Source organism: Bos javanicus, chromosome 10 (assembly GCF_032452875.1).
Source record: "Bos javanicus breed banteng chromosome 10, ARS-OSU_banteng_1.0, whole genome shotgun sequence".
Lineage (NCBI taxonomy): Eukaryota > Metazoa > Chordata > Mammalia > Artiodactyla > Bovidae > Bos > Bos javanicus.
This window is the reverse complement of record NC_083877.1, coordinates 77,787,843-78,883,457: the sequence shown is the minus strand read 5'-3', so window position 1 is coordinate 78,883,457 and position 1,095,615 is coordinate 77,787,843. Positions and strand designations below refer to the sequence as shown.

The 1,095,615-nt window shown below is 38.8% G+C and overlaps 7 protein-coding genes, 2 long non-coding RNA genes and 1 pseudogene across 26 annotated transcripts; 4 read left to right on the top strand and 6 right to left on the bottom strand.

Annotated features, from left to right (window-relative positions):
* Nucleotides 1-9,922: 9,922 nt before the first annotated feature.
* On the bottom strand, nucleotides 9,923-14,141 carry LOC133254856 (small ribosomal subunit protein eS27-like; annotated as a pseudogene).
* A 25,602-nt stretch (nucleotides 14,142-39,743) lies between these two features.
* Nucleotides 39,744-60,963, top strand: PLEK2 (pleckstrin 2). The gene is made up of 9 exons (XM_061429187.1): nucleotides 39,744-40,255; nucleotides 52,539-52,703; nucleotides 54,504-54,685; nucleotides 56,193-56,284; nucleotides 56,587-56,774; nucleotides 56,997-57,098; nucleotides 57,394-57,477; nucleotides 59,599-59,677; nucleotides 60,443-60,963. Exons 1-9 carry the CDS (start codon nucleotides 39,971-39,973, stop codon nucleotides 60,568-60,570), a joined length of 1,305 nt encoding a protein of 434 aa, XP_061285171.1. The 5' UTR covers nucleotides 39,744-39,970; the 3' UTR covers nucleotides 60,571-60,963.
* A 2,875-nt stretch (nucleotides 60,964-63,838) lies between these two features.
* EIF2S1 (eukaryotic translation initiation factor 2 subunit alpha) lies at nucleotides 63,839-84,319 on the bottom strand. Of its 2 annotated transcripts, XM_061429188.1 has the most exons (9): nucleotides 84,250-84,304; nucleotides 83,830-84,068; nucleotides 79,302-79,543; nucleotides 73,821-73,900; nucleotides 72,036-72,187; nucleotides 67,943-68,049; nucleotides 66,220-66,317; nucleotides 65,312-65,455; nucleotides 63,839-64,382 (listed from the first exon to the last, which is right to left on the bottom strand). In XM_061429188.1, the coding sequence occupies exons 3-9, from the start codon at nucleotides 79,540-79,542 to the stop codon at nucleotides 64,257-64,259; spliced, it is 948 nt and encodes a 315-aa protein (XP_061285172.1). In that variant the 5' UTR covers nucleotide 79,543; nucleotides 83,830-84,068; nucleotides 84,250-84,304; the 3' UTR covers nucleotides 63,839-64,256. The 2 variants fall into 2 exon arrangements, with proteins under 2 accessions (XP_061285172.1, XP_061285173.1); XM_061429189.1 differs by lacking the exon at nucleotides 83,830-84,068 and having other exon boundaries at nucleotides 84,250-84,319.
* A 191-nt stretch (nucleotides 84,320-84,510) lies between these two features.
* Nucleotides 84,511-100,215, top strand: ATP6V1D (ATPase H+ transporting V1 subunit D). Its single transcript, XM_061429190.1, has 9 exons — nucleotides 84,511-84,625; nucleotides 88,573-88,690; nucleotides 89,453-89,532; nucleotides 91,278-91,345; nucleotides 92,425-92,469; nucleotides 93,386-93,489; nucleotides 94,054-94,120; nucleotides 95,509-95,587; nucleotides 99,528-100,215. Exons 1-9 carry the CDS (start codon nucleotides 84,585-84,587, stop codon nucleotides 99,667-99,669), a joined length of 744 nt encoding a protein of 247 aa, XP_061285174.1. The 5' UTR covers nucleotides 84,511-84,584; the 3' UTR covers nucleotides 99,670-100,215.
* Nucleotides 100,216-102,774: 2,559 nt separating this feature from the next.
* Nucleotides 102,775-110,236, top strand: LOC133254852 (uncharacterized). The gene is made up of 2 exons (XR_009738790.1): nucleotides 102,775-102,894; nucleotides 109,341-110,236. It is a non-coding gene; the product is annotated as an uncharacterized LOC133254852 (long non-coding RNA).
* Nucleotides 102,968-184,099, bottom strand: PALS1 (protein associated with LIN7 1, MAGUK p55 family member). Of its 2 annotated transcripts, none has more exons than XM_061429186.1 (15): nucleotides 183,249-184,099; nucleotides 155,182-155,261; nucleotides 148,635-148,922; nucleotides 133,862-134,070; nucleotides 130,341-130,418; nucleotides 129,193-129,339; nucleotides 127,871-128,032; nucleotides 125,467-125,544; nucleotides 119,597-119,780; nucleotides 115,998-116,069; nucleotides 115,563-115,634; nucleotides 112,198-112,365; nucleotides 111,346-111,548; nucleotides 109,871-109,981; nucleotides 102,968-106,002 (listed from the first exon to the last, which is right to left on the bottom strand). In XM_061429186.1, the coding sequence occupies exons 3-15, from the start codon at nucleotides 148,897-148,899 to the stop codon at nucleotides 105,826-105,828; spliced, it is 1,926 nt and encodes a 641-aa protein (XP_061285170.1). In that variant the 5' UTR covers nucleotides 148,900-148,922; nucleotides 155,182-155,261; nucleotides 183,249-184,099; the 3' UTR covers nucleotides 102,968-105,825. The 2 variants fall into 2 exon arrangements, with proteins under 2 accessions (XP_061285170.1, XP_061285169.1); XM_061429185.1 differs by having other exon boundaries at nucleotides 148,635-149,168; nucleotides 183,249-183,402.
* A 14,821-nt stretch (nucleotides 184,100-198,920) lies between these two features.
* Nucleotides 198,921-234,150, bottom strand: GARIN2 (golgi associated RAB2 interactor family member 2). 4 transcript variants are annotated; one of them, XM_061429181.1, is made up of 9 exons: nucleotides 233,969-234,138; nucleotides 228,493-228,577; nucleotides 223,172-223,347; nucleotides 217,801-218,000; nucleotides 216,394-216,928; nucleotides 213,134-213,381; nucleotides 204,831-204,859; nucleotides 200,934-201,008; nucleotides 198,921-199,037 (listed from the first exon to the last, which is right to left on the bottom strand). In XM_061429181.1, exons 3-8 carry the CDS (start codon nucleotides 223,328-223,330, stop codon nucleotides 200,944-200,946), a joined length of 1,236 nt encoding a protein of 411 aa, XP_061285165.1. In that variant the 5' UTR covers nucleotides 223,331-223,347; nucleotides 228,493-228,577; nucleotides 233,969-234,138; the 3' UTR covers nucleotides 198,921-199,037; nucleotides 200,934-200,943. The 4 variants fall into 4 exon arrangements, with proteins under 4 accessions (XP_061285165.1, XP_061285167.1, XP_061285168.1 ...); XM_061429183.1 differs by lacking the exon at nucleotides 200,934-201,008 and having other exon boundaries at nucleotides 233,969-234,150; XM_061429184.1 differs by lacking the exon at nucleotides 223,172-223,347.
* An 8,503-nt stretch (nucleotides 234,151-242,653) lies between these two features.
* Nucleotides 242,654-779,822, bottom strand: GPHN (gephyrin). 12 transcript variants are annotated; one of them, XM_061429169.1, is made up of 26 exons: nucleotides 779,125-779,821; nucleotides 651,316-651,394; nucleotides 579,729-579,786; nucleotides 541,630-541,722; nucleotides 529,118-529,156; nucleotides 507,209-507,303; nucleotides 474,830-474,896; nucleotides 468,180-468,452; nucleotides 466,698-466,805; nucleotides 442,458-442,592; nucleotides 426,590-426,646; nucleotides 424,362-424,433; nucleotides 390,099-390,141; nucleotides 350,097-350,234; nucleotides 331,178-331,270; nucleotides 321,171-321,226; nucleotides 313,162-313,281; nucleotides 311,601-311,659; nucleotides 310,402-310,555; nucleotides 294,584-294,705; nucleotides 270,052-270,139; nucleotides 259,727-259,800; nucleotides 255,319-255,383; nucleotides 252,049-252,152; nucleotides 244,768-244,864; nucleotides 242,654-243,657 (listed from the first exon to the last, which is right to left on the bottom strand). In XM_061429169.1, exons 1-26 carry the CDS (start codon nucleotides 779,186-779,188, stop codon nucleotides 243,524-243,526), a joined length of 2,487 nt encoding a protein of 828 aa, XP_061285153.1. In that variant the 5' UTR covers nucleotides 779,189-779,821; the 3' UTR covers nucleotides 242,654-243,523. The 12 variants fall into 12 exon arrangements, with proteins under 12 accessions (XP_061285153.1, XP_061285156.1, XP_061285155.1 ...); XM_061429172.1 differs by lacking the exon at nucleotides 466,698-466,805 and having other exon boundaries at nucleotides 779,125-779,822; XM_061429171.1 differs by lacking the exon at nucleotides 424,362-424,433 and having other exon boundaries at nucleotides 779,125-779,819.
* Nucleotides 779,823-791,621: 11,799 nt separating this feature from the next.
* On the bottom strand, nucleotides 791,622-807,134 carry CCDC196 (coiled-coil domain containing 196). 2 transcript variants are annotated; one of them, XM_061429168.1, is made up of 11 exons: nucleotides 807,081-807,134; nucleotides 804,882-805,084; nucleotides 804,625-804,777; nucleotides 803,270-803,366; nucleotides 801,929-801,979; nucleotides 800,217-800,294; nucleotides 799,931-800,014; nucleotides 799,349-799,408; nucleotides 798,840-798,981; nucleotides 792,005-792,063; nucleotides 791,622-791,822 (listed from the first exon to the last, which is right to left on the bottom strand). In XM_061429168.1, exons 2-11 carry the CDS (start codon nucleotides 804,929-804,931, stop codon nucleotides 791,703-791,705), a joined length of 894 nt encoding a protein of 297 aa, XP_061285152.1. In that variant the 5' UTR covers nucleotides 804,932-805,084; nucleotides 807,081-807,134; the 3' UTR covers nucleotides 791,622-791,702. The 2 variants fall into 2 exon arrangements, 1 of the variants encoding a protein (XP_061285152.1); XR_009738789.1 differs by lacking the exon at nucleotides 807,081-807,134 and adding an exon at nucleotides 798,439-798,526 and having other exon boundaries at nucleotides 791,807-791,822; nucleotides 804,882-805,631.
* Nucleotides 807,135-969,257: 162,123 nt separating this feature from the next.
* Nucleotides 969,258-1,034,262, top strand: LOC133255445 (uncharacterized). The gene is made up of 3 exons (XR_009738943.1): nucleotides 969,258-969,354; nucleotides 1,033,049-1,033,279; nucleotides 1,033,917-1,034,262. It is a non-coding gene; the product is annotated as an uncharacterized LOC133255445 (long non-coding RNA).
* Nucleotides 1,034,263-1,095,615: the final 61,353 nt, after the last annotated feature.

The following is a 1,095,615-nucleotide window of genomic DNA, read 5'->3' as shown; positions in this document are numbered from 1 at the left end:
GATCCCTGGGTCACCTGGTCAACTGGTCCAAGGACTCTTCCCATCACACCACGCACTGACAGACACCACCCTGCTACCGTCATTCCCTTTGCTTAGTGAACTTAACAAAAAAGCAGCTACTGAGTAGCTGTTTGCTTCTTGTCTTTCTAAATGGTTGTGTGTATATTTCCACATTCTCCACATACTCTGCTTTCCCCACTTTGGTACTTGGTACACAATTTTCTATTTGGTGTTGTGTTGTAGTGTCGTTTTTAAAAACTATACAGTCTTCCAGCATCTTAATATAACCCAGTCAGCTTAGCTATCCCCCTGTCACTGGGTATTTGCCTCTTTCCAATTTTGCACTGCTCTAAAATAATGCTCAGTCACTCACTTTAAACTTTGCCTTGGGGATGAGCAAGCACATTGATCTGAAAACACCTGTCCCTTGAGCCCCTGGCTGGCTGGCAGCCTTTGGGACATTGTATTTCCAGGCATTTACACCATATATCTGTTGTTCCCAATCAGCTAATCAATTAGGGTTTATTGAACGCCTACGTGGGGAGCAGGGAGCTCTTTGTTGCTGTGAGGGGGCACAGAAGCATAAGCTGTGTCTCTGACCCTTAAGAGCCTGATGTGTAACCCAGGAGGCCTTTCAGCTTCAAACCAAACCAGGTTTGCATCCATCCAGTGAGGCCTTCTAAGCAGGGCTGGTAAAGATGGGCACCAGGGTGTGACGTGAGTGGTGAAAGCAAGAACTTTAAATAGGTCTCTGATGTATCCCCTTGCCCGTCAAGGGCTTTGGTTCTATTCAGGAAGAAGGTGCTAAAAATGAAATAGTGAATGAGGAAAACAAGGTCAGGTGTTCCATGAAACCTTCCCTGATTTAGTAAGTTTTACTTTCAGATGCTAACAATCAGGATGAATCATTAAAAATCAGTAGAAAGTACCACCTCCCTGTTCATACTGTTCATGGGGTTCTCAAGGCAAGAATACTGAAGTGGCTTGGCATTCCCTTCTCCAGTGAAGCTCCAATACTTTGGCCACCCAATGCGAAGAACTGACTCTTTGGAAAAGACCCTGATGCTGGGAAAGATTGAAGGCAGGAGGAAGAAGGAGACGACAGAGGATGAGATGGTTGGATGGCATCATCGACTCGATGGACATGAGTTTGAGCAAGCTCCAAGAGTTGGTGATGGACAGATAAGCAGCCTGGTGTGCTGCAGTCCATGGGGTTGCAAAGAGTCCGACATGACTGAGCAATTGAACTGACTGACCACCTCCCTGAATTCCCTTGGTGGGGGGTCAGCAAAAGGACTAAGCAAGACCTGGTGGCTGGTTCTAACTAGAAAATTACTTAACCTCTCTCTGCCTCTGTTTGCCCATCCATCAAATGGGAACAATAGTAACGTTCTCATGGGACTCACAGGATTGTAACAAGAATAACTTGAGATCCTCACAGTGCATTAAAAAGAACAAAATGTTGTCCACATGATCTGGGGGAGACTGGGGACCACATCTCACTCTCTACTGCATCCCAAGCACCTGTACAGTGTGGGTCTGGCAGACAGTAGGAGCTCAATAAACATTTGTGGAGTGAATGATGGAACAGGCAGGTATAATCACAAGTCCATAAAGGACAGAGAACTACACATCCTTCCATCAACTCCGAGCCTGAGGAGGCTCACCCCATTCCAGCTTCAACCCTGTATCCATCCTCCTCAGAATGGTCCCCATCCTGATTCTGGCACCGCATATCCACTATAAGGAGTCCCTCATTCATGGCAGCAAAGGTTCGAAGCCTTAAGTTCACCCCCAGCCAGGGAGCAGAGGCCAGCACTGATCTCAGCCCGTTTCCTCGGGTTTCAGGGTGCAGCACTTGCTGTCACAAGGGACTGGGCAGCTCCGCCCTTGTTTCCTGCTCCCATCTGCTGAGGCAGGGGAACGTTGGGCCATAGGAGTCAGCCAAGCGGCTCTCTGGCCAGCTGACAAGGAGACCGGGCACCAGAGAGCAGCCATACCTGATGCACCCCCAACCAGAACCTCAGGTGTTCCGTCATCTCCTAACCCAGCCTGCCCACTGCTCCTGGGGCATTCGGTACCAACAACTCCTGGCCAGGCCTGCACTAGGGAGCTCAAAGAGGCTCGAGTCTGAACCCCTGGTGGAACTTTCCCAATAAGGTTTCCTGTATTTCTTGAGTCAATGTCATCTTCCTCATTGCGATATCCTCAAGGACAGGACAAATTGTGAAGGTCTGCAGCTGTGGGATTGTGACAGCTTTCCAAAGTCTGATTTCTACGCTTATGCATTTATCTCTTTATTCTGTCTTCTCCACTCAAATGTAGGGTTCAGAGGGCAGGGCACATGCTTAACCCCTTCACTGCTCTCTCATCCCAGTGCTGAGAGGAGTGCTTGACCCAAAGCAGACACTTAATTAATATTTGTGAATGAATGAATGGGCTTCCCAGGTGATGCTTGTGGTAAAGAAACCGCCTGCCAGTGCAGATGTCAGAGACGTCAGATCTCTGAGTTGGGAAGATCCCCTGGAGGAAGAAATGGCAACCCACTCCTGTATTCTTGCTGGGAGAATCCCATGGACAATAAATAAATTCCTATTGCAGTGTTTGTTATATGTGGTAAGTGATGGCTATTATAAATGATTATTATAAATTACTTTAAAAGGAAGCATGCTTTCCATAGTCTCTCAAGATTAACATACACATTTTCCTGCCTTATTTATTTATTATCCATTTTTTCACTTGTTCATTCATTCAGTTATTCATTCAATTTTACATTTGATCTGTAGGAGAGACTTGAATTAACTGGTCACAGAATGTGTGTCTCAGGGCTACAAAAACAGGGGTACAAACTTCTACAAGCACCTATAAAGAATCGGAGGTAGGGGATTTGACCTAGTCAGGGAGGTCAAGGGAAGTCGCATATGAGCCAAGATCTGAAAGGAAAAAGTCATTAACTGGGAGCCAAGGTGGGACTGACAGAAACTATTAGAAGAGGGGATGATATGCAAAAGACCTAGGGGTGGGGAAAGGGAACCTGCAAGGAGGAGAAACTGAGGGCAGCCAGGGAGCGGGGAGGGCCTGATGACCCTGGGCACCCCTGAGGCCCAAGCAGAGCAGATGGCCAGCAGCAACAAGATGTGCTCAAAGGGTGCCCTGGGCCAAGGCAGGTGCCCTTTGTAGGAGAGTCACCTCCTCCAGGAGACTGGTCCCAACCCCTCAGCCTAGGTTAGGCACCTCTTTTGTGTACCCAAGGGACCAGGGCTTCATCTTATCATTCAACTTATAAAAGTCTACTTTAATGATCTGTTTTCTTATTTTTGGCCTCCCTGTCTCTCGATTTGTGAGCTCCTGGAGGGCAGAGACCTTGGCTATTCATCCTGTGCCACCAGTGCCTAACACAGTGCCTGGGAATGAGAGACGACCCCTGAGTGTTTGATGAATGAATGAATGGAGAGCCCTCAGGTCATGGCGTGTGCTGGACAGGTGTGTGGGTCTCTACACACTCAGGAAGCCCTAGCTGAGCCCTATGCTGTTAACAGGAGAATGTGGTGGGAGGTCTCTGCTGAGTTCTGGAGGAGAAGGGAGCCAAAAGATTGGAAAAAAGAAAGGTCAGAAGATTCTGTGCAATTAATACCATGTGGCACACGCCTCCTGCGAAACCTGTATGCAGGTCAAAAAGCAACGGTTAGAATCAGACATGGAAAAACGGACTGGTTCAAAATTGGGAAAGGAGTACATCAAGGCTGCATATTGTCACCCTGCTTATTTAACATATATAGAGTACATCATGTGAAATGCTGGGCTGGATGAAGCACAAGCTGGAATCAAGATTGTTGGGAGAAATATCAATAACCTCAGATATGCAGATGATATCACCCTTATGGCAGAAAACGAAGAGGAACTGAAAAGCCTCTTGATGAAAGTGAAAGAGGAAAGTGAAAAAGTTGGCTTAAAGCTCAACATTCAGAAAACGAAGATCATGGCATCTGGTCTCATCACTTGATGGCAGAGATGGGGAACAATGGAAACAGTGGCAGACTTTATTCTCTTGGGCTCCAAAATCACTGAACGCAGTGACTACAGCTATGAAATTAAAAGACACTTGCTCCTTGGAGGAAAAGTTATGGCAAACCTCTGTATTAAAAAGCAGAGACATTACTTTGCCAACAATGGTCCATCTAGTCAAAGCTGTAGTTTTTCCAGTAGTTATGTATGGGTGTGAGAGTTGGACCATAAAGAAGGCTGAGCGCTAAAGAATTGATGTGTTTGAACTGTGGTGTTGGAGAGGACACTTGAGAGTCCCTTGGACTGCAAGGAGATCAAACTAGTCAATCCTAAAGGAAATCAGTCCCAAATATTCATTAGAAGGACTGATGCTGAAGCTCCAATACTTTGGCCCCCTGATGCGAAGAACTGACTCATTGGAAAAGACCCTGATGCTGGGAAAGATTGAGGGCAGGAGGAGAAGGGGACGACAGAGGATGAGATGGTTGGATGGTATCGTTGACTCAATGGACATGAGTTTGAACAAGCTCTGAGAGATGGTGATGGACAGGGAAGCCTGGCGTGTGCAGTCCATGGGGTCGCAAAGTCAGACATGACTGAGTGACTGAACAAGTACCACATGAAGGAAAAAAGGGTACACAGTGTCATCCTTAAAAGGAAGGAGGGATGACAATGTCAAGGAGATGCTTATGAGATGCGAAAAAAGAATTTTCAACAGGTAAAGTTGCCCGGATTTACAAGGATAAACAAGAATGTCAGCTAGGTATTTAGCAGACCCCCATGTGTTATGTGCCAAGCACTGTTCTAAATGCTTTGCACGCATTTAATATTTAAATTCTATAACAATTGCTTGAAGCACTTAACTATGACTATGTCTATATTGCAGAATAGGAAACTGGAGGGCAGAGAGGTTAAATACATTCCACAGAGCTGAGCAGCCAGGCCCTAACCCAAGCACTTTGGCCCGGAAGCCAGGTTCTTATTACCACCCCATGCTGCCCTCAAGCCAGCCCTTGCTCTGCTGCTGGTATAACTAAGGAATTGGTATCTTTCTTAACATCCTGAGATGGACATATGATTCTTCTCCATTTTGCAGGTGAGAAAACTGAGGCTTAGAGAGGCTAACTTGCAGAAGATCAGCCAGCTGGTATGTGGCAGAGCCAGGATCTATGATTACAGCCACCTTGCTCTTTCCCATGCCCCCCTGATACGCTCTGCTGAGCTCTGAACCTGGGAGGGTGCCCACTCTCTCCGCAGCAGGGAAGCCCAGCCAAGGCCTGGCAGATGCAGTGTCCTGTGTGTGGATTCCTGACTCAACAGCGCCCTGTTTACTCCTCAACTTCCTATCCCAGCTCTGAACCTCAAACCCACCACCAGCGAGACAGGAATACTACCTCGACCTGGCATGAGATTCGGAACTGTTAAATCCATCAGCAACTTTGGGGGAAAAAAATTAAAATCTATTTATACATCCCTGATAGGCAGGAAGGCGACAGCCCAATCTATGGAGGACGGTTAAGGATTCAGCGAGTCAGCGTCCCGGGGACGTGCACGGTCCTTGTGTGACACCCCCGCAGGGCCTGGGCCTCCGGCAGACTGTCCGTCTCTCAGGTGCCAGGATGCTTTCCCTGGTGCTGCCCCTCCCTGCCCTCCTGCTCCATCTGTCAGGGGCTCCCTTGGTGCAATGGCTGTTAGGCTCATACACCCCTGAAACCAGAGAAAGGGGCAATTGGACCCAACCCAGCCTCCTTGATATAAAGGCTTAGGGCCAAGTCAAAAGCTCAGACCTTCGGGGTCATCTGACTGTGTCCCTCCAATACAGTCCTCTGGTGCTGAGCTAATTTTGCATTACTTTTGGTCACTTAACATCGAAAGGAGACCTATCTATCTAATACATTCCTTGTCTTAATATTGTTGCTGTTGCTGTTTAGTTGCTCAGTCATGTCCAACTCTGCTTCAGTCTCATGGACTGTAGCCCTCCAGGCTCCTCTGTACCTGGAATTTTCCAGGTAAGGATACTGGAGTGGGTTGCTATTTCCTTCTCCAGCAGATCTTCCCAACTCAGAAATCAAACCCACATCTCCTGCACTGGCAGATCTCATCTCCTGCACTGACAGGTGGATTCTCTACTACTGAGCCTCCAGGGAATCTGTCTTATATTGTAACACCCTTTTGTTGTTGTTGTTTAGCCACTCTGTCATGTCTGACTCTGCGACCCCATGGACTGAAGCACACCAGGCTTTCCTGTCCTTCACCATCACCCAGAGCTTGCTGAAGTTCAAGTCCAATGAGTCGGTGATACCATCCAATCATCTCATCCTCTCTCACCCCCTTCTCTTCCTGCCCTCAATCTTTCCCAGCATCAGGATCTTTTCCAGTTTCCACTACTAATGCAGACTAAATAATCACACCTTCATTTTCTCTGTCCTCCTCTCTATTTCCATTTGAGCTGCTATAAATTTAAATCTCCTCCAAACTTCCTTGTCTAGTTTTCAGGAGTCATACAGACAGATGGCAATTATTTTAGACTTTGTGGACCATAGCGTCCTGGTGCCACTACTCACTCGGTCATTGTGGCATAGAAGCATGTGAGCAAATGAATGTGGCTGTGTTCCAGTAAAATCTAATTTTACAAAAGCTGCTGCAGGCTGGACTCAGCACACAGGCTAAAGTTTGCCAACCCCTGATCCACTTGGTCTTTTTGGATCTGAGCTTGGTCTCATTTCTCCTTATTAAACATAATCTCATTAACTTCAGTGCATCTTTCAAGTCAGGGGGCGTAGTTTTGAAACCTGATTCTACCACTAAGCACAGCAGCTCTCCCTCCCTGCTCTGTGTCACGTGCATATTGAATGCACTTTCAGGGTCTTCATGGTTATCAGACCAGCAGGCTCTTGAAAATGTCCTGTGGTGGTAAGTGGTGGCATACTGCCCATCCTGGGAAAGGTCTCCCTAGGGAGAAGCCAGGACTGCCAAGGAAAGATTGCTTGACCTGACGATCTTCTGTTTTCTTTTAATTGATGTATAATTGCTGTACCATGTTGTGTTTCTGCTGTACAACAATGTGAATCAGCTATATATATATGCATATATATACATATATGTCCCCTCCCTCCAAGGCCTCCCTCCCACCCTCCAAGTCATCACAGAGCAAGAAGCTGATTTCCCTGTGCTATACACACATGTGTTTTACACATGTTAGTGCATATATGCCAATACTACTCTCTCTATTTGACCCACCCTCTCCTTCCCCCACTGTGTCTACAAGTCTGTTTTCTGCATCTGTTTCCTGCCCTGAAAATAGATTCATCTGTACTGTTTTTCTAGATTCCATGATATATGTTAATATATCGGAGAAGGAAATGGCACCCCACTCCAGTACTCTCGCCTGGAAAATCCCATGGATGGAGGAGCCTGGTGGACAGCAGTCCATGGGGTCGCTAAGAGTCGGCACAACTGAGCAGCTTCACTTTCACGTTTCACTTTCATGCATTGGAGAAGGAAATGGCAACCCACTCCAGTGTTCTTGCCTGGAGAATTCCAGGGATGGCAGAGCCTGGTGGGCTGCTGTCTATGGGGTCGCACAGAGTCGGACATGACTGAAGCGACTTAGCGGCAGCTGCAGCAGCATGTTAATGTATAATATTTGTCTTTCTCTTTCTGACTTACTTCACTCTGTATGACAGACTCTAGGTTCATCCATATCACTACAAATGGCTCAGTTTCATTCCTTTTTATGACTGAGTAATATTCCATGTATATACGTACTACATCTTCTCTATGCATTCATCTGTTGACGGACATTTAGGCTGCTTCCACGTCCTAGCTATTGTAAATAGTGGTGCAATGAATGTTGTGGTGCTGTGCTAACTCACTTCAGTTGTGTCTGACTCTTTGTGACTCCATGGACTATAGCCCACCAGGCTCCTCTGTCCACGGGATTCTCCAGGCAAGAATACTGGAGTGGGTTGCCGTTTCCTCCTCCAGAACACTGGGGTATATGTATGTTTTTGAATTATGGTTTTCTCAGGGTATATGCCCAATAGTGGAATTGCTGGGTCATATGGTAGTTCTGTTTTTAGTTTTTTAAGGAACCTGCATACTGTTCTCTATAGTGGCTGTATCAATTTACATTCCCACAACAGTGCAAGAGGGTTCCCTTTTCTCCATACTGTAGATTTTTTTTTTGATGGTAGGCTTTCTGACTGGTGAAATATGACTTCCCTGATGGCTCAGATGGTAAAAGCATCTGCCTACAACACAGGAGACCTGGGTTCAATCCCTGGGTCAGGAAGATCCCCTAAAGAAGGAAATGGCAACCCACTCCAGTACTCTTGCCTGGAAAATCCCATGGACAAAGGAGCCTGGTAGGCTACAGTCCATGGGGTCGAAAAGAGTCAGACATGACTGAGCGACTTCACTTTCCCCTTTTTTTTCTGATTGGTGTGAGGTAACCCTTCATTGTGGTTTTCATTTGTATTTCTCCAATAATTAGTGATCCTGAGCATCTTCTCATGTGTTTGTTGACTACCTGTAGGTCTTTGGAGAAATGTCTGTTTAGGTCTTTTGCTCATTTTTGATTGGGTTGTTTGGTTTTTTTTTTTTTATGTTGAGCTGCATGAGCTGCTTGTATATTTTGCAGTTTAATCCTCTGTCAGTTGCTTCATTTGCAAATATTTTCTCCTATTCTGAGGGTTGTCCTTTCATCTTATTTATGGCTGGACAGCCTTCTAATCACACAGCCTCTGCTGACCCAGGGGCCAACTCTCTGTTTCTCTGATTTCCTGGAGGGCATCTGGCTCAGGGGTGGGGCAGGAGTCACCTGGAGTCTGTTTGCTTTTCTGAAAAATTCCTTTACTCAACACTGATCGTTATTCAGTGTGATAAAGCCCCTTGCCTGCTCTTTTACTGTGTCTTGGGGCACCCTGCCTTGGGCGGAGTAGACCTGAGTATTCAGCAAGTCCAGGACCTCTCATTTTACAAATGAATAAACTGAAGCCTGAGATGGGAGCAACTTGCCCAAAGGCACAGAGGCTACCTACAGAAGAGCCAGATGGGGAACCACCTGGCTGACACTACCTGCCTAGACTCAGCGTCACATCCCGCCAGTTACAGAGCTCAGTCCCACAGCACGGCCCCTGCACTTGCCAGCTGCAAGTGGAGTTCCCCAGTGACCCTTGCCTCTACCTGACCAATTATGAATCTGGGGGCTTCCATGACTCCCCTCTTCAAGTTCTACAATTCACTTGAAATGACTCAGAACTCAGGAAAGTGCTCTGCTTTTAATGACTTTATTATAAAGGATACAACTCAGGAAGAGCGGAGTGGAGGAGACATACAGGGAAAAGTACGGGGGGCACTTCTGGGTCCTCTCAGGGTGCACTGCCCACCTAGCACCTCGAAATGTTCACCAACCCCAACATTCCAAATCTCATTGCTCCCAAAGGTAGGCTGAAAATTCCCACCCTCAAGAATAATTGGTCTTTTGGGTGAGCAGCCCCCATAAAGCTATCTAGAGGTCTCATCCTAAGTCACCTCATTAGCATAAACTCTAGTGTGTTCAAAAGGGCCCATTGTGAATAGCAAAAGACACTCCTATCAGGAAATTCCAAGGGTTTTAGGATCTCTGTGCCAGGAAGCCAGAACACAGACTAATCTTTTTCTGTTACACATAGTACACTATACTATATATATATTATATGTGTAGTGCCTAAATCAGTTAGGATGTTTATAGCAAGAGCCTCAGAAACACACTCTGGACACTTACTTTATCATGTTCATTGTTAAGAGGCCACCCTCCTCCCAGGGAAGGCAAGGATGATCCTTTTCTCCATCATGTCCAGCTCTTTTTGACCCTACAGACTGTAGCCCACCAGGCTCCTCTGTCCATGGGATTCTCCAGGCAAGAATACTAGAGGGGATTTCCATGCCCTCCTCCAGAGGATCTTCCCTACCTAGGGATCAAACTCGGGTCTCCTGCATTGCAGGCAGATTCTATGCCTGAGACACCAGGGAAGCCCCATTTTCTTGGTACCTGTTTCCTTATCTGGGCAAGGGCCTTGGTTGGGGCCATGTCATTCTTATACTCCACTTCTGAGTTGGCAGAACTACCTGCCATCCCCAAGGCACGGGCCCTCCTCCCCTTTGCCTGAGCCATGCTGTCTGTTGGCATGACCTTCTTTCCCTTCGTTTCCTGTCAAAGTGCAGGTGATCACAAAGGCTGTAGGGCCCAGAATGCTTTGTGGTGGTGGAAGGTCTTCTATGACAGGGAACTCTTTTTTTAGTTTCTTTTTTTTTTTTTTTTTAATCTGGACCATTTAAAAGTCTTTATTGAATTTGTTACAATATTGCTTCAGTTGTTTATATTCTGGTTTTTCAGCCCTGAGATGTGTGGGATCTTAGCTCCCAAACCAGGGATCAAATCTGACTCCCTGCATTGGGAAGGCGAGGTCTCAACCACGGGACTCTCAGGGAAGTCCTGACAGAGTGCTCTTAATTTACGTTTGCTTCTGTTTTTTAGCTGGAAGAAATCATTTTACACTGTCACAGGACAGAGTTGTAATCTGGGGCTCACAACTGACAGAGCTCATTTCACGTAACTGCTCTCAGTTCTATCACATTTCTCATCATCACACACAAATTCTTCCCTCCAAGCAGATGGAAGGATACACACCCTCTCCCCCTCTCCGCTGAGGCTACATCCGTGGTCAAAATTGCAACCATACTTCTGAGCCTTGCTCAAGTGTTCCCACCTGTGGGATGTCTTCATGGCTCACCCAGGCAGAATTACAACAGGTCTTCCCATAGCACTTGGTACTCTATTTCATCAGCTTGTTTACAGGCTTTTTTGTGTGTGTGTGTCTCTCAGTCGTGTCTGATTCTTTGCAACCCCATGGATCGTAGCCCACCAGTCTCCTGCATCCATGGGACTCTCCAGGGAAGAATACTGGAGTGGGTAGCCATTCCCTTCTCCAGGGGATCTTCCCAACCCAGGGATCGAACCCAAGTCACTTACACTGCAGGCAGATTCTACACTGTCTGAGCCACCAGGGAAAACTGCTTGCAAAGGCTACCGGCATGGTGTTGTTGATCTCTGCCCCGAGCAGTATCTGACATATCTTGGAGACTAAATATTGAGTCCTGGTCTCTAGGAGAGAGAGGTCAACCTAATTAGACAAGAACCAGGACAGGACACAGAGGAAAACCGGTCGGGGTGGAGGCAGGGACGGTGCTCCTTACAGCCAACCTCTTCTGAAGGAGAAGCTATTGCTATCAAATTCCTAGCTCTGGTTTACTCTGCCTTTTGCACAGCTAGACCCACCCCTACTAGACACACACACACACACACACACACACACACACATCTACACACACACACAGTTCTATTAATAGATACAACTCAAGAGGGCAACTCCAAAATAACCTCATCTTCAAGGTCAGTTCAAGACCATAGAGACACCATCCTGGTCAACCCACTGAACCAATGGGTGGATGCTGGTTCCCAGATAAAAAGACCCCAATCCTCAAGGATGGAGCACTATGGAGGGTGAGTGGGGTCATGTTATGGCTTTCCTGGGCTTTAGGCACTTGTCCCCTTATAGGCCTATTCTTCTACAAAAATATATTTAAAATTATACTTTGTGACTACACTGGCATAAAGACAAGTATAATTCAGCCTTGACTAGTTTTTTCGTATATTCAATTTTATTATATTTGTCTTCTCTTTCTGATTAAAAAAAATGCAACATTTTCATGGACCCCTAAAAGTACTGGTAACTGTATTAGTCTGGGTTCGCCACAGAAAGAGAACCAGTAGGAGATATATAGATATATAAATATACAAAGAGATTTATTGTAAGCAATTAGCTCATGTGGTAACAGAGGCCAAGGAGTCCTACAGGCTTCAGCTGACAACCCGAAGAACGAGGAGAGCCAATGGCGTAAGTTCTTATCTGAGTGTGAGACTGAAGACAGAAAGTCAATGTCCCAGGCTAAGAGAGCTTGAAAGCCTCCCTGTTCTGCCTTCTTTTGTCCTATTTAGGCCTCCAACAAATTGGATGAGGCCCACCCACATTGGACAGGGCAATCTGCTCGATGGGTCCACTGATTCAAATCTCAGCCAGAAACACAAACATACCCAGGATAATGTTTAACCAGATATCTGGGCATCTCATGGCTCAGTCAAGCTGACACATAAAATTAACCAAGCCAGGACTTTAGGAACCTTGTCTATTGAGCCTACTGGAGAAGCTGGCACTGAGGATTTAGGGAGTAAGTTACACATGGCCCTTTCCTTGGCGTTACTGCTTTGTAGATGGAACCTACAGAAGAGATAGCTCTGAGCATATGGTGGTTACCTGGGCTCACTGCCAGGGGTCTTGAGCCTGGGGGCTGGAGCCCAGGCATTTTAATCTCTAGCTGGGCAGAATAAGAAAGAAAGGGAGTCAAGGTCTTGGAGGACTGGCTTTTCATCTGTCTTTTTCTCTTTTTTCATATGCAAAATGTGTTTATTGGGATGGTTTTCCATTCACCTTGGCATAGGGTGCTTTCAGTGGTGCTTCCATCTGAAGGAGCATCCTTCTGGAAGCTTGTTTTTCCTCATAGCCTGGCAGAGGACAGTAGAGCAGCCAACACACAAAACTACTGTTTATGCATGGCTAAAAGTGGTGGTGATTGAATAGCATCCTGGGCATTTCACATCCACGAAATAAGAACCAGGCATTTCTTCCTGTGTTTTCTATTCTGGAGAGGGATGAAGGAGATCCTTGGCGAGAGGCATGTTCTTGTGGCGAGGTCATCACCACCAGAAAGGACTTCATCTCTCTTTTGTCACAAACCACTTCTATCCTTAAGACACTAAAACAGTTAAGATCAATATTCTGCCATTGTTCCCCCCATTCTATTTCACTGACCCACTTGCCAGATGGGGACAGTAAGGCCTCGAGAAGGGTGTCCATTGGCTCAGTGTGTCAAGGCAGGGGGAGAAGTAGAATCGCAGCACCGGGACAAAGTAGAAGATTCGTGGAGTGTGTCTCCCATGCCCTAGACCTAACCTGGGAGTGGGGCAAGGTGAGTGAGACAGGGATTCCACAGTTAAGATTTTCAGGGCAAATCCTCCCTGTCTGTACATTTAAAACACAGACCACAGTCCATGCATCCAAGGCCCATTTCATGTAGCTTTACATCCACATCAAGGAAGTTCAATCTTTGAGAAAATAAACACTGACCCAGCTTCAAACAAGTCAGCCCTCCTGCTATTTATTTTTAGTTCTCTGGATGTGTGCAGATTGTCAACAACACAGTAAAGAAAATGCAGAAAGGCATAACTACTCAGCCAATAAGTCCTGTCTCAAAGGCTCCTGGGGACAGTGTGTTATGATGACCTTTGCTAGGGAGGTAACTCTGTCCCTGAGGAAGAAGTGAGATGGGTTTAATGTGGGGTAGATTAGACATTCCAGGCTGGTGCCTCCTGAGAAAAGGCGTGAGTCAGGGTGAGTGAGGCAAAGTCTGGGTCCTCAGGGACTGATCAGAATGAGGAGTCTCTGTGTGTGTGTATATGAGGGTGCAGATGAATGTGTTGTATGTGTGTTTGTGTGTGGGGGGACGGGGTGTGTATGTTGGAGGGGTGGGGCGGGATGGAGGCTAAGAATCTGGGCAAGTCTAATGATGGGTTTTGAACCAGAGAGGGGAAACTCTGGTTGTGTTCAGTTCAGTTCAGTTGCTCAGTTGTGTCTGACGCTTTGCGACCCCACGAACCACGGCACGCCAGGCCTCCCTGTCCATCACCAACTGCCAGAGTTTATCCAAACTCATGTCCATTGAGTCAGTGATGCCATCCAACCATCTCATCCTCTGTCGTCCCCTTCTCCTCCTGCCCTCAATCTTTCCCAGTGTCAGGGTCTTTTTAAATGAGTCAGCTCTTCGCATGAGGTGGCCAAAGTACTGGAGTTTCAGCTTCAACATCAGTCCTTGCAATGAACACCCAGGACTGATCTCCTTTAGGATGGACAGGTTGGATCTCCTTGCAGTCCAAGGGACTCTCAAGAGTCTTCTCCAACACCACAGTTCAAAAGCATCAATTCTTCAGTGCTCAGCTTTCTTAATATAGTCCAACTCATACATGACCACTGGAAAAACCATAGCCATGACTAGATGGACCTTTGTTGACAAAGTAATGTCTCTGTTTTTTAATATGCTGTCTAGGTTGGTCATAACTTTCCTTCCAAGGAGTAACCATCTTTTAATTTCATAGCTGCAGTCACCATCTGCAGTGATTTTGGAGCCCCCAAAATAAAGTCAGCCACTGTTTCCCCATCTATTTGCCATGAAGTGATGGGACCAGATGCCATGATCTTAGTTTTCTGAATGTTGAGCTTTATGCCAACTTTTTCACTCTCCTCTTTCACTTTCATCAAGAGGCTCTTTAGTTTTTCACTTTCTGCCATAAGAGTGGTGTCATCTGCATATCTGAGGTTATTGATATTTCTCCCAGAAATCTTGATTCCAGCTTATGCTTCTTTCAGCCCAGCGTTTCTCATGAAGTACTCTGCATAGTACACATGATGTACTGTCCATATGTAGAGTCTTCTCTTGTGTTGTTGGAAAAGGGTGTTTGCTATGACCAGTGCATTCTCTTGGCAAAACTCTATTAGTCTTTACCCTGCTTCATTCTGTACTCCAAGGCCAAATTTGCCTGTTACTCCAGGTGTTTCTTGACTTCCTACTTTTGCATTCCAGTCCCCTATAATGAAAAGGACATCTTTTTTGGGTGTTAGTTCTAGAAGGTCTTGTAGGTCTTCATAGAACTGTTCAGCTTCAGCTTCTTCAGTGTTACTGTTCGGGGCATAGACTTGGATTACTGTGATATTAAATGGTTTGCCTTGGAAACCAACAGAGATCATTCTGTCGTTTTTGAGACTCCATCCAAGTACTGCATTTCAGACTCTTTTGTTGACATGATGGCTACTTCATTTCTTCTAAGGGATTTCTGTCCTTAGATATAGATATAATGGTCATCTGAGTTAAATTCACCCACTCCAGTCCATTTCAGTTCGCTGATTCCTAGAATGTCAACATTCACTCTTGCCATCTCCTGTTTGACCACTTCCAATTTGCCTTGATTCATAGACCTGACATTCCAGGTTCCTATGCAATATTGCTCTTTACAGCATCGGACCTTGCTCCTATCACCAGTCACATCCACAACTGGGTATTGTTTTTGCTTTGGCTCCATCCCTTCCTTCTTTCTGGAGTTATTTCTCCACTGATCTCCAGTAGCATATTGGGCACCTACCGACCTGGGGAGTTCATCTTTCAGTGTCCTATCTTTTTGCCTTTTCATACTGTTCATGGGGTTCTCAAGGCAAGAATACTGAAGTGGTTTGCCATTCCCTTCTCCAGTGGACCACATTCTGTCAGACCTCTCCACCATGACCCGTCCGTCTTGGGTGGCCCCACACGGCATGGCTTAGTTTCATTGAGTTAGAAAAGGCTGTGGTCCATGTGATCAGATTGGCTAGTTGTCTGTGATTGTGGTTTCAGTCTGTCTGCCCTCTGATGCCCTCTCTCAGTGCCTACCATCTTACTTGGGTTTCTCTTACCTTGGACGTGGGGTATCTCTTCACGGCTGCTCCAGCAAAGCACAGCCACTGCTCCTTACCTTGGACGAGGGGTATCTCCTCTTGGCTGGTTGTCATGATGTACTCCTCTCCTCTGGTTGTGATGGGGGTCTATTTCCAGTGATTTCATGAACATTCAAAGCTTTTTTTCCTGTCAAGAGTCTATTTCTCCTTTTTTCTAGTTGGAAGTCTTTTTGAATTTCTCTTTTGCTTAAGGCAAAAGAAAGTGAAAGAGTCCTAAATGAGCCACGGATGAGTCCAGTGAGAAAAGCACTGGCCTGGGAGTCAGGACACTCAGGTTCCAGCCCTGGCTCTGTCACAAACCACAAAACTTGTGACCTTGGGCAAGTCACTCCTTCCCCTTATCTCAGTTTCCCCATTTGTAAAAAAGACCAGTGGTTTTCAGATTTGGGGTTTCATGAACCAGTATGGATCATCACCAGTCACATCCACCAGTATGGATCATCAAACAGTCACATCACCAAAAACTATCACCAACATTTTATAAAAGAAAGACTATTTCAACACCAAATGTCTGAAGGATGAAAATCTCAAAGTTGAAAAATGGAGTAAATTTAGATTTAAGAAAAACCAACTAGTTGTTATTTTTTTCCCCATATTGCCCTATCCTGGAGAAAACAGCATTGTAGACATCCACCTCTGATGCCTAGCGTTTTGTGACTATTGAATTTCACATGCTCCCAGATCCATCTTCAAGCTCTTATGTGGTAGGATGGATGAATCTTTCAGCTTTGCACCTTTGTCCAGAATTATCAGTTCTGTGAATAGTGATTCATTTCTTCTTTTGACGAGAAAATGGAAGCATCTACCACAGTAAAGAGACATTTCACCCTAAGTCATGCTGATGAAAACCTACTGCTCCTACTATTAATACTGCTACTACCATTATTGCTATCACTGCTGCTAAAGAAGGCTGAGCACTGAGGAATTTATGCTTTTGAACTGTGGTTCTGGAGAAGGCTCTTGAGAGTCCCTTGGACTGCAAAGAGATCAAACCAGTCAATCCTAAAGGAAATCAATCCTGAGTACTCCTTGGAAGGACTGAGGCTGAAGCTGAAGCTCCAAACTTCGGCCATCTGATGTCCTCACATCTGAATCATTGGAAAAGACCTTGATGCTGGAAAAGATTGAAGGCAGGAGGAGAAGGGGGTGACTGAGGATAAGATGGCTAGATAGCATCACTGAGTCAATAAACATGAGTTTGAGCAAACTCTGGGAGATAATGGGGGACAGAAGAGTCTGGTGTGCTCCAGTCAATGGGGTCACAAAGAGTCAGACACAACTCAGTGACTGAACAACTTTTACTACTTCTGTTATTACTGCTGGTACTACCACTGCTGCTTCTGTTACTATAGCTGCCGCTGCTGCTACTGATGCTAAGTCGCTTCAGTCGTGTCCGACTCTGTGAGACCCCATAGATGGCAGCCCACCAGGCTCCCCGGTCCCTGGGATTCTCCAGGCAAGAGTACTGGAGTGGGGTGCCATTCCCTTCTCCAATGCATGAAAATGAAAAGTGAAAGTGAAGTCTCTCAGTCGTGTCCGACTCTTCGTGACCCCATGAACTGCAGCCCACGAGGCTCCTCCACCCATGGGACTCTCCAGGCAAGAGTACTGGAGTGGGGTGCCATCACCTTCTCTACTACCATTACTGCTACTATTGCTACTACTCTGCTACCACTACCATCACTGCTGCTGCTGCTACTAAAATATGAACAAGAGCCTGTTCCTGACACTATTTTAAACACTTTATATACTTAGTGTTTAACAAGCTAACTCACTTAAGTTTCACAGCAACCCCATGAGATAGAAATGATTTTTATTTGCATTTTGCAGGTAAGTTCACTAAGGCACAGACCAAAAATGAAGTCACAAAGTAATATTCAGTTGACCTTGGACTTGCCTAACTCTGCAGAGGTCAGATTAAAAGTATGTGTGTGTCTAAAACTTGACGTATGTAGATGAAAACTCATTGTCCAGATCCTATAATTTCCCACCTGTCTTAGGGAAACTGGCACCTGTCCTTGTCCCTTTATGGATGTTCTTCATCAGTCAATGTTCAACAGCAACACAATAACACCAGCGAGCATTTACAGTGATGCTAAGGGTAAGTAAGGCCCTTGGCCTCCATAATCTCATTTTATCCTCTCAAGAGTCCCATAGGAAAGGGGTTTAATGTTTCCCTTTTGAAGGTGACATGGCTGCAGCTTAGAGACTGACCTGCCAACATCACACAGCTAGCTGGGATTGGAACTGAGGTCCTCCTGACTCTAAAGCCCCCATTCTTAACCCCCTCCCCCCGGAGAAGGGAAAGGCAACCCACTCCCGTATTCTTGTCTGGAGAATTCCATGGACAGAGGAGCCTGGCAGGCTACACTCCATGTCATAGAGTCAGACATGACTGAGCAACTAACACACAAAATAAAAGGGGGATTGTGTTCCATTTTGTAGTCAGAAATGTAAATTTCTCAGAGAAGGGAAGTAATGGGCCCAGCCAGGTAGGAGCTGAAACCAACACCCAGCCCTGTCTCTGCTTCCTAGGTTCCTGCCCCAGCGTAAGAGCACCCCACCCTTTAGATGCTGACCAGGAAGGGGCACTGGAAAAAGCACTAGGGATGGGACAAAATATCTTGGAGCCAGAGCCTCCTGTCCTGGGAGTGGTTACCAAGGTGCCTCAAAGTGGCCTTGGCGAGGTGTTTGGGAAGGGGTTTCATAGCTGGACTAGGAAAGAGAGAGCCAGGCTGGGTGCAGAAGGACCCAAACTGGCTCCTTGTTGTCATCTCTCAGCACCGACTCTTGACTCATTGGGCCCAGTCTGCTTCTCTCAGCCTGGAAAACGACGTTCACAGACCTCGTTCATAGCCTGTGAGGTTCACAGCCTCTCACAGGAGAGGCTGGGAAGGAACATGGGGTAATGACTTCCTTGACTTTGGAGTCAGGACAAGCCTGAGGACCTCGTCCTGTCCCCAACCCCCACTCCCTGTCGCCCTCCCTCTTAAGGTCCTCCCCACCTTGGTGACTGGCACCACCCACCGTCAAGTGGCTCAAGCTGCAAGTCTGAGATTCAGTCTCAATTCCTCCCCACCCCTCACTCCAGGGTCCAACAAGCTCCACCCCTTCCCCTCCACTCCACCAGCGAGTCTATGCAACATCCTCTCTCACCTGGACACTGCAGAGGTTCCTAAGTGCTCTCATTTTTTCCACTGTAGCCCCTGAAGCCTATTCTCAGACCTACAGCCACAGTGCGGCTTGAACATTTAAACCAGATCATGTCACTTGGTTAAAAGCCTTCAATGATCTCCCATTTTACATAGACAAAAATACAAATTCCTCAACTTGGCCTGACTGGTCTGGCCCCTGCCCATCCAAGCATCTTAAGCCACAGGTCTTGCCCTCACTCAGCGAACCCCAGCACTGATGAACCTGCAGTTCCTGGAACCCACCACGTCCTTTTCTTCCTCAGGGCCTTCTGATCCCTTGGCAGGTTCTGTTCCCAGTCAACAGCTTCGGGTCACCCAGGCTCAACTCAGCAGGGGCGTCCCTGACCCTCCTTTCTGAAACAGAATTCCACTTTATTTTCTACCACAGCACCTGTTTATTTCCTTCTGAGCACTCATTACAATATAAATGTCATTTCGTGACTTTGCTGACTTGTTTATCTTCTGCCGCCTCCACCAGACTATAATTTCCATGAAGGCAGGGGGTCTGTCTGTTCTCGGTTGTAGCTTCCTGGCACAGCATTTGGTACTCAACTGCTTCTGGATGGAAGATGAAAAGTCCATTCTGAAAGTCACAATAGTGTCTCTCTCGCCCCTCCGGCTTCTGCTCCTCTGTTCTCTCCCTTGAGGGGCTGGCTCACTGCACAAGAGGCTGGCAAAGTACAGAATCTACCCTCTGGGCTGGTTTCTGAACCTGTGGGAAAGACCTCCAAAAGGGCTGAAGGTGACAGAGAGGTTATAGGGTGTTGGATGGAGGCTGGGAACAAAGTGACAACTCCCAGTACCGACTCTGGTGTCCTGAGTCAGGTGTCTTTCCCCAGCCTGGTCTCCTTCATGGAAAAGGAGCTCCTCTGCTGAACCATACACGGATGCCCAAGACTGGGTACCACCTAGAGGACACAGCTGTGAGATAGCCAGATTCGGGTGAGGACTGGTATTTCAGGGCCAGGGAACACATGCGCTAGTATGAAAGGAGGAATTTGTACTCCCTCGGGGCTGCAGAACATCAAGATTCGAACCTTAGGTATGTCGCTGAGCAAAGTCTGGCTCCCACTATTCCCTGGCTGTTCCATAATGGGTTCCCCCGTCCCACGCAGGCGCCTGGTGTCCTGGGCATTTGCCCAACCTTCTTAAGGGAGGTTGGCCAACCTTGACCAGACAGCAGTTTCTTGTGACATCCATAGATCTTGGCAAGAAGCCCCAAGGCTCCGGGCAAGAATGGATATGTTGGTTCCAGGAAGGCGGCTTCTGTGGGAAGCAGATCTCTAGTGGCATTTCTGTACCTCGGGGATCAGCCCGCTGGGAAGTAAGCCCCCTGGGAGCCACAGATGCTCAGAACTGCATTAGCAACTCACCCCATCAGACCTGTCTCCCTTCCTCACCCTGAAAAGGGAATATCTAACAGTCTCCAACAAGCTGCCTGCTAAGCTCTCCCTGCCCCCACCCCCAGTTTGTTGCAAAAATGTGTCTTAATGAGAGGACTACATCCCCGCAGCCGCAAACACTGGACACAGCCAAGGAAGCAGTGGGGTGACAGTCAGTGGGATGTGAGGCTTTGGATCGAATCCAAGGCAGAAAGGGCCTGTTATTGCCCAGAGGCTGGGGTCCAAGGGAAGAAAGGGAGAGGGGGTGACATCCAGGCAGGAATGGCTCGAGGCAGGAACCATGGAGATTCTTGGTCAACGTTTGTTTTTTTCAACTGGGGTACAGTTGCCTTACAATGCTGCGTTTGCTTCTGCTGTCCATCGACATGAATCAGCTATGTGCATACATATAGCCACTCCCTCTTGGGCCTCCCTCCCAGCCTCCCCTCATCCCACCCTTCTAGGTCATCACAGAGCACCAGGCTGAGTTCCCTATGAGACACAGCACTTAACTTTTCGAGTGCCCTTCATGGGAGTTTGACGAATCAGTGAAAAACTTGTATGACCACGATGAATCTTGTAAACACTGTCTAAAACAAAACACAACATGACGAGCGCCAAGGGCATCAGCGATTTTACCCTGTTGTGGCCACTGCTCTGTGGGCGTCTCACGTGGGGCGTGGGCTGCCCATGGGCTTTGAGTCCTCTGCAGTCATCACTGAGCCTTCTATCCAGCTTTATGCAGGCACAGGGTCTGTCACCTGAAACGCTGTCTCGTCCTCTCAATGTTCCCGTGGTCTGCAGTTTGCTTTCAGTTCGGTGGTTCTTAAATTTCAGTGTAGTTATGAGTCATCTGGCCTGCTTGATAAAATGAATATTCCCAGGTGCCCTTCAGAGATTCTGATGAAGCAGGTCTGAAACGTGGCCCCCAAATCTGCATTTGGACAAGCCTCCTAGATGATTCTGCTGTAGAGGAGCCTAAGACCCCGCTTCAAGGAGTACTAAGAAATCACTATGCAAGTGATTGCTATCTATTGCTTTCTATTTAAATAATACTGTAATGAAGATCTGGTAGAAATAATGTTTTTCCTTTTGCATAATTTTCTTTAGACATTTTCTTAAAAGAAAGAATACAGAATCAAAGGCTAGGCATTGTTTTGTAGTTTTTCCCAAATTAGTCTCAAGGGAATTTGAATAATTAAACATTAACTTTTAGCCTTTAAATTGATTTTTGTAGCAATATAAAAGTTGTCCATATTGCAAGTTCAAGATTTATAATGGAGCTGGTCATTTTTCGATGTAAGGCTTTGTGTGTAAACTATCCACTCATTTCCTTTGACTGCTTCTCAAAAAAGGAGCAGGATCCTGGCCTTTTATAGTTACATCAATTCCTTAGCTATTTTGGATAGAAAGCTTTATTTGCCACGTATATTTCCCCTCTTCTGTGGCTTTCGTTTTTGTGTTGGCTTTATTACATTCTGTGGCACAAAAGGCTTTTAACAACACATTTGGATCCATCCATCCTGTCCCTGATATCTCTTTCATCAATAGTCAAAATGTTTTCTCCTCATCACAGTTGAAACACATTTGCTTTTCCATTTCCTACTCTGGCTTTTTATGGCCCATTTGAAATGTATTGTAGTACATGGTGTGAAAAATATGGATATAAGCTAATTCTGATCCATGCTGATGTCCCAGGATTTAGATGATATTTGTAAAATAGTGATTCTTTCTAATAGCCTTGTGCTGACACCCAGTCACCTTACATCAAGTCCTCAAATAACTTCAGTCTCTTTCTGTAAAGTCTATTCCATTCCCCTGGGCAGTGTCTCTTGTCTTTACCCCAGTAGAATATAGTAATGACTGTCTGGTTACTTGGTTGTTCTTTAGTCACTAAGTCATGTCTGCCTCTTTAGTGACTGGCCAGGCTCCTCCATCCCTCTATCCATGGGATTTCCCGGGCAAGAACACTGGAGTGGGTTGCCATTCTCTTCTCCAGGGGATCTTCCTGACCCAGGGATAGAACCTGTGTCTTTTGATTGGCAGGCAGATTCTTTACCACTGAGTCACCAGGGTAGTGGTTATTTTCAATTCAGTTCAGTTCAGTCGCTCAGTCGTGTCTGACTCTTTGTGACCCCATGAATCGCAGCACGCCAGGCCTCCCTGTCCATCACCAACTCCCAGAGTTCACTGAGACTCATGTCCATCGAGTCAGTGATACCATCCAGCCATCTCATCCTCTGTCATCCCCTTCTCCTCCTGCCCCCAATCCCTCCCAGCATCAGAGTCTTTTTCAATGAGTCAACTCTTCGCATGAGGTGGCCAAAGTCTTGGAGTTTCAGCTTTAGCATCATTCCTTCCAAAGAAATCCCAGGGCTGATCTCCTTTAGAATGGACTGGTTGGATCTCCTTGCAGTCCAAGGAACTCTCAAGAGTCTTCTCCAACACCACAGTTCAAAAGCATCAATTCTTTGGCACTCAGCTTTCTTCACAGTCCAACTCTCACATCCATACATGACCACTGGAAAAACCATAGCCTTGACTAGACGGACCTTTGTTGGCAAAGTAATGTCTCTGCTTTTCAATATGCTGTCTAGGTTGGTCATAACTTTCCTTCCAAGGAGTAAGCATCTTAATTTCATGGCTGCAGTCACCATCTGCAGTGATTTTGGAGCCCAAAAAAATAAAGTCTGACACTGTTTCCACTGTTTCCCCATCTATTTGCCATGAAGTGATGGGACCAGATGCCATGATCTTAGGTTTCTGAATGTTGAGCTTTAAGCCAACTTTTTCACTCTCCTCTTTCACCTTCATCAAGAGGCTTTTTAGTTCCTCTTCACTTTCTGCCATAAAGGTGGTGTCATCTGCATATCTGAGGTTATTGATATTTCTCCCAGCAATCTTGATTCCAGCTTGTGCTTCTTCCAGCCCAGCGTTTCTCATGATGTACTTTGCATGTAAGTTAAATAAGCAGGGTGACAATATATTAGGGATCAAACACCCTCTGCTTGGGCTTCCCTGGTGGCTCGGCTGGTAAAGGATCAGCCTGCAATGCAGGAGACCCCGGTTGGATTCCTGGGTGGGGAAGTTCCCCTGGAGAAGGGATAGGCTACCCACTCCAGTATTCTTGGACTTCCTTGGTGGCTCAGACAGTAAAGAATCCACCTGCAATGGGGAGACCTGGGTTCCATCCTTGGATTGGGAAGATCCCTGGAGGAGGGCATGGCAACCCACTCCAGCAGCCTTGCCTGGAGAATCCCCATGGACAGAGGAGCCTGGAGGGCTACAGTTCATGGGGTCGCAAAGAGTCAGACACGATTGAGCAACTAAGCACAGCACTGCACAGCACTCTCAGCTTGGATATCCCTTGATGGGCTAAACAGTACATTTAGTCACCTGCCATTCAGCATAAATGAGTTTCTCAGATGAGCCAGTGTTATAGTAGAACCCGAGAAAATAAGAACTGAAATTGGATGGGGCGGGCCAGTCCTAGCAGGCGTTCTGTGGGGGACAGCCTCTGCGTGGGGCTGGCGGGGGCAGACAGGAAGCCCTGAGTGAGTTCGGGGCGTGCGTGGGGGTTGCAGAGAGCAAGGAAGCAAGCCTCCAGCAAAAGTGGCCTACTTGAGCTTCGCCTCCGAGCCCCTAGGTCCGTGGTTGGGGGCGTCTCCGCAGGGCTGCCCCTCTTGTCCTCATCTTGGCACACCAAGGTGTGCCTTCCGCGCGGAAACCATCTCAACCGCGTGGGACTCGGCTGCCCCCTAGCGGCCACGAGGCAGAAGCTCTTCTCATAATAGAAAACGCAATTTTTAAATAGCGTTTGGATAGTGCATTCGTTACAAGGCACTATCACAAACATCAGAGTGCAGGCTTTCTGCTTGAGTACGCCCCCTACCTCCTATTGTCTTCAGCCATTTTTTAAAATATAAATTTATTTAAATTGGAGGCTAATTACAATATTGTATTGGTTTTGCCATACATCGACATGAATCCGCCACGGGTGTACACGTGTTCCCCATCCTGAACCCGCCTCCCACCTCCCTCCCCATACCATCCCTCTGGGTCATCCCAGTGCACCAGCCTCGAGCATCCTGTATCATGCATCACCTCCCATACTCCATCTTTCCGATTCCCTTGACTCATTTAGTTTCTCCTTATAAGTGAAAAAGGCTCCTGGCGCCCAGAGAAGCGTGCAGAGTTCCGACTGCTCCAGGACCTGGGGTCCTTGCTCCAGCCAGAGGACTGGAGAGCGCAGCTGGAAAATGACGGCCTCTCTGCTCCGCTTGCCTGCCCCCTCCCCTCTTCTCATGGTGGTCCTGGCCCCCTAGACACACCTCAGGCCTAGGATTCTAGAATTGCTCGAAGTTGTCTTTGCTTCCAAGATTGAATGAACCTCGGGAGTCTGCAGACTTTCAAGTCCTCTTTACTCTGGACTCCCCCACCCAAACCAGCACCCAGCCTGCCCTTTCTCTGCTGCTGCTGAAGGTAATCCCACTTGGCCATTTGAGGGGCTGACTGATTACCCTCATAGTGAAGGGGGCAGCAGATAATGAAACCTTTGGCAAAGCTAGTTACATGAGAGCCCATACTTTTTTTTTTACACATCAGAGGTTTTTGTTTTTTTTTTTTAATTTATTTTTGGTTGTGCTGGGTCTTTGTTGATGCAAGAGGGCTTTCTCTAGTTGTGGCGTGCAGGGGCCACTCTAGTTGCAATGCATGGGCTTCTCATCGCGGTGGCTTCTCTCATTGCAAAGTACCGGCTCTAGGGTGCATGGGCTTCAGTAGTTGTGGCACTCGGGCTCAGCTGCCCCTCGGCTCATGGGATCTTCCCAGACCAGGGTCTAAACCCGTGTCCCTTGCATTGAAGCCCCCTCTCGTACTTTCAAAGGTCTCACAGCCATGACCCCCATCTTTGGTTCCTAACTCTGCTGAGACCATTGAAAACCCCAAGGGCAAAGTTCAATCTTCTTCCCTCCTCAGGAGCTTGGCTGAGATGCTCTCAGACCCAACAATTTTCTCCCTTGTGTGAAGAATGTCCTAGAGGCCACTGCTCTGATGATCTTTCCACAGGAAAAGGTAATCTGAGTCATACTGAATATTCTAGATGTTTGATGTGGAGTGTATTTTGGTTTGGGATGTGTTATTTTGAGAAACCACTTAGAGACATCTTGTTTGGGGCAGCATAAGCCAACCATTAAAATGGTTTCATCTGAATATGAAACTTTGTCTCCCCAGGCAAGGCAAAGCGGTTGAGCCAGTTGGGATGATGTCCCTCCTCCCAAAGTGGGACTTGGGAAGAATTAGGGCAATGGGAGCGGGGATGCAATGGAGGGAAGCTGGGCTAGGACCACAGGGGACCAAGTCCCAAGCACACGAAGGGGTCACAACAGTGGGCACAGCCTTCCTGATCTGATGGTGCCCTGAGAGCCAGCCTGACCCTGTCAGCTTTGCCCCCAATGCCCTTCAGCAGCTTGGGACCCAAGACTGAGGAGGGTGCCGGATGCTGAGAACGGACATGGGAAGGAAGATGGGGCTGGGAGACTGGTTCTACTGCCTTCTCTCTTAATTACCCCCAATATATCAGCTTGTCTCCCCTGCCTGGTGCTGAGCATTCAATTCCATTGGAGCATAACAGCTGAGAAGAGGGGGATTTAAAATCCTGGAATTGCTCCAACTATTGCCGGAGCCATCAGAAACAGCCTCCAAGGGCTCCCTTGCGCTCAGATGCTTCTGAGTAGACTGACGGCCTCACACTCGCTCCCTGGGAGGAACAACACACACTGAGATGGAGGAAACTGCTGGGACCTGAGCAAAGCTGCGTTGGCACAAACCTTAGTATCCACACTCTTCCCTTTTTTTGCAGAGCCCTCCGACTGTGCCAATATTTGCCACAACTCTCTCCAGCCTTTTCTTAGACTGACCACTTCCTCTTTCCTGTGCTACCCCACTTTCCCTCTGGGTTCCCCAGTCTGGCAATAGGCACAGCCCTTCCCCGCTCTGTGGCCCCTCCCCACCCCTCTCTCTTGGCCCCCTTAAGGGCTCTCCATTCTATGAGCACCAAGAGAGCCTGGACTGCGCTAGGGGCTGGTAGAGGAAATTCCTATAGTACAGTCTCTGTTTCGAAGAAGCGGGTTGGGGAGGAAACGGAAGGGGTGGTCATGGGTCAGGAAAGAACTACATTGCCATGCTGTAAGTACTATCCTAGAGGTTTATATAGACAGCTGCTTAGTTTTGTAAATTCAATCCTGGAAACAAATACCTTCCCAACCCCTTTTTGCCCCTTTCCATCCAGTTTGGGATACTGTTTTGAGAGACTGTGATGTTTGTTGCTGCAAATACACTGACGATGACAGGGCAGAAAAAGTGGGAATAGCCTGGCTTTCCATGGCAGCATTAAGCCACTGAATCAACTCTGAAACCATCTGTCCTAAGATTTGTTGTTAAGTAATAAAAACATCTCCCTAGGGTTTAAGCTAACATTGGTTGACTTTTTGGTTACTTGCAACCCAAAGCATTATAACCTATATATTTTTTTTTTCTGCAAATGAGAGAAGAAAGTTAAGGTGGCATTTGAGAATGGATAAATCACAGTTCTAGTGACCAGTCTGGGCAAACCCAAGTTCTTTGTGAAAAGGGGCAGAAAATTCTGTGTAGATGGTGACTAACTTCATCTGTATTGCTTAATGTTTTCAGCCAATATTTATGCAGTGGCATCACAGGCATCACAGTGAGAGGCTAAAAGCAAGAGTAAAACCACACACAGGCCCTGCTCTCGTGAGGCTGAGACTCCAATGAGGGAGGAAGACATTAACCAAAGAGTAATCCTAACAAGTAAATAATTAGAAGCTGAGCTAAGCACATGGAGATGCTGTGAGAACCTACAATGCATACAATGCAAAGTCTGGAGCTATTAATAGACCTGAGAAAGTGATCTATAAGCTGGAAACTGAAGCAGGAAGAGGAGGGGTGAACCAGGCAGAAGCTCGTGAGGCCTGAGGGTACTGGGAGCAGGACCTGCAAGGGCCCTGGGGCAGGAGGGAGCCAGGCTGGCTGGAGAGGCCTGAGAGAAGCAAACTGGAGCTTAAGTGGGTTCGCCTTCAGCGCCTCTCCGGATCTGCCTGCCAGCGTTCTCCATCCTCCCTCCTGCTTCTTTGCTCATTCCACTCGCCCATGCCAGCGCCTCCCCCCCTCCCCCGCGGGCCCCAACCCCTGAACACTCCCACCCCCCACCCCCGACCCCTGCCCTGGAATGCTGTGTCTTCAGGCTTTTTGACTAACGTTTGCCCATTCTGGAACTCCACCCAGACCTGCCTTTCTCTCTAACCCTACCCTTCAAATGACCCTCCTTCCTATCAAAACCCCCTTTGCCTCCCCATAAACCAATCTATCAAAGAATTTTCTTCTTGAAAAGAGAGAGAGCAAGTGAATGAGATTTTGAGAGAGAAAACCAACCTGTCACTGCTAGAATTTGGACAGCATGGAAAGATTTTAGGCAGGAGGCAGGCCCCGGACATGGCACCTCCCACATGCCCTCTCCTGGCTGCTTCCACAAGACACCCGAGGGTGCTGCGCGGGAGATGCAGTTGGGGATGTAGGGGTGTACGGGGGCGGGGCAAGCGATGCAGGTTGGGCTCTGTGGGTGGGCCGGCTGCTCCCTTCCTCTCCTAGATATACCAATAGCTTCTCAGTCGCTGAACTCAGAGATTTCCTTACCTGGGTTTCTCACAGCAGCTGTGCCCCCAGGCTTTGTGGGAGGGCTGGGCCACCCTTGATGTTGTTATTCTTCAGTTGCTCAGTCGTATCCAACTCCTTGGGACCCCATAGACTGCAGCACGCCAGGCTTTCCTGTCCATCACCATCTCCCAGAGCTGGCTCAAACTCATGTCTATTGAGTCCGTGATGCCATCCAACCATCTCATCTCTGTCATCCCCTTTTCCTCCCGGCTTCAATCTTTCCCAGGATCAGGATCTTTTCTAAGGAGTCAGTTCTTTGCATCAGGTGTCCAAAGTATTGGAGCTTCAGCATCAGTCCTTCCAATGAGTATTCAAAATCGATTTCCTTAGGATTGACTGGTTTGAGTCCTGATGAACTGACTTCAAAAGGCCTAAGGAGCAGAAATGTGGCCCAGTGGGTGGAGTCGGGCTTTGGAACTAGACAGCTGTGGGGGCATGACCTGGACACCACTAAGCTTTCTGAGCCTCAGTTGCCTCATCAGCAAAAAGTGAGTAAGATTATTTTCTTTACAGAGTTTCTGTGAGGATTTGAAGTAAAAATACATGAAAGAAGGAGAAAGAGGAGATTTTTACTTTTTTTTTTTTTTTGGCTGTATGACATGCAGGATCCTAGTTCCCTGACCAGGGCTGGAACCTGGACCCCCCTGCAATGGAAGCACAGAGACTTAACGTTAGACCACCAGGGAAGTCCCAAAGAGGAGAATTTTAAGCCTAAGCTGGGGCTCAAGCCTTTTTATACTGTTCATAGGCTTCTTGAGGCAAAGCTACTGGAGCGGGTTCCCATTTCCTCGTCCAGTGGACCACGTTTTGTCAGAACTCTTCACTGTGACCCATCCATCTTGGGTGGCCCTGCCCAGTATGGCTTATAGCTTTATTGAATTATGCAAGCCCGTTCGCTATGACAAGGCTGTGCTTTTGAACTGTGGTGCTGGAGAAGACTCTTGAGAGGCCCTTGGACTGCAAGATCAAATCAGTCAGTCCTAAAGGAAATCAGTACTGAATAGTCATTGGAAGGACTGATTCTGAAGCTGAAGCTCCAATACTTTGGCCACCTGATGCGAAGAACCAACTCATTGAAAAAGACCCTGATGCTGGGAAAGATTGAGGGCAAAAGGAGAAGGGGGTGGCAGAAGACAAAATGGTTAGATTACATCACCGACTCAATGGACATGAATTTCAGCAAACTCGGAGAATACTGAAGGACAGGGAAGGCTGGTGTGCTGCAGTCCGTGGATTGCAAAGAGTTGGGCACAACTTAGTGACTGAAAAACAACAAGGGGGTTGAGCATAGACCTAGTGTCCAGGAATTAGCATCTAGTCTCTGAATAACTTTTAGAAACATTTTATTCATTTATTTTTGGCTGTGCTGGGACTTTGTAGCTGTGTGGGCTTTTCTCTAGTTGCGGCCAGAGGGGGCTACTCTTCATTGAAGTGCACAGGCTGCTCATTGCTGTGGCTTCTCTCCTTGTGGAACACGGGCTCTAGAACAGAGGCTCAGTAGTTGTGGCACACGGGCTTAGGTGCTCTGCGGCATGCGATATCTTCCTGAACCAGGAATCAAACCCATGTCTCCAGCATTGGCAGGTGGATTCTTTACCACTGAGCCACCAGGGAAGCCGAGCATCCATTCTAAACTTCAAATATTTTACCCAACATGTCCACTCCCATATATTGGACCCTGGGTCCTGAGTTTTAATTTGGAAAACAAGATGATTTGTGTAGGTCAAGATCTACGTGGTCCAATTTGCTAGCCACTGGTCACCTGTGGCTATATAAATCGTAATTAAAATAAAATGTAAACTTCAGTTCCTCACACTAAGCCACAGTTTAAGTGCTCCATAACCATTAGTGGTATCGGACAGAGCAGATATAAAACATTTCCATCAGCAAAGATGGTTTTATTGGCTAATGCTGGCTTAGAGAAAAGGGCCACATGTAAACAGGAGGTCTGTTTATTTTACTCATCATCCCACTCCTGGACCAAGACCTGGACAACCTTGGCAAGTTACTTCTGTTTCTTTACCTGTAAATGCAAAGAAAAACAGCACCTACCCCGTAGGGCTGTTAGGATTAATGGACCACTTAGCATGGAACTCCAAATATGGCAGCTATTACTATTAGTGTTACTAGTAAGCTGCAGTGAGGCACAGGGCTGAGCCACAGCTATGTCTGGGGGTAGCTGGGGGGCTTTGGAAGAGGGGTCCCTGAGACCAGCAGGGTCATGCTGGAGCGTGGTGGGGAGGTCCATTCTGGGAGAAAACAACTGCCTTGCTCTGTCTTCAGGGCTGCCTGACTCAGTTGACCCCAGCCTCACCCACTTCTCCTGTCCTAAGCCAATGACAAGACACCTGAGCGGTGTCAGAGGGAGACAGGAGGGAGGGAGGGGGGAGGTGGCCATGATCTGTGCCCTGGTTTGGGGTGTACACAAAGCTGAGGTCTGGGCATCTCAGCACCTGGCTGTCCTCAACATAAGTTGCCTGCTGGTGGCCCTAGAAGTACAACTGCCATCTTAGCACGGATTACCCTGACTTAGAATAGAAAGGAAGAGCTGCTCTGGTTCTCAGAGAGACCTCAGAAACTTACTGTCAGTTTTTAAAATCCTAATAATGACAACCAAAACAGTAACGATGGCAGTAATTTTTAAAAACCTGCTATCAATTTCCTTATTGCTACAGTGATAACTCATTCATCTAGAATTCAATATCTGGCAACCTCACTTATCTGCAAAACAAAGCACACCATCAGAAATCAGGGAAGAAAGGAAAAGCCCGGAGAAATTGACACTCACATGATAACAGCACTAATGCTTTCAGACACCACTTATCTTTTTTTGAAAGCACCATCTAATAACCCAGGTTAGTTGTCTGAGTCTAATCAGATTGTAAGCAATTTACAGAGTAGCCAGTGGAGATGGGGCACCCTGACAGCATGAGAAGTGGCAACTGGCAATAAGAGAGGAGACAGAGAAACTATGAAAAGCAGATCACAAATGCACATAGCACAGCAGCCTGGATCTGTTTCAGGGCCCATGTTTGACGGCATCTCTGCTGTTTCTGCATAATTCCATGCTCCTACCAGTGGGCTCAGAACCTACCGGTTGGGCTAGAAGTCCAACAGGTGAGCGATACAATGGTTAGCCTTGTATTCACATAGGGCCAACCCTCCCGCATCCAGTCCAGGTTTTCCCCAGCATCTCTGAGATGCAGGGTTACCTTTGTGCTGTTATCACATTCTCCCCTCACCGAGAATGCCAACCGGAAGGGAAGGCTGTAGTTTCATGTCTGGAGGCCTGTCATCCATCCACCCAATGTTTATTCTTCAAACTCCTGCTGTGGGTCTCCATTTCCTCTTCTGTAAGCTGAAGGTTGGTCTGCATACCAACACATGGTCTGATAGGCAAGGCTTTTGGGGACTGGGCAATAATGATCACGAACACTATCAAGGATTTACCAGGCATAGGTGCTTTCAAAGTGCTTTCCATGGCTGACCCTTAATCCTCCCAACAACCCTATGAGGCTCAGGTAAGTGGCAAAAGGCCTGGCAATTGTTATAATACTCTGCTGTCAATGTCTTGAAGTTCTTAATCTTTGAACCAGGAGCCTACCTTTTCATTTTTTATTGGGCCCTGCAACTTACATTGCTGGTCTCCCCTCGAGAGTAGCTGAGCAACTGACACTTCTGGTCCCTGACCAACCACAATCTCATCACCTGAGAGCTAGTTAGACGTTCAGAGCCCCGGGCTGGGCACAGCCCTCCAGAGGCAGATCACATCCAGAGCCTGCGACCTCAGTCACTGTCGTCCATTTCCTTCCACATCTGCATTTATGGGAAATGTATCATTGATTTCACAGGCTTACGTGCTCAGTCACTCTAAATCAGTTCTGACTCTTTGCAACCCCATGGACTGTAGCCCACCAGGCTCCTCTGTCCATGCAAGAATAGTAGAGCAAGTTGCCATTTTCTCCTCCAGGGGATCTTCCTGACCCAGGGATCGAACCTGGGTCTCCTTAGTCTCCTGCACTGGCAGATGGATTCTTTACCACTGAACCACCTGGAAAGTCCCTGATTGCATAGAAAAGACCTCAATTTCTGATCTTCAAGTGAGAGGCAGTTCATCCTTTTTCTGGGAAGTGAGCTTCTAAGACTCCTAAATTCTACTACAGCGTGGTTGGGCATCCCACAGGCTGTCAGAAGCACTAGCTAATTCAGAGGACACTACAACCCTGGGTTGGGACTAAGACTCAGCGGACTAAAGACTCCTTGAGACTAAGAAGCTGAGGGCAAAAAATTTAAGGAGGCACGTGCTCTCAGGTGCTGACTCCACAACTGCAGGGTTCTGAGATGCATCCCTCCTTTAAAAGTAAAAAAAAAAAAATTTGAAAAGTGAAAGTGGGGGAAAGTGAAAGTTGGAAGTGAGAGGTCTGATTAGCTGGTGGTGCCATCCAAGCTGCACACTGGGACGCTGAAAAGTGCCAGGCTCCAGTCCTGGGGATTTCTGGTTAGAGTAACTCCTGTACAGGGTACTTCAAAAAAAGAGCACGATTGTTCAGAGTCACCATCCAGTCTTTTGGTCACCTCTTGCCATGTTTAACCCTAGAAAGCTCACAGCAACCCTTAACCCCTCACATACCTCTAAGGTCACAGCTCTACAATTGTTGGGACTGGCTTCACTCTGCAACCAAGAACCACGGACGTGGGAAAAGTTGAGTGTGTCGGGATTTTGGCTTTTGTGGAGGCAAGAGTGCAGGTGGGAGGCCAGGCTGAAGATGGCTCACCTGAATCCATCTCAAACCATTCACATCACCTGGGAGAGGCAGAGACTCCTGGGGGCAGTGCCTAGCTGGGGCTCCGAATCAGCAAAGGGTACTAACCTTCAGCTGGCACTCGTGGTGGCTGGAGCTGAGAGGCCCCTGACCATAGGAGGGCTGCGAAGCCTAGTGATTTTCCAGAGTTAGGTTCCCAGAGCCACTTACCTTCAGAGAGTCTTTTCTCACCTGCAGAGATTTCTAAAATGAGGATTCCCCAATCCACGAAGCAGAATCTCCTGGGGATGGGCACGGCCCCTGCCACTTTTGTATGAAGTAGAAAATGCAGATGCAGCCCTGCTTGTCAAGTGGACAAAGCCTTTAGGTGAAGAACCCTGGGGGCTCAGGGATCAAAGACTGGGGGGCAGGGACTGCCCTTCAGCCCCCACAATAGGCCCTTGTCATGCAGAACACAACCTTTAGTGCCCTGAGCCAGGGCCCTGGGTGGGGCTGCTCACAGCCTTGCAGGTGGTTCTGATGAACTGCCAGGTGGGAGCCTGAGGCCTGGAGAGCGGATGTGACCAGGTGTGATACATCTTGGCCCACACAAGGCACCAAGGCCACTCGCTTCCTGCTGGGGTTTCTCAGATATTCCCAGGCCAAGGTTCTGCCCCTTTCTCTTGTTTGTGTGCTTGTCTCTTTGCGACCCCATGAACTGTAGCCCGCCAGGGTCCTCTGTCCTTGGGATTCTCCAGGCAGGAGTGGGTTGCCATGCCCTCCTCCAGGAGATCTTCCCAACTCAGGGATCAAACCCACAACTCTTAGTCTCCTGCATTGGCAGGCAGGTTCTTTACCACTTGTAAGCCACTTGGGAAGCCCCCCCTTTCTCTTTTACTCACATGAAAGAAACAAAAAGCAAGTCTAACCTCCAGGAATAACATTTAGGGAAGGGAGTGAGGAGGGAAGAGGAAGGAAGGGGGAAGAGAAGGATGGGAGGGCCCTTATCTACATTAAACAGGTCCCAGTCTGCTGTGCCCAGCTGAGTCATGCTCTGTATCCGGCTCCACCTCCATCTCCCAGGCAGGAGACAGCTGCCTGGGCATTTCTCCTTCAGGGCTGGGTGCTGGGGGGTAGGCAGGATTGGTGGTCCTGTGGAAAAGCAGAAAGTCTGGGCTCTCCCACACCAAAGGCTGATGGAGCACCCTAGAGAGACAGACAGTTCTCTCAAGGTGTTCCAGCTTTTCCAGTGGAATAGGGAGGTGAGCTTCAGAGTGTTCATGAGAGGGCACAGCACCCCTTCATGTCAGCAAGATGTTCCGAGTCATGTATTTCTTTTGGCATTGCCCTGTAGCATCCATTATGGTGAGAGCCAGCAGCAGCTGGGATAGAGAGGTGGGTGTATCAGTCAGCTTTCACTAAGTCATACCTTTGGAGCAAACAGCCCTGCTCCCCAAACCTCAGTGTATAACAACAAAGGCTTGCTTCTGACTCTCTTTGACTCTAGCCTTCTTCCCCAGCTGTCCTCATTAATGGACTCAAGCTGTAGGAGCAGCCTCTCCGTGGGCCATGCTGGGCTGTGGTACAGGGAAAGAGCGATAGTGGTATCAAGTGATGGTGCTTAAAGGCCTGCTGGGATATGCGGCTGACGTTTCATTGGTCAAAGCAAGTCACGTGACCCGTCCCAAGTCACTTGCATGTGACCTGGCACAGGAATGTCTAATTCTATCACAGGGATAGGGCAGTGAATAATTTGGGAACAATAATGCAGTCTACCACGGTGGTAGACCTGATTTAGGCCAAGCGGATTCCTTCTAAGAACAGCCTTTGGGCAAAGCAGACAGTGTGAAGTGGTGGAAAGAAACAGAGTTGGAATCAGACAGGCCTATATTTTAACCTGGACTCAGTCACATACAAGTTGTGTGATGTTGTCCAAGTTATTTACCTACCTCTCTGAATCTTCATTTTCATCTACAGAATGGGTATAATACCTAGTTCACTGAGAAATTTGAGGATTAAATGAGTAGTAAATGTTAAGTTAATGTTAAGTCTTTGGCACATGGCAGGAATACAGTAACACAGGAGATGTAAGAGATGCGGCTTTGATCCCTGGGTTGGGAAGATCGCCTAGAGGAGGAAATGGCAACCCATTCCAGTATTCATGCCTGGAGAATCCCATGGACAGGAGAACCTGGCGGGCTACAGTCCATGGGGTTGCAGAGAGTCAGACATGACAAGCTGCTTAGTACACATGCACAGGAATACAGTAAATATAAACTTCCTACTCTATTCTCTGCCCATGTTTTGTATTTTACCCGTGACTCTGGAGGTATTTACTATCAAGATTCCTTCTACTAACCTCACAGGGTTGAGATCAAATGGAACGGAGAGATTTTGTGTTCTTACTAGGCGCACGGCTCCACACAGTTTACCTTCATGATCTCACTTATTTGACCCAATAACCCTGTGAGGTAAGTACTATTGTTACCCCATTTTACCCATGAGGAAAATGAGGACCAGAGAAGATAAGTAACTTACCAAAGGTCATACAGTGACAGAAGTAGGATTTAAAGCCATGCTTTAGATTCCAGGACCTGAGCTCTAGAGCAACGCTTTTCAAGAGTGATTTGTTTGATAGATAAGAAATTGAGAGTAAGTTTGGAAGCTTATGGGAGCTGGACATGGCCATGACGCTCAAGTGCAGGAGTGGTGGCCTTATTTCACGAACAGGATACAGACCGGTTTGGGTGATGTAGAAGTCTCTGGTAAGTTGCATGTGGTGGAGGCTGTTTTCTTCATGCAAAGTAGGACCACATCTTGTCTATGACTCAGAGGCAATGGAAATCGCTGGCTGTCACCACAGATGATATGAGTGGCTTTGCTCTGGATCACTGCATTCACTATGTGCTGGTGGGCCAGCCCTGTTAACTGCAGCAGACCAGGGAGATATTTGTGGTTAATCAAAATGGTACCTGTTTACACTGAATATGTGACACCTGGGCTGAGGGTCTGTGTATTGCCCATGGCAACTGGTTTGTGCCTTGTACACAGGATATACTCAATATGAGCCTCCTGTTCCAGTGAATGGATGAACTGATGGGTGAACGAATGAATATGTTTCTCACAGGACAATTTGATGACCTTAAGCAAAGCCCAGATTTGGGCAAAATTTCACTTCCAGCTTTTCCTGCTGTCTGCATTTCTAGCTCCTCTCTCCTCCCGCTTTCTAGTCTCTGCCTAAGCTCTTAAATGCAAGCCCTCCTTTTCCTGTGAGTGGTGCCCTGTTCTGGGCCTCTCACTGCCCTCCCCACCAACTTCCCAGTTCTGAGTCTCTTCCAGGGGGACCCCTCCTCCAGTTGGCTGCCCCTGGGGAGTAGGGGTCTATCCCCAACAGAGATAAAACAGAGCATAGGCAAGTGGGGATGGTCTGTATTGAGTCTGAAAGAGTCAGCAGCTTTCTAAAAACATTGCACTTGGTGCTGGTATAGACACCAGAGGCCAGCATTAGTATGTGCTGCTGGTGAGGGCATCTAGAAATCTGGATGTTGCTAGAAAGCAGCTTGGAGATATGTATCAAGAATTAAAAGAATGTATACCTTTAACTTAAAATTAAGCTCTAGACATTTGTCTGAAAGAATCAGGGATGTAGCAAAATCTTTTGTACAGAGATATTTAACATAGCATCATTTACACAGTGAAACAGGAACTTCAAACTACATGGAAATGATTAAATCCATTCTAACTCAGGCATGATGAAATATCATGCAGCCATTAAAGTTATGTTTTTGAATTGTTTTTAATGATTTGAGAAGATGCTTATTAGCTATCAAAAATGAAAAAAGGAAGGGTTTAAATTTTTAAATAAAATTAATGTATGTATGTAGAAGCCCAAGAATACTGGAGTGGGTAGCCTATCCCTTCTCCAGTGGATCTTCCCAACCCAGGAATCGAATCGGGGTCTCCTTTATTGAAGGTGGATTCTTTACCAACTGAGCTATGAGGGAAGCCCATAATTATATAAATTATATAAAATATATATGTGCATGTAAAAATACTCATCACCTGTTTAGGTGATGGGATTTAAGTGGTTTTATTCTTTTTGGTATTTTCTACATTTTCTATAATGAGCACAGATTACTTTTATGATCAGAAATAAACTTAGGAAACATTGTTTAAAGTCTTTTCTGGTTTTGCAGCAGTTAATCCCTCACTGCAGTCTGCTTTGATGTGGACACTGCTGGAGAAAGTGTCCCTGCATTTGCGTCGGGAGGAAGTCTTGTTAGCTTGTTTTCTGGTCCTGGCTTTGCCACTAACTGGCTGTGGGACCGTGGACAAGTAATTTATAAAATAAAGTACTGGATTAGATGATTTAAGGCTTAGATTCTGATTCTGTGATTTTAATAAACTCAGTGGGTCAAGGTATTCATCATGAATAAGCACCATGATTTATCTTTTTCTACTGTAAGTATCTTAAATGGAATTCTTTTTAAAAAAATATCTATCAGCTGTTCTGGGTCTTCACTGCTGTGCAGGCTTCTCTTTAGCTGCAGTGAGTGGGGCCTATTCTTCATTGCAGTGTGCAACTTCTCAATTTGGTGGCTTTTCCAGTTGCAGAGCACGGGCTCTAAGTGTGCAGGCTTCAGTAGTTGCGGCACGTGGGCTCAGCAGTTGTGGTTTCTGGGCTCTAGAGCACAGGCTCAGTAGTTGTGGTGCACGGGCTTACTTGCTCCATGGCATGTGGGATCTTCTGGGACCGGGGATCAAAACTAGGTCTCCTGCATTGGCAGGTGGATTCTTTACCACCTAGCCACCAGGAAAGACCTTCAGTGGAATTCTTAGCTATAGCCAAATGAGTGAGTCTCTAATGGTGGAATTTTGCATCAGACTGTGAATTAACCTCCACCCAAATACTGACCTTAGAGCTGTCTACAGCTTACACATTCCAAACATTAGCTGGCCCTTTTAAGAGAGTCAGGGTCCCTTCCACATCAGCCTCTGGACCTGAGAGGGAAATGAAAAGTCCTTGGAACAATAAGACAAGTTCCTTTGTGCTGAGTTTCCTTCCCTTTCCTGCTTCCTTCCCCTAGTCTCAGCTGTTTGCCACTGTGTGTCTGCTTCTTCTGTCTCCCTCCTCTTGCCTGTGGTCGAGTCTGGTTTATGTCACTGTGGTTCCTTGGTAGACTGGTGGCTTAGCCACCACAGCCAGGGGAGGAAGCGGTGTGACTCAGGCTCTGGGTCCAGTGAGTCAGACTCAGGGTGGGCTGGACCAGGGGCTTTTCTAGGACAAGAAGCAGGTTCTAAGTATGCAGAGGCCTTAACTCCCTCCTAGCAGGGACACTGTCAGGAGAAAGAACCAATCCTTCCCCCTTCCCCATTTTTGTGAACTCATTCGGGAAATCCTCTTGCCAAAGAAAATGCCACTCTTCTAAGACTCAGAAAGTTGTGTCTGGATAAAGCCAAAACAACTTCTGTGCCAACTCGCTGCCCCCCAGCATCTGAGAGGAAGAAGGAGAGTAATAGACCAAAGTTAGAGCCAAAAGGGCTTCCCTCATAATTCATTTGGTAAAGAATCCTCCTGCAATGCAGAAGACCCTGGTTTGATTCCTGGGTTGGGAAGATCCCATGGAGAAGGGAAAGGCTACCCACTCCAGTATTCTGTCCTGGAGAATTCCATAGACGGTATACTCCAGGGGATCCTAAAGAGTCAGACATGAAAAAAAAAAAAAAAAGAGTCAGACATGACTGAGTGACATTCACTTTCACTTTCAGAGCCAAAAAGAATAAGAATTTCCCATTCCAATCTCTCATGTCCTGGATTTGAATCCAGCAAGTTTTCATAGCTCAGATTATTCTTTCCTCCTCTTCCCAGCTCTTGACGTGAGAAACAAGAGCATTCACACTGTCCTGGGGTTAAAATCCAAGCTTGTGTGACCTTGGGTAAGTTATTTAACTGCTTCAAGTTTCAGTTTCCTTGGCTGGAAAGAATGGGATAATAAACTCACCTTATGGTGTGTTGTACATTAATTAGAACCCAGTGGTGTTGGAGAAGACTCTTGAGAGTCACTTGGACAGCAAGAAGATCCAACCAGTCCATCCTAAAGGAAATCAGTCCTGAATCTTCTTTGGAAGGACTGATGCTGAAGCTGAAACTCCAAAACTTTGGCCACCTGTTGCCAAGAACTGACTCATTGGAAAAGACCCTGATGCTGGGAAAGATTGAAGGCAGGAGGAGAAGGGAACAACAGAGGATGAGATGGTTGGATGGCATTACCGACTCAGTGGACATGTTTGAGTAAACTCTGGGAGTTGGTGATGGACAGGGAAGCCTAGTGTGCCACAGTCCATGGGGTTGCAAAGAGTCGGACATGACTGAGAAACTGAACTGAACTTAATACAGGTCTGGCTTCAGTAGGTGCAGAATTGATGTTCATTCTGAAATGGAATGAAAGCCCCTTTCATTTTGTACTCCTCTGAGATCCCAAAGTCAGTCTGTACAGAAGGCTGAAGGGGGCCATTTCTAGGGCAGGGGCACCCACTGTGCTTTGGGGGTGGGCTCCTGGTTAGTTTTGAAAAGCACCCAGGGGCACCTTCTCCCAATCTAGAGCTTTCTCTTCCCTTTTAGGCATTTGGGGTCTTTTCCTGTCCTGATGAACAGTCCTAATAGGGCCGGCCCTTCATGCTGGGGCAAGCAATGGATAAAGGGACAGCATCGTAAGGACGGGTTCAGTATTATGGATGCTTTCCTGTTTTTGACATTTTGTTAAACATGGATTTTTTTGGCCTTAATTTTTATTTTAAAAATTTCAAAAACACTTAACATATTTTAGAATGTTGCATTAAATTTTTATTTATCTAGATTACTGGGTTCCCTGGCTCTCCCTTAAATTTTGCCCCTAATCATGGAAAGTTCAGTTTCAGCCTTTTTGGCAGAGAGGAAGGGCCTTTTTGGCCCTTTTGGCCAGAGGGCCCCTGCAGATGGTGCCTGCTTCCTTAAATCCTTGACCTCGCTAATGGGAACATTTCTCTGCGCCTACCAGAGGCCAGGATCCTGTTCCCAACCTGGCGCACCTCATCCACTCTCCCATCCCCTATTTCTATAGAGCTCAGGGATGACTCCAGATTCTTGAAATCCTTTCCGATCAGCTTGATTCCCTAAGTATTAGTCGAGAGCAATGTACTGGGTGCGAGGCAGGCACCTGGTTAAGGCTGGGAGTGGCGGCAGATGGGCAGAGACGGAAGGGTAAGGAGGCGCCCAGCGCGCAGGGGGCACCTGGATGGCGGCAGCCGGGGCGGGACGCGAACGGCTGGCAGGCTCAGCAACTGGAGGACTAACCAAGGACCTCAGGGCACCTTCGGTGGGGGCAGCACGTTGGAAATCCCGACCTGGACTGACTTCCTGCCCGGGACGCCCCGCGGCCTCGGGCTCTGGGCGCGGGCCAGGGGGCGGCGCCGCGCCGGGTCGGAGGCGCTTCCTGGGCGCCGCGGGAACGGAGGAGCGGGCGGCGCGGGACGGCGCCATGGAGGACGGCGTGCTCAAGGAGGGCTTCCTCGTCAAGAGGGTGAGCGTGCCGGAGCCTCTCCGGACACGGCCCGGGGCGGCTGCGCGGCGGCCGCCGGCTTACCTGAGCCGCGATCGGGCGGGCTGGGGACCCTCTGGGCGGAGCCGCGCGTGTCGCGGACAGAGCCGGGTGGGCGGTGGCTGGGGGTGAGCTTTAGCTAGAAAAGAGGGGCTGGGGTACGGGCAAGGAGGAGAATCCCGCTCGGCTAGCGCGTGTGGGGTGCGGGCGGGCGGCTACCCTTTGGAGGACAGCTTCTTTAAAACAACTTACTAAAATACGAAGTGCCTAGGATTTAACTATGATGTCTTAAAACAACAGAAGGGTGTTCTGTAGTCCCCCAAGCTCGTCCGATTAATGCATCATCTCCTGTATTCTTCACAATAACCCGTGAGCAAGGAGAAAGCCTTTGTTTGTTAAGCCTCTGCTGTGCACCAGTCTTGGACGCTGTCTCTTTTAATCCTCCCAACAGTCCGACAGGTCGGTGGTCCCATCTTACCGCCCTTTCTGAAAGGGGAAAAAGAAGTTCAAAGAGGCTAAGTAGCTTGCTCAGGATCTGGACCAGTGGGTGATGGAGCAGGATCGAAGCCACTCAGGCTGCCCACTGCAGGGTGGGTATTATTATCCCTCTATCACAGATGAGGAAACCGAGGGGCAGAAAGATGAGGTCGCTTGCCCAGAGCCCCGTGTCGCTGTGTGGTTGGTTGAGCCCTTGTTTAGAGAACCCGGAGGGCCAGCTGTAAAGTTACATGTGAATTTTCAACAGCTCAGGGGTCTTTGCCCTCGATCCCCTGTTGTTTAGGGGTCAGCTGTATTGTTTCTTTTCACAAATCTGGAGTTTTATTTTCCAAGACTTCCATCCAGTCACATGTCATTTCTATGTGGTGTTCAGCCTTTCCAAATTCTATAGTTTTTACTGATCATGTTGAAAATATTGGGGGATGACTGGTTACCTTATGAGTATTAATATTATATAAATGGAACAGTTGACGCTGAAGTACTTTAGATCATTCTGTTTCACTTGTGGTTGAATCTATCATGTTATTGCTGTTGCTGTTTAGTCCTAAGTCGTATTCGACTTTTTTGCAACCTTCTGGACTGCAGCCCACTGGGAACCTCTGTCCATGGGATTTACCAGGCGAGAATATTAGAATGGGTTGCCGTTTCCTACTCCAAGGGATTTTCCTGACCCAGGGATCAAACCTGAATCTCCTGCATTGGCAGGTGGATTCTTTACCACAGAACCACCATGGAAACCCTGAATCTATCATAGTTTATAGCAAATAAATAGAATTTGTTTTTTCCTTCACTTTGGTAAGCATAAAAAGTTTTAGCCATTCTGGAAAGGAGAGGGGTGAAGATACCCACTAGCATAAATTCAAGCAGTCTCTGAGCAGTCTCCATCCTCACTCCTTCCACGTCACCACATGCGGCTTTTCCCACAGCAAGCAAGAGTCCAGAGGAAAACCAGGCATATGGGACCAAGGTAGAAAATGAAGGAAAAAGCAGCTACAGGAGGGAAATTAGATTTGAAAAGTTCTTTTAACATTGATGTTCACACTGAACATCTATGCTAACCTAACAGCAGAGCATAAAACCTGAGGATGAGCCTTCCGGCTCTTCTACTGAGTTTCCAGCTTTGGCAGGGGGATGGGTGAAGAGGGGAGAAGGGACTCTCCCTCCCATGGCCTTCCCTGGCCAGCAGATCAACCCTGAGGTCCCAAGTCTCTTTCAGGTCAGTAGGGAATATAGTTATGTTATTTTACACATTATTTGATATAGGAGGGTAGGTGTGTTGTTTGCTCAAAACTATGAGCCAGAGGAGGTGTAGGAGGCTGTGCTGGATCAAGGGTCAGACTGGATACAAGCAGGTACAGAATTCCACGCCTGTTTCGTGTCACCGGGATTAAAATGATAGATTAGTCCTTCAGGGTTTGTGGAGGCAGCCACACCCCAGAGAGAGCACCTTTGGAGAACTTTTCCTGTGGCTTCTAAGGTGAGGGAGACGGGTGGGGGGTTTGATGGGCATTGTTGATTGTCAGGGGCTTGCCCACCAAGTTCCCTGTCCCTCTCTCCCTCACCTGAGAAGCTGCAGGAAAAGTTCCTTGAAGGTGTTGGTTGGTAGAATAACTGAGCCTGCTAGGCGCCTGTTGAAGACAAACCCTCTCAGATGGGCCCCTGTGGGCATCCCTGTTACTGGGGTTTGCCTTACGTGATTTCCCACCACCACCACCACCATGCAGAGTCAAGGGAGGGTTGAAGGGAGGGGAGGAGGTGAGTTCTCTTCCAGACAGGCCAGTATAGCGTGGCCCCTTAGGGAGTCCAAGGTACAGAGAAGGGAGGACAGTCAACTCGTCTGACCCCAAAAGCCCACAGACGGGCTAGACTGAAATCCCTAGAGCTGTCCAGCCAAACCCAAAGACAAGCAGTTGGAGCTGGAAGCCTGACCCCTAGGCAAGCGGAAGCCACACCCTTTCCTGCAAAGTGAGGAATGGGGCCCCTTGCCCCTGCCAACAGTCCCTCCCTCCTGATCATTCAGGCTTTCCCGCATCCCCCATTATTTCCCCTTTCCTCCTGGGTGGCAGCAGCAGCCCCTGTGTCCACCAGGGAAGTTGCAGGACTGTGACTGTGGGATTCCACAGGTTCAAGAGGGTTTACGGTACAGAAGTGGGGCGGGGCCCAGGCTGGCAACCCAGAGTACAGAACAGTCATCACCGGTGAGGGTGAAGCAGGAGACAGGCAGGGGCAAGATGGATTTGATTCTTAATCCAGCCCAGACAAGAAAGACAGCGAAGCTCCAGGCAAAAATGCAGGGTGCTCACTTAGCCTGGTGTTAAAGGAGGGTGCCCAGGAAGGAGGGCAGGTCTGCATGGGTAGGGCTGCTTGTCTTTAAAGAAGCGGCTGGAACACATCAGGCATGGCTACCTGGCTTGTACCTCCTACAACTCTTAGAAAATGACATGGCCATGTCAACATGCTGTAACCTAGATCTTTCATCTGTAGGACTCAATCTCCAGGAAAGGCCATAAAAGCTTTAGGAATGGGACTTCTCCAGTGGTGAAAGATCTGCCCTCCAATGCAGGGAATGTGGGTTTGATCCCTGATTGGGGAACTAAGTTCCCACATGTCATGGAACAACAAAGACCCGCCACAGCCAAAAATAAATAAATAATATATTTTTTTAAAAAGGCTTTAGGAATAAAGTGTTATTTAGATAGAGAATAAAAACTGGAGGCTACCTACCTGTCCCCTCAAATAAACAAATGATTACAAGTGAATTATGGTTATGCATAGGGCTTCCCTGAGAAGCTAAGGCAACCCACTCCAGTACTCTCGCCTGGAAAATCCCATGGACGGAGGAGCCTGGTAGGTTGCAGTCCATGGGGTTGCGAAGAGTTGGACACGACTGAGCAACTTCACTTTCACTTTTCACTTTCATGCATTGGAGAAGGAAATGGCAACCCACTCCAGTGTTCTTGCCTGGAGAATCCCGGGGATGGCAGAGACTGGTGGGCTGCCGTCTATGGGGTCGCACAGAGTTGGACTCGACTGAAGTGACTTAGCAGCAGCATAGGGCTTCCCAGGTGGTGCTAGTGGTAAAGAACCCTCCTGCCAATGCAGGAGATGTAAGAGACGTGGGTTCGATCCCTGGGTCAGGAAGATCCGCTGGAGGAGGCCATGGCAACCCACTCCAGTATTCTTGCCTGGGGAATCCCATGGACAGAGGCTCCTGGTGTGCTACAGTCCATGGGGTCAAAAAGAGTCAGACATGACCGAAGCGACTTTAGCATAGCATGTGGTCATGCAGATGTTAAAAATGTTTTTCATATTATAGTCCAAAGAGTAAAAATAGAAATGGTACGAGAAAGGAAAAAGAAAAATTACTTGGATGAAAAAAAGACTAGAAGGAGTTCCGAAGGCTAGAAGTCTGTTTGAAGTGTCAGCAGGACCGTGCTCCCTCCGAAGCCTGCAGGGGAGAGCCCTTCCTTGCCTCTTTTGATTCTGGTATTTGCAGGCTGTAAAGGAAAAACCAATTTTTCCTTCCTAGGTAAGGAAAAATTTAGTTCTTACCTGCTGTGTTTTTCTCCACCTGTGACTCTCATTTACTTTCACACAGACTACTTCACTTCTGACTCTTCTAGTCACCAAATGTGTGGAGGTTTCCCCCACACCAAGCAATTCTCTGTGACCACCCGTGTGTGTCCTACAGTTTAAGTCAGTTCTGACGCATCTACCCAGAGGCAGTCTCCGGTCCCACGGGTTAACAGCGCAGTCTCACAAGGCTGCTTCCCCAGCCTTCCCCCACCCGCCACACACACACTTCAGATGCCAGTCCGAAGCCCAAGTTATCACCTGTGCTCTGACTGTGTAACCAACCACAGATCAGAGGTTCCAGTGACCTTCTGCTTGGGGTGAATTTCTAGAAACTCTTCAAATCCCATATTTTTGGGATTTTATAGAGGCACATGTAAGCATGACAAATTGTCAAAGCCACTTTCAGCTCTTTTCTTTTCTCAAGAGAATGGTTGGGGGGGGTGGGGCTAAAAATTCCAAGCTGCTAATCATGGCTCAGTCTTTCCAGTGGCCAGCCCTCACCAAGAAGCCCACCCAGAGTTTCCTCATTAGCACAAAAGATGCTCCTGTCACCCAAGAAACTTCAAGGGGTTCAGGAGCTCTCTACCAAGAACTGGGGGCAAAGAAAAATATATGTATTTTCTGTCATCTCACATAGGAAATGGCAATCCACTCCAGTATTCTTGCCTGGAGAATCCCTTGGACAGAGGAGCCTGGCAGGCTGCAGTCCACGGGGTCGCAGAGAGTTGGACACTATTGAGCGCACACGCATGTATGCATTATCTCACACAGGCTCTCTTTTGTGTTCCTTGGCTTGTAGGTGCTTCACTCTAATCTCTGCCTCCATCATCACATGACCATCTTCTCCCCATGTGTCTTTCAGTGTCCAAAATTTCCTCTTCATATAAGGAAACCAATTATATAAGTGTTTTTAGGGCCATCCTAATCTAGTATGGGGCTTCCCTGGTGGCTCAGCTGGTACTCAAATTGCCAAAATCCATTGGATTATAGAAAAAGCAAGAGAGTTCCAGAAAAACATCTGCTTTATTGACTATGCCAAAGCCTTTGACTGTGTGGATCACAACAAACTGTGCAAAATTCTTCAAGAGATGGGAATACCAGACCACTTTACCTGCCTCCTGAGAAATCTGATTGCAGGTCAAGAAGCAACAGAACCGGACATGGAACAACGGACTAGTTCCAAACTGGGAAAGGAGTACGTCAAGACTGTATATTGACACCCTGCTTATTTAACTTATATATAGAGTACATCATGCAAAATGCCAGGCTGGATAAAGCACAAGCTGGAATCAAGATTGCCAGGAGAAATATCAGTAACCTCAGATATGCAGGTGACACCACCCTTATGGCAGAAACTGAAGAAGAACTGAAAAGCCTCTTGATGAAAGTGAAAAAGAAGAGTGAAAAAACTGGCTTAAAACTCAACATTCAAACAACGAAGATCATGGCATCTGGTTCCATCACTTCATGGCAAATAGATGGGGAAATAATGGAAACAGTGACAGATTTTATTTTCTTGGACTCCAAAATCACCGCAGATGGTGACTGCAGCCATGAAATTAAAAGACACTTGCTCCTTGGAAGAAAAGCTATGACAAACCTAGACAGCATATCAAAAAACAGAGATATTACTTTGCCAACAAAGGTCTGCCTAGTCAAAGCTGTGGTTTTTTCAGTAGTCATTTATGGATGTAAGAGTCGGACCATAAAGAAAGATGAGCGCTGAAGAATTGATACTTTTGAACTGTGGTGTTGGAGAAGACTCTTGAGAGTCCCTTGGACTGGAGGAGATCAAACCAGTCAATCCTGAAGGAAATCAGTCCTGAATATTCATTGGAAGGACTGATGCTGAAGCTCCAATACTTTGGCCACCTGATACGAAGAACTGACTCATTGGAAAAAACCCTGATGCTGGGAAAAGTCAAAGGCAGGAGGAGAAGGGGATGACAGAGGATGTGACGGTTGGATGGCATCACCGACTCGATGGTCATGAGTTTGAGCAAGCTCTGGGAGTTGGTGATGGACAGGGAAGCCTGGGGTGCTGCAGTCCATGGGGTCACAGAGTGGGACATGACTGAGCAACTGAAGTGAACTGAACTGAATGACTTCATCTTAACCTGATTACATCTGCAAAGACCCGATTTCCAAATAAGACCTCACTCACAGATCTCCCGGCTTAGGACTTCAACATGTCTTTTGCAGGGGCATAATTCAACCCATAGTAAGTACCATCTCTGCTTCTTCAGGATTGTAGGGTCTTGGGCAAGACCTTTCTAGGCCTCAGTTTCCTCATTATGAGATTTAGGGAGTTTAGATTCTTTACCATCTGAGCCACCAGGGAAGCCCATAGTATTATATAGACTTTTTCAAAGGGTCCTCCAGCTGTAAAACTCTGCTTTCTAAGCCCAGTCCTAGGGTTACATCCCATCTTATGGACTTTCCTTCCACCTAACAGGGTGCTAAGCCATTCATGGTCCAAATGACCTCTGATCCCCGCCAGCTGCTTACAGACAAGGAGCCTGGAGAAGGTAGAAGATGCCCAGGTGAAGGGAGGCCTGGGTTCTTTTCCCACTATAACCAGTGTATTTTTGGTTTTTAACACCCTTTACCTGCTGACTTTGGGGCAGTCTCTTATACCCTCTCAGTATGATGTAGCTTATCCGTAGAGCTGGGATATTTCCTGTTTTGTGGGTTATTACAGGAACCTCTGGAGAAGGCAATGGCAACCCACTCCAGTACTCTTGCCTGGAAAATCCCATGGACGGAGGAGCCTGGTAGGCTGCAGTCCATGGGATTGCTAAGAGTCGGACACGACTGAGCGACTTCACTTTCTCTTTTAACTTTCATGCATTGGAGGAGGAAATGGCAACCTACTCCAGTGTTCTTGCCTGGAGAATCCCAGGGACGGGGGAGCGTGGTGGGCTGCCGTCTATGGGGTCGCACAGAGTCAGACTTGACTGAAGTGACACAGCAGCAACAGGAACCTCTAGCTGAGCTGCCCACTCCCGTCTGGCCGAACCTAATTCAGGGGTTCTGCCGTAGTGCAGTCAGGTGATTTTTTTTTAACATGAGCACCTAAGCTTGTCATCATTCTGCTTAAAAGTCTTTAGGGACTCCCCTCCGGCCACAGTGAGGTCACCAGCTGCTTCAAGTGCTCTACCTCCAAAGTGAGGCCATCTCAGCCTTTCTCAGACTGCTCTCCTTTGCTGTCAGACTGGATTCTTAGTGGCTCATAACGCAGTGCTCTCTAGCAAGTTTGAACAGAAGGGTAAGTTGGATATATTTGGGAGGACCAAGTGCCATACAGCCAAGGACAATGCAGCCAGACAGAAATACCCCACAGCACCAGGAGGCATCTCTAGTGGAAACATCCTGCTGCCGCTGTTTGTCACGTGTTCCTGATAACTCTGGGGACTGGGTGTCAGAAGACCCCGTCCTTCCACCACCTTGGTGGCTGCCAAACACGCATCAGTACCCCATGCGCAGGCCTGACAGCCACTAGCCACCTCCCTGTTCCCCTCATGCCAGAAATTCTGGGAAATGTAGCGTTTCGTCCAGGAAATGTAGCCTTATCTGTGTATTAGTTTGTTCTGCTCAACATCTGTTGGTTTCACCTTTCTCCCTAACATCTCCAGGCCCCTTTCTTCTTCTCTGTTGTTTTAGTTTATGAGGGCTCCGGTAACAAAAGACACGGATGGGATCGCCTAAGCAACAGAGATTTATTTTCTCACAGTTTTGGAGGCTGGAGTCTAAGGTTTAAAGTGTCGAAGGTTTGGTTTCCTTAGGCCATCTCCTCAGCTCGCCCATGCGTGGCACCTCTGGCTGTGTGCTCACATGGTCTTTGCTCTGTGTGCAGGCCTCCCTGACATCTGTATGTCCAAATTTCCTCTTCTCATGAGGCCCCCAGTCAGATTGGATTAAGACCCAGGTAATGGCCTCATCTGGGCTTCCCAGGAGGTGCTAGTGGTAAAGAACCCATCTGCCAATGCAGGAGACATAGGAGAAGCAGGTTCAATCCCTGGATGGGGAAGATTCCCCTGGAGGAGGGTATGGCAACCCACTCCAGTATTCTTGCCTGGAGAATCCCAGGGGAGCCTGGTGAGCTACAGTCCATAGGATGGCAAAGAGTTGGAAAGAACTGAAGTGACTTAGCACGCACACAATGGCCCCATTTAACCTAATCACCTTAAAGACCTTCTCTTCAAATACAGTCACATTCTAAGGTAGTGGTGATTCTTGGGTCAAGAAGATCCCCTGGAGAAGGGATAGGCTACCCACTCCAATATTGTTGGGCTTCCTTGGTGGCTTAGGTGGTAAAGAATCCGCCTGCAATGTGGGAGACCTGCATTCAATCCCTGGGTTGGGAAGATCCCCTGGAGGAGGGCCTGGCAATGCACTTCAGTGTTCTTGCCTGGAGAATCCTCATGGACAGAGGAGTCTGGCAGGCTACAGTCCATGTGGTCGCAAAGAGTCAGGCATGACTCAGTGACTAAGCACAGCACAAGGTAGAGGTGGGGGAGTGGTTGGGGCGTCAACTATGAATTTGGGAGAAGGGCATAATGCAGCCCAGAATGCCTATGTTTTAAGGTTATTTCGCCTCCTCTCCTTCACCTTACACTGGCCCCCATGCCGTCAGCTTAGACGGCAGTCTCCTCTCTGCACCAGCTACACCTGTGTGCTGGCAGTTCACTGCCTTTACTGCTAATGCTGCACTTGAACCCCCTCAGCAGGGGCTCATCGAGCAAGGAGACCCAAGTCTGGGCCATGTGGAGAGCAGTACAGGACCCTCATTGCTGAGGAGTTAGAGCAAATCTTTTTCATTTCTTTAAACATGTCAGCTTGTGTCAAGAAAAGCCATCCGCCATTGTGTAACGTGGATTCTTGGTACAGGATAGAGTGAAGAGAGCAAAACTGTAAAATTCAGCTTGACATATCTGTCCTCTCATGGGCCCAGCTCACGTACCATATAATGTAATGACACTTAGACATATTAGTAAACTCTTGTCAGATTAACTGTTAAAAGTCATATTTAGGGTAGGAGGGAGGCTCAAGAGGAAGGGGATATATGTATGCATGTGGCTGATTCACTTCATTGTACAACAGAAATTAGCACAACTTTGTAAAGCAATTATATTCCAATTCAGTCACTCAGTCGTGTCTGACTCTTTTCAGCACACCAGGCTTCCCTGTCCACCACCAACTCCCAAAGCTTACTCAAACTCATGTCCATTGAGTAGATGATAACGTCCAACCATCTCATCCTCTGTCGTCCCCTTCTCCTCCTTCCTTTAGTCTTTCCCAGCATCAGGGTCTTTTCCAATGAGTCAGCTCTTTGCATCAGGTGGCCAAAGTTTTGGAGCTTCAGCTTCAGCATCAGTCCTTCCAATGAATATTCAGGACTGATTTCCTTCAGGATTGACTGGTTTGATCTCCTCCAGTCCAAGGGACTCTCAAGAGTCTTCTCCAACACCACAGTTTAAAAGCATCAATTCTTGGCACTCAGCTTTCTGTATAGTCCGACTCTCATATCCATACATGACTACTGGAAAAACCATTTTGACTAGATGGACTTTGTTGGCAAATTGATGCCTCTGCCTTTTAATATGTTGTCTAGGTTTGTCATAGCTTTTCTTCCAAGGAGCAAGTGTCTTTTAATTTCTTGGCTGCAGTCACCATCTACAGTGGTTTTGGAGACCCCCAAAATAAAGTCTCTCACTGTTTCCATTATTTCCCCATCTATTTGCCATGAAGTGTTGGGACCAGATGCCATGATCTTAGTTTTTTGAATGTTGAGTTTTAAGCCAACTTTTTCACTTTCATCAAGAGGCTCTTTAGTTCTTTACTTTCTGCCATAAGGGTGGTGTCATCTGCATATCTGTGGTTATTGATATTTCTCCTGGCAATCTTGATTCCAGCTTGTGCTTCATCCAGCCCAGCATTTTTCATGATGTACTCTGCATATAAGTTAAATAAGCAGGGTGACAATTAAATATATATAGATATAAATATTTAATATATATAGATATGTAAATATTTGTATAAATATATATTTAATATTCCAATTAAATATGTATGTATATGGAAAAGTGAAAGAGTTAGTCACTCAGTTGTATTTGACTATTTGTGACCCCATGGAGTCTAGCCTGCCATGCTCCTCTGTTCATGGGATTCTCCAGGCAAGAATACTGGAGTGAGTAACTATTCTCTTCTCCAGGGGATCTTCCCTACCCAGGGACTGAACCCAGGTCTCCTGCATTGCAGGCAGATTCTTTACCATTTGAGCCACCAGGAAAGCCTATATATATGCCATCCTTAGTTGCCACAGTAAATTCTGTTTGGCTTAGACCAGTGCTAACACAGTCAACCCCTTCAACAATTTCCAGTTCCCTAACACTCAGTGCATACCTGCTGAGCATGAAACAGAATTGCAGCATCACACATGTGACAACTGAAGGGGCCTTGGAAATGAATCAGGGCTGGGTCAGGAAACCAGTAATTGCGGACAGTCTCTGATTCAAATAAAGTGCATCTCTCTTGGTTAGAATCCAGCCCTAATTGGGCTCTGCTCTGGGAAATATGCCAAGAAAGTCACTTTCATGAGCGTGTACAAAGCTATTCCATTCTGATTCTTCAGCAGACATTCCCCCATCCACTGGTCTGTTCTAGAAACAGACTCTCTGTCTTCACCTGCCTGTTTTGTCCACTGGCTCCATGACCCATCTGAGAGCCCCACAGGCTCCCCTGCCTTTTAGGTCTGTCACACCAGGTTAGGTAAGATGGTTAGAGTTCTTAATTTGTGGCTTCACTTTACAAATTCCCCACATCCCTCAACTAGTAACATTTTGGAGGGGGGATATATCCTAAGGGGAAAAAAATTAGAGATGCAGATCAAAACTTATGTGCAAGGATATTCATTATGGAGTTGTTTATAATAGTTAAAAGAAAAAAAAAGAAACCTCACTTGCAAACAACAGGAGATGGGCAAGGAGATGATACATACACTTTTTGGTCATTAAAAGACGTGTTGAATCTGAGTGAACTCCGGGAGTTGGTGATGGACAGGGAGGCCTGGCATGCTGCGATTCATGGGGTCGCAAAGATCCACTTGTTGGTCATTAAAAGACATGTTGAGTCTGAGTGAACTCCGGGAGTTGGTGATGGACAGGGAGGCCTGGCATGCTGCAATTCATGGGGTCACAAAGAGTCGGACACGACTGAGCGACTGAACTGAACTGAACTGAATGGTGTGAGAAGATGCTTGGCAAAGTCAACAAAAGAAAGACTGGAAAATAAAACTATTCGTAATATGCTCTTGGTTAAAAAAAAACTAAAAGGGAAAAAGACAAAGGAAATGCAAGGTATTAATAGGATCTCTCTCTTGTTTATGTATTTGGCTGTGCTGGGTCCTCGTTGAGGCATGTAGGATCTTTAGTTGCAGCGGGTGAACTCTTAGTTGCTGTGTGTGGGATCTAGTTCCCAGACCAGGGATGGAACCCACGCCTCCTACACTGAGAGCTCGGTCTTAGCCACTGGACCATCAGGGAAGTCCCTAGGATCTTTTCTTCTGTGTATTTTGCAGTTTCTTTCAAGGCTTATAACCATAGAAAAAAAGAACAAATGGGAACTAGCAAGTCAACGCCAATTGTTACATACTCAAAAGAGATGACAAAGAGATCCGAAGCTCACAATTTCTTCATGAAAATGAAAATAAACATATAATTTGGAACAGGATCTTTTGGCTCTTAAGGACATTATTGGGATAATTGGTGAAACTTGAGTGGAGTTTATGGAACAGAGGAAAATAACATATTTATGTAAATTTCCTAATGTTGATGATTGTATTGTGGTTATGTTGGAAATACTTTTTATTTTTTGGTAGGAGACAATAAAATATTGAGAAGCATCAATATTAATATATGGAGCATCATGTTAAAAACTAATTCTTAAATGGTTTTGTAAAAGTTTTTTTTTGTAAAAAAGTTTTATGCTTGTCTTCAGCTTTTCTCTGAATTAAAATTATTTCAAAATTAAAAAATAAAATTAAGCTAAGCAAGAGAGACAGAGCGTTATCTCCTTATTGGAGAGTTGATCCCATGGCACAGTCTGACCACCTGTGCAACGAGATTCCTCTCCCTATGACCAGGTCGTCCCCTCGGCCACCTCACCTCAGGGCTCTCCTGTCTGTCCTCAGGGTCACATTGTCCACAACTGGAAAGCACGGTGGTTCATTCTTCGGCAGAACACGCTGCTATACTACAAGTTCGAGGGGGGTCGGAAAGTGACCCCTCCCAAGGGCCGCATCCTTCTGGATGGCTGCACCATCACCTGCCCCTGCCTGGAGTATGAAAACCGACCGGTAAGTGAAGGCCCTTCTTCCCAGCGCCTCCCTCCCACTCCCCCGACCACCCCCTTCCCTGGCCTCTTAGCCAAAGGTGGTATGAGTCATGGTAAGAGCCGAGTTACTGAAAAACCTAGACTCAAATCCTGGCTGCACCACATACCAGGCACGTGACCTTGGGCAGGTAATTGAACCTCTCTGAGCCTGAGTTCCTCGTCTATAAACTTGGATAATGTAATGACACCTGACTGTTGCTCACAGCTATGATGAAGATCATGAAGGTAATGGTGGGTCAAAACATTTGTAGCCTAGGAGGTACCACACAGATGTGAGTAGTTACTGCTACTTCAGGTTCAATAGGATGGCTTTCATCCCCCAGGGGGTACGTGTTCCAAAAGTCAGGAGCAGCTCAACCCTAAAAGGAACCTGAGTTAATCATTTACCATCTACCATCAGAAAAGAATCGGAATTAATCATTTACTGAGGGCTCAGTAAGTGCCAAGAAATTGGCTAGGCTTGGAGAAGTCAAGGAAGAAAATTGTAAGATTGGTTCTTTCAGTTAATGATCTTGTTATGAAAGCAAGTGGTTAATTGAAAAACAGTTCCAAATGTTGGTACAGATATTATTGGCCACAGAGAACACTGTCTTGCTGAAAAGGAGGAAGATGCCCTTACAAGCCGTCTGGCTCAGGTACAACTTTGGGATGGATGGAGATTCGGGCATGAACTGGTTGAGAAAGTTTAAACCATATTATATGAAGAATGTGTGAAAGACTTGGGATGATTAGACCCAATCAAGAAGAAGATCAGGCGTAGACATAGAGAACCGACTTACAGACATGGGGGCAGGACGGGGGGTTGAGGAAGGAGAGGGTGGGGTGTATGGAGAGAGTGATATGGAAACTTACATTACCATATGTAAAATAGCCAAGGGGAATTTGCTGTATGACTCAGGGAGCTCAGACTGGGGCTCTGTAACAACCTAGAGGGGTGGGATGGGGAGGGAGATAGGAGGGAGGTTCAAGAGGGAGGGGACACAGGTATACTATGGCTGATTGATGTAGATGTTGGCAGAAACCAACACAATAGTTCAGTTGCTAAGTCATGTCCGACTCTTGCGATCCCATAGACTGTAGCCTGCCAGGCTCCTCTGTCCATGGGATTCTCCAGGCAAGAATACTGGAATGGGTTGCCATCTCCTCCTCCAGGGGATCTTTGTGACCCAGGGATTGAACCTGGGTCTCCTGCATTGCAGGCAGATTCTTTACCAACTGAGCTACTGTAAAGCCATTATCCTTCAATTAAAAATAAATACGTTTAAAAAAATAAATAAAAAAGAAGATGATCAAAAGGAGCAGAACTGAGTTCCTTCAGGGTAAGCGTTAATAGCCTCAGAGGACAGAGGAAGGCATTGAGAGGCTCAGTGGGTCCTATAATGTGCCTAAGCGACCGTAGCTATGGCTCTAGCTCAGTCTCACCTGGAAGCCTGTGTGTTTCCCTCTTTAGCACAGGGACTCTCATAAGAAGGGAGCTTAATCGAGAAGGCAGAATCGGGAGCAGAGAGACCAAGGCCTCAGGAAGCAGACTCTGCTCTAATTAGTCTATCCAAAGGGGCCAAGGTGGTGAACTCTCTGTCACTGATGGTGTACAAGGGAATCTTTAAACGCCCAGCAGCTGGGACGAGATTGAGGGGTGAGGCGTTGGGCAGTCACTGGATCATGTGGTCTCCCGGATCTGCTTCGGTTCTGTCATTTTTGCTGCCCAGCCAGCTTTCTCTCTCCCTCTCAGCCTGGTCTGACTGGCTGTCTCTTCCCACAGCTCCTCATTAAGCTGAAAACTCAAACATCCACGGAGTACTTCCTGGAGGCCTGTTCTCGAGAGGAGAGGGACGCCTGGGCCTTCGAGATAACAGGAGCCATCCACGCGGGGCAGCCGGGGAAGGTCCAACAGCTTCACCTGCTGAAGAACTCCTTCAAGCTGCCCCCTCACATCAGCTTGCAGTGAGTGCCCGGCCCTGCCCTCGCCCTCCCTGGCTTTGCTGCAGCCTCTGCTGTCTGCTCGGCTCAGGGAGGGGACCTCTGTGGCTGCTACATAGGCCTGGCTGGTGCTGCAACTGTGCTCCAGGGCCTGCTTACATTGTTTTCCCTATGTGGGAGTGGCCCTGCCAGCCTGCTCTGGTAACTTCTTGGGGTCCCTGCTGCTCCTGCCCACCTCAGTGTCTTGACCCCCTCCCTTCAGTGTCAACCGGGATGCTCAGGGCTATAAAAACAGCTCCCCAGGAATCTCCACTCACCAAGTCATTAGTCTTGTTTGCAGCCTGGTGGCAAGAACATGTGTTCTGTTAAGAGCTGCATTCTTATTCTGTGGGATTCTTCATCCATCCATCCATTCACTCTTTTAAGAAATAGTTGCTGAGTGCCTGCTGCATGCCGTACATCGCTCTAGGTGCTCATGCAGATGGGCATAAACAAAGTCTCATCTCAGGGGCTTTCCAGCCCAAGTACCTACATAGACAATAAGAAAAGGTCTGCCATTGGTGGCAGGGATTGTCCCACAGAACAGAAGGAAAGCAGGTCAGTGGTGGCAGTGATACTATAGAGTAGGGAAGGATGAAAGGAATTCCTTTCATGGAAATTGTTATATCCACGCATCTGCAGGAAATGCCCACTAACCTTGCAGGAAGCAGAACTTCCCAGGCTTACCAAAAACCTCCATACCAGGCTCTGGAATCTTGATTGTTCATCTTTGTTGTTCAGTCGCTAAGTCGCATCTGACTCTTTGCGACCCCATGGACTGCAGGCCGCCCTGTTCCTCGCCATCTCCTAGAGTTTGCCCTAGTTCATGTATCAGTGATGCCATCCAACCATCTCATCCCCTGTTGCCCTCTTCTCCTTCCCCTCAGTCTTTCCCAGCATCAAGGTCTTTTCCAGTGAGTCAGCTCTTTGTATCAGGTGGCCAAAGTGCTAGAGCTTCAGCATCAGTCCTTCCAATGAATATTCAGGGTTGATTTCCTTTAGGATTGCCTGGTTTGGTCTCCTTGCTGTCCGAGGGACTCTCAAGAGTCTTCTCCAGCCCCACAGTTCGAAAGCATCATATGTGCCCAGGGCGTGGCTAACCCATGGTGAGTGCAGGGAGGACCAACAGCAGATGAAAGTGGGTTCAAGTGATGGGTGACTTTTGAGAAGTAGCTGGAGGAGTTTGGACTTTATACAGCAGATCATAGATAATTCTTTTGTTTTTAAATTAAGCTGTGACTTAATTAATACTTCTATGCTAGACAGAATACCTGTCTAGCATAGAAGTATTAGAACATTTAGATGAACAAGAAGAAATGTTCCCCAATCCCACCTCTCAAATTCTGATGCATAACAGAATACCCCTCTTTCTCCGCGATGTGTATTATGCCACTTGCCACGTGCTTTATACCCTCAGCAGTGGCTCATGGACCCACCCTCATTCCTGTCAATGTGACGAGGGTCTCCTCTCTTTTGCCTTCTTTCCGTGTAGTCGCATCGTGGACAAGATGCGCGACAGTAGCTGCGGAATCCGACCAAGCCCCAACATGGAGCAGGGAAGCACCTACAAAAAGACCTTCATAGGTGAGCCCCTGACCCCTACCCCACCCCCGGGGCTGGGCCAGGGACTGGAGACCTGGGGCTTGGTGACCTGGGACTCAGTGGTGAGCCCTGAGTTGCCTGGCAGCCAACGGGCCAGCCTGAGAGGTGGGTGTGGCCACAGCTCTGGGCAGCAGGTTGGTGTTTGGTCTGCTCCAGGGCCGAGCCCCAAGGCTGTTCCAAGGCTGCCCCAGGGGTCAAGGTCAATGAGGTCACAGCCAGGCACCCCTGAGGAAGCTGGTCTGGAGCCTGTCGTTTTGACGGGTGCTGCCCTTGCCCCGCTGCAGGCTCCTCCCTGGTGGACTGGCTCCTCTCCAACGGCTTTGCAGCCAGCCGTCTGGAGGCTGTGACGCTGGCCTCGGTGCTCATGGAGGAGAACTTCCTTCGGCCAGTAGGCACCCGAAGCATGGGAGCCATTCGCTCGGGGGATCTGTCTGAGCAGTTCCTGGATGACTCCACGGCCCTGTACACATTCGTAAGTGAGGGCCTGGGTTCCTCTTGGCATGGGAGCAGAGAGGAAGAGGCCACAAAGTGTGGGCCAAGGGTCCACGGTCAGCGGGGAGAGGCCTAGGGCTCGGGGAGGGGGTACAGCTTCACCCCCAGGTGGAGTGGGAGTTTCCTTTCCCCTGTGGGAGCTTCCCCAGCCTGGAGCTGGGATGTGTTGGTAACAAGAGTCCTTGTCTCTCCTTCCTACCAGGCTGAGAGCTGCAAGAAGAAGATAAGTCCCAAGGAAGAAATCAGTCTCAGCACCATGGAGTTAAGTGGCACTGTGGTGAAGCAAGGCTATCTGGCCAAGCAGGTATGGTACAGCCCGCCTTGGAGCTGGGAGGAGGTGGACAGTCCTGAACCTCTGGGGAGGCAGGAACCCCCACAAAGGGTGGGAAGGGCTGAGACTCCAGAGGGCACTAGTTGTCAGCAGCATCTGCTAAGTCAGGGTCCGGTGGTGGCCACAAGGGAGCCAAAGCAAAGGGCCGGCACATGTCCGTGCCCATAGGAGTTCCAGACAAGCAGGCCTAAGGCGTTAGAGGCGTGAAGGCAGGAGGATGTGACTACAAGCTGTCACCCACGAGCCATACATCCTTTCTTTGCCTCAGGGGCACAAGAGGAAAAACTGGAAGGTGCGGCGCTTTGTTCTGAGGAAGGACCCGGGTTTTCTGCATTACTACGACCCTTCCAAAGTGAGTACCTTGTCGAGCTTCCAGACATGTCTCTCCCCAGCAGAGCTGGGGTGGTTCCACCTCCAGCCTTCCTCCCAGCCTCCCTACCATAACTTCCACCCACAATGCCTTTCCTTCCACAAGTTGCAAACTGCTCCTCCCAGTCTGACCTCTCTTTTCTTTCATCACATCGTCGCCTGCTCAGTTGATCCTGCTCAGTGGATATCTTCATTGTTTTGGGAGGAAACACATCTTTCAGTTCCTCCAAAGCTGGCTGTGTGCCTACGAAGGGGGAGCTGAGCTGATGAAGAGACTCCTGACTGGTGCTTTCCAGCCTCTTTTCACCCCTTTCCACCCAAAGAGGCGGTGAATTCTGCCCCCTCATCCTCTTGTCCCCACCAATGTTTTGAAAGGTTTCTTTTACCATTTAATATTTAAGCCATAATTCTGAGTTTCAGATAATAAGTATTACTGCATGCTCAGTTGATTTAATTCCAATCAAAAGAACAGAAACATGGCCTTTTAAGTCAGCCTGTTCAGCCTTGTCTTGGTAGATTTTCATTTGTTTTTTGAAATAATGAAGAGTGTGCATTCAGTCAGGAACCCAACCCTAAGCCAAGAACATGAGAGAGCTTGAAGGAGCCCCTGGGGACCCTGCTAGACCACAGGGAGGGCTAAGGGGCAGGGAGGGGCGTGGTGCTGATGTGACTGGCTGTGAAATGAAGCTCAAACTTCCTCACTCATGCAGATAACTTGCCATGGGATGTCCAAGTGCAGCCTCATCTTCTGTTACAAACGACTCTCACGGACTAATTCTTTAGTAGGCTGAGGGTGGTATGATGAGAGCATGATTCTTCTGTTGTTTTTGGTCAGTCGCTCAGTCCTGTCCAACTCTTTGTGACCCCGTGGACTGCAGCACACAAGCTTTCCCTGTCCTTCATCATCTCCCAAAGTTTGCTCAAACTCATGTCCGTTGAGTTGGTGATGCTATCAAACTATCTCATCCTCTGTCTCCTGATTCGTCTCCTGCCCTCAATCTTTCCCAGCATCAGGGTCTTTTCCAATAAGTCAGTTCTTCACAGCAGGTGGCCAAATTATTGGAGCTCCAGCTTCAGCCTAGTCCTTCGAATAAATTATTTAGGATTGATTTCCTTTAGGATTGACTGGTTTGATCTCCTTGCAGTCCAAGGTACTCTCAAGAGTCTTCTCCAGCACCACAATTCAAAAGATTCAGTTCTTCAGTGCTCAGCCTTATTTATGGTCCAACTCTCACATCTGTTCATGACTACTGGAAAAACCATAGCTTTGACTATGAAAGTGAAAGTGACGTCGCTCAGTTGTGTCCGACTCTTTGCGACCCCATGGATGGTAGCCTACCAGGTTCCACGGTCCTTGGAATTTTCCAGGCAAGAATACTGGAGTGGGCTGCTATTTCCTTCTCCAGGGGATCATCCCAACCCAGGGATCGAACCCGGGTCTCCTGCATTGCAGACAGATGCTTTACCATCTGAGCCACTAGGGAAGCCCACAGCTTTGACTATACAGACCTGCAAAGTGATGTCTCTGTTTTTTAATATGCTGTCTAGATTTGTCATAGCTTTCCTTCCAAGGAGCAAGCATCTTTTAATTTCATGGCTGCAGTCACTGTCTGCACTGATTTTGGAGCCCAAGAAAAGAAAATCTGTCCCAGGTTCTACTTTTCCCCTATCTATTTGCCATGAAGTGATGGGACCAGATGCCATGATCTTAGTTTTTTGAATGTTCAGTTTTAAGCCACTCTCCTCTTTCAGCCTCATTAAGAGGTTCTTTAATTCCTCTAAATGGCTTTTTGCCATTAGAGTAGTGTCATCTGCATATCTGAAGTTGTTGATATTTCTCCTGGCAATCTTGATTCCAGCTTGTGATTCATCCAATCTGGCATTTCTGCATATAAGTTAAATAAACAGAGTGACAATATCCATCCTTGACGTCCTCCTCTTCCCAAGTTTGCACCAGTTGTTCCATGTAAGGTTCTAACTGTTGCCTCTTGACTTGCATTCAGGTTTCTCAGGAGACAGGTAATGTGGCCCAGTTATTTCTGTCTCTTTAATAAGAGTTCCGTGCCTTCACACAGTCCCTAATCAGCTCTCCTTTCCTTTGCAGGAAGAGAACCGGCCAGTGGGTGGGTTTTCTCTTCGTGGCTCCCTGGTGTCAGCTCTGGAGGATAATGGCGTTCCCACTGGTAAGGGGCAACTTTGGCCCCATCCTCATCTCAGGGTCCTCCCTCCTGCTTTCTCAGTAATGCTCTGCTGATGATGGACGAAGCTGTGGGGACTGAGTAGGGGCTTTCTCAGTGAGACAGTGAATGGTGTGAATTCTGAAGCCAATTTCAAAATCAGAGAAAGGGCACGTGGGGTATTCTTAGTGTTTTAACAACACAACTAAATAATTCTCATCTTTAATATTCTTTCCCTTCCTTTTCTGTGCTTACTGGCCCATAAGCTTCCACCTAAGAACAATAGCTTACAATAGTGTTTAAAGATTGACAACACAGTTTAATATGTTATCGTGCTAATTTCACACTAGACAGCTAAGGAAGGTAGTATTATTCTCAACTTATGGATGGGAAGATTGAGGTTCAAAGAAATTAAACAATTTCAGTCAAATCCCACATCTGTCCATGCTTTTAACATAAACCTACTAGACTTTTTTGATGTGAGTGAGACTGCAGACCTATGGTTATCATAGAGGGCAGGCCAAGAGGTCTTCCAAGAACGTTCAGACATAAAACTAGCAGGCCTTAAGGCACAGATGAGGGAGAGGGGATGGATGGGAGGCAAACAGGAAAGCATGCCTCTGGTGGGATTTCCTAACCATATATGCACACTTGTACTAAGAAATACTTCATTATGTGTTTTTGTCCGTCTCAGTGACTTTCAGCTGTTCCCAGCTGAAAGCAGACATGGATATTCACTCACTGATTTTTCTTTTTTTTCTTCCTGCCTAGGGGTTAAAGGGAACGTCCAGGGAAACCTCTTCAAAGTGATTACTAAGGATGACATCCACTATTATATCCAGGCCAGCAGCAAGGCTGAGCGTTCAGAGTGGATTGAAGCTATCAAGAAGCTAACGTGACAAGGACCTGAGGGAATGGGGCTGAGATTCCTCCCTCTTACCAGATGACACAGGATTTCCTGGACAATGGGAGTATGTTAAGATTTTTAACTTTTTGTATTTTGTACTGCTTTGGAGTGAGATTGGTGGAGTTGCTTAACGTTGGCAGTGGTGCTATTGCCTTCCCCACCTTCATTTAACCTGTAAGTGCTGAAGCAGCCCTGTCAGCACCTTGACTTTTGCCCATTATCACAACCAGCCATTCCTTGGGTACCAAAGTAGGTCTCCCTTGTCACACTAACTGGCCATGTAATACTGAACAAAACACTATAGCCTCATGATGGAGCTCTCAGAAATGCTGTCAGGACCTCTTAACGCCTTTGGAATGAATAAAAATTGACACTTGTTACTGGCTATTAGAATTCCTATACAAAGTTTCAGTTTTCAAAGGTTTTTCATGCTTAAGGCTGTAAGAATTATTAGGCAAGCTGATTATAAAAACATCTCAAGTGAGCTTAAAGCCTCATCTTCAAAGTATGGATGGGGCAAAATCTTGAACGAAATATTGTTTTGTTTTGAAAAAGAAGCCTTCGTAAGTATTATACATTGCAGAAAAGAAATCATGGACTCAGTTGGATTAGTCACATACATAAAATTACAGCTTTTCTGTGAAAAAAGAAAAAAGTTGTTTGGAAAGATGCAGAGCAGGAGCTTTCTAAAGGAGATAAAGATGTCAATGGGAGAATTAAATCAAAGCATGAAATTTTGGTTTTAGAATGAAGATTAACGGAGACAAATAGGTACCAAGAAGGTTCATCAGTTAGGTTAATCTGAAGTAGTGAAAAGTCTGTATCATACAGTGTCTTTAAAAACATTTTTATTACTTTCAAGCTTAATACAGTAATCTGCCAGTACAACTGCTTAGACTTCCTTCAATGAATAGATATGTAACTTACATTTAAGGGGCGTGAACACCTCCAAAGTGCTTAAGTAAAAGTTCATTCAATAGTTTGAACTATCTTTTCTTGATCTTGTCTAGAATACCTGATCATTCAGATCAGGAATTCCAAGCTAATGAGGTTTTACTTTATTCCTTACATTGTAAGAGACTGCCTTTTAAAGCACCATTTTCCATTTGGCATCTCACCAAGGTCTGTGTCCTCAGTTTTTTTTTATTGCTTTTTGCTATCAATATAGGTTTTTATCTGAATTAAGCTGCATTTGGTTTGATGGCTTCTTGATTGTAAATTGGCACAATTACACCCCACTCTGTACGGTAGGTATCAGTATCATGAGTTGAAAAGTAGTTGACTATTACTTTGAGGCAAATCATGGGACAGTTCTTGCCAAGGGTACTAGCACTTGAATTTTTAAAATTCCTAACCATTTAAATTGCTTTTACTGTGGAAGTTAACTAGGTCAAGCAAGGCCGTCTGTGGGTTTCCACTAAGTTTTTAAGCATTATCCTCAAGTACTGGCTTGTCTTGTTTTACTAGAAAACATGAAAGATCATTTGGATATTTGTATTTTTCCGGCCATTTAAAATTTTCAACTAATACCTAAATGAGCCTCAAACTATTGTTAATTTTCAGTTATGAGTTGATAACCATTTGACCTCAAAGACAGAACTGGGAGTAGATGAAACTCAATTTCTAGTGAATCTTTATGCGGAGAGATTCAAAATTTGGGTAAACTGTTCACTGATCTTTTGTCAATCCTTTCAAGTTTTTAGAACTGGGTGTGATCTTGTTCTCATATTTGCAAGTGATACTTTTAGGTCAGCAGGGAGTTTACTTAGTTCTCTCCATCATCACTGAGGTATTGATCTTTTTCTCTGGCAAGGGTCATAAATTTGCAGAATTGTTGTGGAACTGAACAAAAGGCCTGCATAGGATATAAACCGCTCACCACGGATATCACCAGTATTTCTCAACAGTTATGGCTTTTGAAGTATTAAAAAATTCAGTGAACAAAGTGAAAATTCAATTCCTCTGCTTACAACAAACATTTAAGCAGCACCTGTTATATAGTTTGATAACATTCGTGATGCTGTGAGCTTTACTCCTCAGAAAAAAACTGAAGTGAAAATTATGTGCTGATTTGAATACATCCAGATTCTCCTCTAAATATTCCCAGTATGGCATGCAAGCTAGCAGTCATGGTTCCCTCATGAAAAGTTATATTGTTAGACCTGGATCTAAAGAGCTAATAGAGGCTGCTAAATTAAACAAAGGGACAAACCTTCACAAATAGCTTAAATGTCTCACCAACACACTCTTCTATTTTCCAGTCCTTTTAACAGTGAGTTAAGTCTAGTCCTGGATTGAATAAGGTGGGTTAGATTTAATCTTCTAAGTATTTAAATAGCTATTCTTGGGAATAATTAGTAAAATTAATTTATCTAGTACCTCAAGTATCCTAAGAGATTAAATTTATGAAGTAAACTAAAGTTAACTCAAGACTTGCTACACCTTGGCCACTGTAGCTGTAACTGCAAACCACGTGTTATCTATGAAGTTTATTTGCCTTTGTATATATTATTTATCTTTAAAACAATCAGTTCTTAAAGAAAAAAAATGATGGAAACATTTTGAAAAACGATTGTTAATTGTGTTCAAACAGACCCCTAACCTGTTAGGAAGAGAAGTGAAACTCTAAGGTGGCACCTAGTAAATATTTTACTGGAAAAAAAAATTAAAAGTTGGGCAATGATACTCAAAATAACTAAATTTACAAAGCAGCATTTTTTTCTTAAAAAACAAAAACCCCAGAAAACTAAAGTTCAAAAACAAAAACAACCCCCCACCCATTACCAACTTGAATTACAAACTCAGGACAAGCAGCTTAGTACACCAACAAGGACCGGTGTGATAAATTCTCCTTCTGACCACATGTTGTCATCAGTCTCAAATAGGTAAAAGGCACTCAACTAATGTAATTCTTTAGTTACATTTTAAGGCTTTTTTCCCCTAGGAGTAAACTTTCACTAATTAAAATGCTCTCTAAATCCTCTTTATTAAAGGAGGGGTGGGTGGGGGGAGAGGGTGCCTGGCACACAGCACACGGCTCACGGGATCTCAGCTCCCTAACCAGGGATCAAACCCAGGCCCTCAGCTGTTAAAGCATGGAGTCCTGACCACTGGCAAAGTCTCTGTAAACCTTCCTTTTGAAAGGATCTGCTATACTTATCTTCTGGTCACCTGCCTTTAAATTACTACATTTCAAATAAAATGAAATTCTTAGGAATCATAATGCTTTTAACTGGTGATAATAAGGAAGAAACCTATGGTTAAATATCCCAGAAATTTATTTAATGTTTGCTTGATACATTTTATATAGAAAGGTTGGAACTATTCGCTTTGAGTGCCTCTGGTAAATCTCATGGAGGCACTAATCTACAAAGGGGTGCCAATCTGGAGATATCAGAAATGGAAATCATAAGCCCAATTTATGTCTCGTCTTGAAGATCTGTCTCTAGTGAAATCAGGCCACTCCCTTAAAAAACGCTCAAGGTGTTGGAGCTACTGTGTGAAAACAGCTAACATTTAGGAGGGCATTTCATGTTTTGGTCTGTTGGAACATTTAAATACTTAAAATAAAAAATATTCAGCTTTGAAGTTTTCAATACTGGAAAACTTTTAAGTCTAGGGTTTACAGCCAGGAAGGCTGCTTTGTGTTCCTTAAACTGGACTCTGTTTCCCACAAAGTTAATCTTCAGCTTTGGCTTCCATTTCTTCTGCATCATCATCTCCATCCACTTCTGCATTTTCTCTCTCAAGCCTCTCCAGCTGCCTTGCAAGTTCGGTCTCATCTGTATCTGTGACCACTTTGGGCTGTGGAAGCAGAGGCACAATTTCAATGTGAATGTAGTTAAACATACACAAATTCAGTTTCAATACTATTACTGCCTGGTATTTTAACTCTTATTCTGAGTGCTGAAATACTACCAATAAATTCCATGAGATAATAAAACTGAAAATACATATTGGCTGTATCTTTCAAACACACAAAAAGATGACCTATAAAAATACATCTTCTGGCTTCAAAATTTCTTCCACAGAAGAAATTTATTTTGAAAATTACATATGAAAATTTGGTTTTGTTCTTGTTGAGATGAGAAAAACATAGGACACTGTTGTAGTTCCTCATTCTGAAATCAAACTTCAAGCATTCTAAATTCTGCTGCTGCTGCTGCTAAGTCGCTTCAGTCGTGTCCAACTCTGTGCGACCCCATAGACGGCAGCCCACCAGGCTCCCCCGTCCCTGGGATTCTCAAGGCAAGAACACTGGAGTGGGTTGCCATTGCCTTCTCCAATTCATGAAAGTGAAAAGTGAAATGAAGTCGCTCAGTCGTGTCTGACTCTTAGTGACCCCATGGACTACAGCCTACCAGGCTCCTCCATCCATGGGATTTTCTAGGCAAGAGTACTGGAGTGGGGCGCCATTGCCTTCTCCGTTCTAAATTCTGACAATAATCAATTACTGCTTTCTTTTTTCAGTTATTTTGTCTTTATTTTTTTCATTTTGGGGGATCAGTGACCACAGTCTTGAATAACCACCCCATGATAGTTCTTATTTACTTTTAAAACCCTTTTAGGAAATCGAGTCAATGACTATTTTATACTTAGAGGACTTGTAGTTTTAAACCTATCTCATGTTTTATAAGTCACTGATCAGATATTTTAGAAGACAAACCAGTTACATGATTGAAACGTCTTTAAAACTTTAATGACAAGGCAAAAAATCCCAGTATTGACCTCACCTCCATTTGAACATTGAAGACACCCCTCTTTTCCTCTATTTTTTCTTTTATAACAGCCATAGCTTGATTGAGGACAGAGAGGCCTTCTGTTCTCTCCAGGGTGGTTGTAGTCATTACATACCGAGGAGGAGCTATTAGATTAATCTAAGGAAGACAAAAATTCAATTATGAATGTACCTACAGACCACATAACAATTAGGATGTTTGAGAATCGTTTTGCTAATCTGCTGCTTTAAAAACAAATCATCCCAAAATTTACTCCCAATTCTGCAGCACAGCAATTTGAGGTAGTTTGTTAATGTAGCAGAAGCTAATTGAAGCTAACTGATACTATGATGTAACCCAGTAGTAGAAGCAGTCTGCTGCTGCTGCTGCTAAGTCGCTTCAGTCGTGTCCGACTCTGTGCGACCCCATAGATGGCAGCCCACCAGGCTCCCCCGTCTCTGGGCTTGGATAATCTGTCTCTAAAATAAACAAAAAAGATTCCTATTTGGTTCTAAACTAAACCGATGGAAGAAATTCTTCTAAGTGATTCTGATTAACAGCCATCCAGTTAATTTTATTGCTAATCAAAGAGTCAGGCCAAACCTCCTTAAAACTGTGTGTGAATATAAGAGAATATATTGTCCTTTTCAAGATTCTATGAGCATAATGGGCACTGTGGCTACTTACTGTAAAGGAGGTTTAGCATAGCTGGTTCTTTGGCACTAAATACCAATAGGAATCTCTATCCATAGTGACAGTAGCAGTAGCTACAACAAAAGCCTACACATAATTTTAAACATTCCCTAGAAGTATCAAGAACCACTTTTAGTAACACTTGATATGAAATATGACCATTAAAAAATCTGGATTTAATTTGGATTAAGTGGATATTTCAGTAGGGAGGGAGAAAACAGGCTACTCACTTTGATGGGCATGGTTTCTGTAGAACAATTCAAACCCGCTCTCAGAGCTTCTTTTACGGCATCGATGCCTTCATAACCATAACAAGCCACTTCAATATCTAAAATTATAAAAATTCAAAAGCTTACTTCAAAATATGCAAATTTTTTTTAAGTTTAAAAAGAAATCAGAGATATGACAAATACATTAGTACTCAAATACTTATGAAAGCTTTCATTACCCTTTCAACTAGAAATCAACCCCAGCTATTAACTTTCATATTTAAAAATATCTGAACATGCAGTGATATCATATCTTCTCACCAACATCAAGCCCCTGAATGATGAAACCATAAAAAAGAGAAATTTAACAAACATCTTGAATTTGGGCTATATTTGGGTTGAAATCATAATTCCAACCCCTCTGTGCTTCAGTTCCTTATTTGTGAAATGGTTAGGAGGAGTGTGATGAAATCTGAATGAAATAATAACCACGGGGGCTTCCCTGGTAACTCTGGTCAAGGATCTGCCTGCCAATGCAGGAGCTGGGTTCGATCCCAGATCTAGGATGCCATGGAGCAACTAGACTGATGTGCCATCTGAGCCTGTGCTCAGGAGCTGCAACCACTGAAGCCCAAGCACCCTAGAGCCTTTGCCCTGCAACAAGAGAGGCCACCACAATGAGAAGTCCGTACACGGCAACTAGAGAAAAGCCTGCACAGCAACAAAGACCCAGCAAAGCCCCCCAAATAAATAAAATTATAAAAAACCAAAATAATGTAACTACAAATTGTCTAGAATAACGGCATACTCTGACCCAGCAATCCTACTTTTAAGAATTTGCCTTACAGAACACCTGTATAAATGGGTAAGTCTATGTGTATAAAGGTGTTAAAATGCAGTGTTTTTTGTAATGTAGTTAGTTGACCCTTAACAATACAGCCTTGAACTGCATGGTCTCCTTAACATGTTGATTTTTTTCAAACGTAAACACTAGAATACTACATGAACCACGGTAGTTGATTCTCAGATACAGAATCAGACACACAGGACTGACGAGGTTATATATGAATTTTCGAGTGTGCAGAGGGTGGGCAACCCTCTTATACATTGTTTAAGGGTCAACTACAGTAAAAAAGACTAGCCCAACCTGAACATTCATCAAGAGGAGACTGGCTGATATCAAGGTTTATTATTCTATGCAATATTACCTAACATTCAAAATGAGAATGATCCTCAAGTTCTACAGGGAAGGGCAGCCATAGGACACCAAATAGAAATAGCTAGTTGGAGAAAATGGTGCACACTATGATCCCATTCTTACGAAAACATAAAAACTTATATCTGAACATAAATAGCACACATTCCTATACAGCATAGGTATAGAAAAAAATGTCTGAAAGAATAGATCCCAAATTAACAGTGGTTAATCCAGAGGCATGGGAGGATATTACTGTACTGTCAGAATTTTAAAGCATGCACTAAAACAAAATAATCACTCCACCCAAAAAAAGGGCCAACTTAAGGTTAGCTGAGCTCATTTACTTGTGTCAATATATATGCATTTTATGATAACTCAGTAGAAGCAAAAATTACTTAATTTCTTTAGCTTTTCTTGCTGTGAAAAATAAACATTTAGAAACAGGTAGATGTTGATGTAGCAACATATTCTTTGGTGAGGGTCATTATTTAATAGCTTTTCTAGTACATGCAAAATATTTTAAACAGCATTTAAAAAATCATTTACCTGCTCGAATTTTGACAGCCTGGGGGGTCAAACGCCTATTAATATTGTTAATGAGTACTTCACGTTCATCTTCATTCAAATCTAAGCTATCCAAAATAGATGGGTCTCTGAAAGAAAACACACACAACAAAATGTCAAGGTTACTTTACTGATAATTAGGACACCAAACATAATATAACAGAATAATGTTTAAGAGCACAGCGTTTAGTGTCAGAATTAAGAGTTCAAATCTTAGCTTCACAATTTAATAGCTTTGTGCTTGGGGGCCTTTCTAGATCTGTTTCCAAATTGGTAAAACAGGAATAAAAACTGTGTATCTCACTGGACTGCAGAATTAAATGAGCTAATGCAACTGAAGTGCTTAGGCTTGTATGACAAAAAGAAAACACCCAAATGATCATTATTAAAAGGAAAATTTTAGAGATCTGACTAAAGCAAGCAATTTAATGTTTCCTATACAGGCATAACTTGAAGGTATTGTGGGTTCGGTTCTAGACTACAATAAAGCACGTTTAGGAATAAAGTGAGTCACACGTTTGGCTTCTCAGTGCGTACAAAAGTTACGCCTATGCCATACTGTTGTTTTCTGTTAAAAATACTTCATTCCTAAAAAATGGTAACCATCATCTGAGTCTTCAGGGAGATGTAATCTTCTTGCAATAGTAACATCGAGGGATCACAGATCACAACAAAATATTGAAAAAGTTTGAAATATTGCAAGAATTCTCAAAATGTGACACAGAGACATGAAGTGAGCAAAGGCTGTTGGAAAACTGGCACCAACAGATTTGCTTGATGCAGGGATGCCACAAACCTTCAATCTGTAAAAAATGCAGTACTTGCGAAGTGCAGTAAAATGAATTCTGCTTATATATCTCACATCCCACTATAATTAAGCATATCCCTGTAATTAACAGTCCTTGCTTCAAGGAGCTCGAAAAGAACAAAAACATGGAGAAAAATTAAAAAAAAAAAAAAATAGAAGTGCATTTTTGCACTTCTGGGGTGAGGTGAGGAAGGTATCAGTGGGGTCAGGAAGGGCTTCATGAATGAGGTGGCATTTCATCTGACCCTTTTAAGTGCCACAAACAGGGACCAGTCTTGTTCACTGGCATGTTTGTTGAACAAATTAAAAAATGGAAAAAAAGAAATAATGACTAAAAGAATGGTAGGATTTTAACAAGACTATTTTAAGAAAATTCTGATATACTGATACTGAAAGACAAACCAACAGAAAAAAAAGAAAATGAGATGAACAGATGTTTCACAGAAGACAAATGGTCAATTAACGTATGAAAAGTGGTCAACTTCCACCAACAACCAGCAAAACGCAAACCCAAATAAGACACTATTGGACATCAATCTGCTTTGCAAAAAGAAAAGAAAAATCTGAGATGTATATCAAATGTTGATGAAGAGAAATAGAAACACTCATATAATTGCTAAAAGGACTATAAACTATAGAACCAATTTGGAGAAACTTTAACAAAACTAAGTAAATTTAAAGGTGCCTATAATCAGTCCCATGACTCAACAATTCTATTCCAAGGTATCCATCTAAGAAATTTCCAAATGTGTACACAGAGACATGTACATGTATTCACATAGCACTATTTGAAAAACAGGGGAGGATTACCTAAACATTTTTTAATAGAGGAACAAAAAAGGGGGCATGTTCTCACAAGTAAATACCATATAGAAATGAATATGAAGTAGGCATACATGTATCAATTTGGAGAAATTGATAGATTTATGAAATTTACAGTAACTGATAGATTACTGAAATTTACAGTAACAGCATCACAAGTAAAAATATAAAGTACTGAAAACCTGTCACAATGATAAAATAAATTTTGTTTTTTTGTTTAAACATTTTAAAACATAAAAAAGATTCTGTATGTACTTTTAATAATCTATTCACACATTTACATGTATCAATACCATAAATGATAATGACGTACACATAATTTCACAACAGTGGTTACCATTGTTGAGTGACCAAAATATCTTTGGAGGCAAAAATATTGTTTCCAACTATCTCATAAATTTTAACTAAAAGGGAAAAAAAAAAAGAAGCACATGTGGCATCGAATTATGATTGAGTTAAATCTGGACAGTTGCAACATGGCTGATGAAAGAGAAGAACTTTAACGGTGATAAATGAAGATTAATTCACTAGGATGAATGTTAATTTGTTAAGAATTTTAATGCAGAGCAGTAATGGAGAAGGTGCAGGAGGCAGAAGCTGTAAGCAGGGCCAATGATGACAGCAAACCGAGGTGAGAGGTGTACTGACTGAGGAGCCCAAGACTAAAGGCAGGGAGGAAAGAAATATAAAGCAGTGCTTGATGCCCAATAGCATAAACTCTGGATGGACCTAGAATGCTTGTGTTTGAATCCTGGCTCTACCATTTGGTAGCTGTGTGAACTTGGACAATTTAACCTCTGCCTCAATTCCCTCATCTATAAGATAGGAATAATAGCACTCACACCACAGGTGGTTGTGAGGATGACATATATGTTTGCTGTCATAATTATTACTCTTCTCACCTTTCCCACAATTTGACATAAAAAAAAATTAAGTCACATGAGGGGAGGGGGTAAGGTGGAAGGGATCTGGAGCCTCAGGTGAGTAGGCATGATGGAGGCTCTAACAGTTCAAAGTCCCACTTGGCCATTCTGAGGGCTGAAGAGACTAATCTCCCATGGCAGGACACGAGTTGGCAAGTAACGATGCAGTGGTGAGGCTGCTCATGAAGTATTAACATCTAGGAGTGGGAGGTGCAGAAGTAGAGACAGTAAGTACAGAGAACTTAAGAAGTCTGACTATTAAAAGGAGAGGACACAGTGCTTCCTACAGGAGAAAAGTAGAGGGCCGGTTGAAAAGTCTGTTTTTTAGTATAAATGGGAAAAATCTGAGCATGTTTTTATGTTGATAAAGCAAAATCAATAAAGAAAAAGGCTGAAGACTCAAGGGAGGGAATAACAGATGGAGATGATATTTCTCAGGAATAGCTGGGCACAGGGGTAAGATTAGTTTGAGAGCAGGAAGGACCCAAATTCCAGTGTGACAAGAGCATAGGAGGTAATGACAGGTGGGCAAGAGGTAAGTTGGATGAGATGGTGGAAGGAAACGGAGGTGATCCTGTGCAATGGCTTCTTTTTCAGGCAGTGAGCGCAGCAGGTGAGAGGGAGGGAAGAGGGATAGAGTGGGTATCTGGGGAAGTGTGGAGAAGTTCTGAAACAGCCAATCTAAGAATGGGAGGAAGAAGTGACCCAGAGCAAAGAGGGTGTGGGGCAGCAGTTAAGGCCCAGCTGAGGTTGGAGACCATGAATATGCGTGGCACCAACCTGTAAGACTGTGGTTGTTCCTAGCAGCACCCAGCATTCTGTAAGTGCAGAGAAGGCAGGAACATCGCTCCAAGGCTGGATGTAACAGAAGGAAAAACAGGGCAAAGCTCATGATATTGGCAAGAAAGTTATTGAAATGATGGACCATGGGTCTACGCTGAGTAAGAGAAGGCAAGAAAAGGTGAACAGACAGGGAGGAAAGAAAGGGTCTGGAATCAGCCTGATGTAAGAATTAAGGCAACAGAGTAGGACAATGTGGCAGCTGGAAGGACAGGAGGCTGTGGTAAAAGAACAGAGTGTGTGAATTAAAGATTTTGGAGGAGCAAATCCTGGTGACAGTAAGACCCAGGGTGAGGTCATATGGGAAACTGGCTAACATGGCGTGGGCTGAAGGTCTAAGCAACTGAGGTAAAGAAAACAAGAGATTTCAGTTTAAATGAAATGTCTATGCTGGCCCTGAAGTCACTGAGGACAATCACAAAACTTGGAGAGGAAAAGATTTAAGGCAATAGCGTCAGGATGGTTTAAAGAACTACCCAACTATGGTACACCAAATCATACAGGCTTAGCTTTAGAGGACTGGCCCATATCATGGGCCTTTTATACTGAAATATTTTAATCTAAATTTGACAAGGACTTACTACATGGATGTTGTGTTACTAAATGTTAGGCTCTCAACCTGTGTGCTAGGCCTAGCAGCTGTAATACCAAGGGAAAAGCAGAGCTAAGGAGGAGTTCTTACGAGACTGCGTGCTTAAATGCATCATAGGCACCATATCCGGGTCTCTTGTACTTGTCATCGAAGACCCAGGCAGTCCTCTGGAATAGGCTTTCCAGCTGCTCATCCTTGGTATATTCTAAGACCTCAGCAACATGACGAAGAATGCTGTAAACCTAGAAAAAAAAATGAAGAGGACAACAATTCAAAGATAAGAGATATACATTTTTTTTAAAAAGATATTTTTAGATTTTAGAAGACAGCATATAAAAACAAACCTTTGGTTACTTTGATTAGAATAACTCCTTAACAACAAAAGATTACCATATGAAAACTTTTTTTCCCATAATTATTTCCTTTTCCATAACAATGAACTCAAGTGGGTGAACACACACAAACAGTGTAGCATTTATAGCCTAAGATCCAGAGCAAGTCAATTCTGGGACAAACCAACCTCTCTGAATATGTTTCCTCATTTAGAAAAGGGAGATACCAGTATCTCTCCTTTTTATTGTAGAGAGTTCTTACATGGATCAAATATAAGACATTAGGACTACTATTCCACGAGAGATGGGGGCTCGATCCCTGGACTGGGAAGATTCTCTGGATGTGGAAATGGCAATCTGCTCCAGTATTCTTGCCTGGAAAACTCCATGGACAAAGGAGCCTGGTGGGCTGCAGTCCATGGGGTTGCAGAGTCAGACACAAAACACACACACACACACCCCCCCCAACATGAGAGCATACAACCAGGATGGAGATTTTAGTAATTCTTTTGCTCTGTTATCTTTTAATAATTATCCTTCAATCCTACCCATCTCCTACTCACTGCTGCCAATTTTTTTTTTCTAATCTCCTAAAAATAAAAGGACTCAAAGAAGAGAAAGTGTATTAAGAAAGGTTTCATGTTAATTACACACAAAAACTGACCCAGGGAAGGTAATATCATTGGCTATTTCATTCTAACATCATCCCAATAAGATCTACTCACGTACTTATTTTACAATATTTTACAACAGCCTAGGGGAACAAACAAAATGGAAATTTCCTAGAGACGTGCTTCTCCAATTTGGACTTGGTGGGACTTGAAAGATTTGGGTAATGGTCTCATAGCTTTTGTATTTTTACTCTTTTACCAGGGTTAAGCAAGATTTAAAAAACCTTCTCTTCATTTAAACAGTGTTCTTGGCATTTTACCTTGAAGATAAAAACATACAGGGCAGAAGAGAACGAAAGACACAAAAGAAGGATAAAGAAAAGAGAAGCAATGGAAACTCCCAATAAGAACTGAAGATCTAGGGAATAAAGGAAAATCTGAATAGGACCAAAGAACAGAAAAATATAGGAAGATGAGAATGAAGAAATGACAATTCCTGCCTTATTAGTGCTTATTGTGGATAAGTAACAAATAACAGGAAAAATAAGAAAAAAAAGCTGGTTGTTTCTGTGATCCTTACCCCAGAAGAGTTTAAAGTCAAAACTTACATGTTATGACAGCCAAATCAGCTAAACTCACTCATAGTTAACATAAAAGAGCTTAAAAACACTAATGGTCTGGTACTGATCTGAGAACATTATTAGACTTCAGTGCTTTAACGTAGTAACATCATGAGACAACTGATGTTGTCTCACTAAAGTCACACTCTTTCAAAATGGAGTGTTCAAATTATTTTCCTATGAAGCACAGAACTGAAAATGGAAATACAGATACAGAAAATCTAGGTTTTTGTTTCTGCCAGCAACATGCCATGTAGATTATTTATTAAACACATTTAACAGTGGACTAATTTGACTAAATAATCAACTTACAGTTTTGGATTTGGTAAATTTATCTTCACATTTGATTGCTTCCTCTGGTGAAACTCTTCTTTTTGACAAATCAATATATCCTATATGAGAAAAATTTGAAAACATTATCTCTGTCCAGGTATCAACAAATTACTGACAATTTTCATAACCATATTGCTGGGTTGGCATACCTACACTTATTTCCTACTTAAATTGTATCAATAAAAAAAACTGCATAAGAAGTACATGTATTATGAACGAGTATTATGTTTTAAAGTAAATTTTTGTCATCATGTAATGTTATCTTGGTGGAGGGAACTAATAATTTTAATTATCCATATGAGAGGTAAAACCATGTCTATTAAGCATCAGAGGATCAACTGTATCATGTTTTCTGTATTCTTGATGTTCTGACATTTGTGGCCTGGCTGACCAGGGAAGCCTCTGCTGCCCAGCACTAGCCAAGGGCTCAATGGGAGCCTTTCACATGGAAATCAGCCAACCCAGAGCCCACGTCCCCAGCCATCTCATCAAAGTTCCACACATCAGGCCAGTACTCCCCCATGCCCTAAACCGACGTAGGGCCAGATACCAGACAACCAGAGATAGTGCCCGTGCACCAGGCACTGCCCATACTATTCAGATGAGCCAAGTGTAAACTGTTTACAACAACCTGCCTTGCCTTTCTCATGGAAACCTCAATACAGGCTCTGGCCTAAGGTTTCCCCTTGCTCTTCCTGCCTCCTGATCAAAACTGGTGCTTCCTCATCTGGCTTTGCACAGCATGCTGGGTCCCCATTTCCCGGGAAACTTTAATAATAAAAATCTTCTTTCAATGGCATGGCCACTCCATGTCACCAGTCACCTTCATAGATGAAAGTCCCATGGGCACAAAATGAGACAAGAAGTTAAATGTATTTTAAAGAATTAAATGTTCCAAAGTTCACTGGAACACTATTTACAACAGCCAGGACATGAAATCAACCTAAATGCCCAACAATGGAGGAATGCATAAAGATGTGGTACATACACACAGTGGAGTATTAGTCATGGCTATCAGGGGATAAGATGGGGAGATAAACTGGAAGACCAGGACTGACATATATACACTACTACATATAACTATACTCAAAGCTCTATAATGGCTAACCCGGGAAAAGAATCTAAAAAAGACTGGATACATGTGTATGTATAACTAATTCACTTTGTTGTACACCTGAAACTGACACAACACTGTAAATCAACTCTACCTCAATAAAAATAAAAAATAAAAAAAGAATTAAAGAGAAAATGGTCTTTCACCTTTACCCACATATTAGGTTGCAAAAGTAATTGCAGTTTTGCACTGTAGAAATTTGCTGGAATACATTCTTAAATGTGGCTGTTATACATTATTTTAATGTGCAATTATTGCTTTACGTTTTTTGCTAATGAATTATTACTTGCTGTTTATTTCATATGTATTTATGTATTTTAGACTATGGAAATAGTCTATGGAAATGATATTAGACAAAAAACAAATCTGAGTGATTTTCTTATTTGAGTTCAAAATGGGTCGTAAAGCACAGGAAACAAGCTGCAACATCAACAACGCATTTGGCCCAGAAACTGCTAATGAACGTACAGTGCAGTGGTGGTTCAGAAGTTTTGCAAAGGAGACGAGTGCCTTGAAGATGAGAAGTGCAGTGGCTGGCCATCGGAAGTTGAGAACCACGGAGAGTATCACGGAAGCTGATCCTCTCAAAATTACACGAGAAGTTGCTGAAGAACTCAATGTCGACCATTCTACGATTATTTGGCATTTTTGAAGCAAATTGGAAAGGCGAAAAAGCTCAGTAAGTGGGTGCCTCAAGAACTCACCGCAAATCAAAAAAATAATCGTTTTGAAGTGTCATCTTCTTTTATTCTACACAACTACAACGAACCATTTCTCAGTTGGATTTTGTTGTGTGGCAAAAAGTAGATTTTATACAACAACCAGCAATGACCAGCTCAGTGGTTGGACTGAGAAGCTCCAAAGCATTTCTTAAAAGTCAAACTTGCACCAAAACTCATCATCACTGTCTGGTGGTCTGCTGCCAGTCTGATCCACTACAGCCTTCTGAATCCCAGTGAAACCATTACATCTAAGAAGTATGCTCAGCAAATCTAAGAGTTGCACCGAAAGCTGCATCCCTGCAGCTTGCACTGTTCAACAGAAAGGGCCCAATTCTTCTCTGCAGCAATGCCTGACCACACGTTTGCACAACCAAAGCTTCCAAAGTTGAATGAATTGGGCTACGAAGTTTTGCCTCATCTGTCATATTCACCTGACCTTTTGCCAACTGGCTACCCGTTCTTCAAGACCTTGACAACTTTTTGCAGTCGACAACCAGCAGGAGGCAGAAAATGCTTTCCAAGAGTTCGTCAAATCCTGAAGCATGGATTTTTTTGCTACAGGAACAAACCAACTTATTTCTCTTTTGCAAAAATGTATTGATTGTAATGGTTCCTATTTTGCTTAATAAAGATGTGTTTGAGCCTAGTTATAATGATTAAAAATTCAGGGTCTGAAACCATGCTTTTGCATCAACCTAATATCTTTCAGGCTAAACTACTTCCTTTACCATCTCTTATAATGCAGTTCTGTCTTGTAAGAAATTCCCCTAGTTTCTATTTACCTGATAATGTCTTCATTTGATTTTTATTGCTGAATATTTTCTTTAGAAACAGAATTCTGGTTTGATAGTTTTCTTTCAGTGTTTTACAGATGTCATTCAATGCTCTGACCTTCATTATTTCCAATAAAAGAATGCCACTGTAATTTGTATTACTGTTCCCCTGTAAATAACATCATTTTCCTTGGCTATTTTGAAGATTTTATTTTTCAATAGTTTGGTATTCCTAGATGTGGTCTTGGTATTTATTCTGCTTCAGGTTTGCTGAGCTTCTCTAATTTGTAAACATTTTTTCTCCCAGCAAATATGGAAACTTCTGGCCATGGTTTCTTCAAATGTATTTTCTGCTTTTTTCTTTCTCTTCTCTTCTTTTGGAATAAAGCTTTTGATTGTTAATAGGTTGCTCTTTTTTTCCTCTCAGTTCTTCAGATTGGTTCTTTTTAAATGAACTACCTTCAAATTTCAAGCCTTCTGTTATCTTTTATCTGATGTTAGCCTATGCATTGAATTTTTTAGATACTAAAAAAAATTTCATTTCTAGAAATTGTATTTAGTTCTTTATGTGAGTTTCTAATTTCTCCACTAAGATTTCTGCTCACTCACTACATTTTCCTGATATCCTTGAGCAGTTAAAACATATTATTTAAAATGCTTATCTGCTAATTGCAACATCAGGGTCATCTCTAGGTTAGTCTCCACTGATTATCTTTTTCAAATGGGTCATATTTTCCTGTTCATTCAAATATTTAGTAATTCTGAATTGTATTCTGGACATTAAAAAAGATATGTGGCAGAGCTCTGAATTCCTTTAGGTTCCTCTTAAGGATACTGATTTTGTTGTTGTTGTTGTTCACTCTGCATGGCTTGTGGGATCCGAGTTCCCCAATCAGGGACTGAACCACCACCTCTGGCAGCAAAGGTAAAAGTCTTAACCACTGTACTGCCAGGGAACTCCCAAGGATACTCAATTTGTTTTAGCAGTTAACTTGTCTGAATTCAAAACTATACAGAGCTGTCTCCTCAGATGGAAAACAAACAAAATTTGTTTTGATTTTTATCCTGTAGGGCTGCTTGCAGTGTAACCTCTACAAGTAGTTCAGAAGTCAGCTAGAGATTTGAGCAGAATTTTTATATATAAACTTAGGGGCTCTCTGTCTGTCTCTTTCTCTAATCCCTATCACTACTTTCCAATTGTTGTGGCTGTCCAGAACTCTTATCTCTGGCTCTCAAGTCATTAAGACTGAGGGTTTTCCTTTAGAATCTTCACTGCCCTGCTTGGTATATCATGGCACTCAGTCAAAAGGCTGTAAACCTTATCCAGTGCAGTTCCTGTCTTCCCAGTGTTAACTTGCCTTCAGTTTCAGCCTGCTTTTGGTTGCTCCCATTGTCTTTGGATAAAATTTACCACCCATTTAGAAACTTGCTTAGGGTTGACAGCAGTTATGTTGAATGGCTTATCCAACAGGACTTAAAATTCTAGTATCAGAAATGGATCTCCTCTATAGGATCTTCTGCACTTTGCTTTTTTCTTATCTTATCATGGAGATCTTTTCATATCAGAATATTCAGATTTCATTCTGTAGAAAATTGCTTTGCCTGGCTGTGTCATGATTTATTTAACCACAATTTAGATTGTTGTTTCATGTTTTTAACTTACACTGTACAATGTTGTTATGAAAATACATTTTTACATCTAGCTACTGTACTTACACAAGTATACCCTTTCATTTTTTCTGACTGCAGTTGAAAATATATTTGATTCCGTTTTGTGTTATCTATTTCATGTAATAGGAAAGCAATATAAGCTAAGACACCAGCTGAGGTCCTACTAGGGCAGTGATTAAACACAATATTAAACGGAATAATCTCAGTCTTCAAATAGTTTAATAAATGGGGGCTAGGGAGAGTGCTACAAGTCATATCAAAACATTCAGAATAATCAATGTGCTAATGGTAGCACCTTTTAAGAGGTAATACAAGCTGTCTCCAAAGTTTATTATCTAAGATTATAATCAGAAAAAAAGTCAGTTACGTATAAAATCATTCGTTTGCAAAAGTATCAATTAACTAGATGGCTGAGGAGATTCAGAAAGACAAGTTCAGTCAGGGTGACTGACTAGTCTTTTAAGCACGATGGTAACTACGTGACTGAAACGAACACCTGACAAATTATAGAGACAGCTGAAACCAATGATCTTAACTATATTAACTGAAGACAAAACCTACTCATTGGTATCGTACAATGTATTTAGAAACTGTGTTCACAAAGGTGAAGACTTACATGGGGTCCAAAGAAGGGGCACCCAAAGAGTCGCGACTCAGCACAGTGTACACATGAACACACTCGTGCATACACACACACACACACACTCTGAATAAACAGCACAGTAAATAAATGGAATACCTATTCACCTCTGCCTGAAAGATCCGGAAGGACCATAGGATCTGGGGGTCACAGACATTCTGATTACCAGAGAGACAGACATTATTCAGTTCTAGATGTGTCTTTTTTAAAGACATAAAATATTCCTAAAATTCATTTACTTTTACAAAAGCTAGTTCTGGATAAACTAATTAACCACTACTTACTAAAAAGGTTTTGTTTAGATGGTTAATTGGCATCCTTCTCTAACAACTGTATGTAAAAGAGTTTAAGTACAAAAAGAGGCATTTTGTTTTTTTACTGCAGCAGGCAATGCACAAAAAATATATTTTAAAATAAGTTTAACTCAGAAAAATTTCAGATATAAATTATTTAACAAAAAATATTTATTCATTATTACATTTATATTTAATAAGTACATATAAATGATTAAAATAAAAATTAAATATTCTTCTCATTTACCTTTTTCTTTGTCCACTCTAATAACAACCACACATTCATTCCTGCCAATTCGGATGAGTTTGTTTATAGAACGGATACGCCTTCTTGACAACTCACTCAGAAGAATCATGCCTTCGATGTTGTTGTATTCCAGCAAGCTGACATAAGCGCCCATTTCAGCAATGGACCTTACATTCACCATCACTACATCTTCCACCTCAGGAAATTTGTGTTGATAAAATCTACAACTTAGACCCGGCATTCTGCAATTTAAACAAAAGAATCAAGTCAGTGTTCAGTTAAGGTCAACATAAAAATACCAATTTTTCACGTCTTGCCACTGGAAGAAGTTTTTAGTCTTCTCATCTCTTTAAACTTCTTAAATGGTGCTAGAAAACAGATGAATGTTTGGGAACCAAGCCTGAATTTTTATTTTGCTCCACATTTTTCTAAGACTTGCATGATTCTCTACAATTAGTTTCAAAGGAATCATAAAAAATAATGATCATTTATAGAGTAAAATATTATTTTAATACTTAATAACAAATGATAGGAAGCATCACTACTGTGATAAGTGAAAGTGAAAGTCACTCAGTCGTGTCCGACTCTTTGTGACCCCATGGACTATACAATCTGTGGAATTCTCCAGGCCAGAATACTGGAGTGGGTAGCCTTTCCCTTCTCCAGGGGATCCTCCCAACCCAGGGATCAAATCCAGGTCTCCCACATTGCAGGTGGGTTCTTTACCAGCTGAGCCACAAGCGAAACCTACTGTTAAAAACCTATCAGCAAAACTAAAGCTACTCTTCCTCCAAGTCGGCTAAGACTGATTACCACCATATAAAGGGAAGAGTTTTCCAACAAATTAAATCTTAACCCTAACCACACATCAAATGATATACTCTATCATTTGTTGTTCAGTCACCAAGTCATGTCCGGCTCTGCAACCCCATGAACTGCAGCGTGCCAGGCTTCCCTGTCCTTCACCATCTCCTGGAGTCTGCTCAAACTCACATCCATTGAGTCGGAGATGCCATCCAACCATCTCATTCTCTGCTGTTGACACACACAACTCTATCATTTATTTTAGGCAGAATTATACATGTCACAACAAAAACTAAAGATTAATCACAAAACATACTACATTTAACTAAAACGTATCCTTCTGAATTTTTTTCCTCTTAAACATGAATTCACAACTACTATAATTTTTAGCTTCCACTTTTCCCATTACTTCCAAATAATCTTCTCTCTTGTTGAACAGGTATACTCAACCCCGAGAATCCTTTAGTAGATATCCCCACTACTATAAAGTTCAAGTTTCTCTTAATCTCCACACACTAAATATATTTAGAACTATTCCTTTTGATCCACCCAACCTACTTTAAACATGGCTCCTTTTATGACCCACAAGCCTAAAATCATTCCATGAATAGAAATATATTTTTAAAAGGAAGCTCTCAAATTAATCTTTGTTGGTAATTTTCATGTTTTTCTGGTAACCTTAACTAATTTACTATTGTTAAAGCTCAGAATATAGGCAATAATAAGATCCCAAGTCCTATGAAAAATTTGTGAAAATTTATGTACTAACTTACCTTTTTTTCTTATTAATTGGGTAACAGGGCCACATTACCTGTCTCAAAGATAAAACACCTACACCCAGCTCATAGAACCCCAGGGTTCTGCTGCAGGGCAGTTTCAGAACTGCTAACTGCACCCACATATATCTTCCTAGTGGCTTACCCACTGACTTATACATTTTTCTGCTCCCCACAGGGTCCTATATAATCCGACCACTGCCTATCTTCCTGAAGTACCACTTTCCTTATAGTCTTCCCCATTTTATAGATGAAAAATATGAAGCATGGGTTAAGCATCTTGTTCTGTCATATACTGTTAACAAGTGAATTTGAACCTGTAACGTTTGAATCCATAGTTAGTGTTTTATTCATTAGGCTGTATTTTCTCTCAACATTATTGGTAAATACATGACAATTAGAAATACCTTAAACAAAAAGCACTATCAGTGTACACATTTAGTGCTAGAACATAATAAATTTTAGTATTAATATCGGGGCTTCCCTGGTGGCTCAGATGGTAAAGAATCTGCCTGCAATGCAGGAAAACCAGGTTCAATCCATTGATCGGGATTATCCCCTGGAGAAGGGAATGGCAACCCACTCTAGTATCCTTGCCTGGAAAATTCCATGGACAGAGGAGCCTGGCAGGCTACAGTCCATGGGGTCGCCAAGTGTCAGACACAACTGTGTCTGACACAACAAGTTGTCAGACTCACACACATAAAATTTTTATTATTAACCTATCCTATTTAATAAAAAATAAACTGTATATAACAGTGGTAGAGAAATATTTCTCTTTGAAGCTTGACAAAATAGGGATTTAGCAAATAAAGGGAAGTAGACATACAATGGTCAGAATTACCCACCAAGAAAAGAGCTGAGCTGGTTGGTTCATTTTTAAACAGGGCTTTTTTTTCTCTTGGACAACTGTTCTCAAATATCTGTAGGTAAAGCACTAAAACTTGAGAGCTAAAAATGTTTCATACTGGGTATAAAAATGAATATCATGGAAAGGTGTGAAACATTTCAAGAGACTTAACAAGCACCAAGTTTCTTCAAATAGTAAAGCCGATAAGTTTGGAGAAGCAAGACCTAAATTGATTGTAAAAGAACACAGGCAATAGTGTAAAAGAATTCTGAAGAGTGATATGAATGCCACTGCTTCAGAAGGCGCAAATCTCTTTGCAAAAGATAATGTAAATAAAGGAATACTGCTGGTGCTATGTCATTCACAGTGAAAGATAGTAGATAAGCACAAAAAATAATCTACGACTTTGCTCTCCTACATACTAACTGTGGCTTAGGAATACTGATGTATTCCCATTAACTGTAGCTTCTAATGTGTGCCATGTACTCACAGGTTTGTGGAGGACATCAAATGAAATAATATACAGGTGAAAAGAGTTGGAAAGTGTAATGCTATACAAATGTAAGATATTAAAAGGCAAAGGAAATATAATTTCCATTTTGCAACTTAATTCATTAAACAATTATTTTTATTATTAAAATAAGTACTAAATGATTTCCTCAAAGACAAATGCTTACTAAGTACAACAGGAGCTAAAACCAGGTCATATGACACTAAATTCAGAGTTTAACCCACAAAGCCTCAATATGTCAGAGTACTACAATACAGTATGTGTTCTCCAGAAAAGAATCTTTCAAAATACAACTGAGCTCCAAGCTAATTTCAAACACCGTGCACCGTCAGTAATTTTGCCTGGTCAAATGGTAGGCAGGAGTACTTAAATCACTGCGTGCTCCAGTCGCCATCGTGGATACGGGAAGTCCACACTCCCTTCCAAAGCAAAGCATGATGTGACAGAGGCAACTCCTGTGGCAATACTAATTCGGCTCTAACACTTCTCAGTTATGCTCTCTGAATGCTCGCCTTTAGTACAGAAGTGCTAAACAAACAAAGCTTTTCAATTATTTCACTGTAGTTGAAAAAGGAAGCAACAATCTCTAAAACTGCGCCATCTTCCTGAGATCTTTTGAGAACCAGAAACTCATTTGGCATCCGATCAGCTAAGAACAGGCACTAAAGCTTTATGTAATTCCAAACTGCTGAAAGACACGGAGTTACAAGATTTTTTTTCCCCCTTGAGTAACAACTTCAATAGGAAGAAAAACCAAGACTTCTTTGCTACACCTTTTCCCCAAGAAACAATGTTTCTTGTTTAATGAAAATTAAAGTAGACTAAGTCTGGGGTAGTTAATAAAAGGGACCTAAAATTTCCGTATCTTGTGTTTTTCAGTTCTGCTTAACCGTAAGACCACAGCGCTTAATTCTACAAGTCTATTCTCATCGGTGCTGAAAATACGGCAAAATGATACGAAGAATAATAAACTCTTCAGTAGTATCTTTTAGTTTCGTCTTAAGGACTGACTCATTCTACAGAAACGCCCAACTCCAGCGACAGGGTAAGAAGAGCTTCGATTTTTTAATATTAGTGGTCAGGTTAACAAACTCTTCTTGGATCTTTTTTTTAACTCAACTCTTGTCAAAATCGTGGCCCAATCCACAGGTTCCTTGAAGTGTCCTGTCTGGTCACCATTGAGAGGTAGTATTTGCCGGGGCGGAAGAAGAAGGGAAAAGAAAAAAGGATGGAATTCTCAGGCCTAGAGACAGCAAAGTGCTCAGCGTCCTGGGGCGGGGTGTCACGGCGTTCTCCCCAGGCCGTCCCACCTCAAGACACCCCCCACTATCACCATGTTGACGAAGCTGTCCCATCACTTGGCCCACTTGCCTTCGCGAGATTCCTCCGTCAGTACCACGACACCTCTGCTACACGGGGAGCCGACACGCAGCCGGCGGGTGGCGGCAGTCATGTCCAGACACTTCCCGCGCGGGGACGGGAAAAGGAGGGGGTGTTAGCCCCGGGGCCTACACTCTACCGACCACCCACGTCCCTAGACACAATCAAAGTGAATTCCTGGAGAAACAGATCAGAGAGACTAGTCACCTGAGGTATGTGTGTGAATCCCACAACAAGGTCCCACGCCACGCTCCTCTGTCGGAGAGATCAGGTTCGATCAGCCCTCAGCAGCCGCCGACTCTCCTCAGCGTGCGCTTCGCTTGACCACACTGCGCATGCGGAACCAGCTCGCAGCACGCAGGCGCCCACGGGAGAGGGACCTTTCTTCGTCACTGACCATAGAGTCCAGGTCCTCCGAGGACAAATAATATGGACCTTAGGAGGACCTGAAAAGTACGTTTTCTCGTTATCTTTAGCTTTCTCTAAGTAATCGTCAAGGCGCAGGTAAAAGGGAAAACTGATTCCTTGTCCCTAAAGCATAAATCCTCGCTGGAACCTTCAGTCAATCAGGAGGTGGCGCTGTGACCAAAGATGAAAACTGGAGGAAGAGAAGGAGCATACTCTTACCTGTTCTTTCGCTTGGCGCGTGCAGAACCGAGCGCAACCGCCTGGGAGGTGGAAGGGGAGGGGCTAGAAGGCGACCCGGAAATGAGGGGGCGATTCCGGGGTGCGCGCGCCTCAACATCCGGGCATCGCCTTCTTGTTTTCGCCCTCCCCACACCCCCGCCCTCACGCGTACCGACAGGAAGGGGAAGTGAAGGCTGTATAGCCTAGCTTCCTCTTAGCAACGGGAGAGGGTCACGTGATACACCAGCTGACTCCGGTAGAGAAAGACTCAGTGGCTGGGTTGTTGCAGCCACGGTTGCCCGGCCAGGGACCCGAGCCGAACAGTCATCGTCAGAATGTCGGGCAAAGACCGAATTGAAATCTTTCCCTCGCGAATGTAAGTAAAAGAATGGAACGAGCAGGTGTTCAGGAACACCTGCCTGAGCCGCTGTCCCTTCATTACCCTGGAGCGGCGGGGCTCCTTGTATCTTGGGCCGATCCTGAGCTCTCAGGCCTCTTCCTGAGTCTAGGGCAAGGCTCCCTGACGAGTCCCTTGGCTCTGAGTTGAACCAGACTGGACAGAGTCCACCCCGAGCTGCTGACTTTTGTGGAGGTCTGCTGACCTCAGTCATTAATCGAGCCATTCATTTCACATTCCCTATTGATCCGGGCAGTAGATTTATATAACTGAGTTGTCGCTACTGCTTCCAGAATAGAGCTCACGGTTCAGTGAAGATATAGACCAGGCGATGAAGTTTGATAAATGCTTTGAGAAGGGAAGTTGACTGCGATGTGAAGCAGGCCATATCGGGGGGTTGAATCGCCCTAACGTGGGCGTCAGGTTCATCTTGGCAAGATCCCCTGAAATGTCGCATGTGGTGGGAAGCTATCCCTGAATTTCTGAGGCGCTCATTTTGTTCCATCACCATTGCATCTTATTCAGTGTTCATTATATTAATATCGTCCATCTCATTGTAAAGTGGATAGAAGATTATTGTACGTTTACCACTGAACTGGGAACTCTCTCCAGGATGAGAGATGTCTTGATTATTAATCGTCCACAGAAAATGTTGCTTGAATGAACCCATGGCCGTGGAATCTGTTCGGTTGTGGTCTTCTTTCTCTTTTGGTCTAAATTCTTCGGCAGGAGAAGATTTTGACGTTTTATCAAATGTGCCTAACAACGTGTGGAAGATAAAGATTGCTCTTATTTGCCCTCTCATTTTCCTCTTACTCTTTTTTCGCTGAGGAGCAGAAATCACTTTTGGCTTTGGACAGTTGGGTATTTTGATTTTGGCCCTAACTCTTTGGGTATGCGGTGTTGTTTTTCTTCTTCCTGACTTTTCTCAGAGAATCTGAGGACGGTTAAAGTAAGAGTTTATTTAAACCCCAAACCTAGATTTCTGTCTCTTCGTGGGTTTTAATGAAATGAAGGGGCTTTTGTTTGGTTTTTACCTTATCTATTGACTTTCTAATAGCTGTTTGCCCTAGGTGGGAAGCAAGTCAGTTGTGGAGAAAGGCAGTGCTTTCAGAAATAGATAAAGATCAGGAATACCCTGGGGTTGTGAGGACTGTAGAACTCCCAGCACTTATGACCTTGACTCCATCCAAACCCCTGCACTGAGAGACCACCAGACTCTAGCTTGGTTTCTGGTAGCCTAAGATTGTGTTCCTAAGATGATTCCAGCACCCGGTAAAATATCTACCCAAATATGCAACACCGTAGGCTCTGCCTCTGACCCCCCTTCCTTAATTGCTTGCTGGCAGACACAGTTGGCCTGATGGCATTTCCATTGCTCAACCTTTTGAAATTTTTCTCTTCTCCAAATCGTGTCCACTTACTCCTTTTAAAATGCTTAATCACCTGTGCACCATCGGAAAAGAGCTCAGCTCTTTCCCCTGCTGTCAGCAGTTACGGAATAATGTCTTTTCACCACTTTAATTAATGTCTGGCTGTGTTTATCTTTGGTAGTAGTCAGAATGTTAACATTTTGTTGTTGATGTTTTTACTTTAAGACTAGGAGGTGAGAATACGCTTATTTGGGCTTAGACATGAATGATAGGTTTGGGGAGGTGACAATTTGTTGTTTGAGAGTGTCCAGCTTGCTGATTTAGAGGAAAGTCAGGTGCAGGAAGTAGCTGCTCCTCTAAATATTTTCCCAAGGCCTATCAGCAGGTACTTTGTCATGTAGTCAGATGTCTTTGATTCAGCTGGAAGCAAAGTCATCATCCTAGCTGAAGGTCAAGCATTTTTTGTAGGGCCGAGCAGCTTTGTACCTTATAAATGAAGTTTTTTAAGAACTAGGCTAGAAAATATACTAGTGATTTGTTTCAGACACTTTCACCTTATTGTATTATGCTGTAAGATGGCACTGTCACCTACTTAGGCACCAGAAAGCAAAAACAAGTTCAGAGTAGAAGCAAAAGAGGCATGAAGGATTTGGCATCTGCAGAAATCAGTCACATCAAGGTTCTACTACATACTAACTGTAGGCCCTCGGGCAAATCACTCTGAGTTTCAAGAATTAAAATTTGTCTATTTCACCAGAAAAGATGTTAAATATAGATTAAAGTTAACATGAATTCACAAACAGTTCACCTTTTTACTGTATACTTGCTGCAATATGAAATACTAGGATTTGACTTAAATTTGGTTCAACTCTTTGAACCCAAATTCTGGTGGTTAGTGTCAACAATGCGGTATGTTAAATGTGCACAGTGGGGTGCATAGCTCCTACTCAGGCTGGAAACTGAACCAGCTTCACTTGGGTAGACCTCCAGTGAGGCTAGTCAGTGCAATTTCAGCCACTAATAGCTAGTTTTTCAAAGACAGAACTGTTTGCCTGAGGCAGTTTATAATCTGTAGCTGAAGCAGTGTGGCACAGGTTGGAGTACAGAGGACTTAGGTTTGAGCCTTAGTTTGAGCCTTGGTTAAATCTCTAGAGTCAGAAATCTTGATCAGGTTCCTGCTCTGCCTTTTCTTCACTGAGCAACTGTGGGAAAGTTGTTTTACTTTTCTGGGCTTCATTTTCCTGTCCTGCAAGATAATGTCTAAAGCCCTTTCCAGCTACAGAATAGTCTTAGTAACCTTTGGCCTATGGTAGAAGATTCATAATCTAAGAATTTACCCAAAAGTTTAGTAAAAACTATTTTGCAGTTGATTATAACACCAGTCATATGAAACTATATCCCCTTAAATTTTTCTAAGTATGTCATGCAAACTATTATTGAATCTGACTACCCACTTTTTCTTCCTCATTATTGAATTTTATCTGGCATATGGTAGCAAGAACAGAAATGTTGGTTTTTGCTGTTGCTTTCTTGCTTTCAGTTTGGGGGTTTCTGATGGGAAAAGATTGGAATGAGGTAGGGAGACTTCAGTGGCTTGTTACTTCTCAGGAGTGTTTACTTATGTGTCATTTGTCACGTAGAGTCATTTACAAATTAATAAAGTGATTGGTAGTAGAGTCTTCACTGGTGATATCAAAACACTTCCATGCCACACTTTTAATGAAAAAAGTGAGAAATGATTATGGTATAAAATTCAGAAGGTAGAACAGTGTAGTAGTAAAGAGTAAATCTGTTTTTTTCCATTTAAAAAGTAAATGCCTTATTTTTGAAAGGAAACTGTTACCAGTTTCTGTGAAATTTTCTAGAACTGTTCTCTGTATCTATATAAGCACACGTATCCCTTACTTTGTGTGACTAAGACAGTGTAATATTGGGAATACATGCGGATCTGCATTACTGTTTTTTTGTTGTTGTTTTACTGGCTGCATATCATTCTGTTGTATGATGAACCATGATTTGTGGACATTTGTTTCCACCCTTTTGCTATTACAAATAAGGCTGGAGTACTCATCCTTAACCTTGTACATGTTTTTGTGTACATGTGGGAGTCAGTCAGTCCATAAGTCCCTTAAAGTGCAGTTGTTGGCCCTGAAGATAAGTGCATTTCAAAGTTTGCTGTTAATGGACAGAATTTTAAAATCCTTAATGGAAATACATATATTGTTACAACTCACAAATCAAGTAAGTAGACAATGCTGACATCATAAAATAGGGCTCTTTATATGTTTATTTAATAAGTACTTATTTATTTAATAATTAAATACTAATTTATTTAATAAATACTTATTAAAGGATTGTTACATTTTATATAAAAAATACTTCTCACTTTTGGAACACTGCGGGTGGTATCTACAATATTGAGAAACCAGTTAAGCCTGTCAGCCACAAATGCTGTATATTCTTGCGCCCATGACATCAACAGATAAAGCAGGGTTTTAACAGCATATTAGGGAAGTATTTTTATCTTAAATTTCTTTAACTTTGTTTACATAGGGCACAGACCATCATGAAGGCTCGGTTAAAAGGAGCACAGACAGGTCGAAACCTCCTGAAGAAAAAATCTGATGCCTTAACTCTTCGATTTCGACAGATCCTTAAGAAGATAATAGAGGTAGAATGAAGTTTGCTTAGAACTGTGTTTTAGAAGTATCTATGGAAAATCCAGCATGGCTGTTAATATTTTTCTTTCAAAACTAAAAATGCCGTTATAAATGTAACCAGTATCAGAAAGGTCATGAAATCAAATTCAGACTCTTTACTCTTGCCCCCAAGCCCCTCTTGATCTGTTCTGGCCCTTGCCTGCCCCTCTGGTCTCATTTGGAGCTTTTTTCTAACATCCAGTACTGGGACCTTTGCATTAGCTCTTCCTTCTGCCTAAAGTGCTCTTTCTCTTGTGTTCTTATAATTGCTCCTCTGGCCTGTCTGGTAACTTTCTAACCCCCTGTCCCAGTTTGTCTTCTCTTTCAAAAAAATTATTGGGTATTCTCAAACATTACATCTTCCAGATTTATTTTAGAATCACTGTGCCATTAGGATTTTGACAGCAGTATAGTGAATCTAAAAGAGTAATTTGAACAAATTGCCATGGACCCATTCAGGAATAAGGTAGGCCTTTCAGTAAAGATCTAGTTTTCAATTTTTTAGTGTCTCTATTGTAATATATTATAAAACTTACAATTTTGCCATGTTGTTAGTATCCATAATCAAACCTTTCAAGCAAAATTAGATGTGTTTATTTTATTGTTACCAGATCAATATTTATGTGTACACCTGGTATGAAACACTGGTGGTTGTTAAAGGGACATGATTATGATACCACCTTTCCCTGTATAAAAACTTGGGTTGAATCGGCTGTTGATTTATGCTTTTCCAGACTAAAATGTTGATGGGTGAAGTGATGAGAGAAGCTGCCTTTTCACTTGCTGAGGCCAAGTTCACAGCAGGGGACTTCAGGTAAAGTGGGGTATTTTGAAAAACAAAGTGCCTTCGTGTTCAAAATTTCATTAAAACCACTTTTAATTAATGTACATATAAAAGCCTTAAGGACAAGTGATATAATAAGAACACTTCACCACCCTAATGTACATTACCTGTTACATAGTTCTTCAGGCAGAGGATACTTAATATTTTATTGTTGTTGTTGTTATTCAGTCTCTTAAGTCATGTCGGACTCTGTGACCCTATGAACTGCAGCACACCAACCTTCTCTGTCAATCACTGTCTCCCTGAGTTTTCTCAGATTCATGTCCATTGAGTCAGTGATGCCATCCAACCATCTCATCCTATGTCACCCCCTTCTCGTCTATTTTTTATAGTCTTTTTATTTTTTTAAACTAAATAATGGCTTCCCCAATGGCTCAGCAGGTAAAAAATCTGCCTGCAAGGCAGGAGACACAGGAGACATGGGTTTGATCCCTCGGTCAAGAAGATCCCTTGGGAGGAGGAAATGGCAAACCATTCCAGTGTTCTTGCCTAAAAAAATCCCATGGACAGAGGAGCATGGAGGGCCACAGTCCATGGGGTCTCGAAGAGTCAGACATGACAGAGCAACTAAATGCTGTGTGCACACACACAGAATATTGTATCATAAACGTTTCCTCATTTTCACACAGCTGCATAATCTTTCTCTAGATGTATGATAATTTGTTAATGTTTTCCTGTAATGATGGGCCTTTGGGGTGATTTTCAGAATATTAGAAAAGATATGAACATCTTTATATACTTATTTCTATTGAATCATTTCCTTAGGAAAATTTTAAAGAATGGAATTGATTGTTTAAAGAGCATGGACTTTATGGCATTTATCAATGTATGCCTTACAAAGTGTACAAAATGGCTTAGTTACTGCTTTACATATGTTTAGATAACGTCATTCGATTCTCCCTATAAGCCTGTGAGGTGGACCAGGTGAGCATTGTAATTCTTAGTTTAAGTTCTGTCCTTTCCTGAAGTCAAATTACTGTTCGGGGCAGAAGTGGAACATATTTTCAGGGTTTTTTATTTTAGTCTTCTTTACCAATAACACAGTGCCTCCATTCTTAGTTTGTGTTCTCTAGGAACATTACCTATGGACAGTCTTACAGCTTGAAGGGCGTGAGTCCTTTTGAAGTAGTAGACTTTAATATTCACCAGTATTAGTAAGATAACGATTTGCATTGCCTTTTTCATGAGAGGGTGGGAATAAATAGTGTGTGAGTGGTATGTGAAAATGTTTTAGGGTGGTTATGGGGAAGACACTTTAATTGTGATGGTAACAAATGGGGAGTCAGGTGCAGCCAGATGGAAGTTAGATAGGTTCCAGGGTAAAGGAACTGAACTGCTGCTGTTCAGTTTAGTCTTCCAGTATACTGGAAGGTTTGATAGCACACCCAAAAGGAAGGAAGATCTTCTCCTAATTACATCAATGGAATGAAAATCCCTAAAGTCACATCCACGCACCACATCTCTGATTGAAAACTTAAGCAGTCTATGTACATTGAAACCATTCTTTGTATTCTTATGGTTAATGTTTGAATGTTGTTCATACTTTGCTCTCTGAGGCTCTCCTTTGGTAGTAGTGATGGTTTCCTTTTCTGAAAAGACAATCATCAAAACGTAATTGTGAAATCTTGCTTATGTTGAAATACTTTATAGGTCCCTGCTGGTTTACTTCTCACTCTAAAGACGCAACTAAATCAAGGCCTTTTCTTTTTCTGCAGCACCACAGTTATCCAAAATGTAAATAAGGCCCAAGTGAAGATTAGAGCAAAGAAAGATAATGTAGCAGGTAACTTTTCAACCCTTTAAAACTCTTGGCAGAGAAAGATAACATTTTTAAATCAACCCATTTATATAGCAATTGGAGAAGGAAATGGCAACCCACTCCAGTGTTCCTGCCTAGAGAATCCCAGGGACAGGGGAGCCTGTTGGGCTGCCGTCTATGGGGTCGCACAGAGTCGGACACAACTGAAGTGACTTAGCATAGCATATTTATATAGCTATATAGCTCAGATGGTAAAGCGTCTGTCTGCAATGTGAGAGACCTGGGTTCGATCCCTGGGTTGGGAAGATTCCCTGGAGAAGGAAATGGTAACCCACTCCAGTACTCTTGCCTTGAAAATCCCATGGACAGAGGAGCTTGGTGCGGGCTACTATCCATGGGGTCGCAAAGAGTCGGGCACGACTGAGCAACTTCACTTGCATGTATACAGCAAGATCTTAATGGCCCAGTTAATCTTTTCTTCTTAGACAAAGTTGATTGGCTTTACATGTTGAAACTGTTGTTAACTGGTGGTTGCCTGGGGATGGGGGTAGGGGAACTGGGGAGCTGGTCATTCAGTGGATATAAAATGTTATTAAACATAAATATACTCTACAGACCTGCTGTACAGTCTGTAGTTACAGTTAATAATTTGGTGTTCTACGCTTAGAAACTTAAAGTAGATCTCATTTTGAGTATTCTTAACACACACATAGGAAAAGGGACACATCTTTTGGAAGTGATGGATATGTTTATCACCTTGATTGTGATGATGGTATTCATGGGTGTGTGCATATGTTGTACTCATCAGAATGTACACATTAAATATGTGCAGCTTTTTACATTTTAAGTATACTTCAAAGCTGAAGGGAAAAAAAACCCAAACATTGTAACAACCAGATCCCTTACTAAGGATAACTTGACTTTGGAATAGGAATGAACACTTAAGAAGGCAGGTTCCTAAATTCATTCCTTGAAACTAGTTATGATTCCAGGCAGTCTCTTGACTTTTGAATATTTCCTGAAAAAGGAACAGGAAACCATGGATAAGAAGCCATACTTCAAGGACATGTTTTCGTGAATCCATATATGTTTCTGTTTAACAGGTGTTACATTGCCAGTATTTGAACATTATCATGAAGGAACTGACAGTAAGTGTGAAACTTCTTATGTGTGTCTCTGGATTCTTCTAGTTTCTCTTTAAATGAACCTTATTTTAAACAATGATGATTGATAGATCTTATTAGAGTTCAGTAGTTCCAGTGTTGGTAAGCCTTCTTATCAGATACAGTTGAGACAGTAGTTTATCAGTTAATCAAAAAAGTGTTATTGTGTGGAGTCGTAAAACATTGTACATTGCTTAAAATACTTTATTTCCACCTAGAAATTTAGTCATTTCCAAATTTTAAAAATACAAAGCCTTGACCTTTGAGTATGAATCCACTAATTAGACTTCCATGTTGTCTTTCTGCATACCACACCCATAATGCATTGTTTGTAATTTGCAGTTTGGGTATCTTTGAATTCTTAGACACTGTGATACAACCTGAATGCTGAATCTTCCTAAACTTTTATAGCCAGCTCATCCTCAGTTTTTTATAACTTTCCACTTTTCCTACTTTGACAGCATGTTTTAGGTGGTAACACATCTTTGTTGAGCCTTTCCAAAGTTATCAGCTCTTTCTCATAGAAATAAAGATATTCTTTCTTTAGCCCTCCTATTTAATTGGTTCACATAGAATATTTAGTACAGCTTGAATGAAGAAGCATTCTAGAGCATCACTTATTAATAGACTGTCACTGTACTGGGGCATCAGGCAGTATAGTCTACAAGCTGGGCACGTGAAGGTTAGTCAGCAGCTTCCCCTATAGTTAGAATAGTGCCCCCGTGCAAATAGCAGCAGGCATGATGGTTTGGGGGAGTGAAATGGGCACTTTGTGTGTGCATTGAATAGGGTCGCTAAATTTGTTTTTCTGTCGTTAGTATTAATTCTGACTTACCATCTTTTGGGAAGTTTATGGGGAAGAGTACTCTAAATGCAAATGTTGTCTGACTGGTTCTTTTAGGTTATGAACTGACTGGTTTAGCCAGAGGTGGGGAACAGTTGGCTAAACTGAAGAGGAATTATGCCAAAGCAGTGGAACTACTGGTGGAACTGGCTTCACTGCAGGTAAGTCCTGCAGTTTGATATCTAACAGTCACGTCGGGGAGACTCAGATCCTGAATCGGAGCATATTGCACTTAGTACTTTAAACTGTTGCCATGCCTGCGTGAAACAAGCCAGAAATGCCTTGATTTCTGAAATGGGGGCTTCTGCACCATTGTCCCTACTTTTTATCACTAACACAATGTTTGTGCAGTGGTGTAGCTTCACTCTTGACTAGGTGAGAACAGCAACAGTCAACACTGGATTTAAATGCATATGTTATAGGATTTATGCATGAAAGCCTTTGTTTCCCATTTGTGGTCAGTTAATATGTGTCTAGGTCCTTAGTGTATGATTCTCTTCCTCTTGCCATTTTTATAACTTCAGGTGAGTCTGAAGTAAATGAATTCTAATAGAATGGAAGTCATGTTAGCTCTGTGGAAACCTCATAAGACTTCTGTTTTCTAAGTATGTTGAGAAGTAGTAGTCTTGGTTTCCAAATGTTTTCTACAAGTGCTGAGTGAAGGCCAGGTTATGATTAGGAAGAAAATTTTGAGCCTACATTATTAATTTATCCTCTTATTTTAGACGTCCTTTGTTACTTTGGATGAAGCTATTAAGATAACCAACAGGCGTGTAAACGCTATTGAACATGGTGAGTTTAAGCTGCCCTTTTGTCCCCGCCTCCATCCTTGTCTCAGACCTGCTAGGACTCAGGCACTGGCTGCCTGCTGAGTAAGATGTCGCCCCTGTCCACAGTGAGAAGGGCAGAGGGTCAGTACAGATAAGTGTTCATCAAACAGAAAAATAAGACATTTTAAATCTTATAGTACCTTGAAAAATACAGTAGTATAGTGCAACAGTTGGCATCGAGTGAACAGGCAGGAAGAGTTACTAACTGGAGGAGAAAGGGTAGGTAGGAGATGGATCATCAGCAGTAGCAGGCGGAGGACAAGCTGATTTCACTCAAGCCTGATGTTGATGGCACAGGTTCCTTGCTGGATTGAATTCCGTCTACTCTTGAAAAAACGATCCAGTGGTGTTTAGGGAGTGCTGTACCAGCTACAGCAATCACTGCTTTTACACTGGCTTCCAGAAATCCTGGGCTTGAAATACACTGTGCTACTGTACTCTGAAGTACTGTACAGTAAAGTACACAAAAGCACAACCACACGCATGCATGTGACAACGTACGTTAGACATGTGAGCGCACGTTTGTATCTTTGGAAGTTCACAATGTGAAAGTTCTTATGTAGAGGACTTACTGTATTTAACTTTAAATCTTTCTTAGGCCTTATCTCTTATTCTTGATTTCTCAAAATAAGTTTTCCTATTGTATGCCTTTATCCTCCATTTCTCTTATTTCATTATTTTAAAACTATGACTCCTTAATGTTGCCAAAGTACTTTTTCCTTAAAAGGCTCAGTTTTCATTAAAGAAACGTCTATTTAATTTTAAGGTAAGAAAGTAGCAAACTTTGAGCAACAGGGAAATTATTTTGCTTGGGATCTGTTAGTGTTAAAGAGGAAGTTATCTCATTTTTTAAAAACTCAAAACACATTTCCTGACTGCTTGCTTGTGCCAGCCTCATGCCTGGAATTGCAAGCAACACAAAATGGGTTAAGTTCCAATTCGCAAGGAGCTCACATTCTAGAAGCAGAATAAAGAAATTCTGTGTAAAGTTGAACCTATGACTGACACAAAATTCAACTTACTGTACTCCCTCTGTTCAGTGTTTAGATTGCTGTTATATTTAAAATAGAATTTGTGGTTCAGTGTTACATATTCATATAAATTCAGTATATTCAGCGTTGTATATATCATGGCCCAGTGTTACCTGTGCATAGAAAGACAGTACAGGACACATACCAAAATATTTAAATAGTTAACCCAGGGTGGTGGGATTACACTGCGTTTTACTTTTCTGTTTTTGTTTTTTGCATTAAATGTACATTTATGGTTAAGTAACTGTTGTACAAATGAGCACTGGCAATTTAAAAAGAGGTTTGAAGTTCTGACTACATATATACTTTTAAACTCTAGTCATCATTCCCCGGATTGAACGTACCCTTGCTTATATCATCACAGAGCTGGATGAAAGAGAGCGAGAGGAGTTCTACAGGTTTGTTGGATTTGGAAGTTATTGGTCATTTTTTGTTTTTCCATATTCCAAAGACTTGATTTGCTGAGAAACTTGTTGGCTTATGTTCTTTAGAATTAGCACAGCTTGTGTTTTATTCTGGTAAGAAGCAAGAGATGATATTGCCAAAGGCTGTGGAGACCAATCTGTGCCAAGTTTTGCACATAACTAAAATGTGGTTTCTCTGAAAACGTAGGCCTTTCAGAGAAACTAGAAATAGTGTTGATAATTCTTTCAAATGGAAGTGATTATGTGGGTGTCTCATGAGGGGAGGCTTCCCTGGTGGCTCAGCAGTAAAGAATCTGCCTGCAATGCAGGAGACTCGGGTTCGATCCTTGAGTTGGAAAGGGACCCTGGAGGAGGGTGTGGCAACCCACTCCAGTATTGCTGGGAAAATCCCATAGACAAGAAGCCTGGCAGGCTGCAGGCTAACATTTAAAGCTGCTGTTGTTGTTCAGTCACTCAGTCATGTCCAACTCTTTGCAACCCCGTGGACTGCAGCACACCAGGCTTCCCTGTCCTTCACCATCTCCCAGAGCTTGCTCAAATACATGTCCATTGAGTCACAAATGCCATCCAGCCATCTCATCCTCAGTCATCCTCCTCTCCTCCTACCTTCAAATATTTTCAAGCATCCGGGTCTTTTTCAGTGAGTCAATTCTTTGAATCAGTGGCCAAAGTATTGGAGTTTCAGCTTCAATATCAATCCTTCCAGTGAATATTCAGGACTAGTTTCCTTTAGGATTGACTGGTTTGATTTCCTTGCAGTCCAAGGGACTGTCAAGAAGAGTCTTTTCCAACACCACTGTTCAAAAGCATTAGTTCTTCGGTGCTCAGCCTTCTTTGTAGTCCAGCTCTCACATCCATACATGACTCTAGGAAAAACCATAGCTTTGATTAGATGGATCTTTGTTGGCAAGGTAATATCTCTGCTTTTTAATACTATTGTCTAGGTTTGTCACAGCTTTTCTTCCAAGGAGCAAGTGTCTTTTAATTTCATGGCTGCAATCACCATCTGCAGTGATTTTGGAACCCAAGAAAATAAAAGTCTTTCACTATTTCCACTGTTTCCCCGTCTATTTGCCATGAAGTGATGGGATGGGGGGATGCCATGATTTTTGTTTTTTGAATGTTGATTTTTTTAAGCCAGCTTCTTAAATCTCCTCTTTCACTTCCATCAAGAGGCTCTTTAGTTCCTCTTTGCTTTCTGCCATAAGGGTGGTTTCATCTGCATATCTGAGGTTATTGATATTTCTCCCTGCAATCTTGATTCCAGCTTGTGCTTCATCCAGCCTGGCATTTTGCATGATGTACTCTTCATATGAGTTAAATAAGCAGGGTGACAATATACAGCCTTGACATACTCCTTTCCCAATTTGGAACCATTCTGTTCCATGTCCTAATTGTTGCTTCTTGACCTGCATACAGATTTCTCAGGAGGCAGGTAAGGTGGTCTGGTATTCCCATCTCTTTAAGAATTTTCCACAGTTTGTTGTGATTTGCACAAAGGCTTTACTGTAGTCAATGAAGCAGAAGTAGATGTCTCAAGCAAGAGATGGAATTTTCTTGGTTTTTCTGTGATCCAGCATGTGTTGGCAATTTGATCTCTGATTCTTCTGCCTTTTCTAAATCTAGCTTGAACATCTGGAAGTTCTTAGTTCATGTACTGTTGAAGCCTAGCTTGGAGAATTTAGAGCATTACTTTGCTAGCGTGTGATATGAGTGAAATTGTGCAGTAGTCTGAACATTCTTTGGCATTGCCTTTCTTTGGGATTGGGATGAAAACTGACCTTTTCCAGTCCTGTAGCCGCTGCTGAAGTGTCCAGATTTCCTGGTATATTGAGTGCAGCACTTTAACAACATCATCTTTGGGGGTTTGAAATAGCTCAACTGGAACTCTATGACCTCCACTAACTTTGTTTGTAGTGATGCTTCCTAAGGCCCACTTGACTTCACATTCCAGGATGTCTGGCTCTGGGTGAGTGATTACACCATCATGGTTATCTGGGTCATTAATATCTTTTTTGTATAGTTCTTCTGTGTATTCTTGCCACCTGTTCTTAGTATTTTCTGCTTCTGTTAGGTCCATACGGTTTCTGTCCTTTATTGTGCCCATCTTTGCATGAAATGTTCCCTTGGCATCACTGATTTTCTTGTACAGATCTCTAGTCTTTCCCATTCTGTTGGTTTCATCTATTTCTTTGCATTGATCACTTAGGAAGGCTTTCTTATCGCTCCTTGCTATTCTTTGGAACTCTGCATTCAGATGGGTATATCTTTCCTTTTCTCCTTTGCCTTCACTCTCTTCTTTTCTCAGCTGTTGGTAAGGCCTCTTCAGACAACCATTTTGGCTTTTTGGATTTCTTTTTCTGCAGATGGTTTCAATCATTGCCTCCTGTACAGTGTCATGAACCTCCATCCATAGTTCTTCAGGCACTCTATCAGATCTAATCCCTCGAATCTGTTTGTTACTTCCACTGTATAATCGTAAGGGATTTGATTTAGGTCATACCCGAATGGCCTAGTGGTTTTCCCTACTTTGTTCAATGTAAGTCTGAATTTTGCAATAAGGAGTTCATGATCTGAGTCACAGTCAGCTTCCGGTCTTATTTTTGCTGATTGTATAGAGCTTCTCCATCTTCAGCTGCAAAGAATATAATCAATCAGTCTGATTTCAGTATTGACCATCTGGTGATGTCCATGTGTAGTCTTCTCCTGTGTTGGAAGAGGGTGTCTGCTATGACCAGTGCATTCTCTCGACAAAATTCTATTAGCCTTTGCCCTGCTTCATTTTGTACTCAGAGCAAACTTGCCTGTTACTCCAGGTATCTCTTGACTTCCTACTTTTGCATTCCAGTCCCCTATGATGAAGAGGACATCTTTTTTGGTGTTCTAGAAGGTCTTGTAGGTCTTCATAGAACCGTTCAACTTCAGCTTCTTCAGTGTTACTGGTTGGGGCATAGACTTGGATTACTGTGATACTGAATGGTTTTCCTTGGAAACGAACAGAGATCATTCTGTCATTTTTGAGGTTGCACCCAAGTACTGCATTTCAGACTCTTTTGTTGACTGTGAGGGCTACCCCATTTCTTCTAAGGGATTCTTTCCCACAGTAGTATATATAATGGTCATCTGAATTAAATTTGCCCATTCTGGTCCATTTTAGTTTACTGATTCCTAAAATGTTGATGTTCACTCTTGCCATCTCCTATTTGAACACTTCAGTTTACCTTGATTTATGGAACAATACATACCACATAGGTGGTATGCAGGGGTCAGTGTGCCAGGTTCAGAGAAGTGCAAAATAAATGAAGGCAAGCCATGACTGTCTTGGACCTTGAGTAGCATTTGATTATGATTTATAATCATCATTATTAAAATTTAGTTCTTCAGTTGGTATGCAGAGTTGTGGTAATCCAAATTGAATGATCCAGAATTTTAATGTCTGAATACTCAATATCATCACGTGAATGTTCAAGTTTATTCACCCTGAGATAGGAGCTTTTGCAATCAGTTATTAGCTTAAAATGTGTGTTAAAGTGTTAGTCGCTGAGTCATTTCCAACTCCTTGAGACCCCATGGCCTATAGCCCACCAGGCTTCTCTGTCTATGGGATTCCCCAGGTAAGAATACTGGAGTGGGTTGCTGTTCCCTTCTCCAGGGGATATCCTCGACCCAGGGATTGAACCCAGGCCAACTGCAGTGCAGGCAGATTCTTAACCATTTGAGCCACGAATGTGTTCAACATCAAGTCTTTTTCAAAAAAAAGGGTCATAAATATATTAACAAAATTGAAATTAATAAAGGCAGAATTTTGTTTGACTTTGTAGAGGTGTTTATTATCCTTGTTACAAAACTAGAAGAAATCAGTTCCACTTAGTACCAAAACATTGTTCAGAAAATTCCCTCCTTTATCTTACAGGTTAAAGAAAATACAGGAGAAGAAAAAGATTCTCAAGGAGAAGTCTGATAAGGACTTGGAGCAACGGAGGGCAGCCGGAGAGGTGATAGAGCCTGCTAATCTCCTGGCTGAAGAGAAGGATGAAGATCTTCTGTTTGAATAAGCTTTCCTGCTCTGGTTCTTTCAGAAGGCCTAACATGTCACCATTTTAATTCATGGTGTGTAGGTTTGTTGTGTGGCTATTTATTTTTTGGCTTAAGAATTTCACCAGTTGTAAAATTTCCCTGAATGTCTGTTTATGGGATCTACGTTTGCAGAATCATAATTAAGCAACAATCACCAATGAAATTTGTAGAACCTGTCCCAAAACCTGTAGAATTTATGCTGCAGAAGTGTCACCCTACTTCAATTATACATCTGTTACAAGGCATCTGCTTCCCGAACATAATAAGAAACCCCTTTAGGAAGCAGTAGTACTGGCCAGCTACTCCAGAGCACCCTTTGTTCCTACCTGCTCACACACCTTGGCACCACTGTCTGGGATTGCTACAGCCATTCTTGTGTTAGTTACTATGGGACGTCTCTCCTTAAGCTTTAGGAAAACCTTCACTTATTTTTCCTTGAATAACAGGTCTCTGGTCTGTCATGGGAACAGTTCTGCCAGTTCAAATGTGACTACGGTATAAACAGTAAAATGATTTAAAAATGAGTTGTTCCTTTTTTAATGAATTTACTGTTAAGAGTAAGTTGTGTTCTTATGCTCAGATTGGCACATGGGATTGGCATTCAAAAAGAGCTTCCTCCACAGACATGTATGAAGTGGGAGTCTCCTTCCTCCATCCTTCAGATTTCAGTGTTTTACTTACAAGCTTACTGAAATGATTGTTGAATTTTGGGGTACTGATAAATACATGATTGCCAGAGAGTTAGGAGAGCTTATTGATATTGCTATTGCTAATCTAAGAAAAAAATAATTCCCATTTGAGAGTAATATGGCTGTATCAGGTAATGGAGATTTTTAGTAGCTTGATTTGGTGTGAGTCATCCATGATTATTCAGGCTTTCCTGCACTCAGTTCCAAGGGTTTTTTGACATGATTGGCCATGGAGCAATTTTTGGTTAATGAAATTACAACACTAGCCTTAATAGTATTGTGTTTAAATCAACTGGTATCACAGCCTAGGCTTTTAAAAGCATGTTAGTCACTCAGTCATGTCCGACTTTGCGACCCCATGGACCAGGCTCCTCTATCCATGGAATTCTCCAGGAATTCTACTGGGGTTAAGTAGCCATTCCCTTCTCCAGGGCATCTTCCCAACCCAGGGGTTGAATCCAGGTTTCCTGCATTGCAGGTGGACTCTTTACCATGAAGCCCCTGTTGGCTTTTAAATTAACCAAGTAATTTTGTGAACATTTAACACCTGCTACAAAGCAGCTTAGTTGTGCCAGTTAGAACCTTGTTTGTATCATCACAACCACCATAAGAGGTACATATTATTTTAATCCCATGTTTCACAGAAAATTTTGAGACATAAGGAGCTTGAGTGGTCCTAGATTAAAAAACTAGAAAGTGGTGAGTCCCATTTAAATCCAGGTAATCTAAGTTCAGAATTTTTATATTCTTTTTTGCCTCTCCTACATTTAAAATTTGGGGTAAAGGTAACACATAAGGCCTGTCCTGGAGGAGCTGATATTTAGGAAATCCTGCTGTTACAAAATAAAATCTCAGACTCAATGTAAATTGGGAAACTAACAATCAAGTATGTAAGTCTTGAAAATAGGTTTAACGATGAACTGCCTAATATGTAATCTTCCCAATACCCTAGTGCATGCAAGTTAAATTGCTTCATTCGTGTCCGACTCTCTGAGCCTACGGACTGTAACTTACCAGGCTGCTCTGTCTGTGGGATTCTCCAGGCAAGAATACTGGAGTGGGCTGCCAACCCTCTTCCAGGGGATTTTCCCGACCCAGGGATCAAACCCTAGTTTAAGTCTCCAGCACTGCTAGACAGGTTCTTTACCACCAGCATCATTTGCAAAGCCCCTGCTGCTGCTGAGTTGCTTCAGTCGTGTCTGACTCTCTGCGACCCCATAGACACCAGCCCACCAGGCTCTGCCGCCCCGGGGATTCTCCAGGCAAGAGTACTGGAGTGGGTTGCCATTGCCTTCTCCGGGCAAAGCCCCTAGTGAAGTATAAATACCAATCATTTCCATCTTGCAGGTGGAATGCAGAGCAAATGTATCTTGACTTTAAGAGCCTTGAATCTTAAGTGGTATGTATGCTCTGTGGGAGGCAAAAATTAGTGGAAAAGTTGATGCACAGAGCCAATTTTAGTGGTTTCATTTAGGTAAACTTATATTAACTTTAAAGCACTGAGCTAGAGAAGTACCCTCGGTTTTTCCTGTGGCGTCATCAACCTTTGTTACTTACTGGCCTTGGCTAACCTCCCTTACAAAAGTACAGATGATTTTATGGTTCAGCATATTTTTAAAAAATATTTTTTCTATGTGGACCATCTTTCTTAAATCTTTTATTGAATTTGTTGCACTGTTGCTTCTGTTTTATGTTTTGGAGTTTTGGCCAGCAGGCATGTGGGATGTTCGCTCCCAGCCAGGGATGAACCTACACACTGCCTGCACTGAAGGTGCAGTCTTCACTGCTGGACCACCAGGGAGTCCCACTTCAGCGTTCTGACAGCGGTGGACAGATGGTTTGTTGTGTAGGGTTGGTGATCTGAGCTCCTGGGAAAGGGAGGCAGGCGATCAGGATAGGAATGGAAAGTGGGGCTGGGGTAGCAAGGTGTGTATGTGTGACACTTTTTGGTCTATGACTGGCCTCCTTTGGGAGATACAGAATAGGTATAGGAAAGGAGGAAGGCTAAAGATTTGAGAAATGTGTATTTGTCAACAACTCATCCTACCCTCAGTGTTCTCAAGTCCATGGTTGCATGTAGTGGAATTTGCCTGTCTTACATATCTTCTTCCCCAGAAAACTTTTAGAGCTTCCAGCTTTGTCTATCTTTAATATAGTTTAAATAAACAATATACATGATGCTGGATGCTTGGGGCTGGTGCACTGGGACGGCCCAGAGGGATGGTATGGGGAGGGAGGAGGGAGGAGGGTTCGGGATGGGGAACACATGTATACCTGTGGCGGATTCATTTTGATATTTGGCAAAACTAATACAATTATGTAAAGTTTAAAAATAAAATTGGAAGAAAAAAAAAACAAAACAACCAAATTTAAAAACAAAACAAAACAAAACAATATAGGAAACAGAACCTACATTTGTGCCAATAGGGGGCACTCTTCCACTGTGAAAAATAAAACATATTTTGTGTTTCACCCAGAGGCTCCGATGGACTTGCTAGCAGAACCTGAAGACAGGTGGGTGGTTTTAGTTGTGTTGAAACCTTGAATGGCAGAGGATATAAGCACACAAGAGAAAGTAGTCAGTGGCTTTTAAAATTTGAAACATAATTTTACTTTTTATTTTTACATTATCTTGTGCAGTATTACATCTCAAAATAACAGAGTGCAGATAAAGGCAAGGTAAAGTACAAAGGAAGATTAACAACAGGTGTCAAAAAAGTTACCTTTATTAAGGCTAAATCCCTGGTTTATATTTTCCACACACATTCACAAAATTACATTCAAATTATTCCTTAGGCCATGAGAAAAGGAAAAAAAAAATCCAGATATTAGGTTTTCATAGAAAGCAAATCTGGATTAATCTAAAAACTATTCTCCTTTCTATTTGTTCTGACTTAAGAAAATTTAGTAAAGGAAGGTTATTTTCTTATTTGAACTAATGTGCATTTCATTAGCTATTGGTATGGTTCCTATTAAGTGGTTAAGACCTCCCCAACATTGGGGTCTCCAATCAGAAGCACAGAAGGCCAGGAAATGGACTTGGCCAGAGTGGTATACAGCACAGCTAGGTAAGGAGCAAGGTTTTTTCTATTTTCTTTCAAAGAAGTCAGCAACAACTCAGTTTTCACTTTGGAGGGGCTGGGATGAGTACCAGCACATCCATATCACTGGGACTGAAGAAAGTGTGGGACATAAACATTTCTATTCCTCTATCACTGCTGATGAGGAAGGAGAGAATTACATAAGATTTCACTGACCCCTAAAATACCTCATCACCTTAGACTTTTAAGAGTGTACTATGGCATGGCATGTGCCTCGCTCGGCAGGGTCCTTGAACCTGCTTCTTAAAGCCATGCCCGAGTCCATAGCACGTGGCCCTTGTGTGGCCCTGTGGTCTGCAGGCTAACTAGAAGACTAGCATGGTAGCCACTTACTGACACCACCTAAAATCTCAATTCTAACTTGACTGAAACTACAAACATTTTAGACCTTAGGGTTGAAAACAGTTGTCAGTTATGCTAAGCAGCTCACAAAATTCCACAGACTACCTTTCATTCCTAAGGAGAAAGTAAATTGGGAAAGTGAAAAGATTTAATACAGTCCTTTGTTTTCATTGCTGAAAATCACTGTGACCTTTGCATTTTCCTGCCATAAAACTGGAGTGTTTCAGACCTGAAGAGACAGTATGTATGGCATTCCTTCCCTCAACCCAGGAATTACTTTCTTCTAAGGAACATTATTTCTGCATAAGACATAACTCTACAGCCAACTCTGAGGCCACACAAAGTTGAACAGAAAAAGGCTACATATAAACAGTCTACATTTGTTCAAATAGTATTATGCAAAAGAGAAAAACTCAAATACATACATGACACCAAGACAAACTACTCATTAAAAACAGTTGCTTATGTTAATAAGTGACAATTCAATATTATTCCAGTGTTTAGCTTTGGAAACAATTGTTGTAGCTGTATTCATCATAAAAATAAAATCAAGACATTCACATTTGAGGTTGTTTGTCACACACCACACCATCCCCTAAACCTGGAAGAGACTACAAATTAACTTTCCATGCCGATTACAGAAGTTGACTTTTAAAGCTTCAAGCTATAGAGACAGTATGAAAATCCCATTAGCTTAAATGTTTTATGATTTAGCTTGTTGCATTCTGGTCATAAGAGGCAGACTTTTTTTTAACGATAAAAACCTATTTCTATATGCTTAACTTTTCCCCTGCAGTGTTCTTTTCCTAAAATGTTCAAATGACTTTCAGGTCATCTTTTCCTTCTGATCTCAAAGTCAATTGTCATGTCATTTCTCTCATATAATTTTATTCCAATGTTGAACAAGTATAATTAATGACCATTTGTCAATCTATTAAATATTTTATTCCAATGTTGAACAAGTGTAATTAATGACCATTTGTCAATCTATTAAATATTAGTATACAGTACAGCAGCTATATTGATCACAGAATTCCAGTTTATTACCTACATATATAACAGTCATCAAATTATACTGTGTTCATATATAAAATGCAAAAACCGTCAAATGTGCTACGTCCTCTTATGTATGTAAAAACCTGCATCTTGAGGAAGAAACTTTTAATAATCAACACAGTTTATATATGAATATCTGCCATTCATAAAAATATAACTTATACATTCTATTGTACTATGCAGATCAGGAAAAGGAAGTTACCAAATCAGTTGTGACAATTTAAGATAAAAATTCAAAAACTCATTATACCTTTAAAAAGATCAGCATATGTTGTCTATGTTTTAGATCAGAGTCTGCAATGAAGTCTGATCCACAAAGTTTGAGCTAAAAAATTGGTGCTTCTAATGGAATGTTTTTAAGAATTAAAAGACATATAAATGAATTCAAGGCTAACAGAGTAGCTCCAGACCAAAGTGGCTCCATTTTTTAAGAAAGTAAAGTCGTTCTGATGACTAAGCCAGTCTTCTAACCAAATCCTGTCGTCTTGCCCAGTGCACAGCACAGTTCCCCCTCACTCCCAAATTCTCATGAAATCATTTAAATTAACTGTTAAATAACATCAATATTTACTGCAGTGTGAAACACGGACCATTGTGTATATATACACGTTTTTGTGGAAATATGACTAGGCAGAAAAGATTTGGTTAGATGAAAACAGAATTAAAAGGCTTTTACCATGGATAAACTAGAATGGCTCTGTTGAAAACTTCCATTTAAAATCCCCATCTGAGGCAAGAACCTCTGAAGCCAGGTACAGAGAGAGAATAAAGACTGCTGTTAACAAATTGCTTAAGGGGATTTTCTTCTCACTAATTCAAGATCTAAGAACATGTCTACAGTTTACACTGCCTGCCACCTCAGAGATGTGCTCAAGTATCAGGGCTATCTTCCTATGGATAGTCTGCCAGGTCAAGTCCAGTCCTGCTACAGAATGAATGTTTTCCTTCACCTCAGCCAAGTGGATGGCACCCACTGAGGTTCAGTATCAAGTTTGTTAATCAACCTAAGCAGTTCCTGATAGGCTTTATCAAGATCTGAGTTCACAATTGCTGTGTCAAAGTAGTGGCCATTGTTCTGCTCCATCTCTCTAGTCTTCTCAATGATTTCTCTCAACTCTTCAGGCTGCAAAAAAAAGATGAAAAAACATGAGGTAAACCACCCCAAACTTCACAATGAGTCAGAGATGGGTGAAAAACAAGATGGGTGAAAAAAAAGCCTTAACATACTGCTTTCCTTCTGTCTCCCAAAATACTCAACTTCAGAGCTCCTCCCAAACCCTGTCATGGCCACAGAGATTCCCTTTGCTCTGGCCTCTTCAGCACGCTCACTGCAAATCATCTGTGACTCAGTATAAGGTATATAACCTAATTATGGGCTTCCCTTGTGGCTCAGCTGGCAAAGAATCCGCCTGCAATGTGGGAAACTGGGTTTGATCCCTGGGTTGGGAAGATTCCCTGGAGAAGGGAAAAGCTGCCCACTCCAGTATTCTGGCCTGGGGAATGCCATGGACTATGTAGTCCATGCAGTTGTGAAGAGTTGGACACAACTGAGTGACTTTCACTTTCTTTTCATAACCTATTTATACCGCTTTGTAGGTTTTATGTGTTTCTGTCTTATCCACAAGAGGCTTCAAGAGCACAGACTGTTAACTCTGAATTCTCTACAGACGCTCATTTTCAAACATTGTAGGTCATCATAACCTCTTCCTAAAACGTCTTCTGTAACAGAGTGAACTTTTCTGGCAGGACCCTAAATATCACCTATTCTGGCTCTTATAAAGAGCCCCTGCCTTTTATATCTGTTGTAGAGTTTAAAAGAGTAAAACCACGAGAAAAGGATCAATAGAATGGGTATCTTTTTTTATGAAAACACGCTGGAAATCCAAGATTTTAATAATCTATGGTTTTGGGGGCAATAGTTTAATACTTTAAGTTGATAGACAATTTCAATACACAAAGGAGGTCTTTAAGATACAAAAACAAGTATCCTAAGAGAGTTTGGGAAGCCAAATAGAAGCAGGCTACTTTAATATGTAAAGGAAACAAGTGTTTTCACAGACAAGCAGATGGCAAGGTAATATGCAAAACTTATCCCGAACCCCTCTGATGATCAAGCACAGGTGTCCAAGAAAGTGAAACTGCCCCCAGAGCGCCCCGTCAATGAAGAGAACTAATTAAATGCCCAATGTCTCAGCCATAGAGGCCATACATCAAAATATATTGGACCCACAATATCAAGCAATTTATATCATTCAACCAGTCAAACTTTTATAACAGTAGGAAAACATACTAAAAATACGATAGCTCTGGCTTGCCCTGAGTTGGTTTCTTGTGTGGCTCTAATTTTCATTCTGGAATGTTGTGCAGCTGGCTCTGGCACACAGAATCCTTTGTTTCCCAGCAGGAAGCTACTACACCATTGTAACTGAACACACTGTGATGTTCTGGTCACAACTTATGTTTACCCAAAGCTCAAGGTTACTGAAAGAACATTCTAGAACTCAAAAGAGAATCTAAACTTTGTCTTACTAGATTTGAAATGTAAATGTTATTAAGCTGCACATCTTACATAGATTCACAAGAGTATCTAATCCTAAATTTTTCCTTATCAAACTGAAGTATTTTATCTTTTGCCAAAAATGACTTATATATTTGGTACTTTATAATTATTTTACAATTCACGACAAAATTGAAACAAAATGATTTTGCTCATAAAATCTTTGGCCTGAAAAAATTATCTATAGGCAAAATTGACCATAATAATTCACACTATTAGTTTACCACTCTTAAGACCCCATTATAGCAAAACCAGATTCAGAATGTAACAAGATTAAGTTGTGCATTCAGTGAAGAACACCATTACTTTCTTAGCTAACACTATTTCACAGAGTTAAAATTTAGGATCAGTTTTTACTTAACACTTCTATTGTGTGATAAGCATTATTAATTACCAAAGGAGATAACACATAAAAAGCAATCAGATACATCACCCTTTACCCAACAGCTGCAAAATATACATTCTTACTGGTGTGCAGGAACATGCGCCAAGACAGAACAGATACTGGGTCATAAAATAAGGCTCAACAAAATTTGAAAGACTGACATTTTACAGAATATGTTCTCTTACCACGGTGGAATTATACAACAATAAAACATTCTAAAATCTCCAACAGGGGGAAATTAGATACTTCTAAATAACCCATGGATTAAAGAAAGAAAATGACAGGAAATTAGGGAATATTTCTAACAAAATGATAATTAAAAATATGTAACTTATTAGAAAAGAAGGTTTAAAAATCATGTTTTCTTCAGAAACTAGAGCAAGTGCAAATTAAAGCCAAAGTAAGTATAAAGAATAAAAATAAGGTAACTCAATGAAATGGAAAACAAGAAAATTAACAAAGAAAAAGGCTTCCAACTTTTTTCTAAAGTGTTTTGGTTATTCTTTAAAATTTCCACACAAATTCTAAAACAACCTTCAATTTCTACAGAAAAGCCCACTGTGATTTTTTTCCTGCCCCAATAACAGGTTTCTTGAGATACAGTTCATTCACAATTCACCCATTTAATGGTGAACTGCAACCAATTCAATGGTGGACTCATACAGTTCATTCACTTAAAATGTACAATTGAACAGTTTTTTGTAGTCACAGAGAAGTTGTGCAATCAATACCACAATCCATTTTAGAACATGTTCCTCACCCTCCACTCTCCATGCCCTGTTCTCCTTCCCCCAAAACCTCATAGTCATTAGCAGCCACTCCCATTTTCTCCCAACCCTCAGCCCTAGGCAAGCACTAATCTACTTTTGGTCTCCATAGATTTGCTTATTCTGGATATTCCAAATAATGGAATCATGTCAAATATGGTCTTTTGTGACTTCAAAAATGAAAATGGAGTGAAACACTACTTTAACCAGCTGGCCTACTTAGCCTATAACAAAGCAACCGAATTATGCTCAATATAAAGGATGGGAAGTCCCTGAGGTCTAAGACATTGAAAGATAAACACAATATAGGCTGAATAACAAATCTTTTTCTAGAGTAGAAAAAGATATCCTGGGAAGGAACAAAGAAAGCTGGTGGATGTGGTCAATAGTCAAAAACCAAAGAAAAGGAGAGGTGTGATGTTGTGACTTCTGAAGAGATTTGAGGGAGGAGTAGTAGTATGAATTTTTATGGAGAAGGAAAAGGCAAATGAAATGAGCGCTAAGTGATTCCTTTATAAAACAGAACCACTTAGGAAATCTGCTAAGAACAAGGAAGAGTATTTGTTGCTGTGATATAGCATGTCACTTGATGGTTTTCATATCATATGTTTAAAATGTCAAATAAAATATCAATGCTTTGATTAATATATATCACTATATTATCATTTAATTTTTAGTACCATTTGGTATAATATGGACCACCTCAACCTCACTCAGCATCTAATATAATTTAAAAAAATTTTCCATTTCAGATCATATGAAAAGATCAAAGGCAAAAGACAAACAGAACATAAAATTTCAATCAGAAAAAAGAGGAGAAAGGCAAGAGCACTCAACTTGGATCCTGGCATATATGGAATATCTGCAGAAAATGTGGGTAATCCCTAAGGATCTGCTGAGAATATTTGGTGGCGGAGCGGGAGTCATCTAATCCTTGTTAGAAATAACATGGATCTGTGTGAAGAGGACATGGAAGTTTTAAGAAATCAGAAATAACATGGATCTGTGTGAAGATGAAAGAAGTTTTAAGAAATGTCAAAGGCTACCATACATTTGGAATAACAACAGGAACTGTATGCAGAACAAGAGGAGCCCCTTGCTTTGGAGAACTACCTAAATGCAACCAGAGGCAAGTGTGGCAGTTTTGGGGAAAGTGACATGGCAGAAAGAATAATCAGTTTGAAAGCCTAAGCTGACGTGGTTTTTAAGCACTGTGGCATATTAAGCCATGTGTTTTCATGTTTACTTTTAATGGAATAGTCTAACAGTATAATAACTTTACCTTTGGATTCTTGCCCTCTTTGGCCAATAATGCCCGAAGTCTTTCTTGTGAAGGGGGTGCAATGAAGATAATATATGGTTTCAAGTCTGAGTTCCGTAGAGTCTTCAAGGACTGTAAAGCAAAGACAGATCTGAGAGTTTGATACTGAAACTCCAACTAAAAACCCTGATTTATCTATTAAAAAAAATAATTGTAATATATAGAACTATATGTAATTTCATCATGTATTTTCCAAGTCTATAGATGTGTTATCATTCTTTCATAATTTAAAAAATCAAAGAGAGAAAAACAAAAAACAACAGAAAAGATCGTACCATTCAACATAATATATTGTGTACCAAAACTGAAATGAAGACTTAACATGATGATAAAATAATAAGATCATACACAGATTATAACAACATTAAAAATCCATTTTGAAGGAATTACAAATGAGCAGTCAGCTTAACCATATGCCACAATCTAAATGCAAAAGGAATCAGAGAAAAACTTCACACACACATGCAAAAAAAAAAAATTCTGGAAAAATACATCCAAGAAAAAAAAAGCAGATTGTCTGAATTAAAAGATTAGTTTTTCACGTTGCCTTTGCATGACTGTGTGTCCCTAAAGTGAAGCATTCCACAAAAATGGGGATTATACGGACATGTCCTTTTCTATCTAAAAACAGTAATTAAGACAATATGCTTAACTACTCTTAAGTTCTTTGGTAATTCTGTTAGCCAAAATAAAGAATTCTTAAGGAATTTAGTAAAAATAAAAACATGGATGCTTTTCTTAAATCTAATGTTTATAACTGAATAGCAAAGACTAAAATAAAGAAAACCTAATTACTATTTCAGGAAAGCCATTTTGGAGTCAATTTTTCTCATACACATCTCTTTAATAACCACTGCCTATATCTCCTGAATTGACACACAAAGTAGATTCCACTACATTAAGGAAAGTTTTATGCTAAAGCTGTACAATCAAGAAAAAACCCCACAAAAACACAATCTTAAAAATACAAAATTTCTAAAATTATTTTTAACAGAAATCTAAAAAGCAACTGTTAGTAATTTTTGAAGGTTTTGCTTTGTAAGACAGATAATGGAAAGCAATGGCTGTTTCATTAGCTACAACCAACCACTCATTACAGTCCTAATACTTGAACGATGGCATTTAAAACCATAAAAATGACCTCTCACTATTCTAATTTTTCTCATATGGGAAAGGAAAATTCTTTTATAACCTTTAAAATACTAAAGTACTACCAGCACAACAGTTACTATATTTTAAGTTTCCGAAAATATGTACATTTATATATAGGCAAGTATGTAATATATGTATTTTCCACTCTGAGGAAATTGAAAGTGATTTAGCAACCTGAGTTCATGTAGAGAATCATTGTGAAAAATCTGTATGAGAAGTTAATTAGGTCTTGTGATTCTTGGACCAAAATACAAGTTCAACACTCTAAACCAAAAGAGTTCTACCTGTGTACGAAGACTTAAAAGACATATTTTGCCCGAGTTGATCACTTGGCGTACAGAATCTATACTGGTTCCATACAAATTTTTCTCAAATTCACCATGCTCAATGAACTTTCCGGCTGCTATGTCTGCCTCAAACGCCTGCCGTGAAACAAAGTGGTAATCTCTACCAGCTACTTCATGGTCTCGCCGATTCCGAGTTGTATCTAGGCAAACAAAATCAGGCAAAAATTAGTAAGCACAGATCAGAGCAAGGGTGAGGAATAATTCTGCTAGTCAAAAAAAATTTTTTTTATTTTGTAATACAAATTAAAAAATAATGAATTAAGGAAATGTTAGACCCCCGTGTGTTTTAACATTGACTGGTTTTATTTCTAGATTGAGAAATAAACAAAACTGTGGTGTTAGTATCTTAGTAACAGTTACATTTAGTATGTTTTATACACTTTAAATTACTTCATTTTGCATTTCATTTAAAACATTATCACTCAATTTTTCCATAAGATCAGGTACTATACAATGTTTAAACAGAAAGTCTATGCTCAGAGATTAGGTCTAAAGTTCTGTCTTCTGCATCAGTTAAAAAAACCAGGAGCTGATTCCATACTGAACAGTGGACTATAAGAAGCCAAAATTGAAATTCATTTATAGAAAGTAATTAGTACCATACTCTCAGAAAAATGGTACTCAAGAATGACTATCTTTAGTAGAAAATTCTCAAAAGATATGGTAAAAACAAAGTTCCTATTTCTTGGACATCACTGTGGGAGGAAATGGGTGAAAACTCCCTACACAGTTAGGTTCTGCCGAGGTACGCGGAAATGCACAGGAACACAGGAACACATCCAAACTTACGGGGAACTGCAGATGCAAAGCGGTCTTTCTCCTTGTTCATGAGCCTCTGACGCAGTTCATTCTGGCCACAGTTTTGTGGACCAATCAAAATGATAGGTCTTTTCCTATTTGCTGGCTGATGATAAAGTGACATTTCCTCATAAGTTAAGATCTCTTCATTGTCATAATCTTTGAAAAAAGGAAAAATTAAGCCCTTCAGACAGAATTACTGATGTATAATAAAGATATATATAAACATATTTATATAAATATATAAAGGTATATTTATATTACTCATAATTCTTCCAAAAAATTGGAAAACAGCACAAGTTATCATGGTTAAAAACACAACTACTGAGATCAAGAAAGTAATAACTGGGTAGCATTATGTCATAAGTACTTTCTCATGTCATTATATCCTTGGCAGGATATTATGAAAATAAATAGTATATTACTCCTTCTAGAAATGATTACTGCTTCTCTTGTTTCACACTGTGTTTGAATGTTTACTACAATATAACTGTACTGGTTCATATGAAATAGCTAGTTTGCAGACAGTATTTTGACAGAGTGAGGCACTAAGGTATAAACTAATGAGAATAACAGCTGTCATTTTTATAAAACGGGGGATACCAATACTTTAATTTGAGGGTTAGTTTAAGGAGCAGAAAATGTGTATGCTGAAAACAATACCTGGCACAGATAAACATTTACAAACAGTGCTGTGCCTAGTGTTAACAGAGAATGCTAGAATACTTTTCTTTGATTATATAACTTGAAAACACAGCATACCAACATATGCTATCCAACTTCCTACATTTATGTTTACCTTATTCTGTAATACTAATATTAACCTGTGATCATGATTCAAGAAGAGGTATAAATTATAACTGGTACACTAACATTCCTAAAGCTGTAATCCAGATGAAATCAAGAGTTGTCATGTGGTAAGAACAAAGGCAGACAACTAGTGACCTGTCATCTTCTCTCTCTCATTACTTCACCTGACTAGGTAAGAGCATTAGATGTGTAGTCACACTGTCAGCTGTAAGTCCCCAGGGAGAGGGGACCACCTTAAGCTTGTCAGTGATTAACAGAGAGCACAGAGTAGGAACTCAAACCTACTTGTTTAAATTTACTTGTTTACAACTCAACCATGTATTAGCTGCTGCTAAGTCACTTCAGTCGTGTCCAACTCTGTGTGACCCCATAGGAGGCAGCCCACCAGGCTCCCCTGTCCCTGGGATTCTCCAGGCAAGAACACTGGAGTGGGTTGCCATTTCCTTCTCCAGTGCGTGAAAGTGAAAAGTGAAAGTGAAGTCGCTCAGTCGTGTCCAACTCTTCCCAACCCCATGGACTGCAGCCTACCAGGCTCCTCCGCCCATGGGATTCTCCAGGCAAGAGTACTGGAGTGGGGTGCCATTGCCTTCTCCTGTATTAGCTGTAAGAACTTAAACAGGTGACTTTCATATCTGAATTTGAACTTACTAATCTGTAATCTCAAGGAATTTATTTTGAGAACTAAATGGATGAAGGCTATTTCCCCTTGAATGGAATAGTCATTATAAATGATAATTATCATTAATAAAAACATTAATTCTAATAACAAATTAAGAGCAGAAATGTAAATGTGAAGCATTTCCTTCTCAAAATGCTTTTCCCTCTGAAAAACTAAGTTCCTTCTTCTAACATGTACAATCAGACTGTGGAAATATTTTGATTCACAGACTTAGATTTGCAAATTTCCTACAGTAAAATAGCTTTTAGAGCTGAACCAGTTAACTCCAGTGTGTTTCAAAGGATAAAGAAACAGAGATATTAATCACTTACTGAAGTATAGAGAAAAGAACTATAAATCCAATAAATATTCTTAGTTACATAATCTATCAATTAGCATTAAGGATGTTTAATTTGAAAAAAAAATTATTATAGTAGGTAGAATCTCAGGTTTAGTTTGTATCAAAATTTTCAATAATCACTGCAGATGGTGATTGCAGCCATGAAATTAAAAGACGCTTACTCCTTGGAAGGAAAGTTATGACCAACCTAGATAGCATATTGAAAAGCAGAGACATTACTTTGCCAACAAAGGTCCGTCTAGTCAAGGCTATGGTTTTTCCTGTGGTCACGTATGGATGTGAGAGTTGGACTGTGAAGAAGGCTGAGCGCCAAAGATTTGATGTTTTTGAACTGTGGTGTTGGAGAAGACTCTTGAGAGTCCCTTGGACTGCAAGGAGATCCAACCAGTCCATTCTAAACGAGATCAGCCCTGGGATTTCTTTGGAAGGAATGATGCTAAAGCTGAAACTCCAAAACTTTGGCCACCTCATGCGAAGAGTTGACTCACTGGAAAAGACTCTGATACTGGGAGGGATTGGGGGCAAGAGGAGAAGGGGACAACAGAGGATGAGATGGCTGGATGGCATCACTGACTCATTGGACGTGAGTCTCAGTGAACTCCAGGAGTTGGTGATGGACAGGGAGGCCTGGTGTGCTGAGATTCATGGGGTCGCAAAGAGTCGGACACGACTGAGCGACTGATCTGATCTGATCACATTTTCATTAGTTTCATTTTGCTGCCAAAAATTTTTAAGGTATTCAGAGAATAAAAATAAGCCTTATAAACTGTGTAGGAAGTTACAAGAGTTCCTTTGCTTTATTATTTGGCTTGTTTCTAATGTGAATTAAAGAAGGGGTAGCAAATTCTAAAGCCCATAAAGACCACTCAAGAAGGTAATGAAAGCAATGTATCAGGTTGGGTTTATAAAAAATTGGATGTGGTGGAGACTGTTGAACTAGATAGGGGTCCACTAAAAAGGCAACAGCCATCATTCAGGTTCAGCAGGCTGCTGACACACTGGAATATAAGCCCAATGTTATCAGAACTTTTGATTTTAAAAGAAGCTAAAACTTGAAAAACTTTTAACACTAACAATAAATAAAAACAAAATACTCTCCTGTGTGCCTGACTCAGCCAGCAGACTCTATGGGATGGGTTACCTAGGTGAGATGAGTTACGATAGGCAATTTCACTTAAAATACATCTATATTGTTAGAATTTGTTAGGAACAAGTATTAACTTTGCAAATGAAGAGTTTACATAGGAAAAAAATTTAAGAGAAAACTATCAATACAACAGTATACAGCCACATCATACTTTTAATTTTTAAACTACTTTTTCTCAGATTTCAAAATTCTGCATTACTCACAGTTTTCTAGAAGAAAATAATTTCTGCTAAATGACTTTATTAAATACACACATATGTTACATTAAGAGGCCAGGGCCATAAATAAAACTCCCTAAAAATATCATTTAATTTCATTCAAATGTTAGACATGGACCTCTTTTGGATATAAATATGGCTATATCTGAGAGTGGAACTTACCATCATTTTTATTGGCATTATATAAAACCTTTTTCCTCTTCTTTTTATTCTTCTTTGCACACCATAGTTTTCCTGTTGACAGTTAGAAACATAAGTATAAATGGGGTATTTGTTTACCTGAATAAAGCTACGTATTTCAAATTGAAGAACTCTAGTTTTAAATTTCAATTTACAGACATGTATTACATTGTTCACAGAATAACTATTTTTCAGGGAAATAAGTTAAAGTTTTCCATTAATCTCACATTATAGACAGATAATCTTTCATACTTAAAGCCTGTCCTTTCTTAACAGTCCTAAGATAAGCAGCTTTGCTTCTCACATCCATCTTGCCATGAATACATCTTCCCTGACAGTTCTGAAATACAAATTTAAACCCGATTCCAGATGGAAACCAAAGAAACCTCTCATTAATGTCAAATATAAGAGTCCAACCTGATTTTTCTGGTTCCTTATCTTCTTCTATGGTTTGCTTCATGGCTTCCCTTTGCTGCTGAAAGCTTTTCCCTAATAAATAGAGAAGAAAAAGAGTGAAATAGTTAGACAAAAGAATAGATCAATTTTTTTTTCTTTAATTAAGGGACGACACCAGAAGTAACTGTTCATTTACAGTCCCTTCTGAATCCTCCTGCCACTACATGAGAGAATGTCAACTATGATTATAAGCTCCAAATGTTTAAGTTGTTAAGTTCCAACCTGGCTCTCACTCAATCCTAGGAATGTATTACTAGACTATACATCATGTATTTAAAAAGATAAATAATAAACGAAGGCTAGAAGTTTTAACAGTTATTTACAAAGCTTTCCATTTAGCATCTAAGAAAGCATTCCTCAGAGATCAATGCAAAGAAATAGAGGAGAACAATAGAATGGGAAAGACTAGAGATCTCTTCATGAAAATTAGAGATACCAAAGGGACATTTCATGCAAAGATGGGCTCAATAAAGGAGAGAAATGGTAGGGACCTAACAGAACCAGAAGATATTAAGAAAAGGTGGTAAGAAAACACAGAACTGTACAAAAAAGATCTTCATGACCTAGATAATCATGATGGTATAATCACTCACCTAGAGCCAGACATCCTGGAATGTGAAGTCAAGTGGGCCTTAGAAAGCATCACTACAAACAAAGCTAATGGAAGTGATGGAATTCCAGTTGAGCTATTTCAAATCCTGAAAGATGACACTGTGAAAGTGCTGCACTCAATATGCCAGCAAATTTGGAAAACTCAGCAGTGGCCACAGGACAGGAAAAGGTCAGTTTTCATTCCAATCCCAAAGAAAGGCAATGCCAAAGAATGTTCAAACTACCGCACAATTGCACTCGTCTCACACACTGGTAAAGTAACGCTCAAAATTCTCCAAGCCAGGCTTCAGCAATACGTGAACCGTGAACTTCCAGATGTTCAAGCTGGTTTTAGAAAAGGCAGAGGAACCAGAGATCAAATTGCCAACATCCGCTGGGTCATCGAAAAAGCAAGAGAGTTCCAGAAAAACATCTATTTCTGCTTTCTTAAATATGCCAAAGCCTTTGACTGTGTGGATCATAAGAAACTCTGGAAAATTCTGAAAGAGATGGGAATACCAGACCACCTAACCTGCTTCTTGAGAAACCTATATGCAGGTCAGGAAGCAACAGTTAGAACTGGACATGGAACAACAGACTGGTTCCAAATAGGAAAAGGAGTACGTCTAGGCTGTATATTGTCACCCTGCTTCTTTAACTTATATGCAGAGTACATCATGAGAAACGCTGGGCTGGAAGAAAGACAAGCTGGAATCAAGACTGCTGGGAGAAATATCAATAACCTCAGATATGCAGATGACACCACTCTATGGCAGAAAGCGAAGAGGAACTAAAAAGCCTCGTGATGAAAGTGAAAAAGGACAGTGAAAAAATTGGCTTAAAGCTCAACATTCAGAAAACTACGATCATGGCATCTGGTCCCATCACTTCATGCGAAATAGAAGAGGCAAGAGTGGAAACAGTGTCAGACTTTATTTTTTTGGGCTCCAAAATCACTGCAGATGGTGACTGCAGCCATGAAATTAAAAGATGCTTACTTCTTGGAAGGAAAGTTGTGACCAACCTAGATAGCATATTCAAAAGCAGAGACATTACTTTGCCAACAAAGGTCCGTCTAGTCAAGGCTATGGTTTTTCCAGTGGTCATGTATGGATGTGAGAGTTGGACTGTGAAGAAATCTGAGCGCCAAAGATTTGATGTTTTTGAACTGTGGTGTTGGAGAAGACTCTTGAGAGTCCCTTGGACTGCAAGGAGATCCAACCAGTCCATTCTAAATGAGATCAGTCCTGGGTGTTCACTGGAAGGATTTATGCTAAAGCTGAAACTCCAAAACTTTGGCCACCTCATGCGAAGAGTTGACTCATTGGAAAAGACCCTGATGCTGGGAGGGATTGGGGGCAGGAGGATAAGGGGACGACAGAGGATGAGATGGCTGAATGGCATCACCAACTCAATGCACATGAGTTGAGTAAACTCCAGGAGTTGGAGATGGTCAGGGAGGCCTGGCGTGCTGTGATTCATGGGGCTAGGAAGAGTTGGACATGACTGAGCGATTGAACTGAACTGAACTGATGTGGAAAGTACTGTGCTGGATCTTACAATGGTTCTGATCATTTGAATTATTGCAAATCAAACAAATTAAGAGTTATCTTTCCAAAATTACATAAATTCATCAGTTTTTGATTCAAAGACACCATTCAATATATTCTCTTACATTTACTGTGTTCAATTCCTCTCTTTTTTGTATGTATGTATATGTTTTAAAGATTTTTCATTTCTACATTAAGCTACCCATGATAGAAATAAATGAAAAACCTATTATGTTTTTCCTCTTAGGATTATGATTTCACTTTCAAGGTTTCTGATTTTCATCTTATTTTCAGAGATTTACCTTAGAATCAAGTATATGTTTTCTGAAGGATAAAAGTGGTTTTAGTTAGAAAATTCTGAATTAGAGTTCTACTTTTATACTTAATTTTTATATCTAATTCTTTCCAATTCAGACCAGAGATTCTTAAAAAAAATCAATAAGCAAATTCCATCTATGTTGGAATAATCTGTTGAACTTAGTGCATTTTATAAGACCACAAGCAAAAAAGGTTAATATTGAGTTTGAGACACATAAAAAGTATTAAGGAAAATCAGGTTATCTCCAGCAACTGTACGGACTGATTATGTTTCTAGTTAAAACAAGTAACTATGGCTATATGGAAATTTTTAAGAGCATTAAGATTTTTTAAAAGTATGTGACTATAACAGATCTAGAGAAAATAACAAAATAATTTTAATATTTTACATATTAAATATCTTATTATACTTCCCTTGGTTCTATTTCCCTCATTCTGTCATACCCTCCTGAGTACTGTAGTAACAATCTGTAGGAAAAGTTACATCTACATATCTCATTCCATTAAGTATCATCTTCACATTTTAGAAGAAATATGTTTCTATAATAATCTTAATGTCCAATATGAGCTAGTTTTATTTTAGTATAGTCTAAATTAGAGAGTTTTCTTCAATCAAAAGATAGCTGCATCTTATTTCTATCCTAAGATATCTTAGAAGAGATAAATTCAGCAGTCTTACTCTTTTGATTCTGAATAAAGTCACACATCTTTAACAAATTCCTATCTAGATACCAAGTATGCTGCCCCAGTTGATGATAATCTCCTGCTACAGTATAAGTTTTGTTGCCTTGATGTTTTTATTGTTCAATACTATTTTTGTTGCCTTGAAAACAGGGTTAATTTCAATGCACCTACAGTGAACAGTAGAATAAATGGGGGTGGTTGATGAGATTATACGATAATCCCATTCTAAAGCCCAACAAACTGGTCAGACTTACACCCAAGATACTTATATTACAGATACAACATAAAAACCCAACAAAATGAAAAAGTAACTACATCATTTTTTTAAAAGGCATAAAAACGTGAGTTTTTCCCTTTGAAGATTTGTATTTTAAATGTGTTTTTAAACTTTGTACTTTCTACCATATTGTCTTTTACCTGGAACGAGACCAGCTAGAGGCTGATTATCTTCATCTCCTTCCCTGTAGGCTTGCCACCAATTTGGATCTTCTTGACTGATTACATGAAGTATATCTCCTTTTTGAAAAGATAGACCTAACTCTCGACATGGAACATAAGGGTCATCTGATGGGTCGTAGTCAAAATGAGCCTTTACATGGATCTAAACAATAAAAAGGGTAAAAGTAAGGACAATAATGAAATGGCAACACAATGTTTAGCATAAATGTGAGTGTTAAAATTTTTCATCAGCACAAAGATATTACAAGTGGAAAACAGATCAAGGTTAGTTTAGTAATTGTATTTGAGGGCAGAATTTTTTTCAGACTCATCTGTTTTCTTCAATTAAGACAGTCCTGTTGATTGCAAACATGTACAAGAGAAGGCAAAACACTGCCCTGTTACTGGTAACAAGCTGAGATGCCAAGAGGCCTTAAAAGTTTGACAGAAGCAGAAGGAATATAATAGAGAGTCCCTCCCTCTCCATTCCTGACTTGGGAAAACAATGACTGCAGTAAGGTATGTGATTTCTAAACCACTATTACGAGGAAAGGTAAACTGTAAACCTCTCCACATCTGTCATCTAAGCAGGTGAGTGTCAGCTTTCCTGCTGCCATCATCTCTTCTTGACCACACTGTCAGTGTGACTGTGCCTTGACTGCTCAGTCTATTCTAAAGGACTATGTCTAGGTTCATATATAATCAACCCCAAACTGCTAAAATTATCTAAATCAAGTTTATAACCAATTCCTATCACGTTCTGTATGTAGGCACTGAAATATTGTTAGTGCTACAAACTAAAATTTTTGCTAACTGTGCTTTGCATATCTAAAACCTGCTATGCTCTCAGAACTAAAAATAGGTAAGAATTCACATGAACCTTATTAAAAGCTCAATTATTTCCTACAGTATTTTCTCCAATATACTTCTGTAAGTTATAACAAAGTATTCTTACTTCTTAAAAGGTATAAAGGAATCAATATTCTCCTTAATTCCTCTATCTGTAATTTTTATCCAACCTGGTCAAGTGGCATGTGGCATTTCCAAAATCTGCAGATTATATGAAATCTGATAAAATTGAATTTTAGAGTTATACAGGGTAGTAGTAAGTCAAAACAGCTGAGAGACTGGGTAAAAAGATTATACATACAATTTTATAATCTTGGCATGAGAAGCATATAATATATAGGATGATAAAATCTCTGCTTGTACTATTCCTATTAATCAATAATGCTTCCACATCTGTTTAAATTGTTGCATTTTAGCAACATGAACCTTGGAAATCTAAATATGAAACTACAGGCATCATTTATTGTGGTGGAGAGTTCATTTTATTATCAAGGTTTTCAGAGATCTATGAAATCAGACTTCTTGTCAGCCTGATGGATGATTTTATCAAATCACTTTCTGAAATCAATACCCAGCATGCTGTTTTCAAAGTGTTTTGCTCAGAACACTTACTAGGATGTTTATTAAAATACTGACTTCTTATACCACATCTCAAGCTTTCAGATTCTGTGTTTTAATTAAGTTCCTTGGATAATTGCTACATACATGTCATTTAAGATATACCCTAAAATCTTAGGGAATTACCATCCTGAGGGAAACTAAATAGGCCAGTGAAGATGCTATATCTAAGTCTATGACCTTTGCCAGAGAAAGACAAAATCACCCAGAGATGTCTTTCTCTCTACTCTTGCTTAGGTCTCACCCCTTGACCATTCAGATTTTTTTGGTTTGGAATGAGGCCAAGAGGAGAAGAGAGGACATACTTTGTTAATGTGACAAGTTTATTTAGTGCTGTTTAAAATGTACTCTAAAACTGAGAGCAAAGTTTATTTCACATCAGAGAAATTAACCAACTGACTGAGTTAAAGTCTGAGTATTGCCTTAACACATACTATGTGACTGTTTTATGACTTCTATCTAGATATAGGCATGTATTTGTTTCACTTTATTGCATTTTTCATATATATATATATATATACACATACACACACACACATATATATACACACACACACACACATACCTAAATTGAAGGTGTGTGGCAACCTTGTGTTGTCAGAGGAAGGCTAGCATTTTTAAGCAATAAAGTATTTTTAAATGAGTGTATATATGTTGTTTGTTTAGACACAATGCAATTGTGCTCTTCGCAAACTACAGAACAATGCAATTATAACTTTTACATGCAATGGGAAACCAAAAATTTTGTATGACTCATTTTATTTCAGAACCTGCACTATCCCTTAAGTATACCTACAGGCATTCCACTGCAACTCTTATCAGTTCTACAAGTTATGTCCAGCAATCTTAGGGTAGTGGCTACTTTTTTTCCTTTCCCATACAAAGGAAAACAGAGTCCTTTTTAAATGAAGGAGAGACTGTGACCCCTACAGGAAAGCTCCAGGGCTTCACCATGCAGTAGCATCAGTAAAGTATATCTGACCAAAACAATGCTTGGTTTCTAATTCAAACAAAATCATTTGTTTAAATTTTAAATTACAGGGTTGTTTAGACACAATTATCTTCCAGCCCAACATTTTTCTCTTTGCCTCGCTGGTGGCTCACAGTGGTTAAGAATCCACCTGCCAATGTAGGTTTGATCCCTGGTCTGGGAAGACCCCACATACCTTGGAGCAACTAAGCCCAAGCACCACAACTATTGAGCCTGTGCTCTAGAGCCCCAGAGCCCCCAGCTACTGAAGCCTGCTTGTCCTAAAGCCCGTGCTCCACAGCAAGAGAAGCCACCACAATGAGAAGCCTGTACATCGCAACTAGAGAAAAGCCAACGCAGCAACAAAGACCCAACAAAGTCAAAAATAAATACATACTAAGGGCAGCATCAAGAAGAGCCTTTGCAATGTCAAGCAACAGTTTTTAAATTCCTCCTCTTCATTCTAAGATTTCTCCTCTCTGATGCCCATTCAAGAAAGAATAGTTTTTAAAATAATTTATTATTTATGGCTGCACTGGGCCTTTGTCTAGTTGCAGCAAATGGGGGTTACTGCAGCTCGAGGGCATCTCATTGTGGTGGCTTCTCTTTTTCTGGAGGACAAGCTCTAGGGCTTGTGGGCTCAGCTGCCTTGCAGCTGTGGGATCTTCCCTGACCAGAGATCAAACCGGTGATCCCTGCATTGCAAGGTGGATTCCCCACCACTGGACAGACCACCAGGGAAGCCCAAGAAGGAATATCTTTACTTGTTCTTTCCCATATTTAACAGGAGAAATTTGGGGTATCTGTGGGTATCCAATTGATGTTTAGTAGTAGGCAGACAAAAATATGAACCTTAGGGCAACAGCAAACTTAATAAAGCAACTGTTTGAACCTGAAAAGAGATGTCCATCTGTTCACTGTCCATACTGTTCACTGAAATTATTAATATTTTTTCATCTTCTGATAAAATATATATATTTATAAACATTTTACTGCATTATAAAACTTAAGATCTTCTTCCAAATGAGAAAAAAATTAAAGTGAAAATTATATAATATATTCTGTACTTCTAAGAGAAAAGTATATTGGATGGTAGTGGTTCTCAATCTTTTCTTTCAACCCAATTATCTTCATAGGCTGTGAACAATCCTTAACCTATCATTTTAAAAAATCTTTAGAATTTTTTGCAAACACATGAAGTATATATAAACAGACTGCTCCCTTGACCTGATCTCCCCACAATAAATACAACTACAGCCTAGATCTCTCTGTAGAATACAAGAATGATGGCTCAGTGGTAAAGAATCCTTCTGCTAACGCAGCAGATGCCGGTTCAATCCCTGAGTCAGGATGATTCCCTGGAGAAGGAAGTGGCAACCCACTCTAGTATTCTTGCCTGAGAAATCCCATGGACAGAAGAGCCTGGCACACTACAGTCTATGGGGTCACAAAAGAATCAGACATGACTTAGCAACTCAACAACGTATGTAATTCTATGGATTTGGTATCTACACCTGAATGCCTCTCAGGTATCTCTCAATTTTTCTCCCCAAACCAGTTTTTCCTCCACATCGCCCTTCAGTAAGCAACACCACTATTTATCCAGTTGCTGAAGCATATTTGCTTCTTGCCTATCCATTACTTTTCACATTCATTAAAAGGTCCTGTCATTGCTACTTCCAGAACACAGCCTGCATAATTTTCTCCACTGCCACTGCTATCACAGAAATTTAAGCCATCATCATAGTTTATATTGGCTTTAGCAACACTTTCCTAAATCTCCTTGCTTCCATTATTGGCTCTACTAATCCAATTTCTACCCAGCAGCCAGAGTAGTTTCGTTTCTAAACACAAATCAGATGTTACTGTATTTGAAATCCAAACTCCCTACCATGGCCAAGACTTACTTGACCTGGCCCTACTTATCTCTCAAGCCTCATCTCTTAGAATTCTCTCCCCACCTTTCTACTCCCTCACTTGGCTCCACTCCCACGGGTTTTCCAAACACAAAGTTCTTTGGAAATTATACCTGAAAGTTCTTCTGGAAGTTAACAGGCTTGGCTTCATCTCATCCTACCAGGTGTCAGCTTCACATTGCCTTCTCCTGGAGGCCTTTCCTGCCAACCTTATATAATCAATCCCACACCTCTTTTTTTATTCTCAGTGTTTATATTCACTGATTTCCATCTCAACATTTACACCAAACTATATTTACCCCAAACATGTTCATTACTATAAAATCAGCATTTATTTGCACAGTGCCTAGTACACAAATGGGATCAAGTAGATATTCATTGTAAGGAAAAAAACTATTTGGGACCCTTAATATTTTAATTATTAATACTACTGGGCTAGTGGATAATTCTATGCTTTGTATCCCTGAACTATGATTTTAGTATTCTGCTAAGTCTTTAAATTCCCCTAAAACTACATCTCTATCCTCCCAGCCCAGACCCCCAAAATCAAGAGACTTCAGTCATGCTCCCAGTCTTTAGAGTTATTAAGTCTCCTATAGGGAGAAGAGGGGATTTTCCTGGTGGTCTGGTGGTTAAGACTTTGCCTTCCAATACAGTAGGTGTAGGTTCAATCCCTGGTCAGCGAGCTAAGATCCCACAAAGAAAGGTAATTCCAAAGGATGTTCAAACTACCGCACAATTGCACTCATCTCACACACTTAGCAAAGTAAGGCTCAAAATTCTCCAAGCTAGGCTTCAACAGTTCGTGAACCGTGAACTTTCAGATGTTCAAGCTGGATTTAGAAAAGGCAGAGGAACCAGAGCTCAAATTGCCAACATGTACTGAATCATAGAAAAAGCAAGAGCATTCAAGAAGAACATCTACTTCTGCTTCATTGACTATGCCAAAGCCTTTGATTGTGTGGATCACAACAAACTGGAAAATTCTTAAAGAATACCAGACCACTTTACCTGCCTCCTGAGAAATCATATGCAAGTCAAGAAGCAACAGTTATAACCAGACAGTCAAGACAGTGTGGTTGTCATGGGTCAAGCGGGGAGGAAGTGATGAATTAGCAGAACATAGAGGATTTTTAGGGCAATGAAACTATTCTGTAGGTTATGATGGTAGATATATGTAATTATACATTTGTCAAAACTCACAGAATGTACAACACCAAAAGTGAATCCTAAAGTAAACTATGAATCTGGGTAACAATGAAACCATAAATTCTCTAATGTAACAGATACACCATTCTGATGTGGGATGTTGACAGCAAGGGAGGCTGTGTGTGTGTGGGGGGGGGGGCAGAAATTATGTGGGAACTCTATATTTTCTGCTCAATTTTGCTGTGAACTTAAAACTACTCTCAAAAAATAAAGTTTATTAATTAAGAAAAATGTAAACAGTAGCCATCATAAAATAAGGAGCATTAAAAAAAAAAAAAATCACTTACCACTGTTTCCTTGGCAGGAGGAGGCTTGATCTGTTGACTGGGAATCAGAACAAATGTCAAAGTACCATGCATATCAGACTGCAACAGAAAAAGCACATTATTTTAAAAAGCTGTATTTATGAAAATCATTTCATGATCTTATGATCAACAGTTCCTAAGCTGGACTATACTGGAACCTCAAGGAAACTTAAAAAAGAAACTGGTAAAGATGAATCCCATTTTATCAGGAAGCACAAACTACCCCTTTTGTGGACTCCATTATATTAGAGCTACCCAGGCATATGGCATGCAACAATTTTGGTCCTCTGGTCCACTGGGGAAGGCCACTTGGCCCTTAAGTCTTGGGTTTCTGTTTTCCATTCAGTTTAAGTTTAGGACGATTCCACAATGAAGGGCTGGAAGATATTACAACACTTCTGGCTTATCTACTCTGACATACATCGATTTTAGTACAGTAGGATTTGAAATGGTAATCGTCACTAGGATTAGAAAAGTGATGCAAATATACAAATATTCTTACTTCCTAGATGCTTTGTCTCTGTCATTCATTCTATATTTTAACTGTACATAGTCTTACTGCTAGGTTCTTTATTATTTTCCAGTACAGTGGCCCTCCATATTCAAGAGTTCCATATCTGTGAATTCAACCAACTGCAGATGAAAAAAAATCCCAGAAAATTCTAAAAAGCAAAACTTGTTTTTGCCATCTGCAGACAACTACTTATATAGCATTTATATTGTATTAGGTATTATACATAATCCAGAGATTATTTAAAATATACTAGAGGATGTGTGTAGGTTACATTCAAATACTATGCCATTTTATGTAAGAGACATGAGCGTCCATGGGTTTTGGTACCCATGGGGGGCCCTGGAACCAAGCCCCCTTGGATATCAAGGGACAACTGTACACCACTGCCTGCCTTGTTCAGATACCTCCAGCCTAGACAGTAATCGCACTTATGGTCCTGACATAGTAGGGAACGGTACTGAAACAGTACTCAATCTAGAGACAGCAGCCAATAAAACAAGATCTAAGAACAATAACCAATGGCACTTTGTGCTACCAAAGCAATGAATGGGACTGGGTAAAAATAAGAATGTGAGGATGTTTTCTAAATCTGACAACAGATGTCCGCAGATAGGAGAAATTCTAATGTAACAACTGACATTAAGTAAGTAAGACTATAAATGTGGTTGATGAGTATATATGTGGTGATCATAAACTGTCCTCAAAAGTTGACTCTAAATTGCTTCCTGATTATACTAGCAGTCTAACAGTACTTTCTGAGATGACAGAATTCTGATCAGTGGGCTGAAATTGCAGAATGCCATGTTCCTTAATCTATACCGTAATATGATAACCATTAGTAACACACTGCTCTTGAACATCTGAAATGCAGTTACTGAGGGCTTCGCAGGTGGCATTAGTGTGTTTAAGAGCCCACCTGCCAATGCAGGTAGATGTAAGAGATGTGGGTTAGATCTCTGGAGGGGGGCACAGCAACCCACGCCAGTATTTTTGCCTGGAGAATTCCATGGACAGAGGAGCCTGGCAGGCTATGGCCCATAGGGTTGCAAAGAGTTGGACATGACTGAAGCAACTTAGCATGCACACATGAATGAGGAACTAAATTTTAAATTTTACTTAATTTAAATAGAAATAACTAGCACATGTAGCTAATGGCTATTATAGTGAACAGTGTAGAGCTATACCATTGTTATTATCTAATACTGTTAAAACAACAATCAATTGTAGATAATAAAGAAAATGAACAAAAAAGTCATGAGGGTATGAACTTCATTTTGTTACTGTTTCCCTAGCAGCTAGCACATAGGAGGCACTTAATACATATATTTTGAATGATTTAGTGAGTTATTATTAGTGATTTCAGAGGCAAATAAAATGTACCTAACAGTATAAATAAAATTAGTAGTGTCCTCGTAAGAATAAAATGCTACTAGTAAATATTATCGGAGAAGGCAATGGCACCCCACTCCAGTACTCTTGCCTGGAAAATCCCACGGACGGAGGAGCCTGGTAGGCTGCAGTCCATGGGGTTGCTAAGAGTCGGACACGCCTGAGCGACTTCACTTTCACTTTTCACTTTCATGCATTGGAGAAGGAAATGGCAACCCACTCCAGTGTTCTTGCCTGGAGAATCCCAGGGACAGAGGAGCCTGGTGGGCTGTCATCTCTTGAGTCGCACAGACTCGGACATGACTGAAGTGACTTAGCAGCAGTAAATATTATGGAAATAATTATATGTGAAAATTATGCTAGAAATTATATAGATATCTTAAGTTATTTTTAAAATGCTTTTAAAATATTTTATTCTGAAGTCTACTAAAGGAAACAATTTTTGAGACTGTATCAATTATTCTTCTACCCATGTCAACTTACCAACAAGTCAAAAACCTCATTGACATCTTTTCCCCGGATTTCAATGCCATTAATTTCCAGAACTTCATCTCCTTCATGTAACAGACCACTTTTTTCTGCAGCACCCCCTTTAACTATCCGACTAATAATGACAGAATCCATTTCATTACGAACTGTAGCACCCTAAAAAAAAAAAATTCAAGTCAATTTTTTTTTAATGCATTTTTTATTTCCTCATTTTAAAATTCTTACTTTTCTAGTTAACAATATTAGCCTTAGATTTATCTGGAGAAAAAAAATTATTTACATACAGTAACCATGGCAATAAGTCTGAAAGCTGATCATTTCCTCCACATTTTCTGCTTCGGAAGCATTCTATTTGTTAATATTCTAAAATCAGACTTTTGAAGCATACAACAGCATAAAAATGCACTTGCTCAAAAATAAAGCGAAAGCCTATAATCAAATCTGTTCTTTATATGGTAGATGCTATTCAAATAGTTATACTATATTTAGGTACAATTAGTGAACATGACTTGTAACTGAAAATCTTTTTAAATTCAAAATATGATGAAGCGATGAATACTAATCTGGTTAATAATCCAAATATTAAATACTATAGCTGTATCCAATCCACATTAAAATGTATTAAATATTTATGATACAAATCAGAAGCACAACTGAAATATATAGTCAAAAAATGGAAATCTGAATAAAGCTTAAAAGTAGACAGTTTGTAATACTTTTTTCCTGAATCTTTATTTTAAAAATTTGTCATAACTTTCCCAATTTCTTTTTGTTTTTGGTGGGGAATAAAACCTTGTTACATAAACTGCCTTTTAATAAAATACAGTCCCTATTTCATGTACCATGTTATGCAAGAAAATTTAAGACCTTAGGATTCAAGAATATTTCTCCAAAAATAAAAAGGAACAAAATTAAGGTAATAATAGCAGACTAAGAGAAAAAACATTTACATATAAGAACTATAAAATATTAACATTAAACAATGCATACTTCTAAATATATGTGAAGTATGTTAGTAATTACATTGAATGAAATGATCACAATTTCTAACTTGTTTTTTTTTTAAAAAGCTAGAAGAATAATGAAGCAGATTACTTGTCCCTTCTTTGCTCAATTACTTCAAAACCTATTTTTTCATCAAATTATGGGTGAGAAAAGATGAACAAATTCTTCTCAGCCTAATAAGGAGTATGAGCAAGAACATAAAAGAATTCCAAAAAATCAGCCTCAAAAGAGAGAAACTGCCAGAAATGTAAAGGGTCTTCAATTATATAGATCTCAGAAAGGATCTCGTATCAGAGGTGTGGAACACTTACCAATGGAATATCTCGAGCCTTTTCTATACGAACTATTTTTACAGTTTCTCCTCCATACTGGCCAACGCTTTCATAAACTCTCTCATCTGTAATAGGCTCTAGCTGCATTTCCTGCTCAGCGACCTTATCATGGGCCAGTAAAAGTGCCTGTTTCAAAGAAACCCAAAGCATTTAAAGTAACAACATGACTTATTTCTGTAGAGAGATTTTAACCTAATCATGTACAAAGTATCCTGATCATTATACATTTAAAAGTGGTATAATTAATTATATATTCAGATCTGTTTCCAAACTTTCCAACTGAGGTACAGATGCAACTCTGTATCTTTTTTAGCCAACTAACATGTGTTAGTTACACTAGGGAATACTCCGGAATGAGTTATGAAAGTCTAAAATGCTTATTAAACTTCATAAAAACAGAATCACTTTAAGGGTCCAAGATTATAATTAAAATTTACAGAAAAACATAACCAAAAAAGAGAAGTTTGCAAATAAGTTGTTTCAAAAATAATGTGGTTAATTTTAAGTAGAAAAGTATATAATCCAACAATAATTACTTTGTGATGTAAACAATCAAAGCTATGGTTTTTTAGTCAAAGCTACAGTTTTCCAGTAGTCATGTATGGATGTGAGAGCTGGACAGTAAAAAAAAGCTGAGCACCGAAGAACTGATGCCTTCAAACTGTGGTGCTAGAGAAGACTCTTGAGAGTCCCCTGGACAGCAACAAGATGAAACCAGTCAACCCTAAAGGAAATCAGTCCTGAATATTCACTGGAAGGACTGATGCTGAAGCTGAAGCTCCAATATTTGGCCACCTGATACAAACAGGTGACTCACTGGAAAAGACCCTGTTTCTGGGAAAGACAGAAGGCAGAAGAAGGGGACGACAGAAGCTGAGATGGTTGGATGGCATCACCGACTCAATGGACATAAGTTTGAGAAAACTCTGGGAGATAGTGAAGGACAGGGAAGCCTGGAGTGCTGCAGTCCATGGGGTTGCAAAGAGTTGGACACAAGTGAGTGACTGAACAACAACAATCAAAATAGTCTACATAATATTTGAGCTCTTTGTTAGTTCAAGAGACTGATTCAAAGTGATACTGAATGCTGGAAAAAACACAAAAATAATGCTCTGTCCATTTTCTACCTGAATATGTGGAGCACTCAGCAGAGCAGTTAATTCTTGTCCTTCCTTCTGGTGAACTGGCTTCAAAACAGTTTGTACCTAAGAAACAAAGATTATTCCTAGGTTACAGATAATATGACATTTGTACAGATTTTTTTAAAGGGTAGGATTTAAAATTGTAAAAACTATTTGTAAGACAGAAAAGCACTAAAGAGAAGTATCATTTTTAAAATGTTTTTTTCTCAGAATTTTCAATCTTATCATGATTGACGATAGCATTTTTATTTATGACTATGAATGAGGCATTTTCTTGAAAATTTCTGCAAATACATTATAAAACAGACTAATAATGACCATATGAGAGAAAAGCTATTCTAACAGTTATGCTGCTATTTTATATTTTTAACCATACGTTTATGTAACTACATTTTAAATCAGAGAGGACATTTTAGAGTTAGATTAACAAGATAAATGTATATGAGAGTGATAGAATAACCACTATACTATAATGAATTATATTAAAAATTTTCCTCAAGAATTCTTCCACTTAGTATAAACTCCACTTGATAATGAATTTTTTTAGCCTGTTTCCTTACTCGTGGTTCTTAAAAGATTGAGATAATCCATATAAACTGCTTAGCATATTACCTAGCACACAGTAAACTGTTATTTTAATATATTTCTAGATGTGAGTTACTCATATTTTAAGATTTCTATATTAATGTTCATAAAATGAATTGACCTCTACTTGGTGAGTATAGTCACCAAGTATATATATACTTGTATATATATGAAAAGTGAAAGTGAAGTCGCTCAGTTGTGTCCAACTCTTTGTGACCCCGTGCACTGTAGCCCACCAGGCTCCTCTGTCCGTGGGATTCTCCAGGCAAGAATACTGGAGTGAGTTGCCATTTCCTTCTCCAGGGGATCTTCCTGACCCAGGGATCGAACCCAGGTCTCCCACATTGCAGGCAGACGCTTTAACCTCTGAGCCACCAGGGAAGTCATATATGTATGTATGTATGTATGTATGTATGTATGTATGTGTGTGTGTGTGTGTGTATATACACACATAGTCACCAGTATAGTATACTGGTTTATGTGTGTGTGTGTGTGTGTGTGTGTGTGTGTGTGTGTGTATACACACATAGTCACCAGTATAGTATACTGGTTTATTATTGTTTTTAGTATCTAGATTATATTATCCAAGTACAGTGAGATGGGAAATAGTCAATATTTATGTGTGAAAACAGTTAATTTAACATAAGGATTATATGTTCCCTAATGTTTTTTTTTTTTTTTTTGAAAACAAATGTTAATTTTATTATATTGGAATTAAATCTTTTCCTGGGAAAAATTCACTTTCCACCGTAGCTACAGAATCACATTCTCTATCTTGGACAAATAAATGATACTTTTTCTGCTTTGAAGAGAAGTCTGCCCTTTCATGCATTCCCACAGTTTCTGTGTCTCTTTTCTCCATAATTCTGCATCCCAGCCTGTATGCTATCAATCAGTTCATTAACACAGAAACATACATGCTTGTAATCAAAATTATTTTTAGTGAACTTGATTTTCCAGTTCTTTATGTATCCCATTCAGTGATACTCTTAATAATTAATGGTTATAGAAAATATCAACTTTATATTTAAAGGAATTGTAAAGAATCTTCAAAATATGAGGAAAAAGAATTTCATGAACTCGTGTCTACTTACTGAAAAATATGTTTAAGGATCAGGGAAAAAAAGATGTGTTCTAAAAATTTCTCTGCCTTTTAAGAACCAATATCTAGTAAAGAAAAGAGATGTTCATTGGTATGTACAGCATGAGACAAAGAGTACAAAATGCTTTATTAGGTGATATCTTAAGTAATATATCTTAAGTATGGGATCTTCTAAAAAAAGTGAAAATTAGAAATACCATAGGATCCAGCTATTCCAATTCTAGGTATTTTTCCTAAGAAAATAAGAACGGTAATTTAAAAAGACATAGATACCTCTATGTTCCCTGCAGCATTATTTAAAAAGCCAAGCCAAGATATAGAAGAGCCATAAATGTCCATCAACAGATGAATGGATAAAGAAGATGTAGTACATACACTCAATGGAAGGCTGCTGCTGCTGCTGCTAAGTCGCTTCAGTCGTGTCCGACTCTGTGGGATCCCATAGACGGCAGCCCACCAGGCTCCCCCATCCATGGGATTCTCCAGGCAAGAACACTGGAGTGGGTTGCCATTTCCTTCTCCAATTTCCCTAATGTTTTGAAGGAGTTTGTAAAATTATCTGGGTCTGGCAGTTTTCTGAGGGGTAGATTTCTAACTTTCAACTTTACCTACTGTTACTACTTTTTTCAGGTATCTGTAAGTCACTTTTGGCAATTTTTATTTTTTATTTTCTTACAAAAACAACCCAGGTGATAGCACTTTCATACTTAATAATATAAACTTATAATTTGTTATAATTTATGCTTTTATCTTTGCTAACATTATTAGTGTTTTTTTCTTCATCTAACTTGTCAGTGGTTTCTCTATTTTCCTGTTCTCTAAAAAAAAGAAACTTTTAATGTTACATTTATGTAAGTAATTCAATTCCTTTTTGTTTTCATTTACTTCCCTTTCTAATTTCTAATCACATGAACTGTATATGTTCAGTTGAATTATGTTCAATCTTTTCTTCTACCATAAATATTTAAAATTTTCTCTGTGGGCTATTTTTCCTCAAATATTATATATGTTCTCATTATCAACATCTCTGATTTTCCTCCTTTTTCTATTTCCTTACTCCAGTACCAAAAAGAGCACTTTGTAACAATGCAGATTAACAAAACCAAAATTATCACCATTGATGAAAACATATAGAAATAAATTAATATATAAATTTTTAATAAAAGTTAGCTCATGATTAAAATAGGAATCCAGTAAATCTCTAACAATTCTTATGGTTATTTTAAATAATTTTTAAAGTAATTCCTCTATCAAAACTAAGAGATAATAATTTTGAGATTAATCAATTTGACCACAAGTAGATCATAGCAATGACAGCATCAGAACTAGCCTGTTCTCTAGTTTTGGCACCTAGAAAAGGATGTTTCTAAATATATATTGAGTTCCATATGTATTCAATACAAGTAACAAATCTTAGAAGTTATATATTTATAATACCTGATTATCTAACATAATTTAATCTCATCAGTACTGATTTATCTCGGTTTACAATGTATATTGCTTAAAATAAAACCATACTAAAAGTATTAAAAAATTTTCCCCTTTAGCAATTTAGATAAATACTCCTCTTACTATACAAATATAAGAACCAATGCTCTTCTTTTCATGGAACAGAGTCTTATTTTTGAACTAAGTATACTTTTTTTTCAGGATAAAATACACATAAGTGAATTTTTCCTAACGCATAAATTATCAACATGTCATCAGTAGTAATTAATTCTAATGAACCTTAGAGTCACAGCAGTATTTTCCAAGAATACTGCCTCACTACCACTAACTATTACCTTGCATATGTCAATGAGACGTTCAGAATACATACCTCCTGTGCAAGATCTTGTGCATTGGAGATAAGAGGAAATGGAGGACTGGCCTTGTTCATGTGTACTGTGACAGCATTGTGTATCTTAAACGCATTCTGGAAATCTTTATTTTGTACAAGTTGTAAAAGCAGTGAAATATCCTCCTGGCTCTGAGAATCTACCAAGGTATGTTGGATATGTTTAAGTGAAGCAAACAAGTCTTCCACTTCTAGTAGGAGAAGGAAAAGGTATCCAAAAATTAATTTTCTGTCTTAATTCCACAAGTGTCTTAAGATAAAATTTCTTGAACAAATAACAATAAGTTTTGGAAAAAAAAAAACTTACCTATTTTTTGAGTGTCAAATCACTGTCATTTTACTGATTTTTAAGTAAAACTCTTTAAAAATTATACAACAGAATCAAGTACATTTTTTCAAGTGTTTTAATTATGTAAAATATATATCACTATAAAAATAAATAAGGGGGTAGAATACATAAATGAATAAAAAATTTAAAACCACCAATAGTCCCATCACTTACAAACAACTTTAAAAAGATCTCATGGCATTTCCTTTTTTCATTTAACAAGGACATTTAGTTTTCCCACATCATCAGTCTTTACAAAAACATATACAACGGCTCCTTGATGTTCCATTACATGTCTAAAACTGTAACTTACAATAACCATTACACTAAATCGAGCATTCAGGGTGCTTCCAATTTTTTTTGCAGTGTAAGTAATAAGCATTTCTGTACATAATGATCATTGCTGTGTAAAAATATGTCTGAGATTCTGATGTTCCTTAAAATAATTTCAAGAAATGGCATTTAAAAATACCATTCTGACATTTTAAAAGCCAAAGAGCTTTCTAGGGAGGTTTTACTAATTCACATCCCATTACCAATATTCAAATATTATCATTTTTAAAACCCTTCCATTTCTTTTAACAGGGATGTTGAACCTTACTGGTATTTACCAAGCATTTCTTCTGTGGTCCACAGAACTCTTATGAACATGTGAGTCTCCTAAGATGATACTGAAAAATTGGGGCATGTGTATGTCTGCATGTTCCTATTAGTGTCCATATGTAGTACATACATTTTTCTTGAAGGAGGTTATTCCAAAATGGATAAGAACCACATGTTGCCTGTTCTCTGATCCTCAACAGGTAGATATATGTTCATGTATATACTTTGTCACACTTGTGGGAAATAGTTTTCTAATTTTTCTGTCTGTTAATTTTATTTGTGGTAACTTTACTGTAGATATTTTTGGCTATTATGTGTTAAGAATAATCCACCTATTCCTGTGTGATTTCTCTCACTGTCTCTACGCTTATAAACTTCTTTCCCTAGGTCATTAAGTTTATAAGCATAGAAACAGTGAGAGAAATCACATAGGAATAGGTGGATCCCCTGGAGAAGGGAAAGGCTACTCACACCAGTATTCTGGCCTGGAGAATTCCACAGACTATATATATATATAGTCCATGGGGTCACAAGAGCGGAACACAACTTTCACTTTCACTTTCCTAGGTCATTAAATGTTTACCCACATTTAAAACTTATTATGGTTTCTATTCCACAGGTAACTTCCATCCATCTAGAATTAATTTGGTATAGATCTGAGGGGAAATTTGTACTTCATTTCTTCCAAATGGTTAACCAATTATTCTAATACCATTTATTGAATAATCTCTTTTTTCCCACTGATTTATGATATAACCAAATTCTTATATCAGGGTCTGTTTCTAGTCCATTGGTTTATCAGAACTGAAATCTTTAAGTAACATTATAGTTTACACTCATATTGACATGACAAAAACTTGCTCATTACTTTTTCAAAAATGTTTTGACTTCAAGTGAGCTACAAAACCATTTTTAAGATGCCTCCTCACTATCTCCTATGTATCCAAAAAGAAAAAACCTACTAAGATGCTGTCTAAAATTAAAACTGTAAATGATTCTGGAAAAAACGTAATAGTAGGTACTGTCTGTGTATATCTGTGTCTTACATAGTCCCATGGGGGGAAAAAAAAAAAAAAACCTCTTGGTTTAAGTCTTTGTTAGTTTTCTTCATACAGGGTTTGAAGAAAGGTTATTAATTCTTATATCCTACTACTAAATAGTAGTTTAATATTTTACAGATTAGAATAGCTCTTCTAATCAGCTCTTCTGAAGTTCCCCATCTTCCACCCCTCTCCCCAAATCAAAACTGCTTTAGTTCAAAAAAAAAAAAAAAAAGTTCTCTAGTAACTTAAAATGTAGCCCTCCTCAAAAAAAGACAGGAAAAAAATCAGAAAGTCAAAACAGTCATCTGAACAACCTAAGAAGTTGTGATCCAGAACTAAATAATTAGCTGTAAGTTAATGATTTATCAAGTTAATGATTTATCTACAAGAGTAGACAAAATATAGATAGGGGAAAGTGAAAGATGTTGATCAAAGAGTACGAACTGTCAGTTTTAAGGTGGATAAGTTCTGAGGATCTAACGGGTAGCACGGTGATTACAGTCAATAATACTATATTGTATACCTGAAATGTACTGAGAGTAGATCTTAGGCATTCTCACCGCACACACAAAAGGTAAATATGTGAGGTGACGGATATGTTAATCAACTTAATTGTGGTGTATTTTACAACATCTGATTGTACACTTTAGATACATAAAATTTTTCTGCCAACTGTACATCAATAAAGCAGTGCTGGGAAGAATATGAACATCAGATTTCATCAAATTCAAAGAAGTTACCACAGAAATTACCTAAGTATATAAAGAATTCTCAGAGTAGGAAGAATTCAATAGCCTTAAAGTATCTTTAGAGTAAAACAGAAAGACATTTTAAATATCTTAAAAGGAAAAAGAATTATAAAATCAACAAAGTAGCTGACTATACTCTCCTGAAGACTATAATCTTTCTGAGTAGATTATGGGATTTCGGTTTAAAATTTTACTGTTTAAAGGGGCTTAGCCTGGTTGTCAGGGCAATGAGAAAATCAGAAGCTTCAGATCTCACTGCTGACAAATCAATAAGAACTTTAGTCAGCCCAGAAGGTAACAATCTCCCTACTGTGTCTCTTCAAGCCCAGGGAGAGTTAAATTTTTAGAGGCAAAGGTATTTCTGCATAACCTCTATGTACCAAACCCACCAACAAAGACATTAAAATATGGACATTAAAAAATTTTTTTAATCTGTAGTCATACCTTTCAGCTATAACTACTGGTGCTATTTTGTTATACTATATAGCCTTTCAGACTTTTAAAAAATGCTGGTCTTAACCACAGAGACCACATTATAAATGCGGTTTTGCAAGCTGATATTTTCCAATGTCTACAGAATAAATTCTTAGCATAAAATTACTTCTTAGGGCTTCCCCTGTGGCTCAGCTGGTAAAGAATCCACCTGCATCGTGGGAGACCTGGGTTTGATTCCTGGGTTGGGAAGATTCCCTGGAGAAGGGAAAGGCTGCCCACTCCAGTATTCTGGCCTGGAGAATTCCATGGACTGTATAGTCCACAGGGTTGCAAGGAGTTGGATACGACTGAGTAACTTTCACTTATCAGATAATAAAAATATTTAAAACTTTTATACACGTTGCCAAACTGACCCCATAGTTTTGTACTAACTCATACTCTTACCATCAAAAAATTTGAGTGCATGTTTCTACAAACAGACCAAATTTTTCATTTTTGGTGATCTGGTTAGGAAAGCATGTATTTCTTTATCCAGTAGTGAGTTTCAATATATTTTCACAAGGTGAACAGTCATTTATGTTTCTTTTTTCCTCAATTTTCTGCTTATCTTTTGACCACTTTTCTGCTAGATCTTTTTTCCTTAATGACCAGAATTACACAGATTTTATAAATATCCCTGCAGGCTTAAGTAGAACATACTGAATATAGTTTTCTTGCTATATCAGAACAATGAATTTTTAATCAAAGATATTTATGAGAATCAGTAAGGAAATTTACAAAAATATTTATGTCCTGAATTCTACCTTAAACACAATCAGAATCCCCTGTCATCCTTAATTATATATCTATGCCTATATATATTTAAATTGATTATGTACTCTCAAGAACCAATGATTTACACGCTTTATTAACAGCAGTTGTAGCTGTAGTATTTTAAGACATGATATACTTGGGAATAACTAAGGTACCCAAACCCATTTTCTTCTATATTAAATAACCTTGATTGCTGTACTGAATTTTTGTGTCTGCATTACAGTTATTCTACTTACTCCTTTGTGACAAATTCTTTTATTGTTTTTGACTTCTATGGTAAACAAAGCATATAATTTTCATTTTTAGAATATTTTGAATATATGTAAATATCCCAAGGAAATAGGAACAGTAAGGCAGGATAATCTGAACTGCTGCTGCTGCTGCTGCTGCTGCTAAGTCGCTTCAGTCGTGTCTGACTGTGTGCGACCCCATAGACGGCAGCCCACCAGGCTCCCCGTCCCTGGGATTCTCCAGGCAAGAACACTGGAGTGGGTTGCCATTTCCTTCTCCAATGCATGAAAGTGAAAAGTGAAAGTGAAGTTGCTCAGTTGTGTCTGACTCTTCATGACCCCATGGACTGCAGCCTACCAGGCTCCTCCGTCCACGGGAGTTTCCAGGTAAGAGTACTGGAGTGGGGTGCCATCGCCTTCTCTGAATCTAAAGGAATGGCTTAATGAGAGATAAAACTAGAGATCACTGACCTTGTTTCAGGAGATCAGATAATAGTTGAGATGCTGAGATTATGCACAGACAGGAAATAGGCAATTTTTGTGGTTAGTCCAAAAGGGATGATTGCTTTCAAGTTCTAAGAAATGAGTAGCCTTCTCATGTTGATAGGACCTCAGGTAAGGAATACGGTTCCAGAGAAAGATAAAATCTGGTTAATCTGCCCAAATTGTGCTCATACTGAGGAATTCAAAGACATAAAGACCATCCACGACAGTTTAAAATGCAGGGAAAAAAATTTCAGGATCAAACTGGAAATGTCTTTCTTTCAGGAAATCAGGGATCAACATAAGATCTATAGGGATAGGACAGATCTTACTTTACTTAAGTAAAGGCTTTTGGGAGAACTTAAGGACTATGCCACGAGCCAGAAATTACAAATTTCACTGGATTTCAGGTTCAAATTTTGAAGGTCATCAAGACCAATTTAATTTTGTTAATTATTATCCTTTACAATTCCATTATCCTTTACAAAGTCCTACTCACATTTTTTTGTTGTTTAATTAGTAAAAACTGTTTTCACTGAAATTATCCCTTTTTAGAAGTTATCTTCAGACTTAGTACATTAGTCAATCTTGCCAGACTACATTGAGATCACTTGCACTTAAGCTCATCTTTTACAATAAAATATCACCAACCATTATTGAAAACCTACAAATATGTGTTGTTGTTGTTCAGTTACTAAGTCATGTCTGACTCTTTACAACCTCATGGACTGTAGCACACCAGTCTCTTCTGTCCCCCACTATCTCCTGGAATTTGCTCAAATTCACGTCCATTAATTTGGTGATGCTATCTAACCATCTGATCCTCTGCCACCCCTTTCTCTTCCTGCCTTCAATCTTCTCCAGCATCAGGGTCTTTTCCAATGAGTTGGCTCTTTACATCAGGTGGCCTGATACAAATTTGGCCTGAATTTCACATTGGTCACTGCCAATATTGAATAGAAGGATATAGAACAATAACTATATTATAGGCATAAATACATATCTTTTAATCCTCTTAAAATCTGACAAATTTTTCCCAATTTAGAAAAACCACCAAAACCTGAGACATACATAGTTCAGACCAAATCTCTTCAGATGGAAAAAATGAAGTCACACACAAAAATGGCACCTGGGTGAAGAAATCTTTTTCTCTGACTTCCAAGGAAATGTTTTTCCTGCCACACCAAGGGATTTTAAAAAGATAAACATCACTATTATTATTATTGTTTAGATTTTAGGGCTTAATTGTGATATGTCATTCATCTGCTTCAGAAAAGCTCACCTGAGATGTCTTCTCACCCAGCACAGAATCATGTAATGTACGCTGACTAGCATTCAGAGGTGCTTACACATGCTACTTTACCATGTATCTGTAGACAGAATTTCTTCTAGTTAACTGTGTTTGTATATGTTCACACATATAATGCGCCCTCCAAATGCTACTTTTACAGTACTGTTGCATTTATTTCTGCTATTTTAACCAAATGTCTTGTGCTTTAAGTATTTTCTCAGAATATTTTATTTCAATTCTAACATAATCACAATAATATGCTAGATAGTACACTGTGAAGGTTCAGCAAAAGAAACCAAAACTGCAATCTGTGAATGTAGAGGCCACGTAGCTTTTTGAGAAATATTGTAAAAACATCTTTGATTGTGTAGCACCAGCCTGGGTAACTAAGTTAGACAGCAAATTTGATAAGTGTGATTTATGTGGACAGTTTTCAGATAAATTCCATATCTGCTTTCATGGCCAATTTAGCTGGAAAAGTTTTCAGATCGTATTTTTAGGCAAGAAAGCTTCCTCACGTGCACTCATGCTTTGGGTTCAAATAAATTTCTATTAAAAATGTTTAATGAATAAACAGAACAGATTAAGTTACCAAACACTCAAAAGTTCTTAAAATTCATTATAAGTAGCTTGACAGAAGATATGAACTAAACCATATATGTAGTTAAAGAAATATCTAAGAGAAAATATGAAACAGTAAATGATAAAAACTTATTTATAAAGAAACATTCATTTCATCAGTTTATAAATTTAACAGACATTAAAAATTATGCTGCTTCTGTCCAATAAAGTTTTAAAGTCACATAGCAAGCAACAAATATCTATCTATACCATTAGTCTTAAAATATTGATTATAATGAATTTTATTAGAAAATTCTGAACGGACTTCTGATAAAGGGTCTTTTCTTTGATATTAAGTACGATGTCATAATGAAAAATAATTGTTAGCAATATCTACTCAGGGATTCTCATTTTTGACACATTCATTCTAGTTTCATAAAAAAATTATTAATTTCGAAAGGTATTTTGTTGTAGGTTTAAAAATCTTTGTTTTTATACAGTATATCTTTAGAAGCACTTCATGTTACTCAAGATCAGCACATTTTCTACACAGTTTAAGAAATGTTCCATTGTCTGATGCAGTAATTAGATTATATGATACTTAAACAAAAACCACTTCAGTTATTTGAAATTCTGTGCAATTCCAGAGGAAATATGAAAAATCTAATCAGATGCAGCTAAATCCATCCTGTCAAATATGTACCTACTTCTACAATAATGGTGATGATAAACAACAGAGTACAGACTATAGAGAGAAGGGAGATCTCCCCATACACAGATCAGAGGCTCCCTTCCTCATTCCCACACACAATAAGCACAAAGAAAAAGAACCACATGGTTCTTTATGCAGAGAAGTAGAGACATAAATGGAGAATTACAGGGCTACTGAGAAAAAAACGACACAACTGTAGAGTAGGGAGTGAGCAAAGAAGGGAGCACTGAGGCAGAGCAGTACTCACAACAAGGCAGGAGAGAGGTCAGACAGAAACGGGGACACTGCACAGAGGGGCAGACAAACGTGCACATAACAGATCTGGCTTTGCTGATAAAAATCTGGCTTGCAACAACTTCCCTACAAGCAAGTGCTTTATATCTAGTTCAAATTCCTTGTCCTGCAGTCTGATCCATTCCTCTTATTTGATGTTCCATAAACATTAAGCTTGCATCATCTGCTCTACATTTCATACAATAGCTAAATCTTGATCATTTATGTTGAAAGAAAAGGTATATTATCTAAAACTAAGAAAAACCACTGACATTTGGTTTGGGGATAATTAATCAGCTAAATATACACACAGAAGTCCACAAATCCATCCCCTGAATGCTCCCTTTCCTCCTGGCCCTCTCCTGCCACCTAAAATGAAACAGAATGAAGACTCTAAAATAGGTAACAGAAAGCAATCACTAAGAGTTGCTCTATCTGAAAATTCTACCCTCAGATTCCCAAGACTCTGGACAATTATGCAGATGACACCACCCTTATGGCAGAAAGTGAAGAGGAAGTAAAAAGCCTCTTGATGAAAATGAAAGTGGAGAGTGAAAAAGCTGGCTTAAAGCTCAACATTCAGAAAACGAAGATCATGGCATCTGGTCCCATCACTTCGTGGGAAATAGATGGGGAAACAGTGGAAACAGTGTCAGACTTCATTTTTTTGGGCTCCAAAATCACTGCAGATGGTGACTACAGCCATGAAATTAAAAGATGCTTAATCCTTGGAAGGAAAGTTATGACCAACCTAGATAGCATATTCAAAAGCAGAGACATTACTTTGCCAACAAAGGTCCGTCTAGTGAAGGCTATGGTTTTTCCAGTGGTCATGTATGGATGTGAAAGTTGGACTGTGAAGAAGGCTAAGCGCCGAAGAATTGATGCTTTTGAACTGTGGTGTTGGAGAAGACTCTAGAGAGTCCCTTGGACTGCAAGGAGATCCAACCAGTCCATTCTGAAGGAGATCAGCCCTGGGATTTCTTTGGAAGGAATGATGCTAAGGCTGAAACTCCAGTACTCTGGCCACCTAATGTGAAGAGTTGACTCATTGGAAAAGACTCTGATGCTGGGAGGGATTGGGGGCAGAAGGAGAAGGGGACGACAGAGGACGAGATGGCTGGATGGCACCACTGACTCGATGGACATGAGTCTGGGTGAACTCCGGGAGTTGATGATGGACAGGGAGGCCTGGCGTGCTGCTATTCATGGGGTCGCAAAGAGTTGGACACGAATGAGTGACTAAACTGAACTGAAGGGTAAACAATAAAATTAACTCAAGGAAGCTCATCTCTGTTTCTGAAGATCTTTTAAAAGCAGTGGAGATAACCATCTCCTCTGGATTAGTTTTGTTATCTTCACTTATTGCTATCATTTACCTCACATGAAAATAGATTCTAGGGATCTATTCAAGCATTAAGATTCTTCCACCAATTCTTTTAACCTATCCTCAGAAACTTCTATAGTTCAACCAACTTCATGACTTCTTCCTTAGAACTTCTATTAAAGATTTCTTTTCTCCTAAACTGTATAGTCAAACTGACTATTCAGGTGAGGAACTTAATAGTATAGAGGATGAGGAAATTATGAGGCTTCCCTGGTGGCTGAGTGGTAATGAATCTGCCTGCCAATACAGGAGACAACAGGTCCATCCCTGGGTCGGGAAGATCTCCTGGAGAAGGAAATGAAACCCACTTCAGTATTCTTGCCTGGGAAATCCCACAGACAGAGGAGCCTGGTGGGCTACAGTCTACAGGGTTGGAAAAGAGCCAGATACAACTTAGTTACTAAACAACAACAAATGAAGAAATTATACCAGTTTCCAGTACATCTATCCACTGAATTGAAATTAGAACTTCCACTTAGGAAATCCTTGCTTAAGTTGGGATGGGTAGTCTTTCCTTTTTCTTTTTAAATTTAAGGAAATAAAATTCAGATCACTGAGCTTTGGTTTTTAGTGGACTAGGTTAAAATGCATTTATTAAAAATAATCAGAAGCTCCTGAAAGACCCTAAACAGTAATTAATCATTAACACATTGGGTTACAAATTAAAAACAAATTCTAGACAAGTATACAAGCAAAGACAGTTGAGAGAGAAGACAGAGCAAACATCTTAGCTCCAAATATAGGACAATGGAGAAACACCACTGAAATGATTACTGCTCAGTCAGGTACAAAAATTTCATGATTTTTCTCTGGACAAAACTGTAATGAATTTGGTGAGCAAGAAAAAGAACTAAATTTGAGGTCAGAATATCTGGGTCCTGGTTATGGCTTAGATTACTTATTAGCTGCAATGTATGTCACTGGAAAATCTATTTCAATCTGTATAACATGACTGGGTTTGACTTGGATATTATTTCACAAACTTCTGTTAGCGATCCATTAAAAATGTATATTCTTTAATAGCAAATCAAACAACTGACAAAGAATTCATCTCCAAAATATACAAGCAGGTCACGTAGCTCAATATCAGAAAAATGAACAACCCAATTAAAAAGTGGGCAGAAGACCTAAAGAGACATTTCTCCAAAGAAGACATACAGATGGCTAATAAACACATCAAAAGATGCTCAACATCACACATTACTAGAGAAATGCAAATCAAAACGACAATAAGGTATCATCATCTCACATGGTTAGAACGGCCATCATCAAAAAGTCTACAAACAATAAATGCTGGAGAGGGTGTGAAGAAAAGGGAACCCCCTTACACCGTTGGTGGGAATGCAAACTAATACAACCACTATGGAGAACAGTATGGAAATTCTTTAAAAAACTAGGTATAAAACTACAACACAATCCAGCAATCCCACTATTGGGCATATAGCCTGAGGAAACTAGAACTGAAAAAGACACATGTACCCCAGTGTTCAATGCAGCACTATTTACAATAGCAAGGACATGGAAGCAACCTAGATGTCCAATCTTAGCAATATGAACAAATCAAAAAATCATCAAACAGTCCCCACATTTTAAATATTAAGCTTAATACCAATAGGTTTAACCATTTCACTTTCAGAAAAAAAGTCCCTCAAAGGAACAGCTAATAAAGTTTGGAAATATTTATAGAAGTTGAGCAAAAATTTAATAGCAATTAACTTCTCAGAAATAGTATGAACTCAAAGTTTATTGGCACTGGAGTTTTTTTTCTGTTGACTTTAAATAAACTTTATTTTAAAAGCCAATAAAAAAAAAGTTCATCACAATCCAGCACAATTCTAGTATATCCCATGATCAATCAAAAGTCAAACATCAGAGAGAAATGTGAAGAAATATTTTACTTTATAACATCAAATACAAGAATACTATTGATTTAGCATTAAGAGAATATGCAGAGACACCTGGCAAAAATATGTAGGTACTAATAAAGACTGAAAGACAGTATTATTAATATAAAAATATTTTATTTATCCTAGTTTTATTCCCCTCAGTGTGTGTGTGTGTGTTTTTAAATTGTTTCTTATCACTAACAGCATCTGGTGAAAACTAGAAAGCCCTTAATTACAGATTTCAAGAATCTCCTTATCAGCCATAAAACCTATAGCCTGCTATGGGTGTGTGTTGAGTGGGTGTGTGCATGTTTCCGAAGGTCTCTTCACAAATGTGAGAATCAGAGTCATGTCTATGATAGACAGCAATGTTTCCTAGTTACTCCCTTTAAACAGTCTGTCTACTGTATTTACTTGTCCAGAGTCCTGACCCAAATCAGTTATCTGTGATTACAAAAATCAATAAAACAGCAAAAGCTACAAAGACATCTGAGGATGACCCTGTTCTCCCTCATTCTACTCTAACCTACATTCTGCTCTCTTCTCAGGATTTTTCTCACAAGGTAGTTTGTATCTTTACTTATGAAAGAGAACAAGACAATGATATTTCATTTATAGGAAGTTCTAACAACTCATGCCAATTTTAAGGAAGGCTCCTTAATGTATCAAAATTCTTATAATTTATGCTAGTAATATTAATTATCCATTTAAATTTCCCACATCACTATTTTCTAATTTTCAATAAGATTCTAAGTGCTTTTACACAAGAAAATTCAGTTCATCCTTTCCAAATATTTTCTATCAATCCATCCCTCCATGTTTAATATTATACACTGCCAAATTTATAGTTTAAAAAAATCACCACCCAGACAAAGTATCCAATCTTTTCCAATCACACTTCCAATTCTTTAATGAGAATTTCCTCTACTCACAGATAAATGACGATGTATCATTTGGAAACTGAAGGCTCCCTTTCAGAGAAATAAATCAGTTGCCCCATCCTTGCCTCATTTAAAACAAGGTTGCTGTTTCTGGTTGTGAAAAAAGCTGAGAAGCTGTCTCCTGGCGTGTGCATATTAATCTAAACACTGGCAGAGAGACTCATACAACTTTAGGGAGTACTGTTGTAGTTTGATGTGTTAGCAAATTACAAACAGGAAAAAAATGTCTGGTACAAAGCTAGTATACTTCATTTTAAAGTGAAAACTTAAAACTGAGTACATCCCAAAACTGAAGATTTGACTGACAAAAACAACTTTATAACTTATGGTAACTTTTCATGCCTCCTACAAATAACACATCTGTGTTGAGTGCATTAAAATTAAATCACTCATTTCTCAAAACACGAAATATTCTCCTTATCCAAGAAATGACTTACAGACAGCTGGTACTAAATTCCAAATTACTTTAAAATAACTTATGTAAAACATCCTGAAGTTCAAGGATTACCCAAAGATAATTTTTAAAACCAGAGTGGGTTGCAAGTCAGAAGAAAATATAGTTGTCCTTTAACTACACTTGTAGAAAAACAAACCAAGTAACAGGTCTTCAGTTTTCTGTGGTTAGGCAAGAAAATAAATAAAATTTCACAAGTGAATTCTGTTTCTTCATGGAGATTACATAAGTCTTGTCTACTACATGGACATTTATGCCTAATTCAATTAAAGTAAATGGGCAAATACATTAATCTCAAAGAAATTTAAATAGAAACCCAGAAAACTCAAACTAGGCTTGGGTTGGATATATTACAATCTAAGTTTTCTCCAAGTCATAGAGAATATTTAGAGAGTATTTTAATAAAATATAATGAAGTGGTATGAGATGATGCCAATAAGAGGCAATGAAATATTTTTACTCTAACAAAACTCTTAAGAAAAAACAGCATAAAATTCCTTCATATAAATGCATTTTTAAAATATGTAATCTCTCTGTTTTTACTATAATGCCTTTCATTATTACCATTTAGGCATTTTTTGCACACTTCATTATGACTGAATATATCTATGATTTCTTAAATCACAGAAAAACACACACAATGTTTTCTGTCAAGAGATACGATTCCTTTGTAAAGGTATAGCAAAGAAAAAACAGTTGTTATGATGTAGCAGAAAATGTTCTAGACTGCAGTTAGTATATATGGTAAACATATATACAAATATATAGTACATATGGTACTTTTATATACACAGTAAATAAGGTACTTTTATATACAGATAGCTAGTATATGGTACATTTATATAGATGGTAATTTTGAGTAAGTAAGACAAAGATGTTGCACTCTTGGTAGCCAAAGCTCTGGTCCAGTGAGTGAAGAACGGGACGGATGTCAGTTTCCACTCAAACCCTTTGCTCTTTGCAGTATAACAACTGCATATCCAGATTAGGCAAATTAAAACTTGGCCCTACTACTTAGCATGGAGTCTTACACAAATGATTTAACTGAAGTTCAATTTCTTTTTCTCCAAAATAGGTATTACAGAGCCCTGTTACTAGAGCTATTGTAGAAATTACACAGAAAGGCATCTGCTATAGCATCAAGTAAAGGATTCAATAAACACTTAAATAAATGGCAAAACAACAATGAAAACCCTCTCCTTCCAAAGTGAAGTCTCTGTCTTTTCGCATCTATAATTATAAATCATTAAGAAATAAAAATACTTCGAGTTAGCCTGGTTTTAACGGAACACAAGTTTATGTACACCACTGACACTAGTTCAGAGATCTCTCTTTTGTGTGTAGAGGAAGAGAGAGCAGTAAGTTCAACAATAAAATACTTAAGTTTGGCAACACCCGTTTGACATCAATCTCTCTTATAGATTCACAATGCCTATTAATATTCTAAAGGCTACAAGAAGTACTGTAATAAGAAGTTGTTTAACTTATTTAAACCCTGTTCTCAAAGTTTGATCACAGAATTCTTTTATATCTATAAATATACATTTGTGCATGCATGCTAAGTTGCTTTAATCGTGTCCAACTCTGTGCAATCCTATGGACTATAGACTGCCAGGCTCCTCTGTCCATGGGATTCCCCAGACAAGAATACTGGAGTGGGTTGCCATGCCCTCCTCCAGGGCGTCTTCTGGACCCAGGCATCAAACCTGCGTCTCTTATGTCTCCTGCACTGGCAGGCCCAGGTTCTTTACCACTAGTGCCACCTGGGAAGCCCATTAATATATCATAGCAGTAGTTTTTTGGTTTTCCTCACAAAATGAAATTTAGGAATAGAAGGCAATGGCACCCCACTCCAGTACTCTCGCCTGGAAAATCCCATGGATGGAGGAGCCTGGTAGGCTGCAGTCTATGGGGTCGCTGAGGGTCGGACACGACTGAGTGACTTCACTTTCACTTTTCACTTTCATGCATTGGAGAAGGAAATGGCAACCCACTCCAGTGTTCTTGCCTGGAGAATCCCAGGGACCGGGGAGCCTGGTGGGCTGCCCTCTATGGGGTCCCACAGAGTCAGACATGACTGAAGTGACTTAGCAGCAGCAGTATAGGGACTTTAAAGCCATGTTTTATGCGTATTACACCAGAGAAATAACACCAAGTTTTTCTCATTAATAACTATTAAATTATTCCATAAACCTTCAAGAAATCAGAAATTCAAAGTCTGCAAACTCTTTTTCAGTAATTTTTATATAAAATTTGAGTTTGAAATGAAATGTGAATTTCAAGGCTTTAAAGATCAGGCCTTATATAGGAATTTTTACTTCAAAGATTAAATATAAAAATCATGTTGTAGCATATATCCTGAACATTTAGGATACATGCTCCACTTCTACATGGCTAACAGAAAACAAGTTATATGGCCTTTCTAAGAAAAAAACGAATCCTGGTCTGAATTCAAATTGTTACTACTTACATTCTTTATATAACTCTTCCCTCCTATACACATTTATGTTAAGGCAAAATAAACAACAGCAAAACATTTTCTAATTCTTCTACTGTTTTTACTTACCTAATATTTTCACAGCATAATGAGGACTTTCTAAGACAATTCCTTCCTCTGTGTCAAATATAGGGTTATCTATTCCAGTTTTTGGAGGAATCTGGGCTAGTTTCTTAAGTCTCATGGAAGAATTAAGGTCAAGTTCTTGTTTTTTCCCTTCTTCCTCTCGCCTACGCCTCATGTCCTCCTGCTGTTGCCGAATACGTTCCAGCTGTGCACTTCGCCGCACTGGCATCATCCTGGTGCCCAAATCTCCAGGGCAGTCAACAGCCATCTCTCGGTGCTTCTGATGTTCCTCTGGTGATGCAAGATCAACATTTTTTACTCCGCTGTCTGATTCCTCAGTAACATGCCCATTCATATGGGATGTTGTCATGGTTATCTATAAAAACCTGTACCACTCTTTATAAATCAATTTTTCCTATAAAGCCAATCTCTTGATTCTGTAGTATAAAATCCATGTTACTTCAAAAAAAAAACAACAAAACAAAAAACTTCTCACATCACATAATAATGCTATGAAAATGTATCCATGAAGGAAATCTAAGGGGAAAGATGGGGGGGAAAAAAGTATAAGAATTACAACATAAAAGTAGAATTTACATCATCTACTTCCAATCTCTATTGCTAAACAATACAGAAAATAACTCAAAATTATATGATATTATTTTGCTATATAGATTAAATATTTTCCTTTCATTTTACAGAACTGAGGAAATCAAGATGTTTCAACAAAAAAGCTGTCTAGAAGTATTTGAAGCATGTTGCTTAATTTTACAGCTGAGAAAAATGAAATATTAGAAAGTTTAGCAAAGCAGAAAAATAATAAAGTTCTGGGTACTAGTTTAGTAGAGAATAAGATATTTAAGGTATGCTAATGCTAAGTCGCTTCAGTCGTGTCGGACTCTGTGTGACCCCACAGACGGCAGCCCACCAGGCTCCACTGTCCCTGGGATTCTCCAGGCAATTTAAGGTATAAACGTATTTTAATCACTTTTATAGTTGTCTCAACACAATATTCTACAGTCAGTTAATATACACGAGTCTGAAATCCCTTCCTGCTGCTGCTACTAAGTCGCTTCAGTCGTGTCCGACTCTGCAACCCCATAGACGGCAGCCCACCAGGCTCCCCCATCCCTGGGATTCCCCAGGCAAGAACACTGAAGTGGGTTGCCATTTCCTTTTCCGATGCATGCATGCATGCATGCTAAGTTGCTTCAGTCGTGTCTGACTCTGTGTGACCCCATGGACAGCAGCCCACCAGATTCCCCTGTCCACAGGATTCTCCAGGCAAGAATACTGGAGTGGGTTGCCATTTCCTTCCCCAGAAATCCCTTCCTAGTTAACTGCTAAAGAACCTGGCTGGCATACAGCAAGTTATGTTGTCAACTCACTTGAGATAAGGCAGCATTGTAGGGGACAATTCACTTTTTAAGAGTTTATGAAAAAGAAATGAAAAAGAAATTTTAATTAGCAGCTAAGGCATCTACAAGATAAAACCACCTCTATAAGATAAAAGCACACCTAAAAGATTAAAGTGAGAAAACGACTATGTTGGTGATTAGTCTTTATAACTGGTTACACTAAAAAAAGAATTAGGGTTAATTCTTTATGAGAATTCACTTAGAAAAATGGTATTATCTGCTACCACTCAAAAATGTTTTAAAGTCATACTGTATAGCAAATAAGAATATATTGGGCTTGGAGACCAGAAAACTGTATTTTAATTCTGGATCTGCTACTTCCTCTAGTTTTATGATTTAAGACTAGTTTCTCTGAACCTCAGATTCCTTTGGAAAATTTATTCACAGAACTGTTCTGAGTTTCAAATGAAATAATGTATATAAGTTTTAGAACTTATAAGTATTTATACTTTTAGTATTGATTCTATTTATTTTAAAAATCCAACATATTTTAGACAAGAAAAATATTTTACTGGATGACTATGGCTTTTCATCAAGCCATTTCTTGGGCATAAATAGGCAGATTGTTTATATAAGTATAAACCCACATACTAAATCTAATTAGTCTTCTCTTGCTCAAGACTTTCAAAAATATTTACAATAATAACCTTGAGTTGAGCTGAACTTCAGTTAATAGGTTTGTCAGAGAACATGCCAACAAAGCAAAAGCCGAGTTTTCAGACAATATTCCTAATGCCAGCCAATCTCCTTTCAAGCAAACCACTTGTCACAGATGGTTTAACACAAACCCACCTAGACTACCAGGAAAAACCACTAGACCAGCAATCAGGAAAATATTTAATAGGTGCAAGCTACATGACTACAAAAATTACATCTTCACAAGAATTCTGGTAGATTTTTCTGTCTTCCATCCAAATTTTAGTTTCTCTATTTATGTGATCTACATACAAATACCTTATTTACCATTAACTTGCCTTCTTTTTCATTAAAAATGAGAGCTATCAGAATGTTAGATAATTCTTAAGTTTTGTAATATTGATTACTGTTGTTATTCAGTCGCTAAGTCGTGTTCAACTCCTGCGCTCCACTGACTGTAGTCCAACAAGCTCCTCTGTCCATGGGATTTTCCAGGCAAGAATCCTGGAGTGGGTTGCCATTTCCTTCTCCAGGAGATCTTCTGGACCCAGGGACTGAACCCGTGTCTCCTGCATTAGCAGGTGGATTCTTTATAGCTGAGCCACTAGAGAACCCCTGTAATACTGATCAGATACAAATACAAATTTAACTTATTTAATATTTTCATTACAAGTAAACAGAAATTTATGTAGGAGCCACTGTATTGCTATATTTAACTTTAATTTAAAAAATTTAGGAGCATATATACTTTCAGAAAATTAAAACTTTCAACTTTATTTATAACATTTATAGGATATTAAAAATCAAATTTAATAGAGTATTTTACTTATACATATGCTTATCTACAAAAATTATTTGCAATTAAAACTTAGCTTAAAAACTAAGTTTTATAAGATTGTATCCATATTCACTATATGAAATCATAATTATACAAGAGAAATTAGGCCAGGTAATTTCAGTTGAAGTTCTAATGCTTGGACTATGATCATGCTTGTCTACCTGGATCTAGTCTTTTACTCTCAGAAAAGTTTCTGCAACCTGATAGTAATCCACTTAAATCTCCATTTGGGTCATTTCCCTTAGAGTGTTCATAGTCCATTGGAGAGACAGCAAAGAAAATCAATGATTATTCTTCCCAGTCGATTTCTCATTAGATTTTCAATTTGTTAAAAATGGGTCATTCATGTCTTATTTTTATACATTCCTTGGGCTTAACACAATACATGTCATATACAAGATGCCCATCAGGTATCTGTTCAACTAAACTTAGAAATGTCGTAAATTCACAGATGATGCATAGATGATGGGCTCTCAAATTTAGTCTGTGATAAAGAGACACAGCAAATCTCACAACATAAGGATACTCTCTTCCAGCAGCATTTAAAAAAAAAAAAAATTAAAGATAAACCAGATAGAACAATCTGTTCCAGGCAGAGGGACTCATAAGACCAAAAGGAAGGAAGAGCAAGAGAATGTGGCAGCTGTAAAAGCAGGAAAGAATGCAAAATGGCTGGATGGGACAATGGGAATATGCCATACATGAACAATGATAAAACTAGAAAGGCAGGCAGGGGGCCACATGGAAAAGGGTAATAGCTAAAGACTCCAACCTTTACCCTGAAAGTAGTTAAGAAATTATTTTAAGATTTAAAGCAGGGGATAACATGATTACACTCACTTTTAGATAAATATCTCTCTGGTAGAAGGCTAGAGGACAGACCGAAGGGCGGCAATGAGACCAATTTGAGGGCAACTGTAAGAAACGGGGTCCTAAACTAAGATGGTTAGAATGAAAAAAACGCCACATTAAAGAGATTATATAGGTTACAGAATTACTAAAACTTGGGGTTTCTATTACATACAGCAGGGCAAAAGGAAGAGAAGAAGGATGTAGTAATAGCAGCAGTAGTAGTAGTATTAACAAATACATTTACTGAGCTCATAATTCTATGCCATATACTACTGAAAGCACTTTACACAGTATTCAATCACTTAATCCTTGCTACAACTCTAAAAGTAGGTCCAAATATGCCTATTTTATAAATGAGGAACAGGGACTGAAGTAGGCCTTGAGGACAGGATTAAAGAGTAAGAAAAGAGGCCATATGAACCAAAGACAGAAAAATATAAAGTCTGGGGAAAGCATAAACAAGGCTAGTTGAATTATAGCCGTCAGTTTGTACAAAAGAATACTGGCAGGAAAATTTGACTGGGTCCAACTTAAAAAAAGTCTTAATGTAAGTCTTTAATCTCAAGGCAGTAAGAAAGCCATCAAAGATTGAAAAAAGAGGGGTGATTTGAACATAAATTTAATTGAGCACTTACCCCTTCCTGAGGTACTAAAGCTATACAGACAGGATCCTGCCCATTAGTTTATCTACCACAATTTCCCACAGGAATCTAGAAACTAATGTGTCCAAAACTAAACTTATATTTCCCTTTAATCTCCTCTATACTCCTCGATCCTTTTCCTCCATTCTCAACTCTAATTAATGCCACTATGTCTCCCCAGTTACTCAAGGCAGCACAGCATTTAAGAGTATAGGCTCTAGAACCAGACTGTCTAGAACCTAATCCTTGTCTACTTTTAAGTCTCACCTCACATACATCCTCCTCTGGATTTTCGTAATTTTCCACAGTGGACATGTGCCTCCTCTCAATCCCTATCACAATTTTGATCAAACTCAACTACAGCAGTCTGTATCTGTCTGCATGCCCCACCAGATTAGAAACCTTTGGAAGTCAGGAATTATGCTGACTCATCTCTGGATCTGTGACACTGCCTACCTAGCATAGGACCAAGCAAACTGCAGGCTTCAGAATATGACCCAGGCACTAGGATTTCATGGACACTATCTTTGGGTCATTAGGTGGACAGCACTGTCATTAACCAAGATGGAGAATTCCAGAGAAGGGAATGAGAGAGAGGAGGAGAAAAATTAAAGGGTGCTACAGGTTTTGATTTAACACAATTTCAAGGTGACTATATGTCCTACAGATAAATGATCTAATCAGCAGGGATCTTACTGATCTGCATAGCCCTGATAACTAGTAAGGGATAAACACCTAATTAGGCATATGAATAAACTATTCCTATGTTCAGAACATCTGATGGCTTTCATATCACCTAGAGAATAGAATCCAAACTCACTAGGTAAAATCCCAACTTTCTAACTGTATCTTTTACTACTTCCCTGAGCAAGTCTTCTAAGTTAGCTTCCTCACTTGTGCCTGCCTATCCCACATCTTTCTCTTCCTGCCCAAACGCCTTATGAACTAAGAAATAAGAACTGCTTCTCCTTTCATGTTCTACTTTCAAGATCTACCACAAGCCACTATTTCAAGAAAATTTTCCAGATCACCTCAATTAAATAATGATCTCACAGTACCAAAACTCCAAGACTTAATAATAATGCTCATGAGTTAATTCATGAAGTACAAGACAGATTGTTCCACAATCAAAGAAACATTATGCTGTGTCCCATAGTTTTAAAATTAAAGATCATTATAATTTTTAAACAGACAAACCACGAATATTCTAGCTTATTTATGCAGCCAACACATGAAAATAAACAATGAAAGAGTACCAATCCAAAGGAATTATATTCTCATTCTCAGAAAACAAAAAACAATTCCTTTGTTTGACGATTTGGAATTGGAGGCGGGTAAATGACTGAACTAGAGAATTATCTCCTTATATGTAAATAAAAGACTGCCTTATGCAGCTAAAGTAGTTACAAGCTGCTGGCCCTAAAGAGTATCCCTCTCTTCTCTATCCTCTAATTATAAATTATCTGCTTCAAAAACACCCTGAAGGCCCATATTTCAAATCCTCATCAGAACCCCAGCTTATACATCCCACCTCACGGGACTGGGGGTGGCGAGGGGGTGTGGAAAGAAAAAAATAAATAAATAAAACAACTCTCTTTATGTATTCCACAAAAGAAGAAAATGAATTTTCAGGCTCACAGGCCAAAGCTATTTCAATGCTAACTTCAAACTAGCGAGAGAAAAAGGGCTCTGCTTATGTGAATTGAATAAAGAAGAAGGGGGTAAAAAGAAGCTAAGTAAGTTTCAATAAGTACAAATGATTGAGAATGGGGGGCCTGAAATAGCCTGAGGGATACAGGCTCACTGAAAACTCCATACCAAGAAACAAAACCACTTATATGAGAGCCAGGAAACACGAACTGCTATAAGAAGGTGAGTTCCGATATAATCAGTATCCAAGTCTTAGGCAGAGGGAAATGTAAAACATACACTTCATGGGCATAAACATACTTGGTCTAAACTAGCAACCAGAACTCCAGATACTTTTTTCAAGTCATCCTTCCTCCCCTTCTAGGAGTAATGCCCTTTGACCAGCAGCTGGAAAGTCTCATATTAAGTGATCAGCATTCCTCTGACATTCTCAGAAGTTGCACTATTTGTTTCCATAGAGACAGCTTTGTCAGCTAACAACAAAATTCAGGCCGCGAATAGTGAAAAGAACTTACATTATGCAAATCAGAAAGTTCTTGTTGACTCTCTTCTTAGTTCTTTTCTGATTTTTTCGCAAAACTCAGACTTCCTTATTCTGTAAAACAGAAAAGAGACAATCAAGTGTAAAAATCTGCAGAATCTTTTAGAGCGAGGGAAAGGACAGAAAAATTAATTCAATATGATATCCAATTCTGTTTCCAGATAACTAGGATTTCTCAATATAAAGCAATAAAAATGCACACATACCCATCACTAATGAACATCAATTAAAATCAATGTAAATTACCTAAAGTCAATGATGAGAAAGAAAAAGGGCATGACCCTTCTGTGTATTATTTTTAATGACATTTTTTATCTCTAGGTAAGGTTCAAACAAAAATGCAGTTTAAAGGATTTCTTTGTTTTAACTACAACTTCTAGATCAATTTTAAACTTTATAAATGGTTTCATAAGGCCAAGAAAATGAGAAGTTTAGGATCCAAAAAGAATTTGACAGAAAGGAACTACAGTTAATTCAGAGGGGGAAATGTTAACGTGACATTGAAGACCAAGACAGGATTCTATCCTAATGGGAGATTATATTTTGATAGGATAACATAGAACAAAAAGCAAATACAGAGTAAGATGGCTTCAGAGAAAGGAGTACAGAGAAAGTAGAATTGGGTTATGAAATAGATATGTTTGGAATGATGTTTGGAAGGTTCAACATTAGATAAGATGGTCAGGAAAGGTCTATTTTAGGAAGTGATAACTGAGCTGAGACTTGAATGACAAAAAAAAAGTCAGCTGTGGGAATATCCTGAAATAAAGGGTTCCAAGTTGAAGGAACAGAAAGTACATTTTTACATGGATGTCACCAGGAACCTCAATTTCAATATATCCTAAACTGACCTCAACTTCTTTCCTACTATTGTTAATTATACTACTATCTCCAAGATGTTCTAATCAGTTGCCAAGATCTGTCGATTTCACAAGGTTTTTAGAATCCACTGAAGAGTGGCAGAATATGCCATCCCCAAATATGCCACTAAAAGATACTGTAAAGAAAATGAAAAGGCAAGCTATAAAAAATGAGAAATACTTGCAAAATATTTATATTCACTATAAATACTCTTACAACTCTGTAAGTCAAATGATATAACTGTTTAAAAGAGGCAAAAGATTTGACCACCAAAGATATACAAACAACAAACATTTGGAAAAATATTCAACATCATTAAGTATGCTAATAAAACCACAATGAGATACTGGCACAGGATAGACAGAAATCAATGGAACAGAATTAAGAGACCAGAATAAACTCCAACATTTACAGGCAAATCAACAAGAGTACCAAGACAAATTAAATGGGGGGAAAAACATAAAAAAGAAACGGTCTCTTAATAACACTAGGAAAATTAGATATCCATACATCCACATGCAAAAGAACTAACTGGACTCTTACCTTATACCATATACAAAAATTAACTCAAAACGGGTCAAAAACACACACATAAGAACTCTATAAAACTTAATTTAGGCATAAATCTTCATGACCTTAATTAGGCAATGGTTTCTCAAGACACATCAAAAATACAAGCAACAAAAGGAAAACAGATAAATTAGATAAGATCAAATTTTAAAACCTTGTGCTTCAAAGGACACCATAAAGAATGTGAACAATGTGTACATAAAAGGAGAAAATATTTGCAAATCATTTACTTGATTCAGGACTTTTATCTGGAATATATAACAAACACAACTCTATAGTAAAAAGACAGTCTGATTTTAGTCTATAGTAAAAAGACAGTCTGATTTTAAAGTGGAAGAGCCCCTGAACAGACAGTTCTCCAAAGAAGATACACAAATAGCTTTACTAAATGTATGCATAAAAAGATATTCTCCATTATTATAACTCATCAAAGAAAAGGAAATCAAAACCATGACACACCACAGCACCCACTAGGATTGCTAAGATTAAAAAAAAAAGAAGTGCTGAAACTCACACACTTCTGTTGGGAATGTCATAGGGAACAGTTACACCGTAAAACAGTCTGGCGATCCCTCAAAAGGCTAAACATAGAGCAACTCCACTTCCAGGTATACAACCAAGAGAAATGAAAAAAACCCTGTACAAAAATGTTTACAGCAGTATTAACACCAAAAAGGAGAGGGAAAAAATCCAAATGTCTGTCAACCAATAAACGGATAAATAGTATATCCAAAATGAAATATTACTGAGCAATAAAAGGACTGATACATGCTACAACACTGATGAACTCTGAACAGAAGTGAAAGAAGCCAGTCACGAAGGACCAAGTACTATATGATTTCATTTATAAAATGTCTAGAATAGGCAAATCTAGAGAGACAAAGTAGATTAGTGACTGCCAAGAGCTGGCGTGTGTGTGTGTGAGATGGGAGGGAATGGCTAAGGGATGCAGGTTTCTTCTGAAGGGTGATGAACATGTTCTAGAACTGATTGTAGTAATGATCACAGAATTCTGAATATATTTGAATTGGATGAATTATACATACATGGTATCCGAATCATAACTCAACAGAGCTATTAAATAATACAATGAAATACCATTACAACAGGACTTCCCTGGTAGCTCAGTTGGTAAAGAATCTGCCTGCAGTGCAGGAGACCCAGGTTTGATCCCTGGGTTGGGAAGATCCCCTGGAGAAGGAAATGGCTAACCACTCCAGTATTGTTACCTGGAAAATCCCTTGGACAGAGGAGCCTAGCAGGCTCCATGGATCCATGGATCACAAGAGTCAGGCACGATTTAGCGACTAAAGCACCATTACAAATACAATAAAATCACTAAAATTTAAGACCGACAACAATAAGCTTTGGAGAGGATGTGGAGAAACTGAAACCCCTATACTGGTAAGAACATGAATTGGTGATGAGTTTGACAATTTCTTAAAAAGTTAAACATAGACTTATGATATATAATCCAGTAAGCTCATATGAGAAATACATATTTTTATTTGTAAAAAACAAAGATCTATATGGAATATTCATAAAGGCATTATTAATAATGATAGCTTTAAACCGGACACAATTCAAATGTCCTTCAGCTAATGAAAGGATCAATTATAAAAAATGGAATACTATTCAGTAATCCCCTGGAGAAGGGTATAGCAACCCACTCCAGTACTCTTGCCTGGAAAATCCCATGGATAGAGGAGCCTAGTAGGCTACCATTCATGGGGTCGCAGAGTTGGACATGACTGAGTGATTTTACTTACTTAATAACGTGGATGGCCTCAAAAACATAATGCCAGATAAAAGTGTACATTCTAGATGATTCCATTCATATGAAATTTCTAGGAAAGGCAAAATTAGTGCTGTTAGAAAAGCATTTTGGTGGATTCCTGCAGCTGAGGGTGGCCACAAAAACTGGCTATGATAGGAGATGAGGCAACTTTTTCATGGGATGTAAGTGTAATAAAACTAGATTTCAGTGACACCTACATGATATAAATTTAACTCAAACTGTACTTATAAAACATGTGAATTTTATAGAACACAATACCTTAAAAAAGTTGTTTTCAAAATTCAGATTGAACACATAAAATTAATGAATTTTAATGTATTACACTTACTGAGCTGATTTTAAATAATACATTTAAAACTGCATCAAATGGTATCTTAACAAAACCAATTTTTTAAAAAGACCAAGTCATACATTGACATCACATAAAAAATCCTATTTCATCAATAAATGTTTAGCTCAACGCACAGATTTTACTTTCCAACAATGAATGCCCTGTGCACCATCTTCACAGAGAAGAAACTTAGCTATATCTAAAACTAAATACAATTTAAAACTCAAATAGAATTGATGCCTGAATGACACAGGATACAGGGACACCAACCTTCTGTGCAGTGGAAATGTATAACCTATAGGAGGTTCTCCATATAGGTGATTTCTCCATATCCACAGTTCTCCATTCATGGATTCAACCAACTACGAATCCTGTAGTACTGTAGTATTTACTGAAAAAAATCCACCTACACATGAACATGCACAGTTCAAACCTGTGTTGTTCAAGGGTCAACTATATGTAGGCTACTCATGAAAAGCATTAGCTCAGAAATGACTACCGACAACAATTTAAGCAAAAATATATAAACTCACCAAAGATTTAACTGAGACACTACTTTTCCCAATTATTCCTTATGAAGAACTAAACATACTTTTAAAATATTTTTAAAATAAAAATAATATATTTGAAGATTAATTCATAAAGTACAATGTAAAAAAAAATTTTTTTAAGCAGCAAAACACATTTATACAACTGACAAACCAAGTTCCTTAATAAACAGACCAAATCCAAATATCCTGGGTTTATTTTTTAATGGAACTTCTGACAAGTCCTATAAGGGAACTTCTAAAATTCTACCTAATTCATGGTTTCGGTTTCAAATTAAGGAACCTTTATTTATCATCCAGATAACTGCATTCCAAAGAAGCCATTGCTATCCTCAGTTTTAAAACTACTTTATTTAGAATGTACTGTCAGACAGAATGCAAGCAAAATTCCTTCATTTGAAAAATATCCTCAAAATAGATATCAAATGAGGAGGTAGGAGTATAATTTAAAGGTACTTAAAACCAGTTGCTTTCACAGACCAAAAAAAAAAAAAGGAAGGTAGGATTCCTGTTCAATTTAACTGGGTATCAACAGGACAATGTCAATAGCTTAGAAGACACATCTTTCTCAGATGAAAACTTTCAAAGACTTAGCAGCTTTGAACATTCCTGGCAAAAGCTGCATATAAAACATATCTGCAACAGAAAGATCTTAGTTTTCAAGCTCCTATTCTTAGCCAGTAATTTTAGGCCACACAATTGCCTTGAGATTAAAAATAAAAAGACAACATGGAAAAAATACTGCTGCATTTGTAATTTGTTAAATATCTGTATCCTAAATATTGATTTCCAAAATTTATCAAAGACTTACTTATACCTCTTTTATAAATCAGTTCAGTCACTCAGTCATGTCCGACTCTTTGCAACCCCATGAATAGCAGCACGCCAGGCCTCCCTGTCCATCATCAACTCCTGGAGTTCACCCAAACCCACGTCCATCGAGCCGGTGATGCCATTCAACCATCTCATCCTCTCTCCTCCCCTTCTCCTCCTGCCCTCAATCCCTCCCAGCATCAGAGTCTTTTCCAATGAGTCAACTCTTCGCATGAGATGGCCAAAGTACTGGAGTTTCAGCCTTAGCCTCATTCCTTCCAAAGAAATCCCAGGGCTGATCTCCTTCAGAATAGACTGGTTGGATATCCTTGCAGTCCAAGGGACTCTCAAGAGTCTTCTCCAACACCATAGTTCAAAAGCATCAGTTCTTTGGTGCTCAGCTTTCTTTACAGTCCAACTCTCACATCCATATATGACCATTGGAAAAACCATAGCCTTGACTAGACGGACCTTTGTTGGCAAAGTCTCTGCTTTTGAATATGCTATCTAGGTTGGTCATAACTTTCCTTCCAAGGAGTAAGCGTCTTTTAATTTCATGGCTGCAACCACCATCTGCAGTGATTTTGGAGCCCAAAAAATAAAGTCTGACACTGTTTCCACTGTATCTCCATCTATTTGCCATGAAGCGATGGGACCAGATGCCATGATCTTAGTTTTCTGAATGTTGAGCTTTAAGCCAACTTTCTCACTCTCCTCTTTCACTTTCATCAAGAGGCTTTTTAGTTCTTCTTCACTTTCTGCCACAAGGGTGGTGTCATCTGCATATCTGAGGTTATTGATACTTCTCCCGGCAATCTTGATTCCAGCTTGTGCTTCTTCCAGCCCAGCATTTCTCATGATGTACTCTGCATAGAAGTTAAATAAGCAGGGTGACAATATACAGCCTTGATGTACTCCTTTTCCTATTTGGAACCAGTCTGTTGTTCCATGTCCAGTTCTTCTTCTTCACTTTCTGCCACAAGGGTGGTGTCATCTGCATATCTGAGGTTATTGATACTTCTCCCAGCAATCTTGATTCCAGCTTGTGCTTCTTCCAGCCCAGCGTTTCTCATGATGTACTCTGCATAGAAGTTAAATAAGCAGGGTGACAATATACAGCCTTGATGTGCTCCTTTTCCTATTTGGAACCAGTCTGTTGTTCCATGTCCAGTTCTAACTGTTTTTTCTGACCTGCATACAGGTTTCTCAAGAGGCAGGGTAGGTGGTCTGGTATTCCCATCTCTTTCAGAATTTTACACAGTTTCTTGTGATCCACACAGTCAAAGGCTTTGGCATAGTCAAGAAAGCAGAAATAGATGTTTTTCTGGAACTCTCTTGCTTTTTCCATGATCCAGCGGATATTGGCAATTTGATCTCTGGTTCCTCTGCCTTTTCTAAAACCAGCTTGAACATCTGGAAGTTCACGGCTCACATATTGCTAAAGCCTGGCTTGGAGAATTTTGAGCATTACTTTGCTAGAGTGTGAGATGAGTGCAATTGTGTGGTAGTTTGAGCATTCTTTGGCATTGCCTCTCTTTGGGATTGGAATGAAAACTGACCTTTTCCAGTCCTGTGGCCACTGCTGAGTTTTCCAAATTTGCTGGCATATTGAGCGCAGCAGCACTTTCACAGCATCATCTTTCAGGATTTGAAATAGCTCAACTTGAATTCCATCACCTCCACTAGCTTTGTTAGTAGTGATGCTTTCTAAAGCCCACTTGACTTCACATTCCAGGATGTCTGGCTCTAGGTGAGTGATTATACCATCATGATTATCCTGGTTGTGAAGATCTTTTTTGTACAGTTCTTCTGTGTATTCTTGCCACCTCTTCTTAATATCTTCTGCTTCTGTTAGGTCCCTACCATTTCTGTCCTTTATCAAGCCCATCTTTGCATGAAATGTTCTCTTGGTATCTCTGATTTTCTTGAAGAGATCTCTAGTCTTTCCCATTCTGTTGTTTTCCTCTATTTCTTTGCATTGATCGCTGAGGAAGGCTTTCCTATATCTCCTTGCTGTTCTTTGGAACTCTACATTCAGATGGATATATCTTTCCTTTTCTCCTTTGCTTTTCAATTCTTTTCACAGCTATTTGTAAGGCTTCCCCAGAGAGCCATTTTGCTTATTTGCATTTCTTTTCCATGGGGATGGTCTTGATCCCTGTCTCCTGTACAATGTCACGAACCTCCGTCCATAGTTCATCAGGCACTCTATCTATCAGATCTAGGCCCTTAAATCTATTTCTCACTTCCACTGTATAATCATAAGGGATTTGATTTAGGTATACCTGAATGGTCTAGTGGTTTTCCCTACTTTCTTCAATTTAAGTCTGAATTTGGCAATAAGGAGTTCATGATCTGAGCCACAGTCAGCTCCTGGTCTTGTTTTTGCTGACTGTATAGAGCTTCTCCACAATAAAAGACTAGATTTTCATTCACAGTGGCTCTCCATCACAGGTGATTCTGCCTCCCACCTATCCCTACCAGGAGAATTCTTGACAATGTCTAGATATATTCACTGTCAGGCCTGTGTTGAGGGGTGCTACTGGCATCTACGTAGCAGAGGCTAGGGATATGTTGCTAAATATGCACGAGATAGCACCCCCTGCCAAGAATGATCCAGTATAAAATATGTCAATGATACCAAAGTTCAGAGACCCTGGGGGCTTCCCTGCTGGCTCAGAGAGTAGAGAATCTGCCTGCAATGTGGAAGACCAGGGTGCAATCCCTGGGTTGGAAAGATTTCCTGGAGAAGGGAATGGCTACCCACTCCAGTATCTTTGCCTGGAGAATTTCACAGACAGAGGAGCCTGGCTGGCTACAGTCCACAGGTTCGCAAAGAGTTGGACACAACTAAGTGACTAACACTTTCACTTTAAGAGTCCCTGAATTAAACTAACCCAAAATTGAGGCATTCACTCATTCAATAATTTTCATTAAGCTTCTCAGACTTCCAAGATAAAACTCTTTTTCCAGTATTGTTAGTTTCTAAATAAATACGGAGGCTGAAAGATACTTAGTATCATCTAATGTACTGCTTTTCAAAATGTTCAGGAGAAGATTTATTTCAAGGGTCATCTTGGCAGTGGATGGAAAGAGCTCATTAAATGTAATAAAAACTACTGCCAAATAAATTGCTTTGTATTGCATACTGGAACCTGAGTGGCAGTGCAAATACAATTTTAATAATATATTCCAGCATATACTACATTCCACCACCTCCACCACCATCACATGATTACACTCTGGCCAGAGACTACACATGCATACAAAATGATAAATATTTACATTAAAAGTGGCCCAAACAAGACTAAAAAAAATGTAAAGATGGGGACTTTCCTGGCATTCCGGTGGTTAAGACTGTGCTTTCAAAGCCAGCAACGTGGGTTAGGGATCCCTGGTCAGAAAACTAAGATCCCACATGCTGTGAACTGTTATCAAAAACAAAAACTAGAACTGTTTTTAAAAATGTATAGACAAAACATTTAACGGTCAAGCTAGTATTTACTAACTCTGTGTGCTGAACACTGTGCTACCATGCTTTATACAGTTAATCCTCAAACAAGTATACAAGTGTAAGTATTAGTGTTACACCCAATGACAAAAGAGAAAACAGGTTTAAAGAAGCAAAGTATTTTGCCCAAGGAGCACCTCAAAATAAATATTCAATGGGACATCCCTGGTGGTCCAGAGGTTAAAAATCCACCTACCAATGCAGGGGACACGAGTTTGATCCCTGGTCCAAAAAGATCCCACATGTTGCGGAGCCACAGGTAAATCTGTGTGCCACCACTACTGAGCCTACCTGCCCGAGTGCCCATGTCAGCAACAAGAAGCCTCTGCACCAAAACAAACAAGTAGGCCCTGCTCTGTAGAGAAAGCCTGTGTGCAACAACGAAGACCCAGTGCAGCCAAACGTAGAATAAACATTCAACAGTTATAACATGCACTCTTGAACACATCAAGGTTTCAAGTTCTTCGTATCATATACTCCTTACAACATCCTCAGGTGGTATTTTATGGAGGACAAAACTAGAATTATTACTTAAATGAATTTGAGTAGCAGTGATGGTGATAGTAGGTATTAGGTTGGTGCAAAAAAGTAATTGCAGTTTCATACTGTGAATTTTCGGAGAAGGCAATGGCACCCCACTCCAGTACTCTTGCCTGGAAAATCCCATGGACGGAGGAGCCTGGTGGGCCGCAGTCCATGTGGTCGCTAAGAGTCGGACACGACTGAGCGACTTCACTTTCACTTTCATGCACTGGAGAAGGAAATGGCAACCCACTCCAGTGTTCTTGCCTGGAGAATCCCAGGGACAGGGAAGCCTGGTGGGCTGCCATCTATGGGGTCACACAGAGTCGGACACGACTGAAGCGACTTAGCACTGTGAATTTTAAATCATAACTAGGCTCAAACTCATCTTTATTCATCAAAATAGGGGCCATTAAAATCAACACATTTTTGCCAACAAGAACTAAGTTTGCTTATTCCTGTAGTGTAAAAATCCATGCTTCGGGATTCGATGAACTCTCGAAAAGCATTTTCTGCCTCCTGCTGGTTGTGGAAGAGTTTTTACTGGAAAAAGTTGTTGAGATGCTTGAAGAAGTGGTAGTCTAGTAGGCGAGAGGTGAATATGGCGGAAGAGGCAAGACTTCATATTCATAGCCCGTTAATATCTTGCAATATTAAGAACTGGTGGAGGAATAAGAAATCATTTTTTTTAAACCAGACAATACTAAGCTCCCTATATATCATGTAATATTCTTAAGTGAAAAGTATTACAGTTTTTACTTTTCCCCCCAGTGGGAAAATTCTCCATTTGCTTATATCAAACATAAGATTGAAGGTCTTAGGAGATATTTAAGACCACAGACTCATAGAAAGAACTGGTTAAAAGCCAAACAGTATCAAAGATATCAAATGGTTGGTTACTTGAACTGCCCCATTATCACCTTCAACTACTTGGTAATGAAAGATTAAATGCATCCAAAAGGTTAGTAAAGTATCTGAAAAAAGGAACTAGAACAAAAGATAACTTATAACATTTTCAAACTGACTAGGAATGGATTTTTAAACTTGTGGGATAAAATTACTTGCAATGTGGCTTTTTAGTAATATTGCTACCAATCAAGAATATTTACGGCCTTGCTGGGAGAACAAGAACAGTCTCTGATAAGGAACAGAGCCAGTGTAAGAGATAGAAGATAAAGCCAGAATAGACTCCAAATGCAAACTAAACTTAGCTGGAATTTTCTCCTGCAAGCAATGGGAAACTATTGGTTTCAGAATTTAAAAAGAATGGGAAACAAAGAAGTTTTCAGAAAGTTAAAATCTTTTTTATACACTGTAACCAGCTGATTAAGAGAAAGGTAAGTAGAGCAGTCAATAGAGACAATGTTTTAATACTTTATGCATGGGAGGATAAAGGAAATAGCAGAAGGAAAAGGGATAATTTCAAACAATGCTTATAATAAAGGATGATCTGACTGGCTTTGGAGACCAGGAACTAAATACAATTCTGTAATACTGAGCATGATAGCTGAACCTGGCAGAAATTACAGGACCTTAAAATAGGAAAATTCAGAGAATAAGGTTTTTCTCCCATGGAAAAAAAGGAGAGGGGAGAACTGGAAAGACAATAAATTGCATTTTAGAAGTATTGCATTTAGAGTGGGAATTCTGTCTTGCTGTTAACTGCTAGACAGGGATTCAAAGGCTAGAAATGAAAATTTGTAAGTGATTTACATATTCACATCTTACAATCTGTAGAGCTTTTCCGTTTTTATAGTAATTCAAGCACATTATTTCATTTGATCTCAACAGGTGCCCTGAAAGGTGAGCAGGTCAGATATCCCCATTTTCCAGAAGACATGCAAGCACTGTAAGCTAAGTTTCAGGGCTAAAAGTTACAGAACAGGAACTAAAGGCCAGAGAAGTGAACCTTCATGTGGCTCCGTAGTGCTAGGTTAATTGTCTCTGTAAAACAATATCATACTGACTACAGGCTTCCTGTGAAAAAAAAAATCACATTTACATTGTTCTTTTACCTTTAAAACATGATTATGAAAAATTCATCTTTTCTTACTTGACTGCTTCATTTAACTTCACTGTTGTATGTCATCTGGTACCATCACTTCTTGGTAAATGGATGGGGAAACAATGGAAACAGTGACAGACTTTATTTTCTTGGGCTCCAAAATCACTGCAGATGGTGACTGCAGCCATGAAATTAAAAGACGCTTGCTCCTTGGAAGAAAACTATGACACACCTAGACAGTGTATTAAAAAGGAGACAAATCACTTTGCCGACAAAGCTCCACACAGTCAAAGCTGTAGTTTTTCCAGTTGTCATGTACGGATGTGAGAGTTGGACCATAAAGAAGGCTGAGCACCGAAGAATTGATGCTTTTGAACTGTGGTGTTGGAGAAGACTCTTCAGAGTCCCTTGGACTGCAAGGAGTCAATTCTAAAGGAAATCAACCCTGAGTATTCATTGGAAGGACTGATGCTGAAGCTGAAGCTTTAATACTTTGGCCACCTGATGCCAGGAGTTGACTCATTAGAAAACACCCTGACTCGGGGAAAGATTGAAGGCAGGAGGAGAAGGGGATGACAGAGGATGAGATGGCTGGATGGTATCACTGACTCAATGGACATGAATTTGAGCAAGCTCCAGCAGATAGTGAAGGACAAGGAAGCCTGGCGTGCTGCAGTCTATGGAGTCACAAAGAGTCAGACATGATTGAGCAACTGAACAAACAACAAATACCAAAAATTTTAAATAAACCTTCACTAACAATTCCTTTTCTGGAAATTTATCCTATATAGTATGTTAGGAACAATTTGGGTATGTTACTCTTTTTCAACTGTAAAATTTTAAAAATCTAAATATATATTAAGTATTTCCAATGAAAGTCTATCATTCCAATTGAGATGTGTCATCAGCATAAAATATACACTAGATTTTAAAGATTCAGCACGGGGGGAAAAATGGGCATCCCTGGTGGCTCAAATGGTAAAGAACCTGACTGCAAGGCAGAAGACCCAGGTTCGGTCCCTGGGCTGGAAAGATCCCCTGGAGAAGGGAATGGCCACCCACTCCCATATTCTTGCCTGGAGAATTCCATGGACAGAGGAGCCTTGTGGGCTGAGCTGGACACTGGAGCAAAGAGCTGGACACAACCTAGTGACTAACAAATTTCACACACTTTCATGGGGAAAAAATGAATACAAAACATTTCATTATTTTTTGCATTTAATACATGCAGAAATGGTAATTTTTTAGACATTGTGTTAAACAGAATATACTATTAAGAGAGTCCCCTGGTGGTCTAATGGTTAGAATTCCAGGTGTTAACTGCCTGGCCCAGGTTCAATCGCTGGTGAAGGAACTGAGATCATGCAAGCTGCACAGTGTGGCAAAAAAAGAAAAAGAAAAAAGAAAAAAAAATGGAAGAAAAAAAGAATGTCACCTGCTTATTTCAAATTTTTTTAATGTAGCTGCTGCTGCTGCTGCTGCTGCGTCACTTCAGTTGTATCCGACTCTGTGTGACCCCAGAGACGGCAACCCACTAGGCTCCTACTAGAGCATAAAGCCCTATATGAACTGACATGGAACAAAAAAAGCAAGTGAATTAATTAATGGTACTTGCATATTACCCAGGGGCTTCCCTGGTGGCTCAGATGGTAAAGAATCTGCCTGCAATGAATCTGCCTGCAATGCAGGAGACCCAGGTTTGATCCCTGGGCTGGGAAGATCCCCTGGAGAAGGAAATGGCAACCAACTCCAGTATTTTGCCTAGAAAATCCCACAGACAGAAGAGCCTAGGGGGCTACAGTCCGTGGGGTTGCAAAGAGTCAGGCACGACTGAGCGACAAACACACACACATACGTATCATCCCATTTTTATAAATGCACATAAAAACATTTTTAAAGTTATTCACAAAAAATCCAGAAAAATATACGGAATATTGTTTTCACTTAGTATCTCTGAAAAATAAGGATAACTTATTTATCAGGTTTTACTTCCTGCACAATTTGGACACCTTACAAAAAACTGACAAAAAATGTGTTACTTTTATAATTTGAGGGGGGGAAAACCACATAGATAATACTTTTTGAAAGAAAAAGTAGTGACTTTTAAAATTACAACTACCTTCTTAAAGTACAAAACATTAGCAGAAGCACCAAAGCCTTTTCAAGAGTTCTAGAACAATTAGGCAAATAGAAGGAATCAAAATATTATCCCTAAGATCCTAAACAAGTTTATAAACAATTCAACAATAAGAATTTATAAATAAATCACTTAAGCAATCATTAAAACTCTTCAGAAGTCAGGATGTCTTCTACCACACAAAAAGGAATACATTATATCTGTAATTTAAAAATTAGAGGAAACCAGTTTACCAAAGGAGCAACAGAGTTAGTTTAAAGAAAAATTCCAAAACAGACTACTAACACTTTATAATATAGTAAGTCAAGTTCATCTTTCATCGTGTTAATAATACACAATCTCAAACTCTAAGAATCCTAATTTCCAAATTTACAGGGTTAATATTTTGCCTTCTAGATGCCTATTTGTATCCCTATTTTATAAAGATTTTCTCCTTTCCCTTTGATCTTAGGTTGTCAATCCTTTTAGGCAGTTTCCTTCCCTGAAACCCATGTATCACAAGCTGCAGGTCTCTAAAAGTGCATTGTTAAGATACATCAACTTTTGACTTCAAGTGATTTATAGTTTACTAGAGGGAAAAAAAAGACTCCAAAGGTCAGCAAATTAGTAGATGATTATCCCTACCTAGACGGTTTATTGGTATGCAATTCAATAGGCAATTAAAAAAAAATCTGCATTGTCACTGAAGGAATACCAAATAATCAGTTCAGAATTATCAGAACAAAAAAACTGACTAAAATTAATAATCCATAGAGAATACTTTCAGGACCAGATGTTATGTTATCAAAACAGGAAAGGCGAATTTGAGAAGGAAGAAGACTGATGAGGATACAAATGTCACCAAGTTTAGAATCCACTGAACTTTTAGCACTACAGAACTGCTGACTGAGAATATGAGTCATGTTCTGATTTTGATCAGTCTTAGAAGGCAGTAAAACATAATGAGGACATTATAAGAAATAAGAATGAAAGGTCAATCTGGAAGATTACTGTACAGAAATCTTAGTTATAAAAGGTTACTAAACTATTCATCCATTCAACAATGTAAGTACTCATTTGGTACAAAAACTTGGGATAGTCACTGGCAAGAAGATTGCTAAGGCAGAGTGTCCAAATTCTTAGGGAACTTAAATTCTAGTGTGAAAAACAAGTATAAGTATACAAGCAAACAAACAAAACCTCTACAGAACTTCAATGCTATTTGGTAAGTGCTGCACTACAACTGCAGAAAACGCTACAGGAATTACCTATGGAAGAGCATCCTAAGAAAACTTGTATAAATGGGAAAGAATGTAAGACCCAAGACATATATGAAAGGCTTCCATTACACAAAAGGAAAAAGAGTAAACAAAACACTAATTCAAGCACTCTAACATGAGTAAAATTAAACAAATGGTTTCTAAACATAAAATTTTAAATCCCCATAATGAAGCTCAACTCTAAAAACTATGCTTTTTAAGCCTATTTTAAAGTGTAGTAAAAATGACCTAGTGAAAAATACCCTTGGATTGATGTTTGAGAGTCAGTAAGAGAAACTAGTAATGCTGAGCAGAACTTGATCTCACTACATACGTAAGCTGTTTATAAATAGAGCAAACTGTTTTCCCCCCACTGACTTTCACTGTTATTTCAGAGATGACAGAAGCTTTACTTCAACACAAAATTACAATTAACCATCACTGACTCAGTCTATGATAACCAATTCACAAAATTCCTACAAAACTGCTTAATCAAATTATTGATAATCACACCAACTATTCAAAATATATTTATGAAAACAATAGTTCATTGATAGTCCATGTAAGTATCATAAAACAGGTTTGTATTTTTTCTCTTATTTATGGATAAGAATTTATTAAGTGCTTAATATATATACCAGGTACTATGCTAATCATTCTTGATACATCATTTCAACTAATCCTCAAAATAAGACTCTGAGGGAATCTGAATATTCCACTTCAAAAGCTGACATTTTGGCAAAAGGGTTATTTTGAGATAAGGCAATTAAAAAACAGCATACAACAGAAAAAAACTGCCTTCCCCTATCAGACTTAAAAAGCAGGGCATAAATTTTCCTTTTTAAAGGTAACATGAATTTTCATTTCTAAAGTCCCAGAAAGAGAACTCAATCCTCAGAGTTGACTCTTATCAATGCAGATGACACAGACATAAATCTGTATAACAAACCTGACTAAAATAATCTTTGTATTCACTAGTTGCTCCCACATATTTATTCCCACAATTTGCAGGCCCTAAAAAGCCTCTTTCCTTTGTCTTGTCTCTATTCCACAATTTATCGCTCAGATTCATTGCTTCTATGGTCTCCAATTCTTTCCTCTGTAGCCCTCCATATGCATAAGTGACAAACCATTTCTTCTGTTACTCTGTCCTTTGTCAGTTTAATTTGCAGAGCCCCAGACAAAGAACCTAGGAGGAAAGAGAAAAAGGTTTTTCCTTCCCTCAGTTCATTTCAGTCGCTCAGTCGTGTCGGACTCTTTTTGATCCCATGAACCACAGCACGCCAGGCCTCCCTGTCCATCACCAACTCCCAGAGTCCACCCAAACCCATGTAGATCGAGTCAGTGATGCCATCCAGCCATCTCATCCTCTGTCGTCCCCTTCTCCTCCTGCCCTCAATTTTTCCCAGCATCGGGGTCTTGTCAAATGAGTCAGCTCTTTGCATCAGGTGGCCGAAGTATTGGAGTTTCAGCTTCAATATCAGTCCTTCCAACGAACACCCAGACTGGTCTCCTTTAGGATGGACTGGTTGGATCGCCTGGCGGTCCAAGGGACCCTTAAGAGTCTTCAACACCACAGTTCAAAAGCATCAATTGTTGGGCATTCAGCTTTCTTTATAGTCCAGTTCTCACATCCATACATGACCACTAGAAAAACCATAGCCTTGATTAGACGGACCTTTGTTGGCAAAGTAATGTCTCTGCTTTTGAATATGCTATCTAGGTTGGTCATAACTTTCCTTCCAAGGAGTAAGCGTCTTTTAATTCCATGGCTGCAATCACCATCTTCAGTGATTTTGGAGCCCAAAAAAATAAAGTCTGAGACTGTTTCCACTGTTTCCCCATTTATTTGCCATGAAGTGATGAGACCAGATGCCATGATCTTCGTTTTCTGAATGTTGAGCTTTAAGCCAACTTTTTCACTCTCCTCTTTCACTTTCATCAAGAGGCTTTTTAGTTCTTCTTCACTTTCTGCCATAAGGGGGCTATCATCTGCATATCTGAGGTTTTTGATATTTCTCCCGGCAATCTTCATTCCAGCTTGTGCTTCTTCCAGCCCAGCATTTCTCATGATGTACTCTGCACATAAGTTAAAGAAGCAGGGTGACAATATACAGCCTTGACATACTCCTTTTCCTATTTGCAGCCAGTCTGTTGTTCCATGTCCAGTTCTAACTGTTGCTTCCTGACCCACATACAGGTCTCTCAAGAGGCAGGTCAGGTGGTCTGGTATTCCCATCTCTTTCCGAATTTTCCACAGTTTCTTGTGATCCACATAGTCAAAGGCTTTGGCATAGTCAAGAAAGCAGAAATAGATGTTTTTCTGGAACTCTCTTGCTTTTTCCATGATCCAGCGGATGTTGGCAATTTGATCTCTGGTTCCTCTGCCTTTTCTAAAACCAGCTTGAACATCAGGAAGTTCATGGCTCACGTATTGCTGAAGCCTGGCTTGGAGAATTTTGAGCATTACTTTGCTAGCGTGTGAGATGAGTCCAATTGTGCGGTAGTTTGAGCATTCTTTGGCACTGTCTTTCTTTGGGACTGGAATGAAAACCAACCTTTTCCAGTCCTATGGCCACTGCTGAGTTTTCCAAATTTGCTGGCATATCGAGCGCAGCACTTTCACAGCATCATCTTCCGGGATTTGAAATAGCTCAACTGGAATTCCATCACCTCCACTAGCTTTGTTCATAGTGATGCTTTCTAAGGTCCACTTGACTTCACATTCCAGGATGTCTGGCTCTAGGTGAGTGATTATACCATTGTGATTATCTGGGTCATGAAGTTCTTTTTTGTACAGTTCTTCTGTGTATTCTTGCCACCTATTCTTAATATCTTCTGCTTCTGTTAGGTCCCTACCATTTCTGTCCTTTATTGAGCCCATCTTTGCATGAAATGTTCCCTTGGTATCTCTAATTTTCTTGAAGAGATCTCTACTCTTTCCCATTCTGTTTCTTTGCATTGATCGCTGAGGAAGGCTTTCTTATCTCTCCTTGCTATTCTTTGGAACTCTGTGTTCAAATGGGTATATCTTTCCTTTTCTCCTTAGCTTTTAGCTTCCCTTTTTTTTTTTACAGCTATTTGTAAGGCCTCCTCAGACAGCCCTACAACCTCTGAATCAGGCACAAGTACAAGCCCCATTCTGCAGAGAAGCAATCAGATTTTCACAGGTTAACCTGCCCAGAGTCACACACAAGTCAAGAAGCACCAATCTGATTCCACAGTATGAGTACTTAATTGGTGCAAGGTTTGTAACTATGATCTCTATCATAAAAGCCCATAATTCATCCATTCACATTTAATATTTGTAAAGAAAGCTAATTAGACAATCTCCCCCATCCATCAATAAACACATTTATGGTCAACACCAAATAAATGGCATCTCAAATTCTCTCAGGCTACAGGAGGTAACTAGGTTAGAACAGTCTCTGGGATGAAACTTACAAGTAAGGCTAAGGTTTAATAAGTAAATGATTAAAAAGTGCAAATTGATAACATCCATCTGCTAAGTCGCTTCAATCGTGTCCGACTCTGTGCGACCCCATAGACGGCAGCCCACCAGGCTCCACCGTCCCTGGGATTCTCCAGGCAAGAACAGTGGAGTGGGTTGCCATTTCCTTCTCCAATGCGTCAAAGTGAAAAGTCAAAGTGAAGTTGCTCAGTCCTGTCCGACTCTTCGCGACCCCATGGACTGCAGCCCACCAGGCTCCTCTGTCCGTGGGATTTTCCAGGCAAAAGTGCTGGGGTGGAGTGCCACCACCTTCTCCAATCCATCTACCATGTGCCATATTAAGCAGAGAGATATTAAAATAAAAAGACGTAGCCCCTACCCTTAAGGAGCTTACAATTTACAGGTTCAAAGATCTTCACTTTAATTCAAATACAATTTAAATACTAAATTAAAGATGTCTTTCCTAAAAAAAGATTCTTACCAAAAAGACAGTGTTAAACCTGGTAAATCTAAAAGCAGGCTAAAATACAAAGTAGAAAAACCCAAGGGCTTTGGAGAAAAATAAACTGAGTTCAAATACCTGCTATCAGTTACAATAGGAATCAGGATAAAATAATCTCTCTGAGCCTCTATTTGGTCACAAAGTTGTTAATGTTTAGAACTACATACAAAGGATGACAAACTAAGAGATGGGGCAGAGGATACAGTTCTGGGTAGGGTTAGGGAAAAGAAAAAAGTACTGTGATTCAGCCAAATTAAATACTATTCTCACTATAAAACTGAAATAAAAGGATAAGGCAGAAAGTATAAGGGTAAGAAATAAAGTATAAAAGATTAAAATGTAAAAAGAACACTGTCCCTTTAAGATGCCTACAAAGAACCACCAAATTTCCTTTCATAAACTCTTAGGTATCTACTGATTACTTGTAAGTGAATCATTATTTTGAAAAACGTCTATAGCTTATTTGCTTATTTGTATAGTCCTCAGATAAATCACCTGGCCAGAGGTTAACTCTGGGATTCACGATACAATTTCCTTGAATGCCCTGATGGTTATATACAATAATGAAAATGTTCTGTATCTGCATTGTGCGGTACTAACACAGCCACACTGGCCATATACAGCTAACAAGCACTTGAAATGTGGCATGGGTAACTGAAGAACTGAATTCTTAATTTTAGTTAATCGAAATTTAAACAGTCACATGTGGCTGGTGGCCACTATACTAGAGAACAGAGCCCCAGAGAAACATGTGGTCACATGCACTTTCATAAACTAAAGTTACAGGAACATTCATGGTAACGTTTACTCATAATAACCAAAAGTTAGAAACAACTCACCAACAGTAACACAGTTAAATAAACCTTGATATATAATTTTTAAAAATTATAAGTCTGCAACACTATAAAAGGAACCTTACAATTTATTTGCATATTATTTAAGCAATTCTGTGATTCTGTCCATTTCAAACAACTAATAAATTCTCTTAATCCAACTTAGTCTCTAAGGGACCATCCATACTTACTTCAAAGCCAGGCCTTTGAGGGCAGTGACTTCATCTAATACTTGCTTATATCCCACCCAAAGTCTCCACATTATAAATATTCAGAATTTACGTTTAATCTTCTGAATAAACTAGTTATAATGATCACTTGTAAACCAAAGAAAAACCAACTCATACATAAGTATCATACAGATAATATAATCAATGTAAAGCTGAATTTAAAAAATCTGCTTAAAAACAAACTTTTCTTTCACACTAAGTATAATACAATTGCATTCTAAGCTATAACTGTGATTAAACAATAATATAAAATTTTCTTAGTAAAATCTGATAAGACTTTGCAACAGCTTCTGCTTAAGCTTGAAGGGAAAAATGGAGAACATGGGACAAGAAAACAATCTCTGGGGAGTCCAGAGACAGGTAATAACAGAGCTAACAAGCCACACAACAGAGCAATGAAATGAGTACTAAAAAGATACCCCATCTGGTATGTGAGATCCAACCCCAGTTCTGCCACTAACTACTGGCGCAAAATTAACCCAACAGCCAGGTATGTGGCATCTCTGCCTCTGATCTGCCAAAAAGCACTGACATTTTTTTTTTTTTTTGGAGGAGCGAGGGGAGTTAAAATTTCAAATTCAGCTCTATCTGGACAGAAATTCAGAAAGAAAGAAAAACTTTCTGAAGCATCCCTTATGTCCCAAACATTAAACAAAAATGAGCACCTAAATTTAAGTACTTTTAAAGTACAACCAAATCCTAGCAGAGCACCCAGTTCAGTTCACTCACAGGAGTCAGTCAATTGATTTAAATATATACAATCTTATAGGCACTTCTGAAGCACTCAAAATACAGAAAACCTACTTCTTAGGTCCTATCAAAATAAGGCATTTTAAGTGACATTATCGAACATTTTTTGTGACAATGTAAAATTCTCAAAACAAGAAATTATATTTTAACACAAACTCTCAATTTTTTCATGTGAAGTTTCTGATACTACTGTGAAGCCAAACAGTTACAACTTACATGTCCAATAAGCATAATTCAAAAGATAATTTAGCTAGAAATATAAATACAACCATAATTTCTAATATTTGGACAACTACACACTGTAAAATAACATAAAGTGGCGTGGTGGTGGGAGCAAATCTTATTAAGTATCTGCTACATGTCAGAATATTTTGTTCAGTACCTTCCATACCCTATCTTATCTTTTTCAGTCATCTTCCTAGATGGCCACCTGTTAAAGATAAGGAAAATGAAGGCGTGGCTGCGAATTACAGCACTGAACAACCTTCCAACTCAGCTGATCTTAAAGTCTTTCTGCTACATTACTGTAATTATTTTCATTTTTCCTGCTGACTTTTGCCCAAAATCAAAATAGGCAAACTAAGTCCACAGGCCAAATAAGGCATACCTTGTTTTTGTAAACAAAGTTTTGCTGGAACACAGATTCATTTGGCCATCTTTGCACTGTACAGCAGAGCTGGACACCTGCAACAGAACTGGGACAATCTGCAAAGCTTACAGTAGTTACTACCTGGCCTTTTACAGAAATTTGCCAACCCCTGCCTTAAAGTATCAAAAATGCAAAGAACCTCAGAGGCCTCAAAACTTCAATGTTTAGCTTCTTTGAGACAACTATTAAGAAAGAAGGAACTTCAAAATTACATGAGAGAAATTGCTTGAAACTTTATGTTTAAAGCCTTATAAGCTCAAATTTATAAAAGTGATAAAATTAAATAGCTTGATTATGAAGTTACTGAACCCTTGTTATTTGTTTTGAAGGGAAGGTGGTAAGGTTTTGAATCTCAGTACTCCCACCAGGGATGGAACCTGTGCCTGCTCCTGCAGGGGGAGTGCAGAGTCCTAGCCTGCCAGGGAATTCCCCATGAAACCTTATTCTTAACAATTAAAGTGTCTTCTGTAGTAGAAAGTGATGGAGGAAAAACTTCACAATTCACCATATTAAAACATATTTAATAAACATGTACCTTTTTACTATGTACCCACATTTTTTCATGAAGAACATCTTCAGTATAGCAAAACAGAGCCTGGCATTTCAAGTAGTTTATACTTCACTTCACACTTTTTAATACATTCACTGAATTCCTTACACTTGGATCAAACCAAACATTTATGTGATTACTCAAGGGTCTAGTTGATTTTCTTGTGTTGAAGGAGCTTTCTCCACCCCCGCCACCCCCCGTGGTATGTGACATTCCCATTGCTTTCATTCCAAGTAAAAAATCTCCCAATTAAATCATTTTATCTTCATTCAAAATATACTTCACTATCACTTAAACAATTTGCTTAAATTAAGCCAGCGTGAGGAAATGCTTGATTACAGTGTTACAAACATTTTCTTTCTTCATTTAGCAATCTGAAACAGGAGTCCCATAGCGGTAAAGTACAGTCTATAAACTCCAGTATAGATAGATCAAGAAGTCCTACAACATATGAAACGTACACAACTGTTAATGAATACCTTGACTTTGATGACTTTATAAACACTTTCAAAAAATCCTATATTCAGTTTCCTTTTTAAGAAAAATGTCAGTATCAAAGGAAAATAACCCAAAATTATTTAGTTTGCAACAACTCTGGAGTTATTCCCAGAAACACACAAGGCCACGTCAACATTGAAAAATTAATCAGTGTAATTCACTGTATTAACAGATTTAAAAAATTCAAATGGTCACCTCAGTAGATGCAGAAAGGCATGACAAAATTCAACATCTATTCATGATTAAAAACGCAAACAACCCCCCTCAAACTCTCAGCAACCTCAAAACAGAAGGAAATTTCCTTAATATGATTTATAGAATCTACAAATGACTTACATCTAGCATTATACTTTGAAGGTGAGACTGAATGCTCTAAGATTGTGAACAAGGCAAGGACGTTCCCTTTCAACCCTATTGGAAGTCCTAGACGCTGCACAAAGTCAAGAAAAAAAAGACATACAGGAAAGGTAGGTAGGTTTCTCTATTCATAAATGACATGACTGCCTCCTTAGACAAATTCCAAAATATCTACAGGAAAAAGCTCCTAGAAATTATAAATGAGTTTAATAAAAACTCAAAATACAAAAGCAACATATAAAAATTGATTGCATTTCACATACTAGCAATGGTCAACTGGAAAGACAAGGTTTTAAAAATGACATTTGCATTAGAACTAAAAAACTGAAATACTTAGGTAGAGAACTAATAAAACATTTGCAGGATCTACATGTTGAAAACTATGAAACATTCATGAAATAAATAAAAGACCTAAATAGAGAGAAACATCATGTTCATAGATTGGAAAACTCTATTCTGTTAAGACGTCAATTATCAAATTAATCTACAACAACTTCAAAATCCTCAGTTCAGTTCAGTCACTCAGTCATGTCCGACTCTTTGTGACCCCATGGACTGCAGCACGCCAGGCCTCCCTGTCCATCACCAACTCCCAGAGTTTACTCAGACTCATGTCCATTGAGTCAGTGATGCCATCCAATCATCTCATCCTCTGTTGTCCCCTTCTCTCGCCTTCAGTCTTTCCCAGCATCAGGGTCTTTTCAAATGAGTGAGCTCTTCGCATCAGGTGGCCAAGGAATCGGAGTTTCAGCTTCAGCATCAGTCCTTCCAATGAGTATTCAGGACTGATTTCCTTTAGGATGGATTGGTTGGATCTCCTTGCAGTCCAATGGACTCTCAAGAGTCTTTTCAAACACCACAGTTCCAAAGCATCAACTCTCTGGCACTCAGTTTTCTTTATGATCCAACTCTCACATCCATACATGACTACTGGAAAAACCATAGCTTTGACTAGATGGACCTTTGTTGGCAAAGCAGTATCTCTGCTTTTTAATAGCTGTCTAGGTTGGTCATAACTTTTCTTCCAAGGAGCAAGCATCTTTTAATTTCATGGCTGCAATCACCATCTGCAGTGATTTTGGAGCCCACAAAAATAAAGTCTGACACTGTTTCCCCATCTATTTGCCATGAAATGATGGGACCAGATGCCATGATCTTAGTTTTGTGAATGCTGAGTTTTAAGCCAACTTTTTCACTCTCCTCTCTCACTTTCATCAAGAGGCTCTTTAGTTCTTCTTCACTTTCTGCCGTAAGAGTGGTATCATCTCCATATCTGAGGTTATTGATGTTTCTCCCGGCAATCTTCATTCCAGCTTGTGCTTCATCCAGCCCAGCGTTTCTCATGATGTACTCTACATATGTTAAATATGCAGAGTGACAACACACAGCCTTGACATACTCCTTTCCCTATTTGGAACCAGTCTGTTGTTCCATGTCCACTTCTAACTGTTGCTTCCTGACCCGCATACAGGTTTCTCAAGAGGCAGGTCAGGTGGTCTGGTATTCCCATCTCTTTCCGAATTTTCCACAGTTTATTGTGATCCACACAGTCAAAGGCTTTGGCATAGTCAAGAAAGCAGAAATAGATGTTTTTCTGGAACTCTCTTGCTTTTTCCATGATCCAGCAAATGTTGGCAATTTGATCTCTGGTTCCTCTGCCTTTTCTAAAACCCAGCTTGAACATCTGGAAGTTCATGGAATTTATATATATTTATAGCAATAAGCTGATTATAAAATTTAGGCAAAAGTACTAAAATAGCCAAAACAATTTTGAAAAAAAAAAAAAGTTGGAGAATTCACATTACCTGATTTCAAGACTTAATTTTAAACCTATATTAATCAAGACACTGTGATACTGGTGGGGAAAAAAAAAGCCAAATACAACAATGGAACACAGAGGAGGCTAGAAAGAAACCCACACAAATGTAGTCAAATGGTTTTTGACCAAGAAACAAAGACAATTCAATGGAGAATAGTCTTTTTAACAAACAGACATGGAACAACTGGACAAATAGGTGAAACTCAACTTACAGCTGTACACAAAAAGTAACTCAAAAGTATAACACAGATCGAAAGGTAAAATATATAATTTATAGAAGACGACATAGGAGAAAATCTTTGTGATCTTGGTTTGGCAAAGAGTTCTTATATACTATACCAAAACTAAGACTCATAAAAGAAAATATTGATACTTTGCACTTAACCAAAATTTAAAACTTCTGTACTTCAAAAGACACAGCTGAGAAGGAAGGAAAAGGCAGGCCACAGACTCGAAGAAAATCTCTGCAAACCACACATCTGACAAAGGACTAGAAAAAAAATCAGACAATAAGAAAATTCAATTTAAAAATGGAAAAAGATTTGAAACTTGGACACTTCATCAAAGATATGCAGATGGCAAGTAAGCACTGAAGTGATGCTCATCATCAATATTCACGAGAAAAATTCAAATAAAAACCACAATGAAATACTGCTATATATATATATATATATATACCTATTACAATGACTAAAATTAAAAAGAGTGATCATACCAAGTGTTGATGAGGACATAAAGGAATTAGAATACTCATACACCACCACTGAGAATATAATTCAGCCTCTTTGGAAAATGTATTTTTGAGTGTACAGTTTCCTACACTACTGTGACAAGTTGCCACAGATTTAGTGGCTTAAAACAACATAAACTTATTATTTTACAGTTCTGTAGGTTAAATATCTGACACAGGTCTCTCTGGGTGAAAATCAAGTTGTTGGCAGAACTCCATTCTTTTCCATGAGGTCTAAAGATTAATCCATTTCCTGGCCTTATCAAGAGACCATATTTCTTAGCTTATGCCCCAAATTCTCCAACCTCAAAACCGAGAACTCTGCATCTCTCTGTCCCTGCTCCCACTGTTACATCTTTCTACCTTCTCTTCCCCTTTTAAGAACCTTTGTGATACTCTAGGCACAGCACCTGGATAACCTCAGGATAAACTCTATTTTAAAGTCAGTTGATTAATTCCACCTACAACTTTAATTCACTTTTGTCATGTAATCTAATTTATTCACAGTTTCCAAGGAGCAGAACATCTTGGGCCACTATTCTACCTAACACATATTTTTAAAGTTAAACATACATTTCCCACATGACCCAGAAATTTCACTTGGAGGTGCTTATCCAAGAGAAATGAAGGCTTGTGTTCACATAAAAACTTGCTAACAAAGATTTATAGCAGCTTTATTCATAGTTCAAACAAAAAACTCAAATGTCTTTCAACTGGTAGATGGATAAATCGTGATGCATCCATACACTGGAATACTACATTCAGCAACATAAAGAATTGCTAACACACTCAACATCAAGAAACACTCCAAAGTATTACACTAAATTAAAGAAACCAGACTCAAAAGGCTAAACACTATATAATTCCATTACCTGATATTCTAGAAAAGACAAATTACAAGGAAAGACAATAATCAATATCAGTTGCCAGCAGTTAAAGACTATAAAAGAGCAGCTCAAGGGAATTTCAGGGGCTGAACTGTTACTGGGTGTCTCAATTTTGGTAGTTGCATAGCTCTATGTATCTGTCAAAATAACTGTACAACAAAAAGAGTTAATTTCACTTCACCAAAATTAAAAATAAAGTTAAAACCTTTGTTAAAGAAGGAAAATAATTATATCATTTCTCACCCATCAAACTGGCACAAATTAAAAAATCTGATGCCAATCTGGCAATTCTAAACGTGGATAATGGATAAGGGTGACTCATATACTGTTGGCAGGTCTGTAAATTGTTACAACTTTAGAGTATTATTTGGCAGCTGGCAAAGTTGTAAATGCACATCAACCTATGGCCCAGGAATTCATTCCAGAGAAAACTTTACAAATGTGTTCAAGGAGATACACATACGGATGTTCACTAAACATTGTCTGAAATACTGAGAATAATCCTTCAGTCAAGGAATGAATTAGTTGTGGTTAGTGGTTATTTTAAAAAGAAAAAGAAAAAATGCATGAGGGAAAAAATTCAACTCTGCTGGCTCCATATATGATTTTTCAGAAGAGTTTAACTTATCATAAGGCAAGCATTTTAGCATTTAGTTCCAACTCTGCTGCTAACTAATCTATCTACATACCTCACTTTCTTTTTCTTGGAAAATGAAGAGGTTAGACTATACAAAGACTAAAGATTATTTCCAACTCAACAAGGATACTGATACCAAAAAAGGGCCAAATTTCTTCTATGTCTGTGATGAGCTTTTTAATCATATAATAATCATTCAGAAAGAGCATATAAACTTCTAAACTCACCCTACTAACTTGGTGGTGGTGGTATAGTCACTAAGTCGTGTCCAGCTCTTGCGATCCCATGGACTGTAGCCTGCCAGGCAGAGTTCCTGGGATTCTGCAGGCAAGAATACTGGAGTGGGTAGAGGATCTTCCCGACCCAGGAATCAAACCCAGGTCTCCTGCACTCCAGGCAGATTCTTTACCATAGAGCTAAGAGGGAAAGTTCTACTACTACCTTGGGCAACCCTCAAGTAAAATTTGCATATCCTTTTGTAGTTTATCATTCTAAAACACGTTAATATTAATGAGTCAATCTTCTCAACTTCAAGTCTGTGTGGCCAGAAGTCATTGAACTACATGGCAAGTTTACTTGACTTTAACAAAGATAAAATGATGAATTTCTTTCTGTATTTTTTTGCCTGTTTCATCTACAGAGTTCCTACACTGTAATAGCTTCTGCTTGCTACAATAGTATAAAAAGCCTTTTAAAACCTGTAACATGCAAATCTACAGAAATCTAGTAAATAGTAGTCTACTATCCAAAAGAGCTTATTTAACAATTTCATTATCCCAATACTTACACTTCAAAGACACCAATAACCAGCATGCCACTTGTTCCTATTGAAGAATTTATTAGGTTATTAATTTCTGGTATAATCCAAAAGCATAACTAGAACACTATCATTAACACGTAACACTTTTAAAAAACACAAATATTAACACCTTTCACCTTGTCATTAAAATCGAAATTTCAAAACGTTTGTTCCAAGGGCTTGCCAAATCTAAATTTTCACAATTCTAAACGAGAACGGAGACAAAAACACACATTATGTACTACTTCTAAAAACCTCCTAGGTATGAGATTTTAATTTGAACGTCAACTGCCAAGAAAAACCTTTCGACGGAAACCTAAATTCTGAACATCTTACAGTATGTCAATCAACTAGACAGAAGGTGAGTTATTATCATTAGAAAGTTACATAATTTGCACCCAAGATTGTTTAAACTCTCTCGTTAAACGCAGCTGACAACAATTTACAAGCTTCCAACTTCAATCTGAAAACTTAAATTACCAGAAACCATGAACGGGATTAGGCTTTTCTTTAAAAATGGTTGCGAGGAAGTAAGAACTGTTTGTTTCAAGACTGCAGCGAGGAGCCGAATACCAGCAGCTGAGTCAGGCAGAGAAACGACGACTACATTCCGTCTACCAGAGGAAAGTGTTCCGTGTTCTTCGCCCCGCCAAGATCCCGGACCCGGCCTGGAGCGAGTCCGGAGAGTTGCGAACCCCGAGGCGCGGGCGCAGAGGGCAGGCGCCTCCCTGCACCTCGGGCCGGGCGGGCAGGAGACCCGCCGGGGTGGGTCATTAGCCAAGGCAGAGGGAGCGGGCACCGCCAGGCAGCGTTCCTCCGAGGGACAAAGGTTGAGCTAACACCCTCCGCTGCCGGCCGGGCTCCCGCTGCCTGGAGCAGCCCGCGAAGCAGCCCGGGGTCCCGCCCTGGCCCGCGCGTGGGGGAGGGGGTGAGCGCGGCCGTGCCTCCCCCAGCCGCTCGCGGGGACCTGTTGATTAAGACCGCCACACCGAGCCGCCGCCGGTCAGCCTCTTACCTCCGCGCCACGGCGGCCGCCGCTCCTCCCGCCCCGGCCTCCTCTAAACACTGCAGAAACGACAGCTTCCCAGCGGCACTTAAAATACCGGATAAAGAATCCAGAAACTCGCGATTCCCTACCTCACAATCTTAAATCCCCGCCCCCGCCCCACCCCCAGTCGCCGCCGTCGCCGCCGTCGCCGCCAGTGACTCCACCTCGAGACCGCGCAAGACCGCGCACGCGCTCCCGGGACTCTGGCGCAGTGGGCGCGCCTATCCCAGCCGCTCCTCTGCACGCCTGCCCGCTGTTTGGCAGAGAGGCTCGCGCGATTCGCCCAATCCCGAGCCGGCGCGGAGAACGGGCCCTCTCATTGGTCCGCTCTGCAGCTCCCGAGGGGCCGGCCGCGCGCGCACTCGCGCGCCTCAAGTGGAAAACGCGAAGTGTTTCGGGCTTTCAGGCGCTGGGGAACTGCTTTTGGCTTGAGCTCACTGGCCAGGTTATGTGAGGACGTGAGGTTTCGCTAAGACGCAGTGGGCGGGCTCACGGTCTACAGACCTTTCTTATCTCCCCGAATGTCCGTCAGCTGCTGAAGAAAATCTGGTTTCCCTTGAGGCTACTCGTCATGTCCTGTGAAGCACGTCACACAATCTAACATTTGTGTAAAAAAGAACCATGGCATACCCGAACACCTGGATGCGTGTGGTGTCCCACGAAAGAATTCTCTGCTACCATGGAAGACTTCACAAAGCCAGCAGCTAGGACCGAATTCTGAAAACCAGACAGGAAGGATGCCACAGAAGAGGGCCACAGCTGTTGCACAAAACTCAAGTACCTGGGCCAACCCACATCCAGTGCAAGGAAATCCACATGAACAGTCTTCAAGATTCCCTGGAAACTGTTAGCCATATCCAGAAAGGAAAGGAAAGAAAAAATGTGTGTGAGAAGAGATCGATTTCCTTTTCTAAGTTGTTAAATACGGAAATAAGTAATAATTCAAGAAACTTCCTTTAGTTCCTCGATGAGTTTTTGTTTGTTTTCCTTTTAGCTCGGGGTTTCTCAACTTTAGCGGTATTGATGTTTGGGCCAAATAATTCTTTGGGGGCTGTCCTGTGCAACCCACTCCAGTATTCTTGCCTGGAAAATCCCATAGACGGAGAAGCCTGGTGGGCTACAGTCCACGGGGTCGCAAAGAGTCGGACTTGATTGAGTGACTTCACTTTCTTTCTGTGCAATCTAGGATGTATAGCAGCATCCCCCCTGGTCTCTTACCCCCTAGATACCAACAGCACCGCTACCCCTATTTGTGACCATCAGAGATGTCTCTAGACGTTGTCAAAGATGTTCTGGGGGACAAACTCACCACCAGTTAGAATCACTGGTGTAGCTTTTCAAAGAAATGGCCTCCTTAGAAAGTAGTCTCTCTTTACCCATCCCTTCCAGTTGCTTGGCCTCAAGCAGTTTTGCAAAAGACCCCACCCAAATGAACCCTCGCTTCCACAGATGTTTAGACTCCTCTGTCACAGGATCTTATCCCAGTAAAATGCTGACAACTATCTTTGAGATAGCAGCTACCGGCCTCAAAATATGTGGACATTCCTTTGTGAAGTGCTATATAAACGTTAATTATTATTTTTACTTTCTAAAGGTATTTTCATCTTCAAAGAGGATAGAACCTATGGCAAATAAAAAGTTTATTTTCTGGTGAATAGAGCCATTCCCAGAATCCCCAAGTCACTCAAATTACTTGTCTTATGTGCAAATGAAGGACAGCTCAAAGAATGGGAAGTATAGAAACTGGAGGCAGGGTGCCTGGATTTGAGTTTCAGCTTTGATGTTAACTAGTTCTGTGATTTGGATGCCTGACAAGTTTCCCTGGCCTCAGTTTTCTCGTGTGTAAATCAACAAGTTAACTACTTTTTTATCTTTCTAGTTTTAAGATTCCGGAAGTCTCCTTCTTATATGGAATCTAACATGGATAGCATCAGCAGTTGAAAAAATATAATATTCATCCCAAAATAGAATAAAATGGGCAATTTGTGGCTTAAGCTCCAGTCAGAAGAATTGTCTATCCTTGTCACAAAGCAGTTCACCCCCTGAATCACCCTGGCAAATTTGTAACTAAGTCCTTTGGATGAGTAATGAAAGCCAAACTGTAAAATCAAGTGTAACATGGAGAGTGATCATAGTAAATACCCTTCCTCCTTCCTCATTTTGGCATCTGCTCAACCCATCATCTGACAACAGCTTCTATTACATGTTAATGTAATAAAATATTGTGCTATTTTATGTCATTAAAGGTTTTGGGGAAATATATTAATATTGCATTTCAGATATTTGCAAGAAGTCTGAAATCTCAGTTTTCAAGATTCTACCATTAGATATGAAATTCTTAACTAAGGTTATTATATCCCTTTGGTTTTATCACCTCTGTGTACCAGTGAAATCTGAATTTTCATAACTGAATTAATAGCCTGATCACTTCATAATTGTATGAACCAGGTGATCAGAAATAATGTAAGTTAAAAGAATACTCACTGATTCAGATGTGAGAAGTTATGAAACAACAAATTAGTAGGCATATTAATTATTCAACAAATATCTAAAAATATCTTAAGTGCAAAAAAACCCCAGAAAGCAAACCAACAAACCATAGACTTCTAATTTAATTGGGCTTAGTTGTTATAATTTTGATATTTTATAGTCCTGTACTTCTTAACCTTTCATAAACTTAGCTAGAAATATTATGACCTTAAGCTAGGAACACTATGAGGTTGTTGCCATGTGAAATGGGCAGTCTCGCTGTCTGCATTTAGCTTTGGTATTATTCAGTATAGATCAGTATTAATTCAACTCAATCAACTTTCATATTCACTCATTAATTTAAGATACATACATTGAGTACTTACTTCCTCTGTGCTAAGCACTGGGCTGTAGGGAATCAAAACAGGTGACAGTCCCTGTCCTGGACTATAAAAAGGTAAGAGAACAGACAAGCTAAGACACGTTCGCATAGGTAAAATACAAGGGAAAGTATGGAAATAAGGTGCTCTGAGGACTTTGAGAAGGTAGTCTTATGCTAAGAGAAGCTTTACTAACTTCTAATGGTGGGGGTGAGGGGACCATAGGGATGGAGAGTAAACTACTATGAAAATACCCACAATAATAGGAAAAGATCTCACATATGGCTTTTAAAAGATAGATATAAAATTTTAATCAATTTGAATGACTGAGTGCAGTCCACAGAGACAAATATGGGCTTTTTATGGGAACAGCAAGTAGTCTACAATAACTTCAGGGTAGGATATTCAATATTTAAGATGTTAGGATCTATCACACTTTTATTTGTACCCTTTTTTGCTGGTTCTGTACCAGGCTGAGGATGTGAGGAAATAAAACATGACCCAGGAAAGTTTTTATTTTGGAGGGAGGATGTAAGCAAATTTGGAGCTTATTTAACAAAGGAAGGTCCAAGACTGAATGCCAAGCGAAAGGAAATCAAGTTTGTTCTCCTTGAAAAGGACTATAATGTTACCTGTATCTTTTTCTCACCAAGCTCCCAATCAAATCTCTATTTTTTTAATGTGTTCATCTCACCAGTCACTTTGATTCATATCCATTTGTGAATACCTATGACTGGATCTGGAGTGGTATCTGTGCTGAACTCCAAAGAGCTGAACCCTAACGCCTCATATGTCTTCTCTCACACCCTCTCTGACTGTGAGAGATTTAACTCCCCCACTACCACTCTGATTTAACTCCACCGCTGTTTCAAAGCAGCCTTGTAAAGAGCCACTTTTGTAAATGCCAAGGTCAGTGTTCTGTCCTCATCTTCCTGGAGCCACCAGCAGCATTTGACCCCCATGAGCATTTTCTCCTTTTGTCCTTTGGACAATAGAAGTACCATTCTACCTTCTTTTCCTACCCACTGGATCCTCCTGCTCAGTCTCCTCTGCTAGTTCTTTTTTATATCCCCCTGAATGCTAAAAGCTGAAGTGTCTCAGGGCTCTCATGTACAATAGTTTACTTTTCTTTCTGCCTAGGTTTGAACAGACAGCCCTATCACTTACTAGGTGTTTGATCATAAGAAAGTCACTTAGTGTCGCCAAGATTCGGTTTCCTCATCTATAAATTGAGGATAATAAAAGTAGCTATTTCCAGTGGTTATAAAGACTAAATGAAACGTCTATGTCAAGTGCTTAGAACAGTGTCCACCACTATGTGCATTAACAGAGTGAAATATTCTTATCATCATGTTCTTTATCACTCATCCCAGCATGATTTCCTCTAGTCTCAGTGGCTTTAAATTCCACCTTTACACTATAAACCCAAAGTTTATCTCTAGCCTGAACTTCTATCCTAAACTTTAGAATCATCTATTCAACGGCTCACTCAACATCTCTATTTGAATTTCTAGCTGCTGCTGCTAAGTCGCTTCAGTCGTGTCCGACTCTGTGTGACCCCATAGATTGCAGCCCGCCAGGCTCCTCTGTCCCCGGAATTCTCCAGGCAAGAATACTAGAGTGGGTTGCCATTTCCTTCTCCAATGCATGCATGCATGCTAAGTCGCTTCAGTCGTGTCTGACTCTGTGCGACCCCATGGACAGCAGTAGCCCAACAGGCTCCTCTGACCACAGGATTCTCTGGCAAGAATACTGGAGTGGGTTGCTACCTCCTTCTCCTGAATTTCTAGGGAGCATTACAAATTTAATACGTCAAACTTTTCATTTTCGTCCAGTTTTATGCATTTCAGGATATGGTAATGCCACTCTTCCAGTTGTTGAGGCTTGCTTTCCCACTGCACATTCAATCCATTAGGAGATTCTTTTATTTCTGCCTTCACAATGTTTCCATTCTCTAACCACTTCTCACCAACTCCACTGCTCCCACCCTACTCCAGGACATCATCATCTGTTGCCTGAATGACTGCAGTATGCTCTTCCCACCCGTATTTCTTTTCTGGTTACTGCAACCACAGGGATCCTGCTAAAATAAAAGTGAGATCAAGTCACTGCTCTGCTCAGTCTCTTGCAGCCTGTCATGATCTCCCTGACCTCAACTTTTACTACTCTTTTCCTTCTCATTTCCCACTAGCTAGCTATGCTAGCATCTTTGTTGCTCCTGACAGAGTCCAACAGCTTCTGCCTCAGAGCCTCTGCCTTTGCTTTTTCTTATGCCTGAAACATCCAGTATCCATATGCTTACTCTCCCCTCACTTCCTTTAGGTCTCATTTCAAATGTTATCTTATCAGGGAGGCCTGTCTTATTCTAGATAAAATGTAGAACATCTCTCACGCCCCACCTTCCATCACTCCTTATCCCTTCTCCCCAACTTTATTTTTCACTGTATTTATTCACCATCTGATATGTTGCATATTTGTTATTTTTAATGTAATGGCAAGGACTTTATTTTATTCACCACTACTTATTTTTAGATTCCTCAGTATCTTAAACAGTACCTAAGATGTGGACGTGTGCATGCGTGCATAGTCGCTCAGTCATGTCTGACTCTTTGCAACCACTTGGACTATAGCCCTCCAGGCTCCACTGTCCATGGAATTCTCCAGACAAGAATACTGGAATGGGTTGCCATTTCCTACTCCAGGGGAATACATAGACAGTACTTGGCAGATATTTTATGAATGAATGAATGAAACAGATGTGAGTATGTGGAATAGGAATGATAAAAGGATCAAAGAAAAACTTAAGCTTTGTCTAATTTTGGCCTATGACTAGCCCATCTTAAGAATAATTTCTGCCTAAACATGATTGTTTTTGCTCTTAGATAGTACTGTGTATTGAGGGAGGGAGATAGTATAACAAACACAAAAGAGAAAACTATTTGTTCTTCACCACCTCCTTCCTATGCTTCATGGGTCATTCCAGTTGCTGCAATAAATCCTCATCTGATTAACAGGACTGAGAATTAGAAAACAAAAAGTTCCTTTGAAAGTAGTAACAAATATAACTATTTTGTTGCACTTAACTTTTACTTCTGAACTTTTATGTCTCTGACAAGTTTAGATATCTTGTTTCTAACACCTGACAGATTATAAGGGTTTATTTTGTGTGACCCTTTAGTGGATATGTCAGTTCAGAGCAAACGTACCTGTGCCATGAGATAGGGTAGAGAAGTCTTATCATGAGGAAGGGATTTCTGATGGAAATAGCAGATCACATATAGGAGATAATTCTAATTAGGATTTTGCAAAAACTCAGTGGAAACAGATACCTGGGACTCTATAAGCTTCTTTCTCCTGGAAAAGTCCTAACTTTCACATGTGGTATACTCCAGGGGAAACAGAATATGCATTGGCCCTCAACTAAATTTTTAAAAATGTGTTGGGTTGAATAAGAGATCTGGAGTACCACAGAGAACACTTTAGGGCCACTTTCCAGAGTATTTTTTAGAAGAAAATTTCAAACCATATTGATTAGATAAACTGCTTTAAATCAAGTAAAAGTAAGCAGCGTGAAGCTAGTCCCAGGGCCTGACTAACCAAGTACTTAGACTGAGAGCTTTCAGGTCTCACAGCCCCTGGATAACACTTGAAGCAAATGCAAGAGGCTGGAATAGCAAACAGGAGTGTCCCAAGCCTTATGATATTGATTTGGGGCACAGAAGAACTGAGAACACTTTGGTAACAAGAATACAAATGTGCTGATTTTGTTTTTTCTTTTAAGTCTATAATAGGAGATGAATACACCTAGGATCATGGTGAAATGTGTGAACTGTTGATTTTTTCTTTGGTACTTAAATTTAATTTGTAATACACAAACCAAAGTTTAAAGGCTCTTGAAAGTATGCGGAAACTGAGGGTTTCCTGTTTCTTCTTATCTGGTAACCTAGAAGTCAAAGCCATTACTCAACTATAGCTCAGATGGTAAAGAATCTGCCTGCAGTGCAGGAGACCTGGGTTTGATCCCTGGGTCAGGAAGATCTGCTGGAGAAGGAAATTGCAATCCACTCCAGTATTCTTACCTGGAGAATCCCATGGACAGAGGAGCTGGTGGACTACAGTCCATGGTGTCCAGAGAGTTGGATACGACTAAGTGACTAACATACACACACACAGTTGAACAATTATTCCTTGAAAATCATCTTTTAGCACAATTGTGTTTAGCAGTAAAAAGAGCCAGCTCCTTGTAAAGCATCAGAACATTAATAATTACCTTTCCTTTATGCTATGTTAGGAAAATTATTGTTACGTTTACATTTGTATTAGCTTTAATGAGAACATTGAGCTGTTTCAAAGGGTATCCAAAATATATTAACAGATTTCAAAAAACATCTAGAAGTTCTTATATAAAATATACCCAGAAGGACAAGCTCTTCTTATAGTAGAATTAGGGTAATTGAGATTTTGTGATGCAAAATTGCACACAAATGTAAATTTATGTTTTTTTAAAAAATATTTTATTTCACGGGGTCTTAGTTTCAGTCCAAGGGATCTTCGATTTTTGTTGCAGTGTGGGAACTCTTGGTTGTGGTGTGTGAGATCTAGTTTCCTGATCATGAATGGAACCGGAGCCCCCTGCATTGGTAACTCGGAGTCTTAGCCATTGGACCACCAGGGAAGTCCCCTAATGCCCGTTGCTGAGGGTTAAGAAAGCAGGAGCTCCACTCAGCTGGGTGGCTCTGGATGGGGGTCTCCAGAAGATGTCATCTGGGCCTGTAGTCATCTGAAGTGAGTTGGACAGGAGGAAGTGCTTTCAGGAATATTCCTCAGGTAGCTATCAGCTAGGGGCCTCAGTTTCTGGCCATGTGGACTTTTCCTTAGGACATGACAGCTGACCTCTCCCAGAATAAGCAATCCAAGAGAGGAACAACCAACATAGAAACTGCAGGGCCTTTTTAATGACCTAGCCTTCAAAACCACACCACCCCCAGTACACTTTATCCACTGAAGCAAACCAGTAAGTGCCACCTACATCCAAGGCAAGGGCCCCAAAGGCACATTTCTTGAAGGGAGGAGCATCAGGTATCTGTGGACATATTTTTAAAACCACCAGGTAATCTAGCATGTTATAAGTACTTTCAGTTCAGTTCAGTTCAGTTCAGTCACTCAGTCGTGTCCAACTCTTTGCAACCCCATGAATTGCAGCATGCCAGGCCTCGCTGTCCATCACCAACTTCTGGAGTTCACTCAGACTCATGTCCATCAAGTCAGTGATGCCATCCAGCCATCTCATCCTCTGTCGTCCCCTTCTCCTCCTGCCCCCAATCCCTCTCAGCATCAGAGTCTTTTCCAATGAGTCAACTCTTCACATGAGGTAGCCAAAGTACTGGAGTTTCAGCCTTAGCATCATTCCTTCCAAAGAAATCCCAGGGCTGATCTCCTTCAGAATGGACTGGTTGGATCTCCTTGCAGTCCAAGGGACTCTCAAGAGTCTTCTCCAACACCACAGTTCAAAAGCATCAATTCTTTAGTGCTCAGCTTTCTTCACTGTCCAACTCTCATATCCATACATGACCACTGGAAAAATATATAGAGTACATCATGCGAAATGCCAGGCTGGATGAAGCACAAACTGAAATCAAGATTGTCAGGAGAAATATCAATAACCTCAGATATGCAGATGATACCACCTTTATGGCAGAAAGCAAAGAGGAACTTAAGAGTCTCTTGAAAGTGAAAGAGGAGTGTGAACAAGCTGGCTTGAAACTCAACATTCAAAAAATGAAGATCATGGCATTCAGTCCCATTACTTCATGGCAAATAGATGGGGAAACAATGGAAACAGTGACACACATTATTTTCTTGGGCTCCAAAATCACTGCAGATGGAGACTGCAGCCATGAAATTAAAAGACGCTTGCTCCTTGGAAGAAAAGTTATGATCAACCTAGACAACATATTAAAAAGCAGAGACATCACTTTGCCGACAAAGGTCCATCTAGTCAAAGCTATGGTTTTTCCAGTAGTCATGTATGGATGTGAGAGTTGGACCATAAAGAAGGCTGAGAACTGAAAATTGATGCTTTTGAACTGTGGTGTTGCAGAAGACTCTTGAGAGTCCCTTGGACTGCAAGGATATCAAACCAGTCAATCCTAAAGGAAATCAGTCCTGAATGTTCATTGCAAGGACTGATGCTGAAGCTGAAACTCCAATACTTTGGCTACCTGATGCAAAGGACTGATTCATTAGAAAAGACCATGATGCTTGCAAAGATTGAAGGCAGGAGGAAAAGGGGACAACAGAGGATGAGACAGTTGGATGGCATCACCGACTTGATGGACATGAGTCTGAGCAAGCTCCAGGGGTTGGTGATGGACAGGGAAGCTTGGCATGCTACAGTCCATGGGGTCACAAAGAGTGGGACACAATTGAGCGACTGAACTGAACTGCTGCTGCTGCTAAGTCACTTCAGTCGTGTCTGACTCTGTGGGACCCCATAGACGGCAGCCCACCAGGCTCCCCGTCCTTGGGATTCTCCAGGCAAGAACACTGGAGTGGGTTTCCATTTCCTTCTCCAATGCATGAAAGTGAAAAGTGAAAGGGAAGTCGCTCAGTCATGTCCAACTCTTAGTGGACCCATGGACTACAGCCTACCAGGCTCCTCCGTCCATGGGATTCTCCAGGCAAGAGTACTGGAGTGGGGTGCCATTGAACTGAACTGAGATAAAATCAAATGATGTTTAAAGCATTATCGCAATCTGTTGCGATTCACCCTAACAATAGCTGTATCACTCTTTCCCAAACCCACCCAGGACCTGCCCTAGTCCTTGCAGAAAACCCTTATTTTCTTTTTTATGAGCATAAGAAATGCCGTACTTCCACAGCAGGGCTGCTTTCTACAGAGAGCAAAACACTTTAGCTATGGCACTTTGTCAAAAGGTGTGGACAGTTCAAATAAATTCATACTCTAAAATTCTATAAAGTCTCCCTTGTCTTCAGACTTAGCCTTAGTGAACTTTACTAGATTCCTGCGGCATGAGTCTTCCCTTTCAGAAGTCGTGCTGCTTTTGCCCTAGTAAGATGCCTTTACTTAGGTGTTCAGTGATCCACAGAGAATTCCTGCCCTGCAAACTCTAGACCTGTATTTAAAGATACAGTGAGTGACTGTAAGTTGCTCAGTCATGTCCAACTCTTTGTGACCCCATGGACTATACAGTCCATGGAATTCTCCAGGCCAGAATACTGGAGTGGACAGCCTTTCCCTTTGCCAGGGAATCTTCCCAACCCAGGGATCAAACCCAGGTCTCCTTCATGGCAGGCAGATTCTTTACCAACTGAGCTATGATACAAGGATCTCTCAAATAACAGACAAGTTATAGTTATGGTGAGGTTATAAATCAGTTCCAAAAGCCATAAAATCTTATTTCATCTAAAAATTGCTCCTACAAAACTTCACCAGTGCACCAGAAAATGTGTTTTCCAGGTAAAATGTATGACTGTGGAAATTGCTTCCTGTAGCCCTCATGCTAGTTGTCCAGCCAGAATATCTGGGATTCCTCTACTTTATCCTGGTCCCATGAAGTGGTACCAGTAGCATTCCCAGTAGCCAGAAAGGTAATAGCCATCTCTGTTGCTCAGAGTCCTGTGGTGATAACAGTGACAGAGGACAAGGGTACACTTCTGATGCCTCAGTCTATTTATGTCTAAAGGCCCTTCTAATAAATATTATTGGAGAAGGCAATGGCACATCACTCCAGTACTCTTGCCTGGAAAACCCCATGGATGGAGGAGCCTGGTGGGCTGCAGTCCATGGGGTTATGAAGAGTCAGACACGACGGAGTGAATTCACTTTCACTTTTCACTTTCATGCATTGGAGAAGGAAATGGCAACCCACTCCAGTGTTCTTGCCTGGAGAATCCCAGGGATGGGGGAGCCTGGTGGGCTGCCATCTATGGGTCTGCACAGAGTCGGACACGACTGAAGCGACTTAGCAGCAGCAAGGACTGACCTTCATATCTAAATTATGGAGATCATCTGCTGTCTAGAGAGGTAACACGGTACTCAAATCAGCCATGTAATTAGCTTTTAGGTCTTTAGTTGAATTTTCCTTAAATATTGACATTAACAGACAATTCCACCTAACTTGACAACCAGATATGCTCAAGATTAATACCTGGTATTTATATGTACCACTTATTTATCCTTTCACATAGAACATTACCTTCATTTTATTGAAAGATTTCCAAAGTATAGTTTAAAACATTTTTGTATTAAAGTATAATGGATCATGAAAATATTTTTTCTTATAATAGACATTGTCTTAAAAGTTTTGTTCTAAGGCTATGCTGACCATATTGGATAGCACAGATATTGAGCTTTTCATAATCATAGAAATTCTACTGGACAGTGCTGTACTGAGGAATCAATGTGTTATCAGATGAACTATTTTTATAGATGTGGAAAATAAGATAAAGGAGTACTAGTACAAAATTCCAAAATCTTAGGTAAATGTTATAAACCTGTCTTATGTGTTACATAGTAAAGAATGAGTATTGCAGAAGTTGAAACAACTCAATTATGGAATATTTATGAATTTTTCTCTGACCAAAAATCTATTTTTAAGAAAAAAATTCAGTACATTATTAAGAGCAATCAAGTTTGGGTGTGTGTGTGTGTAAACCTGATAAAAATTTGCAACTTCAGGATGAACTTCCTAGGGTTTCTTTTTGCTATAAAAATATAGTACTGCTTTAAAAAATCATTTTGTTGAGGTATAATTTATATGCAATAAAATGCATCCACTTTAAAGTAGTAAGTTAGGTAAATGCATATACCAATGTAACTATTAATACCACCCCAGTTAAGATATACAACTTCTTTTCACCTCAGAGTTTCCTTTACCACCTTACTGTCAATATCCTGTAGCCCACCTCCACTCCATGAAATTGCTAATTTGTCTTTGTAAATTGATTTTTTCTTGTTTCAGAATCAATTTACAAAGACAAATTAGTAATTTCATGGAGTGGAGGTGGGCTACAGGATATTGACAGCAAGGTGGTAAAGGAAACTCTGGAAGAAACACAAGTTGGAATCAAGATTGCCGGGAGAAATATCAATAACCATAGATATGCAGATGACACCACCCTTATGGCAGAAAGTGAGGAAGAACTAAAGAGCCTCTTGATGAAAGTGAAAGTGGAGAGTGAAAAGTTGGCTTAAAGCTTAACATTCAGAAAACGAAGATCATGGCATCCGGTCCCATTACTTCATGGGAAATAGATGGGGGAATAGTGGAAACAATGTCAGACTTTTATTTTTTTGGGCTCCAAAATCACTGAAGATGGTGACTGCAGGTATGAAATTAAAGGACGCTTACTCCTTGGAAGGAAGGTTATGACCAACCTAGATAGCATATTCAAAAGCAGAGACATTACTTTGCCAACAAAGGTCCATCTAGTCAAGGCTATGGTTTTTCCTGTGGTCATGTATGGATGTGAGAGTTGGACTGTGAAGAAGGCTGAGCGCCGAAAAATTGATGCTTTTGAACTGTGGTGTTGGAGAAGACTCTTGAGAGTCCCTTGGACTGCAAGGAGATCTAATCAGTCCATTCTGAAGGAGATCAGCCCTGGGATTTCCTTGGAAGGAATGATGCTAAAGCTGAAACTCCAGTAATTTGGTCACCTCATGTGAAGAGTTGACTCATTGGAAAAGACTCTGATGCTGGGAGGGATTGGGGGCAGGAGGAGAAGGGGATGACAGAGGATGAGATGGCTGGATGGCATCACGGACTCGATGGACATGAGTCTGAGTGAACTCAGGGAGTTGGTGATGGACAAGGAGGCCTGGCGTGCTGCAATTCATGGGGTTGCGGAGAGTTGGACACGACTGAGCCACTGAACTGAACTGAACAGTGAATATTCTATTCAACTGAATCATATAGTATGTATTCTTTTTTTTCCCCTTCCTTTTGGCTGTGTTGCAGGAGTATGTAGGATCTTAGTTCCCTGATCAGGGATTGAACTCCCCCTTCATTGGAAGCTCAGAGTCTTAACCACTGAACTGCCAGGAAAGTCCTTCATATGTATGTTCTTTTTGTATCTGACTTCGTTGTCGCATGTTTTTGTTGTTGTTATGAGGTAGTATCACTCTATGAATATACCACAGTTCGTTGAACCATTTATCTGTTGGCAGGTATTTGGTTTGTTTTCAGATTTTGGTTATTATGAGCAAAACTCCTTTGAATATTTGTGTACAAGTCTTGTTTTGAACATATGTCTTGTGAACATGTTTTTATTTTTCTTGAGTAAATACCTAGAGTAGGATCATTTGGTCATCTGATAACAATGTCTTAACTTCATAAGGTATTTCCTGTTTTCCAATGTGGTTGTGCAGGGGCCATGATGTATGAAGGATCTAGTTGTTCCAGACAGTCACCCACGGTTGGTGTGGTCTGGTACTGCCTTTTGAAGGACTCTGTTACCGGGTAATATTACTCAGTCTTAGTTGTGACTTTCTTCCTAAAGAACCAGTTTGTTCCAGATAATCACTCTCAACAAAGCCTTTTCTGTAATGAGACTGCTGCTGCTGCTGCTAAGTCACTTCTGTCGTGTCCGACTCTGTGTGACCCCATAGACGGCAGCCACCAGGCTCCCCCATCCCTGGGATTCTCCAGGCAAGAGTACTGGAGTGGGGTGCCATTGCCTTCTCCATATAATGAGACAGTCAACTCCAAATTAGAAACTTATAGTTTACATATATTCATATCTTAAAAATGACCCTAATATTAATCTTCTCTTGGTTGCTCCCTGTTTCATCTCTGATTGTAGAAGTGGGAAAGAAATCCCTTTCATCTTTGGAACAGCAAGGAGAGAAGGGAAGAATCTCCCGGGCTGTGGGCCAAGGGGGGCTGGGTAGAGGGTTTTCCCCTATAGCACTGTCCAATACAAATATAAAATGAGCCACATATATAATTTCGTGAAACACTATTTAGTAGCCAATTAAAAAATAAAAAGAAACACATGAAATTAATTTCTAAATTTTAACCCAATATAGCTAAAATATTATAATTTAAATGTATAATCTATATAATAATTATTGAGGTATTTTATATTCTTTTTCATACTAAGGCCTAAAAATCAATTGCATATTTTACACTTTATCACAGTACAGATGCTAAATTTCCAAGAGTTGAAGTGAAAAAACATAACCTTACCCAAACAATATTTACGTTTAATGAAGAAGAATTCTACACTGCTTCAGTTTTTTTTTTAATTAAAATGAAAATAAATTTAAAATTCAGTTTCTCAGTTGCAATAGCCACATTTCAAGTGCTCAGTAGAGCCATACATACCCATTTGCTACCATATTGGACCATGTAGTTCTAGAGCATTGTCTGTGGGACGGGAAATGGAAGATAGAGGGGAGACATATTTGTTATTGCAACTCAGGTCACTGGTAGGAAATACCAGTACTATTTGTATAAAATTAAAAAAAAAATATATATATATATACACACACATATATTTTTAGCTGTATGATTTTGAACAAGTAACTTAATTGTCCAAGCTTTACTTTCACCGTCTGTCTGTAAAACAGGAAAGTAATCATACCCCTCAGATTACTGTGAAGACTGAGAATCTATGCAAAGCTTATGGTAGAATGACTGGCAAAGTTTTGAAAATAGATAAGTGGTGGCTTTTAAAAATCCAAACAGGGAGTTCCCTGGTGATCCACTGGTTAAAAATCTGCCTTACAATGCAGGGAATGTGAGTTTGATCCCTGGTGGGAGAAATAAGATCCTACTTGTGGCTACTGAGCCCACAGGACACAACTAGAGGGTCCATGTGCTGCAACCAAGACCCGATACAGACAAATAAGTAAATTTTTTTATTTTTAATCCAAACGATTCTTTGGATGGGGACTGTCTGTATTTCCTTTATTTTTAAAAGTTAGAGAATTTAAAAAACTTGTTTGAAAATGGCATTCATTGATTCCATAAGTACTGCCTCTTAGGCCAGGTGCTCAGTGAAACACAAGATGGAAATAATATGGTCCTGGCTTTGAGGACCCTGGGGCACCCCGTGTTAGAGACCACACAGTCAGTTAGTTTAGTCTCTCAGTTGTGTCCGACTCTTGGCGACCACATGAATCGCAGCACGCCAGGCCTCCCTATCCACCACCAACTCCCGGAGTTCACTCAGATTCATGTCCATCAAGTCAGTGATGCCATCCAGCCATCTCATCCTCTGTTGCCCCCTTCTCCTCCTGCCCCCAATCCCTCCCAGCATCAGAGTCTTTTCCAATGAGTCAACTCTTTGCATGAGGTGGCCAAAGTCCTAGAGTTTCAGCTTTAGCATCATTCCTTCCAAAGAACACCCAGGGCTGATCTCCTTTAGAATGGACTGGTTGGATCTCCTTGCAGTTCAAGGGACTCTCAAGAGTCTTCTCCAACACCACAGTTCAAAAGCATCAATTCTTCGGCGCTCAGCTTTCTTCACAGTCCAACTCTCACATCCATACATGACCACTGGAAAAACCATAACCTTGACTAGATGGACCTTTGTTGGCAAAGTAATGTCTCTGCTTTTCAATATGCTATCAGTGGTGGGGTAATATCCAAATGAGAAAAGTAAAACCAAAGAGAACAATATATTCATTCAACAGTCCCACAGAAAAGAAGCCCTACAGATAAAAATTGAGTTTATGAAGTATATAGCTCTCTACTTACTTTAAAATCAATATCCACAATTAACAATCATTAAGATTTAAGAAAGATTGACATGGATCAAATGCTTAATGATTAGTAGTAGCCTTTATTTCTGCCACATGAAAGATGCTGCTTTGTTTTCCCTTCCTTCAATTGTTATTTCTTGAGCTGTGCTTGCTTTTAATTTAGTAGTTTACATTTATCTGGTAAAGAAAAAAGATGGAGTTAGTTCAGTTAATTCGAAAGTCTGAAATACAGAATCTTGTAAAGCTATTACTGTTATATGTAAAACTTAAAATAACTAGATATGAGTAAAATAAGTGATTGAAATAAGTAAAATTACATTTATAATACAGTATTTCTTCTTAATATAACAATAAATATCCTTTGGACAGGTAAGTTATCATTTTTTAAATCTAGAAGTTGATACAATGTTAAAGGAATTTCTTAAAATTTTTGTTTTTAAAAATTACTTCTACCATGCAGTTACCTAGTAAATCAAGAAGTCAAGATTAAAATTATGGACTTTTATTCTTTAGAGCTTGTAGACATTGTCATTGAATTATTTGCAAGTTCTTGATTTGTGCTAAACTGAGTCCTGAAATTAGTCAAATGTATGTGCGATTTACACACACATAGTTTATGCTTATTGTAAATAAGGGGCCTAGTAACTTTCACATGATTTCAGTTGTAATAATAATATCAATACAAAGTCTTTATTAGTAGCAAACTTTTTTCGCCATGTTAAAAAAATCTACCTTTCCCCATATATTAGTAATTCACAATTTAACTATTTGGGAGCCACTTTTAAAATTTCCAAAGTCAAGATCTAAATATGTTATATATACCATTATTTTTGCCCTTCTTTGCATCTGTAGCTCTCTCTTAATGAGACCACAGTATTTGAAATTTCTCATTATAGAATGTATCAGTCAAAGGATGAAATTGCTGTAGTGTATTGGGCTCACTTTTAAAAGGAATTTCTCCCTCTAAAGGCTATAATATACTGAGAAATAGCCAGGCTTGGAACTCTCCCTAGGTGGGTGTAGGAACCAGCATGTCACCCTGGGTGCCACCCCTTCAGTGTCTAGCACCATAGAACATTATTAAGAGCACACTTAATGGGGAAACAGAAGTGACAGAAGAACAACACAGATGAGGAGCGTATGTGGAGGCCAGGGGATTAACGTATGTGAACATTTGATGTTTTTTGGCCACACTTGTTTTTCTCTGGTGCGTTGTCTCTGGCCGATGGTGTACATCTGGGTGGGGCCCTGTTAATAAACTGAATGCTCAAATGCTAAACTGACTTTAGTTGGCAGAGTGACGGAAAGGTAGAAAAAAAGGGTAGGCACCTCAATTCCATCATCAGAACCCTAATAAGATGGGCATGTGCTTCTTGTTGGAGCCGGCCCTGCTTCACCAACTGTTTGTTTAATTGTGTGAATTTAGCCTTAAATATATGTGTGTGCATATGCAGTCTCTCTCACACACACACACAGCATTAGTTATATTAGGACAGGCAAATGAGAGAAGTTTCATTCATAAATAGCTCACTGTAAAGCGTGTCTCAGAGAAACTTAGTACACTGTTGGCCACCACACACAGCCGGGCAAGTTATGCATCGCACAGAGTAATTGTGAATGGGGCCCCCAATTCTGTGCAGTGTACAATCTGTGCAGATGTACATGGCAGCCCTCTAGAGACTCTAGAGGAATTTGTATAATTTTTGGTGTGAAAGTAAGAGGCTTTGGCTGTGTTGGCTAATCTGAGAAAGCAGGTTGGGAAAGAGTACGATAAGGGAGCAGAGAGCAAGAGTAGCAATGAGAATGAAAGGAATCATCGTTAGGAGCAGCAGCAAGTAATTCTCTTCCAGTGCCTCACCTGAAGCGCCCTCTCCCCCTGCTGATGTTACATTTTGACCCCTGGTGGATTCTAGAGCAGAAACCACAGCAAAACCCTCAACATTCCATTCCACCTCTATTATTACTATAATAGAAGTAATATGATTCACTGTTAAAAGATTCTGTTTACTGACAACTTTTTGTGAAAATGTCATGTCATTTACATCTATAGAGACTTATAACTGCAGAAATTACCTTAGTTGTCTTATACGTTTTTTCCACTGGCCTTTTCTTTTCCTGTTTTACTTTCCTTTCCTGACATCCATTCCCCTGAGAAAGGGACGACAGATGAGGCACGAGAGTGAGGAATTTAGAGGGGATTTGACAGGAGAGCGGAGAGCCAGGAAACAGTCCAGCAAAGTGGAAGTGAGATCATTAGAAAGAGGAGACGAGAAAGAAAGAAAAAGGCCAAAAACCAGAGAGAAGAAAGTAACACAAAGAGAGAGAACTTGAGTCTTAAATTCAAATGATTTTCTAACCTCATCAAAAATGTCTTTATTCTTTCCAGTGGAGCCCATTATTAAATTTCAGTTTCCCTTTTAGAATTCTCCCATTACTTCTTAGGATTCCAAGGGTTTGATTTGCAATAATTAAGAAGAAAATGGAAAAGATAGATGGGTGGGGGAGGGGAGGACATGCCCAGTATTTCAAAAATGATTTCCCTCTCTCTTCTTTTCTTAATCTCTGTCCTTTGTCTCATTTCTTTCCATCTTGGAAAAATGCCAGGGGATCATAGCTAAGCCTACTGTTTGGGCTCATTGTAAAGAAAATCAGCAAAAGTAAAGAGAATAAAGCTTAGAAAGGTAAGAAATGGAAAGTCAAAAAAGGAGAGAGATGGACCCAGATCCAAAGAGATGGGTTTAGCCTGGGCCCTACCTTGTAGACTTTTCATCAGAACAGTACATTTGAAGTGCTGCTTTACCTGAAACCCTACTCAAAAAGGAGGAAAAGTGTAATTCTTCCAAACTGTTCAGAGGTTAGAGAGAATCGGAGACTGCTGTCCCCAACTAGCCTTGCCCAAGAGTTGTTGAATGTGAATCTGAGGAAGTTAATAGAAACAGTGATTTGATTTACTCTTGTGGGAACAGTTATTATTCTGGCTTCTGCCTAAAATAGAAATCAGATTTACAAACTTATTTTCAGTCTACATTCAGTCTAAATTCAATGGGACAAGGTTACTAATCTTTGCTTCCTTGGGGTGAAGAGTGTTAAGTGTGAGTAAGGGAATGTGAAAGGGGAAAAAAGTGATTCAGAGGAGTGTGGCAAAGGGGAAAGATATGCAAATCAGAGGGAAAATTGAAAAACTGTACAAGCCTAAGTAAGGAAAAGTGAGAGGATAAAGGAAAGGAAAGTGGAAAGAATGAGAAAGTACAGGAAAGAAAACAAACAGGGAAAATAATTAATACTTGGTGAAAACTGCATGCCGAATTTGTATATTGTACCAGCTTCATGATTTAACAGCTCAGAGTGGAATTTCGCTGCATGTCTGCTGTATCTTTCCTCAACTCCTCATTGCCAGAGCCCCATTTCAAGCTGCTTGCTAAAATTTACATAGATTGGCTACCAGGACCACAATCATGAGCTAATAAACCGTAGCAGCAGAAAGGGCCCTGACACAGCCAGTCACGCCTTTGTTCCCCACCCATATGCACACACATCTGACAGCTGAGGAAAACTGAGACCCAGAGAGATTAAATGACACATTCGTGAAACAGGACAAACGGAACCCAAATCTAGGACTTTCAGTTCTAAGCTCAGTGTTTCATAGCTTATTTCTTCACCTTTTCCTTCCAGATTTTCTTCCTTTTCCCAACTTGTTTCATGGACTCAGTACCTCCTAGTTATGTTGCCTCTACTTTCTCTTTTTCTCTTGTTTTCACAAGTAGTTAGGTGTTAAAGCTTGTTGACTGTGTGTTCAGGTCTTTTTTCATCTCACTGCTTCTTGCCTGGTCAAGACTTGGGTACCTTTCACCCAGACTATTATAATGACGTTCTGCCTCTAACCTGTTTCAGCTTCTCTTAGGGACTGCAGTCAGAGTAATCTACCTAAAATGTAATGTTAATTTTGTCATTTCCCTGGCTTTTCAGTGGATCCTCCTTACCTACCAAGCAGTATCATCCAAACTCCTTAGTGTGGCTTAAGACTCCTCCAGACTGGCTCCTGCCTTGCTCTCACTGCTCCTAAACTGAATATGCCCACCACTGTCCCAGCCCTGTGATTTTGCCCACCCTGTTGCTTATATTGGGCTTTCCTAATAGCTCAGTTGGTAAAGAATCTGCCTGCAATGCAGGAGATCCCTGTTTGATTCATGGGTTGGGAAGATCTGCTTGGAGAAGGGAAAGGCTACCCATGCCAGTATTCTGGCCTGGAGAATTCCATGGACTGTATAGTCCACGGGGTGGCACAGAGGCAGATATTTTTGTTTCCTCTTTCCTAACACAAAGATTGCCATCTTCACAGACTCCTTCATGATTTTCTCTTTTGAGCAAAAAGTATGTTCTCTACTTTTCTCTTAGAGGGCCTGTAACGTTCTGACTTACATTATTTGTGCACATGTCTTGAGGCCAGGTATATGTCCTGTTATTTATTTTTAATCTCTCCCAGAGTCTGTCTCAGTGCCTCCTATATAATAGATGAGCATTGAATGTTTATTCAGTTGAACAAGATTGAGTTTGTGCCAGGAGGCAGGTGAATCAGTCTCATATGAGATTAAAATGGAAGTATCAATGTCCTATATTAATTTTAAATTTCCATGGCTTAAATAGGGAGTATTTCAGAATGTATGAATAATGTACTAATTATATGCTCAGCTACTAATTATATATTAAGTTATAAGGTTTTTGCTAGATTTAATATTGTCTTTAGAAAATAAGAAGAAAATATTTGCCTGTAATAGCATATCTTGGGAATTTTTACAGATTTGATTTCTTTTTGAAATAAAATTTGGGATAGAAATTGATAGATGAAAATTCTATATACTGTGAGGGAAATTTTATATTTTTCTTATAAACTATAATAGCATTTGTTTTCAGGTTCAGTTCTATAGATTGGAATATAGGTAAAAACCACATTATCGTGAAGCTCCTCTGGTACTTTTGGACACTAAAGTCCAGTGGGAAGGCCCAAAGATGAACCCCATTTGTATAAGTAGCTTTTCTATAATCATTGGCTTAAAAAAAACTTTATCGAGCTAATATTTACTTATTTAACATTATATAAATTTCATGTGTACAATTTTACATATTTCTGCATGTGCTCCCCCCCAAAAATACAGGTTGATCCCCTTTCCCATTTAGTTCTCCCCCCCAATCATTTTCTTTTCTCTTCTTTTGTAGGACTCCTGCAAATGTGACTAAAAAACACCTTCAAGTATTTCTGTGTTTTTTCCCCCTCCTTTTTAAGTTCAATGAAATGTGATTTTGTGTTCCTTCCATGATGTTCTTTTATGTGCATGACTGGAGCAGAGGTCTCTTCTACTCCCCAGAGGTTAGACAGTCACTCAGAAGTGGGTCAGCAGCAAGCAAGGGAAGAACTCTCCACTAGTGTTTACATGACAGCCTTTACTTCAAACAGTTGTTGCCAGTTAATGACCCCGAGATGTGGGAATATGTAAAGAAAAAGCTGCCAGAAGAAAACATTAAATTCTATCACCTGACCGCAGAGCAGAAGACAAAGACACAAGCAGGAATAAAAGAGGGGCTAGCAGATTTTAGATTTACCAAGAAATTGAGCTGTGATCACTTCCCTTCCAAATCAGCAGGAGTAACAGGCCATATCATGTTTGATTCTGCTCGCAGAGCTAGCTTGGGAGTGGCTCCTGCCCTGTGAGTTAGAGATCCTGGGAACTAGGGAACTCTATCAGCACAGAAAAAAGCCAAGTGGTGCCTACTGCTTGAAAGATAGCATGAATGTAGTCTTTGAGGCCATTTCTGTAGGACAGACTCTCAGAAGGAAGCAAAGACAGGAAAGGGAATGCCTCAAAATGTCTGGCTCGATTCCTTTGTTTTTAGCTACTCTGTCTGTTCCAGGGCCCTGAGGTGATGGCTTGATACAAGGGATCACAAAGAAATATGGTGGAATTTGGTCCATACCTGAAGTGTCTGAATCAGTTCTCCTGCTCCTGTAAAAATAAATAGCACATTTCAAAGTTTGGCCAGTATAACCGCAGATATTTAGAAAAGAATTACTAGGTATGAGAAAACAACCATTCTCTAAGTACTTAGTAGGTATAATGACATATATTTAGTAAGCCAAGGGTGCACATGTGCGTGCTAAGTTGTTTCAGCATGTCCAACTCTATGCGACCCTGTGAACTGGAGCTCACCAGGCTCCTCTGTCCGTGGGATTTTGCAGGTAAGAATACTGGAGAGGGTTGTCATGCCCTCCTCCAGGGGATCTTCCCAACTCGGGGACTGACCCATGATTCTTATATCTCCCGCAATGGCAGGCAGGTTTACCACTAGTGCCATGTGGGAAGAAGCCCCAGCCAAGGGTATTATCCATTATAATGCATCTTAGAGTAAAATTACCTAAATTTATGTAACATGTAAGCTGTCCAACCTACAAAAGCCATAAAAGTGAGTTGTATGTCATTACATATAATCTATTTTTATTGTGGCTATCATCTGTCACTCAGTGAGGCTGTAAGGATCCCTATCATGCTACATCTCCAGACCCTAAAAACTCATTTGGGGTTGAGACTAAAAGAAGCTAACTGCTGCTGTTCAGGGGTTTCTGTAAATGGAGTCAGTTGCATTGGGAATATATGCTCTTGTAGACATGTGGGATATATTCTGGAATGGATGGGTGCCAGGGTTTGCAGTTGCCCACCTCTGCTAGCTCTTCATCACAATCTTGGTGGCCTTGATGGGAGTCTTCTAGGTGAATAACCTCAATCATTCATCCAAGTTATTACAATTTCTTACAGCTTAGTGGATATAAAGTAGGGAACTAGCTGTCAGTTTTTTGGACTATTTTACTTTCAGAGATATCTTTGAATAAAGTCTGTTTTCTGCATGCCTGATACCTTTTTAAAATTTTTAATCTTTTGACCATGCTACATGGCCTGTGGGATCTTAGTTCCCAGACCAGGTATCCAGCCCCCTGTACTGGCAACATGGAGTCTTAACCACTGAACCACCTGGCAAGTCCCTGTATGTCTGACTTTTAAAATTAATATCAATAATTAAAATACTTATTTTCTTAACCTACTGAATGCTAAAATATAAACTTAAGTCAGTTAATTTTCACCAAATCTTTGTTTCTTGGCTATACTGCAATAGCTATTTTGAAAGTTTTGCTGTTTGAGTAAGAGAATTATGGGAAGAATAATTATCCTTATATAATAGCTTCTCAGATAAATGTACAAAGAAATAATTCTGATCCATTTAGAGGATCTGGCAAATTCATGCAGTTCAAATTCTTTAGTGAATCTTTCAAATGTAAAGGTTAAATTAGTAATTTTCTGAGAAGTTTGCAAATACTCATAACCTTTACCAAATGGGTCTGGTGATTTAAATAAGGTTGAGTTTAATGATAAAAGTTTTCAGTATACTGAGAGGTACCAAATAAATGTACTTTAAAAGAGTAGGTGCAAACTAAAATGAAGCCTGCCATTATCCTCTTTAAAACAAAGCGAAGAATCACAGTAACACTATTGCCAAGGTATAAAAAGGAATATAAATGCTCTATAAAGTAAATCCTTCATTTCTAAAGTACCCAAAGTGACATTATCGAACTTTCCATAGTCTTTCACTTATCTAGATTTAAATTGTTCAATTTACATTTTAAAGGCCAATGAATTTGAGGGCAAAATACTCAACAAGGTCATTGTTTAATTTTGTTTGTTTGTTTGTTTCAAAGTACACGGTTAGAAAGGTGTCACCGAAATCCATGGTCTTGGAGAAGAAAAATATACACTAGAATTCATTTATCACTCTCACAGCATCCTGACTTGATCCTACAAATATCCCAGGACTAAGTATCAGTGAATCCCATTCTGTTCTTTGATTTTATTACGTCTTTCAATTATAATGAACATTCTCAAATTAGGCTCTAGGTAGTAATTATGTTCCTGATGTAAATAGGCACTAAAATATAATCTATACTTGATTAAATTGGACTAAGAGGATTAGTTAGAACCAAAATTTATTTTTTGCTTTGTTTTTAAAATCTATTTTTTTCTTTCTTTACAGTAGAGTCAGCAGATAAATGATACAGGAAGCTGAGAGACTGAAGGGCAGAGCCTGGAAGATTTTGGGATTTGCTAACTAAGATCCTTTGTAATCTTAAAATCCTAAGATTTTTGCTATTTATATAGGCATTCATTTTCTCATTTCTAATACCAATCATAACAGTGAGAGTAACAAAACTTCACACTTGCAGCTCACTTCAATCTAGAAACAAGTTATCCTTACAATTTGTAACATTTTAAGAAACTACTACGAGCAGTCTAACGCTCAGAGAATTTTTAGGGAAGTGAGGCTTTTCTGTATGTAACAGTGGATACATGTCAGTGTGCATATGTCAAAAGCCATAAAACTGTACAAGAGAGAGAGTGAACCTTAAACTAGGGACTATACTTAATAATAATATATGTTTTGTTCATTAACTGTTAACAAAGGTACCACACTAAGGCAAGTGTTACTAACAGGGGAAACTGGGGACGAGGGAGGGTGAGGAGGTGGCAGTGGTGTGGGTGTAGGGCTGTATGTGCTATGTGCTCAATTATTCTGTAAATCTAAAACTATGCTTTAAAAATGTTTATTACTTTTTAAAGATTTTTTAAAGCACTAAAAGTTAATCCAGTGCTTCAGGGCATCCATTATTTGCAAAAGGATGAGGAAAGAAGAAGTTGAAATGATTTAAACAGTTAACCTTGTTAAGATTTTTGAATTGGGTGTTTCTGAAAGCTTAGACAGGGGCAGGACAGAATTTGAGATATATTGAATGAAATAAAGCAGAGGAAGATGTCAGAATGATCAGACCTGATTAATTACTGTTTAGGAAAAATTGCTAGACTGGATGGATTCATTTTTATCTCACTTGTTTTTTAGAAATCTTACGCTTTTCTATGAAAGTCATACTTGTACGTAGCAAAAAGTACATTTCCTGTTGAGTGGCACCTGCTGCTATACCTTTGTCTCTTACATTCTTTGTCTTTCCCTCACTCCTTCTGACTGATGATTACTTTTTAAAAATTTTATTTATTTTTAATTGAAGGATAATTGCTTTACAATAGTCTTGGATTTTGCCATATATCAACATGAATCAGCCATAGGTATACATATGTTTCCTCTCTCTTAAAACTCCCTCCCACCTCCCACCTCTCACCCCTCTAGGCTGTCAAACCAGAGCCCTGGTTTGAGTTCCCTGAGTCATATAGCAAATTCCCACTAGCTATCTCTTTTACATATGGTAGTGTATATGCTTCCATGCAAGTGGAATCTTTACCATTTGAGCTACCAGAGAAGCCAAGAAAATTGAAATCATATCAAGTATTTTTTTTTTTTTTTGATCACAGTGCTATGAGCTTAGAAACTACAAAAAAAAAAAAAAAACCTGCAAAAAATGCAAATATGTGGAAAGTGAACAATATGCTACTAAACAAATAATGGATTACTGAAAAAATCAGAGGAAATTTTAAAAATGCCTAGAGATAAATCAAAACGAAAATATGACCCAAAATCTCTAGGGTGCAACAAAAGCAATTCTAAGAGGAAAGTTCATAGAAATACAATCTTACCTCAAAAAACAAGAAAAATTTCAAATGAACAACCTAACCTTATATCTAAAGCAGCTAGAGGAAGAACAAACAAAATCAAAAGTTAGTAGAAGGAAAGAAATCATAAAGATCAGAGCAGAAATAAATGAGAGATGAAGAAAACAAAATAAAAGATCAATGAAGCTAAAAGCTGGTTCTTTGAAAGGATAAACATAATTGATAAACCTTTAGCCAGACTCAAGAAAAAAGCAAGAGAGCTCAAATCATTAACATTAGAAATGAAAAAAGAAGTTAAAGCTGACCTCACAGAAATACAAAAGATCATAAGAGACTATAAGCATGCCAAAAAATGGACAACCTAGAAGAAATGGACAAATTCTTAGAAAGGTACTAAGACTGAACTAGAAAGAAATAGAAAGGTCCCAAGACTGAACTAGAAAGAAATAGAAAATATAAGCAGACCAAACACAAGTGCTGAAACTGAATCTGTGATTAGAAAACTCCCAACAAACAAAAGTTTGGGACCAGATGGCCTCACAGATTAATTCTATCAAACATTTACAGAAGAGCTAACACCTATCCTTCTGAAGCTATTACAAAATTTTTAGAAAAAGAAATACCCTCAAACTCATTTTATGAGGCCCACCAACACCCTGATACCAAAATCAGACAAAGATACCACAAAAAAGAGAGAAAGTTACAGGCTAATATCACTGATGAACATAGACACAAAAATCCTCAACAAAATACTAGCCAATGAAACCTAACAGTGCATTAAAAGGATCATAAATCACAGGTAAGTGGGATTTATCCCAGGGATGCAAGGATTTTCCCAATATTCAGTGTGATATACCACATCAAAAGATTGAAGAATAAAAACCATATGATCATCTCAATAGATGCAGAAAATTTTTGACAAAACTCAACACCCATTTATGATAAAACTCCAGGAACTGGGCATAGAGGGAATTTACCTCAACCTAATAAAGGCCATTACTTTGCCAACAAAGGTCCGTCTAGTCAAGGCTATGGTTTTTCCAGTGGTCATGTATGGATGTGACTGTTGGACTATAAAGAAAGCTGAGTGCCAAAGAATTGATGCTTTTGAATTGTGGTGTTGGATAAGACTCTTGAGAGTCCCTTGGACTGCAAGGAGATCCAACCAGTCCATCCTAAAGGAAATCAGTCCTGAATGTTCATTGGAAGGACTGAGGTTGAAGCTGAAACTCCAATAGTTTGGCCACCTGATGCGAAGAGTTGACTCACTGGAAAATACCCAGATGCTGGGAAAGATTGAAGGCGGGAGAAGGGGACATCAGAGGGTTTGATGGTTGGGTGGCATCACCGACTTAATGGACATTAGTTGAGTAAACTCCGGGAGTTGGCGATGGACAGGGAGGGCAGGCTTTGCTGCAGTCCATGGGGTAGCAAAGAGTCAGATACAACTGAGCGACTGAACTAAACTGAACTGAATAAAGGCCAAGACTGCAAGGAGATCAAACCAGTCAATCCTAAAGGAAATCAATCTTAAATATTCATTGGAAGGACTGATGCTGAAGTTCCAATATTTTGGCCACCTGATGCGATGAGCTGACTCATTAGAAAAGACCCTGGGAAGGCACAAGGAGAAGAGGACGACAGAGGGTGAGATGGTTGGATGGCATCACTGACTCAATGGACATGAGTTGGAGCAAGCTCCGGGAGATGGTGATGGACAGGGAAGCCTGTGCTGCAGTCCATGGGGTCCCAAAGAGTCGGACACAACTGAGTAACTGAACAACAAAAATGACAAACCCCCAGTTAACATTATTCTCAGTGGTGAAAAGCTGGAAGCATTTCCTCTAAGATCAGGAAACAAGACAAGTATGTCCACTCTCACCACTTTCAGTTCAGTTCAGTTCAGCTCAGTCGCTCAGTCGTGTCCGACTCTTTGTGACCCCATGAATTGCAGCACGCCAGGCCTTCCTGTCCATCACCAACTCCTGGAGTTCACTCAGACTCACGTCCATCGAGTCAGTGAGCTCACCACTTTAATTCAACATAATTTTGGAAGGCCTAGCTGTGGCGATCGGAGAAGGCAATGGCACCCCACTCCAGTACTCTTGCCTGGAAACTCTCATGGATGGAGGAGCCCGGTAGGCTGCAGTCCATGGGGTTGCTGAGGGTTGGACACGACTGAGCGACTTCACTTCACTTTTCACTTTCATGCATTGGAGAAGGAAATGGCAACCCACTCCAGTGTTCTTGCCTGGAGAATCCCAGGGACGGGGAAGCGTGGTGGGCTGCTGTCTATAGGGTCGCATAGAGTCGGACATGACTGAAGCGACTTAGCAGCAGGAGCAGCAGCTGTGGCTATCAGAGAAGAAAATGCAATTAATTGATTTTAAATATACTTTTTAATGCAAATTTCAGAACATCTGGTCATATAGGAAAATTTTCTGAAGTGGATTTCCTTGAATTTGAACTGATAGTTCTTCCTATGGCTATGAAGAGAAACCCTCATTTTGGTTCTTGGGCCTTAGAAGAAGCGCTCACAAGAGAGGACTCCTTGCTCGATCTGACTTTGTTTCTAGGACTGGCTTCTCATAAGGCAACAGTCCTCAAACATGGTTGTACATTAGAACCATTTGGAGGCTTATTACAACACAAAATGATGAGCCCATCTCAAGAGTTTATGATTCAGCAGGGTAGGAATGGGCTCAAGAATTTACATCATTTACCAGCTCCCAGGTGCTGCTGCTGACCAGCCACACATTAAGAACCACTGGTATAGAAACCCTCGCTAGGACACAACGCTTTGCTTAAGCAGACCACCAAAATCATAATTTGAAACTGAAATCATATTGAAATTGAATTGAAATTGACCATTGAAATCATAATCGAGATCCAGCAACACCTGGAATGTATTGACACTTGGATGTAGAGGCTCTAGAACTGTGAGAAATGTGGCTGCCCAGGAGCTAGAGAGTAAAAAAATGTTACTCTGACTTCAAGGTTTATGAATCTTCCAAGGATCATCCATATTCCTTTGCTTCCCTGGATCCCTACTTAGCTGGAAAGGAGGTGAAAAAGAGAGTTTTGAACGATTACCCCTCAGTCGATTAAGATTTTTTTCGGACAGAATAGCTAACTTTCTTTTATCCTTGCTGTTGGAAATGAATTAATAGTGACAATCATGACCATTTACTGAACACCTAATATGGCCCTCTTATAATTGCTACACAGTCAATCATCTTGAAACCATTCCACCAGCGCTCTACCCTCTCTTCAGATCTCTGCCCTTCCTCAGAGAAGCAGTCCCTGACCACTTATATAAGATAGACCTACTCCCTCCCTCCTCAAATGCTTCTGTTACTTTTTGTTTTCTCACAGCACATTCCAGCTGGCATAATACACTTTGTTTGATTATTGATACCCTCCACTAGAACGAAACACTGCATGACTTGTTTTCACTGATGTATGCCCTGTCTCTAGCACATAGAAGATGCTCAGTAAATATTGAATGAATGACTCACACCTTTAAAAAGTTTGTTTCCCTGTTTTCCCCTGTTCCTTTTTATATTTAAAAATAACTTAGACATAGTTCAATACATTCCTGATTTTCATTCTTGCTAATATAGCATTTAGATCTCTATGTTTTTCTCTGGTTTCTTGATAGCTGTTACTCCAGAATAAACATATTAACTTTTATTTTTATAATACCACAGTGTCTCTCACATTCATCATGTAATTGGGTATTTATGATTATAAAAACATTTTTTCAGATTATTAAGTTATTCATTGGAAGTGTAGAAAAGTGTAAGGGACATGTAAAGAAGAAAATAGAAGTGTAAAGATAAAAGCACCCATAATTACTCCAGACAATCAATGCCCTAACTCCAAAATGTGGACACCATCATTCTATTTTATTTCCTTCAGCACACACCATCTATACAAGGCAGATAGCGCAGAATGCCAGCTGACTGGTTTAAGAAGTTGGTGTGAAAATAAAAATTAGACAAGGTTAAACCAAATGGACTGCAAGGAGATCCAACCAGTCCATTCTGAAGGAGATCAGCCCTGGCTGTTATTTGGAAGGAATGATGCTAAGGCTGAAACTCCAGTACTTTGGCCACCTCATGTGAAGAGTTGACTCATTGGAACAGACTCTGATGCTGGGAGGGATTGGGGGCAGGAGGAAAAGGGGACGACAGAGGATGAGATGGCTGGATAGCATCACTGACTCGATGGACGTGGGTTTGGGTGAACTCCGGGAGTTGGTGATGGACAGGGAGGTCTCGCATGCTGCGATTCATGGGGTCACAAAGAGTCGGACACGACTGAGCGACTGGACTGAACTGAAACCAAATGTGGATAATTGAGTTGATTATGTTATCATTCATATGTCTAAGATTATGTCATCATTCGTATGTCATTCGTATGTTTGAGAATCTTCCATGACAAATGCCTGAGTTGCAGGGACTTTATTTATTTTTCCTTTATTTTTGGTCTCACCACACAGCATGTGGGATCTTATTTCCCTGACCAGGGATTGAACCCATGCCCTCTAGATTGGAAGGGCATAGTCTTAACCAATGGACTGCCAGGGAAGTCCTGCAGGGACTTTAAAGCATGCACTTACTTACATATTTCATGTCTTAGCATCATTTGGCATCTCCCTGCTTCACATACCTGGGTTCTTCAGCCTTGAGAGTTGTGCTTTCAGAGTCCATTGTCCTTATTTCACGGGGTCTGTCGCTCATCTCTTTGGATTTCTCTGTCTCATCTTCTTCTGGAGTCAAGGTAGTTTGAAAACATCTTTCACCTTCGAAAGTCAGTGCTAGGTTTGAGATGGTGACACGTTTTGGGGATTCTCTAAACTCATTCTTACTTTTTGTATCTCGTAAACACCCAGACTTCAGAATGTTTTCCATTTTTTCCTTTGAAAATAACAAGCAGCAGCAAATCAGGTGACAGAAGAGCATCACACAGAAACAGATAATTTATGAAGCAGTAATCATTTCATTCATATTTACTGAGTGCCCTCGAGCGCACAAGTGCAGTGATGAAGGGATGAGGCTTGGTGTTGCACAGCCGTTGAGAGGAGCCTAGGTGGGCCTGGAGGCTGACAGCGTGGGGGCCCGACACAGCACATTCGAAACCTCACGTGGTCATGCACACCAGTGTCACCTCAAGAAGGAAAATTAGGACTCAGTCACAGGGCTTCCTCTCCCTCAACTGGCAGGGAAAGGAAGGTTTTCTAGAAATGTCTTGCCACCAATTGTTCCCATCCAAAGTTGCTCTTGACTTAAGAGCATCTAATAGGTGACAGGAGTTGGAGGTTCATAAAAATACTAAAGAGTTTGCTTTTCAAAAGACCTAAAATTTAGCATTCTAGTATCTCAGCCATTCTCCTAGTGCCCCTGGCGTCTGTTATTAGCACCACTGCTCTGTCGTTCCTCGCCTCCCCCAGACTCGCTCTCGGGCCTCAGAGCCATAGGCCAGCTGGTCTGAAAGATTCTGTCTGTCTAACATCACTGACATCTGCGCCTTCTTCCCCCTTTTGTCATTATCTACTCCACCACCTCTGTACTGTTCTTTGAAAATAATGCAGTAATCTTCTGTAAAAATTAAACATTTTTTCTGACAATGAAAGCAATATATATTTTTCATAGAATATTTAGAAAATCCTAAAAGATATACAGTGAAAGGGAGAAAATTATTGCTTTTTGATGCCACAGGCCAGATATAACTACTATGGGACATTTCATTCTGGTCTTTTTCTCCATTTATTTATTTTGAATGTGCCTGTTTTGTGATCATATTGCAGTGCTGTAGCCCATATTTTTTCACTTCAAAATTTATTATAAAAATCTCCCTATGTTATTAAAAACTTTGTAAAGCTACTTGAATTTTTTTAATTAAAAAATATTATTATAAAAAGCAGAACATTCAGAAACCCGTAAAGAATAAAACATCAATTGCTTATAAGACCACAACCTAGAAATAAACTGTTATTAACAATATGACTTCCCCCTCTCCTATTGTCTGTATATACACTTGCTTTTTTATGTAATAAGGATGTGAAAGTTGCTCAGTTGTGTCCGACTTTTGAAACCCCATGGAGTATACAGTCCATGGATATCTCTAGGCCAGAATACTAGAGTGGGTAGCCTATCCCTTCTCCAAAGGATCTTCCCAACCCAGGAATTGAACTGGGGTCTCTTGCATTGCAGGCGGATTCTTTACCAACTGAGCGCTCAGGGAAGCCCAGAAATAACTATTAACAATATGACTTTCTCCCCCTCCTATTATCTATGTATGCACTTGCATTTTTATGTAATAAGGATTATAAAACCTTTTAGTTCATTTTTCATTCAGCTTTATATCATATATATTTTTCCAAGTAAAAAAAATTCTCCAACAGAATTAGCGCTACGGAGTAATTGTTCATTTAACCAATATTTACTGAGTGGATATAATCTTGTCCGTCACTTTGGTTGCTCCTGAATGATATAAACATGGAACATGCCCTTTGTGGTTTAAATTCATTTAGCCCTTCCTCTGTGGTGGATGTTTAGGTTACTTCTTCATTATCATTATTTTATTTTTATAAACATAGAATAGATGTGGTACAATTAACATCTTTATAGTTAGATTCTCATTCTTATTGGTGATTAATTCCTTAAGATTAATCTTACAATGTGAGAGGCCTGGGTTTGATCCCTGGGTTGGGAAGATTCCCTGGAGAAGGAAATGGCAACCCACTCCAGTACTCTTGCCTTGAAATTCCCATGGATGGAGGAGCTTGGTGCAGGCTACTATCCATGGGGTCACAAAGAGTCGGGTACGACTGAGCGACTTCACTAATTCCTTAAGAAAGATTCTTAAAAGTGAAGTCACTGAGTCAAAGGGTGTCAACATTTCTAGGTTCTTGACTCATAATGATTTCAAGAAAGTTTGTTCTAATTCTCACCCTGCCATGAATCTTTAGAAACTCCCAGATGACCCCAACTTTACTAATGCTGACTGTGTTGATCTCTTAACAGCTTTATGGATGAAATATTTTTTGGTTTGCATTTTTTTATTACTAGTGAGGTTAGCCTTTTCCACTGATTTTAGTAGCTAGTGGTTTCTTCTGTGAAATGTCCATCTTTTCCCTCTGTCATCTTTCTGTCCTGGGCCCCACGGGGAGTTCTCAGCTACAGTCTCCACACCAATCTCTTTACCTACAATCTGTCCTGCCATCAGAATAACCTTTTAAAAACACAGCCCCTTCACTCCCTTATACAGAGCTTTTGTGGCTAAGGTTTGTTCAAAGCCTGAGTCTACACTTCTTATTTTGGCATTTAAGATTTGCAAGCAATTTTCCAATCCTATATCTTAATATTTTCCACATATATTATGCTCCAGCCAAACTGATATATTGTTGGATATGGCTCTGTGTTTTTCCACTTTCTGGCTATTTCTAAAGCTGCTCATTTATTTGGGGAATTTATTTTCTTATTTTTATTCCTCACTTTTACTTATTGAAGTTTCACCCCATCCTTCAGTGTACTTCATATATTTGTGCACATTTAAACCTTAATATAACCCTTACATGATATTAATATTCTCACTTGAGAGCTGCATGTTCAGTGACTTGGCCAAACTAACATGAAGCAGGCAGGGCAGGATTCCAACCCAGGACTTCTGGCTCTGATACCAAAGTTCTTTTTATCCTACCATGCCTCCTGATACAGGGTTAAGTTTTATGGTATGGATGGTCACTGCCTATTTCAGGGGACATCTTACAACTCTTTTAAGCAGGGGTTCAGGGATCAGATCTCATTTTTAGTGTTAGGTTAATCAGAGTAAACTCCATACTATTTCAATAATCAATGTCATGAAGCTCACCAAAGAGAGTGAAAGAGAGTAATTATTAGAGAATGAAAGTCTTCTATGTCACATACCTTTTCCTCCTGCTTGGCCTTGAGTATGTCATCATTTTCAAACACCACTCTGACCCCTGAGCTTGCTGTGACTCCACAGATGTCTGTGACTTCTGTGACTTCTGTGACAATATTTATATCTGGGGCCTCAGTGACCTCATTTTCTGGAATATCCGTGACGTCGGTGACATCGGTGATGTCTGTGAATTCCGAGAAATCAACGCTTTCTACATCGTTGTTGGGGTCTGAACATGTGGACAGGTGTGAGGTCTGTATGGCGGGGAAGGCTGCTATATCCATGATGTCCACTGAGCCTGTGATGTCTGTGCTGTTTGTGATTTCCGAGAGGCTGGAGACTTCCGACACTTTGGAAGCTTTGGCTTTCTCCTTATTCAAGAGGGAGATGAGCTCTACCCACTGACAGAACAGGGCTTCTTGTTTGCATGCAGGGGCGCAGAGCTGTAGGTAGTAGGCTCGGCCACTCACCAGCTTTACTTTGATGCGCATATTCTCGGCATCATGTACAGAGAGAGTCACAAACTGCAGAGGGAGAAACCTGCAGACAAATGCAAATATCATCTGGAGGCCTGACTGGAAACTGTCACAAGGCCTTTCATGTTATAGACATTTGTGGAGTGAGACAGGACACCAGGTGCATCTCTCAAACAGGTTTGGGGAGGAGCCGGCGTGGGATGCAGCAGGACCTTCTTGTGGCCACATGTTCCCAGGTCTGGCTCATGGTTTTTGAGGCTCAAAACCTTGATTTTTCATACATATAATCAGGCTCCTGAAGACCAACTCACCTGAATCATACTCCTAAGACTATCAACTGGTATATCAGCTATTTATTACTTATCTAGGAGAAGTTGTCCCATTTAGTTAGTCCTGCAAGGTTGAGACTGAGAGTGATTTGCTGTGGGTCCTACAGCAAGTTGGTGGATTGAGACAAGAACAGAACTAATCCTGATGGAAGTTGGGATGGTGGGGGAGGAAGTTCCTGTTCAGTCAGTTCAGTTCAGTCGCTCAGTCGTGTCCAACCCTTTGCGACCCCATGGACTGCAGCACTCCAGACTTCATTTTATATAATTAGTCAATTAATTTGGTTGTCCCAGGTCTTAGCTGCAGCACGTGGGACCTTCATTCCCTGAACAGGGATCGAACCTAAGCTTCTGCATTGGGAGTGTGGAGTCTTAGCCACCGGACCACCAAGGAAGTCCCCTAGGTTTAATTTTTGAGAAGTTAAAGGTGAACCATTTGTTTTGACTGCCAGGTTGTCAGACAACCTCCCCAGACTCTAAGGATATGACTCTGTCATCTGTAGCAGGAAACAAGTGAGGAGCACTTATCATCTGTGTTTCTAGTCTCATCTCCTCCGGGGTAAAAGCGTCTTTTCTGACAGGTCGTGAACCTCTTTCCTTTGTAACTCACCTGGTAAGCACCAGATTTTCTGGAGAAGGAGATGTCAGGAGACTTGTAAACAGGGGTTCTGAATCTTTCTGGGCGGTGGGTGTCAGATGAGCCAGCAACATCACGTTAGGGGTCTTGGTGGTGGGACTGGAAGAGCAGATGCCTACGGTCACCCAGTTGGCTCGGTTATGAAGGTAAATGGATTCCCCTCTCCTGTTGACCTGAGGCAGAGAAGAGGAAGAGGGAAGTTCTGATAAGATCTGTGGCCTCAACAACCTCACTTACCCAAACAGTGTAGGAATAAAGGAGAGATGAACCATGATGCTATAAAGAAAGCTGAATGCCGAAGAATTGATGCTTTAAAACTGTGGTGTTGGAGAAGACTTGAGAGTCCCTTGGACTGCAAGGAGATCCAACCATTCCCTCCTAAAGGAGATCAGACCTGGGTGTACATTGGAAGGACTGGTGTTGAAGCTGAAACTCCAATACTTTGGCCACCTGATGCAAAGAGCTGATTCATTGGAAAAGACCCAGATGCTGGGAAAGATTGAAGGCGGGAGGAGAAGGGGATGACAGAGGATGAGATGGTTGGATGGCATCACTGACTCAATGGACATGAGTTGAGAAAACTCCAGGAGTTGGCGATGGACAGGAAGGCCAGGCATGCTGCAGTCCATGGAGTCACCAAGAGTCGGATACAACTGAGCAACTGAACTGAACTGAGCTGAACTATGATGCTTTTGCTCATGTGACTTCTTGGAGATATCACAGTGAATAGACATGGTCCCTGATCTCTGGGGTCTGCTGGTGAAAATGAACATTAAACAAGTATGTCACTAAGTGTCTTAAGTGTTATTGAGCGCAAGTTCAGGGTACTGTGCTGTGGGGTGCATGACAGAAAACTTGACTTAGTGGGGAAGAAGGCAGGTATGTGTGTAACTACCTTTCTCAGAGAAGATATGTTTATTATAAATTGTAGCAGACAATTTACAGTCATATACTCTTCTATGTTGTAGTCCATACAGCCAAGTGGTTCTCACAGAAGTCAAACTCTTGTATCCATAGTTCAGTTCAGTCTCTCAGTCATGTCCGACTCTTTACGACCCCATGAATTGCAGCACGCCAGGCCTCCCTGTCCATCACCAGCTCCCAGAGTTCACTCAGACTCACGTCCATCGAGTCAGTGATGCCATCCAGCCATCTCATCCTCCATCGTCCCCTTCTCCTCCTGCCCCCAATCCCTCCCAGCATCAGAGTCTTTTCCAATGAGTCAACTCTTTGCATGAGGTGGCCAAAGTACTGGAGTTTCAGCTTTAGCATCATTCCTTCCAAAGAAATCCCAGGGCTGATCTCCTTCAGAATGGACTGGTTGGATCTCTTGTATCCATAACCCCAAGATAATAGTAAAATGTAGTAGAATGAAGGATGAATTTTGAGCATGTGTTGCCTTTGTTCTGAATACAGTTTTATTTATAAGGTTATGCTATTTAATTCTTAACGATGACTGTGTTTAACAACCAACTTGTAAACTTCCTGAACTCTTACCAATCAGCCAGCTCGGTACACCCTGGCCATAGAGTCAGAAAAGGTCCCCCAAGGAAGGGCCTCTAAATCAGACCTGAGCAACGTGCGACATGGACTGGCTGGGCACAGAGCAGAGTCTCTGCTGGCTGGAAGAGGATGAGACTGGAAAGTGGGTGGACAGGGATGTGAAGGAAGCCAGAGAGGGAAAGCACTTGGTTTCTCAGCTGTGTATTAATTGCTGCAAAAAAGTAAATTACCAAAAAACAAATATATTTAGAAGGAGATTGTAGCCTACACTATTGATTAGCTACCCAAAGCCATGCTCCTATTCTTCCTGATTAATAGAATTCTGGTTTTGTCCAGGATCCACCCCTCAGGGATGGTGCCCCCAGCTGAGGAGTGAACTCATCCACCCAAACTAGTCACGGTGGTCCCATCCCCTGGCCAGTGATTGCTGTCTGCAGGGGCATGTACTCAGGCCTGGCCAATGGGACCAAGCCTCCTGGTGGCTCTGGGAAAGGGGTCTCAGCTCTCACAGTTGCAGAGAGGAGATGTATCCCCTGTCTTGCTGGCAGCTGTCATGTCCTGCTCACATGTGATGTCCTCAAGGGAGAAATTTGTAGGTAACAGGACAAAAAGAGAGAAGCCGGGACCCTGATGGTTCCTGCGAATGAGTTGCAGCCCTTTGGTTCTTTCAATCTGTATCTGTGTTAGTCGCTCAGTTGTGTCCGACTCTTTTCGACCCCATGGACCATAGCCCGCCAGGCTCCTCTGCCAATGAGATTCTCCAGGTAAGAATACTGGAGTGGGTAACCATTCCTTTCTCCAGGGTGTCTTCCCGACACATGGATCAAACCTGGGTCTCCTGCATTGCAGGCAGACTCCTTACATCTGAGCCACCAATTTACTTGAGATAATCAGTGTTCTTTTTCGCTCACACTTGAATCAGGTACCTTGATAACTTGCTGCCAAAGACATAGCAATCACAAGAGGTTGTGTGTGTTGAAGGGAATAACTTATCTAGTTATGACATGTTCAGTTCAGTCACTCAGTTGTGTCCGACTCTTTGTGACCCCATGAATCGCAGCACGCCAGGCCTCCCTGTCCATCACCAACTCCCAGAGTTTACTCAAACTCATGTCCATCGAGTCGGTGATGCCATCCAGCCATCTCATCCTCTGTTGTCCCTTTCTCCTCCTGCCCCCAATCGCTCCCAGCATCAGAGTCTTTTCCAGTGAGTCAACTCTTCGCATGAGGTGGCCAAAGTACTGGAGTTTCAGCTTTAGCATCAGTCCTTCCAATGAACACCCAGGGCTGATCTCCTTTAGAATGGACTGTTTGGATCTCCTTGCAGCCCAAGGGACTCTCAAGAGTCTTTTCCAGCACCACAGTTCAAAAGCATCAATTCTTCGGCGCTCAGCTTTCTTGACAGTTCAACTCTCACATCCATACATGACCACTGGAAAAACCATAGCTTTGACTAGACGGACCTTTGTTGGCAAAGTAATGTCTCTGCTTTTCAATATGCTATCTAGGTTGGTCATAACTTTCCTTCCAAGGAGTAAGAGTCTTTTAATTTCATGGCTGCAATCACCATCTGCAGTGATTTTGGAGCCCAGAAAAATAAAGTCTGACACTGTTTCCCAATCCATTTCCCAAGAAGTGATGGGACCATATGCCATGATCTTTGTTTTCTGAATGTTGAGCTTTAAGCCAACTTTTTCACTCTCCTCTTTCACTTTCATCAAGAGGCTTTTTAGTTCCTCTTCACTTTCTGCCATAGGGTGGTGTCATCTGCATATCTGAGGTTATTGATATTTCTCCTGGCAATCTTGACTCCAGCTTGTGCTTCTTCCAGTCCAGCATTCTCACGATGTACTCTGCATAGAAGTTAAAGAAGAAGGGTGACAATATACAGCCTTGACAAACTCCTTTTCCTATTTGGAACCAGTCTGTTGTTCCATGTCCAGTTCTAACTGTTGCTTCCTGACCTGCATATAGGTTTCTCAAGAGGCAGGTCATGTGGTCTGGTATTCCCATCTCTTTCAGAATTTTCCACAGTTTCTTGTGATCCACACAGTCAAAGGCTTTGGCATAGTCAAGAAAGCAGAAATAGATGTTTTTCTGGAACTCTCTTGCTTTTTCCATGATCCAGCAGATGTTGGCAATTTGATCTCTGGTTCCTCTGTCTTTTCTAAAACCAGCTTGAACATCAGGAAGTTCACAGTTCACGTATTGCTGAAGCCTGGCTTGGAGAATTTTGAGCATTACTTTACTAGCGTGTGAGATGAGTGCAATTGTGTGGTAGTTTGAGCATTCTTTGGCATTGCCTTTCTTTGGGATTGGAATGAAAACTGACCTTTTCCAGTCCTGTGGCCACTGCTGAGTTTTCCAAATTTGCTGGCATATTGAGTGCAGCACTTTCACAGCATCATCTTTCAGGATTTGAAATAGCTCAACTGGAATTCCATCACCTCCACTAGCTTTGTTCGTAGTGATGCTTTCTAAGGCCCACTTGACTTCACATTCCAGGATGTCTGGCTCTAGGTGAGTGATCACACCATTGTGATTATCTTGGTCATGAAGATCTTTTTTGTACAGTTCTTCTGTGCATTCTTGCCACCTCTTCTTAATATCTTCTGCTTCTGTTAGGTCCATACCATTTCTGTCCTTTATCGAGCCCATCTTTGCAAGAAATGTTCCCTTGGTATCTCTAATTTTCTTGAAGAGATCTCTAGTCTTTCCCATTCTATTGTTTTCCTCTATTTCTCTGCAGTGATCGCTGAGGAAGGCTGATATGAGGACATATCTAAGTTATCGAGAGCTGACTGCCTCCCCCAGTGTTCTTTAAAGCTTGAAAATGATTATTTGAGAAAGGTGCAGAAGAAAAATAAAAAGATTATTAGGAAAGAAGCACACAGAAGGTGAATTACATCAAAACATGACATCACGTGCGTTTTGGCGTATGACTTAAACATTGGTATTCTTTGAGGCGTCACCTCCCTCCCTATGACTTCTTGGAGGTGAAGAGCTCTCCCATCAGTGGAGAGGACACTTGTATGTTGTCATTTCTATGTAGAATCAGCTGAGGAGCTGCTTAAATGGGTGTGTTCTGTGTTTGACTTGGTTGTGACACTTTGAAGAACTTTAAGGGTATGCCCTACATAATTTAATTCAGTTCTCCATTTCTCTGTCTGAATTTTTTTTCTTTTCTTTTTTGGCATCTCATAGCATGCAAAACTTCCAGGACCAGGGGTCGAAAATGTGCCCCTGCAGCGGAAACACTGAATCATAACCACTGGACCATTATGGAACCCTCTGTCTGAATAGTTTAATATTGAATGTTTAGAGGAAATTTAGAACTGCTCCCAAATGCATTGAAGTGTAGTTTCATTCATAATGTAGGTAAATTTTTAGGAGAAGGAAACTTCGCTCCTTGATACAATTTAACAAATATATTTTCCTTCAGAAGTAAGAAGGAAAATGCGTTTTAATCCCTGGTTGTGTCATAGATATTATTCTTTAAAATGTCTCCTAAGTTAAGAAAGGAGTTATCTGAATGCTTTCCTGTGGCAGAGTATTTTAAAATGACCATACTTTCTTTGTGTGATTTTGGGAAGATTATAGAATAATTTCAGTAGAGTTGGGACAGAATTTCTAGGTTAGAGTTTGTTGGGGAAATTTGAAGTGAATTTTCCTTTTACATTAATTAGTTTAGATTGTTTGAAGTTCCCAAACTATCCCCTTTAATTCTATCACACAGTCCCTTTTAAAATATTAAAATAATTTTTCCAACCTTTTCCACTGTCTTTGAGAAAATTAATTATGAGGTTATCATAACTTAATTCAGGGTTTAATTATCATTTACCTGGATAAAATTGCTTTCTAATATGGGAGGAGATACAAAAGGGGCGTATTCTCCTCCATTCAACATATTTTGAAGCTCTCCTGGATCCTTGGAGTCTGGGACACAGATGTCATCTTTCTCATCGATCCTTGTGGGAGATTTCCTGTTACTCTTCTTCATTGTGCTTACGTATAAACCTCAGGAAAATGAAGGAATGGATGTACAATGAATAGAGACAGAGAACATTTAACATAATAATTAAGTTGCCTTACTTATTCATTAATTCAACATATTTTATCCACATTGAGGGTATTCCAGGCACTGTGCTGGGCACTGGAGATCCATCTGAATCAGACATAATACGCCTGCCCTCAGACATACTTCCTATTGGCTTAGATGGTAAAGAATCTGCCTGCAGTTCAGGAGACCCAGGTTTGATACCTAGGTTGGGAAGATCCCCTGGAGAAGGCAGTGGAAACCCACTCCAATATTCTTGCCTGGAGAAACCCATGGACAGAGGAGCTTGGCGGGGTTGCAAAGAGTCGGATACGACTGAGCGACTAACACTTTCACTCACATGTAGGTCACTCTCTCTGGAGAGACAGAGTAAGCAAGTGAAAAAGAAAATGTTGGATGATAAGGGTTACAAAGACTCTGGATCAGATCCATATGACAAAAAAGTGTCTGGGGTGTTGTGCTAGCAACAGGAATTAGGGTGGTGAGGGGAAGACTCTCAGCATATTTCCCCTTACCCAAACCATTATTTTCTATCTTCCCAATAATGCTACCACTATCCTTCCTGTATTGCACAGGTCTCAAGCCCTTTTATTGTAAGTAAAGGGCTTACTAACCTGAGGCCATTTCTTCCTAAAACATTCATCTATGACTGAGGCTTAGTGAACAGTGGATTCTGTCTAGTCACTGACAGCTCTGCATCTCCTGCTGTCTCTCCGCTCTCTCTTCACAACTGCTTCAACAAACACAGTGGCTCTACATCATTGGATTTGATCTTTCATCTGCCAGAAATCACAGAATTCCAACAAGGGAACAAGGCCCCAGAAGGCAATTCTGTTCAAGTCTTCAAAAGATCACTCATTCCCCTTCACAAACTCCATGGCAGTTCAGAGGAAGGGTCCTTAATTGGCAAGTGGTAAGCCCTGAATATTTATTTCCACCTCAGACCTTTCTCAGAGATCCTTCTCTTCCTTTCCCTGGCCAAGCTAGAGGGTAGTGAACATGTCTCATCTCCTTCCCAGCCAAAGCTTGGGGGCACAGAGACCACTGCTGCTTGATAGCCCATGAATATGTGACTCCGCAAATTTCCCATCAGACCTTCTGCTGTTGACAACACAATGTCCCCTTCCCAGCCCAACTTCAGTGCATCTTACATGAACACAGGGGAAGTAAAATTAGCCAAGAGGAAGTGATAGTCCAGAGGAGCCAAAACGTAGATAGAATGAGACAGAAGAAAGATCATTCAGGAATAAAAGAGAGAGAGAAAATGACAAGCTGAAACAGAGAGGATCAGATCAGATCAGATCAGATCAGTCGCTCAGTCGTATCTGACTCTTTGCAACCCCATGAATCACAGCACGCCAGGCCTCCCTGTCCATCACCAACTCCCAGAGTTCACTCAGACTCACGTCCATAGAGTCAGTGATGCCATCCAGCCATCTCATCCTCTGTTGTCCCCTTCTCCTCTTGCCCACAATCCCTCCCAGCATCAGAGTCTTTTCCAATGAGTCAACTCTTCGCATGAGGTGGCCAAAGTACTGGAGTTTCAGCCTTAGCATCATTCCTTCCAAATAACAGCCAGGGCTGATCTCCTTCAGAATGGACTGGTTGGATCTCCTTGCAGTCCAAGGGACTCTCAAGAGTCTTCTCCAACACCAAAGTTCAAAAGCATCAATTCTTTGGTGCTCAGCCTTCTTCACAGTCCGACTCTCACATCCATACACGACCATAGGAAAAACCATAGCCTTGACTAGACGAACCTTTGTTGGCAAAGTAATGTCTCTGCTTTTGAATATGCTATCTAGGTTGGTCATAACTTTCCTTCCAAGGAGTAAGCGTCTTTTAATTTCAGGGCTGCACTCACCATCTGCAGCGATTTTGGAGTCCAAGAAAATAAAGTCTGACACTGTTTCCACTGTTTCCCCATCTATTTCCCATGAAGTGATGGGACTGGATGCCATGATCTTTGTTTTCTGAATGTTGAGCTTTAAGCCAACTTTTTCACTCTCCTCTTTTACCTTCATCAAGAGGCTTTTTAGTTCCTCTTTACTTTCTGCCATAAGGGTGGTGTCATCTGCATATCTGAGGTTATTGATATTTCTCCCGGCAATCTTGACTCCAGCTTGTGTTTCTTCCAGTCCAGCGTTTCTCATGATGTACTCTGCATATAAGTTAAAGAAGCAGGGTGACAATATACAGCCTTGACATATTCCTTTTCCTATTTGGAACCAGTTTGTTGTTCCATGTCCAGTTCTAACTGTTGCTTCTTGACCTGCATACAAATTTCTCAAGAGGCAGGTCATGTGGTCTGGTATTCCCATCTCTTTCAGAATTTTCCACAGTTTCTTGTGATCCACACAGTCAAAGGCTTTGGCATAGTCAAGAAAGCAGAAATAGATGTTTTTCTGGAACTCTCTTGCTTTTTCCATGATCCAGCAGATGTTGGCAATTTGATCTCTGGTTCCTCTGCCTTTTCTAAAACCAGCTTGAACATCTGGAAGTTCATGGTTCATGTATTTTTGAAGCCTGGCTTGGAGAATTTTGAGCATTACTTTACTAGCATGTGAGATGGGTGCAATGTGTGGTAGTTTGAGCATTCTTTGGCATTGCCTTTCTTTGGGATTGGAATGAAAACTGACCTTTTCCAGTCCTGTGGCCACTGCTGAGTTTTCCAAATTTGCTGGCATATTGAGTGCAGCACTTTCACAGAATCATCTTTCTGGATTTGAAATAGCTCAACTGGAATTCCATCACCTCCACTAGCTTTGTTCGTAGTGATGCTTTCTAAGGCCCACTTGACTTCACATTCCAGGATGTCTGGCTCTAGGTGAGTGATCACACCATTGTGATTATCTTGGTCATGAAGATCTTTTTTGTACAGTTCTTCTGTGTATTCTTGCCACCTCTTCTTAATGTCTTCTGCTTCTGTTAGGTCCATACCATTTCTGTCCTTTGTCGAGCCCATCTTTGCATGAAATGTTCCTTTGGTATCTCTGATTTTCTTGAAGAGATCCCTAGTCTTTCCCATTCTGTTGTTTTCCTCTATTTCTTTGCATTGATCGCTGAAGAAGGCTTTCTTATCTCTTCTTGCTATTCTTTGGAACTCTGCATTCAGATGTTTATATCTTTCCTTTTCTCCTTTGTTTTCCCTTCTCTTCTTTTCACAGCTATTTGTAAGGCTGCTGTAAAGAGCAATATTGCATAGGAACCTGGAATGTCAGGTCCATGAATCAAGGCAAATTGGAAGTGGTCAAACAAGAGATGGCAAGAGTGAATGTTGACATTCTAGGAATCAGCGAACTGAAATGGACTGGAATGGGTGAATTTAACTCAGATGACCATTATATCTACTACTGCGGGCAGGAATCCCTCAGAAGAAATGGAGTGGCCATCATGGTCAACAAGAGAGTCCGAAATGCAGTACTTGGATGCGATCTCAAAAACAACAGAATGATCTCTGTTCATTTCCAAAAACCATTCAATATCACGGTAATCCAAGTCTATGCCCCAACCAGTAACTCTGAAGAAGCTGAAGTTGAACGGTTCTATGAAGATCTACAAGACCTTTTAGAACTAACACCCAAAAAAGATGTCCTTTTCATTATAGGAGACTGGAATGGAAAAGTAGGAAGTCAAGAAACACCTGGAGTAACAGGTAAATTTGGCCTTGGAATACGGAATGAAGCAGGGCAAAGACTAATAGAGTTTTGCCAAGAAAATGCACTGGTCATAGCAAACACCCTCTTCCAACAACACGAGAGAAGACTCTATACATGGACATCACCAGATGGTCAACACCGAAATCAGATTGATTATATTCTTTGCAGCCAAAGATGGAGAAGCTCTATACAGTCAGCAAAAACAAGACCAGGAGCTGACTGTGGCTCAGACCATGAACTCCTTATTGCCAAATTCAGACTTAAATTGAAGAAAGTAGGGAAAACCACTAGACCATTCAGGTACGACCTAAATCAAATCCCTTATGATTATACAGTGGCAGTGAGAAATAGATTTAAGGGCCTAGATCTGATAGAGTGCCTGATGAACTATGGAATGAGGTTCGTGACATTGTACAGGAGACAGGGATCAAGACCATCCCCATGGAAAAGAAATGCAAAAAAGGAAAATGGCTGTCTGGGGAGGGCTTACAAATAACAGAGAGGATGGAAAACAATAATCAGCCACATTTATTTAGTTCTTGCTTTGTGGCATGCTATAACAGCTTTATGTGTGCTATCTCATTTGATTCTAAAAGCAATATGAAGCAGCATTATTAAGATGCTCATTTTATACATCATGAGGCTTGGAGAGGGAAAGTAACTTAGCCGAGCTTTTAAGTCCCCACACCACGAATCAGAACCTCTCAGACTGATGAGAGGAGTTTATGTCATTGCCTATGGTTCAGTCCTGCCTTGAGTGCTTGGAAAGATGGACGGGAATAATAATACAAGGAAGAAGGAAGTGAGAGGTTGGAGGAGGGAAGATGGATGAAAACATCAATTGGATTATTGGGGGCCTAAATATATGGGGATCTCCTAGGATATGACAAGAAATCATAAGAAAAGCACACTTTCAGATGAGAGAAAGGATGACAGAGGAAGGAAAGCAAAGGTCAGCAGGCTTTCAGGTCAGTGTCATCAGCAATATCACAGCAGCTATTCACCCTCCATTTCCCAGAGCAAGTGTCATGTCACTTTCATCCCTCTCAGCCCAGACAGACTCTCTTCTGCCAGTTCCCATGTCGCTGCCTGAGGTCTAGAAGCGTTGATCCCTAAAAGCAATGTCTTTGGTACAGCGTCTTATCTTTCCCAGAAGAGGAAAAGAGAAAAAGAAAGCCTGGAGGGACTCCCTGGTGGTCCAGTGGCTAAGACTCCATGTTCCCAATGCAGGGGGCCCAGATGTGATCCCTAATCAAGGAACTAGATCTCACACGCTGCAACTAAGAGTCTGCATGCTGCAACCAAAGTATCCCATATACTGCAACTAAGACCTGGTACAGCTAAAAACAAAAAAGAAAAGCCTGAGAAGGAGAGCTAAAGGCAGAGAGATCAAGAGAAGTAGTTCCATGTGGTCCCCTCCTAACCCCCATATGCACCATCAACTCTTACCTCAACTCAGGGCCAAGCCACAATCCTTTTGGAGGCAAAGTTTTAACTCACTTCAGTTTGGGCTTCCTCTTTTTCATGATGAAGTCTTTTGTGAAGGAAACAAAAATGGAAAATAAGGCATATATAAAGGAAGAAAATGTCAACACTAATCCTTACTTTCATTTCACACATGAGATCCATGCCTTAGAAAGAGTTTCATTAACTCTATCAGAGGTCAGAGAGCTCCTGTCTATATTTGAGCTGAGCTGTTTTCGATGGTCTTGATCATGGCTTTCGGTGAGTAGAGCCAGACAATCATGAGTATGTAGCTTGCAGCAGGCCTGAAACTGCCAAATAAGTGAAATCGTGGGTTCCTATAGTCAGTGAGGATATTTGATAATATGAGGTGGCTAGTAATATAGACTCAAATAACCATTGTGCAATGTAGGGTCCTGAGAAGCCTGGGTATTTCTTCCTATAAAGAGCCAGAGCACCCTATTCAACCCTCTAGATTCCCAACTGGTAGTTGTGTATATGCATACACTTACACAGGCTCATCTCACCACTTCATCACTAGTGTGCAGTTCTTATGCCATATATTGAGAATCACTGTAGACAATCCTTTTTCCTCTCCATAAAATTCTGAAGTAACCCCCTTCAGGAATACTTGGGACCAGACCAACTACAAGTGTAATTGCTCTCAGAACTCAAGTGCTGTGAGACCAGCGTGGAAACTGGTGTGGTGGGGATAGAAAGGATTCTGGAGTCAGACACGAGGTTCGTATTTGGGCTCTGTCACCGGCTCCTTTGTGACCCTGGCATGTTACTTAACATCTCTGAGATTAATTTCCTCATCTGTACAATGAGGATAAAACCATCCGCCTCAACTCAGTGTTGGGCCCACCGGACACAATGATGCTTAAAAAAACACTGACCAGCATGCCTACCACACAGGGAGCACCTGCATGGTGCTCACACTGATGCACCACACCTGACCCCGCGTCCAGAGGTACACTCTCCCCATTGTTTGCTGGACTGGGTTCCTTCTTGATCACCGTTAGTTTCATAGTTCCCAAGTTTCATTCATTCTACGGAATGCATTTTTCCTCAGCTTAAAAACTGAAATGGAGTATGTCTTGTGATCACTCTTCACAGGGTGTGTGTGTGTGTGTGTGTGTGTGTGTGTGTGTGTGTGCAGGGGGGAAAGAATCTCCTGGTGGTTGTCACTTGGCTGCATATGTCATGGTTGTTCATGTTAAATTATATACAAAGGTTGTACTACCTGGGTTACATTTAATTGCCATTTAAAATGTGATCTTAATGAATATCTTGGAGTCTCTTGTTGACCCTTTCTGGTAAGATTAAGAAAGTTTCAGTGTAAAACTTGAAGAATGCACATCAGAGGCTTGGAAGAAGGCCCCAGAGACTAGAGTGGAGCACTCCTCTAAGAAACAGAGGGTGAGGGCACAGAGGGTGATAGATAAATACCATGTGGAAAATTCCAAGCTGTAAGAAAGCACTGAGTTATATAAGTAGCTGCATTTTTCTTTCTCATTGGCCCATAAAATAATATCTTATAAACGATGGATTTTAGATTTGATAAAATGTAGTAGTTGACTCTTGCTCATCCAGAAGTGGGTGATAAAGTGCACATTAAAAAAAAATCACTCTGACAAAGTGGCAACATCCACATGTTGGAGGGTGTACCTGCTGTGCACAAACGCATACTATTCTGTATAGGCCCTGTGGCCCTTTCCCAGTGCAGTCATTTATGTGGCTCCCAGAAACCCTGGATATGAGAAAAAAGCCTCCAGAGGGCAAATGATCTCTCAGGGGAACAAGAGCAGCTTGGATCCAGGGCCACCGAGAGGGAGGAGAGAATAGAGGAAGGAAGGGTTCCAGGGGACTGGCCACCAAGAGCAGGCCTGGCCTCTCGCATCCCCTTTGAACCGTGGAACAAAGGGTGGGATCAGCCAAGGAGCAGGAAATGAAATAGACTCTTTTATCTTCTCTGATGTGATAGGATTTTTGAAAATTGTTTGTTGCTAAGCACTTGTTCTGGAAATGCTTTGGTACTTTTGGATTATGCGTATGGCTGGTAAATGTGTGTGAAGGTTAACTAGTTTTGCTGTAACTGTGGTTTGAGATGAACACTTTGTACACCAAAGCCCCCATCCCTAATCTCTTCAGTTATCTCGGTTAATTAGCTGGGACAGCAGTATTTAACAATTCCTAAAGTGTATGAATTCTTCTGTGAAACCAGATGTGTGGTTGTGCACGCACACAACACATTTTGTCAGTGCTTCAAAAGCAGGGTCAGCTGCTTACTAGGCTTACTCTTAATACCTAAAGATAGTATTAAAGTTTTGGTATAGCTCTGTCTATATCAATATATATGTATTTCTCTCTCTATATATATATATCCATAGACATATATACCCTATATCTGTAAAACTAGAAGTTTTAAAATTGCTTCATATATGTAATATATACTAATATTTTCCCATGACATTAAATATCAGTATTTTTTTAAAAAAACAGCAGTAGTTACTAATCATAGTGTGGACCTGTATGGAACATCACAATCTCCTATAAGATTTACCAGAACAAATTGCACCCAATGGTTCAACTGGTGTTTGGGAAAAGATTTTCCCTCAAAGAGCAGAAGATGACTCTAGGTTCACCCTCTGAAGGGCCCCTGTGCTCTGCTGCGCTTTTTCATGGGGGGATCACGACGAGCAGCCGCTCATAGACCCCAGCGTCTTAGCCAAAGAGCAACCCTTTCAGAAATAATGTGATTAACTCTGGTGATTCACAATAACTCTAAGTTGTGTAGGCTGGGCTTTCACAGGTGGTTTTTGTCTTTCTAATAATTTTATCCATGGATAGGTTTTCCAAATAGTTTTATTGAGATATAATTTATGTACCATCAACTTCACGCATTTAAAGGGTTAGTAAATTCACTGATTTTGGGTGCGTTTACAGAGTTGTGCAGTTGGCACCATAATCTCCGAATCTTACTTTTAGAACATTTTCATCATCATCCATGGATAACGTTTTAGTCAGGATAAATGTAAAACATGAATAATGCATTTATCTCTCTCTTGGATCACGCTGTGACTGTTGAATTGTCAGAGTGAATCATGTGAACATGGCCCTGATAATGAAAAGTCAGAGCAGAGCTGTTGTGGGGGAAATTGGCAAAAGCTGAATATTAATAAGCTGAACATTTATAGATTCTATGAAAATATTTTAAGAGTAAAAGAAGACTATTTATGCAAATTCTTTATGAAAGTTGATACTGTTTTGCTTTACTACTATTACATGTGCAGTAGAGGTCTGTCTACAATATAGAAGTCAAGTAAAAAATAAATTTTAGTATTAAAAATAGCTTAATCACATTAAAGGGTCAATGAATGCATGGATTATGGCTTTACAATAAATATGTGCTGAATTAATGTGTGAATTAAAGCAGAGAAACAAAGTAGGGTTACTACAGGCCACCGTGGAAACACTAGCGTCATTTCACAGATTCACAGAACGCTTTGTTATATTATATTGTACAAGGATGGTGCATTAGTTTTCACCATCTAAGTTTATATTTTTTCCAATAATCTATGCCTTTCACCAGGCCCATTAAATGTCTTATACATCTAATTAAGCAAGTGAGATACGGAATGATATTACAGAGAAAGTTGTTTTGTGTGTTGTGGAGCGAGGACAACATAAAGGAATCGAGTTCTATTTGAGATGAACCCTACTTTATCCTACCACTTGCAGATTCTTTGCATCCCTTATTTCTTTTAAAAAACCAATATAATATTGTAAAGTGCTGCTGCTGCTGCTGCTAAGTCACTTCAGTCGTGTCCGACTCTGTGCGACCCCATAGACGGCAGCCCACCAGGCTCCCCCGTCCCTGGGATTCTCCAGGCAAGAACACTGGAGTGGGTTGCCATTTCCTTCTCCAATGCATGAAAGTGAAAAGTGAAAGTGAAGTCGCTCAGTCGTGTCTGACTCTTAGCGACCCCATGGACTGCAGCCCACCAGGCTCCTCGGTTCATGGGATTTTCCAGGCAAGAGTACTGGAGTGAGGTGCCATTGCCTTCTCCGATATTGTAAAGTAAAAAATAAGAATAAAAAAAAATAATTAGTGCTTTATCCCCTCAGTTTTTCTTGTTTCTCTTTTTAGTTCCAGTTAAGTGGAGATTAATTCAGCAGATAGTTAAATCAGGTTGTACTTTTCTGCAGAACTATAGTACAGATTTTCATCTGAAAAGTATTGTTGGCTACTTTTAGTAAAACAAAACAGATTCCAAACTAAATCTGATTACAGACCAGAAACCAATGCCAGGATTTTAATGGGGAAACCAAGCACAGAGAAGCAATGAGAAATTGTAACATTTCAGGGATGGAATTACTTCAGCTTTGCTCTAGACTTCCATGATGTCACTAGGACCTCCCCCATCTGGGTAATGTTTCAAGAAAGACCAAGGCCCTATTAGTGCTAAAAATAGTATAGCTATAAGGTCTCTTCACCCTGTGATGGTGATGATGATGTGGTTATTGGTTACTGGGAAATTTCTGGACGTTTGGCAGCTTGAGTTTTAATGGAAATTGGGAAGTGGAGAGAGTGGGAGCCAATGTGGAAGTGGTTTTGGTAGTTCTTCTGACCACTGAAATCAGAGAGGGTTTCTATAAATGTCCCTGAAAATGTTCTACGTGTTGGCTGCTTACTACTTTCATGGAGGCTTTGCCCTACCCTCACTGGCATTTTATTCTAAAACATTTTCAAAGCTGCACCAAAGCTGAAAGAATTCCACAGTGAACACCCAGGTACTGACATGTAGATTCTCCTGTCTTTTCCTTGTGTGAGTGTTGTTTCTGTAATTATGTGAAAGCTCTTGAATGATAGGTTTACCTGTCACATATTGGAGCTGGTCTCTGTAATACTACTCGGCGCTTGGAGATTCATTCCTTGTAGCACTTTGAAGCAAAGCATTTACTTAGATTTCCCCCCAAGATTCTTAACACAGTAATAAACGCATTTTTAGATTGGTCCATCAAAATCCTAGGTTGCAATTGTAGTTGAATCTGAGATGATCTAACTGTTATGGGCCCCCTCTCTTCTGACAATGTGGCTCCAACGAACCTTTCAGCTTTGAACAGAAAAACCCTGTGTTCCAGATCTCTCCCATTTGAATGATCTAAAACGACTATCTCCATAAACTCATTCAATTCACTCACTTGTGGGAGAAAACCAGGGTAACAGTTTGAAAAATCAGAATTTAACAATCATCCAGAAAACTTGTTTTAAACAAAGTCTCAAATTATGTTTAAGAAGTTCAACAGGTATTAAGAATCTGAGATTTCTTGTTTGTTCCAGTTGAAACCAGAAGGAAATGAAACTATAAAGGAAAAGGCAAAGACGGAAAGAGGGTAGACATTTTGTTCTCCCTCAGGTTCACACTAAAGTAGCCGGAAGCAGGCAGTCACTTACTGTGGAGAAGTGAGGATGAATTAGATCTCTGGAGATCTCCTGGATGTCTACTAGGAGAATAGTCTCCAAATAGCACGTTTTCAACTCTTCTCACATTTCTTTGGCAGAAGGTGCTTTCAGTCTACTGGGCAGGCAACTAACCACTTAGTAAAGAACACAGGAGGCCAGGCTGCCCTGGCATTGTTCTCAGGCTCCCGCATCATAAACAGCTGACATCGTCTCTGAAGTAAGAGCAGAGCAGCCCTGAAAGTAGCCCCTGGGCTTAGATGTGGCCAGCACTCCTGGGGAGCCCGCACAGCTCCGGAGCTGCAGTTCTAGTTGCTGTGTGAAGATTTCAGAGGCTTCCTGGAGAGAGAAGACCATTTAGTCACAGGATCACCATGGAAAAGACACCGTACGGAGGAGTTGAAAACACTATCATTTATCATTCAAGTGATAATTTGTCCTTTGATCTAACTACATCCCAATTTTCAGAGACCTTAAACATACTAATATTTAGGCCACTTTGAGCTTCTGTGAAGAAAAACTTCAAAAGAAGGTGATATTCTTAGAGGGCAGAAGCCTCTTTATACCTCAGTTCAGTTTAGTCTCTCAGTTGTGTCCAACTCTTTGTGATCCCATGAACTGCAGCACGCCAGACCTCCCTGTCTATCACCAACTCCCAGAGTTTACTCAGACTCATGTCTATCGAGCTGGTGATGCCATCCAGCCATCTCATCCTCTGTCATCCCCTTTTCCTTCCGCCTTCAATCTTTCCCAGCATCAGAGTCTTTTCCAATGAGTCAACTCTTCACATGAGGTGGCCAAAGTATTGGAGTTTCAGCTTTAGCATCAGTCCTTCCAATGAACACCCAGGACTGATCTCCTTTAGGATGGACTGGTTGGATCTCCTTGCAGTCCAAGGGACTCTCAAGAGTCTTCTCCAACACCACAGTTCAAAAGCATCAATTCTTTAGCACTCAGCTTTCTTTATAGTCCAACTCTCACATCCATACATGACCACTGGAAAAACCAGTGTTTTTCCTTTGTTGGAAAAGTAATGTTTCTGCTTTTTAATAGGCTGTCTAGGTTGGTCATAACTTTTCTTCCAAGGAGTAAGCATCTTTTACTTTCATAAAGCATCTTTATACCTCAGCTTCTAGTACATTCTGACCCAGGCTGTGGCAGGCACCCAACCCAGCAATTGTTTGTTGGATGAACGAATGAATGTAATGAAGCACACGGCATCTCTCTCTGAAGATCTCCTCCCTCTTGAAGAAACGTGATTATTTGTCTTTGCTTTTCTGTGTGGCTTTCCTGTCAGACTGTCCTTCTTCACCTTTGCGTTATGGTTGAGGGCTGCAGGTGCTCACCCGTCTAGCCACCTGCTCACCTGCTCCTGAGGATGGAAGAGCATAAGTGGGATAGTAACCAATCACTCAGGACTGGAGGGTGTTACCTCGGTGAATTCGCTTCACTTGGGTCACCATATTGCAGGCTCAAACACTTGCTTTGCACAGAGAACATTCAGTCTCTCAGAATAAATATCATCTGAGTTTTTGAGTGGATAATAGGGTTCCTATTTCCTTAAGAACTGTTTAACTTCCATTTGGGACCAGGTGCTGGGGTCAGGGAGATTACAGCATCTACTCCCATAGGATATATATCGGGGCAGCTTTCCCAGAATTGAGGACTGGATGTATCATTGGGGTGTCTACTGGTAATATCTTTCCATGTATAACTGGGTCAGTCTGCCAACAAGGACAGCCTCTTCATGTGCGAGATCAAAGGATTTCCTGTTATTTTTGCCTCAGACACTCCCTTTCCTGCTTCTATCCTGAATGTCCTCTTCTGGATGGACAAACTCTTCTTCTAATTGTATGAGTATCATTGGCTAGATTTCTTGTCACTCATTTCTTCATTCAGCATATTTGTTGCATGATCACTGGCCATTTTCCGTGCTTCCTGCATCAGGGCCAGGAAACATTTTTGCATAAATCTGATCTCACCTCTTCCATGTTGTTGTTACTAATTCTGATGTCTTGATGAAATGCTTCCTTTCTCACTTCCTTTTTTTTTTCCTACCAATATCTTAAAAATGTGAAGAAATAGCAAAGGAGGGAAATAAAAATCATGGTATGTTTTAAATATTCATCTTTAAAAATTAATGTTTTCTAACATGCACAGAGTACTAAATCATACTTACAACTGTCCTTGGAGATGATGCCATAGTTCTGAGTTCGAGGAACTCTGCTGAAGTGAGGTCCGTGCCAATTAGCCTTCTGCCCTTGTCCCTCATGAGATGTGCCCACTTGCTCATGCCTGCGTGGGGTCCCCTCTGCTGCATGCTCTAAGCATGGGATATGAAGTTTTCTTTTCAGCTTCTGTCTCTGGCTCCCTGCTGAGTACTATCCAAGGTCACTTCTGTCGGTAAGTTTAGTGACGAGTACCTACTATTTCCTAGGCGCCCTATCAAGCTGGGGCTATAGAGGTGAACAGTCTCTGCCATCAAGTGGAGGAGGGGTGGTGCCAACGGGGTGCAGTGAGAAGTGGAAGCACAGAGACGGGCCGCTGAGTCCAATCTGGGGATTTAGGGAAGGGTTTCTGGAAGAGTTAGTGTCCAAGGTTAATCTTGAAAGATTAGCAGCCTGAGCAAAGGCACTGAGGCATAAAATGACACGGCTTGAAGGGGAAACTGCAAATGGTTTGGTGTTAAGTGAAGCGGGAGGGGGAAAATGAATGTGGATGACGGAGGGGCTAGATCATGGAGGACTTTAACTGCCCCGACTGGGGCTTGGACTTCATTTGTTGCAGCAGTTTTCTCATAAGGAGTTTTAGTACAGAGAGATTTATGCTCTGGATCAATCACTTTGGTAGCAGCGTGAAGGGTGAATTCAGGGAGGGCGATTCCAGAGGCGTACAGATGAAGATGGCAGCAGTGGGACTAGAAATGAGTGGGTTAATGTAGGAACTATTAGTAGAGTTGACAGAACTTAGTGACTAATCAGATGTGGGAAGTGAGAAGAAAGAATGACTCAGAGGTTTCTGGTTTGGGAAACTTGGGTAAATGGTGGTGCCATTAACCAGGAAATAAAATACAGGCAGAGGAACAGGTGTAGGAGGCAGGGAGGGTGGGTTCCGTGTGTGCAGGAGCCCCTGTCTAGAGTGGGGCCTTGTATTCAACAGGTGTTTACTAAATAAGTCTTGTTTTCTTTTTAAACCTTCAGCGGCTTCCCATGCTATCAGGCTATTTGACATACATCATAACACCCAAGAGCCTATACATGTGTGGGCATGATCTCGCTTCATCCTGGCTTCAGTTGTCTCCAGCTATATTTTATATCCCGCCCCCTCCCTCATCATGCTTCAGTCTCCTTTCTGGAGTTGTATTCTTTAAGCCCTTTCCTCTGCCTGAATGCTTTTCTCTCAGTTAACATGAGGTGCTTATTTTCTGCTCTGAGCTCAAATATCACCTGCTTAGAGAACCCTTTCCTCAGTTCCTGGACAAGTGACTGCCTCCCAGCGCCAAATCCACCATTGTATTCCACAGTGCTGAATACAGAGCTGGGGCTGGAACTGGGAGCTGGGGCTGGAACTCAGCTAACTACATTTCTCCTTTTTCTTTGCCAGCTGGCTTCCTGCTAGGTTCAACAATAGGCTGCATTAGACTACAGGGAACTTGGAAAGCAGAGGGTGGGAAGAAGGGACTTATGTTCCTTCCGGATTGTTTTTTGATTCTCTGCGTGTCACCCTGGCAATGGCAACTGGTTCTAGCTATTCAACATCTGGGCAGTGCCCTTTCCTTGGAGGGTTGAGCCCTACCTCCCAGGGATCTGACCTATGAGCTTCCAGATTCTGATAATGCTAACCTTTTCCTCCCATCTCCCCAGCCCTAGCTGTGCTATCTGCTTCCCATAGTTATTATCTCTGACATCTCAGAGTTTCCTTTGTGCTTTTCCAGATGTCCAACACAAATTTAACTTGGTGCTCCTACACTGAAGTCTCAGGGTGAGTTCTGCCTTTCTTAACTGCTGGACCCTGACACTACTGAAGATGATTCAGGCCTCCATCCAGCTACTTTCTAACATATAACAGGATTTTCTTCATAGACTTCTCATAATCTGTATTTACATTTTTTTTGCTTTTTCATCATGTCTCCTTTTGGATACTAGAGTTTTTGTCTCATTTATTATTGTATTCCTGGAGTCTATCATGGAGTCTGGCATACTGTAGGAACTTAATATATGCTTGTTAAAGAAATTATTGAATTATTACAAAAGACTACAGGAGAAATATTGCTGACTGTAAAAAAATAGCCAGACTTGAGCAATTTTTTAACCTCTTGGTTAAAAAATTAATGAACTCTATAATAATGCAACTCTATAACAGAGAGTGGAGGTCCATGCTTCTTATAAGGCTGTTAGAATACAATGCGTTATTTAACACAGATCCATCATCATTGGGATAACAAGATACACAATTTATTTTCTTTGAATTTTATACTTACATAAATCCCCACTTTCTATAACTAGGAATGATAATAACTTACCTATTAGGGTTTCATGAAGATCAGGAGTTAGTTATGGGTTAGATCCAGAAAGTTTTGTTGGTTAGAAAATAACTTCAAAAATAAAAGCCAACCAAAGAATCAACTTGCTGTAACATGCAACATCACTTAATAGCATTTATTTTACAATCTTTTAAATATCAACTATAATACTAAGACAATCAATCATAATATGCCATATATGCATAATTCTAAAATGTTCAGTTGCTCAATCGTGTCCAACTGTTTGCAACCCCATGGACTGCAGAACACCAGGCTTCCCGGTCCTTCACCATCTTCCAGAGCTTGCTCAAACTCATGTCCATCGAGTCAGTGATGCCATCCAACCATCTCATCCTCTGTCGTCCCCTTGTCGTCCTGCCTTCAATCTTTCCCAGTATCAGGGTCTTTTCTAATGAGTCAGCTCTTCACATCAGGTGGCCAAAGAATTGAAGCCTCAGTTTCAGCATCAGTCTTCCTAATGAATATTGAGGACTGATTTCCTTTAGGATGGACTGGTTTAATCTCCTTGCAGTCCAAGGGACTCTCAAGAGTCTTCTGCAACACCACATTCAAAAGCATGATGGTCCAACTCTCACATCCATACATGACCACTGGAAAAACCATAGCCTTGACTAGATGGACATTTATTGGCAAAGTAATGTCTCTGCTTTTTAATGTGCTGTCTAGGTTGGTCATAGTTTTTCTTCCAAGGAGCAAGCGTCTTTTAACTTCATGGCTGCAGTCACCATCTGCACTGATTTTAGAGCCCAAGAAAATAAAGTCTGTCACTGTTTCCATTGTTTCCCCATCTATTTGCCATGAAGTGATGGGACTGAATGCCATGATCTTCGTTTTTTGAATGTTGAGTTTTAAGCCAGTTTTTTCATTCTCTTCTTTTACCTTCATCAAGATGCTCTTCATTTCCTCTTCGCTTTCTGCCATAAGGGTGATGTCATCTGCATATCTGAGGTTATTGATATTTCTCCTGGCAATGTTGATTCCAACCTGTGCTTCATCCAGCCTGGCATTTGGCATTCTAAATTAATTTTGCTCAAATAAATGCAAATAGATTATATGACATGGACTTTCCCTGTGCCAAGTGGAACAATCGATCTTTAACTTTACAATTAAATTTGCCTTGAATCTACTTCAAATGTGTATTTTATTATTTTTTTTACCTTCTCTAACTCAGAAGGAAGAATGTTCCTTTCCTTCTCCAGCCTAAATGGGCCATCAGATCCTTAAATGCAACTCTTCCTTCCTCTTCTTTCTCCACCTGGAACCGTACTCTCAGATTTTTAATATGCCCACTACTATTGTTTCTCCTTTCTCAGAACTCACAAACAAAAATCTTTCCCCATCTTGTTACTGGTTCAGGCCACCATGCTGTGCCTGTCTTTCTTTTCTCATGCCCACGTTTCAAATAATTCAGTCATGATTTCTATTTTGCTATCTGGTTTTTGCCTTTCACTCGGGATTGAAATTGCACTCGTAGCTCACAAATGATTGCCTGATCAGTAGATTCTTTTGAGCCCTCATCCTTCTTGACATTTCTTTTTGACAGTTGATTATTCTTCCTGGTGACTCAGATGTAAAGAATCTGTCTGCAATGCAGGACACCTGGGTTCCATCCCTGGGTCGGGAAGATCTCCTGGAGAAGGAAATGGTTACCCACTCCAGAATTCCATGGGCAGAGTGGCCTGGTAGGCTACAGTCAATGGGGTTGCAAAGAGTCGGACACGACCTAGCAACTAACACACATCCTTCCTTCTTGAAACTCTCTTCCCTGGTTTTGGGATATTACAGCACCCTGTTTCATCTGTTCTACAGTTTTTCCTTTCATTCCATTCATGGCTTTTTCCAGCAACACTCCAAAATAAGATGCTCCACAAGCCTGTCCTGTTGGCAAGTCCTTTTTTGATAAACTTTCGTATTTACTCTTACATTTCAAATATCACCTTTACATGAGTGATCCCCAAGATTACATTCAGCCAGCATCTCTTTTGTGAAATCCTAACCTATATTTTCAAATGCCAACAGGACATGGCGACCTTAGTGCTCCTCTAGCATCTCAAACACATGTCTAAACTTAGCAGCTCCTGCAGAAAATCCACTTCTCTGACTTTATTTTTTGGTTAATTGTTGAACATGTTCCCAGTCAGCCATGACAAGAGACTGTGAATCATGTCTTCTTTGTCTAACTTCCTTTCCTAAACTTTCCATCACTTACAAAATTCTTTCGATTTTTCCTGTTCAAAGGTGCTTTCAGCTGTCGTGACCTTCCCATCACCATCACCTCCACCACTATAGTTAAGGCTGTCATCACTCCTCACCTGCACAATCACGATCAGTTCTTAATTGGTGTCTCTCTTCAGTTTTTCCCCCAATCCAGTCTATCCTATTCAATGCTGCCAGAGCAAATTTTCCCAAAAAAAAAAAAAAAAAAAAAGTCTCTGATCCTAATACTTCCCTGATGAAGAATCTCTAATGGTCTAATTGTCTCTAGATAATCTAGACTCCTTACCCTGGCATTTGAGAACTTCATAGTATGAGCCTCAAACATGTACTTTTTGGTCTTACAAATATATCAGTTTTCTGTTTCTATGGCTGAGTTTTTAGGAATATGGTTTCTGAAGCCAGATTGTTAAGTCTGAATCCTGGCTCCTCCTCTTATTAGCTGTGTCACCATGGACAAGTTCCTTAACCTCTCTGTGCCTCAGTTTTCTCCTTATAATAGGAAGAGTAACAGCATTGCTGTGAAAATGAAACATATGAAGAACACTTAGAAAAGTGAATGGCACATAGTGAGCTCTGTATAATGTGTTTCATGGAACAAATAGTTACATACGCCTACACTTATGTACATATGTCAGAAACTCTAAGGATTTGGGGATGTCAGTAAACAAAACAAACAAAAATCATTGCCCTTGTGGGTCCTACATTCTGTAATAAAAATAAAAATTATTATTAATTATACATAATTCTATTTTTGGAATACCCTCTTTCTGCATTATTCTTACCCCTTGAAATCTTAAAAGGTTCCCATCCGAACACCTCCAACTCTTTAAATCTGAATTACATTAACAGCATTTATCGCATTCTACAATTCTATCATGTACTATGAAATATCAAACACATCAAATATTATGCTTACTTGCACACATTTTTTAAATCTTTCTTGACAGAGTATAATGTCAGCTTTATCCCTATTCATCCTTGTAAAACTCAAGCACACAGTACATGGTTCATAGATGTTTCTTGGATGAATGGAGGTAAAGAACTCTTTGCATGGGTTTTCATTTGACCTCAATTGACCTTATCTTTTTAAATTGAAAATATACATTTAAAATATAGAACCTTTTATTTTCAACTTTGGAAATATCTAGTATCACTATCAAATATTTATTGTTCACAACTTGACTTTATTCATCACCACCATTTAGCTTCTGGTTCACTAGTAAACTAAGTTTGTTGTTTGGTTCACTAACTATACTCTACAGCATGTTAATGTCCCAGGTTACCACTGTTTGAAAAGTGCCCTTAAGTTTTTGTTAAAGAAGACATTGTGGACAGCATATATTTTAATTGTTGTATTTTCTGTGGTCATACAGATTTTCCCCATTTCTTACTTCTGATCATGATAAAAAAAAGTCCAGGTACTCATTGGAAATTTTTTGGTTCATTACTTATTTTCCCTTCTATTCCAAAAAACTGTAGATGTTTGATTTGTTTCTATGACATCTGAAATAAAAATTTAGTTTCTCCAGCTATGGCTGGGAAGACCAGCGAACAACTGCAGGTTCTTCCCTACTTTCTTAGTCTATATTTGTACAATGCTACAGTAATATATAGACTGCTGCTGCTAAGTCACTTCAGTCGTGTCCGACTCTGTGCGACCCCATAGACGGCAACCCACTAGGCTCCCCCATCTCTGGGATTCTCCAGGCAAGAACACTGGAGTGGGTTGCCATTTCCTTCTCCAATGCATGAGAGTGAAAAGTGAAAGTGAAGTCGCTCAGTCGTTTAAAAAAAACTCCTTTATACCACTTCACCTTGCTAAGCCATCTTAACTACTGCTTTTATCCAAGCAGCACCCCATCAGAATGGCATGATAATCTTCTCTCTCTTCTTCTAAATAACAAGGCCAACACAATGGATTTTAAATAATGACCAAGGATTTTTTTTATTCATTAAGTTTCAGTATCATTACAGAAAATGTTATGGTACAGAGTTGTTTAACATTGTTTTTTCTTTGCTCTTGATTTCCACATGAATGCTGGTAACACTAATATCTGTACAAGATCAGTCTTTGATTTTATTTTTTGTTCTGTACAATTTTAAATGTATTGGTTAAAAAGGCTGTCAGCACTTAAGGAAGCATTTTTTCCCCCAGTTTGTTTGTTCAAATAAAAGGTATCCAGTTACTGCCCAAGAGTACTGTGCCACGAGGCTACTGGGACGAGAGACGCTCCTCCCCGGACGCTCTGCCGGGATGGCGCTCCTTGAGGCAGGGCGGGCCGCCACCCAGTCACTCTTTGTTTGGCACTGTGCACATAAACACGAGATACATGATAAAGAACAAGCAGAAGCTCTCCGTAAAGTAGTTATGAAGCGTACTAAGAAGGGAAATTCAAGTGTTGCCTACGCTAGTATAAATAAGCAGACAGCCTTGATTTAAGAGCATAAGTAGTTGTATTTTAAAGATGAGAAAAACACAAGTTCTGCAGGCACCTACTGCTGTCTACTAAAAGCTATCGCTATCAGACCTAGCATTGAACACACAAAGCAATTTGCAAGAAAGGAAAAATTTGCTTTGATATAATCAGAATAGAGTTGTCTGTTAAGATTTATTTTTAGGTGTTTTTTTCTTTAAAAGGTATTTAAATTTTTTTGAAATATAGTTCAAGATGTTGACTATACAGATTAACTTTTATCCAAATCAGAAAAACTAGCTGTGCCGTTGCATATTACAGGATACAGTCAATGATATGTGGACATGCATCAAAGCTTTCTCCCACTGGTGACCATCATAGCCGTCCGATGACCATGACGTCCACCACCTCGCCCTTGTGGAGCTCCACGTACTGCTCTGTCTTTGGAGGAAGCATCAATAATCCGTTGGCGCTGCGCATGCTCATCAGACGGCTGCTCATCTGATTACCTAGGAGGAAATACCTTATTACAGCGGCAGCAGCATCACAGTGTATGCACGTGGAGCCCTTGTAGTTCTTCTCAAAATAAAAACTGATGAACAGAAACACAGGTCTTCAAGAGGAAGAAAGATGATCCGACTTCCCAGATTCTTTTTCAGGTGACCTAGCTACTGTATCCTACTACCTTCTCATTGAACTTTAAAAAATAAACATTACAAACTATTGTTTAAGAGACCGAAATCAAAATTTTACAGCACTGTGGAAAAGGCCACTGAATTTCTCAATTCAGGCTAACGTGTGATGTGTGTCTAAAAGAGAGGCTTTTAAAACCTATTAAAATAATTATGATAATAACAGCAGTGGCTACCATTTCTTTTGTATTTACTTAAGTACCAGACAAGGTGGTAGGCATTTTACTCAACTACTTTATTTAATTCTCGACACCTCAAAAGAGGTTAGGTAACTTGCCTATGGTCCTACTAACTAGATGGTGGCCAATTTGCAAGCAATCTCTGATGACAAAGCCCATGTACTTACTCACTGTGCTAACTGATGTTTGCACTTAATAGGATCTTTGTTTAAATTTTTTCTGGAATTGCATCAAAAGTCAGGTAAAATATGACTAGAGAAGTTGGGGATAAAAATTTAAAGTCTACAGCAGGTAACTATAGAACTCAATTAGCAAAGTTGATTTCTGAGTCCTTAGAACTTACCAATATCTAGAGTATAGTAAAGGCTACAGAGAATCACAGTCTATTTGGGCTTTAACGTCACATTTCAGCGTGACACAGCCATAGTCCCCTCCTTTTCCTAAAACCAAAGTTGTGCTTAGAATTTACTGGTTGAACAAACAGATAAAAATCTTCTGTAATTCTAGATTTGTATTTCAAACGTTTGTCTAGAAATACAGTTCCAAGGAATAACTGAACAATTATTAGTCTTTTCTACTCTTGTCCTGCTATGTCACACTGTTTAGGAATAACTTAACATCTAATCTCTCAAAAGGGAAAATGTACAATAATTACAAAATTAGGTATACTCAAGGAAGGAGGTTATACATAAATTTGTGTTTTAACAGAATGGGTGCAAAGAGATGCCTGCAGGTATGAATGACCAACCTGTGCTCTGTGCCCAAGGCAGTGGTTCTTGGTGATGCCAAGTCAGTATACACCGATGGTATTCTGGACGAGGATCCAGTTTTACATCACATGATAACTACAGGAAAAAGAGGAAAGGAAAACAAACTCAATCACTCTTAAACTTGACCATTTCTTAAAACTACAGGGTGGTGGTGGTCGTGCAAAGAGCGCAATGGACTGGGAATAGCCTGGCATCCCGCGGTCTCCACCACAGCCACCTTACGTTCTTAATACAGGAAGTCCAGAGGTTGGGTTGCTCTGGTAAAAAGAGAAAAGAAGGCTAAGAAGTTGGTATTTGCAGTAGGGAAAAGGGTAGATGAAAAATACAAAGTCTATTTTTGAAGTCTAATTTGACCTATGAATTGAGAAATTAAGGCAGATATTTTAATATCGAAAATAAAGGAGGTAGACCTCAACAAACAAGCTCAATATACATTTATCTGCCTATCCATCCATTTGTCCATCTATCCATCCATCCATCAAACAGATTTATTGAGGTGCTACTTTAGCAACTCATTCATATACTTATCTTTAATATAAAAGGGATAGTTACTTTCATTTTTTAAATTTTCACTGGAGTGCAACTAATTTACAATGTTGTGTTAGTTTCAGGTGTAAAACAAAACAAATCAGTTACACATATATCTCCTCATTTTTAGACTCATTTCCATGTAGGCCGTTACAGAGTATGGAGTAGAGTTCCCTGTGCTATACAGTAGGTCCTTACTATCTTATATATACTAGATACAGAGTAGTGTGTATAGGTCATCCCAATCTTCCAATTTATCCCTTCCCTCTCCTTACTCTCTTGTGAGCTTCCCTGGTGGTTCACTGGTAAAGAACCTCTTGCCAATGCAGGAGACATGGGTTTGATCCCCGGGTTGGGAAGATTCCTTGCAGAAGGAAATGGCAACTCACTCCAGTATTTTTGCCTGGGAAATCCCACAGATAGAGATCGCAAAAGAGGTGGCTACAACTTAGCAACTAAACAACAACAACACAACCTCCTTACTCCCTGGTAATCATAAGCTTGTTTTCTACATCTGTAAGTCTATTTATGTTTTGTAGGTAAGTTCATTTGTACTTTTTTTAGGTTCCACATATAAGTGATGCCATGATATTTGTCTTTCTCTGTCTGACTTACTTAACTCAGTATGATAATCTATAGGTTTATCCATGTTGCTACAAATGGCGTTATTCCATTTTTTATGAAAGAGTAATATTTCACAGTGTATTAAAAAGCAGAGACATTACTTTGCCAACAAAGGTCCATACAGTCAAAGCTATGGTTTTTCCAGTAGTCACATATGGATATGAGATTTAGACCATAAAGAAGGCTGAGTGTAGAATCGATGCTTCTGAATTGTGGTGTTGGAGGAGACTCTTGAGAGTCCCTTAAACTGCAAGGAGATCAAACTAGTCAATCCTAAAGGAAATCAATCCTGAATATTCATTGGAAGGACTGATGCTGAAGCTGAAGCTCCAATACTTTGGCCACCTGACACAACTCATTAGAAAAGACCCTGATGCTGGGAAAGATTGAAGGCAGGAGAAGAAGGGGACAATAGAGGGCGAGATAGTTGGATGGCAAACTGACTCGATGGACATGAGTTTGAGCAAGCTCCGGGAGATGGTGAAGGACAGGGAGGCCTGGCGTGCTGCAGTCCATGGGGTCGCAAAGGGTCGCACACGGCTGAGTGACTGAACAACAATAATTATTCTAATTAGACTTTCTCTCTGGAATCCAGACTAAAAGTCAATTCAAGGGTGTTTCTCCTTAATTAAATCACACTCAACTCTTTCATGTTCCTTATGTTTATATGCTACTTCATATCTACTGAGGGGGTAACTTGCTCTTGTTCCTAATTTATTCTGTGCTTACCTGAGGACAAAAATCTCTGTCTTTCAACCTCTCCCCATGGGTGAGTGTTCTCCAGTTCCAAACCATAAGAACTATCGCATGGTTGTGTCATTTGCTACATGTTTAAGCTTCTCCCCCCAGTGGCACTGACTGACCGGCTCATGGACGGCAGTGCAGTGGAGCAAATACTAGGCTGTGAAGATACCAGCAGCTACTCCCAGTCTTAGTGTTAACTGGTGTGCTGTACTGGAAAGCTATTTTGCTTTCCCATACCTGTTTGTTCATCTACAAAATGGGATTGTTTGTTTTAAAGGAGTATATTTATGTTAATTTAAGAAATAAGAACTGCATCAATTTGAAGTGAATGAATTTTTTTCACAGCCTCACAAAGACCTGTTCCTTTTGTAGCAAGAGATGAAGCTAATCAGGTTTTTGTGGTATTTTACTGAATTGCAGAATACTTTATTCACTAATATATTTAGTTGTACTGACATTATAGTTCTGGTATATTACATCAGTTAGCTGCAGCTTAAGAAAGCACCTATTTACTATGAGCATCAGTGCTTAAAACAATGATGTTCCACGAGTAAATATACACATATATTTTGGTGTAAGAACATTGCAAATTGTGGATGTTTTACTTTTTTTCCACTCATTCGAAATTGGGCAGTGAGCTATAGACTAGGAGTCCTCTGCTTTCTTTGAGTATTTTCCTGGTGCATAGTAGTCACCCAAGAGATAAAATTGTATTATTTGGTGTGGTATTATATGGTATGCTCTACATGTAAATATCTAATGGAGAGAATTAGAAAAGGAAAAAAAGAAAGGTCAATGAAATGAAATGAAAAGCCACAGACTGGGAGAAAATACTTGTACAAAGCATGCCTGATAAAGACCTGTTATCCAAAATAAACAAAAAATTCTTAAAACTCATGAACAATCCAATTATAAACTGGGCAAAAGAACTGAGCACCATATCAATGAAGATACACATATGAGAAGTAAGCATATGAAAAAATGTTCAACATCATACAGGGAACTGCAAACTAAAACAACAATGCGATACCACTAGATAGCTACTGGAAAGGCCAAAAATCCAAAACACTGGGCACACCAAATCCTGTTGAGAATGTGGAAGAACAGGGACTCATCACTGGGGCAGGAATGCAAAATGGTACAGCTACTTTGGAAGACATTTTGGCATTTCCTACAAAACTAAATATATCTTATCATACAATCCAGTAATCATATTCCTTGGTATTTACCCAAGTGAACTGAAAGTTTATGTTCATACAAAAACTTGCACACAAATATGTTCAGCAGCTTTATTCATAACTGCCAAAACTGGAAGCAACAAAGATGCCCTTCAGTAGGTGAGTGGATAAACGGTGGCATATCCAGAGAAAGGAATATTATTCTGTGCTAAAAAGAAATGAGCTATCTAGCCATGAAAAGTCATGAAGGGAACTTAAATTCATATTACTAAGTGAAAGTAGATAATTTGAAAAGGTTACATACTGCATGATTCCAACAATATGATATTCTGGTAAAGGCAAAACTATGGAGACAGTAAAAAGACCAAGGGTTAGTAGGGAGGGAGGAATGAACAGGCAGAGTGCAGAGGGTTTCTGGGTTGTAAGAGTGTGCGACACTACAATGGTGCGTGATATGTGCCAAGTCGCTTAGTCGTGTCCGACTCTGTGACCCCATGGGCTGTAGCCTGCCAGGCTCCTCTGTCCATAGGGTTCTCCAGGCAAGAATACTGGAGTGGGTTGTTATACCTTCCTCCAGGGGATCTTCCCAACCCAGGGGTCAATACATGTAATTGTACATTTATCAAGACCCATGGAATACACAACAGCAAGACTGAACCCTAATGTAGACTATGGACTTTGGGGGATAATGAATGTGTCACTACAGGTTCACTGATTGTAACAAACGTACCACTGTGGTACAGGACGTCAACAGTCGGGGAGATTGTGTGTGTGTATGTGTATGTGTGTGTGTGTATGTATGTATGGGGTGGGGAGGAGAATACAGGAACTCTTTGAACTTTCTGCTTAATTTTGCTGTGAACCTGGATGTGCTATAAAAAACAAAATTTGTTAGTTAAAAAAGGGGAGAATATTTTGTCCTTCCTCTTTGTCTTGTCCATCTTTTAGAGAAGTGACCTCAAAGAATTATCTAGCATAGTAAGTAATTAATGTAAATATAGTATAATAAAGTTTTTATGGATCCATTTATATGGTATAAAAGGGCACAAAGAAGTAAATAATCAGCCTTCTTAGGGACACCGGGAAAGGATTCACAGAGGGCATGATGATGCCTGAGTCTTATGATTAAGGAATTTTCTAAGCTGAGAAAAGAGAAGGTGGTGGTTGGGAGAGACCCTCGTAGGAAGGCCATCTCATGCTCATCCTGGAGACAGTAAAAAGCTTGGTATGGTGAGAATGCAGGATGGGAAGTAGATAACACTGGAGGGAAAACAAGCCTTGGGATGGAGGGCCTCCTATGCTCACTTGAGTGTCTGAATTTAACCCTGGGGTCATGGGAAGCATTGAAGAATTTTAATTGGAGGTGCTGACAATGATTAGTTAGACAGAAAAGGGATTTAAAAGCAGGCAAGATTAGAGGAAGAGAAAACATCAAATGTTGGTGCCATTATTCAAATCAGGTTTATTTGGCTACAAAACACAGGGGATGCGGATGGTGGAGGGGACATTAGGAGAACAGTGAAGATCTGGAAGGCTGGAGTAAGGAATAGAAAAAGCTGATCCACAAGATATAAAAGGTTCTTTAGGGGGAATTTTGGCCCCTCCTGAGATTTGTAAATTGGAAGTGATAACTCGAAAAGATGTACACTCTTCTCCAGTTGTACTCAGTGCCCTGGGAATAAAAGTGAAGGACAAAAAGGGAAAACTGATTCAACTTTGTGGATTCTTAGCGTGATCGTAGTAGAAGGAAGGAGAGGCAAAAAAACAAACAAACAACAAAAAAACTGAGGGTGTTAGAAAAAGTTGAAGTGATACACCATAGGATTTAGGCTGGAGAAAAGGGTTAAAGCCAGAAGGGGCTTATGGACTGAGGAAAAAGGGTGAGGTGTTTAAATTCTTTTATATCTACTGGTAGGTAACTTGTCATTGTTCTTGAACTGTATACCAGAGTTGGTGAGTTTTGAGATGGAGTGCTTCACGGCATTGAAAAGGACAGGCATGTGAGCAGCTGAAGCAAAACTAAAATTATCAAGAATTATGGAAATAAAGCAACTGATGATAAGAGGTCAGGCACAAAAGAAGACTTTTAGACAACTGTCGAAACCCGAATGTGTTTGGAACGTTTGGTGGTGATAATATGGGAAGGTGAAAGCTCCAGGAGACTCGGGGGGGAGAGGTTGGACTAATTGCTGCACAGACTAGAGAAGAGAGTTTGTGAGAAAACAGATAACAAAAGGGGATTCTATTTGAGTGGAGGCCCCAGGTGACATGCTCTAGGCCCTGGCTGATACTGAGGGCCTGGACTCTGCTTGAGTCTTGTCAAAGCTTCCAAAGAGTGGTTTTAAAGGACCTTGACACTGACTCTTAAAAGTACTAGAGAAGTTATAAGCACTGATTTCATTAGTCTAAAAGACAGGGGCTTGAGCTCGTTTGCCCCACAAATCATCTGAAATTTATCATGTAACATTAAAATTCTTATGCATGCTGGTACAGATCAGTTTCAACTTCATTTCCCCAAAGTTTCTATAACTTACTTATAATTTTCATCTCCTAGTAATAATAAAACTGGCTTATACTTCTTATAAATCATAGATAGTTCTATCATTTTCAATTTCTGTTTTAAATCAAACTACAGGCCATAATATTCTCACATAATAGGCATTCAATTATATCTTGTGAAGATCAATGACTAACCTTTTTTAAAAGCTGAATAATGTTCCATTGTACACATATACATCATTTTCCTTATCTGTTCATCTGTTGTTGGAAATTTGGGTTGCTTCCTTATGTTTGCTATCGAGGATAATGCTACAATGAATGGTGGGCTGCAAATATCTCTTTGAGATCCTGATTTCCATTCTTTTGGACATATATCCAAAAGTGAGACTGCTGGATCATATGGTAGTTTTACTTTTAATTTTTGAGGAAACTCCATACTGTTTGCCATGAGGCAACATGGATATACCTAGAGGACATCATACCAAGTGAAATAAGCTAGTTACAAAAGTACTGCCAGATTCCACTTACAGGAAGTATCTAAAACAGACTCACAGAGGCGAAGGATAGAACAGTGATTGTCAGGAGCTGAAGGATGGAGGAAATGGGAAATTGTTGCTTAATGGATATACAGTTTCTGTTATGCAAGGTGAATTAGCTCTAAGGGATCTGCTGTACAGTATATTATCTATAGTTATGTGGTACTGTGCATTTTAAGGTCCTTTAAGAGGATAGTTTTCACATTAAATGCTCTTACCATGAAACAAATCAAAGAACACAAGGGTATTTCTGGAGGCGATGGACGTTGTTTAGTATCTTGACTGTGGTGATGGTATCATGCATGTTTGTGTTTGTCCAAATTTTTCAAAATGTCTACATTAAATATGTGCAACTTGTATATATAAATTATACCTCAGTAAATCTTAAAAGAAAGAAAAGCACTGGCTTAGGATTAAATTGCCAGGAAAATTGTTCATTAGTTACACAGAAACTATATTACATAGTTAGTTGACTAGTAGTAAATCAAGTTGAAGTTAGTGTGGTGAGAAGGGGACTGTAATTTCTGACTGACTTTTACTGCAGGTATAACTCCTCAGCCTTAGTAGTCCTTTTCCAAACAATATGGTCACCCTCTCCTTCTTTTTCTCTTTCTAGTCCTTTGACTGTCTTTTTCTGAACTGTTTAAAATTGATCAGTGGGGTCACAGAAAAAGTGATCAAATAAATTGCTATTCTCTGTAAGTTTACCTAGGGAAAAGGGAATTTTTGTCCCTCCTTCCATAGGGTTTAGTATTAGTTTAGTATTCTATTGACCATTTTGTCATTACATATCCATTCCTAAATGGACTTCTAGCTGAAAAAAATTATTCCCTTTAGGAGTCGTGGAATAATGTGGGAAGGGAATAAAGGGGACTCCTTTCCCTTTGTTTTCTATCATGAAGAGAGGTATATAATCATATTTTCCCTCAAAATTGACTCAATGAACATGAGTTTGAGCAAGCTCTAGGAGATGGTGAAGGACAGGGAAGCCTGGTATGCTACAGAGGGTCACACAGAGTAGGTGATGACTGAGTGATTGAATAACAACAACAACATAAAATTCTAGATGTTTGTTTTGGGCAGTTAAAAAATCATATCCTTATTTGTTATTAGGCTTCAGTTTTGGTTTCTGGTCATTAGCAAACATTACCCTGGCTTTGATGATGGTTGGCCGAGGATCCAAGATGCCTTGCATCTTTCTCAGCGCAGGCACAACAAAGAGATTGCAGGTGACCACGGCTGACACAGGATTCCCTGGAAGTCAACCAAGCAGTTATTTATAGTATACACTAGAAATTTGCCAAAAAAATCATGAATGTCTACACGTTCAGGTATCAAAGGGAATGAAGTGACTAATCACTAGTCTTCCTCTTTTGAATCACCTTGAATCCAAAAGGATGCCAGAATAGAGCTACAGTCAACCACATGGCTGGCTGTGTGTAAACATTCGGATTTACCAGTGAAACGCGACTTCTGATGCACAGAAGCTGCTGAACACCATTTATTTTTGCTTTCCTGAGAGCCATACATTGAAGCCCTTACTAATCAGTTTGTACTTGCTATTTTTAAAATGGCATAAAATTACACAGTAATACATAATCAGTGCAAAAAAATATTAGCAAGTGGGATAAGCATAAAGAAATTTATCCATAATCCTCCCTACCCAGAAATTTCTTTAAATTAAAAAATATAAAATGAAATGATTTAAAATGTGAAGGATTTGAAGGTGAATACTGTTAGGAACTGAATTATGTTTCCCTCAAATTCATATGTTGAAGTCTTAACCCTCCAATGTGACTGTATTTGGAGATAGGACTCTTAAAGAAGTAACTAAGGTTAAATGGGCTTCCCAGGTGGCGCCAGTGGTAAAGAATCCGCCTGTCAATGCAGGAGAGGGTAGGGACATAGGTTCAATCCCTGGGTAGGGAAGATCCCCTGGAGAAGGACCTGGGAACCCACTCCAGTATTCTTGCCTGGAGAACCCCATGGACAGATGGAGCCTGGCGGGCTACAGTCCATAGGGTCGCAAACAGTCGGACACAACTAAAGCAACTTAGCACTCATGTGAAGTTCAATGAGCTTGTAAGAGTGAGGTTCTAATCCAATAGGACCGTGTCCTCATAAACAGAAAAAGAAACATGAGGAGTGTACACAGAAGAAAAGGTCATGTGGAGGTGTTGGGAGAAATTGGCCATCTGTAAGCAGGGAGAAAGAGCTCAACAGAAACCAACTGAGCTGGCACCTTGAGCTTAGACTTCTAGTCTCCAGAACTGTGAGAAAATATATTTCTGTTGTTTAAGCCACCCAGTCTGTGACATTCTGCTTTGGCAGCCTGAGCAGAATAATACAAATGCCAAGTTCTTTCACAGTTAACAGAAAAATTTGAGGAATTCAACTGTACCTCTCCAAGAAGAAATCTGGGTGTGTCATGCACTTCAAAGGCAGGTAAGGTGAGCTATGAAAAAATGACTGAGTGGAGAATAACAGATTTAGTTTCTTGTGTGGTATTGTTAACTAACAAAGCTGTGTGACCCTGGCAAGAGTTCCAAACCTTTCTAGGTCTAACTTCACTTAATCACAAAATAAAAAGTTTGGACAGCATGAGTCTCAATATCCCTGTTGTTTCTAAAATTATAATTTTACTGATACTTTCATACAGTGATATGTGACTCTGTGTGTGTGTGTGTGTGTGTGTGTAGTGGGGGTAGGGAATGGCTTGTGCTTTTAGATTCCCTTGGCCTGGTTATGTGATGCTAATTTCATCATCAAAATAAAAGGCAATGGCTGGTTTAGCCTATTACTAGCTAAAACCATACCTTTAATTTTGTTCTACCTACAAAAGCAGTTAAAAAGAGATTTTTTAAAAGTTGTAAAGTGATGAGTGACACAATTATTCCAGTAGACAAAATTATTGTTTTTCTGAGTTATTCCACAGGATAGCAGACTCTTAGTGACAATTAACTGCTTTACCTTCAATCAAAATGTAAACAGATGGAAAGTTTTCTGGGAAAGCAAAAAAAAGGAAAAAGAAAAAAAGCTCAACAATGATTACAGTATTCCTGTAATGTTACTGCTTGATAAAATTACTCTATAAAAAACGAATTGGTCGATGTAAAAAAAAGAGACTGGAAGAACCAACACCAAAAATCTGAAAATAGTGGTTATTTCGGGTAAGGGAGATTATGGATAACATTTCTTATTGTTTATCTAAGTATTTTCTAATGTTTTACAGTGAACACATGTTACTAGAGTAAGTTTAAAAAGTTAAAAAAATAACAAGTAGATACACAAGACTTGAAAAATCCGATTCTGAGTTTTCAAATCCTTGTAAAAAGAACCACTTTGCTGGTTTTACAATCTGAACATGTGAATTGTTGCTGCCCTCTTTTGGTACCTTCAGGCTGAGCATAGAAAATGTCAGAGGAGCAATCTGAAAAGTAGGCTATTTAATTGTAACTTCTTTGGCAGATAAACAACACTTTGTAATGGCAAAACAGGCTCCCACTACAACATACTTCGTAGGTCAAGTCATATCTTCTGTAGACAACATAAACAGTCTCTTCTAAGCAAAATGAAGCTAGAAAGAGGTTATCCTTTCTCTACATAATGGTGTTCAGAGTATCTAGGGCTATATTAAAGGCCTTAAGGAGCTTTATACCACAGATAAATTTTGAGAATTAAAACTTTACTTACATGTCTTCTCTCTTAATATGACAGCAATCAAACCTCTTTTATGCTTATAGATAAGGGGCTTTAAAAATGTTTTTAAAGTTCTAAAATTTTTGGCCTGCCTTTTCTTTCTATCTCTGAGATTTATTAACTATAAAAAAGCAAATAAGCATTCCAAAGCCACCAGACTTGTACATCTGAAAGGAATAAATAGGTTATTTTTGGAAGGAATCTATGCCAAAAAATAGAGAATGGAACATTGCTTACAGATCAGAGGATAATATTAGAAGTTGAAAAAATAACAAGTAGATGCAATGTTGTATTTCCGTTGTTGCTGTTGTTCTAGTATCTGCAGGGGTGATTCAAGGCCCTTTGAGCACAAAACTCTAGTTGTGGGAGATGATTATATTGCTAACTTTGACCAGTGTCCTGTAAGTGCCCCAGAAAGATGTAGTAACAGGTAACACTTATCATCTTAGGGTCTGAATTGTGCTTTGAAAGGTACTATCTAATTTGACTTTTGCACAAACCCTATGAAGCATATATTTGCCCTATTTTATACATGAAGAAATAGCTTCAGAGAGATTATGTGATTTGTTCAAGGTCATACAGTATGCAAAGCTGGGGCTTGAGCCCAGGTCTTTCAGATTCCAAATCATGTGCTCTGATAGGGGACTGGTCACCTGGGGCACAAAAAGATTTTGGTTATTTTTCCAGAAAAAGCAAAAGAAAGTATTTAAGTTATTCTTACCTGGTAGTGCAAAGATTATTTTTCTTACACCATCAATATCTAAAGTTGCAAATGTCGTTGGCAGGCTAGAAGAAAAAGAGAGGATATTTGTTAGTGACTGCTAAGCACTTTGATGAGTAAATTAAATACTGCAGTTTTCTTGTTATATGGTCCTTCACACAGATCACTTACTCTCTAAAAATACTTTTCTGTTGACTCTCCTTTAAACCTTTATAACCTGCAGTGAAGCACAATTAAATTAATTTGTTTTTAGCATCTTCTGTTTTTAACCAACGCTTCCTGGTTTTCTGTAGTTTACTTTCTTTCCTTCTTGCCAGTGCCAAACAAGTGTATCCCAACCCCAGTTTCTCTAGCCCTTTAGTTTAACAATTTCGAATGCGTTTATTTCCTGCTGACCAGTAACAATCATTCTTTTTATCAGACGACTATCTGGTAAGACATGTCTATCAGATAACCGCCTATTGTTGAAGATGAGTATTTCCCAGCCCTTTAAGACTATACTCAGCAATAAACATAAAAACTTCCCTATGAAGGGAATTTTTTGAAACATCAAAACAAAATATCACGACTAGAACAAAATTAAAGCAATAATGATTTTTAAAGTTTATTTTTTAATTAATTTATTTTAATTGGAGGTTAATTACTTTACAATATTGTGGTGGTTTTTTCCATACATTGACATGAATCAGCCACGGGTGTACGTGTGTCCCCCTGTCCTGAAACCCTTCCCACCTCCCTCCCCATCCCATCCCTCTGGGTTGTCCCAGTGCATCAGCTTTGAGTGCCCTTAAAGCAATAATAATTTTAAAACATTCTCAAATTATGTTTCCTTAAGGGTCTGACAGGAATCCTCATCACAGGGGTGTGGGAAGGGGTGTCAGTGGCATGAAGGCGGAGGGCAGTAAATAAGAGTGATTTTTTTTTTTCCTAAAGACTACCCTTCACACAGACTCTCAGCTAAAATTTTTATTATATAAATGAAACTTGAATGATGCAAAATTTTAGGGAATGCTGAAATTTCCACATTATTAAAAATACTACCCAAACTGTTTTCCTTTTTACTATTTTCACTGATGAGCTGAATGAGAAAAGGATCACTCACGCACAACCTTTTGCAGCAATACGATGAACATTAACATTTTTGATGAATCGCAGCCATCATTATTAACCAATTCTACTCTGCTATGATACAGTGATATTGGGTTTAATACCACAATATTAAACCATAACACAACAGCATACACTGCAATGTTTCTACAGTTCTTGCTTCTGCTTTTTCTCCCCCTAGTGTTTTATTTTTCTGGGGTCCCCTTCATATGAGACTGCCATCATCTTGACCCTTAAAGCTGGCCTTAGGTTTGGGAACCAGAGAGTAGTAATAGCTATATTGTTAGAATGATAACAATAATAATAATAATAATAGAAACCACCACTTTTGGATATCTAAGCACTATATCCATTATTTCATTTAATTCTTAAAAAAATCCTATGAGGTGACAATTATTATTCCATTATAGATGATGAAAATGAGACTCAGAGGTTAAGCGATTTAGCCAAAATCACTCAGATACAAAATGGAGAAACAAAGATTTGAACCAAGGTTTTTCTAACATTATGGTTCATAATTAGATAAGGCTCTCATAGGGTATGCTATTAAGTGTTACTATATTGGTTTCATAACATTTATTTTTGGCTACTGAGGCCTTCCTTTTTTGCTTACTTCCTGATTCTTTGGTGTATTTTAGAAAACAGAGATTAGACTGTCTTATCTATTTATAGATACGTTATTTGGCAATTATTGTTACTGTGTGATGAAAATAATTTCCAAGGTACATTTTGACTACAGCTATGTTCACTGCAGATGACCCATAAAAACCGTGATTGGTAGATCTGGTTGATAATATTCCAAATGCTTTTTGAGTATCTCTTTGTCTAAAATGAAAGAGGTTAATTGCATTCTGAATGCACTGTATGTGGGAAGAGCAAAGCTAAATTGTTCTTCAGCATTTTATATTTCTTCTTGTTCTACTATTAAGTAGCAATTACTTTAAATTCTTATCTTCAGACAGTATAAAATTCTGGCCAATTAAAGGAAGCCCATTTAAAGTTCTAAACCACTTTTTTATAGCAAACTAAAACACCAAGAGTGAGGAGGGAACACATGACACCTTCCCTCTATGTATTTAAAGCTACTTTAAATCATCTTTTGAATCTTGCAGACAGGTACTGTGATTTCTCTAAAGATATTCATTTTTAAAAGATTCCATTATAATAAAACATTGTGTAATTGTGCACTGCTATCGTGTCTTATTGCTAGACTATGAAGTTTCTGTTTAGGATCTGGAAAGCTATTGCCTTAAAACTCAACACCTGTTGTTCTTTTCCCTCTTGAGATCAGAATGTAACAGCTTTTAAACTTTAAGGCAAGAGAATAAATAGTAGGAACTGATGAACTCCTACAGCTGAAGTGAATGGTAATAACAGATTAAAAATAAAATGAGTATTTATTATATATCATAGGTGCTGAGATTAATTTAAATAATAGATATTACACAAAATTTCTCCCCTAGAGGTGAGGGCAAGTAATGTCGGCTTCTTTCTCACTGTAGAGAAATAATCAATTCAATTTTTGCAGTTAGTGAGAAGTACATTGACATACTCATGGGATGCTCTCTGTATTCTAATCATATTAGTACTGCCCATGGGGACAGGAATTTTAAAAAGTCTGTGTGTACTCATAGCATAAAGACATTTGCTTAAGACAAAATATTCTTAGTGAGAATGATCCCAATCCAACAGCTTCAATAGTAAAAAGGTCCTGTCAGTGGTGGCCATATTGGAGCAACTACAGAAATACAACACTAAGAATTCTGAATTCTGTTAGATTTTGGAAAGGCTTTAGGGATTCTCTTGATACTTAAACATAAAGCCCAATCCCTGTCTTAGAACTGACATGAGGTGCCCAATAAATCAGGGAGACCAGGAGGGCTGGCTTGACACTTAAAAAAGGCTTCTTTCTAGAAATTTCTGCCATTTCCTGGCTATTTCTGCTATCACAGCTCACTTGTAATAACTGGTAGGTCCCACCTCTACTCTCAGGGTTCACATGAACACCCATCAGAGTATAACCCTGAACTAAAGCATCATCTCTGTTGTCCCAGATAGCAAGGAGGTGTGCGGAAATGCTCACCCACACACCGAGGCGTTTCAACACTGTTTTTATGTTTATGTATCACAGACTTAGAGAGCAGCAGTGGTCTGAACAGACAGGCTATTGCTTAAATACATGGCCACACACATTTTATCACCACAAATGTTTGCATTCTTTGAGGATTTATAATGGATCACAAAACCTGTAGCCACTCCTCAGGGAGTTATTAATTTTTAGGAGATATGCAAGATCTAGGTATGTGTTTACTTTTTTTTCCTCTTTGGAGGTAGTAAGCATTATGAAATACTATTCATGAAGTATTCTTGCAAAGAAAAAAAGTGAATCTGAATCTAATCAAACTTTTAGATCTAACTTCTAGTGTACAGAATATACTGGAGAGAGAGAGAAACAAGTCAACCACCACCACAAGGAAGTAATCAGCCAAACTTATTCACAAGGACAAAGGATTCAGTTTTTGTAACAAGTCAATGGCATACCAAAAATGCGGGAGCGGGGGCGGGTATTAAATGTTCTTATTTAATACAGAGTCAACAACCCAATACACTGAGTAGACCTAACTCAAATCCTAATTCAAATAAAACATACATAAGAAGGCATACTCTTCCTTGACATTCGGGCGACTTTTCAAATATGATTGGGGAATTAGATGATATTCAGGTGTTCTTATTTAATTTTTTAGGTGAGATAATACCATTGTGATTATATAAGATAATACTGCTGTTGTTATTATTAATATTTGAGATGTATACTAAAATGCCGTGTCTAGAATCTGTTTTAAAACAATCTAACCCTCTGTTCTCTGAAAAAGGTAAAGGAAGGGATTGATAAAACAATTAAGGAGAAATGTTGATAATTACTGAAGCTGGGTTATGGGGTATACGGGGTTTCATTATACTCTCTGCTTTTGTATATGTTTGAGAATTTTCATACTAAAATGTTTTTAAGTGAGAGAAAGAGACGAAAAAGAGAAGGAAGGAACTAGACATGGGAATTAAAAGGAGAAAAGGTTTGGAAAGTTGCTTTGCTTCTTTTTAAACCAGATTCAGTGTTTAATAAAGAAGATGAATTCCCATTTCAGATAGGATATATACTTTTTCAAAGAACTTTAATACTGTAACATTCCTTTATTAGAATAAATAATCCATAATAGAAAATAATAGGAAAGCATTTAAAAACTTTGTTAGTCAAAGCAAGCCAAACCAACCCATATATTAGATAACAAGATTATTTTCATACCCTGGTTTCATAAAAACCCTGCCAAAATGGATCTGGGCATGAAGATCAATGTCCAGCACCTGCTTGAGATAGTCCTGCAAATATGAAAAATAATCACTTTACTTTCAAACATTTCAATATCAGACTTTCAGACTTTAAATGAAAAAAAAATGTATAAGATTGAAATGAAAAGAAACATCTATTTTAGTGAAGTTGATTTATGACAACTATTTCTTCATTCCTCATTCAGTAAATATTTATCAAGTATAATATATGTATGCTGAATATCAATCAATATACAGGGAGATGCAGCCTTGAACAAAAGAGGCAATGTTCCTTCCCTCATAGAAAGAACATTCCAATAGGAGTAGTTGGAGAGTACACCAAAGAACCACATTAACATACAAAGTATTACTTGATAGGCTATTGTCTCTCTTTTAGGATAGAATTTTGTCTGAGAAAGGATGTTAATAAATATGGCTTAAGAAGTTGTGCTTGGGCAGGGAAGCTATGTGTATGCATCCCATGCTGCTCTGCTTAATGAGCTTGAACTAATGTGCATTCCTTGAGGAGAGACTTGGACATTCACCCAAGATTCAGTTCAGTTCAGTTCAGTTCAGTCGTTCAGTCGTGTCCGACTCTTTGCGACCCGATGAATCACAGCACGCCAGGCCTCCCTGTCTACCACCAACCCCTGGAGTTCACTAAAACTTATGTCCATCCAGCCATCTCAGCCTCTGTCATCCCCTTCTCCTCCTGCCACCAATCCCTCCCAGCATCAGGGTCTTTTCCAATGATTTAACTCTTCGCATGAGGTGGCCAAAGTATTGGAGTTTACCCAAGATTCAGTTCAGTTCAGGTCAGCTGCTCAGTCGTGTCCGACTCTTTGCGATCCCATGAATCGCAGCACGCCAGGCCTCCCTGTCTATCACCAACTCCTAGAGTTCACTCAGACTCACGTCCATCAAGTCAGTGATGCCACCCAGCCATCTCATCCTCTGTCGTCCCCTTCTCCTCCTGCCCCCAATCGCTCCCAGCATCAGAGTCTTTTCCAATGAGTCAACTCTTCTCCTGAGGTGACCAAAGTACTGGAGTTTCAGCTTTAGCATCATTCCTTCCAAAGAAATCCCAGGGCTGATCTCCTTCAGAATGGACTGGTTGGATCTCCTTGCAGTCCAAGGGACTCTCAAGAGTCTTCTCCAACACCACAGTTCAAAAGCATCAATTCTTTGGCGCTCAGCTTTCTTCACAGTCCCAAGATTACCGAGTCTAAATAAGTCAACTAAAAACTTAGGGAGGGAGCTCTAAACAGAAAGTCAAGGGAGTTTAATTGCTCCACCTTCATATTCTGCGACTACAAACACAACCAACCTAAGGTTATGATCAACCCAGAGCAATCTGACAAAACCTGATCTTCGGAAAGGAAAGGCAACAGTGTCTTGTAGTTGGTTTTGTAGATATAAAGAAAAAAATAGCAGTTTAAAAAATTTCTCCAAAGTAATACAACTTCTGTTACTGAGTTTCCTGCTCACTAATTCAAGAAAGTCTAGTATCCTACTAAAATATTAAATATTTCACAAGTTATGAGACACTTTATTTTTCAAAGCTATTTCCTTCTCTCCATCTTCTCAGCCAACATCATCTCACCTGAATTACTGAAACAGGCCTCTCTGCCAATTCTCCAATTCATTCCCTCGACAGTAGTGAGAAAGACAAATCTGATCAAATCACCATATAACACTTCAACAACTCCATGGTCTCCAGAAAGAAATCTCATCTTTTAAATGATCATAGCTAGGATTCTTGTATTGATATTTTCTAGCCTTCTTTTGCCAATCACTGCTCTTATCAGGCAATCTGTTTCCCACCAGCCCCATTCCTCTTCCTCAATCTCTTTCAACATTCCTACAAGTCTATATTGCTGTCAGTTATCACACTTTCTTGCCTCAAATCAAAAAGCAGAGACATTGCTTTGTCAACAAAGGTCCGTCTAGTTAAGGCTATGTTTTTTCCAGTAGTCATGTGTGGATGTGAGAGTTGGACTATAAAGAAAGCTGAGCGCTGAAGAATTGATGCTTTTGAACTGTGGTGTTGGAGAAGACTCTTGAGAGTCCCTTGGACTGCAAGGAGATCCAACCAGTCCATCCTAATGGAGATCTGTCCTGGGTGTCCATTGGTAGGACTGATGTTGAAGCTGAAACTCCAGTACTTTGGACACCTGATGCGGAGAGCTGACTCATTTGAAAAGATCCTGATGCTGGGAAAGATTGAGGCCAGGAGGAGAAGGGGACGACAGAGGATGAGATGGTTGGATGGCATCATCGACTCGATGGACATGGGTTTGGGCGGACTCTGGGAGTTGGTGATGGACAGGAAGGCCTAGTGTGCTGCAGTTCATGGGCTGCAAAGAGTCAGACACGACTGACCAACTGAACTGAACTATGTATCAGGAATTCTATTTGTGTTAGAGACTCACTAGTGAACCAAACAGACAAGGTCCCTGGCACAAAGATGTCCTATTATAGTTTACTGGTGGGGGAGACAGCCTAAAACAAGCAAACCAGTGAGGAATATACTCTGAAGGAAAAAAGCAGGTGCTAGGATAGAGAGCAGTGGTGTGAAGTGGAGAATAAGGAAAGACCGCTTTAAAACAGGTGGTGAGGATGAGGAGGACTCAGTCATGAGAAGTGTGGAGGGACAAGATTCCAGGCAGAGAAAAGTATATACAAAAGCTTCTAGAGCAGTAAAGAGTGTGTCTAGAACTGAAAAGACAATGGAAGGTAGTGAATGAGCAGGGGAAAGGCATAAGGGGAGGCTGAAGAGACAGGCAGAGGCCATACATGCAGGGCTCTCTAAGGATAATGATACAGACTTTGGAAAGCATATACACTCATTACATATTTGCTAAATGAATGAAAGTATTTTATTTTTCTTGAAAAAAATCATCTCTGTTGTAAAAAATGCCCCTTTTCAATTCTGTTTTGAACATGAAATGCTTCATGTTTCTTGTGACAGAAAGCTTGTACCAGACATAGCAATAAAGCCTGAGAATCATCACTGCTCTTGTTTTTTCTATCTCCAGAAACAGCAAGGATCTCTGATGTTCTGAAAGCTAGATCCAGATATGAAGAAGAAACACGAATGAATCAAGGAGACTGGTCTTTCACTCAATTTAAGCAAGAACAAACAATGTCAGAAAAATTGTGAAAGACTTGAAATGGGTAAAAAAGATTATCTGGTGTCCAAATAACCTTCTGGGTTATTTGTGCCTTTCGCTATCTTTGAGCTATTCTACAAAAATTAATCTGCAGAAAAAGAATAGTGAACATGATTAGTATCCAAAGAAATAAAAATTAATTCTGTCAGTAGAGTTGTAATTGACTATTCTCCTCCAGATATAGAACAATTTTATATCTATTAGAAAACTGATTTCAGCATTTTGGACTACCTGTGTCTGTGTTTTTTGAATTCTTAGAACCAGTTGTAATCTCTTACTAGTTCCTTCACTGATGAATGAGTTAAATAAAATCTTTGACACATGTTAATTTTATAAAATATATATTTATGAGATTCATGATTTTATCTTTAAAAAAACTATACCTTAACGATTCTGAAGGCTCCACAGAGACGCCATATTGATTTATCTGACAAAGCCAAGTAAAGTCGATTGTCAGAAAAGTGTACTTTATGGGTGGTTTAAACCTGGATACATTTTTCCTTGGTTTCTGCAGTGAATGCCAAGCAGCAATAAAACTTGAAAACTGCTAAATGCTGGTTTCTCTACTTTGGCCTCCTCTATTGATTTTGGTTCTATTTGTGTTTCTGTGCATGGTCATTAAGGTAGTCCCCCTTGTAGCAGCAGTGACTGAGAATTTGGTTTTATGATCTCACCATTTGGTGACTCCTATAAATGGATGATTGAAATCTATTCTCTGTTGGGTAAGAGGAGGCAGAAAATCTGGTTTGTTGGTTTTGTGAGTTTATTTGTCTTACTGTCATTTTGAACCTAAATCAATGAAGAATTTTTCCTTCCTCTGGGAAGGAAAATAGTTCTTTATTTGTAGACTGAGTAGTTTTTTGTCTCTGTGTTTACTCTTACTGTGTCACTGAAATTGTAGAGATGAAGCTATATATTCTTTACGTGGTTGTGTGACTATGTGTCTGATCCAGAAAGCCATTTATCTTGCTTTGAGAGTGTGAAATGTTTTCCTACTTCTGGAGGATATTCATAAATTATATGACTGTAAGACCACCATGCAAAGTGGGCCTTTCTCAGGGCACACTGCAGATTCAGGGTGTCCCCTACCTGTCTCTGCCCCTGGTGAGAGCAACACGAGAGCCTCTCATTCCCAACTCTGGTTTCACTAGGACTTGGAGAGAAGAGACCTGACCACAGGCCCACAATAAACTTTGCTTTGCCAGAGGGGAGAAAAACCAACACACCAAAACACTTCTATTGTCTCTTAAATCAAATCTAATTGATTTAGAGAGATTAAGTACTTATATAAATAGAATATTCCTAAAATTCCTAATTATTCAGATAATAAGAAAATTTATAATATTTTAAATATGCTATGCTAAAAAAATATTCTTCTTACGATTTCAAGAATCAAAGTTCACGCAGTTAAGGTAAATCTTTGGCAAATGAGACTAGCTTATTATTTTGGTTAATAAGTAAATCCAGCCATGCTCTTTCTCTTATTTATCAATTTTAAGTAGGCAAATGCATTTTATTTTGTCCGGGTTTGTTTTTTCCTAAAATTATATAGATTAATTCATCAAAGAAGCTAATGTAATTCTTATATAAAACCTAAAATTTGGTTCAATGAAATTGAATCATTATTCTGACAAACTTTTAATTTCAATAGTAATTATGTTTGTAGAATGTCAGCTTGAAAATAATTTTCAAGATCTTTAAGTAATTTAAAATCTTGAAGTTATTAAATTGGTTAATTAATGAACAATCATGGGAAACCTAGATGATTTCTAAGTAAGATAGAACACTGGATCACTGTTTACTAACCATAACTTTAAGCTAATGTACTTTGCCTATTATTTTAATATGCCATAGGGAGGATATACCTTTGGGTTATGTTAATAAATATGTTTTCATTTTTGCTCCATTAAGAAGGTTAAAAAGGGGAGGTGTCTGCTCTACAAAGCTGTATTCTGTGTGTATATGAACTTGGCTAGTCTGCTAAAATGGTTACATGTGATTTGTCAATTATCTATGTCCCCTAGTTTTCACTATGAGATAGATATGAGTTATTTTCTTAAATGTTGGAGTAATAATGACAGACAAGTATAATTATGCATGTTCTTTCATTTTTCAAGGAAAAAAATTAAAGACATCCAATATTCAAAATATTTGGTCTCAGGACCCTTTATATTCTCTTAAATTAAAATCCATTAAGGATCCTTGAGCTTTTGTTTATGTGGCTTATGTCTATCAATGTTTACTGGGTTAGAAATAAAAACTAAGAAGTTAAAAGTATTTATTTGTTAGTTCATCTGGAAATAGCAATGACGAACTACTTCATGTTAACATAAGTAATTTATTGCTTATGCATTTTATAATTAAAAACTCTCTTTAATGTTCAGCTGAAGAGAAGTCAGGTAGATTCTCTTATTTGCTTCAGTATTCAGTCTGATGAGATCATACATCTTCCACACTGGAAAACTTGCTATTCACTCATGAGAGAAGGAAAATATAAAAGTCAGATAAAGACTTAGTTTTATTATGAGGATAGTTTTAACCTTGCAGACCTGCTTAAAGAATCTCAAGGACACTCTTGGATCTGTGGACCACTCTTAGTTCTAAAGAGTCAGGTTGTTCCAAAACATTAAAAAAAAAGCATAATAAAGGATAAAAGTCTGAAAGTGACTTTGATTTGCCTTGGTTTATAATACCTGTGTTTGAAATTAAGCTGAGTATATATTAAAATTTTAGTAAGTTCAGTAAGTTTTCATGAGCTTACTTCTTGGGTTTACTGACCAATGCTTTCCCTGTGATATGTAGTGTTTTTCTTTTTGTGTAATCTGCCTTTTTGTGCTTTTTGTTTACTTTATTTTGTCTTTGATTGTTTAAGGAAATAAAAAAGCATAGCAAGCAGGTTCTCTATGCTTGTTTTCAAATATTTTATTGTTGCTTTGAAAAATTAGGTAACCAAGAACTGTTTCTTAGATATCCATGATCTTAATCAAGGGCCCATTTTATTTGGACAGCTCTTTTGATTTTTCCTTCTAAAGATCAGACCAAAATATAGAAAAAAATTGCAGAATATTTTTTAAGCCTAAAACTATTGAAATTTACTGCTGCTGCTGCTGCTGCTAAGTCGCCTCAGTCGTGTCCGACTCTGTGCGACCCCATAGACGGCAGCTCACCAGGCTCTCCCGTCCCTGGGATTTTCCAGGCAAGAACACTGGAGTGGGGTGCCATTTCCTTCTCCAATGCGTGAAAGTGAATTGTTCAGCTGTGTCCATCTCTTATGCTATGCTATGCTAAGTCACTTCAGTCGTGTCCAACTCTGTGTGACCCCATTGACAGCAGCCCACCAGGCTCCCCCGTCGCTGGGATTCTCCAGGCAAGAACACTGGAGTGGGTTGCCATGTCCTTCTCCAATGCATAAAAGTGAAAAGTGAAAAAAAAAAAAAAAGAAAAGTGAAAGTGAAGTCGCTCAGTCGTGTCCAATTCTTAGCGACCCCATGGACTGCAGCCTACCAGGCTCCTCCATCCATGGGATTTTCCAGGCAAGAGTACTAGAGGTCTCCTAGAAAGTCATGAAGGTTTGTTCTTTTATCTTATAAAAAGAGACATTAGAAATAGGTTTGTTTGATGTTACCATTATAAGAATTTCATGGAAAGAAGTTACTGTTACATCTGAGAAGAGGCTCACTGTGTGCTAGGTTAGATTCAAGCAGGTAAAATGTCATTAATATAATATTTCAGAAATTATATGCTTTATGGGAAGTGTCTGGATATTTGACAATGCTTATACTGTCAATGATGTGTTTTCACCTTCAGGGACAACACTAACCAAAATTTTTTATGAAATTGTTACATACTGTATCCAAATACAGAGTCTTACTTTAATATCTTTTAATATCTATTTTCTAAGGAAAGTTCCTGTTTAACTTTGATGCTGGCCTGAAGGCACTGCTGTAAGCTATAGTAAATAGTCTGTGTCTACAACAAAGACAGATCCAGAGCACTAGGAAAAAGGACCTTCATAGGAATTTTGAACAACTGATGCTTCAAAGAATAGTCTCTAGGGTATAGACCTCTGAGGTGATACAGCTCAGGTCACTTTTATACAGTACCAGTGGACTGAGTCAGGAAACCCAGGACTCTCTAGAATGGAAGCAGAAGGTGTTAAGAAAGCGACTGCTAAGCCAAGATCTTGCAGAACAAGAAACATAGGACTAAATGAAATAAGGGAGACAAAAAAATATTTTAACAAATTGTTTCTTTGGAATACTGTTGATTAGTTTTAATATTCTACCACTATATGGCTCTAGGAGCTATACTCAAGGTGACCTATATGATTAATTAATACCTTTGGTGCTAAATAATCAGGGCAAACCTATGAGACCAGCCCTTTTTTCTAATCATGTGTGGTGAGGGAGACATTGTTAGGAAGAACTGAAAGTAAAAGTTGCTCAGTCATGTCCGACTCTTTGCAACCCCATGGACAATATAGTCCATGGAATTCTCCAGGCCAGAATACTGGAGTGGGCTGCCTTTCCCTTCTCCAGGGGATCTTCCCAACCCGGGGATCGAACCCAGGTCTCCTGCATTGCAGGCAGATTCTTTACCAGCTGAGCCACAAGGGAAGCCCAAGGAAGAATTAAGAGACTTTGAAATAGGAAGAAACAATTACTAGGTGTTCAATCTGCTGCTGCTACTGCTGCTAAGTCGCTTCAGTCGTGTCTGACTGTGCAACCCCATAGATGGCAGCCCATCAGGCTCTCCCGTCCCTGGGATTCTCCAGGCAAGAACACTGGAGTGGGTTGCCATTTCCTTCTCCAATGCATTAAAGTGAAAAATGAAGTTGCTTAGTCGTGTCCAACTCTTCACGACCCCAAGGATTGCAGCCTACCAGGCTCCTCTGTCCATGGGATTTTCCAGGCAAGAGTACTGGAGTGGGGTGCCATTGCCTTCTCCCCAGAATGCTGCTGCTGCGTTGCTTCAGTCGTGTCCGACTCTGTGCGACCCCATAGACGGCAGCCCATCAGGCTCCCCGTCCCTGGGATTCTCCAGGCAAGAACACTGGAGTAGGTTGCCATTTCCTTCTCCAACGCATGAAAGTGAAAAGTGAAAGTGAAGTCGCTCAGTTGTGTCCGACTCTTCGTGAACCCATGGACTGCAGCCCACCAGGCTCCTCCGTCCATGGGATTTTCCAGGCAAGAGTACTGGTGTGGGCTGCCATTGCCTTGTTCAATCTAGGGTATCCTTAATGGTTATCTATATACCTTTCATTGTCTCTGAGCTATTGTACAATTCTGTAGGTGATGGAGAATTTATAGTAATGCATATAATTCCTTAGTTTTTAGGGCAAAAAGCAGATACATAAAAAATGAAAACTTTTTGAAAAGGCTTTTTTGGAGCAGGAAGAGGTGGGGCTGGGGAGATATTTTAAAGGAAGCAACGGTGAAGAGTCATTTCTCCTTGGCTGAGACGAGGTTTGGGGTCTGTGGGTCCCACATGTGGCAAGGACCCCTTCCCTCTGCTCTAAGGCTTCCAGCCTCCCCCTTGATCTCAGTGCTATTAGTATGGCCCCCAAAGAGCAAAGACCTGAGATATATGGTAACATGACAAGGACACTCTAGATGTATCCAGTGAACACTGGTGACCAGATGTGTATCTCCTTGATGCCCTGCTGCCTCTCAAGCCCCTGCCTGTTCTTTGGTATAATTCCTGGAGGCAATTAATTTGGCAGTGGCTTAAGTAAATTTCCTGCCAATTCCATAGTATCGGTGCTCATACTAGAATTTAAGTTTAAACAAGTAAATAAATTTCTTGCATACCTGAGTTTCTGTACCTAAAATTCATGTCTGCTACATAATGCTTCTGGATCTTTCTTTGACTTACTTCCCTGTGTTTTCAGTGAATGATTTTCAGACTCAGCCCTTGGGCTAAAACAGATGTTCTCTCTCTTATACTTTTCTTTCTTTCTGCTACTGAAGTACACGGGACTTCTTTTGAGGACTAGAGTTTTCAGGCTGGCAGGAGTTTGCTGCATTGATACTTTATCTCTTTCTTCCCGGTTCTTCTCTCATCTCATTCCTGCCTCGAGGAGGTAGGAAGGACAATTATTAGCTCCTGGTGGCTCAGATGGTGAATTGTCAGCCTCCAATGCAGGAGCCCTGGGTTCAAATCCCAGGTCAGGAAGATCCCCTGGAGAAGGGAATGGGAACCCACTCTAGTATACTTGCCTAGAGAATTCCACAGACAGAGGAGCCTGGCAAGCTACAGTCCACAGGGTTACAAAGATTCGGGCACGACTGAGAAACTAACACTATGGAATACTCTGGGATGCCCAGTTCTTAAAATCGCCTTCTTAGTAAATTAAAGGATTATTGTAAGTATCTTACTACACAGAGAGTAAAATAAAGAAAACCAATATGCTTTACTATATTGGCTGTTTACCTGTGAGCAAATCCCTAGGATAAATGACATCTTTGTTAGCACTAGTAAAGAAGGTTAAGATTGAGTGTTCTGTTCTTACCATAACTGAGCCACAACTGCCAAGCCTATGTTAATGATAAGCTTGCTGCCTCTTTAGAAGTCCTAGAAAAACAAACTTTTGGTCTGCCAAATGGTTACTGTCCCATAATTAAGTTCATTAGCAACCAAGAAAACTTTTACATGAAACACTCTCTAGAAATAATAAATATAAGAAATATAAGTACTTAAGTACTCTTAACCTCAGGGTCTGCTCTTATGACGTTGAGAGCTCCTCAGGTAGTTTGATGGTAATGCAAAATATTTTTTACAGCTTTGTGACAATGCAGGCCTCAGCCCCTAGGTTTTGTGATCTTGGGAGAAAATGGCAGCAATCTGCTCAAGACCTCTAGGAAACTTTGAGGGAAGACTATCCCAGCAATCTGTCTGCTATATGGAGAATACCTATTAATATTTACACTTTAACACCTTCACTGCTGGATTTAATTTGAGATGATAAGCTGTCTGACCTGACCTATTGTACTGCATCCCTTTTAGAATGCTCAGGAATTTCTGAACACCTGTGGATTTCCAGCTTCGTAGGGGTCTGGTTACGGATACAAGATGTCTACCAGACCACTGTTAATCAATCTTATGTTTCAAGAACCCCATTTTTTCATACCTTTTCCCCCATGGACACACCCCCTGATGTGATGATGACATCAGCACGACTGATACCCTCATTCAAGGCATTGAGTAAGTCATCTGGGCTGGAAAAAAAAAAATAAAGACAAATTAACACACAAGGAAAGAGTCTTATATACAGTGCCTGCTGAAAACTAAACCACCTATTCAGTGAGTAGGCATTAACGTGAGCACAGCACTAAATTCTGTATGAAGTGGGAATCAAAAAGGTCTCTTTGCAGTGGGAGCATAACTTGTTGTGAAGAAAGAAACTTGTAAGTGCAGAAGTGGTGGTTACTGGTACTTTGATGGGCTTTTTGCTCTATATAACAAGGTGGTATAAAGAGGGGACACAGTGAAGTGTAAGTGGGCTGTCTCACCCTCCCAGTTTGCCTAGGAGTATCCCGGATTTAGTTTCATGTAACATGAAAGTTACACGTTCTAGGAAATTTCAGGCATACCAGCAAAATTGATCACTCTAGGTGCTAGAGACTTAGGACCCTTTAGAGGGAATATGACTTAATTTGGTTAGGCCTTAAGAAATGGGCTGATTTTTAAGTAGAGCATCATTTCATATTTTATCCAGGAGTGACAGAGGCAAGAAAAGAAACCTGAGATCTACCCAAGAGGCTCTACAAGAGACCAAATTGGGAGGTGCACAGCACAGAGATTAAGAGTGTGAGCTCTGAACTTGGACTGCCTGAGTTTAAACCCTGGTGCTACGACCTGGGAGATGCAGAACCTTGGAAAAGTGGTAAGTTAGTTGCTTAACCGTTCTTTGCCTTAGTATTCCATCTATAAAGTGGGGATACGAGAAGGTTGTTATAAGGATTAAGTAACAGTACATATAAGTTTATGGAATAAAACCTTGTACAAAACAAGTTTTCAAGGAAGTTTGGTTGTTGTTGTTGATATTACTGGAAGTACTGAGAGAAGTTATCACACAAACATACCCAACAACCTGGCAGAGTTCAACTTTAGCATATTTGGCAGTTTTTATTTAGGAGAATATCGGTGACTAACACAGAAGAATATCACAGACTGGACCTCAAATACATTCACAGAACTATATTTGAAAAGTCCAAATGGCTCAGTAACCCAGGCCTGGTTTCAGCCTAAATAGTTCCATTTACTATTAGGTTCTCTTTCTGAATCTAGACAGAACTCTCCTGCACCCCAAGCGCTGGTCTGTCCATGAGTATACTGGAGGTTGCTTGGCTCTGGTGAAGGAACTCCCAAGAAGACAAAACAATGGTAAAAGTTGAAAAACGGCTGACATGAAGTTCAATCTATGACACAGAGATCCCTTGAACTCATCCAGTTAATCGCTTATGCAGCAAAAAATACCCAGGCATTTAATGAAGGAAGGATTTATGTGTAAACATTAAAAAAAAAAAAAAAACTTAAAAAAAATCCCTGAAATGGATTTTGAAGTTAACTTGGTTAGGTGAACATCTTGGAAGAAATATATTCAAAATGGTGGATTCATGTTGATGTATGGCAAAACCAATATAATATTGTTATATATATATTATATATAACATATATAATATATATATGTAACATATATAATATATATATAATATATATAATAGCCTCAAATTAAAATAAATAAATTTAAATTAAAAAAAATAATAAAGTATTCTTGGACTGTGTATTTTGAACAGATTTTTCATCAATCTTTTTCATTTTGCTCTAAGGAAAAAAAGCAAATTATCCCCTGTATTGAAATACTATAAGATATGAATGTGATGGATTCTTGATTACTGTATGCCCAGCACTCTGGTCCCTTTGCCTTGCTGGAACCATTAAGTTGAGCCAAATGGTTGGCCTATGGAGAAAATGGTAAAGCGTTACAAACACAGGGTGATGTGGGATGTGGTTCAGGTGAATGGACAGTGACTATTATCAACACATAATAGAATTTTGTGCTAGTATAAAGAGACATTAGCTAATTCTACCAGTTTTATCGTATTTTATTTGTAGCATGTTGACTGTACAGGGTTGTAAAGTCACTGGAAACAAAGTAGCAGTGACATACACATGGACATCTTTGTATATGGATAAAGTTCCTGGGACAGGCTAGCTGATGACTGCAAATAAACATACTATTCTGTGATTTGTTTCCTTATTTATTGTTTTCATATTATCTGGGAAAGATGTTTTCCTATTTTTGTAAAACTGAAGAGTCATCAACTTTCCACAGGAAATTTTCTAATTTGCAGAAGTAAACTGAAAGGACTTTTATACCAAGCAAGTCCTTACTGTAATTTATTATGTTTCAAAGAATACGCTCAATGCTGCTTTCTACTCTGAGGCTGGTGGATTCACAAGATCACTGAATCTTAGAGTTGGAAAGGTCTTTGGGGGTCACTGTGTCCAGTAGCACAGCTCTGAGCACTCTGGGACTGGTGCTTCTCTGTCTTCCTCTGCCTACCTGTTTGATCTAGTAAGAGATCATAGCTTAGAGGGATAGGCAGCAAAGTGTGGCAACTGTCAGAGGATCTGTATCTTCACTTACATTGCATGACATAACTCCACCTGTTATTTCACAATAAATCTCTGAGGCAGATCGAACAGGTATGAATCATCCCTAGTTTACAGAAAAGGAGAACGCTATTCGGAGTGGCAAACTGGCATATTGAGGGCTAGGTGGAGCAGTACGGGGCAGAGCTAGGATTAGAACCTCTGCCTCCTTGTCAAGTGCCTAAGTAGAGTAATTGTCTAGTTTTTTTCAGGCATATGACATGTCATAAAAGGAAATTTCTCAGCAGAATAGATGATTGTGCAAAAGCATCAAACAGAGGATGCTAAGGCAACAGGTAAGGATCTGTCTGGGGTGACAAGAAAAATGTGTGTGTGGACATGTTAGTACATTTCTGGGGAATGAAACCAACATAATTCTGAATCCTATATTCAGATGAAAACTAAGTAAGATTTGATTAAACATAACTTAGGACTGCTTACAAGTCATAAATTTGCTCTCTTGTGAGTCATAATATATTCTAAGTGATGAAATATTTCTAACATAAGATAATAATGTAACACCCATGTATCCATCTTTCAAATCTGACAAATGCTGATATTTTCCTGTATTTATTTTTTTATTCACTCACCTCAATCTTTTTACTTTTAAAAAATAAAAATTGAGTTTGCTTTCTAAGACTGAGATTACTCTGAATAATGATAAAAAAAATAGGCAGCAAAGATTATAATCATGGATATTACAGTAGGCTAAAAATAATTCATGATTTTATGTTTTGTTAAACAGAGAGCATAGCACATTAATTTTCTTAAAGAGAGGAGAGTAAAATGAGAACACAATACGGCCTTATATGTCTTATATATGACATTACTTCCATAAATAAGATCAGTTGATACTTAAGAAATAAAATTAATGACAGTAATTCTCACATTTTAAAAGAACAACACACTCTCATACTTATGTGTTAATTTTACAATTCTACGATGTAGTCAGGACAAGAGAGGTCAATGAAATTCACAAAGGCAGTGACAGATTCAAGGTCACCTATGTTCATTTTACTATTCTTTTAAACTATAGTAGTTATTCACATTGTGAAAGACACTTTGTTATATTATCTTTAGAAAAATAGCTATTTATCATTGTTATCTAAGAATATATATCTAACTTGTGTATGCCAAATAGTGATGATCAATATCTAATAAACTGTACTTTTTACATTTGAAATATAGTCTCGCCATTGCCACTGGAAGGGATATGGAATTAAGCAGATTGAGCTTTACATATATATATATATCAGTTGCTTCCCTTTCCTCAAAGAGTGGCAGGTCTTAAAGGGATACTGTGATATCATTTAATTCCTAAGTCATTAAAAACTGCAGTTTTAATTAGGTTTGGAGAGTGATTAACCATTTTTAAAGATAAATCTAACACTAGTATTAATCTTGATTTACTAACACTTTCCACTTTCACTTGAAATAAGTAACCTACCCATGGTTCTTTGAGAGTATCAATATTACATAAAAACATATAAAAGCAATGATTCAGTGTTAAATGCTAAAAATTTAAATGCTCAGTGACAGAAAACAGAAGTGTTAATTGAAGGCTTGAGTGTGTCAGGGCCTAGAATCAAGGTGTCTCTACTGCTGAGATGACTTTGAAAAATGAACATCATTTTTTTCGAGTCTCACTGTCCTTACTTTTAAAGTGAAAATTTGGACTAGGTCCTTTCCATGTCTAACATTCACTGATTTAAAGCACTAGAAACTGATTGTGATCTAGTTTAAGACTGACAAAAGAGTATAAACCTAAGAATGTAAATAAATTTCAAGGATAAAGAAAAAATCTTACAAACTGTCAGACAGAAAGATTAGATTTACTAACAAAGAAAAAAAGAATATTGGCTTTGGATTTCTTACCTACAACACTAAAAACTATGAAACAGTAGATTAACATCAATGTACTCTGAGAAAAAAGGCTTGCAACATCCAAATCCTATACCTAGACACTCTTCATCTATCAGTAAAGAAGAATATTTGTGAAAATGCAAAAATTTAGATAATAAATCAATAAGTAATGTTACAGAAAAATTACTCTGAATGAAAAAAATTTAACCAGATCAGAGGCTTCAAGTTAGGGGAAGATGAAGAGTAAACACTAGTAAAACACACACACACATACATGCATTTAGAAAATATATAACTAAATCTAAATGAATAACAATCAAACAGGGAAATTATAATATATGTGCTAAACATGGATTCCTCAGAAGTTGTACAGATGTATACTAAAAAGAAAACTTAGTAACAGTCTAGATTTAAAAGCATTATTTCAGCAATGCCTAAAAGTGGGGGGAGTGGAAGTAGCTGGGAGAAGTAAAAGTATTCTCAAAGTCTCAGTGATGTAGGAGGTGCAGGGAGGAAACTGGAAGGCTGTGCAGGAGGGGTATAGTGAGCACCTTTTAAAAATGTAACAGTGGAGAAATAGACATTTCTCCAAAGAAGACATACACATGGCTAACAAACACATGAAAAGATGCTCAACATCACTCATTATCAGAGAAATGCAAATCAAAACCACTATGAGGTATCATTTCACACCAGTCAGAATGGCTGCGATCCAAAAATCTACAAGCAATAAATGCTGGAGAGGATATGGAGAAAAGGGAACCCTCTTACATTGTTGGTGGGAATGCAAACTAGTACAGCCACTATGGAGAACAGTGTGGAGATTCCTTAAAAAACTGGAAATAGAACTGCCATATGACCCAGCAATCGCACTGCTGGGCATACACACCGAGGAAACCAGAATTGAAAGAGACACGTGTACCCCAATGTTCATCGCAGCACTGTTTATACTAGCCAGGACATGGAAGCAACCTAGATGTCCATCAGCAGATGAATGGATAAGAAAGCTGTGGTACATATGTACAATGGAGTATGACTCAGCCATTAAAAAGAATACATTTGAATCAGTTCTAATGAGGTGGATGAAACTGGAGGCTATTATACAGAGTGAAGTAAGCCAGTAAGAAAAACCCCAATACAGTATACTAACGCATATATATGGAATTTAGAAAGATGGTAACGACAACCCTGTAAGCGAGACAGCAGAAGAGACACAGATGTATAGAACAGTCTTTTGGACTCTGTGGGGGGGGATGATTTGGGAGAATGGCATTAAAGCATGTATAATATCATATAAGAAACGAATCACCAGTCCAGGTTCGATGCAGGATACAGGAAGCTTGGGGCTGGTGCACTGAGATGACCCAGAGGGATGGTATGGGGAGGGAGGTGGGGGGGGGTTCAGGATGGGGAACACATGTACACCCGTGGCAGATGCATGTTGATGTATGGCAAAACCAATATCATATTGTAAAGTAAAAAAAAAAAAATAAATAAATAAAATAAAGGCAAAAAAAAATAACAGTGGAGAAATAAATATTTGATTATTAGTATCAGAATTTGGAAGGAAAGTATGAAGGGGATGGTAGAGTATTCCATATTTTCCAAAATAATGAGTGAAGGGGAACAAATAGCACCTGGATTAAACCAACAACAGAGAAAAGGACAAGGATAACAAAAATTTTATTAATAGTAAAAATAATGTAAGATGGAAGGAAAAAATATCAAGGGAATATTTATAGCAATCTTCATGGTAAAGCAAAATGACCTTCAAGCTACAATCGGGGTTATAGTAACTTAAGGCAAATGCAAGATTTCGTTTTTTAAAGCTCAAATCCCATTTGGATCTTATTTATAAGTGATACACTTAAAAGATATGAAAGAATAAAAATAAAAGCTATGGTAAAAGGCCCCAAGCTAATGTAAACATGCAAAAAATCAGGAAGGACATTTTGATGTAAAAGTGGAGTTTAAAGTCAAAAGAACTAAACAGAATAAAGAGAGGAAGCAAGTTGTGATGAAAGGCAAATTTATAAAGCTGATACAATAATATATGTCTGTCTCACAAGACATAGTCTCATTTTATCTAGGCTTCTTGACTGTCCTGCCAACTCCTTGCACGTTGTAGGCACTCAATAAATGAACTGAATGAACCCTGGCCTCAACTTAATCTCTCCACAGTAGCTTTGGGAATGAACAGTGTACAATATTTACAACTCTAATGATATTATGGGCAAATAATATTATCTGTGGATGGAAGAGAAGATACTACTTAAAATTTATATAATCATAAATAGTATTTCCTTTGAAAGGCTGTCAAGTAGATGAGGGAGTTAATTTATTTGGTGTTGCTCATGAGGGCAGAATTAGAACTAATAGCTGAGAGAAACAGGAATAAAGACTTTGGCTTAGTGTAATAAAAAGAAAAAAAATCCTTGCCATAACAGCCATCCAAGAATAAATGTGCTATCTCACGAGACAAATAATATCTTTCTCAGTAAAAGTATCAAATAAAAACTGATGGCCAGCTGTTAGAAATTTTCTACTGAGTAAAAGAACAGTTAATACCTATATTTCTCACACTATTCCAAAACACTGAGATGCAAGGAATGATTCTGAACTTATATTCAAGGTCAGCATCATCTGATAGTAAAACAGTCAAAGATATCGCAAAAAAAGATTATAGCCAAAATCACTGATGAACATAGACACATAACTCCTCAATGATACATAAGCAAATAGAATTCAACAATATACATCATGATCAAGTAGGATTTATTCCAGGGAGAAAAGGATGGTCTAATATTCACAAATCAATTAATATACCACATTAACAAGAAGAATAAAAATCATACGATCATCTCAATAGGTGTAGAAAGAGCTTCTGGCAAAATGCAATATCCACGTACAATAAAAACTCTCAATAAAGTGGGTAGAGGCTATGTACCTCAATATAATAAAGACCATATATGACAGACTTACAGTCAACATCATACTCAATGGTGGAAAGCTGAAAGCACTTTGAAGATCAGGAAGGAAACAAGGATGTCCACTCTCACCATTTTAATTCAACATAGCATTGAACATCCTAGCTGTGCAATCAGACAAGAGAAAGAAATAAAAGGGATCCAAACTGGAAAAGAAAAACTGTCACTGTTTGCAAATGATGTGACATCATAGAAAATCCTTAAGATGTCAGCCAAAAAAAGCCTATTAGAACTAATAAATGAATTCAGTAAAGTTGCAGGATACAAAGTTATATATATGTCTGTTGTGTTTCTATACACTAACAACAAACAATCAGAAAGAGGAATTAAGAAAATAATCCCATTTATAGTTGCATCAAAAAGAATAGAACACCTAGCAATAAACCTAAGGAGGTAAAAGACCTGTCCTTGGAAGACTATAAAACACTGTTGAAAGAAACTCAAGATGACACAAGCAGAAGGATACACCAACTGTGTTCACGGATTGGAGAATTAATATTGTTAAAATTACTGTATTACCCAAGGCAATCTACAGATTTCACATAATTCCTGTCAAAATAACAATGGCCGTTTTCACAGAACTAGAATAAATAATTTTAAAATTTGTATGAAAATACAAAAGGCCATGAATAGCCAAAACAATCTTGAGAAAGAAGAACAAAGTTGGAGGTATCAAGCGCCCTAATTTCAAACCATACTAAAACTACAGCAATCAAAACCAGACCCAAAACAGACCCACAGAACAATGGAACAACACAGGGAGCCCAGATAAACCCACAAACTTATGGTCAATTAATCTATGACAAAGGAGGCAAGAATATACAATGAAGAAAAGATAGTCTCTTCAACGAATGATGTTGGTAAAACTGGACAGCTATTTGCAGAAGAATCAAACTTGTCCAATTTCTTACACCATATACAAAAATAAACTAAAGATGGGTTAAAAACCTAAGTGAAAGTCCAGAAACTGTAAAACTCTTACAATAAAACATGGGTAGTATGCTCTTTTACATTGATTTTAGCAATAATTTTTTTGAATAAGTCTCCTCAGGCAAGTGAAACAAAAAACAAAAATAAACAAAGGGGACTATATCAAACTAAAAAGCTTTTGCACAAAGAAGGAAACTAGCAACAAAATGAAAAAGCAGACTATTGAATGGGAGAAAATATTTGCAAAGTGATATGACCAATAAGGGGTTAATAGCCAATATACATAAACAACTCATACAACTCAGAATCAAAAAAAAGAACAAATAACCTGATTTAAAAATGGCAGATAACCTGCATAGATATTTTCCCAAAGAAGACATTTAGATGACCAACAGGCACATGAAAAGAAACTCAGGCTAATTAACTGTCACAACATTGCAAGTCAAAACCACAATGAGGTATCAACTCACATCTGTCAGAATGGCTATTATAAAAAAGACAATGGTTGTCATAAAAAATAACAAGTGTTGGCAAGAATATGGAGAAAAGGGGGCTCTTCTGCAGTGCTGCTGCTGCTAAGTCACTTCAGTCATGTCCGACTCTGTGCGACCCCATAGACGGCAGCCCACCAGGCCTCCCCGTCCCTGGGATTCTCTAGGCAAGAACACTGGAGTGGGTTGCCATTTCCTTCTCCAGTGCATGAAAGTGAAAAGTGAAAGTGAAGTCTCTTAGTCGTGTCCGACTCTAGCGACCCCATGGACTGCAGCCCACCAGGCTCCTCCGTCCATGGGATTCTCCAGGCAAAAGTACTGGAGTGGGGTGCCATTTTGCTAGTGGGATTTAAATTGGTGCAGCCACTATGGAAGACATCTTGGAGGTTTCTTAAAAAATTAAAAATACAACTATTATATAATCCACCAATTCCACTTCTGTGTATATTTCCAAAGAAAAAAAAACAAATATTTTGAAATATATATGTACCGCTATGTTCACTGTAGCACTATCCACAGTAGTGAAGATAGGTAAGCAACTGAAGTGTCCACTGATAGATGACTGAATAAATAGAACAAGTGGTGTGTATACAGTGTGTGTGGAATACTACTCAGCCATAAAAATGAATAAAATCTTGCCATTTGTGACAACATGGATATACCTAGAGGGGATTATGCTAAGTGAAAGTAGTTAGAGAAAGACAAATACAGTATGATTTCACTTATATGTGGAATCTAAAAAACAAGACAAATGAACAAACACATAAGAACAGAAACAGAGTTACAGATACAGAGAACAAACAGGTGATTGATAGAGGGGAGGAGATGGGGGAATGAATGATATAGGTGAGGGAAATTAAGAAGTACAAACTTACAAAATAAATGAGTCACAGGGATGAAATGTACAGTATGGGAATACAGTCAATAATAATGTAATATATTTGTATGGTGACAGATGGTAACTAACATTGTGGTGATCATTTTGTAATGTATAGAAATATTGAGTCACCATGTTGTATACTAGGAACTAACAGAGTATTGTAGATCAATTACAGTTCAATAAACCAACCAAATAACCCATGAAATAAGAGGTCAGACTTGTGATTACCAGAGGCAGGTGGTAAGGGGGGAGAGGGATTGGGTAAGGCAATGGAAAGGTACCAAGTTCCAGTTAAAAGATAAGTAAGTACTAGGGATGTAACATTCCACATGATTAATTAACATTGCTGTATGTTATATATCCAAGTTGTTAAGAGAGTAAATCCTTAGACCTCTCATCACAAAAAACTTTTTTCATTTTGTATATATACAAGATGATGGTCACTAAACTCATTGTGGCAATTATTTCATGATGTATGTAAGTCAAACGATTTTTTAAAAACATTTTTATTGGAGTAGATTTACAATGTTGTGGTAGTTTCAGTGGTACAGTAAAATGACTCAGTTATATCACTCATAAATCCACTCTATTTTAGATTCTTTTCCCATAAAGATTATTACAGAGTTTTGAGTAGACTTCCCTGTGCTATATAGTAGGTCCTTGTAGTTAACTATTTTATATATAGTAGCCTTGTAGATCAATTCCAATCTCCCAATTTAATCCTTCCTCCCCTTTCCCCCTTATACCTAAAAGCTTGTTTTCTACATTTGTGACTCTATTTCTATTTTGTAAGTAAGTTCACCATTTTTTTAGATTCCATATATAAGCAGTATCACACGATATTTCTCTTTCCCTGTCTGACTTCCTTCACTCAGCATGACAATTTCTAGGTCTATCCACGGTGCTGCAAGTGACATTATTTCATTCTTTTTTATGGCTGAGTAATATTTCATTATATATGTATGTATGTGTGTGTGTGTGTGTGTGTATCCCACATCTTCTTTATCCACTCCTCTGTTGATGGACATTTAGGTTGCTTCTATGTCCTGGCTATTGTCAATAGTGCTGTGATGAACTACTTACAATAGTGCATGTATCACCTCATACTGGTCAGAATGGCATCATCAAAAAATCTACAAACAATAAACGCTGGAGAGGGTGTGGAGAAAAGGGAACCCGCTTACACTGTTGGTGGGAATGCAAATTGGTAAATCATTATGCAGAACAGTAAGGAGGTTTCTTATAAAACTAAACATAGACCTATCATAAGTCAAATGATTATACTGTATGCCTTAAAATTATACAGTGCTGTATGTCAGTTATATCTCAATAAAACTGAAAAAAATTGTATTTGTCTTAACTTACTGATTCTGGCATAAATTTTTTTTTTGCTTTACCATGTAGTCTACTGCAAAGTCAAAACAAAGACAGAACCTTTACCCAAGATTAGATTTTATGGATTTCAGACAGAGTACTCAGAATGCAAATGCAGTTTTATTTTAAAATATTTAATATAAACACACAGATGGACAACAACTGCTAATTAGTTTCTTGTTTCATCTGTTATACCAACTGTGAGCTGTATCATTTTAAGAAGAGTGAAGATGACGGTAGGAGGGTGAGAAAAAATTCTAGGATTTGGAGATGAAAAAATAACGGCTGTTGATCATACAGAGATTACAAAAAAGATAAAGATAAACTAATCATATACTAATTTCTTCAGAAGTCAAGGAAGGATAAATTCCTGAATAATGAATATTTCCTGGGTGTCTATTTCAGGTACAAGATCAAACTGTATATTCATATAGTCATCATTTAGTTCTCCTTCATTCCCACTGGGTTTTTAAGTACTATGGAATCGTATAAAACTAGAACAAAGTATGGTCACCACCTTTATGTTTACAAATCAGTGCAGAAAACATATGAAAAAATTTAGAAAATGAATAAAAGGAGCAATTAAATTAACATTGATTGATTGAATTTAAATACATTAATTAAAATGAAAATACAAATGAAAAGAAATGTTACAAATGTTGAGTAGAAGAGAATGATCAGAATTGGCCTGGAATAATTAGGAAAGGCTTTCTGGACATATTTCTTTTTATGAGGGCCAGGTCATATAAGAAAAAAATTTCTGAAATTACAATACTACCTGGAGGTAATTCTTGGAACAAACGGTCAGGTCAACTGTAACAGCAACTCTTAAGGACTAAAAAAGGCAAATGCAGTACCCATGAAAAAGTCTGTCATTAAGAGTAGGAAGACCCTTTTGTCAATACCATAAAGTTTGTTACAATAAAAAATATTTTTGGTTAGCCAATAGAAAATAAGTGATCAGAAAATAAATCTATTACGTTGACTTCAAATTAAAACTTTGTATTTTGAGCAGAAAAGGGTATTTATTCCATAAGGGAAGCTGGTAGTTTATAAAGAGGATATGAGCCAATTAAATCCAGATCTAAATTCTGTCTGATAATATGAGATTTCTAGTTCTACAAATTAAGCACTAGGAAGTTAGGATATGTTTGGTTCACAAATTGGAGGATGTTAAAGCACTGGGCTTTGCTCAAATAATCACTGTACTGTTAAGTCTAGCTTGTTAATTCCTGCTAAATGTGCCAGTTTTAAAAGAATCCAATTTGCTATCTTATTGCTTGTTCCTCTTATTTCATGCTTTAATGCGAGGAGGCAGCTTCACAAATTGGCAGCAGTAGGATCAGGAAATTTAAATCCAAAACATCAATTTATGACAGAACCAAGCAAGCCCAGCATGATTTGAATGGGATAGGCTTATGGGATGGCGATTTTCCAGAAGGGGGAATTCTTTTCTTAATTAAAGGAATTTCCCAGCCCTCCAGCCCCTGAAAGGCTAGAATAGAAAGTACAAGTCAGCAGTTTGAAAGCTACATTTACCAAGCTGTTTCAAAACTGATGTAGAAATGCAAACAGCTCAATAGTTAAACTCAGTTTTAGGAATGATATAAATTCAATCAATGCTGAACTTCATTTAAAAAAATTTCCCCAAGTGGATTTTGTGTATTTGAACCATGATCACTGCTTGTTATATTTAAGAGGTAAATGTGTAAGTTCACCCAAAGCCAGTGGGATAACTCTCCAACTTTTAACATTAGAAGCTTCCTAAATCTATTTGGAATTCTGCTTCCCCATCCCACCCCACATTCTTCAGAAATATAAAATGAATCATCCTAGGTACAAAGCTTTTCCTTTTCCTTTTTTTTTTTTTTTTTGTGATGTGCCTCAGTTACTAATTCAGTTTTGTTGTCAGAGCCATATTTTCTGATCTGCTCCCATGGCTAAGGTACCCACTTTGAGGGAACCCTGTAAGATTTTTCTGGACAGTTGCACAGTTGGAAGTTTCTCGGTACCATGGAAAAGGAGGGTGGTACAGGAAAAGAAGGCAGGGTTGTATAATCTAGAGGAGGTACTCCTACTAAGGGCTGAAGACACAAGATTACCAAGACAGATCTTGTCCTGGCTTTTATGGAGTTTATTAGTGTGATAGGAAAGAAAACAACTCTGGCTCAATAGGAACAAATCCTTTTCCTACCCTGTTTAGGCCACATCAGGACACTGAGGGAAAAGAGGAAAATGTAAACATAGAGAAGCACATATGTGCCCAATGCCTAGTATCTTAACCAAGTCTGGCTGCAACTGTCGTGGCTGGCACACACAGCACTCTGTACTTACGTACATATGCAACCATCCTCATTTGTCTAAGACTTTCTCCACAGTAGGGAACAATAGCTCATGCTGCCTAGGAGGACAAAGAGGGGCTAACAGGTTTTTTAATCAGTCATGGGGAAAAGAAGACTTGGATATCTACTGTTCCATATTCAAAGTAGAAATAGGATGGCGCTTAGAAGTACTTCAGCCCTGTAAACACCCACTAATTTGTACCTGTTTGACATTCCCAGGTTTGACTAGTTTCATATTCAGGCTATATTCGGTGTTCCCCTCTTTCCTTTCCTATTACTTCCTGGAATTTATTGAGTAGCTACCATGTGCTGGCAATATTCTAAATGCTAAGGATAAAGCCATGAACAATTTGTTCCACATGCCTACCACCAAGCAGTTGAAGACAGCAGTTGTTTTACTTATCATTTTACCCCTGCTTTCACTATAGCTCTGCATACATCAGTCACTCAATAAATGGTCATAAAATGAATAAAATAGAAATTTAAAAGCTATCAAATAATTGTGGGTATATAGTAAGGTTTAGTTATAAAGATGTTCATCAACTACTCACAATTGAGAAAGATTAGGGAACAATCTAATGTCTGTCAACAAAGGGTCGTATCCATCAGTCAAATTATACTTTTTACTGTAGAATAATATGTATGCAGGTCAGGAAGCAACAGTTAGAACTGGACACAGACTGGTTCCAAATAGGAAAAGGAGTACGTCAAGGCTGTATATCGTCACCCTGCTTATTTAACTTATATGCAGAGTACATTATGAGAAACTCTGGGCTGGATGAAGCACAAGCTGGAATGAAGACTGCCGGGAGAAATATCAATAACCTCAGATATGCAGATGACACCACCCTTATGGCAGAAAGTGAAGAAGAACTAAAGAGCCTCCTGATGAAAATTAAATAGGAGAGTGAAAAAGTTGGCTTAAAGCTCAACATTCAGAAAACGAAGATCATGGCATCTGGTCCCATGGCTTCATGGCAAATAGATGGGGAAACAGTAGAAACAGGGGCACACTTTATTTCTGGGGCTCCAAAATCACTGCAGATGGTGACTGCAGCCATGAAATAAAAAGACGCTTACTCCTTGGAAGAAAAATTATGACCAACCTAGACAGCATATTAAAAAGCAGAGATATTACTTTGTCAACAAAGGTCCATCTAGTCAAGGCTATGGTTTTTCCAGTAGTCATCTATGGATGTGAGAGTTGGACTATAAAGAAAGCTGAGAGCCAAAGATTTGATGCTTTTGAACCATGGTGTTGGAGAAGACTCTTGAGAGTCCCTTGGACTGCAAGGAGATCCAACCAGTCCATCCTAAAGGAAATCAGACCTGAATGTTCATTAGAAGGACTGATGCTGAAGCTGAAACTCCAATAATTTGGCCACCTGATGCTAAGAACTGACTCATTTGAAAAGACTCTGATGCTGGGAAAGATTGAAGGTGAGAGGAGAAGGGGACGACAGAGGATGAGATGGTTGGATGGCATCACCGACTCAATGGACATGAGTTTGACTAAACTCTAGGAGTTGGTGACAGACAGGGAGGCCTGGCATGCTGTAGTCCATGGGATTGCAAAGAATTGGACACAACTGAGAGACTGAACTGAACTGAATATGTAGGTATTAAAATGACATAGCGGAGTACTATGTAATGATATGGACAGATGTTTATGATGTACTCAGTAAAAAAATGGAAGGAAAATGGAAGGTGAAAATGAGTATGGGTGTTACTCGCTCAGTCTTATTCTTATCTGATTCTTATCTGACTCTTTGCAACTCCCTGGGATGTACCCTGTCAGGCTCCCCTGTCCTTGGAATTTTCCAGGCAAGAAAACTAGAGTGGGTTACCATTCCCTTCTTCAGGAGATCTTCCTGACCCAGAGACTGAACCTGGGTCTCCTGCATTGCAGGCAGATTCTTTACCATCTGAGCCACCAGTGAAGCTGAAAATAAGTACAATTTCTTGTTTTTTCCTACATACATTCACATACAGATAAACTCTATACATACACAGAATTAAAGACAAGATGAAGACTAATACTGGGAAAGATAAATGAAACTAAGAGCTGTTTCTTCAAAAATATAAACAAAATGGCTGAACTTTTAGGCAACTCATCAAGAAAAAAGAGAGAGGACCCAAATAGATAAAATGTACTTCTTGCCATGCCTACATATCTTGCTGTGCTAAGGTTCTGATGTGGTCTTTTCAGAATTTGCTCCTCTAAGTCAGAGAACTTCATTTTAAGTGGTTATTTCCTGTTTTTTCAGGACAGCAGACTTACCCACATGTTGGATATCTGATTTGAACTGATAAATATTAATATGTAAATGACTCATCCTCAGGTAGAATACTTTAAAACACAAATGGAACTCTAAATATTAGATTAGCAGGGAGTATCACAAAGTAAACAGAACACACACATGGAGCCAACGACTTGGGCTCCCCTAAGCAGCCTGGGTCTTGAGAGTCAGGGAACAAGGAGATTAACTGTCCCTTGACAGTTTTTTGCTATTCACGGTGTTCCCCCTTTCCTTTCTCTAAGGGCTATTTCTCTTTCCCTTCTCTTAAAGTACTGACAGAGGTACTCAGATGGTGAGTAAGGGAAAGGTTAGAATAGGCCATCTGTGAATCTGGGTCATTTGTAAATTGAATTAATGCAGGTCTGAATACACGAAATTATTACACATTCACATTGCATGCACACTCTTTTCTCTTTCCCATACTCCTTTTCTCTCCATTCTCTCCCACTCCCGAAGATACTATGAACTTGGTATAACAAATTACCCAAAGGTAATAAATGCTGCAAAAGTGGCTCCAGTAGTTGTGGGGGGAAAGATAAAAGAAGAGATTATAATAGGAAAGGGCTTTTCTTTGTATGGAAGGAAGAGTGTATTTTACAGTAAATAAGATTTATTTAGGGGTCCAGAAAAAAAAATAAATCCTCCTGTTTTTTTTTCCATCCACTTGTATAAAACCTAAAGATCTAGGATTTTGCAGCTCAAGTCCTTTTCATTCATACATATATACAATCAGTATTTAATTTTAAAGTTAAACTAAATTTTCCTCTCTGGCCTTTGAAATATTGACAATTACTATTTACTTAGAGGTTTTATCTATTAAAATGGATGTAGAATATTTAGTTTATTAACCTTAATATTAGTAAATTGCAGGTGCTAAGCCTAATTAAGAGGACAGTATGGTAGAGGAAAAGGAGAAAGATCCTGGAGTTAGATAAGCCTAGGTTGGACTTCTTATTTTGTCTTCTTCATTCTCTCCCACTCCTGAAGACACAATGAACTTGGTATAATAAATTACCCAAAGGTAATAAATGCTGCAAAAGTGGCTCCAGTAGTTGTGGGAGGAAAGATAAAAGAAGAGATTATAATAGGAGAGGGTAAGACTCTGAACAACTTATTTAATTTTTTTGAGCTTCAGTAGTATTGGGTTGGCCAAAAATTTCATTTGTCTCATGGGTTTTCCCAAAACATCATGTGGAAAAACCCAAAAGAACTTTTTGGCTAACCCAATATTATCTACAAAATGAGGATAAAAGACACTTATCTGGATCTGTTGTTTTATGAGGCCTAAATAAGATAAGTGAAAAAAGTGCAGTATAGTGTTATATATAGTAGGTAGTAGGTAAAGATTTGTGTCTCTTCCCAGGTAAAGACTGACACGTTTGGAGTGAAAAGGCTGGAGGTAAAGGATATGGATTAGCTGGGGAGGAAAGAGAGGAGTGAAATAGAATTGAAATCTTTCTTGTAGTTCTTACTAATAACTATCTTATTCATCTCTGTAGTACCAAGTGAAGTGAAAGTTGTTCAGTCATGTCTGACTCTTTGTGAAAGGCTCCTCTGTCCATGGAATTTTCCAGGCAAGAATACTGGAGTGGGTTGCCAATTCCTTCTCCCTGTAGTACCAAAGACTGAGACAATGTCTGATATAGCATAACACTTCATGAAAGTTACTTGAATTATTAGAGTACTCTTGCTAAGTCACTACCGTTGTGTCCAACTCTTTGGGACCCCATACACTATAGCCCACCTGGCTCCTCTGTCCATGGGATTCTCCAGGCAAGAATACTGGAGTGGGTTGCCATGTCCTTCTCCAGGGGATCTTCCTGACCCAGGAATCGAACCTGTATCTCCTAAGGCTCCTGCATTGCAGGCAGATTCTTAACGCCTGAGCCACTGGGGAGTATGCTTACGTATATATAATAAAACCCCAATTCTGCCATAAGTACATAATTTGCACTATGGAAAGATCATATTCGTAGCAGAATAGATGGTGAGTTGGAAGAGAACAAGACTTGAAGCAGGGAGGCCAGTTAAGAGGCTAGTCTCACATGTCTAAACAAAAAGTAAATGGAGACCCAAACTAAGCCAGGATGGTAGACAGGAAGAGAGAGGAATGTATAAGAAATACTGATGGGGGGAACTGTAAGGGATTTAAATGCAGGGATGAATGAAAGCTAGAAGTTTTCCATTCAGGTTTCTTCTGGGTTGGGAGACTGGGTGGCTGGTGTGGGCAGCTGCTGAGCCAGAAAACTCAGTTTAGTTCAGTTCAGTTGCTCAGTCGGGTCCGACTGTTTGCGACCCTATGGATTGCAGCATGCCAGGCTTCCCTGTCCATCACCAACTCCCAGAGTTTACTCAAACTCATGTCCACTGAGTTGGTGATGCCATCCAGCCATCTCATCCTCTGTCATCCCCTTCTCCTCCTGCCTTCAATCTTTCCCAGCATCAAGGTCTTTTCAAATGAGTCAGCTCTTACCATCAGGTGGCCAAAGTATTGGAGTTTCAGCTTCAGCATTAGTCCTTCCAATGAACACTCAGGGCTGATTTCCTTTAGGATGGACTGGTTGGATCTCCTTGCAGTCCAAGGGACTTGCAAGAGTTTTCTCCAATACCACAGTTCAAAAGCATCAATTCTTCAGTGCTCAGATATCTTTATAGTCCAACTCCTACACCCATAACATGACTACTGGAAAAACCATAGCCTTGACTAGATGGACCTTTGGTGGCAAAGTAATGTCCCTGCTTTTTAATATGCTGTCTAGGTTTGTCATAACTTTTCTTCCAAGGAGCAAGCGTCTTTTAATTTCATGGCTGCAGTCACCATCTGCAGTGATTCTGGAGCCCCAAAAATAAAGTGTGCCCCTGTTTCCACTGTTTCCCCATCTATTTGCCATTAAGTGATGGGACCTGTGGAAAATTTTGAAAGAGATGAGAATACCAGACCACCTGACCTGCCTCTTGAGAAATCTGTATACAGGTCAGGAAGCAACAGTTAGACATGGACATGGAACAACAGACTGGTTCCAAATAGGAAAAGGAGTACGTTAAGGCTGTATACTGTCACCCTGTTTATTTAACTTATATGCAGAGTACATCAAGAGAAACGCTGGAATGGAAGAAGCATAAGCTGGAATGAAGACTGGTGGGAGAAATATCAATAACCTCAGATATGCAGATGACACCACCCTTATGGCAGAAAGTGAAGAGGAACTAAAAAGCCTCTTGATGAAAGTGAAAGTGGAGAGTGAAAAAGTTGGCTTAAAGCTCAACATTCAGAAAATGAAGATCATGGCATCTGGTCCCATCACTTCGTGGGAAATAGATGGGGAAACAGTGCAAAGAGTGTCAGACTTTATTTTTTTGGGTTCCAAAATCACTGCAGATGGTGACTGCAGCCATGAAATTAAAAGACGCTTACTCCTTGGAAGGAAAGTTATGACCAACCTAGATAGCATATTCAAAAGCAGAGACATTATTTTGCCAACTAAAGTCCGTCTAGTCAAGGCTATGGTTTTTCCTGTGGTCATGTATGGATGTGAGAGTTGGACTGTGAAGAAGGCTGAGTGCCAAAGAATTGATGCTTTTGAACTGTGGTGTTGGAGAAGACTCTTGAGAGTCCCCTGGATTGCAAGGAGATCCAACCAGTCCATTCTGAAGGAGATCAGCCCTGGGATTTCTTTGGAAAGAATGATGCTAAAGCTGAAACTCCAGTACTTTGGGCACCTAATGCGAAGAGTTGACTCATTGGAAAAGACTCTGATGCTGGGAGGGATTGGGGGCAGGAGGAGAAGGGGACGACAGAGGATGAGATGGCTGGATGGCATCACTGACTCGATGGCATCACTGACTTGATGGACGTGAGTCTGAGTGAACTCCGGGAGTTGGTGATGGACAGGGAGGCCTGGCGTGCTGTGATTCATGGGGTTGCAAAGAGTCGGACACGACTGAGCGACTGAACTGAACTGAACTTTTGGGACCAGATGCCATGATCTTAGTTTTCTGAATGTTGAGTTTTAAGCCAACTTTTCACTCTCCTCTTTCACTTTCATCAGGAGGCTCTTTAGTTTTTCTTCACTTTCTGCCATACAAGTGGTGTCATCTGCATATCTGAGGTTATTGATGTTTCTCCCAGCAATCTTGATTCCAGCTTGTGCTTCATGCAGCCCAGCATTTCTCATGATGTACTCTGCATATAAGTTAAAGAACTCAAGGACATGGAATAAGATGGCAGTAAGGGTGGGCAGTGAGAGAGGAAAGGAACGATAATGAATTTAGTTTGGACATGTTGAGTTTGCTCTGCCTGACGAACTTGAAAATACACCCAGCAACCAGGTAGATCTAGGCATAGAGCTCAAGACAGAGATCAGATTTGGGAGTCAGCATAAAGAATTAGCAGGAAAGATAGTCAAGGGTGAGCCTTGGTTGACACTTATACTTGGAAATGAGCATAGGAAGAGATGCTGCCAAAACCAAGAAAGGATAAAGTACTAATGGAGAATGAAGAAGCTGAAATGGGGTATTGCTAGAGAGGGATGTAAGACTGTGACAGACCTAATAACTGGGTTTTGCAAGCATTTTATTTGTGTTTATAGAATAGACATATACCATTTCAATGAGGCTTTGTAGTGGTGGTGATGGTTTACTGACTAAGTTGTATCTGACTCTTACAACTCCATGGACTGTAGTCCACCAGGCTCCTCCTCTATCCATATGATTTCCCAGGCAAGAATACTGGAGTGGGTTGCTATTTCCTTCTCCAGGGGATCTTCCCAACCCAGGGATTGAACCTGCATCTCCTGCATTGGAGGCAGTCCCCTGCACTGCAAACAGATTCTTTACAGGAGCCACCAAGGAAGCCCTGATACATGATTAAATATACTACATTCTTATTACTTCCTGTGATCCATGGACCAGTGGCTTGATATCTTAGGAGCTTGTTAGAAATGCTAAATCTTGGCACACTCCAGTTTTGCTGTATCAGAATCAGCATTTTTAATAAGCTCTCTAGATGATTTGCAAAGATTCACAATCAGTACTTATGAACTGAACAAGAAATAAACTGTTGTTCTTATTTCTAATAGGTCTCCAACTTTAGTCCATGTGATAATACCTGGTCAAATTATCTTTCCAAAATAATGATTTATTATGTCAATTCTGCTTTAAAAAAAGCTGTACATTTAAGCAACTTGGGTAGTTTTGCCTGGATTGCAAATCCTTTCAAAATTTGGCCTCAAATTTCTATGAAATTTACATGTATCCTTCTTCCTAAACCTATTTTAACCAGTTGGTCCTGACCTAAGTTGTTCATTTCTACTTCTCTATTTTTGTTCATTCCCTGTTTCCTACTTGGTTAATACATTCTTCCTAACTACACAAATCCTATTCATCCTTTCTGTTCTAGCTAAAGATGCACCTTTTTAAAACTCTCGCAGACCATTCCAACGTATATGATGCTTCTTTTGACATATTTACAGTTATTCTCTTGTCTTCATAATGATAGTTAATTTCAAGAAATTTAGATTTCATTTCCACCTCTGCCACTCACTTGTATAATGCTGGGAAAGTTCAATTAACATCTCTGGGTTTAAAAATTCATCTTTTTCATACACGTGGCCGATAAGCACATGAGAAGATGCTCAACATCACTAATCCATCAGAGTCACAGTGAAATGTTGCTTCACACTTGTCACACTGGCTATTATTAAAAAGACCACAAATAACAAATGTTTTATAGAGTCTTATTCTTCAATTTTAACATTTATTGTTAAAGTTATGAAAGGTGATAAGAATAAGAGCTGAGAAATCTAATCATGTAGAATTTAAACCCAGACTGAAACCTTTTGAAAGTAATAAGAATAGTACTCTTACTCCCTACTCTTATCTGCCTAGCTGAGTAACTGTTCTGTGCTTGCTGACGTTTTCAGTTATTTCTCTCCCCGCTTTAAACACAGGGTAGTTTCTCTCAAGACCCTGCTTATTTCCCTGGAGAGTTTCACACAAAGGCTTCTGTATAACAGCCTTTGTTTCATAAGCAAATGTCTTACACAGGAAAGAGAAGAATGAAGAGGGAGGCAACCTTCACAGAATATCAACAGGCTACAGATTAAATGTACCTTGTCTCCTCTGCTAAACTCCCAGCAAAGATTTCCATCTGAACAGTTATAAATTCTTTCCTCCCACATTCCACCTCTGCATTTTAAACCATTTACTCTGGGATTTTTCAATATAGCACTCTAAGACTGAGGAAGTTTAGATTTGCATCAATTGTACTTTAAAAAACTGTTCTCAGTTTTATGTAAGGTATACAATCCAAGAAAGGAATAAAGATCTGCATATTCTCAGAATTGCCTATATCTTGCTTATAGTTTTGTTGTTCTTTATATGCTGATTTCAAGGTACATTAATTATTGGGAAATGTCTATAGCAAGTCAACAATTAGCCCCAGACAATCAAATATTAGCTTAACAACACAGTAAGCTTTTAATGGTGTTTTGGCTTCCATAGTAAGACAATGCAGCATGTAGTATATATATCAAGTTACTTCCTTTTTAATACAAAAGTACAACGTTAGGAGGAGAGAATGAACAGAATTATAGTCTAGAACAGCATAAGGTAAAAATGATACACACAAACAAAAAGCACCTTTTACCTTATGATAGTTCTTAGAGCTCACGAACATACTTAGTGGCAGGGTCAGAGCCAACAGTGGGTAGGAAACAAATTCAAAATCTGATGACTTTGTTCCTTAGAACTTCAGGCTCTGTCCTACTGGAACTCCTGGATTCATCCTATTTCTTTTCAGAAATTAATTTTTGTCATCTTTAAAGGTGTATCTGCATCAGGATAATTTTTAGATGCCTGAAGTTTATATGACTGTCTCTGAGAAATGTTATGTCAGGACTTGCTCACTTAGGGTGGCAGCAGAGGGGCAGAAGGAAGTATAAAGGAAGGGATGTATGTATATTTATATTTTGATGATAACCATCCATGTGTGTGCATCTCCTGACTGTACAATAAGAATGCATTGTTAAGTATTCAAAGGAAACATATTTCTTTAATAGTTTAGATCAGATAATGATGACTCCTCTTAGAAGTATTATCCTTGGTGTATGCTGTTGCTTTATGTCTCACTTTTAATTGAACATTAAGGAATGTAGTATTTTAATCATAACTCTGCCAATATCTTTATCTAGAGGACTGTTGCCATTTTTGTCTTTTCTGAAATTTTTGTCACCAAGAAGGCAGGATTATATATTTTTTCCTTTCCAGATTGAGTTGGTGCAGTGTATTCTTGGTTATCAAAATACTCATAGCTTTAAGACTTTGAAACAGCAAACATTCCTGATGTGTGAAACAGCATGATACATAACTGTATGATCATACTTGCATAAAAATGGATGCTAGCTGTGCAATGCACAAACTGACCTAGGACGACACATCAAATGGTAAACTGCCTGTGATTATGAATGACTTCGCTTTTTGCATTTTTTTGGTTTCCTATTATGCACGTTAACTTTTAAGAAATAAGTGTTATCTTAAAAATCTTAAAAAAAAAAAAAAAAGACAAGTTACTGGTCAGGTCCAAATTTAACCCGCTCCTTGTCTTTTCAGTGGGTTCTTTCTTTCCCTTCCCAGGGCTAGGGAGTCCGAGTCAAGTTAATACTAGGTGACCTGTAGTACCAACTTTACCAGCATGGGTTCTAAGTTGGCTGTTTACTTACCTATGGACTTCTCTAGCACTAAACTTTCAGGTAATTATAAATGGTGAATTAAAAAAAAAATGTTTGAAGATATGTCTAATAGCCTCTACTCCAGTGTTCTCAGAGAAAGAAAAAATCAAGAGGTAAGAAGAGAACTTTAAAAGGTGAGATTAACATTAAAAACTATTACCTTTCAGGTTACTGGCAAGATGCTGTGTTTTAGGTCTGGACTACACTGTGTCCGGTTTATAGGTGTCTGAACATACCTTGTGGAATGGTAGGGCAGAGCCTCTTCAAAAGCACATTTGAGCTTTGGGAAAGCACTCATCGTTAGAGAAGAAGAAGCCAGGCATAATGAGCTTTTCTTAGTGACAAGGTGGTGATAAGACAAAAGGAGGCAGTTATGGGTGATAGATACATTCACATCAGGGTATCCATCACTCAGATCTGTTTCCCACCTTTGTTGCTAGCAGGCTGATATCTGAGGGTTACTAAGGGCAGGCACACATCTTGTGAACTGGAAACAGTGCCTAGTGAAAGGTGGCATGTTGCATGGAAGGGGTTGCTCAGGAAGAGCAGACTTGTTTTTGATCACAAGTGAGACGCAGTTGGAGATTTAGAGAAATACGTGCGGAATTTAGCAGACAGCTGAGTTAATTGAGTAAATGGGGGTAATGTGCTCTTGGAGATGGGCAATTACAGTCAATGTTCCTCCGTTTGTACTTCTAGGTGGGTGAAGCCTGGAGAAACTCAAGTTATATAAGAATACAAAAATCAATACAAAAGTCATAGAAAATAATTGTACTTAAACTTTAAAGCATCAGTTAGTGCTAATTTTGACACTTCTCTCTTACTCATCTCACCTGTATCTTCCTTATCTTTCTTGAAACTAGTAAAAGTGTGAATAGGAATAGCACCCATAGCAGAGCAACGTATTTCTCTGGTTGTAAAAGGCTTTCCAGAAAAATGTCTACCACTAAAGGAAATAGACACCTCCACAAATCTTTGGCTTTTGAAGAATGAAATAAGTGGAAATTATGGTATTAAATACCTTTCTCTTTAGCAACAATCTCACCTAGTTAGTATCCCTCAAATTTGTATTTGTACCACAACAACTTCAAAATAAAATCCAATACTTACTTGTCTCCCACAATTCCCAAGTTGATTGTGGGGTAACCATGTTCCTGAATTGTCGCTAAGAGGGTTGAACGATTGCTGTCTCGAATCTTTCCTGGTAAGAGGTCATCTTCAGGATTTAGCAACTACAAAGCCAAAAAAACCACCACAAATTATTTTCTTAGGATAATACAGCCTATTGTTAATGGAAAAAAAAATAGATCTAATAAACAGAGTTTAGCATATCTAGCCCCTACAACATTATCTGGCATGAGAAAGATATATGCTCAAAGGATCTTTGGTAAATAGTGAAAGCCAGGAGAATGAGAAAATATTTCTCCAGAATTAAAAAACATGCAGAAATTCAAGTGACTAAATAGTAGGCCAAATATCACACCAGCTTTGGTTGTAATTTGACAAAACAGTGCTCTGGAGATAGTGGCCTTCCCACTGGCTGTTTACTGTGTCAAACTGAAAAAAAAAAAAAAAAACACACACACACAACAACAAACTTTCTATTTTCTCTTTCACTGTTATTTTCTAATCTGTCTTTCATTGAGAATACTTAAGGTAGAGACTCTGACATGATATTCTCAAGTCTGAAGAGACTGATATTTTATCTTTTCTTTCAAGCTTTTGTATATCTTTTTTGAAGCGGGATCAGAAATATCGAAAAAGTTAAACTTATTTGAAAGAGACGGAGCCAGATATTTTGTCTCTATTAGCAAACTTACACAAGTAATACTTAACTGCACACACTCACAATTCCATGACTTTGAACTGAATCACCCTTTAGAGATTTAATATCTACAATTATATGTCAAAAAAGAAAATTATAAGAAGTTTCTTTTATGTTAGGATGTCCTAGTGAGGCAGTGTTGCATAGTAGCAAGATTCTACCTTATTCAGATGAGGTTCAAATTCAAGTTGCCCAAATATGTTACTCCATAATATTTCCATTTATAATACACAGTAATAACTACCTTGAAAGGCAGCTGTTAGGATTGAGATAGTGAACACTCAGTTCATATAGACAAATAGAAAAGAAATGCAATTCTCTGTCCTTTATTACATATAATATTGAAAAAGCACCTAATTCCAATTGTCCTTAATATTGTTACTTCTACGTGCTAGTATAGATGGAATCAGTTGACAATGTGAACATAGATTTACATTAGATTATAAAATACTGAAGAATAGGAGGTCCTTAACACACACACACACTCAACATGCAACTTTATACAATTTTAAGATGTACTTTGATTTCAGAAAATTAGAAAATGAAAAAAAGTACATCTTTGAAGTGAGAAAATTATCTGGAATATTATTGGAAAATTATACTGGAATATTATCTTAGGAGGCTGAAGGCCAGCCTGCATACTTCAGACACTTAGGCTGTTAATATGGTTAACACCTAGGGTTTTCTATATCAGTACTGCCAAATAGTAACCTCAAGCCCCTTCAGTTTTTCCTTCTGACTCATTAGTGATACCATGTGGCTGGACTTTTGGCTTTATGTTGGAAAAGTAGTAGCTTTTCAACCAACTGTCCCCTTAAAAGATCTGGAGAAAAACTTTGATCATCTTATTCACTGTCACCTGGGAGACTTCCCTTCAAATCCTGTACTAATCTGACTTAATCAGATGCCATGTGACACTGCAACCCACTCATATCCTTTATCACTGGCAGAGCTGGGAAAACTGCTATTGCAGTGCTAATATAGGTTGATTTTCTGATCTTAATTAACACATAGTTATTGAACTTATTATAATTTTATAAAGGCCAAGACTTACAGCTTTTTAACTGCCATTAATCAGACAAGTTGCAATAGAGAGAAAAGATTTTTCTCACAAAGGATACTGACCACCAACTAAGGAATAAGATTTCCCTGTTCATAGGGCATTTTCTTTGCCATTCATATTCCTCTCTGTTATTTTGCTGCACAAAGTTCCAGAAATAATAGAACAATTAGAGATCACTGGCTGTTTGTCTGTAAAACTGACATAATGGAATATTAGCTAGTTAAATGAGGGTGTGAGATTTCCAGCACATTTTAAGTATTTTCAAAGAAAATACACAGAATTGAATGAAAGATTATAAGGTTGCATGCACTAGAATAAATTCACAATATTCCTCATTAAAATGAAATCTAATTTTCTAACATCTTCTGGTCATCTCTAGAATGATGCCTAAAACTTACTATAGTTAAAATACAAAAGAAAAACTACAATACAAAGTAAAAAAAAAACGCATTATGTTCATATCTTATTGCTTTCTTATCTACCAAATGCCAAATTTCAATTCCCTGTTTCTGTTACCGTCAATGGTGCCATTGTATTTCCAGCTTTCAAACATTTAATCTTTGATTTTTTTTCCCTTTGTAGTCTACTATCTTCCCAAAGGTTTCAATCCTTAATCCTTACTCCATTCCTCAATGACCCTAGGTTTCCATTCACTCTCTTATCAACTCCCCATTCATCTGAATTTCAGGTATTCAATATATCTGAATTTTTTCAAAAGCCTTATAATTGGCTATCTTGCCAACAAACTTTCTTTCTGAGAGAGAAAACAGATACATCAACTTGCAAAACAGGCAAACTATACCAAAACAGGCAAACTATACCAAACCATGATATTTAACACAAACTATCTTAAGTCAAATTGTTACAACACAAGCTTATTCAGACCTATATATTCCTATAATATCATGGACAAATAGAGACAATGGTAACTCCATATGGACTGTTACTCCAAAGAAAAAATGAAGCTGTTTCAGCAACTTACCTACTTTATAAAATGTGATCAGTCTTTGCCTAGACCACATTTACAAACTACCTTAAAACCACTCCATGACCAATCCCAGTCCTCAAAATCCTATAAGTATTCTTTTGAGGGCGCGGTGCAGTAGTGGCGGAGAGGAGATACCTCACGTCCAAGGTCAGGAGCGGTAGCCAAGAGGAGATACCCCACGTCCAAGGTAGGCAGCAGCTCTGCGCTTTGCTGGAGCAGCCGTGAAGAGATACCCCACGTCCAAGGTAAGAGAAACCCAAGTAAGACCATAGGTGCTGAGAGAGGGCATCAGAGGGCAGACAGACTGAAACCACAATCACAGACAACTAGCCAATCTGATCACATGGACCACAGCCTTGTCTAACTCAATGAAACTAAGCCATGCTGTGTGGGGCCACCAAGATGGATGGGTCATGGTGGAGAGGTCTGACAGAGTGTGGTCCACTGGAGAAGGGAATGGCAAACCATTTCAGTATTCTTGCCTTGAGAACCCCATGAACAGTGTGAAAAGGCAAAAAGATAGGGTACTGAAAGAGGAACTCCCCAGGTCGGTAGGTGCCCAATGTGCTATTGGAGATCAGTGGAGAAATAATTCTAGAAAGAATGAAGGGATGGAGCTAAAACAAAAACAATAGCCAGTTGTGGATGTGACTGGTGATAGAAGCAAGGTCCGATGCTGTAAAGAGCAATATTGCCCAGGAATCTGGAATGTTATGTCTATGAATCAAGGCAAGTTGGGAGTGGTCAAACAGGAGATGGTAAGAGTGAACGCCGACATTCTAGTAATCAGTGAACTGAAATGGACTGGAATGGGTGAATTTAACTCAGATGTCCATTATATCTACTACTGTGGGCAGGAATCCCTTAGAAGAAATGGAGTAGCCATTATAGTCAACAAAAGAGTCCGAAATGCAGTACCTGGATGTAATCTCAAAAATGACAGAATGATTTCTGTTTGTTTCCAAGCCAACCATTCAATATCACAGTATTCCAAGTCTATGCCCCAACCAGTAACACTGAAGAAGCTGAAGTTGAATGGTTCTATGAAGATCTACAAGACTTTCTAGAACTAACACCCAAAAAAGATGTCCTTTTCATTATAAGGGACTGGAATGCAAAAGTAGGAAGTCAAGAAACACCTGGAGTAACAGGTAAATTTGGCCTTGGAGTACAGAATGAAGCAGGGCAAAGGCTAAGAGTTTTGCCAAGAGAATGCACTGGTCATAGCAAACACCCTTTTCCAACAACACAAGAGAAGACTCTACACATGGACATCACCAGATGGCCAACACTGAAATAAGACTGATTATATTCTTTGCAGCCAAAGATGGAGAAGCTCTATACAGTCAGCAAAAAAGAAGACTGGGAGCTGACTGTGACTCAGATCATGAATTCCTTATTGCCAAATTGAAGTGAAGAAAGTAGGGAAAACCACTAGGCCATTCAGGTATGACCTAAATCAAATCCCTTATGATTATACAGTGGAAGTGAGAAATAGATTTAAGGGACTAGATCTGATAGACAGAGTGCCGATGAACTATGGACGGAGGTTCGTGACATTGTACAGGAGACAGGGATCAAGACCATCCCCATGGAAAAGAAATGCAAAAAAGCAAAATGGCTGTCTGAGGAGGCCTTACAAATAGCTGTGAACAGAAGAGAAGTGAAAAGCAAAGGAGAAAAGGAAAGATATACCCATCTGAATGCAGAGTTCCAAAGAATGGCAAGGAGAGATAAGAAAGCCTTCCTCAGTGATCAATGCAAAGAAATAGAGGAAAACAGTAGAATGGGAAAGACTAGAGATCTCTTCAAGAAAATTAGAGATACCAAGGGAACATTTCATGCAAAGATGGGCTCAATAAAGGACAGAAACCATATGGACCTAACAGAAGCAGAAGACATTAAGAAGAGGTGGCAAGAATACACAGAAGAACTGTACAAAAAAGATCTTCATGACCCAGGTAATCACGACGGTGTGATCGCTCACCTAGAGCCAGACATCCAGCATCACTACGAACAAAGTTAGTGGAGGTGATGGAATTCCAGCTGAGCTATTTCAAATCCTAAAAGATGATGCTGTGAAAGTGCTGCACTCAATATGCCAGCAAATTTGGAAGACTCAGCACTCTGTCAAGGTGATGCTCTCCCTTGTTCAAAAACTTTAATATACCCAGCTTTGTATGATCAGCAGGTTTCCCAGGTGGTCTCTGTACTAAGATCATGATAGTCACTGAAGTCCCCATCACACTTAGGCAAGACCCTTGCCACCAGTATTCTCATTAAATTGTACTTCACTGAGGTCTTCTGAGTCTCTGTGTTTGGGGAAGTTGTTATCTATGATGGTAAGTCCAGCATTTACATTAAGCTCTGATCCTTTTTTCTCTCCTTGACTGGATTCCAAATTCAACTTTTCAAGTTTCCAGGAAAAGTATAACAAATGTTTAAATCGGTCAGAAGTTAAATTAAGGAGAGGAAGGGGAAAGAGCCCACAAATTTCTTCTTCTCTTGTACTCAGGCAGTCAGTCAGTCAGCTCAGTTGCTCAGTTGTGTCTGACTCTGACACCCCATGGACTGCAGCACTCCAGGCTTCCCTGTTCATCACCAACTCCTGGAGCTTACTCTCTTATACTGCTGTTGCTTTTTATCTCGTTCAAACTTTGGGGACAGCTTTATTCTGGGGATCTTGAAAGGATCATTCACAAAGCAAGAAAGCTCAGGAAAAACAGGAAGATGGTTAAACTTTGAGCTATGGAAAAGTTCTGACAGATGATGGTTTCCAGAAAATAAAGGTGGTTGGAAGATTTCATTGTAAGATTTGGGTGGGGCTGTTTAGAATTAATGACACTGCGTTAGAGCTGGGAGCCTGTCCAGCCTGAAGACTCATTTTATAGACAGTGTGGCAGGAATACCAGAGAGGAGCAGCAGCACGTTCAAGATAACTTAGTGATGAAGTTACAAGTAGAGGGCTTCCCAGGTGGCGCTAGTGGAAAAGAACCCACCTGCCAATGCAGGAGACATGAGACATGGTTCGATCCCTGGGCCTGGAAGACCCCCCAAGAAAGAAATGGTAACCTACTACAGTATTCTTGCCTGGAGAATCCCATGGACAGAGTAGCCTTGTGGGCTACAGTTCCATGAGGTCACAAAAAGTCAGACATGACTGAAGTGACGTAACACACACTGATCCTTTTTTGTTGAGCTCTCAAAGTTAGCTGAAATTTATTTTGTTTAGAAGGGGAGCAGAATATGCCACCTTCAAATGAACCTCTTTGGTATGTGGATTATTTTGAGCTGAAGGCAATCAAACCCTAGCAGACTCAACAAAAACTTTTATGATTCCTTGGCTGCCTAAGAACTTAGATAGGGGACCTGGCCCAGAAAAAGAGCCATTACCAGGAGATTTTACACCTGAAAGACATATCTGTATGGCAGGGCAAACAACTGATTACAAAACACCTGCTCTTCTCATCTTCCTGTGAACTGCCCTTCTCTCCCTTTGAAGTTCCAGGGTCTTTCCCTTTCTCAGCTCAGATTGGCATACAAACCTCAATCACATGACTGCTTTTGAGTCTCATATTTTTATGGGATTCCTACATGTACAAGATTAATATTTTCTCTGGTAATCTGTCAATTTAATTATTAGACCAGCCAAAGAACCTAGAACCATATATGGAAAGTTTTTGTGCTCCAATTCAGTTCAGTCGCTCAGTTGGGTCCTACTCTTTGTGAACCCATGGACTGCAGCATGCCAGGCTTCCCTGTCCATCACCAACTCCTGGAGTACCCAAACTCATGTCCATTGAGTCAGTGATGCCATCTAACCATCTCATCTTCTGTCGCCCCCTTCTCCTCCTGCCCTCAATCTTTCCCAGAATCAGAGTGTTTTCCAATGAGTCAGCTATTCATATCAGGTGGCCAAAGCACAGGGTTGATTTCCTTTAGGATTGACTAGTTTGAGCTCCTTGAGTCTCCAAGGGACTCTCTAGAGTCTTCTCCAGCGCCACAATTTGAAAACATCAATTTTTTGACACTCAGCCTACTTTATAGTTCAGCTCTCACATCTGTACACGACTATTGGAAAAACCATAACTTTGACTAGATGGACCTTTGTCAGCAAAGTGATGAATCTCCTTTCTAATATGCTGTCTAGGTTTGTCATAACTTTTCTTTCAAGGAGCGTCTTTTAATTTCATGGCTATAATCACTCTCTGCAGTGATTTTGGACCCAAGAAAATAAAGACTGTCACTGTTTCCATTGTTTCCCCATCTATTTGCCATGAGGTGATGAGACAGGATGCCATGATCTTCATTTTTTTGAATGCTGAGTTTTAAGCCAGCTTTTTCACTCTCCTCTTTCACTCTCATCCAGAGGCTCTTTAGCTCCTCTTAACTTTCTTCCATTAGAGTGGTATCTGAGGTTGATCTATTTCTCCTGACAATCTTGACTCCAGTTTGGGATTCATCCAGCATGGCATTTCACATGATGTACTCTGTATTTAAGTTAAATGAGCAGGATGACAATATACAGCCTGGACATACTCCTTTCCCAATTTTGAATCAGTCCTTTGTTCTTTGTCCGGTTCTAACTGTTGCTTCTTGACCTGCATATAGGTTTCTCAGGAGGCAGGTAAGGTGGTTTGGTATTCCCATCTTTTTAAGAATTTTCCAAAGTTTGTTGTGATCCACATAGTCAAAGGCTTTAGTGTAGTCAATGAAGCAGAAGTAGATGTTTTTCTGGATGATCAGAGTACCTGAGCTTTGTTGCAAACTTCTATATAACCTGACCCACCCGCCCTCCTTGGAGCAGTTCTCTCAAGGTTACTTGAGACACTGTCTCCTGGGCTTGAAGTCCTAAAAATTCTCACCCAATAAAAGGTAGCTCAATTGTGACTATTTTTTAAGTGGACAGTTTGAAGGTACTTTTAGAACAGAGGATGAATATTATTCTGAATATTCAGTGATTATCATTTTTATTGTTATGCATTGCTTCAAAATTAAATTTAAGTAAAAAAGCAAAACATTTGAAATCTCTTTTGTTAAACCCTCAGGAGGAAGTTCTCTGTCTTGTCTAAAAGAGAAATCATTTATTTTAAGAGACCTCCCTCTTTGTTTCTGTTCTTCAGAGATTTAACCCTGTGGTCTTGATGGAACTGTCAAGGGGCCCAAGACTGTTATAATGATTTACTTTCTCTCTTTTTAATGTACTGAAATGGAGTTGTCTGCATCTAAGACTTTTCTCATCTTAATACAGAGAAGATATTAGACTTATGTAGGTCAGTAACTATTTCCACATCCATTGCAAACAGCTCCCTTACATATAATTTCTTCCTTTTTTCCTCTTTTGGAAAAATTAATTATCAAAAGTCAATGACTTAGTGACTGAACAACAACAAAATACATTAAAAAATAGTTAACATGGTAAACGTTTTGTTATGTGTATTTTATCATAATTAAAAATGAAAAAAAAAAGTCACTGATGACCTTGGTAATAAACATTTCAGGGAAGAATGATGCCTTTAAAAAATAGTAGAAACTAATACCACTTTGTAAAGCAAGTTATACCCCAACAAAAATTTAAGAAAATAATTAAACAACAACACATTAAAAAAAGGAGGGGTAAGTCAGGAAGGAAGAATTCCATTCTTTATAGTAGGAAGGGAAAAGTGATGAGTGAGATTAGGCAATGGTGGAAGATGAGATTGTTGTTGTTCACTCACTAAGTCATGTCTGACTCTTTCTAACCCCATGGACTGCAGCATGCCAGGCTTCCTTGTCCTTCATTATTTCCTGGAGTCTACTCAAACTCATCCATTGAGTCAATGATGCCATCCAACCATCTCATCTTCTGTTGTCCCCTTCTCCTCCTGCTCCCAATCTTTCCCAGTATCAGAGTCTCTTCCAGTGAGTTGGCTCTTCACAGCAGGTGGCCAGAGTACTGGAGCTTCAGCTTCGGCATCAGTTCTTCCAATGAATATTCAGGGTTGATTTCCTTGAGGATTGACTAGTTTGATCTCCTTGCTGTCCAAGGAATATGAGGTGGAAATATCCAAAGGGAAGTTGTAAATGAAGGCTTGCATTTACAAAAGAGGTTAAAATTAGGGCTTTAGATATGAGAAGTTGCCTGTACATATCTGGCATGAGAGGAAAAGTCTAAGGGAGAATCTGGAGATACTGGAGGACACAGCAGAGAACAGCATCTTAAGGGAATGTTCCAAGTAGGGAATGGAGAAAGGCATGATGAGGATAAAAAGGATTAGTTGTCAGGGCATCAAGAGAGAACTGTCATAGAGCACTAGGAATGAAGTAGTTTCCAGGTGGTGGGTAAGGAATGTGTCTGATGTCAAATGATATATACATGGTAAGGAGGTTGAATATCAGAGCAGGTTTTGAAGGTTAGAAGGTGATGAGTGTACTCAGGAAAGCAGTTTTTGTACTAATGGGACACTAATGAGATTTGGGAGTTTGAGTAGAGTGGAGAGTAAGGAAGGAAAGGCAGTATTTCTGACTTCTCTTTCAACAAATCTAGTAGTGGATAGGAGGTGACTAAGTAGTAGCTCAATGAGGAAAAGTGGTGTTTAAATATAGGTTCTCTTGTGATAGTGGTAATCTTTGTCTGTTTGGATACAGGAGGATGAGCCACTAGAGAGAAAATAGAGAACCCAGAAGACACAGGAAATAATTTAGAAATCAAAGTTCTGAGGAAGGTGAGAAAAAGTAGGCTTAAAAGTAGTATTATTCTTAGGAAGGAGAAGTACCTCTTCTTTTAGATTGAAAGAATTCCTTTTAGATTGAAAGAAAGGAATATAGGTAAAGGAATGGGGAAATTTTTGAGGTAATGAGACGGGAAGAAGAGGGGCCCCTCATAGTGCTCAGTTTCACAGATATATTTATTTTTAAACTTCACTTTTCCCCGCAAAGGTAGTGAGATCATCTGCCAAGAGCTGAAAGCAGGGCTCTGCTGAGGTTTGAAGAGGGGGTAGAATGTGTGAATGAACTATCATATTGGATCTGGAAGAATGTGCTAGAAAACCAACAAGACAGTTACATCAGAATTACTGAACAACTTTAAGTTCCAGGTTGCCACTAAATGCCAGTAATTTGTAGTTGTTCAGGTAATCATAGTTCTATGAATTTTATTCAGTACTGTTTTTCTGCTTGGGAACAAAAATGGAGAAAGGAGTCATTCACTTTGGGTATCACCATAGTAAGCAAAGGAATAAATTTTAGTGAAGCTATCTAAAGCGTTAGAGAGGGCAACTTGAAAGTGGTGAGTCATGGTCTTGAATCTGGACAAGAAATAAAGTGTGGCTAGAAGAAAATAGAGGAATCTCTAACCTAATAGGTTTCAGAGACTTCCATTAAAATGTTGGGGAAATGAAATTTAAGGAATTGGGAAGCATTGTGGAATAGTGGAAAAAGGTCATTACAGCAAGTGACTTAGGTGTGAAACCAGGCTTAATCACTTAGACAAAATATATGATGTTGGATAAGTTGCTTTGTTTTTGAGCTTCAATTTTCTCTTACATAAAATGAAGGATAGTTATATTAACCTCATAGTGTTGCTTTAATCATGAAGCACATGGCAGTACTGGTCACAGTAGACACTCAACTTCTTATTCTTTCTCTTATTAGTAAGGACAAAGATTTTAAAGATTCTACTTTTATAATAACAGCTGCTTGCGGCAGCCCCCAAAGATCAGTATAGGGAGATTTTAGACAGACCTTATGTGTCTAAAGTATAAACTTGTTTGTACAAACACCTGTTATTAGAGTGACCAAGATATTTATAAAAGATGGAATAAAATAAATAGTGGACATAAATACACCTAGTTCTGTGTGTATGTGCATGAGAGAGAGAAAGAGAGAGAGGGCTGCAGAGAGGGAGGGAGAAACAGTGAACGAGGTGGGGGACAGAATGAATAAAAATGAATGAATGAGTTATGGAATATGGCTGAAGGTGACTGAAATTAGATGAAAACTCACCATCTCTGGAAGGAATACTTATTGCTAGTACTTCGGTAACTAGGTAACAATCATATAATCTTGATTTCTTGAAGCTAATGGCAGCTGGCAGACTGATATCCAGTTTAAAGATCTGTAAGTTACCATCTACAGTTTCAAGGGAAACAATATATTTTATGGAATGGAGAGATGATGTCTTCAAGAGTCAAAATTAGAAAATAAAACTTGGAAATATAAAGGTTGGGGAAAGAGGAAGAAGGGACAGCTGTCTAAGTGTAAAAGTTACACCTCCTATCTTCTATTTATACTGATTTCCTAGGTGACCTTATGCAGTCTCATGATTTTAAATACTATATTTATATATATGTACTATTTTAAAATACTATATATATATGCTGATAACTTTCAAATATGTACCTTTAATTCTAACCTTTCTCCTAAGCTCCAGACTAATATATTTAATTGCCTACTCTTAATTCTCATAAGTATCTCAAACTTAACATTTCCAAAGAAGAATCCCTGACTTCTGCTGCCCAGTCTTTCTTATCAGGGTAAATGATAACTCTCCTTAGGTCAGTTATCAAAGCTCAGGTCAAAATCTTAGAGTTCATCTTGACTTTTAACTTTCTCTTATCTTCTACTTTGAATTCTCTGGCAAATCTTGTTTGCTGATTTTACCTTCAAAATACATTCTGGATCTGATTACTTCTCACCATCTCCACTATCATTCTGGTCCAAATCTCTTGCTGGAGTACTCCACAGCCTTTCAAAGGGCCTCTTGGTCTTTCTCCTTTTCCCTCCCATATGCCAAATCATTCACATAGAAGACAGAGTAAGCATTTGCAAATTTAAGATATTTTATGTTCCACTTCCTCAAAACTGTCTATTTAGAATAAAAGGATCTTGTTTCTGTCACCTCTCCAACTTCTCCCTTCACTTTGCTACCTTCCCACTATTCTTCAGCCACATTGGCTTCATTGCTCTTCCTCAAACATGATAAGCATGCACTATACTCCAGGGCCTTTGTGGTTGTCATCCCCTCTGCTTGGAACACAATTCTAGTCACATGCCATGTACCTTCAATGTCTTCGGATTTCCACTCTGATTTCCCCCATCAGTGAGGCCTAATTAGTCTTTGTAAAACTCTATCTGTCTGCCAGTCAGGTCCAGACATGAAAATGAAAACTCCTTTAGCTTTTTCAAAAGGAGAGAGCAGGAAAAGGGAGGATTTAATGCATGGGATTGGTTATAAGTGTGTTGCCAAGTTGGAGAAACAAAAGAAGAAAAGTATATCACTAAAGATTAGTAATTGCCAGAAGTCACCACTGTCCCCGGGGCTGCTGGAGGAGAGAGATGCTACTGAGTTGAGGAGATTCTACTGCTGCTGCCTTTTTCCACCTTCTAATATCATGTTAATGCATCCCAGTGGCAAAACCTACCTGGACCACAGGGAAAGAGAGCCTGAGAAATTGTGTTTTCAGGCTTCCAGTTTTATTGTATCAGAGAGAGAATAAAAGGGTTGATATGGAATAAGTTTCAATAGATTATATTGAATATAATTACATTATTCAATAGAATTGAATATAATGAATAATTCATTATATTGAATACAATTATTATATACCTGGCATATACCTCTTTTACTAGCAATCTTTATCATCTTACTCTGCTTTAAAAATTCATACAATTTACTACTATTTGTTTATTGACTATCCCCCTCCTCCCATCAGAACATAAATTCTATAGGAGCAGGGGCTTTATCTGTCTTGCTTGTTGCTGTTGTCTCCAGTACTCAGAATAGTATCTGGCATCAGTGTGATAGCATACTGAGAGAGGAGGGGTTGTAAGAGTGACTGCCTCAGTGGAAAGGAATATTTTATTACTGACATTGTTTAGAATTGCCAGTGCATGCTGATAATAAAGAACAGAATGACTTGTAGTTAGTTTTACTACTGTTTTCTAATTTTCTGCAGACAGTGTGTTCTTTTATGTGAGGTTAACAAAATCCTTTCTCCATCTCTAAGGACACATTTGAACTTGGGTTAACTTTCTAGCTCAGTTTCTCTGGAAATTTGACAAAAAAAAAAAAAAAAAGGTGAACTTGTTAGTAGACAGCATTTCTTATGGTAAAAATGGTCTCTGAATAGTAACTTGCGTATGGAATAGAAGGGATTACAAATGAATCCATAACAAAAAGCCAGGCTTTGGGCTTCCATGAATGTGGTAACATTTGAAACTGGGCATTTCCCTTGTAGGGACTCTGGAAACTGCCTAAGATTGGTATAAGAAATACTGATTCCTATGTAGGACATGGTGCTTTTACGCTGATGGCTCTCATACTCTCCTAGTAAAACTCTTGTTCCCTGCACCTAAATGTTACTTGAAGAACAAAGAGACCAGTTGTGGGATGGCTGTGTGAAATACTATGATGACTGGTCCCACTGAAGAAAGCCTGATGCTCCCCTCCTGAATGCTGAGTTTCCTTTTTAATATCAGGAAACTGGTTCAAGGTATAGATTATTCATATCTTCTAAGTCTGATGTTTACTTAAGAGAACCTCTGGTGGGTATTTCAGCATGTAACAGATGTTCATCAAACATTTATTGAGCAAATGCATGAGGTTGGAAATGTATGATCACAATTATTTAATTACTGGATGCTATTACTTAAATTTTAACTTGCACAGTTTGTCAAAATTAACAAATGTCTACACCAGCTATTCTGTGTGAGTTATAGTTTGCAACTCTGGCTTCCCAATTTTAAAATGAGTCCTTCATCCTGAATAAGCTCATGGAGTCACAAAATACAAAGCAGGTTTTGAGTGAGTCTACATAGACATCTTCTATGGGATTCTTTGGGCTGCCTAAGGCTTATCAATATACCACACTGGATTTAAGAGGTGGCATATGTGAAGCCATACATATCAGAAGTCAGAACTAATACTTAAGTGGAGCTTGTGCTGTGAGTGAGTAAATTATAGACTTATCACATTAATATACAAACATAATTACTTTTGGCCCCTTTGAAATAAATGAATAATTTTTTTTCTTATTGTTTTCTGACTATCTGAGGATCTCAAGCCTTCAGGAGCGATACTATGCTTTATTTCTTTTATCTCTAGTTTCCAGTATAGTGTCTGGCATAGAAGTACTCAATAAACATTTGTTGAACTATATGGTGACAAAGAATCATAAATTTAATAACAGCTAACTTTGGATGGGAGTAGGGAGGAATGTCGGAGTTTCCCTGGTAGCTCAGCTGGTAAAGAATCTGCCTGCAATGCAGGAGACCCCAGTTTGATTCCTAGGTTGGGAAGATCCCCTGGAGGAGGGCATGGCAACCCATACCAGTATTCTTGCCGGGAGAATCCCCATGGACAGAGGAAGCTGGTGGGCTAGTCCATGGCGTTGCAAAGAGTTGGACATGACTGAGCAACTAAGCACAGCACAGCACAGGGAGGAATGTCAAACTACACGGAACTAGACATCATGGAATTTAAAAGCATCATTCCTTTGGAAAACCATGTAAGTACAGTAGGCCAGAAAACGAAGGGAAAGAGAATCACACAGGATCTATCAAAGCCTCTTCAAAGATAATCAAGTCTACAGGGGCAGGGAACTACAGAATCTTCTTTAGGTTCTACCATGTATGTACCATCTCTAGTCTCATCCTGTCACTATTCCCTACTACTAGTAAATAGTTTTAATAAAGAGTATAAAAGGTAGCTTAAAAAAATACTGCCAATAATGTACTCTGGGGGAGTAACAGAATCCAGACCTACAAAGTCATTAGGAGGAAAACAAAAAATGTAGCTTAAACAAAGGTGCCTAATAAAATAGCTGTCTATTAGTTTGCTCATTCTACCTAGGTTTCCTAAGCCCCATGAAGTCACTTAGATGCACAAAGCATATATATAAATCTCAAATAAGAACAGTTCATTAAGTCAATCAGTTGAACAGAAATTTCTTTCTGATGCTAAACATAGTGTTGGTTGGTTCTAAGGACAGAAAATCATCACTGTGCAGATCAACTGAAAAGAATGTTTCTTTTGGGTCAGTCAATAGTTTTAGGGAATGACCAGTACACCTACACTGGGAAGTAAACAGATGTAGAATGCTGATTTAGCTCTCCATTATCAAAACAAAATATTCTTTTCTTCTGTCCTTTCCAAAAGAGCTATAAGGGCAACAGACCCTTGAAAATGTTCATTTCCAAGTCTAAGAAATGAAAAATAATGGTAGCAAATGGCTTATTTTCAGAAAGTTAGAGATTAAAAGAGAGATAGAAAAAAAATCCTGTTAATCTTTTTTAAAATAGTATAAGATCTTAAGGAATAACTTGAAAAAAATCTCAGTAGTTTCTGATTCTGCTTTTAGGCTTTGAATTTCCAGCAGATTCACTTTTCAATATTCCTAGTTTGGCCTTATAGCCTCCAATTGAAGTTCTGTATAACCTAAGCAAAAGGGAATAGAAAGTTTTTCAAAAGTTCTCAGAATACTGACTACATTTCCCTTCCTAAATTAGGACTGAAATGACATTTTGACATATTCTGAATAGCATGCCACTAGAGATGCTATCTTTAGAGAGAAAAATGATTTTCAAATCCTTCCTGGTGACTAAAGATCACATGGAATGTTAAGCAAGAAAAAGGGCTAGAATTCAATTCCCAATTCATTGAATCACTTCTCGCACAAAGGTGGCCCATCATCTCAGCAGCAGAGCAGGCACGGCTCACTATACCAGCAGACTAAGCGCTAGGTTTGCACAGTTGAATATCTACAGCCAGCAGTCAACATCCTCTGTTTATATGTACTGAATGTGTGGAAGGCCATTGGTTGTAATATTTCATTCTAGTAAATGGAAGGGAATGCTTCTTAATATATAATTTCTAGTTCTTCCTTTTCATCTTCTGTACTTGAACCATCCCGAGGCCCATTTATTATTCCCTTGTTATAGAAATGTGGTAAGATCTATAATCCTTAATATTCTATTTATAATATAGAACACAGAATGTCAGAAATGCTTTTCTCTGAAAGTCCCACTACCCTCCTTCCCTTGCCACAACCCGCCCCTCCCCCTGCCTTTTTTACCTCATTCCCTGTTGACATGACTGCAACCACTGGAAACTTATTAACTTCAACCTCTGTAACACCTACAGTTGCCAGAAGACCAATCTCTGAGGGGCCCATGTGGGTTCCTTTGGCCAAAACGCATTCCCCTCTTTTAATGTCATGGCCAATGGGTCTGAAAATCAAAGCAGAACCATAAGCAGTATGACAAAGAACAATATTTTCTCAACTCAAGGGAAACTTTAGTGTCACAGAAAGAGGACACTCAAGGGGGAAAAGGGGAAATGAGGCATGGAACAGAGTACTAAAATGAAGAGATTTTTAAAACTATGCTTTTTTAATTAAAAAAAATTTAATTCACACAAAGGAAGACAGAAATAGATTTGTATCTATTGCTGTTAAACAGGAATATGCTACTTTATGTTTGAAAATTCTTTTAGAAATGCTTTGTAACACATTATAGCCAAAAACACAACTGCAAACTCTCTTTGGTGTAAGGCAGGCATTTATATGAAAATATCTAATGCCATTCCAGAGCTTGTTAGGATTGTGGTGAAGAGAATAATGCTAATGAGGTTACAGCCATGGAGATAATTTCCATTAGACCACTTAGACTGGTCCAGTTCTGTGGCCACCCCATTTACTTTGACCCCACAGGAGTGGAAGAAGTGTAGCTTTGTTACAAAATGTTGAATAAATTAGGACTAATGGAATCAGGGCAAACATATTCAATCATGAGAAAAATCACCTGAAGGATATACACTACTTATAATAAGACAGTAGTCTCAACTTTGTATATAAAGAGTAGCACATCATTCCATTATTATTGGTAGTTGAGGAGGGGCTTTCAGCTAATTATATAAATACTCAACTTTGAAAGTATCTGTGTTAATATCAAATTCTCAATTACCTACGGGTAAGGATGGGAAATTCTAGATTATCTAGAAATAGGATCAACTATGGATTATGCAGGCTTATGATTTTGCCTCCTTCTCATGTTGCTTTTGAATACATCATTTGCCTTTACTAATGTCATAAAAAAGTAGGTAGGGCAGACATGGGATATATAATTTAGAAAAATCATTTTGCTACTGGTTAAAATCCCTGAAAGCTAATGGTTAATTGACTGAGCTGTGAATTTATAATAGCCATGCTCTCCTGAGTTCATGATCATGGGAGAAACAAAAGTTGGCTATACATTCTATGTGTTATGAACTTACCTGATATCTTGGCCTGGCCGAGCTTGCACCAGAATTCGTACTTCAAGCTCCTCAGTGCCCTATGGTAACAACAAATCATGTAATTTCAAACAGAGCAATCTGACTGAATTTTGATCAATAGAATTTAGCTATTCAGATGCTTTCATTATCGGATAGGCTCAGAATATATAAAGATACAGAGGAACAGGAAATCCTTTGTGAACTCCTTTGAACATGAATTTCTACCACAGGTTCCTGAAAAATTAGGCTTGATCCCAAAGAATAAGTAAACATTTTCACTGATTCTCATACTTTTAAAAAATGTACCAATTCAAATATTGACTCATACTTTGTAAATAGCATTCTCAAGGAAAAACATATACATATATACATAGAGAGAGAGATCGCTATCCTAATAGATACAGTGAATGTGTGTGGAGGTAGCTATTTTGTTCCCATAAATCATGGGTTCAGTACTATGCCAAGATTCCCAAATATCTGTAGAAATTTCAGTGAAGACTTAACAGTTTGCCTGGTAGTAGATTTCTATAAATTAATGGTGATGATAATTTTTACATTTATGAACTGTGACTAATATTGTGATATTGGAACTGTGTCTTGTCATCTGGCAGAGTGTGTTCTGGATTTCAATGCTCCGCTGACTTCCTTGATGCCAATAAATTTGTTGGGCAGTTTTAACAGCAGGACAATGTGACCTGTATGTCCAGAGTTGAATTTTATAAGCCTTACTTGTGGGAAGTAAGTAAGTACTTGTGGGTGATAAAAAGGAAAATCCTCAAATGAAGAAAAGAGGGCATATCTCAGCATGGCCAAATTTTACTGTATGTTCAGTCTGGGAGAATATATTTTGTCATTTATTCTTGTATTAAAAAATACAAGATATCTTAAACTTCTTCACAAAACAAAATCAGTAAATCCTCCATTGAAACTTTTATTCCTGACTGATGCTCTGGATTCAATAACTGCCAGTAGCTTCAGTGAAATAAAGGCCTACTTAGAAGCCTTTATTTATAAAAGAACAGAGTCCTTTATTTTAGGAAATAGAGGGGGAACTGACATAAATTTAATGTTTCCAGACTGCAATTTGGTGGCACAGATTTTCCTGAATTATAGAAAACCAGAGCTGAAAGGGTCATTTGGTTTAAATGCTTGGCTTAGGGAAGTATTCAAGAACTTGCCCAAATGTTCTTTGTTAAATTCTTCTGTATTAAAATCTCCACATTTTATCAGAAGCTAGTCTTGATGAGCAAATTTCTCAGCTAGATGGTAGGACAACAGTTAATATCATTGCTCTTTTATCTTGAGATAGTTTCTTTCCTTGTTTGCAAATGCAATTTCTTGGCTTAAATGTAGTTCAAATTCCGCTGTAATCCCAGTAATGGTCATAAAACCGATTTCTATAATAAAAGGTTTTCAAGCCTAAGGCAATTCCTTATTCACTATACAGTACAATGTAAGGTCCTAACGTTAAAAAATTGGGCTCTCATAAACATTGCAGAAAATGGACCTGACTTATAATACTGCCACAGGAATGAAGCCATAAGACCTGGTAATGACGTACATCATCGGATTCCCTGATAAGTTCAGTATCTTCCACTTGTACTACTGCATCAGCACCACAGGGGATTGGAGCACCTGTTGTAACCCGCATGACTTGTCCTGGCATTACTGTCTGAGTCGGCTGGAAATAGAAACACACAAGAAAGAGATGATTTACTTTGCTCCTGCAAAGGAAACTCTTGCAGATGTAACAGTTTTTGAAACAAACCATAAAAGGAAGATCCCCTGGAGAAGGAAATGGCCACCCACTGCAATGTTCTCGCTTGGAGAATCCCATGGACAGAGAAACCTGGTGGGCTGCAGTCCACGGGGTCATGAAGAGTCGGACATGACTGAGTGACGAATACTTTCTTTTTTTTCACTTTCATAAAAGGAGAGTCTTATTCATTTTGGGAAAATATAATAAAAGTCAAACAGGTACACTTACATCAAAGAGGCTTTCACTTGACTTAAGGTGATGACTATCAGATGTTTTTCTTGGTGCCCTGCTTTCTTTTTGAAGAACTGCCACTTATATTTGCCACTACTCTCTCTCAGTGTGAATTTTCTTAATATATGTAAAGTGATATGACAGTCTTTAAAAAAATGCCATGCAATATGATTTTTATGAATGACAATTATGAAAAACCAGCATGTTGATCATTTGCTGAAGTTCTGATGTTTGAGAAATATTACTTTATTAACCAACATTTTGGTTAAATAAAGGCAAACCAGAAAATTTATTGTTCTTGAAAATCTTTATAAAATATATTAGTGTACCATACAATTAATAATAAAAGTCTAGCAAATATATTTATATAATCTAAAAAAACTGTACATTTAAAAATGGTTAAAATGGTACATTTTATGTTACACATTTTTTACCACATTAAAAAACAAAAAAGAATGATTAAGGAAAACTATCTTCCACTAAATGTACAATCAAAGTAAAACTGGAAATTCATTTGTTAGAAAAGTCTTAAGAAGCTTATTTCTATAATGCTATTGCTGCAAATAATGCAACCAATAGCTAATATTTGTGGAATACTCAGTCTATGCTAGGCTTAGGGTTAAGTGCATTATTATGTTTCAGAATATAAGCCCTATTAAGACAGAAATTTGTTTCATTTTCTGTTTGCCTCTTTAGATCACATCATTATTTTCTATCCTGTGCTGTGGCCTATAGGCTGATCTCTGCGGATTGTTTCAACCAGTTTCCCATCACTCTGGCTTCTGGTTAAGTTCAGTCAGTGGGAGAGGCTAACAAGAGACTCACTGGAGAAAACCCTGATGCTGGGAAAGACCAAGGGCTGGAAGACAAGCGGGTAAGAGAGGACGAAATGGTTGGATGGCATCACTGACTCAATGGACATGAGTTTGAGCAAATTCTGGGAGATAAAGAAAGACAGGGAAGACTGGCATGCTTCCGTCCATGGGGTTGTAAAAACATGGACAGACTTAGTGACTGAACAACAAGAGACTAGAGGGTAGGGGAGAGAGAGAGAAGTACAATTTTTATTCCCCATGCTGTTTCCCTGCTGGGTTGCAGTTTGGTGATGGCCATGTCATATCTAATAGCATTGATGCCACATTTCCTATTAGGTGACCCTCTCCCATAGCTATCAATCTGCCCAGGTCCAGGTACCACTTTCTCTCTTTGCCCCTTCAGACTTAAAAGTGGGAGTGAAATCTTATTGTTGCTAGCACCTGAATGTTTCACATTCTTTTGTTAGTTTCCTTTAATCCTGTCTATGGAGAAGGCAATGGCACCCCACTCCAGTACTCTGGCCTGGAAAATCCCATGGATGGAGGAGCCTGGTGGGCTACAGTCCATGGGGTCGCTAGGAGTCGGACATGGCTGAGCGACTTCACTTTCACTTTTCACTTTCATGCACTGGAGAAGGAAATGGCAACCAACTCCAGTGTTCTTGCCTGGAGAATCCCAGGGACGGGGGAGCCTGGTGGGCTGCCATCTATGGGGTCACAGAGAGTCAGACACGACTGAAGCGACTTAGCAGCAGCAGCAGCAATCCTGTCTATATCTTCAGTAGAGTACTTGCATTCATCTTTAATCACTCCCTTTGCAGACATATTTATTGCTCTATCATCCCAAAGCCTAGAGAGTATCTGGCACAAAGTTTGCAGTCAATAAGTATTTCCAGAATGAATGAGTAAGCATGCATGATCTCATTATCACAACAACTACATGAAGCATGTAATACTTCTTGGCTTACAATTCCAGTGAGCTCATTAATTTTTTCCAACAAGTCACTGGAGAAAGATTCTTAAGATCAGATCTGGCATTGAGCTACATACTTTATATCCTCTTATTCTGATATTTGAATAAGAGACATTTCAGGTTTATTCAGAAATATTATATTCTAATGTAAACAAATGTTCAAACTACCATACAATTGCACTCATCTCACACACTAGCAAAGTAATGCTCAAAATTCTCCAAGCTAGGCTTCAACAGTATGTGAACTGAAAACTTCCAGATGTTCAAGCTGGATTTACAAAAGGCAGAAGAACCAGAGATCAAATTGCTAATGTCTGCTGGATCATAGAAAAAAGCAAAAGAGTTAGAAAAAAACACCTACTTCTGCTTCATTGACTATGCTAAAGCCTTTGACTGTGTGGATCACAAAAAACTGTGGAAAGTTCTTAAAGAAATGGGAATACCATACCACCTTACCTGCCTCCTGAGAAACCTGTATGCAGGTCAAAAAGCAACAGTTAGAAACGGACATGAAACAATGAAATGGTTCCAAATTGGGAAAGGAGTACATCAAGGCTGTGTATTGTCACCCTGCTTATTTAACTTATATGCAGAGTACATCTTGTGAAATGCTGGGATGGATGAAGCACAAGCTGGAATCAAGATTGCCGGGAGCAATATCAATAACCTCAGATATGGAGATAACACTACCCTTATGGTAGAAAGCAAAGAGGAACTGAAGAGCCTCTTGATGAAAGTGAAAGAGTAGAGTGAAAAAGCTGGTTTAAAACTCAACATTCAAAAAACGAAGATCATGGGATCTGGTCCCATCACATAACAGCAAATAGATGGGGAAACAATGGAAACAGTGACAGACTTTATTTTCCTGGGCTCCAAAATCACTGCAAATGGTGACTGCAGCCATGAAATTAAAAGATGCTTGCTCCTTGGAAGAAAAGCTAGGACAAACCTGAAAGTTGCGAGTTGTGTCCGACTCTTTGAGTCCCCATGGATTATACAGTCCATGGAATTCTCCAGGACAGAACACTGGATTGGATGGCTGTTCCCTTTTCTAGGAGATCTTCCCAACCCAGGAATCGAACCCTGCATTGCAGGTGGATTCTTTACCAGCTGAGCTACCAGGATTTGTCTGACAAACCTAGACAGCATATTAAATAAGCAGACATTATTTTGCTAACAAAGGTCTGTATAGTCAAAGGTATGGTTTTTCCAGTAGTCACGTATGGATGTGAGAGGTGGACCATAAAGGAGGCTGAGCACTGAAGAATTGATGCTTTTGAACTGTGGTTTTGGAGAAGACTCTTGAGACACCCTTGGACTGCAAGGAGATCAAACCAGTCACTCCTAAAGGAAATCAATCCTGAATGCTCATTGGAAGAACTGAAGCTGAAGTTGAAGCTCCAATACTTTGGCCACCTGATTCGAAGAGCTGACTCATTAGAAAAGACCCTGATGCTGGGAAAGACTGAAGGCAGGAGGAGAAGGGGACGACAGAGGAGGAGAAGGGGATGACAGAGGATGAGATGGTTAGATGGCATCACTGACTTGACACGAATTTGAACAAGCTCCTGGAGATGGTGAAGGACAGGGAAATCTGGTGTGCTGCAGTCCATGGGGTTGCAAAGAGTCGGACACGACTGAGCAACTGAACAACAACAACACTGTAATTTTCTACCAAGATAATACATAGAATTAAAAAAAAAAAAAAAGCTTAGGGCCCAATGCATTAATTTGTTTTTTCAGCGCCAGATACTGCTTATTATCTGGTACAATTCTTAATTCACTAAACATGACCATTTTGCAGTGTAGTGATTTTTTTAATGAAAAGTATGAATTTTTTGATATATTTGTTTTTTAGTAGAGGTATTAATGTCAAAACTATCTTACAAGCTTGTGCAATTAAAATATTTAATACATACTTAAAGACTTTTTCCCACTCCAAGTGCCTTTTTGGGAAAGTGAATCCCAAAGTGAGTTTCAGGTAGTTGCTTCTTAAGCTGAAGTGTGTTAGCCTGTAGGCTGCCTCAATTTAGTCTGGATCAACGTACCCTACTATGCAAATTTACTTTAAGTTTTAATGTGGTTATACCTGTAATTTTCTCTACTTCTTGGCTTAAACTAAGTCTTAAGAAGTTTTTTTGGGTAGCTATTAAAAAATTTGGCTCCTATCCCAAAATGGTAATTCTAAGTGCTAGCTGAAGGATTCCTACCAGCTCACTTATATTAAACCCAATGTAAAACATATTCCCAGATATACAAAGATATTTATATATCCACTGAGAGTAGACATAAATTGAACTGAATCAACTGGAAAAACTCTAGCAATACATGAGGTACTTCCTATAGATTGCTAAGAATACTCCTTTTAATTTTTATACTTCATATACTTTATATTAAGTAAAAACTATCAAAGTCTTGATTTTTCCTTAATAGAGGTATTGAGTTGGAGTTTTTGAACTTTGTCCAAAGATAGCACTTCATAATTGCATAACTGAAAGTGTCCAATGCCATGAAATTAAAAGATGCTTACTCCTTGGAAGGAAAGTTATGATCAACCTAGACAGCATATTAAAAAGCAGAGACATTACTTTGTCAACAAAGGTCCATCTAGTCAAGGCTATGGTTTCTCCAGTGGTCATGTATGGATGTGAGAGTTGGACTATAAAGAAAGCTGAGTGCCGAAGAATTGATGCTTTTGGACTGTGGTGTTGGAGAAGACTCTTGAGAGTCCCTTGGACTGCAAGGAAATCCAACCAGTTCATCCTAAAGGAGATCAGTCCTGGGTGTTCATTGGAAGGACTGATGTTGAGGCTGAAGCTCCAATACTTTGGCTACCTGATGTGAAGAACTGACTCATTTGAAAAGACCCTGATGCTGGGAAAGATTGACGGCAGGAGAAGGGGACGACAGAGGATGGGATAGTTGGATGGCACCACCAACTCAATGGACATGGGTTTGGGTGAACTCCGGGAGTTGGTGATGGACAGGAAGCCTGGCGTGCTGCGGTTCATGGTTGTCGCAAAGAGTTGGACGCGACTGAGTGACTGAACTGATATTGGATGCTAATCAATAGGACCAAATGGTAAGTGACTAAGATCAAGTATTTCATACACCAATAAAGTATGTTGTAAAATAAAAAACTGTCTTAGTGGATGCAGTGGCACCTTAGATCTCAAGCATATGTACTTTCAATAAATGAGCAATTTGGCTTTTTGCAAGATCTCTGAGATTGCTTTAAAGTGTGTATGTGTGTGATACATCCGTTAGAGATAAAACACCTCCCAGGTAATTTGAGGAAAAACCCTGTTTTCCTGTATAGTGTTGATCTTTTTTTCCTATCATACTTTTATGAGAACTTACAAGAAGCTGGCAATTTTTAAATTTCACAACTTTTCTTGGGCTTCTAGTTTTCAGTTGGAAGTCATAACTAGTAATAAAGTTTAAGGGGCCATAAGGTTCTGAACAATCTACTGCCATTGCCTAAGCATACTAGGCTGTGACTACCACACACACCACTAGGTCTTGACTTACACTATACTTTCTGCTTGGGATGGTCCTTTTTCATTTCTGTTTTTGTAAAAACTCTCTTACGCCCAGCTCCAATGTCATTTTCCTAACCCTTCTAGGATGAAATGCTTAACCTCTCTATTGTTTTCCACAGCACATGACTGACAGCATTAGTTTAACACTTAATATATTGTATTATATTTAGTTGTTTATACTCTGTCTCCTCCACTAGATATAAACTGTTCAGAATATTAATCATGTATTAATCTACTTTATATCCCTACCTAGCAGAGTGCTTGGTACAAACTGTAGGTGTGCTTGATAAATGTTGGATAGACTTAACTGAAGATCAGAGAAGTATTCCTTGAATAATTAATATTTTGGAGCTTTGTTAAAAAATGGATGCTTTAGATGTCCACTGTTGATGGATATACATACCAAGAGGTCAAGTAAGTTATAAGATCACTTACTTGATCACTTACTAAGTTATATAAGTTATTTATAAAAAAAAAAAAGGGACCCAAGACTAGTTGTTCTTTTTGTTTGGAAAACAGTCATGAAGACTGAAATCAGCCTATGTATAGCATGGATAAGGATCTAATTACTATAGTATTAGGCTCAGCATCAGAGCTCAAGAAGTACATATACTTCTTGGTTGAGGTGAGGGAGCTAGGGTTGCCACCATTAGCATATGATGCTCCTGTATACTTCCTCAACCCCTCTCTATTTTTAGTACATATGGGAGGACATGCTAAGGCGTGGGACATAGCTTTTGCTCAACTGCTCTATTTATTATTTCCTCCTTTATTTTTATACAATGCTTATGAGTGCTTAGTGACAGCAGAAAGGTGTGCTGGTCTTTTTCTGATTCTAGTCAATAAGGAAAGAGCTCTTTTAATTAACTTTCACAGCTCACTAGATTAACATACGCTTCCTACTGAACAAGATGATGCCTACAGTACACTCTAAGTTTGAAACTGTTAGACACTTGTAAACTACAGGTCTAAGATGCAAACTGTTTGTTCCCAAGCTTGTTTGTACCAGTTTGTGGTGATAGCTGCTACTGAATCGTTATTTAAGTAAATATTCCATAAATTGATGATATATGAGGGTAAAAAGAGTTCTATTTTTCCTGAAAAAATTAAGCTAATCTAAGTTTGAAACTGTTAGACACTTGTAAACTACTGGTCTAAGATGCAAACTGTTTGTTCCCAAACTTGTTTGTACCAGTTTGTGGTGATAGCTGCTACTGAATCGTTATTTAAGTAAATATTCCATAAATCGATGATATATGAGGGTAAAAAGAGTTCTATTTTTCCTGAAAAAATTAAGCTAAACCTTTGGAACATCTCATTTAAAAAAGTCTGCTAAAAAAGAACTCCTGTCAAATTAGGTGTAGGTGAAACAACTGTAAAAAGTACTGTAAAAATATAATAAAAATCTAGAAGGAGTCTATACTTAGACACTGTGCAAAGGTCTTTAAAATTTCTTCAACTTTAAAGAAACCAACACTGGAAATCCCATATAATGCCTTGTGGGTATAATAGAAACTCAAATAGTAGACACTTATTAAAAGAAAAGCCTTGAAAAAAAAAAAAAAAAAAAGAAAAGCCTTGGCTCTCCATCAGATTAATGACAAATAAATGTTCATTTATTTAAATTTATTTTAAAAGATAATTTGCCATTTGTAACTTATTTCCAATCAAATGACCAATTAGTAGTATCAAAAGCAGTAAGAGGACTTCTATTGTAATATCCACCATAGCCCATTAGTACTTCATTTTTTTTTTTTTTTAGTACTTCATTTCTTAATAGAAATATATGTATATCTGTTCTCTGGTTAGCTCCCTAATGAGTAAAATTAATCAAAATGATTAGCAAGAAAGATTAAATAATTTGCTTCTTCTAAGTTTTCCTGTTTATAACATGAGTTGGGGAAAAGTCTGAGAAAACCACTTAGAAATTATAGCTCTATTCAGAACATTAATGTTTATACTAGAAGAAAGATTCATCCAATCACAGGGCTGGAAAATCCTTGTGGGGCATGTCTGTGAGATATACTAATAACACTGTGTCCATGCTGCATATGACTAGATGCACGTTCTTTCCGTTAAGAAAAAATTCATTTGATTCTTTCTCAGGGAAATCATCATTTCATCTCTTTGATGACCCATCTAATCCTTCTCTAAGATTTCCATAAAAACAATGGCAGAAGTTTAGGATTAGACTCTGAAAGTCCATGAAACTAAAATCTTTAGGGCCTTTTTCAGGCCTATGAATCTCACCTGTTCACCAGCTTGGGATTCTCCAATGATGAAACGATCTCCTGGGCCATCAGCAGCTGTAAGATGAACAGAACCAAGAACAATCATCAGAATGCACCTATCGCAAGGAGTAAGAACCTAGTCTTGGAATTCTAAAAGTTGACTCAAATGATTAGGTAAGGCTTCAGGAAATTGGAACACTTTTCTGATCGCCTAGCTTAGAAAAAAGTTTTGTTACTATAATACTAGTTAGATCGTTGGTATCCACAACTTACAAGTACCAGTAGAAGTGGTTCTAAATGTGCCCGTTCCTGGTGCCTTGGAGACAGTTTTCTTGTTGTTTCATAATTTCCACTCTTGCACTTTTAAATAGGAAGTTCTTTTAGTCTATCCTCCTAAATAAAAGGGTATGTATGTGTGATGTGTGTGTACACACTCGTGGAGACTTATACATGAAGTGGTAGTGGTTTAGTCGCTAAGTCATGTCTGACTCTTGAGATCCCACGGACTGTAGGCCGCCAGACTCCTCTGTCCATGGGATTTTCCAGGCAAGAATACTGGAGTGGATTGCCATTTCCTTCTCCAGGGGATCTTCCTGACCCAGGAATTGAACCCAGGTCTCCTGCATTGCAGGCAGATTCTTTACCGACTGAGCTATGAGGGAAGCATGAAGTAGGGCAAGGAGATCCAACCAGTCCATTCTAAAGGAGATCAGTCCTGGATGTTCTTTGGAGGGACTAATGCTAAAGCTGAAACTCCAGTACTTTGGCCACCTCATGCAAAGAGCTGACTCACTGGAAAAGACTCTGATGCTGGGAGGGATTGGAGGCAGGAGGAGAAGGGGACGACTGAGGATGAGATGGCTGGATGGCATGACTGACTTGACGGACATGAGTCTGGGTGAACTCCGGGAGTTGGTGATGGACAGGGAGGCCTGGCGTGCTGCAATTCATGGGGTCGCAAAGAGTTGGACACGACTGAGTGACTAAACTGAACCAAACTGATGCTTGAAGGAAATGAGTTATGTAATGAAGTAACTCAGGTAGAAAAGGTTCAGTACCTTTAACAAGTGATAGTGATAGAGCTAGGATTTGAAAACTCACACCCTGAATTTCCAATACAACATTATTTTTTTATGAAGGATCAAAATGCTGCTAAAAAAACAAAATACATAGGCAGTGCTGCATCACAATGTGCACTGACTGCTTATTTTTAAACTGGAAGAAAACACTTTCAGAATTGAGATGGAGAAAACTTCTTATCCAATTTTTTTCTACATACAGTATAGTAATGGCTGGATGAAAAAATACTCCTGAAGATAAATGTATTTAAAAGGGTTTTCTTCACACACAACGCGGATTTCAGACCAATAGTACTGTCAAGGCAATATGTACCTAATGAGTTTTATGATCATGACCATTACCTCCTTGTAACTGGCATACAGCAAGGGTCTGGGGGAACACACACAGCAAAGATAACACTATTTATATGAATATTTTAATCATATTTGCAGCCATGTTTATAAATAATAAAAAGCATTTTCTCTTTTTTAGAGAGGAGATATAAAATTCATTGTTCTTTATGTGACTGCAAAGACGTATTTTTTCTAAAGGCTTATATATAGAATGCTGTTTATAAGTCACTTTTTTTGTATAACTGGCTTTGGTTAACTTAATGTGAAGAGGGACAAAAATTAACATTAGGTGTCTTCTACTTACTATATGTTGTATCTTGTGCTTTTTAGACTTTGTCTCAGTTAATAAACTCTTGGCTTTCTGGTGTTTTTTGGAATCCTACTATATTAATATTTTCAGTGTTTACCTGTAAAAAAGAGACTACTGCAGTTTTCCTGAATGGCATTCTTATTATGCTGCTTTCATGGGTTCCTTTTTCTTTTTAATGAAACAATTTAAAACAGATAGAGAAATCACCGCTTCAACAATTATCAGCATTTTACCAATTTTGTTTCATCTATACCCACACTCAGTATTTTAAAACTAATCATAATTTTCTTACTTTAGAAAATTAAGAAGTCAATTATCTTTCAGAGTTTTGCACTAATTACATCTCAATCTGAATAAACATTTTTATTTTTCTGCTAGAGATATTATCAGCTTTCTGCCTCCCCATAGCAACCTAGACACTTTCTTTTTTTGCCTCTTGAACAAGGGGAAATTAGCATGGTTTTAGAGTAAAAGTTGAATCTGAATCCTGGTTGTGACTATTATCAGCTTTAGGATTTTCAGCAAATTACTAAATTTTTCTCTAAACTTCAGTTTGCTTGTTGATAAAAATGGGAATAACCATACTTTAAAATATGGTTTTAAAATATTTCAAATAACCATACGTTAAAATACCCCTTTTAAGGCTTTTTATTTCTTTCATTTATTCACTGAATTTCTACTGAGTGTCTTCTATGTCATAAGTGTCATACTAGATGCTGGGACAGAGTAGAGAGTAAAACTAGTTGTTGTTGTGTAGTCGCTAAGTTATCTCCAACTCTTTCGCAACCTCATGGAGTGTAGCCCCCAAGGCTCCCCTGTCCATGGGATTTCCCAGGTAAGAAGACTGGAGTGGGTTGCCATTTCCTTCTACAGGGGATCTTCCTGACCCAGGGGTTGAACCTGTGTCTCCTACATTGTAGGCAAATTCTTTATGACTGAGCCACCAGGGAAATGAAGTAAAACTAGATACTGTTTCTATTTTAATGCAGTATCAATTTGTTGCAATGTTTTACACAAATAGAGGTGGGCTTTAAAATCATCTTGTAAGCAATTTTTTAAATGAAAAATAGAAAATATATTTTATCACATATGGTAAAGATGAATATTATTTCAAGAAACTTATTTTGTTTATATATATGCATGCATGTATATTTATATGTATTGTATTTGGTTTGTGATGTATAATGTATTTAGTGCCTGTCTTTTTATGGGTGTGGTGAAACCAAAACTCTTAAAGCCACTGAGATAGTGAGCGAGATAGATTTTAATGTTAATCAAATAGTCACATTAATGAATATACAAATATAAATTAAGAAAACCACTCTAAAGGAAAGGAACACAATTTAATGAGAGCATACACTGAGAGTACCTGAGCTACCCTGGAGGGTCAGGGAAAGCCACCTTGATATACAGAATTTATGATTTGAATATGAAGGATAAATCAGAACTAAGTAGGCAAAAAGTGTGTGTGTGTGTGTGTGTGTGTGAGGGAGAAGGAGAGGTGATAAGAGGACAGAGAGAGGAGATGGAAGTGGACATGCTGCATCTGAAGATACTCACCTAAAGGAAACAGTATGTGTAAAGGCTCTGGTTTTTGTCCTCCATCTATCTTATAGTCTAGCTGCTCTCTCAAGTACTGAGAATACCAAGATGACTCATATTTCAGCTCCACAACATATGCTACTCCCACTGCTTGGAGTGTCCTTTCCTTCTCCCCGCCTTCTGGTTAAAACGTCTTAGTTTTTAGGACTCAGCTCAAGTGTCACCTTCTCTAGGAAGTCATATCTGACTTCCTTCCCCCTTCTCTTTTGTTTCCCCAGTGTATTCCTGAAGTAACTCTAATTATGGTTTCTTAATGTATTTGTAATCATTTGCTTATTTGTCTCAGGGAAATTCCTGGTACCTGCTGAAAAATAGGTATTCAATAAGTGTTAAATATATGAAGTATTCGCAAGTGAAAGAAATGAATGAGTGTGGCTCCTAAGAATCTTTTTAGAAAAATGAACCCATGAATGAAACAATAAATATTTTCTAATAGAAAATGCTGTATTTTGAATGCCTTCCTTTTCCTGCTGGTTCATGGTATATTATTTTCTTTAAAATGTGAGTCAACATTTACCATCTTTAGAATGTTTAGAAAGATTGCTCTGATCAATTCCATATAACTTAGGTTATGTCTAACATAGTGCTAAGCTTGTCATTGATGCCCAGTAAATACTTGTTAAAATAAAGAATTGAACTTTGCGTTTCCCTAATACTTAGGTAGGAAGTTTGTAAACTGTCTTGTATGCATTAGTATTGTGCTTTGTAAATTTTCTTAAATAATTTTATAAACATGTATTTTATCTCTTTAGCTAGATAATAAGCTCTTTTGAGGTAGGGATCACTTCCTATATTTCTTTTTTGAAATTGTCTGCTCTTCAGTCCTCCTCTTGTTTTCCTGTTTCCCTCTTCACACATTCTAATACACATACACTCAAAACACTCATCTCAATGTTCTGCACAAGCACTCCAAGCAAATGTCATTATATAATGAGTGGCTAGAGATAACGTGGGGCCAAGATGGTATAGAGTGTCAGGGAAGCCAACATCTGAAGCAGTCTTTAAGTGAAAGAAGCAAGATGCTTTGTTACCAAGGATGGTACACTAACTGGGGAGAGAATATGTCTCACTTTAACTAGGTTCTTCACTTTCCTCTGAAAATTTCCACCTGGGAACTATGCCTCTCTGTTGTTGGCTAAGGAAGGTTTAGTCAACCAACATTATAGAAAGTCCCTGATACCAATGGAGGAGTCATTTTTACCATTTCCCTTTTAACAGTGCTTCTCAACTCTTAATGTACATAGAAATCACTTAGAGAGCTTGTTAAAATACAGGTTCTGATTCAGTAGGTTGGGATAGGTCCTGAGGTTCTACATTTCTAACAAGCTGATGTTTATGCAGCTGGTTCAGGGACTATCCTTTTTGAGAAGCACAGCACTGTAAGACTGGATGGAATCCAGACAAATTCAGACCAATAGAAAACTTAAATAAAAAAATTAGTGAACTACAACAGAAGTTCTGATTTTATACCAACAAGGCTCATTATTTACTATAAAGGCAGAAAAGTAATGATCAATCTACCTAACTTGTTGATACTTATTTTAAAAACCTATTAAAGAGGTATGTAAAAAAATAAAAAGAAAAAGGTTGCCATTTTCAAGATGAATTCTACCAGCTTGGGTGGGAGGGGGCAGAAGTGGAGGTACAGTGGCAGATGAACCTAAAGCTTGGAAAGAAAGAAACTAAATAAGCCACAGTATGCCATTAGAAACAATGGATGGATTGCAAGGATTTCTGTAAAGGCTTAGACTCTTTCCACCGCCACCCCCCAGCCTCAATTCTGGCATTTCGGTTAATAGCTTTTCTTTTATGTTTTGCAACTGTATAATTTAATTTGAAGGAAGTGATAAAAGCAATATAAGCCAAATTCTTACAGCAAATGCACTGTGTAAGCAATTTATAAAGCTTAATGCTAGACCCTGAAGCTGCTTCCACCTTTTTAATGTGGAAACACTTTTAGTCTTGTTCACCTCTTTATTTGAAGATATCTGATTATATCATTTGATATAAAATTGATAGCATTAGATAACTATTCAACGTGACAATATACAGAAAATGATCATCCTAAGGCTATTCACCCTAGAATTATCCCTCATTTTAATTTTCTACTCACGTGGGAGCTCTCTTTGAATCTCTTATAGCTATTCACTTATTTTCAGTAACAAAAGTCTCATTGTTTCCACATTAGGGTTGGATAAATGGAGGCCAGAGAGATAGCATAACTTTCAGAGGTCCTAGGAAGTATCTTCAATGGAGGAATAAGGCAGAGGGACTAAGATTTTGTTTACTCTAACTATGGAACCAAACTAAGACTGGTGGATAGGCAACAGGGTAATAGTATTTCTGTGTATACTAAAATTAACATTATAGAAAGAGTTTGGAGTGGTGGCAAAGGTAGATGACGAGACTAACACGACAGGATCAGTACTTGCTGCACTTATACTGAGGGATTAAATCTGGTGAATTGTTTGGGATTTTAAATCTGCTGCCTGGAAAGCAGGCAAGGAGTAGAACAGATGAATTAGAAGGCATTTCATATTCTTTATCATTGTCTTCCAGGAGAAAAATGCCCATATATTGTTAGTATTGGGAAAAGATATATTGTTTCCTTAAATATATTATTTTAAGCTTTTTGGAATTAACTAAAATTAATTATTTCAAATTATCTCTGGGCTCACTTAAGTAGTGCTCCTATATCATAAGGCTCTCTTCTTCATCCAAAGTGTCCTACGGTGGAAGACTAAAGGCTGTCAAGTGAACTGGAGAACCAGCTACGGCCAAATGAGAGAGTCATTTCCTAGGCAGGTTGATAAGGAGTCTAGGGGTCCCCAAGGAGAGAGGGGTCTGGAATTCTCAAGGAGGAAGAAAGGACAAACTTTTTTTTCTTTCTCTACATTCCTTAGGGTTATATAACAATAATGTATCCTGCCTGAGGACAGTCTCTGGATTAAGGCCAGTCTTTGGATTAAACCTTCTGGCTAATTCTGTTATCTTAAAATGTAAATTATGGGAGTAGGTCTGGTGAGGTCTTTACAACCTCCAGACATTCTTCGGATTCATTGGAGAGTATATAACTTTATTGCTAACACTAGCAAGGGGGGTACTCTTTCTGCCCCCTTCTGATGCCTATGTCAGAAGCTTTCTCTATCTCCTTTATACTTTAATAAAACTTTACACAAAAGCTCTGAGCGATCAAGCCTCGTCTCTGGCCCCGGATTGAATTCTCCTCCGGGGGCCAAGAATCCCGGTGTATTCGCGTGATTCAACAACAACCTTTCACAAACAGGACTTAACTCGACAAAACAGAAACACTTAAACATGACTTTTGTGACAGAATAAGAAATAGCTCAAAATTAAAAAGGTTATACGGAATTTTAGTATGTACTTTAACCTACTGGGAGGAAGTACATAGATGTTACTAGCAGCTAGACAGTGAGATAATGGGTAATTTTAAAATGTTCTTTTTGATTTTCTATATTTGCATAAGCATGTATTTAATCAGCATGTAAAAAATTTATTAACATAAAGTGCAAAGATTTCTCTTAATTTTCTAGAATTGTTTGCTGCACATGGTTTTTAAAATAATTATTGGCTTGTTTATAATTTTTCCTTTGCCTAAATGATACCTAAACTAATTCTGAAGCATTAAGTCTTTCAAATTGAACATTTTCAAGAGAGTGAACTTGGTATTGAGATATCTTTGCCTTTATTAACAAATTAAGAAGCAATTGTGAGACAATGGGCACCCACATCTCTACAGGAGGCTGTGAATGCATCAAGAAGATGATTAGCTTAATCAGTGTGAAGGGAGAAATAACTCTTCAAAAATATGAATAAAACTATTGTATTGTTTCTAGCTGGTAAATGCTATTTTCATTTTCTCTGCTTATATCTTTCAAATTCACTCCCTCCTCCTCCTGAATGTAGTTTTAGATTTATTAGTTTACATCATCATCGCTTAATTCCTGTCTTCTTTATACTCTATTCTTTCTTATTCTTTAAAAGCTGTTCCTATTTCTTCAGCTACTTGTTACTGTCTTGATTTTTCAACCCACATACCTTAAAGCAAGAGATCCTCCAACTGGTTTGGAGTTTTATCCCACATGTTTCTGAAGGATACTGGCTAATGCTTAGTGATCCAGAGCAAGTTAGGAACCTCTTTACACCTAGAGGGTTAGCAATGTTCACAGGTGCCACGGGTTATTACTGGAAGGCCTAAGGCAAAGGCAGAGGAGAAGAAAAACAGGGAGAATAAAGGGAGTGGGGAGGAAGGAATGGGAGTAAAGGAACACAGGGTGGAGAGAAGAGGTACAGGAAGTAGAGTGGTAGAGAGCCACAACAGCAGCCTCAAGGCTGCTCTTCACCAAAACACCGCCTAGGGTGGTTACAGCACAGAAAAGACTTAGACCATGCCTTTTCGTCCACTGAGAACCTTTGCTGCCTTAATCGTGATGTTGATCATAATTAACCAACCATTCCAACTTTGAAATGTAACCATTTCCACGATGGTTTTCTGTTATATGTTCCATATCTTAGAGAACTAGCAATACTTCGCAGGAAAGAAATAATGTGAATTAGCTGCATGGCAGCCTGTCTGTTGAACCTTTTACACTGTGAGATGCCATTTTAAATGTCTCTGTGTGTTTGTGTACATGTGTGAAATAACTAAAAACACCACCACTTTAAAACAATAGATTATGATAGTCTAAACGGTAATTTTATATACACATTTCTTTGATAAGATTCTACAGTTGCAGAAAGGCACTTTCATTGTTCATGTGGGCTAACTAAAAACACTAAAAGCAATAGTTTTATATTGAGCTTTATGTAAAAATCACAGAACAACATTCTGTTTTGGAATAATTCTGTCTCATATTATTTACCTCCTCACTTTCTCCTACTTTATATTACTGAGTATGTAAAAAAAAAAAAAAAGACTTTCTTGTCCCTTTGATGTTTCATCTGGTGTAGTTGTTTGTTCTACTCTGGAAGTAAGAATTCTTTTCCATTTCAGAACAATCCAATATGGCTACCAATTGAAAGTTCAGACAGAAGTTTTAGAGGGAATAACAAAGTAGAGTCAATGAGGCTATCAGAATACTAAAATAATTTCTTTCTGAACAATATTCATCTTAATAAACATTATAGAAGAAATGAACTTAGAAAACAAAGGAGGCAATGGGCATTTGTTATTTGTTTTCAGCTGTAATTTAGATAACATCATCGACTCAATGGACATGAACTTGAACAAAGTCAGGAGATAGTCGAGGACAGGGAAGCCTGGCATGTTGCAGTCCATGCGGTTGTAGAGTCATACACAACTTAGTGACTGGACAATGAAAACAACTAATTTAGTGAGATCAAGCTAAGTTAGGTGCATTTAAGACAGCTTCGTGGAAAGAATATACTAGGAGGAATTAACCTCTCCATTGTTTTGTGAGAATAACAGTTCAGATAATGTTATCCTTTTTTCAGAGATGGTTTAAGTAAATATGATTGATAATAATAGGTACTATTATTAAACATTAAAAACATTGAGAGCTTTTTTTTAATGCCAGATACTTTAAGACTTTCTACAGTCCCACTTAGTCCTCACAATAACCTGTTGGGATAAGTATGGTTATAATTATCACAGTTTTATAGACAAGAAAACCAAGGCTCAAAAAGTTGAACTGATGTGCTTAAAGTTACACAGATGGAACTGGTACAAGAGCCCAGATCACTTTCTTTGCTTAAGTCCATAACTTTAACCATTTGTTCTACTGTCTCCAACACAGAAAGATACTCCTAAGAGTTGGTGATGCAACATTGAGGGGATCAGTGAATATATTTAATCACAAGAAAGAGGAAAATATTTTAATGGTTAGATACAGTATAAAAAAAAATTAAAAATGAAGACAGTCAAGTAAGGGACTCCATAAATGATCATTAGAAAGGAACTGGCATTCTTAACAGCTCTGATAAACTGGCAAATGTTTTTAAACATTTCTTCAATGATGTCAGCCAATATAATATAACTGATATTAGTTTCTAAGCAATTCAGTTGCATTTTCATTTTGTGTTTTCTTAAACTGGACTTTAGGGAGGCAAATGATTTTGCTTTTGAGCTTTATGCCATCCCAGGCAATTCTGAAGGTGTGAACTGCTGGTACAATCTGGAGCTTTGGAGCTCTGAAATATAGGACCTTCTAGGGATTTAGAGGTTTCCTTCACACTTGCTTTCTATGAAGCTCTTACTGATGTTTGAATTTAAAGCAAAAGAAAAAAACTGGCCCACTTTATCCCATGGTGGGAGTTTGCCTGTCTTCCCTGGACCTATAGACGTTTTCCACTAGAAAACATTTGGAAAACTTCAGACTAAGACTGTCTGCTATCTGGTATATGTAGAGGCCCAAAGAATTATGGCACAGTATCTTTATCAATCTCTACATAGTTATCTGTGAGTAAGAATTTTCAAGTAACTACAGTATTTTCTCTGAAGTTTTACTCAAGATTGTGCCAGAAAATATACAGGTGTAGGTTAATATTGTTATCTGTGTATGAATTTTGACAACAAAGGGGGAAACAGATGTAACAGTCATTAGGTACCTGGGCTGAGCTAAAAATCTAAAAACAGAACACTAAAAACAAAGCAAAACAAGCCAACAAACCCCCCAAAACCAATGTGAGTATGTTGATACTCAAGAAAACTGAAATATTTACCTCGGACAGCATAGCCATCTTTTACTGATGCTGGGAAAGGGGGTAGGTTGTCCTTTGCATATACATCTTGAGCAAGGACTCGCCCCATTCCATCTGTAAGAGAAAAAAAGGAAAATATGGATGTTGAGTGCAGTGGGTTAAATAGGTGGTCCTAAACAAGAAGGACATAAGTACTTGTCTGACAAGGCTTGTATAAGGGCTCAGTCAGACCTCCTTATTTCTATCCCAAGGAATAGGCGACAGAGGGAAGAGATGCATCCTAGTGTATGAAATGAAAGATTAGATCAATGAACAGTAACACTTGTAGGGGTTATTTGAATACGAGTAGCTACACAGTTATCAAAGATGTGTTCAAGTTGATGTGTCATAAACCCTTTAACAACTCAAAGATGATTTTCTTTAAAAAGTTCTTAAATAGTCATAGTCATTGACCCAGTAATTTCACTTCTAAGAAAATGGACAAGTCTTCCTGTATGTGTTTATTTAAGAGTTGCTTACATTAGTGAGAAATGGAAAGAAATAAAAAGATTAACAATACAGAAATTTAAACAGTGATGCATCCTTATGACAAAATATTATACAATATTTGTGTTTTATAAAGAATATTCACTGACACAAGAAAATTCTTATAATATGCATTTTAAAACATGTATAACTATACATGTAAAGTATAATCTTAACTATGTTAAGATATATGTGTATAGATCAATAGAAAAAGATGGGAAGGACATACATGAAAATAGAAAGTATTTGTTTACTGTAATATGTTAGAATTATGTATACTTTTATACCCTATTCTATACTTTTCTGAAAGTTTCCAAATTTTTACAATGATCACATGTAATTTTTATAATTTTTTTCTTTTAGAAAAGTAAAGAAAGGAGCTTCCTTAACATTCTATTTAACTTTAGCCAAAAATTTGACTTTATTAACTTAAAAAAGCAGTGACTAGAAGAAGAGCATCAGTAATGTATTGTGTGAAGTGACTACTCAAACCACTATTCATACTCTGGATGACAAGCATCTTTGGTGAGCTTCCAGGACTTTGATTTCATGCCAATAAGAATAAAAGTTTCAAGAGTCACGACCAATTACTTAAATCCTCTAGTCAGAATCTGCCCTTATTATTATCATTACTATTGCTATTCAATAAGTAATATAATAACGATGGCACCCCACTTCAGTACTCTTGCCTGGAAAATCCCATGGATGGAGGAGCCTGGTAGGCTGCAGTCCATGGGGTCGAGAAGAGTCGGACACGACTGAGCAACTTCCCTTTCATTTTTCACTTTCATGCATTGGAGTAGGAAATGGCAACCCACTCCAGTGTTCTTGCCTGGAGAATCCCAGGGACAGAGGAGCCTGGTGGGCTGCCGTCTATGGAGTCGCACAGAGTCGGACACGACTGAAGCGACTTAGCAGCAGCAGCAGCAGCAGGTTGCTAAGAGTCGGATACGACTGAGCGACTTGGCTTTCACTTTTCACTTTCATGCACTGGAGAAGGAAATGGCAACCCACTCCAGTGTTCTTGCCTGGAGAATCCCAGGGACGGGGGAGCCTGGTGGGCTGCCATCTATGGGGTCGCACAGAGTCAGACACGACTGAAGTGACTTAGCAGCAGAGAAGGAAGAAGAGGAGGGGAAAAAAATCAAACTTCCCTCCACAGACTATAGGTAATACACAACTTGATTTACACATGTTTGTATAGGTTTAGAAAATTCTATTGTTTCCAGAGCTGGATAGATGAGTTTTTTTTTGGTCTGTCTTTTGTTTTTAGCTTTGTCATTCTTAGCTACTTTGGGTCCTCTGGTTTAAGGAACCTAGGACAAAGAATTAAGTACAGACAGATTTAAATTTTGTACTCTGATCCACAGTGATAGTGATATTGACCCTTTTTAAGGAAGTGACACCTGAATTGGGAGAACTAGCTGTAGGTACCTTCAGGAGGTTGAAACTATTCTAGAGCTATCCTGAGCTATGGACCATACTTTGTAAGACCAGGGAAGTGGTGGGACTGGTGGGACTAGAGGACCTTGTTTGTATACACATATACAACATTAACTCCCAAATGAACCTGAAGCTATAAGGCAGCCTCTGGTAGTGGACCCTATGGCATCTGCTTAGGGTGAAAATAAACTACTTGGGTTAGCTCCTTATCTGAAACTATTCTATCCAGTGTGGTGAATGAAAATGGAAGTGTGACACCAGTACAGATCCCAAGAGAATAACTTTTCTGGGATTTGAATAACTCAGTAATAGTATTTAATAATCAAAGATAGCACCAGGGCTGAGTTTTCCTGGCAGCTGATCTAGTTTATCTAGTAAATGTTTATACAGCATTTTATAAATTACCAAGTAATATCACATATATAATTTCATTAATTCTTAAAAAAATCTAGTAAAGCATTATTATATTCATTTTAGAGGTGAATTAAGAGAAGTTTAAACAGGGTAACCTACCCAAGATCACATATTTTACAGATGGCTAAGACAGGGCCGAAATTTAGATCTTAGAACTTCAATCATTACTACAATGGCAATAGCTACATACCCTTCACACACTGCTCTTCCTCTGTTCTAACATTTAAAAAAGCGACAAGGTGAGTCCTCAAAAAATTAAAGATAGAATTACTATATAATCCAGCAATTTCACTTCTAGGTACATATTCAAAAGAAGTAGTAGCAGAAACTTGAACAGGTATTTGTGTGCCTATTTTTATAGTGGCATTATTCACAATAGTCAAAAGTGGAAGTAACCCAAGTATCCACTGACAGATGAAGGGGTCAACAAAATGTGGTGCATACATATAGGAATATTATTCAGCCTTAAAAAGAAGGAAATTCTTACATATGTTATCCATACACATATGGATGAAACTTGAAGGGATTATGAAATAAGTGAAAATAGCTGAAACAAGCCAGCCACAAAAGGCCAAACATCATATGATTTCACTTTTTTGAGGTAATTAGAGTATTCAAAACTATAGTTATCAAAAAGTAGAATGGTGGTTGTCATGGGCTGGGAAAAGGGAAGAATAAGAAGTTATTTTTTTAATGAGTATGTAGTTTCAGCTTTGGGTGATGAAATAGTTTTGGAGATGGAAGGTAGTGACAGTTGCAGAACAACGTAAGTGTATTTAGTGCCACTGAACTGTACAGTTAAACATGATTAAAACGGCAAGTCTTATGTGTTACCACCGCCACAAAAAACTATAAAAAACAGCTGTCATCAACAGTTAGCACATGTATTTTTCCTCCCTAGGTCCTTGCCAGTAGCTCAAGAGAAGTGATACAATCTCATCAAGACTCTTTTTACTTCTGAACACTTAGTATGCTAAGTCTGAAAGCCTGTTGATACTGACAGTCTTAGCTACTGCAGCAGCTTAACATAAGTTAACTAAGGTCTCATTGATGGCCAATTTAGAGAAAAGCGTATCAGCTGGCTTGATTTCTCCCTTTAATACTTGAGTTACTCATATATCTTATTGTGCAATTCCATTCTGGATGGTTCCTAAGGTATAGGGTCTACTCAACCATAATTTGATGCAATTAGATTCTGGAAACTAAAGTAAAAATTCTGTTATGTAAGTTTCCAGTAATAATTGCCCCTCCTTACTCCCATTTTACCATACACATAAACACTAAAAAATAGCCTGCAAATTTGAGGAGAATCAAATAATAATGACAGATTGAGATGTACATATGACAAGGAATTAGTGTGTTTATTTAATTACTTATTGAAATATAGTTGCTGTAAATGTTATATCAATTACAAGCATAGAATATAGTGGTTTGCAACTTTTAAAGATTATGCTCCATTTATAGTTACTATAAAATATTGGCTATATCCCCTGTGTTGTACAACATATGCTTATAGCTTATTTTATATCTAATAGCTCGTACTTCCTTACCCCTGTATTGCCCCTTCCTTCCTTCCTCTCCCTACTAGTAACCTCTAGTTTGTTCTCTACATCTGTGAGTCTGCTGCTTTTTTGTTATATTTACTGGTTTATTTTAGATTCCATGTATAAATGGTATCATAGAGTATCTTTCTTGTCTGACTTATTTCACTTAGCATATATAGTATGTGTTAGCTCTGTCGTGTCCAACTCTTTGCATGGACTGTAGCCTCCCAAGCTCCTCTGCCCATGAAATTCTGCAGGCAAGAATACTGGAGCGGGTAGCCACTCCCTTCTCCATGGCATCTTCCTGACCCAGGGGTCTCCTGCATTGTAGGCCGATTCTTTACTGCCTGAGCCACTGCGAAAGCCCCTTCACTTAGCATAATATCCTCTAAGTCCATCCACATTGCTGCAAAAGGCAAAACTTCACACTTTTTTTATGGATGAGTAGCAAGCAGCCCATTGTGTGTGTGTGTGTGTGTGTGTGTGTGTGTGTGTGTGTGTAATGTCTTTATCCATTCATCTGTTGATGGACACTTAGACTGGTTCCATATTTTGGCAATTATAAATAATGTTGCCATGAACACTGGGATGCATTTATCTTTTTTCATTACTGTTTTTTATTTTTTGGATACATACCCAGGAGTGGAATTGCTGGGTTATATGGTAGTCCTATTTTTAGTTTTCTGTGAAACTTTCATACTGCTTTCTGCAGTGGCTGTACCAATTTACATTCTCACCAATGGTGTAGGTGGAGGTTCCCTGTTCTCTACATCCTATAAGTGAGTCATTTAAATGCCAAAATCTACCCAAGATTCACCAGGCTACAAAATAATACACAGATCCTATTTTAAGAATTCTGTAGTGCTAGCAGCGTAAGGCTTGCCCAGCATCATTTGGAAAATGTTTATACTGAGATTGAGTTTTATTTCTGACAAGTGTCTAGTTTCTGATATAAAGAATGATTTGCTGCATCTTAAACACGGTGGGCTTTTTCTTATTTCTATGCCTTTGCAAATAATGTTGCCTTGGACAGGAATATTTTTTTCCTTCTCCTTTCCTGTGCCTAGAGAATCTCAGGTATCCCCTAAGTTTCAGCTCAGATATCATGTCTTTGGTCTTCTGCCTCTAAACAAGAAAACAAAGTTCACTGACTTATTTATTCATTCATCATCAAACACTGGGAACCTACTATATGCTAGACACTGCGGACAAAAATACTAGTAAGATCTGGCTGATTTCCTCAAGGAATTCACATGTAACAGTATATGTGAGAAAGGGGAATATGGAAAAATAAAAATATGACTACAAGATAGTATGGGCCGTGACAATATATCATCAGGGTAATATGGGAGGTATACAGAAAACATCAGCTCAGATCATGAGCTCCTTACTGCAAAATTCAGGCTTAAATTGAAGAAAGTAGGGAAAACTACTAGGCCATTCAGGTATGACCTAAAACAAATCCCTTATGATTGGAGGTGACTAGACAGAGTGGATGGAGGTCCATAACAATATACAGGAGGCAGTGACCAAAACCATCCCAAAGAAAAAGAAATGTAAGAAGGCAAAGTGGTTGTCTGAGGGGGCTTTGCCAATAGCTGAGGAAGGAAGAAAAGTAGAAGACAAAGGAGAAAGGGAAAGATATACCCAGCTAAATGCAGAGTTTCAGAGAATAGCAAAGGAGAGATAAGAAGGCCTTCTTAAATGAACAATGCAAAGAAATAGAAGAAAACATTAAAATGGGTAAGATTAGAGATTTCTTCAAGAAAGTTGGATATCAAGGGAACATTTCATGCAAAGATGGGCATGATAGAGGACAGAAATGATAAAGATGTAACAGAAGCAGAAGAGACTAAGATGAGATGGCAAGAATACACAAAAGCTATGGCAAACCTAGACAGAGTATTAAAAAGCAGAGACATCACTTTGCCAACAAAGGTCCATATAGTCAAACCTATGGCTTTTCCAGTAGTTATGTACAGATTTAAGAGTTGGTCTGTTAAGAAGGCTGAGCGCCAAAGAATTGATGCTTTCAAATTGTGGTGCTCAAGAAACTCTTGAGAGTGCTTTGGGTAGCAAAGAGATCAAACCCCTCATTCTTAAAGGAAATTAATGCTGAATATTCACTGGTAGGATTGTTGCTGAGGCTCCAATACTTTAGCCACCTGATGTGAAGAGTCAACTCACTGGAAAAGACCCTGATGCTGGGAAAGATTGAAGACAAAAGAAGGGGGCAGCAGAGGATGAGATGCTTAGATAGCATTACCAACTCAAAAGACATGAATTTGAGCAAACTCTGGGAGATAGTGGAGGACAGAGGAGCCTGTTATGCTACAGTCCATGAGGTTGCAGAGTCTGACATGACTTAGTGACAACAATATTGGGAAAAAAACCACCTAATCAACAATTTGTGGAACATCAATAAAATATTCCTAGATGAGATGATACCTACACTGAGTTTTAAAGTTTTAAGTACAAACGAAGTAGGAGAATAGTGGGGGGCATTTTCGACAACAGAAGCAATATCAAGGGAATTTAAACTTAATCTTATGAAAATGGGAATCCAATGAAGGATTTTAAGCAAAGTAATGACTTCAAGTTAACCTCCCAGCAGCATTTAAATCTCTTCAGAGATAATGGAACTTTTAAGGAATAGCACTTTTTAATAGAACTTTTAAGTGCCTAGTGACAAGATATAGAATGGTTTGGAGGGATTATACACAAATCTGTTATGGTACACTTTCCACATTACATTGGTTGTTTGTGAAGCTATTATATCTTGACTTCTTCATTAAGTTGTTAATTCCTTGTTTTCACAGCATAACTCACCCATCATTGTATCCCCAGTACCAAGCACAGTGCTTGGTACTTAAAAGGCACTCAGTGAGTGTTTGCTGAATGACTGAGTCAATGAATGAGTACATTAATGATTAGGACTAAGGAGGGAAATGTTGGATAAATAGAGAAGAGAATCATATCAATCAAATATTAATACAAACAACTTCACCCAAAGAATACATATAATAGAGAAGGACATCTTGCTAACTTTTACTTTCATTATTGCCCATTTAGACTCCTTTAAGCAAATCTTTTTGTATAATGGATGCTTACCTCCATGATTACAGCAATGACTTCCCCAAACCTGGACATTTTCCTTTTGCTATCAGTAAATGTCCATCATCTATTTCAAGACTTCATTAAAGATATAGGTTCTCCTTGATGCCCCTCTGAATACGACTCTGTATATTCAGTTAGTAGTATATCAGCAAGTACTTGCAAAATTGTGTGTAAGAGTTCTCAGGGTGATGAGTGTGAAAAGTGTGCATTTGGTTTCTTAAGTTTCTGAAGACACAGAACTGTATTTTTTCTTTCCTTCATGTCTAATCAAAACAATAAATACAGGTTATATTCAAAATAACTTTTAGCAGCCTAGACTTCCAGAAGTCTTTGCTATTATTTAAATTCTGTTCTTCTTAAAAGGGAAGGATAAACCCAAGAGAAATGAAAACATGTGCTGTGTTCAGTTGCTCATTTGTGTACAACTCTTTGCGAACCCATGGCCTGTAGCTTGCTGGGCTCCTCTGTCCGTGGGGATTCTCTAGGCAAGAATTCTGGAGTGGGTTGCCATGCCCTCCTCCAGGGGATCTTCCCAACCCAGGGATCAAACCCAGGTCTCCCGCATTGCAGGAGGATTCTTTACCATATGAGCCACCAGGAAACCCCATGAATACTGGAGTGGGTAGCCAATCCCTTCTCCAGGGAATCTTCCTGACCCAGGAACTGAACCAGAGTCAATTGAAGGCGGATTCTTTACCAGCTGAGCTACCAGAGAAGCCCAATGAAAACATATGTCCAGACAAAAACTTGTAAACAAATATTAATTGCAGCATTATTCATTCATACTCACAAGATGGAAACAATCCAACAGTCCACCCCTTGATGAATGGATAAATAAAAGTGATGTATACTGGATTAGCCAAAAAGTTCGTTCAGAAAAACCCAGGAAAGCTAGTGTTATGATTCCAGTCCAAGTCCAAAGGCCTGCAAACCAAGGGGGTTAATGGATAAAAACCCAATACATACAACGAAATATTATTAGGCCACAAGAAGGAGGGAGGTACTAACAGAAACCATAAAGCATTGCTGAAAGAAATTATAAAGAAGATACAAATAAATGGAAAGACATTCTTTGTTCAGGAATTTAAAAACATAATATTCTTAGAGCCCATGCTACTTAAAGTCACTTATAGATTCAATGTAATCTCATTAAAATGCAAACAGCATTTTTTTCAGAAACAGAAAACTGGATAGCCCCATTTGAAAGAATGAAGCTGGACTCTTATCTTCCACCATATACAAAACTTAACTCAAAAAGGATTAAAGACCTAAACGTAAAACCTGTAACTATGAGTGAGGTTTGGGAGGCTCCCCTGTTTGGAAGGATTCCACATGCTGTTGGGCAACTACGGCCTTGCACCACAACTACTGAGCCCACGTGCTGCAAATACTGAAGCCCATGTGCCTAGAGCAACAAAAGCAGCTACCACAACGAGAAGCCCAAGCACTGCAATGAAGAGTAGCACCCACTTGCTGCAACTAGAGAAAGCCCATGCAAAGCAACGAAGACCTAGAGCAGCCAAAAAATAAATAAATAAATAGTAAAAAAAGGAATTGTACGCCATGATCAAGTGGGATTTACCCCAGGGATGCAAGGACTTTTCACTATCTGCATATCAATGTGATACATCAGTTAAGAAATTGAAAAATAAAAACCATATGATCCTCTCAACAGATGCAGAAAAAGCTTTTGATAAATTTCACCATCCATTTATAATAAAAACTCTCCAGAAAGTGGGCATAGAGGGAACATACCTCAACATGATAAAGGCCATCAATGACAATTCCATAGCTAACATCATATTCAATGGTGAAAAATTGAAAGCATTTTCTCTACAATCAGGAATAAGACAAAGATGACCATTCTGGCTAGTTTTATTCAACATAGCCTTGGAAGTCAGAGCTATAGTACTCAGAAAAAAAAAGAGATAGAAGAAATCCAAATTGGGAAAAAAGTAAAACTGTCATTGTTTGCAGATGACATGATGCTATACATAGGAAATCCGAAAGATGCTTCTAGAAAATGATTAGAGTTCATCAGTAGATTCAGTATAGCTGCTGGATACAAAATTAATTAACAGAATTTTTTTGCATTTCTATATGCTAACAGTAAAAGATCAGAAAAAGAAATTAAGGAAACAATCTCATTTATCACTACATCAAAAAGAACAACAACAACAAAAAATGCCAAGGAATAAACCTAGCTAAGCAGGCAAGAGATCTATATTCTGAAAACTATAAGAAGCTTAAGAAAGAAATTAAAGATGATACAAACAAATGGAAGATATTAATATACTGTATTCTTGGACTGGAAGAATCAATATTGTTAAAATTATCATACTACCCAAGCAATCTATGGATTCAATGCTGCTAAGTCACTTCAGTCGTGTCCGACTCTGTGCGACCCCATAGACGGCAGCCCACCAGGCTCCGCCGTCCCTGGGATTCTCCAGGCAAGAACACTGGAGTGGGTTGCCATTTCCTTCTCCAATGCATGAAAGTGAAAAGTGAAAGGGAAGTCGCTCAGTTGTGTCTGACTCTTCACGACCCCACGGACTGCAGCCTATCAGGCTCCTGTGTCCATGGGATTTTCCAGGCAAGAGTACTGGAGTGGGGTGCCACTGCCTTCCCAATGACATTTTTCACACAACTAGAACAAAAAATTTTAAAATTTGTATGTAAACACAAAAGACTCTGAATAGCCAAAACAATCTTGAGAAAGAATGAAGCTAAAAGTTTAATCCACAATCCCTTACTTTAGACTGTACTACAAACTGGCAATAATCAAAATAGTATGGTACTGGCACAAAAACAGACTTACAGACCAATGGAATAGCACAGAAAGCCCCCAAACCCATGTACTTATGGTCTATTAATCTACCACAAAGGAGGCAAGGATATATAATGGAGAAAAGACAGTCTTTTCAATAAGTGGTATAGGGAAAACTAGACAGCCACATATAAAATAACAAAATTAGAATATTCTCTAACACCATATACATATACAAAAATTGGAGAAGGAACTGGCAACCCACTCCAGTATTCTTGCCTGGAGAATGCCATGGACAGAGGAGCTTGGAGGATTAGAGTCCATGGGGTCATAAAGAGTTAGACATGACTGAGTGACTAGCACACATACACAAAAATAAATTCAAAATAGATAAAAGACCTAAATGTAAGACTGGATATCATAAAACTCCTAGAGGAAAACATAGGCAGAACACTCTTTGTCAAAAGTCACAATATTTGGTGGTGGGGGGGGGGGTCTGTCTTCTAGAGTAATGGACATAAAAAGAAAAATAAACAAATGGGACCTAATTATATTTAAAAGCTTTTACACAGTAAAGGTAAATCATAAACAAAACAAAAAGTCAACTTATGGACTGGGAGAAAATGTTTGCAAACAATGCTACTGACAAGGGATTAGTTTCCAAAACATACAAACGGCTCATACAGCTTTAATATATATAAACTGAACAACTCAATTAAAAAGTGGGAAGAAGACCTAAATACACATTTCTTCAAAGACATACAAATGGCCAACAGGCACATGAAATGATGCTCAATATCACTAATTATTAGAGAAGTGAATAGCAAAACTACAATGAGGCATCACCTCACGCCAGTCAGAATGGCCATCATTAAAAATCTACAAATAATAAATACTGTAAAGAATGTGGAGAGAAAGGAACCCTCCTAGACTGTTGGTGGAAATGTAAATTGGTGTAGCCACTGTGGAGAACAGTACAGAGGTTCCTTAAAAAGCTAAAGTAAGAGTTATATAATCCTGCAATTCCACTCCTGTGCATATATCCACATAAAACTAATTTGAAAAGACATGCACCCTAATGTTCATAGTCAAGACATGGAAGCAACCTAAATGTTCATCCACAGATAAATGGATAAAGAAATAGCGTGTGTGTGTGTGTGTGTGTGTGTGTGTGTATAAAGTGGAACAGTACTCAGCCTTAAAAAAGAATGAGATGATGCCATCTGCATCATTTGCAACATGAATGGACCTAGAGATTATCACTTAAGTGAAGTATGTCATTCAGAGAAAGAGATATACCATATAACATCACTTATAAAAATACTACTCTAAAATGATACAAATTAACTTATTTACAAAACCGAAATAAACTCAAAGACATAGAAAACAAATATATGATTACCAAAGAGGATAGCCGGTTGGGGGAGAGATAAATTAGGAGTTTGAGATTAATATATATACACTAACTACTATATATAAAATAGGTAATCAACAAAGAGTTACTATATAGCTCAGAAAATGCTACTCAATATCTTGTAATAAGCTATAATGGAAAAGAATCTGAAGAAGAACACACACACATATATCTGAATATATATGTATACGTATAAAGAATCACTGTGCTGTGCATTTGAGACTAACAGAACATTGCATATTAACTAAAAGTAAAAAAAGCTTAAAACTGGGAAAGGATTTGAATAGATATTTCTCCAAAGATGATGTATGAACTGCTAATAAGTATATGAAAAGATGCTCAACACCACTAATTATCAGAAAAATGCAAATCAAAACTACAATGAGATATCACCTCACACCCATTAATTGGTTACTATCAAAAAATCAAGTGCGAATGTAGAATGAGAATGTAGAAAGACTGGAATTCTGACATAGTCTTGGTAGGACTGTAGAATAGTGTAACCAGTATGGAAAAGAGAAAAAATTTCCTCAGAAAATTAAAAATAGAAGTACCATTTAATCCATCAATCTCACTTCTCAGTATACATCCACAACAACTGAAAGCAGGGTCTTGAAGAGGTATGCGCACATCCATGTTCACAGTAGCGCTATTCATAATAGTCAAGATTGGAAGTGTTCCAAATGTCCATCAACAGATGAATGGATTAACAAATGTGGTGTGTATATCTAAATACTATCACATGGCACAACGTGGATAGACCTTGAGGACATTAAGCTAAGTGAAATAAGCCAGCCATCAAAAGACAAATACTGCTGACTCAACTTATATACCGTATCTAAAGTAGTCAAATTCTTATAAATAGAAAGTAAAATGGTGGTTACCAGGGGCTGGGATGAGGAGGAAAAAGGGAATTGTTTAATGGGTAAAGAGTTTCAGATATCCTGTATGAGAAAATTTTGGAGATATGTTCACAACAATGTGAATGTACTTAATGCCACTTAATTGTAATGATAATTTGTTAATTTAATTAACTTAATGATGTTAAGATGATAAATTTTGTTTTTTACTACAATAATTTTTAAAGAAGAAATGAGATACGGATACATGTTACAACATGGATAAACTTTGAAAATATTATGCTAGGTGGAAAACACCAGTAATAAAAGACCACATATTATACAATCCCATTATGTGAATGTTCAGAATAGGTAAACCTATAGAGATAGAAGTAGTTTAGTGGTTGCTTAAGACTGGATGGTGGACTAGGGAGATAGGAGGAGGATGATAGCTAAAGACAGTGGAGATTCTTTTTGAAGTGATAATATGTTCTAAAACTGATGTGGTGATGGCTATACATATCTGTGAATAAACTAAAAACCTTTGAACTATATAATTTATGTGGGTGAATTATATGGTATGTGAATAGTATTTCAATAAAGCTGTTATTTTTTAAAGGGCAAGAATAAGAGACTTTTAAAAGAAGAATATTTCTGTCATTTTAACATATATAATTATATTAGAAGAGTCAAGAAAAGTCATATTTGAAGTACACATATACCATCTGGTCTTTATAGATCTTTGAAATATCTTAGAAAGAAAAATTAAACATTTCCTCTGGAAAGAAAGAACAGCTTCATGCTTAAGGTTATCAGCATAAATCTAATAACAGAAAATCGGCCAATTTTTATTTTGTACTCATGCTTAATATAAGGAATTCTATCTTTAAGGTAAATTAGATCTCTATTAGATTAGTTCTGCTTTTGGGATTGATATCAAGTTAACTTACCAGCAGCATTTAAGTCTCTTCAAAGAGAAAAACAGGTATTAGCCCAAGTTTCTTTTTTCCCTAAAGGCCTAAGGCAAGGGAAAGGATTTGATGAGAAATATGCAATTGATTGGAAAATGGTAAGGGCTTCCAGTTAGCAGCAAATATAACAGAACTGAAGGATAAATGTAAATACACACCAGCAAGTATATCAATATCTATCAGTAGGATTCACGGATAAGGCAGTGACTAGCTCTTTCAAGCAGTCAATATTAGATTTCATTCAACGTCTCACCAGATGATTGATTTGGGAACTTACAGAGTATGTAGCAGTGCTGCAAAATACTTTATTACTTGGAGGTGTCTCTCTTGCTTACATTTAAATACTGTCATGGATCTTAAACCATCTCTTCTCTTTGCCCATAGGTGGAGCCGAAGTACTATTGTTGATAAACGTTGGGCGTATGGTTTCAGAAAAGCAGCAGGCAGCAGTAGACTAGATATTAATAATATGACTGGTTAGGCACTCACGAAGACCCCTTGTGTGGGGGAGTTATTTTTACAGTTACACAATTGAGTAAAATTAACTCACTTAGAAAAAAATCAGACCTATAACGCTGGCTAAATCATCCCTATGTTACAAACAGGTAGACTAAGCTTCCTATTTCATACCTTCTTCTATGAATATTATTATATATTTTCACATACATACTTTTCTCTTTTAAAAACTATTATAAATGTATCTCATTTTAGGTCAGAAACAGGGAGAAGTATGTCTGCTGTGATCAGTATTCTAAGAAGGATACTTCACTGCCTTAAACTGAGTTCAGTAAAACTTGAAGATTCCATCTCTAGAACTGCTTAAGTCTTTTGTGGAAATACAAAGAACTCAGGTCAGAAATGCCAAAGTCTTTGGTTATAAAGTCTTAAAAAAAAAACCCCTAGAGCTTGTAAAATAATGCTCCTAAGAAAGCAGAAGCCTTTCTATTCAAACCTTAGTTTTTTCACTGTTAACTGAAAGACATTAGGGATAACAGGGAATTCTAGAATATTTTAATCTGCTTTACAGCAGCTAGTACCGCACTAAGTATGAATTTATAATGTATTCACATCATGTATTTTATAAGCAAAGATGAATCATAAGTGGTAGTGTGACAAATATTATCTCCACTGGTATTTCTCTTCCAAGAAACCAAAGGAAAGTATGTTTAATTAGTAGAGCACTTGCTCCTTAAAGGTCTTGCTTGCAGACAGGAGTTGAAAATAGTAGATATAATAAAGGACAGCTCAGAGACAGAAGAAAATTCACCTGTAGTCAAAACACATTAAAATAAACAGTAAACTTTGCATATACATGCACTTCTAGGTTCTTATTTTAGAAGGATAATTTTCATACTGATTTGAGACATACTCTGCTGTAATTAAAAATTACAAGACGCTTAACTCTTTGGAAGAAAAGTTATGACCAACCTAGACAGCATATTAAAAAGCAGAGACATAACTTTGCCAACAAAGGTCTGTCTACTCAAGGCTATGGTTTTTCCAGTAGTCATATATGGATGTGAGAGTTGGACTATAAAGAAAGCTGAGCACCAAAGAATTGATGCTTTTGAACTGTGGTGTTGGAGAAGACTCTTGAGAGTCCATTGGACTGCAAGGAGTTCCAACCAGTCCATCCTAAAGGAAATCAGTCTTGAATATTCACTGGAAGGACTGATGTTGAAGCTGAAACTCCAATACTTTGGCCACCTGATGTGACAAACTGACTCATTTGAAAAGACTCTGATGCTGGGAAAGATTGAGGGCGGGAGGAGAAGGGGACGACAGAGGATGAGATGGTTGGATGGCATCACTGACTCAATGGACATGAGTTTGAGTAAACTCTGGGAGCTGGTGATGGACAGGGAGGCTTGGCAAGCTGCAGTCCATGCGGTTGCAAAGAATTGGACACGACTGAGTGAACTGAACTGAAATAAACTACTGTAATGGAATGAACAGTGGACTAGGAGTAAAGAATCTTAGGTTCTAGCTGTTTTTAATCATAACAGATTTTCTAAGAACATTATTAACCTCTTTGGTCCTAAATTTCTTTGCCTTTAAAGTAAGAAAGACTACTTGATCTCCAAATCACTTTCTTTTTGTAAAATTATAAGTATTTCATATATTATACTGTTAACATTCCTGTGTTAAATCTGTAACACAGATTTACCCTATGTATATGACCTTGAGAGCATCACTTCCAAGCACTTCTGTATACATGATATATTCTTAGTTTTCTTGGATTCTTGCTGAACCTTCACAGAGATATAATAAGTAATTTTAGAGATCTCACAGTGGCAAATGGCCTCAAAGATTCATGGATTCTGGATCTCTCTTAGGAAATGTGCACATCTCTCAATAGGCTTCTATAATTGTAGGTGTCAGTGTATTTGCAGAGGCAAAATATTTGGAATTCCCATCCACATACTTTTCCTATTTAGTGATTGATAGATGAAATTGGATAGTTAGAGGTGCATTCAGCTGAAATCAGAATGAACCAAGAAGGTTTGTTCATTAAAATGCAAACATCCCTGGAAAAGATAACAGCTACAGTGAGAATGAGTTTCTAATCTTTTTCTGGGGAGAAATCTCTTATCTTCAGTAAGAGAATTATAGGCCATATCTGACTCACAATTCAATTTATAGTGATTCACATTTAGATCACTCAACTTTTTATATGCATGTTGTTTATTAGAGCATTTATAACAGAGAATGATCAAATATGCCAGTCATTTCTATTATAAAACACATGAACAAAGTGCTGTGGGGACGTGGAGGAAGAAAACTTAACTCAGCTGGTGAAAGGGAGGAATGGACACCAGGAATGCCTTCATGGAGGAGAGCTTCTTAAAACTTACTCTTAAAAAACATGTACTGGGGAAATGGGGAGATGTTGGCCAAAGGGTTCAAACTTTCAATTATAAGATGAATAAGATCTGGGGATCTCACATAAAGCATGGTTAATAATGCTGTATTGTATACTTGAAATTTGCTCAAAGAGTAAATCTTAAGCATTCTTACCATACACACTCATACACAGTCGGTAACTATAAGGTGATGAATGTATTGATTAGCTTGATTGTGGTAATTATTTCACAACGTATATGTATATGTATATTCAACACAGTTGAATACCCTAAAGACATACACTTTTAACTTACTAATTATGCCTCAATTAAGTCAGACCAAAAAAAAAAGAGTACATAGTGACTGAGCAGAGAAATAGGATAAAACTGTCATAAGCAAAAGACAGTAGAGACAATGGCTTAGAGATAAGAGCATAAGAGGTAAGGAACAGCATGGCAAGTTCTGATGAGAAGGAACTGAAAAAGTAGGAAGAAACTAGATTACAAAGGGCCTTATATGACATATCAAGGAGTTCTGAATTTTATCTGGAGTTGTGCGGAATACTACTGAAGAGCTATATGCAGGAATGTTAATATTAAACTCGCCATTTGAACAGATTACTTTGGAATCAAATTGGAAAATGGATGGGAAGATGCTAATTGGGGAAGCGAAGGTTGTTAGAATAATCCGGGAAGCTAATAATATAGACCTAAATTAAAATGAGAGAAGTGGGAATGGCAAATAAAGGATAGATTCAAGAGGACGTAGAGGAAATGAGTATTGCAGTGGTAAAGAAAATAAGTTTAGTAACAGTGATGTTAAATTTAGTAGCAGCAGGTATCCATCTGTTGTATGAGTTTGGAGCTCAGGCAAGGTCTGAGGAAAGATATAGATTTAGCAATCACTTAATAGGTGGTACTTGAAACAACTGGTATATGTTAGGTTATCTGAAATACTGTGTAAGATTTGAAAAGGGCCAGAGTCAAGCTGAAAAGAAAGTTCATATTCAAGGAATTGACAAAGGAAGGCAAGCTTACGAAACAGCCAGTACAGGAAACAAGTGCCACGTTGCGTGTCTGTCTGTCTCCTGCACTACACAGTGAGAGCCATAGGGTGGGGTTTCATCTTATTCATCTTGGCATACCTGGACTTAACACAGGGCCTGGTATTTAGCAGATTTTTAATAGATACTTGCTGAATAAATTATATTTCTATATATGGTACTGTTTTCTAAACACCTAACTAAAGTGCCTAGGAGGATTAATTATAATGCTCTTTTGCATTAAAAACCAAGTGTGATCCAGCTCAAAGGCTGAATGCAAACCTAACTATTATTTCTCATCATCATGGGTGGAAACACTTGACAAGAGTTAACCATGCATGAAGAGGTTTGCTTACTTATAAGTGACAACTGATTTGATGAACAAATGAAGGAGAAACAAACATATGACAGGAAAAGAGAATCCATCTGACAGTATTTTTTTTTCCCTAGAGGAGAAATAGAAACGGCCATTTCCAGTTCTGTTTTTTTCCTTAAAAGTCCTGGAATTTCTGTCTAAATGTGACCTGGCATCACAGTGAGATTCTTTTAAGGACTGATAAGAGAAACTACCCTGATATTACAAGAGGCCAGGTATGGTTAACTTATTTTTATATAGTGTAAAGCACTGTTAAATTTTTTCCAACTTAATTTTACATTCATATTTTCTGAAGATGTCTTAGTACTGACTGACATAAAAATATCTAAGTATCTGCATATAATAACAGAAAGAAACCATTTCATTAAAATTGATTTCTGAAATCACACAGTTAATTTCTAATTCCCCACTTTAGTTTTACTATCTTTACTTCCTTTAATGAGGAATAAAACAGAACAAAAGAATAGGTTTAAACCTAATGACATACATGTCTAAAAGGATGTAAGTCAAAGAAGTAGGGCAGGTGTAAATTAAAGCAATTTTTGCCTAAGCAGGGCCAGAGACCAAAGAGCTAGCATTTGGCATTTAATATTTCACTGGCTTTAGGCCTTTTAACATAATTTTATCTACTATTATTTTCTATACTTTAATATTGGCAGAAGAGCATTATCATGTAGAAAGAGAAGAACGTTGAGTTTTTTCTTTTTTCTCTTTTGGCTGCGCCACACAACTTACAAGACCTTAGCTCCCTGGCAGGGACTGAGCCTGCGTCACCTGAGTGAAAGTGCTGAGCACTAGCCACTGAACTGCCAGGGAATTCCCAAGAATGTTAAGTCTTGAGTCTTAATTCCATTCCTTTTCTGCTGTTTTGAGTTTTCTTGTAGAAAAATTAGAGTGCTTGTATAGATGTTCTCTAATATCACTGAAATTTGACTATTTTACAATCTATGAATAAAGTCATTTATTTGTAAAATCAATACTTCTGCATTGTTTTTATTTGTACCACAAAAACAATTTAGAAACTACATCTTATTCAGACTGCACCTGAACTGGATTTTTAGAAAGGGAAGTAGCTGGTTAAAAACTGGAAACACTGGGGAATACTACCTTTCCATTATCTTTCCACAAGCTGGTCTCAATGTGCTACTAAACTAAGAGCAGAAAATGAGAGGATAGATGAAGCAGAAAAACTGAGATCAGACTGGCTGCTCAGTGATCCACAGATAATTAATGTAGTATTTACATTTGGAAACATGATTTTCACAAATGAAAATCATTACCAGACACATTACTTATCTCTCACTTCTATCAGAAAGGACATAAGGCAGACCGTAGTCAACTATTCTCCTCACTCAGTGCTGACAGCCCTCTCTTGAGAATATTGATATTTTGACGAATAGGAGAAACACAGTTGAATTTTTCCTTTTTTTTAATGTAAAGGAAGATTTATGAGTATTTTATTCTGTATACTGTTAGATTGATCTTAGAGTTGAATAGAAATAAGAAGTGAAAAGAAAGATGGTAATAACTGTGATAAATGGTTAATAACATTTCTTTTTCAGGAAAACTGTGTATTAGTGTTAGAGTAATCTTGTTTGGAAAAGAATGAAAATAAAAGGCAATGGGCAAATATAACAGTACCTCGGTAGTTGATGATTTCTGTCCCAAGCACCGGAGTCATCTCCAGGACTGTGATAAAGGCTTTGTCCATAGATGTTAGAGGAAAAGGAGACATGCGGTGTCTTCTAGCCACCTTGGTGATATCGACAGCACTGTGACCTAAACAGGAAGACAAGTAACTAAGAATGTGATGCTGAAACCTGATTAAAAAGTGGGAATGGCTTATAAACAACAGTAATTCTCAGTCTTCATTTCATATGTCCAGAAATGAAGATTACAGGGGGAAAATTTTTCTACTGCTCCCCAAATATAGCCTGCTTTGGCAGAACATTAAATTGTTAGTAATTTTATATCATGTAGCAAAAGCTAGTGAAGTTTAATGATGATACTGGCTAATTCTTTCTCAGTGCTTACTACGTGTCATGGCACTAATCTAATTAAGCTTCACAACAACCTAAAGGGAGGTATCATTATTATCCTTATTTACAGATGAGGAAAATGAGGTTTACATATCTTGGCCTAAATCACAAAGACAGAAAACAAAGAGCTAGGATTCAAACCTAGGTAGCCATGCTTTAGAGTCCATGTCCGTAGTTAGTATACTGAACTTTTAATACTCAATGAGCCAGTTAGTGAAAAGAAATATACAAGCTTAAATTTATTTAGAATTTCATAGGAAATTCTCTTTCTTCTAAAAAAAAGTCATAGAAAAATATTAGTTATGTACTCCCAATGTAGCTCTATCTAGCATCATGGCATCAACATTACCCATATACCAAAACTTCTAATTTCATATCTTCAACCCCAACCTCCACCTTCACCTCTAGGTCTATGTGCCACCCAAACAGTTGGAGGGTAAGAGTATCTCTACAAATGTATACGTCATCAAACATGCACCTGACTGTGCGACAGGCAACTCAAACCTTGCATGTTCAAAATCAAACTTTTGATTCCCCATCCTCCTAACCTACCTATACGATGTCTTATTCTCTTGCAATTCCCATCTCAGTAAATAGAAACTCCATTAAGTTATTAACCCAAAACCTTCGTGACATCATTGATCTTTCTATTATTACCAGAACCATATCTAAACTACCATTAAAATGTCTCTAAATCCCATCATTACTCAACATCTCTATAATTACTACAATAGTTGGAACCATCATTTATTTCCTGGGAAACTGAATAGGGTCCTAACTGGTCGCCCTGTTTCTATCCTTGTCCCATTATAATTTATTCTCCACACAGCAGTTACAATAGTCCTTTTAAACTGTAAGGTGAATTGTATTCGTCTCTGCTCACAACCCTCTGATGACTTTCCAATTCACTCAGAGTAAAGTCTTTGCAATGGTCTACAAAGCCCAACATATAATACACTATTCTCCTATCATTTCACCATTGTTCAATGTGCTCTAGGCATACTGGTTCCTCGCCTGAGAAAGACAAATATGTTTCTCTTCAGGGTCTGTATACTTGCCGTTTCCTCTACTTGGACATTCTTCCCCAGATATTATGGTTCCATTCATCCCTCATTTCTTTCAGGTCTTTGCTAAAATATCACTTCATCAGAGGCCTTTGCTAGACATCCTATAAAGAATATTACCTACTATCACTTTTTATTCTCTTTACCTATTTTATTTTTCTTTGTGAAAAAAAAAAATATACATACATGTATGGATATTCACATCTATATACTTATATAACCTTCTAATGTCAGCTTCATGACAGCAGCAACTTTGTCTTTTTTAGTCAGTGTTGTTATCCTCAATACCTGGAACTGTATCTGGTACATACTAGACAATAGTTTTTGAATTAATAAATGTATCATTTAATGACAGAAAGGGACTTCTTAGAGTACAATATCTTCATGCATAAGTATACCTGGCCTTTTCTTTGAAATCTTAAAAGCCTACAGCTCAAAGGGTTAATATAAAAGGAGTAACTGCAAACACTGCTGCTTGGCTATCCTAACTAATATCCACAATTCACTTCTTCTGCAGCTGCCTTTCACCTAAGACTGGCCATATAATATGTTTATGGCCACCTAAGTTCTGGCCAGCAAGATGTAGGAAGTAGTCCCTGGGGGCAGGCTTCCTACTACAAATAAAAAGATAAAGAGGTAAAACTTTAAGAGAACATGACTAGCTACTAGGAGGTGCTATAGTCATTTTCAACTAAGAGACTAGAAACCCATAGAGTAAGTATGGGAAACAAGGAAAGGAAAAGATCCGGAATCCCTGATGACAGTGTTGAGCTACTGTACAAACCCTGGACTGCCTGCCTCCAGGCTTTTGATATGTTAAGACAAATAAGCTCCTATTTCTTAAGGGGGCAACAGAGGATGAGACAGCTGGATGGCATCACAGACTTAACGGACATGAGTTTGAGCAAATTCTGGGACATAGTGAAGGAGAGGGAAGGCTGGCATGCTGCAGTTCATGGGGTCACAAAGAGTTGGAAACGACTGAGTGACTGAACAACAATGACTGTATATCTCCCTCAGAAGTCTGTAAGTTCCTGGTCACTGTAATTTATTTAATTTAGTCCTCCCATTCCACCTCCAGAGGCTACTTCAGACATATTCACTGAACTTACAGGTACTGTCCCATACTTTTCATTCTAAGACAAATGACATTGTCATAAGTAGTCAAAGAAAAGACATACAATGTATTTATACTTATTTCTCATCCATGGGCAATCATGAAATTACAAAATTTTTAAACCTTAAGGACCTTAGAGATTATTTAGTGCTAAATATGAAAAAAATTTCTACTTCAAGGTGAACACTTAGAGAAGGATTTTGTGTGATTCATCATTTACCTGTAATTGAACTGTAAATTTATTCACAACTTTCACTGAAGTCCTTTTTTTGTCATTAAATATCATCAATACATATTGTCACAACCAGTATAATTGAAAAGCATGATAGATGCTTCTGCATTTTATTCAGATTTATAGATCTCAGATCTGGTCTTTTCTAAGATATTCTTTACTCTCTTTATGGTGAAAATTATGTATAATCTTATAAAAGCTTTTTTTTTTTTTTAAAGTTTGGTTTCTGAGGGGAAAATTACACTTTTTAACTGTACAGAGGCTATTCGTTGAATGTGCTTTGTAATGGAATTTTTCTTATTAGAAACCAAGTTTGATTATCAGTGATACACACATCCATTCAACAAATATTAACTGAGTGTATTTTATGAGCTAGGCACAGTTATGTACTCAGTCTACACAGACTAAGATACAACCTGCAATGAAGAACGTTTCAGTTCAACAGAAAGGAAAGGTATGTAAGTAAATAAAAAATAAAGGCAGGAGGATATTAAACCACCTGATTGTCCTCTAGAGGTTGGTATTTTTTTTAAAATTAAAAACTGCATACCAATTTCCATCAACCTGGAAAAATATTTCCTGTCTTTATAATAATTTTGTACTTGCTTTTATTTTTCTTATGGCATGTACCATTTTCCACCTTATGGTATAGACATTGAAGTATTTGCCCTGCCTATGTTAGCCTATAATAAACTCCCTGAAGGCAGAACCTGTATCTCATTAATCTGTGCATCTTTTGCCACTTTTAGAGTTATGCTTTCCTTATAGTAGATACTGAATAAATACTTGAGGTATGAATGAATGGGGCTTCCTTAGTGGCTCAGTAAAGAATCTTCCTGCAGTGCACAAGACCCAGGTTCGATCCCTGGGTTGGGAAGATCTCTTGGAGAAGGGAATGGTTACCCACTCCAGTATTCTTGCTTAGATAATTCCATGGACAGAGGAGCCTGGTGGGCTACAGTCCTTGGGGCTGCAAAGAGTTGGACATGACTGAGCATCTAACACTTTTAATGAATGAATAACACATCCTCAAACAAAGTCTAAAGTTGGGAAGGGAGAAACAGTGTTGCTTCCTTTTCTGCCCTGTGCTTCTCTAAGACCTTCTGTATTTGTCAATTCTCTTTCACAAAGTGATTGTGTCACTAGATACATAATCCAAACTTTGATGCTAATGAGTTAACACTCGCCCCTCACTAAACTGTTTGCGTGTCATCAGAGCAGACTTCTTGATAAAATAACTAAAAAAAAAGTCTCAAAGGAGACTTTAATTCTCTGGCACATCAGCAAGTGTGTGCATGTGTTCTCAGCAAGTGTTTACTGAGCAACTTCTATATGCCAAGAGGCTTCTTCCCACTCAAGACCCACCCAAGATCACATAGTGGAAATAATCAGCTACTTCACCAGTAAAGAAGGGCTAACTTGGTTGTATAAATATGAGAAAAGTAGTATTTGTGGCATACTGTCTACATACAAAAAAAAAAATGAATGAAGTAAGTAATAGTTGTGCTTTTAAAAATTGAAGTGTGGTTAATTTACAATGTTTTGTTAGTTTCAAGTATACAGCAAAGAATATATATATGTGTGTGTGTGTGCATGTGTGTGTGTGTATATGTATATATATATGTTCTTTTTAAGATTCTTTCCCATTATAGGTTATTACAAGATATTGAGGATAGCTCCCTGTGTTATACAGCAGATCCTTGTAAAAACTACCTATTTTATATATAGTGTGTGTATACGTTAGTCCCAAACTTCCAATTTAGTTCCGCCTCAACTATTCCTTTTAGTAACCATAAATTTGTTTTCTATGACTGTGACGGAAAAGGCAATGGCACCCTACTCCAGTACTCTTGCTTGGAAAATCCCATGGACGGAGGAGCCTGTTAGGCTGCAATCCATGGGGTCGCTAAGAGCTGGACATGACTGAACGACTTCACTTCACTTTTCACTTTCATGCATTGGAGAAGGAAATGGCAACCCACTCCAGTGTTCTTGCCTGGAGAATCCCAGGGACAGGGGAGCCTGGTGGGCTGCCGTCTATGGGGTCGCACAGAGTCAGACACGACTGAAGCGACTTAGCATTAGCATAGCATAGCATGACTGTGAATCTATTTCTGTTTTGTAAATAAGTTCATTTGTATTAATATTTATACAAAGTTCATTTGTATTAGATTCCAGAAATAAATGATATCATATGATATTTGTTTTTTCTGGATTACTTCACTTAGTATAATCATCTTTAGGTCAATCTATGTTGCTGCAAATGGGATTTCATTCTTTTTTATAGCTGAGTAGTATTTGATTGTAATACACACACACACACACACACACACACACACACACACACACCCCATCTTTATCCATTTCTATGTAGATGGACATTTAGATTGCTTTCATGTCTTGGCTATTGTAAATAATGCTGCAATGAACATTGGGATGCATGTATCTTTTTGAATTAAGAGTTTTGTCCAGCTATATGCACAGCTGTGGGAATGCAGGATCATATGGTAACTTTTTAGTTTTTAAAGTAACCTCCATACTGTTCTCCACAGTGGCTGCACCATTTACAATCCTATGAACAGTGTAGGGGGGTTCCTTTTTCACCCTCTCCAGCGTTATTTGTAGACTTTTTAATAATGGCCATTCTGACTGGTGTGAGGTGAGACACTGTAGTTTTGATTTGAATTTCTCTAAATAGCTGCTCTTTTTACGTAAACGGAATTACTAAATAACATTAACATTCTTAGTTTTGTTGTATCCCTTATTACACGCAGGGAGTCTATGTGTTATGTAAGATTCCATTTAGCAAAAAAACTGTAGCTAAAATAAGTTTGAAAACTATCGATCTAGGTGATTCAGTATTCTCATTTTCAGATCGAAAGTGGACAAACCATGCTTGAGGGTCAGCCCCAGGGACACACGCGCAGAGGAACTGGCAGTGGCAGGTACAGGCTGAAGGAAGCACAGCATCACCAGTTAGCTCAGGGGCTCATATGAAGGCCTCTCATGGGCTGGCATGGGGAAGCTCATTTATTAGGAGGCATACATTTCCAAAATAAAGTTGGTAAGTAAATACTTGTTTCTTTTTTTTTTTTTTTTTGGTTTCCATTAAAAAACATAATTTCAACTATTTTCTGATGATGATACCAGTGATTTAGAAGAAGCTTTAAACTGAAAGCTTCACAAAATTTAAGAATAATTATCTCTGACTTTTCTTATTTCGCAAGTTACAACCACAAAGCACTTCTACCTGTCCAGGACTATTGCAGAACTCAGTCAGACAGGAAAAAGGATCAAGAACTATTCTACGCCAAACCTTATCCCTCTTCTTGATTTTGAGCTCAAGTAGAAATCTGACAGAAGAGAAAAAAATTGGGAGAAACAGTATGCACTTTTGCCTCTGTCTCTTACACCAGATGAGTTAATACAGCCTAGCAGGCAGTTTTCATTGAGTGGTCCACAAAATCCATTTACCTAGAAGTAGGAAATGAAGGAAAGAACAATTGTTAAAAAGTAAGAAGGCTATAACAAAAGAAAGTCTGGGTTTTGGACAGAGAAGATATCCAAAATTTGGATAGAACTTTTCCTATAAAACAAAAGCTATTTCACAGCCATAAATATATTCTGATGGCTACCTTACAAATGAATACTAATAGTCACAAAGAAAATGTAAAGGTACTTAGCTCCATTCAATTTATGTAAACTAAAATGAAACAAAACTAACAAATGTGAAAATGTGTCCTGAGAAGATTATACCAAAGAAATATTTATTTAAACTTATAACAGTAAAATTTTATGGTGATGTATGGTAATGATGTAGGCAGACTAGCTACTCTGACAAAAAATAAACTATGAGGTAGTTTAGGATATGGGATCCTTATATGGGAGTAGGGGTGGTGGTGGGAAAAGGAAGTCTAGACATCTTCCCTACTCGTAGATGTCCAAACTAAGCAAAGAGTAACAAGCTGAATTTTTATAACACCTACATTGATGGCATTCTTATATGAGGGGTTTAATTTTCTGAAGTAGATTTGTGGGATTAAAGCAATTCTAAATTAGCACAGATTGATGATCTAGAGGTTTCTCTAGTAAGTTTAGGCTTCCATTAATAAAATTTAACTTGTCTCATTTATATTTTTCTCATGTATAGGTTCAGAATTGGAGAAGGCAATGGCAACCCACTCCAGTACTCTTGCCTGGAAAATCCCATGGATGGAGGAGCCTGGTAGGCTGCAGTCCATGGGGTCGCTAGGAGTCGGACACGACTGAGCGACTTCACTTTTCACTTTCATGCATTGGAGAAGGAAATGGCAACCCACTCCAGTGTTCTTGCCTGGAGAATCCCAGGGACAGAGGAGCCTGGTGGGCTGCCGTCTATGGGGTCGCACAGAGTCGGACACGACTGAAGCGACTTAGCAGCAGCAGCAGCATATGTGAGTTCAGAATCTGCAGATAAAGTACTTAAAATATTACTGAGATTTTTCTATCTTGCATGCAGCATTTATAATAACTAAAAAGACAATATATGGTGTTCACTCAGGATTGCCATCATCAAAGACACGTTTAAATACTAACGACAATGTCTATGTTGTACACGGCCTTTAAAGGGACAAAAAAGTACAAACGGATTCCTTTCTATTGAGTAAACTAAGGTCTCTGTTAAATAGCAGTAACATTTTTCTTATGGCATAGCCATATTAAATGAAACTGTTTATACCAGTGGAACGACTTTTTCCCATTTCAAATGCATCCTTTTTAATCTGCCAATTCTTAATATACAATGTTTCACCTTGCCTTGAAAATCCATTTTTTAAATTAGAAGTAAATGAAGAGAAGATGCTTTCAGGTGACAGAACAGAAAATAATAGAAACAAGATGTTCATGCAAGTTCTTCTTGATTAAATTCAGAACCTCAAGAGGAAACTTTATTCTTCAGAACAATCAGTAAAAGAGTTCCCAAACTACCCAAAGTGTAAATCATTATTCATTCTTTAGATACAGAAAATCTCAAGGGAGAGACCTGGTCTGCCCTATTAATATTACTGCCTCTGTTTCCCATGGTATCTGCAGCTTCAGTCTCTTGTATTTCTATTTCCTGGTTCTTTCTGAACACAAACCACCTAAGATAATGAATAACTTTCCTAGGAAGCTTAAAAAGCAAAGATGATAGTAATTTATTCAGGTTAAATAACTAGGGCATTTGGTAATTCAAAAGAATGTGTGGCTCAGATATACAAAAAGCATTTAGTCTTTTATATAAATCTCAAATTAAGAGGAATCAGGTCCAAACCTCTAGGGAAACACTGGCAATGATAGTGTTTGCAGGCTCAGGTCTACAGGGAACTCTGTATATCTGAAAATAAATTTCTTATATTGCTTTCAGTTTAATACTCTTTTTCTACCTGTTTATTCAAGATAATGAGCCTCAGAATATCGGGTTGGCCAAAAAGTTTGTCTTTTCTGACTGCTGTTATGAAAACCCGATGGAACTTTTTAGCCAACCCAATATTTCTGATAAAACCTAAAAATCATGAGGGAAAGGACTGTGTTAATTTGTATAAGAAATATTAAAATAAAGTACCCCTGGAATTTATGGCCCTCAAGATACAAAACAAGGCATTGTTGTCACAAAATGTTTACTCTAAAATTTTTATCAATGGTTCACTATCATCGCCAGGATAATATTCAAATCCATTAGAATAGTATACAAAACCTTTCTTGCTTCCTTTTCAGTCATCACATGTTACTCCATCATTCAGAAAATTAATAATATTGTAGATATTGGAATACACTGCACTATTTCATGGAGAAGGCAATGGCACCCCACTTCAGTACTCTTGCCTGGAAAATCCCATGGATGGAGGAGCCTGGAGGGCTGCAGTCCATGGGTCGCTGAGGGTTGGACACAACTGAGCAACTTCACTTTCCCTTTTCACTTTCATGCATTGGAGAAGGAAATGGCACCCCACTCCAGTGTTCTTGCCTGGAGAATCCCAGGGACGGGGAGCCTGGTGGGCTGCTGTCTCTGGGGTCACGCAGAGTCGGACACGACTGAAGTGACTGAGCAGCAGCAGCAGCAGAGTGATCCTCTTCTATTAATTTCTAAATTTCTCCTTTTTTTCCCATTGTAACATCAAGTAACAGAGACAAGATGGAGAAGGAAATGGCACCCCACTCCAGTGTTCTTGCCTGGAGAATCCCAGGGACGGGGAGCCTGGTGGGCTGCCGTCTCTGGGGTCTCGCAGAGTCGGACATGACGGAAGCGACGCAGCAGCAGCAGCAGCACTAGTTCGTATTTTCCTGCTCTTGTATGTTTTCTCTGCACAGAGTAAGTTTTCTCTCATCTTTTTGCTTTCATGGGAAATTATTTTTCTTTCACAACTTTCTTTGGTAAGCAAATATTCAAATAGTGATGAGAACATATATCAAAGGATCTTAGAGTCAATATGAAAAGGTTCCCATTAGTCAAACCTGGGACAATTTAAGCATCAAAATAAATTAGGATAGTAACAGATAATATAATCTATTTAATAAAACAATCCATAAAAAATTAAAATCCATGAGTATTAATAGTATAAAGTAATGATTAAATAAAATTCTTCATTACAGCAGAATGACAACTGATCAATGAAGAGAAAGAATTAGAAAGTCAAGACTTGGCAACTATCATAGTAGTAATTGGCTCAATAGTAACAATTGGTTCGGGCTTCCCTGGTGGCCCAGATGGTAAAGAATCCGCTTCCAATGTGGGAGACCTGGGTTCAATCCCTGGGTTAGGAAGATCCCCTGGAGGAGGGCATGGCAGCCCACTCTAGTGTTCTTGCCTGGAGAATCCCCATGGACAGAGCAGCCTGGCGGGCTATAGTCCAGGGGGTTGCAAAGAATCGGACATGACTGAGTGACACAGCACAGTACGATAATTGGTTCATAGTAATAACTGGAGTAAAAATCATCAACGGATACTAAGACTAGAAGATGAAAACCTCAAGAAAAATAATATATTTATATAGTCTCAACATATCTCCCCACAAGATTCTTATTAATCACAATAGTGATTTTATAGTGGAGAAATCTGGCAGATATTACCTTAACCAAGTGATCAAAGTTAAAAGCACCAGCAATGACCTCATGAAATTCCTAAGGATGTACTAAGAAGGACATGAAGTCACATATGAGGTATTACTGTCAGAGATGCATAACCTGAACCAAACTATCAGGAAACATCAGAAAAGTCTAAATTTGAGGAACATGCTACAAAATAACTCTCCCACACTCTAAAAATGTCAAGGTCATGAAAGACAAAGAAAAACTGAGGAACTGTTCCAGATAGAATAGCCTAGAGACACATGATAACGAAAAGTAATGCATGATTCTGGATTGGATCCTAGATCAGAAGAAGAGAATGTTTTTTTCCCTTTGGCTACAAAGAACATTATTAGAAAAACTGGCAAAATGTAATTTGAATAAGATTACATAATAGTATTATGGCAAGGTTCATTTCCTGATTTTGATAATTATACTGTGCTTAAGTAAGAATATTATTTATTTTTTAAATTTCTTCCATTTTTAAAAAAGGACATATACATTTGAAGCATTAAGGGGCATCATGTCTGTAATTTACTCATAAGCAGTTCAGGAAAATATGTATATTAATATGAAGAGAGAAACGGCAAAGTAAATGTGGCAAAATGGTTAACACTTGTGGGAAACTGGGTGAAAGATATACAGGAATTGTTTGTACTATTTCTTGCAGCTTTTTTAAAGCTTGAAATTATTTTAAAATTTAAAAAATTAAAGAAGTTTTTTAATGGTCCACCTTTTATGGAGCAATGCATGATCATTCCATTTTTTCCTGCACTGAGGCACTCTAAATACTGTATCTCAGCATTTCATTACATACTGTATTCATTACATATCTTACAGTAATTACACTTTTTTATATACCTGTCTGCTTTCTTAATTAGATTATCAGCTCTTTGAGAAAGGAAAAGATGTTTTAAGTCAAGGCCCAATGATACTGTGCACATGTGGTCACACAGAAAATTTTGGTGAGTGAGTTTCTAAATGTTTGATTTCAATTAGCCTAGAATATATAGATTGCCAAAGAAGATGGGCTGTAGAAATGTATACTACACACAATTTCCAACTCTATTTTGTTCATTAATTCAATGTTCTTCTTACGAGAATGACTCCTTTTTCAAAGACAGATGTAAAGTAAACATTTGTTAGCAATGGAGTGAACACTGGGTTTTCCTCTCTTTACCTTTTTGTTAAAAAGTAGTGAGTTATGGTGGAGAAGGCAATGGCACCCCACTCTAGTACTTTTGCCTGGAAAATCCCATGGATGGAGGAGCCTGGTAGGCTGCAGTCCATGGGGTCGCTAAGAGTCGGACACAACTAAGCGACTTCGCTTTCACTTTTCACTTTCATGCATTGGAGAAGGAAATGGCGACCCACTCCAGTGTTCTTGCCTGGAGAATCCCAGGGATGGGGGAGCCTGGTGGCTGCCGTCTATGGAGTCACACAGAGTCGGACACGACTGATGTGACTTAGCATAGCATAGCATAGCATAGCATAGCGAGTTATTGTGGTAGGGAAAAGAAAAAGTAGAATAAAAATAATATGGTAACTGTCACTTTTAGCTAAGGTTAAGTAATCAGGGAAATGGGAAAAAAGCTAATGCATGTACTACCAAGCTAGAAGATAAAGTGAGAACACTGTCAACAACACTGTAAGTAAATCCTTGTCAGTTATTTCTGAGATCAAGAGGGTTACCTATAGAAAAATTATAAGGCCAAAAGGAGGAAGAGTAATTCACTTCCCATGATCAGGTGTGAACTGTCTTCCTTGGGCTTTTATTTCAAATTTGTCACATACAGGTTAAGTTAAAATATACAAAATTAAAAGTAAACCGGTGAAGAGCTGCCATAACAGGGTAGAGATGGAAGTGAAGAAAATGGTTTTAGCAGACATAATGATTAAAAAGAGTAGCTAAAGTAACACTAGAAAAAAGGATAAAATTACTTTAAAGAGCTTTAAATGTAGGAATCAAGTGTCAATATTCCTAACAAAGGAAGCCAAGTGTTTTGAGTTGAGGCGGCTTTAGATGATCAACAGGAGTTCTTCATGACTGTCTTTATAGGTCTGGATTTCACAACAAAGTTTCTTAAGGACTGAGGGTTCTTAAGGAAGGTCTCAATTCAAGATCCCTTGTCCCTGCCCTTCTAGCGGCACTGATGCTTTCTGTACATTAAGAATTGTGAGTTCTGGTTATAGCCGTTATGTCAGCTTTCAGCTTTAGACACAATCTTCCCCTTTTCTGCCCCCATCTTTCATCAGACCTTTTATCTGCTTACATTATTGGTAAATACTTTTTGCTTTGCTCTTAATTCTGGTTCAGGAACATAAACCTCAGAGCTTGATTTATATTTCCGATGGTTCATCCCTGTCTTGCTATATGATTTCTGGTTTGGTGCACTTTGCATCTCTAAACACTAGCTCCCTTTGTGAGGTGGCTAGAAACCCCCTTTTTAACCTTGAGTAGTCAAAAAAGCTGACCAAGAATTCTCTTATTTCCCAAAGAGCCTGTTAGGATACAGTTTCAGATGTAGACACACACACACACACACACACACACAAATGAACAAACACAAAGTCAGCTAGTCAGCTTCCATTTGGAATGTTTTCATTGTGTCAGTGTATTGAAATGCAAAGTTAAAATTTTGTTTTCTTCAGTACTGAAATACAAAGTTAGAATTTTGTTTTCTTCATTAGGTTCTTGTTTTAAACATTCCCTAGACAAAGGTAGAGAAAAAGTAATTTTTCCTTAGAAATCAAAAGCTATTAAATCTTTAAAAGTAGACTCTGACAAGTTCCTTTTAGAGCTCTTTTAAAGTATTAACTAATTAGTCTCTATAATGGCCTGAGAAAAAGGACCAAGAGAAGTTAAAGTGATCTTTGCTATTAGAGAAATTTTATCAGCTCATAAAAGTCTCATTCTCTTAATTTTTCCTTTATGGTGCTGTTTCTTATATTATTAGGTATAAGCACAAAAGTGTCAACTTCCAGAATGCCTATCCTACATGTTAATTTCAACAACAGACTGTAGATTTTGGTTCATATCTTGTAAGAGGTAAACACTGTTAAACATGGTCTTTAGGCAAGTAGTAGATGCTAATTTGTATGGCTGAGATAGGAAATCTTAGAACAGGAAATCAGAGAATGAAGAAAATGTAAAGACTGAGTCAAATGTCATTGGTGAAAACAAATCTAGTTTTTAAGGTATTTTGCACAATATGGAGATAGAAACTAAGCAGTTTACACTTATTGGGCACTTGATATGATCCAGGTCTTTCCATAGGCTTAAAGAGTAGGGTTAATGCACCGTTAATTCTGCTGATATGAATGCTGTAGATTTAAAATGTATACATCATAATATGATTATAGCTTAGAAATAAAGTACAATCCAGTGTATAGGCTGGAACAAAATAATTATATATGTTAGTAGTAGTTATCTTTAAAGTAATAGGATGAGAGGGGTAAAGAATCCACCTGCGATGCAAAGACACAGGACAGGCGGGTTTGATCCTGGGTCAGGAAGATCCCGTGGAGGAGGGCATGGCAACCTACTCTAGTATTCTTGCCTGGAGAATCCCATGGACAGAGAAGCCTGGGGGGTTACAGTTCATGGGGTTGCAAACAGTCGAACACGCCTGAAGCGACTGAGCTATGCATGCATGCACAATAGGATGCTGCTAAGTCGCTTCAGTCATGTCCAACTCTGTGCGACCCCATAGACGACAGCCCACCAGGCTCCCCGTCCCTGGGATTTTCCAGGCAAGAACACTGGAGTGGGTTGCCATTTCCTTCTCCAATGCATGAAAGTGAAAAGTGAAAGGGAAGTTGCTCAGTCGTGTCCGACTCTTCTCGACCCCATGGACTGCAGCCTACCAGGCTCCTCTGTCCATGGGATTTTCCAGTCAAGTGTACTGGAGTGGGGTGCCATTGCCTTCTCCACAATAGGATGAGAGTGAATTTTTCCCTACTTTTATTATTCAGATTCTTGACTGCTACGACAACACTCAAAATATTCAATAAATGCTATTTATTTTGGAATTATTATTTTCTTAGTCAACTCTAGTCAGTATCTTCCAAACTCAAGGTCCAAATTCTAGGGCTCTAGAAAAATTTCTCAATAGTATCTGATTTAATTGTGCTTTTAACCATTAAAAACTTTCTATTGTTCTAGGGACAAAGTTCAGACTGTCTAGAGTAATGTGCTCGGTCTTTCTTGGTCTGTTCTTTCTATTCAACTTCATCTCTGCTCTTACACATACCCTTATTCTACTTCTTAATAACTTCTAGTACACAGCATGATTCTGTCACACATCTGACTCATGTGTCCTTCTCCTTCCAGTCCAACTAGCAAATAACTGTTTATCTTGTAAAACTCTGAAGATAAGGTATAGGTTATATCAACATATGGTATTGTAATTCGTATGCTGCCCAAGTTATAAATTTGGAGTCATTCTTGACTTCCTTACCTTCTACATCCAGTGTCTAATCCTGTCAATTGTGATTCCTTAATATTTCAAAATCTTGCTTTATTTTTCTATTACTGTTTCTTCAACTTTCATTCAAGCTCTCATCAGATTTCTGGTTCTGCTCTTACCCTGACTCAATTCATTATCCACACAAGTAGTAGACATTATTTCAAAGCTCCAAACTTGATCTTGCTATTTCATGTTTAAATTCCTTCATCGGCCTTCACAATAACGTCCAAACCCATTAGCATGGCAATTAGATTCATCTGCAAAAATAAAATGGCCAATTGAAGGTCATGATCTGGTAGCTTCTTCAAGACTCTTTTTCCCCTCATTACCTTCTTTCTCCTCCTCAAACTTTATCTCCTCCTCCATTTGCATGTCAAACTGCCTGGACAATAATGAGTTCTCCATAAATGTTAAATACCTGCATTATTATTATTTTTATAGAGTCATCACTTGAGATAAGGAAGGGAGAGGGAACAGTTTGAGGAAAGCAGCTGTGTTTGTTCCTCCTCATCATGCGCATTATTCCCTACTGTGCTCTGTGCCTTCAAGGGGCGAGTGTTCATGAAGAGGACCAAGGGTCTCTCTGTCCTTGAGGCTCCTGCTTGAGCTCAGCCAATAGAAGGTACTGGCAGGAGGCTGGTGAGCAGAAGAGTAGGAAACTAAGGTATTTATTTCCTTGGCTGCCTGTTGGTGGAAGCTGAAACTAGAACAGCATCTAAAACCAGACTGGAGGCCTCTGAATGCAGGCATGTAAGGCAATGCAAAACTATTTACATAACTTTACCACGGAGGCCAATATTTTAAAGTTTCTAAGCGTGGGTGTAGTGCCCATTACGATTTCTTGTAGAAAACAAACTCTGCCACAGAGAGGTTAAAAAGACTAGCTCAAAGTCAGATGTCTTAACAGATCAAATTTCCAGATATTTAGTATGGTGTGCTTCCTCCTATATTACACTAGGGGAACTTTCTTTGGCTCAACTTTATTTACTAAAAATGAATTGAATACTCTCTCTATATAAGGCCCTTTATTAAACATTAGGGAGTGATGTTAAGGTAAACAAGATGAGATTCCTATTTCCCACAGTCTCATGAACACACAAATCAGGCTGTGTTTTAAGGAAAAAGTAAAAAACAAACAAAACCAACCCTGTAAATACTTATGCTTTAATGTAAAAATAAAATACTATGTATGATAATACAGAAGAGGGACTAACTGATTCTGATGGAACAAACTGCAAAACCTCACAGAGGAAGTAACAACAGATTTGAGCTTTAAACAATAAGAAAAAAGGAGGAACATTCAAAACAGAATGAACAAAAAAAGAGAGAAAGAACTTGTAGAGAATGAGAAACTGCCTACTATGGTTAGGGATTGGATGGAAAGGATGAAATATTAAGAAATAAAACTGTCAATTCAGTTAAGGACAGATTTTGAAGACGCTTATTACTGCAGTAAATGGAGAACCATTCAAAACTTTTTACAGAGAAGTGATACATAAAACTGCAATACTTCACTGATGTAGAGTGGAGGGAAGAGAGACTGTAGACAGGCAGAGCAATTAGTATGCTACCTAAATCCTAAAGGTAAAACACAATGAAGGCCAGAACTAGTGCATCAGAAACTGGAGAAAGGATATTTGAAAGGGCCACAACAAACCGTTCTATGCATGACTGACTGTGCTTTGGGAAGAAGGTAAATACCGTGGTCAGATTTCAGCTTTGCTTATTAGGGTCGGCAAGAGTGTCATTAACTAACAGAGCAATATAGAAACAATTTGGATGGAAGGGTACTAAATTTTGGTTACTGATGAGGGAAATGTGAGATGTCAGCAGGACATTATGGGGTGATTTCAATATGTAACATCAAGGAGTGTGTGGAGTTTGGGAGAGAAGGTAGGCCTATATTTAGGCATCAATAGTATACAGCTGGTCAATCCAATTATATACATTTCTTTTTTTCTTTTACACTCAACAATTTATAAGGGCTTCTCTGGTGGCTCAGATGGTAAAGCATCTGCCTGCAATGTGGAAGACTAGGGTTTGATCTCTGGGTGGGGAAGACCCCCTGGAGAAGGAAATGGCAACCCACTCCAGTACTCTTGCTTGGAAAATTCCATGGACTGAGAAGCCTGGTAGACTACAGTCCACGCAAAGAGTCAGACATGACTGAGCGACTTCACTTTCACTTTCAACAATTTATAAGTGTACAGTATAGTCTTGTTAACTGTATGCACATTGTTACAAAATGAATGTCTAGAACATTTTCATCCTGTGTAACTGATATTCTGCGTGAATGGAATAATGAGTTCCTCTCATATTTCCTCCTTCCTCCAGTCCCAGCACCCACCACAGTACTTTGTTTCTATTAGTTGATTACTGTAGATACCTCAGGTAAGTCTAATCATGCAGTATCTGCCTTTTTGTAACTGACTTATTTCATTTAACATGATGACTCAAGGTTCATTCATGCTGTAGCACATGACAGATTTCCTTGTCTTTAAAGGCTCAGTAATATTCCATTGTCAGAGAAGGCAATGGCAACCCACTCCAGTACTCTTGCCCGGAAAATCCCATGGCAGAGGAGCCTGGTAAGCTGCATGCAGTCCATGGGGTTGCTAAGAGTCAGACACGACTGAGCGACTTTACTTTCACTTTTCACTTTCACGCATTGGAGAAGGAAATGACAACCCACTCCAGTATTCTTGCCTGGAGAATCCCAGGGACGGGGGAGCCTGGTGGGCTGCCGTCTGTGGGGTCGCACAGAGTCGGACACGACTGAAGCGACTTAGCAGCAGCAGCAATATTCCACTGTATGTATATACTCATCCATCTGTTGATGAACATTTAGCCTGTTTCCATGTCCTGTCTACTGTGAATAATGCTGTGTTGAACGTGGATGTACAAATATCTCTTTGAGACCTTGTTTACAATTATTTATTCAGAGGTGGGATTGTTGGATCATGTGGTAGTTTTAATGTTAATTTTTGAGGAATCTCCTTACAGTTTTCCATAGTAGCTGTACCATTTTACAATCCCACTGGCAGTACACAAGCACTCCAATTTCTCACATCCTCACCAACACTTATTATTTCTGTTGTTTTGATAATGGTCATCCCATGCGAAAAGTTGACTCATTGGAAAAGACTCTGATGCTGGGGGGGATTGGGGGCAGGAGGAGGGGGGGTCAACAGAGGATGAGACGGCTGGATGGCATCACCAATTCGATGGACCTGAGTTTGAGTGAACTCTGAGAGTTGGTGATGGACAGGGAGGCCTGGCGTGCTGTGATTCATGGGGTCGCAAAGAGTCGGACATGACTGAGCGACTGAACTGAACTGAATACATGTAGTTTTGATTTACATTTTCCTTATAATTAGTGGTGTTGAGCATCTTTTCATATGTTTGTATATCTTCTTTTGTGAAATGTCTCTACCAGTCCTTCACCAATTTTAAAATAATTTTTATTGTTGTGACTGAGTTGCAGGAATTCTTTACATATTCTAGAAATTAACTCCTTATCTGACACATGGCAGGCAAACATTTTATTCCATCCAATAGGTTTCCTTTTCATTCTACTGATTATGGCCTTTGCTGTATAGAAGTTTTAAAAGTTTGATGTAGTGCCATTTGTCTATTTTTGTTTTGTTGTCAGTGCTTTAGTATATATCCAGGAAATCATTACTCAGTCTTGAGACTTTCCCCTTGTGTTTTCTTCTAGTTTTATAGTTTCAGGTCTTACCTTTCAGTCTTTGATACACTTTGAATTAATTTTTGTATATGGTATAAGTTAAGGGTCAATCTTTACTCTTTTGCATCAAGTTTTCCCAATATCATTTGTTGAAGAGATTATCTTTTTCCCACTGAATAGTTTTGCCACTTTTGTCAAAAATCATTTGACCATATATGTGAGGCTTTAGTTTGTTGTTATTTTTCTAGTCCTTTAAGATGTACAGTTAGGTTACAGATTTGAGATTTTTCTTTTTTAATGTAGGGTTTGCTGCAAGAAACTTCCCTATTATGACTGCTTTTACTGCATCTCATAAGTTTTGGGGGTTTGTTTCATTTTCATTAGTCTAAAGATATTTCCCAATTTCCTTGTGGTTTCTTCTTTGACTCAATGGCTATTCATGAGTTTGCGTAACTTCCACAGATTTGTGAATTTCCCAACTTCCCTATTCCTAGTTGGAGTATTTTGAGCTCTTTGAAATTCAATGTTCATTTCTTTTCTCAGCTTTGGGAAGTTTTCAGCCATTATTTTGTCAAATAAGCTCTATGTCCCTTTTTCTCACTCTTCTTCTGAGACTCCCATGATGCACGTATTAATCTGCTTGATGTAGTCCTAGAAGTCCCATAGGCTTTGTTTACTTGTCTTTACTTTTTTGCTCTTCTGACTTGATAATTTCAAATGATCTTCTTTCAAGTTTGTTCTTTTGATTAAGTCTGCTATTGAAAGAACCTAGCGAACTTTTCAATCCAGTTATTGTATTCTTTAGTTCCAGAATTTCTATTTGGTTGTTTTTAAGTTTCTCTTTGTTGATACTTCCGCTTTGTTCATGAACTGTTTTCCTGATTTTGCATAGTTGTCTATCTGTATTCTCATGCAGACCATTTTGCTTCAAAAGAAAAACAAAACAAAACCTTGAATTCCTTCTCAGGAAATTTATAGATCTCTGTGCCTTTGAGGTTGGTTTCTGGAGATTTGTTTTATTCATTTGATTGGGCCATGTTTCCCTGTTTCTTCAAATGCCTTGTGATTTTTTTGCTGGATAGGGCTGAGCTTTATGCATTTGAAAAACTAGCCACACCTCCCATTCTTTATGGACGGGCTTTGTACAGGGAAAGATTTTCACCAATCAGCCTGGTTAGAGATTGGAGGCCTCTGAAACCTTTTTGGGGTGATGCAGCTTCTCTTGGCTGTGTATACGACTTCCTGCTCAGAGGTTTGCCAGTTTCTTTTTCAGAAGTCCATAGTCTCGTATTCCTTCTGTGCTGCCTTCAGTGCTGCAGGTTTTCTAGTGTTGCACTGGCAAACCAACCTACTCTTTTATTCTTAGGCATCCAAGGTATGCTGGCTCATGTGCTCTGAGTCAGGTAGAAATCACTCCTTCATCAGATCAGATCAGATCAGATCAGTCGCTCAGTCGTGTCCGACTCTTTGCGACCCCATGAATTGCAGCACGCCAGGCCTCCCTGTCCATCACCAACTCCCGGAGTTCACTGAGACTCACTTCCATTGAGTCAGTGATGCCATCCAGCCATCTCATCCTCTGTTGTCCCCTTCTCCTCCTGCCCCCAATCCCTCCCAGCATCAGTCTTTTCCAATGACTCAACTCTTTGCACGAGGTGGCCAAAGTACTGGAGTTTCAGCTTTACCATCATTCCTTCCAAAGAAATCCCAGGGCTGATCTCCTTCAGAACCCCACAAAAAACCCAGATTGCAGGATATATGCTCTATTCTTCTCCCTTCTACCCAATGGAGAAACTGTGAATTGGGTGACTTCTCTCCATTGCACTGAGCCATGCTGGGCTCTTCGCCATTACAGGCTCTCTGGTGTTGATGCAAGTTGCTCCTGCTCTCCCTTGCTTTCAGTGGCCTGTATGCACCAAAACCATACTGATTACATTAACACTGCATCAAGCAAGACAGAAACCAGCTCCCTTGGCAACCTTGTGAAAAGCTGGAAAGTTGGGTATACTCTTCTTTGTCCTTCTCTCTCTAGCAAGAGACTATAAGCCATGGCAGAAAAGATCACAGGTAAAGTGAAAAGGCTCTTCTTACCCATTTTAATGCCCTGCTCTTGGCTTGTTCTTGGTTTTGCCCATATGTGGGTACTGCAACATCTTAAGTAGTGTCTGGAGTTTTCATAAAGATATTTTGGTCCAAATATTGTTAAGCTGGTGTCTAGGTGAAACAAGGGTAGGACTTCCTATTCTGCAATCTATTAACTAAATGTTTTTAGCTATACCAGATATCATATTGACAATGAAGGGACTAAAATAGATTGGCTAAAAGTAATAAATGAGTCATAATTTTTCATACAAAATAAAAATATGATAATCTAGGAAAACAAGACAAATGATATCAAATTTAAATTGAAGGTAAATACTTCTTATGGAATTATTAGGCTTTACAAATGAAAAAGTATTCAAGAAATTGTTAAATAAACAATTTAAGAAATTGGTAAATAAATTAGAAATAAGATGAGAAAGTTGAGAAGGGAGGTGCTTATAAATAGTACCTCAATAAATATTTATGGAAGAGAATTACTAACTATGCTTAGCCATGTAAAGAAAAATTGAATAAGTGATGATAAGCAGTTGGGTGTCTGATCTAGTAAGTGCCAACTATGGGGGTAAGGAATTAGTTTACAGAAGGAGAGAACTAAGAAAATTTTCTAAAAATAAGAACTTCAAGAAATTAACATACTTCTTCAAGAACTACTTCATAATTCTCTTTCCTATGGAATACGAAGAAAAAAGAAAGCTTCATGTTTTTTTCTGGCAAGGGGCAGAAAATTAACCAGAAGATTTATCTATCTAAAATAGGGTTGAATGGTATTAAGACTAAAACCATAAAGTAATGAAAATATACTCCAGGTAAGGGGTAGTAATAGGTCCCAAATCTAGGTGACAATAGTAAGAATGAGTGAAGGAATAAGAGCCAGAAAAACAGAAAATGATTTAAAGTAAAGAAGCACTTAAGAAAAACAGTATTGGTAAGAAGAGGTTAGCATTTCTGCTAACGTCTACTTTTTCCTTCTCTGCTTCCCTTCTGATTTCTTACTCTGGATGTTTTGCTGTCCCTTGCCTCCTCCGCTTGCCCAAGGTTTACCTTTAATTTATCTATTCACTTACCAACTCAACTCATTTATCAAGAGACAGTAATTGTGCTAGATCCTGGGAATAGTACCGGTGAACAAGATAGATGAGGTATTGAAAGGAGCTTAGGATAGAATGGAAAAAAAGTGAAGACAAAAAAATACCATACTGCAAATAGGCATGCAATAAGGTATGCAACCACAAGGCACAGTAGTTGAGATTTGAGAAGCGCTCAGATTTGAGAAGCGCCTCTTGGAGGAAATACAGGATAAGCAGAAGTTTTCCAGGGAAAGAGAAAAGAGAGTACTATTTGCAAATTGAAAGTGTCATTTGGCTGGAGCACTGAATTCAAGGTGGGAGTGGTGGAGGTAAAACAAGAGGTAAGCAGAAGCTAGACTGTAAACAATTTCAAGGATTTGGGACTCTGAGAACAGCAAGAAGCTATTAAAGAATGAATCACTACAGGAGTATGATAGGCTCAGATTTGCATTTGAGAAAGATGAAATCGGTTGCAGGGAGAGGAATAAAAGATAAACACTGTAAAGATTTCTGGTTTGGACAACTAGGTAGATACTGATGTCACTTCTTGAGCAGACTGGGATTATAAATTTAGTCATGCCGAGTATGAGATACTTGTAGAATATTCAAGAAGAGATCTACTAAAGTTTAGGGGGAAATACAGGTTTACTGAAGCTTTGTGAATGGGTGATCTTGCACATGCAGAATACAGAATGGGAATGTAAGGTCTAAGGGAGACTCTGAATACACTGATACTTAATGACTGGGCCCAAAGTAGGAGACTTCGGAGAAGCTGGAGAAAAAGGAAACAGATATTTTAAAAGGAGAGAACAATACCAAGGATGATAATTGCTGACCTGCCTTCCTTTAGCCTTTCCCTTTTTCTTACACCCTGGAAATAGTTCTGTATGCACCCATTTTCTTAAAACTCAATTCTCCAGAGGTCGAGGTCAGATTTATAAGTTTATCTAAAATTAATGGTTCTAAAGGCTTACTTTCTTACCCCATTCAGTTTACACATTTTCACTGAAGTAGTAGCTTCTTTTTTGAGACAGTGCCCTAACTCTAAAGAATATTTATTAAAATAGTAACAGTAATATCTGTAGTAATAGCAGTAATAATAATACTAGCTAACATTTATTGAGTGACTGTCTACTGAACATTTCACAGTTCAATCTTCACAACAATTTATAAGGCAGATATTCTTATTATCCTCATTTTACAGATGAGAGAATGAAGGCGAGAGATACTGAGCACTTGCTAGTAAGTAGAGAAACCAAGATTTGAATATAAGTAGTTTAATACTTGGAGAAGGCAATGGCACCCCACTCCAGTACTCTTGCCTGGAAAATCCCATGGATGGAGGAGCCTGCTGGGCTGCAGTCCATGGGGTCCCGAAGAGTGAACATGACTGAGCGACTTCACTTTCACTTTTCACTTTCACGCACTGGAGAAGGAAATGGCAACCCACTCCAGTGTTCTTGCCTGGAGAATCCCAGGGACGGGGAAGCCTGGTGGGCTGCCGTCTATGGGGTCACACACAGTTGGACACGACTGAAGCGACTTAGCTTAGCAGTTTAATACTAGAGTGTGTTTTCTTGTATAAAATGAGCCAGTGAGGACACATGTTTGAGATCTACAGATTTTTCATTGTATCTAAAAAAATATATATAGTATATACATATACTATATATATATGTAAAAGGCAACCACTTGCTCTGCTTATGTGTGTGCCTGAATTTGAGCAGCATATCAATTTGGAGGGTTCAGGTTACGTCACAAATCATGCTTATTGAAATGTCTTTCATTACTTAAATTAGAATTAACATTTAGGACTTATAATACTTTAAATACGAAAGGGTTTTAATGGACTAGATTTAGCATTAGAGGAAATATTTATCAAACCAAACAGTAGTGGAATGGTGGACAGGTTTCTTACAAATATTTAAGATCACCATCATTAAAATGATGATGCATCATTAAAAAAGATGACCTATTATGTATGAATACTATGTATGCGATATCAACATACAGGCATGTGACCAAGAAGGAGATATAAGTGAGGTCATAGATAGAAAATAATTACTTATAAAATAAAACAGAAATAAACCTAATTTCTGAAACTTTGGCCTGAAGTATTAAGATCAGTGAGAGAAACCCTAAAAATTGTAAAATTCAGTTGCTTAGAGTAAGACTAGGCAAACTTTTATGCATAAAGCAGAAAAAGCAAAGCCTCATAGAAAGTTAGGAGCTGCAGATAAACTAATATCTCTCAAAATTTTCATTTAATAGTTCTGGTAAGAATTTCAATGAGTGACATTGATCTCCTCTGCATCCCACGGAACCCTGTTCTATTATATAATTAATGTCTCCCATAAAATAGTAATGTCGTCAAGTAAGCGTGTCTGCAAGATAAAACTACTTTGAAAGTAAAAGCCTATTTGAAATCTGGCATGAATGTGCTAGTCTTTGAGAACTGGCAAAACAATTTGGAAGAAAAGAGTTGCTTAAACAGGAGGGCAGTGGTGAGTCAGGTTCAAAATAGAGCTATGGGAAATCCCTTACTTCAGTAGTGACTCAACTGAATCATTATTCCAGTTTTTGCTACTGAAGTAGTAAAATCTCTTAATTCATTCAAAGAAGGAAGTCAGTTCTGTCTTTATAAAACTGAAACCCCGAAGCCTCTATTTTACTTGTTTTACAGTTTGTTCAGAGAAGAGTCTGCAGAAATTAGCATGGAATCTTTCACATAGTTAAACGAAGAAGGATGCCTTTTCATCAAATTAGGGTGCAGAAAAATCATTTTGCACTCTAGGGATATTTCTGCCTAGATAACTAATGTTGGCTACTAGAGTGAGAATAGAAACATGACCTTACTACGTACCACTGTTTTCATCAACATACCTTTACTAACCCAGACACTTCTTGAGCAGGGAGACAAAACTGCAAATAACTTTATTATTTAACCTAGGAATTTCCTGAAAGACCCATTAACTCTTAAATGGATAATACCAAAGACAGTTTAAACACTAAGACTCTTTTGAGCTCTCATGTGCAGATCCTTGCACTGGAGGCAGCCGGGGCACTGCTGTGATGCAGAGCCCCTTCCCATGGAGTGAGGCATGCCGTGGGCACAGGGTTCATGCCTCCATTGCTGGCTGTGAGGTGGCCCACTACAGGACTAGTGGGTCAGGGCTGCCTGACCCTAAACCCTGGCTGGAAAAGCAGGTGGAAGGAAAACTGGGGAGGGGTGCCTGGAGTTTGGTACAACAGATCATATTAATCCCAAATTTGTCATTGACATGCTGCTTTCATTTTAAGGCAAGAAAATGAAATATATATTTGTGTGATAAAAATTCTTCCAGAGATGAAACATACAAATTACTTTATTATTGGGAATGGAATCTCCATGAGATATTTATTAAAACATGCCATGGCCTACCTAGTTCACCGCGAAATGCAAAAATACCTGAGATATAAAAGTGAACTGCACATTAAGATCCAAAGGAAGAAAGACTGAAAAATTTAATAGTGCCACAACTACTGAGGCAACACGCTCAACTCTCGATGCCTGAATGCTGGAGAGCCTGTGGTCTGCAACAAGTGAAGCCATTGCAGTGAGAAGCCCACACACCACAACTCGAGTAGCCCCCATTTGATGCAACTGGAAAAAGCCTGTGCAAAGTGACAAAGACCTAGCTCAGTCAAAAGTAAATAAGTAAATCCTAAAAAAAAAAAAAAAAAATTTAAAAAGCAACACAACAAAAGAAAACTTAGGCATATCAAACTTTATCAAAATTAAAAACTTTTGTGCATCAAAGAACATTATAAAAAAAGTGAAGAGATAACCTAGAGAATGAGAGAAAATATTTGCAAATGATATGTAAGTTAAAGTCTAGTATCCAAAATATGGAAAGAACTCCTAGAACAAAAAGACAATCCACCTAATTAAAAATTGAAGAAAGGACTTGAATGGATAGTTCTCCAAGGAAGATACAAAAATGGCCAAGAAGGGCATGCAAAGATGCTCCACATCATTGCTCATTAGGGAAGTGCAAGTCAAAACCAAAATGAGATACCACTTCACTCATAGTAGAATGGTTGAAATGAAAAAAAGAAAAAAGAAAGTAACAAGTTTTGGTAAGAATATGAAGAAACTGGAATCCCTGTACACTGCTGTTGAGAATGTACAAAAGTTCAGTCACTGTGAAAAATAGTTTGTCAGCTTCTCAGAAAGTTAAATATAAAATTAATATATGACCCAGCAATTCTACTTTTTAGGTATATACACCAAAGAACTGAAAACAGGTACTCAAAAACAAATATAGGTACAGGCAAGTTCAAAGCAGCACTAGTCACAATAGCCAAAAGGTGGAAACACAAATCGTCTAAAACTGATCAATGCATAAACAAAACATGGTATAAATATACAATGGAATATTATGCAGCTATAACCAGGGATGAAATACTAATACATGTTATAACATGGAGGAATCTCCAAAACATTAAGCTAAGTAAAAGAAGCTAGATAAAAATGATTACATTTTACATTCATCTAGAACTTCACTTATCACTTTCATGTATTGGAGAAGGAAATGGCAACCCACTCCAATGTTCTTGCCTAGAGAATCCCAGGGACGGGGGAGCCTGGTGGGTTGCTGTCTATGGGGTCACACAGAGTTGGACATGACTGAAGTGACTTAGCAGCAACAGCAGAACTGTATGATTCCATTTATATGAAACATTCGGAATAGGCAAATCCTTAGAGACAAAAAGCAGACTGGTGGTTGTCAGTGGTTGGGGGATGGAGAGTAACGGCTTAAAGGGTATGGAGTTTCCCTATGGGGTGGTGAAAATGTTTTGCAGCTATACAGAAGTGGTGATTCCACATTATAAATTTACTAAGTACCACTGAATTATTCACTTTAAATGAATAATTTTATATTACATGAATTTCACCTCAATTAAAAAAAAAGGAAGGACACAGAGGATTGGCTTTGTAGACTTTGGAAGCCATGGTGATTTATTTGATGGTTTAGAAACCAGAGGAGCCTATCAATGAGAGAAATTTTGGACCCTGTATTCCTATGACATTTAGTTAAGACTGCATCTGAAACATTACCTAAAGACTTCATTCTTGGAATTGACGACACTTCATCTCTGACTCCAGTGGAATTTAAGCCATGAATGAAATGAAATGAACTTTTTTAGTCATTTCAGATTTGGAATGGCTTGTTTCTCTGAAAGAATATAGCTCTTTATCTCTATCTAGTTTGGTTAGGTTGTTATTAACATAACGTCTGTGTCTTAGGTACTCATGCTGACTGACACCTGAAGATTGAGGCTAACTGACTGAATACATCAAAAATTCAATATGTTCAAATCACAACTGTAACATGTTTTTACTCCTATGGATTGCTGCAGGATTTCCTGGAGTTAGCACTGGCCCTTTTGCTCAACTTAAGCTTTGCTCAGTTTTGTTTTTTTATTCAAATTTTGCTTATATGCAAAACTATTCTGTAGAGTAAAAAGGCCAAAATTAAAGTAAAATAAAACAAAGCCACACACCATACACTGGAGAAGGAAATAGCAACCCACTTCAGTATTTTTGCTTGGAAAATCCCATGGACAGAGGAGCCCGGCAGGCTACAGTCCATGGGGTCACAAGAGTCGGACACGACTTAGTGACTAAACCACCATTACCACACACCATACACACAAAATCCTTGTCTTGCTGTGTCCACCAATCTTAACTCTTATATCATGAACTTTACCCAATCCTAATCAAACTGTCACAATGAAAACCTCAACTTAAACCTCGCTTCCAAATATAAATATTTCAATGGTGAACCCACAGTGAGAAACTACTAATACTGTTAAGATAGATTTTTCCCTGGCTATAACAACCTCTTATTTGCAGGAAGCCAGCATTCAACCAACTTAGAGGGTACAGGGAGACCCAGGCAAGACAGACCCCTTCCCACCAAAGCCCAAGATCCTTGATTTGACAACAGCAAGCTCCTCTGAGACCCCTTAAGCCTTTGCTCTGGGGAATGGGAGTGTCTCTCTCTAATCATTACAGTGAGATAAGTGAGTCTCATATTAGACCAAACACTGATTTATTTTCTTTGAGCTCCCCAACTGCTAAGTTTATTTTGTCTTGTAGGAATAAGGAACCCATCTTATTACGAAGAACTTTACCATATATCTCTGTCTATCCTTGTCATTTTCTGTTATACCTCTATAAGGGGAAAATTCATGTGGAAAAATATGGGGGGTAGGCCCCAATAAGTCTATTTCACAAACTAGTTCTGGGAACCGCGAGGTTCAGGTTTATTTTCAAAGTGGTATCCTTTGAACAAGGATTACCTTATGCCTTGGGTTACCCATTTCCTTGGTCTTATTTTGTTAGTGAGAGTCTGGTTACAGAAGAGAGCTCCCCTTCAAACTTTTGATGCTCTAGAACTATAAATATGTCAGTTTGTAGTTGGACCATCTACTCATTAGGCTGGGGAGTCTGATGTAGGAGGTATCCAAGCAACATTTTGGATGGACTATTCACAGGTTCTCACTTTCCTTAGTCTAAACCTAAGTCTATGCCTCTTCCAGACCAGACTCCTACTCCTTACATGTATTTATGTTGTACCCCAAATCTTTGTACTTATCTGTAATCTCACCAAGGATAATTTGGAATTATAGTGGCCACTTTGGGGAAATTCTGTTATGGACAAAATTGTTTGATAGGTGCTGCAGGACAAAAAAGGAACAAAATTCCAAACATCTAGTAGCTGGATATTTTTGATTGGTGTCAGGAAACGTCCATAAGAAATTCAGCTTCCAAAATTGCTTCAAGAAATTTCTCGGTTAAGGCAAAATAAAAATAAGAAAAACTTAATATTTGTTTAGATTCTCCAAAAATCATGTCTTGAACCTAGTGGGTTTTATCTATTTGTCTTTAGCCATCATATATGCCTCCATTTACCTCTGCCCATCTCTCCCTCTGCTCCACTCCTCTTTCCTTTCGGCTGGTGAAAAACTTTCAAAACTCAGCTGCCTCTTAAAGTTTAACTTCCTTCAGAACAGAAAAAAATCCCTTGTGGTTGATTTTAAGCTCTCTTCTTCCTCTTGGCTGAGAGTCATCAACGACTTTCCAAAGCCTAGAAAGGGCACAGTGAATTTGCAGAGCAATTTGGAATAATTTTAAGAACATACCCGGGGGTTCCAGATCTCTAACAGTTAGTTCATGTTTGTGGAAGCTTGAGATGCAAAAAACTCTGTGAGAAAAGCCGAATGGGAAGAATCTGAAGGTAACTCGGAAGAATCTGGGCTTCTCTGGGCTCAGATGGTAAAGAATCTGACTACAGTGTGGGAGACTTGGGTTCAATCCCGAGTTGGGAAGATCCCCCGCAAGAGGGCATGGCAACTTACTCCAGTATTCTTGCCTGGAGAATCCCCACGGATAGAGGAGCCTGGTGGGCTATAGTCCATGAGATCGCAAAGAGTTGGACATGACTAAGCAACTAAGCACAGCACAGAAGAATCTAAATTGTGTAGTAAACCAGAGGGGTTTAGAAAAGCTATAGAAATTGGTCAAAGTCCTTTGGAGGAAAGGAGGCTATTCCCAAAGTCCTTCCTGAGAAAGTACACTGGGCTCTGAGTTAGTCTTACAAGCAAGGAAAGGATAACTCAGGAGACTTTAGGGACAGGCTGTTTAATAGTTTTAGACAGCACTCAGGAGTAGATGTTAAAGCAGATGTGACTCCTAAGTCTCTCCTAGATTTTTGTAAACAGTCTTAAGCAACATGGGGGATACAGTATACAAGCAAAAAATGATATAGGAAATAATGCCTTTGCTAGAGCTCAAGCACCTTGCTGAATATTTTGAGTCTTAGAATAAAAACAAAATAAAACTCATAAATAAATTGCTAGCGCTACAGACAAAACAACTAGATGTTCCTACCAGGGTCAGTAAATCTCAAAAGACGGAATCTCTTGATAAAGACACTTATCAATACTATATAAAAAAGGACATCAAAAATGAACTGTCTTGTGTTAGCTAACTGTCTTGTCTTTTAGCTAAGAAGCTAAAAGGAAAAAAAAATATAGTGAGTTTTGAAGATTTTTTCTTTTATCCTTAAATTTCCAGGGAGAAATTTATATAAATATTAAAGGACAACCTTGCCAAAAAGTTTTTTTAATTGATATAGAGGCATACACTATTAGTCTTTCTTTTTTTTTTGAAAAGAACAATTTAAAATTTATTTATGTATTTATTTTTGGCTGTGCTGGGTTTTCACTGCTGTACAGGCTTTCTCTGGTTGCAGACAGCAGGGACTACTCTCTAGTTGCAGTGTGCAGGCTTCTCATTGAGGTGGCTTCCGTTGCTGGGGAGCACAGGCTCTAGGACATGTGGGCTTCAGCAGGTGCTTGCACATGGGCTCAATAGTTGTGGTTCCTGGGCTCTACAGCGTTTTGGTGCACAGGATTAGTCTCCGTGGCATGTGAAATCTTCCTGGATCAGATTCAAACCCATGTCTCCTGCACTGGCAGGCAGATTCTTTACCACTGAGCCACCAGGAAAGCCCCCACTATTAATCTTAAAAATCTCTCCCTTCAGGTAAAAAACACTCTGAAAAAAATTCAGAATGTTTCACAAATACTCCTTTTGTTAGTTCTACTTCATTCATAACTGTTACCTTTGGACATTAAACAAAAGAACAGTCTTTCTTCTTCTGAGATATCGTACCTGCTAGCTTGCTAGGCAGGCTGTACTGTATAAATGGAATTGTTAGATTAAATACTTTCCTGATGGTTTCTTTCCTGAAGTCCCAAAGGACTCCCTTATTTGCAAAGAGATAATGGCTAATTGGAAATTGATTTACCAGTATTTTTGTGCTTAAGTTGACCCTAAAATGAAGATCTAGAGGAGATCCCAGGCTTTTTCATTCTGTGAGCAAAAATTTGATGAAAATAGGGAGGATTACTGGGGCTGAAGCTATTAATGTTCAAAATAAACCACTGAAACCTATACCCTAAAGCGTAAAATACTCTCTTGAACCAGAAGCTCAGTTCAGTTCAGTCGCTCAGTTGTGTCCGACTCTTTGCGACCCCATGAATTGCAGCACGCCAGGCCTCCCTGTCTACCACCAACTCCCAGAGTTCACCCAAACTCATGTCCATCGAGTCGGTGATGCCATCCAGCCATCTCATCTTCTGTCGTCCCCTTCTCCTCCTGCCCCCAATCCCTCCCAGCATCAGAGTCTTTTCCAATGAGTCAACTCTTCGCATGAGGTGGCCAAAGTACTGGAGTTTCAGCTTTAGCATCAGTCCTTTCAAAGAACATTCAGGGCTGATCTCCTTCAGAATGGACTGGTTGGATCTCCTTGCAGTCCAAGGGACTCTCAAGAGTTTTCTCCAACACCACAGTTCAAAAGCATCAATTCTTTGGCACTCAGCTTTCTTCACAGTCCAACTCTCACATCCATACATGACCACAGGAAAAACCATAGCCTTGACTAGACGGACCTTTGTTGGCAAAGTAATGTCTCTGCTTTTGAATATGCTATCTAGGTTGGTCATAACTTTCCTTCCAAGGAGTAAGCATCTTTTAATTTCATGGCTGCAATCACCATCTGCAGTGATTTTGGAGCCCAGAAAAATAAAGTCTGCCACTGTTTGCACTGTTTCCCCATCTATTTCCCATGAAGTGATGGGACCAGATGCCATCATCTTCGTTTTCTGAATGTTGAGCTTTAAGCCAACTTTTTCACTCTCCTCTTTCACTTTCATCAAGAGGCTTTTTAGTTCCTCTTCACTTTCTGCCATAAGGGTGGTGTCATCTGCATATCTGAGGTTATTGATATTTCTCCCAGCAATCTTGATTCCAGCTTGTGTTTCTTCCAGCCCAGCATTTCTCATGATGTACTCTGCATATAAGTTAAATAAGCAGGGTGATAATAAACAGCCTTGACGAGCTCCTTTTCCTTCTTGGAACCAGTTTGTTGTTCCATGTCCAGTTCTAACTGTTGCTTCCTGACCTGCATACAGGTTTCTCAAGAGGCAGGTCAGGTGGTCTGGTATTTCCATCTCTTTCAGAATTTTCCACAGTTTCTTGTGATCCACACAGTCAAAGGCTTTGGGATAGTCAATAAAGCAGAAATAGATGTTTTCCTGGAACTCTCTTCCTTTTTCCATGATCCAGCGGATGTTGGCAATTTGATCTCTGGTTCCTCTGCCTTTTCTAAAACCAGCTTGAACATCTGGAAGTTCACAGTCCACGTATTGCTGAAGCCTGGCTTGGAGAATTTTGAGCATTACTTTTACTAGCAAAGCTGCTGCTGCTGCTAAGTCGCTTCATTCGTGTCCGACTCTGTGCGACCCCATAGACGGCAGCCCACCAGGCTCCGCCGTCCCTGGGATTCTCCAGGGAAGAACACTGGAGTGGGTTGCCATTTCCTTCTCCAATGCATGAAAGTGAAAAGTGAAGGTGAAGTCAGTCAGTGGTTTTCTACTCTTAGCGCCCCCATGGACTGCAGCCTACCAGGCTCCTCCGCCCATGGGATTTTCCAGGCAAGAGTACTGGAGTGGGGTGCCATTGCCTTCTCCACTAGCAAAGCTAAAGAGACACTAAAACTAAGAGATAAAAGCAAACAGAGAAAAGATTCAACATATATTGTACTATTTTTTAAATTAATTTATTTATTTTAATTGGAGGATGATTGCTTTACAGTGTTTCTGTTAACACTTCTATCCTCCCAATCAAAAGGCTGAATAGGTGGGGATATGGATTTGTTCAGCAAATAGGGCCATAATAGAGTAATCACTTCCCACTTCCATGTAGTACTAATCCCCAAAACTATTTTATCTTCAGTGCCTCCTGAGGCTGCACATTTGACTGTGATTTATATTCTGCTTTCTTTAATGACTTTTTAGGTCAAAATAGTCAATATTTGCTTGCCTTCTCCTAAGAAAACACAAAATACATCTTGACATTTACATGGCAAAGATTTACTGAAACACTACTATTTTTCACAAGTCCTCAATCAGGACTTTCAAGATTTTGAATTTCCTTGTGATTCTATTCTTATTCAACATGGGGATAACTTTTTGTTGTGTTCTAAAGATAGAGTGAGCTCTAAGACTAATTCCTTCTATCCACTTACTTTTTCAACTCACAAAGAGGATAAAATTTCCAAAGAGAAGTTACAATTTTGTCTAAATTCAGTACCCAGAACAGGATTTATCTCAAGGAACTAAATCTCTTAAAAAATTTCCCATGTCAGTAACAAAGAGATAATTAAAAGGATTCGTGAGTTTCACTGACTATTGCAGGCAATGAGTTCCCAACTTTCCTGCGATTGCCATGCCAATTTAAGACTTAACCAAGTACTTGGAAAGGGAACCTCTTCCCTGGGCCCTAAACATGAACAGGCCTTTTGTGAGTTAAGATTAGCTCCTCACTTACTGCCTACCTAATGAACAACACTTCATCCTTAGACTGATCCCTTGCCAGAGGCAAATCTTCCCAGATGGCAGAACTCTGTGAGCACACCAGAAGTTTCAGTTAGCTACAGATAAGAAAGTTAATATATTTATTGGCAGTGGACATGCTTTTGGGTTATTCTATGATTCTGAAATGCTTTGGAAACAAGGAACTATTCTTGACCTCAGCAGGAATCTCAATTAAGAATGGTTAGCAATTTATAGAATCTTTAAGTGCTCTAATGCTTCCTGAGGAAGTGGCTATTATAAAAGTAGGGGCTCAAACAAAAGGAGATAATATGGAGCCTAGAGAAAATGTCTTGACTAATCATCATGCCAGAAAGACAGCCCTCACTGAAATTATAGCCCTTATAATACCCCAAAGAACTAACTCTTTGATTTAACAGCAAATTGAGTTCAAAGCCTGAATTACAGAATGCCAGCGATCAGCTCCAGAGTCACAAAAAAAGGTACTAGGAGAAAGCTGTGTGTAAATTGCACTGTTAGCTATTTAGTAGCTCTGAAGGACCCCAAATGGAATCTCGTTATAATTTTATATGAAGTTATCCACCAGTGAAAGAAGAAACTTGCCACTGTACATAATTAACATTGATGGGAAAGTGTTACTCTCTCATCTGTCACCAATATAATCCTGGTAAGAAAAGCAGTACATGGGTAAGAGCCCAAACCTCAGGGCACCCTTAAACATCTCCAAATGGGTTTCATAAAGCTACTGTCTGGGTTTTGAATATGATGTAGTCATTGTTCACTTATAACTGGGATGGTTTAAAGCCTTTCCTTGATAGAGAGCTACAACTCTAGTAATAGCAAAAGTTTCTTGATTTCATGTTCCCAATCCAGACAATTCTGACCTTTCTCTCTAGTGATGGAGGCATCTATTTTACTAGGCCTATTACTAAAGACTTTTGGAAAGTCTTCACACTTACTAAGATACTTTACTGTCAACTTTACCCTCAATCTTCAGGAAAGGCAAGAGAGCACAAACATAGATCTAAATATCAGATCAGCTAAATTCAGAGATTCCTGAACTTCCATGGCCTAAGGTATTGTCTTTAATAACAATGAGATAAAATCTTTCTGTGGTTCCATCAACTCTCCCACATACACTGAGGAATATCATCTTCATTCCAAATTCCACATTAGTGCAATCAGACATGGCTAAGTATTGCAAGGAATTATTCATGCCATACACCAAGTCTTATAAGTAGGTACAAGTACCCTTTCCTCAATACCCTTTAAAATAACACTTGCATGACCTGAAGCCCAGATAAGTCATCTTTTGGAAAAGACATCAGAGAAAAACAACTCCAGAACCCTACTAAATCTTATCAAGTACTGTCAGTAAGGAGCACAGTAATACAACTCTAAAAGTTTGATCTTTGGATTCATGGCTTTCAAGGAGGCATAATCTAACCTGAATTTGTGGATTTTTAAGCTGAGGAGTTTTTAGAAATCCTCTACAAACAGACAATTCTCTGAAAGAGACATCTTCCATTCAAGACCATTGACCACATGTTTGTAGAGAGGTTGTACCCAAGGTGCATAGAATAAGGCAGTGGATTTCTACATTTTCATCTGCATTGTATTATTTATTTTTATTATTTTCCTCCTTTTCTCTCCATGGTTTAATGCTCCTTTTAACTATGTTATCTAAATCGCCCTATTCTATAGAGCACTTCATTTGCATCTTCAATCATTCATACTTGGCTGTTATTCACCTGTGAACTAGCTAACGCATACAACCAAACTGGCTTTGCACGACCTTATTTTTTTTGGTAGCCACCCAGATTCCTTTGGTTCCAGTTCCTGATAATGAATCTTGGTTTCCTATGGAACTATACTCAACTATTAGGTGATTTTTCTGATGACAAACTATATATCAGGTCAAAGAGATGGAAATCTAAAACGTTCTCTTAGGTCACACCTAGAAGACAAGATTCTTGACATCACCAAAATAATTCTCTTAAGATTTTTGGTGGGAATTAGTTTTTGTAACCAAACTTTAATAGAAATGGAACTTGTAAGGGAATTAAGAAACAACAATGTATTATTTGGAAGCTGTCATACTTTTATACAATGTACAAGTTAAGATATTATTGATAATTCTCCTTTATTTCAGATCTTCTAAATGGTCTCAACACTTTAAATTTTTTATTATATGGTGCAGAATTATTTTTGATGACTGGCTCCAAATGTTATAACATATCTGATAAGCACATAGGGGTATTTTAGGGCTTCCCTGTGGCTCAGACAGTAAAGAATCTGCCTGCAATGCACCAGAAGTGGGTTTAATTCCTGCTGGGAAGATCCCCTGGAGGAGAGAATGGCTACCACTCCAGTACTGTTGACTGAAGAATTCCATGGACAGAGGAGCCTGGCAAGCTATAGTCCAGGGGGTCGCAAAGAGTTGGACATGACTGAGTGACTGACGCTTTAACTTTTACTTTAAGGGTATATTGGCCCCAAATAGGTCACTGCGTATTCTCCAATGACTGGTATTCGATTTGTGGTACAAAAGCCTGCTAGCTACTACTCACAGACTGGATATGATCTTTCTGAACTGATGCTGCCATTCAGTAGAGTCCCCAACATCATCCAGGATCCATTTTAAGCCATTGTTTTCTTTTTGAAGAAAGAAAAAGATTGTCAGATAGTTTAATTTTTATAAAAGTAGGAAAATTGGACCTTGATTTAAGAATAGAAATCTTGATCACTCCAGGGAAATTCTGGCTTGCTTTCTTCCTTTCTCAAGCGTCTTTAACTTCAAGCTTTACAAGAGGCCCAGAAAATATGGAGTGTGCTACCTGCTCTGATTCAAAGGTGAGCAAGATAATGCTTTTTCATACTGTTCCTGAGGTCTGTATGGTTAAAGCAATGGTTTTCCCAGTAGTCAGGTATGGATGTGAGAGTTGGACCATTAAAGAAGGCTGAGCACTGAAGAACTGATGCTTTCAAACTGTGGTACTGGAGAAGAGTCTTGAGAGTACCTTGGACAGCAAGGAGATCAAATCAGTCAGTCCTAAAGGATATCAACCCTGAATTCATTGGAAGGACAGGTGCTGAAACTGAAGCTCCATTACTTTGGCCACCTGATGCAAAGAGCTGACTCACTGGAAAAGACCCTGATGCTGGGAAAAATTGAGGCAAGAGGAGAAGGGGACAATAGAGGATGAGATGGTTGGATGGCATCACTGATGCAATGAACATGAGTTTGAGAGGCTCTGGGAGATAGTGAAGGATACGGAAGCCTGGCATGCTGTCGTTCACTGGGTTGCAAAGAGTCGGATATGATTTAGCGACTGAACAACAAAAGATAATGCCACCAAGACTAAAGAACTCCTCACTTGAAATGTTCATGAAATTACAAGGGCAATGGCTCAACTGCTTTAGATATAATATTTGCCTTTCAAGGAAAAACATGTGCTACTTTTAAGTAAGAGTGTTGTTTTCACAAGCTTTTATACTTCTCTGGGATCACTGATATCACAGGACCCCAATCTCTGAGATCTAATGCCTCAGGATCTGAGGTGAAACTGATGTAATAATAACAGAAACAAAGTGCACAATAAATGTAATGCACTTAAAATCATCCTGAAACTATCCCCATGCCCCTTGGTATGTGGAAAAATTGTCTTCCAGCACCATTTATGGAACAGACTTTTTTCCACCGAATATTGCTCCCTTTGCTCCCCTGACAAATATTGGTTGACCATATATGACTGGATTTATGAATGGGCTCCTGATTCTGTCTCACTGGTCTATGTCTATTGTCTGTTTCTAGGCCAGAACCATATGATTTGACTATTACAGAAATGCCATTGCACTCTTGATAGGTACAGTCTACTGTCTATAAGTGGCTTTGGGCAGTGTGAACATTTTAACAATATTAACTTTTCCAATCTATGAATCCATATAGTCAAAACTATGGTTTTTCCAGTAGTGATGTACAGATGTGAGAACTGAACCATAAAGAAGGCTGAGCACCAAAGAATTGATGCTTTCAAACTGTGGTGCTGGAGAAGACTCTTGAGAGTCGCTTGGACAGCAGGGAGATCAAACCAATGAAGCCTAAAGGAAACCAACCCTGAATATTCATTGAAAGGACTGGTGCTGAAGCTGAAGCTCTAATACTTTGGCCACCTGATGCAAAGAGCTGACTCACTGGAAAAGACCCTGATGCTGGGAAAAACTGAGGGCAGGAGGAGAAGGGGGAGACAAAAGACGAGATGGTTGGATGGTATCAATGACTCAATGGACATGAGCTTGAGCAAACTCTGGGAGATAGTGAAGGACAGGGAAGCTTGGTGTGCTGCAGTCCATAGGGTTGCAAAGAGTCAGACACACTTAGCAAATAAACAATAACAAATCTATGAACAAAGGATACCTGCCCATTTATTTGTGTCTTTGAATTCATACATCAATGTCTTGTAGTTTTCAGTGTAGAGATCTTTCACTTCCATGGTCACACTTATTCCTAAGTATTTCATTGTTTTTGAAGCTATTTTCTTTCTTCTTCAGATAACTGATTGTTAAGAGCATAGAAATGCTACTGAATTTTTTATGTCAATTTTGTATTCTGTAACTTACTGAATTTGTTGATACATTTTCTTTTTTTGATAGAGTCTTTAGGATTGTCTTCATATAAAATCATGTCTTCTGCATATATGGACTATTTTATTTCTTCCTTTACAATTCTGATGCTTTTTATTTCTCTTTCTTGCCCAACTGCTCTAAGACTTCTAGTAATATGTTAAGTAGGTATGATGAGAGTGAGCACCACTGTATTGCTCCTGACCTTAGTGGAAAAGCTTCTAATTTTTCACCATTGCATATAAAGTTAGCTGTGAGCTTATCATATATGGCCTTTATTATTTCTTCTACTGGAGAAGGAAATGGCAACCCACTCCAGTATTCTTGCCTGGAAAATCCCATGGACTAGGAGCTGGCAGGCTATTGCCTATGGGTTCACAAAGAGTTGGATATGATTGAGCCACTTTCACTCACTCAGTCTTTCCATATCTATAAATTTGTTGAGTTTTTATCATGAACAAATGTTGAGTTCTGTCAAATGCTTTTTCTGTGTCTACTGAGATGATTGTATGATTTTTTCTTTGACTTTATTAATGTTAATTAATGCATCACATTTATTATTTGCATATATTGAGTTGTCATTGCATCCCAGGGATAAATCTTACTTGATCATAGTGAATGATCTTTTTAATGTACTGTTAAATTTAGTTTGCTAGTATTTTATTGAGATTTTTGCATCTGCATTCATCAGGGATATTGACCTGCATTTTTCTTTTCTTGCAGGATCTTTTTCTAGCTTTGTTATCAGGGTAATGCTGACCTTAAGAAATGAGTTTGGAAATGTTCCTTCCTCTTCAATTTTTGGGAGGAGTTTGAGAAAGATTGGTGTTAATTCTTCTTTAAATAATTGGAAAAATAAGCAGTGAAGCTGTTTCTCCTTGGCTTGGGAAGATCCCCTGGAGAAGGGAATGGCTACCCACTCCAGTATTCTGGCCTGGAGAATTCCATGGACTGTATAGTCAACGCAATTGCAAAGAGTCAGACATGACTGAGCAACTTTCACACAAGTAAGTACTGAGATTAAGAAGTTCAGAAATAGAATAGCTTATGATGAAAAAGTCCTGAGTGTGGTTATAGGCATGAGTTATTAAAGCAGTATTGAGAGGAAAGACCTTGAACTTGTAGAACTCACAGAACTAAGAGGCTACAATGTAGGATGGATTCTCTACATGCATCTACATGACTATTTCATCCTAAGAAAAGATGAACAGAAAAATATGGACCATCATAATGTCCATCTGACTAACAGCCAACAAGTCAGTAAGAGCGTAACTGAAATGAAAGCAGTTCTAACAGCACAAAGATCCATGACAGAGGTGAAAAAAATTTCAAAGAAATCTGTTCTCAATACAAAATTATTTTTGTTCTGAATCATCACTATCACTGTCAATGATCCACAATCATCTCAGGATCAACACTGAATGGAAATTATACAGCAATCATGAAAAATGTCACTTTAAAATGTTATTTATTGCTATTGTTTTATTTTAGTAAATATTCAATCATCACTTCTCTGACTCTTAGTTTTCTCAATCTTAGGTCTTAAGAAGGAATTACAGGACTTTACATCTTCTATAATTGAAAAGCCTCCCTCAGATTCACATGTCTGTCAGACATTATGAAAACTCACAAAAGTATAAAAGTTAAACAAATCTGTTTGCATTTATTTTTATATAACTCTAACATGAAGTCTCTGGGCAAAGAACTAACAGTGTGTTTGCCTAATAGCTCAAGGTTTTCAAGCTAAGGTAGCAGATTTCACAACACAGAAGTCAGAAAATTTTACGTTAAAGTAAACAAAATAAAACAAAATTTTACCTATTTGAAGTTTTCCATTGACTTTTTTTTTTGATTATTAAATAATACAGACATTCTGCTGGAAACAGAAACCATTCCATTTACTAAAACTCCCAGTGGTATAAGTAAGGACCAATTTCAGTATGGCCCTCCTGTACTTCTTTTCTTGACAATGATCAGGAAGAAGACAGTGATATCATTAAGTGACAGAGAACAATATCTAAAAAATTAGCATTTACACAGCACTTTTCTCATAGAATCCCAAAGCTTTCAAAGTATAACCATTGATGTCAAATCATTTCAAGGATATAGGTAAGGAAAAGCTATTTATATTTCCTTCTTATAAGATAGGAAAATAAATAATACACAAAGTCAAATTACTTCCATGCAAATGTTATTGGTGACAAAACAGAAAAATAAAATTATGGTTTCTTCATCCTTGGTTTAGGGCATTATGTTCTAAAACATGCTGCCTGTGAAGATAAGATCTTTTAGAAATTCATAGTTACAAAATGATTATGATGTATCCTCTTAGGAATCTTTGTTTCTTTTTTAGTTAGATTCATTTAGTGTGTTTATATTATTTTAGTCTGTTCTCAAATAACTTTTTGGCAGTGCTGCAATTAAAGAGGGCTGTCATGTTTGAGTCACAGAGGAGCTCATTTCTATCCTAACCAGTAGTGTTATCGAAGTTCTGATGTCAGCTTGCAAAAACAACTGGTATAAGGGAAATATTCATTAATATATTGATAACGATATTTTTAGAAGGCAAAGCTCTAAAATTCGTATTCTTGACATTAACTTTCCCCATTGTTTTACTTCATTCTTTCACTAAAATGTCATTTTTAGCTTTCCTTCTGGCTGAACCCCAAGTTCTAATCCATTAGTCCATCTGAAATAATGATATACTCACTGGCTCTGAGAATGTTCTCCTTGCTGCTGCACCTGGACTGGACCTGCAGAGAGAGCATAAACTCAGTAATTTAGGGCTCATGACAAAGACAGACAGATATGTATGCATATTTAATGGGCAAACTCCTGAGGTCTAGGAGCAAAGGCTTTATGTATCGCACATACCATAACATGTAAATAAAAATGTTAGTTTTTTCCATATAGTTTTAACTTATCCTTTTCTTACTTAAAGAAAGGACTGATTTCTAGAAAAAAAATGGGGCACAATACTGCAAATGGGACAAGGGTAAAACTAAAGGCATTTTAAAATTGATGTGTATTTGAAATTAGTATATGGGGAAAAATTTAAATTACCACATATTCAATTGTGAATTCAGTTCCTTAATAGTAAAGGCACTGTGCATATCTCTTGACTAAAATAATAATGCAATTCAAGTAATAAAGTTGTAATTAAAGAGTCCTTGATAGTCATTTTTAGTTACATATGTTAATGAGGGGAAAAGAGAAATTATGAAATTAAAGTCATTAATTTGCCAGTTCTTAAGTGTGTAGATATATTAATCAGAAACTAATGCTGATTCAAATATTTCAAAGTGGAACATTCTTTTAAATATTGCAAAACTAATGAATTCAAGAGCCATGTTTGATGACACTGACACTTGTTAATTTCAGAGGAAGCAGTTTAAACACCTCTTCTTCCCACTCCACAGCAGCTTGCCCCAAATGGTATACACAACAAATTAACTTCTATTGCTTAACACAGTCTACTATTGTAATGAAACAAATTATGAAAGGAATGTTGCAACTTAGGGTGGGTTATGGTTGTCCTTCCCTGAAAAAAACAAGTGTTAATGTTTAAAGAAAGAACAACATTAATTAAAAAATCACAAACATACACAAGAAAAACACACACACACATACCAAAAAAAAAGAAAGAAAAAAAGGGGAAAAATAATTCCAGATGTTAAAGTTATTCTCTTTTGGCCCAGATTGTTTAATTAGTTTTAAATACACTAGAATGAAGAAACTAGTCTGGAAGATAACATTCTTAAATGCTTTACTTACAGTTTTATTGAATAACAATTCTGGACCAAATGGGAAAAATATTAATGACTACTTAAAATAATACAGGAAGGAAGACACGAGAGCAAGGAAAAGAAAAAGGAGAGAGAGAGGCTTGAGTAAATCTAGAAGATAGAAAAGAAACTATGGCCTTATAGAAAGGGACAATATGTAAGTGCAGAATATTCTGCTATTTCTTATTGAAAATTTATACCAAGAGAGTAAGAATGACTAATGAACTTGCTTCAAAATAAAAAGCAAGTTGGCATACCATGGAATGAAAATAAGTGTTAACTATATCACTACAGCCTTAAAGGAGAAAAGAAACAAATACTAATAGACAAATAATAGATAAGCTTAATAAAGAGATAAACTACATTTTAAAAAGCCATTCAAAGAACACAAGAGATACTTAAAAGAGTGAGAGAAAAATCTGGGATAGAGAAGGAAAAGAAAGGGGGAAATGTTAAAAGACAAAAACAGTTCAAGGAAGTCAAATGGAAGTCAAGAAGGTCTTCAACAAGATGTAGAAACGGAAGGAGCCCAAACCCATAGCGCAAAGCAATGTTTGCGAATGGAAAACAGCTCCTTTGATCAGTAATAGTTACTCTTAAGTCGTAGCCTCTATTCCTCCAGAGTTCATCTTTAAGCCCTTCCAATCTAGAGTGGAGCTAGTGTATGGATAGAAACAAGAGATTTACAATGAACAGAGCAGTTCAGATGAGTAGTTCAAATTGTCTCATCAAATGTTTCAACAGATTATATATTGTGTAAATGGAAATGGAGGTGAAGTACTAGCTGTTTTTACCAAAAAAGCGAACCAAACCAAAACCACAATAAAAAAACAAAACAAACAAAAAAACCCTCTCCCTTCCTTAGGTGGCTTAAAAAACAAAAAATTCATTCATAACATGAATTTAATAAAGAAACTCAAGTCTTGCTTTGTGGCACATAAGTTTAGAATGATACATTTCAAACACTTTTGGAAAGAGAAATTTGGATGATGAAACAAATTCAAATTTTTAAATCTGTGAATTTAGGTTCAAAAATTGCCAACATCTGTATAACCAATGTTTTCTTATTTATATTACATTGGCTATTCGACTCAAATTTGAGGGAAATTACTTTCAAATTAGCTTAGTGATTTTGAGTATACATTAAAAAATTAAGGAAATTAAATTAAAACATTTTAATACTTGTGCATGCAATAAATGCCCCTTATTTTTGTACCATGAAACTGGTTGTTTTTTTAATATTGACTTAATTTTATAAAATCCCAATAGGAAGACTTTGCTTAGCTCACAATGTAATGGGGTTTACTTAAAAGGATAAAGATGAAAAACAACTACTGTTTTTGTTCTCACAATGTTAAGTCGCTTTAGTCATGTCCGACTCTTTGCAATCCTATGGACTAAAGCTTGCCAGGCTCCTCTGTCCATGGGATTCTCCAGGCAAGAATACTAGAGTGGGTTGCCATTTTCATATTGTAAGAACAATATGGACTATAAAGAAGGCAATACAGGTCTGTCTTGAGTTCTATGGTTTTTTGTTATTGTTTTCCTTTATCTTACCCAATTTGTCAAGGATTAAAAATGAAAAGTATGGCCTTGGATGATCTATTACTTTATTCTACTGTATTTCGTTATTTTACTAAAATTAACATTTTTGGTATTGACAATTCCCCTTTTAATTGAAATAAAAACTAAAATGTGTAGAAACAGTATAATACATTAAAGTTAACGGAGGAAATAAAAAACACAAGAGACTTACTGAAAATTTAGGCAATTAATTTACTAATCAAGACTGCTTTCAGAAATCAAATAACTCATTTAATTCATTTCAACATGTGTTTACATATATAATTTTTGCTGAAGATCACATTGTCCATTAAGAAATCTTAAGCCATGAAACAGAAAACAAAAGGGGGAAGAGCACATAATAAATGGTAAGGAAAAAAAGTGAAAATGCTTTAAACAAAGCTGAGGAAACTTTAACAAACAACCACAATCTTTAGATACAGTTAGAGAAGTGACTTACCTTATGCTTAGGTCATAACAAGAATAGCACAGTGTTTAAAGTCAGCTCTTCATTATGGGAGGTACAATTGAAAGCCATAGGTTATAATAACATGAATTGCTACACAGAAATGAAGACTTGTTCAGCCCAACATGAAAAGCTAACTCTTAAGGGAGAACATTTCAACTTATGTTTAATGCAACATGAAGAACATTTGAGGGTGTAAACATCAAAACACATGAATCTCACAACAATAAGAGAGAGACAGCCCAATCTCTCAGGAACACAGAAGATTTAATCTGTGACACATAAGGGAAGGCACATCACTCTAACATTGAAAGATGCATGCATAATATATAAGCATCTACTGACAGCCCCCACCCCCAACCCCCACCCACTTGTACACACACAGGCCCACTAAGATACAGGGAAAGAATGTAGTGCCAAGCTGTTATGAAGGAAGCAGGACACACGGAAGCGCAGCAGTGGTCAAGTGATTTGAGAGGTGTTCTTCCCTTAAACCATCCCATCACCATGCTTATTTTAAAGAAGCCAGGAAAAGACCCCCTTCAATGCTGCAGTAGCTACGAGCCCCCAGCTTGAAGCTAGTGTATGGAATTTTGATCACCGTTCCCTGCGATGTCAGGGGCTCTCCAGTGGAAGCCAGTTGTGCAATACCAGTTAGTGGGGTACAAATGTGTGAATAACAAACATCCTTTCCCTTCTGCATTTCACAGAAGTGAGGGAGGAGAGAAACAAAATAAAACCCATGTTAAGAATAGGTTCATAACAATATAAAGATGTATAAATATTAAAATGGAGACTACATTTGATTGCAGGTTAATCAACTCAGGTTTCATAAAACTGACTCTCTTTTGCTGCTCACCAGGTTAATTTGCATTCTTTTTCCTTGAAAATACTTGCAATAAATCTACACAATATGGCTCATATTTAAAGATTCTGAGCAGTTGGTCAGGTGGGGGCAAAGCCAAGAATAAAACAAATCATCTTCTTTGATGAACATTAAGAAAGCCCTCTTTATTTTTAGCACGATTTTACTGGCTGGCAGTTACATTTTAAATTAAAAAATTAAGCTTCTGTATTTAATTTGGCTTTATTTACATTTAATTTTGCTGTATATATGCTTACTTATACAATCTGAGAAATTCTATGTCAATGGTTTGTTTTAAATTTTAATATTTAAATTTTAAAAAGCAAATAAGGATGACTACCTATTTAAAAACTGTAAGACTCCTATGTACTTTTCTCTACCGTCAATTAGACTTTTTTTTTTTACAATGAGCTGTTCCTGTCAATAATATGGTTGTATTGGCTTATTACAAAAATTTTCACCTTTGGTTTTCTTTTATTGATGAGAGTAGTTAACTTGACCTGCTTTATTTTTTGTCTGAGATGTGTTTTAATTCATGTGTGGTATACAATTTAGTTAGCAGATTTTTATTTTTTAAAGATCATTTACTTATATTACCATTTTCTCTTCCTCATCCTATTCTTAGCAGTCCAGAATATCTTGACCTTTCCTTTAGCACGTCTTTATCATTTTAGGCTCTAGGCTCTCCCTCCTTTAATCTTACTTTCTTCACTGGAAAAATAAAGGCTGTTATGGGACTCAAAGGAGATAGTACCTGTATCAGTGATTTTAAACTATAAAGGTGGAAACAAGTACCAGTGGTTGTTATGATCAGTGGAGCCACTGACAACTGTGAAATAATTCTGAATTATATACCCTCTTCATTATAACTTCCCCATCAGCTCAACATGGAGGCAAACTCTTATTTTTGATGGAAAGAAAAAAAGACCTCAACGTACAGTTATATGCTTTTCTCAATAGGAATTGAGGAAAACTTTTTGGAAATGACATAGCCATATAGCTATATGTATACTGGTAGGAATGAAAACCATACAATCTAAGGCATGGAGAAATTTCTGAACTAGCTCATCTACATTATTTCTTGTACTCCTGAGCTTTTAGTCCTTAGACAAGCTACTTCCTATACTGCTGCTGCTGCTTCGCTTCAGTCATGTCCGACTCTGCGACCCCATAGATGGCAGCCCACCAGGCTCCGCCATCCCTGGGATTCTCCAGGCAAGAACACTGGAGTGGGTTGCCATTTCCTTCTCCAATGTATGAAAGTGAAAAGTGAAAGTGAAGTCGCTCAGTCATGTCTGACTCTAGCGACCCCATGGACTGCAGCCTACCAGGCTCCTCCATCCACGGGATTTTCTAGGTAAGAGTACTGGAGTGGGGTGCCATTGCCTTCTCTGACCTCCTATACTATTTGTTCTTTAAGATACAGTTTAAATTGTATCTGGGGCAAAAAATATTCCTTAGTTCCTCAACTAGAAAGAATTTCTTTTTTCCTTGAACTCTGTAACAGCCTTATTCAGACAGAATTCAGCTATTATAAAGTTCACTTAAGTACACATTTGATAGCTTTTAATAGATCTATCTGGCTGTATAATCATTACCATAATCTAGTTTTAAGTTTACCTAAATTCTTAAAGCCTTTTAACTAAACTTCTATTGTAAGAGTTATCATAGTTACTTTCATTCCAATTACTGACGTAGGCCCCCAAATATACTGTACATTTTTGGAGGGAAAAGGACCATGACTTTAATTCTCTTTATATTTCTTACTATATCAAATATGGTGCTTTATACAGAGTAAATATTTGTCAACTCTGAATGTTTATTTTGTAGTAATTATATATTTTTTCAATCCCAGCAGATTCAAATTTATTATTTACAGTGTAAGTACGATCATAGCTATTACTGTAGTATTGTAAAATGTTTATTTGGACCTGCCAATATTAAGAGAGATAACACGAAAAAGATGTGGATTATAGCAAAGAAATAACCTACAGAATGACTGTAAGAATTAGGAAAACAGATTACTATTAATACTGCTTAAGTTTAATCAAATAGTGACATTTGGAGTCCAATAAAGGTTTTAGGTCAGGTTAAGAAGATTTCTTATTTCCTAAGAGAACAGGATGTTTTGTATCTGATAGGTCAGCTCACTAGAATGATAGAGATATTTGATGTATCACAGTCCTTTGGACATTAATTTCTCTACCTTATTAAACTTATTTAAGAGTAATCTATCTTTGAAAGAACAAACTTCACTGAATATCATTTACTCATAAAAGTAAAATTTAAGAGGAGAGAGAAAAAGGACCTCAGATTACTTGCCTCTTTAGCCTACCATGAATGAAAGGAAAGAAAGGATTGATTTGAACAACATTAAGCCAACAACTCTACAATCTTAGACTTTTAAAATCTATTTCTTTCTTGTCTCACTTCCTTTTGCAAAAGTGGAGACGTGGTCTACAAAAGCTCTGTTCTGTAGTTCTATTCATTCATCACTTTATCTGGATAAGTTAGGGTATAAGTATTTGGCTCATCTGAGCCTCATGACTATTTATTTGTGTTTGTGATATCACAATAAATACGCAACTGAACTCAGAGTTTTGGTTTATTTAATGCCCTCTGGAGTCCAGTGATATGGTTTCTGATACTTAGACATGACATTCAATTTTAAAAATCATGAAATTTTAATTTTCTTATCCACAAAATGAGGAAAATTAAGTAGGATCATGTATGTAAAAGTAAAGACTACTGTAAAATGAAAAAGAGCAATACAAATCTAAGTCATCATTATTATCCTTATGTACATTTTAAGTCACCTATATTTTATACAGGTGGAATCTGAGACATAATGAGAATAAAGAATTTGCTTTAGATCATGCCATAAATCAGTGACAAATCATTAGACCATCACTGCCAATTTCTAGACGAAAGTGTCAAAAAAGACTGAGGTAAAGTGTGAGGTTACATCTGCAAGGATTAATCTAATATCGTGTTGTATAATTTTAGTCAAGTTATCTCACTTCTATGGGACTTAGTTTCTTCACCTATAAAATGAAGATGTTTCCAGGGGTTTCAACTGAGGTTGAGGCCCTTTGGGAGAACCTGTGAATAAAAGTGAGTATTCCATTCACTAGAATGGAGGAAAAATTACAATTATTCACCAACCTAATTAAATTTTATTACTTTAGTTCATTATTAGGTGACAAACTATAGTAATATTAACATAATCTATTATAATAATCATCAAATTATTATGCATATTTAAAAATACTGTTCATGTCACCAAGATTACAAATTACAGTAGTGTCTAATGACTTGATACTAGATTTTGTCATTTAATGCATTTTAAAGGCAGTGTTATTATTACATAATTTTTATTAGATATTTTGTTCATGATTTCAATTTAATTTTTTTTGTAATCCCATGTATTTTATTTCATGTATGTTTAAAGTATTTTTCTGAAACAAAGTCTGTAGGGTTTGCCAGATTCCCAAAAGGGTCTATGGAAGCAAAAAGGTTAAAAAAACCTTGAACTACAACAGATAACATCTAAGCTTCCTTTTATCTCCAGGATTTTGTAACTGTAAGAAACCTTAACCACCTCCATCTGCTGCCTTTTATCAAATTACATATAAAGGAAGTCTTTCTTTTTTTAAGAAAATTAAATATTGGTCACTGAATTAAGCAACTGCCCCTTTAAAAGACCATCTCAGAAACAAAAAAGAAACATGGCTATTAAGAAGTTACAAAAACCTCAGACTTAAAAAATTTCTGCTTTACTTGTTATTTTCCCGTTGGTTTAGATAATTAAATGGAATAATTATTTAACATTCATCACATTTCAAACTCTCTAACTAAAGGTGAACTCATACACACACACACACACACACACACAAAGTGTGAATGTGTTTCATTAATTATCTTTTTAATTCAGCCATGTGTTGATCACAGGCAGAGAGCAACAAGGCTGTTATCTAACATATATCTTTGCAGGCACGTGGACAATATTTACAAGCACCATAATTTTACAAATCTTTTCCAGAGGACCAGTCTTAAATGTTTCCCCACTGTCATTTAAATCACTACTGTCTCATTAAATTCCACCTAGCTTTCTAAAGTCTGAGGTAAACGTGAAGAATTTATCTTCTTTCAGTATTAACCTCTTCTAAAAGAAGTTGAACTATGGCAGGTTACTCAGCTGGTGAAGTGAATAATCACCATGTAAAATGAGAAGCCTTTATGTTGCTTTATAGGAAACATGGCAAGTTCCTTATTCTCAAAGAATAATATAATAGGAAGAACATGTAGAAGAATAGAACTGATCACACCATAACTCAACAGAAAATTAATCTGAACATCAATGGTGAATATTCTTAAAGTATTTCCCATTTAAAGCTTTAATTCTAAATTGAGTCATTCTCAATGACCTCTAGAAAATTTGGAAATCCCAGGTTGGTCTTCTCTTGGTACCAAAAATATTTGTGAGTTTATGTTTGTTCTGAGGATTTTAATGTTGATCATGATAATTATGAGGAAAATATACTACCTAATTATAAACACACACATGCATACACACACACATATATAATAAAACAAACCTAAATATTTTTTGACTAGTAGGGATTTTGAATTATTCAAAATATTATTCATCTCAATCTTCAGATGAATAAATGATTATTTTACAGAATAATTTATCTTCATTCTAGAGATGAAAAAGCCAGGATTGTTACTGGCTTTAGATAATACAGTACAGTAGTAACGGAACTTAACCCTCTTGACTTCTAAATCCATTTCTCTTAACACTAGTAGAAAACCTTATGTTTCTAACTTACCAACAGCAATCACTGTATTCCTAATCACACCTGAATTTTCATTGACTTTCTGCTCTTGACTATTCCTGGTAGCAATGAAAACCATTTAGAACAGGCATGTGAATGTAGGAGTGAAGAAAAACTGATGTAAAGGCAGTTTGGGGAGTAGCACTCTGGAACCAAACTGGATTTGAATCTTTTGGCTCTATCATCATTAGCTGTTAAAACTGGACAGGTCATAATCTCTTTGTTTTCTTATGTATAAAATGAGAATGATAGCAATAAATATCTCATAGGTTTGTTGTGAAGAAAATGCGATAATATGAAATAAGGTGTTTGCTTAGAAGAATATCTGGCCCAGACTCAACAGTGTATAAGTATTAGCTATTACTAAGTTTGTTGTTATTATTATCATTCTTTTGCTTGGATGGTATTCTAGATCTGTAATAAAGAAAGCTGTCTAATTTCTTTTGTGATTTTGACAGCTCTCATAAATAAGATCAAGTAACATTAGTTTAGGTAAGTATTTGAATAGAAATTTTAAAAGAACTAATAAATCTCATGAAATAAGGCCCTTGTACAAGATAGGTCCAGTCAATAATATAAAAACCTGAATTATTGAGCACTTGTAATTATTACCATTTTCTAATACTTGACAGAAAACCATATTAGTTTTCATTAACCATGAATTTTGAAATGTTGAGTTTTTAACTAGATTCTCCTTGATATTCTTAGAGTAGTACCAGAAATGCTGACCCAAAATGTGGCTCTTTGGCATAAAGATTATTTTGAGAAAGAGTAGACATAAAAGAAGCTCTGACACAGAGTACAAGTTACCCTTTTGCAAGGGAAATTTACATTTATAAAACAAATTTCCATTTATACTACAGTCTCAGTCCTCTGGACCTGAAGAGAAGGATGACTCGAAATCACAAGGTATTCTTGTCAAAGGAGAAGGCACCGATTTAATCTGTGTAACAACCCTTATACCTGTTCACTGGACTTTTCCCAGTAATCTGTCTGTAACTGGCCTTCCTGTTCCCATCTTCCATTTGTCTTTAGTTGAGGATAATATTTAAACTGGTAGTTTAAGCTATCTTAGGGAGTTACTTATTTTTTCCTGGGTAGCTCCCAAGTAAACACGAGGTACACATGTTAACAAACTTTCATTTTCCTCTTGTTAATTAGAATCACAGATATCTCAGCAAAGATATCAAATAGATACATGAAAAATTATTTGCCTCCTCTAACATTCTTAAATGTCATATCATATCACTTATTCATTAAAACAATACAAATTACTATTTTTATTGAGTATAATATACCATGTAAGAGTATGGCTGCACTGTTTACCTTTCTAAATCAAAGGTTGTTATATTGTAGTTGTTAAAAAAAAATTCAACTGAGAAAATTTGAGGATCTACTTGGCTTTATTCAACATTACATGAATTGAGTGGCATCCCAACCAGTAATTAGTAAGGAGCTCTGAGAAGCTGAACAAATAGAAGGTTTTTGGAGGCAGAAAGGCGGTAAGACAAGACAAAAATATTTTGTTAGGCTACCTTCCTTGGTATATTCAACCCTGAATATTCATCGGAAGGACTGATGGTGAAGCTGAAGCTCCAATCCTTTAGCCACTCATTAGAAAAGACCCTGATGCTGGGAAAGATTGCAGGTAGGAGGTGAAGGGGACGACAGGGGACGAGAAAGGACAGGATGGTGGGATGGCATCACTGACACAGTGGACATGAGTTTGAGTGAGCTCTGGGAGATGGTGAGGACAGGGAAGCCTGGCGTGCTGCACTCCATGGGGTTGCAAAGCATTGGACACGACTGAATGACTGAACAACAACCACCTTACTTGGGGGTGGTGGAAAAGGGTGGGGGAAGGCAGCTATCTATCAGGTGGTTTGCCTCACCAGTGCCGCTAGCCAGGAAATCCCAGACTGACTAGTTAAAGGTTACATTCCTGGGAGAGGCTGAAACTGGATGTTCAGGTATTAATCCTTGATTTGTTGATGTAGGGCTTAGCACAAAACTCCATTTTGGGCCTGTTGTTTCTTTTTAAACACAGCATCAGTTTAAAAAGCTGTGACTTTTATTTCTCTAAATGCTTAATTATTAATAGTATTCATAAGGTATATGGAAGATATATAAAAGTAAGTAAACATTTCTAAAACATATTAATAAGCAGTAATGATTTAGAAAATGTTTAGAAATTTCCCCTGAGGCCTAGAAATAAGAGCTAAGTATTCTGAAGCCTTATACTGCAGCCACATGTAGTGCATATTGGGCTTCCCTGGTGGCTCAGTTGGTAAAGAATTTGCCTGCATTTCTGGATCAGGAAGATCCCCTGGAGAAGGGAAGGGCTACCAACTCAAGTATCAAGTCTCTCATTACCTAACCAAGTAAACAGTTAACAGATATAGCTTGATACTATTGTTAGACTCTTGTTTGCAGTATACCAGTCCTTTCCATTTTCAAGTTTTGGATGTCATGATGATGATGATGATGAAAGTCACTCAGTTGTGTCCGACTCTTTGTGACTGCTGCTGCTGCTGCTAAGTCAATTCAGTTGTGTCCAACTCTGTCTGTGTGCGACCCCACAGACAGCAGCCCACCAGGCCCCACTGTCCCTGGGATTCTCCAGGCAAGAACACTGGAGTGGATTGCCATTTCCTCCTCCAATGCATGAAAGTGAAAAGTGAAAAGTGAAGAGTGAAGTTGCTCAGTCATGTCCGACTCTTAGCGACCCCATGGACTGCAGCCTACCAGGCTCCTCCATCCATGGGATTTTCCAGGCAAGAGTACTGGAGTGGGTTGCCATTGCTTTGCGACTGCATGGACTATATATTCCATGGAATTCTCCAGGCCAGAATACTGGAGTGGGTGACCTTTCCCTTCTCCGGGGGATCTTCCCAACCCAGGGATCGAATCCAGGTCTCCTGCATTGCAGGCAGATTCTTTACCAGCTGAGCCACAAGGGAAGCCCAAGAATACTGGAGTGGGTAGCCTATCCCTTCTCCAGTGGATCTTCCTGACCTAGGAATCGAACCGGGTCTCTCCTATTGCAGGCGGATTCTTTACCAAATGAACTATGAGGGAAGCTTGGATGTCTAGGCTTAAGGAAAGGAAAGGCAGAAAATTCATTACCATTAAAACTGAACTTTTAGCTTACAGAGAAGACATAACTATTAAAAGTTATTTTTTTAAAAAGAAAAACTCATGACTCTCATACAATTATAAAATGAACCTGTTAAAGATTTTATCTAGTGTTAATTAATGAGAGAACCAAAAAGATGGTCTAATTTGTTCAAAAGAGAAAAAATACACATATATGGAATATCAGTAATATCAAAATGAATTTACACATTAATTGAGCAAAAATTAGTTGCATCTCCCACTGGATTTAATATGTATTTCTATGGATTAAAATACTACAATTCAATACACAATAGCTCAGATGATAAAAGGAGATGATGACCCAGAAGGATCTAGATAAGACAGCCAATAATCTTTTTCATTCATTTCAAAGTCTTTCACAATTCTACCTGATAAATTTTTGACATGGGTAGGGTATACCTATTAATTGAATTTATGTCCATAAATCGAGTTCTAGTTTTGTGGGTTTTTTTTTTTTGAGTTTTTCTCCTAGTGTATAACCTTGGTTTCTAAGATTATATGAAATATCTATTGTAGCTACTTTTAAGTGGACTTCAGCATTTGTGTTATCATAATATTAAAATAAGTTTACTATATTGAAAAAATGGCATAAATTCTTATGAAATTTTCATTCTTTTAAAAATGTGACTTCCAAATCTTAATACACATACATATGTGTAGTTTTCTTTTTCATCCAAGTCCAGTGAAAACTCAGTTTGAATATAAACCTTATCTTGTCAAGATTCAGGTCATGAAAAATTCTTAAGGAAAAGAGAACAACCTTAATATTTATTAAATTGAGCTGGTCAGTGTATGGATATTTGTCAGATATACTCTTTACTATGTATTTGATATATTTAATTAAAACATGAGAACTGTAAAAAAAGAAAAGAGGGAACTGATTTACCGAAGGGCATTGGTATAACACTGACTATACTCACAAATATTTTGGCTTAGATTTTTTACATTTAGAATTAGGGATCATCTGTATATCCTTTTGCCCTCTTTATTTTAAGAATACAAATGCCAAGGTTTCAATCCAAGTATTTTCCATCTTTTTTTTTTCTTCTTCACTAAATACATAGTGGACTGAGAATGCTGTTAAATTTTAACCACTAATGTTGACAGTTTCACCATTAGCCAATTTACTCCCTCAGCTCTTCTCAGGGTTGTTTCAAGTAGCTTTGCAGTGCCTTGCATTGCTCAGTTGTTACATGAGGAATATAGCCAGGTCAAACTCCACAGAAACACGTGCACAGAATTTTCCAACTCTTAGATCTATTATACACTAGCTATTCTTAAAATTTTTCCACATAGGGAATTCTTCAGTAATAATTCTTCCTTCTATACATGCTTCTTTATTCTTTATTTACATTCTCTATAGAACTGCCTACTTTCTCCTCTTTTCTTAAATTCACCACCCATATTACTTCTTTCTGTTAAATGTTAATAGCAAATAACATGGGAGAGATCAGGGTGATTTTTCCCGCCACCTTTCTTTTCTTATCTATATTCTTTACTGAACATGTGAAAAACAAGACAAAAGTTGTTGAAAATGAAATAGAAAGTGTCATTGAAAATGATAGACATTTGACTTTTTTAGAAATTCTAAAATTCAAACCTTTTAGTATAATATAGATTGACCATTATAGTATTTGTTCAATTCAGTCTCAGTCAACTGCTGATAGATTTATTTTGAACCATCAACACATCCTTCCTCAGTCCTTCCTCTGCATACATATCTGCAATAAGATACTCAGGATTAGTTTACAGTCTATAATCATAGAACAGTTGTTAAGCTGGCTTTATAAATTGCAACCCTGGATGCATTAGCATTACATTTTAACTCATCTAAGCTAAAAAAGGCACACATATACTTAAGTCTTTTCACAGGGTCACTGTATTTTAGACTTAGAAATTTTACAGGTAGAGATGCTACTTGTAAATTAGAGGTATCTAATTCATTTATGCTAATTCATTCATTCAGATTACTTCTTTTATACTGCTGTGAACTAACAGGCCTAAAATTTAGGCACAATATATGCTTGGGTCACTATATTAAACACAAGAGCAGCTATGTTCATCCCATTTTGTTCCTTTACAGTAAAATGAGATACACTTATTAATTTTAACAGCAATTATTAAGAGGGTGAAATATAGGAAACTGTATATAATAATAAGGTGGGTGAATGTAAATAAGGTAATAAATAACGGACTGGGGATTCTTACAGATTATTTCTCCCTTCAAACTTCTTACACCAACCTTTAAAATATCATTGTAGACCTAAAAACACTAGTATCATCCCTGTTCTGAAATTGTCTTTTAAAGTCAAAGGCATAGCTTACAAAACTTTAAAGACTGTGTATGTAAGAAAATATTTTGAATTACATCATGACTAATCTCAAGTAGCAAAATTTCCTTTTATGGGTGGGATATTTTTAACAGAGTGATTAAAAAAAAAAATTAAAGCAATGACATAATATGACTACATCTACCAGGATAAATGACTCAATAAAGCAAAGCCCAAGTAGGTAACTCTGCTGCAGCTAAGTTGCTTCAGTCGTGTCTGACTCTGTGCGACCCCATAGACGGCAGCCCACCAGGCTCCCCCGTCCCTGGGATTCTCCAGGCAAGAACACTGGAGTGGGTTGCCATTTCCTTCTCCAATGTATGAAAGTGAAAAGTGAAAAATGAAGTCACTCAGTCATGTCGGACTCTTAGCAACCCCATGGACTGCAGCCCACCAGGCTGCTCCGTCCGTGGGATTTTCCAGGCAAGAGCACTGGAGTGGGGTGCCATTGCCTTCTCTGAGGTAACTCTATGGGGATAATATTTCAGACCAAAGCCTTGAAACAGAGGTCAGTTATGTCTGAAAGATAGATAATTAAAAGGATAGTGATACAGGTGGCCTCAAAGAGTGGTACCTATATGAACACTTTAGAAATGCTACTATCACTGACCTGTTGTAGTGAGAATGGCTACAGAGATCCTTGCTATATGAGACCCTTGCTATATGGCGGCATTTAAGGTTGAACAAGTAAGCCAGTTATTTTGACTTGTCCTTTGAATTACTGAACTGTGCTACATGGCTCTAAAGCAGATGAACTGGAGAGATTACAGGTATATGTGCTATGTATAAAGGGAAATGAACTAAAGGAGGCAGTTTACAGGATTCTGAACTTCTGGTCATCTAGCATTTTTTGTTTGTTCAAACTTCACTAACCTATACATCAAGGTTGGAGTAACTGACGGTTGTATGGTTCAATTACTGTCCTTATATTTATCTGGAAACATCCAGAAAACAGAAACACTGGGCATTAGGGAATCTAAAGATGAAATGCCTAATTTTAGGACCATTCACTTGCTTCCCATCTTCTCAAGATGAAACTGTAATGTAAAAGGAAAAAGGAAGATTTTTTTCACTTGGAAAAATAGCATCTAGTTTAATTCACTTGCTTATGAAGAAAAAATGCACACATGAAACCAGATGAATGCTTAATGGAACTGAGAAAAGGTGCTGATCACATGATCCTTAAACCAGTGCTCCCAATAAACATTTAAAATACTGAAGGCAATTAAAGAGTTGTTTACAAAAACAGTTTGAGACTGTCATGGATACGAAGGAGTTAAGTCATATTCGGTATATTTAACACTGGATGATTAGGCTGTGAAATCTGATGGCAAGACAATTAAAATCAATCTCATTTTCACCCAAACTACTTCAGACTCTTGAACCAAATATCTGAGATTAAAAACTGACGTTTTCTCTTATAACCTCTTTCAGGTCTCAATGGCATCCTATTTTTTTCTTTCCTACACTCTCATTCATGTGCATTCTTTGAATGGATGCCTACCTCCTCAAGTTAGAAGTACTAATGACTAATTTAGCAGTGTTGAACTTGGGTCTCCTGCATTGAAGGTGGATTCTTTACTGTCTAAGCCACCAGGGAAGCCCAATTTAGCAGTATCTGACTGTGAAAGATCATTTTTCTCCCTCAGTTTTCACTTTCATTCCTGAGGAATTCCCTTCTCTGTCAAGCACTGTAGAGATGTTCATCATTAATTACTGTAGTTTTAATACTGAATGTAAAGGGCTACATTTTGCTACAGAACTTTTCTTTCAGTGCAAATATACACAGCAGCGTTCTCAAAGAGCCATGCATTAGTTCATGCCATGCTTGTCAACAAGAACAGTTAGGCATGGCAGCCCAAACAGAATTAGATTTAATTGTTGTGTGCTGGGATAGCAGCAAATTGCCAGAGAGGAAAGAAAAGGAAAAAATAAAGCGGCAAGCCTGATTTTTATGACTGTAGGCAATACTGACTGCAGAATGGCCAGGACAAATTTCAAAAATAGACCCTTCTTTTCTTATCCTAAGGCAGACCTAGAAATAGAACAAGGAAAATTGCTAATATAATTGAAAACTCCGGCTACAAAAGTCCATATGAATCTGAATTCCATTCAGAGTTTCACGGAACACGAATTTAAAAATATTCTTAAGGTCTTTCTGAATTTACCCGTGTTCTATAAGTTGTTGCTTTCGCTCTGCAACTGTTTAATATGGGAAAGTCAGAATAAGTGACCAATTTCTAAAATACCGAGGCAGAAAAGGGAAAGAAAAACCAGGGCTTGTTTTCTTTCTCCATCTCTCTCTTTATTTTCTCTTGCCCCCTAATTTCTCTTTTTCTTTATTTTAAAAAGTTTCTTTTAATGCAAAACATCTGATACCAACATACCTTCTTTCTTCTCCCCTCTCAATTCCCAGGGATATATGCAATTTAGGTTTCCTAATCATAATACACATCTAGCTGTTATATTAAAAATAATGTTAGTTTATGTAATAACATCACTATGTTTTATAAATCTGCTTTCTATAGTAACAAAACTCACACTGAAAAAAATCAAAAGGACTTGAAAAGGTAGATTCAAAAATGATATAACTACATATAGTTCACAAGCTATGTGTGATTTTAATTTATCATCCAATGCATTGATAATTATTTCTGGATTAAAAAATACCTCGCTGAAAAACTAAATATGAATCTGGGTTCCTAAAATATTTAAGTTGAAGAAAAGTCAATACGATAAAATTTATATACTTATGAAAAACTCTGATGTTATATACACGTAATTACACAAGTTGAACTTCTCAAAGCTAATGCAAAGAATATTACCATATATTATCCACTTTTATTTCTAGCTTAGCCTATTGATGCTAGTAGGGTGCCTTGTGGAAAAACTCTCAATGGGTCTTTATAATTCCACATTATGTAACTCTTATTAAAAATGAGAATAAAATGAAAACTCCTTAGAGAGATTCTGTAAGAAGACAAAATAATACTATTTTAAAAAACTCTTGAATAATAGACATAGTAGATACAGACACAGACAAAGGATTAACAAAACTGTGAGTACTACAGATTAATCTACTTTGGAGAATGATAGCAGCAATTGTAAAATGAGGTGTAATTAGATAAAACAGGTAAGTACCTGAAATACGTGTGAAAGACTATCAGTATGATCAGAACGGATTTCATAGGATTCAAAACATGCCCTTAAAATCAACTGAGTAGACTTAAAAAAAAAATCAGATTCTTTTTCATAAACTGTATCTTCTTTGCATATGCTATCCATCTTGAACTATAATGTTTTCTAGAGTCCTCTCTCTCCTAGGGTTTCCCACACAGCTCCAATGTGTCAGATGATTGCAGGGCAGAGCACAGCATTAAGGGCTGAAAATCTGCATTCTTCTTCATAAGCAATGTAAATAAAGAGTAACATCAAGCTTTTTTTAATTTATCCTTTCCAAAGAGGTGTGTACTTGGCAAATAAATGAAATAAGCCTTACCACCAACTTAGAATAACTGATACCATCTTTGTATAGAAAAAATGTGGCTTAAAGAAATAGTACCATATCTCTCAAGTTACAAATTAAGACCCTGCTGCTGCTGCTAAGTCACTTCAGTCATGTCCGACTCTGTGCGACCCCATAGACGGCAGCCCACCAGGCTCCTCTGTCCCTGGGATTCTCCAGGCAAGAACACTGCAGTAGGTTGCCATTTATTTCTCCAATGCATGAAAGTGAAAAGTGAAAGTGAAGTCGCTCAGTCATGTCTGACTTGTAGCAACCCCGTGGACTGAAGCCTACCAGGCTCCTCCGTCCACGGGAGTTTCCAGGCAAGAGTACTGCAGTGGGGTGCCATCACCTTCTCCGAATTAAGACCCTAAGGACTCAAATCTATTCTAGGAAAATCTGTCCTATGCAAGTTCTTTCTTGAGAACTTACCAATAAATTGGTAAATTTTAAAATAACTTCCCATGACTATTTTGTGAATACAAGATCCCCCAAATGGTAATTTTCCTATAGATTTTTTTATGCTACCACTGAATAGCTTCACTTTTTAAGCCAAAGACATTTTTCTAGAAATATTTCCAAACACCACAGCCTGAATACACAGAATATGATTGAAAAGGATAGACAATATTCCAATTTGTAAACTCCTTAAGTGAGGCCCCACATTTACTTTTTTGCTGTTTTCTATATACCTAATATGGTAATATCTACTTTGTAGTATAGATGCTCAAAGATACTTGATGACTCATCATGACTTGTGCTGTGCTGTGCTTAGTCACTCAGTCGTGTCAGACTCTTTGTGACCCCACGGACTGTAGCCTGCCAGGCTCCTCTGTCCATGGGGATTCTCCAGGAAAGAATACTGGCAGAATTGGTTGCCATTCCCTTCTCCAGGGGATCTTCCCAACCCAGGAACTGAACCTAGGTCTCCCGCATTGCAGGCAGATTCTTTACCGTCTGAGTCACCAGGAAAGCCCAATCATGATCTACTGGTAGGGTTAGCAGTTATAAACAATCAAGTAAAAATAACTATTATTTTGATTCCAATTGTTACATTAATTCAGGGTATTAAGATCCATTATATACTTTCAAGCTCAACACATTTTTTTTATCTGCGTTTGGCACTCTGACTAAACTTTCACGTAGAAAGCAAAATATATACTCTTATAAAGTATTTTGCTTTTGGATAATCAAAATTCAACTCCTTTAAAATTATACCATTAATATTTTAATAGGATTAAAAATACTGTTTGGTACATTCATAACAAATTAGTTCTCTCATGCACAGACTATGCAGTAGAAATCACTGCTTTTCATTCACAGTCACATATTTGTTTTATTTTGCTCAGCTGGCTCAAAGACCTGTCTCTTACTTACAAGATACTAAGGACACAGAAGGTTTTTATTAAGTCAGAAATATCAGCATTCACTAGAAAGGGAAATTAGATATAATAATACATGCCATAGAAAGTTTATTGAAATGTAACTATATAGACATAAACTCCTGATATAAACATTCAGTTTATAAATTCATTCAGCAAACACTGATTTATGATGCTACGGAAACATCCTTGCCCCAAATTGCTAGCTCCCTCCCACTTTTACTTTCCACAACAATGTGTATTTTAAAGAAGATGTTCTATTTTAAGCTGCTGCAAGAAGAAAACAGAATGTAAGATCCTGATGCCATTCAGAATTTGCCAGGGTGAAAATACTTTGGAGTAAACTGAATTCTGTCAGAGGTTAAAAAGCATTTTCTCAGCAATAATGTTACAAATAGTATATAGATTCCTACATTAATCCATATATATCTACTTGACCCTCAATTCAGTAAACCATAGCTACATTTCAGCCTATTAAGGGTTAAACTTTTAAGAACTAGCCTAAACATGTGGTAACCACTTATAAAGCTGTTTTCACTGGAAACTGCTTTGCCCCACTTATAAGTTGGTGACTATCTCTAGAGTATGACATACAGTGGCATTCTAATGAAATTCAAGGACAATACAATGATGGTGTTTAGGATGAGCTACCTGTAAACATGGCACCTTGAATAAACTGAAGGATAAGAAAATGGCGAAAGCAAGGTCTCCTGTCCTTTCCCTGCTCCTCAAAAAGGTCACAAGACCCTCAAATGAGAGGTGTCCTCTTTATACCCTGAAGAAAGAAGCGCTGTTTTTTCCAAGACAGAAGGACACCAAGAAGAATAAGAATGAACAGGTCTTACTAAGTTCTTTCAGTTTACTATCCTCAGTTCATACATACTTTGTGTCCCATCATATTTCTCCATGACCGTTCCTCTCCATCAAACCTAGCAGAACAACTGTCCATGAGATTCTCCAGGCATGAATACTGGAGTGGGTTGCCATACCCTCCTCCATGGGATCTTCCTGACCTAGGGATTGAACCTGTGTCTCTCATGTCTCATGCACTGGCAGGCAGATTCTTTACCACTAGTGCCACCTGGGATGCCCCAGCATAACATCGGATTTAACAATTTCTTTGGGTCTTCATTTCCTTGTGAAATTTATATTAAATAAATTTGTATGCTTTTTCCTGTTAATCTTTATCAGTCTAATTTTCAGATCCAATTAGGGGCCCTAAAAGGGTCAAGGAAAACTTTTCCTACCCTAAAATAATAATTATAATAAAAAAGCATTATTCTTTCTAGTGATACTCTTCTGTGAGGTGAGGTCTATGTGCATAAATAATGCAGCCACTAAATACGAAAGTGATTTTGGAGAAAAAAAAAAGATAAATATTGGAGAAGATAGTCAACTCATTGAATTAAAAAGTATATATTTCATAGATATATGTTCATATATATCATATTCAATATACTTGACAATGACTAAGAAAAAGAAGGCAGGCATGGTACAAGTGTTGACATTAACTTGCATCAAATTGATAGTGAAGCTAATAATACTTGATTTTTCAGTCAGATTGTAGCTAATAACCATAATAGAACAAGACACATTTTACTCTGTGACAGATGTAGCACATGTCTGACAGAGTTAGTTCAAACTAAAATAACTTTATGTTTGGGCCTTTAATATGATAATCGGTATTGATAATAATAAAACTTATATTTACTGAGTACTTATGCATATCGTGCACTGCACCAAGCAGACTTAACCAATTCAATCCTTAAGGTGATATCATTCCCATTTTATAAAAATACGAAGTACTTAACAATCAAGTGCTTAAGATTACAAAGCTAGTAAGAGGCAGCACAGGGTATCAAATCTAGGACTGTGATTCACATCTAGGGCTGGGATTCAAATCTAGCCCAATCTCACTTTTTAGCTCACTTTTAAGCACTGTGAGACAACCAGTAAAATACTAATTTCCGCCAAAGCATGACCGTCTTTGGAATATGTTAAGAAGCTGGTTAAAGCTCTTGATTCTTTCAGAAAAATGAAAAGTCTATTTCAAAAAAAACATGTTTTATGATAAAAACATGCCTCATACTCTCAGCTCTTAAGTTCACATGGTAAACATTAGGCTATATAGAGATTTCAGTATTCAAAAAATAAGGCAATAGGGAGAATTCCCAAAGAAGAAATTTTAAGTACAGCTTTAAATAACAAATGGCTTCAAGAAGCACTGAAATACTTAAGAATGAAAGAAAGAATTACTATATCTTTTTCAATTCTGGCAGAGAATTAAGCCCTGATATACTAGTACACCCACTGTATATAATGAATTAACTTCTCTTTTATGAATCTAGAAGAGCACCATCTTCAGAGCAGCTTGAGACAACAGCCAAACAAATCACTTCTTGCACTGGTTTAGATGAGGAACTCTGGTTGAGAAAGGGATGTGCTTTTCAAAGGGGAAAAACAAGGTGACTAGAAAAAACTGATAATTCTATTCATTCTAAAGTCCAGGCTATATATTCCATTGTATCCAAATGCATATTTTTGTAAACATATAAAAGAAAATTGACATTGCTAGTAGTCAAGAAGATATTTATCTGAACCTTTAAAAATTAGACTAGGATTGGTAGTAAACCAAATGTGTGTAAAGCTCTGAACCACATCACAGTATGCCCACGAACTGTTTAATATTCATTAAATCTCTGTAATGTACAAGAAGCGGTGCAAGCATCCATTGGTATTATCTCCTATGCAGAACAGATAATTGGATTAATAAAGAAAAGGAAAAATGGAGATGCAATGCTGACCTGTGGTGCATAAGGACACATGAAGGAAAAGAACGATAGACATTCGCCCAATGAGCAGTAAAAATCTCTTTGATGTCAATTTTCCTCAATATCAGATACAGAGTAAAAAAAAAGTTATTGGGAATTTAGATTTTGAGCCTCCTTTCGATTTAAATTGCCTGCCCATATTCCCTTTGTGTCTTGGTAACAGATGAAGAAGCTTTAATCAGAGGCCTGAATACAACTTATTTATCAATCAACATTAGATTCTGACTACAATTTTGTTGAAAGTTAACTAAGAAATACTTACTGACTTAACAATAAACATCAGCTTTCTTTTTGTTTGTGTACCAATTCTGATTCCCATCTGGATTTATAAGAGTGTGATTTTTCAGACTTTTAGTTCACAGTTTTTTTCAAACAGGATGTCAAGGAGACTGATTGGGGTCACAGAGAACAAAGCTGCATTGCTCTATGTAAACTTCGAGTTTCAACAGTAGGGCAAGAAAGTCAAATGCAGTTTATGAGACTCTTTCATCCTCCTACATTCAAGGTCAACAAGGAATTAAAGTTGAGAGATGGAGATGATTGTTTGATATTGTTTGAGCCTACACTGAAGAAAAATTTTGCCAGTAACCCCTATGATTTATTTAAAAATGAAATATTAAGAGTAGACTGTAGGAACATTCAGGAGGTATAGAATTAAAATAGTTTAAAAGCATTGACCTAAATTAATATATGCTTCAGGGGAATTATAAAAATGCATACAAATCTTAGGAACATCTGATACACATATAATGAGATACTCGATAATGGGTTATAATTCATGAGTTGGTTAATATGTGTTTATTAAATGCTTATTGTGTGCTAGATAAAGAAGGTAAATCAATGTCTTTACCCAACTGAGTTTAATAATCTAATAACAAAGTGAATATTATAGATATAGCAATTAGGGCATAATTAATGTCATTCATTCAACCTATATTTATTGTTTACTGTTTGCCCCAAACTAATCTAGCCTGTGGATGATAGGTTAAAAATAAAGCAGCCTCTGGTCTCTAGGAGTTCACAAAGTAAAACTTAACAGTTACAATATATCATGATAAGTACTACAACAGAATTTAGTACAAACTGCTATGGGAATATGTAATAGATGCTCCTAACTCAGTTGGGGGTGGGAGATAGGGGAAGGTTATCAGGAATGATTTCTTGGAGCTGGGATGTAGGAACACAGTTTTAAGGGACAATTATAATTTGGGTGAAGAAAAGATAAGAAGGTCAGAGAAAAAGGTCAGCATAATTCATAGATGCGAGGGATCCTGCCAACTAGGGAACGACAGAAAGCATGGCTGAAGCTAGTTTTAACCATGACAGGGAGTGGTAAGAGTCATTGATGAGGTAGATAAGAGACCAGTTCATGAGGGTTTCAAGTGTTACTCCCTCAGTCATGTCGTATTCTTTGTGACACCATGGACTGTAGCCCACCAGGTTCCTCTGTGTATAGGATTCTTCAGGCAAGAGTACTGGAGAGGAGAGCCATTTCCTTCTCCTAGGGATCTGCCTAACCCAGGGATCAAACCCAGGTCTCCTGCACTGCAGGCAGATTTTTTTTACCACCTGGGCCACCAGGGAAGCCCTCCTAAGGGTTATGGAGAGCCACGGAAAGATTTCAAGTAGTGGAATAACATTATTACATTAACATTTTAAAAAGTTCATTCTGTTATGTGTGCAAAGATGGATTAGTGATATCTGTGGAATAAATGATGAGGGTAGAGGAACTAGTCTGGATATTGATCTAATAATCCAGATTAAAAAATTCAACTAAATAATTGAAAGTGGCTTTGGAGAGAAGGGGCATAAATTCTAAAGAAACAAAAGAGGCAGAATCTTTAAGACTTAGATCTGATTGGTTATAAGGGATATAACTCCCAGGTTTCTAGTTTTTGAGTGATTAGGTAGTGTCATATATTAGATTAGTGGGTAAAGGTACAGATTTGGGGGTTGAGTTGTATATAAGGTGCTTATAACTCTGGAAAGAGATATGGTCTGTAAACAGGAGATGGTGCCAAGGTAGTTACTATATAGTGATGTAATGGTAACATACATGAAGCTCCTAGAATGATCCCTGACCAAAGTAAGTACTACATCATCAGTCAGTCAGTCAGTCAGTTCAGTCACTCAGTTGTGTCTGACTCTTTGTAACCCCATGGACTGCAGCACGCCAGGCCTCCCTGTCCATCACCAACTCCCAGAGTTTACTCAAACTCATGTCCATTGAGTCGGTGATGCCATCCAACCATCTCAGCCTCTGTCGTCCCCTTCTCCTCCGGCCTTCAATCTTTCCCAGCATCAGGGTCTTTTCAAATGAGTCAGTTCTTCGCATCAGGTGGCCAAAGTATTGGAGTTTCAGCTTCAACATCAGTCCTTCCAATGAATATTCAGGACTGATCTCCTTTAGGATGGACTGGTTGGACTCCTTGCTGTCCAAGGGACTCTCAAGAGTCTTCTCCAACACCACAGATCAAAAACATCAATTCTTCAGTGCTCAGCTTTCTTTATAGTCCAACTCTCACATCCATACATGACTACTGGAAAAATATCATAAGTAGAAGTAATAATAATGATGATGGATGGTGACGATCATAATAATAAATATGGTTGATTATGAGATTGATCCAGAAGTATGTGGAGCTTCATTGTCCAACAGAACTCCAAATTGTCAATCAAGATTTGTTTAGATCAGAATTAGTATGCTAATAGTGGGTTAAGAGTTCCAACAGCAACTGTTTTGCATATTAGCAGGTTACAACTTAAAAATGTCACCTTTTCTCTAGGTAGGTTCTTTTTTTTTTTTTTGCTGCACAGTGTGTGAGATCTTACTTCCCTAAGGATGGGATTGAACTGGTGCCTCCTGCAGTGGCAGTGTGGAGTCTTAACCACTGGACCACCAAGGAAGTTCCTTAAAAGTTCTTAAGCATTAAGTAACAAGAATTAAGCTTCAGTCTCTGTCCACTGAACGGGAAAAATCAATTTAGCTTCAAAATCTCAAATATCTAAATGAATCTCGCTACTGGGAAATCTAAGATACTAAAAATAAGATTTTACAGGGTTCAATTTTTGGGGGGGGTGTTTAGATAAAAGAGTTATATCTAGTATATACTTCAGTTTTCCAAATAGGTCAGAAAGAATACCATTTCTACCAAGAAACAGTACTAATTTTGGCTTTGGTGTAAGCTAAGGGAATTCTAAAGCACTTTTTTTCAAAGGATTTTTAAAAAATGAACACTGCAGGAACAAAATTGAATGTTAAGTTAGAAATCTGGAAGTGAGTTCCCCCTGCTCCATCTCCCCTTTTTTAACTTGACTTGAAGGGATGAATAATAGTGTACAACTGAAGCCACCAATCTCATTACATTCATAATATTTTATGCATTTTAAGTGTCAAGCCAATTTCAAAGATGAAGAAATAGCTAGAAGATTGTATTTATGCAGAGCATAGTAGGTGCTCAACAAATATTTATTAAATGAATAAATACAAGAAAAATAAGAAATTACAGAAAGGAATGGCTTTCTAATACTTCCTTAAACTCAAGTTTTATATTATATAGATACACCTGTACCTTCTGATACGACAAAATCCAAAACTACATAATCAACCTGAACCAAGTAAATATATACTGTGAAAATAAAAGACTACTGCATGCCATTCAGAGAGTTGATGACTTTTAATAATCCTGAAAATTGAAAAGCACTGTATTTAAGATGAAATAATTTTCTGCTACTCATCTGGCAGCTTTTATGACTTTGGGCAAGATATTTAACCTCTTTGAGCCTCAGTTTCCTTATCTGCAAAATGAGGTGACAATAATATCTTCTCCAAACAGAACTGTAGTGGAGATTGAGATGAGATAAAGGAGATGAACATTTATCAGGTTGTCACATAGTAAGAGAAACATAAAACCTATGAAGTCCACAGAGATGGGGCACTGAGTACAGAAATGTAGAAACCCTGCCACAAATGACAAAAGGAGTAACACACTTCATGGCAAGTAAATAAATCTCATGTGTCATAATGGAAAAAACAAATCCAAGTGAAGCCAGAACTCATTTAAGAGCTGAGTGCTATGGAGCAAAGGCCACAGCATACACAATCCCATCCCCCCAGAAACCAGTTTTGCATTCCAACCTGAGAGCCCTCCTGCACACATGCTGTCACAGAGAAAGTGATACCCTGATGGATGCTGTAGGCTGTGACTGGAGATGATGCCAATGGTAGACTTCTTAAATACTCTCATGGGAAATGGAGAATTGCCTGGATGAAGTGGCAGAAAGAAATGGGTTATATATTTTTTACACTAGGAATCATAATCCTGGGGAATTAAGACCTATGGGAAATGCGGTGATGAGATGGTACCAATCTTCTCTTTCAAAAGTCTTTACTAATATCACAAGTAATTCATTTGCTTTTCATTACTTTCTCTCTACAAATACACATTTTAAGAAAAAAATCAATTCTCCAAAAATCAGTGTTACGAAGGAAAAAAAAATCTGTAATAGCTGCAATTTGCAAAGGAAAAAATTAAAGAAGATGGCTGTAATTCTACTGACTCAATAAATTAATCTTTGTGAAGCTACGGGTTTAGCAATGCAGTTCTTTGCAAGGCTATTTATAAAGTTTTAAAGTCAAAGGATGATTTTCTGCTTGTGGTTCTGTATACATTACCCGGTATTTTAGATAGTGCCATCTTTCTGTTTTTTGCATGACATTCAGACATAATATTTCTGCAATCAGAATTAAGTTGACAATACTGGCCTGCATATACTAACTACAGTAGCCTGCACAAAGTAAATATATGTAGAAATAGGTTATGTCTGCAAAGTAAAAAGTTAAGATCTTAAAAATTCACAGGCTATTAAAGTCCTGTTATTTACTAATCATATTTTGAGGTACATATGCTCTTTTCTCTTAGCTACTCAACAGTGCCCCTGCTTTGAACAGTAGGCTTAAAGGATATTCAAAGTCTGTTAATATTTCTGTGACTGTGGCTTATATAACTAAAAAACCCATTTATGCTATGGTTTAACACAATAAGAGTAAGAAATTAAATCTCTAAAAAGGGAAAGAACATAGGTCAAAGTTCACATAAAGTACTCTGTTAAAAGAACATGGATCTCATGAGTGATAAGCTTTTCTAGATTTTAAGATGCTATATGTGTGTTCTCAGTTGTGTCTGACTCTTTGTGACACCATGGACTGTGGTGTGCCAGGCTCCTCTGTTGATGGGATTCTCCAGGCAAGAATACTGGAGTGGATTGCCATTTCCTCTTCTAGAAGACCTTCCCAACCCAGGGGTCAAACCTGCATCTTCTGAGTCTTCCACACTGGCAGGCAGATTCTTTACCACTGAGGCACCTGGGAAGCCGTAGGTTGTACGAACCTTATACAAGCATCAAGGAGACTATTTTCCTGAATAACCTAATCAGTTTTTTAAAATCTATTTTACATAAAAATAGGGGAATCATATGAAATTCTCATTTAATCATCAATTTGGATGCTTTCCTCTATGATTAACGGGACAAGATTTCACTAATTCATTGTAAATCGTCAGCTACCAGAGACAGACCTATACAAGTCTGCAAACTGGAATCTTTGTCAGAGCCAATAAGGGTTTAATAACAAATTACCCAGTTCAAAGGAATCTTTATGGAATTAAGGTGGCAACAATCAAGTTGGCTGTTTAGGCTTTAACCATTTCAATATGATACAGTGACTGCCAGAAAAAAGTACTGTATGAAAATATACAAATTTCCCCTTAAAACAGCTAGCTATTTCCCTTTGGTATCGTCATCCCTTTCAGCCAAGTGCAAAGTGCAAGGCAAAATAAATTAAGGCAAAAGGAAAATAAAATAAGAAGAATGGTGAGGGCGAGCATGTTGTTGACCATGTAAGAAAACACGTGCAAAGTATACCTCAGATACACTATAGGTAGATGAGCACGAGGGAAGCCGAGCCTGGTTTTGCAGTGGGGAAAAGAAAACACTGTTAAAGAGGAAGTTACAGCACAGGAAGTGTCTCAGAAGTTTAGGAGGCTTCATCACCAACACATTTGCCAGATAATAAAACAGTCTTAAAAACAGACACTTAGGCTTGAAATTGCAAGGTTCATACTATTTGAGGAGAACCTTGTGATAAAAAAATACCTGGCTTAAAAAAATATCCATGACGGAGAGGACTACCCCAGTTAGAATCTGGTCTGGTCTTGCTGAGAAGATGCTCAGGTAGGGTTAATAGGAAAGTGGAACACTGGTTACTTTTTTCCTGTGGTACTACACTGATCACACTGTCATAACATTGCCAGATGACATGTGAGATTATTTATAGAATGTCTCTACTGTACATTTTCATATCACTCTTTAAAGAGGGTGTCAAAGCCAGCTCAGTATTCTGATTCCGATTTCCTTTTCCTACTATTCCATTCTCATTACTGAATCCATTCTGGAGTACTGAATCGAAATAAACAAACAAGCCAATGGCAATAACAAAAAGACATTTAAAAACCTGAACATAAAACTCTTTAGACCCATCTTTTATCAGAATGTTTCATTGCCTTTTTGGTGACTTTTTCATGACATTAACTTGCTAATTTTCTGCCCTCTTGTTACTTTCTAGGTTGTCACATGCCATGTTAAATATTGTGGCTTCTTTCATAATCCTGTCACAATGCCATGTGAGTTAAATACTTAAGTATGTATTTTCTAACTACATACTCTTTATGAAGTTCTAAAATACAAAGTTAGGGTGGGAAAATAAAGAACAGAAGAAGACGGCACAGTGGAGAAATCAGAAATGTCATTATCTGATTTGTTCTTTTAGTATATTTCTAGCACCCAGCACAGTGGAATATAATAGTAGGCACTCAACAATGGTTTGTTGAATGAGTGAATACAGTCTTTTTTCCTATCCTCAAAAAACTGAATTGTGTGAATTAATATTCTGAAAGCTTTACATTTATCATCACAAAGATTTGTGATAAAATGTATCACTGCAATTAATGAGTTACTAAGAGGTAGTTTCTAAATATGATCAATTCTATACATATTAAGAAATTTAACCTTTCTTTCGGCCATATACACATCTAATTTTCTTTAGCAGGATATTAGTTCTAAGAAACCCTTCCTCAGCATGTTTGTTCTGTTCCTATAACTATACCCATAAGACTGAAAAACTTTATCTTTTCAAAATAGTTTGAATCTTGTCTTTTTTTCCTTCTCACTGCTCCATTTTCAATTACTAGGGAAATTTACTTGTCAAGGAGATCTTTTGTTAATACCATATTTTTGTATTAAAGTCAATTCTGAGAAGGGCAATTCCATAATAAGCATTAAATCCCTCACAGATGTGTCACTTCCACTTCACTGTAGGCAATTTTACAAGTATTAGATGGTTCAAAGCACAAGAAAGGTTTTTGCTATTTTTCAGTAGAACTGAAACTTCAGGATTGAATTAATTCACTTTACATGTTAAGCAAATGCTAATAAAGCAAAAGCAAAATTAGCCTGTTTTCTAAAGAGATAATCTTAAAATTTGTTTACTGCCATCTTTATCATTATTGTAACCTGGTCATATTATAAAACATTACCTACCAAGATGCTCAGGATGTTACATGTTATAAATTAAATAGTAAATAAATGCCTATTATTAATGTGAGTAAATGTCAAAGAAGGAAGACTTAGGAGGCCCAAAGAATGTTCTACATACAAGAACCAAAAAACATTGAAATTTGCTCAAAGAAAGAGTACATAAACAAATTGATGTTTACTCATGTAAAAGCTACTTAAAGATTATTCATCTAAAAAAAAAAAAAAAAGATTATTCATCTAAGGACTAATGGTCCAGCTGTTTTTCCTCATCTCAATCAAAGCAGGTTAATTCAATGTAAACACTTAAGCATTTTTAAATGCTATATTAAGACATGATGTATTACTTGATCACATTAGAGTGTCTTTCCTAGTTGTATGAAATTTCCTATAGAACTTACGATTTTATGTGGGGTCAAATAGGAAATTTAGCAGAAATCAAAAGTTGATCATGGTTTTCAGAGGAAATATCTTTACTAAGATACAAGGAAGTAATAAACAGAAAAATGCAATGTGTGCAGCAAAAATACTCTAAAAATACATTTTAAAACAGTTCAAAGAGCAAGAATGCAATTTATCTTTAAATCTCTGTAAGGGTACCCTGCCCCACACCCACGCCCCTGCCCAGAGAAGAGGAATTAATAATCTGTACTTTATGCATAAGACAGTTCTATATTTGAAGGGTTTAATGTAATTTCGTGGTGAGTTTACTTAGTGTGCAGGTGTGTGTGTTTGGTATGTAAAGAGAGAGCAGCTGGAAAAAATAATATAAAAAGGAAGAATAAAAATGTAAAGGTAGGAAATTTCAGGGGATCAACTCTTTTCAGTGCATGCTTCCATGCAGAATGATCTGCATGGAACTCTCCTTTTCTCAACTTGTAAAATAATTTCACACAGCCTCTATTATAACAATCTCTTTGTCAGTGTCATCTTGACACACTAACCAGTTTTAGCAGGTCTTGGCAAACAGGGAGACAGTACTACACAGTTTAGGCTTTCTGTGCCATACTGTCTTTGCTGCAATTATTCAACTCTGCTGTTGTGGTGCAAAAGCAACCACAGATTACATACAATGAAAGGGTGTGGCTGTGTTTCAGTAAAACTTTATTTCTGGACAGTGAAATTTTAGTTTCATATAATGTTCCACATGCTAAAATGAAATATTCTTTTGATTTCCCCCCCTACCATTTAAAAATACAAAAATCATTCCTAGGTCATGCACCCACAAAAGAGAAACAGGATTTGGCCCAAGGGCTGTAGTTTGTTGACTCCTGAGTTATAGCATTAATTTAATGAACAGAAAAGTGCAAATATCCTGAAGACAATTCATCAACATATAAAGAAGTATTAGTTTAGAACTAAAGCTGGAAATCAAAACACTGATCTTAAAGGCCTGTAAAATCACAATTATCTAATTCATTATTTGTTATCCTATTTCATACTAGTCTTATTTCAGTATTCAGGAAATTACTAAACATTGAAAAACTATTCTTCAAAAGACATTGCTTTCTGACTTGATTCAAACATTTTTCTTAATAAAAATAGTCTTATTTTATGTGATAACTCCCTTAACTTTTTCCACTTCAAATAATACCATCTTTTTTTGTTGTTGTTAGCATAGCAAGTATTCATCATATTCCTTCTACTTCATCACCTTTCTTCTTAGTTCACTGATGTGCCAGTAATCTGTTTTCATAAGTCATCTTCCCTTTACTGTTTGTTAAAGTCTTTCAAAAAATTAACATATTTGATTACTGCAAACCTATCTGTATATATTTGTAGATGAATGGAAATTTACCAGGGTATTATATAGACTGATTTAAATTCAAAATTTGTGGCTTTGAGGTATTTTTATTCCTCTCATTTCTTTTTTTACTTTATTTCATAAGCACTTATCTATTTTTCTTCTAAATGTTTTAACATTTAAGCTTGTTTCCAGGGACCAAGATGATAATTTTATTATTATTAAAATTACTAAAAACCAATTTAGGGTTCAGAATACTTAAGCTCTGTATAAAGTACAGAAAAAGATAATACATTCTTAATTTACAAGAATCAAGTGCATCCTACTTTCTGCTATTGAAGAATCCATGTAAAATAAAAAAGTATGTTTTCACATGAGAAATAAAAACAACACTATTCTAAAAATAATTGCTTAATATAATATTCAACTTTATATCATTGATTATATGTGATAAATAAAAATGCAGGGTTCTTTCCTCTAAAAAACATAATATATCATATAGATGATATCAGTTGAAGCATTGATTTAATTAAATCCTTATCCCAAACTTCTGAATGATCTTACCTTCTTCAACTATTAGATATTTAAGTGGCAACATGGTTCTGAATCTTTCACCTCTCTGAAATATTTAGCAATGTTTCAATGAATTAAAAAGCACTCATATACTTGCTTTTCTGTGGAAATAATAAATTTCCACAAAATGAAATGGTCACTATATGCCAATTTATCTCATTTTAGAATCAAAATCTGTTGATACAGCCTATGGTACTGAGAATAACTTTATTCTACATCTAAGTAGCAGTTTTAACACACAAGGCATATTTTAAGGCGTGCTGAGACATGGCTGACTCGTTTGCAGCTCCATGGACTATAGACTATCAGGTTCATCTGTCCATGGGATTCTCCCAGCAAGAATACTGGAGTGGGTTGCCATTACCTCCTCCATCTTCCTGACCCACGGATTGAACCTGTGTCTCCTGCAGCTCCTACATTGGCAGGTGAATTCTTTACCACTGAGACACCTAGGAAGCCATTATTTTAAAGCATTCTGGGGGAATTAACAGGAAAGGAGAAAACCTGAACATTCAGCCAAGATTTGATTTGTATCTTTTCTTAGCTGAACTCTGTAGATAAGATTCTATTATTTGCCTTTTGACAATTTTTTTTTTTAAATTTTTCCTACTATTCCAGTTAACAGGAATCTTAGGATGATATACTTTATATTCAGTCTTTTCAGAAAAAAGGTAGAACAAAGTGTGACACAGTGAAATTAAACAAAAGGCGAGGACACTGAGACTAGTTACTATGTACTCCTCCTTGCAGTATAGGTACTGAAGAAACTGGAGTGGCATGAGAACCCAATTTTCAAAGCACAGAGCTTTCATTAACCCGAATCTAACATGAACACCCTACCATATAGACCTCAGCAAGTCTAACCTTCTTCTGGTCTTGGTTTCACTGAAAGAAAAATAATATCACTTCCTGTGACTGGTTAGGGAAGAATATGGCACTATATACATATATTATGAGACACATTTTAGGAATTTCTAGAATGATATCCAGATGTTATCTAGACTTTTTAAATTATAAAATTAATAAAAATCTTTTAATTGCTTAAAACAGTGGAATAGAATCTGGGGATGACTGTGGATGATTTTTCAAATTCTCTAAGAATATGACTGAAAAGAAAGACTGGCTCAAAAGAAAGAAGTAGAAAAATAGGATACATATTAATTTCCTCCTCTGTTTAGCTATCAGTATTTAATGATTGATATTACTAAAAACTGAACCTTAGTAATCAAAAATTTAATGAAGAAATACACATAATATATAGAGTACATAAAAACAAAGCTGAGAAACTGGAGAATTATCATAGCACTATTATTTTTTATTCTATCCCTCATAACTATAATAGCAATATGAATTAAAAGTATGGCAATAATCTTGAGAGAAGTAAATCAGACCTAAGATTCTTACGAACTTCTTTTTAAAGCCCCAGAAAGAGGAGATCAAAGTTAAATAGAGCCAGAAATTATTTACTGCAGTATTTTTGTTTTTCTTCTATTGCATTTATACCTTATACCATTTCAGAGATTTTAATTCTATTTACCTTAAAAAGATATACTCAGGAGAAGGACCAAGCATTCTGAGTCTGAACTAATCAGTCACAAAAATATTATGTTAGTATGCCTATACGATGTATGGACAGCACTGAGTGACTATAAGGTATTGTTCTCCTTCAAAGTGTTGTCCTGGGTCATGAGATTAGCCATTATCTCAAGTATTTGTAAGATGTTACATAATAGTGTTCGTAGTGAAGATTCTTACTGTCTAATTTTATTTTTAGAAACAAAAAATAGTATCTTAGTTATTCCCAAAGAGTCTGAGTTAAGAGAAGACTATTAACTCAGAATAGACCTATCTACTTTCCAGATTATCCATAATGAGACTCTAATATTGAATATTTTCCTTGACAACTGAAACGGAATCATCAAGGTTCTCTCACTTGAAGCCAGCACATAATTTAGAATCCTGCTGACACATCTAACAAGGGACAGAAGACACAGTCAATGGAAAAGTTCCAAGTGAAGTCTCATGAAAAGATCCTCAGAAAAATATACAATTGTGCAAGAAACACAGATTTTTGGGGAAAAAAAAGTTTTTAATTTGCATTGGAGCCAGAATGCTATTAAATCAAATGCAATGTTAGTGTGGCTTAAAGGTCATCTACCCTGCCAGTTTAATCTTTATTTCATAAATGTGAGCATGAAGCTACAGCTCAAAAAGAAAGAAAGAGATAGGGAGAAAGAGACAGAAAGTAAAAAAAATGGAGATGAGAGGACAAACCAATCTGATTTGGAATTACCAGTCAGCAGAAGTTTAGGGAAAAAAAAAAAAATCACCGAGTGAAATCGTACATTTACTCTGAGAGAGTATCCTTTCACATTGCCTTCTAGGTGATCTCTGAGCTCCTCCAGCTTTCGATGGAGCTACATGTAAACATCAGAAAATGAATTGAAAAAGCAACTTGTTCTCTTTTCAGTTTTCCTTTTTCCTTTTAAAAATAAGATCATAGCATTATACATTCCTCACTGCCTTTGGCAAACATCTCAAAACATCAAAGATCTTTGTACAGTGCAAGAATACATGCTCAATAAACCGTGACTAGGAAGAGAATATTTAATTAAAGCATCTTTTCTCCCCAAAGTGTTAGAGAAAATAAATACCATAACTATTCTTATAATTCCCTACAGATTCACTTTAAAACTTTCTATTTTGCAGAAATATGGAAAAAAGATACTTAAGAATTATGAAATTTGCCTTTCTTTCCCAAACACACTTTATGATTTAAGGCTTTACTCATATCCAAGTAAATGGGGTGAACCCTAAAATGTATATTTTGTTCTTAAATGTATTTATGCATATATACATAATCATACTGTATATACACTTAAAAACAATAAACATATAATTACAACTTGAAGTTCTATACATCCAAAAGCTTAACTTCAAGATCAACACAGGTGTACTTGCACATATAATCCAGTTTATAGCAGATGGTGCTACAGTTATGGATGCTATTTAATCTTTATTTCACTATCAGTCATTTCCAAAAAGTTATGTCTAACTGCACCTTCTCTTTAATCTGAGTTATAGTCCAGTCTCAACAATAATGGATCTATGTCCCCTTCAAAATTAAAATATGATGCCTCACAGGTAGACAGTGAGGAATGCTACTGATATATCATCAAGATACATAAAGTCATATTTTTCTGACTAAATAATTTTAGTTTGCCTTGCTTTTGAAATAGGCATATAACCAACACTTCCAAGCCCCTCTGATTATTCTTAGTGAAATAATAACAAAAAAATGCTACCCAGTATATAGCAGTGTTAGAGAACAAAGAAGATGGCTTGTTTGGAATAAAAGACACAAACATACAGACACACCCTCATCCATGTGCACTCATGTGTGCACACATACAGAAAAATAAACAACAACAAAAAGTAAAATTAAGAAGGCAGAAGAGGCAAGGAGAGGAAAGAGTGCAGAAATTAGTGCTTCATATATTGTTAAATAGAAATAAATTGGAGGTGTGTAAAATTTTAAAATGACTTAATATTAGCCTCAAAGTAGTTACTGAATATTGGGACATTCCAGTACAGTGATTTATGTCATTTTGATTAATTTAGCAGTTACCATTGCTGTTAGGACACACGGGATTGAGATAGAAGAAGTGGCTAATTTTGAAGGAGGTTTCACTGTGTATTTTTAAAATTCAGCAAAATTTCCAACTTGCATTTATGGTGGCAGCATTAAAAGTGATTAATTGGCTATGCCTAAGTCTCTTAAGGATGATAAGTTATTTATCTTTTCACCGTGATTAAATATTAGAGTACCAAGTGCCCAAGACATATTGACCAAATGGATATTTAACAACTACCAAATGGTACCATTAGATCAAAAATCTTAAGTGTTATATTAGTAGGCCACATACACAATGGGCAAACATTTAGATAAATATCAGTTTCTTTTGAATATCATATCAATTTTTAACTTTTGACAAATAAAACAGGGGATTAAGAGTGCTTACTATTAGCTATATGTGAGCTCACTATAATAGCATCATATGAAATTCCTTTTCTAATTCTTAAGATTTTACATATATGTGATACATGTTATTAACTCATAATAATTATTTTTCTGGAATGAACTACAAATGGTAATGGCACTAAAATACACTTAATTACTTTTAACAAAAAAAAAGGGGGATATAATAATCTGAAAATAAAGGCTGGTTCTCTGTGTAACAGGAACTTAACACATAGTCAGTGACATCAATCAGAGGAACGGTTTACTCTGGAACCCCAAATTATAGGCTCCTGCAATGAGGCAGGTGCCCTTTCTCTTGTTTGTGGTGCCACTCAAAGCTAGTTATTTGACAGCTTGCCTTCAGCTGGTTGCTCTATGTGTAGCTGAAACAAACAAAAAAAATATGACCCAACAGCCAATAAAAATACTAAAATAAAACAAAATGGGATGGTGAAAAATGGAAAAAGCCCCCTTCCTCCCTCCACCCTCCAAAAAGGAAGAAGTGTAGGCTATAGACGAAATCTTGCCAAAAAATGTTAGAAACATATTTACTTTGAGGGATCCAACTCTACTAGCAACTCCTTTGCTTTCATCCGGCCGTCTAATTTGCTACAATGAGGGAAGATGGGTAAAAAAGACAGAATAAAGAAAAAGTGAACTTAAAAATTTTTCTAAACATTAGTAAATAATACATGCAAAAACATCAATCGACTCTGAGATATGTCTTAGGAGGCCAAGGAGTAAAGTAACTAACCCAGAGGCTATATGACATGCTCTGCAAATAGGCTGGTTGCTAGAATTCAGTCTTTGTTATGACTCTGTTCCTAAGATGAGGAAACGGGCACTTACTTTTGGTTATCTTGGGGACTTCTGATGAAGCAGTATCTGGAATAGTGTTACATTTGCATTTGGCTTACAAAAAACAAAGAATTACAAATAAACCTATGCAGAAAACTTTGTCTCTTTTAGTGTCTATTCCATTGTAATATCAGAAGACAACAGTGGTATTACTAGATGCGTGAGTATTCCATAAGTGGAGAGATCAGTCTTGACAAGCATCATTCTTGATAGGTGACAGAGTGAAGTTCCTCTGCTTGCTGACCCAAGCATTGAGGATATTCAGCTGTCACTGAGGTTCCCAATTAAACAATTGTGCTGCCCAACCAGAAAATTTTAATGCCAGACCAAAGTTAGATACATTCACTCCCTCAAAACTTTCAGTTATTTCAGCTGAATATTCCTCTTGGGTAAGACAACAAAAAAGAAAATAAAACTGCTATTTTAGAAATTTGTTTCAAATAACTGTGTAAATGAGAAAAGGAAGATTCTAAACCCAAACTGTTTTTATTAGATGAGGTATAAACAAGAAATCCCTTTGCCTTTATTTTAATAGAGCTGTAACAATAACTAATATTTTGTTTAAAGACAAAAACAAACTGAAAAAAAGAGTCAGGGGAGACTGAAAGGAAGCTTCAGATCAAGTGCTTTTACATTATGGATTTCTTCATGTGCAGGATGATGGTCTCCATTCAGACCATCATAGCTCGTTAGTTGTGATGGTCTTGCTTTTAGGAGACAGTAGATGAAGTATCCATGTGATTCCAAATTCCCAGTGTTAAAGTCCTCAGGAAAAATAAGAAATCTGACCATATTACAAAATTATAATTTCTGGAGGCAGGCTACTGTTTTATATTTTTTATGATATCTTTGATAGCATAAAGAAATTGCTTAGGAATACTGTGAAACACTAAGAATTTCTGAGAAGAAAATCCAATTACTGAGAAAATTGCATTTTCACTTGAAAAGAGCACCTTGGTCCATAAGAACTGAGTCAACTTTTGGTTTTACTTGATATAGTTTTTATTAATTCTTCAACACTAATTAAATGTTATATCCTAAAGATAATCACTAATCCTTACTCAACTTTCAGTTGAAAAAAGTTCTCAAATTCAGAAACAATGGATACTAATTAGAATGGCAACATTCTATAATAAAGGGCCTCTGATGGACAGTGCATTCATAATGTCTAGTCATTTTCTCATGTTATTTTATTTGATCTCAGAGAATATTTTTATATCAAAAGCTATTTCTCATTTTAAATTGATATTCACAACATCTTGATTATAAACTATGTAGTTTTATATAAAAATAGTCTAATACCTCATGTTGCTTTCTAAAAATGTTTAGAAACTGAATTATTGTATACTAATAGTAACACATGAACACTGTTTTCTACATTATCTTTTATATCTGGAAGGCTTAAAATTATATCAAGTCCAGCAACAGGAGGTCAAGGTTACATAGGACGTGAATGACAAAGCCAAGACCAACATCCACCATTCCTAATTTCTACTTTAAAGTTGTACCCTTAATAGGCCTGGAAATAAATAGGTTGGAAAAAAACCTGATGCTTATAAGAGGCTGTATTAAGTATACATGTCCCTGTGTGTCTATTTGTCTATCTATCCAATTTATGTTAGAAATGTTGTTACTATACTAATACATGGAAGAAAGTTTTCCTAACTCATTTCAATTCCAAATGCAAGTGCTAGTACAGAAGTTTAAAGAATGAAATATAAGAAAAGACAATCACCATGAACTCTGGATGTGAAAAATAGACTACACACCAAATTAAGCAAAGATTTTTAGGAGTAGAGAGCTCATCTGTCAATGCTTGACACTGATTTTCTGTATTTAAATCTGATTTTGCAAATTCTTAACTATCATAAGAGGAAGACTTTAGGAAACCAATGTGGTTATCAGCGCTACAAGTGTTGTAATTCAAGTGTCATGTGCTTTTTTTTTTTTTTTTGCTCCTGACTCAGGTAATAATTCCTAATATTGAAAAACTTCAGAAAGAATTTGAAAATATAAAATTTGAGTTGTAGAGAGAAGTCAAATCATAGATTTTAAAATATAATGCTCTCATTTATTCTAGTCAACACTTAATCATCAGTTATGATGGAGTAGCATAAATAAAAGAAATTCACAGCTAATCCAAATACCTGATTACTTTTTTACTTTGATTAGAATATAAAAGAAATCATAAAAGATTAGCATTTGGATAAAATGAAATTCATTCTTTATGATAATTATAAAAGCCTCACAATGATAGATAATTTGTTATATATATTTTTCTGTGAGACTAAACATTCTCTATCAATAAGTAAAAGAGGTTAAACTTTAAATGTTTATACTACATATAAGATCATGGAAATATAAATGAAGTTTGCAGACTGGATGTAAAGAACTGTAGGGATTACAGGTTGGTTAAAATTATTAGTTTATTTACACATATTGAAAACTAAAATGTTACCTGTAAAACAAAAAAACATTATCACTAATGATTTCTGTAGCCTGAAGAAATCTTATTGTAAATATTTTTTACTGAGATTGTAAAAGAAATAAATTAGAGGATCAAAATAATTTCAATCTTCTCTTCAGCCTCTCAGCTAGAATATATTAACAAGATATCCATTAAAAATTGTCTGAGAAGACTGCACTGTATCACTTCTTTGGCAGCATTCTGGGAATATTTCTTTAGGGATTAATTACTGGGTAATCTACCCTAAGGAATTAATTATGAGGATGTGGCCTCTAAAGTTGTGAAAAGACTGCTATTTGTATTCATCTTTTTAAAATAAGAGCTTGAATTATAGATATATTATGCAACAAAAGGAAATGCCTGGATGTTCATACAATATGAGTTGTTGATTCCCTTTGATTTAGCTTGGTTCTCCAAAACTGAGCTCTGTAAATACTGTAAAAGTATTTCCATTATTAACAAAGCAGAAAATTACCCCATCTCACCCTTATCTCTCTTGCCAATAATAAGTAGTTGTAAGCAAAATGTCAATATTTTTTCAAAGGCAAACATACAAGATTTTGGAGTATAAAATCATCTTTATATTAATATTTGAAACAAAATATGAAACTTCAAGAAATTTCTGGATTGTAAAAGTCATGTTAAGGTAAGTGCCCATATCACTAGGTGTGTGCATTAATACTTCTTTTTAGTGGCAAGATTTTGGTGAAGAATTATGAGAAAAGGTTACATATCTTATACATTTGTTTTATTGATGACAGAACTCAGGTCTTAGGATCAGTAGCTTTCTGGAGACCTATAAATTAAAAAAAAGTAAATAGCTGGTATTAAATTCTCTGGCTCTGAGATCTCTTCATTAAATTTGGCCTCTCATCTACAGAATGATTTATGTAGATTTCCCCTTTTTCTCCCTTAATATATTTTGTATTGATTTAGATTAAGATTGTATAGATTAAAAAAACAGTTCTGTTTGTTTGTCCTAGGGACTGAATTGTTTTGTTTTTAGAATTATCTAATTTACGTTTAGAACTACCTTGAGAAATAGACATTTTTAATATGCCACTTAAAAAAAAAAAGTATGGGTATCACTGACAGGAAATAAAACTTTTTTCTTAGAAATTGTCTTCTAACCAATATCACTTAATATATATTGATACAGCTATAGACTCCTTCTGATAGTTATGATCGGAGAAGGAGGTTTTTAAAAAGTTTTACTTGAGAATTCAAAATTTAAACAAATTTGTGAATAAAAAAGTTCTTTTTGGGATCTGGTTAATATTTCAATTCACTATATTTTAGGACTTTCAGTAAAACTGGTGCTTCATTGTAAAATAATTCTGTTTCACTTGCGATTTATTAAGGCAAAGTATAAAGGAAGGAAGAAACAAAAATAAGAGAAGCAGTAATTCTGTGCATCAAGGAAAAATAATCTAATGCGTTTCTAGAGAAAGGCAAACCAGTAAAAGGATAGAGAAGATCAAGGAAATACTGCAAAGAATAATGAAGAAATAAGAAGTTTTGACTTCTTATTTTTGAATAAGCATCTTGGTAGCAAGTCACAGATCTACCAACTGCCCCCTGGCTTACAAAAAAATTGTATACTTAGGAAATCCTTTATTTGAAAGGCTATGATTTCTAATGGTTTATTATCATTTCAAATATTTTTATTTTATTACACATTTATTACACATATTATTTTGATCCCTAAGTTTCTATGATAGCTTTGATTTTGAAATAATGCAATCTATACAAAATTAGACTTTTAAGCATGCTATTTCCTGCCCACTATCTAGAGAATAATTCAATCCATTATCTTTTTTCCCCAAATTTCTTATCTGTCTATAAAGAAATTAAGAACCCCATTATAGGTGCAGTATAAAAGAGTTATTAGGTACTTTGGAATAGATAACTTTTAAATAGTATAGTGTATGTTCTGAAGAATTATTTATTATTTATATAGCAGACAGAAAAAAGTTTGTATTCAAACTTCAACTGAAATATAATTTTCTATCCAATAAGATTAGGAATAGAATGGTTTAGCCTGCATATAAAAATACCCTGGTATAAATACAATTATAAACACAAGCAAATAGTTGGCTTTATGAAGCAGGCAAAAGACACCCATCCTTGTCATTCCCAGATCCTGTCTAAATAGCAAAACCAGAAAAACTTATATTTTTCTGCTCTAGTAAAAAATTTAGATTATAAAATAACCTATAATTTAATCTCTATGCAATTTTGTTTACTACTTTTTTAAACCACATATTTTATTTTAAGCATTTTCCCGTGCCATTAAATATTCTTAAATATGACTTTTTAGATTATATAAATAACTCATATATACATATGTATAGTAAATTATTTAACCACAGACGTTAAGGTTGATTCTGTTTTGTGAATATGAATAATGCTGTGATAAATAATCTTATAATTAAATCTTTCATTCTCTGTTTGATAATTTCCACCAAAAAATTTCTGGAAATAATACCATTGGTTAAACAAAATATTTAAAAAATACATAGCTTGCTTGCAATGTCATACAAATTTACATTTCTGCTAGTGTGACTAGGAATATTCATGTCGCTACTCATTATAGCAGTGATTATAATTTAAAAAGTTATCAATTTGGCTACAAAAATTTTAATAGATTTCTAGTGAGAGTACATTTTCCCCTACATATTTCTTTGCTGATTTTCTCTGTTTTATGAAACAGCTATTTATTGTTTCATAAAGGGCTAAGTAAACAGCCCTTTATTCATTTTATTTATTTTTTACCCTTTAAGATGAGACGAGCTCTTTTAGACTATCAAAGCTTTGATAGATTCGTTGTAATTTTTTTCCCCACATCTGCTCCACTATAAGATCTTTGAGGTCAGGTTCAGTTAGTCTATCCACTACTATACTTCTAAAACCTAGCACAGTATTTGACATAACATACACTAAAAATACTCACTGAATGGATTTCTGAATTAACGTGTGTTGTATCTTTAATGAAAGTAGAATGAAAAGGGAGAGTAGATAATCCTGAAGTTTTGGGCAAGAAAATACCTGGCAAATTTTGGTATATGTATCATTTAAAAATATAAAGATCTAAGAAATAGTTTAGTTTGGGATATGCTCTCTAGTAAAGTCATGAATGAGACATGGCCAGATAACTATATAGATTTGAATTATGGCTATATCTAATAAATTCTGCTACTGAAATAATGATGGGACAGATTATTTTGTTGAACTGCTTTTATACAAAACATATCCTAAACTTTTAGAAAGAAGTTTATAGGAATCAAAGATATTAAATTAAGCTGAAAGACAGTATTCTTAATTTAATTATTCCTTGTATTTCTAGAGCTTTCAGTCCCTATCATCCAAAACTTAGACAAAATGCTAGTGAATACCAAGAGAAAACAATATTCCATTTAATAAAGACAAAGCTTGAACTAAATGAAACGGATCTTAAACGAAGTTATAATAGTTTAGTTAATAATCTTTATGTAGCAGCATGAAATGGAAAAGCTGAAATAAATGTAAATTATTTTACATTAATTGGACATTAACATAATATCAGAGAGAAGGGCTAAAGCAAAGGATAATATTTATTCAGTCAGTATAGAAACTTATTTCAAAGGAACAGAATTATAGGCCTACAGGGGTTTTAGAGGCTACTGAACTTACTATCATGATGTTACAGATATAGAAACTGAGGTCTACTAGTTCTAACAAAGTTATAAAGTGGCAGACCAGGGCTCAACATTTAGTGCCTGAAAGAGCAGTACTTTTACATACTCAATATTGTTGACTTTTCAAATAACTTTGGATCTATAATTTCTAAACATCCATCAGTAGATCAATCAAATGCAAATGCTAGAAACTGCTTCTTCCAGAATATTAAAATTGAATTCATGAAGATGCAAAAAAGATCCATATGAATTATGGGAACCATGGGCCTAAAAGTCTAGCATATACTTCCAACAAAGGTAGAATTAATACAAGTTGCTATGTTTAATTAAGAGAAGACTCTAAAACATTTAACTTCCAGAAGATTATCACAGCATTATTTGTAAGACTAGGAAATAGGTAACAACTAGAGTACGCAAAATAGGGACTGGTGAAAAAAACTATGCTATACCCACAAATTAGAATACTGAACAAAGACTGATATTAATGTTGTAAAACATAATTTAAAAACATGGAAATATGTTCATGACATAGAAAGGAAAGAATGTTACTAAATGTATGAGATAGGTTATAATATTTATAGTTTAATAACAACAGCTAATATTTAGTGATCATTTCCTATATTTCAAACACTGTAGTCCATGATTCATATGTATTTTAAAATTTAAACCTTAAATTAATCCTGAGGCAAATGGTATTATTATTTTTCATTTTACAGATGAGATAATTAAGGTTATAGAGATGAAGTAATGTTCTGAAAGCCATACATATAGTAACTGAAAAAGCTGAGATTCAAGGCTAAGCCTGTCAGATTCCAGAACCTGAGCTCTTAATCACTGCCTTCTTATCATGATCCATTTATATAAAATATTTGAATGCATAGGAAAATAAACCCAGGATGATATAAGCAGAGTTTTAACAGCTGTTATTAAAGGTGGTCTTACAGGAATTCTCTTTGTTTTTGCTTATATTAATTTTTAAAATTTTCTAAAATGATCATGTATATTACTTTTCTTAAATAATAAAAAAAAAAAAAGAGTATGGCACTTGTAGACTGTCTAACCCATAAAACTGTTAACTATTAGCTAATACTTTCTTGTTAACTATATATTCTCAGGCGAGCTAATCAAATTTCATTTGCAGCTCAGATTTCAATGTGGTGATTGTACATTTCACAGTTAAGTTATACTTAGTTTCAATGATAAATTAATTCTGTGAACATTAAATGCTAAGAAAAGGATGGAGGGAATTCCATTTTCAATTTTCATTGTACATAAAGGTAGAGGGGATGTTTAATCAGATGAATGAAGAAACAAAAATCAAGGTAAATCTTGTATACTCAGCAGAATGTTAAGAATGTTAAGAATACTAACAACCATTTAAAATAATTTGTAGACTCAAAATTCACAGCTAAAATATATTATTATTATCTGATTTTAGTTTTCTTCAAAATATGAAACAGTTTACCATACTGGAAAGTGCCTTGCCTTTCCTATAAGAAAAGATATGAAAACCCTTTATTTGAAGTCTCAAAAATCTGTTTTTCTATCAAACTAGAATAAATAGCAAAACAAATGTTGTTATAAAGGAGGAGAAACTAGACAATAATGAATGAGAGTAGAAATAAGTTACTCAAAAGTCTCTAGGAGCCAGGCAATTAATGCAAACAAGTAAAGTAGCCTGGAGGGAACAAATAAAGCCAGTTGAGTATTAATATATGTCATCTCGCCCAGTAATATTAACATGATTTTTTAGAAAGCTGAAAACTGTATTTTTATTTTAAAAAATCTCACCAATTTTAAATGTTCCAAACTAATTATAAAAAAGGAAGTCATCCCCAAAGATATCCCTAATAAAATTATCTTCCATCAACTAGGTTATAGCTTAAAAGAGGACTCTCTGTGTACCTATAAGTAGAAAGGAGATTCTAGGGAAACGTTAGTTGCTGTACAAATATAGAAGTAGTTTCACACTGGAAATGAGTAAAGCTAGCTGGAGATGTATTTTCTGGTTGTTATCTTCAAAAGACGTTGTGAAGTCTATTGTTTTGAGTCAGGGAGGAGAAACTGTTCCCTTTCCTAGAATTAATCTGGATCAGAGTCAGGGTGAGTCATTTATATTAAGCATGGTACTGATGGTCATTGACATAAAGGATAAGATCTCTGGAATGAGAATACCATTGCAACATGGTCTAAACAAAAGAGACCCAGGATGCTTTGTAAGAAACATAAAGCACTACACTCATTTGATTATACCAGTGGTTCTTTAAGTCTGTTCCACAGACCTGTGAGGGTCCCTGAGATTGTTTCAGGGGTCCACAAGGCCAAATGATTTTAATAATAATACCAAGACATTATTTGCCTCTAACACTATACTGACATTTGAAATGATGTACAAAAGCAATGGTGGTTTGGTACTACAGTAGAAATCTAGGCAGTTGATACAAATAGTGTGAATAGTTACTGTATTATTCACCCCTATGTCCTAACAGTTTCATTAACATTGTCCTCTCAATGAAACAGTAAATACTAACTCAATTTAGTTAAAATTTGTCTGTTGAGTGTGACAAATAGGAAGAATGAAATAAAACACTTCTGCTGTATAACAAAGAATGACGGGTGTCTCAAGTTAAAGAACTTAGGCAATAGCTGCAAGCTGAACTAGCCAGGTTTTGCACAGAACACTATTTTTGCTTGAAAGAATGTCTCACAAACTATGACTATTCAGACTTAGATGTTTGATAGACATTTTCTTGAAAATGAATGAAATGAGACAGTTAATTTCGGGAAAACAAACAGGGTTTGTTGGCTTTTTTTTGGCCAAAGAAAAAACTCTATGTTTTAAGCAAAAATTAAAATTATGGACAATGGATATCACCATGAGCTTCCAATGCTTCCAAGGAGTTTTTAATGAGTTGGTGGTTATATTAATGAAAATGAATTTTGATAGAGTAAACATTTGGAAGAACTTACATTTTCCATATGATCAAAAAATACATTACAAAAAACATACCTGGATATAAGATCCATTAAACATTCAGGACCGACCAATGAATTTTTTTTTCCAGAATGAAAACTTTTTATTGAGCTATAGCTGACTTACAATGCTGCACTAGTTTCAGGTGTATAGCAAAGTGATTCATTTATACATATATCTCTCTATATCCTTTTCAGATCCTTTTCATTATAGGTTATTATAAGATATTGAATACAGTTCCCTATGCTATATAGTAGGTCTCTGTTTATCTATTTCATATATGGCAGTATGTCCAAAAATTTTTAATATATTGGAGTATAAAATGGCCCTTGACAATGCTAAATTCTACAATTTAACTAACTTTCAATATATTATCAACTGAACAATTTTGTTGTAGTGTCAAAGAATATCCACAATTATATGAAAACGTTATTGAGATATTCCTTTATTTTCTAACCACATAACTGTGTGAGGCTGGATTTGTTTCCTTCAACCAAAACAACATATTCCAACAGACTGATGTGAGAATCCAGCTGTCGACTATTAATCCAGACATTGAAATGAATAGGAAAAAATGTAAAACAACGTCATCCTTTCTAGTAGATTTTAAAAATTTTGGAAAACATTATTTTTACCCTTAGCAATATTATTTAAAGTAACATAGAGAGGTCTTATTCTCAATTTAAAGTAAATAAATAACTTTTTAAAAATTTCTAAGTTTTAATTATCAGTGCAATAAATATCACCAGCTATGACTCACATAAATATGCCTTTGAGGTACTCAATAATTCCTAAGCATGTGAAGGGGTCCTGAGATCATTAAGTTTGAGAACTGATGGATCTGACCAACAAAGTTGAGACTATTATTGCTCAGCAACCCTCATCTCCATGAGATAGTTAACCAAAACTTATATTTTTATGTCCAGAGATGCATTTTATTACACTAATGAATAATTAGTGTAACTATTAATTACACTAATAACTAATTACACTAATTACATTAATAACTATTAATTCAAAATGTTTTCCAACCTTTTTGGTGTTTGTTGACTCCACATGTAGAACCCATACACTTCTATAATGTCATTAACAGCTGAACAGTTGTTGATGTGCCAATGTTGATATGACTTCAGACAAAAGCAAAGAAACCTGATGGTCAGTGTAGTTTTACTAACTATCTTTAGGCTCTCAAAAACAGTGGAAAATAATTTGCAGGCCTCAGTTAGTGTCTTGATTCAGGCTAGATTTGTAGAACTTCTTGAGTCTCCAAAGACTTGGGAAACAATGAACTAGCCATATTACACAATCATCTTGGCATTCACAAAGGAAAGTACTGATAATATAAACTAGTTGGTAAAAACCAATATCACTAGGGAAAAAAACTCACGAGAAAATATTACCTTGATACTAGATCAAATAATGCCATTTTTATATGTAAAGGGAATCCACTTCCTTTCAGATATATACATTAAAAATTGTGAGTTAAGAAAATATTCTTTATCCAGAGTAATCTAAGTTCTTTTGCTCAAAGGACAATAACAGAAGCCTAGAGAGGTTATAATTCTGCATTTTGTTTGAATATAAGATTAGACATTATTATTAAAGGAACACATACTCCATAAGGATACTTTAATATATATTTAAAAATAATTTTATAAACTTTAGTTAGGAAAATTAATTTATATTTTCTTTCTAAGAAGAGAAAAAAATAACATGATGATTAGTCTGTGCGCAAAGTTCTATTCTAAACTCTGAAGTACAAGGGAGTATGTGCAGAGATTATCTTTATTCATCTATTTATTTCAGTCAAACTTCAGATGCTTAGGGAATAAAAGGAAAATTGAACTGGGCTTTGTAAAAAATTCTCTTTTTAATGACATTGATAGGGAGTGGTGAATTGATTGAAAGTCTGGATTTTTTTTCTTTTTAGTTTTGGTCATTATTCTCTACATCAAGCCTCTTGATTCTAAAAGAGATGCTGCTGCTTTTCATAACTGAAATTCACAAATGAAAGAAGTTTCATAACTGAAAAGCAGAACTTATTTCATTTGTGAATCATACTCACTTTAAAACAGAATTTGTTATAGAATTATTCTTTTAGCTAAACATTTTTTGGGAGATGATTACTATTTTAGAATTTGAGTCCTCTAGAGATTGCCCATTCATAAAATCTATATACTATTTGACTTTTTGGCTTAGGTACTATTTTACTTAGGGCAATGTAAGACTAAAATCTCAAGTTTGTTGTTAAAATACATTTCACAGAGTTCTCAAGCTAAAGGAGTGAAAATTACTTTTCATTTCAGTCAGATTTCGTGAAAAGAAAATATCTGATATTAAGGAGAAATGAATTTCCCCATATACAGAAAAATATTATGTCATCCCAACAAACAAATTTTTGCTGGAGACAATGCCATTCTATATGGAACTTTAGAAAAGTTAATGCCCTGTCTTTATGAGATTGTGACGAGTGTACTGAAAAGGAAATCCAGACTTGGTTTGCTTGATAGATCATGTTTTCACTATAGGTGGAGAATCTTAATGGATTAAAGCACAATCGAATAAAATATTGCAGAGAGCAAATAAAATGTGAATGCAAAATAATTTGTAATACCAACATTATAGCTGTTGACCTAATAGGAATAGATGCATACATACAAATGGACAGGAAGTTTTCAGCTTAAATGCTGCCCCGTGAGAAAATGTTACAGAGGAAAAGGTTGGAATTGTTAGTTTTTAATCATAATTTGGTTATTTAACCCTTCTGTATTTTCACAAAGACTAGGATAAGTGTTTCTGATGGTTATTACCAGAGTATTCTGTATTTCTGCTGATAAATCATAAAATTTATTAGACTTTATTATACTTTATAGTTGCCTGCTTTATCTGTCGCAAAGCCAAGAATAGTGTTATTTGCCCACCACTGCTTTCCCAGCACCAGGCAAAGACTTATTTAAAAGTTAATAACCCTGTTGGGCAGGCAAGGATTACCAGTTTTATTATAGACAAAAAGCTCAGAGAAGTTGAACAACTTGCTTAATGCAGTGTAGTTATTAGGTAGAGAAGCCAGTATTTGAAACCAGGACTTCTAATATCAAGTCAAGTGCTCTTTCTAGTGCTGGTCTTTTAAGACTGTATTGTATTTCCAATGTAAGGAAAACGTATTTGCACGTTTTTTTCTGCACATGACAGATTGCGTGCCTAATCTGAAACATGGGAGGGGGATTTTTATGGCGTTTGGCTAACAGTAATATGTACTAAATTATAAACATTCCATCCAAGATGTAGTAACAATAATGATGTCAGAATCAACTTGTGTTCTGATTTTGTGCAAGATAACATTCCCGGATGTGTCATATCTTATACTGAAAACATTCAAAACCAAAATGCATTAACAATTTTCCTTTGCTTTTTCATTCCTTAGTATAGTTAACATCATTTACCCAAAATTTAAATTAGAACCCTGACCTTCATTTTTAATTTCTTCTCTGCCTTACATTTTTAGGCTATAAAATTAATTTATCTAGAATATATTTATGTGCTAAAACCTATGGCCTTGAATTTTACTTAGTATGCAAAAGGGAAAAAATCACTGTTTAAAATAAAGAACTGATCTGAAGTTGGATTTTGAACTCATTGAATTAGGTTATTCGTGTACTAATGAAGTTTTACAGAGAGTTTTTGATTAGTGAATACTACCATTAAAGTGGTCATTAGTGCTGAACGTAATTCTCAAAACCTCCACCTGGCAAAAAAGCTGTTATTTTGTGTTCATCATTTATCATGTCCCTGGTGAAATGCTACTCCTTAGAGCTGCCTTCTCTGATCATCCAATCTGAGATTTCCCTACTTTTACTTTCTACTACATTTTTTCACTTCTTAGCATGAATTTCAATGTATCATTATTGTTATTATAAAAGTATATTTATTATAATTTGAAAGGTTATTTTTACGTTATTTTAAAGGTTTTATTTTTTATTTAATATAATTTTTAAAGGTTATTTTAAATAAATTTATTTTAAAAATACCTATTTGTTTCAGCATACCTTGACTAAACTGTAAACTCTATGGAGGAAGAGGTTACATCTATCACTGATATAAAAATACATGTTAAAGCATCTGCTGCTGCTGCTGCTACTGCTAAGTTGCTTCAGTCGTATCCGACTCTGTGTGACCCCCCCTAGACGGCAGCCCTCCAGGCTCCCCCGTCCCTGGGATTCTCCAGGCAAGAACACTGGAGTGGGTTGCCATTTCCTTCTCCAATGCATGAAAGTGAAAAGTGAGAGTGTAGTCACTCAGTCGTGTCCGACTCTTAGTGACCCCATGGACTGTAGCCTACCAGGCTCCTCTGTCCATGGAATTTTCCAGGCAAGAGTACTGGAGTGGGTTGCCTTGCCTTCTCCGTTAAAACATCTAGCATACATTAATTAAACAGTCTTATAATTTGAGATTTTCAATAGGAAGAGTAATTTGATTGTCTTCACTTCTTTTTAAAAAGTATTCAAATTAGTTTTTCTATTATATTACTACTCTGATTCAACCTTAAAAGTTCAATTTTAAAATTAAATAACACCAAAGCAATAATTTTATCTTTGAGGTTACATTTTCGTGTTGGTAAAATTATTTAAAAGAAACAGAATCATATTCCTAGGCAAAAATACAGAAGAAAAATTTCTGAAAAAAAAAAAAAGATTTTGAAATAAAAGTTTTATTTGAATTCATTGTCAATTTGAACAGCTAAGTGTTATCTATGGAAAAATATCAAGACAAGCCACTTGTTATCCTAAGGTTTTGAAATAAGCAAAATAATAAATGTGGATTTTGGAGCAATTTTTAAAACTGTATTTAATAACTGCATTTATTAACTGCATTTAATATTCTCCTAGTAATTAAAACGTAATTCCAAAGTTTTAAAAAGGTCCAAGAACTTAGATAATACTTAGCTTTCAATATTTATGTACACAGTAAAACACTAAGAAAAATGTACTGTCTTAGATAATTCCACATTCCAATCATTAAGGTCTTAATATTTGATGAATGAGTAGTCTTTTATAGTGGACTTAACATTTAGCTTTAATTGTTTCCCAGACTTCATAAATGAGTAAACTTATACAGCTGGAATTTAGTGAAGTCAAACAATAAATCATTCTGTTTTAAAAATTTGTAAGATATGGATGAGATTCTTCTACCCAATTTATGTCTTGATAACTCCGTTTTCCTTCAGTTAAAGATTCAGCTGGCTGGCATTCAATGTATAAACATATAACAAACATTTTATATCTAGAATGTTTTTATAGTTTTTCTTCATGAAGATTTAAGACCTCATTTTTTTAAACTATACAATTATCAGTGACTTTTGACACAAGTCTAAAAATGATATGCAACAGTTCACACTCTGAAGACTGCTAAAAAGGATGTAGCATGGAATGTAAAAGCAACTGCACTACACATTTCAAGAACTGACTGAGACCACTTTCAGTTAAATTCAACAATAACATTCGTAAAACTCATAGAAAAGCTGGATGAGGAAGGTAGTTATATAAATCCTTAAATCTGATGACAGTGAAAAAGTCATAGTTTGCAAAATTACCTACAGATTTCTGAAATAAATTTACTGTATAGCCTGATAGCTAAAATCATATCCTATTAAATAAGAAGGAATGTCACTGTTTGCTTCTGATGCCAAAAGTGGATCCATCCTATGGAAACTTGAAACTAGAAATGACTAACTTTACAGGGAAGAGATATTCTAAGAAAAAGTATCATAGTCATAATTAGGTATGCTACTCAGTTTATCACACACATGAAAATGTCAGGCAGCAAATAAATATCTAATCCTCTCCCTGGCTCACTGCTTCAGTACTTGGGAAAAATTATAAAAAATAAATACTAAGCTACTTCCTCCCTCCCCCAAAGGTTGGCATTAAAACTTTCTATCAATTTAGATTTGTTTCCAAATATTAGGCAGCAACATTCCAAGTTGAATATGTTTGAAAAAATTTGGAATGATACTAGAGCAAGGAGTTACCCCTGCCTGGACAAGTCAAAAAAAAAAAAAAAAAATCCTTTTGGTGACATCATTTTATTTTGTTAATCTTGCTGTTTATTGGCCAGAAACACATTCACCCTCTGCATAAATAAATAACTGCGTATCTATACAAATAAGTATGCTAAAAAATAAGAATTCTACAACAAAGAAACAGGAGTTACAGAAGGTGATACCTATAGCTGTGAGGTAGTAGGCATTTTGAATGAAATTTCTATTCTTGTTGGCCTAATACAACAATTTGTGAAACATTAGGTGATATCTATGTTACAGCCCATTAATTTTTCATTGTAATATCTTGCATGCAATCCAACCTTGACAAGCAGAGGGAAATACTGGTTAGTTTTCCCAGATGTACATAGCAGAGCAGGTGTAAGGTGCCAAGGAACTATACTTACTTTTGGTGTCGGGCAGGAAGCTGTAGAAAGGCGAGATGTAGCCTGAGCACGAGGAGATTCCGAAGGAGTAGTACTGAGGGAGGCTGTGTCTCGTGGGAGCACCTGAACGCCACGAGAAATGATGGAGTCTGGAATCTGAACAAGAGGAACAAGTATGGTTTAATGTGCTGAAAATACCAATAACATGCAAAATCAATACCCATAGCAAACATTTTTTTTTTTTTTGGTGGGGTGGGGGGGGCAGGTGGCGCATATAGTCAACATATAGTCAAAGCTGTGGTTTTTCTAGTAGTCATGTATGGATGTGAGAGCTGAACCATAAAGAAGGCTGAGTGCTGAAGACTTGAGACTTTCAAACTGTGGTGGTGGGGAAGACTCCTGAGAGTCCCCTGGACTTCAAAGAGATCAAACCAGTCAATCCTAAAGGAAATAAACCCCAAATATTCATTGGAAGGACTGATGCTGAAGATGATGCTCCAATACTTTGGCCACCTGATGTGAAGAGCTGACTCACTGGAAGAGACCCTGATGCTGGGAAAGATTGAAAGCCAGAGAAAGGGGTGGCAGAGGATGAGATGGTTGAATGGCATCACTGATTCAATGGACATGAATCTGAGCGAATTCCAGGAGATGGTGAAGGACAGGGAAGCCTGGCATGCTGCAGTCCACGGAGATGCAAAGAGTCAGACACTAAATGACTGAACACCCTTTGCCGCTCAGCTCTCAGATATTTGGTCTCACTTATTAAGTATGACTGCATCCAAAAATTTGGGATAAGGTAGAAATCTTCAGATTCAATATATTTTCCTTGGCCAAATAAAATTTCAAATAATATTTCATCAAAGCTTTTTTATGAGGCAGTATAGAATTGTAGAGAGGAGTAAAGTGTTTGGCATTCATATACTGGCTCTGTCATTTAACACCTATTTAATTCTTAGATATCTTCCATTTCCCTTTCAGATTCATTCTCCACCCTTCTTTACTCTCTCTGCACCAAGCTAAACTGTATAGACAGAATCAACAAGCTATTTTGTGCTCTCTGATTTCTAGCTGGCTCAGGTAAGAAGTACTATCAGGAAACTGAAGAGTTGGGGGACAATAAGGTCTGATATTTATTCCCTTGGCTTCCTCTCCAGCAGGTCACTGTAGGCTGGCTAAGATTAGAGGCCCTGTTAGATGACCTGTGCTTATAGCTCTTTTCTGGATTCCAATTACCTGCTCTCTTTTTTGCCCCATTAGGTCTAGGAGTATTAATGATACCAATTATTACTAGTTCCAGGGTGCTGAATCATATCTTGTTGCTTTTCTAAAATCTTCCCATGCTTTGATAAATATCATAGTCCTTTATTAAACTCTTCACAATTATCCATTTAGGTATGCTGTGACTTCTGCTGGGATACTGATAGATATAATTTTTAAACTGTCATTTCCTTTATCTAAAAAATGTGGATAAATGATAGCATTTACCTCACCAGATTATTGCTGAGGGCTAAATAAGATAATGCATATAAATTATCTAGCACAAGTAGTTAATACTTCATAAATATTAGCTATGTTATTATTATGTTATACACTAACTGATGTAAGTGAACATCACTACTGTAAAAACATACAAATGTAGGACAAATACTGTGGATTATTTGTCTTTAAACTTATTAATATTTATGTTGATTATAAAATTTGTTATTTAGGGCTATGTATAATTTAGTTCATATTCTGGGCTAGTACTAGTGAGTATAAGTCTTTTAATCTCAAAATGACAAGCTGACCACTTCCAAGTTTTATGCACAAGAGGGGAAATATGTATGATGAAAGAATAAGCAATTAACATTCAACCAAAATATTACTTAGGATGTACAAAGAAAACAGCAGCCAGACTTTGTGACTAGAAAGGTGCTCCTTATCTTTGCATATCATCTCTTTCTCACAAAGGAAATACTACTTCCTCAGGTGCTCTTTCATTTAGTTTCCATACCTACATCCTCAATACTAAAGGTACTGCCACAATTTCTGGGCTTAATTTTTGTGATTTATGAACAATATATGAATATGATGAAAAGCAGTGGGAATTCTGAGAAGAAAAATGGCTCCATTTGCTAGTACACTTAAATACTGAATTTCAATAAATATTTTAAGAAACAGACGTAGAAGCTCTTCTCCAATTTAGAAGAGCTATATAGTGCCACTTACATCTAATAAAAAAGGCCAAATATTGGGAAGAACAAGGTCAAATGCCCCTACTGTATTTCACATAGTACCATGTTTCTTTCCTTCATGGAAATTACCCACACTTACACTACATTTATATGCATGCTAGTTTGGTCAGTGTCTATCTCTCATACCAGAATGCACTGTCATGATGATGGAACTAGGTTTTGCTACTACTGTATGTCCAGTGCCTAATGAAGCATCTGTACAAAGTAGTATACATGCGTGATTTCCAGACTTACACACACACACACACACACACACACACACACATTTCACCTCCACCCCTTCAGTAAACAAAACAGTAGGAAATTTGAGGGAGAAGGCAAAAGTAAACTGTGAGGAACAGGTACTTCCCTGGTGGTATAGTGGATAAGAAGCTGCCTGTCAATGCAGGGGATACATGTTTGATAACAAGGGGATAATGTCTGGTCTAGGAAGATTCCACATGCCACAAAGCAAGTGAACCTGTACACCGCAATTATTGAGCCTGTACTCTAGAACCCAGGAGCCACAGCTATGGAGCCCACGTGCTACAACTACTGAAGCCTGCATGCCCAAAGCCTTTGCCCTACAAGAGAAGACACCATGATAAGCCCACATACCACAACTGGTAGACTAGCCTCCACTCATGTCAATTAGAGAACACCCACACAGCAATGAAGATCTAGCACAGCAAAAGATATAAATAAATAAATGAATAAAAATTAAAAATATTGTCATGTATATACTTTTGGGTTACTAGTTTGGAAATATACAATAAACTATTGGAAATATGAGTCTGGAGTCATGAAAAAGTTAGACTGGACATATACTTTGGGAATGATCATTGAAGGTGGTAGTTTCAGTCATGCAAATATTTCAGGTCATCCAAGGAAAATATGTAAAAGACCAAAGGTTGATGGTATGAAAGTATTTCAGTTTGGAAGATAAATTATTGGTCTACCTATCTTTAAGAAATTGTGAGAGACAAAAGAGGAAAATCAAGACAGAGTAAACATAAGGGTAGAGAAAAGAGAAGAAACTTTTAAATGTTACAAAATATCAATTATTGGAGAGAACAGGAGTAAGATGAGAGGTGAAAAGATGCCCTTGGAACTAGCAGTTATATAAGATATACAATTATATAAGATACTAAAGTAAACAAGAAAAAGTAGAAATGAGGAAGCAAGTGGGGATGATAAAGCAGTGAAATTTGTGGGGAGAGAAAGACATTCACTAATATTCTTTTCTTTGGTGCTTGGAATAAAGGTCTATTTGACAAGGGGGAAATACAAATGGGAAAGATCTCTCTAGGAGAGTCATAAACATCTGGAATAAATGCACTGATGAATGAGCATGGAGGATAACTAAGGCATTGGCAAAGGAATTCTCAACCATCATTGTGAATTCTTAAATAATAAATAAAATCAATAATGGAAGCCCATTATTCTGTTGCAGAGTGTTCGTAATTTTCCCTTTTTAGAGACATTATCAATGACTCTTGGTCATGTATCATAATTCCCATATGCATTAATTCTAGCAGCAGCAGCAGGATACATACAGTCAGAAACAGAATTGCTGGTTGCTGGCTGTGAATATCTTCTTTTACAAATTCCCAAATTGATTAAGCCAATTTAAAAGTCTATGAAAAGAAAATAGTAACAATTTGTCTTACTTCACAACTTAGCTCTACCTAGTATTGTCAGTAATATTTTTTCAGATGTGATGGACAGTAAAAATATCCTAAAGTGGCTTTCTTTTTCCCTCATTGTTAATAAGAGTAAACACTTTTTCATTTGTTTACCAGCCATTTAGATGTTCTCTTTTGTAAAGTTCAAGTCTTTCACCCAATTTTCCCTTTATGAGTCATTCTTTTTACTTAATTATTACATTTCTGTATCTATTCTGGATAGCAAGTCTTTATCAGTTTTATATGGTATAAATATCTATTCCTACTATGCAGCTTGCCTTCCAATTTCATCACGTATTCTGATGAACAGAATATTTTAATTTTTATTACATTTTATTGATAGTTAGACAGTTAGCTATTCAGTTCAGTTCAGTTCAGTTCAGTCGCTCAGTCGTGTCCAACTCTTTGTGACCCCATGAACTGCAGCACGCCAGGCCTCCCTGTCCATCACCAACTCCCGAAGTTCACTCAAACCCACGTCCATCGAGTCAGTGATGCCATCCAGCCATCTCATCCTCTGTCGTCCCCTTTTCCTCCTACCTCCAATCCCTCCCAGCATCAGAGTCTTTTCCAATGAGTCAACTCTTTGCATGAGATGGTCAAAAGTACTGGAGTTTCAGCTTTAGCATCAGTTCTTCCAAAGAACACCCAGGACTGATCTCCTTCAGAATGGACTGGTTGGATCTCCTTGCAGTCCATGGGACTCTCAAGAGTCTTCTCCAACACCACACTTCAAAAGCATCAATTCTTTGATGCTCAGCCTTTTTTATGATCCAACTCTCACATTTATTCATGACTACTGGAAAAACCATAGCTTTGATTAGATGGAACACTGTTGGCAAAGTAATCTCTCTGCTTTTTAATATGCTCTCTAGGTCTTTTCTTCCAAGGAGCAAGCGTCTTTTAATTTCATAGCTGCAGTCACCATCTGCAGTGATTTTGGAGCCCAAGAAAATAAAGTCTCTCACTGTTTCCATTGTTTCCCCAACTATTTGCCATGAAATGATGGGACTGGATGTCATGGTCTTCGTTTTTTGAATGTTGAGTTTTAGGCCAGCCTTTTTACTCTCCTCTTTCACCTTCATCAAGAGGCTCTTTAGTTCCTCTTTGCTTTCTGCCATAAAGGTTATCTGCATATCTGAGGTTACTGATATTTCACCCGGCAATTTTGATCCCAGGTTAAGCTTCATCCAGCCTGGCATTTCACATGATGTAATCTGCAAAGAAGTTAAACAAGCAGGGTGACAATATATAGCCTTGACAAACTCTTTTCCCAATTTGGAACCAGTCCATAGTTCCATGTCCAGTTTTAACTGTTGCTTCTTGATCTGCATATAGGTTTTGGGGGCAGGTAAGGTAGTCTGGTATTTCCATCTCTCTTAAGAATTTTCTATAGTTTATTTTGATCCACAAAGTCAAAAACTTTAGCATAGTCAATGAAACAGAAGTAGATGTTTTTCTGGAACTCTCTTGCTTTTTCTAGGATCCAGTGGATGTTGGCAATTTGATCTCTGGTTCCTCTGCCTTTTCTAAATCCACATTGAACATCTGGAAGTTCTCAGTTCAAGTACTATTCAAGCCTAGCTTGGAGAATTTTCAGCATTACTTTGCTAGCGTGTGAAATGAGTGCAATTGTGTGGTAGTTTGAACATTCTTTGGCATGGCCTTTCCTTGGGATTTTCATGAAACTGACCTTTTTCCAGTCTTGTGGCCACTGCTGAGTTTTCCAAATTTGCTGGCATATTGGACACAGCACCTTCACAGCATCATCTTTTCGGATTTGAAATAACTCAACTGGAATTCCATCATCTCCACTAGCTTTGTTCATAGTGATGCTTCTTAAGGCCCACTTGACTTTGGACTCTAGGATGTCTGGCTCTAGGTGAGTGATCACACCATTGTGGTTATGTGAGTAATTAAGATATTTTTTGTATAGTTCTTCTGTGTATTCTTGCCACCTCTTCTTAATATCTTCTGCTTCTGTTAGGTCCATACTGTTTCTGTCCTTTATTGAGCCCATCTTTGCATGAAATGTTCCCTTGGTATCTCTAATCTTCTTGAAGAGATCTCTAGTCTTTCTCTTTCAATTGTTTTCTTCTGTTTCTTTGCATTGATCACTGAGGAAGGTTTTCTTTTCTCCCCTTGCTATTCTTTGGAACTCTGCATTCAGATGGATATATCCTTCCTTTTCTCCTTTGCCTTCGTTTCTCTTCTTTTCTCAGTCAATAGAACGGGAGAAAATATTTGCAAACCATATATCTGACAATAGTTTAGTATCCAGAATATACAAAGAATAATTACACTGGAACAACAAAATATAACTCATTAATAAAATACCTCATTTTCAGAAATGAGTGAAATGACTTGAATAGACATTTCTCTGAAGAAGATATAGAAATGGCCAACAAGGATCATGAAAAGATGTTCATTATCATTAGTAATTAGGGAAATGCAAATCAAAACCACAATGGCTGCGATCCAAGAGTCTACAAGCAATAAATGCTGGAGAGGGTGTGGAGAAAAGGGAACTCTCTTACACTGTTGGTGGGAATGCAAACTAGTACAGCCACTATGGAGAACAGTGTGGAGATTCCTTAAAAAACTGGAAATAGAATTGCCTTATGATCCAGCAATCCCACTGCTGGGCGTACACACTGAGGAAACCAGAAGGGAAAGAGACACGTGTACCCCAATGTTCATCGCAGCACTGTTTATAATAGCCAGGACATGGAAGCAACCTAGATGTCCATCAGCAGATGAATGGATAAGAAAGCTGTGGTACATATACACAATGGAGTATTACTCAGCCATTAAAAAGAATACATTTGAATCAGTTCTAATGAGATGGATGAAACTGGAACCTATTATACAGAGTGAAGTAAGCCAGAAAGAAAAACACCAGTACAGTATACTAACGCATATATATGGAATTTAGAAAGATGGTAACAATAACCCTGTGTATGAGACAGCAAAAGAGACACTGATGCATAGATCAGTCTTATGGACTCTGTGGGAGAGGGAGAGGGTGGGGAGATTTGGGAGAATAGCATTGAAACATGTATAATATCATGTATGAAACGAGTCGCCAGTCCAGGTTCGATGCACGGTACTCGATGCTTGGGGCTGGTGCACTGGGATGACCCAGAGGGAGGGTAGGGGAGGGAGGAGGGAGGAGGGTTCAGGATGGGGAACACGGGTATACCTGTGGCGGATTCATTTCGATATTTGGCAAAACTAATACAATATTGTAAAGTTTAAAAATAAAATAAAATTAAAAACAAAAAACCACAATGAGATACTTAACACCCACTCAATGGCCCTGATCTCTTTAAAAAAGGAAAATAAAAAACGTTGTTGAATATGTGGAGAAATTGAAAACCTCAAACATTCCTATTAGATTTGCAAAATGTTGCAGCTCTGTGAAAAACAATTTGATGGTTCCTCACAAGGTTAAACACAGAATTACCATATGATTCAACGATTCCATTCAAGGTGTATAACCAAAAGCATTAAAGATTGATTTTCAAACAAATGCTTGCACAGATGTTAATAGCAGCATTATTTTTAAACAAAAAGTGGAAACAACTAAAATGTTTATCAACTCATCAATGGCTACACAACATGTGACGGTATACCTATACAATGGAATATTTTACAGCTATAAAGCAGAGTACTGATACTGCTACAACACAGATGAACCTTAAAAACATGATGTGAAGTGAAAGAAGCTAGATATGAACAGTCACATATTGCATGATTCCACTCAAGTGTAATGTTCAGAGTGGGCAAATACATAACCAGTACGCAAATTAGTGGCTGATGGGATGAGAGGCAGGGGTACGGGCAGTGACTACTTACTGGGTGTGGTATTTTTGAAGGGTGATAAAATATTCTGGAGTTAGATTCCAGTGATGCTTGCACACATTGTAAATGTACCAAAAGCCATTGAATTGTACACCTAAAAATGGTGACTCTTACTTCAATTATATTGAAAAAGAAATCCTTGCTAATCCATTGCTAAGCTAAGTCACTTCAGTTGTATCTGACTCTTTGCAGCCCTAAGGCCTATAGCCTGCTAGGCTCCTCTGTCCATGGGATTTCCCAGGCAAGAATACTAGAGTGGGTTGCCATTTCCTTCTTCAGGAGATCTTCCCAACCCAAGGATCAAACCTGCATCTCTTATGTCTCCTGTATTTGTAGGCAGGGCTTCCTTGTGGCTCAACCGGTAAAGAATCTGCCTGTAATGTGGGAGACCTGGGTTCGATCCCTGGGTTGGGAAGACCCCCTGGAGAAGGGAAAGGCTACCCACTGCAGTATTCTGGCCTTGAGAATTCCATGGACTGTATAGTCCATGGACTCGCAAAGAGTCGGACACGACTGAGCGACTTTCACTCTTTACCACTAGTGCCACCTGGGAAGTCTCTGATCCGTTACAACGAAGATTTTGTCCTATATAAATCTATGAAAGCTTTATAGTTCTGCCTTTCATATTTAGGTCTCTGAAAAAATTAGAATTGATTCTTGGATATTATATGGGATAAGAGATCAATTTCACTTTTTCTTTTTCCATAAGGACAGCTTGTGGTCCCAGCATCATTTTTTGAAAAAAGAGCTTCTTCATTAATGTGTGGTACAAATTCTGTTATATACCAAGTGTCCATGTGTTGGTATTTTCAGGCTTCTCTTCTGTTTCATTGATCAAAGTGTTAATTCTTGCACCAGCAATGTACTACTTTATATCATTTTAAGTCTTGCTATTTATAGAGCAGATCCTCTCACTTTATTCTTTTCTTGTTCAAAGAGGATCTTGGTTATTTTTGATCCTTTGCACTTTCTGTTCTATATAAATTTTAGAAACAGCTTGTCACTTTTCTCTCTCCTCTTAATTAAATACACACACGCACATACACACACCACATACAAACTGTTCGGATTTTATTTACTACCTTTGTACAGAAAAAGACAATAAAGTTTTAAAGGATACCCCTCTAATTTACTAAAAAGCATTTACTTCTGGGGGTGTGTGAACGCAAATGAGAATGAGATGAGAGGATGATTCAGGTGGATGCTAATCTTACCTATATTTCATCTGTATGTTTTAATAAAAAGAATGTACTCATGTACTACTGTATAGTAAAAAAAAAGTTTTAGTAATGAAACTTCTGGGAGGGATGTTTCAAAAATTAAGAAGTGGTAAATATGCTCAACAGCTAGGGAGAACTCAAAAAAAGGAGCATAATGTCTTATACAGAATTGATAGTGAATAATTTTTTCTTTGATAATAAAGAAGTTGAAGAAGCTAATAACAGAATTACAGGCTCTCTTGAGATAGAAAGAATAGAATAAAACATTAACTCAGAAAAATAGTTTAAGCAGAAAGGACAGTTTAGCCTTGGTGATCTTTATTTTAATATAATACGCAAGAGAGAATAGGGGAAATGAGGAGATAAAAAAAAAGTAAAGCTCTAAAAATTGCAATTGTTACAGCCACAATAGAGAACAGTATGGAGATTTCTTAAAAAACTAGCAAGAGAATTACCATATGACCCCAAAATTCCACTACTGGGCACATACCTCGAGAAAACCAAAACTGAAAGAGGCGCATGTACTCCAATGTTCGTGGCAGCACTATTTACAACAGCTAGGACACGGAAGCAACCTAGATGTCCATCAACAGATGAATGGATAAACAAGTTGTGATATATACATACATACATACATACTTACACATACCCAATAGCATATTACTCAGCCATAAAAAGAACACATTTGAGTCGGTCCTAATGAGGTGGATGAACCTAGAGCCTGTTATACAGAGTGAAGCAAGTCAGAAAGAGTAAAACAAATATCATATATAAATGCATATATAAGGAATCTAGAAAGACGGTACTGATGAACCTATCAGCAGGGCAGAATTGGAGAAGCAGACATAGAGGACAGACTTATGGGCATAGTAGGGGAAGGAGAGGGTAGGACAAACTGAGAGAGTAGTGTGGAAACATATAAATTATCATATGTAAAATAGGGAGCCAGTGGACATTTTCTGTATGATACAGGGAGGTCAAAGCAGGTGCTCCGTGACAACATAGGAGGGTAGGACGGGATGGGAGGCGAGAGGGAGTTTCAAGGGGAGGGGTATATCCACCTGTGTCTAATTCATGTTGATGTATGGCAGAAACCAACACAGCATTGTAAAGCAACTATCCTCCAGGTAAAATTAAAAAAAAAAAAAAAAAAGGAATTAGTAAGAGATGAATGAAAGCCTTGCTAAAGTAGTGGGGTTCCACTTAGAGCAAGCAGAATTTGCATGGTAAGTCAGCACAAATAAACAGAAATGTCAAGTAACTTCCAAAAGAAATAACATTCCTACTTTTAAGAGCACTCATCTACATTCCTATTATCTTATGCAACTGAGAACATAGGGAAAACAATTTGCTTCAGTTGATATCAAATCCTGTGTAGATATGTACTGTAATTTCAACTGTGAACTACTAAACAATAGAAGTCTCCTCATGAAGGGAAATTATAATTGGAATACCTATTTTCTTAGGATCTGATTATTTCTAGTTATGTAGGTATTCTGTTCTAAAGCTGTTTTCACTGATTGGGCAAACACTTCTAAAAAAAGAAATGGAGAATTATATTATCAAAATTAGAGTACCTAGCCAAAATATCACTTTCTTTATAAACTCTGTCTTTTGAATTGCTAATAAGAATATCAACAAACGCACAACTTTGTATCTTGATTCTAGAGAAATTCTTAAGTGAGCAGACATTTTCCCTTTCAATCACTGTTTTTACCACCTAATATTTTTATTTTGAAAAAATATTTAAACTAACAGAAAAGTTGCAAGACTAATACAATAGAAGACCTGTTATCTGGATTAAATTTTGGGTAGCTAGTGATCAAACTTATAATAATTGAAGTGAGTCTCCCAAAACAGCCATATATAAAGAAACATGGCTTTCATAACAACAATTTGTCAGTCTCCATGGTGAAGCTTTTGAAGTCCTTGTCTAGCCTGGTGGTTAGCTATATCATATAAAACCTTTCCTAGTAATGTCTCTGTTTAGAGATATTTAAGGTAGGCTGAACTCTCTTAAAAATCCTATTACACATCCAAGTGTACAGTACAGGATCTGAACTAATAATAAAAATAGATTACATATGAATGCCTAAATATGTTCTTTCAGAAAAAAAAAAAATCACATGTCTTTCCAGAGTTTCTAATACTGGTCAGAATACCAATTAAAGTTATATGATTAAGCACTATGAAAATTTTACTAAAGAACAAAACTATCAAACCAGAGTATCTTGAATTCTGTAAGATATTTGACAAGCCATATATTTGACAAGAATTCAAAAAGTTCTTGGAACAAGATAGACAAAGTGGCTTTTGATGGGCTGTAAGAGAAATATGTCAGCTGGTTAAGCAATTAACCAATAGGCTTTCTGGTAGCCTGTGAAATAGCCTATCCTAAATAGCATGTACATAGTTCATGCAGAGTACATCATGAGAAACGCTGGGCTGGAAGAAGCACAAGCTGGAATCAAGATTGCCGGGAGAAATATCAATAACCTCAGATATGCAGATGATACCACCCTTATGGCAGAAAGTGAAGAGGAACTAAAAAGCCTCTTGATGAAAGTGAAAGAGGAGAGTGAAAAACTTGGTTTAAAACTCAACATTCAGAAAACGAAGATCATGGCATCTGGTCCCATCACTTCATGGGAAATACATGGGGAAACAGTGTCAGACTTTATTTTTGGGGGCTCCAAAATCACTGCAGATGGTGACTGCAGCCATGAAATTAAAAGACGCTTACTCCTTGGAAGGAAAGTTACGACCAACCTAGATAGCATATTCAAAAGCAGAGAGATTACTTTGCCAACAAAGGTCCCTCTAGTCAAGGCTATGGTTTTTCCAGTAGTCATGTATGGATGTGAGAGTTGGACTGTGAGAGAAAGCTGAGCGCCGAAGAATTGATGCTTTTGAACTGTGGTGTTGGAGAAGACTCTTGAGTGTCCCACGGACTGCAAGGAGATCCAACCAGTCCAGTCTAAAGGAGATCAATCCTGGGTATTCTTTGGAAGGAATGATGCTAAAGCTGAAACTCCAGTACTTTGGCCACCTCATGCGAAGAGTTGACTCATTGGAAAAGACACTGATGCTGGGAGGGATTGGGGGCAGGAGGAGAAGGGGACGACAGAGGATGAGATGGCTGGATGGCATCACTGACTCGATGAACGTGAGTTTGAGTGAACTCTGGGAGTTGGTGATGGACAGGGAGGCCTGGCGTGCTGCAGTTCATGGGGCCGCAGAGTCGGACACGACTGAGCGACTGAATTGAACTGAACTGAAATAGCATGTGAAATAGCCTATCCTAAAAAAATGTTCTGTAACTGACTTGAGTGACAACATGATTAACATATTTGCATTATTTGCATAAAATATCAGATGTCTTATACAGATTTTGAAAAAGTCTCCTTGGGGTGGACTGATCAGTTAAATGTAGCAAAATGAAACTCAACAAGAATATATGTGAGGACCTGGATTTTGATTAAAATCAATGGTATAAAAAAAAACCCACAAGAATTTATGATTCATATTTATAAAGAAAAGCCACACTTTATGATTTTGTCTAGACAGAGATCTTATGAAGTATGTCTATAACAGACGTTTTTAAATAACTGTAAAAATTTAAATATTCATGAGTTTGTTTCTTAACAATTATTTACACTTACTAAAATTATTTAGGATTTTTGTTGTTCTTAATGGTCTTAATCAGAGTTTTTATTATAATGTGCTATTTCATATAAATTTGCCTTCCAGGAAAATAAAAAGTTATAACTTGCTAACACCTGTATTCCAGTATCAATTTCCGATTGTGTATTTGTCTAAAACTCTTAGAAAAATGTCTGCTACGTAATCAGCATTTAAAAGCTGTCTGTTATCATTATTACTATAGCTGCTTAATATATTTGCTTAGTATAGGGAGAGAATATGTTGATTATTTGTTTATATCATGTAAAAGTTCTTATAAATCATGGGAATGCTAAATATATTTTGGTTTTTTATATGTCTTATGAACTTAGTTGGATGGTGTTTCATATTTTTTTCATAAAATATAGTTAACAAATATTCATACAGGGTATATACTATGAGTCAAACTGTGCCAGATGTCGGTTCAGTTCAGTTGCTCAGCCATGTCTGACTCTTTGCAACCCCATGGACTGCAGCACTCCAGGGTCCCCTGTCCATCACCAACTCCTGGAGCTTATTCAAACTCATGTCCATTGAGTCGGTGATGCCATCCAACCATCACATCCTCTGTCATCCCCTTCTCCTCCTGCCTTCAATCATTCCTAGTATCAGGGTCTTTTCAAATAAGTCAGTTCTTCACATCATGTGGCCAAAGTACTGGAGTTTCAGCTTCAGTATCAGTCCTCCCAATGAATATTCAGCACTGATTTCCTCCAGGATTAATCATATAAACTAAGAGATGTGATCCTCGTCTCATGGATATTATAGATAACATATACAGAAATCAAAGTGAAAGTGTTAGTCGCTTAGTCATGTTCAACTCTTTGTGACCCCATGGACTGCAGCTGCCAGACGCTTCTGTCCATGGGCTTCTCCAAGCAAGAATACTGGAGTGGGTTGCTATTTCCTTCTCCAGTGGATCTTCCCAACCCAGGGACTTGAACCCAGGTTTCCTGCATTGCAGGTGGATTCTTTATCATCTGAGCTACTAGGGAAGTCCCATAGAAATCAAACACATGAATAATATATAGTTGTAAATTGTGGAAGTGTTATAAAGGAAAATAACAAGGTGTCATGAGAGAGAATAACGAGAAAAATTTAGATCGGAGAAGGCAGATTAGTAAAGTCTTTCTGTGATTAATGAGACATTGAAACTGGAACAGAAAGGATAAACAGAAGTTAGCCAGGCAAAGAGTGGGGTTAAGAGCTTCTCGGTAGTGGTAACAGCATGTTCCCAGAGCCAAGACAAAGCTGGATGTAAATTCAGTGAGCAATGGGGAGAGGGAGAGAGATGGTAACCGAAGGATCTAGAAACAGATCATGTAGAATCTAGCAGAACAGAAACTATCTAATGCCAAGGCTCTAGCTGTTAAAGCACAGTGCACACTATTTCCCAGGTTGAAAAAGTCTATGAACTTTTTAATATAACTTCCTATTTACCTTATTGGTAATAGCAATCTTTTTGAAAAACTGTTAAGAACATACATTTTTTTACCCAAGTAATGATTACTACAAGTTTATAACAAATATATACACAACCAGTCCACAATATTACTCAATGGTCAATGTTAGGAAAAAAACAATTGGCATCCTAATAAATCAATCCCTATATTGACATCTATAGTAGGAATATAAAAACTTTTTGGTTTTTTCCATTCAAATTTTGAGAAACTCAAACATTTATTACTAAAGATCACATAATCTTCAAAAAAATCCCACTATGTGGCATCCATATGAATAGAAACAAATAAATAAGTATAAAAAAGCACACTAAGCCCATGGACATCTTGAACAGAAATTTTATTCAATTCTGTAAACATCCATGCATTACTGAATTCCTTTCATATGCCAGAAAAAATTGTGAAAGACTCTGAAGTGGGCAAAAATATTATTAGGTGTCTTGTGTAGTGGACTGTTTTGAATTTTCTGTACTCTTCAGTCTTTTAGATATTTTACAAATCCAAGTTGTAAAAAAACTGGGAGTAATGTAAAAAGGTTTTCTCCAAGTGATTCTTTTTCACTAGGGAAGTATAATGTACTGCCACGTCGAATTTACCTAAATGGACCTTACATTCCATGTTCCTATGCAATGTTGTTCTTTATGGCATCAGATTTTACTTTCACCACCAGACACATCCACAACTGAGAGTTATTTCTGCTTTGGCCCAGCTGCTTCATTCTGGAGCTATTAGCAGTTGCCCTCCACTCTTGCCCAGTAGCATATTGGACACCTTTCAACCTGGGGGCTTACCTTCCGGGGTCACATCTTTTTGCCTTTTCATACTGTTCATGGGGTTCTCGTGGCAAGAACACTGGAGTGGGTTGCCATTTCCCTCCTCCAGTGGACCACATTTTGTCAGAACTCTGCACTATGACTCGTATGTCCTGGGTGGCCCTGCACAGCATGGCTCATGGCTTGACTGAATTATGCAAGCTCCTTCACCATGACAAAGCTGTGATCCATGAAGGGGAATATCCTTAGTATATCCCCAAATAAAGAAACTGAATTTTTAATACTTTAAATATGCTAGACTTAAAAAAATCTACTAGAAAGTAATTTGTAAGTATTTTAAAAATCCAAGTTCGTATAATTAGGGTAAATCTTTGGCAAATAGGATAAGCTTAAATAATTGTAGCTTAAAGACTGTCTTGAAATTTTTCATATGTTAAATATAAATATATATTTTGTTTTACGTGGGCTGCTTTCCCTAAACACATAGAGGTTTACTGACTGAACAAGCTTAAATTACTCCTAAATTACATGTCAGCTTGAATATAATTTCTACGATCTTTAAGTAATTTAAACTTTGGATTGATATTAAATTAATTAATGGATAATCATTAGAAATCTGGATAATTTTTAAATAAGAATTAGGAGACATCAATTACTAATAATAAATAAAACAAAATTTACCACTTTAATCAGTGTACAATGAAATGGCATTAAACAAATACTTGCCTCTACTTATTTTCCGGGTTATTTGTGGGAGAAGGGTGGTGGTGGTGGTTACTAAAACACCTAAATGTATATAAAGTGGTCTCTCATTGCAGTTTTGAATTACAGTTTCCTAATGATGAGTATCTTTTTGTGCACGTTTCTGTTTGTATACATTCCTTGGAGAAATGACTATTCAAATCCTTCACCCATGTTTCAATAGGGTCTCCCCCCACCCACCTTTTTTTTTTTTTTTGCTACTCAGTTGTAGGAATTCTTCTTATATTCTAGATACTAATCCTTTCTCAAATGTGTTTCTTTCATTCTGTTAATGGTGTTCCCTCTGACTGTATCCTTCGATGCACAAAAGTCCTTAAGTTGATAAAGTCCAATTTATCTATTTTTCTTTTGTTGTACTGATTATTAATCATAATTTTAAGTTTATATACCTTGGTTTATTTTTATTTGCTATATAAATTGTAAACATTTTTGTCATGTTTATGAACATGCTCCTTTTTGCCACTTTAACAAGCAGTAAGTGTTATAAGTAAGTCATGCTGCTGTAGAAAATTATACATGTTCATGAGCTTTGCTGTCTGTTAAAATATGCATACGTCAGACACTTCTTAATTATTTACCCCAAGTTTTCTCTGTGAAATAGAAATGCCTTACTTTTACTAAAAGTATACCAAAATGAGTTGCTGAACAACTGTGATAGAGATAAGCAACTGAGCTTGTATTTTTATTTTTTTAACAAAACCAACCAACCAACAAACAAAAAAAAAAACACTGCTCTAAAGCAGCAGTCCTGAAACTTTTTGGTCTCTGAGCCCCTTTACAATAATTATCAATATTTACTGAATTAGAAATCGAAACAAAAGTTTTACAAATATTAATTCATTTGAAAAAAGCAGTGATCAACCTGTTGCATGTTATCATATTATTGTGAAGACAGTTTTCATCATGTGGGTCATCTGAAAAAGGACTGCAGTCCTAAAGCAAAGTATCAATTCGTTTCAGAATATTTGAAAAAACATAACAAAAGATAAAACTTGGAAATTGAAGTTATTTCCTTGGATTTGTAATGCCTGAAAATAAGTTACAAAATGTGTTAAAATATATATTCACCTGAAACAAAGTTCACTTAGTTTTGATGGGCTTATTTCCTGGGCTTACTGATGAGTGCTTTTACCTACTATCTATGTAATCTGTCTAGACAGCAGAAATTCAGTGTCTTACCAGAATAATTTTCTTTGCTACATGTTAATTTTGTTATATGCTTGGCTTCTTAAGTGGAAAAAGAACAAAAACTTCCTCAGTTATGAAAGAGTCACTTCTTAACAACTGTGTGCCTTTTATGCTTTTATTTTATAGTCATTTTAATTTAAAAAGGCCTAAAAATTATTCCTCAGGCATCCATGATCCTATCTTAAATCAAGTGTCTAAATTTCCTCTGAAAACTCTAAGTCAAATCTTAAGTATAGAACAAACTATTAAAAAATTTTCAGAGTTTCTTTCACTTAAAACTATCTTTGAGATTTCCTGGAAGGTTCCTAGAAGTCACAAAAACTTGTTCTTTTAGCACAGATAAAGTGATGAAAGATATAATTAGATTTGTTTGATGGGTTACAACTATAAATTTCATGGAAAGTTGTTGTGTCGAAAGAGAAGCCCAGCCTTCTCTAGGTTAAGTTTATATAAGCAAACTGCTTTTAATGTAACCATTTCATTAATTTTATGCTTTGTGTAAAGTCCTTAGATAATTGTCAATTCCTCACAGACCCTAATATTTTTACTCTAAGGGAAAATACTGCTTAAGACTCTTGAAAGAAATATATTCCACCCCTCAATAGAGAATTTTACTCTCTTCCATTCTGAAATTACTGGTAACAGTTAATAACTCCAGCTATTAAGTTCTTGTCATCTACAGATGGATTTTGAGGCTTACCTCAAAGTTATGCTATAAGCTACAGACCAAAGCTTGTACATTTACCAAAGAAGGACAGTTTTATAAGCCTCATGGAAAGAACTGTACCAGATACTTTCAGCTACTGACACTTCAAAGAATATACCCTTGGGTACAGACTGCTTAAGTCATACTATTGTTTAGGTAACTTTTAGACTGTAGCAGTGGACTGAGCTAGTATTTCCAAAATGCTCATCAGTCTAAAAGGTGAAAGTTTCATGAAAGCAGACTGCTAAGCTAAAATCTAAAGGAATGAGAACTGATTACTTAGGACTAAGTAAACCAAATAATTTTTTTTCTGGCTATTTGTTTGGAATATTACTGATGTTTCAAATGTTCTCTTCTCTGTGTATGTGAGGAGATTCTTTTTCTTTCTTCTTAATCTATGTATAACCAACACAATTTCGTAGATTCTGATTTCTTAAAATTATTTGATTTAACTGATTCCCTCAGAAATCAGAAACTCTTACAAGGTATGGTAACTTTTCTTGACAATATAGTGATTTTCATAGATTTATGAAGAATGTCCTCCTCTCTACCAGGATATAACTGAAGAAATCGATGGCTGAACTAAGGACATATCTGTATCATGTTCGAGAATGGTGACCATTTAATCTGATATGACTACCACTTCTGAAGAATAAAGATTGGCTATACTCACAAACCTAATAACTACAAAGCCCTCTTAGGAAAAATGACCTGATACCTGGAGTAGAGGGTCTCAGCTTTGCATGTGGTAAGGAAGGTCACTTATAAGTGGTAATGACATTTTGGTGACCTGGAAAAGAGAGGAATTCATCCCATAACAGGTACCTGCAGGTAAAACAGAGTGAAGGGATTGTCTAGGGCTCTGTTACCTAAACTCGGAATGGCAAAAATAGAAACTTTAAAAAGTAGAATCTGAGATTCTCTCTGAAAATTTCCAGATAAAAGCTAATTTTGCAGCCTCAGTAACTGCAAAATAAAAACTCAGAGAGGCTATCTGGCTATCTTAATATCTTGCTGCAGCTAAATAATCAATCAAGCCCAAACTAATGAATGAGACCAGCCATTTTTTTTGCATCAAAAATCATCTTTGAGGTTATTATGATTGGGGGTGTAGAGAGTTGTCCGGAAAATGGGTAAGAAAGATTATTAAAATGTCCTGATTTGTATACTCTTCTGGGTTATCTGAACTTTTTACTTTCACTATTTTACAACTTTGCAAGTTACAGAAAACTAATAGTAATGCAAATTATTGTCTATAGCAATGTAAATACATTTTGTCCCGAGAAGGAATATTTGATTATTACCCTTACCCTGTGTATACTGACTGAGTTTTGTGTCTATTTATAAATTCACGCCAATCTTTGTGACTGATGATATATGTCATTTGTTTACTTTTTGTCAACTTTGTTTACTTTTTGTCATTTGTGTCCTTTGTTTACTTTGAACGTGTTTGAACGTGTTTAACAGCTTACTGCTCTGTCATTAATTAAATAAAATATTTGACACATTTTATATTTCTATGAACATTATGATTAAACCTTTAAAAATACTATCCTTTAACATGTATTGTACTATGTTCTCCAAAGCATTTGATTTCATGTATTTGTCTAAATACATTTCTGATTCCAATTGTGCTCATGGTTTAAAGCTCTACTGCTTGAATCAGCAACCTTTCAGAGTAAATATATCCTATAACTCACAGTGCTTAGGTTGTGCATTGAATTTTATCATTCAAGTATTTCAAACTAAGGTCTAAATATCCTAGTTCTCATTCTTCAAACAAATTTGTACTAGCTAGTCATCTCCCAGAACATCATTCTGTTTTTCTGTCTCTCTTGCACTGAGAGGTGTTACATTAGAGAGGTCAAGAGTGATGATTCAGGAGCCAGACTGCCTGGACTTGAATACCAGTTAGATCTCTAGCTGGTTATATGTCCTTTACCAATTAGTGCTTCAATTTTCTGATAAGTAAAATGACAATGTATGTAAAGTGTTGGTATATATAAAATGTTTAGAAGAGTGACTATTATTTTAATATTGTTTAATATACTAAAATATATTATACATAACATTTAATATTATGTAAATATACTAAAATCAGCACAGATAGGAACAATAAAATTATGTGTGTATATATATATTATGTAAATATATATAACACACATTACACATATATATATAGTTGTTCTTCAGTCGCCCAGTCGTGTCAGACTCTTTGCAACCCCATGGACTGCAGCACGCCAGGCCTCCCTGTCTCTCACTACCTCCCAAAGTTTGCCCAAGTTCATGTCCATTTCATCGGTGATGCCATCTAGCCATCTCATCCTCTGATGCCCTCTTCTCTTTCTGCCCTCAACTTTCCCAGCATCAGGGTCTTTTCCAATGAGTCGACTATTTGTATCAGATTACCAGAATACTAGAGCTTCAGCTTCAGCATCAGTCCTTCCAGTGAATATTCAGGTTGATTTCCCTTAAGATTGACTGGCTTGATCTCCCTGCTGTCCAGTGGACTTTCAGGAGTGTTCTCCAGCACAACAGTTTGAAGGCATCAATTCTTTGGTGCTTTGCCTTCTTTACGGTCCAGATCTCACAATCATATGTGACCAGTGGGAAGACCATAGCCTTCACTAAACAAACCTTTGTTGGCAGAGTAATGTCTGTGCTTTTCAACATACTGTCTAGGTTTGTCATAGTTTTCCTGCCACAAAGCAATTGTCTTCTGATTTCATGGCTGTAGTCATATCCGCAGTGATTTCAGAGCCCAAGAAGAGGAAATCTGTCACTACTTCGACCTTTTCCCTTTCTATTTGCCATGAAGTAATGGGGCCAGGTGCCATGATCTTAATTTTTTTAATATTTAGTTTCCAACTCTGTGCGACCCCAGAGACGGCAGCCCACCAGGCCCCCCACTTCCTTGGGATTCTCCAGGCAAGAGAATCCTGGAATGGGTTGCCATTTCCTTCTCCAATGCATGAAAGTGAAAAGTGAAAGTGAAGTCGCTCAGTTGTGTCTGACTCTTAGCGACCCCATGGACTAATAGTCTACCAGGCTTCTCCATCCATGGGATTTTCCAGGCAAGAGTACTGGAGTGGGGTGCCATTGCCTTCTCCATTAAGCATATTACATATATAAAAAAATACATACATATATATACACACACACACACACACACACACAATGTACATTCTTCAATTTTCTGACCAAAACTTTGCAAGTGTCTCTGGTGGTAATGGTGTGATTTATCTCCAGGTAAATCAATAATATTGGTAGGTTGCTAACTCAGCATTTTCTCTCTTAAGTTACAAATACATACTCTGGGAAGTAGACTGTTCCTGATTGGTCCTATCAGTCGAACACAGTTTTCTCTATGCTGTGTGCTGTGCTTAGTCTCTCAGCTGTGTCTGACTCTTTGTGACCCCATGGACTGTAGCCCACCACGCATCTCTGTCTATGGAGATTCTCCAGGCAAGACTACTGGAGTAGGTTGCCATACCCTCCTCCAAGGGATCTTCCCAACCCAGGGATAGAAACCCAGTTTTCCCATGTTGCAAGCAGATTTTTTTATCGTCTGAGCCACCAGGGAAGCCCATTATTTCCCAAAGGGAAATCAGCAACTCTTTTTCTTCTCATAGCAGGCAGCAGATTTTCTTGTAATCAATGCATCTTGGGGGCCACCATTATTATATGGGACTTCTCCAAAAGATTTAATTTCTGTCAGTGGGATAAGATTTATTATTATGTATCTCCATGGGTCTCTTGCCTCTTTGTCTTAAATGCCTCTCACTATGTTTGGAGTTGTGCAAGCATATTGCAATCATCAAAAGTATAGCTGTAATTTTTTCACATTTGGATCCAGTCTCCTTGAAAAGACCTTTATACTTTTTTAGTAATCAGAGGGGCAAGATTTATTTATCCCTGTTTCCTCCTGTGTGTCGTTGTTGTTCACTCACTGAGTCATGTCTGACTCTTTGTGACCCTGTGGATTGCAGCATACCAGGCTTCCCTGTCCTTCACTATCTCCCAGAGTTTGTTCAAACTTATGTCCAAGGTGTTGATGATACCATCCAACCATCTTATCCTCTGTGGTCCCCTTCTCCTCCTGCCCTCAATCTTGCCCAGCATCAGGGTCTTTTCCAATGAGGTGGCTCTTAGCATCAGGTGGCCAAAGTATCGGAGCTTCATCTTCAGCATCAGTTCTTCCAATGAATATTCAGGGTTGATTCCCTTTAAGATTGACTGATTTGATCTCCAAGTAGTCCAAGGGATTCCAAAAGTCTTCTTCAGCACCATAGTTCAAAAGCATCAATTCTTCAGTGCTTAGCCTTCTTTATGGTCCAACTCTCTCATCCATACATGACTACTGGAAAAACCGTAACTTTGACTATACAGACCTTTGTCAGCAAAGTTATGTCTCTGCTTTTTATTAAAAATATACTGTCTAGGTTTGTCACGGCTTTCCTTCCAAGGAACAAACATCTTTTAAATGCATGGCCACAGACACCATCTGCAGTGATTCTGGAGTTCAAGAAAATATAATCTGTCACTGTTTCCACTTTTTCCCCATCTATTTGCCATGAAGTGATGGGACAAGATACCTCCTGTGTGTCACACTCTCCTACTCTCTATTCCCTTGAATGAGGTTTCTTACTCAAATATGAAACTTCAGGGATTCCTATTTTCTATTTTTCAGTTATTATATGGAAAATTTTCCACCTCTTTGGTTAGAGACTGCATACTGAGATATGCTAACGTGCTTTTTGGTTGCACACCACAGCTCACCCATCTCTACCTCTAACGTTTTTAAAGTACTCTATTGGCTCAGGTAACTGAGTAGTCAATAAGTGCTTGAGTAAATGGTCAAACAATGTGACCAGGACTCAGGATCTCGTTTTCTCTCCCATTTCTTAGCATTGCTTCTTTACAGTTGGCTGCATTATTGGGAGGCATTACTTTCATGGTTCAAGACAGCAATTCTTTTAGAGTTATATATGTCCTCATTCATATTCAATAGAAAACAGAGAGTCTATGTTCCTAGCAGTGCAAATAAAACCTAATAGATGCTCTTATTGACCTGAATTATGTGTTTCTTGAACTAAAACTGTGGCTATGTGAAATACATAGGCCAGAGGGTTAGTCAATCTCACCTAAATCACATGACTGGGGAATGGGGTAAAATGTTAGGAAGAGGGAACTGCAAATGACTGCTGAAGAGACAACTAAGAAATAACCACTACAAAGGGCATTCCTCAAGCTTCTTTGTTTCCTGAAAAAGCAAATTGTCAGTTTGGCAATAGCAAGTATTCAGATCACTAGGAACTAACTATTGAAGAGTTATTCAAATCTTTTTGGTTATTCAAATATTTTTCACATAATAACATAACACTCAGAATATGACAACTTGAAAGCTACTTATGAATAGAAAACTTCCAAATATTTCAGTTTGAAAACCAGGATAATTATTATAGTTGCTATGGTTGCTTTATAATATGAGAACACAAAAGACAGTTTGGTATATTTTGGAATGTTTATAATTTATAGCAAAGCTATAGCTGGAGAATTCAGCTGTTGACTGAAATTCTTAATCATTTTATTAACCAATATTTCCTTTTTCTACTTGGCCTTTGACTTGGCTAAGCATATTTCTAACCAGGTGTGGCTTGTTGAATAGACAGTTAAAGTCACCATTGGTAGCTTATCTACCAAAAGATAACCAATACTACTTTTCCTCCTAGCATTCCCCTGAAATTCTGGGTATTTTTCTTCTAAGGATTATAAACAAAATTATACTTTATTACTTTTCTTATTTTATGTTCATATCAGGGACTGAGTATTTTTTTTTTTTTTGCAGCTGTGGTCTAAATTGTCACTGCTTATTCAGTTATACTTACCAGTTTAATCTTTTCTAGCCTGACACTTTTCACAAAGTACCATTCACAGCTAATGACTGAAAGAAGTGATGGAAAAAAACGTGAAAGTATTAATCTGACTCTTTGTGACCCCATGGACTGTAGCCCTCCAGGTTCCTCTGTCCATGGAATTCTTCAGGCAAGAATACTGGAGTGGGTAGCCATTCCCTTCTCCAGGGGATCTTTCCGACCCAGAGATTTCTTGCATTACAGGTGGAATCTTTACTGTCTGAGCCACCAGGAAAGTCGGAAAGAAGTGATACATATCCTTAAAAGTTTCTATCTGAAGATTAGTAATTAGCTTTTGTACAAAGCCTCAACTCTCTAAATGGTTGTAATGCAAACACAGTTATAGAAAAGAAAGATGCAAAATCATAAGAAAAAAAAGCAAGGTTGATATAAATTAAATATTATTCTGACCAATCTGTTTTGATTTTTAAAACTTAATGTGATCTTCTTACGGGATTATCTTAATTAAGGCAGGCAATATATTTCAAAGTATGTAATGAAATTACTAAAGAAAAAGACTTCTGAGTCATGAATTTCTTGGAAATCATGTGATGAAAGTTCATTGCCACATACTATAAAATCTTAATGATGTTAGAGTACTTCAGGTACAGGAGAAACTATTAAATTCCTTGATGGAAGATACTCAGTGGCACTTATATTTTCAACAAAAAAGCACTAGTGAAGGTCCTTCAGAATAAAACACATCTTCTGTAATAAGTCACAGCCTACCTCCATACAGGAGGTAGGCTATATACTTGCAAAATCAGTAATGCAAAAGCCTCTTGTCTTACCGGTTCCTCTGCACTGCCTGTTGCATCATGGGAATAACTGATGAGACCAGGGATGGGCTGCTCACCGTGTGCCATGATAACAGCAGGACTGGTGTAGAATGGATGCTTCTAATGCACAACACATAACAATGATGAATACAATGACAGGAAAACATGAAACTATACAAGCAAAATGACTGGAAAGGAAAAAATTGAAAACAAATGGAACACTGAAATGCCCAAAATTCGCAAATGTATAATGACAAAATCAGCTTAAGAATTAAGATGGTATACGCTTTTTTTAAAAGTTGAAACTGATGGTACTTTTAACTCTTTTAATTAAGAGTAAAAGAAAGAGAACATATGATGATTTAATAATGTACCTATTTAATCAATCAGTTCCATAAAAACAAAACAAAATGAAATAAAACAAACCTCACACATAACTTAAATACTTACTACTCTAAGTAAGGACTTAATGGATCACTGAATGGATCTGGAGATGGAATGATCCAGTTTTCAGTGAAGGAACCATCTAATGGTTGTCTGAATGGACACTTCAAAAGGATCCCTATGATTCTTTCCAATATAAATGTTGTCCAAAAATCCTCTCATGCTAAGCTCATAGCCCAAATTTCTGGACGAGCCATAAAAGTTTAGGAATTACTTCATAAACGATTAGATCACCAATCTTTACATTCTCGATCAATGAACAAACATTACTTCCAGAAGGGATATGCTACTCTCTGAAGATTTTAAAGTATACAAGGTGGGTTATATGATATATGGTTAACAATGTAAATCATGTTCTGTGACTCTGAGATGATGATGAAATTTACAGAAGTAATGTATGGTACTATTTACTGTACTAAGTACTGTATGGTACTATTTACTCCCAGAATTGCTTGAAGAGAACTTGCAATATTTTGATACTGCTTTAACAATATTTATTGCTTTATTAAATTAAAAATACAAATACCTTACATCCATTTCTTCTCCATATGACTGGTGTAAATTGTGTCCAACAGTTAAATAAATGGTAGTTAATTGATGAAAAGTCTTGTCTTTTAAAAAAAAATATATTAATCTTTCTCAACTAATTCCTTGAACCATCTTAGGTCTTTTACCCTCTTTTGATGCTCCTTTAAGAATTTGTGAATATTTGATGTTCTGAATACATAAACATTATATATTTAATATGGTCACAAAACTGACATCTTCACAGAGTTCTTAAATGTCACATTGTTTATCATGGGAGCTACTACTTCAATAGGTAACAGCAGAATTTTTAATGCCTCAGAACTCAAAACAAAACTTAAATGTTTCAAGAACTCAACATAATAGAGGGAATACAGCTTAGAGTGTCATGAATATTCCAGTTCTTTTTAAAGGATGCCACAAAATTGTATTTAAGTTATGGAAGAATGGGATGGAAAGAGAGATGAAATCAATACATTTACCTATGGGTCCTTTAGATCTCTGGGTCTCTCTCAACAGGCTTACCTTGGCCGCAATGGCTGCTGCAGTTATATGTGATGAAGAACTATCTTCTGTTGAAGCAACACCACTATCTTTCTTCTCTTCTTCCTCTTCCTCACATTGAACCCCTTTATCTTCTGTCTGTTTATGGGGGCTAGTTGTGGGAGGAGGGGAAAGAGGTGGTGGCGGGGAAGGTAAATCTTCAAGTTCATCATGAACTTCCTTTACTTTTACAATGGCATCACGTAAAAGGTCAATGGCATGAGGTAGGGCTGGTAGTATGAACTGAAAGCATTCCTGTATGCAAGAGGAAGGAAAAAAACGAAGATGAAGTATTTTTATAGGCATGTAAAATGGGAGCAATCAAATTTATTTGTGATTTTGGATTTACTTGTGATTTTCTCTCCATCTGTCTTAAGAATGAATCATATTTAATGTATTGTCTTTGCAATGTGAAATATGAAGTAAACTGGTATATATTACAGTACTCTCCATAAGCTGAAGAACTCCACTATATAAACACACAGCAAATTTTTTTTTTTTTAAGTAAAACTTCTATACAACTTTGGGATTTAAAGATACATTATGAGAGAGCACGTAATAGTTTTCACCTTTCTGGTAAAAGAAGGATACTAGAACTAACAAACCGACTGAATATTCAACTATTTTATTCAGAGAACTTAGGTTCTGATTACAATTGTAAAGTACAGATAGACAAAATTGTGCAATATGTAAAAGTAGATATAAGTTTGTGCAGCATAAAAGTCAAAACAGTCTCTCTTTTTTTTTTTTTTTTTGGAAGGGGGTGAAGGAAAGTACAGCATTTATTGTAGGGTGCTAATAAGTAAGGACAACAGGCAGCTAATGCCCAAAATATGTCCATTATCACCTATAATGTATCACCAAAAGAAAACAGGTGAGAACTTTAAAATCAGAAAGTAAGGCCAGATATATCTGGGGAGTATATTTGAGCAGAAGTCTTTCTCTTTCACATGTGAAGCAACTTACCTTAAAATTTAATATGTAATGAAACATCGGTTACTGGAATACCTGGAAGGTAGCTACCTTTTACCCTTCTGGAAAAAATTGTATAATAAGGAATTTAACTCTAATCAAAGAGAAGTGTGGCCTTTATTCTCTGCTTTTGGGAGGTGATCTCTAGTTCCTTATTATATCATGCCTGATAAGAGTGTCTCTGCCTGGGGGCTTTAGCCACTGGACAGTCTAACAACATGGTTTATTATGAGGGCTTTGGGAAACATGGTATCAGTTTTACCTCTGGAAAGAACTGGGAATGGCTGACTAAAGGTCAACCACATGGGCAATAAGTGATCAAGTTCCAATAAAAACTCTGAACACCAAAGGTAAAAGCCAGTTAGCATAGGAAAAGGAGAGTGTGCACAGTTAGCAATGCTCTACGTGTGTTGTCTTATACTGGGCTTCCCCAGTGGCTCAGCAGTAAAGAATCCGCCTGCAATGCAGGAGAAACAGGTTTGATCCTAGGGTCGGAAAGATCTCCTGGAGAAGGAAATGACAACCCATTCCAGTATTCTTGACTGGGAAATTCCAGGGATAGAGGAGCCTGGTGGGCTACAGTCAATGGGGTCACAAAGAGTTGGACATGACTTAAAGACTAAACAGCAACAACAACTATCTTATGTTAACAGGAGGTGATGCTATCTATGACTCCATTAAAGAGAATGACCACAAGTTCCCTGACTGTTACCTCACTTAGACTTAGCCATATATACTCATTCCCTTGGCTGATTTCATCTTGTATTCTTTCCCTGTGATGTAACATACTCATGAGTATGACAGCTTTCAGTGAGTTCTGTGAGTCCTTTTAGTGAATTATTAAAAGTGAGGGTGATTTTAGAAATCCTCTCAATTGCAATCGATGACAGAAGTGAGGTTAGTCTCGTGGAGTGCTCCACAAGGAGTTAGCTGGCTAACTTTTGCAGCTGGTAAAAACTCCTTACAGTTGGTATGAAGAAGTGAGATTTGACAGAAACAGCCTGACTCACTGAAACTTGCGACCCAGGAAGAGGAAGGAAGAGAATGTGCGGGATAACGAATCTTTAGAGTCTCAAAGAATACAGGGTCACCCAAAGAATGGCATTGCAGCTGTACTGCAATTAGTTACTGGAAACAAAATTAGCAGTTAAATTTGGAAATGAAAGATCTAACTCCTAAGGAGTCACATCAACACACAAACAATAAATGGTATCTGTACTAGCTAAAACAAAAGTAATGGAGAATGTTGGGGTAGATCCTGAGGCTGGGTCAAGCTTGGCTTCTGGATGGTCTGACATGTAGCTGCTAGCCTCAGAAAAATTCCACGTAGCCGTGGAAAAATTCACGTTGAAGTAATAAATAGTAAATAAAGTTGGACTGATTCATAAGAAAATGGGGAAAGAGAAACAAGAGATTCAAGGGACTTGTCCTAGCAGGGTGGAAACACTTATATGGTTATTAAGATGTGTATGAATGAAGTGAGTATTAATGGGGGCAAAACAGATGTCTTAAAGAAGCACTGTTGTGTTGAGTGGACAGATGGGAGATCTGCTGATCTCCTAACATTAAGAGATCCTAAGCAAATTTCTTTTTACACTAGTTTGGTGGAATTTAGAAAGATAGAAGGCAAAGAAACCTTACCTTGAATCACCTTAAGTGATGGCCCCATAATATAATCAATATGAGGTATGACAAAAGGGTCTGGATTCCTTGGCCCAAGCCAGGCCTTAGAATTCCAAGGCCACGTGCACACAAATGGCTAAACTCATTAGGAGACAGATAAGAGACTTTTCTGGGATTCCTTGACATGGGGGCTCCATGTAGTGTGATTCTAAAACCTGTTGAAATCCTAATGGGAGGTGGGAGGAGTGTAGTTAGAATGGGACGCTATGGGAATGCAGCAGTTGATGGGATTAAGGTAAACATTTAGGTAAGAATTACAATGTTTATGTGAACTTTATGAACTTTATGTGAATGGTGAATTTCTACCTGAATGTATTATGAGGATGTATGTTGTCTGGAGAATTTATCCCCTATCTCACACTGTAAAACAGGAGGCACGTAAATCCAGTCTTCTACTTGGACATGCTAAATGGGACCACACAGATTATTAATTTGCTGTACAAAAGCCTTGTGTGGCATGTAGACTAGGGCTTATAGCAAAAACCTGTGAGTGCCACTCAACAACTGCTGGAATTTTGGACCAAAAAATTTCCATTTGAGAGACAATTACTACTTGTTATTGGACTTTAACTGAGACCGTCCTTATGACTAAAGGACACACAATAACTCTGAAACCTGAAATATCTATAATGTCTTGGTAATTTCAGAGAAAAGCTCTAATGAGGAAGGAAGGCAATGCCCAGGAGAGTTCCATAATAAAATGGAAATGTTGCATATAGAATCATGCTACCAGGAGAATGCAAGGAGGTACTCACGAGCAGGCAGCCTCTTTTCACCTAGGGCTGACTTCGGAATCACCTGAGGAGCTGCTGGATCCTATGGCCACTTGGGCCATTTGGGCGGTGCCCTATAAACAGCTTTCTATTGATCAACAAAGAGCTGCTTGGTTTATGGATGGCAATTCCAAGGTGAAGGGACAGCATCCTGTTTGGAAGGCCGCCACTCTGATTGAAGAAGGTAAAAACAAATCAGCTCCATGGGCTGAACTGCTTGTTTGCCCCTATGTTTGGGTTTTTACTGACTCATGGGAAGTGTTCAAATGGCCTAGTCATATGGTCAGGCAGATGGGCAATGGAAAACTGGTCTATTAAAGGGATACCTGTATGGGGTATGGCTCTATGGAAATCACTCTGGGAATGTAATGGGTATATTAAAGTAGACTGTTAATGCCCATCAGAAGAACTCCCTTTCAGAATTGGAAGTTGACTGGTACTGGAGAGCAGATATCCTGGTATACTTTCTTGACACGGCCACCTGGGCCCATGAGATGAGTGGACACTAGGGGCTTATAGAAGGCAGAAACGGGCTGCATCTAGATATATTCCTCTTACACTATGAGGCACAAATGCCAATAAGAACTGTTTTGTCTGCTCTAAGGAGAGACAGACGGCAGAGGGCTATGCAGCGAATTCCCCAAGGGAAAAGTCCTACGTATACCTGGCAAGCTGGGCTGATGTTGTTAGTCCAACTAACTACAAATGGGTACAAGGCTACAAATGAGGTCTACTAGGTATAGACACTTACTCTGGATGAGCCTTGTTTATTCCAGAGTAGATACACATGCTCGACGGACTATATAAGGACCAGAACAGAAGATATTGTGTCAGTGACCATGGAGGCACACATCTTTAGACCAAGGAACACACTTTCCTCTTCAGAGCAATAATATGATAGAAAACTGAAACTTAAACACTTGTTGTCTAAAATGGGAGGAGATAAATGCATGAGCTTTCATTAGTGTATGATCATACTCAACGTTAGGGAGGTTAAGTGAGTGTTCTCTCCAGACAGATTCATCTGCTTTTCTACTAAGAGGGGATGGAAAAGGATGTTTGTACAACTACACTTTTCTCTTTACAATTGTCCTTTTTCTTTTTTTCCCACATCACCTGAACACTGTTCTTTTCTATGTGATGCAGTGGTCTGAGGACCAGGGCTGTAACTGTGGGTGCCAGAGGCAGGGATGATTCTTAGGCTGAAACCGTAACTACACTTTTAAACCTTTATATCAGAATTCCTAAGGGTTTGATGGTACAAACTATGTCTTACTCCATCTGGCCAAATTGGGCTTAAGAGTAAATGCAATTATACTGCCTGGGGTTTCAGACTCCCCACTAACTCTGTACTATGTAACCTTATCTTTAATAAACGGAATGGATTGAGAGGGAAGTACTTGTTGACCTAGTATTACTGATGGCCATCTGGACCAGCCCAGTGGCCAAATCAAGTGTCTCATTCAAGATGTTCAAAGGAAATGCTTGAATATAAATGGAGAGAAGGAGAAATGGTAGTTGAAGGTAAAGGAATGAGTTTAAAGGGGTTATGCAGCAGGGAAATCCAGTATTACTTTGGTGTCTCAAAAGCAGCTTAAAACAAGAGATGAAATTGTTTCTTGGCTCAGCTGTAGCAGATGCTAGAAAGGGAAAAGGCATAGATTGCTTTTGGAACCTGACAAGTCTGTAAACCTGAGGAGCATCGCTCTGGGATACATCTTGATCATATGATATGATGACGACTAGGTTAACTGTTACTGTGTGTATAGGACTCCAGTAATGTTTCAGTATCTTTTGACTCTTATTTTTCAGGTTATATTTACTACTATACTACGATATAATACAAGCATTGTTAGTAAGATTAAACTGCTGATATTGATGGCCACATGTACTAAGAATTTGAGTTAAAGCCTTCTCAATGGGTAATGACTGGCCTGAGCAAGAGAGCTAATTTCTATGGTAAACAGTTCTGTGCGAAATGTATCATAGGGTACAATAACAGAAGATCAGGTGGAAAATTAGTAAATGAGTACAAAAATATGAAGATTTGTATAATGGCTTTAGAGGATGAATTACTCGTTTCTCTGATTTTAATCCTATCTCTCGATGGCTCCTCCAAATCTTAGGTATATTCACACTACTACTGTTGTTGTGTCTATAATATAAATGCTATAGTAAATATAGATGCTCAGCCAGACAAATATTATTGTTTAGTTGTAAGAAAGCCTTGGCCAGAGGCCAGGGAGTAGTTTGTATAAAGAAAATTTAACTTTACCCAAAGAGAATCTGGCCTATGCCCTTAGTTACTGCGAAATGAAAGGAGTGCCTTTTTTCTGTTTGGAAACTTTTGCTACCAGGCAGTCTAACAGTGTGATTTATTATGGAGACTTTGGGAAGTGTGATATTTGGCTCTGGTAAGTGTTGGAGACTACAAGTATTAGCCCAGGCTCTGGGAAATGCAAGAGACTAAAGGTCAGCCATACGGGCAATATATGATGTACCTCAATAAAAACTACGGATGTTAAGGACTTAGAGCTTCCTTGATAAGCAATAAACCTTGTGTCGTTACATACTGATGCCCAGAGAGTAATGTGTTCATGACTCCACAGGGAGAAGATATTAGAAGCTCTTCTTCATTTGGTATTTCTTTATTCTGTCTTATGCACCTCTTTCCCCAGTTGATTTTAATCTGTATCCTTTCCATATAATAAACCATAACTATGAGTATACCAGAGAAGGCAATGGCAACCCACTCCAGTACTCTTGCCTGGAAAATCCCATGGATGGAGGAGCCTGGTAGGCTGCAGTCCATGGGGTCGCTAGGAGTCCAACATGACTGAGCGACTTCACTTTCACTTTTCACTTTCATGCATTGGAGAAGGAAATGGCAACCCACTCCAGTGTTCTTGCCTGGAGAATCCCAGGGACGGGGGTGCCTGATGGGCTGCCGTCTATGGGGTTGCACAGAGTCGGACACAACTGAAGCAACTTAGCAGCAGCAGCAGCATGAGTATACCACCTTTCAATAAGTTCTCTGAATCTATCGAGTGAATTATTGAAACAGAGGGTGGTTTTGGGAATGCACTGAACTGCAACTGTTGTCAGAAGTGAGGTCTTGTGGAGGACTCCAACTTCTTGTATGGCTAACTCTCACAGCTGGCCAAAATTTCTCAAACAAACCATATAAATATGAAGACTGCTTACCTGAGATCCTTTCTTGCTACCTGGCAAGTTAATTATGAGAGTTTTCCCTCTGATTCCACATACAGGCCTGGAAGGAAAAAGAAACTGGATGAATACTAACTTAGCATGATGGTTGGTTTAAATACTTTCAACAACAAAGACCAATCATTGTTTTTATATGTGAACAACTTTTTTAGGAGTAAAACTGTTACAGCTAAATATTTACCAAGTATTATACAAATTGGGCACTCTCTCTGGCTGAGGTTTTTATAACAATGGTTAGTGTGGTGGATTAGAAAAATGCACTGAACATGATATCAGAATAAATTAGCCACTTTAAAGAAATAATGGCCATATTATCTTCTTTCTCTAACTTCAGCTTTTTCATATCTCTTACAGTTCTAAGAATTCAATGAAATAGCATACTAAAAATGACTAATATAGTAATGTCTATGTTCAAAGTCTAACACATAAGGCACTCTGGCATTGAGTGAGATGTTTAAACTCTTGCTTCTCAGGAAGTCTATAAGTTTTAAAGTAAGAATAGACTTTTAGACTCAGTGGGAGAAGAAGAGGGTGGGATGATTTGAGAGAATAGCACCGAAACATATACATTACCATACGTAAAATAGATAACCAGTGGAAGTTTGATGTATAACATAGGGCACCCAAAGCTGGTGCTCTGTGTCAACCTGGAGGGATAAGGTCGGGAGGGAGGTAGCAGAGGAGTTCAGGATGGAGAGGACACATATATACCTACGGCCGATTCATACTGATATATGTCAAAAACTATCACAATATTGTAAAGTAATTATCCTTCAATTAAAATCAGTAAATAAATTAAAAAAAAAAGTGAGACAGGTCTCTCATAGATCAATAGTACTGGGGAGAATTTAGAGACCACAACTATTAACTGATAAATTGATAAACAAGTCAATTTAAAGTATAAAGGTCTTTCAGAGTTCACTGTAAATTTTCAGGTCACTTTAAAAGCAAGTGGTTAGATAATAAACATAAGCAGTTGAGAAGTATGAAAGCTGGAATAAAGAGTTGAAGGCCTAGATTTCAAATGAAAGTTCGAATCATGCTCTTCCAATAACTGGCTATGTGACTCTGATCTGGTAACATATAATTTCCATTATTTGAAAACAAAAGGACTAGATTCAATTAGTCTATTTCTAAAATTTTATAACTCAGATTCTAAGTCACATAAGAATATTTTTCTACAACTTTTAATTGAGTTTCTTATTTAACTTTTTGAAATAACCTAAAATTGTCTTGTGTTTTATTGTTTTTTCTTATCATACAAAGTGCTCATAGCTATTTAAAACTGTCCATACAGCTCTCCTTTTAATTGAGATATAACTGACAAATAACATTATGTTAATTTTAGGTGTACAACATGATGATTTGATATAAATATATATTATGGAATGATTAGTACAATAAATTTAGCTAATATCTGTCACCACACATTGTACAATTTTTCTCTTGTGATGAGAAATTTTACAATCTACTCTCAGAAAGTTTCAGCCAAACAATATTATTAACTATAATCAACATGCTGTATATTACACCCCCAGAATTTATAAGTAGAAGTTTGTGCCTTTTGACTCCTTTCACGCATTTAACCCACTCACCAACTCCTGCCTCTGGCAACCACCAATCTGTTTCTCTGTATCTGGTGGTTTAGTCGCTAAGTCGTGTCCAACTCTTGTGACCCCACTGACTGTAGCCTGCCAGGCTCCTTTGTCCATGGGATTCTCCAGGCAAGAATACTGGAGTGGACTGCCATTTCCTTCTCCAGGGGATCTTTCCAATCCAGGGATAGAACTGCAGTCTCCTGCATCGCAGGTAGATTCTTTACCGACTGAGCTACGACGGAAGCCCAATCAACTCTCTGTATCTATGAGTTGATTATTATTAGAGTACATATACAAGTGAAATCATACAGTCTTTGTTTTTGACTGATCTATTTCACTTGGCACAATAGACTCAAGGTCCATTCATATTGTTACAAGTAGCAAGATTTCATTTTTTTTTTATGACTGACTAATGTCCTATAGCATATATATACCTCATTTTCTTTATCTATTCATCCATCAATGGACACTTAGGTTGCTTCCAGGTCCTGGCAATAATGCTGCAGTAAAGGTGGAAATGTAGATATTTTTTCGAGATAGTGATTCTACTTCCTTTGGATAAATATCCAAAAAGTGAATTGCTAGATCAAATGATAGTTCTATTTTTAATGTCTTTAGGAACTTCCATACTGTTTTTCCACAGTGGCTGCACATAATTACACTGCCACCAACAGTATATGAGGGTTCCCTTTTTTGCATATCCTCTCAAACACTTGTTATATTCTAATGGGTGTGAAGTGGTATCTCTTTGTGGTTTTGAGTTGCACTTCCCTAACTAGTGTGATGTGGAAAATTTTCTGATGTGCCTGTTGGCTATTTGTATACCTGCTTTGGAAGACTGTCTATTCAGAACCTCTGCCCATTTTTAATTTTTTTAAAAAATTGTTGTTCTTTATAAATTTTGAGTATCAACCACTTATAGACACATGATGTGCAAGTACCTTCTGCTGTTTGGTAGGCTGTATTTTCATTTTGCTGATGGCTTCTTTTGCTGTGCAGAGCTTTTTAGTTTGATGTAGTCCCATGTGGTTAATTTTAATTTTGCTTCCTTTGCTTAAGAATACATATCCAGAAAGATATTGCTAAAACTAATGTCAAAAGCATACTGCCCATGGTTTTTTTCTGGAGTTTTACGGTTTCAAGTCTTACATTCAAGTCTTTAATCCATTTTTATTAATTTCTGTGTACAATGTAAGACAGGGTCTAGTTTCATTCTTTTGCATGTGCTATCTGGTTTTCCCAGTACTCCTTTCTCCATTTTATGTGCTTTGCTCCTTGGTTGCAAATTAATTGTCTATATATCTATGGGTTTACTTCTGAGCTCTCAAATTCTGGGCTCTTCTTCCAATATTATGCTGTTTTGATTGTTACAGATATGTAGTATAATTTGAAATGAGGGAGTGTAATATCTTCAGTTTGATCATTTTTCTCAAGATTGCTTTGGCTATCCAAGGGTCTTCTGCTATTTTTTACAAATTATAGGATTTTTTTGGTTCTATTTCTGTGAAAAATATCATTGTATTTTGATGGGGATTCCACTGAATCTACAGGTTGCTTTAGGTAATACGTACATTTTAACAATGCTAATTCTTGCAACTCATGAACATGGACTATCTTTCCATTTATTTGTGTCTTATTCAGTTTCTTTCAACATGTCTTGTAGTTTTCACTTCCTTGGATTAAAATCTTCCTAGGTATTTTATTCTTTGTTGCAATTGTAAAATGAATTGTTTTCTTAATTTCTCATTATGCTAGTTCATTCTTAGTGTAGAGAAATGCAACAGATTTTTGTATGTTTATTTTTATCCTACAAGTTTATTTCATTCATTTATTATTACTGAAACATCCAGGTTCAATGCATGATACAGGACGCCTGGGACTGGTGCACTGGGATGACCCAGAGGGATGGTACAGGGAGAGAGGTGGGAGGGGGGGTTCAGGATGGGGAACATGTGTACACCCGTGGTGGATTCATGTTGATGTATGGCAAAACCAATACAATATTGTAAAGTAATTAGCCTCTAATAAAAATAAATTTATAATAAAAAATAAAAATATTATTTTTAATAGCTTTTCTATGGAATCTTTAGGGTTTTCTATATATAAAATCATGTCATCCACAAATACTGACAGTTTCACTTCTTCCTTTCCAATCTGGACTTTTATTTCTTTTTCTTACTTAATTGCTCTAGCTAGAATTTCACCACCATGTTGAGTAAGAGTGGCAAGAATGGGTATCCTTGTCTTGGTCTCAATCTGAGAAGAAAATCTTTCAGTTTTTCACTACTGAGTATGTTAGCTGTGGGTCTATCATATACAGCCTTTATCATACTGATGTATGCTCCTTCCAGTTCATTGTAGTTTACTTTAATGATAAATAGGTGATGACTCTTGTCAAATCCTTTTTTCTTGCATCTATTGATAAAATGATCATGATTTTTATCCTTCATTTTTGTTAAAGTGTTGTATTTATGTTGATTGATTTGTGTATATTAAACTATCTTTATATCCCTGGAGTAAATCCTATTTGACCGTGGTGTATGATCCTTTTAACATATTGTTATATTCATTTGCTAATGTTTCGTCTAGATGTTTTGCATCTAAGTTCATTAGACATACTGGCCTGTAATTTTCTTTTTGTTGTTCTTGTCTGATTTTGGTATTAGAGTAATGTTGGCTCATAAAAAGAGTTATGAAGTGCTCCCTTTTCTTCTAGTGTTGGGAAGAGTTTGAGAAGAACTGGTACTAGTTCTTTAAATGTTTGATAGGGACTTCCTTGGCCATCCAGTAGTTAAGACTTCGCCTTCCAATGCAGGGGGCGAGGGTTCAATCCCTGGCAGGGAGTTAAGATTCTACATGCCTCGGGGCCCCCCAAAAAATAAAAACTAAAACATAAATGTTTGATAGAATTCACCAATTAAGTTGTTTTGTACTGGATGCTGTTTCTTAGGAGGTTTTTGATTACTGTTTCCATCTCCCTACTAGTGAGTGATCTATTCATTTGCATGGATTCAGTCCTGAAAAAATGTATGATTCTAAGAATCGATCCATTTCTTATAAGTTGCCTGATTTTTTGATCTATAACTGTTCAGTCTTCTCTTACAATCCTTTATATTTCTGTGCTATTATTTGCAATTTCTCCTTATTTCTGGTTTTATAAGCCAGTCTAGCTAAAGGTTTGCCAATTTCATTTTATCTTCCAAGAACTATTTCTTAGTTTCATTAACTTTTTCTATCGCCTTTTTAGTCTCTGCTGCATTTATTTCTGCTCTGATTTTTATTTTCTCCCTTATATTGATGTTAGACTTTCTCCCCCGACCCCACCCAGTTCCTTTAGGTATAAGGTTTGACTTTTGATTTGAGATATTTCTTATTTCTTGAAGGAGGGCTTATTGCTAAAAACCTCCTTCTAAGTATGGCTTTTGCTATATCCCATAGATGTTTATATGTTGTATTTTCATTTTTATTTGTGGTCAGATATTTTTTGATTTCTGCTTTTGATTTTTTCATCGACTCACAGCTGTTCAGTAGCATGTTGTTTAGGCTCCATGTATTTGTGATTTTTCCAGTTTTCTTCTTGTATCAATAGTTGATCATGGCATAGTGGTGAAAAATATGCCTCATATGATTTCAATATTTAAATTTATTGAGACTTGCTTTGTGTTTCAACATATGGTATATTCTTTTTTTTTAATTTTATTTTATTTTTAAACTTTACATAATTGTATTAGTTTTGCCAAATATCAAAATGAATCCACCACAGGTATACATGTGTTCCCCATCCTGAACCCTCCTCCCTCCTCCCTCCCCATACCATCCCTCTGGGTCGTCCCAGTGCACTAGCCCCAAGCATCCAGTATCGTGCATCGAACCTGGACTGGCATCTTGTTTCATACATGATATTTTACATGTTTTAATGCCATTCTCCCAAATCTTCCCACCCTCTCCGTCTCCCACAGAGTCCATAAGACTGTTCTACAGTCCATGTGCCTTAAAGATGAATATCAATTTTCATTTATTCCTTTATGATTTGGGTGACTTATTTCTTTTTCTTGTCTAATTGCTCTGGCTGGGACTTCCATTACTATGTTGGATACAAGTGGTAATGGTGCCTGTCTGTGTTTTGTCCCTGATCTTAGAGGAAAAGTTTTCAGTTTTTCACCATTGAGTATGTTACCTGTGGTCTTGTCATGCTGACTGATTTGTGGATGATAGCAATTTCTCCATATCTTCAGGATTGTCCAGTTTGTTGTGTTTAATTCTACATAGAAGTCTCATGATTCTTTGTATTTGTGTAGTATCAATTAAAACATCTCCTCTTTCATTTAAAATTTTATTTATTTAAATTCTCTTTTTCTTAATGAGTCTAGCTAAAGGTTTATCCATCTTGTTTATCTTTTCAAAGATAAACCCAAGCTTCCTTTTAAGAAGGAAGCTCAGAGTGCTCAATCCCTACTTTAAGAAAGTAGAAAGAGCTTAAAGAAACAACCACTTCAAAGAATTTAAAAAAAAAAAATCAAAACTACAATGAGATATCACCTTAATAGTGGTCAGAATGGCCATCATCAAAAAATCTACAAACAATAAATGCTGGAGAGGGTGTGGAGAAAAGTGAGTCCTCCTGCACTGGTGGGAATGTAAGTTGATACAGCCTCTATGAAAGACAACATGGAGATTCCTTAAAAAACTAGGCATAAAACTACCATATGACCCAACAATCCCACTACTGGGCATATACCCTGAGGAAATCATAACTGAAAAAGACACATGTATCCCAATGTTCACTGCAGCATTATTTACAATAGCTCGGACATGGAAGCAACCTACATGTACATCGACAGATGAATGGATAAAGAAGCTGTGGTACATATGTACAATGGAATATTACCCAGCCATCAGAAGGAATGCATTTGAATCAGTTCTAATAGGGTGGATGAACCCAGAGCCTATTAAATAGAGTGAAGTAAGAAAGAGAAAAATAAATACCATATGGTAAGGCATATATATGGAATACAGAAAGATGGTACTGATGAATCTATTTGCAGGGCAGCAATGGAGATGCAGACATAGAGAACAGACTTGTGGACATGGTGTGGGGTAGGGGGAGAAGAGGGTGGAACGAATGGATAGAGTACTATGGAAACATATACACTACTATACGTAAAACAGATAGCCGGTGGGAATTTGCTGTACTACTAAGGGAACTCAAGCTGGGGCTCTGTGACAACCTAGAGGGATAGGATGAGGTGGGTGGAGGTTCAAGAGCGAGGGTACATACCTATACTTATGGCTGATTCATGTTGATGTATGGCAGAAACTAACAAACTATAGTAAAGCAATTATCCCTCAATTAAAAAAAAAAAAAAGAACTAAGCCTGTAGTGGAAAGAAGGTGATAACAAAGACCAGAGTGCAAAAGAAAAATGAAATGGAGACTTAGAAGATAATAAAAAAAACCAGCAAAATGAAGACCTGGTTCTTTCCATTGGTTGTTTAGTAGCATGTTGTTGAATCTCTATATATTTGTGAATTTCTGATTTTCTTCTTATAATTGATTTTAGTTTCACACTATTGTGCTCAGCAAAGATGCTTGATAGGATTTTAATCTTAAATTTCAAGATTTGTATTGTGGCTTAAGACATGATTTATTCTGGAGAATGTTCTATGTGCACTTAAGAAGAATGTGTATTCTGTTGCTTTCCATCAGATCTAGAGGGTCATTTAAGTCTAATGTTTCTTTACTGATTTTCTGTCTGGATGATCTCTCCAGCGATCAAAGTGGAGTACTGAAATCTCCAATTATTCTTTTGCTGTCTATGTCTCCCTTAAGGTCTGTTAATACTGCTTTATATACTTTATATATATAGGTTCTCCTAAGTTAGGTGCCTAAATATTTACAAATGTTATTTCCTCTTGTTGGATTGACCCCTTTATTACTATACAGTGATCTGTCTCCTACTATAGTCTTTTGCTTGAAGTTTATTTTGCCTGATAAAATTATAGCTATCTCAGCTTTCTTTTGTTTTTCACTTGCATGGAATATCTTTTTCCATCCTTTATTTTCAGTATCCTTATGTGAGAAGTTGGTCAGGCAGCATACAGTGAGGTGTTTTTTTTTTTTTTTCAATTAATTCAGCTATTTTATGTTTTGATTGGAGAATTTATTTACATTTAAAGTAACTATTGATAAGTATGGACTTACTGCCATTTTTAAAATTGTTTTCTTGCTGTTTCATAATTCCACTGTTACCTTCTTTTTCTCTTACTCCCTCTTTGGGATTTAATGTTTTTTTGATAGTAGTATGCTTAGATTCTTTTTGTGTATCTTTTGCATTATTTACCATCAGATCAGATCAGATCAGTCGCTCAGTCGTATCTGACTCTTTGCGACCCCGTGAATCGCAGCACGCCAGGCCTCCCTGTCCATCACCAACTCCCGGAGTTCACTCAGACTCACGTCCATCGAGTCAGGGATGCCATCCAGCCATCTCATCCTCTGTCGTCCCCTTCTCCTCCTGCCCCCAATCCCTCCCAGCATTAGAGTCTTTTCCAATGAGTCAACTCTTCGCGTGAGGTGGCCAAAGTACTGGAGTTTCAGCTTCAGCATCATTCCTTCCAAAGAAATCCCAGGGCTGATCTCCTTCAGAATGGACTGGTTGGATCTCCTTGCAGTCCAAGGGACTCAAGAGTCTTCTCCAACACCACAGTTCAAAAGCATCAATTCTTCAGCACTCAGCCTTCTTCACAGTCCAACTCTCACATCCATACGTGATCACAGGAAAAACCATAGTCTTGACTAGACGAACCTTTGTTGGCAAAGTAATGACTCTGCTTTTGAACATGCTATCTAGGTTGGTCATAACTTTCCTTTTTTTGCTATATGGTTACCATTAGGCTTATGTAAAATATCTTTTATTTGTAAGTCTATTTTAAGCTGATAACAACTTAAGTTCAAACACATTCCAAAGCTCTACATTCTGACTCCACTATGTTTACTGTTTTTGATGTTGCAATTTGTATCTTTTTAATTGGCATATTCACTAATTAATTACTGTACTTACAGGTATTTTTACTACTTTAACCCTTCACACTAGATTTATAAGTGGTTAATCCACCACCTTTACTACATTAGATTATTCTAAATTTAACTATTTACCTTTACCAGTAGGTTTACAATTTCATATACTTTCCTGTTAGCATGCTTTCATTTCAGGTTAAAGAAGTGCCCTTAAGCTTTCTTGTAAGGCCAGTCTAGTGGTGTTCAACTCCTTCAGCTTTTGTGTGACTGGAAAATTCTTCATCTTTCCTTTATAACCCTGAAGGACAACTCTCTTGTGTAAGTATTCTCTGTAAACAGTTTTTTTCTGTTCAGAACTTTAAATGCATCATTTCACTCCTTTTAAGCCTGCAAAGTTTCTGCTAAAAAATCTGTGTGTGCATGTTAAGTCTCTTCAGTAGTATCCGACTCTTTGCAACCCCATGGACTGTAGTCCTCCAGGCTCCTTTGTCCATGAGATTCTCCAGGCAAGAATACTGGAGTGGGTTGCCATGCCCTCCTCCAGGGGATCTTCCTGACCCAGGGACTGAACCCATGTTTCCTACAATGTGAACCAACCCATTGTGGTTCCTGCAATGCAGGAGGATTCCTTGCCACTGAGCCACCAGGGAAGCCCACTAAAAAATCTACTGTTGGTCTTACAGAAATTCCCTTATATATAAAAAGGTGTTTTTTTGTGCTTTTCAGATTCCCTTCTTGTTTTTAATAATTTTTGACAATGTAATTAATGTGTTTTTTGTGGGTGAGTGTCTTTGGATTCATCTTTACTGGAATTCTCTGGATGTCCTGGATCTGGATGTCTGTTTCCCTGGTTTGGGACATTTTCAGCCATTAATTATTTCTTCAGATAGGTTTCTGTTCTTTCCTTTTTTCTCTCTCTAGAATTCTTATAATATGAATAATATTCTGCTTGATGTTGTCCTGTAAGTCCCTTAAGCTAGCTGTACTCTTTTTCTTTCTGTTCCTCTTTTGGATGGGTTCCTTTGCCCTATCTTCAAGGGTTCCATTGCCCTATCCCTCATCCTTTCTTCTACTGCTGTTGACCATTTCTAATGAAATTTTCAATTCAGTTACTGTATTCTACTTTCTTATATTCTGTCGAAGTCTCACTTTGGACATGCATTGTTCTCCTGACCTTGGTAAGCACCTTTATGACCATTACTGTGAACATTTTTTTCCAGACAAACCACTTATCACTGTTTCATTAACGTTTCTTTTTCTTTCTTTTCTTTTTTTTTTTAAGTTTTGCCTTTTAGGTATAAAGAGTTTGATTTATACATGCCTCTGGGATCTTTGTTATTTTACAAAGTAAGTTCACTCTATCAGCATTCACGTCATTTCTTTTTCTAAGTATGCTGCTGCTACTGCTGCTAAGTCGCTTTAGTTGTGTCCGAATCTGTGTGACCCCAGAGACGGCAGCCCACCAGGCTCCCCCGTCCTTGGGATTCTCCAGGCAAGAACACTGGAGTGGGTTGCCATTTCCTTCTCCAATGCATGAAAGTGAAAAGTGAAAGTGAAGTCGCTCAGTTGTGTCTGACTCTTAGCGACCCCATGGACTGCAGCCCACCAGGCTCTTCTGTCCATGGGATTTTCCAGGCAAGAGTACTGGAGTGGGGTGCCATTGCCTTCTCTGATTTCTAAGTATAGAAGTCATAAATTTATCCTTATGAAGAATCATGTTGGATCTATATACATTTCTAATTTATCAACTATTGCAAAAATTGGAATATATTTTCCAAGAATATAACTATTTTCTAAGGATGTTTCCAAGAATGCTCCAAGTTTTAACTCCCTCCACCACAAGGTTAGTGACAAATTAAAATGCAGTCAATACATTTAATTCCAATATTTTGGTCATCAAGCCCAGGCCTGTTATGCCTTCAATAATACTTCATCTTCTCTAGATTGATACCCAAATAGCAGTGTTAACAAAGCTAAGGATGTAAACTTCTATCTGTACTGTATGTACATAATAGTTATAATACTCAGACCACTACTTCTGTGTATGTATTATGTATATATGTCTGATATAATTAAAAGACTAAGTATACAGCCATGAGAAACTGTTTTTTCTCCTCAATCCATTTGGCTCTTTGGCATTTTATTTTGTCCCCCTCAAAATTAGATTACACTTAACAAAAGTCCTTTGTTTCCTTCTCTTTGAATGTTTAAAAATTAGTTTTTTCATCTCTGGAATATCCAGAGTTATTGTAAGAAGAACAGCCTTTTTATTTATTTAGACTTTTTAGGTTAAGAAGTTATTTTTACAAACACTATTTAATAATTTTTAAAACCACAAGCACCATATTCTTAGCATATGCCAAATGCATCAAACAACTTATTAATTTTAATTAAGTTAAACTCACTAAACCTGTAGTAAGTATTATGGGATAAATGCAACCCAATTCCTTAAGGAGTTTACAACTGTAACACAGATCATGAAAGCACATAAACAACTACAAGATAGTAAGTGATGACACAAATTATCCTAAAATACCATGAGATCAAAATAAAAGCAGGAAATTTCTACGCGATGGTGGTGAAGTATGTCTTTATGGAAGAGACAGCACTTGAATGATTTTAAAAAGGAAAATATTTTAATAGGTAGAAAAGGGAGGTAAAGGCAAGAAAAAGAGGACAGCTTTAAGTGGAGAGGGAAAAAAGTAAAACATAGACAAAAAAAGCACCAAGTACTTTTTGTGTATATTAAGTCCTTCATCTAGTCAGAGTCCATTGTACTTAAAGGAGTAACGTGAGATAAGTACCGTGGAAAGATGGGACAATCTGAAAGATCAGTAGTTCTCAAAGTGTGGTGTCTGTACCAACAACATATACGCATCATTTGGTAATCTGTTAGAAATGTAAAACCTTCCACACTGCCCTTCTCCTTTCCTCACTGTAATTGAACCACTAAATCAAAAACTATGGGGTGCGATTCAGCACTTAGTATCTTACTAAGCTCTCTAGTTGATTTTGTTCCACTTGAGAACTACTGCGATAAACTATGCTTGAATTTTGGTACTGCTATTTATTACCAGTATAAACTTGCCTTTACAATATTCTAGGACACACAACAGATTTCCCAACATGGGGATCTGGCAAAAGGATTGAGAACGCCCAGGGAAACGGATGTTTGGAGGGAACAACGAAATATTGTGCACATGATGACCCAGGAGAAAGAAGCAGTGACCCCACAAGAGACTGAGCCAGACTAGACTGTGAGAGTCTAGGAATCTCTGGCAGAGGTGTGGGTTGACAGCGGACTGCTGCGGGATCACGGGCACTGACTACAATAGTCCTGGGAGAGCTGTGACGTGCTGGCATAAGTTTTGAAGGAGGTTGCCATTACTGCCATTACCCCTACCACGGTTTGGCCTAAGGCCAAACTACAGGGAAGGAACATAGCCCCATACATCAGCAGAAAATTGGATTAAAGATTTACTAAGCATGGCCCTGCCCACCAGAACAAGATCAGTTTACCTACAGCCAGTCCCTCCCACCAGGAAGCTTCCACAAGCCTCTTATCCTCATCCTTCAAAGGGCAGACAGAATGAAAACCACAATAACAGAAAGCTAACCAAGCTGATCACATGGATTACAACCTTGTCTAATTCAATGAAATTATGAGCCAAGCCATGTAAGGCCACCGAAGATGGATGGGTAATGGTGGAGAGTTCTGACAAAACGTGGTCCACTGGAGAAAGGAATGGAAAACCACTTCAGTATTCTTGCCTTGAGAACCCCATGAACAATATGAAAAGGCAAAAAGCTATGACACTGAAAGATGAACTCCACAGGTCAGTAGGTGCCCAATATGCTACTGGAGAAGAGTGGAGAATTAGATAGCTCCAGAAGGAATGAAGAGGAGGAGCCAAAGGGAAAACAATGTCCAGTTGTGGATGTGTCTGGTGGTGAAAGTAAAGTCTGATGCTGTAAAGAACAATACTGCATAGGAACCTGGAATGTTAGGTCCATGAATCAAGGTAAATTGGACGTGGTCAAACAGGAGATGGCAAGAGTGAACATAGACATTTTAGGAATCAGTGAACTAAAATGGACTGGAATGAGTGAATTTAATTCAGATGACCATTATATCTACTACTGCGGGGCAAGAATCCCTTAGAAGAAATGGATTAGCCCTCATAGTCAACAAAACAGTCCAAAATGTAGTATCTGGATGCAATCCAAAAATGACAGAATGATATGTTCGTTTCCAAGGAAAACCATTCAATATCACAGTAATCCAAGTCTATGCCCCAACCACTAATGTCAAAGAAGCTGAAGTTGAATGGTCCTATTAAGACTTACAAGACCTACTACAACTAATACCAAAAAAAGATGTCCCTTTCATCATAGAAAGGGACACTGGAATGCAAAAGTAGGAAGTCAAAAGATTCCTGGAGTAACAGGCAAGTTTGGCCTTGGGGTACAAAATGAAGCAGAGCAAAGGCTAACAGAGTTTTGCCAAGAGAATGCACTGATCATAGCAAACTCTCTTTCAACAACACAAGAGATGACTCTAACCAGAAACAGAATAAGGATTTCTGTTTGTTTCCTTTGAAAGAATATTCTAGTTTTTGTCTTCTTTAAAGGTATCAAATTAGGAGATGCATAAATAGTCAGACATATTCAATATTAAATGGTAATGTAAAAGTAATTTTTAAACAAAATAAAGAATATATTTAAAAATCAGGAAAGCTCAGCTAGTACAGAAACCTAAATGATAGACTGAACTGTCATTAACTTCAAAATATACTCATCTAATGGAGAGCTCTCAGGGGAAAAAAAAAAAACAAAAACAAGTACAAAAAAATCCTCAATCTATTTGCTGATTAATTGTGGGATAATTCAACATAAATTTATTTTTTTAATATAAATTTATTTATTTTAATTGGAGGTTAATTACTTTACAATATTGTATTGGTTTTGCCATATATCAACATGAATCCGCCACGGGTGTACACGTGTTCCCCATCCTGAACATAAATTTGTTATTTAAAAAGATCAGTCCTGGGTGTTCATTGGTAGGATGGATGTTGAAGCTGAAACTTCAATACTTTGGCCACCTGATGCGAAGAGCTGACTCATTTGAAAAGACCCTGATCCTGGGAAAGATTGAGGGCAGGAGGAGAAGAGGACGACAGAAGATGAGATGGTTGGATGGATCACCAACTCAATGGACATGAGTTTGGATGGACTCTGGGAGTTGGTGATGGACACGGAGGCCTGGTGTGCTGAGGTTCATGGGATCGCAAAGAGTCGGACATGACTAAGAGACTGAACTGAACTGAAAAAGATCTTCCTAACATATAAAGTATGGTTATCAGAATTCATTCATTTAGCAAATATTCACTAAGTATCTTCCAGGAGCAAGGTAGTGTTACCTAGGTAATGGGGCTACAACAATAAGCAAACAGTGTCCCCCTAGGGAGTTTACAGATTTACAGGAAAATATCATTAAGTGTTAAGACAGTTAACTAAGTTATAGGCATATTATTAGTTATAGGAATGACAGGAAGGGCAGTTTAGTCTTATGCTAGGAAGGGTGAGGGATGATTAGAGAAGGCTTCTAGAAGGAAGAAAATCTACGCTGCTACCTGAAGAATAGGTATTATAGAGTTAGACTGGGAAGAACATTCTAGGCAGAGGAAATGGCATGAACAAAGGACTCAGAAGCTAGTGAGAGAACTGGATGTGCGTGATAACAATAATTGGGGGGGAGGGGTGGTGGTGGAAATGAGTGAATCTTTGTATCCTCCTCAAATTCATATACTGAAATCCTAACCCTCAGTATGATGGTATTAGGAGTTGGGGCCTTGGGAAAGTAATTAGGCCATAAGGGAAGAGTTCTCATGAATGTGATTTAGTGCCCTTACAAAAAATGACTCCACCTGTCACTATGTGAATATACAGAAAGGACTCAGTGCTGTACAATCAGGAAGAGTGCTCTCATCAGTACCTGACCAGGCTGTCCCCTACTCTCAGACTTCCAGCCTCTAGAACTGTGAGAAATAAATTTATGTTGTTTATAAGTCACTCAGTGTATGGTACTTTGTTATAACAGCCCAAACTAGAACAGTGGGAGATGCTGCTAAATAGACAGTGGAGACAGCTTATTTAGGCCCTGGAAAATTGTATTAAAGAATTGAGTCTTTATCCACAGGAAAAATGAGATACTACTGAAGTTTAAGCAGAGGAATAACATACTAAAAATTGTGTTTTCAAAAGATGTCTCTGGGCTGCAATGTGGAAAACTGAAGAGGTACAAAGAACCCGGTTAGAATATTGGAATATGAGAGGTGAGTTAGGATGGTTGCAATGATGATGAAAAATAGACAGGTTATAGTCTTTAAATATAATGACTTACAGAGAATATAATAAGAAGTAACCTTTTAATACTAAAATATATATATTTTCTGGAAATTTAATTACCTAAAGAATAATTTTTTTAAATGGGACATAACTGGATTAAAAACTAAAATCTGAGTCTCAATTAATACCAGAATTTTGATATTCCATGTTAAACTTGATCACACTAGCTGTTGTTGTTCAGTCAATAAGTCATGTCTGACTTATTGTGACCCCATGGACTGTAGCATGCCAGGCTCCTTTGTCCTCTACTGTCTCCGGGAGTTTGCTCAAATTCATGCAGTCAGTGATGCTAGCCAGCTATCTCATTCTCTGCCACCTTCTTTTCCTTTTTTTTTCATCCTTTCCCAGCATCAGGGTCTTTTCCAAGTAGCCGGCTCTTCGCATCAGGTAGCCAAAGTACTAGAGCATCAGCTTCAGCAACAGTCTTTCCAATGAATATTCAGGGTTGATTTCCTTCAGGATTGACTGGTTTAATCTCCTTGTAATCCATGGGACTCTCCATAGAGTCTTCTCCAGCACCACAATTCAAAAGCACCAATTCCGAGGTGTTAGCCTTCTTTATGGTTGAACTCTCACATCTGTACATGACTACTGGAAAAATCATAGCTTTGACAGACCTTTGTTGGCAAAGTGATATCTCAGCTTTTTAATATGTTGTCTAGGTTTGTCATGGCTTTCCTTCCAAGGAGCAAGTGTCTTTTAATTTTATGACTGCAGTCACCGTCTGCAGTGATTTTGGAGTCCAAGAAAATAAAATCTGTCCCAGTAGCCATGGATATAAATTAACATGAATAATACAATTTTGTTCCCCTTAAAAAGAAATTTTTATTAATATTAAGTATTAAATACATAGAAGCTTGTAATGTATATATAAAATGTAGATAATAATGGAAAAAAGCTACCTAGGTACTTCAATCTAGTTTAAGAAACAGGTTATTACTATATTTTCAAAAACTACTGTGTACCTTATCATGATCTCAAGTCCCATTTTTCCTTAGGTAACTATTTTAGTGAATTTAAAAATCATTCTCTTACTTATTTTTGTAATAACTTAATTAAGATGTAATTCACATACTATCTAACTTAAATCATAAAGTAAAAAAAAAACTGTATTTTTGGTGTGTTTCACAGAATTGTGCAATCATCAATGCAATCAACTTTAGAATATATTAATCATCTCCTCTAAAAAAAAAATCACATACCTATCAGCAGTCCACATTTTCTCCTACTCTTAGCCCTGAGCAACCATTAATCTACTTCTTGTCTCTATAGACCTATATATTCTGGACATTCCACATAAATGGAATCATATATGAATTCCTTCATATATGGAGGAATATATAGCCTTTTGAGGTTGGTTTCTTAGCATGTTTTCAAGGTTCATTCATGTTGAGTAATATTTCAGGCATCGCTTACTTTAAAAATACTTCTGCACATAGGAAACATATTGTTCAGGAAGTTAACAGTGTGCAGCCTGTGCCAAAGAGTGGGCAGTTATGTGCCACCCTCCTTAAGGGTGGAATATTTACATGTATTATTTGGAAATCTTTGGTAAGAGATCTGTCTCCTTTTCTTCGCTATTAATTTATTCAATTATTCTTTGATATAAGGATGGACTCATGAAAACTTATTTTATATTTTAAGTTATAATAATCAAATACTACTTTATTTTGTTGCTCAAACTGCTCTATCGTTGGCCATTAGAAGCTTTGTCAGTTGGCTCCTATGTTTTTGTGACATTCATCTATAATGTAGGGGAGGGGGGTTGTTTTGTTTTTGAGCATTTCCTTACTTTCAAGCACTAGAAGATACTAGGCTCATTTTGTGTATTTCTTCCCCAGGTCCTAGAAACAGCCATTTCTGAGGAAAAATTCCATTTACTGGCAAATGGTATTAGAAATCAAGAACTGAGCATTAGGTATGGCTGTGGTTGCTGGAGTGTTATTTCTTTTAGATATTCTCTGCTAATAAAGCAAAGAAATATATGTGTGCATGCTAATGTGCATATATACTGCTGCTGCTACTGCTGCTAAGTCGCTTCAGTCATGTCCAACTCTGTGTGACCCCATAGACGGCAGCCCACGAGGCTCCCCGTCCCTGGGATTCTCCAGGCAAGAACACTGGAGTGGGTTGCCATTTCCTTCTCCAATGCAGTAAAGTGAAAAGTGAAAGTGGAGTCGCTCAGTCGTGTCCGACTTTTAGTGACCCCATGGACTGCAGCCTACCAGGCTCCTTCATCCATGGGATTTTCCAGGCAAGAGTACTGGAGTGGGTTACCATTGTCTTCTCCAGTGCATACACACATATTTACAAATATTTTTATGTATCTCATTTATATGTATATTAAACAAAACAAGAGTCCATACTGATTTCTCTAACTCTGATTCATTATATCTTATGGATCATGCTAGCCTCCTCTTGTAACTATGTGATTTCCTACTGTATCAGTGAGAAATGTGGTTCCCATCACTCATCATCCACTTACACAATTGTTCAATTCCAGTAAAGGCTCCAACTTAATGATTCCCAACTTAACAATTTTCTGATTTTATGATGGTGTGATAATGATATATATTCAGCAGAAACCATACTTCAAATTTTGATTTTTGATCTTTTCCTGGGCTATAATATACAGTATGATATACTTTCCTAATGCTGGGTAGCAGCAGTGAGCTTACAACATTCTTTACCCCTATAACCCATTCTGTTTTTCACTTTAAGTTATAGGAATCAATAAACTACTTGAAATATTCAACACTTAAAATAGGTTTTGTGTGTTAGTTGCTCAGTCAGGTCTGGCTCTTTGAGACCACATAGACTATAGCCTGCCAGGTTCCTCTGTCCATGGAATTCTCAGGCAAGAATACTGGAATAGGTTGCCATTTCCTACTCTAGGGGATCTTCCTGACCCAGGGATTGAACCTGGGTCTCTTGCATTGCAGGCAGGTTCTTTATGATCTGAACCACCAGAGAAGCCCCCAAACAGGCTTTTTGTTAGATAACTTTTCCCAACTGTAGGCGAATGTACGTGTTCTGAGCCCATTTAAGATAGGCCAAGCTATGATATTTGGTTGGTTAGATATGTTAAGTGCATTTTTGACTTATGATAGAATGGGTAGCCCCATGTCCAATTGAGGACAAACTACAAATTCAGTAGTATCAGAATTGTTCATAAATACCAACATGGATTACAACATTATCAACAAAAGTGTGTGTGTATAGTTCCATTCACCTTCAGTCTTATAAACACCACTCATGACACCAAAGTTATTTAGGTCAGTGTCTTTTCCTTCCATCCCCTTTAGTAATATTGTTTCCTCTATTTGTAAGATATTTAGATCCTCTTATCAAGAGTCTGCATTATTTTATATCTAAATAATGGCTTTTAAAATTTGCATATAGCAAGCATTCTTTCTGATATAAAGTTCTGTGTGTTTTGACAGATGCAAAATGTCATGTCTCCATGTTTCATCAATACAGTATCATACAGCATAGCGTTATAGTCCTAAAAATCTACTGTGACTCATCCATGCATCCCCCCTTTGCACAAATCCCTGGCAGTCACAAATCATTTTATGCCTCTATAATTTCACTTTTTTAAGAACGTCATAAAACTGGAATCATATGGCATGCCTTTTTGACTGGCTTCTTCTACTCAGCAATATGCACTTAAGGATCCTCCATGGACTGTGCTTTTCTTTTTTGTTTTTTTTTTGGTGGCTTGATAGCTCATTTCTTTTTAATCACTGAATAATAATCTGTTGTACTGATGCACCATAGTTTGCTTACCCATTTATCTACCAAAGTATATCTTGGCTTATTTTAGCTTTTAGCAATTGTGAATAAAGTTCTTAACATTCATATGGATATTTTTTCATGCACATAAAATTTCAAATTAATTGGGTAAATAACTAGGAGCTCTTTGTATATTTTTGATTTAGGTTGATTTTCAGACATTATAATAGAATTAGACAGAAGATCAACAGGGATATAGAAGAACTCAAAAGCATCATTAATAAATGGATCTAACTGACATTTACAGAACACTCCACCTGAAAAAATAATCTACAGTTTTCTCCAATGCCCATGGAACATTCACTAAGATATATCATATACCGAACCATAAAAATAAACCCCAGCAAGTTAAAAAATACAGTGTTTTCTAACCACAAAAGGATAAAATTAGAAACCAATAATAGGAAGATAACAGGAAAAATCCAATATACTGGAACCCTAAACCAAGATTATAAACTTGATAACCAGTGGATAAGAGAAGTCTCAAAAGAAATGAAAAAAACATATTGAAGTGAGTGAAAGCAAAAGACAATATGTCAAAACTAATGCATTTCACCTTAAACAGTGTTTCTAAACAATACATTAGAAAAGAGGTAAAGTATCCCACCTTAGGAACCATATAGAGCAATATACATCCCCCCAAATCTCACCACCAAGTAAATAAAGGGCTATTACAGCAGTTCTTTTTACCCAGTATTTCATTTCCAGCTATTTAGAAAAAACTACAAGGTATACTAAAAGACAAAAAGCACAATTTGAAGATACAGAACAAACATTAACAGAACAGACATAGCAGAGATGTTTAAACTATAAGACAGAAATTTGACATAAGTATCTGAGGGCCCAATAAAGTAGACAGCATGCCAGGCCAAATGGGCAAAGCAAGCAGAGAGACTGAAATCCTGAGAAAGAAACAAAAAGAAATGCTAGATATAAAAAAAATAGAAATAAAGAATGCTTATGATGGGCTCCTTAGTAGACTGGAATACACAGTGGTCATAGCAAATACCCTCTTCCAAAAACAAAAGAGACAACTCTACACATGGACATCAATGGATAGGAAATACTGAAAACTGACAGATTACATCCTTTGCAGCCTAAGATGAAGAAGCTCTATACAGTCAGCAGAAATAAGACTGGGAGCTGACTGTGGCTCAGATCATGAACTCCTTATTGCCAAATTCAGACTTAAATTGAAGAAAGTAGGGAAAACCACTAGATCATTCAGGTATGACCAAAAACAACTCCCTTAGGATTATAGAGTGAAAATGATAAATACATTCAAGGGATTAGATCTGATAGACAGAGTGCCTGAAAAACTATGGATGGAGGTTTGTAATATTGTACAGGAGGCCATGATCAAAACCATCCTGAAGAAAAAGAAATGTAAAAAGGCAAAATGGTTGTCTGAGGAGGCCTTACAAATAGCTGAGAAAAGAAGAGAAGTGAAAGGCAAAGGAGAAAAGCAAAGATATATGCATCAGAAAGCAGAATTACAAAGAATAGCAAGGAGAGAAAAGAAAGACTTCCTAAGTGATCAATGCAAAAAACAGAGCAAAACAACAGAATGGGAAAGACTAGAGATCTCTTCAAGAAAATTAGAGATACCAAGAGAACAATTCATGCAGAGATGGGCACAATAAAGACAGAAATGGTATGGACCTAACAGAAGCAGAAGATATTAAGAAGGAGTGGCAAGAACACACAGAAGAACTATACAAAAAAGATCTTCATGACCCAGATAACCATGATGGTGTGATCACTCCCCTAGAGCCAGACATCCTTGAGTATGAAGTCAAGTGGACCTTAGGAAGCATCATTATGAACAAAGCTAGTGGAGGATATGGAATTTCAGCTGAGCTATTTCCAGCCCTAAAAGATAATGCTATGAAAGTGCTGTACTCAATATGCCACTCAAATTCCAGCAAATGCTGGAAAACTCAGCAGTGGCCACTGGACTGGAAAAGGTCAGTTTTCATTCCCAAAGAAAGGCCATGCCAAAGAATGTTCAACCTACTGGACAACTGCACTCATTTCACATGCTAGCATAGTAATGCTGAAAACTGTCCAAGCCAGGCTTCAACAGTATGTGAACTGAGAACTTCCAGATGTTCAAGCTGGATTAGAAAAGGCAGAGGAACCAGATATAAAATTTCCAAGATCCGTTGGGTCATAGAAAAAGCAAGAGAATTCCAGAAAAACATCTACTTCTGTTTCATTGACTATGCTAAAGCCGTTCATGGCGTGGATCACAACAAACTTTGGAAAATTCTTAAAGAGACAGGAATACCAGATCACCTTACCCGCCTCCTGAGAAATCTGTATGCAGGTCAAGAAGCAACAGTTAGAACTGGACATGGAACAATAGACTGGATCCAAATCGGGAAAGGAGTACATCAAGGCTGTATGTTTTCACCCTGCTTATTTAACTTATATGCAGAGTACATCCTGTGAAATGCTGGGCTGGATGAAACACAAGCTGGAATCAAGTTTGCCAGGTGAAATATCAATAACTTCAGATATGCAGATGATACTACCCTTATGGCAGAAAGCGAAGAAGAACTAAAGAGCCTCTTGATGAAAGTTAAAGAGGAGAGAGAAAAAGCTAGCTTAAAACTCAACATTCAAAAAACTAAGATCATGTCATCCAGTCCCATCACTTCGTGGCAAACAGATGGGGAAACAATGACAGACTTTATTTTCTTGGACTCCAAAATCACTGCAGATGGTGACTGCAGCCATGAAATTAAAAGATGCTTGCTCCTTGGAAAAAAAGCTATGACAAACCAAGACAGTATATTAAAAAGCAGAGATGTTACTTTGCTGACAAACATCCATCCAGTCGAAGCTATGTTTTTTTCAGTAGTCATGTATGAATGTGAGATTTGGACTGTAAAGAAAGCTGTGCGCCAAAGAATTGATGCTTTTGAACTGTGGTGTTGGAGAAGACTTTTGAGAGTCCCCTGGACAGCAAGGAGATCCAACCAGTCCATCCTAAAGGAGATCAGTCCTGAATCATTGGATGGACTGATGCTGAAGCACCAATACTTTGGCCACCTGGTGTGAAGAACTGACTCATTAGAAAAGATCATGATGCTGGAAAAGACTGAAGGGAGGAGGAGAAGGGGATAACAGAAGATGAGATGGTTGGATGGCATCACTGACTCACTGGACATGAGTTTGAGCAACCTCTGGGAGTTGGAGATGGTTAGGAAAGCCTGGCATGCTGCAGTCCATGGGGTTGCAAAGAGTCTGACACGACTGAGCAACTGAACTAAACAGAACTGAACTGAAGAAGAAGGAAGAAAGGAACAAAAAATATTTGTAACAATAATGACTCAAAATTTTCTCAAACTAATGTCAGATACAAACTACAGATCCAGAAATAGAGAATATCAAGTAGAATATTTGCCAAGAAAGCTACACTTAGGCATAACATTTCAAACTACAGAAAATTAGTGATCTAAAATAATTTTAAAAGAAGCCAAAGGGGAAAAAAAAACTTACCTAAACAGAAACAAAATAAAGGATTACATTTTATTTCTCCTTAGAAATCATGTGAACAAGAAGAAAGTAGAGTGAAACATTTAAAGAGTTGAGAGAAAAGAAAAACCAACTCACAATACTATGTGAAATTATGCTTCAAAATTGCAGGACAGGGACTTTCCTGGTGGTCTAGTGGTTAGGAATACACCTTACAATGCAGGGAACACAGATTTGATCACTGGCGGCTCAGACAGTAAAGAATCTGCCTGCAATGCAGGAGACCTAGGATTGATCCTTGGATTGGGAAGATCCCCTGGAGAAGGAAATGGCAATCCAGTCCAGTATTCTTGCCTGGAAATATTCATGGACAGAGGAGCCTGGTGGGCTCACAAAGAGTTAGACACAATTGAGGAACTAACACTTTCACTGTCAGGGAGTTAACATCCCAAAGGCCTCCAAACAACTAGGCTTGCGCACTGCAACTACTGAGCCCACATCCCACGCTACAACTAAGACCTGACGCAGCCAAAAAAGTGCAGGTCAAACAGAAACTGAGGGATCTGCTGCCAGTAGATTTGCAAGAATTACAAGACTTGTTAAAACAAGTTCTTTAGAAACGTCCATGTCTGTATAACTGAGTCAATCTGCTATACAGCAGAGATTGGCAGAACTCTGTAAATCAACTATCTTTCAATTAAAAAAAAACACAGTTCTTTAGCGAGGAGGGAATCAGAAACTCTACATAAAGGAAGGAAGAACATAAAAGAAGGAATAAATTAAGGGAAATAAAAACTTTATATGTGAAGTAGTATGATGTTACTTGAAAGTAGACTTGGATTAGCTGTAAATGTATATTGCAAACTCTAAGGCAATCACTAAAAAAAAAGTAAAAAGGAAGAAGTTTAATCCACATACTAAGAAAGGAGGAAAAAACGAATCACATTAAAATCTCAGTTACAATCACAAGTGGCAGAGAAGAAAAAGACTGGAACATAAAAACAGGGAAAAAAAGGACAAAAGATAGAAAACTGTAACATATTGTAGACATCACTCCAATTATACTCAGAATCACTTTGAGTATCAATGGCCTAAATGCATCAATTAAAAGACAGAAATTGTCAGAGTGGATTAAAAATATGACCCAAGTATATGTTGTGTACAAGAAATCCATTTTAAATATAAAGACACATAGATTAAAAGTAAATGGATACAGAAAAATATACTATGCTAAATATAAAAAAAAGCAGGAGTAGCTATATTAATTTCAGATAGAGCATACTTCAAAGCCAGGAATGTTATCAGGGATAAAGGACATTATAAATAAAAAGGGGATCAGTTCTGCAGGAAGATACAGTGATCTTTAACGTGTGTGCACCCAACAATAGTGTCAAACTATGTAAGGCTAAACTGCAAAATTGCAAAGAGAAATATATGAGTCCACTATTTTACTTAGACACCTCAAGCTCTGTCAGAAATGGACAGATACAACTCAGAAAAAATCAGTAAGGACACAGTTCAACTCAACACTATCATCTATCAGCTGGGTATAAATGACACCTAAACAAACTTCATCCAACAACAGCAGAAAACACATTCCTCTCAAACTCACATGGAGCATTCACCATGATAGACCACAATCTGGGCCATAAAATACGTCTTAATAGATTTAAAAGAATAGAAATTATACAATGTCTACTTTCAGACAACAATGAAATTAAACAAGAAATTAAACTTCTTCAATAACAAAAAGATAACTGAAAATCCCCAAATGTTAGTAAAGAACACTCCTGTAACTAATAAGTGATTACAGCAAGACTACAGGATGAAAAGTTAATACACAAAAGCAAATTGCTTTCCTATATATTTTCTAGTAACAAACAACAGAAACTTGAAATTAAAAATAGAATACCATTTATATTAGCACCTCCCATAAAGAAATACTTAACTTAGGTATAAGTCTAACAAAATATGTATAAGTTCTATATGAGGAAAACTACAAAACCCTGAATGAAATAAATAAATGAATCAAAGAAGAAACAAATAAATGGTCAGATATTCCATATTCATGGACAGGAAATCTGAATATTGTCAGTTGAATTGTCATTGAATCACAATGCAAATTCAATGCAATCCAAATAAAAATCCCAGCAAGTCATTTTATGGATATCAATAAACTGATTCTGAAGTTTATATGGAGACACAAAAGTCTCTAAGTAGCCAACACAATACTTAAGGAGAACAAAGTTGGAGAGCTGATATTAACTGACTTTGAGACTTACAGATACTATAAAGCCATAGTAATTAAGATGGTGTGGTATTGACAAAAGAACAGGTAAACAGATGAATGGACAGAACAGAAGAACCTAAATACAGTCAAAGAATCTTTAACAGAGGAGCAAAGGCAACACAATGGAGAAAAAAAAACAGCTTTCCAGAAAATGGTACTAGACATCCAGCCACATGCAGAAACTGAATTTAGACACCAGATATAGACTGTTCTTCCTTGTAAAAATTAACTCAATATGGGTTACAGAACAAATTACTAACCACAAAAACTATAAAACTCCTAGAAGATGACATAGGAGAAAACATAGATGACTTGGCTGCAGTAACTTTTTGAATGTAACTTTTAGATACAAGGGAAAAAAATAATTGATAAGCTGGACTCATAAAAATAATTGCTTATCACAATGAGAAAGAATCAAATTTTTAATTTCAAGATGTACAAACTCCACTTTAAAAAACTTTACTGAAGTATAATTTACATATAATACTCAATTCATTTGCCTATAATTCCATAAGATCTACTTTTCTGTGGTATTTTACAGTGTTACTATGATGTGAGTAGGTATAGATTATTTGCTAAAGACTTGTTTGGATTTCCACATCTGGAAGATTGATGCTTTTCTGGAGTTTGAGATTCTTTTTGGTATTGTATGATATTTCAATCTTTTTATTCATTCTCTACTATCTTCTTCTGAACTTTAAGTATATTTTATATTTTCTTACTCTATCATCCATGGTTAACTTTTACTTCATTTTTATGTCACTGTAAATATGAGCTACATTATGGATAATTTCTTCCAATAGTTTTACCTGTTTCCCTAACTGCCTCTTCAACTGTATATAATCTGCAGTCTAACCCATCTATTAAGATTTAAAACTTTCATTATTATATTTTACATGTCCAATATTGACATCTCCAATATTTCTAAAGAGAAATTTGCTCCTGATCTTATTGAGGATCCCTTGTATATGATGAGTATCTTTTCTCTTGATGCTTTCAAGATTCTCTATTTTTGGCTTCTGACAGATCATTATATGGATTTCTTTCCACTTTCATAGTTGGTGTCTGCTGAGTATCTTGGATTTACAGATTTGTATCTTGCATCAAATTTGGGAAGTTTTTAGTTATTAATCTTCAAATAATCCTCTGCCCTTTTCTCCCTTTCTTCTCCTTCTGAGACTCCCACAAAGCATGGTCTAGTGGTGTTAGACCAAGAATTTAATGGTGTTTCACAGGTCCCCTGGGCTCCGTTCACTTTTCTTCAATAGTTATTTTTTTTTTTTTCTTTCTGTTCCTCAGACTTAACAGTTTCAGTAGCTCTATCTTAAAGTTTATTGACTCCTTTCTCTGGCTTCTGAAATCGGCATCTGAATCCCTTTAGTGAAATTTTTATGTCAGTTGTGTTTTTCAACTCCAGAATATCTTTTTGCCTTTTAAAAAATTATTATCTCGTTATTGATATTTACATTTTGCTCATATCATTTTCTTGATTTTATCCACATCTTCCTTTAGTATTTTGAACATCTTTAAGACAATTGTTTTAAAAATCTCTGTCTAATAAGTTTACCATCTGGTCATCCTCATGAGTCTTTTCTGTCAAATTTTTTTTTTTTCTCTTTTAATGGGCCACATTTCTGTTTTTTTTTTTTTTTAATATCTTGTGTTGTTATTGTTGAAAACTGAACATCTGAATCTTGTAATGTGGTAATTCTAGAAATCATATTCTCCTCCCATCCCTTCAGATCTTACTCTATTTTTGATTGTTGTAGAGTGTTTCTTTGTTGGGATCAGCCTGAGGTGTAAACCTAAGGTGATCCCAGGTGTTCTCTGAATCTGCATTTCTCTTTGGGCATGTGCAATGACTTTTTAAATATCCTTTTGTGTTTGCTCTTGGGTATCCTAATCCTTAAATATCTGGCTTCCAAAAGGGGGAAAAGAGAAAAATCTAGGGGACATTAAAAAAAAAAAAAAAAAGGCACTGTCCCTTTAATTCTCCTTGAAGTTATTTCATTTGGTGGAAATTACAACAATGGTAATCTGCCTTTGTCTATACCTCTACAATGCAAAGCAATAATTTACAAATAAAACCTAGATCCCTAATATTTGACAAATGAGGTTCTAGTTGCCCACTCTGTCTCCCACAAGCATGCTAGTGTTGGCTGCCTGCCATGCAGTTAGCGGGTTGGGGAGTACATAGATACTACTATTGGGGGCAAAATTGATTAAAATTAACCACAATTTACCAGCCAAACCAACCCCTGGAAGCTGCCAGCCTTTCAATATACTCAAGATATCCAAAATTGTTGTATTAGATTCTGTTAGTCCAACTGTTGTTTAGGTCAAGAAATGGATTCCTTTCTATTGTCTTCTTCCCAGTTCCCTTCTACAGCCTTTTATAAACTAAGTATATTTTATTTTAGGTTAAAAAACAGAAGCACTTCAAAATGGCAATACTGTTTTTGACAGTTATTATTTTAAATGATCCATGCCATTTTAACATGTTTTAAAAAATACTTAGGATAACTGAATTCACTGCTATAAAAATTTAAATCCAATGTATTTTCCTTAAATATATTTTCCCTTAAAAAACTTTTTAACAATAGTTGTGTGAAACCATTTTTGGCACCAAATGGAAAGAGTTAACTGCTCCCCAATAGCAGTGCATGTGTCTGAGTGTTTATGTTCAGTCATGGACTAGATGAGGCTGAGATTAAATTGGCAATAAATCACAGGAAAAATGATTAGTCCTACTTCACACATTAAAAACTAACTACAGACTTCATCTCCTACTTCAGAAGATAGAGACACTATGGAAAATTACATATAATAAAAAATAAGCTGAATATTTAAAACAATTGAAAGATGGGTTATTAAGTATTACAACAGTAAATCTCTTTATAAAATGAAAAACTGCTTATTACTTTTTCCTTTTACAAATTTAGATATTCATATAGTAGTTTTTCTTAGTGAGGAAATCTATATAGGACCTCATAACATTTCCATGAGCTATGTGAAGTCACTAAAAAACTAAGTAGAGATTACAAATCAAGTTAATGACTGAACTGAGAATAAAACAAGGATAAATTATGCCTCAATGTGTAACCACAGTGGTTGCTCTATTACTGTTAACGACATTTAGAACCAAAAGTATTTGATCTCTTTAAAAAGTGAGTAGGGCATAAATTATAGATTTGTGAGCTTATATGCTATAATTTTGTGGGCAATTCAATTAGCTACTAGGACTGGAAGTGCTAAACTTAGCTGAGTAAATTTCCCAAGGTCACCTAGAGAGTAAATGCTAAGTTATAAAGTAAAAGATCTGATTTTTAAAATAGAGTTCTTTCTCCATGAGTGTTGACCAAGATAGCAGAACCTTAACTAAGGCTCTCCTATTGATTGTGGGGAAAATATCAAAGATTGACTATTTGAGAACTCTGAACATAAATAATTGCAGATAGACTGGGGACAGAAGTCAGAACTTGAATAATAACACTGATTGGGGCTAATTCCAGTTACAGAGCTGCACTACTATGGTCATGATGGTATAAGCAGAAGAACCCAGTAAGAAGACATATCTATCTGGTAAAGTCTAGAAGTGTGAGTGAGAAGAAGCTCTGTTATTTTTTATTTTTTCCTTTTCTTTTGCTTTTGCCCTGAAGGTGGTCCAATTGTATGGAACTGCATAATAGCACAGGGGATTAATACTCTACAAGAAATATCTTCTATTCCCAGTTTCCTTACCTAGAAGCTATTTCTTGTAGAGCAGTAACTGGGAACTGCAGAGTACAGGGAAATGCTTAGAGAGGAGACAGCTGGTGAAGGTGGATTTCTTAATTCTGAGAATGAACTGACACAAGTCCCAGGCTTACTCCTGAGCTAAGCATGTGTGACAGACTCAAAGAAGTATAAGAAAGGTTTAAAAAATATTTATATACTCCACTGCCCAATTCTCAAGCTAATTCTTAAATCGTTCATGTGCTGGCAGACCCAAACACAATAGCAAAGGCTGACTCACCATCCATATAAGGTGAGACAGAATTTTCAACATGAATCCAATCAGATTGGTTGCTAAAACTAGCTAACAAACTAACTCTCTCCAGAGAATTTTAACAGAGGCCAAAGGTTTAAAAGATAATACTCAAAATGTCCAGGATATAATCCAGTATTACTCAACATAGAAAGAAATCAAGAAAATCTGACCACCTATTACAGAAAAAGAAAATCAACAGATGTCAACTTCAGGGTGATTCAGATATTGGAGTTGTCAGAAAAACAACATTAAGCAGCAATTATAAAACCATTTTCCATGAAATAAAGGTCAACCCTTCTGAAATAAAAGCAAAGACAGAAGTTCTTAGAAAAGAAATAGAGCCATAAAAAATAGCTGAATATAAATTTTAGAACTGAAAATACTGCAACTGTAATTTTAAAATTCACTGCCTAGGCTCACAGGCAAAATTAAGATGAAAGAGGAAAAATGTCAATGAACTTGAAGATAGATTAACATAAACAATCTGAAGAATAGGATAAAAATGAGTTTTAAAAAAAGTGAACATCAGAGACCTGTGATTCATTATTAAAATATGTGCAATTCATGTCACAAAAGTACCAGAAGTAAATGAGAAAGAGATATGTACAGAAAAAGAAAAAATCTGAAAACTTAATGGCTAATTCCCAAATTTGGTTAAAGACATAGTTTTAAAAGAAACTCTTTTAACCCAAAAGCATAAACTCAAAAAAAAAAAAAAAAAACACCCACATCCAGATACATAATAATCAAATTGTTGAAATCAAAGATAAAGAAAAAATATCTTCAAAGCATCCAGAGAATAAAAAATAACACATATAAGGAAATATCAATTCAAATGGTTGTGGATTTCTCCATAGGAACTATGGACCTAGAAGAGAGTGGAATGACACTTTTTTAAATGCTGAACTGTTAATCCAGAATTCTATATCTAGTGAAAATATCCTTCAGGAATAAAGGTAAGATAAAGACATTTCCAGATGAATGAAAGTATTAAAAGGTTTTGCTAGCACACTTGATCTAAGAACTGGAACTCTGAACCAGTAACAACACAGTGGTGATCAACACTTAAACTTACTTTGAATCAACTGTTCTAAGCACTTAAACGGACTTGTTTACTTAATTCAAGAAGGCTGGTACTATTAACATCCTCATTGTAGAGATGAGAAAAAGAAATACGTGATATAGCTAGTAACAGAGCCAGAATAGAACCCAAGCAATCTTGAGTTCAGAGACAATGCTCTTAACCATTACTTACTACAATCTTCCAACTTGTTAAAAAAAAAAAAAAAACCTGGAAAATATTAAGTTAACGAAACAGATGGAAGCCATTTAAACAGATTAAGTAACTTTACTTAAGTAAATAATTAAATAATTATTATATTATTAAATTGTTAAGTTATAAATAGGAAGGCAAGGCACCAACTTGATGTATTACTTTACCCTGAAAAATACTCTATTAAAATTAGGATGAAACATCGAGTTAGCAATAGTAATCATAAAAATAAACCCTTTTTTGAGTACTTACTATGTGTCAGAAATTGTTTTGGAGCTGAGGATGTAAAATGAATAAGATAAAGCAGCTGATCTTAACACAAATTTGTATTTTATACAAATTAGGTAAAACAGACAAGAAAGTAAATGATTATAACATAGCATGTACAAAGCCTCAAGTACATACAAGGCAAAAATTCTATAGAAAGGAGGCATCAATTTAATCAAGGCTATTAAAAAAATTTTTTTAATGCTTTGAAAAGCACAAAAAAATAAATATTAAGGGAAACAGCCCATAATTGCTTTTCCATAACTCATGTGGACTACTATCTCTGTTTCAATTTTGTAAATAAACTCTCAGTTAATAGGTTATGGAAATAAAAGTCAGAAGAATCTGTTACCATGCTGTATATACATTTTAATTTTCAAAGCCTTCAGTCTAAGAATGATGAACTCATTCCAAAATACTTAAAATCAGCTCCTATTAATTTATTTTCATTCACTGGGCAGGCCGGTACTCAGTAATTATGTGAATTTAGAAGGCAGAGGAGACATTAATCCAGAAAATTTTTCAATAAGGCAAAAGCACTGTTTCTATACTGGATCAGGAAAGCTACATTCAGTTTAAGAAGTTACTTTAACAGTTATAAGGAAAAAGTTCTCCAGATAAATGGGGGATCTTTAAGGTAAGGACCATGTCTTACTTTTCTTTCCACACTTAGTATTCCTAATGGCTAATACAAGGCCTGACAAATAGATTATTTTGAATAATAATAATTCAAGAGTTTGTTGAATTAGATTTTTATTATAAAGTAATTAACAAGAGATGAAGTTTAATTCTATCTTGACTATATTCCTTGTATACCAAGAAAGAGTTCTTATATTCAAGGACTACTACTTAATTCCATAGAGAAAAGGAACCAGAGGTGACCTGTGATCTCCTATGGGCAGGTACTATAAGTAAGGGTGAAAAAAGAACAGCGTAAGAGAATCAGTGTAAGTTTGTTAAAGACTAGCATGGACTTTTAAATTAAAAATATCAAGTTACTTTAGTTCTTTTCTTGGTCTTATTATATGAAATGTTATAATATAGTACTTGTAACAGGAAAGAAAGTACAGTAACTGATGACCCGCTCACTTTTCTCTGTAGCTGCGCTTCAAGTGGCTGCCACTTATAGGATACGAACTTAGTCTAAGTTACAGAAAGGGCATTATAACTCATTCTATGCATTAAATAAAAAGTAAAATATTTACTTTTATATTCATTTTGCAAACAGGATCAATAAACAACTGTAAATAATGGTAGAGAAATCCTTCCAATTATAAAGTTACTATGTATTTTCTAGATTGCTCTGAGATCAACTATGTAAATCAAAGGTCATTAAATCAATAGATTCTCACTAAGTTGACAGTTCTGTCTTTACCTTAAATGATGTCTGTTGTTCCTGTTAAAGGGGATTTTAATCTAATAATTACTAAAATAATAAAAAATAACTAAACTATCAAATTGAGGATGGATGTCACCACGTAGGTCAATGAATCATAGTTTTAAATATACTCATTTAATATACTAGCCTTCTCTGGTGACTCAAACAGTAAAGAATTTGCCTGCAATGGAGGAGGTCCAGGTTCCATCCCTGGATTTGGAAGATCCCCTGGAAATGGTAACCCACTCCAGCATTCTTGCCTGGAAAGCCCACGGACAGAGGAGCCTGGCGGGTTACAGTCCATGTGGTTGCAAAGACTCTGACACAACTGAGTGACTAACACTTTGAACATATATTATTGATTTTCTTTTCATGACCATACATCAATATGCCTATTTACAAATGGAAATTAAGTTTCTAACCTGTAAACACCTATTAAAAGACTCTATTGCTTAGTTTAATTAAATTAGGATTTAATGACAACTAAGGAAAATTAATTGATGACTATAATCTCAAAAAAAAAGAATATACTGCATCTTAAAAAACTGGACTCTTCTTGGGGTTATAATTGATTACTTTCAGCAGTAATATGATATTTTCTAAGTTTCAACATAATATGCAAAAAAATAAAATAAAAAAGGATAAAGAACTTGAAACAAACTGTGGCCAAGATTTAGACAGGATGCTGAGACTTTGGGAGGTGGGGGCAGAATTAAGTGGTATGACTATAAAGTTTCTTAGGTTTCTCAGTCTATTGTAGTGATTACTGGTGTGGAATTAATTTTCTTTGCACCACTTTGGTGACTTTCTTACCTAGAGAGCATGCCCAGAGGTGTAACATTAAGTGATCCCATCAGCATTGCCAGGGCCATCCCTGGTGCTTCCCGTTCTATTACTTCTTTTGTGGCCTGTAATTAAAGATTAAATAGCAGACTGAGTGAAATTAACCAAAAATAAGGAAGGCAGAGTAGCAAAATTAACTTAAAAAATAATTATAGATCATGCTATCTATTAATATAAACCATACTTTGTAGTGCTCCAATTTTTTTTTAAGGCTTAAAGATTCAATTCTTTGGGACCACTGAATGAAAGCTGAAAACCAGGACATTGAGGGAACTTTTATATTAGTAGATCTTTCTTATCCCTTATAACTCAGAAGTGTTTGACAGCAATATCATCTTGCTTAACCTTAATTTTAAAATTAAGCCTCAGATTGTTAAAATGGCTCAACAGATTTTCACAGAACAAGAAATCTGGGTATTTTTCTTTGTCTATTACTCTTGAAATAATTAGTCCCTAAAAATCTGAGAACCCCTTGTATCTCTCCTAGCTCGATGATTTTATGATATAATACAGGGAACTCAACAAATCATCAAGTCAATTTTCTCCATAAATTGGGTAGAAGAAAAACTCTAGATTCTTTTCCAAATCTTCAATATAAATTATATATCTGTTTTAAAAAGGAATTAATAAAGTGATAGGCTTTAAGTATATAAGTTTTAAGATAGGGCATTCTTAAGACAAGTATGGTTAAATGTGAAATAGGTATTGAAGGCATGAAAATTTCATTTTCTAAAGGTCAACCGAAATATGTATATATTATCATAATGTGATGGTAAAGATATGCTTTATGCTAAAGTTGGGAGTGAAGTACATGATTTAATTCATTTCTAATCCTCTTTTTACATATGTAGCATGCTATAATAATTGGGAGCAACACAGGAAGAAAGCTTGCAAAATAAAGTATTATAGTAAATAAGAAGAAAGGCAAACAAAATAAAAAGCAAGTTATGGAAAATAGAGTGAAAGGTTGATATTTCAATATTTCATTAGAAGTAGAGTGATCATCCTAAATAAGGCCATCGCTCTAGGCAACCTTTACACTGGTAAGTGTCTCATCTAGCCTAATAGCCTACATTTTACAATGACGGCGCAGGTTGCTGTAACAGTTCAATAGACTTTCAGAGTAAGAAATCTGGGAAGAGCAGTTTAAATGTGGCACTATGTGCTACATCCAGTTGATGCTATAAATAAGCTTTTAAGATGCATATAAATTACTTAGTTATATAGGATAAAGGATTGACAGATGATATTATCTACTGGTTCACTGAATCCCAGCATAATGTAATATTTAATAGTGTCAGAAATTTTAAAGAAAAATTAACACTAACATAATGCTTTTCAACAAAACCTGCTTTATAAATAAAGGGCCAGCAGGAAGGAAAAATGGACATTCTTAAATTCTTAAGTTTGGAAGTTAACCACTTTCATTAAAATATACAGCTAAAATTTGTTCAGCTAGTATACAGAATCCACCCCCATGTTTTCCAAATTCAATAAATCTGGTATGATTTTGAGGTCTCCGGGGAAGAAAGTCTATTTCCATGTTAAAATTGCTTTACTGAAGTTTACAACTTCTTCGGAACCTTAAAATCTTAAAGCCCTAAAAAATCAAGAAAGGCATGTTACTGAGAACGATCTTAAAAGAGCTCTTTGCATAGAGTTTATATTGATTTCATTATTTGTTTGAAAAAGTCACCTAAGCAATGTCTGACATTTCATGAATTTGTAGGTCCACATAAAGATGATGTAATCCAAAGCAGAGTAGCGTGCTTTATTTAAAGACAAGGAAGAAAATATCAACAGATAGCTAAGAGGAACTCTTTCACTTAGACACTTCAAAGCACAGCATTTATCCATCCATACAACAAATATTATTAAGCATATACTATGTACTAGGTAGAATTCTATGCACTGATACTGCAACAGTGAATAAAACAAACTTATACAAGTATGTAAACTCACTGTCATCTAGTATGTGAAAAATTAAATTGACAAATTACATATGAGAATTACCTAAAGGATATGCAATTCATTCATTTTTCTAGATCCTCTAAGATACACCATGGATTTGGCTAGACCATGACGGTCTACTTGGAAAGGCTTGTCCCAATTTTAAAAGAATTGTTTTATTGGACTTTGCTTTTGTAGTATGGAGTGGGATACAATTAAATGGCTCAGCAAAACTCATATTTATTAGCAAGTATTTGAGGCAATTGAAGGTCTTCTTTAGAAGAAATTCTTTAAGTATCACAACTAGAAATGGTCATTCTTTTATGATACCAGTTTGTTTTTAAAATTATAATGATTGTGAATCAAGTTATCCTTGAGAACAGAGACAAATTTATGAATTTTTTTTTAAAGTAGGCTTACTGAATACATGGGGCTTCCCTGGCAGCTTAGACAGTAAAGAATCTCCCTGCAATGCAGAAGATCCAAGTCTCATCCCTGAGTTGGGAAGATGCCTTGGAGAAGGTAATGGCTACCTACAACAGTATTCTTGCCTGGCGAATTCCATGGACAGAGTAGCCTAGCGGGCACAGTCCATGGGATTGCAAAATGTCAGACACGACTGAGCAACTAATACTTTCACTGAACACAACCTAATTTCGTCTTATTTTTCCTTGCCCTATTTTTCCACATTTATCTTATTAAAAATTCTGCCGTGTTTTATGTATTTGGCTAAGTCATCTTAAATATTTTATAATGTATTAGTAAATATATGGATGAGAGATGGATGAACGTATGTATTCTTACACAGAGGACTTCCTCTTTTCCAAATGTAATTTAGGAAAGACTGCTAATTCTTTCCCAAGACTTTCTACAGAATGTTGGCCTATAGACATAAATCTTGTACAGCTGAGAACATAGGAGGAAAATACATGTACAGCAGTGATGCCACTGAAAGGCACTGGTGCTGAGTGAGGAGGGAGACTCTAGGACTAGACACAAACCAACGCTTTTGCTTATATTTTCTTAAATAATGCGCAAACATAGTTTTTCTCACATCTACATCAAATGTATCTTTTCCCCGTTTGGTGTAGCAAAATGATCAATATCTGTGAAGTCAGACAATATCACCACATTGTTAAGGTCCTGAGAGTAAGGACTGGATCTGGTGAAGCCCCTACCATAGTGGCCAACATATAGAATACATACTCAATCAATATTTGTTGAATAAGAGGAATGAATAAATGAACCCATATAGCTTTGAAATCTGGCCGTATCACTTACTTGCTTTGTAATTAGAACAAAATATTTTACCTCTCTGAGCTTCGGTATACTTACAAACAAAATGGAGCTAATAATTAAGCATACCTACATTTTATGATTAAGTTATATGAGTAAATCACCTAGCATAGAGTAGGTATTCAATACTCGTCAATTTTCTCTAGGCCTCTGATTTCCAATCTTACATCTTCATAGTTTTTATTATATCAGTTAGAAAAGAGATACAATTCAAAAATCCAGAAACCAAACCTAGCAACAGTGGTTGAGAACCAAAGGTGAGGGGAAAGAGAAGAGAGAGCAAGAACCCAAAAATAAGAACATTGGCAGTGGCGGGCAGGAAGATGAATACTGAAATCACGGTATCTAAAGGATCAAACAGCCAAACAAAGTAGAGATTAGAAGAATGAACAGGAGGGCATGAGCTGGGTAGAAACATTTGTGAACTGTAAATGGGAAGGCTCAACTAGAAGGCAAAGAGCAGGAAAATAAAAGTTCATTTGGAATAAAATAAGAAAAAAATATCTGTATAGGTTATTAGAAAATCCAAATAGAATAGTAGTTCTAACAATTGTAGCTTTATTCCTTTGATCATATATACTAGGATGATACATGTAGATAAAAGAAGGTTATTAGTATCTATTAACAAGTAGATAATAAGCAATCATTATCTATTCACAATCAATGGCAAAAGAGATGCCATTAAAAGTATGAAATCATTTTTCTTATTAATATTTAGCTTAAGTTGTTTCCCACTTTATTATTAATTTGATTACCACATTCTTTTTATCCTTGAGAAATAGTAGAAATTTATATTCTTACTTCAGATATAACCCTTTTTGTACTAGTAGATTCCGAAACAATGAGGTTTACTTACATTTACCTTTTACCTACACTCTTTAAATAAGACACTTTATTTTTAACTTTTAGATACTTGCTAAACTTTGAAGGTTGCAACTTCCATGGAAAATCACTTATTGTGATCTTTTTCTTTTACCCTTGATACTTTGAAGATAACATTAAAGTAAAAATGATGCTTCAAAGACTGCTCAAGTTGCAAAAAAAATAAAAGGGTGTCATAAATAATGATTCCATAGCCCAGGGAACCTGTCAACGAAGTTTGGGTCCATTTTTACCTTCATAGAAAAAAATCACCTTGAAAAATGTTATTGCCAACAGGCAATGATGTTCAAGTATGCACAGAACACACAATAGGTAAATGTAAATGTGTAGAAATTCTTTGTATGTATGATGGTAGTAAAAAAATCACACAGTAGAGTGCTTTTATTTTTACAGATATACTTTAGTTAATTAGGTATAATTTGTACATAAATATTTACATAATTGTTACTTGAGTATACAATTTCCTAACAATTACTACAGAGTCTTCTGCTAATTAAACAATTTTAAATAACAAAGACTGTCTTTGAAACACTAGTAAACTTGCTAAGCTATCCAGGTGGAATATGATTACAGAAGTGGTTCTCAAACTTTAGTGTGCATCAGGATCTTATAGAAACCTTGTTAAACAATGATTGCTGGGCCATACCCAGAGATTTTGATTCAGAACATATAGTTGGGGTCTCAAAATTTTCATTTCTAACAAGTTTCCAGGTTATGTTTGTGATCCTGGTCAGAGGACTATACTTTGAAAAACACACCACAGATAGGAGAAATGAGATAGATTGATTATAATGTGCACAACTTGCTGTAATATTCATATTCATCTTATATTCAATTTTGTAAAACAGACTGAAATAAATTTAATGATCCTTCATCAGAGCAAAATATAGACCTTAGTGAGGAGATAAATTAGGTAAAAATAGGCAGTTTAATGCCAACTAATTAAACTTTCCTGACTCTATTCACTAATGCCAGCCAACTACATAAATTTTATTTTACACTTTAAAAAATGGTTATAATAAACAATCCATATCTTGTCCCTATAAGTATTCCATGGTACAGAGAAGTTATTTTTAATATATTTTTTCCTCAGGACTATATCCAAGTGAAGTCGTTCAGTAGTGTCTGACTCTTTGCAACCCCATGGACTGTAGCATACCACGCTTCTCCATCCATGGGATTCTCCAGGCAAGAGTACTGGAGTGGGTTGCCATTTCCTTTTCCAGGGACCATCCCGACCCAGGGATGGAACCCGGGTCTCCTGCATTGTAGGCAGACGCTTTACCGTCTGAGCCACAAGGGATGAATAAAATTTACATAGAGGACTCTTAGGGATGTTCAAGGAACACAAATATAAATTTACTCTTTTCTCCCCTCAATTAAGAAGCACAGTGGAAGTACGAGTCACATTATTATAAAGGCAATTTCTATTTTAATTAACTGAAGACACTCATTTACATATTTCATTAATTTTATATTGCTAATTACAAACATCTTTCAACCAATCACAACATATCAGTCAATCAACAATGTGACCAAATGGTTAAAGACTATTGCCACAAAGGAGAAGCTGCAACAAAGTAATGAAAATATTAATAGTTATTCCAGTTTTACTTAGGAGATACATACCTATTTGTAATGTATTTCTTTTTGGAGCTTTAGCTTTCTTAGATATTTACTATTCTAAGACTATTTCTTAGTCTTTTTCCACTCCTAGAAGAAGCAGAAAACTTTTCAAAATGGAGATACTCCATTATGTTTTTCAGTTAAAGCTATATAATACTTAAGTAAGATCTGGTTATACTGAAAAAAATCAAAGGAGACGGTAAAATAAAAATCTAAGTACCGCAGGCAAATTTATCTTCCAGTCCGTTCAATGAACATGTACTTTGCAACAAGCATGAGATGCTGAGTGAAGAGTCTCTTGTTTTCCATTGTTCACCTCAGTTCCCATAAGCACCACCGAGTTAACATAACACCTGCTAGTTAAGATTTTAGTGTTTAAAGATAAGTATTTTTGTACATGGCATCCCAGGTGGCGCTGTGGTAAAGAATCTGTAGAGGAGACGCAAGTTTGATCCCTGGGTTGGGAAATTCCCCTGGAGGATGAAATGGTAACCCACTTGAGTATTCTTGCACGGGAAATCCCAGGGCAGAGGAGCCTGGCAGGCTACAGTCCAGGGGGTCGCAAGGAGTCAGACATGCCTAAGCAATCAGACACATCTCTTGTATAACATGGCCCTAAAGCAAGCCAACCAATTTATCTAGCTCAACCATAGGATTTATTATAATGTTAGCTGTACAAATACATTGGGGGTGATTAAAAGATTTCTAAGTACTTTATGAAAAATCTTACCCCATTTGTTAACATTTAGATCCCAACCCTTGTTAAAGAACCAAGTTGAGTACATGTACAGAAGTAAGTACTCCTTGCTGCTGCTGCTGCTAAGTTGCTTCAATCGTGTCCAACTCTGTGTGACCCCATAGACGGCAGCCCACCAGGCTCTCCCGTTGCTGGGATTCTCCAGGCAAGAACACTGGAGTGGGTTGCCATTTCCTTCTCCAATGCATGAAAGTGAAAAGTGAAAGTGAAGTCGCTCAGTCATGTCTGACCCCCAGCGACCCCATGGACTGCAGCCTACCAGGCTCCTCCGTCCATGGGACTTTCCAGGCAAGAGCACTGGAGTAGGTTGCCATTGCCTTCTCCAAAGTACTCCTTAGTGAGTACTTATTGAGTACTTTCCTTACTCAGTGAGTACTTTTTCATATTATTTGTCTCATTTACCTAAATATTAATAATTTGATAGTCAAATTATCAAACAAATAAGGTAACTCAAATGAGTGAACTATTTTTTGTAAGAGATTTTTCACAAGAATAGCATTTATCTTTATAGTCTAATAAGTAGTCTACAAATTGTACTACTTTTTATCTCGTTACAGGAAAATGTGAGAAAATAGTGGTATTTCTACAGATTATTCACATTTTTATATATGCATTACACATTTATTCATTTTTGGCATTATGTGAAAAACAATAAAGTTCATCTTTATTGTAAGTTGTTGGTTACATCTTTTAATCTATAGAGAACAAAATATTATTAATTTGTGCTCTTCAAAGGTTGATATATAGATATGGAAAAATACCCTGTTTCTCAAATGTGAAGAAAGACGAAGTAGAAAGATGATCCAATTTGAAATTTCACTGAAAGGCTGTTGTCTGGTCAGTTAACTGGGGAATACATAACCCAGCCTCTTTATTCCAACTCCTCTGGAATTCTGTTATCTTTAATGTTATTAGTGGTATATAATATAAGTAGAAACATAACAGAAGCTACATAAAAAAGCTACCTAAAAAGTCTACAGATTGGTTTTCCACTTTATTAATGATCATACATAATTATTAAGTTTCATCACAGCAGTGTTTTTAATGTTCATATAACAATATAAGTTAAGCTGTGCTCAAAAATCTTAAGTCAGAATAAAAGAAATAAGCTCTTACTTTAGGCTCATAAGTACTATTTGCAAATGACTCACTGACAACTGATTTTAGAAAAATTAAAACTTTGCTCTTTGCCTAAAGATACAATAATTCTCACTGGTGGATTCTTTAGAAAGTATCCACATTAGAAACATGTAATTATCACATCTAAAGTTCTTTTTCAACAAAACTAGATTTTTACCAAAACAGGCACTTGTGAAAAAGGGAGCGAAAGAAAAAAATAAGTGAGGTAAAGGAAGCAGAATAAGTGGAAGAACTGTTAAGAATAGAGAAAAATCAAAAAATAGCTCATTCTTATTTTAAATATTATTATAAGGTGTTCTATTTTGTCTTCTTATACCACCCTCAGTTTTAAAATTACAGGCCAATTGGGAAATACGAAAATGAGTACAGCGCTTCTTAAAAGCAAAGAAACCCAATACCGCTACTGTACTGAGATAACCTTAACTTAGAAGAAGTCCAATAGTAAAGATGGGAGAAAAATCTACATCCATATATATTTGGAGACTATGACATGGTGTGCATGCGTGCATGCCAAGTCTCATCAGTTATGTCCTATCTTTATGACCTTATGGACTGTACCCTGCTAAACTTCTCTGTCCATGGGATTCTCTACGCAAGAATACTGGAGTGGATTGCCATGATCTCATCCAGGGGATCTTCCTGACCTAGGGGTCAAACCCTAGTCTCCTAATGCCTCATGCATTGGCAGGAGGGTTCTTTACCACTAGCACCACCTGGGAAGCCCAGGACATGCTGTAGCTTGAATTAAATAACTTGTTCTCTTATAGCTTTGCTCATCTAAAGATTCATTTTAAACCTAATAACCTCTCACTTTATGATCAGGCCTTTTATTCATTCTATAACCTAATCGTCTTTCGTTATTCACATATTAAACAAATACCAGCTTTTGTTCCTATGCTTCCAGAAATTTCTCTCTTTCTCAGCTTTCCATTTGTAAAAAGGAGCAATCATATTTGTTATCCTTCTTATAAAACTAAAGTGTTAACACAATAAAGCAGTTTTTAGTTAACTAAAAGGGTGTCATAATATTTTTAATGCTAGTATGATAGTTAACATTATATATTAATACAACGTAAATTTATAATGCCATGTAAAAGCTCTTATTTCTCTTACTACACTGAAAACATAAAAAGGAATACTATTACTAAGCAACATAATTCAATAATAGGAGAAATATTCACATCAGAAGGTTTTATTTATGATGCCTTTCTTACAAAACATCTATAGATATTCTCTATTTAAATACTTGACAGATTCCTATACTACATAATACAGAAGAGATACTTTATTATCTTTTTATAAGTGAAGAAACAGACTCACTAATAAATTTAATGAATAATGCAAAGCCAGTAAATCAATAAAACTTAGGCTTGTAGACTCCAATTCTGAAATTAATCCATTAAATCTAATCGCTATGTGCTTTCAGTTTAAAAAGCACTATACCCTATACAGACAGAGGAAGGATCTCTGTATTTTGTTTAAATGCTACAAAACATAAAAATGCATAGCACCATTCCTAACATGTAGCAAGTGCTTAACAAATGTCAAATACTGAGATTTGTACTAAAACACAAATCTAAGGTCACCTATGTTGTGCAAGTTGCTATTATGCACTATAGTCAAAGAAAGTGTGAAAATTGAACAGCTCTCTCAGAGCAGTATAGAATAGAAGTTATGGGCATGTTTGTTTTCAAATGTGTGTGAATTACCAGAAGATGTCTGAAGAATGCAATATGCCAGCAATAATCTTGAAAACTTAATGAAGATTTATCAAGAAACAGCAGTTTTAGAGATACCAGTTACCAGGAATATAGCCTTGGACATTACCATAAAACCTCCAAAGTAAATTCGGAAAAGAATGTGAGAAGATTTAAGATATATTTTGAAGAAAGAAGAACTAACAGAACCTTCTGCCTTTATGTTTTCACCCAAAGGCCAACAAAAAACAGCAATGTAATTATATACTTAAGCAAAGATGGAAAAATGTAAGTATACATAACTACTTGTGGTAAATAAATTGTTCAAACTGATAAGCCAAACAAATAAATATAATTTTTTTAAATTTCCCTAACAACCATAAATTAAAAATTAAGGCTGTAAAGGCAACATCAGCCTGACAAGAGGTCAGGATGGACTAAGATCCAGGATGCTGTAAAATAATGGAACACAAAGAGGCAACATTTGACTAAACTCAAATTAATGCTCTACTTCTAATATTTATCATAATCACTTAAAACAAACAATTATACTTTATAGCAGAAAAATTTACAAAAGTCTCAAAAAAGAAAGAATGAGAAATAAATAATTCAGTGAGTTACAACCTGGAAGACATTATTTATTAAGTAAAATTGATATGTTAGAAGAAAATATTTACCTTTATTATAATGGGAAAAAAATCTCTTAACAAAGCACTTAAAAATAATGAGGCCCAATTTTGAAAAACTGTTCTAAAAAGAGGTGCAGCTACCCCATGCAAATGAAAGATCATAAAAACAAAAACTTCTTAAAAAGGTAAATAATAGCTCTTATATCCACCCATAATTTGAAAGATAAAATATTTTATCCTGTAATTATGAGATTCTCCCAAGGAATCATAATTTACATGTGAGTGTACCCTTGTGTACACACACAGGTATATACATACACACATATACATTTTTTTTTTTGGTATAGACCTTTGGGCTGACATCGTAGAATCAGGATCTTTAATTTAAGCTGTGAAGATCCCCAAATTTTTTCAGATCATCCAGACTATGGTACTTAGAATAACGTAGTTAACTATCCAAAAACCACCTATATTTCCTTCAAGTCTGAGATTTAGAAGTCAAAATAGAGTCTATCCTTAAACAAAACACTTCATAAAACTGAGGATAATGTATATGCGTGTATACACACAAGTACATGTCTCAGGACTGGAGTTGAGTTCTTAAGGTTAGGGTTATAGGCAACTGAATAGTTGACTTAATTAGGGCAGCTGGTCAGAATAGGAAGGAAGAAGTTAGTTCTACCGACTGAAATGAAGTGAAGTGAAAGTCGCTCAGTCGTGTCTGACTCTTTACAACCTCAGGGACTATACAGTCCATGGAACTCTCCAGGCCAGAATACTGGAGTGGGTAGCCTTTCCCTTCTCCAGGCCAGAATACTGGAGTGGGTAACCTTTCCCTTCTCCAGGCCATCTTCCAACTCAGGGATCGAACCCAGGTCTCCCACATTGCAGGCAGATTCTTTACCAGCTGAGACTGGCACTAAGCAAATCCCATTACCTAGTCAAGAACGAGTAGATATAACCATTTCTACCAACATGTAGACAACATACACAAAAATATACACATATATACTCCTGAAGCTGCTCATGTATTGGGTTGGCCAGTACAACAGTGCCTCTTTCAGGCTACTTTGATGTTCATTTTAGCCCATATATATGCTTTATTAAGTGTCTACCTATTCTCTATCCAAATTTTAGAACAAGTTTATTAAGAACAAGTGAACCTCAAAATAGACACTTCACACATATATGTCACAAAATGAAAACCTGTATAAAATAATTTCCAATATAACTTATTGCGGGGAGTGAGCTCCGCCCCTGGCAAAGGTCTTGAGGAAGGAGGCTTGGCATACGCAAAGGCGGGATCAAGCCTCAGGAGTCTCCCTGGAAATTCTCGAGCATCTACCCCCAAAACCAGAGTCTGCCTACTTTCTGCTTTGTGCTTTCACCTACACCCTCAGACTTTACGGGGGCTGTCCCCCACTACCTCTCTCTGAAACAAGAGTTAGCTTACAGCTCCAGTTAATTCCTGGGTGTGACAGTGTTTCAACCTACAAACTCCTTTGGAAATCCTCTAGCCTGCCTGAAAAGGTTTTTCCAGCCACATGTGATTGCTCAGAGCCTCTCAACTGTGAGAGGCATGAGATGTTCTAAACTGTCTAAATACAGATTCCTTTGAGCAGTTAAAAGATTGATTAGAAATTGTATTGGTGAAGGATTTTCACTTTTCGGGCCAATGTTTGCTGCTAAGTTTCCATATCCCTTACCTGCTGTGTCCCTGGCTGTGTATTGATTAATATCATTGGTGTAAATAGTAGCTTTAATGTTTGTAACCTGGGACCCTTGAGTTAATTCTTTTTCTTGTTATAGCCCACCACACCTTTGCTCTGTAGGAATGCAACTTTATCTAATGTTTTTGGAGGGTGGCGCTTGACTTATCACCTTTAGAGAAAAATAAGTTTTCTGAAGAAAGGGTCTTAAAATGTTAACAGGCCTCCGGGCCAGAAGATGATGCAAATCACCTAAGCTTTTGCATATGATAAGTTTGCAGGAAGAAAGCCTGGCTTGCTGCATGACTCTACCCCTTCCCCCATTATCCTCTATGCATAACTTAAGGTATAAAAACTACTTTGGAAAATAAAGTGCGGGCCTTGTTCACCGAAGCTTGGTCTCCCCATGTCGTTCTTTCTTTCACCTTCTAGCTGAATTTTTCCTCTGAGGCGGGGAAGCTCGTCAAGCCTACTAATTTTGCCTGGGCTTCTAAGATCCGACCGGGGAGGCCTTAGTGTCTCCTCTCCTTTGGGAGAACGGGAGGACGCCTGCGGCCTTCGTAGGTGACGTAAATTCCCTGCTTTGGAAGTTTATTCAGCCTCTTTTCTCCACTGAATTTCCTCACTGAGCTATCCTCATCCTATTACTCTTTATATCTTTGATAAAATATTTAAATAAATAGGTCGCCGATGCTGTCCCCGTTTCGAATTCCCTGGATCCACCGGGGCTGGACCCCGGCAACTTATTAATACATTTAAGATATATTCTATTATCTGCTTTATTCCAATGCTGTTTAAAAGCCTGCTGTCATTCCTATGTAAGTGATCTGTCCTTTCTCTCTGGCTAGTTTTAAGATTGTTTTGTTTCTAAAGTTTTACTTTTATGTGGTTAGGCATCAATTTATTTCATTTATTCTTCTTGAGATACATTGTATCTTCAGGATCTGTAGATTCATGTTTTTTTCATCAGTTCTATAAATTTACAGCCATCATCTCTTTAAATCATGGTCTTTCCTCCATTCTCTCCTTTGGGGGGTTTTGATATATTTTGGACCTTTCATTTCACTCTCCATGCCCTATTTCTCTATTTTTTCCATTACATCATCTCTCTATGTGATAGTTCTGATATGAGATAATTTCCTCAGGTACATATTTCAGTATGCTAATTCTCTCTTCTACTGCTCCAATCTGCTGTTTTATCTGTCCTCATATGTAAAATTTTTAACTTTTATTTTCTTATTTCTAAGAATCCCATTTTCTCCCCATTTGCTAATTCATAAATGATGGTCTCTTGTTATATTTTTATCTTTGCAAGTATGTCTTTGTTCTTCGGATATTTCATCATCCCCTAGTGAACCCTGGATCTCCAGGGACAGTTTGATATACTTCTGCTGTGTCTGCGTCCTTTCTGGTTTAGTATTCGTCCTAAACAAATTCCCCTAATATGAGCAACAAACAAGAATGGTTACCTGAGTCTTCTCTTACATTTTGTATTTGACAGTTCTAGCAGTCATCTTTTAACTCCACCTATTCATTGATGGTTTTGCTGCCTTACTTGTGCTTGGGGAGTTTATATGTCCTTTGATAGGATATGCCTCAGAAGGTATGTTCTTTTTTACCGGGCCAAGTTTTTCCACAGTGGGAAGGTATTTCAAAGTACCAAATCAAAATATATTTAGAAATCTATATTCAGAAAAAAATTAAAGCTATTAACAAAAAGCATTTAAGTCATAAAAACATTTGCCTTTTCCTAATCTTAAATAACCATATATTTTTTCAGTTAAAATCTCATCTTTATATTAAGCTTCCTTGGTGGTTCAGCCTGGATCTGCCTGCAATCCAGGAGACACAGGTGTGATCCTGGGGTCGGGATGATCCCCTGGAGAAGGAAATGGCAATCCACTCCAGTATTTTTGCCTGGTAAGTCTCATGGACAAAAGAGCCTGGTGGGCTACAGTCCACGGGGTTGCTAAGAGTCAGACAAGATTTAGCAACTAAACAACAACTTAATTAAAAAGTCACCATTTTATGCTCTTATTAAACACCTGTAATATGCAAAATATCCATTCTAAAGGAGATCAGTCCTGGGTGTTCACTGGAAGGACTGATGCTAAAGCTGAAACTCCAATAGTTTGGCCACCTCATGTGAAGAGTTGACTCATTGGAAAAGACTTTTTGATGCTGGGAGGGATTGGGGGTAGGAGGAGAAGGGGACAACAGAGGATGAGATGGCTGGAAGGCATCACCGACTTGATGGACATGAGTCTGAGTTAACTCCGGGAGTTGGCGATGGACAGGGAGGCCTGATGTGCTGTAATTCATGGGGTCGCAAAGAGTCGGACACGACTGAGTGACTGAACTGAACTGAACTGAATATGCAAAATGCTATGGTCCTAAATATTCTAACACAAACCACGAACTATGAAATTTGAAGACAGGCTTTCTGGTAAATAAAATAAGAGCTTTCTACAGATGGTCTTAAGTTTTCTTTTCAGTTACTAATCATCATGAGAAATAGGACATCTAAAAAGGCTTTTACATTCTACCCTTCTTTTAAGATTGATCTTAATTTTGACCAGAGGGCATCCAGTTGGGGAATGAGAAAAGAATTTAACTTGTAAGAAATATTTTCTTTTAGAACATTTGTGCAAAATCTCTATAATGAGATTATTACATGCCGGGAGCCAGCACGGGAGATCCCACCCACGACAAGGTCATGTGGGAGAGGCCTGTTGGGCAAGGCGAATCAGGACTCAAGGGACCCCCTGGACCTGCTTGAGCATCTACCCCAAACACAGAATCTGTCTGTTTTACTATTTTACGACTTTCACCAACTCCTATGAAATTAACGGGGGGCTATCCCTGACCACTTTTCTCTGAAGGAAATCAACTTAGAGCTCTAGTTAATAAGCCTCCTGGGCACAATAGGAGTCTTTCAATCCAAACCCCTCAGATGGCTTTCTAACTTGCCTGACAGGTATATCCGAACTCCCACAGCTATGCATATGATTGTTTACAGCCTCCCAACCACGAGAGGCATGGGAAGCTTAAGATATTCAAATAATATAGAGCCTTTTGAGGCGTTAAGAATTATTAGAATAGAACTAGTGAAGGATTTCATTGTTGAGCCAATGCTTGCTGCCAAGTTTCCATATCCCTTACCCACTGTGTCCCTGGGAGTATATTAATTAATATAGTTGATATATAGAAAAAATAAGTAGTGGCCTTGGTTTTAACAACTTTAGACCCTTGAGGTAGTAAATTCTTTCCTTGCTACAGCCCACTGCACCTTTGCCCTATAGGAATGCAACTTTATCTAGTGCTTTCAGAGAGTAGCACCAAACTAGAAAAATTACTTTTAGAGAAAATAAGTTTTCTGGTTAACTAACCTTTATCAGAACAAAGAGTCATAAAATGTTAACAGGTCTCCTGGCCAGAAGATGATGTAAATCACCTAAAGCCTTTGTATACGATAAGTTTGCAGAAAAGAATGCCTAGTCTTGATACGGGTCAAGGACTGCTGACTTTGCATGACTCTGCACCCCCTATTATCCTCTCTGTACAACTTAGGGTATAAAAGCTCCTTTTGAAAATAAAGCTACAGACCCGGCTTCATCAGAGCTTGGTCTCCCCGTGTCATTCTTTTTTCCTTTACTCTCCTTTTCTCTCTCTGTTCTTCTTTCAGGATGACTACTTGGAATACAGGGGCTCTCTGAGTACACTTTTTTGCCTGGGCTTCTAAGACCCAATTGGGAAGGTGCTCTGCATCTTCACCAGGGAGAGGGCGTCCTGCGTCCTCACCCCACCAAGAGGGCACCTGCGGCCTCTGTGAACAGAGCAAGTTCCGAGTCAGGAGCTTTATTAGCATTCTGTGTAAACCAAGGAAGATCAAGCCTCTTTCTCTCCCCTTTTACCTTCCTTATCACCGATGCCATTCTCCTGAGGGAATCCCTGGATCCTACTGGGGCTGGACCCCGGTAATTACCTCTGAATGCACAGTAAGAAAACATCTATTATTGTAATATGGTTATGAATAAACCAAAGAAAAATTGATTCCTGAACATCTAAAATGTTTTTATGCTGCTGATGGAAAATAATTTCTATTTCTTCATAAATACTAAATATTACAAGAAATCTAAAAGCATTCAGAGAGAAATACAAAGTCTTCAGTGGTTTGTATTTTATAAATATCCATATACCTGATATATCTAACCAGTGAACTTTTCAGGTATTGATTTTGATGTTTATGGAATTACATACTATTAAACATACATGAACTGTGGTGCTGAGAAGACTCTTGCGAGTCCCTTGGACTGCAAAGAGATCCAACCAGTCCATCCTAAAGGAGACCAGTCCTGGTGTTCATTGGAAGGACTGATGCTGAGGCTGAAACTCCAATACTTTGGCCACCTCATGCGAAGAGTTGACTCATTGGCAAAGACCCTAATGCTGGGAGGGATTGAGGGTGGGAGGAGAAGGGGACGACAGAGGATAAGATGGCTGGATGGCATCACTGACTTGATGCACATGAGTTTGGGTGAACTCCAGGAGCTGGTGATGGACGGGGAGGCCTGGCATGCTGCGATTCATGGAGTCACAAAGAGTTGGACATGACTGAGCGACTGAACTGAACTGAACTGAAATATACATGATGAAGCTTTGCACCAAACAGTTTCTGTATCTGAGGCAACTGACTTTGCTTAATGTTCTCTTTCACTTCACTAGATCTTCTGTGCTACACATGTATTGTGTTAGTGCTTGTCAGCAAGACAAGAAATACTTGATGTAGGAGACAAGGGGAGAAAAAGAGAAAAAGGGTTTCAGAGACTGGTTATTAGCACCTGCTATTGTCATTGCTGGTATTCAAAACTGAAGGAGTGAAACTTCTTCCACAGAATGCTTGCATAAGGAAGCTACATTTTCCTCTGCAAGGTATTGAATATAATCTACTATTCTTCGAGAGAGAAAGGAAAAATAAGAAAAAGAAAAATTATATGACAACTTGCTTGTTAGGAGTAGTTGCCTACAAAGAGTCTCCTGATTGCAAAGACATTTAGATCTTCTTATTAAATATAAAAAGAATTTGAAGTCCAATAAAGGTATGACAGAAATATTGCCTTTTCAGGTTAACCTTTACCAAAGAAATATATTATACGACTTTATTTCCAGTTGAAGCTTTCTCAAAATAAAAACAGAATTTCAGATGCCACAAAAAAAGTATATTTATGACTAATAAAACAAGCTGAATAAAATGATTTAGTCATATTTTCCTTTATTCCAGATCTTATACTTTAAAATATCTATTTTTTTCACTAAATATATTTTTCAGAATGAATACAAGTAAAGCAGAATCTTTTAAAATTGTTCATCATTGTTAAAAAAAAAAAGTTAAATCTGGATGTTATTTCTATTTTACTGCTTTTCCCCTGACAAAACTTTGATATTCCCATAGCCGTATTGTCAAAATAAATAACTTTAGTAGGACATCAGGTGTTGGGAGAAAAAACAGGTTACTAAAATTTTTCTTAAATGTTGCACTTTAAAGAGATTACTTTAAAGGAATCACTGAAGTACTGACCAATAGGAAAGAAAGTAATTGCTCTCAAGTTTGAAGGCACATATCAAGTTAGGGAGGACAAATAAATTCCAAGTTCAAATGACTAATCAAATCCATAAAGAAAATCATGAATATCAACTGAAATTCCTGACACCCAGAATTCAAGTGAGCTTTAATTGACAGTGAGAATAAATTAAATTAACAAACATTTTCTGTGTTAGTATATAGTTGTATCTTGGAGTGTGTGGGGGTAATGCCTCATTGTTCTTGCAATTAATTCAAGAACAACCTCTTGAACACTAATTATCTATTTATCTAGTCATTCTCTATTCTTTCACTATAAAACCAATAAACTTGGTTTGAGGTAACCCTGTATATTAACAGCTACCAAATCACTAATCTGTCACTGAAGGCCCTAGGTTTTAAAATTAAAGAGATTCTTATTGGCATTTAAACTATTATCAGAATCCTTTAGATGTGACAAGATATTAAATAGAGACATTCTTAATCCTGAATCAATAATGCTTGTAAGAGGCAAAAGCATTCCCTCATAAGCAATCACTCTGACTTTGAACATTTTCCCTGAATAATTAGAAGAAAATAACAAAAATTTGTGGATGATATTAGAAATGCATGTTTTGCCAAATGCCTTTTTTCCTCTTTTGGAAAGTAAGTTCCTTGAGAGCAAGGATTTTGTGTTACAGACACCTAACCGGCTGTGTAGCACAGAGTTAAGCCTTTTTCAATAGATTCTGAGAGAACTGTTAGATGTACTGAATTAATTTCTCTTTTATTCATATAAAATAGTACAGTTTACACACCACCCTTGAGAGAACTGAGACAACAGTCACTCAAATCATTTTCTGTGTTTGATAATTTAGATGAGGAACCTTGGCTAAAATCACCCAAAATTTATTGAGTTAACAAGGGAAAACATTATCACTTAAAGGACTGAAAGTATTTTTTCTTAAACACATTATTAGTGCATTTTTAACTACTCTAGTTTTAAACCCCTTGATGACAAAGAACAATCCTTTCCAATCTTTGTAACTCCATTAAGGTCTAAGACACTATGATGCAGAGTTCAATTTAGGTAGAAAGCCAGGTATTCAAATTGAAGACCAATAAATTGAAATGAAATTAAAAGACGTTTGCTCCGTGGAAGAAAAGCTATGACAAACCTAGACAGCATATCAAGAAGCATAGACTTTACTTTGCCAACAAAGGTCTGTCTAGTTGTCTATGGTTTTTCCAGTAGTCATATTTGGATGTTAGAGCTGGATGTAAAGAAACTGAGTGCTGAAGAATTAATTGATGATTTTGAACTGTAGTCTTGGAGAAGACTCTTGAGATTCCCTTGGACTGCAAGGAGATCCAACCAGTCCATCCTAAAGGAAATCAGTCCTGAATATTCATTGGAAGGACTGATGCTGAAGCTGAAGCACCAATATTTTGGCCACCTGATACGAAGAACTGACTCATTTGAAAAGACCCTGATGCTAGGAAAGACTGAAGGCAGGAGGAGAAGGGGATGACAGAGGATGAGATGGCTGCATGGCATCACCGACTTGATGGACGTGAGTTTGAGCAAGCTCTGGGAGTTGGTGATGGACAGGCAAGCCTGGCGTGCTGCACTCCATGGGGTCACAAAGAACTGGACATGACTGAGTGGCTGAATGGAACTGAATTCCTGTTCCTATTACTGGTTCCTATAAACATAACCTGGATGCCTCATCTCAGTTCCATTAACTTTAAACCTTGCCTTTCAAACACTTATCTCTTCTCTTCTTTTAAGTCTGCACTATTTCATTTCAAATATTTTTTAAGTTCAACCTTCTCCAGAATCACTTTTGCTTTCCTCAAACCTCCAACATTTGTGTTATTTCAATTTTTTCTCCCTTTTATTCTTACAATAGAGGGTCTTCTAAATCTCACTTGGTCTTCTGTCGTCTTTCTAAAAGTTTATAATTTCTTCTACTCCTAATAAAAGTATCTTGGACTTGTTATCATACTAATGTTGTATCATGTAAATGATGTAGTTTCCCTGATGTCTTTGCTACTAATTTAATTTCTTCTTAGACAAAAGTATTAAACGCTACTGAATTCACTTCCAAGTAAATACCCAAAAGGATGGAAAGAAAAAAGGTACTTGCACAACAATGTTCATAGCAGTATTAATAGTCAAAAGATGAAAACAACTCAAGTATCCCTCGGCAGATGAAGAGATAAACTATTGTATATATACACAATGGAATATTCTTTAAAAATGGATGAATGTGTGATATATGCTACAACATGAATGAACCTGAAAATATTATGCTAAGTGAAATAAGTCATATAGAGAAAGAGAAAAATTTTATGATTCTACTTTTATGAGGTACCTAGAATGTGCAAATTCAGAGACAGAAAGTAAAATAGAGGTTACCAGGGGTTGTGGAAAGAAGGAATGTGGAAAGAAGGAATGTTGAATGTACAGAGTTTCTATCTGGGATTTTGAAAAAGTTCTAGAAATCTATAGTGGTGATGGCTATACAGAAGAGTGAAAGTATTTAATGCCACTGAATTGTACACTTAAAAATGATTAAAACAGTAAATTTTATGTTGTGTGTATTTTATACATTAAAAAAATCTACTGAAATAATTTTCTTGATATTCCTAGAGCAGTCCTTTGGTTCACATTAATTTTACCTCTATTACTAAAAGAAAAGAAAAAGGAGAAAAGAACCAACTATGCATACCTTTTTCTCTATTCCCTGTTTATCACTCTCTTTTTAGCTTTCCCCTATTCCTTTTCCCTCTCATTTTTTGAAAATAAAATGAAATTTAATATGGATACTCAGCATTTTCTGCACTCATGCACAGTAATGTGGATACATATGCACATAGAACACTTCAAGTCTACATACACACACATGCACGCATGTAAACACTCCCCAGTTTAAATCTCCTTAGATTCCTGAAACTGAAAATTTCACAATTCTTCCCTACTTCTTGTCTGATCTTGTCATTCATTTAAATATAAAGGAATAAGACAATAAGCTTTACATGCAGATAATTTTTATTTCAATTTTTTCTAGATGCCAAATACTAATATCAATTTAAAAGTTTACCTACACACAAGAAAGATAATCTAAAATTTAGGAGGAAAAGATAAATACATCAAAAGGATCTCTAAATGATAGTACATAAATTACGGAGTGGCAGAGAAATGATATTCTCAGGAAAAAATGGAGCAGAGTGGAAAGTTACTTTAATCTTACCTACAGAGAACTATAAGACAATTAAATTTATTATTTTTAGAGATGATACTTGAAAGTTTCAAAAAATCATTCTGGTCTTAACTAAAAAGGATAAAAGTAATAGGAGCAATTTATCCTCATGAAGCCCTGAAAAAATCAGGGAAAACAAATTAGAAAACAAATTTAATATATGGAAAATTACTGACAGATCCCACATACAAGGAACAAAAAGCACATAGTATGTGATATGAAAAGGCAACTGAAGCAAAGATGATAAATGATTTAGAAAGAAAAATCTATTCCTAAATAGAAGGAAGAATGTAGAGTTGTATAAAAAAGCAGAAAGGATGGTGGCAGTGAATTTAAGTCAGTTTAGGAGTAAACTGGACTGGACTTGAATAGTAAAGGATTTTACATTGCTAAGATATGTTTGGACAATAAGTAGGCAACACTTCTCTTGGAAATAAAATCTGATTAGGATTACAAGACAACAGATGAACACCACCAGAGATTTAGCACAGAAGTATAAAGGAGGCAATATGGACCAAACAGCAAGTTGCAAGGCTGAGTACATAGGCGATAAATGCAATGTCTCAAGTCAACTAACTGGGCAGCCATGTGCAGCAAATAGGTAGAGAAGAACAGTAGTCAAGCATATTCAGTCAGCAGTCCAACTTAGTGGCTCAAGGCAAGTGGAGATAGGTAACAGAAGTGTTAAACAATCTGAACCTACTTATAATATTACAGGCATAGACTGGGTAGGGCAAGATCAGGCAGACAGACAGCACAGCACTTGGAAGGCCACAGTAGAGGAGAATGGTAGGAGAGCAGATAAACAACGTTGGGCAGTCTAAAAATGCTAAAATAGCAGATGAATATGTAGTATCAGGCCATTTGCTGATGGACAAAGCACCAGTGAGTGAAGAACGCAAATCATTCAGCAGATAAGTAATGGGGGCAAAAAGTAGAGACAAAAAATCAAAGGCAGTCAAACAGGAAGACAGAACAGCCGAGAAGCGATGACAGATCATCAGAAGCAGTTGGGTAGGGTAGTGAAAAGCTGTCAGCAGGGGAACAAAACACCATTCAGGAAAAGATGAGATTAAGAGTGAAGCAGTCTCCTGAATGGAGTGTCTTCCATCTAGGAAATAGTCATCAATAAGCTGCACATGAGAATCCACAAGAGAAATAGCACATAAATGGAGAGAGCAGATGGATCTGAACTCTATTGCCCAGGGATACGAAATGACCCTAGAACATAGATACATAACAATCCACAAGGAAATTAAACAAATGGGTTAAATGGGTCCAAGCATTTTTTATGATAATAAAATAAATCAAAACACTAAAAATTATTAATCTGGAAATGGTCAGCTGGGATTGAAGTCTTCGCTTACCCCTTTCTGGAGCCCACAAAATGGGAATGTTGGGAATTTCTGCAGCAGAAAAACAGAAGAGAAAAGGGATTTCTGACTCCCAGTTTGAGGAAAGCAGGTCAAATTTAGGGCTGTACAAACTGGTTCCAGGAAATAGGAAGCAGTCTGAACCTTCTCCCTTCCTCAGAATCAAGCCACTCCTGAGGTTTGGGAAAGGTTTAGGAAGCCCTCACCCCATCAATCCCCACAACCTCCCCTTTCACACTTACCTCCAGTGCAAACAGTTTCCAGCAAGGAGGTACTTAGGAAAATTCACTCTCATCTTTACACCATGGCAACATTTCAGGATGGCCAACAAATAGTCCTTCCTGTACAGGCCAAGTTCCTGTTCAATGGGATCCCTTCCACCCTTTGTGAGTGAGCAGAGGGGCCAGGTTACTAGAAACTACCTACCTCTTTGAAAGTGGATGAGAAAGGAGGCAGGGGTAGTAATAAAATAAACAGTAGTATTAGTAAATACCTTGATGATCTCATCAGTTGTGATGAATTTTAATTCCATTAAGATGCTGATGACTCTAAAAAAAATAGTATCTCTAAGCTCAGATTTCTCTCAACTCCAGATGCACATATCTAACTGCCAGCTTAACGTCTCCATTTGGATATCTAAAGGCAGTTAGAAATTTCTATGACCAAAGTAAAACTCCTGATCTTCCTCCTCAAACCCACTCTTTCCACAGTCTTCTCCATTTCAGTAAATGGAAAGTCCATTCTTCTAACTGCCCAAGTCAAAGTCTTGGTATCTACACAGTAGGCACTCAACACATTTGATTCTAACAAGTGTTCATTTCTATAGGGCAACTCCTTTTTCTTATTAAATTCTCAGAAAATTCTTCTGAAATGTTCTGACTTAAATTCTCTGAACACTCTTACATACTATAAGCTTTTGAATAACAGAGCAGATGCGTGTACACAGTGGTAGGAATGTTCTAAAATAGAGGTTGGCTAACCATAGCCAATGAGACAAATCTTGCCTGCCACTTGTTTTTTGCATGCCCGGCAATCTAATGTTAATCTTCAAATGTTTAGATGATTTAAAAAAACTCAAAAGAAGAGTAATACTTCATGACACGTGAAAATTATGAGAAAGCCAATTTTAGCATCCATAAATAGAGTTTTATTGGGGGCAGAGCAGCGCCCATTTATTGATATCATCATATAGCAGCTTCTGTGACAGGCTAGCATAGTTAAGCAGTTACGATAGAGACTATAAAGCCCACAAAGCCTAAACTATTTATTATTTCTAAATATTTACTTCCTCTAGAGAATAAGTTTGCTGATCCCTGTTCTAAGGTATCTTATATTTAGAAGGCAAACAGTAACAACTGAAGTTTGAACAATGTGAAACTAGAGCATTATTTTTAATATTGCTGCTACTATTGCACAAGATACACCCATGAGGGAAGGTGCATTTATATTAGGATTGGCTTTCAGTATTATATAAAAGCTGATCTCTCATTCCTCTAATTATTAATATCTAATACTGATGGTGATATTCATTCATCACCCCACAGAGCAGTCCCATCTTAAGGGACAGGATACAGTATAGGTAAGCCTTGAAAAATACTAAAAAGGAAATGTATGAGAAAGGGAAGTAAATAGGACCCACAAATAGAACTCATATCAAAGCATGCATATCCCATAATTAGCCAAACCTCTAAATATCATGTTTAACAACAGTGGGGAATTATTATAATGTGAATCTCTTTGAATCTCATCAATAGGGTTATACTAAAGTGTCCTCTTTTATAATTTAGGTCTCCTATAAATTACAGTGTTGAATCTTTGAGAGTGTGGGAAACATATGATAAGATCGCATTTTTTTATGGCCATGCCACACAGCATGTGGGGTCTTAGTTCCCCGAACAAGGATCTAACCCGTGTCCCCTGCATTGGAAGTGGGGAGTCTTAACCACTGGACCACCAGGGAAGTCCCATTTTTATACAATATTCAAAACTAAGTTATTTTGTCATTGCTTCAAATTTGTAGAAAAGCATTTAAAAATTTTTTTAAACTATTCAAAATCATCTCCTAATCAAAACTGACCTTTCTTCTCCTCTTATAAAGTTTCACCCTGAGGATTATTACATGCAAGAGTAATATATCATATGCTGCAATCAAACTTACAGGAAAGAATGAAGAGGTGGGGGACAAACACTTAAATTATCCCAATTACATCATCACTATAATACTATCTTCACACATTATAATATATTGCCTCTTATTAATTGGCCCTTCCAGCATAATCAATTGCTTCTTCTGCATTGTTGCCTTTGATATTTGATGTCTGTGTCTCTCTCTCTGAGAAACTGGTAACAGTTCATTCTCAAATGTCATACTTCCAACAACTTTACTGCTTCTATCTTCTCAGCACCTTTTAAATGAACCTGGATTCTTCTTGTAAATTCTCAGTTCTGTGCCTGTTATTAAGATTTTCTGAAATGGTTACTCCCTCTGTTGGATATTCGCCTGCCAGTCTTTAATAGCAGCCATGGTCTTCCCAAGTTCCAGTATGAGGAAATAATACTCATATAATTATGAGAATAATTGCAAAAATTTATTTCGTTACTTAAGTCCATTTTCTTACTCCCTATCAGTTTCCTTTTAGGCATGGCAATAACATGAAGTCACAGATATTCTGCTCTAATTCAGTGACAGAATTCTAAGAAGCTCAGAGGACTTGACAGATATAAGTCATCATATTACATTTTGTGTGAAAAGCGACATTAAGTCTGTTTCATGGATGAAGATCTAATAAAGGAAGATGAATTCCCATTCTTGATTTCAGACTATAAGAAAGGAAATTTCTGAAATCTTCATTCCTGAAACTATATCTCTAGATAAATGCACTTTTAGTATTTTATATTAATATTTGCAAAATATTTAATGATGTTTTCTTGTCAATGTCTTAGCATATATTTTACAGAACTATCCTAGTATGCCAGCATCTGTTCATTTTATGGGAGTAGATTGCAAAAGGGTGAGTTGGAACACTGATGTCAAGGTTTTATTTCTCTGATAAATTCAAGGTAAAAATAAACATTTAGCTTGTCATCTCTGCTGCTTTTTCCTTTCCCACAACTATTCTATTGTATACCTTAGGTCCTATCTTGCTCGATTTTTTCCCCAGAGAAAAATTCTTTCAGTACTTCCTCAACCATTATCTTCTTCCTTTGTAAGCTAAAGTTCTTTCTATTTAGATTATTGGTAATAACAGGAAATACTTGTGTAGTAAACAAATGTTGCTTTTGGTGTTTTACTTACATTAACCCACATAATATAACTACCCTATGAGGTAGGTACTCTTATTTTCTCCATTTTACACATAAGAAAACTGAGTAAAGTAAGTTGTGAAAGGTTACACGCTAGTAAGAGGTGAATCTAAGATTCAAATTCAAGTAGTCTGAGCTTTTAACCACCATGTTATGCTGCCTCACAAACAGTTATGTGAGCTACGCTACTTTTCTAGTGAAAGCTTTTATTAGACATAGAATTTACCATAAAAAGTATATTTGTACTCGTATGCTTACTGATATGATTGATCTCTTATCCCCATCAGGACCCTCCTAAAAGCTGAGAACGTTCTGATGCAGAGTAAGCATGCAATTAAGAAATGTACTTAAGGGGAATATGAAGATAGGATTTCATTTATGGGTTCTTCATATATGAAACATTTCTTTTTGCCTTATGGTTGAAATTCCTAAATCCCCACCTCAAAGAGCAATGTTCGCTTCACTCTGCAGTGTTGCTATGTGGAATAAGGGCCTAACAACATGATTTTTAAATGCAACATCATCTATTGCTCTAATCACCTAAATGGTTTAATGTTATACCAGTTACTTTTCAACTGGGATAATTATACTAAGGAGCTTTTTCTTTTAATGTATAAATAAAACAGAGGGTAAATGTCTTGGGTAAGGGGGCAGATTTGGACTTTCAAGTAATTAGAATTATACAAACAAGGGACTCTCACATGAAAGAATATGCAATTGAGGCGTTCACACAAGGGCTGGGATTGATAAAAGGGTCATTTAGGACTTTTAACACAGTGGCTTTTGAATTCTCAAACTCTTGAGATACTGTAATTTCTCTATTATTATATAGTAATTTTATATAAAACCTTAGGCCAACTCAAGGATAAGGCACAGCACTGACAAGAATCTATGATAAAAAAAATTTCTCGATGTTTTGATTATCAGATACATGCTATGTGCTAAGTTGTTCAGTCGTATCCAACTCCTTGTAGCCCCCGGGACCTTAGCTCGCCAAGCTCCTCTGTCCATGGAATTTTCCAGGCGAGAATACTAAAGTGGGTTACCATTGCCTTCTCCAGGGGATCTTCTGGACCCAGGGATTCAACCTGAGTCTCTTAGGTCTCCTGCATTGGCAGGAGGGTTCTTTATCACTGGCACCACCTGGGAAACCCTGGATTATAAGTATTGACTGAAAAGATTTCTGAACTACAAAACTGGAACTTGGTGCTTCACAGCAGTTTAAATTTTACATACAAATAATGGTACTAGGTTTGTAGCTTACATTGGGATTTCAAAAAACAAAACAAAAACCAGGGCATAGAAACAATCTTCAAAAATACTGATGTTAGTCTTACTGGGGAATGTACATTTGTGTGCCAGTTTTCAAAAGTATTTAGAAAGCCTTGATGACATGATTTTATGGCATGTTTTGTTGATAGTTGTCCTATGAATTTTGGCTTCTAAGGAATCTCTGTTGCTGTTTTTCATCTCCAGAGATAGTACTATTCTAGCTGTTCTAAGAAAGAGATTAAAATAACATAGTTCCAGTTAATCCATCCTTCTTTGTAAAGTGAATCCTCTGCTCTAGCCAGGAAGATTTCCTTAATTTTATCTTTCTCATAGCTTGATCATACATTTCCCTTTCTTTCTTTCCCCCATCCGTAATGTCTTCTCTCCGAATCTAAGTTCTATTTCCCTCCTTAAATTTTAGCTTAAATTCTACTTGTACAAAAATTTTACTGATTGCTCACTTCTCTCTTAATCTTTCCCTTTAAAGAATTTTTTTGGTCTAAATTGGCTGAACATTTCTAGTACTAAGTTATATTGCTTTGATTTGTCAGGTGACTATTTTAGGAATACACGTAGTTTAGCATTTATTCAATAAAGCCCAAGATGCTTGATAAACACTTGTTAAATTGAACAAAGACTCTAAATGTTTTTTAGCAAACTGATAGGTCATAAATGTGCCCAAGCTCTAAGACATATACCACTCAAAATTGGATAATACACAATAAGTATAAACTCCAGATAAAAAGGACTATTACTAACAAATATCCTGAATGCTACATATTTGGGCCATTTCAAGCCATATTCCAAAAATTTTAAACTCACAAAGGAACAAAATAAGTAGATTCAGACAGGATATCAGGAGAGGTACTTAATACAATCACTCATAATCCACATATAATATAAACTATAGACATTCTTATTCTCAGTCATTTGCCCATGCCCTAAATTAGTAGTGAGAAAATGTTGACTAACATTCTTAATTTTTAGATATATCCATCAGATATGTTAATAGCTAACAACAGGTATCAGAGTACAATGATTAGCAGCATAAATACTTGGGATTATCACAATAAATTAGAGGTAATAAGTAAAATTATTAATTAAATGTGGAAGAAAAAGGTAAAGGAAAAAAAGGACATTTAATGAGGATCTACAAAGATGCCAGGCTTTACATGAGATCCTTTTACATTCATTATTGTCACTTACTAGTTTGGATAACCCTGGGCAAGTCAATTAATTGATTTGTCCCAGTGTCTCCATATTTAAAACAGATACAACTCTAGTTAGTACCTGCCTCATATGATTGTTCTGAGGACTAAATGAATTAAAATTAAATGAGTTTAAAATAGCTCCTTGACACATAGTAAGTGCTATATATATTTGCTAATTATTATCATTGACTCGGAGAAGGCAATGGCACCCCACTCCAGTACTCTTTCCTGGAGAATCCCATGGACGGAGGAGCCTGGAAGGCTGCAGTCCATGGGGTCGCGAAGAGTGGGACATGACTGAGCGACTTCACTTTCACGTTTCACTTTCATGCATTGGAGAGTGAAATGGCAACCCACTCCAGTGTTCTTGCCTGGAGAATCCCAGGGACAGGGGAGCCTGGTGGGCTGCCATCTATGGGGTCGCACAGAGTCGGACACGACTGAAGCAACTTAGCAGCAGCAGCAGCAGCATCACTGACTACTTTTATTATCTCAATTATTAGAAGAAACAACCTAGAGAGGTGTGCATTAGCTGAGTGGATGAGTAAACTGAAGTTTGAACAGTTTAATTTGTTTTAACTTCATAATTAGTTAGGGGTAGAAGTAAGATTCAAATTCAGGTCTGTCTGACTCTACAGTGTTAGTATCATATGTATATATATATATATGTATCATATGAGAAAGGTACATTACATCACAACATATTTAGACAAAGGTAAGACATGAAAACATATTTCTCACATCCAGAACTATTTCAAAAAAATAAGAAAAAGAGATCCTTCAAAACCATAAAATATAACCTTATTTGACCATAAAGGGACAGTATATTTTATTGAATCTAGTTTTTAAAATTTCCAGTATAAGTTTCTAGTATTCTGCTCTCTTACCAATTTCATATTGTTTAGTGATCCTATTTATACAGAAAATTTTAATCTCAAAATTTTATTGCAATATGGTTACTTTTAGTTTTACCATGTATAATAGGTACTTTAGTTATAACAATTTTAGAATTACAAAATAAATATTCATACAGTTCTACAGTATCAGTATATGATATTTTAGGGAAATAATCTTTTCTAGAGAATATTGATAGGCACTTCAAAGCAACTGCATAATTTAAATGACCTCCAATAGTGATCAAATTTTCTTTCAAAAACAGAAATTATTGGACATGATTTTTTGCTATGCTTCTGCTATAATGTGAAAGAGTTCTTCTGATCTTTAAAATGTTCAGTATGAACTATAAAGTGGTACTTCTAAATGTAAATTTTCACGAGTAACAAATTAAGTATAATTAACTCCGTAACTCAGGTCAATTGTGTCTCTTGCCTTTTATTTACACAGTATTCTTGTTTTTTAAGCATTACAATGTAAGAAATGATTAATGACTACACACAATGATAGCTATCACAGTATACTCACACCTAAAGTTATGAAATATATAAATATTTGTAGAAAGGCTTAGATAGCAATCTGTTCCAAATAAACATAAACATTTTAAGCTATAAACAAAACATGTGTTGTGAAGTTCATAATCTTTTTCTAAAAATTCATCCTTTGTACCAGATTATTTTATTGCTGTCAGTCATTTTGCCAGATGCCTCTTCACTTCCAAAATGAACCATAAAAACCCTTTTAAATGAATATCTTTTACATCAAATTTATAATTTCCTGACATTTTGTAATTATTCCTTTAGTCTGATTACTTCATAATGACAAATTTGATCAGGACACTTTTTAGGAGGTACTACTAAGAAAAATCAGAGAAGGCAATGGCACCCCACTCCAGTATTCTTGCCTGGAAAATCCCATGGATGGAGGAGCCTGGTAGGCGGCAGTCCATGGGGTCACTGAGGGTCGGACACGACTGAGCGACTTCACTTTCACTTTTTACTTTCATGCATTGGAGAAGGAAATGGCAACCCACTCCAGTGTTCTTGCCTGGAGAATCCCAGGGACAGGGGAGTGTGGTGGGCTGCCGTCTATGGGGTCGCACAGAGTTGGACACGACTGAAGTGACTTAGCAGCAGCAGCACTAAGAAAGATATTTAAGACTGAAACAATGTTTAACAAATCCAATAATTTGATCAATTTTGAAAGTTCAAAATTTTATATATTATTTTATATATTATATATTATTTATTGTCTACTGAGACAATGGGGCAATACACTTTACTGTGGAAGAAAAGTGTACTTTCCTTGCTTCTTCTAAGATTAAACATTTAAGAAATGAAACTCAACATCACTTCAAATTACTAAAGAAGAAATGGTAAAAATAAATTTAAAAAGTCAGCTAATAAAGATGACTAATTTTCATCTAACAGACCAGAGGTTGGCAAATTTTTTCTGCAAAGGATCAGACAGTAAACATTTTAGGCTTTGCAAGCTTATATGGTTTTCATTCAACTATTCTATTCTATCATAGCCATAGGCAATAGGTCAATGAAGGAGTATGACTATGTTCCAATAAAATTTCACTTATGGACACTGAAATCCAAATTTCAAACAGCTCTCATATGTCACAAAATATCATTTTCCTTTTGATTTCTTTTAGTCATTAGACGACTGAAAGAAATCAAAATATGCTCTTAGTTCACGACTCATACAAAAAAAATACAACAGGCTGAATTTGGCCTTCGGGCCATAGTTTGCTGACCCATGCGATAGACTGAGTTGGGAATAGGGATCATGTCTTATTCATTTTTTAACCCCAGCATCCAGCATGGCATCAGACACATATCAAGGATTAAAAATAAAAAATCTGATAAATGAATAAATAAATGAGACTTAAGATGCATGCTAGGATTTTAATTAACTCTTTAATTCATAATCATAATAATATATTACTATACAACCCTTTACTCTGGTATAGCTTAGCACTATGAAAGTGCTAAAACTTAATTTTATCTAACAAATATTAAATAGTGTAATATTTTCTAATTTACCAAAACATAATAGCAAACATTTCTTTGTAATCATATAGACGTTCTTTTTAAAATAAATGTTTCTTAATCTTTTATTTTCTTCTAGACTTTAATTCTAAAAGACCTTCACTTTACCTCACTTACACATCCTAATTATACTTTTACTTTTTAAGAATAATGAAAGATTCCTCATGTAATAATACCTAATTTGGATATATAAACTTTTAAGTGATAGTGGAACATGAAGATATAATACTTTGCATACCAATGAGTTCTTATGTTCTATATAACTACAAATTTCTATTACTTCCATTTCACCAATGTCAACAGATTATCCAACCTTTATCAGTTCACAGAAAACACAATCTATTACTAAAAAGTAAGCTTTTTATATCAAATAAAGCTCTAAAAAGTTGTACAGTAGGGATTATTATGTTACTATATGCAAACTTTGATAATATCTCATGTTTAGAGGAAGGGAAGGGCCCAGCAGGCATGTGACTATCAGATGAACCACATTCTAAAATATGGTGCCAAAAAGCAGAAACAAATTCATAATTTAGAAAAGTCAATTCTGATTGTCTTATTCCTATAAAATATATAAATAGGATACACTTTACTCAAGTTGCTATTCCACTTTTCTGTTAATAGATCTGGATAAGGCTATTAAACTTTTCATTTTCTCTAAGGTTCATATCCAGTGACAATAACTTTAGATTGCTTTATTTTAATCATTCAATTTAGTATTTTTCACCTTCCCTTTTTTTGAACAACCCACAATTTGTACTTTGTGTTTGTAGATCAGACTAATTACTGACAATTACTGACTTAAGGGAGAAATTTTATATTATTTTACCCTCATCACTAATATTTGTGTTTTCAGTCAATAACTTCTGATTTTATTTTAAAAGATTTGCAAACAGTTGTATATAGGCACATATGGTTTATCAATATGTTTCCCTTTTTAGGCACAATTATCTAAGACAAATAAGATAAAGACAAGTAACTATATTATTACAGGCACAAAATTATATTTCAGGATTACTAGCTGACATCCCAGTGCTATGTTTTAGATATTGCAACTATTTAAAGATTAGAAGAAATTAGTAGAATTATTTTTGAGTGGTCAGATGGCTTTTACAGTTATTTTTCAAAGGCTTAACAGTGCTATGGACTTTTGCTGTAGATAACCATACTCTCTGTGTATGTGTATGTGTGTATAAAAATATGAAATAAAGTAAATTCATTAAAGATCAAGATATTTACAATCAGTTAAGTCACTTGTTTTCAAAAACAGATATTAGGGAAGACATAATTACATGTATTTTAAACTCATTAAAAACAACCCTAATACAAATTTTACCAGCAATTGCTATAGGTATATACAAATATAAAAGCATCTCTAGGGTTTTCTGAAAAACTTCAATGAATAATAAAGGACCTCTCAATTTCTGATATAATGCCATATACAACGTAATGTAAAGACACAGACTCTTGTCAACAGCAAAAAAAAACAAAACAAAACGTTGGCGGCTAAATCGATACTAGAATGATAGAATTTCAAGACCTCTGGTTTATATGGAGATAGAAAAGATAAAATATGAAGCTTACTACATCAAAATATTTAAAAATTTAACAAGATCACAAAGACTGCATGGATAATACTTCAGTATTTGACTGTTTTTGTCCATTTGATATTTATATATAAAAAAATACCACATATTTGTCCACTTTGGTAGTTATGCAATAACTAATTTAAAAAATTAACCCTTTATTAACTAAAAGATAAAAATATCTTTTAGTATTCTTAGCAGAAATAGTTCTCATTGAATCCTCACAGCTACCCTGGTAGACAGGCACTTTCATTTCCCTCACTTTACTGGAAACAGGCACAGAATGGTTTAATGACTAGTGTATGGTCACCACGCTGTAAGTAGCAGAGCTAGAATTTAAAAGTGTGAATTTGCAACCTAGTGTTCTGGAATAAACTTGAAACTCCAGGGAATACAAAATACTTTGCGATGCAAATTATTTTCTCACAATTAAAAATAATATTGTTAACTGGTTATGAATGAATTCTGTGGTAACTTTTTTCTACTTTTATGATATAAAAATAATATTATGAAAATATCAAACCATTACATAGACAATAGGGATATATAAAACCAAAGTTATTTACTTAAAACACTTAACACTCAAACTACAAAAATTAAGTTCTTCACATATGTAGGTGATTTTCTCACAAACAAAACATAAACATACCTCTAGAGGAGATGGCTTACCTCCAATTTTATTTTTTTTAGTTAGTCTCACAGTTTAAAAGAAATGAAAAAATTGGCCAAAGGATCATTTCCCCTAAGGACTCAAGAGCTATGTAAGAATGACTTTTTTTTTCTTTTTTTAAAAAATTAATTTATTTATTTTAGTTGGAGGCTAATTACAATATTTGTAATGGTTTTTGCCATACACTGACATCAATCAGCCATGGGTGTACATGTGTCCCCCATTCTGAACCCCCCTCCCACCTTTTTTTTTAAGTACTGGAAGCTAACAATCTTCTAATACAACTCTATTCTGATTGCTTTAAAAACAAAACCATTATATATATAAGCCTAGTTATAATAATATTTACAAAATTTCTGTGATTTTTACATAGAAAAATAGAAATTATTTTACAATCTGTTAAAACAATTTACATTTTCGCATACTAGAGCAGTGGTACCCAAAGTCTGGAAGCATGGTTTATGGGCCAGCAACATGTGCATTACCTGGGGCCTTACCAGAAACACAAATTCTTGGTACCCACTGCAGATTTACTGAATCAGAAACACTGTGGGTAGGATGCAGCAATCTGTTCTACCTTTGATGGGGGTACAGGCTAAAGTTTGAAAACTCCTATATTAGAGTAAGTAGGACATATAGGCACAGAGCAAAAATATCTTCTGTGAATAAGACAGTAGACACAATGGGATACTGACTTGAAAATTTTTTAAAAAGAAACAAAACAAAACAGCTAACAGTAAGTTGAAATTCAGCCAAGAAACAGTTTTTGAAAAGTGAGTGAAACAATGTCTAAGTATGAACATAAGTCTGCATGTGACTCTAAAGTTACAGCTGAAGTTTATGGCTGCTTTAAAAACAAAGAAAGACTTTTCCCCTTGTATCACTGAGCGCTGTCTATTCTTCATTCTTTCCCCCCCTTTTTTTTTCCTGTGCAAGGCTGAAGGTGATTCTTAAGGCACAGTCTAGATACTAATTTTGCTTCTTGGCTTATTAAATTCTGCATTTAAATTCACATTTAAAATTATATAATATGTAACTTTCTCATCAAATACTATAAAATTGGTCTAACTATGCTATTAGAGTCATTCTACCTGAGACCAATGACAAGGGTATCTAAAGAAAAAAGGAATCAAATACATTTTGAATTACATTAACACAGCACATCAGACCAGATGCCATGCTGAGTCAGAGTTCTTCTATCACTTCCTTTGGCAATATATGCCTGAAATTCAGCCGATACCACAGACCACTGAGCAAATGCAAGATTACCTTCTGGGCCAATTCAATCTTCCTCATTTTAGATAATATCTAGTTTAAGTCAAAAGAAAAGAAGTCAAGAAACTTTTTCTAAAAAGTGTAAATATTCAACCACTGCAAAATGTTCACATTCTTAGAACCACAGAAGTTGTTTATGTCTAGCAAAATTACAAAAATCATACAAAAAAATTAAAAGGATTAAAAATCACAAGAATAGTCTACTTCTTGAATATCAGAAAAGTATATACTATCTCACCTCTGGAGTGACATCTCGTGGTGCAAACCCTGTTCCTCCAGTTGTTAATATCAAATTAAGTTCCTTTTCATCACACCAATCTATCAGGGTTTCCTGAAAGAAAATGATAATATTGTCACATGCAGAAGGGTTTGCTTGCCTACTCAAAACATCCACATACTAGAATACTTTGTATTCAGTGAGGAAACAGATTCAACACTCATGAGAAAAATCTGAAGCACAATTCATGGAACAGTCCCACTATTAATCAAAAGACACTGCAGTTTGGGGTATTTATTTTATTGATCATAGAAAATGAAGATGCAATCATCGAATTCTTGAAAGTAAATGAAACACAGTGAACAGCATAAATATTTTATAATTAATGCTCATTATGCCTTTAAATAGGATGTCTGAAGATATTTTCAGCCATTCAAAATATATTTGGGTTAAAAAAATTGAGCACTGTGTGTTAATTAAATGATCTCACTATTTAATAAGTATAGCAATCGTGTCAGGTAAATATTCATACTTCTATTTTACATTTAAGGAAACAGATGCATTCATTTTTTTTTTTAATTAATGAACTCAGAGAGATCAAGAAATGTACTTGCTCATGGGCTCACAAACTAGAAGGGGAAATATTTAGAATTTAAACTTACATCTGTTGGACCATCAAAACATGTTCCTCTATATTCTGCCTGTGATTGACTCAATATTTTTTTTTCTTTTGGTTAGTTTCAAGTTGTTCAAGAAAGTTTTACATTTTTGAGAATTTATTTTACATAGTTGCCCTAAAGGAAAGGTGTAGGAATAAATGATTGCTTAAAGTTACTTTTTTCCCCACACCAACACTATGACACTTAGTTGAGATTAGTGTTACATACCACAAAATTTTGCAGTTGGTAGAGACCTTGGTAGATTTGACTCTTGGAGTTACAGATAAGACAACTGAAGTGCAATGTAGTTAAATAATTTACTCAAAGTTACCTGGTTAATTTTGTAAAGAATAGGACAAGGATTTCTGCTACAGAGAATCTCTCTTTCTGTTGCTAGTTCTATTCATCCATCCTACATTTTAACTATGAACTGCTCATTTAAATTGTAATTAAATACTTGCTTTGGTATTTTACTGTTTCATTTCCTTTATACAATCCAGGTCCAAAATGTAGTAATACAATTATATCATTTATGTGTTGATAATCAGATGTGAAACACCAGTAACAGGCTGATAAAGTGTTAGTCGCTCAGTCGTGTCCGACTCTCCGACCCCATGGACTGCAACACCCAGGGACCTCTGTCCATGGAATTCTCCAGGCAAGAATACTGGAGTGGGTAGCCATTCTCTTCTCCAGGGAATCTTCCTGCCTCAGGGATCAAAGCCGAGTTTCCTACATTGCAGGCAGATTCTTTACTGTCTGAGCCACTAGGGAAGCCCTAACAGGCTGGTATACATACATACATATATATATATATATATATATATATATGTAAATAAGTAAGGCTGATACTTTATGTAAAATACAATGTTCTCAGTTCTCAAATTCATTGGTAACCCAAAATGCAGGATAATTATTCAGAAGGACAATTCAAGATTTTTAAATGATTTTTTTCCTATTCTCACTCACACCCCGAATATAGTTATAATTTTGTTCTGAGGAAAGCTCACACACAAATTATCAATGGTTATTGTAATAAAGGTGATTATGTAGTACTTTCATAAATAAAAGTGTATATTTAAGAATTAGAAAAGCAAAAATACACATCATTCCAGTGCATAACCAAAATTGAGAACCAGTTAAGAATATGTTCAAATATTTGAAAAGTAATATTTTGTTGTCCAAAGTAGCTGTGTGATGTACAACAGTTTCAACTAAACAAAAATTTTATTAGGACTTTGGACTTTTTAAGAGAAACTAGCACTCCAGTACTCTTGCTTGGAAAATCCCATGGACTGAGGAGCCTGGTAGGCTGCAGTCCGTGGCTCGCGAAGAGTCGGACACGAGTGAGCAACTTCACTATCACTTTTCACTTTCATGCACTGGAGAAGAAAATGGCAACCCACTCCAGTGTTTTTGCCTGGAGAATCCCAGGGACGGGGGAGCCTGGTGGGCTGCCGTCTATGGGGTAGCACAGAGTCGGACAGGACTGAAGCCACTTAGCAGCAGCAGCAGCAATCTTATCATTCATGCAACTAGTCTCCAAAACAGAAGGATTCCTTGTCAATCATTAACAGAGAATACGAATATTCCAGGCATCTAGTAGTGATTTATTTATTTATCATATCAATTCATTTATTTAACAAGAGAATATTTCAGGGCATACTTTTATTCAGGCACTTCATGAGATAACAGGTTTGCAAAGATGAATAAGCTATAATCCCTGGCCTAAAGGGATTAGTTAGAGTTGCTCTGAGTCTGCAGTTGTGAAGAATTTTGCTACTAAAAGTATCACCTGTTTCACTGAGAGCTTGCTAGTAATATAGAATCGCAGATCCCATCCAAGACCTACTGATTTAAGACCTGAATTTGTAGAAATACTCCTCGAAATGCTATTTGCACATTAAACTGGACTAAACCATGCTTTCTAACCATGTACTACTCAGAAGATCATGAATCTTCTTCTATCACGTTAGATCACCTAAAAGCGATTTATCTCATCACATTTTTCTCGGCACCTAAAAGATACCTTTCATTTTGAAATATACTTTAATATTTGGCTACTACCAGGTAGAAAGTCATTGAGGATTTCTACATTAACCATCATTATGAAAAATTCCTCTGCAGCTGCTGCAAAATTGAAGCTGAAGGCATTTTCTATTTTTAATGATTATTTTCCATTACGTGAAATGTGTTTCTTTAAAAACTTACTGCCTTGAACTTACAGGTTAGCATAGTAGAATCGAGTTGCATCAAAGAATTTCTGCCTCTCCATATCTAACAAGAATGAACAAAAAGAGTAAAAACTAGAGGAAAAAAACTTCCACCAGCAATGATCACATGGGAAAAAACATATAGCTCTATGTTATAAATCTCAAAAGTTGTGGTTAATGACAGAAATAAAATGTGTTTGAGACAAACAGGCTGAGACTCCTAATTCTATTCGTGCTCCCAAACGTCATAAGGGCGATCAAAATCATAAAAATTCTCACTAGTAACTTCAAATCAAGAGAGATGTAAATTGAAAGAAATGATTTTTTTCATCTTAAAAGCAGCCCTGCTGAGAGAAACAAATGAAATGAGCTGTGAAATCTCTGTGATCAGTTTGAATGTTCCAGGAACAAATGCACACTGAATCAGGTAACTAATCTGAATCTGGGTAATCTATTGTTCAGTCACTAAGTGGTGTCCAGCTTTTTGTGACTCCATGAACCGTAGCATGCAGGCTCCTCTGTTCTCCACTCTCTCCTGCAATTTGTTCAAATTCCTGTTCACTGAGTCGGTAATACCATCTAACCATCTCATCCTCTGCCACCCCGTTTTCCTTTTGCCTCCAATCTTTCCCAACATCGGCTTCCCTAGAGGCTCACTGGTAAAGAATACGCCTGCGATGCAGGAGACCTGGGTTTGATCCCTGGGGTGGGAAGATTCCCTGGAAAAGGGAAAGGATACCCACTCCAGTATTCTGGCCTGGAGAACTCCATAGTCCATGGGTTGCAAAGAGTCAGACATGACTAAACAAATTTCACTTTGACTTTCCAATCTTTCCCAACATCAGGGTCATTTCCACTAGCCAGCTCTTCACATCAGATGGCCAAAGTACTGCAGTGTTGGCTTCAGCATCAATCCTTCCAGTGAATATTCAGGGTTGATTTCCTTAAGGACTGACTGGTTTGATCTCCTTGTAGTCCGCAGGACTCTCAAGAGTCTTCTCCAGCACCACAGTTCAAAAGCATCAATTCTTCGGCACTCAGCCTTCATTATGGACCAACTCACTCCTTACATGATTACTGGAAAAACCACAGCTTTGTCTATACAGACCTTTGTCGAAAAAGTGGTCTCTGCTTTATAATACACTCTCTAGGTTTGTCATAGCTTTTCTTCCAAGGAGCAAGCATCTTTTAATTTCATGGCTGCAGTCACTGTCCACTGTACACAGTAATTTTGGAGCATCTGTCACTGCTTCCATTTTTTTCCTCTTCTATTTGCCATGAAGTGATGGGACCAGATGCCATGATCTTGGTTTTTTGAATGTTGAGCTTCAAGCCAGCTTGTTCACTCTCCTCTTTCACCCTCATCAAGAGACTCTTTAGTTTCTCTTCACATTTGGCCATTAGAGTGATATTATCTGCATATTTGAGTTTGTTGATATTTCTCCCAGAAATCTTGATTCCAGTTTGTGATTCATTCAGCCTGGCATTTCACATGATGTACTCTGCATATAAGTTAAACAGCAAGGTGACAATATAAATCCTTGTTGCACTCCTTTCCCAATTTGGAACCAGTCCATTTTTTCATGTCTGGTTCTAACTGTTGCTTCTTGACCCACATGTAGGTTTCTCAGGAGACAGGTAGGGTTGTCTGGTACTCTCTAAGAATTTTCTACAGTGATCCACACAGTCAAAGGCTCTGGTGTTTCATACCCCTTCATGGATCACAGCTTTGTTGTGGTAAATGGGCTTGCATGACTCAATGAAGCTCTTGGCCACGCCATGAAGGGTTACCCAAGACAGATGGGTAATAATGAGTTCTGACAAAACATGGTCCAATGGAGAAGGAAATGGCAACCCACTCCAGTATCTTTGCCTGAAAAACCCCATGGATGGTATGAAACCTAATGATATCCTCACATAACGGTAAATTAAACTGTTATTTAGGTACAAAAACTCTATTACTGGACATTTAGTAAAATCTCACAGAGAAAAAAAGGCAATTCCAACAAAGATGGTATGTAGTCTCTGGTTCCTCACTTCCTCTACTTTTCTTTGTGCAAGTCTGTCCAGATCTGATATAGTCTCTAGGTTTGTCATAGCAATGGTTTATGAAATAAGCTCATATTGAGGACTGGGTGTTGTTCAAGAAGGTTTGTTTTTGTTTTTGATAACCATATAATAAACAGAAATTTGAAGGCATGTAGAAGGTAGTTAAAAGGAAATATAACAGTGCTAACATCCTTATCTTTCAACTTTGTCTAAGGTTTAAAAAGTTAAAACTATGACTGTAAGCTATTAATGATTTTCTTATTTATTTTTTAACTTTAGAGATCTCAGTTTAGCAAATAATATCTCTAGTAATATGCCTTTTCAATATACTTTCTTTTGCCTCTGTTTACATGAAATAAAATGCTATTTTGTATTAGCTTTAGAGAATTACTGTAAATTCATATAGCTATATCTTTTACTCAATTAAGCATTCATCCATCCATTCTTTGATCTATAATACAGGCAGACAAAGATTTCAGGATTTTTTATAATTAATCTTAATAATGGTTATTTCTGGGTAATTAGAATTTTGACGTGCATTTTATTTTTTACTCCCACTTTAATTTTTTGTATTTTTGGAATTCATAATTTGCATGTATTTTTAAAAATTAAAGAGAGTTTTAAAATTGAATTTTCTGTTGTGTATCAGGAACTAACATAGAGTTGTAGGTCAATTATACATCAAAATCAAACAAACTTAAAGAAAAAGAGATCAGATTTGTGGTTAACAAAGGCAAGAGGTGGTTAGAAGGGGAACTGGATGAAAGTGGTCAAAAGATACAAGTTTCTAGGCATAAAATAAATACTAGAGATAAAATGCACAACATAACTATAACAAACACTGCTATACATTATATATTAAAGCTGTAAATCATAAGATTTCTTATCACAAGGCAAATTTTTTTCTATTTCTTTAATGTATCTATTCACTAAACTCATTGTGGTAATAGTTTCATGATAAATATGTGTCATATTATGCTGTACACTTTAAATTTATACAGTGCTGTATGACAATTATATCTCAATAAAATTGGGGGGAAAATGGACTCTTCTGGTATTAGTTCGCCATTCTGATAGCTAGTACTTTATTGTCTCATTTTCCCCTCATTTTTAACCATTTCAGGGCTTCCCTGGTAGCTCAGATGATAGCATTACAAAAAATGTAATGCTAATCATTACATTTAAACATTCCAAAGTAATTCAGAAGACCAGGGTTGGATCCCTGGATTGGGAAGATCCCTTGGAGTAGGAAATGGCCTCCACTCCAGTATTCCTGCCTGGGAAATTTCATGGACAGAGGAGCCTGGTGGGCTACTGTCCATGGGGTCACAAAAAGTCAGACACGACTGAGCACTTAACACTTTCACTTTTAGCCAGCTCAGAAACAAATTTTATACTCAACAACACTTCATATGCTATTGTGAAAGATTAAATATGACCATATATTCTTTATAGGTCCTCCTATCAAGAGGTGGAATCTATTTTTCCGAGGTTTGCACCTCGGCTGGACTTGTGACCTTGGTCAACAGAATGGGGCAGAAGTCATGATGTGTGAATTCTGAAGCCTGATGTCTAAAAGGACTTCACAGTTTCTGCCTTCACTCTTTGGTAAATTTCTATTACCATGACCAGAAGTCCAGGCTAAATAATGGAAAGGTCAGAGATATTGTGGAGAGAAAGGCCTAGCAGAACAGAGAGCAGTAAGGACCTAGAAACCTAAGTGAGACCATCTTAGATTCTCTAGCCACAGGTGAGCTGATTAATTATTTCAGCCATATGAGTGATTCCAGGTAAGAGAAGATGATACACTACATGAACCAGGCAAATCCACAGATTCATTAGAATTAATAAGTTATTGTTGTCCTAAGTCACAAGATTTTGTGGTGGTTTTTAATGCAACAATAAAGTTTTGTGGTTGTTTTTAATGTAACAATAAAATTACTTTCATAATTAGCATCTTTGCATCATTCTCTTTCTCTGGCTATTTCCAATTTATAACTTACTAATCATAAGTTTATACACCCTTAAGTGGACTTGACCTGAGTTACATATAAATAAATTGGCATAAGGTCTCAAGAAAGTGACTGTATCGTTTAATCATTCACTTTGAGAAACAATCCAATGCCTAGCATAGGCCAGGAAAATGTAGGTATGGGGCAAAAAGGGGGCATAAAAAATGTCCTTGATATCAAAGAGCTCAGAAGTATGAACTAATTAATATAATGTACATCAATTTATCATGGTGAGTGCTATGAAAGAGGGATGCCCATGTTAAGAAAACTTTTTCCAAGTATTATATATTTTTAAATATATAACATTTTCTTCATAATTAGGATGAAAACATCACTCCACAAAAGTTTTGAAATATTTCTCTCTTGCCCAAGAGCAAAAATCCCAGTAAAGAGAAAAATAGGACAGTAATAGAAGAGGAAACACATTTGACAAGCCACCATTCTCTACATCCACCTGAAGTCGCATACTTAACTAGATCTAAATCTAAGATAATAGATTTTCTTCTTTTCTCTACATTTACCAATGGAAACATGAATCACTGAATTAAGCAGACCTCACCAATATAAAACATTTGAGAAATGTCATATTTTTCTTCAGTTTATTAAATAGCTATGAAATAACCAACTAAAAAATTCCTATCTGTGCATAATGAGACACAGTTTTAGGGTCATCTCAGTAAGGTCTCCTCTAATTGCTCCAGGCAATCTGTTCCCCATGTGTGTTCCTACTCATTCCTTTGGGAAGCACCTTTCATAGTTTACTAAAACTTACATGTTCAATTGTCTCATCTCTGACAGTGATCTTCAAAAGTTTGATCATGCATCTCTATCAGTAAACAACTGCTGAATGTTATTTTCATATTACTGGATGAAAGCATTTAGCATATCACACTTAAATAGAAATGTTTAAAAATGAGATAAAGAGGATACAACATTTAAAATTTTTTCATTTTACTGTACTAATAAAATGTGCAAAGTATTCTTCTCACTAATTTTTTGTGAAAGCAATGTGCTTAAATATTCATTATTTTAGAAAATTAGAAAATCTTGGTTTGATATTTTGTGATATAATAATTAAAAAGTAAAATATCATTTTAAAAGATAAGTAGAGGGAAATGGAAGAAGTACTTACTAAATCATCACACAACATTTATTTTCAATCTCATCCATCAAAATGCAATACATTTTTGAAATGGATTAATAAGTTTCTAATTTTTAAGATATTAGTTCTTTCTACAAAGTAACTGGAAGATATTACTTTTAAAATATTAACAAATGGGTTCAAAACCCACTAAAACTCTTCAAATAGAAAAGTTTTAAATGGGTTAAAATTTTGTTTCCTAGATTTTTTTTAAGGTATGCAGTTACTAGTTTATATAAGTGATACAGTATCATTTCCATTACCAAAGAGCTTAATGTGAACAATTTTAATTATCCAAGTATCTTAAGCATGTCTTAATACTGTAAGAAATTTTTCCTAAGATATTCTTTCATGTTTTTTTTCCGCAAATTGTTTTCTGAATTACTATAACTTCTCATTTATTTTTCCAAGCCGATTCTCCCATTATGTGTATATTAGTATCACCTTCCCTGGTGGCTCAGAGGGTAAAGAATCTGCCTGCAATGAGGGAGAGCTGAGTTTGATCCTTACGTCAGGAGGAATACTCCAGTATTCTTGCCTGGAGAATTCTATGGACAGAGGAGCCTGGCAAGCTACAATCCATGGGGTTGCAAAGAGTCAGACACTACTGAGCGACTAACACACACAATATCTTCTTATCTGTATGTATGTATTATCTGGACTTAATATCTCTTTCTCTGGTCATTTTTGGCTTTCTCATCTACTTCAAACCATTTTAAAGTTAATATTCTAAAATATATTTCCCTAAAACCTTTTGTAAGTAACTTTTCTTCATCGAAGAAAATAACATATTTTCTAAATATCTGTTAAGATAGCTGAAGCTTTCACCAAGTTTTTAAAAAAGTAAATGCAAACAATAGCAACAGCACAGCAAGTGATTAAAATGAGAAGTATAAGTTCCTGGGATATTTGGGTGGGGGGGTGTAGAGATAAAAAGCAAGCAGGTGACTTTATCCAAGGCGTATTCATCCATTATTTTTCATACATTCCTGTTTTTCATTTGCATAGGTATGAAAACTAATATTTTGTTGTACTTTAAATTATAACTTGTTCTTTTCATACACCCACAAAAAAAGTCAACCCAGGTGCCATTTCAGGCTAATTTTATCTTTTGCTCACAAGAAAGTGAGGGTTGTTCTTTTATTCAAGTCATCTAATTCTTAACTCCTGGACCAATTTCAGTCTATTTCTATTCATTTAGATACCAAATACTATTGTTTTCAAATACTGTATGTACTACTTATAAAGACATGTTAAAGAATGCAAATGATTACAGTTCTAACCATTGTTGATATTAATATAAGATAATCCCATGGACGGCAGAGCCTGGTAGGCTGCAGTCCATGGGGTCGCTAAGAGTCGGACACGACTGAGTGACTTCACTTTCACTTTTCCTTTTCAAGCACTGGAGAAGGAAATGGCGGTCCACTCCAGTGTTCTTGCCTAGAGAATCCCAGGGACGGGGAAGCCTGGTGGGCTTCTGTCTATGGGGTCGCACAGAGTCGGACACGACTGAAGCGACTTAGCAGCAGCAGCAGCAGTGACTGTATTAAATTGCTATGGAAAGCGGCTTACTATTATTTATGATAATCATTTTCTTGCACTTTGTTAAATGTCTTTTATCAACATGATTTTCCCAACTTTAATGAGATAACAGTATGTTAATCCTCTCACTGATGAAAGAAACATAAATGAGAAGATGCAACCACATCATGTGCCAAATTATTCAAGTGTAATTAATTTGAGCTTGGGTATCTCCAGTGTATGGTTCTGAATGAGGGTAACTTGGGTCCACATTCTGCAATCATCACCATAGTGCAGAACACTGTATTATGATGAGAAATTAGTAACCTGAGTCGCTTCAGAGAATAGCAAGTATTTGCTCCTAAAAATGGAATCACACTGACGCAAGTTAAGCACTTGGCATAGTAAGGGCTGAAGAAGTGATTATTTTTTGTTATTTTTCAAAGCTATTATTTTTGTCCGAGTTACACTGTCTATGTATGGAGTTTTTCCACAACATTAATCACCTTAGAAGATCTAAGTAGAGTTCAGGGTTCATGGTAATCTTTGTAGCACGAACTCTTATAGGTCAAACATTGAAGTGACATTTTTTAAAAGGAAGATAAATAGTAAAAGAGAATAATCAAATGATTTATGGACCTAAGTGGATTTAAGAAAGAAGTCTTTTGACCTATTTCTCCTATTTTCCCTAAGGCCTTAACTGAGTTTAAGAGCCATATCTTATGCATATTTGTACTCTTCATTGATCTTAATAGGTGACCTGAATAAATGGCAGATGATTCTGCCAACGGAACGCTTTTCCTAAGACTGAATGGACCTCAGAAAGGACAATGAAATAATTAAAACTAAATAATAGTAAATCAAACATATTATCTCAAGATGACTTCAATAGGAATCCTTAGGAATCAACCTAATATAAGAAATGCAATTACAGGCTTTCTCCAATCAGTCAAATATTTGCTACCTAGGAGAAGAGAATGGCTGAAGTATGGAAAAAAAACCACAAAAGTCTCCCTCAAAATTTCTCTTAGGATTGATTCTAGGATTACTCTGCCCAGTGTCAAAACAAAACAGATATGCCACCAACAGACGGAGTATTCGGTATTCAGTATATTTCAATCAAAACTAAAATGGCTTTGAAAACAGGACTGAGGACCTTATATCACATTAGTGTACTGGGTCCCCAAGGTTATTAAAAATAACTGAGAAACAACATTCACCTGTAGAACACGCAGCTACAGTACTGGAGTTCTGCTCAATTTGTGTCTGTGTGTGTGCATTACTGATACTATCATTCCTTTTCTATTAATACTATAGATACATTTTGTTATTGTTCAGTTGCTCGGTCATGTCTGACTCTTTGTGACCCCATGGACTGCAGCATGCTGAGCTTTCCTGTGCTTCATTATCTTCAGGCGCCTGCTCAAACTCGTGTCCATTGAGTCGGTGACGCCATCTCATCCTCTGTCGTCCCTTCTCCTGCCTTCAAAAACTTCCCAGAATCAGGGTCTTTTCTAATGAGTTAGTCTTCACATCAGGTGGCCAAATTATTGCAGCTTCAGCTTCAGCATCAGTCCTTCCAATGAATATTCAGGACTGATTTCCTTTAGAACTGACTGGTTTGATCTCCATGCAGTTCAATGGACTCTCAAGAGCCTTCTCCAACACCACAGTTTAAAATCATCAGTTCTTCAGCGCTCAGCCTTCTTTATGGTCCAGCTCTCACATCCATATATGACCACTGGAAAAACCATAGCTTTGAATTTCAGATGGACCTTTGTTGGCAAAGTAATATCTCTGCTTTTTAATATGCTAAGTTGGTCATAGCTTTTCTTCCAAGGAGTACATGTCTTTTAATCTCATGGCTGCAGTCACCATCTGCAGGGATTTTGGAGTTCAAGAAAATAAAGTCTCTCACTGTTTCCATTGTTTCCCTACCCATTTGCCATGAAGTAACGGGACCGAATGCCATGATGTTAGTTTTTTGAATGTTGAGTTTTAAGCCAGCTTTTTCACTCTTCTCTTTCAGTTTCAAGAGGCTCTTTAGTGCCTCTTTGCTTTCTGCCATAAGGGTTATCTGCATATCTGAGGTAATTGATATTTCACCCGGCAATTTTGATTCCAGCTTGTGCTTCATCCAGCTGGCATTTCACATGATGTACTCTGCAAAGAAGTTAAATAAGCAGGATAACAATATACAGGCTTGATGTACTCCTTTCCCAATTTTGAACCAGCCTGTTATTCCATGTATGGTTCTAACTGTTGCTCTTGACCTGCATACAGGTTTCACAAGAGGCAGGTAAGGTGGTCTGATGTTCCCATCTCTTAAAGAATTTTCCAGTTCGTTGTGATCCACCCAAAGGCTTCAGTGTAGTCAATGAAGAAGTAGATGATTTTCTGGAATTCTCTTGCTTTTTCTATGATCCAACAGATATTGGCCATTTGATCTCTGGTTCCTCTGCCTTTTCTAAATTCAGCTTGAACATCTGGAAGTTCTTGGTTCATATATGCTTCTTATCCAGCTTGGAGAATTTTCAGCATTACTTTGCTAGCATGTGAAATGAGTGCAATTATGCAGTAGTTTGAATATTCTTTAGCATTGCCCTTCTTTGGGATTGGAATGAAAACTGACCTTTTCCAGTCCTGTGGCCATTGCTGAGCTTTCCAAATTTGATGATGTATTGTGTGCAGCACTTGCACAGAATCATCTTTCAGGATTTTAAATAGCTCAGCTGGAATCCCATCACCTCCACCAGCTTTGTTCATAGTGATGCTTCTTAAGGCCCACTTCACTTCATACTCCAGGATGACTGGCTCTACATAAGTGATCACACTTATGGTTATCTAAGTCATTACTATCTTTTATGTATAGTTCTTCTGTATATTCTTGCCACTTCTTCTTAGTATCTTCTGCTTCTGTTAGGCCCATACCATTTCTGTCCTTTACTGTACCCATCTTTGCATGAAATGTTCCCTTGGTATCTCTAATTTTCTTAAAGCAATCTCTAGTCTTTCCCATTCTATTGTTTTCCTCTATTTCTTTGCATTGATCTCTTAGGAAGGCTTTCTTTTCTCTCCTTGCTATTCTTTGGAACTCTGCATTCAGATGGATATATATTTTCTTTTCTCCTTTGTCCTCCATTTCTCTTCTTTTCTCAGCTATTTGCAAGGCTTCCTCAGAAACCACCATTTTGCCTTTTTGCATTTCTTTTTCTTGGGGATGGTTTTGATCATGGCCTCTTGTACAATGTCACGACGAACCTCTGTCCGTAATTCATCAGGCACTCTGTCCATCAGATCTAATCCCTTGAATCTATTTCTCACTTTCACTGTGTAATCATAGGGATTTGATTTAGGTCATACCTGAATGATCCAGTGGTTTTCCCTACTTTCTTCAATTTAAGTCTGAATTTGGCAACAGAGAGTTCATGATGTGAGCCACAGTCAGCTCCCAGTCTTGCTTTTGCTGATACATAGAGCTTCTCCATACTCGGCTGCAAAGAACATAATCAATCTGATTTTGGTATTGACCATATGGTGATGTCTATGTGTACAGTCTTCTCTTGTGTTGTTGGAAGAGGGTGTTTGCTATGACCAGTGTGTTCTCTTGGCAAAAGTCTGTTAGCCTGTACCTGCTTCATTTTGTACTCTAAAGCCAAACTTGCTTGTTACTCCAGGTATCTCCTGATTTCCTACTTTTGCATTCCAGTCACAGGAGAAGGCAATGGCGACCCACTCCAGTACTCTTGCCTGGAAAATCCCATGGATGGAGGAGCCTGGTAGGCTGCAGTCCATGGGGTTGCTGAGTTGGACACGACTGAGCGACTTCACTTTCACTTTTCACTTTCATGCACTGGAGAAGGAAATGGCAACCCACTCCAGTGTTCTTGCCTGGAGAATCCCAGGGACAGGGGAGCCTGGTGGGCTGCCGTCTATGGGATCGCACAGAGTCAGACACGACTGAAGTGACTTAGCAGCACCTACCTAGTGGCTATATTGTAGCCCGTGACTAAAGTACTAAACAGGGTAAGGAAAAAAATCTATTTATTCCATGAGATAACAGCAAGAATATTTATCCTATTTTATAGATATCACATCAGTTTTAAGAGAAATTTATATGACTACTCTGATAATGATCAAAGTTTAATAAGATTCTAACTCCACTATCAATGTAGGCAATAGAAATATTGAAACATGCTGTTTCCAAGATTGAACACTTGGAATAACTATATATGTATGGATTTGTTTACATATTAAAGATATTACAAGTTCTAAGAGAAAAGGGGATGATGGCATTATCTTTGACGTTCAGCCTTAAGATTCTCAAATCTCAATGGAAAACCATCAATATAAACGCTTGCTTCAGAGAAGCTAATCTTTGAATTATTAATTAAAACCTCTATAGTTTTTATTTTATGTGTTCTATACTTTTTGTATTTTTTCTAAAAAGTATACCTTCCATACTTCAATGAAGCAATGGAAATAATATTAGAATGAACAGTTGGGATGCTAAGAAGGCAAATAGATGTTTATTCAAATATGGTTTTATTTTTCCTATCATTATTTGTACTCTTCCCATTTATTATCCTCTATTCATATGCTTTACCAATGTATTTCATTGTTCTACAGAAAGATTTGTTCAATTAGTAGTGATAGATGGCAGTAATAAAACTCTGGTCTCTAGATTCCCAGTTTTTTATGCATGTTTAATGTGGTTTCACAGAGCTCTTTTCTTGTCTTACATTATTCCTCTCTCTGTGACTACTTCTTTATATCAACTTACTGAAAAACTCCTGATTCTTTTATCCAATTCAGGCTATTTCATTAGCGGAAAGCTCCATGTTCCTACCATGGCTCATGATTTACATTTCTTATAAAATCATATCTAAAAGTATATATCTATGAGGATTTTCTGGAGAGACAGGGTATCCACAACCTTCAAAAAATTAAATATAACAGCTCGAGGAGGCCACAGAATATTCACACATTCAGGCAGTAATGATATATCACTTAGCAAACAGTTTAAAGATGAATATGCATCCAGATTATATAATTTAGTATTTCTTGGCTATCTTCTTATTTCCTGATCCCAGTATATTCTGATCGGCTTCAAATACATTAAGACCAGGAATGTTAAAACTAATTATACACACTTAAGATCTATATTAAATTATTACTTACCAGTCCTTTTCCACGTCTCACCATTTAGCCCATCCAATGGATTAGTCTTACTTAAAAAACTGTGCATTTGTGTGAACTCATAATCTTTTTTTTTTAAAAGAGCTTTATCAAGATATAGTTTACATATCATAAAGTCATACATTTAAAGTATACAATTCAGTGGTTACTAATAACTTCACAAAGTTGTGCAAACATTACCTTAATGTAATTTTACAATTTACCAACTCCAGAAGAAACCTGGCAAACATTAGCAGTCACTATTTCTCAGATTGGGAGGGCCCAAGCAAACACAATTTACTTTCTGCTCTATTCTAGAAATTTACACAATTGGAATCACACAATATGTGGTCTTTTATGACTGGCTTCTTTTACTTACCATAATGTTTTCAGGACTCATACATGCCGTAGCAAATTACTAATATATAATTCTACTTTTTTCAAAAAATTTTTTACCATGGTAAAATATTTATATAATAAAAACTGAATCTAAACCATTTTAAACTATACAATTCAGTGGCACAGTGGCATTAATGTCATCCACAATACAGTGCAACTATTACAACTATCTCTTTTCAAAACTTTTTCATCATCCCAAACAAAAATTATTGATTCAGCATTTGCTTGGTTTCTATAAACCTTTGGCCATTTTCTGAAATAGAGTTCTGAGAAAGTTGATTGTAACAGTTTCTGCTTGTTTTTATTTTTTTAAAGAAGGTTAACACTATTTTTTAATTGAAGTACAGTTGATTTAAATATCGTGTTAGTTTCAGATATACAGCAAAGTGATTCAGCTAAACAATGTTTTTCAGGTTATTTTTCATTATACATTATTATAAGATATTGAAAATAGTTCCTTGTGCTATATAGTAAATCTTTGTTGCTTATCTATTTTATGTTTAGTAGTTTTTATTCATTAATACCATACTCCTAATTTATTCCTTTCCCCTTTACTTTCTCCTGTGGTAACCATAAGTTTGTTTTCTATGTCTGTGGGTTTGTTCCTGTTTTCTACACATATTCATTCCTTAGTATTATTTTTAAAATTCCACATATAAGTAAAATCATGTAATATTTCTTTATCTCTGTCTTACTGAGTATGATATTCTCTAGGTCCTTCCATTTTGCTGCAAATGGCAATATTCCATTTTTTATGGCTAATTAATATTTCATTGTGTGTATGTGTATATACACACACACACACATACACCACATCTTAAATCAATTGTTTGTTGATGGACACTTGGGTGGTTTCTATGTCTTGGCTACTGTAAATAGTGCTGCTATAAACACTGGAGTTCATATATTCAAATTACAATTTCATCTTTTTTGGATATACACCCAGCAGTGGACTATATGGTAGGTCTATATTGGTGGACTATATGGTAGGTCTAGTTGTAGTTTTTTAAGGAAACTTCATACTGTTTTCCATTTTGAGTGCACTCATTTACATTCCTATCAACAGTGTATGAGGGTTCCTTTGTCTCCACACACTCTCCAGCATTCATTATTTGTAGACTTTGATGGTAACCATTCTGACCAATGTGCAGTTACACCTCACTGTGGTTTTGTCTTCATTTCTGTAATAACCAGCATCGAGCATCTTTTCATGTGCCTGTTAACCATCTGTATGTCTTATTTCAGAGAACCGTCTATTTCAGTTTCCTGCCCATTTTCTGAATGAGTTGTTTGTTGTTGTGTACTAGGTTACTTAAGTGACCTTCATTTCTTTTTATAAATGTGCCTTTCCAACTGTGATTTCCCCTTTCCTATAGATCTTGCTTTTTCTCTATTTAGAGAAGACCATTCAATATTTCTTATAGGGTAAGTTTATTATTGCTATATTCTTTTAATTTTTCCTTGTCTGGGATATTCTCTCTCCTCTTCTATTGTAAATGATAATCTTTCTGGGTAGCGTATCCTAGGTTTCAGACTTCTCCCTTTCAGGACTTTAAACATATCACGTCACTCCCTTCTGGCCTGCAAAGCTTCTGCCAAAAAAAAAAAAAAAAATCAACTAATAGCCTTATGGGAGTTCCCTTGTAAATGACTCTTTTTTTCCTCGCTGCCTTTAGAATCCTCTCTTTAATTTTTGATATGTCTTAGTGTGGGTTTGTTTGGATTCATCTTGTTTGGCATCCTCTGTGTCCTGTACCTAGGCATCTGTTTCCTTCTCCAGGCTTGGGAGGTTTTCAGCCATCTTCTTCAAATACATTTTTAATTCCCCCTTCTCCTTCTGGAACTCCTATTATGGGTAGGGTGGCACACTTCACATTATCCCATAGATTTCACATGTTGTTTACATTTTATGCGTCCTTCTATCTGCTGTTTTGAATGGGTGATTTCTATTATTCTATCTTCCAGAATCACTTATTCTTCTGCATTATTTATTCTGCTATTCATTGCTTCTATGGTTTTTATCTTGGCAATTCAGCTTTATAATTTTGATTGGTTCCTGTTTATAGTAATAGTTCCTTGTTATAGTAATCTGTATTTCTATTGGTAATCTTTCTTAATTTCTTTAGTATTTTTATTACCCCTGCTTTGAACTTGGGATCTAGTAGACTGGTGAGATATTTCAACATTCATTCTTTTAGAAGATTTCTCTTGTTATTTTAACTGGGATTAGTTCCTCTGATTTTCCATTTTACTTAACGTTCTCTGTCTTTATGAATTTAGAAGAAGCCGTTATCTACTGTGATATGAAGAGGTGTTTTTCTGTGGCAGCATCCCTGGGAAGACTGTGTGAGTCCAGTATTTTTGGTGCAAAGGCCGTTTTTGGTATGGATGCCAGTCACATCTTTCCTCAGAGAGCGCTGGCCATCCCCTTGATAGGGGCTGTGACTGGTGTTATGATTTCCAGAGCCTGCACTGGATGTTAGGCAGGGCCTGCTCTTTGCTCACAGCTCAGTACAGGGCTGTGTCTGCTTCCAAATTACAGGAGTAGAAGCTCTGAGCGTTGGGTTTGCTGCTGCTGCTGCTGCTAAGTCACTTCAGTTGCGTCCGAATCTGTGCGACCCCAGAGATGGCAGCCTTCCAGACTCTTCTGTGGTTGGGTTTAGTAAGGTTCTATTGCTTTCAAGTTCATGCTTCATCCCAAAGGAGGTGAATGCTGAAGGAAGTGAGCACTGTGTGGTCATAGCAAACAGGGAAACTATGGTTTTGCCCAAAAGCAGCCCTAGGGTGTATCCCTTTCTTTGCTGTATTTATCCCAGACCTAGTGCTAGGCTGGTGCCGAGGGCGAGGGTACTGTTGCTGCAGGAAGCAAGTTGGTTGTGCTGCAACCTAGAACCTGAGCTGTATCTGCGGCAGACTTCTCCCAGGACCAGTCACCCCAGATCTGACTGCAAGCATTGGTGTAGGATGGGCAGAAGGTATGCTCCACTGAACAATTATTCCCTTGTGTACCCATTGCTAGAGTCTTTCCATCTGGGGTGTGTGCTTCTGTGGAGCCTCCTGGTATGTGCACCCAGGAGCTCTGAGGTCTGTGGAGCCTCCTGGTGTGTGTGCCCAGCAGCTCTGAGGTCTGTGGAGCCTCCTGGTGTGTGCGCCCAGCAGCTCTGAGGTCTGTGGAGCCTCCAGGTGTGTGCGCCCAGGAGCTCTGAGGTCTGTGGTGCTCCTGGTGTGTGCGCCCAGGAGCCCTGAGGTCTGTGGAGCCTCCTGGTGTGTGCGCCCAGCAGCTCTGAGGTCTGTGGTGCTCCTGGTGTGTGCTCCCAGGAGCTCTGAGGTTTGTGGAGCCTCCTGGTGTGTGCGCCCAGCAGCTTTGAGGTCTGTGGAGCCTCCAGGTGTGTGCGCCCAGGAGCTCTGAGGTCTGTGGAGCCTCCTGCTGCGTGAGTGCAGGAGCTCTGAGGTCTGTGGTGCTCCTGCTGTGTGTGCGCAGGAGCTCTGAGGTCTGTGGTGCTCCTGGTATGTGCGCCCAGGAGCTCTGAGGTGGCTGAGCTCACCCCACCACATGACGGCTCTGCTGCTGGACCAGCGCTCCATCCCTGTGCACATGCTAACAACAGGCCCTGAACTTGGCCTGGCCTGTGCCTAAGCCCTCCAGGGTTGAGTCAAGTCCAGATCCATGCCCCTAGACTGAGTCCTCTCCCAGGGCTCTTCCCTCTGAGATTTAGTCCCTAGCCTCTGTGCATACTACGACCCCAGCCTGGTGCAGGTTTTGGGCTTAGAAGTACACCAAGATGGCAGCTGTCAGAGCAGACCTCTCACTACCCTGATTGGCAGCAAACCAGCAGCAGCACACTCTTTGCAAGCAGAGTCGTGACCCCTTCAGCCCCTCTATGTATCCTGGCAGTCCTCCCAGTAGGCAGTGGGGCCCCCCAGGACAAGGAACTGCCCATGAGGGCCTTCATTCCATCACAGATCCCTTCCAGGGTGGATGATCCTGTCCTGATGTCCTATTTAACTCATCCTATATCTTCCCTGGTAGCTCAAATGGTAAAGCGTCTCCCTACAATGAGGGAGACCTGGGTTTGATCTCTGAGTCGGGAGGATACTCTGGAGAAGGATATCGCAACTCACTCCAGTACTCTTGCCTGGAAAATCCACTGGATGGAGGAGCGTGGTAGGCCACAGTCCATGGGGTCGCAAAGAGTCAGACATGACTGAGGGACTTCGTTTTCACTTTTTACTCATTTATGTGCTTCTGTTTGTTGAAGCCTTCATTTCTTCTGCCAGTCTCTACTTGGTTTTCTATGAGAATTGTTCCACACGTAGATGGGAGTTTTGCTGTGTTTGTGGGTGAAGTTGAGCTCCATGTTCTCCAACTCAACCATTTTGATCCTCTCCAATCAGTTTCTATTTGTTTCATAGTGTTTCTGTGGAACAGTGGGAGCTTGAAGATATAAAACTAGCTATTCTGCTATCTGCTTTGAATTCTAAATAGATATGCTATATTATATAAGAAATTTGCCAGGGTAAAACAGTGAGCTATCTTTAGAGAGGTCTCCACCTAACAACCAAAGATGACTTTACAGAGTAAGAATTATAAATATTTTCCAGTTTTCCTTTTCCTCTACATTTCCACAGTATAATTTCATTAATAAACAGTACCAAAACTTTCCAAACACAAACAACTAGGCAAATGATATTGGTTTGTAACGGAATCCAACATGCTGTCAATTTTAATTTGTTCAGCCACTCAGTTGTGTCTGACTCTTTGAGAGCCCATGGACTGCAGCATGCCAGGCTTCCCATCCATCACCAACTCCCAGAGCTTACTCAAACTCATGTCCATCTAGGCGGTTATGCCATCCAACCATCTCATCCTCTATTGTCCCCTTCTCCTCCCGCCTTCAATCTTTCCCAGCATCAGGGTCTTTTCAAATGAGTCAGTTCCTCACATCAGGAGGCCAAAGTATTGAGTTTCAGCTTCAACATCAGTCCTTCCAATGAATATTCAGGACTTATTTCCTTTAGGACTGACTAGTTAGATCTTCTTGCAGTCCAAGGAACTCTCAAGAGTCTTCTCCAATACCCCAATTCAAAAGCATCAATCCTTCGGCGCTCAGCTTTCTTTATAGTCCAACTCTCACATCCATACATGAATACTGGAAAAACCATAGCTTTGATTAGACAGACCTTTGTTGGCAAAGTAATATCTCTGCTTTTTAATATGCTGTCTAGGTTGGTCATAGCTTTTCTTCCAAGAAGCAAGCATCTTTTAATTTCATAGCTAAAGTTACCATCTGCATTGAATTGGGAGCCCAAGAAAATAAAAGTCTTCACTGTTTTCATTGTTTCCCCATGTATTTGCCATGAAGTGATGGGACCAGATGCCATGATCTTAGTTTTCTGAATGTTGAGTTTTAAGCCAGCTTTTTTCACTCTCCTCTTTCACTTTCATCAAGAGGATCTTTAGTTCTTCTTCACTTTCTGCCATAAGGGTGGTGTCATCTGCATATCTGAGGTTATTGATATTTCTCCGGGCAATCTTCATTCCAGCTTATGCTTCATCCAGCCCAGTGTTTTGCATGATGTACTCTGCATATAAGTTAAAGAAGGAGGGTGACAACATACAGCATTGACCTCCTCCTTTCCCATTTTGGAACCAGTCTGTTGCTTCATGTCCAGTTCTGTTACTTCCTGACCTGCATACAAATTTCTCAGGAGGTGGTAAGGTCATCTTGTATTCCCATCTTTTGAAGAATTTTCCAGAGTTTGTTGTGATCCACACAGTCAAAGGCTTTGGCATAGTCAATAAAGCAGAAGTAGATGTTTTTTCTGGAATTCTCTTGCTTTTTCGATGATACAACGGATGTAGGCAAGTTGATCTCTAATTCCTCTGCCTTTTCTAAATCCAGCTTGAATATCTGGAATTTCATGGTTCAGGTACTGTTGAAGCCTGGTTTGGAGAATTTTGAGCATACTTTGCTAGCGTGTGAGATGAGTGCAATTGTCTGGTAGTTTGAACATTCTTTGGCATTGCCTTTCTTTGGGACTGGAATGAAAACTGACCTTTTCCAGTCCTGTGGCCAGTGCTGAGTTTTCCAAATTTGTTGGCATAATGAGTGCAGCACTTTCACAGCATCATCTTCTAGGATTTGAAATAGCTCAACTGGAACTCCATCAACTCCACTAGCTTTGTTCGTAGTGATACTTCCTAAGACTGACTTGACTTTGCATTCCAGGATATCTGGCTCTAGGTGAGTGATCACATCATCGTGATGATCTGGTTCGTGAAGATCTTTTTTGTACAGTTCTGTGTATTATTGCCACCTCTTCTTAATATCTTCTGCTTCTGTTAGGTCCCTACCATTTCTGTCCTTTATTGAGCCCATCTTTGCATGAAATGTTCCCTTGGTATTTCTAATTTTCTTAAAGAGATCTTTAGTCTTTCCTATTCTATTGTTTTCCTCTATTTCTTTGCAGTGATCACTGAGGAAGGCTTTCTTATCTATCCTTGTTATTCTTTGGAACTCTGCATCTAATTGGGTATATCTTTCCTTTTCTCGTTTGCCTTTCACGTCTCTTCAAAGCTATTTGTAAGGCCTCCTCAGACAACCATTTTGCCTTTTTGCATTTCTTTTTCTTGGAAATGGTCTTGATCACTGCCTCCTGCACAAGGTCAGGAACCTCAGTCCATAGTTCTTCAGGCACTTTGTCAGAGTGCCTGAATTATCAGATCTAATCCCTTGAATCTATTTCTCACTTTCACAGTATAATTGTAAGTGATTTGATTTGGGTCATACCTGAATGGTCTAGTGGTTTTCCCTATTTTTTTCAATTTAAGTCTGAATTTGGTAATAAGGAGTTCATGATCTGAGCCACAGTCAGCTCCAGGTCCTGTTTTTGCTGACTGTATAGAGCTTCTCCATCTTTGGCTGCAAAGAATATAATCAGTCTCGGTACTGACCATCTGGTGATATCCATGCATAGAGTCTTCTCTTGTGGTGTTGGAAGAAGGTGCTTGCTATGACCAGTGTGTTCTCTTGGCAAAACTGTTAGCTTTTGACCTGCTTCTTTTTGTACTTCAAGGCCAGATTTATTTAATTTGATATTTAATAACTCTATATATTTATTACATAATCTTATTGTCATCAATCCTAAATTAGCTCATTTGGGACCTTGAATTAAAGATCAAAAGATACTCTTGGAATACTTTTTAGCTATTGTATTTTATACTTATAAAATTTTCATTGGGTTCTTTCTAATAGTCTTTATTTTACTGCTAAGACTTCCTATCTCTTTATTAATTACAAGCATGTTTTCCTTTACTCATTGAGCCTAGTTATAGTAGCTGATTTAGCCTCCTTTGTCTGTTAATTCCAACAGCTGGGTCATCTTGGGTTAATATCAGTTGATTGTCTTTTGCTTGAAAATGGGTCATATTTTCTTGTTTTTTTTATATGTTAAATAATTTTGAATTGCATCCTGGACATGGTGAATATTTTGAAGAGATATTAGTTTTTTTTTATATTACTCCAAAGAATAGTGATTTATTTCTATTTCCCTAAGCAGATAACTTGGGTAGACATAACTGAAAACTGTCTCCTCTGTAGTGATGGCAATCCAAAATTGAATTCACTTCCTATAGCCTTAGCTATGTTGCGTTATCTTTTCCAGGATTTCCCTGCTCACTTTGTTTCCTAATTCTTTTCCTTTATTGTTTATTACAGGATATTGAATATAGCTCCCTGAGTATACAGTAGGACCCTGTTGTTTATTTTACACATAGTGGTTTTTATCTGGTAATTCCAAACTCCTCATTTACCCCTCCAGCACCCTCTTTCCTCTTTAGTAATTGTAAGTTTGTTTTCAATATCATGAGTCTGTCTCCATTTTATAAATAAGTTCATTTGTGTCATGTTCTAGATTCCATATAAGTGCTATCATATGGATTTGTCTTTCTCTTTCTGACTGGCTTCATTTAGTATGGTAATCTCTAGGTCTACCCATGGAATGCTACAGATGGCATTATTTCATTCTTTTTATGGTTGAATAGTACTCCATTGTATGTACGTATATGTATGTATGCATGTATCAGGCTTCCCTGTGGCTCAGTGGTAAAGAATCTTCCTGCAAAGCAGGAGACACAGGAGACGTAGGGTTCAGTCCCTGAGTTGGGAAGATGCCCTGGAGGAGGGCATGGCAACCCACTCTAGCATTCTTGCCAGGAAAATTCCATGGACAGAGGAGCTTCGTGGGCTCCAGCCCATAGGGGTCACAAAGAGTCAGACACAACTAAGTGACTGTGCGTACACACACACACACACACACACACACACACGTAATACCTTCTTTACCCATTCATCTGTCCACGGACATTTAGGTTGTTTCCATTACTGGCTTTTGTGAATAGTGCTGCTATGAACATAAGGGTGTATGCATCTTTTGAATTATAGTTTTCTCTGGATATATGCCCAGGAGTGGGATTGCGGGATTATATGGCAACTCTATTTTTAGTTTCTTGAGGAACTGCCATGCTGTTTTCCATAGTGGCTGCAACAATTTACATTCCCAGGAACATTATAGAAGGGTTCCCCTTTTTCCACATCCTCTCCAGCATTTGTTCTTTTCAGACTTTTAATGATGGCCATTCTGATTGACGTGCCGTGGTATCCCCTCACATTAACGCAGCTGTGGTTGCCCAAACTGTTTTTCTAGCAAGAAAGCCTGCAGATTTCAGCTGCCAAGTAGGCCAAACTGGGGTTTATTCTGGGCCTAAGCATTACAAAATGGAATACTCAACTAGGGCTTTCTTCCAAATGTGAGAATCTACTTGCTTTTGGCCACTCTCCAGTGCATTCAAGTAGTTATTTATTTATTTAATGGTCTAGCATTTATAATTGTTTTTTGCGAAAATAGATAGAGTCTTCTAATAGGAGCTATTATGGTACAGTGGAATAGAGCTTCCTCTCAAATTTAAGTTTAAACAGCTATTATTTTATTTATCAGTAAAATTTAGTACGTTCTGCTTTATTGACTATGCCAAAGCCTTTGACTGTGTGGATCACAATAAACTGTGGAAAATTCTGCAAGAGATGGGAATACCAGACCACCTGATCTGCCTCTTGAGAAATTTGTATGCAGGTCAGGAAGCAACAGTTCGAACTGGACATGGAACAACAGACAGGTTCCAAATAGGAAAAGGAGTTCGTCAAGGCTGTATATTGTCATCCTGTTTATTTAACTTCTATGCAGAGTACATCATGAGAAACGCTGGACTGGAAGAAACACAAGCTGGAATCAAGATTGCTGGGAGAAATATCAATAACCTCAGATATGCAGATGACACCACCCTTATGGCAGAAAGTGAAGAGGAACTCAAAAGCCTCTTGAAGAAAGTGAAAGTGGAGAGTGAAAAAGTTGGCTTAAAGCTCAACATTCAGAAAATGAAGATCATGGCATCTGGTCCCACCACTTCATGGGAAATAGATGGGGAAACAGTGGAAACAGTGTCAGACTTTATTTTTCTGGGCTCCAAAATCACTGCAGATGGTGACTGCAGCCATGAAATTAAAAGACACTTACTCCTTGGAAGGAAAGTTATGACCAACCTAGATAGCATATTCAAAAGCAGAGACATTACTTTGCCAACAAAGGTTCGTCTAGTCAAGGCTATGGTTTTTCCTGTGGTCATGTATGGATGTGAGAGTTGGACTGTGAAGAAGGCTGAGCGCCGAAGAATTGATGCTTTTGAACTGTGGTGTTGGAGAAGACTCTTGAGAGTCCCTTGGACTGCAAGGAGATCCAACCAGTCCATTCTGAAGGAGATCAGCCCTGGGATTTCTTTGGAAGGAATGATGCTAAAGCTGAAACTCCAGTACTTTGGCCACCTCATGCGAAGAGTTGACTCATTGGAAAAGACTCTGATGCTGGGAGGGATTGGGGGCAGGAGGAGAAGGGGACGACAGAGGATGAGATGGCTGGATGGCATCCCTGACTCGATAGACGTGAGTCTCAGTGAACTCCGGGAGTTGGTGATGGACAGGAAGGCCTGGCGTCCTGTGATTCGTGGGGTCGCAAAGAGTCGGACACGACTGAGCGACTGATCTGATCTGATCTGAGAGTCTGGCATTTAAAGCCATCTACTCCCTGTTGTGGAATAGGCAATATGCAAAAAAAAAAAAAAAAGAAAATGGCTATGTGAGAGAAGTTTTACTTGTATCATCTGCTATACAATTACAAACTAGGTTCTAGAAATGACAGTTGGTGAAAAAAGTAACTTTTGCATTTTAACCTGTTCGTATTTTTGTACCACTTTTAATTTGGGGACCCTAAATGAGAATATTCTTAGTGATTTTTATGATTCTAAAAATACATACTTATTAAAAATAAAGAGAGACAAAAATAATTCAATCAAAATAAAAAAGTATAAAGGATTGAAAATCACCAACATTTTACCAGAGATAACCCATTTACAACTTGTTAAGCATCCTTCTCTACAAATCTCCATACATAAAACCCACTGATACTTGTGCTATTTACTTGTTTTTTCAGTTTGACAATATATCATTAATAAGGTCAACATCAGTAATAAGTTCTACATAAAATAGCCTATATATTTTAATTTTAAAACTCTATGGATAAATATTTATGCTGCTTTTAGTTTTTCATGTCTCTTAACAACACTATTATGAATTTTCTAACTGAAAGTCATTGGGTTAGAAGAAAAGGTAATAGAAAGGAACAGACATACAGGCAAGACAGACCTGGGTGCCTGTTTCAGTTTTTGTCAACTTATTGGCTTTGAGTCCACAGGCAAGTTACTGAAACTCTTTGAAAGCTGGACCACTGTCAAGGGGAGTAAAGTAAATGAGAACATGAAAAACATCTTTTATAAATCTGGGTTTTATTTTATTCTAGCCTGACTATAGCCAGGGTAGGTAAATAATTGGACATTGATAACATATATTATATAATTTATTTAATTCTATTTAAAAGTCTCCTTAACAAAAGTATCTCAAAACAATTTTATTCACTAATATTTAGCCATATTGGAATATAAAACATTTGATTTTCAATGACTTTAATAGTAATAACCATTACTGTGGTTTAGTTTTCAACGAGGATATCAGTGGTAAAAAATATTTTTAAAATGTTACAATATAATTTACATGTCTATTAATAAAGAATAGCAGAGGAAATTCATTTTAGTAAGGTTAAATAAAGTATAGTATTTGGGTGGAATTTTTGCCAAATGTCTGTGTAAAGATATTATGTAATAATTAGTAAGAAAAATAATAGAACATTGATCTATCTACAGGCTGCAAAAAATAGCAGAAAGAGAGGTAGGCTTAAACCATCTTTTCAAAGAGAGCCAAGAACTGTTCCTTTTACTGGAGCAGATTGTTCTGATCTTGAGAGGAAAATTACCTACTCCACACTGCACAATGGTAAGGCTAGGTCTGTTTTTTCTTAAGGGACTAAATGATCAGAAATATGGTAGAGAGAAAACCTGCAGCAATTTGATATCTCTGATATTTTAAAATGTGTTTTTTTTCCATCATTTCTCTGGGATGCCCTTATCACCTGAAGAGAAGGTAACAGGAAAAAGTTTCTCAGTTAGAAACTGAGACGGACAGACAGAAATCATCAACAGTGAACAAACCAGACAAAAACACTAAACTGATCGGGTTGGGAAATGAATAAATTTTCAGTTTTGGGTTCTTTACCCATATGCCTTAAAGATCCTCAACATTCTTTATTCCTCCTAAATATAATTTTTTTCCCATTTAATTCCTTAGCTCAGGGATTGGCATTATTTTCTATGAAGTTGCCGAAGCTTAAAACCTGAATCGATCTATTTGTACTCCTCACTTCTCAAGTCTACATGGATCATGTCACATAGGTGTCATTTACTATGTGTTTACCATGTACCAGGCACTGTATACTTTATAAATATTTTATCCTCACAATAACAACAGCAGGTTTTTTAATCCAACAAAGGTAGGTTTGTTTTATCCGTATTTTAAGGAAAGCACAGAATGGTTAAGATATGGTTACAATCCAATTAACACAGAGTCTGTTTTATTAAACACTGTGGTGTACCTCCCATGCTTTCCATGACCCTTGCAAAAACACGAGCCTTCCCTTTATCACCATTCATCTAGATTGGTACAGAGCATCCAAAGTGTTTTGCCTCTGTGCCTCCTTCCAGTTCATTTTGGTAAGGATAGCAAACTCTCCGAAATATACCTGAAACTGTCTTTGTTTCAGAATCTTTGAAAGTTTCCCTCCCTAAGACATACAAATAATTTACAATGTGACTACAACTGAACATTCCAGAGTCATCTCCTAAAGTTATTTTTAATAATCCCTTGACTTCAAACACACTTGCTTTTCTCAAAAACACTGTTTATTCAGTACTGTCTTTGCTAACATTGTGTTTGTTTTTGCTATAGAAGCCCTTCTCATCCTATTCGACCTGAAGAAATTCTTTATCCTCTAAGCCAGAATTAGTCACTGTTTTTTTCTGTGCTCTAAAGAATTTTTAATATATATTTAATAGAAAAACTACATTTTATAATGAATAAGACTGTCCCTTGTACCAGACATTAAATGTCTTCAGGATCATTCATTTAATCCACAAATATTTACTCATTAATTATAACTGACTTACATTAAAGTAATATCTATTCATCAGAGACACTTTTAAGAGAGTAAAAAGGGAAGCAACAGAGTATGAGAATAAATGTGCAATACACATATCAAACAAAGGACTCATACAGAATATACAAGGAATGCCTACTAATAGATAAGAAAACACATTTACCCTAAGTTTTAAAACATGAAACACATGAACAGTCACTTCACAAAAGAGGATATCCAAATGGCCAATAAATATATGAAAATATGCTCAACAACATTAGTAATCAGAGTAATACATATATTTGAATAATTTTGGGTCAGTCTCTGAAATGGTTAAAATGAAAAGATTGACAATACTAAATGTTAGTGAGAATATGAAGTTAGGAGTTCTCCAGTAGTCTCCTACATTGCAGGGGGATTTTTTTTTAATGCCTGTGACCCCAGGGAAGCCCCCTAAAATGCTGAAGAGAATATAAATTCATCATGTATTAGGGAAAATGGCAGAATCGAGTAAAATCATTCATTTATATACCCTATGATCCAGTACCTCTAGATCATATCTAGCTTGTCTATTAAGTGTATATCTAATGAGATTATGTGTACCTATATACATCAAAAGACATATTCAAGATTGTTTATTACAGCATTATTTATAAGAGCTGTTACTTGGAAATTACCCAAATTCCCTTCATCGTAAGAATGGATAACTAAATTATACATTCAATATAACAAAAACACAAAAATTAACCATTGCTATACAGGTAAAAATAATTCATGGTGATAGAAATCAGACAGTAATTACATTTGAGAAGAGGTAAGGTGTAATGATTGGAACTGAGTATCGGGAGATTTCTGTGATGTTATGATATTTTCTTTATCTGTGGTGGTTATTCAGATGTGTTATCTGTGATAATTAAACAAGCTTTACACTTATGATTTTATGTCTTTTGTGTACAACTCATATAAAATATTATACATCATTAAAAGGTGTACTTTAGGAAAAAGAACCCAAACAAAAGCTATGAAACTGGATGAGATAACCAAGTTTAAATACAGAAGAAACAAATGTCAAATAAATTATTATTAAATAAATGAATGGGTAAATCAGAGATTTAATGAAATTTAAGAACAGCAATCCAAATAAGAAAAGGGATATCAGAAAGTAACACATATTGAAGTAAACATTTCCTAAGTCAGTTTGATATATTCACGTAAGTAGATCAGATAAATATTGTGTTGTATCTACACTACTACTAATGCTCGTTATCATAAAAGAATCTGGACTCTGGGTCTGAATCTAACTTCCGCACTATTTGCTGTGTGACTTTGGACATTCTTAATGCTTTTGCCTCACGTTTCTCACTTATGAATAGGAACAAGAAGAATACCCACTTTATATGTTTGTTATGAGGATTAAAATCAGTTAGTTGTTTTAAAGTAACTGCCACAGTGTTTGACACATTGATCGTTAAACAAACAAACCAGTTCAGTTCAGTTCAGTTGCTGAGTCACATCTGACCCTTTGCAGCCCCATGGACTGCAGGCACGCTATGCCTCCATGTCCATCACCAACTTCTGGAGTTTACTCAAACTCATATCTATCGAGTTACTGATGCAATCTAACTATCTCATCCTCTGGTGTCCCCTTCTCCTCCCACCTTCAATCTTTCCCAGCATCAGGGTCTCTTCTAAGGAGTCGCATCAGGTGGCCAGCATATTGGAGCTTCAGCATCAGTCCTTCCAATGAATATTCGGGACTTATTTCCTTTAGGATTGACTGGTATGATCTCTTTGCAGTCCAAGGGTCTCTCAGAGTCTTCTCCAACACCACAGTTCCAAAGTATCAATTCTTCAGAGCTCAGCAATTTTTATGGACCAACTCTCATATCCATACATGACTACTGGAAAAACCATAGCCTTGACGAGACAGACCTTTGTTGGAAAAGTTATGTCTCTGGTTTTTAATATGCTGTCTCGGTTGGTCGTAACTTTTCTTTCAAGGAGCAAGTGTCTTTTAATTTCATGGCTGCAGTCACCATCTGCAGTGACTTTGGAGCCCAAGAAAATAAAGTCTGTCACTGTTTCTCCATCTATTTGCCATGAAATGATGGGACCAGATGCCATGATCTTAGTTTTCAGAATGTTGAATTTTAAGCTAACTTTTTCACTCTCCTCTTTCACTTCCATCAAGAGGCTCTTTAGTTCTTCACTTTCTGCCATAAGGGTGGTGTCATCTGCATATCTGAGGTTATTGATATTTCTCCCAGCAATCTTGATTCCAGCTTGTGCTTCATCCAGCCCAGCATTTCTCATGATGTGCTCTGCATATAAGTTAAATAAGCAGGGTGACAATATACACCCTTGACATACTCCTTTTCCGATTTGGAACCTGTCTGTTGTTCCATGTCCAGTTCGAACTGTTGCTTCCTGACCTGCATACAGATTTCTTAGGAGGCAGGTAAGGTGGTCTAGTATTCCCATCTCTTTCAGTATTTTCCACAGTTTGTTGTGATGCACATAGTCAACGAATTTGGCACAGTCAATAAAGCAAAAGTAGATGCTTTTCTGGAACTCTCTTGCTTTTTCAATGATATAATGGATGTTGGCAATTTGATCTCTAATTCCTCTGCCTTTTCTAAATCTGGCTTGAAAACATCTGGAAGTTCATGGTTCATGTACTGTTGAAGCCTGACTTGGAGAATTTTGAGCATTAGTTTCCTAATGTGTGCTGCTGCTAAGTCGCTTCAGTCGTATCCGACTCTGTGCGACCCCAGAGACAGCTGCCCACTAGGCTCCCCCGTCCCTGGGATTCTCCAGGCAAGAACACTGGAGTGGGTTGCCATTTCCTCCTCCAATGCATGAAAGTGAAAAGTGAAAGTGGAGTCACTCAGTCATGTCCGACTCCTAGCGACCCCATGGACTGCAGCCTAACAGGCTCCTCCATTCATGGGATTTTCCAGGCAAGAGTACTACATTGCCTTCTCCTAATGTGAGATGAGTGCAATTGTGCCGTAGTTTGAACATTCTTTGGCATTGCCTTTCTTTGGGATTGGAATGAAAACTGACCTTTTCCAGTTCTGTGGCCAATGCTGAGTTTTCCAAATTTGTTGGCATAATGAGTGCAGCATTTTCACAGTATCATCTTCTAGGATTTGAAATAGCTCAACTGGAATTCCATCACCTCCACTAGCTTTGTTCGTGGTGATGCTTCCTAAGGCCCACTTGACTTTGCATTCCAGGATATCTGGCTCTAGGTGAGTGATGATACCATCGTTATTATCTGGGTCATGAATCTTTTTTGTATAGTTCTTTTGTGTATTCTTGCCACCTCTTCTTAATATCTTCTGCTTCTGTTAGATCCATACCATTTCTGTCCTTTATTGTGCTCATCTTTGCATGAAATGTTCCCTTGGTATCTCTAATTTTCTTGAAGAGATCTCTAGTCTTTCCCATTCTATTGTTTTCCTCTATTTCTCTGCATTGATCAGTGAGGAAGGCTTTCTTATCTCTCCTTTCTGTTCTTTGGAACTCTGCATTCAAATGGGTATATCTTCTCTTTTCTCATTTGCCTTTCACTTTTTTTTTTTTTCACAGCTATTTCTAAGGCTTCCTCAGACAACCATTTTGCCTTTCTTTTTCTTGGGATGGTTTTGATCCCTGCCTCCTATACAATGTCAGGAACGTCCGTCCATTGTTCTTCAGGCACTCTGTCTGTCAAATCTAATCCCTTGAATGTATTTGTCACTTCCACTGTATGATTGTAGGGATTTGCTTTAGGTCATGCCTGAACCATCTAGTGGCTTTCCCTACTTTCTTCAATTTAAATCTGAATTTGGTAATAAGGAATTCATGATCTGAGCCACTATCAGCTCCAGGTCTTGTTTTTGCTGACTGTATAGAGCGTCTCCATCTTTGGCTGCAAAGAATATAATGAATTTGATTTCGGTATTGACCATCTGGTGACGTCCATGTGTAGAGTCTTCTCTTGCATTGTCGGAAGAGGGTGTTTGCTATGACCAGTGCATTCTCTTGGAAGAACTCTATTAGCCTTTGCCCTGCTTCATTGTGTACTCCAAGGCCAATTTTCCCTGTTACCTCAGGTATTTCTTGACTTCCTACTTTTGCATTCCACTCCCGTATAATGAAAAGGACATCTTTTTTGGGTGTTAGTTCTAGACGGTCTTGTAGGTCTTCATAAAGTCATTCAACTTCAGCTTCTTCAGCATTACTGGTTGGGGCACAGACTTGGATGACTGTGATACTGAATGGTTTGCCTTGGAAATGAACAAACAGATCATTCTGTCATTTGAGATTGCATCCAAGTACTGCATTTTGGACTCTTGTTGACTATGATGGCTACTCCATTTCTTCTAAGGGATTCTTGCTCACAGTAGTAGATATAATGGCAAAATGATTTGATTTTGTGAGTTCATGTTACTAAGATCAGATCAGTTGCTCAGTCGTGTCCTACTCTTTGCGACCCCATGAATCGCAGCACACCAGGCCTCCCTGTCCATCACCAACTCCCGGAGTTCACTCAGACTCACATCCATCGAGTCAGTGATGCCATCCAGCCATCTCATCCTCTGTCGTCCCCTTCTCCTCCTGCCCCCAATCCCTCCCAGCATTAGAGTCTTTTCCAATGAGTCAATTCTTCGCATGAGGTGGCCAAAGTATTGGAGTTTCAGCTTCAGCATCAGTCCTTCCAAAGAAATCCCAGGGCTGATCTCCTTCAGAATGGACTGGTTGGATCTCCTTGCAGTCCAAGGGACTCTCAAGAGTCTTCTCCAACACCACAGTTCAAAAGCATCAATTCTTCGGCGCTCAGCCTTCTTCACAGTCCAACTCTCACATCCATACATGACCACAGGAAAAACCATAGCCTTGACTAGACGAACCTTTGTTGGCAAAGTAATGTCTCTGCTTTTGAATATGCTATTTAGCTTGGTCATAACTTTCCTTCCAAGGAGTAAGTGTCTTTTAATTTCATGGCTGCAGTCACCATCTGCAGTGATTTTGGAGCCCAGAAAAATAAAGTCTGACACTGTTTCTGCTCTTTCCCCATCTATTTCCCATGAAGTGATGGGACCGGATGCCATGGTCTTCGTTTTCTGAATGTTGAGCTTTAAACCAAATTTTCACTCTCCACTTTCATTTTCATCAAGAGGCTTTTGAGTTCCTCTTCACTTTCTGCCATAAGGGTGGTGTCATCTGCGTATCTGAGGTTATTGATATTATTCCCGGCAATCTTGATTCCAGCTTGTGTTACTTCCAGTCCAGCGTTTCTCATGATGTACTCTGCATAGAAGTTAAATAAACAGGATGACAATATACAGCCTTGACGAACTCCTTTTCCTATTTGGAACCAGTCTGTTGTTCCATGTCCAGTTCGAACTGTTGCTTCCTGACCTGCATACAGATTTCTCAAGAGGCAGATCAGGTGGTCTGGTATTCCCATCTCTTGCAGAATTTTCCACAGTTTATTGTGATCCACACAGTCAAAGGCTTTGGCATAGTCAAGAAAGCAGAAATAGATGTTTTTCTGGAACTCTCTTGCTTTTTCGATGATCCAGCGGATGTTGGCAATTTGATCTCTGCTTCCTCTGCCTTTTCTAAAACCAGCATGTTACTAAAGTTCATTTAAATCAGTAAACTGAAAAACTTCTAGATACAGTAACAGTGTTTCATAAAAAGTAGTGGAAGGATTCATTCAGCAAACAAACAGATTTTCTATAACCTAGTAATAATCATTTAAAAATACAATGTAAGTATTCTGCTTTTGGGTAGAGTGCAGGAGATGACAGCAGGTCAATACTTAACACCATAATGAGTAGAATCAATCAAGTAATTACCAAAATCCTACTTTTATAGACAGCAAGGAGCTTCAGACCAATAAACTAGACAAAATAAAATTCTATGAGGAAAGTTTTCTAAGTTAAAATATAATCTCTGGCTTTTCCACCCACCCATTTCCACTGAGGGTATTTGCTGATTTTGGTCATAGGGCTGACCATCAGCGTTTCCAGGCAGAGAACTTTTGTTGGGATTTAAAGAAACCAGAAAGCTATTAGACATTTAGAAATTGGAAACTTGAATAGACTTAAACAAATGGCTGTTTTTTCCCTGGGAGCAATTGTGGATTGCAGTGCTGTACACAAGTCTGTGAGGCTAGACAAAAATCTATTGAAAGGCAGAGGACAATCTTTTGCATTCTTCAAAGATCTGCTAGGGAAGTAAGCCTGACCAAAGAACAATGAAACTTGCCACTTCAAGATATTTGCCAGTGTTTGAGGCTTATATTGGTTAGGCTGGAGGCAAGAGAGACAGGCTAGAATATAAGACTATTAAAGGTAAGTCTCCTACAGCGACAGGAAGGAATGGATGAAAACCCACCATATTCTCCATCCAGCTCTAACCCAGCGAAATTTCTGACTGAATTGGAGTGATCACTTCCTCTTATATTCTGCCTGTTGGCAGAACTGAAGACATTATGATGGATGATAAATCATCTGTAACCAATATGGTTCTTTTACAAACAAAAATAGATTCATTGGGAAAATATTATAAAAGTTTAGTGATTTCGTTTGCAAATACAAATAAATTTATACACATGAATTACAAATGGATTAAAGTTAATATTTAAATATCTCTATTTTAAACAAATTCACCCAAGTGGCAATATAAATTGGCACAACTACCTTAGAAAACAGTCTGTGATTTCATCCAGAAAATATATATTACTGAAACTCAGGAATTTCATTCCTCAGTGTATACTTCAGTGAAACTCTTACATATATTTTTATAAGACTATTATAGCATCAGTTGTCTTAATAGCTCCAAGTGGAAATAAGTTGAACGTCCATCAACAGAAGGAGGTCTCAATAATTTGTGGCACAATGTACTATTTTACAGCAAAAAATAAAACAAAACAAAACAGTCCCCCTAAAACCTTAGCTATAGACAACAACAGGATGAATCTCACAGCATCGAGAAAGAGAAGCAAGGCACAATAGATTGTATTCAATTCATATAAAGTTCAAAGAGAAACAAAAATAAATTATAATATTTATGGATGCATAACATATATAGTAAAACTAAATAAAAGCAAGGAACTGATAATGATAAAAATTCAGAATATTGGGTGGAAGAGATAGTTGTGATTGGGCCAAGAATGTGTTTGCTCTTTATCCCTTAAGGCTTTGGCCAAGCATCTATTCACTCTGAGGTGATTTACTATAATTAATAAATGTATGCTTAATTCAAACTATGTATGAATTAAATAATGATTTCTAGTACTAGAAACATTGTAAAAGTCTACAACATCTGACAAAAATTGAATTATGCTTCATCAACCAATCATATCCTTTTCAGAGTAAATATACAGATGGTGGCTCAGATGGTAAAGAATCTGCCTGCAATGTGGGAGACGCAACTTCGAACCCTGGGTTGGGAAGATCTAGGATGGGAAGATCCCTTGGAGAAGGCAATGGGTAATTATTCCAGTATTCTTGCCTAAAAAATTCCAAGGACAGAGGAGCCTGGTGAGCCACAGTCCGTGGCCTTGCAAAGAGCTGGACACAACTAAGAAAGTAACATTTCACTTTCCTACAGATGCATATTGATTTACACATGGTATACTATGGAGAGTATAGTTCAAATTTGAACATAATTGTACTATTTAGATTTAAATTACTCATACATTAGCCAAGTAAAATAAACACTACTACCAGATGTTTCACATTACCTCTAAACAAAACAAAAGGAAAATACTAATGCTGCCAAAGAATGCTGACAAGATATTTTATGACAATTTTTCTTCCAACACTTTTGAAAGGAAGAATCAGTTTCACAGTTTTTTATGCCTCAGGCCTCAAATTCTCTGAAGTTGTTTTAGATGTAATAACAGGAACTGATGGGAAAAAAAATCACTTATTATATGTCATCCATGAATCATGCTTTTTTTCCCCAAGGAATCTCTTCAGGAATAACTGTCATAATTCTAGAATTTAAAAAAATCATAATAAAAAACTACTTTTTTAGAGAAAAAGTCACTACTAAAAATAGGCAACATTTCTGCTTATTAATTAAACTAATAAAAGAGTATATTTATCCTCTGTTTCTAGGATGGACCTTCCACAAAGCAACAATTTTGGTCCACTACTAAGATTTCATATAACTCTTTTAGGTAATTCCATTTAGTAGCATGGCTCAACTAACTTTTGTATAATGACAAAATCTCAGTATCAACTGAAAGATGGAATTATCTTTCTTTTGAGTTACAGGCTGATTAACATAAGGTCACTTACGAAGAACCTCAAATTCAGTAAGTCCAAAACTTATCCCACTTGCTCTCAAACATTCCTTTTTCCTCTCCTCCTTAGATTAACAGCAACACAATCTACTTAGATTCCCATGCCAGAAACCTGAGTCAATCTTTCCACTTTCCCTTAGATATTCAATAAATCACCAAGTACAGTTGATTCTATTTTCTTAAATAATATTTCTTGAATATGAGTTGTTTTTCTTCAACCTCATGGCCATGCCTTAGTTCAAGTCTCAATCACTGCCTATATTCCTGCAACCTGGTTTCCTTCCTTATAAATGGAACCTTTCTTCTCCACTGAAATAAGATCTCTCATTTATCAAAATAAAGTCATCACCCCGATTATGCCACTTTCTTTCTTAAAATCACATAATGGCACTTGATAGTTTTCAGTTTCTTAACATGGCATAAAGGTTCATTGCCAGTCCTACATCTCAACAGTCTTTATTTTATACCCTATGATCTGGTGTCATATTATCTCCTTTTTATGATTTCACAAATGCCTCTGCTTCTATATAGAATTTCAATTTGCTCAGTATACCTCTTAGAAAGATTTTGCTGATTATCTTTTTTGAACAAGTGTCCTACCTATATATTCCATAGAATATTTTCTTCACCTTTATCATTTAACACATATTGCAATTATAACTGGAGAAGGCAATGGCACCCCACTCCAGTACTCTTGCCTGGAAAATCCCATGGACGGAGGAGCCTGGTAGGCTGCAGTCCATGGGGTCGCTAGGAGTCAGACACGACTGAGCGATTTCACTTTGACTTTTCACTTTCATGCATTGGAGGAGGAAATGGCAACCCACTCCAGTGTTCTTGCCTGGAGAATCCCATGGACAGAGGAGCCTGATGGGCTGCTGTCTATGGGGTCGCACAGAGTCGGACACGACTGAAGCGACTTAGCAGCAGCAGCAGCAATTGTAAGAGCACCTTTAAGCATCACAAAAAATTAATTCAACAAGCTCAGTTTTATTAATTCCTATTTTATCTTTTGAAAAATGAGGGATCTGGATTAGACTTAAGGTTCTTCCCAGCTAAACTATTTTATGAATTTATATCAAGTTGGAAAGAGTCTCTTTACATGCCTGACTTTTCTCCCCAACTTTCTGCTAGAATGTAACCATGGTATTAATTCCTGATGTTGCCCATACAAAACACCTGAGATACTGAAAGTAACAGAATATAACATAAAGATTAATGAATTTAACTTATTTAAAAATAATGTAATCAATTGAAGAACTATTTACTAACAGCTTGAATTTATTGAAATTGATTTAGAAAAGTGTGATCAAATCAAAGTTAACAATTTGTTAAGATCTTTACATATCATTGTTAACAGTGTAACTCAGTCTTGTTTATCCTTGACTACTGCTATCCAGTTGTTAAATTTTATTCATGGAAAAGATAGTAAGTTCAGTTCTCATTAGATTTTAAACTGCTTTTAGAGAAGGGCCACACGTTATGCAAGAATACTAATAATCCACAGAATTTAGTAAGATGTAAAGACAGAAAAATGTGACTATGCTGTAATATTCAAAGAGTAAGGTCAATTTTTCAGTTATTGTACTGTTAATTTTAAATTGAAATTGGCCTACTGTGTTATCAAAGGAGCCAGAAAAATTTATTAGAAGACTAATATTATTTACAACTGGTGAGAGACAGTAAGAAAAAGAAATTAAAATGATAAAGAAATACTTTATGCACAATAATGCTTATATACAGTGCCTTCTTAAGTAAATTTTCAATGAGTTTTACAAGAAAGGGTTCCTTTTTTGATTTTCCTACCATGTATTGATGATGGTAGATGAAATCTGATGATGATTATCTGATATGCATATTTTAATTCAAACAGAATAACTGGGAGTTAAATGATATCCCAACACAAGTAAAGATTCAATAGTATAAAGAAAAGACAATTTGTTGCCCACCTTCCCTCCAAGATACTAAGTTTTTGTAGAGGTGAAAAATGCCATACTATACCTTGATTTCTTCTATTTCATCTGGTACTATCTTGTATGCTGATATAGTCCCACCCAACCTGAAATTAGGAGAAAAAAATACTCTCAAAACCAGCAACAGTGTATTAAAAATATGGACTATTTTTGCCATTAGCAGCCGAGTGCCACCAGTAATTGCCCATTACCCACCCCAATAACTATGGAGGAGAAAAACAACCATTTTGTACTCAGGTTTCCCATATAGTAGTTTAAAAAGACAGATAATAAATGACTACTGAAGGAGGAAACATAAGTTAGATTTTTAACCATAATTAAGCTTCTCTTATTGATGGTTTTTATGATGCTCAAACTGCCACTTTGATTAATAGATTCTGTCACAACTAAGATGTATCAAGAACAGTATCTGACATGTCTGTTTTCATGGCATCATGAAACACAGCTAGGTTTAAAATACTTATACCATCAGTATTCTACAGCACTGCACTCAGGTAGACTGATTCCAAATTTCATGTTATTTTCCTTACAACATTCTGCTTTCCTGACTCAAGAAAGGACAATGCTAGAAGTAGCAGTAGAGTAATTTACTCTAGTCAATATGTGGAAGTATTACATTGGCAGTAACAGTGGTAGTCATAGCAATAATACTACAGTTAGTAGTATACTGAGTATTTACTATATGCCAAACACTCAATTGTCAGGTTTTACGTGGTTTTTTTTTTTTTTCTCATTTAACTCTAATAAATTATAATAAGGATTATGAAAAAATGAGACAAGCAATTTTTGAAAGTCTCACAGCTAGAAATGGCAGACTGGGCTTAAGATAAGCAGTCCTATCTTCCAAAAATTGATAAGCAGATTCTTAAATTCATATGGCAATTTAAGGGACACAGAATAATCAATCTTGAAAAGATGAAAGTTGGAGGATTTATATTTTCTGATATCAAGTTACTAAAGAGCTACAATAATCAAGACAATGTGGAGCTGGCATAAGAATAGACATACAAAGCAACAGAGTACAACTGAAAGTCTGGAAACAAATATCACATTGACGATCAACTAGCTTTTGTTTTCCTTTTATTTTATTGTAATTTACTTTTTGCTTATTAAATAAATTTTATTTTACTGTAAATATTGTAATTTGAAATTTTAACCATTTTTAAGTGTACAATTAAATGATAAATAATGGGCAACCATCAGTACTATCTATTTCTAAAACTTACCCATTACATAAACAGAAACTCTATTTAAAAAAAAAAACACAAAAAAACAGAAACTCTATAATCATTAAGGAATAACTTCTCATTTTCTCCTACCCCCATTTCCTGGTAACTACTAACCAACTTTGTCTTTACGAATTTGACTACTCTAGGAAACTCACAAAGAGAAATCATACAATACTTGTCCTTTTGTGTCTGGAAAATGTTACCCTGCCTTGTTTTCAAGCTTCATCCACACTGCAGCACTGTATCAGAACTTCATTCCTTTTTTATGACCGTATAATTTCCACTGTATGTATATACCATATTTATTTATCCATTCATCTGTTAATGGAAACTTAGATTGCTTCAATTTTTTGGCTACTGTAAACAATACTGCAATAAACATTAGCATACAATATCCGAATCTCTCTCTCCAGTTCTTTTGGATATTTACCTAGGAGGTGGAACTGCTCAATCATATAGTAATTCCAAGTTGAGCATTTGAAAAGACCACCAAACAGTTTTCTGAAGTGGCTGTACAGATTTTATTCATACATTACCACCAAGAATGCATGAGGGTTCCAATTTATCCACATCTTCATCAATATTTGTTATTCTATTTTTTTTAATGGCTACCCTAATGGGTATAAAGGAGAAGGCAATGGCAACCCACTCCAGTACTCTTGTCTGGAAAATCCCATGGACGGAGGAGCCTGGTAGGCTGCAGTCCATGGGGTCGCACAGAGTCAGACACGACTGAAGCGACTTAGCAGCAGCAATGTGTATAAGGGCTTCCCTGGTGGCTCAGAGGTTAAAGCATCTGGCTGCAATGTGGGAGACCTGGGTTTGATCCCCGGGTTGGGAAGATACCCTGGAGAAGGAAATGGCAACCCACTCCAGTATTCTTGCCTGGAGAATCCCATGGACGGAGGAGCCTGGTGGGCTACAGTCCACGGGGTCGCAAAGAGTCAGACACGACTGAGCCGACTTCACTTTCACTTTCAATGGGTATAAAGTATCTTTTCGTATTCTTATTGGCCACTTGTGTCTCTTATCTAAAGAAATAACAATTCAAGTGCTCTGACAATTTTTTAATTGGGTTTTCTTTTTTGCTGGTGAGCTGTAGGAGTTTTTTTTTTTTTTTATGTATTCTGGATATTAAACCCGTATCTAAGATATTATTTCCAGATATTTTCTCTCATTCTGTAGGTTGTCTTTTATTTTCTTGATAATAGACTTTGATGCACCAAAACTTTTAATTTTGGTGAAGTCCTGTTTATGTACTTTTTTCTTTTATTGCTCACCTTACTGGTGTAATGCATAAGAATCAATTGCCAACTCCAATGTCTTGAAGGTTTATTACTACATTTTCTTGAAAGTGTTTTATTATTTTAGTGCTTCTATTTAGGGTACTGATCCATATTGAGTTAATCTTTGTATATGGCACGAGATACCATTTTAAGTTAATTCTTTTCCATGTAGAAATCCAATCATTTAGCACCATTTCTTTCCCAAAGCTGTTCTCACAGCTTTGACTCAGCACCCTTGCCTAAAGTCAGTTTTCCATGGATACAGGTTTATTTCTGGATCCTTAGTTTTACACTATTGGTCTACAGGTCTGTCTGTATTTTTAGATGCTATTTTAAATGGAACAGCTTTAAATTTGTTCTTCAGATTGTTCACTGCTGATGTGTAGAAGCAAATGGTTTTCCTGTGTTGATCTTATACTCTGCAACTCTGATGAACTTGATTATTGATTTCTAGTAACTTTCTTTTGGATTCTCCAGGATTTTCTATACACAGGATCATGTTATCTATGAATAAAGATAGATTTACTTCTCACTCAACCGTCTGGATACCTTTTATGTCCTGCCTTTGTCTAAATACTCTGATTAGAACTTCCAATGTTCAGTATCAGTGGTGAAGCTTTCCATTTTTCACAATTGAATATGATGTCAGTTGTGGGATTTTCACAAATGCTTTTTATCAAGTTAAGTAGATCCCCTTCTATTTCTAGTTTTCTGAGTGTTTTTACCATGAAGAGATGCTGGATTTTTGTTAAATGTTTTCCCTGTGTCAAATGAGATGATCATCTGGTTTTTTGCCTTTCAATCTTTCTATTAATGTGGTATATTACAGTAATTAATTTTCTTATGTTGAACTACCCTTGAATCCTGGGGGTAATCTGACTTGGTCACCATGTATAATCCTTTTAATACATTGTTGGATTCAGTGCCTTAATATTTCCTTGAGTCCTCAAAAAAAAAAAAAAGGATTATACACGGTGACCAAATCAGATTAACCCAGGAATTCAAGGGTAGTACAATATAAGAAAATGTCGAACTTTCTTTGGGATTGGAATGAAAACTGACCTTTCCCTGTCTGTGGCCATCACTGAGTTTTTCAAATTTGCTGGCATATTGAGTCCAACACTTTAACAGCATCATCTTTTAGGATTTGAAATAGCTCAGCTGGAATTCTATCACCTCCACTAGTTTTGTTTGTAGTAATGCTTCCTAAGGTCCACTTGACTTCACACTTAAAGATGTCTGGCTCGAGGTGAGTGACCACACCACTGTGGTTATCTAAATTAAAATTCATTAGAAATAGAAATATTTATAGGTAATTAAAAAGTTTCTCAAAAATAGTTTGATTTTTCTCCCAAAGTCATATCTTCCTCTTCTACAGTTTTCCCCAATTTTTGTTATGATAAATGTTAATTGACCCAGTAGTGCATGTCAGAAGTGTAAAAATCTTCTAAATGTCTGTCTTTCTCAACCCCTATATAACATTCCATGGTGGCTCAGATGGTAAAGCGTCTGTCTGCCTACAATGAGGGAGACCTGGGTTAGATCCCTGGGTTGGGAAGATCTCATGGAGAAGGAAATGGCAACCCACTCCAATATTCTTGCCTGGAAAATCCCATGCAGAGAGGATCCTTGCAGGCTACGCTCCATGGGGTTGCAAAGAGTTGGACACAACTGAGTGACTTCACTTTCACTTTCACATAATTTAATGAGTCATATTTCTATTTGCCATAATTAATCTGGAAAATATTCATTCCTCAATTTTTACTTTATTACTTTAAGATTTTATTATTTCTAACCATGGTTTTACGAGTATCCTCATCATAGCTGTACAAACCTTATCTTTCCACGATGTAATTTTTGCCATGTCACATCCTAATTAATAAATGGGCAATACCTTAAGAAGTGTGACAAAAATTCCTTTTATAAACTTGACTCCTTAAGTCTATTTCTTGTTTCATTTCCTGTCACCCCTTCATAATACCTGTTTGTTACAGCCATGCCCAACTGTCAATAGTTTCATAAATGCATTATGCAACCCTTTGCTTTATGTCTCTCAATTACCTGTATCTTGAATATTCTTCTCCATCCCCAAAACTTCAAATCACCATTCAGGAATCAAATACCACTTTCAGAACACTTATACAAACTCTGGAAGCAGAAATAGGCCCCTTCTCTACTATGACTAGTGCCTTCCTCACAGCATTATAGCTATATTGTAATTATCTGCTTAGAGATCTATATTCTCCACTAGATAATGAAGGTATAGATTATATTTAAATTACTTTCTATATTTGGCAAATAGTGAGTACTTATAGTTTGAAAAATCAGCATACATTTGGTGAACGAATGAATTAGTTCAGGGGAATCAGACATATGACATTTCACCAAGATCCTCAGCAAAAATCTTTTTTCAAAGCAGTATCTCCAGACTTCTGGATCAACATGGTGAAGTAGGAAGATGTGGAAATCAACATCCTGCATGAACACATTAAAAATACATCTATATTAGTCTAGGAGGTGTGTTAAAACAGATCTTGGTTTATGGAAGAGAGTGTTCTGCCTATGTTTTCCTCTAGGAGTTTTATAGTATCCAGCCTTATATTTAGGTCTTTAATCTATTGTGAGTTTATTTTTGTGTGTGGTGTTAGGGAGTTTTCTAATTTCATTCTTTTATATGAAGCTGTCCAGTTTTTCAAGTATTACTTATTAAAGAGGCTGTCTTTTCTCCACTGTACATTCTTTGCTTCTTTTGTGATAAATTAATAGATCATAAGTGTGGGGAGTTATTTCTGGGCTTGCTATCCTGTTCCATTGATCTATAAGTTAGTTTTTATGCCAAAACCATATGGTTTTGATTACTGTAGTTTTGTAGTATAGACTGAAGTCAGGCATCTAATTCTTTCCACTCTATTTTGCTTTGGCTATTCACAGTCTTTTGAGTTTCCATACAAATTGTAAAATATTTTTGTTCTAGATCTGTGAAAAATGCCACTGGTAATTTGATAGGGATTGCATTAAGCCTGTAGATTGCTTTGGGTAGTACAGTCGTTTTCACAATATTGATTCTCCCAGTTCAAGAAAATGGTATATTTCTCCCATCTGTGCCATTTTGTTCTTAAAGTTTTCATCAGTATCTTATAGTTTTCCAAGTACAGGTCTTTTGTCTCCTTAGGTAGGTTTATTCCTAGGTATTTCATTCTTTTTCATGTGACGGTAAATGGTATTGTTTCCTTAATTTCTCTTTTACCTTCTTTACTGTTGATGAGAATGTAAACTGGCACAAACACTATGGAGAACAGTATGGAGGTTCCTTAAAACATAAAAAGAGAGCAACCATATGATGCAGCAATCCCACTCCTGGGCATATACCTGGAGAAAATCATAATTTTAAAAGGTACATGCACCCCAGTGTTCACCGCAACACTATTTTAAATAGTCAGGACATGGAAGCAACTTAAATGTCCATCAACAGAAAAATAAAGAAGATGTGTTTCATATACAATGGAATATTATATTATTCAGCCATAAAAAAGAATGAAACAGTGCCATTTGCAACAACATGGCTGGACCCAGAGACTGTCATACTGAGTTAAGTATGACAGAAAGAAAACATGGTATGATACCACTTATATATAGAATCTAAAACATGGCACAAATAAATGCATCCACAAAACAGAAATACAGCCACAGATGTAGAAAACAATCTTATGGTTACTGGGGTAAAATGGCTGGGGGGAAGGATTAACTGCTAGATTTGGATGGACATACACATAATAGTATATATAAAACAGATAACTAATAAGGACCTACTGTATAGTACAGGGACTTTCAGTCAATACTCATTTAATAGCCTATATGGGAAAAGAATCTCAAAGAGTGCATGTGTTGTTCAGTCGCTCAGTCATGTTTGACTCTTTGCGATGCCATGGACTGCAGCACGCCAGGCTTCCCTGTCCTTCACCATCTCCCAGAGTTTGCTGAAACTCATGTCCATTGAGTCGGTGATACCATCCAACCATCTTGTCCTCTGTTGTCCCCTTCTCCGCTTGCCTTTGGTCTTTCCCAGCATCAGGGTCTTTTCTAATGAGTCAGCTCTTTGCATCAGGTGGCCAAAGATGTAACCAGCTGATGTGTGTGTATATATATATATATAACTGATTCACTTTGCTGCACAATAGAAAGTAACATTGTAAATCAACTACTGTTGTTTAGTCACTAAGTCATGTTGCACTCTCTTTTGTTCTCATGGACTGTGGCCCACCAGGTTCTTCTGGGAAGAACCTGGGATTTCCCAGACAAGAATATTGGATTAGGTTGCTATTTCCTTCCTCAGGGGAGCTTCCTCACCAGGGTTTGAACCTGCGTGTCCTGTACTGCAGGCAGATTCTTTACTGTACACTCCAATTAAAAAAAAAAAAAAATTCTACATAAGGAACAATCTTCACTAAAAACTAATAAAAACTGCTATAAAGACTCCTATACAACCAAGGCTGTAAGACAGATCCACAAGAAATCACATAGCAGGAGAAGTGATCAGATCAGGCCTTGTGTCCCTGGAAGGCGACTTGGAGGAAAAGGGAGATTACAGGAGTGGAGAGTCTTCCTGAAAAGGAAGTGGTTCCAGCCACATATTGGGTGTCCCAGCCCTGGGATCTGACACAGGTAACTCCTTGGCATCTTGAGCTCTGTTGGGACTAACAGGAAGGCTGTACTCAGCATGGACCTCACTCATGGTTCACTGCTCCCACAGCAGAACAGAGAGGGATAATTAGGACTGCACAAGTGGCTACCCAGTTGCCCACAATAGCCCCAGCATGTACCCCAGCCTGAGCTGAGCCAATGCTTCAGCTTCACTTACTTTTATGTCACAGTCACACACTGGATTGAGGGTTGTGGCAACTGGAAAGAGCTGAGGTATGGATGCAGAGTTTATTCAGACCTGGGTGAGTGTCTGAGCATAGCATGGTGGGTAGTATTTACTGAGAATGGATATCAGAAGAAACCTTGATCTCTGACAGTGGCCAGACTATCACTGCCTGCATCCCGATATACATTAAGAGGCTATGTGAGCTCTGCCTGTCCTGTGGTATGGCCCTACAACAGTACAGGGTTACTGGAGACTGGGAAGGAGCATGAGGCTATGGGGGAAAAGACTAGGCCAAAATGACTTAAAAATAAATGAGGTACCTTTATAAAAGATGCTCAAAGTTTGATGCCTAAAAGCCTTTGATTAGAAACTCCCCTCTTTAATATTTATGAATAACAGCCAAGTTCACTAGGCTTAAATGGATATTTTTTAATCTCATTATTCTTCTCCATTATTTTGGTAAATGAGAAGAGTTTCTGTTCCAACTTCATCAAGGAAGGAAAAAAACTAGAATTTATAGAGAATTTATAATAAACATTATACTAGGCATTTTTACATATACTGTCTCAGTGCAGTCTCCATGTATGGTTCAGGAAGGTTAATTTGCTTAGGGATATAATCTCATGGACAGAGGAGCCTGGTAGGCTGCAGTCCATGAGGTCGCAAAGACTCGGGCAAGACTGAGCAACTAACACTACAGACAGCTAACAAAGAGAAAAGTGTCATTTACCTACATCTATCTCATTTCAATGCCCAGACCTTTTCCCCCAGATGGTGCTAGTGGTAAAAGAAACCATTTGCCAATGCAGGAGACTTAAGAGACGTGGGATTGATTCCTGTCAGGAAGACCCCTTGGAGGAGGGCACGGCAACTCTCTCCAGTATTCTTGCCTGGAGAACCCCCATGGAGAGAGGAGCCTGGCGGGCTACAGTCCATAGTGTCACAGAGTCAAACACAGCTGAAGTGATTTAGCACACATACTTGTCTGTGTCAGATAATATGTATCTTAGAATTGTTTTCATATATAAATGTTATTCTAAAGACAGTAGTCATGTATGGATGTGAGAGTTGGACCATAAAGAAAGCTAAGTGCTAAAGAATTTATGCCTTTGAACTGTGGTGTTAGAGAAGACTCTTGAGAGTCCCTTGGACTGCAAGGAGATCCAACCAGTCCATCCTAAAGGAAATCAGTCCTGAATATTCATTGGAAGGACTGATGCTGAAGCTGAAACTCCAATACTTTGGCCATCTGATACAAAGAACCGACTCATTGGAAAAGACTCTGATGCTGGGAAAGATTGAAGGTGGGAGGAGAAGGGGACAACAGAGGGTGAGATGGTTGGATGGCATCACTGACAGGATGGACATGAGTTTGAATAGGCTCCAGGAGTTGGTGATGGACAGGGAAGCTTGGCGTGCTGCAGTCCATGAGGTCACAAAGAGTTGGACACGATTGAGCAACTGAACTAAAACTGAAAGACAGAGAATGCACTTTAGACTTCAGTTCATGTAAATATTAGAAAATTAAATTATCATTAAGAATATTAACTTAAATGTATTCTTAAATTCAAACAACTCATACAGATGATCACTGGGATACAACAAGTTTTGTTATAATGACTTACAAATTAAAAGATAAATAAATTTAGAAAGAACTTAGAAAATCTTTTAAGATCTTTAACAATTTGACCTGACCAGTAGTACTTAGTATATGTGTTCAAGCCTTTATTTATAAGAATGCTGTTGCCCTTATTTGCAGTTTAATGTTTTATAATCTTATATTTAATAAACACAAGTGAAATTTCATTGCATGTATTTCACATAATACAGTTACAGTAAACACAAAGAACTCATAGATCAAATGATAATTTGCCTAGGACTAACATAAATTAATCTCTTGCTGATATGCAAAGTGTATAATCCATAATTAAATGAGACTGGAGAGCAGAATTTAAATTATCTAAAACAGAAACATCTGTGAGTCTCTTAAAGCCTTATTTACAAAGATTCTTTTGATAATGCTACTAAAATTCTGTTAATCTATTTGCTAAAATAAAATGCCCAAACACTTTTGTTCATTGATTCAATACATACTTACTACACGTGTACCCCAATGTTCATCACAGCACTGTTTATAATAGCCAAGACATGGAAGCAACCTAGATGTCCATCAGCAGATGAATGGATAAGAAAGCTGTGGTACATATACACAATGGAGTATGACTCAGCCATTAAAAAGAATACATTTGAATCAGTTCTAATGAGGTGGATGAAACTGGAGCCTATTATACAGAGTGAAGTAAGCCAGAAGGAAAAACATAAATACAGTATACTAACACATATATATGGAATTTAGAAAGATGGTAACAATAACCCAGTGTACGAGACAGCAAAAGAGACACTGATGTATAGAACAGTCTTATGGACTCTGTGGGAGACGGAGAGGGTGGGAAGATTTGGGAGAATGGCATTGAAACATGTAAAATATCATGTAGGAAACGAGTTGCCAGTCCAGGTTCGATGCACGATGCTGGATGCTTGGGGCTGGTGCACTGGGACGGCCCAGAGGGATGGTATGGGGAGGGAGGAGGGAGGAGGGTTCGGGATGGGGAACACATGTATACCTGTGGCGGATTCATTTTGATATTTGGCAAAACTAATACAATTATGTAAAGTTTAAAAATAAAATAAAATTAGAAAAAAAAAAGACAAAAGAGACAAGGGAAAAAAAAATACATACTTACTGAGTACATATTATATGCTAGGCATGTTCCACGTATGAGAGAAAAGGCAGTGAACAAAACAAATCTGGTATTTATACTTATGGATCTTACTTTTACCAGGCATACAGGTATAAATAAACAAATAAATACGAAGATTTCAATCCAATAAGATCTATGAGGAAAACCAAAACACCAGGATGATGTGTTAGCATACACAAGATTGAGTGCTGCCAGTTAAGCTCTGAGAAAGTCATAACTTAAACTAAGGCCTGATATTAATTCTGAGTAATTGTATATATTCAAAGTACTAAAGCTATTCTAAAAATGAGCAAAAACTTATAATTCAAATTTTTCTCTAATTTAATGCCATTTTTATCAACACTGAATTTAAATAAGTGAGATTGTACATTTCTATATCACTTAGTCCAGGCTGAAAGTAACCTGACTTTATCTCTCCTGCCTCCTTTCCTTCTTTGCCTTTACTTTACCTTTCTTTCCTACTCCAATGTTATCCCAGGTTCAGATAAAGATCAACTGTATGCTTTTACCCTAGGCATTACTTGGGCTTCCAAGGAGCATTAGTGGTAAAGAACCTGCTTGACAATGTAGAAGACGTAAGAGACACAGGTTTGACCCCCAGTTAGGAAGATCCCCTGGAGAGGGCATGGCAACCCACTCCAGTATTCTTGCCTGGAGAATCCCATGGACAGAGAAGCCTGGCAGGCTATAGTCCACTGGGTTGCAAAGTCAGACATGACTGAAGCGACTTAGCATGCACGCAGGCATTACCTAAGTACCTCCAGAAGGAAATACCAACAACAAGGTGATTCATATTAGAAATCCTCAAATACTGAGGAACTGTAGGTACAAGGTACTACAGAAGGTGGACAATTTTAAGCTAGCAGATGGCTTATATATGAAGACTCTCAGTCTTCAGTACAGGTAAACAAACTTACTCTGATGGTGAAGGAAGAGGAGAAAGATCTCCAGGTAAAAAGCAGAAGTCAAGTTATTTGATGAGTTTGAAAAAGTAGAAAAGAGTACTGAGAGGGACTTCACTGAGCTGTAGGAAGAACTGAAAAAATGTAGCCAAGGTCTGGACCATAAAGAAGGCTGAGCATCAAACAATTGATGCTTTTGAATTATGGTGCTGAAAAAGACTCTTGAGAGTCACTTGGACTGTAGGGTGATCAAACCAGTCAATCCTAAAGGAAATCAACCTTGACTATTCACTGGAAGGACTGATGTTGAAGCTGAAGCTTCAATACTTTGGCTACCTGATGTGAAGAGCCAACTCACTTAAAAGGACCCTTATGCTGGGAAAGATTGAGGGCAGGAGGAGAAGAGGGTGATAGAGGATGAGATGGTTGGATAACATCATGACTCAAAGGATACAAATTTGAGCAAACTCTGGGAGATAGTGGAGGACAGAGAGCCTAGTGTGCTGCAGTCCATGGGGTTGCAGAGTCAGACACAACTTAGCGACTGAACAGCAACAAATCATACTGGGAAGGTATAGTAGGCAGGATAACGCCCCTGTGAATATGTTAGGCTGTATGGTTGTTGTTGTTATTTAGTCACGAAGAAATGTCTGACTCTTTGCGACTACATGGACTGTAGCCCACCAGGCTCCTCTGTCCATGGAATTCTCCAGGCAAGAATACTAGAGTGAGTTGCCATTTCCTCCTCCCAGCGATCTTCCTGACCCAGGGACTGAACCTGATTCTCCTGCACTAGCAGGTGGATTCTTTACCACTGAGCCATCAAGGAAGCCCAGGGTATCTGGCAGAGTCAAATTAAACCTGCAGATGGAATAAAGCTAATCAGCTGACTTTAAAATAGGGAATTTATTCTGGATTATCTTGTTGATTCTCAATGTAAAATTACAGATCAGATTAGATCAATCGCTCAGTCGTGTCCAACTCTTTGCAACCCCATGAATCGCAGCACGCCAGGCCTCCCTGTCCATCACCAACTCCTGGAGTTCACTCAGACTCACGTCCATTGAGTCAGTGATGCCATCCAGCCATCTCATTCTCTGTCGTCCCCTTCTCCTCTTGCCCCCAATCCCTCCCAGCATCAGAGTCTTTTCCAATGAGTCAACTTTTCGCATGAGGTGGCCAAAGTACTGGAGTTTCAGCTTCAGCATCATTCCTTCCAAAGAGATCCCAGGGCTGATCTCCTTCAGAATGGACTGGTTGGATCTCCTTGCAGTCCAAGGGACTCTCAAGAGTCTTCTCCAACACCACAGTTCAAAAGCATCAATTCTTCGGTGCTCAGCCTTCTTCACAGTCCAACTCTCACATCCATACATGATCACAGGAAAAACCATAGCCTTGACTAGACAGACCTTTGTTGGCAAAGTAATGTCTCTGCTTTTGAATATGCTATCTAGGTTGGTCATAACTTTCCTTCCAAGGAGTAAGCGTCTTTTAATTTCATGGCTGCAGTCATCATCTCTAGTGATTTTGGAGCCCAGAAAAATAAAGTCTGACACTGTTTCCACTGTTTCTCCATCTATTTCCCATGAAGTGGTGGGACCGGATGCCATGATCTTCGTTTTCTGAATGTTGAGCTTTAAGCCAACTTTTTCACTCTCCACTTTCACTTTCATCAAGAGGCTTTTGAGTTCCTCTTCACTTTCTGCCATAAGGGTGGTGTCATCTGCATATCTGAGGTGATTGATATTTCTCCCGGCAATCTTGATTCCAGCTTGTGTTACTTCCAGTCCAGCGTTTCTCATGATGTACTCTGCATAGAAGTTAAATAAACAGGCTGACAATATACAGCCTTGATGTACTCCTTTTCCTATTTGGAACCAGTCTGTTGTTGCATGTCCAGTTCTAACTGTTGCTTCCTGACCTGCATATAGGTTTCTCAAGAGGCAGGTCATGTGGTCTGGTATTCCCATCTCTTTCAGAATTTTCCACAGTTTATTGTGATCCACACAGTCAAAGGCTTTGGCATAGTCAAGAAAGCAGAAATAGATGTTTTTCTGGAACTCTCTTGCTTTTTCCATGATCCAGCAGATGTTGGCAATTTGATCTGGTTCCTCTTCCTTTTCTAAAACCAGCTTGAACATCAGGAAGTTCACGGTAGAGATAGTAATGTGAAGACTAGGATTCCTTATGTTGCTTGCTTTTAAACTGGAAGGGATGATGAGCCCTGGTAAGAAGGTGGCCACCAAGAGCTGGAAAAAGCAAGGAAAAGAATTCTCCCCTTCAGTCTCCAGAAAGGAATGTAGTCCTGCCCACATGTTGATCTCAGCCTAAGTGAGATGCTGTACTACTGTTGTGCGGTCGAGATCCTGTATGGGATTTCTAAATTATAGAACTGTAAGATAACAAGTATGTGCTGTTTCAAGCCATTTACAATCATCTATTATGGCAGCCACAGAAAACAAACATATAATGTCTAAAATAGATACAGCAAAGGGCACTGTATGAAATATGTATGCAAATATCAGAAGAAACAACTGCAAGAAACTGGTTGCTTCTGGAAACAGCAGGATAAAAGCATGTAGCTGGTTTTCATTGTTGTTATAAGTTATTTTAGCATTGTTTGATTTTTTAAAAACATGTGAATGTATTATTTCAATGAAAAATAAAAATTATTCATTTTGATATTTGGCAAAACTAATACAATTTGTAAAGTTTAAAAATAAAATAAAATTAAAAAATAAAAAGGAACAACAATACAAACAAAAAACGTTGTGTATATGGAGGAAAAATCCAATTTCTTTTTGAATGTTTGCCAGGAGTAAGAGTAGAAGATTCAGTTAAGCTGAGCTGCAGCTGTTCTTTTCACTGTTTTTATTTTTCACATTAACCAGCAATTATCTTTCAAACTTTTCTGTTGTTCTTACCTCTAACATATCTGTTCTTCCTTCTCAAGCAACACTATAAAAAAACAACAGGACTACCAGGAAGAAAGGTCTGTCTACAAATTATGGTTTTCAACAGTAAAATAGTTTATTTCACTTGCAAGTTAATTGCAGTGGGGTTAATAGAATTCATAGTACTGTATTAATCCATATTATTGACTGGAAACTTGTAGACAGAAGAACCTGTAGCTGGAGAATACCCCAACTTCAGGTCCATGAAACTAAACTAAACTAAACTCTGGTCATAACTTGAATGAGGAGACTAATTGTACAAAGACAGTCTGATTTTTAGAGAAAGTACAGAGTAAAAGCAAAATGCTCTGAGTGAAAACTTGGAAAAACACCATTCCAAGAAAAGATGATCTCCTTCCTCTACAGACTTTAAATATTCACTGGTAATCCCAATTCACTTGTCATGTAATCATATACATCATTTTTGTTAATGTTTCCAATATGTATGTTATTTTTACCACGCATTATAAATTACTTAGTAGGAAAATTTCTAATTTTTTAAAAAGGTACTACATTCAGTATTTAGCATTCTTGTATGCCAATTTTATATATAAATTAAATAAATAATATGGAGATATTTTGCATTGAGAAAGATGAACAATTCAGGATGGAACTTGTTCATTTTCTATTTTTATTTCTGTGTTTTCCCTGCTCCCTGCTAAGTGGTTCATCCAGGCATACTGCCAAAGCTAATTCAACTTTCTGACAACTTACCTCACACATTATAAGCTATTGAAGTTATAAATTTATAGCACTGAAGGAGCATATCTCTATAGCATTTTTCAGTCCAGCAACATGCATTTGTAAAATTCAGTAAAACACTAAAAGAAAAAAAAAATACCAAAGGTACTTTCAACAAGATTATAATTTTAATTGCCTTATCTACATTCTTATTCTCTGTTGAAAAAAAAAAAAATCTGCCAAAACCGCCAGAATGGCTCTCAACTGGCAGTGGTTTTGCTTCCTGTGACACTTGGCAATGTCTAGATATATGTTCATTAGTTATAGCTTCGATGGTAGTACTGGCATCCAGCAGGGAGAGACCAGAGGTGTTACTTAACATCCTACCATGCACAAGAGAGCCTCCCATGGCAATTAGCTAGCCCAAAATGACAAGAAAGCTGAGACTGAGAGACTCTGCACTAGAGGAATAGAGAAGTCAAACAGAAAATGACAAAACATTTTCTTAGAAGTATCTACAACATATTTATCATGGATTCTGATACAGATGAAGGTCTATTAGTTACGCCCTAGTCTGTCTTTCCAACATACTAATCACATGTATACCTGTGGCGGATTCATTTTGATATTTGGCAAAACTAATACAATTATGTAAAGTTTAAAAATAAAATAAAATTGGAAGAATAAAAAAAAAAATAAAAAAATAAAAAGTAACAAAGTTTCATTTATTAAAAAAAAATAATGAGCACCTAAATACACAAAGCCACCATACTGTGTACTGAATAGAATACAACAAAAAGTTTAGAATACGAAAAAAAGTTTAGAACACAAAGTAGTTTAGAGGTAAAAATCTTAAATAGACTCTAGCAGTGTATTAAATAAATAACACACTGAATAACTTGTCCAAGTAAGGTTCATCTCTGGAGTAGGGTTCAATGTAAATTAAAAAACATAAAACCATCTCAACAGATACTGGAAAAGTACTGGATAAAATTCTATATCAACTCCTGATTTAAATAAGCAAAATCTAAAAATTCAAGTAAATTAGGAATAGAAGGAAATTTCCAAAGGGGATATAGTAATACAATAAATCAAAATTAACATTATACTAAATGGTGAGACGTCAGAAACATTCTCACTAAAAAGTCAGGAAAGCATACAATCTTCAGCTATAGTTAAATTCACACATAAGAGCTTAGTAGAATAAATGAGAGCTGGAAGGTTAACAAGCAAAACTGAAATATCAATAACGATCAATCAGAAAATGTAGGAGAGAATAAAAGGACTACGATATTCACCACAGTAAATACATAAGAACATGAACACACATTCACACACACAAACACACTACTTACATATAAAGCCAATGAGAAATTTGAAAAATCTGCTTTTTAACCAAAGAAAGCCAAGTGTATGTACACATGCACATAACTGTTTGTAAGGGCAATCCTTTCGAATTCAGAGTCCTTCTGGACACCTAAAGGCAGATCCTCACAGTCAGAGGCTGGGTTGCAAACTTACAGCCTAGACTGAAGTCAATCGTTTAAGGTGATTTCTTTGGACATCTGCATGTATGGCTGTTTGTGTGAATGCCTTTTATCATGAATGAACTCTCTAAGCTAACAAAGTTCCTAACTCTCTTTCCCTATTTTCTTATATCTGGAACTTAAAAAGTTTACAATACTTCTCCGGAAACTGAAGATATTTGAGTTTGCAGGTCCAGATTTTACTCTATGTCAACTTGAGTGTAGAATTTCTGAGGACATTAAAACCATATATTGTCTTTTTATCTTCTGCAGAACCCAATTCCTAGAAAATGAATGCTCAATAATTATTTGTTGGTAACTGATTTTTGAATGATTTGGGGAAGATTTGTGTTAGAACAGTTCTGTACATAGTATCTGAAATAACTATACAGTTTACACATTTCAAGCATTAAAACATTTGCTTCTAAATTCTTTTTGATTGCCTTTTAGAAATGTTTGCTAGCAGATAAAACCTTTTTGGGTGACCCAGTGGTAAAGAATCCATCTGCCAATGCAGGAGACCCTGGTTCAATTCCTGGGTAGGAAGCTCACTGGAGAAGGAAATGGCAACTCACTCCAGTATTCTTGTTTGGGAAACCCCATGGACAGAGGAGCCTGGCAGGCTACAGTCCATGGGGTCACAGAGTCAGACACGACTGAGCAAGTAAACACCACCACACTGAATTCTAGGAATTTGGTTACAGGCTTACAGTCATAATCTAATGGTATGGGAAAGGAATAGTATAGCTAGAAATCACTATGATAAGCATTAGTAAACATACACAATCTTGATTAAAATTAGGCAATTTTCAACACATTATAGCAAATGAACTTGCTATAACAATGGAAATGAGAAACCATTACAGGAAGTTTCCTAGTGAAAATATAGAAGTTAAGAAATATCTTCCTTCCTGGCAGCCTACAAAATTCTATTTTCTTCTCCACAAATAGTATTAGAACAACTGAATATCCATATGCAAGTCAATGAAATCTGATTTCAACTTCACACCTTATAAAAAAGTTAAATGCAAAATTATAAAATTTTATAAGAAAATACAGGAAAAAAATCTTAGTGACTGAATTTGGCAAAGAGTTCATCAAAATTGAGAATTTTTGCTCTATAGAACACACTTAAGAAAATGAAAAGAAAAGCTACAGATTGAGAAAACATGTTGGCAACTCACAAATCCAACAAAGGGCTTATATATATCTTTACATAAGCTTTATATATATCTTTATATCTATATATAAGCTTTATATATATATATCTTTATATAAGAATATATAAAGAACTCTCAATATTCAACAGGAGTAAAGCAAACAACTCAATCAAAAATAAGTAAAAGATCTGAATGAAAACTTGACCAAAGTTGATATACATATGACAAATAAGTATAGGAAAAAATGTTCAAAATCATTAGCCAATATGAGAGGGAAGTGAAAACCATTAAGAGATACCACTACATACCTCTCAGAATGGCTAAAATAAAAGATACTGATGGGCAAACGTCAGACACAGAGCAATTAGAACTCTCATATATTGTTGGTGGGAATGTAAGGCGGTACAGCAGCTTAGGAAAACAATTTCACAATTTCTTAAAAGTTAAACATGATACTTGTTTTATAGAAAAATTTATACATGAATGTTTACAGCTGTTTAATTTATAATCTTTCAAAACCAGGGATATTAAAACAGGAGTTTCAGATTTTCATTGAAAACCGTAAAACTAAAAGATCTGGCACGTTAGGACAGGACGACACTAGCTGATAATGAACAGCACTTGTCCATGTACAGGGCATGCCACAGCTCTGCCCACTGCCCACACATACACAGAGTGAACACATCTGCACTGACATCTGGCCCACTTCACTCTTGTGTATTACCTGCCTAGTCTTTTGTGACAAAATCGAACATCAAAAATGTGTGTCCCTCTCACCATACCGTCAAATATATTGCTGCATAGTGGTTGCCCAGCCAGAGACTATATTTTCCAGTTCCTTGGATCCAGATATGACCACGTAACAAGTTTTCAATAACTGAATGTGAGCAGAGTGATCTTTTTTGACTTCCAGGCTGGAAAGAGTAGAATTTTCTCTCCTCTACTATGTGGAAGCAACAATCTCCAAGGTCTTAAGAGAAAATGAAGCCATAAGATGAAGAAGTAAAAAAAAGGTACTTATTGGTACTTCTGTGCTGTGTGTTTTTTTATAATAAGCTTCACCTTCACAATAAGAAAAGTCTGTTGATGGAAAGTGCTCTTAAGGATGAAGGGTGAAATTTGTGCTTACCAACTTCAAAAAGTTGGTTTAGGAGATCAAATTAGATAACATATGAAAGTATTTCTTAACTTATGACTGTCATACAAATGTTAATAGTGTTTTATCCCTACCGAATAATCATGTATAATCATTTATAATTGACAAGAATATTATGTTTCTCTTTGTTTCGGGTCCTAAATCAGGAACCACAAACGCAGGTGCTTATAACAGTGTATTACAGTGGCTCTGTGCAATAGAACTTTCTGTGAAGATGGAAACAGTCTATCTGTACAGTCAAATACTATAGCCACCAATTATATGTGACTGTTGAGTACTTAATATGAATGCATATGACTGAGAAACCAAAATATTTTACATTAATATATTTAAATAACCACATGTAGCTAATGGCTACCGTATCTGGACAACACAGAGCTAGAGTAACACTAGATTCTATATACATCAACCCCAAATTTCAGTGATTTAAGTTTTATTTATTTTTCATGTTATAGTACAATGTGAATATTTCCCTCTCTTTGGAGCAGGTCACATACTTCTTCAGGGAAAGAAAGCTTTACTTGAGATTTTTTATGGGGAAATAAATGGGGAAAGACTAAACTGTTTGATCTCTAGATAATTAAAAGAAAAAATGTATTAGGCTTTAAAATTCTCACTTTGCAGTTCTAATGATTTTCTGAATGTTGGCTTATGTTCAAAATCTCACTCAAAAAAGGTACAACCCTTTTCTTGTTGTTCTCTCTTCACTCATTGTCATGGTTAATGAATTTCTGGTCATAATCATGCACATAAACATTCTTCAAGCACTTATAACTATAGCACTTGAATACTTAGAATCATCAGTATTCTAAGGATTTCATTCTGAAATAAATGAAATAAATCTTTTCTCCTAAAGAGAACCTTGTATGAGGTTAGAGTGACAAAGATGGAAGTACCTAAAAGGGGAACTCTAGGATTTCTATGAAAAGATATATGTATCACTGGCACACTGTAACAGACAAGTCACACAGCCTTCCAGATTAGTGATTTTTTTGAAATTTTGAGTATTTGCCCTTTTCACTTTCTATGAAACTATTATTGTTTCTTCTCAACCTCCAGTGGAGAACTTAAAAGTGACCAACAAATGGTAATCTGGAAAGTAATATAAGAATCTGAAGATACTCTCCTTTACTTTTTATTTTTCCCAGTACTTGAATATGTTTCCTATTCTTTCTCACGTACATTCAATAATTCCATCCTCTAAATGTGGCCTATTTGGTTTTCCTTCAGTACTTCATGGTTTAAAAAAAAGAAAAACACTGCACAATAAGACTGGGATTGAGTGCCATGAGGTAGTAAGAATTTGGTGACTTCAAAGAGAGATACAATATATAGACTCGTTAAGAAAAAGGTGAGAAACAGCCACATGGAATATGATGCATTAAAAAAAAAATGCCATCCCAGGCCATTAACAGAATTTATAGAGCTAACTTTCCTCTCAAAAATTAAGCATATCCCCCTTCTATATTTTACTATAGTGTCAAATGTTTTGCTAACTCAGTAACATTTCTTTCTAGGTGTTTTTGTACAAATCACACATTTGGAAATGGAGGCAACCATAACCATCTATATATAATTTCTGAAGTTACTTCACTTTCCTGACTCCTTAAATATTAGCAGTGAAACCAAGGTCTAGCAAAGGTCTTCAGTTCAGTTCAGTTCAGTTCAGTCGCTCAATCGTGTCCAACTCTTCGCGACCCCATGAATTGCAGCACGCCAGGCCTCCCTGTCCATCACCAACTCCCGAAGTTCACTCAGACTCAGGTCCATTGAGTCAGTGATGCCATCCAGCCATCTCATCCTCTGTCGTCCCCTTCTCCTCCTGCCCCCAATCCCTCCCAGCATCAGAGTCTTTTCCAATGAGTCAACTCTTTGCATGAGGTGGCCAAAGTATTGGAGTTTCAGCTTTAGCATCATTCCTTCCAAAGGTCTTACTTGCCTTTCATTCTACCCTTTCAACACATCTGTAAACTGCTAATCCGAGTAAATCACTTCCTGCTTTTTTCCTGGTTGAATTTTGACTGATACAATGAACTACTCAAAAGCTAGAAAAACTGACACAAAGCTAAATTTATCCAAGGTGATAAAGGGAAAGAAATAGGCAATAAAAGGGAAGACCACACTGAGAGAAAAAAAAGGAAAGTTTAATGAAGAAAACAACAAAGAAAAATACATTTCTACAGTTTAAACCATATGATTTCTCTGAAGTTATGAAGATTCTTTCAAAAACTATTTTAAAAGCATGGTGTTTAAGTATCTGACCAAAACATTTATGTAAGATAATAGATATACTTTTATAATGGCAATTGATTTCCCCCATTAAGCTAAAGTCTCATATTGTCACTATTCATAAAACAAAAACATGTGAGTAAATCACTGAATAAATTTACTTTCTAATGTCTGGTCTCTTAATTTACTGTTTTAAGGAAGAATAATGGTAACCATCTGTTACAATTTCAAAAATAAACCTGTAGCAGCTCTGCCATGTCCAGCTATTCTAATTGGAAAGGAAAAATGGATGTTGTCAACTGAGAGCATTCCAGTAATATAAAGTTTCTCCTCTAAACTATTTTTGTTATTAGAAATCTTTTCATTTCCTTATAGTAGGTTAAAAAATAAAAATTCAAAATTTATCTATTAGATCAGATTTATTTAGTTACACATTTTCCTTGTTAAAACTAAAACTCAGCTAAAGTAAAGAATTCTAATAAACTTCTATTTCAAATGCTCATATATAATTCATTTCTAATGTTGGCAAATATGGCAGAGTAAAAAAGACACTGAGCTCACCTCCTCTAATAGGCACAGCAAAATTACAACTAAAATCAACAACCATTGGTTTAAAAGACCAGAACCTACTAGAAAAGATTGAAAACAAAGATATAAAGAAGGAACGACAAGGAGACATGGAGGAGGGGCAGAGTCACAATACAGTCAATTCCAATAACACAGTGAGTGACCTACGAACAGAAGAACAATTAGAAATGCCAAGATTCTTCCAATGGAGTGAAGGGTCCAAGACCCATGTTGGGCTTTCCAGGCCATGGGTCTTGTACCAGGAAGAAGAGGCCCCCAAAGCATTTGGCACTGAAGGCCAGTAGGGATTATTTTCAAAAGTCCCAAAAGGCTGGGGTGAATAGAGACTTCACTCTTAAGGGAGCACTCAAAATCTAATAAGCTCTCGGATCCAGGGCAGAAGCACTAATTTGGAAGAAGCCCAGTTCAGATCTACTTATTTATCTTGAAGAGTCTCCTTGAGAGGTAGGAGGCAACCATAGCCCAGCCCGGGGACCCAGACACTGGCAGCAACCATTATTGGTAGACACTACTGCTAGCAAGAACCATTTTGAAATCCTCCCTCTAGCAGGATCTAGACTGTGCTCTGGCTCAATAAGTTGTAGGAGCCATCACTAAGACATTTCAGGCCAAGCAATTAAATAGGCAATGACACAGCCGTGTCCACCAGCAGACAGGCTGCCTTAAGGGCCTCTGAGCCTTCAGTTTCCCCTGGACACAGTCCTACCCACCAGAGAGCCCAGAGCCTATTCCCACAAACAAGTGCACAAACACTAGAACCAGGACCCACAGGGCCCTCCAATAAAACTCCAGGACCTGGTTTCATCTACCAGTGGGCAGGCATTAGCCTCAGAATATGATGGCTCCACCCTCCAGCAAGCCTGCTCTAGCACTGGTATCAGCCTGACCCATCCAAGGGTAGACACCAGCCACAAAAAATCACAGCCCTGCAGCCTAAAGATGCAATATACACACCAGCAGGTCAGACTCTGCACTGGGATAGACATTTAATGATCAAGGGACCAATCCAAGAAACAGATGTAACACATGCACTCAAGATAGGAGCGCCTATATATATAAAGCAAATATTAACAGACATAAAAAGAAAAACTGAAAGTAATACAATAATAGCAGGGAACTTCGACATCCCACTGAGATCAATGGAAAGATCACCCAGACAATAAATGAACAAAAGAAAACAAAACAAAACACTGGCCTTAAATGCCACATTAGACCAGATGGAGTTCAACCATACATACATACATACATACATACATATATATATATATATACACACACACACACATCTCACTCAAAAGCAGGAGAATACTGGTTTTCAAGTGCACATGGAACTTTCTCCAGGATAGATCACAGCTAGGCAAATTTAAGAAAATTTCAATCCTATCAATTATCTGTTCCAACAATGTTATGCGATTAGAAATTAACAACAACAACAACAACAACAAAAAGCCTACAAAACACATATATGGATACTAAAACATATGTGACTAAACAATCAATGAATCACTGAAGAAATCAAAAAGAAAAATAAAGAAATATCTAAAGACAAATGAAAACACAAAAATCTAAAATCTATATGATGCAGCAAAAGTAGTTTTAAGAGAGACGTTTATAGCAATTACAAAGCTTACCTCAGGAAAAAAGAAAAATCTCAAATAAAGAACCTAAATTTATACCTACAGGAACTAGAAAAAGGAGAACAAACAAAATCCAAAGCTAGTGGAAAAAAAGATTTCAAAAAGATCAGAACAGAAATAAATGAAATAGAGACTAAAAAACAGTAGAAAAGGTGAATGAATCTAAGATCCAGATCTTTGAAAAGATAAACAAAATTGATAAATCATTAGCCAGACTCATCAATAAAAAAAGGGGAGACCAATAAAATGAGAAATGAAAAAGAAGTTACAACCAACACCTAGAAATACAAAGGATCATAAAAGACTATAAACAAGTATATGACAATAAAATGGGCAAGCTAGAGTAAATAGACAAATTCCTAGAAATATATAATCTCCCAAGATTAAACCAGGTTTCCTAGTGGCTCAGATAGTAAAGAATCTGCCTGCAGTGCAGGAGACCTGGGTTCGATCCCTGGGTTGGGAAGATCTCCTGGAGAAGGGAATAGTTACCCACTCCAGTATTCTGGCTTGGAGAATTTAATGGACTGTATAGATTAAACCAGGGAGAAATGAAAAATATGATCAGAGCACTTACCATTAATGAAACTGAATCAGTAATTTAAAACTCTCAACAAACAAAAGTGCAGGACCTGATGGTTTCACAGGTGAATTCCACCAAACATTTAGAGAAGAGTTAATACCTATACTTCTCAAAGTATTTCAAAAAAGTTGCAAAAGAAGAAATGCTTCCAACTGTAAAGACTAGCAGCACCCTGATATCAAAACTAGAAAAAGATATCACAGAAAAAAAATTATAGGTCAACATTACTGAAGAATACAGGTGCAAAAATCCTTAACCAAATACAGGCAAACCCAACTCCAATAACACGTAAGAAGAAGAGCACATCATGATAAAGTGGGATTTACCCCAAAGAGGCAAAGAAGGTTCAGTCCCACAAATCAATGTGACTCATGGTATCAACAAGTTGAAGGGAAAAAATACCAGATGATCAGCTCAATAGATGCAAAAAAAGGCATTCAATAAAATTCAACATACATTTATAATAAAAAACTCGAGAAAGTGGACATAGAGGGGACATACCTCAACGTAATAAAGGCCATATATGACAAGCCCACAGCTAACATCATAGTCAACGGTGAAAAGCTGAAAGCATTTCCTCTAAGATGAGGTACAGGGATGACCACTTCTGCCACTTTTAATCAACACAGTATGGAAGTCTTAGCCACAACAATCAGACAAATGGAAGAAAAAAAATTCAAACAGGAAAGAAAAAAGTCAAACTGTCACTGTTTACAGATGGCATGATACTCTACTAAGAAAATCTTAAAAGATGCCACCAAAAACCACTAGAGGTCATCAATGAATTTAGTAAAGTTGCAGGATATAAAATTAACATACAAAAATCAGTTGCATTTCTATAAACTAACAGAAATTATGGAAACCATCCTATTTAAAATTGCATCAAAAAGAATAAAATGCCTAGGAATAATCCTACCTAAGGAGGTAAAAGACCTGCACTTGGAAAATTCTAAGAAACTGATAAAATAAATGGAAGATGACACAAACATATGGAAAGATGCACTCTGTAACACAAAGATTAGAAGAGTAAACAATAAAAACTTACTTTAGCAATATTCGGGGTTATATGTCAGATACAAAGTGATGGTTTTTGATTCCATGAACTTTATAATCTTGATAGAGACACAAACATGTATAATTATGTATATTATATATAATGTATATATATATATGTATTCTTAGATATCATATACGTATATATGATATATTTGCATATTTACTATATAATGCATACAATGCTACTATATTTTACTTTATATTAACATATTTTATATATTTCCCACATATACGAGAAAAAATTCACATATATGACAAAATATGAGCAAAATTACTTTAAATCTAAAATATGTGAATGAAGAAGTTACACAGCATACTACCTGCACATAGCAAAATTTCTTAAAAGGTCTTTTTGCCAGTCTTTTAGGAAGAGTGTCATATCTCATTCAACTGCAATCTCTCTTCTTTCTCCCTAGAATTTCCTCAAAACTTACCTCTAACTAATGTTTCTTTCCCCTCTAAATTCCTTCTTCTCCAGCAATGTCTTTAGTATGGAAAAAACTTTTATAAGAGGAGCATGCAAAATGATCTAATTAGTGACAGATTAAACACAGAGAAGTAAGACAGTAAAATACTCCCAACCAAATGTGATAAGGGACTGTACAAGGATAGTGGAAGACAAAATAAGTAGAAAAAAAAATGATATCTAAAAACAGAAATGCAAAAATTTTCAATAAAATTCTAGCAAACTGAATTCACCCGCACAATAAAAGGATCATGTTATAATTTAGTGAGACATTCCCCTAGGATGCAAGCATGGTTCAGCATATCCAAATCAATTAATATTATCCATTACATTTAACAGAATAAAAAGATAAAAACCACAGATCATCTCAATAGATACAGAAAAAGTACTTACAAAATTTATCATGTTTTCATGATAAAACATTTAACAAACTTTTTTTGGAAGGAATATATCTAAACAAAATAAAGCCATATGTGAAAGTCCAGAGCTAATGTCATACTCAGTAGTGAAAAACTGAGAGCTTTTTCTCTAAGATCAGGAACAAGACAGGATATCTACTCTCACCACTTCTATTAAATGTAGTAGTGGAAATCCTAACCGCAGTAATTAGGAAAGAAAAAGAAATAAAAGACATCCAAACTGGAAAGGAAATATGACACTATGTGTGTCCATAACATAAAGTTATACATGAAAAACTCTAAAAAATACACACACACACTTGTTAGAAACAATTAATGAGTTCAGTCAAGTTGCAGCAAACAAAATCAACAAGTAAAATTCAGTTGCATTTCTAACCACTAACAATGAACTATCTGAAAAGGAAATGAAGAAAATAATTCCACTTACAATAGTATAAAAAACCCACAAAATATCTAGAAATAAACTTACAAAAATGTAACTAACTTATACAGTAAAAAATACAAAATCTTGCTGAAAGAAATTTCAAAAGACACAAGTAAATGAAAAGAAATTATGTGATCATGGATGGGAAAACTTAACATTGTTAAAATGTCCATCCTACCCAAAGCAATGTACAGATTAAATACAATTCCTATCATGGCATCCAGTCCCATCAACTTCATGGCAAATACATGGGAAACAGTGGCTGACTTTATTTTTGGGGGCTCCAAAATCACTGCAGATGGTGATTGCAGCCATGAAATTGAAAGATGCTTACTCCTTGGAAGGAAAGTTATGACCAACCTAGACAGCATATTAAAAAGCAGAGACTTTACTTTGTCAACAAAGGTCTGTCTAGTCAAGGCTATGGCTTTTCCAGTAGTCATGTATGGATATGAGAGTTGGACTATAAAGAAAGCTGAGCACTGAAGACTGATGCTTTTGGAACTGTGGTGTTGGAGAAGACTCTTGAGAGTCCCTTGGACTGCAAGGAGATCCAACCAGTCCATCCTAAAGGAGACCAGTCCTGAATATTCATTGGAAGGACTGATGTTGAAGCTGAAACTCCAATACTTTGGCCACCTGATGAGAAGAACTGATTCATTTGAAAAGACCCTGATGTTGGGAAAGACTGACGGCAGGAGGAGAAGGGGACGACAGAGGATGAGATGGTTGGATGGAATCACCGACTCAATAGACATGGGTTTGGGTAGACTCTGGTTGTTGGTGATGGACAGGGAAGCCTGGCATGCTGCAGTTCATGGGGTCACAAAGAGTCGGACACAACTGAGCAACTGAACTGAACTGTACAAAAATCCAAATGGCATTTTTTACATGAAAAGAAAAACAATGCTAAAATTAATCAGATCAGATCAGATCAGTCGCTCAGTCATGTCTGACTCTTTGCGACCCCATGAATCGCAGCACGCCAGGCCTCCCTGTCCATCACCAACTCCCGGAGTTCACTCAGACTCATGTCCATCGAGTCAGTAATGCCATCCAGCCATCTCATCCTCTGCCGTCCCCTTCTCCTCTTGCCCCCAATCCTTCCCAGCATCAGTCTTTTCTAATGAGTCAACTCTTCGCATTAGGTGCCCAAAGTACTGGAGTTTCAGCTTTAGCATCATTCCTTGCAAAGAGATCCCAGGGCTGATCTCCTTCAGAATGGACTGGTTGGATCTCCTTGCAGTCCAAGGGACTCTCAAGAGTCTTCTCCAACACCACAGTTCAAAAGCATCAATTCTTCGGCGCTCAGCCTTCTTCACAGTCCAACTCTCACATCCATACATGACCACAGGAAAAACCATAGCCTTGACTAGACAGACCTTTGTTGGCAAAGTAATGTCTCTGCTTTTGAATATGCTATCTAGGTTGGTCATAACTTTCCTTCCAAGGAGTAAGCGTCTTTTAATTTCATGGCTGCAGTCACCATCTGTAGTGATTTTGGAGCCCAGAAAAATGAAGTCTGACACTGTTTCCACTGTTTCCCCATCTATTTCCCATGAAGTGGTGGGACCGGATGCCATGATCTTCGTTTTCTGAATGTTGAGCTTTAAGCCAACTTTTTCACTCTCCACTTTCACTTTCATCAAAACCCACAAGTAACAAAAGCAATCTCAGTAAAGAAAAAGAAAGGTATTAATATCACACTTCCTGGTTTCAAAATATATTACAGGGCTAAAGTACTGAAGCAGTATGACACTGGCATTAAAACAGACACATAGATCTATGGAACAGAAAAGACACTACAGAAATAAATCAACATACATCCATTCAACTATTCTTTTACAAGAATGCTAAGAACATTAAATGGCAAAGGATAGAATCTTCAATAAATGATTTTGGAAATACTTGGATTTCCACATACAAAGGAATGAAACTGGATCTCTATCTTATACCATATAGAAAAAAGAAACCTTCAAAATTAAACTTAAATGTAAGATCTGAAACTGGAAACTCCAAGGAGAAAACATAAGAGAATACTTCCTGACATGTGTCTTGGCCACTATTTCTTGGATTTGACACCAGGAACACAGGCATCAAATACAAAATATAGACAAGTGGGAGGGACTATATTACTAAAAATATTTTGCATAGTAAAGGAAATAATCTGTAGAGTGAAAGGTATTCTATCTGAAAACCATCTATCTGATAAGAGGTTAGTATTAAAAGATATTTAAGAACCCCCAAGAAAACAAAATAATAGTAATGATGATAATGATAAGCCAATTAAAAAGCAAGCAAAGGACTTGCCAAAGAAGAAGACATACACATGGCTACTAAGCATTTACATCACTCATCATCACTAATGATGTTCAGCATCACTAACCAACAGGGAAATGGAGATCAAAATCACAATGACATACCATTTCATACCTGTTAGGAGGGCTACTTTAAAAAACCAAGAGCTAGCAAGTGCTGGCCAGAGTCTGGAGAAAAGATAACCCTTATATTATGCTGGGGGGGATGTAGAATAGTGTGCCCACACTGGAAAACAGTATGGAGGCTCCTTAAAATATTAACAAAACTACCATATGATTCAGCAATCACACTTCTGGGTACATATCCTAAAGAAATGAAATCAGGATCTTGAAGATATATTTATACCATGTTCACTGCTGCATACAATAGCCAAGCTATGGAAGCAATTCAAATATCAATCAACAAATAAATGGAAAACATGGTATACACATACATGGGAATATTATTCAGCCTTAACAAGCGAAGAATTCCTGACATTTTAAACAATATGAATAAGCCTAGAGGATATTATGCTAAATGAAATAAGGCAGTCACAAAAGGAAAATACTACATGATCCCAGGAAAATACTACATGATTCCACTTACATAAGGTATCTGACATAGTCAATGTTACAGAAGCAGAAAAGAGAATGGCGGTTGCCAAGGGCTGGCAGTAAAATGAGAAACTATTTTCCAATGGATATAAAGTCTCTTTATACAGGATAAGTTCTAGAGATCTACTGTACATCATATATCTACAGTTAGCTGCTGCTGCTGCTGCTAAGTCGCTTCAGTCATGTCCGACTCTGTGCGACCCCATAGGCGGCAGCTCACCAGACTCCCCTGTCCCTGGGATTCTCCAGGCAAGAACACTGGAGTGGGTTGCCATTTCCTTCTCCAATGCATGAAAGTGAAAAGTGAAAGTAAAGTCACTCAGTCGTGTCTGACTCTTAGCGACCCCATGGACTGCAGCCCACCAGGCTCCTCCATCCATGGGATTTTCCAGGTAAGAGTACTGGAGTGGGGTGCCATTGCCTTCTCCGACAGTTAGCTATATGGCATTTATTAAAATGTGTTAAGAAGACAGATTTCATATTAAGTGTTCTTACCAAACAACAACGACAACAGAAAAGAAAACAGAAGTTTGGAGAAATGGATATATTTACTACCATGATTATGGTGGTTGCCCAAACTAATCAAAATGCATATATTAAATGTGTGCAATTTTTATTATATCAATTATATCTCAATAAAGCTAAAAAAGTCCAATAACTTCATTTCTGATATGAAATAAAATGAATAATTTTATTATGAAACCTATAAAATGATAGGCTTCATGCAATTAAAGGAACTAAACATATTCTTAACATGGAGATGAATAAAGGATTTAGTTCACAGGCAGAACTGAATAAAATAACAGCTATTAAGAAAAGGTAAAGAAAAAGAACAAATTTTAAACATTTTCATTATTATCAAGTACAGTACAGTAGATTTAGAGGACCACAATGGCTGATGTCAAAACTGCTAACAACCAATTCAAAACAGAACTCTCAGAGAAGATTCAACTGAAAATCATGAAATCAGAAATTTAATTTGATTACAGTTTTCTCTCATCATGTAGAAAAATTTGTTTTAAGAAAATTATTTTTCATTCAAATTTTATTTAGAATAAATAATACATTCAAATCATTAAAAAATCAAAGAAAAGCACAGAGTAAAATCTTCCTCCCTACCCTGATATACCAGCTTCCTATATGTCCCTATATGCATATTAAAGCAATGCACACGAAGAGATAAATATAAATATTCCCTTTTTTATATAAGCCTGCATACATAGTTTTGCATACTGTCTTACTCATTAAGATAAGATTGACATATTCTTTCAAAAAAGATGATCCTCTATAATGAATATCTCTAGTTCTCCAGTTCTCAGAGATTCTATCAGTCCAAATAGAAAGTACCAGTAAGTTTTATCTTTTCATATTATCATGGCTTTTCCCAAATCTCTCACCCTCATTTCACATGCACACACTCTCAACAAAACATCCTGCTCTACTTGGTTTTCATCTTCTTTCACTCCTTGTATTATTGCTGATTGCATTAGTTGTAAAGAAATACTAGAAAATTTAATGAGCTGAACTCAAGTATTTGTAGAACAAGCAATAAAATAACTAATTTAGGTAATTCAAAGACCACTGTGTGCTCCTTCTTCATTAACTGCCATGTAATTCTATTTCTGCTTTTCAGAATTAATTTAGAAATAGGTCCACTCTGTTTTCTTTTAAGTAATTCAAATTTAAATGAACATAACCTAAATTTATGAAAATTCATGCTCATTATCAAAGACGACTATTATTTTCAGCACATGTGAAATAATCCAAAGTACTCATTTATTTATTTGTGTATCTTAATGATAATTATATAGACTTTAATTTTGCAACTATCCTTTAGTTAATGAACATATGGGTATATGATACAAAGTTAATATAAGAATCCAAGAGACACTAAAAGCTAATGATTCCAATCCAGAATCTGGTCACGTATAAATCTATATGTCCTTGCAGCAAATCATTTGCTTTATCTAAACTCCACATAGTTTGCTTGTAAAAGAGAAAAAGACCATCATCTTTTTTTTATAATTTCTAAATAAGCACTAAATGTTAACTGTTAAATACTGACATGCAAACAGGCAATGAACACTCCAACTAAACCTACAAATTCCCCATAAGTACTTTTAAAGTTAATTTAGAAGTTAAACATTCAAATTCATGAATATATTCAACAAATATTTTTGAGCAAACATTAATACTTACCATGTATCAGGCAATCTTCTGAGATTAGGGATAAAGAAGAGACCAAGACATAAACCACTGGACTGTACACTATGTGTGTGGTCCACTGGAGGAGGGAATAGCAAATCACTCTAGTATTCTTGCCTGGAGAACCCCATCAACAGCATAAAAAGGCAAAAAGATATAACACTGGAAAATGAGCCCTTCCGGTCAGAATTTATTCAATATGCTACTGGGGAAGAGCAGAGAAATAGCCCCAGAAAGAATGAAGATGCTACTTATGCCCAGCGGCATAAGTAGAAATGACACTGAGGTGTGGAGGTGTCTGGTGGTGAAAGTTAAGTCCGATGCTGTAAAGAACAATGCTGCATAGGAATCTGGAACATTAGGTCCATGAATCGAGGTAAATATGACATGGTCAAGCAGGAGATGGAACGAGTAAACACAGACATCTTAAGAATCAGTGAACTAAAATTAATAGGAATGGGTGAATTTAACTCAGATGACCTTGTATCTGTTACTGTCAACAAGAATCCCTCTGTCAACAAAACAGTCCAAAATGCAGTACATGGGTACCATCTCGGAAATGTCAGAATGGCCTTGGTTCGTTTCCAAGGCGATCCATTCAATATCAGAGTAATCCAAGTCTAGTCCCAACGACTATTGCTGAAAAAGCTGCAGTTGAACAGATCTATTAAGACCTGTAAGACCTGCTAGAATTAACACTTTAATGATGAAAAAAGATGTCCTTTTCATCACAGGAGACTGGAATACAAAAGTAGGAAATCAACAGATATCTGGAATAACAGGCAAGTTTGGCCTTAGAATACAAAACGAAGCAGGGCAAAGGCTAACAGAGTTTTCCCAAGACACACTGGTCATAGGAAATACCTGCTTCCAACAATACAACACACAAGTCTACACATGGACATCACTGGATGGTCAACACCAAAATCAGATTGATTATTTTCTTTGACCAAAAGATGAAGAAGCTCTATATAGTCAGCAAAAACAAGACCTGAAGGTGACTCTGATGCAGATCATGAGCTCCTTACTGGAAAATTCAGGCTTAAATTGAAGAAACTAGGGAAAAACACTAGCCCATTCAGGTATGACCAAAATTAAATCCCTTATGATTACACAGTGCAGGTGACAAACAGATTCAAGAGATTAGATATGGTACACACAATGCCTGAAGAAGTACGGACTGAAGTTTGTAACACTGTACAGGAGGCAGTGACCAAAACCATCCCCCCCAAAAAGAAAGGCAAGAAGACAAAGTGGTTGTCTGAGGAAGCCTTACAAAGAACTGAGAAAAGAAGAGAAATGAGAGGCAAATGAGAAAGGGAAATATATATGCAAATGAATGCAAAGTTCCAGAGAAGAGTAAGGAGAGACTGTTCACCTCAGTGAACAATGCAAAGAATGAAAGGAAAACAAAAGAATGGGAAAGACTAGAGATCTCTTCAAGAAAACTGGAGATACCAAGAGAAGACTTCATGCAAAGATGGGCACAATAAAGGACAGAAACAGTAAGGACCTAACAGAAGAAGATATTAAGAAGAGGTGGCAAGAATATACAGAAGAACTACACAAAAAAGGTCTTAATGATTAAGATAACCAGGATGGTACGGTCACTCATCTAGAATCAGACATCCTGGAGTGTGAGGTCAAGCAGGCCTTAGGAAGCGTTACTACAAACAAAGATAGTGGAGGTGATGGAATTCCAGCTGAGCTATTTAAAATCCTAAAAGATGATGCTGTGAAAGTGCTGCACTCAATATGCCAGCAAATTTGGAAAACTCGGCAGTGGCCACAGGACTGGAAAAGTTCAGTTTTCATTCCAATCCCAAAGAACAGCAATGCCAAAGAATGTTTAAAGTACCTTACAACTGTACTCATTTCACATGCTAGCAAGGTAATGCTCAAAATCCGTCAGGTTAGGTTTCAGCAGCATGTGAACCAAGAAATTCCAGGTGTACAAGCTGACTTCAGGCATTCTGTCTATCAGATCTAGTCCCTTAAATCTATTTCTCACCCCCACTGTATAATCGTTAGGGATTTGATTTAGGTCATACCTGAATGGTCTAGTGGTTTTTCCCTAGTTTCTTCACTTTAAGTCTGAATTTGGCAATAACAAGTTCATGATCTGAGCCACAGTCCGCTCCCGGTCTTGTTTTTGTTGACTGTATATAGCTTTTCCATCTTTGGCTGCAAAGAATATAATCAATCTGATTTCGGTATTGACCATCTGGTGATATCCATGTTTAGAGTCTTCTCTTGCATTGTTGGAAGAGGGTGTTTGCTATGACCAGTGCATTCTCTTGACAGAACTCTATTAGCCTTTGCCCTGCTTCATTCTGTACTCCAAGGCCAAATTTGCCTGTTACTCCAGGTGTTTCTTGACTTCCTACTTTTGCATTCCAGTCCCCTGTAATGAAAAGGATATCTTTTTGGGGTGTTAATTCTAGAACGTCTTGTAGGTCTTCATAGAATCGTTCAACTTCAGCTTCTTCAGCTTTACTGGTCAGGGCAGAGACTTAGATCACCATGATATTGAGTGGTTTGCCTTGGAAATGAACAGATATCATTCTGCCATTTTTGAGACTGCATCCAAATACTGCATTTCGAACTCTTCTGTTGACTATGATGCTACTCCATTTCTTCTAAGGGATTCTTGCCCAGTAAGCACATGGCCGTACCTATCTGCACAGAAGGTTAGGAAGGAAGGAAGAGAGAATGGATATTGGTGGAAAGGCTTCAGTCATTACCCCAATGGTCTCACCCACTTCAGAGAACATGACTCTAGATCAAATGGGCCTGTGAAACACATGAGAGCTTGTTAGAATCCAGATTCCTGAATATCATCCCTGTAGATTCTGATTCAACAGGCTTTGGTTGAGGGCCAGAAATAAGCATTTTAAGCAAGCACTCTAGGTGATTCCAGTGTAAGTGATCTAAGATCAGAGTTGGAAAAACATTGCTGTGCATCTCTGTCTGTAACTATGCAATTCATAAACACCTACAAGCTTGCAAAAGGAGGAAGGTACCATAATCTCCCCTCCAAACAAGAGTTTAAAGTACAAAAAGAAACCAAGGAGATACATACACATACACACAGTACAACTGAATCACTTTGTTATACAACAAAGACTGGCACAACACTGTAAATCAACAATTATACTCGATAAAAATGAATATTTAGAGAAAAAATTTTAAAAAGAAAACAAGCATAGGTATTATAAGATCAATATACTATAAAACAATGCTTCTTTTTGTTCTTCAGTCGTTCAGTCACGTCCAACTCTTTGGGACCCACATGGGCTGAAGCATGCCAGGTTTCCCTGTCCTTCACCATGTCCTGGAGCTTGCTCAAACTCATGTCCACTGAATCGGTGATACCATCCAACCATCTCATCCTCTGTCATCTCCTTCTCCTCCTGTCTTCAGTCTTTCCAAATACCAGGGTTTTTTCCAATGAGTTGGCTCTTTGTATCAGGTGGCCAAAGTATTGGAGCTTCAGCTTCAGCATCAGTCCTTCCAATGAATATTCAGGACTGATTTCTATAGGTATGACTGGTTTGATCTCATTGCAGTCCAAGGGACTCTCAAGAGTCTTCTCCAACACCACAGTTCAAAAGCATCAATTCTGGGGGGCTCAGCCTTCTTTACGGTCCAACTGTCACATACATACATGACTACTAGAACAGCCATAGCTTTGACTGTGCAGACCTTTGTCAGCCAAGTAATATCTCTGCTTTTTATATGCCAATTAGGTTTCTCATAGCTTTTCTTCCAAGGAGCAATGGTCTTAATTTCATGGCTGCACTCACCATCTGCAGTGATTTTGGAGCCCCAGAAAATAAAGCCTGCCACTGTTTCTCTACTGTTTCCCCATCTATTTGCCATGAAGTGGTGGGACCAGATGCCATGATTTTTGTTTTTTAAATGTTGACTTTTAAACCAGCTTTTTCAATCTCCTCTTCATCTTCATCAAAGGCTCTTTATTTCCTCTTCACTTTCTGCCATAAGGGTGATGTCCCTGCATATCTGAGGTTATTGATATTTCTCCCAGCAATCTTGATTCCAGCTTGTGCTTCATCACGCCTGGCATCTTGCATGGTATACTCTGTGTGTTGTGTTAGTTGCTCAGTCATATCCGGCTCTTTGTGACCCTATGGCTGTAACCCACCAGGCTCCTCTGTCCATGGGGATTCTCCAGGCAAGAATACAGAGTGGGTTGCCATTTTCCTCTCCAGATGTACTCTGTATATAAGTTAAATAAGCATGGTGACAATATACAGCCTTGACGTACTCTTTCCCAGTTTTGAACCAGTCCATTGTTTCATGTCCGGTTCTAACTCATGATTCTTGATCTGCACACAGATTTTTCAGGAGGCAGGTAAGATGGTCTGGTATTCCCATTTCTTCAAGAATTTTCCATAGTTTGTTGTGATCCACACAAAGTCTTTAGCATAATCAATAAGGCAAAATTAGATGTTTTTCTGGAATTCTCTTGCTTTTTCTATGATCCAACAGATACTGGTGATTTGATCTCTGGTTTCTCTGCCTTTTCTAAATCCAGCTTGAACATCTGGGAGTTCTTGGTTCTTGTACTGTTGAAGCTTAGCTTGGAGAAATTTGTGCATTACTTTGCTAGCATGTAAGATAAATGCAATCGTGAGGCAGTTTGAACATTCTTTGACATTTCCCTTCTTTGGGACTGGGATGAAAACTGACCTGTTTCCAGTCCTGTGGCCACTGCTGCATTTTCCAAATTTGCTGGCATATGCTTCTTTAAGGAGCTTTAAGAAGATCATTACCAAAATATGAGTGCCACAAATTTTTCAATATCAATTACTGCTCTTTTATTTACTTTTTAATTTTACAACTTCTACGGAAAAAACAAATATTATAAATACATATCTTCCAGTGATATCAAAGTAATACATAAGTAATTCTGATCCAAAACAAAAATTAGAAAATCAGTCAAACGATATCTCAGCAAAACAAACAAAAACCTTATTTTCAGCACAATTGTTTCAGTTTGCCTGGCTTACTGGAATCTAAGCCAAAGCTACTAACCACAGTTAAAAGTAATAGTAACATGGGAAAATAAATCAGAAGGGTCAAAATGATAAAGTCTTAGGACATGTTCAGTCCAGTCTCAAATTAATTTCGTTGAGGATTTGCTGTTGCTGATACTAAATCGCTACATTGTGTCTGATGCTTTTGCGACCCCATGGGCTGTAGCCCTCCAGGCTCCTCTGTCCATGGGATTTCCCAGGCAAGAATACTGGAGTGGGTTGCCATATTCTTCTCCAGGGGATCTTCCTGATCCACGGATCAAGCCTGCATCTCCTGCATTAGTAGGCAGACTCTTCATTACTGTGCCACCTGGGAAGACCTCTCTGAACTTTATGGTAAACTATGTTCACCAGGGATTTGCACCCGTTTCTGTCAAGACCTCAGAAGCATTACCAGTCACAAACTGCTCTGAACTAAATTCACACATTTGGGTTTTTTGTACAGTCAGGTGATATGAATTTGAATTGAAAATTCATTCTAAGATCATGGCTACTACTTCTCAAGGATGTTTCTTAAACCCCTATTTTGTGCAGCTCTAATGCATATTTCTTTACAGTTTTCAGTCCTCTGGGAATGGTGTGTTTGTGTGTATGTGTGTACACATGCATACAGATGTGTGAGTGATGGATGAGTAGAGGTAGTACAAGAGTGACTCATCTCTATCCAAATGTTTAGAGGAACAACACCGAAAAAGGAAATATGAAATAAACATTCACTAAAACGTGTATTCATGAAAATAGCTAAAGGCATAGTATTTCTGGAGTTATAAAGACAATATTAAAATTATTTCATCAGGAGAGAATGAGGAGTAAACTTTCCTCCACACATCCTAACAGGAACTTTCTTAGTTAATTAATGTAATGATTTTAGACATAAATTCATCTAGTAGAATTTTGACTTTTAAACTAAGAGTTAAATATATATACAAAATGACAAGAATAGACAAAAAAAATTTTGAGGGAATAAATATGTTGAATAGAGTTTTATTTTATTTACATTACAAATTAAGTATTTTTGATAAAATAATTCCCCTCAGATATAGAGTTCCTTTCTATGAGAGGATTTAAAACTCTTTTTTTACATAAGAGTAATGTAATGTTTTGCAAGTAAGCTTACTGCATCAATCTATTTCTACTCAAAGCAAGATACATGCTATAAAAAAAAAATCGAGTCAATAATGCAAAGCTTTTAAACTATCTCTGTTTTTCAGATTTTAGTTTAAAATACTTGGGTATTTAGGAGAGCAGATGGCTCAAAAGGATAAATATTTGTAGCTTAACATTTTAAATAAAGACTATACCCTTTATAATAGAATAACTTTATAATAGGATGACTTCTGTGACAACAGATTGTTCTCATGTTACTATTTTGGGGTTGGAAGAAAATTTGTTTTAGCCTAACACTTTAATATAAGACAGAAAAGATATTTTTGAATTAACTGTGCTTCAATTTATAACTTCAGTTTTATTCTACTGCTTTGGTGTAAGAATCAAGCATGAATATAGAACATCTAACAACTGGTTACCTATCACCACTTCCACCCTATTACATTTTATCAAGATTTGCTATAGTTTTTTGAGTGTGAGATATATTTTTTGAGGCAAATTTCATTATTTTAAATTTCCTTTGGTGGTAGGAGTTAGTTATCTATGGCCAGGGCAGTCAAAGAGTTCTAATTCTACCTCTGGGTAACATAATAGCAAATCCATATATATGAAGAGTTCTCATGTTTGTAACTTGCTTCTGAGTCCAGTGAGCACTGATTATTGTCAAGGCTCCAAAAAATCAAATGGGTTGTCTTTTTTACTATGGCAGACTAAGATATTAAGTTAACAGCCCTCCTGGGATACCACTATCTAAAAATGTTGAATAAAACACACATTTAAAAAAAATACTTATTTAAACACATGGCTGAGCAATTTGGAACCTAAAGAATCTACAAAGGAACATAAGGATAAAAGGAGGCAAGAATCGAGCTAGGCAGAGTTCTTCAGCCAATATTTGCTGGACTCTGTGGCATCAGCTGATGTGTGACCTGAAGTGTAGGTATTAAAGAGCCCCATTTTTGAGGCTAGGAATTTAGAGTTCAATTTGGATAGGGAGCCATATATAAAATCAACATACAGTCAAGAATCTTTTGTACTATGGCAAAAGTACAAATGATAGACTATGAAAACAAACAAAAACCCAAACAGTGAGTTGCCAGAGATACATGCCTGTCTGCCTTGGAACAAGTAGAATAAAAAGGAAAAAAGGACTCCCATTATGCAAGTTTATGGCCTGAATTCATATCGCTCCCAAATTTAAAGGGGTTCCAGATTGGTACTATCCCAATTGCATGGGAGAATCACCTTTCTCATAAAATAATCAAACTACACAAATTCAAAACTCATCAAACAAATTAAAAGTAAACAAAAAATTACTACAGGAAGTATATGTAGAAACAAAAAGCTATAGAATCTGACTTGAAAATACGGTATTAGAATTATTAGATAAAAGAACATTAATATACTTAATACGCCTAGAGAAAGTACAAAATGTAATAAAAATGACTAGGCAGATCTAAAAAAAAAAAACAACCAGGCCATTCATGAATGAAACATATAATAGTATTTTAGGACTGGGGAAGAAACTAGAGAGATTTGCAAGAAATCAGAAACAGATGAAAAAGAGAATTCACATACTGGAAGGCATGTCTCAAAAATGACAAAGAATGCAGCAGAAAGAGACAAAAATATATGGGGAAAATAAGGTTAAGGACTATGTAGAATGGTTGAGTTAATTTAAAATACTATAGAAATTCCAGAAGGAGATATGGACAACAAATAAAAGATGTATTTTATATGCTCCAGAAATGTCTTTATACTCTAGGAGCACAAAGGTAAGAATACATTCAACTATAAAATTCACAATGAAAAGGTAACACTGTACTTGACTTTTATGGACTATTAAATTGTAGATGACCAGACTTAACTAGGTGTACACTAAAACAATCTTCACTGATTGTCTATCATAGAAATGAAACTACCAAATGCATTAACAAGTTTAATAATCCAGAAAATGAAGCAAAAAGTACTAAGAAGTAACACAAGAATCTTGTTTTTTAATTAATTTGTTTCAATTGGAGAATAATTACAATAAGATGATGGTTTTTCCCATACATTGGCATGAATCAGCCACAGGTACACACGTGTCCCCCCATCCTTAACCCCTCTTCCACCTCCCTCCCCACCCCATCCCTCTGGGTTGTCCCAGAACACTAGCTTTGAGTGCCCTGTTTCATGCATGGAAATTCCACTGGTCATCTTTTTTTTTACATATGTTAATATACACGTCTCAGTGCTATTCTCTCAAATTATCCCACCCTTGCCTTCTCCCACAGAGTCCAAAAGTCTGTTCTTTACATCTGTGTCTCTTTTGCTGCCTTGCATTACCTCTTTACTGTCTAAATTCCACATATATGTGTCTATATACAGTATTTGTGTTTCTGTTTATGACTTACTTCACTCTGTTTAATAGGATCCAGTTTCATCCACTTCATTAGACCTGATTCAAATGCATTCCTTTTTATAGCTGAGAAATATTCCACTGTGTATATGCATCACAACTTCCTTATCCATTCATCTGCCAATGGACATCCAGTTTGCTTCCATGCCCTAGCTATTGTAAACAGTGCTGCAATGAACACTGGGGTACATGTGTCTCTCACTTCTGGTTTCCACAGTGTGTATGCCCAGAAGTGGGATTGCTGGGTCATACGGTAGTTCTATTCCCAGTTTTTTAAGGAATCTCCACACTGTTCTCTACAGGGGCTTTACCAGTTTGCATTCCCACCAACAGTGTAAGAGGGTTCTGTTTTCTCCACACCCTCTACAGCATTTTTGTTTGTAGACTTTTTGATGATGGCCATTCTGACCAGCGTGAGATGATACCTCATTGTGGTTTTGATTTGCACTTCTCTAATAATGAGTGATATTGAGCATCTTTTCATGTGTTTATTAGCCATCTGCATGTCTTCTTTAGAGAAGTGTTTGTTTAGTTCTCTTGCCCAATTTTTGATTGGTGAACTAACATATAAATCTAACACTGAGTCTTTACTTCCAGTCCTAAGACAGTAGATCCTTGTTCCCTTGATCCCCCACCCAAATCACTTCCCTAATCTGAAATTATCATCTGAAGTATCACTTCAAGAAGTCATCATCACAGGGTTCAAATAAACATGTAAATTACTTGTTATCATGAAAATATAACAAGTTTTGGAACTAGACTTAAATACTAGTTTTACCTATTTAGCTGTATAATCTTGAGCAAAATATTTAATTTCTTTGATCTCTGGTTCCTTGCCTATAAAATGGGAAGCTTATTCATGTCTCAAGTTTGCTCTGAGTATTAACCAAGATTTAAAAATGATGTCTATAACATGAGTAATAAACATGTAGATAATGTTATGTCTCATTTTCTGTGCTTCCATAATACTCTAGACACTAGTTATTATAAACAGAAATGCCTTCTAGAATGGATGCCAAAGACAAGATTACTAGAAAAATGCCATCAAAAAAGACTAAAACCATATTTGGGGGGGAAAAAAAAATCTAAGTTTGTCAACAAGAGATGGTCTCAAAATTTCCCAGTTCAAGGTATCCTTCAAGTCTTAATAATTTTTTCATGGCATTCCCAAGTCAAAAGAACTACTATTGTTTTGTATATTAAATAGTTAGGTCCAAACAACTTAATACATTTTTATGTTGCAACAATTTAGTAGCTATCTAAAAACAAAGACAAAAAATAAAAGAAAAACATTTTAATTTCCTTACTATATAACCACAATTACTTACTAGTGGGATGGGTACATCTGTTGAGCCCTGCACATATTCTAAATCTTTGGAATCTTACTAGAAACTATTGCCCACACTTGCTTCAAATTGATTTTCCTGCAGCATCTGCTTTTTATCACAGTAACTGCAGGGATCATCACAAAAACGTGACATCATCAAAGGGGCAATCTAACACTGCAATCGTGAACTTCCTTGAGCCAGTACTTTGGATGATATCTGACAAATGTTGCTGAGTTTCCCTTAAAATTTTTAAACTATTCCACACAGTGCCCCTAAGAATTTTCTATGGCAGGAACCTGAGGTATCCTGGTGCAGACCTTAATAAACATGGGCCTATTTTATGGCTTCTTGGATAAACATGAGTCTATCTTATGGCTTCATACAGTAAATAACAACTAAAAATAGTTGATGTTCATGAATTTTGAAGATAACGAGTTTGGCCCAAATTCTAAATTAATTACTTGTCACATTTAGAATACATGTTGAGAACAATCAGACTAGACAGCCTGCCTAACACAATGGTGAACACAATAAATATTGAATTAAAATCTCTGTTGCACTGAATTAGCAAATAACATTACACTTGTGAATGTATATCAATTCTTACCTTTTACTTTATTCTTCTGAAAATTAAAGATCTTTCATCTATAATCCAAAATGCTTACTACCTTAAACTGCTGACAGGGATTATAATTTTCAGAAATTATCAGTTACCAATATTATTAGTTTATATGGGGCTTCCCTGGTGGTTTAGATGGTAAATAATCTGCCTGCAATACAGGAGACCCAGGTTCAATCCCTGGGTCAGGAAGATCCCCTTGAGAAGAAAATGGCAACCCACTCCAGTATTCTTGCCTGGAGAATCCCTTGGACAGAGGAGCCTGGCGGGCTATGGTCCATAGGGTCTCAACGAGTCAGACACGACTGAAGCGACCTAGCACGAGCACTATTAATTTATATGAAAGTTATGCTACTGTTTTCTGTGCTTATGATCCTGCATTATAATTTAGACTTAGAAGTTAGGGGAAATATCCTTGCAAAACATGTATTTATTAAGTAATTAAGTGCAAAATTCTTTTAGATGAAACCAATATAAGCAGAATGAAACTGCAGTTCTTATGGGATTTATGTAGATAAGAACGAAATAAGAAAACAAATACATTAATAGGATAACTTCAGGGCAATGATGTAAAGTTACAGTGAGAAACCACTGTAGTTAGTTTGAGGAAGTCTATCTGAGGAACTGACATCAGTTAACATCTATGAGGCAGCCATGTAAAGAACAATGGATAGCTATTTAAATGAAGGCCACCAAGGGCTTAGAAGAAAAGGGAAGTTCTTGTAATAAAAAGGAAGTCAGCATATCCTGTGTGAAGACAGTGAAAGAAAATGGTTATGAGGTAGGAATGGAGAAAAGGTCAGGAACCAGATCATAGAAGTAATAGTAGTGAATCTTAAACAGACTGAATTTTATTCTGAATGTTGACAGAAATCCATTAAAAGATTTTAAGAAGAGAAGCTGGTCATGATCTGATTTACAAGTGATTCTCTGGCTGCTGTATGGAAAATGGATTAGAAGATGATAGGAATGAAAACAGATATTTAGAAAATAGTGTAATAAAGCTTGAGATAGTATTCACTTGAATCAGGATGGTGGCAGAAATGTTTATAAAATAAATAGATTTGATATTATTTTGGAGGTAGAACAGATAGGATTTGACAATGTACTAGACTGAGTGGTAGTGATGGCAGTAGAATCGTAGGGACCAAAAATCAAAAATGCTTCCTGGGTTTGGGGACTGAGTAACTATGTAAATGGTTGTTCCATTTACTGAAATTAAGTAGAATGATGGGGAAAGATCTGTACAATAACCAGGGAGGATTAAATATGTAACTGGCATTCAATAACCTACTATCAAAACAATTCAAAACTGTAACTGTCTACTTGAAAATTATTTAATATTAGATTGGTGCAAACGTAACCGTGGTTTCCACTGTTGAACTCTGCCACTTGACACTGGATACATTCTTAAATAAATGTGGTTATGTTATACATCAATTTAATACAGATTTCTCATTTTATGTTTTTTTGCTAATGACTTAGTTGCTATTTATTTTTAATTTATTTTAGACTAGGGAAATGATGTTAGACAAACAGCAAATTCCAGTGATTTTCTCAGTCTAATTCAAAATGGATTTAAAGCAGTGGAGACAACTCACAGCATCGACAACACAGCTGGCCCAGGAACTATTAATGAATGTACAGTGCAGTGGTTATTCAAGAAGTTTTGCAAAGGAGACAAGAGCCTTGAAGATGAGAAGTATAGTGGTCGGGCACTGGAAGTGACAACGACCAATTGAGGGGATCAAAGAAGTTGATCCTCTCACAACTACATGAGAAGTTGCTGAAGAACTCATCATTGACCATTCTATGGTTGTTTGATATTTGAAGCAAATTAGAAAGGTAAAAAAGCTCAATATGTGGGTGCCTCATGAGCTGACTACAAATAAAAAAAAAAGATTGTCATTTCGAAGTGTCCCCCTAAGCCACCAGGATAGCCCTTTGAAGTGTCATCTTGTCTAATTCTATTCAACAACGATGAACCATTTCTTAATCAGATTGTGACATGGAAAAAAAAGGGGGCTTTATATGACAACCAGTGACGACCAGCTCAGTAAAGTGGTTGGACCAAGAAGAAGCTCCAAAGCACTTCCCAAAGCCAAACTTGCACCAAAAGAGGTCATGGTCACTGTTTGGTGGTCTGCTACCCATCTGATTCATTGCAGCCTTCTGAATCCTGGTGGAAGCAATACACCTGAGAAGTATGCTCAGCAAATCAATGAGATGCATGGAAAACTAAAACGCCTGAAGCCAGCACTAGTCAACAGAATGGGCCCAGTTTACAGCAATGCCTGACGGCAGATCACACAACCAATGCTTCAGAAGTTGAATGAATTGGGCTATGAAGTTTTGCCTCATCAGCCATATTCACCTGACCTCTCGCCAGCTGACTACCCTTGACCTACCATTGACTTACCAATTCTTCAAGCATCTCGAAGACAACTTTTTGCAGGGAAAACGCTTCCACAACCAGGAGGAGGCAGAAAATGCCTTTCAAGAGTGTCAAATCCCAAAGCACAGATTTTTATGCTACACGAATAAACAAACTTATTTCTCCTTGGCAAAAAGTGTTGATTGTTAACGGTTCCTATTTTGATTGATAAAGATGTTTGAGCCTAGTTATAATGATTTAAAATTCACAGTTTGAAACTGCAATTACATTTGCACCAACCTAATCTATGCTTTTATGTTTATTAAAACATATTCTTTGTTCTTTATAAGGATGATGCTAAATAAAGTTTGGTAATACCATCCAAAATACATTCTCTACTACATATGAGAACTAATAGATTCTCTGAGTCTTAACAAAGGTTTTTGTTAATTCTGACACAGTAATCTCAGTCTGCATATATAGAAACCAGAGTGATTATTTGACTAACATGTGCCTTCTCCATTAGCCTGTAAGCTCCAGAAGACCAAGAATCATATTAATGTGTGATCACTCAAGTGCTCAAAATTTAAGTAAAAATTTACTCATTTACTAAAATGAGTACATGAGTGAATATTTAGAGAAAAATAAAAGTTGATAATCAGTAAGTTTAAAATAACACATGAAGAGAGACTAGAATAAGCAACAGATTTTAAAAACTGAATTGAACATTAAAACTTGCAATATAAAATCACCTATTTGACTGGATTTGTACAAATAAGCATTAGTTCTCATCTTACCTAAAAATGGATCTTTATTAAGCTCAAGGACAAGATAAATACTATGAATGCTAGCTCTCTGATCCTGGAAACACTTATTCAACATTTATTTATTGAGCATTCAATACATGAACACGTTCAAATTTAAATCAGTAAATAACTCTTTTCAAGGTGCTTGTAATTAATTAATTGATACATGCTTATTATTTAGTACAACTTAGCTTAAATGCATCTCTTTCCACAGATCAAAAACTATTCCTGAAATTAATTTTAAGAAACTGCTTACAGTTACTGTTATATTATTTTCTATTGTCATTCGTTTTGTGGCCTTTCATGTCTTTGAAACAAGCACTGGCATACTAACGTTTTTTTTGTCTACCCACACATCCTCCTCCTCCAATACTTTTTTAAAAGAAACAATACCAGAACTTCTACTGCTGACTAAGAAGGGCTAACTGAGACAGGATTATCCCCACTGCATTAAAAAATCAGGCAAAATACATAAAACCACAGTATTCAAATAATGGAACTTAAGCATGAAGGACAGTGATCTAAGAGGGATGGGAAACAAATATATGAGCCTTATAATTTATGCCCATTTTAAAGCTTTGAGAGAATTTCCAGGTGGCTGGTGCAGGAGTTGGAACCCATGTGAAGCACAGCAAACTTACTGGGTTAAGGAGACTGAATTTAAGGGAACCATACTAGGCATAAGCCTAAATCCTACAGTAAATCCCTATTAAATTCTGACATACATCCTCCCATGCTGCAGCAGTCAATATTATGTTGACATGTTTATCAATTTAAGTTTTGTGTTTTTTTTTTTTATTAACTTAACCAGGAGTGGATATAAGATAAGATAGTCCTGGTGACCAAAAACTGGCATACTTTGACAAATAAAATTACTGGCAGAAAGCTAAAGAGACTTTTCACTGCTTTATAAAATCTCGGTAAGAAAACAGAATTACAGTCTACATACACATTTTCTACAAGAGTCTGTTTTATACAAAAAAATATTAGTGCCCATAAAAGACATAATTTTTCCCATATTGTCCATCTGAAATGCAAACTTAATCATATTATACCCCTACTCAAATTCTCATAAGTTAACATATGAGAAAATGCAAAGATCAGGTGTTATGATTGATGATTTATGTTCAATTAATATAGATTTGTGAAACTGCCACTCAGACAAGATAAAGGAATATTTTCATCACCCCAGAATATTTCCACATGACTCTTTTCAGTGAACTTCCTCTCCTCTAATATCAGATTTCTATAATCACAAGTTATATTATCTTTAGATTGTAGTATATAATTTATTCAATTTGCTTTGGAGGTAAGATTGCAACTTACTACATACAAACCAGATATTCATTCATAATTTTTAACACATGGGCAAGTAAATTACTTCTGGTAGGTTCTGAGCAAGTAGGGATTTTCTCTTACCTATATATATTTCTCTCAAATTCAGAGTGATTTTCTGATATTAATGACCAACTTCTATGAAATACCTGACCTCCCAAAAGAAACCTGCTATATACATGCAAACTGGTAATAACATAAAGTCATCATCTCATCAACCTGCACTCTATCCATTCTCGAGCCAATAATAATTGAGGAATTCCAAAATATCTCTAGAGGAAGATTACCTAGCAAGTACAAGTAAATAAAGAAAAATATAAGCAAGGACTCATTACTGGGGTTGATCTGTTCATGACTGGTGGAAAAATTTACTAGCTCTTCATGAAAATTCATCCTATGACAGCACCATCTTCTAATTAGAACTTATTGTGAATTTATTAAGTTCTGCATTTTATGAATTTCAAAATGCTTTTACTTCTGCTGTTATGCTTCTACTGACAGACACCATCCTGAGAGTCTGGAGTGTCAATGATTCCATATTTTTCTGGAACAAAGCTACAAAGAAAGTACATGATTAAAAATAGTGTGTTTGTACTGACTGAACAGAGAACAGTAAGATGTATTTAACTTATCTTCCAAAGAAGTGTTTACTTTGTGGCACTATTTGATAATTTCATGTTTTCTAATTTTGGCAGAAATCTTTGGCAGTAGCTGTTATTTGTATGTCTTTCAGCTGAAACAGTATCAGTCTATTTCATCTCTTTTGATCCAAGAACCCAAAAGAAACTGATTTAGAGATGATGACAATAATAGCAAAGATGCTAAGGATCAGATTTATCATCTTAATATTATAAATTATTATATATTATAAATATTATATATTATATACAATAATATATATTATATACAAAATATATATTATAAAAGTCAAGACATAGTAGGAATTTCAACAGTAAGTTGTCAGAAGGACTTTACTGACCTATTTAGTACCATGTATGAACTGTATGACCATCCTGTATTTCTAAGCTGAACTTTAAAAACTGAAATATTTTATTTTTAAAATACCTAAAGGAAAATTGTAGTTTAATATACAGAAAGTAGATTAAATATTCTATATTTTCAGAAGAATGTAGAAATGGGACAACTAAAACTATCTGTCCTTTCTGCACTTAAAAATATTATTTTCAAGGATCTACTACCATATTATGAAGCATGTTATTTTCCAGTAAAGACAAAGAATCTGAGGGGAAAACATTAGAACTAAATAAAGGCTCAACTAAACCAAAATACACGACTGTAACTATATATTCCTTAAGCTTGATAGATGCAAAACACTTAAGCTTGCCAGGTATGTTAGTCACCATGCTGTCATAACAAGTTAACATAAGGTGGTAAGATGGCTTAGACAACAGAAATTGATTTTTTTAACAGTTCAGGAAACTGGAATTCCAAGATGAGGGTTCCAGCATAGTTAGGTTTGGTGAGAGCACTCTTCCCAGGCTCGCCTGGCCACCTTCTTGCTGTCCTCACACAGGGGCACCCTGATTTCAGACTTCCAGCTTCAACGCTGAAGTGTAAACTAGGTTAAACCTGTCAGCACATTCCAACCCCTTGTCAAAGTGGTACTTCAGTACAATACCTAAGCCAGCCAGTACGATCAGAGTAAGTCTATGATCTTCCACTGGGAATACAGAGACATAGAAGCTTTCCTCTCGATATCAATGACCTAGAATTGCTGTCTACTTTGCCAGGCTAAGAGAGGGCAGAGTTGAGAAAAGCACAAAAAAATAAGTCAATCAACCAACTGATCAATCAGAACCAAAAAACACAGCTCGAGCTTCGATTAAACTATACTTGAAGCCTAAAACCTATGCATTTGTTGAATTTTATAAACCAATATATTCCTTTTGTTGTTTAAACCAAGTTGAATTGTATTTTCTGTTGTCTCATGATTGATAAAAACACAATTTAGTAGATTAACTTTTTCCTAGAATAATAATCCAGAAAAGTCTTAAGACTCAAACTATCCCACAAGAATAAACAAAAACAACCTACATGATTAAAACACAACCTTTTTTGTATCGTGCCATACTTTATTTTCTGCTTTGCCACTTGCCATCAAAGCTGTCACTTAACTAATTGATTATATATCAACCTAAAGATACCAGCCAGGGGTGTGAGCACCAAATGTATACAAACTGGCTATGTTTGCATTTATGGAATTTCTGTGTGTGTGTGTTTGTAATATCATATCCATGATGCCCATCAGCTGCCTTCATAAGCCAGCAGATTAGTGGAAAGCAATTATTAATCCTTACTGTAACATTTGAGAACTGTGCTGATAATTAATACCTTCTCTCCATCTTTGAGAGTCAAGAAGGATCTCTGACAGCAGGACTCTACCTAACAAATAGCCTAGAGAGGACACAGAATCTCTGAATTTATAGAAAAGTGTTTAGAATGAAACTAGTAAAATTTTACTTTTATCTGTTTAACACAAACAAAAAAGCAAGAGACTTAAAGAAAAACATCTACTACTGTTTTATTGAATATGCCGAAGTCTTTGACTGTGTGGATCACAACAAAGTATGGAAAATTATTCAACAAATGTAAATACCAGACCACTTTACCTGCCTCCTGAGATATCTGTATGCAGGTCAAGAGGAAACAGTTAGAACCAGACATGAAACAACAGACTGGTTCCAAATCAGGAAAGGAATACATCAAAGCTGTATATTGTCACCCTGCTTATTTAACTTATATGCAGAGTACATCATGAGAAACGCTGAACTCGAGGAAGAACAAGCTGGAATCAATATTGCCAGGAGAAACATCAATAACCTCAGATATGCAGATGACACCTCCTTTATGACAGAAAGTGAAGAGGAACTAAAGAGCCTTTGATGAAGGTGAAAGAGGAGAGTTTAAAAGCTGGCTGAAAACAACATTAAAAAAACTAAGATCATGGCACTGGGTCCCATCACTTCATGGTAAATAAATGGGGAATCAATGGAAACAGTGAGAGACTACTTTCTTGGGCTCCAAACCACTGCAGATGGTGACTGTAGCCATGAAATTAAGACCTTTGCTCCTCAGAAGTAAGCTATGAGAAACCAAAATGGCATATTAAAAAGCAGATCATATAAATAACTCAAATTATAAAAATAATGATTGACAGCATCTGTTGAGTGCTTTCCACTTAGCAGACTCTTTTCTAAGAACTTCTATTTGTATTACCTCATTTAAACCTAACAACAATCCTATGTGGTAGGTAAGATTATCATCCCAATTTTACAGATATGGAAACTGAGGCCCAGGTTAAGAAGCATTCATGAGTGGAAAACATACTATTTCAATTCAGGTTGTAAAGTCAGGACCTTAGCTCTTAACTTCTGTGCTATACTGTCTCTCATGTCAATCATTTTCCCAGATACTACTCTGCCATAAGTACTACTTAAAGAGATGTTCTACCTAAGAGTAAGGAAGCAGATCTGATTAAGGTGGTTACAGATGGTGGGGAGTGGGGGGAGCAATATTATAAAAAAAGATGAGTGAATAAAATATATGGAGCATAAAATATAGGGAGTATAAACTAGAGGGAAAAGTAGTATTTATAAAGCACCTTAAAAAGAAAATATATACATATAGCGCTATTTTTATATTCTGTGTATGTGAAAAAGACATATCACGACCTGGCTAACTAGCAGCTTGTGAAACGTGACGATGCACAGACTAAGTTTAGATCCACTTTAACATAGCTCATATAATACGTAAAGTATTTTGGAAAAGAGACTTCTCAGATTCCAAATCCTGAACATATCCTGGAATGTATAAATAAGGAAGACCAAATTATTATATGACTAATGAGTCCAATCTAAGAACCATATAATGTATGTAAAAGTAATTCTAATATTGATATTTTAACAACTTAACATATAAAGTTATTAACTTTTGAAACATGAATAACTTAGAACCCAGGGTGATTTATGGGAATAGTAAAGTATGTACAATTGCAATAATAATCTCTATGCCTTTCGGGAGCCCCTTTCATGCATGTCACTGCCAGTTAATTATCCGTTTTATGACAACTCCAAACATGCCTTTCCTGCTCAAAAGCTTTCCTACTTTGCCATTCAAGTTCTTTCCTCTAGCAGTTTCCCATTACTGTTGTTCACACGCTTAATGCTCTGGGCATTCATTATTTCCCAAACAATTTCTAGTCTTTTTTTTTTTTTTAATAGGCACAACTGTGCTCCTACAATCCACCTTCTCTTGATAATTGATCATTCAAATTCTCATGTCCATGAGGTTGCAAAGACTGTGTCATAACTGAGTAACTAACACTTTTCACGTTTTTTCACTTTTTCCTTAATGATGGTTCTAGCCAAAAGGAGACAGACTCTCCGTTTGGAACACTCTATACTTCTTTATGATACATATCTTCTAAGTGAGGGCTAAAACTTAAAATTAGGTATTCTTACTTCATTAAGAAAATTTCTTACTAAGTATGAGGGCTGTTGTTGTTCAGTTGCTCAGTCATGTCAGACTCTTTGCTACGCCATGGACTACAGCACGCTAGGCTTCCCTGTCCTTCACACCATCTTCAGGAGTTTGCTCAAACTCATGTCCACTGAGTTGGTGATGCCATCCAACCATCTCGTCCTGTGTTGTTCCCTTCTCTTCCTGCCTTGAATCTTTCTCAGCATCAGGGTCTTTTCCAATGAGTCGGCTCTTGGCATCAGGTGCCCAAAGTATTAGAGCTTCAGCTTCAGCATCAGTCCTTCCACTGAATATTCAGGACTGATTTCCTTTAGGACTGTCTGCTTTGTTTTCCTTGCAGTCCAAGGGACTCTTAAGCATCTTCTCAACACCACAGTTCAAAAGCATCAACTCTTTGGTGCTCAGACTTCTTTATGGTCCAACTCTCACATCTGTATATGGTTACTGAGAAACCACAGCTCTGACTAGATGGACCTTTGTTGGCAAAGTAGTGTCTCTGCTTTTTAATACGCTGTCTAGGTTGGTCATAGCTTTTCTTCCAAGGAGCAAGTGTCTCTTAATGTCATGGCTGCAGTCATCATCTGCAGTGATTTTGGAGCCCAAGAAAATAAAGTCTGTTGCTGTTTCTATTGTTTCACCATCTATTTGCCATGAAATGATGGGACCGGATGCCAAGATCATACTATTTTGAATGTTCAGTTTTAAGCTAGCTTTTTCAATCTCCTCTTTCACCTTCAGCAAGAGGCTCTTTAGCTGCTGTTCACTTTCTGCCATAAGGGTGGTGTCATATACATACCTGAGGTTGTTGATATTTCTCCTGACAATCTTGATTCAAGCTTGTGATTTATCCAGCCAGGAATTTCGTATGAACAGTAGGAACAGTGTGAGAAACTATCAAGCAATGAAGAAACAGGCTGAGTGTGAAAGATGGGGTTCCTCCCCTCAGAATGCTTTCAACCTGGCAAGGAATTCTAATTCTATTTCATAATATGGCTGTTAAGAAAAGCCTGCTAGGAAATTCCTTGGCAGTCCAGTGGTCAGGAATTTGCACGAACACTGCTGGGGCCCAGATTTGATCCCTGGTCAAGGAACTAAGATCCCACAAGGATATGCTCAAAAATCCTTCAACCTAGGCTTCAATGGTATGTGAACCAAGAACTTAAGATATAAAAGCTGGATTTAGAAAAAGCAGTGGAACCAGAGATCAAATTGCCAATATCTGCTGGATCACAGAGAAAGCAAGGGAATTCCAAAATTCCAGAAAAATATCTAGCTTTGCTTCATTGATTACACGAAAGCCTTTGACTGTGTGGATCACAACAAACTGTGGAAAATTTCTGAAGAGATGGCAGTATCAGACTACCTTATCTACCTCCTGAGAAACCTGTATAAAAGTCAAGAAGCAACAGAACTGGACCTGGAACAATGGACAGGTTCAAAATTGGGAAAGGAGTATGTCAAGGCTGTATTTTATCACTCTGCTTATTTAACCTACATGCAGAATACATCATGCTAAACGCCAGGCTGACTGAATCACAAGGTGGAATAGAGACTGCTGGAAGAAATATCAAAAACCTCAGATGTGCCTCTAATACCACACTAATGGTAGAAAACAAAGAAGAACTAAACAGTCTCGGACACGACTGAGTGACTGACCTGAACTGAAAGAGCCTCTAGATGAAGGTGAAAGAGAGTGAAAAAGCTGGCTAAAACTCAACATTTCAAAAAATGAAGATCACAGCATGTGATCCCATCATTTAATAGCAAATAGACAGGGAAACAGTGGAAGCAGTGACAGATTTTACTTTCTTGGGCCCCAAAATCACTGTAGATGGTGACCACAGCCATGAAATTAAAGATGCTTCCTCCTTAGAAGGAAACCTAAGACAAACCTAGACAGCATATTAAAAAGTAGAGACACCACTTTTCCAAAAAAGGTCAGTATGGTCAAAGCTATAGTTTTTCCGGTAGTCATGTATGGATCTAAGAGTTGGACCATAAAGAAGGATGAGCACCAAAGAATTGATGGTTTTGAACTGTAGTGCTGGAGAAGACTCTTTTGAGTCCCCTGGACTGCAAGGTGATCAAACCAGTCACTCCTAAAGAAAATCAATCCTGAATATTCATTGGAAGGACTGATGCTGAAGCTGAAGTTCCAGTATTTTGGCCACCTGATATGAAGAGCTGACTCACTGGAAAAGACCTTGATTGCTGGAAAAGATTGAGAGAAGGAGAAGAGGGTGACAGAAGATGAGCTGGTTGGATGGCCTCACCAACTCAACAGACATGAATTTAAGCAAACTCCGGCAGACAGTAAAGGACAGGGAAGCCTGGTGTCCAGCAGTCCACGGGGTCTCAAAGAGTTGGACATGACTTATGAAAGGAACAATTTGTCCAAGGGCATGTACGTCCTTCAAGAAAGTCATTTGTTTCCTGTTAGTGACTCTTCCCCTCCACTTCTAACAGAAATTTTTTCACATAAGTGCTCTTCTTCCCCTACACTTCCCTTTTTAAGACAGTATATAAGCCCCAGATGAAGCACAAGCTACACACAAGATTATCGGGAATAACATCAATAATCTCAGATATGCAAATGACAGCAACCTTATGGCAGAAAGAGAAGAGCTAAAGAGCCTCTTGATGAAAGAGGAACATGAAAAAGATGGCTTAAAAATCAACATTTAAAAACTAAGATCATGGCATCCAGTCCCATCACTTCATGGCAAATAGATGGGGAAACAATGGAAACAGTGAGAGACTTTATTTTCTTGGGCTCCAAAATCACTGTAGATGGTGACTGCAGCCATGATACTGAGAGATGCTTGCTACTTGGAAGAAAAGCCATAAACGGCTAGACAGCATATTAAAAAGCAGAGACGTTATTTTGCCGACAAAGGTCCGTCTAGTAAAAGCTATGGTTTCTCCAGTAGTCATGTATGGATGTGAGAGTTGGACCATAAGGAAAGCTGAGTGCCGAAGAACTGATGCTTTTGAACTGTGGTGGATGGCATCACCGACGCAATGGACACAGGTTTGAGCAAATTCTGAGAGATGGTAAAGGACAGGAAAGTCTGGCGTGGACAGGGAAGCCTGTGTGCAGCAGTCCATGAGGTCTCAAAGAGTTGTACACGACTGAACAACAAAGACAACAAAACTACTTAAAACAAAGTTTATAAAGAGAAGAAGTTAAAAAGCAAAAGAGGAATTAGATAACTCAAAGAAAGAAATCCTAGAGAGGATAAAAGATTTAATTTTAAATTTTATAGTTGTGAGAAGAGTCTTTGATGGAGCTCTCATTTTCAAATGAAATTAATATATTCACATTTTATACAGAATTGAGTAAAACTGAGAAAGTCTACAATTTTGCAACATCTTACTATTGTTAAACTGTACAAAGAATCACAGATAGAAGGTATTTTAAGGAGTTTAATGTCCTAAAAATATTTGTCAACTGAAGGAATTTGGAATGAAGTAACAAAACATAACACCTGTATAATTACTCGAGCTAAAATAAACATTGCAAAACTTCCCATGGAAGATTATAGGAAATCCACTTAAAAAGTTAAACAAAGAAGATTACACTTTTAAATAAAATATTGGTGACAATATTAGAGATTGATATAGCTTTAAAAAATGCTAAAAGCATGTGGATATACACAAAATATTCTGATTCTGTCACTTTTTATTATGTTATGATAATCACAATAAATAAAATTTTGAACTGTCACATTAAAGTACATGACTCATTGTTATTTTTTAAAACGTGGTTTATTTCTGAAACTAATTTTTCAGTAGAATTAGTTTGTATGGATCCACCAATATAAAGTTCAAATTGTTGGCCAATAATTATTTCAAAACATATATTGCTTTGTTTTAATGTTTCTCATCTCTCTCAAACATGAGACTATTCAGTTCAGTTCAGTTCAGTCGCTCAGGCGTGTCCGACTCCTTGCGACCCCATGAATCGCAGGACACCAGGCCTCCCTGTCCAGCACCAACTCCCGGAGTTCACCCAAACTCATGTCCATCGAGTCGGTGATGCCATCCAGCCATCTCATCCTCTGTTGTCCCCTTCTCCTCCTAGCCCCAATCCCTCCCAGCATCAGGGTCTTTTCCAATGAGTCAACTCTTTGCATGAGGTGGCCAAAATACTGGAGTTTCAGCTTCAGCATCAGTCTTTCCAATGAACACCCAGGACTGATTTCCTTTAGGATGGACTGGTTGGATCTCCTTGCAGTCCAAGGGACTCTCAAGGAATGATAAATCAGTGTTTAGCCTACAGGTAAACTGACACCTATTTGACCCCAATTCACTAACAAATTGGACAGATAGTCCAGAACTTGACTGCTGTAATCATATCAAACCAAACTGGCATAAGACTGAATGAAATACTATATTCCAAGAATTGACTTTATGACCCTTCTAAGATGACTACAGGAAAAACTGAAAATTTTATAAAGAATTCAATTATGATATTAACACTTCAAAATGTACTTTGAGTACATATTCTCTCAGTTAAAAATTACTTCTGCAAGGGACTTCCCTGACAGACCAGTGGTTAAGACTTTACTTCACAATGCAAGGAGTGGATGTGGGCTCCATCCCTGGACAGGGGGCTAAGATCCCATATGCCTCATGGCCAAAAAAGCAAAACATAAAACAGAAGCAATACTGTAACAAGGTCAATAAAGACTACAAGAATGGTTGACATAAAAAAAGAATATTTCTGGAAAGACCCCCTACAGTTCAAAAAGAACATATGTAAAATACATGGCATTCAGTTCAGTTCAGTTGCTCAGTCAGGTCCAGTTCTTTCCTACCCCATGAATTGCGGCATGCCACACCTCCCTGTCCATCAAAAACTCCCAGAGCTTGCTCAAACTCATGTCCATTGAGTCGGTGATGCCATCCAACCATCTCATCCTCTGTCATCCCCTTCTCCTCCCGCCTTCAATCTTTCCCAGCATCAGGGTCTTTTCAAATGAGTCAGTTCTTTGCATCAGGGGGCCAAAGTATGGGAGTGTCAGGTTCAGCATCAGTCCTTTCAATGAATATTCAGGACTGATTTCCTTTAGGATGGAGGGATTGGATCTCCTGCAGTCCAAGGGACTCTCAAGAGTCTTCTCCAGCACCACAGTTCAAAAGCATCAATTCCTCGGTGCTCAGCTTTCTTCACAGTCCAACTCTCACATCCATACATGACCACTGGAAAAATCATAGCTTTGATAAAACAGACCTTTGTTGGCAAAGTAATGTCTCTGCTTTTGAATATGCTGTCTAGGTTGGTCATAGCTTTTCCTTCCAAGGATCAAGTGTCTCTTAATTTCATGGCTGCAATCACCATCTGCAGTGATTTTGGAGCCCAAGAAAATAGTTTCTCACTGTTTCCTTGTTTCTCCATCTATTTGCCATGAAGTGATGGGAACAGATGCCATGATCTTAGTTTTCTGAATGTTGAGTTTTAAGCCAACTTTTTCACTCTCCTCTTTCACTTTCATCAAGAGGCTCTTTAGTTCTTCACTTTCTGCCATAAGGGTGGTGTCATCTGCATATCTGAGATTATTGATATTTCTCCCAGCAATCTTGATTCCAGCTTGTGCTTCATCCAGCCCAGCGTTTCGCATGATGTAGTCTGCATATAAGTTAAAGAAGCAGGGTGACAATATACAGCCTTAATGTACTCCTTTCCTGATTTGGAACCAGTCCGATGTTCCATGTCCACTTCTAACTGTTGCTTCTTGACCTGCATAATGATATCTCAGGAGACAGGTAAGGTGGTCTGGTATTGCCATCTCTTGAATAATTTCCCACGGTTTATTGTGATCCAAACAGTCAAAGGTTTTGGCATAGTCAATAAAGTTTTTTTCTGGAACTCTCTTGCTTTTTCGATGATACAATGGATGTTGACAATTTGATCTCTAATTCCTCTGCCTTTTCTAAATCCAGTTTGAACATCTGGAAGTACATGGCTCATGTACTATTGAAACCTGGCTTGGAGAATTATGAGCATTACTTTGCTAGCGTGTGAGATGAGTGCAATTGTTCGGTAGTTTGAACGTTCTTGGCATTGCCTTTCTTTGGAACTGGAATGAAAACTGACCTTTTCCGGTCTTGTGGCCACTGTTGAGTTTTCCAAATTTGCTGGCATATTGAGTGCACCCCTTTCACAGCATCATCTTCCAGGATTTGAAATAGCTCAACTGGAATTCCACCAACTCCACTAGCTTTGTCCATAGTGATGTTTCCTAAGGCCTACTTGACTTCACTTTCCAGGATGTCTGGCTCTAGGTGAGTGATCATACCACTGTATCTGAGTCATGAAGATCTTTTTTGTACAGTTCTTCTGTGTATTCTTGCCACCTTTTCTTAGTATCTTCTTCTTCTGTTAGGTCCATACCATTTCTGTCCTTTATTGTGCCCATCTTTGCTTGATGCTATCCCAAGATTCCCTTGGTATCTCTAATTTTCTTGAAGAGATCTCTGGTCTTTCCCTTTCTATTGTTTTTCTCTATTTCTTTGCACTGATTACTGAGGAAGGCTTTCTTATCTCTCCTTGCTATTCTCTGGAACTCGCATTCAGATGGGTATATCTTTCCTTTTCTCCTTTGCCTTTTGCTTCTCTTCTTTTCTAAGCTATTTGTAAGGCCTCCTCAGACAACCATTTTGCCTTTTTGCATTTCTTTTTCCTGGGGGCAGGTCTTGATCACTGCCTTCTGTACAATATCACAAACCTCCATCCATAGTTCTTCAGGGACTCTATCAGATCTACGCATTAATATACAATATTTGTCTTTCTCTCTCTGACTTACTTCACTCTATACAATAGGCTCCAGGTTCATCCACCTCATCAAGATTGACCCAAATGCATTATTTTTTATAGTTGAGTAATGTTCCACTGTATATATATACCACAATTTCTGTATCCATTCATCTGTTGATAGACATGTAAATTGCTTCCATGTCCTTGCTATTGTAAAAAGTGCTGAGACAAACACATTATGGTTTGCTCAGGGTATCTGCCCAGTAGTGAGATTGTTGGGTCAAATGGTAGTTTTATTCCTAGTTTTTTAAGGAATCTCCATACTGTTCTCCATAGTGCCTGTATCAATTTACATTACTGCCAACAGTGCAAGAGGGTTCCCTTTTCCCATATCCTCTCCAGCATTTATTATTTGTAGATTTTTTAATGATAGCTATTCTGACCAGTGATACCTCATTGTAGTTTTGACTTGCATTTCTCTAATAATGAGTAATGTTGAGCATCTTTTCAACTCTTTGTTGGTCATTTGTATGTCTTCTTCAGAGAAATGTCTGTTTAGGTCTTCCACTCATTTTTTGATTCTGTTGTTTGGTTTTTTGGTATTGAGCTACATGAGCTGCCTGTATATTTTAGAGATTAATCCTTTGTCAGTTGTTTTGTTTGCAATTAATTTCTCCCATTCTAAGGGTTGTCTTTTAAGCTTATTTATTGCTTCCTTTGCTGTACAAAGGCTTTTAAGTTTAATTAAGCCCCATTTGTTTACTTTTGTTTTTATTTCCATTACTCTAGGAGGTGGGTCAAAGAGGATCTTGCTGCAAAATATGTCAGAGTGTACTGCCTATGTTTTCCTCTAAGAGTGTTACAGTTTCTGTCCTTACATTTAAATCCCTTGCATTTCTATTCACTATTCCTTGCATTCCTATTCAATAACAGTGAAAAATCAGGAAGAGAAGTGAAGGAAACAATCCCATTCACCACTGCAACAAAAAGAATAAAACACCTATGGATAAACCTACTTAAAGAGACAAATGACTTCTGTGCTCAAAACTATAAGACACTGACGAAAGAAATTAAAGAGGACACAAACAGATGGAAAGCTATACCATGTTTTTGTATTGGAAGAATCAATATTGTGAAAATGACTATACTACACAAAGCAATCTACAGATTCAATGAGATCCCTATCAAACTACCAATGATATTTTTCATAGAACTAGAAAAATTTTTTCACAATTTGTATGAAAACACAAAGGACCCCAACTAGCCAAAGCAATCTTGAAAAAGAAGAATGGAGCTGGAGGAATCAACTTTCTTGACTTCAGACTATACTACAAAACTATAGTCATCAAAACAGTATGGTATGGGCACTAAAACAGTAATATAGACCAACAAAACAAGACAAAAGCCCAGAGATAAACCCATGCACCTATGGGCGCCTTATCTTTGACAAAGGAGGCAAGAATATAAAATGGAGAAAAGATAGCCTCTTCAATAAGAGATGCTGAGAAAACCAGAAGCTACATGTGAAAGAATGAAAGTAGAATATTTTCTAACACCATAAACAAGAACAACTTACTTTTAAAATTACTGTCTTTTAAATAAACAATTTAAAAGTTAGACTGAATTACTCAAAATATTTTTTTTCCTCTACAACATTATGCTATCAGAGTTGTCTTCAAAGTGAACTTCAGAAAATAGGTTCAATTTTGAAAATGATTGCAGGGATCTTCCTCAATTTCATCAAGAATGGAAGCCTTTCTTGGCTGTATCTTTTCAGTATTCTGAAGAGCAAGTACCTTATAAATCAAAACCATGGGGATTAGCAAGGTCATCATATCCTTTTGCTCATGAAGTTAGGTTTCTCGTTATCTAACACATACTTAGAAAGATACTGAAGCTGAAGAAGGAACCAATATTGGTCAAAGTTTAAACATAGCTATTAATAGGTCACCAGAAAATAAGCTTTCATATTGAACACCAAAAAAGGGCTGACTGTTGATATCAGAACTGCCTGAAAAATGGGAGGAAAGTAGGTTTTGCCAATGTGTATTCACTGCACATTCAGTCTGTTACTCTTTTACTCTTTCTATCACCCATTCTTCAGCTTAGTCACTAAATCACACATTCATTTATCTATTTAAGAAATATATCTGGCTGGGTCTACTATGGTAGGTGGCAGCAATTAAACATGAACAGACTCTGGCCTTAAGAAAGTTATAATCTATTCTGAAATATACAGTACATACACAGACAATGATAATATAGTACAAAAATCTATGACAGGAGTTTAGGCAACATATAGGAAGAGCACATGGGAGACCATAGAGGGCTCCAGGAAGGAAAAAAACCCAAGTTCAATCAGCTCAATTAGCCTTCCCACCTAAATAGATTACCCTAAATTTAAAATTTAGGCTTCCTTCTAAATTTTCATTTAATTTTTCTCAGAGGGTTAAAGAAGACTAGGATAGTTATTTACCACAATGACCAGGGAGGACTAGAAAGGAGTAGCAAGGACTGGTCTCCTTAAAACTGCTATCCAATAGTCTAGTATTAAGGACATTTTCCCATGTGGATAGAGGTAATTTAATTCCCCATAATAACTCCCCATAATCTCTCAAAAAACAGTATTTTAAAAGCTTGAACTCTTAAAACATCTAGAAACAAATAGGTCTCCCCTATCTCTTGTTATTTTCTTCCTAAATTGGGCTGAGTCACAAGCAAGCTTTTCCTAGGAAACTCATTAGGGAAGAATACTTATGCAGATTTCTGATTAGGAAGCTTCTTTACCTGCCGGTTTGTCTTCCCAACCCATAGGCAACAATCTTCCACTGAAAAACCCAGAGAGGAGTTCATATACAGGACTAAACTGTCATTATTTCATTAAGGCTTTTCCTTTGCAGGTGTTAAATCTCACTTTCAATCTCATGAGTCTTCACAGTCTCATATTTCAGATATCAACATAAACCAAACCGAAAAATTCTTTTCCTCCTCTTCCTAACAAACATTGAGAAAAAAATATATAAAAGCTCATGGTGAGAGAAGAATTAAATGATCAAAAATCAAATACCTACAGGCCATAAATTTTAAAATATTTGCAAACATTTTAATGTCGGTTCCTAGAAGACCAGTGCTAAGATGTTAGTCCATCATATTTTTAATAAACTTAGGAACACAAACTGAAGCCAAGTTCAGTGAAGCCATTATGCTGTAGATCTTAAACTTACAGAGAGCTGAATGGCAATAATATCTCAATAAAACTAGAGAAAAGATTTTTTAAAATGTGATAACAAAACCAAGAAAGTCAAAACTAAGGCTAGAAGTAGAAAGAATGCAATGCCTGGTTGTCAGGAAGCCCTATCTATGTAATTTTAGGACCTTAGATCAATTACAACTTAGTTGAGCTCTAGTTTTTACATCCCTAAATTGACAGAGCTAAACTAATTAAGTGTGACTGTCATATGAAAACAAAATTTCAAAAGTAGTGCAGGTAATAGATGCTAAGATGATTGAAGCTGTAGACGCAAACTAGCCAACAACGAGCAAAAATCAGGATATCCAGTCGTAAAACATGAGGTTATGAACTCTGGCAACAACCTGAATTAGGTTTGTGCACCCTCACCAGTCAAGCCTCTAGATCAAAATGCAACCAGCTAACACATAAGACTCTTGGGAGATCCTGAGAAGAAAATCCAGTTAAACTGTACCCAAAATCCTGACTGATGCAAACTGTGAATAATAAATATGTGTTGTTTTAAAAAAACTCTGTGGTAATTTGTTACACAGCAATATAAAGCTATTATAAGTAGACAATGTAATCATTTGGGTTTTTTTCACTTTGACCATCAGTGTCGCATGTATCATTGTGTTCTTGATAAATAAAATACATGGATATAAAAACATTGTTTTAATGACTAGTTTTAATCTCTTAGACTCTGATTCATCTTCAGCCAAACTGAGTTTCTAAAAAGCAAAGCACACCCTCGAATTTCTATTCATTCTCATAATCAATCAGTCTCTCCTCTCTCTGTTATTCCTTCTCGCCTCCCTCACTTCCTTCCTCCTTTACTTCTTCTACTTCTCTTTTTTCTTAATAAAAAGCTTCTTTTCAAGGATCATCTCTTTTTAAATCATCTCTGTCAGTGCTTTCGTTAAACTTTCATATGCCTCTATAATAATATTCCTCTATTAAGGTATCATAATGGAATGGGGAATGAGAATATTTGACTCTTTTTCCCTTCCTCATCCCCTTTTTTTCTTTCCCCTTTTTAACGGACAGCAATAGTCTCTCTTTTTAAGAAGGAAGCATGGAAAGACAGAAATAATGTCTGTTATTAATGTGCTGTTATTCCACCTGGTGTCTAATCAGCTGTAATTAAAGCAATAAATTCACCTGAGTCATTTCACATTTTTGTGTGTGTACTACATAAGCAGGCAATAATATTAAGAAGTAGGAAGCAACTAACATCAATTAATTGAACTAGGCAGTCCTTATTATTGGTATTACCGCCAATACCTATCTAATTGAGATGGTATGTGTCAGTTCAGTCACTCAGTCATGTCCGACTCTTTGCGACCCCATGGACTGCAGCACGCCAGGCTTCCCTGTCCAACACCAACTCCCAGAGCTTACTCAAACTCATGTCCATGGAGTCGGTGATACCATCCAACCATCTCATCCTCTGTCAGCCCCTTCTCTTTCTGCCTTCAATCTTTCTCAGTATCAAGGTCTTTTCCAACGAGTCAGTTCTTCACATCAGGTGGCCAAAGTATTGGAGTTTTAGCTTCAACATCAGTCCTCCAGTGAATATTCAGGACTGATTTCCTTTAGGATTGACTGACTGGATCTCCTTGCTGTCCAAGGGACTCTCAAGTACCTTCTCCAACACCACAGTTCAAAAGCATCAATTCTTCAGTACTCAGCTTTATAGTCCAACTCTCACATCCATACATGACTACTGGAGGAACCATAGCTTTGACTAGACGGACCTTTGTTGACAAAGTGATGTCTCTGCTTTTTAATATGTTGTCTAGGTTGGTCACAGCTTTTCTTCCAAGGAGCAAGCATCTTTTAATTTCATGGCAGTCATCATCTGAAGTGATTCTGGAGCCCAAAATATAAAGTCTGTCTCTGTTTCCATTGTTTCCCCAACTATTTGCCATGAAGTAATGGGACCAGATGCCAAGATCTTAGTTTTCTGAATGCTGAGTTTTAAGCCATCTTTTTCACTCTCCTCTTTCACTTTCATCAAGAGGTTCTTTAGTTATTCACTTTCTGCCATAATGGTGGTGTCATCTGTGTATCTGAGGTTATTGATATTCCTCCCGGCGGTCTTGATTCCAGCTTGTGCTTCATCCAGCCCAGCATTTCTCACAATGTACTCTGCATATAAGTTAAATAAGCAGGGTGACAATATACAGCCTTCACGTATTCCTTTCCCAATTTGGAAACAGTCTTTTGTTCCATGTCCAGTTCTAACTGTTGCTTCTTGACCTGCATACAGATTTCTCAGGAGGCAGGGAGCAACTAAAGTCAATTAATTAAACTAGGCAGTCCTTATTATAGCTATTACTGCCAATACCTATCTAATTGAGATGGTATGTGTAGGCAAGCAAACTGTTCTATTTTAAAATAATAATTCTTGATGATGTATAAATTTGTCCTTAAATTAACAGCTGAGAATCAATACAGTAGTCATCTCTTAGTTTGATCACTCTTTTTCTGGGACTATCTTCTCTCTCACAGAGGACCCCACCATTCTGACCATAGGTATCTATCCATGACAGGTCAATCAAAATAGTCTACCTCTCTGCTGCTGCTAAGTCGCATCAGTCATGTCTGACTCTGTGACCCCACAGACGGCAGCCCACCAGGCTCCTCTGTCCCTGGGATTCTCCAGGCAAGAATACTGGAGTGGGTTGCCATTTCCTTCTAGCCACAGTGCTTGGATGAGGTTTGGGCACATGACCAGATTAACAAAATCACAGAATTATTCCATGAAATTTTATGTTTTAGAGTGGAAATGAAGACAGACCATCAAGTTATAAGGATGGAATTAGAGTAAGTTAGCAACAATGTCATCAGTTTCATGGAGAAAGCCTGATTGTCATAAGTGAGACTACAGTCAAGAAAAAACTCAAGAGAGTTGATGACAGAAGGTGAGAGAAACAAACCCAGTTGCAAAAATGCCCTAAATCTATTCATTGAGGTTCCCACTCTTGCCCTGGTTTCTGAAGCTCTTTCTTGATTCCATGAGAAATACTCTTTAATTACATATGCCAATATTGGAGAAGGAAATGGCAACCCACTCCAGTGTTCTTGCCTGGAGAATCCCAGGGACAGGGGAGCCTGGTGAGCTGCCGTCTATGGGGTCGCACAGAGTCGGACACGACTGAAGCGACTTAGCAGTAGCAGCACATATGCCAATAAACCACAAACTAACTTTTTAAGCTAGTTGACTTACATGTATATACTCTGAAAATCAAAGAATCAAGTAATTAAACAATGTTATTTATTTCATTAAGAAATTCTAACACTGATAGGTCATCTATATGCCTCAAGCAGAAACACAGATATTATCCATCTTCGATCAGATGTTCCTTAATTTCAAGAACAATGTAAAATGAACATATACTAACGCTTTGATTAAAATAAATTCTTTAGAAATGAGCCCACAAAATCTGCCACATACATTCTTAGAAATGTATGGAACGATGGAAATGAGAGAAAGTCTTCTAAAAGTAGATAAAATCCAAAGTCTTTGCAGTTCTGACATAGAGTACATAATACCAAGCACCAGCCTAGATTAAGCTATATTGTCCAAAAATGCACTTTATAGTACAATAATCATATAATCCACAAGGAACCTGGTTAAAAAGGATAAAAACTTTCAATTAGATATATTATTATAGACAAGACAGCTTGGTGTCTGTCAGATTTAGCAGAACTACTGGCAGCAGAGCAAAATGAATAATCAATAATGCTTAAAATGTTGTCATTGGAAAAATCATTCCTATATCAAAGGAAATTTATCTTCAGAAAAAAAGGATAGCAATATAAAAACTCTTCAGTTTTGACTAATAATTATTAAAGGTCTCCAAGATACTCTAAAATTGAAATTTAAAAAACAGGCCATAAAAAAAATTAACTAAAATCATCTACCTGTAGTACAAGAATGTACAGCTCAATGGAAAATAACCAGTTCAAAAACCACTGTTTACCCTCTGCTGACTGGCATTTTTAAGAAATTCAATTCACCATAGCAACCTGTCTTAACACCAGCAGATAAGTACAGGCTATATTTAGATATGATTGCTTTCCAGACGGCAATCCTGCCTTTCCTTCATATTTAATGTTATGATCCAAGGGACCAAAATATCATTCAATCAGACTGTAGTGTGAAGACAAGTATACTCAAGGGGATGAGGCTGTGTTTCAGAACTATGACGAGAACAGCTTCCAAAGGTGTTGGGAGCCAGAGTGAGGTACTCCGCCCGTGACAAAGGTCATGAGGAAGGAGGCTCGACATACGCAAAGGCGGGATCGAGCCTCAGGAGTCCCCCTGGAACTCCTCGAGCATCTACCCCCATAACCAGAGCCTGCCTACTTTACTACTTTGTGCTCACCTACACCTCTGACTTTACGGGGGGCTGTCCCCCACCACCTCTTTTGGAGAAGGAGTTAACTTAGAGCTCCAGTTTATAATAATTCCTGGGCGTGATAAGAGTGTTTTAACCTACAAACTCCTCTGAAGGTTCTCTGGCCTGCCTGACAGGCTTGTCCGGCCACATGTGATCGCTCACAGCCTCCCAACCGTGAGAGGCACAAGATGCTTTAAACCTTCTAAAAATAGGTTCCTTAGAAAAGTTAGAAAACTATTAGTATAAGTATAATGGGCTAATTAGAAATTGTGTTGGTGAAGGGTTTTTCATCTGTTGAGCCAATGTTTGTTGCTAAGTCTCCATATCCCCTGCCCTTACACACATTAATGAATATATAGAATTAACCTTTGATATTAATCACGTTAGACCTTAGGCTAAGTAAATTCTTTCCTTAACTAAAACCCACTACACCCTCACCCTGTAGGAATGTAACTTTATTTGGGTGGCGTCTGTTTTGAGAATAATCAGCCCTGGAGAAATAAGTGTCCTGATTGACTGACCGCTGTCACAAGGAGAGGGTCGTAAATTGTCAGCAGGCCCCCTGGCCAGAAGATGATGTAATACCCCTAAGACCTCTGTATACATTTGTGTGAAGCACCTGACTTTAATAAAAGTCAGGACTGCTGTCCCCACGTGACTTTTGTATAACATCTCAGTGTATAAAAACAGACTCTGGAAAATAAAGAATTGGGATCAGTTTCTCGAAATACTGGTCTCCCCATGTCGCGCTCTCTCTCACTCTGGCTGAGTCTCCATCTGGAGCGCGGAACCCACCATGCTTACTAATTATGCCTGGGCCTCTAAGATCCGACCGGGGAGGCCTCAGTGTCTCCTCTCCTTCGGGAGAACGGAAGGACGCCTGCGGCCTACGTAAGTGGTGCAAACTTCTTGTCTTGAAGTTTTATTGGTCCCCCGCGTAAACCAAGCTACTCAGCCTCTTTTCTCCACTGAATTTTCCTACTGAGCTATCCTTATTCTATTACTCTTTATATCTTTAATTAATATCTAATTGAAGCTATTGTATCCTGATCCTCGCCTATGCCGTCTCTCCTTCGAATACCCTGGATCAGCCGGGGCTGGTCCCCGGCACAAAGGTGCTATGATTTCTAAAGAAGCATATATATGTAAATAAAATTTTTACATCTAAAAAATTTACAACTAGATGCAATACTATTTTGCAGAATTTTATCTTTGCTCTTAAACATTAAATGCTGTCATCAAACGCTAATGATTTGTACTATCAAAATACATTTCGGCTAGAAGGGTTTTGTTATTATTTAATTAGTATGCGACACTTCCAATTTGGAAACTTCTAATTAAACAAGAAAAAAAATTTTACTCAAAAGCAATCCTTTACAGATTATGTATAACAAGAGCAGTAGTAATACAAGACAAGTAATACAATATACTACATGAAAGATTAATTGAGGAAAATGCTATTGTTACAAAATTACCCTGGATGTATTTGTACTTTATAATCTTTGTAATGACAGTGAAAAGAATTTCTATTTCACTAATAAGCAACACAGTTTACTTCACAAGGTACCAAGTATCATAATAATCATAGTAATAATCATAGAGAGTGCCTTTTATTTTTCTTTACCCTCTAGATTATCTGCATCAAAATTATTTAAAGACAAAAGAAGTGAAGTTCAATTAAAAATACTAAGAACATCTCTTTCACACCCATTAAGGCGGCTATTATGTTAAAAAATAAAAAAAAAAACCAAAAAAAAAAAAAAAAACAGAAAATTATGTATTGATGAGGAATTGGAGAAACTGGAATACATATGCACTCCTGGAGAGAATGTAAGTTGTTGCAGTCACTACAGAAAACACTATAGCAGTTCTTCAAAACCCTAAAAACAGAATTACTGTATGATATAGCAATTCCACTTCTGGGTATATATACAAAAGAATTGAAATCAGTGGCTCAAGGAGATATTTGCATACTCATGTTCAGAGCAGCATTATTCACAACAGTTAACAGGAAGAAGCAACTCAGTGCCCCTCAATGTATGAATAAGTAAACAAACTGTGTTTTATATATATATATATATATATATATATATACACACATATATACATATATACACACACACACACACACACACACACACATAATGGTATATTATTCAACCTTAAAAAAGAAAGAGATTCTGACACATGATAGAACTCACTTGAGACAACTGTGCTAACTAAAAGACAAAAGTCACAAAAAGACAAATATTGTATGATGCCACTTATAAGAGTCCTACAGTATTCCAAAACCATTGAAACAAAAAGAACTGTGGTTGCCAGAGGCTGGGGAGAGAGGAAAATAGGGAGTTAATGTTTTATGAGTTTTTGTTACAGTTCTCCAAGATGAAAAACTCTAGGAGAGCTTGCAACGGTGTGTATATCCTTAACATGACTGAACTGTACACTTAAAATTGGTTAAGACAGTAAATTTCATGTGATGTTTATTTTACAATTAAAAAAAATACCAAGAATATTGACAAGAAGTATTCCTCATCCATAATACAATTTATCCAGAATTTATAATTAAGATCTCTCCTATTTCACTGAATCATCCTTTCTTAAAAATCACAAGAGGCTGTAAACTCAGGAAAATCTTTTCAAAATCTTGACATCACTGGAACAACTGAAAACATATTCTGAGCAACAGAAAGAAAAATAACAAAGACTGGCATAATTGTCATGTTTTGCAAAATTCTTCCCCTATTTGCTCTATGAAAAAAAATACTAATATCCTACATTATGAATTATATTTCTAATATTCGGAGATGGCCAATTCTTCTATGAATTAAACAGTTCTTCCTCTAACTGATTTACATATCACATATATACAACGGATGTAAATTTTTAAGAGTTTTTGCAAATTAAACATGATATATCCATCTATAACCAACTACACACACACACAATTAGCATCAACACAAGGAATAGTAAAATTAAGTGTTCAATTTCTATTGGTCTTTTTCATTTTTATATTTCCTCTCTTGATTATTACACAGCTTTTAATAATTTCTATAAAATGAATCTGAGTTCAAATAATTATCTCTGCTAAATGGTTTATAAGTAAGCAAAAACAACTTTAAAGCATAAATATGGTAGTATGTTTTATCTTTCATCTTCACCAAACAATGGAAACTTGAAAGCATTTTTGAGAATTTTAACTATAGAGAACACAACTGATATAACTTAAAAGTATGTTATATAAAGTATCTCTTTTCCATATAGTAGTCAGCTCTCCTGCATAGATAACAAGAAAAAGTATAAATGAATTTGTATGATTTAAATAGCATATAACCCTCCACTTAAAGAGAATAAAAATTAATTGTATCATGCTAAGAATAATTCCTTTTATGTATGAAAATTATATATCATATTAGATATGTTTCTAATGTGGTGATATGTGTGGGTATGCTAAGTTGCTTTGGTCATGTCCAACTCTTTGTGATCTTACAGACTGTAGCCCAGATATCTTTCTAATACGGTGATGACATCAAGCTAAATTTGACATTTTTCAGTGTGCCATTGAAGACCACAGCTAAAACAAGAAGTCTTATAAAACAATTCTAACTGACAAACTATGCATACAACAGAAGAAATCATTCTTAAAATATTTAAAATCATAAATAGAAGATATATTAAAACAGTTAATTATTTCAAAATTTAATATGCATATAAATTAATAATTCAAATAAACATTTTTGCACATTATTAGCAAAAAAGTGAAAGGTTCTTCTACTTGGTCTTATATGTAACACCTACAGGACTACACTAGAAACAAATATTCTTAGAGTAACTTCCCAAAGAAGAGAGCTTCTCAGGTATTCCCGTCATCGCAATCTTGCTACAAGTCAGACTCTGCTCTCAATTACAACAGATAAAAAGTTAGTAGCAAGACCAGAAAGTCTTGCTTAAGGATTCACAACTTTCTCAATTTTTTTCCTCCTCCCATACCATCCCTCCTTCATCATGTTCACACAATATAGCTCACTCAGTTCACTCAAGCCCAATAATTACTTTTACTACAATGATTTTACAGATATTTTATACCTGTTCACTTATCTGATTAAAACACTCTACAATACCACTCTGAGTGTCACATTGACCAAAGTAGCCTGGGATCTCCTCGATCTACTTTTTCCTTCTTTCTAACAGCATTAGTGACTGAAGTACAGTTTTCTTCACACATCAACTCCTTTCTTCATCAGGCGCTCAAGTAGGTGAAGCATAATACAAATCTGACAGGCATATTTACATACGGAGCATTCATTTAATATACGTACCTTATTTTATTAATATTTTTTATTTAGAACATGTATTGAAATAACATACAATTTTAGCAACCCTTACACTTGTCAGGAAAGAAAGTGAAGTCTCTCAGTAGTGTCTGACTCTTTGCAACCCCATGGACTGTAGCCTAGCAGAATACTCATTAAATGCCAGTGATTTTTTGAGAAAGTTCTTTCAGAAAAGTTATTTTTCACATATTTCCTACTTAATGTTACAACCAAAGCAATTCACATAGAACCATATAGTAGTGCACACAAATTAATGAACAAAGTAATTAATGAACAAAGTAATGAATTATGTCAAGAGTTTGGGAGTCTAGGCCGGGGGGCAAAAAAAGGTAGTTGGCTTAAAAAAAATCCTTACCCAAGAGATATAAAATATTGCTACAGAATAGTAACTCAGAATGAAATATTTCCCATTATAACAACCCCCCAAATAATTATTTTTCCACACCAGGCATTACTTTCCCTAAAGACTTTTACCAAGAAATCTATTTCTAAAAAATGAATCAGTCACTAATAGTACATTTTGATAATTCTTATTAAGAAAAAAGTTCTTCCCCAATCCAGGTGTTAAGGGCAGACAAATTCTTGCTCACTGAATTCTTATATTCAACACTAATGCCAAGAGACTAATGCCAACTTAAGGTAATGATGTTAAGCTAAGATATCTGACTACTTTAAAACATAGGCTCAGAATTATTTTGTCCACTCAATGTAATAGTGATCTGAGATAAATTTCTCTTAGAATACTAAGATTAAAATCATATTTTAGTGATAGATTACCTGATGAATACTATTCTACATTCTAGGAAGAAGTACCAAGGTATTTCAAAATACTATAACTCATTACTATAATCCATTATTTAAATGTAATTCTCCACAGCTTTGATATCATTGAAATCCATATAAGCACATTTTTCCCACAAAGACTGCATTAAAAAGATATATAATTCCAATGCACCAAAAATATACCTTATAAATAATACAATAATGGAATAATTTATTTTATTCATTCAAGTGGATGAAATCTTTCAGTGATATTATAAAGTTTCTTTCCATATACTCATGAACATGTTATTTAATATTCATTCACTAGGAATATTTATATCCACATAGAATAATTCTATTCTTCATTAAATACTTATAGAATTGAAAGGACAACTTGTCAATCTTCATTTCAATAAAAACCATGTAGAAAGAGTACTGACAATTCTTTTAAATGAAGAAAAGAGAACGTTTTAAAAAGAAAAAAATTTAGAAAGTTGGGATTGAAAACTCATTTCTGAACTCATTATAACAATGAGTTCATTATAATAACTTCAATATTCAATCATTTTCACCATTCTGTCTAGTAACTACATTTTTTAAAATGACTTGGACCATCATTAAGGAATCAATAACCTTCAGGTTCAACACACTCTTGTATTTTATTCCTCACATTTTAAATGAATTACTAGTAAAACTTGTATGAATATAGATTACACATAATGTGGAAGACCAATTTTTTGTTGTAATATATTTTACTGAATACATTAAATATCATTAAGGAAAGCATCTGCCAGCACTTGATTTTCTTTCCCTGCTGCCTACGGCTTAACTAGTATTGATTATTTTTTTTAATAAAAGATGATCTTACTGGAAGGATATATTCCTACAAAAGACAGCATGCATGTATGATTTGGAGTTTAATATATAAGTGCAAAAAAGTTGATTCATGAAATAGAAACAGAAAGTGATATTATACTCTGATATGAAATATGTGCTGATAAAGAAAGGAACTGACTTATGATTAAGAACATTAAAAACTGAAACCTACTGAACTCCTCAAAAATCTTGTGCTACATACAACTTTCAAATTTAAAACATCAGAAATATATTCAATATACTCAAGTATATTGTTATTATAAATATTTTACATTTTAAATTATACTTACAAATTATTATTGCAAGTTATTCAAAAATGTTTAAAACTAATGTAAACAAATTCAATCTTGCCTCCCAAGCAACTAAACTACTAATCATCTGCCTAGTATCTACTGCCACATTGGTAAGATATCATCAAACATTAGTAGATACTCTTTGAAAGTCAATCATTACTCTCATTATCTCTTCTTCTAAAATCTCTTCTATTTCTACACAGAAAGCGTTCCATAACTTCACTTCTGTTGAAACTGTTCTATGTGCTTCATTACATGTAACATAAATTTTTAGAAAAGAAGAAATTACTCAACCTGAAATTAGTGCTGAGTTACAACTCTTATGAGAAAAGTCACACCAAGTTTTAATTTATACTTAAGACTGAAAACCAAATACTCACAAAGAAGGATCTTGTACGAGATCTTTGAGATTTATCCCACTGCGATCTTCTGCAAGATTTCTGAAGCAACTATCACTCACTAAACAGGAAAAGGAGAAAGGAAAATTAATTTTTGTTTCCATTTCAGTTAATTTACTACTATCCAAAAGGAATTTTGAAATTAAAATTGGTTATCAGGATAGGTCTTTTCTTTTCTAAACATCAAGAATGATTAATTTGGGGGCCTGGTAGATTAAGTAGCAAATATTAATATTCAATAAAAAAGCCAATAATCTAAGCACACAGACTTTATATAAATACAATATATAAAAGAGTGAATATATAGTTCTAAATTTTATTCTTACTTTTACAAAATTAATTACCACTCTAGTAGCAAGTCACTGCTTTCACAACAACTAGAGAAAAAAAATGATAAACTATGCCCCAACAGCATATTTTTAAAGGGAATAGATAGATATATTCCTAAGTATTTAATTCTTTCCGTTGCAATGGTGACTGGAATTGTTTCCTTAATTTCTCTTTCTGTTTTCTCATTATTAGTGTATAGGAATGCAAGGGATTTCTGTGTGTTGATTTTATATCCTGCAACTTTACTATAGTCATTGGTTAGTTCTAGTAATTTTCTGGTGGAGTCTTTAGGGTTTTCTATGTAGAGGATCATGTCATCTGCAAATAGTGAGAGTTTTACTTCTTCTTTTCCAATTTGGATTCCTTTTATTTCTTTTTCTGCTCTGATTGCTGTGGCCAAAACTTCCAAAACTATGTTGAATAGTAATGGTGAAAGTGGGCACCCTTGTCTTGTTCCTGACTGTAGAGGAAATGCTTTCAATTTTTCACCATTGAGGATAATGTTTGCTGTGGGTTTGTCATATATAGCTTTTATTATGTTGAGGTATGTTCCTTCTATTCCTGCTTTCTGGAGAGTTTTTATCATAAATGGATGTTGAATTTTGTCAAAGGCTTTCTCTGCATCTATTGAGATAATCATATTACACACTGAGGAAACCAGAAGGGAAAGAGACACGTGTACCCCAATGTTCATCGCAGCACTGTTTATAATAGCCAGGACATGGAAGCAACCTAGATGTCCATCAGCAGATGAATGGATAAGAAAGCTGTGGTACATATACACAATTGAGTATGACTCAGCCATTAAAAAGAATACATTTGAATCAGTTCTAATGAGGTGGATGAAACTGGAGCCTATTATACAGAGTGAAGTAAGCCAGAAGGAAAAACACCAATACAGTATACTAACGCATATATATGGAATTTAGAAAGATGATAACAATAACCCTGTGTACGAGACAGCAAAAGAGACACTGATGTATGGAACAGTCTTATGGACTCTGTGGGAGAGGGAGAGGGTGGGAAGATTTGGGAGAATGGCATTGAAACATGTAAAATATCATGTATGAAACGAGATGCCAGTCCAGGTTCAATGCACGATACTGGATGCTTGGGGCTAGTGCACTGGGACGACCCAGAGGGATGGTATGGGGAGGGAGGAGGGAGGAGGGTTCAGGATGGGGAGCACATGTATACCTGTGATGGATTCATTTTGATATTTGGCAAAACTAATACAATTATGTAAAGTTTAAAAATAAAATAAAATTAAAAAAAAATAAAGGGAATAGAGAACTTTGGATTTAAAAAAAAAAAAGGTAAACTAGGAGAAAAGTGAAATCTGTTTCTGGGTAAGCTGAGCCCCCTGATTGTTTCATTTCTGAAAGGATTTGCCATTTAAACATAAGAATTAGAGAGAGGGACACTACTAAGAAAAAGAGAAACGAGTATAGTTTTTGATAGCTCATGGGAATCCCATGGGACCCACAAAACACATGAAAATTTTCTTCTGGGAGTTTTGCTGAGGGCCAGAATGAGAAGGCAATGGCACCCCACTCCAGTACTCTTGCCTGGAAAATCCCATGGATGGAGGAGCCTGGTAGACTACAGTCCATGGGGTCGCTAAGAGTTGGACACGACTGAGTGACTTCACTTTCACTTTTCACTTTCATGCATTGGAGAAGGAAATTGCAACCCGCTCCAGTGTTCTTGCCTGGAGAATCCCAGGGACAGGGGAGCCTGGTGGGCTGCCGTCTCTGGGGTCGCACAGAGTCGGACACGACTGAAGCGACTTAGCAGCAGCAGGATTGCATAAGAGGATTTGGGGAAAGGAGAAGAGAACAGGATATAGGGCAAATAATGTTCTCTGTAGTACTGTGGTGGTTAAAGTTAACGTCACTCTGCAACAAACTGTGCCTACCATGCCCAGTGTACAATTCCCAGTGTACAATTTCTATCGATCTCCCCTCAATATATTTGCTATCAATCAAAAGCATCCCACCTTGAGAGGGAAGATGAGCAAAAGGGTGAAGAACCACATGGCAGAGTAAAATCTCCAACAATCTCACAGCACATTAGTACAAAGCCACAGCAGAGAGAAATGACTGCAACACAATATGTCTGGCCCTTAAGACATTTAAAACCAGAGGCAGACTGAATATATCTAAAGCTGTCACTCAAACCACCCAGTTCAACTTGTGGTTGACTTGAGATGGTTTAACACTTAATCATTTCTTTCTAATATAACATTGACAGAAAGTAATATTTACATCAATTTCTATGATCATATAATAAACAGTATTTGATACAAAATACTGTAAAGAGCACAATATGTGACCAATAGCCAGTTTAAAAAATAATGTATATGTTAACCCACAGATGATAGAGAATTCGAAGACAAGGACTTGAAGAAAAATCTAAAGAAAACCATAAGTTGAAAAAATAGAAAAACAGTCACAGTAGATGAAATAGGAACATTTCAACAAAGAAAATTAAATCTACGCAAAAGAATCTAACAGTAATTTTAGAACTGAGAAATACACTATCTGAAATTAAGAAATCTGTGGCTGGATTTTATAGCCAACTCAACACAGCAAAACACAGGATTAGTGAACTTGAAGAGATCAGCAGAAAACATCCAAACTGAAGCAAAAAGAAAAAAAAAAAAAAAACATGAGACATGCTGGAATCAACAGCCAATGAGACTATAGCTGAAAAGAGAAGAATGAGGAAGATGCAATATTTTCAGAAAAAACAGTTAAGAATATTCCAAAACTGATATAAATACATTACTCAATGACCCAGCAAATATAGCCAAGGCTGTACTGGAAAATGTGAAAGAAAATCACACTTAGCAGTCAAACTGCTGAAAATCAAAGATAACAACAAAATCTTAAAAACAGCAGAACACATCACCTTCTAAGGAAAAACAATAAAACTTACAGCTGAGTATCAAACATAAACTATAGAACAGAGAAGACAATAGAACAATATAGTTAAAATGCTGGGGGAAAAATCTAGAATGTGAGTCTACACCTTGATTAAACATACATCCTAAAATTAAAGAGGAACTAAAACTCTACTCATATTTTAGGATAAACATTAAGTGAATATTTCCTATATTATGCTAAAATATGTTATATATATGTTAAATGTTACATATATAACATATGCTAACATATGTTAGCATAAATATTAAGCAACTATTTCCTATTTTAACAGTTTCATTATGTATCTCAACCAATTCAAATCTTCTTAAGGAGCAAGAAGAATATAACACTTGCCTTGCTCCTTTCAAAGATCCATTACCTATTATTTTACTTGGATTTTATATTCCCTTTTCTTACAGCTCAAAGTTATAAGATCTCTAAATCTAAATCTGCCTCTGATGCAAATGATAAATGCAGAAAATGATGCATTTAAAGGATGGATCTGAAGTTGAAATCAAGTTTGTATTCTTTTTATTAAATACAAAAAGATAATCCTCACCTTTTTTTCACAATGAGATAAGTAATTATTATCAATATATAATTTTCTTTCCATATTTGACAGACACTTCTGTTGATTTGAGACAAATTCTGTTTTCCTTAATTTTAACACAAATACTCATTATTACATTATTTCCTAATTAGAGCCAAGTGGAAAAAAATAAAATGTTGCCACACGATAAGAAAAGTTGGTTTCCAGTTGAGCTGAACTTGAAGCAATAATATATTTTATCAAAACATTTGTTCTCATAAAGTTCTTGCCCAATTTGGAAAATATGAGAGCTTAGTTACAAACTTCAAGAACCTGAAAGTTTTGAAGACTTAATTAAAATAGAATAAACCTTCGCTCCTACAAAGGCTTGTTAGATAGCTATTGAAAAGAGTTTTGCTAAAGGAGGTAAATATTTTCTAAAGTTCATATCACATCCAAATTTTAAGTTAAAAACAGAATAAAGAATCTAAATATCAATACTTTATCAACAAATATTCTGAACTTTTACCCGCCTAATACATGTATTAAGTTTAAGATATATTTCAACAGTGCAACAAATTTTGGTTCTGAATTATAAATAAGAACATGGTACACTTTCAGAAACTAGTGAATGTGCTTCTTTCATAAATACATTACACACAAATCAATCAGTTTGGTCATCACATTTTTCTGTTGCTTTTTGCCCCAGTATATGCCAACCAAAAAAATTATGCTTTTTGTACCAATGACTAATAAACACCACAAAATTAAGAGCTGGGTCTTTGGAACACACATATTTTTCAAGAAAATGTCACTTTCTATAATCACAGTGTGAAAGTTTGGTGGAAAAATGTCAGTATGTTGTAATTTAAAATATGTCAAGAAATATGAACACTTAATTTATTTTATTTTGAAAATATATCATATAGTTTAATTAATAACTGATAAGAAAAATTAACTCCATAATTCTTGGTTTCATTTTAAAATAAATCTCTAATGTACATTTTTTGTTATTTAGATGAAAGTCATAGAACATAAAAACAATTTTGAAGTGCACAATTCTGGGACATTTATTTATGTACAATGTTGTGCATCTCCACCTCTATTTCCAAAACATTTTCATTATCTCAAGAGAAAACCTATTACACATTAAACAGCAAGTTCCCATTCTTCTTTCCCTTTCCCCAACCCCTGACAACCACCAATCCGCTTTTTGGTCCCTATGGATTTAATTATCCTACATATTTCATACAAATGGAAGCACAAAATACATGCCTTTTTGTGTCTGGATTCATTCACTGAGCATAATGTTTTCAAGGTTCATCCATGTACAGAGAAAAATCATCCTTCTTTACATTTAATAATACTCCATTGTATGTATGTACCACTTTTGTTTATCCATTAATTCTTTGTTGGCCATTTGAGCTGCTTCTACCTTTTGGTTATTGTGAATAGGCTAAATGAGCATGCATGTTCAAATATTTCTTTGAATGCCTGTTTTCAATTCTTTACAGTATATCCCCAAAAATGGAATTGTGGGATTATATGGACATTTCATATTTAATTTTTTGCAAAATTGTTTTCCATAGCAGTTGCACTATTTTACATTCCACCAACAAGGTACAAGGATTCTTTTCGCCCACAATCACGGACATTATTGTCTGACTTTTTAAATTAGTGGGTTCAGTTCAGTTCAGTCACTCAGTCATGTCTGACTCTTTGCAACTCCATGAATCACAGCATGCCAGGCCTCCCTGTCCATCACTAAATCCCGGAGTTCACTCAAACTCGTGTCCATTGAGTCAGTGATGTTATCCAGCCATCTCATCCTCTGTCGTCCCCTTCTCCTCCTGCCCCCAATCCCTCCTAGCATCAGAGTCTTTTCCAGTGAGTCAACTCTTCGCATGAGGTGGCCAAAGTACTGGAGTTTCAGCTTTAGCATCATTTCTTACAAAGAAATCCCAGGGCTGGTCTCCTTTAGAATGGACTGGCTAGATCTCCTTGCAGTCCATGGGACTCTCAAGAGTCTTCTCCAATACCACAGTTCAAAAGCATCAATTCTCCGGCGCTCAGCTTTCTTCACAGTCCAACTATCACATCCATACATGACTACTGGAAAAACCATAGCCTTGACTAGATGGACCTTTGTTGGCAAAGTAATGTCTCTGCTTTTGAATATGCTATCTAGGTTGGTCATAACTTTCCTTCCAAGGAAACTCAAATTCTGAGGAAAACTTCCAAATATCTTCATTCATCCTCATAGATGTTCACCTACCAATCCCTGGCAATGAGAGATCACTGAGGACTCAGTCGGGGGCCAGAAATACCATGCTCACCCAGCAGTGCCTTGGAGGCCCTATCTATAGAGTATCAAAGGAGGTAAAATGGAGAACCTGACTTCTACCCCTGCACTTTGCTCAGTCGCTTCAGTCATGTCCAACTTCTACCGCAGTCTGACATAAAGAAGAAATGTTTATCTCCCTTTACCTGCCTGGGTAGTATCTGAATAAGCCAGCTAAAACAGAAGATTTAAATAAAACCCCAGTTCACAGTGTAATACCCCAAAAGTCCAGGTTTCAACAACAAGTTAGCTGTCACTATGGATCAATGAAATAGAACAGAGCCTAGAAATAAACCCTCACACCTATTGTCAATTAATCCCTGATAAAGGAGGCAAGAATATACAATGGAGAAAAGACAATCTCTACCACAGTTGATGTTAGAAAAGCTGAACAGCCTCATGTAAATCAATAAGGTTGCAATATTCCCTCACACTGTACACAACAATAAAGTCAAAATAGCTTAAAGACTTAAATATAAAATATGATACCATAAAACTCCTAAAAGAGAACATAGGCAAAACATTCTTAGACATAAATCATACCAATGTTTTCTAGGTCAGTCTCCCAAGGAAACAGAAATAAAAGCAAAAATAAACAAATGGGACCTAATCAAACTTAAATCCTTTTACACAGCAAAGGAAAGCATAAACAAAATGAAAAGACAACCTATGAAATATTTAAAAACAATGTGGCCACAAGGGCTTAATTACCAAAATATACAATACAAACAGCTCATGTAGTTCAGTTCAGTTGCTCAGTCCTGTCCAACTCTGTGCGATCCCATAAACCACAGCACGCCAGGCCTCGCTGTCCATCACCAACTACCGGAGTTCACCCAAACCTATGTCCATCGAGTTGGTGACACCATCCAACCATCTCATCCTCTGTCGTCCCCTTCTCTTCCTGTCCTCAATCTTTCCCAGCATCAGGGTCTTTTCAAATGAGTCAGTTCTTCGCATCAGGTGGCCAAAGTATTAGAGTTTCAGCTTCAGCATCAGTCCTTCCAATGAACACCCAGGACTGATCTCCTTTAGGATGGACTGGTTGGATCTCCTTGCAGTCCAAGGCAATCTCAAGAGTCTTCTCCAACACCACAGCTCAGAAGCATCAATTCTTCAGCGCTCAGCTTTCTTTATAGTCCAACTCTCACATCCATACATGACCACTGGAAAAACCATAGCTTTGACTAGATGGACCTTTGTTGGCAAAGTAATGTCTCTGCTTTTTAATATGCTGTCTAGGTTGGTCATAACTTTCCTTCCAAGGAGTAAGTGTCTTTTAATTGCACGACTGCAGTCACCATCTGCAGTGATTTTGGAGCCCCCCAAAATAAAGTCTGACACTGTTTCCACTGTTTCCCCATCTACTTCCCATGAAGTGATGGGACCGGATGCCATGATCTTAGTTTTCTGAATGCTGAGTTTAAGCCAACTTTTGCATGCTTCTCTTTCACTATCATCAAGAGGGTCTTTAGTTCTTCACTTTCTGCCATAAGGGTGGTGTCATCTGCATATCTGAGGTTATTGATATTTCTCCCGGCAATCATGATTCCAGATTGTGCTTCCTCCATCCCAGCGTTTCTCATGATGTACTCTACATATAAGTTAAATACGCTCATATAGCTCAATATTTAAAAAACAAACAACCCAACCAAAAAATGGGCAGAAGACCTAAATAGAAATTTCTCTAGAAAAGACATAAGATGGCCAACAGGCACATGAAAAGATGTTCAATATTACTAATTATTAGAGAGATGCAAATGCAAAACTACAATGATATATCATCTCACTCTGGTCAGAATGGCCATTGTTAAACAGGCTACATGTAAGAAATACTGGACAGGGCGTGAGGAAGCCCTCCTACAGAGTTGCCAGAGTTGCTGTATGATCCAGGAATCCCACATCTGGGCATATATTTGGACAAAACTCTAATCTGAAAAGATACATGCACCCCAGTGTTCACAGCAGCACTATTTACAATAATCAAGACATGGAAGCAACCTAAATGTCTACCAACAGATCATTAATAAAGAAGGTGTCATTCATACACACACACACACACACACCACACACGTGTGCATGCAATGGAATGCTAATCAGTCATTAAAAAGAATGAAAATGATGCCATTTGCAGCAACATAGATGGACCTAGAGAGTATCATATTAAGTGAGGCAAATCAAAGAAAAATAGCATATATCACTTATATGTGGACTCTAAAAATGAACTTATTTACAAAACAGAAATAGACTCATAGAAAACAAACTTATGGTTACTAAAAGGGGTGGGGGAAGGATAAATTAGGAGCTTCGGATTAGCAGATACAAACTACTGCACATAAACTATATAAACAACAGCAAGGTCCCCTGTATAGTACAGGGAGCCATATTTAATCCACTGTAATCAATCATAATGGAAAAGAATATGAAGTATATATACATCTGAATCACTTTGCTGTACACCAGAATCTAACACAGTACATCAACTATACTTTAAGAAAAAAACCAAAAACAGACAAAAAGTCAATTGTCAAAAAAGAAGAAACAAGAAGATCTAAAACTAAATGAAGAAAGACAACTGATAGGTGCCAACACCAAAATGGAAAAAATGTTTAATCAGAGAAAAACAGACCAACAAACAAACAAACAAACAAAGCCTCAAGGCCCTATAGGACAATAACAAAAGACCTAACTTCCTATCATTTGAGTCTTAAAAGGATAGGAGAAAATGTGCAGGGCTGAAAAGGTATTTGAAGAAATAATAATGGCTTGAAAACTTTCCAAACTTGGCAAAAGACAGAAATATACAGATGCAACATGCTGAGCAAACTTCAAACAGGATAAACAATAAAATGTATACAAAGGCAAGCATAGCCAAACTTCTGAAAACTAGAGACAAGGAAAACATTGTAAAAACAGTGAGAGAGAAACTACACCTTACCAACAGCAGAAAAACAATTCAAATGGCAGCATCAGCAACAAGGGAGGCCAGAAGGAAGAACTTTTTCAAATGCTCAAATAAAAGAACTATGAACTTGCATCCTATATCCAGTGAAAATATCCTCAGGAGGTGGAGAAGCAATCATAACATTTTCAAATGAAGTAAAATCAGGAAAATTTGTGAGCAGCACATTTACCCTAAAGAGCTAGATCTAAGAAAAGATAAATTAACAAACCTCTTATAAGAATGACAAAGAAAAAAAAAATAGAAGACACAAATTACCAATATCAGGAATAAAACAGGAGATATATGACTACAGACTTCATAGAAATCAAAATAATAATAAAGGAATCCTCCAAACAACTCTAAAGACGTTAAATTTAGAACATAAAGAAAATACACCAATTTCTCAAAAAGCACAGACTACTACAACTCACTCAATATGATATAAATAATTTGAATAATTCTACAACTATTAGTAAAATTTAACTTACAATTTAAAATCTCCCCAAACAAGAATCTCTAGTCTGGGAAGACTTCAGTGGAAAATTTGCCAAATATCTATAGAACAATTAATACCAATTCTATATCATCTCTTCCAGAAAACAAGTAGAGGGAAAACTTCCAAACTGATTTTATAAAGACATTATTACCTGATGTAGAAACCAAAGACCAGAAAAATAAATAAATAAAAACTCTACAAATGTTTCCTATGTGAATATAGACTCAAAAGATCCCTAACCAAATGTTAGCACACAGCATTCAGCAATATACAAAAATTACATACCATGATCAAATGGCATTTATTCCAAGGATGCAAGACTGTTTCAAAATTTGAAAAACAATTAATGTAATCCCATAGAGTAACAGGTTAAAGTACAATCACACAATCACTGAATTGAGGCTGAAAAAGCATTTTACAACATTTAGCATCCCTCCGTGATTAAAGAAAAAAAATAGGAATAAAAGGGAAATTGATCAACTTGATAAACAGCATTTATAAAAATCTTCAGCTAACACCATTCTCAATGGCAAAAAGACTGAATGCTTTTCTCTAAAGGTCTGGAACAAAATGAAGATGTCTGCTTTCATCACTCGTAATTAATGAAGTAGTGGATGATTTGGCCAGTGAAAGAGGCACAAATAAGAAACAAAAGCCATATAGATTAGAAAGACAGAAGTAATCTATCCTATCCCTAATTACAGATAACATTATCAACACAGAAAACCTACCAAGAACTCCTAAAACTAAAAAGTGAGTTCATCAAGATCAACATATAAAAATCAACTGTATTTCTACATACTAGCTGTGAAAACATTATCTTAAAGTTACAATATAATATCATTTACAACTGTTCAAAAGAAAATGAAATACTCATAAGTACATCTAACCAATCTTGTATAGGACTTATATACTGAAAATTGAAGGAAAGTTATGAGAAACCTAGATAGCATATTCAAAAGCAGAGACATTACTTTGCCAACAAAGGTCCGTCTAGTCAAGGCTATGGTTTTTCCTGTGGTCATGTATGGATGTGAGAGTTGGACTGTGAAGAAAGCTGAGCGCCAAAGAACTGATGCTTTTGAACTGTGGTATTGGAGAAGACTCTTGAGAGTCCCTTGGACTGCAAGGAGATCCAACCAGTGCATTCTAAAGGAGATCAGCCCTGGGATTTCTTTGGAAGGACTGATGCTAAAGCTGAAACTTCAGTACTTTGGCCACCTCATGCAAAGAGTTGACTCATTGGAAAAGACTGATGGTGGGAAGGATTGGGGGCAAGAGGAGAAGGGGACGACAGAGGATGAGATGGCTGGATGGCATCACCGACTCGATGGACGTGAGTTTGAGTGAACTCTGGGATTTGGAGATGGACAGGGAGGCCTGGTGTGCTGCCATTCATGGGGTCACAAAGAGTCGGACGTGACTGAGTGACTGAACTGAACTGAGTGAAGAAAATCAAAGACCTAATGGAGGTTAGATCTCCTCCAGGGGATCTTCCTGACCCAGGCATTGCACCCATGTCTCCTGCATTGGCAGGAAGATTCTTTACAGCTGAGTCATCAGCACAGCTGGCAGCCAATCAGCATGCCTACCTAGAAAAACAGGATAAAATATACACACCATCATCAGTAGCTGAATTTATGTTGGGGGCATATTTTAAGTCTCAGTTTCATCTGTGGTAAGTCTCAGTCCACCTCTTCTGTCCTGATCATACTGGCAGTTACATCAAATATAAATAGACTAAAATTCCAACTGAAACACTATAGTTGTCAGTTTGTACAAAACTGAACAAAACCCAATTATATCCTGCATACAAAAATCACATCTTAAATATAAAGACCAAGGAAGGTTGAAATAAAAGGATAGATAAAGATCTGCCATGCAAACTCTTATATGATAATAGCAACTCCACTTCTGAGCATATATCCAAGTACTGAAAATAAGATCTTGAAGAAATATTTGTACACCTGTGTTCAAAGCAGCATTATTAACATTAGCCAAAAGGTGGACGCATCCCAAATGTCCATTGGCAGTTGAATGCATAAATAAAGTGTGGTACTGCATTGAATGGAAAATTATTCAGCCTTAGAAAAAAAATGAAATTCTAATGCAAGCTACAAGACAGATAAACCTTAAGATACTAGGCTAAATGAAACAAGTTAGTCACAAAAAGAAAATACTGTATGATTCCACTTATATGAGATTCCTAGAGTATAGAAATAGTATAAAAACATAGAAACAGAAAGTAGAACCATGTTTGCCAGAGGATAAGGGTAGGAGAATATGGGGAATTGTTGCTTAATGGGTACAGAGATTTAGTTTTGTAAATGAAAAGTTCCTGAGATAGTTTGCACAGCAATATGAATATGTACTTAAAAATGGTTAAGATGTTTATTTGGGGTTGTGTACTTTACCACAATTAAAAATCTTAAAGTGAACTGTATAAAATTTTTTAAAAATGTAAACTGGATCATGCCAGCCTTCCAAAACCTCCCAGTATACTTTAAATAAAATTAAATTTTTAAGAAAAGACTTAAAACTGTACGATAAATGTATATGTCTTTCTTTCAGTTATATATGCTCCTTCATTTGTATTAAGGATCTTTTAGTTTTTACAGGAAACCAAGAAACCAAATACCAACAGGGACTTTCCAACTCTTTTATGAACCCATGGACTGTAGCCTGCCTGGCTCCTCTGTCCACGGGATTCTCCAGGCAAGAATAGTGGAGTGGGTTGCCATGCTCTTCTCCAGGGGATCTTGACCCAGGGATCGAACCAGCATCTCTTAAGTTTCCTGCATGGGCAGGCAGAATTTTTACCAGCTGAGCCACCAGGGAAGCCCAAACAACAAAACTCCACTGCACTCAAAAGCAGTTTCAAAACTCGGCTTTCCACATCATCAAATACTTAAGCCTATATTAAATCTAAAATGATGTTCAAAGTCAGACTTAGTCTCTGAATAATCTTTGCCCCATAAGCAAGTTCTAGCAGCACCTTTGACATTTTACAGTTTAATAATACGGTAGCAATACACTTTTAAAATTCCAAAGGATAAAAATTATTTAAAGTAAGTCATACCACTTTTAATTTTTAATGTAACCTAAGAAAACAGCTATTGTAGATACCATTCAAAACCACTTGTGCCAAAAACAGATTATCAAACACACACACACACACACACATCACTTAAGGAATAAAGAAAATAATATGATCCATTCCACCTATGCATTTCCACGTCCTTATAACCAACGCATTCTTTCAGTCCATATCATCCCTAATTCCTTAGTAAACCCCAACGTTTAATCTTTTCTTCTAAGAGGCCATAACTTCACCATCAGACAGAGGATGAGAAAGTTAGATACCATCACCGACTCAAAGGGCATGAATTTGAGCAAATCCCAGGAGATAGTGGAGGACAGGGGAGCCTGGAGTGCTGCAGTTCATGGGGGTCACAGAGAGTTTACATGACTTAGCGACTAAGCAACAACAACAAACTTAACCACCAACAGACTCAGAGTTATACTTTTTTTAATATAAATTTATTTATTTTAATTGGAGGCTAATTACAGTATTGTATTGGTTTTGCCATACATCAACATGAATCCGCCACGGGTATACACGTGTTCCCCATCCTGAACCTCTATACTTTTAAATACAAATAGGATAAGCACTGCTTACTTTAAACATAAAATCTCCTCAACTGACAAACACTGATTTTAGATAAAATACAATCCTTGAGATGTGATGTAAAGACTAGCTTTTCATAAGGGATTAATGAATTTTGGATCCAAAAGGCTGTATGTATAATATTTGATATCCACAAGGATAAAAACCAAATAGGTTGGCATGAGTTGTGAAAATACCTCAGGAAAGAACCCATGTGAATATCAATCAATTATCAAAGTTCTGATTAGATATACTGCCCAGGGAATTAACTCTAATATGCTGGCATTCCATGTAAAGTCACGTTTTTCTGCCTCTGACTTTTCTCTTAAGGGAAACAACTTGGAAGTGTGCTGAGTTCCATCCTATCATGTCACCTGGTACTATATTAAAGTTGTCACATCTTACCAGCAACAGCTACAATGCATTTTTTTAAGTAACATAATGTGTTTCTTCTTTTGCTTTTGAATCTTCATGATAAAAATTTCCATTTAATACTTAATATCAATGCATTTCCTTGATTCCAAAGATAAAAGCACACAAAAAATATTCACTTTTAAATGATACTCATTTTCTCTATCTGATTAAAAATATTTATTGTTCCATATCTATTTCCCTGATTCTGCCTAGCTACAAAGTTTGGATCACAGAGGGGATTATAATAAAAGAAATTTGCATAATCCATTCCGTTGAGATAAGGATAGCATCAGTAACAACAAAGCAATGACACAAATAAAAACTAGCACTGAGTGTTTCCTATTTGTGTCACATCAAATAGAGTGGTTTCTATGTTTTCTATCATTTAAAAGCCATTCCATAAAACTTCTGCATAAGTTATAAGAGAACATCACTCTCACTTTAAAAATAAGAACATGTTGACTAAACCAAAAAACCATAATTAAAACAGTATATAGAGCTTAGGAGGCAAAGAAATCTAATGAACTAAAATCCAGAAAACAGAAACTAAGAAGAGCTACTTATAAATGGGGACAAGAAGAAACCAGAAAGACCTTAACAAATATTTAGGGACAAGTGTGGGCCAACAAGGTGGTTAGCCTCTCTAGAACCCCAGCCACAAAGACAGTTTGCACCTGCCAGCCAACTCTCCCCATTTTGGCAAGCTGACACCTGAGGGAGTACTAACCATTGTAACCTAGTAACTATTAGAGGAAACAGAGAAGCATTATGCTCAGAAATACTTAAAGCAAAACACTGAATTTTCAAAATAGCTCTATATAATCCTCTACCCCTTCAGCCCTCCTTGATCATTATTAGCAAGGAAACAATCAAGAGATGATCACTTTCTGAAGATGGTCATGTTTTCCAAGGTATTTGCACCAGAAAGATTTGAGAGAGAGTCATTTAAAAATCTTTTTGAGCTGATGTTGGAGAAAGCAAACTCGGTGCTCAGCAATACCAGATGTCTCTGGGTGGTACGAAACACTGAACTTCCATCAAAGAGTCTGACTATTGGCCCACCAAATTTGGCCTTTGTGATGAAAAGGACACCAATGTCAGAAGGTAAATAGTTCAGAAGGCCAAAAACGTAACACACTCATTTCAAGGGTTACAATGAAATAGTCAGTTGACCTGACTGGACAACAAAATCATTACTAAGAAAGTTATGTGAAGCACCAATAATTGACCCAAGATGGAGTCAAAGGTCCTTTACCATGAAAAAAACAGGCCAGCCTCTGCTAGGGGTGACAAGTTTGGCAGGCAGGGATGGCTTGTATATCATAAGCATATAGTGCTACATTTTTGACCCAGTTTATGATGGTGGATACATGAGCCATACCCAAAACAATGATGGATCCAAGTGGCTATAGTGGTGACTCAGGCAGTGCAGGCTTAATGAGCAGTTTGATTCCAGTCACTCTCATGAAAAAAGAGGTCCTTAGTCTAAGCATAAAAATGCAAGTGTGATTTGTTTCCATAGCTTGTGGTCTCATTGAGAAATGTGCCTTTAGTCTGCTATTCTGAAATCTTACCCAAATGAGACCATTATTGTCAACAGCCCACCACTCAGGAAAAATAGAACATGCTTGATTGATCCCTGGGAGTATTTTCTAAAGCAGGGGTTGGCTAATTTTTCTATTTTTGAGAAGGACATATAGTAAATATTTTAGATTTTATAAGCTGCACACAATCTCTAGTATATATTCATTTTATTCCTAATGCTTTATTTAAAAAATGTAAAAAACATTCCCAGGCTCAAGAGCAGTACAAACACAGGCTGAAGACAGATTTGGCACACAGGTTGAAGTTTGCTAACTCCTGGCCCAAGGCAAAGAAAATAACTCAAATTAGCCTATTCAACAGTCCTTACCACAGTCGGTCTTCCAGAGCTGTCCTTGGAGCTGGAGAATGGCTGCCACCCAGTGGATACCATCAGCTTTTCACTTAGCTGAATAATCAGGTACAAACATTTAAGGTTATCTCTGTATACATAATCAGTCCAAGGCCTTTACCCAGAAGGTCAATTTAATTTCCCAGCTATAAACTTTGTTCACATCAACCAGTTGAATTCAAGTATCTTTTCCCCTTCCAAAACACAACCAAGTTCTCTAACAAGCACACATCTGGGGCTACAGTAATAGCCACAAATGCTGATGACACTCCCGGGTGTAACTGCAGGGAAGAGAATAGAGCTTGAGAAAAGGGATGACAGGGACATGGAAGCAACAGCAGACTTTTTCTCTCCTACAGCTGCTTCCTCCACAGTTGGGTTCAAGCCCCAGGGTTGCTTCCTCCCTCATGTAACTTCCAATATTTGGAAAACACCCCAGCTGAGGGAACCAGCATATTACTGCAGCTCTTTCCTTCAGTCTGGCAATTTTAGCAAAACCCGTGCCTCTTTTCCTCCTCACATGGGACCCGGAAGGATGGTGAATTGAGCACTTTTATTCAACAGAACCATAAAACTCATAAAAATTTGAGTCTCTCCTCTTCTTCAAAGTTCCCAATGGCAAATGTCTTTTAAACAGAAACACACATAAAAGAAAGTTGTGTTAATCAGTTAACAAAAATACTGCATCAGAAGCTCACAGAAACCTAGCTCTGTGCTTCCCCTAGAAGAAATGGCTCAGTATTAGCTAGTTCAATGTTCATACATTTTAAAACATAACCACTGCAAATAAGAATCAACTATATCCACAAAAAGACTTATGCAAGTATCCATAGCAGTTGTACTCACAAGAGCCAAAAACTGAAACTAACCCAAATGTCCATTAACCAAACACATAAATTGTGGAACAGCCATACAAAGGTATACTACTCAGCAATAAAACAGAATAACAAAGGATCAGAAAAGTCATGCTGAACAAAAGAAGCCTTACACAAAGAGTTAATTCCATTTACATGGAAAGTATAAGAAAGGTATAACAAATATATGGTGAAAAAAATTAAACAGTGCCTGCTTCAGTGTGGGAGGACTGAATGAAAAGTGGTAGGAGCAGCTTCCTGAAAGATGGAAACATTCTGTATTATGAAAGGCGAGGAGTTTCATGTATGAACATAATTGTCAACATTATACAGCTAACATTTGTGAATTTTAATATATAAATTATCTCAAATAATTAGCTATAATTGAGTGGAAGGTGAAAGTAAAGGAATATATAAATGAAATAAGAATGTCAAAATACTGCTATATCTGATGCGTACACAGGGCATATCACACTATTTTTTTGTACATTCACTAAGTTTTCCTAAATGAACAGTTTAAAAAGTAATAAGAGGAGATGCAAGTATGTTGAGAAACTACAGGAGAGAAAGCGAACTTTATAAAACAGTTAAAGTGATAATTTGATTTGAAGCTTTCATGGAAAAGTCATTAGAACTGGGTATATTTGGTAGATTTTAGGCAAAAGCAAGGAAAGTCCATGAAGTGGACACTGAAAAACAGTGTAAACAAAAATCACAGAAGTATTACTGTAGTTAGGCTATTTAGGAAATAGTTTGGCTTAAATATAAGGTCAAGAAAAAACAATAATGTGAAATAAACTTGAAAAAGTAGAAGATGACATTATCAAAACAGCATAAAATCCTAGGCCACAGAAAACACACCAGGCAACAGGAAATCATTTTGCACATTCAAGTTTGGAAATGACAAGATTAGAGCTAAACTTTAGAAACTTTAATCTTGCAAAACTGAAGGACAGTGTGGAAGCATTACTATGCTCCTATGAGAGATAATGATAAGGGCAATGACAAGGAGAATAGGGAAGCAAGGACACAGGCATCTGAACTGGCGATTGATCGCTAAGATGTTCTAAAGAACAAATATCAAGTTAGATATATTTACAGAGCTTTAAGCATTGAGAGTCTTCTCTTCAACACAATACAATACTGAGAATATTAACCAAATGAAAACTGAATATGTTGAAGTCTGATGCCATTTATCTCAAGATTTACAACTGGAAGTGTTACTTTACAACTAAAAGTGTCAATCCAATTCATGTTGGAATTTCTGTTTTGTACATTGTTTTCCAAAATAACCCTGTTATGGAACTACTATAAAAGCACAAGTAGGGATTTCAGATTTGCAAAAGATTACTCCAAATAGCAATAATTATACTTTCTATGCTGTGCTGTCTTTATGGAAATAATGTTAAAACAGGAAGACTTTATATCAGTATTAAAGGCATCTTACAATAAATTTCTTTCTTACAGCCCCTATTACCACCACCTATGGATTTAGCCATGAAAATAATGCTTTACATTCAAAGGGATAAACCTTAGTCAACGGAAGTAAACACTGTTCTCATGTAACTTCTAAGGGAAAAAAAAAAGGGAAACACATAACAAAATTGCAAATAAAAAAATCACCCTACCTATCCCTGAGCCATATAGTTTCCAATCCGGAAAATTTCTATTCAAGGTTAAATTCATAATCATTAAAACTGATTTTATTATTTGAAGGGGTTTATAAGGATAAATAAGTATTGTCCATCCTAATGACAAAAATATTACCTTACAACTAAAGAATCAACTAAATAATTTTAAATTAGACATAAACACTTCTGAGTAAAAATATAGCTACATAATTGGAATAATTTTCTGAAGAAAGTAGTAAAATCTTTTTTTTCTGAAATATATTTTTAAAGAGAGACATTTTAATTTGTATTTTAATTATATTCCAATGACAGCTAGAAAAAAGACTTCATTTAATAGATATTACTCTATAACCTAGTGTCTATAAAGTAACCATTTTAATATTTTTTAAACTTTTTATTTTACATTTATAGCTAATTAAGAACATTGATATAGTTTCAGGTGACTATTTTAATATTAAGTTGTGCTTGTGGGTATATATTTACACCTGAATACATACATACTATATAAAAAGTATAGATATCATATACAAAAAAAATTTTTAATTTGCAGTAATGGAGAGAATTAAAAAACCAAATGAGACTCGTAAGAGGAAGAAAAAAGTAGTAAATGGCATACATTCATGTTATATATGTTTGCAAATGCAGACGCTGGAGCCAGACTTCCCATAATCTAACAGTGATTCTACCACTTACACCTTATAGAAACTTAGCAAAAATCTCCAAGAATCAGAAATCTTCTATAAAATAGGATAAAACACTACCTTAGCTTCCTGTAATATTGTAAGAATTAAAAGAGATAATCCAATTAAAGTACTTCGTCTGACATACTGGCAAATACTGAAACAAAGTTCATACCCGAAGGCCTTGACAACTAATAAATTCAGAGGATTTCACAGAGGCGTATTTTATCACAAGTAGACATTGTGCAGTTGACTATACATAAAGGACAGTGGAATATTCTTCTCAGGAAATATTAACATTAAGATGTATAACCATATTGTTAGATGTGAAGAAATATAAGCTTCATCTTTCATATTTAAAAGTTACAGATTTAAGAAAATATAAAATTCCTTCATATATCTAAAACAGACTTGGGTAAAAGTAGAAAAATGAAAATAAAAAGTATTTTACCTTTAACAAAAGTGATCTAATTTATCAAGTATTAGCTGACGACATATCACCAAGTTCAATACTTAAAGCTATAATTTGAAAATGTTTAAGATAAAATAGAAGCATAGCTGCAAGACCCTTAGAACTAACACCCAAAAAAGATGTCATTTAAATTAAGGGACTGGAATGCAAAAGTAGCAAGTCAAGAAATACCTGCAGTAACAGGCAAATTTGGCCTTGGAGGACATAATGAAGCAGGGCAAAGATCAATAGAGTTTTGCCAAGAGAACACACTGATCATAGCAAACACCCTCTTCCAACAACACAGGAGAAAACTCTACACATGGACATCACCAGATGGTCAATACCAAAATCAGATTGATTATATTCACTGCAGCCAACGATGGAGACGCTCTATACAGTCAGCAAAAACGAGACCAGGAGCTGACTGTGGCTCAGATCATGAACTCCCTATTGCTAAATTGAGACTTAAATTGAAGAAAGTAGGGAAAAACCACTAGACCATTCAGGTATGACCTAAATCAAATCCCTCATGATTATACAGTGGAAGTGAGAAAGAGAGTCAAAGGATTAGATCTGACAGAGTACCTGATGAACTATGGACGGAGCTTCATGACATTGTACAAGAGACAGGGATCAAGACCATCCCCAAGAAAAAGAAATATGAAAAAAAGCAAAATGGTTGTCTGAGGAGGCCTTACAAATATCAGGGGGAAGAAAAGAAGCGAAAGGCAAAGGAGAAAAGAAAAGATACACCCATTTGAATGCAGAGTTCAAAGGTTAGCAAGGAGAGATAAGAAAGCCTTCCTCAGTGATCAGTGCAAACAAATACAGGAAAACAATAAAAAGGGAAAGACTAGAGATAGCTTCAAGAAAATTAGAGATACCAAGGGAACATTTCATGCAAAGATGGGCTCAATAAAGGACAGAAATGGTGTGGACCTAATAGAAGCAGAAGATATTAAGAAGAGGTGGCAAGAATACTCAGAAGAACTATGCAAAAGAGATCTTCATGACCCAGATAACCATGATGGTGTGTGATCACTCACCTAAAGCCAGACATCCTAGAATGTGAAGTCAAGTGGGCCATAGGAAGCATCACTACAAACAAAGCAAGTGGAAGTGGAATTCCAGTTGAGCTGTTTCATATCCTATAAGAGGATGCTATGAAAGTGCTGCACTCAATATGCCAGCAAATTTGGAAATTCAGCAGTGGCCACAGGACTGGAAAAGGTCAGTTTTCATTCCAATCTCAAAGAAAGGCAATGCCAAAGAATATTCAAATTACTGCACAACTGCCCTCATCTCACATGCTAGCAAAGTAATGCTCAAAATTCTCCCACAGTTCGTGGAACTGCGATGCTTCCACAGTTCGTGAAACGTGAACTTCCAAATGTTCAAACTAGATTTAGAAAAGGCAGAGGAACCAGAGATCAAATGGCCAACATCCACCGGACCATCAAAAAAGCAAGAGAGTTCCAGAAACACATCTACTTCTGCTTTACTGACTATGCCAAAGCCTTTGACTATGTGGATCACAATGAACTGTGGAAAATTATTCAAGAGATGGGACTATCAGACCACCTGACCTGCCTCCTGAGAAATCTGTATGCAGGTCAAGAAACAACAGTTAGAACTGACATGGAACAACAGACTGGTTCCAAATTGGGAAAGGAGTACGTCAAGGCTGTATATCATCACCCTGCTTATTTAACTTATATGCAGAGTACATCCTGAGAAATGCCAGGCTGGATGAAGCACAAGCTGGAATCAAGATTGCTGAGAGAATTATCAATTACCTCATATATGTAGATGGCACCACCCTTATGGCAGAAAGCAAACAAGAAGTAAAGAGCCTCTTGATGAAAGTGAAAGAGAGTGAAAAAGTTGGCTTAAAACTCAACATTCAGAAAACTAAGATCATGGCATCCAGTCCCATCACTTCATGGCACACAGATGGGGAAACAATGGAAACAGTGACAGACTTAATTTTCTTGGGCTCCAAAATCACTGCATGATGGTGACTGCAGCCATGAAATTAAAAGATGCTTGCTCCTTGGAAGAAAAGTTATGACCAAACTAGACTGCTTATTAAAAAGCAGAGACATTACTTTGCCAAGAAAGGTCTGTCTAGTCAAAGCTATGGTTTTTCCAGTAGTCATGTATGAATGTGAGAGTTGGACTGTAAAGAAAGCTGAGCCCTGAAGAATTGATGCTTTTCAACTGTTGTGTTGGAGAAGACTTTTGAGAGTCCCCTGGACTGCAAGGAGATCCAACCAGTCCATCCTAAAGGAGATGAGTCCTGAATATTCATTGGAAGGATTGATGCTGAAGCTGAAACTCCAATACTTTGGCCACCTGACGCAAAGAACTGACTCATTGGGAAAGACCCTGATGCTGGGAAAGATTGAGGGCAGGAGGAGAAGGGGATGACAGAGGATGAGATGGTCGGATGGCATCACCGACTCGATGGACATGAGTTTGAGTCAACTCTGGGAGTTGGGTGATGGGCAGGGAGGCCTGGTGTGCTGCAGTCCATGGGACCACAGTCGGACATGACTGAGGGACTGAACTGAACTGAATGTCCAATTGTTGGAGACTAGCTTATACTATAAAATAGGTATTCAACAGACAACTATATAATCAGTTAAATGATTTTGTGCTAAATTTTTAATAGCATGGGAAATGTTCATAAAGCTAAAAAAGCAAGAAAAAAAGGAGTTCTTACAGTTTGATTCTAAGTTAGTATAATATACAGAGAAAAGAGAACTGGAAGGAAAAATATCATGTTATGATTTTTTAAATTTTCTTTGTTTTGTATCTTACGGTCCTCAAATTTTCTTCAAAGTTAGAATTTTTAGAAATCCTATTCTTTTAGTTTCTACCCGTATACAAACTTCCTACCACAAAGATTTCATAGTCTATGAGATTCACAATGGTATCCCATGCTTTAGAAACAATGTTTTCAATTTGGGGGGAGATAGATGCTCAGTTCAGGTCAGTTCAGTTCAGTCGCTCAGTAGTGTCCGACTCTTTGTGACCCCATGAATCGCAGCACGCCAGGCCTCCCTGTCCATCACCAACTCCCGGAGTTCACTCAGACTCACGTCCATCGAGTCAGTGATGCCATCCAGCCATCTCATCCTCTGTCGTCCCCTTCTCCTTCTGCCCCCAATCCTTCCCAGCATCAGAGTCTTTTCCAATGAGTCAACTCTTTGCATGAGATGGCCAAAGTACTGGAGTTTCAGCTTTAGCATCATTTCTTACAAAGAAATCCCAGGGCTGATCTCCTTCAGAATGGACTGGTTGGATCTCCTTGCAGTTCAAGGGACTCTCAAGAGTCTTCTCCAACACCACAGTTCAAAAGCATCAATTCTTCGGCGCTCAGCCTTCTTCACAGTCCAACTCTCATATCCATACATGACCACAGGAAAAACCATAGCCTTGACTAGACGAACCTTTGTTGGCAAAGTAATGTCTCTGCTTTTGAATATGCTATCTAGGCTGGTCATAACTTTCCTTCCAAGGAGTAAGCGTCTTTTAATTTCATGGCTGCAGTCACCATCTGCAGTGATTTTGGAGCCCAAAAAATAAAGTCTGACACTGTTTCCCCATCTATTTCCCATGAAGTGATGGACCAGATGCCATGATCTTCGTTTTCTGAATGTTGAGCTTTAAGCCAACTTTTTCACTCTCCACTTTGACTTTCATCAAGAGGCTTTTTAGTTCCTCTTCACTTTCTGCCATAAGGATGGTGTCATCTGCATATCTGCTGCTAAGTCACTTCAGTCGTGTCCGACTCTGTGCGACCCCATAGACGGCAGCCCACCAGGCTTCCCCGTCCCTGAGGTTATTGATATTTCTCCCCGCAATCTTGATTCCAGCTTGTGTTTCTTCCAGTCCAGCGTTTCTCATGATGTACTCTGCATATAAGTTAAATAAGCAGGGTGACAATATACAATATAGATGCTCACTGATCCTCATTTCAGCCTCATAATCCGTTGGGAGTAACAGAACCAAACTGAACACCGGATCAAAAAACAGTTTCTTGGGGGACAAAAAATTGACCAGGAACAAATATTAAGTCATCTATAACTCTTAGTTGAAAATGGTCAATTTTATTGGCCCTAGATTCAAGTCTTTGTGATCTTTAAACTTCATCTTCCACCTCTCCTTCCTAAAATATAAGCCCCAAAAGCTTGCACATCATATTAAAATGTCCTTTTTTCTTTATTTTGGTAGTAGTAATTTGCCTTCCTAATCTTAAATCTCGCCTATTACTTAACTAAACTAGTTTGTCAGAAATAAATGTTTGTTACCATAGGCATTAAAATGAAATTGGAATAACTTCTAAAGTTCCTTCACTAAAGATCTTATGAAGATTTAAGTAACAAGTAAAATGGAATTCCTTAAAATATACAAACGAGAGTAACATTTACATTTCTAATTATACGTGTCACTTCTAATTATATTAGTCGCAAAGGGTTTGTAAGTATTCATTTAATTGTTAACATTTCCTTAGGGCTTTCTATGAGATAAGAACTTTGCTAGGAATTAGAAATGTAGAAGACGAAAAGCCACAGTTCTTGCATCAGCTTGTTCATACTCCAGTAGACTTCTACATATACCACCAACTATGAAGCAACTTAAGTTTAAGAACCCAATTATAAGATCATCACACTTTTGCCTATTAAAATATTTTGGTTTAAAATAGAGCTTAAAAATTCTCTAATTTTCTGGGTTTTAAGATGCAATTAAAAGGAGACAATGAGTCTAGTATTTAAAAATATATGAGGGGGAAAATCTCTATATTTTAGCAAATTTTAATAATTATTTGAAAAAATTTTTGCTTATTTTACTCTACAACAAAACACTCACTCTATGCAGTCCTACTTAGAAATTCCCAATTAATTTCAGCTAGTATTTCTCCATCTAGCTAATGTTTTCCATTTTTCCATAATGAGAAACTCATGCATTTAGAATAAAACACTGCCATGTTCCTCTTACAATTAAAGGTGCTACTGTCTCACTTTCTGACATCACAAGAACAGAAGGAAGAGAGACAGTAATTGAAAAATGGTCAAAGTGATGATACAAATCCAAAAATACACAGCAGACCCTCTACTCTCAATTCCCTATTTTGACAATATTAGAACCTGCCATCATGTAGAAAGTGAGAACATTCTAAATTTAAGTGATTTCTTCCATCCTCACAAGCCCACTTAGTGATATTTTATTGATTTTTTAAGGCTAAGTTTAGATACTATTATTTGTATAAAACTATTCCAAATCAAAAAAAAAAATTAAAAAAATAAATAAATAAAACCAGTCCAAGACCTCTGAAATAATTCTTCTGCTGGATATCAATTATATTTTGGTGGCATTACCCCTGTACTACTTTAAAAATTACCTTGAATTTAGTTATTTTAGCAAAACACTTTATTAACCCTTTTGACAGAAAGGGACCCTAAGGGCAGGTCCCATGTCTTGGTATCAGTCCTATTTATTTTAGCAGTGGATGGACTAAGTCCATCACTCACTGATTCTGTAACACCGAGAAAGCTACATCTTCTTTATTGCAGAGTACATCCTCTACAATAACAGAATCTACCTCATAGGACTTCTGTGATGAATAAATGAATGAATATACATATTAAATGCATAGATGCATAGTCACTCCTCATTATTCATAGACTCAGTATTTGTGAATTTGCCTACTCACTAGAATTTCTTGTAACCCTAAAATCAATACTTGTACTTAGGGATTTTGCAGAAATATGCAGAATTGAGAAAAATGTCAGTCAACTCACATGACCTCAGCTGAGGTCAAACAAGGTGATATTCTTGTTTCAGTTCACACACTGTAAACAAGTATCCTTTACATGGTCTATTTAGTGCCTATTTTTGCGCTTTCTGTTGGTGATTCGTTATTTAGACTAGACCCCTTGCACAGTGCTGAAGTGCTATTTACAGTGTCCAAGAGCAAGAAGGTTGTGATATGCTTTAAGGAGAAAATGTGTGTGTTGGATAATCGTCATTCAGGTATGATCCATAATGCTGCTGGATGTGAATTCAACATTTATGAATCCATTACATATTAAACAAGGTGTCTGTAAATGGAAACATATATAAAAGAAGACTATGTATTGCTCAGGTGACCAAAATGTTGTGACTGGAGACTCTCAGGAACTTATCCCTGTAATTCCTCTAGGAGCAATGGTACCTACTAAGTCAATAAATATAGCTTCTTTATAGCACAAAACTACTGAAAGTTAGGTCAGGAACTACTGAAAGTTAGTTACATATTGAGAGCTCAGTAGGTATTACCATTAAATCTTTATTGCTATTTGGCACACAGTAGGTAAATTTAGCACACAGTAGGTACTCAAAACTTTGTTGAATTACTGCCTGAATAAAATTAAAATAAGCACCAGATAGAAAAAAATTTCCAAATTATTTTTATAGAGCAACTGTAACACTGATGCTGAAACTTAACAAAAACCATATAAAGAATATTACAGATCAATCACACATATGAAAAACAATGTAAAAATCTTAATATATTATGTAAAAAAAATCCAAAACCCCTTTAAAATATCATGAAAACGTGGGGTATAGTTCAGATTCAAATGTACTTCAATATTCAAAAACCCATTCACAAAATCCATACTAACACAAATAATAGAAAATTATCATTATTATTATTATTAATAGAAAATTTATATATTCATCCTCGTAATTGCTGAAAATTCTAGTGACAAAATTCAACATGATTCATAAAAAAAAGGTTTAAAATAGAAATTAAGAGATATGTTCTTAACCTCAATGTGCATATATTGTGTGTGTGTAGATATAAAGAGCCAACATTTTACTTCATGTGAAATGCTAGACACTTTTTCATTCAAAAAAGGAACAAGACAAGGATGTCTATTATCAACTCTATTAACAGTTTAGCATTAAATACTAATTAGTATTTAATAGTATTTAATTAGTATTAGCATTAAAAACATACAACTAATTTATTAGTAGTATTAAATAACAGAATTAGAGAAGAAAAAATATCAGAGACCCCCCCAAAAAAAAGTAAAAAGAGGTAAAGCAATCTCTATTTACAGCATTCTATATTTGTGGTATATTACATCATAAAAATGCAAAAATAATCAGTAAAACTCTGCAACAAATCACAAGAGAACTAGTAACTAAGAAGAACGTAAAATTAACATATAGGAAGTATATAATTTCATATATATTCTCCCAAAAAACTACTTAGATAAAAAATGAAGAGAAGACTCTGCCTACAATGAAAACAATGAAATAAAAAACAAAGGCATATATACAGCACAGAAATATGCGAACTCAGAGCAAGGAAGAAAAAGTTAAAAAAAAAAGACTTCCATCCAATGAAAGGCTTAAAAATAACAGTTACAGAAAAGCAATGAACGTCCCTAACAAATTAAACTCCTTAAAACTACTTTCTACTAAAGGAGTTTCTTCAATTAAGGAAAGAAAAATGCACAAAATGAGCTGAGGAAATATATTTAAAAGTAATGCAACCATCAAAGATTCATGCCTCAAAAGCTTCTTAAGCTCAACATGTAAAAAACTATATTAATGTCCTTCCCTCTCAAACCACTAAAAGTGTTTCGCTGAAGACCACATAAACTATAGGGCTGGATAAAATGATCACTGAGTTTCTTCCCATTTCTTTTTTTTTGCTTTTGGCTTTTAGGAATGGAAGTTTGGGAGAAGGGCACCATATCTTCTGGCTGAGAAAATTTTCCAAAGTAAGACTGTTGGGTTCAATAACATAGAACCATAAAGTGAAAGTGTCAGTCTCAGGCGTGATCAATTCTTTGCAACCCCATGCTCCATAGCCCACCAGGCTCCTCTGCCCATGGGATTCTCTAGGCAAGAATACTAGAGTGGGTTGCCATTCCCTTCTCCAGGGGATCTTCCCAACCCAGGATCGAACCCGGGTCTCCCGCACTGCAGGCAGATTCTTTACCATCTGAGCTCCACCATGAGCGAGTTAATTAATGCCTTTGTCAGAGTCTCAGTATTATTTCATGTAAAAAAAAAAGGGCAGTTGTAAAGGATTTAATGAGACAATACAAGTAAATTACTTGGCATAGTACTTGGCACAGTAAGAAGACACTATAAAAAAAAAAAGCAATAATACTCAAAAAGAATATGCCTGAGTTTTCCACAATAGATCAAGGACTGAATCCACAGAGACAATAAGAACAAATGATGAACAAATAGAAATTCATACTATATGTAACATAATCCAGATACATTATACAGAAACTGTAGTACAAAAAGACCAAGAATCTTTTAAACAGCCCAAGTAAAAGGACAGATCACTTAGAAATAATGACAATTAGATTTATAAAAGACTTAATAGCTCAAATGAAGCTAGAAGATAAATGTAATAATAACTTGAAAATAACCACCATTCTAAAATGCTAATTGTGTACTTTGATGAAAGAGGAAAATCTTTCCTTAAGAGCAAGGCCAGAACAAAGACATTTTCAGATAAATAATAAATGAGTTTCCAAGTTTTCAAAAAGAATTTCTCAATAAAGCATGCCAAAGAGGAGGAAATATGTCTTTAAAAGAAAGCTATAATAAGTGAATAAAAATGATGATAAAAAAACTTGGTTAATATAAAGGCAAACCTAAACAGCACAAAACAGTAGTATATAAAAAAGAATTTTAAAACTGCTCAAAAACAATAAGAACATGCCTAAGACAATGCCTGCTAAAAAATGTTCCAAAAAATTTTAATTAAAGAATGAAATACCACAAAAACCTGAAATTGAAAAGGATAAAGAAATGTAATAAAAATCAGATTTAATATAAATAGGCTACATTAATAAAGGAAAAAAGAATGATTATCACAATTGATACAAAAAAACTATCTGACAAAATCCAACACCTTTTCATGACAAACACACTCAAAAAACCTGGATTGGAAAGGAACTTACACAACAGGAAAACATATTTATAAGAAATACAGTTAATATCTTTCTCAATGGTAAAAGAGTAAACACTTTCCCTACAGATCAGGAACGTGAAAGTCTATTTTAATGACTTACACTGAACACTGTACTAGAAGTTTCAGCAAGAGCAACTAGGCAAGAAAAAGAAATAAAAGGCATCTCAGCAGAAAGAACTAAAATACTATCTGTATTTATGGAAAAATGATGGTGCACATAGAAAATACATAGGAATCCAGAATAAAATTACTGAAATTAATAAATTAAGAAAGATAAAAGACCAATATACCAAAATATACTGTACTTCTATATACTAACAATAAATAATCCAAAAGTGGAATCTAGCAGACAATTCTATTAACAATGTCATCAAAAAGAAAAAATAGGTTGTTTTTTAAGTAAAGACTTGTACACTAAAAACTACAAAATATTTTTTTTAAGAAATTAAAATGTAACTACATGAAAAGCCATTGCACAATCATGAATTCAAAGACTCACTATTCTTAAGAAGGTGTTAAGCTGTGTCACTCAGCTGTGTCCGACTCTTTGTGACTCCATGGACTGTAAACCTCCAGGCTCCTCTGGCCATGGGGATTCTCCAGTCAAGAATACTGGAGTGGGTTGCCAGGCCCTCCTCCAGGGGATCTTCCCAACCCAGGGATCGAACCCAGGTCTCAATAAAGCATGCCAAAGAGGAGGCATGCTTACGTGTCTCCTGCACTGCAGGCAGATTGTTACCATTTGCACCATCAGGGAAATATAATCCAAATGTAGATTCACTACAATCCTTATCAAAATCATAATGGCCGTTTTTGCAAAAATGTAAAAGCTTATCTTAAAATTCACAGAAACTGCAAGGAACTCTGAATAATCAAAATAATCTTGAAACAGATGAGCAAATTTGGAGGATTCACATTTTCTGATTTCAAAGCTTACTAGAAAGCTATGTGGGTGCTAAGTCGCTTTATTCATGTCCAGCTCGTTGTGACCCTATGGACTGTAGCCCACCCGGCTCCTCTGTCCATGGGATTCTCCAGGCAAGAATACTGGACTGGGTTGCTGTGCCCTCCTCCAGAGGATCTTCCTGACCCAGGGACTGAACCTGTGTCTCTTACGTGTCTTCTGCACTGGCTGGTGGGTTCTTTATCACTAGCACTACCTCAAAATCATATGTTACTGGGATAAGGATAAACATAAGTATCTAGGAAACAGAATTGAGAGTTCAGAAATAAGCCTATATACATCTATGGTCAAAGCCAAACCATTCAATGGGGAAAGAATACTGTCTTCAACAAATGGTGCTATTACAATTATATATTCACATTTAAAATAATGAAGTTGGATCCCTACTTCATCTTATGTTCAAAAATTAACTCTAAAGGAATCATAGACAAAACTGTTAAGAAATAAACCTTTAAAACTGTTAGAAGGAAACACAGGAGTAAATCTTCATGAAGTTGTATTAGGCAACAGTTACTTAAATAGGACACCACAAATACAAGCTATAAAAGAAAAAAATAGACAAATTGGACATCATTAAAATTTTAATGTGTTACACTTCAAAGGATAACATCAAGAAAATGAAAAGACCACCCACAGAATGAAAGAAAGAAATTACAAATCACATGTATGACGAGGAATATGAACTCTTAAAATTCAGCAACAACAAAAAAAACCCAATGCGTGCTAAATCACTTCAGTGGAGTCCTGCTCTTCGTGACCCTATGGACTGTAATCCTCCGTGCTCCTCTGTCCATGGGATTCTCCAGGCAAAAATACTGGAGTGGGCTGCCATGTCCTTCTCCATGGAATCTTTCCAACCCAGGGACTGAACCCGCATCACTTAAGTCTCCTACACTGGCAGGCAAGTTCTGTACCACTAGCACCACCTCAGTTCAGTTCAGTTGCTCAGTCGTGTCTGACTCTTTGTGACCCCATGAACTGCAGCACGGCCCCCTCCCTGTCCATCAACAACTCCCAGAGTTCATTCAAACTCATGTCCATTGAGTCAGTGATGCAATCCAGCCATCTCATCCTCTGTCGTCCCCTTTTCCTCCTGCCCCCAAGCCATCCCAGCATCAGGGTCTTCTTCAATTAGTCAACTCTTCACATGAGGTGGCCAAAGTATTGTAGTTTCAGCTTTAGCATCATTCCTTCCAATGAAAACCCAAGATGGACCTCCTTTAGGATGGACTGGCTGGATCTCCTTGCAGTCCAAGGGACTCTCAAGAGTCTTCTCCAACACCACAGTTCAAAAGCATCAATTCTTCGGCACTCAGCTTTCTTCACAGTCCAACTCTCACATCCATACATGACCACTGGAAAAACCATAGCCTTGACTAGACAGACCTTTGTTGGCAAAGTAATGTCTCTGCTTTTCAATATGTTATCTAGGTTGGTCATAACTTTCCTTCCAAGGAGTAAGCGTCTTTTAATTTCGTGGCTGTAATCACCATATGCAGTGATTTTGGAGCCCAGAAAAATAAAGTCTGACACTGTTTCTGCTCTTTCCCCATCTATTTCCCATGAAGTGATGGGACCAGATGCCATGATCTTAGTTTTCTGAATGTTGAGCATTAAGCCAATTTTTTCACTCTCCTCTTTCACTTTCATCAAGAGGCTTTTTAGTTCCTCTTCATTTTCTGCCATAAGGGTGGTGTCATCTGCATATCTGAGGTTATTGAGATTTCTCCCAGCAATCTTGATTCCAGCTTCTGCTTCTTAGAGCCCAGCATTTCTCATGATGTACTCTGCATAGAACTTAAATAAGCAGGGTGACAATATACAGCCTTGACATACTCCTTTTCCTATTTGGAAACAGTCTGTTGTTCTATGTCCAGTTCTAACTGTTGCTTCCTGACTTGCATACAGGTTTCTCAAGAAACAGGTCAGGTGGTCTGGTATTCCCATCTCTTAAAGAATTTTCCACAGTTTATTGTGATCCACACAGTCAAAGGCCTTGGCATAGTTAATAATGCAGAAATAGATGTTTTTCTGGAACTCTCTTGCTTTTTCGATGATCCAGCAGATGTTGGCCATTTGATCTCTGGTTCCTCTGCCTTTTCTAAAACCAGCTTGCACATCCGGAAGTTCATGGTTCACGTATTGCTGAAGCCTGGCTTGGAGAATTTTGAGCATTACTTTACTAGCGTGTGAGATGAGTGCAATTGTGCGGTAGTTTGAGCATTCTTTGGCATTGCCTTTCTTTGAGACTGGAATGAAAACTGACCTTTTCCTGTCCTGTGGCCACTGCTGAGTTTTCCAAATTTGATGGCATATTGAGTGCAGCACTTTCACAGCATCATCTTCCAGGATTTGAAATAGCTCAACTGGAATTTCATCACCTCCACTAGCTTTGTTCATAGTGATGCTTTCTAAGGCCCACTTGACTTCAAATTCTAGGATGTCTGGCTCTAGGTGAGTGATCACACCATCGTGATTATCTTGGTCGTGAAGATCTTTTTTGTACAGTTCTTCTGTGTAGTCTTGCCATTTCTTCTTAATATCTTCTGCTTCTGTTAGGTCCATACCATTTCTGTCCTTTATCGAACCCATCTTTGCATGAAATGTTCCCTTGGTATCTCTAATTTTCTTGAAGAGATCTCTAGTCTTTCCTATTCTGTTGTTTTCCTCTATTTCTTTGCATTGATCGTTGAGGAAGGCTTTCTTATCTCTCCCTTGCTATTCTTTGGAACTCTGCATTCAGGTGCTTATATCTTTCCTTTTCTCCTTTGCTTTTCGCTTCTCTTCTTTTCACAGCTATTTGTAAGGCCTCCCCAGACAGCCATTTTGCAGTTTTGCATTTCTTTTCCATGGGGATGGTCTTGATCCCTGTCTCCTGACAATGTCACGAACTTCAGTCCATAGTTCATCAGGCACTCTATCTATCAGATCTAGGCCCTTAAATCTATTTCTCACTTCCACTGTATAATCATAAGGGATTTGATTTAGGTCACACTTGAATGGTCTAGTGGTTTTCCCTACTTTCTTCAATTTAAGTCTGAATTTGGCAATAAGGAGTTCATGATCTGAGCCACAGTCAGCTCCAGGTCCTGTTTTTGCTGACTGTATAGAGCTTCTCCATCTTTGGCTGCAAAGAATATAATCAATCTGATTTTGGTATTGACCATCTGGTGATGTCCATGTGTAGAGTCTTCTCTTGTGTTGTTGAAAGAGGGTGTTTGCTATGAGCAGTGTGTTCTCTTGGCAAAACTCCATTAGCCTTTGCCCTGCTTCATTCCGTATTCTAAGGCCAAATTTGCCTGTTACCCCAGGTGTTTCTTGACTTCCTACTTTTCCATTCCAGTCCCCTGTAATGAAAAGGACATCTTTTTTGGGTGTTAGTTCTAAAAAGCACCACCTAGTAAGCCAAAAAATGGTCAGAGGACTAACTAAAAGTACATCATAGATCTAAATAACATAAAAGTATAAATATAAAACTCCTAGAAGTTACGTGAGAGGAACTCTTGCAACTCAAAAACAAACAAACAAACAAACAAACAACCCAATTAAATAGGGCTTCCCAATGGCTTAGCAGGTAAAGAATTCCCTGCAATGCAGGAGACATAGGAGATGAAGGTTCAATCCCCTGGTGAGGAAGATCCCTTGGAGGAAGAAATGGCAACCCACTCCAGTATTCTTGCATGGAAAATTCCATGGACAGAGGAGCCCGGTGGGCTATAGTCCACGGGGTCACAGAGTTGTGCATGACTGAGCACATGGCACAGACGAAGACCTTAATGCACACCTAACCAAAGAAGATATACAAGTACAAAATTATCATGTGAAGAGATATCATCATCATATGTCTTTAGGGATCTGAAAAATGAAATGACAGAAAGACACCACTATATACCTAATAAAATGGCCAAAATCTAAAACAGTGATACTTCCAAATACTGGCAAGGATGTGGACCAAAAGGAACTTTCATTCATTCCAGGTGGGAATGCAAAATGGTACAGCCACTTTGGAATGCAGTTTAGTGATTTCTGAACTAAACATACTTTTACCATACAGTCCAGTAACTGCACTCCTTGGTATTTACCCAACCAAGCTGAAAACTTATACCCACACAAAAACCAGCTCATGAATGATTAAAGCAGCTTTACTTATCACTACCAAAACTGTGATGCAACCAAGATGTCCTTCAGTAAGTGAACAGATAAATAAACCGGGTACATCCAGATACTAGAATATTAGTGCTAAAAATAAATGAGACACAAAGCCATAAAAAAACATGGAGGAAACTTAAATACATATTAATAAGTGAAAGGAGCCAATCTGAAATGGCCAGACAACATATGATTCCAACTTTATGACATTCTGGAAAAAGCAAAATGATAGTGACAGTAAGAGGATAAGTGGCTGCCAGAGACTAGGGGAGAGTGGAACAAGTAGGCAGAGCACAGAGGGGCACAGTGATACTACTCTGTGTGATTTTAGAACGGTGAACACGGCATTACACATTTGTCAAAATCCATAGAACATACACCACCAAGAATAATAAAGCCTAATCTCAACTGTGACTTCAGGTGATAATGATGTGTAAATATAGGTTCATTAATTTTGACCAATGTACTACTCAGGTATGGGATTTTGATAACGTGGAAGGCCATATGTGTGTGTACACACACACACAAATATATATAGGGATAGAAGTAATATGAGAAATTTCTGCATCTTCTTCTCAATTTTGCTGTAAACTTAAAACTGCTCTAAAAAAGTCTAGTGTTAAAAGTGCACAAGAGGACCTGAATATACAGTTCTCAAAAGAAGATATTAAAATGGCCAATAAGTACATGATAGGACGCTCAACACTGTTAGTCCTTAGGGAAATACAAATCAAAACAATGAGATATCAGAGGATGACTAAAGTACAAAAGATAAAGCAAGTCTTGACAAAGATGTAGAGAAACTGCAATCCTCAAACATTTACTAGTGGGACAGTCAAATGATGCAGCCCCTTCAGAATGTTTGGCAGTTCCTTAAAAAATTAAAGTTTAAAGTGGGCTTCCCTGGTGGCTCAGACGGTAAAGCATCTGCTTGCAATGCAGGAGACCCGGGTTTGATTCCTGGGTCAGGAAGATCCCCTGGAGAAGGAAATAGCAACCCACTCCAGCACTCTTGCCTGGAAAATCCCATGGACGGAGGAGCCTTATAGGCTACAGTCCATGGGGTAGCAAAGAGTCGGACACGACTGAGCGACTTCACTTTCACAGTATGACATAGCAATTCTACTACTAGGTATCAGTATTTACTCACAAGAAATGAGAACAAGTCCATAGAAAAACTTGTATATCAACCCTCTTACCAACATGATTTATAATACTCTAAGAGTGGAAACAGCCCTCCATCAGTGGATCAATGCATAAGCAAAAGGTAGTATATTCATAAAATGGGATGTTATTTGGCACTGAAACAAAGTATTCATATATGATACAACATGAATAAGCCCTAAAAGCATATGCTAAGGGGGACAGGCCAGACAGAAAAACACATACTGTATACAATTCCATTTACATGCAATGTCTAGAAGAGTCAAATCTATATAGAAAACAGATTAATGGGTGGCCAGGAAGTGACGTGAGGAGAAAACAGAGTGACTACTAATGAAATACAAGATTTCTTTATAGAGTGATGAAAATGCTCTGGAAGTAAGAAGAGTGGCAGCAGCTATACAAGTCTCTCAACATACTAAATACCACATACTTATTCAAAGAAGACAGAATCCACTAACCACAAAATTAACAAGCATACTAAAAAGGCAGCTGGTTACCATGTCATCAAATTACTTTTACCCTAGTTATCAAATTTTCTTGCTTCCCAGAAAGAAACAGCATTTCACTTCCAGGGAATATGCTAACAAAAGGTTTTGTTCTTTAATTAAAACATTACCAATATGTTTTATCAGGTCCACTCTGAAATTTTTTTGCTAATCGAGTATCACACACACTTCAGCTCTATAATGAAATACAACAAAAATACATAGATGCCTGAAGGGATTCAGGCTATAAGATACAGAAATGAATTAACAACTAAACATTTATCTGGTTTCAGAATAGTTTGCTCTAATGGCACACTCCAAAATAATATGGTTTTAATAATATGGTCACAGGAAAATTAAGCTTGCTTTTAATTATTGTATATTCTTGCTATTAAAAAAAAATTTTAGTACTTCCTATTTTAAAAAAAGAAATAGAAGCAAATTTAACAAAGGAGAATAAATAAATCTAATGACCAATACTGCTAAACATAAATCCATCACAAAAAAACCTCATATCTTCATTTACAATACTACTACCTTCTTAAATTATTCTTTTTTAAGCTTTAGGATTTCAGTTTGGGCACAACTGCATGCACTCATCTATCCACGCTTCTCCAAGCTTAGAACAACTTAAAAACCTGGAAACAGTATATGAGACAGCCATAGAGAAGTCTGAAAGATGGTGGGGAGGAAAAAAAGGCAACTGGCTAGGAATCCCAGAACTTGAAGAAATAATCCAGCAGTTAAGAACTGCTCAATCTATCACCTAACTAAAAAAGGCACCCAAGGCTTGATGTTATCTAAACCGACACTCGGGGTAAAAAGCAGCCCAGGTAGGTTGAGAAACACCTTTGTTATTGTTCAGTCTCTAAGTCTTGGCCAACTCTTTGTGACCTCATGGACCACAGCACTCCACGCTTCCCTGTCCTTCACCATCTCCCAGAGTTTGCTGAAACTCATGTCCATTGAGTCGGTGATGCTATCTAACCATCTCATCCTCTGCCACCTTCTGCACCTTTTGCCTTCAGTCTTTCCCAGCATCAGGGTCTTCTCCAGTGAGTCAGGTCTTTGCATCAGGTGGCCAAAGTACTGGAGCTTCAGCTTCAGCATCAGTCTTTCAAATGAATATTCAGGGTTGATTTCTTTTATGACTGCTGTCCAAGGGACTTGAGCTCCAGCAAAAGCACCAACTGGGATGGTGCGGGAGTCTTGCCAGCAGCAGGCAGACAGGGGAAGAGTATTCTGTCCCCATAGGCCTGACCTCTACCTCTGACCTAGGAGATCCAGACCAGGAACATTCATTCCACACCTGAGGATGGCCCCAATAAGGACCAAACAGAATGCACAGAAGTACCAGGTAAAAGGAGAGATCAAAATAGCATTATAAAAACTCTGAGCATAAATTGTCATTGAAACCACAGCTCCCAAAAGTAGGCCAAGACCTACACAATTAAACTGTCACAGTGTGCCTGCTTACTAAATTAGAAGATTTAAATAGAATCCACATCAACATCCAACATTTGTAGGACATAACCAAAAAACACTCCCCATACCAATATTGTAGTTTTGTTCCACTTCCAAAAAAAGGCAATGCCAAGGAATGCTCAAACTACCACACAAATGCACTCATCTCACACGCTAGCAAAGTAATGATCAAAATCCTCCAGGCCAGACTTCAACAGTACATGAACCATGAACTTCCAGATGTTGAAGCTGGATTTAGAAAACAGAGAGGAACCAGAGATTAAATTGCCAACATCCATCGGATCATCGAAAAAGCAAAGAGTTCAAGAAAAATTTCTATTTCTGCTTATTGACTACACCAAAGCCTTTGACTGTGTGGATCACAACAAACTGTGGAAAACTCTTCAAGAGATGAGAATACCAGACCACCTGACCTGCCTCCTGAGAAATCTGTATGCAGGTCAAGAAGCAACACTTAGAACTGGACATGGAATGACAGACTGGTTCCAAATTGGGAAAAGAGTATGTCAAGGCTGTATATTGTCACCCTGCTTATTTAACTTACATGCAAAGTACATCATGAGACATGCCGGACTGAATGAAGCACAAGCTGGAATCAAGATTTCCGGGAGAAATATCAATAAACTCAGATATGCAGATGACACCACCCTTATGGCAGAAAGTGAAAAACTAAAGAGCCTCTTGATGAAAGTGAAAGAGGAGAGTGAAAAAGTTGGCTTAAAACTCAACATTCAGAAAACTAAGATCATGGCATCTGGTCCCATCACTTCATGGCAAATAGATGGGGAAACAGTAGCAGACTTTATTTTGGGGGGCTCCAAAATCACTGCAAATGGTGACTGCAGCCATGAAATTAAAAGATGCCTGCTCCTTGGAAGAAAAGTTATAACCAACCTAGACAGCTTATTAAAAAGCAGAGACATTACTTTGCCAACAAAGGTCCGTCTAGTCAAAGCTATGGTTTTTCCAGTAGTCATGTATGGATGTGAGAAGAAAGAAATTTGGACTGTAAAGAAAGCTGAGCACCGAAGACTGATGCTTTTGAACTGTGGTGTTGGAGAAGACTCTTGAGAGTCCTTTGGACAGCAAGGAGAGCCAACCAATCCATCCTAAAGGAAATCAGTCCTGAATATTCGTTGAAAGGACTGACACTGAAGCTGAAGCTCCAATACTTTGGTCACCTGATGCGAAGAATTGACTCATTTGAAAAGACCCTGATGCTGGGAAAGATTGCAGGCAGGAGGAGAAGGGGATGACAGAGGATGAGATGGTTGGATGGCATCACCGACTCAATGGACATGAGTTTGAGTCAACTCCGGGAGTAGGTGATGGACAGGGAGGCCTGGCGTGCTGCTGTCCAAGCAGTCACAAAGAGTCAGACACGACTGAGCGACTGAACTGATACCAAGATTAAGGGAAAATTAAAATATTCATGAGAATAAAAATCAACAAACACCATCAGGAATCAGATGCTGGAATTATGAGACAAGGATTTTAAATCAGCCATCATAAAAATTCTTCAACAATCACAAACATTCTTTGAAATCTTAGCAAATATAAGATATGGGGGGAAAATCAAATGTAAATTATAGAACTCAAAAAATATAGTGATCAAAATTTTAAAACTCATTGGGTACATTTGATAAAATTAACATGGGAGTGGAAAGACTCAGTGAACTTAAAACAATAGAAATTAAGCTCTCCCAATAGAGCAAAAATAGATTTAAAAAACCATATACACAGAGACTGAAGAACTTGTGGACCTACATCAAAAGACCTAAATTCATATCATTCGGGGAAAAAAAAGAAAAAGGCTGAGAAGAATTTACAGAAATACTGGGAGAAAACTTTCCATTTGACAAAAGACATAAGCCTATCGGCCAAACCCCCAAAAGATTCCAAGTCAAGCCACATCAGGATAACTTCCCCAAATCCATTTCAAGTCATGTTATAATTAAACTTCTAGAAACAAAAGCCAAAGTCTTAAAATCAGAAAGACAAATACTAAATACTGGAGAGGATGTGGGGAACCCTCCTACACTGCTGGTGGAAATGCGTATGGATGCAGCCATTAAGGAGAACAGTAGAAAGGTTCCTCAAAAAACTAAAAATAAGAGTTGCCATATGATCTAGCAATTCCACCCCTGGGCATATATCTTGAAAAGACAAACACTGTAACTCAAAAAGAAACATGCACCCCAATGTTCACAGCAGCACTATGTACAATAACTGAGACATGGAAGCAACGTAAATGTTCATCAACAGATGAGTGGATAAAGACAGTGTGGTATGTGTGTGTGTATATAAGGTGGAATATTATACACATAATGGAATATTACTCAGCCACACAAAAATAATGAAATAATGCCATCTGCAGCATCATGGATGGACCTAGAGATTATCATACTAAGTAAGGCAGACAGAGACATATAATCATATGATATTACTTATATGTGGAATCTAAACAAAATGTTAGAAATGAACTTATTTACAAAACAGAAATAGACTCACAGACACAAAAATAAAACTGATGGTTATCAACGGGGATAGTGGGGAAAGGGGGATGAGAGACAAATTAGGAGTTCAGGGTTAATATATACATACTACTATATATAACACAGACAAAAAAGGACCTACTGTATAGCACAAGGAACTATATTCAATATCTTGTAATAATCCAAATAGAAAAGAATCTAGGAAAGAAATATATATATATATCAGAATCAATTTTCTACACACTTGAAAATGTTATATAGAATAGTACCAATTCCAATGACACTGGATTTCTAACCTGACATCATGGAAACCTAAAGGAAATGGCATAATATTTTTCAAATGTGGAATGAAAAGAACTATCAACCACAAATTCTGTATTCAGCAAAAATATCCTTCAGAAATTAATGAGAAATAAATTTTCAAACTTGTCATTAGCACATATACCTTTAAGGAATGATTAAAGTTAAGTTCTCTAAATAGAGGTCTTAGAAGATTAGAAAGGAAAGTGACAGGAATAAATATTAACAGACTATCTTCCTGATATATTTATAAAATCATATTTGATGGCAAAAATTATAACACAATCTAAAGTGCTTAATATAAGTAAAGGAAATAGTTATAACAATTATATTTTAAATATAAATAAAAGGGTAACATGGTCTAAATGGAAGTAAAGTTTCCCACATTTTGCTTGAAATGGTAAAATAGTGATACCTACCACTAGACTATGATAAATTATGTACATTTATGTTACTACTATAAGAGCTCACTAAGCTTTCTTTCTCACTATGAAAACTATACAAAAGCTATAGTTTTGGTTTTGGAGGGACTATATGTATAACTATATACATATTATAATTAAAATAAAATTATAAAAAGTGTTCAAGTAATCCATAAGAAAGTCAAGAAAAGAGAACTAAGACAACGAGAAAAAAAAGATCAAACAGAAAACAAATAATAAAATGGGAGACTTGAGCCCTTACAAATCAATAATTACTTTAAATGTAAACAGTTCAAACACACACATACAAAGGCAGAAATTGGCAAAGTGGATTTAAAAAACACAACTAAACTATACACTGTATACAAGAAACTCACTTCAAACATAATATAAAAAGGTTAAAAGAAAATGATGGAAATGTCATGCAAACATTAAAAACAGAAAAAACAAAGATGGATATATTATTATCAGATAAACTTTAGAGCAATAAAAATTACTAGAGACAAAGCAGGATCTTACCTTATGATAACAGATCAACCCACCAAAAAGACACAGGAATCCTAAATGTGCACGAATCAAATGACAGAGCTTCAAAGTACATAAAACAAAAACTGGGAACTAAAAGGACAGACAGACACAGCCACATTTTAGTTGAGGACTTCAACATCTTACTTGCAGCATATGAAAGTACTACTACACAGAAAAATCAGCAAAAATATGAAGGAACTGAACTGTACTACATGACCAATAAATAGTATCTAAATAATATTTATAGACCACTCAATCTAATAACAGAATAAACATATTTTTCAAGTTCCCAGGGAATAATCACCAAGATAAACCATATTCTGGATTATAAATCTCACAAAGTAAAATGACTGATATCATACACAGTATGTTTTCTGACTATAACTGAATCAAGCTAGAAATCGATAACATAACAATGATAACAACAATAAAAACTCCAAACTGTTGAAAATTAAAGAACATACTCCTAAATAACTCAGGAGTGAAAGAACTCTCAAAGGAATTAAAAAATACATAGAACAACTAAAAATTAAGATACAACTTATCAAGTAATCAGTACAGTTAGAGTAGTACCAAGAGGAAAGTGTACAACATTAAAATGCTTATATCATAAAAAAGCATACCTTGAATCAGTAAAGCAAGCCTGTACTATGTAAAGAAACAAACAACCAAAAAGATAAAGCGTACCCAAAGCAAGCAAAAGGAAGAAAACTATAAAAGCAAAAATTAATAAAATTAAAATCTGGAAAACAATAAAGAAAATCAATGAAGTAAAGAGCTGGTTCTTTGAAATGGTTTAAAAATTTTAACACTTGTAGCAAAACTGACAAAGAAACACAGAAGATCAGTTCAGTTCATCAGTTCAGTCGCTCAGTCGTGTCTGACTCTGCAACCCCATGGACTGCAGCACGCCAGGCCTCCCTGTCCATCACCTACTCCCAGAGCTTGCTCAAACTCATGCCCATCGAGTTGGTGATGCCATCCAACCATCACATCCTCTGTCAGCCCCTTCTGCTCTCGCCTTCAATCTTCCCCAGCATCAGGGTCTTTTCAAATGAATCAGTTCTTCACATCAGGTGGCCAAAGAACTGGAGTTTCAGCTTCAGCATCAGTCCTTCCAATGAATATTCAGGACTGATTTTCTTTAGGATAGACTGGTTGGATCTCCTTGCTGCCTAAGTGACTCTCAAGAGTCTTCTCCAACACCACAGTTCAAAAGCATCAATTCTTCAGCTGAAGTAGAATGGTTCTATGAAGACTAGTACTAACACCAAAAAAAGATGTCCTTTCCATCACAGGGGACTGGAACACATACATAAGGGAATTTAAGAAGTCATTGCACATGCCCAAAGAGAAAGACCTCAGGCTGATCCCAACAAAGAAACACTCTACAACAATCAAAAATAGAGCAAAATCTGAAGGGAGGGGAGGAGAATATGATTTCCAGAATTACCACATTATAAGATTCAGATGTTGTTTTCAACAATAACAGCAACAATAACACAACACAAAGTATTTAAAATAAAAATCAGAAATGTGGCCCATTTAAAGGAAAAAAAATTGACAGAAAAGACTCATGAGGATAACCAGATGGTAAACTTATTAGACAGAGATTTTTAAAACAATTGTCTTAAAGATGCTCAAATTACTAAATAAAGATGTGAATAAAATAAAGAAAATGATATGAGCAAATGTAAATATCAATAATGAGATTAAAAAAAAAGAAGGCAAAAAGATATTCTGGAATTGAAAAAACACAACTGACATAAAAATTTCATTAAAAGGATTCAGAAGCTGATTTCAGAAGCCAGAGAAAGAAGTCAATGAACTTCAAGATAGAGCAATGGAAATTGTTAAGTCTGAGGAACAGAAAGAAAAAAGAAAAAAATACTGAAGAAAAGTGAATGGAGCCCAGGGGACCTGTGAAACACCATTAAGTTCTTGGTCTAACACCACTAGACCATGCTTTGTGGGAGTCTCAGAAGGAGAAAAAAGGGAGAAAAGGGCAAAGGATATTTGAAGATTAATAGCTGAAAACTTTCCAAATTTGAGGCAAGATACAAATCTGCAAATCCAAGATACTCAGCAAACTTCAACTACGAAAGCTGGAAAAAAAAACCCATATAATAATCTGTCAGAAGCCAAAAACAGAGAATCTTGAAAGCATCAAGAGAAAAGATACTCATCATATACAAGGGATCCTCAATAAAATTATATGCAGATATCTCATCAGAAATATTGGAGATATAAATATCAGATATAAATATCAGATATATTTATAAATATCAAATATAAATATAAATAATATGTAAAATATAATGAAAGTTTTAAAACTTAATAGACTGCAGATTGTATACAGCTGAAGAGGTAATTAGGGAAACAGGTAAAACTATTTGAAGAAATTATCCATAATTCAGCTCATATTTACAGAGACATAAAAATGAAGTTAAACATGGAGGATAAAGTTCAGTTCAGTTGCACGTCATGTCCGACTCTTTGCGACCCCATGAACCGCAGCACACCAGGCCTCCCTGTCCATCACCAACTCCTGGAGTTCACCCAAATCCATGTCCATTTAGTCCATGATGCCATCCAACCATCTCATCCTCTGCCGTCCCCTTCTCCTCCTGCCCTCAATCTTTCCCAGCATCAGGGTCTTTTCAAATGAGTTAGCTCTTGGCATCAGGTGGCCAAAGTATTGGAGTTTCAGCTTCAACATCAGTCCTTCCAATGAACACCCAGGACTGATCTCCTTTAGGATGGACTGGTTGAATGGAGGATAGAGTAAGAAAATATAAAATATACTTAGAGTTCAGAAGAAGATAATAGAGAATGAAGGGAAATAAATGGTTGAAATGTAATACAAATAATAATCTCAAACTCTGGAAAGGCATCAATCTTCACATGTGGAAATCCAAACAAATCTTTAGCAAGATGAATAAAACGTAATCTATACCTACTCATATCATAGTAACACTGTAAAATACCACAGAAAAACAGATTTAGAATTACAGAAAAATGAATTGGGTATGGTATGTAAAGTTTACTTCAATAAAGTTTTTTAAAGTGGAGTTTCTACATCTTAAAATTACAAATTTGATTCTTTCTCATTGTGATAAGCAATAATTTTAATGAGTCCAGCTTATCAATTATTTTTTCCATGGATTATGCCCTTGTATCTAAAAGTTACATCCAAAACGTCATCGCACCCAAGTCATCTATGTTTTCTCCTATATCATCTTCTAGTTTTATAGTTTCGTGGCTACTAATTTGTTCTGTGACCCATATTGAGCTAATTTTTACAAGGAAGAACAGTCTGTGTCTTATGTCTAAATTCAGTTTTTGCATGTGGATGGATGTCTAGTACAATTTGCTGAAAAGCTTTTTTTTTTTTTTTGGCTCCATTGTGTTGCCTTTGCTCCTCTGTCAAAGATTCACTGACTATATTTACATTTTTCTATTCTATTCCATTAATCTATTTATTTGTTCTTTTGTCAATGCCACACCATCTTGATTACCATGGCTTTATAGTATCAGTAAGTCTCAAAGTCAAAATACAGTATCAGCTCTCCAATTCTGTTCTCCTTCAATATTGTATTGGCTATTTAGAGACTTTTGTGTCTCCATATAAACTTCAGAATCAGTTTATCGATATCCATAAAATGACTTACTGGGTTTTTATTTGGATTGCATTGAATCTGCATTGAATCACTGAATGGACAATATTCGGATTTCCTGTCCATGAACATGGAATATCTGTCATTTGTTTCTTCTTTATTTCATTCAGGGTTTTGTAGTTTTCCTCATATAGAACTTATACATATTTTGTTAGACTTATACCTAAGTTAAGTATTTCTTTATGGGAGGTGCTAATATAAATGGTATTCTGTTTTTAATTTCAAGTTTCTGTTGTTTGTTGCTGGCAAATATATAGGAAAGCAATTTGTTTTTTTGTATATTAACTTTTTATCCTTTAGTCTTGCTGTAATCACTTATTAGTTACAGGAGTGTTATTTAATCTGCAAACATTTGGGGGTTTTCAGTTATTTTTTTGTCATTGAAGAAATTTAATTTCTACTTTAATTTCATTGTTGTCTGAAAGTAGACACTGTATAATATCTATTCCTTTAAATTTGTTAAGATGTATTTTATGGCCCACATTGTGATCTATCATGGTGAATGCTCCATGTGAGTTTGAGAAGAATGTGCCTTCTGCTGTTGTTGGATGAAGTTTGTTTAGGTGTCAGTTATACCCAACTGATTGATGATGGTGTTGAGTTCAACCACGTCCTTACTGATTTTCTCTTAGTTGTATCTGTCTATTTCTGACAGACAGAGCTTGAGGTGTCCAACTAAAATAGTGGACTCATATATTACTCTTTGCAATTTTGGAGTTTAGCCTTACATAGTTTGACACTGTTGTTGGGTGCACACACATTATAGATCACTATAACTTCTTGGAGAATTGATCCCCTTTTCATTATGTAATGATAACATTCCTGGCTTAGAAGTATGTGCTATCTGAAATTAATATATCTACTCCAGCTTTTTTTTTTATTAATGTTAGCATAGTATATTACCTGGAGTAACAGGCAAATTTGGCCTTGGAGTACAAAACAAAGCAGGGCAAAGGCTTAATAGTTTTGCCAAGAGAACACACTGGAAATGGCAAACATTCTCTTCCAACAACACAAGAGAAGACTCTACACATGGACATCACCAGATGGTCAATACCAAAATCAGATTGATTATATTCTTTGCAGCCAAAGATGGAGAAGGTCTATACAGTAAGCAAAAACAAGACTGGGAGCTGACTGTGGCTCAGATCATGAACTCCTTATTGCTAAATTCAGACTTAAATTGAAGTAAGTAGGGAAAACCACTAGACCATTCAGGTATGACCTAAATCAAATCCCTTATGATTATACAGTGGATTTGACAAACAGATTCAAGGGATTATATCTGATAGACACAGTGCCTGAAGAACTATGGATGGAGGTTCACGACACTGTACAGGTGGCCGTGATTAAGACCATCTCCAAGAAAAAGAAATGCAAAAAAGCAAAACGGTTGTCTGAGGAGGCCTTGCAAACAGCTGAGAAAAGAAGAGAAGCAAAAGGCAAAGGAGAAAAGGTAAGATATACCAATCTGAACCGGGAAGATAAAAGTCATTAAAATAAGGAATAAAACAGAAAAGCAGTAAAGATCACATAGACATTAAAAGGTAATAAAGGAATACTACAGATAACTTTACACTCACAAATTCAACAAACTACAAAAAACGTACCAATTCCTCCAAAACCACAAACGATTAAATACAACCAAGATGAAACAGTCCTGAATAGCTGATTAGTAGGTCTATACACACACACACACACACACACACACACACACACACAAACATGATTAGTTTCTTATTAAAGAAACTGAATTCACAACTATAAAAGTTAAAAAAAAAAAACCAAAAACTCCAGGCACAGGTGTTTTCACAGGAGGATTCTACCAAATATTTAAAGAACATTTTACAAAATCCTTTCTGACACAGAGAAACAAACACTTCCCAACACATTTTATGAAGCAGATATTACTCTGAATCCAAAAACAGACAAAGATAATACAAAGAAAACCATACCGCAATTATCTCATGAACTTAGATTCAAAAAAATCTTCAGTAAGATACTGAAAAACTGAATGACAACATACAGGAATAATTATACACCAAGGCCAAATGGGATGTATTTTAGTTATGCAAAATTGTCCAATACTCAAAAAAAAATCAATGTAATTTGCCATATCAATGGAAGAAAATCGATATGATTGTATCAACTAACCTAGAAAAAAAAGTCACAGAACTCCTATCAGTGTTCTAGGGACATCTGAAAAGTGACAATGTTGCTAATGTGATGACAGCATTTACTATGTCCCCCAGAATTTGTACTATAAACTTAAATTTTTACACATATAAAAGATTTTACAATTATAGGTATTTGATAACTTCTATGACCCAAACACTGAAAAAAATATTATAGTTAAATGAGTAATTTTAGTGAATGAAAAATAGCAATATCACACAGCAATATCTCATGAACTTAGATGCAAAAAAACTTCAGTAAAATATTTACAAACTTAGTAACAACATATAAAAATAATTACACACCAAGGCCAAATGGGATGTATTCTAGGTATGCAAATAGGTATGCTGTTTTTCATTCACTTACATTTATATTTCTTTCCTGTCACTTGTAAATAACACTGTGACCTAAAAATAGCTAAAATTCATATTCTGGGCCCTGGTATAAGGAAAATAAAATGGGTTTCAGAGCCAGATTAAGAAACAACTTGACATAAATTTTTCAATAATAAAGCAACTTCCTTACACAGCCCTACATTGACACTGCTTGCTGGCTAAGAAATTCATCACCAAAGGTAAACTAAATTGAATCACCTAGTAGGTATTGTTGTTTAGTCGCTAAGTCGTGTCTGACACTTTTGCAACTTCATGGACTTTAGCCCGCCAAGCTCCTCTGTCCATGGCAGTTCCCAGGCAAGAATACTGGAGTGGGTTGCCATTTCCTTCTCCAGAGAATCTTTTAGACCCAGGGATAGAACCTGCGTCTCCTGCCTCACAGGTAAATTCTTTACCACTGAGTCACCAGGGAAGCCCTAGTAGGTATTACAATAGCAGATAATACTCTTAGTTTTTTAGTCTACATTTGCTTTGCCTGTTGAAAAAAAGTAAAAACATTGTATAAGAAAGTATATCTCGAAACATATATAACTGGTGACAGCAATCATTTCATCTCTGACACTAAATTAGAATAAAGTTCACATATGGGCTTCCCTGATAGCTCAGTTGGTAAAGAATCTGCCTGCAATGCAGGATACTGAGGTTTGATCCCTGGGTTGGGAAGATCCCCTGGAGAAGGGAAAGGCTATCCACTCAGTATTCTGGCCTAGAGAATTCCATGGACTGTGTATAGTCCATGGGGTCACAGAGTTGGACACAACTGAGAACCTTAAAAAAAATGGTTTTCATGCCAGAATTACATTGGATCATCCACCATAGTCAGCTCCTTTTCTCTAGCACAATTATTTACCACATGTAGGCTTCTGTTCCCAGGGTGGTCTTGATTTTCTAATGTCAACTTACAGAACTATAAAGACTCTATCATATAATTTGTGATCATTTTCACTCTCAGAACTTTTTAAATCTAAAACACATTGAACAAATAAAATCCACAGCATTTGTTTTATCATATTTGGGGCAAAATAAAACCTAATGTATTTGGGTAAAACATAACCCATAGTGATTTCCATTCACTGGTCCAAGGAAAGGATAGGGGTTTCCTCTACTTCACATCACACACAAAAATTAATTTGAGATAAACAGGCCTAAAATTATAATGCTTGTGGAGTAAAACATATACTATTTCTTGTGAGCAGATGTTTCTCACAGATGAGAAGTCCAAGATCAAAGGATTGTCAGATTCAGTGTCTGGCAAAGACTTCTTAGTTCACAGACTGCCATGTCCTCACATGGTGGAAGAGATAAGGAAGCTCTCTGGAATCCTTTAAAAGGGCATGCATGATACAGGATGCTCGGGGCTGGTGCCCTGGGATGACCCAGAGGGATGGTATGGGGAGGGAGGTGGGAGGAGGATTCAGGATGGGGAACACGTGTACCCCCGTGGCAGATCATGTTGATGTATGGCAAAACCAATACAATATTGTAATTAGCCTCCAATTAAAATAAATTTATATTAAAAACTAAAATAAAAAATTAATTTAAAAAAATTCACAAAGAAAAATAAATAAATAAATAAAAGGGCACTAATCAATCCTATGGGCTTCTCAGGTGGCCTAGTGGTAAAGAATCTGCCTGCAATGCAGGAGACCCGGGTTCAATCCCTGGGTCGGGAAGATCCCCTGGAGAAGGGAATGGCAACCTGCTCCAGTATTCTTGCCTGGAGAATCCCATGGACACAGGAGCCTGGTGGGTTACAGTCCATGGGGTCGCAAAGAGTCAGACATGACTGAGTGACTAATACACAATCAATCCTAAAGGAAATCAGTCCTGAATATTCACTAGAAGGACTGATGCTGAAGCTGCAACTCAAATACTTTGGCCACCTGATATGAAGAACTGACTCACTGGAAAAGACCCTGATGCCAGGAAAGATTGAAGGCAGGAGAAGAAGGGGACTACAGAGGATGAGATGGCTGGATGGCATCACCAACTCAATGGACATGGGTTTGAACAAGCTCCGGGAGTTGGTGATGTGGACAGGGAAGCCTGGTATGCTGCAGTCCATGGGGTCGCTAAGAGTCGGACACGACTGAGTGACTGAATTGAACTGAATCTCATTCATGAGGGTCCCATCCTATGACCTAACTACTTCCCAAAGGTCCCACACTGAAATATTAAGGTTTCAATTTATGAATCTGGGGGTAGGGGAGATACACTCAGTCTATAGTAATACAGATTTCAATTACACAGATATATGCATCTCAAAACTCAGTGAAAATAAGACGAGATTTATTTCACTACATGTAAATTCTACATACCAAGAAAAAAGAAACCTGTATATTAATGCTGAATCTAGGTTAAAATATACATGCTGAAGTACTTAAGAACTATACTGATATCTGAAATTTACTTTGAATGCACGAAAAATAAAATGCACCAACAGATGGAACATGGGATAGACAGATTGCTAGATATGCCTGATGAAACAAAGAAAAATAAAATATTAATAGCAGAATCTGCTGCTGCTGCTGCTAAGTCGCTTCAGTTGTGTCTGACTCTGTGCGACCCCATAGATGGCAGCCCACCAGGCTCCGCCGTCCCTGGGATTCTCCAGGCAAGAACACTGGAGTGGGTTGCCATTTCCTTCTTCAATGCATGAAAGTGAAAAGTGACAGTGAAGTCGCTCAGTCGCGACCCCATGGACTGCAGCCTTCCAGGCTCCTCCATCCATGGGATTTTCCAGGCAAGAGTACTGGAGTGGGGTGCCATTGCCTTCTCTGAATAGCAGAATCTAGGTGGTGCTATATAGATATTTGGTGTATAATTATTTTACCTTTGTTATATGTCATAACATATAATAAAATATCATAAAATAATATACAATAAAATAAATATTTTATAATATTTAAAATATTATATTTTAAATAATATTCAAAACATTTAAACAATATTTAAATATTATGGTGATACTTAATATTTAAAATAAAATATTATAATAAATAAATATTCTAAAATAACATTTACAATAAAATGTTAGAGGAGAGGAGACAGGCTTCCACTTATTTATTTAACTATTATTTATCAAATGAAGCTGGCTCTTTCTTTGCATGGAAGAGAACATGACTACAATTAAGCAATTTGGCCATAAATCTAAGATATGATTAAAATCCAAAGTCACCAAAAGTACTGTTGCTTCATCCAAAATCTCACACTGAATTATTCATGAAATGAATTTATCAATATATTTAAATATATTTCTCACTAATAGTATATAACATCAACCAATAGCTTAGCATCTCTTTTCAATCTTAGACACATAAGACACATTGTGGTGATTTAATAGTGTCCACTTGGATAAGCCAAAACTATGTTTCCCAGAATCCTCTTCTCTGATTAGTTTTTGGCTAATCCATAGAAATGAGCATGAGACCTACAAGGCAGAAGTGAAGCAGCAGCCATTAGTTTCTAAAGATCATCATGGTTAGATGTGATGAAAGACAGAAGCACAAGCAACAGCTTTCCACAAGACTTATCCAGTAGCTATTCTTTGTGATCCCACTCTAATAGTTTGAAATGCCTGGTTTCCCATATTCCCTTGCAAGCTCCAATTAATACACCCACATCAGTGTCTCAGAATAGTTGATTAGTGACTTTCCTCTGCACTTCCAATTCCCTTTGTAGGATTCTTACCAGTTTCTCCCACAATTATACAAGGTTTTATATCTGTAGTATGTCCTTGATTCTAAAACACTCATGATGGGTTCTGCTTCCCTGACTGAACTCTGACTGATATAGTCCTACCTCACTTATCCCACTACCTGTATCTCTAAAAGTTATAAACAAATTAAAAAGTTGCAAGCAAGTCATTTTGTTTTACAAAGGACTGTGAAAGCCTTGTGATGGTTTTTAAAAGAAGCAATAATTCTTTTACAAAGTAAATGTTCAGTCTTTAGCTATTTTGTAATAAATTTGATTTTTTTTTTCCAAAAGAGAAACAGAATGGCATAATGGTAGGAAAACTGACAGAACTCAGTCAGCCTAAGATATGAATCCTGGCTCAGCCATTTATTAGCTGAGAGACCTCAGGCAATTTACTAAACCTTTCTGCAACCTGTCTCCTTATCTTAAAAATATGTATAATGTTGCCAGAGATAGCTATAGAAGAAGGATTCCAGGACAGAAATCTTCCTGGGAGAGTATAAGGCTGAAAGGCTTAAGTTTTCAGAACAAGCGTACTTTCTATACGCAGTCTAAATTTATTTGGGAGATTTGGTGGGAGACAATTTTTGGTGAAAATAAAAGAGCTAAAATACTCTCATGTCAATCCCATGGTGTTACCAACAGAATAATACATCTATGTAATTAAAACTAGTATATTCTTTCCCCTCCCCTACCAGTCATGCCACACAGCTTATAGGATCTTAATTCCCTGACCAGGAATTGAACTTAGGCCCTCATTAGTGAGAGCAAGGAGTCCTAACCAGAGGACCACCAGGGAATCCCTGAAACTAGTATATTCTTAATAAATGCTAGCATTAAATGCTAAATACAGCTCTCTCTTCTGTATTAAAGAGATGAACTATTTTTAAATCTTTTTTCCTCTAAAATATCTATTTAATTCATACTTTGAATCAGTATTGTTAAGGTTTATTGTGCTTCAGGTATGCTATATCTCAACGAACATGAATCTCTACATTTCCCTTTTCTCTAACCAAACCCCTTTGCCTTCTACTTTTACCTTTGTTCTGATGAGCAAATGAACATTCAAGTAACAACTAAAAGAAATAAGCAATTTATAGCAGTGCTTCTCAAATTTTCATTTCCATGTAATCACCCAGGAATCTTGTAAAAATGCAGATTCTAACTCATTAGGTCTAGGATTGAGGCCTGAGATTTTGCGCTTCTAATTAACTCCCAGATGACATTGTTACTAGTCCACAGATTATACCTAGAATAGCAAGGAACTTAAAATAGGGTATACAGTAGGTTATTACAAAATTTTAAGAGTTATAAAGGTCTTTACAAAATTTAAAATCCATCTAGAAACACGGAGAATTTAAGGATCCTGAACAAGGTCACTGTAACTATAATAGTAGTAGAGCCATAGAAAAACAAACTTAACAACAAATTCTGTCCACTTTTCACTACACCAGTGCTTCTCAATCTTCATTTATTTATACGCAATTACAAGGCAATTAAACCTATGCAGCAAACCTGAAATCCTTCAAATGTGTCATGCTACCATTGTTCTCTCTTCAAGTAACCTAGTGTATTATTAAATTATGGCAAGATTTGGCAATCAAGGTTTAAATGGTATCAGTCACATCTACACTAAGGGAAAACGAGTAACACATGCAACTTCTCCTTCTGAAATTAAGAAATTCTGCTCCCTGATGTTTTAACCAGTCTCTTTCTAAGATATTTTAGAGAGAGATTTATCCATTTAATTACCAAATAAACCAAAAGAAAAAGCTAAAGGAATTTTGCCTGGGGAGAGGCCTAATGAGCTATCACTACGGACAGACTTATGACTAAATTTCACCAGAGGACCCACAGTATCTATCCTAGTAAAGGTTAAGCACAATCCTTCTGTACTGCTCTACCCTTAATCACTGAAGGAAAAATATCATATCTGGAACCAACACCCTTTGGACGAATGAAGAGTTTTACATTCAAACAGAAGACTGAAAGTAGAGCACATAAATATTGAGACATACATTTGAAAAGGAATAAAGAATGAGCATCTTTGAGATATCTCTTCTAAAATTTCTATTTTGTTGTAATTTTTAAAAAATTAAAACAATCCAGGCAAAAGAAAAAAGATACTAATTTGGCAGTTCTTAAAACAGTATATCAGCTTCCCAATGTTAGCCATCTTTAATCATCTCACTTTTTTTTTTTTCATGTGGTTCCATCTCCTCAAGACTTTGTCACCTGACTTTTTTTTTTTCTAATTTTATTTTATTTTTAAACTTTACATAATTGTATTAGTTTTGCCAAATATCAAAATGAATCCGCCACAGGTATACATGTGTTCCCCATCCTGAACCCTCCTCCCTCCTCCCTCCCCATACCATCCCTCTGGGTCGTCCCAGTGCACTAGCCCCAAGCATCCAGTATCGCATCTCACTTTTTAAAACAAAAACTTCCAAGTAAAAGTTTATATCATTACAACAAATGAAAAAATGTATGGCTTGACATAAACAAAAGATAGTAGTATATATGTCAATCTCAATCTTCCAATTTGTAAAAGAATTTTTAAAAGAGTGGAAGTATGTAAATTCATAACTGATTCACTTAGCTGTAGTACAGAAACTAACACATCATGATAAATACCATACTTCAGTACAATTTTTTAAAAGATAACTATGTATATATCTTAAATATTACTATATATAATATAATACAAATATATATTATATTATATATATCTTAAATACAACTAGAGAACAGTTGCTCACAATGTTTTGAGCCCTCTTTGTTAAAAAGGGAGAATGGTTAAGTGTTCAAAAGGTGTTAAGGGCTTATGTTTATAAATATAATGAAAAGGACTGAGAGAGAAAAAGGGAAAAGCTTTTTATGCAATTTGACATTTTTGATACTCTGTCCCGAACATGCCTGTCATCATCCCAATTACCTGAATGTAACATACTTTGAGAAGCAAGTCGGACACGACTGAAGTGACTTAGCAGCAGCAGCACACCACACCATATTGTTTCTTAATGGATACCTCTCTCTTGTTAATCCCCTGCTAAGTCATTTCAGTCGTGTCCGACTCTGTGCGATCCCACAGACGGCAGCCCACCAGGCTCCCCTATCCCTGGAATTCTCCAGGCAAGAACACTGGAGTGGGTTGCCATTTCCTTCTCCAATGCATCAAAGTGAAAAGTGAAAGGGAAGTTGCTCAGTCGTGTCCGACCCTCAGCAACCCCATGGACTGCAGCCTTCCAGGCTCCTCCATCCATGGGATTTTCCAGGCAAGAGTACTGGAGTGGGGTGCCATTGCCCTCTCCGTGTTAATCCCCTAAACAGCTTAAAATTCTACTGGCAGGAAATGAATGTTATATTTAACTTCCCAGAGTATCTAGTCTAGTAACTGGTACACAGTAGGCACTTAATGATAATGTTTAAGTAAACTGAAAAGTTGTCATTAAAACAAGCAATTTCTTTAGAATTGTTCACTTCTTAGAGCTGAAAAGACTCACCTACTTGTTTATCTTATTCATTTAAAGATGTAAATGTTACAGTAAGTGACTAGTCTAATGTTCAGAATTTAAGTTTTTAGGGACTCAATGTCTTAGTTCTCAATCTAACATCTGTGAAAGCAGATGTCAAATGAATGGCTGAAGGCAAAGGAATCCTTTTGACATTTTATTTAGTGTTAGAAGGACAAGAGATTGGTATTGGTAGGGAGGGAACAAGGAAGGGTGATACACATTTAGGGAGATACCTTGCTCAAACATGTTCCACAAGAAGTAGAAGGAGAAATCTTAGGCTGGCAAAGATACCCAACCAGAATTCACTGATATTTCTAAGAATGTCCCAGGTTAAAGTGTAGAGACGGAGAGAATCCTCTCAGGAAGGTGGCTGTGTTCAGAACCTTCGTTAGTGAGAATTTTCTAAACTTCTTTTTATCACTATAAAAACTGTCCCAAGCCTGAATTCACAAACATTTGTTGACTACTCTGAAAGTGAAAGTCGCTAAGTTGTGTCTGACTCTTTATCACCCCATCGACTGCAGACTCCTCTGTCCATGGAATTCTCCAGGCCATGATACTGGAGTGGATAGCCTTTCCCTTCTCCAAGGGATCTTCCCAACATAGGGATTGAACCCAGGTCTCCAGCATTGCAGGTGGATTCTTTAACCTCTGAGTCACCAGGGAAGCCCCTGGTTTCCTTCCAAATCCCCACCCTCATTCCTGAACTAATTACATGTTCCGAGACTGAAAGAAGAGTGGCAATAAAAATATAAAACAGAAATAACCTTGAACTAAAAATTTCATTTCTGAATTCTTGACTTAATGATAAAATGGAGGGCTTTTCTAGTCTACAGAAAAAGAATTAAATTTGAGGTTTAAAGCAGAGTCAGCTTTTTCAGCAAATGTGCTTTAAAAATGAACTGGCAACATTAAGTATGAAAAACAAAGATTTATTTTGAAAGCAAATGATATAACTTACATTTTAAAGAGAGGGGTCAGTTCAGTTCAGTCCCTCAGTCGTGTCTGACTCTTTGTGACCCCGTGAATCACAGCACGCCAGACTTCCCTGTACATCACCAACTCCCGGAGTTTAATCAAACTCATGTCCATCGAGTCAGTGATGCCATCCAGCCATCTCATCCTCTGTTGTCCCCCTCTCCTCCTGCCCCCAATCCCTCCCAGCATCAGGGTTTTCTCCAATGAGTCAACTCTTCATGAGGTGGTTAAACTATTGGAGTTTCAGCTTTAGCATCAGTCCTTCCAATGAACACCCAGGACTGATCTCCTTTAAGATGGACTGGTTGGATCTCTGTGCAGTCCAAGGGACTCTCAAGAGTCTTCTCCAACACCACAGTTCAAAAGCATCAATTCTTCAGCACTCAGCTTTCTTCACAGTCCAACTCTCACATCCATACATGACCACTGGAAAAACCACAGCCTTGACCAGGCGGACCTTTGTTGGCAAAGCAATCTCTGCCTTTTAATATGTACTATAGGTTGGTCACAACTTTCCTTCCAAGGATTAAGTGTCTTTCAATTTCATGGCTGCAATCACCATCTGCAGTGATTTTGGAGCCCCAAAAATAAAGTCTGACGCTGTTCCCACTGCTTCCCCATCTATTTGCCATGAAGTGATGGAACCAGATGCCATGATCTTAGCTTTCTGAATGTTGAACTTTATTTATTTTTTTAATTTAAATTTATTTATTTTAATTGAAGGCTAATTACTTTACAATATTGTATTGGTTTTGCCATACATCAACATGAAACCACCACGGGTGTACACGTGTTCCCCATCCTGAACCTCCCTTGCACCTCCCTCCCCGTACCATCCCTCTCGGGTCATCCTAGTGCACCAGCCCCAAGCATCCTGTATCCTGCATCGAACCTGGACTGGTGATTTGTTTCTTATATGATATTATACATGTTTCAGTGCCATTCTCCCAAATCATCCCAACCTCTTCCTCTCCCAAAGAGTCCAAAAGACTGTTTTATACATCTGTGTCTCTTTTGCTATCTTGCGTACAGGGTTATCGTTACCATCTTTCTAAATTCCATATATATGTGTTAGTATATTGTATTGGTATTTTTCTTTCTGGCTTACTTCACTCTGTATAATAGGTTCCAGTTTCATCCACCTCATTAGAACTGATTCAAATGTATTCTTTTTAATGGCTGAGTAATACTCCATTGTTTATATGTACTACAGCTTTCTTATCCATTCATCTGCTGATGGACATCTAGCTTGCTTCCATGTCCTGGCTATTATAAACAGTGCTGCGATGAACACTGGGGTACATGTGTCTCTTTCAATTCTGGTTTCCTCGGTGTGTATGCCCAGCAGTGGCATGTTGAGCTTTAAGCAACTTTTTCACTCTCTTCTTTCAATTTCATCAACAGGCTTTTTAGTTCCTCTTCACTTTCTGTCATCTGCATATCTGAGGTTACTGAGATTTCTCCCAGCAATCTTGATTCCAGCCTGTGCTTCTTCCAGAGCCCAGTGTTTCTCATGATAGAAACATAGATGCATAAAAGTTAAATAAGCAGGGTGACAATATACAGCCTTGACATACTCCTTTTCCTATTTGGAACCAGTCTGTTGTTCTATGTCCAGTTCTAACTCTTGCTTCCTGACCTGCATATAGGTTTCTCAAGAAACAGGTCAGGTGGTCTGGTATTCCCATCTCTTAAAGAATTTTCCACAGTTTATTGTGATCCACACAGTCAAAGGCTTTGGCATAGTCAAGAAAGCAGAAATAGATGTTTTTCTGGAACTCTCTTGCTTTTTCGATGATCCAGCAGATGTTGGCCATTTGATCTCTGGTTCCTCTGCCTTTTCTAAAACCAGCTTGAACATCTGGAAGTTCATGGTTCATGTACTGTGGAAGCCTCACTTGGAGAATTTTGAGCATTACTTTACTAGCGTGTGAGATGAGTGCAATTGTGCGGTAGTTTGAGCATTCTTTGGCATCGCCTTTCTTTAGGATTGGAATGAAAACTGACCTTTTCCAGTCCTGTGACCACTGCTGAGTTTTCCAAATTTGCTGGCATATTGAGTGCAGCACTTTCACAGCATCATCTTCCAGGATTTGAAATAGCTCAACTGGAATTCCATCACCTCCACTAGCTTTGTTCGTAGTGATGCTTTCTAAGGCCCACTTGACTTCACATTCCAGGATGTCTGGCTCTAGGTGAGTGATCACACCATTGTGATTATCTTGGTCATGAAGATCTCTTTTGTACAGTTCTTCTGTGTATTCTTGCCACCTCTTCTTAATATCTTCTGCTTCTGTTAGGTCCATACCATTTCTGTTCTTTATCGAGCCCATCTTTGCATGGGTAGTGTTATTACAGGATATCTAGAGAGTATCAAAAATTGGCCAGATATAGGGCCACTATAGGGACAAGAAGAAGTAGAACCTGGGAACTGACCATGCAATCAGAATTATTTGTGCCTCTTCAATCATCTGTGAGTGGATCTCATTCTCTCCAACTAAACCTTAGACTGTCTGTCAACATGGTGTGGGAGATGGAAGGGTGAGCATGACGTTTGGCAGCTGAGAACTCCTATTCATCCTGGGATATACCACCATGGCTAGTAGGATGGGCATTACAATTGACTACATCTGGACTAAGTCCCCACCTCAATAAACAAGAATAGAATAATATGTTTGGTAATCTCAACAAAAGCACAGTGGTGAGTGTGCTGGGGAGAAAGGAGTCTGTTAACAGAAATGAGAAGTATCTGGAACAGAGAAAAATAATATCTATAGCATTTTAATTCAATTTCACAATCATAGTGAGTTTTCTCTTCTAGCTGTGTATAACCAGTTCCTTAGGACATATACACTTACTTCAGCAGGGGAAAACAGATTTGGTCAGTTCTTGAGGAAAAGCACCTTTTTCAACAGTCATGGTTTTATAACTGTCAACAGAGGTGTTTAAACACAGCCATCATTCAGTATCACGAATTTAAGAATGACCAATCAAAAATATATATTTTATACAGTTTCCTGTAGTTATTAGAATAAGTTCAATTTAGCTATAATACACAGCACTGCTGCTGCTGCTAAGTCACTTCAGTCGTGTCCAACTCTGTGCAACCCCAGAGACGGCAGCCCACCAGGCTCCCCCGTCCCTGGGATTCTCCAGGCAAGAACACTGGAGTGGGTTGCCATTTCCTTCTCCAATGCATCAAAGTGAAAAGTGAAAGGGAAGTCGCTCAATCGTGTCCAACGCTTAGCGACCCCATGGACTGCAGCCTTCCAGGCTCCTCCATCCATGGGATTTTCCAGGCAAGAGTACTGGAGTGGGGTGCCATTGCCTTCTCCGAATACACAGCACAACCATAGTCAAAGCTACGGTTCTTCCAGTAGTTATGTGGACCATAAAGAAAGCTGCTGTTGTTGTCGCTCAGTCGTTTCTGACTCTTTGAGACCCCATGGACTGCAGCATGACAGACCTCCCTGTTCTTCACCATCACTCAGAGCTTGTACAAACTCATGTCCATTGAGTCGGTGATGCCATCCAACAATCTCGAACTCTGTCATCCCCTTCTCCTCCTGCATTCAATTTTTCACAGCATTATGGCCTTTTGTAATGAGCTGGTTCTTTAGGTGGCCAAATCATTGGAGTTTCGACTTCAGCATCAGTCCTTCCAATAACTATTAAGGGCTGATTTCCTTAGGACTGAAATTGACTCTTTTGATCTCCTTGCTGTCCAAAGAGTCACAAGAGTCTTCTCCAACACCATAGTTCAAAAGCATCAATTCTTCAGAGCTCAGCAATCTTTACGGACCAACTCTCACAACCATACATGACTACTGGGAAAAACCATACCTTGACTACACGGACCTTTGTTGGCAAAGTAATGTTTCTGCTTTTTAACATGCTGTCTAGATTGGTCATAACTTTTCTTCCAAGACGCAAGCATCTTTTAATTTCACGGCTGCAGTCAGCATCTGCAGTGATTTTGGAGCCTAAGAATATTAAGTCTGTCACTGTTTCCACTGTTTCCCCATCTATTTGCCATGAAGTGATGGGACCCGATGCCATGATCTTAGTTTTTTGAATGTTGAGTTTTAAGCCAGCTTTCTCATTCTCTGCTTATTTCATCAAGAGGCTCTTAGTTCCTCTGCACTTTCTGCCATAACGGTAATGTTATCTGTATATCTGAGGTTATTGATATTTCTCCCGGAAATCTTGATTTCAGTTTGTGTTTCATGCAGCCTGCCATTTCGAATGATGTACTCTGTATAGAAATTAAATAAGCAGAATGACAACATACAGCCCTGACACACTCCTTCCCCAATTTTGAACCAGTCCCTTGTTCCAACAGTTGTTCTAACTGTTGCTTCTTGACCTACATACAGATTTCTCAGGAGGCAGGTCAGGTGGTCTGATATTCCTAAGAATTTTCCACAATTTGTGGTGATCCACACAGTCAAAGGCTTTGGCATAGTCAATGAAGCAGATGTTTTTCTGGAATTCTCTTGCTTTTTCTATGCTCCAATGGATGTTGGCAATTTGATCTCTGGTTCCTCTGCCTTTTCTAAAACCAGCTTGAAGTTCATGGAAGTTCTGGAAGTTCATGGTTCACATACTGTGGAAGCCTCACTTGGAGAATTTTTAGCATTACTTTGCCAGCATGTGAAATGAGTGCAATGGTGCCTTAATTTGAACATTCTTTGCATTGCCTTTCTTTGGGATGGGAATGAAAATTGAACTTTTCCAGTCCTGTAGCCACTGCTGCGTTTTCCACATTTGCTGTGACATTGAGTGCAGCGCTTTCACAGCATCTTCTACGATTTGAAACAGCTCAGCTGGAATTCCATCACCTCCACTAGCTTTGTTCGTAGTGATGCTTCCTAAGGCCCATTTGACTTCACATTCCAAGATGTCTGCCTCTAGGTGACTGATCACACCATCGTGGTTATCTGGGTCATAAAGATCTCTTTTGAATGGTTCTTCTGTGTATTCTTGCTATCGCTTCTTACTATCTTCTGCTTCTGTCAGGTTCATAGCATTTCTGTCCTTTACTGCACCCATTTTTGCATGAAATGTTCCCTTAGTATCTCTAATTTTCTAGATCTCTAGCCTTTCCTATCCTATTGTTTTCCTCTATTTCTCTGCATTGATCACTTAGGAAAGCTTTCTTAACTATTAGATCTAATCCCTTTAATCTATATGTCACTTCCACTGTATAATTGTAAGGGACTTGATTTAGGTCATACCTGGGTGGCATACCCACTTTGCTCAATTTAAGTCTGACTTTTGCAATAAGGAGTTTATGATCTGAGCCATAGTCAGCTCCCAGTCTTGTTTTTGCTGACTGTATAGAGCTGCTCCGCCTTTGCTGCAAAGACTAGAATCAATCCAATTTCAGTACTGACCATCTGTTGAATTCTATGTGTAGAATCGTCTCTTGTGTTGTTGGAAGAGGGTGTGGGCTATGACCAGTGAGTTTTCTTGGCAAAACTCTGTTAGCCTTTGCCCTGCTTCATTTTGTACTCGAAGGCCAAACTTGCCTGTTACTCCAGGTATCTCTTGACTTCCTAGTTTTGCATTCCAGTCCTCTATGATGAAAAGGACATCTTTTTTTGGTGTTAGTTCTAAAAGGTCTTGTAGGTCTTCATAGAACCATTCAACTTAAGCTTCTTCGGCATTAGTGGTTGGGGCATAGACTTGGATTACTGTGATATTGAATGGCTTGTTTTGGAAAAGAACAGAGATCATTCTGTCGTTTTTGAGATCACACCCAAGTACTGCATTTTGGACTCCTTTGTTGACTACGAGGGCTGCTCCATTTCTACTAAGGGATTCTTGCCCACAGTAGTAGATATAATGGTCATCTGAATTAAATTCACCCATTCCAGTCCATTTTAGTTCAGTGATTCCTAAAATGTCAATCTTGCCATCTCCTGCTTGACCACTTTCAATTTGCCTTGATTCATGGACCTAACATTCCAGGTTCCTATGCAATATTGTTCTTTACAGAATCGGATTTCACTTGCACCACAAGACACATCCACAACAGGGTGCTGTTTCCACTTTGGCTCAGCCTCTTCCTTCCTTCTGGAGCTATTTCTCCGCTCCTCTCCAGTAGCATATTGGGCACCTACTGACCTGGGGCGTTTATCTTTCAGTGTCACATCTTTTTGCCTTTTCATACTGTTCATGGGGTTCTCAAGGCAAGAATGTTGAAGTATTTGCCATTCCCTTCCCCAGTGGACCATGTTTTGTCAGAACTCTCCTCTGGTGACTCTGCCTACAAGGTTTGATTCCTGGGTCAGGAAGATCTCCTGGAGAAGGAAATGGCAACCCACTCCAGTACTCTTGCCTGGAAAATTCCACGGATGGAGGAGCCTGGTGTCACATGGGGTCGCAAAGAGTCAGATATGACTGAGCAACTTCACTTCACTTCCACCATGACCCATCAGTCTTGGGTGGCCCTACACAGCATGGCTCATAGTTTCACTGAGTTAGACAAGGCTGTGGTCCATGTGATCAGTTTGGTTAGTTTTCTGTGATTGTGGTTTTCATTCTGTCTGACCTCTAATGGATGAGGATAAGAGGCTTGTGGAAGCTTCCGATGGGAGGGGCTCACTAGGGGGAAAACTGGGTCTTGCTCTGGTGGGTAGGGCCATGCTCACAGTAAGTCTTTAATCCAATTTCCTGCTAATGGGTGGGGCTGAAATTGAGGTCAGAAGAATTGATGCTTTTTAACTGTGGTGCTATAGAAGACTCTTGAGAGTCCCTTAGACTGCAAGGAGATGAAACCAGTCAATCCTAAAGGAAATCAATCCTGAATATTCTTTGGAAAGATTGATGCTGAAGCTGAAGCTCCAATACTTTGGCCACCTGATATGAAGAGCCAACTCATCAGAAATGAACCTGACACTGGGAAAGATTGAAGGCAGGAGGAGAAGGGGACAACAGAGGATGAGATAGTTGGATGGCATCACCAACTCAATGGACATAAGTTTGAGCAAGCTCCAGAGATGGTGAAGGACAGGGAAGCCTGGCGTGCTGCAGTCCATGGGGTTGCAGTCAGACATGACTGACTGAACAACAATACAGCACAATGTACTTTTTCCACATGCTTTTTTCTTCTTGGAAATAGAGATTTCCTAGAATATCTTTTCAAGGCCAAATAACTTGCTAACATGCTATGAATTTAACATATAAACATTCATGAATTTATGTAATGATGGGATATCAGGATAATTTTCACAATTCACTGAATTACCTCACTGAATTGAAAAGGTAAGTATTCAATCTGTTATTAAAAACAGTTTGACTTGAGAAGCAAAAAAATACGCTTGTGGAATATGGAATATAAACGTAGGAAAGGCATAAGGATGATGAGGGATAAAGTGATATATTTTACAAGCAGTTAGAGGTTTTTGATAGTATTCAATCTGTTTAATGTACTAGGAAAGTAATGCATTTAATGTTCAAATTCAATTACTATTTCCAACCAAGGAACTTTTTAGCATCAAAGCACCTGCTTACTCATATTCTTTCATTAAAACTTCTTTTGAAACTAAACAATTAGATTTTAAAATAGAAGAAAGAAAAACAACTGAATAAATGTATATTTTCCTCTTTTCCCTTGTAAATAATAGATATTATGTTATACTAGTGACACGTAGATGGTACTGTTCTCATTAAATCAAAATGGATCTAATACAAAAAACAGGGCACACAAACTTAACCAACACCAATGTACCTTAACCAAAAATATAAAACAGCATGCTGAACGTCTGTATTAGTTGATGCATTGAACCTATCAAATCTTAAATATAGTTAATGATTATTTACAAAACATTTACTTATTTCCAACAGAGGAGCCTGATAGGGTACAGTCCATGGGGTCACAAAGGGTCAGACTTAACTGAGCAACTTCACTTTCACTTTTTTCTTTACTGCAGTTTAACTAGAATTCTATAAATTTTCTTTGTAAATGTTAATGAGTTATCTAACAACACCTCTACTGAAAAACAGACTGTCTTTCTTATAATTAAAATGTGAAATAATAGTATTTTCTATTTCTTTTAACAGTGTGAGTTAAAAATATTATTAGAGAACAATGTTTTCAAAATTTCAACTAGACTGCCCTTATCAAGTTTTGAATGTACAGTTACAAATATTTTCTTCTCAAACATCACTCACTGCACTCTTCGTTTACTGACTGGCATAATTTACCTAACTTCCTCTGAGTTAGCTACTGAAACTCAAGCTTCCTATTGCAAGAGAGCACATCTTACACCTTACATGGATTTCACAGTGCTTAGTGCATGAGCATACACGTAGTGGCCCTGCCTACTGAACCAAGGCACAAAACACATCCCTAAACATACTATTCAGCAACAAATGCAGGCCATGTTCACTGAGTGGTGAAAGTGAAAGTGAAGGCGCTCAGTCGTGTCCGACTCTGCGATCCCACGGACTGGAGCCTACCAGGCTTCTCCGTCGATGGGATTTTCCAGGCAAGAGTACTGGAGTGGGGTGCCATTGCCTTCTCCAGGGGATCTTCCTGACCCAGGGATTGAACTCAGGTCTCCCGCATTGCAGGCAGACACTTTACCCTCTGAGCCATCAGGGAAGCCCTTACTGAGTGATCTAAGGCCCATGATGTTACAAACAGTCGGACATGACTGAACACACACACACACACACACACACACACACACACACATACATCAATTTACAAATGCAACAGAAGTGATACCAATAAAAACCTATTACCCAGATTAAGAATTTAACTAGGAGTTTTTATATCTGAGCTATGAGGCAATGTGATTATTTCCATAGTTATATAAAGGAAATGACCCACATAACTTAAACTAGGTTGTATTAATGGCCTTAGGGCACCAAAGTGACCATTTTGATTCAGTCATTCAAAAAATATTTTCTGGGAACCTACAACGTATCAATAAGATCTAACTTTACAGTCAAGAGCTAAACAAATCCTATGGATTTAAACAACCCTTCAAGGCAGTCCTCCTAGATTTATCAGTTCTGCATCCCACCACTTTCTCATTTTCTTGTTCTATATTTGGATAAAATAAGGCCCTGGAAGATTCCAGATGAAAGCAGTTCAGCATTAAATAGTCTTAGCTATTTATCCATTGGCATTTAGCCTCGGTTACCCTTCCAAACCAAAGTAATGATAAAGAGCCACTGCTGGCAAAACTGCACCACCATCCTAAGTGTCCCCTAGACTGCTAAACGAATCTAAAGATAAGATACCACCTCTAAAAAGAAAAAAAAAAAAAAAGATACCACCTCTAAGCTCCAATGCTGCTCTGGAGTCTCAGCTTTCTTCAACCCAGTATGTACAAGATTTCAGCTGGATTTTGCTTTAATGCATGCTTCTGTTTTCTTACAGTTCTTTATCTGAGGGTCTGAATTCATATCCAGGACTCTATTAACTGGCAAAATTTGGCTCCAAGATAATTATACCCCTTCATGACTGTTACCTGTTATGAATTTCCTGAAAGAGGAAAGTGACTTAGCAGCAGCAGCAGCAGCAGCAGCAGCATTGAAAGGTAGTCAGTCAGTTTTTATTAGTTTTTTTTCTGAACTGGTGATACTTTGAGTTTTAGGGGGTTAAAAGTATTTATGAAAGTGAAAGTCACTCAGTTGTGTCCAACTCTTTGTGACCCCATGAACTATACACTCCATGGAATTCTCCAGGCCTGAAAACTGGAGTGGGTAACCTTTCCCTTCTCCAGAGGATCTTTCCAACCCAGGAATCGAACCAGGGTCTCCTTCATTGCAGGCAGATTCTTTACCAACTGATATATCAGGGAAGCCCAAGAGTGTTTATAGACTCCTAAATAGTTCACAGAATAAAGTAGAGGACATCACATTTTGGGACAATGACAAGGTTTCTCTTGGCAACACAGGGCTGTTCACAGTTAAGGAGTCTTAACAGAGACTTAGCCTCTTGGGAACTTTATAGCATAGATTGCTTGTAGATGCCAACTTTAGCAATTAAACTGAATAGATCAAAGTAATCAAAAGGTGTGGTAGGCTAGGTTGTCTTTAAAACAATGTTTCGGGCACTGCATTTTCAAATGGAGCTAGTGCCAGCCAGGTAGTCACTTTAGTCATGTCCGACTCTGTGCGACCCCATAGACGGAAGCCCACAAGGCTTCCCTGTCCCTGGGATTCTCCAGGCAAGAACACTGGAGTGGGTTGCCATTTCCTTCTTCAATGCATGAAAGTGAAAGTGAAAGTGAAGTCGCTCAGTCGTGTCCGACTCTTAGCGACGCCATGGACTGCAGCCTACCAGGCTCCTCTGCCCATGGGATTTTCCAGGCAAGAATACTGGAGTGGGTTGCCATTGCATTCTCGCCCCCCAATGCTAGACCTGATTAAAGATCTTATAGATGAAGAAGAAATTTCCTTTCTTCAAGAAGCCCAGCAGTGGGGTCAAAAGATTTCCATTAAGTTAACAGTATGGATAGTTCAGGAATCCATAAAACATAGATTGGGAAAGAACTGGACAATAAAAAATATACTATCTGCTTACTATGTATCAGAGACATAGTTGCTACAGTTCCTTAGTATTTTTATTCCCTCATAAAAGACCCTCAGCTCAGTTGCTGAGTAGTGTCTGACTCATTGCAACCCCATGGACTGCAGCATGCCAGGCTTCCCTATCACCAACTCCCAGAGTTTACTCAAACTCATGTCCATTGAGTCAGTGATGCCATCCAACCATCTCATCCTCTGTCATCCCCTTCTCCTCCTGCCTTTAATCTTTTCTAGCATTGGGGTCTTTTCCAATTAGTCAGTTCTTCCCATCAGGTGGCCAAAGTATTGGAGTTTCAGCTTTAGCATCAGTCCTTCCAATGAATACTCAGGGTTGATTTCCTTTAGAATGGACTAGTTGGATCTCCTTGCAGTCCAGGGGACTCTCGAGAGTCTTCTCCAACACCACAGTTCAAAAGCATCAATTCTTCAATGCTCAGCCCTCTTCATGGTCCAGCTCTCACATCCATACATGACCACAGGAAAAACCATAGGTTTAACTATGTGGACCTTTGTCAGCAACATGCTGTCTCTGCTTTTTAATACACTGTCTAGTTGTGTCATAGTTTTCTTCCAAAGAACAAGCGTCTTTTAATTTCATGGCTGCAGTCACCATCTGCCGTGATTTTGGAGCCCAAGAAAATAAAGTCTCCCACTATTTCCATAACTGTCTCCTAAAGTCAGTTGTAGAATTAAGAAAATACCAAAGATACAAGGATTCATGTCTGTTTTATTCCCACCTATTTGATTAAATGGAAATATATCTTGAATGCATGCTATTAAATACTTGAATGGATTTCAGTGAAATGGTGGAACTTCCTTCTCCAGTATGCTAAAGTTAACACAAATGTCAAAAATACTTTAAAGTTCTTTACGGCAAGAAGATGAATTAACTAAATTCCCAGTAATATAAAATTTAAAGGTAGAGGAATGACAGTAGCCTTTAAAAAAAAAAAATGACAAGATGATATGAATTCAGCAGATGTTAAAATCCTTATTACTCCTAATGAAGACAAGAAGAATCTTTAGGATTGATAAACTGATGGTATTAAAAAACAGAAAATCCTAAAATAAATAGAAAGTAGAAAGACGAGTCTTTTTGTTTTCTGCTTTTTGGTTTTTTGTTTCATTCTTCTTTTATATTGCTCCTTTTTTTCCTGAAAGTCTTGAAAGAATTTCTCAAATCTAACACTATCTTTTAGCTTTAAGTTTTTGGTATTTCCTTACCTACTTTAAGTCTCAGATTATTTATACAATAGGGTAGTAAAATAACTAAGATGAAAAAAAAAAAGTTAATATAGGTTAGTTCACACACAAAATCAGGGGTCTGAAGTCAAAATTTTCAGTTCAAGTGTTATTTGTGTTTTGCAGTTTTACACATGCTATCTTTTGCTACTATTTTTTTCTAAATTTTTAAAAATTAGAGTAATAACTTTGCTTACAACAATAATCATTGAATTTTACAACATCATCCTTTTAATCAGTTTTAATCATCCTATTAATCAGTTTAATTCTAACAATCACATAAGGCTCCCCAAGTCTCTTGTCAAATTATATAAAAGTAAACCAAGGTTCAAAAAGGTTATTCATCAATTTAAAAATGATAATTTTAAAAGGAAAGGAGTTAGAGTGAATAATCTCTAAAGCCCTTTTCAGTCCTAATATTTTATAACTATACTCTGTGTCTCAAGCCCTTGCTTTGCTTTTGCCAGACAGTACTAAAAATGGTATGTCAGAGGGTATGCTATTTTTCTTACACTAGAAATGCTCATTTTGTGCTTAGAGTGAATATTTGGCAACTATTAAAACAGATCAAAAAGTTCAGTTCAGTTCAGTTCAGTCAGTCAGTCATGTCCGACTCTTTGTGACCCCATGGACTGCAGCACGCCAGGCCTCCCTGCCCATCACCAACTCCCGGAGTTGACTCAAACTCATGTCCATTGAGTCAGGGATGCCATCCAACCATCTCATCCTGTCGTCCCCTTCTCCTCCCACCTTCAATCTTTCCCAGCATCAGGGTCTTCTCAAATGAGTCAGCTATTTGCATCAGGTGGCCAAAATATTGGAGTTTCAGCTTCAATATCAATCCTTCCAATGAACATCCAGGACTGATCTCCCTTAGAATGGACTGGTTGGATCTCCTTGCTGTCCAAGGCAATCTCAAGAGTCTTCTCCAACACCACAGTTCAAAAACATCAATTCTTTGGCACTCAGCTTTCTTTATAGTCCAACTCTCATATCCATACATGACTACTGGAAAAACCATAGCTTTGACTAGATGGACTTTTGTTGGCAAAGTAATGTCTCTGCTTTTTAATATGCTGTCTGGGTTGGTCATAACTTCCCTTCCAAGGAGTAAATGTCTTTTAATTTCATGGCTGCAATCACCATCTGCAGTGATTTTGGAGGCCCCAAAAATAAAGTCAGCCACTGTTTCCACTGTTTCCCCATCTATTTGCCAGGAAGTGATGCCATGCTCTTAGTTTTCTAAATGTTGAGCTTTAAGCAAACTTTTAACTCTCCTCTTTCACTTTCATCACCAAAACAGGAAAAACAAAAACAAAAAACAGGAGGCTGGGGGGACCAAAACCAAACACAAACCAACAAAATATTTGGCTCTTACTTCAATGGTCATATGTTTCAAAGGAACAAAGTCTAATTCTCTACAGTTAAACACCAATGAATTATAGGTAAGAATATGACAGTGTTGCAGTAGTAAAGCAAATATCACCTTATACTTTGAAGCATGACATACACTCTTGTTTTAACATATTAGTCATAAGATTATTTAAAACTCATCTCAGTGTTCAAGTGCCTTCACAGTTTGGGACAAAATCTTATGTTAATCAGAAGTTATATAACTCTAGCTAAAAATTTGAGAGAAACAACTCCGCATTCCTACACTTTTTTTCTTTTTACCAACTGCACAAAAGGGAAACAAATTGTTAGGTCCTCTTAATACCTTAAATACCTCTTAATTACCACAATAATTTAGGTAGAAATATTCTCTGTTTTTAAAATATTTTAGCTCCCTAGCTTTATATTAATTAAGAAATAATACTTGGGTTCTGTGATTCCTTGTACCATCATGCAACACTTTGAACTCTGTAGAAACAAGTAAGACTAGCAAATCATAACCCTTGCCAAATATGAAATAAAGTCCCTGCCCTAGGAGAAAATGAATAACTTCTGCAATTTCTGTCACAGAGAAAAGTCAGAACACTTCCCCTTGCTGAAGTGGTACAGATTAGATGCAAAACTCCCATATGGGTCAACCTACTATTTTTGAGCTAACAAAACTAGTTCTCAGTACAAGGAAGTTTTGGACAATTCTCACCTTCAGGTGGAGACAGAAAAGTAGAGGTATTGTTTACATTCCTCTCAATAAGAGTAAAGGGTTGGAGAAATCCTTTTCATAGGTTTCTGTTTCCTAGTATACTAAATTTTAAATCTCACTGTGATCAAAAGAATCAAAGTATATCCAGTCCAGAGAAATGTACTTCCAGCAACCCTAAAAACTGTCACCCCTAGAACAAATAAGTTTCAACATTAGCCCACAGAATAAAGCAAGTTAAGAGGTCAAAAAATAATTTAGTCCAAATTATTTGGACAGGTTGGAAAACAGAAAAACAAGGGTACGGCCAAAGTAGAGACAGGAATAAAGCTAAGAATGTACCATAAGTGAAAACCCATTTCTGTACGTTTTTATAGATGTATATATTTTAGTATAGCCAGCTACTGGTATACGCAGAAAATGCTTTTTCTAAAAAGTTATACTAGAAACTTACAATGATTACCTTTAAAGAAAGGACAAGAGATTGAAATTCAAATTTTTTTTCATTTTCAACATTTCTGTGATATACTGAATGTGTGTGTATATTAAACACAAATAATCAGAAAGTATTAAGCAGACCATGAAAAAAAGAAGCATTAGACAACCAAAACAAAAGATTAAGGCTCAAGCATATGGAAAATACAGAGGATTACAAGTACTGAATACAAAGCGGGAGAACGGATATTTTTGTAGGAAATGGAGAGTAGGGGAAGCAAAAAGGGTAAAATACTATTTACTATATCAAAATGTTGCAAGTGTGATCAAAGCAAGTCACTCTAAGAAAAAGACTACTACTTACTTCTAATTCCTCTCTGCCTTTTCCTTCAAATATTGGCTTGCTTTAAGATTTAAGAAAGCCATATACACAGAAACTGAAGTTCCACTTAAATAGGAGAATGACTACACTAGTGGTGCTCAGGACCAATTTTCCTTTCAAGTTTTAGTCATTCTCAGTAAACTTAGAAAAGTAAATGACGATGTATTGAGTTTTTCTATAAAGCTAACTTTATTAAATTTAGAGAAGTTTTTTATTCAGTGACTTTTTCCTTTTTTAGACGTTCAAAAATCCTTTTACAATGCAATGGTGATAGCTGGTGATGGCTTTTTATCATGCTCTTAGCAAAATAAAAAGTTAGCACTTCTTTGTTCATCCTCCGAACTTTTCAATACATTTTACTGCTGCTAAGTCACTTCAGTCATGTCCGACTCTGTGCGACCCCAGAGACGGCAGCCTACCAGGCTCCCCCATCCCTGGGATTCTCCAGGCAAGAACACTGGAGTGGGTTGCCATTTCCTTTTCCAGTGCATGAAAGTGAAAAGTGAAAGTGAAGTTGCTCAGTCGTGTCTGACTCTTAGCGACCCCATGGACTGCAGCCTACCAGGCTCCTCCATCCATGGGATTTTCCAGGCAAGAGTACTGGAGTGGGGTGCCATTGCCTTCTCCTATATTTTACTAGTACATGAAATTCAGAAATTTACAAACCACTAAAGTAAATGCTAAGGACACTTATGTTTTGAGTCCAGTGAAAGGTTTAAATCTCCCTGTATTTCAATAATGAACTACAATTATGCAGTGATTGCTACCTATTTCCCCAGAGGTACAAAAAGGAATAGGAACTTGAGAAATCACTAGGAAATTATTAAGAATACATGTTCACAACCTCTAAATGCTTCAAATGGTAAATGTTAGTTGCTCAGTTATGTCCAACTCTGCAACCCCAAGGAGTTAAGCCCTCCAGATTCCTCTGCCCATGGAATTCTCCGGGCAAGAATACTGGAATGGGTTGCCATTCCCTTCTCCAGGGAATCTTCTCACCCCAGGAACTGAACCTGAGTCTCCTGCATTGCAGGCTGATTCTTTACCATCTGAGCCACCAGGGAAGCTTCAAATGGAACATGAACTTACTTTATTCATCAAATACTTACTATGCACTTATGTTGATAGTAATATAGAACATTAATAAAAAAACTTGCTAATAGCAGAACCAAGGTTCTGTTAATGGATAAGAAAAACCAGACTGAAAATTACTAGCATTTGTGATTATAAAGAGACATACAAATGTCCAGTCAAAAAAAAAAAAAAAAAAGCAAGCAGTCAAGCAGAATCACCAAAATGAGCTGGCCAAAGAGGTGGTAATGAACCAGTGTGTGTGAGCTCAGTTGCTCAGTCATGTCTGACTCTTTGCAACCCTATGGACTACAGCCCGCCAGACTCCTCTGTCCATGGGGTTTTTCCAGGCAAGAATACTGAAGTGGGTTGCCATTTCCTCCACCAGGGGATTTTCCCAACCCAGGAATCGAATCCACATCTCCTGCATTGGCAGGCAGATTACCACTGAGCTATGTGGGAAGCCCTGTGATGAATCAGACATGATACCTATTACTGGAATCAAAGTATTAAAAAAAAAAGGTTTAGTCAGAAGACATAAACAAAAATATTAGAACTGGGAGGTAAAATAAGAATATAACAATTTTCACTGGGCTAAAGTCAAGGTATCAGCAGCATTCTATCCCGGGGGCTACAGGGGAGATTCCTTGCATTTTCCAGCTTCCAGCTCAGGCCTCCTTCCATTTTCAGAGCCAACAACGATGGATTGTGTCCTTCTCATACTGCCATCCAACCTGTTTGCTTTCCTTTTAAAACAACTGAGAAGAGTACCCTCTTTCAAGGACTCAAGTAATTAGATTGTATCAACCCAATAATCCAGGATAATCTCCCCATCTTATGGTCTGTAATCTTCATTTGCAAAATCCCTTTTACTATGTGAGATAACATATTCTTAGATTTTAGGGATAGGATGTTTATAGCTTTTAGTGATGAGAAGGCAATGGCAACCCACTCCAATACTCTTGCCTGGAAAATCCCATGGACGGAGGAGCCTTACTAGAAGGCTGTAGTCCATGGGGTCTCGAAGAGTCGGACACGACTGAGCGACTTCACTTTCACTTTTCACTTTCATGCATTGGAGAAGGAAATGGCAACCCATTTCAGAGTTCTTGCCTGGAGAATCCCAGGGACGGCAGAGCCTGGTGGGCTGCCATCTACGGGGTCGCACAGAGTCAGACACGACTGAAGGCACTTAGCAGCAGCAGCAGCAGCAACAGCTTTTAGTGGGGAGGTCGATCTTGGACTCTTAAGCCAGTGTGTGATAATTTGTTACAGCAGCAACTGGAAACATAATATATATTCTATAAGTAACTTCAGCTTTATAAATTAAGATATTTCAACTTAGCCTATTTTTAGAAATAATACTCACACAAACATATATAAAGCAAAATGCTACACTAAGAATAAGATAACCTAAATTCTAGCCACAGTCTGACAGTTAAATATTTGTGTGACCTTGGGTAAACTATTTCTTCACCATTGGGTCAACTATTTCCTCATCAGTAACATGAAACTCGTGAGCAATTGTTTGTTATGAAATAAAACCACAATTATAGTCAATACTATCCTAAACTCCAGAAAGCTGAATATTAAACAGAATATACAAATAGCTATTAATTTAAGATATTAATGAGAATAACATTACATAATTAATATAACAATGAATTCTATACTAAATGATATGAGAAATTAAAAGAATGACTTAAAATATGTAACAAAGCCCTTAACAGAAGAATCAAATTTCAGGGCTGAGCAAACATTTAAAGATTGTTTTGAAAGGAAATGATAACAAAATATATATAGATCTGATGAATATCATTATCTAAGACACAGACAGTAGAATCAGATTATTTTTTTCACCCTGACACCTTCTCTTTCATTATTCAAAGTATAGAATTTCACAGAAAAAAATTGTTTTTGATCATCAAGACTGGATGTTGTCTTGTTTGTGTATTATTCAGTACTTTTGGTACAACAGATCAATTATAACACAGTATTTATGTCATTTCTTAAAATAAATTCTGAGTGGGAGTAAATGTTATTATGATGCTGTAGCTCCTCAGGAATCTATAAACCTTCAGTTTTATACAGTGACACTTGCTAGCACACAGCTGTAAAGACTACCAAACTCTTCTACTGGAAACCTACCCCACATTAGTTTGTGAGATGTCCTTTAAGAGGGGGGAAAAGCCATTTTTTTCAGGTTTTTAAAGAGAAACACTTCATTGTGAGGTTTTTTGGGTTTTTTTAGTAATTTTTCAAAAAAATTATTAAACTATTCCTAAAATAATGATTAGATAAGACTGTTAAATGTCTCCAGTGGATACTAACTGGGCTTCCCTGGTGGCTCAGACGATAAAGAATCTGCTTACAATGTGGGAGACAGGGGTTCAGTGCCTGGGCCAGGAAGGTTCCCTGGAGAATGGCTACCTATTCTGTTATTCTTGCCTGGAGAATTCCATGGACAGAGGAGCCTAGTGGGCTACAGTTCATGTGGTTGCAAAGAGTTGGATGTGACTGAGCAACTAACACTTTCAGGAACTATTTTCAAACCAAAATGAGAATGAAGGGCAAGAGGATTATCACAATTTGCAATTTCACAACTATTAGATATATTAATAACTCACATAACTGGAAAATAACCTCAGTTTTGTTTGGTTTTTAAATTTATTTTATTATTTTTTGGTTGCAATGCATGGCATGTGGGATTTTAGTTCCCCAACCAGGGATCCAACTCATGCCCCCTGAATTAGAAGCACAGAGTCCTAACCACTGGACCACCAGAGAAGTCCCAATAATTCAGTTTTAAGAGATTATTTTACACATAATTCTTAGGTAGAATACACTTTTAAAAGTCAAGATGGCTTTTGATGATAGCCGTGTTTAAACACACTTAAATCACAGAATCCAGTGGATTCAAAAGGGAACATACAGATAATCAGAACGTGAAACCTTACTTTTCTTGCAATTTAACACTTTGGTTTTACTTGTGAGATGGGGACTTCCCTGATGGTTCAATGGTTAAGAATCTGCCTTGCGATGCAAAGGACATGGATTTGATCCCTGGTCAAGGAACTAAGATCCCACATGTCACAAAGCAACTCAGCCTGTGTGCTACAACTACTGAGCCCTTGCACAGCAAGTAGAGAATCCATGTGCCATAATGAAAGATCCCCCATGACACAAGAAGATCCCACATGCCACAGTTCAGACAGACCCAACACAGCCACATAATAAATAAATTAAAAAAAACAAATGTAGGCTTTGAAAACTTCAAAACTATGCCTTCAGTATGTTCCATCTTATGATTTAATGTAAAAAATGTGTCTTCTCTCCCTGAGAAATCATAATTCTGCCAATACACCTAAAAACAAATTTCTAAAGATATGACATACTTTATGTAAGCAGTCATTTTATTTACAGGTGTCAAATATCTCAATCATTGTTCACTTAAATCAAGTGATGACTTGTATTTTAAATGGTAATTTTAAGTTGCTTTTGCATTAAAAAAAAAAATTGGGGGGCTTCCCTGGTGGCTCAGAGGGTAAAGTGTCTGCCTGCAATGTGAGAGACCTCGGTTCGATCCTTGGGTCAGGAAGATCTCCTGGAGAAGGAAATGGCAACCCACTCCAGTTATCTTGCCTGGAAAATTCCACGGACAGAGGAGCCTGGTAGGCTACTGTCTATGGGATCACAAAGAGTCGCACACGACTAAACAACTTCACTTCAAGAATCAGGCAGCTTGCCACTACTTGCTGCAAGGTCATCTGACAGTACTTTCCATCTAATCATCCGACAAACCTTTCACCTAATCAGGGTAGAACAGGCTTGGCCATCCACATTCACAGAGCACTCTCCATTGATATCTTTGCTCAGCAAACAGTAGTGTCTGTACACTAGGGAGTGTCTCTACACAGCTCTAAATGTGCAGGGAAATGTGTTATCTTGAAGCTGGAAATCCAGGCACTATGGCAAAATCAGTATATTCCTCTTGTGAAAGCTGGATAGCTGCAGCCTCAAATCAGCCAGGAAAACACACTGGGTCATGTTTCTGTTCACTGTGACAACAGCTTTGCATTAAAACATCATTTTACCATTATATTTTCAAGCTTGGGAAAACATTTTACTATCTCAGTATTCATCAAACACTATCAGTTTGTTTTTTTAATTAAGATATGTAGGAACTTCCACGGCAGTCCAGTGGTTAAGACTCCGTGCTTCCAACACTGGTGGCATGAGTTAGATCCATCCCTGGTTGGGGAACTAAGATCCCACTTGCCTTTTGGCGTGGCCAAAAAAAACACACAAGCAGGTGTACAGAAGCCTTTGTATAGTCTGGCACCCAATGATACTATGACAGGTGCCATGAGGAACCCCAATTTATAATGAGAGAAACCTATATGCAGGTCAGGAAGCAACAGTTCGAACTGGACATGGAACAACAGACTGTTCCAAATAGGAAAAGGAGTACGTCAAGGCTGTATGTTGTCATCCTGCTTATTTAACTTCTATGCAGAGTACATTATGAGAAACGCTGGGCTGGAAGAAGCACAAGCTGGAATGAAGATTGCCGGGAAAAATCTCAATAACCTCAGATATGCAGATGACACCACCCTTACGGCAGAAAGTGACGAGGAACTAAAAAGCCTCTTGATGAAAGTCAAAGTGGACAGTGAAAAAGTTGGCTTAAAGCTCAACATTCAGAAAACGAAGATCATGGCATCTGGTCCCATCACTTCATGGGAAATGGATTGGGAAACAGTGTCAGACTTTATTTTTTGGGGCTCCAAAATCACTGAAGATGGTGATGCAGCCATGAAATTGAAGGACGCTTACTCCTTGGAAGGAAAGCTATGACCAATCTAGATAGCATATTTCAAAGCAGAGACATTACTTTGCCAACAAAGGTCCGTCTAGTCAAGGCTATGGTTTTTCCAGTGGTCATGTATGGATGTGAGAGTTGGACTGTGAAGAAAGCTGAGCACCAAAGAATTGATGCTTTTGAACTGTGGTGTTGGAGAAGACTGTTGAGAGTCCCTTGGACTGCAAGGAGATCCAACCAGTCCATCCTAAAGGACACCAGCCCTGGGATTTCTTTGGAAGGAATGATGCTAAAGCTGAAACTCCAATACTTTGGCCACCTCATGCGAAGAGTTGACTCATTGGAAAAGACTCTGATGCTGGGAGGGATTGGGGGCAGGAGGAGAAGGGGACGACAGAGGATGAGATGGCTGGATGGCATCACTGACTCGATGGACATGAGTGTGGGTGAACCCCGGGAGTTGGTGATGGACAGGGAGGCCTGGTGTGCTGCAATTCATGGGGTCACAAAGAGTCGGACACGACTGAGCGACTGAACTGAACTGAAAACATATGTTAATGGAATCTGACATATCTAACAGTACAACAGTGCTTCTGTTTTCTTCAATGAAGTCAATGTTAAATGTTCAATATATTTAATATAAATCTATATAAACAGACTTTTAAAATTAGTTTTTAAATGCAGGCTTCTAAAATTTTGGAACCAAAAGTTTGACATTTACTAATATCTCAAAATTTTCTATTGATTTGAATAAAAACTCGTTTCATTCCATATTCTCTGTGTATGTGTGTGTGTGCATGCACGAGAGCTCAGTCATGTCCAACTCTGTGACCTCCTTGATTATAACCCACTAGGCTCCTCTATCCATGGGATTTTCCAGGCAACAAAACTGGAGTGGGTTGCTATTTCCTTCTCCAAGGGGTCTTCCTGACCCAGGGATTGAACCCAAGTCACTTGCATCTCCTGCATTGGCAGACAGTACCACTAGTGCCACCCTGGGAAGCGCATCTCGTTTTCTAGATCACTAGATATACCTACAAAGGCATATTTAGTGGGATTACCTAAATATTCCTGGTTATGTTCTTCCATTTCCATTCCTGTAGTTTTTTTGCAATCCCTTCATATGAAAAATTCTGCCTTTGAAAATATTCTGCCTTGAACTTTCTATCAAAATGGTATAGTAAGTGGGACTTCCCTGGCACACCTGTGATTAAGACTCTGTGCTTCCAATACAAGGGGCAGGGGTTTGATCTCTAGTTGGGGAACTAAGATTCCACATGCCTCGCAGCACGACCCTCCCCGCCTCCCTGGCAAAAAAAAAAAAAAGTTTTAGTGAATTTAGACTCACTGCATCAGCTCCAAACACACAGTAGTGACAGAGAAAAGAGAAAAGAAAATTGGAAAGGGAAAAAACAAAACAGATATTCAGCTAGGCTTAAAAGAAAAAAAAAAACTTGAAAAATAGACAAAAGATTTAAAAGACCTGAAAAGATATTTCACCAAATAGTGTGTAGGAATGGCAAATGAGCACATTTTTAAAGATGTTCAACATCATTAGTCAACAGAGAAATGCAAACCACAATGAGATACCACTACATACCTAGAAGACTGACTAAGATGAAAAATATCGACAAGAACAAATACTGATGAGGATGCAGAGAAACTGGAACTCTCATACATTGCTGGGAGGACAAAAATGGCACAGCCACATAGAAAACAGTTTGGCAGTTTCTTAGAAAGTTAAACATACACTTACCATAGGTCCCATCATCCCACTCCCAGGTATTTACCCTAGAGAAACAAAAACGTATGTTCACAAAAAACCTGTACATGTATTTTTAGAGTTGATCTGTTAAAACAAAACACCCAAATGTTCTTCAACTGGTGAATGGATAAACAAACTACGGCACATCAGTACAATGAGATACAACTCGGTATTAAAGAGGAATGAACTACTGATAAATGCAACAACTTAGAAGAATCTCAAAAGCCATTCTGCAGAATGAAACTAGTCTAGAAAAGATTAAACACCATGCAATTCCTTTGAAATACCATTCCTGAAAAGATAAAAACTACAGTGACTAAGAACAGATCAGAGGTTGCCAAAAGTTATAGATGGGAAGAAGGTGTGACCAAAATGAGACAACACAAGGGAGGTTTTTGGTATGATGAGATTGTTCTGTATGCTGACTATGGTCATGGCTATGTGAATTTATATATGAATTAAATTTCATAGAACAGTGCCCAAAAAGTTTTACTCAACATTCATTTAAAAATAATTTATATAAAAATTACATAAGACTTTTACTTTACATATTGTATATTTGTATTTTATATTTACATTTACATACATATGTGTGTGTATACACACATAGGTGACCCTTGAACAACACAGAGTTAGGGGTGCCAACCCTCTGCACTGTTGAAATCCATGTTTAACACATGGTTGGCCCTCTGTATTCACAATTCCACATCCACAAATTCAACCAACCTCAGACCATGTAGTACTACACTATTTACTATTGAATAAAACTCTGCGTATTAAGTAGACTCACACTGTTCAAACCTGTACTGTTCAAGGGCCTAATCTCTATATATTCCCCCCACTCCTATCCTGGGATCTGTAATAAAATAAAAACGTAAAGTGAGCTGAGCTAAAGCTACAGACCTATTGAGTTCCTTTGTATAGAAGAAAGCAGTGGCAGATAATCAGTCAGTTCCTATAGGGTAATGGGAACTAAAGTTCTCTAGCTCTAGCAAAGACCACACCTAGACTCACTGCTTGAACGTATGCCTTGAACTTATGCCTCAAACTACTACCACACCACCACAACCCTAGCTTCTGAGAAGAAGGCTGGGAGGAAAAAATAAAACTATTATTAAACCACCACTGGAACTAAGACTTTAAAGAAACTGCAGAGTAGGAGCCTAAAAATCTGTAAAGATATTTCCTCCAGTTGTTAACTTACTCCTGAACTTCACATACACAAAACAAAACTAACTTCAAGAATGCCAGCAGAAATGGCAGGTGGGAAACTAAAGATCTGAGCAAAGGTTTCAGTAATCATATAATGTTGGTAAGACTGCAATTTAAGTTTTAAAAGACCTTGATAAGAACCCACAGGCTTTAAGCTGAGACCTCAAAATGGCCTGGATTTAGGACTACATGGAACAAGAGCAAAAGTGAAATAGACTAGCCCTAACAAAGTCTAAAACTAATCCTCAAAAACATCATGAAAGATAAGTCACAGAACAGGCATAAAAGTATTTGACATTGCAGTGTCACTCCTGTTTTCTTAAGTAGAAAACTTCAAATACTTAAGACCCTACTGTATACAGTTTAAAACAGTAATTCAAGTTAAGCCAGTTTATGTGTCATAATATCTAAGTATTCACATAGCTATTGCTCTGATCATTCTACTAACAAGCTACTTTACCTTCTATCCTCTTTTCTGCTTCCTATGACATGAGCTGGTAACTTTGATTCAATTTAACATAAATTAAGTCAACCTCATGAAACTTCATTAGTTTAGCTTCCTTGCTAACCCATTCATTTTCCTAATTTCCATCAGATTAGATCAAATCACCTCAGACACAAGAAGATAAACAGATAACAGGCCAGTCTATTTACTTAGCATTCTTGAAACAGGTACCCTCTCTTAAGTCCAAATGACTATGGCTGGAAAGATTGGTATTAAGAGATAGAAAATGCACACCTGCCTCAGTATACCATTTTGGCAGAGGATATAACAGTACATAGGCTGTTTCTTTTAGAAAGATATGGGGGGAAAGGCACTTAACAACATCTCGAGGTTTAATGACCACCCAACACTCAAACATATTTGTGCTTCACGACGTCTCTCTAAACTATTCAATATGTATTGACCACCAACTCTGTTCAGTTGTTCAGTCGTGTCCAACTCTTTGCGACTCCATGGACTGCAGCACGCCAGGCCTCCCTGTGCACACCAACTCCTGGAGTTTACTCAAACTTATGTCCATTGAGTCGGTGATGCCATCCAACCATCTCATCCTCTGTCGTCCCCTTCTCCTCCGCCTTCAATCTTTCCCAGCATCAGGGTCTTTTCCATTGAGTCAGTTCTTTGCATCAGATGGCCAAAGTATTAGAGTTTTCAGTTTCAGCATCAGTCTTTCCAATGACTATTCAGGACTGATTTTGTTTAGGATGGACTGGTTTAATCCCCTTGCTGCCCAAGGGACTCTCAAGAGTCTTCTCCAACACCACAGTTCAAAAGCATCAATTCTTCGGGGCTCAGCCTTCTTTACAGTCCAACTCTCACATCCATACATGACTACTGGAAAAACCATAGCCTCGACTAGATGGACCTTTGTTGCCAAAGTAATGTCTCTGCTTTTTAATATGCTAAGTTGGTCATAACTTTTCTTGCGAGGAGTAAGTGTCTTAATTTCATGGCTGCAGTCACCATTTGCAGTGATTTTAGAGCCCCCCACAAAATTAAGTCTGTCACTGTTTCCACTGTTTCCCCATCTATTTGCCATGAAGTAATGGGACCAGACTCCATGATCTTAGTTTTCTGAGTGTTAAGTTTTAAGCTAACTTTTTCACTCTCCTCTTTCAATTTCATCAAGAGGCTCTTTAGTTCTTCTTCACTTTCTGCCACAAGGGTGGTGTCATCTGCATATCTGAAGTTACTGATATTTCTCCCAGCAATCTTGATTCCAACTTGTGCTTCATCCAGCCCAGAGTTTCTCATAATGTGCTCTGCATAGAAGTTAAAGAAGCAGAGTGACAATATACAGACTTGACGTACTCCTTTCCCTATCTGGAACCAGTCTGTCGTTCCATGTCCATTTCTAACTCTTGCTTCCTGACCTGCATACAGATTTCTCAAGAGACAGGCAGGTGGTCTGGTATTCCCATCTCTTAAAGAATTTTCCAGTTTTTCGTGATCCACACAGTCAAAGGCTTTGGCCTAGTCAAGAAAGCAGAAATAGATGCTTTTCTGGAACTCTCTTGCTTTTTCCATGATCCAGTGGATATTGGCAATTTGATCTCTGGTTCCTCTGCCTTTTCTAAATCCAGCTTGAACATCTGGAAGTTCAAAGTTCACATACTGTTGAAGCCTGGCTTGGAGAATTTTGAGCATTACTTTACTAGCGTGTGAGATGAATGCTTTTGTCTGATAGTTTGAGCATTCTTTGGCATTGCCTTGTTTTGGGATTAGAATGAAAACTGACCTTTTCTAGTCCTGTGGCCAATGCAGAGCTTTCCAAATATGCTGGCATATTGAGTGCGGCACTTTCACAGCATCTTTTAGCATTTGAAATAGCTCAACGGAATTCCATCACCTCCACCAGCTTTGTTGTAGTGATGCTTCCTAAGGTCCACTTGACTTCGTATTCCAGGATGTCTGGCTCTAGGTTGGTGATCACACCATCATGATTACCTGGGTTGTGAAGATCTTTTTTGTATAGTTCTTCTGTGTATTCTTGCCACCTCTTCTTAATATCTTCTGCTTCTGTTAGGTCCATCCCATTTCTGTCCTTCATTGAACCCATCTTTGCATGAAATATTCCCTTGGTATCTCTAATTTTCTTGAAGAGATCTCTAGTCTTTCCCATTCTATTGTTTTCCTCTATTTCTTTGCATTGATCACTGAGGAAGGCTTTCTTATCTAGCCTTGCTATTCTTTGGAACTCTCCATTCAAATGGGTATATCTTTCCTTTTCTCCTTTGCTTTTTGCTTCGATTCTGTTCACAGCTGCTTGTAAGGCCTCCTCAGACAGCCATTTTGCTTTTTTTGCGGGATGGTCTTGATCCCTGTCTCCTGTACAATGTCATGAACCTCCATCCATAGTTCATAAGGCATTCTGCCTTTCAGATCTAATCCCTTGAATCTATTTCTCACTTCCACTGTATAATCAGAATGGGTCTGATTTAGGTCACACCTGAATGGTGTAGTGGTTTCCCTACTTTCTTCAATTTAAGTCTGAATTTGGCAATAAGGAGTTCATGATCGGAGCCACAGTCAGCTCCCCATCTTGTTTTTGCTGACTATATAGAGTTTCTCCATCTTTGGCTCCAAAGACCATCAACTACATGAGTAATACTATGCTATATGGCAAATAACTGTTTAAAAGAGGGTTTCCATACTTAAGAAGTACACAACATCATGGTTAAACAACATTTATACATGTAAAACATTTAAATAATAAATACAAGATAGAAGCTGATTAAATGCCAAGATGAATGGAAACCACTGAAAGTGGGGGTAAAAAAGGTCACATGGTATTAGGTTTGTGCAAAAGTAACTACAGTTTTGCACTGTTGAACTTTGCCATTTGACATTGGAATACATTCTTCAACAAATGTGGTAATGTTATACATCATATTAACGCACATTTCTCACTTAATGTTTTTTTGCTAATGACTTATTACTTGCTATTTATTTTAGACCACAGAAATGATGTTAGACAAAAACCAAATTCAAACAATTTTCTTATTCGAGTTCAAAATGGGTCATAAAGCAGCCAAGAAAACTTGCAGCACCAACAATCCATTGGTATAGGAACTGGTAAAGAATGTACAGTGCAGTGGTGGTTCAAGAAGTTTTGCAAGAGACCAAAGTCCTGAAGATGACGAGCAAAGCGGCCAGCCACTGGAAGTGGACAAGGACCAACTGAGAGGATCATCAAAGCTGATCCTCTTAAAACTACATGAGAAGCTGCTGAAGAGCTCAACGTCTACCATTCTATGGTGGTTCGGCATTTGAAGCAAATTGCAAAGGTAAAGAAGCTTGATTAAGTTGGGTGCCTCATGCGCTGACCAAAAATCATCATTCTGAAGTGTTGTCTTTTATTATTGTACATAATGACAATGAACCATTTCTCGATTGGATTGTGACATGTGACAAGAAGTTGTGGTATAACCACAACCAGTGATGACCAGCTCACGGTTGGACAGGAAAAAGCTCCGAAAGTTAAAGTGAAGTGTTAGTCCCTCAGTCATGTCCAACTCTTTGCATCCCCCTGGACTGTAGCCCACCAGGCTCCTCTGTCCATGGAATTCTCCAGGCAAGAATACTAGAGTGGGTTTCCATTCCCTTCTCCAGAGGATCTTCCCATCCCAAGGATCAAATCCAGGTCTCCTGCACTTCAGGCAGATTCTTGACCTTCTGAGTCACTAGTGGAGCCACAAGAAACTCCAAAGCACTTCCCAAAGCCAAACCTGGACCAAAAAAAGGTCATGGTCACTGTTTGGTAGTCTGCTGCCCATCTAATCCACAACAGTTTTCTGAATCCCGGCAAGACCATCACATCTGAGAAGTACACTCAGCAAATCCGTGAGATGCACAGAATACTGCAACACTTGCAGCTAGTCAACAGAATGGGCCCAATTCTCCATGAAAAATGCCCAGTGGCAAGTAGCACAACCAACACTTCAAATGTTGAACAAATTGGGCAATGAAGTTTTGCCTCATCTGCCATATTCATCTGACCTCTCACCAACCTCACTTCTACAATCTTCTTGACAACTTTCTGCAGGGAAAATGCTTTCACAATCAGCAGGAGGCAGAAAAAGGTTTCCAAACATTTGATGAATCCCGAAGCACAGATTTTTAAGCTACAGAAATAAACAAACATTTCTTATTGGCAAAAATGTGTTGATTGTAATGGTTCCTATTTTGATTAATAAAGATGTGCTTGAGCCGAGTTATGATTTAAAATTCACAATCTAAAACTGCAATTACGTTTGCACCAACCTAATACTTCTAGGTACACATCACATGAAAATGCTTTAGCTATTACCTGTCCATTCAGTTCAGTCACTCAGTGTGTCCGACTCTGCAACCTCATGGACTGCAGCAAGCCAGGCCTCCCTGTCCATCACCAACTCCCAGAGTTTACTCAAACTCATGTCCATTGAGTCGGTGATGCCATCCAACCATCCTATCCTCTGTCGTCCCCTTCTCCTCCTGCCTTCGATCTTTCCCAGCATCAGGGTCTTTTCAAATGAGTCAGTTCTTCACATCAGGAGGCCAAAGTATTGGAGTTTCAGCTTCAACATCAGTCCTTCCAATGACTATTCAGGACTGATTTCCTTTAGGATGGTTAACACAAAGTTAATGTTCATGAAGGAGACTAAGGAGAAATCCCAAATACTACAACAAACCCCAAATAATGAGGATAAAAGTTTTATTTCAGAGTATGTTATGTGGGCTTATTAGAATGATAATTATTTGGTAGTAGTCAGTATAAAAATAAATCCATCTCTCTAAGCACTTTTTCAAAGAATGATTCTTTTTAAACTGTATGCATTTATTCACGCAATAAATATTTATTAAACATATGCCAGACACTGTAATAGATGCTAGGGAGATAAGAGTGATAACATACACATTTGTGAAAGTCACTTCATTTCCTATTGTTAAACACCTATGAATCTTATATCAATATAGGAAAGAAGATGAAAACTATTTGGTAATATTATAGAACTTGATACAATTTAAGTAAATGTGTGTATATAGATCAGATCAGATCAGTCGCTCAGTCGTGTCCGACTCTTTGTGACCCCATGAATCGCAGCATACCAGGCCTCCCTGTCCATCACCAACTCCCGGAGTTCACTCAGACTCAAGTCCATCGAGTCGGTGATGCCATCCAGCCATCTCATCCTCTGTCGTCCCCTTCTCCTCCTGCCCCCAATCCCTCCCAGCATCAGAGTCTTTTCCAATGAGTCAACTCTTCGCATGAGGTGGCCAAAGTACTGGAGTTTCAGCTTTAGCATCATTCCTTCCAAAGAAATCCCAGGGCTGAACTCCTTCAGAATGGACTGGTTGGATCTCCTTGCAGTCCAAGGGACTCTCAAGAGTCTTCTCCAATACCACAGTTCAAAAGCATCAATTCTTTGGTGCTCAGCCTTCTTCACAGTCCAACTCTCATATCCATATATGACCACAGGAAAAACCATAGCCTTGACTAGACGAACCTTTGTTGGCAAAGTAATGTCTCTGCTTTTGAATATGCTATCTAGGTTGGTCATAACCTTCCTTCCAAGGAGTAAGCGTCTTTCAATTTCACGGCTGTAATCACCATATGCAGTGATTTTGGAGCCCAGAAAAATAAAGTCTGACACTGTTTCTGTTCTTTCCCCATCTATTTCCCATGAAGTGATGGGACTGGATGCCATGATCTTTGTTTTCTGAATGTTGAGCTTTAAGCCAACTTCTTCACTCTCCACTTTCACTTTCATCAAGAGGCTTTTTAGTTCCTCTTCACTTTCTGCCATAAGGGTGGTGTCATCTGCATATCTGAGGTTATTGATATTTCTCCCAGCAATCTTGATTCCAGCTTGTATATAGATAAATGTACATATATATATTTGATGCAATATACTAAAAGTGTAATATACTATTCTATGTAGCCTACCATATGTTCACAATCTGCTACAGAGATTTTATTTTGTGACATAATAAAAAAACATTAGGTGCTTATGCTACTACTATCTTCTGGTTTTGTTTTGTTTTAATGTTGGTCGCTCAGTCGTGTCCGACTCTTTGTAAACCTTGAACTGTTGCCCGCCAGGCTCCTGTGTCCATGGAATTCTCCAGGCAAGAATACTGGAGTGGGTAGCCATTCCCTTCTCCTAGGGATCTTCCAGATCCAGGTATCAAACCCAGGTCTCCTGAATTGCAGGCAGATTCTTTACTGTCTGAGTCACCAGGGAAGCCCCATGTTTTTAAACTAATGACTTGTTTATTCTTCAAATTCTGAATTTACCTTTTTTCCAGTATTTTAAATCTATACATTAATATTTACCACGAATTGGCTGAAAACTATTGAAACCTTTGTATTGTACCATGTATGTATTTTACTAGGTATTTTTGCTTAACTATCTGCATTAGAAATATCTTTCACCTATCTGTTCAACTCAGTGTGAATGAAATCCTTATATACCTACTTTCAAAGAATGAAAATGAAGTTATTAGGATCAATTCTAAAGTCTATTCAGGAACTAAAAGTCCATGATTTGCTAACTGTGCAACTGACAGTATAAGAACAAAACACAGGAGAAATCTAATAAATTACTGGGAACTGTACCTAATTTAAAACATCATTAAAGCGATAGCCCTATTTGTCCCACTGGCCATTCTACAGAACATAACCTTAATCTCATTTCTGTCCCTGTCTTTGCCCTCGATTACACACATCCATCCTGGCATAAATTGTAAATCCATGTGGTTTTTAAAGAATAAAACCCAGAAAATTCAGCAAAGTAAAAATATCCCAAAATGTATAATAAACTTTCAGATAAGGAGTCAAATATTTTAATTTGCAATAAGTTATATCTAGCACTATTTTGTAATCAAGATGAAATGATTTAAGAGGGCAAAGGAATTATCCATATAAAACTCAATAATTGAGATTGAAAAACTAAATGGAAAACATTAAACATAGAAATTTTAGAACTTAGAAGTACTGTAATTGAAATTACAATGCTACTGGATGGGGTTTAACAATATACTGGCGGTGGTAGAAGCTGAAGACCAATTATTAAAACTACCCATGCAGAGAGGAAAAAAAATTGAAGAAAATTATTAAGCTTCAGGGACTGTGAACATTATCAAATGATCTAAAATATTTATAACTGTGGTCTCACTGGGGAAGACAATGAGACTGGGGGAAAAGAAATGTTTGAAAAATAAATGGCTGAAAACTTCCCAAATATGAGGGAAAACACCAATTTTAACAAGTATAGCTGATTCCTGATGGCTTAGACCATAATCTGCCTGCAATGTAGGAAATCTAGGTTTGATCTCTGAGTCAGGAAGATACCCTGGAGAAGGGAATGGCTTACCCACTGCAGTATTCTTGCCTTGACAATTCTGCGGACAGAGGAGCCTGGCAGGGTACAGTCCATAGGATTTCGAATAGTCGGACACAACTGAGCAATTAACACTTTCACTTTTTTCACAGCCAATCCAAACCAGGATAAACATAAATAGAATCACATCGAGGCATGTCATACTCAAATTGATGAAAACCAAACATAAAGAAAAAATCTTGAATGCAACCAGAGAAGGGAGAAAAAAAAAAAAAAAGAGGAGAGGGAAGACACATCATGTACAAAGAAACAATGATAAGAGTGGCTACCAACTTCTCAGGGAGGTCAGAAGAAACAGAATAACATCTTTAAAGTACTTGGAGGGGGCCCGTAGTAACAACCTAAAATTTTATATTCAGTAAAAAATATACTTCAGAAATGAGGGTGAAAAAAGACATTTCCAACTAAACAAAAGCTGAGAGAATAAATACTTGCCATTAGATCTGCACTATACCAAATGCCAAAGGATATCTCTCAGGTCAAAAAGAAAGAATACAAAGTGGATACTCGGATCTAAAGAAAGGAACACAGAGTACCAGAAAAGTGGGAAAACAAAGACTAGGTTTTCTTTCTTAGCACTTAAAAGTTAAATAACTGTTTAATGTAAAATATAGCAGAATAGGGTAAAGCGGGGTTCAAAAAGTACATAGAAGTAAAATGTATAATGAAAAATTTCAGAAAGTTCCAAAAATCAATGCTTAAGTTTGCCATGTGCCAGTAATTATTTACAAAGATTTAAATTATTTTTACAACTATTTACACAGCATTCAAACTGTATAGGTTATTATAAGTAATCTAGAAATGACTTAAAGTGTGTATTGGGAAGATGCTCCCAGGATATACCCAAATCCTATACCATTTTACATAAGGAACTTGAGCAATTACATATGTTAGTATGGGGGTGGTCGTGGAACCAACCTTCCTTGGATACCAAAGATAACTGTATCTTGTAGTAAGGCCTTACACTGGAAAACTGGAAACAGGAAACTGGCTGGGTGAGGTGGATAATGAGAAAGAGACAGTGGTGTAGGAAGTGTGAGACATGAAATATGAGAAACTTCTGAGAAGATGGAAGTATTCTTATCTAGCTTGCAGTTATATGGAAAGAAATTAGGAAAGCAAATAGTGTCCGGATATGTTAGTGAGTCAGGCATTAATGAGTAAATAAACGAGAAGAACGAAAGGGAGATATCTAGGATGACAAGCTATCAGTTTCCCTTAACCACACTGGCGGATATGGTTAAACAAGTTTTCAAGCATACTGTGAGTCTTGTTCACAGGACAATCGAGTGGAAAAGATAACAGGAAATGGAATGCAAGAATGTGGAGGTGAACAACTTTCTAGCTCAAGGCTTAGATACAAGGCAAGAACATAAAACTGGTAGTTATACTTAAGTATAGAAAATGTTATCCAAAAGTAGTATCTAAAGCAAGATGGACTAAGGACCAGGGATAGAGTTCCAGTAAACACAAGTAGTCAATACAAAGGAAGAAAAACCCCTTAAAGAATGATAAGTAGCCATGAAGATAGGTGATAAGAAGGGAAAAGGGAGACGGGAATGGTAAACCACTTCAGTTTTCTTGCCTTGAGAACCCCATGAACAGTATAGAAAGGCAAAAAGATGTGACACTTAAAGATAAACTCCCTAGGTCGGTGGGTGCCCAATATACTACTGGAGAAGAGCAGGAAAATAGCTCCAGAAGGAATGAAGAGGCTGAGCCAAAAGGGAAACCACACCCAGCTGTGGATGTGACTGGTGATGGAAGTAAAGTCTGATGCTATAAACAGCAATATTGCATAAGAACCTGGAATGTTAGGTCCATGAATCAAGACAAATTGGATGTGGTCAAACAGGAAATGGCAAGAACGAACATCGATATTTTAGGAATCAGGGAACTAAAATGGACTGGAATGGGTGAATTTAATTCAGATGACCATTATATCCACTGCTGTGGGCAAGAATCCCTTAGAAGAAATACAGTAGCCATCATAGTCAACAAATGAGTCCGAAATACAGTTCTTGGATGCAATCTCAAAAACGACAAAATATCTGCTCATTTCCAAGGCAAACCATTCAATACCACAGTAATCCAAGTCTATGCCCTGATCAGTAATGCTGAAGAAGCTGAACAGTTCTTTGAAGACCTAAAAGAACTTCTAGAACTAACACACAACAAAGATGTCCTTTTCATTATAGGGGACTGGATGCAAAAGAAGAAGTCGAGAAATACCCGGAGTAACAGGCAAATTTGGCCTTGAAGTACAGAATGAAGCAGGGCAATGGCTAATAGAGTTCTGTCAAGAGAAAGCACTGGTCATAGCAAACACCCTCTTCTGGCAACACAAGAGAACACTCTACACATAGACATCACCAGATGCTCAATACTGAAATCAGATTGATTATATTCTTTGCAGCCAAAGATGGAGAAGCTCTACACAGTCAGCAAAACACAAGACCAGGAGTTGACGGTGGCACAGACCATGAACTCCTTATTGCCAAATTCAGACGTAAACTGAAGAAAGTAGGGAAAACCAGTACACCATTCAAATATGACCTAAATCAAACACCTTCCAATTATACAGTGGAAGTGAGAAATAGATTTAAGGGATTAGATCTGATAGACAGAGTGCCTGAAGAACTATGGACAGAGGTTCATGACATTGTACAAGAGGCAGCGATCAAGACCATGCCCAAGAAAAAGAAATGCAAAAAGGCAAAATGGTTGTCTGAGGAGGCCTTACAAATAGCTGAGAAAAGAAGAGAAGCAAAAGGCAAAAGAGAAAAGGAAAGATATATCCATTTGAATGCAGAGTTCCAAAGAACAGCAAGGAGAGATGAAAAAGCATTCCTCACTGATCAATGCAAAGAAATAAAGGAAAACAATAGAATGGGAAAGTCTAGAGATCTCTTCATGGAGAAGGCAATGGCACCCCACTCCAGTACTCCTGCCTGGAAAATCCCATGGATGGAGGAGCCTGGTAGGCTGCAATCCATGGGGTCACTGAGGGTCGGACACGACTGAGCGACTTCACTTTCACTTTTCACTTTCATGCATTGGAGAAGGAAATGGCAACCCACTCCAGTGTTCTTGCCTGGAGAATCCCAGGGACGGGGGAGCCTGGTGGGCTGCCGTCTATGGGGTCACACAGAGTCGGACACAACTGAAGTGACTTAACAGCAGCAGAGATCTCTTCAAGAAAATTAGAGATACCAAGGGAACATTAACTGGTGGCTTCGCTGGTGGCTCAGACGGTAAGGCATCTGTCTACGATGAGGGAGACTCAGATTCGATCCCTGGGTTAGGAAGATCCTCTGGAGGAGGAAATGGCAACCCACTCCAGTACTCTTGCCTAGAAAATCGCATGAATGGAGGAGCATGATAGGCTACGGTTCATGAGGTCCCACAGAGTTGGACACAACTGAGCACCTTCACTTTAAGGGAACATTTCATGCAAACATTTCTGCCCATACAGAAATGGTATGAACCTAAAAGAAGCACAAGATGTTAAGAAGTAATGGCAAGAATACACAGAAGAACTATACAAAAAAAGATCTTCATGACCCAGATAATCATGATGGTGTGATCACCAACCTAGAGCCAGACATCCTGGAATACGAAGTCAAGTGGGTTTTAGGAAGCATCACTACAAACAAAGCTAGTAGAGGTGATGGAATTCCAGTTGAGCTATTTCAAATCCTGAAAGATGATGCTGTGAAAGCGCTGCACTCAATATGCCAGCAAATTTGCCAGTCCACAGTGGCCACAGGACTGGAAAAGGTCAGTTTTCATTCCCATCTCAAAGTAAGGCAATGCCAAAGAATGTTCAAACTACCACACAATTGCACTCATCTCACACGCTAGGAAAGTAATGCTCAAAATTTTCCAAGCCAAGCTTCAACAGTACATGAACTGTGAACTTTCAGATGTTCAAGGTAGATTTAGAAAAGGCACAGGAACCAGAGATCAAATTGCCAACATCCACTGGATCATTGAAAAAGCAAGAAGAGTTTCAGAAAAACATCTACTTCTGATTTATTGACTATGCCAAAGCCTTTGACTGTGTGGACCACAACAAACTCTGGAAAATTCTGAAAGAGATGGGAATACAAGACCACCTGACCTGTCTCTTGAGAAATCTGTATGCAGGTCAGGAAGCAACAGTTAGATCCAGACATGGAACAACAGACTGGTTCCAAATAGGGAAAGGAGTACATTACTGCTGTATATTGTCACCCTGCTTATTTAACTTATAAGCAGAGTATATCATGAGAAACACTGGGATGGATGAAGCACAAGCTGGAATCAAGATTGCCAGGAGAAATATTAATTACCTCAGATATGCAGATGACACCACCCTTATGGTAGAAAGTGAAAAACTTAAGAGCCTCTTGATGAAACTGAAAGAGGAGAGTGAAAAAGTTGGCTTAAAGCTCAACATTCAGAAAACTAAGATCATGGCATCTGGTCCCATTACCTCATGGCAAATAGGTGGGGAAACAGTGGAAACAGTGACAGACTTAATTCTGGAGGGCTCTAAAATCACTGCAGATGGTGATTACAGCCATGAAATTTTAAAAGACACTTGCTCCTTGGAAGAAAAGTTATGACCAACCTAGACTTCATATTAAAAAGCAGAGACATTACTCTGCCAACAGAAGTCCATCTAGTCAAAGCTATGGTTTTTCCAGTGGTCATGTATGGATGTGAGAGTTGGACTGTAAAGAAAGCTGGGCACCAAAGAATTGATGCTTTTCAACTGTAGTGTTGGAGAAGACTCTTGAGAGTCCCTTGGACTGCAAGGAGATTAAACCAGTCCATTCTAAACAAAATTAGTCCTGAATATTTATTGGAAGGACTGATGCTGAAGCTCCAATACTTTGGCCTCCTGATGCGAAGAACTGACTCTTTTGAAAAGACCTTGATGCTAGGAAAGATTGAGGGTGGGAGGAGAAGGGGATGAGGATAGAGGATGAGATGGTTGGATGGTGTCACTGACTCAATGGACATGAGTTTGAGTAAACTCCGGAGTTGGTGATGGACAGGGAGGCCAGGGGTACTGCAGTCCATGGGGTCCAAAGAGTCGGACATGACTGAGCGACTGAATTGAACTGAAATAGGGAAAGAGTAGCTTCACTGACAGGGGATAAAGGAGTTTTAAAGAATTGACTGATCAGCAGATCAAATACTGGGAGACTTTAAATCAAGACAAGTAGATGAATGTGAAAAGATGAAAAGAAAAGTCTCTAGGTGCCAGAAGTAAAAATGAAACTCAAACTCGTAACAGTAAACAGGACTCACATTCAGCAACCACAGTAGGTATAAATCCCATGTATACATTTTAAAGGCTACAGTTTTAATGCTTACTCCTAAAAGAATGGAAATCACATGATAGCTAGCACTGACATTCTTGCACAAAGCTAAAAGTCAGAAAGAAACTGTCCTTTGATGAAAAAGAACTGGAAAACACTGCTCATTGGCCTTCGGCTAGGACATGGAAACGTGCTGACTCATCTTTGAGTAAAGAAAGAGACAACCTTAAAATTAAACAGAGATGGAGTATGGAATCAAGGGAGAGTTTGGACAAGAGAGGAAAGTATGTGAATCTTTTACCTTTTGCTTTATGTACAATAAAACATTCTAAAGCTTTGTTGTTGTTATTTATCAAAGTTGTTGATACCAGTGTATTACTAAGTGGTACCCGACTCTTTGCAATCCCATAGACTGTAGCCCACCAGATACCTCTGTCCATGGGATTTCCCAGACAAGAACACTAGAGTGGCTTGCCATTTCCTTCTCTAGGGGATCTTCCCCACCCAGGGAATGAACCCACATTTCCTGCATTGGCAAGCAGATTCTTTACCACTGAGCCACTAGTGAAGCCCACTCTAAAGCTTAGTAGATTAAAAATAGCCATTTAATTTTAGCTCAAAACTCTGTGCATCAACTGAGTATTAAAGTTTAAGCCAAAATTATAAGAAAAGTTACCCATAAGACTATACATTAAAAAAAGTTACCAGCAATGTATACATATGTCTGAGTTCCTTCCCTGTTCATCTGAAACTACCACAATGTTGTTAATCAGCTATAAAGAAAGTTTGTTTTTTTAAGTTACCAGCAAATCTTTATTGGGCTTGCTCATATATCAATTGGTATTCTCAGTTGGTACACGGATGATGGCCTCACTGACATACCTGTCAGCAGGGAGGCTGCAACCTGGGGTAACAGGGGTCATGTATATATCTCATCACGCTGAAAGGTAATCCAGGTTTTCATACATAGAAGGAGAAAAGAGGCTCCGAAAAGCAGCAAAAGTAGAATCTACAAGACCTCTGGAGGTCTTGGTTCAGGATTTGCACAATAGTTCTTAGCCATATTCAGCTGGTCAAAGCAAGTAATAAGACAAGCCCAGATTCAAGGGGTGAGACAAAATGCCCTACATCTCACCATGGAAAGAGATGCAAAAAATTGTGGCCATTTTTGCAATTTATTACAGCATGTTTAATAAAGAAAAGATACAGAAAAGAGGTAGCTTAACAGTGGAGGCAAAGAGTCGCATTGGAACATAAAATAAGAATGATAGAACATTCTTATTCTTATAAGAATTCTCATTCTTATTCCCAAAGAACAACCATAAGTTAGGTACCAAATAACAACCAGAGAAACTTGGAAGTTGAGACCTGATGAGGATTTCTTTAGAGGAAACCAAGGGCTTTGGAAATGGCATATCATCTGCCCTTACTACTGAAACAATCATCATGAGAAACCCTAAATGGGATTGTTTAAATTGCCATTTAAAAATAAAACCTGTCTTCATTCAGCTATGTTAACATAACTCAAGGACTTCACAAAATACTACCAAAGGAGACTGCATGACTTATTAATATTAGCCTACTTGGAAATAGCTTAGCTTATTTTGTATGAATAAAATTTCAGTGATATTTCTATTAATTTGAGTTGGTAGCACTTTAGAAAAGACAGGTACAAGTAAGTTTACCAGGTTCACTGGAAAAGCATGTATTTCAATGTCATCTTCTGTTTAATTTCAGTTATACCAACACATTTAAAATTGATTACCGCTTCAGTTCAGTTCAGTCGCTCAGTCGTGTCCAACTCTTTGCGACCCCATGAATCGCAGCATGCCAGGCCTCCCTGTCCATCACCAACTTCCGGAGTTCACCCAAACTTGTGTGCATCAAGTCGGTGATGCCATACAGCCATCTCATCCTCTGTCATACCCTTCTCCTTCTGCCCCCAATCCCTCCCAGCATCAGGGTCTTTTCCAATGAGTCAACTCTTCACATGAGGTGGCCAAAGTATTGGAGTTTCAGCCTCAGCATCAGTCTTTCCCAACACCCAGGACTGGTCTCCTTTAGGATGGACAGGTTGGATCTCCATGCAGTCCAAGGGACTCTCAAGAGTCTTCTCCAACACCACAGTTCAAAAGCATCAATTCTTGGGCGCTCAGCTTTCTTCACAGTCCAACTCTCATCCATACATGACCACTGGAAAAACCACAACCTTGACCAGACGGACCTTTGTTGGCAAAGTAATGTCTCTGCTTTTTAATATGCTATCCAAGTTGGTCATAACTTTCCTTCCAAGGAGTAAGCGTCTTTTAATTTCATGGCTGCAATCACCATCTGCAGTGATTCTAGAGCCCCCAAAAATAAAGTCTGACACTGTTTCCACTGTTTCCCCATGTATTTCCCATGAAGTGATGGGACCAGATGCCATGATCTTCGTTTTCTGAATGTTGAGCTTTAAGCCAACTTTTTCACTCTCCTCTTTCACTTTCATCAAGAGGCTTTTTAGTTCCTCTTCATTTTCTGCCATAAGGGTGGTATCATCTGCATATCTGAGGTTATTGATATTTCTCCCGGCAATCTTCATTCCAGCTTGTGCTTCTTCCAGCCCAGCATTTCTTATTATGTACTCTACATATAAGTTAAATAAGCAGGGTGACAATATACAGCCTTGACGAACTCCTTTTCCTATGTGGAACCAGTCTGTTGTTCCATGTCCAGTTCGAACTGTTGCTTCCTGACTTGCACATAGGTTTCTCAAGAGACAGGCAGGTGGTCTGGTATTCCCATCTCTTTCAGAATTTTCCACAGTTTATTGTGATTATCGCTTACTCACTTTCAAAAATACTAATTTAATTCTAAGAGCTAATTATGTTATCTTTATTTCATGTATCTCAGTGAAATACAGTTGTAATATAATACAGTGGGGTTAAGAATATAGACAACCCAAACTACCCAAGTTAGCAGTTTATCCACCAGTAAACTATGTGCTTAAGACATACGACTTCATTTCTCTGTACCGCAGTTTTCCTCAAACAAAAAAGTGGAATAGGCTGTATTTTTTTAGGTTACAATTACTTTTAACCTAGTTAATACATGTAAAGTGCTCAGTACAAAGCCTGATATATACTAATCATAACAATACAAATGTTAACTATAATTATTAGAGTTTTTCTCCTGTTATACAGAAAAAGCCCAGGAGTGGAGCTTTAATCCTAATCTCACCACTTGTTACATCTTTGAGCAATTTGATTTCTCTGTGACTCATTCATTTCCTCACCTATAAAATGGCATCACTAACTCAATGGACATGAGTTTGAACAAACTCCAGGAGACTGTGAAAGGCAGGGAAGCCTGGCATGCTGCAGTCCGTGGGGTTGCAGAGTCAGACATGACTGAGCAACTGAACAACAAAAAGGTCTCTTTCAGTTTAAGAATTTCTCATTATGATAAAACGCATTAAGAAAATTCACATTCTCTCTTCTCATTAAATTAGGAGGTCATATCATTTCTCTCACCTGCTCATTCTGAAATTCCTTCTCTCCTATATGTGCTCAGTCGCTCAGTCATGTCCAACTCTTTGTGACCTGTTAACTTCTCACTTATTTTCATTCATTTTAATACTTACTAATTTTTCTAGTACTTTGGCCACCTCATGTGAAGAGTTGACTCATTGGAAAAGACTCTGATGCTGGGAGGGATTGGGGGCAGGAGGAGAAGGGGACAACAGAGGATGAGATGGCTGGATGGCATCACCGACTCGATGGACATGAGTTTGAGTGAACTCCGGGAGTTGGTGATGGACAGGGAGGCATGGCGTGCTGCAATTCATGGGGTCGCAAAGAGTCGGACACTACTGAGCGACTGAACTGAACTGAACTGAATTTTTCTTCAGATTCACCAGTCTCTTGTTTTTCTTACTCACCTCTGGTGACATTTTCCTAGGAGACTGACAGAACTGTTTTTTTATTTGCCTCTACTCAGTCATACCATTTCCTATAATCTCAACACAGCCATGGTCTGCCACCCTGTGATAGAATAATAACACCAACAGCACAACATTTTTATAGTATTTTTACATTCATTCTCCCATTTAAATCTCAAAACCATCACCCTGTAAAAAAGGTGATCAGGCTCAGAGACAGAATGTGATCTGACCTATAATCTACAGAACCAGGACATAAACTTAGGATAAATGCCTTAGAATATTATTTTTTGTTATTCCTCATTGTTTCCTTGTCTTACTAGAAGGAACATGAAATTAGCTATCAAGAGAACCTAATTTTGAGAATCAACTCTGATACTTAACTGTATGACCTTGTATAGGATATATCACAGTTCTGAATCTGTTTCCCCATTTATAATTCTGGGATAACAAAATATTTTGTAAGAATAAAGAAACAACAAAATGATTTAAAAAACCTAAGAGGCTGCACTTGTTTCAAACATCTTATTCATGCCAAAACCTGTCTACCTCTAATTCACTGCATAACTAAATTTTCTCCCTTTGGCCTATGTAGCATAGAACTATATCAACTTTTTACTCACTGTTCTGAAGCCCGTAGTTCTCAGAATCTTCTGACCCTTTTGATTCATAAAAGATATTTTCTACGTTTGGAAAGATCAATTCCATTGAACAGAGGAAATACGGTCATTCAAAAATTGTAGAGCATCAAGTACATGCTAGGAACTATGAACCAGAAAATAACATATATAGAGAAAAAAAGAAACCTGCTAAAATGAGAGATTATTAAAAGAAGTCCGATGAATTTTTCACTCATCTACTAGAAGAGAAGAGACCTCCTTCTCCTCTTTCTTTCTCCTCTAATTCTAACTCCCTCTCTCCTCTGTTGGATAAAGGAAGAGAGCAAAAAAAAATGAGAAAAAGTTGGGTTCAGTTTCAAAGGCTAGGGAGAAAGGGGTAAGATACAGTATCTAAAAGACTACAGCACTTCTAATACCTCCAGATAACCTACATAAAGCATCAGTAACTAAGAAACAGGGGATGAAAGAAAACAAAATTAATAAGCATGTACAGCTTGTCAGTTATTGTGAGAGGTTCATATACACTCAATATCACATTTATTATGTACACAGTCTTGAGAGGTAGGCAATTCTTTCACTCAACAAATATTTACTGGGTACTATGTGCTAGGCACTGTTTGGCATACTCAGAATACATCAGTAACCAAAACTAAGAGGTGAAGATCTCTGCCCTGGTGAAGCTTATTTTAACAAAAGAGGTAGATAATAAAGAATGAATTCAATATGTAAATTAAGAAATGTGTTAAATGGCAAAAAAAACCCTATAGAAAAAACAAACCAGGTAAGGGGGATTAGAGGTATATAGCGGAGGAGTGTATGTAAAAAGAGATAAGGATGTGATTTTAATTACAGTGGTTTGAGATGGTGACATTTAAAGAAGTTGTTTGTGTGGTTCCTGGGAGCCACTGAAGAGTTCTAAACAGTGAAGCGAAATATTTTACTTACTTTTTGAAGGGATCACTCAGCTATGTTAAGAGAAGACTGTTAGAGGGAATGTAAGAGAGCAACGGAGTTAAATTACAAAGTTACTGCAGTAACCCAGATGAGAAATAATAGTGGTTTGGACCAAGATGGAAGAAGCTTTAGGCAGTGAGAAACTGACATATTTGGAATAAATCTTCATATTTTGAAAGTAGGGCTTGACAAGATTTTGATTACAATTGGTCATGGGAGTAAGAAAGAAGAATCAAGGGCGACTGCAATTGGGAAAACGCAGTAAACATTTATTGAACTGAAAAATACTGCAGAAAGAGCAAGTTTTGAGCAGGTAATGAGTAATTTGGTTTCAGACATATTAATTATAAGATGTTAATTAGACATCCCAATAGTGATGCTAAGTAGAGGATATGTATACAGAATATATGAGTCTGGAATTCAAGAGAGGGATCTTAAATGGGGATACACAGCTAACTCTCAAACAACACAAGGCTTTTGGCCACCTAACCCTCCATACAGTGGAAAATCCAAGTATAACTTATAATTTACCCTCCTTATCTGAGGTTCCTCTATATCCAAGGCTCTGTATCTTCAGATTTAACCAACCATGGCTTGTGTAGTACTTACAATATTTACTACTGAAAAAAAATCTGAGTATAAGTGGACCCACACAGTTCACAAATCTATGTTTTTCAAGGGCCAACTGTATATAAGTTTAAGAATTTTCAGGATACAGTTGGTATTTAGAGCCATTGTCCTCAAGGTAGTAAGTACAGATACAGAAGAGAACCCAAAACAAATGCTCCAATATTTAAGAGACTGGGAAAAGGAGGAAAACAAGTGACAAAGAAAGAAAGATTTTTAAAAACTATAATTTCCTATAAGCCAAGTGCAGAAGGAGAAGGTATATGTAAGAAGGAATAGATAGTTGTATCAAATACTGCTGCTAAATCAAGGGAGATGAGTATTAAGAAATTAACTTGAGATTTAGCAAAACGAAGCTCATTTAAAATATTGGCAAAAGTAGTTTCAATGCAATTGTAACAGCAAAAGTTTAATTGTACTAGATTTAAGGGGAAATAGGAAAAAGGGAATTGGACAGTGTGAACATAGAGAACTCTTTCAAGGAGTCTGTTGTAAATGGGGAGCGAGTTTAAGTGCTACCTGGTAAGTAAGCAGAGCAAAAAACAAAACAGCAAAGAAATATGGTTTGAAGACAGAAAAGAGCAGTCGATTTTGTCTTCTTATGGCAGTGATGCAGTACTGAGAAAACTTTATGACATAATGAGTGGAGAAATGATGTCCTTAATTAGGCATCAAGAGATAGAATCTAAAACACAGTGGAGAGAACTTGGCTTTAGAACAGCAGAAAGTAATAGGTGAGAATACAGACCATAGGGATTGGAGATATTCGTAGCAGGTAAATGTGGTAAAAAGGAGTCTATGTAAGTTCTCTTCTGACTGCTACAATTTTTTCAGTGAGGCAAGAAGCAAAATCATCAGCGGAGGACAAAACCAGGGATGAGATACTATTGGAAGGTATGATGAGAGAAAACATGAAATCAGTCATTAAGAGAAGAGAAAAGTAAATGATCTAGGAAAATATGGTAATATTAAGGATTAATTTCATGTCTGTGATGAATTTAGAGTAAAACTAGTCAGCATGATTTTGCAGTTTCCTCTAGACACATACAGCTCCACAGATATAAACTAAATTTGAAAGACTGGATTTAACCTGGGTTATAGTTTTTTAAGTGAATATGACCACGTTAAAGTGAGATAATTAAGTTAAAGGTTTATGTCACCTGTTTATGAAAGGAGTTGTGAATGCATGCTACAGATAATGAAGGACCATGAAATTTACATTGGATAAAAGAGGAAGTGACAGCTCAAGGAACAGAGGGACAAATTAAAACATGGTAGAGGCAATAAATCAATTATCTCTATTTTGTAAAAAAGACTTAAGTTGTCCAAAGCACGCATCATTTCAGTTACATAATAAGAACAGAAAATGAACTCAGATGTGCTTCATTCCAGTCACTCCTTCCATGATACCAACAGCACCAAGCTGTCTTATACATTTGATTTTCATTGGCATGCCACTCTCTGCCAAGTTGCACCTAGGCATATTACAAGTTACACAATTTTTTCCCAGGCCTCTTTCACCTCCTCCTTCTTCTAAGAACCCTTCTGTGTCCAAACTCACAAATAAGTCATGCCCTCCCTCAATTTATACAAAATTGCCTCCATTTTTCCCTTCTAATAGATCCCCTTCATAAAAATCTGAACCACTTAAGAATCGCTCTGAATGTAAAATATCTATAAAGGACTAAATAAACCCTCGTCACAGGTATTCTCATTCTAACAGGGAGTCTGGTTAACCCTCTTTAAGCCTCAATGTCAATCATATTAGGTAAAATAATTCAGCTGCATAAGAACTTTTTATTGACTTTTATTATTTCTAGCACTGTCTCCCTTAACTATATCCTTTATAAAATCCCACAATACAGAATTTTACCTTCTCTCAGAGTGAAAAAGTGATAATATTATAAGCCACAAATCAGACCCAAGCTTGTATTAAAGATATTTTATATTTAGAAATGTAAATTGAACATTATAGTAAGTCTAGAACTACCTGGCAAAGCAAGAACTAAATGTAGCCAGATCGAGGGCTCTTCTGTTATTATGAGTAAATGGCTAAAAAGACAAAGATCTTATTTATAATTTAGTCAAGACTATTATTTTCAAAGAAACCATAAAGTCAGGACAACAAGAAGGCTTCAATCCTGGATATATACCAAAATATCATCACTGATGATCTTGGAAGGCAGAAGGCAGAATTCTACTACAAATGCTATATGTCTCTGTAGTTATGTTCAGTTAGCACGGCTAATCAGTTTTATTAAAATTTGCAATTATTCAATCTACCTTTCGTCAAAAGGATAATCATCTCTACTTGTTCCTATGTAACACAGTACTTTTACTGGAGTAAACATCTCTGCCCCACTGACTTTGGCTTTGGCCAATGGCATATAAACAAACATCCAAGCAGATTTAAGAGCCAGAACATATTTCTGCCAAATCTCTTTCTTTTTTTCCCCCTGTTATAACAACAGAGTGGCCCAAATAGGAGTTGCTCCCCAGCCTGGATCTCAGAAATCTCAGAAGATACATGGAGCAAGAGCAGAGCCACTGCCAAGCTTCAGGTAACATGCAGCAAGAGTGAAAAATAAACCTTTGCTGTTATAAGCCAGTGAAATATTGGGGTCTTTTGTTACACAATATAATTCAGCAAAAGTTAATACAGCAGGTATTATTTTTAAAATCTGAAAAAATAGATTCCACTGCTTCAATCTTTAAGGAAAGTAGGTATGTAATAAATACTTCAACAACAACTAGAGGTAAAAAAATGAAGCAAGTGTGATCATATTTTTAAGACATCAGAAAACTTAAGAAGTAACAAGAACTACATACAATGAAATTCCAGGAAGAGAAGAGCCCTCTTTAGGATAGGTGACAATCATATGCTATTTCTTTACTAAGATCATTTAATGATTCTGGATATAGACTGAGAACTGAGATTGGCCCAGGCAAGAGGACAGGTGAAAAGAGTAAGCAGCAGACCTTTTAAGCAGATGGACTTAACCAGAAAGCTCCAAATATAAGGCCAAAAAAAGGACAACTGCCGAGTTGTACAGTAATTCTCCCAGGAGGCTGGGTGAAGGACACTGAATTGCAGAGATAAATTTCCCTTAGTTTCATGGTAGTTGGGAGAAAACCTGCTAGAAAAAGGGGACTCACATAAGCAAACACGTGGCAGGTCTCCAACACTGCCTGAATCTGAAGCAGTGTGAAGCAAGAGATCAAAGGGCCAATCTCAAAACCACCAAAGAACAGAACTGAAACTTCTGTAGTCTTTCAGGACTGTGGAGAAGAAGCCTGACAGTCTCTCAGTCAAAAATCTAGTAGGGCAAGGATAACAAATGAGAAATGATTAAATCTTACTAAAATATTACTAGAACTACAATCAAGACTGACCCTAATTAAACCCAGCTCAATTCTTAATTAAATTGAAATGTCAATACCTCACTCAACTGGCCTAACAGTTGGAAAAAGGTATATATTCTCTTCAAATTTATAGAGTCAAAATATAATATTCAGTGTATAATAAAAAAAATTTGAACTGCTATTAAAATAACCATCCTTTTCATCTCTATTTTCATTGTTTATTTTTTTCCTTCCTTAACAACTTATGTGAGGAGACAAGAAAATATGGCCTATAATCAAGACAAAAACAAGAAAACAGAAGCAAGGTCACAGATGCAGATAGTGAAATAAGCAGACAAAGACTTTAAAACAGCAATTGTCAATATTTTCATGAAAGAAAAGAATCTTTAGAAGTTTATGAAAGAATGGAGATAGTCGATAAAAATGGGAATCTATTTTAAAAGACTATTTTAAAAACAGGACTCTACTTTTTTTTAATTCCTAGAACTGAGAAAATAAGATATTTGAAGTAATTTCAGTATTAGGCTGGACACATCAAGACAGAATAAACTTAAGAAACAAGTCGATGGAAAACACCCACTAACCCACAGAGAGAAAAGAGTAAAGAGAAGCACAAGAGATATATAGTATACAACCAAAACATCTAACATGGTTGAGGAGAGAGGAGAGAGAATAGAGTAAAAGTAACAAAGATATAAGGGCTTCCCAGGTGGCTCAGGGGTAAAAGAATCTGACTGCCAAATGCAGGAGCCACAGGAGACTCGAGTTCAATCCCTGAGTCAGGAAGATCCCCTGGAGTAGGAAATGGCAACCCACTCCAGTATACTTGCTTGGAAAATTCCATGAACAGGGGAGCCTGGCAGGCCACAGTCCATGGGGTCACGAAGAATAGGACACGAGTGAGCACAGCACAGCAACAAAGATACAAAAGCCAAGTTTTTCCAAAATTATTTTAAAAAATCAACCCAAAAAGAACAACAAAAATCAACCCAGCAAATCCCAAACGGGATAAATGCAAATAAAATCATGCTTAGATACCACATAGTCAAACCATTAGAAACTAAAAGCATAAAGAAATTCTAAAAGCAGCAAAGAAACACACATTACCTTTAAACAAGCAACAATAAGTCTGACAGCTGACTTTTCAAAGGAAATTATGGCAGCCAGGAAAGGAATGATATGTTGGTACTGCAGAAAGAATAAAAGACACAAACCTAGAATTCTCTTAACAGAAAAATTTTCCTTTAAAAACATGAAATGAAGATGTCTGCAGACAAACTACAGCTAAGAAAATCTACCTCCAGCAGATGAGCAATATAAGAAATATTAAAGGAATGACATCAAGCTACAGGAAAATTATCCTGGATGATAGCAAAGAACAGCAAAAAAGAATGAAGAGCACTAGACAGAGTATATAGGTAAATAAAAAAGATATTGTTTGAAAAAATTACATCTATGCGTTTTATAACACATGTTGATGAAAACACCACAAAAGACAGACAGGAGTAAATGAAACTTAACTGCCTTAAGTTTTTCACTGTTTGGGAAGTAGCAAGAGTATTGATTTAAGATACACTAATTAATCAATGATATCCATTAAAATCTCTAGGGTAACTAAAAAGTATATAATTATAGATGAATGCGTAACAAAAGTTAATTAGGAAAAAAAATGAAACTTACAAAAGTTGACAAATCAAAAATGCAAGAAAGGAATAATTTACAAATTACAAGGAGCAGATAGGGCAGAAAGAAAAGAGCTAGTGAGATGACAGAATTCTACCCAACTACATTAGTATTCATATTAAATGTAAATAAACATTCTAATTAAAACACAAAGATTGTCAAGCTAGATCAAATAAACATGACTCAATAATATGCTATTTCCAAAAGATAATACCTTAAACATAAGAATATAGATAGGTTGAAATAAAAGTAAAAATAAACCATAGAAATACAGATGAAAAGAAAGAGCAATCAATATTAACAGAAATTCTAAAGTAGACTTCAAGGCAAGAAACACTAATAGAGATAGAAGAGGACATTTTATAATTATATAATGGTTCAACTGAAAATTATAACAATCCTAAATTTTTATAACCTAACAAGAGCTCCAGAAAACATAAAAGAAAAGTTGAAAGAGCTGAAAGGAAATATCTAGTCACAGTTGGTAATTTTAAGATTCTTCTGTCATACCTGACAAAAAAGAAAGAAAAGCATTAAAAATTATTAAAAGATTTGATCAACATGATTAACCAGTTGATACTGTTGACACATAGGACTAAGATCAACAAACTGTAGAATAAACACTCTTTTCTAGCACAGATGAAATGCACCAATCTAACACTAACTCCTTCAGAGAATCAGACAGACAGAGACTTCCCAATACTTTTTACGAGGCCAGCAAACCTTGATAACAATACCTAACAAAAATTTCCCAAGAAAGAAAGATTACAGGCTAATGAATAGAAATAAAAATCCTAAACAAAATATTAACAAATTGAATCCAGTGATACAATACACTGTGACCAAATGGGATTTATCCAAGGAGTGCAGGGTTAGTTTAACATCGAAATCAGTGTAATTCACCATATTACAGAATTAAGAACATGAATCATATGATTATCTCAGTAAAAGCAGAAAACCATTTCATAAAATTTAACTATTAATAATTAATTATATTTAAAGTAAACATAAGTATATTTAAATAAAAGTTGAAAAGAAAGCAAAATCGCTCAGTCGTGTCCAACCCTTAGTGACCCCCACGGACTGCGGCTCACCAGGCTCTGTCCATGGAATTCTCCAGGCAAGAATAATGGAGTGGGTTGTCATTCCCTTCTCCAGGGGACTTTTCCAACCCAGGGATCGAACCCAGGTCTCCCACATGCAGGCAGATTCTTTACCATCTGAGCCACCAGGGAAGCCTAAATAAATGTTAGCCATTACTAATTTAGAAAACCTTCAGAAAACTAGGAATAGATAGTAACTTCTTTAATCTGATAAAGGGTACCTACAAAAACCTATACTAACATAATAATGATGAAAAAGTGAACATCCACCGTCACACACCAAGTTCAGGAATAAAACAATCACTATTTCCACTAAACATTGTTCTGAAAGTTTTGATTATTGCAATTAAGAAAAAGGAAAAAAGTGTAAAGACAAGAAAGGAGTAAGTAATAGTATTATTGTCCTCAGATGATATAGTTGTAAACAGGAAATAGAACAGAATCTACAAACTGTTAAATATTAAAAATAAGCTAATGTATTTGCCATTTGCAGCAACATGGATGGACTTGGAGGACATTATGTTAAGTGAAATAAGTCAGACACAGAAAGACAAACACTGTCTGATGTTACTTATGGAACAGGAAAGAACACATCTGACTCCATACTGGATCTGTTTCTTTTATCCTTTTATTCTAAAGCTTTTGCTACAATAAATTAAAGATTGTTGCCTGTAGCCTGAAATATAGAGGACAGTCAGTTCTCAACTCTCTGACCTTCAGCACCTTTCCATTCATACAGATACAAAAAGTTGCAGAACAGAGAATAACATCTGTCTTGCTGGTCACAAACACTGTGACCAGACCTAGTGGACACCTGCGAGAACAAAGGATTCCAGCACAAAGAAGTTTGCACAACCAACCACACCCTCTCCTCTTTTTACTATAAAAGAAGTCTGAATTCTCACTCAGGCAACATGGTTCTTTGGGGGACTAGTCCACCATCTTTGTATGCAGGCTTTCTAAATGAATTCTATTCCTTGCCCCAACAACTCATCTCTTGAATTATTGGCCTGCTGTGTGGCAAGTAGTATGAGCTTGGACTCAGTAACACTTATATGTGGAATTCAAAACACAACAAATTTGATTGGAAGGTAAACTGATATAGTCACTGTGGAGTCTCACTACGGAGACTCTTTAAAAAACTAAAAATAGGACTACTATATGACCCAGCAATCCCAGTCCTGGGTATATACCTGGAAAAAAACATAACTCAAAAAGACAAATGAACCCTAGTGTTCACTGCAGCACTATTTACAATAGTCAGGACATGGAAACAACCTAAATGTCCCTCAACAGAAGAATGGATATAGAAGATGTGTTACATATATACAATGGGATATTATTGAGCCATAAAGAGAAATGAAATTGTTCCATTTGTAGAAACGTGGATGGACCTAGAGTGAAGTAAGTCAGAAAAACAGTGTATAATATTGTTTATATGTAGACTCAGGAAAATGGTACAAATGAACTTATCTGCAAAGCAGAAATAAAGACACAGATGTACAGAACAGATTGATACCGGGTGGCAAGGGCAGGTGTAGTGGGATAAACTAAGAGATTTTATACACTACTATTTTTTGGGGCTCCAAAATCCCTGCAGATGGTGATTGCAGCCATGAACTTAAAAGATGCTTACTCCTTGGAAGGAAAGTTATGACCCACCTAGATAGCACATTGAAAAGCAGAGACATTACTTTGCCAACAAAAGTCCGTCTAGTCAAGGCTATGGTTTTTCCAGTAGTCATGTATGGATGTGAGAGTTGGACTGTGAAGAAAGCTGAGGGCCGAAGAATTGATGCTTTTGAACTGTGGTATTGGAGAAGACTCTTGAGAGTCCCTTGGACTGCAAGGAGATCCAACCAGTCCATTGTAAAGGAGATGAGTCCTGGGTATTCTTTGGAAGGAGTGATGCTAAAGCTGAAACTGCAGTACTTTGGTCACATCATGCAAAGAGTTGACTCATTAGAAAAGACTCTGATGCTGGGAGGGACTGGGGGCAGGAGGAGAAGGGGACGACAGAGGATGAGATGGCTGGATGGCATCACCGACTAGATGGATGTGAGTCTGAGTGAACTCTGGGAGTTGGTGATGGACAGGGAGGCCTGGCGTGCTGCAATTCATGGGGTCGCAAAGAGTCGGACACGACTGAGCGACTGAACTGAACTATGTATAAAACAGATAACTAACGAGAATCTACTGATTGGTAAGGGAACCCATCCCAATGCTCTATGGTGACCTAAATGGGAAAGAAAGCCAAAAAAGAGAGGATATATAAGAATGCTCAAACTACCACACAATTGCACTCATCTCACACACTAGGAAAGTAATGCTCAAAATTCTCCAAAGCCAGGCTTCAGCACTACATGAACCATGAACTTCCAGATGTTCAAGCTGGTTTTAGAAAAGGCAGAGGAACCAGAGATCAAATTGCCAACATCTGCTGGATCATCGAAAAAGCAAGAGAGTTCCAGAAAAACATCTATTTCTGCTTTATTGACTATGCCAAAACCTTTGACTGTGTGGATCACAAGAAACTGTGGAAAATTCTGAAAGAGATGGGAATACCAGACCACCTGACCTGCCTCTTGAGAAACCTATATGCAGGTCAGGAAGCAACAGTTAGAACTGGACATGGAACAACAGACTGGTTCCAAATAGAAAAAGGAGTTCGTCAAGGCTGTATATTGTCACCCTGCTTATTTAACTTATATGCAGAGTACATCATGAGAAACGCTGGGCTGCAAGAAGCACAAGCTGGAATCAAGATTGCCGGGAGAAATCTCAATAACCTCAGATATGCAGATGACACCACCCTTATGGCAGAAAATGAAGAGGAACTAAAAAGCCTCTTGATGAAAGTGAAAGAGTAGAGTGAAAATGTTGGCTTAAAGCTCAACATTCAGAAAACGAAGATCATGGCATCTGGTCCCACCACTTCATGGGAAATACATGGGGAAACAGTGGAAATAGTTGGCTGACTTTATTTTCTTGGGCTCCAAAATCACTGCAGATGGTGATTGCAGCCATGAAATTAAAAGACGCTTACTCCTTGGAAGGAAACTTATGACCAACCTAGATAGCATATTCAAAAGCAGAGACATTATTTTGCAAACAAAGGTCTGTCTAGTCAAGGCTATGGTTTTTCCTGTGGTCATGTATGGATGTGAGAGTTGGACTGTGAAGAAAGCTGAGCACCAAAGAATTGATGCTTTTGAACTGTGGTGTTGGAGAAGACTCTTGCGATTGCCTTGAACTGCAAGGAGATCTAACCAGTCCATTCTAAAGGAGATCAGCCCTGGGTGTTCTTTGGAAGGAATGATGCTAAAGCTGAAACTCCAATACTTTGGCCACCTCATGCGAAGAGTTGACTCATTGGAAAAGACTCTGATGCTGGGAGGGATTGGGGGCAGGAGGAGAAGGGGACGACAGAGGATGAGATGGCTGGATGTCATCACCAACTCGGTGGACATGAGTTTGAGTGAACTCCGGGAGTTGGTGATGGACAGGGAGGCCTGGCGTGCTGCAATTCATGGGGTCACAAAGAGTCAGACACGACTGAGTGACTGAACTGAACAGATGTCTATGTATTGTTGACTCACTTTGCCATACAGCAGAAACTAACACAACATTAAAAAGCAACTATACTCCAATAAAAATTAATTATTAAAAAACTAGTGAATAAAATAAAACAAACAAAAACAACAGACTCACGGATATAGAGAACCAACTAGTGGTTCCTGGGAGGGGTCGTGGGCGGAGGCATAAGTGAGCAGGAGAGAAAGGGTTATTATGTGATCACATGTGTGTCTAAAACTTCTGAAAACTACAAAGTGCTACAGAACTTAAAGAACCTTTCATTCAATTAAAAAATTAAATTTTAAAAAAATTTAATGAATAAAAAATAGAAAGCAAAATAAATAATTTAGCAAGGCTGCTGTTTAAAAGACCAAAATACAAAAATCAATAGTACTTCTATGAATATAAAACAACTGGAAAATGAAATTTAAATAAACAATACTATCCACAACAATATTTTTAAACATTACTCTTTAGTTCCTCCTCACTTTTTGGCATTACAATGGTATCATCTGCATATCTGAGGTTGTTGATATTTCTTCCGGCAACCTTGATTCCAGCTTGAGATTCCTCAGGTCAAGCTGTACATATATTTACATGATGTATGCATCATATAAGTTAAGAAAGCAGGATAACAATATACAGTCTTGACATACTCCTTTCCCAATTTTGAACCAGTCAGTGTTCCATGTCCAGTACTAACTGTTGCTTCACCTGCATACATGTTTCGCAAGAGGCAGGTAAGGTGGTCTGCAATTTCCATCTCTAAGAATTTTCCACAGTTTGTTGTGATCCACACAAAGGTTTTAGTGAAGTCAGTGAAGCATATGTTTCCTGGAATTCCCTTGCTTTCTCCATCATCCAACAGATACTGGCAATTTGATTTCTAGTTCCTCTGCCTTTTCTATATCCATCTTGTGCATCTGGACGTTCTCAGTTCATGTACTACTGAAGCCTAGCTTGAAGGATTTTCAGCATTACTTTGCTAGCATGTGAAATGAGCACAATTGTACAGTAGTTGGAACATTGCCTTTCTTTGGGATTGGAATGAAAAACTGACCTTTTCCAGTCCTGTGGCCATTGATGAGTTTTCCAAATTAGTTGCCATACAGAATGCATCATCTTTCACAGCATTATCTTTTAGGATTCGAAATGGCTCAGCTGGAATTCCATCACTTCCACTAACTTTGTTCGTAGTAATGCTTCCTAAGGCCCAGTTGACTTCACATCACAGGATGTCTGGCTTAGGTGAGTGACCACACCATCGTGGTTATCCGGGTCATTAAGACCTTTTTTGTATAGTTCTGTATATTCTTGCCACCTCTTCTTAATCTCTTCTGCTTTTGTTAGGTCCTTGCTGTTTCTGTCCTTTATTGTGCCCATCTTTGCATGAAATGTTCCCTTGGTATCTCTAATTTTCTTAAAGAGATCTCTAGTCTTTCCCATTCTATTGTTTTCCTCTATTTCTTTGCATTGTTCACTTAAGAAGGCTTTCTTCTCTCTCCTTGATAGTCTCTGGGTTTCCCTGATAGCTCAGTTGGTAAAGAACCCACCTGCAATGCAGGAGACCCTGGTTTGATTCCTGGATCAGGAAGATCTGCTGGAGAAGGGATAGGCTACCCACTCCAGTATTGTTGGGCTTCCCTTGTGGCTCAGCTGGTCAAGAATCCACCTACAATGCAGAAGACCTGGGTTCAATCCCTGAGTTGCAAAGATCCCCTGTAGAAGGAAAAGGCTACCCACTCCAGTAATCTGGCCTGGAGAATCATGGACTGTATAGTCCCTGGGGTTGCAAAGAGTCGGACACAACTGAGCAACTTTCACTCACTTCACTTATATTCTCTGGAACTTCGCGTTCTATCAGGTATATTTTTCCCTTTCTCCTTTGCTTTCTGCTTCTTTTTTTTTTCCCTCAGCTATTTGTAAGACCTCCTCAGACAACCACTTTGCCTTCTTGCATTTCTTTTTCTTTAGGATGGGTTTAATCACCCCTCCTGTACAGCATTACAATCCCCCACCTATAGTTCTTCAAACACTCAGTCTACCAGATCTAACCCCTTGAATCGATTCGTCACCACTAACGTACAACCATAAGGGATTTGATTCAGGTCATACCTGAATGACCTAGTGGTTTCCCCTACTTTCTTTAATTTAAGCCTGAATTTGGCAATAAGGAGTTCATGATCTGAGCCACAGCCAGCTCCAGGTCTTGTTTTTGCTGACTGTATAGAGCTTCTCCATCTTCGGCTGTAGAGAATATAATCAATCTGATTTCAGTATCGACCATCTGGTGACATCCATGTGCAGCGTCATCTCTTGCATTGTTGTAACAGGGTGTTTGCTATGACCAGTGTGTTCTCTTGGCAAAACTCTGTTAGCCTTTGACTGAGTGAGTGTTAGTTGCATCAGTCATGTCTGACTTTTGCGACCCCATGGACTGTAGCCCACCAGGCTTCTCTGTCCATGGAATTCTCCAGGCCATAATACTGGAGTGGGTAGCCTTTCCCTTCTCCAGGGGATCTTTCCAACCCAGGGATCAAACCCAGGTTTCCTGCATTGTAGGCAGATGCTTTGCCATCTGAGCCACCAGGAAAGCCCCTGTTAGCCTTTGTCCTGCTTCATTTTGTATTTCAAGGCCAAATTCGCCTGTTACTCCAAGTATCTCTTGACCTCCTACTTTTGCATTCCAATCCCCTGTGATGAAAAGCATATCTTTTGTTGGTGTTAGTTCTAGAAGGTCTTGTAGGTCTTCACAGAACCATTCAACTTCAGCTTCTTTGGCATTAATGGTTGAGACATAGACTTGGATTACTGTGGTACTGAATGATTTGCCTTGGAAACAAACAGAGAATCATTCTGTTGTTTTTGAGACTGCACTCAAGTACTGCATTTCAGACTCTGCTGCTAACTATGAGAGCTACTCCATTTCTTCTAAGGGATTCTTGCCCACAGATAGCAGATACAATGGTCATGTGAATTAAATACACTCATTCCCATCCATTTTAGTTCACTGATTCCTAAAATGTCAATGTTCACTCTTGCCATCTCCTGCTTGATCACATCCTATTTACCTTGATTCCTGGACCTAACATTCCAGATTTCTATGCGATACTGTTCTTTACAGCATCAGACTTTACTTTCACTACCAGGCTCAGCCACAACTGACTGTAATTTCCACTCTGGCTTAGCCTCTTCATTCTTTCTGGAGCTATTTCTCTACTCTACCCTAGTAGCATATTGGACACTAACTGCGGTGCTTCCCGTGTCATATATCTTTTTTTGCCTTTTCATAGTGTTCATGGGGTTCTCAAGGCAAGATGATTGGAGTGGTTTTCTACTGTCTTCTTCAGTGGACCACTTTCTGACAAAAGAGTATAAAAAGGCAATAAAAGAATGAAAGACTCTATATTGTAACATGCCAATTCTCTGAAAGCTGATCTACAGTTTCAATACAATCCTAGTCATAATACCTACAGATTTTTAGAATTGTAATCTGTTTCTAAATACATATAATACAAATAATGGAGTACAACCTCCCCCCCAAAATAAAGTTGAAGAAAAACTTTAGAGAATTTATACTACTAGATATCAAGACTTAGTATAAAGCTATAGTAATTAGGATATGGTAACACTGGTACAAAGACACACAAATAGACCAATGGAACAGAAACACTCTAGGAACAAATCTGTCTGATTTATATCAAAGGTACTCTATAATTTAGTTGGAAAAGGATTTTTTTTTTTTTTTAACAAAAAATGGTGCTAGATCAACTGGATAGTCATATGTTTTAAAAGAAAATTTTGATCTCTGCCTCATGTCATTCATACAAATTAATTTGAAATGTATCAGAACTTCAAGTGAAAGGGAAAGCAATAAAGCTCCAGAATATTTTGGAGAATATTTTGATGATCCTATAGTAGGCAAAGACTTTTTAAATAAGACACAAAAATCCACTAAAGATAAAGTTTAATAAATTAAACTTCATTAATAATAAGAATTTTTATTTATTAAAAGACTCTATTGCTGCTGCTGCTGCTAAGTCGCTTCAGTAGTGTCCAACTCTGTGCAACCCCATAGATGGCAGCCCACCAGGCTCCCCCATCCCTGGGATTCTCCAGGCAAGAACACTGGAGTGGGTTGCCATTTCCTTCTCCAAGGCATGAAAGTGAAAAATGAAAGTGAAGTCGCTCAGTCGTGTCCAACCCTCAGCGACCCCATGGACTGCAGCCTTCCAGGCTCCTCCTTCCTTGGGATTTTCCAGGCAAGGGTACTGGAGTAGGGTGCCATTGCCTTCTCCGAAAAGACTCTATTAAGAGAGTGAAAAGACTAGCCAAAGAGTGGGAGAAGATAATTACTACACATATACCCAGAGTTCCCATATTCAGAATTACAAAGAATTCCTACAAATCTGTAAGACAAAGACAGCCCTATTAAAAATGTTTATTTTTAAAATTAATATATTAAAAAGGGCTCAACATCATTTTTTATTTGGGAAATATAAATTAGAAATCACTACACACTGACCCCAGAATGGTCACAATTGAAAAGACTGACAATAAGAAATTTTGACAAGAATGTAGAGCAATGAAACTTTCCTCCATTACTGGCAGGGACAGAAAAATGGTACATCTTTTGGAAAAACAGTTAACTCAGAAATTCTACACCGAGAATAGAGACAATATATGTATCCAAAAAATTTATATGAGAATATTCATGACAGCTTTATTAACAATAGTAAAAAACTAGAAACAATTCAAATGTCCATAAATAGAAAAATAACAATCCAATTCATCCAGTGGAATACCACATATTAATAAAAAGAATGAATAACTGCTACACACAACAATGAGGATAGTATCATAGACATAATGATGAATGACAGAAGTCATTATATAAAGTTCAAGAACAGGCATAATTAATCCTTTACAATAAAAATGAGAATAGTGATTATTTGAGGGTGGCAGAGGAATTAGATATTAACTAGTAAAAGGCATAGGGCTTCCCTGGTGGCTCAGTGGTAAAGAACCCACCTGCCAATGCAGGAGACTCGGGTTCAATCCTTGGGTCAGGAAGATGCCCTGGAGAAGGAAGTGACAACCTACTCCAGTATTCTTTGGGCTTCACTGATAGCTCAGCTGGTAAAGAATTCACCTGCAATGCAGGAGACCCCGGTTCAATTCTTGGGTCAGGAAGATCCCCTGGAGAGGGCATAATAAAAGGCATGAAGGAAAATTCTGGACTGCTGGAAATGTTCATGGGTGATACTTATAAGGATCTATACATATGAAAAATTCACGATACTGTGTAATTAACATTTGTGCATTTTACTGTATATATATCTCAGATTCTAAAACTTCTACACTACATAATTCAAATAGAATATTTGGGACAAATCTTACTACAAAGGATACACCATATAATTTATTTTAATACCCAAGACTAGGAGTAAAGTGGCCTGGATTTTAGCTCCAACTCTATCATTCAGATGTGTAACGTTAAATAAGTCATTTAACTGCGTCTTAGTTTCTTTATACACTACAGTGGGTTAGTACAGATAATCCTTAAAGTTCTTTCTAAATCCAAAAATCTGAGTCTTTAAGATAAATTGTTTAATTTAAAAATCAAATTTCAAACTACTACAGAGTCACCTAAAGCCCAAATGTAGCAAAACCTAATTAGCTCTTGTAATTCTAACTGAAGCAGGTTAAAAGAAGTACATGCTGCTGTTTATTCTGAATCCTCTATACTTACATTTAAGCTCATTACTTAAGTCAAGACGTTCTGGAGCTACCCCTTCTGGTGTCACCCAAGAAACCTGACAGCCAGATTACCTTTCCTTGTTTTCCCAAGGATGGGTTATTCATTCTTCCAGGCCTCACTCAAACACTATCTCCTTTAAAATACCATCCCCTCCTACAGCCACTCAGTCAAAAGTAATTGTTCCTTCCTCTGTGCACCCAGTTTGCTGCTTGAACTTCTATTATAGCTCTTATTTCATTCTGTATTACTGCATTCTGTTCCTTGCATTCTTGTATACAATTACACCCTTTCCAGAAGTATATACTTCCTCAGCTAACTATATCATTCAAATCAAACTCAGAAATCAATGAATAACAGTATAGTAAGATCACCTTCATATCTGATTCTATGTTACTGGTGGCAAAGTGAAACAACAGATACTAAATGCTGCTGTCCCCTACTCAGTGCAAGAAGAAATTACAATGAATATTCAAATACTGAACTAATTCAGCCTGTTCTCCAATAGAATAATGAAATAAACAAAGGCGGATAGGTGAATAAAACAGCAAATCAGGCCTGAAATGGGGAAACAAATTATTTATTAAAATAATCCCCAAATTATCTTATGTCAGGAAATAGTTGATTAGGGAGAAAGCAAGCAAACTACTTTGTGGTTAAATATTTAATATCCCTTTTCTGTTAATTGACCCTACTCCTGTCCATATATTTGGTACAACATAACCTCTATGCTCTGATCACAGATCATTGGTCCAGAACAAAGTTCTTCCTGAAATATTTTAGAAACACAACCAGAAAAATAAAGTCAGTCCTTCTCTGAATGACTGAAATGGGAAGATCTAAACAACACAAGAATAGTCAATGGTAGTGTTTTTTCCATTATGAAAAAGGTAGAGCTGTGGTAAGACAAAATGGAGCTTACTTTACAGAGTGAAGCAAAAACAAAAAACAGTTGTGAGGACCTTCAAACCCTGGGTCCAAAATTTCTAGCACCACATCCCATGTTTAGGCTCTGTGAAATAAGACACTCCATTATTCTTACAATAAATTTCCCCTTTACTAAAGCTAGTCCATTTGAATTGTCACTTGCAACCAAAACAATCCTGCAATAGACTGTTATTTTGATGATCCCAAATTTATCGTGCTTCCTAGTTTTCCTAGTCTCTTTCTACAGTGACTCCGGGCTGAGCCTCTGACTATGCTGATCAAAAGAATAAGGTTGGAAGTGAGGCTCTGCCAATTTCAAGCCTACCCCTTAATTGTCCTGGCAGCTCTGTTTCTTTCCTTTCACAACGCTTGCTCTTGGAATACTTGTTGGAACTCAGCCGTCACACCATGAGGCTAATGAATCAGACATGTGGAGAAATTCACATGCAGGAGAACCAAGACCCTGGACAACAGTCCCAATCAAGCCTCCAGATGACTGCAGACAGACCAGAGCCCTGACCAATGCCACGTAAAGCAGAACTACTGAGCTAATTCACAGAGATGTGAGAAATATTAAATTGTAGTTTTAAACCACAAAAGTTGTGGTGGTTTACAGGGCAAATAAAGTTTGACTCAATGCAGGTAACTTAAAATTATACTTTCCTAACAGAGACTATGTCTTTCAGCATGGATTGGGAAGCTATAGCGCCTTTGGGCCAACCCTGGACAACCGACTGTTTTTGTAAATAAAGTTTTACTGAAACACAGTCATGCTCATTTATTTACATATTATCTATGGCTACTTTTATACTATGAGGGCAGAGCTAAGTAGCTGTGACATAAATCATATAGCTGGCAGAGCCTAAAATATTTATTATCTGGCACTTTACAGAAAAAGTTTAGTAAACCCTGTCATGCACTGCTTGGTAAGTGTTTTAATACATAAATGACTAAAACTGTAAACCTACTTTACAACCCACTCCTCATACCTAAAAGATGACACTGTAAACATTCAGTAGCTTTAGCTTAACAAAACACATGGCACGTATTTGCCAAAGGCTGAATGTTTGTGTCCAGCCTTCCAAATTCACATGCTGAAACGATTCCCCTAGTTAGTGGTGTCTGGATGTGGGGCCTTTGGGAGGTAATTAGGTCATGAAGACCTAGCCCTCATGACTGAGATCAATACCGTTAAAGAGAGACTCAGAGAGTCCCCTCCCCATTTCTGTAGTGTGAGAAAACAGAGAGAAGATGGCTATCTAGGAACCATGAAATAGGCCCTCGCTGGACACTGAAGCTGATGGTAACTTGATCTTAAACTTCCCAGACTCCACAACTGTAAGAAATAAATTTCTGTTGTTTATAAGCTACCCAGTCTATAGCACTTTGCTATGGCAACCCAAGCAGACTTAAGACAGTTACTGAATTGGACTGCACTGCCTGTTAACAAGTCAGGCTATGGTCAAACTAACAGATTAATTAGTAGGAAATGACAGGCCAGGAAAACAACAGTAATAAAATCAAATCTGTAACTATTTAACTAAAGTTCCTACTTATGGGGATAGGAGGGTCCTTATTTCAAGTTTCTCATGTATTAGATAGGACCCACTTCTGAATTGCATTCAAAATCAGAAAGGAATGAATGTTTCATTATGATGCATAATTGGCAATTTTTCAATTAATAATGGTTCACAGATGTGTCTGCAGGAAAAAAATGGAAAATCCAAGTCCAGTATCGACATAATGATTATCAAACTTTCCTGCCTAAAATCATCTTTGACAATGCTTTAAATTTTATAGATTTTCTTTTGGTATCTAGTACTTTCTAAAGTATATTTCACCTTTTATATATAATATTCATTTGTCTTATGTCCCTAGTCAACCCAAACACAGCAAAGTCTAGGCTTTGTTTGGCTCACTGTCCCTGGGGTTTACTATTTTCCTTATATATCAATTAAAACTCTTCTATAAATCAACTATTATCTAATATAAGTAGTTTCATTTTGCTATCACTTTATCATCCTGTATTACTGCCTCACTTAACATTTAACACCACTGTATAACATTTAAAACTCTTCCACCTTCTTAACTACAGTATAGTATCCCATAACTACAATACGAACCTATCTGTATATAGAGGCAGTTTTCTCTACAGATCTTAACAAGCCTTAGAGACTATTAGAAGCAGTTTCCCATATATACTTTAAACCTATGCCTCAAAAATCTCAAATATTTGTCCTTAGTTATCACACTACAAACAGCATCTTCTGACTCTAACAACACCAAAATTAAGCTAGAAAATAAGACTCTAGATCAAGCAAATCCCCAGTATAGTATTGATCTTTAATGATGCTCCTTAAATAAGATAAAACAGAAAAACAGCATGAAAATTAATCATGATTGGATCATATAGCTAAATGTTACACTGTTTGCTTTCTATTATCATATTTGTAATGGTAATTAGACTCAAATTTATTATAATATATAACAAGCATGTAATGATTATTTATTATGTGGGCACACTCACTCAACATTTACACTTATTATTTCACTTACCAAAACAACCCTCTTAGGCAAGCAATGGATTATTCCTCATTTCACGGGATGAGAAAATTGAAGCTTACAGAAGTAATTCTGAAAACTTCACTTAACTCAGGTATAAACCCAGGCATGAACCTAAAGCATAATACTATTCATTGAAGTTATATGTCTTATTTTTATATAGCTTCATTTTAAACATTTAACAGCAAAATAATCATAGTATTTGTGGGGCTTGCTAATTTTTGCTTTCCAGGTCTCTGGCATATCACTACAATTTAAATTTAAAAGGAAAAAGGTACTATTTCAAAACCTCTTAACCACTATTACCCGCCTAAGCTTGACTGTGTGAATCAGTTGTTATACTTACATGTATATAATTTGTATTCTAAATCTTCAGTGTCTTGCAATATGAACTCTCTGTAGCATGTGACAGTGAATGAAATAAAACTGTATATACTCTGCAATGGAAGTAACAGACATTATTTCCATTTACAGTTGGTATGAATGTCAGTGTCTTTTCCCAGCAGTTTTCCTGTTTGAAGCAGGGAAGGCATTTCAAATAAATAATTTTGCTGTCAGTAACAAACTGTAGATAACGTGACCACTAGCAGTGAGAGTATGGTAAACATGAGGTATGTTCCTGAGATTGAGGATTATTAAGATTTTAGAGCTGAAGGAGACTTTAGAAAGCATCTCTTCATCTTTATATTTACAGATAATGATACCAAACACTCAATGGAAAAATCCAAAATAGAACTTATTCCAATGTTCCTTCCCCATACAGTAGTAACAGAATCAAGACTGGCTGCTGCTATCATAGATTTTCTGAATAAAATAATACATTCAGCCAATCCTTTAATGTTGAAAGAAGAAGAAAAAAGAGATGATAACTGGGAAATACACACATACACACTTTAAGGCAAATCCAGAAAAAAATAATTAATTTTCATAGGCGCGATTACTGTTGGAAACCACTATTTCTACAGCAAAAAAACTAAAATATTAATAATACAAAGGTGTTATACAGACTTCCAAAAGATCATTTTCAGGACAAAGACCATTACTTCCCAAAGAAGTGTTAAACAGAATTCTGCTTTGTCTTGAAACAGCATTCCATCTTCAAAAAGTTTTGGCAACACTAAACTAAATAATGTTCAACAGGCTCCACAACTGCAGTATTACTCACATCTTTAATATGCTCTGCTGCTGCTGCTGCTAAGTCGCTTCAGTTGTGTCCAACTCTGTGCGACCCCACAGACAGCAGCTCACCAGGCTCCGCCATCCCTGGGATTCTCCAGGCAAGAACACTGGAGTGGGTTGCCATTTCCTTCTCCAGTGCATGAAAGTGAAAAGTGAAAGGGAAGTCACTCTAGTATACTGTTAATCTCCATAAGGAGGGATATATTATACAGCACTTTTCAAATTTATTTAATCACAATAAAAGCTCTTAATATCATACCTATTATGACATTTCCCAAAGAAGTGCTACTAGAACACAACTTAGGAAACACTGGAAGGGATCATTTGAAGAAAAAGAAAACTAAAGACTCATAACTGAACAAAACTTTAAATAAAGCAATATAAAAGAGCTGTTGCAAAAACTAGCAAGATCTTACTATTACACGCATGTGCTGTGCTTAGTCGTTCAGTCCTGACTCTTTGTGACACCCCCAAACACCCCCAAACCCCCCATCCACCACTGTCTGTAGCCCTCATGGCCCCTTTGCTCCTTTGTCCATGGGATTTTCTGGGCAAGAATACTGGAGTGGGTTGACATTTCCTCCCTCAGGAGATCTTCCCAACCCAGACATCAAACCCTCATCTCCTGTGTCTCCTGCATTGCAGGCAGATTCTTTACTGCTGAGCAACTCGGGACTCCTAATACATGTATATAATTCAAGAAAGAGTTGTATCTCAAAAGAACTCATAAAGATTAAAAAGATAATACCAAATGAAGGTGAGAATATTCATTACAATTAGTACAAATTTGTCTTCCAAAAAGGGTGTAATTTTTATCAAAATTTTTAAAAGCAGATACTGTTTACCCAAAAATTATATTTACAGTAATGAATCTTACATTAAAAAAAACTCACAAATATGCAATAATAAATGTACCATGTTATCATCTACAGCATTTGACACATGAAAAATTAGAAACCTCTATGTCCATCAATTGAGGACTGATTAAGTATAGTGAAACCTATGATGATATATAACAAACATTAAAAAGAAAGATGTGCATCTCTATGAACTATTAAATGCCAAGGAATATACTGTAGTGGTTAAGAGCTTTACTCTAGGAACAGCCTCTGTGTGTGTGCTTAGTCACTCAGTCGTGTCTGATTCTTTGTGACCCCATGGACTACAGTCCACCAGGTTCCTCTGTCCACGGAGTTTCCCAGGCAAGAATACTGCAGTGGGTAGCCATTCGCTTCCCCAGAGATCTTCCTGATCCAGGGATCGAACCCGGATCTCCTGCACTGCAGACAGATTCTTTACTGTCCGAGCTGCCAGGGAAGCCCTAGGAACAGTTCAACTCAGTTTGGCCTTTTCTCAACGTGGCCTCTTATTACAGTAATTTGAGCAAATTACTTAATCTCTCTCTGCTACAATTTCTTCTAATGTAAAATGGCAATATTGATACTATGATGAGGATTAAATAAATTAATAGGTTCTATGGCAGGCTCTAGAAAATTATCTCATACTTGGTAACTCTCAATTAACCCTGTATTATTGTTTCCAGTAACATGAAAAGTTGTCCAAACTGTGATGAAAAAAGAGGAAGGTACAGAATACATACGAGTGAAGATCACAAACTCACTTACCAGGCAAGGCAGGTAACAAACAGGTTAAGTGGGAATTGTGGGAAACTGGAGAATACATGCCCTATCTCAAGAGGACAGCTACTCTACTACTGTCCTATGGGAAGAGATTAGAGCATTGCTGATCTTAAAAAACTAAAAATACAGGTTAATATAAAATGTCTTTTGTAATATTAGCAAGATAATTTTTTGTAAAGACACAGTATCGGCCTAATGAAACGTTGTACTGGTTAGTTATGATCCATAGCCTACCACTGACTGCAGATGAGAAGCTAGAAGTAGGGAAGGGGGCAAGTGTGTAAAGTCACAGCAGAAAAGAAAACACTATAGAGAACTATAGTACCATACACCACAATAAAAGGAATTCAGAATAGAATACAGAAATATAGTTGATCAGAGTATAGTCGGGCCTGTCCTTGAATTCTGGCAGGGCCACAGGTGCAACCTTAAGCAAGTTATCTCACCTCTATTTCTCAGGCAGAATAAAAAGGAATAATGTATTTCCTTATAAAGACTATAAAGAGTAAATAACATGTGCTAAGTGCTAAGCACAAACAGGACATATTTATGCCATATAACTATGTATGTGTATATATATATAAACTCGACAGGTGTTAGCTATAATTACTTAAACCTGATTAAATAAGATAATTAAATTATGTTCAATACTTTCGACCTTAGAAAGCAGAAAATATGTAATGGTTTAAAAATTTGTATCAAAAATGGTTTAACATGAAACAGTTTTGGTGCTTATACTTATCCACATCGAATAAAATACAGAAGCACTTTATTCCTCGAAATGCAACATAAATGCAACATGATTTGTCAGAATCTAACTTGACTAAATTGTGTGTTCCTGTTGGTACTAAAATATAATCTCCAAGAGGATGACTATGTCTGTCTTACTCACTGTGGTATCCCTCACTGTAGCACAGAGCCAAGCACATAGTAGGTACTGAGTATTGGATACATTGTTTTCTGTCTCCCTCACAGTAACTGAATAAGCTAAGCATAATTTCTCCCATTCAAAGCTAAGGAAATTAAGGTAAAATGCAGTTGTCTTGAAAGTGGTAAAAGATGTAGAACTTTTGACTCCTATTTTATGCTTTTTTGTCTATCAGAATTAACTTTCAAAATAACAGCATTTTCAGAATCTTTCATCTATAATTTCAATTTTTAATTTTTTAAAATAACAGTTTAAAAAACCACTCTAAAATAACTCTTACACAGATTATGCCCATCAACTTAATTATATAAAAATCAGAAAATGTATTAACACATAAGAAAAAATAAAACTATATAAATAATATATTAAATTTTATAGTATGAAATATCTCAAATACACATCATTGATATCATCCTGTCAACAGTAATAAATGTATGGAAAAATACTAAACCCCACTCCACTTACCCTAAACTATCTTTTTAGTAATAATAGTGAAGTTCTTGTTTATCTAAACGTTGCTGAGCTACTGTTTCCTAAACTACTAAGTGTCACACCATCTAGTTTTTCTTTTTTAACATCATTGATACTTCATTAATATTAATGAAATACTTCATTAATAGATCCTATAACAAAAGGGCAAAGAAGTGAAGAACACAATCACCTGTTTCAAAAACTGTAAAATCTACTTTAAATAAGATGTTTATACATGAAGCTATTAGCAAATTGCACCAAAATAGCATATGAAGAGGAAAGAAGATTATTGAGTATACAATTAACACTTGAAAAATAACAGTTTGAACTGCACCAATCCACTTACACCTAGGATTTTTTGTGTGTGTGTAAGTACTGTAGTACTACAAGATCCAAGGTTGGTTCAATCGACAGAACCTTGGATAGGGGAGAATCAGAGAAGACAGACTACAAAGCTTACCGGTTGTGGACTGTGGGGGAAGTAGGGGCAAGTGATGGTATCCCTACTCACCCCTTCCACATTTTTAAAGAGTTGACTGTATAATCCAAGTTAGACATATATGGTAGAATTTTCACATACATTATCTCAGTTCTTAACAACCCTGTGAAGTAAGCATCACTACATTCATTCTGGAGAAGGAAACTGAAATTCAGAGAGGTAAAATGAGCTTCCCAAAATAAAGGGCAAATCAGAGTTTGAAATACAAGTCTGACTCCAAAGTCTTTTTTTTTTTCTTTAAACTACATCTTGCAGCCTCCCACATGTACATGATTATAGGGTATAGCAACATTTATAAACATTACAAGAAAACAAAGACATCATCATAGAGAATAATTCCTAGGAAAGATTCTGTTGAGGAAATGAAGTGTGAGCTGAGTCTGAAATTAAATGTAAAACTGAAACCACTGTTAATTTTGTGAGTGATACCACAAAAACCTCTAAAAGAAAAAAAATCTAAATATTTTCCCTTAGGCTTATACTGACAATGTAATCACTGAATTTTTTTCATCTTTTCTTCCATTTCTTATTCTCTTGTATTTTCAATATATAATCTACCCCTCCCCCATGATGATTCTAATTAAAAAGACAAAAAACAAAAAACAAAAAAACTAAGCTTGCTATCCAACATTTCTCTTTCCAGCTAGTCAAGATACTAAAGGATAGAAACATATATTGCCATAAGAGCCTCTTTCATGTTAATAGTGAGAAAAGCTGAGAGAACTTCACTGGCCAGACTAACATTAGATAATGAGTCTTCTAGAGTTCTTGCTATGGCCCCACACTCCTTAATTTTTCCTCACCAAGGCACCAATAACAGAAAAACAATGAGGTCTGGAATTATATAATAGGTTCACTTGAAATTTCTTTGAAGTTTAATTTTATCTAAAAGCTCCTTCAAAATTCTACATTCGTGCCTAATTTACTCATGCTTACTGTAGTATTAAAATGGTTTAAATACTACATTCTAAAATTGATATTTTAGATGAATTTTGATCTAAAAATTTATATTTCAGGAAATCGATATTTCAGGAATTATGTTTGTTTCCATAGCTTAGATTCTAAGGCTTAGAATCACTAGAGTATCCGTGTTCAATGTCATGTGTCCCAACTTGGAGAAACAGGCCACAAATTGTGTAATGCTCCCTTCACATTTCCTTGCTCCTTTATTTCTCAAATGAGGACATTTTTTAAAGCATAGTAAATTTAACTCCATTTTTTTCAAAATGTATACTTACTGGCAAAACTGTTGTAAAAGTTGTTGCAGTTGTTTAATTACAACATCTTCAAGCAGTTCTACATACTCAGTTTAAACTGATTAAGTACAAATTCACTTATAAACTCATTAAACCACCTGGATGGAATCTCTACATCACAATTACTCATTAGACATTTGCTCTTCCGAGAGGTCACTCAAAAATTAAGTAACGTTGCATGCTATTCATATTAACAACAGATCCAATTACTTTTAAACAAGTTAAATAATCTGTTTTTCTTCTCTACCTAGATGTGAAGGAAGATATCCCTTGTGGTTTCATTATTTGCTTTCTCAGGATTTCCTTATTTTAACATCTCAAATTCCAAATAAGCTTAGTTTTTCAATCTTATTTACAATTGCCAAGTATAAACTTTATCTATTTTACTATTTCAAAAAAGCACCCCATTCACCTTAACCAGGAATCTATCACCAGTAAGAGAAAAACTGATTCATTCATCATTTTCTCCCCAATAACAGGCTGCTGATTCTCCACCACATACCCCAGTTAAAGTCAAATAATCATAAGTATCTTTAATACAGTTAAAACTCTTAACTAAGTTTGTGTACTACTAGTTTATAAAGTCTTTGATCAAAGGTAATAGTATTAAATGTATTCAACAGTATCTAATGTAATGATTTCTTAATCATTAATACATTGCTTCCAATCAGAAATTCATGAAGGAATGACCTAGTTTGAGAAATAAGGTTCTTTTTAATAAGTCATATAGATCAATATTGGTATGCTTGACAGTACACACAATTCCATTTTGTAGGATACAGATTTTGTTTGTGCTAGTGATTTGCCTTACTTAATGACAACATTTATTCTCAAAAGATATATTTATATATCTTTATCAATAAATGGGCTTTTCAGAAAATAATAATGACACACATAATATACAAAGATAGGCATGAGGAATGAAATAAATGAACGAACAATTCCAGAGTCATATGATTATTAAATCCTTGGCTTAGAACTGGTTTTCTTAATATGTTGATTTTAGTTATAAATGACTGAAATACTCCCTAAATGTAACTAATATTTTAGTTTCTAGTTTATAATTAGTCTTTCATCTAATCTCTATTATCTAGTCTTATATATGTCTAATATCTCTTACTGATTACAAATCTACAACTTAGTGCAATAAAATGTATATTATTAGAGCAAAACCATGATTTTAAAATCCCCTTTCCTAAGTATTTGCCTCTTTTTCTCATCCATGTCACTATCAGTGAAAATTTAAGTAATGGATTATTATCTTTAGCTAAGTGCTCTGGCATACCAAACATCAGCAGTGGCTAGCTAATATGATATTAAACAGCCAATGGAGCATAATCTATTCCTGTATCACAAACATATATGTACTCTATTTTCCTGACGTTTCCATGGAGCTTATAGAGGTAGAAGTAGTCTACTTCCCTAATAAACAGCTTCTTCAGAAATAGGGGGAGAAAGGTGAAAAGTGACACATTTGATATAGTGAACCTGCTGTGTAATTGTTAAGACTGAAAGTATAATTACTACTGAAGTTGTAAAAAAAGAAAAAAGAAAAATTCTTACATCTGTCCTACATCTCATTTCTGGTCTCAAAGCAACAGATACTTGTTTACTTGCCTCATGTTATTCATCATCACACTGCCTTTAGTCTTAGAGAACATCAGAAATTGATATATTAAATACTAGATCTCAGATTACTAAAGATCATATAACTTTCATTTCTAACAAATCAACATAAAAAGTTACTAATAAAGATACTGTTTTCGCAGATGGACAATAATCTTCAACATAAAATGTTTCCATGATAACCTATGTAAATGTTCCCTTTTTCCTGACCAAAAAAATAATGTAACTAAAATATCCATGTTATATTAATTATCATACTGATTTCCAAGTTCTGAATGATTCAAGATAGTGATACAAAAAATTGATACCTTTGCTAAATATTTTCCGACTATATTCTTTCAAAATTCTAACAGTTAATCGATTTGATAGTTTCAATAGCTGCGTACCATATTTCCCAAATTTAATCTCAGGACAGGATTACAAAAACATCTAGAAAATGAAAAGTTTCAAAATGGTACAAAAATTATCTTTCAAGAGATTATCAAAGATGTCACAAAGAAGTCAATTAAAGGTTTTAGAAATGACAACACAATTCACCAAAATACTAACATATTGTAAAATGTGTGTATTTCCTCTAAAATATGTAAAACCTCTCTAAAACAGACTTAGATAAATTACTTAAAATCACTATTATGAAACACGAAGAGGACATTTTATAAAACAAGCCCTCCACCTTTAAGAGAGCCACAAATTATAACTCAAGAAACATGGTTTCAAGTGTGGCCTCAATTCAATTTTCTTAAGTGTGATATCATAGTATCTGCTTACGTTCAGTAAAGAATAATTTTACATAGTAAAATTCCAATACTTGGAAGTTACACAAGACAAAATTGTGCAAAATGGTTTTATTTTTGTAGGTTTTCATTGTGTGTGGCATGTTAAGATCATAAATATTAAGCTATTTGTAGTAAAATCCACTATTCACAAACAGAGCGGGTGCTGTTCCTCTGATTCTTCTCCATGCTTCCAGGCTCTAACATAGCAGACAATATTTGTTTCAATAATTTTAAGCAAAAATCTCTCCGAATTATTTCTGACTTCAAATACTCATTTTATCACCAAATTCTACTGTCTTGTTACCATTTCTCCCAAATGTGCACCTTCCTTTTCACTCCTTCAGCTATATCCTTATTCCTGACCCTACACTTTTCCCCCTAAACTACTGTACTTCATTTTCATGAGATAGTTTGACAGTCTACTGTCTTTAATTCCACTGCCAAAGTTATCTTCTCTCATTGACATTCTGCTTGTGCCACCTACCTATCCTACCTAGGCATTCCAGGGCCTTTGCATTACATTTTTATTCTGCTCAAGAGCCTCAACCTCAGCAACATATTCATTTATAAGGCTGCCACTGAACTGACTTTCAACTCCCCTTAAAAATGTCAGTTTCTTCTTACCACTGATAAACATAACAAATTCTCTCTTTAAGTAATCACACTTGCTCCTAATCCATCTGAGTAACGAATACCTTTTACATTTAGTTTTCAATCACACAAGTAATTTATTTAGACAATTTCAGCACAGTAATTACATACAATGCTTATTTGTTTGTATATCAATGTCATCCCTATTGGACTGCAGAGACACAGATAAAGGCTGCACCTTTCAAAGCATTCTGTACAACAGCTATCTACTATGTCACTTGACTCAGGTAAGCTGATTCACTAAATAAAACTATCAGAGAAAGCTTAAATAAACAATAAAAAAAAGTTTTTAAAAAAATCTCTATGGTTTAACTTGAAAGCATTTATGACCTTTCATTTCCGTGGACAGCTGACACACTTTGGTTTCTATTAAGCTTTACTCTCACTACTCTATTAATTTTAAATTCTAAAGTGAGAGTTGAGGGCTGATACACGGTATACAATTTTACACCCCGCAAAAAGACTCTAAAAATCAGCAATGTCAACGCCAAGATTTCTGAGTTACAACTGAATCTTCACACAAAGCAAGAGCTTCAGCACCAAAAGAAGCGAACAGCGCATCTTCGAATAGTGGGGGTGGGGGGTGGTTTCCCTTCCCTGAAACAGATTCAGACTAGTTTCACTATCGCTGCTGCTGCTAAGTCGCTTCAGTCGTGTCCGACTCTGTGCGACCCCATAGACCGCAGCCCACCAGGCTCCGCCGTCCCTGGGATTCTCCAGGCAAAAATACTGGAGTGGGTTGCCATTTCCTTCTCCAATGCATGAAAGTGAAAAGTGAAAGTGAAGTCGCTTACTATCGCAAGGGCTTTCAATTAGGAAAATTCAATAAATTACCATTAACATCTGGAAACAATATCAGAGAAAGACGACCCAGTTAGTTAAAAGAGAACAAGGGGTACCACGAATATCTTCATAAAACTCAGCAGCCAATTAAGCTTTGCATTCTTTATCTTTATCAACAGATTTTTCTCTGCCTAATAATAATAATAAAGCAAGTCTCATTCAATTTAGTCCCTTCTCGAGCACCGTCTCAACCTGTCAGAATTTGACAAGGGGAAAAAAAAAAAAAAAAGACGTGTGTGTGTGTGTGTGTGTGTGTGGTGGGGCGGAGGGAAGGAGAGGGGGGAGAACACGAGGATTCCCGTCTACATCGCTTCTTTTTCCAAAATCAGTTAAGTCTTGGATTTCCTTCCCTCCGAACTAAGCTCTCAGGTTCCAAATATAGTTCTTTAACCCCCACCTCGCCACTCAATTACATAGAAACCTTACCAACTACAGAACCACAGCAGAAACCCCTACAAATCGGCTTGCTATTCATCTCAGAAGTCATGCCCTGCAGCAACTGCCTGTCGCCGAACTGAGGGATATTATCCAAATACAACGCAACGGAATCAGACATGCAGAGCACACACGGCTTCCGCGAGGGAGGGAAACGCGACCCGAGAAAAGTGCGCTCCTCACAAGCCTCGGGAGGGTGGGGGGAGGTCCCAGAAGGGAGGGGGACAGAAGAGCCCGAGTAGGGGAATCCTTCCCTCTCAAGTAGAAAGGCTGGATCCCCAGTCGCAGGCTACAGCCTTCCCTCTAAGAAAACGAAGAGGTGGGCAGAGGGCCCTCCACTTGGGAAGGCAGAATCCAAACACTTTTCGAGGTCCGGGTGGAAGCCGATCTCCACCTCCCGGGGTGGGGAACGAAGAGTGTCCCATGGGTGGCAAAGGGGATTCCCGGATCGCGAGGGGCAGCCTGAGACCGAGCAGAGTTTCGCCTAAAGAACATCCATGTCGTCTGTGGCTGGTGCCCCGCGAAAGCACTGCTAGGGCAGCGCGGGGCCGCCCAAGTAGGGGGAAGGGAAAAGAGGGAGGGGGTGGAAAAGGGATTTCCCCCCTCTCTGGGACAAGCAGTAGCCGAGGGAGCGCGCGGGCCAGCCGAGAGCGGCATGCTTCAGACTGCGGAGCCGGGATCCCGTCGCCTGCCAGGAGCCCCGCAGCGCCCGCCGCACCGGCCCCTCGGTCCCCAGGGGCCCAGGACTTCGGCTGCGAAGGCACTGGGGCCTGACATCGACGGGATCGGCCCAGCTCCCGGGGGACCCCGCGGGAACACCCCAGCCTCCCAGCACCTTTCGGCGGTTGTAAAATCGTCCGCCCCCCTCCCCCGGTCCCCTTCTTCTGCCTTCCCTTCTCCCGAGGCCGCAGAGAAGGGTCATCACAGGCAAGAAGCCTGAGGCAAGCCGGGGACAGCGGCCGCGGCGGTCCTGGACCTCCTCCCCCGGTTACCTGTGAGGACTCCAACCCGGATTTGGTGGTCGTGGTTAGTGAGGATCATTCCCTCGGTCGCCATGTTTCCCAGCGCAGTCACCGCACTGACAGGAGCCGGGAGAAACCAGAGCCCGGAGCGCGCGGGCCGGGAGCGCGCTCGCTTTGGAGAGCTCGAGAGCGAGAGCGCCCGGGGAGCGCGAGCCGAGCAAGGAAGGAGGGGGAGGCGGCCGAGTGCTCCGCGGCCTGCGAGAGTGAGAGGCCGGGCCCCGAGCGCGCGAGTCCGCTGGGGGATGGGGGGCGGAGTCAGGGCGCGGGACCCCGACTTCGGGTCGCAGGCGAAGAGCTGCGGGTGGGGGACGCGGTGGCTGCCCAGGGAGACCGCGCGGAGGCGTAGGAGCGAGGCGGAAGAGACTCGTGCCGCTCTGCAGAGCGCCAGACCCAGCGCGGCTAGCCGGCAGGAGACTGAGGGGAAAGGAGAGCACAAGCTCCCGAGATTGCGGGGGTGGACTCGGGCCAGGGGCGGAGCTACACCGCGAATCGTGGAACTCGTGGAGAGTGAGGGGAGGAGTGAGCGCTCGGTTGCGAAGTGCTGGGAGCGGGAAGGAGCCGGCCCAGCCCAAACTGGACCGGGGAACGCTCCTGGGCGCGCGAGTAGCGCCGGATTGGCTAGGAGAACGCGGAGCGAGTGCGCGCGAGACACGAACGCAGGTTCCGCCGAGCCCCAGACAGAAGCAATCCCCTGCCGAGCCCGGCTCCTGGTCGTTTGTCAGCGACTCCGGCAGGCTTTTGGGGCTACCGAGCCCGCTTTCCCGAAGGAGAAAGAGAAAGGGCTCCAGGGAGCCTGGAGGTGCCTTAGAAAGCTGCATGAGTGGCACAACCGCCAATTACTGTGACAGCCCGCGGTGAGCGAGGGAGGAGGTATCCTATCGTGCCTCATCTTCCCGCTTGCTTTTTTAGTCGACTCGACCTGCAGGAGGATTTCCCAACTCCAAGGCTGTACCTACAGAAGGATCCTCACTAGCGAAGCTTAGGAGCCTGCGGCAGAGCCCCTTGAGAAAGAACAGGCTTCTGCTCCTCGCACTGTCCCAGGGTTTTGTGGCTTCAGGCTTCTTCGCTAGAGGCTCTGCGTTTAGTTGAAAAACACCAATCTTAGACAATGAGATTAGAGAATGTTTTTCCCACCTGAGCTACAATCACAAAGCTGGAAATAGAACCCCGGTGGTGGCAATTTTCATTTCAGTATTTGTAGGATGTGAAATTACCATGAAAATAGCTTTTGTTGACACTTATCTTCATGTGTCTTTCATGAAGTGTTATTAATCACCTGTGGCTATTTCACATCGGTTTCTTAGTTCTTTCTAGCTCTTTCAACTTCTGAATAAAACATGTACACCCGTGTATGTATAATTTTTCTTCTCAACAATAGTAAAACTGGGAAGCATAAAAAATGAAATATGTCCCCAAAAAGTATAATTATCATTTGTACACAATGAACATCTCAATTTGATGGTTATATGAGTTTTATTATGCCAACTAGAACGTGGGCTAATCTCTAACTGAAGATTCATATTACGTATTTCATTTTAAATAATGGGAGTACATAGGAGATGATGGGTGGAATTGAAGTAGAATAAAATTAACTAGCAAAATTACTTTTGAGTAGGTATTGCTAGTATTTTTGACAGGATTTTAAAATGAAGCCAGATCATGATCCCACTTCCTATAATAATCTATCACCATAGAGCCTGGGAGCTTGTGGATTCTGAACCAGTTTAAATGAGAGGTATATATGGGAAGTATGTTTACTTTATTTCAAACAAAGATAAGCAAATGTTGGTTACTTTACCTTTCTATCTTTATTCCCTCTAAGGGCCAATAGTCTGAAATGATTTTAAAATGTCTTGTATTTTTAGAGAAATTCTAATTCTGCCCACTATAGATTCTGTAACCTTAAATAAATTGGGGCCTTTTTCTACATCCTTTAAATAAATTGGTAGATAAGCACCCTTTCAATTTAGAGTATTCTGTTATTATTCATGGAAAGAAGCTGGCAATTTTGTTTCACAAATAACAGAAAACAAGAGACTATAAAAGCAGTGATGGTGAAATTCATTAAAATTTAATTGGGAAGGGTGAAGATGAATTAAGCCTTTAAAGTATATGGAGGTTTGTTTGTTAAAACTACTAAAATTGTTGAAAAGTAATGTTAGAATAAAATGGACAATTATAACAGATGCTTGTCTTTCAACAATTTTCCTCAAGTGTATTCATCTCTGCTGAATTTAGGAATCTGTAAAAAAAATTTATGCACACAACAAAATTTACACAGGAAAAGTCCAGGGACTTTACTGTCTAATGTGATTTTTTCTTTTACTGCTGGCCCATTCCAGTATTCTTGCCTGGAGAATCCCAGGGACAGCGGAGCCTGGTGGGCTTCCGTCTACGGGGCCGCACAGAGTCCAACACGACTGAAGCGACGTAGCAGTAGCAGCAGCACTGAATGAATATTGGGCATGCACATGCTTCTTAACTCCATGTGACATTTCTTTAGAATTCATCCTGGAATCAAGTTTACAACAAAGAAGGCTTTCTGGAAAGTAGAAATAGAGTAGTATTTCCAAACCTTGATAAATGTCTTAGGAACATACAGGGGCAGGGGGTGGGAGAGGAGAGAAAGTAAAAAAGTTAAAGGTTTGTACCTAAAGAATTAGAAATGCCCAGGGATTTATTCTCTCCATTCCTGATATTTTAATAATGAAAATTAAGAGTTTAAAATGAGAATTAACATAAAAGATGGGTAAATATTTGGCTGTCGTAATGATTTTCATTATAAAAGTTATGAAAGTTTATCAGTAGAAATGAATTACTAAATGAAGAAAAGATGAGTTTTTCTAGTAATGGTGTATTTACATTTAGCCCTCCTAGGACTTTAGTTTTCCTCTGGTTAGTCACACTTTCAATGTAATAAGGCAAAAATTTCCTGGCTTTTCTGGGGTTAGATTCTCCTCATTAGCACTAGATGTAAACAGGAACAAATTTCAGTTCAGTTCAGTTCAGTTGCTCAGTTGTGTCCAACTCTGAGACCCCATGAATCGCAGCACGCCAGGCCTCCCTGTCCATCACCAACTCCCGGAGTTCACCCAGACTCACGTCCATTGAGTCAGTGATGCCATCCAGCCATCTCATCCTCTGTCGTCCCCTTCTCCTCTTGCCCCCAATCCCTCCCAGCTTCAGAGTCTTTTCCAATGAGTCAACTCTTCGCATGAGGTGGCCAAAGTACTGGAGTTTCAGCTTTAGCATCATTCCTTCCAAAGAAATTTAGTAATGGATTATTTAGTACTGGACTGTTTAGTAATGGATTATGGATTAATGGAACAAATTTAGTAATGGATTATTTTTCTGCTAAGTCTTATTCTACTCTTGCCTCTTTCCGGATTGTCTAATAGCCACAACTGAGTGGATTACAAATGGGTGCAAGCAACATTTTGAATATACTTAATTCCACTGCTTTGTACACTTTAAAATGATTAAAACGGTAAATTTTGTTATGTGTTTTTAGCACAATTTTTTAAAAAAGCATGAATGTAAGGTGAAACTCTGGTTCATTTTAACATAGTATTTTCCCCAAAGGAAGTGTGATGGAGTTCAAATGAATTTTTGACTGACTGAATTAGGCAATGTATTAGTTCCTAGGGCTGCCATAACTAAGTACCACAAACCCAGTGCCTTAAAACAACAGAAAGTTGTTCTCGTGTGGTTCTGGAGACCAGAAATATAAAGTCAGGGTGTTGGCCAAGCCATGCTCCCTCTAAAGGCTCTAGAGAATTCTTCCCTTGCCTCTTTCTACTTTGCGGTGGTTACCTACAATCCTTGGCATTTCTTGGCTTATAGTTGGATCAGTCAGTCTTTGCCTTTGTCTTTGCATGGCCTTCTTCCCTATGTGTATTTATTTGCCCTTCTTATAAGGATACCACTCATTGGATTTAGGGCCCATATTAAATCCAGTATGACCTCATTTTAACTAATCACATCTCCAAAAACCCTATTTCCACACAGGTCACATTCCAAGGTTCTGTGCAGATGTGAAATTTGAGGGGACACTGTTTAGTCTAGTACAGGCAGTGGTAAATTAAATTACTGTGTAATCCTAGAAATCAGAAATTCAGCCTATTAGAAAAGAACGTTCCAAAGTTTCTTTCAAAGCTGAGACTTACAAATTAGACACATTTTTAGAGAAAATACAGCTCTATAGAATAAAGAATAAAGGGGAAATTTTTAATATTTGACCTAAATAGCTTAATGCTTTTTCCCCAGAAGTAGTTTTCTAAATTAGGAATTTCCAAAGTCTAATGAAAAATTTATTCAGTCCTATGTGGCACAGTGGTAAAGAATCCACCTGCCAATGCAGAAGACACTGTTTTGATCCATAGGTCAGGAATATCCCCTGGAGTAAGAAATGGCAACCCGCTCCAACAGTCTTGCCTGGAAAATTCCATGGACAGAGGAGCCTGGTAGCCTACAGTCCATGGGGCTGTAAAGAGTTGGATTCGACTGAGCACACACACACTAATGAAACTGACATTTTGATTTCAGTTCTGGTGCCCTGGTTATCTTTTAGTGAAGTGAAGTTGAGAAACCTCAATTTCTCATGGAGTTTGATGACACTTATTTGGGAACAACTAGGAGAGTGTTTTCCAAAGTCTGCCATGTTTATTAAAATAAATTGGAAACCTTCCCTTCCTTGGGCTTCATAGTATATTTCTGCTGCCCAGATGAATAATTTTGTGCCACAGTCCTTTGTACTTTTCCCCCACCTTATTCTCTTCCTCTGAGGTCCCTAACTGGGAAATCAAACGTAGGAGAATGTTTTTGCTTGCAAGTGACTGACTATAGTTTAAGCTAAAAAACATTGGCTCATGTGCTTAGCAAGTTCAGACATGCATTGGTTCTGTAGGTTATAATCTAGATCAGCAGTTATTGACAATATCAGGGGACACCTGGAGATTCCAAGACCTTTTCAGAGGGTCTACAAAGTCAAAAGTATTTTCATACTAGTAGTAAGCCATTATGTGTCTTTCCCCTCTTTCTTTCTCACTAGATGCAGTAGAATTTTCCAGAGGTTACATGATGTGTAGTGACATCATCACTCTGATAGATAATGAACTATGTCTGTATATTCATATATGTTAAAATTTTAATATAGTAAATATCAGTAGGTATAACCTACTTAAACAGAAGCTCTTTGGAGTCCTCAATAATTTTTAAGAGTGTAAAGGGGTCCTGAGGTCAAAGTCTTAGAAACCACAGGTTTAGGTCATGGTTCTATCCCCAAACACTAAGGCAAAGGGAATAGCATTTTCTGATTAGTTAGGCCTCAGTGATGTACTCACCCAGAGGGTCAGCATCAGTTGAACCACTACCGGAAGGACTAAGATCAAGGGAGGATGGCTCTGGAAACCATACGTTGGGTTAGTGCCTTGATAGGTTAGTTAGTCAGAAAGCACTTAAACTAAGATATCAGCTGAGAATTAAAATTATTTCTGGTAAAAAACTTGAAAAGTTCTGTACTTCCATTTAAGTATCTGAATTAGCAGAACTGTTAAGAAAGTAAATGCATAACCACACACTCACAAAACCTCTTATTGTTCTCTATCATTACTATAGATTTTAATCTTTAATGAGGACTCTAATTTATACCTTTGATACAACCCACAATTTTTCATGTTAATATTCAGAAGATAGAGAAGCTCTTCCCTGTGTGTCCTGCCAATTTACAACTGTACAAAGTCACTACTTATTTACATGGCTGCTTACCTGATAAAAGGAGGAAACCAGAAACACGTTATTTCTAAAGAAAGCACTGGTTTTTCTGCCTCAATTCAAAGAAAGTGTAGATGAAAGGGAAGGAGGACAGTATTTGCTAGAAAAGGAAGGAATTATTAGATAAGGGAACGGAGAATGGGATTTGTTAAATGGAAAAGTAACATTAAGTGTCCAGAAACTATTTGATTTCATAGAAGGGCTCTATCTACAAGGCTTTCAGTTTTTAGGATCTGGTATACACAAGTACACATTTCGCATGCTAGCAAGGTAATGCTCAAAATCCTTTAAGAGAGGCTTCAGTAGTACATGAACCAAGAAATCCCAGATGTACAAGGTGGATTTAGAAAAAGCTGAGGAACCAGAGATCAAACTGCCAACATCCCTTGGATCATCGAGAAAGCAAGGGAATCCCAGAAAAATATCTACTTCAGTTTCATTGACTATGCTAAAGACTTTGACTGTGTGGATCACAACAAACTATGGAAAATTCTTAAATAGATAGGAATACCAAACCACCTTATCTCCTGAGAAACCTGAAGGCAGGTCAAGAAGCAACAGTTACAACTGGACATGTAAGAACGGACTGGTTCAAAATTGGGAAGGGAGTATGTCAAGGCTGTATATTGTCACCTTGCTTACTTAACTTTTATGCAGAGTACATCATGCAAAATGCCAGGCTGGATGAAGCACAAGCTGGAATCAAGATTACCAGGGAAAATATCAACAACCTCAGATATGCAGATGATACCACTGTAATGGCAGAAAGTGAAGAGGAATTAACCTCTCAATGAAGATGAAAGAGGAGAGTGAAAAAGCTGGCTTAAAACTCAGCATTCCAAAAAGTGAATCATGGCAAATAGGTGGGAAAAAAGTGGAAACACTGACAGATTTTCTCTTCTTGGGCTTCAAAATCACTGTGGATGATGACTGCAGCCATGAAATTAAAAGACACTTGCTCCCTGAAAGAAAAGTTGTAACAAACCTAGACAGCATATTAAAAAGCAGACACAACTTTGCCAACAAAGATCTGTAGAGTCAAAGCTATGGTTTTTCCAGTAGTCATGTATGGATGTGAGAGTTGGACCATAAAGAAGGCTGAATGCCGAAGAATTGATGCTTTCAAACTGTGGTGCTGGAGAAGACTCTTGAGAGTCCCTTGGGAAGCAAGGAGATCAAACCAATCAATCCTAAAGGAAATCAGTCCTGAATTTTCATTAGAAGGACTAGTGCTGAAGCTGAAGCTCCAATTCTTTGGTCACCTGATGTGAAGAGTCGACTCATTGGAAAAGACCCTGATGCTGGAAAAGATTGAGGGCAGGAAGAGAAGGAGGTGATGGAGAATAAGATGGTTGGATGGCATCACTCATTCAGTGGACATGAGTTTGAGCAAACTCAAAGACAGTTTGCTGTCCATGAAGGACAGGGAAGATTGGCATGCTGCAGTCCATGGGGTAGCAAAGAGTCAGACATGACTTAGTGACTGAACAACAATAATACATAAGTAAAGAAAAAGTAGTCCCAAAGTAACCACCAACATGGATTGAGTTTAAGTGAGCTTTAAAAAGAAAATCAAATTTATCATGAATTTCTTAAATTATTATTAATTGTTTCAATGTAATCAGAGCCCACCTGCCCTAGGAAAATAGTTTTGTCTCTATAAAGCAACAAAAAATAATTTTGTTAACCTAAGAAGCCTCATTTTCTCCCAAGCTGAGTAATAATTGGAGGAAATATGGTTGATAGGAATGTTTATACAGTATTTTAGCTTAAAATGAACCTTAAGTAGAATTTGAAATGTTAGCAAGCATAAATGAATTGGTGAAGGAAGCAGAAATGATGGATTTTTCAGTTGTCCTGAAAAATCTCATTTTACCATGTAATAATTACATTTCATATTTATCTGCCTGTGTATCTCCTGCTGTGGGACTGATTGGGTGCAGAGCAAGTATCACTTTGCAACACAGAATCTTGTTTTCTTCCCATTTCCTAATATTTGATGACTAAATACAGAACACATGAAGCAGTAGGGACTTGGAATTGCTAGCAATGCAGGCTCCTCCCAAGGTACCAGTGGGGCTGTTAGAAATTTGCCTTGGCTTGTGACAGCTTGCAGAAGCCTCTGTCTATAAAAGGAGATGCCACCCACGTGGCCAGAGTTCACACAAACAATGCTAAAACTGAATTTTTCTGCCTGGATCTAATAGTGTATGGTGAAATGTTGCATACCGTCACTTACCCTCTTTGGTGACTCCACTTTTGGACTAAAGATGAAAATTGCAGACTGTTGTTGATCTTATTTCATTTAGAAAAGAAGTGTGACAAACATTACTAATCACTTTGTGGTCATTGCAAAAAGGCAACTTTTGAGGGTGAAATGTTAGCAAATATTCTTTGAATAGCTAGATTGTCAAGGTAGAACAAATGAGATAAGCCACAAAAATAGTACTACCCAAGATTATGGTTATTAAACATTTTGCTGATGGGGATAGAGTTTTCCTCAGTTGAACTTAAAATGGAAACATATCTCCTAAGTACAGTCAAGAGTATCAAGGGTTTTATTCTCTGAGAAGCATAACTGGAATATTATGAATACAAATAAAAGTGTTAATGTTTCAGTGCCATCAATATTTTCTGATTACTAATTCAGTTTCCCTAAACAATTTGATTCGGAGATGGGAACGCCCTAAATACAGGCATATTTCAACCATATTGGGAGGTATAGCCCTCTTTGTGATTTAAACTAGTGAAAGTTTCTCAGTTTTGTCAGACCCTTTGTGACCCCATGGACTGTAGCCCACTATAGTACTCCAGGCTCTTCTGTCCATGGAATTCTCCAGGCAAGAATACTGGAGTGGGTAGCCATTCCCTTCTCCAGTGGATCTTCCCAACTCAGGGATCAAACCTGGGTCTCCTGCATTGCAAGCAGATTCTTTATCATCTGAGCCACCATGAATGTCCAATATTGGATTCATCAATGTTTTTCTTGGGATGTTGGGTATCTTGAATGAGTCTTTGATCTGTTGGGTAAGTTGACCAAATAAATTTGCACCCACAAAGCTGAGATCCATATTTTGAACTTATCAAAATGCAAATACCCAGGCATAGCCAGCTAATCTAATTGATAACACTGCATTGCCATACAAGTGAAAGTCAAAATCCAATGTGAAGTCTTGAAGACAGTAGAAAAAAAGGCTATAACATTTCAGTTCTGAGTTTTGAAGAAACTGAAAGATTTGAAGCATTTGAGGTGAAAGCGATAAGCCTAATAATAATGAACATACAATTTCAATAGTTTAGAGATAGCAAATGGTTCATTTGTTAAGAAGTTATACATCTCTGTTAGCAAGTGAATTGTTTATTTCATGCTTTGGTTAACAGGAAAAAAAAGGTGGGTGGTGGGGAAAGGTCATATACTCATCCAAACTCATTTCACGGTAAAAACAAACAGACAAAAACATGATTTTAAAACATTTGAATTGTGTTCTTTTAATTCAACTTTTAAAATGGGAATCTAAGACCTTGAGATTAAATGACTTATCAAAGGTACTCAGTGGTTCAGTCAGATTTTATATTCCTGATTTTTGTTCTTATTGCTCTGTGTAACCCAATTGGCTTGGAAAATCTTTCAGGACTGCTAAAGTACAGAGGGTCCAAATGAGAAGAGAGGTGGCTTTCTTGAAACGGAATGTAGATTATATACTCAGCTAACTCAGTTGACAGAAAAAGTGAAAGTGAAAGTCGCTCAGTCGTGTCCAACCATTTGCAACCCCATGGACTCTATAGACCCCATGGACTGTAAAGGTAATTTACTAGCTGAGCCATGAGGAGTACTGGAGTGGGTAGCCTATCCCTTTCTCCAGAGGATCTTCCAGACCCAGGAGTTGACTCGGGGTTTCCTGCATTGCAAGAGGATTCTTCACCAATTGAGCTATCTGGGCTTCCTTTGTGGCTCAGCTGGTAAAGAATCCACCTGCAATGCAGGAGACCTAGGTTTGATCCCTGGGTTGGGAAGATCCCCTGGAGAAGGGAAAAGCAACCCACTCAATTATTCTGGCCTGGAGAATTCCATGGACTATATAGTCCGTGGGGTTGCAAAGAGTCGGACAGAACTGAGCGAATTTCACTTTCAGTTGATAGAATGAAGAGCCTTTTATTTTTGTGGTCAAGACAGGAAAGATATGAGTTAAGTTGGAATGTGAATTGGCAGTAATAATACCAGGCTCTGGTAATTAGCTTAACTGTTAATAGCCTCAATTAACTGTGGGCCTTGGACACTCTATCAATATATCTGAACTTCAGTATCTTCTGAAAAGTGATGGAGATTTATATTTCTTTTATTCGTTGTGAATATGCAGTCCATATTTGCATAGCACTGCAGTTCCTATGCAGTCCATGGAATTCTCCAGGCCAGAATACTGTAGTGGGTAGCCTTTCTCTTCTCTGGGGAATCTTCCCAACCCAGGTCTCCTGCATTGCAGGTGGATTCTTTACCAGCTGAGCCACAGGGAAGACCAAGAATACCGGAGTGAGTAGCCTATCCCTTCTCCAGCAGATCTTTCTGACCCAGGAATGGAACCAGGGTCTCCTGCGTTGCAGGTGGATTCTTTACCAACCGAGTTATCAGGGAAGCCCATACTTATTTTAGGTTCCATCTAATGCCCAAATTCTATGATTTTGTGAAAAGTTTTCCAGTCTGAAAACACATTTTTTAAAAAATCCACCTTTTGAAGCGACCTTTAAAAATTTAAATTGACCTTGGGAGAGGGAAGATTTTTAGTTGGTTGGCTTACTTTACTCATTATACCTTATGAGGATTCCTACAGGTCATGAAGTGTTTTGTAACAAGTCAACTTTCTTCGTACTGACATGAGAAAAGAAATGAATGACAATTTAATTAAAGAAAAGATCTGAAGATCTCAGGGACTACAGTATGATCCACTGGTATTATACTGACACACAGAGTGTCAAGAGATCTGGGACTTTACAATTAGCTTTCTGTGGTCTTTTACAATATCTGAGGCTCTATCAAATCCCAGGTACTGTTATGTGATCAAAATGAAAAGATGAAGAAGACATAGTCCAGGGCCTCAAAGAGCTCACAATTTAGTTAGGGAAATCAATGGCTAGGTAAACAAATAATTGCAACATAGTTTGGTAAGTGCTATTATAGAGGTAAGACAGCCTGAACCATAATTCTCAAACCTGACTGCACCTCAGAATTTCCTAGGGAGCTTTTAAAAAATGCAGGTGCTTTTTTGCCCTCCCTCTCAGAGATCATAATTTAAGTGACCTGGAGAGGGGCTTGGTGAATTGGTGGTTTTAAAAGCTCCCAAGGATCTTCTGAAATACAACTAGGACTGAGAATTACTAGGATAGAACAAGGGTACCAAAGTTGACCCTTAGGAACAGTAGGCAATGGTCAAGCAGACAAGAAGAGAAGACTCTTTCAGGCAGAGGAACAACTTTGTGCAGAGGCATAGAGATAATAGAACTCATGGAGCAGCAGGGGAACTGCAACCTGTTCTGTATTGCTCAGTGTAGATGTATCAGGGCAGAGGGTTACAGTAGAAGACGAGGCTGGGGATGTAGGTAGAAGGTAGATCATTGTGTGGTTTGTGAGGGAGTTTTGAACTTTACACTAATGTCAAGGGGAAATCCGGAGAAGGCAATGGCACCCCACTCCAGTACTCTTGCCTGGAAAATCCCATGGATGGAGGAGCCTGGTGGGCTGCAGTCCATGGGGTCGCTAAGAGTCAGACACGACTGAGTGACTTCACTTTCACTTTTCTCTCTCATGCTTTGGAGAAGGAAATGGCAACCCACTCCAGTGTTCTTGCCTGGAGAATCCCAGGGACAGGGGAGCCTCGTGGGCTGCCGTCTATGGGGTTGCACAGAGTCGGACACAACTGAAGTGACTTAGCAGCAGCAGCAGCAGCAGCAAGGGGAAATCAGTAGGAAAGTGACATGATCTCATGTTTCTTTTAGAAAAGATAGTTTTGGTGGTGCCGTGGAAGGTTAATTAGAAGGGTTGGAAACCAAGCAAGGAAACCAATTAAGAGGCTCTGGTAATCCAGGCAGGAAAAAGAACCTGAACAAAAACAGTGGTACCAGGAAGGTAGAAGGTATTCAAGGACTAGGTTGCTAGGAAGCAGTATCAACAGGGCAAATGGATGTAATGGGTGAGAGAGTAAGAGGAGTCTATGGAATATTATTTCTTCAGTTTGTAACTACTTTCGCTCATTTGTCAGTGGAGGATCTGCCCAAAATTAAACACTTCAGAGGCGGAGTTGTCCCTGTTTAGTTACTAAATCTTGTCCGATTCTTTTGTGCCCACCAGGCTCCTCTGTCCATGGGATTTCTCAGGCAAGAATACTGGACTGGGCTTTATTTCCTTCTCCAGAGGATCTTGCCGACCCAGGAATCAAACCTGTGTCTTCTGCATTGGCAAGCAGATTCTTTGCCCCTGAGGCGCCAGAGGAAGCCCTGAGAGGTGGAGAGCAGCAGCTTTTTATGGACTTGTTAACAACATACAATGTGGTTTGAATCTAGTCATTTCAAAAATCAAAAGCTATCAAAATAATCAGAGGCTGCTTATTCTAAATGACTAAATTTCTGACATGCATAAGGCCAAGCACCTAACTAGCATTTCCACCCATTTCGGAGGAGAAAGAGAGTGAAAACAGCACTAAAACAAAGGTTGGAAAGATTTTAATTAACACAAATGGCTGTGCCTAGTCTTTAAATCTATCCAAAGCAAATGGAGTGAAAGCCTTCTAATCCTTCAGCACTTCATCTGGCCTTGACCTCAGAAAAAAGAGCCTCCCTCTTGCATCATCAAACTGACTTCCTTTAGCTCTTTGTTGTTCTGTGGAGGTCTTTGATCCCAGAATTCTCTAAGACAGGAAAAAACAGAAGAAAAAAAAAGACAGCTAAAACCCCAAGTTTCCTGGCACTCACTTTGCAAATCCCATGCAAATATTAAATTAAAATGTACATTAACAAATGCATTCCAAAATTCTATACCTACTGTCTATTCAAGCCTTTAAAATGACTCGAAAACCAAAGTAATTCTCACCTCATTAGATTCATTTTTGCAGGTAGTTGCTCTACTCATAGTTGTAGTGTCCAAGGTACCTAATGGGGAAAATTAGGAAAATGAGAGCTTTCTTTGAGTAAAAAAACCCTAGTTTTATTTTTAGTTGCAAGTCTGTTAGCATTCAGCCCAGTATCATATCATTGTAGGACTGACTCTGGTATTAACGTTGATACGGATTTTTTAATTGATGTTTTAGAAAATAACTTCATCAAGCAATATTTTTAAAGTAGAAGTGGCAAATCTTTTTTTTTTTCTCTTGAAAGCTCACGTTCCACAGGAAAAAAAATCATTTGAGGATTACATCAAATAAAAACAATTTTATTTTGAGAGCCTAAAAAGGATACTTCCAATACAACTTTTTTTTTTTTAACTTTTTATTTTGTATTGGGGTATAGTCGATTAACAATGCTGTGGTAATTTCAGGCGAACAGTGAAGGGACTCACTCTTACATATACATGTATCCATCTCCTCCAAACCCCCCTTTAAATAAAGAAATGAGATGATAACTCACATACATATCTGTGTACCCTCTGATAACCCAGATACATATTCCTCAAAAATGGCCAACGGTGGACAGCAGAGAACAAACAAAAGATAAAGGTGGGGGTGGGGATGAGAAAGAGGAGGCAGAAAAAAAGACAGGCCCAGATGGAAAGAAACGGACACAGGAGACAATGAAAAGGGGGAAAAGGGAGAATTTCGGGGTGCTAAACAGGCTCAGTGGTGAGTCTGTCCTAGGTGAGGGTTGCCAGACTAAAATACAGGATACCCAGTTAAATGTAAATTTCGATAAACACCAAATAATTTTTAGTATAAGTATGTCCCATGCAACACTCAGAACATATTTAAATTAAAAGGTATTGTTTATCTGCAGTTTACACTTAACTGGGCATCTTCTTTCTATTAGCTAAATATGACAACCCTATTCTAGACAACCTGTTGTTCTCCTGAGTGTGTGATGCAAAAAAAGTTTACAATCTATTGTCATTCATTGAAGAAATAATAATATTAATAAAGGTACAGCTTACATTTTTTTCAACCTTCAAAATTTATGTTTAGGAAAGATGACTTCTATTCTCCCCTGGACTTCTATGGGGTTTTATAAGAAGTGAAAGAATGACCTAGTTTAGAAATTAACTTCATGACCTACTAATACCATGAACCTAACGCTGACATTGAAAAGGCTCAAGTTGCAGCAAAGCTTTAAAAAACCTGTATTTGAGAGCAATGCTATTTATCAAGGACCCAGGTTTGAGCTAGCTGTGGGTTTCCGCCTCTGCCTTTTAGAATTTTAGCTTAACACTACTATTTTCCTTTCAGCAGCACCTCCGGGAGTGTATTTTGGCCATCAGGAAGAGTAATGCTAAAGTGAAGTAAAGGTTAAAGCTGGGGAGAAAGACTTGCTTTCAGAACAGAGGGAGTTATAGAATAAATAAAGTCTCAAGAGTATTCATTTCCCACCGCACTGGGCTTTCATCTGAATTTATAAGTGGAGCAAAATATTCACATGCAAACTTCTTTCTTAAAATACCTCAAGGAAATGTGAAAAGTTGGGGAGGGAGCTAGGGGACGGGGTAGGGGAGGAGAGAAAAGCAAGGGTGTCAGAATCAAGTGGTTTATCGCCAGTTCTGTTAAACCTCTTTTTTGATCACCAGCAGGTGTGATGGGAAACTCAGCTGAATTTAAAGATGGCTACATGCCTGAGCTCTCTTAAGATGGGTGACTGCCAAAGGCCAAGAACTGCTCTCTTGACTCTACAGAAACCCGGGCAGGGCTGCCGTATACTCTGGGTCAAACTGTCTTTTTACAACTGGTCTGGAAGTAAAACCCTTCAAATGTGACTCGTCTCTGGTGAGACCAAAAGGTAAAACTTCACCCAGGCTATAAAATGCTTTTCTCTTCTGTAAGACTAGGAGATGCAGTATGCTAAGCAGATGAGACTGACAACGCTAATGCTGCAACCTGGGCCTCAAGGGAATTTGCAAAGAGGGGTTGCTTGAAGTGTAACAAAGTCAGTATTAACAGAGGATTGTATTTTGCCAACCAAGTCGATCACACCACTGTGACGCAGCCAACCAGCACACAGGACAGTTGATGTGGGAGGAGGAATTCTTGGCCAGGAGCAGTGGGGGAAAATAAAACCCTCCCTCTGCTTGGAAATGCTTGTAACAGAAGGGCCTGTACCCTGATTTGCTGGAAGGTGTGTCCAAAATTACATTCCATCCATTCTTTACCACAGGTTTGTGACATTCAGTTCTTTTGAAACTAGAGGAAAAGGAACATTATCCAGGAACACTTTTAAGTACTTCAAGAAAAGCACCACCTTGTGCAATTGCCTGACTTGTTAAATTCCTTGTCCTAATCACCTGATTTATCTGTGATAGAAAATAAAAACAGAATTAGACAGCGATTGTGGAGGAAGTGGACAGTGGACGTTTTTGGAATGGAGGCCCCTGTAGTTTACAGAGTGAAATGATAGTTACGGATGTTGCAGCAGAATACTGAATTTAATATGGTATAATCAAGGCTGCCAGTAATACACCCCAGTGTCATGAAGCATGGTGGGAAACACTAACAGATTTTTAAATGTTTTCATTTGATATTTAGGGGTAGTACATTTTATCTAAGGGCCATAGAAGACCAATGGCTCCCTAAAGTTTCCTGAATTACCACCGTTTATGGGCTAGAGGCCTGGATGTGATTGGTGCCACCTACTGGGATAATTGTAGAATTACAAATCTGTCAACCTCTTGAAACTAGCATTTCTGTTGTTACTGAAAAAAGGAATGTTATGGGTATGATTCTTTATTGGGAGGATTATATATCAAACAGGTGATTGGCCTGGATCCAAATCACAGATTTTAGAGCTGGAAGAGTCATAAGAAATTATATACTGGAACACTGTCAATTACAGAATATTTTAGGAGGTGAGCTTTGGATATGGAGTCAGAAACCTGGCTTCTCTGAACCAGCTTCTTGTTCTATAATGCCTACCTCAAAGAGTCATCGTCAGGATTACACAAACTATATGTTTTCAACTTGCTCTATACTGTGTTATGGTTGTTTTAGATAAAGAAAAACACTGAAACAAAATGACTGGTCCAGGTCATATCACTGGTGAGCCTAAGAGTAAGGCCTGTAAGTCATGTATCTGAATTCAAATCCAGTGCTTTTACCCATTAAATTACTATTTCCCAAAATCTGATGATGAGATGATTTTATGAGGCAACTGCAATAAATTTAGGAGGTGCTGGAACACAGCATTAAATATTATAAATCATAGTGAGATAACTACCCCCTTTACGATTCTTTCAAAGTTGAAACCCTGTTGGCATCAAGAAGAAAAGTTTCAGTCTGGTGGTTTTCTTTAAAACTGTTTTCATCTTGCTAAAGCTAAAGCTCCAGTACTTTGGCCACCTGATGCGAAGAGTTGACTCATTGGAAAAGACTCTGGTGCTGGGAGGGATTGGGGGCAGGAAGAGAAGGGGACAACAGAGGATGAGATGGCTGGATGGCATCACTGACTCGATGGAAGTGAGTGTGAGTGAACTCCCGGAGTTGATGATGGACAGAGAGGCCTGGTGTGCTGTGATTCATGGAGGTCGAAAAGAGTTGGACGCGACTGAGCGACTGAACTGAACTGAATCTCACTTCCTGCTGCTGCTGCTGCTGCAGCTGCTAAGTCGCTTCAGTTGTGTCCGACTCTGTGCGACCCCATAGACTGCAGCCCACCAGGGTCCCCCGTCCCTAGGATTCTCCAGGCAAGAACACTGGAGTGGGTTGCCATTTCCTTCTCCAATGCATGAAAGTGAAAAGTGAAAGTGAAGTCGCTTAGTCGTGTGCGACTCAGCCATCACATGGACTGCAGCCTACCAGGCTCCACTGTCCATGGGATTTTCCAGGCGAGAGTACTGGAGTGGGGTGCCATTGCCTTTTCCAATCTCACTTCCTAATAAAGATAAAAGAGGCCTTAGGCTTCGGTATCTTGTTAGAATACTAAAATTTTATTTTCTGTATACTTATGATGTTTGGGCTTCCCTGGTGACTCAGACGGTAAGGCGTCTGCCTGCAGTGCAGGAGACCCGGGTTCCATCCCTGGGTTGGGAAGATCCCCTGCAGAAGGAAATGGCACCCCACTCCAGTACTCTTGCCTGCAAAATTCCACGGACTGAGGAGCCTAGTAGGCTACAGTCCATGGGGTCGCAAAGAGTCGGACACGACTGAGCAACTTCACTTTCACTTATGATGTTTACTTTTTATTATAGAAAACTATAGGTTTTTTTTCATGTAAAACAGCAATACAATTTTATTTTCAAGGAAGGTATTTAAGAAGTTGAAGTGAATGTAAACAGAAAAATACTGAATAAACAATAAAAATACTGAATAAACAATAAAAAATAGTTCAAGTGACAGAAGTTGGGAAACACTGAGCACCCACCAAACCACCTCCCTATCATATCACTGTTGGTAATCATGGTGATGGTGGCTTAGTTCCTAAGTTGTGTCTGACTTTTGTGACCCCATGGATTCTAATCTGCCAGGCTCCTCTTACCATGGGCTTTCCCAGGTAAGAATACCTGAGTGGGCTGCCATTTCCCTCTCCAGGTTGGTAATCATATCTTAATATAATTACTTTAAAAATCCCTCATTGAAGAAAATTAGTATTTCTTTTGTTTTCTTTTCATTAATTAAACACTAGGCTATAAATAGATCAATATAACCAAAATTTAGGACTTAGATTTCAGATCCACTTGGTCTCAAACAAACTCAAAGCTTTTCTATGCATGTGTTTTAGAAAATAAAACTGGCCTGCAATCAGTATCCCATGCATGTGCAATCCATAAATCAATAACACACAAGAAATGGGTAACACATTTACACATACCTGGGGCTACATGCACTTGTGGTAATTGAACAGTTTAGGGCCCTATCACTTAGTACTCCAGAAGCTTAAGAGGAGAGAAGAGAAAAGGAGATGTTGATCTCTGGGCTGTTCTAGTTCAGAGTTCAAAGATTCAGGGTTCTGAATTCAAGGGGGGAAAAAAATCTTCTGAGGTGATCATGTTGAATGGAACCCTTCACTATTTATTGACTATTGACTTGATTTGAATCCAGAATGAAAGGATTTTTGGCTCCTTACTCTATGGATCACTTGAGATGACTTTCAGCTAATTTTAAATGAAATAAGACATGGATCTCTCACCCTCATCACCCTCCCCCTCCTCTATCTTTTTAATTCACATTTTAATGACTTTATACTGCTTCTGGTTGTATTCCAGATTCTTATTGGAGAGGAAAACCTCAAGCTTTCTGCTTTCCAATTCTTATCAAAACAAAAGTTAAAAGAAAAATATGGATGGAACACGGGCTGAAAGACAGGTAGATTCCTCCAGTCTCTAGATTTTCTAACTTTTAAATATGGATCAGTTCAGTTCAACAGAGTGCTATGGGCATGGACCAAATCCTCGTGAACTGACCCATCACTTACAAAAAAATTCAAATCAACAATCTCTTATCACACTGTGCCAAGGAGTAGATAAGAACCAGTCTTAGAAATTGAGATTCTGAATTTACCTTAGAAATATTGTTGAGGATGTTCGTTAACGTGACACATATTAGAGTGTCCTCTCCCCATGATGAGGATTGGAGGAGAAGTTTCTCTCATTTCAGTAAAAGTAAAAGCTGTATTTTTTCTGAGGGGTTGGTTTATTTTTATTTTATGGACACCATAAATCCATGTTTCCTTTTCTGGGAAATTCAGAATCAAGTTTGAAGCCTACCTGTACCAACTGTGTATTTCATTACACATTTTCATGTATTTACCTGGCTTCAACTTATTTTTAGTTTGCCTTGATTTAGTCATTTATTTAATCTTTGTGCTATAAATGATTTTATAACCTATTCAAGTCATTAGGGAATAAGATTGAGAAGAAATTAGAGACATACACATTAATATTGTTAAAACATTGGCATCCCTTAGCCATGATTTTTTTATTGCATGTCTCTTTTTAAAAAATTACACAGATTCATAGATCCATGAAAATTTAAGCATCCTTTCTTCCTGCCCCTCAGAGACCATTCCTTCATTTTTTTGGAAAGATTTTTTTTTTAATGTGGACCATTTTAAAAGTCTTTATTGAATTTGTTACAATACTGCTTCTGTTTTATGTTTTGGGATTTTGGTCGCAAGGACCAAAATCCTTGTGGCCAAATCCTTGGCTTCCCCACCAAGGATTGAATCTGCACAGCCTGCATCAGGACAGTGAAGTCTAAACCTGTAGGCTTTCTGGGAAGTCCCACTTCTTCATTTTCTTATAGTAAGCTATATGATTTCGTCTAACAATGTCATAAATCCTTTGGGGTGGGGAAATGCTGAAACTCCCAGAGGAATATCTGCATTGGTGAAACTCACAACCATTGTCCGATGTCTCTTTGGTCTTCCATTCTGAAGTAGCAGAGTCTATTCCAATAAGGTTTGTGAGATTAAACTACTCTAATTCCTAGGAAAGGAGAGGCGGGGAGGAGAAAACTAATATTTTTTCAGGTGTCAATTCTGTATCTTCTACATATGCTAAGTACACAATGTATGACTTAGTCTTTACAAAGGAAAATTTTATTTCCTCCAGCAGAATCTTTATGTTGATATAAGAGCTTCAGTGTAATAATAATGATGATGATAGTAATAATCTTTATTAAAACACTGCTGACTGACTTACTGTGTGCCCGGCATTGTGCTATCACTTTATAAGTAATGGACTCTCCAGTGGAAAACAAAACAAACCTCACATTATGCACCTATGATACTGTACTTACCTTGGGATCTGGGAAGATTCAAAAATTCTTGCTTTGGCTCAAAATTCTGCTGTATGTACAGAGATAACTTCAGATCATTGGCCTTCTGGTAGTTCTTCAAGGCTTCGATTCTCAGCTCAATCACTTTGCCATTAAAGTCATTCTACAAGAGAACATTTTTTCAAGAATACTCATATAGAGTTGTTCTCTAAATCCACTACTACCTGAATCCTTTTTACTCATAAGTCTTAAAATGATCCTATCACGCTCAGTCTGTAAACATGGGGAGAAAGTATTTGTGATTCTTTTCCCATTTCAAATGGAACAAAATCAAGACCGTAGGGGAAAAGTGCTATACCCAAGGTGGAGCTGGAGATAGATCTCTCCAACCATCTTCCCACAAAACATTTCTTTTAGCATGACAGCTGGTAATCCAGATGAGTGGATCAGGTTTAACATTAAGTAACTAAAAGCTTCTATATTGCATAGATGGAACTGTACCCCATGTCCAGCCTTGGAAGACTTTGTACCTGAATGATGTTGGCTTGTTCCTGATACCTGACCCATTCCATTTTCCTCTGTTTCTTTTCCTGGTGGGAGAAAGAGCCTCTGGTGACAAAGTAAATTGAGATCAGAAATCAGTTCTCTCAGTATGCTGCAAAGACTTTATAGCAAAATTATGGTGTCGTAGATTCACTAATATATTGGTTTCAACTGCATTAGTCCTCTTAATTGGCCCCACCTGTAAAACCTACTCTCTGAAAGCTGAAAGCTAAATGAATAGGATCCTTTTATATCAATGAATGGTCGCGAGAAGCATGATATCTCTAAATACACATTCCAAAACAAATTAACAAGTATTTTGACATCACATAGCTATTTCAAATTTGTCATTATTGGCATAGCTTTTCCTACTTTGCCCTAGCTATTATAATTTACAAGAAACTTGCAATGCCACTCTGACTCAAATGTAGCATCCCAAAGGAACCAGATCTCCCATAAAATTTTGTATCTGTTCAGGAGCACACCATAGTTTAGGCAGACTATTGCTACATTAAAGATTTCTAATCTCTCAGCTCTAAAAGTCACTACTTCCAGAAAGATCATACTACCTTCCTTATTTCCTTCCCTTTCTCTGCACACAATATCTCCAGTTCATTCTTGGTCTTCCTAGACGATGAGGGGGTTTTGGGAGCCTGGGAGGAAAAAAGAGAGCTAAAGGACTAGGAGGTCCCAGGAAAGAAATATAATGTCTCAGCCAACAGTAAATCCAATATACCCTTAAGGCCCAGCTCCTACCTGTCTATCTACCCAAATTAGCCTGGATTGTCAACAGGCTGTTTCCATCTGTGTAGCATCAACAACTCTGAAATTCTAAGTACTATGCTGTCCACTTGCCTTTCCATCCTGTAAGTCTGTTTTGTTCTTTATTTGCAGTACTTTTTCTTCATCACTGAATTCTTCCGTGTTGAATGTCTGTAGAGAGGCATTTTGGCAAACATTTAAATTAGTGGGACTTTGGGAGGGAAGTGGAAAGCCAGTATGGGTCAACTGGAAAGCCAGCAAAACTGGTTTATTACTGCCACTTAGCAACCTCTCAGGGTCTGACATGAAAAGTGTACTACCAAAGGAGGTTCAGAATGAAGTGAGCCTTTCTATCTGGTCTCTTGAGTGTACTTTATAATAATAAAAACTATTAACTGAACCTTTATCATATGCCAATCACTATAGTAAGCTAATTACTCCCTTACTTATTTATACTATCGCATTACAAACATTCTCATTTAATCCTAACATGGCTGTTTTTATCTCTGATCTACTTTATAGATCAGAAAACCAAGACTTAGGGAGGTTAAGACATTTGTTTAGGGTCACTCGAGTAGGGAAGTACGAAGCTGGAACTCGAACCAGATCTCTTGGACTCCTTAAATCTGTGTTCTTAACCATTAGGCAGATGATCTTGTCTCCCCATTTCTCACTGCCTAAAAATATCAGTAGGGTAAGCTTGGGTATATGGACATCCCTTACACAACGTCTTTCGGGAGCTCTGGAGAAACTGGATTTTGACAGAGGAAGAGTGCTGGCATATTTCTTGTCACTAGGATTCAAGAACTCAGGAACTAAAATCTCTCATAATTCATAGAACTGATGTGTAGCTCCCACTAAGCACTAAGAGCAGATCTCAGTACAAGATACAGGCCTTGATAGTATTCCAGTTATTTGTGGAGAGGTGAGATGGGAAAAGCTGTCAGAGACACACTCACACCTGTGTATAGCACAAGACAATCTGCTATTCCGTCTCATAATATGTGAAAAAGCTCTTGAATCCCAAAGGCTAAGTGCATGAAGGGATTTCTATCCCTGCTTGGTTTCCCATCAAAAGGCCATAACATTTTTATATTAAACCATGCCTTGATTGTTGCAAAGTTGTAGGGGAACTAGAACTAGGTATTTATTCATTCAACTTCCATATGTTGATCATCTACTACGTGCCAAGCATTGTGCTACAATGCTAGGGATTCCAAGAAGAACAAAGCAATCAAGATAGTGGAGAAGCATGTATTTCCGAGCAGGCAGGGAGACAAGCAAATAAAATAATAATAACACAAAAAAATAATAATGGACTTATAAAAAGTGCTATGGAAGACATGAACAGAATTGTATAATAGAAAGTAAGGGGTGGGGTGATGCCCTTTTTCAGATGGAGTAAATAAGGAGGGCTTCCCTGAGGAGGTAACGTTTAAGCAGAGACCTGGAGGATGAGAATGAAGCAGCTGTAAGAAAACAGCATTACAGTCCAGGGATAAAGCAAAGGCAAAAGTTTTGAGCAAGGAAAGGTCTTGACATGTGGAGGCCAGTGTGGGAGGGGGGCACTTCTCTCAGAGGAGACTAGAAAGATGGCAGGAGGCAGCCTATGCCATAATAAGGAATAACTGTAAACGGTTTTCATAAGAAGAGCGACATGATGTAATAGTTTTAAAAATAAAGGTTAAAGAATGAATTGGAATAAGGCATGTGTGGAAACAGAGACATGAAAAAGTGAGGATGTGAACCAGAAAAAAGGGAATTTTCTCTTTTTCCAAGAGATCCTTAGAGGCACACACACATACCTTGTTCCACAGCATCTCCATTTCCTTCCGAAGCATCTTGTTTTTCCTTTCCTGTTGGAGGGGAAAATCCAAACAAACACAAATTTGTTTGTCTTATTAAAGTTAGAAGAAATTACTAATGGGGTGAACAGGGGGCAGCGGCATAATAAACCACAGAGGAAGGCAATAAATGAGCCTCGCCTCAAACCCAGGAACATGAGAGATGAGATTGATGATGATAAAAAATAATAACAATTTGGAATAATAACTTTAATTACGGTAATTGTGGTATAATAATATAGTAATGAGTTCCTCACTCTTGCACTACTTCACATTTCCTGATCATATGACAGCTTCTCTGGGACTCAGACCCTTAATTTCTCATTTTTAAGATCCTTCATTGTTGATTTTTAAAAATCTTAAAGAATCTCTCACACTCTTCCCTTTTACTTTGGTATGTTCTATTTATTTTGAAATGTGAGGAGTTAATGTGCTTCTCTGGAGAAGGCAATGGCACCCCATTGCCCGTCACCCATGGGCTGACGTCTATGGGGTTGCACAGAGTCGGACACGACTGAAGCGACTTAGCAGCAGCAGCAGCAACGTGCTTTTCATTGGAAAAGACCTGATGCTGGGAAGGATTGGGGACAGGAGGAAAAGGGGACAACAGAGGATGAGATGGCTGGATGGCATTACCGACTTGATGGACATGAGTTTGGGTAAACTCCGGGAGTTGGTGATCGACAGGGAGGGCTGGCTGTGCTGTGATTCATGGAGGTCACAAAGAGTCCGACACGACTGAGTGACTGAACTGAACTGAACTGAACTGAAAGTGCTTCTACTCATTAATCTTTAGATGGAAAGTTTTTCTAAAAGTCAAAGAAATAGAATTTTTACTAGCTAGTCCTTATTCTTGGAGAAGGCAATGGCACCCCACTCCAGTACTCTTGCCTGGAAAATCCCACGGACGGAGGAGCCTGGTAGGCTGCAGTCCATGGGGTCGCTAAGAGTAGGGCACAACTGAGCGACTTCACTTTCACTTTTCCTTTCATGCATTGGAGAAGGAAATGGCAACCCACTCCAGTGTTCTTGCCTGGAGAATCCCAGGGATGGGGGAGCCTGGTGGGCTGCCATCTATGGGGTCGCACAGAGTCGGACACGACTGAAACGACTTAGCAGCAGCAGCAGTCCTTATTCTTTCCAATGTTTCATCTGACTCCCTTTGGTTCAACCAGGACTTCCTAGATCAAGGACCTCTGAGTGTTGGAGCACCAATGCTACAGATGAGCACTCTGTCTGAAGCTGTGGAACTGAGAGCCCTGTTCAGAAGGCCATCCCCTAGAGTGCCCACCAACCTCTTACCAGATTCTGCTTCATCTCTTCTGCTTCCTTAATGAGCTCAATGACTGAGGAGTCATCATTCCCCTTCCCTGCCATGATCTGCCTCATGATCTGTAGACTAGAAAGAAGAAAGAGATAGCATAAACATAATACTTCCTAAAGAGAAATACTAATATTCCATGACCAGCCAGAAACTATTCTACCATGAGAGGGAGATGGGGGCTGAAATCATAGGAGCTGTGGAAGTCTTTCTGGACATAAAAGTTCTCCAATTTCATTCCTAATTGACATTTACCTTAGGTATGTGCTCTGGAGTGAATTCTGTGCCCTAAAACACTCAAAAGTTAGTTCTCCAAGAGCTAGTGAAACTCCTCTTGACCCTTTAAGATGAGGTTTTGCTGTATGACTTTTGGAGTAGAAAGGGGGCATTTTTCACCTCTGTGAAGAAGGAGGTTGAGAAACTTAAGGATAAATCTCAGAATCATTCCCTGTCTTCTCCCCTGCTTTGCTTCTCTATATAAAAACACTGGAATTAACTGGGGAACCCACTTATATCCTTATGGTAGCCTCTAGAGAATCAAGCCATCAAAAAGTTTTTGATAAATATCAAGTCTATGACTATAAGAGAGGATATTCTTCAAAGGCATTAATTAACTTGTGCTTATATTCTTTGTACTTTTCCCTCTTTGTACTTTCCCCTCTCTAATTATAAGTGGAGAAGCAAGCCTTTGTGTTCCCTTGCCCTGAGAGGGCTAAGTTTCTGGGTTGGAAGAAGCTGTTGATTGACCACAATTTTCTGCCTGGCTTTTGTTCTCACAGCTTTCTGCCTGACTTTTGCTTTCCAAAAGTCCAAGCTCCATGAGGTGTTTTTGCTAAGGTAGACACATTAAAGTGAGATTCCCTAGGACTAGGAAGGAAAAAGAAAGTTGGTAGATTACAAGAACAGTAAGTGAGTTAAGACCTTGATTGCCTAGTGCATTTATTAAGAGTAAGGCCAGACCCTAATCCAGAGGAGTTTGATGCTCAGAAACGATTTGCCATTCCCCTGCTTGGCATTTGAAGAACAGTCATGCCTCCTAAGGTGATTCCACAAACATGAATGGGCAGCTGTCTGTGTGACCCTAATACACGGAGGATACTGAAGCCTCTTATCTTTTCCTTGGGAAGAAATGTTGTAACTGTAGCCCTGTGAGATGAGCTGAGTCATATTTAATTCTACTAAAAGAAAAAAGGATTCCTTGCCACTCTGATTTTGTGGTTACTTTCTTGTTAATCTACTATAGCTACTAAACCTTTTTAAAAATGTAAATAATCATCACTAAATCCAGTTCTCCTGCCTTTCCCCTCCTAGGAACTCCTGAAAAGGGAACACATACCTTCTTTGTTTTTCCTCCAAGTTAGACATCAACTTCTGGAACAACAGGTTGTTCTTGTCTTCTAGAGGTTTTAGTATCTCTAGCAGTTCCTGCTTCCTCAGTTTTAAGTCCTCATTTAACTCCTTCAAGTAGTTGTCATCTAATTTAGAACTTCTGTGGGAAAAAACACTACATTTTCCCGTATCCTGGACTAATCACAGAGACCCTCTTCTCTGTCCTGGATAGTTACCACTCAGCATCTTCCATCATAGACTTACCTTGTTTTGGAAGATAAGTAAGATTCTGGAGAGTTTGAAGCACTTGTCATCTTGAAGGAAAACTTCTCCAAGAATAAAAAAGATCGTCTTGAAAATATGTGCCTTCTTGTTCTGTTCAGTTAAGTCATCGTTTTTGTGCTGCTGTTCTTGAAACTCCTGTTGCACTGGACTGATTTTAGCTACAGGTTGAGGTCACAATGGCGCTAAGACCACAGATTAAACAGGTCTTTTAAGTAACTTGAACATCAGTGACAGATCGTTGACTGAAAATACTACTAACGACATCTGATCAGTTCTTGCCTAGCTTTAGCCAATGCTAACAGTTTTATTCTGAAGTCTTTGACTGAATAGGACAGTATCATAAAACATCTATATTATGGAATTCCTACTGTGTTAGAGAATGATGGCTTGTCAAAAATAACATCAACACCATCTTCCATGGCAATTTACCTCCAGGGAATAGAGTGCCGGCTATCTGTAGGGCACAGTACTGACTGGATTCTGTGAGTGAGGAAAAGATAAAGACAGAGCATCTACCTTCGGGAGTCTTCAGAGGAGAAGGGCATATCTCTAGCATACATCTAAAAAAATAGAGGCCAAACTGGCAAAGGCAAGGTATGGGTACAATATTGAGCAATGTAATACATGAGCCAATTGTCATTACTTTCTTATCTTTAAAATGTGATATATCACAATGACAAGGTAGAATTATACTAGACATGTTACAAGAGGATATAGTTTGTACAAGCTCATGTAAAAGATCACCCCATGGCCAAATTCCTTCCCGAGAGGCTGTAATTCTAGACTTCCTTTCAGATTCTGAATTTGCTTCCACTTTCCTCGCCCTACTAGAATCACATTTCTCTTAGCCCCTGCTGCTGCTAAGTCACTTCAGTCGTGTCCGACTCTGTGCGACCCCATAGACAGCAGCCCACCAGGCTCCCTCGTCCCTGGGATTCTCCAGGCAAGAACACTGGAGTGGGTTGCCTTTTCCTTAAGATCTTCCATTTTCTTCTATTCACGTAGTGATCAGAGGATAACTCTTAAGAGTTATACATTTGTTTTGTTTCTTTATGTTCTTGTGTGTGTGTGTGTGTGTGTGGCCTTGGCTTGTGGGATCTTAGTACCCTAACCAGGGATTCAATTTGGGCCCATGTAGTGAAAGCATGGAGTTCTAACCACTGGACCACTGGGGGAATCCCTTTTATGCTCTTTAAACACAGTTTTAGGACCATATTTTCAATGACATTCTCAAGTGTGAACTGTCTTGTTAATTTCAAGTGAGCCTTTTCGAGGATGTTCTAGGGGCATTCTCCAAAGTAACTTAGACTTTCTGTCTTTTGGGAAACCTTAAAGGCAGTGAAAATGTAGTGAAAATTAAACAAGATTTAGTTTGTCAGATCTTGGTTTGAATCTCAGCTTCACTGTGAGCAGTGCACTGACTGTGAGTGAGTTACTGTATTCCCTGTCTCAGTTTCCACTCTTATAAAAATGAAAGTTGTAAACTAAAAGGTTTGTTGTGAGAATGCGATGTAGTTATGTGAAGCTTCTGGCTCATGTCAGGTATTTACATTTTAGTGAATTTTTGGATGGTTTGGATTTAGGGATTGTTTTATGTCCTAAGAGGTCAAATACAAAAAAGATGATTTATATTATGCTAATGAAACTTAAGCTTCAGAGTCCTTCATTATCATAGACCTCTTCCAAAGACTCTGTATCTCATTTTGTATTCTTTTTTGGAAGGAGAAAACTCCCCAAACTATATACACTTTAAGGGTATACAAAGTATTTTCTATACAAAAACTTCTCTTTAGGCAGTCTCTACAAATATTTTTTATAAAACATATATGTGTCACTTGTAAGTTTTATATGATAGCTAGTGTAATGTGACACCAAATTAAAATAGCCGTATCAGGTGCAACATAATGTAATTCACATTGGTTGCCCTAGGAGTGCCCATGAAAAGTTTGGGTTGAATGAGTCTGAGCAAACTCCATACAGTTAAAAGAAGGAACAAAGTGGACTAATTATTAGTAGTAGCTTTTTAGATTATAGATGTGGCAGGTATTACAAATAGAGGACAAAAATAGCATTGATCACTAAAGCATGACCTCTTTAAATTACATGTTGTAACATTTGGTTGGCAGAATTATGTTAGAATTTTAAAACATTTAATGCACAGACAGCATCCCAACTCACCTTCCTTTCTGTCCTTGGTCAGGAATGATTGAAAGTAGAACACTTGCTATTCTGATGTGCTCTTTTCTATAGCCAATCAGTGCCTTTAATTTCCTAACATTCTGACGCCCTTTCTTCAACTTGGAATATGACTTCCAAGAAGAATTCCTTGTAATAACATACACAGACTTTAAGAGCTTAAAGCAAACAAACAAACAAATCAACCCAAACCCAAACAACAGTATGGAATGGAAGAAAATCAACTTATTAATTATCTCTGGGACAGATGCAGGGAGGGTGAAGCTATAGAGGACCATTAGAAGTGGAAAGAAAAGAAGGTGAATGCTAGTTTTTCCTAAAGTAGACATTTAGGTCATCTGTTGATTGAGGGAGCATGGTAGGAAACTTCGAAAGAGTAATGACTTGCGATATGAAATAGCACCTGAGCAGTGGAAAAGGAAGTCAACCAGGCAAGAGGGAAAGGACTGCCAAGTAGTGCTAAGGGTCAAGGTCAGTTTGGGAATTGCAGATCTGTTACGGCATGAATTGGTAGTAATACAATTTCTCCAGCAGTACTTGGCAAACTAGAAGCAGTCGTAGAGAGAGCAGATGGTTGTTTGATTCCGAGCTGTGACTTGGCAGAAGGGATATGTAGAAGTTCAAGGGTGTAGGGAGGCTGAGAGGGCTGTTGAGTGTAACCAGCAAAAGGTCCATCATCATTCAGGTGATGCAGGGAAAAAAATGAAAAAGGGGGTAGCTAAGAGGGGAAACCAAGGAGTTGAATTTACGGAGTTGGGGATGGAAGAACAGGAGATTATGGTCAGTGAACACACTTCTTAGGAAATAATTTGTAGAACCTCATCACTTTTTAGATAAATTCTAGTAGAAATTCATATTTTTTTTCCTGCAGTAAGCTTTCTGTTGCTTCCTGTCACTGCACAATATTCACTGAAATTCATGTGACACCTCAAAATAGGCCTTATAACAAGCTATTCACAATGACCTCATCCAACATTATAGCATTTGATTTTAGTATCTGTTAAGAAAAAGTGTGATTGCTCTATAATTAGAGAACTCAGAGCAGTAGCATTTTCATGTTAGTTTTACCAGTAGAAAATCAGATTAGTTTAATTAAGCCACATCTCCAAGAGGAGAGGCAATTATTTTCATATTAAAGCAAAAAAAAATTTTTTTTTCCCCTACCCTCTCTCCCTCAGCTTTGGTTGTAGCAACAAAATTACAGAATGCCTCAGGGAAGAAACATGAGGACCTTCTGGTCCTTTCTGACCCAGAGCCACTTCAACCCCTGAGGAGATGATAAGAATTCCATTAACTAAAGTAAGGAGAGAAGTGCTGGCAAAATCATAATAGCACAAGCTTGTAGGCTCTTAAAGATCACCCACATCTCCCTGTGTTGTTTGTTATAAGCATTTTTGGTCTGCTTCACTTTAATCTGTGCTAGAGCTGTCCCAGGCTAGGGTGCACCTACATTTGGAGTGAACCCAGGTAGCTAAGAAGAGGAAGATTAAATTTTGGAACTCTTGAATTCTCTGTGTTATTGTTGAGGTCTTTATGAAAGCAATGTATTCTCTCAGTATATCCAAATACTTAGTATAATGGTCTTCAAACCGAGGTATGTGAATGTTCATAAAGATTTTTCAAGAAACGCAAAAACAAGGGTTGTTTTCAGGTGATTTTGCTTGATTCTGGGTTTCCATAAGTACTTACTTATTAAAATGGATCTGCCTGAAAATGCCCCTTGATGACTTCTCCTATCACCTCTTTCCTAATTACACTTTTACACTTGTTAAAATGAAAACCTTTCAACCATCTGAAATCTTCCATGACTTATCCTACTTCAGTGGTATGCTTTAGTGGATGTGTATAAACATCTAAGACCTTAAACTAACCACAGTGTTGGTGTTGGAGTTAGAGTGAATGATTATTAGTGACTAGATTACAAATTCTTTTGCAGGTCATGTGGTTTCCAATTCTTCCAACAAAATTGAAGAATGACATAATCAAATCGTCAGCTTAACTTTATTAAATATGAATTCTGATGATAAATTACTGTATGGGTTTTGGCTTATAATTCAGAGAGAGTTCAAAGGTCTGAGTGACCCTGCTATAACAAAACATCTTCCATTCTTATTTGCTTATTTGTATAAACAAGTTCTCTCAGGGAACATTGTATGTAAAGCAAAAAGTGTGAATAAAATTGGTGCTGGTCTGTTTTATTCTAGCCATAAATAATATTCACCTATGAATACAAAAATTAAATAGGGGGGAAACAGTCTACCAACCAAATTAATAGAAGCATTTCCAACATAATTCATTGTAATTAAAAATTAATATGAAAATGTCTTTTTTGTCAGTGTGTACTACTAATAACTATAATGCTAATGCACCCCACTCCAGTACTCTTGCCTGGAAAATCCCATGGACGGAGGAGCCTGGTAGGCTGCAGTCCATGGGGTTGCTAAGAGTCAGACACGACTGAGTGACTTCCCTTTCACTTTTCACTTTCATGCATTGGAGAAGGAAATGGCAACCCACTCCAGTGTTCTTGCCTGGAGAATCCCAGGGACTGGGGAGCCTGGTGGGCTGCCGTCTCTGGGGTTGCACAGAGTTGGACACGACTGAAGTGACTTAGCAGCAGCAATGCAATTCTGAAGAAATTTCAACATTTAGCAACATAAGGTGACAAGAAATAAAAAATAAAATTTCAATGTACATACATATTTTGCAGAGAAGAATGATAGGGTGATAAAAAAGAGACTTCAAGCATAAAATATGTTGCATTTGAATAAAATTCTGTGGGGGAAATGGGATGGAAATTTGCGTTCAAAGAGGAAAAGGAGAAAATGTTAAAGAAGAGCTTTAGAGACTGTTAAAGAAGAGCTTCTTCATGTATTTAGATTTTATTGCATATGGGTTTTTAAAATTAATTGTATACATTTTAAAGTAATATAAAAGATTTATTTGGAATGTCAGTATTACATCAGAAATTGTATTTTTTAACCTCTTAAATGTACAATAAAAAGATTAGATGTCAACCTAAAAACATGTGAAATGATACCTAGTTTCCTAGTGTTTCAAAATTCTTTTAGAATAGAAAAGTAAAAAATAACAAGGCTGAAGACCATTGCTCCAGGGCAGTGGTTCTTGACTCTGATGTATTTAAGAATCCCCTGGGGAACTTGTAAAAGCTGCAGATTTCCAGGCTCATCCCCCAGAGATCCTACTCTGTACATCTGGAGAAAGTACAGTTTTAACAAGCACTCCCTGGTGATTTTCATACGTGATCAGTGGACTGACCTTTGAGAAATACCACTTCAAGGTTTCTTCTCAGATCACAATGCATCAGCAGAAGGCTGCTTACTTGCATCATTTTTTTTCTGGGTCATCTATAGAACTTCCTGCCTCCTCTGAGTCATATTTTGTGTCACACCTTCACCGTTCACTTGGGGTGCCTTGAGAAATTGTTATGAAGCCTTCCTGAATTTGTAAAGAAGATTATCCAACACATCAGTCTCTTATCTACTCTCCTGGCCACCAGTGCTGCCCACAGGTGATCACATCTCACAAATTTCACTCAGAATTAGGTACTAAAGAAAGTGTTGCTTCTTCAGGAAACTATTTGTATGCAGTTTGCCTTAGGGATAAATCAATAAACTAGTTTTGTTTTTCTTTTCCTCTGGTTTACTGAGAATCTTAGAGATAATTTTGCGCCTTTGGACATTTGGGTCCTAGCTCTTTCTTGTTTATGATCTTCCAATTAATATTTTTCTTGGTCCTGATTTTTTAAATGACCTTACTCTTTTTTATTACTAAATCCTCTCAGATCCTCTCTGCTACTGCTAAGTTGCTTCAGTCGTGTCCGACTCTGTGCGACCCCATAGATGGCAGCCCACCAGGCTCCCCCGTCCCTGGGATTCTCCAGGCAAGAACACTGGAGTGGGTTGCCATTTCCTTCTCCAATGCATGAAAGTGAAAAGTGAAAGTGAAGTCACTCAGTCGTGCCCAACTCTTAGCGATCCCATGGACTGCAGCCTACCAGGCTCCTCCATCCATGGGATTTTCCAGGCAAGAGTACTGGAGTGGGGTGCCGTTGTATAAATATGTAAACCATAGAAAAAATTATCCTTTTGTATCTAATTTAAATATATATGGTTACAATAGATTGGAGCCAAAATATTTTCTAGTTTTATTCACCTGTGTGTGTATACATCTGTAAAGGAAGCTTGCTTTCCTTACGGAAGTACAGAATGGATTAATGAAATTTACTGTTACATTTTGTGTGTACTCAGTGGTAAGTCATACTGGGATTTCAGGTGCACAACTGGAAAAATGGGGAGTAGGATAAACTAGATGGACTTGGGGGACTAGCTTATTACATGGTGGGGACTGAGTGGGGATAGAGGGCAGCAGAGGCTTTGTCTGCATGTATGTATGGGGATGGGAGTCACCACTTGGCTCCAGCTGAAATGCAGATCCAACTCTGCCAGTTCTTAGTGACTTTCAAGAGAAAATGGTTGACTTTTTATGTCACTTATTTACTTTTAAGTGTTGTATGAATCAAACAACATATTTATGGGATTCATTTGGCCTGCAGGCTGCCATTTTGAAACCTAAACTCAAGGTAAACCAATTTTTTCTGTACTTTCCGAGTTTTTCTTTTTCTTGCATTGAAATGATCACTTTCAAATAGCCTTTTAGATCCAGGTAATTTACACAATGTTTTGCTTAAATTATATGAAATGCCAATTTGATCTCATTTCCTAATTTGACAGGTTTAGATTGAGTGTATCAGAGAGTGAATGACAGAGGCAACACTCTCCAAAATAAAATGAAAACCAAACCCCCAAAACCACAGATATTTTTGACATTTATTATTAGGCCTTATGGGGGACATTAAAAAGTATTATATAAATAAAATGTAATATTAGTAGGCAATATAGTCATACTGTATAGTCAGAATCACAAGTAGGCTCAGTAGTCTAGACTGAGCAGAGAATTCTCTGATTCTGGTTTAGCTATTTATACAGGTTTATATGCTACATCAACTGAAAAAACCAAACAGCGTAAAGTATCTCTCTACTGAAGTTTTAAAAATTTAGTAATAACCATGTATAATTTTAGACACTACAAAATAAAAATAAATACAAAATTATGTACCCTTGTAACCTATACTGCTTCAATAATCAAATACTAAAAATAAGATGATTTATCCTGTTATTAAGCATTTCTTCTGCATTGCAGCATTTTTTTTATTTGTACTTGCAAATAAGTAATTAGAGGATTATAAATGATAATTAGAAAATATAAGAAAACAAAGTCTGAGCAGGGATTGTATTTTTGAAAGGCTGTATAGTGCTAAGTGACAAAATTGAAAATCTTCTGACTTTATAAGCTGCTATTTTCCATGCACAGAAAATTTTATTCAGAGACTTGTTTACTATACTAAATCAGACTCCTTTTCCAATTACAGTTTGGGTGCACTATAGCAAACTTTCTGAATGTTACAAAATGAGGCATCAAATTAAACATTATTTCTGAACTACAGAATCATTTTAAATAAAGTATTATTACTTGGGTACATGTATTATAAACTTATCTGTAAGCCAAACAGCATTTACTAAAAAGAAAATGAAGTGCATTATGTATTAATGCATCATGACAATAAAAGTCCTGAAATTTTCTCATTCATTAAATTTTCTCTTTCATTAAAGACTGTTTACAATGGTCACAAAGCTTAATTTAAGAGGTTCACATTCATTAAGTAAAAGTTTTTTGGAACTGAAGTTATGATATGGCTTAGTGTTTAAAAATAATACTGCCCTAGGAACATAAAAATGTTTAAAAGGGGTGAATATATTAATGGCTCTTCTGGGAAGCCCTCTGTCGTCTCTATAAAGCCACTCATGAGCCTATGATCATGGTAAAAGAGAGACAGATGTATTCTTTGATCTTGCTCATTGAACAGATTCCATAATAATCAAACTGAATTGAAATTGATAGTTGAAATCATCAACATTTTTCAGCTTGAAACCTTTTTGTGTGTAGCAGGCACAGTTGTTTGCCTATGTCAAGGCTACTTCCTCTTCTGGCCTTGTGTCCAGTTCCAGGGTTGGATCACAACTGGTCAGATCCTCTTTGCCGATGACAGGTTTAAGTATAGACATGTGATTCAGTCCTGGCTGACAGAACTCAAGGGGAAGACTGTTGGGGTTTCTGGGTAAAATTTGTCCTTTTTAATAAAAGAAGAGAGAGAAAAAAATGCATATTTACTCTCTACCTCTTTCTTACTTTGGACACTGTCCTAAAAGGAGAGAAATCTTGAAGGTACTGTAGCCATTTTACAGGGTAGAAGACCAGGAGAATTATAAAGAAACTAAGTCAGCACCCTGACAAGCTGGAAGTGCTAAAGCATCCTTTGACCCACTTACCTCCAGACTTCTTATAACCTGAAAAAAAAAGCTTTTGTTGTTTTAAGTCACTGATAGCTAGATTCCCTGTTGCTTACTGTTTAATGGAGTCTATTGGAATACTATATATGCAGGGTCAGTGGTGTGCCAGAGCCAACTCACTGGCTGGTGAGACAACTGTGCCCATCTCTTTCCAATTCTGCCATCAGTGACTTCAAATTGGTAGTTTTAAATTACCTATGATGGGACTATTTACACTATGGGACTAGGCCAATGATACATATCAGGACTCCCCCGATGCCTCCCAGAAAGATAGTTAAGCATTTATCAGCAGCATACTACTGGGTTATTTACATTACCCTCACAAATAATAATACCTACTATGCTACCTTTGTAAAGAATCTGCCCACAGTGCAGGAGACCTGGGAAGATCCCCTGGAGGAGGGCACGGCAACCCACTCCAGTATTCTTGCCTGGAGTATCCCAGTGGACAGACGAGCCTGACAGGCTGCAGTCCATAGGGTTGCAAAGAGTCAGACACGACTGAGCAACTCAGCACAGCATACAACATACTACCTATCATCTTAAAAACATTTTTTTTTTAATTCATTTGTTTGTATTTTGACTGTGCTTGGTCCTCATTGTTGTGCGCAGGCTTTCTCTAATTGGGGTGAGTGGGGGCTACTCTCGAGTTGGGCTGCACAAGCTTCTCATTGCGGTGGCTTCTCTTGTGGAGCTCAGGTTTTAGGTGCACGAACTCAGTAGTTGTGGGGCAGGCTTAGTTGCCCCATGACGTGGAATTTTCACGGACCAGAGATGGAACCCATGTTCCCTGCATTAGCGGGCAGTCAGATTCTTAACCACTGGATCACCAGGAAAGTTCCACTGCCTACCATCTTTTAAATTGTATTTTTTAACAGCAAATGTATAAGGAATTATACTAAGACATTTTCAAGTTGTAGGATTTTAGAACTGTAAAGGATATTTTTTAATTGGAGGATAATTGCTTTACTGTGTTATGTTGGTTTCTGCTGTACAGTGTGACTTGGCTATGACTATACATATATGCTCTCCCTGTTGAGCCTCCCTCCCACCCTGCACCCCACATCCCAGCCCTCTAGGTCATATAGAGCACTGGGCTCAGCTCCCTGTACTACATGGTCGCTTCCTGCTAGCTAGCTATTTTACACAAGGCAATATATATATGACAATGCTTCTCTCTCAATTCATTCTTCCCCCTCCTTCCCACACTGTGTCCAGAAGTCTGTTCTCTAAGTCTACATCTCTACTGAAAAAAAGTGAAAGTTAGCCGCTCAGTTGTGTCTGGCTGTTTGCGACCCGATGGACTGTAGCCCGCCAGGCTCCTCTGTCTATGGGGATTCTCCAGGCAAGAATACTGGAGTGGGTTGCCATGCCCTTCTCCAGGAGATCTTCCCAACCCAGGGATCGAACCCAGGTCTCCCACGTTGTAGGTAGATTCTTCACTATTTGAGCTAGCCTCTCTATTACTGTCCTACAAATGGGTTCATCAGTACCATTTTCCTGGAGTCCATATATATGCATTTATATACAACATTTGTTTTTCTCTGACTTACTTCACTCTGTATGACAGGCTGTAGGTAGAACTGCACAGGATTTTAGTAAAGCAGAGAAAAATTAAATCTTAAGTGATTTTAAAACAAACCTAACATGACATAACTAATTAATAGCAAAGTCAAGTTTACACTTTGCCTCTATTCCCATCTTAGTGATCTTTCTACTACAACATAGAACCATTATATTATTTGCATAATAATAATAGCAACAATGATAATCCTTTGCCTATGAAATCTAGCCTCAAATAAAAGTATTAAGCCTGTGAGATATTCAATTTCTCTATAAATAGACCAACCTAGTTCTGATATGCATATAATGTCATGTTTAATTATATATTCTACAGTTTAGTCTATTCAGCAAAGATGTAGAACTTGAAGAAGACTGACACATGGAAACTGTTAGTATGAGATTAAAAGCTGCCAACAACCTTCAATCATCATTACTCACAGTGATTCCTGATGAGTAACAGGATGATCAATTGCACTGCCCAAGTACACCAAAGAGAGTCTCATAGAGAAGGAGCTGCTGCTATGCCCATTCTCTCTAGAGGTGGAGGGACTGTCAGATGAAGTCTGAATTCCTCTGCTCAACTGAAGACGGGCAGGCAGTCTTAAAAATCAGAAATTGCACTGTGGGATGCAATGAATTCTCAAAGGATCTGAACTGGACTCTGGGACAATATAATGCCATATTCTGACAAGTTAGATTTGAAATAACTGACCAAACTAGCCAGCAGAGATTAGATATTGAAAATACTCAATACTGGTTAGAGTATTTGTGGGAACTTCACAGTTCTGGTGAAAGTGACAATTGGCACACTTCAGGGAAGCGATTAGACAATATACTGCATATCCATAACCTTAAAACTAAAGATGTTGCAAAATTGTTGATAAATGTTTGACTGTGCAGTGATATTCTTAATATATGGGGAAGTTTATTTTACTGGTTTCTCTACTTTGGGGTACAGTTGAAATTTTCATAAACTTTTAAGAAATGTTTATCATTTTTTGGTTTAGGAATTCTAATTTTTAGTGATCTATTTTAAGGAAATATCATAGATTCAAAGATTAATGAACATTCATTATAAAGTCATGAAAAATTGAAAATAATCTAACTTTCTAACAACAGGGGAATAGGTGAATAAATTATGATATATCCATGCAATAGAATTCATTGAGCCATACAAATCTTACTCTGAAAGATTATTATTAAAAAGAGAAAACACTCAAAACACAATATGAAATAGAAACAAACACAAAACAGCAGAGTCTATGTGTGTGTGTGTGTATGTGTGTGTTTGCTTAGAAGACTGAAGAAGATACACTAAAATCAAGGTGCTCTCAGTGATCATATTTTCCTCTGTTTTTCTGGACTTTCCAAGTTTTTTTTTTATATTAGCACATTTTATTTTATTTTTTAATTTAAATTTATTTATTTTAATTAGAGGCTAATTACTTTACAATATTGTATTGGTTCTGCCATACATCAACATGAATCCGCCACAGGTGTACACGTGTTCCCCATCCTGAACCCCTCTCCCACCTCCCTCCCCGTACTATCCCTCTGGGTCATCCCAGTGCACCAGCCCCAAGCTTCCTGTATCCTGCATTGAACCTGAACTGGCGATTCACTTCTTATATGATATTATACATGTTTCAATGCCATTCTCCCAAATCATCCCCCTCCTCCCTCTCCCACTGAGTCCAAAAGACTGTTCTGTACATCTGTGTCTCTTTTGCTGTCTCGCATACAGGGTTATCGTTACCATCTTTCTAAATTCCATATATATGCATTAGTATACTGTATTGGTGTTTTTCTTTCTGGCTTGCTTCACTCTGTATAATAGGCTCTAGTTTCATCCACCTCATTAGAACTGATTCAAATGTATTCTTTTTAATGGCTGAGTAATATTCCATTGTGTATATGTACCACAGCTTTCTTTATCCATTCATCTGCTGATAGACATCTAGGTTGTTTCCATGTCCTGGCTATTACAAACAGTGCTGCAATGAATGGGGTACACGTGTCTCTTTCAAAATTTCTCTAATGAGCACGTGGAAACTTTTAAAATTAAAAACATTTTTCTTATTGTACAATCAAAATATTCTAATTTTAAATCTAGGAAAATAAGAAGGAAGAAAACATGGAAACATCTGTATTTAGAAATAATAATAGAAGATTTAAAACTGAAACAAACAAAAACCTTTCAAGTCACTTGGAGATAATTCTGACAATAAAGGGTATCTGTTTCAATCAGCACTGAAGAAGGGAAAACTACACACCCAAAGCTTACCCCATGTGAGAGGCAGGTTTCCGTAGGGAGGTGAGGAAGAAGAGAGAGAAACTCATGGGCTAGGTGTCAGGTAGAGTCTTGGAGACGCTGGGAATTGTGAGTGAATGTTTGGGGCAGCAGCTGCTATCTGTAGGAGGTTATAGGAAGGGACAGCCATGGAGAAAGGACTTAAAAGATTCTTGCTCTGCCTTCAGAATGCACTCTCCATTTTGGGATGCATGTTTCTCCACTCTACTAGAAGTAAAGAGTAAAGAGCGTACAGTATTATACTAATACTTTCCAGGTGTTTGTGTCTGAACATGAAAACAAGTTGAGGATGAGCCAAGTGAGGCTCGACACAATTTATTGAGTTCTAACATTATTCCCAGATAACTTGTCCCAGATATGCAATTACAAGGCTTCTCCATCCATGGGGTTTTCCAGACAAGAATACTGGAATGGGTTTCCATTTTCTTCTCCAGGGGATCTTTCCAACCCAGGGATCAAACCCAGGTCTCCTGCATTGTGGGCAGACTGTTTACCTTCTGAGCCACCGGGGAAGTCCCAGAAATCTGACCAACTTTTTCTCACATGACTTAAAAAGCCCTATTCTAGACCAGTGGTTATCTTTTTCTTTCTTTTAGCAACACATGGGACAAGCGTTGTTCCTATAGGAGACATATTTGCATGGTGTACCCAGAGTTGAGACATTTCTCCAAATTAAGAAAGCAATTCTAGTGAGCATAATGTTCTTATAAAGAAATCTTTGACTGGACTTTGATCTATATTCAAAAACAGTGATCAATTCACAAATGCTGGCTGTCTTTAACAGGCTGATCCCTTGGGTAGGGCAACGAGAGTTGTCACCCTGGGCCTCTGATGAGGAGGCAGGGCCGTGTAGGTGTTGCACCTATTCTTTTTTTTTTGAATGTAATTGAAGTCACTTTCAAAATTTCTGCCTATAATGATATCCCAAGAGGCTTATGAAAATTGCTGATGGTGTAACTGGCTTCCGAGTGAGAGATTAGTGTGGGCAGGCAGGATAGTTTAAGTTGCCAGGGTCTTACACTCCTCTGGGAGTGGCCTTGATCTTTAACTTTTCTCAGAATCAAATTACAAATAATCTCACTTGAAAGAAGGCAGTTCTGTTTTTCATCTTAAATAGGCTCTTTTATTGGAGAAGGAAATGGCAACTCACTCCAGTACTCTTGCTTGGGAAATCCCATGGACAGAGGAGCCTGGCAGGCTATAGTCCATGGGGTTGCAAGAGTTGGACATGACTTAGTCATTAAACCACCACCACTATAGGCCTTTATATCTTGAAATTAAAACTGAGTCATAGGAAAGTAAGAATGATGGCTAATGATATTCATTAACCAATTTGAACATTTACTATACACAAGGCACTTATTTTAAGCTGTAGGGATTCAGCAGTGACCAAAGACAAGCAAGGTTGATTTCTACTTTCATAGTTTTTATTCTGGTGGATTGCCGGGAGCCAGCATGAGGAACTCTGCCCGTGGCAAAGGTCATGAGGAAGGAGGCTCGGCATACGCAAAGGCGGGATCGAGCCTCAGGAGTCCCCCTGGAAATTCTTGAGCATCTACCCCCAAAACCAGAGTCTGCCTACATTACTGCTTTGTGCTCTCACCTACACCTCTGACTTTACTGGGGGCTGTCCCCTACCACCTTTTTCGGAGAAAGAGTTAACTTAGAGCTCCAGTTAATAATAATTCCTGGGCGTGACAGGAGTGTTTCAACCTACAAACTCCTCTGAAGGTTCTCTAGCCTGCCTGACAGGTTTGTCTGGCCACATGTGATTGTTCACAGCCTCCCAACCGTGAGAGGCACGAGAAGCTTTAAACTTTCTAAAAACAGATTCTTTAGAAAAGTTAGGAAATTATTAGTGTAGTATAGTGGGCTGATTAGAAATTGTATTGGTAAAGGGTTTTTCGTTTGTTGAGCCGATGTTTACTGCTAAGTCTCCACATCCCCTGCCCTTATACACATTAATGAATATATAGAAGAAATAAGTATTAACCTTTGATATTAATCACGTTAGACCTTAGGCTAAACAAATTCTTTCCTTAATTAAAACCTACTGCATCCTCACCCTATAAGAATGTAACCTTATCTGGCGCCTTTGGAAGGTGGCATCTGTTTTAAGAATAATCACACCTGGAGAAATAAATGTTCTGGGTGACTGACCACTGTCACAAGGAGAGGGTCATAAATTGTTAGCAGGCCTCCTGGCCAGAAGATGATGTAACACCCCTAAGACCTTTGTATACATTTGTATGAGGCACATGATTTTGATAAAAGTCAGAACAGCTGACCCCACGTGACTTTTGTATTACATCTCTGTGTATAAAAGCGGACCCTGGAAAATAGAGAATGGGATCAGTTCCTAGAAAGACTGGTCTCCCCATGTTGTTCTTTCTCTCACCTTCTGGCTGAATTCCTATCTGGAGCGTGGAGGCTTGTCAAGCCTACTAATTTTGCCTGGGCTTCTAAGATCTGACCGGGGAGGCCTTAGTGTCTCCTCTCCTTCAGGAGAATGGAAGGACGCCTGCGGCCTACGTAGGTGATGTAAATTTCTTGTCTTGAAATTTTATTGGCTTTCCACATAAACCAAGTTATTCAGCCTCTTTTCTCCACTGAATTTTCCTGCTGAGCTATCCTCACTTAACCACTCTATAAGTCTTTAGTTAATATTTAATCAAGCAGTTGTTTCCAGAGAAGCTGACGCCGTCCCCACTTCGAGTTTCTCTGGATCCACTGGGGCTGGACCCCGGCAGTGGATGGAGACTGACACTGGACAGGAATAAAACAGGGAGTATTGTTGGTTCATTTGCTCCCTCATTCAATTCATTCATTTAGCTAACACATACCAAAAATGCCTAACATGTGCTAGGCATTCTAGATACTTTCACATAAATTATCTCATGTAATTTTTACATTAACTCTGCACAGAAGTACATTATTATCTCCTTTTTATAGATGCATAAATAACATAGTTCTCTGTAATGGTAAAGAGAGGAAGCAATCGATATATGTAATATAGGAGACATGTTAAGTAAATTACAGTAATCTATACAATAAAATACTATATTATGCAGCTACTTTTTAATGTAGCTTATAAAAAATCTCTATGTTGCTGTTATAGAAAGCTATCCAAGACATAGAGGAATTTATTAAGAAAGGGCAAAAATGAAGAACAGGGTTTAAAATCAGCTAGTTTAAGTTTTCTTTTAAAGGTATTCACATACCTATTTTTGTATATGAAAAGTATATAAGCAATTATTATATAAATAATTCAATAGTGATGACTTCTGGGGAAGGAGGTCCGGTAATTTAGGTTGAGAGGAATGCTTACTTTTAATTGTATATTGATCCTTTTGCGAGTCTGAAATGTAAACCATATATATTAATCACTTTTTCAGTTAAAACTGCTGCGCTTTAGAAGAAAGTTGATTGGCTTTCTGAGAGCTTCAGGGCTATGACTGGCTTGCTCAAGGTCATGAGTATTTAGTTCCAGAATCTTCAGTTTAGGAATGAAGAGAAGGAAATGTCGTATAAAGGAAAAAAGGTATTAACTTGTATGCTTGTAGGTTGAGGTTGCGTGTATGTGTATGTGTGTGCCTGTTAAAAAGCAAGGTCCTGAACAAAACTGAGGGGCCCAAGCTAAGCTGGATGAATTAGAATATGTGTTAATGTTTCAGCCTTTGTATTTGCAGTTCCTAATACAGTACTTGGCAGTAGGAGATAATTAATGTTTGTTAAAAGCATGTGAGATTATCTGAGGATATTAGAAGTAAGAACGCAATGCAGGTGATTTGCATGAAGTTAGTTTCTGGGGTTGATAATATGGTTTGATCATCCTGGCTAGAAGAAGATGCAAGAGAAAATGTGCTTCAGCATATAAATGACTCAGTTCTTTCTTATCCCCAGTAGAAGGCATATCCCCCAAGTTTGCTGATTTGGAAAATCCTTTTTTTTTGCAAGGACTGAATTCCCTTGCTCGCTATTTATCAGCATTCTGCTGACAAGCCTTGTTCCTTCCCCGTCTTTATCCCCCTTTTTTGTTTTTCTTGTTAAAAGAGCTATTTTTTAAGAAAGCAGTTCAGTAGCCCAACTATTTCAAAATCTCATTTCATCTCATTTGTCATGTATTAATGGGTCTATTTTCTCTCCACTGTTTCTTATCCTCCAGATATATTTGAGGAAACTCTTTTTAAATCCTTGGGGCTATTATCACATCACTAGTTCTTTTTACTGTTTTTTTTTTTTTTTTTAAGTCAGGCTCAGAATTTAATCACTCTATATATTCCTTGCCTCCCCTCTCCACCTGGCTTTTCTATTTCAGGTACTTTTCTTTTCTCTTCTAAATCTAATATTCTGAAAAATCCCTAGTGAGTCCAAGCTGGATATATTTTTGTTTTGAGAAATTTGTCAGATGGATTATAATCTATTACTCTAAGTTATTTAAGGGTAGTCTCATCTGTTTTTTAGCTAAGTTTCCTGTACCTTCCATTATTAGGGTACACACAGGTACAGTTCATTTCGTTGGTATTTAATATTTTCCCCTGATTTTGACTTGCTATTGACTTCTTAATTCATAAAAACAGGCTTCTTTGGAACCCATTTTTAATAAACATTGCCTTCTAAACATGTCTATTTTCTGTGTCCAATACTAAGGGCCATTTTAATGTTCTTTGCTTTTCAGTATTCACATGGTGCTATTGAATAGCAGACTCAAGAAAAGAAAAAATCCTTTGCTTTTAGAAGGATAGTGAAGAGAACAAACACTAGGTTCAGAGTTAGGAATATACTGTTAAGCTTTCTGTTTCACACTTTCCCCCCCACCGCCAGGCTTTACCTATCCCTCTTTTCCCCATCTAAAATCAATCATCTTTGCCTGTCTTCTTATTTAATACTGAAAAAAATGCATAAAAAATTTGCAAAGCCCTATGAATGCCTGTGAAAAAGGGCATTATGTAAATGTCCAGTATTATTATGCTGGGATTTTGCCATTATTCTGTTTGCAAAAGAATAAGGTTTAGAATAATATTATGTTCTTTCAATCTCCAGTCCAAGGAGGTTCAGTTACCAAAATACCGGGAGAATGGTTCCTGTATGGTGCAGTGCTGTGTTGTGCTGTGTTTAGTTGCTCAGTCGTGTCCGACTCTTTTCGATCTCATGGACCTGCCAGACTCCTCTGTCCATGGGGATTCTCCAGGCAAGACTACTGGAGTGGGTTGCCATGCCTTCTTCGAATTCTTTACTGTCTGAGCCACCCGGGAAGCCCAAGAATACTGAAGTGGATAGCCTATCCCTTCTCCAGGGGATCTTCCTGACCCAGGAATTGAACTGGTGTCTTCTGCATTGCAGGCAGATTCTTTACCAGCTCAGCTACCAGGGAAGCCCTTTTATATGGTAGGCCCATAGCAAATCTCCAAGACAGTAGATTTGTGCCTTTAAAAAAAAAAGATGACTGCTTTATTATTCTGTTTACTCTCTTGGGAGTCATGGCAATGGAGGGAACTGAGCACAGGCGTGCTGTTCTTGCTTATTTTGCTTAGATGAGGGGGAAGGTAACAAAGGAGCGGCTCCTGGCTACAGCCCAAATGGTTCAAATAGTTCAGCTCACACATGAGAGGGGGAAAATGATGTTACATAATGCAAGTGAAATTTGTATAAATATTGACACAGTGTATATAGGAATGCCAGACCATCTTACCTGTCTCCTGAGAAACCTGTATGCAGGTCAAGACACAACAGTTAGAACCCTGTATGGAACAATTGATTGGTTCAAGATCAAGAAAGGAGTATCACAGGGCTATCTGCTGTCACCCTGTTTGTTTAACCTATACACTGAGGACATTATGAGAAATACTGGGCTGGATGAGTTACAAGCTGGAATCAAGATAGGTGGGGGAAAAATAAAAAACCTCAGATATGGGGATGATACCACTCTAATGGCAGAAAGCAAAGAGGATCTAAAGAGCCTCTTGATGAGGGTGAAGCAGGAGAGTGAAAGAGCCAGCTTAAAACTAAATATTAAAAAAACTAAGATCATGGCATCTGGCCCCGTTACTGCATGGCAAATAGAAGGGGAAAGGCGGAAGTAGTGATAGATTTCCTCTTCTTAGGCTCCAAAATCACTGCAGATGGTGACTGAAGCCATGAAATCAGAAGAAAATTGCTTCTTGGCAGGAAAGCGATGACAAACCTAGACAGTGTGGTGAAAAGCAGAGACATCACTCTTCCGACAAAGGTCCATATAGTCAAGACTTTGGTCTTCCCAGCTGTCCTGTATGGTTGTGAGAGTTGGACAGTAAAGAAGGCAGAGTGCCAAAGAATTGATGCCTTTGAACTGTGGTGCTAGAGAAGACTCCCGAAAGTCCCTCAGACAGCAAGATCAAACCAGTCACTCTTAAGGGAGATCAACCCTGAATACTTACTGCTGAAGGACTGATGCTGAAGCTGAAGCTCCAGAATTTTGGTCATATGATGTGAACAGACGACTCATTGGAAAAGTCCCTGATGCTGGGAAAGACTGAGGGCAGAAGGAGAAGAGGGCATCAGAGGATGAGATGGCTGGACAGCATCACTGATGCAATGAGCATCAGCTTGGGCAAATTCTGGGAGATGGTGATGGACAGGGAGGCCTGGCGTGCTGCAGTCCATGCAGTTGCAGAGAGTCAGACATGATTGAGTGACTAAACAACACCAATAACATATAAGATATAAGGGTAAGTACTGCCTCCAGGGCCACTGGAAGGTACAGGCTGTACTAGACATTCCTAGATGTAAAGTAGCTAACATCATACATTGGGCAATTTAAGGGCACAGAAAAGCTCAGTAGGCCTCAAAATACCTCTTGGTCCCTGGATACCTGAAATCTCCACAATGATACCTATTCCATTGGGTTGCATTTGCAGTGAACTATTCCATTAGACCCAACCTCCTAGGTCTCCCACATTGGATTTCCCAGGTGGTGCAATTGTAAAGAACCCATCCGCTAATGCAGGAGACATAAGAGACGCAGGTTCAATCCCTGGGTTGGGGAGATCCCCTGGAGAAGGGAATGGCAACCCACTTCAGTATCCTTGCCTGGAGAATCCCATGGACAGGGGAGCCTGGCGGGCAACAGTTCATAGGGTTGCAAAGAGTCAGACATGACTGAAGCAACTGAGCATGCATTCGGCTAAGTCACTTCAGTCGTGTCCAACTCTGTGCAACCCCATAGACAGCAGCCCACCAGGCTCCCCCATCCCTGGGATTCTCCAGGCAAGAACACTGGAGTGTGTTGCCATTTCCTTCTCCAATGCATGAAAGTGAAAAATGAAAGTGAAGTCGCTCAGTCGTGTCCAACCCTCAGCGACCCCATGGACTGCAGCCTTCCAGGCTCCTCCTTCCTTGGGATTTTCCAGGCAAGGGTACTGGAGTGGGGTGCCATTGCCTTTTCCATGCATTCTATTAGAGACCCTGTGTAAGGCTGCTGCTGCTGCTGCTAAGTCGCTTCAGTCACGTCCGACTCTGTGCGACCCCATAGACGGCAGCCCACCAGGCTCGCCTGTCTCTGGGATTCTCCAGGCAAGAACACTGGAGTGGGTTGCCATTTCCTTCTCCAACACATGAAAGTGAAAAGTGAAAGTGAAGTCTTTCAGTCGTGTCCAACTCTTCATGACCCCATGGGGTGCCATTGCCTGTGTAAGGCTAGGTACTTTTAATTAATGAAACTAGCACGGAGAAGGTGATGGCACCCCACTCCAGTACTCTTGCCTGGAAAATCCTATGGATGGAGAAGCCTGGTGGGCTACAGTCCATGGGGTCGCTAAGAGTCAGATACGACTGAGCGACTTCCCTTTCACTTTTCACTGTCATGCATTGGAGAAGGAAATGGCAACCCACTCCAGTGTTCTTGCCTGGAGAATCTCAGGGATGGAAGAGCCTGGTGGGCTGCCATCTATAGGGTCACACAGAGTCAGACACGGCTGAAATGACTTAGCAGCAGCAGCAGCAACACCTAACTTGCTGTAAATATACAAAGGATTGATTCTCAAATCTTTATGGAATAGATGATTTTCGGATGAGAAATCTTGAAGGTTGAGTAAAGTTTGACAAACTGAAAGGCCTTGTGCGTAATTAGATGAAGTAGACTAGATACAATACAATAGGTGCTAAGCTGTTTATGTTGCTGGGTTAGAATAATATGTGATTCATTACCTGTTGCTGCTGCTGCTGCTAAGTCGCAGGCCCAATATAATAGTCAAACAAAACATATTCAGTGAAAAGTGAAGTTGCCTCTACAAATCCTAGGCCACCAGTTCAATATCCCTGATTTTATAGTTTCATATAGATGGAGGAAGGATAGTGAGGTATTACAGATTGAAGGGTAATATGAAAAAGAAGTCACTGAGATTTGTATATTCTCTAAGAACTCTACTGGCATTGGTTAATTTATCACAGGGATTTGGTGTTTTGACGCAGGGCCCAATGGTAAGGCCAGGTAAGAATCACAGGATAGGAGATGGAGGAAATAGCTATTACTCAATTCCTGAATCACTCGGTCTATTGCACAGAATTAGCACACAATACAAGTTAGTCAAAGTAGTGAAAACAGAAAAGGAGGTAATGACCCATTCCAAAGAAAAGCCTCTGACAGCCTTCATTTGCATCACTTCTCAGCAGCAAAGAGTCAGGTCCTGCAGCAAAGAGTCACTGGGCTCAGGGGTCTCATTTTTAAGGAGTCTGCCCATAGGATGTGGCAGTCATGCCCCGGGGAGTCTTGTCTCTATTTACTCCTTCTGTTCTAGCGACATCTTTCCTTGGATGCTACCAAACAAATTCCTTATCTAAAGTAACACTCTTCATTTATCAGACTGAGAAACTTGCAGTCCTAAACCAGATGTTTGAAAGCAACAAATACAGAAGTTTGCTTTGGTCACTGTGACTCCATCTTGAATTACTTACTATAGCTTAAATCCTGTGAGTTTCACATAACACAAAAGAAATCATATCAAAATAATTGGAAGTATTTCATAATACTTCCATAATAATAGGAAGTATTTCATGTCCTCTGTTCTTTTGAAGAGATAAAAGTCATAGAGCAACATCTAGTAGCCCAGAATGTACAAAGAGCATATTAATGGTTCAAGGGTTCAGAAACATTTCCCATAAACATTTCACTATTTATACCAATACATTCTTCTTTAAAATGCAGGTGTCGATCAGAAAAGTTTAAATCAGATTACCTTGTATAACCTAGCTAAGATGAACTCCAAAGAGAGAATAAAGATTATAAGAGGGAATAGAGGGGGAATGTTTAGAGCTTGAGGCGCAGGTGAAAGTCAAACTTATAGGTGGGTGTGAGTGCTCTGGCAGGCTGAAGGCAGCTGGGGAATCCTGCAGGAATGGGGGTGGGTACAGCAGGAGAGGGAGGAGGCAAACTGCCTACTGTGCAATTTTTCCTAGGGCAGCTAATTGCTTGTGCCCAGAAAATTGCCTCTGGAAGCCTTGGGCAATATGCAGTAGGTTTTCCCTGATGTCTAGTTTATCAGGTTAAGTTGAAATTTGGTAGGGAGGAGAGGAGAAGAATGATGAGCTGAAAGAATTCCTGCACTGGAAGAAAACTTAAAGGTCATCAACTTTTTCAACAAATCAACTGTACTAACAAAAGAAGGAATTTGAACATACAGGAACTGTACCTTAGCCCAAGTCAACCCACCACAAGTGAAAACATCTTTGGGTACCAAACGGGAAAGTGCAAGGGGGCTTCACTTTATAATTTTTTCTAGGATTGATTCTGATAAGAAGGATATATTAAGTAAGGGAAAAGATCTTAAGATTCACTGAGTCTCTATTGTGTCCAGCTTTTGTACTGGACATATTGTATTTATCTTACTTTTCATAGCAATTATGGAACAAGTTGTCACCATCATATAATATAGGATTAACAAATCCTCAGATTAATAAATTTGCCCATGGCTACTTAGCTATTAAGAAGCTGAGTTAGAATTTGAATTCAAGGGTGTTTGACTAGGCACCCTGCCTTTTTTCCATGGACACTTATTAAGTGTCTACTATATAAAAGGTACAATGCTAGGTGCTTTAAATAAGGAGATGATTAGGGATATAAACCAGGAGCAGATTCTTTCCTTGTCTCTCAGAGTTTATAATCTTAAGAAGAAATCCTTGAATTGATTAACCAATTGTCTTATAATGTCCCAACCTGATAAACAAGTGGGGGAGATGATGTATAGCCATGTAAGTTGGCAGATACTCTCAGTGTTAATAAAACCTTTTGAAAAAATAAGGTGAGGTTTCATACATGACCAAAACCTTTTTTATTAAACCTTCATAGCTTTGTGTGGCATATAGACAATGCTCCCAATCTGTCCAAAGATATTAATAAATTCAGCAAAACCAAAAACAAACCCCAAAACCTGGTGCTAGCAATATTTTCTTCAAAAGTACATTTCAAAAATATATGTGAGAAAAATACTAAGCACATTTCTGTTGCTCTTATTATGCAAAAGTCTGTTAGCAAGAAACGGTGGGCAATTCTAAGAACAAAGGGAGTTGCATATGTAACCTAAAGAGTAGTTGACTGGTGCTCAACTTGTTAATTATTGCAGAGCCAGATTTGACCATTTTACCAGCTTAATATAAACAGTAGTGTATGTTGATTTTCTCATGATCTTCAGCCTATACTGTGCATATTTGAGATATGGATAAAATTTTGATTATGTCCAACAGTTACATTTTCTTAGAGACCATCTTTTACTGTCTACTTTAGACCAGATGCTTATATTTTATGAGGTCCTGTTGATTTTTCATCACCACATTATATGAGATCAAATATGTATGGGAAACACTGATCTAGAACTTGCTGCCACGTTCTTACCATACCCTGATTGCCAGTTTCCCAAAGGGTAGACTCTAGTCTTGATTTAGTTTCCAACTTTTTGAACTTTTGGTACTTTATCAGACAGATCCACAGGGTCCAATGCACATAGATCTATAGTATTAAATGCACATAGTCTGAACACTTTCCTTACACACTTGATGACAAAAACCGGAACCGCTGGGCGTTGTTTCAGGGGTTCCAAAGATCTGCAGTCCCTTATGTCTCAGCGCAGAAAGAATTCAGCAACAGGCTGAGTGATAGATAAGAAGTGACTTATTAGAATAGTATACTTGTGAGACTTACAAGCGGGTGGGTGAGAGGGTGCCATGCCCTGAGAACTTACTCATCTACCATTTTATAATCAAAGGAAAAGTGGGGAGGGGGAGAAGACCTTCATTGTCTTTCTTGAGTAGACATCATGCTTCTGTCATCAGTTCCTCCTCCAGGTTGACCAGGGGAGTTTTGTTGTCTTTACACGGTGAAGTTAGGTCCACAGATTATTGTTTTCTATGTGTGCAGAGAGTGTACCCTAACTTACTGAGCTCACTGGGCAAGGTGTGGGTCTCTTTCTACCATTGTTTTATTGTTTTTGGTCTTGTCTTGTGCTTCTGTTCCGTGGTTAAGCAAGCCTGCTTTGTTTGGTGGTTAAGCAAACCTTTCTTGAGTAATCATCAACTTACAGGAGTCCCCCATATTTTTTCTACTTACAATTCCCTAGTGGGATTAATTACTTAATCACCTACTTTGTTCCTTTACACTGTCCCTATCAAAATTACTTTACCTGAGTGGTTAGAACAGTAAATTCTATACATATTTTACTACATTTAAAAAAAGGCATCAAGGATGACAGTGGTACATGAAAATGTTCCTTAGAATCTAAATGAGAAATAAACTCATGAGAATATTTTCATAAAATTAAGTAAAAAGTTGGACACAATTTCCATAAGGAAGTTATTCATTGGTATGTTCTCAGCATTTGGTTTAGTGTCTGACACATAGTATACATTCAACAAATATTTGTTGAATGGATAAAAAGGTTGTTTTAGCTTTGAGGCTCTTTCCTTGGATACCCATTTAACCTGTTTACTTCCTAGAGCAAGTTACACAATTTATATTTAATGTCTCCCTGTTCCTGTTTCTGTTTCCCTCCCTGTTCCTGAACATAGTGTGATTATAAAACTTCTGGTAAATCTCAGATTAAAAACAAACAAGTTAACAAAAAACTCTGTTGTATATAACAAATGTTAAAACAATTGTTTAAGATTTTTTTAGGAGGCTTTATTTTAGAAGTCGTTTATATACCTTTGATTACCATATTAGGGTGAACCATATGTAATTGTCATTTTTTAGAGGTCAAAAAAATGGCAATTTCATTTGATGTGATCCTAGTTTACAAATTACCAGCTAATTTATGCCTATAGTTCTAAGTGATGAAGACACTGAAGCTTGAAAAAAATGTACTTTAATGTTCATTAAGAGGGCTCTTTGCTTCCAAATGCCAGGGACTGAAAGTGATCTAAAAAATTAGAACAAATATTATAGCATCTTCATTAAAATATGTGAAGCTGACATTTTTACTATGAACTTTTATGGCTAATCATAAATCTGCCACTAGAGACTGTGGAATGACCATCTGAATGTATTGTAAAAAGATTTAATGTCCTTAAATATTGATTACTTTACACATAGCAGTCCCTTCCTTTTCTGAAATTGAAACAAGCACTCTCAATTATTAAAAAAGATTTCATGTATTTCATAATTAAGAACATAATAACAAATTGAATCTATAGTTTGTTTTTAAAAATACTGTCATTAATGATAAAAGGCAAGGAGATTAATTTTGATCTTTCACTATTTGAACAATTTCAAATTTCCAAATACTCATAAAATCATTTGAAAGGCTTAGGTCTGGGCTAGGACAATGGCCCTAGGACCACAACAGAGATCATGGGCAAAGTCCTAAGGAGGAAATATAATAACTTTTGCTTCTGTTGTCATCCCTGACTCCTTTAGCTACTTGTGGGCATTGATTCAAGGAAACCCCAGCAGAAAAACCTTCAAAGCAAAGAAGTATAAAGGGAAGAATTATAAAGGTACAGACTGCTGCTCCTTCCTTCTAGTTGTAACCAGTGTGTCCCCTTTTGTCTCCCACTCTCTGCTTAGCGAGAAAAGGATTAGGCTGTTTACACAAGAATAGCTGGTTTTCTAGGCTAGCTAGTAGACCTTTGTGATGTTAGGGAAATGTGAGTGGTTGATATGCTATATTTTGGTGAAAACCTTCAAGACATCTTCAGTGCTTATATTTACTTATACACTAAAAAAAAATAGTACCATGGATGCTATGGTGCACTGTAGCTTGCTTTGTAAAAATTAATATATATTATTAACATCACTCCCCATCACTCATTGTTCTTGTACAACATTCTTTTTAGAATTAAGATTCTGTTGCGTGAGTGGTGCTCCACAATTTATCCAAACAATCCTCTGTTGTTGTTACTAACTTTGTCTGAATTTATTTCTTTACTATTATTGACATCACAGCTAAATCTGAGCATAAATTCTTAATTATTTTTTTCAGGATAAATTTAGCAAATTCTAGAAGTGGAATTTCATAGTTGATAATGGAGATTTTGAATGATTTCCTGAAGAAAACATTTAGCTCCCAAGAACAGAAATAAGGAAGAGATATGAGATAATTAGGTGGCCCCTTTCACATTGGGGAAGCTTCTTCTTCTTCTTTTTAATTTGTTTATTTTTAATTAGAGGATACTTGCTTTATAATATTATGTTGGTTTCTGCCATACCTCAACATGAATCAGCCATAGGTATACATGTGTCCCTTCCGTCTTGAACCTCTCTTCCACCTTTCACCCCATCCTATCCCTCATACTTAGGCAATTATTTTAGATTAAGGCCAGAAAGACAGAGTGAGGAAATCTGAAAGTGGTTCACTCTTTTGGAGTATTTATTATGTGTCGGGTAGTGCTCTAAGCATTTCTTGTGTATTACGTTACTTTATTCTTATGATAATTTTAAGAGGTAGATAAAGAAGGGAGGCAAGAGAAGTTAAATAACTTTCCCAGTGCCCATTTCGAGGACATGGCAGAACACAGAGCCATCTGTGCTTTGAATCACTGTGCATTGTTGCCTCCGGTCCAAGACACTGGGCTGCTCAAGTAGACACGCTAGGACATTTCCCCAAGTGCATACTACATCTTTTTAAAATCTCCTACTTTTGGAAGCTTGAATTTTTTTCCAAAGCCACATTCTCTCTTGACAGTAAGTACAGTGACTTTAAGCTTAAGTACTTTACTATTTGTCACTAAGCATGGATGCCATTTAAAAATTTGATCTATGTTAATTACAAGGTGATCACACCATTGTGATTATCTGGGTTGTGAAGATCTTTTTTTGTTCTGTGTATTCTTGCCACCTCTTCTTAATATCTTCTGCTTCTGTTAGGTCCATACCATTTCTGTCCCCTTTATTGAGCCCATCTTTGCATGAAATGTTCCCTTGGTATCTCTAATTTTCTTGAAGCTATCTCTAGTCTTTCCTATTTTATTGTTTTTCTGTATTTCTTTGCACTGATCACTGAGGAAGGCTTTCTTATCTGTCCTTGCTATTCTTTGGAACTCTGCATTCAAATGGGTATATCTTTCCTTTTCTCCTTTGCTTTTCACTTCTCTTCTTTTCGCAGCTATTTGTAATGCCTCCTCAGACAGCCATTTTGCTTTTTTACATTTCTTTTTCTTGGGGATGGTCTTGATCTCTATCTCCTCTACAATGTCATGAATCTCCATCCATAGTTCATCAGGCATTCTGTCCATCAGATCTAGTCCCTTAAATCTATTTCTCACTTCCACTGTATAATCGTAAGGGATTTGATTTAAGTCATACTTGAATGGTGTAGTGGTTTTCCCTACTTCCATTTAAGTCTGAATTTGGCAATAAGGAGTTCATAATCTGAGCCACAGTCAGCTCCCGGTCTTGTTTTTGCTGACTGTATAGAGCATCTCCATCTTTGGCTGCAAAGAATATAATCAATCTGATTTTGTGGTTGGCCATCTGGTGATGTCCATGTGTAGAGTCTTCTCTTGTGTTGCTGGAAGAAGGTGTTTGCTATGATCGGTGTGTTCTCTTGACAGAACTCTATCAGCCTTTGTCCTGCTTCATCCTGTACTCCAGTAACCTCAGATATGCAGATGGCACCACCCTTACGGCAGAAAGTGAAGAAGAACTAAAGAGCCCCTTGATGAAAGTGAAAGGGGAGAGTGAAAAAGTTGGCTTAAAGCTCAACATTCAGAAAATGAAGATCATGGCATCTGGTCCCATCAATTCATGGCAAATAGATGGGGAAACAGTGAAAACAGTGGCTGACTTTATTTTTGGGGGCTCCAAAATAACTGCAGATGGTGACTGCAGCCATGAAATTAAAAGATGCTTACTCCTGGGAAGGAAAGTTATGACCTACCTCGACAGCATATGAAAAAGCAGAGACATTACTTTGCCAACAAAAGTCCATCTAGTCAAAGCTATGGTTTTTCCAGTAGTCATGTATGGATGTGAGAGTTGGACTATAAAAAAAGCTGAGGGCTGAAGAATTGATGCTTTTGTACTGTGGTGTTGGAGAAGACTCTTGAGAATCCCTTGGACTGCAAAGAGATCCAACCAGTGCATCCTAAGGGAGATCAGTCCTGAGTGTTCATTGGAAGGACTGATGTTGAAGCTGAAACTCCAATACTTTGGCCACCTGATTTGAAGAACTCAGTTTGAAAAGAAGACTCATTTGAAAAGACCCTGATGCTGGGAAAGATTGAAGGCAGGAGGAGAAGGGGATGACAGAGGATGAGATGGTTGGATGACATCACCGACTCAATGGACATGAGTTTGGGTAAACTCCAGGAGTTGGTGATGGACAGGGAGGCTTGGCATGCTGCAGTCCATGGGGTCGCAAAGAGTCGGACACAACTGAATGACTGAACTGAACTGAACTGAATTACGAGGTATGGCATCACCTGTTGCTATGGTTTAATTACTAAATTCTGATAGTTGGTTAAATAATTATTTTTGTGTGACCATACTTGATCAAGACGTTGTTTAATTCTTATTGGATATATTCTCACTGGATATATTCTTTACGTTCCAAATAGCTCAGTTCCTTTTCTGTGCTAATGAGTAGTGCAAAGCAGTTAAATGAATGGAAGCTGGAGCTGAAATGTTCAGGTTCTAATTCCATCTCTGCCATTTATTTACTAGCTGTGTGAAATAGGGAAACTTTGCTAGCTTCTCTGTGCCTTAGTTTCTTCTTCTAAATCTTCAAATCTGCATTTCCAGATTTGACTACTCAGAATTATAGATTTGCATTTGAAATTGCCTAGCAGTATCTCAACTTGACTATCTGAAAGGCATCTCAAACTTAACATCATCAATAGAACCTGCCTTAGTCCTTACTCTGCCCTGACCTCCAAGCGGCACCACCACTTGCTGTTTGCTCAAAGTCCAAATCTTGGAATTCTCCTTGATTCTTCTTTCCCCCTCATTTTCAAACCTAATCCAGTGAATCCCAACCTCTTTACCTCTAAAACATACTTCAAATCTGCCTACTTCTTCCATTGCCACCAATACTGCCTTATCCGTGCCCCGACTGTCATCTCATGTCTGGGCTCCTGTAATAGTTTCCTTATTCGTGTCCGTTCTTCTACTCTTACTTCTCTAACATCCAATCTACCTATGACCAAAATGATTTTTTTAAAGCATGAATCATATTACTCACCTCTTACTCTGAATTTCCCAATAATTTCTTACACATTTAAGATAAAGGTCGAACTCCATCATCTTACTTTCAAAGTCTTACAGAATTGGTGGTGGTGGTGGTGCTGCTGCTGCTAAGTTGCTTCAGTCGTATCCAACCCTGTGTGACCCCATAGATAGCAGCCCACCAGGCTCCTCCAACCCTGGGATTCTCCAGGCAAGAACACTGGAGTGAGTTGCCATTTCCTTCTCCAAAATTGGTGCTATAGGGGGTTAAATAGCATCCTACCCCAAATTCATATCTACTTGGAACCTCAGAATGTGATCTTACTTGGAAATAGGGCTTTGAATATGTAGTTAAGTTAAAATAAGTCATACTGAAATAGCATGGGCCCTAAATCCAATGACTAGTGTCCTTATAAGAAGAGGCAAGGGGGCTTCCCTGGTGGACAGTGGTACAGAATCTGCCTGCCAATGCAGGAGACATGGGTTTGATCCCCCAGGAAGATCCCACATGCTGTGGGGCAACTAAGTCTGTGTGCCACAACTATTGAGCCTGAGCTCTGGAACCTGAGAACACAACTATGGAAGCCCATGTGCTCCACAGCCCATGCTCTGCAACAAGAGGAGACCCCACAATGAGAAACCCGTGCACTGCAACTAGAGAGGAGCCTTTTCTCGTCACAACTACAGAAAAGTCTGTGCAGCAATGAAGACCAAGCACAGCCAAAAATAGATAAATAAATAAATTTTTTAAATCTTTTTAGAAAATTTATTTATTTTTGAGTTGAAGGGTAATCGCTTTGCAGAATTTTGTTGGTTTCTGCCAAACATCAACATGAATCAGCCATAGGTATACACATATCCCCTCCCTCTTGAACCTCCCTCCCATCTCCCTCCCCACCCCACCCTCTAGGTTGTTACAGAGCCCCTGTTTGAGTTCCCTGAATCATACAGCAAATTTCCAGAGGCTATCTATTTTACATATGGTAATATAAGTTTTCATGTTACTCTCTCCGCACATCTCACCCTCTCCTTCCCACCCCCACCCCGCGTCCATAAGTCTGTTCTCTGTGTCTCCATTGTTGCCCTGCAGAAAACTACATCAGTACCATCTTTCTAGATTTCATATTTATATGCGTTAGTATATGATATTTCTCTTTCTGACTTTTCTTCACTCTGTATAATAGGCTCTAGGTTATTAAAAAGAAAAGGAGAGGACACAGAGACTGGAGATAACAGAGAAGAAGTTCGTGCAAAGACAAGGGCAGAGATTGGAACAATCCAGTTACAAGACAAGGAGCACCTATGATTGCTGAGAGCCAGTGGAAGCTGGGAAGAGGCAAGGACAGATTCTCCCCTAGAGCCTAGATCCTTTAGTGGATGCAGGTTCTGCTGACACCCTGATTTCAGACTTCTGGCCTTCAGAAGTGTGAGAGAATATAATTTATGCTGTTTAAGTCACCAAGTTCGTTATCTTCTTAGAGCAGCCTTAGGAAACAAATATAGGTGTATTTATAACTCACTAACTTCAACTCTATTGCCCTTCCTGTGCCCTCTACCATCCAGCCACACTGGTCTCCCCGCTGTCCTTGGTGCTGGAACACCAAACTGGTTCCCACCTCAGGGCTTGTCACTAGTTACTTCTCCTTGGGATGCTCTGATATTTGCCAAGTGGTGCTAGTGTTAAAGAACCCACCTGCCAATGCAGGAGACATAGAGGACATGAGTTCGATTCATGGGTCAGGAAGATCCCCTGGAGAAGGAAATGGCAACCCACTCCAGTATTCTTGCCTGGAGAGGAGCCTGGCGGCCTACAGTCCATGGGGTCACAAAGAGTCGGACACGACTGAAGAAACTTAGCACGCATGTACATTCTTGTCATTAGTTGGCAGCTTAAATGTCACTGTCAGATTCCTTCCTCAACCACTCATTCTAAAGTAACCTTCCAAGCACTATCACATTACCCTACTTTAATTGTCTGCTTGGTGCTTAGTATAATTTGATGTTTCTTATTCAGTTAAATATTTATAGCATTTGTTTCTACCTTCTTAATATACACACACTCACACACACACCACACCCATGTGTGCACAAAACCACATTGTCTAATATATAGCCACTAGCCACATATGGCTACTTAAATATACATTTAAAGTTAAATTTAAAAATACAGTTTTCAAGTTGCATTAGTCATATTTCAAATTCTCAATAGCTACATGTAGCTAGTGGCTAACATATTGGATAGTAGGAATATAGAACATTTTTACCATTGCAGAAAGTTATGCTGCTGCTGCTGCTGCTAAGTTGCTTCAGTTGTGTCCAACTCTGCGAAACCCCAGAGACGGCAGCCCACCAGGCCCCCCATCCCTGGGATTCTCCAGGCAAAAACACTGGAGTGGGTTGCCATTTCCTTCTCCAATGCATGAAAGTGAAAAGTGAAAGTGAAGTCGCTCAGTTGTGTCCGACTCTTAGCGACCCCATGGACTGCAGCCTACCAGGCTCCTCTGTCCATGGGATTTTCCAGGCAAGAGTACTGGAGTGGGGTGCCATTGCCTTCTCCGAAAGGTATGCTACTCCAGGAAAAGAAGAATCTTGTATCCCTACTCCTTTTTTAAAAAAACAGGTTTTCCTTTTTCTTAGATTACAAAAGTTTTAATTTTTATAAATTAAAAATTAATATATAGTATAGTATATAGTATCAATATATTAGTTTCATGTATATAACACAACGATTCTAAATTTTTATAAATTATATTCAAGTTATATACATTTATAACTTAAAATATAAATTATATTTTAAGTTATTATAAAATATTGGTTAGTTTCCCTGTATTGTACAATATATTCTTTTATTATTTTATACATCACAAAAAAATAAAAAAAATTATTTTATTTTTGTGCTTCTTACTCCCCTATCCCTACCTTACCTCTTCCTTCTTTCCTCTCCCCCCAGTAACCACTAGTTTTTTCTCTGTGTCTGTAAGTCTGTTTCTGTCTTGTTCATTTTATTTTTTAGATTCCATAAATAAGTGATAACGTGCAGTACTTGTCTTTTTCTGCGCCATTATTTCACTAAGAATAATACCCTCCAGGTCCATTCATGTTGTTGCAACTGGCAAAATTTCATCCTTTTTATAGTTTGTGTAGTATTCCATTGTGTGTATGTATATGTGTATGTATCTCACATCTTTATCCATTCATCTGTTGATGGACACTTAGGTTACTTTCATATCTTTGACATTGTAAATAATGCTGCTGTGAACATTGGTGTGTGTATAGGTTTTTGAATTAGTGTTTTTGTTTTCTTTGGATATATCCAGGAATGGAATTGCTGGATCATATGGTAATTCTATTTTTATTTTTTTGAGGAAATTTCATACTGTTTTCCATAGCGACTGCATCAATTTATATGCCCATCAACAGAGTATATGAGTTCTTTTTTTGTCACATCCTTGACTGCTGCTGCTGCTGCTAAGTCACGTCAGTCGTGTCCGACTCTGTGCAACCCCATAGACGGCAGCCCACCAGGCTCCCCCATCCCTGGGATTCTCTAGGCAAGAACACTGGAGTGGGTTGCCATTTCCTTCTCCAATGCATGAAAGTGAAAAGTGAAAGTGAAGTTGCTCAATCGTGTCTGACTCTTTGCGACCCCATGGACTGTAGCCCACCAGGCTCCCCTGTCCATGGGATTTCCCAGGCAAGAGTACTTGAGTGGGTTGCCATTGCCTTCTCCACACATCCCTGACAATACTTGGTTTTTGTGGCCTTTTTTTTATGATAGCATAGCCATTCTGAGGTGTGAGGTGATACCTCATTGTTGTTTGAAGTTACAGTTCTCTGATAATTAGCAGTGTTGAGCATCTTTTCATGTGTCTGTTGGCCATCTGTGTATCTTCTCTGGAAAAATATCTATTCAGGTCTTCTGTCCATTTACTTTTTTCTGCCCATTTTATAATCAAGTTGTTTGGCTTTTTTATATTGAGTTGTATGAGTTGTTTATATATTCTGGATTTTAATCCCTTACCATCATAATATCTGCAAATATTTTCTCCCACTCAGCAGGTTGTCTTTTCATTTTGTTGATGGTTTCCTTTGCTGTGTGAAAGATTTTAAGTTTAATTAAGTCCCATTTGTTTATTTTTTACTTTTGTTTGTTTTTCCTTAGGCTGAGACAGTTCCAAAGAACATCCTGGCATGGTTTATGTCAAACGGTGTGCTGCCTGTGTTTTCTTCTAGTAGTTTTGTGGTACCATGTCTTATACTTAGGTATTTAACACATTCTGAGTTTATTTTTATATATGGTGTGAGAAAATGTTCTGATTTCATTCTTTTACAAGTAGATGTCCAGTTTTCCCAGCATCACTTATTGAAAAGTATGTCTTTCCCCACTGTATATTCTTGCCTCTTCTGTTGTAAATTAACTGCCTATAGGTGCATAGGTTTATTTCTGGGCTCTTTTCTGTTCCATTGATCTTTGTGTCTATTTTTGTTCCAGTACCCTATTGTTTTGATTGATGTAGCTTTGTAGTATAGCCTGAAATCAGAATGTGATACATTCAGCTCTGTTCTTCCTTCTCAAGATTGCTTTGATGTATCCCCAGTATGTTGAATTTGTGTGCATAATAAATGCCAAGTATTTTTTGAATGAAGAGTGAATTACTTTCAAGAAAAATATGGCTGACGTTTGTCAATGAGTTTTGTGAAAGTAAATGACAGCATCACTGCTACTGGAGAGCAATATGGCTTTCTGGAGAAAAATAACTTGCATTCTCTTAGACTTTTCCAATTGGTATGCAGCATTTCTATAACCACATCTGCCATTGATTATAGTTTTGGTTTGTTTGTTTACTTAATAAAGTCAAAAATAAATCTGGTTGTAAAGATTTCAACAATTTCTCTTATCTTGAGTTGTGGCCTCTTTGGCTTATAAATAAAAACTTTTAGTAGAGATTCGTTAAGAAGTGGAAGGAGGGCAGATGGAGGTTTGGGTTGAATACTATCTTGTATGCAGTAGAGTGTCTACTTGAGATGTCTCAAAAAACAGTGTTGTCAATCTCACATCTTTAGTAATAACGTCTCTGAGCTTTGATTAATGTGGGTGTGAAATATGTCTAATGTAACAGCATGTGTCTGAAACATTCTGAGATAAGAAGAGTCAAAAAGTATTTTTAATTTTGAAAATGAATTTTAAATAGGTTAGGATGGAATTTTATTTAATGTAACCAGCTAAAGAAGCTGAAGTTGAATGGTTCTATGAAGACCTACAAGACCTTTTAGAACTAACACCAAAAAAAAAATGTCCTTTTCATTATAGGGGACTGGAATGCAAAAGTAGGAAGTCAAGAAACACCTGGAGTAACAGGCAAATTTGGCCTTGGAATACGGAATGAAACAGGGCCAAGACTAATAGAGTTTTGCCAAGAAAATGCACTGGTCATAACAAACACCCTCTTCCAACAACACAAGAGAAGACTCTACACATGGACATCACCAGATGGCCAACCACAGAATCAGATTGATTATATTCTTTGCAGCCAAAGATGGAGAAGCTCTATACAGTCAGCAAAAACAAGACCAGGAGCTGACTGTGGCTCAGATTATGAACTCCTTATTGCCAAATTCAGACTTAAATTGAAGAAAGTAGGGAAACCCACTAGACCATTCAGGTCTGACCTAAATCAAATCCCTTACGATTATACAGTGGAAGTGAGAAATAGATTAAGGGCCTAGATCTGATAGATAGAGTGCCTGATGAACTATGGAATGAGGTTCATGACATTGTACAGGAGACAGGGATCAAGACCATTCCCATAGAAAAGAAATGCAAAAAGGCAAAATGGCTGTCTAGGGAGACCTTACAAATAGCTGTGAAAAGAAGAGAAGTGAAAAGCAAAGGAGAAAAGGAAAGATATAAACATCTGAATGCAGAGTTTCAAAGAATAGCAAGAAGAGATAAGAAAGCCTTCTTCAGTGATCAATGCAAAGAAATAGAGGAAAACAACAGAATGGGAAAAACTAGGGATCTCTTCAAGAAAATCAGAGATACCAAAGGAACATTTCATGCAAAGATGAGCTCGATAAAGGACAGAAATGGTATGGACCTAACAGAAGCAGAAGATATTAAGAAGAGATGGCAAGAATACACAGAAGAACTGTACAAAAAAGATCTTCACGACCCAGATAATCACGATGGTGTGATCACTCACCTAGAGACAGACATCCTGGAATGTGAAGTCAAGTGGGCCTTAGAAAGCATCACTATGAACAAAGCTAGTGGAGGTGATGGAATTCCAGTTGAGCTATTCCAAATCCTGAAAGATGATGCTGTGAAATTGCTGTACTCAATATGCCAGAAAATTTGGAAAACTAGCAGTGGCCACAGGACTGGAAAAGGTCAGTTTTCATTCCAATCCCAAAGAAAGGCAATGCCAAAGAATGCTCAAACTACTGCACAATTGCACTCATCTCACACACTAGGAAAGTAATGCTCAAAATTCTCCAAGCCAGGCTTCAGCAATATGTGAACCGTGAACTTCCTGATGTTCAAGCTGGTTTTAGAAAAGGCAGAGGAACCAGAGATCAAATTGCCAACATCTGCTGGATCATGGAAAAAGCAAGAGAGTTCCAGAAAAACATCTATTTCTGCTTTCTTGACTATGCCAAAGCCTTTGACTGTGTGGATCACAATAAACTGTGGAAAATTCTGAAAGAGATGGGAATACCAGACCACCTGATCTGCCTCTTGAGAAATTTGTATGCAGGTCAGGAAGCAACAGTTAGAACTGGACATGGAACAACAGACTGGTTCTAAATAGGAAAAGGAGTACTTCAAGGCTGTATATTGTACCCTGCTTATTTAACTTATATGCAGAGTACATCATGAGAAACGCTGGGCTGGAAGAAACACAAGCTGGAATCAAGATTGCCGGGAGAAATATCAATAACCTCAGATATGCAGATGATACCACCCTTGTGGCAGAAAGTGAAGAGGAACTAAAAAGCCTCTTGATGAAGGTGAAAGAGGAGAGCGAAAAAGTTGGCTTAAAGCTCAACATTCAGAAAACGAAGATCATGGCATTCGGTCCCATCACTTCATGGCAAATAGATGGGGAAACAGTGGAAACAGTGTCAGACTTTATTTTCCTAGGCTCCAAAATCACTACAGATGGTGACTGCAGCCATGAAATTAAAAGACGCTTACTCCTTGGAAGGAAAGTTATGACCAACCTAGATAGCATATTCAAAAGCAGAGACATTACTTTGCCAACAAAGCTTCGTCTAGTCAAGGCTATGGTTTTTCCTGTGGTCATGTATGGATGTGAGAGTTGGACTGTGAAGAAGGCTGAGTGCCGAAGAATTGATGCTTTCAAACTGTGGTGTTGGAGAAGACTCTCGAGAGTCCCTTGGATCACAAGGAGATCCAACAGTCCATTCTGAAGGAGATCAGCCCTGGGATTTCTTTGGAAGGAATGATACTAAAGCTGAAACTCCAGTACTTTGGCCACCTCATGCGAAGAGTTGACTCATTGGAAAAGACTGATGCTGGGGCGGATTGGGGGCAGGAGGAGAAGGGGACGCCAGAGGATGAGATGGCTGGATGGCATCACCGACTCGATGTACGTGAGTCTGAGTGAACTCCGGGAGTTGGTGATGGACAGGGAGGCCTGGCGTGCTGCGATTCATGGGGTTGCAAAGAGTCGGACATGACTGAGCCACTGATCTGATCTGATGGTACTAGATTACTGCATTAGAAGAAAAAGTTTCTTCAGTGTTTCAGTGGTAAAGAATCTGCCTGCAATGAGCAGATACAGCAGAAGCAGGTTCCATCCCTGGGTTGGGAAGATCCCCTGGAAGAGGGCATGGCAACCCACTCCAGGATTCTTGCTTGGAGAATCCTATGGACAGAGGAGTCTGGTGGGCTATAGTCCATAGGGTCACAAAGAGTCAGTTACAACTGAAGCAACTGAGCATGCACGCGTGATACTATGCCTAACTCCATTGTACATATGTACTACATCTTTATTCATTCCTTTGTCAGTGGACACTTAGGTTGCTTCCATGTCTTAGCTATTGTAAATAATGCTGCAAGGAACATTAGAGTAGACGTATCTCTTTGAATTATGGTTTTCATGGTGTATATGTCCAGTAGTGGGATTACTGGGTCATATGGTAGTTTTGGGTATTTCCCTCATAGCTCAGCTGGTAAAGAATCCACCTGCAATGCAGGAGACCCTGGTTCAATTCCTGAGTCAGGAAAATCCACTGGAGAAGGGATAGGCTACCCACTCCAGTATTCTTGGGCTTCCCTGGTGACTCAACTGGTAAAGAATCCACCTGCAATGTGGGAAACCTGGGTTCAATCTGGGAAGATTTCCTGGGAGAAGGGAACGGCTACCCCCTCCAGTATTCTGGCCTGGAGAATTTCATGGATTGTATAGTCCATGGGATCACAAAGAGTCAGACACGACTGAGTGACTTTCACTTTCATGGTAGTTTTATTTCTAATTTCTTAAGGAAACTCCATGTAGTTCTTCATAGTGGATGTACCAGTTTGTAGCCCCACCAACCATGCAGAAGGGTTCCCTTTTCTCCACACCCTTGCCAGCATTTATTTATGGTAAACTTTCTGACGATGGCCATTCTGACTGGTATGAGATGATACCTCATTGTAGTTTTGATTTTCATTTCTCTAACAATTCGTGAGGTAGAGAATCTTTTCATGTGCTTTTTAGCCATCTGTATGTCTTCTTTGGAGAAATGTCTATTTTTGAATCGGCTGCTTGGCTTTTTTGATATTGAGCTGCATGAGATGTTTGTATATTTTGGAGATTAAACCCTCATTGGTCACATCATAAAAAAATTAAAAATTAAAAAAAAAACAAGATTAATTTTTCTACTCCATCTCATTCCTCTATTTTAATATGCAGATATCTATCAAAATTCTTAGAAGGAAGCTCATTGATTACCTAATGGAAAATTATTGTTGATTGTGTATTCAGTTACTTAGTCATATCCAACTCTTTTGTGACCCCATGGACTGTAGCCTGCCAGGCTCCTCTGTCCATGGGATTTCCCAGGCAAGAATAGTAGAGTGGGCTGCCATTTCCTCCTCTAGGGGATCTTTCTGACACAGGGATCCAACCCACATCTCCTGCATCTGGTGCACAGAAGGCAGATTCTTTACCTACTGAGCCAATGGAGAATTATTACTTTAGGAACACATGTGATTGAAAAGCTAGAGGCTAGTAAGAAACTTGAAGGCCAGTTCAAAGCAGGTAAACTTGAATATTTATTAAAACGGACCCATTTCCTATTATAAAATTGATCACAGAATGGGCTAACAGCACTATGGAAATGATGTAGTCATAACTTGGTCTGAAGCAGTATGCATATGCTCCATGCACAATTACCTAATTAGAATATAATATTTCCAAAACATAAACTTTATGGTTTTAGAATCATTGCTGATGTTTTTACATGCAACTGAAATGGAGGAGAATACAGGGAACTAGATAGGAGTTCTTTGCTGTAAAATAGAATACAGAAGTGTGTATAAAAAAGAGGCAGTGGGGAGAGAGAGGGAGGAGAAAAAAATTAAAATTGTTGGGAATATGGCCAATTTCAGAAATCAAAAAACTGAATACTAAAAGGGTTCAGAAAGTTGCATCCAGACTCTAGACCAGATGATCTTCCGTTTTAACTCTCCAACACAGAGGGACATCCCAGCATTTCTGTGTTGTGTTCAGTGGCCATGAGCCCATGCCCTAGTGATAGAGCTTTTCTGTTAGAAGTGAGAATAGCTTATTCCCGCTGGCATTCTGTGAAAGGCAACAAAGGAGCATGAGGGTTGGAGCACAATGATTTCTGAAACCTTGATGAGTAGCGCTGTGGTTAAAGTGACCCAATTTCAGACCCACTGATGCATGAAAGAGGGAAGTCCTATGGCCATTGACAAAAACGATGAAAAAATTAGAGTGTGCTGTTTGGGTGTCCCTTTACACGGTCCACCTTTTCCAGAAAGCAAGCCTCCTCTATTAGAGTCAATATTTATTCTTGGAAATCCCCTTATTTTCTTTTTCTTTGTGTGTTTTCTGCTGTGAATGGAGAAGAGGAGAAGACAGTGAGGAGAGAAAAGCCAGGAAGGAAAGGATGGAAAAATTAAGGGACAAAGTAGGGCAGTAAGGAGCATTTTTGAGGATTCCAGATAGGCCTGGAATTGATTCTTCATGGTCCTTCTTATAAAAGGGTATAGGGTTAATATATGTTTAGACAACTGTATTAGATAGATAGGTAGATAGATAGCCACACAGGTTGAAGCATAACTTATAAAAAAGGTACTCTGCATAATAACTGAATGCCAGCCTTGCGTATGTGCAACCCAAGAACTCTTTTTCTTTCCCCTTTGAACAGTGGGTCTGGATTAAAAAAAAAAAAAACAAAAAAGCCTGGTTTCTGGCAGAGGAGGAGGTTTGTGGGTTGGAAATACATAGAGATAGGGAAACAGCAGAGGAAAGACAGAAGGCAAATTCTTCTGCTAGGGGTGTTGCCCGGGAGTTTCCTAAGATGCTCCAGGCAATTGCAGAACTGAGCTTGTGTCTTGGATTGGCCCTACAGCTCCTCTTCCAGACTTGAAAAGAACATGCATTTTATCTCTACTTGTTTTCTTCTTTTTCACTGCTTCTCCCTTCTTTCTAAGCTCTCTTCAATCTTGAAGAGAGGGCAGTTGCTGTGGCCACTTTCATTTTGATTCTTAGACTTCCAACTTTTCATCCCATGAAAAGATTTGAGGACCCTTCGGGAGTCATGACCCCATTTCACCTTGGCCAGGCACTCACCCGTGCCTGGATACTGAAGGAAGAAAAGGATTAATGGCATTATTTTGCTAACTTTGTTTTAGCTCAACCCTAAACCAAAAGATAGTTAGAAACACCATGAAGAAATATAAATTGGACATATAAACAACTGCTCTCTTTTTGAGAAAATCTTTGCATGACAAATCTCAAATTGGACAAAGCAGAATCAACACTTGACATTGCATGAGCCATCTGTCATGGCAGGTTCAGTAAATCAAATAGCAGATCAAAAATCTCTCTGTGATATGTTATTCTACAAATGATAAGAACAAAATCTGTGATTTGGGTGTTGCAGAAATTGAAAATATGGGATCAGAAAAAGCCAATCTCCTGATGGTCTAGTTGCTGAGCCCTAGAATCTAGTCAGTATGCCAGGACCAGACCAATCTCCCTTAAACCTCTTTTATCACATGAGTTCCTTACTCTAGAAATTTCATCCTATCCCTATTTCAAGTATTTTCTTTCTTTTTACACACTTTCTCCTAGATTGACATTCTTGCAAAAATTTAAATTAGGCTTTCAAAGTCCACCTTTGATTTCCCATCATCTGTCTATAATACCTCCGGCTTCAGTAAAAGCAGATGCCCGCAAATCCACCATAATCAGCTTCTGTTCCTTGCCTCTGTGGGTTTTATCCCTTTCCTCTGAAATGTGCTGCTTTCTATCCAACTTCACCTGCTCTAAACTGTTCAACATCTTGGCACAGCTCAGTCCTCTAACTTCAATGCAGCCATCCTTGAATGTACAAAAACTGATTTCTCTCTCCTCAAACTTTCTACAGCTCTTAACAGACTGCAGTCTAGTATTTGATTTTATTCACTTGCTCAGTCTTAAATAATGTAACATGTGAAAGAGACTTACAGTTTAAAATAACAGTGTCTGCATATAGTTGTTGCTATTCAGTGTGCATTCTGACTCTTTGTGACCCCACAGATTGTAGCCCACCAGGCTCCTCTGTCCATGAAATTTCCCAGGCAAGTATATTGGAGTGGGTTTGCCATTTTCTTTTCCAGGGGATCTTTCAGACCCAGGGATAGAACCCATGTCTCCTGGGTTTCTTGTTGTTTAGTAGTCACCCAATATATTTTCCTTTATTTCCTTCTTCACTATTGTTGCATATTAATTGTTTTCTTCCTAACAAGGCTGGCAGCTAATTTAGAAAATGATCATTTTATTTCCTTTTCCCTCACAGGGCCTGGTATCTTGAAGAGCGCTCATTAGATAATCAACAGATACTGACTGACTGAATGATTGATCGTCTAATGCACTTTGCATTTGAATTCTCACTACAGAAGCCCTTGAGGATGTGCTGGTTTTCTTCCAAGAGATCTAAAATTGACCTCTACTGCATGGTGGAAAGTTCACTGTGTTTTTTTTTTTTTTTTTTTTGCAGATGAGAAAGTTGAAATACAGAGAGAATTTAAATATTCCCAAAGTCAAAAAGGACACCAGTAACAGCTACGAGGTAGGATTGGAAGCCAGGCATTCTGACTGCCAGTCAATTGAATTTGGAGTCATTGAACTATACTTTTATTCTGACCTGAATAGCTTTTATCCACCTATTAATCTCTGATGTATAAGCTTTAGCACATTGCAGTGTGACTCTGCTTCTCTTTCTTTTTTGCTATGTTTATTTTTGAGTGAATCTTACAGGTAAAAATGTACCTAATTATCTATCATTTTGGTTGCTTAAATTTTTTAAATTAAGGTATAATTGATATATAACATTATATTAGTTTCAGGTGTACAACAAAATGACTCAATATTTGCATATATTATGAAAAGATCGCCACAGTAAATCTAGTTAACATTTGCCACTATACATAGATCGAATTTTTTTCTTATGATGAGGACTCGTAATGTCTACATGGTAGTTGCTTTTTGTTTCTTTTTGGCCGTTTAAGATCAGGAACTGTGCCTCACATGCCCTTACTTACATTTTTGGTGTCTGGCACAGTACCTGATATTTAATAAGCATTAATAGATGCTTAATAAAATTTGTCAAATGGATGATATTATCAATAAAATGATCTTCTTAGAGTACTGAACAATTAACCTACCTTGTCCCTGTTTATAGCATTGAGCAGAGTTAAACTTATAGTCTTATTTATAGCAGTTCATGGGGTCGCAAAGAGTCGGACACGACTGAGCAACTGAACTGAACTGAATTCTTAATACTGAATTATATTTGCTGTGCCTAGTTATTGTCATCTAGAGATTATACAAGAAATTGAACTATCATTTCATTATCCTTAGTTTGATTCCTAAACTATAGGCTAGCCTGGGCTTTAATTTCCTATCCACAAGTAATAATATAACACTTACATATTTAAGAAAAGAATAACTTCTTCCAATTGAAATAAGAGGTAATTAAAGGAGACAGAATTACTGGTCCCAAGTTAGCAGAAAGCATTTTATCACTGACTCATTTGAGTCGTATGGATTTCATAACTGATGATTAGCTTCTCTTAATCAGTTGAACATCCATTTAAGGGACAAATTGATTAGCTCCTTGCATAATTAACAGAACATTAAGTACCATCCCTTTGAGTTGAGAAAATTGTTTTGATTAACAGCAAATATGAACAATTTTACATTAATATATTAAACTCTATCTCAAATTATCATTAATCTGTTTTTTCAAAATGCTGAGGAGGTGTTTGTAGCTAGCTCAGTGACCAATGTTTGCAGTTTCTAAAGCGCTTTCATTTCTTCGGCTGGGATTGAATTTAATATACCTTTTCCACAAAATGCATAGATTGCCAGTACTTTCCTTGGTCTTACCCTTCATCTCCCTTGATGTGGTTGTCCCCAACCCCTCCTGTCCATTTCACTATTGTGGACAAAGAGCAGAGGGCACCATCCAGTCCTAAGACAATCCTCTGTGGCTTTGTAATCAGGTTTTTGTTTCTTGTTTTCTTAACTGTCCTTCCAAACCAGTGAGAGTTTGGAAATTAGGGAAAAAAATTACATTCTCACCAAAGGTTGCTGCTACAGTTCAATCAATAAAGGTCTTAAGTATAAATATATATACCTTTTCCACAGAGGATAAGAGTATAATATACTAGTATATAAATAATAACCAACATTACTATGTGATCAACTCTTAGTTTGTACTTTCTATTTAGTGAAATGGTAAACAACACAGTTCTGGGGCACAGAACTAGGAAAATAATTAATATTAAATTTATACAAATCATTTAAAAAATAATTGGTGAGGAACTGGAGAAAGATTGGCATGAATGTTAAAATGTGGGGCTGCTATGCCCTTTTCAGTTGTGTCCAACTCTTTGTGACCCATAGACTGTAGCTCACGTGGGATTTTCCCAGCAAGAATACTGGCATGGGTTGCCACTTCCTCCTCCAGGGGATCTTCCTGACTCAAAGATTGAACCTGCATCTCCTGCATTTGCAGGCAGATTCCTTACCACCAAGCCACTTAGAAAGCCCTAAAATGGGGAAAGTGGTTTTTAAAGATGTCAGAATCTATAAAGGAAATAATTGACGAGCCAGGAGAAATCACAGAATTGAACAAAGCAGAAATATGCAAAAGTAGACATGAACAAGACGTTAGACAATCAAAGATGTGACAGGCTCTGCCTGCTAAAGCCATGTTGAAGAGAGTGTTCCAGTGGGGAAGAACAACTGGGAAACAGATCTTACAACTCACAGGAGGTCAGCAAAGTTGTTGAAAGATGTGCTATGTCAGTAGTCATAAAAATTGCACTAAATTACACAATATATAATTAAAGCTAAACATTCAGAATATTAAGGCTCTGTCACCCTTAGACAGATGGTAGTTGATTCTGATTATACCTTGGGCACTGAGGACCTAATTAGTTTTTTCAAGAAGATGTACAGGTGTCAGTCAATTCTGGAGTCAGTGCTGAGCAGGACAGTTTAATGGAGACACTCTAATACTTGAAATTGATGAGGCCTGAGGCAAGTTTCAAATGCAATTTGCAGAAGTTTAGAAACTTAGTGAATGTGCAGGAAATTCAGTTTAGGCCTGTTTCTGAAAGTCTATAAGTGCTACCTGCTTGCCTTTTTAGCACAACTCAAATTGCAGTCCCAGTAAAGATTAGTTTTACAGAGGACAATTTTGTAAGCTCCAATCAATAGGATTGTTGTTTAGTCGCTCAGTCGTGTCTGACTCTTTTGCAACCCCATGGACTGCAGCCCACCAGGCTCCTCTGCCCATAGGATTTCCCAGGCAAGAATATTGGAATGGGTTGCCATTTCCTTCTCTGGAGGATATTCCCAACTCAGGGACTGAACTCACATCTCTTGCTTGGCAGGCAGATTCCCTACCCCTGAGCCACCAGGGAAGCCCAATCAATAAGATACTGAACAACTAATCTAAAGTGGTCATTTTATTTTAATATTATTACATTCTATTGGTTCACTAAGAGACGCTTGGCTGTGATGATTTATATTACCTAAATGGTAATTGCTGAGAAACAGGCAAATAGCACAAGTTCCACGAGTGCACGTGTGTGTGAGCTAAGTCACTTCCATCGTGTCTGACTCCTTGTGACCCTATGGACTGTAGCCCGCCAGGCTCCTCTGTCCATGGGATTCTCCAGGCAAGAATCCTGCAGTGGGTTGTTGTGCCTACCTCCAGGGGACCTTCCCGACCCAGGGATCAAACCTGCGTCTCTTATGTCTCCTGAATCGACAGGCGGGTTCTTCACCGCTCGTGCCACCTGGGAAGCCTCCAGTTCCACTAGACCAGCGTCTCAAACAGTGCTTGTGAGTGCCTGGCCAGCAAGTTGAAAATACAGATTCCTAGGGTCATCCTCATTGATTCTGATTCAGATAGTTTGGGGTAGGACCTGGGGCTCTGCACTTTTAACACGTACAGATAGGAGATTCATGAGCCATCCTTTGAGAATCACACACAAGCCAAGAGTTCCCTGAGGGGAAGGACCATTCTTTATTTTTTATAGAAGTTTCAGTACTTAGTTTTATCATGCTTGGCAACAGTTAAATAATTCATTGGGTCAATTAATAAATAAGTGGGTGATTATTTTTCACTCTGCCTTACTCTCACTTAATATCAAAGTATTTTCAAGTTCCACAATGTTTGCTTAGAAGTGCTAGTCTTTAATTCTTCATCCTAAATAGCAGGATCATGTTTCACAGTTGGGGTTTCTATACATTCATTCATTCAACACTCAAAATATATTCACTGAGCTCACACTTTATACCAGGGACTCTTCTAACACTCGGGGTATGTCAATGAGATAGACAGAGACCACTCCCTCATGGAGCTTACATTCTGGAAGTTTTCATGTATCCTACTTCTAACTCCAAGATTTTAAAATTATTTTCTGCAAATATAATTATGTGCTGTAAGTTCTTCACACCAAAGAATTTCTTATAGAGTCTTGAATTAAGTAAAACATCCATTTTGGCAACTTTCAAAGCTCACTGAGGAGAAGAGAGATTGCCTTAAAGCACAAGAGAGTTTTATTTTTGCATATAAATATTTGTGTGTGTAAAGGTGTATGTGGTTAATTATAAGCGACAGGAGGAGAATGACAGATGCTTAGATCCTCTGTCCCCACCGAGAGACAGACCTTGCTTGTTGGAGTGTAGTGGCACATCGTGTGGTCTGTGTACTGAATCACTGATTTAAATATTGCAGCAGCTGGAGTGCAAAGTACATCAGCAAATACTACAGGAGGAGGAGCGTGTATGTCTTGAATACAGAGTAAGAACGGAATAGGTTTGCTCAGTCACACAGAGCAAGGCTGTGGATGGCCCTTTTTTTTTCCTCTTCAATATTTTAGTTTCAAAGGAGAGTTGGTGAAGGGCAAGAGGACTGTCCAGGGACACAGGCAGATAAATAAGTAGGGAGCTTGGTGTTTTTTCCTGAATCCTAAGTGTCTATTCTCTGAAGAGACCAAAGTTCTCACCCTACCAGGAAAAATCTATTCAGGGAATTCATCTCCATAATGAAAGCAAAGTAGGGACAAGTATAGTCCCTACTTCAGTGCTCATGGGGAAAATAAGAAGGATAAACTAGTTTTCTTTGGTAACTTCCATTTTATTGCCTCTATTCATGATCTAATATGAAGTTCAAAATTCTTTTCTCAATTTTTCTTTAATAAATAATGTCAATAAAGTCTTGCCCAGACCACACCTGACCTCATTTGCTGCTGCTGCTGCTGCTAAGTCGCTTCAGTCACGTCCGACTCTGTGCAACCCCATAGACGGCAGCCCACCAGGCTCCCCGGTCCCTGGGATTCTCCAGGCAAGAACACTGGAGTGGGCTGCCATTTCCTTCTCCAATGCATGAAAGTGAAAAGTGAAAGTGAAGTCGCTCAGTCGTGCCTGACTCTTCACGACCCCATGGACTGTAGCCCACCAGGCTCCTCCACCCATGGGATTTTCCAGGCAAGAGTACTGGAGTGGGGTGCCATTGCCTTCTCTGTGACCTCATTTACTATTTCCTAATTTATAGATTAGGGAACTGAGGTGAAGAGAATTCAAATGATGTTACAAAAAGATACCACCATTTAGTGAGTAGCAGAATGAAGACTAAATCCAGGTTCTCCCACTACAAAATCTGTCTCCACCAGCAGGCTGCCTCTTCTCACTCTTACACCTTTTTTGTGGTTGTTGTCTCTTTTTTCCCGTTACAATTCCCCACATTATAAATGACAGGAATGCTGGAGGAGTGAGTTATTGTGGGTGGGAGGTGAAGAAAATGGTTAACGCTGATGGGTAGAACTTTCCTACTTATAGATAAGGCGTTGAAAAAGAGTAGGGAAAAATAAAGAACAGCTTTAGAAGGAATATGAATTCAAACAACAAGTGAACAGCTACATTCCATACTTAAAAATTGTTGTTGTTCAGTCGTTAAGTGGTATCTGACTCTTTGCAACCCCATGGACTGTGGCATGCCAGGCTCCTCTGTCTTTTACTATCTCCTGGAGTTTGCTCAAATTCATGTCCATTGAACTGGTGATGCTGTCTAACTGGAAATAGCTAAAAATGTTAACTCTTTTTCTCAGTTTTCTGGATCTTTATCCTATCATCTACATTAAAGATTTCCCATCATCTGGTGAACTTCTTGGGGAAATCAACCTAACTAAAAATATCCTCCAAAAGTTCCATGATATGACAAGAAGAGATGCCTTATTCTCAACCTGAAAATGTCAATGATGGTCATCAGAAATTATGACATAGGGTCATTTAATGCATTCATTCTTTGTTAGTCTGAGTCACAGCTCACCATCCATGTTGATGCCAGTTGATTTGGTAGTGTTCATGTGGAAACAGCAGGGACCAGTGAGTTGGATCCCATTCTGCCTCATGCCTCATCAACCAGATGGTTGGCTGAATCAAAGCCAGTAATGCTGATGTCAGAGGCGAGAGAACACAGCTGGATTTTCAAGTTCAAGGGGGAAAAGAGAATCTGTAATGCTAAAGGTTTGGAAAGAAATTGCTTTTGGACTAGTAGATAGAGCCAACTACAACTGATGGAGCTTTTTAATGTTAAGTCCTGCAGCAAAATTTCTGTGTAATTTCTTTTGTGGGCATGGTAGCATCAGAATCTTTTTTATTTCACACCTGCTAACAGGCCTATTGGTGCCAGTTAGCTGTCACTGGATCCAGAGGAAATGTTAGCACTGACACACTTGACTCCTACCAACTCCTGGATCATATTGTCCCAGGGATTTCTGGTGACTAGCTGGAAACCAAAAGGTGCAAGAATGGGAAACCCCTTAGAGCACCAGCTCCTAGGAACTTGTTGATGAAGATTTTATTTTCATGAGTATATGTCAGTGTAATTTCACATTTTGACAAAGATGTAAGAAAGGTAATTCATGCTTTGTTTCCTGCCTTGGTCATGTTAGGGATAGCATGTGTGCATGCTAGATTGCCTCAGTCATGTCTGACTCTTTGCACCCCTATGGACTGTAGCCCACCAGGCTCCTCTGTCCATGGGGATTCTCCAGGCAAGAACACTGGAGTGGGTTGCCATGTCCTCCTCCATGGGGTCTGCCAGCAGAAAATCTAATTGCAGGCACATAGGGCAAGGGAAGGGGGACAGGGCTCTTCCCCTACCAGGATTTATACATTGGGGAAACTTGGAAAAAGGCCTTCAGTTTTTATTCTATCATAGTTGCTGCTAAGATGTTCACTGCCCAAGCCTATCTGGTCCATTTGAATCTGAAAACTCCCTTTTACCAAACTTGATCACAGCTGCAAAACCATGATATCTGGTACCCCTGTGTTTCCACATCAGAGGCCTGACCATTGCCGGGCCACTGCATAGGAGTAAAGGCCAAGTCTTCCGTCTACACCTGAAACACACAACAACTCTCTCTGCCCTCCAAAAGCCTCCCTCTCTACAGGAATCCTTCTCTTTCTCCAGAATTCAGGGCATAAATTCCCCTTTTCCAAGCAACAGCTTCTTCTCAGAGATCTGGGTGTGAGAGGGGTGTTGCTTTCAAGGTCTCTTCTGATCACAAAGAAGTGACTAAACGAATGCCCACAGAGAAGGGAGGCTTGGAGGGGAGGTAGGAAGAGGGAAATTTCCCTTTCATTCTTTGTATTCTCCTGTTGAGCAAGAACAAGCTAAAATTCGATCAGTAAATCATCCTGCCACAGAGATGAAGGTGACTTGTATATGATTGAGGTTAGTGAAGCCTTGTGGGATACACACACAGTGACTGAATCAAGTTTGGGAATGTAGGACCAGAGAATGACTGAGCAATGATCTGCAAATGAGTGCTTAATCCTGGGAAACTCAAGCAATGCTTTACTGGGACAGCAACTGTGGCACTTGGTATCATAAGAGTAACGTATCTAGGGAAGGAAAGCTGTTCAATCCTAAATGTTTAGGAACAATACATAATATTGAATATTTCTATTGCCAGGAGTTCCCACATATGTGTGCTTAAGAAGATGAACCCTATGTGTTACAGCAAAAGAAAAGTTTCTCCCACACTTACTATAGCAAAAGGGTGCTATGGATTTCAACTCCTAGGAATTAACCTTGTAAATGACTTCTGGGTAAGCAGGGAAGTTTTTTTTTTCCCCCCAAAAAGCACTCAGTTCAGAAGTTTCCCTTTTCTTGCAAACATTCTTGGTGATTTATACAACTGTTCCCACTGAAGAGTGCAGAGAGAAGGAATTTTGTAGCAGAACATGATTGTGGTATTGGAGGCAAGAGATGTCCCCTGAAGTTGTAATGATTGCACAGAAGCAGAGTGAAAAGATCAGCTGAGCCAAGACAAGCCCATTTATTTTAGCTTTAACCATACACTGATGAGATAGAGATAACACTATCACAGCTACCTGGTTCTTATTATTGTCAATCATTTATAAGTAATAACTACTACATGCTTGTTTTATTTGAAATAGATTACAACAAAATTTTAAAAAATGTGTTAAACAGTTATAATTTTGCTAAGAGGATACAATAGCAAATTGGCCACAAATTTGTTTCTTCTCTGTAATCGCACCTCTGATGGTATCTTCCTTCTTTGACTCTGAGCTCACCATATAACTTGTACTGGTAAAGGGGAAAATTGAAAATCTGACTGAGGCAGAGACTTGAATAGTACTTGAGCAATGGAACTGGCACTGTCACTGCTCTTAGAACCTCGTACAGTCATATGAACAAGCTCAGGCTACCATGTGGGAGGGTAAGGGATATGTGGTTCATTTACCCCATCATCAGACCCAAGAAGGAGCTGAACTCCAGATGCAGAGTTAACTAGTTCACTGGCAACTGACTGTAGATGCATGAGTAAGTCACACTGAGACTGCATCACTCAGAAAAGCGAAGTTAAAATTGTGACCTATCCAATACAAACAAAAGCAAAAACAAACAAATGGGGCCTAATCAAACTTACAAGTTTTAATACAGCAAATAAAATAGAAGAATACATGTCTGCCCAGTCATGTCTGACTCTTTGTGACCCTATGGACTATAGCCTGCCAGGCTCCTCTGTCCATGGAACTTTCCAAGCAAGAATACTGGAGTGGGTTGCCATTTCCTGCTCCAGGGAATCTTCATGATATGGGGATTGAACCTGTGTCTCTTGCATTCCATTCACTGACAGACAGATTCTTTACCACTGTGCCACCTGGGAAGCCTCTTTGTATAGCAAAGGAAATCATAAACAAAATGAAAAAGCAGTCTATGGGCTGGGCAAAAATATTTGCAAATAATGTGACCAAAAAGGGCTTAATCTCCAAAATATACAAATATTTCCTACAACTCAATAATAACAATGAAACAACCCAATTGAAAAATAGGCAGAACACCTAAATAGACATTTTTCCAAAGAAGACATACATATGACCAACAGACACATAAAAAGATGCTCAACATCACAATTATTACAGAATTGAAAGTAAGAACTAAAATGAGTTACCCATTCACATCAAGATGGCCATCATAAAAAAGTCTACAAATAACAAGTGCTGGAAAGGATGTAGAGAAAAGAAACTCTTCTACACTGTCGGTGGGAATGTAAATTGGTATAGCCACTATGGAAAACAGCATGGAGGTTCCTCAAAAAACAAAAATAGAATCATCATATGATCCAGTAATCCCACTTCTGGGCATATATCTAGATAAAACTATAATTAAAAAAGGATACAGGCACCCTTACATTCATAGCAGAACTATTCACAATAGCCAAGATGTGGAAACAACTTGAATGTGCATCCACAGGTGAGTGGATAAAGAAGATGTGGAAAACTATTCAGCCATAAAAAAGAAACAATGCCATTTACAGCAATGTGATTGGACTTAGAGATTATTATACTAAGAAACAAGAAGTCAGAAACAGAAAGACAAATACCACGTGATATCACTTATATGCAGAATCATCACCGACTCAATGGACATGGGTTTGGGTAGACTCCGGGAGTTGGTAATGGACAGGGAGGCCTGGCGTGCTGTGGTTCATGGGGTCACAAAGAGTCGGACACGATGGAGCTACTGAACTGAACTGAAAAAATGATACAAATGAACTTATTTACAAACCAGAAACAGACTTACAGACATAGAGAACAGACTTGTGGGGGAACCGGATGGTGAGGGCTAGCCTGGGAGTTTGGGATTAGCTGGTGCAAGTCATCATATGTGGAATGGATAAACAACAAGGTCCTAGTGCATAGAACAGGGAAATAAAGTAAATATTCTGTGAGAAACCATAATGGAAAAAAATATGAAAAGGGATATATATATATAACCCTATAGATAGATAGATAACCAAATTACTTTCCTGTACAGCAGAAATTAGCACAACATTGTAAATCAATTACACTTCAATACAATAAGATTTTTAAAAACTGTGACCTTCCAATCTGTGAGCTAAATAGGTTCTAAATAGTGTTTTTGGCCACTAAGTTTTATAGTATTCTGTTACCCAGGTTTGTTATGCATCAATAGATAATGACTACTGCACCTCTGGAAAAAACTGAGGGCAGAGGGAGAGGAGAGCAACAGACGATGAGATGGCTGGATGGCATTACCAATGCAATGGACATGAACTTGGGCAAACTCCAGGAGATGCTGAGGGAGAGGGAAGCCTGGCATGCTGCAGTTCATGGAGTTGCAAAGAGTCAGACATGACTTGGTGACTGAACAACAATAATAACATAGCACCTTATGCACATATGGCTCATTTAAGCTTCACAACAACACTATAAAGTAGGTAGCATTATCACTGTCATTTACAGGCGGGGAAGCAGAGGCAATGAAGGAATGGGAACACGGACCAGTCTCATTCAGTTTATAAATGGCAGCACTGACATTGAGACAATCTGATTCCAGAGTCTATGCACTGAACTGTTATGCATGATTAAACATTAACTTATATTCTAGCTAATTGTTTATTAAACCAACACAACAAATACCTCTCTTCAAAAGGCAGTTCAATTATTTTCAATTAATATTTTTATTTATATCTAAAGTGTTGCACATTAAAAATAATTCAGGAAACTTCTGGTCACGATCGAGTAATGAAGACCATATTCCCTCACCTTCTTTAAACAACTATAAAACTGGACAAAATGAATCAATGGGTTTTAGACATTGGACAACAAGTAGCACTGGGCAGTGATCCCTGGAACCAGAGAAATAAAAGAGATGAGTCCTACTATTATGACAGCTTTTTACTGGAGAGCATTTCCAGACTGCAGCACAGGGAAGGGGAACCCAAACTGGAACTAGCAGTCCTGCTGAGATGAGAATACAGAGTTTGAAGTTTAGGCAGACGAAGGTGGACAGAATATTCAGTGGAAAATGCAGGCGAGGTGAGAACCTCATAGAAGGAGATCTTTACATATCTGTGGAAGGAATTCTTTGAGTCTTTGGCTGAATAATTACCTACTCTTGCTTTTGAGAAAATTATATGAGATCACAGAAAGAACCCTGGAAGAGAGCAGGTAGATTTCCTAGGACGGGAAATAGTTGGTGTTCTCACTAGCCAGTGTGATAAGAATTCCTAATACAAAGGGCCTACATCCAAAAATAATTCCCAGACATCCAAAGAAGCAGTAAATAATATCCATAATTGGGAGAAAAACCAATAGAAGCATATCTAGAAATGACAGAGATGGTGGATTTATCTGACAGAGTCATTAAAATGCCTGTCTCTGTATATTTGAGAAGGGAGAGGAAAACATGAAAATGACGAGAAAAAAGATGAAACACATCCAAGTTGAACTTCTAGAAATGAAAAATACAATAACAGAAATTTTAAAAAAAGATTGAAAGGAATTGATAATTAGAACTCTGCAGCAAAAAAAGATCAATGAATGTGAAGCTATCATAAGCATAAACCATCCAAATTTAAGCATACAGAGGAAAAAAACCTAACAAGAAGGCAGTGATTTCAGGGACTCTATCAAGTGGTCTAATGTACATGTAATTGGAATAAGAAAGGATGGGAGTAAAATATTTGAATAATAGTTACAAAATTTCCAAATGTAATAAACACTAAAGTCCCACAGATCCAAGAAGTTCAATGTACCTGAAGTAATAGAAACAGAAGAACCCCCCAAGACATATCACAATCAAACTGCTGAAATCTGGTGATGAAGACAAAATCTTAGAGATAAAAATTAAAGATGAATTAGAGATAAATAAATCATTATATAAAGGGGAAAAATAAATGATAACAGACTTCTTGTTAAAAACCATGCAAGCCAAAAAACAATGGAATATCTTTATAGTATGGAAGAAGAAAAACTAACCTAGGATTGTATACCCTGCAAAAAATAGTTTTCAAAAAATAAAGCCCCCAAAAGGCATATTCGTAAAAAGAAAAACAGAACAAATTCATCACCAGCAGATTACACTGCAAGAAATGTAAAAGGAATTTCGTCAAATAAAAGGAAAATGGAAATTTGGATCTATACAAAGGAATGAAAACAACTGGAATAGCTAAATATATGAGTAAATATAGAAAACTTTTTTCTCACTAAATATACTACATGATGATTATTTTAAATTAATAGCAATGTATTTTGAGATTAACAATTTTGTAGAAATAAAATATAGAACCACATAAGCAATAAGATATTGAACCACATTTCCAGTAGTCATGTATGGATGTGAGAGTTGGACCATAAAGAAAGCTGAGTGCTGAAGAATTGATGCTTTTGAACTGTGGTGCTGGAGAAGACTCTTCAGAGTCCTTTGGACAGCAAGATCAAACCAGTCAATCCTAAAGGAAATCAGTCCTGAATATTCGCTGAAAGGACTGATGCTGAGGCTGAAGCTCCAATACTTTGGCCACCTGATACAAAGAACCGACTCATTGGAAGACACCATGATGCTGGGAAAGACTGAAGGCAGAAGGAGAATGGGACAACAGAGGATGAGATGGTTGAATGGCATCACTGACTCAATGGACATGAGTCTGAATGAGCTCTGGGAGTTGGTGATGGACAGGGAAGTCTGGTTTGTTATAGTCCATGGGGTCCCAGAGAGTTAGACATGACTTAGCAACTGGAGTGAACTGAGTACAATAGATAGGGGAGAAATGGAAATATGATGTGGTAAGATTCTTACACTATATATGAAGTGGTATAATATTATTTGAAAGTACAGTATTGTAAGTTACAAATACATGTTTAAATGTGAGAATAAAAAAAGTTCCTACCAACTTAGGAAAAGGCTTTGGCCATGGTGAAAAGCAGTCATCAGAATTAGCTTTAAACCTATTTAATCAATCAAAGACTCACTTCGAAAAAGAAGGCAGATGTCCCCACCCCCAGGCTAAAGCAATTGGAGATTCATCCTCTATTGACTAAAACTCCAAGATAAGAATAGCAGGACAATTAAGGGAGAAGGCCCTGTTCAGACCACATATTTCTTATTTTCAAAGTCAGGAGACCTCCCCAACCACACATATGCAGAGAAGGCTCCTTGCAGGCCAAAGAGGGAGCAATGTCAAGGGATGTTCTACCCAGACTCCTTTCTGGTGAAATCTGTCTTGGCTAAGAGATGTGTGCACACACTTGGAAGGGTCCTGAGGTACACCAAATATGGACTGTGAACCAGGCAAATCAAATTGACTAACCAAAGGAAACCTGGAAGAAATACCCCATAAGAGTAATTCAAACTGCCACAAGGGAGTGACCAGGGATTCTCCCTCTGAGTTTCCTGGTGTCCCTACCCACACATACTGTACTCTTTTCCTCTTAATAAATACTTTACTTGCTTCACTACTTTTTGTCTTTGTGGAAATTCTTTTCTGCAAAGCTGAGGAGCCAGGGCCCTTGTCAATGACCCCCGGTCCAGTGGCTAGAATCTGGTGCTTTCATTGTGGTGACCCAGCCCAATCTCTGGCTGGGAACCCAAACCCCACTCCAAGCCGTTGCAGACCAAGGCCACCTGAGATCAACCTCAGTGATCATGCTTTCACAAGTCAACCAATAAGTGTCAGCCCCTCATTACTGAAGTGGGTTAATCCAGGATGAACTCATTTTCATAAACATGACACTGAATGCCAACCAAGCAACAATAATTTCACCTAAGTAATCACATTTCCACTTCCACCTCTCAAAGTCCACCAATCCACACTTCCCCAAACCAAATATAAAATCAGTAGTCTGTTTTGCATTGACATACTGTGCCTGATTGACACAGCTCTTCCTTTCTATTATCCTTTTATTTCAGGTATTGAATAGTGGTCTTATCTTCCCTTGACAAATCTAGAGCAACACACCAAGCAAAGAAGTATAGTTAATAAGACAAAATGAAGATAAAATGGAATCATAGAATATATTTGATTATTCTAAAAGAAGACAGGCAAAGAGGAAAAAAAAAAAACAAAGAAGAGATGGGACAAATAGAAAATAAACAGAAAGATAGTAGATGTAAAGGTCTCCCTGGTAACTCAGCTGGTAAAGAATCCACCTGCAATGCAGGAGACCTGGATTTCTATCCCTGAGTTGGGATGATCTCCTGGAGGAGGACATGGCAACCCACTCCAGTATTCTTGCCTGGAGAATCCGCATGGACAAAGAAACTTGGCAGGCTACAGTCCATGGGGACACAAAGAGTCAGATATGACTGAGCCACTAAGCAAAGCATGTGAATAATATCTCAATAAAATTGGAAGAAAAAATATTTTGGAGAAGAAAATGGCAACCCACTCCAGTATTCTGGCCTGGAAAATCCCATGGACAGAGGAGACTGATGGGCTATAGTCCATGGGATCTCAAAGAGTCAGACACGACTGAGCAACTAACAGACACACACACAGATGTAAAGACAATAGTGTCAATAATCATTAATAGCACTTAATGTAAATACTAGTCTATACAATCCAACTAAAAGGCAGAGGTTATCAGATTGGATTAAAAATAAAGTCCCAATGATGTGCTATCTAAAAGTGTCTAAACTCTAAAGATACAGATAAATTAAAAATAAAAGGATAGATAACAACATATCTTGCAAATACTAATTTAAAGAAAGCTGAAGTGATTGTTATTAACATCAGATAAAGTAACTTTCAGAATAAGGAATATTATCATGGATAATGACAAATGATTGATTCATCCAGACAGTGTAACAGCCTAAGCATGCCGATGTATAATAAGAAATTCAAAATACATGATACCAAAACTTACAGAAATGATAAGAGAAATAGAAATCAATAATCATAGTCAGAGATTTCAATAGTCCTCTCTCAGAGTTGATAGCAGCAGATGGCAGATTATCAGGGTATGGAGACTTTGCACACTACTTGATACTCAATGTGGAAAGCTCTAAGGAATCTCCGAAAAACTGCTAGACCTTATAGATAAGTGTAGTAAAGTCACAGGATTGAAGGTAAAGATCTGTTGTGCATACAGCTTGAAAAACCAATTGCATTTCTCGATACATTGACCCTGTTTTTGCACAGCAAAGGAAAGCATAAATGAAATGAAAAGGCAACACACAGAATGGGAGAAACTATTTGCAAGTGAAGCAACTAACAATAGATTTATCTCCCAAACATACAAAAGCTCATGCAGCTCAATAACCAAGAAACAAACAATCTAGTCAAAAAATGGATGGACCAGAAACTATAAAACTAGAGGAGAACATAGGCAAAACACTCTCCGACATACATCACAGCAGGATCCTCTATGACCCACCTCCCAGAATATTGGAAATAAAAGCAAAAATAAACAAATGGGACCTAATTAACCTTAAAAGCTTCTGCATAACAAAGGAAACTATAAGCAAGGTGAAAAGACAGCCTTCAGAATGGGAGAAAATAATAGCAAATGAAGCAACTGACAAACAACTAATCTCAAAAATATACAAGCAACTCCTACAGCTCAATTCCAGAAAAATAAATGACCCAATCAAAAAATGGGCCAAAGAACTAAATAGACATTTCTCCAAAGAAGACATACAGATGACTAACAAACACATGAAAAGATGCTCAACATCACTCATTATCAGAAAATGCAAATCAAAACCACTATGAGGTACCATTTCATGCCAGTCAGAATGGCTGCGATCCAAAAGTCTACAAGTAATAAATGCCGGAGAGGATGTGGAGAGAAGGGAACCCTCTTACACAGTTGGTGGGAATGCAAACTAGTACAGCCACTATGGAGAACAATGTGGAGATTCCTTAAAAAACTGGAAATAGAACTGCCTTATGATCCAGCAATCCCACTGATGGGCATACACACTGAGGAAACCAGAATTGAAACAGATACGTGTACCCCAATGTTCATCGCAGCACTGTTTATAATAGCCAGGACATGGAAGCAACGTAGATGTCCATCAGCAGATGAATGGATAAGAAAGCTGTGGTACATATACACAATGGAGTATTACTCAGCCATTAAAAAGAATACATTTGCATCAGTTCTAATGAGGTGGATGAAACTGGAGCCTATTACACAGAGTGAAGTAAGCCAGAAAGAAAAACACCAATACAGTATACTAATGCATATATATGGAATTTAGAAAGATGGTAACAATAACCCTGTGTACGAGACAGCAAAAGAGACACAGATGTATAGAACAGTCTTTTGGACTCTGTGGGAGAGGGAGAGGGTGGGATGATTTGGGAGAATGGCATTGAAATATGTATAATATCATATATGAAACGAGTCGCCAGTCCAGATTTGATGCACGATACTGGATGTTAGGGGCTGGTGCACTGGGACGACCCAGAGGGATGGTACGGAGAGGGAGGAGGGAGGAGGGTTCAGGATGGGGAACACATGTATGCCTGTGGCGGATTCATTTCCATATGAAATATGTATAATATCATATATGAAACGAGTCGCCAGTCCAGATTCGATGCATGATACTGGATGCTTGGGGCTGGTGCACTGGGACGACCCAGAGGGATGGTACGGAGAGGGAGGAGGGAGGAGGGTTCGGGATGGGGAACACATGTATACCTGTGACGGATTCATTTTGATATTTGGCAAAACTAATACAATTATGTAAAGTTTAAAAATAAAATTAGAAAAAACAACAACAACAACAACAACAACAAAAAGAATAAAATCAATCTGAAAAAAAAAAAATGGATGGAAGATCTAAATAGGCATTTCTCCAAAGAAGACATACAGATGGCCCCAAAGCACATGAAAAGGTGCTCAACATCATTAATTATTAGAGAAATTCATATCAAAATTACAGTCAGATATCACCTCACACTGGTCAGAATGGCCATCATCAAAAAATCTACAAACAATAAATGCTGGAGAGGGTGTTGAGAAAAGGGAACCCTTCTACACTGCTGTTTTAGTTCAGTTCAGTTTAGTTGCTCAGTCATGTCCGACTCTTTTCGACCCCATGAATTGCAGCACTCCAGGCCTCCCTGTCCATCACCAACTCCTGGAATTCACTCAGACTCAGGTCCATTGAGTCAGTGATGCCATCCAGCCATCTCATCCTCTGTCGTCCCCTTCTCCTCCTGCCCCCAATCCCTCCCAGCATCAGATGAGTCAGATGAGTCAACTCTTCCGCATGAGGTGGCCAAAGTACTGGAGTTTTGGCTTTAGCATCAGTCCTTCCAAAGAACACCCAGGACTGATCTCCTTTAGAATAGACTGGTTGGATCTCCTTTCAGTCCAAGGGATGCTCAAGAGTCTTCTCCAACACCACAGTTTGAAAGCATCAATTCTTCGGCAATCAGCTTCCTTCACAGTCCAACTCTCACATCCATACATGACCATTGGAAAAACCATAGCCTTGACTAGACGGACCTTTGTTGGCAAAGTGATGTCTCTGCTTTTGAATATGCTATCTAGGTTGGTCATAACTTTCCTTCCAAGGAGTAAGCGTCTTTATATTCATGGCTGCAATCACCATCTGCAGTGATTTTGGAGCCCCCAAAAATAAAATCTGACACTGTTTCCACTGTTTCCCCATCTACTTCAGAATGTGAATTGGTACAGCCACTATGGAGAACAGTATGGAGATTCTTTAAGAAACTAAAAATAGAGCTACCATATCATCCAGCAATCCCACTCCTGGCTCCTGGGCACATAAATATACAGGCACCCCAATGCTCACTGCAACACTATTTACAGTAGCAAAGGCGTGTAAACAAACGTCCATTTCCAGATAAATGGATAAAGATGTGGTATATATATATATATATATATATATATATATATAAAATACAATGGAATGCTATTCAGCCATTAAAAAGAATGAAATAATGTCATTTGCAGTATCATAGATGGACCTATAGATTGTAATACTGAGTGAAGTAAAGCAGACAGAAAAGGAGAAATATCATAAGACATCCCTTAGATGCAGAATCTAAAAAGAAATGATACAAATGAACTTATTTACAAAAGAGATACCGATTCACAGCCCTAGAGAATGAACTTATGGTTGCCAGTGGGGAAGAAGTAGGGTATGGGATAGTAAGAGAGTTTGAGAGGGACATGTACACACTGCTATATTTAAAATGGATAACAAGGACTTACTGTATAGCACAGGGAATTCTGCTCAATGTTATGTGGCAGCTGGAATAGGAGGGGAGTTTGGGGGAGAACTGTTGTTGTTCAGTCGCTAAGCCTTGTCTGACTCTTGGCGACTCCATAAACTGCAGCCTGCCAGGCTTCTCTGTCCTTCACTATCTCCTGGAGTTTGCTCAAACTCATGTCCATTGAGTCAGTGATTCCAACCAACCATTTCACCCTCTGTCATCCTCTTCTCCTCCTGCCCTCAATGTTTCTCAGCATCAGGGTCTTTTCCTGTTGGTTCTTCACATCAGATGGCCAAAGCATTGGAGCATCAGCCTCAGCACCAGTCCTTTCAATGATTATTCAAGGCTGATTCCCTTTAGGAGGAATGGATGGATTAGAAAGAATAGGGGAGAATGGATACATATATATGTATGCCTGAGTCCCTTTCTGTCCACCTGAAACTATCAGAACATTGCTAATTGATTATACTCCAATGCAAAGCAAAAAGTTAAAAAACACAGAATAGTGGATCTAAAATATATCTCAATGTATTTTATCAACTGATTCTTGACCAAAGTACCAAAGTAATTCAATCAGAAAATATAATCTTTACAGCAGATGCCTTAGGAAAAAATATCTATATGCAAAAAAGAATCCTTCAGATGTGATTTAGAAGAGACTCACTGTGTGAATGGACAATTGGAAGCAAGATTCAGGGAGTTTGGGGCTTCAGAGGATGATGTCTGGACAAGATGTATTCCTTCAGAGGATGATGTCTGGACAAGATGTATTACATCTCTAAGGTACATTTTTGTTCCCTCAAGTTCTGGGGATGACATATTTCTGAAGATTGTTGTTCTTAAGTACATAGTGTGTTACTTAGTTTGAGTTGAAAAGCTGCCTGTCCTCTGGTAGTTTAAACAGTTAACTTCACCCGCAATGCTTAAGCACTTATTTTTAATAAAAAATATAGAAGAAATCTCTGACTGTATTTAAAAATATTTAACCTTTGGCTAGAGATCTGTACATAGAAAGGAGAGATGTGTTGAAGACACAGAGAAAGGTATATTTAGTATATTATCAGGTATAATTCTGGGTTTAGACATCCAACTTGTTTAATGGTCTAATAATGCATTAGCCATAGACTTAAAATTGTAATACTTTGCCTAAATTTTCCTAATTCACTTTTTAAAGTGAATTCATTCCATAACATCTTATGGAAAATAACTCAAATGAACTTTTTGGCCAACCTACCATTTGAAAATGTGCAATTCTGTGGCATTAATTACACTCACAATATTATGCAACCGTCACCACCATTTATTTTCAAAACTTTATCACCCCATCAGAAGCTCCCTAACCATTCTCGCTCCCTGCAACTCCTAGTAACTTCAGTCTACTTTCTGTCTCTATGAATTTGCCTTTTCTAAGTATTTTATACAAGTGGAATCATACAATATTTATCTTTTTATCTCTGGCTTATTTCATTTATCGTTTCATTCATTTCAGTCATAAACCATAATGACTTTATCTATGGTATAGCATGTATCAAAACTTGTATTCCTTTTTAAGGCTTAAAAATATTCCATTATACTATGTTTTGTTGATTCATTTATCTCTTAATTGTGAATAATGCTATAATGAGCACTGGTGTTCAAATATCTGTTTGAGTCCCTACTTTCAGTTCCTTTGGGTGTATACCTAGGAGTGGAATTGCTGGATCATACGGTGACAGGATGATTTTGTGAAAGCATAACTAAGGCACCACTGTTACAAAAGAACGAACATATAGAGACAAGCTTGAAGAAAATGACAACAAGGGCAAAGTCTGCCTATTAGTGCAAAATTGTTGCTCCAATCTTTTTCTGTGCTTCTTACTTGGCAGAGCATACTGTTTAAATATGAAATTTGCAGACATGCGGTATCTGAAAGCAGTTTTTGTGATGACCCTTCCTTGTGAATAATTCATAAGTTAGCTACTTGCTCAAAAGTGATATGCCTATCTTTCCAAGCAGGAAAAGAGTAGAAGAAAATCATGACCAAAATAGCTTCAGAGTAGCATGAATAACTCCTCCCAGTTTTCTCACACCTTTACTCTTTAAGCACTGAAATTCCCACCATTTTGGGAAATTCCTCATGCCAGGCAACCTGAGACAGAAAACATGTAAAAAACCCACAGTCATGTGTGACTCTTTGTGACCCCATGGGCTATAGCCCACCAGACTCCTCTGTCCATGGGATTTTCCAGGTAAGAATACTGAATAGGTGGCCATTTCCTACTCAAATAAATACTGTTTACAGCTTGGGGAAAATAGTGTGTAGAAGTTCTTTGAAAAAAACTTAGCAAAATATCTGGTGACAGTAGTGGTAGTGTCTTAGAAGGGTGTTTGTATGAAGTCTTTTGCCTAAATCTCATATTTTTAATCAAAAATTTCATATTTAAAAATTTTTTTTCTAATAATTATGCAAACTTACTGATTTAATTTTGGTTTCTTTCTCTTCCCCATCTTTACTTTGTTGAGTCAAGTGGCTAAAACCTGGGTTGCCGGGACAATTGCAAGGCAGGAACCTACTTCACAAGAATCTGATCAGTTACATGGGGAAGACTGCCTTAGGCAAGGCGCTGTGCTGAGCTCTGCAGGAAAAGAGCTGGTAACAGGTGAATCTCGGGATTTCCAGATCCTGGATTATCGTGTTTACAGGCCACTGTAAAGGAATGACGCAATCTGTGTGTGTTGTATAACACAGCCAGCAGAGTCTGGGGTAAATATCCTGCAAACATGAATATTTCTGCAGCAAAATATGTAAGGACTATAAATAGCTTCCTAGTCATTCAGGTCAAGTTTGCAGACAGATGAATTATGAAAAACTTTCAGTTTTAAGAGCATGTTGTGTTTTGTAATTGTAGATAAAAGACTGTGTAGTTTTCAGCAAGTCATGCTAGTGTCTTTTGGGTTGAAATCATGAAATATTAAAAAAATAGAAGAGAATTCAGGGATGATATTATCCAACTATTTTTACCCGCTAGGAAATAATAACAATATTAAGTAAGCATTTAAGATGCCAGCCTTGCATTATCTCATTTAATTCCGCTTAGCCATCAGGGAACCATCTGCTACCCTGGTGGCTCAGATGGTAAAGAATCTGCCTGCAATGCTGGAAATCTGAGTTCGATCCATGAGTCAGGAAGATACTCTGGAGAAGGGAATGGCAACCCACTCCAGTATTGTTGTCTGGAGAATCCCATGGACAGACGACCCTGGTGGGCTACAGTCCACAGGGTTGCAAAGAGTTGGCAACGACTGAGTGACCAACACACACACAGCCATCACATTAACAAATGTTAGTACTAGCTTGCAATCTGGAATCAGACCCAGATAATACTTAGATAAATCAAATAAGGTAGGTTACTAAATGACATAGAAGGAAATAAGCATGATGGCAAAGCTCTCCAAAGAGACAGAAGTCTAAGCTTTCAGGCTTTCCCCCAAAGCGCCCTACCAGTGGATACACAGTGGTTGGTTGCTTAGTCTAAGATGACCTAGCACCACTGAGACTGATTCATGGAAGTAGTTCTTCCTAAATATTCCATTTAAAAATCATTTTCCTGCTTGCCTAATTCTTCAGCTCCTCGGTCTCTTATTATTATAACCAGACTTTCTAATAGAAAATAGCTAGCCTTTATTAAATGGCTACTATGGGCCAGGTACATCATCACATTTTTAAAAAATTGAAGCATAGTTTGTTTACAATGTTGCATTACAACAGTCAAGGTACACATTATCACTGCCATTAACAGATATGGAAACTGAGGTTTTGATAAGCTAAGTACCTTGTCCAAGACTACACATAAGAGACATTAACTGGGATTTTTTCTACTGGTTTTTTTTTTTTGATATTCCCTTTTTTGGCCATATCGTATGGCATGTGGGATTTTAGTTCGCTGACCAGGGATCAAGCCCATGCCCCCTCCATAGGAAACTCAGAGTCTTAGCCACTGGACCACCAGGAAATCCCCTTAACTGGAATTCTAATGTGGGCTTGCTTTACTTCTATGGTGTACCTTTGAGATTTCACTTTAAGAAAAGTGCTCTCGTGTTCATGCTCAGTCGCTTTAGTCATGTCTGACTCTTTGTGACCCCATGGACTGTAGCCCCCCTGGCTCCTCTGTCCATGGGATTCTCCAGGCAAGAATACTAGAGTGGGTTGCCACGCCCTCCTCCAGGGGATCTTCCCAACCCAGGGATAGAACAGTGTTCTACAGAAGTCTAAACACAAGTTCTAGATAAATTAGAAGTTTATCTACATTACAAGGCAATACTTATTTTACAAACAAATTATCTTAAATAGCAGGGTTTCTTGAAATTAGTTTCCTTGGCACATTTTGCTTATTCGTCATTAGTTAGTTACTTGATGGATAGTGTGGGGAACCATGACCAAATGCTGACCAATGAAAAATGAGGATAAAGAATTTCTGGAATACTAAAATAAAGCACGGGAAAAGTAAACTAAATATATTTCATTTTCCATAAATACATGTATTCTACAAGTGGATTGATTTGGGATGGAAAGGTAGTCTTGCCTAGGTAGTTAAGAGACATATTTTAGAAACCCTTCATTGAAAAGAACCCTGTCAGATGTCATTAGCAGAGTTACTGAACTGAACTGAAAACTAGAGACAAGATTCTTACTTATGAAAGGGGAAGACCAAGTAAACAGGTAATCCTACAGGCTAAAAGTAAAGAAATGATGTTAAAACCCAACCAAAATGTTGTCATACTTATTTCTACTCTATCAAAGTCTTCAAACTTGAAGATCCCCTGCCCCAACCCCCTTTAATTACTTCTTATTTCAGGTATACACACAGGACACCCAAGTTCTACTGAAGAGGGACACTGATTAGAACCACAGAAGAGTTAACATCACAGAATAATAAAGGATTAGTGGGAAAGATGTGTTAGGGTCCATCATAAGCGTGTTTTGAGTAAACAAAAATTAGCTTGCTAGTGGAGGACTCTTCAGAAAGAATGTGGCAAAAAGAGATGAAAATGATGTGAAGGGAAATTCAAAACTAAACTTCTGCTTTAATAAACCCTTATGATCAGGTAACAAGATATATACACGATTAAACAAGGCCCAACCCCCAAGACATTAATTAGGCTGATTCAGGGAAGCAATTCTTCTTAAATAGTCCATTCAAAATAATTTTCCAGCTTTACTTTTTCAGCTTCAATCTCTTGTACTATGTCATTGCTTTTCAAATTGAAGCATTTGGTCTTATCATATTCATCATAAGCATGCCTTTGCTCTCTCTTTTTACAGATTTCTCCACATTTTGATTGCTCTTTACCTATTGTCGTTGTTGTTCAGTCACCAAGTCGTGTCTGACTCTTTGCAACCCCATGGATAGCAGCACGCCAGGCTTCCTTGTCCTTCACCATCTTCCAGAGTTTGCCCAAGTTCATGTCCATTGAATTGGTGATGCCATCCGACTCTCTCATCCTCTGTCACTTTCTTCTCTTTCTGCCTTCAATCTTTCCCAGCATCAGGGTCTTTTCCAATGAGTCAGCTGTTCATATTTAAGTTTCTTCCTTTCATAACTGTAACCGTAACAAAAACAATATTAGCATCTGCTATTTGAGGGTTTCCTTTTTGCTAGAGTGTTACCTGCTCTATGTAATTTATTCTCGTTTAATCCTATAACAAGGAGAGATTATGTGATTATTTTCAAGGTCATACAGATCTTAATGGTAAGGTCAGAATTTGAACAGAAGGGTCTGCTTGACTTCAGTGTCATCACTCTTAACTATTTCAGATCACCAGCCTCCCATTCAGGTGTGGCATCTGTGGTGGTGATAGGGTGCCGGTCCTGAGCACACAGTCCTGAGACACCCATCTTGGGGAGGAAGAAAGGGAGATCGCTCCAAGGGGCTTCAGGCTCTGTCATCTGATAACTGGACATAACTTCTTGGTCCCTCTATCTATTAACACTGCACTCTTTAATTCCTGATTATTCTTAGGAGATCTTTTGGGGGATAGACAGCTATTAATTTAAATTTTAAGGTTAGATCAAGAAAGAGAACTAGCCAAAGATTAAACGACTTGCCAGGGGATGGGAGTTGGAGGTATTGAATTCCTCTGAGCTAGGCTCTGTGAGAGAGAGTAAAGCAAGTCAGATGGGATAATTTCCCCCTCTCTGGCATTCCCAGTGTAATGGGGCTCAGAGCTAGAGCTCTGGTCTACCCTATCTCCTCCAGTGGTTTGTTTCTCCACTACTCATCTTCGTCCCAGCAGAACTGTGTCATCCTGATTTATCTTAGTGTACCTTGGGACTGCCCCTGGAAGGCTACTGCTTATTCTTACAAGCTACACACTGAGGTCCGTGTTCTATAATGGATGGAATGAAAAACAACAAAACAAACAACTCTTTATGTTAAATCCGACTGGAATTCGCCTTAAAAAAAAAATAAAGCAACTGGCGTGATATTTTGACAGCTTTTTGACAGTGCCCACATTTGATTTGATGAGATGCATGCTCCTATTTGAGTTATGTCCAAAAGAGGGCAGACAGATGGAAGGTTTTTACAAAAGGGAAAAAAAAAGTCCTGGTTAGTGTAAGCCTGGAATTCCTAATTTGCTTTTTTTTCTTTTAAAAAGCAATAGATAGGTCTTAACAGATGGCCTAACTCTTCAGTTAGATGCATTCTTTGAAAAATTACAAGCAGTAAATGCCTTTTACAGATGTAGAGTTCAAATACATGAAAATCATAGCAAACCACACAGCCTAGAGAAACAAACTTTCTGGAAAAGGAGGTTTAGAGAAATGAATACATACTCAGCTATAGAACAATCTGCTGCAGCTCTCCGGCATAACTTTTCAAACTGTGAGTCATGACCCATCAATAGGTTATGAAATCAATTTAATGGGTTGTGACCAGAAGTTGAAACAAAAGTCATGGTGGGAACAGGAAATATTCAGAGTGCATCACGTGTAGTAAGAATAAAGGCTGTTTCATGCTGGTTTGTCCCATTACACACTGTTTCCTGAATTATGTATTTTTTACTATAGGTCATGGCTAAAAATTTTTTTCAAAGATGCTGATACAGCAGATGACTAGTGCAACTATATCACAATATGACTCCATCCACGAATAACCAAGTTTTATTGTGTATTATATAGCATAAACATTGAGTAGTGCTTCTGAGTATGTCAGGTATAGTCAAGGAAATCCTAGTTGGCTTAAGCAGTGTTGGCCAGGGGTGGCCTATGAAAATGTCTTACCTGCCAGATACCCCTGGCAAGGATGCCTGGGGCAAACCCAGAAACCTTGTGCCTATTGCCATAAGGTGAATACCCAGAGAGCGGTGATCTTTCTTCTGTGGACCCAACTCAAGGAGACACTGCTTTCAGATCTAAGAGGATGATGTGATTAGGTATTTAATAAGAAGCTAAGCAGAAAAGGTGACAGTTTGCTTTCCTGTCAGTAATTCTTAATGAAACGAATAATAGTACTCTAGCATTATTTGTCACTACTGTGTTAAGCGGGCTTCCCTGGTCACTCAGTGGTAAAGAATCTGCCTGCCAGTGCAGGAGATGCAGGTTCCATCCCTGGGCTGGGAAGATCCCCTGGAGGAGGAAATGGCAACGCACTCCAGTAGTCTTGTCTGGAAAATCCCACGGCTGCTCTCCATGGGGTCACAAAGAGTTGGACATGCCTTAGAGACTAAAACAAAACTATGTTAAGTATTTTTCATCAATTGCTATGCTATGCTATGCTAAGTCACTTCAGTTGTGTCCGACTCTGTGTGACCCCATAGACGGCAGCCCACCAGGCTCCCCCGTCCCTGGGATTCTCCAGGCAAGAACACTGGAGTGAGTTGCCATTTCCTTCTCCAATGCATGAAAGTGAAAAGTGAAAGTGAAGTCGCTCAGTCGTGTCCGACCCTCAGCAACCCCATGGACTGCAGCCCACCAGGCTCCTCCATCCATGGGATTTTCCAGGCAAGAGTACTGGAGTGGGGTGCCATTTTCATCAATTATCTAGCAACAATCCTACAAGACAAGGCATGATCGTTTTCATTTTATACATGAGGAAGTATATGCTCAGGGACATAGGAAAATTTGTCCAAAGTTAATTATTTGTGATGAAACCAGAACTTGAGTTTAAATTTCCAAAGCCTGCATCCTTCCTAATCCTCTATACTGCCTTGGTTGCATCAATTTACTACATCCATTGCCTAGGCTTAACGGTGTTCTCTTTTACCAGAATAGACACCAAGGACTTAGCTCTGTGAATTATTTTTGCTTGAGTCCCTTTTTTCTTCTACTGTCCACATCTAGTCCATTAACTCTGCTCAAAAAAGGGATATGCCATATCCATCCACTTCTTTCCATTTTCACCGCTTTCACCCTAATCCAAGCCACTTCATGTCTTATTTTAGGCTATAGAAAACCCTAACTGGTCTCCCATCTGTCATTTATGCTGCCCTACAATCCATTCTCCACATGGCAGCTAGAGGAATCCATTCTTAACAAATCAGATAGCATCATTCTTTCACTTGAAATTCTCCACTGGTTCTCTTTTTAATCTGGAATAAAATCTAAACTTCTGAGCATACCAGATGTAGTCTGCCTATGTAGACTGGCCCCTGCCCACCTCTCCAGCCTCATCTGCTACTGTCCTTCCTCAGCTCTGACTTGGCTGAGCCTCAGTCTCTGTATCTGTCCTTCTCTTAGCCTGGCAAGTGCTTTACCCATATCTCAGCCAGACTGATTTCTTTCCTGCACAAAACTTTCTGGTGCTATGTAGATGAGGGAGGGTGTGTTCACTGGCCCACTCCCGTCACGTTCCTAAACACCCTCTTAAAGCCCCTGTAACAATTGCCTCAGATTTACTTTCATTGTAACACTGTCTGAAGATCTTATTTACTTGTTTATTATTTGTTTCTCCATCTAGGAACCAAAGCACTGGGGCCTTGTCTGTGTTGTCCTTGGCTATTATCTTTAGCATTTAGAGCAGGACCAGCCCGGCAATAGCAGGCACTCAAGAAGTATCTCTGAATGTACAAATGAATGAATGAATTTGCATCAGGATTTTCCAGACGCCCACCTTCTGAGTGTAAAGCTAGAATGTTCTCTTGGCCCTGACAGCTAGGTGTGGCATTTCAAAGCTGAAGTTTTCAAGTGTAGCTTCCTCAGTTACTGCCACATTTGGTTCTCCTTCCCCACAAAACGCATCGCATCACCCAGAGTCAGGAAATGTGGTATCACAAAACCAGGGTCCTAGGACTTCCCTGGTGGTTCAGTGGTTAAGGCCCCGTGCTTCCTTTGCAAGTGGTGTGGGTTTGATCCCTGGTCAGGGAACTGGGATCCTACACGCCACATGATGTGGCCAAAAATTAAAAAAAAAAAAAAAAAATCAAATAAACAATTCTGTGACCTCTTTGATCTTGATTCTTTCATTTGCAAAATAAAGAATTAGTCTATTTAAGTAGAGATCTTTTGAGGATTAAAGAAAGGAGGTATGAGAAACAAACGTTTGTTATTGTGATTACGTCTTTAAAGGTACTTTGAGGAGATGAGAACTAGATGTGGAAGTGCTTTATTTATTCCAAACTCAGGGAGGTGTCCTCCATCTGGGCATCATCCTCAAGGCCTCATTTCCCTTTATCCCTACATCCAACAATTTACAATGTTCTGTCAACATTCCTTCCTCTCTGTAAAGTAGGGACACACTTCCTTAACCCCTTTATCATTTGAGGTCCCATGCAGGGCCCAAGAATGTGATGAGATGAATTGACTTGCCTGAAACTCAGAGAAAATTTTAAATTATTAGTCTTCTTTCTTTTCCTGGGAAAAATGCATTTGTGCCATAAGGCTCTCCTGTGCTAAGGTCAGGGTGTTTTCTTGGGCTTGTTTAGATGCAGAGTGAAGGAATAAATCCTCCTACAGTCTCTTCCTGCTCATTCCTCATATGATTTAAATAGTTGCTGAAATCTGAGAAGATTCTACCTGGGTACCTCAGCAGTTCAGTTTCTCTATGTAACTTCTAACAAGCTGAAGCAATCACACATTGTTACCAAACCAATCTTATCTGCCTAGAGTTCTTCATCATGGTCTTGTCCAGGAAGATGTTTACACTTTCACTTGCTCGCTTTATACTTTTGGTAGTAATGAGCCACCTAGTTTATTATGATTTTTTAAAATAAACTATTTCCCCATTCTTTCTTCCCTTCCCATCTAATTATTTACCAGCTGGCCTACCGTAATGGGCACCAAGTGGTTCCCTAGCCTTTAATCTCACACCCCTCCAATCTAACTTGCTGTTTTTATTATTATTTCACCCCCCAGGGCCCATCTCCTGACTTTCACAATCAGGTAACCTGGGAAACAAATTAAAGACAGAGCAGTAGAGCTGGTGAGGCATGGCTTCTACCTTTCTTATCCATCTCAAAGGGCTCCTTTAAGTCTGCTAACTGTGGACCAAATGAGAGGGTATTGCCCCAGCAGACCAACTCCAACTGTGACTGTGCACTAGATGGCTGGGTAACCTGGGAAGCTCACATCATGTCTCTGGGCTTGATTGTGCTCATCTGACATGATGAAAATAGTAATGGCTAAATATTCTTTCGTATTTACTGTGTGCCAGGCACTACTTTAAGTACTTTGTGGTTTAGTTGCTCAGTTGTGTCCGGCTCTTTTGTGACCCAATGAACTACAGCCCTCCAGGGTCCTCTCTCCATGGGATTCTCCAGGCAAGAATACTGGAGTGGGTTGCCATTTCCTTCTCCGGGGGATCTTTCTGACCCAGGGATCTAACCCGTGTCTCCCACGGCTCCTGCATTGGTGAGCAGATTCTTTACCACTGAGCCACCTGGGTAGCCATGGACCTGTTCACTCTTCTAAAAATGTTTTCAGGTAAATATTATTATTCAGTTCAGTTCAGTCGCTCAGTCGTGTCTGACTCTACGACCCCATGAATCGCAGCACGCCAGGCCTCCCTGTCCATCACAAACTCCCGGAGTTCACTCAGACTCAAGTCCATCAAGTCAGTGATGCCATCCAGCCATCTCATCCTCTGTCGTCCCCTTCTCCTCCTGCCCTCAATCCCTCCCAGCATCAGAGTCTTTTCCAATGAGTCAGGTCTTTGCATGAGGTGGCCAAAGTACTGGAGTTTCAGCTTCAGCATCATTCCCTCCAAAGAAATCCCAGGGCTGATCTCCTTCAGAATGGACTGGTTGGATCTCCTTGCAGTCCAAGGGACTCTCAAGAGTCTTCTTCAACACCACAGTTCAAAAGCATCAATTCTTCGGCGCTCAGCCTTCTTCACAGTCCAACTCTCACATCCATACATGACCACAGGAAAAACCATAGCCTTGACTAGACGGACCTTTGTTGGCAAAGTAATGTCTCTGCTTTTCAATATGCTATCTAGCATATTATTATTACTGTCTTCATTTTTACAGATGAGAAAAATTAAGGCTCAGAGAGGTTAAGGAATAGAGGCAAAGGCACACAGCTAGGGATTGTTGGGACTCTGATTCAAACCCAGGTAGCAGGTCCAAAGTCTGCATGTGGATGCTGTTGAAATAAAGAGTGGAATTAAATGAGTTTTTTGGGGGGTCTCTCTAACTCTAAAAGTACCTTAAGTCCACATGCCCGGCAGGCTGCTGATTCCCCCAGCGAGCACAGAGGACAGGAGCAGAGCTGTGTTAAGGTGTGACACTGCAGCCAGTACAGTTCATCCTCAGGCAGGGAACACGGTCTAAATATAGAAGCTTCCTTAACATTGGAAGGTCTGACTAAACTGGGTTAGTTGCCGGGGCGAGGTGCTAGAGGCAGAGCGAGCTGAAAGGTGTGCCAGCTGCGCAGCGGCACCGCATAACAATGTAGGGCAAGAGTCCTCCTTGAGCGCCGCCTGGCTTGCATCATTGCTTTCATGGCACGTCCTTTTGCGGGATTATATAATGCTGATTAAGGTAGATTACTTTATGAATCAATCTGCCTCTCAGAGAAATGAGGGCATTTTGCCAAAGCCTTCTCTGCTGCGGTGACGATTTCATGCCTTTAGGTTTTGTGTTTGCCAGTTGCAAGAGGCACTCTGCCCGGTGTCTGATCCATGCGCAGCTGGACTGTCTTTGGGCATGCATACTTTCCAACGATGTTAACTACCTCCCTGGCATGCTCTTTGAAAGATGTTTCTAGGCCCTTTAAATACTGCTGTGGGTTGAACTGTATCCCGCAAAAGATGTTCAAGTCTTAACCCTTGGTACCTGCAAAAGTTGTCTAAATTTGATATAGGGTCTTTGCAGAGGTTATCAAGTTATGATGAAGTCATTGAAAGATAGAGTGAGCCCTACTCCAGTGACTTGTGTCCTTATTAGAAGAGAGTATTTAAACACAAACACACAGACATGGAGGGAGAACGCCATGTGCTGATGGAGGCAGAGATTGGAGTGATGTTTCTACAAGCCAAGGAAAGCTAAGGATTGCAGGAAAACACCAGAAGCTAGTAGGAGGCAAGGAAAGAGTCTTAGAGCCTTCAGAGGGAGCATGGCCCTGCTAGCACCTTGGTTTCAAACTTCTAGTCTTCAGAACTGTTATAGAACACACTTCTGGTGTTTGAAGACACCTAGTTTGCAATACTTATGGCAGCCTGTGTGTTGCGCCCTACAGGCCTGTATGCATTGCAGTTGCCCAACCTTGAGACAGAGAAAAGAGCTCAGGGTCAGTGGCAGAGACACTTTTGGTTCATTGGATGGAGGGAATCTCATATACCTGAAGCAAGTTCCTGGAGCAACACCCTACTGTGTGTGCGGGAGATGGCAAGAAGGGAACAGCGACTGCCATTACTATTTGAATGATGGAGAAATGATGTCTCTTATGTCTCCTGCACTGGCAGTCAGATTCTTTACCACTCATGCTTCCCTGATAACTCAGCTGGTAAAGAATCTGCCTGCCATTGCACGAGACCCCGATTTGATTTCTGGGTCAGGAAGTTCCCCTGGAGAAGGGATAGGCTACCCACTCCAGTATTCTGGGGCTTCCCTGGTGGCTCAGATGGTAAAGAATCTGCCTGCAATGCGGGAGATCTGGGTTTGATCCCTGGGTTGAGAAGGTCCCCTAGAGGAGGGCATGGCAACCCACTCCAGTATTCTTGCCTGGAGAATCCCCATGGACAGAGGAGCCTGGCAGACTAGAGTCCATGGGGTCGTAAAGAGTTGGACACGACTGAGTGACAAAGAATAGCGCAGTGCCACCTGAGAAAGCCAGTTTAGATGTGGGTGAGACCAAATCCTGATTACAGTGGCTTTAGGGGAAAATAGTAGGAGGGGAATTGGAGACAGAAAATACAGGCCCTTTGGAGGAATTTTGCTGTACAGCAGGCAAAAACTAGTGTGGTAGCTGGAGAGTAATTTGATGTCAAGGGATGCGGAAGTTGGTTTGTCTGTTTACTTATTACACAAAGAGGTGAAATCCTAGTGCAAGTTAATGGTAACAGTCATACAGAAAGGAGAACATTGGCTGTATTAAGGAGAGAAGAGAGAATTGCTGCAGTGATGTCCTTGAGTTGGGGAGGAGGGAGGTGAGATCCACTGAAAAAGGGAGAGGTTTGTTTTGAAAGGAGCAAAGAACAGAGTCATTGTCACAGGGGGAAGGCAGAATATGTGGGGACAGACTCTGGTAGGTTGCTTGTCACACAAGTGAGAGCCTGTGTGAATATTCTCTGAATGTTTCTATTATCCCAGCAAGGTAGGAAGAAAGGCCGTCAGCTCAGAGCAAGTAGGGGAAGAGCTGGAATTATGAAGAGGTGCAACACCCAGGGGAGTAGAAGGCCTGAGGGAACATAATGGTAGGATTTCCAGGCAGCATTGTATAGAAAGGAGAGGGGTTATTTATTTTATTTTTTAATTTTCCTGGCTGCATTGATCAGCATGTGGGATTTTAGTTCCCTGACCAGCGATTGAAGCTGCACTCTTTGCATTGGAAGTGTGGCATCTTAACCACTGGACCATTAGGGAGGCCCCAGGAAGGGGTTAGTTTGATGAGAAGAGGCCAAGGGTTGGGAATTTTATACATTTGTTGACAAGTCTACCCACGGAAGCTACGCGGCAGGCCTTGGTATACAAAGAAGAATTCTGACCTCTAGGAATCTAAAATCATGTAAGCAATAAATAATGCACACATGAAAGATTCAAATTATAGTTTAAGACAACAGAAGAGATGTCTGTAACAGGGAAGCATAGCAAATTGCTAAATATGTTTAAGGAGTTCAGAGGAAGGAGAGAGGTAATCCAGAAGGGATATGATGGTTGAGGCTGGTAGAGTAGGTACCTTCACTGAGGGGCAAGTAAACATGAAAGAAATGAAAGGAACAAAGACTGAAGCCTGGATGGAAAAAAGCAAAGAAATATCACCATGTAGTGTTGTCGGGTAAAATACAGGACCCACAGTAAAGTTCAAGTTTCAGTCAACCACCAAATAACAGTTCAGTATAAATACATCCCACGCATATTTATCTGAAACCAAAGTTAACTGGCTATCCTGTAGTTTTATTTGCTAAATCTGGCAACTCTATCACCAAAGTTAATGGAAATCAAAAGAATGTTACTTGAACCAAGGGAGGAGAGAATTATAAGATTGCAAAAGGTGCTCACTGGTAGCAGGTGCCTCCATAAAGCCATGGAAATGAGATTTTGTCATTAGGACACCACTGGGGGCATTTGACGCAGCAGTGAAGGCAAGGGCCCAATGCACCACACGTGTACCTCTCAGTAAAGAGGTTTGATAATAAGAAAGGAGAGAAATATAGTCTAAGGTCAAAGGTAAAGATGGACCCCAGGCCCTGGGCCCACTAGGGTGATATATGCATTTAGTTATTTTGTGAAAAACCAAGACCCTAGTTTTAAAACATTCTATAAAGGTCAGGGATTGGCTTAATTGTGAAGCCACAGCATATTGGCTTGGTACCCAGGGCTCAGGAATCCTTTGTTGGGAAGTAAGATGGGGAAAAGGAGGCACATTATTGCAAATTAAACATGAAAGAAAGAAAGAAAAAAAGGATGGGAATCCTACTCTTGGCAAAATGCTCATTTTAATTATGTAATAGGCCAAATTTAGATACCCTCAGATGGAAATCGGATTGTGAACTTTAGATCAGAAATCACTTAATAGAAACACTCTTTAAAAAGTTATTTATTTTTTTGTGGCTATGTCATATCTTTGTTGCAGCGCCCAGGATCTTTCATTGTGTTCTGGGGACTCTTCCATGTGGTAAGAGGGCTCCGGAGCACGTGGGCTTTATAATTGCAGCATAGGGGTTCTCTCTATTTGTGTTGCTCGGCCTCCCTAGTTGGCTCATGGGCTCAGTAGCCCCAAGGCATGTGGGAATCTTAGTTTCTCTACCAGGGAACCAATTTGTGTCCCCTGCATTGAAAGGCTGAGTCTTAACCACTGGATCACCAGGCAAAGGCCCCAGAACGCACTTTTTTCAGGAGGTTTGTCCTATGCTGGATTTTACTTCATTACAATTGGATAGAAGAAAGAAAATCCATGAGAGCCAAGCACTGATATGAAAAAAGCAATGGCAGAATTGTCTCTGCCTGGCCACCAGAGGTTGGGCCCTGAAGCTTCAATATTTTGGCCACCTGATGCAAAGAGCCAACTCATTGGAAAAGATCCTGATGCCAGGAAGGATTGAGGGCAGGAGGAGAAGGGGGTGACAGAGGATGAGATGTTGGATGGCATCACGGACTTAATGGACATGAGTTTGAGCAAACTCTGGAAGATAGAGAAGGCCAGGGAAGCCCAGTGTGCTGTAGTTCATGAGGCTGCAAAGAGCTGGATATGACTGAGTGACTGAACAACAATACTGAGGACAGCAAGTCCAAGGGCTATGAACTATCAGTGTCTAGAACTGTTGGACAGTGACATATGCTTCTCCAGTCACGTTTTATTCTTAGGCACCTCAAGGTTCTATAGGATCGTTATGGAATATTTATTGCTGAAATGCCTGCCCTCAGGAAGAAAAGGTGACAGCTTTTGGAAGGAGGTTTTAAAAATGAGGGCTAACAGAGTGACCTTTGACAATAACTGCTAATGGATTAGGGTCAGGGACAGCTCAATGCTCACAGACCTTAAAAATACTGTCATCTATCTTTCTCCCTGAATGGAGTTTTCATCTTGCCAGTTCCTATAGTTAATTAGATTGTTAACTCTGTCTATATATAGCAGCAAACACTTCACTGGCATGTAGCAAATGCTGATTATTAATCAGGGGCCTCTACTAACTCAAGATGGAACGAAATGTAATTATTCAAATTAGATTTAGGCCAAGGTCCAATGACCTCACAGGCAACATTCTGATTTTGCAAGCCTAGTTTCCGTAAACCGCATCTCTGGGAGATGTTGAGATTCCAATCTTCAGGAGCCTTGAGGTGAATAGTAATGTTGAGTTTAGGCATCTCTGGCATCCTTAAAAAGATTGAATTCTCTGTTATAAATGTACCTATGCACCTGCCAGCTCATGACTCAAAATCAGCCTTACCGAGTAAATCATTATACAAAGTAGTTATGGATGTAGAATTTTAATAGCAAATCAATGAAAGTTAATTTTCATGGATGCTATTAGAAAGGGTGTTCAACAAGCCTGCCTCCTCTTGTAGATCACATTACTTTATACTTTGGGAGAAAAGCTAAAATAGGTAGATTTTTTAAAAAGACAGACATGGGAATGGTGCAATCCTCTCTACTAGATTTGACCAACGTCCTTCCCAACATTTACCACTTAGGCCTTCAGTGGAAAACAAGGATACCCTCAGGAAAGTGGGGTAGAGGGAGAAAACTTGAGAAGGGTTCTCTGGGCAGTTTGTAGTTGCCCTGAAGTGAGACTTCCTTCAAGCCCTGACTGAGGAGTCGGGTGAGACTAGTAGTCACTGTGTCTTTCATACCCCCTGCCCCTTGGGTTAGACGTATGTTCCTCTAAGCTCCTGCTATGTTTGGGCCTCAGAGCTTTTTAAATGAAAGTGAGCTGACCAAGTGAAAGTGAGCTTTCCTTTCTTCAAGTAGAATTGGGTATTTTGTACTTCACGGTACTTCTGTTTTCACGTGGGTGTCTGAGAAACCGGAAGTGCTTTTACCATCTTGGTGGGGTGGGAAGAGGGATGAATGCTTTCACTCAGGGGCCCCCAAACTCCAGAATCTAGTGCCTGATGATCTGAGATAGAGCTGATATAATAGTAACAGAAATAAAGTGCACAGCAAATGTAATGCACTCTAATCATTTCAACAACATCTTCCCACCCTGGTGCGTGGAAAAATTGTCTTCCACAAAGTTGGGCCTTGGTGCCAAAAAGTTTGGGAATACTGTTCTGTGTTGCCATTTACTTGGGCTTCCCAGGTGGTGCTAGTGGTAAAGAACCTGCCTGCCAATGCGGGAGACATAAGAGATGTGGGTTCGATCCTTGGGTGGAGAAGATCCCCTGGAGGAGGAAATGGCAACCCACTCCAGTATTCTTGCCTGGAGAATCCCATGGACAGAGGAGTCTAGCATGTTACCCTCCATGGGGTCGCAAAGAGTCAGAACAACTTAAGCAACTTAGCATGCATGCCGTTTGCTTTGTCTTGGACAGGATTGTTCGGTTCCAAGTAACAGAAGTCCTCTCAAACAAGCTTGATGTAAAGTTCTGTTGTTCAGTCGTTCGGCCGTGTCCAGCTCTTTGCTACTCCATGGACTGCAGCACTCCAGGCTTCCCTGTCCTTCACTAACTCCCCGACCTTGCTCAAACTCATGTCCATTGAGGCAGTAATGCCATCCAACCATCTTGTCCTCTGTTGTCCCTTTCTCCTCCCGCCTTCAATCTTTCCCAGCTTCAGGGTCTTTTCTAATGAGTCAGCTCTTCGCACCAGGTGGTGAAAGTATTGGAGCTTTAGCTTCAGCATCAGTTCTTCCAATGAATATTCAGGATTGATTTCCTTTAGAATGGACTGGTTTGATCTCCTTGCAGTCCAAGGGACTCCCAAGAATCTTCTCCAACACTACAGTTCAAAAGCATCAATTCTTTAGTGCTCAGCCTTCTTTATGGTCCACTCTTGCATCCATACATCTATGAATGTTGAGTTTTAACCCAGCTTTTTCACTCTCCTGTTTCGCTTTCATCAGTAGGCCTTTAGTTCCTCTTTGCTTTCTGCCATAAGTTTGATGTCATCTCCATATCTGAGGTTATTGATATTTCTCCTGACAATCCTGATTCCAGCTTGTGCTTCATCCAACCCAGCGTTTCCCATGATGTACTCTGCATATAAGTTAAATAAGCAGGGTGACAATACACAGCCTTGACATACTCCTTTCCCAATGTGGAACCAGTCTGTTGTTCCATGTCTGGTTCTAACTGTTGCTTCTTGCCTGCATACAGATTTCTCAGGAGGCAGGTCAGGTGGTCTGGTATTCCCATCTCTTGAAGAATTTTCAATAGTTTATTGTGGTCTACACAGTCAAAGGCTTTAGCATAGTCAATGAAGCAGAAGTAGATGTTTTTCCTGGAATTCTCTTGCTTTTTGTATGATCCAGTGGATGTTGGCAATTTAATCTCTGGTTCCTATGCCTTTTCTAAATCTAATTTGAACGTCTGGAAATTCTCAGTTCACATACTGTTGAAGCCTAGCTTGGAGAATGTTGAGCATTACTTTACAAGCTTGTGAAATGAGTGCAATTGTGCGGTAGTTTGAACATTCTTTGGCATTGTCCTTCCTTGGGACTGTAATGAAAACTGACCTTTTCCAGTCCTGTGGCCACTGCTAGTTTTCCAAATTTTCTGGCATATTGAGTACAGCAATTTCACAGCATCATCTTTTAGGATTTAAAATAGCTCAGCTGGAATTGCATCAGCTCCACTAGCTTTGTTTGTAGTGATGCTTTCTAAGGCCCACTTGACTTCACGTTCCAGGATGTCTGGCTCTAGGTGAGTGATCACACCATTGTGATTATCTTGGTCATGAAGATCTTTTTTGTGCAGTTCTTCTGTGTATTCTTGCCACCTCTTCTTAATATCTTCTGCTTCTGTTAGGTCCATCCCATTTCTGTCCTTTATTGAACCCATCTTTGCATGAAATGTTCCCTTGGTATCTCTAATTTTCTTGAAGAGATCTCTAGTCTTTCCCATTCTATTGTTTTCCTCTATTTCTTTGCATTGATCTCCTAGGAAGGCTTTCTTACCTCTCTGTGCTATTCTTTGGAACTCTGCATTCGGATGGGCATATCTTCCCTTTATTCCTTTGCCTTTCGCTTTTCTTCTTTTCTCAACTATTTGTAAGGCCTTCTCAGACAACCATTTTGTCTTTTTGCAATTATTTTTCTTGAGGATGGTTTTGATCGCTGCCTCCTGTACAGTGTCACGAACCTCTGTCCATAGTTCTTCAGGCACTGTGTCTATCAGATCTAATCCCTTGAATCTATTTTGTCACTTCCACTGTATAATCGTAAGGGATTTGATTTAGGTCATGCCTGAATGGCCTAGTGGTTTTCCCTACTTTCTTCAATTTAAAGAAGAAAAAGTGGGGGCCTATTAAATAGGTACAGGGGTATCTCCCAAGGTCAGGCTATTCATCTGGGTCTTGCACAGATCCACACTAGGACTTGGAGAGCTTCTCACTCCAGCGGCTGCCAGTCACCTCATTTGTACCACTGTTGGAGTATCTGCTCCTTCTCTGTTTCCCTTGCAAACTAGCTTTCTCTGTTGAGCTTGTGTTTCAGTTCAGTTCAGCTCAGTCGCTCAGTGGTGTCCGACTCTTTGCGACCCCATGAATTGCAGCACTCCAGGCCTCCCTGTCCATCACCAACTCCCGGAGTTCACTCAGACTCAGGTCCATCGAGTCAGTGATGCCATCCAGCCATCTCATCCTCTGTTGTCCCCTTCTCCTCCTGCCCCCAATCCCTCCCAGCATCAGAGTCTTTTCCAATGAGTCAACTCTTTGCATGAGGTGGCCAAAGTACTGGAGTTTCAGCTTTAGCATCATTCCTTCCAAAGAAATCCCAGGGCTGATCGCCTTCAGAATGGACTGGTTGGATCTCCTTGCAGTCCAAGGGACTCTCAAGAGTCTTCTCCAACACCACAGTTCAAAAGCATCAATTCTTCGGCACTCAGCTTTCTTCACAGTCCAACTCTCACATCCATACATGACCACAGGAAAAACTATAGCCTTGACTAGACGAACCATTGTTGGCAAAGTAATGTCTCTGCTTTTGAATATGTTTGGCTCACTATAAATCCCCATGAATGGTACCCTCAGTCTCTGAGTGATAGAAAGTTTCCAGATCACAGCCCATACCTACCTGACTAAATCCCAATGTTTATTTTTAATATAGTATTTTTTTAATTGAAATGTACATCACATAATGTAAGAGTCATCATTTAAAGTGTTCACTTCTGTGGTTTTCAGTATATTCATTATGTTGTCCAGTCATTGCCACTACCTAATTCCTGAACATTTCCTTCACCCAAAGGAGACCCTGTTTCTCTTAGCACCTAGTCCCAAATATCCCCTCCCCCCATTCTCTGGTAACCACTAATTTACTTTCTGTCTCTTTGGCTTTGCCTATTCTGAACATTTCATATAAATGCGATCATATAACATATGACTTTTGTGTCTGACTTCTTTCACTTTCATTTCAGCATAATGATTTTAATGTTGATCCTTGTTGTAGCATTTAAGAGTACTGCCACTTACTTTTATGGCTAAATAGCGTTCTAATATATGGAAATATCACATCTGTTTATCCACCCATCAATCAATGGGCATTTGAAATGTTACCACTTTTTAGCTATTACCAATAATGCTGCTATGAACATGAGTGTACAAGTTTTTGCAAGTACATATATTCAATTCTCCACCAAGGAGCAGAATTGCTAGGTCTTATGATAATTCTATGTTTAACTTTCTGAGGAACTGCCATACTATTTTCCACAGTGGCTTCATCATTTTGCATCCCAACTAGCAATGTGTGATGAGGCCAATTGTCTTTTTTTTTTTCTTTTCTGTGCCACATGTGGGATCTTATTTCCCCAACCAGTAACTGAACCCAGCCTTGCTGCATTGAAAGCTCAGAGTCTTAACCACTGGACCACCAGGGAAGTCCCAGGGCCCACTGACTTTTAATTCCAAATTTCTAGGAGATAGAATGCAGTTACCCCATTTCAGTCTCAGGATAGGTTCCCTTTGGTCAGATACCAAGTCTGTGTGACATGGGGGGGTACCAGTAGAATGGTCACCTGGTCATGTAGAGGCCCATCATGGGCTCAGTAGTTCTCAGAAAACACAGAGTGGTCTGGGTATTTTTGGAATTTTTCCTCTCCTGTCTAATCCACAATTCACCCCCAGTGTACCACCTTTATGATGATCCTGAGTCATGGAAGTAGTCCACTGACGACAATTTGTTATTTTTAAATTAGACTGAGCCTCAAACTTTTCTTTGACACAAGGCACAAAATTCTCTAGTGGCTAGTAAAAAGTATCATGTTCACTTTGAACAGGTGTTTGTAATATCAAACCTGTGTCGCAAATGAAAACTCCAACCCAATGTGGAGATTTCACTGATGTGTTCAAGACCATGAAGTGAGATAGTGCCCATCTGGGATTAGTGTTTGGAACCTCAGTGCTACTGACTGAATTCTCAGGCCACTTGTGGGTTGGTACCACAAGTATTGTCCCTTCTTGTTATTTTGGGACCCAAATTCCCATTCTTTATTCATGCCTTTGGGGGATTTGTAGACAAAAGCTTACTTACACTTTCCAAAATGAGTTGCTTTATAAAAATCCCAGAATGCAGTCAAGCCCATCTGTTTCCTCTCCTATATTAACTTATTTGTTGCAGTAAAACTCCAGACAGTCCTCAGAGAGATGCAGTTATAGGAAAGAAAACTGATTATGAGGGAAAGATTTTAGGGTCATTGAGATTTATTCCCCCGATATGCAAAGTCTGTGTAATGTGTGCAGTAGCCTGAGATCACCTTGGCATAAAGCGTGGCTCATGTTGGAGCAGCTAATTTTGCAGCCTGCACATGTGGGGAATAGTAAGGAAGGGATTCCCATCACAGAAGGTTTAACAATCAGGAGCTTAAGATATTGCGATGGAAATGAGGCCGGTTGTGCAGCATTTTAACTGAGCATTACTCTGGAGCTTGTCTCCAAGTATTAAGGCTCTCAAAAAATATTGATTTGGATCCAAATGAAAAGAAGGATTTAACATTTGCCTTGTTTTCTGTGAAAGTCAAGATAAATTTACACCAGCAAACTTGAACCTGAGTTAGACTGTGTGTGTGTGTGTGTGTGTGTGTGTGAGAGAGAGAGAGAGAGAGAGAGAGAGATTTAGTTGATGAAGAAATCTGACAGTAGAAGGTAAATAATGATAGATAATTATTGATTTACTCCACATTAGTTATATTAATTTATGGTAATTCTTCATTTTACTTGCAGGATTAAGGGGACAGGGGTTTTCATTTCTATTTCCTTCTATCTGAGAGGTGGTGTTAGGTGGCCTAGTCCCCGTAGAGTGGCAATTCAAATGTTATAATAGCCTGCTTCCCAGCACATAGTTTGTGGGCAGAGTTGCTCCCCCGCCACTCCTGTCTCCTAGAGAGCCTCCAGACCCAGCAGGTGACACTGATGGATGGTCCCCACCCAGCTCTTTATTGAAGTCTCACATTGTACACAGAATAGGTGAGATAGCTGATGCCTCAGTCAGGGTGGACAGCTAACAGGTCAATAGAAACTCAACCTGAAATTGCTGTCACAGCAGCTTGTTACAACTTTTGGCTTTGATGTACAGCTACAATACTTTGTAATTCAGCAAATGAGATGCTTCAGGACTGCTCTGTTGGGTGTAGCTGTAACCAGACGTCAGGTGATCTGGAGCCCAGTTCCAGCAAGAGCTTGTGACCTTGGGGTGATTTCTCAATGCTTCTGAGACTATTTCTTCATCTGCCAGAACAGTGGAGTGGGTGTTAGACTTTCCTAACCAGAACTGACTAGGATAATGCATACGAAAGTACTTTGAGGATGAAAGGAAAAAGTATTATTATACAACAAGGCTTGGCAGGTCAGGATTCCCTGGGGGACTTTTTCCCTCCTAGGCTGGGAAAAGTGGGTGAAGAGAACTAATATTCTGAAACAGGTATCACTGATCTCATCTCACTTAACCCCATCAACGTGGGTGTTATTCCCATTTTGCAGATAACTTGACTAAGGCTCAGAGAAGGTAACTACAGAGTTGTTCGTTGGTTGATACTTGCAGAGCAAGACCAGAGGAAACATGTCTGATTTCAAAGATGTGTCTAAGGTATGGGACCCCTGTCCTACTCTTCAGCCCAGCATTTCCTTCTGTCTTAGCAAATCACCCCTTTCCCCTTGCTTCTGCCACTTAACTGTTATATAAATGTGAGAGGAATTAATCTGTTTGAACCTGGTCCCTTATCTGTTAAAAAAACAAACAAACAAACAGAACTAATACCACTCGTCTTGCAGGCTCATGAGGACTAAGTATTAGTCCATGGACAGTGCCGGTCAGGTGTGGACACAGACGGTGCCGCCTGGTCTATCCTCACCTCTGGCAGCTGACTTCATCCATGCTGTCCCCTCTACGGTGCTCCTAAAGTTCAACCTGTGCTTGAGGCCTCCCCTCTCCCTTTGGCAGGAGAATGAGAAAATGTCACTGCACAGTATCTTTCCATTCTTATTGACATTAGAAAAATTTTGAGAAACACCCTTAGATTCTTTCTAAGCTAGGCACCCAAGCAAGGTCTGAAGAAAACTATTCTTCAGTGGAGGGAAGCTGTGTGCCTCGAGCTGTTGCTTAGGAAAATCTCCGGGCAGAGATTTTTGACATTATCAATCATTTTATCTGTGTTTCCTTAATGACTGGATGGCACCATTTTTCTTTCCTAGTGCCCACTGTTAATCCCACTTTAATATCTGTCATTAAGTGAATCTTCATCAAGTTTGTAAACATTATTTCTCTAAGATTTGGATCCACACATTTAACTCTCTGTCTTTTCACCCCAATTCCATTTGAAATGGTCCAATAAATGTTGGAGAACATGTACAGCAGAGTTAGAAGACAGAAAAATGGTGCAACTGGAAACCAGAAATTTTAATGACATTTCTGTAAGATATAGTTTCACATAAAACTGTTGCAGGAAGGGAGATCCCTTCCAGGGCTGGAGAGTGGGCTCCTGTGTAATACTTGGAAATGAATTGTCTGAGGAGACACATGTGCTGGAAAAAAAGAGACTTTATTGGGAGGGGTGCCCTGGTGGAGAAGAGCAGTATAAGGGAAACCAGGAGGACTGCTCTGCCACGTGGCTTGCAGTCTTGGGTTCTGTGGTGCTAGGTTTAGTTTATAGGGTGTCTCCAGCCAATCACTCTAACTCAGGGTCCTTCCTGATGGTGCACACATTGCCCAGCCAAGATGGATTCCAGTGAGAAGGATCTTGGGAGGCTGGTGGGGCATATGGACTGGAGTCTCTTCTCCCCTTTTGACCTTTCCTGAATTCTTCCAGTTGGTGATAGCTTGTTAGATCCTTATTTCTTACCAGGACTTCTTGTTGTAAGATAACTCATGCAAGTGGTCACTATCATGTCTGGCCAGAGCAGGTGGTTTGGGGCAACGTTTCCCCTAATGAAACTAGATTTAAGGTCTTACTATTTAGTAATGCAAAATTGTTATTTTATGAATTGTTTTAAAACCTTTGTTGTGACTTGAGTTGTGTCTCCCCCAAATAATATGTTCAAGTTCTAACTCCTAGTGCCTATGATGTGATTGCATTTGAAAATAGGGTCTTTGAAGATATAATCAAGCTAAGATGAGGTCATACTGGATTAGGGTGGACTCTAATCCAACAGTTGGTATACTTATAAGAAGAGGGATATTTGGAAGAGATACACGGAAACAAAGGCCATGTAACAAGAGAGGAAGAGATTGGAGTGGTGCAGGAGTGCCAAGGACTGCTGGCAACCACCAGAAGCTAGAGAGAAGCAAGGAGAGATTCTCCCCCAGAACATTGTGAGGGAGCACGGCCCTGCCAAAATCTTAATTTTGGACTTCCAGCCTCCAGAACTGTAAGAGAATAAATTTCTACTGTTTTATGTCATCCAGGTTGTGGCAGTTTGCTATGACAGCCTTAGGAAACTAACGCAAGCTTGATTGAAGACTTTATTAAAAAAAATGGATTTAGGGGAGTACTGACTCCTGTGCGTATGAAGAAAAGACTCACTTAAAAACAAGTGGGTAGATTCCCTTAGAAGAGCCTCAGGTAATCTCCAAGCTCAGACAATAGGTGCTCAAACAAATGTGGGACACATGTGAGCCCTACCAATGACCTTGGGAAGTTGACCTTGACTCCATCCTTGCCATGAGCAGCCATGCCAAATCAAATGGAGGCATTATCCCAGCAGGTTTGTACTAAGGAGAGCTGTGCCACTCTGAGAAGGGGCTGGCTTGGCTGACCACAGCAAACATAGAAGGGCATCCCATAAGTTCAATGGGCTAAGCAGGCAAACTTTCTTGCATATACTCTTTCCTAACTTCTGAGTACAAACTAGACTGCCAATCTTAGGGAAAAAAGCCATAAAAATATGAAGTTTTCCCTTTCTCTTTTGTCTGAAGTGAAACAGTTTAAATACAGACCCGTACAGTTTCTGATAAGCCGCTTTTCAAATTCCCAAACAGGAAAAAGGTAGACATTTATTTGTTAACAAATTTTTGTTGAGCACTGTTATATGCCAGGCATTATTCTAGAATGAGGGTTTCATTCAGAGGTTTTGCATCCTATGCAAAGATCTGAAGGCAAACCAAAAGAAAACATGGAGCAGTTAAGGAGCTGCAAGGATGGGTAAATAGGGAAAAAGCACTGGGCTGGGCTTGAGAAATTATTCAATACTATTTAAATTGTTCAAAGAAGAGAGGCCAGTCAGAGCAATCCGAGGAGATGACCTCTCTGAAATGAACTTATCCCAAGAAATCAGAAGAAGAAAAAACTTCTTTGTAGATATCTTTGAATCACCAATTCCTTTTAATATTTCAATACAAGATTAGAGAGGACACTGTATTTAGGAAAACAGAACAATCTGAGGCCAGGAAATATTGCCATAATATCAGCAATATAATTCTTAAATTAAAATTCTAAATAAAGGCAATGTAGAGAAAATTGAATCCTGCAGTAAATTGAATTGGTGAATTAGACAATTATGTTGAGAAATTCTCCTATATTGCAGAGGAAAATAAACTTAACCATAATGCATGTAAAGGAAACATGGTCAGGGGATAAATCCAACAGATCCAACTTGGGTGTAATGAAAATACCAAAAAGAGAGAACAGCTACAGAAATGGTACATGCTGAATCATGTCCAACTCTTTGTGACCTCAAGGACCATAGTCCACCAGGCTCCGCTGTCCCTGGTGTTTTCCAGGCAAGACTACTGGAGTGGGTTGCCATTTCCTACTCCAAGAACCATAATGCATGTAAAGGAAACATGGGCAGGGAATAAATCCAACAGATCCAATTTAGGTACAGTGAAAATGCCCCAAGGAGAGAGCAGCTACAGAAGTGTAACAATAAAGAAATAATAGGAAAAAAATCCATACCTCAAAAAACATTTGAGTCTTCAGACTGAAAGGACCTACTGCTGCTGCTGCTGCTAAGTCGCGTCAGTCGTGTCCGACTCTGTGCAACCCCATAGACCACAGCCCACCAGGCTCCCCCGTCCCTGGGATTCTCCAGGCAAGAACACTGGAGTGGGTTGCCATTTCCTTCTCCAATGCATGAAAGTGAAAAGTGAAAGTGAAGTCACTCAGTCGTGTCCGATTTTTCGCGACCCCATGTACTGCAGCCTACCAGGCTCCTCTGTCCATGGGATTTTCCAGGCGAGAGTACTGGGAATCAGGTAAACTTAGTGTATAGACTCCTACTAAAACAGATGCAATACAACTTCCTTCTTGCACTCAGGGAAAAACAACGACAACAAAAAACCCCCACACTATTTAGAAAAGGGAAAAAAGAGCATCAGCCATACTAATTGCTGGCAGTCAGGGAATAACATATATAAAGCTTTGAAGGAAATGTTACTGCCTAAGAATTTCTTATATGGTTTATGTGAGAGGGCAACAGAAACATCTATTCTCACATGTTGAAGAACTCATAAAATATTCCTTTTTCTGAGCAAAATTCCTTGAAAAAGTCCTATAGCAATTCAAGGAAGAAATCAAAATAAATAATTCAAACTGGAGGAAGCCAGTGCATCACAGAACTTATTACAAGAAATTAAACCAATAAAATTTCATATTAGTATATAAATGATTGCTGTTAATGTTATAGAATTTAGCAAAAATATTAAAAATGATAATAACCTGGATCTAAAAAGGCAGCTTATTCAGATAAAAACTTGAGAGTGTGAAGGAAGAGGGAACAAATAGAGGCTCTGTGAGCATTTAAGTTTGGTTTATTTTGTTTGCTGTTTTATACCCAGGCTTAGAATAGTGCCTGGCATATTGAAGGTGCTTAATGAATGAATGAAGTCTACCAAATCTCTATAATCAATTAGAATTTAAAACTCCCATAAAATAATAATAGAAAGACTATCTGATAGAAAGATGAAGGAAAATTTCAATTTACATCCATTTTAAGAAAATAAAAGTCGAACGTCCCATCCCTCCCCCAATATAACTAGTAGTCAGGAAAACAGAAAATAACAAAGACCTGTTAATTCTTATCCATCAATCTGATCACCAAAGATTAATATCACCTGATGATACCACATGTTGATGAGCATATAGGGAAACAGAAACTCTCTTAGTCTTTTGGTGAACTTTAAATTAGTTCTAATACTTTGGAGAATTTTGTAATATGAAGCAAAGTTGAAAATGTGAGTACTCAGCAATTTGACTTCTAAGTATACACCTTAAAGAAACTCTTCTAAATGTGCTTCCCCATGAACTCCTCCAATGACATCATTGTTTGTAATAGTGAAAAAGTGGAAACAATCCAAATGTCCATCACAAGGGAAATATTAACAGAGAAATGAACTTGATTAATTCACACAATTGAATAATATACATTAGTTAAAATTAATGAACTACATTTGTGTTTTAACTAAATATGAAAAAACATAAAGTTAATTTGAAAAACAGCAAATTCCAGAATGGTATGAATAGCCTGCTAGGATTCATACACATTTAACAAGTACTCAAAATCACACCCACTTTACTAGGAATTGTTTACAAAGACAGTGATTAACAGTAAGAAACAAGAACTAAATGGAAACGTGCCAAACTCATGATAGTCATTACCCCTGGGGAGGAAGAAGACTAGGAGAGCTTTCAAATTATAGTTTGAAATAAATAACTTCAGCTTTATAATATTTTGCTCCTTTTATTAAAAAAAAAATCTGAAGCAAAGAAACAGAATGTTAACATTTGTTAATTCTGAACAGTAGATACATGGTTGTTATATTATTCTTGTACTTTATTTTTAAAACCTTTCATACTCCCCCAAAAGTGTAACAAATACCTCACCTTATGTCCTTACAACAATGATTTTGTTAGAAGATTGATGAATTCCTAGGGAGAAAGTGGGTCTATGCAGTTCTGACATGATATTAAAAAAAATTAAACTTACTGTGTTTGCTGTGTATACACATTATTATTTTTTTTTTTTGGAAGGGCACAACTCTATCCCTTCCAAAGACATTTGGAAATGTTTGGGAAGAGATTTTGACTGGCACAATACTTGAATGGTGTTACTGGCATTTAGTAGCTGAGGCCAAGGATACTAATTGACCAGGCCCTGGTTCCAATTATGTCCTTTTGGGAAATACTGAGTTAGAAATTGCATTCTGCTGAGGCTAACAGAAAATCCTATTAGTAGGTTAAGCAAATAATCATTTTCTTTTCCTTATGCAACAGGAAGTCAGGGGGTAGCTGGTATAGGTTTAAGAGTGGCTCAAGGGTTTTAGGGCTCAGTTCACAGTGTTTCTAATTGTCTTTTCCTCATAGTCTCATAATGGCTGCTGAAGCTGTAGCCATCAAACCTAGTGTGCAGGTAGGAAAAATAAAGGGTAAGGAAAGAGAGGTCAATATCCCTATTTGTAAAGCAAAAATCCCTGATAGACTTCTATATATGTCTTATTGTATCACATGATTTTGCTTGCTGAAAGGGTTTAGTTTCTGGTTTTGTGGCTTTTATCCTAGAGGAAGGCAAGGAAAAGGGGGTCTGAGAAGGATGTTGAGTCAATCAACCCACAGACTTTGCTGCAAAAATGGATAGGTTAAATATTCATATAAGCTGGGGTCCAGCCTCGGTGGATCCAGGGAATTCGAAGCGGGAATGGCGTCCTCGAGGATCAGGAAACAATTGCTTAATTAAACATTAATTAAGGATATAAAGAGTGGTTAAATAAGGATAGCTCAGTGAGAAAATTCAGTGGAGAAAAGAGGCTGAATTATTCAGCCAGAAGGTGAGAGAAAGAACGACATGGGGAGACCAAGCTTCGGTGAACAAGGCCTGCACTTTATTTTCCAAAGGAGTTTTTATACCTTAAGTTATGCATAGAGGATAATGGGGGAAGGGGTAGAGTCATGCAGTAAGCCAGGCTTTCTTCCTGCAAACTTATCATATGCAAAAGTTTAGGTGATTTGCATCATCTTCTGGCCCGGAGGCCTGTTAACATTTTAAGACCCTTTCTTCAGAAAACTTATTTTTCTCTCAAGGTGATTAGTCAGGCGCCACCCTCCAAAAGCATTAGATAAAGTTGCATTCCTATAGGGCAAAGGTGTGGTGGGCTATAACAAGAAAAAGAATTAACTCAAGGGTCCAAGGTTACAAACATTAAAGCTACTACTTACACCAATGATATTAATCAATACACAGCCAGGGACACAGCAGGTAAGGGATATGGAAACTTAGCAGGAAACATTGGCCCAAAAAGTGAAAAACCCTTCACTAATACAATTTCTAATCAATCTTTTAACTGCTCAAAGGAATCTGTATTTAGACAGTTTAGAACATCTTATGCCTTTCACAGTTGGGAGGCTCTGAACAATCACATGTGGCCGGAAGAACCTATTCAGGAGAGAGATGGTGGTGGGGGACAGCGCCCGGTAAAGTCAGAGGTGTAGGTGAGAGCACAAAGCAGTAAAGTAGGCAGACTCTGGTTTTGGGGGTAGATGCTCGAGAAATTCCAGGGGGACTCCTGAGGCTCAATCCTGCCTTTGCATATGCCGAGCCTCCTTCCTCATGACCTTTGCCATGGGTGGAGATCCTCACGCTGGCTCCCGGCACATATAAGTAAAATAAAATGGGTGAACATATCAAGGTTAACTCAGGAAAACAAAAACCACTCTGAATATTTACTACTAAGGGAATTTAATATAGGAAGTCAGTTACACAGGGGATTGAAGTGTATGGAAGCTAAACAGGGGACCGCGAGGCAGCCCAGAGATTAGCAACCTCAGAAAACTATTATCCACTCAATATTAGAAAGACAAGGGAGAGGGTAGAACAGGCTTGTTCAGAAGGAGCTAGAGCCAGAGTGGAGTTGCAGCTATTGAAGAAATATCACATAAGAGTTAGGGGGAGAGGAAGACCCCTGCTTACTCTTTTCTCTCACCAGATTTCTTCTATTGGCCAAACCCAGTGGAAAGTCAGCTGACCATCTGTAGGGACCACGCTATGATGTAGAGCTGAGTAAGAAAAAAACAAAAAATAAATTGGAGGGACAACAGGTCCAGAACCAACCTCTACTAGGTCAAAATACAAGCCATGCATCTAAATTAATATGTTAAAGTAAAGGATAGTACAGACAATAAAAGTAAATCATGAGCGACAAAATTAATATCAGATGATGTAGCATTCAGGCCTAGGCCATTAAATGAGATGAAAAAGGGTTTTTCTTTTTCTGTCTTTTTCTATTGCTAATAGGTGCAATCCATAACAAAGATGAAGGAATCATTGAAACCTTAAGTGCTAAGTAGCACGCATCAAATATATATATCAAAACTTCTTAGAAATATGAGAAATCCACAAGAACCATAATCATAGAGGGGAACTTTAATCCCTGTGATAGATCGAGCAGACAAAAGTAAATAACAACATTCAACAAGAGCTCATATTAAGACATATGGCAGCAGCCAAACCTGAAATCAGAGATAGTCACAGATTTAAGTGCTTTTATTAATACACAAGAAAATGAAGATAAATGGATTCAATTATGGCTTCAACTCAAGAGGACATAAAGAACAAATATAACTTTAGCAAAGGAAGAGAAAAGAATCAATAAAAACAAAAACAGAAATCAATACATTTGAAATAAATGTGAAGTTGATAAATTTACCAAGATCCTATTCCAAAAAGGTCAGTAGAAGAGACAAACTCTTGGAAAACCTTAAAAAAAAGTTAGAAAGGACCACGTACATAGCATTAAGAATAAGAAAGGGAATATAACCAAAGATAGAGAGGTTAAATTCATTGTAAGAGCAATATTGTATATGACTTAATCCTCAGACATCTAAAAATCTCAATGGTAAAGATGATTTTATAGGGAAATAAAAATATTACAAAATTAAAAGAGGCCTTATTATGTCTCATGAAGCCCTATAGTTGTACTCTGTCATGGAAACTGGAATATGACATCCATTAGGAAGAAATGCAAATTAAGTTTACTGAACTGTCTTCCCTATTAGACTACATGTTTCCTGTGGTCAAAGACTACATTTTATTTGATTTTGCACCTCCAGTATATAACTAAAGTATACAGTATACATTGTAGAGAATGCAGACATTCAGGGGACGTTTGTTGAAAACATTTCTTCTTTCCGCCCTCCCTTCCTTTCCTTCTCCCTTTGCCCTTACCTCCCTTCCTCCTTCCTTTTCCCTCTTCCATATGCATGGAACAGTCAGAAAGCAAGATCCATTTAGTTTAGAATGAAGAGCCCTCTATTTATGTCATTCTTTAGGTCCTATCTATGGTCTATTCTTTATAGATCCCAGCACCCTGTGAGGCAGGCTCCCATGTGGGGTCCACAGAGGGTTCCTCTGCACCTCGCACTGCTTATCAGGAGCTGCCTGGAGCTGGTGACTCAGAGAATGGCCCAGCAGGCCCTGGCTGTTGCTAGGAAACCACAGTTCCCTGGTGGAACCCAGAACAACACTTGCAAGTTGTTCCTGATAACTTAGAGGAAGCCAAGAGCTGTCAGAAAAAGTAGGGGGAAAAACAAAAAGCCGAAATGAAGAAGTAATTTTCCTTGCCCAGCACTAAATGACATGTATCTATGGGGACTAGAGACAAAAATAGTCAGAACAGAAGTTGGCATCATTAACAAAACCCCTTTTGCTCTTGCTTCTTTTGATGTTGTAAAAATGTGCTGCGTTCAGAACATGACCCAAAAGATACCTGTTCAGTAGACAAGCCTCCAAGTTTTCTGAAACTTTGGCAGTGGGAGGGGCTGGGGAAGTGAGGCAGGGCTTTCCTCCAGGTTCCCTGCCTCTCTGATTTGGGCCTCTCCAGCTGTGGGCTCAGCCATCTTTTGCAAGTGAGTGCTTCCTTGGGCCACCAGTCAGAAACTTTTGACCAACAGCAAATCAGTGTTGCCCAGGCACACTGGCAACAGCAGAAGGGGAACAAGGAGCCCTACAGCAGTGGTTCTCCAATTTGGCTGTGTGTCAGAATCCCCTGGACTGTTTCTTAAACAGAGATTGCTGGGCCCTCCTCCCAGGATTTTTGATTCAGGAGGCCTGGGTGGGGGCTGAGAATGTGCCTTCTACTAGGCTCTGCTAGATACTGACTGCTGCACCTCCAGAGACCACACTTTGGGGACCTTTGCCCTAGACTATTAAATCTTGCAAGAAATTGACAAATCACTGAACTGATGAAGAGATAGAGGTTCAAGGAAGTGCAGTGGATTGCCCAAGGTCACTTAGCTACTCATCGTGGGCGCAGACCAGGCTTCCTGGATTGAATACTAGAGCTTTCTCCACTACCAAATGCTCTCTAAGCACTGTCTCTTTAAAAATTCTCCAAAAGACTCCAGATGGCCGCCAACAGGGGTGGTCCTGTGAAGTGAATGCCAAGTTGCTAAATCCAACCCTGATAGCAACAGCTTTGAATGTGAAGCCAGAGACGGAATTGCAAAAGCCTTTGTGTTCTTCGCAGCGTTGTCTCTCATCTTTCTAAATACTGTAGATGGAAAAGGAAGCATGTTGAGGAGGAGCAGACACAGTTAGGCAGGGCTCCGATACGTTTCCAAAGAGGCATGCCTCCAGTGCCATGCTGCCAAGCTAGGGCTGCTGGTGGGAAGCCCCATCGGCTTTGGGCTCAAACCACAAGGCAGGTCCCCCTCTTGCCAGCAGCCCACACCTTTCTCTCTGACCTCTGTGTGGGCTGAGATAGGTCCAGAGATAACATTTAAAAGTTAAAAAAAAAAAAATCACATGTTCTTTTCACTTTTGCTTCATCAGCCATCAAGGCTAATTGTAAGCTGCTGGATACAAAAAGAATGACAGCCAAGCAACATATATGAACAAGGTCTGGCTAAAGCAAAACTAGGCTGAGTGTGGACTTTGTTTTCAGTCCTCCTGGTCCCCTCTTTGACCCTCTCATGAACCTCCAAGGCCCTCCACTCTTCCCTTCCCCTCTTGACTTCTATTCTGTATGATTCTGCTCCTCTTCACCTTCAGCTAAAGTCACTAAGGTATGAGATGGAAGCGATTTAAGGGCTCACAGGTGTTTTAATTTAAATAAGGGGCATTTGAAGACCAAAAACCCTCCAAAGCTTGACTAAATGAAGCTCTAATAATGAACTGTGGAGGGTATTGGAGAATGGAGGGAGAATCACTAAGAAACAGGAACTTATCTGGAATTTTTTATGTTGTACCTCATAGGTGGCCACTAATTTGTCTCCTGCCAAGGTTGAAGCTTATGCTGTATACTCATAATACTGACAGAGGCTCACGCCTTAGGAACCATCACTCATATTTGTAGTATTTTCGTTCTCACAAGAACCTTGTGCCCATTAGTTGGCATTCAGATAGAGCCAGTGGACAAATTCTTGTTTCTACAGCATAACAGTGCTAAGAGTAAATGCCTAGAGAGTTCCTCTTTCCTGCCAGGGTCTTAACTTTGTTCATGTCTTCATGGGGTGAACTGTAAGGTTGTGACTGCTACCAAGTGGGTGCAGAAATACTTGACATTGTACTTCTTTATGGTGCTCTACAGTTTTCAGTGAGCTTCATATGCATTATCCCCTTTGAGCTCATTTCTTGAATTTATGGAAATTATAATTTCGATTTTACCTCTAAGGAAACAGAGGTTCAAATATATCGCTAGAAAGTAGCAGAGCTAGAACTTCAATCTAAGCCTTTTGATTTCTGACTCTGAATAGACTATATTTCATCCAGATACAATAAATCAAGGATGTATCATAGAAGAGAGAGTAGTTGGCTGACTAGGTAGGCTGGTAGGCAGAGAGGCTCTTGGAGGGCTAGCTAGAGCTGGGAAGGGACTGTGGTCAGCCTATGAATATACTGAAAAGGGGAACATGATGGAGCCAGCCTCTATCTGGTGATCATGGTGGATGCCGGTATTTGTGTGTCTTCAGGCAGAGTAGTGGGATAGGTAACATGGTGTGGCCTGTGACTCTCAGGAAGTCAGAAGAGTAAGAAAATGTGGGTTGGGCTGGTAGAGAGGAAAGGTGGAACTTAAATGGAGCAGAGGGCTCTTACTGTTATCTTTAAGATTCTACTAATGCAGAACTAAGGAAGTTCTGAGAATGTGGGGAGGCTCCATCCAAAGCATATTTCACGGGGGAATGCAACAGTAGACAAGCAGAAGGGCTTGTGCTGACTGAGGTCCCTCAGGGATTATGTGTGTGTTGTCTGCTCACTCGATGCTCTGTGTAAGTGCAACACAGTGTTGTATTTCATTAATATTGCTTTGTCGGGCAGTACTTGTCCTACATTTCAGATGTTTCCAGGGATGCTGGGAGAAGGAATTATGTTAACCAGCAATATTCCATGCATTTAATTACTCCTGGGAAATTACTCTAGCAATAGCATTGACTAAGGAGTTAAGAGAAGAAGGCAGGCACTTCAGGTGTGTAGATTATGAGCACAAAGGTCCTAAGACAACAATGAGCTTAATCTGTGGTGAAGAACAAAATCCCCTGCCTTGTCAAAGTGGAGAATCTGGGAATAATAGAAAGTAAAGTTGGAACGTAACCTGATACTGGATTATAAGGGCCTGGAGTATCCTGTTGAAGAGGGCTGTCTTGGTTGTGGGTATCACTGAAGGTTTTTAAGCAAGCATCACTTTAGGAAAATTATTATACAAATGCACAGGATGGTTTGGAGTGGGCAGAGCCTAGGGGCAGGGAACAAAGACTTAAGACAACTGGAGTAATTTTTATAGGAGGTAATAAAGGGCTGATCTTGTATGCAAATGGAGAGGAAGGACAGATATGAAAGATGAGTCTTTTTTACTTGCCAAGGAGAAAGTCAATTGTTGGTTGAACATATTGTCCCCACTGGGATCTTGTGGGCAAGAAGCAGGTTTTCCTGCTATTCTCTTAACCTCACAATCTTGCTGCTTGTTTTCTCAATGTGGTCTCCTGTTGTCTTAATGGAGCAGTGGAACTCTGCTCATTAAAACTGTGCAGCACATTACGAGTTGACTCATTTTAAGTAACTGATTTTATAGCATTTCAAACCTGCCAAGTTGATAAATTAGGCACTGTACTATTTTACACAATCTGGAGTCTCAGATTTAGGGAATGTTGAAAATTAGCAAATCCTGTGGCAAATGGCAGCCCCTGCTGGCAAGCATGGTATTACAGGCTAACTCTAGTAGGCAATGGAATGGCCCAGAAATAGATGAGCAAAGAGAATAAAGCTGCCAGGAGCTGGAGGGGTTGAGGAGGGGAATCCATGGGCCAGGGAGAAATTAATATATTTCAGGGAAAGACAGGAAAAACAATCAGTGATAGCAAGAAAACTTCAAAGTTGGAGAAATCATTTCAGAGGATTTTTAAGGAATGAATATGTATCTTTCACTAGCTAGGTGCTTGGACAGTATAAACATGATATCAGACAAGGTTCTTGACCTCATAGGTGATTATATATTTTGAATAATAAATTCTGAAGATCCAAATGCTGCAAAAACTTCTTTTAGGATAACATTGCAAAAGACTGACTACCCTCCCTAAATCTTCTTCAACAATAATTTTGTATTTAATACATTTGAGAATTATTTTCTTGGAAACTGTTTTCCCTGTGGAAATACTTTTTAATGTCATATTGGAAATTGGTGTGTATGGGAGGTGAGGAAAGGTTTCACTTTACAGCCCTTGTTACTAAAATTCATATATTTTGGAAATCCAGATTTTTCAGACTCTGATTCTCATTTGTGATTCAAAGATGATAAAAGTGTTTATAAGGTCTGATCCTAGATTTCCAGGGCCACTGGTGTGTAAGAAGATTTCATAACTTATAACCACTTGCTTATAACCATCTTTTTTTTCCCAGAAAGAATTTAAGGCTACTTTAAGGCAGATAATATCTGCAAACTGTAAAGAACTAATTACATGCAAAACTCTGTACTAGCTATGGGAAGGGATAAGATGAGGCATGAAACATGGTGACTACTATGTGGAAAAATAGGAGCAGGAGTAAAAAGTTCATGGATAATAAAAGATTAAGTATTAGAACATAGTTTTGGAGTTTGACTGCCAGGGTCAAAATCTTGGCTCTATAGTTGTTTAGCTGGGTGACCTTGGGCAGGCTGTGAGAGCTTTCAGTGTCTGATCTATAAAAGGGAGATAATAATAGTACCTGCCTCCTAGGTTTATTGTGAGTTTTAAATAGGTTAATATATGTAAAGCGCTATTCTGAGGCAGGCATTAGTAAGCACTCTATGTTAGCTACTATTATTATGGAAAGTGGTAAATGAGTGGCATAGTCAGCAATCTCTGCAGGAGTTAGCTGTAAATCCTTTTGGGAAACAGTGTTATAAATAAAGAAATTGTGTTAGAAGAACAGAACACAGAAAGATGAACTGGGGAGGCTTACTGGTGGTTCTCATGTAAGCTCAGTCTTTGAAAAGAAGTAGGATTTGTAGGAGGAAAGAGGCAGGCAGAATGGCCTGAATAATAGTGGAGGGAAATGATGGAGCCTGTTATGGGGGCGGGAAGAGAGGCTGGTCTGCCTGGATCCTTGTGAGCATAGAAGTAGCTGGAATGGTGGGGGCGGGGGGGCCTTGACTACCAGGTTGAGCAGTTAGAGCTTGACTCTGAAGTGGGAGCCACACAGGGGGTTTGAATGGGGGAATATGGCACATTAAAGAACTTAGTCTGCACTTTTAATCTGTGATGGAAGGGTGAAGGATTCTGAGAGGCTAGTTAGGAGTTACAGAGGAGGAAAATAATTTTACCCCCACCCTGCTAAGTTCTTAGCTGAGACCTCTGTACTAAAAGACAGATTAACAAGAGAAAACAAACAGAAAGTTGTTCACCTGCAGCCCTCATGTACACATGGGAGATACCCAGGGGGAAATAAGTAACTTTCCGAGGTAGCTTAGAATTCAGGGTTAGATGCCATCTTTACAGAGAAAGAGGAGGGGTACATGGGCCTCTTAAGGAGACAGTAAATGGTTTTCAGGAAAAAATGAATGGGTCAAATGGGAGAAGACCAGATGGGAGGTGTGATAGTTTGTGACAAAATGTGTCCGGGTGTGGTGTCAATTTCTTCACTCCTCTCCTGTGCTAAGAGTCCATCTTCCCTGGTTGATGAATATCCTGGGGAAGGGATTTATGACAAATGAGATCCTTTTGGAGGATCTGACTTTTGGCAGATAAACAGGGAGTTCAGAGAAAGCCTCTCTCTGCACTTGCTGTTTTTCAGGTGCCTTTAGCTCAAAATAATTTCTATACCAAAGTGGCCTGTTTTGAGGCGGCATGTTCTGTTACCCTCTGGGTCGATTCAGTGTAGAATCAGAACTGCAACGATGAGAACCTGGACAAGGGGAAAGGCAGATGGAAGGATGCTGAAATGAACCTCACTAAGGAACACTTGATGATGTTGAATGCGGGGCCAAGGTCAAGGGTGGGGAAGAGCCCACTGTTGAGGCTGGAGACACTGGAATAGTAGAGGTATCAAGGGAACTTAGGAGCAGGTTGGGGATGGTGCAGCTGATATTCTAGACATGTTGAGGTTGAGGTGGTAGGAAAGAATGAACACTCCTAATGTCTGAAGCAGTTTTCATTAAGGGGCTTAGATAAATGTCCCTGGCAGTTCTAGGGTAAGGGGTCCCCTTGAACATGGAGTACATCTCTAGACAGATATCTGAATGATTTCCTCACCTCTTCATTTTTATATATGTAATGTCAAGACAGGACTAGTGATTTCACTGTTTTTAGGCTGAATCAAGGTAGCATTTGTCTGTGCTCCTCAAAAAGCACTCGAGCAATATAAAGTTTGCATCATTATTAGCATTAAGTGTGGCCAATCCATCCCGGCTAATTCATATTCAGCCTTTTGTGCTGACTTTCTGCCTGAGGACCCCGATGTCTCTCCTTCCAATTTAGCATTAATATTAATGTTGGCTGCTAGAGCAGAAAGTCAGATCAGCAGGCAGAGTCAGATCTGTTCCTTACAGAGTTTCTAGCTTGCCCAAATGTGAAGGTCTGGCACGGGGGTGGCAGGATGGAGAGGCAGGGCTTGTCCTTCAGGTGAAGTCTAGTAAGTGATGAGAAGGTCTCCTTTCCTCGAGTGAAAGGCCGATGCCATTAGAAATGGTTAGCTCTTGCAGCCTCATTTAGCAGCACACTGAGTAGTGATTCATTAAGCTGTAAGCAGCTGTGTACGGCACTAGAGGCTTCTTAGGGCACTGGGCTGGGATGGTGGCTTCACTGTCTAACTTCTGCATCTGTCCCATCCAGAGCTCTGCAGGAAGAACAGCGAGTGTGGTGAAATTGCACATGGTCCAATTTGCCCTTACATTGAAATCAGGAAGTAAGGATTGAGATCTAGAAATAGTAACAGGATCACCCATAAAACAAAATGGGGATATATTTTACAAGGGAGTATCTGTTTTCCCATTTCAAGGTTCGAGTGGTCAGATGAAATAGGGATAGGAAGTAAAGCAGAAATAAAAATTGTTATCTATACTTTGGTCCAGATGCCACTTTGTGGTGAGATGCATTTCAGTATGTCTTAGGATTTTATCTAAACATTTTCTTTCCGCGTGGCATTGTGGATAGGTCCAAAATTATCTAAAGGGTGTGGGATTTCTCTGGTGTGTAGTCTGTTCACTTGCTCTCCTTCCACTTGTAAGTCAGCAATGCCCCCAGTGGCAGTGAGCACAAATAGCTCAATAGGCTTTGAGTCATACTTTCCATTTTTATCACTTTTGCTTGTTTTAGAGTCTAATTTTAGGCCCAAATTATTCTTTCCCTCTCTGCTATATTAATCAAATTTACAATGTCTTGCATGTAGCAAAGAGTCAACTGTTCATTGAATGACTTGTATCATAATCATAGTAGGCAGGAAAGAACTCAGAATGTTCCTGGCTTTGGCAATGCTGTTGTGCAAGCAGAGTAGACATAAGGGTAAAGCACACTCAGATTTTAATCCTAAATCACCAGAGGCAAGTTACTTAAACTGTCTGTATCCCATTTGCTCATCTGCTAAATGGGAGTGTATGATCTTCAGAGAGTCATTGTCAAGAGTGAACAGAAAACATATAAAAAACACCTAGCCGAATAACTTAGCATATTAATAGGCCCTTAGAAAGTATTTGCCAAATAAATGAATAGCTCCAAGACAAAATTTCAGAAGACAGGGACAGTCTTCTAAACACAGCAAAGTTTCAGAAGTGTTATGCTGGTGACATACCCAGCGTGGTACTAGCTATGTACTGTAATCCTTTCTTTCAGCATACATTTTTTAACTGCCAGATTTATGGTGAAAGGAACTTAGATATCCAAAACATTGTGAAATTTTTCTAAAGGTGAATTGAAACTACTCTCTGCTTTTAATAATGTAAACCAGGAGAAAAAATGGACTCTATACAGTACATTCCAAGTTACTGTGAGAACTTATGTTTGGTTAAAATGATGAATAAACAAACAAAAAACCAGTGTAAAGTGAGTTCTATGAAAACTTCGGTGTCTCTAAAGAGTATTTACAGAGAATATTGTGGTATCATGACCTGAAGATTGGACCACTGCCTCCAGTGAGAGTCACTAGGAGTAGTCATGTTCTCACGGACTTCCTGCACCAATTGTGGACACCTTTAACCATCATGGGGAAAGATAATGTAACGGATTTTTTTTTTTTTTTTCACTTTAGGGCTTAGTTAATTTTTCTTTACCATGCAGTGAAGTAAAATTATTTCTGGGAAGGAAGAAATGGAGATTCATTCTGAGAGTACTGTTAGACAATTTGGCCTTTCCTATCCATTAGCCATAACTCAAGAAGTCAGAGGAGAGAGACAGGCTTGAATTAATGAATAAACCACTCAAGAAATCAGGTAAAAATGGAAAGCCACAGATTCCTTTTTTAATCAAATATTCCCTAAACTTCATGTTGGCTGTGGAAACTGAGCAGGTGGTCCTCCCAGAGACTGACTCGACTGGCTTCAGAGCTGCTCCTGCTGCTAAGTCACTTCAGTCGTGTCTGACTCTGTGTGACCCCACGGATGGCAGCCCACCAGGCTCTTCTGCCCGTGGGATTTTCCAGGCAAGAGTACTGGAGTGGGTGCCATTGCCTTCTCCGTCAGAGCTGCTAGGTGCCTCCAAACTTGACCCACTTCCCATTTTTAAAGCCTTGTCTTCTCAGTCAGAGTTTCCCAGGTGGCTCAGCGGTACACTATCTGCCTCCAATGAAGGAGACACAGGTTCCATTCCTGGGTCAGGAAGATCCCCTGACAGAGGAAACGGCAACCCAAAGGGCTGAGGATGAGGTGATTAGATAGGAACACTGACTCAGCGCACATGAATCTAAGCACACTCCGGGAGACAGTGAAGGACGGGGAGCCTTGTGTGCTACAGTCCGTGGGGTCACGAAGAGTTGGACACGACTTAGTGACTGAACAACAACCGGTATTCTTGCCTGGAAAATCCCACGGACAGAGGAGCCTGGTAGGCTACAGTTCATAGGGTTGCAGTCAGATACAACTTAGCATGAGCCACAAGCCTAGGTTACTTCTCAGTCACATTGTATAATTTTTTTTAGACCCTAAATTTTAATTTGACCCCTATTGCCTCTCAGAGGGAGAAACTTACCATTTCTTGTAGCTGTAATTCAGGATTCCTGGAGAGGGTTACAAGGCCGTACCCAGCTTACTTGTAACTTTACTTGAACATGACTGTGGCGAACTCCTGAAGATGGCAGCAGCACTTTAAATTTCACCAACCCAGGAAAGGCCTGTGGTTACCACAGCCAGAAATCAAATGACGCCAGCAGTCTCCTCACTGTTCCCCCACACCCCCACCAACATTTCCAGCCACTATTTCAGATTTCTGCTTTACCTCTTTGAGCTCCACACAGCTTAGAGCATAGAAAGAGGGATGAGAAGCCCAACGAAGGTCTGCCTAATCCTCTATCAAAAAATAAAGGAATTTTTAAATTTGTCAATATCATCAGCCCCCCCATTTCCCTCCTGAGTTGTGGACTTTTTTCTCTACTTGAGGGTGAAACTGATTAGAAGGATTAGAAATGAAGATTGTAGATCATACCCTGATTTTAAAATATTACGCTTCACTAGTAAGTTATATCGTTCAGTGAAGAATGAGCAAACTATCCCTTCTGTTCTCTATCGCCAGAAACACCCAATAAAGAAAATGAATGTTTATCCTGTAATTGCTGAAAACTGTAAATTACAATGCCTGTATATGTAAGAGGTCTCTAGAAATATAAATCTGAGTCTTTCCCATTTGATCTGAAAAGCTGTATTATTTATATAATTTTTTGTATGGAGCTGAAGATCTAAAATGCATTTTCTAGGCTGATTATGACATTTGAGTTTATACTTATTTTTAACTTAGGTTTTTAAATTGTGGAGGCAATACAAACTTATATAAAATTCAACCAATTCAGAAATAATTATGGAGAAAATTAACAGTCTGCTCTGTCCTATCCCACTTCCTAAGGTAACTGTTAAATATGCTGAGAAAAATACCTCCCAAAGTGGAATTGTACTGTACACATTATTGAAACTTTATCTGGATCAATAGACATAGATTGAAAAATACTCCCCAAAGTGAGATTTTACTGGACACATTATGGAACTATCTCTGGATCAATAGATATAAATAATAGACATATTCTTTAATAGCTGCATATTTCATGGTACGCATGTAACATAATTTATTCAACCATAGCTCCTGTGATGGACATCTGTGCTCTTTACAGTCTTGTTAGCACCACAAATAATGCTGCAATTTTGTGTACAGAGTATCAGATCAGATCAGATCAGTCGCTCAGTCGTGTCCGACTCTTTGCGACCCCATGAATCGCAGCACGCCAGGCCTCCCTGTCCATCAACAACTCCCGGAGTTCACTCAGACTCACGTCCATCGAGTCAGTGATTCCATCCAGCCATCTTATCCTCTGTCATCCCCTTCTCCTCCTGCCCCCAATCCCTCCTAGCATCAGAGTCTTTTCCAATGAGTCAACTCTTCGCATGAGGTGGCCAAAGTACTGGAGTTTCAGCTTTAGCATCATTCCTTCCAAAGAAATCCCAGGGCTGATCTCCTTCAGAATGGACTGGTTGGATCTCCTTGCAGTCCAAGGGACTCTCAAGAGTCTTCTCCAACAGCACAGTTCAAAAGCATCAATTCTTCGGCGCTCAGCCTTCTTCACAGTCCAACTCTCACATCCATCCATGACCACAGGAAAAACCATAGCCTTGACTAGACGAACCATTGTTGGCAAAGTAATGTCTCTGCTTTTGAATATGCTATCTAGGTTGGTCATAACTTTCCTTCCAAGGAGTAAGCGTCTTTTAATTTCATGGCTGCAATCACCATCTGCAGTGATTTTGGAGCCCAGAAAAATAAAGTCTGTCACTGTTTCCACTGTTACCCCATCTATTTCCCATGAAGTGATGGGACCGGATGCCATGATCTTTGTTTTCTGAACGTTGAGCTTTAAGCCAACTTTTTCACTTTCCACTTTCACTTTCATCAAGAGGCTTTTGAGTTCCTCTTCACTTTCTGCCATAAGGGTGGTGTCATCTGCATATCTGAGGTTATTGATATTTCTCCCAGCAATCTTGATTCCAGCTTGTGTTTCTTCCAGTCCAGTGTTTCTCATGATGTACTCTGCATAGAAGTTAAATAAGCAGGGTGACAATATACAGCCTTGACGAACTCCTTTTCCTATTTGGAACCAGTCTGTTGTTCCATGTCCAGTTCTAACTGTTGCTTCCTAACCTGCATACAAATTTCTCAAGAGGCAGGTCAGGTGGTCTGGTATTCCCATCTCTTGAAGAATTTTCCACAGTTTGTTGTGATCCACACAGTCAAAGGCTTTGGCATAGTCAATAAAGCAGAAATAGATGTTTTTCTGGAACTCTCTTGCTTTTTCCATGATCCAGCAGATGTTGGCAATTTGATCTCTGGTTCCTCTGCCTTTTCTAAAACCAGCTTGAACATTAGGAAGTTCACGGTTCACATACTGCTGAAGCCTGGCTTGGAGACTTTTGAGCATTACTTTACTAGCGTGTGAGATGAGTGCAATTGTGCGGTAGTTTGAGCATTCTTTGGCATTGCCTTTCTTTGGGATTGGAATGAAACTGACCTTTTCCAGTCCTGTGACCACTGCTGAGTTTTCCAAATTTGCTGGCATATTGAGTGCAGCACTTTCACAGCATCATCTTTCAGGATTTAGAATAGCTCAACTGGAATTCCATCACCTCCACTAGCTTTGTTCATAGTGATGCTTTCTAAGGCCCACTTGACTTCACATTCCAGGATGTCTGGCTCTAGATCAGTGATCATACCATCGTGATTATCTGGGTCGTGAAGATCTCTTTTGTACTGTTCTTCTGTGTATTCTTGCCATCTCTTCTCAATATCTTCTGCTTCTGTTAGATCCATACCATTTCTGTCCTTTATCGAGCCCATCTTTGCATGAAATGTTCCCTTGGTATCTCTGATTTTCTTGAAGAGATCCCTAGTCTTTCCCATTCTGTTGTTTTCCTCTATTTCTTTGCATTGATCACTGAAGAAGGCTTTCTTATCTCTTCTTGCTATTCTTTGGAACTCTGCATTCAGATGTTTATATCTTTCCTTTTCTCCTTTGCTTTTCGCTTCTCTTCTTTTCACAGCTATTTGTGAGGCCTCCGCAGACAGCCATTTTGCTTTTTTGCATTTCTTTTCTATGGGAATGGTCTTGATCCCTGTCTCCTGTACAAAGTCATGAACCTCATTCCATAGTTCATCAGGCACTCTATCTATCAGATCTAGGCCCTTACATCTATTTCTCACTTCCACTGTATAATCATGAGGGATTTGATTTAAGTCATACCTGAATGGTCTAGTGGTTTTCCCTACTTTCTTCAATTTAAGTCTGAATTTGGCAATAAAGAATTCATGGTCTGAGCCACAGTCAGCTCCTGGTCTTTTTTTTGCTGACTGTATAGAGCTTCTCCATCTTTGGCTGCAAAGAATATAATCAATCTGATTTCGGTGTTGACCATCTGGTGATGTCCATGTATAGACTCTTCTCTTGTGTTGTTGGAAGATGGTGTTTGTTATGACCAGTGCATTTTCTTGGCAAAACTCTATTAGTCTTTGCCCTGCTTCATTCCGTATTCCAAGGCCAAATTTGCCTGTTACTCCAGGTGTTTCTTGACTTCCTACTTTTGCATTCTAGTCCCCTATAATGAAAAGGACATCTTTTTTGGGTGTTAGTTCTAAAAGGTCTTGTAGGTCTTCATAGAACCATTCAACTTCAGCTTCTTCAGCATTACTGGTTGGGGCATAGACTTGGATTACTGTGATATTGAATGGTTTGCCTTGGAAACGAACAGAGATCATTCTGTCATTTTTGAGATTGCATCCAAGTACTGCATTTCGGACTCTTTTGTTGACCATGATGGCCACTCCATTTCTTCTGAGGGACTCCTGCCTGCAGTGGTAGATATAATGGTCATCTGAGTTAAATTCACCCATTCCAGTCCATTTCAGTTCTCTGATTCCTAGAATGTCAACATTCACTCTTGCCATCTCTTGTTTGACCACTTCCAATTTGCCTTGATTCATGGACCTGATATTCCAGGTTCCTATGCAATACTGCTCTTTACAGCATCGGACCTTGCTTCTATCACCAGTCACATCCACAGCTGGGTATTCTTTTTGCTTTGGCTCCATCCCTTCATTCTTTCTGGAGTTATTTCTCCACTGATCCCCAGTAGCATATTGGGCACCTACTGACCTGGGGAGTTCCTCTTTCAGTATCCTATCATCTTGCCTTTTCATACTGTTCATGGGGTTCTCAAGGCAAGAATACTGAAGTGGTTTGCCATTCCCTTCTCCAGTGGACCACATTCTGTCAGATCTCTCCACCATGACCCGCCCATCTTGGGTTGCCCCACGGGCATGGCTTGGTTTCATTGAGTTAGACAAGGCTGTGGTCCTAGTGTGATTAGATTGACTAGTTTTCTGTGAGTATGGTTTCAGTGTGTCTGCCCTCTGATGCCCTCTTGCAACCCTACCATCTTACTTGGGTTTCTCTTACCTTGGGCGTGGGTTATCTCTTCACGGCTGCTCCAGCAAAGCGCAGCCATTGCTCCTTACCTTGGACGAGGGGTATCTCCTCACTGCCGCCCTTCCTGACCTTCAATGTGGGATAGCTCCTCTAGGCCCTCCTGTGCCCGCGCAGCCATGGCTCCAGGTAACTCCTCTCGTTGCCGCCCCTGGCCTCGGGCATGGGTTGCTCTAACATACAAATTCTTCTGCTTAAATCCTTCAGTGGGTTCCAGGTTGGGTTTCTGAGACACTTGTCCTAAAGGATCCCGGACGAGCCCCCAAGATGAAAGGTTGTTGTTGAATCACGCGAAGACATTGGGATTCTTGGCCCGTGGATAAGAAGAATTCAATCCGGGGCCAGAGACGAGGCTTGATCACTCAGAGCTTTGGTGTAATAAAGTTTTATTAAAGTATAAAGGAGATAGAGAAAGCTTCTGACATAGGCATCAGAAGGGGGCAGAAAGAGTACCCGCTTGCTAGTGTTAACAAACTGATGCTTCTATTTCTGTAGGTCACAATCCTCAAAGTAGAATCCTATGTAGAGGGTTTTGTGTACTGCACATTTTCAAGAATACCAAATTTAGAAGGCCAGGTTGCCTTCTGAAAGGGCATAATAATACTTGATTATTCATTTGCCTATGTCCTTCCAGCAGCCTTCCCAAGTGGTGCTAGTGGTAAAGAACCGGCCTGCCAGTGCAGGAGACCTAAGAGACGTGGGTTCAATCCCTGGGTCAGGAAGACCCCCTGGAGAAGGAAATGGCAACCCACTCCAGTATTCTTGCCTGGAGAACCCCATGGACAGAGAAGCTTGGTGGGCTACAGTCCATGGGGTTGCAAAGAGTTGAACATGACTGAAGCGACTTATCCTTATAGCACTTGATGTTACCAACATTTAAAAATTTTTTGCCAGTCTGTTGGGTAGAAAATGGTATCTTGTTGGAACTTACATTTCCTTGGCAAGGCTGCTTAGTATAATGCCTAAAATCATGGGCTGTGGACCCACCTGCTTGGCTGTGCTGCTTATGAGCTGTGTGACCTTAGCAAATTACAGAGATTCTCTGTGACGCAGTCTCATTGTCCCCAATGAAAAATGGGAAAAATCATAGTATCTGAAAAATAGTATTATTAAGATTAATTATATTTGTAAAGTTTTTGAATGGTGTCTGGTACTTAGAGCAGTGACTGACACATAATACATACTATATGAGTTAAATAAATGGATATTGAACATCTTTTTATATATTGGTTTATCATCTGGCCTTCCCTGGTGGCTCGGATAGTGAAGAATCTGCCTGCAGTGCAGGAGACCCAGGTTTGATCTCTGGGTTGGGAGATCCCCTGGAAAAGGCAATGGTTACGCATTCCTGTATTCTTGCCTGGAGACTTCTGTGGACAGAGGAGCCTGGTGGGCCACAGTCCATGGGGTCACAAAGAGTTGGATACGACTGAGTAAATAACACTTTCATTTTACCATTTGCATTTCTTCTGCTAAATATGAATGTCCAACTGTTTAATTCTTAGTGTAAAAAAGTGGATGGATTTTTTTTTTCATTTTTGAAATCAGATCACTCCCAAGGAAAAGCACAATAATGCCGGCCCCACCCGGCTATCTCACTGCTTGGAAATGCCAGACAAAGAGAAGAATTTTGCTAAGATGTTTGAATGAGAAGCAAAATAGAAAGGTTTAAAAAAATAGATAAAGACTTTTCTAAATAAAATAACATTCCAGGATTAATTGCTACTAATATAGACGGCATCTCAGTTTAGGGAGTGAAAGTGAAGTCGCTCAGTTGTGTCCGACTCTTTGCGACCCCATGGACTGTAGCCTCCCAGGCTCCCCGCCCGTGGAATTTTCCAGGCAAGAGTACTGGAGTGGGTCAGTTTACTTGAATAAAAATGTAAATCCATTAGGGCTTGAGAGAGATAGAAAGAGAGAGATAGAGCAAGCAAAAGGCAGCTGGATAGTTGCCAAGGGTATAATTTTACAAATGAAAAATCATCATTTGATATCTTGGATTTCAGAACAGCTCATCCTTTCTTGTTGAGATTACTAACCACATACCTCTCTTCTCAATTGGTTGTTTTTCACTTGGATTTGTCCTCTACAGGGAATCTTGTATTATTTATCAGTCACATAAATCTAAAAACATGCAGTATCCGGCTTGCTTAGATGCCAGAGACAACTATTTCTTGTGTTTATCCTCTCAGCTTCTATCAGCAACATGCTCTTTTTATGTTTTCTCTACATCTTCAGAGCAACGGAAAGATGCTCTTTCATTGGGATTGGTTTTAGTCTGTTTCAGTTAAATTTAAATTTGAGCAGTTTTATTCCATTTCAGATTTATGAGGAGGGTGGGTGGAAGCAGGGGGGAAAAGAGAGGGGAAGAAGGGATAAGAAGGAGGATGGGAAGGGGGGATTTTTCTGCACGGTGTTCCTTGACATTTGCGTAGTCTTCTTAGGCGATATCAAACTGACTTTTACTGAACCTTAGAAATGATGTCAGGCAATGAGAATGTTGATAGAAGTGCTTTCCCTTCATATCTCAGCTTCAAGCATTTTTATATCCTACCACCCTCTCCTGTTTGTCAGGCTCCTTCCCTCCAGTATTTGGACTCCAATAGCTCTTCCACCTCACCTCCAATCCTTTGACCTTATCCCCTTTGCATTGATCATTGCTGTGCTCAGACGCTCAGTCATGTCCGACTCTTTGAGATCCCATGGACTGTAGCCCACCAGGCTCCTCTGTCAATGGGATTCTCCTGGCAAGAATACTAGAATGGGGTGCCATTTCTTCCTCAGGGGATCTTCCCAACCCAGGGATTGAACCCATCTCTTACAGTCTGTAGCACTGGCAAGTGGATTCTTTACCACTAGTGCCAACTGGGAAACCCTTGCACTGATCATTACCTGCCCTCAAGTCTTTACTTCCCTCTTAATTCCCTGGGATGTATCTTCAGTTCCCTTGCCCCCTTATTTCTCCATCATCCTACTCTGAACTTATTACTGCAACCTCAAGTGGATTGTGTAGCCAACCAATCCTGCAACATTTTCCTACTCAATTCCCTCCACCCCTGCCAGAAGATCATCTCAAACCTTCTCCCTGCCAGCCTCCAGTGTCCCTCCCTACTCCTCACTCTCTGCTCAAGACCTGATTTCTCATTTCCCTGAGGGGTTACAAGCACTCCGAAGAGAAATTTCCCATGCACTCACCACCCAAACTCATCACTTAGCTGCATGTGTATCCACACATCCGCTCTGGCTGTTGCTGCAGTGAGTCAGCTGTCCCTTCACCTCTGAAGGGCAGTCCTGGCACTGGTGGGCTGGATTCTGCACACTCCCCACCCTCAGTTACTCAAGGACAAACTTCTGCCTTTAAATTCTTTCTCTTAAGATTAGTTTCTTCCCCCTTACTCGATCATTACCATGAACATACATGCATGTTGTAGTAACCCATCTTTTAAAAATTCACAGTATCAGTGCTCATTATAAGCTATATAAACAAATTGCTGAACAGTCATTTTTTCCCCCAGAATATCCCTTTTTCTTAAGACTAACATTCCATACTGTATATATATATATAGCACATTTTGTCTATCCATTTATTTCTTGATGGACATCTGTATTGTTCCCATCTTTGGGTGTTATGAAAGAGGCTGCTGTGAACGTTGGTGTACAAAGTAGCTATTCAAGTCTCTGCTTTTAATTCTTTTTTTAAATTAAAATATAGATGACTTACAACATTGCGCTAGTTTCAGATGTACAGCAGAGTGATTGAACTACATATATATATATATTCACATATATATATTTTTTCAGATTCTTTTCCCTTATAGGTTATTCAGTATTACAAAATATTGAGTATAGTCCCCTGTGTCACACAGTAGGTTGTCACTTGCTACCCATTATATATATATAATATATATAATAAAGTGTATATGTCAATCCCAAACTCATAATTTATACCTCCCTTCCCTCTCCCCTTTGGTAACCATAAATTTGTTCTCTATATCTGTGGGTCTATTTCTGTTTACTTTCAATTCTTTTGGATGTCTACCTAGTAGTAAAATTAATGGATCATAAGGAAATGGCAACCCACTCCAGTATTCTTGGCTAGAGAATCCTGTGGACAGAGGAGCCTGGTGGGCTGCTGTCTGTAGGGTTGCACAGAGTTGGACACGACTGAAGCGACTTAGCATGCAGGCATGCATTGGAGAAGGGAATGGCAACCCACTCCAGTATTCTTGCCTGGAGAATCCCAGGGACGGGGGAGCCTAGTGGGCTGCCGTCTATGGGGTCGCATAGAGTTCGACACAACTGAAGTGACTTAGCAGCAGCATGGTAATTCTGTTTAACTTCTTGAAAACAACCAAACTGTTAACACATCCTCTTTGAAAAAGTCCTCATCTGCAGAACCTTCCCAGGAACATAAATAACACCATGTTTGCAGGAATTCCGAATTGGGCCTGGGGTAGATTGCCTTAATGTCCTCCATCCTTCACTCTCCTAGACCCATTCCTGCTGATGCGTAGCTAGGGGCCCCTCCCACAGGAAGGCGGGAGCTCTTTGTCTTGGCTCAGCCATGTGACTTGCTCTGGCCAATGGGATGTCACAGACCTGACACATCAGGGCTGTCTCTCTGACCCTCTGCCACGTGAGGAGAATGTGCCCTGCTTGGCCCAGTGCTCCCAGGAGAAATAGGAGGGACTCATGACACACAGCTAGCCTGGCCACTGCGACTGGAAGCAAAGCTGCCCCAGCTGACCTACTGCTCCTTGAGAAGAAACAATTATTGTTGTAAAATTATACAGTCATTTTAATAAGGGAAAATATTATGCAAAAAAGTATAAAACATGAAGCTGGCTCCTTTCCCTTAGGGAAACCCAAGACATTTTTTCAAAGCTCAAAATTAGTGATACAATAAATAGACAATCTGTAAAATATGCTAAAGAAAACCTTAGTTGCTATTTCTAAAACTGGATAGACTCAAATATTAAGCAGACACGGGTGTTATTACCAGATTTCTGTGGAAAAACTAAAAGCAACGATAGACCGTAAACTTCTAGTAAATTTAGGAAATTATATAACTTTGATGCAGGTAATGTGAAAATGGTCTTCCCTGGTGTCTCAGCTGTTAAAGAATCTGCCTGCAATGCGGGAGACCTGGCTTGGGAACATCCCTTGGAGAAGGGAATGGCTACCCACTACAGTATTCTGGCCTGGGGAACCCATGGGCTGTATATCCATGGGGTTGCAAACAGCTGGACATGACTGAGTGACTTTCATAATGTGAAAATAAGTTTAGAAGTGGTATAGCTTAGACTCTCCCACTTCCAAGAAAGTACCATAAAGATAAAATGCACATTCTTAAGGGCAAAGAAATGTGAGAAATTTGTTTCTCGAAATCCTTGGATTGTATTTCTCAGCACTGATAAGATTCATCACCTGTGAGGATATGGGGGAAGCTGTATGGTGCCTGGTCGCTCTGTCAGCCAGGTCACTGGACTCGTTGGTGCCTCTCATGTCTTGTCCTGTGAGTCATGGAAGCACCCTGCTGCTCTGCAACGGCTGCCAGCCCCGCCGTTGTCTCCTCCTGGTCCTCGAGTCTTTCCCAGCTTCCCCCTTCCTCTGGGTCACATCCTCTGTTCCAGAACTTGATACTGCAGGAACAAACCTGAGATCTTGTGTTGTCTCTTCAAAGCCCTGAGCACCTGAGCAGTAGAAATCTATGAAATTTCAGCTCCATCATGCCTGTTTCTATTCAGAAATAAGACCTCTGGTTGCTGAAAAGATGATAAACTATCATTTCAGATCTCTCTGGTTTTCCAGTAGCCAGATGTAGCAGCACCGTAGGTGCTCAGCCACACAGCGTCCACCCAAACCCAGAACCCCCAGGACAAGGGATTTATATGCAGAAGTACTTCCCGCCGCTGAGACAATGGTACTTTAAATTAAATTTGGTGTTACACCGTGCACATTCGGACACTCCTGGTCTGGGACCCAGAGTGGTTCTTCCACACCAACCTGGCTGCCAAAGCTCTGCATTCATGTACAGGAGAGTATCAACTTCTCTATGTCAAGTTCATGGCCTCTCCGGGGACAGGATGCCAATTCAGTCACCTGTCCTGGCTGCTGGCCACAATTTCATCTTGTAAAAATACTTCCTTTGACCCCAAATCACCATTTAACTACTGCCTACTTACATGTTCCCCATTACATTGGGGGAAAAGTATTGCCTATGTTCTTGTTCTTTTTCTCTATTTTTTTCTTGAATCCACTCCAGTTAGACGTTCTTCCCCTTGTACAGTTAGTTGCAACTGACACAGTTGATCACTCTTTCCTTCTTAGAAGTCTTTCTTTGGGGATTCCCTGGTGGCTGTGTGGTGGCTCAGACGGTAAAGAATCTGCCTGCAATCCTGCAGACCTGGGTTTGATTCCTGGGTCAGGAAGATCTCCTGGAGAAGGGAACGGCTACCCACGTCTGGCTTCTAAAACATTGTTATTATTATTATTTTTTAACTGGGTTTCCTTCTAGAGCTTTTGCTGGCTCACCCTCCCCTTTCTGATCTCTTTACATTGCAGTGCTTCAGGGCTTACTCCTTGGGCCACTTATCTCTCCTCTGTCCATTCTAGCTTCCTACATGATCTCAGCCAGCCTGACCCACAGAGCTGACATAAAATACAGGATTCCCAGTTAAATTTGAATTTTAGACAGCCACTATTCTTTTTTTAGCCCTATAATTTTATTTTTTAAATCTGGCAACCTTGCCCATCCAGTCTTTGCCCTGATGACTCCTAAATTCCTATCTCCAGCCTAAATCTCTCTCCTGAACGTTTTACAGATGGGGAAACAACCCTGCATATTTCATAGCCTCAACACCTCCACTTGGATTTCTAACAGGAGCTCAAACTTTCCATGTCTGAACAAATCTTGATTCTCTTTCCTCCTACCACATTTATTCCTCCTGTAGGCTTCCCTCTGCTTGGGCAACCAGGTTGCCATTCTCCCAGTTGACTCCTCATTCTTACTTGCTGTATACCTATTAGCAACCCCCAGAGATGGAATCTTCACAATAAAGCAGAATTCTCATTTCCTCCACCTCCACAGCTAACATGCTCGTCTCAGCCATGATCATTTCTCATTTAGACTGTTGCAGCAGCTTCCTGACTGTTTTCTCTGCTTCTACCTGTGCTCCTCTCCCCTTCCTCCGTCTATATTCCCCAGAGGACTCTTTCACAACTACAAATCAGATCATGGCATTCCCCTGCACTAAAACCTATAAATCTGCTCTTATCACTTTGAATAGAGTGCAAAATCCTTACCATGGATTGTAAGATTCCATACCACCTGTCCCTCTGCCATCTCCCTGACCTCATGGACCATCCCTGTCCCCTTGCCCCTACTGCTCTGGGCATACTGACCTCTTGACTCTTCCTTGAACATGCCAACCACTCTTTAGCTTTCAGGATTTCATACTGTTCCCTCTGTTTGGGATATGCTGCCCCTACATATCTGGTGACTTGCTGCCTTGCTTTCTTCAAGCCTCAGCTGCAGTCTTACCTAACAAGAAAGGCATAACAACCACCCTGTACAATACCCCCTGCCTCCGTCATACTGTGCTCCCTAAGCCTGCTTGATTTTTCTTCCTAGGACTTAGTACCACCTGGCATGTTTATTTCTTGTCTGTTTCTTTCTGCTCCCACAACTAGAATGTAAACTTCATGAGAGCAGAGCTTTGGTTTTGTCACTGCTGGATATCTGGGGCCAATAATAAGTGACTGTCATCATGATTGCCATCAATATTCGTTAAACAAATGGGTGAGTCAATTAATGATTAGAAGAGAAGAGATTTATGATGGAGGTTGTGATGAAAGAAATTACTTTCTTTCCTTCTGTTCTGTATCTTGATTCAGTTAATAACCTAGCAATCTCTCTTTTGGTTGGCCTAACTTTGCAGTTCTGTAAAATCTTTGTGTGGGAATAGCTGTTCTCCTCCCCCAATGATCAGTAAAAATTGTTCATTATTCGTAAGGATTCAAGAAGAAGAGAAGGGTTCATCTTCCACTAAAATAATTTAGAGGATCAAGGACTGAGAACTTCCCAGGTGGCACTAGTGGAAAAGAACCCACCTGGCAGTACAGGAGACATAACAGACACAGGTTCGATCCCTGAGTTAAGAAGATCCCCTGGAGGAGGGCATAGCAACCCACTCCGGTATTCTTGCTTGGAGAATCCCATGGACAGAGCCTGGCAGGCTACAGTTGATAGGGTTGCACAGAGTCGGACATGACTAATGTGAATTGGCACGCATGCAGGGACTGAGAAACCTCAAATCAAAATTAAGTACAAAAAGTTAGTTGAGTATTTGCTCTTGTAACCTTTTCAGAAAGTATACTGTGCCCCTTGCAATGATACATTGTCTTAGAACACAAACGTTACTTAGAATTTACAAAGAGCTTCCATTTCCAATCACCACCTCCATTTCACAAGTGGAAACAATCTCAGAGAGGTTACAAGGTAAAGCAGAGGTGGAAATACTCCTAGAACCCGATTATCAGCTTCATTTCAGCCCAATTAGGCAAGATATAGGGCCCTGGAAACTGTTACTAGAATCACCTGAGTTGATTGTGAGTCAGGAAGAACGTCCTTCCCATAAAAACTATGGATAGAGTGAGTGTGCAGAAGCGACACTATCTGAAATAAAACAGAATTGTCATAAAAAGATTGAGAGAACCAATTCAAAAATACCTTTATTTTGGTTGCCACAGTTCTTATCTGCATTAACTCTTAGAGTTTATTTTACACATTCTTTCCACATTTTCCTTTCAAGAGTGAGCTGTTTAATGGATTTCTCAATCTTTAGTGGCTTTTGAGACTTTAGAAACCTGAGATCCAGAACATATTTGTCTTAGTCTGATTGGGCTGCTGTAACAAAAATAGACTAACTGGCTGAAAAACAACAGACATGTATTTTTGACACTTCTGGAGACTGGGGAGTCCAAGATCAAACACTGATAGATTAGATGTCTGGTGAGGGCCTGGTTTCTCGGTGCTATGTCCTCATGTGGCAGAAGGGGCAAAGACACACTACGGGGCCTCTTTTTAAGGGCACCAGTCCCATTTGTGAGGGTTTCACACTCATGGCTTCATCGTCTCCCAAAGATCCCAACTACAGACATGTTCACACTGGTGATTAGATTTCGGTGTATGAATTCAGAGGCGGGGGGCAGCACAGACATTTAGTCTTTATCAATGCTTACATTATTTTTTAAAGACATAATGCCATAAAGTCACAACATTAAAAAATTATACTGAAGTGCTTTGTGTATCCTGGAGGACACTAAGATCTTATTTTCAAAAATACTTATTTACTATTTCCTCCTCATGGCAGAATGTAATATATCTTCTAGGATAGGTAGCTTTACACCCTGTTAATCAATTTTTTAGGGCTTCCCCAGAGGCTCAGTGGTAAGGAATCCACCTGCCAAGCAGGAGACATGGTTTTGATCCCTGGAGAAGGGAATGGCAACCCACTCCAGTATCTTTGCCTGGAGAATCCCATGTACAGAGGAGCCTAGTGGGCTACAGTCCCTAGGGTCACAAAGAGTCAGACATTACTGAAACAACTGAGCCCTCACACACATTCAATTTTTTGTAAGTGGAGAGTGGCTAGCATTCAGCATGTTGGTATCTACAATCTTTGCTATTGGGAAAAAAAGTCATTCTAAAGTCAGTTTTCAAATTGGACTTGCCATGTTTACCATTCTTGGTCACTTTCTTCCTTCTGGCTCTTTCTAAGGAAAGAGCCCAAGGAGCAACTGTGATGATGTTTGCATCCTTGGAAACAGGCTGGTCAAAAATGTAAGGTGAAATGAGAATCCAGCTCCCCTGAGAGCATTTCTCCACTGGCCTCTGCTTCTCTTTCCTTCTGCATACCTTTAAATTTCTACCTGCAGGAAATGTTGGGGAGAAGTGGGCCCATTTAGGGCTTTTCAGAGAGTGTAAAAGAGCCTAAAGAGGGAGAGTTGAGATCCAGCCTCTGAGTAAGCAGCAGGGGTTTGGACAGGGAAGAACTGAATGGATATTTCTGCCAAGGAGGAGGAGACAGTAAAATGTTTATGCAGAGCCATATGATGAATAATGCTGAAAGGAACGTGCATCTTCACAAAGATCTGTTGGAATTCTAGGGTTTTTACTCCCTGGAGAATTAGACAGAATACAGACAAGTAGCCTTGCTTTAGTTCTCTTACTAATACGGGAAATATTACTCCTTCATTGCCCAACACAACTTTACTTGAATCTCTACCCATTCTAGAGACATTTGTGAGTAGTGGTGTTAGAGGGATTGGTTAGGAGATGTATGAATGACAGCCAGATGAAGAAGGTCCAGGGAATGCTTGCACTAGAGAGGCTGGCAGCTGTGGTCCCATCTGTCATGTATAAGGAGGGCCAGGGTGTGTCAGGGGCCAAAAGGTGTTCAGAGAGCTGCTTGATTGTCCAGAGAGAGGCAGAGTATTTTTCAGAAACAGGATATTGACGAGGTTGTTCAACATGTGCCCCTACTTTTTTAAAAAGACTATGTGAGATTAGCCTTTTTAAAAAGTATTTTTTAATTTGACTGCATGGCATCTTAGTTGTGGCATGCTGGCTTCTCTCTAGTTGTAGCATGCGGGCTCAGGAGTTGCTGCACTTGCTTGGGCTTAGTTGTCTTCAGGGACGTGAGATCTTAATTCCCTGACCAGGGATCAAACCCATGTCCCCTGCACTGGAAGGTGGTTTTTAACCACTGTATCATCAGGGAAGTCCCCACATTTGCCCTTAATGGAAAAAAGTATCTTAGACTTGTATATATAATGCTTGCAATATTCTAGGTACTATTGCACACACTTTACATGTATTGATTCATTCAATCTTCATGACAGCAATTTTCTCATGCCCATTTTACTGAGGAGGAAGTTGAGACACAGAGAGGGTCATCAAGTAGCAAGAAACCGGCAAAGCTGAGCTTTGGACCCAGGCAGTCTGATTCCACAGTCTGTGGCCCTTTCATCACATGGCACAGCCTTACTACTCAGGTCTCAGCCGTCGCTGGTTGATAAGACAGTTGTCTAGTTATTCAGGTCACTGACTTCAGATAGATTACTAGGATTAAGGATAAAGTGGGGGAGGTGTGTAGGTGGGGAGACAGTAACATAAGTTAAGAAAATAAATACTTGGAGGTAATGATGGGAATGGGTGTTGTTTCAGAAGAGAGGGCATTTGAATGGAATGGAGGTGCTTTTGACAAGATGTTTATAGGTTGTCTGTACAGATAGTCATGGGAATAGCACAAAGCAAGTAACCAGTGTTAGCTATTTGCAGCTGATTTTCTAATTTTCTATAGGCTCAAAGTACATGAGTTAGTGCTTGTTTTCATGGTTACTGCAGAATTTCAGATAGGAACTCTTTAATGGGTTACAATCTGAGTTCAAAATGTTCACATTTTGTACCTGGCTAAAATCATTGTGGGTTATTGGATGTTCTGATTCTGAAAAGAAACCAGCTGTTTTCAGTCTTCTCTGCTTCAGAAAAGAACAAGTTAGTCCCAGGCTATTTCCAGCTAGATTTTATGACATTCTGAGTCTTTCTGCCATTTGGGAAGTTCCAAGATCACAGACTAGATAAATGAGTGAGATTCTGTCACTCCAACAAGATACCTACATTATGTGGTCAACTTATCTCCAGTCAGAAGCTTAGACTCTCTGATCAGGCCACCAACCAAGTTGTACCTCTAATATTTTCAAAACCAGTTTGAGATGAGTCAAGGCTGATTGTCTATGTCATTGAAACCAAGGACCAGAGATGCTGCTAGTACTTTTCTGTGGAAATGACAACTGTGTCTTCCTCTCTCCTCCTCCTCACTCCCTTCACTATCATCAACAACAAACGTTTGTACTGAGCTTTACAGATGACAAATCATGACATGATTTCGAGCTTGCTTCTCTTTTTCTTCACCATTTCTACCTTCCATTAAAGGCTAATTCTAAATTATTGAACATTGAAATTGTGCCTCTGATCTTTTAAAATTGTGACAGGGACATATGCAGTTACCAACTCTTATTTATCTAATTAAGCACTGGTTAAAAATATGTCAACAATAACTAGGTCAGTTGATTTGGACAATTAAGATACAAATATGGCCTTTGAATAGTGAAAGAAATAAAACCAGGCTTTGTAAGACTGATGGAAGGATAATTCCAAGTATGTAGGCTTTTTATATTAATGTTATTTCATAACAGGAAATTCATCTTAGAAGTACCTACAGCTGATAGTAATAGTGAATAAAGACAAAGACGTAAGGAATTGAGTAATAAAATGGCTACGGATTTGGCTTGAAGATTTTTCTAAAAGAAACGACCTGACTGATTAACAGTGGGTTTGGGAGTATGATGGTTATCTACCTTATTTTCAGTTCTCATTTCAAAGAAATAAATTCAAATATTGTTTCTTGATTTGAGATTCTACTCAAAACTTGGCTGCTATGTGTCTCATTGTATTCTCTGACCTGACATCTAAAAGAAGGTTACTGCTCAGGACTAGCTAATAGGAATGCTTATAAGGAACAGTTTAAAAAGTGCAGCACTGTGTAAATGCTAAACACCGATGAGAATGATACAGCGTGGGAGGGAAGGTGTGTTTTCCTTTGCCAAACGAGGCTGTGTATAGTTCGACCTCCAAGAAAGTCATTTTGTTTTGTGGGTGTATGAGCAAGTGTGCAATACATTTGAACCATCAGAAAATATAGATTTTTATCATTTTCAGCTTGAATTTTTATCTCAGCAACTTGAAGAGTCTTTAGATATCAAGTCAGTGACATATTTAAATTTGTCAAATGAAGGGCATTTTTGTGCACCAAATTTTTCCTTCTATAGCTGAGCTTGGATACATAGATAGATGGAAACACAGACTTTTTCTCATCATTAACCAACTTTAAAGGCAACCCAGTTTAATAGGCTGTAGCTGAGTGCTCCCAGCTCCATCAGCCGCTCTCTGCTTGAACGCAGGCAAAAGTAATTCACTCTCAGTGGGAAACAGAAAGGGCATGTACTATTTTCCTAAGAAACCAAAGTAAAAGCTGTGTGTCTGACAGGCAGTGACATTCCCCTCCCACCCCCAGTGGCTGCTGGGTAGCAGGTCTGTTGAGAGCATTTCCCATTGTTGTCACTGAAGTGTGTGGATTTATCTCCTGGAGGCACTACTCCTTGAACAGTCTTCCTGTTGTGACTGCCCTCCCTGTAAGATCTCATCCTAATTTTGCATTCAGTTGTTACTTCCTGGAAGAGAGTCAGAGACCATAAGAAAGAGAGAGCAACTTGTAGCCATACCCCAAATATTGAAGGACATAAGGATCCAATCCTCTTGGAAAGATCTTGTTTGAAGGAACTCAGTTTTCACTTGAAAACTTAAACTATATGGTTTCTGGTTCCTTCAAATTCTGCAACATTTGGTTTTGTTCTGTGAAAAACACGAAGGCATACTGTAGGGAAGCATCCCATTTCAAATGCCTTTAAAGTTAAGACAAGATTTGTCTGGCAAAGGCATTGCAGTGTTTGGCAATGTCCAGACATTAGACATTGGACAACACAAACTCCTATTTTTCTGTCCTTACTGGAAAACACATCTGCCCTCATAACCTTGAATCATCGATTTTTGTCTCACCAAGATCTTTTAGGGGAAAACAGTTCACCCACTGTTCTTTAACACTTGATCTTGGGCTTGGAGATCGTGTGGAGAAAGTCATGAACTTTGACTGCAATATTAAGTCTGTTATGAGTCTATATCCAACCTGATCTGTCATAGCATACATTCTGCTTCTCAAGAAAATTCGATGGGACGTTTGTCTGCTGAACATGAGTTAGTCCTTCATCATAGACAGATGTAGCCTCTGGCATTGCCTCTCTGTCTATCGCCTGTGACCAGAGCGACCCCCTCCATTTTCATCTAGCATTCAGAAGTAGCTAAAACAAAGGGTAACTTCTCTTCTTCCAATTCTTGGAGGACCTCCTAGAGGCCAGGGACTCTTTTGCATGCAGAACTCACCACTCTCCTGCCTTGGTGGAGGAAGAAAATACGCATGCATATTCTTGCTCTGGAGAGCCTTTGTTCCTTTCTCTCATTTGTATCTCAGTGGGAATGCGAGCCCACAGGATAGAGATCGAGCCTAAGTGTGCACGGTGCAATGTGGGTGCTGGCATTCAAAGTGCTACCTTTTGCAAATAGTAAGAATTATAAACCTATTTTTGGTGCTAGCGAGAGCCTTCCTAGGACAGGAAGGAAGGAAGTAGAGATTTTCTTAAGAGTTTCAAAAGGCCAGAAAAGTCTCAAGAGACCATGATTTTCCTGGGCATTTGTCTTTCTTCACCTCTCTCCATTTCGGGTATCATTGATTGACACCAATAAGCAGGATTGAAGACTGCCTCTACCTGTACAGATTTTCCTGGGCCTGGAGAAAGGACATAGTTTCTAACAGACTGTGTGGAATTCCGCTTTGATGACTAGTTCTTTGATGAGTCCTTTGATCTTGTTCAGTTTTTAGGGATCTGTTTCCAGACCCCTGACAATAAGCACACTCAGCAGAAACAGCCTTCAGACTTCATTTCCCTCCCACCCAGGGAAGCCATCAACCATGCCCTTTCATCTCATCTCAAGTCTGAGGCACAATCCGAAAGCCAGATTGTGTCTCAGACCTGAATTTGCTGAATCTGTATTAGGGCTCTCAACTTCCTCACTCGTCGCCTTTTTACTCAAATGAAGCAGCTGTTTCTGGACTTTTGATGAAGCTGATGAAATGAGACTCAAATTCAATAACTCTTTAGAGGGCTGGGGTGCCTGGGGAGATGTAAAAGGGAAGGAGTAGTCAGGGTTTTGAACAAAGCCTGGCTCTTATTTCCACTCACTTCTGCATTTTTCCTAGGTTAACACATCCCAGTGCTGAGCACAACGGAAACACAAGTAGAACATGGGACTGCCCGGCTGTGGATGTTGTGGATAGGATTAACAGCAGGAGGAGAGAATGACTGACTCTGGTAGTAAGGAAATACGTGCTATCCAAGGTTCATGAAGGACCTTTCTGGGTTAAATTAAAAAGGAAAAGGAACACACATTTAGGTATTTTAGCACAGCATATAGTTTTAAACCATTTAAATTCAAAATGGTCTTTTATGAACATCTTACTCATGCTGCTAAGTCAAAGGACTTCGTGCTGATGGGAGAGTTTAATTAAAAGGACATTTCCTAGAAAAAGAACATACCAGATCCTACATAGTCAAATAGGTTTTAAAAACAATACATTGGGGAAATTTTTGATACAGGTGTTATAAGAAAGGTAATATTTTAGGAACCCAGAGCACTTGATGACTATCTAAATGATACAGAGAATTCATTCAAAGGTGGAGAGAGTGTCAAGACTGGTAGAAAGGTGAGTCAGGGAAGGCTTTGTGCGAGAAGCAATGACAATCACCATCGGGTGCTATGGCAGGCATTTCTTTTTATAGAAACTATTTCATGGACTTCTTGAAAGAAAGGATTTCACAGATTATGACACAGAACCTTAATGAGGTAGTTCGTCTAAAGCCTTCCAGTTCATCAGTGGTGGAGCTAGGACTTGAGCAAGGAAAATAAGTACTTTCCTATATACCACACTGTCTTCACCTGGACCGGGTGTGAAAAACGAGATTTAGTTATAAGTAGAGCTGCTTATGGGAGAAGGCAATGACACCCCACTCCAGTACTGTTGCCCGGAAAATCCCATGGATGGAGGAGCCTGGTAGGCTGCAGTCCACGGGGTCGCTAAGAGTCAGACACGACTGAGCGACTTCCCTTTCACTTTCCACTTTCATGCATTGGAGAAGGAAATGGCAACCCACTCCAGTGTTCTTGCCTGGAGAATCCCATGGATGGAGAAGCCTGGTAGGCTGCAGTCCATGGGGTCGCACAGAGTCGGACACGACTGAAGCGACTTAGCAGCAGCAGCAGCAGAACTGCTTATGATGAAGCTTAGAACATGAGGAGGGGACAAGGAGACAAAACGAGTGAACATGGTTCCTCAGCTCGCTCTTTACGCTGTGGTGATGGAGCCTAATGATGAGTGTCCAGCCTAGATTTACCAATCCAAGTCCTCTGACACCAAATAAAATGCTCTTTCCACTATGTTTCAGCAATAAAATATTGTATTCCATAGTTGGAATACAAGATAATGTCTTAAAATGCAAAAGCATGACATATTGTGAATGAGTTTGCTAATATCAGCAAACACGGAGGAGAAGAGTTTGAAAGTCAAGGACTCTAAGTTCTTGAAGAATGATAGGGAGAAAATGAAGACAATAGCATCTATCTCCTGGTTTTACCAGAGGCTGCTGATGGTGGCGGTGGTGATGTGTGTGTCTGTGTATGTTAGTGAGCACTCAGGGCACAACCAGCGACTCTCAGATATGATTCCTGCTCTGTTTGATTTGGGTCCACTTGCTCTCCACGGGTAGAAAATTGTTTCAGCTTTCTCCATCTTGCTGTTGGCAAGGCTTATGATTATTTTCCATTTCCAGCCTCTCTCTCTGTCTTTCTGTCTCTCTGTCTCTCTTTCTCTGCTCACCCAGATTCTGTATGGGACCTACCATGGCAAGAAATGTTTAAGATGATGCTGGCTGAGGTGAGATTTTGTCACACTGTCCAGGCCTGTTGTCCACCAGTTTTACTCTGAATATCTGACTTCTGAGTCCCTCCTATACCCCAGCACTTCTTGCATGTGCAGATTTCCTTCCAGCTCTGCATCGCCTCTAGTCCTGGAACTCTCTAGGTCTAGCTCCTGGGAAGGCACACATCTGTCCGCTTAGTTCTGTTGTAGAACTGCAGATAGGGACCTTGCAGTCGATGGACATTCTTTCTGCCTTCTCTAATTCCTTCCCTCCTATGGTAAAACTCCTATGCTCCCCCCCGCACCACAACCACCACCACTGCAAGCCACTCTGGGTGAAACTTCTATCTGAAGCCTGTCCTTTCTTAGCGTGTGTGCATGCGCTCATCAGAAGCTCATGCTTCTGCAGATGTATGGATGACAATACCTATGACTGAGAAAATACCTATGACTTTCTTCCAAGTGCAAGAAATGTGAGAAATCCTGAAATTCTGTCATGGTCCAGAGAAGACAGAATGGAGTGAAGCCATTTATGCCTAGAGCAACAGAAAGAGATGACATCTTGGAAGCAATGAGAAATACGCCCTGTTGAATGTTTGTGCTAAAATCGCTCATATAACCTGGAAGCTGAGGAATATTTTACATAAATTATTGCTGTTGTACTTGTGCTCAGTTTCTCAGTTGTGTCTGACTCTTTGAGACACCATGGACTGTGGCACGCCAGGCTCCTCTGTCTCTGGAATTCTCCAGGTAGGGATACTGGAATGGGTAGCCTTTCCCTTCTCCAGGGCATTTTCCCAACCAACCCAGGGATCAAACCCAGGTCTCCCACATTGCAGGCAGATTCTTTCCTTTCTGAGCCACCGGACAGTGGGATACTGTAATCTAACACACACACACACACACACACACACACACACACATGAAAAGCCAGGCCAATCAGATAGATACTTTCTATAGGAATTTAAATCTTAAGCAGATTGACTCAAGGATAGGTTGGGTTTGGAAGAGTAACCTTAAGTGACTGTTCAGTAGTCCTGCTATTGAGATTGTCAAAGTGAAATCACTCAGTTGTGTCTGACTCTTTGTGACCCCATGGACTGTAGCCCACCAGGCTCCTCCGTCCATGGGATTTTCCAGACAAGAGTACTGGAGTGGGGTGCCATTGCCTTTTCCAGGGGACCTTCCCGAGCCAGGGATAGAATCTGGGTCTTCTGTAATGTAGACAAATGCTTTTACCATCTGAGCCATCAGGGAAGTGAGATCATCTAGGCTGCCCTTATTTTGGACTGCTCTAAAATCTGAAGTTTATCTTTTCTTTAACATGTGTGAACTGCTCCGTGTCCTTCCCAAGGTTTCTTTGTAATTTGTTGTTCAAATTAGCTAGAGGCAGTTCCTGTTGTTTGTAACCAAAGAACCTTAATCAATATAGATCATTACTTATTTGAAATCCCAACCACCAAGCACAGAGTGGTCATCAGTAAGCGGACTAAACTCTGCTTGGGTCCTAAGATTACTTACAGAGTGTGGGGGTGACACTGTTCTCTGTCCTCCCTTGAACCTGACCTGGTGGCATTTACTGTGCTCTGCCATGCTGGTTGCTGTGACCTGAGCTTGGCCTTTGGACATTTCCATTCCCAGGAAGCTGCCTGTGTTTTACCACCTACTTGGTACTAAAAAAGTTTATGCTTTCTGTCTTTGGTAGTTTCTCTAAAAGGCTTCTAGTTTCTCCATAAACTCCATGGCACGCCCAAGCAGGGTTTGGATGCTCCTTTCCTGGAGATTCATCGCTTCAGGAACTCCTTCCTCCTAGGTCCACAGCCCGCTGGCAGTGATGTACTAGCCATCATGGATAAGGACAGACATGGATTAGCTCCTCACTCTCACTACTTAGGGGTGACTTTATCTAATCTCTCTGAGCCTGTTTTTACTGAAATACATGCTATTTATGGCTGTAGAACTTTGGAATGCTCTTCGTGAACTGTTACCGGTGTTTACTGAAGACAAGAGTCTCTGGGCAAAAGAGTATGGATAACTCAGTGTAAACCCACTAGTCTCTTGGGAGAAATGACCCTGCATAGGCTCTAGAGATGATAAATTTACAGGCATCATCTTTCATATGAAATGTTACAAATAAGAAGACACAGACCCAGGGAAGTTCAGTCAATTGACCAAGGACGTTCAGCTAATTAGTTATGAAACCACATCTGAAATTCACCCCTCCTAATTCTCTTTGAAAATCACTATTGATGCTAAAAGTTGCCATGAATGCTTTGTCTGCATAGTTTTTTGATATATTAATTCTAGTGCTGAATTTTGTCACTGGAGAGTTCTTCTACCTGTGATGGGAGTGATGGTAGAGACCTGCATATAGAGAGTGTGTGAGCTTTTCCCAACATAGGAAATAGGATGAGTCGCTTTTGATTTAGTTTATTGAAGTAGGAAAGTTCAAACTCTGTAGCTTAGAGTCTGAGCACTCTCCATGACTTTTCAAGGCGGTCCTAGTGTTAGGGCTTCCACATCCAGTCACCACGGATAGCTCACAGGACTGGCTTGTGTCTAAGCAGGGTGATCTGGTCACCATGGCCCTGAAAACTGAATTTAGCAGTGAGTTAGACATAGCCCCAGTGAGCCAGTCTTCTTATCACTTACCAGTCCAGGCAGGCTTCCCATGGCAGGGGAAGGACTGAGTTATATCAGACATACATGAATCAATACAAAACAATTCCTTCACAAAAGAAAACCTAATTAATCACCCTGCTGCCCAAATCAACTGTATTCTTTTTCTGAGCTGCTGACACATTCCAATTCCTGCAGACAACTGCATTCTAACTCTCATTAATGAAAAATACAAATCTATTTTGCTATTGCCAATTTTATTTTCTAAAACACAACCAATATTGGAAACTTAACTATGGTCTTAGAAGGGTTTTTACAGTTTAGAAAAAAGTAAGGTTTTATGTTAGGAAGTAGACTAGAATTCATAGAGGATGGTGATCTAATCAGAGCTGGGTCCTTATCTGGCTAGCTTTGCAAGAGGGAGAAGCAGGGATGGGGAATGAAAGCCAGGGGTGTGACCCTAGGGCACCCACTGGAAGGTGCTGCAACCCAACTTTAACCTCTGGGAAGAACATGCACTTTCCACAGGTCTTTCCTACTAACAGATGCTTTGTATCACTCACTGTGGGGACCCACAAGAAGTCAAAGGCCATCTGCTAAGGGAAACTCAATTTTTCACTCATTCATCAATCATCACTCTTCCCAATAAGCCTGGCAACCAGAGACGACTGTCTTCTAGGGCCAATATAGAGCATTCTTTACTACACTGTAGTAGTAATGATGAACATTCAGATGCCACGAACGTGAATTACCTATCAAAGGTGGTACCATGGCATGTGGGCTTAGAGTCAAATTCCTGGGTTCAAATTCTGACTCTACCACTTATAAGCTGTTTGACTTTGGACAAGCTAAATTTTTTTCTCCAAAATTACATTTCCTTGCCTGTAAAAATTGAACTGATACTCTATTTTCTTAGATTTAGTGTGCTAACATTACTTTTTTATACAACTAACAAAGAAAAGTGACTGCCAATCAGACTATGACACAACATTGATTGTGTCTCTAACATTTTAGATATGTTAGAAGGTTTTTAAATAAAAGGATATTACAACTGAGGAAGTAAGCTAGCACCTACCTCATGGTATTCAGGTGAGGACTAAGATCATACAAATTCTTAGCACTTTGTCAATCACGCATGCTTGCTTGCTAAGTCACTTCCATTGTGTCTGACTCTTTGCAACCCTATGAAGCCCTCTTTGAACCCGTCCAGGCTCCTCTGTCCATGGGCTTCTCCAGGCAAGAATACTGGAGTGGCTTGCCATGCCTTCCTCCAGGAGATCTTCCTGATCCAGGGATTGAATCCATGGTTCTTACATCTCCTGCATTGGCAGGCAAATTCTTTACCACCAGCACCTCCTGGAAAGCCCTGTCAGTCACACAGTAAGCCCTAATAAGTTACTACTACTATTTTACTACCAGAAGGTGGTAGTTTGGGTAATTTCAGCAAATCATTTAACTCTCTATGCTTTATTCTCTTCATCTTTAAAATGAATGGGTAGCCATATGGTCTTGCCACCCAGAATTGGAAAGAAAAACTAATTAGAAAAACGTTTTTAGGTCTTAGCTGTTCTAACTGTGAAACACTATCAACTTCTGCTGTTCATCTTCTGTATCTAAAAACTGATAAGGAAATCTACTCTGCATATTTTTATGTATGTATTAATTTAGTTGGAATTCCAAGGCCAATTTAAACTTTCAACTTGGTGTATTTATATTTCTATTGTAGTTGTTGAAAGAGAAATTTCAATATTTAAAATTTATTCTCCTCAATATAACTCTGAGTTTTCATGAGTGGTTTTGTTTTTTTTTACTGAGAGGGGAAAGTTATCTTAATATAATATCTCCATTGTTGGCCAAGCCTAAAGAAATACTAGTAGCCTGCCATACTCTTCCTCTTACATACCAGTTAGGTAAGAAAAGAAAATACATTTCAGAACGTGTAAAATACAAAGGAGATTCAAATACTAGTCCCATAGGTCCTTACTATTAGATCCCACTTAGAGTGGCAAGGAACTAGACCAGTTAATGCAGCTGTTGTGTAAGAGAAGTTCAACGTAATTGAACTCTCAGTTATTGAACCTTAAGCAGGCATTGTGTTAGGTGATAGAGAGGCAAATGAATTTAAAACAAAATTATTGCCCTCCTAGAATTTACAGTCTGATAAGAAATGACAACACAGTGTGATAAATACTATAAAAGTGACAGGGGACTATCAAGGACTGGAGACTGGATCTGCCTGGGTAAGCAAAAGAAGTCTAAGGATTGTGTAGGAGTTTACAGAATGAAGAGGTTGGGAAAGAATATTGCCTGCAAACAAAACAGTGTTTGCAAAAACATGAGTTTTAAGAACATAAAGAAACATGGCTTTCATGTAGCTTTGCATGACTACTGTGCAATGTATATTGTGTGTGAATGCATGTTTGTGTGTATGGGGTGGAGCCCACTGTGGTGATGAGACTTGCAAGGAAAGTTGAGATAAGATTGTTAAAGACCTTAAGTGACTACAGTAAGGAGTTTGAACTTTGTATCCCAGAGGCAAAATGTATAGATCCAAGAAGTATTTGGTGGTAGATTCAATGAGACACAAAAATAAGTTGGTTATAGGGCGCTGAGCATTACAGAGGAACTAGGAGAGATTTCAGGTATCTCACATGGACGCCTAGATGATTGGGGCAGCATCCTCTGAGAAGGGACAATGGAAGGGCAGCTATAATGAAAAAAGCATATGATGGAGACTCAGAAGACCTCGGTTTAGGTCTGAGTTTTTGAAAAACTACCTTGAAAATAATTGGATCAGGTTATTATATAAATACTAAGCCCTTGTGTGCCTCATTTTTCTCATGTTTACCCAGTCAGGTGGAGAAGAAGTATACCAAGAGGACTTAGGAGTCAGGGTGCATGAATTCAGTTGACAGCTAGTAGTGTGTGATTTTTGGCTAGCTACTTAAGTCTTCTCAGTTGGAAAATGAGGGTAATAATAACACCAGAAGGTTGTTATGTTATGTATCTGGCACATAGTAAGCCCTCAATAAATATTTGTTCTTACTATTTTTATTATTATCTTTATTATAAAACGATATATCTGTCCTTTGAGGCAGCACAGTATAGTGGTAACGAGAATGGACTGGGAACATTTAGGCTGCATCTGCCATTCACTGCTGTGTGATCTTGGGCAAGTTAATAATCTTTCTGACCCTCACTTCCCTTATCTGTAATATAAGGATGATGAGGGCATCTACCTCATAGAGTTGTTGTGAGGATTAAATGAGACGATAAATGTGAAGTGCTTTGATGAGAATCTGGCACAAAATGCTTATACATTTGTTGTTATTATTGTTATAATTATTATTGCACTAATTTTAATTTTTAGGTTGTACACTGTTTGGGAGTGAGGGGATTCTATAGAAAAGTTGTTACTTTTCCACATTAGTGACTTTGTTAAGATAACAGAACAGGCTCTGAAGATACAGTCCTGTATTTAGTTGGGTGACATGTGAGGTGGCCTGCAAGCCTGCGAAGCCGAGGACCGAGGACCGTGGAGAGCCTCTGAAATGGCTCATCTGAATTAAATGGGATGACTTTCTCCTCCAGATTCTGTGTGGGAGGCTTATACATTTGCTTTGGTAATGAGTTTGCTTTTTCAGCCAAAGAAGAGGAGAGAATAATAGGAGAGAGAAGGCGTGAGAGGCAATCATAGAAACCTGGAGGCTCAGATCCTCCAAAATGGAAAAGGAGCCTGCATTTCTGCAGAAACAAGAGAGAAACAATGAACAACCTCAAAGCTCATTATGATTTAACTTTGCGATAGCAGCAAATGATAGCCATGTGACTACTGAAGCCTGTTTGAACTGTAAGCAGGACAAAGGGGGAAATGAAGTGTATTAGCAGGAGTGTAAAAGATAACCTCCTCGCTTACAGGCTGTGCAGATGTTAGTGCACGGATATGCTGTTAAAAGCTATGAAATCTCTCTAAAGTGATCATTTCCCTTTCTATGGCAAATGATCAAAAAATCTTTGTTGTGTATTTACTTGAACAAAATTCTTAGAGCCTTTTAAGATGCTTGCTCTCTGTTGTGAAAAGAATGCAAACTCAAGAGTGACGACGGGGTTAACAGGCCAGAAGCCATGATGAATTGGAGGGCACATTGCCTTGCATTGCTCAAAAGAGTAAAGTAGGAATTCATTTAATATTTTTTTCCTGAAAAGAAGCATTTCTCTTTGTGTTGTAGAAGGTTGAGGAATCTGATTGCCCAACAGCGTCAGTTTCTTTGCTTCTCCCCGTGTCTGGTATTATCAGACATGATTATCATTAGGATCATCTTTCTTTGACTTTTCCCATCTGAGAAGAGCAAATTATCTTCAGCATGGTATTGTGAGATGGAAGTTAGAATGGAATAGCTAGACATTAGTGTTTGTCTAGATTAATGGCATAAATTGGAAATTTAATTTGATCTAATAATTTAATTATTAGAAAGGGAAATAGTGGAATCTGTGACAGATTTTATATTCTTGGGCTCCAGAATCACTGTGGACAGCGACTGCAGCCATGAAATCAAAAGCCGCTCCTTGGAAGAAAAGTTATGACAAACCTCGACAGCATATTAAAAATAAAAAACATAAATTTGTTGTCAAAGGTCCATATAGTCAAAGCTATGGCTTTTCCAATAGTTATGTATGGATGTGAGAGTTGGGCCATAAAGAAGGCTGAGTGCCAAAGAATTGGTGCTTTCAAACTACAGTCCTGGAGAAGACTCTTGAGCGTCCCTTGGACAGCAAGGAGATCAGTCAGTCCCAAAGGAAATCAACCCTGAATATTCATTAGAAGGACTGATGCTGAAGCTCCAATACTTTGGTCACCTGATGTGATGGCCAACTCATTGGAAAAGACCCTGATGCTGGGAAAGACTGAAGGCAAAAGGAAAAAAGGGCAGGAGAGGATGAGATGGTTAGATAGCATCACTGACTTAATGGACATGAATTTGAACATGCTCCGAGAAATAGTAAGGACAGGGAAGCCTGGCGTACTGCAGTCCATGGGATAACAAAGAGTTGGACATGACTTATCGACTAATTAAACAACAACAAATTTGAAGAATAGCATAATTCAGTGTCCATAATTGTTTACTGTAAACTTTTTTTTTTGCCAGTGCTTTGACCATTTAATTTCTATTTAATTTTACATAAAACAAGTAATTAAAGATGAGCATCAAATCTAAGCAACACAGAATTAAAATTAAACTTGATATCTGTATTGTGCAGGCGCGGTTTATGTAGCAAGCAAATACCTTTCAAGGATTAGCAGGACATTTGAAGGAATTGTCTGCAGCTATAAAGTTTTAAAGCTGTAAACAGGAAAGTATAAAGTTGGGCCAAAGGAAATTTATGGGAAAATTAAGGTTCATATATTGCTTGCTTTACCATTCTTCTTTAAAAAACAATTGGATAAAGTTGACATATAACGTTATACAGTTCCAGCTGTACAACCTAATGATTCAGTATTTGTATATACTGGGAAATGATCATCACAATAAGTCTAGTTAACATCCATCAGCATACATAGTTACAAAATTTTTTTCTAGTGATGAAAACTTTTGTGAAAGTCGCTCAGTTGTGTCCGACTATTTGGGACTCCATGGACTATACAGAAAACTTTTGAGATTTACTCACTTAGCAACATAACACAGTATTATTTCCTATGGCCCCTATGCTGTACCTTACATCCCTATGACATTTTTTTTATAACTGGAAGTTTGTACTTTCAAACCCCCTTCACTTATTTTGTACCCCCCGCCCCTACCTCTGGTAACCACCAATCTATTCTCTGTATCCATGAGCTTGATTTCTTGTTTGTTTTGTTTTTAGATTTCACCTACACGATCATGTGATATTCGTCTTTCTCTGCCTGATTTATTTCACTTAGCATAATACTCTCAAGGTCCATTCATGTTGTTGTAAATGGCAAGGTTTCCTTCTTTCTATGGCTGAGTAATATTCCACTGTGTATATATATCTTCTTCACCCACTCATCTTCTTTATCCATTCATCTATCTATGGACACTTAGGTTGTTTCCATAGCTTGGCTATTTTAAATAATGTTGCAATAAACATGAGGGCACATATATCTTTTCCAGTTAGTATTCTCTTTCTTTCTTTCTTTTTTTCAGATACGTATCCATGAGTGGAAATGCTGAATCAAATGGTAGTTAGAGTTTTAGTTTGTTGAGGGACCTGTGTATGTTCTTCATAATGGCTCTACCAATTTACATTTCCACATTTCCACAGTGCACAGGGGTTCCTTTTTCTCCACATCCTCACCAACACTTCAACTTAAATGTTTTAATATGCAACATCCTAAGAGGAGTTTTGCAGAATTTTAATATATTTGAAGAATTTAAAAAAATATTTAAGTCAACTTAATGGACTCATTAAAATATAGAATGATACCAAGGGGCAATTGCACAGTTGCAAAGCAGAGATGCAGGTCTATAAATGTCCTTAATTCAGTCACATTTGTTGAATTCAAATGAAGGTCTGTAGTCCCCCGTATGCTGCTGCTGCTGCTAAGTCGATTTAGTCGTGTCCAACTCTGTGCGACCCCATAGACAACAGCCCACCAGGCTCCCCCATCCCTGGGATTCTCTAGGCAGGAACACTGGAGTGGGTTGCCATTTCCTTCTCCAATGCATGAAAGTGAAAAGTGAAAGTGAAGTTGCTCAGTCGTGTCCGACTCTTCACGACCCCATGAACTGCAGCCTACCAGGCTCCTCTGTCCATGGGATTTTCCAGGCAAGAGTACTGGAGTGGGGTGCCATTGCCTTCTCCGAGTCCCCTGTATAGAGAAATGCAAACGAAAGAATCTACTCAATCTTTTTCTTTGTGGGGCTTACTCTGTCTTTTGGCACCATAACTTTATATATACAATAAAGTAGAAAGTGGCATGAATCAGGTGACCAGGGCCAATGCCTCTGATGCCTCTTTATGATCTTGGGCAAGTCCCTTAAAACCCTGTAGGCTAGAGTTTCTTCATGTGAAAAATGAGCAAGTTAGAAAAAACATTTTATAATATCTTTTTTAGTTCTGAAAGTGTATGGTTTCAAGTGAATGAAAAGTTACATGGTGTGAACAGTCTGCTTCATTCACTTATTCACTGAGAGCATCCTTGGAGCTAAGTGCTCTATTGGGGCTATGGATGTAAGAGGCATTTCAGCCTGCTTTCAAGAGGGTCACAAAGCAGCAGCAAGACTGACCGGCTAGTAATTAAAGTGCCCTGTGCTCAGTGTGCCCTGTTCCCAAGCCCCTAAATTGCTGGGTGTTCACAGGAGGGCAGGTTTATCTCTGGGACTGCATGGGGGCAACCATGCAGGCTTTGGTGGTAGTATGTATGATAGACCCCAAAACATAAGCAGAAGTTCAGCAGGTAGAAAAGAAGGAAGGATGCCCCTGGCAAACAGAGTAGTATTGACAAGGCATACGTCCTGGGCTTGAAGGGTTAACTCAGACACGCGTATATCAGCAGTGAAAAGTAATAGAGACAAGAATAATTGTTTGTGACTTGATTGTGAAGAGCTTTAAAAGTCACACTAAGAACTTTTGACTTTATCCCAAAGGTGCTGGAGAACCATGACAAATAGGAGACATGATCAGATTTCTCTCAGAAAGTTCACTTAGTGGCACTGGGGAGTCTGTGTAGAGGGAAGATGGAAGGCAGGGGAAGCTTTTTGGGAATTATTTGGATGGTCCATGGGAGCAGTGATGAGAGCCTTACCTGGGGCTATGACAGTGGGGAACAGGGAGATGGGGACATATTTGAGAGATGGCTCAGAGACAGAATCAACAGAATCTACTTATTCATACGCTCAACACGTATTCAGTCTGTGCTATGTGGCAGCCAGTATGAACCATGAAGAGAATATAAGCACTGCTAATGCTGACAGGGGAGTGTTCAGAGTAGAGCAGAGAGAGGTGGTACTATCAGAGTGGACTTCCTAAAAGAATGTGGTCTGACCTGCTACTGCCAAGTCGCTTCAGTTGTGTCCAACCCTGTGCGACCCCATAGATGGCAGCCCGCCAGGCTCCACCATCCCTGGGATTCTCCAGGCAAGAACACTGAAGTGGGTTGCCATTTCCTTCTCCAATGCATGAAAGTGAAAGGTGAAAATGAAGTTGCTCAGTCGTGTCCGACTCAGCGACCCCATGGACTGCAGCCTACCAGGCTCCTCCATCCATGGGATTTTCCAGGCAAGAGTACTGGAGTGGGGTGCCATTGACCTAGCTTCCCCAAAAAGGAAAAGATAAATGAATTCATAGAAAGAGGCAGGGGAACATTTTATTGCCCAGTGAAGGGGCTTGTAAGAATGTAAGAATGAGGAGATGACCATCAGGTATGCTTGACTAGCAAAGAGAGTCTTTTTTTTTTTTTTTTTCCTGCTGTGCCTTGCAGTATGTGAGATCTTAGTTCCCTGACTAGGGATCAAACACACACCCCCTGCGTTGGAAGTGCCAAGTCTTAACCACTGGACAACCAGGGAAGTCCCTAGAGAGTCTTTTTTAATGCAGAAAAAAGTGGAGAGATAGGGAGCGTTTGGGGGAGAAGAGAGAGCAGAAACACCTAAATTTGATGTGGTAACCACAGGGTACCCTTCTAGGTCCTTAGAACCCACAGGGAACTACTGTGGGTTTTTAGGAGGAGAGGAGTATGGTAGAGTAGAAAAAAATGATGAAATTAATGCTTATAGATTTGGATTTTGCCACTAGAGGAGAGTGAAAAAGTTGGCTTAAAACTCAACATTCAGAAAGCTAAGATCATGGCATCTGGTCCCATCACTTCATGGGAAATAAATGGGGAAACAGTGGAAACAGTGTCAGACTTTATTTTTGGGGGCTCCAAAATCACTGCAGATGGTGATTGCAGCCATGAAATTAAAAGACGCTTACTCCTTGGAAGGAAAGTTATGACCAACTTAGATAGCATATTCAAAAGCACAGACATTACTTTGCCAACAAAGGTCCGTCTAGTCAAGGCTATGGTTTTTCCTGTGGTCATGTATGGATATGAGAGTTGGACTGTTAAGAGAGCTGAGTGCTGAAGAATTGATGCTTTTGAGCTGTGGTGTTGAAGAAGACTCTTGAGAGTCCCTTGGACTGCAAGGAGATCCAACCAGTCCATTCTAAAGGAGATCAGTCCTGGGTGTTCTTTGGAAGGAATGATGCTAAAGCTGAAACTCCAGTACTTTGGCCACCTCATGTGAAGAGTTGACTCATTAGAAAAGACTGTGATGCTAGGAGGGATTGGGGGCAGGAGGAGAAGGGGACGACAGAGGATGAGATGGCTGGATGGCATCACCAACTTGATGGACGTGAGTTTGAGTGAACTCTGGGAGTTGGTGATGGACAGGGAGGCTTGGCATGCTGCAGTTCATGGGGTGGCAAAGAGTCGGACATGACTGAGTGACTGAACTGAACTGAGCCGGGTCATCATTCAGATCACTTAATGTCTCTAAAACTCCTGTTTGTGTAGTTAGGATGGGAGCAAAAAGGCATTTAGATGGAAATCCAGCTGAGAGACAATTACTGTAGTCAAATCAAAAATGCATGTGAAGTACAGCCATGGACCAGACATTATATAGGCATTGAGGAGCAGGAAGAATAAATAGCAGGGAAATGGGCCTTCCAGACTGCTGGGCACCTGGACGCAAGGATCTTCTTGTCCAGGAGAAGCTTGGATAGTTGTCTTTGTTTTCTTCCCTCTCGTCTCACCCTACTTCTCCCTCTGGATATGGCCTTGCTAATGCTGGTTTCGACTCAAGAACCAAAAGGATGGATGATATCTGGAAAAATTTCCTATCAAAGCCGTGAATTACTTGCATATGCTCTTGAATAGTGATGCAAGTCCCAGGTATAAAAGGATTAGACTTGGGCCACATCATGCCCCTCAGCCCCTCAGGCACTTGGGACACCAAGGGAAGCTGCTAAAAAACAGCTTCATCTGCTTCTGCTCTGGGTGGCTGCCCCACTGCTCTGGCATTCTTGGCCAGAGAAATCAGGCATGTAACCTTGAAGATGAAGTAAATGTGGTTTCTGTAAACTTAAACCTCCCTGTATGCTTCATCAGTCTTTAGCTTTCAGTGAAATTATAGTCTAATAGGAAGACAGACATATGAACAAATACATCACAATATGACAAGTGTCGTTTTTTTTTTTTTTATGTAACTTTCAATTAATTTATTTTTGGCCCCACCATGCAGTGTGTGGGATCTTAGTTTCCCAATCGTGGATGGAACCCAGACCCTCTTCAGGGGAAGCACCAAGTTTTAACCACTGAACTACCGGGAAAGTACTTGGCAAATGGTTCTTATTTCTATAGACTGGCAGGGTGGTGCTAGAGAACTGAAAGAAAATAATTTTCTTTGCTGAATTTGGCTTTGCCTTACTTTTAGGGTCCCAACCGATGAACTTCTGTTTCCTCTTAAAAACATCACACTGAGTCCTGACAAGTGGAGGTGCCCTGGTTGCCAAGGAGGGAAAGTTCTTCCAGAAGCTGTGCAGGGACTGGAAACAAGGGAAATGTGGTTCTTCTTGTTCCCTGAAAAAGTAGCCCTGGATTTTCCAGCCTAGAGGAACATTGCCTAATCTGCATGGGTGCTTCTCCTCTTTCTCTGTCCTGACCCTTCTTCAGCTGCTTGTCCGAGGAAAGCTGATTGATGAAAATAAACTTTGTCTTCTGTGGATGCTCACCCAAATGTGAAGCACCAAACTAGAGAGGCTGCAAGCCTGGGCTCTGCCATTATTTAGAAATGAAAATTAAGGCAAGCCATTTATCCTTTTGGGTGTCATTTGCTCATCAGTTAAAAAGAGACCCTCTGCTCTGTTTATTCAAAAGGCTAATATGAGGATGAAATACAATTTAGGAAGATATTTTTGCAACATAGAGGGTCACTAAATACAATGCACCATTTGATTATCAATCCTTTCTATAGCTTTTTCTAGCCTCTAGTATCTACTAGCCATTTTTAGCTTCATCAGCTGCCTTAAAGCATTCTCCTTAAATTCTTTCAATTTTGGTCAAACCCCTGATTGGCAACCATAATTCACATTCTTGCTGAGGGACACTTGAAGTCGGCTTTCACTCCTAACCAGATCTCCAAAGCCGGATTTATATTTCTTTTTAAAAAAGGGAAATGAAAACCTCTATAGAAAGGTTGTCTGGCAACCAGATAAAAGAAGAAATTTCTTTCAGGCTTTCCAAGAAGACAGAATGGGAGTCTTGAAATATAAATTACTTTTTAATGGTGTCTTGAAAAGGTGTTATTCTCAACCATCTGCCTCTCTTACCCCTGCTCCTGACTACGGCCTGTGCAAGCAATTAAACCGTTGTGTGTCCTTAAATTGAATAAAAGTAGAGATATTTTAGGAGATGGAAGAAATCTTAGAGGTTTCCTGGTTTATCCATTTATTTCTTGAAGTAAGGAAGTGGAATTTAGAACAGGTAAAAGATTTCCACTTGATCTCTAGCTTTTCAGTGCTGAGCCAAGGTCAAATGCAGGGTTCCTGACTCCCAGTTCAGGGTCTCACCGCTAGGCTAAAGATAAGATGCGAGCATGAATAACTACAATGGAGTCAGAGAATGGTATTCTAGCATAATACTAGGCCTCAAAGTCCAAAATGATGGTAAGGGTGACAAATAGTCCAAGGCCCTAGGCCAAGGGGACATCGTTTTGCATTTTGGTTGGAGGTCATAGATGCCACTTCAGATGTCTACCTTGGAGGTCAAACATCTGTTCTGTTGAATTCCAACTGTGCCTATTTCCCAGAGGAAAGACAATTGGTTGGCATCCTTTCTTCTAGCTCAGAATGTTCCAGTTACTATGACTTTTCTGCTCTGATTTAAGTCTTCGTGGTCTGCTCTAGTGGAAAGCTTGGTGGCTTTTCTGGAGTGTCAGGTTATGGAGAATAAGGGTACCTGGGAGTAGGGAGAATGTATGTCTGGTCACATCCCATGATACTGAACTCCCCATGCCTGGCCAAACTCCCTTGGTGTTAATACAAATCAGCTCCATTTAAGTTACATAGGCCAATGCTTGGGGCTTAGAAATACTTGTTTTACATGACCTAACTGTGATAGAACATTCCTCCTTCTCTGGATCTTTTTCATAGAAATGAGTTTCTTTTTTTTTTTTAATTTTAAAGATATTTTTTTAATGTGGACCATTTTTAAAGTCTTTATTGAATTTGTTACAATATCATTTCTGTTTTATGTTTTGGTTTTTTTGCCCTGGAGGCATGTGGGATCTTCGCACCCTGACCAGAGTTTGAACCCACGCTGTCTGCTTTGGAAGGTGAAGTCTTAACCACTGGACTGCCAGGGAAGTCCCCTAGAAATGAGTTTCTTATAGAAACTCATAGTCCAGAGGGAGTGGAGTCTACCTGAGGTCATGGCTTGCCCCTGTCTCTACTTCTGCTTCTCTGTTCCAGGCCTGGGTACCATAGTACAGGGCTCTTGGTCCTCTGCAGTGCACAATGCACCACATAGAAACTTATCCTGCTGGCTCCCCGGGCCTCTCTGTGAACTTGCGGTTAGTGGAGTCTTCCCTGGAGCCCTGAGGGTCATGCCCTGTGTTAGATTTTCAGGGAGTTATGTATAGTTAATTATATGCCAGGTGGGGGTTGGGCAGTGACTCCCAGTAACTGAAGTGCTAAGAAGTTCTATGTAAGAGGGATTCTAGGCATGCAGAATCATGGAGTCCTAAAGCTGGAAGGGTATTAGGATGACCTGTGCCACTGGAGATGGCTTTGCTGTGAGAACGTCAGGATCTGGCTGCAGCACAGGGTCAGTGAGCGTGCAAAGACTTGGCAGAGGAAAACACGTGTGTTCGTGGAGACCTTTCAATTAGGAACTGGGCGAGAAGGCAGAGGAAGAGATGGGGAGGGTTCCCTGTAGCCCTGAGAGATGAAGTGGCTTGACCAAGGACACATTGGTAGTTCTTTTTTCTGTGCACCGGTCAGGTAGACCTGCTTTCTCGAGGAGCCGATTTGAGGGGGTGAGGAGAACTACTCTTCATTAGATGAGAGGAGAGAAGCCAGATATTTGCAGCTGGAGTTGGCTATGTGACTCCTGCCACCTGCTGCTGCTAATTTGTTCCTGGGTCGACCATCTGACCTTCTGCCCACGAAATGAGACAGTGAAACACTCCTTCTGCCAACAGAGTAAGTGAAAGGGTTTTCCTCCCACTGGTCAATCATAAAAGTGGCGTGTCTGTGCCTGGTGGTGCTTGAAGGTGCCAACTATTCATGTCATCTGCAGTCTGGATCCTGGACCAGTTGAGGCCTAGGCATAGGAGTCCGAAAGGGCTCAGAGCACCCGCCTTATTCCCATCCAAAGAGAATAGTCTTCCCCATCTGAATGGAGCCAATGACAGCTATTCAGATGCTAGGACACCTCCCTGTATCGGCAGATGGGACATAAAGGGAACAGAGAAGATGGGGAAGAGAGAAGGCATAAATCCTTATTCTAAGATCTGGTTCAGGACGAGGAGGAGAAAATGGCTCCTCTACATCCATTTTTTCCTTTCTTTGTGAAATGACCTCCCTGTACCTTCAACTGTGGTTCTTACCTGTTGTCCTGGGGGCTGTCTTCCTCTCAGGTTGTTTCCCCAGCCCACCCAGTGCCAAACACAGGGTAAGTTTCTCAGCAAATCCATGTTGAGATCTGGGGTTACATCTTGGTGAAACAGGAACCATCCACTTCTGCCGGTGGTTGTCCTAGGTTGGGTCTTCCCTGAGACAAGGATTCGGGGGCCACAAGTTTATTTGGGAAATGAATCCAGGAAACACCAGTGGAGGAAGAGGAAAGTGAGACAGGGAAGGGAGGCAGTCAGTAAAGAGGTGTTATCAAGCGCCCACTTGGGCAACTAGAGTTTACACCCCTGAGGAACTCTACTGCCAGCGTACAAAAGTTCTGGAGTTCTCGCAGTTGGAGTGAGGGAGCTGGGTGTCTGCTTACCACACTCCGTTGGCCATCCTTTGAGGCTGCTTCTCTAGCCCTCCCAGGCTGCATGCGGCACGTGAAACGTAATTTGTGCTTTTTGAGAAAAGCCCTGTCTAGCAGGCAGGTGTGAGCCTCTCACCAAGCCCTGGTGGTTTGTCTGTGTGTTTTTTGTTGCCTTTCTCACAAGAGGCTGTCTAAGCTCCACTCTTGGGTAGAATGTACTGCGGCAGCCTCCAGCAGCTCAACCACTTGTGCTGACAACACTCCCTCTAAGAACTGTCAACCTCTGAGACATACAGGAAAACGACAGCTTTGCACCAAGCTCCATAACCAATTCCTTAACTGGACGAGGTCACACAGAAACTGTCAAGATAGACTGGCAGGTACTACAGTCCTTTAGAAACACCACGAAATGCCAGCTGCTGCCAAGCTGCTGACTTCATTTCAGATATTGACTACTGGAAAGTGAATTGGCTTTTGACAAGTTTCTTCTTCTCTGAGTTTGGGATGGATCCTGCCTGCTTTCTACTTGCCCGTTCAAAACGCTGGCATGGGCTGGGACTGCCCCTTGGAGTGGGTGCCTGGACCCACCTCCTGAGGCCATTCTATGGCTTTTCCTGGGGTGAACAGGGACCTGAACAGGGAAGAAGAGCCCTAGGAAGGCTGCATGTCAAATGGATCCTTCACACAAACTTTCTGGCTTAGGTCCTATTCCCTGCTCTCAGATATCTCTATTCTGCCCAGACCACTTGAGAGGCCCCTTGTCTGGTCGGAGGTATCTCCCCTGGTCCCTTTTCAGGGCAAGATCCAAAACATGGTAACTTACTGTGTTGCCTCCTAGGGCTGATTCTCTAGTGGACCTGCTGACCAGTGGGGTTTTCCTTGAGGAGCTTCCTTTTGCAGCCTTGGGGGTCACACCCCTGTAGAGGTGAGGCAGTGGATTTTCAGGGGACTATTTGTGAATTATGCTAAACTTACAGGCAGTCTAGTGTGAAATGTATTCTAGGCTACAGGTCAAGCATCTTCAAGGACAGACATCTCCATTAGTTTTCCTGTTTCTTGATGCAAGTGGAATAGTTTGGGAGGTTCCTGACATGAAGCCAGGGAAAAATACCACGTGACAATGAAGGCAGAGATCAAAGTGATGCTTCTAAAGCTAAGGGATGCTAAAGATTGCCAGAAGCCTAGAGAAGCCAGGGCAGCAGCACGGAACGATTTCTTTCTTGGACCTCAGAAGGAAGGAATCATTTTGATCCTGAGAGATTTGTGAGTGAGTATATTTCTGCTGTTTAAGCTACCCTGTTTATGATGCTTTGTTATGGCAGCCCTAGCAAACCAATACAACACTCAAATCTTTTTCAGTGATGGTGATAAACTTGATCTTGCCGATTCAAAGCAAACTTGGAAGTCTTCAGGTGAATTAGGCTTTTTTGAATAAATACTCAAGTAATTCCTATTTTCCTCTCCTTCTCTTCTCTCCTGTCTTTCTCACCAGGCCGTGGCCCTACATGGAGGCATCTGTTCTCTCAGGATTCTGCTATGTCTGTTTTTCCCTTCGTTACATTGGCTGTAAAATGTTCTGTGTCTGTTGCTGAAGTGTCTATTCCCCACGCTTTCCCTGTATTGGGTCACTGGATCCAACCCATTTACTCAACTTTAATACCCTCATCTTAAATGTGAGGCTTGGCTAGGGTCAGCCTCACCTGCACCTGTCTTGAGTGATGTAGGGGCAGGATGGGATAAGGTAAGGGAACACTTTGGATGTTGTCCTGAACCTATATCTGAGGCCGGAATCTACCAGGGCAGGAGATGGTGGTCCCAGGACACACCTCTGCCATCCCAGACCTGTCGTACTTCCACTTTGCCACTGCTTTGACCACCCACGTGTCAGGGGACCTTCTGTGAGGCCAAGGTGTCTGAGCTTTGTGGTATCATTGCAGTAAAAACTGGAAACATTCTGAAATACTATCAGTGGGATGAAGGTTAAATAAGTGAAGATTATTTGCATTATGGAATACTATGCTGCCATTAAAAAGTGCCAGGGATCTCTCTTTACCCTGAAACAAAAAGAACTCCAAGACATACTGTGTTCTAGAACAACATGTGTGGTATGGCTCCATTTTTGTGGAAACAAAAAACTATATACATGTATAGGGATACAAAAGCATAGAAAACCCTGGATGGACACAAATCTTAACACAAAGTGTTAAGAGCGTTGCCCAAAAGAGACATGAATTGGGAGAGAAGAGCAGGTATGTGAGAGAGGAGGCTACTTTTTCCTCCATGTCTTTTTGTATGATATGACATATTAACAGAATAACATTTTGACAAGTAAAAAATAAACAAACCAACCCTTCCCAAAGAACATGAACTGTTCTGCGACTGGCCTACCTGTCCCTTTTCTCGATAATTAACCCTTTCACTCTTTTTTCAGTCTGAAAAGGCTCAGGCATACTTGTTGGCTTAACTGCACTTCTCTTTCACTCAGGTACTGCCAGCACAAAACGTGAACGAATAAATAAAGGAACAGGGAATACAGATCCCAATTGCCCTGGAGACCACAGCCGGTGCTGTCACAGAGGGCTTTGGCAATCCAAAAGGAATGGAGTTGAACCAAGTAGCAAGGGGTAATCAATATCTTATTCATGTTAAACCTGCCCTAACGCCCTCCATTCTGTGATTCGCCCCACAGACAATCAATCTGTTTCTCTTCTGGTGGAACATGGGAACTCTAAAAAATTTCATTTATATCTATATTAATTTTTAAGAGAGAACTTCACTTTCTGGTGCAATTTCCTTTCTCTGTAAAACCCATGGATTAATAGCAGAGTTTCAGAGCGCTTGGTGTTTGACTCAGCTCTGCATGCTAAGTAAACATTCTCTGAGGAATAGTTCTTGGGTCAGGACAAGGATAATAATGTTCATTAACAACCATCACTCATTACATGGTTCATCTTCCCGTGAGCTCTTCTAACCTACTGTTTATAAATGCTCTTTAATGTGCCAAGTGCCCTGGGCCCCCCTGAGGCAGACACATCCTGGGAGGGAGGGTAATTGCTGCTGTCGGGATGAACCATGGCCTGTGCACACGGCATTCCCAGATCACTTCTCCTTTGTCTGGAGCAGAGAGTTAATGGTCACAGTCCAGGACTGCTCGGGACAGGGAGTGGCAGAATCTAATTACTGGCTCTTGTGCGTGGACCCATTTGTGTGTCTTTATGAACAGGATGAGCTGAAGCAATCTCCAAGAGTGTATGCTAACGACCTTCTGGAAGTTATTGTTATTTGGAAGGCCCTAAGGAAATTATATCTTTATTGTGAGTCTAAATTGTCCTCTATTAACTCTCTCCATTGCCTTACCTGATTCTTATTGCTCTGAAATCTTCTTGATCCAGCTGCAACTAAATTACCTCCTCATTTTGTTCAGGAGAACCTAGATTATTTGTTTGTGTAACCACTGTCCCCAGTGGAGATCCTTGTCCTCACTTGTTCCTGCCTCCCCTCCGCAGCAGCCCCCTCCCCTCCAAGGCAGCCCCCTCCCCAGCTGGTAGATTTCTCATGGGAACAAGTACACAACTCTCTTTCCGAACAAGTTGGATGAGATTTTTATTTTCTGCTTTTTGAAGATGTGACTTGGACACCTTCAACTAAACGTTCTTGAACCTTTATTTTCTCATTTTTGAGTAGGCGACAGTTGTTTGAAGTCAGAAAGAAAAAGCAGGGTTGATGGTGAACATTATAATTATGGTTGAAATTTGAAACAGTATTGTTAACATGATTTTTTTTTTCTGGTTAGTGTGTGTGTTCCAGTAATATATATCCACATTTATTTTGCCAGTGGGTAAACTCTATACTCTCTGGAACCCCTGGAAAACAACATTTCTCTTAACATGCAGGTGATTATCCTGCCTGTATATACATCCCCTTGTCATGAATCTTCTGGGTAGACATCTTTTTTTCCTATAAAGGCAGAAGCTAAAATGTAAAAGCACGTCACCGGACAAGAGATTAGGGAATTATTCTTCTTAAACCAAATGCCCAAACAGATCAGCTTCCTAATGTGAAGTGAAAGCTGCTCAAACTGTGCCTGGGAGTATTCATAAAAGGAAGAGATGCCTCTGCCCACAGCTTGTCATTTCATTGCTCGCCAACCTCGCAGGCAGCAGACCTGAAGCACTGGAGATCTTTTGAAGGTTGAAGCCTGCCATCCAGTGGCTACTATGTAGAATTACCCATCATGTTACTGAGTTTAAGAACGGCAACAATGGGAGTTTACCAGAGGAAGTAGCACCCCATTCCAGTACTCTTGCCTGGGAAATCCCATGGACGGAGGAGCCTGGTGGGCTGCAGTCCATGGGATCGCGAAGAGTCGGACACGACTGAGCGACTTCACTCTCACTTTTCACTTTCATGCATTGGAGAAGGAAATGGCAACCCACTCCAGTGTTCTTGCCTGGAGAATCCCGGGGACGGCAGAGCCTGGTGGGCTGCCGTCTATGGGGTCGCAGAGAGTCGGACACGACTGAAGCGACTTAGCAGCAGAGGTTACAAGCACGTAACTCACAAGCGCCATCTGAATTTGGGCTGTGGTTATTCTGTGATAACAAGAATGGTAAAGCTTGGAAATGACCACCAGCGCATCTTTGCCGTTAGGAAGCAGGTGAGAAGCTGGGTGCTGGAGAGGGAGCTGTTCTGTGCTGTCAGATTCCTTCCCTAGAATCCATAATGCTGAAAAGTGGGACCATCTGGGACGCCAGTGACTGCAGCCGCCTCCAGTTCTAGACAAATGGATAATTTCTTAAAGCGCCCTTCTGACGAGCAGACAAACTTCAGGCTTTTTAGCTAAAGTGCCGTTTGTGGGTGCACCTGGGAAGATGATAGCAGGTGGTGAGGTAGCACACCCAGTTCAGGAGGCTGATCTGTCTACTGGGTGCTCGACACGTGAAAAGTAATGATGCCTGCTGGCGGCTGAGGGATTTCCCTTCAACCTGGACAAATGGGGATGAAAAAAATGAGAGCATCTTTTTTAAGTGTTCCCTGTGGCTTCTTGCTTTTTAAAGGTTAGAGAACATCTGGAAGGGTTTGCTTAAAACAAAAACAAAAAAAAGCTAAATCTATTGGTTGAATTTCAGTGATTTTTATCACAACCTGCTCTTGCTTTCTACAGGTTGTATGAGTTGGAAAATGATAGGGGAAGATTGCTCCTATGATATATGCAGTCTATCTAAAGGTCAGAGCATGGACAAAAGGGGAAAATTAGGCTTATTAAGATTCCAAATTCACATAAGAAGTAAGAACAAGGTTGAAGGGATGAGTAATTTTCATGTGTTCAGACGCAGCTGCAAAATTCTTTTCAGTTTTTCCATCTGTGAGTTGGAAATGAAGGGAATGAGCAAATTTGCCTACTGATTGTCTTCCAATGATATTAAGGTGGTGGGACAACCTCTAAGGATGTTAGAGTAGCAGTTAAATGTATATTCTATTTAAAGAGACGTGCTGACAGATTAAATATGATGGCTTTTCCTTTGCTTTTTTAATAGCTCCACCTGATTCAGTCAAGTTGAAATCAGAAAATCACCTTGAAGTACACGTTCCTTGTTCTGCAAAGGATGCTTGAGTAGGTTCCCTTGGTTATGTAAATGTCAGACGAGTAGGCCTCCCATCCCAGGAGAAGGGAGTAACAAGACATCTTGTGCTTTCAATGGTTTAGAAAAGGTTGCCTCACATTTGGTGGGAGGTTGGTACAGAAGAGCAGCGGGAGGGCTGTGAGCTGCAGGCAATAGTGTGGTCAAGTCAGATGAAAATTAACTAAATGCCCTTTGGATTCAATTGCTCACTCCCTGTTTTCAAAATGCTTGTCTTACCTTGACTTTTGTGCCCAGACCCTCTTGTTTCTTTCCCCTTCTTCACTGGCTGCTTTTTCCTTCCCTCCTTTATAAGATCATGTTCCTCCATCATCTGCTGGTCTTCATCAAGGGTTTGGTCCTGCAAAAGCATTTTCAAAAAAGTAAAATCAAGAGTCAAAAAGGAACACATCAAAGATTTTATGTAACCCATTGATTAATGAAGAAACCAGAAGGTGTTAGATTCAGGGAGAATTTGAAAAAGAGACATATATATTCAGAAATGGGCTTCCCTGGTGGCTCACACAGTGAAAAGCCCATCTGCAATGCAGGAGACATGTGTTCAATCCCTGGATTGGGAAGATCCCCTGGAGAAAGAAATGGCAACCCACTCCAATGTTCTTGCCTGGAGAATTCCATGGACAGAGGAGACTGGAGGGCTACAGTTCTTGGGGTCGCAAAGAGTCGGACACAACCGAGTGACTGACACACACAGACGCACGCACATTCTCAGGAATGTTGAAATGACTTTGCTAGTAGATGCAAAATGGTTAATATACAACAGTGAACATGAGAGTTGGACCATAAAGAAAGCTGAGCGCCAAAGAATTGATGCTTTTGAACTGTGGTGTTGGAGAAGACTCTTGAGAGTCCCTTGGACTGTGAGGAGATCCAACCAGTTCATCCTAAAGGAAATCAGTCCTGAATATTCATTGGAAGGACTGATGCTGAAGCTGAAGCTCCAATCCTTTGGCCACCTGATACATAGAACCGACTCATTGGCAAAGATTCCGATGCTGGGAAGCATTGAAGGTAGGAGGAGAAGGGGACCACAGAGGATGAGATGGTTGGATGGTATCACTGATGGTGTGAACATGAGTTTGAGTAGGCTCCGGGAGTTGGTGATGAACAGGGAAGTTTGGCATGCTGTAGTCTATGGGGTCGCAGTGTTGGACACACCTGAGTGACTGAACTGAACTGAACAACAGTAAAATGTAATTCTTGAGGGCATTTTTTTCCAGGGTAAAAATTAATTGTATCGATTGGGACAAAATTTTCACCATGCTATGGACAATGATCATTTGTATTACTGTAAGTGTTTTTTTTTTTTTTTTTTACAAATTAACCCTGTATTCCTAGAAAGTTGTAAAACAGCCTGGCCAATGGGAAGACCATCAAAGGTGCACAGCTCTGTAGAATCAGATGATCCACAGAAGGTCCACTGGACAATGTCCAGAGTGAGTGATCTCTGCGGCCCATTTATGAGGTCTTGATAATTTTCCCTGACAGTCCTGAGCTCTCTAATCATTCTGTTCTCTCTGGGCAATCTCACCTAACCCATAGCTTCAATTACTTCCATCAACAAAACAGCTGACTTTCGAGATCATATCTTTGATCTAGTCCCCTCAGCTCCAAACCCGTACATCCATGTGCTTACCTGACGACTCCTCTTAGATGTTTTTGAGAAGGTAATTTCCCAAGGTCATTTGCTTGTTAGAAGAACTGAACTAGAAGTTTTTCCAAAAAGTTCTTGTTAGAAGGACTTCAGGCTATTCTATTAATATTTCAGAACTGGAGCTAGAAACCTGCCACATTAACAGCAGGTGGTTTTGTAAGTGCCCTGATATAAGGAGCTGGAACCTAGGCAGTTGATGCCCTTCTGTCTTTGTCATATGGTAGTGGTGGTTTGGGTTGGGGAGACCCCCTTCCAGGACCCAAGAGTGGGCTCTTGTCAAGACTCACATACTAACCAAGCAAAAGACCTTTTGTGAAACGACTCTTGAGAGGAGAGACTTGGGGTAAGGGAACCCAGGGGAACTGCTCTGCTTCCTGTCTCACAGTTTCAGGTTTTATGGTGGAGGGGTTTGCCTTCTGCCTTGTCTCTGGCCAATCATCTTGCTCGTGCTCATATTTTATCCCACCCAGGAGCCCTTCTTGGTGGCGTGTGCATCTCTCAGTTAAGATGGTTTCCAATGCGAGCCTTTCTGGGAGGTTGAAAGGATGTCTCAGAGGCTCCTTCCTTTTGACCCTTCCTGCATTCTTCTGGTTGGTTTTGGCGGCAGCTTGGGGACGGCAGAGGATGAGATGGTTGGATGGCATCACTGACTCAATGGACATGAGTGTGGGTAAACTCCGGAAGTTGGTGATGGACAGGGAGGCCTGACGTGCTGTAGTCCATGGGGTCGCAAAGAGTCGGACACAACTGAGGGACTGAACTGAACTGAACTGTCATCAATTCCATGTTCCTGATTGGGACATCCTGGTGGAGGCAGGTGGTTTCAATCAACAGTTCCCTAACAGTGGAGTGGTGGGTGGGGTCCTCTGAGGAGGAGAAAGCTGGAGACACAGATGCTGCTACTTCTAGGACAGAACTTCAGATGAGAGACCCTGCTGCCCGCTGTCTCTGGAGAGTGTTGTTGCCCCCTGGTGAAGAGTCAGGAGTAGGTGATACTGTTAGAGCAGGCAGGTAGCCAGGTAGGAAGAGAGAAATGGGGGCAGGGGCCAGGTGGCAGGAAATCACAGGTCTTGTCCACAGCAGGGTTCCACAGGCAGACAAAGGAAAGAAGAAACCGTCAGACTGACAGGAAAGAACACATTTTGGGTAATAAGGGTCAGAGTAGCAGACAAAGGGCAGCAAAGGCAGGAATCTCTGTATCCGAATGTAACCTTTTGCTCACTCTGCTCTCATTATAAGACTAACTTTACAGGTAAGAAGGACTCATCCTGCACCTCCTGCACTGACGCCTTGACACTTGTGATGTAAATAAAAAAGGAACAAAAATCCCTCCTCCTCTCGGGAAAATGTATCTGGGATGAAAATCAGGGAGTTCCGTTTAGTCGCTCAGTCGTGTCTGACTCTTTGTAACCCCATGGACTGCAGCGCGCCAGGCCTCCCTGTCCATCACCAACTCCCAGAGCTTGCTCAAACCCACATCCATTGAGTCAGAGATACCATCCAACCATCTAATCCTCTGTCGTTCCGTTCCCTTCTCCTCCTTCCCAAACTCCTCCTCCCCCAGGGAATATTCTACCCCTTCATTTGTATGCCCCCGCCCCCAACCAGTTTAGGGCTTCCCTGGTAGCTCAGCTGGTAAAGAATCCACCTATAATGCAGGAGACACCAGTTTGATTCCTGGGTGGGGAAGTTCCCCTGGAGAAGGGATAGGCTACCCGCTCCAGTATTCTTGGACTTCGTTGGTGGCTCAGACAGTGAAGAATCCACCTGCAGTGCTGGAGACCTGAGTTCGATCCCTGGGTTGGGAAAATCCCCTGGAGGAGGGCATGGCTACCCACTCCAGTATTCTTGCCTGGAGAATCCACATGGATGGAGGAGCCTGGTAGGCTACAGTCCATGGGGTTGCAAAGAGTCGGACACGACTGAGCAACTGAACATAACCAGCTTGCAAAAGAAGCCCAGGGCGGCAGCAGCTCTTCACCTGTCTGCCTGCTCTCCCTCTGAGAGCGTGCTGCTCTGCTCTGCTTATTCTTTCCCAGCTGAGCTACCAGGGAAGCCCTCTGAGTGTGTCTCCTTGCTTAAATAAACTTTCACTTTACTTTCTTAACCTCTCTGCTTCATTTCTGAATATTTTTTTTGCTATGAAGAAAGAACCTCAGATTCACTGGCAACAAAACCTCTTTTCTATGGCTCAGTTTTCAGAGGCTGGTGTTCTGGTGCTGGGCCCTTGATCTAGTTAACTCTTAGCTTTTCTTGTGTGAGAAAGAGGCCTCCAGCCTGGGCAGAGTGTAGGAATACGGTGTGTGTGTGTGTGTGTGTGTGTGTGTGTGTGTGTGTGTGTTAGTGGTGGGGGTTCCCACAAGATGTTCCCAGGTCTTCTGAGGATGTTGTGCATCTTTTACTCCCATCCCACTGCCCTCCCCCTTCAACTCCTCCCTCCTTGCGAGTCCACACTCACTTCAGGAAGAACAAGAATGAAGCCCTGTTGAGCCCTAACTGGGCGCATAAGGTTAGTAGCAAATTTTGACCTGAGCAGGTGCTTATTGCTTCCTAGGGGTCTATTTTTCTTCACTTTCTGCCTTTGCAGCCCCAAGCCTAGAGACTGTTCGGTCAGTGGGTGATCAGATGAAAACAAATGACACAGAGGTGAGGGTAGCCAGGAGTCGTGACCCTCGTTCAATAGCTGTAGAAAAGTGAATTTGTGCCTGGTCAAAACTATGTGGGAAATATTCTTAAGCAGGGGGAGCCCTGCTTCCAGCCAAGTCTGACTACTTGCTTGTTCTTCATTCTTTTTCTCTGCCATGGAGTCGTCTTGTATGCAGTTCCTCCCTGTGAGGGCAAAAACCATCTCAGTGGGGTTTTATTTTCTTTATTGGAAGGGTGAGCACAGGAGGGGTGAGGTTGCCTGTCCTTGGTGTTGACACAAAGACCGGGGAAGATGCATTTTACTTAACTTGGTGTTCCCTGAATTGTAAACCTTAGCAAAGCATTCTGGAAAATTAGTTCTAGTGAAAAGAGAACTGTAACCTGGGGAGCTGAGGGACTGAACTGGAAGGAGCACTCATTTTCCCTCATTTGCTCAAGTTACAGATGAACCACTTCAGAGGTCAGAGAAATGGGTTCTGCCAGTTTCATTGAGGGACCATGTCTTTTGCAGGATCATGAACCAGCCCCAAGCCCCAGCGCATGTCCACAGAGGGCAGTGGGCTGAGGGTGGGAGAGGCAGCCTTGCCCAAGGAATTCCTCTTCCCAGACTTTGGGTCTGCCCAGGGCTGTGTTCCCACCCACTTTGCTGGGGTGACTCCTGGCTGGGGTTGGCTTTCAGGTCCCAAATGCACTCTCAGCCTTCCTTTAAGAGAACATTCCTAGTCTTATGAGATCAAAGGCTTTTCTGCAGCCAGAGAATTCTACACACATCTCCTTTGAACTCCTGCAACTCTGAAAAGTAAAAAACATCCCCACAACACATCATTTTGGAAGTCTCTTTTCCCTTTCTTTTCTATCAAAACTGTCTAAAACCACTTTCTAGATGAAATCGCTATTTGGTGCAGTACTTCAAGTGTGAATGCCTTAGAAGCCACCTTTAATTCTTTTGAATTAGAGAAAAGAACTCTCTTTTTTAGGGTCTTTCTCTAGGAATGAGGTGATTTCCTATCCTACCAACTGTTTCCCTCTCTTTTCAGCAGGGTCACCGTCTTTTGGTTGTATCTGGTGAAAAGGAGGCTTTAAAGAATATTATTAAATGGATATATAATTCATACATCATATATAGTAAAGAAACCTGCCTGCCAATGTAGGAGCTGCAGGAGATATGAGTTTGATCCCTGGGTCAGGAAGATTCCCTGGAGAAGGGCATGGTAACCCACTCCAGTACTCTTTTATGGAGAATCCCATGGACAGAGGAGCCTGGTGGGTGACAGTTCATAAGGTCACAGAGAGTCAGACACGACTGAAGCAACTCAGCATGCACATGAAGTTGTACCATTAGTGGGTTGTAGTATATTTCATAGTTGTTCATCCACCACTGCAATCTAATTCCAGAGTATCTCATCATTCCAAAAACAAACTTGATATCCATCAGCAGCCTCTTTTTAATTACCTTTCCTCAACTCCTGGCAATCACCATTCCACTTTCTGTTTCTATAGGTTTGCCTCTTCTGGACATTTCCCATAAATGGAATCATGCAGTATTTGGCCTTTTGTGTCTGGCTTCTTTAATATATTTAAGGTTCATCCATACTGTAGCGTGCATCAGTACTTCATTCTTCCTCATTGATGAGTAATATTGCCTTGTTTGGATATACCACATTTTCTTATCCATTCATCAGCTGATGGACATTTGAGTTATTTCTACTTTTTGGCCAAATATGTTCATAATGCTATGAACATTCAATGTATATGTTTGGTGTGGATGTATGTTTTCAGTTCTCTTGGATATCTATCTAGGAGTGAAATTGCAAGATCATATTGTACTTTATGTTTAACTTTTTGAGAAACTGTCTTACTGTTTTCCAAAGTGGCTGCATAATTTTGTATTTCCACCAGCAACATATGAGGGTTTCAACTTTTCCACATCCTCCCTTGCACTTGTTTTGCTTTTTGATTATAACTACCCTAGCAGATGAAAAAAATGTATCATTGTGCTTTTGATTTTCATTCCCCTAATAATTCATGATATTGGGCATTTTTTTCTATGTATTTTGGTCATTTGTTCATCTTCTTTGGAGAAACATTAATAGCAAAATGATTTGACCATTTTTCAGTTGGATAGGATTTTATCGCCAAGTTATGAATTCTTTATTCTCTGTACAAGTCCCATGTTAGATACCTGATTTGTCAACATTTTCTCCCATTCCGTGGGCTTGTCTTTTACTTTCTTGATACCATCATTTTAAACGTGGAAGTTTTAAATTTTCATGGAATCCAGTTTATCTATTTTTCCTTTTGTTGCTTTCTCATTTGACGTCATGTTTAAGAAATCATTGCTTTACCTCAAATCACAAATATTTTTATGTCTATGTTTTCTTCAAAGAGTTGTATAGTCTTGCCTATTAAATTTGGGCCTTTGCACCATTTTGACTTAACTTTTGTATATGGTGTGAAATAGGCTCCAAATTCATTCTGTTGCTTGTTGTAGTGCCATTTGTTGAAAAGATTATTCTTCTCCACTGAATTCTCTCCCCTTGTTGAGAATCAATTGACTGTAGGCATATGAGATTACTTCTGGTCTCTTAACTCTATTCTCTTGCTCTATATGTCTATCCTTATGTCAGCAGCACACTGTCTTGATTACTGAAGCTTTGTAGTAAGCTTAGAAGTCAGGAATTTCAAGTCCCATCTGCTTTGTTGTTTTCTAAAAATTGTTTTGTCTTTTGTGGGTCCCTGGCATTTCTATATGAATTTTAGGATCAGTTTGTCAATTTCTGTGAACAAGGCATGAAGCTCTATAGGTATTACATTGAATCTGTAGATTAATTTGGAGCAAATTGTCACCTTAATAATAGTGTCTTCCCATCTATGCACATATAATGTCTTTTCATTTACATCTTCTTTAATTTTTTCTAGTGATGATGTGTTTACATACAATGTAATGTGTTTATACATCTTGCATATTTTTGTTAAATTTATTCTCAAGTATTTTATTTCTTCTGATGTTATTATAAATGGAATAATTTCTTTAATTTCATTTTTGGATTGTTCATTGCTACTGCATAGAAATGCAATTGATTTTTTCTACATTGGTCTTATATTTTGCAACCTTGTAGAATTTTTTTTTGTTAGTTCTGATAGTTTTATTGTGGATTCCTTAGGATTTTCTATGTTTAAGAGCATGCCATCTGTAAATAGAAATAGATTAACTTCTTTCTTTTCAATCTTGATCATGTCTTTTATTAGGAGGCTTTAAAAAGTGTTTTAAATTATGTATTTATGTGGCTGCATTGGGTCTTAGTTGCAGCATGTGGGGTCTAGTTTCCAGACCAGGAATCAAACGCCAGCCCCCTGCATTGGGATCATGGAGTCCTAGCCACTGGACCTGGAGAAGGAAATGGCAACCCACTCTAGTACTCTTGCCTGGAGAATCCCAGGAACAGAGGTGCCTGGTGGGCTGCTGTCTTTGGGGTCACACAGAGTTGGACATGACTCAAGTGACTTAGCAGCAGCAGCCACTGGACCACCAGGAAAGTCCCAGGAGGCTATTTTTATAACCAGTCTTGCTCCCACTATCCTGCCCTCCACCATCACTGCTCTGTCTCCTCTGAAGCTGTTGCCCTCTCTAAGGATCACCTAGCACAACAAAATTCCCTGATAGCTCAGTTGGTAAAGAATCCATTTGCAATGCAGGAGACCCTGGTTTGATTCCTGGGTCAGGAATATCTGCTGGAGAAGGGATGGGCTACCCACTCCAGTTTTCTTGGGCTTCCCTTGTGGCTCAGCAGGTAAAGAATCTGCCTGCAATGCCGGAGACCTGGGTTCGATCCCTGGGTTGGGAAGATCCCCTGGAGAAGGGAAAGGCTACCCACAGTCCAGTATTCTGGCCTGGAGAATTCCGTGGACTGCATAGTCCATGGGGTCATAAAATGTTGGACACGACTGAGCGACTTTTACTTTCAGGAAAGCAAACAACTTTAAATTTGCTATCAGGCATCATAGTCCTAAAGACTGTTAACCATCTCACGATGGGGATTTCTCCCTGGCCAATTTTCTCTTCTAATGGCCCCAATACCCAGGCATCTTCTTGAGCCTCCTTCTCTTTCTAGGTTGCCCTCATATTTCTTCCATTTTTAATCATCTCAAGACCCTTATCTTCTCTCTCTAAGATACCCTTAAAATCTTCACTTCATTATGCAGAACAGTTAAATTCTCATTATCTCACACACTCCCATTCACTTACTCAGATGCCTACAATAACAGCAGAAACATTTTAAAATCAACTAAAACCAAACCCCAAATAAAAACACCCTATTAAAATATGTCTAAGCATAGAGCTTCCCAAGTGGCTCAGTGGTAAAGAATCCTCCTGCCAATGAAGAAGACATGTGCTTGATCTCTGGGTTGGGAAGATCTCTTGGAGGAGGAAATGGCACCCCACTCCAATATTCTTGCTAAGAGAATCCCATGAACATAGGATCTTGGTGGGCTATAGTCCACGGGGTTGGAAAGAGTCGGACATGACTGAGCATCTGAGTCAAGGCTTTCCCTAAACTAAAGGATTGTCTCTCTGGATGGGAAATTTTGTTTCTCCCCAAGAAGTCACAAGTAGCTGCCCTCAGTTTTGCTAATGGATAGTAGTCCTTCCCTTCTTACTACCAGAGGAATGATTTCCAGCTCTTCTGTTTGGAGAGGCTCTAGTTTGATAACAGAATCATTGTCTGGGAAATCAGAATATCCCTAGATTGCCAGGGAGTCCTAGATTGCACTGGGAATCTGAAGGTGCCCATCTCCAAAGAAGCAGGCTGAGGGGGAGTGGTGTGAGTCTGAAGGTTATAGAACAAAGAGTGTACCCACCACCCAGTTCCACAGGGATCAATTCATTGGCTACTGTATCACTGACATTCAGTACATCCTGAAAGGGATTCAGAAAGGGAAAAAAAAAAAAACAGGATGAAGCATTCCATGTTTTGGATGTGTGAGCTCCTAGACAATTAAAATGTGTATCTAAGGAAGAATTTCAATGACGCCAGGTTCTTGCATCTTCCCATATATAGATAAGCACTAAAATCATTAACTTGAAATATCTGTATTTTTGGTGATTAACAGTAATCTTTTACCAAGATGTATCCTTGACTACATGTAATTCTCAGCACCCCCTGCACCCCACCCCCCGCCCCCGGCCAAATTCATATAAACTTCCTGGCTCCTCCCCTAGCTCTGTGAAGCAGTTCCTCAGAGCTGAGAGCTAGAGTCCTCAGTAAGGTTCTCAAATAAAACTGAAAGTCACAGCTTTCACGTGCACTTGGTTTCAGTCAACAACAGCATAACTCACATCCTTTGAGTGTTATGAGATGGGGAATTCAGAAGTGTCCCATGTCAGGGGTTTTCCTCTCAGATCCTGGGCAGAGAAAGTAAAAGTTAATACTAATAAAGTAGTTAGGAGTTTGGACTCTGGAGCCTAACTGCTTGGGTTCAAATCCCAGCCCTGCCTCTTACTAATTACTAAACCTTTGCTGTAATCCATCTTATATTAAGTTCTCTTATTCATACTTAATTTTTTAATCTGTAAAATGAGGATAATAGGAGCATCTTCCTCAGGATTGTTATGAGAATTAAATGAGCTAATATATGTTAAAGTTCTTAACACCGTTCTTGGCCTGTAACTAAGGAAGTGTTAAAACAAACAGCAGCTGCAAGAACAATGATGCCGTGATGTGTATGAGGTCTTCTCTGCTAGACTGTGAGTTTCTAGGTAGGAAGAGACTGTGTCTGGGTAGGCTACCTTATGCAAAGAGCCAGCTCATTGGGAAAGACCCTGATGCTGGGAAAGATTGAGGGCAGGAGGAGAAGGGAGAAGGAGACAACAGAGGTTGAGATGGTTGGATGGCATCACAGACTCAATGGACATGAGTTTGAGCAAGGTCTGGGAGATGGTGAAGGACAGGGAAGCCTGGCGTGCTGCAGTCCATGGGGTCGCAAAGAGTTGGATATGACTGAGCGACTGAATAACAACAAGAGACTGTGTCTTACAGAATTTCGAATCTAGCATCAGTGGCTGGCACATGACAAAGTCCTTCATCAAATGTCTGTTACTTGATGGAATCAATGAAATTTTAGATCCACTCAGAGGGCAATCCCTTAATAGGCTACTGATCAAAAGGAGACGTTATCAAGCACCTTTGTGAGCATTCTTGTGGGCTATATTCTCACTTGGGAGAGTGTGTGGATGAAATGGCACAGAGATTTAAATTTCAGAAGTTAAAGAAGATGATGTAATTTAGAAAGATTTATCCAGAGAAAAAAGAAAAACATTAAGCAATGTAAGAATAAATGTCTTCATTTGAGGGGAAGGAGATTCTGTAATAGTCAGATGAAAAAAAGTTTCACTAGAATAGGTATTGGCAAACTTTTTCTGTAAAGGGCCAGATAGCAAATATTTCAGGCTTTGAGGGTCATGCAGTCTCTGTTGCCGCTGCTCAGCTCTGCTGTTATAGAGTGAAGCAGATAGAGACAATATGTAAACCAACGGGCCTGGGCTGTATTCCAGTAAAGCTTCATTTGCAAAAATAAAAGGTGGACTGGACTGGTCACTGGGCTGTAGTCTGTTGACCTCTGCACTAGAACAATGTCAGGAATTATTGAATAAAGGACTATCAGTGGGACTGTGACAGCTGGAGAGGCAACCTTTACAGAATTGTTGCTGATAGAAGAGAATGGCCACCGAGATATTCTGGGGAATACTTCTGCCATATATGTAGCTACAGGGAGCACTTAATATGACCACTTAAGTCTTAAATGTGGCAATTACAGAGAAGAGTGGGCAGAAAACATTCAACGCCATAACATTTTCTTTTGATAAGAAAGGGCACTTCAACTGAATTGAAACTCATTTATATTAAGGATAGAGAGAACAGATAATCCAAAATAGAGACTCCTTAACTTACTTCATTTTATCTGCAGAATGGATTTGATATCTATGTTAAGGAGGAGACATATGATCTGGGAATTCATAGAATTTCAAGAATAATAATGAAGCCAAACTTGAAAAGGTCTCCAGACTTTCACTTTAGCTCCTCCAACTCCTTCTCCCTGCTGTGCTGTGCTTAGTTGCTCAGTCGTGTCCGACTCTGTGTGACCCTATGGACTGTAGCCCGCCAGGTTCCCCTGTCCATAGGGATTCTCCAAGCAGGAATAGTGGAGTGGGTTGCCATGCCCTTCTCCAGGGGATCTTCCCAACCCAGGGAGAGAACCCAGATCTCCCGCATTGCAGGCGGATTCTTTTCCATCTGAACCAGCAGGGAAGCCCAAGAATACTGGAGTGGGTAGCCTATCCTAGGGGATCTTCCCAACACAGGAATCGAACCGGGGTCTCCTGCATTGCAGGCAGATTCTTTACCAGCTGAGCTACCAGAGAAGCCCCTAACTTCTCCTCAGGCGGGGATGGTACTGACTCAAGATGAAGGTGGTTCATCGGACAGCCGAGAAGGGTAACCTCCCCTGGACCACAAGTCTGTTTTAGAACTCGTAACTTATAAACCACCCTGGAAACCATTTTCTCTTGTTCCTGAACAGAGTTTTCTTTCTATTCGACTCCTCCCTGGCAAAGAATGAAGAGGGTCTAGACCATATTATAGAGGCAAGCTTTTACTTTCATAGACCATCCATAGACATTCCATAGACTATCCCTACTGCCCTTTGAATGAAGAAGCTGAGAATATTTGGTTTTAGCTCTAAAAATAGTCAGTTCTGATATATTAATTTCCTAATCATTGGAGTCTCCAGTGTGGTTGCTAAATTTGCTGGATCACAGAAGAGATACACCTTCAGCCTGCTGTATAATTATCTCAGGAATTATAAAGGCAATAAATGCATGATTGCTTTTTTATTAATACATTAAAGCAGAGATGCATAATTGGCACTTTAATGATCTAGTGGCAGCAAACTAGTAATAATGTGATTACAAAATGACAATTACTTTTGGCAATTAATTGGCATCACCTTTTAGCAAGCAGCCCTTTCGATACATTGCTGGGGACTCTCATTCCAGTGAGGAATGGATCGTTCCAAGCCTGAATGGGAGCTATGGGAAAGAGTTAAGTTAATTACTTAACAAAACAAGTGGTTGATCTTTATATTCTTGATCAATGGGTCTTTGGGGTTTAATAACAGCAGCAACACGCCATACCTTTTCCCCTGAATAATGCCCAAATGATGTATAAACTTTTTGTAATGTAATTACCACCCATAAATCACTTCATTTCTGAAATATGGTGGCTTCTGATGGAATGAGATTGCTTTGTCAAAATCTCATTAGTTTAAGAAGGAAAGGAGAAAAATCTTGCCTCTAATAGGAAGGCAGGTAAAAATGGAAGGTGATTTCATTGCGTGTTACATGCAAACTGGTTGAGAAAAACAAAAATGCCTCATATCTTTTTTGAGGAGAAAAAAAGACATAATGTTGCAAAATGCTTTTATATACACAATTAATCCTCATAGCTGGGTTTTGGTAGTTGTGGGTTTATATGAATTATTCTAGAAAAAGTCCCCAAATGGAAACCTAGTGGTTTATGTCAATGAGGTAAAATTTCTGTTGCCTTTCTATATTTGTTGAGGCATTTGATCAGTGTTTAATAGATTGAAAAATGTTAATATGCAGCATACCAAAAAATATTCTTCCAGTGTTTTGATTAAATAGTTTTAATTGATGACATTAAAGTTTATTTTGAAATTGGTCATTTTGATATTACCCTATCTGTTGCTAACTTGAAACTATATATTAAGCCTCTATTGAATTTCACTACATGCCTCCTGTTCTCTCCCAAAACTGAATAATGAGCTTAAGCATCTCTCAATAATGAGAGCAGACACTGTATTGACTGGTTTCTAACTGCTCAGCTCTATCTTTGATTTTTTTTTTTGTATACAACTCAGAGTCTCTAAACAGTTCTTGCTGCATTTTAATATCTAGCACCAGAAACTGTATTATAAGGCAACTGAGAACACTGGCAGAGTGAGAGCTGAAATTGAGGTCACCCCACAGGACCTTCATATCTTTATTTGAAAAAGGCCATTTTGCAGGGCCAGAGAGATGGTTAAGTGACAGAGAGATGGTTAAGTGACAGAGAGATGGTTAAGTGACAGAGAGATGGTTAAGTGACAGAGAGATGGTTAAGTGACAGCCACAGGTGCAAACCTGGGCACACGTGTATGTGGGACTCCAGTTCTAAGTACCCAGTCAGTGCATAGAATCAGTCCTTTATGTTTTCAAGTTTTGGATGCAGAGTGAATATTTATGACTCTGGAGACATACACGGCACTCATTCCTTTATGTTTTTGTACATTCCACAATTATTTATTAAATAGCTGTTGTGTTCCAGGCACTGTATTAGCTACTGGGCAGATAGAAGTGAACAAAGCAGCTACGGTCTTTACTTTCACAGGGAACGCAGCAGAAAGGAGATGGCAGTCCCATATTGTTCTGTTTATGAGCAAACTTTAATCCAGATGGAATTGGTTGCTTTTTCTCTTTCTTTCCTGTCTTCCCTTCCCCTACTTTTAATTTCCATTTCCTCCACCTCCTTGCTTCCTTTCTATCTCTTACCCATGGGGTTCTATCTCTTACCCATGAAAGTAATTCTCAATGTAAGACAGATTTGATATCATTTGGTTTCTTAGATAATGTTAATTTGGGGTGTGAGATAACCAAGTCCTGGGGGCCAGCTATGTTTTCTATCTAATTCACATTCCTTTTTTTGATAGGTTTGAGGTTTTCTGGCAGTATCGAACATCCCCAGGAGGAATGTTAGTATTTAAGAATACCTTTTGCTAGTTCCCATTCTCCTTGTCTTCATTTACTTTTAACAAGGGAGATATAGAAAGAAAGGTCAATATTTATCTCACTGAATAACTACCATTTTTTGAACTCCTACTGTGTGTCATGTATTTTCTGTGCTTGTGGTGGTGGTTTAGTCCCTAAGTCATGTCCAACTCTTGCTACCACCTGGACCATGTAGCCCACCAGTCTCCTCTGTCCATGGGATTTCCCAAGCAAGAATACTGGAATGGGTTGCCATTTTCTTCTCCAGAGGATCTTCCCAACTCAGGGATTGAACGTGCATCTCATGCATTGCAGGTGGATTCTTTACCACTGAACCACCAGAGATTCCCTGTACTTTCCGTAGATAATCTCTAATGTCTCAAAGGAAACTTTTGAAAGGGCATTGTTATTAGATGAAGAAGTTGAAGCTGAGTGAGGTTTGGTAAATTGCTTAGGGACATGCAACTTGCAAGTAAAGGAGCTGGGATTTGAACTCATCACCATGAGAATACAAAGTCCTTATCACCCTCACCAGTTACTGGGGCTTCTAGAGTCCTTAAGTGTCCTTGAGTCCACAGCTTGATAATTTGGACTCTTCTCTGTTTCCTTCAAGTAAGTATATAAATGATAGATGCCTCTCCTTTCCCCCTGTCTATAATACTGAGTTAATTACCTTTTTGGATCAGATAATCAGCCTGGTGATTTTGATTTGGTCTTAATCCTAGAAAGAACCCCCTGGAGAAGGGCATGGCAACCCACTCCATTATTCTTGCCTGGAGAATTGCATGGGCAGAGGCGTCCTGGTGGGCTACGGTCCATGGGATCACAAAGCGTAAGACACAACTGAGCAACTAACACACAATACACAATAGACAGAACTGGTTCCAATCATGGTATAAAGTCTGGCCATGTCTTTCAATCTATGAAGAAAAATGAAAATTTTATTTCCTCTCTTTCTGGGATACTGAGGGAGTTGACCCTATCATTAAAGGAACACAGGGCCTTTATATTAATAGATTCTATTTTCACATAGCATTAGCAGCCACCTTTTGAAGGTACAAAGATAGAAAAAGTGAAGTACTAAGGCATAACCAAATTAATTTCATATCACTCTGGAATTAGCGATTAGTTTTGAGATTAATAAAGATTGTTTTGCTGGGGTTATCATGTACAGAAGAAATATATTTAACAGAAAGATGGTGTTGGCTGCACTGATGTCTTTTGAAGTTTTACTATCATTTAACATTTCTTAGAAGGTAGTCATAGGGCATTTGTAAATAAATATCACTGGCTGCACGTTTTACTTAATTTTAGGAACATTATTTGCTTACCGTGAAAATGAAGGTTTTGAAGTCTACTCAGCCAGTAAACTGTATTTGTAGCTGAATAAAACCTTTTAACTCTTGATATGATGCCTTTGGTTGCTTTTATGCCTGTTTGCAACGACTTCACTTAAGATTCATGCATAGCCAAGCCTAGTGTCAGAAGATAAGCGTTTTAAGGAGTTAGAATTAATTGCAGGGGTCTAGGTGAGACATGGTGTTCATTTGCTGTTTGTCTGGAAGCTCAAGGTTATATGCCTGAAACTGCTTATAGTCAAAGCTATTAAAAATGGTGGCTCACACTATGCATGCTGAAAAAGCTGCACCCATTTTTAATACGCTTGGAATATAAGAAGATTTCATTCATTCACTTATTCACTCATTTTTCAACAATGATTCATTGAATGCTTATAATGTAGTAGGTACTAGCGATGAAACAGAAGAAAACAAAACAGTTCTGATTCTTGCCTCTGAGACATTTACGGCATAGTGAAGAAGATAGACGTTTAAAAACTAAAAGAATAATACAGACTTGCAAATTATGATGAGAATTCTGAAAGGAAGTATAAAATTCTGAGAAAGGGAACCATAGGGTGGTCAGGTTGCACAGTGAGAAGTGAGGAGACAAACAACACAAGGGAAGCAAAGCTGAAGAGGGGACCAGCTCAGCAATGCAAGGGACTTGAAGAGGCCAGCTCGACGCAAAGGTGAGGAGAAAGTGATGCTAGGGTGAGGCGTGGACGCAGGAAGACTCTGGTAAGAATTTGTTTGCTTGTTTTTTTTACTCAGCCACCTTAGGGAGTTGTTAAACAGGCAGTGATGTAATTTCAATGGTATAGGAATATCATTCTATTTGCTACGCAGATTTGGATAATGGTTCAGATGGGGCAAGAATAAAAACAGGGAGAGCAGCTGTAAGTCTATGGTAGTAATCCAGGTGAGCGATGGTAGTATTTCAGAGTGGTAAAGAAAGAGATGAAAAACCGAGCATGAACTCCAAATATTTAGAAGTAGATTCCATAGATTGACAATGGATTGGGTATGAGGTGGGAGGAGACAGAGAGACGAAACTCGAAATAACAACTTTCAAGTCTTTGGCTTTAACAGTTGGATGAATGAAGATGTCCTTTTACTGAGATGGGGGAGAGTCAAACAAGACTGACTTTGGAGCAGATGATTAAGGACTTAAGTTTTATTTTAGGTTTTTGTAGATACTCTTTATCAGATGAAGGATGTTAATTTCTTTTTCTAGTTTGCTATCAGTTTTATTTTTAATCATGTGTGTTGAATTTTATGAGCTTTTTTCTGCATCTATTGAAATGGTCACAGGATTCTCTCTTTTATTAACGGAGCAGATTGCCTGGAATGATTTCTTGAATGTTGAAACAACTTTGCAGTTTTTGCATTTCCAGTTTGGTTGTGATGTATAATCTTTCTCACACATTTCCAGATTTGATTTGCTAGAATTTGCTTAGGTTTTTTTTTTTTTTTTTTTTTCAAAAAAATCAAGGTCATAAGCAAGCCGGGCTTCTAATATTCTTTTTTAATAATATCCTTGCCAGATTTTGTATCAGGATTATTCTGGCCTTAAAAAATGAACTGAGTGGTAAACTAAATGGGAAGAAATCCAAAAAAAGAGAGAGAAGATATATGGAAACATATAGCTGATTCACTTTGCTGTATAGCAGACGCTAACACAATATTGAAAAGCAAGTATACTCCAATAGAAAAAAAGAGAGAGAGATTTAAAAATTCCTCTTCAAAAAAAAAAGAACTGAGGAGTGAGCTTTCCTTTTCTCTTTTCTGGAAAAAATATGTGGAAAAATTGGCATTGGATCTTCTTGACGTATTTTGCAGAATTCACAGCAAAGCCATCTAGGTCTATAGGTTTCTTTATGCAAACAGTTTTAAATAGTGAATTATTTTATTTTAAATTACTTTTATTTTTGCTGAATTGTGTGTGTTTTATGGAATATATCATCTAATTCATCTAAATTGTCAAATGTATCGGCATGTAATTAAAAATATCTTATTATTGTTCTTTCATTGTTTGTAGGATATATAGTGATGCCCTTTTTCATTCCTGATGTGAATTAGTTGTGCCTTTTTGGGGAAAGAGTTTATCACCTTATTATTAAGTTTTTCAGCAAACCGACTGTTTTCTTGGCTGATCCCCTCTACTATTCTGTCTCCTTAATCATTAGTTTTCTTATCTTCCTCATCTCTTTTTTTTTTCCCCCTAACTTTTTGAAGTAGATACTTAGTGCACTGATGTTCAGCCTTTCTCCTTTTCTGTTATATGTCTATAGGGCTATAAATGTTCATTTAAGTATGATTTAAATATGTATTAAAAATCCTCAGGTTAGTATTGGTTATATAATTTCCTTTGTGACTTCTTTTCTGGCCCATGAGTATTTAGAAATTTACTTTTTAATTTTCCAAATTGAGGGATTTTTCTACTTTTCAGCTTAATTCCTCTGAAACCAAAGAATATTCTGATATGATTTTGATTTTGAAATACGTTGAGATTTGCTTTATGACTTTAAGGCAATTTTGACAAATGTTCTGTGTGTCCTTGAAAAGAGTGTATATTCTGCAGTCACTAGGTATAGTGTTCTACAAGTATGTCCACTGGGAAAAGTTGGATTGTATTGTTTACATCTTTTGTGTTCCTACTGAACTTTTTGACTGCTTATTCTAGCTGTGAGATAGGCGTGTTAATCTCTTTCAGTGTAATTGTGGATTCGCAGACTTCTCTTTTTTACTTTATATGTTTTGAAGCTATGATCCAAGGAATAAGCAAATGTAAGATTGTTGTATCTTCCTAGTGTATTAGCCTCTTTATTATTATTCGATGTCCTTCTTTAACTCTAATAATGGTTCTTGTTCTGAAGTCTTATCTGATAGTAGTATAGCTATTGTACTTTCTTTTGTTTAGTATTTTCATAGTATACCTTTCTTATCCTCTTACTTTCGACCATCTATATTATATTTGTGTCTTTAAGTAGTGTGTATATACATATACATGTGTATATATACATATGTGTGTGTGCTTAGTCACTCGGTCATGTCTGACTCTTTGTGACTCCTTGGACTATAGCCCGCCAGACTCCTCTATGTAGATTCTCCAAACAAGGATACTGGAGTGGGTTGCCTCCATCTTCCCAAGCCAGGGATCGAACCCAGGTCTCTGGCATTGCAGGCAGTTTCTTTACCAATTGAGCCACCAGGGAAGCCAATATACATATGTATATATATGTTTGAATCCATCCTACTAATTTCTTTTAATTGACGTATTTAGTTCATTTACATTGAAAATAATTACTGATATATGTGAGGCTAAATTTACCATCTTAGTATTTGCTTTTTATTTGTTTCACCTATTTTATATTTTTTAAAATCTTTTTTATCTCTCTTTTGTTTTTAGATTATTTTATATTATCCCAAGTTAAACATTAGTTTACTATTCTTTTATTGGTTATTCTAGAGATTATATTATATACCCTTAACTTATCAAAGCCTAATGCCAATTAATACTTTTTCCTAATACTAAATACAATTGACACCTGAACAACATAGGGGTTAGGGGTATAAATCCTCTATGCAGCAAACAATCCAAGTATAATATAGTCAGCCATCCTTATATGCAGTTCCATATCCGTATAGTATTGTGGCACATAGTTATTGAAAAAAGGCTGTTTTAAAGTGGGCCCTTGCAGTTCAAACCCGCATTGTCCAAGGGCCAACTGTAAGGCAATAATCTTAGACTAGTGCTACTCAGAGGATGGTTCTTGAATTGGCAGTGACCTGTGGTCTGTGATGGTTGATTTTGTGTGCCAAACTGGGGAGGACTCTGCATCCAGATATTTGGTGAAACACCAGTCTAGATGCCACTATAAAAGAACTCTTAAGATAAATTTACAGTTCAGTCAGTAGACCTTAAGTAAAGCAAATTATCTTCCACAATGTGGGTGGGCCTCGTCCAATTAGTTGAAGGCCTTAGGAGAAAAAGATTGAGGTCCCCTGAGGAAGAGGGAGTTCTGTCTCCAGACTGCCTTCCAACTCGAGCTGCAGCATCAACTCCTCTTTGAGTCCCCTGCCCGCTAGCCTGCCCTGCAGGTTTCATACTTGCCAACTCCACAGTTGCATGAAACAGTTCCTTAAAATCTCTTTCTCTTTCTCTCCTCATCCTGCTGGTTTCTCTGGATAACCCTGACTAATTGGGGTCCCAAATTAAACCCCAAAGCTTGGGGAATTGAAGAGGATCCTTCCTCAGCAGGCCCCAAACTCTCATTTTTGTCCCCTTGCCCCATCACTTTGTTGAATACTCTGCTCAGTTTCTCTGCCTCTCATCCACCTTTCTGTGAACCGGAAGATCTCCCCAGGGAAAAAGTAGTCCCCATGCTGCTGCTGCTGCTTAGTCACTTCAGTCGTGTCCGACTCTGTGTGACCCCACAGATGGCAGCCCACCAGGCTCCCCCGCCCCTGGGATTCTCCAGGCAAGAACACTGGAGTGGGTTGCCATTTCCTCCTCCAGTGCATGAAAGTGAAAAGTGAAAGTGAAGACGCTAATAGCTAGGCTCATTTCTGTGAGGTTCTTTTCTTAGATCTTGTCCTCATATTTATTCACCGCTGTGTTCCTTCTCTGAAGCCCTCAAACATAGGTAGAACTGTTTTTCCCAGGTTTCATAGCAGTTCTCGGTGAAAGAGGTTGGTATGATTCACATTACCAGAAGTGATTCTCCTGGAAGAGTTGGCTCACTGTCCTTGATCAAAATCTGTGCGGGAAGTCACCTAGTTCCACATTACCAGAAGCACAGGAAGTCTCAGATCTTTTTGAGGTCAAGACTTCAGGTTTGCTTTTGTTGAATTTGAGGAGCTTTGGAGATCTCTCCGGTAAGATAATTGAAAAGTGGTTGGATAAACAAATCTAGACTTCAGGAAGAAGAATCTCCATGGAGAAATATTTTTGGCACAGCAGTGTAGAGATAACACTTCAAGTGACGAAATGAATGAGATCACTCAGGAGAAAGTCTAGATAGAGAAAAGAAGAGGGGCTGGGAATGCACTTTTAGGAGCTGTAGCATTTGGAAGTTAGCTAGAGGAGGAGGTAGGAGTGAAATACTGGGAAGAGGTTGTTGAAAGGGTAGGCAAATGCCCATGAGAGAGTATGGTGTCAGAGACGCAGAGGAAAAAGAGAATTTAAAGAAGTAGAGAACGATCAAGTATGATTTATTTAATGGAAAGTCTGACAATATAAGACCTAAAAAGTTCCTGGGCATTTGAGCCTCACATATATCCCGGAGACACTTGATGGATGGCGGTACTTGGGAAGTAGAGTGGGCGGACAGCCTCAGAAAGAGTGATGCAGGGCTGTGGGAGGCCTGCCGGGCAGCCATCACCCTGGTGGCTTTCAATCTCTAATCTGATCATGAGCTCTGTGCTATCTCAATCTGAAAGACTTATTTGAAGCCTGAGCTCTGTCCTTTTTGGCAAATAACTTGGGTAATACCTGTCAAGGGCAAGAAAGGATGGTGGTGCCTATGCTTCTTCCTAATACTCATCAGTTCTTGGGGGAGCAAACCTGTAGTTCATGTTCTCAACCAGAGCACAGCTGCACCTCCTAAGTCGAGCCTGCCTTGCTCAGCGCACAGAACTCCTTCTGACACTGGATGTCTCTCCAGAATCAGGAGGCAGAGAAAATGTCGATTTCTCATGCTAGAGATGTGTGTTTTTTTACAGCAAGCCTGTACTGTTTGAGCTCTCAGGATAGCTGCCTTTACTTTATTGGTCCAGAAGAAAATTTAGGCTAAAGGAGAACCTATTTCTATTTGTCAGTATTTCAGAATTGTAACAGTTACGTACAGTACAAACCTCATTATGGTCTCCTTATATTCTTAGGAAACATTAAACATTGGCAATGTGTTTGTATATGTATGCTGAGTTTGATGACTAGACACACTGATGGTTTCTAGATGGTTTTCTTTGTTTAGCAAGGAAAACATTGACCCCAAAGCCCATTACCCTTGTGGGATGAGTATGGAGTAAAATATAGGCCCTCACTCTGAGCCTATTGACTTGGAACCATGTGCAAAATGAATTCAGTTATTTCTTTAATTTATCTGATTCACACCTGATGAGGCAAGCAGAGCCTCTGCATCAGGCATGAAATATGGCAAACTAGTTCAAGCAAAGTGAGAGTACTTCAGAGAGAAGCCATCCTGCTGCTTTGGGGAAAAGCTGTTTGGACACAGTTTAAAGCTCTAAATGTGGTCTTTAATCAATGCAATCCTGCTCAAACTACCACTACTCATTCAGTGGGTCTCGATGGCTGTTAAAGAAATCTACTCATGTGTGATACTATCTTTGTGAATGAAATCAAATGCTTTGCTGAGTGATTGGTAAGATGACCCAACGTGAAATCTTTTAATTTTATGTAATTGAGTCACTTAGTTTTTCTGATTATGATCCCTAAATGTAATGAGGGAATAACAGAATATTTGTTGTGCCTATATCACAAGGTTGTGAAGATCAAACAGGATAATGTATGGAAAGCTTAGATAAAGATAGAACTCTCTTTGCTGAAATATAATCACCTCTGTTTCAGAAATCATAAATGTGGCTTTACCCCCTGTCAATCACTGTATTGGGAAGGCTCTTTTGTGGGATCACTGCACTGCCCCAGTGTATCAGCATCCAGCACTCATAACCCCCTAGGACTACCACAGATTCTTAGGAGACTTAACAGCGATGACAACAACAAAAGAATAATATAAACAATGAGGAAAATAGAGCTTAAGCTGAAAAGGTCATTGATAATGTCCTGTAATTGATCATTTTACCAGTCCAGAAGGAAAAGTGTATTTTCATTGGCTGGTAATAGCTAAAATAGACAATTCTGGCATCACCAACACCATATAGCATAGGGAGGGTGAGAGTAGGAAAAGGCTAGTGGAGAAGGGTTCTTCAGAGAAACAAAACCAATAATATATGTGTGTGTGTTCTAATGGGGCTTCTCTTGTGGCTCAGCTGGTAAAGAATCCACCTGCAATGCAGGAGACCCCAGTTTGACTCCTGGGTTGGGAAGATCCACTGGAGAAGGGATAGGCTACCTACTCCAGTATTCTTGGGCTTTCCTGGTAGCTCAGCTGGTAGAGAATCCACCTGCAATGCAGAAGACCTGGGCTTGATCCCTGGGTTGGGAAGATCCCCTGGAGAAGGCTACCCACTACAGTATTCTGGCCAGGAGAATTTCATGGACTGTATAGTCCATGGGGTCACAAAGAGTCAGACATTGACTGAGCGACTTTCACTTCACTTCACTTCACTCTAATAGATAGATTTACTTACTATAGGAATTGGTTTACATGATTATGGAGGCCAAGAGGCCATCTGTAAGCTGGAGAACCAAGAAAGCTTGTGATGTAATTCAATTTGAATCCCAAAACCTGAGAACTAAGAAGTCAATAGTATAAGCCCTAGGTGAAATCCAAAGGCCCAAGAACCACGAGCACCAAAGTCCATGGTTGAAAGTGATAACAAAGGGCAATAAGAAGCAGCTCAGATCAGTGCAGAAAGAAATTGTAAAGTTTTGTGATTCAGTCCAGGGATGGCAAGTACATAGTCATGTGGGGCAAATTTCCCATCTTTTATTCACAGCAGATGTTGTTAATAAATCACTGTACTCTCTCTATTCAGTCAAGGCGTCTGAGTGGCAAGGCAGAGTGATTTACTTTCTCTGTGGGAAGGTGAAGGGCCTCACCTAGAGCCTTTGGGACCATGTATAGTGAGTGTACTATGAGTCATTAAATTATCTGAATGTCATCTAATGAGACGAGCAGAGCCAGTGGGTCAGGCTCAGAGATGCAGGAATGTGATCCTCAAAGAGTGGTCAAGATAGTGCTCTAAGTAGCAGCTACAACTCAGCTAGAATGGGCACCAGAAATGCAATCTATTTGCCAACCAGAGTTTTCTTCACCTTCTCATCTGACAGTCAGAAAACTGATGAGATAACTTGTTTAAGTTAATGCAAAGAGTCGACCAGATCTAAAATCTAAATTTATTTTTCCCTAGTCGGAAACTCAAGACCTGTCTCAGTTTGGAGCTATTTAGCTGAAGACTGATTCCTGGAATGGTTGGGCAAAGTAGAGAAAGGAACAATTTTAGACTTTAGGGTTTAAGTAAATGTATCTTGAGCCATTTGAACTTTGAAGTTCAGTGTATTAGTGTGCTTGAGCAGCTGTAACGAAGTACCACAGACTGTGCGGCTTAATTGATTGTCTCACAGTTCTGGAGGTTAGAAGTCTGAGCTTAAGGTGTCAGCAAGGTTGGTTTCTTTTGAGGACTTTGAGAGAAACTGTTCCATACTTTCCCGCCCCGCCCCCCACCTACCCCCTCTACCTGCAGCTTCTGGTGGTTTGCTGGCAATTTTCATTGTTTCTTGGCTTGTGGACACATCATCCTGATCTCTGCCTTCATGTTCACATGGCATTCTTTCTGTGTGCATGTGGCTATCCCTGTGTGCAAATTCCCCCTTTTATAAGGATGCAATATACTGGATTAGGGACTATCCTAATAACTTTATTTTAACTTCATCATTTACAAAAACTTCTCCTAGGGGTTAGGACTTCAACCTATGAGTTTGAGGGACACAATTCAACCGATAATGTGAATTTCAGTTTTCCCTAAGTATCAGATCTCTGGCTATAGGAGCTAGCTTGATTTTAGTCTAAAAGCTTTCTTAATGCAGTCACATTTAACAATAGAGTTGATTCTTCAAGAGGTTGTCAGTAATAGACCATGCAGATGAATTCATAAACCATTATGAATTCTATGAATTCTATGTTTATTGTATCATGAAGATGTTCAAGATCATGTTACTGTGGTTAAGTAGGAGAGGGAGTGGCAAGGTGGAGTTGATAGCATGTAGCAGAGAATGAAACTTCAGAGTGAGGTGATGCTATGCTGCTGTTAGTTAGAGGGACAGACCAAGGACAACCACAGCTTAGGGAGCTGGCAGATACCGGTGGACAAGGTTCCTATATACATAAAGGTCTGAAGATACAGCTATGAACCAGGAGCTGCCTGGAAACCACTGAACAGAACACAGAGGCATGTGAGGTGGGCCTCTCTGCTGTCTGAGAGCCCTGTTCCCCAAGAAAAGCAGTGACCTCTGTGTTTGGTATCCTTTCTGTGCTTCCCATCTTTTCTTCCCAGTTACCCTACCTTTGTAGACCCCATGCCTGCCAGGCTCCTCTGTCCATGGAATTCTTCAGGCAAAGATACCAGAGTGGATTGCCATTTCCTTCTCCAGGGGATCTTTCTAACCCGGGATCAAACCCAGGTCTCCTGCATTGCAGGCATGTTCTTTACTGTCTGAGCCAACAGGGAAGCCAGCTATGGAGATAATTCCTTTCCAACTTCCTAAAACACATAGAACCATGTTCTGTCCCTCTTCCTTCTGTAGCAAACTGTTCTTAAGTGGAGATTTAAAATATATTAATTCACATTTAGATGTAATTGACTGATAAAAGTTTAAAGTGAGCTCTGTCTTGAACGATTTGGAAGTGATTGTCCAGGCCTTAGATTAGAGGAATGAAGCTCTAAGTCTAGAAATATAGGATCATCCAGTCCTAAATGGCACCTCTTTTATTAGCTAATCAGCTCCTAAATTAAAATGCCAGTGTTCATTTATCCTTTAGAATTGTCAGTGATCTAGGAATTTGCTGATTACATTAGCAATTTTTTTTTAAATTCTAGGAAGATGCAAAATAGAACATTACAAAGATATGAACCTACACATGTTTGCCTTGCTTAAATCATCTACATTTTGCTGAGTCTCACCTGATTTGTTTGGAATTTGATAGCACAGGACTTGCTCTTTGGTTTCATCACAGCTTCCTCTCTTTTTAGCTGCCTTATAGTATAAAATCCAGTCATTTTTTTTTCTTGGCAATCAGACAGGTACTGTTCTTTCTGTCATGGTTTTCTTGATGGTGCTAAATAGTGCAGAATCACTTTAAAAGAAGGGCTACCCCTACTTCTTTCAAGAATGAATATCACCAGCCTTATGTTTCCTTTGTCTCTGCTCATTCACCCTCGTTTTTTTTTTTTTTTTTGTCTAATTCAATCAAAGAGAAAGGGTTTAGACATTTTGGTAGGTGTAGGTATTGGTGTAGACATAGATGCACGTGTGCATCCATCAGTCTCTCTGTGTGTCTGACTCTTTGTGACCCCAAGGACTCTAGCCCACCAGGCTCCTCTGTCTGGGGGATTCTCCAGGCAAGAATCCTGGAGTGGGTTGCCATGCCCTCCTCCAGGGACCTTCCTGACCCAGGGATCGAACCCAGGTCTCCTGTGTCCTGCTTTGCAGGCAGATTCTTTACCTGCTGAGCCACCAGGAAGTCCATAGACATAGATGAGGGCCTGGCAGAACCTGTGGGAGGTGAGGATGGCCTGGACTGGATGTTTCTTGCACCCTGACTGTGGCCCTGGATCATGGCTTGGTCAGCCACTGAAGGTGGTCATCAGGCGTCATGGGGTCTCCCTGACAGACAGTCAACACCCTCATCCCTCGGAAGAGTTCACAGTACCCTTCTGAGGGGCAGGCAGGATTCCTCCCAGGGGGTTAACACTAAACCAGAAAATCCCTGCTCGAGCTCTTTCTCTTATTTCATCGACTGAGTTGACAACTTTATAGGACGTATTAGCAAGTGATAGATACAGGCAACAGGACCAGCAGATAATCAGTACTTTGGTGAGATGTACATTCCAGAAAACCAAGCTGATATGATTGGATATTTCTTTGATAAATTGAACTTTCCAAAACCTCATTAGATTTTACTGTTATCACAGAAGCTAATTTTCTTTTATTTTAAATATTATTTTCTATGAAAAGAATGACTAGGCAAATTAAAAGTTCTGGTTTTTAAGTGAAACTCATAGTTTCACTTAAATAGCTTTTCTGGAGCAAATGCATTTTTAAGTTGTTGACTTACTGAGTTTCTCTGGCCTTGGGATCCAATGGATGCCATGACGTGCTCTGAAGCTTTGCTTTGGCAGAGAATGGAAGGGTGAAGATTCAAGTCTAATTTTTTAGAAGACACCCACAAGAGCTGATAAACTGTTTGGTTGGATGAAGTCTTTGAGGGGCATGGTGAAACTGATCTACTGTTTGCTTGACTGTCTAACTGCCTGCCACCCACACTTTCTATCCTTTGGTTTCTAATTACCTGTATTTGGTGTGTATAAAATATTCAAATACTCTAAACCACCCCCCAAAACCCTAAAACTTCAAGCAGTACCATAAAACCCCTGAAAAGCAGTCTCTTTCCACCCTTGACATACAGTTCCCTAGTTCTGTTCCCTATAGACAGCTAGCATTAGCAGTTTCTTATGTGTCTTTCCAAACATCTACTAAGTAAATACTAATATATATGTACTGCTGTCTTTCACCTATATAATCCTACTATATATGTGGTGCTACATCTTGCTTTTTTCATTAAACAATGTATCTTAGACATTGTTCTATCTACCTACCTACCTACTTACCTACCTACCTACTTATCTATGCTTGGCCAAATTCCTTGTAATGGCTGCATAGTAGTCCATCTTATGAATGTATCATAATTTATCTAGTCAACTCCCTGTTGATGTTTGGGATGTTTAATCTTTGGTTGAAGTGATTTCCGAGATGGAAGTTGGGATGGGGTACATGTGCAGGGGCTCTAAACTTTTGTTTTGATACTTTGTAGATAGTCCTAGATTGTTGGGACAATTGAAGGGCATTCGCGGAGGTTGGGTCAGAAAAGGAGAGGAGTTACATCAGAGGACGGATGTCTAGTGGGGGACTGGGTGAAATCCTGCTACATGGAATGTGATTTCATTCTCCTCCCCTAGAAAATCCTCAGTAAAATTGACATCACCCGCCAGTGCTTTCGGCAGTCATTCATCTGTTCAGCAAATATATCTGCATTCCTTCCACGTCCTCGGCACTGGTTTCGGTGCTTTCTCCCCAGCACAGCAGTGAACAAAATGAAGTCCCTGCTATCATGGTGTTCACATCCAGGGGCGAAAAATAAAATTAAAAGAAAATAAATATATAACTTCTCAAAGACAAATTAAAGCAGGGCAGGGATTGGAAAGCAACAGAAGATGTTGGAATTAACAGCCTCGGAGGTGATGTTATTTGAGTCAAAGTGGGTGTGAGGTCACTGGGCAGTACCACTGTATCTTGGGTGCCTGGAGTGCTTGGTGGCTTCCAAGTTCCCACACAAGCCTGCTTCCAGCTAGGTGTTGCCAGCAGATGCTGCTTCCATAGCAAGGAATGGAGCGCCATCTCCTTTTAGTGTCTGTGATGGAATTTGTGAGGGAGGGAAAGGGAGAGGGATAGAATAAGGGGATGGTGGCCTAGGGAAATTATGTGGATTTTCTACCATCAGATTAATTCAACATCACTGAATTACCAAAGGGCTTCTCATCATTCACTGTTTAGCAGGGGGCAGGGAAAATTATTCATTATTCAACATGAGATGAAATAAAAACGCCACACTTTGTAAAACATGCAAGGTTACCTGCTATGGTAACTGCTTGCAGAGTTTTAATGTGTCTGCAGCACGGCTAATTAATTTGCTGTGAGCTTCATTGGAATTCCTGTTGGAGATGATTGTCTTGGTAACTGAAAGCGCTACAGAGAGTGAGGACATCAGAAATACCATTTGGGGCTGCTGGTACAATCTGAGACTTTCTTAGGGGCTTCTCAGCCACCAGCAAGGACTGGCCCAAGTCTCTGTCTCATTCTCTCAGATTTGTTCAGTGGGCAGGGTTTTCCAGAAATTGCAGAGCCCATAGTGTCATATGTGTTGAAGTTCAGAATCCAGGCTCTGAGGTCAGACCAGTCTGGGATTTCACATTTACTAGCATCTACTTTGGAGAAGGCAATGGCACCCCACTCCAGTACTCTTGCCTGGAAAATCCCATGGACGGAGGAGCCTGGTAGGCTGCAGTCCATGGTGTTGCAAAGAGTTGGACATGACTGAGCGACTTCACTTTCATGCATTGGAGAAGGAAATGGCAACCCACTCCAGTGTTCTTGCCTGGAGAATCCCAGGGACGGGGGAGCCTGGTGGGCTGCCATCTATGGGGTCGCACAGAGTCGGACACGACTGAAGCAACTTAGCAGCAGTAGCAGCAGCATCTACTTACTGTGCAACCTCAGGCATTTAACGCCACTGCATCCTTATCTGTAAAGTTAGAATAATTTTAGTACCGACCTCAGAGAGATGCTATAAGGCTTATAATGGATGTGTTTGTAAAGCACCTGATTTATCATAAACTCTCCCTAAACAGAGCTATTTTCTTCTTCTCATTTTCCTCATCTCCTTCCTCATCACCACCACCACCACCATCATCATCACTATGACCATCATTTTTTTTTTTTTCTTTTCTGCCTGTATGCCTAACCTGTGTGTTGGAATTTGAGGTCCTATATGCAAACTATATAGGGCAGTATGGGCAAAACGGAACCCATCACCTCAAAGAGATAAGAAATTGATTGACTTGGACCTGGGTTGGTCCAGGTTTGCTGCTGTCACATGAGTTGAGCCAATCCCTTCATCTCTCTGGTCTTTACCCTCCTCCTTGGCAGGAGAGATAGAAATTAATGATATCTTAGGTTCAGTTCCACTCCAAGGGGGGCTAGTATCTAAATGGACCACAGTTAAGGAGTTAGGGCTTCCCAGGTATCGCTAGTGGTAAAGAACCCGCCTGCCAATGAAGGAGACATAGGAGAGGAGGGCTCAACCCTTGGGTCAGGAAGCCTTCCTTGGGGGCTCACACGGTAAAGAATCTGCCTGCAATGTAGGAGATCCAGTTCAATCCCTGGGTGGGGAAGATCCTGTGGAGAAGGGACTAGCAACTCACTCTAGTATCCTCGCCTGGAAAATCTCATGGACAGAGGAGCCTGCTGGGCTACAGTCCTTGGGGTCACAAAGAGTCAGTCATGATTGAGTGACCAGCACTTTCACTTTAAGTAAGTTAGGGTGTATTTGGCAGTAAGTAACTAAGTAACCAATTGGCAGTGACTTAAACAAATGGCATAGACTAAAAAAAAAAATTCTAGGTAAATTTAAGGAAACCATATTCTCAGGTATGTGTAAGATTTTATATACAACCATGCTAGAGCAGTTATCTCTTTACATCTTCTGAATACAGCTCACTTAATGATTCACTTAACACATATATATTTTCCTCCTCAGCAGTATTCGAGAGCTCTGGTGGCATATATCTTCGTATTCCCCAGGGTTTCTAACTTAGTATTTTGCTAAATAAGTATCTGTTAATTTAAATGAAAATATCAGAATGAATGCAAAATCCTGGGTAATCATCACAATACCCAGTATCTTACTGCCAGGTATGTCTTGGGTCCATCAATAACCTGTAAATTAGAAGATTGTTGAGACTTCTGTTTTTAGTCTAATGGTCTGCATATATAATTTCTCAGGAGCTCTTAATACATCACAAGAATATTATTAAGCAACAATTAACCTTGTGAACAAAAGAGAAGTCACAAACATTATTTATTACTTTGCCAGTCTTAATAAAGACCTAATGTGCTAATGGCTTCTCTTGGAGACAGCTGCCATCAGTTAAGTAAAAACATCATTAAGTTGTAATCATAAATATCAATAGAGGCTGAAGCTACTAGTTTTCTGATTGCTGACAGGCATTAACTGGTTTATGGGTATCCATTCCAATAGCTTTCTGTTGTATTGTGTTATTTTATGACTGTCTATTAAACTCGTTCACATCTACACACATTTATTGAAAGTTATAGCTAAGAGGCATTTAAAGAAGGTCTCACCCAGCATTTTTCAAACTGTGGCCAGAAGATCTCTTAGAGGTTTCTGGAAATCTCTTTAAGGACTTTCTGGGTGTTTCAAGGTCAGACAGTGTACAGCTCTATGGGCAAAGCAGGGTATTCTGACCTGCTTATCATGATGCAAAATCATCTTGGCTCAATCATTTTTGAAGCAGATACTGTGTTATGGCATGGCTGCACTAAATGATCCTGGAAAATCATACAACTCCAGGTTCCTACCATCAATAAAGTATGCATGGCTACCCTTGATCCTTACTCCACCAAACCCTACCCCTGTTGTGGGGATTTTCATTTTCTATTTTATTCACTTATCTTTTGTCTGAATTTTTATGCATATTTATTGCTTTCACTCAGAAAAATTATTAAAGATATTTCTTAGAAGTCTGATTAAACTGGGATAGGTTCTTAGAAGCATCAGGCTTATCTCGTCAAGCCAGAATTACATAGGAATATTATGAAATGAAAATGTACACTATCAAAGTTCTGAGAGAACGGCTAGAAATATAATTGGCAATTTCCTGTGCAGTCTGGAGCTGAGAATAAGGGGCTAAATATCAATATTGCACCATGTCTTCAACTCTGATGGGTGAATGATAGAATTTGAGACATGGATCAGTCAAGGTCTAAGTAAACTCTTAAAGAATTCCTGGGTCTCACCCTATCTCTGAACCTCACCCACCCTCACCACATCTTTCTTCTTTACCTCGCCCCTACTTCTTCACCCTGGGATGGTGTTGGCAGTGTAGTAAAGCTAAGGTGTAGGGTGGGTTTGCTAGTGCTTCACACTACTTGGTGTATTAATTTCCTGTGGCTGCCATAACAAATTACCATACTCTTGATGGCTTAAAACAATAGAAATTCATTCTCTCAGAATTCTGGAAGCAGTAATTCCAGAATCAAGGTGTCGGTGGGCTGTGCTGCTTCTGAAGGCTCTAGGGGAGCATCTTTCCTTGTCTTCCAGCTTCTGGTGTATCCAGGTGTCCCTTGGCATGTGGCTGCACAAGCCCAGTCTCTCCTTCTGTTTCTACGTGAGCTTTTCCTCTGTGCCTGTGTCTTCTCCTCTTCTCTTATAAATACGCTTTCATTGGATTTAGAGCCCCCACAGATACTCCAGAATCATCTCCTCATCTCAAAGTCCTTAGATACATCTGTAAAGACTCTTTTTTTTCAAATAAGGTGATATTCACTAGTTCTGGGGATTAGGATGTGGATAAAACTTTGTGGGGCCAGCACGTAACCCCCTATATTTGGTAATTTTTTTTAATGCTGAAAGGTTGTGTTTTCTTCTGAGTCAAAATGTTCCTTGGTCAAAACATTTGTCAGTATCAAAATGTCACTTTTCTGACGCTAGAGTTCACCTCGACTTCAGCTAGAGCCACTTAATGTATTTTGGGCTGTTCTATGTGAACTCTGACTAGAATGAAACTTACATTTGTTGTTGTTCAGTCACAAAGTCATGTCCAACCCTTTGGGACCCCATAGACTGTAGCCCACCAGACTGCTCTATCCATGGGGTTTTTCCAGGCAAGAATACTGGAGTGGGCTGCCTTTTTCTTCTCCAGAGGATCTTCCCAACCCAGAGATGGAACCCGAGTCTCCTGCATAGGCGGGCAGATTCTTTACCATTGAGCCACCAGGGAAGCCCATAAACTTATACAACTAAAGGTAATTGGAAACACCTACTTCTTATCTAATAACTTCATTTTTCTGTGAGGACATGGACACCCAGAGATCAAAAGAACACTCCCTTTGAGTCCTAAAGGCGGCAGACCTCATCCCATCTTCACTAATCACCAGGTCTGAGACTGTGGTTCCATCACCTGATTTATTTACTCTTTTGTTCCTTCATTGATAATGAAATGATAATACTTCTACCTTTAACTTGTTAGAAATGTTATAACAATGCTTTGAAAATAGGTATAAAGTTCTCTTGTGATATTGTGATGGTTTTTCAACCTTTATTTGAATTTGCCCTTGAAATGTATTTATGTCTCTCCATTAAAATAGAACAGGAAAAACAGATAATTATGAACTCTGAGCTAGAAGGGATTTACTCCTCCATTTTAGCCTGCAGCTACCTACAGAGCTACTGAGAACACACACACCAATTATAATTTAAAGTTTCAGAAAGGGCAGTAAGGAGGCAGCTATGAATACTAGGACCAGTTTAGAGCAGAGATGGCAGATTCACAAGCTTAAAGAGGCCAGGCAGGTAAATATAAACAAAGAATGCAAGGTAGGAGTAAGAAAAATAGTAACAGGTAATGAAAAATGGTAATGGAAATAATGGTTGAGGGCAATGATAGGAGCAGTGGGGACTACAGTGAACTGGAAACCAGGGAGCAGTATTTGGTGCAGTCTAAGGGAAACTGCAGAGAAGGCAATGGCACCCCACTCCAGTACTCTTGCCTGGAAAATCCCATGGATGGAGGAGCCTGGTAGGCTGCAGTCCATGGGGTCATGAAGAGTCGGACACGACTGAGCGACTTCCCTTTCACGTCTCACTTTCATGCACTGGAGAAGGAAATGGCAACCCACTCCAGTGTTCTTGCCTGGAGAATCCCAGGGACAGGGGAGCCTGGTGGGCTACCGTCTATGGGGTTGCACAGAGTTGGACACGACTGAAGCGACTTAGCAGCAGCAGCAGCAAGGGAAACTGCTGATCTTCAGTTGCCAGTGTGAGATGCAAGCCCAAGAGGCTAGATCTTCCAAGGAAGAAAGCTGGATTTTTACATGAAATATTTTGTATTAAAAGTTGATTAGGATAGCCCATGCTGTGATAATAAACAGCTCCCAAGTCCCAGCAGCTTAACATTTTTCTTCCCTCATGTGAAGTTCTCTGGGAATCTGCGTAAGTGTCCAGAGTACCTTCTTTTCCATCAAGCGATTGCACCAGCTCAACATCAGGTTTCTATGGAACCAGTGGCCAAGTGTTACAGGTTGAATTGCATCCCCCAAGAAAGATATGTTGAAAGTTTAATCCCTAGAACCTTGAGAAGGTGACCTTACCTAGAGATAAGGTCTTTACAGAGTTCATCGCTTTATTTTTAGTATTTATTTATTTATTGGTTGTGCTGGGTCTTTGTTGTGGCATGCAGACTTCTCAGCCTGAGTGGCCCAAGTAGCTGTGGGCCCCCGGGATTAGGTGCTGTGTGGCATGTAGGATCTCAGTTCTCTGACCAGCGATAGAACCCACACCTCTGCATTGGAAGGTGGATTCTTAACTACTGGACTACCAGACATGTCCTTGGAGGTAATCACTAAAATGAGGTCTGTAGGTGGTCCTATATTAATATCACTGGTATATTTCTAAAATATGGAAATTTTGGATACCAAGACACGCATACAGGGAGGATGCCAGGTGAATATTTGCAGTTATGCTGCCACAAGCCAAGGAACTATCAGAAAAGAGGGGAGTGGTCTAGAACAAATCCTTCTGCACCTTCAGAGAGAGCATGGTCCTGCCAACATCTTGATATTTACATTAGTAATAGATATTACATTAGTAATATCTACTTTCTACTCCTGATTTTAGTGTTATTTTCTTGGGCTCCAAAATCACTGTGGATGGTGACTGCAGCCATGAAATTAAAAGATGCTTGGTCCTTGGAAGAAAAGCTATGACAAACCTAGACAGCATATTAAAAAGCAGAGACATTATTTTGCCAAGAAAGGTCTGTCTAGTCAAAGCTATGGTTTTCCCAGTAGTTGTGTATGGATATGAGAATTGGACCATAAAGAAAGCTGAATGCTGAAGAATTGATGCTTTTGAACTGTGGTGTTGGAGAAGACTCTCGAGAGTCCCTTGGACTGCCAGGAGATGAAACCAGTCAATCCTAAAGGAAATCAGTGTTGAATATTCATTGGAAGGACTGATGCTGAAGCTAAAGCTCCAATCCTTTGGCCACCTGATGTGAAGAACTGACTCATTTGAAAAGACCCGGATGCTGGGAAAGATTGAAGGCAGGAGGAGAAGGGGATGACAGAGGATGAGATGGTTGGATGGCATCACCAACTTGATGGACATGAGTTTGAGCAAGCTCCAGGGGTTGGTGATGGACAGAGAAGCCTGACATGCTGCAGTCCACGGGGTTGCAAAGAGTCAGACATGACTGAGTGACGGAACTGAACTGAATAGATATTATTTTAGTAAAATCTACTCTCTACTCCTGATTTTAGTGTTAGCAACTATAGTTTGAAAAAAAAAGGAAAAATGAGACTGAAAGATGTTTAATTTTTTTTTCTTCTTTTTTTGGCCATGTTGCATGACTTGCAGGATATTAGTTCCCTGACCAGGATTGGCTGTGGAAGTGCAGAGTCCTAACCACTGGGATGCAGGGAATTTCCTGAACAAGCTTTCACTGAATGAGCCAAACAAACACTGAGCTGAGTCTCACCATGGAGTTCCAGACTGGGACCTATCCTGAGGACCAGTCCGTGGGCAGTTCTGCTCTGTTCTTAGGGCAAGGTTTGTGCTTCTGAAGGATTTGAGCTCCCCAAGCAAAAGATTCTTATGCCTGATGGCATAAGTGGTTTTTGATCATAAGCATTGATAAGCACAGTTGGTACATGAAGACTGGTATCCAGTGGAGGTTTTGGTTTGGAGAAAGGCTTATAGAACCTGAGAATTTGGGCAACAGAGGGGTCTTAGGAATGGGTGCACAGACCACCGCTCTCTAACAATTTTTAGTTGGAGTTGACTGTTCTGTGTTTTTTTGTTTTTTTTTTTTTTAATTATCTGCTCTCTTAATTCTCTTTTTCTTCCCTTCTGAACACATAGTCTGTCCACGCTTCTCAGGAACCTGATCAGTCCTACGTAGTTCATCTGAATTCTAGGAGAAAGGTTTTTGGAGATAACTCTGGGAAGTTGCCCACCATTTCTGACATTATTTCTGTAAACATACAGTCTAAATTTCCAACAACCAGCTTAGGAAATAGTTTTTACGAAACAGCTCATTGGTGAATTTGGGACCGTGTGTGTGTGTGTGTGTGTGTGCATATTTACAAGGCTGATTTGTACTCAACCTAGCAACAGCATTTTAAAATTATTTGTGTACAGTATACTATACTTATGTGCATATAATTTAAAAATAATATATCTAGGTGCTTTCAACTGAATTTCTCCCAGAGTATATATCATATTAACTTGGCTTACAGATCATGCTTAAAATTATTCTTGAAGAACATGCTTGGTTGGTTTCACTGAGCCAAAAATTTTTTTGAGTATTCTAAAAAGGAAGAGAAAGAAGTGAGACAAATTGTACTGTTCATGTGCTGTGGCACAAGTTAGAGAAATATAATTGGGCTTCAGGCCAAATTCTGAAGGCAATTGGAGCTGCCTGTGTCAATTGGGCATAATTATTCAGCAGCTCCTGTTGACAGAAAGAAAAATTGGTAGTGATTTGCTCCCCAAGCTGGTGATTCAGAGGGAATATTTGGGCTCCAGATCACGGCAGATGGGTGTGTATAGAAGCCACCGATTTGTCATTTGCAGGGAGCAGGGAATCCTCCAGTTTGGAAGAGTCCTCATGAGTCGTTGCCTCAGGCCATCTGTTCTGTGGCTGAAGGCAGCGGCGTGCACTAAGTAGAGGTTTGTGGAATGAATAATAAATCTTTCCTAGAGGCCTTCCCTGCCAATGTGCCCAGTGTTTCTTTTCACCTGACCACTATATGGTCCACTCTTTGGTGACCATGCTGCTGCTAAGTCACTTCAGTCATGTCCGACTCTGTGTGACCCCATAGATGGCAACCCACCAGGCTCCCCCGTCCCTGGGATTCTCCAGGCAAGAACACTGGAGTGGGTTGCCATTTCCTTCTCCAATGCATGAAACTGAAAAGTGAAAGCGAAGTCGCTCAGTCGCGTCCGACTCTGCGACCCCATGGACTGCAGCCCACCAGGCTCCTCCGTCCATGGGATTTTCCAGGCAAGAGTACTGGAGTGGGGTGCCATCGCCTTCTCCGTGGGAAGGTGCAAAGTCCGCACTAAACAGGCTAAGATTCTGCTCCTAGATTCATTTATTCAGCAAATATTTATGGAACCTAGTACGTTCAGTAGTGCTGAGGACTGTGTTAAGTCCCAGATATCTAGCTAACAATAGCCCAACCTGGAAAAATGGGTTTGTCTTGAGAGAGAAGGAGAGGTCTGAGTAGACAGGACAGTGAGAGGTTGGAGCCTGGGCATTGCTGATTTTCTTTTTTGATTTCAAGGGATGCAATCAGTCCAGGCAAAAGATTCTTTTTTTTTTTTTTTAATTATTTTTAATTGGAGGATATTTGCTTTACAATATTGTGTTGGTTTCTGCCATATATCAACATGAGTCATTCATAGGTATATGTATGTCCCCTCCCTCTAGATCTTCCCTCCTACCTCCCACCCCATCTCACCCCTGTAGTTTGTCCCAGAGCACAGGATTTGAGCTCCCCATGGAAAACAGTCTTATGCCTGATGCTGTTCCTTTCACTTGAACCCTGGATTGCCTCCCTTTGCTTCCTTGGGGTCTTATGCTATCAGTTTTTTCCACTTGGTTATATTTTCAATCTACTTGTTTATAGGCACATCCCCTTAGCATATAAATGTGCATAAGTCTTTTACCTGAGCAAACCAAGTCCTTAATTTGCTCTTATGATCCCCTTTAGTTTCCATTCTTAGCTTGCCGTTTCCTTCACACAAACAAATTGAAAGGATTGGTTTACTCAGATCCCTCCTTCCTCATCTCTCTTGGTCAGACCCTCTCAGGGTAGCTTCTGTGCTAGAACTGTTCCAGTGGGGGTCACTTGTGCTATCTGTGTGCTTAGTCCCTTTTAAATCCACATTATTAATGTTTTAGTGACAATTTGACTCTGCTGACCAGTCCTTTCCTGAAACCCTCTCCTCACCTGACTTTCATGACTTCAAAAGCTCTTGATTTCTCAATTACCTTCCTAGTTCTTCTTTTCAGGCCCCCTCAGAAGCAATTCTTGTTCCACCTACTCTTAAAATATTTTTCCTGAGGTTTGGCTTTTGACCATTGGCCACCCCTTCTTTTCACTCTATTTACTTTCCTTGGGTGATTTCATCCACTCTTAGGTCCTTAATCAGCCCTGATCTATGCTGACAATCCCCAAACCTGTATTTCCAGTCTAGATTTCTTTCTGGAGCCAGCCCACATACCACCTATTTAATTTCTCCACTGGTGTGTCCCTAAAACACCTCAAAATCAACAGTTAAAACATGAACTCTTTGTCTCTCCCCTACATACTGTTTCCATTGCCAAACTTAAACAGGGTGAAGAGCAATTTATTTAAGGAAAAAAAAAAAAAAGAGTTTACTTGGGAATAGCAGAGGAGTTACAGCAGTTGGGTACAAGCAAACAATGTGTACCATAAAGAAAGCTGAGAGCCGAAGAATTGATGCTTTTGAACTATGTTGTTGGAGAAGACTCTTGAGAGTCCCTTGGACCGTAAAGAGATCCAACCAGTCAATCATAAAGGAAATCAGTCTTGAACATTCATTGGAAAGACTGATGCTGAAGCTGAAACTCCAATACTTTGGCCATCTGATGCAAAGAACTGACTCATTTGAAAAGACCCTGATGGTGGGAAAGATTGAAGGCAGGAGGAGAAGGGGACGACAGAGGGTGAGATGGTTGGATGGCATCACTGACTCGATAGACATGAGTTTGAGTAGGCTCCCGGAGTTGGTGATGGACAGGGAAGCCTGGTGTGCTGCAGTCCATGGGGTCACAAAGAGTCGGACATGACTGAGTGACTGAACTGAACTGAACAAATAAACTATGTGAACCATAGGCAAGCCTGGACAACAAATGAAGAGAGCATTCTTTCATGGAGGAAAGGAGGAAGTTGGGGGGGTTGTTTTGAATAAAAGTTCATTGGAGGAAAAAATTGGTGGCAGCTTTGAGAGTTCAAAGTGGTAGCAGCTTCTCACTGGCTGCAGATGAGGACAGTTTACTGTTGCAGCTGAGAGAGGAAATCTTCCTTCTTCCTCCTGTCCTAAGCAAGCTGCTCAGGAGCACATGCGTCAGAGCCTGTACTTCATGACTTTCCCAATCCAGTTTTGAGTTAGGTTTCCTTAATGTATTTTCACACCCTCCATCTCAGTACCTGGTATGATTATTCTATACTCAGTTTCCTAAGTCATACCACAGAGTATGAGCATCATGTCTCATCAGTCCTACAAACTTTTTATTTTTCAGATACTTCTCTTTTTCTTCATCCCTACATCCATTCACTCAATGCAGTTTTTTGTTTGAACTGTTGCTGCAGCTTCACTTCTCTAGCTTGCCTGCAACAAAGCTTGCCCACTATTATGGACTGAATTATATCCCTCCCTCAAACAAATACCTCTGCTGAAGCCCTAACACCCCTGCCATGTGAATGTATTTGGAGACAGGGACTTTAAGGATTTATGATTTTATTTATGATTAATTTAATTTATGACTAAACAAGGTCGTAATGGGAGGGGTCCTCATCTAATATACCCAGTGTCCTCATAAGAAGAGGAAAAGACATTAGGGATGTACAGACCACTAACAAAATACCACGTGAAGACACAGCAAGTAGGTGGCCATCTGCATAATGAAGAGAAGCCTCAGGAGAAACCAAACCTGCCCCGACCTTGATCTCAGGTTCCAGCCTGCAGGACTGCGAGAAAATAATTTCTGTTGTTTAAGCCACCCAGACTGTGACAGGCTACCACTCTGTCATGGTAGCCTGAGCAGACCAATATAACCGCTTGAATAGATTCTTTCAAAAACAAATTTGATCACATCGCTGTCCTGTTTGAACTCTTCTTTGTGTGGAGACCCCCGTGCACCTGCGCCGCCCCCTCCTCAGGTCTCTGAACTCGCTGAATGACAGGCGCACTGAGCTCTCTCCATACCTTTGCCACGTTCTTCCCTCAGCTGGGTTGTTCTCCCTTGTCCAGACCACCCCCTTCCCTGATAACTTCCAATTGCTTTTTGTGATCTGACTCTTGCCTTCCCAGTCTGTGGGGTGCTGTCACAGACCTTCCAAAAGCCTTGGCTGCTCCCTCTCTCCAGATGTGAACTCTTAAAGACAGGACTGAGGTCTTATTTATCTTTCTAATTGCAGCATCTGCATAATGTTTGGAATATTTGTAGGTATTCAAAAATGAATACCTGGATGAATGAACAAAGAATAAAACTATTTATTCTCAGCAATACAAAAGAAAATTTGACAAATCACCATGTTATCCCATTCAAAAAAGCCAATCAGGTAGCAGGCTCCTCTTAGGTCTGCTTTACATTATGATCTGTTGGATCTATACAAGCTCGTGGCCCAAAGAACAAAAACAACTTTATCATTATTGTCATTGCCATAATAAAGATAGTAGTTTTCATTTATTGAGCCAATATTATAGGCCTGAAATATGCCATGGGTTATATATAAAGCATCTCATCTAATTCTCACAACCACACTATGAAGTAAGTATTTATTATTACTGCCACTTTACAAGTGAAGCAACTGAGGCTTATAGAAATTAAATAATTTACCCAAGCTTATAAGTGATGGAGCTGGAATTCAAACTCAGATAATATTTGTTTTTTTCACCCACATTCCCTGGTTCTCTTGCTGTTATTTCTAGTCTGAGCAGAAATATTTCTGAGTCATGAGCAGAAGTGATTGTATCAAGTCTGGGCTCAAGTGTGATTCTCTAGCATCTCTTTCCTTCTGAAATGAACACTGAAGTCCCATATTAAGATGGCAGAGTGTCCATAAGTCTGGGCCCCTGAACAGCTGAGGTGAGCAGAACCTCCGGCTGTCCTGTGATGGATATGTAGGGTGAGTGAGGAATAAACTCTTGAAGTATTAAAACCACTGAGATGTTGAGATGGTTGTTGCTACAGCATGCTCAGTGTCATCTTGACTATTAAACATGTCTGTCTCCCTCTGTACAGGGCACTTCTGGGGTCCACTGCAGCAGTCCCATCCTCTGTCTTAAGAGAATGTGCAAAGCAGAAGGGAGACTGAGTACTTCTCAGAAATCTAGTAATCTCTCTCAACACTGGGTAAGACTGCTGGATGCCAACTGCTCAACCAGGTCTTACTGGGTTACTAAATGTAGATGAAGCATCATCTCCTTGAAGACCTTAAATGTCCAAGTTGGAGACACAAGAAGGGGAAAACTGTAATCAATAAAAATACATACAAATATAGGCATTGATTAGGTGAATGCATTGGGACAGTGGTTAGCCAACAAATGATATGAATTATGATAATTATATTAACCAGGGATGAGGGATATAAACCTTGAATTGTCACTTCAAAGTGGAGGAGTTTACTGTAGGGTTTTTCAACCTTGAGATTATTAATATTTCCAGCTAAATAATTCTTTGTTGTAGGGACCATCCTGGGTATTGTGTTTAAACCTTCCTGCTGTGTCACAAGCTGATCCACCTGCCTGGAGCCACTTTCCTCGCCCCATCTTTTCTTATCTACTCCAGTCCTCTGAGTTAACTATTCCTCATGCGTCACACTTTAGTTCAATCTAGTCCTTCCTCTGGGATGATTCAGAGCATCCTGTTCTTCATAGCACATTTCTTAGTGTATAATTGGCTATTGATTTGAGGGACTACTTTATTATCGGCAATCTCCCTCCCAGACTTAGAGCTCTGATGATGGTAGAAAGTGTATCAGTTTGGCTCATCAAGGTCTCCACAGAACCTAACTTCAGGCTTGGAATGTAGTATGTGGTCAATAAATAATTTTTTTAATTTTATTTTATTTTTAAACTTTACATAATTGTATTAGTTTTGCCAAATATCAAAATGAATCCACCACAGTTATACATGTGTTCCCCATCCTGAACCCTCCTCCCTCCTCCCTCCCCATACCATCCCTCTGGGTCGTCCCAGTGCACTAGCCCCAAGCATCCAGTATCGTGCATCGAACCTGGACTGGCATCTCATTTCATACATGATATTTTACATGTTTCAATGCCATTCTCCCAAATCTTCCCACCCTCTCCCTCTCCCACAGAGTCCATAAGACTGATCTATACATCAGTGTCTCTTTTGCTGTCTCGTACACAGGGTTATTGTTACCATCTTTCTAAATTCCATATATATGCATTAGTATACTGTATTGGTGTTTTTCTTTCTGGCTTACTTCACTCTGTATAATAGGCTCCAGTTTCATCCACCTCATTAGAACTGATTCAAATGTATTCTTTTTAATGGCTGAGTAATACTCCATTGTGTATATGTACCATAGCTTTCTTATCCATTCATCTGCTGATGGACATCTACGTTGCTTCCATGTCCTGGCTATTATAAACAGTGTTGCGATGAACATTGGGGTACACGTGTCTCTTTCCCTTCTGGTTTCCTCAGTGTGTATGCCCAGCAGTGGGATTGCTGGATCATAAGGCAGTTCTATTTCCAGTTTTTTAAGGAATCTCCACACTCTTCTCCATAGTGGCTGTACTAGTTTGCATTCCCACCAACAGTGTAAGAGGGTTCCCTTTTCTCCACACCCTCTCCAGCATTTATTACTTGTAGACTTTTGGATCGCAGCCATTCTGACTGGTGTAAAATGGTACCTCATAGTGGTTTTGATTTGCATTTCTCTGATAATGAGTGATGTTGAGCATCTTTTCATGTGTTTGTTAGCCATCTGTATGTCTTCTTTGGAGAAATGTTTATTTAGTTCTTCGGCCCATTTTTTAATTGGGTCATTTATTTTTCTGGAGTTGAGCTGTAGGAGTTGCTTGTATATTTTTGAGATTAGTTGTTTGTCAGTTGCTACATTTGCTATTATTTTCTCCCATTCTGAAGGCTGTCTTTTCACCTTGCTAATAGTTTCCTTTGATGTGCAGAAGCTTTTAAGTTTAATTATGTCCCATTTATTTATTTTTGCTTTTATTTCCAATATTCTGGGAGGTGGGTCATAGAGGATCCTGCTGTGATGTATGTCAGAGAGTGTTTTGCCTATGTTCTCCTCTAGGAGTTTTATAGTTTCTGGTCTTACGTTTAGGTCTTTAATCCATTTTGAGTTTATTTTTGTGTATGGTGTTAGAAAGTGTTCTAGTTTCATTCTTTTACAAGTGGTTGACCAGATTTCCCAGCACCACTTGTTAAAGAGATTGTCTTTAATCCATTGTATATTCTTGCCTCCTTTGTCAAAGATAAGGTGTCCATATGTGCGTGGATTTATCTCTGGGCTTTCTATTTTGTTCCATTGATCTTAAAAATTAGAGCAGAAATAAATGCAAAAGAAACAAAAGAGACCATAGCAAAAATCAACAAAACCAAAAGCTGGTTCTTTGAAAGGATAAATAAAATTGACAAACCATTAGCCAGACTCATCAAGAAACAAAGGGAGAAAAATCAAATCAATAAAATTAGAAATGAAAATGGAGAGATCACAACAGACAACACAGAAATACAAAGGATCATAAGAGACTACTATCAACAATTATATGCCAATAAAATGGACAACGTGGAAGAAATGGACAAATTCTTAGAAAAGTACAACTTTCCAAAACTGGACCAGGAAGAAATAGAAAACCTTAACAGACCCATCACAAGCATGGAAATTGAAACTGTAATCAAAAATCTTCCAGCAAACAAAAGCCCAGGTCCAGACGGCTTCACAGCTGAATTCTACCAAAAATTTAGAGAAGAGCTAACACCTATCCTGATCAAACTCTTCCAGAAAATTGCAGAGGAAGGTAAACTTCCAAACTCATTCTATGAGGCCACTATCACCCTAATACCAAAACCTGACAAAGATCCCACAAAAAAAGAAAACTACAGGCCAATATCACTGATGAACATAGATGCAAAAATCCTTAACAAAATTCTAGCAATCAGAATCCAACAACACATTAAAAAGATCATACATCATGACCAAGTGGGCTTTATCCCAGGGATGCAAGGATCCTTCAATATCTGCAAATCAATCAATGTAATACACCACATTAACAAATTGAAAAATAAAAACCATATGCTTATCTCAATAGATGCAGAGAAAGCCTTTGACAAAATTCAACACCCATTTATGATAAAAACTCTCCAGAAAGCAGGAATAGAAGGAACATACCTCAACATAATAAAAGCTATATATGACAAACCCACAGCAAACATTATCCTCAATGGTGAAAAATTGAAAGCATTTCCTCTAAAGTCAGGAACAAGACAAGGGTGCCCACTTTCACCATTACTATTCAACATAGTTTTGGAAGTTTTGGCCACAGCAATCAGAGCAGAAAAAGAAATAAAAGGGATCCAAATTGGAAAAGAAGTAAAACTCTCACTATTTGCAGATGACATGATCCTCTACATAGAAAACCCTAAAGACTCCACCAGAAAATTACTAGAACTAATCAATGACTATAGTAAAATTGCAGGATATAAAATCAACACACAAAAATCCCTTGCATTCCTATACACTAATAATGAGAAAACAGAAAGAGAAATTAAGGAAACAATTCCATTCACCATTGCAATGGAAAGAATAAAATACTTAGGAATATATCTACCTAAAGAAACTAAAGACCTGTATATAGAAAACTATAAAACACTGGTGAAAGAAATCAAAGAGGACACTAATAGATGGAGAAATATACCATGTTCATGGATTGGAAAAATCAATATAGTGAAAATGAGTATACTACCCAAAGCAATTTATAGATTCAATGCAATCCCTATCAAGCTACCAACAGTATTCTTCACAGAGCTAGAACAAATAATTTCACAATTTGTATGGAAATACAAAAAACCTCGAATAGCCAAAGCGATCTTGAGAAAGAAGAATGGAACTGGAGGAATCAACCTACCTGACTTCAGTCTCTACTACAAAGCCACAGTTATCAAGACAGTATGGTACTGGCACAAAGACAGAAATAAATAATTTTTGAATGAGTTTCTAAGAGTCAGGATTTTCCTACTTTGTAAGTGTGTTTGATTAATTAGGAGCAGGGCCCAGACTGGTAGAATAAATGGTAGGAGGGATAAAGAAAAGAAAAATCACAACAATAGACATAAACTTATCACATCAATAGTCTTAACTTTGTCATTCAAAAATCTTTGTTCTCCTTTTTCAAAGTCTGGGCCACTAAAAAAATGGGATTCCTGACCTAATAATCAAAGCTACCCTATAAAGATGATAATAATTAAGTCATGGGATTACCTTATCCAGGCTCTGGTTCTTGTTTCATTTAAACTCTATTGACCAAGGGAGCCCTGGGTATGTGGGCTCAGTGAATCCAAATCTCAGTTGGGCAATAAGCAGTTTTTGCTTCCAGGCTTATCTTCCAGATCTAAAACAATGGTATAGAAGCAATTCCAGGCCCTCTTAAATTGCTCAGAGGATGTGGGATATCCCTGAACATTTCACATTGTAATTACCTCCAAGACTGGCTGAACAGGGGTTTGAATCACTCTATTTTGGACAGACTGTGTTTAGAATTAGTTGGTAACACCGAAGTTCCCATGCGGGCTTGTGGCAATCCCTTTCTCTACATGATCTGGGCCATGACAGTCAGCTCCAAACTTAGTTCCTTCTGGATGTGTTCTTGTTTAGGGGGTTAGCAAATAATAGAAGATAAATACAAAGAGAATCTTCTGTGGGTTGTTTTGAGTCAAGTCAGCTTTCATAAGGATCAAGGCTGAGATGTAACAATTTTTTTCAAGTGCTGACTCTATGCCCAGTGTAGTGCTAGAAGCTGAGGTGGCAGTGCTGCTGTAGACTGACATGCAGTTTGCAGACTGGATTTCTAAAATAGTGACAAAGACCCGTCTGTCTGCCTATCTAGCTTATCTATCTACCTACAAGCTTACCTGTCAGTGTACTCAGAAATAAAACAATCAAGGGAAACTGATTTAGTGACAGTTTAAGCAAAAATACTGAATATTTAACAATAAAATGTCATCAAAAGGAAAGAAAATTTTGCCAGAGTATAGGCATGAGAAAAAAGCTTTAAAGCATTTAAATTATTTTACCTATTCAAGAATGGAGATTATCTTTCTTGACAAGGATTAACAATATAAAATGTCCTCCTTTTAATAGTTGCTTCCATATAAACATGCTTCCCTGGTGGCTCAGATGGTAAAGCGTCTGCCTGCAATGCAGGACAGCCAGGTTTGATTCCTGGGTTGGAAAGATCCTCTGGAGAAGGAAATGGCAACCCACTCCAGTACTCTTGCCTGGAAAATTCCATGGATGGAGGAGCCTGGTAGGCTACAGTCCAGGGGTTCGCAAGGAGTCAGACACGACTGAGTGACTTCACTTCACTTACTCCATGTATACATACACACATAGATGTGTATATATCATGTATACATGATATTCAGGGACTGGGATAAATTTTGTTCTTCCGTAGCTTATATGAGTATGTTTTATAAGCTCAAAATAGTGCATGAGGTCTAGTGATGGGCCAGAGTATTTCAACTGGAACAATCTTGGAAACTCCCAGTCATAGAGTATCCATGTATATATATCTTACTTTTTCCTGTTTCTTTTCTGATTTCCACCTGTGTCATGACTGAAAGCTGTTCTATAATTAGATATAAGTACATATAAACCATGGTTCCACTGCTTATTTACGAGACTTACTTTGGCGACTTCCCTGGTGGTCCAGGGGTTAAGACTGCATTCCAAATACAGGGGCTCAGTTTGAAGGTTTGAACCCTGGTCGGGCAACTAAGATCCCACCTGCCACATAGTGTGGTCAAAAACAAAAAAACAGAAGAGTACCTTGGTGGTCTCATAATGATCTCTTATCCCCTACCCCTTCATATCTCTTCCCCTGTCCTGTGGACATACTTGGGCTTGGGATACTAAAGATCAACTATAAGGCTTCTCCAGCATCACCCATGAGATAGTTTTCATCCTTCAGAAAGCAGATGCCAAGGGGAAATGCCTGGGAAAATGGGAGGAAGCTGAAAGAGGCTGGTAGAGCCATCAAAGGAAATCTGACCTTGAGTGAAAGAGAGAGGAAAAGAAAAGTTGCCTGGGAGTGCTCTAGATCCTGAGCAGTCTAAGGGAAATTCCAAGGAAAGTTTGGCAAGGCTCTGGGGGAGTCCTTGAGCCAAAGTCACCCATTAAAGGAGCCCCATCTCTCCTAGGAAAGAGCCTGTCTTAGACTCCTTGCTGTGCTTAGTCATTGCCTGGGAGCAGCTTGTGGGAAGAGTAGCCTTGGTGCCACAGTGCTGATGAATTTCAGTGGGTGTCAGACCCAGCAGCAGCTTGGGGCCCTTGAGCAGTTACATTCCCTGCAGTTGGAAGTTTATGAGGTCTATTCTAATGGCCATGATAGCTCGTGACTCATTCAGGAGTTGATTTGGAAAACATGCCTCCTCTAGGCAACAGATGGAAAGGTTTTCAAGATTCCAAGGAGACATTTGGCAGGACAGACCTTGGTCTTAATTACTGTAATTTCTTTCCAGAATACTGTCTTCTCTATGGATGAAGTCATAGAAGTAATGATGTTTAGGAAATGAGGTGAATCTTGTTCTTCTGTATCTGATGTGAGCAAATTTTACAAACTCCAAAATATATACAAGGTCTCATGAAAGACTCAAACATATGAATTGGAACATACTAGAAATCAAGGCCATGGAGGAGTTATGTGTATTTCTTAGCCCTTCCTGTTTCTTCTTTTGCTTTGTCCTCTTTTATGACTAAACTTGTTTTCTCATTAGATTGAAAGAACTTCCCAACATGGATTGGTTCTTTTGGCCTTCACTCCACTCTGTTTTTGGTTTGATATGTTCAGTTCAGTTCAGTTCAGTTCAGTCACTCAGTCATGTCTGACTCTGTGACCCCATGGACTGCAGCATGTCAGGCTTCCCTGTCCATCACCAACTCCTGAAGCTTACTCAAACTCATGTCCATTGAGTCGGTGATGCCATCCAACCATCTCATCCTCTGTCGTCCCCTTCTCCTCCTGCCTTCAATTTTCCCCAGCATGAGGATCTTTTCTAAAGAGTCAGTTCTTCGTATCAAGTGGTCAAAGTATTGGAGTTTCAGCTTCACCATCAGTTCTTCCAATGAATATTTGGACTGATTTCCTTTAGGATTGACTGGTTGGATTTCTTTGCAGTCCAAGGGACTCTGAAGAGTCTTCTCCAACAACACAGTTCAAAAGCATCAATTCTTCAGCATGTGATATGTTAGGAAGTTATAAAAAACCTTCATGTCCCATAGAGAACAGACTTATAGTTGCCAACAGGGAGGTGGGGAGGGTTGGGTTGGGCATTTGGGACTAGAAGATGCAAACTATTATATATAGAATGGATGGACAACAAAGTCCTACCGTATAGCACAGGGAACAATATTCAATATCTTGTGATAAACCATAAAGGAAAAGAATATGAAAAACTATATGTGTATATGTACAGATATATTATATATATATAATATATATATATATATAACTGAACCATTTTACTGTACACCAGAAGCTAACAAAACATTGTATATCAGCTATACTTCAATTGAAAAATAAAACTACATGTCTCAGACTCAAGCATGCCAATTTTGATTTGCCAATTAGGTGTACCTGGGCTGAGATTTGGAAGAAAGGAGGCAGCAGTTGTTGCTGGCAAGCTGGGTCATGACACACAAGTGTTGGGAGAGTTGTGGTGATGGACCCAGAATGCCTGTGTAGTCACCAGATTTGTGGGTATGAAGGGTAGTTGTGACCAGGTTTGAAGCAGCAGCTTCCTGATCTGTGGCTTGTCATGGGAATAACCGTGAAATCGCTAGCTAGTGGAAGCTTTTTGACTGACTGATGCTCCTCCAGTTTGGCCAACATCTTTATAAGTCCCTGTTACCCAATATTAAGCTCTTTGCTTGAATGATCTGGACCAGTTTTCTGCACTCAACCATGATTATATAGTAACTAAGCTCCCTCCAAAGGAAGATTGCTATTCATTAACTCATTTGTTCATTTGTTTGTTCATTCATTCATTCAATAATACTTGTCCATTCAGTTACTAACTATTGTGCTTGTGTCAGACAAGGCAAGGCACTGAGGATTCTCTGGGAAAGACACAAGTTCTTGCCTTAAAGAACTTACTCCAGGGTCTGCAGTGGGGTGGAGAGACAGTACATAGAATTATTGGTTATTAAAAAGGCCAGTGTAGGGCTTACCAGGTGGCACTGCTGCTGCTAAGTCTCTTCAGTCGTGTCCGACTCTGTGCGACCCCATAGACAGCAGCCCAACAGTCTCCCCCGTCCCTGGGATTCTCCAGGCAAGAACACTGGAGTGGGTTGCCATTTCCTTCTCCAATGCATGAAAGTGAAAAGTGAAAGTGAAGTCGCTCAGTCGTGTCCGACTCTTTGTGACCCCATGGACTGCAGCCCACCAGGCTCCTCTGTCCATGGGATTTTCCAGGCAAGAGTACTGGAGTGGGGTGCCATTGCCTTCTCTGACCAGGTGGCACTAATGATAAAGAATCTGTCTGCCAATGCAGTAGATGCAAGAGACGCAGGTTTGATCCCTGGGTCAGGAAGATACCCTGGAGTAGGAAATGGCAACTGAGTCCAGTATTCTTGCCTGGAAAATCCCATGGACAGAGGATCCTGGTGGGCTACAGCTCATGGGGCTGCAAAGAGTCAGACATGACTGAGCACAAAGGTTTGTTAGGATGAGAAAGTAATAATAATAATAAAGCCAGTGTAGAATGACTAATACAGAAAAAGAGGGGAAACTAACACTCACTGAGCATCCATTAGGTATCAGATATCATGATGGCATTTTACATACTTGGTCATATTTAATCTTCACCACAATCCTATGAAGCAAGTTATTAGCCCCCATTTTGCAGTTGCTTAAACTAAAACTGAAAAGGTTAAGTGTCATGTCCAAAGATCTGAATCTGGATCTGTGAGATCCCAAAGTCTGTGCTCTTGGACAGCAAGTGTTTGTCATTTTGCTTAGAGTGTGCTTTGCAATTGCTAGGCTCCCTGAAGAAATGTGTGGAAGACATCGGGTGCTTCATCATCTTCTCAGTGGCTCTCAGCCCACCCAGCAATCCTTAACCTACTCACCTTCACTTTCATTTGACTCCTATTATTTTTCCTTGCTTTTTGGTTTCCTTTGGCTTGTCCATCAAATGCTTTTTCTCTAACTTTCATTCTGATGCTGATTTCCTTTTTGCAGCTCTTTTTCCCCTTGCTTTGGGTTATGTGTTTCTGTCTCCCCACTTCTTTCTCACCTGCTTCCTTGGTAGCTCAGTCGGTAAAGAATCTGCCTGCAGTGTAGGAGACCCAGGTACAATTCCTGGGTCGGGAAGATGCCCTGGAGAAGGAAATGGCAACCCACTCCTGGGAAATCCCATGGACAGAGAAGCCTGGTGGGCTACAGTCCATGGGGTCGCAAGAGTTGGACCTAACTTAGAGACTAAACCACCACCACCTCCTCTTCATCTCTTTGAATCATACCTTCTCTGTCTCATTTCTCTGTCTGGGCTCCCTCAGGTTCTCTGTCTGTCATTCATTCTCTGCTTGCCTGTTACATTTTGCAAAGAGAGTCCCTGGCTGAGAGCACTTGGGCCTCTGTGTTCTGGTTCCATGTTCAGGTTGAGAAGACAAATGATTTTACCTCCTCTCTTGGCTCTGCCTGTGGATGGGAGAACTCAGGAACTCTTACTCACCTCTTTGCTATTAGTGAAAGTGCTCCTTTTGTTAGCCGGTAAGAGTTCTACTTCCCACCCTTGTCAGCTTCTGTTTCTGCCAGAGGTTGTGGCTGTCACAAAACTCAGCCTAGTGAAGCCGCTTTCTTCTTTTTCTGCCTGGCTTTGTAGGGATGTAATGCTTCGCAGATATGCCAGATGCAAAATGTTTCACATACATCAGAATGGCGTGGCATGTGGAAATCCCTGCCAGATTAAAAGAAATACTGTTATTAACCTGTGTACAAACTGAGTAAAGAATAAAGAATTCTAAATGGATTTTGTTCCCAGTAAATCTTCTCTTGGGCTATGATCACACGGTCCTTGCAGTTCTCTTGGTTGCAACTGCCCTTTCTTTATGGACAGGCAACAGGATCTGGTTGAGCCTCTCTCAGTGATGGTTTCAAGAGAAAAGGGCAATGTTTAAAAAGTTCATCTTTAGAAAAAGAGAGAAACCCCTTTTACTTTCTTATGTTTTTTACTGATAATTTTAGCTTTGGAAAATACCTATGTTTTCTTCTTTTCTTTTGAACTGGAGGGGAGGAGCCAGTGAATTATGGATCTATTTTATTCTTTATCTTCATTTTCCTTGATTGTCAGAGTCCATTCCAATAATTTGTCTCCTGAGACTCTAGTGCATGGTTGCCTTCCAAAGTTTCTAAATCTCCTTTCTGAAATTTTAATGGCAAAGATGAAGATCACTATTTTACATCATATAGTAAACACCATAACCTTTTCAAAGAATCTGATAATCACAAATGCATTGTATCCCTCAAGATCTCATTTTCTCTCTGTTTAATAAAAACTTAAATGGGTGGAGTTTGGTGGTTTCTTCCAAATAAATTACCTTTTCTTAGCCCTTGGGCTAGAAGGGCCCTTTCTCATCCTGAGCGGAATGGCTGCTGAAAAGTTAATGGGATCTGAGACTGAATCAGTCATCAAGTTTTCTAGTTCAAGGGAAATAAAAGTCCCATTGTACTTTGGGAAAGTGAGCTTGGAGTTAAACTTGGGAGTCACACTTTTTGAAAATTACCTACAAACTGGAATTTATACAGGAAGACAGTTGGGGTAGTAAGATGGCTGAAATCTATTTTCTATAAGGAGTGGTAAAGTAACTAGGTTGGGAAAAAAAGGGTCTGAAGTGGAAAACAGAAGAGAGATGAATAAAGTCAATGCTATACTCTCACTACAGTGCAATTAATCTCTTATTTCAGAACTCAGGACATTGAGATGTCCTGTAATATAAATAACAGTAATTTATATATTACTGTTTATATAATTTATGTAATATATTACATAAATAATGTAATATAAATAACTGTCCTGTAACAGTAATATAAAAAGCTCCTTTTTGAATATTTAGTACTTACGCTTAGTGGTCTATATTCATTTGATTGTTTGAATCATAACAACCTCAGAGGTAAGCATTATTATTCTCATTTAAAAGGTGAGCATACAGAGGTTCAGAGAAATTAAGAATCTAGCCTCAATTCAAGCAGAATTAAAACTCAAGTCCCCCTGACTCTAAGGACAATGTTCTAGAAGACGGAGCACATATGTCTCAAAAAGGAGAGGCGGTGAGCAAACAACTGCTTAGATGGGGAGAAAAACAAGTGTCCTTTGTTTTATGCATGGCTATTTGTCTGTACCTTCCCAGCTGAGAGGGTGAGAAACTGTATTCCCTCTTATTTTGATGCATTTGCAAGGTGAGCGCATCTCCCTCATCTCAATGTAAAGAGCAAATGCCATGGCATAGGTTCAATGGAAATTTTCTCCCTTGTGTTCCAATCTATGGCTGAGGCTACAAGGACAGAATTGTCAGAGCAGCTACTAATTAAATGGTTCAGAGATTCATTAGGAAGATGTGCTGAACGCAGGACTCACCAGGCCAACATTGACATCATCGTTGGTACTAATTGCCGGCAGCCTTGGCACAACAGAGGGACTGGACTCCGGCAGGGAGGGCAGGGCTCCCAGGCTTGCTGAGACCACTTGTGAGGCAGACTCAGAGACAGTCACTGTTGGTCAGGAATGGAATTCCCACGGCCACCAGGATTGAGCTTACTAGTTTGGCTTTCTATTTTTCAGAGAGTCAGTGGTCTTCTACACCCAGGACACTTTTGTTGTGGTTGACATGCATGCACACACGCACACACACTCTCTCTCGTGTGTGTGCCCTTAGAGCGTGAAGTAACATAATATTGTAGAGTGGAGGGTGACTCTGTTTCAAAAGCAGAACTAACCTAATAATCTTCCTCCTTTGGGGATGTGATCAGTATTCAGGAGACAAGTCCACCCTAGAAGGCTTTCTTTATGAAAATAAAAATGAATTCTTATCTTTGTATCTTAATAGCCAGAAGAGATGAAAAGATGTGAGTAATTCCTTGTTCAGTCCCCACTTCCATAGCACAACTTCTCACTGTATTGTGGAGCCTTCTTGACTCAGGGATTCAGGGGCTTCTTTTTATTTCATGGCTGGGACCATGCAGGCCTCACTGAGACTAGAAACTATCTCCAGGAACAACAGAGCTTCCAAACAGATCAAGAAATCTGGTAAATATCAGAAATCTGGGTCGATCACTGATTTGTCTTTATACTTTGCTCTCTGAAATCCTGCATGAGAAAAGTAATATTTTGATCTCACAAAGGACAGTTACTATTTTCTCTGTTTTATAAAGATGATACTGAGGTTTACAGAATGTGAAGGACTTACTCAAGGTCCTAAAATTTGTCAGAGGCAGAGCAATGACATGTTTCCATTGTGAAGAAGGAAATGGCAACCCACTCCAGTGTTCTTGCCTGGAAAATCCCATGGATGGAGGAGCCTGGCAGGCTACAGCCCATGGGGTCACAAAGAATTGGACACAACTAAGCAACTTCACTTTTTCTTTCACTTTAACACTTGCTCAGTGACATCCCCCCCACATTTCTTCTCTTCCCCACGAGTTCTCCTGAGACTTCACCTTGGTAAACTATTCACACACTCACCATTTCCTTCCTTATCACCAAGTAATTTTGGTCAAGTTTCCATATGTACTTTATATGTTTGATATCATATGTGTACCCTGTGTAAACACATGGTAATTAAAAATAATTGAACAGTGGTTAACCTTATCCCCAATATCATCACATCATCCAACTTCTGGTTGAGAGATTTCAAAGAACCTGTGTTTGTTCTACCTCCCAGTGACCTTGAGGCCGTGAAGGAAGGCACTGTGGCTGTCATTTCAACCATCAACCCACAAAGGGTCCAGGATGGATTCAGTTCAGTTCAGTTCAGTTCAGTCGCTCAGTTGTGTCCGACTCTTTGCGACCCCATGAATCGCAGCACGCCAGGCCTCCCTGTCCATCACCAACTCCCAGAGTTCACTCACACTCATGTCCATTGAGCCAGTGATGCCATCCAGCCATCTCATCCTCTGTCGTCCCCTTCTCCTCCTGCCCCCAATCCCTCCCAGCATCAGAGTGTTTTCCAATGAGTCAACTCATCGCATGAGGTGGATCAGACTTCAGGATTGATGTGTGTCTGATGGTAAGAGGGATGCATAGGGAACATTTGTAAGATCAGAGAGATACTGTAGCAGTTCCTTTTCAAATTGGTTTTGACCAGTTTTTCATCTGTAACCTAGTTACTGAGTAATACATTTTTGAAAGTATTTCTTTTCATCATGCTGGTGGCCCTAGTGGTGAAGAATCTGACTGCCAATGCAGGAGAAAAGACAGGCGCAGGTTTCCCTGGGTCGGGAAGATCCCCTGGAGGAGGGTATGGCAACGCACTCCAGTGTTCTTGCCTGGAGAATCCCATGGACAGAGGAGTCTGGTGGGCTTCAGTCCATGGGGTCAGTCACACAGAGTCAGACACGACTGAAGCAACTTAGTATGGCATGTATATTTTATACTCATACCTGCCTCCCAACCCCAGTGGAATTCCATCAAAGGACAGGAAACATTTTGGTTTTTATTTATTTATCTATTTTGTTGGCACTTGAAGCAATGCTTTAAAAGTTGGGAATCATAAGCAGTGGTGAATAATTTTTTTTTTTAATTGTATGATGCTTTTTGTCCTGTGGACTTACTAAGCTGTTATATTTCTGAGGAGGACATTGCCCCAAGTTGAGTTTGGGTTATTTGAATTCTGGAGGGCCATGGATTCTGGTTTCCTAATCTACTCCATGCAGCCTAACTCCATTTCTGTGAATTCTATTTTCTGGCACGACCATTGTGTCTTTTAGTCACAGGGCAGCCTGCCTTGTCGTGGTTCCTCCTGGAGCTCTCTAATTTGTTGAGTCGAGACTCTTCCTTCTGGCTGATCAGACCTCAGGGTCTGATCTCTTCCCTGAGGTCATGCCTCAGGACACACTTCCTCTGCTTTGCACATGGTTGTTCTGGGAAAATGAACACCAAGTGGGTGAGTTTTCTCTGTCTTCTGAGAGAAGCGTCATCAAATGGCTCTGCTTTGAGAAGGAAAAGACTCACTTGGTGAGTTCACTGACATTTAACAACTTGCCAGCCAGAGACGAGGGGCCTCTGAACCGCAGCCTTCTCCTTCTATTCTCAGGAAATAAATATTATCTTTGTGTCTCAGGTTAAAGCGACTGTGGCTTCTCTAAATGGAATGTTTGGTCTTCCTATTTGGGATGTGCAGTGGCTTTAACCTTCAGGAGTGCTTTCTGGGATGAGCACACCTTTCTTGAACCTTCTTGGCATCCACTCTCCAGCACAGAGGCCTGCAGAAATAGCTCTGAGCTGATGCTTTCAATGTGAACACATAACAGCAGTTATAAGTGGGAATTTCTAGCTCAGAGAAAGGAAAGGAAAATACATTTTGTTTTTAAAGGAAATGTAGCAACCCACTCCAGAACTCTTGCCTGGAAAATCCCATGGACAGAGGAGCCTGGTAGGCCTGGTAGGCTGCAGTCCATGGGGTCGCTAAGAGTTGGACACGACTGAGTGACTTCACTTTCACTTTTCACTTTCATGCATTGGAGAAGGAAATGGCAACCCACTCCAGTGTTCTTGCCTGGAGAATCCCAGGGATGGGGGAGCCTGGTGGGCTGCCATCTATGGGTTCGCACAGAGTTGGACACTACTGAATCGACTTAGCAGCAGCAGCATACCTTACTGCTTAAATGGCAATTAAATTACTTGAGATTTTTTGAGGGGTTCAAGCATAGTTGTTTTTATTTATTTATTCAACAGATGTTTAATGTACTCCTCTATTTCTTTCCTAACAATAACAAAAATTCATAAAGCCCTTACTTTGCCAGATCTGTGCTGAGTATCTCACAAGCAATATCTTATTTGAACCTCTCAAAATTCTATGGAAAAAGTATTATTATCAATCCTATTTAATAAATAAGGAAGGAGACTCTTAGGAGGTTAAAAAAAAGTAAGGGCAAAAAGTTAGTAAGTGTTATGGGGGATATGAGGAAAAGACAACTTTTGCCTTAGAATTCTAGAATGTTTGAATGAGAAGGAAGCTTAGAGATCTCTCATAGGACCATACCAGTTTACAGAAGAGCCTTGAGAGATTCAATCACTTGCTCAAGGACCCACAGTAATTAAAGGCAAAGGAGGACCAGATTGAGAACTCCTAAGTCTCTTTGCAGTGTACTTTGTACCCTATTCTGCCTTCCTCCAGGAGTTTAGACCACTATAGAGACACCAGCTCTCACCCAACCCCCAGCACTGTAACAGTGGGCGTGAGATGAACTTAATGTAGACATGAGGGATGCAGCTGAAGGAGAGAGGAGGAGGGGATCCTAGGGGGATGCTGGTGTTCCAGCAATGCCTAGTAGAGAAGGGGATGCTTTGGCTCAACCCAAAGTGGGTGGAAGAACTGAATATTCAGAGAGAATATTCTCGTTTGATTGGCTTATGTTTTCTTGTTTCCAGAGAGACAAAATAGGCATTCTCAGGACCAGTCCTAACAAAAGCTTTTTACATATTTATTTATTTATTTATGGCTGTGCTGGGTCTTCTAGTTGCCCAGGCTTTCTCTAGTTGCAGCGAGCAGGGACTACCCTTCATTGTGGTACATGGGCTTCTCATTGCAGTGACTTCTCTTGTTGGGGAGAACAGGCTCTAGGTGCTTGGGCTCGGTAGTTGTGGTGCACGGGCTTAGTTGCCTCGTGGCACGTGGGGTCTTCCTGGACCAGAGAGTGAACCCATGTCCCCTGCATTGGCAGGTGGATTCTTAACCACTGGACTACCAGGGAAGGTCCTGAACAAAAACTTTGAGCTTCAGGTAAGGACAAAGAAAAGATTTTCCTTGTTGGCTGAGGGTTCATATAAAGGAGTCATGCAGACAAAGGAGGCAGATTATTCTGAATTTGCCAGGTATGCCAGGGACAGGATGGAGGCAGAAGGAACTGATTCTGGAAATAATCGGTATATAAAATGATGTGGTTCTGGGCAAAACTGGTGGCCCAGAGAATGGGAGAATGCAGAAAACATGTTTTCATGTGTCAACAAAGTTTAGGATATTTCAGGGAGAAGATTGGGTAAATAGGAAGATTCTGGGGGCACGCATTGAGGTGGGAGTGAGGAGCTGTCTTTGAAAAGTGGGAATGATACATTTCAACTTTGGGGCTGGAACCAGTGCAAGGCCACAGGGCTGAGTGCAGCCGATTTGCACCCGATTGATTTTCCTGAGCAGCCCATTTTCACCTCATCGATTTTCTCAGTTGATTGGCTTGTGTTTTCTTGTTGGTTAGAGGTCACTTTGCTTCCTTTAGATTCATTTTTGGCCTCTTGCTACTTCCTCTTGTTAGTGCATGCTGTTCCAATCATAACTGCCAGCTACTGATCAAATGTGACATTTCCAGTGCTGACAGTTTTTCTGTTTGGAGAAGAGTTGCAATCAAAGAATTGAACTTACAGAGCGGTGTGGGCTTATCTCAGCCATCCTTAGAGCATTGTCACCATGGGTAGCACAGAGAGACTGAGATCACAGGAAGGTGACACTGTCCATTTGTTAAATGCTTGAGTGAACCATTAGGGTGGATGTGAAAGTGACTAGAGTTGTTTGCTCACACCACTTTCTCACTCCTACAGCTGAGCCGAGTGTATTGACGACAGCTTTGAAATCACCCTGGACAATGACCCTTACTTCACTCCTGGGCTCTGTTTTGATCTCTATGAAGAGAAAAGTTAGAATTAATATGGGATTCCATATCTGGCTCCTCCCACTTGTTAAAATCTTATCACCCCACACCAACCTGTTCAGATTCAATAAACCTAGGGTGGGCTCCCGGGTGGCTCAGACGGTAAAGAATCTGCCTGCAATGCAGGAAACCCAGGTTCAGTTGCCAGGTCTGGAAGATACCTGGAGAAGGGAATGGCTACCCACTCCAGTATTCTTCCCTGGAGAATCCCACAGACAGAGGAGCCTTGCTGGCTACAGTCCATAAGGTCACAAAGAGTTGGACGCAACTAAGCACCAGAGTGGAGCCTAGGAATCTGAATATAAATTGGTCTGAGGGCCGGTGTTTGGAGACCTCTGATCTACCTGCCCTCCAGGATTCTTCTCATTTTACTCGTTTGCCTTTTTCTTTGGGTTCAAGTGGTCTTTAGGATGTACTATGTCCTGTTTCAGTGTGTGTGTGCTAAGTTGCTTCAGTCGAGTCCAACTCCGTGTGACCCTATGGACTGCAGCCCGCCAGGCTCCTCTGTCCATGGGATTCTCAGGCGAGAATACTGGAGTGGATTGCCACGCCCTCCTCCAGGGATCCTCTTCACATAAACAAAGCCTCTTCCCCCTTATATGAAATCTGTTTTATTTTAAAAATCTTAATAGGATTATAACACATTGTGTCATCCATCCCAGCACTATATGGGCTGGAAGTCATATTTCTGTTGAAGAATGACCGTGTTTGGCTCCAGTTAAAGGAATTAAAGCACAGACAACCATATAGGGAAAACAGCTTTGTGGGGGATGTGGGATGGGACAGGGTCTTCCTGTGAGAGAGTTTGTATAGGGCAGCCTGATGTTTTTGCCTCCATTTTATTCCCCAAACCCTCCCAGAGAGGAGATGGGAAACCATGGCAGATTTAATTTCTTCCTACCTTTAGACTGTATGCCTCTTTTCAGGTTCCAAATTGAAAAAAAAATAGTCTTTAAACAGCGCAAGTGTTTTAGCCTTATGGAGAGCTTCCCAGAAGAATTTCTTCCCTAGGAATAATAATAATGGATGATAATGGTGATAACTATCTCTACTGAGCACTTACTCTGGTTTATATACCCTGTACTAAATACTTTCATACATCATCTCCATTTAATTTTCACAAAACTCTTCTGAGATAGATCCAATTGCTATCTCCACTTGACAGACGAGCAAATGAAGTTTAGAGAGGTTAAGTAATATACCCACAACCACATAGCCGGAGAGAGGGAGCCAGGACTGAGTCCTTGAGGCCTGAGGGCTGAATCATCATACTGTATTGCTTGCACTGTGTGATCTGATAGAGGAAAGGAAAAAGCAGGGTGTGATCAGCAGGAGGCCTTGGATTTAGATCCCTAGACATCAATCTATTTTTCATTGCCTTTCTCTGCACAGTTATTCCTTAGTATCTGTAGAGGATTGGTACCAGGACCCCTGTGGATACCAAAATGCTTAGATGCTCAAACATAAAATGGCATAGATTTACATATAACCTACATACATCCCCCTGTATACTTTAAATCATCTCTCGATTACTTATAATACCTAATACTGTGTAAATGCTATGTAAATAGTTTTAAATACAATATAAATGCTATGTAAATATTTGCCAGCATGCAACAAGTTCAATTTTGCTTTTGGGGACTCTCTGGAATTAAAAAAAAAAAAATTTTGATCCACAGTTGGTTGAATTTACGATTACAAAGGGCTGACTCATAGATCTCTCAGGTCAAAGCAAAGCATAGGTATATTTGCTGCTAGATGGGAAGGAATGTGATAACCAAAAATAGTTCTCCTACTTGTGTGTTAATTTCACAGTAAATTATAAAGCTTTTGCCTGTCTTTATCTGCATGTGTAACACATGCTTTGAGACTAGCATAGTCCTAGAAGTCCACTGAGTTCCCTTCCCAATCTAGTGCAAGTAAAGTTTCTAATTAAACTCTATCCTTCTTTTATAAAATTTAATTTTGCTCTGGTTAGAGAGCTTTGTATGACTTCTATTTAATGAAATTTGTTAAGGTTTATTTCCTGGCCCAGAACAGTCTGTCATACTGACTAGTCTATGTTCATTTGAAAAAATGTGTTCTCTGCTTTTCTTGGGTGAAATATCCTGTAAATGCCAATTAGCCCAAATTGGTGGATAGAGCTATTCCTTACTGATTTTCTGTCTTTCTATCATTGCTAGTGGAGGAGTGTTGATGCCTCTAATTATAGTTGTGAATTGGTCTATTTCTCCTTTCAGTTCGACTATTTGTGTTGTAGCTGGTCTTGCATTTTTTGTACAATTGAATGATCTCTACATTTTAATTGATGAGTTTAGATGATTTATAATTAGTATAGCTATTGATATGCTACACTATGCTAAGTCACTTCAGTCGTGCCCTACTCTGTGCGACACCATAGACGGCAGCCCACCAGGCTCCGTCGTCCCTGGGATTCTCCAGGCAAGAACACTGGAGTGGGTTGCCATTTCCTTCTCCAATGCATGAAAGAGAAAAGTGAAAGTGAAGTCGCTCAGTCATGTCCGACTCTTATCGACCCCATGGACTCAGCCCACCAGGCTCCTCTGTCCATGGATTTTCCAGGCAAGAGTACTGGAGTGGGGTGCCATTGCCTTCTCCGATAGCTATTGATGTGGTTGCTTAAAATCAACCGTCTAGATAGTTGTTTTTTGTTTTTCTGCCTGTTTTAAAATTTTCTCCTCTTTATTTCCCTTGTTGAATTAATTAAGCATATATTATGATTTCATTTTATTGCCACCATTAGCTTATTATTTATACCCTTTCTTTTTGTTTTTTTTAGTGACCGCAAATTGGTTTGCAATGTACCACTTTACACATCTGTAATTAATTAGAGTCTATCTTTAAATATTATTATGCTTCCTTGTGTATAATGTCAGGACTTTACAACACATGTTGCTAATTTTTTCCTTTTATCCTTTGTGCTGTTGTTATATAGTTCACTTCTACATATGCTATAAATATATAATACATTGCTACTATTTTAATTTAAGCAATCATTTATTTTTTTGTAATCATTAAAAATAAGGGAAAAAAAAGAATTTTATTTTTCCTTTCATTTTTTCCAGTTTTAGAGCTTTTCGTTTCTTTGTGTGAATCTACTTTTCTGCTTGGAATCATGTTGCTTTGGCCTCAGATTTTTCCTTTAATATTTCTTATAGTGCAGGTCTGCTGGCAGTGAATTCTCTCCATTTTTTGTTTGTTTGTTTTTGAGAAAGTTTTTCTTCCATATTTTTGCTAGTTATAGAACTCTGGTTAATAGTCTTTATTTTAGTACTTTAAGTATGTCACTCCATGGGCTTCTAGCTTGCTTGGCTTCTGACAGGAAGTCTTCTATAATTCTCATCTTTGTTCCTGTGTACATAATGAATCTGTCCCCCAGCTCTAGTAAATATTTTTTAAAACTTTGTTCTGTTTTCAGCAGTTTGATATGATATGCCTAGTTTTTTGGCTTTATCTCTTGGCAGTATTGTTTTCTTCTTAATATTCCTTATAATTTAAAAAAAAATCTGAACATTTTATATAGAATAGTAGAGACTGTAAATAGTTTTTGTACCTGGAAATGAGTACACCTTTCCTTCTGCTAGGCTTTTGGTGAACTCAGTTTGGGGTTTGTCGTCACTGTAGTTAGCCACAGACCCTGCAGATTTAAAATTCCTCTGGCGTTGCCGTGTGTTGAGGGTAGGGGTCGGCTTGTCAGAGGGTTTTTCTTAATTTCTTTTCCACCCTCAGGTTTCCATCTTCTCTTTGGGTTTTCCTTTGGGAGAGTCTCTTTCCACACTTTTTGAAGTCTCTCAGCAATATTCGACTGCTATCACTTGCTGCTTGTTAGACTGATCATAGGAAGGTTGGGCGGCGGCAAGGCATTCTCTGTCGTTCTCATTAGAAGGTCTCTGACAGGGCTACGCCCCTGGTCTCCGTGCTTCTGTCCCCTCCAAGAGGTGGTCCTGGTCCAGCAGGTACTCCAGCCGCACTCCCGGGAGTAGATGGCTCTCTTCCCTTTCCTTCGCTCTATGCAGTAGATTTCCTTCTGTGCCTTAAGAGTGACAGTGTGTGTTATTCTCCCCCCAGCAGTGTAAAGCTTTTGTTCTGTTGGGGAGATTGAACAGCAGGGTCTGGGGGGGGTTTCTTGTCTTTCTGGAGGACCATCTGTTTCCTTCCCACAAACCTGTGGGACAAGGGACATGTTCTCAGAACTTTTGCCAGACTTTTCTGTGAGTTCCCAGTGAGATCTAGGAAGAAGAAACTACAAGTCGGTATAAATTACCCCTCAGGGAAATCCACTTCCCCCAGGGATTCTAAACGTTCTCTTTGTCCTTTACCAATTCGCTGACAATTTTAGCTAAACTCTTCAATGCTCAATGGCATCCATCTCAAGTAAGCAAGAGCTCACAATTCATTTCCCCTTGCAGGTGACTTTCCTCAAATTTTGGGTTAGTTGGTGGTCCTGTCACCTCAACTCTTTTGTCGTTTCAAGAATAGTTTTGGATGTGCTGTTTATCTTTGTAAAATTTTTTTGTAAGTGTAGGACTGATGCTCTTCCTGACTTTCTCTATCCCACATGAGCTTGTAAGCCTCCTGCTTTTGCACATGTTTGTTCTGCCTGAGATTCCCTCCTCTTTGCTGCACTTGGCAACTTCCTACTTGTCTCAGTGATCTCCTGTTCTCGTCTGCTCAGAAGACAAGGGTGTATATACAGAGACGAGGCCATTAAATGACTTCATGGATTCACAGGCAAAAATTAGATTTTACCATCTGATGATGTAGCATTTGAGTCTCACCTTGAACCTCAGGAAATCCTTTGTTGAATTTGAGCCTTGGTTTTCTTCTTTGTAAAGTAGGAATGATAGCATTTGTCCAGCCTCCTTTGCCAGGTGAGATAATATGTGTGACAATGTCTGACACCCATTTAAAGCTCAGTTCCAGCCCATAAACCCAGCATCAGGCCTGTCCTGAAGAAGACACTCAGTTCAGTTGAGTTCAGTCACTCAGTCGTGTCCAACTCTTTGCGACCCCATGAACCACAGCACACCAGGCCTCCTTGTCCATCACCAACTCCTGGAGTCCACCCAAACCCATGTCCATTGAGTCGGTGATGCCATCCAACCATCTCATTCTCTGTCATCCCTTTCTCCTCCTGCCCTCAATCTTTCCCAGCATCAGGGTCTTTTCCAATGAGTCAGCTCTTTGGATCAGGTGGCCAAAGTATTGGCATTTCAGCTTCAACATCAGCCCTTCCAATGAACACCCAGGACTGATCTCCTTTAGGATGGACTGGTTGGATCTCCTTGCAGTCCAAGGGACTCTTCTCCAACACCACAGTTCAAAGGCATCAATTCTTTTGTGCTCAGCTTTCTTTATTGTCCAACTCTCACATCCATACATGACCACTGGGAAAACCATGGCGTTGACTAGACGGACCTTTGTTGGCAAAGTAATGTCTCTGCTTTTTAATATGCTGTCTAGGTTAGTCATAACTTTCCTTCCAAGACACTCATTCTTCCCCAAAACTCAAGAGGTTCACTGCCCACAGGGTGCCAGCTTGGTCTTGTGTCAGAGTGAAATTTCTAGCAGGGGGACAGACCCTACCTTCAGTCCACAGCCATGAAGTAGGAAAAGCTGCAGCAAAAGGCTGACTTGGTCCTGGAAACCCTATATTTTCCTTTTTATTTATAAAGCTTACTTTGTAAATAAAGGAAAAGAATATTGATTTCTATCTTTACTGATGCATTAAAATTGCTGCAACACCTCATATTACCAAATAGATTTACTGTATAAATGGGAACATAATTGGTACTTCAGGCAGATCACCAATCTACTTTGGCAGGAGCATATCACTCACAGTACATTGATTATAAAAATTAGTTAATTCAAGACAAACATTGCATTCTCTAATTCCTGGCACAAATCCCTCCAAGTCCTCCATGCATTACTGCTATTGAACTAAAAGATAGATATCTGTCAGATCCCTTGAATCTCTGCAGACCTGATTTAGATGGTACTTATGCCACTGCATCCACCAAGAAAAGATAGATCTCATTTCTTAAATATGCCAGGTGGGAACCTAAGTGATGGGATTTAGTAATATTGCTCTCATCTGTTGCTTTTATTTACTGCTCTTACTGGTGCAAATCTCCTCACATCGAATGCCTACTAGTTCATTTAGTTTGAGTCTCCTCATGAGGAGCAGGGGTGGCTTGTTGTCTGGTTCATCATGAGAAGTCACATTTAAAAAAATATTTATTTATTTACCTATTTTATTTGGCTGCATCAGGTCTTAGTGGTTGCATGTCAACTAAGGCTTAGCTGCCCCACCTCATATGGGATCTTTGTTCCCCAACCAAGGATTGAACCTGTGTCCTCCACATTGCAGGGTGGATTGTTTATCACTGGACCACCAGGGAAGTCCCTAGAGGTAACATTTTTGACAGTGTCTGTGTAGTGGACAATGTCAGTGCTCCACCTAGATCCCCTTGCATAATTTTGCAGTGGTGGTGGTGGCAGTGGTGATGGTGAGTGTGTGTGAGTGTGTGTGTGTGTGTGTGTGTGTGTTGGAGGGGGAGCAGCACACTGCACCAGACATTGTTGAGGTATCTTATGTTTATTTAATTTAAAATTCACAGCTCTATGAGGTAGGTACTCTTGTTATTTCTGTTTATAGATGAGGAAACTGAGGACATTTTCCCAAGGAAGTTGCCAAAGAACATGGTTCTAGGAAATGCTGTTGCTAGGCTGTGACTCCTGAGCCACTGCTCTTCTGCCTCATTGCCTTCTATGCATTTCAGTGACTGAGAAGATAATGACCATGTAAGATGGCAGGTGACGAATGAGTGGCCAGCCCTGGTGTATATGGTCTTCTCATGCTCCTTTGCCACTGTTTCTAACTTGCAGAGTTACCTTCCAACCCTCTCTAAAAAATTGTGATGATCTTTTGTTGCTACTTATCTGAGGATCCTGTTCAAGTTACAAGTAAGTTCGTCCAGGATGTGACTGCTGCTGCCTTATATGCTAACAGAGGCTCCCTTTTTTTCCCCACACAATTACTTTTCTCAAGCTTTTGCTGTCGGTCAGGACATACTAATATCTACCAATTAAAAAAAAAGAAAATTGAAAGACAGCTGAGAACTACAAGTCCAAGCCTTTCTTCTGGGTTCCATGTTCAAGGAAAAAAATCATGAAGTATCTCTCTAGCAAGCTGAGAGAATGACTTCCTGAATAGAAAAAGAGATATTTCTAGGTATAAAAAAATGGGAAAAATGAATTTGATAGTGGCAGGAAGGACTTCCCTGGTGGCTCAGATGGTAAAGCATCTGCCTACAATGCGGGAGACCCAGGTTCAATCCCTGGGTCAGAAAGATCCTCTGGAGAAGGAAATGGCAACCCACTCCAGTACTCTTGCCTGGAAAATCCCATGGACAGAGGAGCCTGGTAGGCTACAGTCCATAGGGTAGCAAAGAGTCAGACACAGCTGAGTGACTTCATTTCACTTAACTTCAATGGCAGGAAAAGGACAACTGGGCACGTGTGCACGCACGTGTGCGCACACACACAAGAAATGAAAGCCAGATAACTTCCCAGGAGAGTTTATAGCTGGAGCTGATCATGTGACTAGTTCTGACTTATGGTGTGATTTTAGGAGAGATGGCAAGATCTGATCCCAACTCAAAACTTCCCTCATCCTTTGGTTGATACTTGAAATTCCACCTTTATTGCTCATTTCCTTGGTGTGACTTTGTCATGAAGGCAATGTCAGGCAGAAAGAAGAGAATGAAGAATTGAGGGATAAAAAAACAAGCCTAAGAGCACTGAGAAGAGCCTATGCCAAGATGAGTTTTGCCTAGAGTTGGCTCTTCTTCTGGTCCGGCTGATGATCCATTTAGTAATGCTGCTTATCTGAGTGATCACCCCTACCTCCTCCCTCCTTTCCTTCCTTTCTTTTTAAAATTTCTTTTTACAGTTCTGTCTTTAAAGACAAGTATAGATCTGTGTAACCACCACTACAGTTAAGATATGGACTGGCACCATCATCCTCCAAAGCCGTTTGTGCTGCCCCCTTGCAGCCACATGCTCCTCCCACCCCTGCCTCGGGAGCCACTGATCTGTTCTCTATCACTATTATGTGCTTTTTCAAGAATGACGTATAAATGGAGTCATAGAGTGTGTAAACATTTTAAGCCTGGTTTCTTTCGCTCCACACAATGACTTTGAGATTGGCCCATGTTGTTGTCATACATCTGATGTTGATCCTTTGTGAACTGGATCTGCCTTCACTCAACAACACGATGCCTGCCATGTAGAGACTAGGATGTGTGTACTGTATGGGTTTGTCTCTTATTAAAGCCTGTGTTTTAGCCAGGCTCTTTATTTGCAAAGATTATAAAGACCCGCTCAACCTAATCTGAGAAAGTGAGAGTTTATTACAAAAACGCAGAGCTCCCCCAGGGATCATCATAGCCAGGTCTGGAAATGAGAGGTGATTTGGAACCATGGCAGCTTTTGGGGAGAGTGTGTGCTCACAATCGCTCTCAAGAGCTGCATGGTTTCTGATTTGCATTGTTTCTGTCTCTTGTGTAGACGTTCTCTGTTCTTACTCTTCACCATTTCCCCCACCTAATATCATATGGCATCTTCTTCCATTTTCCTTACCATTGGTATTTGGCCATTACAGCTTTCCCCACCTCTGATTTTAGAATCATTCCTGATGCCAAGTGGGGCTTTGGATTCAAATGGCTGGAGAATAATCTGATTAGCTCTGCTCATCTTTCAAATCAGGCCTCATAGGAATCTGGCCATCTGATGAAATGCCTGTCCTGCTCTAAACACCTGTGTCAGTACAGGTGGGGTCATGGTGACTTGGCCATGGAGTTGACTCCTTAGGGGAGGGAGTCTTGGAAGGTGGGGCAGACCATGACTGACCACTCTATTTTCCAAGAAGAAAGTACTATGTATGGAGGACTGTTGAAAGGCCTGTTCACTTCTTCAGATATTCTATTCCTCATTCTTTGATCGATCCAGACCATAGCAAACATTTGGTCAGGCCATCTTGCTTGGCCTCTAGCAGACTCTTTTCACTAAGCAGTGTTTTGTTATTCTGCTAGTTTTCACCTATTGAAATAGTGATTTCATTTCCTTTTGTTGAGGACATTATTCATGCACCAGCTCTAATAAGAAGCTTCATGGGAGAAATTTATCTTAGGGAAAAATTTAGGGACATACTTTACTACCTCTCAGGAGTTGACACACTTCCTTCTTCTTGAACAAAGAAAGTGGGGAAACTCATCAAGACCTCTCTGTGTTGATACTCAGAAAACTCAATTCTCAGGAAACCAAGGTTCAACTACTGCACCTACAGGAACTTCTTGTCTGATACAGGAAGTTGATTGTCAACATTGATTTTCTCTAATCTAAGTACCTCTTTAATGCTTTGGTTCTCTCATCTGCAAGTGCTTATCTTATTTGACTATGGCCAGGGTAGGAATGATGCTAAACATCCCTGATAGAAGGATAATTCCTGATAACTCACCTCTGATGCTCAAGATAAGGTTTTTACCTGTGGAAATTTGGTGTAGCCACCTTTGGATCTGGGAATAAATGAAGGAAAGATTTGTGTTCTGAAGAAATGTGGGGCTGACCCTGATGGACCATTGACTTTCCTTGGAGAAATAGGAGTTGGGAGAGGGTTTTTACGGAGTGGTTAAGGAGTCACTGCTACTGACCTCACCTCCCTGGAGGCGCTCACCCGTGCTCCTCTAATAGAAACTGCTCCTTGTACTGTGAGGCCACTGGGAGACATTAGGTTTAGCTGTGCCTTTGTAATCTTCATTATAATCTATCATGGGGCCCATAAGAATTAAACCAGAGAGACTTCTCCTGAGCTGCAGTGACACAGAACAGGTCAATAGCAGGTCAGCTGTTTTATAAAGCCATAGAAGCCGCTTAACACGGCAGCACTTGACAGGGCATCATTGCCAGGCAGATCCAAAGTGGACACCATGATTTTATGCACAGCTCAGGGAGCCAGTTAGAGCCAGGGGCTGCCCGTCTCACCTCCACCTGCAGCCCCTAAAAGGAAACACTGATATTTTTGCCACTGAGGGGCCAAAAGAGAGTATTTATGCAGAACGCATGAGATCACACTTACATTTCACATCCCTATTAATAGACTGGGTCTGCTGGGAACAGAAGATTCTCATTACTAATAATTTCCTGGACATTATTCCAAACCAAGCTGTCCTGAGACCAAGCTGATAGGAAGAATGAGAATGCATGTCTCAAGTTTCCAGCTAGATGATTTAGAATGAAAGGTCTCTGTCAAATGTTTTCACTGACCTTCATCTCAGACATTGAATGGCTGAGAATCGGATGGCAGAATGGATTCCATTTTCTAGCCACTGACCTTGACTTCAAACCTTGAATCACACAGGAAGTCAGGGTTTTTGTACCTAAGAGGATCCAGGAAAGGGTAACAATTGGAAATCTTTTGTGGGAGGCTCCAAGTCATGGAACTCCTATCCAGTCCCATGAAACTACTTGTTTCACCTGCTTAAACTTGAACTGGAAGGGGCAATCGTTTTTAGAAAGAGAGTGATTTTGAGCAACAAATTGGAAGTCCTAGTCCTCAATTTCCTCCCCAAACCTCCATTCCTTGCATAAATTTAAGCAATTTCTCTTAGGCTGCCAGCCTTGGGAAAGCAGACACAACCCCCACTTCCCTCAACATAGACCCCTTCTGAGAGACCTTTGTTTGAAGAGTTGGGACACAGTTATGTTAATCGCCCTCCCACAAGGAGAGGATGGAAGAGATGTAGTCGATTGTAGCCCCTCCCTGCCACGCCACAGTACTAGTGCTCAGACTAGACTTTCTATATCATGTGTGTTTCCCCTTTCAGGAAACCAGGTGTCCTGAGCTTAGCAGAACCTGCAATGCCATTTAACACCGTTGATACCTTCTCTTCTGTCTGACAGCAGCCAGAAGCCTCCCCAAAGAAGGTAGATGATGAGCAAGCGAGAAAGGGAAGAAGGGGATGAGAACTCCTGGTTGGGGGAAAAGATGACTAGAAAGAGAAAGTAAAGCCAGAGCCATGTGAATCACAAAAAATCAAAAAAATGATGACAAAGACACCTCCCAGCAAGTGTATGTATATTTTTGGAATATAGTAAAACTCTGCTATAATGTGCCATATGACTCTATAATTTAAACCTGAGTTTCAATCATTTCTGACCATGTCCTATAGTAAGAAATAAATTTCATATTATGACTCAGTGCACATACCCAGTTTTATAAAACATTGTTCATCCTTATGTCATGGGATGCATGCTAACATTTTTTCCTATCTTACCCTTCCTTATTCTACTCAAACCTTTTCTGTTTTATGTCACTTAAAAAAAAAAAAAAAGAGGCAATGGTGGGTACCCACTAAGTTAATTTCATGATCCACTAATAAATTATAACTGGAAATTTAAAAAGTACTGGTTGTTAAACTTCATGGAGGACAGACTTCTGGAGTCATAGACTTTCAGAACTGTAGATCATCCATTTCTAGTGTAACCTCATTTTCCAAGTGAAGACACTGAGGCCCTAAAGAAGCTGTAATTCATCCTTGATCACACAGATGGTTGATGGCCGGAACTGTGCTTTTTCCTATAAACTTACTTGGTAATGCAAGAGGGAGTGTGGTGTAGGACAAAGAGCCCGGGGTTGGAATTCATAGATGTGTTCTATTTAGAACTCTGACTTAGAGCAAATCACTTAAATAATTTGACCCTAGTTTCCTATAAAAAGGGCTGCTGTGTGTGCTGTGCTCAGTTGCTTCAGTCGTGGCCGACTCTTTGTGACCCCATGGACTGTAGCCAGCCAGGCTCCTCTGTCCATGGGATTCTCCAGACAAGAATACTGGAGTGGGTTGCCATTCCCTTCTTCAGGGGATCTTCCTGACCCAGGGATTGAACCCAAGTCTCCTGCTCTCTTACACTGCAGGAGGATTCTTCACTTACTGAGCCACATGAGAAGCCCAAAATAGGCTGCTGGGCAAACCAATTAGGTAAGATACTGGAGAAGCTTTGTAAGTGGTGTGGTCCAAAGGTAAAAAACAACTGTTTTCCCTGCTTTTCTGCAATAGCCTGGGAGGCAGGGGCAGATATTATCTGTATCTCTAAACCCCTGGCATTGGGACAAAAAGGAAAAAATCTATACAGTAACTGGCCTCTTTCTCTTCATCATAGATTCACAATGTCCCTACTTAACTCTCTTCTATATTTGAATGATTTTTTTCTCCTTGATTTTTATCTTACCATTTCTTCACATTTTATAACAAAGATCTTTGTCAATGTGTTTTGATTTTTGAGTTTTCTTGAGTTAATCAAGGCCAACAAATGGTCAGAGATAAAGTAGTCCATATGGGGTGACAGATATATTCAAAAGCATCTGTGCAGGTCTGTACCCATCCCTGGAGCTGTCTCTCTCAGGGTGGGAAATAGAAAGGGGCAAACTAGCTATCTGGAAATTCATCTAAGATGTTCCACCTATGTCACGAGAGAATGATGATGTTCCACAAACAGGGACAGTAGAAATGAGTAAGCCGTGTGGATCCTGCCATCAGTTGGTTCCGGGGAGAACCATGTTAGCCCTGGGGCTTACATGAGATTTTCTCTGACCTGAATGTGAGCAAGTGTGAAGGGTCTCACACGAGGAGAGGCCACTCTTTCACACAGCGGCTTCAGATGGCACCCGGAGGGCAGAGTCTGGTTCACAGGGGGCTTTGTCTAGATATAGTTTCAGTTGGCATCACTCACCTGTCAGGGATTCTGCTTGGACATTCAGGTTCCTTAGGGTTGAGTATCTCAGGAGTTTAAGGAGGGGAAGGCAGTCCCTCATACTTGGTTTACCCTGGCTAAATGCTTTCAGGAGAGTTGAACTTGGCCTCATGGTCACCCTGGGGACATTTTTCTGCTTCAGACTGGACAGGGTTCAAGAGACTGGCGTTCACTTCCTTCAGGACCTTGGTATGTCTTAGAATATGTCTTAGAACCATAGGAAGAGTTTGCCTGGAAAAACACTTAAATAAGTCCATCTGCTTAGCCTTCCTGTTTTATATTAGAAAGATATGGCAAGGGTATGGCTCATTTTGTTTTTTCTCCTATCAATGTAAATTCTGCTCAAATATCTGGTTTGGTTTCTTTAGTAATTTATGCATTCTTAGCTCCGTGATTTTCTGCAGAACCAGCCTTTTATGAGAAACTAGAATTTTCCCGGGGAGAAAATTGCCTTCTCTGTCACTGTAGTCTATATTTAGTGCATAACCACCTGTGTGACATGACCTGTGTTTCCACGTCTAAAATGAAGATGCTGTACCTAGAGAGGATATCTTTTTGTGGTGGTAAAGAGCACAGATTTGGGAAGCAAGCTGCCTGGATTTGATCCCTACTTTTCCACTTACTAGTGATGTGACCTTGAGAAAATTACTTAACCCATCTGTGTTTCAATTGTTCCACCTATAAATTAGAGATTATAATGATAATATCTGTGTCATGAAAATGGTATGAGTTAACACAGTACCCACTTATAGTAACTGCTATATGAGATTTAGCAAGTTTCTCACTCAGATGATCTGTAATTACCCCTGCCATTTCAAAAGGGGATGATAAGATTAAAATAATACCATTTTTACATTGGAACATCTGTTTATTGTTTAAAAGACTTGTCTTCACTTAGAGAAGGAACTTATGGTTGCCACAGGGGAAGGATGAGGGGAAGGGATAGTTGGAGAATTTGGGATCAATGGGTCCACATTACTATATTTTAAATGGATAACCAACGAGGACCTACTGTACAGCACTGGCAACTCTGCTCAATGTTACGTGGCAGCCTGGATGGGAGGAGAGTTTGGGAGAGAATGGATACATGTATATCTATGGCTGAGCCCCTTTGCTGTCTGTGTGAAACTAACACAACACTGTTAATTGTTGATACCCCAATAAAAATTTTTTGAAAGACTTATCTTCATATATTACACTCTGGATGAAGAAACTGAGGCTGAAAAGTTAAGATATTTGTTTAAGGGCGTACTTTTTTGAGCAGGGAAACTGAGTCTAGGGCTGAGTCTTTGAACTTCCAGTTTCTGGTATCTTCCTAACGTCATCATCCCATTCAGCTGTGTATTGACATTTCCCTCTTTAATGGTCCTCCTCTTGATACCCCTCATTATATTAAGATAGTGCCACTGTTCTCCAAAGTACTAGATGCCACTGCTGCTGCTGCTGCTGCTGCTGCTAAGTCGCTTCAGTTGTGTCTGATTCTGTGCGACCCCATAGATGGCGCCCCCGCCCCTGGGATTCTCCAGGCAAGAACACTGGAGTGGGTTGCCATTTCCTTCTCCAATGCAGGAAAGTGAAAAGTGAAAGTGGAGTTGCTCAGTCGTGTCCGACTCTTAGCGACCCCATGGACTGCAGCCCACCAGGCTCCTCCGTCCATGGGATTTTCCAGTCAAGAGTACTGGAGTGGAGTGCCATTGCCTTCTCCGAGATGCCACGAGGGACCCAAAAACATCCATGGCTTTTCCCACCCCTTTCTATTTTAATTAAGATAACACTAGCTGCTGTAATAGATAAACTAAATAGATAGCCATTCATGCCTCACTCATGTAAAGTACAATATAGGTGTTCTCAGTTCATAGGCAGCCTTCCATGTGGTCACTCAAGGACACAGGCATTTTTCCCAAAGTGTCTTCAACCTCCTCTAGGACCTTGGCATTTTCTCCTTCTGAGTGATAGATGAGACAAAAAATCATGTGGATATTTGATCTGCTTTTTAACCACTTTGACCTGGAAGTGACTCACATTACCTCTTATCACTTCCTTTTACATTTCAGTGGCAAAGGCTAGTTCTGTGGCTCAACCTAGGTACAAGGTGGGTGGTGGGGAAATGTAGTCCCTGGCAGGGCAGTCCCTTCTTGGTGATACTCTAGAGAAGCATGAATGTTTAGCCATCAGCTAGTTATCTTGGGCAAGCTCACTGTCCGCACGGATTCAAGCACTCGTCAACCCTGCCTATGCTCTCCGCATTTTCTCTCATATTGGTGCTCTATTTCTATTCCTGTTGCCATCTCCCTACTTCAGGCCCTTTTCATCTCCCACTAAGATATCATGATTGCTCTTTAAGTAATTCCCTTACTTCTGTTCTGCACATTTTCCCAAGTCTCCTATGTACCACAGCCAGATTAATCATCCTGAGCTACTCCTTCAAAATGCCATTTTCATTAGCTCCATCCAGAAACTCAACAAACAGCACTGGGCTTCCTATCCATACAGTGGTAGGTACTGAAAGGACACAAAAAATGATCCCTGCATTTAAACTGCTTAAATGAATGATGACCCAGGACAGGAGTAAGTGCTAGGATAGAGGTGCCAATAAATTGCTATATGTGTATAGAGGAGGGAGATGTCAATTTCTCAGAAAGGAAAAGCAATTCTAGTTAAGAATTATTAAGGAAAGTGAAGCACACAACTCTGGAGGATGTAATAAGAGTGTAATTTCTGAAACTGAGCTCAAGTCTCTGGGCCTGGGTGAATTTAATTTCAGGGGGCTGAGAGAGATGTGTTCCAGGAAGCTGTCATTGCTCTCACCTCCTTTTAATAAAAGTGAATGATTTTGGTGGAAGACTTGCTTCTCAAGCTTATGGTTGATGTGAATTTGGGAGCTAAACTAGTATTTTTGAAGTAATGAATTCTTGAAATTCTCTGGATAATATTCTAAACTTGAGGTTAGAAAGAAAAAAGGCAAATGAGATATTATCTCATATATGATAATATTCTCCTATGTATGTTTATCCTTTTGGAAATGATAGAAGTCATTTCTAATTATATTTTGGCTCAGAAGTGATCACAAAGTTAGCTTTGTATCAGTGAGCACAATTCAGCCAGAAGGATGTTCTTGCTTATTAAATTTTAAAAAAAGAGAAGTGGTCAAATAGAACTTAGATCCTGAATCATCTGGCTGAGTTTCAGGAGAAAATAAGTCAATGAGTTACCTTTCTCCATGTCTCCTTCCTGGTATTCCCTACTTCTGAAGTAACAGCTTTGGGGAAAAGAATCAGTGAGAAGCTGGCTATGCCCTGATGAACAGAAGTTTGGAAACTCAGTCTAAACATCTGGACCCCAGGAATTAACTGAAAGTGCTGTGATTGGAAGCATGAAGTGGTGTCTGAAGACCCAACTCTATTTCCCTGGATACCCCAGGATGAAATTCAAGGGGTCTGTTAAACTGAACCATGGTTTGGATGGAGTGATTAGAATCATGACACCATAAGCCGGACTCCATTCCAAGGAGGAAGACACTGAAGCATCTTCTACTCTTGGGCCAGGGTGAAGGAATGTGGGGTGGATCCATGCTTCTAATAAGTGGTCTTCTTCTATTTTTGTAAATACCCAGTGCTAAAGAATGCTTAGTTCAGTGGAGTCATATGAGGGGCTGTCTTCTGAGTCAGCATGGATCCATATCTTGAAATGTTGAAACAGAAGCTCCAGTGGCCCCTTGCTAGTGTCATTGTAGAGGAATTCCTCCTGTGGTAGAAAGCAGGAATCAAGAAGGCTTTAGGAGGAGGGACCTTTGAACATCCCTCTGAGTACCAAAAATATTCAGACTTCCATCTTGCCAGTTATAGTCTCCACTGTCTGGTCAAGAGGTTGGACTTGAGTATCAGAAAATCAGGGTTTCAGTCCCAGCTCTGCCACTGACTGTTAAAACATTGGACAAGTTAGCTCACCTTTCTGTGCCTCCGTTTCCTTATCTGTGAAATGGAGATAAAATAGTAATATGTCCTCAATATTTGTAGTAATGTTAGTAGTTGTCCTCAGAAGACAACTAAAAAATCTGTTGATCAAACATAAGCTGATAGACTTACTGCAGTTAGGGAAAGATTACCACTGGCAAAGAATATAGTATCTCAAGAGGGGGAAGTCACGGGAGGATTTTTATAGGACTTTAGGGCCAGGGCTGCATGACTTTAAGGTGGGTCTGAAAAGGCAAGAGAGATTGGAATTGAGTGGTTTATGACAGTGGCTTTGGATTGGTGGGCACCAGAGGGCAAGGACCTTGATGTGAGCTATCTTATATACTTCAGTCTTATCTTCCAGGAGTATTTCAGGAACAAATAGCTGAACTATTTTTGCCTGTTCCTAGTATTGTTTCCAGAGATGGGAAAGTGTGTTGGTTTCAATTAATATTTATTTCATAAGGTTGTTATGAAGATCAAATAAAATAATGGACAAAAGTACATAAAGCACAAGGCAGGCATTCAGCATATGTGAGTCAATATTAACTATTGTCCATTCCTTTACATTTCCTATGTTACTTGTGGTCAAAAGAAACCCCACATTTTTATGTCAATATCTTAGTAAATATATTGCCTCATCCTGCAATTTCCTCTTTCAATCCATGCTGTTTTAGAGAAATACAAAACTTTAAATCTGTTCAATATCCTGCCTTCCTAGATCTCTCTTATTAGAGAAAGATTTTGTTTTCTGAATGGCATATCTTAGTTTGGAGCAATCTTTTGTGATACTCATTACATTCTACTCTTTACCTGCAGTACTTACATGTGTCTAGATACTGTTTCTCCTGTTAAGACTTTAAGATTATATTTTTCCCCAAAGGTAGTCCTCCTTAATGCTCAGTCCAGAGCCTTGTCCATGGAGAAGTTTTCCAAATGCTTGACAATTTAATCAATGTAGTTAATTCTTAACCAAATGTAAAATTGAAGACTTTAGACAAAAATTGCAATTCAAGGCAAAGGCTGAGTTTTTACGCATATTTTCCTCATAGTAGGTGAATCCAAAGCTTGGAAGTGTCTGTAAATGTGATTGGATGATGGCAGGCATTTCTGTCCAGGTGATAATATGGAAAAGGCTGTATTTGAAAATGGCAAATAGGCAGCTGAACATCATACATAAAGTGGTGGTGAGAGACTTCAAGGTAGTTGAGGTCAGAGATATTGTCCAGAAAGACCATTTCTTTTTCTTTTTCTCTTTAACTGGCTGCATCAGGTCTTCGTTGCCTCATGCGGGATCTTACATTGTTGCTCACAGACTCTAGGTGCGGTGTGCAGGCTTTGTGACTTCCTGGCATGTGGGATCTTAGTTCCCCAACCAGGGATCAAACCTGGGCCCCTACATTGCAAGGCAGATTCTTCACCACTGGACCACCAGGGAAGTACCTAAAAAGACCATTTCAAACATGAATCATTGGCTCCAAGTCATGGCTAAAGATCCAACAGGAAAGACCAACTAGCAAATTCATAAAATGACCCTGTTTCCCTCAGTCATGGTCATTGCTTGTTAGGTTAACATGTTTACAACATTTCCCCTCCTGGGAGCTATCTGACAGGTCCCACATTATTTTTGAAGTTAACCTTGGAAATAGAGACCTAATATTTTAAGTCGGAAGCTGATTATGTTAATTTAATATTTATTAAAGCTCCATACATAATTTATTAAGCATTTTAATGAAAAAAGGCACATTGTTTTATAATAAAGCTACCATTTTATAAATGTGGTGCTTTATTGCATATTACCCCATTTAATTCTCACCAGGACCCTATGAGGTAAGTGCTCCTTACCCCCATTTTCCCTGAGGGAAACTGAGGTTCAGAGGGATTGAGTAACTTGCCCAGCATCACTTAGCAACCAAATGGTGGAGCCAAAATATGAACTTTGCGTGACTTCACTCTAAAGTCATTTTTTTAACCTTATGAGTAATTGAATATACATTTATATTAGATAAGATAATTGAATATGCATATATATTTATATTCTCATCTAAAAGTAAGTTTTTACTACATGAGTCTCATCATGAAGGATCAGGGGAGACATTGTAGAAGAGATCTCATATGAGTTTGTATGAAAAGTTACATAAGTTTTTAAAAGAAATATATAGGTTTAATTATATAATGCATATATTTATGCATATATAAGTTCAACTAATTATAAATATGAATAAAAATTCATATTTCTGTAAAATTTGCTCCAGTCCTTAGCTATGTCAATTTTACATACTTTTACATATATATTATAAGAAACACATATTTATTAAAAAATTAATATATATATAAGTAAATATGAGGGGAAAGACTGAGGAGGTAAGGAATATCAAAGACTCAAATCTTATTACCTTATTCACTTACACAAACTAACAAGTATAAAGTTAGCAATCAGTTCTCAAAACTGTGAGTGGGCTCTGGAGTTTGTTTTTTTTTTTCTTTTCAGTAATTGTTTTATTTTTCTTACCAAAAAGGCAAGCATAGCCAACACGTTCACAGAAAGGCATACGAAAGTGACAAAATGAACAACTGACTGTGCATTTACAGTTAAAAAGGATAACATGTATCTCTTCAAATGATTCCCTTGTCCCTGGAATCTTCAGATCTGAGGCAATCCTTCCTCACTTGCCTGTGGCTGCTCCTTCCTCACAGATGACTGGAACGCCAACCAAATTAACATCATTTTTGACTGACGACAGTTCTGATGTCTCTTGTACATTTTCCTTTTCTCACAGGTGGGAGGAAGCGCCTGATTCTGGCCTATTATTTCAGAGAAAATCTTTTGCTACTCTTATTTTCCCAAGGTTTTTCATCTCAAAGAATTTTAGAACAGGAGGGGACCTAAGAGATGACCTGCTTTGCACCGTCATTTACTAACATGGAAACTGAGGCCCAGGAAGGCCTACTGGATCCCAAGGTGGGGTCCTAGGACCAGTAGCATCAGCCTCCCCCTGGGAACCTGTTAGAAATGCAAATGTTCATGCTCCATATCATACCTGGGGAACCTGAAACTCTGGCATGGGGCCCAGCGATCTGCATTTTAACTCTGGGGCAGTGCCCAGCATTTTAACCAGACCTCCAGGGAATTTGATTAATGCTATGGTTTAAGAAACACTGGCAGCTCAGACAGTAAAGAATATGCCTGCAATGTGGGAAACCCAGGTTCGATCCCTGGGTTGTTGGGAATGGCTACCTACTCCAATATTCTTGCCTGGAGAGTTCCATGGACAGAGGAGCCTAGCGGGCTACAGTCCATGGGATCGCAAAGAGTTGGAGACAACTGAGTGACTAAAGCTTTCATGTTAAGAAACACTGGCTTGAGCTATTTGTCCAAGGTGCTGGACATGGTGTTCACACAGCTGCCAGCAGGAAGCAAGCTCAGGTTTCCTGGCGCCCAGTTCCTCTGGCACCATTGCTCTGCCTCTGCCCCTTTCTGAGTTTAATGTACTGTATTTTTTTTTTCTTGTTGACATTCTTCTGGAAGCTGGCATTTATTAATTCAGTTTTAATGAGGTCCACTCTAGCTACCTTTTGCCTACTCTCAGTTGGATGAGAGATTTAAGTTCAGGAGCTATTACCTAATTATATTAATTTCATATCCAGGGACTTTAACAACAATATCCTCAAGCTAAAGTTGTAATCTGACCACGAGTCCTCACCCTACACAGAGGTACAGTGAGTTCCCGCAGTGTATAGATCTTTCTTTGCTCTTCAAGCAAAGTTCAGCAGCTGAGCAAATGCACTTTCTTTCACTCTTCTGAGTAGACGGGAAAGGCTCATGCCCTTTCATTAGCAATTTTCTTTTTCTAGTGACAGTTTTTATTCTATTCTGACAAAACCACACATCAAGATTACCCCTTTCAATTTCACCCTCAAAGCATCAGCTCCAGTGTTGCTCATCGCCTGCCTCATGTTGAAAGAAGGAGCTGTCTGAAGCTTTTGAGGCCCTCCAACTGATCCCAGGTAGGACCAACACCCCATCTGACCCTCCTCAGTGTTCTTCAGGGATATCCTTCATGTGGCTGGGCTTGCAAAGTGGCGTCCACTTCGATTAATCTCCCTTCCCTCTGCCTGCATTTCCTCTGAGTTTTCATCCTCTAGACAAGAGCCTGTTGTGGTCGCAGGCCCTGGCTGGAAGCTGTGTGTTTTATGGCTTTTTCCTTCCATGAAAGAAGTTTGCATAAAGGCTGAAAGGTACTTTAGAGCCTCCCTGGATTGGAAAGATGCCCTGGAGAAAGGCATGGCAACCCACTCCAGTATTCTTGCCTAGAGAATCCCCTGGACAGAGAAGCCTGGCGGGCTACAGTCCATGGGGTCGCAAAGAATTGGACACGACTGAACGACTGAGCACAGCACAGCCTGCCTGGTGCAAGGCTTCACCTGGGCCCAAGAATACTGAGGACCTTGGAATGATGCTCTGTTTCTTACCCTCCTCTTCCTCCTCTTCCTCAGCGGAGTTCTTTTAAACCTTGATCTTCTCTAGGTGGTTAACTGAGGCCACATCCAATCTGAAGAGCTTTTGGGAGGTTAGGGGAGGATTCTAGGCTGAATTCTGTGATATGTGTGGAATGAGGCATACTCTGGGGAGACCTTGAGCCAACACTCAAGCCTGTCTTGAATGGGCCCAGAGGGCCTGGACTTGACCAAGGGTCCCCCAGGGTGAGGCTGATGCTGGGAACTGGCCAGTACCTAGTGAGCTACAGGAAGAGACATTTGAAGATTTTAGGAAATTTCTCCCAAGTGATTGGATCCATGACATTTGTCTAGTTGAGGTTAGGTTTTCAATACTGAATCTATAAATATTCATATTTATTCAGTGCCTGTGGGCTTGGATTTAAACAATTACATCTTGTGTGGTGAGTCTGTTTATAGAAGTTATTGTGGGATCCCTCTTGATATATAAAGAAAGACAAAGATTAATAGCTACTATTATGGAGTCAATGTGTGGGTTCCAGTAATAGGTACTTTATAGACTTTGCCACTAATTCTTCTACCCAAACTGCAAGGTGGAAACTATTAGCCTCATCCAGGCAAGGAGACAGAAGGTGAGATTAAACAATTTGCTCAAAGTAAAACATGTACTAAGTAAGGAAATTAAGTCACAGTTATATATTTTTTTCCCTAAGAGAATTTGGTATAGTGGTTAAGCATATTGACGGAATTCAAACTGCCAAGTCAAATTCTATCTCTGCCTCTTAACATTACAAGAGCTAACTATACTCAGTCTCCTAGTACCTCAGTTTTCCCATCTGTAAAACGGGCATAATAATAGCATCTACTTCATAAGTTTTAAATAAAGATTTAAATAATTAGTATACATTAAGAGCTTAAAAACTGCCTGGCATAAAATGATCACCATATGTATGTTGGTTATTAAGAAAAAGCAAGTTTGAAAAAAAGCACTGTTTCAAATTGTTAGCCAGATGAACTATTCCTTTAAAGCAGGTTTTCCACATGTCTAATACTCATTTTCTGGCTCTTTTTTAGGACTTGGTAATAAAACAATTCAGGGCCCATTGGGAAAGTCCAGGGCGGGATATGTAATTTTTCCTTAGCACAAATAAACAATTTATCACTCCTCTCACCCCCTCCTCCTCTCCCTTCCCTTCCAGAGTGCTCTCTAGGCACTCTGCTCTTTGTAACTCCTGTGGCTGCAAATCACCCAGCAGCCAGTGCTGAATCCCATTTGCAGTACAAAGAGACTGCCAGGAAGGAATGGGCTTAATTAGGAGGAGATGTTCAAGGTAAAGTCTTTACAAAAGAGCTAACTGTGCTGTGTTAAAGGGAAGAAATATGATGAAAGCCACCATTACCGGAGCCAGGATAATGTATATATATTTCTTTAGCCTTTGCCTGCCATGTCACATCTGCTTAAATGCCCCAGCTCCAATTTCAGGGTGAGTTCAAAGCTGAGGTTTCTGACTAGGAAACCACAGAACAGTGCAAAACCCTTGGAGCTTAGGCCATCAGATCTGTAGCAACTCTGGTCAATTAGCATGCACACTGGGGGTAAATTTAAGTGAAGAAAAAAGGGACCCATTTCCCAGAGATTCATGTGAGAAACAGACATGCAAGTAGCTGATCTCAAACACAATGAGAGATTTCTAAGCCTGCGCCTGAAGATAGAGCTCTAGCATATTAATGAATTTGGATGTGAGATAGGAACAGTTAAACAGAGGCAGCGACCAGCTCAACAGAACTGGAACTTGACCAGGCTACCAGGTAAAAGGGGAGGATATCATGAACAATGGAAGCAGAAGTCTCAGTTCTGACGTTGGCATCGTCTTTTGTCAGTTTCATGATATTGTGAGCCTCTATAGCTGTGGACTGTAGGTTTTTAAGGTCTTATACGTATTATTCTTAGTACTCTCCACATAAGTGTTAAAATCCAACCAAGGACTTTAAGGAAGACATAGAGAATCTTCTCTAACAAATTGTTAAAGGCTCTAGAGAAACTGGCTGGTGATATTTATATGACTTGAATGGAATCTTTGCTTCCCCCTAATTTTTCACATATCTTACCCAGACGTCAGTGGGCATCTTAGAACTTGTGGCTATTCCAGAAACAGTTTTCAAGCCATAATTAGGTGATTATTAACTATTTCCTGGCTTTATTTATGGTCATTAGTAAGGCTTACATCTTGTTTCTAGAACTGATCATCTCTTTGGGAATTTCAGGAAACTTCTCTGACCAAACTCAAAGCGTAGACTCTATTCTGAGCCCATAATGTTGTTAGGGTTCTTTTTGTTTGCTTGTTTTAAGGGCTCTTTGTTATTTATTTAGGGCTTCCTGGTGGCTCAGGGACTTCCCTGGTGGCTCAGACAGTTAAGCGTCTGTCTACAATGTAGGAGACCCGGGTTTGATCCCTGGGTTGGGGAAGATGCCCTGGAGAAGGAAATGGCAATCCACTCCAGTACTATTGCCTGGACAATCCCATGGACAGAGGAGCCTGGTAGGCTACAGTCCATGGGGTCACAAAGAGTCGGACACGACTGAGCGACTTCACTTTCCCTGGTGGCTCAGCTAGTAAAGAATCTGCCTGCAATGCGGGAGACCTGGGTTGGGAAGATCCCCGGGAGAAGGGAATGGCCACCCACTCCAGTATTCTGGCCTGGAGAATTCCATGGACTATATAGTCCATGGTGGTCACAAAGAGCCTTGTATTTAGGCTGTGCTGGGTCTTCACTGAGGGGTGCAGGGGTTTCTTTCTCCCTGTGGTGTGAGGGTTTTTCGTTGTGGTGTGTGGATCTCTCCTATTGCAGAGCATGGGCTCTAGAGCCCGTGGGCTTCGGTAGTTGTGGAATGTGGGCTTAGTTGCCCTGAGACATGTGGGATCTTTGTTCCTTGACCAAGTATTGAACCTGCATCTCCTGCATTAAAAGGCTATTCTTAACCAGAGAAGTCCCATTAAGGTTCTTGAGGTTGCTTCATACTTGAAATAATATGTAAACTGTGCAAACTTGTTCATTCATTCATTCAACAAGTATTTAATGAGCCCTGTATATGTTCCAGGGGTTACACTAGGTTCTAAGGAGCTGACTAAGTGACTAAGAAATCCCTGCTATGACACAGTCAAAAATCTGTATGTGTGACAACTAGTTCCATGAGCATTTACAATAAACAATGATATTTCATGATACAGGAAATGTAGGAGGGATAGCAGAGATTGTTAGACTTACTCATCTGTCTGCTTTTCTACATTTCTCAGCTCCTTGCATTTGGTAGGGTTGTGTGATTAATTTTCACCAAAGGCATGTGAGTGGAAGCAATGTGTCACATTCATCTGGGGCATACTTTCTCCATGCTCACTCTTACCCAGCCTTGATGACTTTGGAGGCCACATATGCCAGTGAGCATAACTACAAATGGAGCAGGGTAGCCCAGGCTGCTTCAGACTGTGATGTGAATGAGAAACAAACTTTTATTGTCAATGTCATAAAAGATAAAGAAATACTGTGACAATATGTCAGATTAAAGGAGCCAACTAGATGCTATATCTGCCCTAAGAATAGATTATGTACTGAAAGGGGAAAAGTGCTGTAAAGGACATAATTAGATCAGCAGACAAAATTGGATGCGAATATTAGATTAGATTTTTTAAAGTATTGTATTAGATTGTATTGTATTGTATTGTCAACCTGTGAAGATGACAGTTGTGCCATGGTTATATAAGAACCTTACTAGTCTTAGGAAATACACACTGAATTATTCAGCAGCAAAGGGCCATGGTCTATGTAGCTCACCCTCAAATACAAGAAGCAAATGCGGGTAAAATATTAACTATAGGCAAATCTGGGTAAAGCCTGTATGGATGTTCCTTGTACTATTTTTAGGTTTGTAACTTTTTGTAAGTTTGAAATTATTTCCAAAATTAAAATGTTACTAAGTCTCTAAGGAATTGGGGTTTATTGTTGCCACAGAACAGCTCATACTTTCTTGACTAGTATGGATGCATTTGGGAATACATTACACGGCTAATAAATTAGTTTAGTGGTTGAGGGAAGAGTTCCTCGAGGAAGATTATGTGAAAAATAAGTAGGAATTAATCAAGTGAAGAAGGAGGAGTATTTCCAGTAGAGGAACTATGTCTATGAAAGCCTAGTAGTGAGAGTACAGTGCATTCATGGATTAGAAAGAATTCAACATGGCTAGGACTTAGAGTTTGAGGAGGGAAGAGATGAGAGATGAATCTGGACATGCAGAGAGGCCAGGTCCCAAAGGTCCATATAAACAGTGTTAAGGCATTTGGACTTTGTACTAAGGGTGATAGAAATCCTTGAAGGGTTTTAGGCAAGAGAATGCCATGATACAATTTACGTTTTAAAATAAATTGGAAAAATACAGTAAAATAAATTAAATTGGAATGCTGCTGCTGCTGCTAAGTCGCTTCAGTCATGTCCGACTCTGTGCGACCCCATAGACAGCAGCCCACCAGGCTCCGCTGTCCCTGGGATTCTCCAGGCAAGAACACTGGAGTGGGCTGCCAATTCCTCCTCCAATACATGAAAGTGAAAAGTGAAAGTGAATTCGCTCAGTCGTGTCTGACTCTTAGTGACCCCATGGACTGCAGCCTACCAGACTCCTCCATCCACAGGATTTTCCAGGCAAGAGTACTGGAGTGGGAAATTGGAATGAAAGAAGGCTATTTTGGCAAAACCAGTGAAATATTAGTAGTGGCCACATGGATGGAGATGTGTGGGAGATTTGAGAGTTGAGAGCTAGTTAGAATGAAGCCCATTGCCCTGGGTAAGAAATGTGAGGAGTGAAGGATAACACCTCAGTTCTGGCTGGGGGAATCTACCATTCTCCCAAGTAAGAAGGCAGGAAGATGGTTAGGTTTGTTGAGGGAAAATAATGGTATCAGTTTGGACATTTCAACTGGGACATCCAATAGAGCAGTGGTCAGAAGGCAGTTGGATAAAGGGGCATGGAGATCATAAAAAAGGTCAAGGCTACAGGTAGAGATGTGGGAGGTCTTGGCACATTTATGGGAGTGGTGAGGGGACCAGTGAGAGGGTAGGCAAGAGAAGAGCGTCCAAGGGAGAAACCATAGGGACCATAGACTATGGATGGTAGACAACTTGACAGTAAGCCTGGGCTGCAGCAGTGCCAGTGTACACAGGCTATTGCCATTCTTGTGACTCAGTTTTCCCCTTTGAAAATTAGTCCTGTCTCATTGGGATGATAAAACTCATTGATTGATACTTAGATAAGGTCTTAGATTAGATTTAGAAGCTTCAAAATACATTTACAGGAGATTTCTGTATGTTTAGTGATTCAAGTATTTTCTACAGTTAATGAGTGATTTGTTGACATCTCATTTTATAGATAGGGTCATGGAGTTCAAGAGGTTTAAAAATGAGTTTACTTCCTGTTTTTCAGGGATTAGGCTAAGAAGCTAGGAATGGGATGCCAAGATTTTGGCTTTTAAACTTTGTGTAGTTCCAAATTAATTATTCAAAGGTCAAAACATGTTACATATGCCTTCTTATATTCTTTTCTGGGTTTTAATTCTCAATTTATTCTCTGGTTCAATTAGCCAATGCTCTCCTTTTCACTGTTGTATTTTTTGAAAGGCTACATGAAAACACAAATTTTCACTTCATCAAGTGATCACCATCCTGATTCCGCCTGTGCTCCACCACCAGGCTCAGGTGTGCTCCTGGAAGTATCACTCATTCTTCCTCCCCAGGTTGGGCTAGGTGGGTGGGTGTGTGTGTGTGTGTTCAGTTGATCAGTCTTGTCCGACTCTTGGCAACCCTATGGACTGCAACCCACCAGGCTCCTCTGTCTCTGGGATATTCCAGGTAAGAATACTGGAGTGGGTTGTCCTTTTCTCTTCCAAGAGATTTTTCCAGCCCAGGGATCGAACCTGTGTCTCCTGAGTCCCCTGTTTTGGCAGGTGGGTTCTTTACCACTGAGCCACCTAGGAAGCCAGGTTGGGCTAGGTGCCCATAAGCAAACATTCAACATTCTGCTGACAAAGTCTGTTTCCTGTGGCTCTCTCCCATTATTACCTGTGAGCACCTTGAGGGCTAGAACTGAGTCTGATATTTGTTCGTCTTTGACTCTTCAGCACTGTTAGTGAATCTCATAGATGCTTATATTTAGGATTTGCTCAGCATAGCAGAACAGATTGAAAACAGACTTTCCTTGCTGAAGGGGCTGAAGGCTCAGATGGCTAGAATAACCATCTGCAAAGAGTGCATACATCTCAGAAGTTGCTCAAGGTGATTCCACGGAGAAACAAAGAAATATTAGAACTGCTATTAAAGGGTATAACTGTTCTTTACGCCTTCACTTAAATGACTGTTTTGAATATGTTTTATCATAGATACAGTTATTGGTACAGTTGCATGTATATCCATGTATTTATGTATGTGTGATTGTATTTGATTTATATATGTTGAAACTACATGTATAAAGTTTTTGTTTTGAATGTAGGTTTAGGTTATGGGTGCAATTCCTTTGTGTGTCGGTCACAGACTATTTCGAGGCTGCAGAATGATCCAGTAATTGCGCTTACGGTCGTATATCCTAAGGAAATGAAGTCACCATCTTGGAGACATACCTGCACTTTCATGTCTATTTCAGCATTATTTGGAAGAGTCAAGACATGGAAACAACTTAAGTGTCTGTCGATTGAAGAATAAATAAAGAAAATATGGTATATATATTTTAAGGAGATATTATTCAGTCATAAAAAAGAAAATTCTGCCATTTTTGACAACAGACAAAACTGAAGAGCATTAAGCCAAGTAAAATAAGTCACACAAAGAAAGACAATTAGTGTATGATCCCACTTATACATGGAATCTTAAAAACCCTCAACTCATAGATTCAGAGAGTAGATTTGTGGTTTAGGAAGGTAGGGGATGAGTGAAGATGGTCAGATGGTACAGACTTCCAATTATAAGGTAATTAAGTCCAAGGGATATAGGCAAAACAAGGTGATAAAGGTTAACAATACTGTATTGCATGCTTAGCATGTTCTACGAGAGTAGATGTTAGTTCTCAAAACGTCTACAAAAAAGAAAAGAAAAATGTGAGGTGATGAAGTTGACTAACCTTATTGTGGTAATCATTTCACAATATACACATGTATCAAATCATCATTTTGTACCCCTTAAATTTATACAATGTTATATGTCATTTATATTTTAATGAAGCTGGGGAAACAATTTGCAGTTATCCCCTTATTACTGGTTAACCTCCTTTCAAGCAATTGTCAGCTTTCAGAGTTGGTCATTGAGCCCAAATCCCTCTTCTCTGCTGGTTTCTTTGTTCTGCACCCTCACCACCCTGTACAATATTTGGCTTTTGGCACAGAGTAATTTGGCCTTGCTAGAAATTTATTGGTCTTTTAGGACACAGGTGGTTAGTCATCTTTTATAAAACTAGCACACAGCAGTCACCTAATTAATGATGATGATGGTAATAATATAGTGATGATTGAACTAGACATTTTCTGTTAGTAATGCATCCTGTAGGGACTGCTGTCTTCCTTTGTTTGGATCAGTATCTTTGGATTAGCACTTGAAAGATTACTGTGTGTGTCATGGAGATGAATATCCAGGTAAGCCAGCAGACCCGGTGGGCTGGTGTTGGTAGGATGGCTGGAAATTAATGCTGCATGAGAAAGTAGGAGAGAGGGAGAGACAGAGAGAGAGGAAGGGAAGAGATACAAATGAGAAACTTGCAAAGAATGAGTCTCTTGGAGTAATGAATACTTTTTAATTTTCCAGGTCATTTAAACCTCAAAATAACCCATGTATTGTCTTCATTTTACAGATGAGATATCTGGTGCTCAAAGAGGTTAAGTGACTTGTCCATGATCACATACTTAGTAAGTGACAGAAGTAGGGTTCAAACCTAGGTTTGAGGGACTGAAATTTGTGCTCTGATCCCACAATTCCACTCCCAAACCCCCAGAACACAGCAATTCTGAGTAGCTGCCTTGAACACATAGCCAGGAAGACCTGGAAAGATACCTATGGGCTTCTCTCCTCATCTGAAATGAGAAAAACTGGAACACGGTGCCCCCTGTGACCACCTTGTGACCACCGAAGGCAGAGTTGGATCTTTAAGGATTTGCTCGGAGCAGACAGAGCCTTCTGTAAGCACTTCACAGCTGTTCATGGAGTAGCAGCCACCTGGGCACCCCTTTTTTTCTGTCTCAGAATGTTCTCTCTTGCTTAGAAATATTTAGTGTGCCTCTATTTGAATTGTTGCAGTTATGGCATTTTGTGTGCATTTCTGGTATTTTGTGTGCATTTCCTCTGAAAGTTAAAACAAAGTGTTATTGTTCTCCCTGTAGCAAAATCTCTGTCTCTCTCTCTGCCCACCTCCCCTCCCCACTTTTTAATTTTAAAACATTTCTTTGGCATATTCTGCTCTCTTCAGAATGTGTCCGTCTGGATGAAATTCAGGCTTTAAGATCCTATGCTCTGGTTCCAGCAGGATTTTGAGAACTTCTAAATTTGTCAGCCAATCCCTTTAAGCAAAGGGCTACCCTTTGAATAATTAAAGGAAAAAACCCCAAAGCTACTAACAACCTGCCCTTCCGCTCTCTCTCTCTCTCTCTTTTTTTTTTTCCCCACACTGGTTCCAGCATTTTGGTTAACACTACTGCTGGATAAATTAAAAAACAAAATCTCTGTGGGTGACCAGGCAAAAATTAATCATATAACCCTAGCGGAAGGCATAGCCCTAATACAAATATTTGTGCTCTGTCGCTGGTACTCGTCTTGATCACTGCCAAATAGTGACAGATTTTAAAGACAATCACATTAAGTATTAATCAAGCTTGAAAGATGCAGCCACTCAGAGGCATACTAAACGAGTAGGCATTTCCTGCGCTCTTTCTGCACGAACAGCATCCTGTGCCAGCGTATTATTGAAAATGTTCTTTTCCTTCATAAAGCATTGCTTTCAGGATGTCTAAAAATGTCAAATGGTCGTTGGCTGGCTAGGTGACCTTAATTCAGTGACACAGCTCCTACTAAATTATGCCCTGGGCTCCAGGCTTCCCTGACCAAGTTCATTTTTCTTATTCTAGCTTCTTTCTTGCTGCTGGGGTGCGGGCAAGTGCTAGATGTTTGGTTCAGCAATTAGTGAGAACTCTGGGAGGTTAGAAAGGCAACCGGTTCATGGAGAAAGCTGCGTGGAGTCAGGGGCACTCTTGCTGTGCCTGGAAGGAAGGGAGAGCATACTCCAGGGGAGGGACTTAAGTAATGGTGGGAACATGGCATCGACCATGTTTGCCTGACTTGCAGGATAGCAGAAAATAACATCTGCTAAGTCAGGTGGGGTTGGCAAAGAAAAGAAATTCACACTGTTTCAGGGAAAACTTCTATTCGCCCGAAGAGGCTCCTCAAAATCAGAAAACATCAGGGAGGGCAAGAACTGCCAATCTATACTCTCTGGGAAGTTGGTCCCAGGGAGCAAGAAATTAGGCGGAGACTGAAGATTACTCAGTTGGGCACTTGGGAAAGATGGGTCCAGTGATGCTTAGAAGATGCAGAGAGGAGGAATCAGAGCTCCAGTCCCACCACAGATCCTCCCTGTGCTGCTCAATCTTTACCCACAACAAAGGGATGCCAGAGGCTCCAGAGCTTTTTAGAGTTCCTGGGTTTGAATGTTGAAGAAAGAATACACAGAGTTACCAGAAAGAGAAGTAGGCTGGCAGCTCAGTCAGGGCCTCATGGGACCTTGCCCAGCTCAAGATCAGATTTGTGGTTTTATTTATTTATTTAATTTTATTTTTAAACTTTACATAATTGTATTAGTTTTGCCAAATATCAAAATGAATCTGCCACAGATTTGTGGTTTTAGAAATATGAGTTTGTCTTTTCTGATAAGACTGAACTCAAGGAATTGACTCACATTCACCAAACTCATGTGAGCTTGATGTGTAAGTAGAAAATCTCAGATATCTGTTTAAAATGAAAACATAAAATTTTGTGGAGTAAAGCGGGGATGAGTGTGTGTTTGTGTATGTGTGTAAATATTGAATTGGCTGATTTGTGCCTTCTCTCTTTGCAGGCAAATCCATAAGTTATAATTTAAAAAGTTAAGTACAGCCCCATCAAAGGCCACATCATCCTCTGGGCACTGCTGAAAATGTATCAGCAAATTCTTATTGTTTGGCCTCTATTTGTCTAGACTCTGAAAACCATTTCCTCTCATTCTATTTTTACCCAACTTTCTGTATAATTAATTAGGTTCTAAGACCACCCTTATGGCAGAAAGTGAAGAGGAACTAAAAAGCCTCTTGATGAAAATGAAAGAGGAGAGTGAAAAAGTTGGCTTAAAGCTCAACATTCAGAAAACAAAGATCATGGCATCTGGTCCCATCACTTCATGGCAAATAAATGGGGAAACAGTGGAAACAGTGTCAGACTTTATCTTTTTGGACTCCAAAATCACTGCAGATGGTGACTACAGCCATGAAATTAAGAGACGCTTACTCCTTGGAAGAAAAGTTATGACCCACCTAGATAGCATATTCAAAAGCAGAGACATTACTTTGCCAACAAAGGTCCGTTTAGTCAAGACTACGGTTTTTCCAGTGGTCATGTATGGATGTGAGAGTTGGACTGTGAAGAAAGCTGAGTGCCGAAGAATTGATGCTTTTGAACTGTGGTATTGGAGAAGACTCTTGAGAGTCCCTTGGACCGCAAGGAGATGCAACCAGTCCATTCTAAAGAAGATCAGCCCTGGGTGTTCTTTGGCAGGAATGATGCTAAAGCTGAAACTCCAGTACTTTGGCCACCTCATGTGAAGAGTTGACTCATTGGAAAAGACTCTGATGCTGGGAGGGATTGGGGGCAGGAAGAAAAGGGGACGACAGAGGATGAGATGGCTGGATGGCATCACTGACTTGATGGATGTGAGTTTGAGTGAACTCCGGGAGCTGGTGATGGACAGAGAGGCCTGGCGTGCTGCGATTCATGGGGTCGCAAAGAGTCAGACATGACTGAGTGACTGAACTGAACTGAACTGAAGTTGTTTCTTAGAGATTAAAACTCCTCCAGTTAGGATTTTCTTAGGGTGGAGGTAGGGATTTAGAGGCCCTGCAGGTGGGACATGAGGTAGACAGAATCAGAAGAATATGATCCCTTGGTAACTCTTTGCTCAGCTACCAACATGTTGAAGCTCCCAACATTACTTTCTTCCCTTACTATTGGAAAAAACCATAAGAACATAGAATCTCAGGGGCTGGAAGGGGCCTTAGAAATAACCTAACCAAGCATTTCGGCTTGGTATGATCATCTACTCTTTAAGCTACTTGAACTGACTTCTAAATTTTCATCTTTTCCTTATTCTTCCATCTGAGTATATGTTCTTCTACCACAACTAACTACTCTTCCCTCCTTATGCTTGATAACATTACCTTTATTATCACCATATAACTTATTGTCCAAACTGGGACAGTATTGCAAGTAAAAGGCAGCGTTATTAATAATGAAGCCAAGATACGTAATGGCTATCCCCATTTCTACTGCCTGTTCCTCACCTTCAAATTTTGATTCTTCAGTAGCCCTTGTTCAGTCGCTTTTTCAATCTGTTCTTTCCATCTGCTTAGAAATCAAATCCCTTGTCCGCTTTCATTGTGAATCATTGTTGCGATAATCTTTAAGGGCTTGGGTTGTGGTTTTGCTCCTTAGGAAGATTTACCTCCTGCCTTGGGAAAGAGGGGATGAGGGCAGGGAATGAAGGGCATGAACTCTTTCCCCTGATGCTTCCCAAAGGCAGATATTTCTCTGGTAGGAAAGCTGTGAAGGAGGTTCAAGGTCAGAATGTTGAGAGAGAAATCATTTTGCTATAAGCAATGTTTGCTGCTCTTTCACCAGCCACTCACTCTTGCTTCTTCTTGGCTTCTACCTTTGCTCAAAATCCCCCTGACTTTCTTTATCCCCTCTCTTCTTTGCTTGGGAACTTGTCCCTCACAGCCATTCCTCCTCTTTTTTTTTTTTAAATTAATTGTGTGTGTGCTGTGTTCCATTGTGTCTGACTCTTTGCAAGCCTACCAAGCTTCTCTGTCAATGGAATTTTCCAGGCAAGGATACTGGAGCAGGTTGCCACTTCCTACATGAGGGGATCTTCCTGACCCAGGGATCGAACCCACATCTCTGTGTCTCCTGCATTGGCAGGTGGATTCTTTACCACTGTGCCATCTGGGAAGCCCTTAAATGTAATTCATGAGTTAATTCATTTGGCTGCGTCAGGTCTCGTGTCACGTGGCATCTCTGGTTGCTGCCCATGGACTCTCTGGCTGTGGCGCACAGGCTCCGTAGTTGCTGTGCATGGGCTTTGTTTTTCCACTGCGTGTGAGGTCTTTGTTCCCCAACCAGGAATATTCCCCATGTCCCCTGCATTGGAAGGTGGATTCTTAACCATTGGACAATCAGGGGACAATCACTGCCCCTCCTTCTTGAGATTCTAGTCTTTGTCTCCAGAGTCAATCCACTTTCTTAAGAAGTACGTGTCATGCACTGCTTGCCAGTGCTCCCCCAGTGTAGCAGAGTCCAGCCTACAGTGGCTGCATGATAAGTATCTGTTAATTGGGATGAAAACGTGGGGGCTGTAGTGGAACTTCAGGGTTCTGTTTCTTCAGCTCTCTTTCTTTATTCTTCTCTGGAAAGACTGAGTATTTTTGGCATTGTCATCTCTCTACCTGGAAGAAGAAAACAACTAGTGTGCTTAGAGAGTCATCTGTTCACACAGTAGGAGTCAAATGTTCACTGACCCACTAAATCCCCCAATTGAACATCTCATGAGAGATAAAGGGCAAAGATCCTGGGTTATTTGGGCATCCTGATTTCAGAGACTGATGAAATCAATAGTTATGTCTAAAACTTCTCTTAGTTTGGAGTTTTGGTTCCTCTTGTCCCTTAAAGGTTAAATGCCCTGCACAAAGCTGCTGACAGTATAATGAGATGTCCACTGAGGGCTGCCTGATGACCCCTTTGCATTGTTGGTTAAAGCTGGCTCAGTTTCAGAGGTGTGGTTAGAGACATATTTACTGAGGATTTGTGAAATCTGTCTCCAGGGTCAACTCTGGGGATCTGTCTATTAACAAGGCTGGACCCATTTCCTGACCCCTTTTCATCTTCTTGCCAAAAAATCTCCAAAGGTTCAAGAAGAATTGAGTTCATTTCCCTTGAATTCCTTCCTGTTCATTATTTTAATGTCAACCTCATCTTGATTTCTCACTCACAGGCTGACTAGCAATGAGGAAGAAAATATTGATCATTTCCCAAGAAGATGCTTTAAGAATGTCTCCAGGGCATTGAACATGCAGCTTTTGGCCAGGGTTAATAGTTCAGAAAATCTTGCAGGCATCTAGATATTTAGTTGCATAGAATCTTCCACCCTGTGACCTAAAGTAGATGACTCAACTCTTTTGCCCACTGGCAGATTCAGATTCAGCCCCTACTGGTGCCAGGCTCAGTCTACCGTTGACATCTTTTTATCATAAACGTCTGCTTCTTTTCTGGGTTCAGTGCACTTTTGCTTCCATCAGTCCAGTCCTGCTATTCTTCTCTGGAGACCCTCCCAGCCACTAAAGTCCTCTGTCCCCACAAAGACGTGTCAGGGCCTGGAGTTCAGGTCCCTGGGGCAGCCCTCAGACAGTGATTGACAGGTGTGGAGTATGAAAAACCAGCTTTTTTGCTTGGATTGAAACACACTCAGGCATAATTTATGCTCCTGAGTTTCTTGTGGGATCAGACTGCAGTACCTCTCCACAGACCTGTGCCTGAAATTGCTCCCTGTCTTAGTTTCCTTCTCTTCCCATCCTGCTCTCTCGTTGCCTTACCTGCTTCTCCTGGGAGCATTTCACACTGAATCACTTGCCCACAAACACTCATCTCAGTCTCTGCTTCTGGGAAACCTGACCCAGGACAATAAAATTGCATTGAATTCTCACAGCCGTTCTGTGAGAATTAAATTTTTAAACATTTACTTTCATGATTCTCACTTGTAGATGAAGAAACCGAGATCCCTAGAGTTTAAGTCCAGGTCCATACAACTAATATAAGGTGCAGCGCTGGGATTAAATCCAGATCTTCTGACTTCAAATCTTGGATATGGTTTTTATTGAGAAGAATTTTGGTTTGAGAGAAGACAGGTTTGCAGGAAAAAACAAACTTTTTTTCTGCTTAAAATGCAGTAGCATTCAGCTGAATGAAATTAAGTTTGAATTTTTGTTTTTCTATCCAGATAAGTTTAATTTTGCAAGCTTCATGTGGCCAAGAGCTGTGTTGGTATAGCTTGTTCTCACTGGCTGTCAACAATAAGGAAAAAGTCTATCTGTACACAGCTTATTGCTCCTTCCACATACAAGACCTTGGCATGCCTGCTTAGAGCCAGCCACCAGCCACTAGTAGTGTAGAAAGTGATGGCAGCTTATTGCTTCCCATTGCAGAGTCCCTCACTAGAATCTGTGCTTGGTGGAGCAGCTGGTCCCAGATCACAGACTCCAGCTCACGGTGGGGAGCATATAGTATGGAGACAAGAAGTGGACACAGCTTGTTAATTACACTGTCAGAAGGTGGAGTGGTGGGGGGTGGTCTCTTCCAGGTATTTCTAGAGAGATCTAGGCCATTTATTACACACAGAGACATTCATTCACTTACACCTAAGCTCTCACATTCCTTCTCTGAGGAAGGGTTATTAATAAGCAAAGCTTCACAGTTTTTTCCTACTTGGTCACTATAAAGAGGGAGATGCTTGAGTCTGAGTTATTTTTGAATAAACCCACTTTGGATGAGAGGAGTCATTCCAAGAATCATTCGCATCTCCTGTCCTTAAGAGAATCTCTGTGATTTAATTATTATCAGGGAGAATAATGGTGATGATGATTGAAATACTCATTCATGGACCGCTGTTTTATACTCGACAAAGTATTTTCACCAGTATTAACTCTGCTGCTGCTGCTGCTAAGTCGCTTCAGTCGTGTCTGACTCTGAGCGACCTCATGGACTGCAGTCTACCAGGCTCCTCTATCCATGGGATTTTCCAGGCAAGAGTACTGGAGTGGGGTGCCAATTACCTTCTCGGAGGATTAACTCATTCATCCCTTAATCCTTTCTTTGGAGTGGAAACTCAGCTGTTTTGCTCCATACTGATTTATTATCAATAAACAGAGAAGCTGGCTCTGCTACTAATCTAGCCAAAGGTTCCAGTGCTGTCACCTGTGAATGACTCAAACCTCAAATTACATGAAAAAAAGTCTATCTGTATCTATCTTTAGACATGTGAGGTTGGAGTCAGTAAAGCCTAAAACAGCTTCTATGGGAATCAGTTCTCTTAAGGTCTATTTGAATAATCTTACAGTAGAATATTTCCAGCTTCAGAAACGTACACTCATACCCAGAACCTCAAAAAATCAGGATGAAAGGCTTTTGCTCTCAATACTGTAAGATAATGAATTTAAAAATTTGTTGTGGCCTAACTAAATTGTGGGCTTCCCAGGTAGCTCAGTGGTAAAGAACCTGCCTGAAAATGCAGAAGACACAGAAGACATGGGTTTGATCCCTGGGTTGGGAAGATCCTCTGGAGGAGGAAATGGCAACCCACTCCAGTACTCTTGCCTGGAGAATCCCATGGACAGAGGAACCTAGTGGGCTATAGTCCATGAGGTTGCAAAGAGTTGGACACAACTAAGTGAGTGAGGGCAATTAAGTTGTAAGAATAATAATGATCATGGTCAAGATTGATTGAGTTCCTACTATGTTTGCTAAGCTAGCATGTTTGCCAAGTACTATGGAGTCTAAGAGGTGTAGGCCCTCAAGCAGTTTATACTCAATTTGGGAAGACCCTCTTAGGCTGAGTAGAAGATGCCTGGTATGGAGAAAAAGCTTAGTAGATGGACTGGTACAGTCAGAGAGGACTTAGGAGAGAGGATGATTTAAAAATCTTAAGTGAAGGATAATATTTAGATAAGTGGAGGGGCTTAGGAAGAATGTTGCAGGCAGGGATAGTAGAATAAACTGGTGTTAAACCTGGGGATGTAGGAATTTTATTTAGAAGACAATGAACAGAAGAATATGACTGGAGTGAAATGTTATTGAAAGAGAGAGCAGCAGAAATATAAGCCTAGGAATCCAGGTAAAGCTTAAAGGCCAAACCAAGAAGTTAGATCACTGTTGACAACCTCCGTATACTTTATGGTGATTAAACATGGTATTGGGTTGTCCAAAAATTTCGTTCGAGGTTTTCCATAAGCTGTTATGCTGCTACTGCTAAGTCACTTCAGTCATGTCCGACTCTGTGTGACCCCAGAGACAGCAGCCCACCACACTCCCTGTCCCTGGGATTCTCCAGGCAAGAACATTGGAGTGGGTTGCCATTTCCTTCTCCAATGCATGAAAGTGAAAAGTGAAAGTGAAGTCACTCAGTCGTGTCCGACTCTAGCGACCCCATGGACTGCAGCCTACCAGGCTCCTCTGTCCATGGGATTTTCTAGGCAAAAGTACTGGAGTGGGGTGCCATTGCCTTCTCCGTAAGCTGTTATGGAAAATCCCAAGTGAATTTTTTGACCAACGCCATAAATACAACAGTAATGATGATTGGTTCCAACATTAAATGTTTAATATTTACCTGGTCCTGTAGAGGATATTTGATGTAGTTTCTCATTTAATCACTCTTTAAATCACGGAGTATAATGGTCCACTATAATTCTTGCAATAATTAAAGTACTTATTATAATGTCCATTTTAAAGATGAGAAAATTGAGGTGTAATAGGACCCAGGAACTTATGCAAAATCACACAGCTAATGAACAACAGGACCAAGATTTGGCCCCATGTCTCCTGCCAAAGCCTTTATTTTTTTGTACTGTGCTACACTGCAGTCTTTTTAGAGATGAGAACAACGGAAGTTGTTTGGGGAGGTGAGGAGGTCAGAGCAGGAAGTGTCTGAGGTAGGGTAACCATTATATGTCAAAGCCTTTGCCTGTATGATCACAACAAACTGTGAAAAATTCTTAAAGAAATGGAGTACCAGACCACCTGACCTGCCTCTTGAGAAATCTGTATGCAGGTCAAGAAGCAACAGTTAGAATTGGACATGGAACAACAGATTGGTTCCAAATCAGGAAAGGAGTATGTCAAGGCTGTATATTGTCACCCCGCTTATTTAACTTATATGCAGAGTACATCATGAGAAATGCTGGACTGAATGAAGCACAAGCTGGAATCAAGATTGCTGGGGAAAATATAAATAACCTCAGAAATGCAGATGACACCACCCTTATGGAAGAAAGCAAAAAAGAACTAAAGAGCCTCTTGATGAAAGTGAAAGAGGAGAGTGAAAAAGTTGGCTTAAAACTCAACATTAAGAAATCTAAGATCATGGCATCTGATGCCATCTCTTCATGGCAAATAGAAGGGGAAACAATGGAAACAGTGACAGACTTTATTTTGGGGGGCTCCAAAATCACCGCAGATGGTGACTACAGCCATGAAATTAAAAGATGCTTGCTCCTTGGAAGCAAAGTTATGACCAACCTAGACAGCATAAAGACATTACTTTGCCAACAAAGGTCCATCTAGTGAAAGCTATGGTTTTTCCAGTAGTCATGTGTGGATGTGAGAGTTGGACTATAAAGAAAGCTGAACACTGAAGAAATGATGCTTTTGAACTGTGGTGCTGGAGAAGACTCTTGGGAGTCCCTTGGACAGCAAGGAGATCCAACCGGTCCATCCTAAAGGAAATCAGTCCTGAATATTCATTGGAAGGACTGATGTTGAAGATGAAACTCCAATACTTTGCCTGATGCAAAGAACTAACTCATCTGAAAAGACCCTGATGCTGGGAAAGATTGAAGGCAGGAGGAGAAGGGGACGACAGAGGATGAGATGGTTAGATGGCATCACCAACTCAATAGACATGAGTTTGAGTAAGCTACAGGAGTTGGTTATTGACAGGGAAGCCTAGCATGCTGTAGTCCATAGGGTCACAAAGAGTCGGACACAACTGAGTGACTGAACTGAACTGAACTGAACTGAACCATTATAACTGGCCAAACAGTGAAGTGGTGACTCAGTGTGAGGAGAAAAATGAGAATGGGATTTATTATGAAAGTTGAGGTGAACGTGGAAGAGGAAAGATGAATTCCAGAGACACAATGAAGGAACGAGAATGTTTAGGACTTAGTGTTTGAGTAAGAGAGAGAGAACTCAGAGATGTGTCCAGAGATTCAAGCCTGGAATTAGAATGTGTGTGAGATAGAACGATGGTAATCAAGACTCCATGGCTTATTAAATATACTAGAAGATGTACATCTGAAAAACAAGATCCTTTAACACAGTTACACTGGGGAGCTGTGGTCTTGTTCTGACAGTTCTGTCATTGCTAAAAACTATTAGGAACTCTTTCTTCAGGACAGCTTTTAGCCACAAAGGAAGATCTCCTAACTTTAGCCAATGTGTCATTTCTCTGCTTGAGCACCCACCTGATTTTCCAAACTTGGTTCCAAATCACTTAGTTGATTAAAAAAATTAACTGTAATGGATTATATTAGGGTTTTCCAGAGAAACAGAATCAGTGGAAATCTTATAGCCTAGGGATATATCCCAAGAAAGCCAATTGTGTTATTCAGCCTGAGTCTGAAGGCCTGAGAACCAGAAGAGTTGATGGTGAAAATCACAGCTCAGTGACAGGAGCAGATGGATATCAGGCAGAACTGTATAGATTCTCTATTCTTCTGCCCTTTGTTGTATTTAGTCCTAGGTTGGATTGGATGATGCCCATCTATCCTGGGAGGGCAATCTGCTTCACTGAATCTATCAGTTCAAATGCTGGAAACATCTTCATAAACACACCAAAAAATTTAGCCATATATCTGGATACTTCGTGAACCAGTCAAGTTGACATAAAATCAGCCATTACAGGGATGAAGAAGTTCTGCCAACTTTCAGGGACATTCTCAGGCTCTTCATACTCCTAGGGAGGCAGCTCACACAACCCAGACACCCGGCAATCCTGAGTTTCAACCAGGCCTCAGCCAGTTCCCTGGCCAAGTAATTTAGGCCCACTGTACCTCTGGTCCTTAAGCTAGAAACAGGATATTACAATTCCTTCCCCAGAGTGCTGTAGTTTTAATTAGGATGCTTTCAGCAGGAAATAACAGAAAGGTCAACCCAAGTGGACTTAAACAATGTGGAAATGTATTTGCTCATATAGGGAGAAGTCCAGAGGTAAAGAGAGCTCCAGGCAGAATGCAACTGGGGCCCAAGTAGTGTTTCCTCCCCTTCTGTTGTCACTGTCCTCTTCTGAATTTCAGTTTTGTGGTCAGGCAGGCTCCCTTTGTGTTTGCAAGAGGGTCAACAGCAGCGACCAGGGTGACATGCTTTCTCCTTCATGTCTGACGAAGGAGAGAGCAAAACCTCTGCCCCAAGAGTTGAATGAATGCACTTCCCTTCCATCTGTTTGGACCCTCTTAGAATATGTGCCCACCCATGAACCAAAAGCCCGGGTGAAATGCCATGATGGATTGGCCTAGCATGTGGTGGACTCAGTGTCAGGAAGGATTTAATCGTATAACCTCTGGGCACTTTCCAGCCCATAGCTAGCCCTCAGTAAAAGTTATTTTTCCTAATAATGAAGAGAGTATTATTGGGGTCAATTGCACTTATACACCAGACTGTATGTCAAATGTCCTCTCTAACGTTTATCTTCAGCCCTTCCTTTGGCCCAGGGGCACAATCTCTCTTCCCATCATAATGGATGACAAGGCAGTACACGTGCTGGGATGGTAGTCCTGGGCTTGTTTGGTACATGAGAATCAGCTCCATGGTTATGCGGAGGCAGAAATTAGGACATTTGACCAGGAAAGGAATGTGGAGTGTGGGCTGGGAAAGAGTAGGAATTGGGAATCGGGAGCAGAAACTTCAAAGTGCTATCGATTTTACTTTTGCTCTTTTCTGTCCTTGGTACTGTTTCTACCTTCACAAAGACTCATTGCGACAAGAAGTGTGGGGAGAGGCTGTTACAGCAATTAGAGGGACATTTGAAACAACTCATCCATCCAGGCATCCTTAGAACCCCATTCCATCTTTATGTATTTGGCAACTATCGAGGAAAGACCAGAAGTGAGGCTTTCACACCTATTTAGCACCTGGTTAAGCATCACTTGGCACCTGCCAAATGGGTCTCTAGTATTTAGGGGGAATTTGCACTGATTACTGTACTAATTAAGCAGAAGTCATTGCTACTCACAATCATTAGGCTAAATCGGTTTCTGGGGGAAAGTCTTGATAAGCAGCTGCCCAACTGAAATGGGTTTGAAGGCTCCCCGTGTACACAGGCTTGTGCACTGGCAGCTGTTCACACGTTGTCAGCACCAGCAGGATTCTTCTGAGCAGGTTCTTGATGATGGCTGAATGCAGGGATGGTTGGTGGTCTCAAAACTAGGTGACGTAGGTTGTAGTCTTAAAAGGTGAGAGGCTCATATTTAATTGAGGTTAATAATACAAAGTACCAAGCTTGAGAGGCAAGTCCTGCGTTGAGCAGACATTTCACACGTACTTTGCCTGTCCTCTTTCCTCTTTGCCACTTTCCTCTTATTTATTTATTTCCTTTTATTTATTTTCCTCTTCGCCACTTTTCTTTTATTTTCTTTGCAAAAATGCTTTTGGGGTAGGCAATTCCCTGCCCCAGTGACTTCCTGCATTGCCCTGCAAGGCACTTAGAGCATTTTAGAGTCTAAGATATGTATAGTAGGTTGTCTGAACTATGATTCTTAGGATTTATGTGAACTTAGTGTTTGCTGGGCAATTGTTTTTAGAGAGGAGGTGTGTGTGTGTGTGTGTGTGTGTGTGTGTGTGTGTGTCTGTCTGCTGGGACAGTATATAGCAATAGCCTTGACAGCCAACATGTTGGGAATGTTTGTAAGTGTCTGAGGACCTTTTCTGTGAGCAAGAGAGTCTAATAAGAGACCAAGAACTCCTCAAATAACATTAGAAACTAGCACTTTTGAATCAAGACACAAACTACATCTGAAGACTTCTCTTTCTTTCTTTTTTATTTTTAATAACAAAGCTACAAAGCTTTTAATATAATGTTGTTATGGAAGCCAAGGAATGTTGAACTGAGTGGGCATTACGAAAAATATAATATGGAGAAGAAGCTGACCTGTATATATATGGGGACAAATTTTACTACTTTGAGATAGGCTTGGAGACATTGTATTGGCTACTTCTGAGATGCTAATATGCATATGAGGTCAGTGAATTTTCCTAACATTGTGCATGACTATATATCTATCTTCATCAGATTTTCCTGGAACTCTAAGGGAAGTTGCTTCCCAGGCGGTGCTAGTGGTAAAGAATCCTCCTGCCAGTGCAAGAGACAAAAGCGATATGGGTTCAATCCTTGGGTTGGGAAGAGCCCCTGGAGAAGGACATGGCAACCCACTCCAGTATTCTTGCCTGGAGAATGCCATGGACACAGTCCATAGCGTTGCAAAGAGTTAGACACGACTGAAGCAACTTAGCACGCGGGCACTGAGGGAAGTTGATTCTTTGTGTGGAGGAGTGAGATGGCTCCATATCATTAAACGTCGTAGTGACATTTTGGTGCAATTGCATCTCACTTTCTGGAAGGTCAGAGAAGGGAATTCAATTTGACACCAATGGAAAGTTTCAAACGTGAGTACAATCCCATAAAGCAAATATCCCTGCAATGAAAATCTCTACTTCTCAGTGATTCACAATGGCCTGTTTATTCAGTAGCATTCAATGAGGGGAAACTTTGTCATAAATAAAAATGTGGACAGTCTTTTGGAGTTTATTCTAATGCGAAACTATGGCCAAAAATCTTGAGGGAGTGGAGCGGTGAAGGAACACTAGTTGAGGGAGGAGCTTCTGCAGGAAATGCTGAAAGAGGATTATTTGAGTGTTTAGGGGGGAGGTGAAACCGGGTGGAGAGATAAACATGAGGATGTGGGCCCTTTCGAAAACATGTACAAATCTTGGAGTTCAATGGAATGGAGGAGTGATGCTCAATCCATTTTGTTTTTAAAGGGAAGGATGAGCCAGAAAAGCTGGATAATTTCGAATTCACAGGTAGCAGATATCAGGGTGACTTTTAAATACTGTCATGCTAGGAGCTTTGATCCATTTAGTGCAGTGCTTGGTACCTGCTAGATTATATTAAATAACATTGTGCATATAAAACAAGAATGGACACAAAGGTCCAGGGATGGGCCCATTTGATGGGAACCTTGCCATGGAGCATGTGGACTGTCTATACTTGGCCTGAGTTGGGGGATGGTGAGAGCATCAGGGGTTACACGTGCTCAGCCACTTCTCTATTTATGCTTTCCCCCTATAAACCCTATTTTCTATCTGACCCTCATGATCTTTTTGCTCCTTGGAAATTAGGGTCTTTTTCAAAATGAGGTTCAGGCTTTCCAGACTTCAACAATGGCAGAAGAACAATCTTCCTTCATGAGGAATAACAAAAAGAAATCTTTTCCCTGAAGCAGACAGACTGTAGCCTGTCAGCAGGAGAAAGGTTTGGGAAGGAGAGAAATAAGAAAAGTGGACAAATCTTTCTTGATGCTGGAAAGAAGCTGGACTTCCAGTATTTTCCTTTGAAAGGGATGCTGCTAATTAATGCTTTTCTCCCCATTTCCAGAAGCTTCCCAGAGCTGCTGGGCTATTTGGGACTGGTTGGTTTTCTGCTTGTTGTCAGGGAAAACAGAGATGGTGTTATTGAGGAAAGGAAGGTTCTCTCTGGTGCTTGAGGATGGAATGAGAAACATCCATGATAGGGAAGTGTGAACCAGTGGAGGAGTGCTTCATTGGTCAGTATGAGAAAGCTTGCCCAAGCTGTGGGCATAGAGGCTGGAGTGGGCACAGCTGGTAACTGGAGGTGTTGTCTATCCTTCAGCAGCTTCCAGTTTCATTGTCTATTTCTTACAGAAAGTGCCCCCGAGAGCCGGCATAAGGGCCCTGGTCAGAGGCCCTCGCTGTGCCCTGCTGGGTTTGGTCAGGGAACACTGCCTTAGCTACTGTCCCTGAAGGCTGGCTAAAGTAACTACAGGAAGGATTGATTTCTTTCACTGCTGGAAGGCAGCCTTCCTGCAGATGGAAGGTGGCAGCTCTTGATCCAAGGTATCGATTTGCTGCAGTCGATCTGCTCAAGTTGTAGAAAAACTCTGCCCCATTGGCTAACTGAGGGAGCAGAGAGGAGGCTCAGCCAGGCCTCAAGCTGGGATAGGGTCAGACATGGGTGGAGCCTGCAGGTCCTCAGTAGCACAAGTAAAAGGCTCTTTCTTCCTGAGTCCACCCGACTCCATGCTTCCCACTTCAGTGAGGGAGGCCAATAGCCCTGGCTTCCAATCCCTCTTCCCTCAGGCACTAGCTGTGTGGACTTGGGTGGGTCCTTAACGTTTCCTCATTCATTTTTATATTCACTAAAATGTTGCTGGAGTTCTTACTACATGCGCCAGACACTGCACTGGGCCCCAGGGGTGAGTGGTGAGCCTGAGAGCTCACCCCTAGCTATAAAATCCAGCCAACACTAGTCCCACTGTCTGGGGTTGCTGCCCGGGGAACACCAGGCTCAGTTCCTGGGAAATCTCTGCATCTTCCCATACCTGTGAAGCAGGTTTGGCTCTGTTTCGGTTCTGGATGTATGAGACCTGCCAAAGGTACAGATGGGAGGCAGGCGGCCTGGCTTTCCTCGCGAGCAGTTTAATTGGGAAAGAAACTTGGACCCAAGGCGGCCTCTCATGTTCTGTGAAAAGCACTATTTTGTCTTTCCTCAAAAGGAGTCTGGGAGCAGCCAGAAGCTCTGCTAGGAGAACAGAGGGGCAGCTGTTGCCTGAGAGAAGCCCTGGTGTAAATCACACAGATGCCAGGAAAGGAGGGCAGGTTTAACCAGAGCATTAGGAAACTCCTGGCTTTTAGCCACTGACGACCTGCCAGGGAACTGGGTTGTGTTTCCTTTTCCTTTGCCTCCAAATCAGACACTTTTGAGCTGAAAACCCCAGGCCCTGCTCCTACCCCCTTCAAACAGAAATAAAGGCCAGTTACGAACCTCCAACGGTGGCTCTTTAAATCTCTCTATCTGTGCCTGCCTTCCCAGGGCGGCCACTGGCTGAGCTTGTCAACACTCTGGCCACAGCCTCTCCTGTATTGTCCAATGCCGTGACCATTTTCTGCTAGTTGCTGGGCATATTCCCAAATCATCGTTCCTTCCAGTTAGACATGGCAGTTTAACCCAAGCAATCAGCTCTTCTTCCTCCTGAAACCTCACTTAAGTGACTGCCAAAGTGGGGGTAAATGTGATGAAGCCACTGGATAGAGGAAATGAGGGAAACCAGGAAAGATGTCCACACATTCTTGGAGGATGGAAAGCAGTTGAAAGAGTTGCAACAGGCTCACCAGAAAGGGGAAGCTACAGCCTCAGTGCCCACAGAGAATGGTACAAGGACAAGCAGGCTGATGGCCCCAGGAGTGCAGCAGGGTGCCTGGGGGCAAGGGCTGAGCCAGGCTGTGGGTCAAAAATCTCTCCGGGTTCAGTTACAGCCCCAGGTCCCTCCATACACCTGCAGAGAGGGGGTACAACACTTTCTCCCTCTAACACTCTCAATTTCTCTCTTTAGAAATTGGGTTTGGAGAGGCTCAGGCCATGAGGAGAGCATGTACTGTAGATGGTGGAGATAACACTTAAGTGAACTATGGGGATCGATTCCACGTCTTCTCTCTAGCTACCTTCCCCTGCCCTGCCCTCCGGATGCTGGCATCAGGGCTGAAACCCCTGCAGGAGAGGTGGCTTCTTTTCTGGGGAAACTGAACAGGAAATGCTTACAGATCCTGATGTTTGAGGACCCCCTTAAACCTTAGAAGTCGATAAGCCTGTCCTAGGCATTCAGACTTCTCATTATTTTTATTTATTTAAACAAATAGCCAGGAAGTTAACTTGTCTTAACTTGAACTGTAAACTCCATCTCCCCTGTGGTGGGCAGCAGCTGACCCCTTGGTTCCAGACTTTAGCCTTAGCTGTGCTTGAAGTCTACTTGGTACACCGTGGCTCAGGGGGCAGCCAGAGACAGGTAGGAGTTGCTACACAGAATTTAGGGTTTTCTCTTTCTGACTCTCTCCTCTTTGGATTGTCCTACACTTTGTTGTTGCTCAGGACTTTGATTCGGAGAAGGCGATGGCACCCCACTCTAGTACTCTTGCCTGGCAAATCCCATGGATGGAGGAGCCTGGTGGGCTGCAGTCCATGGGGTTGCGAAGAGTCGGACATGACTGAGCGACTTCCCTTTCACTTTTCGTTTTCATGCATTGGAGAAGGAAATGGCAGCCCACTCCAGTGTTCTTGCCTGGAGAATCCCAGGGACGGGGAAGCCTGGTGGGCTGCCATCTATGGGGTCACACAGAGTCGGACACGACTGAAGTGACTTAGCAGCAGCAGGACTTTGATTATTCAAGTCAGCAAGTCTAGGGGTTTCTCTAAATATTTTGACCCTCCGTGAGGTACAGATTGGAATGTGCTTTCAGTTTAGAAGTTGTAACAGAATGAGAAATGACCCAGTGCTTCCCAATGTCAACTCTTCTCTACTATCTGGCTACTTCTGGTCACCCTGTAGTGTCTTCAGGTAACTGTTGCCTTTTGTTCAAGATTTATGAGTGGTTTTCTGGAGGAGGGTTGTTCTGATAAGAGCTCACAGAAAGTTATTTTTGATGGTTATTAATATTTGCTAATTTTTATTCTGCTATCACTTTTCTCTGCCCCACTTTTAAATATGAGTTAACAGCTAAGAATCAAGAGAGGTTAAGGGAAGCATCTGGCATAAAAGATGGAGAAACAAAATGAAACCACAGAAATAGAGGAAAGGTTGGAAAGGTGTTGCTCAGAGGAAACAGATATATCATCCAGAGAAAAACAGAACATAAAAATAAATTCTTCACAATAATATTCTTAGAAAGACAAAAATATTTTACCTACAAAACAAAAGCAGGCTACTGTTTTTAAAAAGAATCCAAGAACAAGAAAGATGTAAGAAATTTAAAAATAGAGTTGTAGAAATATTCAATAGTGGGAGAAATCTCCCCTAAAACAGGAAGACACATAATCAGAAAGAAAAGATAAGAATATTAGAGAATCTAAGAAGGCCATCATCTGACTAATAAAAGATTTAGAAAGGGAGACTAGAGAAGATGGAGGGGAGGATATTATCAAATAAATAACACAAGAAAATGTCCCTGAACTGAGGGTTATGCGTATCTAGAGTCCAGATCAGGTTTGGCAAAAAACAGCACATCAGTCACGTTCACATTGTTACCTGTTTTGTAAATAGAATTTTACTCAAACACAGCCACATTCATATATTTACATATTTGTCCATGGCTGCTTTGCTAAAATGATGGAGTTGAGAAACTGTGACAGAACCTGAATGGCCAACAAAGCCTAGAATATTTGCTATCTCATTTGCTATCTTATCTTACAGAAAGAGTTGGCCAATTTCTGCTCTGGATGAAAAGATTCTTGCATTGGCCAACACAACAAACATAAAAAGACCCAGATCAAGGACGTTACTGTGAATTTTCTGAACAGCAGAGATAAAGAGACAATCCTAAAAGGCCCCAGAGAGAGAAGGTCACAGACAAAGGATCAGAACTCAGAATGGGATTGAACTTCTCAAAAGTTACGGTGAAGGTTACAAGAAGACAGAGTGATGACTTCAAGATATTACAGGAGAAACAGATTCCAATCTGGAATTCAATCCAGTATAAGGATAGGATAAGATGTTTTCAGACAGCCATGACTCAAAAATTGTATTTTTTGTCTTCTGTGGAGCTTATACTTCAGCGTAGTAAGGGAGTAAACCAAGGAAGAGGAAAGTATGGAGGCCTTCCTTGGGGACATGCTAGCATGACAGCCGTGTTCCAGGGCTCTAACAGCAGCCAGTCTAGGCAGGAGTGAGAAGGCGCGGGCTGGGGAGGGGTCTCCAAAGTACGGGGAACCAATGGCTTGTCTATGCCAGAGGAGAAAATTCCTTCTGCCCTCTAGGTTCTGTGGCTGGCCTAAGAATGAAACTGACATAAGGCAGTTTAATAGGAGAAAAACATGCAAATTTATTTAATATTTTTATGTGTTCATGGTAGTCTTCAAAAGAAAAATGAAGACCCAAAGAAGCCAAGGCGCCCTAAAGCTTATATACCTTTACAAAGCAAGATAAATTGTGGGGATGTGATGAGACAAAGGGACAGTCACCTATGGGACAGTGGCTGGGGTATATGGCTGAGGGGGAGGAACAGATGAAAGCTAAGGATTATCTTAGTAATTTTGTTTGCGTGGGTCCATCCTGGTAGTAAGATTGTTCTCTTCCTGCTGAGGCAGAGCACGTTTCTCATGGGAACTTCTAGGACCTGCTTTTACGTAGAAAGGGAGAGCTGAAAGAACACTTTCCTACATCTGTTATTTCTCGAGTACTTTCAGCTCAAAATAATCAATATGCCAAAGCAGCAGATCCTGGGGTGGCATGTTCTGAATCTCTTCATCTGTGTGTTGGACCAGGCAGAGGAGAGGATTGAGTTTTCACAGACTGGCACTGGTTATACAATAAGTATATCATACACTCAAAAAATGCAATTATTTCAGGAAAAAAACAAAAAAAAATTGTTTGAGGAAGAAAATGTAATTACATTACTGACTCAGCAGTTAATAATATTTACATAATCTGCGAGGTGGCCCCAGTGGTTCCCCCTCCTGTCCCGTGGCCCAGAACACCCCCTTCTCCTGGTCCCTCCAGCCCCAGGGGAGGCAGGAGCTGGAGTTACTGATCTCGGCTTGCTCTTTCAGCAATTCTAACACTTTCCAACTAATATCCTGTATTAAATTTCCCTTTATTAAGTTATCTGTCATAAGTTCATGGAATCTGACTGATGCAGAAGTCAATTAATAATGTCTAAAATTGATAAATCAAGAAATAGCAATGTAAGCATCATGTTAAAAATATGGAAGTCAAAACAAAAAATCAGCAAAAGAATTGAAATGTTTACCAGTGCACTTGGGCATGGGTGGGTAAGGGTAAGTGAAGTATTTTAGGGGAGATAAAGAAGCGGGGGGGGTAGTGTTTCTCCGATGGCTCTGTGGGATAAAGAATCTGCCTGCAATGCAAGAGACACTGGAAATGTGGCTTTGATCCCTGGGCTGGACAGATCCCTTGGAGGAAGAGAATGGCAACCTACTCCAGTATTCTTGCCTAAAAAAAAATCCCATGGACAGAGGAGCCTGGCGGGTTACAGTCCAAAATGTCTTAAAGAGTCCCACGTGACTGAGCAACTGAACAGGCAGGCAAAGAAGTGGGGAGGACTATTTTTAGAAACAGGTGGATAACCTTTCTGGTTCTGAGACACAAGGTTTTTTGTAGTTTGAAAGACAAAAGGGTTTTACCTGCTCTGTACAAGCAGGATTATTGAGCCTCTCCGTCTACTTTTCTGGCCCTTCCCAGGTGTTAATAGTGGTGAAGAACCTGTCTACCAATGCAGGAGATATAAGAGATGTGGGCTCAATCCCTAGGTTAGGAAGATCCCCTGGAGAAGATGATGGCAACCTGCTCTAGTATTCTTGCCTGGAGAATCCCATGGATAGAGAGCCGGGAGGGCTACAGCCCATGGGGTTGTGAAGAGTCAGACTCCACTAAGCAACTTAGCACACATCTACTCTTCCACTCTCAGTCTGTCAGTGTGAAAGCCAAGAACAGCAGTCTCTCCAGGAAAGAGGAGAGGGGGAACCAGCTCCAAGTACCTGATGGTCCACCAGGGTGTAACTGTAGAAACAGTTCAAACTGGCCCTATCCTATTTCGAACAAGATGCCAAGTTGTTTTTCAAGACAGAACAGTCATGCTGGCGAAGCGCTGTACAGAGGAGAAAATTTGAACTTCAAATAACAACCGGAGCCAAACTTTCCCACCCCTCTCTGTGAGTGCATGCTCAGTGTCTAAGTCATGTGGGACTTTTTGTGATCCCATGGACTGTAGCCTGCCAGGTTCCTTTGCCCATGGGATTTCCCAGGCAAGAATATTGGAGTGGGTTGCCATTTCCTCCTCCAGGGAATCTTCATGATCTAGGGATCGAATTTGCATCTCCTACTGTGCCTCCTCCATTGCAGGTGGATTTTTTACCACTGAGCCACTTGGGAGGTCCCCCACCCTCCACACAGAATCAAAGGCCAGGGACAAGACCGGAAACTGAAAGCCTAACGCTTTCAGAAGTACAGGGCCCGTAGTCTAGGAGCATCTTTTGCTAAAGGCTGCATTACCGCATTTTACCATAAGTGGCCAAGTTCCAAAACCCTCTGATAGAAAACTGCCCCACCAGTTCTTTTGCATGCCTACCCTCCTCCCAAAGCCATAAATGTTTGACAGAACCCCAAATTGGAGAGACCGATTTGAGTCCTGTCTCCTTGCCAGTAGACTTCAAGGTAAAGGTCTTTCTTTTCTCAAAAGCTGGTACCATAGTATTGGCTTCTGTGCCTCCGGGGCAGTGAGCTCTTGTAAGGAGAGGGAGGGAGAGAGCTGGTCTAAAATGGATCTTTTATGGCAGGAATGGTCCAGAGGCTGGAGAAGCAGTAATGTCCATCCATCTGACTTCCAGGGGGCATGTTTTCTAGACTTAGGCGTGCTGTGATCCTCATGAGCTGTTGAGAAAAGGTGAGCTTCACACACCAGCCTTGTGTTAGAGATGTTGCTGCTGCTACTGCTGCTAAGTCACCTCAGTCGTGTCCGACTCTGTGCGACCCCATAGACGGCAGCCCAGCAGGCTCCCCCACTCATGTTAGGCGGATGGAAAGAGAAAGGGACTGGTGTTCATATGTCCATACCTGGTGACCAAGGCCCAGGAGAAAGGAGCATATGTGCCCGGAGTGGAACTCAGAGGGATCTCACCTCTGTAAACCCTTGGAGTTTACAAAACAACCCTCTTGTAAGCAGAAGCACCCATCTCCCCTTGATGCTCAGAAGCACTAAGGAGGGAGCTAGACTTCCTGTTGCTTGGACTTTGATGGACTCAAACAAGTATCTGTTGAGTGCTTTCTATGTGCCAGGCCCTGTCCAGAGACATAGGGCTCACAGGACAAAGTCCTTAGTCTTATTTTATTTCTCTCAAATTGATTTCAGTGACTTTTGTTTTACTATCCTCTCTTTAAAAGATTGCCTTTCATCTATAACCTCATTGGTTGATTCTAGGTCACAAGCCCTCAAAGGTAAAATCATATAAGTCAGATAAATTTCTGACCTCATCATTAATGACCATTTACTGGTGGTACATGCCAAGCATCCTGTCAAACTCTCTATGTATCTAATTTAATGTAATAACTTGGGTCTATCTGAGTCCACAGCCCTGTCCTGGATCATTTACCATCACTCAGATACTAGTATCTTAAAAGCTTAATTTACTTTCCAAAAAAAGATACCTCAGGTTCAGCCAGCAGAGGATTATCTTATAATCCACATCTCTAGGGGAAAGACAATTTTTAAGCATTCTTTCTCTCAAGGGAGTTTTTTGGCTGTCCTTTAGATCAAGTATGGCTTAAATAGCAGTATTGTTAAAATATTCTCTTTCAAATGTTAAGATATTCCCTTTCAAACTTTGGTCCCTCATTTACCCAAGTCTCCAGAAAGTGTCTTCTGGGCCGGCATCAACCTTTAACATGTTAATACACAAGGCAATATATCTTCAAACACAGACAATGGAATTCAGTTTTTCACAGATGAGAGTGGGGAGGGGGGCAGATGGAACAGGACAAGGTCTAAGAGTCTCATGCAAAATGTCCCCATGTTTACTAGGATAGAACTTAGTCTATCTCTAGGAACAGTTGCAGAGATATCCCTGGGAGGAAAAACATGCTAATTTCTCATTTCAATTACCAGTCTGCTCTTTAATTCAAGTAAAATGTCACCAGCATGCTGTATGCTTTATAAGATCCATCACAGAGAATTGCTCCAGCCCTCAAGGGATTTTCATCAAGGAAAGAAAAGATGTTCTGGGCTACAGAGGGTCAGAGAAATGAAACCGAGAAGGAGAAGGGTGCTTGAGCTTTTCCCCCTATGTCAGAGATGAAAAAGACTGAGCTCTGATTGACCTTTCTTCTCCTTTATAGAGTCTCCTTCCATGGGTAGAGAGAGAGGACGGAGCAGGAGTGATGCTTCCTTCCTCTTAGTGTGCACACACTCACCTCAAAATCAGACCTTCAATTGTCAACACTTACAAGGTGGGTAAAACCCACTCAGGCTCTTCCAGACTCTTAAAGCCAATTTCCTCTGCTGCCCAGTTATCTCAGGAATTTGCAAGGGAAGTCAGCTCTTTTTGAGCGATTGTCCCTGCTCATTCTTTGATGAAGAGGAAGATGGCCATGTGTGGTAAGTCTCGATGGCACTGATTTGATCTGAGTCTGCTAGAATAAGTTGTTTGGCTGCTATGCTTTTCTGTGCTATTGGTGGTGGCTTCAGCTCTCACCTGGGTACCAGTTTACTTGAATATGTAGTTATGCCAGGTATATGTGTCTGTTAAGAGTACTTCACTGCAAGGAATAGAGGACCCTTGTTAAAGAATATATCTTCTTTAAAAAGGTAAAATTATGATCATACAAATATAGAATGAACACATGCCAATGATTTTATTTAACTCATTAATTAAAGAGGGCACAAGTAAGATATTACAACCAATTCAAAGAGTAATTCAGAGAACAGAAACAGGTAGAAGCAATCTGGAATACTAAAATGAATTTGCTTAGTAGAGCAAAAATGTGGGAGATCAGCTGCACCTCTGCCAGACAAAATTAATTTGCATATTTATGGACAAGAATCATGTGCCTTGCTGACAGTTCCATCGAATTTACAGAGTTGTAAAATAGTTCAACCACACTGAAAAATGCAGAGACCCCACAGAATCAGACGACCTGGAGAGTGTATTTTTGTTGTTCAGTTGTTCAGTTGTGTCTGATTTTTGAGACCCCATGGACTGCAACATGCCAGGCTTCCCTGTCCTTCACCACTTCCTGGAGTTTGCTCAAACTCATGTCCACTGAATCAGTGACGCCATCCAACCATCTCATCCTCTGTCATCCCCTTATCCTCCTGCCTTCAATCTTTCCCAGCATGAGGGTCTTTTCAGATGAGTCAGTTCTTTGCATCAGGTGGCCAAAGTATCAGAGCTTCAGCTTCAGCATCCAATGAATATTCAGGACTGATCTCATGTAGGATGGACTGGCTGGATCTCCTGGCAGTCCAAGGGACTCTCAAGAGTCTTCTCCAACACCACAGTTCAAAAGCATCAATTCTTCAGTGCTCAGCTTTCTTTATGATCCAACTCTCACATCCATACATGACTATTAGAAAAACTATAGCTTTGACTATACATACAGATCTTTGTAGGCAAAGTAATATCTACTTTTTAAATAAGTTTGTCATAGCTTTTCTTCCAAGGAACAAGCGTCTTTTAATTTCATGGCTGCAGTCACCATCTACAGTGATTTTGGAGCCCAAAAAAACAAAGTCAGCCACTGTTTCTATTGTTTCCACATCTATTTGCCATGAAGTGATGGGACCAGATGCCATGATCACCATTTTGTGAATGCTGAGTTTTAAGATACCTTTTTCACACTCCTGTTTCACCTTCATCAAGAAGCTCTTTAGTTCCTCTTCACTTTCTGCCATAAGGGTGGTATCATCTACATATCTGAGTTTATTGATATTTCTCCTGGGAATCTTGATTCCAGCTTGTGCTTCATCTAGCCAGGCATTTTACATGATATACTCTGCATATAAGTTAAATAAACAGGGTAACAATATACAGCCTTGATGTACTCCTTTCCTGATTTGGAGCCAGTCCATTGTTCCAGGTCCAGTTCTAACTGTTGCTTCTTGACCTGCATTCAGATTTCTCAGGAGGCAGGTCAGGTGGTCTGGTATTCATATCTCTTGAAGAATTTTCCACAGTTTGTTGTGATCCACACAGTCAAGGGCTTTATCATAGTCAACGAAGCAGAAATAGATATTTTTCTGGAATTCTCTTGCTTTTTCTATGATCCAAGGGATGTTGGCAGTTTGATCTCTGGTTTCTCTGCCTTTCCTAAATCCAGATTGAACATCTGGAAGTTCTCGGTTCACATACTGTTGAAGCCTAGCTTGGAGAATTTTGAGCATTATTTTGCTAGCATATGAGATGAGTACAATTGTGTGGTAATTTGAACATTCTTTGGCACTGCCTTTCTTTGGGACTGGAATGAAAACTGACCGTTACCAGTCCTGTGGCCACTGCTGAGTTTTACAAATTTGCTGGCATATTGAGTGCAGCAATTTAACAGCATCATCTTTTAGAATTTGAAACAGGTCAGCTGAAATTGTATCAGCTCCACTAGCTTTATATGTAGTGATGCTTCCTAAGGCCCACTTGACTTCACACTCCAAGATGTCTGGCTCTAGGTGAGTTATCACACCATCGTGGTTATCTGTGTCATTAAGATCTTTTTTGTATAGTTCTTCTGTGTATTCTTGCCACCTCTTCTTAGTACATTCATTAGACAATGCCTAAACTTAGAAGACAAGTGGTCCATTTTAAAGTGTTTCAGATTTTTGCCTTTACCTGACCGTGGCTTAAATCAGTGAGGCATTTGTATGTCTCACGTGTGCAGAATCCTGGAGATAAGCAGTCCTGGGTTACTACAGTGGTTTTTAAGGGCATTAGAACCAGTCTCCTCCTATCTCTTGCTTTTCATTCTTAGTTTTACCTCCGTGGTTTCAAGATGGCAGATATTCCTCCAGGCAGCACTTTCTGAATTCAGGCAGAAAGAAGACTTCTAATTCTTCTCCTTATGAGACTTTCTCTGCATATTTGGAAAGGGGAGACTTCCTCAGGGATCATATGGCTACCCCTAGCTGTAAGGGAGACTGTGGAGGTAAGTGTTCTGACTTTTGCAGCCTATAGCCTGAGAAAACAAGGGGAAAGGGGCCCCCAGTGGGTGTGGGGGCAGCCAGTCTCTATCTGCTGTATTGTACCAAATCTCTTATTCATAGTTTAAAATGGGGATCCTAAAAAGGGTTTCTTTACTTATTACTATACATAAACTTTTACTTACAACTTTAAAGACATTTACTTAGTTACATGCAGCTAATTACAAACCTAATGGTAAGACTACAAAACACTGAGCTTAAATGTAAAACCTCAACCCGCTCCTGGGAGGCTTATGAACCAGAGCTCCAAGTTCCAAAAATTCCTCAGGCAGGCAGCGATGTTCGGAAAGAAAGGCCCAAGAAATTGAGCCTGACTTTTTTCCTTCGTTCTTATTTTTGTTAGGAGTGAAAATTGAATCTGAAAATCTGACGGCTAGCGGCTTTTGTGATGTAGGTGGCATTTGTAGCCATGGAATATCTGAAGTGTTGTGTTTGATCCAAGAAGGTTATTCTTTTGTGCTTTTTCTCTTAGATTTTCCATTCTTTTTGCGAGGAGGCAGACGTGGATGTGTGAGGCGCATCGGTAGTGCTCTGGACGTCCTGATCTATCACTGGGATACTTTGTCCTCCACTTTGGGGATGTAAGATCTCACGCCCATTGACTTGTGTCACCACCACTGTCTACACCCACGTCTCTATTCTGTAACCCTGCCTCTGCCTGCTATGAGTGGATCAGGGATACAGATAGATCCTTTTTGGGAACTGGTTTTGGTTGCATTCCAAAATGTCTCCAAAATGTCTCAAATGACATTTGACGTTTGGATGGGATTTTAACTAGAATTTGTGGCTTCCCCGGTGGCACAGTGGTGAAGAACCACCTGCCAGTGTAAAAGCCACAGGAGTTGTGGGTTCGATTCTTGGGTCTGGAAGATCCCCTGGAGGAGGAAATGGCAACCCACTCCAGTATTCTTGCTGGGACAATCCCATGGACAGAGGAGCTTGGCAGGCGACAGTCCATGGGGTCTCAAAGAGTTGGACATGACGGAGCGACTGAACACACATTAACTATGATTTAACTGAGTGTTATTATTTAGCTATCTGGATATCTAACCCCACATCTTACACTGTCCATCCCACTTCACTTGGGGAAGTAGTAAGAATTGTCAAACCATGAACATCTAGATGTGCAATTCCCTTCTATCCTGAAGGCTGGACCATCATCCCTGGCTGGTATAACCTACAATAATTCTTTTTCTCTTTACCCATCTGTCTCATTTCACTCAGGCTGTTATAATAAAATACCATAGACTGGATGGATTGTAAACAACAGAAATATATTTCTCATAGTTCTGGAGGCTGGGAAGTCCAAGATTATGGCACTAACTGACTCAGGGTCTGGCAATGGTCATCTTTTTGCCCTGTCCTCATTTAGCAGAAGAGGTAGGGGATCTTTCTAGGGTCTTTTTTATCATGGCATTAATCCTATTCGTGAGGACTCTGTTCTCATGTTCTAATCACCGCCCCATGGCCCCATCTCCTAATACCATCACACTGGGGGCTAAGTTTCAACATATGAATTTTGTGGGGCCACAAATGTTCAGTCTATGTTAGGTTCATTGGCTGAGGCTTTGTAAATTAAGCTGACAAAAGACTGGTTAACAAGAGAAAACAAACATTATTTACTAGCATCTGAACTGATTGAATACAAGGGGACACTTAGCAATGGGTGACTCAAAGATACGGTTAGGACATGGGCTTATATAGCATTTAACATAAGAACAGTAAGTTTTTAACAAGTGACAAGGCAAAGGAAAAGGACTGAGTTTGTAGGGTGGCAAATTGTGGGAAGGCATACATGGAAACAGTATTTGCCTTCCACAATGGAAACAGTGACAGACTTTATTTTCTTGGGCTTCAAAATCACTGGGTGACTGCAGCTGTGAAATTAAAATATGCTTGCTCCTTGGAAGAAAAGCTATGACAAACCTACAATATATCAAAAAGAAGAGACGTAACTTTGCCAACAGAGGTCCGTCTAATCGAAGCTATGATTTTTCTAGTAGTCATCTGTGGATATGAGAGTTGGACCATAAAGAAGGCTGAGTGCCAAAGAATTGATGCTTTTGAACTGTGGTGTTGGAGCAGACTCTTGAGAGGCCCTTGGACTGCCAGGATATCCAACCAGTCAATCCTAAAGGAAATCAACCCTGAATATTCATTTGAAGGATTGATGTTGAAGCTGAAGTTTCAATACTTTGGTCACCTGATGTGAGGAGCTGACTCATTGGGAAAGACCCTGATGCTGGGAAAGATTGAAGTCAGGAGAAGAAGGGGATGACAGAGGACAAGTTGGTTGGATGGCATCACTGACTCAGTGGACATGAGTTTGAGCAAACTCCAGGAGATGGTAAAGGACAGGGAAGCCTGGCATGCTGCAGTCCATGGGGTTGCAAAGAGTCGGACAGGACTAAGTGACTGAACAACAACAACAAAACATAAGGAGAAACTGATGATAAGGGCTGACATTAGCATCGTTTGCATGTAGATTCCTTTGATGCCATCTCTGTGTCGATGAGGGTCTAGAGTTGTCTCTGGTAATTAACTTTTGTCCTTCTTTGCTGGGTCAGAGGACAACTTTACAGATTCAAGTTCTGCTTTTAGACAGATAGTGGAAGGATCAAGAGCTTTTCTTGTATCTGCTTCTTTTCAATTGCTTTCACTCAACATGATCCTTATGCTGAAGTGACATATTTATGGGTTGTGTATTCTCTTCGGGGGCTTCCCTGGTAGCTCAGCTGGTAAAGAGTCCACCTGCAGTGCAGGAGACCTTCGTTTGATTTCTGGGCTGGGAAGTTCCCCTAGAGAAGGGATAGACTGCCTACTCCAGTATTCTTTGGCTTCCCTGGTGGCTCAGATGGTAAAGAATCCACCTGCAATGTGGGAGACCAGGGTTTGATCCCTGGGTTGGGAAGATTCCCTGGAGGAGGGGCTGGCAACCCACTCTAGTATTCTTACCTGGAGAATCCCCATGGCCAGAGGAGCCTGGCGAGTCACTGTCCATGGGGTTGCCAAGAGTCTGACACAAGTGAGCAACTAAACACAGCATAGCACAGCATTCTACTTCAGACTCGATATTACGAATGGTCTTCTCGATGGAAAAACCGCCATCTTTGTTCTTAATGCTCCTTCTAAGTGAGCTTCACCAGCTCCCAGTTTTACTTTTCAGCTGTCTCATTTCCTCCTGTTTTTATATGGCTGTTTTTATCCTCTCCTTTCTCCTATGCCTTTCTTGTCTTAGTATCAGTTTCTCAGTTTTGTTTTTTTTTTAGCTCCTCTCCCTTTTCTGGTCCTTTTTCTTCCTCTCAGTGAGAAAGTCTCTTCATTTCCTCACAGACTGCAACGAGGAGGACAGTGTCCTCACAAAACAAACTCCTCATATCTGGAAATTCCAAAAATGGAATTTTTTTTTCACTTCAAAACGTCTATGGCCACAACTGGTGACAGAGGCCTGCAGGGATCCAAACGTTGCAGGTCAAAGGCTATCTATCTGCTGATTAGCACCCAAAAGAGAGACCAGGGAAAATAAACCACAGGGCTTTTAACCTTCTTTTATAGGGGTCAAAAATACAAATTTCCATTTCCATTTTGACAAATAATGTGAAGTTGGAAAACCGTGGCTCTCTGAAAACTGTCAGCACCAGAGTAGCTATGAGAAAAGAGGAGTTGCTGAGTGGAGAAGTCCCTGGGCAGCTATTGTCACCACAGAGCTGGGGCAGAGAGTGTTGGCTGAGGGTTGCCTCTGAGGCACTCAGGAGCAGACTGGGAGTAAATGTATGTTTGGGGATAATAGGAAATTTCCTGATCGTCCTCTCTCTGAACGTGGGTAATATAAAGATCCCTGAACCCAAACTAAGGAGATGCGGGTCTAGTCTTGGCTTTGTCTCCGAGGAGACATGTGATCTTACTTTCCATGATCTCTCTGGGCCTTACTTTTTAAAAATTATTCAATCTTCAGTCTTCTAGATCATTTCCAGCTCCCAAAACATGATTCTGTAATATCCTAGGGGTTTCTGTTCTCAATGAATTATACCAACAGAACCCCACTGAGGAGCAAGGATATGCTTTTTAAGACTGGTGCTCAAAAGGTATGTTTAACAGGACAGGCATTGAACACGCAGCACAAACGTCACATTCAGGAGTAGCAGTGCTTTGTATCTGGCCTCACAAAAGGTCTTTATTATTAAGCCAGACTAGAATATCCCATGTGTTTCTTGTGTGTCCTTGGAGAGATAGAGGCAAAGAGCTAAAGCAACTTCAGACAGCAAACTTCAAAAGACATAAGACAGTATAAAGGGCTTCATCTCTTACCTTTTATTCCCCACAAATTTAAAAGCAGAGGCTTGTCTCTTGGATAGCAGACTCATAGCTGACACAGAAATCGTGAACCTTAAAGAGCAGACACTTCCACATTGTTGGCCGGTTTAGGGAAATGTCAGTGGACAAAAAGAGAGACACTGACGTTATGATTGTGGATTGTTGAAGCAGAGAACAGATGAAAATTTGTCTTTAAACTGCAAGATAAGCAAAAAGTTACTCTCCTTGACCCAAATAGTGCTATAGTTCCTGACAACCGTAGCAATAATAATTATAATTACTAGCCATGATTTATTGAGAGCTGGTTGCTAGGTAGAACATTTAAATACTTTCCACATTTGATGATCACAGTTGCCCTCTCAGGTAGGTAATACTATTATAAATGAAGAAACCAAGGCTCAAAGAAGTTATTTGCTCAATTGAGTAAGTCAAGGTGTCTGGATTTGCATTCAGATCTGTAGGTGGGATTTGTAGCAATGGAATATTGGAAGCGTTGCATCTGATCCAGGAGCAGTTATCCTCCGCTGCTCTCACCTGCTTTGCTTAGGTGTCTCTAATTCTTATCAGATGCTTTGGTCTCACTCAGCACAACTGCTGCCATTGCTGTTTTAACTGTGGGTGCAGCATTTCACAAACATTTCTTCTAGAAACCTGGAGTTCCATAAAAATACACGGGTTCGGGAGGGGCACTTTGCCAGTTGAATTAGCTTCCAGGTGCCTCTGTGAAGTCACTGGCTTCTCCCAATTCCCCCTTTAAGTTTGTGAATAGTTCATTTTTTTCCCTTTGAATTCAAATCTTTTTTCTTTCCGTCTCCAAATTACATTCTCATCTTTCTTTCTAATGCAATTAGTGTCTGTTCCAGAAAGCTAAATCTGCAAGTGTTTCTGGCTAAAGCAGAAAAGTTCATTATATTTGTTTAATTGTAACCCAGATAGGAGACAACATGAGGATGAGATTTTTGTTACAATTCCCATCCACCCTACATCTCTAATCCCATTGTCCTAGTTTTCTGCTTAACACTGTGTGGTTGTGCGGAGCTCCCTCAGGAGGGGCAGGGCAGGACGAAGGGGTTAGGATGATTGTCTGGGCAGGATGTGGGTATTCCTGGGTTGTTGGTTATGGCGCCATCAAAATATTCTCCCCAGTTCCTAGAAATTGAGAGTTTCAACAGACTTGTCTCTGTGGTTTTCTCCATTTTTGAATAGAAATTATTTTAGCAACAGAGGAAGAAGAAACGTGCTCCCCTCACATGTATTCACTGAGCTATGTTTTGGATTTGAGTGTGCAAGTAGATGTGATGTGTACCAGCCAGACTGTCAAGGGCAAATGGTTCAAACTCAAGTGTTCATTAGAAACAATTAGGTGACAGCCAATCAGAAGTGCCCTGAGTCAGGGAAACTTTGGAGATGGATGGAGACCATGGAAGCACACAGCCCTTCTTGGGGGCAGTTCCTGCTCAGCCCAGGTGATAATTGTCTCTTGAAATTACAGGGTCAACATAACCAGATCTTTCAGTTTTTAGAGAGGAATCAGAAATACAAAAATTTACATGAAACTTCTCAGTTTTTTATGTTGGTAATTAATTTTACAATTGAAAGCTACCATGTAGAGAAAAATCACTAGATGGGATAAACGAAACACAGACTTGTCCCTGTAAGCTGCCATTTTGAAATCTCTATTCTAGAACTTTATTGAGTGGAGGCAGAACCAGGATGTGGTTAAGTGCCGGGAGCAGGAGCTCCACCCGTGACAAAGGTCATGAGGAAGGAGGCTTGGCATATGCAAAGGCGGGATCGAGCCTCAGGAGTCCCCCTGGAAATTCTTGAGCATCTACCCCCAAAACTAGAGTCTGCCTACTTTCTGCTTTGTGTTCTCACCTACACCTCTGACTTTATGGGGGGCTGTCCCCTACTACCTCTCTCTGAAAAAAAGAGTTAACTTACAGCTCCAGTTAATAAAGTTCCTGGGTGTGACAGTGTTTCAACCTACAAACTCCTTTGGGAAGTCCTCTAGCCTGCCTGAATAGGTTTTTCTGGCCACATGTGATTGCTCAGAGCCTCCCAGCTGTGAGAGGGATGAGATGTTCCAAACTGTCTAAATACAGATTCCTTTGAGCAGTTAAAAGATTGATTAGAAATTGTATTGGTGAAGGGTTTTTCACTTGTTGGGCCAATGTTTGCTGTTAAGTTTCCATATCCCTTACCTGCTGTGTCCCTGGCAGTGTATTGATTAATATAATTGGTGTATAGGAATATAAGTAGTAGCTTTAATGTTTGTAACCTTGGACCCTTGAGTTAATTCTTTTTCTTGTTATAGCCCACCACACCTTTGCCCTGCAGGAATGCAACTTTATCTAATGCTTTCGGAGGGTGGTGCCTGACTTTAGAATAATTACCTTTAGAGAAAAATAAGTTTTCTGAAGAAAGGGTCTTAAAATGTTAACAGGCTTCCAGGCCAGAAGATGATGCAAATCACCTAAACTTTTGCATGTGATAAGTTTGCAGGAAGAAAGCCTGGCTTACTGCATGACTCTACCCCTTCCCCCATTATCCGTTATGCATAACTTAAGGTATAAAAACTACTTTGAAAAATAAAGTGCGGGCCTTGTTCACCGAAGCTTGGTCTCCCCATGTCTTTCTTTCTCTCACTTTCTGGCTGAATTATTCAGCCTCTTTTCTCCACTAAATTTTCTCACTGAGCTATCTTTATTTAACCACTCTTTATATCTTTAATTAACATTTAAGTAAGCTGTTGTTTCCTGATCACTGAAACCATCTCCCCTTTGAATTCCCTGGATCCACCGGGGCTGGTCCCTGGTGGGTAAGATGAGAAAAGCATTAGACCTTTTAAGGTTTCAGAGCCATTGGGTGGTGTTCTGGAATGTCAGCCTTCCTCCACCATCAGAGCTCCTAGACTGAATTGAATGCCTGATGTTCCTGAGCAGAGGTTGGCAGGCCGTACACTGGGGATGTTGTAAATAGAGCGTCCATTGGAATGTGCTCAACTTTGACTTTCTTCACCTTCCAAGTTCCATAATTTTATGCAACCAAGAACTAGATGCTATGAGAGTTAAATAGAGGGACAGGTGACTTCAGTTGTAGAAATCCAAGTTGGGGTAAATAGGTTGTAGCCCAGGAATGTTAAAAGCCCCACAAAGGAAACAATTGGAGTGTGGGTTTAGCAAACTGTCTTCAAAAGAGAGTTGAGAGCTTTTTAGCCATGATCTCAAAACTGGGTCAAGCTAGCACTTGTGAAATACTGTATTATTCCGAGGCACAGAGAAACCCTGGTAACGTTCCAAGGTCATCGCCTTGGAAGGCAGGATTTACCCCCAGGCAGTATGGTTCCGGAGTCATGTGAGAAAAGGCTAGAAAAGTCAGTGCAGGATCTGCTCAAGGAGGGAGGCACTTGAAAATCAAACAAAGGGGCTTGGGCTTTCTTTGTCAGGTGACCACAGCCTCAGTGATGGAGGGACACAGTAGGACAAGAACAAGTTTATAGAAGGATACACAGTGGGAGGGAAGGGGCCTTAGTGGTTGAGAAGCTGTCATCCTTGCTAAACTGTTTATAATCTTTTATCTCCACATAAATCTTTTTAACCTCTTTCTTTGGGTGATCCCTTTTCCACTAAGATATGCATGGTCTGTATGGGTCCTTGGGGAGAGGCTTTGGCAATGTGGATGCAACTTTTGTAGACAAAGGGTAAGGGATCTTTACTAATTTGTCAGTACCCCATATTTTAAATTTCTCTTTAGAACATCTTGAGCACAGACATGTTATTGGAGTCTTGGAGCTCTCCCGTTTTCTTTTGTGATCCCCACTGTTTTTTAACATAAATTGGATTTATTCAATAGATGACTGGGCTTCCCTGGTGGCTCAGTGGTAAAGAAATCACCTACCAATGAAGGAGACGTGGGTTTGGTCCCTGGGTCAGGAAGATCCCCTGGAAAATGAAATACAACCCACTTCAGTATTCTTGCCTGGAAAATCCCATGGACAGAGGAGCCTGGCAGGCTACAGTCTATGGGGTCACAAAGAGTTGGACATGACTGAGCAACTAAACAACAATGAAAGACTGCAAATTCAAGCCTCTTTAGTTCACTATCTATGCTAAACTCCCATATTCATTAGTTCACTTCAATCGCTCAGTTGTGTCCGACTCTTTGCGACCCCATGAACCACAGCACGCCAGGCCTCCCTGTCCATCACCAACTACCGGAGTCTACCCAAACCCACGTCCATTGAGTTGGTGATGCCATCCAACCATGTCATCCTCTCTCGTCCCCTTTTCCTCCTGCCCTCAATCTTTCCCAGCATCAGGGTCTCTTCAGATTGAGTCAGCTCTTCGTATCAGGTGGCCAAAGTATTGGAGTTTCAGCTTCAACATCAGTCCTTCCAAAGAACACCCAAAACTGATCTCCTTTAGGAAGGACTGGTTGGATCTCCTTGCAGTCCAAGGGACTCTCAAGAGTCTTCTCCAACACCACAGTTCAAAAGGATCAATTCTTCTGCACTCAGCTTTCTTTGTAGTCCAGCTCTCACACATCCATACATGACTACTGGAAAAACCATAGCCTTGACTGGACAGAACTTTGTTGGCAAAGTAATGTCTCTGCTTTTCAATATGCTGTCTAGGTTAGTCATAACTTTCCTTCCAAGGAGTAAGCGTCTTTTAATTTCATGGCTGCAATCACCATCTGCAGTGATTCTGGAGCCCCAAAAATGAAGTCAGCCACTGTTTCCACTGTTTCCCCATCTATTTGCCATGAAGTGATGGGACCCGATGCCATGATCTTAGTTTTCTGAATGTTGAGCTTTAGGCCAATTTTTTCACTCTCCTCTTTCACTTTCATCAAGAGGCTCTTTAGTTCTTCTTCACTTTCTGCCATAAAGGTGGTGTCATCTGCATATCTGAGGTTATTGAGATTTCTCCCGGCAATCTTGATTCCAGCTTGTGCTTCCTCCAGCCCAGCGTTTTTCATGATATACTCTGCATATAAGTTAAATAAGCAGGGTGACAATATACAGCCTTGATGTACTCCTTTTCCTATTTGGAACCAGTCCGTTGTTCCATGTCCAGTTCTAACTGTTGCTTCCTGACCTGCATACAGGTTTCTCAAGAGGCAGGTCAGGTGGTCTGGTATTCCCATCTCTTTCAGAATTTTCCACAGTTTATTGTGATCCACACAGTTAAAGGTTTTGGCATAGTCAAGAAAGTAGAATTAGATGTTTTTCTGAAGCATTAGATGTTAAGGAATCTTCTATTTGTTTTTAGTCTTTATCTTTAAAAAACTAGCTAAGAGCTGTGAAGGAGTGAGCCATGGAGCTAGGAGAATTCCCAGAGCAGTTCTGCTTGGGCAAGCAGTTTTCTGCCTTCTGTTTCCTCATCACCCTGGTGTGCTGGTTAAGCATTTGAAAGTAGAGCACTCCTCGGGCCCTGAAGGGCTCATTGTTCTTTAAGGTGTCTTTAAAAAGAAAGGGAAAGTGGGGGAGGGGGGCTGCAGGAGATTAGCCAGCTTAGTGCTCAGTTTTCTGAGAGGAAGTTAACCAGGACTAAGGGAGCCCTGATTGACTCACAATTCCCGAGAGCACTTGTAGGATTTCTTGTAAACGCTCCCCATGATGTGAATTATACAAGAATCCTGTTTCTGTTAGGAGGGTGGCAGCTTAGCACAAAGCCTGAAGTGTCTCTGAGATACCCTTTCCCTCCACCCATACTTGATCAGAGCCAGCCCCACCTGAATCCTGGGTGGGGTGACAGTTTATGCAGAAGTTCACAAACATTTTCTTTCTACAATAATAATAAATCCCAAGATTTGCAAGCTCAAGTGACTTTCTGGGAAGACTGCCCCCCACCCCCCACCACATTAAACCTGTTCCCTCCTGCCTGTAACTCCACTTGGATCTGTCTGTCGACTTTAGCTGGCCTATTCCTACCCTCTCTGTGACCAGCAAACACAGTCTCAAGCATTTGTGTGGACTGATGTGAACTGAATCCAGCCTGATAGTTCTCTTCCAGTTGTCTGCCTAGTTTAATTCTTTAGAGATAAGGCAGCCATGAATGAAACCCAGCTGATTTGTTGCTTCTGTCAGGGCTACTGGCCTTTTTGCATTTTATTTTTAATCAAGATCTCAAACAACAGGCCATTAAAAAAGCATGTTTCTGTGATTGTAAAGTTTCTTCCATAAGGGTGATGTCATCTGTATATCTGAGGTTATTGGTATTTCTCCCAACAATATTGATTCCAGCTTGTGCTTCATCCAGCCCAGCATTTCTCATGATATACTCTGCATATAAGTTTAAATAAGCAGGGTAACAATATACAGCCTTGATATACAAAATACAGTACTCCTGTCCCAGTTTGGAACCAGTCTGTTGTTCCATGTCCAGTTCTAACTGTTGCTTCCTGACCTGCATACAGATTTCTCAAGAGGCAGGTCAGGTGGTCTGGTATTCACATCTCTTTCAGAATTTTCCACAGTTTGTCATGATCCATATGGTCAAAGGCTTTGATGTAGTCAATAAAGCAGAAGTAGATGTTTTTCTGGAACTCTCTTGCTTTTTCGATGAACCAACAGATGTTGGCAATTTGATATCTGGTTCCTCTGCATTTTCTAAATCCAGCTTCAACATCTGGAAGTTCACAGTTCGTGTACTGTTGAAGCCTGGCTTGGAGAATTTGAGCATTACTTTATTAGCATGTGAGATGAGTGCAATTGTGCAGTAGTTTGCACATTCTTTGGCATTGCCTTTCTTTAAGATTGGAATGAAAATTGACCTTTTCCAGCCCTATGGCTACTACTGAGTTTTCCAAATTTGCTGGCATATTGAGTGCAGCACTTTAACAGCATTATCTTTTAGGATTTGAAATAGCTCAACTGGAATTCCATCACTTGTACTAGCTTTGTTTGTAGTGATGCTTCCTAAGGCCCACTTGACTTCGCATTCCAGGATGTCTGGCTCTAGGTGAATGATCATACCATTATGATTATCAGGGTCATGAAGATCTTTTTTGTATAGCTCTTCTGTGTAGTCTTGCCACCTCTTCTTAATATTGTCTGCTTCTGTTAGGTCCCTACCATTTCTGTCCTTTATTGAGCCCATCTTTGCATGAAATGTTCCCTTGGTATCTCTAATTTTCTTGAAGAGATAGCTAGTCTTTCCCATTTTATTATTTTCCTCTATTTCTTTGCATTGATCACTGAGGAAGGCTTTCTTATCTCTCCTTACTATTCTTTGAAACTCTGCTTTCAAATGGGTATATCTTTCCTTTTCTCCTTTGCTTTTTGCTTTTCTTCTTTTCATAGCTATTTGTAAGGCCTCCTCAGACAGCCATTTTGCTTTTTTGCATTTCTTTTTCTTGGGGATGGTCTTGCTCCCTGTCTCCTGTACAATGTCACGAACCTCCGTCCATAGTTCATCAGGCACTCTGTCTATCAGAGCTAATCTCTTGAATCTATTTCTCACTTCCACTGTATAATCATAAGGAATTTGATTTAGGTCATACCTGAATGGTCTAGTGGTTTTCCCTACTTTCTTCAATTTAAGTCTGAATTTGGCAATAAGGAGTTCATGATCTGAGCCACAGTCAGCTCCTGGTCTTGTTTTTGCTGACTGTATAGAATTTCTCCGTCTTTGGCTGCAAAGAATAAAATCAATCTGATTTCAGTGTTGACCATCTGGTGATGTCCATGTGTAGTCTTCTCTTGTGTGGTTGGAAGATGGTATTTGCCATGACCAGTGCATTCTCTTGGCAAAACTCTATTAGTCTTTGCCCTGCTTCATTCCGTAGTCCAAGGCCAAATTTGCCTGTTACTTCATGTGTTTCTTGACTTCTTACTTTTGCATTCCAGTCCCCTATAAGGAAAAGGACATCTTTTTTGGTTGTTAGGTCTAGAAGGTCTTATAGGTCTTCACAGAACCATTCAACTTCAGCTTCTTCAGCATTACTGTTTGGGACATAGATTTAGATTGCTGTGATATTGAATGATTTGCTTTGGAAACAAACAGATCATTCTGTTGTTTTTGAGATTGCATCCAAGTACTGCATTTTGGACTCTTTTCTTGACTATGATGGCTACTCCATTCCTTCTAAGGGATTCTTGCCCAAGTAGTCGATATAATGGTCATCTGAATTAAATTCACCCATTCTAGTCCATTTTAGTTCACTGATTACTAAAATGTTGACGTTCACTCTTGCCATTTCCTGTTTGACCACTTCCAATTTGCCCTGATTCATGAACTTCACATTCCAGGTTCCTGTGCAACACTGCTCTTTACAGCATTGGACCTTGCTTCTATCACCAGACACATCCACAACTGGGTATTGGTTTTGCTTTGGCTCCATCTCTTCATTCTTTTGGAGTTATTTCTCCACTGATCTACAGTAGCATAGTGGGCACCTACTGACCTGGGGAGTTCATCTTTCAGTGTCCTATCTTTTTGCCCTTTCATACTGTTCATGGGGTTCTCAAGGTAGGAATACTGAAGTGGTTTGCCATTCCCTTCTCCAGTGGACCACGTTTTGTCAGAACTCTCCACCATGACCCGCCTATCTTGGGTGTTCCTACATGGCATGGCTCATAGTTTGATTGAGTTAGACAAGGCTGTGGTTCATGTGATCAGATTGGTTAGTTTTCTGTGATTGTGGTTTTCAGTCTGTCTGCCCTCTGATGGAGAAGGATAAGAGGCTATGGAAGCTTCCTGATGGGATAGACTGACTGAGGGGGAAACTGGGTCTTGTTCTGATGGGTGGGGCCATGCTCAATAAATCTTCAATCCAATTTTCTGTTGATGGGTGGAGCTGTGTTCCCTCCCTGTTATTTACCTGGGGCCAAACTATAGTGGAGGTAATGAAGATAATGGTGACCTCCTTCAAAAGTTTCCATGCATGTACTATTACACTCAGTGATCCCAATCCTGCAGCAGGCCACCACTGACCCACACCTCTGCTGGAGACTCCTGGATACTCCTGGGAAAGTCTGGGTCAGCCTCTTGTTGGGTCACTGCTCCTTTCTCCTGGGTCCTGGTGCACAAGGTTCTGTTTGTGCCCTCCAAGAGTCTGTTTCCCCAGTCCTGTGTAAGTTCTGGCAGCTTTATGGTGGGGTTAATGGCAACCTCCTCCAAGAGGGCCTATGCCATACCCAAGTCTGCTGCACCCAGAGCCCCTGCCCCTGTGGCAGTCCACTGCTGACCCGTACCTCCACAGGAGACACTCAAACACAGTTCTGTCTCAGTCTCTGTGGAGTCTCTGGGTCCTGGTGCACAGAAGGTTTCTTTGAGCCCTCTGAGCATCTCTGGAGGGAATGGGGTTTTATTCTAAATGTGAATTTGCTCTTCCTACCATCTTGCTGGGGCTTCTCTGACCTTGGACATGGGGTATCTCCTGACAGTCACTCCAGTGCCATGCAGCCACTGCTCCAGCACCTAATGTCTTGCTGGGGCTTCTCCTTTGCCCTTAGACATGGGGTATCTCCTTGCAGCCTCTCCAGCCCCACACATCCAGCGCCACACAGCTGCATCAAATGTATACATGTGCATTTATTTCAGGGCTCTTGAGTCTGGTCCATTTTTCTATGTATCTTTTAAAAATTGCCATTTATACTATTTTGATTACTATAGCTTTGTAGTATAGTTTTAAATCAAGGAGTGTGATGCCTTTGTTCTTTCTCAAGGCTGCTTTGGTTATTTGCAGTCTTCTGTAATTCTATACCAATTTTATTACTGTTTTTTTCTATTTATGTAAAAAATAGAAATTGAAATTCTGATGGGGATTGCTTCAAATCTTTAGATGGTTTTGGATAGTACAGACATGTTAACTATTAATTTTTGTGATACATGATCATGGGATAGCTTTTCCTTCATTTGTAGTGACTTCATTTTTTTTTTTTTTAATCAGTGTCAAATAGTTTTTAGTGGATACCTCTTTCCCTTTGGTTAAATTTATTTCTAAGAATTTTATTATTTTTAGTACTATTGTGAATGGGATTATTTTCTTTATTTGGGGATGTTGATTTTTATCCTTCAACATACTGGATTTGTTTGTTAGTTTGAACAGTTCCTTGGTGGAGTCTTTAGAGCTTTCTGTAGATAATATATCATTTGCAAATAGACGATTTGGGTGCTTTTATTTCTTTTTCTTGCCTGATTGCTCTGCTAGAACTCTATGTTGAATAGGAATGGTGAGAGTAGGCACCTTTGTCTTATTCCTAATTCTAGGGGGAAATCTTCTACTCTTTCACTCTTGAGTATGATGTTAGCTGTGGACTTGTCATGTATGACATTATGCTGTGGTGTTGAGAGGTTTTCCTTTTTATCATGGATAGATGTTGATTTTTGTCAAATGCTTTTCCTGCATCTATTGAGATAATCATGTAATTTTTATTTTTCTATTAATGTGATGTATCACATACATCCATTAGCATATGTTGAACTGTTGCAAAAAGGGGACATCTTCCAGGGCCCCCAAATGGGCTCTTTTCTAACACTCAGAAATGAATTGTCCAAGGAGACATAGGAATTGACAAGGCAAGACATTTTATTGGGAATGAGTGCCTGAACAGAAAGCAGTAAGGTAAGGGAAGCCAGGAGAACTGCTCTGCCATGTGGCTCTCAGTCTCGGGTTTTATGGTGATAGGATTAGTTTCTGGGTTGTCTTTGGCCAATCATTCTGACTCAGGGTCCTTCCTGGCCAGCAAGAAGGATTCTGGGAGGTGATCAGACACATGGTGTCCCCTTTTGATCTTTCCCAAACTCTTTAGGTTGGTGATGGCTTATTAGTTCCGTGTTCCTTACCAAGACCTCCTGTTGTAAAACAACTCATACAAATGGTTACTATGATGCCTTGTCAGGGTGGGCAGTTCAGTCAGTGTGCTTCCCCTAACAGAACCATCCTTGTATCCCAAGGAAAACTTCCACTCGATGGTGCATGATCCTTTTAGTGAATTGTTGAATTTGGTTTCCTAGTATTTTGTTGAGAATTTTTGCATCTGTATTCACTGGGGATATTGACATGTAATTTTCTTTATAGTGTTATCTGGCTTTCATAATGCTGGCTTCATAAAATGAGCTTGAGTGTACTCCCTCCTTTTTAATTTTTTGAAAGAGTTTGAAAATGACTGGTTTTAATTTTTTTAAAAAATTTCTTTTTTGAATATTTGGTAGAATTCACCAGTAAAACCATCTGGTCCTGGCTTTTCTTTGTTGGGAGGTTTTAAACTACTGACTCAATCTCCTTACTTGTTGTCTGTTCTAATTTTCTGTTTCTTCAGAATTTAGTTTTGATAGGTTGTATGTATCTGGGAATTCATTTTTTTCTAGGTTGTCCAATTTGTAAGCTTATGATTGTTCATAATAGTCACTTATGATTCATTGTATTTCTGTCTTATCTATTGTAATATCTCCTCTTTCATTTATAATTTTATTTACTTGAGTCCTTTGTCCTTTCTTGGCTAGTCTAGTTAGAGAATTTTCAATTTTATCTTTTCAAAGAACCAACTTTTAATTTTGTTAATCTATTCTATTGTTTTCATATTCTCTGTTTCATATATTTCTGCTCCAATCTTTGTTATTTCCTTTCTTCTGCTAACTTTGAGCTTAGGTTGTTCTTCTTTTTCTAGTTTCTTGAGGTGTAATTTGAGATATTTACTTGTTAAATGTAGATACTTATCACTATAGGCTTCCCTCTTAAAACTGCTTTTGCTGTGTCCCATTAAGTTTTGGTATACTCGTTTCCATTTTTTTTTTTTTCCTGAAGATATATATTTTAGAAATTTCCCTTCTGATTTAATTGTTCAGGAGTGTGTTGTTTACTTTACATATATCCTCCCTTTGTATAAACTGAAGGCTGAAACTTGCATTCCAGGAGAATACAAAAGATAGGGGCTCAGGGTGATCAATATCAGTTCAAAACCTTACTAGTTTGACTGCTACGATTTCCCAGAGCTGTGAAATCAAAAGGAAATGAAACTATACTTATCCTGTGACATAAGCATAGTATCTCTATAGAGAATCAAAGTTTTGGGCTATTTATCTGCACTGACATCTACTTCATACAGTAGATGTTGCTTGGTTTCAATGTATGTTATTATAAATGCATTAGGAAAGAACTTTCTGATTTCAAGATGATCTGGACCTAGTGAGAAGATATGCTGAGACCATAATAAAGGTCAAGTTGAAGCAGCTTTTTGAGTTAATATTGTTATAAATGGATTTTTCTAACTAAAATATAGCTTAATAATTTTCTATAAGGGTACATGAGTGCTTTTATGATATGATACCATTTTCTGTCTCTTAATCTCATTCTTTTTCTTAAAAAAACTGTCTTTTTCCTACTCCAATATAGTTGTTTTATATAAAATTTTTGGAAAATACAAAGAAATAGAAGGAAAAACTAATTCTCATACCTGCAATATATTTTGGCATATTTACTTTAATCTTTTTGGGTGTATTTTCTTCAGTATTGCTATGATCATATATCATGTCCAAAATGGTATATATCTCTTTGGGGAAAATATCTGCTTTAAAATATTACAATATTTTTTTTTCTGGAAATTTTGAAAATACAAAAAAATATAAAGATTTCAGCTTCTGGCAATACAGCAGAGTAGATGTTCAGAGAAACTCCTACCAGAGCAGAGGTAACACAGGGCTTTAAACAGATGGAAGATCAAAGAACACTCCCCCTCAGTAGAGCTGAGACTTCCTAGAAGGCAAGATACTTATGGTAGAGGCAAAGCCAGGAAAAACCCTACTCTGTTGGTGGGCCAGGCTGAAGGGTGGGGAGAAAAAAAATAAAAAGCACCACCAGCACCACCAACAACAAATGAAAAAACCTGCCCTATGAATTCTTTTTTTTTTTTTCCCCCCTATGAATTCTTAAGCCCTAAGCTTATACTTGAAAAGATTTAGGGCTGGAATTCATGCTATTGCTTGGCCTACAAAATCCCAGCTTGAAAATTTAACTCAAAGTGGTTCTGGATTAGTTGTCTCCTCACGTACTTGGCAGGAGCAAATGCAGATTATCTTAGACAAGACTCAGTTTAAACTCAAGCTTCAATGAATTCTACAAAGTTGCAAGGAATATAAGCTTACAGGTATAAATCATTGAACACATGATGAAATAGGGTGTATAGAAGGTCCAGCAGAATCCAACAACCATTGAATTAGACCTTTAAACATTTCATATGCTAAAGTTAGCAGTGATAGAATATTTTTAAAAACCATTTTCATTGTTTAAAGGAATTAAAGAGAGGTCACTGAAAGTATATGAAGGAGCAGGATATTTCCTATCTGAAAAGGAAACAAACAAAATTTCTAGAAATAAAAAAATTAATACTGAACATTATTAGAAAGCTAGTGGATTGATTAAATAGCAGAGTTGATACAGCTGAGAGATTTAGCAAGTTGGAGGATAGATTTAAATAATTTTCCTGGACTGTCTTGTAAGGAGACATGAAGATGGCAAATATAGAGGATTAGGGGGCATGGGTAATAGAATGAGAAGCTTCAGTATATGTTTAATCAGAGTCCCAGGAGAGTGATAGAAGTTTCGTTTTGATACCCCTCTGTAGATAGATATAAAAGAATGATAGGAGGAGGGACAATGTTAGGAAGTATATTAATACACTAAACTTTCATAAGTTGAACTCTATTTCAAAGACAATGCTTGTCACACTGAAATAAAAAAATAAATCCACCCAATGACGGTTTACATGAAACATACCTAAAACATAAGAACATAGAATGGTTGATAGTAAAGGCGTGGGAAAAAAAAAAATAGGCAGACAGATAATCATCAAAAGAAAATTGACCTAGCTATGCATATTATTGTCAGACAAAATAAGCTCTAAGGCAAAGGACTTCCTGATGAAGAAGGGTCTAAGTATTAGTTAATGTTTAAGAGGAAGATACAATTTTAATCTGAAATGCACCAAATTACATAGTTTTTAATTGACAAAACACCAAGGAGAAACAGATAAAACTTTAATCAAAGTGGGATGTTTTAATATATCTCTCAATATTTGATAGATCAAGCAGATTAAAAAAAGAAATCAACGTAAACATAGAGGATTTGAACAACACAAACAGTAAACCTGTTCCAGTGAGCATAATAGCACTTCACCCAATAGACAGAAAATATATATTTGTATTAAATTCTCATGGAACATTTATAAAAACTGATTCTAAATAATTAAGCAAGTCTTTATACATTTTAACAGTTGAGTATTATTCAGATCATATTTAATGACTGCAATACTAAAAAGTTAGAAATTAAACACCAAGAAAGATATCTTAAGAAAACTCATATGTATACTGTAACACTTATTTCTAAATAATCCAAATGTCAGAAATAATAGGTGTTGCAAAATGTGTACTAAAGCCAAAAGCAGTAACTGCATTGCGTGTGTGCTAAGTCTGACTCTGTGCAGCCCTGTGGACGGTAGCCCGCCAGACTCCTCTGTCCATGGGATTCTCCAGGCAAGAATACTGAAGTGGGTTGCCATGCCCTCCTCCAGGGGATCTTCCTGACCCAGGGATCCAACCGGAGTCTCACATCATCTGCATTGGCAGGCAGGTTCTTTATACTAGTGCCACCTATCGAGCAGTAGCCAAATTGTTATTAAAGATTTGTGTCCATGAACACATGTAGAGTTATATCTGAGATCTAGTCAGGAAAATGACTTCCCAAGGATACATAGGAAAGAATTTTTATTCAGGATGAGAGAAAATAATTAAATTGTTTACCAAATTAGTGGACTGGTAACTTCACAGGAAATGTATGTTGTGTGGCCTTAGCCTATTTGGCCAGTTTCTGTATTCAAATCTTAAAGACAGAGTTTATGCTCAGAATAATACTTATTTAAAATAGTGTTAGTGCTATTTAGTACTTCATGGCTTCTTATTTGGGAATTATTGGAATATGTAGATCAGGTATAGACTGACAGATTGTGGTTGTTGTAAACTGCTACAGATTATAGGATTGCTTACAGGATTGTTTTGCATTTAGAACTGAAAAACAAAGAAATACTGCATATTGAAAGATGTGCTGGTTAGTGGTACTCAGAGGGAAATTTATAGTCTAGAATGTATGTGGTACTTAAAGGGAAATTTATAGCTTATTATGCTCATATTAGAAAAGAACACTGAAAATAAGCTTAGTATCCAAATTATGAAGTTAAAAAGAGTAGAATAAACTTCCAAAAACATAGAAGAAAGAAAATGGTGAACAAGAGACAAAAATTAATGATCTAGGGGGGAAAAGTTACAGTAAAGGTATTAACAAAACTGAAAGTTTTTTTTTTTTAAGCATTAAGAAACTGACAAATCTCTGATAGAATCATTTAAGGGGGAAGAAGGCAGAAACCATGAAGAAATAATATCAAGAATGGAAGAGCAGACAAAACTACTGATGCGGACATGTTTAAGAATATTTCGAAGTGTTAGTCACTCAGTCATGTCTGACTCTTTGTGATCCCATGGACTGTAGCCGGCCAGACTCCTCCATCCATGGGATTTTCCAGGCAAGAATACTAGAGTGGGTTGCCATTTCCTTTTCCAATTGATGCAGACACATTTAAGAATATTACAAAGGAACATTGCTACTGTTGATGTTAAGTCGCGTCAGTCATGTCCAACTCTGTGCGACCCCATAGACTGCAGCCCACCAGGCTCCCCTGTCCCTGGGATTCTCCAGGCAAGAACACTGGAGTGGGTTGCCATTTCCTTCTCCAATGCATGAAAGGAAAAGTGAAAGTGAGATCTCTCAGTCATGTCTGACTCTTAGCAACCCCATGGACTGTAGACTTCCAGGCTCCTCCGTCCATGGGATTTTCCAGACAAGAATACTGGAATGGGGTGCCATTGCCTTCTCCACAAAGGAACATTACAAATAGTTTAATGGCAATGAATCCATAAGTATGAGAAAGGTTCAAATTTGTAGAAAATGTAAAATATTTTAAAGTATAAAATAGACATAAAACAGCCAAAATTCTACCACCCTTTCTTGCATGTCTTACTCATTGTTCCATTCTCATCATTTAATAGCATTTGTTTAAATGAATAATTAAATTCACATACAGTAATTGTTAACCTTTTGGGGTATTTATTTACATACATATTTAAAAAACATCATTCATTTGTATATTGATTTTAAACATCAGTTACACGGATACTTGCATACATGCTAGATGAAAAATGATAAAAGAAAAAGTGTAATGATAGACAGCCTCTGGCTTATTATTCTTTACCACTTAAAAATGCTGTAGGAGTTCTAAGGCAGCTATTCTTATTTGAATTTCCTTTGCAAAGAAATGAACAATATGTTCTTCCTACAGCTATGCTTTTGTGGAGAAAAGAAAAAAGAGATTTTTCTAGCAATTCTCCTGGGACAGCATCCTACCCACATGGAGTTTGATCATTATTAGCAAGGACTGAAACAGCATTATTATTATTTTATGATGTTACTAGACAAAATTAGCAATCACTGGGGAATGAGGAATATGGCTCAAGACCCAGTTTCCTGGCATTAGAAGGTATGGAAACAAAAAGGGAAAAATAAAGAGAAACATAGTAAAGAAAGCTTTCCTCTGACCACAGATCTCATCTGAAAACATACTGTAGAACTCTCTGGAGTCTAAACTGTGTGACAGTGACCAATGAGTCCTTTGTTATCACACTTTCTATCTTCCCTTGGATGAAATAATTTTTCAAAGGTATTTTTTCCCAAGAATACGTGGGTGGTATATTGTTTTTAGTGCTTGCATATCTGGAAATGCCTTTTTATTGTCTTCCCAAGTAAAAGACATCCTATCCAGGTTGGAAATTCTTGAGGACCTTACCCTCTTTCTCATAAACTATTATTATTTTTCTGGGTACATGTGTATATATAAAAGTACTGAGAAAATTCCAAAAGAGTGTATACCAAGTTTTCAATGGTAGTTATTCTCTGTTAAGTAAGGAATAGGTATTTTGAGAATGTGGGCTTGCTTGTGTATGTGTGTGTGTGTGTGTGTGTGGTGTTGTGGGTAGGTAGTGGTCAAAGACTTTGTTAATGTCAATTTGTAGAATTTCAATTTTTCTAAGCACAGTGGGGATGAAACATTCCAAGTAAAATTAAAACTTAAAGCAATCTCTTGGATCATATTTTTTCCTTCAAGATTCTGAAGACATTGATTTTTTGCCTCTAGAACTTAATTCCTAGGTGGTGCAGTGGTAAAGAATATGGCTGCCAATGCAGGAGATGCAAGAGACGAGGGTTCGATCCCTGGGTTGGGAAGATCCCCTGGAGGAGGAAATGACAACCTGCTTCAGTATTCTTGCCTGGAAAATTCCATGGACAGAGGGGCCTGACAAGTTACAGTCCATGGGGTCACAAAGAATTGAACTCTACTTAACACACACACACACACAGCATTCAATTCAGTACATTTCTTCAACAATTTTTGAATGCCCACTGTGCATCAAAAGGGATTTCATGGAGCTTACAGCAGACTGAAAGAGAGAAACACTAATCAAGTAATCATATAAACAAACAAAAACTAACACAGGCTGTGTTTTAGTCCTCAGTCCTTTCACAAGGACTGTGAAAGGCAGACACATGATCATTATAAGAGCATGTGACAGGGGAACTTACCTGGTCAGGATGTCAGAGAGGAGCCCTGAAACAGTGACTGTGAATCACGGGGAGAGGGAGCTGGGAGTGGCCTGTGAGGAGCAGAGGGCAGTTGAGTTTGGAGAGGAGCCGGTGGAGCTGGAGAGGTGGCTGGGGGCAAGTCAATGAAATACCTTATAAACCCAGCCAAGGATTTGGCTTCTGTCCTGAGAGCAAGTCTATGGAATACCCTATCAACACAGCCAAGGATTTGGCTTTTGTCCTGAGAGCCATGGGAAGCAATTGAAGGGCATAAATACAGGAGTGATATATCAGATCTGTACTTCCAACAGATCACTCTGACTACTGTGTGGAGAATTGAATGCAGAGAAGCAACGGTGAAAGTAGGAAGGCCAAAGAGGAGTCAGTGGCAGTAGCCTGGAATGGAGATGACAGTTGCATGGATTACAGTGAGTGTGTAGAGATAGAGAGGAAGGTATGTTTGAAAGACATTTGGAGATAACATCTACAGGATCCCATGATCCATTGGATATAAGCAGTGAGAGAGAGGAATATGCAAAAGACACCTCCTAGGTTCTGACTAAAGTGACTGGCACATGCATGGAGATTTCATAGAAGGAGAACCAGGTTTGGAAAGAATATCATAAATTTTGCTTTGAATGAGTTGAATTCAACAATCATGTGAAATGCTTAAGTGGAGATATTGAGTAGACAATGGTTCTGTAGTTTCAAGCCCAAGGAGAGGTCTAAACTGGTGATTTGATTCTGTGAATCAGACTACAGAATCCCAAGTTCAGTGGAAAGTGAGACGCCAGGACTTCCTAGAGCATAAGCTTCTGAACTTGGACTTGACAGAAGACAGGTAGGAACCAGAAATCAGAAAAGCCTCCTACATGTAGTGTGTCTATCCTGCTATTTCTACCAAAGATGTCCCCTGTCTGCTCTTAACATATGCTCAGCCAGGAAACCCCTCCTCATGTTCTATTAGAGAAGCAATCCAGGCCCATCTAGAGGGAACCAATCCCCTGGGCTAGTAACTTCACTCTGTTCTTTCACCACCGTCTCAACTCATCACATCATTTTGGAGATGCTTCGCTTTGGTTCCAGACAGTGCTGACCAAGAGAATAGGGAGGACCACTTGAATTAGTCAGTCTGGGACCCCAGGGAGGTGATCTGAGTGAGGACTGTGTTAGGGTGGCTGAGTTACAATATCAAGTTGATCAGTCTTACAGCAAGATCGCTGCCCCAGAGCCTTCATTTCATGTGATGTCTGGTAGCTTTGGAGTCCTCAGGAAGGAAACCATATCTTTGGGATGGGAGTAAACTAGGGGTTCATGACATTTCATCTGGGTTGACGTCTCTCATGAGCAGGAGACAGCCTGTTTCACGTGTGACATTGGGCAGTCCCCCTCTGTACCCTGTGTGCTTCTCTGAGTGGCTTTGACATTGGTGGTGAAGGGGAAGCTGCAAGGAAACGCCTGTTTCTGCCTCTGTCTCCAGTGCCATCTTGATGAGCACCAAGCATGCTCTTTTAAGGGGGATTAGAGAATCCATGCTGAACCAACTGTTAGAAACACAAGACGTGGGATCTGGACATTAATAAATGCTGACATGAATCAACACTTATATTTCTTATCTCAATTAGATCCTCACTCTTTGGAATCCAGCTACCCCAGCTGCTGGCAGTGTTATTGTCATTAGCTGCAGGCTGACAGCCCCCCTGGAACTGAGTTATTAAGAATAAATGAAGCTTGGGTTCAGACCCCTTAGGGGTTTGGCTTTCTGAAGCTAGGCACAAATGAAAACTCAGCTGTCTAGGCTTTGCATGTTCTGGCTTATATTGGTCTCTAGGGAATCTGCTTGATGCATTTCTAAGTTGTTTGTTCTGGTTTTAGTGGAGAAGATCAGATTTTAAACAACTTTCCGTTATCAGAGATGCCCCCTTTTAAAATAGGAGTTCTGGGAAGCGGGATAACTATTTTAAAATGACCCTTTCTCGATCAAGGCTCCCCCCGCCTGGGCTTTCCTAACTGTTTATTTAAGTGTGTAGCCGTAACTTTTTGCTCCGGTTAGCATTTGTTGGGTCCAACACAGCTATAGTCTAGGAAATGGTTTCTAATTTTCCTGCTGCCTCATCAGCAGAATTGACAGCTAAATTCCAATTGCTGAGGCTTTATTGCTTTTGAAGATGTGAGAGGCAGAAAAGAGCACAGCTGGGTCCTGCATCCCAGGTGGAGATTTTAGGACTGGCAGATAGAGGCAACTTTTGACTGTTAACTGAGGACAATTTAATCTGGAGGCAATTGCTGGGAGATGAAATTTGAAACCCCCTGATGTTGATTTCTGTGAATAACTGCCCTTTCAGGAGTATACCTCAGGGTTCAGCACTTCCTCAGGTAAGTGTGATGTAGAAGGCCCAGGGAAAATGAGTTTTAAGATGCTCAGCTGTTGAGGTGAGGTGGATAATTGGGTTGTTGAAGGCGGACAGTTCATCCACCTGTGTATTTGCATATCTCCACTTTCTTGGAAATGCCACACTAAAGAAGCACTAGAGCTCAGCTGAGAAAAGATTGGCTTGGACATGGTGGAATCCATCGTGGGTTGTTGTCATTATGTGTAATGTTGAGGGCAGAGGAGGACAGCTAAAAGCTTTCTAGGCTGAGGTCTTTGTTGAATTCTCAGGTAATTATTTGGTGGCCACATATTCACATGTTTCTATTTCCTAAAATAAATGTTTACTTCCAAAAAGATCCCTACTACAGTACAACAGCACTTTCCCAGGAAGCACTTGCCCAACAGTCCTTTCCCTTCCACGTGGAGCTTTGCTCAAGATGGTAATTTACCAAAAGAGTGTAATTATGCAATTGAAAAATCTTTAAATGTGATTGTCAGGGAAATGCCTTGAGTGTCTCAAAATAGGCCAGGTGTGAGTGTAAGGTAATGAGACTGATGTTTATATTTCCATAAAGTTATACAAAACATAAATAATGACTCTGAACTCTGACTTCCCTCTTCCCCAGTTTGTTGTCGTTTAGTCACTAAGCCATGTCTGAATGTTTGCGACCCGATAGACTAGTGCACCCGGAGAAGGCGATGGCACCCCACTCCAGTACTCTTGCCTGGAGAATCCCATGGATGGAGGAGCCTAGAGGGCTGCAGTCCATTGGGTCGTGAGGAGTCAGACACGACTGAGCGACTTCCCTTTCACTTTTCACTTTCATGCATTGGAGAAGGAAATGGAAACCCACTCCAATGTTCTTGCCTGGAGAATCCCAGGGACAGGGGAGCCTGGTGGGCTGCTGTCTATGGGGTCGCACAGAGTCGGACACGACTGAAGTGACTTAGCAGCAGCAGCAGCAGCAGCAGACTAGCCCACCAGGCTTCTCTGTCCATGGGATTCTCCCAGCAAGAATACTGGAGTGGGTTACTGTTCCCTTCTCCAGGGGATCTTCCTGACCCAGGGGTAATTAAGGCAGAATCCATACACCTTTTGCTAGAGCACTGTTCTTTCTGTTTGTGTTGCAAATTCTCATCTAGTTTCCCTATTGCTTCCTGTTTATTTGTTTATCATCTGAGGAGGAAAAAACTCTCCTGAGCTGGGACTTGTTGATGGAGAGTGCAGTTATCTTCTTGAATCCTCTCTCTGCGTGTGTGACTGCTTTTAGAATACACTTAGTTCCTCAACTAGAGGGCTTGTTGGGGTGCACCATTTCCTAGCATGTTGCAGTTTTGGTTCTCATATTTTCCTATCTCCTAAGAAAAGGGTAGATAAGGTTACCAACTTTCTACTATGTTATCCAGAAATCTATCCCCCATTCTTCTAATAGCAATTCTTTCTCCCATCTTGTTGCTGTTTTGAAAGGGGAGCTATATGGGTCTAAAAATCATCCAAGTTTCTTACTAGAATCTTAAGGCATTAGAAATTGACATGGGAAAATTGACATATGGGTTATACAAACTAGAACATACACGTTTCAAATGACTGTTATTTATTTCTCTTCAAACCAGTAAACTTAGGACTCCATGAACTTATTCCAACAGTGATGCCATTGCTCAAAATGCCCACACATCTCCTTTTCTGGAATCTTCCCCCAACTGACTGGCAAATCAAATAATACACAGTATTCACCTTAAAAAAAAAAAACAAACAGTATTGCATAGCTGGGTCACCTTCACTCACCTTTATCTACCAAATTGGATTCCAAACAACTTCTGCTTCTCAAAATCAAATCTACAAAGAGAATGAATATTTATCAGCCATTATTAATGGAATTCTAAAGAAAATGCCATAGGCTATGAAAGCAATTCCTAAAATGAAGCTCTGTGAATTTTAAAAATGGCAATGGTATCTGACTAGTATAGAAACTCCAAGGAGACTTCTTTGGAAGAAATAATTCTTGTTTAGATGTGCAAGTTCTGATAAGTTGGTTAAAAAGAGAGTCTCATTTGGTCTGGGAAGCATGATAAGTTGGTTTAAAAAAGATTGTCTCATTTGATTTGGGATATGAGATAAATGGGCCCCAGCTTTGCCAGTAAACATGGACAAAGTGCTTAGCATCTCTAGATTTCCAATTCTTCACATTTAAAATGAAAGATTTAGATTAGAAAATCTCCAAGGACTCTTTTAGCTTCAATATAGTACAACTCATCCTTCAGACATTTATTGGGCAACTACTGAGAGTGTTAGATACTGTTCTAGAAAAAGTGATACAAATCCTTGTCCTAAATGATGTCAAAATCTAGCTAGGAATATAGATGATATACAGTTTTTATGTCATTAATATTATATGATATATTCTTTTATGTATTATATTATACAACATAATACAATATTTGTTACTGTGTAAACTGGCTACTTGTTCATCAGATATTTTTATTTTCTTCTTGACAACTCTTTTCTCAGACTCTCTTTAATTAGATGTAGCCAAGTGATTGGAGTTTGGCTAGTCAAATGTAGGCAGAAGTGACTTATGCTATTTCTAGGTCCCGTCAATGAAACCCCCCCCACATATGAGACTTCTCTCTCTTTATCCGGTTATTGTCTGAATAGAGAGAATGCCATAGAGCCAGAGGAGCATGGAGCCTCAAGATGGAAAGGGTCTGGGCCCCTGAATGGCTGTATGAAACAAAGGACTCCCTCATACTTCCTACCAACCTGCATTGGACTGTGACAGAAGAGAGAAATAGCATTTACCGTGTTAATCCACTCTGATTTGGGGATGCATGGTTACAATGGTTAGGTTTCCAAGCCCAATATATGTTTTACCTTACAAAGGAAGAGGCCTCAAGCTCTTAGATCATAGTGGTAAAGGTAAAGGTATATATACACATATATAATACCTATACCTTAGGGTTATTTATCTTTCAGTTCAGTTCAGTTCAGTCACTCAATTGTGTCCGACTCTTTGCGACCCCATGAATCACAGCACGCCAGGCCTCCTTGTCCATCACCAACTCCCAGAGATTACCCAACCCATGTCCATCGAGTCAGTGATGCTATCCAACCATCTCATCCTCTGTCGTCCCCTTCTCCTGCCCCCAATCCCTCCCAGCATCAGAATCTTTTCCAATGAGTCAACTTTTCACATCAGGTGGCCAAAGTATTGGAGTTTCAGCTTCAGCATCAGTCCTTCCAATGAATACCCAGGACTGATCTCCATTTATCTTTAGGCTTTTACAAATAATAACTTATTTAGTTCTCTCGTGATAACTTGAGGGGGTAGGTACTATTATCTCCCTTATACAGGTGAGAAAACTTACGTGATTTACTTGAAGTTTTTTGCCTAGGAGGCAGCAGAGTAGAATTTGAGGTCAGATCTGGCTACTTGAAAGTGAACGCAGTTATCCACTAGTATATGGGGAGTTCATTGACTTGAAACAAACCTTTAGAACTCTGATTTTTGTAACTTATTTTCACTTTCAGTTCACTTCAATTTCGTCACCTTACATAACATTTTATCCAAATTGCCTTCATGTTTCTATATGCTTAAGTGAATGAATATTCAGTGTTGATTTCTTTTAGGATTGACTGGTTTGATCTCCTTGAGGTCCAAGGGACTCGCAAGAGTCTTCTCCAGCACCACAATTAGAAAGCATCAGTTTCATCATCAGTTTGGCCATAAAAAGAAAGAAAACACTGCAGCATGCTACAACATGGATAAACCTCGAAAACATGTTTAGAGAAAGAAGCCAGTTGCTAAAGACAATATAGAATTCCACTTTTTATGAAACAAGCAAATGCATAGGGAAAGAAAGTAGATTAGTTGTTGCCTCAGGCTGGAAGGAGATAGTGGAGGAGAAAGGGAAAGTGGTTGCTAAAGCGTATGAGGTTTGTTTTGAGGCGGGAGTAGGGGCTGGGGGTTGGGGTGTGGGGGTATGGGGGGGTAATGAAAATGTTCTAAAATTAATTGTAGCAGTGGTTGCACAACTGTGAATATATTAAGAATCATTAAATTATACACTTTAAATGAATTGTATAGTATATGAATTATATATCAATAAACCACTTTTAGAAAACAACAAAAATTACATAAAAACATTTTCTGATTAAAGAAAACTAAGAGATTTACTGTTAGAAAATTTGCAGTACAAAATGCTATAGGAATTTCTTCAGAAAGTAAATTATGTCATATGGAAACTTGAATCTTTAGAAGGAAATGAAGAGCATTTAAAATAGTTAGTATTTAGGTAAATATAGAAGATGATTTTTATTTTAAAATACAAAGAACTATTTTAAGAAAAAGTGATAAACTGTCTTATGATATTTATAACATTCTAAAATAGGTCATAGTGTGATAAAATTGGAGAATAAATTAAAGCTATAAGGATTTTATAGTTTGTACTAGAAAATGCAGAAGAATCAGGATTAATATTAAATTTAGCGATGTAGCTAATACAAAGTCACATGTAAAAATCAATTGTGTTTTCCATGTCCCAGCAATAAACAAGCAGAAATTGAAGTTTAATAAACAATGCCCTTAATAATCAGAGAAGGCAATGGCATTGGAGAAGGAAATGGCAACCCACTCCAGTGTTCTTGCCTGGAGAATCCCAGGGACGGGGGAGCCTGGTGGGCTGCTGTCTATGGGGTCACACAGAGTCGGACATGACTGAAGTGACTTAGCAGTAGCAGCAGCAGCCCTTAATAACAGCATTATCAGTTGGATCCTCTGGGAAGCAGACACTGAGACAGATTGAGAATGGAGGATGTTTATTGTGAGGTAGCGTCCAAGAAAGGTAAAGCAGGAAGGAAGCACAGCTGGGAAAGGATAGCCTCAGACTGTGATATCAATCTCACAAAGCCTTGACCGGTGCAATGGGGAGCACTGAAGTAAAAATTATCTGCTAAAGTGTTCCCATACTGGGCAGATATGGTTAGAGCCAAGTATCCTTGCTTTATTCAAGCAGTGTCTGGGGATTTCTCAGGAATAGCCTGTTCTTAACCTTAAGACATGAAGCATATCCTAAAGGTGCTAATACCTGGAGGCTGTTAGCCAACAGAACTTTTTTTTAAAGAAAGACCAAGTGCTATAGCTCAACGACTGCCTCAGGCATTAAAACACATCATATAAATTAGGAATAAATATAATGAAAGATGTGTAAGACCTGTACAAAGAAAACTATAGAACAAGATTGAAAGAGATTAGAGAAGAGTTAAATAAATGCAAAGACATATTATATTCATAAATTGGAAGATTCAATATTGTAATGATATCAACTTGACATCACTGATCAAGACATCCCAGTGGGTACAATTTTTTTGTGAAAATTGACAAATTGATTCTAGAGTTCATATAAAAATTTAAAGAACTAAGAATTGTCAAGACATTCCTGAAGAAGTCCCAAAACCCTTGGACTGCAATGAGATCAAACCAGTCAAACCTAAAGGAAATCAACCCTAAATATTCATTGGAAGGACTGATGCTAAAGCTGAAGGTCCAGTACTCTGGCCACCTGATGCAAAGAGCCAACTCTTTGGAAAAGACCCTAATGCTGGGAAAGACTGAGGGTCGGAGGAGAAGGGAGTGACAGAGGATGAGACGATTGGATGGCATCACCGATTCAAAGTCATGAGTTTGAGCAAACTCCGGGAGATAGTGAAGGACAGGGAAGCCTGGTGTGCTGCAGTTCATTGGATCACAAAGAGTCAGACATGACTGAGTGACTGAACAACAACAAGATATTCATAGTATGGTGTTGGCAAAATCTTCTAAACAAATGACCAGTGTAACATAATAGTAAATCTATGAAAACCACACACACACTTAAATGTTCACCTAATTGATAGCAAATTGCTACAGAAAATAGTGGAAAAAGGATTGCTTTTCAATAAGTGATGCTGGTCTAACTGGGAAAAGTTTTTTACCCCATATTACACGATACACATAAATTCCAGATGGATTATAGCTTCAGTATGAAAAGCAAACAAGGCACCAAAGGCTTTTAGAAGATAACAGAGAGAAATATCTTCATGACCTTGGAGTAGGCAAATATTTCTTAAGGAAAAGCATTAATGATGAAGAAAAAGATCGATAAATTGACGACATAAAAATTAAGAAATATTCATCACAGTGCAGTGCAGTCCAGTCTCTCAGTCGTGTCTGACTCTTTGTGACCCCATGAATTGCAGCACGCCAGGCCTCCCTGTCCATCACCAACTCCCAGAGTTCACTCAGACTCATGTCCATCAAGTCAGTGATTCCATCCAGCCATCTCATCCTCTGTCGTCCCCTTCTCCTCCTGCCCCCAATCCCTCCCAGCATCAGAGTCTTTTCCAATGAGTCAACTCTTCGCATGAGGTGGCCAAAGTACTGGAGTTTCAGCTTCAGCATCATTCCCTCCAAAGAAATCCCAGGGCTGATCTCCCTCAGAATGGACTGGTTGGATCTCCTTGCAGTCCAAGGGACTCTCAAGAGTCTTCTCCAACACCACAGCTCAAAAGCATCAATTCTTCGGCACTCAGCTCTCTTCACAGTCCAACTCTCACATCCATACATGACCACTGTAAAAACCATAGCCTTGACTAGACAGACCTTTGTTGGCAAAGTAATGTCTCTGCTTTTGAATATGCTATCTAGGTTGGTCATAACATTTTTTCCAAGGAGTAAGTGTCTTTTAATTTCATGGCTGCAGTCACCATCTGCAGTGATTTTGGAGCCCCCCAAAATAAAGTCTGACACTGTTTCCACTGTTTCCCCATCTATTTCCCATGAAGTGATGGGACCAGATGCCATGATCTTTGTTTTCTGAATGTTGAGCCTTAAGCCAATTTTTTCACTTTCCTCTTTCACTTTCATCAAGAGGCTTTTCAGTTCCTCTTCACTTTCTGCCATAAGGGTAGTGTCATCTGCATATCTGAGGTTATTGATATTTCTCCCCGCAATCTTGATTCCAGCTTGTGCTTCCTCCAGCTTAGCGTTTCTCATGATGTACTCTGCATAGAAGTTAAATAAGCAGGGTGACAATATACAGCCTTGACGTACTCCTTTTCCTATTTGGAACCAGTCTGTTGTTCCATGTCCAGTTCTAACTGTTGCTTCCTGACCTGCATACGGGTTTCTCAAGAGGCAGGTTAGGTGGTCTGGTATTCCCATCTCTTTCAGAATTTTCCACAGTTTACTGTGATCCACACACTCAAAGGCTTTGGCATAGTCAATAAAGCAGAAATAGGGAGGGAAGGCACCAAGATGGCGGAGGAGTAGGACGGGGAAAACACTTTCTCCCCCACAAATTCATCAAAAGAGCATTTAAACGTCGAGTAAATTCCACAAAACAACTTCTGAATGCCGGCAGAGGACATCAGGCACCCAGAAAAGCAACCCAACTCCTCGAAAGGAGGTAGGAAAAAATATTAAAGACAATAAAAGAGACAAAAGAGGGAGGGACGGAGTTCCGTCCCGGGAAGGGAGTCTTAAAAAGAGAGAAGTTTCCAAACACCAGGAAACCTTCTCACTGCCGAATCCGTGCCGAGCTTTGGAAGCACAGAGGACAACATAACAGGGAGAAAAAATAAATAAACAATTAAAACTCGCAGATTGCGAGCCCTACGGTAACTCCTCCAGTGGAGAAGCAGTGCAGACGCCTGCATCCGCCATTAGCAAGCGGGGGCTGGGCAGGGAGGTGCGGCGCGGGCTGCATCGCTGAGAGTAAGAATCTGGCCTGAATACCCTGAGCACTATCTGAGCGAAATAATTTGGGCTAGCAAACCAGACTGTGGGATATCTACCATGCGAAAAGCCAGCCCTAACCTAAGACACCGCCAGCCCGCGCACGGAACAAAGGACTAAACAGAGGTAGCCGGCTGCAAACCTTCCCCCTCCGGTGACAGGCAGCCAGAGCCGGAAGGGGGCAATCGCAGCCCCAGAGAGACATTATCTATAAAACTGGCTTCTTTGCTAACTAAAACTTATTGGGGGTCTGGACGGTCAACATCTGCCTGAGAAGGTGCGCTGGTTTTACACCCAGATAACCAAGTGGCGGGGAGGCGATAAGTTGCAGCATTGGCGCTCGCCAAACACCTTGTCACCTGAGCTGCTCGGACCTGGGAAGAGCACAAAACGCAGCCCCAACTGAGTCTGCGCCTCTGAGGACTACCTGAGTGCCTGAACCTGAGCGGCTTGGACCTGGGAGGTGTATGCAACCCAGGGCCAGCCTCGGATTGTTCCCGGCGGAACAACCTAGAGCCTGAGCAGTGTGGGCAGGGAGGCTACACGCGCCGTGAGCGGGGGCAGACCCAGTGTGGCTGAGGCACTGCGAGCGCATGCCAGTGTCATTTGTTTGCAGCATCCCTCCCTCCCTCCCCATAGCGCGACTGAACAAAGAGAAGAAATACAGCTCCACCCACCAGAACACTGACACAAGCTTCCCTAACCAGGAAACCTTGACAAGCCACCTCTACATACCCACACACAGCGAGGAAACGCCACAATAAAGAGAACTCCACAAACTGCCAGAATACAGAAAGGACTCCCAAACTCAGCAATTTAAACAAGATGAAGAGACAGAGGAATACCCAGCAGATAAAGGAACAGGATAAATGCCCACCAAACCAAACAAAAGAGGAAGAGATAGGGAATCTACCTGATAAAGAATTCCAAATAATGATAGTGAAATTGATCCAAAATCTTGAAATTAAAATGCAATCACAGATAAATAGCCTGGAGACAAGGATTGAGAAGATGCAAGAAAGGTTTAACAAGGACCTAGAAGAAATAAAAAAGAGTCAATATATAATGAATAATGCAATAAATGAAATTAAAAACACTCTGGAGCCAACAAATAGTAGAATAACAGAGGCAGAAGATAGGATTAGTGAATTAGAAGATAGAATGGTAGAAATAAATGAATCAGAGAGGATAAAAGAAAAACGAATTAAAAGAAATGAGGACAATCTCAGAGACCTCCAGGACAATATTAAACGCTACAACATTCGAATCATAGGGGTTCCAGAAGAAGAAGACAAAAAGAAAGACCATGAGAAAATACTTGAGGAGATAATAGTTGAAAACTTCCCTAAAATGGGGAAGGAAATAATCACCCAAGTCCAAGAAACCCAGAGAGTCCCAAACAGGATAAACCCAAGGAGAAACACCCCAAGACACATATTAATCAAATTAACAAAGATCAAACACAAAGAACAAATATTAAAAGCAGCAAGGGAAAAACAACAAATAACACACAAGGGAATTCCCATAAGGATAACAGCTGATCTTTCAATAGAAACTCTTCAAGCCAGGAGGGAATGGCAAGACATACTTAAAATGATGAAAGAAAATAACCTACAGCCCAGATTATTGTACCCAGCAAGGATCTCATTCAAGTATGAAGGAGAAATCAAAAGCTTTTCAGACAAGCAAAAGCTGAGAGAATTCTGCACCACCAAACCAGCTCTCCAACAAATACTAAAGGATATTCTCTAGACAGGAAACACAAAAATGGTGTATAAACTCGAACCCAAAACAATAAAGTAAATGGCAACGGGATCATACTTATTAGTAATTACCTTAAACGTAAATGGGTTGAATGCCCCAACCAAAAGACAAAGACTGGCTGAATGGATACAAAAACAAGACCCCTACATATGTTGTCTACATGAGACCCACCTCAAAACAGGGGACACATACAGACGGAAAGTGAAGGGCTGGAAAAAGATTTTCCATGCAAATTGGGACCAAAATAAAGCAGGAGTCACAATACTCGTATCAGATAAATTAGATTTTAAAACAAAGGCTGT

What these genes read in the sequence shown, in the direction of transcription:
- PALS1 (XM_061429185.1), bottom strand. Translation starts at nt 149,001, where the DNA reads ATGACAACATCCCATATGAATGGGCATGTTACTGAGGAATCAGACAGC. An exon ending in TTTTAAGTCTTCGTACACAG is followed by an intron (nt 109,982 to 111,345) that starts GTAGAACTCTTT and finishes TTTGCTTTACAG; the next exon opens with TCCTTGAAGACTCTACGGAA. An exon ending in AAGAGGGCAAGAATCCAAAG is followed by an intron (nt 106,003 to 109,870) that starts GTAAAGTTATTA and finishes TTTTTTTTGCAG; the next exon opens with CCTGAAGAGTTGAGAGAAAT.
- CCDC196 (XM_061429168.1), bottom strand. Translation starts at nt 804,931, where the DNA reads ATGACAAGTGCTTCAAACTCTCCAGAATCTTACTTATCTTCCAAAACA. An exon ending in AAGAGATGAAGCAGAATCTG is followed by an intron (nt 801,980 to 803,269) that starts GTAAGAGGTTGG and finishes CCCCTCCAACAG; the next exon opens with GAAAGGAAAAACAAGATGCT. An exon ending in CAGACTTACAGGATGGAAAG is followed by an intron (nt 800,015 to 800,216) that starts GCAAGTGGACAG and finishes TTTTCCTCCCAG; the next exon opens with GCTCCCAAAACCCCCTCATC.
- ATP6V1D (XM_061429190.1), top strand. Translation starts at nt 84,585, where the DNA reads ATGTCGGGCAAAGACCGAATTGAAATCTTTCCCTCGCGAAT. An exon ending in TCCTTAAGAAGATAATAGAG is followed by an intron (nt 88,691 to 89,452) that starts GTAGAATGAAGT and finishes ATGCTTTTCCAG; the next exon opens with ACTAAAATGTTGATGGGTGA. An exon ending in TTATCATGAAGGAACTGACA is followed by an intron (nt 92,470 to 93,385) that starts GTAAGTGTGAAA and finishes TGGTTCTTTTAG; the next exon opens with GTTATGAACTGACTGGTTTA.
- GPHN (XM_061429169.1), bottom strand. Translation starts at nt 779,188, where the DNA reads ATGGCGACCGAGGGAATGATCCTCACTAACCACGACCACCAAATCCGG. An exon ending in TTATCAGGGAATCCGATGAT is followed by an intron (nt 311,660 to 313,161) that starts GTACGTCATTAC and finishes TTGTTACCATAG; the next exon opens with GGCACTGAGGAGCTTGAAGT. An exon ending in AATAATCTTTGCACTACCAG is followed by an intron (nt 252,153 to 255,318) that starts GTAAGAATAACT and finishes GTTGACTTCCAG; the next exon opens with GGAATCCTGTGTCAGCCGTG.
- GARIN2 (XM_061429181.1), bottom strand. Translation starts at nt 223,330, where the DNA reads ATGAAGAAGAGTAACAGGAAATCTCCCACAAGGATCGATGAGAAAGAT. An exon ending in GAAAATCTGGTGCTTACCAG is followed by an intron (nt 216,929 to 217,800) that starts GTGAGTTACAAA and finishes ATTTGTCTGCAG; the next exon opens with GTTTCTCCCTCTGCAGTTTG. An exon ending in CTCAAGGCTGAAGAACCCAG is followed by an intron (nt 204,860 to 213,133) that starts GTATGTGAAGCA and finishes TTATTTTTACAG; the next exon opens with GAGCAGGAGAACTGATTCAG.
- EIF2S1 (XM_061429189.1), bottom strand. Translation starts at nt 79,542, where the DNA reads ATGCCGGGTCTAAGTTGTAGATTTTATCAACACAAATTTCCTGAGGTG. An exon ending in TAGAGTGGACAAAGAAAAAG is followed by an intron (nt 73,901 to 79,301) that starts GTAAATGAGAAG and finishes TTTCTCATATAG; the next exon opens with GATATATTGATTTGTCAAAA. An exon ending in GCATTTAAGCACGCAGTCTC is followed by an intron (nt 68,050 to 72,035) that starts GTAAGAACTCCT and finishes GTTTTCTTTCAG; the next exon opens with AGACCCATCTATTTTGGATA.
- PLEK2 (XM_061429187.1), top strand. Translation starts at nt 39,971, where the DNA reads ATGGCGGCAGCCGGGGCGGGACGCGAACGGCTGGCAGGCTCAGCAACT. An exon ending in CTACAAAAAGACCTTCATAG is followed by an intron (nt 56,285 to 56,586) that starts GTGAGCCCCTGA and finishes GCCCCGCTGCAG; the next exon opens with GCTCCTCCCTGGTGGACTGG. An exon ending in GGATAATGGCGTTCCCACTG is followed by an intron (nt 59,678 to 60,442) that starts GTAAGGGGCAAC and finishes CTTCCTGCCTAG; the next exon opens with GGGTTAAAGGGAACGTCCAG.